The sequence below is a fragment of the Triturus cristatus genome, chromosome 9 (genome assembly GCF_964204655.1).
Source record: "Triturus cristatus chromosome 9, aTriCri1.1, whole genome shotgun sequence".
Classification (NCBI taxonomy): domain Eukaryota; kingdom Metazoa; phylum Chordata; class Amphibia; order Caudata; family Salamandridae; genus Triturus; species Triturus cristatus.
The window spans coordinates 1187387799-1188541231 of NC_140592.1; the positions used below are offsets into that span (position 1 = coordinate 1187387799).

General features: G+C 47.3%; 1 protein-coding gene across 4 annotated transcripts; it reads left to right on the forward strand.

Annotated features, from left to right (window-relative positions):
* Nucleotides 1-93011: 93011 nt before the first annotated feature.
* Nucleotides 93012-935410, forward strand: MTA1 (metastasis associated 1). Of its 4 annotated transcripts, none has more exons than XM_085627173.1 (20): nucleotides 93012-93466; nucleotides 168940-169007; nucleotides 239384-239477; nucleotides 288563-288689; nucleotides 317784-317847; nucleotides 383860-383977; nucleotides 399971-400073; nucleotides 442059-442158; nucleotides 475680-475868; nucleotides 476333-476407; nucleotides 476955-477013; nucleotides 511756-511868; nucleotides 541035-541186; nucleotides 625051-625240; nucleotides 628078-628167; nucleotides 698461-698613; nucleotides 754729-754764; nucleotides 875137-875168; nucleotides 889579-889730; nucleotides 933671-935410. In XM_085627173.1, exons 1-20 carry the CDS (start codon nucleotides 93439-93441, stop codon nucleotides 933810-933812), a joined length of 2085 nt encoding a protein of 694 aa, XP_085483299.1. In that variant the 5' UTR covers nucleotides 93012-93438; the 3' UTR covers nucleotides 933813-935410. The 4 variants fall into 4 exon arrangements, with proteins under 4 accessions (XP_085483299.1, XP_085483301.1, XP_085483300.1 ...); XM_085627172.1 differs by lacking the exon at nucleotides 93012-93466 and adding an exon at nucleotides 95088-95221; XM_085627175.1 differs by lacking the exon at nucleotides 875137-875168 and having other exon boundaries at nucleotides 93068-93466.
* The last annotated feature ends 218023 nt before the right edge of the window (nucleotides 935411-1153433 follow it).

The window sequence follows — 1153433 nt, forward strand, 5'->3', positions numbered from 1 at the left end:
AAGCAAATAGAAACCCAGAGAAAAAAAATTAATTAAATTCTTTTTGAAACAGCCAGGTTTTCAGTTGTTTCCTGAAGACAAGCAGGTTGGTGACAGGTTGATGTGCCTTTAAAAGCAAATGTCTATTGCTTTTGTTCACAATTTGCATCACGAAACACTGGAAAATTACAAAACTCAATACAGAAATGACATAATACGAGCGTCTACAATGGAATAAAAATATACAGGTCTGAACATTTAATTTTGCTCAATTCAACCAGCAAGCAAGCAGTGGCGGCTGGAACACAAAATATTTGGTTGCCTCACCTAATACTTAGGGTACCAGCCGTCATTGAAAGGAAATGTCACGACTTTTGGAGCACATCACATCTTGCTCTCTGGTTTTTCCAGAGCCTACCTTAGGGGTGACTTATTTGTAAAACAAAAGGGACAGTTTGGGCCTGGCAAAAGGTTCATTTTTCTAGGTCGGCATGGCAGTGTAAAACTGCAGACACAAGCAATCCAGTGGCAGGCCTGAGACATGGTTTAAGAGCTACTTCAGTGGGTGGCACTATCAGTGCAGCAGGCCCAGAGTAAGGCTAATACTAGCATTTAATTTATAGGCCCTGGATCCAGGGGATGCCACTTTACTAGGGACTTATAAGTAAATTAAATATGCCACTTGGGGATGAAACAATGTTACCATGTTTAGGGGAGAGAGCACAATCAAAAGTGGAGAAGGGAGGCAAAACGCAGGGGGGAATATCACTCTAAGGCTGTCAGGTCTAACAACAGTGTGTGGGTGTGGATTATTACATGTAGGGAATACAATTGAAGAGAGGAACCTCAGAGAATTTGTTAACTTGTTGAATTATCTGGTGATGGAGCAGGGAAAACAAAATGTTGTATACCTACTCTAATTTGCATGAAATTAATTACGTAATCATTCTAAATCTAACCCGTACTAATTGGTTTGAAGTGAAATATTACTAATCAACATTTACACCTTGATAAACACGAGATACACGTGGGACTAGATTGCAAATTGCATGGCAGAATAATTAATTAACTATGGTACGCAAACTAACTTTAGATTGTGGTGAAATAGAAAAATGCATGATTTATGTTGCTTTTGTGATGGTTTGTGCTTCCAGTACTGCAAAATGGTGAGTATTATTGCTTTAAATGTTGCTACAAGCTAGGTAAATACTAATATACATTGGGATTAGTGTGGGTTTAAAAATTAGAATCTCTATTTCTATATTTTAATTACTGTTATGTCTGTTTTTGCTTAAGTTGGCATTCGGGCCTACTAGGCCGCAGTACCTAAAATGGAGTCCCTACAAATCCGCCGCATTGTGAGCACGATGACTTCTGCGCAGAATCGGATGGCTCTGGAGATCTCCAAGTGACATCAGCTCTGTGACACTGTGTTCCTTGCCAAGGATATGAGCGTGATTGTCTGCCAACTGACGGACGGTGTGAACAGCAAAGGGGACAATATAGAACCTGTACTGAGAATGTCTTCTCTTCCTCCAAACTTTGCTTTCAAAACTTTCGCCTGACAACCGAATGAATAGTATAAAATATGTGCTTTTCTATGCCAAGTCTCATGGAGAACCAGTTTACCCTGGGAAACTTTTATAAAATTACAGATAACCCCGGACTGTCCAATCAGAAAATTTCTCTACCCCTAAAATGTTGCGTGTTAAAATGAAGTAAGAGGGGAAAAAGGGTATAAAATGCCCTTATCCGCCAAAGAAGGGTGGTTCATCGGGCTGATCTTTCATGGCGTTGGGTCTACATTGAGCTGGTGAAGATTTCCATGGCTTGCCTTGGGTTACTTTGATTTTTGGGAAGTTATTTCAACTAATGGTTTCATCTTTGCTGTGGGTCAGACAGTTTATCCTGGAGATTGTACCAGGGAATGCAGTTAATTCTCTGTTTACTCAGAGGGTCGCCAACGTTTGATATTTGGTAACTATTAAATGCGCTTTCGAAATCTATGCTTATTTACCAAATGTTCGATTTCTCTTTGAAATAAACCAAAATTATAATATGAACCTGTAGTGCATAAATGCTAATGCAGAGAAAATTATTATTAGATAAACAAAATTTTAAATAATAAGAAATGAGTTTGTGATTCTTTAATTGATTACAGAAAATAATCAAATGTATCCTAGGCTTTAATTGTATTGTAGCTGGTTCTAATTCACCATCAACCAGTCCAACTAATTGGTCCATCGACCAAGTGTTGGAGTGCCTTGATGTTAAGGTCAGGATTCTATAGGTGCACGTGTATATAATGTAAAGAAAGTTAATCCTGATAGGTAATAAGGTACCCACATGTCCAGCGCTTTTTCTCCTGTGTACGGATTCAAATGAGACGAGTGCGTGTTGGTGTTATGGGCCCCACCAATGAATGAGTGTATGGATGAGTTGTTGTGATTACGAATCTGTGACATAGGGAGAATAGGTAAATTTGCCCTTGGCGCTGCATCAGATTTCTTGGTAGCAGATTGATGGTTTTATTGCATTGGTTTGGTGATTATCGATTAACACTTTGTGTTGAGTATTGTCAACGTTACATGTAGTTGGAAATGTGAAGCTTCCGGGAAGTAGGAAGTTGGTTGCCCTGTATGCAGGCAGGGAAAAATGTATGGCAAGTGAAGTCGCACAGTGCATTGTCTGATTTCAAAGTGGTAACATCGTCGTGTGTTATCTTTAGGGACATTTTCCATATGAATGGGTGTGAGTGAATCCATTTATAAATTAGCCAGACCAACATCTCAAAGGGAATACAAAGGGTTTAAATTCTTTGTTCGACCAGATTTCGCACATTCCACCATAGAGAGACGGTGGAAGATGCGGCAATTATTTACACCCTTTGAAAAAAATCGGCGCGACTGTTTACCTTCAAAATCCAGCGAGACTAAAAATAATTTATAAAGGCACTACGAGAAGCTTTATAAGTGAGATTCCAGCACAAGAATATTTAAATGAAATATCTGAGTCCGGGCCAAGAAACTCTGATAATCCAATCAAGGGGAAAAAAAATACAGACAGAAAATGACATTTGTGTAATAAAGCACTATAAATCTGATTGTTCGAAATACAGGAGAGACAATCTGTAGGGGGTCTGCTACTGCAAACAATCTAAGAATCTATTTTACAATAGAGTATACTTAGCCAGTCGATAGAGATGATTTCTTTTACTTTTCGTAATTAGCTTCTCTAAGGGACACATTACTATCATCAGCCCACTTGGGGGCTGAATCGGGTGAGACTCTACCCTTACAATTTGGTGATGTACAATGTATCATGCATAAGATAAACAGAGAATGACACCCAAATTGTAAGGGTAGAGTCTTCTCTTTTGTTGCTTGGTTTCATTGTTCCCCTTTATCTCTACCCATATTACGCTACTATGGGTTGCCCTTTGTTCTTTGGCTGAATCGGGTGAAACACTCAGACCCCCACACTTGGGTACCTCGGCACCTAGGATGCCTCACTTGTTGGCCTGGGGGGAGGGGGGTGGTGGGCTGGGGAGAAGGAGGCAGAGAGAGGGGGGGAGTGGGGACTCACTCCAAGGGAAGGAGAGCAGGACTCATTACTATCATCAAATATATAGTCAACATTTAGAGATAATTAAAAAAGAAAAATCCAGTAAATCCGAGCGTGTCGGGAGAATAAAAAACTATAATGGCTAGACTCAACATATTATCAATGAATGTCTGTGGTCTTAACGATATAAAGAAAAGACAGAAAGTTTCAGAGGGTCTTAAAGCTACTGGGGCTACCATTGTTTGTCTCCAAGAGACACATATCGAGGGAGCTCAACAATATTTACTCAAAACATTAGGATATCGAATTATTGCCGCTACAACACAGGGGACACGCACTAAAGGGGTCACTATCTTAGCGAAGGGCGGGGGAGTACAATTCCCGCGAGTTGTAGCAGATACACTTGGACGATTTGCAATTGTCGAATGTCATCTTAATAATGGGGAAGAAAAACTAACATTATGTACAATATATGGTAACACTAGTGATGATCCAGAGGTATTGATCCAGATTTCTAATGAGTTAACGCATTGGCCTCTACCTATGATTATTTGTCGAGATTTAAACATCCATTTATCTAATGGATGGCTTACGGAACAAAGGTTTATCTATCAGGGTAGGAAACGTAAAGTTTTTAATGCTCTAAAAGAAATGTGCATGCTTCATGGTTTAATCGATGGGTGGTCAACAAAATATCCTACAGATCCTTGATATACTTTTTTTTCATTCCCTCACTCAAAACAGGTAAGACTCGATTATATACTTATGTCTAACTCTTTGAGATCAAATTATCAAATCGACAGATTACCTAGAGTACTGTCGGATCATAATCCTCTAATGCTCAGCCTCACGATTTTTCCAATGAGATCTAAAATTAATACATGGACATTTGAAAGAGCGTTGCTCTATAATGATGCATATTGTCAACAAATGAGATAATGTTGGATCTACTACAATCGACGTAGTATGGGATACATTGAAGGCCTGTGTCAGGGGCGAAACTTTGAAATTCTCTTTAAAAAATAATAAAAAGGAAAAACAAAATATGGCATTGTTAGAGCAAGATCTACGAAGAGCTGAAGAGGATTTAATTAAAGCAATACAGGAAGGCAGAGCAATAGATAATGAGATGGGTAAAGTGACAATAGCTAAAAATTACATATCCGAAATACTGGTTGGAAAAGCTATCGCTCGGGCTAGCGCTAATATGAAAAAAATATACGAGTTTAATGAAACAGTGGGGCACCAGCTTGCTGTTAGAACTCGAGAAAAAATTTCATCCGCATTAATCAAAGAAATTAGAGATCCAGATATGGGCCTAAGATCTGAACCCGCTGAAATAAGGCTGGCTTTTCAGAAGTTTTATAGGAAACTATACCATGAAGATGATAACGATAGCGGGGACCCTAAAACATACTTTGATCTGTTAACCCCAGAATGTTTGCAATCAGACGATCAGGAATTTCTAGATAGTCCAATTTCTTGGGAAGAAATTTTAATGGCAATAACTGGCCTATGCAAGGGAAAAGCATCGGGAACGGATGGAATCCCTACCGAATTTTATGCTAAATTTGCCCCACAATTAAAGATCATTCTAACATTACTTTTCCAACATATCTTTCAGGGAGGGAACCCACCGAAATCTTGGTCAAATGCTAAAATTATTGTCTTCCCGAAGAAAAACAAAGACGTTAAAGAAATGGGCTCTTATCGCCCGATTACTTTGATTAATGGGGATTCAAAAATGTATTCTAAAATCTTAGCAGCCCGACTGGCACCAATTATCCACAAAATTGTTTCGGATGAACAACACGGCTTTATCTCCGGGAGATCCACAACCGATCACATACAAAGAGTTATTTCCCTTTTTGATTACACTGGTGTGACAGGAGACCCTATGTCGCTTATACTGTTGGATGCAGAAAAAGCTTTTGACACGGTCTCCTGGAAATTCCTATGGGCAGCCATGGCAAATTGCGGGATTGGAGAAAAATATATACAGGCAATAAAACAACTCTATATAAACCCCACTGCCCGTGTTTTGATCAATGGGATATTGTCTGATAGCTTCACCATTCATAGGGGTACAAGACAGGGATGCCCTTGTTCACCCCTGTTGTTTGTCATTTATATTGACGTATTTATACAAAGACTAAAATTTAAAACTTCAATACCTCCCATTAAAATACGAGATCTAGAAATAAAATGTTTGGGCTATGCAGATGACATTGCTATTGTTACAGGCGATACCACCGAAGCGATGAAACATATAGAGCAAGAAGCATTGGATTTTGGTCGAATTTCCGGGTATAAATTGAACTCCAGCAAAACCTAGATAGTAGTAAATAATAAAATCATTATGAATGATATGAGGATTGTTGATAAAGCAATATATTTAGGGGTAAGCATTAGTGCTAAAATCGAAAATATTGTGGATGATAATATTCAGCCCCTAATAATCCAAACTAAAAAAGAATTATCTCGGCTGCACAATCTACATTTAACTATTGGTGGAAGATCCAATGTGGTTAAAATGTTATTTTTTCCTAAATTTTTATATTTTTTAGAACCATTTGTCTTGAATTTTCACCATTAATTTTCAAAAACATCGACTCTATGTTTTCACAGTTTATTTGGGGATACAATAAATCACGTAGAGCGCTTAGATGGATCACATTACCTAGAGAACGTGGGGGATGGTCATTACCAAACCTTAAACTATATTATTGGGCCACTGTACTAAAATATAGTAATAGTCTCCTAATCGAGAATTCAATGGGTCACAATACACCCACCCCGCAAGAACTTATTCTGGGTGATGACAGTATCGGCTGCCTGTGGCGCCATATCAATGATGATTATTTCAAAAAATTAAAATTTAAAACTATTTCTAGCATTTTCAAAGTATGGAGCAGTATAAAAAAACGAATCGGTTTAGGTCGATATTCATACTATACCCCCGTATTTCAGAATGCGGATCTTCCAGAAATATTTCATGATATATATATACAAAGATGGGCCGAACTAGGTGTTAAACGACTTGGGTGGTTTTTTTTGGTAGGGGAATAAAATCATTCGATGAATTAAAAATTGAATTCCATTTGACAAATCGGGATTTTTTTAAATTTCTTCAGGTAAGGGATTTCTTATGTAGGAAAATGGGTGGCCGCATTAAATTTCATCGGTGTGATATTATAGAAAAATTGAGATTAGTCAAAACTGGGGAGATATACGCAGGACTAAATGCTTTATTACCCGATGATATTAACAAACATCTGATGACATGGCAGACCAGATTGGGGGTTACATCTCAAATCCCTTGCGACGCCTATGATATGTCATTAACTCATTTAATGTCTATGAAACTTCAGGCACAATTCTTCAAAACATTTTTTTCACTTTATTACACCCCAGAAAAAATAACAAAATGGGGGACGGGTAAGGGAACGTTATGTCCTCGATGTGCTCTTCCAGCAGCAGATATAACGCATATGTTTGCTTCATGCCCCGTTTTAACCAAAGTCCTTTCTGAAATCTCCGACTTTCTATCAAGGATTTTATACTGTAAGATTAACATTGCAAATACAGAAGTATTGCTGGGTGTTTCTAACAACACTCGATCCAGTGAGCAACAGGGGCTGATTTTTGTTGGTATGGCCATCTTCAGGATGTGTGTCGCCTCAGCTTGGATAGATCCAATACCCCCTTCATTCTTTGAATGGAGAGCTCGGCTATTGGCGACTTGCAGTCTGGAGGTTGCCATTTATAAGAATAAAGGGAGGGATAAGAGGAAGAGGGGTATGAAAATTTGGGCACCATTGATTGCTTGGACACAAGGAAATTGATTGTGGAAACTGGATATTGATATTTCGTATATCGCAAAATTTTGTTTGCCTTTCATGTTTTTTTATGTATAAATAAGCTCACTGTTGGTAAAATATATGAGATACCTGTTCCCCGGGTGAGGGGGTGGGGGCGTGGGGGGCCAATGTGATGTTTTGAAAAAAAAATTTAAAAAAAATAAAAATAAAAAAATGAATGGGTGTGAGTGAAATAGCAATAGGTTTTCTTGTGACACTCTGGCCTTAATTCTCAGGAGCATTGTAGTCTCCACATGTGTTTTATCCCCAGAGAAACAATTTGCCTTTGGCTTGTTAGAAGGGTAATGTAGAGGGAAGTGCTATTTTATCAGCGTAACGGAAAATTCTGTGGTGGGGTAGAGGTAAGCGCTGCCTACTGGAAAGACAGAATTCTTGTGTAAATGAACAAAACTATCTCTTTGGTTTAGCGAAACAGGCAATGGAGATGTTTTATGTTGTTACTAACCGATTTTGAGTAAAGAAAACGTAAGAAGAGTTTACCGTTACATTTTGTAAAGGAGGGGTCAGCAAGAGCAGGAGTAGAAAGAAAGGCTGACGTCAGAAAGACCGTGCAGGGATTGGCCAGCTGTAGAAAGACGAAGCTTTCATTGATTGGTGCGTTAGTGTGAGTCGCGCTGGGAGTGGAGAATTACCGGAGTGACGTAGACGCCCAGAATTGGTGCGTTAGTGTGAGTCGCGCTGGAATTGGACAGAATACGGAGAAGCCGTGAAGTAAGTGATTTGCAAAGCTTAGTTGATTAAGAAATTTGAAAAATAAAAATTATGTACTACGATCCACCTGAGAAAGAGAAAAAATCATGGTTTGGGAAAATTAAGGACCTATTTAAGAAGGATAAGCCGATTGTGACTAGGGAAGGACAGATACTTACTCCACCGAAATCGCCTGCATCTTTTATGGTAGCGAAATATGGTTATCATACATGTATCTGGTTAGAGAATTGGGCAAAGTATACCAAAGAGGATGGAGTACTAGCATTTACGAAGTGGTTCGTTTAGTTAGGCAGTATTATGAAATTTAAGAGAGAGGATGATGAGGTTAGAACCGAAACCCAGACCTACCCAATTCGAGGCTCTGACTGAATGGGAAGTGAATCAGAAGATGAAGTGCTGGAAGACATGTTTTATAAAAACCCACCTCCATATCAACCAAATTCCACGTTTAATGACGCCGAGTGCACCGGCAAAGGAGACTGTAATGAATAAAAATTTTGAGCAAATGCGACCTAATTTGGGAAAAATGTATCCATTTAAAGATTCTGAAATGTCACAACCTGTTAGAACTGGAAATGAGAATTCAGCAGAGTTAGCTAGAACTACACTGGAATTAACGGAGAAAATTAGAGAATTAACTAAGAATATGGAAGTAGTGACAGTACCTGTAACTATAGGACCGGTGATACCTGTTTTTGATAAGCAAAAAGATAGTGAGCATTTTTTAACAGTCCCCTATAATTGTGGTATGCAAAAGGAGAAAGAAAGGAGCAGTTCCGGAGGAAATGAATGGAAGGGTATGGCAGGAACATCAGGATTAAGTACCCCTAAAAATGTAACTGTAGATCAAAGTCCAGCGAGTAAGACACCTATGACAACAGAATCAGCAACCGAAACCCCAGAGAGAATGATAGGTAAAATAAGGACAGAGACAACCCCTGTAGGACCAACATCGGAAGAATTAAGTGATTGGTTAAGAAGTTTACAGAAAAAAAGATACAGAACCACAACCTTTAGATGTAGCAAAATTAAAAGTAACATTAGAAGAGTTAATGGTAGGAACAATTCCAACAGAAAAATTAAAGGCATATCAAGATGAAGAATTGATGTTTCTGTGTAAAAGTATAACTTGGAGAGCAAGGAATTTGCATGAAAAGTTAGAAGAGACAGCGAGTAAAATGGGAATCGATTTTGAGAAAATAAGGTCATTGCAAAAGCCATATAGGGTAGATTTTTCCGAAAAGGATATTGAAAACTTGAATACTGCAGGGAGGTTGACCCAAATTAAAGAACTGATTGCATTGCTAAGGAAATGGGGTGATGTGGATCGATGGAAAAGTAGATGGTTCAGAAAGAGAGAGGAAACAACAGATAAGGCCTTTTCAGCTTTCCCAGTGAGAGAAAAAGAGCCAGTGGTAACAGAATGTCCCATGAGAGAAATTCCTGGAGGAGGATATGTGCATGTTCCATGGACTAGACAGGATATTTTGTCATTTACCAATGATTTTCCAAGGTTAAGAGAAAAACCAGTTGAATGGTACCGACAGGTAGAAAGGTTTGTCAAACTTTCAAAGGTGTTGTGGATAGATCTGAACGGTCTTTTTGATATAATTGTACCTGCAGATTTATGGGAAGAATGTAAAATTACAATAGATTGGCCAACGCAAGAGTATCCTAGGGATCCTAAGAGGGGAGCCCCTGACCCGGAAGTAATGAAAAAATATGATCAGGTAATTACTTTTTTGAAAAATAAAGTACCTCCGAAAGAAACTGACTGGGTAAAAATTGACAGAAGTCATCAGGAGGCTAAAGAATCAATACATGCGTATTATGAAAGGTTATTGTTGGCTTTTAAACAATACAGTGGAGATGAGAAATTAAGCGAAAAGGATTTGAGTAATTTTGTGTACAGATTTGTTTTTGGTTTAAAGCCTGAGGTTAGTGAAATGAATAAACCGCATACAGTGGATTGGCAGAACAAAAAGATAGACAAAGTGTTACGACATGCAAAATATTTTAGTGATGAAATTGAAGCCAAACAGCGTAAACTGAAGGAAAAGGCAATGTGGGCACAGGTTAAGGTAGCCGAGCGACAAGAAGCCCAGTTGATCGAGCAGGCTAATGGTATGGGGCAAGCAAAACCAAAACCTAATATTGGAAAAGGAAAAGGACAGATCAGCATAGAGGAAGCTAGAAAGAAATGGCCATGTCATAATTGCGGAAAATTAGGGCATTGGAAATCCGAGTGTAAGTTGCCACCGAGAGCTAATGGTGATAATTCATCATTGAATCCACAGGTGCAGAATGAGGTGAGTTGCCAACCGCCGCGACAGCAGCAGGTTGTTATCCAACAGTGTCAGGTGCCAAAGCCACCTTTTCCACAGCACGTAAATCCTCAAAGATACAGTAATGAGACAGGATTCTACACCGAAGAACAGGTAACAAAGCTACAGTGCGCTGGTGCCGTTTCGCAGTATTGGCTGCAACGCGATGAGAGTGAGTCAGAAGAGAGTTATTGACGGTGCCTAGGAGAGGAAGAGGAGTGCGTACTCGGCGCAACTCTAGAGGTAGACCAGACAGGACCCTTTGTGGATGGAAAGGTGAATGAAGTGAACATTACTTTCCTAGTGGGCGCTGGTGCTACTCGTTCAACTGTTAGATCAGCTGACGTTAAAAATCTTCCTCTCTCGGGTGAAACGATCCAAGTAGTCGGAGTTTCAAACAGATAGATAAAAGCTCATCTTACTGATCCTGTAAAGGTTAAAATAGGGAAATTCACTGATATGCATCAATTTGTCGTGTGTGACACTAGTCCTGTAAATCTGTTGGGGAGAGATTTTTTGTGCAAAATGAATAGCACCATCTTCTGTACCCCTGATGGTATAGCTTTTGAAACTCCTGATGAAGATGTATTGTATAGAATGACAATGGCAAACTTAGAACCTGAAATCACTGAGGCATTTGTTGTATTTGATCCGGAAGGATTGCCTCAAGAGTTGAAGAAAACAGTGAAAACCGAAGTGTGGGATTTCACAGGAGAGGATGTTGGATTAATGAAAAGAGTAGATCCTGTGAAAATAATTGTAAAAGAAGGAGTAAATTACCCGAATATACCTGCGTATTTTGCCATGGTGCCTTATCCCTCAAGGGTATACAGAAAGTCCATCAATATTTAATCAGATTCTAAAGAAGTCACTGGAAGATTTAAAAATGCCCGAAAGTTCAGTGCTTGTGCAATACATCGATGACCTATTGGTGGCATCGAAGACGCGAAAGGCATGCGTGGTTGACACAGTTGCACTGTTAAATCATTTGGCTGATGAAGGACTCAAAGTATCCCCATCAAAATTACAGTTTTGTCAGAAAGAAGTACAATACATAGGTCATAAGATGGAAAAGGGCCTGAGAAAGGTGACTGTGGACAGAATTAAAATAATAAAAGGAATGAGAGCACAGATGACACAGAGAGAAGTCAGAATGTTTCTTGGAATGGTGGGATATTGTCGACAGTGGATCAGCAACTTCTCGCTGATTGCAAAACCACTGGTACGCTTTACAAAAAGTGATGTGAAAAATCCTTGAGCTGAATAAAGAAGAGATGAAAGCTTTAAACAACTGAGAGACAGCTTGTGTGAAGCACCTGCTCTTGGAATGCCTGATTACGAAAAAGAATTCGAGCTCTATTGTAGTGAGAGAGATGGGTGTGCCCTTTCTGTATTAGTGCAGAGACATGGAAGATTGAGATGACCGATTGCGTAGGTTTCAGCTGTATTAGATCCAGTGGCTGTAGCTTTGCCTGGTTGTTTGAAAGCCGTAGCAGCCACCTGTAAAGGTTTGAAACAAAGTGAAGGAATTTTAATGGGATACCCTGTGAGAGTGTTTGTGCCCCATGATGTAGCGATCCTTTTGACAAGAAGTAAAACACAGTTCATGATGCATAGTCGTCTAACTAAATATGAAAAGGTGATTTTGGGTGCTACAAATGTGAGTCTTGTAAGATGCACTAATGTGAACCCATCGACATTACTACCTGATGCTGTGAATGCGGAAGTGAAAGATGATGTTGATCATGATTGTTTGGAAGTGCTTGATTTTTGCACCAAACCGCGTCTGGACATAAAAGATGTGCCTCTGAAAGAGAGTGACTATGTGATGTTTGTGGCTGGGTCATGCCTAAGAACTGGAGAAGGGATTTTGAGCGCTGCATATGCTGTGTGTACTGTAGTGACTGTGTTGGAAGCGTCTTGTTTGAGAGGAGTACGATCTGCTCAAGTTGCTGAGTTGTTTGCACTGGTTAGAGCATGCAAGTTGGGAAAGAATTTGCGAGTCACTTTGATTACTGACAGTCAATATGGGTTTGGAGTGGTGCATGACTTTGGGCAGATCTGGTCCCAAAGAGGTTTCTTGACTCCAATCAGAAATGCAGAAATGGTTGGAAAATTACTTGAGGCGATACAGCTGCCTAAACAGATCGCTGTTATAAAATGTGCCGCACATAGAAAGGGAACTGACTATGTGTCAGCCGGCAATGAGTTTGCCAATGACCTAGCACAGTATTGTGCACGAAACCAAACTTCATTAAAGCGTAATAGGGAGAAGGAAATGGAATCATGTCCCTTGCTTTTTACTAACTCTGTAAGTACTTGGGATGAAGTGAGACAGTTACAGGAAGAGGCAGGGGAAGAGAAGAAGAAACAGTGGATAAAATCAGGATGTGCACCACGAGAGGCAGACAGAGTTTGGGTTTACCACGATGGAAGACCAGTAATGCCTAATAGCATGATCTCTACCATGGCACGGATGTACCATGGGCAGGCTCACATAGGTAGGGATGCCATGATTAGACTTTTTAAACAGACCTGGTATAATGCAAAGTTTCGGCTTATAGCTGAGAGCCTTTGTCAGAGGTGCCTTGCCAGCAATATAATCCAGGATGGAAAACTGTGGTGAGCATGGGAACAATAGGACGGGAGGGAGGTCCTTTCACTCGAATGCAGCTTGATTTCATTGAAAGGCCCTCATGTAACAGGCTAAGATATGTACTGGTGATTGTCTGTCAGTTTTCACGTTGGGTGGAGGCTTACCCAAATGTAAAATGTAAATGTCAAGGTACTTATAGAGCGCACTGTCACCAGACGGCCACCTTGCGGTGTCACCTTTGCGGTTTCCTGGCGCTGATACTCATACCGCTGTGGAACCCCTCCTGGCTTTCCCTGTGAAGCGTCCACTCCTTAGCGCTGTTGGGGCCGGTGTGGAGGCTAAGCAAGCTATTGCCCAGAGTTGCAGCGTGAGGCCCGTGATTAGAATAGGCACTGAGGCGAGAATAGACAGGTCCGAGGAAATTGAGCCCGAGCCCCGTCGAGGCGGGAATCGAACCCTGGTCCCTGGCCAGAACTCTGCTTCAGGGTCTGCCGCTCTAACCATTGAGCCACACTCCTTCACCCAACCCAAAGGAATGATGGAGTTACTGTAGCAAAACTCCTACGGAGAGAGTTCATTCCTAGGTTTGGTTTCCTGGTAAAGATTGAAACAGATAGACAAACACATTTCCAGAATGAAATTATAAAATTTATTTGTGAAGCATTGAATGTACAACAGAAACTGCATTGTGCCTACCGACCAGAGGCTTCTGGAGTGGTGGAGCAAATAAATGGCACCATAAAGAACAGTTTGGGAAAAATGTGTTTGGCCACTGGTCTTAAATGGCCAGATGTCTTGCCTCTTGTCCTCATGACAATTAGGTCAATTCCTGATAGGAAGACTGGTCTGAGCCCCCATGAAATTATCATGGGCAGAGCAATGAGACATGTTTTCATTCCTGTCAACAAACTACTGCCTATATCTGATGACGTCTTGGATTATCGCAAGGGATTGGCTGATATGGTACATTCTGTGTTTCATCAGGTTAGACCAGATGCGACCACTCTTGAAAAGAAGCCAGCTCATGGCTTAAGTCCTGGAGATTGGATACGCACCAAAGTACATAGAAGGAGAAATTGTCTGGTTCCACGCTGGGGAAGACCACGACAAGTGATTCTGACAACAACAACTGCTGTGAAGTGTGCAGGAGTGAAGAACTGGATTCATGCCAGTCACACTCTTCGAGTCCCGAATCTGTAAGATCAATCTGAAGAGGAACAACAAGACGCATCAGATACCAGTTCAAAATCAGAAGAAACGAGAACAAGACAAACCCCAGAAGCAGGAGAAACGGGTTTAAGTCAAATTGTTGGGCAAGAAAATATACCCCTAAGAAGACGCCTTGAAATTTCTGATACCAGTTCTGAATCGGAGACAGAACCAGTGGGAATACAAGAAAGAATAATTGAGAATACTGGAAAAACTGAACAAGTAATCTTTGGAAAGGAAGTCCCGAGTACAAGCACAAGAGAAATTCCGCCCGAAATCATAGTGAAAGAAGGTGAAGAATTAGATACAGAGAGTGAGGGTGAGGTGATTGCGGAAGACCCCCGATGAGGTGTAGGGACACAACGCACCCAGGCAGAAAAAGGCACAGTTAGTCAGCAGGAAGATTGCATGGAAGAAACACAAGGAGGGATATATACAGACAATGAACCTGAAGTATTGAGGATGAAATCCAAAGGAAGTAAAATCCAGACAGATACAGAATCTGAAGAAAGTGAAGAAGAACTTTGAGGAAAAGAGCTTGGAAAACAGAGCGAGAAGGGAAAGGAACAAAATTAAAAAGGCCGTTAAAAGAAGAGATTTGTCTCAACAGAATCAAAATATTGAGGTACCGACTAACCAGAATAAAATCTTCTAATGCTGAACAAGTGAATGAAGTGTCTAGTCAAGAAAAACAAGAAGACACTGATCAGAAACACTTTCAAAGAGCAAAGAGGATAAAGAAACGGAACCAGAAGTACAAGTCACTGGAATGGACATATGTGGCACTTCCTGATATACAAGAGGAAGGCCTAAGAGTGACTATGCAGAAAGTGGTTGAAGGAGAAGAAGATTCGGATATCCTGAGAGTTATCTTGTCTGACACCAGAGAAGAAACGGATGTTCAGGAAGTTCTGAACAAAGATTGTGAACCTAAAGGCAAAGACGATCCATACATGGATTGAAATGACAAAGGAAATCACAAGGAATTAAATACCCGGGCAAGACACGTGACCAGAAAAGAACCAAGTAGGCAATCAGAGAATTAGGTTTAGACAAGGGTAAATTGTTGAAGAAAAGAGGCTAAGTCAAAAGACACTGATCATTACCGAAATGGCAAACAGAGAAAATGGAAATCCCACATGTGGGTTTCTCCGAAGATGGTGTAAAATGTGTTTTTGTTGTACAGGATTACTAATACTTGTCTGGATCATATTAGCAATAACAATTTCATTTAGAGTAACATTTGAAAATATAGAAGAACACACAGTAAATGGAACTAATAAGGAAAAGGTTGATGAAAGTCATGTTACCAAACTGGTAGATAGAACAGAACTTCACAAAGATAAATCCATAAATAATTTTTCTAATAATGTTTGTTTAAAGTTGTTGTACGAGTATGTAAAAACCATGGAGGTTAGAGACTGCTACGTTTGCATGCAGTTACCTGCATCTGTATCAGAAGGTGTCGCTTATCATCGTACCTTCCTTTGACATATGGGATAACTTGTAGTGTCTTAGCTAGTTTGTTTTATAAAACAGGAAAATTAGAATACTATTACACTGATGTATATTATATTTTCTCACAGATTCCTGTAGTTCCTGAACTAAACAAAGTGATTCCTGGTAGAACCTTAGATGAATTTTTCCTGGAAACAAGAGAATTAACTTTAGAAGAAGTGTTTAAGAATAACCTTACTTGTAGTTTGAGAAAAGAGGAGAAAACTTTCCTGAACATGGTAGAGGAGAGGAGAGTTATGATACAAAGGAAGGCGTCTGGGGAAAAGATGGAAACAACATTTTGGGATTTTGAAAAGGAAAATCATTTAAAGGGAGAAACAAATCCAGCAATGGCTTTAGATTGGCCCCAGAAAGGGAAATTGTACATCAGTAGAGATAATACTGTATATTATAATTATTTTGTAGGTGCAAGTGAATGCCATGACTTATACAAAATCATTGGAGGATGGGGATTTAAAGGAGGAAATGATCCGGTATTACCTGGAATATATTACATCTGTGGGAACAGAGCTTATTATAGGTTACCGGACCACTGGTATGGGACACGTTACCTAGGCCTGGTCTTCCCAAAAATATTTCATGTGGGAAGGGGAGAGGACGGTTTGCACTAAATAGGTAGACCACTAAAACGTAGAAGGAGGGAAAGTTGGTCAGAAATTATAGGTGATATTTTTGGAGCACTGATACCAGCAGTTGGAATATCTCTGAATGCACATAAAATTAGAAAACTGTCTACAGTTGTGGATAGGTTATCAATAATCACAGCTGGAAGGTTCTTAATGGTGAATACCGAAATGGTTGCCATGAGAGCCATGATTATGCAAAATCGACTTGCCCTTGACATTATATTGGCCAAAGAGGGAGGAGTCTGTGGAATGCTGAAAGTGCAACATTGTTGAACTTACATTCCTGACGAAAGTCACAACCTAAAGAAATACATTAAGAATATAACTGATTTGCATGAAGAAATTGTTCCACTGGAGGTTGAAGGTGTATGGGAGAAACTTGGTAAATGGTTTGCCACTATTAAGAATTTATTAACAAAACTAGGTAGTTCCTTTGTGGGTAAAATACTGATACCTGTGACCTTTGTGATCATCTTAGTGTTAATATTAAGATTAGGATGTGTGTGCGTGAAAAGAAGAAAATTACAAAATAAGATAAAAGGAGAAAAGAAGAAAAGAGAAGGAGAAAGAGAGATAGAAGAAATAGAATTAGAAGAGTTGCAAGAAAATGTGTACAAGAAAACAAAAGAGAGCAAAATGGGAAACACTATGATTTAACCTTACAAATGCAAGAAACTGAATAAAACCATTTCCGAAGAGAAATTTCGAAAATTTAGTGATTAGTGGTGATGTTAAAATCACCAAAGGGGGGAGGAGGAGCCTAGCGCGCAACCAAGATGGCCGCGTAGGTGCGAGGCTCCCGAGGACCTCCGCAACCTCCTACGATTATCCTGAAATTATCCTGCCCTGGATGAGGGGACTATGTTGGTGAACCTGAGCTGAGGTGGCACCCGTTTCCCGCTTCCGAATCGGACCTCGGACACCGGAGTGAGCACCGATTGAGGTGTGCGGCCTTCCCCTCGCCGGACCCCGGATTTGCGCTGTGGGGTGATCCAGTGACAAAGTGAACAACAGCGGCAGGCAGGGCCTGGCGACTCGCGTGCCCCGCACTTTTGCTTTCGCTTTCGCACCACCTTGTCGTCTCTGCGAGGTTGGGTCGCGGAGCCCTTGGTATTGGTGTGGTGTGGCCTTGCTGGGAGACCCTGCCTGCCTGCAGGCTGTGATCCACCCCGCTGCTCTGAGGGGGCCCCCCCGGAGCTCGTGCCTGCTTTCCTGCCCTACACGACGTGGCTGGTGCGACTGGGAGACTGGTGGCCATGGCCACGAAACAAGATGGAGATCGGGCAAAGACCAAATCGACCCAGCGTGGCGCCGTCCATCAGGCCAACAGTATGGACCGCTATACCCTCCAGAAGGGATCTCCCGATGGACCGCGCAAGTCCCCTGAGAGCCCTCCTGATGCCCCAGACCTGCCCGCAGATTTGACTCTGCGAGATGTTATGGGCGCCATTGCCGAGATGAAGGCCTCGGTGGGCCAGCGGTTTGATAAACTGGCGCAGAAGATTGACTCGGTCCTCGTGGATGTTGGCCTGGTGAGGGCCGATCTTTCCAAAACCAACGACCGAGTAGAGTCTTTGGCCCACACCGCATCGGGCCTAACGACAGATGTGGCGGCCTTGCAAACAGAGGTGCGCCGGCTTGGTCAGGCGACTGCGCTAATGGATCGACGCCTGGAGGACTCCGAGAGTCGGGCACGGAGGAACAACATCCGCATTATCGGGGTGCCCGAGGGACGCGAGGAGGCGGCGGCGGATCTCTTTGTGGAGGACCTGATTGCTACCCATCTCCAGCCACGGGGGCTGAGCAAATTCTTCGCTGTGGAGAGGGCCCACAGGGTTCCCGGGGGAAGGCCGAAGGTCGGAGCCCCTCCGAGACCTCTCATCGCCCGGATTTTCAATTTTCGGGATAGAGACGCTATCCTGCAAACCTCCAGACGGCATGGACCGGTCAAGCTTGACAATATGGAGGTTAATTTTTATCCTGATTTCACCCCAGCGGTCCAGAAGCAGAGACTGAGCTTCCTAGGCGTCAAACGCCGTCTTCGGGACCTAAACCTCAAATACGCCATGCTTTTCCCGGCCAAGCTGCGTGTGGAGGTGGATGGTCGCACGCACTTCTTTGATCGTCCCGAGGCGGCCGGGGACTGGCTGGATACTCTGCCCGGGGATCGTGATCGGGGGGGCGGGGGGGAGGGGGCGGCGGGGGGAGACGGCACGCTGGATCAGGACTGAGGGTCTAATATTGGGCCTCACTCTGGACGAAAATGATGCCACTTTTGATTCTGCGTCAGTTTTTGTAAGTTCCCCTCCTATGGAGGTTGTGTTGGGTCTATTGGGGGTTCTCCCTCCTCCTCTAGGGGGTTTAGTTAGTCTAACTATATATGGGGCGACAGGCACACTGCACGTTGGGGGGGCTGTTTGGGCTCATGCAGGGGTGCAGGGAGGGGGGAGTTCTGTTGTGGTGGGTGGGTAGGGATGGGGTGTTGTTCGTTTTTATCACAAGGCAAACGTATTATTGTGTTAGTTCTACAGTGCTCTCCGGGGTACGAATGATGGCTTCTGTATATGATGGGGGGTAGGGAACTAACTTTGTTGTCCTGGAATGTGAATGGACTGGGGGACAGGATCAAACGGGGTGTGGTCCTGCAGTTTTTGAAGCGAATCTCGCCCGATGTAGTCCTTCTGCAGGAGACACACCTCATTGGCAACTCCTTCTGCGCCATGAATCGGCGTGGCTATCGCCTAGTGGCTCACTCGGGCTTCACGTCCGGCTCACGGGGTGTGGGCATCATGGTGAAGAACTCGCTCTCGTTGGAGATTGATGAGGTGCTCCACGATGATAGGGGACGTTATACGGTCTTGGTGGGAAGACTGGAGGGCAAAGTGGTTGTCTTTGTGTCAGTATATATCCCACCGGGGCTGCAGTCGACCACCTTTGCGGACCTTGGGCGCCTTCTCCTTGGCCTTCCGGGTGGGCTTTTAGTTGTGGGGGGGGATTTTAATGCGGTGGTATCTGGATCTTTGGATCGTCACCCCCCTAGGGACCTCCCCCGGGCACAGGCGTGGCTACCCGGCCTCTTGGATACATTTGGATTAGTGGACTGCTGGCGTTTAAAACACCCCACGCAGCTGCAGTACACTTTCCACTCGGGAGCCCATGGTAGTCTCTCACGACTAGACTATGTCCTTGTCCCGGCGGCCTATGTTGGGAGGGTGGGAGAGGTACGCCATTTGCCACGGGGTATTTCGGACCACTCCCCGCTCCTGCTGCACTTTGATGTCTTTCCGAGGGGTGAGGGTAGGGTGGTCCCAATCAATCCTTGGTACCTGCGCGACCCCTCCATTCGCGCTGAATTGATTAAATCCCTTCAGCGATATTTTGATGAGAATGTGGGGTCTGTGCCTTCGGCCATACCGCTATGGGAGGCCTTCAAGACAGTACTCCGAGGGGAGGCCCTATCCCTTATTTCCCACGCCCGGAGGTGCGAGCGGGAGGAGGTGACCCGGATGGAGGCTGAAATAGCCGAGTTGGAGGGGAATTTAGAAGGTGGGGTGACGGATGCTGCATTACATGTCCTCCAACTCAAGCAAGCGGCCTACAGGGCCCTCGTCACGGAGGCGGCCAGGGGCCTCAGTAGAGAGCAACAGGGGCGACTGTATGATGTGGGTGATAAGGCTGGTAAACTTATAGCGTGGTTGGACAAAAAAGAGCGAGCGAATCGTGTGGTCCCGCTGATTGAGAAAACGGATGGTGTGTGTGTAACTGAGCCAGAAGAAATTGTCTCCTGCTTCGCGGATTATTTCCATGGGGTGTATTCCCCGGTGTCTCCCTGCTCGGAAGAGGATTCCCGTGCCCTGCTCAGTGATATCGCGCTGCCGTCCCTTTCCGGGGAGGACAGGGTGTCGTTGGACGCCGCTCCCACCTCCGACGAGATCGCCCTCGCCATACGCTCGGTCGCTTCCGGCAAGGCCATGGGTCCGAATGGTCTCCCTATCGAGTTGTACAAGTTGCGACCGGATACGCTGGCACCCCACCTCCGGGCTATGTTCCTGGCGGCACACTCGGTGGGCTCCCTCCCGCCGGACCAGCGTCTGGCTACAATCGTGGTCATCCACAAGGAAGGGAGACCTCGGGACCGGGTTACATCCTATCGGCCCATTTCACTACTGAATGCGGAGCCCAAGATTCTCGCCAAGGTACTGGCCAATCGGCTGGTCGGCGTGGTGGGCGATTTGGTTCATCAGGACCAGTCTGGCTTTATTCCCCATCGCAACACAGCCCTTAATCTGCGGCGTTTGCACGGTGTGCTCGCACGTGCCCCGTTCATACGGGAGCCGGCCATTTTGGCGTCCTTAGACGCCACCATGGCGTTTGACACGCTTGAATGGCCATATATCTGGGCGATGCTTGCGAAGTTTGGATTTGGCCCAGGGTTCATCAGTTGGGTCAAATTGCTGTATTCGGGCCCATTGGCGCAGGTGGTGGTGAACGGAAGAGTATCGGCTCCGTTTGAGCTGGGCCGGGGCACACGACAGGGCTGCCCCTTATCGCCGCTCCTCTTTGCACTTGCCTTGGAGCCCCTGGCGGAGTGGCTGCGGTGGGAGCCTTCCATCCGTGGTCTCCGCTGGACCCCTGAGTATGAGGACCGCGTATCCCTCTACGCTGATGACATCCTCTTGTACCTAGCTTCCCCACGTAAATCACTCATAGTACTGGTTGATGTTCTGCATTCATTCGGTCGTAACTCCGGTCTGGTCATCAACTGGGCTAAATCGTGTGTGTATGTTCTCTCTGGGGAGGCTCCTATCCTCCCGCGGGGCTGTCCGATCCAGGTCGCCCCGCAGGGATTTAGGTACCTGGGTGTCTTCATTACTCTGGACCCGGAGGCTCGGTATGATCGGAACTTGCTTCCCCCCCTCCAGCGTCTGAAAGAGGATGTCGCGCGCTGGCGGCGTTTGCCGCTTTCGCCGCTCGGCCGGGCGGCATTGTTTAAAATGATGTCGTTGCCGCGTTTCCTATACGCGTTGCAGAACACTATGGACCTCGTCCCAGCGCGCTACTTCCGCGAAGTGGAGAGTTTGCAGCGCCGCCTGTTCTGGGACGGGAGTCCACGTATTGCCCTGGCTAAGCTGACGCTCCCCTGGTATGACGGGGGGATTGCCCTCCCGGATATAAAATGATATTATTGGGCCTCCCAGCTAGCTGCGATTAACCAGGGCCTATATGGGCCCGCCTTAAACCCGGCGTTTGAAATGGATAGGATGCTACTTCCAGGTGGTGACCATAATCGAGTGCTCTACTCTAGCGCGCCCGACGCTCGCCTAACGGGCCCCACGCGTGTCATGGTGCGAGTGTGGCACGCGGCCAATGCTGCAATGGGGTGGAAGGACCGTTTGACCCGGGCGTCACCACTATACGCATCTGAGCGGTTGGGCTCCTTGTGGACCTCGAAGGGCTTTGAGAAGTGGGATTTAATAGGCATCAGCAAAGTGGGGGATCTCTGGACGAGGGGAGGATTTAAAACGTTCGAGATGCTGCAGACGGATTTTCAGTTGCAGGGCAGCGAGTACTTTCGGTACTTGCAGGTCCGGCATGCGCTGGGCTCCGTCTTTCCGGACGTTGCCTCCATCCCGGAGTGTTCCCCCCTGGAGGATAGAGTGCTGGATGGCCACGTCCCTGACAGCACGATCTCACTGATCTACAAAAAACTGATCAACGACCGCTCAGACTTGTTGACTGCCCTGCGTGAGGCTTGGGTAGCCGATGGGCTGGAGCTGGACGACGAGGACTGGATCTCCGCGGTGGCCTCCCCGAAAGAGGTGGCCATACCGGCTCGCCTTCGTTTCGTCCAGCTCAAGATACTCCACAGGGTCTACATGACGGGGCCAAAGCTCCTGCGTATGGGCTATGCTGAGGACGGTTTGTGTAAGCGTGGGTGTGGTGCGCTGGGGACTTTTCTGCATATCTTGTGGGAGTGCCCGGAGGTGGAGGGGTTCTGACGTGGTGTGCATGAGGTGCTGCGAGTGGTCACGCATGTGGCGCTGTTGCCCGAAGCGAGGAGATGCCTGTTGAATGTGTGGGAGCCTACCGATTACTCGGTGCCGCAGACGTGGTGGGTGACTCTGGGGTATATGGTTGCCAAGCGTGATATTGCCCAGCTGTGGGGATCCCAGAGGCCCCCGACTGTCTCGGCCTGGAAGGAACATATGGATTGGTGCATGTTTCGGGAAAAGGTGGTGTATGTGGCGAGAGGTAAGCCTGCGACATGGGTGAAAGTGTGGGGCCCCTGGAACGCCTACCGCGGGGGAATCTGTGCTCCACCGTTATTGCCCGATCCGTCGCCGGCCCCGTCCCCTTAGCCAACTCATCCCCCCGGTACCTGGGCATTAGGTGTACCCAGCCCTAGTTCTGATCTCTCCCCCCCCTCTTGAGATTCCTATGGATGGCTAGGATCCCCCCTCTAGGGGAGCACGTGGTGCTATTCCGATTGAGGATTGCCTTGTGGGTTTGTTTGTATTTGTTGTTCTTTAAGTTTAAAATGGAACCGTATAGTGGGGTCTGGATAGTGTGGCTCGCAACGATGTTACCTCCTGTGCATGCTCGGCCGCAGCACCATGTGTTTTATAAATGTATATCGTATGCTCCTTTTATTGCTAGCGGCCGGCCGGAAGGTTGTAGGCCCATATTTGTATATTTTTTTGAGTCTTGTAATAAACGGTTTAAAAAAAAAAAAAAAAATCACCAAAGGGGGGATTGATGGAGCAGGTAAACTACAATTTTGAATACCTCCTCTAATTTGCATGAAATTAATTATGTAATCATTCTAAATCTAACCCGTACTAATTGGCTTGAAGTGAAATATTAATAATCAACATTTACACCTTGATAAACACGAGATACACGTGGGACTTAATTGCAAATTGAATGGCAGAATAATAAATTTATTAACTATGGTACGCAAACTAACTTTAGATTGTGGTGAAATAGAAAAATGCATGATATATGTTACTTTTGTGATGGTTTGTGCTTCCAGTACTGCAAAATGGTGAGTATTATTGCTTTAAATGTTGCTACAAGCTAGGTAAATACTAATATACATTGGGATTAGTGTGGGTTTAAACATTAGAATCTCTATTTCTATATTTTAATTACTGTTATGTCTGTTTTTGCTTAAGTTGGCATTCGGGCCTACTAGGCCGCAGTACTTAAAATGGAGTTCCTACAAATCCGCCGCCATGTGAGCGCGATGACTTCTGCGCAGAATCGGATGGCTCTGGAGATCTCCAAGTGACCTCAGCTCTGTGACACCGTGTTCCTTGCCAAGGATATGAGCGTGATTATCTGCCAACTGACGGACGGTGTGAACAGCAAAGGGGACAATACAGAAAATTTACTGAGAATGTCTTCTCTTCCTCCAAACGTTACTTTCGAAACATTTGCCTGAGAACCGAATGAATAGTATAAAATATGCGCTTTTCTATGCCAAGTCTCATGGAGAACCAGTTTACCCTGGGAAACTTTTATAAAACTACAGACAACCCCAGACTGTCCAATCAGAACATTTCTCTACCCCTAAAATGTTGCGTGTTAAAATGAAGTAAGAGGGAAAAAGGGTATAAAATGCCCTCATCCGTCAAAGGGGGGTGGTTCATCGGGCTGATCTTTCATGGTGTTGGGTCTACATTGAGCTGGTGAAGATTTCCATGGTTTGCCTTGGGTTACTTTGATTTTTGGGAAGTTATTTCAACTAATGATTTCATCTTTGCTGTGGGTCGGACAGTTTATCCCGGAGATTGTACCAGAGAATGCGGATAATTCTCTGTTTGCTCAGAGGGTCGCCAACGTTTGATATTTGGTAACTATTAAATGCGCTTTCTAAATCTATGCTTATTTACCAAATGTTCGATTTCTCTTTGAAATAAACCGAATTTTATAATATGAACCTGTAGTGCATAAATGCTAATGCAGAGAAAATTATTATTAGATAAACAAAATTTTTCTTAATAAGAAATGAGTTTGTGATTCTTTAATTGATTACAGAAAATAATCAAATGTTTCCTAGGCTTTAATTGTGTTTTAGCTGGCTCTAATTCACCATCAACCAGTCCAACTAATTGGTCCATCGACCAAGTGGTGGAGTGCTTTGATGTTAAGGTCAGGATTCTATAGGTGCACATGTATATAATGTAAAGAAAGTATATCCTGATAGGTAATAAGGTACCCACATGTCCAGCGCTTTTTCTCCTGTGTAAGGATTCGAATGAGACGAGTGTGTGTTGGTGTTATGGGCCCCACCAATGAATGAGTGTATGGATGAGTTGTTGTGATTACGAATCTGTGACATAGGGAGAATAGGTAAATTTGCCCTTGGCGCTGCATCACTGGTAAGGTGAGGTGTTTCGAGAGGCGCTATCTGTCACACCAAGATAGGGGTATATTCTTTTGTTCTATTCTGCAAGTTTATTAGCTGAGCTCGGCAGTGGTTTATTCCTTGGTGCACAGTAGTGAGCACACTGAGTACAGTAACACCAGCAGGTCAAGAGTCTGCTATTGTGTGAGAGTAGGTAGTATTCTCTGTAATGTCTAGATTTCTGGTTAGGTGAAGCAGATAAAATGTTAACTGTTGTGAGAAGTAAAAACTTAAAGAAAATTACCGTTGTGGTTCTCCAGACTGCACCGTTACAAAAATCTCTGGCACCTTATGTCTACTCCCAGGGTTTTAACTGCCCACAAAACTCAAATCAAATTGGAAATCTCTTTAGTGGGAGGGCAACATAATATAACATAATTATTCACATATCCTTGGTATTTTTAGACGTAATCATTTAAGATCCAAAGTTCATAATTAGAGTATTTCTTTATACTAAGAATTATTCTCCAAGCACTGGAATTTCTTTCATATGTCTTTTTTTATTAACCAATTTCCAATCTTTTTTGGCAGACCCAGACAACGCGTTTCATCCCTTGTAGGGACTTCATCGTGGACTAAAAATACATATATACAATAATAAACACTTTAATCAGTTTACAACAATTTTCAAAGTTTCCCTTTTTTTCTTTTATTTTTACACAAATTTTCATTATTCAATTTTTCATATAAAATATTTTTTTACAAATTATGTATATGCCTTCATATTAGATCCAAAATTTCCCAATCTTACATTATTAATCCGCATTAAAAAAATATATATTTTGAGGTTTCTAAAGTGGTCTTAATTCCATGAGCATTTTAACCCCAATTGTTCTCTAGTGATCATGGTGATTGCAACACACTGTGTATATATTCTATTTCTTATTCTGCCCATCCACCATGGTGAATATTATTTTGCATTAGATGCAAACAGGAGGATCAATCCATTACTTGAAACAAATACCTCATTTCTGTGTTTCCATGTATCTTGTTCTCATCAATTCCAACCAATTAAAAACACTGATAATAAAACAAAACAAAGTTTCATTCAAGTATTCTGTGCTGTTGTAATCACCACAATCACTAGGGAACAATTGGGATTAGGATCTGCATGGAATTAAGACCACTTTAAAAAGATTTGTTTAAAACATTTAGATTAATAATCTAAGATTTGGCAATATTGGATGCTTACTCATTAATTTTTTATTAATGTATATAAAATTATAAAAAAGAAAGCATGAAAAATGTGTGTGAAAATAAAAGAAAAAAATTAAATTATGAAAATTGTTTTAACATGATTAAAGTGTCTATTATTGTATAAATGCTTTTTAGGCCCTGATAAAGTCCCTATAAGGTATGACATGTGTTGGCTGGGTCTGCTAAAAAAGATTGGAAATTGGTTTATGATAAATGACAAGTGAAAACAATTCCAGCGCTTGGAGAATATATCTTAATACAAAGAAATACTCTAATTGTGAATTTTGACTCCTAAGTGATTGCGACAAAAAAAACATGGATATATAAATGAATTAATTATGTGATAGAATGTTGCCCTCCCACTAAAGAGTTTGCCAATTTGATTTGAGTTTTGTGGTGGAAAGTAGTTCAGGGGATCCTGGAAGCCTACAGATGCTTACGTCATTTGGTGCGACGCAATGATTGGCTGAAAAATGCTAAAGACACACTGCAATAGAATAAGGTTTGTCTGAGATGTGCAGTTCTTGGTAGGCAAATTGTGAACTCAATAGTTAAGAGAGTGCATGAGATTCGGATGAGAGGTGACTTTAAACATTACCAAAATGGGAAATCTTTTTTCGAAAAGAGAGAAAGATGTGAATAATATAGAGAAATTCCAGTAAGGAGGGACATAGGCTAGAGAGATGGCTGCAAAGAAAGGGTTACACGCTTAGCCAATGGCAAAAATATAAGTCTAAATATGAAGAATTATGGTTTCCACTGAGCTGTACTTTTCACATTCCTAGAATATTAAATGTAATAAGGAGAATATATGATTCGAGACCTCAGCCTTGACCAGGGGATTTTCAACTTTTTCTGTAATAAGAGCTACTTATATTCAATGCAAATTGTACAAAGTTGCTATTATTAGTGTTGTAATAGTGACTGCATCATAGAAGATTACAATAGTGGCCATGCCATGAAAGTTCACTGGCAGTGACCACCTCAGTGTGTCAGACAGTGCTGCCAGCAGTAATGTAAAAAGGCTTTTTTCATTGTGGAATGCCTGAATGTAGGTAAATCATGACAGCCAAAGCGGCAATGTCCCTGGCACCAAGGTAATAATTTTAGTATCATTGTATGATTTATCACTCAAATATCAGCTTCCATTATGTTTTGGAATTTTTCTCCAAATGTCAGCTTATGTGTTCTGAAAATACACATATTTAATCTGAAAATCAAAGTTTTTAATTTTTTGGAATACATATATTAATTCAACCAAACAAAAGCTTGGCTCTACACAGGAGAGCTACTCTAAGGTAGCTGGAGAGCTACCAGTAGCTCCCAAGCTACTCGTTGGATCAGACTGGCCAAGACCCACACAATTTGAGGTTCCTGAACCTTTGTGAGTTAGTTCTAAATGAAAAGATAAGGAAAACATTTAGGCCTACTCACATGTAAGCGCGCAGGACAATGAGAGGCAAAAGAGATGGAGGGAGGAAGTGATCGAGGCATTTGGAGTTTACCCGCTGATCGAAAGCGAAGACATAGAAAAAGGAAAGCCTAGTGAGATAAAGAAACCCAATGATGAGGCAGAAGAAGAGAGTGGGGAGGACGATGCCTTCATAGATGAGCTCCTGAGAATCAGACTACCCCATATAATGCAACATTGGTTTCAAGCGCCACAGGTCAGGCAGTTGCCGAGAATGGAACAGATAATGTAACCCCCTTTGCATGTTAGAGCTCCCCTAAGTTGCTCAGAAACCCCTGTTTCACTTCCTGCTCAGATCTCGACACCCGTGGCATTGGGATAATCACACTCATTGTGAGCAGCAATTATTTCAATCATACAGAAACAGAGGAAACAGTAGCGATAATGCAGTAGTCTTTAAGTCCAAAGAAACAAGGAAGTCCAGATTTCTTTTATAGATTCATTTTTTATTTTCCTTCCAATAAGCTGCAAAAACTCAACAAGACAGCAAACGTGTTTCGCTCATGTATCACAAGATTTATCAGGTTTGTAATTATAAAACAAAAAAGAAAATCTTAGTATGTAATTAAAAACATTAAGTTAATACAAGAATATGCTAAAAAAGGTAAGAACCTATTTTGACAAATCTTTTGAGCAAGCAACGTCAATGTGGATGAAAGAAACAGAACATACAGAACCTACATACTATAAAGTAAGTCAATTATCAAATAATCAAAACAGTCAATTCATCAAAAACAGTTTCAAACTCAAAACCCCACATATGAGAGAAAATAGCAAACATATTACAATAGTTGTACAAATGAGGAATCAGCGAAAGACGAGACAATGATTTATGTTTTGCCAAATTTAAACACATCTGTTAGGCCAAGTAAATGTAACAGTTTTGAATGAAAAGTTTGTCAATCTTTCTGATCAAGTATTAGATTGTCATGAAATTAGTGTACTCAATAAAGGCTTGAATTACTGTCCAGCAAGTAATTGTGTATTTACTGATATGCATGTAAAGCTTTATACATTTTTAAGTAATGGCAAATTAAAATGTCACAACGGGACATAGACCCAAATCTATCATTCCTGAAATACAACCAGAGCTATCAGGACTTTCAGTGTCAGGTGTACATGATATATGCACGATTCTGTCTCTGGACCTTGAGAATGATAATACTATTGGAGGGGTTGAATAATGATTTGAGTAGTTTATCAGATGTATCATGTGATAGTGGCTTGAAGCTATGTGCAAAGTTTGTACCACAAGGTTCTCATTTGAACTGTATAGATGTATTTGCTAAACGTGTTACAGATGATCAATATGCCTTTAAGGACAAACAACCTAAGACTAAATGTAGATCCAATAAGCAGAACCGGACCAGTGAGGAGAAAATTGAATTGAAGAGCTTTTGTGGGGAAACCTCTATAATTATTTGTGAGGCGCACAAATTGGGTAATGTTGTATTGATGAACCACACTGACTATGAGCACGAAGTGCTTAGACAGCTAAATCATCCTGCACATTACAAGAAATTGCTAGGTATTCCCTTCTTCAGGATTACCGCATTGATTAATAAAAGTTGGCGCACAGGCGTGAGATAGGTCTTCTTTCAGTTGAAGAGTATATCTTTTTAAACATCAGTAACTCAAGATTTCCTTACCTATATTTACTCCCAAAAATCCACAAGACTGTCCCTTTCCCTTCAGGGCAGCCTATAATTTCAGGTACAGGTGCTATGACTAAACACTTGTCACAGTATGTGGATATGTTTTTGAAGCCCCTTATGACTAAATTGCCATATTTTAGCTGGTCTGCTACAGATATTTTGAATAAAATAAAGGACCTGACATGGGACTCAGAGACAATGTGGCTCATGACTCTGGGTGTAGTGTCTTGTTTGTACCTGTATTAAAAAGAAATTTGGCATGGCCGCTGTGAAATATTTCTTATCACAAAAAGCAAATTTTAATGAGAACAACATTATGTTACTTTAGATGGTAGATCTGATCCTTTCCAATAATGTTTTTTTTATAATCCGGAGTGGTTCTAACAATTACAGGGAATGGCGATGGGCTCTAAGTTTGCCCTCACCTTTGCCAACCTGTTTATGGGGTGGTATGAAAAGGGGCATGCCTGGGCCAGTAAAGCCAAGGAATGGGTACGGTGTGTATATTATTGGGAAAGATATAACAATGACATTATAGTTGTGTGGACAGGATCAGAGGAGCATAGGAGGGCATATCATGACTACTTAGACTGTAATGCTTTCAATGTGAAACTTACTCTTAACATGGCAAAGGATAGGATCTAGTTTTTGGATGTAGAATTTTATTCTGTAGGGAGTAAACTACATAGCACTGTATACCGCAACAAAAAGCAGTCAATATTATATTACATTATGACAGTGCTCATCCTAAGTGGGCGTAACAGGCCATTTCATTTAGTGAAATGACACATATGTGTAGCAACTGCACTGAAAAGGCTACGTTTGAGGTAAATCTACAGCAAATAGTGATTAGATTGCACACCAGAGGGTATAATAATACCATTCTCGCTAAAGCTGAACAATGTTTTAAGTCTATGAATAGAACAGATACTCTTAAGCTGAAGGATAGAGACAAGGACAAGAATACATTGGCCTCTGTCACTACATTTAATGAAAATGGTCAAGAGGTCTATAAGGCTCTAAGTAAACATTGGGACCTTTTAAAGAATGTTCCTGGCTTAACATCAATAGCTACAGAGAAACCCCTAATAACTTACTAATACCATATGTACCATGAAACAGCTGATAAGTCCCAGTTCTACTTTACAGCAGAAAATATTGAATGACACTTGGTTGGTTCAACTATTGGATTTCTTCTCCCTTAGTACCTGTTCAATGTGCCCAATCTGAAAATAGAAAAGATACATTCAGCTATAACACATCTAAAAGCTATGAAATTAGGCAGTTTAATAATTGCTAGAGAACCTATGTAGTATACGTAATTATCTATGCTTGTGTGAAAAAATATGTTAGTAGTACTGCCTGGCAGTTATGAGTATGAATATAGGAACGTAGAAGGGCATGTACAAATAGAGATATGACTTATCCTTTAGCGATACAGATTTGTTATAGCAATAGAAACTTGAAAATTCTTTACGTTTCATGGTATTGAGTTAATTAGGGAAATCCCTAGAGGTGGAGATAGGTGCCTTCGTCTAAGACAGGCAAAGGCCAGGTGGATTTGTAATCTTTGTGAGTTATGGCAAGACTTTTTGTCTCTTAATAGAAGAATGGATGTTGAGATAATTTGTTTAGGTGTAATATTGGTTATTTCTAGTTACAAGGGTTGGCCCAGGCCAATATTGATTGTGATATGATTCAATTAGGCCCAGGTGTGGACCTAGTTATAATTTTGGGGCCCATTTCTAGGATACACATTGCTTAGTTTTAATCATACCAGTGGATAGTAGGATGATGAACATCTTGGTGGCATGGGTCTGAGTGATGAATAATTATATGATTCACTTGGGCATTTTGCATATATTCAACCGTATTTCACATGATGAGTATGTGAGGAATTAGAAAGATTGGATTAAAATATATACAATTAACATGCGAGTGAGAGTTATGATTTGGCTTGTAATTTGGAATATGAGAATTCCCCTTCTTGGAACTCTTTATAAATATGCCTTAAGATGACATAACTCTGAGTGGTACTTCTTAAAACATGTCTGTGGCTACATATAAATATGTGATAAGGATATAATTGATATACATTATTGGGCACCATGGTCAGGAATTAACTTTCACAGGATAAAGGAACATTTTCTTATCACATGTAATTGACTGTGCAATTGCGATTAGATAGGTTTTTCTATTTTAACACCTATATATCGGCTGAAAATTCTTAACATGGTAGCTGTAGCTATGGATATAGTGTGATAATGTATGGTTCTATGAACAAGAATGAGAATAATGGTACGGAATAATGTCCAACACTTACTTTCATAGGATAGACAGATTTCTCTGCTAGTACTTGTAATTGATTATGTATTTGGACTACACCAAGCTTTTGGGTCTAATACACTTATCAGTTGACAATTTCAATATGGTGACAGGGCTTACAAGTATAGTGAGATAATGCATAGTGTACGTGAAAAATGACACAGAATAGTTAATAATTGATTTTTCTGTTGGATACTGTATTCGTGTACGTCATGGTTGCATTCATTGTTGTTACAATTACTTTTTCTCTTAGATGGTCAAGTAAGGTGTGCAAGGATGATTTTGTAGTTGTCTAGGTTTTATTGTAGAAAGACTTGCGCAATTCCTCCTAAATGGCGGCCATAATGCTACACTATTTGGATTTGTTGTTACGGCTGTTGTGTTTTTTGATTGGATAGTGAGCATTTAAATAGCTTAGACCTCTATGACGCGTCTGTTTGTAAGTGTGAGACTGACATTTTGAAATATGCTTGCTCATTCAAATGGGCATTGGTTTATTAGAAGATGTGTCAGGGTGCTTTCTAACACATTTTTATAGTTCAGACTACGAGTTTCAATAAAGTGTTAGGAGTTTCTCTCCAAAACATTATTTTGTTTTGAGTATGAGATTTGAAAGTTGCAACTGAAATAGGTTCTATAGTTGGCTATAGGGGATGACTCTAGTCGTCATGCATAATAGTGTCCTCATGCTTGAGAATTGTATCCACATGGTAGTGTGAGAGACTGTATTGAAAGGGTTCACTTCAAGGTGAAGGGCAAGGGGGATGCTCTGTACAAGATGATAGAGTTAAGGCTCAGAAAGGGCAGGCACTTAAGAGGTAATGTGGCGTTCAGACTAACTACGCCCAGAACAGAAGAGCAAAACATATATGTATATATAGCATCATTAACAAGAAAGGGAATGTGGGGTAAAGCACTCAGGAGCTCCACACAGTAAGACTGAAGCTCAGTAAGTTCATCACCCACAATTGCTGTTACAGATACTGACTGCAAATACCCACATATAGGATATACATGCAGAGTCAGGGTCTGTGGAGCTGATACCTATGGTGATGTTATAAATGTAACTTTAAGACAATACTCACAGTGAGCAAAAAACACCACCTAGGTTGTCAGCTGTGCCCACCGATCCTGGCGATCAAACAGGAACACATAAGGCGGTAACAGCAAGGGTGAAGAAATAAATATACAGCCAAAATAGACAAGGAGGTAGCAAGGAGGAGTGCTTAACAGGAAAGAAGGGAAAACAAAAGGCATACTTGACAGAAGGTAAGAAACAAAACCTACAAGGGTAATGGAAGCTAAGACCACTGGAACACAAATGCAACAAGGTTGAAACTAGAACAGAAGGTAAATGGAAAAAAGGCAGGGGCTGGGAAACGGTAAATACAGAAGGAGAGGTACTCCAAAGGTGCAATAGTACTGGTTCAGGAATCAAGGAACCAAGGTAGCACTGGAGGCAGTGCTAGTTCAAGGAACAAGGAACTAGTTAAGCCCAGGAATCAAGGTGTCACTGAAGACAGAGCTAGTTCAGGAACAAGGAAATAGCTACATCTCAGGAAACGAGGAATTGCTTAGGCTCCGGAATCAAGGAAGCACTGGCAGACAGTGCTAGTTGAGGAAACCGGAAATTGCTATAGCTCAGGAATCACTGTACCACTGCAAGCAGTGCTAATCAGGAACCAGGAATAGCTGCAGCTCAGGAACAGGAACAACTATTGCACAGGAACTCAGGAAACAAAGAATCTAGGAATACCTATAGCACAGGAAATCTGGAAAGAATTATAGCAAAAGCTCAAGAAACAAGGGTCAGTCTCACAGAAATACAGCTACAATGACCAACCCTGGACTGAAGGGAGGTGGGGCATAAAAGAGCTCACAGTAATCACATGCATCCGGTGTGGACAGGTGTGGACAGGCTAGCAGCAACCAGCCACATGTGTACTCAATTACTCCACCCATCCTTGGCCTGCAGGGGTGGAGACGAAACAATGACAAGGAGATTATAGGTAATAGAGTTTCAAGCATGAGTAGACTGGCTTCCACAAAATCCGGCATGCATTGGGAATGGATGGCAATTTCCAGATAGCGCCCAAATGCTGGAAGTCAGTATATGAATACAGGAAAGGCCTGGAAGCTTATTAGAACACTTGAGAGTCCCACAAATCAGGCCACTGGTAATGAGCACAAGAACGCAGGGAGTGAGTCATGGCATAAGACATCTGTATGTTTAGGGTAACTTTTAGGATGTAGGTATCCCAATTTGTGTCTTATGAATGTTTAAGATGGAAGATCTATTGGATTGTATACATACATGCATACTTCCCAAATAGGTAATATTAGATTTGGTTTGTTGTCCCTTTTTGACCATTCTTATAATTTTAGTTGAAAGGTGGACTAATGCATGTAGCTTCCAACTGCCCTTAATTGTGCCAACCCCAATGAATTGATTGGCTATTCAAAAGTTGTGCCCGTCTTTTGGACTTCATTGACATTACAAAAAACGGTACTTACAATATTAATATAATGTAGACTTTGTTTGAGGGGAAGATGTGATGATATCTTTGGTTTTACCTCAATAGCCTGGGAGGACTTGTCTTTGATTGTCAAAAGACAGCACATGCAATTGAAGTGTATTTAAAACTATATATTATACTGTCAGCTATGAATATCTTAAGAACCATTCAGCATAGTACAACGTAGGTCTTTTGATGATGTAAAGGGACAAAATGTTGTATTGGTAAGAATAGTTGGAAAGTATGTTGAACGTATGTCCTTTCAAGATTTCCACAATGTATTAAAATGAAATGTAATATGTTTGCTATTCTCTCTCACAGTTTTTGATGAATTGAGTGTTTTGACTATTTGATTTGGGAGCAATTACAGGCTCTTGTAATAAGACAATTGTATCTTTTTGACCCGAATATAATAGACTTGATTTGTAGTGTAAACATTCTGTGTGGTCTGTTTCTTTCATCCACGCTGATGTGGTTTGTTCAATAGTTTTGTCACAATATGTTCTTACCTGTTTTCTTTAAGCATATTCTTGTATTAACTTAATGTTTTTTCTTTTTGTTTGAAAATTGCAGCCCTGATGAAGCTTGTGATACATGAGCAAAACACGTTGGCTGGGTTTTTGCTGCTTCTTGGAAGAAAAATAAAGAATTAATCCATAAAAGAAATCTCGACTTACTTGTTTCTTTGTACCTTAAGACCACTGCATTATTGCTAGGGCTCCCGGTTTTATGGCATTTATTTTTTGACATCTCCGGCTGTATTTATCCATATTTATTTTTTGCTACTTTTATCTGTATTTATCCATATTTATTTTGGGTTTTGTTAAAAAATGAAGCTGAAATTAGTATATTTCCACATTTATTTAACTGATACATATGCACTCATGCTTGAATGCCTGCCAGGTTTCAATGCTATGAACACCCGCAGAAAATAAATCAATGCACTTATATGAAAATATGCAAATTTCAGTTTTAACCTTGTGCATATTGAGCCTCTTTGTAAAATTATTTTATAACCCCCTTACCTATCAATCCACACAGTTATTAGATTGGCAGTCATGGTAAACAGTATTTAGAATCACTCAAAAAACAACCCGATGTCAGTTTTATCCACATTTAAAAATAAATACAGACAAGAAAATAAATATTTTTCTGACTGTATTTATCTGTAAAAATCAGTAACAAAAATAAAACAGGGAGCCTTAATTATTGCTACTGTCTCTCCATTTCTGTATGGTTTTAGTATTGTGGATCTGGGATGGTAGATCCAGGCAGGTGGGCAACCTATTTTGCCATTTTAATGTAGAAGGTTTTTTTTAAAGAATTGATTTATTTTATTAGATCAGTCAGTACATTACAAATACTGTACCAATAAGAAATTCAAACAGTTGAGCCATCATCCCGTACATGTCGTAAAACAGCAGTAATTCCACATAGAGAGGCCATTGTGTGCAGAATATTACAGTAAGAAGAATCACCTGTTAATGCTTCTCTCCCAGATAGGAACCCCACTCCTGATGGTTGCCCATTTAGTCTAACCCTCCAATTCCTGCTTGTTGTATGCAGAAACCTCCACAAACCTTGTAAGGACACCAACCATGTCTCCCTATCCTCCCCTGCATTGGCATCCTTCCTACACTGACTGAGCCGCACCTCACCGGATACTGCCCATTTCGTAACCTATTTGAACCATTCCTGTTCCCTGGGTCCATTCATGAGATGGCAACCTGCTGCTTTGCTAGCAGCAGGACCAGTTGCATAAATTTCCATTCCATTTTTCTGCCCTTGTGTTTCCTGACCGTCCCCAAAAGACAGGTGGACGGTTCCAATTCCACTTCTATACCCTCAGTACACTACAATTGTCGGACCACTAACTCCCAAAAAGCATTCAGTGGGGGGCAGTGGCAGGCTAAGTGAAGGAAAGTTGTAGGTCTATCCTGACACCGGTGGCATCCGTCAGTTTTGGTGGGGTCTATTCTATGGAAGAACACTGGAGTGACATATGTGCAGTGTATATAATTAAAATGTACAAGTTTAAACCGTGCATTGCTCACCCCCTTCAGAACGAGTGCGCAAATACTTAAAATTGTGTGTCTTCTAATGGTGCACCCAGTTCTTCTCCCCTCGTCGCCCTAGCCCAAAATATGACCCATGGCTTATCTGCAGTCGCAGCTCTGTATAAGTGGGAAATGAGTGTCCGACCGACACCGTAGCAGGAATGCGACTGCCCGACTATTAGTCGGCGGTTCCACCTGCAGTATTAGGATGCGACTGCCCTATTGTCGGTCGGAAACATACATTTTTCTATTGTAGCTTGTGCAGCTGCCAGAACAGGGCCACTGCACAAGCTGCAATAGAAAAATTGAGATTTTCAAACATCCCTGCACCGTGTGGCAGGCTCCATAGCAGAGGGCCAGGAGGGAAGAGGGCCCTGCTAGGGCCTCCCAAAGTCACTTTCCGCTTGCCTTTTCATGGCGGCTAGACCACCATGAAAGGGTAGGTGGAAAGGTGGATCATAATCCCCACAACAGTGCCTGAGAAGGCACCGCCTCGAATGTGGGGAATTCGATCTGACTGCCCGCCCTACTGGCTCATTGAGCCAGTTGGAAGCTGTTGGTCGGTCCCTGCACATATGCCGTCCAACCGCATTGTGATGCGGCGGTCTGACCGCAGCCTTAGATGCCGGAGGGACCGACACCAACGTGACGTCGGTCCCACAGACATCGTAATGAGGCCCTAAGTGTCCACTTCCACCAAATTCCAGTAACGTCCTAAATAATTCAGAAGGTGGGACTCCCGGGTATATGGGCCAGACATCTCTCACTATGTCCACAATACAATATGTGATGAGCTTATCATTGAGGTAAAGGTCACCCAGAGTCAAGCACCACTCATTACTCCAGACACTAGTATCAACTGCGTGGGACAGCAGGCAGAACACTGGGAGGTCCCAGAAAATAAACTATTGTGCAAAAGGGGCATGTCTGAGCACCACCTTCACTACGCGCTCCCATAATGATGATGTATGTTTGATTAGATATGGCACTGCGGGGTCAACCCTCCCACCACCGTGAAGCAACTGTGGCAATGTCTTCTCTTGAGTAAATCCTTTTCCCAGTTTTCCCCATCGGACAACCACGTTGCTGCATTTTGCAGCTGAGATACTAGTTAGTACATTTCCATATTGGGCAGTGCTAATCCCCATCCTTCAAAAGTAGGTGAAGAATTATTATTATTATTTATTATTGTTTTTTGAAGCGCAGACATATCACCCTGTTAGGGTATCATGGCGCTGATGCGCAATCATTAGAGGATATTAATCACGGGCAACCCTGCTCTGACCTCCCGCCCGCACTAATATCATTAATAAGGAGTGTAGATGCTTAAAAACTGTCCTAGGTCATGTGTCTAAAGAGTGTTGTAGAATATCTAGACAGCATGGCAAGAACACCATTTTCGCAACTGTAACATCCCATAAGGAACAGGGGGATCGTGTTCCAAAACTGCACCAATTTGGTTAAGCCCTCTATTACCTCTAATATTATATTGGTTCCTCTTCTGAGCTGTATGGGCTACCATTTTCGCTAAATTACCAAAGTGGTCCGTTTTCCAGCTCAATGACAAATCCGGCAACGCAGTGGGGTCCTGTTTTGCCAGCCGACCCAGGGGGAATACCAAAGACTTATTCATATTAATATGCAGTCTGGAATTATCCCCAATGGTGTCAAAATGCTCTAAAAGCAAGGAGAGCTGTCAGATAGAAAAGTCTGTCATCCGCATAGAGCGAGATTAAATTATCCTCTCCTCTAACTTGGCGTCTCCACCCCGCTATGTCCCTCCTGAGTCTCAGGGACAGAGGTTCTAGCACCATCGCAAACAACAGGGGTAATGGCCAGCCCTGTCGTGTGACCCTTCTGAACTTCAGAAATCACAAGGTTTACAGGAACCAAATGGTAAATGCAGTGAGGAGCTTTTAGCTGTCCACATTTTTTTTTGCAATAATGAATGAATTAATTAATGAATGAAAAGTCATTTATAGAGCGCATGGCTACCCGGAAGTGTCCCAGTGCTGTGGACCAACATGGACGGAGACAGACTAGGGAAACAACAGGGTCTGGTGATTGGGGATCAGGCGTAGATGAAGTGGCAAGGAATTCCAGAGTTTGGAGGCATTGTAGGAGAACAGTCGTCCGCCACTTCTGGCTCTTCTTATTCTAGGTACCTCGGCCAGGAGCAGATCATCTGACCGAAGTTTTCTGTTAGCTTTATAGGGAAGGATCAGGGCTGAGTTAATGGCGGGGCCTGTTCCTGACAGTGATTTATGGGCAATGCACAACGATTTAAATTTGATGCGTTCATGCGCGGGGAGCCAGTGGAGGGAATGTATTGCCGGTTTGGCTGATTGTCTGTTGGAAGTGCACGGCAGAGGTCTGGCTGCGCTGTTCTTGACTAACTGGAGTTTGGAAATTACTGAGGAGGGGGAGCCTAGGTATAATGCATTCCCATTGTCAAGCCTGGAGAGTATTAGGGATTGTATCAGTACCTTTTTTGCTTGTGAGGGGAGAAGAGGGAGGACTTTCCGGGCCATTCTGAGTAGGCCGAAACAAGTAGCTGTTGTCTTCCTGGCCTGTGTTCTAAAATTCAAATCCTGGTCCAACCAGATGGCCAGACTTTTGATTTCGGTCCTGTGGGTGGGGGGGATCCCATGCTTAAAGGCCACATTAAGAATTTCCCCTATTGCGACAGTCGTTGGCATGCCACAAGTCATACCCGTTCTAGCGCCTCTCAGGACCCCATGGATACCAAGTGCATTAGCTTCAGACCCTCTGCAGAGAGAGGTTCTGAAAACTCCTGTGGCAGGAGGTCAAATCACCACTGCAACTCAACCAGTTAACAAACAAAGAAAGGGACAGACTTCGCAGAGGCTTAACAATGCCCAACTGAAAGCTGAATTTGAAGTAATAGTTAAGGCAAATGCAGGGATGGATTTCCTAGGACACTACAACAAGAGTGAATCGCTTTACATGAGACAAAGGAAGCCATGAAGGTGGTGCAAGAAGCATACGGGAAAATGACGAGAGTGGCAGTCGAATGTGGATTTGCTCTTACCTAAAGAAAGAAGTTGTGAAAGAATGGCAGGATGATGATGGGTGACAAGGAATTGAAGCTGTTAAAGCTGAGGAGATTAAAGATGCATGTCAGCAAGCTGATTGAGAATATTAGGGACTGGAATGAAACCGAGAAGTTTAAAGAGTTGTGGTCTAAGAAAGAAAAGCCCAAAGTGAAAGGAAAGAAATAGGCTGCCTGGGAAGATGAGGGAGAAATTACCGGGGAGGTGGTAAACGAATGTCCTTTAAGGGAAGTACAGGGAGAAACATATGCATATATCCCTTGGCCCCGGACAGATCTCTTTCATTTCACAAACTCCCTCCCCAGTTTGAGGGAAAACCCTGAGAAGTGGTACACGCAGATGTGGCAGATAGTGACCATTTCAAAGGTTTTGTGGGAGGATTTGGATGTGTTTTTCAAAGTGGTGGTCCCAAAGGACCTACAGGCAGAATGTAACAGAACAGTGGAATGCAAACCCAGGAACCTGCTAATCTAGCAGGAATAAATGCACATTCGCCCTTGGTCAAAACCAAATATGATGCAGTCATTGCCCACCCCATAACTAAGGTTACCCAAAAGGAAATTAATTGGCCCAAAAATTTTCGGAACATCCCAAGAACCCAAAGATTCTGTACATGCATACTTTGAAAGGCTAAAGCGGCATACAGGGAACATAGTGGTCTAAATGCACAGCTTGGGGACAGTATGGAAGGGTTTCTTGCCTCTTTTGTGCAAGGTCTGCGACCTGAGATGAGCAATCAGACATATGAGGTGTTCTCTGCTGGCAGAGTAAACCCATAGATGAGATCCTGCAGTGTGCAAAATATTGCAGTGACATGCTGCAAGCCAAATGTAAGGAACTGAAAGAGATGTTTATGGTCACCCAGACCCAGCAGGCATAGAAAGGAGGTGTGAAAGGACCTAAATTGCCAATTCAAGGACTAGAAATTGACTGCAGTGCAGGAATAAACATGCAAGGAGTCTCTATGGCATATGGAGGGAATGCCAAGGGAAAGGGAAGCGGTCAAGGAGGTATGCCTGGAAACAGTATAAGAGCTTTAAAGAAAGTTACCCCGTGTCATATTTGTCACAAGACTGGTGATGGAAAAGTCACTATAATCCTGATCGAGCAATGATTGATGTCCAAACTGCAAATTTCGCGGTGCAGGGAGAGCTTCCCCAGTACCCAGATCCCTATACCAACCTCAAAGACCCCAAAACCAGGCTTATCACAAAATCTCCTTGGGCCTATGCAGATGCAAAGAGGGACTCCCCATTTTTAACTGAGCAACTGAGTCCCCCATAACCCATTTACATCCCAGACTGTTAGAACAGTTGAGGTCCCAAACCTACCCCTCTCTGGAAAAGAAGTCAAAGTTGTTGGCATTACAAATCAGCAGCGTATAAATCATCTCATTGACCCAGTCCCTGTATAAATCTGAGACTTTTTCAAGATGTAAGTCTTATAAATTTGCTAAGAAAGACCTTCTCTGCAAAATCAAAGTCATATACTGTATGCAAGACAGAGTCAGTTTAGAAACCTAAGCAGCAGATGCAGAGTTTAAATTACAAGCACCCGAACCGGTAGTCAGGTTGTACCCGGTTCTTACTATAGAAGACAAACACATTGATTTGAAAGAGACAGTCAGAAAAGATATTTGAGATTTCACAAGGAAGGAGGAAATTGGGCTGATTAAGGGTGCCAAACATCTAAAGAGAACTCTTCGTCCCATTACAGTATTTTCTAAAGCACGTACTTACAAGATAACCCCAGAAGCCATAGCAGGAATAACACCCATAATCGAGAGTATGATAGAACAGGAAGTTATCAGGAGTCCATGTAACTCTCCGATTATGGCTCTGCAAAAAGCCAATAAAAAGTGGAGAATAGTGCAGGATTTAAAAATGATGAACCAAATTGTCGTTTCATGCGATCCTTTGGTAACGAACCCTGCCATGATCTTGTTACAAATTCCCCCAGAAGGGTAGTGGTTCACGGTCATTGATCTCAGCCAGGCCTTCTGCTTGGTTCCCCTTCACAAAGAGACTCAGTTTCTCTCTGCGTTTTGTGTCCAAGAAAAGACTCTTGTGTGGTGTAGCACTTCTCATGGGTATACAGCGAGCCCTTCTATTTCAATGAGATACTTAAAAAGAATCTAGAGATGCTACTGTTACAGTATAGCTCACACCTAATTCAAAACATCAATGACTTGCTAATCGCATTGATGGCAAAAGAAGCTTGTAAGCAAGACACTATTGCTCTGCTCAACCAATTAGCTGAGAACGGACATAAGATTTCTCTTGAAAAGTTGCGCTATTGTAAGAAGGAAGTCATGTATCTGGGATATCAGACTTAGAAGGGAGTTAGAAGAGTGTCCCTTGAATGGGTTAATACTGTCCTCAAGATGAAGTTTCTGACCACAGATAGAGCAGTGCAAATGTTCTTGGGAATGGTTGGTGTTTGACTTTGCCCTTTCTGCAGGGCCATCCCCAAACGTTTTGCCTATCACCCTCCTGTTTTCTGAACCCATTTCTGCTGGCCTTCGGACTCTGTGCACTTTACCATTGCTAACCAGTGCAAACATGCTGGTGCTCCTCTCCTAAAATATGGTTACATTGGCTAAAACCCAATTGGCATTTTAACTTTTCCTATAAGTCTCTTGTAGAGTGGTGTACCTTGTACCCAGGGCCTGTAAATTAAATGCTACAAGTGTGCCTGCAGCACTTACTGTGCCAACCACTTAAGTAGCACTTTAAAACATGTCCCAGGTCTGCCACTGCTGCCTGAATGCATTTTTAAACCGCCAAGTCCACTTAGCATTTATACCCCCTAGCCAAGCCTTAAACTCTCCTTTTACTATATATAGGCCACCCCTAAGTTAGGCTCTAGGCAGCTCATAGGGCAGGGTGCTGTGCAATTAAAAGGTTAGATATGTACTTTAAAGTTTTACATGTGCTGGTAGTGAAAAACTCCTTCATTTGTTTTTCACTACGGTGAGGCCTATCTCTCCCATAGGATAACATTGGGGAATCCTTAATTCATTTAATAAGCTGTAATTTCCCAATTGGAAGCTGGTAGCTACATCATGTTTGGTGTCTTTGGCATTGCTGTGAAAAACCCTATTTAATGGTTAATTGGGGTTTTGATCATCCTTTTTAAAATGCCACTTTTAGAAACGTGGCATTTTTCTGCCCTAAGCCCTTTTGTGCCTATAGCCTGGCCTGGGTCACATGACTTGGTGTAACTGACAGTTAGACTTTGTGAATTTCTCGCAGAAAGTCACACAATAAAAGGATTAAGTGTGTCAGAATGGGCCATCTGCTGGCAGGATGGAGGCATAAACCTCAGTCAGCCTAACCTGGTTACTGTATTTGACCTGTGCTCCATTGCGGTCGGCCTGAAAGTATGACTTTGACCTAGTCCAGAGTGACCAGATATTATGGGTTGGCACTTTGTGCTTTTTGAGGTTATTTTCACTATAATCTTTGGGGGAGTTATTGGGACTACAAGTCATGAAGGAAACACTGGTACCGGTCTGGATGCCCGAGAATGGAGACCTTTCGACTTGGTGAATGGAACCCATCCCTATTGATTCTATACGTGGGGACCTGGGTGTCCATTTTAAAATACATTCTCTGGGTGACGCCCTGCCCCCTCATCAGACTGCCCTCCCCCTGGGTTGTGGCCAGCCAACCCCGCCTGGGGGGACAAGCAGCATAGTGGGACCTTGGGTCTTTATTCGTTTGATACAGTTTTTGGAGGAAGACGGTGAGTCAGTGCTAACTATTTTTACTTGTGCTGGGGGTTTATCTTACTGTGTATTTTAGTTCTGTGATTGCGTGAAGGTGCTACCTCCCCAGGTCGTTATTCCTCCCTGCTGGGGTTGTAGCCCTAGTCTCTGTTGGGCTGAGTTCCCCTGTCTGCGGTTGCTGCTGCCACATTTTGGTCCAACTATCTGATACCCTGCTGCGGGGATGTAGCGGATGGCGGACCTCCCTGCAGTTAAGAGTAGGGTGCATTCTTATTCCCCTGTGCTTGTTTTTGTGGATGGACATTTGTGGGATTTAGTGGTGGCTGGCCCTGGCCCATTGATCTCTGCTCATGGTATGCCTTTGACCGGCATCTGTCTGTCACGTGGCCTATCCTTTGGCAATAGTAACATTCCCTAGTGTCTGGCTGCTGACAACCTCCCTGGCCGCTATCACTAAAGCTGGGTTGGAACCTTCTGGGGTTTCGCAGTGGAGCTCCCCTTGAGACTGGTGCCATTTGCACGGACATGGACACGGCCAACGCAGCCCCATCGAGGGCAGTCTTTTTCAAATTGTGTTGAACCAATTTAAGCAGTGTCTCTCTGGGCTTGCTCCTCTTTTCTTGCTTCTTTTTGTGATAATATAATATATGGGCTTGTATCTTGGGAGTCTAATCCAACCACGCTGTCCAGCCCTCTCTGTATCTCGGTGGGTAACCCTTGAACATTGTAAAAGAATGCAACTTGCATGACTGCATCGATCCACGGCTCATTAACCCTCCTACATCCCGGTGGAGCAGGTTACATCCTCATCGTTGCTCCCCTCGTGTGCACGCAAAGGCACCATCTTAGTTTTCCTACATCTCGGTTGGGTTAATACCAGGTTGACTTGGTCTTTTATTTCCTTGTCAGCACCTCTCCTTAGTTGGATTGGAATATCCTAATGCGGGGGAGCTGGCTCGAACACCTCCATACCTGCTGACGCCTAACTTGCTATTAGCATTCTAGGGCTATCGCTCTGGGCCTCTTCTAAGATAATAGATCTAGTAATGCCTCTCTCTTGTCTCTCTTCTGGCATGTATATTTAGTTTTTATGTCTGTTTTACTATGTTCTATTACGTTAGTGTCAAATGTTCCCTCCTTAAGCCAGAGAAATGTGTGTGCCTTCGTGTCTGTGTGCCATTCTTGGTAAAACTTATTAGGTATCTTTACCTGTGTGGGTAATCAGGTTTCCATGTGTTTTAATGGGGGATCCATGATAATTTTAGTGATTTTTGTGAACAAAATATGACTAAAATCTTTTGGGAGTTCTTCATTTGTTCTAATCGTGGGGACAAACGTATGTGGTGCACACTTACAATTTTACGTACTATGAGCTCAGCGCAATTCCCAGATGCATCAAACAATTCAACTTGAACCTTTCAACAAACACAGATAGCAATGCATATGAAGGGTTGCAACACAGGTAAAAAATGCAATATAAAAACAATATCTGAATGATATCAACTCTTTGCGCCAAATACAGTTTGCAAGAAATAACAGCACCCTCATATGAAGTATTGAGACATAGGAGAAAAAATGCAATATTTAGGACAGTCGCTGATCAAATCGTGTACAAAATACAGTTTGCAATAAATAACAGCACCATAACATAACATCACATCGACTCTACAGCAACTTAACAGAGGTTGGCAGAAAAAAGTGATTGCTTTGTTAAAAACTTCTTAGCCCGCTCCTAGCGCATGCCATCCTATAAATGGGGGAATGTAGCATGGTACACAGTACTAAGTGAGCCCGATAGTTTGCCAATATCGGCTCTGGGACAAAGGTAAAAGTAATAGAGGCATAAAAGGAATAACTCGGGAACGACAGGCCCCTCTCGGCCATGCACAAGTTATACCTAGTTTCCCAGGCCCACATCTGTTTCCTAAAGTCCAAATCACACCCTGTATCTTACCCAGCGGCCAAATGCACCACCTGTGTTGCTCCCAGCGGTCTAAGTATACTGCCGGTGTCACGCCCAGCAGAAAATTTTATATTAATTCATAAACGCGCACTACTACCCTGTGTGTGTCTAGGTGCAAGCCTCAGAAGGAAACAGGCCAAATTGACTCGAAAGTTACAGTTTGAAAAGCCACGTTTTAAGTGCCTTCCTGAAGGTAAGTAGGTCAGTTTCCTTTTTTTATAGTCAGGGAAACTCTTCCCCTGACTATAAAAAAGGAAACAGACCTATGTGATGTACTGACAATAAAGCTTCTTCCTCCCCATTGTGATTTCTTGGCTCTGAGAATAATCAGATTGAATGCTGTTTCTGAACCCAATAGTCTGGTTGGGATGTACCAATGAAAGTTGTGCCTAAAGAAATCTGGGCCTTCTCCATAGAGGGCCCTAAAAATGATACATAGAGCCTTAAAAGTGATTGTTTTTTCTATAGGTAACCAGTGAAGCAGGAGAAGAGTGCCCGCTGATTCTTTTTGAGGAATGCCTTACAATAAGCGTGCTGCCATGTTTTTATTGAGGCTTTAAGAGAGAATTGGCATAGTCAATTTTTTAGAGCACCAGAAAGGAGATTACCATTTTCTGCCGGTCTTTAGGTATAAACTGGAATATTTTCCTTAGGTGTTTCAAAGTGAAAAAAGAGGCTGATGTAATAGAGTTGACATGTCCTTCAAAGGGGAGTTGATTGTCGAAGACTACTCCCGGGTTTTTTACTTTCTTAACTGGGATAGGGGGTGAACTAGTTCTGATGGCCACCAGTCTGTGAACCAGAAGGTGCAGTTTCTTCCAAAAAGGAGAATCTCAGTTTTTCCCGAGTTAAGCTTTAGACAGCTTTGAGCCATCCATTGTTCTGATGCACTGACCACGGCTAGTTCAGTAATGGCAAGGATCTAGATGGCTGTGGTCCTCAATGAAGGAGGTCAAGCTGAGAGTTTAATGCTTTTTCAATTATCTTAGCCAGGAGAGGAAGTCTTGAGATCGGCCGGTAATTGTTGGAATCTGCGGGATCAAGGTTCGTTTTTTAAGCAGAGTGAGAATGGAGGCTATCTTCTAGTCACTTGGAAAGTGCCCTAGCTTAAACATTTGGTTGAAGATATTGGCTAGATGGCCAAATATGATTTCCAGTGCTAGGTGTGTTATTTTAGGTGGGCATGGATCGAGAGGCGATCCAGACTTAGTTTGCAAAAATAGAATGCTAATTTGTTCAGGTGACAGTTCGGTGAAGGTAGATAACATTGTCATATTTTCCATTACCTTGGTTTGGGGGTCGTTAAGGTAGTCCCTAAAGTATTTGTGGATAAAAGGTTGAACACCGAGTTTACCTTCTCTTGAAGGAAGATGGCTAGTGAGTCACAGAAAGATTGATTGAAATCATGGTTTACCTTTTCAGGCAGCTTAGAAAGCTTCTTAATTTTGGCAAAGAGTTCCTTTGATGAGTTTTATGCCTCTTCAGTTTTTTGGCTGAAAATCTTTGGAAATCATATGTTTATAGGTGGCTAAAAGTTTCTCATATTGCACTTTTTCTGACTCTGCATAGTGGAGTCTCCATTTTCTTTCCTGCCTCCGACAAGCTTGTTTTAGGAGCCTTAAACTTTCCGTAAACCAGGGTTCTGAGGTCACGACCCTGCTGCTCTTATAAGGTTTGAGAGGTGCTATCTTGTCAAGAACCTTGTCCAGAGCTAATATAATCTGGCTGCTGTGTCGGGGTCATGTGTGACCTGTCGCCATTAAGGCTTGTTTAAGCTCATGTGACCCAATAGAGTGTCATTTACGGGAAAGCCTACTGGGTAATGATTGTTTATTGTCTGGGATATACAGGGCTGGTTTGATATGAAACATAACTGCCCGAAGTTCAGACCAAACCAGAGGGAGGGCTGGTGGAATTGATGGGTGTGGGCAGTTTGAGAAAATACTGTCAAGTAGATGATCAGCCACAAAAAGCATACGGTCTGTGTTATGTCCAGGTGTCCAAGTGATGAACACCTCTCACTCCTTTCAGATACCACCGGTGTTAAGAAACCGGTAGCACTGAGAAAACCTTTTAGACTAGCTCTATCACAAAAACAGCGTTCTGGGAGTTATGGAGTCCCATGCATTAAATATTCACATTTTGTAGTATGCTGACTATCGAAAAAATGTGACTTCCATGGGTTCGCCTCCGAAGCCACCTTAGGACTACTCAGCTAGGACATATAAAATAGGTAATATGCCAGATTCTGTCAGTTGCAGGGTGCTCATGTTATCCAGGAGTGGTCCATGCATGTAACAGCAGTGGGGCAGGGTGGGGAGGGAGTGGACAAGCAAGGTAAGTGGTTTTTCTTTTTTAAATTTAATTTTCTCTCGTCGTCGTCTGTCGACTCCCTCCCCACCCCATCGCTCTTATCTGCACGGGCCGCTCCTGGGGTTATCTTTTTGCACTTCTTCCTAGTTCACCATATGCTAATACTTTAAATTAAGTTCTGATGTAGTCTCATACCCTCCGTGATGGCTGCTTCAGGATGGACTTCCATCCCGGAAATCAGCAGAACTTCCAATCAATTGCGGTGTCTATTCACCTTCCTTGATGCGCAAATGTGAATTAGTCCGAGCGGAGTCTCCTTCCTTTGGCTGCAGTTGGGTTCGAGGTACCAATCAGCTACGATGGTGGCTCACCAGAATGTTACTTGAACATGAAATGGCTTGAAAAAATATAGAAGTGTTTGACATTTAATCAAACATAGCAGCCGGGAGAACAGTTACAGGCACAGGGGTCTGAGGACTGTCTCAATGTACAATCGGTCTGCAGCCTCCTTTTATACAGTTCATTGTAGCTAGTAAAAGTTCTTGTTGATCCTTGTATAATGAGGAATGTAAGTTGCTACCTTTAGAGTCATAACTTAATTGTCTAATGAAAAATACAGGTGGATCTCAACCTTGTGTGGACACAATGTTGCCTGTGGGTAACATGTCCAGATGTCTGGCATGGGGAGCACGTGATCGCTGTGTGTGATGTGTCCTCATTAGCTACTTGGGCCTAACTTATGTGGCTTCTGACTTTATAGTGTTTTAGAATCATGTACCCCCTCCAGCCATGTGTGCTTTATTGGAGCCAATCTCCCTTGACCATTGTAGTGTTGCTGCGCCTATCTGTAGTATTGATCTAAGGTTTCCTGTTCGTTCGTTTGTCTGCCGGCTACATGGCATCCCACCTGTGACCTATCAATCAATAACCTCAGGCCTAGGTCTCAGTGCTTGCCTGAATACGTATTTGGTTGATGTGGAATTCACAACTGACAAATTCTTTAATAAAGACACAATTTCTTTCACATAAATGAATGTCAAATTTTTTATATTAGCATCATCTTTTCCCTTATTAACACCAGGATCGGCTGGTACCCACGATAACCTGCCAGCTTCAGACATATCTGAAAAGCAGACACCTGGGGAAGTCTAGTATGATGTGACCTGCATAGTTAAATGTACGTTTTCTTACTCAGAACACACTACAAATGTCAAAAAATGGGTATAAAAATTCAAATTACAAACACTTATGTGAAAAACTCCCCTATATTAAAGAAATGGCAAAAGTCTTACCAACCAATCTTGATGTCTCCATATTGGATTTCAGGGCATTTACTGTTGCAGGTGATTAATCCATCTTTGCAAGTGGGGTAATATTTTAAGCAGGGCAAGTATGGGAATGCTGGTGGTAAGACTTTTGTGGATTGCCTTCAGATTCCCTCATGGATATGTAAAGAAGATCTGTCATTTTAGCTAAAGTTTAATTTTTTTTGCAGGGCATTTTTGGTAAGAAGATGTGGTGGGATCCACATACGCCATACCACCAGGACCCTCAGGTGTCTAGTTTTCAGAAATATCTGGGGTTAGTAGGTTTCCCTGGATTCCGGCTGACCATCAGCCCAAACAGAGCTACCAACATCGCCAGAAAGTCTGAAATTTCCAGGACAAATCTTGATGTTGCCATACTCCATTTGGAGACCTTTCCTGTCACATATAATTGAGCTAGTCACTCGAGTGGTGTACCGTTTTTATAGCTCCTCTCAGAAATGTGAGGAAAATCTATAATTGTAGCAAATGTTTGATGTTTCAGGTTCATGTAGGTAGGAAAAAGTGGTGGGATCCATGTAAATCACACCAACCTGTCCTCCAACGAGTGTTTATATTTCATAAATGTCTATCCCTGAGTGTCGGCTGATCCTGGGCTTAAATACCGCATCTCTCCACATTGACAAAAAGATTGAAGTTTCAAGCAAAAATCTTCTGTCTCTACATTGCTCTAGGGGGCCTTTCCTGATGCGGTATCTGTAGGAAGTTGGCTCTGTATATACTATACCAAAGTGAGGTATATTGTGCAAAGAGTCCAGTGGAACCCAAAAGGTAGGCAGAGGTAAAGTAGATAGCACCTCACACTCTATTTGTGGTAGTGTGGTCGAGCAGTAAGGCTTTATCAGAGGACAGTGTTAAGCATTTGTTGTGGACACTCAGTCAGCAAATATATTCACACATTCAAAGACTGAACTTCAGACAAATTGTTTTTGTATAAAAATATTCTTTTAGTTATTTTATTTCCTAGAACCAAGCAAGTCTGGCACAGGTAAGTGTCAAATACTTTGCAGTAAATATACAGTTGTAATACAGTTTGGATTGTAATTGTATATGCACTTTGTTTTGATTTACAGTATTGTTACTGAGAAATGCAATGCTTTGTAAACACAGTACATATACTTTGAATGGGCTTTTTAGTAAAATGACCAGTACATTAAAAATGCAATGGACTAATTCTCCAAAATGTAATGGGAGGTTAGTGTCTAGCAATGACTGTATCTCACTGGATGTCATTGCCACTTGTAATTCAAAGGCTTCGCTAGCAGATTTTAGGGGCACTTCCTTATGAAACAATAGTGCTTTGAGTATGCTTAGCTTGTTAAAATCAGCCTTCAAAGTTGGAATAGAAGGACATAATGAACTATCCATACCCCTTGGGTGGGGGGGAGGACGTTGTTGCAACATGTGACAAGCTGGGAAACAAATAAAATGTATAGGATCCCAGGGTGCATCCTACAACAGTCTTGATCACTTATTATCAGGTACTTCCATTTGAAAGGACTGTAATTAGTGGGAGCATTGTAGGAGCTAGTATATTTTTGAGATAACAGACCAAATTCTCCTTCAAAGCATTACATGCGCGCTGATTGTTAACGTGTTTGCAAACGAGTGAATGTCCAACAGAAGAGTCGCATTCCTTTCCAGTAGGGAAGACTTCTTTGTTGACACATTCACAATGATAAGAAAATGGGAGGCCTCCTAGGGGCTAATATCTACCCATAGGAAAATGTTTCATGCAAGCTGTGAATTGAAATGTCGAAAGTGGCAAAGAAATTACGCAATATATTAACCATACAGTAGAGGGTGTTTCTGTTACAGTGAAAAGGAGCTGTTCTAACTTCTCAAGATGCAACACTGTAAAAGTTGCATCTTTTTTTGTCATGAACCGTTGTTTACGAGTCAGATTGAAAGGCATGAATAGGTGGCTGGAATTAAGATATGCCAAGGGACGTGACCATTTTTGAGGGTCAGAAGGGTACATCTAAACTGCATGATGGATCTAAGCTGGATTTGCCCATGGCACAATGTAGACATGTCACTTTGCATGTTATCCATAACAGTTGACACAATGTTTTTCAGATTGTAAATGTGAGAAGTCATGTATTAATACTATTATCAACAACAGCAAGCACTTTATCTTATCTTGATCAATTTTCCTTAAACGTGCAGCAACTTAAATTTATGACAATTTCCAAATTTCATTATATTTAGCATAAATAAATCTTTTAAAATGCGGAGACTTAGGACCCAACAGAAAATCTGATAAGTCCATGAAATCAGATAGGAGAGAAAGATGTTGTTTCACTGCAGATAGTGTGGAGTGTACTAACCACTGTTAACACAATTTTCCCACTGAATAGGAAGTAATCAAGTCAAGAGTAACTTTATTTCGGTACACCAAACCATAAAAGTTTAACAATAAAATGTATAACAATTTATAAAAACCAGTCACAATAAAAGAGAGTAAACATTTCATAAGATTCCAGTGATATAGAGTTCTTTGTGTACAGTAACCAATTTAAACAACATGATACCAGCCATTATGAGCATCTTTTACTCGTAAAGCTTCCTAATAGCCATAGAGACTTTTATAAAATTAGACACCGCTGTACAAATACCCATGGTAGCCAATGTATGCAAAAAACTAAAACCATCAATATATGTACAGGGGTGAATCTTCCTTAATAATGGACATAAAAATCTACTTTTCGCCATTTTATATAAATTGCAGAAAATGACATGGTGCATAGTGCTTTGACTCAAAAAAGTATCACATAGACAAGGCATGAGATTTTCGACCCAACCTCTTTGATGTGGTAATGCCAACAAAAAGTGCACAGTGCATAATCAAATTCTAGTTAGTTAAAATCTAATCTGCATATTAGTAGAAAAAGTTAAATAGTATTGCACTGGGGCAGGAAGCCACTGTAATAAGCCCATCTCACCATGCTGTACATCGTGCATATTTACCCTAGTATGCTACACCTCCTTAATGATGACCTTGGTGTTTCGCGGGATACTTTCAGGAATGTCATAAAAATGCCCCAGTCCTATCTTGTGGTATTTTTCCCTCAGATAATGAAGCCAAGGTATCATTAAAGCATTGCCAAAATTTTGACAGCCTTTAATTACTTCTCTTGAAAACGTTAGGTCTTCAGATCTGTGCCCATAAAGACAAAGGGGCACTACCTATGCAGTCCTCGAGAAAAGGTTTTGTGATATCTCCAGACACCTGCCCCATAAGTTACAATGGGGAGACATTGGGCGCTATGAAGAGTAATTAGTTCCCTCACTGGCATGTGCCCTAATTTACAAGCGAAACGAGATAGCGCGTCCACAGCCCTACTTGTCTGTTGGGCTCTAGTGATTAGAAGTGGTTCCCAATTCATCTGGTTACCCAAATATGAAAAATGAACTACCTTTTCTATTCTCTTACCCTGTACAACTAAGATTTTGTTTTTTGTGGTCTCCGGGCCGCATACCATTATAAAGGATTTAAAAAAATTAACTTTTAAATCAAGGAAAGACATAAAAATGGTAAAAGCATCAAGAGATTTCTGCAGGCTATTAGTGGTCCTTGCCATTAAGGCTGTATCATCTGCGTATAAAGGGACAAATTTATTGCCGATTTTAGGAAAATCAAGCATTCTACCTGATAAAAAAGCCTCCAGTCCATTTGTGTAAAATAAAAAGAGGAACAAGGCTAGGATACACCCTTGCCGGACTCCCTCTGTTAAAATGATCGGTTTCGTTTTTTCCCCTTTGGTGCTCTATCTTCTGGCAACTGTGGTATTAGAGTGTAGCCTGCGGAGAAGGGTCACTAGTGCTTCTTCAACACCCATACTTCCCATCATGGCCCACAGTTTATCCCGGTTAACGGTGTCGAAGGCACTAAATAAGTCCATGAAGGCCAGGTGGACATAACTCTTCCTGGCCCTCAGGTACTTACTAACAATTAAGGACAAATTGAGGCATTGCTCGGTCGGGCCCATCCCCCTCCTTAAACCATATTGTGTGTTGGACATGGTCCCCGTGGTGGATGCCCAGACCTCAGGACGAGCAAGGAGTGCAGTACCTTGGCTGTGGCATCAATCAGTGAGATTGGCCTAAAGCATGCCTGAACACTCCTGCCGCCCTTCTTGAAAACTGGGACCACAATTGCCGCATTCCAGGTCGTAGGCAAAGGGTCAATAACAGCTACTTAAAAAATATATGTCAACAGTGGTGCTCATAGGTTAGGGTTTCTTTTAAGTAGGTCAAGGGCCACCCCATCTGGGCCCCGGGGTTTTCACACAAGTCCCTTGACCTAAAGCCTCCACCACCTCAGCAACTGCAATAGACAGGCTAAGTTGGGTGGCTGTAGTTAAGTCAATGGACATGTCCCTTGGGTTCGCCTCCATAATCTTGTACTAGGGATTAAAAATGCCAGTGAGGTGAGCTTCCCATGCTTCCCCCAGAATCAGCGAGTCCATCCGTCTCACTTCTTCGGTGGAGAGAGGACTGTTGATAATTTTCCAAATTTTTTTGTCTTTTAGGGACCCTGCTCTTTCCAGATCTTCCCATGCCATTCGCCTCAGTTTTACCTTTCTATTTTCGATCACATATTTATAATTATGCCTTGTGGATTTAATTAGATCTCTATCGCGAGGAGTGGTGCGGAGGGCTCTTTTTAATTCCTTATGAGCCCTGGAACACTCGGTGGTAAACCAACGGGCCTCTATGGGTTCCTTTTTAGGGACATTCCTGGTCAGCCTTTAGGCTATGTCTAAGTAGCTCAAACCCCCGAATAAGATCGACCAAGGAGGAGTCTGACTGCAAGCAGCCAACTATCGAACGGTAATTTCCTTTGATGGTATCTTCCTCAAATTTAAGAGGGTTTATCTGCCCCCAATTTAGTCTGACTCCTTTGTTTGGGTGATATTGAATTGGACAATCGTCTCCCTCCCCTACCTGGGTCTTTGGATTGAGGAAGACAATAAGAGGATAGTGATCACTGGCACAATTAGGCTTCACCATGAAATCACGAACAAGAGTTGTGAAATTCCTGGATATTAACACGAAGTCAATGGAACTGGCCCTACCACCGCCAACATCAGTGGGGCAGTGCGGGGCAAGTTAGAGTTATCATTATTTATAATACATAAATCATTACCTGCCAGGATAGAATTTAAGACTTCACCCTGAGACGAGTGAATGAAATGAGCCTGGGGCTGGCCCTTGGTGTCTTCCAGGCCACACACGCGTTGTGAGTTGTTCTTACAGATTGTGCAATTAAAATCCACAGCCCAAAGAGTGCATAAAGGCTGCCACTTTGCAGCGACTTGAGTAATTTCAGTTTGAAGGGACGCTTTTAAATGACACTTATTTTTGTCAATTATATTATAATTCCAATTCACAAGTAATACTTTGACCTTGGGTAAGTTTGAAAACAAAATTAATTGGTACCAGGGTGATGAACTTATACAGTTGGCTTTTACAGAGCCATATTTGACCGAGATGAATACCCCAATCCCTCCTTTGGCCCTTCCCACAGAAGATGGAATTGTAGGAACACGTAAGGATCGAAAACCATTGATAGAAATATCAACTCTAGACCATGTTTCCTGGAGGCAAATGATATTAAAACCTCTAATAAAGCCTAGCCAGTCCTCGTTCTCCAGTGTTGAATGAATTCCGGCAATGTTCCATGATATAATTTTAAAACTCGAAGTGGTGTTTCGCTGATTTACTGGGCCCAGAGTTTTGTGAGTGGGTGTATAAGGTGTGCCAATCACTGGGGGCACAATCTCCTCAGCTTCAAATGCTTCTTCACCTGTGACTATCCCTAGGTTATTACACGGCTGTACCAAACCTCCTACCTCTACCGCCTGCTCTTGTAGTCAATCGATATCGGTTAGGCCTGAACGAATTTTAAAGCTGGTTTGGGAGGGTGATGGATTTTGGGACCTGTGGGGGGTGATGTTAGTCTAAAGCTATGTCCCCTTTAAGAGGGGTAGAAGAAGCCTAGGAAGAATGCCCTTATAGGGTAATTCTCATCCAGTGCTTCCTTGAGGCAATTCAGTAGAGAGAGCTCATTCCTAGGGTCCCGAAAGTTAAAAACCACGCAATCCCCCTCCATAGATTTTGCTGTATACCCACCCAACTCACCCGCCGAGCCATAATCATGTTATCAAACAAATTTATCTGAGGTGATGCTTTGCTAAGGCCCCAATGGGAAGATCTGTTTATGAGACTTTGACAGTCTTCGTGGCGGCCGGGAGGGAGAGGTGGGACTCCTGTTACTATCAATGTATAGGGGGTGCAGTCTGGTGTCAAATTTAGTGTATCTTTTGCTCCTTCCCCACTTAAAGGTGTATATACTAGGCTGTTGGAATTTGGGTTTGCATACTGATGTCGGCCCGCATTTGGCAAACTGTGCCAAATGCAATTAGTAGCCCCTACCCACCTTTTGATTTTTCCAGGGGATCCATTCAGGGGGATTCACTGGGGAGACCACGGGGGTGACCTCATTTGTGGTAGGAGTAAGTGTTGTTAAAGGGGGGGACAATCCTGTCATGGGGTGCAGCATCTTTATTGGTAGTGTGTGTCGCCACATCCCTCAATGTTATTTTCTTCTTTGGGTCCCTTTCTATAAGGGAAAGCTGTACTTCAATGTGACCCAGACATTCTAAAATGGGAGCCAGCGCCTCTGATACCAGTTTACTGATTTTGTTAAAAAGAGGAATGTCTGCTCTCTCTAGAATGGCCCCTCTTCCTGTATCCCCCTTGTTGTATTTGTACTATCTATTAAGGTGTCTTGTCTAGTTCTTTTAATCATGGGAGACTGACCCTTTGATTTTAGTCCTGCCTCTACCGCCTCTAATCTCTTCCTCTTCCCCCCTGTTGTTTGTAGAGATCCTCTCTCCTCCCCAGTCAATTTAGAATTATGCAAGTTTCTTTCATCGATGGTAAGGGCTTCATCTTTATTACTAATCCTCACCAGAGGAGATAGTGGTACTAGGGTCCTGGACTCTAAGTCAGTCACAAAAGGTTCTGTGGTAGCATCTGCAGTATCCGCAGGGGGAAAATATGAAGTAGAGGCTAGTGAAAGTCGCCGCTCAGCAAGCTCAATTTCCCCACGGCTTTTTGCAGGAAGCTGACCATAATAGTACCAGTGGAATTTGGGGCTGGCGTGATTTTACGTCTGTCCATAATTTAGTCAACTAGAACCACAACAAGATGCAGCGGTATAAACAATGGGGGGGTTGACCTCTAGTTGCGCCTCTCGTTGACTCTCAGTGCTGAGGTATGACGTTAAGTCCCTGGAACAAAGGGCCAAGAGAGTGGGCCCAGCTCAGCCTTGGACAGCTGCAGATGGGTCTGCCCTTAGCACGAGCTCTGCCGGGCGCGCCCACACATGTCCTGGGCTATGGGAGACTGCCGCGAGTCTTGGCTGCAAGGAGGCCTCTCCCTCTCTCAAGTGCAGGGGAGTTGGAAGCTGGGGGACTGAGTCCCACTCCAGCTGCAGGCAAAAGCGTTGCGGGCTGGCAGAGCCCCTTCTGTGTGTCCCACGCTGCAGGAGACTGCCGCGGTCCGTGCCGCAAAGAGGCCCCTCGCGCTCTCAGCTGCAGGCGAGTTGGAAGCTGGGGGACCAAGTCTCACCCCAGCTGCAGGCAGAAGTGTTGCGGGCTAGCAGAGCTCGTTCTTTGTGTCCCCACAATTCCTGAGTGTTGGGATTGAGACTACTGAGGGTCAGATCGGCTAACTTTATACCCCGGTGTGGAATTTAAAAAACGTGCTAGACAACCATTTGTGTCCAGAGGCGACAATGACCACCAAGAGGATCTATACTTGTGGAATTAAATGTACCATTCAGCAGCATACTATTGAACTGTTCCTCAGTGTATTTTGTTAACTGTTGCCAATTTTCAAAGTGGGCAGTGGAAGGAATAGCGTGTGCATTCATATCTTTAATCTTAGCCAATCCTAGACATCTAGTCAGTTGAACAGTGTCATTCAGAAAATTCATTTGTGTTGGGATTAGACAGGCTTGAAACAAGGTTTCTGTCCGCTGAACTTGCCATGATTTGGTACCCCAAATGGACTACATGCCAATTGCATCCTTCCAATAGTCATAACCCTTAACAGCAAACTGTGTGAAAAAAGAGTCTTTATATCTGAGCTTAGTTTGTGTAGGTATGTATATTTTCGGTGGTGTAGGGACGAGTTTCAAATAAAAGGATGCTGGATCTGATGAGTCATATCCTGAAAAGTATGTAAATTTGTTTTGGAACTCCTGTGTGGGGGAGTGGGGTAATATTTCCATTGTGTGTAATTAACAATTGTACGTTGAACACTAGCTGGATGCAAATAATGATGTCCGTAATGGTGATAATGGAATATTTCAGCTTAGTCAGCAGAATTAAGGTACAAATCCTCTGATTCAAAAACAGTATAATATTCCTGCTCCAAGAGCATGGAGTTTACAGTTTCAACATCCCAATCTTCTGAATGTAACGCAAGTACTATTACATCACCCATACAAACTTTAAAAATATATGGTATCTGAAGAATCTCCATAGGGCCGAATATGTCATTTTATTTTTAAACATGTTTTTATTAGCATTTAAAAAGTACAATTCAATTATGCAAGTGAAAGCAGGAGCATACATCTGAATTATACAGCAAGTGTCAGTCACGAAAGAGTCATCACAAGTATCAGCATTCTTCCAGACAAATGTTGGCTGAAGGTATCAAATAGTCAAAAACTATCATCTAAGCATTCAAAACCTTCAGCAAAACTTCAATCTATGACGGTGTACAGAGCACAAGTAGTACCGCACTGGTATCAGCTGTATTCCATGGCATTAGAACCACGAATATCAGTGTACTCAACTGCTCATAACACCCTGGTTTTCAGGGAGTCATGATTGCGGATACAGATATATTGGTGTCAACAATCAGAATAAGGGCTGAATATGTCATACGGAACTTTATCCCAAACAATTCCTTCAGTTACTGGAACAGCCGAAATGTTCATGAGGTACAAGTTTTGTTTTTAGCTTATGTGAAGAAGTTCTATAGCAGAACGTTCTAAAAGGTAGTAGCCAATAATCAGTAGGAAAACATTATCACAAATCCAATCCCTAGGAATAGAAAAAACAAGGAAAGTGTTATCCAAACATACATCCAAGGTGGGACCAGATAAGTGTGTTTCAACAATGAAAAGAAAACACAGATCCAAGCCAGAGGAGGGTCTTGAACAGTTGAACTGTTGAAAGAGCCAGAAGAAAAATAATTTGCTCCCACAAAATATTGTCGAAAAAACTGGTGCCTCAGCTACTGCAACAGGACCAGTAAAATCCATGAGGAGTGGATAAGAAGGTTGATCATTATAAGCAACCTCAGCTGTAGAAGTAGATCTCCAAGGGCCTGTGTGTTCTGCTGGCCTCCTGTTCTGAAGTCTCAGGGACATAAAGACTTCACCCCCAGCTCCCCTGAAATCTGCTGTTGTGAGTTCTGACCTGCCTAGAGGTGCCTGTGCCAGTTTGGGTCCTCTGGAGGTTGTTGCTGCTGTTTGGGAGCTAGAAGAAAGAAGAAATGTGAAGAACTGCTAAAACCGACTCATCGCTCTTCTTGCGGCTGTTTTCTCGACGCATCTCCACGGCGCGAGAAGAATTTCCACGCATCGCGGTGACGCTGTGAAAACCGTCGCAGTGCCTATTGCCACTGCAAGAATCGGTGCATCGAGGGATCGCGGCTGAAGAGGAATGATGCAGCACCGCTCGACGTCACCGCATCGATTGCTGACACATCCCGGATTTCCACGCATCGCACCAGTGTGGCACGTTTTCACGACGCATCACCGGCGAACCGGAACCATCACGAAGAATCGACGCATCACTCCCATGCAGACAAGATTTGACTCAACTCGTCCTCTGCATGTCGTAGAACTGTCGCATCGCCTCCCCAAGGTCTCAGGAGTGTCACATCTCTTTGTTTTCCGATTCTGCGGCTGTCTCTCATCCATAGTTTTCTATGGTACAAGTTCTTGAAACCTTTTGAAAGTCATATTTTTTAACTGTGTATGTTGGATTTGTGTTGTTTAGTTTAGATAAAGATACTTTATTTTTCTAAACTGGTGGGGTGTCCTTTCGTGGTGTTTTCACTGTGCTACTGTTAGTGTTGGTACAAATACTTGTGCCAAGCTACCAAGGGGGTGAGCAGGGGTTATCTAAAGTGTCTATCCCTTTTACCCTGACTAGAAGCAAGGGTCCGTATTTGGACAAAGGTACCTACCTCTGCCAACTAGAGACCCCCATTTCTAAGAGGATCAAATGAATGCCAGCTCCTGGAATAGTGACAAAAGGGATGTTTTGTTCACTTAATTGGTATGCAAATTTAGAAGGAAAACCTTTAGGTAACGGGGTGCCGTCTTTATTGGCATTAACTGCAGATTTGGTCACTTCATCAGCTAGAGAATTCCCTACAACATGTGCACCCACACGCTGATGACTCAACGCATGTATAAAATGAGTCTGTGGCAACCTACCTTTAAGGGCCGCCACTTGAAAAAAAAATTGTTCATGCTTAATTGTGTTGACTTTAGATCATTTGAACCCATTTTGAGACACAATAATAATGTATATTATCATTAAAGGACTGTACACAGAAATATGAATCACACACAATAGGTGTGTGGAATTCAGGATCCATATGTTCAAGAGCAAGAAGCAAAGCTTTTAGTTTAGCCAACTGTGCAGTACAGTGCCCTAAGGACTGGGTGCAAGTTATTTGAGGTTGAAAGTTCCTGTCCAACATAACACCAACAACGGTGGTGCATGCTTCAGAAATTTGCTGTTTAGAACCGTTCGCAGATTGGGCTAAACCATCAGTATAAACAATATGTTTATACTGCTCAAGAGGTAAGATAGAAGAGGGCATAGAGTAAACATGCTCATATTGTAGAAATTCTTGTGTCAGTAAAGACGGCTCAAAGAAGATCTACATAAACAGCTGTTAAGGACATTGCCCATTGTATCCATCTATGATGAAGGCCTTTACCGTTAGGAATGGTAGCCGTTGTGACAGCCTCTAAGGCTGGCAAGGGAGTGACGACAATAATGTGCTTACCTTGTGCAAGCGGCCGCTCTTCAACAAAAGACATCTGCACTGCAGTAAGTATTTTTTCAGTAGAGGCACAACGCATTTTCTCACTGGGATATAAATGTGATTTATAAGCCCTTAGCACTGATTCACCTTCATTAAAAGTGATATAGGTAAACCTAACGGGACCTGGTAAGACTCAGATGACCAGGTTTGTTGTATTCAAACATGTATGTAAATGACGTTGCAAGTAATTCAGATTGTAAAGATATGAGTCTATCTGTGTGTTCTGATGCCCATTGATGCCCATTGTGAACTCGAGAAATCAGGATGAATTAATTAACACAGAGATTTAATGCACTGGTCATAATCAGGAATGTATGTTCTGCCAAAATTAAGAATTCCTAACAAGGATTGCAATGTTTTTAGTGTAGATGGAGGTTGCAATTGTGTACACTTCTCTAAAAAGTGAGGGGCAAGACTCTTACCCTCTTTTGTAAGTTCATATCATAAAAAAGGACACTCAGAAATTCAATATACAATTTCTTAAAGTTACATTTATAGCCACTGGCAGTGAATCCTAAAATTATGTGATAAACTCTGGCTAGATGTAAGTTTAACTCATTGTCAGTAAGGTAGATATCATCTACATAGGACAAAGTGTCTGGGTCAATATCATGTAGAATTAACACTATACCGGCAGCAAACAGTCCTGGACTGTTCTTATAGCCCATTCGCAAACAAGTACAGCGACATTGAAATCCTAAAGCAGAAAATGCTGTCCAATCTCTGCTTCCAGGAGCTAGATTTTAGCTGAATTACCATTGAAGATGTCCAAGGAGGTTTTGAGTTTTTTACAGACTATAATATTAATTAGCACTGTACTGTGTGTATTTTGTGTAGCAAAGGTGTGTGTATGACTGTTTAAATGTCTGTACTCTAAGGGGCATATGTATCAACATCACCATTTGCGATTCTCAAATAGCGATTGTTAAGGAATCGCTATTTGAGAATTGCAAAACGGGATGTATTTCAAAATTCGCAAACTTTTTGCGATTTCTTAAAATTCCTTAATTGCGATTAGCAAATTGCGAAATCGCAATTAAGGAATACCTGGCCATTCATTTCTATGGGCCAGGAGACCCATAGGAATGAATGGGAAGTAATTCTCAAATAGCGAATTCGCAATTTGCTAATCGCTATTTGAGAATAATTTCAAAGGTGCAAGGGTGTCATGATGACACCCTGATGCACCCCTGAAATGAGCATGTGTGTGCATATGGCGCACATACATGCCCTAAGGGCATGTATGAGCGTCACGTGGCACTTTGCAAAATTAAAAATAGTGCATTTTGAAAGGAAATCGCAAATTACCACCAACTTCCAGTTGGTGGTAATTTGCGATTTCTTAAGGATAATTCGCACAACTTGGGTGCTTTTTACATATCATTTAAGAAATCGCAATGTGCGATTTCTTAAATGATTACGCAAAATTAAGAAATCGCTAAATTAGCAATTCCTTAATTTTGCGATGGGATTTTGCCTAATACATCCCGTTTTGCGAATTTTTACTCGCAAACGCTGTATTTTGCGATTCGCAGCGTTTGCGAGTAAAAATTAGCTTGATACATATGCCCCTTGGGGGCATATGTATCAACATCACCATTTGCGATTCTCAAATAGCGATTGTTAAGGAATCGCTATTTGAGAATTGCAAAACGGGATGTATTTCAAAATTCGCAAACTTTTTGCGATTTCTTAAAATTCCTTAATTGCGATTAGCAAATTGCGAAATCGCAATTAAGGAATACCTGGCCATTCATTTCTATGGGCCAGGAGACCCATAGGAATGAATGGGAAGTAATTCTCAAATAGCGAATTCGCAATTTGCTAATCGCTATTTGAGAATAATTTCAAAGGTGCAAGGGTGTCATGATGACACCCTGATGCACCCCTGAAATGAGCATGTGTGTGCATATGGCGCACATACATGCCCTAAGGGCATGTATGAGCGTCACGTGGCACTTTGCAAAATTAAAAATAGTGCATTTTGAAAGGAAATCGCAAATTACCACCAACTGGAAGTTGGTGGTAATTTGCGATTTCTTAAGGATAATTCGCACAACTTGGGTGCTTTTTACATATCATTTAAGAAATCGCAATGTGCGATTTCTTAAATGATTACGCAAAATTAAGAAATCGCTAAATTAGCAATTCCTTAATTTTGCGATGGGATTTTGCCTAATACATCCCGTTTTGCGAATTTTTACTCGCAAACGCTGTATTTTGCGATTCGCAGCGTTTGCGAGTAAAAATTAGCTTGATACATATGCCCCTTGGGGGCATATGTATCAACATCACCATTTGCGATTCTCAAATAGCGATTGTTAAGGAATCGCTATTTGAGAATTGCAAAACGGGATGTATTTCAAAATTCGCAAACTTTTTGCGATTTCTTAAAATTCCTTAATTGCGATTAGCAAATTGCGAAATCGCAATTAAGGAATACCTGGCCATTCATTTCTATGGGCCAGGAGACCCATAGGAATGAATGGGAAGTAATTCTCAAATAGCGAATTCGCAATTTGCTAATCGCTATTTGAGAATAATTTCAAAGGTGCAAGGGTGTCATGATGACACCCTGATGCACCCCTGAAATGAGCATGTGTGTGCATATGGCGCACATACATGCCCTAAGGGCATGTATGAGCGTCACGTGGCACTTTGCAAAATTAAAAATAGTGCATTTTGAAAGGAAATCGCAAATTACCACCAACTGGAAGTTGGTGGTAATTTGCGATTTCTTAAGGATAATTCGCACAACTTGGGTGCTTTTTACATATCATTTAAGAAATCGCAATGTGCGATTTCTTAAATGATTACGCAAAATTAAGAAATCGCTAAATTAGCAATTCCTTAATTTTGCGATGGGATTTTGCCTAATACATCCCGTTTTGCGAATTTTTACTCGCAAACGCTGTATTTTGCGATTCGCAGCGTTTGCGAGTAAAAATTAGCTTGATACATATGCCCCTAAGACTATACAATTTGAATGATCCGGTTTCAAAACAGGAAAAAGAGGATTATTTATTTGAGATACAGTGTTCTATTACTCCTTGGTATTCCAACTGGGAAAGTATTTCTCTAACGGGTGCTTTAGCATTTCATTTAATGGGGTATTGTGGTTGCACAATTGGGCTCGACCGTATGGGTATAATAAGATAAGGAGAGTCCTTATCCCAGCTGACATGATTGCAGTATAAGAGCCCATTCTGCTGCATAAGCTTGTTTGACTTCATCTGGGACAAGAGCGGAAAATGATGGAAGTATTACATCCTCACCATGTGGGGATGTTTGAACAAAAAGTTGGGGACCAATCAACCTCCGCTAAAAGGATGTTGTAAGACAAAGTTAAATTCTCCCAGAAAATTGCTTTAATGGTGCGCTGTATGTGACTCTCAATTTGTATATCCAAGTCATGTAACCTATCTGGAGGGACTATGTGCCTATCTGGGGTTTCAACTGTAACAAATGTATCAGTTGCTTTCGCTGCCAGGAACTCCTGGATATTCAGGCGCACTACGGTGACTTCCACCGCGCTATTGAGGAGTGTCATCGCCCAACTGCTCTTCAAGAGAAGGGTTCTCAGAGTTAGTGGCATATTTTCTAGTTATGGCCACAAGCTTTTTTCTGAAATTTGGTTTAAAAGGAGGTGTTTTGTCCTCCTTCTTTATCTTTACGTCAGACGAGCATTGTGAGTCCCTTTTTGATGTCACCCACGCTTCTTGCCTCCACTCAGATCACACTCACCTCTCGCATTTCTTGCCTTTGAGTCCTGTAAGAAATTAGGAGAATGCGTATCAGAACTCTGATACTTGTCTGGAGCCTTAAGTTTAGTGCAAGCTCAAAAATCGTAGCATTTCTCAGGAGGCTCCATGCGTGGGACACCTCCACAAGGTTTACCTTTAGGTTGTTGTTTAGATGTATCCCATGGTTTTTTAACATACTCAAGGGCCTGCTGAGATTCCTTATCTGTACTAGGTTTACCAAGTAGTGTTTTGATCGATATGGTTCCCAAATGATAGCGTGCTATGGATGTGTACACATCAGCAATAATTATAGTTAGCTTGCGTTCACAGTCGACTAATGTGACCGCTGTGAGCCTCTGGCATATAGCCAGTGATGCTGCTTCGCCTTTAATGATAGATAGAATCAGTGAGGATACCACAGGAACATTTCCCATTAGTTTCATCCCCAAATCCAGGGTAGCAGCTCCCTGTATTTGTTCTGTATTTGTTTTAACATGTCCGACAAAACTGACATGGACGGAGTACTGTGACTGATGGTACAGACAGCTGCAAATACTGTCTCCCTTGTGATACAATCACCTATACCGGGATAAGCACATAGTCAATATCCCGCGCCTGTCTTGTGGTCCCATATTGGGAAACACACCTTCAAGTTGGTCGATCCTTTGGGCGATCCAAAATTTAATTTTCTCAAGATTAGTGTGCATTTTGTCCATAACTGAATGAACAATTATGGACTTATAGTTGGCACTGCCGGAAATTGGGCTTGCCCTAGCAGTACAGACCATGCTGGCACAGCCAACAATGTGCGCAAAACATATTGAGTCAAGCGTCTGCAAAGTGTAATGAGAGCAGCGTATAATGCTTGTATTTGCATTGGAGTTTGATTAGCCATATCAGGATATTGTGTGTATCCAGAAAAAGCTGGCCAGGTCGCCCCATCATTACTAACAGGACCCATGCATACTGGTGTAGCTACATGTGGGAGGGTGCCTAGGAACCCAGTATGGTATTCTCAGTAAGACAAAGGAATCTCCATAAGGGCATATGTTCTATATAGATTTGGTACTGAAGGTGCTGTGTATGTATGGAATGTGTTAGTATTTCCATCCACATCTGGAAAATCGACCCAAGAATAAAAGACCTCAAAGCGGTTAGCATCATTGGCCTCAACTACAAAGATAAACGCGCCACCTGCATTTGTTAGTTCATGATGACTTGTTTTTTTAAGAGGTAAAGACTTTATTGCTTGATTACTTAAAAAAGTTACAAATTAATAAAATAACATTATATACAAAGTTACAATTTGGACAAAGGTAATACATTATAAAATACATGCATACAAAAGCTGGACAATTATCCCCTAGGCGAGGAAGCAGGCCAAATCAATAATAAAGTGCAGTAAATTTGGCTAAAATATTTATAATAGCCTAATGCTGTAAACATTAAAAGCAGGTATGAGTAAAGTGCTATGACTAAGATATTTTAAAAGTGTAGCCTTTATCCCTGCAGCAAGGGTTTATCCGCTATCTAGACATCTAAACGCCCTGACCTGGTATCAGTCGCACCTGTTAAAAACTATTTCAGAAAAAAGTGCATTCAGAAAAAAAGTGCATTTAGGGGCCCAGGACCAGGCATGTTAATAGCCTAATCACCTCCCTGCCTTCAGCTCCATAATCCGAGGTCTCAACCTTTTTTGAAAAACGAGTAAACTGAGAACAGTTTAGAATGGCATTGAATGGATCAAAGCAGGCAGGCACTGCTTCCCCGCAGGACCTTGTGCCTCTGGCAGCCCACCCACTTTTTAACAGGCTGGATAGGAAGTTGGAATCGGGATAACCCCTTTCTTTAGTTTCATGAACTATGCCTTTGACCAGTTGTTGTAAAGTTTTTTTAAGTAGCACTGTGGTTTCAGATGTTTATAGGTGTGCAACATAAACCAGTCATGTTTACGTAGAGGGGGCAGACCATGTCCTCTAGTAGTGAAAACTGTGTTGTGCTGATTTTTGTCACCCTTTTGAAGTCCTGGAGGCTGATGGTTAAATCCCAAATGTTTGTTAAACTAAGCATGCTCAGAGCTTGAGACAGGTTGCACTTCCCTGACGACCTGTGCTTTGTTTTTAATTCAGTTCATAGATGGTGGGCCAGAGTGCCTTCTTTTGTAGCCCTGAGCTTGTGAGAGCTTATGGCAAAGGCCGCTTTCCATGCCAATGCCTGCCTCCGTATGCCAAATTCCAATCTTATTTGAGCTGGTAATGTATGAGAGGGAAGATGAAAAATTGTTCTATATATCTTTAAGAGCATTCTGTCAAGAGTCACACTGTCCCGCCCTTTAAGAGCCAGGTCGGGAGAATCTTTGCTTGGGCCACCTGAAGGATAGGTGTAAACGTAGGTCCTTTTAGCTTTGCGTATAGAGATCTGAGAGCGAATGATAGTGCAATGCCTTTCTTCTTTATTTCATTCATCTGGTTCCTGTATCTACCATTGTCGTTGAAATGGACTCTTTGGTACTTGAAGCATTTGGTTACCCCTAGTTTCTCTTGCTCCAGAAACCACATCAGTTTTTGAGTTCTAGCACCTCGGGCCACAAGAATCTTATTTTTCTTCTTATTGATCAACAGGCCGTTCCTAATTCAAAAAGCAGCAGTGGCATCTAAAAGGCATTGCAAGCCGACCTTGGTTTTGCTGATAAGAACCATATAATTTGCGAACAGTAGGTTTGAAAGATGAAACCCCCCCAATCTGGGTGGATGGGAGTTAACAGAGTTCAGAACTGGGGTCAGGTCAGATAAAAATAGGTTGAATAATGTTGGTGCAAGGACCCAACCTTGCCTAAGTCCTTGCGAGGTGATTATTGGCCTTGACAGGAGTGATCCATCGCCAATTTTTATTCTGATTCATGGTGCAGCAATTGCAGGTCCTTTAGCAGGCTGCCCAGGATGTTAAGGTGCGTGAGTTTCTGCCAAAATTTCCCACTATCAACCCTGTCAAATGCAGATTTATAGGCGATAAAACCCAGGTAGACAAGTTGGTTGTTGGATTCCGTCTGATCAAATAGAAAGGGAGAGTATCATAAGCTTCATGAACCCAGTTTGGTTTGGCGGAACGATTTTGTTTGTCACAGCCCATAACCATAGTGCGTCTAAAAGCACACCAGCAAAATATTTAGCATCATTGTCAATTAAAGTCAGTTAAAGCTACCAAACGATAGTTCCCGGGGATCCTTTTGTTGTGCCCCCGCACCTCTTGAAAATAGGAACAAGTATTGAATTACACCATAAGGGGGAAATACAGTTCTGCTGCAATATGGTGGAGAAGAGCGGAGCTAGTTGGGCGGCCCAGAATATTGGATCTTCCTCATAAATAGTTGGTGGTATACCACCTGGGCCTGGTGTCCCATGATGAGTTACATATGCATGGACTGCAGGTCTGCAGTTAACCGGAATGGGGATAGGATGTGCAGCCATTCGGAAAAAGAAAGTGATACAAAGTTCAACACAAAAATCGGTTATCCTTTTAGAATTTTCAAGTTTGAAAACAAAACACAGAATCTTGTGCTTCCTAAACACTGCGGAGGATTAATTCCTAACACCATGGACGTCTCTGGTAGGAGATGTAAGGGCTATTATGGACACACAGAAGCACTACTTAGGAGACCCGTGAATAAGTCCCAGACCAAATGTTGGTGGCACCATGTTGGAGGGATTCTGTTTGTAACAGAACTATGCTTGGGATCACAGAATGTCAGAATGTAGGGACTGAGTCACCATACCACATCAGTATCCATGAACCCCAATCCGGACTAGCTCCTAGTGCCTTACCTGCTCTCCTAACCTTCCCAGAGTAACAGGCAATTTGGCACTCCAGAACACAACACTCTAGTCCCCCCAGAAAACAGCGGTAACAGGTCATAACGTTTAGTTCCCTCACTCATGCATATCGATAATAAACAAAAACAATACACGAAAACAGTTTGCAATATTTATTGAAACTATAGTGCGCTATTAAGAAGCAACTATGCAGCAACTAGAAGACATACAAAACTCAGTAATGTAATTAGCATTACCAATAAACTGTACACAATGAAAAGCCCTATCATGGTTATTGGTGTATCTGCCTAAGCCTAGCCTCACACTATTGTACTAAAGATTCCAGGAATGGTGATGGGCCCTATACCTGCCATTTGCAGTTAGCTAATCTGCATCTCGGTTTGCGCAAGGCATGCTCTTTGATTCCGGGACCTCATCTCTGCTAGAAATACTCCTCTCTATTTTCAAAATGGCAAGTATCGGCTTATATGATAAGAAATGACCTACTCGTAAACAGCAGCTGGGTCTCTTCTATTATGTCTATGTGTTAATGTCTGATCACAGAGAATAACAGGACACAATGTTGTTTGACCTTAACTTAATGTTTGGACTGAAGCTCAGCAGAATAATAAAACATGTGCAGCCTATTTCTAAAATAAAAATAGAGAACACACAACAATTTGAGAACACAAGACAAAAGGCATTGGCAAAGCCAATAGTTCTCGGCTTTGGGACCTACAGACTTCGCTAATGCTTTTTGGTGATGATGAACAGCCTAGGTAAAAACCAATACTTTTTGTCGTTGCTGTTGAGCACGGGCAAAAAACAGGGCACGATATTGTGGCCGCTGTTGGTGGTTGAGTCATTCTGTAAACGTGTGTGCCTTTTTGCTGGCAAGCGTCAACAAAATGAAGTAGGTCTCACTTTCTTCTATTTTTTATTGACAGTTCTAAGATGGTGGGCACCACTTTGATTGAACTACAAAAAATAAAAGGAAAGAAATTGTGTGTCAAAGCGTTTTTTCAGAGAGACGTAGCAATTTGCTGCCTGACCCCCCCAAAAATCAAATTAAAAAAAAGAACAGCAGAGGTGAGATGGAAATGAAGGAGTGGGTTGGGGAAAGTGTAGTGATCAAGTCCACACACGTAGAGGTGGTTCAGAGAGGTTTATTCAGGATAGTTACAAAATCACAAGAACATTAGAACAAGACCCCACCAGGAGCAGCCAGAATGCTGCTCAGCCCAGCCAACTGTGAGTATTTCACTCCCAACATTCCATGTTATGTCATTACACCAAGATTCCATTGGCAGGGCTACAATAACATCAGAGTCAAGATACAACATATCCCCATTTCTTCTATATAATAAGAAACATTAAACCACTGAAAGAAGAGAGCAACAGGAAAGGATTAAAGAAACTAAGAAGAGAGGCAAACCAAGATATAAGAACCATCCTCCCTTCTGTACACAAAAGAAAAAGAACGAAATAACATTGTCAGAGAAAAGGAGAAAAAGAACCACGAACAACTGCCCTAAAACACACCCACTGGCCAGAACAGGAATGTAAGAAGGCAGGAGAGGAAAGAACCAACAAAACTCTGGACTGCAGGATGTGGAAAACACAGAGAAAGAAAACGTGAGAAAACATCACAAAAGGAACAGAAAAGAAGAAAGAAAACACGGAAGATGAGGAAAAGTAAAAGGATAATCCGCACCCAAGTCAAACACCATCATCAATACATAATAACAAAATATAGTGTAAAGACAACAGTGCATATTAATAATAGAAAGTTCAATAAAATGAAAACAGAATTATATGTGAAGTTCGGGAGGACTACAACCCGAAAGCAAACCCTGAAAAGATAAGGGATTACAGCAGTAACAGATGGGACTATGACCCATAGAAACCACAGTCCTTGTAAAATTGACATTGTGAAAACAAAAAGAGGTTGAGCAAAGTCACCAAACAGATATGGGTAGGGACCCATATAATAAAGTAGAGAGGTTAACCGATGTCAAAAAACAGATATGGGTAGGAACCCATATATTAATGCGAAAAGGACTAAAACCCTCGCATAGCTCACAGGAGGAAGACAGAGTAAAGTTGTGCACATGTGAGACGTGTATGAATGAACAATAAGCAGATGGGACTGAAACCCACTGCGATTCCCGTGTAGGTGTCATACAGAGGAAGGTTCAACACTAACCTTACAACTGGATTACGTCAGGAACGATGTTGAGGCTAATTTTAATCCCTTCCCCTATATGGATATACCCATGAGAATATATATGACACTGCACGGATAACACCACCACAGGGGGAAGGGACAAAAGAAACAATAACGTTGCCGCTGTTTAGGCTCAGAATAGGGATGTCCTCAGAAGAAGTAGACCTCTCTCTTCTAGATTTCACACTGTCTGCCCTGTAGGTGAAACACAATACACACATGAGATTACTCCCCCTTTGCATACATAGAACCACCATATACCCCTATGTGTCATGTATTCACTTATAATGCAGCCGTACTTCTCCTAATGTAAAAATGCACAAAAGAGAAAAATAAAGAAAAGAGAAAACAAACAGTTCTTTTTCGGTACTTATCTTGCTGTAGATAACCCTCCAGAACTGGTGCATGTGCAATCCATCTGGCTTCTCTGAGCCTCTTGGTGCTTCAGGTACGACAAATCCGGTGATTACCCAACTATTATGCTCTCCTGAGCGTGTTGAGCAAGTTCCAGAAATAGCATAGCCAAAGCGCTCCCTAGCGCTGAAAACAACCTCACTCGAGAGGCTGTGAAGCTTAAAAAAAATTAATCCAACACTTCCTGGCTCGCGGGAGCTGCAAGCCGATATGATGAAATCCTCATCCAGCTAAGCGCTTCGCTAGCGCGGATGTCTGTCTTTGGTATGTCGGGAGTTCAAAAGCCGGTTTAGTACCTGGCAGGTTACCGCCCTTCTGGATTCAGGGGCCACCGGCAACTTTATCGACACCCAGTTCAGTCAGCGATTGGGAATACCCGTGACACCAAAAACCAGACCTGAACCCGTGAAGGCAGTGGATGGGACTGACCTCACCTCGGGTCCTATACGGCACTAAACGGAAAACCTGGGTATGTCTTTCGCGAACACCCATAAAGAGACAATCATATTTGATGTAATAGACGCACCCCAGTTCAAGGTCATATTGGGCCTACCTTGGCTAACACGGCATAACCCGTACATAGACTGGGTATCCAGAACCCTACTCTTGAATTCGTCCTATTGTAATGCGTCCTGTTATACATCTACCGGATCACCAGGTATACAAGCCATACAGGGCCATGATCTGACTGTAACCGGAGTATGTGGAACCATGATGGACAAGGTGCCTGAAGAGTACCAGGACCTAGCAACGGTGTTTGACAAAAAGGGCGCCAACACCCTACCTCCTCACCGCCCATTTGATTGTAAGATCGATTTGGTTCCGGGCTCCACGCTGCCATGCAGCAGGATCTACTCACTCACAGAAAAAGAAAATATACATCTCCGCTCCTATTTGGACGAATATCTCAGGAATGGGTTTATTCGCCATTCCAGGTCTCCTGTGTCTTCTCCCCTTTTTTTCGTAGCGAAGAAAGAAGGGGATCTCAGGACATGCATTGACTTCAGGGCGATGAACGCCATAACGATTAAAAATAGGTACCCATTGCCACTGATTTCTAATCTACTGGATCAGGTGAAACACGCATCGCAGTTTACCAAACTGGATCTACGAGGGGTCTACCATCTGGTCAGAGTCCGAAAGGGTGATGATTGGAAAACAGCGTTCCGGACCAAATACGGCCTCTATGAATACCAGGTCATGCCTTTCGGACTCTGTAATGCCCCCGCGGCGTTCCAATATTTCATCGATGAAGCCTTGAGGGAATATCTCGATATTTTTTGCATTGCATATATCGATGATATATTGATCTATTCCCGAAACCTGACAGAGCACGTACAACATGTACACACGATTCTCCAGCAATTGGAAAAGCATGGACTATATGTCAAATTGGAGAAAAGCATCTTTCACACGACGGCTGTGGAATTCCTAGGACACATAATCACTCCAGCAGGTATCCAAATGGACCACATGAAGGTGGAAGCCGTCTTACAGTGGCCATCCCCCACATCAACGAAACACATACAGAGGTTTTTGGGATTCGCCAATTACTATCGCTGCTTTGTCAACGGCTTCTCCAAGATAGTCGCGCCTATCACCCGCTTGCTCCGAAAAGGGGTTCCTTTCTGCTGGAATGACACAGCCGAGCGCGCATTTCAGGACTTGAAACAAAGGTTCACCACGGCGCCCATCCTGAGACATCCTGATCCTGACCAACCGTTTATTGTGGAGGCCAATGCATCACAAGAAGCACTGGGAGGTGTGTTGTCACAAAGGGACGTTAAGTCAGGGGTACTGCACCCAGTTGCATTCTATTCCAAAAAACTCACACCAGCAGAATGCAACTACACCGTCTCTGACCGAGAGTTGTTGGCCATCAAGATGGCATTCGAGGAATGGCGCCACTATCTGAAGGACGCTAAACACCCGGTGACGATCTACACGGATCACCGTAATCTCCAGTTCCTTCGCTCAGCTCGTGCCCTAACATCCAGACAGTTACGATGGACATTGTTTTTTAATGAATACGACTTTCGTATTACATACCGGCCAGGGAAAGAAAACGCCAAGGCCGATGCTCTGTCCCGCCTGGACGATTCCAATGCTGTTGTTGAGGCTTCTGAACCCGTGCCTGTCATCCCCGACCATTGTTTTCAGGGGGTTATATGGTCTCCTGCATTTCTCTCCATCCTTCGGGACGATCTTGCACAATTAACTCCTTCCATCGCTACAACGAAATACAAAGATGTTACATCACAGAATGGATTCTGGTACAAGGAGGATAAGTATGTCCTTCCCCTGGTAAAACACCAACAACAGGCCTTGTCCATGTGCCACGATCATCCTCTATCCAACCACCCGGGTTACCATAAAACTGTGGACCTTCTGCAAAGACATTTCTGGTGGCCAACGTTGGAAGAGGATACCAAGAATCATATCGCGCGCTGTGCCTTGTGTGCTCAAGGCAAGAACACGACCGGACCAGTACATCCCATCCCGGTCCCGCCTCATCCTTGGCATACCATCTCCATGGATTTCGTAGTAGAACTACCAGCTACCACCTTGGGATATACGACCATCCTTACCATAGTGGATCACCTCACAAAGATGGCGCATTTCATCCCACTGACGAAGTTACCTTCGGCAGCTGAACTGGCGATTATTTTCCTGCAGAACGTGGTTCGGTTACACGGCATACCGTTGGCGGTGATAACAGACCGGGGGGTGCAGTTTGTGTCCCGCTTTTGGAACGAGGTATGCGCTGCCCTCGAGGTGGATGTTCGTTTGTCATCTGCATATCACCCGCAGACTGACGGTCAAGCCGAGAGGACCAACCACACCATGGAGCAATACTTGCGTTGTTTAATTCTGGCCACCGATAAAGAATGGGGAGAAGTGCTCTGGCTAGTAGAATTCACCTACAATAACAACAAGCATTCGGCCATCGGAATGTCTCCTTTCTTTTGCCTACAGGGTATGCACCCTAAAACCATGCCATGGGAAGCGCCACATGCCAGTTCCTTACCCACGGTTCAGGCATACCACGCCAAACTCTGCGCCCTCTGGCAACAGGCCCGTTTTGAACTGTCCAAAACCAAGGAGTACTACAAGCTGCACGCAGATGTTGGTAGACAACCCGAGCCCGCCTACAAGAAAGGCGATAGGGTATGGCTATCCATCCGCTATCTCAATGTACACGGTTCCAAGAAACTGTTGCCCCGTTTCGTTGGACCCTTCGTGATCGAGAAGGTGATCAACCGTGTGGCCATGAGGCTCTTGCTGCCTCCTCAGATGAAGATGCACCCCGTCTTCCATGTGTCCCTTCTCCGCCCTGTCCACCCTGAGTGCGATGGTTCCTCTCCTCCTGCCCCAGTTCTGAGGGATGACCATCTTGAATATGAAGTCAGGGCGATTCTGGGATCCCGCCGTACCAGGGGCCGGCTCTTTTACCTAGTTGACTGGAAAGGTTACGGCCCGGAAGAGAGGTCCTGGGAACCCCTGTCTCATGTCCGCCATGCTCCCCGGTTGGTCCGCGCCTTCCATGTCCGGAATCCGCTTAGCCCTCGCCCTGCGTCCCCTGTGTGAATCTGTGGTTCTGGGTGGGGGGGTCGTTTCTTGGTGGGGGGTGCTGTCAGGTTTCGTGGCTCCCTTGCCTGCTGTTCCTTGCTTGCCGGCCACGAACGAATGTATGAGGGACGACACCCTCACTTCCGGCTTGAATTGCAGCGGTCTAGTGTTCCGGAGCTGCAGCAGAGCGTCACCAGCGCTTCCGGGGTAATCCGCTTATCAGCGGCGGCCTTTCCCCCGGCCGGCGCTTTGGATTGAGGACCTTTCCCGCAAAGCCTTCGAGACTCCAGTACCTGACCTTCGGAACCCCGGAAACACCATTTGCCGTGCGCAGTCTTCACGGCAAGTACTGAGCTGATCCCACGGCCCCGCAGCCCGTAGGGGACTCGTCGTCGCGCTGAAGCGCCTGACACTATGAAGTCACGCTGAAGCGCCTTACAAGCCTTGAACCCGCGCTGAAGCGCCTTGCCTTATCGTCGTCGCGCTGCAGCGCCTTCCACGCCTTGAAGTCGCGCTGAAGCGCATTGCCACATCGTAATAGCGCTGAAGCGCCTTGCCCCGCTGAACGCGCACTGAAGCGCCTTGACACTTTGAGCTCGCGCTGAAGCGCCTTGACACTTGGACCCCGCGCTGAAGCGCCTTACACGCCTTGAACGCACGCTGATGCGCCCTGCCACTTTGAGCTCGCGCTGAAGCGCCTTGACCCTTTGAACCCGCGCTGAAGCGCCTTGCAACCTTGAAATCGTGCTGAAGCGCACCCTTCCTTTTCTTTCCGTGCAGACGCACCGTCAGACTACGCTCCAGAAAGGTTGCACCATTGTCGTTCAGGAACTCTTGGTCATCGTGGTGTGGATTGGTGCCTTCTTACTTTTCCTTATCTGCATAGCACGGACGTGCTTCTATACCTCGACCGCCCAAGTGTGGCAAATCAATTTCTATGGACTGGGGTCTTACTGGTAAACGGGTGCCCTGGAGACATGGTTTCAGGAGTGATACATGAAACACTGGGTGGATTCACCAAGTAGAGGGAAGCTGTAGTTTCATGACAACTGGGTTTACAATTTTTACTATAGGATAGGGGACTACAAACTTAGGCTGCAACCTGTTGCTCCCCTTGAGTTTCAGGTGTTTAGTGTTAAGGCACACTCTGTCTCCTACCTTGTAGGAGGGTTCTGGTGTTCTCTTTTTGTCTGCCTGTTGTTTGTCCCGTGTATGTGCCTCTTCTATGTGTGTTTTAGCTTTATCTAATGTTAGTTTCAGGTGTGCATGGTGTTCTTGAGTATAAGGGAGTTTGGAGGCCACAGTCCGTTCAATGAGTAACATGTTGGGATGAAAGCCATTGAGACACTAGAAAGGGGAACACCCTAAAGAAGTATGATCAGCATTGTTGTAGGCAAACTCAGCAGTCCACAAAAGCACACTCCAGTCGTCTTACTGTAACAATGTGAAACATCTCAGGTATTGTTCTAAGGTCTGATTTAATCTTTCTGTTTTGCCATCTGTTTGCGGATGATAGCTTGTTGACAGACGGGCGTCGATGTTCATGGCCTCACATAGTGCTTTCCAGAATTTGGAGGTAAACTGGGTCCCTCTGTCTGTAATGATGACTGAAGGGATACCGTATAGTCGAACTATATGTTGCAAAAAGACAGTAGCCAGTTCCGCCGAAGTAGGCAATTTTTTGAGAGCAACGAAATGGCCCATTTTGGTTAGATGATCAACTACTACTAGTATGGTGTCATGACCAGAACTAGGAGGCATTTCCACGATGAAGTCCATAGACACTGTGTGCCAAGGGGCCAGTGGTGTGGGTATAGGTCTAAGTACGCCGATGGGTCGTTGATGTTGTGCTTTGGCTTGTGTGCAAATTGAACATTCTGAAATGTATCGTGCTATGTCTCGTTGAAGTGAATCCCACCAGAAGTAACGCGACATGGTTTGTAACGTTTTGTGCACTCCCATGTGTCCACCCACGGTTGTATCATGGATCCATTGTAAGGCTTGTTGCTGGAGTGGTCCTTCAGGGATATACAGTCTGTCATCATGGAACAAAAATTCATCCTTCACGGAGTGGTGTAATGATTCTTTTATCACCCATGCATCTTTATCAATGTCAGTGATTTGTTTCTTTACTTCATTCAGGAAGTTCTGAGTGGGGACCAGGGCTACTGTCTCTGTAGGATAGGAGGCCTTCTGTAGTATAATGGGAGGCTCTTCTACAGAATCGGTATTGTCTACAGGAGTAGGCAAAGGCCTAGAAAGCGCATCCGCCTTCCCGTTTTGTGGTTCTGGCCTGTACTTGATCACAAAGTCAAAGTCTGCAAAAAACAATGACCACCTTAGTTGTCGAGGGTTTAGGGCTCGGGCAATCTTTAGAAACAATAGATTCCGATGATCTGTATAGATTTCAACTGTATGTCTGGCCCCCAGTAGATGATGTCTCCATTCCTCACATGCTCGTTTGATGGCCAACAATTCTTTATCGGTAATGCTATAGTTTACTTCACAACTGGACAACTTCTTGGAGAAGAAGGCGACAGGATGTAACTGGGCAGTGTCTGGGTGTCGTTGGGAAAGGATTCCACCTAACGCGTAGTAAGAAGCATGTGTCTCAAGTATGAATGGTTGGGATGCATCAGGATGTCTCAGTACGGGAGCACTGGTGAAACATAGTTTTAATGTCTGGAAGGCGTCTTCTGCGCATGCAGTCCATTTAAAGGTAGCTCCCTTCTGAAGAAGGTGTGTCAGTGGTTGGATGATGTTCGAGAAGTTCCTTATAAATCTTCTGGAGAAGTTTGCAAACCCCAAGAAACTCTGTAAGGCTTTCACACTGGAAGGGGATTCCCATTCCATGATAGCTTGAGTCTTCTTTTTGTCCATACAAAATCTATTGGGTCCGATGACATAACCCAAGAACTCCACTTCAGTGGTGTGAAAGAAGCACTTCTCTAGTTTCGTATAAAGCGAGTACTGCTGTAGCCATTCCAGAACTGCAGATACGTGAGGAATGTGTTCTTCCATGGAAGCTGAGTACACAAGGATAGCGTCAATATAAACTATACACGACACATCCAATAATCCTCTTAATACTTCATCCATGAAGTATTGGAATGCGGCGGGGGCGTTGCATAGCCCGAAAGCCATAACCTGATATTCGTATAGTCCGAATTTGGTCCTAAAGGCCGTTTTCCATTCATCCCCCCGCCGCACTCTCACCAGATGGTATGCTCCACGAAGGTCTAGCTTGGTAAAAACAGTGGCTCCTTTCAATTGATCCAGCAGGACAGGTATTAATGGCAGGGGATATCTGTTTTTCTTGGTTACACGATTAATCGCTCTATAATCAATGCATGCCCTTAGACCCCCTTCATGTTTCGAAATAAAAAAAAAGAGGAGAGGATGCCGGAGAAGATGAAGGGCGGATGAATCCCATCGCCAGTAGTTTCTCCAGATACTGCTGTAGGTAGGTTGTTTCGGCTTCGGTGAGGGCGTAGATGCGGCTACACGGAATACTGGCTCCCGGCTCCAGATCAATCACACAATCATACACCCTGTGTGGAGGTAGTTTCCTTGCTTCTTGCTCGCTGAATACAGTATGATATTCCTGGTATTCTTTTGGTAATGAGGTGACACATCCTACACTTTGCGTAAGACAACTGCTGGCTAGCAATTCAGCAGGATTCGCCTTCTGTGGAGCTTCTTGTATCCTGTTTTTGGTACAATGTTCCTTACAATATGAGGAGTTCAACGTGTCAGTTCGCGCAGCCCATTGCACGAAGGGATCATGTAGAGTAAGCCATGGCATGCCCAGTATGAGAGTGAAATGGGGGGCGTCAATCAAGTCGAATTGTATGAACTCGTAATGACTCATGCCCACCTGCATTTGGATCTGCTGGGTATGGAATCTCACAGGACCTGACATCGATTCTGTACCGTCTACAGACTTTACTAGCTCTGGAACCTTCTTCTTTACACAGGGTATACCAATTTCTTTTGCATAACTCTGATCTATGAAATTACCTGTAACCCCTGAGTCCAACAAGGCATGTACAAGCATGAGTCCGGCCCCAGGTATATCCAACTTAACACATACGTTCATATGTGCCACTGCGTTTTGAACTGTGTTAACTCCTGTGGCCTCAAACAAGTGGTCTGGGACTTGTTTGGGCATTTTAGTTTTCCGAGCTCTCAAACAGGTAATCTACCACGGGCACTTCTGATTCCCTTTGAATTCTTTGTAGGTTGTCTTGGTTTTCACCTTGCAGTCTTTGATAAAGTGTCCAGGCTTTCCACAGTACATACATAGTCGTTGTTTCCTCCTTCTCTCTCTTTCGTCTTGACTTAGTGGTCCTCTTATGCCACTAATCTGCATGGGTTCTGTCCCATCAGAAGCTGGTGAGGGTCCATCGATTATATCCTTGGTATGCGGAGATATATATCTGGAGTCGGTACGCTGTTTATCTCGTCGCCTTTCTTGCAGTCTATGCTCTAATTGCACAGTGAGATCAATAAGTTCATCACAGGTGGTTGGCATGTGCACCACCTGAGCCAAGACGTCTTTCAACTCAGTTCTCAATCCCTGGTAATACAGCGATGTTCTTTTCTCCATAGGCCAGTCGGTTTCAGCTATGCGTCTATTGAAGGTGGTGATGTAGGACAGTAAATCCTAGGAACCTTGTTTCAGTGTCATTAATTCCCTATCTAGTGAGAGCAAGTGTGCCTTCCTATCAAATAGTTTGTGCATTTCATCACAGAAGGTGTCAAAATTACGCAGGGCAGGGTCGTCTCTTTCTATGAGGGGAAAAGACCAACTCGCTGCGTTGCCCCCAAGATACGACATCACAAAGGCCGTTTTAGCCTGATCAGTAGGAAACACTGTGGGTTTACACATAAAATGTAATTTACACTGTCCCAGAAAGAGACCAAATTTCTTTGGATCCCCAAAGAATCTTTCAGGAGGAGCTAAAGGTAACTGTGCGGGCTGTATAACCTGTATAGTGGAAGGACCCGTACCCTCTCCCACAGTATGCGTCGTTTGCCCTGTAGCTGCACCATGAGAAGCTGGAGGAGGTAATGTCCAATTCCTAATATACTGACTCCCCCGCGTACCCGAAGGACTAGAGCGAGACAATCCTGCCACTTCACGTCTCTTAGTGCTCATTTAGTTTCGTAATTCTAAATTCTCACCCCTGAAGGCATCTACCTCCATTTTCAGAGCGGTCAACATTTCCAACATTTCCAACACGGATATAAGAACTGTGTTGGTATCCATCGTTCGGGCCGTAAGTTACTGTGGGCTTGTCACTCTGTCATACAGTGGAAGGTTCAACACTAATCTTACAACCGGATTGCGGCAGGAACGATGTTGTAGCTAATTTTAATCCCTTCCCTTATATGGATATACCCATGAGTATATATATATGACACTGCACGGATAGCACCACCACAGGGGGAAGGGAAACAAGGGACAAAAGAAACAATAACGTTGCCGCTGCTTAGGCTCAGAATAGGAATGTCCTCAGAAGAAGTAGACCTCTCTCTTCTAGATTCCACCCCGTCTGCCCTGTAGGTGAAACACAATACACACATGAGAATACCCCCTTGCATACATAGAACCACCATATACCCCTATGTGTCATGTACTCACTTATAATGCAGCTGTACTTCTCCCAATGTAAAAATGCACAAAAGAGAAAAATAAAGAAAAGAGAAAACAAACAGTTCTTTTCCACAAATACTGAGGTACTTATCTTGCTGTAGATAACCCTCTAGAACTGGTGCATGTGCAATCCATCTGGCTTCTCTGAGCCTCTTGGTGCTTCAGGTACGACGAATCCGGTGATTACCCAACTATCATGCTCTCCTGAGCGTGTTGAGCAAGTTCCAGAAATAGCATAGCCAAAGCTCTCCCTAGCGCTGAAAACAACCTCACTCGAGAGGCTGTCAAGCTTAAAGAAAAATGAATCCAACACTTCCTGGCTCGCGGGAGCTGCAAGCCGATATGATGAAATCCTCACCCAGCTAAGCGCTTCACTAGTGCGGATGTCCGTCTTTGATATGTCGGGAGTTCAAAAGCCGGTTTAGTATCAACCGGAATGCTGCCTTACAAGACGGTAAAACAAAGTTCTGCAGAAGAACGCGAAACGCTCCGAATGGAAAGCAAATCGGTCCGTTTGCTCGAAGCAATCGAGCGCAGCACGGACACGCCTACCAAAGAGCACAGAGGCGTTTCGTGCTCCAATCGAATACTTAATTATGACTTCAGAGCCGCCAAAAGGTAGCGGTTTCGAATGGATCAAAGTCCCGGTCCAGAATGAAAGGCAGCCGTCTTCAGGCGGATGCCATGGGGGTATCAGCAACTCACAAATTAGTAGCGTGTCAGACGCTGCGGTATCGTGTAGTGTCCTCACAGGGAATTTTCTCGAGTGACAAGCCCCGAGCATTTCAAAGGCGGGGCTTATGTAGCAATGGTCAGGTGCTAACCAGCCATCCCTAAGGATTGTGGGAGTTGTAGTTATGCCCCATCAGACATACAGTGTACTGTCCCTGTGTCCCACATATTATCTCCTCCTAGCCATGACAGTAGGAAAACTTAAAGCATGCATAGATTCTTGCCGGCGTGTACCATGATAGCGTGCACCTACATGGTGTATACCTAGGGTCCATAAACCAATTGGAAACCAAAAAAAAAAACTAACAATACAATATTGTACTAAATATGTAGCGAAGGGGTGCACCCTGTGCACTGAACCGATGAAGCCACTATGTAAAATTGTTGTGCACTGTTGTGAAGGGACTGTAACCCAAACGACACAAATGAGAACAAGAGAATGAAACGTAAAATGTGTAAATGAGAATTACTCAAATATAGATTGAAGTAAACCAAAATCTGTATAAATATATAACCTTGAAAACTGTATACAAATTTAAGTTGGTGATATGTTGAGCTGGTGAACAAGTACAGTTAAGTTGTAAACCTAGCATATGCAATATATCTCAGCTGGCATATACAGAGTGCCTTGTTAACTGGTAGCCGAAGCAGTAGTAGAAAAACCAGAATCAAGAAGCCGTAGTAGTAACACTTGAATTATGTTGACAGATGTCACTTTTGTACAAGAAAAACGGTGCAACACTGGTGAATGTCACTTTTATAAAACATGCCTTACTAATGACAAGCGTGGTCAAAGTCATTGTGTAGAAAAAAATGAAGAGTCTCAACAAATTCACTTTAACTTGTAGAACCTGTGAAGAAAAGGTTGTGAAGCATCTTGTCCACGACTGAGAATCAGGACATGTTAAGGAACAAAGAACTCACCAAATGAAAAAGAGGCAATGTCAAAATCCAGTATCCAGTGACTTAAAACTGGAACTTACTGCCCAGATGTAGAGACAGGAGTTGTGCTCACTAGAAAATCGGTGCAACGCTGGAGAAGGCTGAAACGCTGGTGAAAGCTGTAAAGATGTGAATACCCTGCGCGCTGCAACAAGATCTGAGAGGATCTTGCACCACAGACCTCCATTCGTGGTTGGCAGCATTGATAAAAAAAAATGATGCAAGGCCATTCTCAAAATGGACGCACGCTGTATCACGCTGCGCCGGGTGGCTCACACCGTGCTGCTGCATGCAGGCATCACCGGGCAGCTGAGAGGAACGAGGAGCGAAGGGCGTCATCATGCAACAAAGAGGGGAAAACGTCACAAAGGATTCACCCACGCTCCGTGCGACACAAGAAGAATGGTGAGGTGTGCGTGCATAGGGTTTGAATTTAAACAATGCCATGCCGTTAATCATGATGGGCCCAATTTAGGGTACTTTATAGTGCAAAGATGGTAAAATAGAGTGCGCCCACTCGCAGGGAAAACACACAGTCTCTATCCTCACAAATACGTGCATGCGATTACCCAAGATGTTGCTCCTCATGTAGATGCTGCTCCTAATGTAGCAAATGACTCGCCCAGTTCCTGTGAGAAAGATCCTCAGGGCCGTTTGAAGCTGTGGCTGTTTCAGTTGAAGCAGAACTTCAAAAGCACAGATACAAGGTGTAGAAAACGCTCACTGCGAAAAGAGCCACACTAAACTCCATGAGACACACCCCATTGGGACACAATAAGGCAGTCCAATTACCTCGCTTGAGTAGACAATGTAGACAGTGTAGAAACGCACAACCAGTTGTGCCTGTGAGAAGAGGATGATACAGGAAAAACAGCTTGGCTGGTGCACACGTGAAAAGGCACACTTCTTAACCAGACCAGAAGACGTCGATGTGTGGCAGCTGAAGACAGTAAAACAGGCTTACCCTCGCTGAAGGCACAGCACAAGTAGGCGTAGGATTTCTCAGACACGTAGAGATAGACTCTGGAGAGTAGACGCCAATAACTGGATGGGCTGCTCCTTAAGTAGCATTTCCCCAGATGTACAGGAACAACTGGCAGACTGCTGTGGGCGACTGATGTAGAAGTCACTGGTGAGGTCAAGGATGCCAGTTGCTGTAGGTTAACTTGAGTTGATCTGTACCTTAATGTTGCTTGAGGATTGATGAGGTGACAGACACAGGCTCATCCCACCCTCGTCGCCAAACATTGTAGTGATCAAGTCCACACAAGTAGAGGTGGTTCAGAGAGGTTTATTCAGGATAGTTACAAGATCACAAGACGATTAGAACAAGACCCCATCAGGAGCAGCCAGCATGCTGCTCAGCCCAGCCAACTGTGAGTACCAATCCAATACAAGGTTTATTGTGTAGCTTACTTAAAACCAAGACAATGTAAAACATTTAAAACAAACTGCATATTAGGCTGAGAAAAAAGGAAAACGATGGGTCCGTGCAATAGCTGGCGCTTGGTGCCCCAAGGTAACATTCTAGGCATACAAGCATTATAATTAAATTTAGGGTGTTTGACTATTTAAAACCGGTTTAAATGTTTTTATACAAAAAGTACAAAAAGAAAAAAAGTTTTAAAATCAACCGAAAAATAGAGTGAATACATGACATATGTTCAAACTGTGCAAAAAGGTCAAACGTTACTATGCCTAATGTCCAAGGTGCAGAAGCTGGGGATTATCAATCCACAAACATCTCTAGGCTTGGTTGTGTGTTTTTAAGAAGGTCCTGCACAACTTTGAGAAATGTGCCTATTCTTGCCAGTTCAAGTGGAACCATGGTACTAAAAATACAGTTCATTGGATTGTTGCACATTCTTATGCCGTGAATTAAAAAAAGTGGCTTCAATAGTGTTCGCTGAAGCTCGAGCAGCATCGGACAACTACAAAGTAGATGTAAAAAAGTTTCAGATTTGTAGCCACAACGTCTGCACATGACTATCTTGGAAAGCATTGTCCAGTTGGGGTTGAAGTCTTTAATGTGTAATGCAGGCATCCTTGTAGCCAGAATTTGGGTCAGGCAAGCTTTCCCGATTGTGCAATTGAGGTAAGATTGAGCCTGAAGGCCGACTTGGCTGTCGTTGTTATATGATCGAGCCAGCGCCCTTAATGGCGGGGAGGACTTAGTGTTTTCCAAGTCCACAGACTTCAAGAGGAATTTAATCTGTTTTTTCAATATGCTTTTTACTGCAGTGTGCGTGAGTAGTGGGGTGTTCAAGACGGTCAAGTCAATGTGAAGGGCTGCCACCGTTGTTAGGTAGGTGGACCACGGATTGCTGTTGTGTTTGGATATATTTTGCAGGACAACTTTCATGGTGCCTGGCGCTGCCGTGATACATCTATAGAAGTACTTAAGAAAGGACCCCATAGTGGATCATGCGATACCCTCCAGGCCAAATTCAAGTCTCACCAATGATCCCCTGGTGTAATAAGGCAATTTGAACACTCTTTTATAGACTTTTAGGTGTTGTTTTTCGATGGTTTTTATGAGTAAGCCTGGGAAGGCCTTACTGCCGTAAGTGACTGCAGATGGTAATACGGCCCTGAGCACTTTTCTGATTGGAGCTGAGGTGGGGCTTTCAAGGGCTGTGTGTAATTGGCAGAGTCTAGTTGTTATCAGTGCCGCCTTATCCTTTAGGTGGCGCTTGTGTGCTGTAGATGCTCCGTTTGGGGAGAACCATGTGCCCAAGTAGTTATAGAATTTGGCTCCTGAGATTTTTAAGGGACCTTGAGACCAGTTGCTGCTTAAGTATTTTAGCGGCCTTCCGAAGGATAACACCTTTGTTTTTTTAGGTGTTTACTATCATTTTGTTTGCTATATTGTATTGGTGCAGAGAGTTTGATGCTCTTTGTAGTCCTATTTTTGAATTGTCTAACAGAACTATGTCATCCGTGTACTGCAATATTGTGATCTTAGATTTGCCAATTTTTGGAGGGATTAGATTAGCGTTGTTGAGTGCCCGGGACATATCCGCCGTGTATAGATTGAACAACATTGGTGCAAGGACACACCCTGCTTTAGCCCTTGGTTAGTGGGGATCTTCCTGGTCAACGCAGTGTCTGAATGCTTAACCCTCACCCAGGTTGATGAATATAGTGATGTGATGGCGTTAAGCAGACCACTTGGAATTCCCCAAACCTGGAGTTTTGTCCATAGGATACCTCTGTCCACCAGATAAAATGCTGATGAATAATCCGCAAAGCATGCGTAAAGAGCTGAGGATTTCTGTCTGATTGCCTGGTGAGCAAGATAAGGTGACTATGTTGTCAAGTGTGGAGGAGTTGGGTCGAAAGCCTGTTTGGCAGAAAGGAATTATTTCATTTGTTGTTACCCAAGTCTCCAACTCGTCTAAAAGTGTTGCTGCGTAGCTCTTGGCCTCAATATCCAATAGGGCTATCAGACTGTAGTTATTAGGGTTCTGTCTGTCCCACCTTTTAGGTCTCGCAGACCTGCGTTGCAGCGCACATGCACTGCTCGCGTCTGCGAGACATATTGTGGGTGAGTATATTTCAGAAGGGGGCTTGAAGCCCCGCCCCTCATTTTCATTGGGTAGCGTCAACATTTATGGCAAACGGTGGCTTCCCATTGAAAATGAGGCTTCCGTGTTACCGCCCTTTGTCCTTTTGGGACGGCCCATCCGGACTGGGTCGCTTGCTTCACGGCTGTCGTGAAGCAATTTCTTATCTCAGAGGAGTGTTATGTAAACAACCCTCTGAGATTCAGTCCTGATGGGCCTCCCAAAAGGAGACAAGGCACTGCGTGTTTATTTTTGCATCGCGCTTTCACTTTCACTGAAAGTGAAAGCGCGATGCAATATAAACAGCGCTATGGCGAGTGCTTGTTTTTAAAAGCTCCCCTGAAGTAGGAAGTGGCGCAGAGCAGCTGAGTTGTGCCTTTTCTCCTTGTTTACAGGTCCAGTCGGCCCCTGCGCCATAAATCTTGCTCGCAGCCCACAGTGACGCGTGTGCTTGTATGCATCGTTAGGGCCAGCTAATACTTAAGCCACTAACCGGACCAGTGTGGGCTTTTACTTGCGCCGAGGAACATTAACTTACAGTTAAATTTCGAGAGAGGGGGCGAGAGAAAAGACATTGTGAATTTGCATAAGTATATTCATCATTCTGGTTTGTCATATTAAATTAGTGGAGTTGTGTTCTTTTTTTCCAACCGCCTAAACAGAGCTTCCGTTTTATATCTGTTGTTTGCGTTCCCTCGGTACATGCATGCACTCGGTGCAGGTAAACCTTTGCGCAGAATCCTTCCCAGGGGACAGGGTGATCCAGTCCAGGTTTTCTCTCTCTGAGTGGCTTCATCCGGAGACCATTAATCAAGTTGAATATCAAACTGGATGCGCCCGCAGCCCCTTCTATAAAACACATTAATGTAATTGGGTTTTGATCCCCTGGGGTGGCCTCAGGCCTGACCCCCTACAGAGTGACCCACGCAGATGACGGGGTTCCTCTAGCCATGGTTGCATCCAGAGCCCCCGTAAGCAAGCCCTAAGGGTCTCCCTGGGGCCCCTCCCCCGTAGCAGGCCCAGACAGCCTGCCCAGGGCCCGCGCAGCCTCATTCTGAGAGCCCTGGCTGGCCTTCCTCCCAGGCTCGGATGCGTCCGCAATCGATAAAGCTGTCGGCGTGGGCCCGAGGGCGCAGCCGGTGTCTGAGGTCCAGCTGCTTACACAGGGTGTCAGCCAGGCACAGGGAGTTGATACAGTAGCTGAGGTGGTGTGTGGTATCGCTACAGCGCTTCCATGTCCCACTGAGGTGTGCCCAGCTTCAAGGCGCTTTAGGAGATACGACGCATGCGGGACAGATATATCTAGAGTCGTGATACCTCTGAGATGGTCTGGGATGGTAGGATGTAGGTTAATTCTGCTTAAATATTGGTATGGCGCTCTGCCTCCGGGCCGTGCAATTCCAAAATAGGGGAGTCGTGGGCACGTGCCACTGAGTGTTACGTTACTTACTGAGCGAAGCATGGCAAGAGCTCAGTTTTCAGATTCTGAAGACGTGCGAGTCGTTTTGTTCTGTGAATCCGGGTGGGAAATGGTTTGATTGTGCACGTGTACCTCCCCCTACCCTCGGCACCCACAAGGCTGTTTAAGATGCTCTGGGATGTGTACCGATGAGTCCTCGGGGATGGACAAGGTGAGAACTAAAGTACGTTGGAATTCACAAGTACGAATGCAGGCGGATCCACTCAGCCTTTCATCATTCCAAGGTCGATAAAATGAGCACCGTGGAGGGGTTGACAATACACCTCTGTTATTAAGCGACAAAGACAATCCAAGGCTACACTTATGTTATGGGCAGCAACTGGTTTCATGCACCAGGTGATTTGCCCAGGATCACATGATGTGCCTGGCTCCCTCGCAGAATTCGTGGTTCGAACTCACACTACAGTGAAGAATCCTGCGAGGGTGCACGGGCTCACGCAGCATTGCAAATCCCAGAACAATATGGGTGTGAATCTATCCAGGCTTAGATTTTAGCCTTACTGTGGAGGCTTTGTCTCTTGGGTGCCATGCACTCTTATAAAGAGGGTGGGGTTGAAAATCGTCATGACCCATGCGTGTGAACCCGCCACCAAAAGGGTTATCTCTCCAGCAAAACACAATTTAGTCCATTTGTTCTAAAATAAAAATAAAACGTGCTTACTGCGAAAGAACGGTAGGTTCGGTCCTTTAAATAGCCAGTTTAATATTAAACCAATTCAATGGTACATATTTTATCACCTTGGAAGGACATAGAGCTAATTCCCATCTGTGATGCATTAAGTGGCTACAGATATCTCTGTAGTGATAAGTTAACCCACTGAGCTTTCTCAATAAGATTTGAACATGTCACCAGCAGGTTAAAACGCATAGATCTATAGCAGGTGCAATCTGAGGTGCTTTCATCTGTGCCACTCGGGGTGTTTGCTCTTTCACCTGATATATCTAAAGCGCCCTTTCTGTTGGTATAGATGGTGAGGTTTATTGCGTTTTTTTAAGCTATTAGTATTGTAAATAACAATGCCTTGTATTTATGTTTTAAAAACCCAAAACATAAATAGAAGGCATTGTCATTTACAATGCCAATAGCTCAAAATTGTGTGAATGCGAGACTTATTGCATTGCAAGTGCTTGTTGAATAATGGGTGCAGTATTGAACCTCTCCAACTATCAGGCACTTGATGGAGCTTGGCGCAGGTGGTAAATAATGGGGGAAGTATTGCGGCCCATAAAGCTAAGTCTTCTTTGAATAGTTGAGCCGGGAGACCATTTGGGCCAGGTGCACCAGAGGATCTTATTTTACGTAGTACTTTTTGAATGCTGTTGTTTGTGTGTATGGAGACACAGTATTTTGTGTCATCAGCGGAGAGTGGGTGATCGAACGGGGAGATTATAGGATGATCAACTATATATAACTTTTTTACATGTGAGGACCACATGATGATGTTACTCCTTGTTTTTGATGTGCCTCCATAAATCGGCCTGGTTATGCTTGCTCATTATCGAGTAGACATATAGCCAATCCTTTTTCCTCTGCTTGTTTTTTTCCTGTCATATCAATCGCTTATGTTGTTTTCTTGCGACTTAAAGTTCCAATAACAACGCAGCGTTAGCTTGTTCGTTATGGGTTTTCTTATGTGCCCTCGTCAACTTTCGGATGTGCAGGGAGCTAGTCAGTATAAGTTAATTTTTGTTAAAGGTTTTTAGCTGATGACGCCCTCGGCCTGTGCAGGAGTTCATTTTTTCGTGAATGCCCCTGGTTATAGATGCCCAGTGGTTTAGTAGGTGTTCGCCACTTTGGGCCAGCAAGAACTGACCTGTGTCGGCTTTCCATTGTTCTACTTCCCGGAGGTTGACATGTCCCCATTTTATTCTCTGAATTAGATGTGCTGGTTGGTTGTTAAAGGCAGTGCCCAGAACCGTATGACCTTTACATTTAGGTAGGTAGAGATTAAAGGTTGGGCAAAGAGGGAGGTGGTCACTATTGTCTGTGGGGTGTGCTTTGAAACTCACAAGCTCGTTCATGAGTTTTTCCAGAGGCAAAAACGTAGTCAATAGTGCTTATCCCCCTGAAGGTTTTTATAGTCTGAGATGATGGTTCAAGGTTGTTGAATGTAGACTGAGCAGATTTTAATCCATGTTTTCTCAAGGTTTTGTTTATTTGAGTACTTAGGGGATTTGAGGATGGGATGAAATTGTAAAATGATCCTAGGTGGCTCAGGTTAAAGTCGCCGCAGATTATTATTTCGTGATTAACATGAACGCAAATGATTTGATACAAGTTATCGCTCAGCTGGCTCAGTCTTGTTGCTCGCGATGATCCAAAGCTATTGAAGTAGACATTGATCAGGAGGATCTTAATTCGTGACGCGGATGTCTTGGGGCTCTCCAGTACGATTGCTTGGAGGATCTCATTTGACTTGGAATTGGCTGTATTATTATTATTTTCATGTTAAAGTTAAGGTATATTGACAAGCCTCCAGAGGGCCTCCCAAAGAGGTTTTTTTTATTTGCTGCTCGGTGAACCCCTTGGAAGCCGCCGATTGTTAGTGGAGTTAGAGTCCATGTTTCTTGGAAACAGAGAATATCCGATGCCATTAGCAGTGATTTTGCTGTGTTTGAGCTAAAAAGTCTTGATAGCCCAGCAACGTTCCATGACAGAAGAGTTATGTATTGTTGTGGCTCTTCTGTGCGCGTTTCACTGCTAAGGATTAGCTGTGGCTTCAATATACCAGAAAAAGGGTGCCCGGTTCCAGTCGGGATGTTATTCTCCCCCAATGTGACCTGTTGCTATTTTCCTGGTCGGGCCCTTTGTTGATGAGTAGGTGCAGGCAAAATGTATGTTGTCTGTCCGTGGAGGATGAAACGAGTGCACGGTCCCCCTTAATATGCTGTATGGGTGGGCATTTGGGTTAAATGAATCGAATGACTTTTTTAGTGGTGCTAGGTATTTGGGCTCTTGAATTTTTTGAACTCCTATGCCTCATTCTTCTAAGATAGCCTTACAGTCTAATATGTCTTCTGCCAGTGAGTTTGTTTTTAAAGTTAATAATGTGGCTTCCCTCCCATTATGGCACTCTAGGATGGTTTTAAATTCCACACTCAAAATGTCCTCCGATGTTATCTGCTACTGAATGGGAGTAGCCTGAAGCAACCTTAATATGTTTGATCGATTCAGTACATCATGACTTCCTTCCGAAGGATAGTGCGGAATGAGGGCCAGCTTAGGCTTGTACCGTGATAGATTCTGTATTTGGTTGGTGTAAAGTCGGTAACAAGGCCGAGGTTGCGTAGGATGAAGTAGCGGATGCTTAGGCAGATTGTAGTGCGTTCTTCATTTTTTCACTGCTTTTGAACAGTGGGTATACATTAAGCAAGTTGTTGTCTGGTTTTGTTGATTTGGGTGCACGCTGGTTTGAAAGGCGTTCTCTCTCCGCTTTGTTTCTAGCCTTTTTTTGTCTTTTTTTTGCTCTTTTTGATAAGGCAACAGACCAATTATTATCATTGGTTGTGATTTTTCCATTGTGATAGCCTGGCAATTTTTTTTCTTTTATTTCTTTGACCAATTCTTGCACTGTAGAGGGTGAGGCATCCCCCTGGATGTCGAGTCCTGCCAAGACGTGCGGTGAAGAATTTGTGGTAGCTTTCTTTGATAGCGTTGCACCCAACTGTGGAGTTTCCCCGTCGGCTGTCTCCGAACAAGTGGTCGCTCATTCCGCAATATGTCCAGCTTCCTTCTCTTTAGGCTTTTGATTGAACCTGCCGACGGTGCTACTTACTTGTTGTTGTAGAGCCCATTTTATGTCCATTATCATTAGATTAAGAGCGCCGGGCAAGGTGCATAATTTCTCCGCAATCTGATGGCAGGAGCATGATGCACAAGGAAATTATTTTCCTTCAGCATTTTTTAACCTCTCTTGTAAGGAGCTGACTTTATCCTCAATCTTTAATATCGTGATGGCCAAGGTTTGAATTAGGTCAAGTTGTAGTTCCATTTTGTCGGACTGCCATATCAGGGCATTTACTGTGTTGGCTAAGGTGGCATTTATGAAAGCCAGTAGAGAATCTTGTTCAGTATTATTTTTAATCTGTTTAGTGGCAGATAGAATTAGGCTTTCCATGATGCCTGAGCTCAGCTTAGAGCTTTGGGCCGCTGAAAGTTGGAGCTCGTGATGCTCTGGTATTTTGCCAGTCATAGTGAGGTTCATTGTGTCATTGTCCTTGTTGCGGGGAAGAGCCCCGGACTGGCCCTGACTAGTGTCAGATCCCCAATGGCTGCCTTTATGAGGTTCGTAGCCTGCTGGTTTGTAGTCTGCTTGGTCAGTTACCCCAGGGTTACAGCCTGCTATGCCATATTGTCCTGTGCCTCCTGATCTTTTATCCCCCGGGCTGTGGATCTGAGCAGCCGTGGTTATACTATTTAGTTTGAAATGGGGTTGTGCCTTCAACAGGCCATCAGTAGCTGTTGAAAGATGAGTTGAGAGGCAAATACCATTTTCACCTCTTTGGTCCGTTTCCATCGTTCTCGTTGATAGGTCAATGTCTGCCAGTAAACTATCCGGAAAGCTTCCAGAGGATATTTCAATTACAGTACTGTTTGTTGATTGTTGGAGTGCCTGACTATACTTACTTTTGATTCTGGGAGATGGGGTTATAAGCGATATTATATCAACCATGGGGGGGGAGGGGTGGCTACCAAGCCTCCATTGAATTCCTTTTTCCTGGGTGAGTCTGAGAAGTAGGGGTGAGCTGGCTTAGGAGATTTTTTTAGGAAGTAATCTGTTATTGAATTTTTCTTTTTAATTCTGAGGTGCTTCTGCTACTCATATGGCTGGCACTTTTACTATCCGTGTGGGCCCTGGCTGTAGATGCGTATGTAGGTTTTGTAGTTAATGTAGTTGCCCTGGCTGTGTTTTGGATAGGCTTGATAGCCACCAAGGTCTATTGGCTTGTCTTGTTATAATTGAGATGAGACACTGCACCAGAAAAGGAGGGCATGCATGATACATCGTGAGTTGTCATTGGCGCTTCGATTGTTTTGATTGATCTTTGACTTAAGCTATGTGACTTGGGTTTTTGGTCCTTCCTTCATTCCATAGCTTTGGCTCGGCATTGGTGAAATATTCTGTCGGATAATTTCCATCCTTGGAGGAAGGGGTATGGCCTCCTAGTTGCTTCATGGTAAGGGACCTTAGCTGATCTATGGAGATAGCGGTTTCTCTGGGTGGACTGTGCCTCGGAAGCAGACATTTAGTATGGTCGTAAAAAAAGTTTGACTTTGTTTATCTGTGGTGAGATTGTAGAACCGGCTGTGGTTATGGCTATAGTACTGGCAATAGTTGAGGTTGAGGATGTAACTTTGATTGCTGTGGCTGACAAGATTTGGTTCAGTTGCGCTGTAGTGGCAGTGTAAGTCTTTAATTTAGATGCCTCCACTTGCTGCCGCAATTCAGTCCGGGCAGCTGAGGGCACTGCTCAAAAAAAAAAAAAAACACACAGAAGCAGAGTTCACCCAGTTGGGGTTACTTTTTTGTCTGATGGTTTTCCAGTAGATCAGTAGTTTGGTAGCCCTTCACACTGTTTCACGCTGCTTGTCCTAATTTAGACCTGATTTGGCCCAGTTTAATCTGCCCGTGGGACTGCTGTCCTCCCCTCCAGGGAGCAGTTTCCCAGTCTCTGTTTCGAGTCTGGCGGCCAGCCAGCCAGCCAACCAAGCCAAGCACAAGCACAGGCGTTCTCGGAGCAGATGTGGAGCAAGTTTCAGGCCTGAATGAGGTAGGCAGGGAGAAGGGAGAAGGGAGCTAGCGGGGGACCACACCCGCAGTTTTCCAACAAGCTGCCTCCGCCAGAAGCAGCTGTGCCTGGTGGAGCCAAAACTCTGAAGCCCTCTGCCCAGCAATTACCTGGCTGTGCTGTGCCGCGTGGGCCTCCCCCCCCCCCGCTGTTTGGCCGTCGTGATCACAAGAGAGGTAGCGGGTGGCGGCGGGCTGTGGCGCTGCCTGCCTTCCTTCTGATTCTCCGGCGTTGCCTGCCTTCCTTCCGACTCTCCGTACGGCTCCGTACTGCTCTGCTCAAGCTCCTGCTCAAGCTCTGTGCTCCTTCGCTCGGCGCAGTACAGATGAGACCTGTGAGTATTTCACTCCCATCATTCCATGTTATGTCATTACACCAAGATTCCATTGGCAGGGCTAGAATAACATCAGAGTTAAGATACAACAGAAAGCAATGCAGGTTGGCAGGCACGTAGAAGAAAGCAACAACGGTTGAGGCGGAGAAGCAAATGAAGGAAACAGCTGTACCGAGTGCGGGGAGAAGGAAGCACACAGGCAAGAGAGAGCAACACTGAGCAAGATGGGGAGAGAAGTACGCAGACGACTGAGTTACATGGTGTGCAGGGGGGGAGAAGCAGATGGAAAAAGAGCAAAACAGAGCATAGGGTAGAGAAGCACACAAGGGAGACAGCTGAAAAAACACATGCACTCTTATGTAGTGCGTAAGGAAAAAGTAATTTCCTCAATGTGAGCAGTGGATGGACACAAGTAAAGAGCATACGCTCCAGACAAATACAAGATGGACAAGTCAAGCCACTGAATAAGAAACAAGCAAACAAGAGTGGCACTAATGCTAACCAATACTATGTAACTAGTCAGGCTTTAAGCCCACTGGCATGTTTTTAGGTAAACTGACTTTTGCAACCAGACAGCTTGGATTGTCTGGTTGACTCTGCCTGATAATCAATAACCACTGAATTAACCGCCAAAACTGGTTTCTGGAGTAGCTTGTTACTTGTACTAAAGCGCTTTAAGGCCTCATCTAGGATTGGAAGCACTACATAAATGCCAATACAAAATAACACCTACAATCTTTAAAAGTTTTCTTTCTAGGTATAAAAACTCATGTGTCGACTGACTGAGTATTTTCAGATATAGGCACTAATAAGGAAAAACAAATAATCCAGTCTTTATTTGCACTATTGTTTTTTTAGAAGCCGAATTAAAAAAATAAGTCATAAATGTTTATGTATTGAATTGTATTCTATGTCTAGCGCTTACCGTATTTGACGAAGCGTCTGAAATAAATAGTAACAAAGAAGTCACAACTCATTTCAAAGAAAAAAGGAACTTTGTGAGAATGGTATTTTCTCATCCCTATAGAGGCCGATTCCGACCCCCTTTTACTCTTCCTTAATAGAGAGGACTGTTTTTGTCAAATTAATCAGGTTTATTTGATTGCTTGTCTGTCACCCCCTCGTCTCCTCCCTGCGCGGCTCACATTTCAAGAGGCGAGTGGGAGGAGGAAGAAAGAGGCAGGGACGTGTGGTAAAGCCCGTGCCAAAGTGATTTATCCTTTCTTCGTTCGTTAATTTTTTTTTACCTCTAATCTCCCACCTCTGTCCCCATTTTCCCTGCTGTTTCTTCCTGCTCCTCTTCATCTTCCTCCAAAATACAAGCACACAGCATTCGGCACGGCCCCTTTAAATGCATTTCTCCTCCTCCTCGCTATCGACCGACCATATTTTTTTAACCCAAAAGCAAAAGACCCGGAGTGCTCACCCCCCTCCCCCACCACCTTGTTTTGTGTGTAACCTGGAGGCGAAAAAAAATACGAAAAGGGGGAAAGGAGAGGGCTACTGAGAAACAGGGAGCCTGGAGCAGGAGGAAGGAGGCCTGGGGGCAGTGCCACAAAGGTCCCAGCACAGCAGACATGGCTGCCAACATGTACAGGGTCGGAGGTAAGAGGCGCACGGCAAATACACTAATTCCTGCCTAATTAGCGTGTGCTCTGCAGTAATGTAGATTTTTTCCCCGTTCTATGCACAATCTCGCCTACCCGCGCCCTTGCAGTTTTTATGCATAATAACCTCGGTCTTCTTCCTGCAACCATATCTGTGTTCACGGGCAAAGGCGGCCTCGGTTATTATTCTGCTTGGCGATGGGTTCATTTCATGCATTTTAGGAGCATCAATATTCCTCTTGGTCTTTTGCGCAATTGCATGCATTTGGTAGATTATTTTTTAAACATCGGCATGCATGGCGACATGCCTCACTTTATGTGAGTTTCTGGATACAGCCTGTTTTCCCCCTTAAAAATAAGAGTTTTATTGCACCCCGCTGACCAGGGGATGTGTTTAGAAACGGAGGCGAGAATGGATCCCGGAAAAATCGATGGATTGTAGGAAGGGGCGAGCGTGTGCTCCCTGTCGTGTTTGGCGCTGGTTTTCAAAGGCTCTACCACACATGCCCTCACCCCCCTCCCCGAAAGGAGGATGGAAAACGGGCTTGTTGGGTGCACACTTAACCTGTCTCCTCCTCCCTCTCTTATGTCCCCTCGCTCTCCAATAATTTTTAATGAAAAGAGATGTTTACATCTGTGGTTCTGTATGTACATTACTTTATATTGCATTGTTTTCATGGCTGTGGTAGGGGGTACTGGACCTATTTTGTCCCACTTGCGCGTGGAGTGTTGAGTTCTAATCTATAAGCGCGTTTTTCCACCTTTCGTACGCATATTTTCTTTTGTATTTATGAAAGAGTAGCGTGAGGGAGACGTGCAAGACAGTTCAGTAGCTTTTCCCTGGGTCGTGTGCACTGCTCACTGCAAGTGTCCCTTGACACCTCCTTGGGGGGGGGGGGGCACTACTCACTGCAAGTGTCCCTCACTTGACACCTTTGGGTGGGGGCTGTCTTTTTCCTCGTTCTCCTGATTAATGCATTTTCCTCCTACACCGGAAGATGACAGAAACCGCTTTTGCCAGCTTGTGCCAAAATACTCATTGTGAAGTTTGTTTGTGTAGGGATGATCTCGATGGGCGACTAAATACATCCATTACAAGCTTGCGACAAGGCGAGGGTGATGTGTTTTTTTTTGTTTTGTTTTTCTATTATCCCTAGCCCCTCCCCAATTGCTCCCCCCTCATGGCCTTCCGCTAGGGTCCGAAATCATTTCTTCCTCAGCCCCGCCCCATTTCGACAGGAGTTACATTTTTAATTTTTCAGTTGTAAAAATGGTCTCGAGGATGGGTAACATGCCAGGTTTGCGACGGGTAAAGCCCGGGATGGCGGGTACCACCGGAAGCTTCCCTTGGACCGACCCCGAGGTTCTCAAACCAACCGCCGAACTCCCGTGCGCCCCATCCGGCGGTTTGGTTTTTGTTTCGTTTTGAGTACTGGAGTTCAGCGGCTGTGAGGCGAACATGCTGAACGATTTCAAAAGGGGTGGGTTTAACAGAGTTTGCGAGGATGAGAAACGGGAAATTTATGAGCCAACAAAGATGGCGGCGACGGCGGCTGTGAGGAGGACTGTGACTGGGAAGATTGAGACGCCGCCGGGGGCAGCAGCGGCGCCGCAGACGGGCACGACACGCCCCCAGTCCTCTCCTCCCTACTCCTGGAGCTCCGCTCACAGGCTCTCTTCTTCATCCAGGGCCTCAGGATGTACCTCTTAAGAAAGTCACTGCTCTCTTTGGTGTATAGAGAGATACCAAGACGTAGGTCAAGGGGCTTTGGTTGACTTGGTGAACTTGTAGAATCTTTAATACGAACATATTTTGATAAGTTTGTATTTTTTGAGTAAATTTAATGGAGTATTTTCTTGAGTAGATACTAGTTTTTGGGAGGTGGTACTTTTCGGGCTTGGTAGATGTTGATACAGGTGTAAGAGGTAGCTTGGAATTAGAAAGGGATCCCTACTAAACAGCACTTTCGACATGGTAAATAACCTGGTCCTAAGTAATCGGGACCAGTAGCATTATGTAGCAAGGACTGGCAATTATGCATCTTAATGCTGCGTGTTTTGTGGTGTGCCTACTAAACTGTTTTTTATTTTTTCTCACGAATCTTTATTCGGTTAAGTATCCTAAAAGAAAAACCCAAGAACATATTTTTCGAATAAAATGACAGTTAAAATGGGTTAATAATCTTATTATAAAATGGGTTAATAATCTTATTATTCATTAAGCGTAATTAATCACTGCTAGAATATTAACACTTTTACTCCCTCAAATTGCTAGTATCATGTTACTGGGCATTGCATTGCATATTAAGTCATAGCCGACTTTGCATTAAAAAAAGAGATATTTGTAATTTCTAATATTCATATTAAAAGTGCGTTTTTTAAGAGGAAAAATATTCTGAATAATGTATAAATTGCAAAGTGCACAGCTGTTTGAAGTGACTTCCTATTATATGGACAGCGTGGGTCACTTATCTAATCACCAGTGATCCATTTTTAGGCCGAGCCCAGGCCGTGCATGCGCTGCTCTCTGTTGTAATGAAAGGAGGATCCAACTCCAACGTAGTTTAGGTAGTATTTATTATATGTTCAGGAGTAAAAGGTACAAAGAGCTTCACCAGGCGCAGCCTTCCTGCTGCTCAACCCATACACCAACTGCCAACCTCACTCATCCAACATTACACAGCATGATCACGCACCAACATTCTAACACACACACACACACACACACAAGTATAACACACTGTGAGGCATGAACAAACTGTGAGGCATGCTATATTGAGGTATGGCATACAAGCTCCGCCGATATCCCGCCCATCTTTTCAATTGGCTCCTATTACTGTCCTTGCTAATTCATTGCTTTTCTTTTGTCAGTGGTGTGCAATTTAATAAAATATCTACTTGTCCATGGGGCAGGTTTCTTCATATATCTACTTGTCATGTAACAAAATCCCTCGTCCCTTTGGTGCCATGTATTGCGGTGACAAATTATGGCAGCAATCTCATTATATAGGAGCTCTGATATAGCCTCTTTGATTATGTCAGGGCTCATACTATAGTAGTGTTTGAATACTTGCAATTCCCTTATGTTGCCACGTTCCTGCAGTTCTACATATTGGGGTTGAAGGTAGTGGTAAGCAATAGATCCGGGGTTAGAATGCCCTTTTGAGTCTGTGCAAACCCACTAACTTGCATGTTTTAAGGGTTTTCAACAACTCTTCTCTAATCTTTTCCCATTATGAGAAATGTTGGAAATTTACTCCTGACAATGGCAGATGTAAACCTTCCAGAGTTGGGGGAAAAGAGTGGTTGGAGAGAAAGTGGACTTGCAAACACTCAGATTTTCGCATGAGCAAATCTACACATGCAAATTTGTTTATGCTAAAATGAAGTTCACAAATATTTTGCAGGAGTACTGTTTCTTGTCCTACTTGTAAATTCTTGGGAATTCACGAAAGTCGTGTAGCTGCACTTAATGCAAGGACATATACCATGGGTGCACTTTTGAGACTTTCTTTAATAATGGGCTCTTAATCTGGTCTGCAGTTGATCGTGACCTTTAGCGTTTATTACAATTCTGTCTCTCTCTCTCTCTGTATCGGCTGGCTTCAATGTGAGTGACCGTATTCTGCTCTTTCACAAGGAGCAATTTGGCACACAAAGTAGTTTTGTTCAGAGCCAGTATTACTGTGGCAGTGTGTGCTTTTTGAGACCAAAAACAAGTTTTGCTTTTGCCAATGTTTGTTATAATGGTGAGGGCCCGGCAGCTTCCACACCAGTAAGGTTTTACAAAAAGTTGACCACCAATTTCAGACCTACTGACTTTGGCAATGCTTGTTTTTTTTTGTTTTCCATAATCTTACTGAAACTGGTTATTATAATAATAATAATAATAAGCACATTTGTAAAGCGCCTGGTTACACTCAGCCAGTGTGTTCCCGCGCTGCGGTGCAAAAAACTGCCTCGGAACTACACCCTATCCTACCCAGGCGTGTCTATCCAGGGGGGAAAAGATATGTTTTCAGATTTTTACGGAAGGTACCCTCCGAGCCCTCCCAACCGGAGGCTCATGGGGAGCTTGTTCCATTGCTGTGCCGCCAACAAGTGGAAGGAGCGCCCGCCCACCCTAGCTCTCTTAATGGCAGGGACGCACACCTGGCACGTCCCCCATGATCTTAGTTGGCGTGTTGGGGAGTAGAGAGTAAGTAAATCAAACAGGTAGGATGGGCCCGTCCCCTGAATGATACGGTGGCATACGCACAGTGCCTTGAACAGGACTCTCTCCCTAATCGGCAGCCAGTGGAGGGAAACCAACGCCATCTTTGAGGAGTCCCTCCTCGGAAGCATAAGAACCAGCCCAGCAGCTGCGTTCTGTATGACTTGGTCTATGCATGCATTTAGCAGTGGCACCCAGATACAGTATATTACTATAATCAAGGCGCGATGTCACCAGGTCATGCACCATGGTCTTCCTGGCTGCAGTAGGCAGCATGTCCAGAGTTTTCCGAAGGCCCCTCAAGACTCCGAAACAGGCCCATGCTACCCGCCTGGTATGGTACTCAAAGGAGAGGTTAGTATCCAACCAAACCCCCAGGTTCTTAGCCTGAGCGCAGGGCGTGGGGGTGGGTCCAAGACTCTGGGGCCACCATGCCGATGACCACACCGACGGGGCCTTCCCCCACCACAGGCACCTCGGTCTTATTGCCATTCAACTTCAGCCAGTTATTAGCCATCCATGATGCAAGATCTTGCATGCATGCAACGAAGTTGGAGGCTGCTGTATCCTGTGCTTGTGTCAGGTAAACCACCAGTTGAGTGTCATCGGCATAGGACACAACCCTGATCCCAAACCCGTCTGCAATCTCCGCTAACGGCGTGACATAGAGATTGAACAGGGTCGGGCTCAGGGTCGATCCCTGCGGCACCCCTTGTTTCAGTTTGATGACTTTGGAATAATGAGAACCCTGCCTCACCTGAAAACTGCGCTCAGACAAGAAGGATTTCATCCAGCTCAATGCACTGCCAGACTCTCCTCCTTTCCTCAGACACTGCGACAAGGTATGATGGGCAACAGTGTCAGAGGCGGCACTTAAATCCAGCAGGATTAAGGCCGCCGCTTGTCCCTCGTCCACATATTTCCTAATGGTTTCAGTGGCGAGTAGCAGGGCTGATTCCGTCGAGTGGAGGGCCCGAAAACCCGACTGAGTGGGATGCAGGAGATTGTATTTCCCAATATGCCCAGTAAGTTGCGTATTTACCACTTCCCCGCAACCTTTGCGAAGTAAGGGAGTAAGGAGATTGGACACAGATTCTCCAGTTGATCTGGGCTGATGTGCGGTTTCTTGGGTAGCGGAAGGACCAATGCTTCCTTCCATCTAGCTGGCACTATTCATGTCCTAAAAGATAACTTCAAGAGGTGTTAATACACGGCTCAAAAGTTGCGATGCTCCCTCCCAGCACTTTAGGGGAAGCAGGGTCTCTTGGAGAGCCCGATTTGACACCAATACAGATTATAGTTAACCGCTCTGGAGGGGGAACGGTAAATCTTATCAATGCATTCTATCTCTAGAATGTTCCCTGCTTCCCCCGCGGTCTCATGGCCTACTCCAGCTGAGGCATGCGACTTTTATTCCTGCAAGCTCCCCGCAACTAGACCGCTAACTGGTCAAAGCGGAAGTGCCTGGCTCTCCCTTCCCCGCCCTCCGCGCAAAGGTACTGGTGACCGAGGCGGGAAGGAGTGTAGACTGAGCCCAGGCTTCCGGGGAAGGTAAGACTGAAAAATGCCCCCAACACTCCCCCTCCAGGGAAATGTATGCACTAATTGCATTGGTTATACCGATTTTTCCATTATGAATATTTGTGGGAAATACTAGCATGCATCAACACATGTTAGTAAATGATGCTGCTGCAAAGAAATGGTACCTGAAATTTTACAGTAGTTTACTGAAATGTTTTTTTTTTCCCGCTTTCATTTTTTTATCAACATTTTATTTTGTAAGCAAAGAATCGTCAATCTTACTTTCAAGCACCTGCAAATATTTGCATCAAATCAGAGAGCATTCTAGGAGCATTATACATAGCCTCATATTGCTAAACTTTGAAAACTTGTGTGCACATTTTTATACTGGAACCACTATCAGTAGTGTAGTCAGAGCTTACAACATTTACTTAGAGCTCTCACCATAATAGTTAAGGCTTTCAATTATTGAACCATAAATGTAAGTTTGAACAGTATTCACATATGGACAAAAATATTACTTTATCTGCAGACAGTGCCCTTCCCTGATCCATAATGTGAGTACTGCAAACTGGCAGTCAAAGAGTTTGTGCTGCTGGGGGTTTGGCCTACCTTTCCCAGGGACAAAATACACATCAAAACTTGTTGCCCTTGACCCCAAACAATATGTCCTGGGTGTTGGGCTATAGGAACCCCACATCCCTGAATTGTGAATAGGCTTGTTAGTCCCTTCTTAGCACCGCCTTGTCTGCATTTGTTACCTCCCATTATGACTGGACATTTTTCTTGTCTTGGTACATAGTCTGCTTTATAAGTTTGGAGCACTATTTTATTTAATGAATAATGGGAACAATGGTGGCCACTTCTCGTATGGCGCACACCGTAACTTTAAAAGTGGCTGCCCCCACCCACTCTATTGGTTATTGTAAATGACAATGCCTTTTATTATTGCATGTTTTTTAAATGCATAAATAAAAGGCGTTGTGATTTACAATGGCAATAGCTCAAAATCTCGCAATTGCGCAACCTATTGCATTACAAATGCTTTTTGGGAATGCATTTATATGGTTGACATTTCCCAATCATAAGAGCAACAAAATGTATCTATGATGCTATTAGTAACTGTACAGATATGGTTGAATCCCTTAAAATCCATAAACAGATAAATAATATTTAACCATATTTTCCTACCTAGCCTTGCTAATTATCTCTCTTCTTTAATGCCAAAAATAAAGGTTTTAGGTCGTTTGTTTGGAGTACTGTATAATCCTTTCAGGGGTCATCAGTATCGTTAACCACATTCAAAATATCTTTTATGTTGGAAAGCCAGGGAATGCTGATGATGCTCTAATTTGAAGTTACTTTTTGAAAAATGAAAGATTTGGTGTTTGTTTTAGTTGTTTAATTAAACGCTGCGGCCTGGAGATCAGGCAACAGAGTTGAGATCTGAATACTGTCTCGAGGCACATTGGTTGAGGCCGTGATTTTATACTTCATATGAAGCATCATAAAACGATTTATGTATTCCTTTGGCGACAGAAGTTTGGTCCTAGTCATGGGGCCATAAATCGGGGGTTTGGTAAGCGCTGGTGGGGCTTGTCCTTGTGTGATCATGCAGCAGGGCCAGTGGGTACGTGTCTAGATGTCCAGCATGGAGAGCGCTTGATCACTGCGTGAAATGTGCATGCTGTGTTCTGATTGGCTGTGTGTTCCTAACTTAGTGTGGCATCTGACTTTATAGTATTTTTGAGAATGCATGTCTCTATGGCCAAACATGTTTAATTGGGGCCAACCGCCTGACACCGTTGTGATTTAGCTGCCTTTTGTGTGTGATCGATCTGGGGTTTCCTGTGCGCGCGTTCTGTTTAAGGGTTCCGCCCTCCCACCTATGATTTGTCAATCAGTTGCTTCAGGCCTATGTCGCAGGACCTGCCTAACCACGTATTTCTGACTCTGGGTTGAGGGGTAGGTCACATCGGGTAGATTAAAAACGGAGATGTGAGTTTGTTTTTATACGTACATATATCGTGGTGTACACCGTATTGGCCAGTATTAACATTCCCCCCCTCTAGTTGAATTTTCAACTACATCATCTACCCCATACTTCATAACAGTCACATTATTTGCGGTTCGATGTATATCTTTTTTGTCCCTTACTAATTCCCTAGTTAGGTAGAATTCTACCTAACTTGAGGACTGCATTTTTACAGCAGGAAATGCCCCAATTGTAGGAAACCACACAACAATGAAAATTGGGAGCAGTGACGGGCACATTCTGGTCACCCATCGCGGAACCATGAAAGTAAATCTGAAAACTACTTCTGCAGCAGGGGTACCTCCCTCCTGCATGTCAGCTTGTAGACAATGCAGTGCTCGGATGGCAAGAGCCAATGTCCCGTTATCCATGTTATTTTCAGGGATAAAAGTACACCAGGATGCACCGATCTTGGCGCACACCCCACCCTCCATTGCAATCAAGTCCATCATATACCAATGTTGCATCACCATAAGGAGGATGGATGGTTCTTAGTTCTTCTTTCATAGCGTTTAGGCTGAGCTAAGTAACGTTGATAATTTTTAACAACTCCCACCTGTTTAAAAAAAAGTTTTATATAGAGCGGACTACACCCCAAGGTATCGGAGCACTTTACATGAGCACTAGTTGCATCACAGACGAACACTTCATTTTTGTTAGGCAAGTGGAGATTAAGTGATTTTCCCAGAATCGCAGGATGTTGAGCGCCCCTGCAAAGACTCAAACTCAGTTCCCTAGCTTTAAGGTCGACCTCTCTAGCCGTTAGGCCACATCTCCGCCTTCATTTGCAAGGTGAAGAAGGGTATGGACCCTCCTGTGTTTACTTGAGTGTCAAGAGTACAGTCTAAATTCTTTGGAATGTCTTGTACTGATCCCAGCCAAAGTAATCCGCAGTTCTTCTTCTCTTTTTGTTTTCTTTTTCCTCAAGCCTGATACAATTGAGTTGTCTTCCTCTGTATCAGATGTTAGAACAACTCGGACAGATCTTCTCCAGGGATGACCAGGTTTTGGGTGGGTATGGTTACTTGGGTGCAGAGGCCTCGCCACCCGGGGATGAGCTGGGTGTAGACAAACTTGCCGCACTGCCAATAGGTAACCATCAACAAGGAGGTGCCCCGTTGCATATCTGGTACGTGCAGTATTGCTCCACAATTTTCATTGGTGCCAAGTGTGAACGTTCCTTTGGCTCTGAAACACAACAAATGCAGTGTAAGTTTCCGTTCAATTAGGGGTTTCCCCATCACTTCTAGCCACGTGTACCTATCTATCTCAGTGGCCCAGATTTCCTAACGTGGTGTATTTATGCTGACATTCAACCCTTCCCCTAGACTCATTTCCCCTTGCACCATGAAGGTGAATGTCCCAGCACTGGAACTCTTTCTGGAGTCCACATGTTATTGAATAATCGCCCAGATACGCTAAGGGCCGTCCTGGGACCACAGCTTGAGGTGGGAGGGGACAGGATTGTGCAGTAGTCTTGGTACCTCCAAGAACCTTTTCTCTGGAAAATCTTGGGGCCAAACAGTGTCCTCCCCTATGGTGCCCCTACTTCACATCCTGTACAGCTCAGTTGAAATTACGCTAGGTTCAGTCAAAAGGTGCAATGCTGTGGGCTGGTTTCATACCGGGTGATATTTACCACTGCTCAATGGTGTTCTACTTTGGGTTGTACATGGGCCTAATTCTACATGGGTACAGGTGGATGAGGCATTTTGTTTTTTCGGGGGCTATTTCTTGTGATGGGTAAAGTCTGCAACCACGGTGTCTGGTATCAACGAGCAGACATAGCATGACTTAGCTTGAGTCTGGGCACCCACGGGGGTCATGTGTTGGTACCAGGTGTTGTGCAAGAGTGCATGTGTGCAGGACACTAGCGGTTGGTTCAGTGTAAGTGAAATGGTAGTGGTCCCTACGCAAGTGCTGTAGAAATGTCGAGATAGGCTCCATGTGACTAGGCAAATTTCTCATTGTGAATGGATGCAGACCAACCCATGCTAAACAGACGATATGCAAAGGTGCAATACTACGTAGCTTTTGAAATATTGCAGGTCTTGGGATGGTGTCTTTAGGGGCTGTGTGCAGCGTTCTGGCATCACGGGGTGTGAGGGTGACTGGGAGGGGGCATTGCTTGGCACAGTGTAAAGAGTCTGTTGTCATAAAAATTATCTGTCAAAAAAACAAAAAACAAAAAAAGGTCTGTTTTGGCTTGAACCATTGGGCCTCGTTGGGACTTCAGAGGTTGCTAACTGAAGAGGAATGGCAGGCTGCAGTTAAGGTGGTGCGCACAGTGGTTAATTGCATAGCTTTTACAACAACATGCATCATTATTGGGTCTGGGAAATTCCTTTGGCTGTCGTTTTTGAGGAACATTTTAAAAAACTTTTCATTTTAAAAAATAAAACACTTGGCTGCTATACATAAGGGTGAGATGGCAATGGTCATGTTGCATACACAGGGCACAAGATTTGTGTTGGGCATTATTATCCCAAATTTTCTCCCAGCATCGGGGGCTTTAGAGAGCTTTCTCTTCTATTCATTACTGTGAACATGTACATTGTCTTTTATACAGATCAGCCCTATTCATCCGCTCTCAGCCCTATCCACACTCATCCCAGAGCTAATGTCCTCTGCGTAGTCAGTGATTGTAACCGGCATTATAACGGCGTTAAGCTGTCTCCAGACACTCTGATCGTCTAACAGATTATCATCCCTCCTGTTCAATTTTATATGTGACTCTTCCATCAGAGCCCATTCCAGAACGTCTCGTCGCCAGTAGTCCACTGTGGGAATGCTGTTTCATCCAGGTAATGGCCATCCTTCGTTTAGCTAACACTAAGGCCAGGTGTAAGAACTTGTAGGCCGTTTTACGCTCCTTTAGCCCCTTTATGTGGCCCAATAGACAGGCCAATGGAGTGTCACTGATAAAGATGTGCGTGATCCTACGCAGTTCCAACACCACTTGCGTCCAGTAGCCCTGGACCACTTGGCACCACCATGATAAGTGTATAAAGCCAGCACCATTGACTTAAAAATTTGGTAATTTATCGGTTCTCAGGGGAGTTACGCGGTAGTGGAGTGTTTTTGGGGACACAAGTCTATTGAAGAAAGTTAATAATGGATCAATTGAAACTGGGGACACTGTGTCAGCACAGCAACAGCTGTCAACTGGCTGTCCGTCAATGAGGCTTCGAGATCCCCATCCAGCGCTACACGTAACTTAAGTAATGGGCTGTATCTTGTTCCAGTAGAGGTGGGTTATCAGGTTGTTGCCTGCGCCACAAGTCAGTAGAATGTCAAGTGTACTTGTGGTTTGTGGAGCTGCTGGATATGTGGGCCAAGTCCTTTGGGCAATAAATACTGGTCCTATCCCAGCGTAACAACGTCACCGGCTTGTTCATTTGTGAGAATGAACTCGCCCGGGTACATTTCTCGCGCACAGACCCTCCTGCGAGGTTTGGAAAGACATATGCTCCATCATTTGTCTAACCAGGGCTAATACTGATATAGGGAGCTCCCGATGAACGGGCATATTTCAGTATTTTTTCAGTGCATTGTTGCCATATATGTGCAGTGTGGCGCACTATGTATGGTTGGTCCTTGTTGACTCCCGATATCTCCATTTGGGCCACGTGCACACTTTCTGCTGTCACTATTCCCAATAGTAAGCGATGTTCCCAGTTACCTCCATCGTCAAACTACCTGACCGAGTGTTGCAAGTGTGTGGCATAGTAATACAGGTCAAATTGGGGCACTTCAATGCCTCCCTCTTCGTAACGCAGGGAAAGTGTTCATAAAGCCACTCTACTACGTCGGCCAGCCCATAACAACGAGAAGTGCAGACTGTAGGCATTTAAAATACGTCTTGGGTATGTGACAAGGTAAGTTCTGCAACATGTATAGGCATCTAGGTAATACCACCATCTTAGATACCGGTAGTCTCCCCATCAAAGACAGTGGTACAGTGTTTCAGAAGGCGACCGAGTTCCACAGCTTATCAATTACTCAATCCATATTTAAGTGTCGTTGTGTGACACTTGGATGCTCAAGTAACGAATTGGGCCAGTTCCCAAGACAATCCTAGACTCAGGAGCCTATCTATTGTTAAGGAGGTTAATTTTGCTAGGGGAAATATTAGAGACTTGGTTCGATTGAGTCGAAGACCAGACAAGTCTCCAAAATCATCAAGTAGTTTCAACAGCTTGAGTAGAGTGTCTCCTGGCAAGGCTACATAGGAAAGGGCCGTTATGCGCATACAGTGAGATCACATGACTAATGTTCCCCAGTTTAATAGCACAGTTACCCAACTCCTGTCGTGCCAACATCGATTACGGCTCTATTGCAAAGGCAAACAACAGAGGCAACAGGGGGCAGCCCTGTTGCGTTCCTCAGCCAAGAGCCAGAGCGGTTTCACCCCACTCGTACCCTCGCACATGGTTCTGCATAAAGCAACTGAACCCACCATCAAAACCGCTGGCCTAGCTCTACAGCTTTTTTTATACTTGCAATAGACAACCCTAGTCTACCGTATCGAACGCCTTTTCCAGGTCTATCATTACCAACATATTGCGTACCTTTTTAGTGAGGTACAGGAAGGTGGCCCCAGTTAGGGAGTAATTTTTAGGAGACAGTGAATGTTTAGTCATGGAGCACCTGGACTTTGCCTGTGTGGGTAATTTTGCCCCCCGACAGAGTGGCTATTTTTGCAGGGTGATTTTTGTGGGGGCATGTATTACTATTTTTACCTAACTAGCGTTTTTTGGGATACTCTTAATACCCGAAGTGTGGGGGTGTACTTGTTAACTTACACATGCGTGATACGCTGTGAAAGGAAGAGGAGACGTGTCTCAATTTGGGGATTGTGGGTAATTGCCATGTATCCTGAGGTTACATGTATGCCCCTCTGGTACCTGCAAGTGGCGTGCAACGAGGTTTTCTCTACTGGAGTTGGGTGTTTTGGCATTACCCTTTTTCTGGAATCTTAGCCTGCAGGAAGAAACCCAAAGACGATCGGGCGCCTTCTTAAGGTCTCGTGTAGTATTGGTTCAAATGCAGCATACCTGTGGGTGTTGAGAAGCTACTCTTGGCCCCATGTGATTCGGATGTGGCAATGACCGGGCTCAGGCCTATTTCTTCCTTGGACAATGTTTGTGAGGCCCTGTGTTATTCCGTGGTGAGTGTACCCAGGTGCTTTGTGTGGGGCTAAGTGGTCATCTTATAAGACCCCTTTCCCTCCTGTCACCCCCCCTTACCTTCGGATCCAGGATGGTTTTGACCTTCTGCCTATCAGCACGAATCATGGACTTCCTACCTGGTGCTTGGGAGGGACATGATCAGATAGCAGACTTTGACTGTTTTGGGAACATTGGCGGAGAGGCGGAGGTGGTAAGATCTCTTACTCGCGACTGGAGTCAGGTGTGTGGCTGGGACTTGTACTGTGAATAACAAACCGAGATGACTGATTGCCCTAGTGAATCTCCCCACTGATTTAGTGGCAAATTGTCGCTTATCTGTGTGTGGACTACGGAGTTCTGAGGGGACACCACTATGCCTAGTATATAGAAAACCTGGCTTACGGCACTGGAGCATAATCTCATTTTGGAACTTAAAGGGGCCTCCACTAGCTGGAGGTCTAAAAATGTAGAATAATGGGGTCCTTTCGATTTGGGGCGCGCTTTAGTGACTGGGTGAAGGGACCTTGGAGCCTGGTTTTATGCACTGATCGGGAGGCTGCCCTGCCCTTGTCGGTACGCCCCCTGTGTCGTGGCCATCCAACCCCTCCCTGGTGGACTAGCAACAGTGAGGCCTAGGACCCTGCAGGCACCCAACATGGCAGACTTTAGCGTGGATTCCTGATCAACCGAACATACAGCAGCCCTGAGTTTTTCCAAATGCAAGTAAAGGCTTGAGTTTTCTCCTAATGCTGTTACTCGTCTCTATTCTTGTAACGAGCCTTCTGACGTGGGTGTGCCATATTTGTGATTTTAGGCTTGTTGAGCATTTGAAACGGGTGATTTTGTAAAGTTATTACCTCCCCAGACAGTCACCCTTACCTGGCGTGGCCCCAGAGATTGCTGGGCTGGGTTCCTGGCCTGCTGCGGTTGCCATGTGTTTGGCCAACCACCTGGTTCTTGTTGTGGCAGTGTGTTTGCTGACTGATTTATTGTCGCTGGATGTGCTGCGTGCTTGCGTTGATTCTGGTTTGGTTTTGTGGATGAGGATTTTGCGAGGACTATTGATCTTTGCTCATGGTAACCCTTCAGGCAGCATCAGTCGGCCATGTGGCTCGCTATGTGACAGTAGTCCGACTCGCTGAGGTCTGGCTGCTGCCATCCTCTTTGACCTCTGCTGTTCGGACTGGGTGCAAACCCCCTGGGGTTTGGCAGCGGAGCTCCTTTCTTGACTGGTGCTTCTCACACCCTTGCGACCAACGTGGTCCCTTCGAGGGAAGTCTTTTTTTTCTTTTTCTTTCTGAAACTTATGTTGCACCAGGTTAGTGTTATCTCTTTATGCTTGCTCTTGTTTTTGACCCCTCCTAGTGGGCCATTGCATGGGGGGTGGTGTACCATTTGCTAGGTGTATTGTATTCCTCCCTCAATGGTCACTTGCTACGGTGCCGTGTTCGGTAGTAGGTAAGGGGCTTCAGGCACAGGGGACGCACCGCATAGTGCAGGGCAACCCTGTCTGTGCTACTTCCTCACTAGTAGAGATGCCAGAGAGGTGAAAGGGGCTTATCTTAGTATTCTCAGGGGTATGCACAGCCTGTTTGTCCCCGTCATTGCGCCTTTGGCTAGTTCCCCACCTAGCCCTGGGGGACACAGTGGGCATGCGCAAGTCAATGCCCCAGATCTCTTGGTTTTCGTGCACCTTAATGACTAACAACGTCCTTCTGGCAATTTCTACTAGGAGGTCGTGTGCATGGCATACCCACTGCCCAGCAAACTCACATAGGTCAAAGAAACTTCCCATAAACTTCAGGACAACCTCCGCGAAGGTGGTCAGACTGGTTGGTGCCACCCTGGCTGGCGTCCATGTGCAATGGTAGTGTCTCGCTGTTGGTGGTCTGAGGAGGGAGATGCAGGGGAGGAGCAGGCTATTTTCCCAATCTCAGCAAATTGAACGGACTTTTTTATTTGGACATTGTATCTCGTTCTAAGATATTAGTCTGGGATGTAGGAAACTACAACACCTGTTCCCTCACCCTATCTCCAGCTCGAGGGGCTCTGTGAAATGGATCCCTGCCACCATACCCAAGATCCCTTGTATGGTTCCAGCGCTATTTGATAGCGGGGCTATTCCCTCTCCTAGGCATCACCTCACTACTACTGTGTCAAGCACAAAGGGATGAGGTGTCCCATTGATCAACATCGTGACCACAGGGTCCTCAGGGCAGCAGAGGGCCGACAGTAGTATGTTTGGGCGTCCTTTCAGTCCCTGGTGTGACTCCCTGTACCCTCACCTTGCTGTCGGATCCTAGGGGACTGGTGTCGTCTTCCTCTCTCTCGCTAGTTGTGTTATCATTTAGACCTGATATGACGTTTCCTGCTGCTCGTGGAGTGTATTTGTTGTGGGCTGAACGTGGCGGATGGAGGGTGGTCCAGCTTAAGAGAGATACTAGCACCGAACAGAGATGAGACCGTAATTCTGAGTTTGCCGATCTGACAAACTCCTTGTCCTAAATCTAGTGGTTTTCTGCCTGGTGGGGGCCCTTCTACCCCTTGGACCGGCGGACTGGTGTAACCCTGTACAGGAATGGCAGGGATATAAAGGCATTAGAGCGTGTACCTCTGTGCCTGTGTATGGTGGGGGAAGTGTAGACGCCGATTTTTGTGTGTTCTGGAACAGAAATGCAGGTTAGGCCACCTTGAAAATGGCCCATAGATCTAACAGTGCCTCTCTTTCAGTTTTTCTCTGTCATATGTATTTAGTCCGAACGTGCATACTTGTGCGTTCTCTTATGTTTGTGTCGAAGGTTCCCCTCTCTGGCCAGAGGAATGTGTGTGTCATTCACAACAGAACTTTTCTAACCTTTTAGTGCGTGGGGCACCTAGTTTGCACTTGATCTAAAAGCGACTCCATGATGGGCTGGGAACTTTTTTAAGGGCTACTACGCTTTTAACGTCACAATTCTTTTAAAACCAGCTTAAATACTACTCCGATTGCGAGCAAAATATGTATAAGGTATTATACCGGCAATAACTACTTTTACTGGGAGCTCAGCTTAGGGTAACAATTCATCAAACAAATTTAGTACATAAAACAACACGTATGAGGAATAGCAACCTATAAGTAAGTGCAATGATTCAATTCAAAACACTGAATTTTTAGCAGCGGATTTGCAGATATGGAACAAATGTTTGTGAGAATGGTAACTTCTTACATACACTACACCATTAACACGACTCAACGTTCAACGTAAAACACAGTTCTAATGATTGACCAGCACCACCACATCCGGAATGTCCAAAACATTGTGAATGTTACATCTTAACACTGCAATGATGAGTGAGAGAGAAAAACTGACAGAAAAAATCGGGACTTTGTTATTAAATAAAATACTTTCGCCCGGGCCTACTGCCCGATGACAAGGGGAGACTCTGCGAGGTCCATGGAACTAAGTGAGCCCAACAGTCTCAGTATTGGCGTAGAGACAAAGATAGCAACAGGTTTCGCGGAGAATAAACCGCAACTTGCAACTGCAGGCCCTGTTTGGTTAGGCACAAGCTACACCTCCCTCTCAAAAAAAGACCAAATCTTTCCCTATTGTCCGAATTGCACCCTATGTCACACCCACGGGTCATGCTTCCTGGCTGTGTCACGCCCAGTGGTCCAAGCGAAATAGCACCTCTCACTTCTTTCAGATGCTACCAGTGACAAGAAACAGATAGCACTAAGAAAAAACCTTTAGACTAAAAAATTAGATTGAGATGCTGGCCATTTATCACACCCTAAGCCTTCTGTGTCTCGTCCAGGTGCTCTTGTATCGCACCCAGAGACAAGCGTATCCTCTGTGTCGCGCCCAGTGATCCAAGCGACAATCGATCCTCACCTTTCCTAGATTGCCATACGCCAAAAGCTGAGGCTAAGGATCAGATGTAGTTTCTTACCCATTAATGGCGGCTTGAGGACAGACCTCCACCTTGCAGATTCAGCAGAACTTTCCATCAATTGCGGCGTCTGCTCACCAATCTAGTTCCTCAGATACCAGTCTGTGCGGGTGAGGTCCTTTTCTTTCTGCTGGGGTCTAGCTTGAAAAAACAATCTCTCCTGGCTGGCTCCTCAAAATGTTGCTTGAATATGAATTTACCTTTCAAAAAATGAAAGCCGAGGCGTTTAAGGAGCAGTTGTTTAATTAAATGCTGCGGCCGGGAGATCCGGCAACATGGTCGAGCTCTGAATACTGTCTTGAAGCACGTCGGTTTCGGCCGTCATTTTTTACTTTACATGACGCATCATAAAATGATTTATGCATTGCTTTGGCGACAAGAGTTTGGACCTAGTCAAGGGGCTATAAATCAGGGGTTTGATCGGAAATGCAGTTGGGCCTCGTCCTTTTGTGACCATACTGCAGGGCCAGTGGGTACGTGTCCAGATGTCCGACATGAAGATCGCGTGATCACTGTGTGCAATGCGCATGCTGTGTTCTGATTGACTGTGTTCCTAACCGAGTGTGGCATCTGACTTTATAGCGTTTTTGAGAATGTGCGTCTCTGTGGCCAAACGTGTTTAATTGGTGCCAATCTCCTAAGACCATTGTGGTGTGTCTGCATATGTGTGGGGTCTATAGGTAGGTATATGGTGGTGTACTTCGTATTATCCAATTTTAACACTGAAAGCATGGTTCAGGGCCAGACACTCTTCGATCTAATAATCTAGTGAATAAGGTTTCCTCTTTCGACCAGATGGCATGCCAAAAAGGAAGAGGCTTCATATATAGGGAGGCTTCATATATGGAGAGCCCTATAAAGCGGAATCTTGCCTCCTGTTTAATTACATCTGGTATAGAGTGAGGCACCGCCAGTAGTCGCCTTAGGAACTTCTTCTGCTTTTGCATGTTCGTTGTATTTCCACAGCCCCATAAGAAGCCACATGGAGGCATTTAGTTCTGTAGATAGTCATAATTTCTGTTACTGGCTTCATGCCTATCTAACTTGTGAATCTGAAAACCGCTTCTGTGGTTCTCAACAAATTATATTGGCTAGTTTCCTTTTTGGTTGAACCATCCACCACATGATGAAAATTGTATTCCCAATATAAGAAGGTACCTTTTTAAGATGTGGTTTCCCTTAATCTAGAATAAACAGTCCTCAATCTCCTCTTCCCACATATATATATATATATATATATATATATATATATATATATATATATATATATATATCCACAATTCAGTCTGGCCCAAGTTCGGAGGCTCCCGGGTGCTCTGAGGCGGTGCACGCGAGGCGCAGCAGGACCCGCTGCGAATACAAGAATTCAGCTTTTCCCATAGGGAAGTTTTTTCCTCATGCACTCCCGTGTGACGGAGTCAAAAACCACACCGGGTTTTAGATCAAATTACAGTTTCTTTATTTCAGCATCCAGCAAAACCTAACGCGTTTCGGTCTCTACGGAGACCTTGCTCACAGGTAGTGTGTTTGACAAAATTTGTGCTTTTAAATAAAGTCAAATTCACTGTTTCTAAACAACACGAGTGAGAAAATACTCGGGGAACCAGATCCTTACAAAACCACAGTGCAAATGAAACTTGCTTTAGTTTCATAGTGACTGAAGAAGCCGTGTGCAAACTTATAAATTACTGTTTAAATCAGCTTGAATTTTGTTACACCAGCAAACCATGGAGAAAAGAGAGGCATCACGAACCACTCTGATACAAACTTGCTTTGAGGATGACCTAGCTACAATCAGCAATGGAGCCGGCGCACGTAAATCTGATGTAATAAATATATTACGTGCATGGGAAAAATTGTCAAAAAAAGAAATTAACAAGTGGTGGGAGGTTGCAGCCCTCAAAAAATACTTGGATGTGAAACGCATACCGCGAGGATTACGCATCAATCTCATGCCCAGCCACCAGGACACAAGTAATGAACAGGGGTGTGGAATTTTTGAAAAAAATTACTTGTCCAAGGGACAAAGTGCTACAGAAATCTTCTTGTCCTGTAATAAAATCCACTTGTCCCCTTTACTACCCTAAATAATTTAGCTGCTGCTTTTACTAAATCGGTTACACCCTCCTAAGTAAAGTTGCCCTCCGCTTCTGCCCATCAGTAGTAAGCAACCACACAAATCCCTTTACAGCAACCTATAAGCTTCCACATTCCTCTCCCCATCAAGGCGAAACATCTCCTTTCCTCTCAATTACAGTCCATAACCCTTCCACTGACTCATCATAGGCTCCATCCCATCACCCTTTGCTTCTGTTCCTTCACACTGTAAGCTTCATGTTACCCATTTCTCTCAATACAGACCGAATAGTGTTATCCCCCCTCTCTCTCTCTCTCATTACAGGCCACAGGTTCCATGCCCTATTCATCCACTACACAGAATACAGGTGTCATGCTTGGCCCATTTGTCTCCAACTCACTACATGTTCTATGCCCCTAGGGGAGAGTAATGCTGTGGCTCGTGAGCATGTAGCATAAAAGACACTGGTGGCAGACTTACTAGCCAGGAGAAAAGAGACAGATGGTGGTTGCAGTGAGTTCATAGAGTGGAAATATGTGGGACCCGAAATGGAGATGGGGCGGGGGGGCCTACAGTGATGAAGTAGTGTACAAGAACGCAAGGAAGTGTGCAAAGAGTATGCTGGGAAGAGAGGTGGTCAGGTTTGTAGAACAGGAGTTGAGGCGCTAAGCAGGGAGTGAGTGGCAGAAGGAAAAATGAATGTAATGAGAAGGGACTATAGCGACTAACGACTGAAAGATACAAGACAAACAGGAGGCATCTGTAAGATTATGGGTTCACTTTTCTTAGCAAGTAGGCAGGGGTTGGTTTACTCCGGGCAGAAAGAGAAATTTGGTTTAACCCCCAATATTCTGGTTCATAGAAGCATCTTTCACCCCTGACTGCAGTAGGCCAACACCCTGAGAGGCTGAGGAAATCAGAATAAACAGCAAAACACAACAAAAGGGGGCCTCAGAAACATAAAACCCAATAACCTACATATATTTAAAGCAAATAACCTCAAAATCAAGACAGTCAATACTCGCAGTGTAACAGACACGCTCTGAACTTGATTATTCTGAGCGAAAGTACCTAAAATTGCAGATCCCAGCACATGACTATAATATAATACAATGCACACTTTTGCAACTTTTAGCAGCTTTAATTATAGTTGATTAATCAGCATGCGCTATTTTGAAATCAATTAATGTGTCCTGGGGTGTCTCATGAGAGACTTTTTGCTACCCGAATAGTCCCACTTAAGCGCAGATGCCGCTGGCTTCCTGCTTGACCCAGTAGTTGATTTAAAAGGTTTATCCCCCTTCCAATGGATTAACCGTGGTGCTCTCATTCTCAGGTGAGCTACTGCTGCTATTCTCTGAGACTGCAGAGCTTGTAACTGCCACTTAATCTTCAGGCATAGAAGGCTCTGAAACATCAGATAACGAAAATAACCTCTCCCCACAATCAAGAGAATCAACAGGTGCCTTAAGCCCACCTGTGGCATCCTTAGTTAATTTTTCGTGAGCCAGGACTATAATTCCTGTCTGAGCCACTGTCGAGCTGAGCAATATACGTAGAGGGAACAGTAAGACTGACTAGCCAAGCCAGGGACAGCATATATATAAGTTTTACCCCTCTCTCAGAGCCAGAGACTAGACTTAAACCAAGCTAAAGTGGTTATAATTACGAGGCGGGGCTGAGCCAATGAGGGGCTTAGTGCAGGCACCGCAGCAAAATGCAATGTTATTATCAGGATTAGAAGGGGTAGTATTAACATGAGGGGCCGTCACAACAGAATACACACCGGACAAAAAAATAAATAAAAAAAGACATGCCAACCCTCCTGATTCAGGCGGGAGACTACCGATTTCAAGGCTAGTCTCCCGCCTCCCGATTCAAGCATCCAGAAGCCTGAGTCCTTGGGGTTTCAGCTGACAGGGCTTGGTAATGTGTAACGTGCTAATTCTTCCAGCAATAGTTAGAGTGGCGATGCGGGGGCTCAAGAAGGGGTGAAAAACCAACAAGGCCGGATTAACAAGCGAATGGTCTTTTAAAGACCTCTGAAGTACTCTGGGGCGGCTGTGTGTGTACCCGGGAAGCTGTCTCAGCCCGGGCTAACACACAGGGGGGGGGGTTGGTGTATGCACTGCCAGCAACCTGCCAGGCCAGTGCACAACACTTGCGTCACCCTCTCTCTGCCTGCCTGCCAATGCGCTCCATGCTTCTGAAAGGTTAGAAAAAAAGTGCATTTGCGTTTCAAATGTCCGATGCTGCAGCAGCACACTTTCAAAGCCCATACATGACAGTAACCCGATTCACGGCCCCATTCTCCCGATTTTTTTCTAAAAACTTTCCCGCTTTGCTCTTCTGAAATGTTGGCATGTATGACACACTGACCTGAGACTTGCATGTAGAGGGAAGACAGGGCAACTCCCTTTGCAGCGTACCCGCTTTAGTGACTACTTGTGTGCTGCTTGCTGCTCCTCTAGTGTGCATCCCCTGGATGTTCCCAGTGTAACCACGGCTCCGGGCTGACCCGTAGATTGACCATCTTGCCGGTTGTAAAAGTCGTTGGGGGGAGGCGCGCTCTCAACACCAGCATCAGTAGTTAGTTCTGCCCACCAGTCACAGTAAATAAACCCTCAATGGAAGGCTGCAGTCCAGAGCCTTAGTTAAAGCCAGTCAGATCAGTGCTACTCCGTTTCCCGTGGCGGTCTGTGCCTTTCCCGCCGTGCGGCCGCGCTGAAAAGGGGGGGAGGGGTGTTGGCGATTTCTCATGTGAGAGCAGAGGCGGGGGCGCCGCCCCCCGCTATGCTGTTACATGCCGCATATCCATTTCCTTATGCCGGGTTTCAGTCTCCCTTGACCCTGGACGATGCCCTCATGTTCTCCTCACGTGTGAGGAGCTTCAGACAGCAAAGACCCTCCACCCGCTCCCGGATTTTACTTGACGACTTTGGCGGGATTGTAGAGAGCGGATCTTTCTGGTCGTCATTTTATCTGCAGAGCGGAAAACTTCCGAAGTGCCGATAATCTGCATTTGAGCTGCCGGGCCTGCCAAGCCCGCCAGTAACACAGACCAGACTGGGTTACTCATGTTTGTACAACTCCATGTGAAAGGAAAAGCTGCCCCCCCACCGTGAAAGGATCCTCTAGTTACTCCTCCACCCCTTACTATGAAAGGATGCTCCAGCAACCCCTCCCCAGCCTCTTACTGCGCTGGAATACCCCTGTCTGCCCCCGGGTGAAGGGATACTCTGCAGCGAGCGAGCGCCTTTCTTAGTCGCACAGGGGTGAATATTGTGCGTCCCACTTCCAGCCTTGCTGTAAACGAGATACTCCCTGTGCAAGAATACTCCCTGTGGTGTATGTACCTTTGCAGGAATACACCCGTGTGATACTCCTCCCCCACAGTCTCACGGTGCAAGAATACCCCTGCTTCGGAGGCAAACACTCTTTCCAAAAGGAACTTTTTGCTAAAATGTAGGAGCGCTTTCGTTCCGAAGGCTTCAAAGCACGCTCTCCCTCACTCGCGCTCTCTCTCTCTCTCTCCCCCTCACTCTCTCTCTCTCTCTCTCTCTCCCCCTCACTCTCTCTCTCTCCCCCCCTCTCTCTCTCTCTCTCTCCCCCTCACTCTCTCTCTCTCTCTCCCCCTCACTCTCTCTCTCTCCCCCTCTCTCTCTCTCTCTCTCCCCCTCTCTCTCTCTCTCTCTCTCCCCCTCTCTCTCTCTCTCTCTCCCCCTCACTCTCTCTCTCTCTCTCTCCCCCCCTCACTCTCTCTCTCTCCCCCCCCCTCACTCTCTCTCTCTCCCCCCCTCACTCTCTCTCTCCCCCTCACTCTCTCTCGCTCTCCCTCGGCCCCCATTACGTTTTCACTCCACTTATCTTTTTATCCTGTGTTCCCTCCTTTGCGGTTTTTCCTCGCCCCTCTTCTGCTCTGCCTCACCTCTTTGTCCCCACCACCCGTATTACCCTTTTTCTCTCTTACCGGCCTCCCGTCTTTTGTTTTCGCATCTCGTGCTCTATCCATCGTTTACTCCCTTTTTGGGCTACTCCTCTCTCCTCTTATCCTCGCACTTTCTTCCAGAACTAATTCTAATTCGTAGTTTCCGCCCCCCCCCCCCCCCCCCACACACACACACGCACACGCACACACTTACTCCTACCTCCTCTCCCTTCCCAGGTGCGCGGCTCCCAGCGCAGTGTTCTCTGCCCGGGTTAGTTGACTGTCTGGTCCGCCCGGCTCGGAGCCTCGCGCGGTTTCGCTAGCACTGGCGTCTCCTCTCCGAAGCCACCAATTTAAGCATTTAACACTCACAGCTCACAGATCGTTTATTATTGATGTGAGTTAATCTCTACTTGTCCGTCGGACAAAATAGACAGTAAATCTTCTTGCCCGTCATAAAAATCAACATGGTTCGGGCGTCGGGCGATATGATTCCCCCACCCCTGAATGAATTATTAACGGAGTGGGGTGAATTTATTTTGAAATCCTCACTAGGACTAATGGAGATTCTTGTGAAACATGTTGAAATAGCCTTGGAAAAAATTACTCAACAGTTAAAAGAAATGGAAAAAGAACTAGCCACAATTGACTTAAATCCCGAAATGAAAAAATTCAAAGAGGACCTGGAAAAATTCATTGAAAAACATGAGGAAAGTGTCAGAATCCGGAAACAAACAAAGTTCCAAAGAGATAAAGAAGATTATGAGGACGGACGCATTTTCACGTATGCCAAAAAATACGAAAGGTTCAGAAATAATGAATTTGGAAGCATGTCCTCAGTATCCTCCATGGTTTCAACAGAACCAAGCCTTAGTGGGGGGGAAGAAGAGCAAAGAGAAGCCAGAGCAAGGAATTCTTTTTTTAGGCGATCTGAAACTGGCTTTCAACCAAAAGACTTGGGGAAAAAACAATGGGTCCCCCCAGGTATACAAATCCAAGAGGAAGAGGGAGGGGAAGAGGACGGGGAAACACACCCCAAAACAAACAAGGAGAGGCAAGCGAAAATACGGCACAAGCTTCTGGCCCAGACCGCGTAGGTACCATGACACGCAACATGAGGAAAAAATGGAATGCATAAGCCCAGATGATGAAACTCCAGAAAGAAATCAAAACATGGCAAACACCGATACAAATCAACATGACACATCTAATGATCAAGAATTACAAGTCATCAATTTATCTTCGAAACAACTAAGTGAATTGGAACTACAGGTTCTCAAACGGGGCATGAATTTCTGCCCCACCAGTGGCATAAATCTAGCTGAAACTAGAATAGACCTTTACAAGTTTATAAGAAAGATTAAACTTGCCAAACTATTTATTGACAAACCGGACATGGCTAATTACAGAAAAAAAAACATTCAACCGACCCTCCAAACTCCCATAGAGGACGCGGAACACTTTGTAAATTTGATGGAACTAAGCCAAACGCCCCAAGAAGGAGGTGGACAAGTACAAACATATTGTGTACAGTTAGGAGCTGGAATTTCCAACATAAAACCAAAGTCCAGATTTTACCCACAACTCCCTCCTGGGAACAAAATTGATTTCTTTCAGGAATGTGTTGTAAAAGATCTTTACCAACTAAACATACCATTCACTAAAGATAACTTATCCAGACAAGAACGCCAGGCTCTCAACTCACTGCAAAAGGATGATACCATCGAAATTAAAATTGCTGACAAGGGTGGCAATGTTGTTGTTCTAGACAAGGAGGCATATATGCGGGAAGCTCATTCACAACTAGAAAATAAGGAATATTATGAAAAACTAAAAACCAACCCTTTACCTAAACTAAAAGAAGATTTGGATACAAAATTGGATTTGTGGTTCTCACAAAAACTATTGGACATTGATGAATACAAATATCTTCAAACAAAACACCCCAAAATGGCAACAATCTACTTTTTGCGTAAGATCCATAAACACGCCACTAGACCGCCAGGAAGACCAATAATCTCCGCCAAAGGGGCATTATTAGAACCTATTGCCAACTACATTGATGTGTTTCTATTACCCTATGTAAAGGGCTTAACATCTTACATAAAAGACACGGGTGACATGCTAAGAAGATTACAGGACACTCCATGGCAACCAACGTACAAATTGATCACAATGGATGTAATATCCTTATACTCCAATATTGAAAATAAAATTGGCATTGAAGCAGTTAAATCTTTCCTTAAGAACAGAAGCATACAACTGACTGATCATAATAACATGCTGTTGGAGATGATTTCGATGTGCCTGGAGCAAAATATCTTCTTATTTGGAAATGAAATCTACCGGCAAGCAAAAGGCACCGCAATGGGCTTTTCTTTCAGCCCGTCGTATGCCTGCCTGACAATGGGGCAATGGGAAAAGACATGGGCATGGAGATCGGAAAACGATCAAGCGGTCCAAAAAACCATAGCATGGCTAAGGTATATAGACGATTTATTGCTAATTTGGGAAGGAACAAATGAGGAATTTGAAAGGTACTTCGAAATTTTGAACAACTCCAATTTTGGTTTAAACTTTACCTATACAATCAGTGACTCTAGAGTTGTGTTTCTGGATACGGAGATTTTCGTTAAAGACAATGTATTGCATACTACATTACACCGTAAAAGCACCGCGACAAATGCGGTCCTACATGCTCAGAGTTTTCATCAACCTAGCCTTCTTCAAAACATCCTGTATGGAGAATTTCTCCGAATCAAAAGAATTTGTTCAAACGAGAACGACTGGCAACAACAAAAAGACCTATCCAAAAATAGATTTTTAAAACGAAAATATAACCCAGCTTGGATTCAAATTGCCTCTAATCGCTCTACAATGATTAATAGAACTGATTTATTGATGGACAAACATCAATCAACAAAGGACGAATCAGATAAAATACGCTTCATCACCACTCACTCAACGGCCAACCAAGCAATCATAAGGATTCTTAAAAAAAACTGGCACATTCTCCACATGGACCCTACAGTGTCTCAAATTGTAGGAGATCACCCAAATGTGACCTATCGAAGGGCAAAAAACCTGAAGGACAAATTGATTCATAGTCATTTTCAAGAACCAAAAAAACCCGAAGCATGGCGTAGACCGAAAGGATTCTACAAATGTTCAGGATGCAAAGTTTGTTGCATTGCGAAGACAACTAAGGAGTTACAGATGGCAAACAAAAAAACATGGAAAATCGAACAATTAATTAATTGCAAAACTCAGTTTGTTGTGTATGCCCTTGAGTGCCCATGCTTAAAGAAATATATTGGAAGCACCAAAAAAGAACTCAAACTACGGATTTTGGAGCATGTTCGTGCGACAATCAACTCTGATCGCAGTAATGCCATGGCTAGACACATGGAGAAGGAACATAAAGGTGATTGGAAATCCTTAAATTTCTATGGAATCGAAAGTGTTGGACCAAATAGAGGCGGAGATCGTGAACTGGTGATGAGACAAAAAGAGTCCAAACATATTATGAATTTCCGGACCTTGAGCCCGTTCGGGCATAATCAAGATGAAGAACTACACTGCCACCTGTAAAGATGTACTTACATACTTATCAGATAATGACTGTTGCTCACTCTTTACAAATTCACACATTTTTTTCTCACACATTTTTCTTCATTCTGGACATGTTTGAACAATCATTTATTTTGCACAGTGAAACGTTGAATCACGAATTATGATGTGGAATGGTTCGCCCACTAGAGGGCTTTATTATACTTATCTAAGTTGTTCAAATAACACATCAATTGAAATGTATGATTATAATTTTAAAAAATTGGTGAACTCTTGCACCAGCATCTAAATTGACGAATTTTTTTTAGTGCGAAACAGGTTTTGCCCACTGGAGGGCCTTGATACAATTTCGTGGGTCTGTCAATTTAACTCTTTATGTTATCTAGTATGACAACAAATGCATGAGTTAAATGCAAAAACTATAAGAAACTTTAATTTTGGAAGTATGCTTTCTGTGAAAAAGATAAAAATCAACGTTTTGCGCCATTTGTTGAATCAACAAACTACATGTCCCAGAATGCCTGTACAACTTACAGGAAGTGATGTAACCCAATTGGTTTCTCCCCCTTCCCCTTTATTTAAAAGCACAAATTTTGTCAAACACACTACCTGTGAGCAAGGTCTCCGTAGAGACCGAAACGTGTTAGGTTTTGCTGGATGCTGAAATAAAGAAACTGTAATTTGATCTAAAACCCGGTGTGGTTTTTGACTCCGTCACACGGGAGTGCATGAGGAAAAAACTTCCCTATGGGAAAAGCTGAATTTATATATATAATCATCTGTCAAATATAATTTTTTATCTTCAGACCTCTATCCTCCATAAATTTGGTGACGGAATTTTTAAGGTATTGCAATCCTATTGGGGAAGTTGATTCAGGGGGTTGGCATTCAACGTATACCCCCACTTGTATTACATCAAACGTCTTTTATGTCCTGGAATATCGCAGGGCTTAGGTCCAAAACTGTCTCCGAGATCTGGAACAATTTTCTAGAGCAGTATGACATTTGTTTGTTTCAGGAAACCTGCTGTTGCTCCCACCTTTTGTCCAGAATATCCTAATTTCTACGCCCCTGCTATCATAGGAAGCAAGGGGCGTTCCTCAGGGGGCTAACAACCTGGATTCGCCAAGGTATGTGCCTCTCGGTTCGGGAGCTGCCCTCGGGTAATCCGGATATCCTTGCCATTCGACTGACGTGCAGTCCGTCTAGCATCCTTGATATTTATAACATATACGCGAAAGGGGCTAGAGGTGGGAGGAAATCCAATACCATAGAGGTCTTAGATGAGCTCCTGGGCGGAAGATCAGGCGAATCTTCGGTTATAATAGCAGGAGAATTTAATATCACCTTTTGAGCCGCTGGACAGGGATGATAGTGACTTTTCAGAGGATGAGGATGTCACCTGGGGCATTCCTAAATTGGAGTTTGGCCCTATAAAACATTGGACAGAAGCAGGAATTCAACTGAAGGCATTCTGTTTAGAAAGAGACCTCAGGGCGGCTAATTGTAGAACCATTTCTGACAGAAAAGGGGCCAACACTTTTAACAATGGGCTCTGCACTAGCCGCATTGTTTATCTCCTCATTGATTTAACTTTATGGCACACTCTAACCGACATTGCCATTCTAGACCGAGATGAGAGTGACCATAATCCACTCTCCGCAACTTTTTCTCTCTTGTCATCGGATGATCCTGCCCGTCCTGCTAACCTAGCGTCTACTAGGGACTTAATGGTCAGTAATGACACGAGGAGACTCAAATGGTCCAAAATAATTAGTGATCCGGAGGCATTGTCCATCATGAGTAGGGATGTTTATGTGGTAATTGTTGCTCTAGAGGCCCTTCGTGCTAGTGCTCAACCAATAGACCTTATTACTACCATCCATTCCTCACTATTTGATAAAGTACGGACCTTTTTCAGAAACCCTGCTGTAACAAAGGCTCTTTTAAACAAAATAGACAAACCTGGTACAATAAAGAATGCAGTAGAGCTCGCAAATCCCTAGGGGTAGCTATCAGTACATGGAATCTGGACTCTATTAGGGAAGCCAAGAATGCTTACAGAACTGCACAGAGCAAAGCTAAAAGAGAGTGGGATAGTATTAGTATAGTATTCCCGCTGACGTTTTTTTACATGATGGTGAAAAGTAGTGCAGGTATATAACACTGCTAGCAAACTGTCTGGCCCAGGGTGCCCCCATTCTCGATTCGTGGAAAGGGGCCAAGATAATACCAGTTTAAAAGAAGGGGGACAAGAAGGGGGACAGATCTCAGCCTGCAAATTATCGGCTTATTAGCCTCATCGATTCCATCCAAAAGGTGGTGGCACGCCTTGTCCTGGGAAAGGTTCAGGAATGGGTTGATGATAATAGCATTTTAACTTCTCATTGGGGAGGTTTTCTGGCTCAAATTAGCACTGTAGATCAAGTTTTTAGATTTATTCTGATATACTGGCGGATAGTGGTGCAGTAGGCAGTATACACACAGTTTTTGTCGATCCGCTTTTGATCTAGAGTCTCGTAGTAAACTTTGGGAGGTGTTGCAGGATCTAGGCATGCCGGCTAACTTGTTAATTTTTCTAGTGCGCCTTCATGAGAGCAACTTTGCTCACATAGGTTAGAGCACACAGGGGGAAATTACGGACCTATTCCGGGTTGATAAGGGAGTGCACCAAGGATGTGTCTTGGCACCTACGTGGTTCACCCTTTTTGTTAATGAGGCTGCTCATTTTTTTTGCCTTAACACTCACTGATGCCCTGACTCTTGCTTGCTCTACGGTCCCAATTCTTATGTTTGCTGATGACACCCATCTCATTTCCAAGACTCCTAGTGGATTACAGCGTGCTTTAGCCTTGTTAAGATTTCTGGAAACTCAGAGGGCTTAAGATCAACGCAGACAATACAAAACGTATGTCTTTTAATAAACACCGATCATAGAGGGGGAAAATCACCATGGAGGGGTTGACACTAGAGGAAGTGTATGCATTTACGTACCTAGGTGTCACCATGGAGTAAAGGATGAAATGGAGATCCCATATTGGAAAAAATGGCATTAAAGCACAGACAGCTAGTCGGTGCCCTAAGTAAAGAATTTAGCCTGTCCTTGACTAAACCTGTTAGTCCGGCTCTACAGATATATAATGCCAAGGTAATTGGCTCAGTTCTATATGGCTCGGAACTATGGGGGTATGGAAATCTTGCACAGTTAACCATTGATGAAAACAAGTTTTTTTCGTGCGATCTCCAGTCTCCCCAAAAGCACGCCTTCACTCTTTGCTTAATGACATGGGAAGGCATTCACTGGCAGATAGAGCGAGGCTTTCTCCCTTACTATACTGGTGTTCAATTTGGGTCACACCCGAGCTATCCACCTTCGCAAGTGGACTCTGGCATGTCCTAGATACTGATCGCCACCATAAAATAAGCTGGCTCAGAGATATCAAGGGGGCACTTATTTCAATGGGCCTGAAAAATTTGTGGGAGAATCCGACTAACTTACTGTCTGTACCTAAAGCTGTACTGAAGATTAAATACTGGGACGTGGTGGGTCAAAACAATAGCAGGCTGAGTGATGGTACTACGTTGACTGGGAGGTTCTTGTTAGTTAAACCTCACCCCCATCTTGAACCATACTGGGATACGATCTCCAAGCCCCTAGACCGTAAACTCTATTTTCAATTTAGAGTCGGTACCCTACCCGTAACAACCTTTACTGCAAATTGGTCAGCATCAGGAGACAGTAAGTGCCCATATTGTGAACACACAGAAACATACCCACATGTTCTCTTTGTATGTCCTGCCTATGCTACCCCGCGAAAGATCTGGCTAGCGCCTATATGTAAGAACTTAGGCACCAGGCAAAGCAGTGAAACTTTTATAATTCTGAGGACTGACCCCTCGCTTTGTTATGCTATTCCCTTAGCAACATTTCTAAAGTGGGTTTGGTGCATCAGATCAAAAACTGCATCAATTGAGAATAATTTAGCACCTCTTCTACCAGGTTGCCCCTCCGTTGAAGTATTAATTTGACCTTCACAGGGTGCTAATTGAATCCCACTGTGTGAAACTCTTTGTTATGTTATGTTTTTACTATTTGCACTTTATAACACGTTTAATAACTTTTAAACTTTTTTATTTTTATGCAAGTTTGGAGTTTTATTATACGTCTGATTTTATTGTTTTGATAAATTTTATAGGCTACCTTGTGTCTTGAGGTTGGTGCCACTCTTAGTTGTGCTGTCTTATTACACTATATACAGTAGTAACATGATTTATAATGTATGTTACGTGATTCTGTGGTGGTATTAATGACGAGATTGTCGATTTTTATAAAACCTTTTTTATGATGAAATGATTAATTCCTGCTCTTATTACCTGTACATACTGATTAAATCTAGTAGGTAAATTATGTATATTATGTTGTACCTGCTTTTATGACAATATTGTCGAAATAAAGCTCTTTTAAGTGAAGTAAAGTCAAACCGTGTTATGTGCATTTTAAGAGAATGGGGACCTGATGTGTACCAGGGCTAAAAAAAATCCATTCACTATAGTGAACTAGATTTAACCGGGACAAACTATTTTTAGAGCCTACTTGACTGTTCTTGCAAGCTAACCGGTGTTTTGCTTGCTCATAAAGTGAATGAGCATTAAAACTGCTTTAAAATCTTATCACATTTGCTCCACTTTCAGAGAACAAGGTCAAAAGTCAGTTTGTCTTCCTACATTTACTTTTATTTCTCTGACTGAAGTTAGAGGATTTTGTAAAGTGAACTGTGACAACTGCACTGTGCAAAGCATGTGAAATGAAAGACTGTAAGAATTCAGGCTTTTTTTCTAACACAACACTGAAATAGCTAATAAGTGAACTGCTCGAACATTTCATATATATTTCACTAGTTATGAAGATACATTTTTCTAATTCTGTTTTTTTTTTAATAGGATCAAAACAAATCAGAACGCTTTACTTTGAGATGTGCACATTCTAAATATTTTAGCTTAAACCCAATTTCCAATCATTGTTTATGCGATATATCGTTTTATCAGTAAAAGTACATGTTAGTGGGAACTTTTTGTGGCCATTTCAATGGAAAATGTTCTATCTGTAAATAACAGTGCACTACCACATCATGCTTTAGTAATATATCTATGAAAAGTGAGGTTTTTAAATATGAATTGGGAAATATTCCTGCTCGTGCCCAGATGGCAATGCTGTTAGTGAACTAAGAGTCAAGCCAGGGATCATGTGCACTATAAAGGTGGGCTTGATTCTTATTATACGTGGAGCAAACACTTATTCATATGAACGAAGAGGTTTTTTTGTACAGAAGATATAGCGAACTTGCATATTTGAAGGTGCTCTCTTATGTGATAATGAAGAAAAATGGCGACTCCATAAGACAAAATATTTGCCTAGGATCACCTAATTTGAGACCAGTTCACAGGTCTAGTACATTACAGTTGAGTCAAGTAGATTATTACCTGCAGGTCTAGTAAAATGTTTATGATTTTTCAAGCCCTGTGTACCAATTCTTGGAGCGTCCAGATTTAAGAAATGTAATTCCTCATCCACTTCATTTATATATGGGGAGAAGAGGAATGCAACCGTATCTCCTGCCTCTTTATTTTAAATGGCATGATACATTCCCTATTGGGTCTATTACGTACCCTTGCAGTTAAGTTACTCTATATAGCGACCATCAAAGAGAGACTATCCCTGGGAGCACCTTGTAGTGCCGTAGTTTTTTATAGTTTGTTTTGGTTTACTAAATCAAAAGCACTACTAAGATCCATAAAGCACAACTGTTAGTGTTCTTCCTAGGCCCTAGTATGTTATCCTATTAAAAGACTCAGATTTAGGCATTGTTCAACTGTACCTAAACCCATATTGACAGTCAATATTGAAGAGTCCTCCGCCCACTGTTTCAGTTGCCCTATAATGACTCTGCCCATTAACTTTGCAGATGCATCCAGGAATGAGATTACTCTGGCTCCCGTTCTTAAAAATTGGAACAATAATGGATGTAGACCAAGTAGTTGGAAGGAATCCAGCTCCGACCACATCAAGTACCTTTGTTAGAAGGGGGACCCAAAACACGGATATATATTTGTATGTATGCACCAGGACACCATCCGGTCCTAGGGCTTCTCAGGTATATATTTGTATGTATCCACTGGGACACTATCCGGGCCTTAAGCTTTTTCTTTTATTACTCCTATCCAATTCCTCAGAAATTACCTCCATACTAAAACTAATGAAAATTTAGGGAAAACCACACCTATCATTAAGAAGGGATAAATGAGTTTCAAAGATGTTAAAGATAAAAATAAAGTGTTAACCCAGTCTTGTGCGGGAGACCGCATTATCTAATTTTGGAGCCGAATGTTCTTTGAAGAAAGGGCTGTCTGTAGTTCTTCAAAATAGGGACATATCTTTAGTCTCCAACGCCTTAGTCAGATTTTCCCAGGCTTGTTCTTGCAATTCCTTCTTCTTGAAAGGTTTGTTTATGATCTTTACATGCCTTAATGCACCCAATTAGATTTCCGTATTGGACCCTGGTGTTTTCTTGCCAGTAACGAATCAATAGCTTTAGAGATTGACTCATGAACCTGAATTGTTTGTTCAAAGTCAGAATTCTCGTTTCAACATATACAATCATCACCTTTTCTATTAATTAGTGAGGTAATAAAAACTGAAGAAGCCACATCACACCATTTTAGTCTAACCAGAAACTGCCTTTCCACTACCACATTTGAGGCTCTTGGTGATTCATGACTGTTCCTCACAAACCTCAACAGGAATTATACTAAAGGATTATAATCTCTGTAACAGTTCTTTTTGATATTTTTAAATTCAGAGGGATTATGTGCAAATTGTATGTAAGCAGAATCTAGTCAATGATGCTCATGGAAACCCTACATATGCAAGTAGAAAGCAGTGTGTCAATAGGAATACCACAGGTATTGGCCATTGATGCATAATATGTGACCATTATATTATGTGCCTTGATGTATAAGCTATGTGTAAAGTGGTCAAGTCCCTCCACCTGCAGATCTACTAAACCACAAGCCTCTTTGTAGGGGTAGATATATTTAGTAGAATTGAAGTCCCCGGCCCAAGTTATAAAGATTTAGTTTGAGCTAGTCTCTTAGAAAGTGTCTTAGTCATTCTCCAGATCAGCACTTAGATCTAAACCTCTAGAGTCAAATTTATTTTGAAAATTCAGCACTAAAATGTCAGGGTTGCCTTCTATGGACAGCACTACAAGCTGGTAGAATGGTGAGCCCTTCAACACTTTTATTTCTTTGGTGGGAAATGGGCCAATGTTAAAATAACAAGTCCATCTTTAGCCCTTCCTGCAGCGGAAAGAATGGCAGGTGTCACATAGTTTTAAAAAAGCCTTCCACATTGGTCTCTCCAAATATCCAGGTTTCCTATATGCATATAATCTGTGAATTCATGATGTGTTGCTTCCATTCAATAGACTGCAGTTTATTCGCTAAGCCTGCAATGTTCCATGAAAGAAATAATATGGCTGGCCAATAAATACATATCTCTCGGGCTTTTGCAGACACCGAGACGGCCGGAAGACGGTCATAAACACGATGTGTGTATCCATACTGTTTAGTTCCGACTGAACGAGTTTTTCTCTTTGCCCTGATGATGACCTAAAAGAGTTGTACATACCCCTACACTTTGAGGAAGAAACGCGTTGGCACTTTTTCATGGCGATTTTATTAAAAATACCACCTCCAGCATATTAATATTGATTCATAAAAGAAACCATTTACTTGAAAAAGAACTATTAAACCTATTTGTACAATGCCGAGTATGGGAACACAATACTGGCTATATAACCCCATGTATATATAAGGGGTAAGACCATCATTGGAGCGAATTACTTTGGACATATTGGAAACTACTCCCCTTTGGTCAGCAGATATTGTACTTTTGAATCATTTCTTTGTTTTGTGTTATGTTGTGCTGTGACCTTGATTGATTGTGTTGATTTTGATGTAGTCTACCTATAGTTGTCTTGATAGTACTAGATGGATATGATTATCACAGAAATGGCAAATACTTTGAACAATATATTCGATATGTGAAATTATATAACTACTCAAACACACAAGATTGATGTGTACGTCGTGTTCCTGGAATTAATGTTTATTAATGGTCTTGTGGGGTCCTGAGTATATTTGTGCCTTGACAGAAATAAGACATCGGCTAGAACATTGATTTGGGAGGCGGTACCGGATCCTCTGCTGCTATTAGTGCCATCAATAATCCCAAAACTTTTCTCTCCAGCATGCAAAGGTGATTGAATTGCGTTCTCTTTGTGATGAAGTCATTCTATATCTTCTAAAGATCCCAAGGGGGCACATTTTTACTTGTGAATATAGGGGCCCCTTGATTGTGAGACCGTCTCTTCCCTTTGGGTGATTACCTGGTTTACTGGTAACCAATAACTCATTTTGTAGAAGTAACCCAGGGGAAGAACTTCAGTTTTCCCCCTACTATTCAAATGCACAGACTGATTGCTGTTTTAAAATTGACATAACTGTCCTAGCAAAGCGTGGAGAGTGAAGGTTTATAACCATGCAGTCTTCCGTGCTATCTTGCTTGAAATCCCAACCCACTTTATTCAACTCTGCTCACAAGCAGACTTTCCTAATAAAGATATTGCACATTGCTGACCCTTTTTGTAAGTCAATGGACCACTTTATTTTGTAAGTCTCCAGGTTTCAATAGTTAGACCAAAGTGAAGGTACACTTTTTAATATTCCTACTTGTGCCAATCCCATATAAGTGTAAAGCATCTTGTGGATTATGGCCGGTATCCAAGTTCGGATCGTGACACATCTTGGCGTTTCTCAGTGTTAGTCGAGAGATCCTGAGTAAATGGTTTCAAGCAAGTCCTCTGTTCTGCAATATGATGCTCTGCACAGGAATGAGTCGCTTTGTGAATACAACTTACAGTATGAGGCTTCTATCTGTTCCTTGTTACTGAGCCCTGTCCTTCTGTACCGGGATCTGTGGGATCATGATTGGGAAGGAGTGTTCTGTGAATGGGTGGACCAGCTGAATACTTATTTAAAGCTTCCAACAAGTTTCATGCAATAGATTTATGAGTTTGCATTTAATTCGCTCTAAGGTAGACTTGACAAAGTTCTCTGGGCTATTCACCTTAGTGCTTAAAGTTAACAAAGTGTGATGTGCCTCACGCCTTTCCTTGTTTGTCGGCAAATCAACCCACAAATCATCCTGTCTATATTTGTCCTTAGTGATCATGAGGGGTATTGTGCCTCTGTTTGTCAAAGTGTTCTAGGCTATGATTTCTTCCTCTTGGCTGGAGGGGATCTTGCAACAAGTGGGGGTGATTCATATATAGTAGTCAGTGCACAAATTTCTATTTGGTTTGGAAATTACAGCATCCGATGGGATGTGCAAGTCGTGCATGCTCTTCGAGGGGGGTGATTAAACTGTTACTTGGCTCGTTGACTGTGCGCATGATGACTTCAAGCCTTTCTTCCACATTAACAATTTCACTATTGATTTAAGCCCATGGCTCCAGTAAGATAATTTAGAACAGGATTGGTACTTGAGGAAGTACTTTCCTTACCATTAACTTTCTGTATAGATTTCCTTTTTCCCATTACAAACCGATTGAAACCTAAAGTTAGTTCTTATTTGAAACGTGGTAGTTGGTATGGGGACCAAAATGTTGGAGCTAGCCCAGCCTATCCTTGATCGGTTTTGGAAAGGCGCAGACAGGCCTAGGCTTGGCATAGGCACGTCCTGTGCTGCGGTGATTGGGTGCTGGCTAAATACGTCTGATGGCGCTACAACAACCAGCTCCTCCCTGCATGCAACAGAGGATCTTGGGTCCTGCATACTGGCCCACATCAACTTTCCAAACGCGCATCCCTACTTCATTGTATTTTTTAAACACTTTAACTCTTGGTGTAATTTTTACCTCATTGATACTAATTTAATACGCAAATAAAGCAACAAGCAACAGAAAGACGACCAGTTAACCATTTGTGATTGGCCTCACACTACTTTCACTACAGCTAAATATGTGTCACTGTGCTTTTAGTAACTTTTGATCAGTTTTAGGTAAAAAGCAGCTTTTTTGGTAATATCTGCAGATTATGTAACAGATTTTGTGGCACGCGACAAATCTGTAGTTATGCAGGAAATGCAGGGGTTACAAAATTACATAATTCCTGTGGCCCTGTGAATATGTATGCATGGCATTATACGTATTTTTATGATTTTAGATGACTTGACTGTAAGTGAAGTAATCATTGGGCTTTGCAGGTTTGACCTGCTTCATATGTTTATACAGCTATTGCTAGACTTTTATTTTTTGAGATAGGTTACCAAAGAATGCGAACCACTAGGTTAGCCCCTCTGCATTTGCTTCGCTTGTAGGAGTTTCAAGTTTTAAATCTCTGTAGTGGTTTTCCATTGATAGAAAGTTAACTCAAATGGTATTCATCCGTTATTGACAAAGTGGTCGGTCGCCTGTTTCCAGTATGTATGCTGCTGTCCTGTTGACACATAGAATTTGTAAATTGCAAGATCTGAATAGTCCCATTCAGTCTGATGTTGTCAATGATTTAAACAACTAAAAAAGAAAAAATATGCTTTTTTCTTATTTCAATTTCACCTTTATAACAGGCAGTGGAAGAAATTGTCTTCAAAACTAACCCAACCTCATTATTATGTAGATGTAGAACAACAAAAGATCAGATGATTTTTCCAAATGTCAACTTATTTAGGTCTCCAAAAACTGTACTCTTTGCTTAAAATATAAAGGCAAGCCATACATTATTAAATTGTTCTCAGAACCTAAAGTCAGAAAGAATTGTATCTCTGATACTCAGTAACGCTACAGGACTGGATAACCAGCAGCTATAATTGAAAAAATCGATTTTGTGTTACCTTTGTTGCGGTGGATAGGAGAGTGAGGAGAAATGTCATTTTCTTAGGTGCTTTAGTAAAACCTTTCTTCCAAAAACGATATGGAAATTCCCCAAGTGACTATAGATTAATAAGTTTAACTGACACTGTATCTAAGATATTTGTAAAAATACTCTTGTTATAACTAGAAGAGTGGATCTCTAAAATCTTATAACATTAGAACATGGTGGGTTTCATGAAGGGCTGTTGATCATTGTTGCCATATTGTTTTAAAGTCCATATGAAATTATACTGCAATTTTGTGACATCTCGCATAGCTTTCAATACAGTTGATAGGGATCGTCTTTGTAAAAAAACAATTGAACTGGAGAGCATCATCGTGATCTATTATCAATTATTTAACTTTTGCATATCCCCATTGACTTAAGTTGAATTGGATTTATCAGGACACTTGTCGATTTTAGAATGGAGGTATTTAATGGATTACAGCAACGATGCATGCTTGCACCATCTCTGTTTGGTCTTTACATTTCTGATCTGTCTTTAGTCTTGAGAAGAGACCTATTCTTTTTTTCCCCCCCACGAAAGGCGATATTCATATACGGTGTCTCTTGTATGCCGATAATCTAAATGTTTGATTCTACTGAAATCAGTCTGCTGAGGAAGCTGTAGACGTTACAGCAATGTTTTGAGCATAACTACAGAACAGCGAAAGTCATGGTTTTGATAAGAAAAGAGTGAAACCTAAATGGTTTAGAAATTAGACAAAAGTTGAGTAAGCTACAACTTAAAATATTTAGGGCTTCTCTTTTCTGAATTTCTAAGCTGGAGTGAACACTTTGAAACGTTAAAGACTAGAGGAACTCTTTTTAGTGGAGCACGGTTATAGTTGAATTAATATTTATGTAGGATATTTATTGTTGCCTTTGCTTGCTGCTTGTATCTACTGTAATTATGTGCTTGACGCAAGTGTTTCCCATGAATTTAAAAAGGAAACTACCGAAACCAAGAGAGTCATGATACAGGTGATCTGTGCAATTAAAGCTTATCGCTTTGTCAGTGCTAGGATATGTATGGATGTTTAGGTATTTGCATAAGCTGTTAGGAAAAAAAGAATAGAAATAAAATAGACCTGTTGGAAGGAGGCAGTAAGTAGTGAAAGAAACTGGGCATCTTCTTTAATGAAAATAATTAAGGTGCGTAAGGAAATGCATACGCAGAAGGGCAATAGTCTGAATGAACATTTAAAACTCAGCTAATCTAATGTCAGAATTTGACAAAGAGTACTTTTTACATAAACCTTCAATTGTACTTCCCTTGGGAACGTTGGTAAGTCATATTTCTACCCTTATCTAAATTACCTAATCTGATATTGTGGATAGGAACTTTAAAGTTCATCTTTTCAATGCCTGAACTTCGTGATAAGATACATATGAAAAAAACTATTGTCCCTGTTCATTCAATGTCAAGTGCACTTTAACCGATGTTTAAATTGATAATGTATTTAAGAATATCTGAAATCCATTTTGGGGCATTGTTATGTATTTGTGTGCACATGATCTTTTAACATATATTGTTTGCATTTTTATTGCGCCAGGTAATTTTTAGGTCTCGCTTGGCGTTGCAGCGCAAAGCGCTCTTTGCTAGGCGAGATATTTTGTAGGAGAGTAGATTTGAGAAGGGGACTTGAAGCCCCGCCCCTCATTTTCATTTGCTGGCATCACCGTTTATGCTAAACAGTGGCCTGCCATTGGAAATTAGGTTTTTTTTGTTGACGCCCTTTCGCCTCCGATCCGGACTGGGTCGCCTGCTTTGCTGCTGTCGCAAAGTACTTTCTTATCTTTATGGGGCCATGTGTTTCTAATTAACGTGGAGGAGCGCACTGCCCCCGACCTCTCAAAGGAAAAAAACTTTTTCATTAAATAAATTTCATTTGAGAGGGTGGGGGCAGTGCGCGCCTCCACGCTAATTTCAAACACATGGCCCCATAAAGCTAAGAGATCGATGCTTGTTTTTATTGCTACTCTGGTGCATTTATAGTTGGTCGCCAGTGATTAGAACGGCCATACCAGCTTGGAAACACTGAATTCCACTTTTGCTCACATATATTTTCCCAGGGCACTTCTGTGTCCTATTTCACGCCTTCCACCTTCTTTACTTCTCCCCCACCCCATGTTCCTCTGCCTCTCCTCCCGACCCCCACAAAAAGTGAAACTGGAAGCGGCGTAGCGGAACTCTCGTGGAATTGAATAGGAGGAAGTAAGCTTGTAAAGGCAGAAAGAAATCTGACAGAAGTCAGCTGGAGAAGGGGACAGGCTGGAGCCCTCTGCCGAGGCTGCGAGGGGCCGGCCGTGCTTGGAGGCTGGGGTCAGTTCATGGACTGTGTGCCCAAAGACGATGCGCGCCATGCAGGCGCTTCACCCAGGCACAGCGCGGTGGGGGTGCGCCTGCTCGGGCTCATCCAATGATGCTTTGGGGTGCAGGTGATGTCCCTTGCTGGCCATCAGAGCGGGTCCCTGCAGAAGATCTGAGGTTTGGAAACACAGTATTTACTTTTGGCTTTGGCTGATCTGTTTCCTTCTGGTGACACAGGGTTATCCTGGGCCCAGCTTTGTGGGGAAACAACTGAGTGGAAATAGAGGGTGTATTTGGGTGGACTGCACAGTATGGAGGTTATTGATGCTTGGAGCTGCCAGTGCTTGGTGGCAGGTACCCTGTCTGTGTTCACGGACATTTCTTGGGCTCCAAGGAGCGGGTTCAAGAAAAACAAATCCGCGCCCTAGCCCCACGGTAATATCGTGTCAGTTTCTGTAAGCGTTGACACTTCCAGGCGCTGCGCATTCAGACCTCACTTGGCCCCCCCCTGCTGCTGGGAGGCCAGGTGCCAACTGTTGATCCTTTCACAAGCATATACCGTTTCAGATCCTGTGTAAACTCACCGGATCCGTGTGCATTCTGTCCTGTGCTTTCCACGTGCTTCGAGGCGCTGCGTTTACCCATGAACTGTCACAGGGGTGTCCGAGCATCAGACTAGGCTGGTTTTGTGTCCAGGTACTCAGTGGGGGGCTGGGGGTCTGGATTCTTGACTCTGGGACAGGCTGGGGTGCGGTAATAGGCGGGCGGAAGTCGTACGTCCATGCTGCCCTGCAGACCACAGGGCCCTTCTCTACCCATAGAGCCGCGGGTTGCACCGAGGCAGATATTTCAGGGGACTTGATAGGATGTGGGTTATACAGTACCGCAGGACTAGTGGGTATTGGTATTAGGCACAAGTATACCATCCGACTTTTCTCCTTTTACACATTTAAGGAATAGTTAAGCGTAAAGCATTAAACGCCTTTACAGTGATTTGATAAAATGTGTGCCAAAGCCTTTTCGTTTATGATAGACGTGTGTTGAAGTGCTATAAACAACACATTTATTTTAATTGAATAGTCTCACAGCCAAGTGTTGCTCTCCAATTACATGTGGGTGAAATAATATGTGATAATCCCCTTTGTAACGTTTCATCTTACCCATAGTTCAAACAAGCATTTGCAATGCAATATGTCTCGCAGTTACACGAGTTAAAGCTATTGGCGTTGTAAATGACAATACCTTTTACTTATGTTTTTAAAACGAAAACAAATTTAAAAGGCATTGTTATTTGCAATGTCAATAGCTTAAACTCTCTTAAATGCTAGACCTGTTGCATTGCAAATGCTTGTTTTAGATGCTGTCAAACATACATTTCAATAATTTTGCTGACAATATTATTTGTATTGTAAGTCATATTTGTGTGTATTGTGAACATGTAGCTATTGCTTTTTTTCTGCACATAAATGTCTCAATATACCTGGTTTGTGACGACCTTGGAAGGGAATTGACCTTGGTCTAGCAAGGCAATCGGAATGGATCTCCCTGACTTGCTGGTGAGGCCTTATGAGCACATTGAACACTACTTGCAGCATGGACTGGTTTCTGACGGCAACCTATTCCAATGTGTTGTGAGGAAAAATTCAGTCAGTTTTACCAAAATATGCAATACCCTATGGCATGTATTGAACAGCGAACTGTAGAAGATGTGTTCATAGATTCCTTGGATAGAGTACCCAATTAATCTATGAATTACATGGAAAATATTATGCTTTTGTCTCTCAAGTGTGTAGAAAGGGCAGATGTCATGTTATTTATTGGATTAGTGTCACAGGTGATATAATAACATAATACAATCTTTTTAGAATCTGAGAAAACTGACCTATTTTGAGGCATGAGGTCCTTTGAGATACACTTCCTACCTGAGAGAGCCCGCCATTTGCGACCACTGGTCATAGCATTTGACAGAAGGACACTAGATGATATATGAATTGAAGTCCAGTGGCCTGTTCTTCAATTGATGTGGGCTTGCTTCACAGATGTAAGACATAGGGTATGCTATTGAGGCTGATGCATCAGGGCTGAAGCTGATTCTCAAGTTATGAGATCAGTGATAACCTGAGTGCTTAGGGAGGACGTGAACCTTTGGGCTATGTAATTCAAATTTCTTGGCCTTTCAATGACTGAACTTTGTTGGATTATTTTCTTAATATGCTCCATCACACATCTCCCTTGCACCGACCACGGCAGCCTTTCTCTACCTCATCCTCTCAAATAACAGTACCTCTTCTCCCTTAATGCCAGCGACGGCCAAGCAGGGAGATGCAAAGGGGCTGGGTTTTGTGAGGCTGGTGTCAACAGATTCTGAAAATTATTCCGATTTAGCTTTACCAGATATGCAAACCAACTCTATCCATGGAGAATGTCTCTGCTAGGTTAACACACTGTGGTGGCAATCTTAAGTGATACACATTGTAGGCTCCCAGTTTCGGACCCGCAGTTAGATAAGTAGTATTAAACATAAATATATACCCCAAATTATTTCCTGAATCAACTTTAATCAAATTAATTCATAATGATCCAGTTTATTAAAACAAAAAAATCCAATAATTTGTATCGCTTGAACTTTATTCGCTCATCCAGTTACCGATCAATGAACATACATTACAGCCAACTCCTTTTGCTCTTTAAAAAAGAGCTACTTCAGGGATGTAAATTGCAAACAAAAAAACCCAAAACAAACAAATACCTATTACATTTTCTATTAAAGTCATATGCACATTAACACAACACAATTTAACTTTATAAAATTGTCTAAGTTTGCTAACAAATTGTGTGATCATCCATTAGGTCTCACAGTAAAAAGAATTCCACAAACTTACAAAATATTGTTGCGGTTATTAGCAATAAAGTTTATGTTCTATCCAATAGTGCAGTATTGATTCCGAAATCAGAAAAAATGCAAGAAAATAGCAAACAGTATCCTAATGATGCAATTAGTCACAAAACAAAACGAGAAAAGACTAAGGCACCAACTTCAAAGTCTTACTCATGTCTTTTTACAATAGTATGATATTGCACCCCGTTATGCATATAATATAAACCGGTTCGAGCAACAATCATGGCTTGCTCAATTGGAAATGAATCATAAAATTTTATTTATTGCTTATTAGATTTACAATGTAATGTTGAACAGTCTTTTCTACAAATACTAGCCCTTAGGATGTTCTTAGTTAGTTAATTTCTACCTACTAGATTGTGCCACATACAGAGTTCTAGATCATGTTTAGTACTCTGGTATTCATGAGTTCCATCCCATAGCATAAAGTGCACATATATCTGTAATTAGAAAAATATAGATGATCCAAATAGTAGAGCCCAAAGAAAGTATGCTCTACCACAAACATGAGTGCACACGTTTAGAGAACTTGACAAGTCTGTAAAGAAACACCTATACAACTATATTGAAGTATTTATAAATTCAGTATATAACGAAATATAGAAAGGAACAGAAATTCGTAATGTGGTCCACAATGATGTGATCTACAATAGTGGCACCATTACTTGATGTTACTAAATTATTGTTGTTTAACTTGATTGATATTACTTCTTTGTGGCAAATATTTTTATAATCGCTCTCTCACTGAAATATGGGTGTTAAAACAGTCTCGACGTCACCAATATGCATAAACAAGTATGCAATTCAAAAAGAATGTCCGCATTTGGTAACGTCAGAAAAAAACTAGTAATCCTGTAATGGGCTAAATGAACTACATCCTAGGAAATAATATGCCCCCCCGTCTTTCTCAAGACTCCTTGTATACCAATGAATGAATAAATGAGGAAGTGGTGACTGTTCACACTTCCATATGGCAATTGCCAAATGTTCACCAAGAGGTTTATTAATTATTAGGAACTTACCTAACCCTTTGTAAAGACCCTCTCCAGTAATTCCAGCCCATAATGCGTTCAGTGGCTCATGTTAGCTGCAGTGCATTGTAAGACCTATTGGCAGTAACATTATTCGCCTGCATCCTAGACACCATATAAAATTCAGCAAGTAGTGAGTGTCACGGTCATCGGGCACATCGCCTACTGTTTGCAAAACTTGAGCATTTAAACGCACCCTCAGTAGGAGGAATTGCCTGAGATTCACCAGTGTACTAGAAATTAAAGCAGGACACCACATGCTACGTCAGCACATAACTGTGCAAGGAAAGCATATTAAGTATGATCAGAAAGATGGGCCTCCTTTTTTTTTTTTTTTTAAGTTCTTTATTGTTTTAAAATGGAGACATCCCTAACCCACCCCCCACCCCCTCTCAGACAAAATAATTCATTATGATAGTATTTACACATGTCAATAGGAATCATAAAAGAGGAAAAAAAAAAAAGATATACATATATTAAGTACTTAATTCAGTATCTTTAAGATTTTATCCATTGGGTTAGAGGATCCCATATCTCTAATCCTTTTAACCTCTTATTTTTCCCTTTTCTTCTATATATAGCTAATTCCAGGCTATGTGTCGCTAGCATGCGATAACGCCATTGTTGAAATACTGGTGGTGTTGGATCTAACCATGCCGAAGCTATACATAATCTTAGAGTTGACATTGAGATAAATATTAACCCTTTTATTTCACTCGGTCGATTATTATCATCAATGCCCAGCAAGATTTCCCCCACAGAGATTTCAATTTTGGTATGAAGAATTTCTGATAAAAAATCAGAAATATCTTTAATCAGGCCCTGTAGGGTGTTACATGTAGCGAATATATGTACAATGTCTGCTTTGTAGAAATTGCACCTAGGGCATCTTGTCCTCTTTCCGGTCCCCCATTTTGATATTCTACTAGGTGTATAATATAACAGAAAGAATGTTTTGTAATATTGTGCTTGTAGTCTGGTGGACATTAATAATGTTTGAGAAAGTTCGAATAATTTAATCACCGTGGTGGCCGACATATCTAAGGTTTCCTGCCATTTTATATAACATTTATCCATATCATCCGGACACAGGCCCAGGAGGTGATTATATATTTCTCCTATTTTAGTCCACTTTCCTTGATTCACAAATTCTATACATTGAATCTTTTCAAATTTCGATCTGCCACCACCTTTCCTTGATATAAAGTCCCTGATTTGGAGATATTTGAAAAGGTCTCTATAACTCATCATATATTCTTTTCTAATTTCTTCGAAGGATTTTATACCTGTAGATGTAAAGAAACAGCCCAGGTGTGTGATCCCTGCTTCTATCCACCTTTTCATATATATATCTTTAAATCGCTCCGGTAGGTTGTTGTTATCTAATAGTAATGTATAATAAGAAAACCTTCCGATCCCCAATATTTTACGAATATTACTCCATGCTTTGAGTATTCCTAGAAGAGTTTTAAATCGTACTTTTTTATAGTAGCTGTCGTATAAGTGTATCCAGAGATACCCCCTAGTACTTTCCCCTAGTATTAATTCTTGTGGTGTTGGGATTCCGGTAGTTGGTCTATTTCCTTGGGTGATAGATAATAGCTCTCTACAGTATGTCATTATAGTTGACCAATAGTATAGTTTAATATTAGGCAGAGAAAGTCCCCCCCCTATCTTTTGGTAGTGATAAAAATTTCGATGTCCTACGGGATCTCTTGTATCCCCAGATAAATAGCGAGAACATACTTTCAATGCATTTAAACCATTGTGGTTGAAAATCAAGACAGATGGTTCTGAATAAATATAAGAATTTAGGCAGATAAATCATTTTAATCATGTTGCACCTACCTATAATGGATAGATGAAGATTATTTAATCTTCTTAAATCTTTCTGTTCGTTGTATTAGTGGATCAAGATTAATTTGAATGAGGTTGTCTAGATTCGCTGTAATATTAACCCCTAAATATATGGCACTATCCACTACTCGAATGTCATTTATTTTAAGTTTATCATTAAGTACTATCTGTGTTTTGTTTTGGTTCAGCTTATATCCCGAGATCTTGCCAAACATTTCAGCCTCCCTTTCCATTGCCTGAATAGAGGGCTATAGGGTTTGTTGTTACCACCGCTATGTCATCTGCATAGGCAAGTGTTTTAGTTTCTATATTTCTTATCTTGATTGGGTTGATTAAAATATTATTTTCGAGTCTGTTGATAAACGGATCAATGAATAGTGCGAATAGTAAAGGGGAGCATGGGCACCCCTGTCTTGTCCCTCTAGTTATACTAAATTTTTCAGAGGCGGATCCATTTACCATGACTACCCCCTGAGGTTTGATATACATCATTTGAATTGCCTTGATAAAGGTTGCCCCGAGTCCGGCTCTTGACATGACTGGCCAGAGATAGGTCCAGGAGACCCTATCAAACGCCTTCTCAGCGTCTAGCAGTATAAGCGCCATAGGGTCTCCTGATACCTCAGCCATGTCAAACAAGGTAATTACTATTTGTATGTGATCCACGGTGGATCTTCCGGGAATAAACCCATGCTGTTGGAGCGACACAATCTTACTGATGATCGGAGCTATGCGACTAGCTAGTAATTTTGAGTATATTTTAGAGTCGCCATTAATCAAGGTGATAGGGCGATATGATCCAAGCTCTTGGGCCTCCTTATTTTTTTTCAAAAAGACGACAATTTTTGCGTTGGACCATGACTCAGGGGGCCGTTCACCTTGAAAGACATGGATAAATAGATCAGTTAAAATTCTCTTTAGGGGTGCACTAAAAGTGACATAAAATTCTGTAGTGATTCCATCAATTCCAGCTGCCTTTCCATTTGTCAAGTTATTCATAGTTAGTAGTATTTCATCCCACGTTGGTAGGTAATTGAGACTATCTAAATCCTCTTGTTCTATCTTGGTAATGGGAAGTTGATCTAAGTATTCATCGATCTTATCTTGTTGTTTACCCTCTTCTTTATATAACTCTTGATAGTATATTTGAAATGCATTTTTTATCTTATTTATATTCGTTGTGAGTCCTTCTCTGGGATCGTTTATTTCTTTTATTATATTGGCAGAATTTTTTTGTCTGGCTTCTACCACCAGTTGGTGCCCTACTTGCTCACTTAATTCATATACTGATTCCTTATTTAACGTTGCTTTAGTTATTGCTTTCTCGGTATAGATATCTATGATAGCATTTTTAGCTATTGCCACCTGTCTTATTTGATTTTCAATATCTTCTCCTATTTGTGCTGCCATTGTTAAGTTTTCCTCGGCATTTACTAGGATATTATGGAGCTTCTCCATATGTTCTTTTGCCCTCCTATTGTTGTTAAATGAAAACCGAATGGTTTCCCCCCTGATTCCAGCCTTCAGGGCATCCCACACCACCTCAATCGTGGTGCTACCAAGGTTGTCCTCCAAAAATTCGGGTATCCATCTGTTCATATGTTGACAAAACTCTTTATTCACCAGCAGTGCTCTTTCGAATGTCCATTTTTGTATCTCCCTACCCATTTTTCCTTTCTCTAAATTAAGAATTAGGGGGTTATGGTCTGACAGGACTCTTGGTAATTTGTCTATTAAGCAATTATCTATCAGAGAACCGGACATCAGCATATAATCTAATCTAGAGTGTTTTAGATGGGGATTAGAAAAAAAAGTGAAGCCGGGATCATCTGGATGTTTAATTTGCCAACAGTCTATTAGACCATGGGTTTGACACATCTCTTTAAAGGCCTTATATACTTTGTTTCCTACCCTTATAGGTATATCTGGGGTCCATTGACCAGTTGCATCGAAGGTTCAAATTAAAATCACCACAAATGATTATTGGCAGTTGCCATTGTACCAATTCGTTAGAGACGGTTTCCAAGACACTTGGATCGTCACTAGTGTTACCATAGATAGTACATAGAGTTATTTTATTACCATTCCCCTGTGTACATTCTGTAATTGCCCAGCATCCTTGATTATCAGCTATCGATTTTGAAAACTGTATCTCACCCCCTTTATATAGAATTGCCACTCCTCGTGTTTTTGATCCTTGTATTGAGGCTGTGATTAATTTATATCCCAGTGTATTTAGGAGGTGTTGTTGTGAACCTTCGATATGTGTCTCTTGAAGACAAATAATGTTTGCCCCGGTTGCTTGTAGTCCTATCGCCACCCTCTGTCTTTTACTTTGGTCATTAAGACCGCATATATTCATAGAAAGAATCTTTAGCCTAGCCATATATACATGATTTTCTCTTTTCCCTTTTTAATAATTTTGTCTGGTGCAGTATTCAGTTGTGTATTCTGATGCAAATGTATAGGAGTGTATAGTTCCTCTTTAGGCCTTTGTATTACTTCCCTTTTTAAGGTTAACTTCCCATTTTGTCTGAGATTGCTCTCCTCCCCCCAGAACCCCCCCCCCCCCCACCCACCTCTCCCCCACCCCCACCCACCTCTCCCCCACCACCCAGGTGGCAATCTGGTTCCGAAGGAACCAGTATGATGACGTCTGTGCAGACGCGTGCCCGCGTCTCGTTCCCCCCCCTCACTCCCCTTCTACCCAACTAAATCTGTACAAATATATATATTATAGATCGTTTTCTCAGCCCTCTAATTCTTTTGAGCTATATCTACCAGTTTAAGTGTCAGCTTTACATATATCTGATTACGTGTTGATAGAATGTCGCTATATACTGTCTACAAGGTCCATTCTAAGATTGTTAATTATAGCTCTGTACTTTTCAGTCACTGATCATCATCCTTTGGTTGGACCTTTATAGATACCCGTGTGGATATCTTTTAGTTTGTTTAAATATGTTTGAGCCTGAATTTCCGAGATAAATGTGCGTGTGGTGCCATTGATAATAATCTTCAGTCGTGCTGGGTTTTGTAGGTACACCGTCGCACCTATTTGTTGAAATGGTGAAAAAAGCTGACGCATCCGCCACCTTCGTTCCACTGTTGCGTGGGCAAAGTCAGGTCGACTAAAGAAGGAGTAACCATTGTATTCCCTCTTGTTATTTGGTCTTGCAAGATCAAAAATTGATTGGCGTAGTAAAAAGTTTCCAAAGCAAACTAGCATGGCTCGAGGGTATTGTTCTGATGTTTGTTGGCGTTTTGGGAGGTTTAGAGGGAAGCGATGTGCCCGTTGGATCTCCCGATCCCATTCCCATGTTTGCAGCTCTGGGAACGTTGCTTCAAGAAGTGTCACAATATATGTCCGTGGGTCATTCCCTTCTACTCCTTCAGGGATTCCCAGTAAGCGTAAATTGTTCCGCCGTGCCCTGTTTTCCTGATCTTCCATTTTGAGCATGATGTCCTTAATAATGCCATCGTGTTCTTGACTTTGTGATTGAAGGGATGAAACATCTTTTTCTATGGACTCAGTGCGTGCTTCCACTAAGGCCATGCGATCCGATATTTCAGTGCAGGTACTGCCCACTTTCTTTAATTCAGCCTGTATTTTATGAATTGCTTCCTGGTTTTTCCTGTTATCAGCTTTGATATCTCCATGAAGGCTTTTTATAGAGTTCAGGATATCTGTCATAGAAGGCTCGTTTTTCTTAATGGGATCTCCTTTCTCGTCCCTTAGATGTCTCTCTATGATTGAGTTATTTTGTGAGCACAAGGTCCGGTCTGAGGGAGTGGTAGTGATAATTTGTGATGATGATGAATAATTCCATATGGGGCTATGATCTCTGTTACTGTCGCTCTCACTCTCGCTTTCTTTGCCGATGGGCCCTTCTGTCTGGCATTGCTTGTTTTTTTTCTGTCTCTTCCGTTTGCTCTTTTTCTTCAGCTTTCTGCTTCTCTCCTCAGGTTTTAGTTCCCGACTTAAACCATCATTTTTAGCAATTATGTCCGTGCTGTTATGGTGGCGATTGAGGCCATTGCTTGACGTAGAGATCCCTGTCTCGTATCTCTCAGAGTCATCAGTTGATGTGGCAAAATCAAGGGCTAAGGGATCAGCTGATGGACCAGTAAAGAGGTCCGCGCCATCCTCATTCTCATTCTCATCCTCATTGTCATCCTCATCCTCATCCTCATCTTTTCTCCTCATCTCTAAGCTGGATGGTATCCTGCTGATGGCCCCCCTTGCCTCTCCAACCTTAATAGATGCGTCTTTTCTTATCCCAGTACAGCTCTCATGTATCTTGGGCGCGATGATAGAGGATTCCTCTCCATGTGATTGGTATATTCCTTGTAGCTCCTCTGGTAGTAAAGGTGGTATAGGTGTTGCCTTTAATGTCTTTGTGGCGGGCGCGGTTCTGTCCTTGTGGGTCAAAGGATTTACTGATACAACCTTGTCTGCCCCCGTTGAGATATCTATGCCGCTTTCCATGACCATGACCGATTGATCCTCACCAGTACCTCTCTCATGAGCCACTATCTTATTGCTAGATTCAGATCCAGCTTCAGGGGCTTCTGGTTCCCTCCCGTGTACTGGTGTAAACATGTTAGTTATCAGGGTCTGCCTGTCCTTTCCCTGTTCAGTAGTAGATCGGGGGGTTACACTTTTCATGTTTTTTATAATCTCCACTCTCTTCGCTCTTTTAATCGTTAGATCTTCTTTGCCGTCTGCTTTCTTCCTGTCCTGACCATCATTTTCCCTTCTGCTCTTTAAGCCACGTGTCTCAGGTCGTTTTGGTTCTGGCTCTGGCTCAGTCTCAGTCTGTAGCTGTAGCTGTAGCTGCAGCTGTGGCTGTGACTCAGGTCCCAGGCGTGTTGTTTGCTCTCCCTGTAGAGATTGGCCGACCCCTACTTAAGGTTTGAATTTGCCTGCTTTTCCTGCTTTTCCTGGATCTCTTCCCGTCATGTCCAGTTGTCGCTCTTTCTGTGTCACACCCCTGTAACAGAGTAACCAGACTCTGATTACCCCTGTGAGGCACAGTCCAGCTGATCTTGCCACTTCAAACCCCCGTTTGTAACTGAAGCCGCGTTTAGATTCTCTGCCGTTTTTTCTCCCTTTCCTTTCTTTTCCGCCTTTTCCCCCTGTTGCTATGGTGACTGTCAAGCCGTTTTGCAAATCGAGTGAATGAGCACGTAGGCTCTGCTTCTGTCTCCGCGTCCGGTGAGTGTACAGAAATCGCTGCTCCTGGTTGCCGTAGGAAGACTGGGATTTTGCCAGGACCCAGAGAATATGCAGGGGTTTTGCTATCTGCGAGGGTTGTATAAACTGTTCCTCTAGCATCAACACATGCGGCATACCCAGCGGCGGGCGGGCGTGCGGGGGAGTCTGAGACCAGGCCTACTTGTAGTTATGTTATCCAGCTCGTTTTATTTTTTTTCTTATTTTAACTTCTTATTTTAACTTAATTCGATTTTACTTCGAGCAGGTCGACAGAATTGCGCTTTATTACTGTAGCAGGTTACCGGTCCTTCAGGTCCTTCTGTTTCTGTTTCTTTCAATACTTTCTACCCCCTTCTACCGCCAAAAACAGCAGTTCCTTTCATCAATCGGCGTCTTTAACGAGCATCTTTAACATGGTACGATTTTAATGCTCACATTAGCTCACATTAGCTTTGATTAGCTTTACTTTCGTCTTCTTACTGTCTCTTACTGTCTATGATCGGCGCATCCGTCACCCGGCAAGCTCACAAGTCCGACGTCCGATGCTCCTGGGCAGGGCCGCTCCTGCCGTTCCAGCGCCCCTGGGCTGCTCCGGTTTCTCCCGCATTGAGGACCCACAGACCGCTCAGTTTCTATCGGATAGCACGGTAATGTCCTCGGTAATCATCCCGGCCGGGCGGAAGGGCATCCTGGGCTTGTTGAGTCCGTTTAATCTGTAGGGCTGTAGGGCTGTCCGGGAGGAGGGGGAGAGACACACTGACAGCCTCTACTCAGCCGCCATCTTGCCTGTCCTAATGGTCCGATGTGCCTCCTAAGTAATGTGATGTCATTGCCTATATTATACTATCCATTGGCAATCAAAGGTAAAGAGGGAATAGACCATAATAGTACGATATGATCAACCAACGACTTACATGCATGTGTGCTTTTGATCCCGGACCATATTGTAATCTGGAAGATAGCTGTCATGTTGGCAATGCCATTTGTCCGAATGATGACCAGTCATAATCTTGTGCCCTCACATTACCAGCCCTCTCATTCATAACACAAAATGGGTTGTAAAATGGTCACCACCTCCGTGTGGTAAAATAATATAGGTTTTTACGAAAAACATAAAAAAAAGAGCTAGCTGTCATATTCTGACCATACTTCAAGAACATGAAACAACCATGTATCTATAATTCACACCATAAAGTGGCGTGTGACGTACTGTCCCTTACAATGGCAACGTCCTGGCTATATATCAAAGACTTTCCTGTCCGTTTATTCCAGAGTATTGTGTGTCAGTAAATAAATTGTGATGGTACGGAAATGTAAAATATAGTGAAGAATCCAAAAGCAACTGACCAATTCAGGCCGGCTTCCGGTGTCCATCATAATCGGCAATATTCAATATACTGCCTATGATACATGATTAGTTAACATGTGATCCTATCCATTATGCCTAGGTAAATAACCCACCCCATACTGTAGAGGTGCAAGAGTGTGTTATGTTACAGATCAACTAAACAGTTGTATGGAAATCTAAGCTTCTATGATTGGAAAAAAAACTCCCAAGTATCCCATACACCATGGAATAATGAAGCAAAATGAACCATATTGCTGCTTCTCAATCAGTGCTCTTGATTAACTCCCCCTGAAGTATAGCCAATAAATTGTATGCTCCATCAGTTGATCATACAGTGTACACATTAGTTTCTTCCACCCTGCCCTGTATGAAATACCCATAGGCATCATAAAATTTAAATCACTCCATCAGTTAATCATTTGAAACGTATACGTGAGCCACAGGCCGTATCCTGGGCCAAATATGTGTCGCCAATCAAAAATAGTTTATTCAACTTTACAAATCTATACATAAGAGACAAGCAGTCAATGGACTAGGCTAGAAGTATGGGCTGCCATTAGTGTTGCTGGGGCAGACAGGGCTACTCACCAATTAAATGTAAGGATTCAGGAACATGCAAGAGTAAGGACACAGCTTACCTCTTACTGGCACATGGCTGTTCATCTAGTGACAATCATGCACAATTTAGATTTCATTGCATTCAATGTATAAAGCCAGATCAGAGAGGGAGGCACAGAATCCTCAATTTGCACAGGCAGCAGCCAGATGGATGATGTTCAAGAACCATCGAACGGCCCTTAATAGAGGATATGCAGAAATAAACAAAGGCATTGCATTATTTCATTTGGGACTAAATGTTTAATGCTACTATCACTCCCAATTACTTTCTGGTCGCAATTGCTTCTGTTTCTTTTAGTACTTGGTCAGTCTTCCCCAACTGCACTAATGGCATAACATGTACTTATGTACATTAATGCATCCTGCCAGTCTTCTCTCGGCTCCCCACATCCTTTCCTTATTTATCTTTACACTTATCAAGGGTGTATGTGGCATTATTGCCAAATTTTCTGTTGATTACTGAGGTTTCCTTAGTTTCATCATTTTTTTTTTTTAGAAAGCCTATTTTCAAACTGGATATTCTGATCGTTCTTCTTCTGGCACCACATACTTAACAAATTCAGTGAAATCCTAGGTGCTACCGTTCCTAGATGCACACCTGCACCCAGATGATTCTACTGCATTAAAACGGTGAACACATGCTTGAATCATCCCCGCCGTCAAGGTGGAATTCTCACGGCAATTTTATAATAGCAGGAAGTAATTTTACCATAGGCTATCATGCATTGAGCAGTCCCTGCATTGGCCCATCCATATCCTTTTGTCCAAAGAACCAAAGTTAAAACACAACCAATCGGACATCAGCACCCTCTAGAACACTCCACAGAGAGGCAAGTCCCTCTGATTTTCTACCGCACGTCATTGTGACAGGGAGTCTCCCTGAGCTGTGCTCAGTTTCTTCTCTTCATCTTGGACATTTGGCTTTTAATATGTCGGATTTTTCAAAGAAAAGACTCCTCAGACCTTGTGGATCATGTGGTAAGAAAAGACTACATGCTTAAGTAAGATCCTCACAAGGATTGGGTCTACTGCTTATACCCTCTTCATAAGGTGAAAGACTGTAGGATTTCCAGAACTTTCTCTACTAAGACTTTAAAAGATAGAGAAGGCAGGCTGCCTATTTGGTTGAAAAGACTTAAATCTAAATTTCTGTGCGCTCTGATGAGGAAGGCAGTTTTGGTTCCCAGATATCCCTTGAACTTTCTAAAGAGGGATAGATTTCTGGAATCCCCTGAGGGGCATAAAAAAGCATTAAAAAAAAGACTTGTCACGAGTCTGAGTACTGCCTCAAAAAAGGGAAGCGATCATTCCCTTCTGAGGAAAAATCTGCCATAAAAACTGCTTCTAAGCATATAAAAAAACTCACTGAGAAAAGGCTTTTAAATTGTCCTAGAAAAAGACCTAATTGACGCCTAAAGTGCCATTGGAATTAACTTCCCATCAGTAGTCAACGGAGGCTTTGTCGAGAAAGAATAAGCAGACAGAGGTTTTGTCATTGTCGGCGGCATCTGGATGAGGGGGGCAGAGCAGCCCTGATCCTATTGGACCTCTCGGCGGCCTTCGATACGGTCCCACACGGCCTTTTGATGACCCGTCTCACGGAGATTGGAGTCTCTGGGGCAGTGTGGGGCTGGCTCAGGTCTTTTCTGGAGGAAAGGGCCGAACAGATCTGGATCCCCCCCGTTTAGTACCTCCCCTCATTTGGTCACTACGGGAGTCCCGCAGGGCTCTGCACTTAGCCCCCTGCTCTTCAATATTTACGTCACACCGTTGATTCATCTTGCTGAGGATCTGGGGGCTAAGGTACTGGCGTATGCTGACGACACCCAGCTTCTTTTTACGTGGGATAAGACCTCCAGCTCTGTTCTGGCCGCCCAACAGTGCCTTCGATCCATCTTTTCCTGGCTGGCTAATGCTCAGCTCAAGTGCAATGAGCAGAAATCTGAGATCTTGCTCTTCGGCACGTTTCCTACTGACTTCCGTCAACAGTTGTGGCCTCAAGAGCTCCCTCCTCCCTTTTCGGAAGGACAGCCCACTAAGAACTTGGGCATTTGGTTTGAGGAGAACCTGTCCTTCTCCACACACATTAAGAAAACGGGCGGATGTTGCTTTGGCCTGATTAAAACACTCAGGAGCTTCTTCCCACTGATCCCGCAGGCAGCCAGAGTAACCGTGACCTGCGCGCTTATTCTCTCTCGGCTAGACTATGCCAATTCCTTGTTCATTGGAGCACCTGGTTATTTGGTCAAGAAGCTGCAGGTGGTCCAGAACACGGCGGCTAGGCTGGTCTTAGGTTTTCCATCTAGGTCGAACGTCACCACGCACCTAAAATCTCTTCACTGGCTGCCAATCTCGGCCAGGATCAAATTTAAATCTTTGGTCCTGGCACATCGTGCTCTTCATGGGCAGGGCCCACTCTATCTTCAAAGACGCTTTGCCTTTTATGCGCCTGCAAGGGTCATGCGCTCGTCGGCTCTCCGCCTGGCTGTCGTCCCGCGATTCAAGCTTCAAAGGATGGGAGGCAGCTCTCTGGTGGTCAGAGCTAGTAGGGCCTGGAATGCCCTTCCTCTTGATCTTCGCCACACTCAGGAGCACGCATCTTTCAAGAAAAAGCTTAAAACATTTCTTTTTGTATGAATGTCTCTTTCCCCCCCTTTGGTTTCGCGCCGGGACACTCCTGATTAGCCGAGCGCGTTACAAATGGAATAAATGAAATGAAATGAAATCTAATCCACCGTTGGTGCTAATCTTGTCGACGACTACTTCGTCGACGGCAATGACACCACCGCTGACCACCGTCTTCTCTATGTCGACAGTACCTGCATCACTGTGGGCGAAGGCTTCGTCGACTCCTCAATTAAAGAGACCTTCCACCTTGCAGATAACACCTGTTTTACCTTCGATAATACCGTCCTCAAGAGTTTTTTTATTTTTATTTTGTATTTTTTATAATGCCTCTCATATTTCACCTTTGCCTCTTAGTCCGTTTTGAGAAGAATCGGATGATGAGGGGATGTTCAGTCCGGCTTACAGTGCTTCACAACTCCATGGCAAGTTTCAGGAGGAGAATGAATATTATGGGCCACAATGCCACCAATTTATGGCAAAATCACAATTTATGATGCCACACCAAGAACCAATGATACAACTGCCTGCTGCATTGGTATAAGATTTGACAGCTATGTTGCGTAACTAAATGTCCACCTCTTGCTACATATTCTCAACCATTGGTAAAGCCTCCTCCGGAATCATAGGCTTCTATACCTGCGCAACAAGAGCCAGTCCCTCCGAATGATGAGGTAGAAGAAGGTGAAATTCAAAATGCTCCAGCAGTTATTGATGAATGGGAAGATTATTTAATTCCAACGTCTTCTCCTCGGGCTATTGACTCTCCACATGACAATATTGGCGGCTTCCATGCCTTGATGGAAAGAGCCAGCAAACTTTTTCATTTGCCTATGCTTGTCAAACAGTCTGACTGTTGTTTTTTTTAATGGGATTTTAAATATCTGTCCAGGAAAACAGTACATGCAATTCCCATTACTGATCACATTTGGGAGGAAGGAATTAAAATTATGAATGCACCGTATTCAGTTCCAGCAGTCCTTCCCAGTGTTGCTAAAAAATGTAAGGCTCCTGATGATGCACCAGCCTCCTTAGTGGGACATCCAAGGCCGTATTCAGTAATTGCCCAGGCTGCACAACGTAGATCACGAAACCCTTCAGTGCTCCTTCTGATAAAGATGGGCGACGCCTTGACAATATTGGGAAAAGTTTACCACCATTGTTGGTGCGTGCTACCAATTCCCTAGCAATTTTAGGGCGATATGACTGCCCGGTGTGGTCAGATTGATGAATACAGGCCCCAGCTAGGCCCGCAAGGCACAAGGGTTCGCTCTCCTGTAACGGAATCTATAAGGAAGTTGGCACGGAAACTGCAAAGTACAAAAACAGCATTTATTAACCCTTAAGGGTGGTCCTACAATCCACACAACACTCTTCAGTATTGCATGGAGTAGCACAAAGAACATTCGTACACAGTCCCCTTTTATACACAACAGAGGGGCTCATAGTGGGTGGATACAACGTGAGGCCGAAGAACATTACCGTTTATGGTCATTCTCGATACTGAATCAATACATGGGCGGAGCTAACACACTCTTTGAGCCCGCGAAAACACATGGTCAAGCAAAGCTAATTATAACAGATGTGGTCAAGTCTGGGCATGCGCCAGATGGACAAGAGGGAGCTATTTATAAACTGTTACTAGGCAGATTACAAGAGCAACTAACACAGAGGTCGGACTCTCCTCGTGGTGAACACATGGCAGCATGTCAATACAAAATGGAGTCCGGACTTCGGTCAACATAACGAGGAAACACGATCTAAAGGGGAAGCATTAATGTTTTCAGTAAATGCTTAATCACATTCTGCTTTAATTTACAACAAGATGTTGCATCATATCTTGAATATTTAACAGACGATAAGAAGCAAGAGGGATGAAAGATTCTTCTTGAAGGTGAAAGATCCTGAGATTATTGATGTATCCATTGACAGTGTTTCTCTTACTTTCAGACAATTGGCAGGAGCGGCAGTTCTCCGTCATCGGGGTTGCCTAAAATGTATTGTTTTCTGCCCTGAGGTTCAGAGCGAGATTCTGGACATGCCGTTTGATGGCGATGCGCTTTTTGGGAAGCACATTGATGAGGCTTTACAGGCTATTAAAGCGAATAAAGCAAACACAAGGAGATGATGGACGGAGCGCTGAAACTTTTCAGACACTCACCCCCAGTCACAGATCTGAGGTTGAATCCATCATCATTCTTTAGCTCACTTCGCCACCCCAGTTCAGACACAGCTATATGTAAGTCAGTCTTGCCCTGTGACTCATGGGAACAGTCCAGCCCGAACTGCCAAGCCATGTCTAAAGCGGATACCCATACCGCTAAATCTTTAGAGAGACAATACAGAAATACACCCTTTCATGGAGCGTGTGGGAGAGGATCTTACTTGTTTCGTGGAAATTACCAGAAACACCAACCACAAGCCTATCAATGTTACCACTATGGGTACCAGCAGAACAGTTATATCAAGCAACACCGTCTGCTGCATATTAAAAACAGCCCAGGAGAAAACCAGCTAACCAATCTAGAGACCATGCTAGGAAACAGTGACAACACCCTGATGCAGCACGTGCTTGTTTGCATTTCGATCAGTGGAGTCTCATTACAACGGAGAAATGGGTCCTAGACATTGTAAAGTATGGCCATACTCTAGAGTTTGTGACTGCTCCAACTTCTCATCCACCTCTAAGATGGCTTCCATGTTGTTAAGGAAGGAAGCATGTGTTATGGTTCAAAAAGAGGCCATAGAAAAAGTTCCTTGTTTTCAGCGGTCAAAGGGTTTTTATTCCCGCTTCTTTCTGATCAACAAAGTCGGGGAATGGAGACCCGTTCTGAATCTCAGAAATCTAAACGAGTATCTGCAGAAAAAGTCATTCCACATGGTCATGCTTCAGGAAATACTTCAGCTCCTCAATCACATGGATTTCATGACCACTCTGGATTTACAAGATGCATATTTCCATTTTCCGATACATCCCAGACATCGAAAGTTCCTTTGTGTCACTGTAGCAGGTGCTCATTATCAATCCAAAGTCCTCCCGTTTGGTCTCCGCTCAGCCCCATGAGTGTCCACCCAGTGCCTAGCTCCTGTTGCTGCTCGCCTGATACTTGAAGGTCTTCAACTGTTCTCTTATCGCGACGACCTGCTAGTAAAGGCACCGTTTTATCAGCAGGCTTAAAGACAACTTCTTTGGTGGCAATTCTCCAAGAATCTCTCGACGGGGCTAACTTTCTGTTCTCAGCTACAGAATTTCATCCTTACCACAGACTCCTGGCGGGGGGGGGTGTGTGTATCTTCAGGATCTTTGAATAAGAGGCAGTCGGTCCAAATCGCTTGCCAAGATGCAAATCAACTTTCAGTAGTTGTGGGCCACTTTCCTAGCCCTACAGGCATTATTCTCAAGGAATGTATTAAACCAACAGCAAAATTGTGCTCATAAGATCATCTAAGGGCAGATCCCTTTAAAGGACGTAATCACTCACTCACCAAAGGTGACATGCTTCATCATAGGGATTCTCCTCCCAAAGGAAACACCTAGTTCCTTTGAGGGCTACAACCCCCTCACTGTGAGGGAGGAGCTCAGGGATGTTTTATAGGAGTATATAGGGTATCCTAAACCCACCTATGATGAGTCTAACGTGTGAGTGAGGTCGCAGCGCAAAATAATCTATAGTGTAAAAAATAACGTGAATAAGTGAGTGAATGCTAAAACTGGCTAGTAGGCATCAAACAACAATGAACACATGGCAGCATGTCAATACAAAATGGAGTCCGGACTTCGGTCAACATAACGAGGAAACACGATCTAAAGGGGAAGCATTAATGTTTTCAGTAAATGCTTAATCACATTCTGCTTTAATTTACAACAGACGACCCTTTCAGCATTTACTGAAGACATCCGGCTTCCAAGAATAATCATCATATATATCAATTATCATCATTCCTTTAACCTCTTTAGCTAGACCCTTTTGGCGAGCAACATCGGCAATAGCTTTCTTATCTGGAATGCAGAATGAAATGCATACGGAACAGCACAATGGTCCACATTGAATACACATACAGAAAAGGAACAGAACTGCTATAATAATGCAGAGACCAGTTAAGACCTTCCATCCCCAGGCAGTAACCAATGCCCAAAACCATCCAGAAAAGGACCAAGTGCCGTTTTCTGTGTGGATTTCAGCTGCTATTTTATGCAGCTTGTTAATGGCGTTATAAACGGATGGCGTATGATCAGGGATGAACACACAGCAGCTACTTCCAATAATTTTACAGGCTCCACCTCGATCAGCTAGCATTACATCTAATACCATACGATTCTGCAATGCAACAATCCTAGTTATTTGTAACTCTTCCGTAAGATTCCCAAGAGCAGCAGCAGTCTGATTGGTCACAGCTTCTACCACTCTTGTTAATCTTCGGATTTTCCTACTATTCAAAGCGGCTCCAACAAAGAAAAACAGCCCTAAGTTGAAATCAATATACTGTTGCAAGCTGGTATCGGTCTGATCCACATCATCAATTGATAGAGTACGTTTATACCTGTTTACAGTCACATTATTCAACAATTTCAAATCCTTATGATATGACGCGGGTGCTAGGAATACAGGAGGTAATAGGAATGATACATAGCATACCCCAGACCACCCAGCCGGCAAACGGTAATAACCTTTATTTCCACATACAAAGTAAGTATTATGGGACGCTAGGAAGGTACTGTTGTTCAGCCCGTCAATATTCAATACGGTTATGCAATCACTGACACCAACAGGGATAAAACCCACACTCTGGACACACAGGTCCGCTTGAGCTTGTGCTACTTGGATTACAAATTTGTCCTTCCCCACAGTGTCTCTGGTGTTCGTGAAGATATAGGGAATGGATTCATTGTCCTGTCGGGACTCTTCCCATTCCCAAATTGTCCCATTTGCTTGTGGATATCCATTTTTGTCCTGATGACATTCTTTATTGAGTCTGAAAAGCAATCGTCCCACTGTCGGTTTCCGAGTGGCAAACAGCAAAGTGTACCATGCTCTACAAGAGCCATTATGAGAGAAAGGAAGTGGTATGAATGGCGTTCCTCCTTTCTTCTGATGGGCTGGCATCATCCCACATATCCAACAGTTCGTAGCATTCGTAGCAACGTGGGTGTGATGCAGCATCTGAATGAAAGTGTTATTCAAATAGGATTGTCGATGCTTCAACTCTTGATATGGCAATGTATAAAAGTAGTGCTCCGCAGGCACTGGAGTTGTCAACACAAGTGTTTTCCGAGCAGGAGTTACCTCCTCCACAAACCATGTGGTTATCCCAACAACAGCTACTGTTAGCATGAACCCCAACGCACAAAGGATTTTCTTCTTCTCCATGTCAAAAGAAACAATACCCTGATATCTTCCTGAAACTAAAAAGTCTGTCAGAACTCTTCCCCTTGGGCAGCGGTTGATTTCTTCACCAGCGGGCCAAGACGGGTGTCACTACACTAATGCAGGGCTGATCCCCCCCCCTTGCCTCATCGGCTCTCCGTTTCACTAACCCAAGGGCCGTTCTGACAGTATGTCCCGGCACTGGAAACCTTACTTCCTTGGTCGAAGATGATATCGCCTTCCTCCAGAAGTCGTGTGGTCCGGAAAGAGCTCCTCAGTGTCATTCTGCTTCGCAGCACGGCCTGTCTCTGCTGCTAGGATTTCTCGTTGATTGGTCAGCACGGCAGACTCCACCAATCCGGGCGGTACCTTTCGGCAGTGCAAGGAATGGATCCAATTCTTTCGGTTCGAGACTCGCACAGCCGTCCTCGTTGCAAGGAGGACTTGTTCAGGTCCTACCCATCTCGGCTCCAAACTGTTCGTTCTGTCGAAGACTTTCACCATAACATGATCTCCAGGCCGGAGACCATGTCCTTCGCCGGTAGACCGATCAGGGAGCGCCTCTCGGACCTGTTGATGAATAGAAACCAAGTTATCCGTTAACTGTGCCAGATAATCGCTCATCATTACACAAGGTACATCATACACAGCCTTAGGCCTTGGTGGACCCCAAATGTTCATTGGGCGTCCGAATACTATTTCGTATGGCGTAAGGCCGGTTCGAGAGTGTGGCACTGACCTAATTGACAATAACGCCAGCGGCAGGGCGTCTGGCCAAGTCAAAGACGTTGAAGCTTGGATTTTGGCGATCTTAAGCTTCAGGGTACCATTATATTTCTCGACTAGTCCTGCAGACTGAGGGTGGAACACGGCATGAAACTTCTGAGTGATGCCTAGGCCCTTCAAGACATACTTTATAACATCCGCTACAAAGTGAGGGCCATTATCACTCCACAGAAGTCTACAAACGCCATATCGGGGGAAAAACTCTTTTAGCAGTAGCTTCGCCGTGGTCATTGCAGTATTGTCTTTCGTAGGGTACGCCTCAACCCATTTACTGAAAGCGCAAACCACTACTAGAACATACTTCAAATTGTTACAGCGCTCAAGCTGGATGTAATCCATCTGCAGAACCTCAAAGGGTGCAGTGGGTGTCGCAAATCCTCCTGCTGGAGTTCGAGTGCCTTTCCCTGGGTTATACTTCAGACAGATCATACAGGTCTGCACCACCCTCTTTGCCGTGCTAGCAATCTCTGGATGCTCCCAGACTTGGGTAAGCAATTTCACAATTGCGGAAGCTCCAACATGTGCTAGCCCATGTGCCATCTGAACCATAGGTTGTACGAAAGCCGTGGGTAACTTCCATCTATCCATCTGTTTATTTCTCCAACAACCCTCATCATCCAACTCTCCCTCGCTAGCCCATTTCTCCCGCTCTTCATCAGAAGCGGTCCTTTGCATTTCTCGCACTTCCTCCTTCGCATCACGCCATCTCTCCACCTGTGATTTTACTACATACATGGCAGTAGCGCCGGGCTGCATCGCAGTCTCTCGTGCTACTCGGTCTGCTAACGCATTCCCTTTCCCAACTTTATCAACTACTTTCCTATGGGCGCTACACTTAACAATGGCAATTTTCTTTGGGTATGTCAATGCAGTTAAAAGATTATGAACTAACTCTCCATGCATTATCTGTACTCCATGTGACGTTAAAAACCCTCTCTCCTTCCAGAGTAGGCCGAAGTCATGCGCTACTCCGAAGGCATAGCGGCTATCTGTATAAACATTCACACATAATCCTGTACTGAGCTCACATGCTCGTGTTAATGCTATCAGTTCCGCTGCTTGAGCTGATTTCTGTGGTATGCGTGCTGTCTCCACTATCGTGTGTAATGTGGTAATTGCATACGCTGCTGAAGTCGTACCATCTGGTAGCTTCAGGCATGATCCGTCTACCCACAACTCTCCATCTACATCTGAAAAGGGCGTATCCTGGAGATCAATACGACCCTTTGTTTGTTCCTCAGTCACAAGAATACAATCATGCGCTTTCTGCGCCTCAGGCTGGGTCTCGGGGTATGGCAACAATGTGGCCGGGTTTAATGTCACGCACCTTTTCAACGTAATATGAGGAGCCAAAAGCGTCAGCTCATATCCCGTTAAGCGGGCGCTGGTCAAATGCTGCGTCTTTGTTTGATTAAGCAGGGCATCCACAGCATGGGGAACTAACACCAACAATTTATGGGACAACACAATTCCTTCACTTTGGCGTATTGACACAGCTGTCGCCGCTACCGAGCGAAAACACCCTGGTAATGCTCGGGCGACAGGATCAAGCACAGCCGAAAAGTATGCACAAGGGCGCTGCTTGTCGCCGTGCATCTGCACTAAAACTGACAACGCACATCCATCTTTCTCATGCACATACAACGAAAAGGGTTTTGCATAATCAGGGGTCCCTAACACTGGTGCTGAACAAAGGGCCTGTCGCAGTTGCTGAAAAGCAGCATCACACTCATCTGACCAAGGGATTGGGATAGGCGTATCCTTTGTCAAAAGGGCTAACAATGGCTTAGCTATGTGAAACCCCAATATCCACTGTCTACAAAAAGAAACAAGGCCCAAAAATGCACGCACATCCTTCTGCGTGGATGGTCTCGGTGTGTCCAAAATTACTTGGATACGATCTGGTGTGAGTGCACGTCCCTCCTTAGACAAAAGGTGACCTAAATAAGTCACCTTTGGTCTACAGAATTGCAATTTCTTCCTGGATACTTTATGATTGTGGGATGCTAAAAAGGAAAGTAGGGATAACGTGCTCTTTTCACACAACTCCAGGGTGTCAGCCGCCAACAAGATGTCGTCGACATATTGAATGAGGGCGACCCCCTCGAGCAAAACAAAGGAATCCAATTGTCGTTTCAAAGCCTGACTGTAAATACTAGGGCTTTCTGTATAGCCTTGGGGAATTCTACAAAAACGATAAGATCTATTGTTTAATGTGAATCCAAAAAGAAATCGGCTATCAGGGTGAATGGGAATAGAAAAGAAGGCATTTTTCAAATCAATCACTGAGAACATGGTCGCCGTAGGCGGGACCAAGGTAAGCAACGTCGTGATATCAGAAACCACCGGGTACTGAGGTATCACGATCTTGTTTACCTCCCTCAAATCAATTATGAACCGATAGACCTTCGCATCCGTGTCCTTTTTCAAAATTGGGAGAATCGGACTGTTACAGATATTATAGGGAACTTCTTCCACTACCCCTACTGCTATCAAGTCTTGCACAATCTGTATGAGAGCCTCCTCGCCCTCCTGGGAAATACGATACTGCGGGAGGCGTGGTAGCACCGCCCCCTCCTGGACACTAATGTGGACCGGAGGAATCACCATTTGTCCCACATCTGTGTCCGAAGTTGCCCATAAAGCTCGGGGGAGGGTAGCCAACAACGCATCCTCTGATATCGTACACATCCGCCCAGACCGGGGGTAGTTGTCATTCAAGATCACCCTCACACCCTCAGGGGAGCAGCGGATTGTAGCCCTAAAGTACTTTAACATATCAAGGCCCATAATGTTATCCGGTGTATACGGAGCAAGCAGAAACGGACAGGGCGCAGAAAAAGAATCAACCTTAAATGTAAGGGGCTGTGAAAGAGGGCTTCGGGAAAGTGTACCGTCAAACCCTACCGATGTAACCACTGAGCCGGATGGGGGAGCCCCCGGAACCAAGTACCTAGACAATGCACTACGAGTCGCTCCTGTATCTACTAGGAACTGATCAGTAGAACCTAAAACCTCAGCCGATACATAAGGACCCGTCTGATCGACCGGCACCTCAACTGATTCAGACCCCCATCCAACGCATTCCTATGCATGTTGAGAATCGTGATATCCCGATCGATCGATGTCCGATACATGATACTGGTGCTGGCGATCGAAAACATTTGAGCTATCTCGGTGCTGCCCAGCAGTATCGAAACGGGCATTATCATTAGAATTCCCTCTAAAGTTCGAGAAACCCCCTCTACCTCTCGGACCACCCGGAGTATGCCCCTGACGGGAAGCGCGCAACACTGGGCAATCCCTGGCCCAATGGCCCAATTGCTTGCAATACGCACACTGGTTCCTATTCAAATCAGATCGGCCCGGAGGGGGACCATAAGATCCGCCCCTTCCTCTATTATTACCCCGTCGGGGCGGGCCATATACTTGTGCTAACATCACCTTAGTCTTGAGGTCTTTCGATTTCTTCTCTTCCTGGCCCTTCGCCTCGTGCTCCTGACGCTCATAATACTGAGCGATAGTCAGAAGGGCCGTCGGCGTCGCGGAGGACCAGGAACTCTCGCTCGCTTTTAACCGGGCCGCAACTGCTGGTAGCAGATTAGCCACATATTTGTCCGCGAAAAGGTGGCGGCCCGTGTCGTCAGTAAGCGACTGGCCACTAAAATCATGAAACGTCTCCTCAAAGCGCGTAAAGAAGTCCGCAACTGACTCGTCAACTTTCTGCTTACATGCAGCTAACATATTCCAGTCAATCTTTTTAGGGGGGATAATCGTCTTCAACTTAGTCACAATAGCAGCGGGGAGATCTAAAATATTCTGGGGTGGTTTCTGTGCAGGCTTCCGTTCCCTATCCTCATCCTCAAGGTCAGACCACCGGGCCTTAAAGGCAACCGCATCATCTACCTTTCGGACAGAGCGCCACGTATCCGGCGGTAGGATAAGGCCAAAGAACAGGTCTATATCCGCTAAGGTCATAATGCAAGAATTCAAGGCCCCCTCAACTTCTTCATAGAAGGCCGCTGGATTCTTGCGGGGGTCAGGCAACGCATTCTTTAGTGCCATAACATCGGCCCTATGCCATGGAGTGTAAACCCAGTTATATACAAAATATCCCCTTGCATCGGCGGAGTTAATATCCGAGCTAGTCCCTGCTCCCTTAGGAGGAACATACAAAGGCGCCGCCTCTCGCATTGGTTTAGCATGCACTATGTTATCCTTATCTGACTGGGAGGCGGATGGGTGGCCCCCTGCTGCAGACGAATCCGACTGCTTCTCCTCCTCCGTTTGTTGACGTGCTCTCTCTCTAAGGGCCAGCACCTCGTCCCGCAAAGCGAACAGCCGCCGAGCCGCCTCAGGAGCCTTAGGGGGAGAAAAAACACCATTACGTAATGCTCCGGCATCCGAAGACACTTCGTCAGGCTCAAGGACACTAGAATATTTTCGGAAAGCAGCAATTACTTCATCCGCGAAATGAGACAGAAAATACACCCTCTCTCTATCTTGCCACGACCCCCAAGTATGGAACAAGTCCTCCTTAGATATCTTGCCCTTAAGGGCACGGAGGGAAAGTTTCCGAAGCTCAGCCATATGCTCGGCCGATAACATGGACCGTGTGTCTACCTTACCCGGAGCCGGGCCAGAATCTTGCGGCCGCGGAGCAGATGCGCCAACATAAGGGGGCGGAGAGCGATCTAGTAAATAAAAATCATCATCAGGATTATTAAGGACAGGATAAAGTGGCTGACGAACAACATATTGACCCGAGACCTGTAGCCTACGCTCTTTCTCTTGTCTGTCCGTTTGCTCTTTGTCCTCCCGACGCTTCGCTTCCTGCGCTCGCACATGATCATTCTTCCGTTGCTCTTTATCAAACAGCGCTTTCTCACGTTTCTCTCGCTCACGCACTTCCTTCACCCATAATCGCACACACTCAAACATATCCTGACGAGCACGTCGCTTACACATACACTGTTCCACATACTCAATCTTACGTATATCAAACGATCCATACAAAGGCCATCGCAACTCAGGATCCTTCCTCGTGTATTTCCTCCATAGCGTGCTGTACATTATGGAAGAAAGACCATGCTTCACATACATATCCCTATTAGGAGTCCCCTCCGGGGGAGCTGGAGCAGATTCCTCGAGGTTCAACCGGTTACCAAAACAGCAGCACCACTTACGGAGTGCGCTAAAAGCAGGCATGCTAGGAATAATGCAAAATATGCAATATTATAAGGAAAAATGGCACTTAATCGTTGCGCCGTTCAAAGTTTACACAGCTCCGGAGAAATCTCTCCACATTACCTGCCTATATGTGTTGCAACGCATATATTTTCACAAAGACAAATTCAAAATATGACTAGTCATCATCAATCAAACTCAAATAGCCAGACCCAGGCTTCAAAAACTCGGAGCAAGTACCGTACAACGGTTCTTACCAATCAAGAGTCCAGGTTCCAACTGCCAAGCTCCACAATCGCCCAAACGGCTCTCACGGCAGGACCGACAGAAGAGGTCTCAGTCGATGACCGGCGCCACCCAGACGGTCAGCTCGGAAGGGAAGGAAGAAAAACCTCGGGATGCCAGGGCTAAGACGCCGCTGGCAGTGATCACGTCCCCGGCCAAACTCCTCACCTTCGTCGCGACCAGTCCTTCGAGCATCCGAGTCGCCGATGAGCCCCACGTTGGGCGCCAATTGATGAATACAGGCCCCAGCTAGGCCCGCAAGGCACAAGGGTTCGCTCTCCTGTAACGGAATCTATAAGGAAGTTGGCACGGAAACTGCAAAGTACAAAAACAGCATTTATTAACCCTTAAGGGTGGTCCTACAATCCACACAACACTCTTCAGTATTGCATGGAGTAGCACAAAGAACATTCGTACACAGTCCCCTTTTATACACAACAGAGGGGCTCATAGTGGGTGGATACAACGTGAGGCCGAAGAACATTACCGTTTATGGTCATTCTCGATACTGAATCAATACATGGGCGGAGCTAACACACTCTTTGAGCCCGCGAAAACACATGGTCAAGCAAAGCTAATTATAACAGATGTGGTCAAGTCTGGGCATGCGCCAGATGGACAAGAGGGAGCTATTTATAAACTGTTACTAGGCAGATTACAAGAGCAACTAACACAGAGGTCGGACTCTCCTCGTGGTGAACACATGGCAGCATGTCAATACAAAATGGAGTCCGGACTTCGGTCAACATAACGAGGAAACACGATCTAAAGGGGAAGCATTAATGTTTTCAGTAAATGCTTAATCACATTCTGCTTTAATTTACAACAAGATGTTGCATCATATCTTGAATATTTAACAGACGATAAGAAGCAAGAGGGATGAAAGATTCTTCTTGAAGGTGAAAGATCCTGAGATTATTGATGTATCCATTGACAGTGTTTCTCTTACTTTCAGACAATTGGCAGGAGCGGCAGTTCTCCGTCATCGGGGTTGCCTAAAATGTATTGTTTTCTGCCCTGAGGTTCAGAGCGAGATTCTGGACATGCCGTTTGATGGCGATGCGCTTTTTGGGAAGCACATTGATGAGGCTTTACAGGCTATTAAAGCGAATAAAGCAAACACAAGGAGATGATGGACGGAGCGCTGAAACTTTTCAGACACTCACCCCCAGTCACAGATCTGAGGTTGAATCCATCATCATTCTTTAGCTCACTTCGCCACCCCAGTTCAGACACAGCTATATGTAAGTCAGTCTTGCCCTGTGACTCATGGGAACAGTCCAGCCCGAACTGCCAAGCCATGTCTAAAGCGGATACCCATACCGCTAAATCTTTAGAGAGACAATACAGAAATACACCCTTTCATGGAGCGTGTGGGAGAGGATCTTACTTGTTTCGTGGAAATTACCAGAAACACCAACCACAAGCCTATCAATGTTACCACTATGGGTACCAGCAGAACAGTTATATCAAGCAACACCGTCTGCTGCATATTAAAAACAGCCCAGGAGAAAACCAGCTAACCAATCTAGAGACCATGCTAGGAAACAGTGACAACACCCTGATGCAGCACGTGCTTGTTTGCATTTCGATCAGTGGAGTCTCATTACAACGGAGAAATGGGTCCTAGACATTGTAAAGTATGGCCATACTCTAGAGTTTGTGACTGCTCCAACTTCTCATCCACCTCTAAGATGGCTTCCATGTTGTTAAGGAAGGAAGCATGTGTTATGGTTCAAAAAGAGGCCATAGAAAAAGTTCCTTGTTTTCAGCGGTCAAAGGGTTTTTATTCCCGCTTCTTTCTGATCAACAAAGTCGGGGAATGGAGACCCGTTCTGAATCTCAGAAATCTAAACGAGTATCTGCAGAAAAAGTCATTCCACATGGTCATGCTTCAGGAAATACTTCAGCTCCTCAATCACATGGATTTCATGACCACTCTGGATTTACAAGATGCATATTTCCATTTTCCGATACATCCCAGACATCGAAAGTTCCTTTGTGTCACTGTAGCAGGTGCTCATTATCAATCCAAAGTCCTCCCGTTTGGTCTCCGCTCAGCCCCATGAGTGTCCACCCAGTGCCTAGCTCCTGTTGCTGCTCGCCTGATACTTGAAGGTCTTCAACTGTTCTCTTATCGCGACGACCTGCTAGTAAAGGCACCGTTTTATCAGCAGGCTTAAAGACAACTTCTTTGGTGGCAATTCTCCAAGAATCTCTCGACGGGGCTAACTTTCTGTTCTCAGCTACAGAATTTCATCCTTACCACAGACTCCTGGCGGGGGGGGGTGTGTGTATCTTCAGGATCTTTGAATAAGAGGCAGTCGGTCCAAATCGCTTGCCAAGATGCAAATCAACTTTCAGTAGTTGTGGGCCACTTTCCTAGCCCTACAGGCATTATTCTCAAGGAATGTATTAAACCAACAGCAAAATTGTGCTCATAAGATCATCTAAGGGCAGATCCCTTTAAAGGACGTAATCACTCACTCACCAAAGGTGACATGCTTCATCATAGGGATTCTCCTCCCAAAGGAAACACCTAGTTCCTTTGAGGGCTACAACCCCCTCACTGTGAGGGAGGAGCTCAGGGATGTTTTATAGGAGTATATAGGGTATCCTAAACCCACCTATGATGAGTCTAACGTGTGAGTGAGGTCGCAGCGCAAAATAATCTATAGTGTAAAAAATAACGTGAATAAGTGAGTGAATGCTAAAACTGGCTAGTAGGCATCAAACAACAATTTTAATCAAAGTATGCCTGCTGTCAGGATTAAAAAAGCAGTGCACCAGCGGTATGGATTCAAACCGCTATGGTGGGATGATAATTGGTCGACATGTTTCAGCCATAATGATCCTTAATCGGATCAGGCTTTCATCAGGACCTAAAAGGATAATGCTGCTGCTCTCAAAAAGTGAGATCTTTGAATCTTTGAATCACCACTATGCCATGGTGTATGAATTATGACTTCGGTGTCCAGCACTGTCCGTTTATGGCCAGCTATAAGCTACATTTAAATTGAGACACTTTGGACAGATTAACATTGGGCACATAAGGTAGCGAGTGTATACAACCCCTCCAGTGAAGTAGTATTCTATTGTACTCAAAAAAACATGTCTGAAAACCTGTAGAATCACTTGGTGTAAGTAAATGCTACCTTAATTCATGGATTTCATTGGTCATTGCATCCTATGTACTACCATTGTACCGGGGCAACCTTTATTAGGGGTGGTTGTTTTTAAGATACTGCGTTCTATGCTGGAAATCTGTGTTTTTATAGTTTACTAGCTTCATTTACTTTAAACAGGCCCGATTTGTGCTTCGTTGTGACCGTGCTGGCTCAAGTTTGTAGCATATTCATTCTGGATGGGTTTACTATGCCATCTGTTTATACAATCAAGCATATGCTCATCATCTTTAGTCGGGCCCAAAGGAGCGGTGTCTCTCAAGTTGGTGGGTCATGTCCTCTCTGCCTGGTGTAAACACATTTCAGCTATGATGAGATCTATTAAACTTTTCATAACCCTTCCAAGAGCCAACACGTAAAGGTTAGGTAAGCAACGTGAAGCGCTTGCGATGTACTAGAAGAGCAACCTGCCGCTAACTGATTATCTTTATTACCTAAGCCACAATGCTGCATGTACAGGAACCTTTTGTCATATTTGTAGTAGTAGTAGTAGTTCAAGCAGTGACTTAGGAAGGCCAAAATAGAATGCACTATGACAATTCAGCTAGGTTACTGCACCAGCTTCCACCCCAAGAGACTGGTTTTTTGGAGAAAAGCACTGGGATACCAGCTTTTTCTTAACTTGGATGGTAAAAGTAGTCTGACAACCAGGTTTGCTTCTTAAGGAACCTGGAAGACATTATTATCCAGAATGACCCCCCAAGGTTCTTCACATTGTCGGCCAGTTGAAAGTATAGCCCAAAAATGTTTGGCGGTGTAGATCTAAATTTAGTTGATGATCTTATCTCCATCTTGAAGCTGTTCTCTGTAAAGATTTGTCATCCAAGGTTGAACACTGAGCAGTACCTGTTAAAGTTCCCTGCTGTGGATAGTATGCAGGGAAAATCTGATATATCTTGGTGTAATGTGTGTAGCATTGGACAGACACTGAATGTCCAATAAAAAGATCAAAAGGCGGATGCACACTTATATTGAACAAGGCTAGTGAGAGTAATGATAGAACTCACAGCTTCTTACTAAAGGGCAATCCCATTGTGTCTTTCGCTATGGTTTGCACCAAGGACGGAAAACCATAATTGTGTAATGCAAGGCCAGAATATGGTGGACAAGCAGGCAGTCGGGATGGCATGGACCACTGTTTGCAAGATGGCCTCTAAGTAAGCAGCCTGCACCCTCGGTGATACACCAAGAACCCTAGCAATGTGTTTTCTGTATCAAAACTAGTATTTAACGAGACTTGGAGGGTCATAATGATGTTGGTGAAGAAAGGCCGGCTGCTGTTTTATGTTTCCATGAGCCAGTATAGGGAGTGTGGTAATTGGGTGATATTCTGACAGCTCAATAGTGACCGGGTGGGTCTTTTATTAGGATGAGGACTAATAAGATCCATTTTAGCGAATGAGGATCAGAATCTTCAGACTAATATTATGTCTGTTGATTGCCACAAACTGGACGGGCAAGCTGCCTAAACAACCAAGCAGACATTGGATCTCTTAAAATGTCTGCATGTTCAGTTCCAACATACTGCACCAGGCATACCTGACTCCTAAAACGATTATACCAAATATGTCTGACCACAAGCTCTGATTGCCCTAGATGCTCCCTACCAGACTCGGATCTACAGCATATGTTGTGAGAATACCCTCTAGTGTTCACCTATTGAAAATAGATGCACACCACACTGGCATCTATAGTTGATTGGGTGGGAGTAGATACTTGGAGGGATCCTTACTGGGACTGTATCGATGTTCTAACAGACTTGTGGCAAAGACTAGATTTTTGGATCTTGCTCTGCTGTGTTGGCTAAGCGTTCCACAATCAGGAAGTGAAAGGCTTCCTACCTACAGGGGCAATCGGCCTGGCACACAACAATACTGAATCTGCTGAAGCCAAATTGAATGCATTGCGTAGGGAAGAGGCCAGAGGACTTTGAAGGTACCTCATGGCATGTATTTTTCTCTTTCAAGGAGGCCATTGGGGATAATACACTTCTTCCTTGAAGTCCATCCTCATTTTCTTTAGGTTATTTAGACACCGAAAATACCATACCCAACCTGACCTTTCTCTGCTTATGTATTTTTCTCCATATATTTCAGTGTGGAGTATGAACCAGCCTTGCATTGGTTTTTTTTTTGTTTCTTTCTGGTAGTTAATGCTCTGAATACCATACTACAAATTGCCGAATATGCATGCTGATGTGGTTGTGTTTACCCTGTTTCAACTGTATTCTGAATTTATACTGTTACCATTTCATGTTTACATTAAAGAGTATCAATTGCTCGTGAAAACATGTTTGTTAAATCTGTAGGTTTTAAGAGGCATATGAAGGTGATCACCTAATCTGAGGAAATGGGCTTTGCGGGGGGAGGGGAGACCAACGATTTACAGATGAGCTTGACACAGGAGCCACTCTGACAGCCACTGTCCTTTTGTGAATCCCAGCCAGTGAAAATCCTTGGATTATTATAAAGGTCTCTGGAGTGAGCCATTAAAGAGACGTGGTGGAATTGGTCCAAAGAAGTAAAGTGAAAATGGCAGGAGTTTTTCCTCCAAATTTTTTTCCGTCCACAATCTGATTGCCCTGGTGCTCATTTTTTTCCCCCTGTAAACGAGGCCTCTTCAATTGTTTCATTGAATGCTATATGTTCAAACTTAATAGTAGGAAGCACATGTTTAAACTATTTAATCTCTTAAATTTCTCTTTCTTACAAGAGTTAGTTTTGGAGTAAATCCGGATGGTTTGTGGTGTTCTTTTAGCAAGATTTCAAAGTGCTGTCCAAATGATTGAAAACTTCTTTAAAATGGAAACTTTTAATTCTCCAGTTTTTCTAGGATAGGTCAAAACGGAGTTGCATGTGTTGCACCCCTCCGAGTTGTGGTCCTTCGACAGACAAAGGTTATACAACTTTAACAAACCTAAACCAGTGATGTGCAGTTTTATAAGCGGTATTACCTTGCCATTTATAGTGTCACGGGGCCAGTTTCTAATATTGATATTTTACGCTGATTTTATATAGGTTATTAGAACATTGGAATGTGGAGCACTCAATGGCAGACAATAGAGTGCTCTAAGCTTCTACGGGCCGGTAAAGACCCGCAGAGCAACATTCCAATGTTGTTTAAACAAAGGCACCTCGGAGCCCGAGCGCTCCGAGAGGCCTTTGCTTAATTTGTTAGAACATTCTGCCCTCTAGTGGCAGAATGTTCTAATAGCCTTCGGCTCGGGCCTTTAACGCTGAAGTGGACCTTTAATAGCCGGTATAGCCCGCTACGGCGGGCTACAAGGATATATTAGAACATTGGAATGTTGAGCGCTCCATTGTAGGCAATGGAGTGCTCTGAGCTTCTAATGGCTGGTAGGAGCCTGGAGCATCAACATTACAATGTATGTTCACAGCATTAGCTGTGGACAAAGGCCTCATGGATCCCGGGGGGATTTCAACCCCCTCGGGCTCTGAGAGGCCTTTGTTGTACAAATTAGTACATTCTGCCCTCTAGAGGCGGAATGTTCTAATAGCCTTAGAGCCCTCAGTAGCGGACTCTACTGGCCATTAAAAGCCCGCTCCATTGTTTAAGGCCTTTGCCTCGGTCTTTTAACGCTAGAGCTACCCTTTAATGACGGGTAGAGCATGCTACGGTGGGCTCTAAGGCTATAGTAGCAATCGGGCCTTAATGAGCATGCACCTGGAAGGGCCCTTCATTCGAGTAAGTTGCAAACGTTTCAAGGATTTCATCCCAGCCTGCAGGAATTAGTATTTTCCTCAATCCCTTTATTTCCTGTTTAATAAGCAACACGGATTCTGCTTCTTGCTTTTTCTTTACTTCTTGCTGTCGTTTCTTGATGGGTTTAGCTACTAAACCTGCAAGGACCAGAAACCTGCTAGTTGGCTTGACTTTAGAGGTATGCGCAAACGCCCCCAACAAACCACAGTTTGCCCTCAGGAGGGTTTGACATGCCTTGGTTATTGTCAAGTAATTGTTGATTTCTAGCCTGTGTTATGTAGTGTCAAGGCATTCATAAAACCTCTGCCAATAGCAGGCATGGACTCTGCTACAGCGAGGGCATTTATATGAAGTAGTTGGGTAAATTGTTTGTGTAAGACATCAGGTGTGATATATGCTCTGAGTTATAAGAGAAACTTGGGATGTTGGTGCTATGTTCCATCTTCCACCTTTATCAAAAGTGGATCATCTTATAGTTGCTCATCACGATTGGCTTCTCGATGTTGTATCTATTTTCATTGTTTCTTTCTTCTCGTCAGTGACTATCACCCATACGAGGTTGAAAATGAAAAAATAATAGAGGATTTTAGGGATGCCGTAAAAAGGTGAAAAGACCAGACTCATTCCAAAACCTGTCAGCTGGCATAGTGCATGTTAAATAGCATAAATAAAATAATTTTGGATTTAGAACAATGCTAACAGAGTAAAGTAATTTATCAATTGCCAAATACAAAATAGATGCCTTGGAGAGTATACACAAGAACACTGGACACGTTTTTCTCATTTGAGCTCTGTCCTGCAAAATAAGTAAAAAATAGAAAATGCATTTTTACTAGTTAAAGTAATCTGTTTATTGCACTTGTCCCACAACCTTTTTTTTTTTTTAATCACAGAAAAATAGAGTACTGCAACTACGGTGTCCCGGGGGAAGAATGTGTCTAAAAAAAATGAATAAATATAAACCATAATCCATTCGCTTAGTGTCTAGCTTTTAGAAACGGGATAAATAAAATCAAAAGATCGCAACTTACAGAATTATCATTGGATTCCTAGGAAGGCAGTGTTTAGCAAATACCCATATAAACAGACTACAGCCAAGAGCTCCTTCTGTTAGAATGTCAACAAGTTAAAGAACACAAGTCAACTGTTATGACCACTGGAATGAGCTTCTAGAGCTAGGTACACGGTGAAAGAATTGTGTGGCCATTTGAACATACCATTCATAACGATACTTACCAAAAGAAGTAGTTGCCTTCATTGCTGCTGTTTGCCAGTATTTTCCTTAGTGAAAGCTAGTGTAACAGTCCATCACATTAACTCAATGTTGGCTCAAATTACTTTTCTTTTTCATGCTACTACTAATCTTTTATAGTATATTCTCGAAGATTTGCTAGTTATGTATAGGCATGAATAGATAATTTAGTTTTTCCCAAAATGTTACTGCAGTCTGACTGATGTTGGTGTTCGAAAGGTATAATTTTATCTAGGAAATGTAGACAGACAGCCACTGTCAATCTCTAATGACAAATCCTGGATCGACTTGTTTTTAATACGTACATTTCATTATGTCCTGCTTGTGTTTTTCTCTAATGCCAAATTTTATTTTACAGATTATGTTTTCTTTGAAAATTCTTCAAGTAACCCATACTTGATACGAAGAATAGAAGAGCTTAATAAGGTAGCTTTGCTTTATTCGTTTGGTTTCAATATGGTGTTTTGCCTGTTTGTTGCATGTTGTGGGACGGATCACTTCACGTTTCCAATAGTTCGCTTTTGAAGGTGCAACATCTAAAAGCAGTAAATCATCTTTCACCGGTTGTTAAGGGCATTTGTTAGTTCCTAGTCAGACCAGCATGTGGCGTAATTATCATATCTATATTACGGCAATGCAACTTGAAACTAAGTCAAAGTGAAGGTGGCGAGAAACTGAGTTAATTCTACTAGGTGTACACACATCCTAGTCTGTTAATATCGGTTAATATCTGGATAAAAGATGCGTGCCAACCATAAAACACATAACACATCATATTCAATAATTTAGGGTTACTAATTTGCCTAAAGCATAGTAATCACAATATTTGTTTTCCAAATATTCAGTGGTGAGTTACTTACAATCCTCATCGTTGAAATTGGAGAGGGATCCTCAACCACTCCAAAATGGGCAATGAGAAACTAATTCTGGCTTTCTTTGCCCTGTTATCCTCTTATCTTCTACCCTGTGGTGCTGACTCTTCAGTTATGTCATCCTCTAGAAAAGAGGGCTGTAGGCCTAGCATTGCAAGAATACTATTTTTCAGGTAGGTAACCCTTTGGAGGAGAGGGCAATCTTTTTATACATATAGGGCTTAAAACTTTATTACACTATCCATCCTCCCAACGTACTGGATGCTGTGCTGTCTGTCCAGTAATAAAACTATACATATAATTGATAATCGCCCTTTATTTGTTAATCCATAGCGTGTACATGACCAGGATGATGTAAATAAAACTGTGTTGAGGATAATTTGCATAAGTGATTTGCTGTAGCTATACACAACTTTGAACAACATTTTAAGGCCATTCCTAAGCTAAGTTGGGCCACTGCATTCCTCGAGTCTTGAATCCTGTGTACAGGTTTGCCTTACTATCCAGCTATCCCTACGAGAACCTATAGAGCCTAGAGTGGTTAAATCCACAAACTGTTGTCATTTGTTAGGGAACATACTAAAATAAGCCTGCTAAAATAAAAACCAGGTATAAAATGAATTTTCATTCCAATTAACTCCTATGTTTAGTCAAATCTGAATCGAATGCTGCTCATTTTCCTGGGTTTTATTTTTTTATTGTTTTACTACATACACTGAATACATCTCTTTGAAGATAGTCCCAATACATTCATGAGTACTTCTCGATTCTTCACAGGCTTACTCCAATAAATGCATAACTCTTTGTTGACTGAGTTATTAATTTAGTTTTTTTAGTGGTAGTTTCAGTATGTTCAGCTAATGGTGTCTAGCATTAAACAATACACCCCCAGCAGCTGTATTAATAAACAATACAGGTATATCAAATTAGTACTTGGCATTCTAACAAATCAATCAACTGCAATTTGCCCGACTGTATTTTTTGTCTAACTTTGAAAGAAAAAGAGCTACTTGCTGGTATTTGATTTATCCAGTACTCTTGACAAACGTTTGATGTCCCCTAGTACACACTTGCAACGCTTAGCTCCATAGATGTAAATGAAAGCATCCTCCACAGCACGTGCCATGCAATTGTATTATTTCCTCTAAACTTTACATTACCTAGCCATGTGATTGTCCAAAAATCAACAATGCAAAACACTTATTCTCAAGTCCAAGCAGTCCCTTAAATCAATGCACCAACACCTTTGCATTGTAGTCCTGATAAGTTCTGAATTTAGAGCTTCTTGTCAAGTTCAAACTCTCATTCAGGTCTTCGGTGTGAGACCCCAATCTGAAAATTCACTTCCACTCTTTGCAATGCGGTATTTGTCTTCTATTTCTATCGCTCAGTTTGATCCTACATTTTTCATAATTGGCCAATTTAGAGAATTTAGATGATGGTTTATTAGAAACCAAGTATGGCAAAATCCGATGTAACGTTTGTGCTTTTTAATGCAAATCTTTTCATCTCAATGTATCATCTGTTAAAGATCTTGTGGCTTCTCTGTAACCTTCACATTATCATTACTAGCTGGCTTGTTCCTAGTCACATCGTTGGTAGTCTCCTGACCTCCTTTTCTCCAGCACTGAGAACTTTATCTACCTACAGTGACATCATCAAGCCAGCTCGGAAGAAACGCATAGACAAAAACATGAATGAATACTTCTGCTTGAGGCTTTACTTAATCTTGCTAAAACTAAGACCATAGCCAGAGTACTTCTTGAACAAACACATATGTTTTTAAACACGGTTTTTATGTAGGGCCAGTCTACATCTCTAATCTCTTCTTGAGTCTCACATTACTGTTAAAAAGTCTACTTGAATTTGAAAAAAGTTGTTTTCCTCGTCTTGGACAATCTACTATGACAGTTGCCTTGCATTTGAAAGATAAGCAGTCCATACAATAACATTGCTCCTTCAGTGTATTTATGGAATCGCAACTTTCTAGAGAACAACTTTTCAGAGAAAAGGTTTCCTATATCACATTCTAGTTCCTCAGATCGTTGTTTCAGCACTAAACAGACAGCCACATTCTTGCAGTTTGTTTTCGTCAGATACAATTTTTGAAAATTTGACTCCAAGCTAAAGAAGTGTTTAGAAATTAGTGTCTTTGTCAACTTTATAGTTACTGTTTCCGTTACGTACATTTTTTCACTGGGCTACACAACTTTCAATGTAGAGCGCCTTAGTGGACAATGAACTTGCTGAAGAGATCTACATCTAATTTGGAAGTCCTAACTGGGAACCCAAGCAAGGTTTAGTCTGCTTCTCATTGTGTGATTTAAAAGTATATGTATTAATGAGATTTCAAAGTATAGTATTATTGAGATGTGCAATAATCATGCTATGGCACTTAGATATGTGTACATGCTGTATGTGCGGAGTGTAATATGCTGTTCATTAGCAATGTTGGGTGTGGAGATGGGCCATGACACGGGAAAGGTGAAGTCTCGAGTGGGTGATGATGTCCCTCCTCCCTCAACAATGCTAATGGCTTATTACGCCCTGCACAAGTGCATCTGTGTTTTATTCCGTGGCTTTTTTTCATGCACATTTGTTTTAATGAAAGGGTTTTTAACCAAAAGCAAGGTTTGAGAACATAAATTTCAGCAATAAGGTAAATTCACATTAAAGAGGACTCCTGATTATTAATAATGTGGTTTCCTTGTGTAAAGGAATTTTTACAAGCAGCCTGTGTGGCAGTAAACAGTTTTTTAATGTCAGTTTTGCTAGACTGTGGTAATAAACTTGAATTTGACCTTTGAACTTTGGTAATGATTGTGCTTATGTTTATTAGTACAGTTGCTCTAAACATGTTCTATTGGACCACATTTATTTTTACTACCATGGCATGCTTGTACTGTATCTAGAGATTTGTGTGTATGTAAGCATATAAAGTCACTGGAAAAAAGCTACTGGGATGTTATGGTTGGGTTCATGTTTTACCTACACAAAACCATAGAAATTCGACAGTTGTAGTTACACTTATGATTATACTTACCTGAAGAAACTATAACTTATGCCGCACAGCAAAACAGCATTACGCGTTTTGATCCAAACGGAACTTAATCATATGCAAGAAAGAGGGTTGATGTCACCTGAATGTTATTTAAACAGATTAACAACACAAATGGAGGACTCCCGATATGCACATTGCTGTTGGAAAAAAGGTTTAGTACCTAATTTATGTCCGCCCATCAGACCAAAATAAAGCTCTTTCAAAACCGTACCCTCCAAAATATCATGCAAATGCTTTTCTTCTCGCGTTAATCCATTAAGCCATGTTGTGTAGTTACACTGCCGTTCGTGTCATAAGTACAGCGCAGGAACAACTGGAACATGGGAAGCTCTTCCCAGCAGTTGTGTTTTTTGAGCAATTTTTTTGTGCGAAATGCACACTTGTCTCAAAATTTGAGGCAGGCTTAAATTTCTGCAAAAATGTAGTGCAAAATAATGGATTCCTATTTTTCGGTCGAGCCTAGTGGCAGCACGCATGCTGCGAGGCATGCAGTAGTCGAATATGCTGTGGAAGCCTCGCCTTCTCTCCGCCCATATTTTTGATTGGCTGGTGTCATTGTTATTGGTAAATGCTGGTTTCCGATTGATAATGAGACTTGTTAGTCCCTCCTTGTTACCGCCCTGTCGCCATTTGTTACCTCCTATGAGGACTGGATCTTTTACTTGTGGCGTTAAACGGTCTCCTTCATAAGTCGGTAAGCACTATTTTTTTTAATTTTATTTGCAGCGCGGTCCGCTTTCACTTTAGCGGCCGCGCTTGTTTATTTAATTAAATTACCGCACAGGCTGAAAGGGAGCGTTTATAATCACGGATTTAACAAGCATTTGCTATGCACAGGTCTCGCATTTACGTGAGTTTGAGCCATTTACATTGCAAATAACAATGCCTTTTATTTTTGTTTTCGTTTTTAAAACATAAAGGCATTGTCATTTACAATGCCAATAGCTTAAACTCGCGTAAATGGAGACCTATTGCAAATGCTTGTTTATAATTGAGTAATTTCATTTTTTTTTTTTATTTCATGGAATTGCACTAAAGCAAATAATGCAAATTTTGCACATCCTTTGGTACAAGTCGGGATCCATGGCATGCCCTTTTTGTTAAGCCACTTTTCTTTATGCATAAGTTATTTGTAGCATGCTGGGGGTTACATGTGGCCTCACTGTAGCCACTGTAACTTTGCTGCTACTTGCTCTCTGCATTTCATGCCATTGTAGCAAAATTCTGACAGAGACTTATACCTGCAGATTCTTCACTTTTTGAATGGTGCCAGACTAGATCTGGAAACTTTTCAGCAGTATCACTGTGAGTTGGTAGGTCGCACCGTGCTGCTCCAAACTGATGCTGGTCTGCTCCGGAAATGACATCTGGAACTTAAAGGTGCCATTCCACATGCTGACGTTACTTTTTTTTTCTTTTGACGCCTCCTGATGCGGATCCCGAGTTATGCCTAGTCTTTGAGAAATTACCTTGATTTAAAAATGGCTTTTTACAGGACTCCTGCAAGCAAATGTCTGTGACACATCCTCATCAAATTTGCCTATGCTTCCCTGTTGTCGATGCCATGACTCAAATGCCTGCACTGACTACGCATCGATTCACCCGTAGGCCATACGAGACCATGATTAAAAGCATTACAGTGCCGAGCACCGGAAGACTCCTCGACGAGATTGGTCTAAGTCAAAAGTTCTTGTCCCGTTCGAGATCCAGAAGTCATGGGAGTCATTCAAGAGTTCAGTCTGTGTCTAGATCAAAGTCTTTGGGTAAGCTGAAGAAAGAATGCAAGAAATCCAACCTTGACTTGGCTCCTTCCCCCGAGAAGTTCCTTGGTCTGCATCATACTTTCGGTCTCGCTCCTGGAGTCGTTTGACCTTCGAGACGATCCCTCAACTTATTCCGCCACAACCTTGGTAATAACTCCACCACTAATTAAATCAGTTTTCCATAAGACTATGCCCAGACTCTTTGGATCCTTTTTGACTCCCTCTGATTCGCCCATGTACCCCACAGAGCTGAGAGGTTCTCCATCCAGGTTACCGCTGGTGGGTTCACCCTTGGCTCTGGCTGGATCCGCAGAGACCACAATGGGGCTCTCTCGAGCTATGGTGCATGGTCCATGCTAGTTCCCGGTAATTAGACGCTGATATGAACTCAGTCGACCTTGGAAGACGAGGTTTCAATTAGCTGCCATTGAGGCCCTACTTCCTCCACTTCATCTGCCTCCACAGAGATGAACGCACACTCGGCATTCCCAGTTTGGCATGGATTTGATAATTACTACAATGGGGGTGATGAGATTGGCCAACCATATCATGAGGAAAATTGGTATAATAACCTGCAGGAGACTAGTGGCCTTGATACCTCCAAGGAGTTGAAGCTCCTCTCACCACCTGGTCTTGCCACTTAGGAGAGTGTTTCTTATGCCATGGTGATGCGTAAGGTGGCTGAAGTACTTGAGCTCCGGCTCCCCACCTCGGAGGTCAAAACCATTGTTCTTACAGCCATCCTTCAGCTGGGGTAAATATTCACTGATCACCTTAGTTTTTAATGAGACCCTTACAAATACATTGTAGGGGGCAAGAGCCAAACCTTGAGCTGGCCCCCAGGTCAACTGCCACATTGCATGACGCCACCACCGTGCCCAGTTGACCCTGCATTTTTACCCCCACCAAAAGATTGGTGGCGCGGTGTGTGCTAGCAAAACTGTCCCCAACTACTGCCCCCCCTCCCCCCCCCCCAATAGGAAGTCCGAATGAATGGAGATGTTTGAAAAAAGGGTCGTCTTCTGTACTAGCTTGGCTTTTCAGTCTGTGAATGTATGCTTTCTCCAAGGGCACTGTTCACACGCCTTTTGGGATTTGGTGGCTCAAGTTCTCCCAGGTGTTTCTGAAGATCTCCAATAGGACCTTGCACAGGCTATACAGGATGGCTGTGATGCGGCCATGTTCATAATTTGTTGTGGCTTGGCCATTACCGATTCTATCAGACGAGCCATTGGGACCAATGTTGCCATTCGCAGCCTCTCTTCAACGAGGACCACCGGTTTTCCAGTCTATGTCCAGTTGTCCCTCATGGACATGCTGTTCAACTGGACTCATTTGACGCATCATCCCTACTGCTCCATCTGTGGGTTTGGCAGAGGTACCTCATACAGCCAACCATTCCAGCCTTCACAAGGCGCAGATCAGTTTTTTGGTCAAGGCCCTGGTGCCCACTGCCCCTACCGTCTAGATCAGGAATCTCCCAAAGTTGGTCCTGGAGGGCCAGATCCATGCCAGATTTTTAGCATATCCCCATTTAGATAAATGTAGTTATTACAAAAATCTATCATGGATCTGGCCCTTCAGGACCGACTTTGGAGAACCCTGAGCTAGGTCAGCAGGGGCTGCCCACTCTACTACCTCCCCGCAGCGCCACCTACCAAACCCCTTTAACATGCCCTTTGTGGAGCGTAACCACCCAGTGTGACAAAAGATCTGACTATTCTTGATGGGTTGGCAAGCCATAACATCAGATAGGTAGGTCCTGCATATTGTTCGGCAGGTATACGCCCTTCCTTCCATTATGTAGCTGCCACACCTTCCACCATCTCTCAAACCCTTCCCCCATGCCCACACCCCAGGACTCTCCATTTTGCTGTAGGAATTTTGTCCAAAGGGGCTATCGAGAGTGCCTGTGCCACAAATAGAATGTAGTTGTTCTTCCCACTACTTTGTGGTGCCCAAAAAGGATGAAAGCCGTTTGCCTATTTTTAGACCTGTGCGCTCTGTTTCCTCCAGAAGGAAAATTCTAAATTCTCACTCTGGCCCAGGTCTTGTCTGCCCTCTAACTTGGATTCTGGACTGAATACCTATTTCCATACACCCGTCCTACAGGCTCATCTTCGATACCTCCGGTCCATAGTGGAGCAGGGCCATTTTCAGTTCACTGTGCTCCCCTTTGGTCTCACCAATGACCCTCGGGTGTTCGCGAAAGTGATGGGAGTGGTGTCAGCACACCTTTGGTGGTCAGTGGTGCCCACCTCGACGATTGCTTGGTGCAAGCCTGCCATCAACAGCTAATCGTTAACCAGCTCCAGACTATGGTGAGCCTCCTGTCATCTTTGCGTTCAATATGAACGTGCTGAAGTCCCACCTTACTCCGTCTCAAACACTACCAGTCATTGGAGCCATTCTGGACACAGGTTCTTTTGTGCCTTTCTTCTGGGAAGGAGAGTTCAGGACTTTAAGACTATGACACCGATCCTTTGGCCCCAGTCCTTGATTTCAGTATGGTCGACTCTGAGGCTGTTTGGTCTGATTGATTCCTGCATCCTGCTGGTTGAGCATGCTAGGTGTCATATGCAGACGATGCAGTGGGATTGGAAGTCTCAGTGGGCACAGCATCAAAGGTTCCTCTTTGACCACATTCAGATTCTGGAGAAGACTGCAAAAGATCTGCATTGGTGGGTACTGGGCTGCGATTGAGTCAGCGGCAGACCACCCCCCCCTTTCCCATACAGAGCTGACAGTGGTGACCAATGCATCTCGCCCATCTGGGAGAGGTGAAGATCAGAGGCCTCTGGGCTCTGGTGGAGTTCTAGCTCCATATCAACCTTCTGGATGTTAAGCCTTCCATGCATCCATTAAGAGGAGTCTGGTACAGGTGATCATGGACAGCACACCACAGTGTGGTACTGCAACAAACAGGGTGGGTGGGGTCACAAGGCCCTGTGCCTCTGGAAATGGCTGGGCCACCAAGGAATTTTACTGGGGATAAACCTCCTGACCGGATCATTGAGTGCTAGGGCGGATGAGCTCCGCTGTCGGCGGCTAGCGGATCACGAGTGGCAGTTACACCCGGAGATGGCTTAAGGTCTCATCCTCAAATCGGGGAGAAGCTTGTCTGGATTTGTTCATAACTGGCGAACGTGCAGTGCCAACACTTCTACGCATTGAAGTTTCCAAGGCATCTATTGCTCGGAGCTACGTTGTTCTTCAAGTGGAATTCAGGACTCTTGTGTGCCTTTCTGCCAATAGTACTCTTGACTCAAGTTCTCAAGAAGATCAGGACTGACTGGGCCGAAGTCATAGTTGTGGCCCCAGATTGAGTGCAGGGAGTATGGTATCCAGAACTCTTAGGGTTTGAGTATTTGCCCTCCATTCAGGCTGCCCCTCCGTGAGGGTCTGCTGTCAAAGCAACAGGGCAACATTCTGCAATCACGCCTTCACTATCTCCACCTTCGTGCATGGAGATTAAGCAGCGACAGCTCAACACCTTCGACCTTTTCTATCTCAGCTAGGCATCCCTTGATAGAAACTGTATACACCTGTTGTTTGGGTGTATACACCGGTTGTTGGGGCAAGTTTGTGGCTTGGTTCAGTACTGTGCAGATAGACATCCTACAGGCAGGACTAGCTGACGTGTTTTTGTTTGTTTTGTCCATAGCCTGGCAAGGATTTGCTCTGGGCCCTATTTATAGGGTACCTTTTGGTTCTTTTGATCTTGCTGTTGCCGGATCAGTCCCGATTGTTGAAGTCTCCAGTTTGTTATGCGCTTTTTGGAAGTCTTAAATTTGTTTCATCCCTATTCTTTTGTCATGTCACAGTGGAACCTTAACTTGGTCCTCACATTTCTGATGTGCACTCGCGTTGAGCCTCTTCGCAGCTCTCTATTGTGGTTTTTCACCCTCAAGACAGTGTTCCTTGCTTCCACAACATCAGATCAGTGTGCCGTGTTAGTGAGCCTCAGACTGTGTTAACCTGCCGTACAACACCTCCCTAGACAAGTTAGTTTTGCGGATACAGGTATCTTTCTTGCATGAAGTTGTGATGTCGTTACACGTTGGTCAGAACATCACCTTGCCAATGTTCTATGCTCCTCCGTACCCCTCTAAGTGGAAGGCGACACTCCATCGCTTGGACTGTAAGAGCGCTTAGCTTTTCCATGGATTGTACTAAAGCACATTGGGTCAACGATCCTCTCTTCGTGGGGTTCTCTGGAGCGACAAAAGGGAAGGTTGTGCACAAGACAGCCATCTCCTGCTGAATTGTGCTCTGCATCAAGATCTGTTACGCATTGGCTAAAAAAGCAGCATCCAGAAAGAGTGCATGCTCATTCTACCACGGCCAAAGCGGCTACCACTACTTAAGCATGTGGAGTCCCTGACCTGAACATTTGCCAGGTGGCTATGTGAACGTCCTTCCATACAGTCCCAAAGCACCATTGTCTGGACAGTTAAGTTTACTGCGAGGAGCATTTTGCCCACGCGGTCATGCAGAATTTTCTGGTTTGAGTCCATCCACAGCTCCACCTCCAAATAGGTCCTGCTTTGGTATTTGTTCCAAAGCTAGTATCTGCAGTTAGACGTTCCTATGATAAGAACAAGTTACTTACTTTCGGTAACGCTTGTTTACAAATCACTACTGCTTGGACAGTCTGGTACCTCGAAGCAGGCTTTTTGCCCATTTGGTCCTCCAGGATTATTTGGTTAGGGCTGGTTCGCAGACCCACCTCCAGAGAGGGATCGCTTTGGGATCTATTCTAAGGTGAAGAATCTGCTGTTAGACATTTCTATCAGAAGAACAAGTTCCTCACCTATGGGCACACCTTTTCTGTTAGACACCATATCTAGCTGCAGATCCCTCACCGTCCCACCCATCCCTACCTCTCTGATGGGAATCTATAATTTATAAGATTCCAAAGCTTGGAATCTGAACACTGGTCACACAAATTTGCTTTTGGCTCTGCGTCTGGAGGCGCGACTACTCAAGAGAAAATTACATTAGCAAGTGGCAGGGGTGCCCATATAGGCATTCTGCATGTTGTTAACAGAACTGCATCATTGCGGAGCTGCATGATGCCACCTATTTGTACTTCTGAAAAGTTTTCAGATCCAGTCTGGTGCCCGAGGAATATTCAAAAGATGAGGAATGTACAGCTAAATAGTCTCTACCAGAAAGGGTGTTTCTAAAGGTAAGTAACTTGCTGTTAAAAAAAGAAAAATACAACTGGCCACATGGAGATTGTAGATTTATTTTTTTTTCTCTCTGAACCCTGCCTGTAGAGGAGTAAGTATCTTGGGCTCCTCCATCCAACTCTGCAGCCGGAGCAGCAACACGCGTGCAAAGATCTCCTATATAGGCTTATCGGCCTATGATTTGTTGGTAATAGCGGTGAGCCTTTTTAAGGTCTCGATCGGCCTATAATTTGTTGGTAATAGCGGTGAGCCCTTTTTAGGTCTCGACCTTGCTATCGCGTAAGCGAGCGCAAAGCGAGACTATAGAAAGCGGGTTTGAAAAGTGCTCCCAAAAAGCGGATTGCATGGCTAGCACGCGCACAATCGCGCGCATCGTGCCGCCATGCAATCCGCTTTTTAGGAGCACTTCAAAGGGTCCGCTCCCCCGCCTGGAATGCGCTCCCCCGCCCCCAAGCGCGCGCCACGCTCTGCCGGACTTGTTTACCTTCTCCTGTTCTACTTTCTCTTCCGTCTTTCTTGTTTAACCTCCCACTTTCCTTTTGAAATGTTTTATGTAAATGCAGATAACATGACTTGATATAGACAGGTTTTAAACTTCAGAAAATATACCAGCATTCGCAACCCTCTTCCGCGGTGAGGATGATGATGGCGTGCTCCGGGAGGAGAAGCAGTGCGTGCATGATTTCTCCTCAGCTGAAAGGAAGATAAAACAAGGCAGTTGTCAAATAACATGAGTGAGGAGAAATTAGGTAAGAGGGGCCTCTGTCCTCGTCAGCGCCAATCCTCCCAGCTGCAGCCTTCCTGGAACATCTCCTCCAATTCCCTTTGACTTCTGCCGTTTTTACTATTGTTCATGGAAAAAGGAAAGAATAAATGAGGCAGGCGATGAGACTCCTCGCCTTACCGGAAGCGGCAGCTGAGATGCCGATACTCGGAGTGCCTAATTACAGCTCGGCTTATGCCACTGTGTGATTGTTTTTTCCTATTGATTCCCATTATATGAAAAGGCAGTATTGTCTGTTCCGTGCTAATTCACTTCTCCCACAAAGGCGCTTCAGACCGCAGTGGCTCGATGTTTATTTAAAAGGAAATTCTCATGCCCGGAAAGTCTGTTAAGTGAAAAAGACACTGCTCTAGCCTATCCCAGAATGAATATGTTCTGCAACTGTAAGTATTACTACAGTGCTTTCTACTGCTATAATTCTTCATCAGGGTCGGACTAGGACGAAAAATAGGCACTGGCAGTGTGTCCTGGTACTTATCCTTATATTTTTGTCTACCCGTGCCTCTTCCTGTGTTACGCACTTTATCCTGCCACCTATCCTGGTGTTATTCCCTGCCCTGCCTTTCACTCTGCCACGCACTCCCTCCTGCCATTTAAACCTATGCGCACGCTTTACAGTTGCTTCCGCCGCACTTTCCGTGCCAATACGCCGCTTAATTTACAAGGACTAACTGCAAAACATAAGGATATCACTTGTCCGCTGTCTGCATGACTCAAACTCTTTCTATGATACTAACATCTCCAGTGTCGGAGATGCTTCCAAAAACGATGCAAGCATGTACAGCGCTCCAGGCAAAATTGCATTTTTCCAGCTGGAGCGCTCCTATTGCCCTGGAAAAAAGGGATAGATTTGGAACTTGGAATAGGAGAAAGTTAGCAGGGGGTGTAGCATTTGTAACCGCTGGTCCTACGGGAAAGGATGAGGAGGGGCAATGAAAGAAGGAAGTCTAGTACACTTGCCTATCTGAAAGGCAGTAGAAACGAGAGACAAATACACAGAATCAGCTTTTCTAGATAGAATATAACATGGTGGCGGAAACTGACAGGGCCATCAACTAGGACCAAAGTAATTGTCACAAGAAAAACAAGCATTTACAATGCAATAGGTCTCGCATTCTCTAAACTTTAACCTATTGGAATTGTAAATGAAAATACCTTTTAGTTATGTGCACTTTGTCCATCTTGTCATTGCTTGCAGGTTTTCAAAACACATAAATAAAAAGGCATTGTCACTTACAATGCCAATAGCTCAAAATCTCGCAAATGCGAGACCTATTGCATTGCAAATGCTTGTTATATATGGGGATTATTTTCCGGCCCAGGTAACAGTGATCTTCATACCTTAGAGTATGGCATTGAATAGGACCCAGGGATATGGTGTCCTGACAGCAGTGGGTTCGCTGCGGAATAGGTCCCCTGAGATTTTATCTAATCCGGGAGCCTTACCCGGGGCTATTTTGAGAGGTCGCCCTTTATCTCATTAAGGGTTATAGTAGGGGTGTCATTCAGAGTTCTGTTGGTGAACATGGGTTCGATTGAATGATCAATCCTCACAGAACAGCCCTTAACGGCTGGGTCATCCAGTGACACCACCCTTGAATAGAGGGACTCAAAATGGTCCCTCCATATATCTGCCTCCAGGTTTGGCTCCATCGGTGATTTGGCCTCAACTGCCTGTATTGACCACTTTCCAAAAGGTCCTCATGTCATGGGCACCCAGGGAGCTTCTCCAGGAGTCTCACATATCACTTTCCCACTCATTTTTTGCCTCGTTGACGCTGGCCTTGTAGGCCGCTCTAAATATTTTAATTAAGGGGCGGTCATTGGCCTTGATAGATGTAATCAGGGCTGTTTTGGCCTTGCGGCATTGGTCGTTATACCAATGGTGGGAGGGTTTCCTATTTGGCCTGGTATTTTTTATGGGGAAAAAGAAATCTACTGTGATTGCCATTAGCCTGGTGTGATTCTGGGTGACCTTCTGGGGATCAGTTGTGTTGCCCTTAGTAGGTACAGAATTAATTGCAGTTGAGAGCACCGGGATAATGGCTTCATACAGGGAGACTAGTCTATCGTGAGACTGGTTTATGTCTGCCCATCGCACTCTCCTCCTACAATTTGAGAGGGACAACCTTTCATCAGTGGGGGGAGTATACCCCTGTGGCACTCCTGGGGTTAAACTCATTTAATTCTAATACAAGGGCATTATGGTCACCATCGTGTCATGCCATAACTTTAAAGTCAATTACCCAGTGCCAGGATTTGAAGTAGATTAAAATATAATCCAGTAAGGAGCCTCGCCCATTTCTAGTGAAGGTGTAGTTGCTAGATGTATCAGATTGTGTTCTTCCATTGCATGCCCTTAAAGAATATTTTAGAACGAGGCAATTCATCTGGATCACCAGAGGGGACCAAATTTTTACTGGTGGACACATAGTCTCCGGAATGGCCCAGTACTTATCTTCTTCACAGAGACTGTCCTTAGGCATGCCGTCTAATGGCTCAAACTGGCAATTGAAATCCCCTCCTATGATCACCATATGATTGTCTGCAATGGTAGCTAAAAATGACATTAGTTCCTCGAGTGTTTTCGACTCCGGTCGCTGGCTAACTGGTCTTGAGTACACATTTAAAAGGGCTATAGAGGTCTTGGGCGAGAAGTGCAGAAGGACACACAGAATATCATTTGAAGATGATTCTATCTGTTTTGCTGAACAGCCTAGGTGAACTCCCACCCATGTACTTGGTCCTCCCGAGGGTCTCCTTTTTCCACCAGATATTGCAGGAATATTGAAGGTGGCAACACCCGACTTTGAAACGTCCCCTCTTGTCCACGTCTCCTGGAACATGCAGATCTCGTGTTGGTCAATAAAATGGCCCCATTCGGGGTCATGTATCTTGTTATTCAGACCTGCTAAGTTCCAGGATAAGACTCGCAGCCTTGGGCGTTCAGGACAGTTGGTTTTTATTAGCAACTGGAGGGGTGGATTGGGGGAGAGGCCTGCAGGGTCAGCTTTCGTGATGGTCCCACTATTCGATAAAGGGGATTGGTTGCAGGTCAGGGTCCGATTTAGGCCCTAATGGGTGTTTCCTGGGGAGCCGCTCATGCTCCCACAGGTTTCTCCTTCCCCTGACATCGTGTACTGCCCTGTATCATTCTCGCGGGTCTCCATTACCTTCGGAAGGTTGCCCAACTGCACTTCAGGGCCAATGGCCTCAACTTCAAGTGAATCCACTCTTTCTATGCTGCTAAATCTGTTTGCTGTGGGAATGTTAAAGATTGGCTGCCTGGGCCAGTAGTGATCCAGAGCAGCTATATTGTAGCTATGGTTTTCGTGTCTCCGGCCCCACGCATAATGCCTTATGTCTTGGTGGACCCTCTCTGAGGGATAAAAATAACCCAGTGGGAGGGCTTGGATAGTACCCTTTAGTCTCCCATCCTCTCTATTTAAAATTTCTTGGACAACGCAAGGGTTTCTGAAATGTATCACTATGCTTGTCCTTAGGCCTCCCTCCTAGCCATACCACTCTGCGTGTAGTTAATATCTCTCCAGCATCGTCGTACCGGAAGTGCCTATGATTGGCTAGCCATTGCATACATTTGTGTTTTAATTCTTGGTGTGGTTCATGTTGGCCCCTTCCGAGCTCGGGGATGCCTACAAGGATGAGAACATATGGAGTTGAAGCCGGTGGTAGGTTTATAACTGGGGGGGCTTTCTTTAGTAGCTTCTGTGCGTGTGGGGAAATCCACCCCAACCCGCTGTTTATTCGGGTGGCTTTGCCTGGTGGGTTGTTGGAGTAAAGGGGGTGGATTTACTCTATTGGCGGCGGTGGTGGTGGGGGGCCTCTCTGTGTTGGCTCTAGTGGGGGCTGATGGTTGCTGCCTCTCTAGATTTGGTACTTGAGTAGCTAAGCAATCATTATAATTGGGGGCCAAGATGGCCCTTATAGTGTTCACAGCGGCCTTATCTCGGGGTCAAGTGTCGGGTCCAGCATTCCCATGTACTACCCCCCTGTTACTTGTCCAGTCGTTAAGGAGCGAGGCCAGCTTATCAACCCTTGTACGAGTGTTTTGAGTTTGTCCTAAACTATGTCCCTCACTTGGATTTGCAGATCCACCACTAGCTTAGTGACCCACACTGGCTGTTCGCTGGATGTTTCATTACTGTTTACTGGTCTTCCCGTCCCAGTATTCCTGTTATCTAACTTCTCTCCCATGGCTTTCTTCCTTCTTGCCGCTGTTTTTGCTTATATTTAGGTCTCCCTTTTGTAGCGAGCTGTATAGGTGAATCCACCCTGGTTTGATCAGAGTTGATTACTTCGGCTATTGGAGTTTGGGCCCTCGGCGTATCATTTATCAAGACTCCTGAGGTTTACGAGGTGTCAGAATCTACCGGAGGGATTTCCAAATTAGGGGTTAGAGATAATCATCTCTGTCCGCTCGATTTCCGTGGCCACTGCTCCAAGGGCCTTTTCCAACATCCTATCTATAGAGGTCGGTTTGGTTTTAGATTTAGGCATGGGGGGGGCCTTTTGTTTCTTTTCTGTAACCACTCGTTTACCCGTTCTACTTTGGTTGCGGTGATTACCTTTTGTACTATAGAAGGTTTTGATTTGGGCACTACTAATTGACTTAGAATTTGGGACAGAGGGAGAGCAACTTTGGGACAACTAGCACGAAAAACAAAGTATGTGAGTGCTCAGACAAAGTACAAAATACAAATGCAATATGCCAAACAATGGGCACAAAAACGTAAGAAACAATAGTGCAAGTGCGGGAGTGCAGGCGGAAACAGGCCCCAGTGTGAATCTACATAGGGTTAACAGGGCTACCGGGTAAGAGTGCCTATGGTAAAAGGCTCTATCTGTAACCTGATAATTAGAGGCAATCACCGCTACAGTCAAATTGGTTCAGATCCAGTTTAAAATCCAGTGTTCTGATGAAAATGAAATCCGTAGGAATACTAAGTAGCTAAAAATGAGTAAAATATGGAATCCAATACTTGGTCATTAGCTCTAAATAAATGGTTAAAAGCACATAACCTTATTTAACAATTTAATTCGGGCTGCCCTGCGAGAGGTTGCTGTCACTAATTAAACAGTCTGTGCAGGTTAATGGCAAAGTTAACGAGATTGCAGCCCCCAGGGGAAGTGACTAGGAATGCAAGAAATGGGGGAATGAGGATTAAGTCTCACCGCCTTGCCCTCCAGCTGATTGCCTTACCAGTTCCGATGCCTAGTGCTGGGTAGCTTGTGTCTCGATGAGTCAGTCAAGAGGGGTGGCCCAGCCCAGCCTCTTCGGGCGCGGACGGGCCCGCCCTTGGCCCGGGCTTCACCCGGCGCGCGCCTACCCAGCGAAGTGGGTGCCGCGAGTTGTTTTAAACGCCCCCCCCTGGGCCACAGCGTCGGCGCGAAGTCAGGGCCTTCTGGGGGTTGGAGTCCCCTTCCAGTGGCAGCGGTAAGGTGAGTTGATCAGCAAAGATTTTAGATTGATATATGAACATGCTACTCTTCCAATTGATAAGATTATGGAATGTGTACACCAAAAGGTTTCTTAATGAAAGAAGCATTACTAACTTTTTTGGTTGAGAATATCCAGATTCTGAGAATCTGGAGCTCTCCCACCTTTTAGTGTGGATACTATTGCCAGGGATAATACCTTTCACCAGCAAGTGTGCACAATGCTTAGGGAGCCTCCTAGTAATGTTATCAATGATTTGTAAAGCGCTCGAACACCGGTTGGTTTCATGGCGCTGAAAAAACTAGGGGGTTGCCAGTCCGGAGCAGATCATTCGTAAACTTGTGTGAATAACCAGGTTTTGAGACATTTTCTGAAGTGGAGTAGATTGGTGCTGAGTCTGATTTCCAGGGGGATTGAGTTCCACAAGCGTGGGGCTTGGGTTGCAAACGTGCAACCCCCTTGGCGCTTGGTCTTCTGATTGAGACACCTTAGTAGTGCTTATATTTGTCCACAACACCCTCACGCTTGTTTCCGGTTGATGGGAGTGATGGTTTCAAACTACCTAAATAGTTAATATATAGGTTCTCTCAAGCTTGACAATTAAAAAGGTTCCATTGTAAATTCTACCCTTTTTGTGCTACGGTTTAATATAGATTGTTTTTCTTCTCTGTATACTTATGGCTGAAGTCGCTATTGCAGCGCATAGTCGCGCACCTCTCCGGCGTCATTTGACGCAGTTCGGTGTGCCTGACGATGGGATGTCCATTATCTTTGTAGTGAATGCTGATGCATCGTATCCCTATGAGCTATTTTACTCTTCGGGTTACTTTGCCGGAGGTGAATGCGGATGATCATACGTTTCACACATACACTCCTACGGCGGTCCCGGCTAATTACACGCCGTATAGGATGCAGGAAATTCCCATTTCTGCTTGGCAGCATCGTATTTGGTTCAATGGCGCCCTTCCCCACACGGTTACACCAGTTTGTTTGGGTCCCTTGTCCATTCCAGAGGCCACTTGGCCGGGTTTACACCACATCCTCGTTATTTGCAAGCCCCGCTGGATGACTTATGTCAACTCCATACCGCCTTGATTACGGTACATAGGGCTTTGGTTCTATAAGTTTCTCGCAATGTCCAGGTGGGTGCACCTGGAGTTGCAGCGCAACCAGCTGGCCCGGCCGGGATTACTATTAGTCCCGTCATGGTTTATTCGGTAATGGGCAAGCGCCCCCAGAATAAGGCCGATATGCCTTATTGGCTTGCTGAGAAATTTGACCAGCCGGAAGCAGTATTTCCAAATTCTACCCCTGTGGAAAAACACATGATCCTTACCATTAGTTTGCAGAAAGACTTGGTCCCAGAGGTAACTGATTGTGAGAAGTCGGGTAAAGTATTTGCAGCAGTCTACTCGAAGTGCTTCGGTACTCTGTCTATGACTGTAATGCCCTCCGTGATCAAGCGTGTTCAAGATCAACACGGTCCATAGGCGGCGGTCGAGTTAGGAATGAGTCTTGTTTTTGTGTTCGACGTAGTTGCTGATCTCATCCTTGCTAATGTCAAGGGAGATGTGGTTAACTTTCAGGTGTCGAATGAACTACGCCTTGTCGCCGACGTCGATAAACCCCAACTGTTACCGAAGATTATTGAGGGGGCTTATAAGACCATTGGCTGCAATAGTTTGGGGCTTAAGCCTTTTGCTAAAACGATAGCGCAGCTGCAAACTCGGGTGGTTACGCCTCCTAAAGTTGACCGTCCAGCGTTTCCTAAACAAAATTGGAAAACTAAGAAACTGGGGAAGCAGCAACAGAAACGGGGGTCTCTGCCCACGTCACTAGCACAAGTGACTACTGAACGCACATATGAATTGCGCGACCGCACTAGAATTAGGTCTCCTGATAGATTTCAGGTTCCTTAATAACGTTCTCCTCGTTCTTCACTGGAAACATCGGTCTCACAGTCCGGCGGAGGAGAACGTGGAAAAGGTCGGGGTGCCCAACAAGGACGTGAGCAGCCCCGACCGGCTGATGGTAAAGGCAAGCAGGAAGAGTTTGCACGTCAGCGACCCCCGTTTCAGAAAAAGGATGCTGCACTAACAGCGAGGTATGCCACAGATAGTGAGAACGCAGCTTCGAAACCTGACATGGGCACTAACGCTGCTAGACAGCGCAGCGGAAGTTACAATATTGCGGCAAGCACTGCGTCCATATCTGAAGGCGACAGCAACTGATACGTTCATTACTGCAGAAACTGCTGACACTAGAGTGGCTCCCCCTGACAGACTATATGTGATTGTACTTTTAATTGAAGGTGACATACAGCGTACCATAAAAGGAATTTCTGGGGAAAATCTGACCTCTTCATATGACATTCTGTTAGCAGAGGCAGACTGGCCCCCAGATTTCGTTTTGGCCGCTCCTAGAGGGGAGGAGGTAATCCTCCCATCTTTTGCACACACTGTGCCGAGGGAGCAAGCTCAGAACTTTGCAGAAGAGTGGGCACAGGTGCTTGCTCCGGCGTTGTACCGTACTCTGGTTGGGTGGGATAAATTGTCGCCAAGCCATGAGATTCCATTACGGTCTATGCCCCAGTCACAACCCCAATATTCCATGCGCCGTGAAGCAAGATCTCACGTGGCAGAAATCCTTGAACAATTGGAATATCAAGTTATAATTTAAACGTGTCTCACCCATGAATAATCCTCTTTCACTGTAACAAAACCCGATGGGTCGTACCGCCTAGTTTTGGATTACCGGCATTTGAACTTTCATTGTCGGACCTGTGCGGTACAGAATACCCACAGTTCTGCCCTCGTTGATAGTCTTGTGAGAAAAAGGTTTAAGACCACACTTGACATCCATAATGGCTTTTATAGCCATAACCTGTCCTCTATTAGTAGTCAATGGACAGCCTTTACTTCCGGCGGCAAACAAACAGTTTAAACGATTAGCCATGGTCTACAAAAACAGTCCAGGTGTCTTTACAGCACGTGTAGTCTCTCTGTTAGAGAGCATAAACCCTGATGCGTACTCGTATGTTGATATCTATCTCACAGACGACGAATTATGGCCGCATCTGTGTCGCGTTGACCGCATCATTGTTATGTTTGCGGACTTCGGTTACAAATTCAACTTTCAAAATCACACATTGCAGAGTATACATTGTTGTTTTTGGGCTATGAACTCAACAACGAAGGTCGAGGTTTGGCACCTCACTTCCTGGAGAAATGCGCATGTTTGCGCACACCAACAACTCTGGAAAAAAAAACTACAATCTTTGCTGGGTTTTTTGAATTTTGGGCCTACTTACGTTCCCGATTATGCCCAGCGTATCAAGCTGCTATATGACTTGGTACAACCTACTTTTTCCAAATCGAGCTGGCTGCCAGAACATACAGCTATCCTGCAATCTTTGCAGGCTGATCTTCTTGCTTCTAAATACTTCCTGACGAGTGATAACCACACTGACCTGGTAATAAGAATTGTGACTGGCGCAGTGGGTTTCACGTACTTAAAGTTCAAGGAGGGCGACACAGTCCCCATTGCTTACAAGTCGCACTTGTACCCTTCAGCTGAAATGCGCTTTTCCACGGTCGAAAAAGTTTTGACTGCAGTGCAGATGGCGATTCTGAAGGAGAGAGCGCTGTCGCAAGGGAAACGCATGTTGGTTGTCACACCATATCCTGCCCTAGAGGCAGTAACGAAAGCCAGTGTACCAAATTCTAAAGCTTTGCATCCACGTTGGATACAATGAGCCACGTCTTTGACATCGCCGGCTGTCACTTACATCTTTGATGCCTCATTGCAGACTCAGGAGTACTTGCAGTATGAATTTGTTCATCCTGCTCATCTGTCCTTGCGCCCGTTTGAGGATTACCATTGTGTCATTTACACTGACGGTTCGGCGCAACCGGTGACGGATTCTAAGAATGCTTATTCGGCGGCCTGCGCAATTGTGGCTGGTACTTTCGTGAATGGTGAATTCAAGTCTGATGTCGTGCATGCGCAGACAGTGGGTGATTGTACCGCTCAGTTGGCAGAGCTTCATGCTCTGGTGCTTGCACTGGAGTTTGCCGATCTTCGAGTGACTACTCTTATAGTGAGTGACTCTTTTTACTGTGTTCAGTCTTACAACGACAATTTATTCTTTTGGTCTCAAAATGAGTATCGTGATTCCAAAGGTAGCACAATCCAGCATAAAATGCTTTGGGTTCGAGTCGCAGAACTTAAACAACGTCTGCCGCTCGTGAATGTGATTCACACTCTTGGCCACCAGCGCGTAGGTGTCCATGCTGTTGGTAACATATCTAGTAGCAGCAGTTACAAGATCCAAAAGTAAGATTGATGATGACATCTTGGCAGCAATTGCTGCAACAGAGAAGGGTGATAATTACACTTGGGGTTTCCCTTCTAAATACTCTTATCATTTAAGTCCTGATAAAGTTCCCTATGTGAGAATTAACGACGACGGTGACAGATCGATTCCCAACGTGGACTGCAGACTTTCCTTGATAACGGCCGCTCATGAAGGTATGGCTTCTGCCCATGCCGGCGTTTCTGCGACTGTTACTATCTTACAACAAAGTTACTGGTGGCGTGGATTGTATAAACCGACTCGTGCTTATGTTCTTAATTGTGACATCTGCCAGCAGATTATGCCTTCGACTGCTGCGCGTCCACCTCAAACACAGTTGTACATATCTAATAAACCACTTGGGTGTGTTTATTTAGATCACTGCGGTCCTTTCTCCTCTAATACTGCGTATAAGTACATCTTAGTTGCGGTGGATTCGTGCACACGTTTTCTGTGGGTCTGGCCACAACGGAGTGCTGATGCTCGAACTGTCATCAGGGATTTGTGTGTCTTTGTAGGAATTTTTGCATGTGGTACCCTTCGTTCAGACCAGGGTCCAGAGTTCGCCTCCAGGGCGTACAAGGATGCCATGCGATCTTTGGGAGTCCAAGTCAAATTTTCGTCTCCATACTGGCCTGAGGGCAATAGCGTTGTGGAGCGAATGAACCGTGACTTAAAGCAATCCCTGACAGCTAGGGTTTTAGGTACTGGCAAGAACTGGTTGGACCATTTGTATAGCGTTCAACGTGCACTTAATAATCTCCCTAGAAGGTCACTGGGTGGGGGGACCCCATACGAAATGCTCTTTGGCATAAACCTGTTTGTCCCAGACCTTGATGGTCTAGACATGGCGGCGTCGGCCTCACCCTTTGATGTAGATGATCACTCTAGAGACAGGCTTGCAAAGGAACACTTGCCCTCCACAACTGATGCTGCGCTTCAGATTCCAGTAGTCGGCTGGTTTCCTCGAGTTGGTGACCTGGTCCGTGAGAAGGTGGAGAACACAAAGGAGTTCGGCCCCTCTTATCGTGCACCGGTTTCAGTGCTTGGCGTGCAGGGTACAAGAACAGTCATTTTACCTCCACTTCCTGGTCGCAAGGATAACCGGTACAACTCCATTGACAATGTCAAACTACGACGAGTGGCCGATTCTTCTTAGTATGACTCCAGCGGTCTCTTGTCCAGCAATGCTAAGAAATTCTGTTTTGGCTCCAGCAAATACCAACAGGCCTGACGTTGCCATCGAGATGCATACTTTTACTAATCCTTTATTGATTCCACCGGCTGGTGGTCCATTTGAAGATACTGAATATACTTATCCCACAGAAGTGTTGTTGCCTGGTTTACAATCAAGTGCAGTATACCAGTCACGTTTTTCATTTGACTCTAACTCTATGACTTCCAATGCGCCATCAAAAATTTCTATTGTTGCTGTTTGGTTTATAAGACATTTATTAATTCCCCCTTGGACTTACATTTGGCTGGTACTATCTATTTTTTTGTTCATGTCGATTGGATTGTTGGTTGTATTTTTTCATATAGTAAATGGACACTATCTCACCGAAAGATCTGCAATTAGATTAATTGATGTAACTTTGGCACCCCACTCCTCGTCACACATCATGAAGAGAGACCAGACTTTTGTTAATATTACTGCCTGGCCTGTGTTAGATGGGATTGTATGGGATGCTGTCAAATTTCAAATTTTGGTCCCACAGAGGTGATAAATGTCCCCACTGTAATTCGTGTTTCAATGGGGGATGTTGTGAAACAAAACATACGCTCTGATGATTGGGATGTCCAAGCCGTAGAGGCTCTTTTTTCTCATTTGAAATATTATGCTGCTTTTGATGCTGAAGATTTGTATTTAGACACAGCAAATTATGGAGAGTTGTTTTGCTACCAACACTATGGCAATCATTTCCTTCATAAAGCAAATACGTTTAGAAATTTCGTCAATTATACATAGGGCTCCCGATTTTATGGTATTTGTTTTGACATTTCCGTCTGTATTTTTCCATATTTTTTGCTAATTTTATCTGTATTTATCCATATTTATTTTGGGTTTTGTGGAAAAATTAAGCGGAAATTAGTATATTTCCACATTTATTTAACCAATAAATATGCACTCATGCTTGAATGCCTGCTAAGTTTCAATTCTGTGAACACCCGCAGAAGATAAATCAAAGCACGTACATGAAAATATGCACATTTCAGTATCAATCTTGTGCATATCTCCTGCTGGTAAAGCCTCACTCTCAAAATTCCTTTCTTTTTTTTTTAACTCTTACCTATCAATCCATACAGCTATTGGCCTGGCAGGCATGGCAGACAGTATTTAGAATTACTGAAAAAGCTACCTATTTTTCCGTTTTTATCCACATTTAAAAATAAATACAGACCAGAAAATAAATGTTTTCTGTCTGTATTTATCTGTAAAAATCAGTAAAAACGGAAAACAGGGAGCCCTAATTATACACAAAGGGACTATTGTCCAGCACCAATTGAAGGCCGCTCCAAAACTCTGGTGAAAAAATGTACATATTTTACTGATTTCAGTGTATCTGAACCTGAAGCCTTTTATTTTAAAATGGCTGCTGAGTCAGCATCCAAGGTTAGATTGACTCACACTAAATTATTGTATTCCAAGTCCTTTATGGATGATTTAGCTATAGGTGGCTATGAGCTGTGGAAAGATACCATTGATCTTAAATCTGTTTGGGGTTCTAAAGCATGGCAGGTACAAGGTACGGAAGCTCTGCATCGTGCTTGCCTCTTCCCAAACCACATGTTTTTGAATTCTACCATTTTTCAAACCACCTGCTTTGGATTGGCTACTTCGAAAAAGATGAATTCCCCTACTATTCCTGATCTGGGCGCTTATCCAAAATGGGGTAATCACACAGATCTGTCCATTGATGAATTGCAGTCCTTCATTATTAATACATCCTTCAACATTTCCAACTTGGACCCTGAAGGGTGGTTAATATGGCAGAAAAGCTCCGATTCCTGTCAACATCGTTTTCTAGGTTTGTACCCCGGTTATACACAGGTTAGGGTGGACCCCGATTTGAATCTTCCCATTGTGTTACTACCTATTCTGTAGGAAAGTTATGTCAAACCTGGCTGCAACATTCCACCTAGGCATCTGTTCAACTTCATTTATCAAAATTGAATGACAAAGTAGACTTGAATGATTTTATTAAGGGCCCTGTGGGTGGCAGGTCCAAAAGATGGGTGTGTGCTGTTTACAACAAAATTTGGAAATTATCTCAAATTGAAGCTGCTTCAAGATCAAGCCAATTTGGAAAAAGTGCTACTTGTCATCGATAATAGCATTAACACCCTTTCTTCTAGAATTAACACGTTAGATAATATTGTTTCATCTGTTGTGGATATTGTTCAGGAAACCTGGAAGGCAGGGAAAGTTCCCTGGGACTACATGAACACATAGTCTTTATTCCTGTCGTTTAATCTGACTACTAAACAGTTCATGTCCATGAAATATGCAACATACTCATTAATGCCTATTGAAAAGTTGGAACCTTTACCTTTCTCTGTGATCGAATCGAACTCAGCTGTGTGACTTAAACATGGTTTATTCACCTTACCAAGTTCAGTCCATGTATGAAACATTATGCCCTAGGCAGATACGAACCATTGGGTACTGCTTTCCTGCATGAGGTTTGGTCACTCCCATTTACATATAGGTGCCTGAGAGAGGGTAAAGAAGTTTATTTGAAAGGAGAGGAATGCACTTCCACACCTGATCACTCAGTAGTCTGTAGGAACATCCAATTGCATGGCGCATGCAACGTTCAGGCACCGAATTTAGCTTGCGTTCTGAAGGGAAATCCTGTGCCAGCAATTACACCCACTTTTACGTTATTAGTTAACGGTAGTTCTCTTCCAGGAGATCCTCATCAATAGTCATAAGCATTAGAATATTCCCGCCCATGTGCGGGATCCCGGAAACAGCATATTATATGTGCCCCACATATATATATCCATACATATATACCTATATGTATACACAAGCAATTGCAGCCCATAAACCCTAGAGCTGAACCATGCTGTAAGTAATTTCCACTACACATAAGAAAATAGCATTATAAACATGAGAAACAACATTATAACTTGTTTGGAAACTGTTTTAATGCTTAGAAAACAGCAGAAATTATTAGAAAACACTGAAAGCATAGGAAGCTCCCAGGCTGCATTGCAAATACCCAGTCTAAAAAGACTGAAAAGCTAACTCATAGCTGCATAGCAAAAAACTGACACCGTGCCTTTAAGGCACACCTGACCCCCACCTTCCCATCATGCCTCAGGGGTGGCAGTTAGGCCAGTTGTTCTTTCCGGCTCCTTCTGGAAGGATCCTGGCAACGGAGCTCCACTTTTTTCTGAGTTTGTCAGAAAATATTGTCTGTTTTTCAACTGTTTTTTCCCTTACTTCGACGTTTTACATCTGAGTCAGTAAGAGGCTGCCTTTTTAAGGCATTTTTGGGCATTTTTTCCAACTTAAAATGCCTTCTCTTTTCGATCCTTGCCCTGCTTGTGGCAAGAAGAAGGCCAGGACTGACTCTCATAGGGTCTGTATCCTGTGTCTACCGGAGGATTATGATTCCAAGACATGTACTCACTGCCAGAGCCTGTCCAAAAGAACTTTGAAGGACAGAGAGCGAATTCGCGTTTATGGCCTGGCACAACCATCCAGAGGCCGATCTCCGGTGAGGAAGGGCTCCAAGAGGCCTAGAGATTCATCTAGAAGCAAGTCCTCTCGTCCTTCCGCCTCAGCGTCTGGCTCGGCGCTGAGAAAAGATGTTCCGGTAGGTCGTGTTTCCAAAAAGAGGTTTTCGACAGCGGGCTCGCCGTCGAGAGCAGGTACGTCGTAGACGTCGAAGTCCAGACCGCCATCGTCAACTTGGCGACGATCGGCGTCGAGATCCAGAGCCTCTCCGCCGTCGTCAACCCGGCGACGATCGGCGTCGAGGAGCAGGGAACCTCCGCCGTTGTCAACCAGGCGACGATCGGCGTCGAGGAGCAGAGAGCCTCCGCCGTCGCCAACCCAGCGGCGTTCGGCGTCGAGGAGCAGGGAACCTCCGCCGTCGACATCTCGACGTCGATCGGCGTCGAGGAGCATGGACCCTCCGCCGTCGTCAACCAGGCGACGACCGGCGTCGAGGAGTGTCACCCCTCCGTCGTCGAGGGCACGATCCCCTCCGTCGTCGAGACTCCATCGGCGTTCGACGTCGAGGCAGCAGGATCCTCCGCCGTCGTCATCCAAGCGGCGTTCGGCGTCGAGGAGCAGAGAGCCTCCGCCGTCGCCAACCCAGCGGCGTTCGGCGTCGAGGAGCAGGGAACCTCCGCCGTCGACATCTCGACGTCGATCGGCGTCGAGGAGCATGGACCCTCCGCCGTCGTCAACCAGGCGACGACCGGCGTCGAGGAGTGTCACCCCTCCGTCGTCGAGGGCACGATCCCCTCCGTCGTCGAGACTCCATCGGCGTTCGACGTCGAGGCAGCAGGATCCTCCGCCGTTGTCATCCAAGCGGCGTTCGGCATCGAGGTTGGCTTCCGTGTCGACGTCGAGAGTGGCAGCATCTCCGCCGGCGTCCCCGCGGCGTTCGGCGTCGAGGGAGAGAGGGCCTCCGTCGTCGGCTTCACATCGCCGTTCGACGTCGAGGCGGCATTCTTCGCCCACTGAACATCGCCGCCGGTCCACATCGAGGCGTCGTTCGACGTCGAGAGAAGAGTCCCGGCGAGAAAGGAGACGACGCCACGGATCGACGTCAAGACCGCGCTCGACGTCGAGACAGGCCTCGGATAGGTAGGTGGTCCTGGTGACAGTCGGCGTCTTGCCATTCCTCCTCCCACTCAAGGGCATCTCCACGACCGGCAAATCCACGAGAACCTGCAGGTCAACCCCGTAGGTCTTCTCCTCAGACTCAGGGGGCAATTAATCTGTCGCCCATATGGCTGCTGCCAGCACATCATTGGCAGGAATCAGGGGCTACAAGGAGGCTGCGGGAATACGTCAGTCCAGTGCATGATTCTCCGCTGCAACGGCTGGTGGCGGCTGTGGACAGAGCTAGTCCCCCCAGGCCAGCACGTCAGAGATCGCCGGACGACAGGCGACGCAGATCGCGCTCCCCCAGACGGGAGGAGCGTTCATCTAGGTCACGGGCTCGTGATAATCACCGGAAGCGGAGGACTCCATCATCGTCCTCTTCCTCGTCCTCCAGGCCCTCCATCAGGGACTATTCACCCACGCTCTCGGGCAGCCCAGTGTCCAGGGTCTCGCCCATAGATGACATCAACACCTACCAGGTGTTGTTGCAGCGGGGAGCGCAGAAGCTGGGGATTGAGATGTCAGTCCCCCAAGTCACCACGTCGGTGATTTTTGAAACACTTCACCAGAAGTCTGCCACTCGTCCACTGCTGCCTTTGGTCCCAGGGATCATGGAACCGGTCATGGACACCTTTCTCACCCCGGCGACCGTCAAAGAGGTTCCGGCTCGTATCCTAAAAAAATACAAGCCAGCTTTCTCTGACCCCGTCTTTGTGAAGATAGACCCTCCGGCGGACTCTGTCATAGTGGCAGCTGCAAGAAAGGGTCAGACGGCGTCGGCCTCCTCTTCCGTCCCTCCAGATAAGGAGAGCAGAACCCAGGACTCATGGGGACGCGGGGCCTGCTCTTCCGCGGCGGCGGCCCTCAAAATCTCCAGCGCGGCGGCGCTTCTGGGCAGGTACGATAGGGCTCTCTGGGACTCGATGGAGCGTTTCAAGTCCAAGCTCCCCAAGGAGGACCAAAAGGACTTTGAGGAGATTGTTACTGAAGGGGCTCTGGTGGCTAATCAGTCGATTAGCACAGCGGCGGATGGTGCGCTAATCTCAGCCCACTCTTACACACACGGCGTGTGCGCCAGGAGGTCGTCCTGGTTGCGGCTGACAGGGCTCAAGCCAGACGCACAGCAACGGATTTTAAACCTCCCGTTCTCTGGCACCTCCCTCTTCGGCACTCACACAGATGAGGAGATGGGGCGCATGAAAACTGAGCTGGACACCCTCAAAGCTGTGGGCTTGGAGAAGAAAAAGGAATTCAAGCGCCGTTTTCGACCCACCCAACGCAAGGTGCCTCAACAGAGGGTTCAAACCCCTCAGTGGTCTCAGAGCAAACCCCAAGGGAAAGCCCAGTTTCGAGGCGGAAAGTCCGGCAGGGGCAGAGGTGGACACCAGCAACAGTCCTCCACTACCACAAGAGGAGGAAAGTCATGAGCTGTGGCTTCCTCTACGGCCGTTGCCCACTCCAGTGAGAGGAAGTGCGTCACAACATCTAGCAGAGTGGGACAGCATCACAAAAGATCGCTGGGTGCTGAATATACTGTGTCATGGATATGCGCTACGTTTTCGAGCGCGTCCCAGAGACATCCCGCCAAAGAGGTCCCGTCCTCACCACTTAAAGCTGCTCAAGCAGGAGGTGAGGGCCCTTCTGCAAAAACAGGCCATAGAAAGAGTTCCTCCTTCGCAGGTCGGAAAAGGAGTGTACTCCCGGTACTTCCTGGTGCCCAAGAAAGATCAAGAGCACAAGTTTCGGCCGATTCTGGACCTTCGTCTCCTAAACAAAGTCATCGTCAAGGAGAAGTTCCGTATGTTGACGCTTCACCAAATATGTCCACATCTGCAAGTCGGGGATTGGATGTGTTCGGTGGACCTCCAAGATGTGTACTTTCACATTGCAATAGCGAAACATCACCGCAGGTACCTGCGGTTTTTGGTTGGAAGCAAGCACTACCAGTACAAAGTCCTCCCATTCGGACTCAAGTCGGCTCCGCGAGTCTTCACCAAGTGTATGGCAGTGGTGGCAGCCTGCCTACACAAGCAGGGTCTCTTCGTCTACCCGTACCTAGACGACTGGTTGCTGAAGGCTCCATCCCAGCAGCAGGTGAAGAAAGACTTCCAAATCTGTCTGAGACAGTTGCACGCTCTCGGCCTTCACGTCAACATGGCAAAGTCCGTGCAGCAGCCCACTCAGTCCATCCACTACCTTGGCTCCGTTCTGGACACAAGCGTGGGAAGAGCGTATCCTTCGGGGGAGAGACTGTCTTCAATGAAGAGGAAATGCAGACTTATGCAGCAGATGCGGAGGCCGTCAGCTCGGCAGGTAGCATCTCTGCTGGGTTCCATGGCGTCCTGCATTTTTCTAATTCCCAACGCCAGACTGCGAATGAGACCTTTACAGCAGGCCCTGGAGGACCAATGGGATCAGTCCACAGGCCGTTGGGGAGATCGAATCTCTCTCTCCCAGGTAGCGAAATCTTCCCTAGCATGGTGGACTCCTCAGGACAATCTGTTGGTGGGAGTCCCGTTTCACCAGCCACTTACGGTGCAATCGGTGGTGACAGATGCATCGCTGCAAGGATGGGGGGCCCACATGGGGTGCCTCCAAATACAAGGTCGGTGGTCTGCAAAAGAACAGGGCTACCACATAAATATGCTAGAGCTTCAAGCAGTCCACCTTGCTCTAAAGGCGTTCCTCCCAGCAATCGAGACCAACTCAGTCCTGGTGCAGACCGACAACACCACGACCATGTTTTACCTGAACAAACAGGGCGGGACTCGTTCACGCCCCCTCTCCCTGGAGGCGCAGGCGATCTGGCACTGGCTGCTCGCCCGGAACCTCTCGGTAGTGGCAGTACACCTTCCAGGGGAGTTGAATATCAAGGCAGACGCACTCAGCAGGCACTTCGAAGATCAGCCCGACTGGGTGCTGCACGACGACGTGGTGGCAGACCTGTTCCGTTGTTTGGGTCGTTCAGACATCGATCTGTTTGCAGACGACGAAAATTCAAAATGCCACGCCTTCGCGTCCAGATTCCACCGTCCAGGGACCAGGGGGAATGCTCTTTTGATGGATTGGCCCGGGATATTTGCCTACGCCTTTCCGCCCCTGCCTCTGATTCCGAAGGTGGTATCCAAGCTGCTCAGATCCGACATGAAGATGATCCTCATAGCTCCGGACTGGTCGCGCCAGTGGTGGTACCCGGACCTTCTTCATCTCTCAGTTCGACCTCACAGGCGGCTGCCTTGCAGGCCGGACCTGCTGTCCAAGATGGGCGGGAGGATTCTGCATCCCAACCTTCCCTCACTGAACTTAACAGCATGGCTCCTGAGGTCCTGCAATACGGACATTTAGGTCTACCACCTGACTGCATGCATATTCTCAAGGAAGCGAAGCGACCCTCCACAAGAGCGTCTTATGCGTTTAAGTGGAAGAGGTTCTTCATTTGGTGTAGGGAGAATCACCTTGATCCTACAAAGGGGCAGGAGGATGTCATCCTTCCGTACCTCCTTCACTTAGCTAGATCAGGCTTGAAGTATGCATCCATCAGGGTCCATTTGTCTGCCATTACAGCTTACAGGAGGTCTCCCAGTCAACCTTCTTTTTTCCAGATGCAGGTGGTCAAGGACTTCTTGCAGGGGTTGAAAAACGTTTACCCCCCTATTCGAAACCCTTCGCCTCCGTGGGAGTTGAACTTAGTGTTATCCAAGTTGATGGGCCCACCTTTTGAGCCAATCCACAAAGCTTCTTTACAGCATCTGTCGTGGAAGGCCGCTTTTCTGGTAGCCATTACATTGGCACGCAGAGTAAGCGAAATCCAGGCTCTGTGTACTAAAGAGCCGTACACAGTTTTTCACCAGCACAAAGTGGTCTTAAGGGCACATCCATCCTTTCTCCCTAAGGTAGTGTCTGATTTTCATATTAATCAGTCCATTTCTCTGCCATCCTTCTTCCCGAATCCAGCGACCCCGGCTGAGAGGTCGCTCCACTCCTTAGACCTCAAGAGGGTACTTAAATTCTATCTGGCAAGTACCAGAAGCATTAGGAAGACGGATCAGCTGTTTGTCAACTATGGCGCCATGAAAACAGGCTTCCCAGCGGCTAAACGATCCATTTCCAGATGGATTGTTTCCTGCATTACCCTAGCCTACCAGCTGGTGAAAAGGCCCTTACCTTTGGCCCCTAAGGCTCATTCTACTAGGGGGAAAGCGGCCACAGTAGCTTTCTTGCATGACGTTCCAATGGCAGAGATCTGCAAGGCGGCCACTTGGAAATCGGTTCACACCTTTACCAGGCACTACTGCCTCGAATCCGATTCCAGGGCGGATGCCCAAGTAGGCCAAGCCTCCTTGAGGAACCTGTTTGGGTAGCTGAGTCTATCTGAGCATACTGTTCCTTCTCTGTTTTTCTTTCCTTTGCCCGCAGGGGGATGAGGTGAGGCTCGCTATTCTATTCTAATGCTTATGACTATTGATGAGGATCCCCTGGAAGAGAAGGATTAGTTACTTACCTGTAATCCTAGTTCTCTTCCAGGGGTATCCTCATCAAAGTCATAAGCAACCCTCCCGCCTCCCCGGGCAAAGGTGTGATAGTTTTCAGATGTTATTATTTTCTTTGTGCCATGACTTTTCAGTCTCCGCAAAGAACAACTGACCTAACTGCCACCCCTGAGGCATGATGGGAAGGTGGGGGTCAGGTGTGCCTTAAAGGCACGGTGTCAGTTTTTTGCTATGCAGCTATGAGTTAGCTTTTCAGTCTTTTTAGACTGGGTATTTGCAATGCAGCCTGGGAGCTTCCTATGCTTTCAGTGTTTTCTAAGAATTTCTGCTGTTTTCTAAGCATTAAAACAGTTTCCAAACAAGTTATAATGTTGTTTCTCATGTTTATAATGCTATTTTCTTATGTGTAGTGGAAATTACTTACAGCATGGTTCAGCTCTAGGGTTTATGGGCTGCAATTGCTTGTGTATACATATAGGTGTATATATGTATGGATATATATATGTGTGGCACATATAATATGCTGTTTCCGGGATCCCGCACATGGGCGGGAATATTCTAATGCTTATGACTTTGATGAGGATACCCCTGGAAGAGAACTAGGATTACAGGTAAGTAACTAATCCTTATTTGCTTTTAAATAATGAGGCATGCTGCGATATGCTAGTAGGGATTCCATACATTGTAACTGTCTGAACGCGTAGTCTGTTGTAAAAATGTCCTCTTCCCACCCCTGCATGGGAGACTGGATGTATCCATCTGGCCTTCCATACCAACTTTGAAAGCAGAGTTAAACAAGATGAGCAGAATAAGAGCTCTATTGTCTCAAAAAGAAGTCGCCCTGACTTCCTCCCGTGAAACATTTGTCCTTCACGTAGCAAACACCCGCACCGAGGTGCATGCTCTTTTAAATACTGATCTCCCCCTTCATTTCGGTTCTCTGATTCATACTATATGTTTTGTCAACAACTGGCTTGGTGCATTTTTTTCAAAGTTGTGGGCTCCGGCCTTGTGATCTCCTTCCAAACAATATTTGGTGTGATTCCGGCATTTTTTCATTCTAGTTTTTTCCAGCGTCTTCGGCGGGCTTCCGTTGATTCTCGCCTTGACTGCTGGTGTGCTCCTGTTGGTTTGCTTGCTCCTCAATGGCTGCACGATCTGTATCACACGACAGCCTGCCCCGGCTGCTTCAACTGCGCAACCGGATGCTTGATTACCATGGAACATTACCACTGGCCACTTTTAAGCGTAGCCTATGGATTATCCTTCCGGTTCTCATACTTTACTTGCGTGCAACCTGTTTTCCATTGCCTAGATTGTCCATTCGAATGGGCTCTGGATTTGTGTCTGTCGAACACGGCGTCTCCTGCCCCGGATTATGATCGACTAATGAGTCCCTTAGAGTCTCATGAGTTGGACTGTTCTGGTATCGGGATTATGGCCTGTGGAGCGGCGCATGGAGTCCTAGGGAATTGGGGATATATATGCGGCAGCATATGTCTTCTTGGCGAGAAGTTATCTTGAAGAACACGCAAGTTGTCCTCTGATTGTGCTAGAGGCTCCGGTTATTGAAGAACATGTATGTTCATTTACTTGACTTGACTGGATGGCTGACTCTTTTACTGAATATTATAATGACTTCCTCTTGTGGGCAGTTGCAACTTATTGTGCCTACACATGGATGGATTGAATTGGCAGTTGTCCATCTTCCGCACGTCCTAATCCAGATTTTTAATTTTTATCTTTTTACTCCACATTAGGATGTCTGCCGCCCCTGAGATGTTTTAATTTTTCTTTTTCCCAACAAATTTTTCGAACTTTCACTACCAATTATATGGATTGGCAATATATGAACTTGGTCATGTCTCACTCGAACTTGAACTCTGCGTTCCTACATTGATTCCCTATTTTGTTCGTGGTCCAATCAAGGGAGGGTGTAGTGGAGACTGGGTTCTATGTGCACACATTGCTATGTTAGCATAATGCGCCTTTGATGTAAAACACCATTTTTCTGCTTTTGCACACAACACTACAGGTAGCTGTTATTACAAGTAAAACTGCTTGCTTTTTCTTCACATGAGAACGGGCGGCTGTTCACATCCCTAGACGTGCACTGCGACCTTAGTCTGAACACTGTGTGCAGAAGCCCTCCAGGTCAAATAACAATGTATGCTGTTGAATTCAGGTTGATCGGCCCACGCTCTAGACACAACACGCACACAGCTGCAAATATCAAACTCTGGTCCCTTTAATATTGCATTTGCATGCATGATTCAGACACTTGGAGAAAACCTTTCCAGACACAGAGCGCAGAGCTAATCCTGTGATGTGGTTCACCTAAGCTGATCTTTGAGGTATGGGGTTCCCCAGTCAAGCATAGAGACCTTCTATTAGTTTATAAAACTGGTTTACTAGCGAAGGGAGGGTGGTTCTCCAAGTATTATAGGACTTGTTTTCCACTATCATTTGTAATAGGATTTCTCCCTTCATTTTTTATGGTATTGTAACAATGCTGATGGTTTTATTTTTAATCATTTGCCTGCTTATATTAGCCAAAGTACTGCACCTTAGAGCACATAGTTAAAAACTAAACATTTTAAAATTTTCCGTGTCTCAGATTACTCTTGTTTTGGACTGATATGAGAATAATAACGAAAAGGTGTTTCTGGTTTCCACCATTCCTGAGAGTACTCTTAAGTCGCATGTTCTGGGTTGTCTAATCATTGGCAGCTTCGAGATGATACGGAGAACGAATGAGACACTGATGCAAGTCGGATAGGTGTTCTCGGTACTGAGGGGAATTTTTTGGTACACCACAATTCACTGAGGTCCTGGTTTCCTGTGCATAGTTCTGTGCAAGAGCAGAATCCCTGCAACAGGCCGCTACTCCTCTGCCTGTCTTGCCAGGTGGACGGTTAGTTTGCAGAATAATATTCACAAGGTAGGGCAGCTAATATGTCAGGTGAGGATTCCAAGGTGAGCCACGTTTCTGTGATTGAGAGGATGTCTGGTCATTCAGAGTCGGAGGTTGAAAATTTCCAGCTGGTGTTTAACTAGTGAGCGAGTGTTGAGGTAGAGAATTGATATGTCTTTTTTCCCAATATTCGCCTGGTTGAGTTACTGGAGGGCGTAGGTGCGGGGCAACCTGCCCTCGGGGAACGAGTCTCGTGTCTGACAGATGTTATAGTGAAGCATTCGGGCCAAGGTTTTAGCTCCGGACTTAAGTGAGGCAGAGTGCAGCATTCTGAGCTCCAGGGAGGAGTATTTGGGCATAGTGACTGGGTCCTGGGCATAGTGACTGGGTCCTGGCCCGGCCAGGCGCGGACGGTTGCAGACGGGCTTGCCTTTGGAGCGCCGCCGGCACGCGCGCTCCCGCGCTGCAGCCAGCATTTATGCCGGTTGTTTAGCTAAGCCCCTCCTGGAGGTCACGTGATCGGGACCCCGGGAAGTAGGCCGGAAGTTGCTGGAGCGCTCTAGTATTCAGAGTGCTCTACGGGTGAGTGATCTTTCAGTACCGTTATTTTAAGAAGGCAATCCGATTCAATTTCAAAGTTTAGAAGCGCCACATAGTAAGTTAAATTACTGTTTTTTTTAATTTACAGTAAAACACAGGTTAAAACGCGCTGTTAACCTGGTGGCGGCCTCTAACCTAGAGTGCCCACTCCCACGCTGCAGTCGGTATTTATGCCGGTTGTTTAGCTAAGCACCTCCTGCAGTAAGGCAAATTCACTAGGTATGTGTCTAAAACAAGATTTCACCTTCTTATTTTTCCAGTGCTGAATTTTTTACATGTCGACAGGTGAATTCCATTAATAAAGCCTAGTGGTTGGGATCGTTCAGGAAAGCCAAACTGACATTGTACTTTTCAAGGTGTGGGAAATACTTTGCTTGGAGTGGAAAAGAGGTGTATTCTGGTGCTCGGGGAGGGGGACGTCTTGTGTGGGAGCAACGTCATGGGCCTCTGGCATGTGGGGTTATTGAACATCAATAGTGGCAGTATCTGAAAGAAACATGTTAGTTAGATTCCTCACCTTAGAATATCCCCAGGCGTCAGACTGGATCCGGAAGATTTTTGTAGCAATACCCCTTGTGCGTCGCTAGGCGTCGTCTGCGGCTCCGCGTCCGTCGTTGGCGTCGTGCGCCGCAATGACGTTGTCGGAGTACTTAGACGCCGCCCTCGCGCGCTGACGTCAATTCTTCTTTTTTTCGCGCCAGTAAGCGCCGATCCGGGAGAGATACCCCTTTAGTCAATTTTTGACTAACTTTTTGACTCTTTTTGGTCACTTTCTCGACTCTGGTGCCGGTAGGATGCCTGGTTTCAAGGCCTGCGACGACTGTCACCGACTGATGTCGATGACCGATCATCACCGCCGGTGCCTGTACTGCTTGGGCCTCGACCACGACGCGGAGTCGTGCTCCGATTGTATGGCCCTGACCTCGAACGCTAGGTGGGAGCGGTCCCGCAAGCTTCTCGAGCTTCGCCACTCGGCTCCGCGCCCCCCTCGATCCCGGTCCAGGAGGAGGTCCAAGGATCGGTCGCGGAGCCGCACTCGACATCGTTGCTCGTCTGGCTCGAAGTCTTCGGGTAAGTCGAAGCGCTCCAAGAAGCGACACCGCTCTTCGGACTCCCCTCGCCAGTCGCGCGACTCGGCTGAGGGTCAGGGTGGTTCCACCCCCGCGGCTCTGCCGGAGCCGCAGGCGCCGCGCACGTCCCCATACCCGCTGGTCCCTGGGACTGACGCGATGCCGGCGGAGGTCAGTGCCTTCCTCTCGGCCATGAGGAACCTGGCCCCGCCGTCGACGCCCGCTGGCGCGCCTTCGGGCCCCGCGGACTCGACTAGGTGACCTTGCGCGCCGGCGGCTCCGGCCCCGAGGCCGCAGGTCCCCGAGGGGCCAATGCCTGGGCCCCCGTCTACGCCGATCGACCTCGTCATGCCTCCTCCCCCGGCGTCGACACCAGTGCCACCTCCGACGCCGACTCCGGTCGACGTCGATCCCCGGTTCAGCCCCTGTCCGGTCCCGACGCCGATGCAGCGCCGCCCGACGCCGCAACCAACGCCGCTAGAGACACATTATGTCTATCGACCGGCTCCTATCATTCCTCCTGTTTACCAGGAATCGGATGACGGGGGTGACTGGGAGGGGTCCGAGGACCCTTTGGCCCTTCAGGGCCAACTTGCACAGGACTGGGCAGATGAACTGGGGGAGGCCAGTGGTTTGGATACCTCACCGGACACTGGATTCATCTCTCCTCCGACTGTGGCTTCGGAGGAGGTGGCAGCTTTTTCTGTGGTGCTGCGCAAGGCGGCCGCGGCCCTTGGGCTTGAGCTGCCTGCCGTGGCTGTGAGGACTAACCTCCTCACTGAGGTGCTTCAGTCTGCCGCACGCTCCACTGAGCCTCTGCTGCAATTCAATGAGGCCCTCATTGACGTTCTGCAGGGCACCTGGTCCAAGCCCTCCACAGTCCCTGTGGATAGGAACGTTGCCAGGCGCCACCGCCCTGCTCCGGGCGACCCCAGTTTTCTGTCCCAACACCCAACCCCCGAGAGTCTGGTTATCCAGGCCTCTACCTCCCAATCCTCCTTCCCGTCTGCTCCACCGGACCGGGATTCCAAGAGACTGGAACAGTTCGGTAAAAAGCTGTTCTCCTCGCTCAGTTTGGGCCTGCGGTCTTTGAACACCGCCTGTCTCTTGGACCGTTATTCCCACTCTCTGTGGGAAACGGTGGAGGACGTGCTGCCCCTGTGCCCGGAGGAGGCCCGGGCTCGGCTTTCCTCGGCTCTGGCCGATGGGAGAGATGCAGCACGCCATGCCATCCGATGTGGACTAGACGCTACGAACTCTCTGTGTAGGGCGATTTCTACCAAGGTGGCGCTTCGACGTCACGCCTGGCTGCGGTCCACGTCCTTTTCAGGGGATGTCCAGAGCACTCTCATGGACATGCCTTTTGATGGCGCTCGCCTTTTTGGTGAGAAAGCGGACAGTGCGCTGGCTCGCTTCAAGGACTCCCGGGCTACGGCCAAGTCCTTGGGCCTCTTGGCCCCGCGGCCACAAACTTACGCTTTTCGCGGCCAAGGAAGGGGCACCTCCTCACGTCCGCCTAGCCACCGGCCGCAGAACCAGCCTGCACGCGGTCGCGGACGTGGTTTCCGCCGAGGCGGTACTGGAGGACAACGCGGTCAGTCAACATCCACCCCGGCAGCAACCGCCTCAAAGCCTTCCTAGTCCGAGCTTTCAGGCCCATTCCTCGCCTGTGGGGGGCCGGGTTCGCCATCACCTGCTCCACTGGCGTACCATCACTTCGGACAGGTGGGTGCTGCAAATCGTCCGAAGGGGCTACTCCCTCCCCTTCAAGACTACCCCTCCGGCCATGCCACCGCAGCACCACCGTATCTCGGAGGATCATTTGAATCTTCTGCGAGAGGAAGTTTCAGCCCTCTTGGCCAAAGAGGCTGTCGAGCGCGTTCCGAGCCCAGAAGTAGGTCGTGGTTGTTATTCCCACTACTTTCTGGTTCCCAAGAAGGGCAAAGGGGGCCTACGCCCTATCTTGGACCTCCGGAACGTCAATGCCTTCCTCCGGAAGGAACGGTTCAAAATGTTGACTTTGGCTCAGGTTCTAGCTGCCCTCGACCCTGGAGACTGGATGGTAGCGTTGGACTTGCAGGACTCATATTTCCACATCCCCGTCCTGCCGGCCCACCGGCGGTGCGTCAGGAGCACTTTCAGTTCACCGTGCTCCCCTTTGGCCTTACCAGTGCCCCTCGGGTGTTCACGAAAGTGATGGCGGTGGTCGCAGCTCATCTGCGCAGATCACGGGTTCCAGTTTTGCGCAGATCACGAGTTCCAGTCTTCCCCTATCTCGACGACTGGTTGTTGAAGGCGGGCTCGCCCCAGGCAGTCGTCTCCAGCTCCAGACTACGGCGGATCTCCTGCATTTGCTGGGGTTTTCCATCAACGTGCCGAAGTCACACCTGAGCCCCTCTCAGAAGCTCCTTTTCATCGGAGCGGTTCTCGATTCGGCGCAGTTCCGGGTTCATCCACCGGAACAGCGGGTCCGGGATATACAGGCCCTGATTCCCATCTTTCGGCCTCTATCCTGGGTTTCGGTCAGGCTAGTGTTGCGGCTTCTGGGGCTGATGGCCTCCTGCATCCTACTAGTGCATCACGCCAGGCGGCGCATGCGGGCTCTGCAGTGGGACCTGAAGTTTCAGTGGGCCCAGCATCACGGCAACCTGTCCGCCCATGTCTTGATCTCGGAGGGCACTGCACAGCAGTTGCAGTGGTGGCTCACGGACCGCGATTGGGTCACGGGCAAGAGCCTCTCCCTACCCCTACCGGAGCATGTCGTAGTGACGGATGCGTCCCTCCTGGGATGGGGTGGCCATATGGGAGAGGCGGAGATCAGAGGCCTCTGGTCTCCGGCGGAGTCTCGCCTCCACATCAACTTGTTGGAGCTGAGAGCGATCCGACTTGCACTGAAAGCCTTCCTTCCCTCTGTCCGGGGAAGTGTCGTGCAGGTGTTCACGGACAACACCACCGCCATGTGGTATTGCAACAAACAGGGCGGGGTGGGGTCGTGGACCCTTTGTCAGGAGGCTCTGCGCCTCTGGACATGGCTGGAACACCAGGGCATCACCCTCGTGGTTCAACATCTGGCGGGCTCTCTGAACGCCAGAGCAGACGAACTCAGCTGCCGGTGCATGATGGATCACAAATGGCGTCTAAACTCTGAGGTGGCGCAAGATCTCTTTCAGCAGTGGGGAGAGCCTTGGTTAGATCTATTCGCCACCGACGAGAACGCACAATGTCAGCAGTTCTGTGCGTTGGTATTTCCAAGGCTGCACTCGCTCGGTGACCCTTTTCGTCGCGAGTGGAGTTGCGGTCTGTTGTACACCTTTCCGCCTATACCACTTCTGCCCAGAGTGCTGAAGATCAGGCGCGACAAGGCCCAAGTCATCTTGGTGGCTCCGGATTGGGCACGAAGGTACTGGTATCCCGAGCTACTCAGTATGTTGACCGATCCTCCGATACGTCTGCCCCTTCGGGAGGATCTTCTGTCGCAGCAGCAGGGGACGGTCCTCCACCCGAACCTGTCCATCCTCCACCTCCATGCGTGGAGATTGAGCGGCAGCAGTTGATGCCATTTGACTTGCCTCCTGAAGTCTGTGATATCATTCTGGCAGCCAGGCGTCCCTCCACAAAGACGGTATACGCCCGCCGGTGGAACAAATTTGTGGCATGGTGCACAGCAAAGGCTGTGGATCCCCTTTCCGCCCCTCTTTCTGAGGTTCTCCTCTTTCTTCTTTCTTTGGCCCAGCAGGGCTCTGCCCTGGGCACCTTGAAAGGTTATCTTGCTGCCATCTCTACCTTCTTACGGCTTCCTGATCAGCCCTCTCTTTTCAAGTCCCCTGTAGTGTCACACTTTCTTAAAGGCATTACTCGCACGTTCCCTCCTGTCCCTTTCGTAATGCCTCAGTGGGACTTGAATCTTGTCTTAACATTTCTGATGTGCGCTCCCTTTGAGCCTCTTCACAATTGTCCTCTTCGTCTTCTGACTCTTAAGACTGCTTTCCTGGTAGCCATCACCTCGGCTAGACGGGTGAGTGAGCTCCAGGCTCTATCGTCCAAGCCTCCTTTTCTATCTGTTCATCCGGACAAGGTTGTCCTTCGGCCTCGTCCTTCCTTTCTACCGAAAGTGGTGACCCCCTTTCATCTTGGGCAATCTGTCACCTTGCCCACCTTCTTTCCGCCTCCGCATCCTTCCAAAGAGGAAGAGCGGCTCCACCGTCTAGACCCAAAACGTGCGCTCTCCTTTTATTTGGACCGCAGAAAGTAGTTCCGGGTGGACGACCAGCTTTTAGTTGGCTACGTGGGTGCTAAGAAGGGTAAAGCTGTGCACAAACGGACCATCTCCCGGTGGGTCGTTTTGTGTATAAAAACCTGTTATTCTTTGGCAAAAAAGGTCCCTCCTGTTGGGCTGCGAGCCCATTCTACTCGGGCCACAGCGGCTACTACTGATTTGGGTCGGGGAGTCCCTTTGCAGGACATCTGTCAGGCGGCGACGTGGGCTTCGCTGCACACGTTTGCCAGGCACTATTGCGTAGACAGCCAAGTCCGGAGGGATGGCTTCTTTGGCCGTTCTGTCCTCCAGGACTTTCTGGTGTGATCTTGGTTCGCAGACCCACCACCGGGGTTGGTATTACTTGGGTATCTATTCTAAGGTGAGGAATCTAACGTGTTTCTTTCAGATGAACAAGTTACTTACCTTCGGTAACGATGTATCTGTAAGAAACATTAGTTAGTTAGATTCCTCACTGACCCACCCATCCTCCCCGTTCTGCGAACTGATATCTAGGGTTAAGGCTATCCTTTTCAGGGCCCTAGATTTTTTGGCACCAGTGTCAGTCTCTTGCATGGCTCTGCGTTCCTGGCGCGGAAAGCTATGTACAAGAACTGACGTCCGCGCGCGAGGGCGGCGTCTAAGTACTCCGACGTCATTCCGGCGCACGACGCCGACGACGGACGCGGAGCCGCAGACGACGCCTAGCGACGCGCAAGGGGTATTGCTACAAAAATCTTCCGGATCCAGTCTGACGCCTGGGGATATTCTAAGGTGAGGAATCTAACTAACTAATGTTTCTTACAGATACATCGTTACTGAAGGTAAGTAACTTGTTCAGCAACCTTTTACCGGAGACCTGACTTTATGGTTCTAAACTGAGCCCCAAGCACAGCTTTTATCACTTAGTCATCTGGGTTGAGAAATGGAGCGAATCAAAGCTTACTCAGGAAATGTGTGGTTTGAGACTCTGCAAAACAGCAAAATTGTGCAATTGGAGTTTGTAATCTGTGGACCTCACTCACTTATTTTGCTGATGGAGAGTGCATTAATGAGTACCTAATACCGTAATTGTTAGTATTGCACTCCAAACATGATACTCCAATCTAGTACAGGTGTCACAAAACAGTATAGCAATACCTGTACACACATCTCTGTCAACAACACAAAGAAGAAAGGTTAGCCCCGGCACTTGCAGCGAACAAGCTAGCTCCTGAAATCTTAAATTTTCAGCTCTTAGGCTGTCCAGAATATTACATTTACATTGTTAAAGGAGGGCATTAACAAGCCATTACTCTGCAAAGTGCAAAGGTATAACACATGCGGCCAGAGGCACTAAAGGATTTTGCAATCGTAAAATCTGTGATTAATAAAATTGCTGTTTTTTCAAGTCTTCAAAACCCATTTTACGATCCGTAAAATACTCTCCAACTCGTAAAATGGGTTTTGGGACCTTTACCAAATCATAATTTAGAAGGATGATAAAGGGGTATGCTTTACAAATTGCTATTTTCCATGTAATGTATCAGCGGATTGTGATCACAGTTCTAGTTACACACCATTGTACAGTTATTCACACCTCAAAGGCAGGGGGTAACTGATGCGCAAAGGGGATTCTTTCCCCTATAGGAATTGCAACAGTAGGCCCAGAGGGAGCCCCAGTGTACCAAGGGACCACTGCCCATTGAACCTGATGTTTTTTCAAACCGAGCACTTATTATTTTTTTAAGCTGCACTTGTTTATTTAAAGATGATGTGCTGCTTTAAAACATTGCAAACTTATCAACATAGGTCTGCTGTGTCTTGAAGGTCAGCATCCCTATGTTTGTAACCAATGTGGTTAGCACATTAAAATGTTCCTAATTAATATTTATTAGGCATGTTATTCTGCACTATTCCTCCCAGTCAATGAATGGTGATTTTGAGAAATGGCCTAATGGTGCATTGATCATTTCAGAATATCAGATACTGACTGCAAAACGTCAGAAACATTCCATCAAAGCCCTTTGACTGAAGCAGTAATAGTAAGATATCTTATGTATTTGCTAAACAGTAGTTTTAGATATGCATTGTTAACGTTGCACCTGCCGGCTATTGTAGCACCAACAAAATGGAATCAGATTTATTTTCTTCTTTCTTTTCACCCAAACTCGTGAAACCTCCTTTTGAACCTGTGCACAAAACATGTCTCAAACAATTACATTAAATAATAACTTTTTCAGTCACAAATCTGAAGGGTGAGTTAATTACAGGCATTCTCAGTGAAGGGTCTTATATTATACAGATGAAGTGGTAATGCAGACACACCCAAGATGTATTCCTATGTGGTTTCACCTTGTATATCAATCGATATATTCTCCAGTGGTTTCAACTTGCATCAGTCAAACTACACAACTGCCAGCTTTTTCCACCAATTAATACAGCAGAAAAACTTTACATACACGAGATGTTAAGAGGGCAAATCATTTTAGAGAAAAAAAACAAAGAACGTTATTACAGTTTTGTTGCACATGCTCTTCAAGCTACATGTTTGTCTACTGCTAAAGCAAAGGTGATGACTCAATAAAATGTGGCTCTTTAGAAAACAAACATTTTGAGATGAAGTCTACAGTACCTTCCCCAAAAAAGAGCTATGTTGGCATTTATGGTCAATGTGTATATATATAATATATATCAATGCAGTAACATGGTCTTCACAATACTAGTCCACTAAACACCACTGTGATGGACATTCAGTAACAAAAATAGTCTGTAGTAGGTAAGGCTGTGTTAAAAGGTTTGTTTGAAATTTGCCTTACTTTAGTACTTTCTCCATGTGGCGGTAATGCCTCTATTTGCATGTGAATCAGAATAGTTCGATGCTGCATAAAAAAACGGCTATAGTTACCTATAACAGTTAGTTTCAACTCTTCAAGACTTTCGTAGCGCTTCTGATCTCCCTAGTGGAGATGTGGAGTCAGTACCAGTATCAAATTAGGGGAAATCTAAAAACAAAGTTACGTTTTCTGGCATAGTTGGTTTATGGTTGACATCACAGTGAGACTAACTTCACCCATGTTTGATGCCAAGAATAATACCCCAGGTCCAACTACTAGATGGTGGAATAGTGTGCAGCATGTGAATCTATAAGAGTTTTAAGCTGCAAAACTGTTACAGATAAGCAACAAGTTTATATCCTTTCTTGCTATATCACAACATAGCATTCAGGTACACTCGTGCCCACCTCTCGGCCTTCCCAGAAATGAAGAGTCGGGGCGACAGTGGAGAGTACACCTTTATTAGTAAGCACACTGCAGTGGAGCCTGGTCTGACCAGCCTCATGGGACAGCTGTCGAGGGACTCACTTCAGAATACTTAGTAGCACAAAATAAGCCTTCCAACACCTCTCAAGTCCCGCCCCTGATGGAAAAATACAGCTTGAGCAAAAGCTGAACAAAGAAGGCACAAAGGGATGAGCTACCACCTGCAGAATGGGTACACATTATCAGGCTCCCAAGGCACTCTTGCTCGGTCTCAGCTCGCTCTAGTTTGGGAGCATAACTAGGTTTGATTTAGGAACATATCCCAGTCTTTAAATATAGACTAGGATATTTTACTAAATCAAAAGGCCCAAACTTAGATGACAACCAATCAGATGATACACTGTAGAACCTTCAGATTTTCCAAGCACTAGTGCGTACAAAAAGAAACAACTGAGAGAAATAATGGTGACATTTTATAGTGGAGGTGGGTGGGTCGCATGTGAGTCTGTGAAAGATTAAAATACTGGAGAACTACAGTTGCTGGTAAGTAACTTATTTTCTTATTCCAGTATTGGAACTTTAATAGATTCACATACTTGAATCCGAGTACAGAGTAATTATAAGCACATATTGTTGAAACGGATGATCTTGTGTGCGCAAATAGAACATCAATACATGTATACATATCTTAGAAAATGTTCCGTCATAAAAAACGTATGGTGGGAAGAAAGAAATTGCTCACCTTAATTGAACAGAAGTCTTGGAACCGTTTGTCCTACTACAGCATTTCACATGACCTCAGAGTACAAGCAGTAGTGCTTTGTGAAGGTGTGCGCCTTCTTCCAGGTTGCTGCTCTGCAGATATGTGGCAGGGACACACCGGCAAACAACGCCGTAGATGTGGACATGGCTCTGGTGGAATGAGCACGGACCTTTGAAGCTAAAAATTGGCCTGCTTGTTGATGACCGAAGAGAATTGTACTTGATATCCACCTAGAAATGCTCTGCTTTGTGAGCGGGAAACCCATTCTCGGTGCACTGTAGGCTACAAACAGTTGGATTTGCGAAAGGATTTAGTTCTGTCCAAATAGAATTTGAGGCACCTTTTGATATCTAAGGAGTGCAAAGCACGTTGAGCTGATGTTTGAGGCTCTGAAAAGAATAATTTCAGTATGTCTGTCTAATTTAGGTGATAGTCCGAAGGAACTTTAGGAATATACCTAGAGTTTGTGCGCAGAATAACCGTATAGTGTCTAAATTGGAGAAATGGCTCTTGTGTAGTGAAAGCTTGGATTTTGCTGATATGAGAGCCAGGAGGAGAGGAACCTTCCAGGACCGGAACTTTGCATCCGCCCTATGGATAGTTTCGAATGGATGTTTTATCAGTTGTGCAAGCACCGTGTTGAGCTGCCATGTAGGAGGAGGGGCTTTCGCTTGTGGAAAAGTTCTTAATAATCACTTAAGGAATTGTTTAGGAAGCCATCCAAAGATGGAGCATTAGATAATCTCCGTAAACGGGGAAATGGCAGCTGGATGTACTTTTATGGAAGAGTTACTCAGTGTGCCAGGTGCAGGTGATAAGGCAAATTTCCTCTGGGGGTTATGAGAGAGGGTGTACTTCTGCTGATGTGCACCAAATGCAGAACCTTTTCACTTCAAGCAGTAGGTTTGATTAGTGCTATCCGCTCTTGCCGTCTGTGCATTCCTGCATAATGTTTAAATGTTGGGACTCTGGAGCGAGGTGGATAATCTCTGAGAACTGGAATATGGATGCCATACTTGTCCCTGGCTAATTTTCAGCAGAGATGGAATCAGTTTGAGGTGTATCAGCAGTTGTACTGATAATTGGAGAAGGTCCGTCTACCAATTCTGGTGGGGCTACGCTGGTGCTATTAGTATGATCCTGCAGGGTTCTGCCTTTATCTTCTTTAACACCCTTGATAGGAGAGGAGTGGGAGGAAAGGCGTAGGCAAATATGCCGGATGATGCAATTGAAAAGGCTTTCCCCCATGATCCCTGATGGGGATGCCAACTTGCGAATTACCGGCATTTGGCGTTGTTGGGAGTTGCGGAAAGGTCTATGTTTGGCTTGTCCCACCGGAAGAAGATGTTGCGGAGAGTTGGTTGATTCAACTCCCATTTGTCGCAGGTTGTTTTTAGTTTGCTTAACATGTCTGCTATGGTGTTTTGTTTCCCTGGCACATACTCCACTGTTAGTGATATCTTGTGGTGTGTTGGCCAGTTTTGCAGCGTGAATCTTTTTTGGATTCACTATGCTGTGCATTATTCCTCCATCTGGTGGTTGGGTCCGGAATTGTAGTACCCCCCCCGCTCCCCCCCCCCCCACCGCCACCCCCCTTTTTGTTTTTTTGTCGGTGGGCGTCGACGCGGTAGTACCATTTGGTGCCCTTCTGTGACGTCGACGGACTTCCTCCAGAGGCCCCACCTTTGGTAGCCTTCTTCAGAGTCTTTTTTCCGCCGTTGGGTCTGGATTAATACGGAGAAGCTCCTGAGATTGGAGAGAAGAATCGTGGAAAAACCGAGAAGAATCGTTGGGAAAAACCGGTAGAGCGGAGTCTTCCATTTTCATCTTTAAATCTACGACGACCGCAGCTCGACAAAGAGAAGAAATCTAGAACTTCGGATAATGTGCATGCAGGGGGCTCCCTGGGCGCGGTAATGGACAAAACGCCATTCAAGTTTTGTAAGAACTGCCACCACAAACACGCGCAAAAGGATCAGCACCCGGTCTGTAACCTGTGCCTGCCGCTGGACCATTGAAGCGACGACTGTAACGCCTGTTCCGTCTTCACCCCAAAGACGTTTAGGGTAAGAGAAAGGCAACGACGAGCCAATTACAACATGCAGGGCCAAGGATTACTGCCATCGCTGGGAGACCTGGGCCTCTCCAGTGAGGAGGAAGACCACGTCGCTGAAGGACTTGAAGGCGATGAGGAAACAAGTTTTGGTCGTGTAAGTCGAGAGGAAGACTTCGAAGGAGGTAAGAGTCGTTAACCTCGAAAAACAAGAAGAGTCTCAAATCGGACTCAAAAACACAAAAAGGATGCTCTGCATCGAAGCATTCGGCGACCGTAGCTGCATCCAAACAAAAACAGACCGTAGGATTCTTGGAAAAGGACTCCGGAGCGGCAAAGGTCCTCAAAAAAACCAAGACCTCAAAGGACAGTCTGGAGAAGTATGCTTCGGCGTCGAATAAAGAGAGGCCAAAGCAAACATTGACGACCGCTTCGGCTTCGTCAGTCGAAAAGCTGACAATCTAGGCCCCGGAACACACCAGGCCGAGATTGAGAAAAAGAGAAAAAGGCTTGAAGCCGAAATGGCAAATTCTTCAATGCAAAAAAGACTTCCACAAAAGCTTGAAGCAATTCAAGATACCACCGAAAAGAAGGGGTTGCAGAAGAAACACTACCACCAAGAACCCCAGAAATAATCGAAGAAGAAGAGGGAAGGTTCTTACTTCTTCGGGGAAGATGTCGAACAAGACTAACCAGCATAGGCGGAATTGTCGAACTCGGAGACTCAAGAGTTCCAGTGGCAAGACCTCGACGCCTAATCGCCTAAAGAGTCTGTAAAATCATATCCTTTAAGGCCATCTCCCCCAAATGACATTAGCATGTATAACCAGGTGATGAAAAAGGCGGCAGAAACCTATGGGGTTCAGCTGGAGGAAGAAAAACCTCAATCCTGTTTTTTTATTGGAGACTTTGATGCCTTCACAATCTAGGAACCAATTCCCACCAATGCTACCTAGTGTATTAGACCAGGGGAAAGAGGCATTCAAGGAGTCTGCTTTTTGCAAGGCTATAGCATCGAGATCAGAGAAAAAATAAAAACACTCCTCTTAAGACCCTTCATACATCAGGGTATCAGTGCCAGCTGACTCTATCATCGCCTCCACAACAAGGAAAAGGGCAAATGTGCTTACTACAGTGGGACCACCTCCTGACAAGGAAAGTAAGAGGATGGACCTCGTAGGAAGAAAGATGGAGAGAAGCTCAGCAAACCAGTGGCGCATTGCAAATTCCAATGCATTGCTCAAAAGGCATGCGTACCAGCACTGGGAAGAGGTAGGGGAACTGCTGCTAAACCTACCAGAATTCCAAAAAAGAGCAAGCCACCTGGTGTAAGAAGGCAAGAACATTCCAAACACATGTTTAAAATCTGCCCTTGATGCTGCTGAAACATCTAGCAGACAAATGATGATTGGCATAACGGAAAGGGGAAACGCATGGCTCAGAATCTCAGGTTTCAAGCCAGAAATGCGGAGCAACATCATTAATTCTCCATTCAATGGCGAGCAATTGTTTGGAACGGTGGTTGATGAAACCGCAAGATCCATGGGAGCCCTGCCATTCAGAGGTATGCATAGAGGCACACCATCAAGGAGGCAAGCGGGAAGAGGTACGCAACAACCTACTACCTCACACCAAGATTACCAGCAAACATACCAAGCCGGGAACCAGAACACACAACAGGGACAGCAACAAAGCTGGCAAAATCAAGGAAGAGGATCCTTTCGAGGGCGCCCCGTGCCAGAGGTCAGACACAAAGTGGTGGACAACAGACCTCTACCAAGTGACTGCACTCACACAAAGACCAAAGGTGACAGTACATACAAACAAAACGAAGCGGTAAACAGAACAAATGGACACCAATTTACAGTTCCTCCAACATACCACTCCAGTACGAGGAAGATTAACACTTTTTCAAGAAAGGTGGAAAGAAATAACCACAGACAAGTGGATTCTAAACATAATACAGTACGGTTACTGTATAGAACTAGCGAAACAGCCTCCGCACAGGAGGGCAAGACAAAGGACACATTAAAAAAAGAACTATCTCACCTGGTCGAAGAGGTGAAAGAACTTCAGAGAAAACATGCAATAGAACATGTACCACACAGAGAAAAGAGCAACTGAGTATATTCAACATACTTCCTAATTCAAAAAAGTGGATGGAACATTATGGCCAATATTAGACCTAAGGTTTCTAAAGAAGCTTGTAAAAACGCAAAGATTCAAAATGACTACACTACAGGAAGTGTTACCCCAGTTGCAAAACTGACATTACCTGCCAACAATAGACTTAAAGGATGCGTATTTACACATCCCAGTGAACAGAAGACACAAACGTTTAAGATTTGTCATAAACAAACAGCACTACCAGTTCAAGGTATTGGCTTTCGGTCTGAAATCGGCACCAAGGGTGTTCACAAAGTGCCTGGCAGATGTAGCAGCACATCTCAGAAGGCAAGGAATTCATGTTTACCAATACTTAGACGACTAGCTAGCATGAGCAAACTCATACAGCCTACGCAAACAATATATACAGCAAGTGATGGAGACACTAGTTCAGTTGGGTTTCTCCATACACGAGCAGAAGTCATCAATAGAACTGGAACGCAAGAACGTGTTCTTGGGCGCAGAAATAAACACTGTGTTGGGGAAGACATTTCCCAACGAGAAAAGGATAACGACTCTGCTAAAGGAGACTCACCTATACTAGACGGGGCATCTTCTGACAGTGAGGGCAGTGGGAAAATTACTAGGAATGATGGCATCATGCATTTACCTAGTTCCCAATATCTGTCTACATATGAGACCGTTCCAAGAATGGCTCCAAACACAATGGTCACAGGCTACAGGGAGTTGGGAGGATCTAGTGGTTGTCACAAACAAGGTTCATCAGGAGATGGCATGGTGGAACAGAGCAAATATAGCACAGGGGATACCTTTCACACCTCCAGCACCAACAGTGACCATAACAGATGCTTCCCTAATAGGAGGGGGAGCACACATGGACACTCTCTCAAAAAAGGGGTTTGTGGTCACCACATGATGCAGTGAAACACATCAATATCTTGGAACTAAAAACAGTGTTCTTAGCCTTTTAAAGCCTTTCAGAAAGAGCTATACGGGGAAAAAGGTGTTGATACAAACGGACAACACTACAACTATGTTTTGAATAAACAAATAAGGAGGGACTCTATGTAGCACTATCCAATCTAGTACAGCAGATGTGGAGATGGGCAATCCCAAAAAGAATAGATATGTTAGCGATACACCTACCAGGGAAGGACAATCAAGAAGCAGACCAGCTGAGCAGATAAACAGCAAAGAATTAAAAATGGGGAACTCCACAAATAGACATATTTGCAACACCCCAGAATGCAAAATGCCAAATCTTCGCATCCAGGCGACCCTGCAACCAGTCCCTGGGGAATGTGCTATGGATAGACTGGTCAGGGATATTTGCATACACTTTCCCCCCTAATACCATTACTGAACAAAGTAATCCGCAAATGCAGAGTCAGCAGGATGACAATGATTCTCATAGCACCACAATGGGCCAGACAGACATGGTTCTCGGAACGAATGGAAATCTCGCAGGGATCAAAGCACAAAATCCCAACCAGAAAAGATTTGCTTATAATGCAAGATGGGAAAGCACTTCACGCAGAGCCAGAGAGCCTAAGCCTAGCAGCATGGCTCCATAAAACTTAGATCTCACACATCTCAAACTACCCGAAAAAACAATGGCTGTTCTAAGAGAAGCTAGAAAAACAATAACAAGAAAATGTTACACAGCAAAATGGAATAGATACACACAATGGGGTCTTAAAAAACGTCTGTCAACAAAAATCACAAAAGAACCGTGCTAATATACCTCACACATTTACTACAAAGTAAATGATGCCTTACATCACTAAAAGTACAATTAGCAGAAATCGTTGCGTACACAAGAGGGGAAACGGGGAAGAGTTTCTTCACCTCACTGGTGGTCTAACGGTTCCTGGAAGGAGCAAAAAGAATTACACCACCAAAAATTGTGGCACCACCAACATGGATTTAAACATTGTTCTAGCACAATTAATGAAGGCACCTTTTGAATCACTGCACAAAGCAACACTGCAAATGCTTACAATAAAAACAGTATTTTTAGTAGCAATAACATCACTACGTAGAGTTGGCGAACTACAGGCACTAACACTAGAGGAACCCTACTTTCAAGTACATACATGCCAAAGGTGGTATCAAATTACACATAAATCAGAGTATACAGATACGAAGTTTATTTCAAAACCCAAAGGACAAAGCGGAAAGAGCTTTACACACACTTGACGCAAGGAGAGCAGTCCTGTATTACGTGGAAAAAATTAAAGAATACAGGAAAACAAAACAGTTATTTGTATCCTTGCAAAAAGTTTTCTGGGAAGACCAATAACCAAAAACACAATCGCAAGATATTTTGCACAAGCCATACAACTGTGACACAAGTAAGCGGGACAAACTTTACAGGAATCTCCACGGGCGCATTCAACTAGGAAAAAGCAGCAACAAATGCATTTCTTGCAAACACTACGATTCAAGATATTTGCATTGCTGCAACATGGTCTTCTGTACACACATTCATTAACATTACTGTGTGGACATTCAAATGAACAATGAAGCACAAGTAGGACAACATCTATTTACAAACCAAAGTTAATCTTCCACCCAGCCACCACAAGACTAGCAAACCGCTACAAAGTCTATGCACAGCATAGTGAATCCAGAAAAGATTCCCGCTGCAAAACAAATAGTTTCTTACCTGTCGGTGTAGTTTAGCAGCTTGAAGAATTTTCTGGATTCAATAGCGAGCCCACCCTCCTCCGCCAAGGAAGAGAACCATAAGGAGGAAGAATGGAAAAGAATGACAAAGAAAAAAGAATCCGAAGATGGCTACCAAAGGTGGGGCTTTCGGAGGAAGTCTGTCGACGTCACAGAAGGGCACCAAATGGTACTACCTCGTTGACGCCCACCAACAACATCAAAAGAAAAAGAGGGAAAATACTACAATTCCGGACCCAACCACTAGATGGCGGAATAATCCACATCATAGTGAATCAAGAAAATTATTCAAGCTGCAAAACTACAACGACAGGTAAACTATTTGTTCCAGGTAAGTTCCTGAGACAGAAAGTGAGATCGTGTTCCTCCCTGCTTGTTTATAGTGCATTGTTGTAGTGTTGTCCGTTCTGACAAGCACCGAAGCATTCCAAATTCAGGGCAGGAAGGCTTGCAGAGCCAGGAACACTGCTCTTAGCTCGAGGAGGTTGATGTGAAGGTCCAGATAAGATGATGGCCATTTTCCGCTGACATGGAGCTCTTGAAGGAAAGCTCCCCAGCCGTCCAGGGAGGCATTCATTGTTATCACTAGAGGGTATCCCTGTAGCAGGAATGACATAGCCTTGCGACCGATGACGAGGTTGTGTTCACCAGACTCGTGATGAGATCATGGGTGGAGTTACCCTAATTATGTAATTGAATGTTCCTTGACTTTCACCCACTGGATGTTTAAAGCCTCCTGGAGAGGACGCATGTGTAGGCGAAAGTAAGGAATGAGATAAATACAGGAGGACATCATGCCCAGGAGAGATTAGTAAAGGCGTCTGGCAAGATACTTTTTTTTTTTTTTTTTGCATGCGTTTTACCCAAGCCATTAGTTTCTGTTGTGTCTCCAGTGTGGGATGCGCTTTGTGTAGAGTGGTATCCAGTATGGCTTCTAGGAAAGTCAGTAGCCGAGAGGGTTTGAGGACTGACTTGTCTGGGTTGAGAATTAGACCTGGCTGGTTGAAAGTTGCGTACATGCCTTGGTGGATGTTTTTGCCTGAGGTATGCTGCAATCGGCGCTAGGTAATTCGTAAAGATGTGAGGGGCGGATTTGATCATAAATAAATGGCAGTACTCAGAACTGATGGTGCTTGCCGGCCACTGTGAATCTGTGGAATTTCTTGTGTTTTTGGTGTATGGGTGTATGAAAATATGTGTCCTGAAAACATGTATTCGTTTTTCTTAAGCAGATGCATTACATCTTGGATTGTAATCGTGCGAATCAATTCTTTTTTGAGGAATTTGTTGAGGCTTAAGTAAAAAATCAGTCACCACTTCTTTGACTTCTTGCAAACCAAGAATTCCCGCTTTGACCAAATGGAACTTCTTCTATAGCTCCTTTCTTTAACATTTTAACAACCTCCTACTTTAAAGAGTGTAGGTGTTTCTGAATAAGAGGTTGAGGGGGGTCGGAGGTAGAGTTTGTATGAATTCCAGAGAATGACCAAATTGAATTTGGTCTAAGACCCATTGTTCTGTTGTGATTTCTTCCAATGTTAGAGATAAAGGGTAATCTTTCTGTCTATTCTGGATGGAATGGGAAAGGCAGCAGCAGGGGAAGGTCATTGGCGAAGATTAGTTGCTTTGCCCCGTCGTCCGGTTTTTCCTTGGAAAGAGGACTTGTTGTAGGCAGCAATACGTGGTTGGCGTTGACTATATTGTGGCCTATATTGCTGATTAGAAGAAGTGTATGAGGGGTATAGATACTGCTGGTATACTTCTCTTTAAGATGGATGTCTCTTGCCTTTAGCGCCACGAAAAGACAATTTCTTATACTGTAAAGTGCCCAGGGACTTAACGGGTTCTGTGTTTGCTTTAATTGCCTGTAAAGCCTCACCCGTGTGTTTCCCAAATAAAGCTTCCCCGTCATAAGGTAGATCTAGAATCTTGGTCTGAACTTTAAGACTGAATGACGTTGCTTTCAGCCTGCCTTGATGTCTCAAAACTGCTGCCCCAGCCAGTTGACGCAATTCAGTGGAAGAAGTGCCCGTTGCACAGTCCGTTATTTGTGAGGCAGATCGCTCCCCTTCTAGCAATATCTTTTTTGCTTCCTCTTTGACCTCTGTTGGGCAATTGTTGATATAGGCAGAGGTGGTCAGATATTACTGCTTATTATATCGGTCCAGTAACGCCGGAGAATTTTAAACTCCGACTATGAGCGCTGACCTAGAATAGAAGTATTTGCTGATGTTATCAAGCCTTCTACCTTCCTTATCTGGGGGCGCTGAGAGAAGTGCCGAAGGATTTTTAGATCTACCCTGCGCTGCTTGTGAATTAAGAGTCTGGTTTTGGGTGGCCTGTGAGGCAGACAGGTGCATCCTCCGGGGACTTATATTTCTTATCCAGCCTTGGTAACACTGTAGCTGGATTACTTATAATATTTAAACCCTGGTCCCAAATGTAGTCAATAATGGGCATTGATCTCACTGACTTCCTGAAAGGTTCTTTAAAATCATAAAGGAAGCAATCTTGTTAAGGTGCAGGCATTGGCAACTCAGTGTCTGCCCACCCTCTGTAAGAGATTATGGAAACCCCGTATATCTTCTGGGGGAGAATCTGTTTGGGGTGGAGACGGTGATGCTGGTGGTGGGATTATGTAATCGTCAAAATCATCGGGTTTCCGTTGAATCTCCTTTTCTCTCGCTTCTTCCGAAGATGATGGTTGTTGTAAAGGCATTTCTTGTAAAGAATGGTGAATTATTGGAGATATTTGTTGTGGTGAGATTGGTGGTTGAACCTCCACTTCAGGAGGCGGAGGGGCCGCTTGTTGAGGCGAAGGCGTTGCTGGTGTTAAGCTCTTTCTGTGATCAGCTAATGTATATTGCTAATCTGAGACTGGAGTAGAAAGAAGGCACACCATATCTTGTTGGTTCTGTTGTTGGTTCCGTGGCTGAGAGTAATAATATTGCTGGTCATAGTAGTCTTGATCATCTGAGCCCTCCTGATATTTAACGTTAAGTTCTGATGGGCATTGGGCTGCCTCAAAAAGGATCTCATCTTTAGAGTCCTTGTCCTCATTCAAAAGAAACAAAGGTAACAATGATTGCAATCGGCTTGGTGACGTTAGAGATGGTGTTAATGTTTTATGATTTATTGTCTGGAGATTTTTTTTTTTCCCCTCTACTCGTTGCCTGATTTGTCGACGAGGGCTTTTTGCTGATGGATCAGCATGTACCGTAGACGGGATAGTTGTCGTTGACGAGGAACCGTCTGTGAAGTGAAGCTGATGTGAAAGCACTGTCTACGACGACAGTGAGGCTGTCGTCAACAATGAAGTCATAGAAGAAAGGTTAGCTGGCGACAAAATATTTGCAGTTGATAAAAAAAATTCGCAGTCAACGTGATTTATTGACAATGACTGAGGAATGAGTAATGTTTACTTATAACAGTGGAAGCTGTTGACACTGCTGAGACTGCACTTGACTTGCCAACGATAGAAGAGGGTCCTGTCGTTGTCAGGAATGTCGTTGATGAGGTCTCCTCAGCAGAGCTGAGGTAGGCATTTGAGAGTATGTTTCACCTTAGGAGCAGGAGAAGGCGGCTCTGAAGCTGATTTCTGAAGGGAATTTTTTGCAGAATCTGGTTTCTTGTCTTGCTGGAGATTGAAACACAATTAAGAAGGAGCACCATTCCTCTTGTGGTAAATAAAATATCACGCTGTCATAATTTTTCATATTATCAATAAGATCATGCATAAAGCAAGAGGCTGAGTCTGTGGTATCAGATTCATAAAGGGATTTATTCCAATAACTCGAGTCAAAGGGAGAATATCTCCATCACCAAAAAGGATCTGGACGGGGCTGAAAAGTATTCTCAATATTCTCAAAACATTATTCACAGAGTACAGTATATATACATTTCTCAATTGTACGTAAGCAAGAGAGCAAGAGAGAATGAGATTAGAGCATGTGGGCGTGTAAGTAGGCGTGAAGGTGGGCGTCCATGTGGGCGTCCACTTGATGATAAGGGGTAAATTGTCATGTGTGGGTGGATACCTGGAGATGATTTCGCAATGTCAGCAGAAATACTTGGCAGAGATGCGCGCGCAGCAGCATGACGTGTGATAGACGTGCAACTAGAGGGTGAAGGGGACTTGACATTTAGCTCTACATGTGGAGACAAAAGTCTGGGGTTATGTCAACCTAATCCCAAATCATATCTAATATCCTATGTTTAAAGAACTGTGTTATCCACAAGGGAAGGGCTCTCGGACAGAATCTATTCTATACTGACTGTGTGTGCGTGTACAAGCGTCTAAGTGTCTACACTAAATGCGAGGGGGTAGGAATATTCCATGGTAACAGGGCTATGAATTACTTGCATAAAGACAGAGAAGCCGGGCCTTTTGCTTGGTAACTGGAAGAATGTTTACTTAAACTACTAGGCAGGAATGCATCGGCTGAGGGGGAAGCAGATAATTCGAAGGTGAAATACAGCTCTTGGCAGAGAATAGGCTGATGTCAGGCTTCGTGGGCCGCGCAGAGAATGAGACAGAGTTCATGGTCACAGATGCGAGCTCAAGCTGAAGCTGTCAGAGGCAGAGAGCAGGGAAAGGCTTTGAGGACAGAATCGGGCCTACTTGCCTGAACTGTAAAAATGGAGTAACTTAGCCATATAAAGTCGGTGGCCTTTCATACTTAGGAATCGAATATCCAGCCCATTCATGGCGGATCTGACAGAGGACATGTTAACGGTGGACGCACATGTGTTTGCGTCTTCGAAACTGGAACTGAAGGGAACATACATGTATTTGTAACATGCACATAGAACCGTTGGGGTCCAAGATAGGGGACATAACTGATCAGGGAAATCCACATTTCCACATTCCCTCCTTGTCCCCTACTTGCCCGTCAAGAAACATCAATCTTCATTAATCCATCGATTTGCTCATGGAGCATCATTTCTTCTTCTTTCTTCTTCCGGGATCTTGAGCGAAAACCTTGATGTGGAATACACGATGTGGCACACAGACCACAAATCGCTGGTCCACATTGCAGGCATAGACAGCAACTGAATAGTATGAGAAGGCCAATACCTAGGAAGGATAGGACCCTCCATCCAAAGGTAGATAATACACTCCAAAACCAACCGGACCAAGTCCAGGTGCCTGGATTCTGGTGTATCTGGCTTACAATCTTATGAAGGCGAGTTATGGCTTTATATACAGATGGCGAATTTTCTGGTATGAAAAATGCAATAGCTTGATCCGATGACCCTACAAGCTCCGCCCCTATCGGCCAGGATAACGTCAAGGACAAGACTATTTTGAAGCACAACAATCCGCATAGCAGACTGCTCTTCTGTTAAATTGCCTAAGGCGGAAATAGTTTCGTTCACTACTGCTTCAAGGGTTCTGGTTAATCTACGTATCAGCTTACTATTGGTAACTGTACCTATATAGGGAAAGAAACCTTTATTGAAATCTGTGTATTTTTCCCATGCTGTTTCAGTGTAATTGACAATTGGGAGATCTCTCTGCTGTCTATTGTGTACTAAATGAGTATTTCTATGAGAATCAGGAGGAGCTAGGAAAACAGGTGGTAGGAGGAATGCTATGTAACAGGTACCATCCCAATCTAGAGGTAAGCGTATATATGCGGTCTGGCCACATATAAAGTAGGAATGACGAGAAGCTCTAAATGTAGACTTGCCTTGATCACTGAATTTTATTACAGTGGTGCATTTACTATGGCCCATGTGTATGGAGCCATTCTTTCTTATACATAATTCCTCTTTTACTGGGAATACGGACATGGCGGGCAAGATTGGTGTAGCTTCAGATTCAACGTTCAGGATCATGAGGTTAAGTGTAAAATTACCTAATCCATATACTTCATTTCTTAGATCAGTTCCTGTTCTTTTGGGAAGTCCCTCCTTGTTAGGGTAGCAGACTTTAAGCAAAAACTAAATTCAGGTTTCCCCATACCCAGTTATCTTGATAAACTGCGGAATTCGAATCTAGGGAATTAATCAAACTAAACCATGCTCCACAGGAGCCATTGTGTGTGAACGGATAGAGAAAAAGGGGCAAAACTCCCTTATAGTTCTGATAGGGGGGGAGTCGGCCACAGACCCAGCAGTCTGTAGCATTGCTAGTCTGATGTGAATGGTGCAGCATCTGAATAAAGGTATTGTTGCGTAAGGCAAGTCGATATGATAGCTCATAGGATGGCAGATCACTAAATGTGTGCTTTATGGTATCATTAGTGGAGGAGTGTAAAAGTGAGGCAATAGGAGGAAAAATAGCATGTAGTATTAAGCTGATACATATTATCGTGATGCTCTTAAGATATTGAAAAATTACAGTCACTATACATCTATTTGCTTCTTATCTAACTCTCTTATTTTTGCTTTATGTTATTGTCCAAGATCTTATGCGAGCCAGAATACATGTTCAACCGCTTCACCACCTAGTGGACTTAATTGATCAAACGGGTTCTGACTTTTTGAATCAAGGTTTAGCTTTGTGGAAACTTCTGGGCATTCTCCTCTAGAAAATGTTGTTCAAAATCCAAGTTCAAAGTTTTTTTTTCTTTGTAAAAGAGTGGTGAAGGTGCACTTTGACTTTAACGGCCGTCCCCGTGGTCCAGAGCACTGACTTCGGCGCCTGTCATCCAGGAGCGATGGAGTATTCTTTGACCTGGGTGTTGTCAGGGAAGGCGGCAGCAACCTGCGAACAACAAGAGAGTAGTGCAGACATCAAGGAAGCCAGGTAATCTGTCAGCATGTTACTGTCAACATAAGTAATCTTTTAGGCATTGTAGTGCCCACATATTTTGGTGGTCTACCAAAGACCACTTCATAGGGAGATAAGCCTGTTCTAGAATGAGCTACAATTCGCATGTAAAAGAGGGCAACCGGCAGGGCTACCATCCAGTCTATACCTTTGTCTGCGCAAATTTTTAATGTCTGATTATGTCTTTCTACAAGGCCTGCTGCTTCAGGATGTCGCACACAATGGAATTTCCAGGTATACCCTAACAGAAGGGACACCTGCTTCATTAGTACCAGGACATATTTGTAACCTCTACATCTGTTTATTTGGATATAATCCATTTGGAGCACTTCAAAAGGGTGGTCAGGTGGATGGAATCCACCTTGTTCCATCGGAATGCCTTTACCTGCATTGAATTGGCAACAGATCATACATGTTCTGACCTTTTGTTTCGCTGCTGCACGCAGGTGCTTGTTGAACCATATATTCTGTAAGCTATCTATCATTGCTTTCTCTCCTAAGTGTGCAGGACTATGTGTGGTATTTATAATCACTTGTACCCTTGAATCAGAAAGAAACTATGTGGATTTGCCCTTTGTCATCCAACCTTGATCAGTCAGTACCCCTCCTTGTTCCGATCATTTCTTTAATTCGTCTACAGTAGCATGTGTCTGAATGTCTTGTACATCCCTGGAAGGATCCCTAACTGTCATGGCTTTGGACAGTGATAGTATCTGTGATTTTGTCATGTCTAGTGGGGTCTGAGCTGTCTGTTTAGCAGTTCGGTCTGCCAGATCATTGCCTTGGGAAATGGTATCTGTGGCTCTAGTATGTGCTTTACATTTTAGGATAGCTATGGCTGTTGGTAAATGTATTGCTTCCAGTAGGGCTTGAATAAGGGGCCATGCTGTATCTTGGCCCCATGAGAGGTCAAGAAACCTCTTTCTCTCCACAAAATCGGTGTAAATGTTTACTCTCAGGTGCTTAGCTCTTATGCACACTTGTGTCAGGGCGATGAGCTCTGCTGCTTGTGCTGACAATATGTCTATTCTTTTAGTCTCTATTAATACAGTATCAGCAGTCACTGCATATGCTGCCACTAATTCTCCCGCCCCTGTCCTCATGCATGAGCAGTCAACATATAGTGTTAGGTCGGGGTCTGGGAGTGCAACATCTGTCAAGTCTTGTCTTGGTTTAGTCACGGTATGTATTACTTCAACACAGTTGTGTGGTGAAACGCTTTCTGTACTGGAGGGCAAAAGGGTAGCAGGATTCAGTATGTTGCATCGTCTGATCTCTATGTGTGGTTGAAATAACGTTGGCTCATAATCCGTCAGTCTAGCTACAGTCAGGTGTTGTGTTTGTGTCCGGTTCAAGAGAACCTCTACTGCGTGTGGTACTTGTACTGTCAGAGGGTGGCCCAGCACTATCGAGTCACTTTGTCTTATGGCTAAGGCCGTTGCTGCAACTGATTTTAGGCACGCAGGCAAAGCCTGTGCTACTGGGTCTAATGTACTAGAAAGATAAGCACAGGGCTCGTGTTTTCCTGCATGATCTTGTGTTAGGACAGATAGTGCTGTTCCATCCCGCTCTGTCACAAAAAGCATAAACGATTTGTTGTAATCAGGGTCTGCTAAAACTGGTGCTTGACATAAAGCTCTCTTTAATTCTTCAAATGCCACAGTGTGTTCTTGAGGACTTTAGTCTTTTTGTGTCTTGGGCTGTGAAAAACCAGAAATCAATTGAATACGTTCCGGTGCCCACAACTAATTCCCCTGAAAGATCACAATAAAACATGAGAAAAAGGGGAAAGCACCATACCTATTTCCTCGACTTAATTTCTAAAGGGGCTAATTTCTAAGGGGCTTAATTTCTTAAGGGGCTAGCGGGAAGCGAACCTCCTCAGGGGCCAGCAGAAAGCCAATATTCTCCTCCTTCCCCCCCCTTTTTGACAGGAGGAAATCTGAAACAGATTTCACTGGTGTCAAACACTATCAAACCCTGTGTCTTGTCAACACTATTATTCCCTGTGTGTAGCTACTGGGCGTAAGCAAAATTATAGGAGATACACAGCGTATGTGAAACGGCGAGAAATCCTTCAAATTAATGTACAAACCTCATTGTGTTAGCTCATAAGCTAGCCAAATGACATCTCATATGCAAATGTCCCTAGTACATGAACCTACACCAACCTGAAGTCAATATTAATGCTAGGAAGCCCTAATAGGAATGCTAAAGTACCTGAATATTCGGAAAACCAAGTTTAAGAACAGTTGTTAATGTTGATAATTAATAATTTATCTGCTAAAGAAATCAGTCAATGTGCAATAATTTCCACCTATACAATAAATAGCCTAATTCAAAAACAAGTCAACTTTTGGGGCCACCACTCACAAGAATGAGCTTACTAAAGCAAACTTTAAAAAGGAAATCCTGTCAGATATTTTTTCATTACCCTAAATACCGGGCCTCATATGTCCCTCTGTGGTGGCAGTCCTTACTTAAAACAGGCCTTTCAAGAGTTAAAATGCGAGTGCACAGATCATAATTGTTCCTTAATGTCCAATCTGGAAACATATGACCGAGGCTGCCTGTCTATAAGAGAAAGGCAGTTATGTGAAAAATATTTTAGTCTTGCATAGCCTTTTTCTTTTGTTTCATTCATCTCCAACACCAATTAGACATACACTGATAACGTGTTGTCTGCTATTTTGACAGCATGATAATGGTAATATCATGTCTGTGAAATTTAGTAATTGTGCCAAGCCATCAGTATACCGGGCACAGAAAGCATAGATAATTACACTAACATATATAAATGAGCAGCGATGCGCAATTACAGTACCTACAGCTCAGATGCGAACATTCTGGCCTGCTTAATTTGTCAGGCTTATAATCAATAACTTATTTACCTGCCCTATACAACCCCATCTGGCAGTGGGTCATCCCAATGATGACCGCGTCAAGTCTGACACACAGGATCAGCAACAATAATCAAAAAATGACGAACACACGAACCTGTCTCTTTTTTTTTTTTTTTTTTTTTTTTTTTATAAAAATGTGCTATGCTTCTTTGTACACAATGTACCCTCATGTCCTAGTCGAAGATGCATCCCACATCTTTCCTCACTGACCCGTAACCACTGGATCATTTATCCAATGCAACTGGTGGCAGCTTGTGGCCACAATTCAAAAATGTCTGAATTTGAAAATCGTTTTTATATAGGCACATAGCCCTTAAAATTCCAAGCAAGAGCAACATTTTACTTTCGGACCAGAAGCAATATAACAATTGCTAAAAAATAAAACAAATCTTCTCCATAGACATTTCCTCGGGGCACTTGTTTTGCACAGAATAGAACAAGGGAATCTTTCTCGACTTACATTTCTCAGCTGCCCTGTCTTATCAGAGAAGTTAAAAATAGCCCCTCAGCGCAGCCTGAGCCTGGGCTGCCAGCCATCTTTTGTTTGTTTTTCCTACTCCTGGCCCCAAGGCTCTCCAGCTGCAGGCATTACACAGATGCGATGTCAGAGAAGCCTTCTAAGCAGTGCCCTGTTCTGCTCCTCTCATCGGCCCCCACCTACACTGGCTACAAGGTCAGAATCTGTCTCCGATTTCTGTATCACATTCTGCTCTACACGGCCCCCACCTTCTCCTCACTCTGAAGCTGTCAAAGACAAAAAGACTACTCAATTCCATAAAAACTGCAATAATTCGCTCAATTGAAAAATTATTTTTACATACAATTTGCACTCAGGGGGTCATAATCTTACCGACTTGACCCAGCACATTGGCTCACTGGACCATCAAGAACACAAACCTGTATTCATGAAAAATTTGCAAATTCGAAATACCCACAATTCTTTTTCCAAGCTAAACTTGTCACTAATTATTTTTCGTTAACACTTTGTACATTAGGGGTGTCATCAAATCACAGGAGTTGCTCCTTCTCTAGCTGCACCCCTCTCAATTTCCTATTGACAACGTAGTCAAATGTTGGACCATGTAAACACCAGCTATGCGCTGTTCATTTGGTGGGTGGCTCAAGAACCTTTGGGCTACTATGTAATTATTATATGTATTATAACTGGTCCTTCTACTGGGGCCACTCTTGCTGGGCCCTCTGAAAGGACGGGATAAATACCAGCAACGTCAGTATTTCTTTTTCTGTCAGCCTGCGCTCATTTTACCAGCTCAAATTCCTCCTGTAACATCTCATCCTTGGCTTTTCCAGACACCAGTCCACTTCTCTCTGCTTCATGAAACACTTACTCTGTCCTTCTATGTCACTCCTTGCGCCAAAAACTCAATGGCATCCTTCCAAGCTGGTCTACATTTTCTCTTTCATAAGAGTGTTTCGTTGTCCATCTACTTGTCCTGCTTTTACTCGTATACCTTCCTCAACTAACACGTTTTCTCGGGCTTTGTCTGAATCCTCCCTACTTTTCTCTTCTTTTCTGAGCGCTCACTCTGTGCGTCTATGCTATTCTTTACGCCATAATTCAACAGCGTCTTTCTGTGACTGTCTAGCTTTCCTCTTCCACAACTCTTCTTCGACTTTCATGATACATTCGGCATCCCAGGTCCCAGCTACGGGCCATCTCTGACTTTCTGGTAACTCTTTGGTGTAGTCCACCCATAGATCAAGGAATAATATGGCGTCTAAGCCATGCTTGTGATACATTATTTGCCCTGGAGTGTCCCTAGGAGGAATAGGAACTGCTTCTTCAAGCACCCCTTTTCTAGTAATAATCTGTCTTAACTTCGAAAAGAGCGGCATATTGACAACTGATCTGATACTTAATCTGGAACACACTTAATACAAAAAGCACAAAAATGAACAATGAACAATGAACAATCATTCATACCACAATATTTGAACACTTTAAACATTAAACATTAAACATTTTAACAACGACCGACAATGATGACAGTCTGCCTAACTAATCACCACGCTGAATTCTTGACAATAACTGAATACTTCGGAATACTTGATATACTGCTAAACAGTACATATACACTGCTAAACAGTGCAGACCGGATTCGTGTACCCAAATCCGTCTTGACCGGCACAACCTATGTGCGCGTCAACACGCCTCCCCGGCGATGGTACTCACCGAGTAGCTCCTTGAAACGGAAGGCCTCAGAGAATGGACTGGACTCGACGACTGCGGACATCGGACCCTCTGGACATCGGGACTTTGAAAACCTGGTTGGCCTCTGTATACCTCGGACGCAGCTCTCTCGCAGGTGGGCTCTGGGTAGACAATCTGCGTTCCTCACCGCCTCGTATGGATGCCTGGTCACAGTCTGTCCCCTTCGGTGGCCTGAGGGAGTTGGCGGGAAAACCCGCGACGTGCACGCTTGAAGTCCATCACGGCTATGGAAGGGGGCAAAACAGGACCTTCATCTCCGGCGTGTGGGGAAAGAGATTAAACTGTTCGGGCGCCATTCTGTGGTAAATAAAATATCACGCTGTCATAATTTTTCATATTATCAATAAGATCATGCATAAAGCAAGAGGCTGAGTCTGTGGTATCAGATTCATAAAGGGATTTATTCCAATAACTCGAGTCAAAGGGAGAATATCTCCATCACCAAAAAGGATCTGGACGGGGCTGAAAAGTATTCTCAATATTCTCAAAACATTATTCACAGAGTACAGTATATATACATTTCTCAATTGTACGTAAGCAAGAGAGCAAGAGAGAATGAGATTAGAGCATGTGGGCGTGTAAGTAGGCGTGAAGGTGGGCGTCCATGTGGGCGTCCACTTGATGATAAGGGGTAAATTGTCATGTGTGGGTGGATACCTGGAGATGATTTCGCAATGTCAGCAGAAATACTTGGCAGAGATGCGCGCGCAGCAGCATGACGTGTGATAGACGTGCAACTAGAGGGTGAAGGGGACTTGACATTTAGCTCTACATGTGGAGACAAAAGTCTGGGGTTATGTCAACCTAATCCCAAATCATATCTAATATCCTATGTTTAAAGAACTGTGTTATCCACAAGGGAAGGGCTCTCGGACAGAATCTATTCTATACTGACTGTGTGTGCGTGTACAAGCGTCTAAGTGTCTACACTAAATGCGAGGGGGTAGGAATATTCCATGGTAACAGGGCTATGAATTACTTGCATAAAGACAGAGAAGCCGGGCCTTTTGCTTGGTAACTGGAAGAATGTTTACTTAAACTACTAGGCAGGAATGCATCGGCTGAGGGGGAAGCAGATAATTCGAAGGTGAAATACAGCTCTTGGCAGAGAATAGGCTGATGTCAGGCTTCGTGGGCCGCGCAGAGAATGAGACAGAGTTCATGGTCACAGATGCGAGCTCAAGCTGAAGCTGTCAGAGGCAGAGAGCAGGGAAAGGCTTTGAGGACAGAATCGGGCCTACTTGCCTGAACTGTAAAAATGGAGTAACTTAGCCATATAAAGTCGGTGGCCTTTCATACTTAGGAATCGAATATCCAGCCCATTCATGGCGGATCTGACAGAGGACATGTTAACGGTGGACGCACATGTGTTTGCGTCTTCGAAACTGGAACTGAAGGGAACATACATGTATTTGTAACATGCACATAGAACCGTTGGGGTCCAAGATAGGGGACATAACTGATCAGGGAAATCCACATTTCCACACTCTGGGAACCCTCAGAAGATTTTTTAGACTCCTACTTAGGTGGTTGCTGAGAGGAATGACCTACAGGGCCATTGAGTGGTCTTTTTTGAGACATTTTGGAAGAGGATTTTGAAGAAGCGTCACTCTTCTCATCAGAGACTAGAGTATGTCTGTTCTTAAGCCTCTGCAGCCGCAAGAGAAGCCTCCCTTCCCGATCTTTCAATATCTTTGTTTAAAACGTGCGGCATACCTTGCAAACCTTCGATTTATGGTCCGGATAAAGACGATATAAACAGTCTTTATGAGGGTCGTAGAAATCTCTTCTTCCTGCAAGTGCAGGGTCTGATGAAGCCTTTTTAGGTGTCTGACATGGACGCCAGTTTGCGTCACCAAAACACAGATACACATTTTGAAAGTATATCTGTGAAGTCCGAAGAAGGCAAAAACCTGAAGAACTCTTTCAAGGAAGCGCTGTGAGGAAAAAAGCTGAGCAGAGCTCAGTAGAGACTCCCTAGCACGACATGCGGTACAAAATCTAAGGGACTGGAGCTTCTCTCAGGAAGGTTCTGCAGGGTGGTAACATCTGATTGTTTGTCTTCTTAAGTTTGGTCCTTTTTTAAATAGACTAGGATAGGATACAAAATCAAAATGCCTTAGTCCTTTATGTTCTGTGAGGACATTACTATTTAAGTGTATCTCGACGGCGGGTAATAATTCAAGCATGTTAATCTATGAAAGTTCCAATACTGGAATAAGCATTTGAAAACCTTCCCAGCAAGCGATGCCTAGTCCTTTCGGGCCTGCGAATACGGCACTGTCAGACATTACACATGCCAACAGGTGCACCATTTCTCCAACCCCTTTTCCTCTGCTACAACTGCCGCCAAGCAAATTGTGTTTATACCCAGTGGCTCATGCCCAAAAGTTGGAGGCAGAAGTCCGCATTTCCTCCCAGGTTGGTGATCCATCAATATCTGATAGATGGGTCTTGCAGATTATCTAAAGGGTCTTTCCCCTGCCTTTCATTTCCTCGCCACCCCACATGCCTTCTGCACTGGAACAGGAACATCTGTCTACCCTGCTGCAGGAGGTGTACCTCTTGTTCTCCAAGGGTGAAATTGAATGGGTGGCTAGAGTACTTATTAATGCACCTTCCTGACCCCAAAAAAGGATATGGGCATTGGACCTATCATTGGCCTTCGAACTTGAATGCCTTCCTGCAGAAGGACAAATTCAGAATGCTCACATTTGCTCAGATCTCATCTCCTGTGTACTTGGGAGATTGGATGGACTTAAGGACTTGCAGGATGTATATTTTAATCAACTTGCAGTCCCCCAGACGTAGCCTGCTGTTGAAGGTGGCCCAGGAACACATTCAGTTTGTCATGCTCCCCTTTGGTCTTGTAGCAGCCTTTTGGTTTTTCACTAAAGTGATGGAGATAGTCGCTGCCCATTGTCCAAGGTCAGAAGTTCCTGTTCTTCCATACATTGATGACTGGCTGCTGAAAGAGGGCTTGCTACAGTCATGGTCTATCACGTTCGAATGACAGCGGAACTCCTAACATTGAGTTTAGCATAAACGATCCGCAATCCCAACTGATTCCCTAACTGAGTCTTGTATTCTTGGTAATGACCTGGGTGTTGAGGTTCAAGACTTTTCCCCCACCACAACTCTGTTCCTGATATTTTGGGTTCAAATACTGGAGCCCTTGAGGGTGGATCTGAGGCTTCTTGTCTTGGCCTCTTATCCTCTACCAGCTACCCCTGCTGGTGTGTGCAGGGCTCGGCAGTGGAACTTGACATCCAAAGGCGGTTCTTTTATATGGGCGGAGGGGCTACGCCCTCATCCTTTTTCTGCACCCTAGTTTGTGCTTTTTATTGTACAGTTACGAGTTAAAAAATCTCTGTGCCAGTAAACTGCCTCAGGCTGTCTGGTGACTTCAGGCAGCATTCACAAGTCTGGTTTATGGCAGGCACAAATCGTGCACTCTGAGCATGCACCAGCAATCCTAGATTTGCCAGGCTGACGAGCTCACAGCCCTTAGGCTTGTGATGTCACCAGCTCAGCAAAGCCATTGTATTCCTTGCAGAAGGATCCCCCCCCCCCCCCCCCCCCCGCTTCAGCTCTGCAGAGGCCAGGGCTAGACATCAACCACAGTTCTGCAAGCCTCACTATTCACCCTACCCTGCCTGCGACCAATCAAGCTAGGGCAGGTTAAAGTTAAAGAAAGAAGCTGCGTCCTCGCACCTCCGGAAAGGGAAATGAAACTTACATATGTCCAGAATAAAAGTGTTTAAAACGCATGTGCCTGTTTTATCTCTCAACAAACCATTAACACGATTTGCAGTGTTTACCTGTGTTCATGCCCTCCTATTAGTTTGTATTTTGTGGCTGGATTGGAATCCCGCCGAGCTGCGTGATAGCTCTCTGCTCGACCTTACGGGGAGACAATCTGTATAATTTAGTTGCCACAGCTAGTGTAGTGTGAATCCTTTATTGAAAAGTGCATTTTAGTAATTAATATGTCATCAGAGGCCAGCGTTTTAAAGCAACTGCTCCAGAGCACATTGTGCGAGTTACAGGTCGAAAACATGAAATCAGTCTATAAAGGCCTTAGCCATTTTCAAACTTTTACAAATATCCCCTTTTTATGTGTGTTCTTGAGTGGGACGTTCCCGCTCATCTGACTTTTATTACAAAGCGAATATTTGTAAAGGTTTGAGTTCGGTGGTCACATACAGGGGCTCTGCAGACATAATGTGATGTATTGCAGAAACACAGTTTGCATTTGAAGGGCCATTTATCTCTTCAAGGTGGGGAAGATAACACGTGGCATTACAAATGTTTATTTTTGCCAGCTTTGTGCGCATTTATTTTGGTAGATTTCCTCATTAAGTTCAGTCTCAGTTAAAGTAAAACCGTCCAGAGCGTCTTGCAAATCAAGTGTATAAGTGCTCCATCATGAAAGGAATCGGCAAAAGATGGGGTGATGGGACACGGGAGAGGGTGGAGGAGGGGTATGTTCACTAAGGGGGAATACAACCCGTGCACATTGTATTAGACTGCGCCATTTATATAGCACTTACTATACATGTGCAAAGTGTTGAAGCAGTTACGTGCAGGGATAGTAAACTACACCATGTATACACCACGGGCACCATATGTTTTCGCTTCTCATGATCGCACTCTGAGTCCAATGGGCGTCCATTTTTTTGTTTTCGCCTAAAATGCACTTTGATTTCTTTGTTGATGTTACTGTTCTGAGCCTCTGCTGTTCACACATGTTTTAAAACTGCAAATTCAAATTTACCAATGTACTAGGGCTGTGACTGACTGTTATGTTTGTGCATCAAGGTTTTCCTCCTCCAGCACAGTTTACAGCCTGGCCTGAGACCTATGTTCTGTTTGTTTATGGAATGACAAATGGCTTGCAGCCTACGTAAACTGGTTTGATGAAAGCGAGGGCTTCCAAAATGCAAGCAATACAATTCAAGCCATTTGCCAGGACTTAAAATCACTGAGCCTGGTAACAGATTACGTGGGTTGACACCATTGCCTTGGGCTGTACTCTTCTCTAGTGTAAACTTTGAAAGGCAATTTCAGGAGGCCCCACTTCGCTTTGATGCACTGTGCTCTTGTGAACAGGCCAGTGAGTTAGCATAGCAGTTCTCCGATTATACTGAATAAGCAGCTAACAATGACATTAGCATATGAAATATCTTTATTGATGTCATAACTACAGTTTCACAATTCTTTTTTAACCTTCTTGCTCGCTCAACTGTGCTTGAAAATGCACAATTTGCTCGCTCATTTTTCAAAATGTTCCCGGGGGATGGGGGCGGGGGGGGGGGGGACCTCCATATGACAGTCGGGCTCACTCTCTACGCTTGCTGGCCACAGGGCACTCATCACGAACTTTTACGCCTACCACTTTCAAATGTCACCAGCCGTCACTGTTGACATCCAAGTTCACCTGGCATTAAGGCTTCTTTTCAATTCCATCCAGGTCTCGAAGGAGATGCCCAAGATCTTCAGTGGTGACTGACGCACACAGGGCTGACAGTGGTGACAAATGTACTGCTGCTGGGTTTAGGGGCTCATAAGTCTGAGGTGGAGATCAGCGTCCTCTGGTGTCCAGCGGCTAGCCAGCTCAAAATCAACCTACCCGAACTATGGATATTTGTTTTTCCCTGAATGCTTTCCTTCCGTCCATCAAGGGGAGGGTATTGCTGATTCCCGTTGTCACCACCAATGCAATGTAGTACTGCAACAGACAGGGAAAAGTGTCGTTCTGGGAACAGGTTTATAATACTTTGCTTTTGTAGAGGCAACTGGAGCGTAAAAATATCTTTCTAAGTCACTTACCATCTGGTGAGTTTCCCATATGCCAAAGCAGATTAATTGAGCAACTGTCACCAGGCCGATCATGGCGTTTGTATCCTGAGGTGGCACAGGGCATATTCGATCTATTTGTCATCGTTAAACATTCAATGTCAAAGGATTTGCGCATTGCCATTTACACCAGAATTGTCAGGAGACTCATTCCGCCTGAAATGGAAAAAGGGAATTGTATGCCTTCTTCCCGCTACCGCTCCTCCCAGAGTACTGATAAATATCATGGCTAGGCCTAAGTGATCACAAGTGCCCCTGATTGGACCTCAAGTGTGGTATCCGGAACGCCTGTGCATGAGCCACTGTTCTCTGATCATGCTACCACTTTGGAAAGACTTCTTTCTGTACAAGACGTCATTCATGCAAACCTCCGCAACTTGCACCTCTATTCATGGACATTGAGTATCTGAAATTGACTGCATTTGACTTGCTTTCTTAGGTAGTGGATGTCCTCCTTTCTACCAGATGCCCTTCCATAAAATCCATCTATCCTCGTGCTGTTAAGTTTGTAACCTGGTCTGGTGTCTATGATGCAGGCCCTTGACAAGCTAAGCTGTAAGCTTTTCACATGCTGGTTTGTCTTTAGCCCAGTAAGTCTTTGTAGTAGGCTCTGCGAAAGGGTATTTCTCGGCCCATTTGGCCTTTCTGTGTCAGCCAGACCAACCACTGTTTGTTGTTCCTTTGTGTAAGGGTTGCCTGCCCTTGATTGGTTGCAACATGGGTATTTGGTATATACATTAACTTAACACTACTGCCCTTACAGCCATGTTCGGCAGGAAGGACACTTCACTTGCTCGGTGCTGCAGGACTTTTTAACTTGAGTCTACTCCAAAGTCTGTATCTTTGGAATGCACTCCTTTGGTATATGATCTAATGGTGAGGCCTCTGCTGTTAGAAATATCCATCAGAAGTTCTATTCAGTAACATTCTTTCTGGTGGATACTCTGTTTAACTGTGGATTTCACACTGCCTCCCCCCTTCCCTGTTCTGTAGATGGGCTTCTATTAGACATTTAAAAAGGTCTGACGTTCGAGATGATCACGCTGTCCTCCTCAGTTGGTCTTGCACTCCGCAACTGAGGGCCGGGAAAGGGGAAAAGACAAGTATCTTATTTCAGCACATACGGGCGGAGTTTATATGTCGCTTCTGGGGTAGTGTTTATATGTCGTTTCTGGGGTGATATGTAGTCAGCGTGGAATTGTTTGACATTATCTACTGGCGCATTGTAGTATTGCTGAAATATTTTTGGCTCCAGTCTGGCCAGTCTATTGGCCAATACAATCGAATGGTGAGGAATATTCAGGTATGCAGTTGGAGCATCCAGCAGAGAGCGTGTTATCAAAGGCAAGTACCCTGTTTTACTGCTTTGTGTGCTTTTTCATGCTTAAAAGGGTGACTGCAGTTGCTGTTCTGCTTCTTGAAGGAATAGTGGTTTCAGAGTTCAGGGTGGGAACAAGCTTGATGTTTTGTTTGTTTCTCCGTTTTACAGACTGCAACTGGAAATGTGGAAGCAAAAGTGGTATGTTTCTACAGAAGAAGAGACATATCTAGCACACTTATCTCACTGGCAGACAAACATGCAAGTAGGTTCTTTTCCTCTACATTGTAAAAGTAGATTTTATATTGTGATGCCTTGAAACCATGCTCAAGTCTATTTAGCTCACGGTTCCCTTTTCCATTCGTGTATCTGTTTTTCCTGACTCGCCATATTGAGCAGATTTCTTTTGGTGGCAGATCTCCTTTCACAGGCTTCAGCAATCCTAGATGTTCACCAGTTAAAGGAGTAAAAGGCAAAAAACACACTTGACTGCCATCGGGGTGTGCAAGAGATGAGAAAGTAGGGGATAGTTTCAGCTAAAACTGCAGAGCTGTTAATAATATGTTCTGTGGTCAGGGGTTTAGCACGCTTTTATTAGTCGGGTCATAGTCGTGGCTCTCTAATTGACCCACAAAATGTATCCCTGAAGACTGTTTAACAAAACCTTTGTGGTGTTGGTACTAGGCTTACATTTCCATAGCGCTCCCCTTTGTCACTTAATTTTTCCTGTTTTTACCACCGAGTATGGTTGTGGACCGTCTTCCTCCATGGCAGTATTTGCAGCCAAGGTTCAACTCTTACTTTCTGAACTACTGGTTGTTCACGGAACGTAACCTCCCCTGAGAAGCACCTTTTACATCTCGAATACTCATTTAACCTGTAGGTCTTCTGTGAATAATTTGTGCCAAGATTCCTTAAGAAACTTCCTTCAACAGATCTAGTCGGTAGAACCTAGACTCGTCCCGCATGAGGCATATGACTTGCTGTTTTAGCGGGAGAAGTCAAGAAAGGAAGAGTTTAATCCTGTGGATGCTACTTCCGTCAGCTGATAATAAAGCTGCTTATAGGTTTTACTCTTATTCTTCTAACTTATCATGTAAGGCAAAATCCACTGGCCCATGAATGGGTGTGTTCTTAAAATGTTTTTTGTAACAGTTTCCCCGAGGGTGGAGGGGTAAAAGGTAAAAATGAAAAAAAGAAACACTTTGTGCCAGTAGTCCCTGGCACTAACAGTCTACTTTTTTGTGTGGGTGTGAACATGATGCATGAGCCAGCAGCTGAGGTGGGTAGACTTGTGCCTCATGCTATATGATGTGGTGCGCGTGAACAACATTTGAATGACCGCAAGTAGTGGATGTAGAGGGTTGGCTGAAAATCATTGTTTTATAACCTATATTTCGATTTGATTTATACAATCAAAATCCCTTGGCTAACAGCAACCTTTACAAATAAAACCTCAAGACGTCTAAGACTATAAATGAATGATATGAAGCAGATGATGTTGAGGGTGTTGCATTGGACCTAAATACAATATTTTGGTTATTTTTATGTTGTCAGAAGTTCCAAACCTCTTACTGAAATGGCATTGGACACAGGCTTTCACAAAGGACTCTGCCTTCCGCTTTAAAAGCGAAACATTTTAGTAATGTGGCACTGGAAAATGCAGCTTTCCCTTAGTCGAAAAGCCTTCGGACGAGACATTGAAAACTGACCCAAAGTTGAGACGGATACTCTTTTTTTTGCCAGCCTCTTAATGGTGCTCACCACATGAATATTTCTTATTGACATTGTTAATGTGACTGTACGCTGTGCAGATGTATCATGCACAACAGAGGTAGCCTCTCCCTACGAATACTTTAAATTAGTATATATGGCTGGGGTCGTTCCACAGTCTATATTTTTGTGCCATATGCGTGGTAGGATTACAATGAGCAGATGAAAACACTCCTTTAGGTGTGTTTTGCTTGTACCATCTTATTCTTTTTGTTCTGATTTTATTTAGGTTTTTATTTGTGGTCTCATAAGTCACAATGTTCCATATTGGTTTTGGAGGAGCAGTTAACCGTATATGAATTTATGAACCTTGTCAAGGTCTACATAGAGTGCTTTATTCCTTGTGCACTTGGAGGTACATTTATGTAATTAGCGATAAATAGCCTATTTCCTTCTTTTGTTTCAGGTACACCAACTTATTTTGCTGGACTGTGAATGACTTTAAAAGATGTTGTGTTTACTTTGTTTGCCTGTTGAGATTAGTCAGTAGCCCCCATGCTCAGGGTCCTTGAAACACGTACTGCAGTACAGAAACTCCTCTCCCCTCAAAGTTAGAGAGGTCTAGGATTGTTCAGAAGTATTGCCCGACACCACAAAATCCCATTTGCATCCACAGACTGTCATTGTTGCAACAGCTCATAAGAGATCATGAATTCTAGTATCACTGAATGGCCTTCTCCTTACCATCATTGAGTCAGACGGAGTGCTATCCACAAGCTGGACACTGCTTTCTGTTATCACAGTGTTGGTGCGGTGGCGGAGGAACCTGCTCATCCCCTGCACTAACCTCCCAACCTGCCTCCCTCTACCCCCACTCAGCACCTGTTCCACAACTCAATCAAACAGTTGCTTTAGTTGCAGAAGTACATATTAACATAATAGTTGATTTGACAAGCATTCACCCAATTATTTGCAAGTTTCATCTGTGGATGAACCTTGTATGAATATGTCCTAAATTAAATCTTGGACCATTGTGGTAATTTTAGACTATTTTGTGTTAAACACATTTATATACTGTTACATTAATTTGTTATATGGTTTTTGGGTGTTATATTGCTCTTAGGGACATTGTTGACATTGCTAAGTTGTCATCAGCTTCTCTACCATGATGCTGCTTTTGCGCACGTTACTATATGACTTTGTTTTTACAAGACTCTGTTTATGCCTTTCACATGAGAACGGGCTGCTTTCGCGTTCTCTGCAGCTCCTGGATTTTGTCTGAACACAATGTGCAAGGTCGATCAACAATGCCCCTTGTTATTCTGTTCTGGTCAGTCCCTAGCACCTAGACATAACATGCTACACACAGCTGCAGTACTGAAGACTGGTGCTTTGATATTACGTTGTTGCATGTTATTTTAACACACTTGGAGAAAGCCGTTCCATGGAGTAGAGCTCTGCTATTCTTAAGATGTAAACCTTGGATCCAGGCTTTAAGGTATGGGGTCTGCTGTCAAAGGCCAGAGCTCGTCCTTTTATATAAAATAAACTTCTTCTAGCCTAGTGGAGGGTGGTCAGACTTAGAGGCCCTTATTTCCACAGTCTTTCTAACATGACTTCTCCCTTTGTATTCTATGGAATTGTAACAATGCCAACTTTGCTGAGTTTATGTATTTTGCTGCTAGTAGTGGCACGTATACTGTATTGTAGAGTGTGAGCCAGAATGCGAGGCAGGCCGGAAGTGGAGCGGGACTGTGCCGCGGCATATTGCACCGGAAACGAGAGACGGTCTAGTCTCGAGGCCGCCCTTAGTGGAGGAGCCAGCCACGGAAGAGGAAGCGGGACGCTTAAAAAAGACAGGGAAGGTCGAGGAAGGACGTGGGATGCGAGGAGTATCGGGAGGAGCAGCGGTGACCGGAGGAGCAGCGGTGACCGGAGGAGCAGCGGTGACCGGAGGAGCAGCGGCGAGCGGAGCAGCGGTGGAGGAGGACGACGAGCGAGAGGAGAGACAGCAGCGGGGGAAGACGACGGAGCCGGTCGTACCAGCAACATCCTTACGGCGATCAAACCCGGTGGGCAGCAGGGAGGAGAAACCACCCCGGGTCCCAGCGCCGCGGTCCGGAGAACGGGCCGTGGCTCGAGGCAAGTGGCTCTTCGGGGACCTTTTGGGTGGGGGCGGTGGGGAGGTTGTGAAGGGCTGTGAACCACGTGAAAGGTGTATAACATCCCCGACCCCGCACTTGCCCCTCCTACACATCCCTTTGGTGAAGGTAGCACAGTAAGACACCCTGGTAGCAGTGACTCAGACCTGTTCTCTTTTCTTTCTTTCTCCCTGCAACCCCGAGTATATGTGAAGACTGAGGACCCTGAAACGCGGAGGCGCCAAGAAAGCACCCTACAGGGAGGAACCTCGGAGAATACCTATTTTGTTTTGATCTGCACTGCTACAGTTAGGAGACTCTCATACCAGTGCTTGGTTCTCCTATACATACCCGCATGTCTGTAAATAAACCAGAATCAAAACCTATTTCGTAGTATACACGACTTATTACTGACCGTAAACCCTATTAGGGACCGCAGACTACCACAACTTGGTGTCAGAAGTGGGATCATCTCCGGGTGTCGACAATGACCCAACCCGTGCCTAACACGATAGAGAGCATAATTAACCAATTGGCGGAAGGACAGAGACATCTACAGTTGGCTCTAGAAGAACAAGCTCTGGCAGCCCGAAAAGATAGGGAGGTGTTACATGGCGCTTTACGGGATCAGGCCGTGATTCTTACATCGAACCAGCTAGTTCAGGACACCGCAATTCTTAGGTTAACTGACGCCATCGTCAGTGCTCGAGTCCGCCCTAATGTCCCCGGGTCGGTCCTCCAAAAGTTCCAGGAAGGAGACGACCCAGATTACTTTTTTGTGAACTTCGAAAGGGTGGCCACAACAGCGGCGTGGCCCCCGGAACGCTGGAGTCAGTACATAGCCCCCCTGTTGGCGGGAGAGCTACAAGCTGCCTATCAGGCCGCCAACCCCGCTGGAACAACATCCTATGAAGATGTGAAAAAAGCCATCTTGGAGAGACTCGGTTGTGATCAAGAATACTATAGAAATAAGTTTAGGAGGGAGAAATGGAACTCTGGGGATAACCCCCGTGCACTGTACTATAGGATCAGGGATATGGGGAACCGATGGCTAACACCCCATGTGTCTACAATGGAGGAAGTGACGGAAAAGATCTTCTTGGAACAATTCCTGGACGCTCTGCCCCTCACTACTCGATCTTGGATAAAACAGCACCCTAATCTCAACACCTCCACGGCAGTCGACCTAGCCTGTGCCTTCCACAGGTCACCCGAGTTTAAGGCAGGAACATCCCGGACCCCCTCTATTCCCCCTAGAAACCTCCCCAGGCCTGAGATCAAACCCCGTGCCCAGACTAGAGCACTTCCACCTCTCCCGAGCTTAGGAAATCAGGGACCACAGTGTTTTCATTGCTCCGAGTGGGGCCACATAGCTCGACAATGTCCACACAGACCCTCAACCGTAGAACCCATGGAGGTAGGATATACAAGGGGGCGAATATGTGTGGGAGGTCAGGGGGCTCCTAGATACAAAAAAAGAGGTACTCTTAAACGGAAAGAAGCAACGGGCGCTGTTAGATACTGGGTGTCACGTGTCCGTGATGGATAGGTCACTAGTACCCCAGCTTCAGTTACGAGAAACAGACACAGTGCAAGTCACCTGTGTACACGGAGACACGAAGACCTATCCGGTCACAGAGGTACTACTGGACATATCTCATGACCCACAAATTCGGCGAGTAGGGGTGATACCGTCCTTGCCAGAGGCAGTCATAATAGGAACAGACCACCCCAAGTTTGAGCAGTATCTAAGTGAGATACGAAACAAGGGGACTTCATGGTTACAGGAAGCACCCTTTAGCGAATGCGGTCTAGAAACAAGCGCAGGTAAAGACAGAAAAAGCAAGACAGAGAAAAGGAAAGCAAAACACCTGTATGCAGAGGCGCATGACCCATATCACGCATTTCCTATCTCCCTTACAGAACCTGTGAAGACGGTCCCGAGTAGCTTCCGTTCAGCACAGAGAGACGATCAGACCCTTATCCATGCTTGGGAACAAGCACAGGAGCAGAACGATGAGAAGGTAGGACCTTATTTTTATGTGTCTAAGGGACTTCTATACCGTTCAGGAAAGCAGGGGGACAGGGTCAGAACGCAGCTCCTGGTGCCTTCTGTTTTCAGGCCTCATGTCATGCAGTTAGCACATAACCATACAGGGGGTGGGCACTACGGGAAAGAGAACACTCTGAAGTATCTACTGGGTAGATTCTACTGGCCAGGCGTCTATAAGGATGTAGCAAAGCACTGTGCGTCCTGTGTTAGGTGCCAATACTCAAACCCCAAAGGGGTTAGAAAGGCCCCACTTCGTCCTTTGCCCATAATAGACGTACCCTTCCAGCGTGTCGGGATGGACTTGGTAGGCCCCCTCCCGCCCTCTGCCAGAGGCCATAAATACATCTTAGTCATTGTTGATTACACTAGCAAGTATCCAGAGGCTTTTCCCTTGACATCCATGACTTCACCTGTCGTAGCTAGGGCCATGATTAGTTTCTTCACCCGGGTGGGATTTCCGGCAGAAATCCTCACGGACCAAGGAACTCCTTTCATGTCACGATTAATGGCCGAAGTATGCAAGGTGTTGGGCATCCACCAGATCCGGACGTCGGTCTATCACCCCCAGACGGACGGTCTGGTGGAACGTTACAATAAGACCATTAAAAGCATGCTTCGCAAGGCCATATCCGAGACAGGAAGGGACTGGGACCAGCAGTTACCACTAGTCCTATTCGCCATTAGAACACATGAACAAAAATCAACGGGGTTCTCTCCGTTTGAATTACTATTTGGTAGAAAGCCAAGAACCCTGCTAGACATGGCAGCCGAGCAATGGGAGACAGAGGAGGAGGAGGGACAACCCCTACCCAAATATGCAGCCGATTTAAAGTCTGCTGTTGAGAAAATATGGGGCCTCGTACATGAAAACATGGAAAAAGCACAAACCACCCAAAAGCTCCTGTATGACCGTAATAGCAGACTAAGGGAATTCCTTCCCGGAGATAAGGTACTCCTATTGCTCCCCTCCACAGACAACAAACTCCTGTCCAAGTGGCAAGGCCCCTATGTGATCGAGAAAAAAATCACTCCCGTGACATACAGCGTCCTTCAACCGCTCAGAACAGGGGGTAAACAAATATACCATGTCAATCTGTTAAAAAAATGGGAGGAGCCCACAAACCCAGACGGGCCTGGGCCGTCTGTTCTCACGGTAAACCCAGAGAGACCTCTAGAGATAACCACCGCCAACACACCCCCGACCACGAGTACTAAGGCCCCTGAGGGCAACATTATGTCACCTGACCAGAAAACCCAGTTAGCTTCTCTACTAGACCGTTTCCCGGGTCTCTTCTCCACAACCCCGGGGCTGACTTCAATAACCCAGCATGACATTGTGTCCTTGGACGACCGGGTGGTAAAGCTAAAACCATACCGAATACCCGAAGCACGAAGAGAAGCGGTAGAACAAGAGGTCACCGACATGTTGCAGGCGAACATAATAGAGCCCTCTACAAGCAACTGGTGTTCACCAATAGTGCTTGAACCGAAACCTGACGGGAGTCTACGGTTCTGTATGGACTTCCGTCAAGTAAACAGTGTCACTAAATTCGACTCCTACCCAATGCCTCGTATAGACGAATTAATCGAGAAAGTAGGGAATGCCAAATATTTGACAACCCTTGACCTGACCAAAGGTTATTGGCAGATACCCCTAACGCCACAAGCCAAAGAGAAGACAGCCTTCTCAACGCCATCGGGGCTCTATCAGTTCCGGGTACTCCCTTTCGGCCTCCACGGGGCACCCGCGACATTTCAACGTCTCATGGATCGCATACTGAAACCACACACAGGTTACGCAGCAGCGTATTTGGACGATATAGTCCTCTTCAGCCCATCGTGGACAGAACATCTGAGACATCTAGCAGAAGTGTTTTCAGCCATTCAGGACGCTGGGCTAAAAATAAACCCAAAGAAATCACTGCTAGTGACTGATACAATCCAATACCTCAGATATACGATAAAAGGGGGACTGATTAAACCTCAGGTCACAAAAACAGAAGCAATAAAAACCCTGCCTCAACCAAAAACCAAAAGAGATGTCCGCTCCTTCCTCGGGTTCCTGGGGTACTACAGACGGTTCGTCCCTAACTTCTCTACCTTGGCAAGCCCCCTCACGGATCTCCTAACTAAGACACATCCCTCCCGAATACAAAACTGGTCAGAGGCACACGAACGCAGCTACCAAGCTCTGAAAGAAGCCATATGCACAGCCCCTGTGTTACGCTGTCCACACTTCAGCAAACACTTCGACCTGCAAACAGATGCATCAGGTATTGGTCTGGGGGGCTGTGCTACAGCAGCCGGACTCACGGGGGGATCTCAAGCCGACCCTCTACATCAGTAGGAAATTGTTTCCTAGGGAGTGTCATTACTCAACAATAGAGAAAGAGTGCTTAGCAATAAAATGGGCGGTGGAAGCGCTACAATACTATCTATTAGGGCGTCGCTTCACCATACTCACCGATCATGCCCCTTTAACCTGGCTTGTGAAACATAAGGATTCCAATCAACGAATACTCAGATGGTTCATGTCCTTACAACCTTTCTCTTTCCAGACATTTCATATACCCGGCACTCGGCAAGGCTGCGCCGACTACCTGTCCCGGAATCCCTCCACTGAATGGCCCCAACGTCCATTCCTAGAGGGGGAGATCTGTGAGCCAGAATGCGAGGCAGGCCGGAAGTGGAGCGGGACCGTGCCACGGCATATTGCATCGGAAACGAGAGACGGTCTAGTCTCGAGGCCGCCCTTAGAGGAGGAGCCAGCCACGGAAGAGTAAGCGGGACGCTTAAAAAAGACAGGGAAGTTCGAGAAAGGACGTGGGATGCGAGGAGTATCGGGAGGAGCAGCGGTGACCGGAGGAGCAGCGGTGACCGGAGGAGCAGCGGTGACCGGAGGAGAATCGGTGACCGGAGGAGCAGCGGTGACCGGAGGAGCAGCGGTGAGCGGAGGAGGAGGACGACGAGCGAGAGGAGAGACAGCAGCGGGGGAAGACGACGGAGCCGGTCGTACCAGCAACATCCTTACGGCGATCAAACCCGGTGGGCAGCAGGGAGGAGAAACCACCCCGGGTCCCAGCGCCGCGGTCCGGAGAACGGGCCGTGGCTCGAGGCAAGTGGCTCTTCGGGGACCTTTTGGGTGGGGGCGGTGGGGAGGTTGTGAAGGGCTGTGAACCACGTGAAAGGTGTATAACATCCCCGACCCCGCACTTCCCCTCCTACACATCCCTTTGGTGAAGGTAGCACAGTAAGACACCCTGGTAGCAGTGACTCTGACCTGTTCTCTTTTCTTTCTTTCTCCCTGCAACCCCGAGTATATGTGAAGACTGAGGACCCTGAAACGCGGAGGCGCCAAGAAAGCACCCTACAGGGAGGAACCTCGGGGAATACCTATTTTGTTTTGATCTGCACTGCTACAGTTAGGAGACTCTCATACCAGTGCTTGGTTCTCCTATACATACCCGCATATCTGTAAATAAACCAGAATCAAAACCTATTTCGTAGTGTTCGAGGCATGTGGGCTGCTGAATTCATATCTGTGCATAGATCGCCGCCTAGTGTTGGGTCCGGATGTTTGCACGTTGTTGTCCTGGAAGAGTCTTCGAAGTATCCTGGGATAGGTGACTCCTCCCCTGGACTACAGTGCGCATGGGCATCCTCTCCATCCTCAGATTGTTTTTTTCCGCCATTGGGTTCGGATGTGCTTATCTTGACTCAAGTTAGGAAAAACTTTTTCCAGGCCAAAAGGCCTTTAGTTCGCGTCGGTACTGTTCCCGATCGGTATCGATAGTATCTTTGTTAGTTTACTAACTTCCAGAACCAACTTTTTCGCATCTTACCCGACCATCGACCCGACATCGACGATGAAATCGAGGACACCATTCAAGCGGTGTCCTGTATGCAATGCGAAATATCCCCACATCGACGTCCATCCGGTGTGCAACAAATGCCTTTCACCGGATCACGACGAATCTACATGTATGGCCTGTGCCCGATTTCGATCCAAGAAGACTCTCCGGAATCGACGAGCGGCGAGACTCGAGGCGCAGCAAGCGGCACCGGCCCCGGCCGACATCTTCAGCGCCGAGACCGAAGATGTCGAAGAAGTGGAGAACCTACCCTCCAGTCCCGCTTCCGAACATGACTCCGGATCGGAAGACGTCGACGAAACACTCTTTCGCAAAGATGAAGACGACACCGAGGTAGGAGACTACAATGAGGCCTTAGGGGCCGAAGAGAGTAGCTCCGGTGACGAGCAAGGCCTACCCGTACAGACTGAGGAAATCCCAGTGCAACAGTCTATGGCTCCGGTCGAGGGATCGCCTTCGGGCCTTACCCAAGACCTATCCCGCAGTTCTTCAGCCCCGCCCTCGGGCCCGGCCTCGGACATTCAGCGGCAGCCATTAATGCCCAAACCGGCTGGTTTCCCTTCTTCGAAACCGAAACCAAAAGCTGTATTGGTTCAATTGAAACCGAAACCGAAAGTGGCGCTGGTCGGATCGAGGCCCTCCACACCTTCGACGCCAGCAAAACCCGTCGGCACCGAGTGCAACAAACGAGACTTCGGTGCCGAGCTTGAAGCGGCCGACGTCGGAGTCGACATACGGAAGAAGACCTTCGGTGCCACCAAACCTACTCGGCTCCCGGCACCGACGCAATCGGCTCCGACCCCAAAGGTCAAACTGCCTGCTGCGTCTCCCACCGCTTCGACGGCACCACCAAAGCCACACTCATCAAAGACGTCGACGGCCATTCCCGCCCCTCGACTCGATGACTCACCGGCGCCAAAAAAAGTCCACGCCCGCCTCCACAGAACCGGTCGGCGCAAAGGAATCGAGGGCGCTCCAGGTGCGACCCGTTGCTGCGCAACGCACCAAAAACAAAACGGTCCTCCAGGACACGTCGGGCTCCGAGCCGATAAAAGCTCCAACAGCCTCTTCGGCACCAGCCAACATTACTTTTGGCCTGCCACCATCCACGGCCCCGAAACTGTTCCAAATCAGGACACGGGTCACCCACACCACGATCACGCCTGCCGAACGCTCTGCGGAGACGTCTCCATCGCATCTCATCGACGCCGACACCGGCAGGATGATTATCCACAAAAGGAGAATAACTTCTGAGCCAGCTTTGGACTCCTTCCGGATCCCACTTAAGAGAAAGCTGCCAGTGGCTTCGGAACCAGTTCTTTACGAACCTTTCCATTCACCCTACCAGGATCCACAATCCTTCTCTCCCACACACTCCGACACGGATGCGTTGGAGGACTACATGGGTGACCAAGTCCCCTACCCCGGAGAGATGGACCCTGAAGGCCAACAGGACCCTGATCAAGCTTGGGATGACCCTGTAGACCCAGGTGCACCTATGGATGCACAGGACCCGCAACTCTATGGAGCAAAAACATCTCCCACAGAGGACACTGCCGCGTTCAACGCTCTAATTGAACGTGCTGCGGCCAATCATGGGGTGCAACTTCACTCTGACACCATCGAGGACGACTTTCTCATGGATACTTTCGCATCCTCAGAAAGGAATATAAAGACTCTGCCCATGTTAAAGGGGGTCCTCAAACCAGCAAAGGACATCTTCAAGGAACCCACCAGGGCAAGAGTGATAAACCCCAGGATCGACAAGAAATACAGATCAGCGCCTGGGGACCCTACTTACATTAGAGGCCAGTTACCTCTGGATTCCATTGTCGTTGCGAATGCTCGCAAGAGGGCACACTCGCAAACAGGTGACGCTCCTCCCCCGGACAAAGAGTCCAAGGTGCTAGAGACCTCTGGCAAACGGGTTGCCGCCCAGGCAGCTAACATATGGCGCATTGCCAATACTCAAGCGCTCCTCGCTCGCTACGATTGAGCGCACTACGACACATTAGAGCAACTACTCCAACATCTCCCTGACCAATTCAACGAAGGTGCAGAGATCCTCATCAGGGAGGGACAACTGCTCACAAATGCATCCATTAAGTGTGCACTGGATGCCGCAGATACAGCTGCCAGAGCCATAAACACTAGCGTCATGTTGCGACGACACGCCTGGTTGCGAATCTCCGGATTCAAACCGGAGGTACAAAATAACATCCTCAACCAACCTGTCAACCCCGACTACTTATTCGGGCCGGAGGTTGACACCACCCTAGAGAAACTAAAAAAGGACACAGACACTGCAAAGTCCATAGGGGCCCTACAAACGCAGTCCTTTCGGAGCGGCTCCTTTCGTCGCCCCGGAAATAGAGGAGCAGGTAGAGGACAGGGGTCACAGCAAACATACAACAAGGGCAACACGCAAAACACCTACGATAAAAACACCCGGGGTGGATATCGTGGCTCCAGCACAAAGGGCAGAGGAAGCGGCTACGGCAACACCAGGTCCCCCCCCCCAAGAACAAGCAGTGACGCCCTCTCCCTTCCTCCCGACCACATAACACCTGTCGGGGGAAGGCTACAAAGGTTCCTGTCCACGTGGAACTCCATCACCACGGACAGGTGGGTCAAAGATATTGTCAAATACGGTTACTGCCTAGAATTGACCTCAACTCCACCCACAATCCCTCCAAAAAAACGTCCTATGTCCTCAGAGCACTTAACGCTCTTACAGCAGGAGGTGCAAAGTATGCTACTAAAAGGCGCAATAGAGGTCGTACCCGTCCACGAGCAAGGTACGGGGGTGTACTCCCTGTACTTTTTAATACCGAAAAAGGACGGGTCACTCAGACCTATATTAGACCTGAGACCCCTGAACCAGTACATTCTTTCCGAGCATTTTCACATGCTCACTTTACAGCAAGTCCTCCCGCTGCTCAAGCAGGGAGACTTCCTGGCCACACTGGACCTCAAAGATGCGTATTTCCACATACCCATTCACCCCTCACACAAGAAATACCTCAGGTTCACTGTTCAAGGGCAGCACTACCAATTCAAAGTCCTCCCCTTCGGCGTGACAACAGCTCCCAGGGTGTTCACAAAGTGCCTAGCTACTGTGGCGGCACATCTACGGAGGCAGCACATACACGTCTACCCTTACCTGGACGACTGGCTCGTTCAAGCGAAGTCAGCCCAGCAATGTGCCAGCCACATGTCCCGCACCATTCACCTCCTTCACAGTCTGGGTTTCTCACTAAATTACCCAAAATCCCATCTCCAGCCCGCACACGTACAACAGTACCTAGGTGCGACTATAGACACTCTGGCGGCTACAGCTCAGCCAAATTTAGTGAGAATCAACAGCATGCAAATGCTGATTTCCAAGTTCAAACCACAACACTCCCTTCCCGCGCGAGTGTTCATGCAGTTGCTAGGCATGATGGCCTCCTGCATTTTCATAGTCCCACACGCGAGACTACATATGCGCCCGCTTCAGGAGTGCTTAGCACGTCAGTGGAATCAGGCTCAAGGACAGTTGAAAGACCTAGTGTTGGTGAGCGGTCGGGCATACAACTCTCTGCATTGGTGGAATCCACAAAACCTTTGCAAGGGCCGACCGTTCCAAGAGCCTGTCCCACAGATAATACTGACGGCGGACGCGTCTCTCCAGGGATGGGGAGCTCATGTACTCCATTACACAGTGCAGGGACTATGGACAACACGACAAAAGAAGATGCACATCAACCTTCTAGAACTGATGGCAATCTTCCTGGCTATGAAAGCATTCAAAGTACACTTGTGCAACAAAGTCGTGTTGATCCGAACGGACAACATGACTGCCATGTACTACATACAGAAGCAGGGAGGAACACACTCTCCACAGTTGTCTCATCTGGCTCAGAGCAAGTGGAAGTGGGCCATTCAGAGGAACATGTTCCTCATGGCAGAACACCTCCCCGGCAAGGACAACCAGATGGCGGATCTGCTCAGCAGACACAGCCACCAGATGCACGAGTGGGAGTTACACCCATCAGTACTCCAACCGTACTTCCAGCAATGGGGTCATCCAGAGATAGACCTATTCGCCACAAGCGAAAACGCAAAATGCCAAAGCTTTGCCGCCAGGTTCCCACATCCGCAGTCGCAGGGCAATGCGATATGGATGAACTGGTCCGGCAGATTTGCGTACGCTTTTCCCCCAGCACCACTGATACCGCTGGTGGCACGCAAACTCAGACAACATTCACTGACACTCGTCCTGGTTGCTCCAACGTGGGCACGCCAGCCATGGTACACCACCTTTCTCGAACTTTCCGTGGTGCCGCATCAAAGGCTGCGGATCAAACCCGCGCATTTGTCGCAGAACCATGGAGAGATTCAGCACCCAGATCCGCAACAGCTGAACCTGGCAATGTGGCTCCTGAAGTCCTAGAGTTTGGCTACCTAAACCTGCCACCTGACTGTATGGACATCATTAAGGAGGCCAGGAGACCCACTACCAGAGCTTGCTATGCAGCCAAATGGAAAAGGTTCGTCATTTATTGCAATAATAATGACATTAACCCGCTAGACGCATCCATCCAAAACATAATTTGTTACTTCTTACACCTATACCGATGCAATCTGGCGTACACCTCTATACGTGTCCATTTGACCGCAATATCAGCCTATCTGCAGACCAGGCAGCACCTCTCTCTATTCAGAGTGCCTGCCATCAAAGCATTCTTGGAAGGACTCAAACGAGTCATTCCACCAAGCCACCCACCGGCTCCGATGTGGAACCTCAACTTGGTCCTCACACGCCTGATGGGTCCACCCTTTGAACCTCTACACTCATGCGAGATTCAATTCCTTACCTGGAAAGTAGCTTTCCTAGTAGCGATAACTTCTTTACGAAGTTAGTGAACTCCAGGCTCTAACTGTTCAAGAGCCATTTATACAGGTTCACGCCAACAGGGTCGTACTACGTACCAACCCCAAATTCATGCCCAAGGTGATATCTCAGTTCCACATGAATCAAACTATTGAACTGCCTGTTTTCTTTCAAAACCCACAAACTGTCGCAGAAAGGGCACTCCATACACTAGATGTGAAAAGGGCCCTCATGTATTATATCGACAGGACCAAACCCTTTAGGAAAACAAAACAACTTTTCGTTGCCTTTGCCCCACACCACAAAGGTAACGCTATCTCCAAAGCAGGTATAGCCAGATGGATCGTTAAATGTATTCAAATTTGCTATCAAAAGGCTAAACGCACATTAACGATTCCCCCACAAGCCCACTCAACACGTAAGTTGGGGGCCTCCATGGCTTTCCTAGGTAACATTCCTTTGCATGATATATGTAGAGCAGCCACCTGGTCCACTACACATACATTTACCAAACACTATTGTGTAGATGTGCAATCAAAACAGCAGGCAGCTGTAGGACAGGCTGTTCTCAAAACTCTTTTTCAGACCGCTGCAGCTGGCACTGGTAGCCGCCGCTAATAAGAGGGCACTGCTGTATATTCTATGCACAGATATGAATTCAGCAGCCCACATGCCTCGAACTGAATATGCTACTTACCAGTATGCATCTGTTCTTGGCATGTAGGGCTGCTGACATTCATATCGCCCACCCTCCTCCCCGGCGCCTGTAGCAGCTGCAGCTCTCAGAATTACTGTAAAGCATGGTCATCACTTTCTGTATCTACTCCATCACTGCCACAATGACGAAAAACAATCTGAGGATGGAGAGGATGCCCATGCGCACTGTAGTCCAGGGGAGGAGTCACCTATCCCAGGATACTTCGAAGACTCTTCCAGGACAACAACGTGCAAACATCCGGACCCAACACTAGGCGGCGATCTATGCACAGATATGAATGTCAGCAGCCCTACATGCCAAGAACAGATGCATACTGGTAAGTAGCATATTCAATACACGACTTATTACTGACCGTAAACCCTATTAGGGACCGCAGACTACCACATAGAGCACAATGGCTTAAATAAACATTTTGAACTGTTTCAGTGACTCTGCCTATTCTTATTGTGGACAAGTATGAGTGAGTAAGCAAAAGAGTACGTCTTGCTCCCGCGATTACTGAGAGAGTGGGGAGTGTTGTGTTCTGGGTTGTCTAATCATTTGTAGCTCTGTGATATTTGGAAGAGACCGAATGAGACAGCTAGTCGGCTTGGGATTTTGGGTACTAATGTGGTGGGTTGGTACACCCCTATTCACTGAGGTCCTGTTTTCCTGCATATTTCTGTGTATGTACAGAATCCCTGCAACACATTTTATCTGCAAGAATTGTCAGAGACCATCTTTGATCAGTGGCCGCCTTGGGGGGGTTCCGGGAGTGGGACCTGGTGGCGATCTGGACCCTTGGGAATGTGCTACGGGGCCCCACATTGAAATCATTCCAACAACTGCAGGCCGAATTTGACCTACATAAGTCACAATTCTACAAATTTCTCCAACTCCGCCATGCACTCACCCCCCAGATCCGCACTTTAGAGACTCTCCCCGAGTTCCAACCCTTGGAGAGCTGCCTACTAATGGGTGATCTCTGTCTCCACAAGATTAGACAAATATACCAGACACGGACGATACACCCACCCACCACCCCTGACAAGACTCGACTTGCCCGGCAGGACGACATTCCAGAATTGACCGACGACGACTGGGCCGAGGCAATCGCCAGCCCGAGGGGTGCAGCAGTCTCCACATGCTATTGGCTCATCCAGTTCAAATACCTACACAGGGTGTATTATACTAGGGTGCGGCTCTGGCGGATGGGTGTCATCCAGTCCCCTACCTGTTTGAGGTGTGGCCGGGAGGAAGGGTAATTTATGCATACAGTTAGGAGCTGCACGGCTTTGCAACCCTTTTGGCGTAGGGTTAGGGCATGTCTTAATGAAGTGCTGGCATGGGAGCTTCCCCTTGACCCACGGCTTTTCTTGTTACATTCCACTGATGATATCGGGGGCAACCGTTATAAACAGCATCTGTTGTTCTTGGGCCTTACTATCGCTAAGAGGGACATTGTGCAAGGGTGGAAGGCGACCTCTCCTTCGACTATAGGCTATTAGAAGACTGAGCTAGATAAATGCATGGGGGCCGAGATTGCGGTCTTCGATGCCCGGGGCTGCCCCACGAAACTTCGTAAAGTTTGGACCCGGTGGGCGACATATTGAGGAATCGACCTTCCTCCTCTGCCTGAGGTGGATCCCTGAATGGCACCCCTCGATCCCTGACGTCTATCACCCTATGGTATATCGATATGGACCAATGCTGCCCTGCTATGTTGTATACATTGAATCCGGTGTGCCGTATGTCCTACTGTGGAGATCGAAAACTGTCTGCATAATGTTCATATTGTTTCACCTGCAGGTTTGGCAGGTACTGTTTATTAACATAAATGTGGTTATTGGTGCAAATAATATCCTTTCACCCTTACAGGTCGCTGCGGTGCGTGTCCCTCATAGTGCAAAATAACCTAATAAAATTTGTTATTAAAAAAAGTCAGACCGCAGCTGTAACAGAAGCGAACATAGAACAGCCATATTTCTTATCTGTGGTAAAATGGAATTTGTTACACTTGTTAAAACTACTGTGAGCAGTACAAAACAAGACTTGCTTAATTATAAAGAGGCCTCTGTCTGAGCAGTATATATGCACATAGTCTGATTGGAACCTCTGCTCATCATTTCCTCTTAATCTGTGGTTGTCAGAACAGATGAACACCTTTCCTAATTCGTTATCCTCCTGCCTTCGTCACATGGTGAGAACCAAATGGGTCAAATGTTTAAAAAAAATCTGAAATATTTCCTGGAGAGGTGGTCTTGAATTGTACTGGGTGTGATATCTTTGTGATCCAATTCAGCATGGCACAGTACAGGAGTGCATTATAGTTGAAAAGGAACCCTACTTTATAAATCTTGTATAAATGCTTTTACCTCACTGTAGCAGTGATCCGTCTTCCCATAGCCATTATCTTTTGATTTGTACTAATGTTATATGTATAATGTAATTAGAAGTTTCGCTCCCCAGAATTCAGCAGAATTTTTATGTAGCGGAGTTCTGCAAACGGATGGAATTGGGTAAGTTGTGCTGCTCACGCTGATTTTAGTGCAGAGAGCTCTTTCTACACAGAAGAAGCAAACTGCACCACACGTTGCGTCAGAGGGTGCTGCTTCTGGTGTTGATTTTGCTGCTGCTCAAATAGATTTTTTACTCCAGCAGCAGCTTTCTGACCGCAAATTGTCATGATCGCCCCCATTGGGGGAAATTTCGCTGGGTTCCCTCCTAGGGACTGGAAATCTCTCGGAGACGCCAAGCCTTACTCGCCATCTTACCGCTGATGAGCCACACATGCCAAAAAACTCCACCACGTGGCAGTTGGAGGTATTTGCCCAAAACACTGCTGGTGGAGCGAAATTTATCGCCCACCCCTAAATATAATCACTTACAGGGGCTTTCAGCCAGCCCTCTACCCTATTATTGTATCATTCACATTTTGCTTCGACTCACTACAGCATATAGCATGGGGCAGTGGGTTAGTCCACATCCGCCACTGTTGAACTTCATTATGAGTGATTGCACTTTGTCTTTTAAGGTGCAAATCCAACCATAAAGTAGTTCCCATAAGCATCAGGAGCTACTGTGGCAACGTGTGCTATTTCCTTCTATCCTTTGTCTTTGATCAGGCATCTGGTTTACGAGTGTACCATTGTTTTTAACCATCTTCAATGCTCCCTGACTCGCCACATCTCTTGACTGAGAAGGACTGACCATCTTGTATTCCATGTTTCAACTCTGACAGTGTAGTAAGATCTTCTCGTCCTGTGCTGGACCATTGTAAATTCCAAATGGATGATCATCATGTCCCAGCACCAACAGCTGTTGTATCATCATCTCGAAGAGGCTGCTCACATCCTCTTTTCCCGCGCAAATTGGGATCACAACTTGCCGCGACGCAGTATTCACCATCTGACAAAGGCCAAGCACCGCCTGAGAAATGTAATCAGAGCAAAGTACAAGGATTGCACTCTATTGAAAAATAAATTGCATTAGACTTCTGAAACATTGCGGTAATTGACTGAAAATGTAAGATAAATCTTCAATGGTTGAAATGTTTTCCACTGCTTTAATGAATTAATAAAAAGATAAATGCAAAGACTAAATCTACCATGCTGCCCTACAGCTTTATTGAAACTACAAAGCATACAGGTCCTTTGCTGACCTCAGCTGCAGCTAGTTTAAGGAATGTTTTCATTTCTCTCCATTGCTGATCCGTTGACATTTGTTTTCTCTTAGATGCCTGCTACTCCTGACATTCTAAGACCTAAGGAGTTCTCAGCTCTGTTTTATGGAGTGATTAGTTTTTTCAGATTTGGCATCTCCGCTTTTGCTCCGTTTATTGAAGGTGCATCGTAATGAATGATTTGATAGGAAGAGAGCTGGAAATCTGTTCTTTTGTCGCCTATGTGTTTTGTCTTGTTCATGGGAAGGGGAAATTAAGGTGTATTTTACTTTAGATGTCTCAGAACCAGCCTTGAAGCGACACCACCATATGGAGTCTCAATAGTTCAATGTCCTTGTTTATGAACATCTGTTTGGCCAAATATAGTTTTTGTTTTACACTCAAAATCACCAGTAAAATGCAACTGTGCCTTAGTATTTCTTAAATTTCATCTAGAAAAACCTAAAACAGTGTATCGTTGTAGTAACAGACCTTTCTCTCCTGTGGAATTTCATAGTAAAAAGTATGCTAATACAGCGGTTGATTTGGTGTTTAGTATTTTCATTTTCAACATTACTGTGTGTGTAAAGTTGGAGGATATTTTCGGAGGTCTGGTTTCTTTTAATAAAAAGTGTGACCACACAACATTTTAGGAACGTAGTAGCACATAATTAGTTGCTAAGTTGGTGTTTTTGGCCTCTCGTGGGAATATTGTGTGCATAAGGAGTCTAATATCTCATTGGCTTTACAGAGTGATAAAGATATCTGTTTTCATATTTGCTGTCATGTAGTAATGGGGGCAGACATTGGTTAGGTGGTGGAATTACAGTCGGTCCTTGAAAGAGTTGGTAGTGTTTGTTGCTACTTCGTAAACTCTTCACTTGTGTAAGTAAATTGATAGGGATAGAATTGTACTGATGTCGTTATTGTAAATGGCCATCAACTTTGCGTGCCGTATAACAGGCATTTACAGCTGTCAGAAAAAACATTGAAAGTCTTGGAAAAAGAGAAGCTTCCAAGAATGCATATATATGTAGCCATAGAAAAGATGTTGCAGATAAGTGCTTTCTTAGGGATTTCAGAGCCCTTTTGCTAGTGGTTGGTGCACTTGTTCCTATGAGCATCGCTGAAAGCGAGTAATTAGTATGAAACTAAAGAATCTGGAAGTTTCCAAATACACCAGCAGAATATACTCAGCAGCTTTTCCAACCTGCATACTACCTTATTTACTGCAAATGTGCATATGGAAAATGGTGCATTATGCACCATTTGTAAATTTACCCTTTTCACTTTAATTCATATGCTCGTGTTAAGTGCCAAGATGAACAACGATTTCCATTTTTGAGACTTCCTTGAACTGTGCTAAAGGGACATTCTGTAGACTGAAAGCTTAAAAATAATACAACTGAGAAGATGTAGACCGTGTCCTCTTCTTTTATAGAATCTTTTTCTGGGTGTGGGTCACATTCCAGCAGGTCTGCAAGGGGACAGTCTAAAAACCACACACTTCGAAAAGAGTGCAAAAAGAATGTAGTAACTGTGTCAAAAATCATAATTGCTTAGATCATCACAAATCACCTACTTGGTCTTCGAAGCACAAAGGCATATTATCTAAGCAGACTGCTCCAGAAAGAACATTTCTGTGAACTGAACACCAATGTGCTTGTAATAAACACCCGATCTTCCTATGTGACACCACAGTTAATAGAAAATGTATTTCGGCTCCTACGTGACGTTGCTTTTAGGTGAACTAGTCTGAACTTTTTCCACATTTTTCAGTTAGGTCCGCTCCTCTCCAAAGTAATTATAAAATTGAAACAATCGAAATTGAATGACCTCTTTGCCCTCGACTAGCCACAAAAGCAATTTGCTACCTACATTGTATTGCAGAACCAGACCTCATTACATTCTTCCTTCTACCAGCAGGTACTGGTTAAAGGAGAAAACATTAACCATTGCACACTTTTTAGTGTAGGCGATGGTATATTTGGGATTTGTTGTCTTCTGAGATTGGTTGAACCAAGTATACGCAAAAAAAAAAAATACTTCCTTATCTTCTATATTTGGCCTTTAGCCCGTTCGCTGTTGTGGTGGTTGCTCACCTCTGTGTTGCAGCTTTGTTTTTAAATATCTGCTTTAGGTTGTTCAAGCACATGTACCAGTTTGAGTTGCTTGTATTCAGCAAATTCTAGGCTATGTGTTGATGCAAACCCTCCATCAGTATCCCATTGCACTCTGAGGATATAATGACAAACTATTTTCGTAATTTTAAAAGAATTTGCTCAATATTTTGTTGCATTTCTCAACTTAAATCCAGGAACAATGACCAAAGCAATGTTGCCCTGACCGGCTGGACTCCAGCCGTATCAACCTTGTGAGGTTTTCTAGGGACTGTAGTCTGCACATTCAATTATGTAATATAAGCACAGATCACAAAACGTGGCAGAATACTTGTGTACGGTGCACTGCTCATTTGATATACGACTCGTAACTGTATGTCAGTATAGCAATTAAAGATTTTCTAATTCTGTATGACCTGAGGAATCTACCAGACCTCTGTTCCCTGTCTGGCTGAACAGTAGAACACTCTGAACATGACATTTATCAGATTTTTTAGCAATTTGTTTCCCAAACCGTGGAATTTTCCTCTAGTCTCCTTCGCAAAGGAATATATTCCTTCCAAGGCTTGGTCCCTCACTCTGTTCTTCTAGGTCCTTTGAGTGTGGGAATATCAGAAATGTATGGGATTTCTATGTGTAAAGTGCATTTTAGAAATTTGTAAAGTGGCTGCAACAAAATGCCGATTTAGGGTTCCTCTCTTTTGGTCACAGATGTCACCCCTGGGTGCAGGTTTCCTACAATCATATAATTTAACAATTATCTATCCTAAGGTTACCAGACCACCCTTGCCCAGACTGGCTCGCTGGAAAACACCCTAAATATAAATCTTGCTATATTTTCAGTATTTGTTACCTAACACATGGTAGCTTTCGTTAGTCGAAACAACAAGAGAGTGTGCCTTAGGTTTAACTGAAGAGCACTACTGTAGATACCTTTTTGGTTTCTTTAGAAAGCCCTCACTCACGTATGGACTGAATAAATTGTTCAGCCAAGTCACTTCAGTTTGGCTGAACAATTTATTCAGTCCATACGTCCATTTATTTGTTTTTATATATGTCTGTTTGACTCCCATTAAAAATCATTTTTGTAGATACAAACAGTACATTTTTAATCCACTACACACCACGCACAAAAAACCCAGCTCCGCAGTAGTTCTGGCGTCGTAGCACACCGGGGTGGCATTTGGCCTCTCCCGGTGGGGCCCGATGATGAAGCATGTCACCAACCAGGTTGGTGAGTGAGGGCTTTCTAAAGAAACCAAAAAGGTATCTACAGTAGTGCTCTTCAGTTAAACCTAAGGCACACTCTCTTGTTGTTTCGATTATACTTACCTGGGGGATTGAGAGTGGCCAGACTCCTGTCTTTTCCCTCACTCTATTGTTGTTTATAGCAGCTTTCGTTAGTCTTCTTTGTTTTGTAAGCTATCCTTCCTGTGCCAAACCGTGTTTTCCTACGTCCAGACATGTGGGGTTTCCATGGTTTTGAGCACTACACGCTCTTGAATGTTTTAATGGGGGAAATATTTGGGGGGGATACCTGCAGTATTTGGGGCCGAGGATTGTTCAGCTTCCAGGAGGGCCTACTAACACCATTGGTTTCTGAAAATTAGAGACGCCAGTGAATCCACCATGACTCGAATTGCATGAATTCCAGTAGTTTTTCCCCTGCAGAGATCAAAATATGGCTAAATCGTGTCACAATTTCTTCATGCTCTTTTGTCAAACTTCAGAAATTAAATTAAGGCAAATGTCCTTCCATACAATATTACCTCACTTCTCCAGATATAAACAGTATCCTACACATGTAGGTGGGCCTGTTGCATTAAGCAGGAATAGGCAGAAATGTGTAAACATGTAAGGGCCACACTGAAGCTTTGACTTCACGGAATCGCATGCTTGTCCTGTTCCTGTTGGTTTCAATAAGCCCACCCACACGAGGTACTGTTGTTATTGATATTAGTATTGCAACACTGAGTGATTGTTTTGCTGTTAACTGTTGATATTATTTTTTTAACATGTGCTGCTCATGTGAAGGAAAATCTGATGGATATTCTTAGTGCAGATTCCACACCTTTTGAATTTCTGGAGATGCTGTACGAATCCCCCAAAAACTTTCAAATAGTAGCTCCTGCACATCAATAGATGGTTATAAGAAATTAAATCATTGTGTGGTAGACGACAGCCTACTTCAAGGAATAATCGGTTTCATTCAGGTTGAACACTCCAAGTCACTAAATTATGCCACAAGCTGACATGCTTAACTGAGGGCAGTTTGTAAAGTGTTTTGTGCAGTACCAAACCAGCAATTTAGTCAAACGGAAAAGCAATAATAATCCCAAACCAAATTGAAAAAATAAAGTGAAATTTAATAAACAAAATGACAAAAATCCAATAAGGGAAACTGTAAATATAATTTTTAAAAAGTTTTAAGTAGATCTAGCACTGCAAGCACAAAGCGAAAATGATAGTAAATGGTCCTGGTAAATTGTGATCGAAGAACAATTTGAGGCTGACCATGGGTCGTATACACCAGCCAGATTTCTCCTGGTCTAAAACTTAGTCTAAGTCTCAGTCCACCACTGGAGTACACTTCTAAAGTCCCCAGGACCTCAGGTAGGCATGTAGTGACTGGCAGGGTGTCTGGCAGAGGCTAACATCAGAATCCAGTCCTAGGCCATTTGCCACTTCTCAACTGGGTACTTCCAGGAAAAGACATCTTGCAGCTAGTCTCCCAGTAGCCATACATTAGGGTAGCTAAGTGCAAGAGGGAGAAGGTCCAGTCCTTCAGGGCTTCTCTCAAGTCACAGACAGCAGGTCCAGTCCTCTTATCTTCTGCAGGTCCAGAGAGTATTCTGAAATGAATACCTGGAGGCACAACATTTATGCCTAGAACCAGCTAGGCAGGTGGGGGGATTCCCCGGCATAACCTAAACCGTATGGTAAAAGGTTTTAGGGCTAATGCTACCCCCTCTTTCAGTAGTTCCTGTTTGCCTTAGTACAAACATGCCCCAAATGCCATGTGTCACCATTTTCAAGATAGCTAAAGTTTTCAGCTACTCTAACCTGAGCTCTGAAGCTTGTGTGTGTGGTGTGCTATGGAAATCCTAGCGTCCCCCCACATCTCACCGAAAAATCTAGTTCAAGGCAGGCACTGTAAGCACATCAAACCCAGATACAATAGTCTGGTAGGACAAAAGCAGGGGCCTACACCAACCATATGGTCGATACACTCGAATAACCTTTTCTTTACAACCAAAATTGAACAGGCGGGTAATAAAAGCAGAGAACTCTTTAACATTGGGAAGGACTTTGCATCTCCCAGGGCTACCCTTTTGCCCCTACCAGTGATTGGATTCATCATCTGGCCTGTATTTTCCATGCCAAAATTAAAATTATCCAAGACTCCTGTACTGGAGGCAGTCATGGACCTGCCCTCCCATGCTGGCTCTAGCACCGGCTCCACCCTTATGCAGTTCCCCGCCATCTCATTGGTGAAATCCCTTGAATTGATGAAGGCTCTTAAGTCCGGGTCTCCCTCCGATGCCTGCACAACGAAAACACTGGCATCTATTGCAGAGGTGATTAACCCAGCTGTCAATTTAGTTCTGAACACCTCCTTGGAGGTGGGGCTGATGCCCCAAAGCTGGAAACATGCTAAAATTCTTCCGCTTTCAAAAAAACCTGCGGCTGACCCACAGGTTGGTGGTAATTATAGGCTTATATCATTGCTGCCATTTTTTCCAAGGTTTTGGAAAAATATGTCAATAGGGTCATTACGGAATTTGTGGAGGCCAACCATCTTCTGCACCCGAGTCAGTCGGGTTTTAGAGCAAACTTAGGCACCAAAACTACTCTATTAGAAGTCTATGAAACCATTAGAGCCACCCTAGATAAAGGAGGGAATGCTGCACTGGTGTTGGATCTCTCCGCGGCCTTCGATACCGTGCCCCACAATAGACTCCTGTGTAGACTCCAGGAGGGGGGTATCGGAGGCTCGGTACTGATGGTTCAACTCCTTTTTAAGTGACCGCCTTCAAACCATCTGGTCCCCTCCTTTTCGGCCCGTATTCCTCCTATGAATGTGTGGGTCCCTCAGAGCTCAATTCTGAGCCTGAGTTTGTTTAATATGTATATGGCCCCCTCTAGCGCTCCTCTCTGAGAAACACGGTGCTAAAATAGTGTCGTATGCGGACGACACACAACTGTTGTTTTCCTGTGAGAGGGTGCCGTTTTCAACAGCAGTATGATTAACAACTGCCTATCAGAAGTATTTCGGTGGCTCAGGCAAAATCAACTGAAATGTAATCCCGAGAAGAAGGAGATAATTTTTTTCGGCTCCTATTCCTGTGTGGATTCGCGTCCATGGTGGCCGCAAGATATGTCCCCGCCCTGCATCCTCAGTCAGTACCGTGAAAAATCTTGGGGTCAAGTTGGATGCGCCCCCGTCTATGAAGACTCAGATCCAATCTGTGGCCGGAACTTGCTTTGGATTATTGAAAATGTTAAGGAACTTTCTCCCTCTCCTTCCGGTCTCACACAGGAGGACGGTAGTCCAGGCCTTGGTGGTATCGAGACTGGACTATGCGAATGCCCTGTATCTGGGTCTTCCAGACTACTTACTCGTCCGCCTACAAGTGGTCCAGAATGCGGCGGCCAGAGCCATTGTTTCGGCAGGGTCCAGGACACGAATGACTCCTCTCTTGGATTCACTGCACTGGCTGCCAGTTTGTAAAAGGATTCAGTTTAAGGCGTTAGTCTTGGTTTTTAAGGCCTTCTATAAGATAGGGGCCTCATATCTTGGAGAAAGGTTCCAGCACTATGTTCCACAACGGATCTTGTGGTCCTCCGCACAGCTGTTGACGTCTACGCCTAAGTTTTTGCACTTCCGGGTGGCCTTGGGGCTATGGAATAGCCTGCCCCTCTCTCTGAGACAGGTACAGGATCTCCTCTCCTTCAGAAAGAAACTAAAAACATGGATTTTTCAACCTTAGCCTGGCATGTCTTACTTTCTGATGATCTATGGTTCTGTGTGACGTGGTCTTTTCGCAGAGCCGGGACACTCCACGAAGTAGCCGCGCACTTTACAAATACCTAGGTAACATACAATAATTGTTTTGGCATCCTGTTTTCCCCCTTTCAAGTGTGCCCAGAGTGTTACATGTGGCTCCGCAGACCGGTCAAGCAGGATTTGGCACTGTAGTGTCAAAAAGGCCCTATCCTGTAGTGTCCAGTCAGCAGAAAAACTTTATTCGGTCTTTTACAACCATAGAAGTATACAAGATAGACAACATACCATTCGATAAAATGAGTAGCTAAAAATAATAAAATAAAATCCTACCCTGTAGTTCATAACTGTCACAAATACAATCCAGTTGGTTCAGCAAACTGCACGTGCAAATTGTAAACTATGCAGAAGGTAATGTCTCAATATTCAATACAGATTATGTAGGCCAATAGTCCTCAAAACGTTTTAAAATTATTTTTTTTAAACTTTTAAAAGGCCCAATTCATTTTTAATATCATAAAAATTCGTATATTACCCTCTGCGTTACTTTTAACCTTTCATAGCTTGTTCGCCACGTAGAACTATAAAAATAGGCAGCTCAGAACTCATTACGTTTGAGGAACTCTTTAACTTTATTTTATATATTTCCCATGGCACAATTAATCATTTCCACTGAAAGGTTTTCTGCTTGCGGCCTGTTTTGATATCATACTTTTTAAAAATTGGACATAAAAATTCTCATGGCAGTCCAGTAATATATGTAGAATATCACTTGTTGTTCCTAAAGTGCAGGTGCGTTTTCCCTTACTGTTTATCATAGATCTTTTTACCCCTTTATTCACATAGCATGGGTGTACCCCGATTCTTAACCTTAGCACTTCTCGCCTTAACAAGCAGCTAGGTAGCCTGTCAATATAAGGAAAATGTAGTTCATTTTTCAACGCTAACGGGAAATGGAGAACTGAGCTTTTCCTCGAGGTAATCTTGGTCCTGTGTTTGAGAGATTTCTTTTCCCAGGATCCTAAGTTCCCTCTTATCGATCTTAAGTTGGAGGGACTGGGAGCACAGTGTAAGCTTTATCATGCAACACGCCTTATTGATATTGGTTCTGATCTCTTTTGCCCATGTTAGCTCGCTGTTTGCAATCTCGTTTCTGCACCATTGTGAGATTTTATAATAATCTCCCGATCCTAAACGCTGCCAGAAACATAATAGAGCCATGCAAGCTATGAGGTGATTCCCAATTCTAGTCTCACTGCCTGAACCATTGACGATTTAGGCAAAGAGAATAGATTTTTATTTTTTTATTATAACTCTTTTTATTGAAAAATAGGCATGTAGACAGTCCATACACAGCAATATTCAGGTTAACGGCAGTACTCATTACGATAAGTCGGCAAAGTCCTGTTGTCCCAATACAATATGGATGCCCTCGGGGGTTCAATACTATCAATCTTCAACAGCAGCAGCATCATCTCGACTTCTCGGTGGTTCACATATATCCCCCCCGGAATGTGTTCCACAGCCCCCATACATGAGACCACTTCTTGGGGCATCCCCATGAGACATAAATGGGTAACTCTGTCACCATACACCAGTCCATATCCCTGGCCCAATCTGCAATTTGAGGTGGGTTCGGAGCCCTCCACAGTCGTGCGATATTCCACTTGGCCACCATATAACCCAGAGTATCCCAAATTCTCTCCTTGGCAGTGAGGTCAGTGGGGTCCCATATGTTCAACAAGATCAATTTGATGTTGCATTGTATCTGTTGTCCCAATACCTCCTCCATCATACGTACCACTCCCTATCAATATTTCTGAATTGTCGCACATTCCCAAAGTGTATGAATAAAGGTGCCTTCTTGCCCACATCGTCGTGCATAGCCACTAGCTTGGGCATAGACCATATGGACCAATGAGGGTCCTGACAAATACTTCCTATGGAGGATTTTTTTTGTTGGACCAATCGGAGCCTGGAGGAGATGGCAACCTCGCGGGGAGCAGCTACCGCAGCCCACCACTCCTCATCCTCCAACCCAGCTACATTGTGGTCCCATTTACCTCTCAGGCTAGTCAGGGGATCAGTCATGTTATTGATGAGTTTTTTTTTTTATAAATGAGGCTAGAATCCTGTCCTCCCAGAGGAGAGGAATCTGGGAGGACAGTAAGAGAATAGATTTTTCAGAGTGCTTCCCTCCTCCACGTCCCACCTGTTTTTGCCACTCAAATAAAGCACCTCTGCACCATATAAATATTGGGGTGGTACCATTGCTGAGTGTGCATTTAGGACCGGTCTATCGGACATTTTGCCATACGCACTATTAAATCTTTTTAATCCCTTCACTGAAGCCGATGCCCTCAGTTTTAGTGCGTCAAGATGGGTATGCCATTGCATGCTTCTCCCCCATTGCATGCTTCTCTCGAACCACATCCCCAGGTACCTATTTTCTGTTACCTTTTCGAACTTCTCGGTGCCCAGAAACCAAGAGAACCCTGTGTTCGAGGCATATGAGCTGCAGATCACACACTTAACATAGATCGCCATCTGGTGTTGGTGCCCGGATGTTTGCACTTGTTTTTGTCTTGGAAAAGTCTTTGGAAGTCACGGGATAGGTGACACCTCCTTTGGACTATAGTGCTCATGGGCATCGGCTCCATCCTCAGATTGGTTTTTCCCGCCATCGGGCTCGGATGCGTTTGTCGCGCTCCAGTTCGGAACCGTTACCGATTCCGCTTTCGATGCGCAATCCTTCACCCTTTCGACTGTATTGTCTCGATCACGAACCCTAATCGTCGCGCATCTCTCCAAATCGAAGTCCTAGATTCCGATCATCGAAGAAGGCCTTTGGGCCTACCTGGGCCTTGGCTTCTGGCTCATGGAAAGGACACCATTCAAGAAGTGTCCTCAGTGTGGGTTGAAGTTTCCCCAGACAGATCTGCATGAGGTGTGCAACCTCTACCTTTCACCAGAGCACGAGGCCAGAGACTGTCCAGCTTGTGCCTCTTTCCACTCGAAAAAGACCATTCGGGACCGACGCGCGCGAAGAACCATGGCTCGCTCGTCGACGTCAATCCCCGATGACCTCTTCCAAGAGGGCGTCGACGTGCCGGAGAGAGAGCGGGTCAGCGCCTCAGAAGCAGACGACTCTGACGTCGAAGAGATCACTCCGGTGCAGCGGGTCGTAAGTAAGAACGTCAACCCTGATTTCCCCCCCCCCCCCACTGCATCCTCGAAAAAGGCTTCGGTCACACCTTCACCTTTGGGCACAGGTGCACACCGAGAGACTGCTTCCCATGCCCCGCCCTCGGGCCCGGCAAAGAAGCCTACTTAGCCTTCAGGCAGCTCTGGCTCGAGTCAGCCTGCCGTCTGTACCGAAACATATTCATTGCACCGAAAAAGAAACCGCCCTCAACCTCCTCCTTGCCGACAGCTGCTTCCACATCGAACACACGGCACCAAAACCCACAAGCACAGACTCGTCGACACTGAAAAAACATTCGGAGCCGAACAAAAAAAAAAACACTCCCGAAGGGCTCTGATTCGGAGCCAAGGAAGGCTCGGAACCGAGAAAACAAATAGTTTCTTACCTGTCGGTGTAGTTTTGCAGCTTGAAGATCTTTCTGGATTCACTATGCTGGGCATTATTCCGCGATCTGGTGGTTGGGGCCGGATTCGTAGTCTTTCTTTTGTTTTTTTTCGTAGCACAGGTGGGCGTTGACGTCACACCATTTGGTGTACCTCTCGTGACGTCGGCGTGCTTCCTGCGGAAGTCCCACCTTTTGGGCGCCATCTTCGGGTTCTTTTTTCCCTTCCTTTCTCTTTTTTTTTTTTTTTTTAACCCTAGGCGTTAAGGCCCATAGACAAGGGATTACATTTCTGATATTCTGTCTTTGGCATGGCAAGCTCTTGGGAGTAGTCCCTGTTGAAGGTTATTTATCACTCTTCTCGGCCACTGGCAGTTCCCCTTATCAGCCTTCTCTGATACCAGTTGTAATACTTAGTTATGTTTTGCAGCGTGAACATTTTCTGGATTCACATGCTGGCCATTATTCCACCATCTAGTGGTTGGGTCCAGATGTCTTCTATAAACGTTTGTCCTTCTACTCTCTGTTTTTTGTTGGGGTGGGGTGATCGACTGTCTTGATGTGCCCTTGGGATGTCGTCGTGCTTCCTCTGAAAATTCCCACCTTTGGTCGCCATCTTCAGTATCTTTTTGTTCGAGGCATATGAGCTGCAGATCACACACTTAGGATAGTAGATCGCTATCTGGTGTTGAGCTCGGATGCTTGCAGGTTGTTGTTGTCTTCGGAAGAAGTCTTTGGTCACGAGATAGGTGTCTCCTCCCTTGGACTACAGTGCGCATGGGCATCCACTCCATCCTCAGATTGTTTTTTTCCGCCATTGGGTTTGGATGCAACTTTTCCACTCCGGTAGAAAACTTCAAAAACAATCTTTCGCAGCGAAAAACTTTTACAAAACTACATCGAGGCACCTTCACTCGACATCGAATTCATCGGACCGGTTCCGGACGTCGACGCGGGCGATTGGACCTATCCGCGCCGTGAGGCCTACCGCTCATGGAAAGGACGCCGTTTAAAAAATGCCCCCAGTGTGGAGCAAAATTCCCACACTGTGACCTTCATAAGGTCTGAAACCTGTGCCACTCACCGGAACACAATGAGTCCAGCTGTCCAGCCTGCGCCGCATTTCGATCCAAAAAGACCATTCGGGATCGAAGAGCTCGATGCCATATCATGGCACACAGACCAGCCCCGGAACCAGACAACATCTTCGATGAGGGTCCCGATGTCCCAGAAAAAGATTCCGAGGAACTTCAAATTATCTCAGAAGCAGACGACCCCATTACTCCGGGGCAACGCGTGAGTAACACTGCCCCTACCCCAACCCCTCCAAAACCAAAGGCATTGGTCAAGACTTCGCCAGCTGGCCCCAGTCGAGACCGAGCTCGGCTCCGAAGAAACACAAGCCTTCCACTGGCTCGGGCCCGAGCAAACCACATATCATTGTGCCACTGGCACCTTCGGCACCGAAGACACAAGACCTCTCGGCACCGAAACCGGCTCCGGCACCTTCGGCACCGAAAACACCGAGGCCCATAGACAAGCCGGCACCGAAAGCTCCCAAGCTCAAAGACTCAACTTCGGCACCGAAACCTTCATCGGCACCGAAACCACCGGCTAAGGACTATAATACACCTCCTAAAGCCAAAGACTCTACCGATCATCCAAAACCTCGTTCGGAACCGAAAAAATCGGCGCCAAGGTCTGTTCCTCAAGACCAAGAACTTTTCCACCCAGATCCAACACGAAAAAGGATCTATATTAATCCACAAACTGGACATGTCACTGCTGTACCTTGTAGGAAACGGAAACCGGATACTGCCCCAGTTCCTATAAAGGACTCACAACATCACCAATTCCTCCTTCCTCTCCTGTTCCACCTCCTACCCCACCCCATCTGCCTACACCACCATTACCTCTACCATCTCCATCACATACACCTCCCACCCCCCCACAGGATGATGATGATGACCTAGGGGGAGGGGGTGATCCGGGTGATCCTGATGACCTTAATAATCCGTTCACAAACCCAGATACTGTACCATTGGACGACTGGGCATACCCTCTACCAGATATGCCTGATCCTACACCATATCCCTCCAAACCATCACCTCCAGATGATCACCTGGGGTTTGGACAACGAGTACACAGAGCAGCGCTTTATCATGGCGTCACCATGCACTCCGATGCACCCGAGGAAGACTTCCTCTTAGACACTTTTGAACAGTCTCAGAAGTCGGTTCAAATTTTACCCATGATTAAAGGGGTCATTAAACACGCCACAGAAGTATTTAAAGACCCCGTACGGGCCAGGGTACTCAACCCAAGAATTGAGAAAAAATATAGACCTGCCCCAGAAGATCCTTGTTACATCAAAGGGCAGCTCCCTCTGGATTCCCTGGTCGTTTCCATCACAAGGAAACGTGCCAACTCCCAAACTACAGGAGATACACCACCCCCTCGACAAGGAATCCAAACTATTAGAGGCATCGGGCAAAAGAGTAGCAGCACAAGCCGCTAATCATTGGCGTATCGCTAACACCCAAGCCCTATTAGCACGCTACGATAGGGCTCACTATGATCAGTTAGAAGACCTGATACAACACCTACCAGACCAATACAAGGCCCAGGCAAATGACCTTATACAAGAGCGAAAACTTATCTCAAATACCTCAATTAAATGTGCACTTGACGCCGCAGACACTGCCTCTAGGGCAATACACACAAGTGTACTCCTTAGACGCCATGAATGGCTACGCATTTCAGGCTTTAAGCCGGAAGTACAAACTACTATACTTAGCCAACCATTTAATCAAGAACAACTGTTTGGACCCGCAGTAGACACTGCACTTGAGAAAATGAAAAAAGACACCGAGACTGCTAAATCCATGGGAGCATTGCAGTCTCCACAACCACGTGGCTCCTTTCGACGCTCCTTCTACAGGGGAGCCTCCAAAAACATTGGAGCAGACACCTCCTCCACATTCAAACCCTCTACACAAACATCCCCCAGTAGAGGATATTTTAGAGGAGGATATAGAGGAAACCACACCAAGGGACGAGGTTGAGGCAGTACCAACACTCGTACCTCTCCCGCCACAAAACAGTGACTTTCCTCCACTCCGCCCAGAACATTCCACTCGTCGGGGGAAGACTCAAACAGTTCCTACCTGTCTGGAACTCCATCACAACAGACAAGTGGGTAAGACAAATTATCCAGTATGGTTACTGCCTGGAACTCACCACTACCCCCCCCACACATTCTACCCAAGCAACGCTATATGTCACCAGACCATCTTGCGCTCCTCAAACAAGAAGTGCTCTTATTGCTTCAAAAACACCCAATAGAACCAGTTCCCTTACAACATCAGGGTACAGGGGTAAACTCACTGTACTTCCTAATCCCCAAAAAGGACGAGACGCTCAGACCAATACTGGACCTCAGACTCCTAAATCAGTACATAAACTCCGATCATTTCCACATGATCACTCATCAACAAGTACTCTCACTTGTACAACAAGGCGATTTCCTTGCCACATTAGACCTCAAGGACGCCTATTTTCACATCCCCATGCATCCTACTCACAGGAAGTATCTAAGATTTGTGGTGGACAGACAACACTATCAGTTTACAGTCCTTCCATTCGGGGTAACAACTGCGCCCAGAGTATTCACCAAATGCCTAGCAGTAGTAGCAGCGCATCTCAGGAGACAACAAATTCATGTCTTCCCATATCTAGACGATTGGCTCATAAAAGCCAATTCATTCAACAAGTGCATCCTACACACTCACCAAACTATTCAAATCTTACACAACTTGGGATTCACAATAAACTATCCCAAATCTCATCTCCAACCCTCCCACATACATCAATATCTGGGAGCCACCATAAATAACTCCAAAGCACTAGCATAGCCCAGCCCAGCCAGGATAGCCAAAATACAAGCTCTGATCGCAAAATTTCAAACCCAACACTCTCTTCCAGCAACACTGTTTATGCAACTCATAGGCATGATGGCGTCATGCATCTTCATTGTGCCTTATGCAAGACTTCAAATGCGTCCCTTGCAAGAATGTCTAGCACATCAGTGGAATCAGGCTCATGGACAACTGGCAGATCTGGTGTTGGTGGAAAGCCGCTCACATCGCTCTCTAAAATGGTGGAACACCATAAACCTGTCCAAAGGCCAGCCGTTCTTAGAGCCTCTTCCACAGATAGTGCTGACAAACGGCGCATCTCTCACAGGATGATGAGCCCATCTCCTAACACACACCACTCAGGGCACATGGACCACTCAACAGAAAGGGCTCCATATCAATTACCTGGAGCTACTGGCAGTATTCCTAGCACTAAAATCATTCCAATTACATCTCCAGAACAAAACTGTCCTCATCCGGACGGACAACATGACAGCCGTGTATTACATACAAAAACAAGGAGGCACACATTCTCTCCAGCTGTCCCAGCTCGCACAGAACATTTGGAGATGGGCCATTCCCCAAAACATATACCTGCTAGCAGAACACCTTCCAGGAGTTCACAATCAGATTGCCGATTTGTTGAGTCGACAAACTCAACAGATCCACGAATGGGAACTACACCCACAAGTCCTACTCCCATTCTTCCAAAAATGGGGCCAACCAGACATAGACCTGTTCGCCACACACGAAAACGCAAAATGCCCAACCTTCGCCGCCAGGTTTCTCCACCCACAGTCGAAGGGCAATGCAATATGGATGAACTGGTCAGGCAGATTTGCGTACGCTTTTCCGCCTCTCCCACTCATTCCATTCGTGGTACGCAAACTCAGGCAACAGTCTCAAGCTGATACTAATAGCTCCCACATGGGCGCGTCAACCCTGGTTCACAACACTGCTGGAACTCTCTCTAGTTCCACACCAAAAACTGCGCCTCTCCCCGTCCTTATTAACCCAGAACCATGGAGAAATCAGACACCCAGATCCACATCAACTGAACCTAGCGATCTGGCTCCTGAAGTCCTAGAGTTCAGTTACCTCAACCTACCACCAGACTGCATGAATATTATAAAAGAGGCCAGACGACCTACTACTAGAGCCTGCTACGCTGCAAAATGGAAAAAAATTGCTATTTACTGCACTAACAATGATATACGTCCACTCGATACATCCATCCAGAACATCATTTGCTACTTACTACACTTGCAAAGATGTAATTTAGCGTACTCATCCATACGTCTTCACCTAGCAGCATTAGCAGCCTACTTACAAAATCGACAACACTTGTCATTATTTAAAGTACCAGCGATCAAATCCTTCATGGAAGGTCTTAAAAGGATTATTCCTCCCAGATTACCACCCTCTCCAGTGTGGAACCTAAATATTGTTCTCACAAGGCTCATGGGTCCCCCATTTGAACCTCTGCATAAATGCAAACTACAGTTCCTTACATGGAAAGTAGCGTTCCTTATTGCTATCACATCCCTTAGAAGGATAAGTGAGATCCAGGCTTTAACCATTCAAGAACCATTCCTACAGCTACACCGTAACAAAGTGGTTCTTAGAACAAATCCTAAATTCCTACCCAAAGTCATTTCTCCGTTCCATCTTAACCAATCAGTCGAGCTACCAGTGTTCTTCCCAAATCCAGACTCTGTAGCTGAAAGAGCTCTTCATACCTTAGACGTTAAGAGCCCTGCTTTATTACATTAATAGAACCAAATGTTTTCGTAAAACTAAACAATTGTTTGTTGCTTTCTCTCCACCACATAAAGGCAACCCCATTTCCAAATCCGGAATAGCCAGGTGGATAGTTAAATGTATCCAAATATGCTACCACAAGGCTAAACGCACTCTAACAGTTCCCCCTAGAGCGCATTACACACGCAAAATAGGGGCTTCCATGGCATTCCTAGGAAACATTCCCTCAGAAGATATTTGTAAGGCAGCCACATGGTCTACGACACACACCTTCACTAAACACTGCTGTGTTGACGTGCAAGCCAAACAACAAGCTTCTGTGGGTCAGGCTGTCCTTAAAACTTTATTCCAAACTGCTGCAACTGATACAGGTGACCACCGCTAGGGGAGACACTGCTATATAGTCTATCCTAAGTGTGTGATCTGCAGCTCATATGCCTCGAACGGTATATGCTACTTACCAGTATGCATCTGTTCTTGGCATGTAGAGCCGCAGAGCCACACACGCCCACCCACCTCCCCGGGACCTGTATCTGTTCCAGCATCGTCTTACTTAGACATTACACATGGACATCCTTTCTTTATTTTACAAACTCCATTTCCCATCATGGCGAAAAACAATCTGAGGATGGAGTGGATGCCCATGCGCACTGTAGTCCAAGGGAGGAGTCACCTATCTCGTGACCAAAGACTTCTTCCGAAGACAACAACTACCTGCAAGCATCCGAGCTCAACACCAGATGACGATCAACTATCCTAAGTGTGTGGCTCTGCAGCTCTACATGCCAAGAACTGATGCATACTGGTAAGTAGCATATTCCTTTCCACTGTTTGGTCTGGATGTAAGCTGAAAGAACTCCAACAAATTGGAGGAAAAATGTTAAGAAATATCTAAAGAAATCCTGTATCAAAAGTGAACTGGAGTGAAGGAAACAGAAGAAGGTACTGGAGAAGCTTTAACTAAAAGGGTAGTACTCTCTGAGTACAGAGAATTAGCGTGCGGGGGCAGGGAACCTATACACCACCGTCTCTGAGACCTAGGCCTCGCAAGGGATGAGGAGGAGAACGTCAGTCGGACCAGAATGAGCCTCCGAGACCAACATCCAGATTGTAAATGCGAAACAAAAGAAGTCAAAACGTCTAGAGGAAATAGGGAACCATTGTCCTCAAAACTTGAGTCCCTGAAACCAGTCTCCTAAGACCTCAAAGGGAGCCTTGAAGTCAAGAGCAGCCAATCTGGTAGAATGTGGGAAAATATTGCCAATGCTTGCTTAAAATCAGACCTAGATGCTGCAGATACACCAAGCGGACAAATGATGATTGGTATCACAAAGGAGATATGCCTGGCTATGCATTTCAGGGTTCAAACCAGAAGTCCAAAACAATATCTTAAATGCACCATTTTAACAGTGAACAACTCGTCGGAAGTGCAGTGGATGACACCCTTAATCAACTGGAAAAGAATAATGAGACGGCCAAATCAATGGAGGCATTACAATTTGGTGGCAATATGTATAGAGGAACCAACACTTCAGGAAGAAGGAATTTCCATCCAGCAACCTCATCAAATATACCAACAAACATATTGAGTAGGAAATCAATCACATTAACAGCAGCAGCAACAAAGTTGGCAGTATCATCTGGGAAGAAAGTCCTTTCGTGGATGTCCCCACGGAAGAGGACAACCACAAAGGGAAGGAGCACCCCCTGCAGTCAAGTGACTTACCGACAAGCACAACACACATTCTAATGAAAGAACCAAAGGCAAACACCAAGCATTATTACATCCAACACCAGTAGGAGGCGGGATAAAAAATTCCTTCAGGACTGGAGGAAGATCACTTCAGGCATATGGATTTTAAACATAATACAATACAGATATTTCATAGAATTAGACAAGACCACTCTAGACATGGTACCAAGGAGGAAAATACCTTCCAAGGCAGAAACAACACGTTTATTCAAAGACGTAGACGAGATGTTGGCGAAAAATGCAATAGAATCAGTACCAAAGAAAACAATAAGGGAAATTACTCAAGATATTTCCTAATTCCAAAGGTAGATGGTACATTACGTCATATCTTGGATCTAAGATTTTTGAACAAATTTATAAAAATGCAAAAGTTCAAGATGACAGCCCTGCAAGAGTTAATACCACAACTACAAGTACGGGATTATATGGCAACAATAGACTTAAAGGATGCTTATTTACACATTCCCATGAACACAAACCACAAAACAAAAATCCTAAGATTTGTGGTAAACCAAAAAACTATTGCTTCAAAATGCTTCCATTCGGAATATAATTTGCACCAAGGGTATTCACAAAGTGTCAAGCAGCACACCTTCGAAGGCCGGGCATACTTGTTTATCTATACCTAAACGACAGGCTGGTAAGGGCAAAATTGTACAAAAGATGCAAACAGCATATTCAACGAGTAATAATAACTCTGGGATTCTGAATTCACTTGGAGAAGTCCTCAGCAGAACTAGAAGAGAAAATGTTCTTTGGGGCCAGAATAAATTCAGTTCAAGGGGAAAGTGTACCCCAGCAAAAGAGAACAGCACCACTGTTGAAAGAGATACATCTATACCGGAAGGGGCAAGCTCTGACAGTGAGGAAGGTGGGCAAGCTACTAGGAATGATGGCTTCCTGCCTCCCTTTGATACCACACATAAGACTCCACATGAGACCATTTTGGGAATGGCTACAAGTTCAATGGTCACAGACGGGGAGGGGGGGGGGGGTGGGGGGGGGTATGGGGGTTGGAAGATCTAGCGGTTTTGAAGCAAAGGATAGAGGAGGAGCTAGCGTGGTGGAACAGGAAGAACATTCACACAACCAACTACAACTGTAACCATAACAGCAGATGCCTCCCAGATGAGGTAGGGAGCACACATGAACAATCTCAAAGTAAATGGGGGGGGGAAGGCGGGGGGGGTCTGGAAAGGCCAGGATACAGTACAACAAATCAACATCTTGGAACTAAAAACTGTATTTCTAGCCTTAACAGCCTTTCAAAAATAACTATAGGGCAAGACAACACTGATACAGACAGACAACACAATCACCATGTCCTACATAAACCGAGTGGGGTTCAGTCTCTACCACTGTCAAGATCAGCACAAGAAATCTAGAATTGTGTTATTCAAAGGAAAATGGAAATCGTAGCGGTTCACCTACCAGGGAAGGAAAATGTCAAAGCAGACAAACTGAGCAGACCAGCTTCATGGCCTCACGAATTGAACTTAATCAGTCAGTACTCACGGAGATCTTTCAGAAATGGGGATCGTCAGAGATAGATCTGTTTGCAACACCCCAGAGCGCGACATGCCAATGCTTGGCCTCAAGACATTATTGCCACCAGTCCTTGAGGAATGTACTGTGGATAGATTAGTTAGGGAAATTTGCGTACTCTTTTGCCCAGATACCACTACTTTGCACGGTGATCAACAAATGCTGAATCAGCAGCATGACTTTGATACTAATTGCAACACAGTGGACTAGATAAACATGATTTTCAGAACTAATCGACGTATCACAGGGAAAAATTCACAAATTACGAAACAGACAAGATCTGTTATCAGTGCAAGAAGGCCGGTTGCTTCGCCCAGAACCAGTCTTTAAGACTGGCAGTATGGCTCCTGAAGACTTACAATTTGGGCACTCCGTTACCTGAAAATACAATGGCGATCTAAAGAGAGGCAGAAAGACTGACAAAGAGAAAATGTTATTTAGCTAAATGGAAACATTACGACACTTTGGTGTGTTAAGGAAGGATTATTTCAAAAGAACACTAGAGATAGTACAGCATTTAACAAATCTTCTAGACTGTAAATTGACTTGTGCATTCTTGAAGGTTCCCTTAGCAGCAATAGTGGCATACATAAGGGGTCATATTGAAAGAAGTTTCTTTACGTCACCAGCGATTAAGCGGTTCCTAGAAAGAGCAAAAAGAATCACACCTCCAAAAAAGGTACCCGCACGCACATGGAATCTCAATTTTCTGCTCACACAGTTGATGAAGGCACCATTTGAACCGTTACACAGGGTTACATTACAAATGCTCATATTGAAGACTGCGATTTTAGTGCCAATAACATTACTGAGCAGAGTTAGTGAATTACAAACACTCACCTTACAGGAACCCTATTTTCAAGTTCACAAAGAGAATTGTCATGAGGTCCAACCCACAATTCATGCCAAAGGTTCCACTTAAACTAAAGTATATAGATATCAAGTTTCTTACAAAGACGTACAATGCATGCAGAGAGGACATTTCACACTCCGGACGCTAGACGTGCAGTAATATATTACATCGAAAGAATAAAGGCTGACAGGAAAACAAAACAGCTCTTTGTATCATTAGCAAATAGTTTTTTTGGACTAGTTAACAAGAACCCAATTGCTATACCTCAAACTACTCCGTTATGCCACAAGAATGCGGAGAGATATTGCAGAACACTCCAGGGGCTCATTAAATAATGAAAAAGGGAGCAACCATTGCCTTTTTAGCAAACACGCCACTACTAGACATTTGTATGACGGCAACATGGTCATCGGTGCACATGTTGACAAAGCACGATTGTGTAGTGATTCAGATAAACAAGGAAGCTCAAGTTGAACAAAAAGTCTTACAACATCTATTTTTAAATCAACATTCATCTTCATCCCAACCACCACTGTAGTAACAAACCGCTACAAAATCTCTAAGCACGGCATGTGAATCCAGAAAAGATTCAAACGGCAAAACGTATAGTTTACCTGCCGGCATAGTTTTGCTTTTTGAAGAATTTTCTGGATTCACAAGTGATCCTACCCTCCTCCATCAATGAAAATGAGAGAAGGAAGCAACAGAAAAAGAAAAAAAAAAAAAAAAAGAATCTGAAGATAGCAACCAAAGGTTAGGAAGCACGACAACGTCACATGGAGACACCAAATGGAGCCACCCCGCCCCCCATCCCCTCTCTCAACAACCCTTTAAAGATGTGGAGCGGCTGCACCACTTGGACCCCAAGAGAGCCCTAAGCTTTTAGATGTATTGGACCAAGGAGCATTATATTTTTGGAGGGTTCTGTAGTGTTTGAAAAGGGAGGACAGACCAGACATGGACCTTATCCAGAAGAACTACTCTTTTCATAATAATGTGGTTTGCCTGTGCCAAAAAGAGCCTCCTGACAAGGGCCTCTGTGCATATTCTAGCCACGCTAAGGCCACCACTCTGGCATTGGCCAGAGGTGTTCCGGTCCTGGACATATGTCGGGCAGCTACTACAGCTTCTGTCAACACCTTCAAGAATTAGTATTTTTGTGCTCAGTTCACAAAGAGTCATTTTTCCCACTCTGTTTTGCAGCATTTCTTGTTGTGACCACCACTTCTCGGAGCACCCCCCCTTCCTTTAAGGAGGCAGTGCTTTGATAATTATTCAGAAATTGAGCAATCTACCCTTAGAATTATCTTCTGTCATCACATGCTGTGATTTTTTTTAATTTATTTATTTTTTTCCCCCAGCAAGTTTTTGGGTCTGGAATTGGTCCCTTAAGTCATTTTTTTTTTAATGTTTTATTGTGGGTGTCTTTGTTTGGTAGTTCAATTGAGAGCCATTAAAGGAAGAAATGTAATTGAATGATCCGAAATAACACAGAGGTTATTTTTTTTTTTAACCAATGGACATTAAAGAAGGAGCATGAAAGCATCCAGGAAAACCGAATATCGTTGAGGTTCTGAATTAGGGAGACATCGACCACGTGAGTTGGAAAATTAGTAATGGGTTTGGAGCACAACCTATTTATATTTTACCTCACCTGCCACCACATATTTGCACAGGAGGACAACTTTGCCTTTCCGAAGGATCACATGAGCGGTGCGCCCTGTGCACAGAGTTCCAACCAGAGACCCTTCAAGTTCCAGCCCAAACAAGAATTACTCAAGGTCTAGGATTCATAGACTGCACCAAACGAAAACACCACGGTGGTACAAGGGAAAGACTACCGCACTAAAGAAAATATCTAGGTCAAGAAAAAGTATGCTCCAAAAGATACCAAAGGGCTTTGACCCCAAGAAACCTCAGGTTGAACTAAGGGTGCACTGTGGCCAAGATAAAATCTTCAGATGTGAAGCGTAGGAAATGAACCTCATTGCTAAAAGCTTCAGCAGTCGAAGTTAGTCAAAAATGGGAAAGGGGAGGGTTTGACACCATGGAGAATGCCTGAAACTTTCAATATCTGTCAAAAGGTCCTCTATGTCGAAAAAACAGAAGAGGCAGTTCCTGAAGGCCAAAATGGAGGCCATAATGAAGAGGAAGGAGGAGTTTGACGACTGAGAAATAATACAGAATTCCTCCCAAACTGTTGAAGGAGAATCATATTGAGGTGGTCCATAACAGAGCTGGAGCCTCCTGCTAGACCAGTACCTGCAGGAGAGGTAGAGGAAGAATTCTTAAACTATGAAGAAGAGACATTATAGGGCCATGTTGAGCAAGAATTTCTCCATAGAGGAGAAACTAGAAAAGAGTGGCAGGATCGCTATACCGACCTGCCGAAGACTGTGTGGAGTGTTATAGTCTACAACACCCTACCAAAAATGCAGCAGACACTCGCAGCATTTTAGACCAGAGATGGGATCCTTCAGGGAACCAGCTGCAAGAAAGACAGTAATACCAAAGGTAGAAAAGAAGTACACGCACTCTGCCAGAAACCCATCTGTCATCAAGAGTAATGTGGTTACAGACTCCTTGAATGTTGACTACGGCATGAAAGACAGCAAGGCGGCATTTCTCCTGCTGAGAAGAGCAAGCCAGTGGACATGGTGAGCCCGTAAGAACTGGAGATCATCCTTAGCGGCATATTGCAAACTCCAACACTGCTGAAACGATAAGCCCACCTGAAGTGAGCTGAAATTGAAGACCTCATTCAAAATCTGCCAGAGGAATAATAAGAACTGGGTGAAGAATGGTAGTTCAAGAGGACGAGAAAATTGCCAACACCTGTCTACAGTCTTCACTCAATGCAGAGGACACCTCCAGCAGACCACTGTCCTTCCACACATCTGGGGAGATGCATGTGCCTAGGTGTCTCGGGTTTTAGGGCAGGAAGTACAAGCCTCTGTGATAATTATGCTCTTTATTGGGGACAGCCTCTTTGGCAACACAGTTTGATGCGTTGTAACATATTAAACTGACAACAAGGTCCGTAAAGGCAATGGGGCTATGCATTTCAAAAGGACTTTTTGGGTGGGGGATGGTTTATCCCAAGTGAAAGAACACCCATGAGGAGAGGTTGACAGCCTATGACATCATACGCCTCTTACACTCCACTAAGTGTCCCACCAACTGCATCATTGCAGTGGCATACGGATCCCCTTCATGACACACCTTTAGAGGAAGACCCAGAGGAAGAGGAACCTCCCTGAGCGTGTCTGGCCCTTCACTTTGTTATAGGATTTGTATAGCGTGCTGATCACTCGAGGGATATCCTGGCGCTGGAGTAGAGGAGTAGGTTGATTGATCTCCTAGTTAAATAGTCAGGTCTTCAGTTTCTTGTGAACCCTGAGTAGGGACAGGGATGCCCTGATGTGGTGTGGAAGGTCGTTCCAGGATTTGGCAGCGATTTAGGAGGATTATTAATCCTTTGGATGCAGGATATTAGTGAGAGGTGAAGTGTGGCGGAGCTCAGCAGTCTGGTGAGTTGGTGGAAGTTAAGGTGGTGGTTGAGGTAGCCAGGCCCTACATTGTGGAGGGCTTTGTATTAGTGGGTGAGCGGTTTAAATTGGCATTGCTTCTGGATTGGTAGCCAGTAAAGCTCTCTGAGGTGGGGAGTTGTGTGAGCTGTGGGGGATGTTGAGGATGTCTGGCGGTGGCATTCTGGGTGGTCTGAAGCCTTTGTATGAGTTGATTGGTAATGCCGATGTGAAGTATGTTGCTGCAGTCTGGTTTGCTGGTTACGAGGGCCTTGGTAACCGTGTGGAGCCATTGGAATATTTGGCAGAGCACACATATGGATGAAGAAGCAGGAGGAAGTGATGGCAATCACATTTTTGGCCATTCTGAGTCTGATGTCCTAGATGATGCTGAGGTTTTTGACCTGATCAGTGTAGGTGGGCTTGTGTCCCAGGTCTGTTGGCCACCAGGAGGAGTGCCATGAAGAGCCCGTTTTCCCAAAGATCAGGACTTCTGTTTTTTTTCTCTCAAATTCTGTTTATTAAGCGTAAAAACCAAAAAAGCACAGTGACAGCATAAGTACAGTAGGGCGCGCTGGCCCAGGGGTTGCAGATCAGTCCGCTATATTAGTCTGTTTCAAACAGCCCTAGGGTCAAATCACCCCTCCTCTTCAAAGGCAAAGATGCTAAATTGAAATTCCATTCCCCCCCCCCTTCCCCCCCATCCCCGTCCCGGTCCCAGTGGTGATGATGGTTCACAATGAAACTATAGTAAGCAAAAGCACTGATGCAGTGGAAAGTAGACATAACAATGTTCCCCCTATTCAAACAACTAGGGTGCACCCCGTCATACGCCGGCTTTGCGTGACCTAGACCTGGAAGAGGTGCAGAGCCCTTACGGAGGCCGGACATACTGCAGATGGCAAACCCTGGGAGAGATATGTGACTGGGGGACCCCACTTGTGCTCAAAAGCCTTGTAGTTGTCCCAAAAAATGTCGGCCAGACGCTCCATGGAGAGAATCCCCCACAAGCGGGAGTGCCACAGTGATTTGGCCGGAGCAGCTTTCTTTTTTCATGCAGCCGCTATGGTGAGTTTCGGCGCCCCCAGGCAGGTCAACATGATCGCCTTGTCAGCTTTCGTTTGGTGCTCCAAGGCCGGATCTCTGATACCCAGCAGAACTCCCTCTATGCTAGTTGGAATAGGGTAGCCCAACATGTCTTTGAGGTGGGAGAGAATTTCTTCCCAAAAAGGTCCAATACCCGGGCAGTCCCACCAGATGTGGCGGAAATCCCCCTGGAGGCCACATCCTCGCCAGCAGAGGTCGGAGGTATCAGGGAAAATGCGTCGCAGTTTAGTAGGGTATAGATGCCAGTCAAGTAGTGTCTTATAGTGGGCTTCCCGTAAAGCCACTGATTTGTTGTGTCCAATGATGTCGCCCCAAATATGCTTCCATCCCTCTGCAGTGACATCCCTGCCCAAGACCCGTTCCCAAAAAGACATGTAACGTGCTCGAGGAGAGTGCAAGGTGGTCAGTAGCATGTCATAAAGTGAGGAGATGACACCCCTTGAGGTGCCAGCTTTGTGTATGACCAGACGCTCCATGTCTGTGAGCTCTCTAGTGACCGCCTCTCTAACGTGGGGAAGTGTCGCCCAGTGTTTAAGCTGGAGGTAGTGAAAGTGTTCGCTGTGGGGAATTAAAAATTCTCTTTTGCAGTGTTACAAATGTGAAGATGTCGTGGTAATGAAATAAATCAGAGAGTTTTCGACAACCTCCTTCCTTCCAGCAATCGAAGGGTCCTTTGCGCAGGGCAGGAGGGAAAGCCAGGTTAAAATGGATTGGGGTGTAAGGGGAAGGAAATGAGGTCCAGCCCTCCCTCCCAGTAACCTGATCCCAGATTGTCAGGGTGGTGCGCGTGGGGGTGCTAATATAAGCATTTGCCGGGCGGTCTTTCCTAGGCTTCCACAGGACATCCCAAATGGATATTCCTACCACCGAACGATCCATATTTAGCCAATGTTTATCGGATTCTCGCATGGCCCACTCCGTTAACACTCTCAATTGTGTGGCCTGGTAATAAAGTGCGAAGTCCGGTAGGGCTCTGCCCCCTTTCCTCCTTGGTTGACGCAGCACATGAAAAGGAAGGCGAGCTCTCCCTCCCTGCCACATGAATTTGGTAATCAAGGAGCGCAAGTGTGGCAATAAACCCTGGTCAAGGCCAATGGGCAGGGCCTGAAATAAATATAAATGTTTTGGCAAGACTGACATTTTGATAGCATTAGTTCGCCCTAGCCAAGAGATGTAAAGGGGAGTCCATCTCTTAAGGTCTTGTTGCATTTGGGTCACCAGTGCTGGATAGTTGGCCTTGTAGAGGTCCCCAATACAGGCAGTAAGGTGGACCCCTAAATAGAGGAGCGAGTGTTTGGCCCATTGTAGAGCCGTCTGAGCCCGCAATCCAGCCGCCTCAGCAGCTGGGTGTGTAAGATTAAGTATAGATGACTTGGGACTTCTGTTTTATCCGTGTTGAGTTTTAGGCAGTTCGGATTCATTCAGTTTGCAACATTTGCCAAACATGTGGTAAAGTTGGTCCTGGTGGTGTGGTTGTTGTCTGTGAGCGAGAGGATGAGTTTGGTGTCATCTTTGTTGGAGACAATGTGGATTCTGTTGGATCTTATGACTTAGGTGAGTGGGCTATGTAGACTTTGAAGAGCGTAGGGCTCAGGGATGATCCTGAGGGATTCTGCAGATGAGGTTCTTGGGCTCAAAAGTGTAAGGCCGGAGCTGACCTTAATGGGTCCTGTTTGAGAGAAGAGAGGTCAGCCACCTTAGGGCAGTTCCATGTACTCCATAGTTGTCGAGTCTTGTGATGAGGGTGCTGTAAGAGATGGTGTTGAAGGCTGCAGAGTGGTCGAGTAATATTGTTGCGGTTTCTCCTTTGTCCTTCATCCGGATTTCTTCAGTTGATGGCATGAGAGCGGTTTCGGTGCTATGGTTGCTGCGGAATCCAGACTGCGTGATGTCTAGTAGGTGGTGGTGTTTAAGATGGTCTGTAGTTGCTGACCTCTTTTGGGTCTGCCCTGGGTTTTTTCAGGAGGGCTGTGATTTCTGCGTATTTAAAGTTTTCCAGGAATGGTTCCTTTTTGTATGGAGGTGGTGGTGGTGGTGGTGGTGAGGTGGGAGCTGATCAGAGTCCCTTCTGTGTTGTAAATATGGTGGGGGCAGTGGTTAAAGGGGTACCTGAAGAGGCTTGTTCTCATGATTTTGTCTGTCTTGAGGTCGGAGAAGGTTTCCAGTTTGTGATCTGGTGATCCGATTTGTGGCAGTGGTCAGCTGGTTGATCAGTTCTTGTGCTTTGCTTTGGGGGTCGAGGCAGAGGTTTTGTGAAGAGGGAGATAGAGTTGGTGGCAGCTGGGAGGGTTAGAGAATTTTTTGATGATGTTGAAGCACTATTTGCAGGTGTTCGAGCTGTTTTCCATTCTGAGAGCTTGGGCTGTTTCTTGCCTTGTTGAGTTGGGTGTGGTATTTCCTGAGTGCGGACTTGTGTTTCTTGCGGTGGTGTCCCAGCTGATGCTCAGTTTCTTTTCCCACTTTTTGCAGTGGCATTCGGAGTTTCTAAGTTCTCCGTTGTGCCGGCTGGCTTGTGTTTTGGTTCTTAAGTGTCAGACGTTCTTCAGGAGGGCTATGGTGTCTGCGCTGGTAGTGATCCAGTTGTTGAAGAGTTTGATATCAGCATGAAGGTCACTAATAAGGTTTGGTCGGTGGACATTGAGTTTGTTGATCCAGCCTATCCCCTTTAGCTTGTTCCAGCTACGCTTGAGGTTGGTAGTGGACTTGGCTGTGTGGGAGTGGGGGGGAGGGGGCTGGGGTTGGGGGTTTGACGAAGTGGACAAAGGAGCGGTCTGTCCAAGTGAGCAGAATGAGGTGGTTGAACTTGACCAGCTGAGCTTCCTCTATATGAAACACCTGTACATGAAAGACTCTCGAGGTTTCACCCCTGTGTGGAAGATCTTTACGTCCGATAAATTGACATTAAACATTAGCAAGCATGATTACTTTATAGAACTGGGAAATAAAGACTTGCCGCAAAGCACAACTGGTTAACAACAAGAAGTCAATGACCTCTTACCCAAGAGAGCAATAGAGCATGTACCACTGAAAGAAAGAACTTACAGGGTCTAGGCCAATTATTTTCTCAATCTAAACCTTGACACAACATTATGCCAATTTTTGATCTAAGGGCATTGAACCAGTTTATAAAGACACAAAAATTCAAGATAGCATTGCAGAAGGTCATACCCCAATGGGAAAAGAGGGACTGTATGGCCACTATAAACGTCAAGGATGCCTTCCTGCACATGCTAGTTAACAGCGGACACTGTTCCAGTGGTTTGCGTGATAACAGAACATTACCTGTTCATGCTTCCACCCTTTGTTAAAAAGTCCACTTCAGTGGTTTTAACAAACTTCCTTGCAGTGGTAGCGGGCAATATATAGGCGGGGTATGCCCTGAATGTGTAGAAATGGCAAAAGATGTTCCTAGGATGGAAACTAAACTGTGGACGTCAAAGCCTACCCTGTAACAAAGAGCCCAGTCACTGACACAGCGAGATCGCCTCTACCAGGAGGATCAACATCTGACAGTGAGATCTGTGGAAAAGATGATGAGCATCATGGCATCTTGCATACTCCTAATGGCCCGTGTTAAGGTTCACATGAGGCTACTCCATAAATGGCTGCAAAGCAATGGTTACCACTTGTGATACAGAAATGCAAGTAGACCAAACTGGTGCTAATCTTAAGAGCACCTTAGTGGGCCAGGCAAACATGGTTTTCAGACCTGGTGGAAATGGTCATGATGCTGCCAGTGCGCTAAGACCCTTTGACAATACAGGAGGACCAGGTATACCATATGGGACCTAGAGTTTGGTCACTTAGGTGTACTCGCAAGAGCTGTGGGGATACTGAAAGAAGCCAGAATGCTAACCATGAGGAAGTGCCACACTCCAAAGTGGAGCAGATTCTTACACTGGTGTAACACGAAAGGGCTTAATTAGGGCTGGACATAGGACTCTCAAGCAGTCTGGTAACCTCACACAACTGCCAGAATATACTTTTCTATGCCTCACTCAAGGCCCAGAGTAATAGGGAGAAGTTCTTCAATACACCAGTCCTTAAAATTATCCTAGAGGGAGCAATGAGACTAGCCGCCCCCAAGGTCAGCTCCAACAGCTAGGTGGAACCTCAACGTGGGCCTGCCACAATCAATTAAATCACCTTTTGAACACATGTATAGTGTGGGACTCGAACATCTAACTTCAAAGACTGCCTTCCTGGTTCCTATCATGTCTTTAAGCAGTGTTCGTGAGCAGCAGGTCTTTACAACTTAAAAGTCTGAAGTAAAAACAAACTCGTGGTTTATTCCTTGGGTGCATCACACTTTCATGTAATCCAGTCATATTAAGTCATTTTAAAAAGTCCATTATCAACAACAACAAAAAACAACCGGGAAGGGAAACCAATTCTTTAATTTCTTCACCCAAACGGGAAAAACTTCTCTAATCCCTTAAACTATTCTGTGAATAGTCCAGATATTTTACAAAACAGTGGGTGTGACATTCAAGAAAAGCCAGGGGCACACTCTACAAGAAAGAAAGGAGGAACACTTTTCTTCCTTGCTAGTGTATACTTAAACAATCTCTTCCGTACAAACGTTCGTATAGCATTGCTGCGTAGACTTTCAAGCCAACCCAGAAGGAGTGAAGTCAATGTGATTGAAAAATGTCACTGAAAAACCTTTTCAGTGCTTCAGAGATAGAAAAGACTAAATGTGGAAAAACACAAAGTTCTGACAGAACAACAGTGAAAACTGGATTGACTAATTACAAACTGTGTTCTAGGTCCTAGGCGAAAAAAATAACTGACTTCGAGAGGCAACTGTCTGTACAGTTCATTCTGGGTTGGGAACATCTAGGCTTCTTAAAGGCACAGGTGGTCTTTGTTTGCACTATGTTAGTGTAATGCTTGTCAGGCCTCCCTTCACCCTCATTCAGCACACATTTCCAGCCGCAGTTTAGGTTCAACAGATTGCATTTTAGTTTTGTATTTTTATTTGATAGGACAGAAGTGTAAATTCGGGGAAAAACACACTGAGCATGTTCAACGTTCACCCTCTTTAATTCAGAACCAGGACTACAAGCAAATCACCATTTCTTTTAACTAAAAGTAATTTAAATTCCGAATGACGTTGCTGGATGTGAACTTTCTAACGATTGATGATCTTTTTATTGAAGGAGAGATGGAAGAAGAGATGGAAAACCCAGAAATGGTAAATTTGCCAGAAAAGGAGAAGCATCAACTAAGGCATCGAGAATTGTTCCTGTCAAGACAATTAGAATCGTTGCCAGCCACCCACATTAGGTATTTATTTCACTTTTGTGATACTGTGTGGGGGGCGGGGTGTGTGTCTAGTTAATAGTTTGGAGCTGTAATGCTGTACTTTTTTGTTCAAACCGTGTATATTGGGGTTCTTTAAACTGCTAAAAAGGTTGTTCAACAGCGGATTCTTGTGTCGTCACTGGGCTTAGAAGTTACAAGTTCCCAAATTGTTAAATCCAGCTTTCCGCCCAATTGAGCCTATTTACTTACAAACCCCTTGAAATATTCTGCAATTGTAATGTATTGTAAGCATCTGGAATGTCTAGTCCAACTTTTAGATGCCAATAAAAGTGCTCATTTTTTGACCAGGGTCTTCACTCTGTATTTCTTGTTTATTTCTAATCATCCTGCCTATTTGGGCGTCCATCATAATATTAGTTTGCATCCATAAGATATCCCTGTTTACAGTTCATAATTTGATTTCCTAAGAATGTCCTGCGAGTCTAAAGTTTAGTTCCACAAACTAAATATGGGCTATGCTGATGAATGGCTCTGGAGGAAAAAATTGATTTTGTGTAGAAAGACGCAGGGAGCAATCCAGTAAACACAATTTTTCTTTAAAGAAAAAGAGCAGAATCCCGCTATTTATCTCAAATGGTCAACTTCTTATAGTTTGCGCTCGAGAGCAACCTCTCAAGATATTTCTCATTATTTTTCTGTTGGCTTCCATAATTACTCTTTGGGAAAAGAGACGGATAAATTGTTGATCCCATCATATAGCCATTGCAGCCCAATGCAACTCTAGAAGGATATCACCCACACCAGAATCGCATGCTAAATATTAACCAGAGGAATACTTTTAGGTTCCTGCTTGGGGAGTAGACCAAGACTGTAGATGGGTAAGTCAAAGCTAGACAATGATTCTTTTTAACTTGTTCCCACCTTCTTTTCACTTCCTAGCCCTCTCTCGACTGTCCATTCTTTTATATTCCAGTTTGTTCATCCCACCTTCCATCTCCATTGCCCTCTGCCCCTCCTCCCCCAGGACTGCTTTTCCCACTTCAGCTCACATTTATTCCTCTTCATCCTCTGTCTGCACACCCCATATTCTGTAATTGCGTTCCCCATCCATCTTTTTCAATTCGTTTTTATTTCTCAGCCACAATTATTCCTTTTTACACACTGTCTCCAACCCTGGCCAATCTATATCCTCCATCATCCCACAAGGTCCACTTATTTATGGTTTTATAGAGCGCGTAGTCAGCCGGTGGGTATCCCAGCGCTGAACCTTTTTTTTACTCGCAGAGGGGGTTTGGTCAGGAGAAGTGACAGCTTAGGGGAAGAGTAGGGTTTTGAGGGATTTTCTGAACCGAAGGAGGTTGGATTCTGCTCTGAGACTCAGAGGGAGTGCATTCCATTTGTTTCCTGTATTGACCGAGAAACGGCGGCCACCTATGCGGGCCTTTTTCACCTTGGGGATCGCAATAAGGTTTCCGTGCTCCGAGCGAAGCGCTCTAGTGGGTCTATAGGGAGTGATCCAGTTGTTTAGTATGGGAGGGCCGGTGTTATGTAGTACCTTGTGGGCGAGACACAGGGCCTTGAAAGTGACCCTTTCCCTGATAGGGAGCCAGTGCAGCTTCCTTAGTGCGGGTTTGGCAGATGATCTAGCCGGGGTGTTCGTTGGGAGTCGGGCTGCGGCGTTTTGAGCTTTTTGCAGAGTCTGGAGAGTGGATTCTGGAGAGCCCAGGTAAATGGCATTGCTGTAATCCAGCCTGGATAAAATTAGGCCCTGGATCAGCATGAGACGCGACTGGAAAGGTAGTAGCGGGAGTACCTTCCTGCAGGATTTAAGTAGACCGTAGCATATGCCGGCCGTCTTTCTAGCCTGTGTCCTGAAGGTAAGGTCAGTCTCCAGCCACACTCCGAGACTCTTGACCTCCTTCTTGGGAGTGGGGGGTTCACCCATGCAAGCAGGCCAGAGGTTAGAGGGGAGGTTCGTGGTTTTATATCCTAGGAGCAGGATCTCCGTTTTGGAGCCGTTTAGTTTCAAAGCAGAGTCACTCATCCAATGATGTACGTTGGAGAGACAATCGTGGAGATTAGAGGGCTCTAGCTTGGGGTGGGAGAGTGTCACCACTAGTTGTGTATCGTCAGCATAGCTGACGATAGTGACTCCAAAAGGTGAGACGAGTTCCTCCAGTGGGGCCATGTAGACGTTAAACAACGTGGGGCTCAGGGATGAACCCTGAGGCACGCCGCACTGGAGGGGGATGGAAGGGGAGCGGCTTTCGCCTTCCCATACTTGGTAGGAGCGTCGGGAGAGAAAGGACGATAGCCATTTCAGCGCTCTGTCTTTAACCCCAATGTTCTCCAGGCGTTGGGTTAAGACCTGGTGGCTGACCGTGTCAAAGGCCGCGCTTAGGTCTAGGAGGACCACTGTCACTGATCCTCCTGTATCGATGATTTCCCTAGTTCTTTCTACTGCTACGAGGAGAGCAGTGTCCGTGCCCTGACCTGGTCTAAAGCCTGTCTGTGAGTCGTTGAGGAGTTGGTTAGACTCTAGGTAATACGACAGTTTTTTATTCACGAGTTTTTCGGCGACTTTACCTATCCAAGGGAGGAGTGAGATAGGTCTGTAGTTGGAGAGGCCAGCTGGGTCAAGCGACGGTTTCTTGAGAAGCGCTTTGACGACGGCCTCCTTCCAGTTTGACGGGACCTCTCCCTGTTCCAGCGAAGTGTTAATGAGGGCTGTCAATTGGGGAACTATGGTTAGCGGGATGTTTTTAACGAATCGTATGGGGACTGGGTCGCTAGGGGCTCCGCTCTTGGTTGTGGTGAGTATGGCACTTACTTCCTCTTCTGTAACTGGGCCCAGCGACTCCAAAGAGGGTTTGTCGGGAGGGGGCAGCTGCTCCTTGGCTCTCTCTATGGAATCTGAGTTGGCAGTCGGGAGGGAGGTGAGGATTTTTTTTATTTTTTCGTCAAAGAAGGTGGCCAACTTGACGCATTTTTCCTCCGCTGCTTTGGGGTCCATTGGTTTCTGTGGGGGGTCAGGGACATGGAGGAGTTCTTTGAGAATGGAGAAGGTCTCCTTGGATGAGCATGAGGAGCCTTTTATTTTTTCCTCATAGTAAGCCCTTTTGGCGTCTTGTAGGGCACGTTTATATGCTTTCATTGAGGATTGATAAGCGCTTTTCTCTTCTATGTACTTGTTTTTCCTCCAGGTGCGTTCGGACTTTTTGCATTCTTTTTTAAGGGCAGTGAGGGCGGGTGTGTACCAGGGGGCGGGGTTGATTCTTTTTACATGTTTTAAAGTGTTGGTCAGTGGGATGAAGCTGTCTAAAGGTCGGACTAGCCATTCCGTGAATTCTCTGTCCGCGGTGTTTGGATCCGTGGATAGGGGGGCGATGGTTTCCCGTAGTTTGGCCTCCCATTCCTCTGGTACTAACTTGTGCCATCGCCTGGTTAGTATCCTTGTTTTTTGTTTGAGCGCTGGTATCGTTTCGGGGGACCAGTGCATGAGGATCAGCATATGGTCTGTCCAGGGTAGGGGAGTAGGGTCCTGGGCGTCTAAGTTCTTAATGTTGGAGAAGATAGGGTCCAGGAGTTGACCTTTCTCATGGGTGGCTTGGGGGTTTTGCAGACGGAGGTCGGCTGTAGTAAGATCAGCAAGCAAGTTTGCTGCGGCATTGTCCGTGGGGTCCAGAAAGTGCATATTGAGGTCCCCTAGGAGGAGAAAGTTAGAGACAGAAAGAGTCTTAAGTGAGATGTGGTCCATAAGAGTATTGGTGAATTCGCCTAGAGAGCCTGGTGGCCGGTACACTAACAGTCCCGAGAGGGAGGTAGATGGAGAGATCTGGATTGTGAAGTGGCAGTTCTCGCAGTCTATAACGGTCCCGCATTCAATTCTACATTTAAGATTGTCTTTGTAGAGTATGGCGAGACCGCCACCTCTACCGGTTGATCTATTCAGGCAACATATTTGGTAGCCAGGGGTGTTGCATTGGCCACATCGAAGTCATTGTGCGGGGTCAGCCATGTTTCCGTCAGAAACAAGAGATCTAACCTCGCATCCTGAACGAGGATGTTAATTTCGTGGGCATGCTTTACTAGGGATCTGCAATTCAGAAGGCCAAGCCGAAGACCTTGGCTGCTAATGTTTGCCTATGTCTTACTCGTGTTGCAAACTCAAAATATACCCTCATTTTCCCTATTTATTGCGTTTTGCTGATCTATATTTTTTTCGGTACAAATATTTACTGTCCCCCAAATTGTTCTACACATAACATACTAACATTGGTTGGGTATGACAGCATTTTATGAAAAAGCTAAATGAGCAAAAGACAAAGACTGCGGAAGAGCCATAGAGTATGCAAGAAGTCAAGTTCCATAATGTAGGAGGAAAATTAAGCGTTGAGAGTAATGTGGATCTTTGTAGGTCCAGGAGGAGGCATTAGGCATCCTGCTTAATGCCAAATTTATCTTCGATGTGCCAAGCATTGATGTCCCGCAGATATATAAAAGAGCACATAACATCCAAATCACTAAGTGCCTTCCAAGTGATGCTGGCCTGACTCTTTGTAACCTGCAAAAGCTTTTCACTTGTTTAAAGAAATCCGGTTTCCAGCAATTTGGGAAGAAGGCGTAATGATAGTCAGGGAAAATGAACCTATTTATTTATTTTAAAGTTTTGTATAGCGCGAACATGACCCAAGTGGGTATCGCAGCGCTTTACATGCGGTTGATGAAGACGTATGAAAACAGCTAAAGGAGAAAAATCAAGGTAAAAGTAGGCCAATTAGCAACAAGAGCAAAAGGAGAGATACTGCTGTTCCTAATGATATACAGAATAAGGGGAGGGGAGAATCTGCTGATACAGTTATCCCAGGACCCGTAACTTTTACCCAGCCGGATATTCCTGTGGAAACTGTTTTGCAGCAAGAATTATCCATAACTCCCCACAGCATTAGAGCCTCTAGTGTGGCGAGACACAATGGTCATCTTAATCTACCACCAGATTGTGCTCCTTTTGTAGTAGTACTGACCAATGTGCCCTCTTGTGGCACCCACCCTGCATCTCCCCATGATGAATCCTTTATCTCTCTGAAAAATAAGACAGTGTCCTGGCTCAACAAAAATTGTGGATTTCCGATTTCCTATTTTGACGAAATATTAACAGTAAGGCGTGTAAATTGGGTAGGGCCGTCCAAAAAGTCTGGTTCAGGGGACTGTATAGTCGTAAATTTTAAACACCCCCAGCATGTAGCAACCGTACTTTTGAGAGCTGCTGCACTGGTTTATAACACAAATAGTATCTGTGTACGCCCCTTGGGTTATTTTTATGCACATTTGTGCAAACCACGACTGCAACAGAATTTAACCAGGCGGGGACGTGAACCTTTTACTCCCGTGCAAGAGACCCATCTTCTGCATAATATTACTAATTCCTGTGGTGTAGGTGGACCGATTGGCGTGTCTAATAGGAGTGTTAGTGCTGGACACTATCAATATGGGCCGAATCTTCACACACAGAATAGGTTCGAAGTATTATCTGGTCTTGAACTGTGCGATTGACGGGGGGCACCTGCAGCTCAGGACATCGGGGCTTCAGGTGAACCTACTAATCCAGATAATTTGGTAGGTAAATTGTCAGGATGTCTTGCTGTCTCTTGGAACATTGCGGGTCTTGCTGCCAAAATGTCTGATGTAAACTGGGTGATCTATATCAAACAATTCTCGATTATTTGTTTACAAGAAACCTGGGAATTGGGATGTGAACTCTTTTTGGAAGGGTATAGGGCCTTCTTCGTGCCAGCCTTGCCATCTGCTCTTAAAGTTTTAATTGATTTTAGAACTTTTAACTCGTTTTAAACCTTGATTGTGATACTGTGTAAATTACTCACCTGCTACCTCACCTGGCCGCTCCGAGCTCCTCCCACGCACGCGCTCACGAAGGTCTAGTGACTGTGAGGGTGTTAGCTGCTGCACAGCAGGGCTGATTGGCGGGGAGGAGCCTGGGGTCACGGGGGTATATATTCCTTACACTGGAGCGGACGCGCTGTCAGAGGAAGACGTGCTAGCTCCAGCAGTACACGCTTGTTCGCTGAAAACGCTGTAAGCAAGCCTTGCTCTTAAAGTTTTAATTGATTTTAGAACTTTTAACTCGTTTTAAACCTTGATTGTGATACTGTGTAAATTACTCACCTGCTACCTCACCTGGCCGCTCCGAGCTCCTCCCACGCACGCGCTCACGAAGGTCTAGTGACTGTGAGGGTGTCAGCTGCTGCACAGCAGGGCTGATTGGCGGGGAGGAGCCTGGGGTCACGGGGGTATATATTCTTTACACTGGAGCGGACGCGCAGCGGGCGCGCCGAAGGCGCGCCAAAGGCAAGCCCGTCTGCGCCCGTCCGCGCCCTGCCGGGCCCAGGGGCCAAAATCTCTGCCCGAACTCGACTCTACACTAGTGTAGAATTAAGAACCCTTAACCGAGACCACTACCCCTTGAATAGGGAGACTACTGGTGTTCTTAGGAGAGAAGGCCTCCTCATACCAGCAGAGGATAGGCCCACACGCCCCAGTCCCACCCAGGCCCAGACCCCCCCCACTTCGACGCCTCAAGCACTGAAAGTAATGGTCCTGAATACACGCTCCCTCCAAAAACATGCCATAGAAATTCTCACGTTTCTACAAAACGAGGCCCCAGACATCCTGGCCTTGTCGGAAACTTGGTTGGATGAAGATTCGGGACCCACTATACTGGCGGCGCTCCCAGACGGTTATGACATAGTCTGGCACAATCGCCCCACCGGTAAAAGAGGTGGAGGGGTAGCGTTCCTTTTCAAAAAACACTTAAGGATAGAGAAAGTGTCTGGTGAAACTCTGGCAGGGGCTGACATGCTGACCATTAAGGTCTGTCATCACTCCTCGAGCATCACGATCTCTATGCTATACCGCCCCCGAAATGCCCCCCCAACTCTACTAACCTTTTAATCGAATATATCACCAACCTCCGTTCACGCTTCCAACACCTCCTGGTAATGGGAGATTTTAATTTCCATTGGGATCAACAACCCAGGGAGGCTCAGGCTCGTCAATTAGAAGAGACTCTAACCGAGCTCGGTTTCTCCCAATTAATTACCACTCCTACTCATGTGCAGGGACACATCCTGGACCTGGTCTGGTCCACCATCCCTTCCTTATTACTCAAAGAAGTCGTTCCATGCCCTTGGTCTGACCACTCCTGTATTCATTTGATACTTCCCCTTACTGAACACACAAGGCCACCCACTGCAACTTGGAAGCTTGTGCGTACCTGGTCCAAAATAGAAGGCCAGACGCTGCTAAACGTCCTCCGCGATCTCCCTCCCATTAAATGGGCGTCAGCGGATTCAGAATCTGAGGTTGATCTAGAAGGGGGGGTCGCTGCCTTCTCCGATCGACTTTCTGCAGCAATTAACACAGTGGCCCCGGAAAAGAAAGTTAAAATCTGCATTAAAGGCAATGGGGCCCCGTGGTTCTCGGAAGAACTTAGGACTTCCAAACGAGTTCTACGCCAGCATGAACGATTATGGCGGAAACACTATAACCCTCAGGCACTGGCAGACTACAGAAGAGAACTAGCCTCATATAAAAAAGCACTGCTGCGTAACAAGGCAATTTTCTATGAAAACAGAATCCGGTCTGCCCCAAATAAACAAAAAGAAACGTTTAGAATCCTGAAGGAACTAAGTCAAAAACAATCACAGACCACCCCACCCAGCAAGGAACAATGTAATAACTTCCTCACATACTTTTCAAAGAAAATTCAGGACATCCTGATGGAGATCGGCACTTCTCCCTGTACACCTTTACCCAAGGTAGTGGTCGACTCACAGGTCAGGATGGCCGAGTCCCTTTCCTCCTTCCCACTTTTGGGAATAGAGGCCCTCCAAGACCTGGCCAAAAAGACTAAATCTGGCTCTCCAGCCGACCCCTGCCCGCCTAGGATTTTTAATCTTGCATTCCCAGAAATCGAGCATGACATCCTGGCCCTTCTCAATGCCTCCCTACGCTTAGGGATGGTTCCTAACAGCTTCAAGGAAGCTAGAATCACCCCCCTCCTAAAAAAACCCGGCGCTGAGATATCCAATATGAAGAACTACCGCCCCATTTCCCAACTCCCCTTCCTCGCTAAAATACTCGAACAGCACGTGCTGCAGAATCTTTCTAGATTCTTTGAAGATCACCATCTCCTGGGGGATAGGCAAGCAGGCTTTCGGGCACACCATAGCACTGAACTGGTAATGCTATCGGTTCTTGACGATATTAGATTAAATGCTGACAAGAAGAAGCCTTGCGTGTTGATCCTTCTTGACCTGTCGGCGGCTTTCGACACGGTCAACCATGTCACTCTGCTGGAAAGATTACGCTCTCTGGGAGTGGTGGGACCTGCCCTACAATGGGTCGCCTCCTTTCTGACAGATCGCACCCAAAGAATCCAGATGGGCGAGTGGGTCTCAGAGAAAGGCCCTATTACCTGTGGAGTCCCGCAAGGGTCCGCACTCTCACCTCTTCTGTTCAACATATATCTCAGTCCTTTAATCAAGGCCTTATCAGACATGGACTGCCAGATTTTTAACTATGCAGATGACACACAGCTCATTCTCCACATCGAGAACTCCCCCCATGCACAAGCCAGATCAAAAGAGATTCTAAGCTTTACGGTTAACTGGATGATGGCAAATTCATTGAAAATCAACCCTGACAAAACCGAAGTCCTGGCATTATCAGATGACCACAATCCGTGGAACTCCCGGTACTGGCCCCAGGAGCTGGGTGAGGCCCCTGTCCCGATCCCGGTAGTCAAAAGCCTGGGCATCAAAATAGATGACAAGCTCACCCTGGCCAACCAAGTTTCCACGGTCTTTGGCACCTGTGTAGGACTTCTCCGACTGCTAAGGAGACTGTCCCCCATTCTCTCATTTTCTACTATGAGAACCATTGTTTCAGCCATTATCTTGGCCCGGCTCGATTACGCCAACTCCCTGTACATTGGCCTTCCTGACTTCTTGGTTAGAAGACTGCAGATAGCAATGAATGATGCCACCAGGCTCATTTTCAAATTACCGAGACACACTCCAGCCTCGACTCTTCTCCAACGCCTTCACTGGCTTCCGGTGAAACAAAGGGCTAAATTCAAGGGCCTGTGCATCGCCCATAAAGCCATCTATGGCCAAGCTCCCTCCTATATCAAACAGCGCCTCACAAAATACGTACCTGGACGTGTACTCAGGTCCTCCACAGGGAGTCTGCTATACTGTCCCAGCTTCAACTATGTCTCCAAAGGAGGGAGAGCATTCTCCTCCGTAATTCCCACTCTCTGGAACAAGCTTCCCAGTCAACTTCGAGCTGAAGACAGCCTTCTCCCTTTTAGGAAACAACTGAAAACCATTCTGTTTGTGGAAGCCTGGGGCTTAATTTAGCGATCAAGTGAACTGCTGGGTTTCTATGCTACTCTTCCTCTACAGCGCTTAGAGACCTTTTCGGTATTAAGCACTCAACAAATCCAATTTAACATAACATACCATAACATCTGTGCGGGGTAGGCCCAAGGGGGGCCTTGTAATTTTTGTATCTATATTAATTCCCTGTGAAGTACAAAGAATTGTTGCACAGCATACAGGTGTAATGGGTGTAACCTTAAGTGGAGGTAATGTCCGTGTCGGACAATGCTGTTCATGATAGTGGTGGCAGGAATCATATTTATTTTTTAAATTCCTGTGTTTCAAATTTTATGGAAAATGTGGGCCATAACCTCCTGATTATGGGGGATTTTAATTTACATCCTTGTATAGACCCATTGCACAAATGTTTACCAGAAATGGTATGTGATCGGGCAGACTGTCTCCACATGGAGCACACAAAGGAGGGTGAACTGTGTAATGACTTTCTGAATGACCATGACCTCTGTTTGGCCATGTCTTTAAAAGACCCGCTATTTCGCTTTGATACCCCTACTTTTAAAGGGCATGGAAGGGGTACCTTTATAGACCATATATTGGTCTCTCAGACGATGCAAACTTTTGTGGATTCTTTTACCATTGACTTTAGTGAATTCAGTGACCATAATCCTCTTATAATCGGTCTAAACTGCCCATGGTTCAAAAAAGGTATTACGAGTATCAGGCAAGGTAGCTTGGTTACAACTGATGGTAAGAGGCGCTTAAAATGGTCTATGGTCTCTGAGGATGTCCTCTATAAGAATATCACTGCAGGTTGTGCCGAGGACATCAAAGTTTGTATGAATGGGGGAGGTGAACCTAAGCTGGTTCTAGAAGCGTACCAAAACATTACGGAAAGGGTATCAGCATTTCTATCGGTCCCATATAAACCCCGACTTAACTTAGGCCCGAGATGGTTCAGTCATGACTGTACTCTAGCTGCCCGTAATTTGAGGGTAGCCTTGGCAGCAACCCCGAGGAACAGGGAGGCCGTAAAACTCTGTAGAAAGGAATATAAGGCTACTATTGCTGCCCGTAAAGAGTTTTTGAGGAAAGAGGCCTGGGAGGAATTGCTTGATCCCGCTACTTTGAATAACAGCACTAAATGTTGGGGTCTGGTAAAGAAACCTTTTTTGACTGGGGACTCGGGAGATGGACTGGTTTGTTGTATAACAAAGGAGGAATGGGAGAGTCATTTTAAAAGTTTATATTATTCAGAGGCAGATGCAACTATGGTTGCTGTCCCCTCTGATAGGGAAAGTACTGCCATCATTTTTGATATAAATGAGGTTCTGGTTGCTATAAAGGGTCTTACTGCTAACAAAGCCCCTGGCCCTGATGGAATACCACCTGATCTTTATAAATCTGATCCGGACTTTTGGGCTCCCATTCTGACTGCTGTTTTTAATGCAGCAGCCACATTGGGTTGCCCGGAGACTTGGGGTCTCTCAACAATAGTTCCGGTCTTTAAGAAAGGAGACAGGGGTAGTCCTTTGTGTTATCGCCCAATCTCGTTAATTGATTCAATGGTGAAGATAATGGGGAGAGTTATACTCCCAACGCCTAACAAGCTGGACGAACGAAAACAATATTTTGTCGACCTCTCAATATGGTTTTTGTGAAGGGCGTTCAACTAGAACTCAATATCTTAATTTGTTTCTTATATTGAATAAATATACTGTTGTGTATAAAGGAACAATTCACCTTGCCTTCATGGATCTGTCCTCTGCCTTCGACTGTGTCAACAGGGGGAGGCTGTGGCAGACCATGAAGGATAAGGGTATTGATAAGGTGATTGTGGAGTTCCTTGCGGACCTGCACAACGACACAAGAGCTAACGTGAGGTTTTCATCGACCGGGGAAACTACAGGAAGTTTTAGTATCAATAAAGGAGTACGTCAGGGGTGTATTTTGGCCCCTTTTCTTTTTAACTTTTATATAAATGACCTTGAGGCTGTCTTACAAGAGGTAAAATCAGACTGCCCTAGAGTTGGTCTGAGGGGTATCCCTCTACTTTTATATGCTGACGATGCGGTCTTAATTTCCAGAACAGAAGTTGGTCTCCAGGCACTATTGAATGTTTTTAATAATTTCATGTGTGATAGGGACCTTAAGGTCAACAACTCAAAATCCTATATTATGCATGTTGGCCGACAACCGAAGAAGAAGTTCAATTTTAAATTGAATGATGTCTCGATCCCTACCACTCAAACATTCACCTATTTAGGTATCTTATTTGATACCAAACTTAATTGGGCTCCTCACTTGGCCAAGAAAAAGGGGGAAATGACTAGAGTCAATGCCTCCATCTTCAATCCTGCGTCTAAACTGGGGAATAAACCAAATGTGGCTATGATGAAATTATACAACTCTAAATCCATAGCCACTGCTGTATACGGTAGTGAGATATAGGGCTACATAAATGGCGAACAATTACAAATAGTTGAAAATAAATTTCTAAAACGCCTGTTATGTGTCCCATGTAGTACCTCGAACTTAATTGCACATGAAGAACTTGGCTGTCAGTATTTATCCGACATTGTCAGTTTAAAACCTCTGTTATGCTGGGTAAAACTATGGTTAAGTGATGAAATCCCTTTAACACATTTGATAGTGGAAGACCTTATATCACTTGATCATGCCATGTGTGTACCTTGGCTTAAATACCTGAAGTCCCAATTTTTGAAACTTGGTTGCCTGAACTTGTTTGATAAACCGAGGGATATAGTCAAGGGTGATGTAGCAGCAATTAAAAAAGTTTTCTCTATGAAATGTATTGCCCTAAGAGATGAAGTTGAGCTCTTAAAACGACATCACCCCATCGCAAGACCTCTGCAACTCCCTCGCTTCATACTTCCACAACAAGATCGCGGACATACATAACGGCTTCAACAACCAACCAACGCACACCATGACCGAACAACCACCCCCCACCACCACCACCCTCCACGCCTGGACCCCGATCAGCACCGAAGACACCATCCGCACGATGAACTCCATCCACTCCGGATCACCGACCGACCCCTGCCCTCACCACGTCTTCAACAAGGCCGACGCTGTCATCGCACCCCACCTGCGAGACATCATCAACACTTCCTTCGACACCACCATCTTCCCTGAGAGCTGGAAGCACGCCGAACTCAGCGCCCTACTAAAGAAACCTACAGCGGACCCCACCGACCTCAAGAACTACCGCCCCATCTCGCTCCTCCCGTTTCCAGCCAAAGTCATCGAGAAGACCGTCAACAAGCAGATGGCCGCCTTCCTCGAGACAAACGGATCCCTCGACCCCTCACAGTCCGGCTTCCGAGCCAATCACAGCACCGAGACCGCCCTCATCGCCGCCACCGATGACATCCGAGCCCTGATGGACAATGGAGAAACAGCGGCCCTCATCCTCCTAGACCTCTCTGCGGCATTCGACACGGTCTGCCACCGCACCCTAGAACGGCGCCTCAGCAACATCTGAATCCAGGACAAGGCGCTGGACTGGATCATCTCCTTCCTCGACGGAAGAACACAGAGAGTCCGCCTACCACCGTACAAGTCAGAGGCCTCCGAAGTCACCTGCGGCGTCCCTCAAGGATCATCTCTGAGCCCCACCCTCTTCAACGTCTACATGAGCCCCCTCGCGGCCATCGTACGCAAACACAACCTCAGCATAATCTCCTACGCCGACGACACCCAACTGATCCTCTCCCTGACCAACGACCCTGCCGCCGCCAGATCCAACCTGCACGAAGGGATGAAAGAGGTAGCCGATTGGATGACGACCAGCCGCCTGAAACTGAACTCGGACAAGACGCAGGTCCTCATCCTGGGCTCCTCACCCTCCGCCTGGGACGACTCCTGGTGGCCTCCCGCCCTGGGCACCGCACCGAAACCGACAGACCATGCACGCAACCTGGGCTTCCTCCTGGACTCCTCCCTCTCCATGACCAGGCAAGTCAACAACGTCTCCTCGGCGTGCTTCAACATCCTACGCATGCTACGGAAGATCTTCTGGTGGATCCCCACCGAGACCAGGAAGACCGTCACCCAGGCCCTCGTCACCAGCCGACTGGACTACGGCAACGCCCTCTACGCCGGTACCACCGCCAAGCTCCAGAAGAGACTCCAGCGGATCCAGAACGCCTCAGCCAGACTCATCCTCGACATCCCACGAACCAGCCACATCTCCGGACATCTGAGAGACCTTCACTGGCTCCCCGTCAACAAAAGAATCACCTTCCGCCTCCTCACCCACGCACACAAAGCCCTACACGACCAAGGCCCGAGCTACCTCAACAGCCGAGTCAACTTCCACGCTCCCAAACGCCACCTCCGATCAGCCAACCACGCCCTCGCCGCCGTCCCCCGCATCCGAAGAGCGACTACAGGAGGAAGGTCCTTCTCCTACCTGGCCGCCAAGACCTGGAACTCCCTCCCGACCGACCTGCGCCTGACCCAAGACCACCTCTCCTTCAGGAAGAAGCTGAAGACCTGGCTGTTCGAGCAGTAGCGGCACCCCCCCCCTCCCCCCCCCCCCCCCAGCGCCTTGAGACCCTACGGGTATGTAGCGCGCTTTACAAGTGTCACTGATTGATTGATTGATTAAAACCTAATGTTAGAAAGTATATTATGCTGAGTACTTGCAATTCTATGGAAAAGTATCTAACATGCCCCTTCACCTCACATGAGAAATTTTTGCTGACCCGATTCACGTTTAACATTTTCCATCTTCTCTTATTTAGACCCACGGCAGATATTTTTAAGAAACCTGTAGCTCCCTGTGGCTGCGACGGGAAGTCTCCACAGGATATGCTACATTTTATGTTTTTATGTACATTTTATGAATATCCCCGTAGGAGATACCTTGTTACCCTTTTAAAGAAATTAAATTTTAAACAAATTAGACCTGCCTTTATGTACTTACAGCTGCTGCACCCGGATAGTGTCCTCCAGGTGTTAGAATTTTTAAAATTGACACTAAGATTTAGAAAATGTTTAGATGAGTAAATGTAACTTCCTCTGAACTATTAGTCGCCCATTGCACTTATGCACTTTTTTTCCTGTACTGTTTTGCCTTTGCACTCTTTTATGGAATTTATGTATTGTATGTCTGTGTGATTGATTTTGTCATTATTGTGATGTTTTTTAATATGAATTATTTATTGATGTGTACTTTTATGGATTGAAAAATATCCGAAATAAAGTCATTATCTATCTATCTATCAACAAGAGCAAAAATGACATTTATGATGGACATAGGAATAAGGCTGGGGGAGAAAGAAATGTAGGGCAATATACATCAAGAGCAAAAATGACATTGTGGCAGGTGACAATGGGTCGCAACAAATGACATGTAATAGTTAAAACAGCTAAACAGGCTCGAGGCAAGAGGAGAAAAGCTTCTAGTTCATCGCATTGTTCGTTAGTAGAGTTTTAACTTCCCTTTTGAAGGGAAATGTAGAGGGAATCAGTCTTGTTTCCACTGGAAGGGAGTTCCAGATTCTCGGGGCAATGCCAGAGAATGTACGATTGTAGGTTTTAAGCTTATTTCATTTCTTTGGCTTGAGCAGCAGTGTGTCGGTGCTCCTTGTGGGCCGGGAACCACCAGATAGTTCCAGCTTATTTGTCAGGTAGAGTGGGGTTTTGAAGTGTAGAGCTCTATGGGTCATACAAGCAATCTTTAGTTGGATCCTTGCCTCCAAAGGAAGTCAGTCGTGCGATTTCCGGTCCGGTGAGATTTGGTTGGTCTTCTTGGAACCCATGATGAGTCTACTAGCAGCATTTAGAGATGCTCTGATGGGGGCTAAACTGAGTTTCGGCAGTCCGCAAAGATGAGCACTGCCGTATTGTAGTCTAGAGATGACCAGTGCTTGCACTGCCGATTTGAAGTCTTCTTGGGGAAGGTAGGGTTTGAGTTTTCTTAAAATGCGCAGTTGGAAGTTCGCTCCTTTGGTAGATGTTCTGATGTGATCTTGCATGTTTAAGTTCTTATCAAGCAGAAATCCAAGTGATTTCGTGGAATCAATGATGTGTGGACCACAGTTGAGAGCGGTGATGTTACAGAGATATTTCACAACCGTGGGTGTTTGCCTAGCGGGTGCAATGAGGAGGAATTCCGTCTTGAGGGCGTTGAGTTTGAGATGGTTGGAGGTTAGCCAGTTTAGGGTTTTGAGCAGGGTTTCGTTGAGAACTTTATGTCTTCGGGGGAGGATATTTTCAGGTGAAGTTGGGTGTCATCCGCATTCATGTGATATTGGAGGCTTTAAGAATTACAGTCGGTGGTTCCAAGAAAAGGTAAAAGAGCGTGGGGGAGAGTGAGGACCCTTGGGGAACACCCAGCATGCAGGGACTGGGGTTGAATAGAGTCTGATTGAATTTGACTCTGTGTTCTATTGTTGAGGAAAGAGGCAAACCATTTAAGGACCGTGACAGAGAGCCCCATTATGCATTCCAAGAGGTAGAGTAGATTGTCATGTTTGACAGTGTCAAATGCAGATGAGAGATCGAGAAGAATTAATAGGCAGGCTTCATTCTGGTCAAGTAAAGTGACAGCGTCTTTCACTATATGAGTGATGGCCGTTTCGGTGCTCTGACCAGTGCGGAAGCCCGATTGGAATTGGTCGAGCAGCTGGAATTGCTCTGTGGTTGCGCAGTTGTTCATGAACACATTTCTCCAGTAGTTTTGCCAGTGTAGGGATGTTTGTTATTGGTCTGTAGTTATTCAGGTCTTCAGGGTCAGCCAAGGGTTTTTTGAGAATGGGGAGCACTAGACCAGTCTTCAGGCAATCCGGGTTCTCACCTTGACGAAGAGAGGCGTTGATGATCTTGGACCAGAGCGGTGCTAGTGATCCTATCATTTCTTTAAAGAAGTTGTGGGGGAGGTGGTCATTGAAGTGACTTGAAGGTTTAAGGGTCGGGACAGTGTTGAGGATGGTAATGTAATTGAGGGATGTGAATTAACTCCAAGTGGCATTGTTTTTGGGCGAGAGGCCGTGATGCGTGGGAGGGGGCGTGGAGAAGGAGGTGGCAGGAGAGGGCGAGAGTAAGAGTGCAGCAGATCTTAGATCTGATACGATCTTATTCGTCTTTTCGAGGAAGAAGTCAGCAACCGCATCGCAGTTTGGCTGCGGACGAGAGATGTGCTGAGATTGGATGAATGTCTTGTTGGATTGTATTTTAATCAGCTCAAATAGTCGTTTCGGGTGATTTTTGGCTTTGTCAAGTTGGGCTTTGAAGAAGGTAACTTTCGCTGTTCTAATGAGTTTTTTGTATCTACTTCTTTTGTATCTTGAGTTTTTAGAAGATTTGTGCAGGGAGTGGATCTCCAGGTGCGTTCAGCTACTCCTAGGCTGCATCTGACAGCATTTAGGCTGTCATTGAATCAAGGCTTGGAGTTTTTGATGGGTATTCTTTGTAGGTATCGCCAGGCGTTAGCAGCCCGCATGCGCTGCTCTCCTCGTGCGAGGGAATCTTGGAATCAGTACGGTTCCAGAAGCCGTGTGTCCTCTCCGCCTGCAATTGTTATTGGCGTGCGTCTGTTTTCATCACTAATTAGGCTAAACATGCTTCATTCATTGCGCAGGAGGGTTTAGTCCCTCCTGGTTGCCATCCTGTCCGCTTTAGGCCACGCCCACCGGGATTGGATGTTTAACCGGCGGCGTGAGACGGCGCCTTTCATCTTTACTCGTGGCACTTTACTATGTTGCAGAGTGCATGGCGTGTTGCACTGTCTGCGCTCGCCCATACACCTTCCACTCAGTTTGTTCCACCCCCACCTTCAAAGACCCATCTAAAACCCTCTCTGTGCCAGTCTCACCCAAACTGCCATAGTGCTCTATACTACCCCTACCCTCTCGCTCAGGCTTCGGGAACACATTCCCGTCGCTGCTCATTCATCCGAAGGTGTTTACTTCCCATCCCCGTGCACGCCCGTGTGCTACCGCCAAAATCGGTCTACGCGCCCTTCAAGGAGCAGTATATTTACAGCACGCGCTGCTTGTTTGCTTTCGTTGGCTTCACTGCACTGGAGGTCTTGACAGGGGGGGAAGGTCTGCACGGTGGCTCCCAAGGGCCGCTAGTTTCTATGTTAATCAGCTACGACCTCTTTTCCGAGCAGCAGTGAGTGAGTTTGAAAGGTTCAGTTTTTACATGTTTTCTGGATCGCCTGTAGTTTTAGGTCTATGCTGTTATTTGTGCAGTCTGACACAGCGCACATTTTATCCACAGGTACTAGAGCGCTTTACAATGAATCGCAGCATTACATGGGAGTTTAGAAGTGACCTGTTATATCGTTTACATCATCTCGTTCATTCAATCCACCCACCCACTACACGCTAAGCAGCCGTGCACCGTTACTTTGCAGCGCTCCAACGTCAAGCTTATTGTTGGCGCAAGTTGGCGCTTTACAAAACGAACAGTTTGAGTTCATAAACTGACACACACTTGCTCTCCTGCGAACTGGGTGTGTTCACGGGCCCTAATTATATGCTGCTGGGCATTTTATTGTGTGTTTCTCCATCTCAGTCTGGGGAACTCAAATTAATTAAAATATTTTTAATAATGCTGTACACATTGAGCAGAAACTATCTTTTAACTAATTTGAATCCCAACGGCGGAAAATATCGCTCTATTTTCTGAAGCGGTTTTCCAGCCCCTGCCATCCCCAGGACAACCCCCAGGATACATTGCACCCCAGTGAGTTGTGAAAATAATGCAGATTTCTGCACTCTTGTTCTGCGTTCTTACAGTGGGCACCTCACCTCGTGGAAGCTGTTTCCAGCATGTTGAAATAACTATCCGCTCCTTTGCTTTGGATAATGGAAGTGTAGCAAATTCACGTGTCCCTCCTGCACCCCTCCCTCCTCCCCCCCTCTGTTCAGGAGCGGTCATAAAATGTTTATTTTACGGCTCGAGTTCTACTTGTGTTTTAAAAGGTTCCCTGATGTGTCCACTTGATCTTTGACATGTGTTGACTGACGGATACACATGCAACGGGCACGGCTCGCGGCCTGGAGCTGTTGTGCACTCGTGTTCGGAGCTGTGAAGTGCTGTTGAGTTCCCTAAACTCAGCCCCGGCCTGCCCACAAGAGGGAAGTTTACCAAGTTTAAGATTCAGCTCTTCGCCTAATAAATGCAAACAAAGAGGCCCGCGGGGAAGTGAAATTGATTTTATTTATGCTTTTTGCGTTGTCTTTATTGCTATTAAAGTCTAAACTCTTGAAATCTGGAGTGATGAAAGGCGGCTTGTCGGCCTACGTCAAAGCGACGAACTCTGTGCACGCATGAGCGGCTTCACAAAGAAAACAGAGGGGCTGTCCAGGGTTTCACAATAATACCGAAGCGTCCCCGGTAGATGGGGGGGCGGGGGGCTCTTGGACTGTTGATGATGACTTTGTTGGGGGAGGGAGCAGGTCACCGACAATTTGATTTTCCAACGCAGGTCCTTAATACACATTTTGTTTGCCCAGACTTATTTCAATATTGCCTTTCCCCTGCGCCTGCTATGGCACGTACTCTTCTGAAGGGCCCAGTACTACCACAGCAGTCCATAGGGAATACACTTGACACTTGTATTCACCTGGAATCGCTTCTAGGTGCTTCTCCTCGGAACAAACGTTTTTTTTTCTTTTTACGTACATTGCATACTTACTAATTTTACATTCTGAATCCTCTGATGTTGGCAAGTTGTATAATTGAGGCAGAGGGAGGCAAAAACACAGACGTCTCGGCGCTATTCGGGGGTATGTAGCGCGATATCATTTAAGGCTCGCAGCGCTTCCAAAAAGGGAGGCAGATTAAAACAGCAAGCCTGTATTATAGTGTCCACTTACATTGGCTCTTGCTAACCCTGTTCTCTTCAAATTGACCAAGAAAGAGGCAAACTAAAATCCGGAGTAGGAGGCAATCCCCGTTCTCCTCGGTCTGCCTGTACACCCTCCATTGTTGCTTTACTTTGGGCAGAGGAGGGGAAACTTTCCCAACCTTAAAGATAGTTTCTTTCCATTTCCTAACTGCATCAGTGATGGAAAGATAGCTCAGTGGGTTAATGCTCTCACTGCAGCTGTTTCTTTGCAACTTGAGGGGCCCGTTACTACTAACAGCATTCCTATTACTTTTCTAGTGTGCTCAGAGCCCCTTTGTCCAACACCGGTTGCTCTTCACCCGCTGATGCAACAGAAACAGTACTCAGAGTGAAAAGCAGCATCCAAGTGCAGTAATTCAGATTATCTCTGTATATGTGCGTACAAACACAAAAACAGTTTGTACATTTGCGACGCTAGCCCCCATGAAAAAGTTGCTATATATACCCAGAGCCTTTGGTAAGAAAGTTTTTATAGTTTTGCTTTTGTTTTTACAAAATTAGAAAAGACTGGTTTGCCAGCTGTCCCCTCATGAAAGTTTATAACTGACTTTAGGGTGCAAGGATGTGGGCTGGAGGCCACGGAAGGGCAAGAGGTGTTTGGCACAGTGTCCTTCACCCCTGCCGAAACTACAACACAGCACCAATGAACAGAAATGTTTGTCGGAAGAGTGACTGCGAACTGCTGCCTCAGACCTGCCGGCCAACAAATATGAACAGGCTGCCCTAGAAAATGGCGACCGTTGTTTCGTACTCAGAAGGAACAGCAAATAAGCGAGTCCTTCTTTGCGTAGATATGGTGTCACAACCAGATTGCAGCAGCATGTCCATTAACCCCCTGAGCTATCCGTACCGTTGGGAGAAACATTCTCTTCTGAAAAGCCTGACTGCTTGGCACTGAAGATGGTGTCCTTCGGTGAATAGCAAGATTTTTTTGGAGCCAGGGGGAAGGGGTGTGGAGGGTGGGGGGGGGATGTCTAGCAAAACTGCTGAATGGCGGGATTAGTGGAGGAGAAAACTGCATGAAAAGAAGAATCGCTTCATTGTGTCCAGTCTTTACTACAGGGCGGGGGCGTAGAGAGGGGGTGTTGTGTGTTTTCTTTTTCTTATCTAGAACGTGTCCCTCCTGACAGAAACTGTGCTTCTGCCTTCCAAAAGTGCAGGCAAAACACACGTTATAGACTGATTTCCCCACAGATCAACAAAACTCTCGAGTTTGAGTCTGGCTAGAAATTATGGGAACAAAAATTATCCAACTTTTTTTGTTTCTGCTGCTTTGCTTCATTCTAAACATTCCCTAAATATTTCCCACGTTTGACATCCTTTGACTTTTCAACATCTTTCCTAAAATCATTGCTTTTTGTTTTCAGACCCCCTCCCCAGTCTTCGCCCGCTCCCCGTGCTGATATATTGGCTTGCCGAAAATGTAAAATTAGAACCGCGACAGAAATACACAAAGTTGGTTTGTGAGCTTGACTGTTTTGTGGTCGCGACATCAAAATGCAATAGGTCTCGCCTTTCATTAAGTTAGAGCCATTTGCTTTGCTATACAATACCATTAGCAAAGCAAATGGCTTTAACTTAATAAAAGGCGAGACCTATTGCATTTTCAATGCTTGTTAGTTGAAGAGGGACCGTAGCATTCAGGGCAGACAGCATGGCGTTGTTATAGTGCTCAGTGAGGTCGTGAACCTCGTTCATGTTTGCAGGCAGCGGAAGGGAGTGTGGGACTTTAGCAGAATTGAGTCAGAGAGAGGTCAGTTATGAAGTTTTTGAGAGTGTTAACCGCCTTATGCGGGTCATTCCAGTGGCGGTTGAAGTCACCAAGGAAGATCTAGGGGCAGTGTCGGCCCAGGTTGGAGGAGATGGTTTCCATAGTTTGTTCAATTAGGGGGATGTTATCACCTGGGGGGTGGTAGAAGATGTGAAGGCTGCATAAGCGTCTGTGTGTGCTAGTGATGTCTATGCTTAAGTATTCACAGGATGAGATATTGGCTGAGGGGGACTGTTTAGCTGTGAGAGAGTTGTGGAAGATACAGGCTATGCCACCTCCCGTTTTCTTAACACGGTTAAGTCTGCTAATGTTGTGGCTGGGAGGGACTAGAATGTCAAGGATAGGGCCAGAGGAGTCGTTGAGCCAAGTTTCTGTGAAAATAAGGAGGTCAAGTTCTTGGGCAAGGATGAGATCTGCAGGGTCTGTGGCATGTTTCACTGCTGATCTACAGTTAAGTAACATGCATTTCAGGTGTGATTTGTGCAGGCTGTTAGTGAGCGTGGGCTGTGTGGTAGGGATCTGCATGAGGTTATTAATGTTTAAGGCATTGGCGTTGAGTCCGACTCTCTGAGGGTTGGGTGTGATGCTTTGAAAAGGCCTAAGTGATGCCATGCTTAGGATATGTCGAGCTAGGGGCATTTAATGGGGCTGTTTGCGAGGATCTAGAAGGGACTGAGATGGACGAATGCGGAGAGGTGTACACACGGAGGAGGGAGAGAATATCTGGATCTGACAATGGTTTTTTGGATCTTGAGGGTGTAGATGGTGCGTTAGGGTAGGGAGTGGTATTCCTCAATTCTGGATTGGGGGTTTCAACTGGATCATATGCAGGATTTCCTGTGAGGTCTTGTTGGAAGAGAGATCATGGGCCAGCTCTTTGGTGGACTTTTTAGTTTTTGGATAACAGTTTTGATAGTTAGAGAAGTTTCAGGTTTATTTCCTTGAGCTTAGCAGCAAGATCTGAATGTGGATTATGGATCACATGGAGTGGAGGAGGAGGGTTGGAATGTGGGGAGGTCGGAGAGGAGACCCGGGCAGGGGGACGAGGGGGAGGGGGGAAATCCGCTAAGGGAGAGTTCCCTCTCTGATGTGCAGTGGCGCAAGCAGAGTGGCCACTGGAAGGGAGGTTAGGGGAAGGGAGGTGAGGTGACATGAGTTCCTGGTGGAGAGTGGGTGAGCTGGCTGTCGAGTGAGGGAGTTATGTAGAAAAGAGGTAGTGGGAGAGGGGATGGGGGAGGTGTCGGAGATGTGGTCGGTGCCCGGGATAACACGTACTCCAGAATTACTAGAAAGGTGCCTTGTTATGTCTGTGCACGGTGGGTGAATTTGGGGAGCCTAGGGTTGGAGGAGCTATGGTCCTTTGTGTGTGGTCAAGGTATGTGGGGCAATCCTCAGGTTGTGGCCCATTGGAGAGGGATCAGGGTCGTCCTGAGACGAGGTAAGGGGTAGCCCATCTCTAGATTGAGTAGGGGAGAAATTAGTGGCCAAAGATCTTTTAAGGAGTGCAAATCTGTCATCAAAGATGTCCAGGTTGCGATCGGTGGCCTGAATTAGTTTAGTCCCATTGTTGTAGATGGATATAGTGGCATTGATTCCTGTCCCGCTAATTCACCTAGCTTTTTGTCATGCATGCTGTGCTTGAATCCGAGAAATTAGAGAATAAATGTAGAAAGGTGCAGCAGTTGGTGTTCTTCTGTAAGTGCCCACAGTGAGGAGGGATACTCATAGATGGGATACACCAAATGTGTTTACAGGACTGTTTTTTGTGTGGTCTTCCCTGCGAGGCATGTAGAAGGGAGAGCAAGCACCAACAGCGCCCATCTCCCACTGACAGTAATGTTTTCTGTTTCTTTGAGAACTAAGGAATGTTTAGCATTTTGTGCAAATTGACCAGTGCTCTGCAAGATCTGTATGTTAAGAGAAATCAAAGTCTCCCAATGTTTGAAATGGAAACAGTTTTTGCAAACTGTGTAGGAATTTATCTAGATATTGAGGTTAGATGAGTTTGAGATGAATGATATTATAGTCATCAACATTCGAAGGACTGCCTTTTCTAAGGGAGTGGTTTTCTTCGATGTGGTGGAAAGAATTTTGGAGAAGCGTTTTGGAGCTGTTGCCAAAAGGTGTAGGTATATCAGTTGCCTATTAATACCAGGAAAGACTGCTCACTCTTCTGAAAACAAACACCTTACTCAAGCAGTTTTCCTTAGTTTGCAGGGAATTTTTTTCTGGTCCTGATGCACAAAATAAGATTGGTCCTGCGTTAAAAGGAGCATGGGACATTGGTATGGAGAAAATGTTTGTAGGTCGTTCAAGACACTATACAAATTAAAAGGAATTAACAAATTCAATTATGAATTCACTCTTAACCTTGTGATTTATGAGCAAAGGAAGTTGTCTGCATGCCAATAACATAGTGAAAAGGTAAAGACTGAATAGTTTAAATGGATGTTCTTCAGCCGTAGGTAGGTAACACAGGAAACCTGGGTAAATACCGTGATAAGAAACCATGTTTCCGATGGATACTTTCTAACAAGTAGGTTCATTGTGGTTCTAGGAGGCGTAGCAGCAGATTCTCATTCGGCTATGCCACTACCACAACAGTTTTTTTGTGTCCATCAGCCACTAATCTTTAGCACCTTTCTTTCAAATTATATTGACCAGATTAGTGTACCGAATCACTGTGACTATATCTTTTGAAGGTGTTGGGCTTGAAAGCAATGCCTGTCTCAAGGGAAATGTCGATTTGTGAACCTCATGGCAATGCATGTGGTGCCTGGTTCTTCAGTACATCCCATTTCAGATGTGCCTTGATACCCACCATGGCAATCCAGGAGAGGGAAGCTACTATTCCTGTGAGGCTCTTCTTTTGCCCTCAATGTTAAACAGCTACTTATCATTTTTCTCTTAGATGCTGTAATGTAGTCTTATAATAGGGCTGTTAGGCAGATTCAATTTCAGAAAAGTCTTGTGCTCTTAAAGATTCAGCTCATCAAATGGAAATTAACACCCTGTGAGAAATCGTTCACACATATATTGATAGTGATGGGGTCCGAGCATGCAGCAGGGAATTCTAATGTTTATTACTTCAATGAAGATTTCCTACGATGCAGCACATGGAACAGAACTAAGTTATAATTTCTTCTTTTACTTACTAGAGGAGATCCGGCCCCTAGGAGAGATCACGGAACTGGTGACATTGTTCCTTGGTACTGAAGTCTACTTTACCTTTAGCACCTTATTTCTGCCTTGAAGTTGAAGGCCAGACTTCCCTGACCCTTCTTCCAATGGCAGATTGTCTTTGTCATACTACGATTGATATTTCAAAACTGACTCCGGTACACTGTCTGCCTCCATGGTGAATTTAGAATCTCTGGATTGCATTTGACCCCAGGGCCATGTGAACTAACACATGCTCCTATCCAAGCCAGCGACGCCGATTGGGTCTTCTATTCTAGTGCTGCTAACAACTGAGCTGCTTCTAGAACTATCCACTCAGAATGCTAGCAGCATTGATACCGGTCATGAAATGGGCAATAAGTACCCTTTGGACCTGTCTCTGAGGAGTTCAACTTATCCTCTGCAATAAAGAAGGCAGTATATGTTTTGGAATTGTCTTCACACATTTGCGCAGGTAATGTCCAATTTTTGGACCAGAACTTTACAACCCTTTACAACTGCCTTGGAGTAGTTATTTCCTTTCAGTGCTTCAGGTTTGAGTGTGCATCCATCCTGAGAGCCTATTGATACAGTAGTCTTCAGAAACATTGAACCTAAATGCTTTTCTATCCTCTAGTAAACTTCAGGTGCTGTTTGTCAATACTCCAAATACTGTAGTCTTTCAAAATAAGTTAATCATATATACTGGTGCAGCTTTTCTGCCAGTAGATGTTAAGAGGCTAAATTGGTTACCGTGGGTCTTCATGCCTTCTTATCTTTTTAAGGAGGAGATGCAGTTTCTCCCAAACAAGCCCCCAATTTCTATGTCGACAGGACTCTGGTGAATAGTGAGCATGACTATTTACATGCTTGGCTGGACAGGAATTTCAACATGGGCATACTTTTTCTTTCAGAGTTTTATATAGCACGAACTTGACCGGTATCGGGTATCAGAGCGCTTTACATAGCACCAGTTTTGTTACATGAGTACATATTCATTTTTGTTAGGCACGGGGAGATTAAGTGATTTGCCCAGAATCGCAGGATGTTCAGCGTCATTGCCGAGAGTCGTACCCCGTTCCCCAGATTCAAGGTCGACCGCCCTAGCCGTTAGGCCAACTCCTCTCCCCATACTTCCTCCTGCTGGATTGTCCTTTGCATCAAAACATGCTATGCTTTGGTGAAAAGGGATCTGCCAGGACTATAGCTGCCTCATCTGTCGTCCAGGAGCATTCCAGTGACAGATATTGTATTGGTTAGGCTCTTAATCTCGGTGAAGTCATTTTGCCAGGTTTGTCTGCTTGATATCCTGATGTAGACTCCTAACTCTGATTCATCTCTTAAGCTGAAATTATTAGGGGGTTCATTCAGAAGGTGGGTCTGTGTGAACTAGCCAACCAGTGAATAAATGTACACTCATATCTATCAACAGATTCCTCTCTGCTGTCCTTATTTTCCAGCGGGTGTGTGTTTTGGTTTCTGTCGTTATGTTAAGTTTACTACATTAATCTGTTTTATGAATGTTGGTACACTGCCCAACTATCTTCACCTTGGTGCCTTCCTTTGTGATGCCTTTAAGTCATGGAAAGGATTGCGACTGATGCAAGTGTTCATGGTGGGACCTCATCCGATGCCATGTTGTCCTATGTAGTGGCTGTGGTAGAGCCATGGCTGAAACTTCTGTGGTGCCATATAGTGCCACCAATGAGCTGCTGATATAGAAACGTTTCTGGATCCAATCTGGTGCCTGAAGGATATTGACATGTTAAGAATCTGCTGGAAGAAAGAGTAGATACATGGAGGATTTACTGAAAGTGAGTAACTTATCCTTTAAAGTACAAGCATTTAGCCTGCAGCAAGATGTGTTAACTAAACCTTTTGATCGTATTTGTAAAACTGTTATTAGTTTTTGCTAGATGTATTAAGAAGAACTGATTCAGTAGTGCTTCATGTTTCGTGACAAGGGTGTGATAATTTTGTATTGATCATTCGTAACAATGTGTTCGATGGCATATATGGCTGTAAATACACATGCACTGCATACTCCTTCCATGTAGTGTTGGGTCTTTCAAGTCACAAGACTGAGTGACTCCTCTCGTAATACTGTGCATGGGCATCGGCTCTTTTGTTTGATTTTTTTTTTCTCTCCACTGTCTAGCGCAGAAATGTGTGCTTCTGCATTGTATTTCAACTCCGTTCAGCACGATTCCTCGGTTCTTTTACTGCCTTTAACGTTATCAATCGTGCTTCGCACTTCTGTGCTGCTGTCAAATTTCGTCAGTTCGGATTTTGACAGACCTCCCTTAGGGGCGCTGCCCGTCTCGTGCCTACTCCAGTTTCTGGGCCTACTTCCACGTGCACTCCTTTCCATCTAAAATGCCATTGTGATGGAATGCACAACCTTCAGATTTTGCGTGTGTTGCCACGCAAAATATTCGCACACAGATCAACACCTTGTGTGCAACTTGTGTTTGCCAGACCATCGTGATGCGTACAAGTACTTTCGATCCAAGATAACATGTTGGGATCGAAGGGTGTGCCGATTGGAAATGTCTTGCAGAAACAGATGACACCCTCAACATTTTCGGGAAGAATCACTCTCAGGAGAAGCCAGCTTTGGAGGGCAAACAAGGGTTTTTTTCCTTGATTAAAGCTCCAGCTCCAGCGTGGAGATCGATTATGGAGATGCACAGCCATCCATCTGGTCAGCATGTGAGTACTGTGGGTCCTGATCCTGCTCCAGTACTCAATCAGGCCTCAAAACATTCTCTTACAGAGGTCGCTGGACCAACACTGCCTTCTGGCCATGGTCAGATCTGAAAGACTGTTTCGGACGCCCTGCCCTCGGGTCTGGCACTGAAAACTGATTCCAAGGCCAAACCTTCAGCATCGACCTCTTCAGACCCAGACCGAGCTTCATGATTGAGCCAGCAACTGACCACATCTACTTTGGTGCTGAGCAAAATACTATGTTCTACACCGAAAGACTCTAAATCTTCATCGGCTTCCATGTCACCGGTCGAGCCCATCCTCGAAGATGGACATTGCACAGCAGAAATTTCTGATCTAGGAAGGTACAGTATGGATACTGGCTTCTCTACCACCAAATAGGAAACTCCCCTTCCAAGAAGCAGTAGACAGCCCTGTCCCTGACAAAAGGAAGATGGCAAATAAAAAAGGCACTTTCCATGAAAGAAATTGAAGCGGGCTTGAGTGAAGCGGCTCAAAGGAGGACCCAGGAGTCTAATGAGAACAATATTAAGGTTCAAAGAGGGTGCTGGAGCAACCTGTGGAGGAATTACTCTTTTTAGACCTTCCATGAAGGCCTTAATGATTGGAATTTTTCAGGAGGCAGAGTATCCCCAGTAGCTTGGTTGTTAGCTCCCTTACGAGACATAGTAGCAACTTTAGAGTCAGGTGGAACTTGACTCCTGATAAACAGTGGGTCAGAAGGAGTTGCCATGCATTTTTTCATCCTCCTGTGGGGTGATAACTCTGGCATGAACTGGCTCTTTAAAAATGTCTTCAGCATGCTTCATCATACCTGGAAGCATGGGTAAATACTGGGTGTCTGTGTGGAAGAGAGAGTGTCAAACAAAGTCCTGCCATTCTTATAAATACAACGAGACAAGCTGATACTTCGTACTAATCCTAAATTGCTTCCTAAAGTAGTCTTTCAGTTTCACCTCCATCAATCCATTAAGCTCCCAGTTTTCCCCCCTAACCCTGATTCTGTGGCAGAAAGAGTTCTTCATACTTTAGATGTAAAAAGATCACTCATGTCCAACAGAGATAGAAATAAAACATTCAGGGGAAAAAAACTCCCTTTTTGTAGCCTTTTCTCCACCTCATAAAGGCAACCCTATATCCAAACTTGGCGTAGCTAGATGAATAGTCAAATGTATTTAAGCCTGTTACATTAAGGCCAAAAGACCTTTACCCATTACTCCCAGAGTACACTCCTCTCTTGAAGAGGTAGTCTACTATGGCCTTTTTAGGAAATATTCCCATAGCTTACATTTGTAAGGCAGCTACATGGTTTAGCCCACACTAATTTACCACAACTGTGTGGATGTTTTAGCACTCCAATAAGCCAATATAGGTCAGGCAGTGCTACATACCCTCTTTCAAACTACTGGAACTCTCAAAGGCCAGCCGCCACTTCTAAGGAGGGACTGCTTTGCAGTCTCTGCAGAGCATGTGTATCTACAGCCACACATGCGTCAAACGGATTATGTTTCTTACAGTCTAAGCATCTGTTTGTAGCATTTAGTGCTGTACATTCACATACACCCTCATCCTCCCTGACACCTGTAGCTGTTGTAGTTACATTACATACCTTACATTTTGCATGGACATCCTTCATCTTACACACTCTCTTTACACTCCTTTCTCACCCACCTGTGGGAAAACAATCTAACAAAGGAGTGTTTGCCCAGGCACAGTATCATCGAGAGGAGTCCTCATTCTGTCTTGTGACTCGAAAGACTTATTAGAAGAAAAACACTTGCGCAACTCCGAACCCAACACTAGACGGCAGGAGTATCCAGAGAACAGATGCTTACAGGGTAAATAACATAGTCCTTATAAAGATTTCCAAATTCTACTTTCTATTAGTCGCTTGTATTTTACTGCCTGGTTGTTTGGACATGAAATTAACAGTGTATCTCTTTTTTTAATGCTAATTTATGTAAATGTTTCGACCTGAAAGTAGTACTATCGTTCAACTTCATGTTCAAATCGGTGATTGCTTGAATTAAGAGCATGAATACTCCATTTCAGATTTTAATTATTCTACATAATGTTGATGTGATCATTCTATTCTCTGTTTTCTTTTTTTTCTGCATTTTGAAAAGTATTAATTTTATTTTTAGAGGCAAATGCAGTGTTACCCTGTTAAATGAAACCGAATCCCTTACATCTTACCTGGAACGAGAGGTATGTTCGCTGTTTCCTATATTTCAAAATATTGTATCATAGTCCAACATAAATGCTAGTCAGTTGTTTGTGTAAGAAATTAGTCTGTTCTTCTAGCCACTTAGATGGGAGTGCCTACAGGTCAAATTGCCCATGGTGATGTAATTGTCAGCACAATGTCCAGTCTGTCCACAGTCTCAAAGGAGTCTTAATGTTGAGTGAATAAAATCATGATCTAACATTTTGAAGTCTGTCCATGATGTAACTAAGAAGTACGTGGTCATATCTGCATAGAACATTTGGAAGTGAATCAATGATAGCATTTTGGCTCAAATGTGTGCTTTACATGGGCAGAATGTATCTGGCTGAAAGGGTTCTGAAATGAGATCCACAGCCATGCAAGGGAGTATTGGTAAAACTAATATAATGTGGAACCATTGGCTTAGGTTTAAGTTATCTATTAGCTCTAGATATGATTGCAAGACACAGGACACTGCTAGCTTGCATGGTGGTGTGGCTTAAACTCGTAATTGAATGTTGGTCCCGTTAAATGTGACCGATATTATCACTCTCCTATGGTAAGCTTTGACTCTCAACTGGACCATTTCTGAGCATACTCTGAGGGGTTCAGAATGCTGCAACTATTAGTAGGTGAACTGAGATGTGAGAATTTTGGAATGTAGCTATACATTCTAGAGAGAGCTGAGCCATAGTCTCAGTGCCATTGAGCCGTTAATGTTTTACCAAATTGCCTGCCTTTTCATCCATGCTTCCCCAGTTTTGGGGATGAGAGTTGCAAATTCTCAGTTTCTTTTTTATGCCATCCCGCTATGATTATCTTTACGTTCCAACTAGGTGATGGATGCTAGATATTGTGTGGAGTGTACTTGAATTACATTGTATTGTATCAAATGAATAAAATGCATCTTGAAGTCACTCCGCATTGGGTGTGGGCAGCAGTTGATATTAATTACCCTCTCTTAGGTAAATAAATATTGTTGTGGACTCTCCATATTGTCTCCTGAGGTTTTCACAGAAGTGGGAATAAATCAAACCGTGTTGGATGGCATATTTGCACACGTCAGTGGCATAAGAAAGTTGCCATGTCTTTCAAACTTACTGACACTGGTGAAGGGTTATATTAGATGTACAACACAAAGACATTGAACTTGGAAACCTAGTTTCCTAAATCTTGGAATTCACTTAACTTTAACTCTCCTGCAAGGGGTGTGTGGGCAGGCACGATGGCTGATTGAATGCTTTCTTAAAGAACTCTGCAGCCTTGATTGACCTTCCTTCATAATCCTGCCCAAAATGAAGTCATCTGAGGGACTCTGTGAGTCTTCCCATGCGATAAATGCACATACGCTGCTCCTACCGCATCCCAAAACCCTGATGGTGGCCCTGGAGGCAGGGGACCGCATGGTAAGTTGTGCAGTGGGATGCGGGTGTCGGACAGCTGGCCCCTGTTCCCCTGCTTTCCTGGGCCAAGGGAGGCCAAGAGATGTAAGGGTTTGCAGAGCCCGTAGTGAGCCACGGTTGGAGGGATCGTGGGACTACGTGGCAGCGGCGAGCCATATCCTGAGAGGGGGCTCGGGCGACATGCTCAATAACGGTGGGCCCGGGAGTGAGGTGTGATGATTTGTGCTCAGGCGGTGTGCCCTTAATGTGCTCTACAGGGGCCTTCTAGATTGCTGCGGAGGCCGGATTGGTTGCCTGGCGGTGTCAGTGGTGTAGCGCTGATGGAGGATTCGCTGTAACTGTTCCCTGCTGGCCTGGGGTCTTCTAATAAGTGGGTGAGGTGCTTCCTGAGGCACACCTGACGTGAGGAGCTTGCCACCTAGTTGCATACTGTGCACACTGGAGCCCTAAGTTTGGTCGTCCCCCCTCCCCTCCCATCCATAGTGAAAGGACCTGGAGCTGAGCGGCGCTCGGATTGCAAAGCTGACCAGTTGCTGCTAGGATAGAGCGACTACCTTTTCCCAGTATACTCTGGTTGGGACACCCAGGCCCACCAGGCAGACTGGCACCAGCACAGCAGATAAACGGGGGGAGCAAGGAGATGAGCCTACCAGAGCGGAACTTTTGATGTCTATACATGGATACAGACCAGCTCCGGAGGGCAAAATAGATGCAGTCTCCATAGAGGTCAACCTGCTTCACTCAGACCTCCATAATGTTGTGGATCAGGTCAGTGCAGCTTTACACTCTGCAGAAGACTTGTAGACAGAAGTGAAAATGCTTAAAGAGCAAGTGTCAAAAAATTTGTTAACTAAGACTTTGAAAGACAAAGTTGAGGATACCTAGAGCTGCTCGAGGTGCATTAATTTTAGACTTCTGGGGTCGTGCCCCATCCACTTCTCAGGTTAGCAAGGGGGGGCGTGGACAACTGAGGCCCCCTGGGATGCCCGTGCCTAAAACACTGGGGATGATCGGACTCGCAGGGTGCTAGTTCGTAATGATGGGACCTTGATTGCAGGGGAAGACTCAGCGTCCTCTGAGGATCTGAGACTGTCCCTACCTCGGGAGGCTGTAAGACATAACACTGTAATGAAAGGGATGCTCTTTTGCTACTATGACTTGCACGAGAGAGAAACTGGGAATGAGACACCATTAGAAGATCTTCACAGCCTATTGAAAAGAGACGCGATGCGGTCTGTTTCTGTGCAAATTTTAAAGGAAGCATCTCTTTTTACCGCTTTGTGAAATTTCGGCATGGCGAAAGTCATCATACCAAAGTACAACTAGGTTTCCATTTGCCCAACAGCAAGCATTCTTATACCTATTGTAAAAGCACCGCTCGTCTGGCGCAAATCGTGCCATCCACATTTTAACATGCCTCTTCTCACCTGCAACATGCAAATGTATTTCTCTATGCAATCAGATAAACCAGTCCACGCCCTGAAGAGAATCCCACAAACCACCTTGGGTATTAAAACACGGTGGAATTACGCAACGAGGGACTTTCCCTTTTAATTAGGTTTCCCCCCCATTAGAAATGTTATTTGATTTTTCTCACTACTGGGCCCAATGTCTCTTTTCCCCGTGGGTAGCAGCTTCTTGAGTTTGTTACACAATGTGGATGCAAAAGGTTGTCCTAGTAGCTTCTCCCTTTGTGAACTAAGACTGGTGATCACATTACTTCATCACAAAGACTGTATGTCTTTGTTTTATTTGTAGCTGTAATATGTATAATTTGCTCTCGACTGAAACGTATCCGCACTTACCTGACCCATGATTAAATGTGGAGTAAAGTGTACAGAACAAAGTAGCAAATATATGTTTCAAGCCCATATCGATTGAATTGATGGCCTTTAGTCTTTTAAATTGGTTTAGCAGCATTTGAATGTGATGGGTAGGACACTCCCCCCCCCCCCCCCCCCCCCCCCCTTCCTTCCCTTTTGTCCGGCAGGGCAGAACACGGTTCCCAGTGGTAAGGGGATCTGTCCCAGTCCACCACTAAGTGTGGCACCCTTGTCACTGTGGACTCTCTCAGAGGGGTCTCTGAGGCTCCAGGGCGAAGAAGCTGGATCTATCCCCAAAAAGGGGAGTGGGAGTGCTTTGGACAAGAGCAAAGTTGTGGGTCGGTGGAGCAGAGAGTGTAAAACAACACCGCTACTCGTATGTCCCTATGGCGGATCTAGAAGATGTCGCGGCATGATCCGGGAGGGGTCCGCAGTAGACAAAGCGTGAAGGCCGAGTCCAGATGGTGGGTATCGGGCTGCACATCTGGAGTGCGTCGCGGGTCATTCAGGGCAGGGTCCGCAGAGAGCAGAACGAGAGGTCGAGTCTTGGGGGGGAGGGGAAGGGGGGGTGAGGGGGCCCTTGAACTGGCTCCTTATAAGGTCAGCGTGAGGACAAAAAAAACGATGTGGGAGCCAAATCAGCTATGCAGTATACATAATGAGCGCACTTCAGGAAATGCAGGCGTTGCTCCCCTCAATACTCGCGCTCTTACAAAGACGCTAAAGCAGATCGAGTAAATAAAGCTGATCGCTTCGTCTAAATTGGCTGCCATTTTTGAGTCAGGCACAGCTCCGTTGTGGGTCATCACGAGTCCACAGCAAACCCCGTTAACATCGCTCTTCCTCAACCAACATTTTTTACGCTTGGTCACTATTTCGCTGGCGTACTAATAAAGTGCGGAGCCGGTAAAAGAAGCTCCGCGTTATGCGTGTGGCTGCCATTTTACAATCAGGCCGCACTCTCCAAACACGCACCGTAAAAGCCTTTAAAAAGACAAGAAAAAGATGCAAGTACCTCCTCGAGTGAGTGACCGGCTATAAATTCGCAAATCCAATGCTCGGCGAAATAATCAGAGGCTCCGATAAGCCAATCGATCCCTCCGTTTTCAGAACGACCCATTCTGCCATATTAGGTCGTCGGATCTCGCAACCCGGAAGTTATCGACGTTATTATTTCTGCATTCCCCATCGGCTTGTCAAACTCAATGGCACCTAAAGTTCATGTAACAAGAGGACAAATCTTGGAGGAGGGTGGCAATCAGAGGGGGGAGAGCCACCTGCTCAAACTCCACAGCAATGATGCTTCACCGCCGAGCCAGCGGCCATGATGGTAAAGGCTCCGTGGGTGCTCCCTCGGGACACTCGGATGTTGTGTAGCAGGCTAGCCGGAGAACTCCTGGGGGAAAGGAAGGCAAAGGAGTGCAGGCACAAGATCCACCATGGATGCCAGAGTCAGTTCCCAGTTGGAGGAGCACCCGGCCGGCCGGGGCTCCTCATCCGGCGGCCATCTTGCTGAAAAGTTATTTGTTTTTTATATCAGAGCTGTGTTCTTGGACTCAGTGTTACCAGGTGGCCTGAGTAAAGGGGGGGGGGGGGGGGCTGAATTAATGGGCAGGCACTGGGTCGAACTGTTACTATGTGTTCACCTGCAACGGGTGGGAGAATTATGGAGGAGTTGGTATGTTTTATTTGCTGAGGCTGTGTACTGAGTCAACCAATAATATGAAAACGCTGAGCAGTGATGGAGCTGTCCTGGTGCTCCGAGACTAGCGGGGTTGTAACATAGTAGCATTGTTAAATGGGATCGAAATATAACCCACTGACATGAAATGTTAAGCGGTTATGTGAAATGCCATAGGGTACTATTGCACCTTAGACGGCACCAGATCCATATTGCATGCCTTCAGGACACTCATTTGTGTTTGAGGAGGAAAAACTCGTAGACAAAATGGTGAGGTCAATTGTACTCTGCCATATAACCGGCCTACACGAAGTGGGTGTCGGTGCCACCTAGAGTTAATATACTCTTAGGCTGATATTGTGCCGATACATTCTCCTTCAGGGGACACTGGACGGTAAGGACATTGCCGTACTTAATCTCTGCGCTCCCAATGTAGATGAAAATAACTTTTATTATAAGATTCAGGATTTATTGATGGAATGGGTTGACATCCTGTGGCATGGGTGGGAGATTTCAGTTTTGTGGTGGATGAGGAGATGGATAGGTAACCCCTCCCTAAACATGCCACTAAACCAGTTATGACCGCCGGCCTTCAAGGGTGATGCATAACACGGACAGCAGGGATTTGTGGAGGGAGCTGAACCCAAACTGGCGCGAATACTCGTGTCATTCTTAAACACAATGTAAACAACAAGTGACAAAGCTGTTCCTAAGAGGGTTGGGGGAAGGGGTACCATGTATGAAGATATCTGTTATGGATATTGGAGCCCTCACACAGCCATCGGGATATTGTGAATCACATACCCCTCAGGATGTAATGAAACATCATCGGGCTGCTCCTACGTCGAGTCGGCTGGTGCAATACCCGACGGGCTCTTGTTTAGAGAGCACTCTTATGGAGATCTTCTATATCCACGATAGCCGATTGTTCAACTGTAACGAGTGTGGGGCTTGGTGAAAGTGTAGATGAATGTTAAAAAGGGGAGAGAGTACTATCTGAACAATTTTATTACGATGTCTCCTCGCCTGATTAAAAAATATGAGGTAGAGTAATAGTAGCTCAGGTCTATGTTCTGGGTTAACTATACTGCCTCGTCTTGGTCAACATGTTTCTCACTATTGTAGAGCTGTACTCAAGTGATTCGTCAGGACCATGAAATTCTATCTACAAGTCTATCCAAGAGAATCAAGTGATAGACAACTGGCGTTAATATAAAACTGGTATTACCTGCTCCTCGGTCTACCTGTATGGAAGGTTGGAGACCAAAAAAGTGTTAAAAACGCTCATTCATAAGACAGTTATCATACATGGTGCTGGTGGAACGTGCATTTGCATTCAAAGTGCACATTCTGTGTAGGGAGGGGGGGGGGGAATGTTAAAAAACACACAAAACCACGTGAAGTGATCACTCTAGAGAGAATTACATCAGAATTAGTTGGACTTACCCTATCTACTCCATAGAATAAACCTCAGCAGTTCCTGGTAGGCTTGCGCAAGGAGTTCCTTGCGTTCTGTGATGGTGTATAGGAGCAGTATTAAATGGGAGAGGTTAGGTAAATACAACACTCCAGGGTCATTAACACCCCTTCTCTTGAATGTTTGTTGATTCATAGCCAAATGAGAAACGGTAAAAATAAGTAAAAATAAGTATATATACATAGAGAGCTCTAGGGTTACTGAAAATCCTTCACCTAGATCCCTATCAATCACATATTCTAATACGGGGCTGTAATCTAGTATAACTGAACTGAACAAGCACGTTACACGAGCATGGCTTTACTATACCACGGGACAGTGGGAGCTCATCTCTATAACGTGCCTAGAGTGTTACTTTATTAATTCCCGTATGTGTGTGTCCGTCTCAAGCCACAATGAACTAGTGCCTAAGCGTGAGTTGGCCATGTAGTATGTGGAGTATTGAACCGGAAAAATACAACGGTTTACTCGCACACTGGAGGCGTGTCACTTGTCGGTCTCGCCGGCGCTGTCAGGCACTCGGCGGGGGTAATAACGAGCTCATCAATGTTTTACGAGACAAAGCGTCTCGGTCCATAAAAGTAATGTCCGTTAATGGACGTGCTTATGGTTGGCCAACAAAGGAGTGATCGGGCGAGAAACCGAGTATGCATTATCCAGGTGGGTATCGGTATACAGAGTCTACAATATATGAACCGTAAAAGGTCGAAACAGTAAGACAAAAGCAAAAGGGTTTTCTACTTACTGACACGCCGAGTCCGTGTCGCTCATAGACCTACCCCGCACTACCAGGGCTGGGGGGTAAGGGACTGTGAGCTCGTGAGAGTTTAAAGCCGACTCGGCATGACAGTCCAGGTGAATCTAGAACGTGAATTTCACTCATAGAAACGGCTAACTTGGCCGCCATGTTGGGTGTCCTACGAGGAAACCTATTGTGTGTATGGTTACTGTGTGAAAATTGCGTCACTTCTGAGGGGACCAGAGTAGTACGGGAGATCTTAGAATCTCTGAAGGTGAATAGATCGTGAAATGCACTCATAGAATCGGCTGACTTGGCCGCCATGTTGGGTGTCCTACGAGGAAACCGATTGTGTGTGTGGTTCCTGTATGAATATTGCGTCACTTCTGAGGTGGCCAGAGTTGTGTGGGGAGATCTTAGAATTTCTGGAGGTTACCTGATCTAGTCCGTGAAGTGGATTACCGTACTCAAAATAATCCAGTAAGCAATATAAAAATTAATAACCAGACTGACTAGATCTAAAATTATGCGTACACCACGCGTATATCGAGTCGGTAGGCTATTGTCTCTATATTCTGCCAGAATGTTAAGGCTTGTCAGTATAAGTGTACAAATCACTATATAGTTAAGACTATCGGAAGTCATTTGAAAAAATAGTCTAAGCCATGTATTCACTATGTCATTCAGTGTGGCTTACAGGAAGGTGTAGTACAATGCAGTGGTTGAGCTACCTATATGTTAGGAGGCAAGAAAGTTGGCTCTGAAAATAGGTTTATCCTACCTTTCAAGGGGGCTTTAAGGAACACCATGGGATGGCGTCATTGAGTCCTGAGTTATCTGTGCCAATATTAAACACCCACCTTTGTTCTTTGATCAGTAAGGCCTCCTTGGTTATGTTTGGAAATGTTTCCAAAATAAGCCAGCTAAAGGAGTCGGGGGGATGTCCTTTCTCTACAAAGTGGGTGCTCATTTTTGTGTTTGCTCTTTTGCAGCGGAAATTGCTGCGATGTTCTATGATGCGTGTCTTAGCACTGCGTGTTGTCATGCCTATGTATCGTAGTGTGCATGGGCATGTGATCATGTAGACACAGTTGGTAGTATTGCAATTGGTATGGCGTCGCATTTCCCACTTGAAATTATCGTTGATATCAACTGTCTTGTGTATGCCAGTTAGGTGACATACAGAGCATGAACCACACGGATAATGCCCGGTTACGGGGGGCAGTTCCCAAAGTGTTCTTTGTGGTATCCGGTTCTGTGTTCGTGGCCGCGTGTGTATTATAAGGTCCCTCAAGTTCTTAGTGCGTTTGAAGGAAAACCTTGGTGTTTCTAAGGACAATGAGCCACTGTTAAGTATCGTCCAATGTTTTTTGATTACCCTCGTGATCTGGTTAGATACCGGGGTAAACGAGGTTACACACGTGATGTTCTCTGTTTGGTTCTTGGTTCTCGGTTCTAGCAAGGCCTCTCTAGGGTTGTTGCGAGCCCTTTTGTTGGCTTGGGCAATCTGTTTCGCTGGGTATTCACGCGCTTTCAGATTCCTAGTTAGTCTTTCAGCTTCAGTCTTGTAGTCATTTAGATTGCTGCAGTTGCGTCTTATCCTCATGAACTGCCCCACAGGAAGGTTATCTCTCAAACTTCGCGGGTGATGGCTTGTGTACAGTAACAAACTGTTGCGATCCGTTGGTTTTTTATATAGTGAAGTAGAGAGTGTACCTTCATGGAGATTGATGTTAAGGTCTAGGAAAGGGATGCTCCTGTCTGACACTGCGTGTGTAAATTTGAGGTGTGGGTCCAAAGTATTGACCCATTGGCAAAATTCCAGACAAGTTGACATGTCTCCTTTCCACAGTATCAAAACATCGTCGATGAACCTCTTCCAGAGGTAAACATCGGTGTGGAAGGGGTTAGTTTGGTTAAAGATGTAGCGAGACTCGAAATCGGACATATACAGACAGGCCAGACTGGGCGCAAAGGTGCTACCCATACAAGTACCTTGGGTCTGTCTGTAAATCTGTCCTTTGAATTCAAAGAAGTTCTCTGTCATGGCTAAGGTAGCACAGTCCATGATGAAGCTTATCGGCGTGTTGTGTTGCCACAGTTCATGTTGAAGGATGTTCTCCACGACTTCGAGTGTGGCTCTCTGGGGTATGTTGGTATAGAGGGCCTGCACATCTAAACTCCACAGTAAAGTGATTTCGTCTGTGGGGGGTAGAGAAGATAGGAGTCTCAAAAGATCTGAGGTGTCTTGTATATATGAATTTGTCTTATGTACAAGCGGTTGGAAAAAGAAATCACAAAATTGTGACAGGGGTTCCAACACTGAGCCAATACCCGATACAATGGGTCTCCCAGGAACAGGGAAGGTGCCTTTGTGGATCTTCGGGAGAGTGTAAAAATAGGGGGTACGTGGGTTCTTTTTAATCAGAAAATTGGCTTCTTTCTTACTGATCCAGCCTTGGCTCTCGGCCGAGAATACCAAGGCTGTGATAGTGTTCAGGAGACGTTGGGTTGGATCAGTAGTGACTGGAGTGTAATAAGTTCGGTCACTCAATTGTCGTCTACATTCTAATTCGTAGTTCACCTAACTGGCATACACAAGACAGTTGATATCAACGATAATTTCAAGTGGGAAATGCGACGCCATACCAATTGCAATACTACCAACTGTGTCTACATGATCACATGCCCATGCACACTACGATACATAGGCATGACAACACGCAGTGCTAAGACACGCATCATAGAACATCGCAGCAATTTCCGCTGCAAAAGAGCAAACACAAAAATGAGCACCCACTTTGTAGAGAAAGGACATCCCCCCGACTCCTTTAGCTGGCTTATTTTGGAAACATTTCCAAACATAACCAAGGAGGCCTTACTGATCAAAGAACAAAGGTGGGTGTTTAATATTGGCACAGATAACTCAGGACTCAATGACGCCATCCCATGGTGTTCCTTAAAGCCCCCTTGAAAGGTAGGATAAACCTATTTTCAGAGCCAACTTTCTTGCCTCCTAACATATAGGTAGCTCAACCACTGCATTGTACTACACCTTCCTGTAAGCCACACTGAATGACATAGTGAATACATGGCTTAGACTATTTTTTCAAATGACTTCCGATAGTCTTAACTATATAGTGATTTGTACACTTATACTGACAAGCCTTAACATTCTGGCAGAATATAGAGACAATAGCCTACCGACTCGATATACGCGTGGTGTACGCATAATTTTAGATCTAGTCAGTCTGGTTATTAATTTTTATATTGCTTACTGGATTATTTTGAGTACGGTAATCCACTTCACGGACTAGATCAGGTAACCTCCAGAAATTCTAAGATCTCCCCACACAACTCTGGCCACCTCAGAAGTGACGCAATATTCATACAGGAACCACACACACAATCGGTTTCCTCGTAGGACACCCAACATGGCGGCCAAGTCAGCCGATTCTATGAGTGCATTTCACGATCTATTCACCTTCAGAGATTCTAAGATCTCCCGTACTACTCTGGTCCCCTCAGAAGTGACGCAATTTTCACACAGTAACCATACACACAATAGGTTTCCTCGTAGGACACCCAACATGGCGGCCAAGTTAGCCGTTTCTATGAGTGAAATTCACGTTCTAGATTCACCTGGACTGTCATGCCGAGTCGGCTTTAAACTCTCACGAGCTCACAGTCCCTTACCCCCCAGCCCTGGTAGTGCGGGGTAGGTCTATGAGCGACACGGACTCGGCGTGTCAGTAAGTAGAAAACCCTTTTGCTTTTGTCTTACTGTTTCGACCTTTTACGGTTCATATATTGTAGACTCTGTATACCGATACCCACCTGGATAATGCATACTCGGTTTCTCGCCCGATCACTCCTTTGTTGGCCAACCATAAGCACGTCCATTAACGGACATTACTTTTATGGACCGAGACGCTTTGTCTCGTAAAACATTGATGAGCTCGTTATTACCCCCGCCGAGTGCCTGACAGCGCCGGCGAGACCGACAAGTGACACGCCTCCAGTGTGCGAGTAAACCGTTGTATTTTTCCGGTTCAATACTCCACATACTACATGGCCAACTCACGCTTAGGCACTAGTTCATTGTGGCTTGAGACGGACACACACATACGGGAATTTATAAAGTAACACTCTAGGCACGTTATAGAGATGAGCTCCCACTGTCCCGTGGTATAGTAAAGCCATGCTCGTGTAACGTGCTTGTTCAGTTCAGTTATACTAGATTACAGCCCCGTATTAGAATATGTGATTGATAGGGATCTAGGTGAAGGATTTTCAGTAACCCTAGAGCTCTCTATGTATATATACTTATTTTTACTTATTTTTACCGTTTCTCATTTGGCTATGAATCAACAAACATTCAAGAGAAGGGGTGTTAATGACCCTGGAGTGTTGTATTTACCTAACCTCTCCCATTTAATACTGCTCCTATACACCATCACAGAACGCAAGGAACTCCTTGCGCAAGCCTACCAGGAACTGCTGAGGTTTATTCTATGGAGTAGATAGGGTAAGTCCAACTAGTTCTGATGTAATTCTCTCTAGAGTGATCACTTCACGTGGTTTTGTGTGTTTTTTAACATTCCCCCCCCCCCCTCCCTACACAGAATGTGCACTTTGAATGCAAATGCACGTTCCACCAGCACCATGTATGATAACTGTCTTATGAATGAGCGTTTTTAACACTTTTTTGGTCTCCAACCTTCCATACAGGTAGACCGAGGAGCAGGTAATACCAGTTTTATATTAACGCCAGTTGTCTATCACTTGATTCTCTTGGATAGACTTGTAGATAGAATTTCATGGTCCTGACGAATCACTTGAGTACAGCTCTACAATAGTGAGAAACATGTTGACCAAGACGAGGCAGTATAGTTAACCCAGAACATAGACCTGAGCTACTATTACTCTACCTCATATTTTTTAATCAGGCGAGGAGACATCGTAATAAAATTGTTCAGATAGTACTCTCTCCCCTTTTTAACATTCATCTACACTTTCACCAAGCCCCACACTCGTTACAGTTGAACAATCGGCTATCGTGGATATAGAAGATCTCCATAAGAGTGCTCTCTAAACAAGAGCCCGTCGGGTATTGCACCAGCCGACTCGACGTAGGAGCAGCCCGATGATGTTTCATTACATCCTGAGGGGTATGTGATTCACAATATCCCGATGGCTGTGTGAGGGCTCCAATATCCATAACAGATATCTTCATACATGGTACCCCTTCCCCCAACCCTCTTAGGAACAGCTTTGTCACTTGTTGTTTACATACGTTGGGCACACTTAGCTGGACCTTACCAAAAGCCCGTTTTTGCCCCCCTCCCCTTCTTGTTGCTTATTCTTAAACACAACACACCCATAGTAGACTGGGCAGGATTCTAGCAATGGGAGACTTTTACATGTGGTACTTGGAGCGAGATACTTGTTCCGCTCCTTATCTGATCATATGCTTCCGAAGGTGGACTTTGAGGGATGTGGAATGCACCGACTATACAAGCAGTGGAGACTTACACCGGGGGCACTAGCTTACCCAAGTGTAGTGAGGAGATAGTGACCCAGATCTCTTCCTACCTTGACCAGAACTGGAGCTCTACAGCTTCTAGGGGGATTGAGTTGGAGCCCTTAAAGCAGTTGTGTGTGGGTATGAATGGTTAAGCTTAATTGGGTGATGACGCAGCTCCAACAGGATTTGATGCAGCAGGAGCTGCACTTAGCCGTGTTGCAATGAATGGGACATGACAACAGAGAGCCTAGTCAGGAGCAGATAGAGGCTCACAGGCTAGTGACGGAGACATGAGACAGACTCTATAGACTGAAGCACAGGGACTATTGGCAGAGACTACATAGAGAAAGGGACAAGCCCAGTAAACTATTGGCCTGACTTTTGCAAAGATAGCGAGAGATCCTTCTGTCAAGTTTCAGATGTTATACGCAGATCCGCGTGCCAGGGTTCGGAGCAGGGGAATTCTTTCAGAAGACTGGGAGTTGGGAGGGGGACGAGACAGGGATGCCCTCTGCCCCTTTGCTGTTTTCAGTGGCCATGGAACTCCTGGCGATATAGCTACAGACAGTACTTGCAGGTGGTGAGGGCAGTTGGTGACTCCACTCACTTAGTGTCCCTCCATGCAGACTACACATTGTTTTACTTGCAGCAGCTGAGGAAGGCAGCTGAGGAAGGCAGTGCTGAAACTGTTGTCTTACTTGGGAGAGTACAGGGAGGTGGCGAGCCTTAAGATTAACAGGTCTTAGTCCCTATTTTTTCCACTGGGTGGATTTGTGAGGCGGACTGGGGAGCAATTATTGGACTTAGGACTCTGGTGGGAACTTGACAGTTTTCAATATGTACTCATGACACAAATACATTTTCATTCCGGACCACTTCTCTGTTAAGGCATTGATTCCCACTTGTAGTTTACTCTACTCTGGTTTTGAAAAAGCTTGTGTAGGAAGCTGTGTTTCTGTTGCAGTAACCCCCCCCCCCCCCCCCCCCCACACTTTTTCCCAGATTTCTGATGCACTTTGACTTGATGTGCCCTGGGTCCCTCCCAATCAGGCCCCCAGGACCTGTGTTCTTTCCCAAAACTGTACCTTTGTACCCCCAATTGGCACCTCTCTCGCCACATGTAAGTCCCTTGTAAAAGGTACCATTGGTACCAAGGTTCACTGTGACCAGGAAAGGCATCTAAGGGCCACAACACATATTGAGCCACCCTTAGAGGTCCTGTACCTTAACACACACATGCACACCCCACACTGCCATTGCACGCTGCGTGTTTCGGTGCAGAGAAAAGTGAATAGTCAATATGGCACACATTCACCATACCAGCAACCCATTGCCTATGGTATAGGTAAGACACCCCTCAAGCTGGGTGTACTATACCACTGGGGAGGGTACAGTTGCATGAGCACTGTACCCCTACAGTGTCCAAGTCCATTCTTGGACATTTGTAAGTGGAGTAAAGCCATAAAGAGTATATGGTATGGGAGTTTGTCATTACGAACGCCACAGCACCATAATGGCTTTGCTGATTTCAGTGAAGTTTGACAGCACACCTCTCAGCATAATAAACCCACACTGATGCCAGTGTGGGATTTATGTTACAATGTACTCTGAGGGCATCTTAAAGATGCCCCCTGAAAAATGACCAGCCTCTGGTGGGTTCCCTGACTGGTAAACACCAGCCTGCCACCACGAGACATGTTTCTGGGGTGAGAGCCTTTTTGCTCCCTGAACCCAGAAACAAATCCTTTCCTGGGCAGAGGTGTTCACACCTCCCTAGGTCAGAAAGAGCCATCTAAGGTAGGGGAGCTTCAAAGGCCTGGCTGCCTCTGTAACATGACCCCCAGCCTCTCCTGCTATCAGGAGCAGGCCCCCTTCCTGCCTCTCCTCCTTTTCGGCGGTAAGACAGGCGGGGACCATTAGCACAGCCCAGAAGGTGTGCCCACCTCTGCCAACCCCACCCCCCATGTGTGGGATGCGAGGTGAAGCCCACTCTTCAGTGCCTGCCATCCTGCAGATGGCAGGCACTCTCCAATCAGGATTAGGGATTGTGCCCACTTCCCCACGTGGGTTGAGCACACCAAGGGTGTATTAACCCTAAGGGCAGTATCCCATTAGCTACTGACCTCAAAACCCCTAAAACGCCCTCCAAATACAGTATTTAGGGGGCAGTCCTGACCCAAGATTGCAGATTTCGGCAACCTACGAAAGACAAAAGAAGACACCCATCAGAGAAGACTGCAGAGAAGAACTGACTTGGCTCCAGCCCTACTGGCCCGTCTGTAGTTTCCAGAGATCTTGCACCAAAGGTCGCCTTTTCCTGCATCCAGCGACCTCCAGAAGGACTGACTGCCTTCAACAAAGACAGGATCTCCTGTGAACAGCAGCTATGATCAAAAGAAACAGCCAAGAAAGGCTTCGAGTCCACTGCTCCCAACGAGGTCCCCCAGCACTCCAGAATCAGAATCCACTGCATGTTGACCCCTCCAGGATGCCCACCGTCGCCTGCAGCCTCTGCACGGAGACCTCCCTCCCCCCCCCAACCAAGAGTGGCCCGGTAAGGTGAAATCCAGCCTCAAAAGCCATCCCTGCATCCAGCTGCCCTGCGCCCTGGAGAAGAGAACCCCGAGCCCTCCAACTTACCTGCCCAGTTGATGGTTCTTCCTGTAAGACTTCCTGGACCAAGCCTGCAGCTAAAAAACAAAACCGGCAATCCCCATTGAAAACAGGGTACCCGGTGCCAAAACAGCACACTGCTCACCCTTTGCTCCGAGCCTTACACCAGGAGCATTGCTCCCGCAACCCTGTGGCCTACCCGTGAGCAGCCACCGACCGGAGACCCCCTATCCCCTTTTGGATAATATTGGGTCTCCACACTCTGCACCCGGCCGCCCTAGTGCCTCTGAGGTCGTTTTTTTTTTATTTTTATTTTTTTAAAGCTTTATTTACGGTTGAGACAAAAAATATTACAAAGATCTCGGTGGTGTGTACAATCAATTTCCATGTAGGAGATACAATACGACAATTCCGTTCCATAGTCCACAAAGAATACCTAAGCAAAGCTCTGGGCATCAAGGCCATGTTATCCATCACAGCATATCCACCCCTCGAACCCAGCCAGGAATACCCCGGACCAGTGACCCTCCAGCCACCTAACAACGCCCTCCAGAACCTCAATTGGTAGGTTTGCAATAATCAAGCCATGTACAGCCCACGATCCTGGGCCCAAAGCAGAGAGGCCCATAGCACTGCAATCATCCCATGGCCCACCCGAATATGCAACTCCGCTGTTATCCAGTCTACCCAACCCCTGTGGGCACTATCCCCGAGTTGGCGTGTGATTGAGAGGTGCTTGGCAGGTTCGCGATGTATGTTTTATACGGACCCCAGATATCTTTGGGACGGGCCACGGTGGGGAGGAGACTGGAGTAAATCTCGCTGTTCGTGTTGCAGAAAGCCATGGCCGTAAGCCACGCCTTTGCCGTGGGAGCTGCCCTACCACCCCAACGTCGAGCAATTTCCCGCTTGGCTAGTAGAAAGCCCAGCGACGCAAGCCTCCGAACTGTCTTGGGGAAATTTGCAGTGTAGCCCAGCAATGCAACCTCAGGAGTGGGAACAAATGTAAGCCCTAACATCTCATCCAGGATTTTGTGTACTTGCGTCCAAAATGTGTGCAATATCGGACATGTCCAGGTCATGTGTGCAAAATCAGCATGAGGCGCAGCGCATTTCCAGCATGCATGTGGCCGCGTGGGGTCAATGGAGTGGAGTCTGTCCGGGGTCATATAGCTGCGGCGAAAAAACCTATAATGCAGAAGTTTATGACGACTATTGAGCGATACTGTGCTAGCGACCTTGCAACAAGCGGACCATTGCTCGTCCGTAATAGGCCTACCCAAGTCCGCCTCCCAGGCCGTCCGCAACCGGTCATCTGTACAAGGAACCAGCGCTGCGCATGCCCTGTAGAGTTTAGAAATGATGTGTGCCCCTGTATCTGTGTCAATGAGGAGGGTGAGGGGTTCAAAGGAGGCTGGCTCGAGGGGGAATCCCTTGATTTCCGACCGGGCCGTAAAGTAAAGCCGGTTCAGAATGTATTTGTCCATGAAAGTGGCCTCGCTGAAGCGTGCCTCCTCCGATATCGAAAATATGTGCCCCCCCGTGTATAGATCCCCAATCTTGGTGAGGTTAAACTTCGTTAAATTGCGCTGCACAAGTTTCTCGCCAGTGCTCGGCAACCAGCCTGCATTGGGAAGCGGGAGAGATGAGGAATATAGAATGGACCGGTCCAAGTAGCGAGACAGTCTATTCCAGGCCCAGCTGGTGGTGGACACCGTTTGGATATCCACCGGACTCCTAGGGACACCCCTGGGCAACACCGCCGATAAGCGACCCGGGAGAACAAAATCCGCCTCCGGACGAAGAAATGGAATCCGAGCGTCAGGGTGGTACCAGGCATAGGCATGTGCACACTGAGCGACCAGATAGTACAAATACAAATCCGGTACTCCGAAGCCGCCCCTTTCCGGCGGGAGCGTGAGAATCCTCCAACGGATCCGGGGGTGTTTTCCACCCCAGACCAGTCTAATCAAATGGGACCGTAGGGTGGCGAAAAAGGATTGGGTGAGGGGAATGGGGATGTTATTAAAAAGATAAAAAAAAATTAGGAAGCACTATAATTTTTATAATGGCGATTCTGGCCGCCATGGAGAGCGGAAGTCGCAGCCACCCGTCAACCTGCGCCTCAAGCTTCGCGACCGCGCAGCCATAATTGAGGTGAATGATTTCGTCCACACTCATATGTATATGTATGCCCAGATAGCGTACCGAGTCGGAACACCACTCCAGCGGAAACTGACACTGCCATGGGGAGGTGCCGTTAGTCAGGGGGAATATTATAGATTTATGCCAGTTGATGCCCAACCCCGAATGGCGGCCGAAGCGCAGGATTTCCTGTATCAGGGGGGCGAGGTTCACCTGTGGCTCCCTGACATATAATATAGTATCGTCCGCATATAGGGAGACCAACAGCGGCCCCGTCCGAAACTGGAGGCCCCTGTGGAGATGTTGTTCCTGAAAGTGCCTGATTAAGGGGTCCATGGCGAGTATGAACAATAAGGGCGAAAGCGGACAGCCCTGGCGCGTGCCGCGGGTGAGAGAGAATGGGCGGGAGAGGGTGCCATTAAGACGCAAGCGCGCCGTGGGCCGACTAGAGCCGTGTGGTGGCAATGAAGCCTGCTGGCATGCCCATGCGTTGCATCACGGAAAGAAAGAAGGGCCATTCTAAGGAGTCGAAGGCTTTTTCGGTATCAAGAAGAATCGCCGCCGCGGGTGTGTCGGGGTTTATTCTATGTAAGACTGTGAATAGCGTCCGCAAATTTAATGATGTTGAACGATGGGGTATAAAGCCTGATTGAGCGGGCGCTATGATGAATTCCATTAATTGGGAGAGTCTATTGGCCACTATTTTAGCCAGAATCTTATAATCGAAGAGGGAGAGGGGCCTATACGATCCACACAACGCCGGGTCCTTGTTTGGCTTCGGGAGCAGCACTATGACTGCCTCACTAAGGGTAGGCGGGAGTATCCCCAGTTCCAAGGCCTCCGCATATACTTCAATGAGCTTGGGCGCCAGAAGGTCGGAGAAGGCCTTGTAAAAATCCCCAGAGAAACCGTCCAGGCCCGGGGCCGAGGAGCTCCGAAGTACCTTAATCGCCCCTCTAACCTCAGTCACCGTTATGGGTTCCGCCATGAACTCCTGCATTCCCTTGTCAAGGAATACCAGCGCGATCTCCGATAAGTAAGCCTCCCGCGAAGCCGAGGCTTCGCCCTGCTTGGTCTTGTATAAAGTCGAGAAGTAGGCCAGGAATTCGTCCCGAATCTCTGTGGGTGTCGTGCGAAGCGTGCCGTCCTCGCCCCTAACCTCCGTTATAAAGGACTTGTTATATGGCGGTCTCAGAGCCTGTGCCAGCGTGTGCCCCGGTCTGTCCCCCTCACCGTATCTGCGTGCGGTATGGTATTTACCGAGATAAAGGATTTCTCTGTCTGCAGCTTCCCGGTAGTCGGACAGGAGGCACAGCCTCCTAGTGAACACGTCTTCCGACGGAGCCCGCCTCGCCTCAGCGTCAATCGAGGCTAGCTGGATCTCCAATTGATCGATTGTCGTGCGCAACGCCTTTAAGACCCCAGCATGTTTAGCTATGCAAACCCCCCTAATGTATGCCTTGAACCCCTCCCAGAGCACTACCCAAGATCCTACCGAGCCAGTGTTGAGCGTAAAGTAATCCTCAATTGCCTCGGAAACCTCGTGGACAGGGTCCTCTCAGGGAATCGCCACTGCCGCTCAAAGCCTTCGGGCCGTGGAACGTCCAAACACAGTAGGACCGGGGAATGATCCGAGTATGTTCTAGGAAAATTCTGCAGTGTGCGAAACCAGGGTGACAGACCCGGGGAGAGGAGCCAGTAGTCTATCCTGGTCCATGTGTTGTGCTGCCCAGAGAAGTGAGTGTAGTCAGTGGTACCCGGGTTGCGCCGGCGCCAAATGTCAGTCAGTGAAAATTGGTGGCAGAGGTCTAAGAGAGCGCGCCGCGCCCTGGGCTTAGTGTCAGAAGCTGTGGAGGTGCTGTCTAACCTCGCATCGAGCAACAGATTAAAATCGCCGCCAATTAGGAGACTGGCAGATGCGAGGGAAGCGAGCTGGGCGGCAAGCGCATGGAAGAAATCCGGGGAGTCAGTGTTTGGAGCATACACACACACAAGAATGACCATGTGGCCCATCAACACCCCCCGCACTATGCAGTAGCGCCCCTCCCTGTCCCCCAGAAACTGCTGGCAATGAAACGGGACTCTCTTATGAATCAACACTGCAGCCCCTCTAGCATAGTTACTGAAATTGGAAAAATACCTGTGTGGGCCCCAGGACGCCGCGAAGCGGGCAGTAGTTGATGAGTGTAAGTGTGTCTCCTGAATAAAAGCAATGTCCACTCGGTTCCGATTCAGGTAATGTAACACCTGCTTACATTTACGCAGGTTGTTCAGGCCCCTGACGTTCCAGGACATTAACGACAGGGTGGAGGGGTTTACATTCAAGCCAATTTGAGCCATCGAAACCACAGAGCAAACCATCGGAAACAGAAACTAGTCGTGTCATTATAGATCAGCAAGTTAACCGCACACCAAGCAATGTTAAGAAAAGCAAAATAACCTACCCCTCCCCCCCTCCCCCCCATCCAGCCAGATCACGAAAACGTGAGGCGAACCCAGACCTGTGAACAAAAGCAAAGCTCCAAACAACATCATGCGTAATAACCAAACAGTAACAAGTGGAGCATTGTAATCAACAGTAGTCCCAGCGGTATCCACCAAGGGGGGTGACAACGACCCGGTGTCAACCCAGCACAGTATAACAACTGTACGAATAGTGTCAGATAGTCCCCGTATAACAAGAGTTTAGAAGAATTGCAGCTTGGACGTAGGCGCTCCCTCACCCATCCCCAGAGCCCGCAAACAGGTCCTGGCTTGCCGCCGACCCACTGAGCGGGGGAGACCGCCCACCCCTATCTCTCCCGGGAGGGCTTCTGGGTGGTTTGTACGTTCGGCAGAATTCTTGCACTTCAGCTGGATTGTCAAAAAGCTTAACCCGGCCTCCGACCTCTACTCTCGGCCGGGTAGAGCATGCCGTACTTTAAGCCGAGATTGCGGAGTGCGGCCTTCGCCCCCGCGTATTTCCGCCGGGCTTCTTGGACCATTGCAGTAAAATCCAGATAGAACGAGAGTCTAGAGCCCTGCCATGTTATTTCTCCTTTCTCCCTAGCCAGCCGCAGGGCTGTGTCACGGTCCCGGAAGTTCATGATGCGGGATATCAGAGGGCGAGGCCGGAGCCCCGGGTTGGGCCTCGGACCCAGGGATCGGTGCGCCCTCTCAACAACAAAGCCCGGTGTAAAAGAGGCTCTACCAAAAATGTCGGACAGTAGCTGTTCCACGAACACGTCTAGTCGGCCCGTAGCCGTGGATTCTGGGACCCCAGTAATCCGTACGTTGTTGCGCCGGCTGCGCGATTCCAAGTCCTCGTTCTTGACGGCCACGTCTTTCAGGATGCGTTCCATTCTATCCATACGCTTGGTGTCTTGCGCAGCGCCATCCTCTATGGCGGAAATCCTGGCCTCCGCCTCAACCAATCGCTTGTCATGGGCCTGGATTTTAGCCCCCATTGTCTCCAGAGTTTTGTCGAGAGCGTCGAAGCGGCCGTCAAGGGCCCTGAACCCTGCTCTCATTTCCTGCAACCAGTCCGGGGATGGGGCACGAGCCGCCGGCCCGCCGGATGCGCCATCTGCCTGGGCCGCCATGTCGGGGCGCCTCTCCGCCAGTGGTTCAGTAAGCTTTTTAAAAGGCAGCGTTTTCTGCTTCGGGTCCTTGCGACCCATGCCCCCGAACGGCCAACTGGACGCAAGCCAGTTCCACTCAGAGTGACGGCGGTCCAAAAACTGTGCAGTGACAGTGAAGCGAGGAGGCCCAAACCACAGCCGCTCAGACCAGTTCCAAGGATAGTGCAGTCCCCTCAGGGGGGTCAAGCAAGCCCCCTCTCAGCAGTGATCTGGGCAAGAGCCGCAGCCGAGACCAGGCCAAGCCGTGCGGCGTCACCCCTAAAAGCCGGACCAGGGAGCAGCTGTATGGAGCCTCAGGACCCCAGTAGGACAGGGGAGCAATCCACGACGCCGCCTCCAGCCGCCGCGGCGTATCTGCCCCCGTCTGGTAATGGGGGATAGGGTAAAGGAGGGCAGCAAATCCGGCACGCAGAACACAGGGATCCCCTAGAGTAGGCCGGAAGTCAGGGGGCAGAAGCAGCCCAGGCGCCAGGCACTGACCGGCGGTCCTCCCGCCCCCCGTCGCCGCCAACAGACAAACCCGCCTCCCCCCCCAGATCCCCAGCCCGAATTAGCTAGGGGCCCGGGGGAGGGAGACGAGTGAGGCCGAGCCCGCAGCGCCGGACCAACGCCGGACACCCGGCCGGTCCCAGGCCAGCGGCAGCGAGAGGAGCGAGGCCGACCCCCGCCAACCCCCCCCCCCCCCCCCCCACCCCAGGAGCTCCAAACCCCTCCGCCGCCCCCTCCAAGGTACCTGCCAATGCTCAGGCCGCCGCCGCTCCTAGCGCCACCTCCGATCTCCGGTACTGGCCGCCATCTTGAAGCCTCCGGCCGCCTGGTCCGATCCGTCCACCGGCCGCACTCGAGCCATCCGCGGCCCCGCCAGCAGCGCTACGGGATCCAGGGGGTCATGGGGGGCAAGAGCAGCACTCGTCGCCCAGCATCCAAGGTGTCAGGCAGGGGACAGCGGTAGATGCACTGGGCCGACGGCGGAGCTTCAACGCCGCGCGGCCATCTTAGCCCGTGGCTTGGCCACGCCACCGCCTCTGAGGTCGTTTCAAGAGTGCATCCTTGACCCTCATTCTAACCCCAGAATACCATCTCCCACAACCAAGTACTTAACTGTTAACCGATAACCACATTTTCTCCATGGAAATACATTGACTGTTTTTCCTTGAAAATTGTTCTAGGTGTGGAGTTGGTTTTGTATGAGAACTTGAAAAACTGCAAATACCTAAAAACTGCTTTACTTACCTTTCTCTAGGAAATGTCCCAGTGTGATATCCAGGCGTATCACACTGAGTAGAAAAAGGAATCCATAAAGTAATCTGTAAAATAATCAAAAGTAATCTAACCAAAATTTCCACTGTATTTAAAAGATTTACAAACCTGTAACAAAGACATTTTCATTCAGATTGTTTGTATTGTTCAACCTGCCTTGAAAAGTACCATTTACACTTACCTGTACCAGGCTTGCTTGTCTAGAACATAAGTATACCTAAATAATAATTTTATACAAACAAATTGGTCTGAGTTCAGTCTTTGAGTGTGTGACATCGTTTGCTGCCTGAGTTTGTACAACAAATGCTTAACACTACCCTCAGATAAAGCCGTACTGCTCGCCCACACTACCAAAAATGGAGAGTATGGTGCTATCTACTTTTACCTCTGCCTACCTTTGGGGTTTCACTGGACTCTGTGCACACTATTCCCCACTTTGGTATATCATATACAGAGCCAGCTTCCTACATGTGTATGGTAGGATTTTGTTTGTAAGGTGTGTCTTGGGTCGGGTTCTCCTTAAAAACCCTAATGGGGGATTGTGTAGCTGTTAACTTTAAATATCCGGAAAATGGGAAAGATGTACTTTTAAAATTGGTGCACCATGACACAACCCAAGACTCGAGAGATTTTTTTAATAGACCACATTTTTTCATAATTTGACCAGATGTGCCAAATTAGAGGTCCCATTAACTTATTTTCCTAACATTACAATTTCTATCCACAATCATTTTGCCGCCCTTGAAAGTTTGGATCATATTCATTTACAGCCTGATTATATAGTCGATTATGGTGATCTGGAAGCCATGCCAATGGATCATATGGAATCCTTCCATCATTTCCAGTCTGATAAGAGGGATGACTCGCTATGCCTTTGTAAGTTTCAATATCTCTGGCAGTTTAAATAAGCTTAACCAGGATAGCTGACCTCCCTTCATCAAATCCTTTGACGTTCTGTTACAGGAGATGTTGGCTTTCACAGTCCTCTTCTGTGAAGTGTCTGTTGTTTTCCTGCAGTTTTGCAGGGTGAATCTTTCCTGAATTCACATGCTATGCATTATTCCACCCTTTGGTGGTTGGGTCCAGAATGGTCTTTATTTAATATTATTTTTTGCATGGTTACAGTCAACCGTTTGATGCTATGTTCCTCCTTATATGATGGTAGTTGTATGCCCTAGAAGCCACATTGCATGGCTGCCATCCTGAGATTCTTTTTTTCTGCCTTTAAGTCTGGAAGCACAGATGAGCTCCAGGTCCAAAAGCAGGAAAATATATTTTCAAACAAAAACTCTGGATAAACCGAAAAGACCTTCAACTACTGTCAGATGTAGAGGTAAAACGCCACATGTCAGTGGGGTGCATGAGGACATAGACTCTGTGGGTCAGAGAAGGCAAAAAAGGGTGTAGAGCACATTACTACTTGATTCTGCCCTAACTGCCACCACAAATTCTCTCAAAAGGGCAACCAAGAAGTCTGTAACCTCTGTTTGCGGAGAGACCATCATACTGAGGGCTGCAACGTCGGTCTGAATTCAAGCTATAATACGCTGAAGGCTAAGGAGTAACAAAGGTTGGCTCACACATAATGGCACAGATGCAGAACCACTGTCTTCACGAGCTGGAAGTTTCCAGTGGCGAATAGTTCCCAAAAGGAACTGAACTGGCACTGGCAGACTCTTCTCATGTCAAAGAAAGAGTCAATGTTGAAAAAGAAAGGTGCAGAATAGGTCGACGCATAATGGCACAAGCCCGGAAACACCCAAACCGAAACAACTTGAGTGAAAACACCTCAAAACCACTTAATCGCCAAAAGCTTCTGCAGTTTAGATAACGCCCAAGCACAAAGGCTCACAGATCCTAAAGCAAGGATACTACAGATGGCAGTCAGTCCACTTTAGGGCAAACTGTCAACTCCAGCATAGACTCAGAAAGGTGATCAGAAGGCCTGGAGGTAGACTGAATTCCAGGAAACCAACCTGCAAGAGGCTGTTGACGCTATGCTTCGAACCAAACACTCTAGGTCGAAAGTAAAAGGCAGAGACTCTAAGCAAAAACAGAGATTTTGCTTTAAGAGAAGGGATTTGATGACTCTTTAGAGGTGTTCCACGACCCTAGTCTTGCTCCTTTAGGGAAAGTTCTTCAAGAACGTGAACCAGAGATGGTTGGGACAACCGAAAATAGAGGTCCCAGCTGCTCCTGAAACTATAAACATGCCAGAGGAGGAAATCTAATAGTATGGAGTGGAGCTCTGGGAAAGTCAGTTTGCACAATAATTCTTTGTCTGGGAAGGCTCAATAAATTAAGGGTGGCAGGACATAGAAGCATATTCTCTAGATGAGGGTATAGACACAGAGCTTTCAATACCCTCACCACCAGATGACATTGTCAGATACAACACAGTCATCAAAAGAGCTGTGAACATTTGTGGAGTAAAACTAGAGGAGGATCAGGCAATTTTGTTTTCGTTTAAAAACACCTATGCCCTTTGAAGTGAAGAACTAGTACCTTCCAATTCTACCTAGTATTCTGGACTGAGCATTTGTCGAGCCAGTCAATACTTAAAAAAATGATGACCCCCAGACTCTGAAAGAAAAATATTTAGATTCATCCAAAGACTCGGCCTACATCAGGGGTAGGCAGATTCCATTATTTTGACCATTGTTTGTAAAAGAGTAAACACACCACCAAGCATGGACTCGCATGTCCACCACAAAAAAAATCATATTTCCCTATGCTAATTCACCACTAATCATTTTTGGGTTCCAGAGTAGCATGCTGCTCATTAAAAAGTGCTTCAACGCCTCGTCAGAGGTAGTAAGCGCTGTATAAATACATGTTCGAGGCATATGAGCTGTAGATTGTTCACTGTGCATAGATCGCCATCTGGTGTTGGGTTCGGATGTTTGCATGTTGTTTTTATCTTCGAAGAAGTCTTGTAGTCACGAGACTGGTGACTCCTCCTTGGGTGGACAATGCGCATGGGCATGGACTCCGGCAGTAGATTGATTTTTTTCCGCCATCGGGTTCGGATGTAACTTGCTGCTCTCCGGGTCGGTGTCATTATCGAACCCCCTTTCCACACGCAATCACAGCTAACCGACGGTATTGTCTCGATTGCGTGCCTTTGGCACGCACCCTCCACAACTTTCCGTTACACTTCGGCGTCTACGGACTTCAACGGCAGGCTGTTGGGCCTATCTGCGCCAGTGAAGACGGGCGTCGACGGAATGTACTCCATTTAAAAAATGTCCACAGTGTGGTGCTAAGTTCCCACACTCGGACCACCATCCTGTCTGCAATCTGTGCCTCTCTCCAGAACATCGAGAGGACAATTGTGATGCTTGTTTATCCTTCAAGCCCAAGAAGACCATCCGGGATCGTCTAGCTCGACGCCAGGAGATTTCCCGAGGCACAGGTTCCATCCCAGACATCTTCCATCCTGGTCCCGAGAGCCTCACGGAACCAGAACAGGAAGAACAGGTCCCGGAATCCGAGGATGTCTACGAAACCGAAGATGACATCACCCCGGCTCAAAGGGATGTGAGTACTAAAACCCCTGCCCAGTCCAAGCCCATACCAACTGCTCCGGTGACACCTTCGCCTCCGGGCTCAGGTCCACAGTGAACAAGGACTTCGAGCGCCCCACCTTAGGGCTCGGCACCGAAGGATAGTGAAAAGCCGTCCAGCTCGAGAAAACCACCCTGGTCGGAAAAGCCATCTTCGGCACTGAAAGCTGTTGTCCGATCTGCCGTGCCCTTCTCCGCCAGCACGGGAAAAACATTTGGCAGCGAAATCATCAAAAGATCCCTCGGCACCGAAGCATCCTTCCGAAGCACACACAGAACACTTCGGCACCGAACCAAACTGATGAGACTCCGGCGCCAAAGACTTCGGAGCTGAAAACCTTAAAAGACAAAGCTCATGCATCTAAATCTACTAAACAGACGTATTTGGAGCCGAAACAGGACACTGTTCTTTCCTGATCCTAAACAAAGTACCATCTTTATAACTCACAAGCTTCCCACAAAGAGAAATCCAGAACATTTGCCTCAGACTCCAGTTCCTCCAAAAAGAGTGCACATGTCCACTAATACCTCACCACCACCTTCACCTCCTCCACCAATTAACCCTCATTTACTCATTTCTCCCCCACATTCTTCACAACCAGAGGACAGTGACGATGCAGGTGGACAGGAAGATGAGGACCTAGTCCCAGTTGACACTGAGGATCCTGATGACCCACCACAGGAACCAGACCCGTGGCATGACTATAGTACTGATCCTGATCTAAACAGTGATCCAGATTTCTACCCCTCAAAACCATCTCCACCAGATGATAATGTGGGGTTTGCACAGTTAATAGGTCCGCAGTTTACCACAAGGTCAAATTGCATTCAGATCCTGTAGAAGAGGATGTTCGAGGCATATGAGCTGCAGATTGTACACTTAGCATAGATCGCCATCTGGTGTTGGGCCCGGATGTTTGCAGTTTGTTTTTGTTCTTTGGACAGTCTTTGGAAGTCACGAGTTCCGTGACTCCTCCTTCGGTCCATACTGCGCATGGGCTTCGGCTCCATCCTCAGATTGTTTTTTTCCGCCATCTGGCTCGGATGTGATACTTCGTGCTCCGGCTTCGAACTTCTACGGTTCCAGCCTCGACGGAAAATCCTCGTTCTTCGAGTTTCTTCATCATCATCTTCATCTCTCGAAGCGGCACTTTTCTACATCCCGTACATCGGCACCGGCCTTCGGGCCCTCCTCGACTCCGGTCCCAGCCGATGGAAAGGACTCCGTTCAAAAAGTGCCCAAAATGTGGGTCTAAATTTCCCCACACCGACCTCCATCAGGTGTGTAACCTTTGCCTCTCTCCAGAACACGAGGCTAGAGACTGCCCCGCCTGTAAGTCTTTTCGATCAAAAAAGACCATCCGGGATCGAAGAGCTCGACGCACCATGGCGCACTCATCGGCCGCAGCTCCACCGGACATCTTCGGAGACGACGCCGAAGCTTCGGGGCAACTACACACCGAGCAGGAGGACGACGTCGTCAGCGCTTCCGAGGCCGACGACTCCGACGTGGAGGACATCACACCGGCGCAGCGGGTCGTGAGTACTGTACCCCCTCCCACCCCCGCGCCCAAAACCAAAGAGACTCCGGTTACACCCTCGCCTGCAGTCCTGGGCAAAACCAAGCACACAGCTTCTATCACCCCACCTTCGGGCCCGGTGTCGAAGCCTCAGAAGTCTCACGGCAGCTCGGGCTCGAGCCAGCCGACGCCTGGTGCCGAAAAACACCCTCCGGATCCGAAAAAAGTGATACCCAGCTCGACTCCGAAGCCACCGGTGCCGAAGCCTGGACTCTCGGTGCCGACAAAACACAAACACAAATCTGTCGGCACCGACGCTCCAGCGCCGAAAACTCCTTCGACGCCGAAAAAAACGGAGGTTCCAAAAAAGCATGGCGCACAGAAACCATCGAAACCCTCGGCTCCGAAAACATCGGCGCTAGCGGACGATTCGGCGCCACTGGATCTCTTTACACCAGACCCTTTGCAAAAGACTCTTTTTAAAGATTCAAAGACTGGGCTATTGACTTTAGTTGTCAAGAAAAGACGTCTTGACACACCGGCTCCTCCTCCACCGCCCAAGCGGAAGGACTCTGCTACTTCTCCTCTCAGAGTGCCCTCCCCACTACCTCCTCCTCCGCCTCCTCCACCTCCTCCACCCCCTCCCCCTCCCAGGTCTCCGCCACCCTTACCTCATCACTCCCCGTCCCCAGATCCGGATGACGGGGATCCAGATTATGACCCGGCGGACGCCCCAATGGACCCCGCTCCACCGGGGACCCCAGACCCATGGGAAGACTACCACAACCCTGACATACCGGATATGCCTCAGGACGACCTATACCCATCCAGGCCGTCTCCTCCAGAGGACTCCTTAGGGTTTCATCACTTAGTGCAGAGAGCAGCACACTACCATGGGGTGGACATGCATAGCGAACCAGTGGAAGACGACTTTCTACTGGACACATTTGAAATTCAGGACAAGTCCACGTCTATCTTGCCCATGCTTAAAGGTGTCACCAAGCATGCTGCAGAGGTGTTCAAAGACCCTGTCAGGGCCAGGGTATTGAACCCTAGAATAGAAAAAAAGTACAAGGCGGCACCCACAGACCCTGCATACATTAAGGGCCCTGCTCCCTTAGATTCCCTAGTTGTGTCCACAGCTAGAAAGCGGGCTAACTCCCAGTCCTCAGGAGAAGCCCCACCGCCAGATAAGGAATCCAAACTTCTAGACGCGTCTGGCAAACGCACCGCCTCCCAAGCTGCAAACATATGGCGCATTGCAAATACACAAGCGCTACTTGCGCGCTATGACAGAGCACACTACGACGAGCTTGAGGCTCTTATGCAGCACCTCCCCGAAAAACACAAACGCAAGGCTCATGACCTCATACAGGAGGGTAAACTAATTACAAACACCTCCATTAAGTGTGCCCTCGATGCAGCCGACACTGCTTCTAGAGCCATAAATTCCAGTGTCCTGCTTCGTCGTCATGCCTGGCTCAGGATCTCAGGTTTCAAGCCTGAAGTCCAGGCGTCCATACTAAATCACCACTTTGACCAACAAACTCTCTTTGGCCCAAAGGTGGACGAAGCATTAGAAAATATGAAAAAGGACACAGACACAGCAAAGTCTATGGGGGCACTACAATCACAGGCCCCTAAACGCTCCTTTCGACGCTCATCCTTTCGTAGCACAGGCAGAGGCTACTCCACCGATAGCGCCTCTACCTCCTACAAGTCCCCTCCTCAAAATACCTTTTCAAAGGGCAACCAAAGGGGTGGTTACAGAGGCAACAACAATAAGGGCAGGGGCAAAACTAACACCACCCGTTCTGCAACCCCGCCCGCACAATGACTCCCCTTCCCTCCCCCCAGACCATCCCACCCCGGTCGGGGGCAGACTGCAAAACTTTATCCACACATGGGAGTCCATAACATCGGACAAATGGGTGACCCAAATTATTCGGTCAGGGTACTGTCTCGAGCTAACATCTACCCCACCCAATATCCCACCAAGGCACCGTCCAATGTCTCAAGAACATTCCACACTGCTCAAAAAGGAGGTGCTCTCCCTCCTCCAAAAACACGCTATAGAGCAGGTCCCCGTCAATCAGCAAAATCTAGGGGTCTACTCTCTATATTTCTTAATACCAAAGAAAGACGGGACCCTGAGGCCCATTCTGGACCTCCGGCCTCTAAATGCCTACTTACATTCAGACCATTTCCACATGGTCACCCTACAACAAGTCCTCCCGCTCCTCTGTCAGGGAGACGTTCTCACTACCTTGGACCTGAAAGACGCATACTTTCACATTCCAATACACCCTTCTCACAGGAAGTACCTCAGGTTCGTGGTGGACGGTCAGCATTACCAATTCACGGTTCTCCCCTTCGGGGTCACCACCGCGCCACGGGTGTTTACCAAATGCCTAGCGGTAGTAGCAGCACACCTCAGACGTCAACATATTCACGTCTTCCCTTACTTAGACGACTGGCTGATAAAAGCCGCGTCCTACGACCAATGTGTGCAACATACAAACAGCACTATCCAACTGCTCCACCAGCTAGGCTTCACGGTGAACTACCAAAAGTCCCACCTCATACCATCTCACACAAAGCAATATCTCGGGGCCACTATAGACACCTCCAAAGGTATTGCCTATCCAAACTCAGCCAGAATCGCAAGCATACAAGCCTTACGCAAAACATTCCTTCCTCAACACTCTCTTCCAGCAAGAGTGTTTATGAAGCTCATAGGAATGATGGCGTCTTGCATTTTCATAGTGCCCCATGCAAGACTCCACATGCGTCCACTTCAAGAGTGCCTAGCACAACAGTGGAACCAGGCCCAGGGTCAGCTGACGGATCTGGTGTTGGTGGACGGCCGCACCCATCACTCTCTGCAGTGGTGGAACACCACAAACCTTTCCAAAGGGCGGCCGTTCCTGGACCCGGTTCCTCAGGTGATTCTAACAGCGGACGCATCGCTCTCCGGCTGGGGAGCGCACCTCTTACACCTCACAATGCAAGGTCTATGGACGCCACAGCAAAAATCGCTCCACATCAACCATCTGGAGCTCTTGGCGATCTTTCTAGCCCTAAAATCCTTTCAAAAACAGATTTCGGGCAAAGCAGTCCTCATTCGCACAGACAACATGACTGCAATGTATTATATCCAAAAACAGGGGGGGGCACACTCTCCCCAGCTCTCCCGCTTAGCCCAGAGCATATGGTGATGGGCAATTCCCCAAAACATCTTTCTCCTGGCACAGCACGTTCCAGGCGTACAAAACACCATGGCAGATCTGCTCAGCAGACAAACGCAACAACTACACGAATGGGAACTGCATCCACAAGTTCTTCACCCATTCTTCCAAAAGTGGGGGCTTCCTCAGATAGACCTCTTCGCCACCCACGAAAACAAAAAATGCCCAAGCTTCGCCGCCAGATACCCACACCCATTGTCCAAAGGCAATGCGATATGGATGAACTGGTCAGGCAGATTTGCATACGCCTTTCCACCTCTCCCACTAATTCCGTTAGTGGTAAGGAAGCTACAACAGCACTCCCTCACACTCATTCTGGTAGCCCCAACATGGGCCAGGCAGCCGTGGTACACCACACTACTACAGCTATCGGTGGTGCCACATCAAAAACTGCACCTGTCCCCATGCCTCCTAACCCAGAACCATGGAGAAATCAGGCACCCGGACCCAGCTCAGCTCAACCTTGCGATCTGGCTCCTGAAATCTTAGAATTTGGATACCTTAACCTTCCCCCTGATTGCATGAACATTATCATGGAAGCCAGACGTCCTACCACTAGAGCATGCTATGCCGCAAAGTGGAAAAGATATGTAATTTACTGCCGTAACCATACAATCAACCTTTTAGATGCATCCATACAGCACATCATATGCTATCTGCTCCATCTTCACAGGTGTAACCTGGCATATTCATCCATACGCCTACACCTAGCAGCGATTGCTGCTTATCTACAAAACAGACAGCATTTATCACTGTTCAGAGTGCCGGCTATTAAAGCCTTTATATAAGGCCTTAAACGAGTAATTCCTCCCAGGGCACCACCTTCCCCTGTATGGAATCTAAATGTAGTTCTTACACGGCTAATGGGTCCACCCTTCGAACCAATGCATAAATGTGAGCTACAGTTCCTCACCTGGAAAACAGCTGTTCGAGGCATATGAGCTGCAGATTGTACACTTAGCATAGGTCGCCATCTGGTGTTGGGCCCGGATGTTTGCAGTTTGTTTTTCTTCTTGGACCGTCTTTGGAAGTCACGAGTTTGGTGACTCCTCCTTCGGTCCGTACTGCGCATGGGCTTCGGCTCCATCCTCAGATTGTTTTTTTCCGCCATCGGGCTCGGATGTGATACTTCGTGCTCCGGCTTCGAACTTCTACGGTTCCAGCCTCGACGGAAAATCCTCGATTCTTCGAGTTCCTTCATCTTCATCTCTCGAAGCGGCACTTTTTCCATCCCGTACATCGACACCGGCCTTCGGGCCCTCCGCGACTCCGGTCCCGGCCGATGGAAAGGACTCCGTTTAAAAAGTGCCCAAAATGTGGGTCTAAATTTCCCCACACCGACCTCCATCAGGTGTGTAACCTTTGCCTCTCTCCGGAACACGAGGCTCGAGACTGCCCCGCCTGCAAGTCTTTTCGATCGAAGAAAACGATCCGAGATCGAAGGGCTCGACGCACCATGGCGCACTCATCCTCGACAGCTCCACCGGACATCTTCGGAGACGACGCCGAAGCTTCGGGGCAGACACACACCGAACTGGGAGAAGACATCGTCAGCGCTTCCGAGGCCGACGACTCAGACCTGGAGGACGTAACACCAGGACAGCGGGCCGTGAGTACAATGCCCCCTCCCAGCCCCGCACCGAAAACCAAAGAGACTCCGGTTACTCCCTCGCCTGCCGGCCTGGGCAAAACCAAAACCAAAGCCTCGATCACCCCACCTTCGGGCCCGGTGTCGAAGCACTCAAAGTCTCACGGCAGCTCGGGATCGAGCCAGCCGACGCCCGGTGCCGATAAACACCACTCGGCACCGAAGCCTGCAAAATCCAGCTCGACTCCGAAACCACCGGTGCCGAAGCCTGGACACTCGGCGCCGACCAAACACAAACAGAAATCGGTCGGCACCGACGCTCCGGCGCCGAAACAGCATTCGACGCCGAAACACACGGAGACCTCCAAAAAGCATGGCGTACACAGAACATCGAAACCTCCGGTTCCGAAATCGCCGGTGCCGACAAACGACTCGGCGCCATTGGCTCTGTTTACACCAGACCCTTTACAAAAGACTTTGTCCAGAGATCCAAAGACTGGCCTTTTGACTGTGATTACTAAGAAGCGTCGCCTTGAGGCTCCGGCTCCTCCTCCTCCACCCAAAAAGAGGGACTCAGCTACTTCTCCCCTTAGAGTACCCTCCCCACTGCCACCCCCCCTCCCACCACCACCCCCTCCACCTTTACCTCACTACGATCCGGCCCCATCCCCAGATCCGGATGACGGGGACCCGGACAATGACCCAGGGGACGCCCCAATGGATTCCACTCCACCAGGGACCCCAGATCCATGGGAGGATTATAATAACCCTGATGTACCCAATGTACCTCAAGACGACCTATACCCATCAAGGCCGTCTCCTCCAGAGGACTCTTTAGGGTTTCACCATTTAGTGCAGAGAGCAGCACACTACCATGGGGTGGACATGCACACTGAACCAGTGGAAGAAGACTTCCTACTGGATACATTTGATTTACAAGATCGTTCCACTGCTATTTTACCCATGCTTAAGGGTGTCACCAAGCACGCTACAGAGGTATTCAAAGACCCTGTCAGAGCCAGAGTACTAAACCCTAGAATAGAGAAGAAGTACAAGGCGGCACCCACAGACCCTGCATACATCAAGGGCCCTGCTCCTCTAGATTCCCTAGTTGTCTCCACAGCTAGAAAGCGGGCTAACTCCCAATCCTCAGGAGATGCCCCACCACCAGACAAGGAATCTAAACTTCTGGACGCGTCTGGTAAACGCACCGCCTACCAGGCTGCAAACATGTGGCGCATTGCAAATACACAAGCACTGCTTGCGCGATATGATAGAGCACACTATGATGAATTAGAGGCTCTTATGCAGCACCTTCCAGAGAAATACAAACGTCAAGCTCATGACCTGATACAGGAGGGCAAACTAATCACAAACACCTCCATTAAGTGTGCCCTCGATGCAGCAGACACTGCTTCTAGAGCCATAAACACCAGTGTCCTGCTTCGCCGCCATGCCTGGCTCAGGATATCAGGGTTCAAGCCTGAGGTCCAGACATCAATACTTAATCACACCTTTGACCAGCAAACACTCTTTGGCCCAAAGGTAGACGAAGCGCTCGAAAAAATGAAGAAAGATACAGACACAGCGAAGTCTATGGGAGCGCTCCAGACCCAAGCCTCTAAGCGTTCCTTTCGACGCTCGTCCTTTCGTGGCACAGGTAGAGGCTCCTCCACCGATAATGCCTCTACCTCCTACAAATCCCCTCCCCAAAATACCTTTTCAAAGGGCAACCAAAGAGGTGGTTACAGAGGCAACAACAATAAGGGCAGGGGCAAAACCAACAATACCCGTTCTGCCACCCCACCCGCACAATGACTCCCCTTCGCTCCCCCCAGACCATTCCACTCCGGTCGGGGGCAGACTACAAGATTTTATCCACGTATGGGAGTCCATAACATCGGACAAATGGGTGACCCAAATCATTCGGTCAGGGTACTGCCTCGAGCTAACATCTACCCCACCCAATATCCCACCAAGGCACCGTCCAATGTCCCAAGAGCATTCCACACTGCTCAAACAAGAGGTACTCTCGCTCCTCCAGAAACACGCCATAGAGCAGGTACCCGGCAATCAACGAAATCTAGGGGTCTACTCCCTATATTTCTTAATCCCAAAGAAAGACGAGACCCTCAGACCCATTCTGGATCTCCGGCCTCTAAATGCCTACATACATTCAGACCACTTTCACATGGTCACCTTACAACAAGTCCTCCCACTCCTCTGCCAGGGAGACTTTCTCACAACACTGGATCTGAAAGACGCGTACTTTCACATTCCAATACACCCCTCTCACAGAAAATACCTCAGGTTCGTGGTGGACGGGCAACATTACCAATTCAAGGTTCTCCCCTTCGGGGTCACCACTGCACCACGGGTGTTTACCAAATGCCTAGCAGTAGTAGCAGCACACCTCAGACGTCAACATATTCACGTCTTCCCTTACTTAGACGACTGGCTCATAAAAGCCGCGTCCTACCACCAATGCGTGCAACATACAAACAGCACCATCCAACTGCTTCATCAGCTAGGCTTCACGGTGAACTACCAAAAGTCCCACCTCATACCATCTCACACAAAGCAATATCTCGGGGCCACCATAGACACCTCAAAAGGTATTGCCTATCCAAACTCAGCCAGAATCACAAGCATTCTAGCCTTACGCAAAATATTCCTTCCTCAACACTCTCTACCAGCAAGAGTGTTTATGAAGCTCATAGGGATGATGGCGTCTTGCATCTTCATAGTGCCCCATGCAAGACTCCACATGCGTCCACTTCAGGAGTGCCTAGCACAACAGTGGAACCAGGCCCAGGGTCAGCTGACGGATCTGGTGTTGGTGGACGGCCGCACACATCACTCTCTGCAGTGGTGGAACACCACAAACCTTTCCAAGGGACGGCCGTTCCTGGACCCGGTTCCCCAAGTGACTCTAACAGCGGACGCATCGCTCTCCGGCTGGGGAGCGCACCTCTTACACCTCACAATGCAAGGTCTATGGACGCCACAGCAAAAATCGCTCCACATCAACCATCTGGAGCTCTTGGCGATCTTTCTAGCCCTAAAATCTTTCCAAAAGCAGATTTCAGGCAAAGCAGTCCTCATTCGCACAGACAACATGACTGCGATGTATTATATACAGAAACAGGGGGGGACACACTCTCCCCAGCTCTCCCGCTTAGCCCAGAGCATATGGAGATGGGCAATTCCCCAAAACATTTTTCTCCTGGCACAACATGTTCCAGGCGTACAAAACACCATAGCAGATCTGCTCAGCAGACAGACTCAACAACTACACGAATGGGAACTGCATCCACAAGTTCTTCACCCATTCTTCCAACAGTGGGGGCATCCTCAAATAGACCTCTTCGCCACCCACGAAAACAAAAAATGCCCAAGCTTCGCCGCCAGATACCCACACCCATTGTCCAAGGGCAATGCGATATGGATGAACTGGTCAGGCAGATTTGCATACGCCTTTCCACCTCTCCCACTAATTCCATTAGTGGTCAGGAAACTACAACAGCACTCCCTCACACTCATTCTGGTAGCTCCGACGTGGGCCAGACAGCCGTGGTACACCACGCTACTACAACTATCAGTGGTACCACATCAAAAACTGCACCTTTCCCCATGCCTCCTAACCCAGAACCATGGAGAAATCAGGCACCCGGACCCAGCTCAGCTCAACCTGGCGATCTGGCTCCTGAAATCTTAGAATTCGGGTACCTTAACCTTCCCCCTGATTGCATGAACATCATCATGGAAGCCAGACGTCCTACCACTAGAGCATGCTATGCCGCAAAGTGGAAAAGATTTGTAATGTACTGCCGTAACAATACAATCAACCCTCTAGATGCATCCATACAACACATCATATGCTATCTGCTCCATCTTCACAGGTGTAACCTGGCGTATTCATCCATACGCCTACACCTAGCAGCGATCGCTGCCTATCTACAAAACAGACAGCATTTGTCACTCTTCAGAGTGCCCGCTATTAAAGCCTTCATGGAAGGCCTTAAACGAGTAATTCCTCCCAGGGCACCACCCTCCCCTGTATGGAATCTAAATTTGGTCCTTACACGACTAATGGGTCCGCCCTTCGAACCAATGCACAAATGTGAGCTACAATTTCTCACCTGGAAAACAGCTTTCCTTGTAGCTATCACTTCCCTTAGAAGGGTTGGTGAAATACAAGCGTTCACCATACAGGAACCTTACATACAAATGCATCACAGCAAGGTCATACTTCGAACTAATCCGAAGTTCCTGCCCAAAGTCATTACCCCCTTCCACCTCAATCAATCAGTGGAATTACCTGTCTTCTTTTCGCAACCCCAATCTGTTGCGGAAAGGGCCTTACACACACTAGATGTGAAAAGAGCGTTGCTATATTACATACAAAGAACGCAACCCTTCAGGAAGACCAAACAGTTGTTCGTTTCCTTTTCTCCACCACATAAAGGCAACCCCATCTCAAAATCAGGGATAGCTAGGTGGATTGTAAAATGCATACAAATTTGCTATCAGAAGGCAAAGAGAACATTATCTGTTCCCCCTAAAGCCCACTCTACAAGAAAGTTAGGGGCTTCTATGGCTTTTCTAGGGAATATACCCTTAGATGACATATGCAAGGCAGCCACATGGTCTACACCGCACACATTCACAAAACACTACTGTGTAGATGTGCATTCCCAGCAGCAAGCTAGGGTGGGCCAGGCTGTACTAAAAACACTCTTTCAAACAGCTGCAACGGATACCGGTGGTCGCCGCTAAGGTTGGGTACTGCTATATAATCTATGCTAAGTGTACAATCTGCAGCTCATATGCCTCGAACGGAATATGCTACTTACCAGTATGCATCTGTTCTTGGCATGTAGAGCTGCAGAGTTGTACACGCCCACCCGCCTCCCCGGCTACCTGTATCCGTTCCAGTCCATCTTATTTAGATACAACACACATGGGTTTCTCACTGTTATTACTACGCTCCATCATTTCCCTGTTGGCGAAAAACAATCTGAGGATGGAGCCGAAGCCCATGCGCAGTACGGACCGAAGGAGGAGTCACCAAACTCGTGACTTCCAAAGACGGTCCAAGAAGAAAAACAAACTGCAAACATCCGGGCCCAACACCAGATGGCGACCTATGCTAAGTGTACAACTCTGCAGCTCTACATGCCAAGAACAGATGCATACTGGTAAGTAGCATATTCCTTCCTCGTAGCTATCACTTCCCTTAGAAGGGTTGGTGAAATACAAGCGTTCACTATACAGGAACCCTTCCTACAAATACATCACAGCAAGGTCATACTTCGTACAAATCCGAAGTTTCTGCCCAAGGTCATTTCCCCCTTCCATCTCAATCAATCGGTGGAATTACCTGTCTTTTTCTCGCAACCTCAATCTGTTGCAGAGAGGGCCTTACACACACTCGATGTTAAAAGGGCTTTGCTGTACTACATACAAAGAACGCAACCCTTCAGGAAGACTAAACAATTGTTCGTTTCCTTCTCTCCACCACATAAAGGCAACCCCATCTCTAAATCAGGGATAGCTAGGTGGATTGTAAAGTGTATACAAATTTGCTATCAAAAGGCAAAAAGAACATTATCTGTTCCACCTAAAGCCCACTCTACTAGAAAGTTAGGGGCTTCTATGGTTTTTCTAGGGAACATACCCTTAGATGACATCTGCAAAGCAGCCACATGGTCAACACCGCACACCTTCACAAAACATTACTGTGTAGATGTGCATTCCAAGTAGCAAGCTAGTGTTGGCCAGGCTGTACTAAAGACACTTTTTTCAAACCGCTGCAACGGATACCGGTGGTCGCCGCTAAGGTTGGGTACTGCTATATAATCTATGCTAAGTGTACAATCTGCAGCTCATATGCCTCGAACGGAATATGCTACTTACCAGTATGCATCTGTTCTTGGCATGTAGAGCTGCAGAGTTGTACACGCCCACCCGGCTACCTGTATCCGTTCCAGTCCATCTTATTTAGATACAACACACATGGGTTTCTCACTGTTATTTCTACGCTCCATCATTTCCCTGTTGGCGAAAAACAATCTGAGGATGGAGCCGAAGCCCATGCGCAGTACGGGCCGAAGGAGGAGTCACCGAACTCGTGACTTCCAAAGACTGTCCAAAGAACAAAAACAAACTGCAAACATCCGGGCCCAACACCAGATGGCGATCTATGCTAAGTGTACCACTCTGCAGCTCTACATGCCAAGAACAGATGCATACTGGTAAGTAGCATATTCCTTTCTGTTAGAGACTTTTGACAAACCGCAAAGATCTACTCATATACTGCCAATGTTACAGGGCCTTATTAGATACGCTCCTGAGGTGTTCAAGGACCCAGTTTGAGCTAGAGTTCTTAATCCTAGAGTGAATAAGAAATGCAAAGCAGCCCCTACTGACCCTATATATATATATATATATATATATATATATATATATATATATATATATATATATATATATATATATATATATATATATATATATATATATATATATATATATATATAATATATATATATATATCAGAGGTCAACTTCCCTTGGACTCACTAGTGGTAGCCAATGCACGCAAAAGGGGAAACGCTCAGGGGTCAGGTGGTGCACCACCTCCTGACAAAGAATCTAAGATGATCGATGCCTCAGGTAAACATATAATAAAATAAACCAACAAAACATCTTGTCCAAACTGAAATCTATTAGACAACAAACTATTTTCAAAAACACCCATCATGAAGTGAAACAAGAAAGGAAGGCTTTACGAATTGCCTGTTACTCAAAACACTTTTGTTTATTTCATATTCTTAGTTTTTTGTTTTTTGTGTGAACAACAATTTTAATTTACAAAAAACTATACATTACACATACAAATCTATTCAAAACCAATGACAACAAACTAGACAATACCCTAGCGGATTTTTTCATTCAATCATCAAGCATTCTTGGCCAATCCATTCATACCAGAAACTCACATACACTAAACAAAACGGTCCTTTTGACACCTCTCCCTTTTAACAAAAATTGTTATCTGCACTTTATGCGTATTGAAACATTTTCTTTCTTCGTATACAGTTAAAGAACCACAAAAGCATATAGGGCAGAGCTTTCAAAAAGGATGTGCGAAGGACCGACTGGTCGACTCGTTTCGAACCTCTATCTTTATGAGGTTCTCCTCAGGACCAATCGATTTCTGCAATACAAAACGAAAAAAAATAAAAATAAATCTAAATAAAAAGACCAATTTAGATTGGTGGACAGTTTAAGAACTCAAGCCAGCCCCCACCAGCGGCCTAGCACACCCACCTTGCGGACAAGTGTCAGAATGGAACCTTGACCTGCTTTGGCCTTCAGACGATTCAACCATCTAGAGCCGGAGCTGTGGAAAACCAAACACAAAAATGCACCCACTCATATTGTCATTCTTTCTATGACATGACAAACAAAAACGGACATCACAACAGCTGCACTAATTTTCGCTCACCCTGCAGTCTGTAGTCTGACTCATCGTATGGGCTGATGTAATTTTTCGTACCAACGTTTTTTCGACTTTAATTAGTCGTGTCCCTTTTCTTTAGCTTCTAACATGAACTGAAATTAGAAAATAAAAATGGAGGACATCGCCATTAGGAATGTTCAGCTATTTCTGACGGCGCTGGTGATTAAAAGATGTGAAAAACGGGGGGGTCAATCCTTCGCTTACCTAATTTTCTCTCAATTGACGGCGTGCCGCAAGCCCGTGCATCCGCGTCAGGAACTCCTAGCCCGATCCGGAAGTGAATACGATGGATTTCACCGGGTCAAAAAGCTGCCCTTGGCTCATGGGAACTGTAGTCACTTCTAACGGAGAAGTGGGAAATGTAGTTCTCTACCGGAGTGATGCCGACCTGGCATTTTTTTTAAAAAACGGTGAACTTGGTGAAACGAATTCTGAAAAGCTGCGCAATTGTTGTAGCACTATTATATCCATTACTGTAAGGACGGTCATAAAGGGCATATTCAAGTTGTGATCGGTCTATAGATCTCAGCTGTTTCGTTGAGACCGTTAGTTGTCGTATTGAATTTCATGATAAGGAAAGCCTCTCGTTGGCTCAAGAGTCTCTCCAGGTCACCGCCACGTGGGTCTTTCTCAATTTTGGACAACACTGTCCACTTGAAGTCTTCCTCACGGTGTGTCATTAAGATCCAGTGGCTTACTAGCGGAGCGTTTTCAACTCTCCGTCGAATCCTCGACTTGTGCTGAGTGATGCGCTGCCGTACTTCCTGAGTAGTCTTTCCTATATAAAGTTTTGGACATGGGCATGTTACTGCGTACACGACATTCTTGGTTCTGCAGTTTGTGAATGTATTATGTTTCCAATTGATGCTGTCAAAGATAAAAACGTCTCCCTCTAGGGTTTGTTCGCAACACATGCAAGACCCGCACCTGTGATGCCCAACGATTGGAGGTAAGGCTAGCAGACCTCTCAAGGTAGGGGGCTGCTTTTTAGGTTAAGCTGCTCTTACAATGAAATTTGCTATACTTTTTTCTTTTTTGAACGCAAAGAGAGGTGGTGTAGAAAAGTCCTCATGGAGGTCTTTGATCAGGTGCCAATTTGAAAGGATCAGTTTGCGAAGTTGGTGTGAGTTAGGGCAAAACGTTGTAACGCAAACTGGCCTATTAACCATCTTCTTTGCTTTGTTCTCCAACAGAGTTTCCCTAGGGGTCCACCAAGCTCTTTTAAGGGAGTGTTTGAGTAATTTTTTCGGGTATCCCCTATCCATCAGACGATCTTTAAGTTTGTTAGCATGGGCAAAATATTCTTCTTTTTGTGAACAGTTCCTACGGATCCGTAGGAACTGTCCATATGGTAGATTCTGTCTCAAACTTCGAGGATGATTGCTGGTGTAATGGAGTGCCTTATTTCTATCAGTTGGTTTCCTGAAGAGTGTGGTTTCTAGTTGACCCTCAGAATCCTCTACTTTGACGTCCAAAAATGTAATTGATTGATTGGATGCCGAACAGCTGAATTTGATATCTCTTGATCGTTCGTTAAGCCATCCTACAAACTCGTCTAGTCGTTGTTGTGTCCCAGACCAAATTAAAAAGATATCATCTATGTACCGCATGTACGCTCAGGGGTCAGGTGGTGCACCACCTCCTGACAAAGAATCTAAGATGATCGATGCCTCAGGTAAACATATGGCATCTCAAGCTGCAAACTCTTGGAAGATAGCTAACACGCAAGCCCTTCTCGCAAGATACGATAAGCTCATTCAGCACCTACCTCAGGAATATAAGGACAAAGCCAATGACCTTATACAAGAACACAAATTGATAACCAACACATCCATCAAATCTGTGCTTGATGCAGCAGACACCGCGCCTCGCGCCATAAATACCAGTGTTTTGCTACGCAGGCTCGCCTGGCTCAGGGTTTCTGGGTTTAAACAGGAGGTACAAAATACCATCCTGAACCAACCTTTTGACCAGCTACACCTTTTTGGCCCTGCAGTAGACACATCTTTAGAAAAGATTAAAAAGAACACAGAGACTGCAAATTCAATGGGAACCCTACAGTTACCATCAGCTAGAGGCTCCTCCAACCAAGGCTCCTTTTCTAAGGGATACAATTGAGGTGGTTACAGGGGAATCAACAACAAGGGAAGAGGCAGAGGTAACAACACCCGCAACTCCCCTAATAACAAATAGCGACTTCCCTGCGCTTCCCCCCCAGATCATCCCACTCCTGTCGGGGGACGCCTCTCACAGTGCCTGCCTGGAACTCCATCACAACAGACAAGTGGGTAAGACCAATTATCTAGTATGGTTATTGCCTGGAACTCCCTCTACTCCTCCCAACATTCCTCCCAAAGAACGTCCAATGTCCTCAGAACATCTAACTCTCCTCAAACAAGAGGTTTTAGCAATGTTACAAAAACACGCAATAGAGCCAGTCCCTCTGCCTCATCAGGGCACAGGAGTCTATTCCCTTTATTTTCTAATCCCGAAAAAGGATGGCTCACTCAGGCCAATACTGGACCTCAGACCGCTCAACTTTTACATCCAATCAGACCACTTCCACATGGTTACTCTGCAACAAGTGCTTCCACTACTACAACAAGGCGACTTTCTCTCCACACTAGTTCTAAAGGACGCCTACTTCCACATTCCTATTCATCCCGCTCACAGAAAATACCTCAGGTTCGTAGTAGATGGGCAACACTACCAGTTCAAAGTACTCCCATTCGGGATCACCCACGGCACCTGGAGTTTTCACCAAGTCCCTCGCAGTGGTTGCAGCCCATCTAAGAAGACAACAAATCCATGTCTTCCCATATCTGGACGATTGGCTCATAAAAGCAAAATCCCACAAAAGCTGCATTCAACACACACTTCGTACAATACAGTTACTTCACAGTCTGGGATTCACAATAAATCTGGGCAAATCCCATCTCCAACCGTCCACAATACAGGAATATCTAGGAGCTACAGTAAATACTTACACAGCCCTAGCATATCCCAATCCAGTCAGGATAAGTGCTATACAAACGCTAGTCCAAGCATTTCAACCACAACACTCACTACCAGCAAGAGTGTTCATGCAACTTATAGGGATGATAGCCGCTTGCATTTTTCTAGTTCCACATGCAAGACTACAGATGCGCCCATTACAAGAATGTCTAGCACGTCAGTGGAACCAGGCTCAAGGTCCGCTAACAGATCTGGTGTTGGTAGACGACCGCATCCATCGCTCTCTGCAGTGGTGGACCACACAAAACCTTTCCAAAGAGCGGTCGTTTCTCGAACCAGTCCCACAGATAGTGCTAACAGACGCATCGCTCACCGGCTGGGGAGCACACCTTCAGACTCATACCGTTCAAGGTGTCTGGACCCCCCACCAAAAGCAACTACCTGGAATTGTTAGCAATATTCCTAGCGTTGAAGTATTTTCAACTACATCTGCTGGGGAAAGCTGTCCTAATCGGCACAGACAACATGACAGCTATGTATAACATACAAAAGCAATGGGGGACACACACACTCCAGCTATCCTACCTGGCACAGAACATCTGGAGATGGGCTATTCCGCAAAAAATATACCTACTGGCAGAACACCTACCAGGAGTACACAATCGGACTGCAGATCTGTTCAGCCGTCAGGCACAACAGATCCACGAAAGGGAACTTCATCCTCAAGTCCTTCTTCCATTCTTTCGCAAGTGGGGACACACAGAAATAGATCTGTTTGCCACACAAGAAAACGCAAAATGCCCATGCTTCGCATCCAGGTATCCTCACCCATTGTCCAAAGGCAAAGCGCCAAGGATGAATTGGTCAGGCAAATTTGCTTATGCTTTTCCGCCTCTCCCACTCATTCCGTTACTGGTGAGGAAACTGCAACAACATTCCCTCACAATAATCCTAGTTGCTCCAACATGGGCAAGGCAGCCATGGTTCACAACTCTGTTGGAACTATCAGTAGTCCCACATCAGAAGCTTTACCTCGCCCAAACTTCTCACTCAGAACCATGGAGAAATACGGCACCCAGATCCCAATCATGTCAACCTTGCGATCTGGCTACCTTAAACTCCCGCCAGACTGTATGGACATTATCAAGGAAGCTAGATGCCTTACCACAAGGGAATGCTATGCAGCAAAATGGAAGAGACCTTGCATATACATCTACAAGGTTACATCTAGCTGCCATAGCGGCTTACCTACAAAACAGGCAGCACCTGTCTTTGTTTAGGGTTCCCGCTATTAAAGCTTTTATGGAAGGACTTAAAAGAATAATTCCACCAAGAGCTCCACCCTCTCCGGTATGGAATCTCAATGTAGTCCTAACCAGACTAATGGGTCCTCCGTTTGAACCTCTACACAAGTGTGAACTACAGTTCCTCACTTGGAAAGTAGCCTTTTTAGTCGCTATCACATCTCTCAGAAGAGTGGGTGAACTCTAGGCATTAACGATACAAGAACCATTTTTACAAATCCATCATAACAAAGGGGTTCTTAGGACAAACCCAAAATTCTAACCCAAAGTAGTATCTGCCTTTCATCTGAACCATTCTGTTGAGCTACCAGTATTCTTCCCTCAACCAGACTCAGTGGCAGAAAGAACTCTACACACATTAGACGTCAAAAGAGCGATACTTTACTACATTGAAAGGACAAAATCCTTTAGGAAAACCAAACAACTTTTTGTGGCTTTGTCCCCACCTCATAAGAGCAACCCCGTATCCAAGACAGGAATTGCAAGGTGGATTGTTAAATGCATATAAATATGCTACATTAAAGCCAAATTAAATAACCATTCCCCCTAGGGCGCATTCTATACGCAAACTACGGGCTTCTATGGCATTCTTAGGGAACATTCCCCTAGATGACATATGTAAAGCAGCAACTTGGGCTACACCACACATCTTCACAAAACACTATTGTGTAGATGTGCAGGCAAAACAGGCTAGTGTGGGCCAGGCTGTATTAAGAACACTATTTCAAACTACTGCAACAGATACAGGTAGCCACCGCTAAGGGAGTAACTGCTGTGTAGTCTATGCACAGTGTACAATCTACAGCTCATATATGCCTCGAACGGAATATGCTACTTACCAGTATGCATCTGTTCTTGGCATGTAGAGCTGTAGAGTTGTACACGCCCACCCGCCTCCCCGGATACCTTTGTCTGTTCCAGTATTATCTTATTTAGATACAGCACACATGGGCATCTTCACTGCTTATTACTACGCTGCATCATTTCACCGCTGCCAAAAACAATCTGAGGATGGAGCCGAAGCCCATGCGCAGTATGATCCAAAGGAGGAGTCACATACCTCGTGACTTCCAAAGACTTTCCGAGAGGAAAAACAACTGCAAACATCCGGGCCCAACACCAGATGGCGATCTATGCACAGTGTGTAGATCTGCAGCTCTACATGCCAAGAACAGGTGCATACTGGTAAGTAGCACATTCGATAATCAGTGGTAATAATATGCTAGCTGTTGATCACAGACTAATTTCTGCTATATGCCAGTAATGAGACATTGCTTTCTCTAACTTCCAATGGTCTTAAGAAGCTTAATGATGTCTTTGTCACCTTTATGGATGATCTAGACCTTGATTCAAACCTCTCCAAAACAAAGGTGATGGTCTGTGGGCATCTTTCAACCAAATCCAGGGCCTTGGGTGTAGAAAATTCAGTTAAATGAGAGAATTCATCATTTTGTTTTTATACTCGGGTCACTTTTGATTTGGTAAACTGATGGTCTGCCTGTCTCAGTCTTTAAACGTTCAAAGATTGTGGAGTCAGTTGGGGCCTTTTTTTTTCTTCTTTTTTTTGCTGCCTAGCTTGGATGCAAACCATTAATCGCTATGTTTGAAACATGCAATCTGCTCCAATTTTATGTTCTATTGCAGGCATTTGCGGCACTCTTTAAAGAGATCCATTCAGCGTAAGGAAAATAGTTTGTGTTACTTGATCTTCCCCCTTGCAGCCCATTTTGCTTTTGCCTTGAAGAATTGGATCTATCTTATGTTGAGAATATTATTAAATTGACCCCTTTGAACAATTCCAAGCCTTCTCTTAATAGAGCTTTTATCATAATTGTCTTAATAATTTCTATAGCATTTCTTGGTTAAAATACATTAAGTCAGATTTGAACGAATTGGACAGGCATTTTCTATTATCCAAACCTAATTGTATCGCAAAAGCAGACAAATTATGGGTGAAGAAGCTTTTTTTTCTCCTTGATGACAGAAATGGACTGTACGAGGCAGTGTTGTTTTCTGAGCCTCCTTGTAAAGATGATGTTGTCTTAAAGAATTTAGTAGGTATGGATCCTTATCCATTGTTACCCAGTCCTGGGAGAGACGTCTTCTGTGCAGATCTAGAATAGGCATCATTGGTTGTCATCTCTCATTGCCAAAGGAATATTTCTGCTACGATTTTGTCTACAATTGTACCTTGATCAAATTTCCACTAAGGCTCTTTTGCACTTTACCCTTTTCTGTAAATTGTATGGATTGCTATTCGATTTTTAATCCTGTTGCTCCACAAACATGGATTCAGCAGATGTAGACCCATGTTGACATATCTATATATGTTGTCTGATATTGAAAAGCAATCTTTTTTAAATTTGCTGATGGGTATCAGAATTTACTGCTTTTTTAATGCCTCTGTTGACATTTCTGCTTTTTTCTTTTCTATTTTTTTTTTTATGTTCTGCAATGCTATTTGCTTTTATGGTTATATTTGTAACAGAGTAAAGTGTGTTTCTGTCTGAAATCAACATTGTTAGCCTTTTCAAACTGCTTGATGGTGGTAGCCAAATGATTTACTTCTGGTTTCCAGAAATATGGGGGCGTGTATATATAGTTGAGTTGCAACTTCAGGGTACAAGAGTGTATAAACCAGTGTCCAAAGTAGTGTTTTCACCCAAATATCTTTTATACGGAGTGATTATGCTTGCATTTAAGCTCAAAGGGTCTGACTACGATGTGGGTCGAATCACAACCAACAGCCTGTCAGTTGAGATCGACCAGCAGTTGCCCCTGTGTTCTGGGGACCGACTGCTGTTTAGTTTAGTTTAGTTTAGTTTAATTTAATTTAGTTTAGCCATTTGTAGAGCGCATGGTTACACCACCGGTGTGTCCCCGCGCTAAAACGGTCCCTCTTAAAGAATTCGGGAGGCAATTCCATATCACCCCCAGTAACTGTATGTTCGAGGCATATGAGCTGCAGATTGTACACTTAGCATAGATCGCCATCTGGTGTTGGGCCCGGATGTTTGCAGTTTGTTTTTCTTCTTGGACAGTCTTTGGAAGTCACGAGTTTGGTGACTCCTCCTTCGGTCCGTACTGCGCATGGGCTTCGGCTCCATCCTCAGATTGTTTTTTTCCGCCATCGGGCTCGGATGTGATACTTCGTGCTCCGGCTTCGAACTTCTACGGTTCCAGCCTCGACGGAAAATCCTCGTTTTCTTCGAGTTTCTTCATCATCATCTTCATCTCTCGAAGCGGCACTTTCTCCATCCTGTACATCGGCACCGGCCTTCGGGCCCTCCTCGACTCCGGTCCCAGCCGATGGAAAGGACTCCGTTCAAAAAGTGCCCAAAATGTGGGTCTAAATTTCCCCACACCGACCTCCATCAGGTGTGTAACCTTTGCCTCTCTCCTGAACACGAGGCTAGAGACTGCCCCGCCTGCAAGTCTTTTCGATCGAAGAAGACCATCCGAGATCGAAGAGCTCGACGCACCATGGCGCACTCATCCTCTGCAGCTCCACCGGACATCTTCGGAGACGGCGCCGAAGCTTCGGGGCAAACACACACCGAGCAGGAGGAAGACGTCGTCAGCGCTTCCGAGGCCGACGACTCCGACGTGGAGGACGTTACACCGGCGCAGCGGGCCGTGAGTACTATGCCCCCTCCCACCCCCGCGCCGAAAACCAAAGAGACTCAGGTTACTCCCTCGCCTGCCGGCCTGGGCAAAACCAAAACCAAAGCTTCTATCACCCCACCTACGGGCCCGGTGTCGAAGCCTCCAAAGTCTCACGGCAGCTCGGGATCGAGCCAGCCGACGCCCGGTGCCGAAAAACAGCATCCGGCACCGAAGAAAGCAATATCCAGCTCGACTCCGAAGCCACCGGTGCCGAAGCCTGGACACTCGGTGCCGACCAAACACAAACATAAATCTGTCGGCACCGACGCCCCGGCGCCGAAACCTCATTCGACGCCGAAACACCCGGACACCTCAAGAAAGCATGGCGCACACAAACCATCGAAACCCTCGGTTCCGAAATCACCGGTGCCGACAGACGATTCGGCACCATTGGCTCTGTTTACACCAGACCCTTTACAAAAGACCCTGTCCAAAGATCCAAAGACTGGGCTTTTGACTTTAATTACCAAGAAAAGACGCCTTGATACTCCGGCTCCTCCTCCTCCACCCAAAAGGAAGGACTCTGCTACTTCTCCCCTCAGAGTGCCCTCTCCACTACCGCCTCCCCTACCTCCTCCACCTCCTCCACCACCTCCCCCTCCCAGGTCTCCGCCACCTCTACCTCACTACGATCCGGCCCCATCCCCAGATCCGGATGACGGGGACCCGGACAATTACCCGGCGGACGCCCCAATGGATCCCACTCCACCAGGGACCCCAGACCCATGGGAGGATTACAATAACCCTGATATACCAGATATACCTCAGGACGACCTATACCCATCCAGGCCGTCTCCTCCAGAGGACTCCTTAGGGTTTCATCATTTAGTGCAGAGAGCAGCACACTACCATGGGGTGGACATGCACAGTGAACCAGTGGAAGAAGACTTCCTACTGGATACATTTGACATACAAGACAAATCCACTTCTATTTTACCCATGCTTAAGGGTGTCACCAAGCACGCTACAGAGGTGTTCAAAGACCCTGTCAGGGCCAGAGTACTGAACCCTAGAATAGAGAAGAAGTACAAGGCGGCACCCACAGACCCTGCATACATTAAGGGCCCTGCTCCCCTAGATTCCCTAGTTGTCTCCACAGCTAGAAAGCGGGCTAACTCCCAATCCTCAGGAGAAGCCCCACCGCCAGACAAGGAATCTAAACTTCTGGACGCGTCTGGTAAACGCACCGCCTCCCAAGCTGCAAACATGTGGCGCATTGCAAACACACAAGCACTGCTTGCGCGATATGACAGAGCACACTATGACGAACTAGAGGCTCTTATGCAGCACCTTCCAGAAAAACACAAGCGCAAGGCTCATGACCTGATACAGGAGGGTAAACTAATTACAAACACCTCCATTAAGTGTGCCCTCGATGCAGCCGACACTGCTTCTAGAGCCATAAATACAAGTGTCCTACTTCGTCGCCATGCCTGGCTCAGGATCTCAGGGTTCAAGCCTGAAGTCCAGGCGTCCATACTCAATCACCCCTTTGACCAGCAAACTCTCTTTGGGCCAAAGGTAGACGAAGCGTTGGAAAAGATGAAAAAGGACACAGACACGGCAAAGTCTATGGGGGCACTCCAAACACAAGCCTCTAGACGTTCCTTTCGACGCTCGTCCTTTCGTGGCACAGGCAGAGGCTCCTCGACCGATAACGCCTCTACCTCCTACAAGTCCCCTCCTCAAAATACCTTTTCAAAGGGCAATCAAAGGGGTGGTTACAGAGGCAACAACAATAAGGGCAGGGGCAAAACCAACAACACCCGTTCTGCCACCCCACCCGCACAATGACTCCCCTCCGCTCCCCCCAGACCATCCCACTCCAGTCGGGGGCAGACTACAAGACTTTATCCACACATGGGAGTCCATAACATCGGACAAATGGGTGACCCAAATCATTCGGTCAGGGTACTGTCTCGAGCTAACATCTACCCCACCCAATATCCCATCAAGGCACCGTCCAATGTCTCAAGAACATTCCACACTGCTCAAACAAGAGGTACTCTCACTCCTCCAAAAACACGCTATAGAGCAGGTCCCCGTCAATCAACAAAATCTAGGGGTCTACTCCCTATATTTCTTAATACCAAAGAAAGACGGGACCCTCAGACCCATTCTCGACCTCCGGCCTCTAAATGCCTACATACATTCAGACCATTTTCACATGGTCACCCTACAACAAGTCCTCCCACTCCTCTGCCAGGGAGACTTTCTCACAACCTTGGATCTGAAAGACGCATACTTTCACATCCCAATACACCCCTCTCACAGGAAATACCTCAGGTTCGTGGTGGACGGGCAACATTACCAATTCACGGTTCTCCCCTTCGGGGTCACCACCGCACCACGGGTGTTTACCAAATGCCTAGCAGTAGTAGCAGCACACCTCAGACGTCAACATATTCACGTCTTTCCTTACCTAGACGACTGGCTGATAAAAGCCGCGTCCTACGACCAATGTGTGCAACATACAAACAGCACCATCCAACTGCTCCACCAGCTAGGCTTCACGGTGAACTACCAAAAGTCCCACCTCATACCATCTCACACAAAGCAATATCTCGGGGCCACTATAGACACCTCCAAGGGTATTGCCTATCCAAACTCAGCCAGAATCACAAGCATTCAAGCCTTACGCAAAACATTCCTTCCTCAACACTCTCTTCCAGCAAGAGTGTTTATGAAGCTCATAGGAATGATGGCGTCTTGCATCTTCATAGTGCCCCATGCAAGACTCCACATGCGTCCACTTCAAGAGTGCCTAGCACAACAGTGGAACCAGGCCCAGGGTCAGCTGACGGATCTGGTGTTGGTGGACGGCCGCACACATCACTCTCTGCAGTGGTGGAACACCACAAACCTTTCCAAAGGGCGGCCGTTCCTGGACCCGGTTCCTCAGGTGATTCTAACAGCGGACGCATCGCTCTCCGGCTGGGGAGCGCACCTCCTACACCTGACCATGCAAGGTCTATGGACGCCACAGCAAACATCGCTCCACATCAACCATCTGGAGCTCTTGGCGATCTTTCTAGCCCTAAAATCTTTCCAAAAACAGATTTCGGGCAAAGCAGTCCTCATTCGCACAGACAACATGACTGCGATGTATTATATACAAAAACAGGGGGGGACACACTCTCCCCAGCTCTCCCGCTTAGCCCAGAGCATATGGAGATGGGCAATTCCCCAAAACATCTTTCTCCTGGCACAGCACGTTCCAGGCGTACAAAACACCATGGCAGATCTGCTCAGCAGACAAACGCAACAACTACACGAATGGGAACTGCATCCACAAGTTCTTCACCCATTCTTCCAACAGTGGGGGCATCCTCAGATAGACCTCTTCGCCACCCACGAAAACAAAAAATGCCCAAGCTTCGCCGCCAGATACCCACACCCATTGGCCAAGGACAATGCGATATGGATGAACTGGTCAGGCAGATTTGCTTACGCCTTTCCACCTCTCCCACTAATTCCATTAGTGGTCAGGAAGCTACAACAGCACTCCCTCACACTCATTCTGGTAGCTCCGACGTGGGCCAGGCAGCCGTGGTACACCACGCTACTACAACTATCAGTGGTACCACATCAAAAACTGCACCTATCCCCATGCCTCCTAACCCAGAACCATGGAGAAATCAGGCACCCGGACCCAGCTCAGCTCAACCTGGCGATCTGGCTCCTGAAATCCTAGAATGCGGATACCTTAACCTTCCCCCTGATTGCATGAACATCATCATGGAAGCCAGACGTCCTACCACTAGAGCATGTTATGCCGCAAAGTGGAAAAGATTTGTTATTTACTGCCGTAACAATACAATCAACCCTCTAGATGCATCCATACAGCACATCATATGCTATCTGCTCCATCTTCACAGGTGTAACCTGGCATATTCATCCATACGACTACACCTAGCAGCGATCGCTGCTTATCTACAAAACAGACAGCATTTATCACTCTTCAGAGTGCCCGCTATTAAAGCCTTCATGGAAGGCCTTAAACGAGTTATTCCTCCCAGGGCACCACCTTCCCCTGTATGGAATCTAAATTTAGTTCTTACGCGACTAATGGGTCCGCCCTTCGAACCAATGCACAAATGTGAGCTACAGTTTCTCACCTGGAAAACAGCTTTCCTTGTAGCTATCACTTCCCTTAGAAGGGTTGGTGAAATACAAGCGTTCACCATACAGGAACCCTACATACAAATGCATCACAGCAAGGTCATACTTCGCACAAATCCGAAGTTTCTGCCCAAAGTCATTTCCCCCTTCCATCTCAATCAATCAGTGGAATTACCTGTCTTCTTTTCGCAACCCCAATCTGTTGCGGAAAGGGCCTTACACACACTTGATGTGAAAAGGGCGTTGCTATACTACATACAAAGAACGCAACCCTTCAGGAAGACTAAACAATTGTTCGTTTCCTTCTCTCCACCACATAAAGGCAACCCCATTTCGAAATCAGGGATAGCTAGGTGGATTGTAAAATGCATACAAATTTGCTATCAAAAGGCAAAGAGAACATTATCTGTTCCTCCTAAAGCCCACTCTACAAGAAAGTTAGGGGCTTCTATGGCTTTTCTAGGGAATATACCCTTAGATGACATCTGCAAAGCAGCCACATGGTCTACACCGCACACCTTCACAAAACACTACTGTGTAGATGTGCATTCCAAGCAGCAAGCTAGGGTGGGCCAGGCTGTACTAAAGACACTTTTTCAAACAGCTGCAACGGATACCGGTGGTCGCCGCTAAGGTTGGGTACTGCTATATAATCTATGCTAAGTGTACAATCTGCAGCTCATATGCCTCGAACGGAATATGCTACTTACCAGTATGCATCTGTTCTTGGCATGTAGAGCTGCAGAGTTGTACACGCCCACCCGCCTCCCCGGCTACCTGTATCCGTTCCAGTACATCTTATTTAGATACAACACATGGGTTTCTCACTGTGATTACCAAGCTCCATCATTTCCCTGTTGGCGAAAAACAATCTGAGGATGGAGCCGAAGCCCATGCGCAGTACGGACCGAAGGAGGAGTCACCAAACTCGTGACTTCCAAAGACTGTCCAAGAAGAAAAACAAACTGCAAACATCCGGGCCCAACACCAGATGGCGATCTATGCTAAGTGTACAACTCTGCAGCTCTACATGCCAAGAACAGATGCATACTGGTAAGTAGCATATTCCTTTAGTGTGTAGTTGTGAGTAGTCATGTCTTCAGTTGTTTGCAAAATCTGGTTTCGCATTGCTCCATTTTTAGGTCCATTGGTAGAGTGTTCCACGCTTTTGCCGTAAGATATCTGAAGGAGCGTGTACCCATTCTAGCTTTAAAAATTCTAGGTACTGTCACCAATGCCCTACTCTGGGATCTTAAAATCCGGCCTGGTGTGTACTGTGTTAACAGTGGTTGCGGGTACCGTGGGCCTTTTCTTGATGGGATGCGGCTCCGTCGATGGCGTCCATATCTTCGTCGACGACTTTGTCATCGTCGTCGACTGCCCCGTCGATGAAGGAAAAAATTGCGATTACTATCAGGAAGCACCAGATTACCCCTGAGATGACTTCCCCTCGGAGGGTGACTCCTCTACCTCCTGCACTCCTCCTCGAAGAAGAGGGATCTGAGGAGGATGACGGACCGTATGGTTATGCGGATAGCCCTTCTCAATTGCACGTTGAGTGCCAGGACACACTCTGAGAGAGAATACTTGGAGGAACAGCAGTATGATCCTCCCTTAGGTTATCCAGAGGACTACTAACAGCAGATGGTCTCAATGCCTTTCTCCCTACTAACGGACTTACAATTTAAGCTTTTGGACTATAGACTGAGATTTCCAACACAATCGACGACTCCAGTTGGGGTGCCAGTTACAGCTGTTCTGCCTGCACTGCCTTCTACCCCTCAATTGCCGCCACCTCCACCAATGCCTGTGGCTCCATATGCGCCACCAGTCGTTCCTCTCATCCAGGATGATACCTCTGAGGACCAGGGCGACGTCACTATTTCAGATCCAGACACAGAGTAGGATGACTGTAATTCCTGATCCAGCTTCGCCTTCGCCAGCGGACTAGGGTCCCAGCCACAGTTATTCCTGTACTGTCTCGCCTTGAAAAGAAATATAAGGCTCCTGACGATAACGCGGCCTGCCTGGTCAGTCAGCCTAAACCGGGCTCTGTCATCTCTCAGACCGTCCAAAGTAAGGCCAGAAATCCTTCTGCTCCCCTCACATCACCTCCAGATAAAGAGGGCAGACGCCTCTAACGCCTGCAAGAGATTTTCCTCCATGTCCAGCCTGATGGTCAGGGCTGCAAACGCCTTAGCTATACTTGGTCGCTATGATCGCCAGATGTGGTGCGACCTTTCCCCCTATCTGGATCAATTGCCGAAGGATGCGAAAGTGGAAGCGAAGAAGATTCTTCAAGAGGGAGAGAAAACCTCTTCTGAAGTCATTGATTGTGCAATGGACATTGCAACGACTGCGTTCCGCTCCCTTGCGGGAGCTGCTGTCCTTAGTCGCCAAGGCTGGCTGCGAGCTACATGGTTTCATACGGAGGTCCAAAACAAAATCTTGGATCTTCCCTTTGTTGGGGAGGCGCTCTTTGGGAAGCATATTGATGATGCGCTCGAGGACATTAAGAAAGACACGGAGACCGCAAAATCCCTAGGGACTCGGGGAGGGATGGCGGTCCTGATCCTACTGGATCTGTCCGCGCCCTTCGATACGGTCTATCACCATGTGCTGATGGACCGTTTGTCGAAGGTGGGGGTGGAAGGCAGGGCCTGACACCTCCTGAAATCTTTCCTGGCGGACAGAATACAAACAGTTGAGCTGGGGTAGGACAAATCCAAGCCTTTTGCCCTCCCACGCAGGGTGTCGTACGGGTCCTCTCTGAGCCCCACGCTTTTTAACGTCAGCCCATTGGCGGCATTGATAAGATCTTTCGGGCTGCAACTAACATCCTATGCAGACGACACACAAATTGTGTTGTCCATACAACGAGGGACCAAAGATATTATGGCCTCGAGATGTCATGATTGTCTGAAAGATATCTCTGGTTGGATGGCCTCTAATTGCCTGAAATTGAATGCAGGCAAGACCGAGGTCATTATATTTGGGAACAATCCCAATATCTGGGCTCCGGACATGTGGCCTGAGGTAATGGGAAATCTACCAGCTCCCTCAGGCAAAGCCAAAAACTTGGGTGTGATCATGGATCATAAACTTGATTTTGGGGACCAGGTCAGCGGAGTGGTATCTACCTGCTTCTATCCCCTTAGGATACTGAGAAAAATTACATTTTTCCTTCCAGTAGATGGTTTCAGGACCGCAGTCTCAGCCCTCGTTTTGTCGCGCCTTGATTACTGTAATAGTCTGTACCAAAAAAAACATCTGTACAGACAGTACAAAATGCAGCGGCGAGACTGCTAACTGGCATACCTAGGTTTGCCTCTGCTTGAGATGGAGTCCGGCCACTGCACTGGCTGCCAGTTACAAGACGAGCACAATTAAAAGCACTGTGCACGGTTTTTAAGGCACTGAGGGCCAATGGCCCGGGATTTCTGACCAGCTGCTTTGAATGGTATGTTCCGGGTAGAGCGTTGCGCTCCACCGATGGAAGACTGGTAGCCGTCCCACGAATCAAAAAGGCCAGTTGGGGAGGCAAAAGCTTTTCCTATTGTGCGACGAAAGCCTGGAACAGTCTGCCGGCGCATCTAAGGACTGCCTCGGAGCTACTTTCTTTCAGAAAGGGGCTGAAGACTTGGTTATTCATGGTATAGGCACCCCTTGTTTCCAGTGAGTCAGTGTGTAGCGCCAAGACACCCATTGGTATAAGTGCGCATTATAAACTTCTATAACATAACTCTGCAATACCGCAAGGTCCCTTTCTGTGGGGCCAGAGGCAGAGGGAATGCTACCTACAGTGGGGGATACCAGCAACAACGGTATTCTTCATATGGATCAAACTCTCAATCTTACCGCCCGAATTATAACCTGCGGCAAAATCAATCATCCTCTTTCTCTAGATCTAACAGAGAGGACAAGGACGCCAGGGGAGGGACTAGAGGCTTGCTGGCTCTTACTACTGTCCCTTCTCCTCCTGTAACACCAGTGGAAGGCAGAATCTCAAATTACTTCCACAACTGGCAGCAAATAACATTGGATCGTTGGGTTCTGAAAATCATTCAATGCGGCCATATTCCATGGAATTTGTCCTTGCACCACCTTCCAAGACCCTTCGCGCCACTGTCAAAATATCTTCGTCTTCTACGTTTGGAAGTCTATCAAATGCTCCTGAAAGGGGCGATAGACCGATTCCTCTCTCTCAGCGGGGAGAGGGTTTCTACTCCCGGTTCTTCCTGGTTCGGAAGACCTTAGAAAAGTGGCGCCCTATTCTAGATCTGAGGGAGCTGAACACCTATCTCATCAAACAATCATTTCGAATGGTTACTCTGCAGGACATCCTTCGTCTTCTCAACTCAGGAGATTACATGGCCACATTGGATCTAGAGGACACATACTTTCATGTACCCATCCATTCAGCCCACAGAAAGTCCTTCGCTTCACAGTAGCAAAGAGCCACTTTCAGTTCAAGGTCCTGCCTTTTCGACTCCGATCTGCTCCGGATCTTTACAAAAGTACTAGTTCCTGTGGCAGCTTTTCTACGATAGCAGCAGCATCCGGTTTTCCCTTACCTGGACGACTGGTTGCTGAAGGCTTCTTCCAAGCACGCAGCAGAGGAATCGGTCACGGCGTGCACACATCTTTTCGACAATCTCGGTCTTACTGTCAACACGGTAAAGTCGACTGTGTCCATCCAGAACAGCCCGATTATTGGGAGTCATTCTGGACACGTCCCTCAACAAGCCTTTCCAACCCTGAAGAGGCTAGAAAAGCTGATGACCATGGCCTGTGTACTGTTAGGAAGGCAGTCACTTTCAGTTTTGCAGCGTGAATCTCTGGATTCACTATGCTGTGCATTTTTCCGCGATCTTGTGGTTGGGTCCGGATTCGTAGTCTTTCTTTTGTTTTTTGTTTTTTCGTTTTTCGTAGCCCAGGTGGGCGTCGACGTCCCACCATTTGGTGTACCTCTCGTGACGTCGGCGCGCTTCCTGCGGAAGTCCCACCTTGGGTGCTCCATCTTCAGATTCTTTTTTCCGCCGTTGGGTCTGGATCGTCATCGAGAAGCTCCAGAGTTGAACGAAGGAAAAGATAAATACGCGAATTTCATCGAAGGAGAAAGTATTCAAGACTACAGAGAAGAAGAACATACAGCTAGGACGACGAAGAAGGTGGAGTTCCACGGAAACTTCGACGCCCATTGGAAAATGCGCACTCAGACTCTGAGCGCAATGGACAAGACACCATTCAAATTCTGCCGTAACTGCCACCACAAATACGCGCAGAAGGATCAGCATCCAGTCTGCAACCTTTGCCTGCCGATCGACCACGTGAGCAAGGATTGCAACGCCTGCGACGTCTTCACGCCGAAGACGCTCCGAGTGAGAGAAAGGCAGAGAAGAGCCAACTTCAACATGGAAGGCCCCGTCGCTGTACGAGCTGGGCCTCTCCACCGACGATGAGGACAACATCGTCGAAGGACCCGACGTCTTCACGGTCGCAGAGACCGATAAGAAAACGCCTGACAAGGTAGGAGACTCTTCGAGTACGAAAGCCCCGAAAGGGCCCCGAAAACCTGAGAGTGACTCTCGAAAAACAGAGTCAAAGTCCTCGAAAGGAACACCGGCGCTGAATTTCGACGACCGCAAGTGGATCCAAGGACGAAAGGCCCGGCGGATCCTTCGAGAAGGACTCCCAGGTGCCGAAGCCTGCCGAAAAGCAGGGTTCGTCGAAGCAGGGCCTCGAGGTGAGCCGCCCGACGACTAAGGAAAAGGCCGCGTCGACGCAAGCTCCGTCGAAGAGACCAGCGCTCGACGCCGATCCCGCCTCCGAAATGGAGAAGAAAAAGAGAAGGCTCGAAGCGGAGATGGAGAGTATCCTTCTGAGGAAGGAGTTCGACGAAAAAATGAGACAGTACAAGATCCCAGTAAGGCCGCCGACCGAGGTCGTCGAGGTCGAGGACCAGGAGGACTTCGACACCGAAGATCTGTCGAGAGATCCTGAAGAGGAGGAGGAGGAAGCCTACTATGAGGGAGAAGAAGACGAGCAGCAGTCGATCTACGGCTCGGCGCCGTCGACGACTCAGGAGATGGAATGGCAAGACCTCGACGCCGAAAGTCCCGAGGAGCCCGTGGAGACATATCCTTCGAGGCCTTCGCCGCCAGACGTCATTGGAGCATACAACATGGTCGTCAGGAGCGCAGCAGCGGCCTTTGGGGTGAAATTGGACGAGGAGAAGCAGAAAGCAGACTTTCTACTGGAAACACTGCTCCCCATCCAGACTAGGAGCCAGTTCCTCCCCATGCTCCAAAGCGTGATGAACCAAGGGAAGGAGGCATTCAAGGAGCCCGGAACTTGCAGATCCATCACTCCAAGAACTGAAAAGAAGTACAAGCACTCTTCACAGGATCCTCCATATATCAAGGGATCAGTCACAGCTGACTCCCATCATTGCTTCCACGGCCAGGAAGAGGGCCAATGTGCCGGCTACCTCAGGGCCGCCTCCCGACAAGGAGAGCAGAAGAATGGACCTCACCGGGAGGAAGGTGGAGAGAAATGCGGCCATTCACTGGCGCATGGCCAACTCCAATGCCCTTCTGAACAGGCACCAGCACCAACACTGGGACGAGATGGGAGACCTAATTAAGCATCTCCCAGAGCAGTACAGACAGAGAGCTTCCCATCTGGTCGAGGAAGGTAAAAGCATTTCTAATGCATGCATTAAGACGGCATTGGATGGGGCAGAGACATCTAGCAGGCTGATGGCTATTGGAGGCAAGCCTGGCTCCGAATTTCTGGCTTCAAACAGGAGGTCCAGAAAAACATACTGAACACACCATTCAACGGTGAGACGCTGTTCGGTGCCACGGTGGACGAAAAACTCTCCCAGCTGAAGAAGGAAAATGAAACGGCTAGGTCCATGGGGGCCCTGCAATTCAGAGGGATGCGAAGAGGCACCACAGCTCGGAGACCCTTCGGAAGGGGAGGAAACCAGCCGGGAACGTCACACCAGACTTTCCAGCAAGGACAGCAGAGTGAAGGTCACAGCCAGCAGGGCCAGCAGAAGCAGAACTGGCAGTACCAACTTTGGGGCCAGTCCTTTCGCGGGAGGGGAAACGGACGTGGACAGAGAAGAAGAGGGGGAGACCAACCCTCCTCAAAGTGACTTCCATCGAAAGAAGAGGCTCACCCTCAGGATACCCCAGGGGGTGAAGCGCATAGTGAACACAGTAGGGGGGGTTCACAAACCAAACGCCTACGAGCATGCAACACCAGTAGGCGGAAGACTAAAACTTTACCTTCAACAATGGCAAAAAATAACATTAGACAAATGGATTCTGAACGTCATACAGTACGGGTACTGTATAGAGCTAGAGAAAAGGCCTCCAAACAAGAAACCAAAAAGAAGGCAACGATCCGGGCAGGAGCTTGCTCAACTCAAAAAGGAGACTCTGCAACTGCTCCAAAAGAAGGCCATAGAACCGGTGCCATACAGAGAAAGGAACAAGGGAGTGTACTCAAACTAATTCCTGGTCCCAAAGGTGGACGAAACACTAAGACCCATCCTGGATCTACGGTTCCTAAACAGATTCATAAAAATTCAGAGATTCAAAATGACATCGCTGCAAGAAGTGCTGCCCCAGTTACGAGGAGGAGACTTCATGTCCACGGTGGATCTCAAAGATGCCTACCTGCACATCCCGATGAACGGTCGACACAAGAACCTGGTAAGGTTCACCGTCAACGAGGATCACTACCAATTCACAACCCTGGCATTCGGCCTCAAGTCCGCGCCAAGGGTGTTCACAAAATGCCTTGCAGCGGTAGCAGCATACCTTCGGAGGGAAGGGATCCATGTATACCCTTACCTGGACGACTGGCTCATCAAAGCAAGTACTCGTGACAAGTGCGAGGAACACGCAGAAATAGTGACAAATACACTAACAAGTCTAGGGTTCTCGATTCACTGGGGAAAATCATCAATGGAACCAGAACAGGTGAAGATCTTCCTGGGGACACAGATCAACACCATAAACAACACAGTCATGCCCAGCAACAGGAGAACAGAAGCCCTGCTGAAGGAGACACGTCTCTCCCAGAAGGGGCGAGCTCTGACAGTGAGAACGGCGAGCAAGATCATGGGGATGATGGCGTCGTGCATACACCTAGTCCCCAATGTACGCCTACACATGAGACCATTCCTAGAATGGCTGCAACAACAATGGTCACAAGCAAATGGAAGTTGGGAGGATCTAGTGGTTGTAACGCACGCAGTGCAGGAAGAGATAACATGGTGGAACAGGGAAAACATCACAACAGGGAAACCCTTGACACCTCCAAACCCAACTGTGACCATCACCACAGACTCATCCCAGTGGGGATGGGGTGCACACATGAACAAGCTCAGAGTGAGAGGTCTGTGGACTCCAACGGAAGCGGTCAAACACATCAACTACCTGGAATTGAAGACCGTACTGCTAGCCCTGAAGGCTTTCCAGAGGCAGCTGTACAACCAAAGAGTGTTGATACAAACAGACAATACTACGACGATGTTCTACATCAACAAGCAGGGAGGAACGCAATCGTTCCCCCTATCCAAACTGGCTCAGGAGATCTGGAGATGGGCAATCCCACTGAAAATAGACCTGCTGGCCATACACCTTCCAGGAAAGGACAATGTGGAAGCGGACTGGCTCAGCAGGCAGACTTCGGCATCCCACGAGTGGGAACTCAATGGATGGGAAACGCAAAAACTATTCAGAAGGTGGCGGAAACCTACAATAGACCTATTTGCAACACGCCAGAATGCAAAATGCCAAAACTTCGCATCCAGACAACTAGAAAAACAATCCCAGGGGAATGCCCTATGGATAAGCTGGTCAAAAACATTTGCCTACGCTTTTCCACCAATACCACTGATGCACAGGGTACTCAACAAATGCAGGACAAGCAACATGATGCTGATCCTAGTAGCACCACAGTGGGCAAGACAAACGTGGTACTCTCAGATAGTGGAAATGGCAGAGGGCCCTCCACACAAATTCAAAAAAATCAAAGACTTACTCTCCATGCAGAACGGAGAGGTTCTACACCCAGAGCCAGAGAGCCTCAGTCTAGCGGCGTGGCTCCTGAGGACCTAGAGTTCGCACACCTTAAGCTACCTCGAAGCACTATGCGAGTTCTGCGTGAGGCTAGGAGGCCAACGACACGGAAATGCTATGGAGATAAGTGGAAAAGGTTTACTATTTGGTGCACCAGAAATAAACTGCAAAACAAAATGACCAAGGAATCAACGGTGCTTAGATACCTCACACACCTACTGAAATCTAATCTATGCTCGTCGTCACTAAGAGTCCACCTAGCGGCGATTGTAGCATACACACGAGGGGAGACGGGAGGAAGTTTCTTTACCTCTCGGGTAGTAAAGAGATTCCTTGAGGGAGCTAAAAGATTAGCACCACCGAAAAGAATGCCTCCGCCGGCATGGAACCTCAATTTAGTCCTGACTGAACTCATGAAGGCGCCCTTTGAGCCCATACACAAAGCCTCACTACAAATGCTGAGCATGAAAACAGCCTTCCTGGTAGCAATAACATCGCTACGCAGGGTAAGCGAACTGCAGGCATTAACACTACAGGAGCCCTACATACAGATCCACAAGGACAGAGTCGTCTTGAGGACGGACCCACACTTCATGCCAAAGGTGGTGTCCGCTTTCCATATGAAACAGACCATTCAAATACCAAGTTTCTTCCAAAACCCGACAACTGGCGCAGAGAGGGCACTTCACACTCTCGACGCCAGAAGAGAGAACTAAGGAACATAGGAAAACAAAACAGTTTTTCGTGTCATTCGCTACCAGTTTCCTGGGTAGACCAGTGACCAAGGGCACCATCGCACCATGGATCGCGCTAACAATACAATTCTGCCACAGGCAGGCAGGACAAGAACTATCGGAGGGGGCACAGGCACACTCCACAAGGAAGAAGGGGGCAACAATTGCCTTTCTGGCAAACACGCCCATTCAGGACATATGCCTGGCGGCAACCTGGGCTTCAGTGCACACGTTCACCAAGCACTACTGCGTGGACATACAGATGAACAAGGAAGCACAAGTAGGACAGAAGGTGCTCCAACATATATTCAAAGACCAACGCTCATCTTCCACCCAGCCGCCACAAAAATAGCAAACCGCTACAAAGTCTATGCACAGCATAGTGAATCCAGAAAGATTCACGCTGCAAAACGAATAGTTTCTTACCTGTCGGTGTAGTTTTGCAGCTTGAAGATCTTTCTGGATTCACTAGCGGACCCACCCACCTCCGCCAGAAAGATGAGGCAGGAGAGCAAGGTGGAATAACAAGTGAGGTTGAGAAGAATAAAATACTGAAAAGAGACTTGGAGAATAAACAAGACTAAAACCGCCTGGGGTTCAAGAAAAAACAAAGAGAAGACAAAAGAACAAAACAAGGGAAAAAAGAAGCCGAAGATGGCGCACCCAAGGTGGGACTTCCGCAGGAAGCGCGCCGACGTCACGAGAGGTACACCAAATGGTGGGACGTCGACGCCCCCCTGGGCTACGAAAAAAAGAAAAAAAAAAAAAAAGAATACGAATCCGGACCCAACCACAAGATCGCGGAATAATGCACAGCATAGTGAATCCAGAAAGATCTTCAAGCTGCAAAACTACACAGACAGGTAAGAAACTATTTGTTCGCCTCTACAAGTTCCTCCTAGGGTCCATTTCCTCCTGCCTTCCTCTAATTCCCCACTGCAGGTTAAGGATGCGCCCTTTCTAGGAAGAGCTGGACTTGCAGTGGCAACAAGTCGACAGGTCCTTCGAACACAAGATCATCGTTACCGTGTCCATGAGAGACACCGCATCATGGTGGACGAACGAGGGAAACATTTCTCAGGGCCTCTCCTTCAGGATCACCCCGGCTCCTCAGATAATAACTACAGACGCCTCGCTGGAGGGCTGGGGAGCGGTCTTGCAAGACCTTCACATAAGCTGCCGTTGGCTACCCCAACATAGTCTTCTACATATCTATCTGCTGGAGCTCAGAGCGATTCGCCTTGCCTAGCAGGCTTTTCTCCCACGGATAGAGCTGTCTGCAGTTCTAGTACGAAATGACATTACGACAGCCATGCATCACATAAACAAAGAGGGCGGCACCAGATCTCGTCTTTTGTCAAAAGAAGCTCCGACAGTTTGGTAATTGTGATCTAGCATGGGATATCGCTCAAAGCGGAGCATCTTTCAGGCGTTCTCAACAAAACCGCGGACACGCTGAGCAGACTGAAATCAGTCAGCCACGAATGGGAACTGGACCAGTCCACTCTGGAACAGGTTTTTCGCCTATGGGGCAGACCGTCCATAGACCTCTTTGCCACGCCTGGAGAACAACAAATGCTGATTTTACTCAAGCATGCTTCATCATCCGGGATAATTGGGGAATGCGCTTTCGATGGCCTGGTCAAGTGCCTTTGTTTACGCTTTTCCCCCCATTCCGCTGATCCCCAGGCTTCTCGGGAAGCTCAAGGCGGAACCTTGCAAGATGATTTTGATGGCTCATGCGTGGCTGGCCAATTTTGGTTCACAGAGCTGCATCTCCTCTCCCAGCCGACTCCTTCGCTGCTGACAATGTCCCAGGGCCAAGTCTGGCACCCGGATCCCCAATCCCTACAGTTATCGGCATGGCTCCTGAGCATCGAGAATTTCTTGGTTTGACCCTTTCAGCAGAATGTAGAGATGTACTTTCTCAGGCACGAGCCCCAAGTACCAACAAGACATACCCGTTAAAGTGGAAGCGTTTCTGCCTTTGGTGCCAGCAAGAGGGTATTCATCCTCTTTCTTCTGCACCGCATAAAGTTCTTCCTTACATTATTTCATTAGCAAAAGCAGGGCTGGCTCACTCATCTATCAAAGTTAATCTTGCTGCCATCTCTCGCTTCAGACGCACATCTTCTGGTCCTTCCCTCTGGTCGGCAAGGATACTTAAGCAGTTTCTCAAGGGCCTTTCCCTCCAGTCAAGCGTCAGCCTCCTCTTTGGCACCTTAACTTGGTTCTTACCCAGCTCATGAAGCATCCATTTGAACCTATTCATCGGGCGGATTTGAAATTCCTCTTCTGGAAGGTGGCTCTTCTGCTAGCCTTGACTTCGGCTAGGAGAGTAGGTGAATTACAAGCTCTCACCATTCAGGAACCTTTTCTCCAATTTAAAAAGGGGACAGTGATACTCCGTACCAACCCAAAGCTCATACCGAAAGTGCCTTCAGACTTTCATTTGAATGAGCCGGTCATACTCAAAACTTTTTCCCCTCAACCTACTACTCCGGCAGAAAAAGCACTCCACTCACTGGACATTCAGAGGTGCTTAAAATTATATCTTCAAGGTACTAAGGACTTCAGGAAATCTCAACTATTTGTGTTTTTCAGCGCCCCTCGTAAAGGTTTTCCCCTTTCCAAGCAGGGGATTGCTTGTTGGATTACAAGTGCTATCCAGTATTGTCACAGAGCAGCGGGCAAGCCCCTTGAAGGTCGGGTCCGTGCTCACTCCATGGGTGCGATTTCTTCTTCGACAGCCCACTTTGCCGGAGTTCCTATCTGGGAGATCTGCAGAGCAGCAACCTGGAGCAGTACTCCTACATATACAAGACATTACTCACTGGATTCTTCAACGCAGAGTGACACAGCAGTGGGCCAGGCAATTCTGAGGAACCTCTTTCATTAAGTGGCGAGCTTTCCCTTTCTACCCTCCTTCCGTCTTTCTGCTTATGCTCTTTGCACATTTTTTAAGTTCATTTGCTTGTTTCTTCCTTTTTTCCTTATGTTTACAAATGTGTTTAATTTCCATGGACTTTTGATGTTAATGATTAATAATGCATGAATAAGGAATCAAGTTAAAAAAAATATGCTCATAACTGCTAGCTACACTGATTCAAGCATGGGAATCTATGAAAGTTCCAATACTGGAGTAAGAAAACAAGTTACTTACCTGAAACTTTGGTTCTCCAGTATTGGAAACTTTCATAGATTCCCATGCGACTCACCCTTCTCCCCTGGGAAAGCTCAGCCTTCAGCAGTTTGTTATAATTTTACACTACGGCTACGAAAATCTGAGGGTTTGAGTTTCTCTCAGGAAGGTTCTAGAGGGTGAGGCTGGTCTGATTGGTTGTTCATTTTATTTGGTCTCTTTTACAAAAAGAGGTGGATATGTTACAAAACTAGAATGGGCCTAGGCCTGGTTTCTTCTTTTGTAATGGTTTCTATTACAATTTTATGTATACCGGGGACTCCCATCTCCACGACGGGGAATGATTCAAGCATGGGAATCTGTGAAAGTTTCCAATACTGGAGAACCAAAGTTACAGGTAAGTAACTTGTTGTCTTAAGGCTGGTCCTGCAACCCGAACCCGCAGCACAAGTCTCAATGGAAAATATACACTTTCCGACCGCCATGAAGGGGGTCGTATCATAAGAGTGGAAGCTTTACCGCCGACTCCTTTTCAGGCGGTCCCGTTTCCGCCACGATGTCTGTTGGACGGACAACATTGTAATTAGAGCCAAAGAGGTGTAGTGTGCTAAGGCAAATTCTGTCATTTACATTAGTTTCATAATTGAAATTGTGTACATTTAAAAATATGTTCTGATGCTGATACGCGTGGAAACAATCTATTTAGAGTCTGTTCATGCTGGAGATCTAGGATTCCAAGCACGTTTTTCTTACTCGAATGTACATTTTCCTTTATACTTTTACACATATTCTCTTGAAAAGCTTGGCACAGAATATTTGTTGAAAAAAATTATTTTGTTATGGAAAGCGTGAAACTAGGTTATCACACAACGCCTTGCACAAAAATGTGGCAACTGGTCCCATCTAGTTGTATATTTTCTCTTTGGAGGCAAGGCCTAAATAAATACATAGTTTTAGTAATCCATTTTTTTTTTTAAAAGAAAATAAGTTTCCATCTTTTACTTTCGAGACATTTAAAAGGACATGCTTGTATACAGTAAAACTAAATATGTAAATTGGTGCATATAATATTTTAGGAGAAAAAAACAAATGTAGGATTATTTTATTTTGATCAATCGTACTATATACTAATCTGTTTTTATCCAGGAGAATAGTAGTAACGTGTATTTGCAGACAAACATAGTCCGAATGCAACAATTATTTTGTAATCCTTTACATTTTATTATGTTTTGTTTTTCTGTTTGTTTTTTCAGGATTTCTTCTTTTATTCTTTAGTGTATGATCCACAGCAGAAGACTCTCTTGGCTGATAAAGGAGAGATTCGAGTTGGAAACAAATACCAGGCAGATATAACCGATTTACTAAATGAGGGTAATACTTGGGGGATGTCTGTATTGTGTCTCTACATCAATGCCTATGGTTGTTTTCATGTTGATTTATGCTGTATTTACCTGTTGAACTAGTTTAGCAGCCTTGGAGTTCTAACGAAAAATAAGCCTGATTTAAGACTAGTTTATGAATGTTATAATTGTACTTCCGTTTTTAATGAAATCATGCTGAATCCAATTATTGGGTGGATACTGTTTGCATCTGATTCGGGATCTTGCAAGTAGTGCACAATTGCCACAATCCTGGATTTTTCCCCAGAATAATGTCCTCCAGTTTCATCCAAGGTTTGCCTGGAGGAATTTTTGTGTGAGAAAAGAGGTAAGAAAGAGAAGGAATATTCAGAAACCTATTATACTTATTCAGATTCAACAGGTTTTGCCTCATTCTGATCTTGGAAGCTGAAAATCGTGAGTTAATTTCCCCCTGGGGTAAATCCCTATGGTGTGGTGTCTGATTTAACCTGAGGTGAAATACTTCACAAAAATTCCTCCAAGCTTGGGGAAGTGGTCTAGGTATTAGGTTTCCAGTATTGGTTTTATTTGTGCATCACTAGCTGGATCATTTGTGACTCTTCGCGCACTTTTCAACCAAATGCTTGATTTTTGTTGTTGTTGTAATTTGTCTGTGCTGGAAAGTGGATCATGTAGGGGCAAATGTAGGTCTGCCACTTGCAATAAGGCCACTAACACAGTATAGGGCTCAGAATGGGTCTTAAAAAATTATTACTATGCTCAACCCTTGGTAACGTGGCTCCAGGCAGGCTTACCTTCAAAACGGGTATGTAAAGCATTTAAAAACAACAATTCAGCAAAAAATTAAGACACACACAAAATCCAACACCAATTTATAAAAATTAGGACACATTTTTATCTTTTAAATGACACCAAAACGAAAAGAATCCACTGTAGGGAACCAGAGATATGTTTTTTTAAAGATTAGTCACATTCTAGTGCTTAGAAACCAACAGTGCCCCTTTTAGTCATTTCATGGCCTCATTCACCTTAACAATTGTTCTGGAGTATCTCTCACCACTCTTGTGCAGCCCCCTCCAGCAGGCTGGGCCCAGTTAGAACTCCGTCCTAAAGTTCTTCTTGCGGGTCCAAAAGTATCAAACACACAATCCATGGTTCTGGAATCTCCAAGAAGGTCCTTGAAAGTGTGAGACTTCAATTACCGCACTCAACTTGAACAAAACCCTTACAAATCCACTGGTACTACTCCAGGCTGGTGATTCTTTTGGTGATGTTCCAGGTGAGCTCTGTTAATCTATAGCTTGCAGGAAGTTCACTCTTAAGTCCTTTTGAAACAGATGTGAGCCACAGGGCTGTAGTTTCAAATGGTGCAAAAAGGCGCAAACTTTGGAGTGCAGGCCTTTGGAAATACACATCAAACTCTTCAGCGCAGACCCTTCTGATGCTCATAATTTTCAAGCAGCAGATCTGACAGGCACCACCCCTCTCAGATAGTTATTCCGTGTTCTCTGGGGTCAAGCAGGATGTGTAAGGAAGTGGGTTTCTGTTGCAGTAATCCCCCCACTTTTTGCCTGATAACTGATGCACTTTTCCTTGGTGTGCCCTGGGCTCCTGCCAATCAGGTGCCCAGGGCCTGTGTTCCTTCCATAAAAACTGCCTAAGAGCCTAAACCCAATTGGCATCTCTGGCCACATGTCAGCCCCTGGTAAATGGTACCTTAGGTACCCTGATCCTTGTGACCAGAGAAGGCCCCTAAGGGCAGTAGCACTTATTGTGCCACCCTAAGTGGCCCTGTAGCCTGACACACACACACACACTGCCTTTTCAGGCTGAGTGTCTTGGTGCAGAACAAAACAGAGAGTTGACATGGCACACATCCCCGTGTGCCATGCCCACAACACACACTGCCCTGGCATACCTCAGTCACCCCTCTAGCTGGGTGCCCTATGCCAGGGGTGTGGGCACAGTTGCATGAGCCCTGTGCCCCTACAGTACCCAGGTCCATTCCTGAGCACTGTAAGTGCAGTGCTGCCATTAAGAGTATATGGTGCTGGAAGGTCGTCAACACAAACTCCACAGCACCATAATGGCAACACTGAAGACTGAGAAGTTTGGCATCAAACTTCTCAGCACATTAAACCCGCACTGATGCCAGTGTGGGATTTAATGTACAATGCACGACAGAGGGCATCTTAGAGATGCCCCCTGAACCTAACCTACAATCCACGTCTTGTCTGAGGGGCTGCATAGGCTGCCACACAAGCGATATGTTGCTGGACTCCTGGGTAGAGCGCCATCTGCTCTCCTTGGGCTGCAACAATGCACATCCTGGGGGAGGTGCTAGGTCCCCCTGATGGGCAGGGGAAGCTTCAAAGGCTGTGAGCTTCTCCAGGCCACTTGCTGTACTCAGCAACTGGCCCCTACCGGTTCTGACCCCCACTCTGGCAGGAAGGAAACCCCAAGGAAGGAAAGGGGGTGTGCCAGCCTCTGCCAACCCCACCCCTCAGGTGGGGGAGGCGAGGTGAAGCACATCTCCGACCTCTCGCCGTCTTGAAGATGGGAAGCCCTGCCCAATTAGGACTAGGCTACTGCCCCCCTCCCACAGGAGAGTGGCAGGATAGGGGTGTACCCACCCCAGGGAAGGGACCCATTGGACCCTGCCCTTTACCTACCTGTAACGCCCCTAAATTCAGTATTTAGGGGCACCCTGAACCTTCCTTCCTCAGATCCAGATTCCTAAACAAGAAAGGAGGACAAGGAACAAGAAGAACTGCCGTGCAGCTGCTATCAAGAGGAAGACACCCACTGCTTTGGCCCCAGCCCTACCAGCCTGTCGACCCTCGAACCTCCTCCTGCTAAACCCCGGCATATCCAGTGGTCAGCAACCTCAAAAACCCCGGAGGACCTGACTGCCTTGTGACTCTGACTACCAGGGACTCCCACGAGCAGTGGTACTGCTCAAAGCAAGTAACTGACCCCTGGCATCAGCCAGGAACCGCGAACCGTGCACACTCTGCACCCGTCAATCCTGACCTGTGCCGGAGTGGACAAAGACCTCGAGGATGTCCCCTGGTGACTGTGACCCCAAATCCAGCACCCGAAGACCCACCTCGACGTTCCAGACAACGCCTGCAGCCTCAGAATCAGGGACTGCGACCAGCAGAGGGAAAGATTTCCCGACACCAAAAGGCACCCCAGCGCCCTGCGGCCCCCTGTGCCCGACTCCTGGGTGCCTACCTATCCTCCAACTACCCAACTTACCTCTCGAAGTGGTGGTCGTACCTGAAGAATCTTCGTCCCCGAGCTTGCAGCCTTTGTTCGTTCTTGAGCTTGTCCATTGCAATCCATTGAGCGCCCGACGGCTCAAAAGCACCTAGCAACCAACCGCTCGAGTGCCCCTGGCTGTGCAACCTCTACTCCTACCTACTTCCCCATTTGCCCTGAGCAAGTGACCAGGAGCCCAGCTCCCACAACCGCGTGGCCTGCTAGCCAGCAACCACCCACCAAGGGCCCCCTGCCTTCCATAGGATAAGATTGGGCCTAACTCACTCTGCACCCGGCTGCCCCTGTGCCGCTGAGGGTGTAACAACTGTACTTACCTGACCCTGGGAGACCCCCGAGTCTATGTCCAGAACCATCACTCTTCCAGTCGAGTACTTACCCAAAAGCCGATAACTCACTTTTCTTCCATAGGGTAACATTGACTGGTTTCACTTGAAATTTCTTCTAATTGTGGAGTTTCTAAACTTTAAAATATTCACCTGAAATCAACCGAGTAACGAAAACGGAAATACTCACTTGCTATTAGGGGAGATCCCAGTGCTGGATCTTGGTGCCCAGCACTGATCCTGAAAAGTAATTGCAAACCATACTTACCGCTAACTCAATTTTCTTCCATAGGAAACCATTGACTGTTTTTCTGTGAAATTTCTTCTAAGTGTCGATTTTTGCAAACTACAAATATTCTTTAAAAATCGTACCACCTTTGAAAACGTAATTACTTACCTGTTTTAGATAGATGTCCCAGTACTGAGCCTAGCAGCCCAGCACTGGATTACAAAAGTAACGAGAACATACTTTACCGGTAACTTGTTTTCTTCCATAGGAAACCATTGACTTTTTTTCTGTGAAATTTCTTCTAAGTGTTGATTTTACAAACGTACAAATATTCGTTAAAAATCGCCTGTATAACCTAAACGCTTTCTATCAACTGCTTAGAGGTGGTATACTACTGCTGGATCCAGGATCCAACACTGAACCCGAATAAGTAACCATAACCCCACTTACCTGCTAAGTGAATTTCCTCCCATAGGATAACATTGGTAATTTGATTAGAAAAAGTTTGTCAACTTTTAAAATACTAAAATATTGCTTAAAAATCACAACCGTACTTAAAAAACGTATTTTCTCACTTGTTTCCAAGAAGTGTTCCAGGACTGAATCTAGGATCCAGTCCTGGAGTTAGAAAAGTAATCCTGAAAGTAATCAATTGCATTTAACTTAAAATTCCCATTGAGCTCAATGTATTATTGTGTTTGAAATTGTGCTGCCATTGCAACAAACTGTAACAATTGCATTCAAAAGTCAATTGCCTATTGCAAAGTATTTAACTAAAGCATCTCATTCTGAGAAAGTATATATCACAGGAGCCCGGCGGCACAGCTATGATAGGGTGTCCGTTTAAAGGAGCCGGCGGCACAGCTCTCAGCACAGCTCTGATGGGGGGAGTTCCTTCACAGGAGCTGGCAGCACAGCTCTCTGCACAGCTCTGCGGGGCGAGATATCTATCTATCTATCTATCTATCTATCTATCTATCTATCTATCTATCTATCTATCTATCTATCTATCTATCTATCTATCCTGTTTACATTCCATTACCTATTAGTTCTTTCACTGCACCCTAATGGCTACCTTTCACCTTCAGAGAATAGCAGTGTCACTGTAGTGTGACTGATTACAATCATCCATGCACAGGTGCCCAGGGACAGAGCTCCTCTGCCTACCCCAGCCAGGGCAGTGGGAGGATGTGCCCCCCTGCTGCGGGGACTTCACCCCCCCCTAATGAGAGATCTGTGCGTGCCAGACGGAGCTCTCTGGGAGACCCCGGCCACAACAGCTCCTCTGAAGGCTCTGAGGCTTTGCTCTGCTGGGACAAGTACAACGCACACTTACAGCAACGGTTTTTCAAAAACAAACTCAAAAAACAGTAGTTGTCTCCCAAACTGTAAAGTCTTTTATTTGAGACCCCCCAGGATATAGCGGCATGGATTAGCAAATTTAGCGGCACAAATATGGAAATTTAGCGGCACAAATATGGAAATTTAGCGGCATTTTTGCGGCACTTTATTTTACTCATAATCATTCATTTTCAGCCTGAAATCAATGGAAGCTGTTTTAGCAGAGTATTCCACTTTGAAATAGGCATGTTTAAAGTGTCTGCAGCTCTACGGAAGCACAACTCCAGTCCTAACCTTGTGGGAGTGTGCTTTATTTCTCCCTGGGATGTTCTAGTGCCCATGTATGCACCCCTGTCGGGCATCGCTGCCTACGGATCTGAGAGGCAGGACACCTCTTCCTCAGGCACCCTCTTTTGCCAATTGTGGGTGCCACTGATGCCCGCAACATTGGTAGCAACATAATATTATTTTTTTTAAATTTGCTGCAAAGATATTGGTACCAGATGACAAATGTGACAGTAAATCCCTTCTAGGTTACTCAATTGGTTACATAGAGGTTGCGTTTTAAAATATCTTACAGGGTTAAGATACCTGTTGGAGAGACCATTGTGTGCCTGCAATTTTGAGGGGATTTTAATAGAGGTAAGATAACTTTTGCTCCCAGCTGAATGTTGAAATAAGAAAGCCCTCCTACTGCCTGCACGTTGCTGCACCCAGCCGAATACAAACAGCTTGCAGGCGCTGCTGAATTATCAGACACCATGACAAATTCAGCATTTTTCTCAGGGAAATTAGCTGCCGGAAGTGAGATCAGGTGGGTTTCCTCTACTTTCCAGCACTGGTTGCCATCTCCAAAGAAATTGATAGTTCATGTTGCCTGATAATTGTAGTTTTCTTGTTGGTTACGTTGAACAGTGCATTCTGCACAGACAGGAAACCTTTCGTCATGCAGCAACAAGGTTCAATGGCCACCGCCCGTCTTCCCTTTCCTTGGAATTTTATGAGCTTGAGTATTGACACCCTGGTGCTTGCAAAGGCCTATCCAATAAGGCACACGTACTAAATCGCAGACAGCTGTACTGTCAACAGACCTAAAATAATTCTGTTATTTCCATTTCAATCGTTGACTCATTCCTTCTCTCTCTTCGTTTTCTTGCTGTTCTGTTATTTTTCTCAATCCTTGTCGCTCCTCTTCCTTTACTCTGTTTTCATTGCCCCTTCCCTTTCTCTTCTCTTTATTTCCTACCTCCCCTTTCTCTTTTCTCATTTTCAGTTTTGTTCTTGTTTCCATCACTTCTCATCCCTGTAATTCCCACTCCAGTGCTTCTTATCATTCTCTTTCAAATGCTCTTTCCTCCTTACTTGCTCTGTTCTCTTCTTCGTTGTTTTTTCTCTCTTTTTCACTCCAATTTTCTGCCTCGGTTCTTTTCAGTGCACGGCTCTTCCTTTCATGCCTTTCCCTCCTGCTTTCAGTTTGTCCTTCCTGCCTCTCCGACGCATTCACTTCCCGCACTTCTCCTTTGTTTTCCCATCTCTTCTATCTTTGTCTCTAGTTTATATTCCATCTCCCCACTTCTCCTTCTCTTTGCTCCCCTCCCCCACTTCAGCTCTCACCACCCCCCTCTATTTCATTCTCCTCTTCTCTGTTCTCCTGTCCCACCGCTCTCTACATCTTGTACTCTTTCTCCCTTCTTCTCCCATCTCTTCCGCTCCTCTTTTCCCCATCTCAACCTCGTTCTGCCCCCTTCAAGGCCTCTCCCTTTCCTCCCCTCTTTAGCCTCCTTTCGCACACCTAATTCTTCTATCCCATCTCTCTTTTGCCATCTCTATCTTCTTTCCCACCCTCTCCAACTCACACCTTCCATTTCTTTCCAACCTTCCCCTTTCTAGCTCCTTAACTCTAACTTCACATCTCACACTTCTCTCCCCTTCTTGTCTCTTCACCTTTCCCCCTCCTCCAAGCTCTCTACCCTTCGCCTCTACATCATCCAGCCCTCCCCCGTTCGCGCCCCCTCACTCTTTCTCCCTTTCCCTCTCCATCTCTTCCTCTTTCAATCCTCATCCTCACGTCTCATTGGCAGCTCCCCCCTCTCCACGCTGCACATCTTTCCGCCCCTCGCAGTTTGTTCTTCATTCAAATGCCCGCAGATGCCGCTGGTCACATCAGCCCCCCTCCCCCCACACCTCCTTCGCCTGCTCCCCCCACAGGATGCGCAGGCTGTCCGAAATCCTTTACTGGCATCTACCAGAGATTCACCATGGGTGGGAGGGGGGCGGGGGTTACTTTTAGGAGTGAGGCCGCGCCCTGTTCCCCACGAGGGCGGTGTGCAGGAATACACACGTGGGGCCAACATTCCAGCAGGTCGGGCGAGATCTGCGAAAAAGAGACCTCCCCCCAGCTCCTTGAAACATTAGGCAGACATTGTTGTAACGTGTATCTGCTGATGCCTGCAAAGGCCTAACAAATATGCCACACATATTGACATTGCAGACAGCTGTCCTGTCAGCACAGACACCTAAAAGGGGCCTCCTTCCAAGAGCTGCCCAACCGTCCAAATTTCGCGGGCAGTTTTGTAAAAATCGCGGCATTTTTACAAAACTGCCGATTTCGCGATTTTTTTGTGCAAATCGCGAAATCCTGGAGGGTCTGATTTGTGCTTCTGCTTGGGACTGCCAGGGTTTCCCTGGTAATCCCAGACAAAAAAAGCATTTGCAATGCAAGAGGTCTCGCATTTGCGAGAGTTTGAGCTATTAGCGTTGCATTATTACTGGCAACACCAATAGCTCGAACCTTCTGTAATGCGCCCCAAACAAAACACAGGGGTAAAAGATATTACCATTTACAATGCCAATAGCTCTAACTCTAGCAAATGCGAGACCTCTTGCATTGCAAATGCTTGTTCCTAATTATAATTTCACTCGTACTCTCCATCACCTGATTATTAAGAACAAATTAAATTACTCCTAAGTGTCTATTTAGTCCTGATGAAGACCCCAGACTAAGGATTAATTAACCCACACAAGACAAGGGGGTCGAAACATCGACTGTCTTTGGAGAATCAGGTGGGAGGCAAGATGCCGGTCGTGTAAGACCGTAGCAGCGCGCAGCCCGGCAGAAAGCTAGGAACGTCTGCTGGACTAGAGATGGGATGTTTCAATGACCCTATAAATGTCTCATGAGGAAGCACTAACCACCCCCAGGAATTGCGGACACTACCTACATTTAATAGGGACACTAATTGGGCTGGCAGTACTGAGGCATTTTTCTACGGTGGTTGCTAAAGCTCATGTCAGTGGCAGCGACCCTTACCGGGAATCCACGCTCACCGAGACAGGGATCGAGGCAGAAGAAATGTGACCAAAACCAGCTGGAGGCTCCTCCAAGACAAGGGCAGCGCGACATGTCCTGAGAGGCCTGTCGGAGGCAGGGGATTCCAGCGAGGAAACGGCAGCACCAGCGACTATTTCGCCGGCACACACTCCCAGGCAAGGACGCCGCTGACAACCTGCTGACTCAAGCCCGGAGTAAAAAGGAAGAGTCGGGACAGGTGCAGCGAAGACTCGACCTGCCGGCCCCTCAGTGGTTGAACTGATGAGAGGCCCCTTGGGGAAGGTAGCTCCGGGTCACGATGTGGTGTGTCGGAACAGCCTGAGCGGGCAGAGCTAGGAGCGCGGCTTGGAGGATGGGAGGGATGAAGGTGAAAGTAAAGGATCCCCCCACATCGAATATGGACTTACAGAAATATTAAAACAGATGAACTAAAAGGTAGGCCTGGAGACAACCGGACTTTGAATTGGGGGGTGGGGGGGTGGGGGGGGGGGGCGGGGGGGGGGGGTGAGGGGAACAAAGTGTACGCTCCAGATGCCGCTCTTAATGCAATTATGAATGCGGAGAATCCAGGCGAAGCTAATGTGGGCGTTGGAGGGCAGGAGTCCTCCCAAGTCAATGCATTAGTAACCCCTTCCCAGGACTCTCGGATATTGTGTACTTTTCAGACAGATGAGCTTCAAGGGGCAGGATTTGTTAATAATGGGAATATGGAAAAAGATTTTGGAGATGGAAGAGAGCCAGACAAGGAGCCTAGTGATTACTTTTTCTCAGTATCAGATGAGTGGTCGGAGGATCCCTCAGCTACCTCCACAGATCTGACTAAGAGCGACCTGAATGAGGCTGATGGTGGCAAAATAAAGACTGTCCTGAAAAAGAAAAAAAGATAATCTGGAGCTAAGGATCTTACCTGGGATTACACCCCTACTAATCAATTTACGGTCCAATTGTACAGTGGACAACATGTCCCAGATCAGGGTGGATCCACCCCCCCCCCCCCCCGACTCTTGAAGCAATCTTTCAGGCCATATCGCTGCATCGTGATGAGACCCGACAAGATGGACGTAAGGCCCAGGCAGCTAATCGAAAAGTGCAGGGAGTGGTTTGCAAATTGACCAAAACCTGTAGCGTATTTTGGGGGGAGACTGATGGACTTTGAATCAAGGGTTGTTGCAATAGAATCCAGATCTTACTGCAAACCATACACTAATAAAAACCCATGAGGCTCAGCAGGTAGAGATACAGTGGAAGCTAGAAGAGCATGAAAACCGCCAGAGGAGGAACAATATGCGGGTGTTGGGGGTTGCTGAGGAGGTTGAAGGGGCAGATATTCGTTTGTTTGTTGTGGATTTATTTAGCAATACACTCCCACAACTTACGGACTGGAACTGGGCTCAAGAGGGGCAACGCGCTCACAGAGTCCCTTTTGTGCAGAAGCAGCCTGTGAAGGCAGCAGCGTTACCACAAGCCATTCTGGTCTATATTGGCAATTTTCTGTTACGCCAAGCGATTTTTGTAAAGGCCAGGCCAGAAGCAAAGAGAACCAGGAACGAGGTTTCTTATTTTGTTCGACCAGATTTTTGCCACTCTACCGTCAAAAGGTGGTGGAGGTTGCGGCAACTGATAAAACCATTTCAAGACAGAAACGGACAAGCCTACCTGAATAACCCAGCAAGGCTTAAAGTAATTTGGGGAGGGTAAACACGATTCTTTCTTTCAGAAATTATAGTGAAAGAATATCTGGATAGCTTGCTGGGTTAGGTTAAAGAGTTATGGTACAAACTTATGGTTAAAGAAGATCGAACTAAGAAATATTTTGCAAGGAACATTGCTCATGGGTAATCGTAGTTATTGCTTGAGAAATATATTCGGGATGTATAAGAGGGGGGTGATTAGGAGGGGGGATTTGGAGGTCTTGGGGTTTTTTTGTATGGGAAAGTAGCACTTGTCTAATACTTAAGGGTCTCTTACTTAGGGCTCTCGGGGCGGCACAGCACACCCATTATGCACAGACTCCGGTCTGAGCGCCTCTCGTGGGGGGAGTTAGGTGAGGGGATGGGAGGGGGAGTGGCGAGCGGGGGTGACAGGGGTGGCTGGGGGTTTAAAAAACTTGGGGGGGAAAAACATATCCAGTTTTGATGGTATAATTTATTATTAAAAGTTAGAGAGAGCGAACAGGTCATTTTTCTACAGTTGGGAGAGAAAAGAAAGACAGAGGATTTTCGGGAGTTCTGATACCTGAACTTAGATGGGAACGATAAGTATCTATCCTTTGAATGTTGCAGGGCTGAATGATGGAGCAAAGAGGGCAAGCTTATCTGAACTAGAGAGAACAACTACTTTTGATGTAGTGTGCCTACAAGAATCCCATATTCCATGGGGACAAAAGGAGCTGCTGGGTAATGGAGGATATAACTTATTAGCATGCACTTCCCAAACTTCAAATGCGTGAGGAGTGGCTATATTAGCTAAGACTACTTTGGGACTGGCTAAACGGAAGGCAGAGGACACATTGGGGAGGTGGGCTATAGTAGAATTAGAGGCAGGATTTACCATATGTTCCATCTATGGGTCATACCAGGATGATCCCCAGATATTCGAAGATTTGGAATTGGAGCTTGCATCATGGCTCAGGCCATTAATCTTGTGTGGCGATTTTAATATCTCACTCGATTCGAGTAAAGAACAGCATAAACAAGGGGGATACCACAGTCGGAAGCCCAGAGTTTATATAGCATTAGCCTCCCTTAACAATAGCCATGGTTTGGTTGATATCTGGGTATTGAATAATCCAAATAACGCTGGCTATATATATTATTCTTGTCCACACAGGAAATATGTTCGGATTGATTATTTTTTTTGCACAAGAGATGTACTAAATGTAGCAAGCATTAAGAAACTCCCGAGGGTGATCTCAGATCACAACCCTCTAATTTTTTAGATTGAAATTGCAAGCTTTGAGAACCCAAGGAAATGGACCTTTGACAGGAAATTCCTTCTAAATATTGATTACACTGAATATATTAAGAATTGGTCACAAGAATTCTTCGATATGAACAGATATAGTACTGGCAGGGGGACTGTGTGGGATTCCTTTAAGGCTGGTCTTAGAGGGGAAACCATCAGCTTCGTTGCAAGGGCTAGGACCTCACGGAGGATTAAGAATCAGCAATTAATGCTGGAACTAGCGGAGGCGGAAGAGAAACATATCTCCTTAATAGAACAGGGGCAGGAAGGGGCTCAAATCCAGTATCAAATAATAGCCCTGAAAGCTGAAATTAATAGTTGTTTAACGCAAAAGTCTGCAGAGGAATACCAATCTCAGCGGAATAGCTCGTGTGAAAATGGTGAGTTAGTTGGGAGGAGGATAGCTCTTCGTAATAGTCAGAAGAACTCCTCACTGAATACAATATCCTCTATTAAAATGAATGGACATACATATACAGATCCAGATGATATTATCAGGGGATTTAAGGATTATGATCAAATATTATATCAAGAAGATAACTATAATGATAAGGATATAGTCAAAGTATTACAGGATGTATCTCGTTTCTTCGAACTAGGTGAAAGGTTGGATATCTTAACTAAAGTTCCTGCCAATCAGGTACCCAGGGCCTATGTTCCTTCCCTAAAACTGTGTAGAAGCCTAAACCCAGTTGGCATCTCTGGCCACATGTCAGCCCCTGGTAAATGGTACACTAGGTACCCAGGGTCTTGTGACCAGAGAAGGCCCCTAAGGGCTGTAGCACTTCTTGTGCCACCCTTAGAGGCCCTGTACCCTGACACACATACACTGCCCTTGCAGGCTGAGTGTCTGGGTGCAGAACAAAACAGAGTCGACATGGCACACATCCCTGTGTGCCATGCCCACAACACACACTGCCCTGACATACATCAGCCACCCCTCTAGCTGCGTGCCCTATGTCAGTGGTGTGGGTACAGGTGCATGAGCCCTGTGCCCCTACAGTACCCAGGTCCATTCCAGGGCACTGTAAGTGCAGTTCTACAATTTAAGAGTATATGGTGCTGAGAGATCGTCAACACAAACTCCACAGCACCATGATGCCAACACTGAAGACTGCGAAGTTTGGTATCAAACTTCTCAGCACATTAAACCCGCACTGATGCCAGTGTGGGATTTAATGTACAATGCACGACAGAGGGCATCTTAGAGATGCCCCCTGAACCTAACCTACAATCCACGTCTTGTCTGAGGGGCTGCCTAGGCTTCCACACAGCAGACATGTTGCCAGACCCCTGGGTAGAGAGCCATCCGCTCTCCTGGGCCTGCAACAATGCACATCCTGGGCGAGGTGCTAGGTCTCCTCCTCCAGGATGGGCAGGGGAAGCTTCAAGGGCATGCTGCCTTTTGTGAGCTTTTCCAGGCCACTTGCTGTACTCCGCAACTGGCCCCTACCGGTTCTGACCACCACTCTGGCGGGAAGACTGGCCGGAAACCCCAAGGAAGGAAAGGGGGTGTGCCAGCCTCTGCCAACCCCACCCCTCAGGTGGGGGAGGCGAGGTGAAGCACATCTCCGGGCTCTCGCCATCTTGAAGATGGGAAGCCCTGCCCAATCAGGACTAGGCTACTGCCCCCCTCCCACAGGAGAGTGACAGAATAGGGGGTGTACCCACCCCAGGGAAGGGACCCATTGGTCCCTGCCCTTTACCTACCTGTAACGCCCCTAAATGTAGTATTTAGGGGCACCCTGAACCTTCCTTCCTCCGATCCAGATTCCGAAATAAGAAAGAACAAGGAACTAGAAGACCTGCCGTGCAGCTGCTAAGAAGAGGAAGACACCAACTGCTTTGGCCCCAGCCCTACCGGCCTGTCGACCCTCGAACCTGCTCCTGCTAAACTCCGGCAACTCCAGTGGTCAGCAACCTCAAAAACCCCAGAGGACCCAACTGCCTTGTGACTCTAACTACCTGTGCCGGAGTGGACTAAGACCTCGCAGACGTCCCCCCGGCGACGGTGACCCCGAATCCAGCACCCAAGGACCCACCTCGACGCTCCTGATGACACCTGCAGCCTCAGAACCAGGGACCCCTCGATCCGCAACCAGCAGAGGGTAAGATTTCCCGACACCAAAAGGCACCCCTGCACCCGGCGGCCCCCTGTGCCCAACTCCTGGGTGCTTACCTATCCTCCAACTACCCAACTTACCTCTCGAAGTGGTGGTTGCACCTGAAGAATCTTCGTCCCCGAGCTTGCAGCCTTTGTTTGTTTTTGAGCTTCTCCATGGCAATCCATTGACCGCCTGACGGCTCAAAAGCACCCTACACCCAGCCGCCCGAGTGCCCCTGGCAGTGCAACCTCTACTCTAATCTACTTCCCCATTTGCCCTGAGCAAGTGACCAGGAGCCCAGCTCCCACAGCCGCGTGGCATGCTAGCCAGCAGCCACCAACCAATGGCCCCCTGCCTCCCATAGGATAACATTGGGCCTAACTCACTCTGCACCTGGCTGCCCCTGTGCCGCTGAGGGTGTAACAACTGTACTTACCTGACCCTGGGAGACCCCGGAGTCTATGCCCAGAACCTTAACTCTGCCAGTCGAGTACTTACCCAAAAGCAGATAACTCACTTTTCTTCCATAGGGTAACATTGACTGGTTTCACTTGGAAATTCTTCCAAGTGTTGAGTTTTGAAACTTTAAAATATTCATCTAAAATCAGCCGAATTACGAAAACGAATTTACTCACCTGTTATTAGGAGAGATCCCAGTGCTGGATCTTGGTGCCCGGCACTGACCCTGAAAAGTAATCACAACCGTACTTACCTTTAACTTGATTTTCCTCCATAGGATAACATTGCCTGGTTTTCACCAGAAATTCTTCTAAGTGTCGATTTTGCGAACTTACAAATATTCGTTAAAAATCGCCTGTATATTAAAATCACATTCTTTCAACTGTTTACAGGAGATGCCCCAGTGCTGGATCCAGGATCCAACACTGAGTTAGAAAAAATAACCATAACCCCACTTACCTGCTAAGTGAATTTCCTCCCATAGGATAACATTGGTGAGTCTGTGAAAAAGTTTGTCAACTTTTAAAATACAATAATATTCCTTAAAAATCATAACTGTAACCTAATCGTTTTTACTCAACTGTTTACAGGAGATGTCCCAGGACTGAATCTAGGATCCAGTCCTGTGGTAAGAAAAGTAATCCAAAAAGTAATCTATTGCATTTAACTACAAATTCCCATTGAGCTCAATGTATAATTGTGTTTGAAATTGTGTTGCCTATTGCAACAACTGTAACATTGCATTCAAAAGTCTATTGCCTATTGAAAAGTATTTATCGAAAGCATCTCATCCTGAGAAAGTGTATTTTGATACCTATTGTTGGTTCTAAAATAAAACAAGCATATATTTTTATATACAAACCTTTGACCTAGAGTTCAGTTCTTGAGTGTGTGAGACCATTTGCTGGCTGAGTGTGTACAACAAATGCTTTACACTGTCCTCTGATACTGCCTTACTGCTCGACAAAACTACCACTTTAGAGAGTAAGGTTATATCTAACTTTAGCCTCTGCCAAACGTCTGGGCACTGTGGACTCTGTGCACACTGTACCTATTTGGGAACAGTATATACAGAGCCACTTTCTTACAACAATACCCTTGAAATCGTTCTTAAAATTGAAAAGCTGCTAAAGACGCTCCTGTAACTTTTATCTGTTATATACTATATGTTATGTACTATATGAACCGTTTACATCTTGGTTTTAATCGTTAGAAATGTATGGCTTGATTAAGGAATATTTTTGCGGTTAATCTCCATATCGTTAAGGTGCTAAAGGAGGACCCTGTTTTTTTATTCTATATCTGTTATGTATTACTTTTTTTGAACTCTTAAACTGATTTTTATTCCTGGTTAATGTATTACTTGCTAAATTACTTGTATGATTGGATCAGTTAACAGCTCTCTCTGTGTAAAATGATGCTTTCTGGATATGAAATAAAAAAATTAAAAAAAAGACAAGGGGGTCGAAACATCGACTGTCTTTCTTGTTTTGTCAAGCACGGACAACAGAAATTAACAATCTGAGGATGCTATGTTTTCTTGTATGATTCGCCTTCATGTGGCTGGATAGGTTTCATCAGTCTATGATATATATAGATATTGCACATCGCCTTTCCTTTTCAACAACCCTCACAAGTGCACATTTACTCCTGAGTACTCTCTCCTTTCCCTTTCTGGAGCACCGATTTTATAAATGTTCAGACAATTGTGCTGATTTACTATGGTGATGCTTTGACTTTCTTGTTAAACTGATCCCCACTGTGACCATTATTTTTGTATTGTATTATATTTTCTTGGCATGAGGTTCCTAGTTTATTTGCTGGTTTCCTAGTGATAGAAAATCATTCACTGCTCAATGAATTAGTCAATCTAGTGTTCATTCTTTAAGTCTGCATGAAGCAGAGTAACAGTTAGGATTCGTCTTTCAATTGGAGGCTGAAATTTATTGAATTTGTGTTTCCCAAGGTGAAGAAGATGGCAGAGACCAAGCAATGCTTGAAACTAAAGTTTGGGAAGCATTTAACCCACTAACGGATAAACAGATAGACCAGTTCTTGGTAGTAGCACGGTAAGAAATGTTTTCATGTCTGAAATAGGAAATGTTTTAGCAGAAATACCGTAATGTGATCTAATTCACATAATGTGAATACATTTTTGCATGAAGCTATAGAGACATTCCTATTCACTATACTAAATGTGGCAGATTGTCCCTTCTTAAATACAACTTATCGGACATCAGTATATGTTATAAACACTAAAACATTTTTGGACAAATCTTATGCGTAACTAAAACATGTGCACTTAGGAGAGTACAGCCTTTTATGTATGGATTAGCCCGCTTAAATTATCCTTGGAGTCTGTGGGATTACTTTTGATAGGATCAGTGCATATCCTAAAGCTCTTGGTTGACACTTTCGGTCTGGGAACCCAGTGTTTACCAACCCACTTTTCTCCTGATCAAAAGTAGTTTAGATGGGTTTACTGCTGATATCCCCACACATTCTTTTCTCCTTGGTGCTGGAAAGGCCAGAATACCCAGCAGTGGTGAGCCTGTAAGTAAGATGATGGCTGCCTGTGCAGGGCTCAAAAAATCATGTAAATTATACTAGACCTGCAGGTCTAGTAACCTAAAAAATGTACTCGACCTAACTGAAATGCACTTGACCTCAGTTTCTGGAAGCGGACCAATGTGACAAATTAACAGGATTTTAAGGCATTTTTATTGTTCATTCACTTTGTGAGCAAAAAAGATGCCTTTAAATCTTGCTATCTTGTCACATTTCTTCGGCTTTCAGAGACAGAGGTCAAAAGCCAGTTTGCATTCCTACTCATCAGAAAGGACGAGTAGGACCTAAAAATAGCTCACCCTAATTGATTCTGGCTAGCAAATGCGAGTGGGTGAGGGGAGTTTTCAAGCCCTGCTGTGTCTGGTCGCTAGCTGTTGATATGGGACATAGTCTTGTATCAAGGAACTGAGTAGGGGAGCTAAGGTCTTGCTATGGGAGAGGGGAGGATCCAGACCAGATCTCACCTAGGATAATCATGGTCAGAGAAAGAAGGTTGCACAGTTGGACCTGACTTGGTATTATTGTCAGGTAGCCCCGCTAACTTCACAGAAACAAGCCAGAACACTTCATCATGGTGAAACACGCTCCCTAGGGTGGGCACCAACTTCAGTGGAAAGGAAAGCCACCGTGATGGGAGCAAAGTGTGTAGCTAGTGACTTCCGCTCTGTTTCTGCACATTTAATGGGAGGAGAAGTAATGCTGCTATACTGCTTCCTTGTAAGCTTACCTCATGCTGCATATCCTTCAGAATTGAAATCAGCAATTGCAATTCTTTTATTCAAAATCCTTAGTTAAAAGGAAGGGAGGGAGATTAAACAATCAACTGATTTTACTATTTATCAAAGACTCGAATACCTTTGCCAATCTCCAGCTTTTTCATTTAATTTCAGATCGCAACTTACTTACTCTATCCCATTCAGGCCATTTCTAATGAACATTGTAAGGAGATGAGAAATAGACCTATTTGCTGTAGCAATACAATAAATAATGTATTTTCCACATCTTTACAATGTCGGAATAACGTATACCTGTAAGGAAATTCCTTTTTTGTATGGTCGTCCCGAAGTTTTCCAATTGATGCTGCTGGTTTTTTAAGCAGTGAGGCCTGCTAACCAGACCACGGTGTCAGTGCCCTGACCCTAAAGTGTGTGTCGAATTGGCTGCACCCAATTGGAAATGGCTAATTTACCTGTAAGTCCCTAGTAAATGGTAGCCTGGTACCCAGGGCATGTATGTTATAGGGGTACCCCAGTGCTTGCAGCTCTGATTGTGCCACCCTGGAGGTCCCCCAAGTAAAACAAGTCCGCCACTGCAGTCTGGTATAGCAGTCGTACACTGCTGTCCTGACTTTGCCATTGAAGGCAATCGCAAAGCCACCACTTCCTCTAGACATGTGTGTAATTCACCCCTCTGGCAGGCCTACCGAGCCCTAGAGGCAGGATGCAACATATGAATGAGGAAGGAAATGTGCTTTACTTGTCCTGGCAGTAAAACATGCATACCTACCATTTTACTGTGAAAGACTTGGCTGTCCAATTGGCGAGTGCAGGATTAAACGCTGACCACTCATCTGTGCTGAACGGTGAGACCAAAGTGGGAACTCTAGGGTATCAAACTACTCTCATGTGAAACTTAATAAAACATATTCCAGAGTGCAGCTTTAGCAAAGCTGCCACTTTGTTACCTTTAAAACTCCTGTGCCTTCCCAGACACAGGTGGACCCCGCTCCATGAGACTGCTTTCTGCCCTCTTGGAGAGACGTGCTAAAGACTCCCAGGAAGGAGAACAATGAGGGATTTCAGGCCAGGGAGGTGTCCTCCTGAAGACAGCCACTTGGGTGTTAGCCTGAAAAGGCATGCTTCAAACTTCAAGCCACTTTTAAAGGGCAGGTGTGTAGGACCATGGGGGAGGGCTGCCCCATTGTTGAGGTAGACAGGCTGGAACGGGAGGCAAAGCGGGGAAACCAGTTGTCAAACCAGTTTCCCCAGGGGCATGTAGCCCTGAGGTAGCGACAGCCTGGAGTTGTGCTAGTGAAGTCTGTACACTGGGAGAGGGGGCTTGCCATCTTAGAAGTAGGCAGAATGATGCATCCTGGGATAGCAGATGGCACACTCAACAGGAGGTGGTCTTTAGGTGGGAGGGAAACTGGTAGCCCATTAGCTACCTACTGCATACTGCTGAGAGGTCACTCTCTTAGCATAGAGAGGGCACCCCGGCACCCAGACCTCCGAATTCGATTGACTTGGAAGAAGGACCGAAGGACTGCCTTGCTGCACTGAGGGACCAGCAAAGAGGCTGTATTGGCGAGAAGAGAACAACCAAGGGTGAGCCACCTAGCCTCCTGTTCGCAGCACAGGGACACAACCGCTGAAGAAGCCTGCTGGGGCAAGTTGGTAGTCCAAAGACATCAACCCAGTACCACCGCCGCTGTGCAGCACCGTGGGCCAAGACCCAACGCACAGTGTCAATCGGGATTCTTATAGAGTGCGGCTAATTACCTGTTAGGGTCTCAAGGCGCGGGGAGGGATTTTTGAAGCAGGCGGAGCGTGTGGAGCAGGAGGAGGGGACAGCTTTGATTTGGCGGCTCATTGAGAGCGAGGAGTCCAGGATGATGCTGAATTTACATGCGTGGCTGGTGGGTGTGCCGGGGAGGGGGACTCCTAGCGCTGCGGCCACTAGAAGTTGTTCTAGCGGCGGGGTGGTTCCCAGGAGGAGGACTTCGGTCGCACCAGATTTCGCTAAGCCTGGGAGTGTGGTCAAGAGAGTTGCTTGCACCCTCAGAAGGAAAGTTTTCGACTCGGGAAGGATTGGCTTGTGACTGCAACAACAAGTGACTGGTTGTGCAGTGGCGACTGGACTTCAGCCAGACCTTAGAGGAATTTGTGGGACGTCGACCCTGCAACCAGGAACCCCTCAACATCTTAATTGACTGAGGAATCTGGGCCGGAAGACCGCCATCGACCGCGTCTCGTTCACAGAATCCTTTATCCTTTCCAGAAGGACTACTTCACAGGAGTCCATTGAAAAGCGGATAGAGAACCTGGAGCTGCTGAAGAACTGCTTCTTCTGTAAAGGTACCTGTTCTTGAGGACCTTGCTGGTCCTCCTGACTATAATGTAAAAGCAATGGGGTGACCCTGTGTCCCTCAGAACCTGGGTAGAATTATTACAAGAAAACAATGGTTCTGTCGGGTTTTAAGTAAAACAATTGCTTTGTTATGCAAATAAATCAAGAAATGACCACACAAACTAAGAGTACAAATCACGTTAACGCTAGATTTGGAGGGTGTGATGTCGTTTCTTTATATAAATTTCAGCATTTATATGAAAACACCCATATTACTTGTAACGCAAGGTTACCAATGAAGTAAACTCTAACGTGAAGCAGTGAATCAGTGAAAAGGTGACAAAAGTGACAATTTTGTGCAAGATATGTACAGTGATCAAATACAAAGGAAACATTCTATGTACATCATATACAAGAGGAGGGCCAGTATCAAGGAAAAACACAATGGCGCTGTTTCATGAGTGAATCAAAATACATTCGGAAAACAGGTCTTGAACTGGTCCTAGCAGTTATCGTCGACGTTTCAACCCAAATTATGCGAAATTAAGTCGTCATGCAGGGTCTTCATCAGGACATTAAGAAAGGCAATGGCAACCTAGCCAGTGGTATAGGATGGCCTGGCAATTCGTTGTATGCGTTTCAAAAGACAGAGCGCCTCATCAAATGTGGTCTCTAAACGGGCGAACCGCGTCCGATGAGTGGGATACGTCCGAGATTCAAACAGAGTTTTGAATTGGAAGGCAAGCGATCATGACTAACGCTGCAGCACCTCCTCTCTCTTCATGATAAAGAAACGACATCACACCCTCCAAATCTAGCGTTAACGTGATTGGTCCTCCTGACTAGTTCGCTGCCGGAGTTGGTCGCCCCAAGGTCCTAAAACCAACTGCATTGACACTTTTTTCCTTGATAATGTTTCTAACTGTACAATTCATGGACTTTGCCTAGGCTTGTTCGTTGTCATGTGAAATCGCTTTGATTTATTATTGCTTGTAAAATCTATATCTCCGGAACCCTCCGGCGAAACGTTTTTGTCGGAGTCACCTATCTCGTGACCAAAGACTTCTTCCGAAGACAAAAACAACCTGCAAGCATCCGAGCCCAACACCAGATGGCGATCTACTATCCTAAGTGTGTGGCTCTGCAGCTCTACATGCCAAGAACAGATGCATACTGGTAAGTAGCATATTCCGTCCTAAAGGGGTTGGTAAGTGTATTGCATGATGAGGTTGCACAACCACATCATATAATACACCCCATTTCCTCACAAACATGCATTACTTGCTCGCTCTAATTTCATTCTTCATACTTCTCAAATAAACTATTTTCTATAATGGTCCTTATAGTCTTTGACATGTTTCTGTCTGCTGTTCTTTCTGTGAGTTTTCCGGGTTATGTTTCCTGCTTCCACACCCCCCCCAGCACCTCATAGGCCTCGCTCACCGCCGCTGCTACAGTCTCCACAGTTTTCATTCGACTCTGAGCACACTGACTCCGACCAAGAAAGCCCTTCTAATCCTCATGATTGTCACACTGGGGATGACCCTTGGAAAGATCACATAGATCCCCAAGATGATCCCAACCTTGAGCCCTGTGGAAAAAAAAAACCTCCCCCAGGTAGCCCAAGTGCTGAAAATGCAGTCCAGAAGAGGATGACTTATCAACACAAGTTGAAACCCTCTCTGAGACAGAGAGCTCTGCCCAGTACTTATCAAAGTTAAAGAGCATAATGAAATGTTCTACTGAAAACTTTAAACACAGTCAAGATTGAAGCTGTCACCTGATTGGCCAAAAAGAAATGTAAGGCAATGCAGACCCGATTTACATCAGGGGACCAGTTCCGTCCAAAAATGTTGGTCTGGAAGAGGGCCCTCATCACAAGCAACGTGATGATGCTCCTCCTCCAAATAAGGAGAGCAAGAAAATCGATGTGACTGGGAAATGTGTGGCGGAGGGGGCAGGCACTTGGTGGACGATTGCTAGTTTGATTGAACAGCTTGGCAAGTATCATCATCAGTGGAAAGAAATGGAGGAGTTGGTGAAGCACCTCCATGAAGCCTACTTCAAAACTGGGCAGGGCCTAGGTGCAGAAGGGAAGGTGATCTCAAAGTTGAAAATCCCATGTGCATTGAAGCGTGCTGATATTGCTTCTAGAGAGATCAGTGGCAGTATCCTGCTGAGACACAATGCTTGGCTTAGAATCTCTGGTTTCACACCAGAGGGGCAACAACACAGAATCAGTGTCCCATTTGTTAGAGTGCATCAGTAAATGAGAAAGGCACGGAGATTGCCATGATCATGGATGCACTGAAGACCCCACTATAAAGGTCTGCCTCTTCACAAACGAGCCAAGAGATCATCCAAATTCGTCTCCTTTTCTGATGCAGTCCTTATTTTAGTTGGATAAGCCTCATTCTCATAGAGACTGCAAGGACTATTGAGGACCATCCTTGCTTCCACCCAGTCCGCGTCATCTAGCAGACCTTCATCGTGGACACATCTACCCCACAATTTTGACGTAGGCTCTGGAGTATATGTTCCCTAGTGTGCGGTATACTTGAGATACACCTATTCTTTCAAGTTGAGCAAGCCTAAACTTTGCCTCCAGAAGACTGTATTCTGGAAGAGTAGTAAATGTCCTTCATGTATGACACCCATTAAGGATAATGGGGCAACCCAGTAACCCTCAGAACCTGGGCGTAATAGTAAAAGCGAAGAACAGTGGTTCTGTCGGAGAGTGAACAAAATAACTTAGCTTGTACTGAATACACTCTAAAATTATACAGGACACACACAAACCCAAAGAAACAGAACTGAATTCGAGTTACTTGATAGAATGATATTAATTAATGCAATGAAAACACCAAAGTGTTTTCAGGGTAAACCAACCAAAATACACATACATAATGAAACAATTAGTGAAACAGTGATTATTTGCACAGAAAAGGTCACATATAACGAATATGTACAATAGACAATACATAGAAATAATAAACAAACAGATCCTGTTTAAAGTACATAGGCCACTATAGGGTACGATTTCCTTGTTCTATATGTGGATTTGCACGGACGCATAGGACAGGTAACGTCGACGTTTCGACCCAATGTAAATGTGCCGATTAGTATGCATCAAAGGGGGTCTTCATCAGGACAAGGAAGGTTGGGGACCTGGGAAAGCGATTTGATTAATTGGAAATAGATTCCTCGTGTCTCCTATGCAGGGGGCCAACATCAACTTTGAGAGAAAACTGTTCAACTTCTGTAGGACGGTAATTTTGATTTTGAAAGGAAAGTGGTGCTGTCTCAACAATCGCCACGTATTCAAGTCCGCGAATTGGACAACTTGATCCGTCAAAGGCTCAGCTGCAACTGACAAAATTACCGTCCTACAGAAGTAGAACAAGGAAATCGTACCCTATAGTGGCCTATGTACTTTAAACAGGATCTGTTTGTTTATTATTTCTATGTATTGTCTATTGTACATATTCGTTATATGTGACCTTTTCTGTGCAAATAATCACTGTTTCACTAATTGTTTCATTATGTATGTGTATTTTGGTTGGTTTACCCTGTAAACACTTTGGTGTTTTCATTGCATTAATTAATATCATTCTATCAAGTAACTCGAATTCAGTTCTGTTTCTTTGGGTTTGTGTGTGTCCTGTATAATTTTAGAGTGTATTCAGTACAAGCTAAGTTATTTTGTTCACTCTCCTACAGAACCACTGTTCTTCGCTTTTACTTCATGTATGACACAGCGCATGGTGTAACTGAAGGTACTCAAAGAATTGTGACTTACGTATGTCATATGTATTTACACGATAAGAGAATGGCTGAATGTGCTCACCTGTCCATATATCAGAGTTTGGAAATGTCTATGTGGTGCGAGGAACGAAAGCTCTCCGGCTGTGTGTCTGAGCCAAGAAAACCCCCACAGCAGAGACTCCCCAGTCAGGACCCCTCCCATCCTATTTAGTGAAGTGCACAATGCCAACATCTTACAGAGGCCATAGTGGCAGAGGGACTTTTACAGTGTTGAGTGCACCATGTTTTTCAAGTCTATACAGTCGAGAAATTACTTGAGTCCTTCCTAGCCACAGAGTACTGTTAGTTAATTGGAATCATGTGCCTTGCCCAGACCACCATTATGTGGAGATAGGATGCACTTTCGGAATGCGATACAGGGATTTTTCCACGGCAAGTGGAATTCTGTAATTGTCGACTGTAATGATTGAAGCGATGACTTAGGATTCTGGTGAGGAATGTTTTGAAGAACATATACCTAATAGGAGAGGGAAAGCATTTTGAACAGTGCCCCACTTCCTGCAATGTTAAAAGGTGGAGAAAGTGCCTCATGTCCATATCACTTTGACCCGAGAGAGCAGGGGCAAAATATTAAATATTCAGATCTATGGCCGATTGGCGACTATTTGCTATGTACATGACTAGCTATTTGATTTGAATGTATTCGTGGTACTGTGGGTAGGGTGGATTTACCATATCTTCTGCAGGGTGCAGTACCATATGTGAACAAGAAGTCCCATAGGACCTCTTTTGTCCACATATGGTACTGCACCCTGCAACATGGCCAGGTAAAAAACAGTGGCATTTATAATGCCAATTACGCCAACTTTGCAGGGTGCAGTACCATATGTGAACAAGAGGTCCCATGGAACCTCTTTTGGCACTACACGCATTGCTATTCATAATGTCAATAACTCCAACTTTGCAGGCTGCAGTACCATAAAGAGGTCCCATTAGACCTCTTTTGGCCACATATGGTACTGCACCCTGCAACATGGCTAGGTAAAAAACATTGGCATTTATAATGCCAATAACTCCAAAACAAACACAAGGAGACGATGGATGGAGCGCTGAAACTTTTCAGACACTCACCCCCAGTCACAGATCTGGGTTGAATCCATCATCATTCCTTAGTTCACTTCACTACCCCAGTTCAGACACCGCTATATGCAAATCAGTCTTGACCCTGTGCCTCATGGGAACAGTCCAGCCCGAACTGCCAAGCCAGGTCTTCCCTGGTCTGGAAACAAGCATCCTGGGACCTGTTTCGGGGTAACACCCCTCGTCAGCCAGGCTAGCTTGATTCTAGTGGCAAAGTGAGCAAGGGACCCACGCCTGAGCATACCCTGCCAACTTCAGGCAAACACAAGGAGATGATTGACGGAGCGCTGAAACTTTTCAGACACTTCACCCCAATAACTCCAAAACTCCAGCAAATGCGAGATCGATTGCATTTCTAATGCAATAGGTCTTGCATCTGTTAAAGCTAGAGCTGTTGGCGTTTAAAATAAGTGTGTTTTTATTTGCTTTTTTTATACCATTGGCAATAGTGCTATGCAAATAAAAAAACAAAAGTAAAAACACATTATTTTCAATGCCAACAGCTCTAACTTTATCAAATTTGAAACCTATTGCATTGCAAACGCTTGTTTAAATGGTCAGTAGCAAGTCTGAACTTGATGTGCAGCTGGAGGCCAGTGTGGCACTCTGAGACTGTCACATATATGAATTTGGTCCAGCTGACCAAGAGGCCCCAGCCTTAAGCTTTCATTATCTGTGTCAGCCTGGGGACTGAGAATTTAGGAACATATACATAGATATAGTCTGCATACAGGGATAACCTATCTTCTCTTCCCTCTGTGTTCCCATCTATAGCCCTCTAACTGAGCGTCACTCTTGATCAGCTCAGCCAGTGGTTCAATAGTGAGAGCAAAGAGGAGAGGTATTGGGGGCAGCCTTAGCGCATGCCCGGTTCAAAGTTAAAGGGGCGAGAAGAGAATGCCTTTTGCTTTAACTTGCGCCATTCCATAAGGATGATGAATGCATTTTTTGGTAAAAGCTCAAATATGAGTGAGTATATATTGTTTTCCAGCATAGAAAGGGTTTAACTGTAGAATGTTCACGAACACGACAGGTCAGTGATAATAAAGGTTCCGTTTTAAGCAGAAATCTGTGAATAAGCAGTGTAAAAATGATTTAGGATAGTCGTAATGCCCTGTCTAAATACTGGATGACAGTGTGTGTAAATTCAGGTTATGAATTCAGTTCCAATTTGGGATTGTAAAGCGAAATAATTTGAACTAAGAATGGAAACTTTTCAATGTTTAAGCAATGAGCTCTGTTGCCTGTGTATTAGGCTCATTAGGGTTCAAAATATCTTGTTCGAGGCATATGAGCTGCAGAATTCACATTCTGTGCATAGTTCGCCATCTGGTGTTGGGCTCGGATGCTTGCACCTTGTTCTTGTCTTGGACGAAGTCTTTTGTAGTCACAAGATAGGTGACTCCTCCCTTGGACGATAGTGCGCATGGGCCTCGACTCCATCCTCAGATTGTTTTTTTCTGCCATCGGTTTGGGTTGTAACTTCTACGCTCCGGTTCGGTACTCTATTATCCAAACCTTTTCGACGCGCAAACCATCAAAAAACTCGATGGTATTGTTCTCGTTTGCTTGCCCTTCGACGCGCTCCGCAAATACCCGATTCCAGTCTTCGACGCGGGCTGCTGGGCCTATCGACGCCATTCGGGCCTACGGCAAATGGAAAGGACTCTGTTAGACCCGTCAGCCGTAGGATGGTCTTACCCCGCATTTTTTTTCCCCTTTCTGCCTCCGTTTTTACCACCATTTTTTTTGTTGGACATAGGACTCTGGGCGCCTTACCGCTGCAGAACAGTGCTGAGGTGCAGGTGCTCTCTCCTAACAATATGGTTGCCATAGGCCCCTGCTACTACGGAGTGGCCACTGTCCTTCTGCGCGCTAGTAGTTGGGATCAGGCTGGGACATAATGCTACTGTAACACAGAGCGTCCCGCCTCTTGTCACCAGAGAAGCCACCACTGAGTCCCCAGAGCCTTCTAGAATCTTCCCACCCCCCAGGCTGGCGCCAGAACGTGCCGCCTTTTTGTAGGGTCACCTGACCTAGGGATATCAAGGTAAAGGAGGGAAACCTGACAGTCAGTTGGTGCACTACTGGGCCTGGGACTCTCCGCCAGAGTATAGGCTGCTGAGCTAGGGGGAAGCTACACTACTGAGGCTGACTGAGCTTAGGCCCTGCTGCCCCCAAGATAGCTGAGTGATCCTGCCAGCCTGCTGACCTTGCCCAGTGTGAGGGGAATCCGGGGTGCCAACTCCAGTGTGCCTGCCCGAGACTACCATCCTTCTTCCCACTACTACCAACTCCTGCAACCAAAGCCTTCCATGTGCTGCCAGCGCTGAGGGAACAAGCGCTGTGCCCCTAACACCTGAATCTCCCCAACTAGCGATGTGATCCCTGAGTGCTGAGGAACCTGCGAGTGCTGCTGGGCAACCACAAGGTAAAGCGCTGTGACACCAGAGTGCTATATTGCAAGAATCTGCCACTTCCTGCAAGCGCTGTGCCCACGAAGCGCTGTCCTTCAAGAACTTGCCATTTTCTGTGAGCGCCGTGCTGGGGCGCTGCTGTGTGCCCAAAACCTGATTGTGCTGCCATAATGACTAGAGTCACACCTAGCGCGCCAACGCTGTGTCCCCTCCGCGCTGGGTCAAGGAGCACTGTCTGCCCAAGATCAGCGCCGCTGCCCGGGTACCTGTATGTGTGCGCTTCGCCCTGCTACCCGCGCGGCATATTAGACTGGGCCTCAATTCCTGTGTACCCATCCCAGTGAGCCTGGCTGCCTGTAGTTAATATGTGGAGGTGGGCTGGGTACTTATAGGGAATTCATGCCGCAGAAGAGAGGTTGTAGATGAGGATACCACACCTGCATAAGAAAGATTGTCTTCATTGAACAGGGGCATAAGAAATGTTGCCTATATTGACCCTGTACATAAGAAATGTTACCTGTAGTGGATATGTGCATCAGGGATGTGACCTTTATTGACCAAGTGCATAAGAAGTGTTGCCTATTTTAACCTGATGTGGTAGAAACCGTTCATCCTGTACACTGTGCGGACTTTGCCGTTTGATCCTGACAGGATATAGATAAAGATGCTTGTTTTTGGTAAATGAAATCGGAGTGGTGTCTATTTATTGCGTGTGCTTTACTGGGTCAGCGTGAGTGTGTTCTGCACAACTACTTCACACATGGCTTCCGGTGCGCCTTCCCGCCTTGCGCCAAGCTACCACGTCGGAGTCGGTGGTCCCTGGGGCCTTCCGGGTCTAGCAGACTCCATTTAAAAAATGCCCCCAGTGTGGAGCTAAATTCCCACACAGCCACCAACACAAGGTCTAAATCTCTGTCTCTCGCCCAAACACGAGGCGAGTAATTGCCAGGCTTGCGCCTCCTTTCGATCCAAAAAGACTATCCGTGATCGCCGGGCCCGATGACACGTTATGGCGCAGCGAGCAGCTCCGGTGCCGGAGGACATCTTCAGCAGGCCCCGATGTCCCGGAGGAGGATTAGAAGGATCTGGAAATCGTTTTCGAGGCAGACTACTCCAACTCAGACAACCACATCACTCCAGGTCAACGAGTGAGTACAACTGCCCTTACCCCACCTGAAAAAAAGAAGGCTCCGGTCAAGACTTCGCCAGCTGGCCCCATTTGTGACTGAAAGAAAGCTGCAGAAGCCCCGCTCCCAGGCCCGGCTCCGAAGACAAAGGAGAGGCCTTCCGGCGGCTCAGCACTCACCAAACCGCATATCAGTGCCCAGCAGACACCATCAGCACCGAAGTCGGGAGCGCATCCTACTCCCGCAGCCCCCAAAAAACCATTGGCACCGAGCACCTCGACCCCAATGGAAAAGGCCTCTGATCCGAAACCAAAACATTTGGTGCCGAAAAGATTTCGACATCGAAGCCGAAGGATCCAAAAACCCCTTTGAAGGCTCCTGAGCAGAAACCTAAACCCTGCTCGGACCAGAAAAAAACTGCGCCGAAAGAGACTACCGAAGAGGAAGAACTTTTTCGACCGGATCCCATCGATCCAAAACAAAAAACACTCCACTCCAAGTGGACCCCAAAACAGGACATGTGGTCAATGTTCCACACAACAAGAGTACATTGGACACCCAACACACATCCCTGAGGTGCCTGTATAGAAATGAGACTGTGCTACTTCACCTTTACAACCTTCTTCTCCTGTTCTTCCTCTTAAGCCTTTCTCTCCACCACATTCTCCCATAATTCCACCATACTCACCACCACCACAGGATGATGATGATTACGGGATGGGGAGGGAACAATGACCCTTTCACTGACCCTGATGACGACAGATGTACCACAGGACGATTTGGATCATTATGATATCCCAGTGGGCCCTCCAAACCTTCCCGATGCATACCCAACAAAGCCATCTCCCAAAGATGACAATATTGGTTTTAGCCAGCTTATAGACAGGTTTGCCCACTACCATGGTGTTCAAATACATTCGGACCCCGCAGAGGAGGACTTTCTAATACACACCTTTGCACAGTCACAAAAAACTGTACAAACTTTACCAGTGCTAAAAGGCGTCATTAAACACGCCCCAGCCATATTCAAAGACCCTGTGTAAGGAAGTGGGTTTCTGTTGCAGTAACTCCCCCACTTTTTGCCTGATAACTGATGCACTTTTCCTTGTTGTGCCCTGGGCTCCTGCCAATCAGGTGCCCAGGGCCTGTGTTCCTTCCCTAAAAACTGCCTAGCAGCCAAAACCCGATTGGCATCTCTGGTCACGTGTCAGCCCCTGGTAAATGGTACCCAGGGCCATGTGACCAAAGAAGGCCCCTAAGGGCAACAGCACTTTTTGTGCCACCCTTAGAGGCCCTGTACCCTGACACATACACACTGCCTTTGCAGGCTGAGTGTCTTGGTGCAGGACAAAACAAAGAGTCGACATGGCACACATCCCTATGTGCCATGCCCACAACACACACTGGCCTGGCATACCTCAGTCATCCCTCTAGCTGGGTTCCCTATGCCAGTGGTGTGGGCACAGGTGCATGAGCCCTGTGCCCCTACAGTACCCAGGTCTATTCCTGAGCACTGTAAGTGCAGTGCTGCCATTGAGAGTATATGGTGCTAGGAGGTCGTCAACACGAACTCCACAGCAACATGATGGCTACACTGAAGACTGAGAAGTTTGGTATCAAACTTCTCCGCACAGTAAACCCACACTGATGCCAGTGTGGGATTTACTGTAAGATGCATGACAGAGGGCATCTTAGAGATGCCCCCTGAACCTAACCTACAATCCACATCTAGTCTGAGGGGCTGCCTAGGCTGCCACACCGCAGACGTGTTGCTGGACCCCTGGGTAGAGAGCCATCCGCTCTACTGGGCCTGCAACAATGCACATCCTGCCTTTGTGAGCTTCTCCAGGCCACTTGCTGTACTCAGCAACTGGCCCCTACTGGTTCTGACCCCCACTATAGCGGGAAGACTGGCCGGAAACCCCAAGGAAGGAAAGGGGGTATGCCAGCCTCTGCCAACCCCACCCCTCAGGTGGGGAAGGCGAGGTGATGCACATCTCCGGGCTCTCGCCATCTTGAAGATGGGGAGGCCTGCCCAATCAGGACTAGGCTACTGCCCCCTCCCACAGGAGAGTGGCAGGATAGGGGGTGTACCCACACCAGGGAAGGGACCCATTGGTCCCTGCCCTTTACCTACCTGTAACGCCCCTAAATATTGTATTTAGGGGCACCCTGAACCTTCCTTCATTAGGTTCAGATTCCAAAACAGCAAAGAAAATCAAGAAGCAAGAAGACCTGCCGTGCAGCTGCTAAGAAGAGGAAGACACCAACTGCTTTAGCCCCAGCCCTACCGGCCTGTCGACCCTCGAACCTGCTCCTGCTAAATCCCGGCATCTCCTGTGGCCAGCAACCTCACAAACCCCGGAGGAACTGGCTACCTTGTGACTCTAAGCATCTGGGACTTCCACGAGCAGTGGTACTGCTCAAAGCAAGTAACTGACCCCTGGCATCAGCCAGGAACCGCGAACTCTGCACCCGCCAAGCCTGGCCTGTGCTGGCGTGGACAAAGACCACGAGGACGTCCCCCCGGCGACTGTGACCCCGAATCCAGCACCCAAGGACCCACCTCGACGCTCCTGACGACGCCTCCAGCCTCAGAACCAGGAACCCCTCCTACCGCGATCAACAGAGGGTAAGATTTCCCGACACCAAAAGGCACTCCTGCACCCAGTGCACTGCAGCCCCCTGTACCCAACTCCTGGGTACCTACCTATCCTCCAACTGCCCAACTTACCTCTCAAAGTGGTGGTCACACCTGAAGAATCTTCGTCCCCAAGCCTTGCAGCCTTTGTTAGTTCTTGAGCTTCCCCATTGTAATCCATTGAGCGCCCCACGGCTCAAAAGCACCCTGCACCCAGCCGCCCGAGTGGCCCTGGCACGGTAACTTCTGTAGTAGGGGATCTCTGTGTATAGTCATAATCTAGTGAATAGTCCCGCCCATGTGCGTGGACCCCGGAGCAATAAAAAATAATCTCTAAAAGGTGACAAATCATGCAGACCTGCATACACCTTTAAGAGAGAATTTAATTTAAAGACAGATAATGCAGCCTATACCCACAGGCTACACTGTCCAGTACTTCAACTAGAATTCCACCAACATCCACAAACAGCACTGCCTGTCTAGTTTTTCTCCCCATAGGAAAAAACCCTGCCTCTACCAGCAAAAGCCTCTGGAATGATAGAGAGGAAGGAGTGGACAGACAAGCCCCATAGGCTGCCATTATGTGGCTTAAAACAGGATACTGTGCCTTTAAGAAAACTTTCCAGGTTTCCAGAACTTTCCCCAGTATCCCAGAATGCCCAGCAGGTCACATTTACTTTCAGTTCTTTTTTCCGGCTCCTGCTAGCAGGACCCTGGAGCATTGAGCTCTCCCCTTTTCAAGTGCTTAGTAGCTGGTACTGTCAACATGCCTGGCTTGTTCGACAAGTGCCCGGAATGTAGTAGAAAGAAGGCTAAAACTGATCCACACGAGGTGTGTATAGGTTGCCTTCCCCAGTCCCACGTGCCTGAAGACTGTACCATCTGCCACTCGTTCTCAGCCAGGACCCTGAGGGACAGAATGAAAATCAGGCTTCAAGTTCTGGAGGAGAGAAGACTGAAGGCACCAGGTGGGTCTGGAGGGGCTGATTTGGCCCATACTGAGGCCTCTGGGGGGCTCCCCAGGGGCAGGAAGACCAGTAAGCGCTCCCACTCCCCGTCGACGTCGAGGGCGTCGACGGCGACGTCGAGGAGGATGACCACCGTCTGTTCGCCGTCTCCCCAGGGCTCTGGGGAGAAGCGGCGTCAACGAGCGACGTCGAGGGACCTGAATAGGCCGCCGTCTACTACATCGGCATCGTCGTCGGCGACGACGCCGTCTTCATAGCCGTCCAGCAGTCGGCGTCTAGATCGGACCCGGCGTCGGCGCTCGCCGTCGAGAGGAGATCGCCGTTCGCCGTCGATGAAGAGGAGACGGTCGACGTCGCCGCCGAAGAGCAGATAGACGTCGAGACGCTCGAGGTCGAGGAGATCGCCGTCGACGTCGAGGCACAGGTCGCCGTTGAGGCACAGGTCGCCGTCGAGGCACAGGTCGCCGTCGAGGCGCAGGTCGCCGTCGAGGCGCAGGTCGCCGTCGAGGCGCAGGTCGCCGTCGAGGCGCAGGTCGCCGTCGAGGAGAAGATCGACGTCGAGGAAGAGAGAGTCACCGGAATCGGTGTACTCTGTGGTGTATACGCCTCCTCGGATGCCTCCGTCGCCGCCTCCTCTCCTACCTCCTCCGACTCCTCTTCCACCACCAACGCCGCCTCCTACACCTCCACCACCGCCACCACCGCCTCCACAGCCGCGGACACTGCCTCCGCCGCCCCCACCTCGGTCGCTGCCACGCACTCCAGTGGGACCGCCGCCGGTTCCCCCGCGGTCGGTTTCCCTTCCGAGGTACCCGACTCCGCCGCAGGGGACCCCGAAGCCACGACGCCCGCGGTCGCCGGGACCGGCTAGACCGGCGGACAGGCCGAAGCCGAAGAGGTCGCGCTCCCGCTCTCACAGGAGGAGAAGGTCACGGAGCCGTGGACGGTCATCGTCGGACTCAGGACGACGCCGTAGGAGGTACAGGTCCAGGTCGCACACGCGCTCCTCGACCAGAGACTTTTCCCCGACGCTGTCGGACTCACCGGGGACTAGGGTGTCTCCGGTGGACGACTTGGTCTCTTTCCAAGAGGTGCTGTTGAGAGGGGCAGCAAAGTTGGGTATCACGGTGACGGTTCCAACACCCACGACGTCTGTGATATTCGAGACACTTCATAAGAAACATCTGTCTCGCCCTCTACTGCCTCTTGTACCAGGACTGGTGGAACCCGCGTTGGAGCTGTTCCTCACTCCCGCGATGACGAAGGCCGCCCCCTCCAGGCTCATGAAAAAGTATAAGGCCCCGGAGTAGGATCCTCCCCTTCGTCGACGGTCCCGCCTGACAAGGAAAGCCGCTGGCTGGACTCTGCGGGCAGGAAGGTGTGTGGGACCGCCGCCACTACCATGAAGGCGGCGAGTGCAGGGGCTTTGTTGGGCCGTTACGACCGGGCCCTGTGGGAGTCCCTGCAGCAGTATGCGGACCTGCTGCCCTGGGACAAGGAGGACTTCTTGGAGACAGTGCGCGAAGGCATGCTGGTTTCTAATCAGGTGATCGGCGCAGCGGCGGATGTATCCTTGCTGGCCGCCCACGCCTACTGTCCTGGCATTCGTGGCTGCGCCTGACGTCCCTCAAGCCAGAGGCGCAGCAAAGAGTGGCCAACCTGCCCTTCTCTGGGGAAACCCTGTTCGGGAAACATGCGGACGATGAGATGGCCCGCATGAAGGCGGAGGTGGAAACCCTGACGGCCGTTGGGTTGGAGAAGGCCGAGAAGAAGAAGCGCCCGTTCCAGAGGCGGTTCGGGTCTTCGGGCAGAGGGCGTGGGCAGGGTTCGGGACAGCAGCAGCAACAACAGCAGCAGTTCCGCAAGCCCTTCCAGAAGCGCCAGAGGGGTAGAGGAGGCCAGCAGGCTACTACCACTACCAAGGGCCCGGCCGGGTCTCGGCCCTGAGCGGCTACTTCCCCCTCAACCGTTACCCACTCCAGTGGGGGGAAGCATTCAATTTTTTCCGGCAGAGTGGAGAAAAATTACTCCGGACAAGTGGGTGCTGAATATTGTTTGCAATGGATACAGTCTTCGGTTTATCAGCCCGCCTCCAGCGATTCCGCCGGTCAGCTCTCGATTCCAGCTGAGAGAGCTCCAGGCGGAGGCAGACATCTTGTTGAGAAAAAAGGCGGTAGAAGAGGTACCTCTGTCTCAAAGGGGAAGAGGTCTGTACTCTCGGTTCTTCCTCGTTCGCAAGAAGGACAAGAACGAGTTCAGGCCCATTCTGGATTAGCGACAGGCAAACAAAAAGATTCGCAGAGAGAAGTTTCGCATGCTATCGTTGCACCAGATTTACCCTCAGCTGCAACGGGGAGACTGGCTCTGTGCCATAGATCTACAGGATGCGTACTTCCATGTGCCCATAGCGAGGAAGCACAGGAAGTTTCTGCGATTCCAAGTCGGCGCCAATCACGATCAATACACAGTACTGCCATTCGGGCTAAAGTCTGCTCCCAGGACCTTCTCGAAGTGCATGGCGGTGGTGGCGGCACACCTGTGGAGGAACAAGGTGTTTGTCTACCCGTATCTGGACGATTGGCTGATCAAGGCTTCATCCTTCTCGGAAGCACAAGATCACTTCCGATGGACGTGCGCTCTCTTACACAAGCTGGGGTTACTCGTCAACATGTCCAAATCGGTCACGACTCCGGTCCAGTGCATACAGTACCTGGGGGCCTCCATCGATACGCGGTCGGCAAGCGTGTCTCCTTCGGAGGAGAGACGGTTATCACTCCTTCGGAAGGCTCAGGACCTCAGGACTGCTCCATCGACGACAGTGAGGAAGGTGTCTTCTCTACTGGGATCGATGGCCTCCTGTATCTTCCTCACGCCTCACGCACGGCTACACATGAGACCACTGCAGGAGTGCTTGGAGGATCAGTGGGATCAGAGGACAGGCTCTTGGGACGACAAGATACGACTGTCGCTGCATGCTCTTCAGTCTCTGAAGTGGTGGTGTTCGGCGGAAAACCTCCTCAAGGGGGTTCCCTTCCACAAGGACATTCCCACGACGAGTGTAGTGACGGATGCTTCTCTCCAGGGCTGGGGAGCGCATTCCGGGGACTTGCAGATTCAAGGAAAGTGGTCTCCTCTGGAATCGACGTACCACATCAATTTCCTGGAACTCAGATCTGTCTTCCTGGCACTGAAGGCCTTCCTTCCGTCCTTCCAGACCAACTCGCTGCTGATACAAACGGACAATACAACTACGATGTATTACCTCAACAAGCAGGGGGGGTCGAGATCGCGCACTCTGTCGCAGGAGGCGCAGGCGATCTGGCGCTGGCTGCTGGCCCGAGGACTGACGATTACGGCCACGCATCTGCCAGGGGTGCAGAATGCTCAGGCGGACGCCTTGAGCAGGCTGATTCAGGAAAACCACGAATGGGTCATAAACGACGAATTACTAGGAGAAGTCTTCGCAAGGTGGGGGACTCCAGACGTAGATCTGTTCGCCACCGCCGAAAACAGCAAATGCCGAGACTTCGCATCCAGGTACTACCAGCGGGGGACGCTGGGGAATGCGCTATGGATCGTTTGGTCGAACAGCTTTCTGTACGCTTTTCCACCCATTCCCCTGATTCCGGCGTTGCTCATCAAGCTGTCCCAGTCCAGGGCGCGGATGATCCTGATCGCCCCGGAGTGGCCCAGGCAGTGGTGGTTCACGGACCTTCTTCACCGGTCTCTCCTTCCTCACATGCGGTTGCCGTGCAGGCCGGACCTTCTCACGAAGTTCGGGGGGCGGATGGTGCACCCCAACCTCTCGTCTTTGAGTTTGGCGGCATGGCTCCTGAAATAGTGCAATATGGCCATCTGAATCTACCAGACGATTGTATGGGCATTCTGAAGGAGTCTAAGCGACCTTCCACTAGGACATCCTATGCTTACAAGTGGAAGAGGTTCTGTATCTGGTGTAAGTCCGAGAACTTTGATCCGACAACATGTAAGGAAGATGTCATCCTTCCATACCTTTTACATCTGGCGCAGTCTGGCCTTAATTTCCATTCCATTAAGGTTCATCTGGCTGCTTTGACTACTTACAGGAAATGCCCTTCACAGACTTCCTTCTTTCAGATCCCGGTGGTCAAGGATTTTTTGGAAGGCTTGAAGAAAGTGTTTCCTCCCGTCAGACTTCCCTCGCCTTCCTGGGACTTGAATGTGGTGCTGTCCAGACTGATGAAGGAGCCTTTTGAACCCATTCACAAGGCTTCATTGCAGCACCTATCCTGGAAGGCGGCGTTCCTAGTGGCCATTACATCGGCCCGCAGGGTGAGTGAACTTCAGGCATTATGTTGTCAAGAACCTTATACTGTATTTCATGCTGCTAAGGTTGTGATGCGTACTCACCCTAAATTTCTTCCTAAGGTTATCTCTGATTTTCATGTCAACCAGACCATAACTTTACCTACGTTCTTTCAGAATCCCTCTTCGCCAGCGGAAAGGTCTCTCCATTCCCTGGATGTTCGGAGGGTGTTGAAATTTTATCTGGATAAGACCAAGGATATTCGTAGGTCTGACCAATTGTTTGTTAATTATGGCTCAGTCAGGACTGGTCTTGCGACCTCTAAGCAGTCCATTTCTCGGTGGATTGTGTCCTGCATACAATTGTGTTATCAAAAGGCTAATAAGACCTTAGGGGGTAAACCTAAGGCTCATTCCACCAGGGGCAAAGCTGCCACGACGGCTTTGCTGCGTAATGTTCCGATTGCGGAAATCTGCAAGGCAGCCACTTGGAAGTCGGTCCATACCTTTGCTGCGCATTACTGTCTGGACACGGATGCCAGGGCAGATGCTCAGGTTGGGCAGGCTTCGCTGCAAAATTTGTTCGCACAGTAGTGGTAGTGTCTTGTGTGTTCTCCACCGCTTTTGTTGTGTGGGGATGGGCTTGCCATTCTATTCACTAGATTATGACTATACACAGAGATCCCCTACTACAGAAGGAGTAGTTTCTTTTCTGTAACTCCAGTTCTGTAGTAGGGGTATCTCTGTTATAATCATAAGCGCCCGCCCTCCTCCCCGGTGGAGAGATACTTATTCATATGTAGAATGCTACAGGTCTGGCGTGCTACGCCTTCAAAAAGAACTGAAAGTAAATGGGACCTGCTGGGCATTCTGGGATACTGGGGAAAGTTCTGGAAACCTGGAAAGTTTTCTTAAAGGCACAGTATCCTGTTTTAAGCCACATAATGGCAGCCTATGGGGCTTGTCTGTCCACTCCTTCCTCTCTATCATTCCAGTGGCTTTTGCTGGTAGAGGCAGGGTTTTTTCCTATGGGGAGAAAAACTAGACAGGCGGTGCTGTTTGTGGATGTTGGTGGAATTCTAGTTTAAGTACTGGACAGTGTAGCCTGTGGGTATAGGCTGCATTATCTGTCTTTAAATTAAATTCTCTCTTAAAGGTGTATGCAGGTCTGCATGATTTGTCACCTTTTAGAGATTATTTTTTATTGCTCCGGGGTCCACGCACATGGACGGGACTATTCACTAGATTATGACTATAACAGAGATACCCCTACTACAGAACTGGAGTTACAGAAAAGAAACTACTCCTTCTACTCTAACCTACTTTCACATTTGCCCTGAGCAAGTGACCAGGAGCCCAGCTCCCACAGCCGCGTGGCCCGCTAGTTAGCTGCCACCAACCACGGGCCCCCTGCCTGCCATAGGTTAACATTGGGCCTACCTCACTCTGCACCCGGCTGCCCCTGTGCCGCTGAGGGTTGAAAAACTGTACTTACCTGACCCTGGGAGACCCCTGAGTCTATGCCCAGCACCTTAACTTTGCCAGTCGAGTACTTAACCAAAAGCCGATAACTCACTGTTCGAAGCATATGAGCTGCAGATTACACACTTTTGCATAGATCGCCATCTGGTGTTGGGCCCGGATGTTTGCAGTTTGTTTTTCCTCTTGGAAAGTCTTTGGAAGTCACGAGGTCGGTGACTCCTCCCTTGGTTCGTATTGCGCATGGACTTCGGCTCCATCCTCAGATTGTTTTTTTCCGCCATCGGGCTCGGATGTAATACTTCGCGCTCCGGTTCCGAACATTCCAGTTCGACGATCGAAGCCAAATCCTCGCTCTCCGCGGTATTGTTTAGATACTAATCTCCTCAATCACCTTCTTCTTCGACGCACCTTCGATTCCAGTCATCGACGGCGGCCTTCGGGCCTATCCAGGCTCCGGTCCCGGCTGATGGAAAGAACTCCATTCAAGAAGTGCCCTCGATGTGGGTCCAAATTCCCCCACACCGATCTTCATGAGGTGTGCAACCTCTGCCTCTCCCCTGAACACGAGGCTCGAGACTGTCCCGCCTGCAAGTCTTTTAGATCTAAAAAGACTATTCGAGATCGAAGGGCCAGAAGAAAAATGGCGCACTCCTCGACCTCCGTTCCAGTGGACATCTTCGGGGACGACGTCGAAGCTCCGGGACACCAGCACACCGAAGAGGACTTCGTCAGTGCTTCCGAAGCCGACGACTCGGATGTGGAGAACATCACCCCGGCGCAGAGGGTCGTGAGTAAAATACCCCCTCCCACTCCCGCGCCGACACCCAAAAAGGCTTTGGTCACGCCTTCGCCTTCGGGCCTAGGCAAGACCAAAGACACTGCTTCGAACACCCCACCTTCGGGGCCGGTGACGAAGCCAAGTAAGCCTTCCGGCGGCTCGGGCTCGAGCCAGCCTGCCAGCGGTGCTGAAAAACACCCTTCGGCACCGAAGAAAAGATCGGCCTCGACACCGAGCTCCACACCAAAGCCTTCGGTGCCCAAACCTAGCCTCTCAGTGCCGACCAAACATCATAAGGCCCTCGACACTCCCATGCTGAAGCCTGTCTCGGCACCGAACAAAAAATCGGAGGTTCCCAAAAAGCATGGCACAGACAAACCTAAGAAGCCGTCGGCGCCGACCGAACAACCAGTGTCGCAAGAGCTTTTTACTCCGGATCCTTTGCAAAAGACACTTACCAAGGATCCAAAAACTGGACATTTGGCACTGTCTTCTAAAAAGAGACATTTGGACAAACCAGCTCCACCTCCACCTCCAAAGAGGAAGGACTGTGCTACCTCCCCTTTCAGAGTGCCTTCCCCACCTCCTCCACCCTCTCCACCTCCACCCCCTCCACCCCTGCCTCATCGCTCTCCGACCCCGTCTCCAGACCATGATGATCAGGGGGACCCATACTACGACCCAGCAGATGTGCCACAAGACCCCACCCCTACAGGATCCCCAGACCCCACAAGCTGACCTTTATCCATCCAGGCCATCTCCACCAGAAGACTCACTAGGTTTTCACCACCTACTTCAGAGGGCGGCACATTATCACGGGGTAGAGCTACACACTGACCCAGTAGAGGAAGATTTCCTTCTAGACACCTTTGATATTGCACATAGGTCTAATGTTATACTACCTATGCTCAAAGGGGTAATAAAACATGTGACAGAGGTTTTTAAAGACCCAGTCAGGGCTAGGGTCCTAAACCCACGCATAGAAAAAAAGTATAAAGCTGCCCCTACAGATCCTGCCTACATCAAAGGGCCAGCGCCACTGGATTCCCTAGTGGTATCCACTGCAAGAAAGAGATCAAACTCACAGGCATCAGACGAAGCACCACCACCGGACGAAGAATCAAAGCTCCTGGACGCGTCAGAAAAACGCACTGCGTCACAGGCAGCCAATATATGGCGTATCGCCAACACTCAAGCGCTATTGGCCAGATACGACAGGGCGCATTATGATGAGCTAGAAACCATCATGCACCATCTCCCAGAAAAATATAAAAATAGGGCCAATGAATTAATCCAAGAGGGTAAGACCATAACTAATACCTCTATACGCTGTGCCTTAGACGCAGCAGACACAGCTTACAGGGCCATTAACACCAGTGTCCTACTCCGTCGACACGCTTGGCTGAGAGGGTCAGGCTTTAAACCCGAGGTACAAGCCTCCATATTAAACCATCCGTTCGATCAGGAACATTTATTCGGTCCAAAGATAGACGAGGCCCTCGAGAAGATGAAAAAAGATACAGATACGGCGAAATCTATGGGAGCCCTACAGTCACACCCTCCTAGACGCTCCTTTCGCGGCTCTTCCTTTCGGGGCACGGGCAGAGGCTACTCCTCAGATAGCGCGTCCACGTCCTACAAATCCCCTCCTCAGTCCACCTTCACAAAAGGTTATCAAAGAGGCGGCTATAGAGGCAATAGCAATAAAGGCAGAGGCAAAACAAATACCGCCCGCTCTGCCACACCGCCTACCCAATGACTTTCCCCTGCTCTCCCCAGACCATCCCACTCCGGTCGGGGGCAGACTAGAAAATTTCCTTCACGTCTGGGAGTCCATCACATCAGACAAGTGGGTGACTCAAATTATTCGTTCAGGGTACTGCCTGGAACTCACATCTACCCCCCCCAACATTCCACCCAGGCAACGCCCAATGTCACAAGAACATTCCACGTTACTAAAACAGGAGGTCATCTCCCTCCTACAAAAACACGCAATAGAACAGGTCTCCCACGATCAGCAAAATGCAGGGGTCTACTCCCTATATTTTCTGATACCAAAAAGAGACGAGACTCTACGACCTATCTTAGATCTCCGGCCTCTAAACACATACATACATTCGGACCATTTTCACATGGTAACACTTCAGCAGGTACTTCCGCTCCTCTCCCAGAACGACTTTCTCACCACACTGGACTTGAAAGACGCGTACTTTCACATTCCGGTACACCATGCCCACAGAAAGTACCTCAGATTCATAGTGGACGGGCAATACTACCAGTTCAAGGTGCTCCCATTCGGGGTCACAACAGCACCACGGGTATTTACCAAGTGCCTAGCAGTAGTGGCCGCACACCTCAGAAGACAGAACATTCACGTCTTCCCGTATCTGGACGACTGGCTGATAAAAAGCCGCGTCCGACAACCAATGTGTACACCACACCGCCACTACAATCCAGCTACTTCACTAACTAGGCTTCACGGTGAACCACCAAAAGTCCCAACTAACACCAGCCCACATAAAGCAATACCTCGGTGCCACCATAGACACCTCAAAAGCCATTGCCTACCCCAATCCGGCAAGGATCGCAAGCATTCAGGCTTTGCGTCAAAAATTCATACTTCAACACTCCCTCCCAGCAAGAGTGTTTATGCAACTGATAGGGATGATGGCCTCTTGCATTTTTATAGTGCCTCATGCAAGACTCCAGATGCGTCCACTCCAAGAGTGCTTAGCGCGCCAATGGAATCAGGCCCAGGGGCAACTGACAGGTCTGGTGTAGGTAGACGGTCGCACCCATCGCTCTCTGCAGTGGTGGAACACCACAAATCTTTCCAGAGGTCGACCGTTCCTGGACCCGGTTCCACAAATAATCCTGACAACAGACGCATCGCTCTCCGGCTGGGGAGCTCATCTACTATACCTCACAGTGCAGGGCACATGGACGCCGCAACAAAAGTTACTCCACATCCATCATCTGGAGTTACTGGCAATCTTTCTAGCCCTAAAATCCTTTCACACACAGATTTTAGGCAAGGCAGTCCTTATCCGCACAAACATGACCGCCATGTACTACATCCAAAAACAAGGCGGCACACACTCTCCACAGCTCTCTCAACTAGCACAGAGCATTTGGAGATGGGCAATTCCACACAAAATCTTTTTCCTAGCCCAGCATGTCCCAGGAGTCCAGAACACCATGGCAGATCTGCTCAGCAGACAGACGCAGCAGATCCACGAGTGGGAACTTCACCCGCAGGTTCTTCACCCGTTCTTTCAGATGTGGGGGCATCCACAGATAGACCTATTCGCCACCCACGAAAACAAAAAATGCCCAAGCTTCGCCGCCAGATACCCACACCCATTGTCCAAAGGCAATGTGATATGGATGAACTGGTCAGGCAAATTTGCATACGCCTTTCCACCTCTCCCACTAATTCCATTAGTGGTGCGAAAGCTACAACAGCACTCCCTCACACTCATTCTAGTAGCTCCAACATGGGCCAGACAACCATGGTACACCACGCTGCTGGAACTCTCAGTAGTGCCACACCACAAATTACACCTCTCACCATGCCTCCTAACCCAGAACCATGGAGAGATCAGACACCCGGACCCACCTCAGCTCAACCTTGCTACTGGCTCCTGAAATCCTAGAATTCGGATACCTTAACCTTCCCCCCGACTGTATGAATGTTATCTGAGAAGCTAGACGTCCTACCACTAGAGCCTGCTACGCTGCCAAGTGGAAAAGATTTGTTGTTTATTGCCATCATAACACAATCAACCCTCTAGACGCATCCATACAGCACATTATATGCTACTTACTACACCTACAAAGATGTAACCTAGCATATACATCCATTCGGCTTCACCTCGCAGCAATTGCCGCTTACTTACAAAACAGACAGCACCTCTCACTTTTCAGAGTGCCTGCCATTAAAGCCTTCATGGAAGGCCTAAAACGAATAATTCCCCCCAGAGTGCCACCCTCACCCATGTGGAACCTAAATATAGTGCTCACAAGGCTAATGGGACCGCCTTTTGAACCCTTGCATAAATGCGAACTGCAATTCCTCACATGGAAAACAGCTTTCCTTGTAGCCATCACCTCCCTTAGAAGGGTCAGTGAGATACAAGCACTTACCATACAAGAACCTTTTCTCCAAATGCACCCGAACAAGGTTGTCCTACGTACCAACCCAAAATTCCTACCCAAAGTCATCTCACCCTTTCATCTAAACCAATCGGTAGAATTACCGTTTTTTTTCTCGCAACCTCAAACTGTTGCAGAAAGGGCTCTACACACACTGGATGTTAAAAGGGCCTTGCTTTACTACATCCAAAGAACACCGCCTTTCAGGAAGACAAAGCAACTGTTTGTCTCTTTCTCTCCACCTCATAAAGGCAACCCCATCTCTAAATCAGGGATAGCTAGGTGGATTGTAAAATGCATACAGATTTTCTACCACAAAGCAAAACGCACGCTATCTGTTCCCCCTAAAGCCCACTCTACAAGAAAGATAGGGGCTTCTATGGCTTTTCTAGGGAACATCCCATTAGATGATATCTCCAAGGCAGCCACATGGTCAACACCGCACACTTTCACTAAACATTACTGTGTAGATGTGCAAACCAAGCAACAAGTTAGTGTGGGCCAGGCTGTACTAAAAACACTATTTCAAACCACTGCAACAGATACCGGTGGTCGCCGCTAAGGTTGGGAACTGCTATATAGTCTGCAAAAGTGTGTAATCTGCAGCTCAAATGCCTCGAACGGAATATGCTACTTACCAGTATGCATCTGTTCTTGGCATGTAGAGCTGCAGATCTACACACGCCCACCCCGCCTCCCCGGCTACCTGTATCTGTTCCAGTCTATCTTATTTAGATACAATACACATGGGTTTCTTCACTGTTATTACTACGCTCCATCTTTCCCTGTTGGCAAAAAACAATCTGAGGATGGAGCCGAAGCCCATGCGCAATACGAACCAAGGGAGGAGTCACCGACCTCGTGACTTCCAAAGACTTTCCAAGTGGAAAAACAAACTGCAAACATCCGGGCCCAACACCAGATGGCGATCTATGCAAAAGTGTGTAGATCTGCAGCTCTACATGCCAAGAACAGATGCATACTGGTAAGTAGCATATTCCTTTCTTCCATAGGGTAACATTGGCTGGTTTCACTTGGAAATTCTTTTAAGTGTGGAGTTTCTAAACTTTAAAATATTCACCTAAAATCAACTGAGTAACGAAATCGAAAATACTCACCTGCTATTAGGAGAGATCCCAATGCTGGATCTTGGTGCCCAGCACTGACTCTGAAAAGTAATTACAAGCATACTTACCGCTAACTCAATTTTCTCCCATAGGAAACCATTGACTGTTTTTCTGTGAAATTTCTTTTCTGTCGATTTTTGCAAACTACAAATATTCTTTAAAAATCGTACCAACTGTGAAAACGTAATTACTTACCTGTTTTAGATAGATGTCCCAATACTGAGCCAAGTGTGCCCTTGATGCAGCAGACGCCACATCTAGGTCCATTAACACTAGTGTGTTACTGAGAAGACATTTCTGGTTACGCATCTCTGGCTTCAAAGAGGAGGTACAAAGAACTATCCTCAATCACCTGTTCAATCATGAACAACTGTTTGGCCCAGCTGTGGATACAGCATTAGAAAAAATGAAAAAGGACACGGAGACTGCTAAATCCATGGGAGCATTATAGTTTCCATCCACACGAGGTTCCTTTCGATGCTCCTTCTATAGAGGCGCATACAAAAATATCAGTGCAGACACTGCTTCTTCCTCCTACAAAAACCCCACACAAACATCCCATAACAAGGGATATTTTTGAGGTGGATACAGAGTATATAACAACAAAGAAAGAGGCCGAGGTAACCACAGCGCTCGCGCCTCTCCCTCTAATAAACCGTGACTTCCCTCCACTCCCTCCAGACCATTTCACTCCGGTCGGAGGGAGACTCTCACAGTTCCTACCTGTCTGGTAAGACAAATTATCCAGTATGGTTACTGCCTGGAACTTACGGCAACTCCACCCAACATACCACCCAAGCAGCGTCCAATGTCCACGGAACATCTGACACTCCTCAAACAGGAAGTTCTTTCGCTGCTTCAAAAGCATGCAATAGAACCAGTCCCCATACAACATAAAGGAACAGGAGTTTACTCGCTATATTTCCTAATCCCCAAAAAGGACCGTACCCTAAGGCCAATATTGGACTTCAGACCTCTCAATCTCTACATACAGTCAGATCATTTTCACATGATCACTCTTCAACAAGTCCTTCCACTGCTTCAAGAAGGCGACTTCCTTGCCACACTAGATCTCAAGGACACCTACTTCCATATTCCCATACACCCTGCTCACAGAAAATACCTAAGGTTCATGCTGGACAGCCAACACTATCAGTTCAAAGTCCTTCCATTTGGGGTGACCACAACACCCAGGGTGTTCACAAATTGCTTTGCAGTAGTAGCAGCACACTTGCGAAGACAACAAATCCATGTATTTCCATACCTCGACGACTGGCTGATAAAAGCCAAGTCATACAACCAGTGTGTTCACCACACTTATCAAACCATTCAGCTGCTACACAACTTGAGGTTCACAGTAAACTACACCAAGTCACACCTTCCACCCTCCTACATGCATCAGTATCTAGGAGCCACAATAGACACTTCCAAATCTCTAGCATACCCCAATCAACAAGGATAGCCAGTATGCAGACCCTCATCTCCAAGTTTCAGCCACAACACTCTCCCAGCACGAGTGTTTATGCAACTCATAGGAATGATGGCCTCTTGTACTTTCATTGTACCTCACGCAAGACTTCAAATGCGAACTTTACAGGAATGCTTAGCACATCAGTGGAACCAGGCTCAAGGTCAACTTACAGATCTGGTGTTGGTGGACAGCCGCACACATGGCTCTCTGCAGTGGTGGAACACGCAAAATCTTTCCAGAGGGCGGCCGTTCCACAGATAGTGCTAACAGCAGACGCATCACTCACCAGCTGGGGAGCCCATCTCCTAAACCACACGATTCAGGGCAGGTAGACCACTCAACAAAAACTGTTCCATATCAATTACCTAGAATTACCAGCAATTTTTCTAGCGTTAAAATCGTTCCAAACACATCCCCTCAACAAAGCTGTCCTAGTTCGCACAGACAATATGACAGCAATGTATTACATACAGAAACAAGGAGGAACATACTGTTTGCATCTGCCTCACCTAGCGCAAAGTATATGGAGATGGGCCATTCCACAAAACCTATATCTTCTGTCAGAACATCTTCCAGGTGTGAACAATAGGATGGCGAATCTGTTATGTCGTCCGACTCAACAGATACACAAATGTGAACTTCATCCTTAAGTTCTTCAACCCTTCTTCCAGATGTGGGGCCGACCAGACATAGATGTCTTCGCCACACATGTAAATGCAAAATGACAATCCTTCGCTGCCAGGTTCTCACACCCGTTGTCTAAGGGCAATGCGATATGGATGAACTGGTCAGGCAGATTGTGTACGCTTTTCCGCCACTCCTGCTCATTCCACTAGTAGTACGCAAGCTCAAACAGCAGTCTCTCAAGTTGATCCTAGTTGCTCCAACATGGGTACGGCAACCATGGTTCACAACACTACTCGAACTTTCAGTAGTTCCACACCAAGAATTACGTCTCTCCCCAAAGCTGCTAACGCAGAACCATGGAAAGATAAGGCACCCAGATCCAGCACAACCGAATCTAGCGATCTGGCTCCTGAAATCCTAGAGTTAGGTTACCTTAACCTCCCACCGGACTGTATGAACATTATTAAGGAAGCCAGATGCCCCACCTCTAGAGCTTGCTATGCAGCTAAATGAAAGAGATTTGTCATTTACTGCAATAATAACAAAATTGACCTATTGGATGCTTCAATTCAAAACATTATCTGCTATTTTCTACATCTACAAAGAAGCAATCTGGCATACTCATCAATAAGATTACATCTGGCTGCCCTTGCCGCATACCTACAAAACAGACATTTGTCATTGTTTGGAGTACCCTCTATCAAAGCCTTTATGGAAGGCCTAAGGATAATTCCACCCAGACTGCCACCCTCTCCAGTGTGGAACCTAAACATTGTTGTTACTAGACTCATGGGTCCCCCATTTGAGCCTTTACAAAAATGCGAATAACAATTACATAACATGGAAAGTAGCTTTCCTTGTCTCAGTCACCTCTCTCCGGGGTGTAAGTGAGATCCAGGCTTTAACCATACAAGAACCATTCTTACAATTACATCATAACAAGGTGGTTCTTAGGACAAATCCAAAATTCCTTCCCAAAGTAATCTCTGCTTTCCTCCTTAATCAGTAGAGTTGCCAGTTTTTTTCCAAAATCCTGATTCTGTAGCGGAAAGGGCTCTTCACACGCTCAACGTCAAAAGAGCTTGACTTTACTACCTAGGACTAAAAACTTTAGGGAGACAAAACAACTTTCTCACCACCTCATAAAGGCAATCCAATTTCCAAAGCCGAAATTGCCAGGTCGATAGTAAAATGTATTCAAATATGCTATCAGAAAGCAAAACGTACGTTAACAATTCCCCCTAGAGCGCATTCAACACGCAAACTAGGGGCTTCTATGGCATTCTTATGGAACATTCCCCTAGAAGACATTCGTAAGGCAGCAACATGGTCTACAAAACACACCTTCACCAAACACTATTGTGTAGATGTGCAGGCAAAGCAATTAGCTTTTGTAGGCCGAGCTGTTCTTGGGAAACTCTTTCAAACCACTGCAACCGATACAGGCGACCACCGCTAGGGGAGACACTGCTGTACCGTCTATGCACAGAGTGTAAATTCTGCAGCTCATATGCCACGAACGGAAAATGCTTCTTACCAGTATGGATCTGTTCTTGGCTTGTAGAGCTGCAGAGATTCACACGTCCATCCACCTCCCCGGAATCTGTATCTGTTGCAGTGTTACCTTAATTAGATACATTCTCATGGACATCTTTCTGTTTATTACAAACTCCATCATTTCTCTTCATGGCGAAAAACAATCTGAGGATGGAGTCGATGCCCATGCGCACTATCGTCCAAGGGAGGAGTCACCTATCTCGTGACTACAAAAGACTTCTTCCAAGACAAGAACAAGGTGCAAGCATCCGAGCCCAACACCAGATGGCGATCTATGCACAGAGTGTGAATCTCTGCAGCTCTACATGCCAAGAACAGATGCATACTGGTAAGTAGCATTTTCCTTCCATTGCACTAGGCTGTGAAAGAACTAGGAGAAGTTTGTACTTTATGTTTTAAGATGTGTTTTAACTGTTAGTGATATATATCCCTACTTTAAGGGTTTATCTGTGTACATGTATTGATTGGGTATATATGTTTTGCAGCACTGAAGGAGGTTTTTACCTCGATGTGTTGGTGACTGTCTTTTTTTGCAGCCAGTTTGTGGCTGCTCTAACCATGCACTGACCACTTAAACAAGCATTGGCATAGCCAATAGGTCTCGCCTTTGGGACCTTATAAGTGTTTAGCTATGCAACAGTTGCATAACTAAATACTTATAAGGTCCCAAAAGCGAGACCTATTGGCTATGCAAAGCGGCCGTGCGGCCGCGAAAGTGATCGCGATCACGATCAAACATCAAAGCGGCTGCGAAAGTGAAACTAATCGCGGTAAAGCGCGGCGCGCGTGCCCGCGCACATGCACTGTAGCTCTAGGCTGGCCTGTTAGCACTTTTTGGAACCCTCTCAATAAGTCTTAGCAGCCCAGCGCATGCGCTGGGTCAGGCGAGACCTAACAATTGCTGGTATAACATTGGCTTCAAAGCCTTTTTTTTTTTTTTTTTACCAGAGCCATGTTACACCCTTCATAACTCCTGCTGAGTCAAGCCAACCGAATTTTATGGCCATCACCCTAGTGCTGAAATTTGCCAGCTCAGGTTGTGGCATAAACTACACTGAGTGTGTACAGCAGCTACCTTTCCCCAAGGCGTTCAGTTCTATTTTCAACAGTATTTTCATTTAGTGCCTCTAGAGTTGTTGCTTTGGACTCCAGTAATAACAGCAGTATATAGTTTGCATGAGTTCACTTACAGCTGTCCACTCCTCTTGGGTCGAATATAAGCTAACCGCATTTAGATCTTTGGGTAAACATGCAGTCTGAAGGTAGATCCTTGTATAAGACCTTTATGTGCTAGTGGTAGAATTCAGTTCAGTTGGCAGTTGTAGCAGGAGTTAACGTGCCTATTTTAATAAACGTCTGCATAGCAGTACTCGGTCAAACACCATGTCATTATATCGGACGTGAAAATCCTAACTCTGCCATGCCATTTTCATTCATCTGTGTTCATAAAAAAAAAAAAAAAGAACCAAAAAAAACAAAACACTGGAACGACAGCGAACAAACCCTTTATCTATTAGGTTTAGCTAACAGACAAGTGATTAGTTGGATGATCCTGTGTTCTTCTTGATTTACTTGCTTGATTTACTCGCCATTTGTGTCATCTGGCACAACGAAAGACTGATTAAACCTCTTTGGTTGTGCCCACCTGTTTTGTACTGTAAGGGGAAAATGAAGAGGTTGAAATGCTTGCACAGCTCTTCCGTTTTACTAAATATGAACATTATCAAAATGGAGTTCATTTTTTACAGAGCTGGCATTAGTCAGTTGCCATAGATGTCTGGCCTTACTGTCCTGCCTTATCCAATTCAGAATTTAGTATTGAGATTTGCCTAACATCTCATCCTTAGAAGATCAGTTTGCGCGCTCTTCTCCACCTCTACTTTTACCCTCTAGTGTAGAGTGGTGCATGCAGGTAAAATGGCCTTACCTTGTATCACTGCCTTCACAGTCACTTTCTCGTGGATACACATCGGGTGTTTTCCTTTTCTACAGAGATGTAACTTTTATTAAAACTATTTTATGGAAAGACGGCACACCTTAATGATTTTGCAGATTGTGTAGGCCACTGCAGACAAAACATGCAACGGGCCACGGGGAAGCAGGCAGGTAGCATGGCACAGGTTTGTCAATCAGTGGACAAAAGCCCTCCAATCACTATTAAGGTAATTTTACAAATCTGAAGCGCTATTATGGAAATTGGTGAAGAACACGGATATGGAGCTCGCCAGGTCAAAATGTTTTTCAAAAAAAATTGTTTTAACAAACTGAATTGACGTTACAGGCCATGAAGCAATTCAAAGACATATTACAGTGTACGATAAGGACTTAAGAGACTAGTGTTAGACCATAAATGAACCAAGTTTAAGATAAAACGCTTGTGACCATTTCAAATTTGGTTACATATAAAGCAGGTACATCTGCACCGCACACATGTTTAGAGACAGTTAAATTTACAGCAAGGCAGCAGATAACATTAACAGGCATTGCATTGACTATGGAGTGAGCACGCACCTAATAACGTAGTTTGGCTAAATCTATATCAGAGAGGCGTGTACATCAAACACAGAAGGGCCCCGCAGACAGAGGTATGTGGCGTAGCAGCAGGTGAAGCTGTGTCAGTGGTTATGTTTCTGTGGTGGACCCAGCGGTTTCCGACGTTGGCACGTCTTTCTCCCTAATCCATGCCACAAATGGCTCCCAGATGTCTTTTGGGCGGGACGCCATGAGCATAAGACCCCAAGAGACAGCTAATTGTTCTTGACAATATGTCGTCTGTGAGAAAGTTCCCTCTTTCTGCATCGTTGCCCCCACGTTTTGCTAAATTGCTGATGTACTTTGACTGAGTGTGCCCTGGGCTCCTGTTGACCAAGTACCCAGAGCCTATGTTCTTTCCCTAAAACTGCATCGAAGCTTAAACCCAATGGGCATCTCTGGCCACAGATCAGTCCCTGGTAAATGGTACCCCGGGCACTGTGACCAGGGACGGCCTCTAAGGGCTGCAGCACTTATTGTGCCACCCTTGGAGGCCCTGTACCTTTATACACACACACACACTGCCTTTGCCGACTGCGTGTCTTGGTGCAGAACAAAGTGAAGAGTCGACATGGCACACATCCCTGTGTGCCATGCCTACCACCCATTGCCCTGGCATAGATCAGTCACCCCTGTAGCTGAGTGCACTATACCTGTGGTGAGGGTACAGGTGCATGAGCCCTGTACCCCTACAGTGTCTAAGTCCATTGTAAGTGTAGTACTGCCATTAAGAGTATATGGTGCTGGGAGTTTGTCATTACGAACTCAACAGCACCATAATGTCTGCACTGAAAACTGAGAAGTTTGGTATCAAATTTCCCAGCACATTAAACCCACACTGATGCCAGTGTGGTATTTAATGAAAAATGCACACAGAGGGCATCTTAGAGATGCCCCCTGAAAACTAACCTACCACTAGTGTCCAGGCTGAGTGGCTGCTTTCAGCTGCCACCACCAGACATGTTTCTGGACCCCTGGTTCGAGAGCCTGCTGCTCTTGGGGGCCTGAAACCATGCACATCCTGGGACGAGGTGCCAAGCCTCCTCCCCCAGGATGGGCAGGCCACTTGCTGCTTTCAGCAACTGGTCCCCGCTGGTTCTGACCCCCACTTTCGGTGGGAAATCCGGTGGGGAAAAAAAGTGAGGAAGAGAGTTGTGCCTACCTCTGCCAACTCCACCCCTCAGGTGGGGGAGGCGAGGTGAAGCACAACTCTCCGCCCCTGCCATCTTGCAGATGGGGGGACTCAGCCAACCAGGGAAAGGATTATACCCCCTCCCACTGGAGGGTGGCATATTAGGGGTGTACCCACCCCAGGGAAGTAACCCATTGGTTCCAATCTTTTACCTACCTGTAACACCCCTAAATCTAGTATTTAGGGGCACCCCTGAACCTTGCTTCCTCGGACCAGAAGAAACTACAAGAAAAGAAGGACCGAACAGCCGTGCCGAAGCTAACAAGAGGAAGACGCCCACTGACTTGGCCCCAGCCCTACCGGCCTGTCTCCACCTCGAACCTGCTTCTGCGAAATCCTGGGGTGTCCTGCAGCCAGCAACCTCGAAAACCCTTGAGGACCTGCCTGCCTTCAACCACAAAGACTGTGTCTCCCGTGAACACTGGATTTGTTCATCTCTAACCTCTGGCTCTGGCCGGACACCGCAAATTCGCACCACTCTGCACCCACCGTCCACTGCCCGAGCTCGAATGGGCAAACGCTACGAGGAGGTCTTCCCGACTATTATGGCCCAGGATCCGGCAGGTACTTTCTTTCCCTATTTGCCCTGAGCTAAAGTCCAGGAGCTGTGCTCCCACAACCGAGTGGCCTGCTCATCAGCAGCCACCAACCGGAGGCCCCCTATCGCCCATTGAATAACATTGGGCCTCAGCACTCTGCACCCGGCCACCCTACTGCCGCAGAGGGTGTAGCGAGAGTGCATCCCTGACCCTGGGGGACCCCTGAGTCTACCCCAGAACCTCAACTTTCACTACCGAATACTTACCCTAAAACCGATAACACTATTTTCCTCCGTAGGATAACATTGTCTGTTTTTCTTGGAAAAAGTTCCAAGTGTGGAGTTTAAAAACCTAAAGAAATTCTTTAAAATTATACTAACAAAAACCATTTTACTTAGCTGTTTACAGGAAATGTCTCAGTGTAGTATCCAGGTATACTACACTGTTTAAGAAAAGTAATCTCAAAAGTAACTTACCTGTAATTTTACTTGAAATCCTATACAAAGTATATGTACTGCTGCTCGGGTAGGTCACTTCCCCACCTCCGCCTGCCTGCCCGCCTTCTTGCCTGCTCTGCTTCCAGGTCAGCGCTCTGACCAATCGCCGCCTGCCTTAAGACCCCTTCTCTCTTCTGTACCCCGAGTGCCAGGTTCGCCCCCATTGTATTTTTCCACTTGTACCCGTGTGCCTGTACCTCCTTTCTCTTTTTGTACCCTGAGTGCCAGTTTCGCCCCCATTGTATTTTCTCTGCTTGTGCCCCGTATGCCTAGTGGACTGCCCAGGCCAGCGCTCGCTTCCTTCCCGCCGTTTTCCCGCCGCTGCCTCCCGTGCGGCCCCGCCCCGTTTGGTTCTTCCCTCCCGCCTCCCAGCTGACCCCTCCTCCCCTCCCTCCCGCCTAAGGCAAGCCCGTCTGCGCCCGTCCGCGTCTGGACCGCGCCCAGCGCCAGGACCCCTGGCCCCCACCGACGCCAGCCCTCACGACGGACCTACGACACCGCAACCCTCAACGCACTCAAACCAGACAGAGAACCCACCTGCTACCGAGCCACCCCGAAACGCACCCAAGGACCTTTCACCTGCCAAGCCTGCAACTTCACCTGCCTCCGTACCAGCACCGCAGCCGTCAAGCCGAACTCCAGCAACAACCACCTCAAGTACATCCTGCTCAACACACGTTCCATACACAGAAACGCCATCGAACTCTGGAACCTCCTCGACACAACATTGCCAGACGTCTCCTTCCTCACAGAAACCTGGATGAACGCCGCCTCAGCGCCTGACATCGCCACAGCCATCCCGGACGGATACAAGATCTCCCGGAGGGACCGCGTCAACCAGACTGGAGGAGGCATCGCCATCGTACACAAGAACACCGTCCGCATCACGACCAACTCCGACGACACCTTCACCGCCGCTGAACACCTTCACTTCCAGATACACTCCGACCCCAAGACGACCCTCAGAGGCACCCTAATCTACAGACCCCCTGGACCACGCGCACAATTCAGCGAAGACATCGCAGACTTCATCAGCCCTCCCCTCCGCTGACTACATCCTCCTAGGGGACCTCAACTTCCACTTGGAGAACCACAAGGACTGCAACCCCACCACCCTGCTGGACAACCTCGCCAACCTCGGACTCAAGCAACTGGTGAACACCCCCACCCACTACGCCGGCCACTCGCTGGACCCCGTCTTCTCATCCAGCAAACACATCTCCTTCAGCCACTCTACCGGACTGCATTGGACTGACCACAGCTGCGTCCACTTCAGCTTCAGAAAAACCACGACCCACCACCACCCGAAACAGGCTCCTCGCCGGAGCTGGAGTAAGGTCACCACCGAGCAGTTCACCACCTCCCTCAGCCGGAACCCTCCCGCCAGCACAACGGACCCTAACAAAGCAGCCAGCAACCTCACGCAGTGGCTGACCGCCTGCGCCGACGAGCTCGCACCACTTAAGAACCCTCCCAGCAAACCCGGCAGCAAGAAAGCCCCCTGGTTCACCGACGAACTCAAGGACTCCAAAACGAACTTCCGAACCCTCGAGAAAGCCTGGCGCCACGACCAGACCTCAGCCACCATGACCGCCCTCAAGCACGCCACCCGCAGGCACCACCAGCTGATCCGCACCACCAAGAAGACATCGTACAAAGAAAGACTGGACAACAACGCCAACAACAGCAAGGAACTCTTCAGCATCGTCAAAGAGCTCTCCAACCCCAGCGCCGGAAACAACGACCTCGCCCCTCACAAATCCTCTGCGACTCACTCGCCTCGTTCTTCCACCGCAAGATCGCCGACATACACAACAGCTTCGGCGCACCAACCACGCACCCAACCGTCAGACCAACACCCCCCCACCACCACCCTCTGCGCCTGGACCCCGGTCAGCACGAAGACACAACCCGCACGATGAACACCATCCACTCCGGATCACCGGCCGACCCCTGCCCACACCACGTCTTCAACAAGGCCGACTCCATCGTCGCACCCCAACTGCGGGACATCATCAACACCTCCTTCCACACCGTCACCTTCCCGTAGAGCTGGAAGCACGCCGAGCTCAGCGCCCTCCTGAAGAAACCCACAGCGGATCCCACCGACCTCAAGAACTTCCGCCCCATCTCGCTCCTCCCCTTCCCTGCCAAAGTCATCGAGAAGACCGTCAACAGACAGCTCGCCGCCTTCCTCGAGACAAACGGCTCCCTCGACCCCTCGCAGTCCGGTTTTCGAGCCAACCACAGCACCGAGACCGCACTGATCGCAGCCACCGACGACATCAGATCCCTGTTCGACAATGGGGAAACAGCAGCCCTCATCCTCCTGGACCTCTCCGCAGCGTTCGACACTGTCTGCCACCGCACCCTAGTACAGCGCCTCAGCAACATCGGGATCCAAGAGAAGGCACTGGAGTGGATCATCTCGTTCCTCGCCGGAAGAACTCCGAGAGTCCGACTTCCCCCTTTCAGATCCGAGGCCACCGAAGTAACCTGCGGCGTACCTCAGGGATTATCACTCAGCCCAACCCTCTTCAACGTCTACATGAGCCCCCTCGCAGCCATCGCACGCCACCACAACCTCAACATCATCTCCTACGCCGATGACACCCAGCTGATCCTCTCCCTCACCAACGACCCTGCCACCGCCAGAACAAACCTCCAGGAAGGGATGAAGGACGTCGCCGAATGGATGAAGAACAGCCGCCTGAAACTGAACTCAGAAAACACGGAAGTCCTCATCCTGGGATCGTCGCCCTCCGCCTGGGACGATTCCTGGTGGCCCCCTGCCCTGGGCGCAACTCCCAAACCGACGGACCACGCACGCAACCTGGGCTTCATCCTGGACTCCTCCGTCTCGATGACCAGACAAGTCAACGCCGTCTCATCGTCATGCTTCAACATCCTACGCATGCTCCGGAAGATCTTCAGATGGATCCCCACCGAAACCAGAAAGACAGTCACCGACGCAATCATCACCAGCCGACTGGACTACGGGAACACTCTCTACGCCGGAACCACAGCCAAACTTCAAAAAAGACTCCCAACACATCCAGAACGCCTCCGCTCGACTCATCCTGGACACCCCCCGCCACGGCCACATCTCCGGCCACCTGAAAGACCTGCACTGGCTCCCCGTCAGCAAGAGGATCACGTTCAGACTCCTCACCCACGCATACAAGGCTCTCCACGACCTGGGCCCCAAGTACCTCAACAACCGCCTGACCTTCTACACACCCACCCGTCAGCTACGATCGACCAGCCTCGCCCTCGCCGCCGTACCACGCATCCGCAGAGCCACCACCGGAGGAAGATCCTTCTCCTACCTGGCAGCCAAGACCTGGAACTCCCTCCCCATCCACCTTCGGCTGACCAAGGACCATCTCTCCTTCAGGAGGCAACTCAAGACCTGGCTGTTCGAGCAGTAACGGACCCCTCTCCCCCAGCGCCTTGAGACCCTCCGGGTGAGGAGCGCGCTATTCAAGTGCTGTGATTGATTGATTGATTACTGTATTCTGAAAAGCATTGCATTATCAGTAACACTTCTGTAATCAAATGACATTTCCAGCAGTTCGCATTCGGACATAGCACCAGTTTGTGTAGCTGTAGGGGGTGCGGTATAACCTATGTAAAAATTTAAAATGGGTGCGTCTCAGCTTATAGTTTTGGTGATAGGTGATAGGTGCCTGAGCTGGGAGCAGCAATAAGACCACTGTTAGTCTGTAGGTGATTCCCGAGATCAGCTCGCCACTGCTCCAAAGCACGGGGGCGACAAAGGAAGTGTTTGACTGTCTTTGGTTATATAGCCTGGTAACTAGCTTATAGGGAGATGGGGTAATAAGTATGTGCTCCAGTGGTGCCATTGTAGCTGGGGCTTCTGGGAAGGAGTCGCCAGGTCAAAATGGTTTGATGTGTGAATGGGGTTGTTTTGTACACTATCTTAACCCATCCCGTAGTCGACTCCTTCAACATTCACTCAGTATTCCTCTCACCTCCTTTTGCCCCCACAGGTAAGGAGTAAATCATGTAGAAAAGACTCTAGTATCTAAAGTAACTCATCGAAAAAACTATCTTAGAAACCCATTTCTGAGAAACTAAATGAAAGAAAATAAGATTTAGTGGAAAAATAAATTAGTTGAAATAGGTTGGTTGAAAAAAAATGGAAAACCCCAAGAACAGTTACAAATATCAATTTGCTGAAACACAAAGCAGTTTTAACAAGGAAAAATAATTTGTGGGCCCCCTTGGATATTCTAGTTAGGAAACAGTTTAAATTAAAAATGAAGTAGAAGAAAGAGGTAATGTATCAAAGGTAGATGTAGGATTGTTGCAGTATCTTCTGTTTGCCTTCTATGCGAGCTTAAAGCTCTTTCAGTTGATCCTCCGTATATAACATTTTTCCAAGACAAGCTAGTGTTTGAGTGCCTCCTTCATTCCAGCAGTGGTGTTGCCATTTCATGTGGGGCTGTCAGTTACACTTCCCACTTTCTTCCCTCCTTCTCCATCCGTTTACTGAAGAGGAAAGGTACAAGGTAAGACCCGTGGTTTGCCCTTAGTTTCTCTATTGACTGGACTAAAGAGCATTGTGTTGATAATCAAATCTTCGTTGGGCTCACTGGAGCAAAAGGAGGCACAGACGTCTACAAGTGGACTTGCTCGCTTGATTGTCCTTTGTATTAAGGAATACTTTGCGCTGGCCAAAACCGCTCCTCCTCAGGTCGTCAAGAATCATTCCACCAGACCAAAGGCAACTACGGCTCTGACTAGCCGTGCTCCTACTTTGTACCTCTATCAAGCCATTGTATGTGCCTCTATCGATACATTCACTAAAAACTAATCCAGTGAATTGCATATCTGTAGTCCTGCAGGACTTCCTGGTGTTTAGTCCATCTCTCCGGCTCATCAACAAGTTGGAGAAGGGAGGGTTGCTTTGGTATGGATTCATAAAGTGAGTCATCTGGAGGTAGATTTTCTTTTTTAAGAGTAAGTTACTTACCTTTAGTAAAGCCTTTCTCGTGGATTGTCTACCTGCATATTCCTCACTGCCCTCCCCCCTGTTCGGTGGAGTCTACTGGAATTGACTAGATTCGAAGTTAAATATTGCTCTCGTCCTGCTATCACTTCACTTGTCAATCATTCTTCGTCTGCTAGCATGGAGAATGATGATGGGAATTGATGTCCATACACAAGGACGGTATTTATATAATTCTTTCTCCGCTTGTCTAGTCTGGGGTGGAACTGTGACTGATGCTGATGGCACCACCTATCAGCAGTAGAGCTATGAATGTTTTTCCAAATTTAGTCTGGCGCCTAGTAGAACTCAAAAGGTAAGAATTCTGTGGGGTAAGTAGAATATCCACCAGAAAGAGTGTTATCTAATGTAGGGAAGACATCTATTCTTCTTGAGGGATTGTTTCATGCATTAGATCAGACTACCGAAATGCTTGATCAGACAGGCCTGTGGTCTCTCAATGAAGTATGAGAGGGAAAAGGCAGCTACCACTGCTTTATAGAGAAACTTAGTAAGTGTGAATATATTTGAAGCAGCCACTTGGAGATACTATTTATTCATGACACTACTGTCTTGTTTTGAATTCCAGAGCCCTTTTCCAGGCTTTCTTACTAACTCTTGTAGGTAAAGTGAACACTTGTTCTCCTTTCTGTATTTTTGAGGGATTAACTTGCTATTTTATAAATTCCTCATTCTATCATTTAAAGATTTTCTGGGGTAGAAGGAAAACTTGCCTGTAATTATAGTTCTCATTCAGTGAAGTCCTCCTTTAAATCATAAACAATCATGAGAAATTGTTTATTTAATGCTCAGTATTATAAACTCCCTTAAATTGTTTCAAGACACTACAGATGGTTGCCACTGTACAGGGCATACAACGCTAATGAAGATTTCCTAGGAGGGCAATTATGATTACAGGTAAGATAACTTTTTTCATGTGTAAAATTGGAAAGTTCATAGTGAATCTGCAAACGGGTATTTGCATCAATTTGGCTTTGTAAATTCAAATGAAGGACATAAATGCACTTGGGCATCTGTAATGCCTATTTGTCAATACATTTGTATTAATCTGCTTGTGCAAAATACATTTTTTAAATTATTTTCCAGATCAGTTGGTACATTTGCCCGTGCTTTAGACTGCAGCAGTTCCGTCAGACAACCAAGCTTGCATATGAGTGCTGCAGCGGCCTCAAGGGACATCACACTGGTAAGAATTGGAGTACACAGTACCTACACCGATTTTTATGGTGAAAACACTTACAATATTAATTCCAAGTCTGTCGTAATACCTAATGGAATCTCTAAGAAATTCCTCTTTGTGTATGGTCACCCTTCAGAGTTTTGAACTGATGCTGCTGGGTTTTGGACTCATAGTGCACTGAGGCCTGCTAACAAGACCTCCATGCCTGTGCCCTGACCATTACATCTGTATGTTTGAATGGAGTAGACCCATTTGGCTCAAACTAGTCTACTTATAAGTGTAAGAAATTGTCCCTTTTTGTATTCTTGCCCCCTACATTGTGCCTAATGTTGATGTACTTTGAGTGTTCCCAGGTTCCTGCCAACCAGGTACACAGGGCCTATGTTCTTTCCCTACACTGTACTGTTGCAAAACCCAATTGACAACTCTCTGGCCACATGTAAGTCCCTTGTAAAAGGTACCCTAGGTACCAAGGGCACTGTGACCAGGGAAGGCCTCTAAAGGCTGCAGCGCATATTGTGCCACCCTTAGAGGCCCTGTACCTACACACTCACGCTCTTACACACACACTCTTAAACGCACACTTACTTACACACACACTCACGCACTCTCTCACTCACACACACACACACGCACACACACGCGCACACACGCGCACACACACACACACACACACACACACACTCTCACACTTTCAAACACACACACACACACACACACACACACACTCTCACACTTTCAAACACTCACACACACACTTTTGGTGCAGAGCAAAGTGAAGAGTTGACATGGCACACATCCCTATGTGCCATGCCTACAATCCACTGCCCTTGCTTAGGTAATCCACCCTTCTAGCTGGGTACACTATACCAGTGGTGAGGGTACCAGTGAATGAGCCCTGTACCCCTACAGTGTCGAAGTCAATTCTTGGGCACTGTAAGTGCAGTAATGCCATAAAGAGTATATGGTATGAGAGTTTGCCATTATTTTGGCGTCTGGTGGGCTGTTTTCAATGGGGATTCTCCGGTTGCAACAAAGACTGCAGGCTCGGGGACGAAGATCTTCTGGAGGTGAAGACCGGTTGGAGAGGGAAGTGAGGATGCTGGGCCACAGTCGGTTGGGCCACCCAAGGCTGTGCGACGTCTGGTGCAGGGGTGTCCTTAGGCGTCTGGTTTTCTTACCAGCTCCAGTTGCGGTTAGGGGGGATCCTACAGAAAGGGGAAGCAGGCGGCGTTTGGAGATTCGAGGCAGGTCAGAGATCACCAGATCTCGGGTCAGGATCGCTGGGGAGACCTCCTCGTGGTGTTGGGCCACTCGAATTCGGGCCGTGGGCGTCAGGTGTAGAGTGATGCAGACTTGTGGATTCGGCCGGAGCTAGAGTCTGTAGGTGAGCAAATATGGTGCTCACGAGAGACAAAATCTTCGGCTTGGAAGGCAGGGCAAGTCCTTACACTCCGCAGGACACACCGGGAGTTCGCTGGAGCAGGATCAAGGTGTGGACAGGCCGGTAGGGCTGGGACCAAGCCAGTGGGCGTCCTCCTCTTAGTTTCAGCACGGCTTATTCGGTCCTCCTTCTCTTCTTCTTCTTCTTGTCAATTGTTGTCTGAGGAGGCAAGGTACTGGGTTGCCCCTAAATACTAGATTTAGGGGTGGTACAGTGAGTAAAGGTTAGGACCAATGGGTCCTATTATGCCACCCTCCAGTGGGAGAGGGTACATGCCTCTCTCTGGTTGGCTGGGTCCCCCATCTGCAAGATGGCGGGGACTGAGAGTTGTGCTTCACCTCGCCTCCCCCACTTGAGGGGTGGGGTTGGCAAAGGTGGGCACACCTCCCTTCCTTAATTGGTTTTCCCGCCGATTCTCCCGCCCAAAGTGGGGTCAGAAACAGTGGGAACCAGTTGCTGGAAGCTACCTGGGGTAGCTTACAAAGCGGCACGCCTTTGAAGCTTCCCCTTCGTGGACCCTGCCCATCCTGGCGGAGGAGGCTTGGGACCTCATCTCAGAATGTGCATTGTTTCAGACCCCCCAGAGCAGCAGGCGTTCGATTCAGGGGTCCAGAAACATGTCTGTTGGTGGCAGCTGACGAGCAGCCACTCAGCCAGTACACTAGAGTTAGGTCGTTTTTCAGAGGGCATCGCTAAGATTTTTTTATTTTATTTTATTTTACAGAGTTTTATATAGCGCGAACATGACCCAAATCGGGTATCAGAGCGCTTTACATAGCACCAGTTGCATTACATGAGGACACATTAATTTTTGTTAGGCACGGTGAGATTAAGTGATTTGCCCAGAATCACAGGATGTTCAGCGTTGTTGCCGAGACACAAACCCAATTCCCCAGATTCGAGGTCGACCGCCCTAGCCGTTAGGCAAACTCCTCTCCCCAGTCTTCTTAGTGCATTTTTCATTAAATCCCACACTGGCATCAGTGTGGGTTTAATGTGCCTAGAAGTTTGATTCCAAACGTCCCAGTTTTCAGGAAAGCTATTATGGTACTGTGGAGTTCATAATAAACTTCCATACAATATACTCTTTATGGAATTACTGCACTTACAATGTATAAAAATTGACCTAGACACTGTAGGGGTTCAGGGCTCATGCACCGATACACTCACCACTTGTTCAGTGCACCAAGCTAGAGGGGTGGCTTACCTAGACCAGGGCAGTGTATTGTAGGCAAGGCACATAGGGATGTGTGCCATGTCGACTCTTCACTTTGGTTGTGTGTGTGTGTCTGTCTGTGTCTGTCTGTCTGTCTGTCTCTGTGTGTGTGTGTGTCTGTGTCTCTGTGTGTGTGTGTGTGTGTGTGTGTGTGTGTGTGTATATATATATATATATATATATATATATATATATATATATATATATAGAGAGAGGTACAGGGCCTCTAAGGGTGTCACAATAAGTGCTGCAGCCCTTAGTGACCTTGGTACCTAGGGTACCTTTTACAAGGGACTTGCATGTGGCCATAGAGTTGCCAACTGGGTTTTGCAACAGTACAATTTAGGGAAAGAACCTAGGCCCTGGGTACCTCGTTGGCAGGAACCGAGGGCACACTGTCAAAGTACATTAGGCAAAAAGTAGGGGGCACCCATGCAAAAAGGGGCACTTTCCTACACAACCTTCACCCCCAAACGAAAGAGGCTGAGACTATCCTTTCCCTATAGAGTCTTCATTGTCTTAGTGGAAGAACCTGGAAATTACATCTGCATTGGCATGGGCTGCCCCAGATCCATGTTCCACTGTAAAGTTTAGAATTTTCACCTTTTATTTGCATTAGCTATTTGAGAGGTCTGTGGTCAAGTTTGAACTGTGAAGTGAGTACCAAGCAAGTATGGTCTCAACTTCTGCAGGGACCAAACCAGAGCAAAGGTCTCCCTCTCAATGGCGCTTAAACGCTGTTCCCTGGGGATTAACCACCAGTTTATGAAAGCTACCTAACTTCGTGAGCTACCCCAGCCATTTGCTGCTCCTAGCAACTGACCCCCACCGGTTTTGACCCTCACTTTGGGCGGGAGAATCAGCAGAAAAACAAAGTTAGGAGGAATGGTGTGCCTACCTTTGCCAACCCCACGCCTCAGTTTGGGGAGGCGAGGTGAAGGACAACTCTGTCCCCTGCCATCTTGCAGATGGGTGGACCCAGCCAACCAGAGTGAGGCTTATGCTCCCCTTCCACTGGAGGGTGGTATAATATGGGGTGTACCCACCCCAAGAAAGAACTAATTGGTCCCGACCTGTATCTACCTGTAACACCCCTAAATTTAGTATTTAGGGGCAACCCTGAACCTTGCCTCCTCAGACAAGAAGTAGTACCGTAGAAGCCGTGCTGAAAGAAGAGGAGGAGGACACCAACTCACTAGGCCCCAGCTCTTCCGGCCTGTCCTGACCTTGACTTGCTCCAGCGCAATCCCGGTGTGTCCTGCAGCCCCCAAGAGTCCGGAGGACCTGCCTACCTTCCCAAACCAGACTTTGTGGGTGAGCAAATTTGGTGCTCACGAGAGTCAGACTCTTGCTCTGGCCAAATCAGCGAGTCTGCACCCAATGCCCATGGCCCGAGTTCGAGTGGCCCTAGACCACGAGGAGGTCTCCCTGGCGATCCTGACCTGGGATATGGTGATCCCTGACCTGCCTCAAGTCTACAACCGACGCCTGCAGCCCCTTTCTGGAGGGTGCCCACCGACTATGACCGGATCCGGTAAGAGAAACCTAACACCAAAAGAGACCCCTGCACCCGACGTTCCACAGCCTTGGGTGACCCAACCAACGGTGTCTCTGCATCCCAAGACATCCTAACTTGCCTCTCCAACTGGTGGTCGCCTCCAGAAGATCTTCGTCCCCGAGCCCGCTCTGTCTGTTGCAACTGGAGAATCCCCATTGAAAAGAACAGGGCACCCGATGCCAAAACAGCACCCGGCCGTTGAGTCGATAACCTTGTTTTCTCCCTTAAGACTGCATTGACTGTGGAGTTGTTTTGTATGAAACCGTGAGAAACAGATGATGTAGAAAAACTGTATTACTTACCTTTTGTCTAGGAAATGCCCCAGTGTGATATCTAAGCCTATCCCATTGAGTAGCATAAGTAACTTAAAAAGTAAGCTGAAAAGTAATTCAAACTGTTTTTATAAACAAATCTCTTACCTGTGAAACAATTGAAGTACATTCAAACTGCATTCAAATTGTATTTCACTGCATAATTTTTGCAAAGTATTATTATATTTACCTGTACCAGGCCTGGCGTGGTTGTAGAAATAAAATATAACTACATCTTTTTTTTTTCAACAAAATTGATCTCAGTTCAGTCTTTGAGTGTGTGACATCATTTCTTGTCTGAGTGTGTACAATAAATGGTTAACACTACCCTCTTATAAAGCCTTACTGCTTGCCCACTCTACCACAAATAGAAAGTAAGGTATTATCTACTTGTTCGAGGCATGTGGGCTGCTGAATTCATATCTGTGCATAGATCGCCGCCTAGTGTTGGGTCCGGATGTTTGCACGTTGTTGTCCTGGAAGAGTCTTCGAAGTATTCTGGGATAGGTGACTCCTCCCCTGGACTACAGTGCGCATGGGCATCCTCTCCATCCTCAGATTGTTTTTTTCCGCCATTGGGTTCGGATGTGCTTATCTTGACTCAAGTTAGGAAAAACTTTTTCCAGGCCAAAAGGCCTTTAGTTCGCGTCGGTACTGTTCCCGATCGGTATCGATAGTATCTTTGTTAGTTTACTAACTTCCAGAACCAACTTTTTCGCATCTTACCCGACCATCGGCCCGACATCGACGATGGAATCGAGGACACCATTCAAGCGGTGTCCTGTATGCAATGCGAAATATCCCCACATCGACGTCCATCCGGTGTGCAATAAATGCCTTTCACCGGATCACGACGAATCTACATGTATGACCTGTGCCCGATTTCGATCCAAGAAGACTCTCCGGAATCGACGAGCGGCGAGACTCGAGGCGCAGCAAGCGGCACCGGCCCCGTCCGACATCTTCAGCGCCGAGACCGAAGATGTCGAAGAAGTGGAGAACCTACCCTCCAGTCCCGCTTCCGAACATGACTCCGGATCGGAAGACGTCGACGAAACACTCTTTCGCAGAGATGAAGACGACACTGAGGTAGGAGACTACAATGAGGCCTTAGGGGCCGAAGAGAGTAGCTCCGGTGACGAGCAAGGCCTACCCGTACAGACTGAGGAAATCCCAGTGCAACAGTCTATGGCTCCGGTCGAGGGATCGCCTTCGGGCCTTACCCAAGACCTATCCCGCAGTTCTTCGGCCCCGCCCTCGGGCCCGGCCTCGGACATTCAGCGGCAGCCATTAATGCCCAAACCGGCTGGTTTCCCTTCTTCGAAACCGAAACCAAAAGCTGTATTGGTTCAATTGAAACCGAAACCGAAAGTGGCGCTGGTCGGATCGAGGCCCTCCACACCTTCGACGCCAGCAAAACCCGTCGGCACCGAGCGCAACAAACGAGACTTCAATGCCGAGCTTGAAGCGGCCGACGTCGGAGTCGACATACGGAAAAAGACCTTCGGTGCCACCAAACCTACTCGGCTCCCGGCACCGACGCAATCGGCTCCGACCCCAAAGGTGAAACTGCCTGCTGCGTCTCCCACTGCTTCGACGGCACCACCAAAGCCACACTCATCGAAGACGTCGACGGCCATTCCCGCCCCTCGACTCGATGACTCACCGGCGCCGAAGAAGTCCACGCCTGCCTCTACAGAACCGGTCGGCGCAAAGGAATCGAGGGCGCTCCAGGTGCGACCCGTTGCTGCGCAACGCACCAAAAACAAAACGGTCCTCCAGGACACGTCGGGCTCCGAGCCGATAAAAGCTCCAACAGCCTCTTCGGCACCAGCCAACATTACTTTTGGCCTGCCACCATCCACGGCCCCGAAACTGTTCCAAATCAGGACACGGGTCACCCACACCACGATCACGCCTGCCGAACGCTCTGCGGAGACGTCTCCATCGCATCTCATCGACGCCGACACCGGCAGGATGATTATCCACAAAAGGAGAATAACTTCTGAGCCAGCTTTGGACTCCTTCCGGATCCCACTTAAGAGAAAGCTGCCAGTGGCTTCGGAACCAGTTCTTTACGAACCTTTCCATTCACCCTACCAGGATCCACAATCCTTCTCTCCCACACACTCCGACACGGATGCGTTGGAAGACTACATGGGTGACCAAGTCCCCTACCCCGGAAAGATGGACCCTGAAGGCCAACAGGACCCTGATCAAGCTTGGGATGACCCTGTAGACCCAGGTGCACCTATGCATTTTTGCATTTGTCACCCCGAGTGGGAAGGGTATGCTCAGACGTGAGTCCCTTGCTCTCCATGCCACTGGAATCAAGCTATCCTGGCTGACGAGGGCTGAAAGCCCGAAACCGGTCCTAGGATGCTTGTTTCCAGTCCAGGGAGGACCTGGCTTGGCAGTTCGGGCTGGACTGTTCCCATGGGGCACAGGGTCAAGACTGATTTGCATATGGCTGGGTTCAAACTGGAATGGCATGGTGAGCAAAAAAATGATGGATTTAGGCCCAGATCTCTGTACTGGGGTGAATGTATGACATTGTTCTGCATTCTGTCCATCAATTGTTGTTTTTGCATTTGTCACCCCGAGTGGGAAGGGTATGCTCAGAGGTGAGTCCCTTGCTCTCCATGCCACTGGAATCAAGCTATCCTGGCTGACGAGGGCTGAAAGCTCGAAACCGGTCCTAGGATGCTTGTTTCCAGTCCAGGGAGGACCTGGCTTGGCAGTTCGGGCTGGACTGTTCCCATGGGGCACAGGGTCAAGACTGATTTGCATATGGCTGGGTTCAAACTGGAATGGCATGGTGAGCAAAAAAATGATGGATTTAGGCCCAGATCTCTGTACTGGGGTGAATGTATGACATTGTTCTGCATTCTGTCCATCAATTGTTGTTTTTGCATTTGTCACCCCGAGTGGGAAGGGTATGCTCAGACGTGAGTCCCTTGCTCTCCATGCCACTGGAATCAAGCTATCCTGGCTGACGAGGGCTGAAAGCCCGAAACCGGTCCTAGGATGCTTGTTTCCAGTCCAGGGAGGACCTGGCTTGGCAGTTCGGGCTGGACTGTTCCCATGGGGCACAGGGTCAAGACTGATTTGCATATGGCTGGGTTCAAACTGGAATGGCATGGTGAGCAACAAAATGATGGATTTAGGCCCAGATCTCTGTACTGGGGTGAATGTATGACATTGTTCTGCATTCTGTCCATCAATTGTTGTTTTTGCATTTGTCACCCCGAGTGGGAAGGGTATGCTCAGACGTGAGTCCCTTGCTCTCCATGCCACTGGAATCAAGCTATCCTGGCTGACGAGGGCTGAAAGCCCGAAACCGGTCCTAGGATGCTTGTTTCCAGTCCAGGGAGGACCTGGCTTGGCAGTTCGGGCTGGACTGTTCCCATGGGGCACAGGGTCAAGACTGATTTGCATATGGCTGGGTTCAAACTGGAATGGCATGGTGAGCAAAAAAATGATGGATTTAGGCCCAGATCTCTGTACTGGGGTGAATGTATGACATTGTTCTGCATTCTGTCCATCAATTGTTGTTTTTGCATTTGTCACCCCGAGTGGGAAGGGTATGCTCAGACGTGAGTCCCTTGCTCTCCATGCCACTGGGATCAAGCTATCCTGGCTGACGAGGGCTGAAAGCCCGAAACCGGTCCTAGGATGCTTGTTTCCAGTCCAGGGAGGACCTGGCTTGGCAGTTCGGGCTGGACTGTTCCCATGGGGCACAGGGTCAAGACTGATTTGCATATGGCTGGGTTCAAACTGGAATGGCATGGTGAGCAAAAAAATGATGGATTTAGGCCCAGATCTCTGTACTGGGGTGAATGTATGACATTGTTCTGCATTCTGTCCATCAATTGTTGTTTTTGCATTTTTCACCCCGAGTGGGAAGGGTATGCTCAGACGTGAGTCCCTTGCTCTCCATGCCACTGGAATCAAGCTATCCTGGCTGACGAGGGCTGAAAGCCCGAAACCGGTCCTAGGATGCTTGTTTCCAGTCCAGGGAGGACCTGGCTTGGCAGTTCGGGCTGGACTGTTCCCATGGGGCACAGGGTCAAGACTGATTTGCATATGGCTGGGTTCAAACTGGAATGGCATGGTGAGCAAAAAAATGATGGATTTAGGCCCAGATCTCTGTACTGGGGTGAATGTATGACATTGTTCTGCATTCTGTCCATCAATTGTTGTTTTTGCATTTGTCACCCCGAGTGGGAAGGGTATGCTCAGACGTGAGTCCCTTGCTCTCCATGCCACTGGAATCAAGCTATCCTGGCTGACGAGGGCTGAAAGCCCGAAACCGGTCCTAGGATGCTTGTTTCCAGTCCAGGGAGGACCTGGCTTGGCAGTTCGGGCTGGACTGTTCCCATGGGGCACAGGGTCAAGACTGATTTGCATATGGCTGGGTTCAAACTGGAATGGCATGGTGAGCAAAAAAAATGATGGATTTAGGCCCAGATCTCTGTACTGGGGTGAATGTATAACATTGTTCTGCATTCTGTCCATCAATTGTTGTTTTTGCACCTATGGATGCACAGGACCCGCAACTCTATGGAGCAAAAACATCTCCCACAGAGGACACTGCCGCGTTCAACGCTCTAATTGAACGTGCTGCGGCCAATCATGGGGTGCAACTTCACTCTGACACCATCGAGGACGACTTTCTCATGGATACTTTCGCATCCTCAGAAAGGAATATAAAGACTCTGCCCATGTTAAAGGGGGTCCTCAAACCAGCAAAGGACATCTTCAAGGACCCCACCAGGGCAAGAGTGATAAACCCCAGGATCGACAAGAAATACAGATCAGCGCCTGGGGACCCTACTTACATTAGAGGCCAGTTACCTCTGGACTCCATTGTCGTTGCGAATGCTCGCAAGAGGGCACACTCGCAAACAGGTGACGCTCCTCCCCCGGACAAAGAGTCCAAGGTGCTGGAGACCTCTGGCAAACGGGTTGCCGCCCAGGCAGCTAACATATGGCGCATTGCCAAAACTCAAGCGCTCCTCGCTCGCTACGATCGAGCGCACTACGACACATTGGAGCAACTACTCCAACATCTCCCTGACCAATTCAAAGAAGGTGCAGAGATCCTCATCAGGGAGGGACAACTGCTCACAAATGCATCCATTAAGTGTGCACTGGATGCCGCAGATACAGCTGCCAGAGCCATAAACACTAGCGTCATGTTGCGACGACACGCCTGGTTGCGAATCTCCGGATTCAAACCGGAGGTACAAAATAACATCCTCAACCAACCTGTCAACCCCGACTACTTATTCGGGCCGGAGGTTGACACCACCCTAGAGAAAATAAAAAAGGACACAGACACTGCAAAGTCCATGGGGGCCCTACAAACGCAGTCCTTTCGGAGCGGCTCCTTTCGTCGCCCCGGAAATAGAGGAGCAGGTAGAGGACAGGGGTCACAGCAAACATACAACAAGGGCAACACGCAAAACACCTACGATAAAAACACCCGGGGTGGATATCGTGGCTCCAGCACAAAGGGCAGAGGACGCGGCTACGACAACACCAGGTCCTCCCCCAAGAACAAGCAGTGACGCCCTCTCCCTTCCTCCCGACCACATAACACCTGTCGGGGGAAGGCTACAAAGGTTCCTGTCCACGTGGAACTCCATCACCACGGACAGGTGGGTCAAAGATATTGTCAAATACGGTTACTGCCTAGAATTGACCTCAACTCCACCCACAATACCTCCAAAAAACCGTCCTATGTCCTCAGAGCACTTAACGCTCTTACAGCAGGAGGTGCAAAGTATGCTACTAAAAGGCGCAATAGAGGTCGTACCTGTCCACGAGCAAGGTACGGGGGTGTACTCCCTGTACTTTTTAATACCGAAAAAGGACGGGTCACTCAGACCTATATTAGACCTGAGACCCCTGAACCAGTACATTCTTTCAGTGCATTTTCACATGCTCACTTTACAGCAAGTCCTCCCGCTGCTCAAGCAGGGAGACTTCCTGGCCACACTGGACCTCAAAGATGCGTATTTCCACATACCCATTCACCCCTCACACAAGAAATACCTCAGGTTCACTGTTCAAGGGCAGCACTACCAATTCAAAGTCCTCCCCTTCGGCGTGACAACAGCACCCAGGGTGTTCACAAAGTGCCTAGCTACTGTGGCGGCACATCTACGGAGGCAGCACATACACGTCTACCCTTACCTGGACGACTGGCTCGTTCAAGCGAAGTCAGCTCAGCAATGTGCCAGCCACATGTCCCGCACCATTCACCTCCTTCACAGTCTGGGTTTCTCACTAAATTACCCAAAATCCCATCTCCAGCCCGCACACGTACAACAGTACCTGGGTGCGACTATAGACACTCTGGCGGCCACAGCTCAGCCGAATTTAGTGAGAATCAACAGCATGCAAATGCTGATTTCCAAGTTCAAACCACTCCCTTCCCGCGCGAGTGTCATGCAGTTGATAGGCATGATGGCCTCCTGCATTTTCATAGTCCCACACGCGAGACTACATATGCGCCCGCTTCAGGAGTGCTTAACACGTCAGTGGAATCAGGCTCAAGGACAGTTAAAAGACCTAGTGTTGGTGAGCGGTCGTGCATACAACTCTCTGCATTGGTGGAATCCACAAAACCTTTGCAAGGGCCGACCGTTCCAAGAGCCTGTCCCACAGATAATACTGACGGCGGACGCGTCTCTCCAGGGATGGGGAGCTCATGTACTCCATTACACAGTGCAGGGACTATGGTCAACACAACAAAAGAAGATGCACATCAACCTTCTAGAACTGATGGCAATCTTCCTGGCTATGAAAGCATTCAAAGTACACTTGTGCAACAAAGTCGTGTTGATCCGGACGGACATGACTGCCATGTACTACATACAGAAGCAGGGAGGAACACACTCTCCACAGTTGTCTCATCTGGCTCAGAGCATGTGGAAGTGGGCCATTCAGAGGAACATGTTCCTCATGGCAGAACACCTCCCCGGCAAGGACAACCAGATGGCGGATCTGCTCAGCAGACACAGCCACCAGATGCACGAGTGGGAGTTACACCCATCAGTACTCCAACCGTACTTCCAGCAATGGGGTCATCCAGAGATAGACCTATTCGCCACAAGCGAAAACGCAAAATGCCAAAGCTTTGCCGCCAGGTTCCCACATCCGCAGTCGCAGGGCAATGCGATATGGATGAACTGGTCCGGCAGATTTGCGTACGCTTTTCCCCCAGCACCACTGATACCGCTGGTGGCACGCAAACTCAGACAACATTCACTGACACTCGTCCTGGTTGCTCCAACGTGGGCACGCCAGCCATGGTACACCACCTTTCTCGAACTTTCCGTGGTGCCGCATCAAAGGCTGCGGATCAAACCCGCGCATTTGACGCAGAACCATGGAGAGATTCAGCACCCAGATCCGCAACAGCTGAACCTGGCAATCTGGCTCCTGAAGTCCTAGAGTTTGGCTACCTAAACCTGCCACCTGACTGTATGGACATCATTAAGGAGGCCAGGAGACCCACTACCAGAGCTTGCTATGCAGCCAAATGGAAAAGGTTCGTCATTTATTGCAATAATAATGACATTAACCCGCTAGACGCATCCATCCAAAACATAATTTGTTACCTCTTACACCTATACCGATGCAATCTGGCGTACACCTCTATACGTGTCCATTTGACCGCAATATCAGCCTATCTGCAGACCAGGCAGCACCTCTCTCTATTCAGAGTGCCTGCCTTCAAAGCGTTCTTGGAAGGACTCAAACGAGTCATTCCACCAAGCCACCCACCGGCTCCGATGTGGAACCTCAACTTGGTCCTCACACGCCTGATGGGTCCACCCTTTGAACCTCTACACTCATGCGAGATTCAATTCCTTACCTGGAAAGTAGCTTTCCTAGTAGCGATAACTTCTTTACGAAGAGTTAGTGAACTCCAGGCACTAACTGTTCAAGAGCCATTTATACAGATTCACGCCAACAGGGTCGTACTACGTACCAACCCCAAATTCATGCCCAAGGTGATTTCGCAGTTCCACATGAATCAAACTATTGAACTGCCTGTTTTCTTTCAAAACCCACAAACTGTCGCAGAAAGGGCACTCCATACACTAGATGTGAAAAGGGCCCTCATGTATTATATCGACAGGACCAAACCCTTTAGGAAAACAAAACAACTTTTCGTTGCCTTTGCCCCACACCACAAAGGTAACGCTATCTCCAAAGCAGGTATAGCCATATGGATCGTTAAATGTATTCAAATTTGCTATCAAAAGGCTAAACGCACATTAACGATTCCCCCACGAGCCCACTCAACACGTAAGTTTAGGGGCCTCCATGGCTTTCCTAGGTAACATTCCTTTGCATGATATATGTAGAGCAGCCACCTGGTCCACTACACATACATTTACCAAACACTATTGTGTAGATGTGCAGTCAAAACAGCAGGCAGCTGTAGGACAGGCTGTTCTCAAAACTCTTTTTCAGACCGCTGCAGCTGGCACTGGTAGCCGCCGCTAATAAGAGGGCACTGCTGTATATTCTATGCACAGATATGAATTCAGCAGCCCACATGCCTCGAACTGAATATGCTACTTACCAGTATGCATCTGTTCTTGGCATGTACGGCTGCTGACATTCATATCGCCCTCCCTCCTCCCCGGCGCCTGTAGCAGCTGCAGCTCTCAGAATTACTGTAAAGCATGGTCATCACTTTCTGTATCTACTCCATCACTGCCACAATGACGAAAAACAATCTGAGGATGGAGAGGATGCCCATGCGCACTGTAGTCCAGGGGAGGAGTCACCTATCCCAGGATACTTCGAAGACTCTTCCAGGACAACAACGTGCAAACATCCGGACCCAACACTAGGCGGCGATCTATGCACAGATATGAATGTCAGCAGCCCTACATGCCAAGAACAGATGCATACTGGTAAGTAGCATATTCATTACCTTTGCCTACTTTTGGGGTTTCACTGGACTCTGTGCACAGTACATTACTTTGGTATAGTATATACAGACCCTGCTTCCTACAACAATAATACCTTTTTTCTTTTTTTTAAATAGTGCTTAGCAGCTGTCTATAAGCGATGTAAATAACAGGCGCTAGTAGTAACCATGTATCTGATAGAGATATCTAGCCGCAGATTCCTTAACTTAGAATATCCCCAGGCGTAAGACTGGATCTGGAACATTTTCCGCAGCAGCATCTCTGCGCGTCGGGGGGCGGCGCCGCTGACGTCAGTTATTTCTTTTTCCACGTCCCAACGCGGTTCCTGGAAAACCAGCTGTTCCTTGGCCTGTTTTTCGGGCCATCTTGACGTCTTTGCGATGCCTTCGGGCTTTCAGGCATGTGAGACCTGCAAGCGACAGATGTCTGTCATGGATCCACACGCAATTTGTATATGGCGGGCGAGCACCACGACTCGAAGGAGTGCGACGCCTGTCAACATACAACATCTAAGTCCCTTCGGGAGTGTCGTATGAAGCTGCTGACCGCCTGGCGGTCCGGTCCTGCCGTCGATCTTCCCCCTCCGGTTCAGCGTCAGTCGCGGGGGTCGTTTCCGGGTACGTCGTTAGGAGTCAGGTAAACATGCGCGCAAGTAGCGGAGGACATCCTCTCGTCAGAGTGTCGCTGGGGCCTGCGGCTCTGTCCTGGGCGACTAGATCCCAAATGGAGGCCTACTCTAATGCACTCCAATCTTTCTTTGGGTTACCCCCTCTTCCTGGTGCGCCTACGGGTCCCACAGAGGAGGAAGGCACTCATGTTGGATCTTCGCCGGCGGATTCGTCCTCGGCACCGGCTGTGTGCGTCGACCCCGGAGTCGATATGGTGCCAATGAGACACAGCTCGGAGGGGCATCCCAGAAACCAGAAGAAGAAGAAAAGATGAAGGACCGAACAGCCGTGCCAAGCTAACAAGAGGACGCCGCCTACTGACTTGGCCCCAGCCCTATCGGCCTGTCCCCACCTCGAACCTGCAGAAGCGAAACCCCGGTGTGTCCAGCAGCCTCAAGAACCCAGAGGACCTGCCCTCACTTCGAAAAGAAAAGACTGTCTCCCGTGAACACCAGATTTGTTCACCAACAGACTCCAGCTCCGGCATGATCCGCGAGTCTGCACCCGACGCCCACCGCCCGAGTGGCCCAACACCAAGAGGATGTCTCCCCGGTGATCCGGACCCGAGATCTTGTGATCCCTGACCTGCCTCAAACCTCCAGCTGAAGCCTGCTGCCTCAAACCAGACGTTCCCCCCCCCAACCACAACTAGGAGGTGGTAAGAAGATCCGACTCTAAAAGGCATCCCTGCACCCGATGCCCCACGGCCTTTCGGTGGCCCAACCAACGGTGCCTAACCAACCCCCAACATCCCAACTTACCTGTGCAAGTGGTGGTCACACCCTGAAGACCTTTGTCCCCGAGCCTGCAGTGTGTTTGCAAACCCAAGACTCCCCATTGAAAGCTACAGCACGCCCAACGCCAAAACAGCACTCTGCACCCGGCCGCCCCAGTGCTGCTGAGGGTGCACCTTTTCGTGCTGGCTTGAACTCCCATTTGCCCTGAGCTTAAGTCCAGGAGCTTTGCTCCCACAACCCAGTGGCCTGCTAGTCAGCAGCCACCAACCAGAGTCCTCCTAATCCCTATTGGATTACATTGGGCTTCAGCACTCTGCACCTGGCCACCCTAGTGCCGACGAGGGCTAAACAAGAGTGCATCCTTGACCCTGGAGGACCCCTGACCGTCTACTAAAAAGCCAATACAAAGTATATGTACAGTCTATCAAAAGCATTGAATTACTAGTATTTCTACTGTAATCAAAACAAAGTGCATATCCAATTGCAATTCAAACGGTTTACAAACTGCATTACTACTGTAAAGTATGTATTGGTTACCTGTGCCAGGCTTGCTTGGTTCTAAAAAATAAAAACACTAAAAGAATATTTTTATGCAAAACCAATTGGTCTGAAGTTCAGTCTTTGAGTGTGTGATATCATTTGCTGATTGAGTGTGATCCAGCGCTAACCCAATAATTTGATCAGGGATAAATATTCAATAAATCGTGTACATTGGCCCATACACATTCACCCAGATCCCTGATGCGCTAGGGTCGAGTTTGTTAACTTGTCTCAAATTTTACTCTCGCTATTCAGGTTCAAACCTTAAACATTCGTATATTTGCGTAAGCTGAAATATATCCTAATCGACTTTTTATCTACTTGATCGATGGACCAACTAGTTGAAGAGTTAACGGCAATGGAAATTCTAAATGAAACTTCTATCCAATAAAACGGACTAAAATAATCACACTCTCAGTGGGATTTAATAATTTTATCTAGTAATAATAAATGCTCATATTGGTTATTTCATAAATTCAAATACTGGGAACCTAGTGAGAGAGAGACAGCAAAACTTAAACATCACAATAACTATCATTTCAAATATACGTTGCAAAGAGTGGACAGATGGAGAGACATAAGATGCAAGTAAAATTATCGATTTTAAACTGTCAATTCAGAGGGATAGGTGAAGAGACAGTAGGTACAGAGACAAGAAATATGACTGAAAAATTATTCTGCAATGCTAGATTAGATCGAATATAAACTCAAGGGATCTGTAAGGAAAACCACCACCCAGGCATTAGGTAACAGTGGGGACCCCTGGACCAAGAATCAGGGATCAAAGACTCAGGAATCAGGACAGGGACAGGACAGGAACAGCTAGGCATCTCTGCAACCCGACGATCAGTGACACACCCCTCACCCGGACACCTTCAGCCTATGCGACCTGCAGCAGCTAAACCACACCCCTACAGCACCTATTCTTATACTCTACTTTATATGTCCGTCCCACAATAGTTGCTAAATTTAAGATTTAAAGCTAAGGGAATGGTTAAGTTCTAAGGGTGGTATGTCATCCCACCGTGAGGTTACTCACTTTTGACTACCTGTGAGAAAGTGCCATCTTTCTTGCATGGTATGCCCCCACTTTTTGCTGAATGTACTTTGACTGAGTGTGCCCTGGACTCCTGCCAATCAGGTGCCCAGGGCCTATGTTCCTTCCCTAAAACAAACCAAACCCAAATTGGCAAACCCTGGCCAAATGTAAGCCCCTGGTAAATGGTACCCTAGGTACCCAGGGCCTTATGACCAGGGAAGGCCTCTAAGGGCTGCAGCACTCCTTGTGCCACCCTTAGAGGCCCTGTACCCTCACACACACACACTGCCTTTGCAGGCTGAGTGTTTGGGTGCAAGACAAAAACAAAGTCGACATGACACACATCCCTGTGTGCCATGCCCATCACTTACACTGCCATGGCATAAATCAGCCACCCCTCTAGCTGGGTGCCTTATGCCAATGGTGTGGGCACAGGAGCAAGAGCCCTGTGCCCCTACAGTGCCCAGGTCCATTCCTGGGCACTGCAAGTGCAGTGCTGCCATTTAAGAGTACATGGTGCTGAGAGCTCGTCAAACACGAGCTCCACAGCACCATACTGGCAACACTAAAGACTGAGAAGTTTGGTATCAAACTTCTCCGCACATTAAACCCACACTGATGCCAGTGTGGGATTTAATGTACCCAGCACCCCAGAGGGCATCTTAGAGGTGGCCCCTTAAACCTAACCTACAATTCACGTCTGCTCTGAGGCTGCCTAGGCTGCCATCCAGCAGACCTGTTGCTGGAACCCTGGGTAGGAGAGCCCCTGCTCTCCTGGGCCTGCAACCATGCACATCCTTTGCGAGGTGCTAAATCTCCTCCCCCAGGATGGGCAGGGGGAAGCTTCAAAGGCATGCCGCCTCTGTGAGCTTCCCCAGGCCACTGCAACCCCCCACTCTGGCGGGAAGCTTTGGCCGGAAACCCCAAATAAGGACAGGGGATGTGCCAGCCTGCCAACCACAATCCCCCAAGGTGGGGGAGGCGAGGTGAAGCACATCTCCGGGCTCTCGCCATCTTGAAGATGGGGAGCCCTACCCTCTCAGGACTAGGCTACTGCCCCTCTCCCACAGGAGAGGGGCAGGATAGGGGGTGTACCCACCCCAGGGCAGGGACCCATTGGTCCCTGCCCTTCACCTACCTGTAACGCCCCTAAATCTAGTATTTAGGGGCACCCTGAACCTTCCTTCCCCAGATTCCAGATTTCAAAACTACAAAGAAGAGCAAGAAGAAAGAAGACCTGCCCTGCAGCTGCTAAAAAGAGGAAGACACCAACTGCTTTGGCCCCAGCCCTACCGGCCTGTCGACCCTCGAACCTGCTCCTGCTCCAACCCGGCATCTTTTGTGGCCAGCAACCTCACCAACCCCGGAGGACCTGGCTACCTTTTGGCTCTAAGCCCCTGGACTCCCATGAGTAGAGGCTCTACTCAAAACCTACCTCTAATCCCTGGCAGCAGCCCGGAACCGCGAACCCAGCACATTCTGCACCAGCCAAGCCTGGCCAGTGCCGGAGTGAACAAAGACCCCGAGGACAACCCCACGGCGACTGTGACCCCGAGTCCGGCACCCAAGGACCTCCCTCGACACTCCTGAAGAAGCCTGCAGCCTCAGAACAAGGTGCCCCCCCCTACCGCGATCAACAGAGGGTAAGATTTCCCGACCCCAAAAGGCACCCCTGCACGCGGCGCCCTGCGGCCCCCTGTGCCCAATCCCGGGATACCTACCTAACCTCCAACTACCCAACTTACCTCTCGAAGTGGTGGTGGCACCTGAAGAGTCCTCGTCCCGAGCTTGCAGTCTTTTTCTAAACCGGAGATTTCCCATTGAAATCAATTGAGCGCCCGAAGGCTCAAAAGCACTCTGCACCCAGCCGCCCGAGTGGCCCTGGCAGTGAAAACTCTACACCTACCTACTTTCCCACTTGCCCTGAGTAAGTGACCAGGAGCCCAGCTCCCACAGCCGCGTGGCTTGCCAGTCAGCAGCCACCAACCAAGGCCCCCCTATCCCTCATAGGATAACATTGGGCCTAACTCTCTCTGCACCCGGCCGCCCTAGAGTCGCTGAGGGTGAACCAACTGTACCTACCTGACCCTGGGGGACCCCTGAGTCTATGCCCAGAACCTCAACTCTGCCAGTCGAGTACTTACCCTTAAACCGATAACTCTATTTTCCTCATAGGGTAACATTGACTGGCTTTTTCCTGAAATTTCTTCTAAGTGTGGACTTTTCAAATCTTAAAATATTCACCAAAAATCAGCCGAGTAACGAAAAAGAAATTACTCACCTGCTCTTAGGTGAGCTCCCAGTGCTGGGTTTGGTGCCCAGCACTGACTCTGAAAAATACTTACAACTGTACTTACCCTTAACCCAATTTTCTTCCATAGGAAATGATTGACTGTTTTTCTGTGAAATTTCTTCTAAGTGTCAATTTCTGCAATCTTTAAATATTCTTTAAAAATCGTATACTATCTGAAAACGTAATTACTTACCTGTTTTGGATAAAGGTCCCAGTACTGAGTCTAGGCACCCAGTACTGGATTACAAAAGTAACGAGAACGTACTGTACCTGCAACTTGAATTTTCTTCCATAGGGAATCATTGACTGTTTTCTTTGAAATATTTTCTAAGTGTCAACTTTTGAAATAGCTAAATATTGTTTAAAAATCATTACAGTAATTAAGTCGACTTTCATCACTTGATTCTGAGTACTGACCCAGGACTGAATCTAGGATCCAGTCCTGGAATTCTAAAAGTAATCTAAAAAGTAATCTGTTGCAAATAACTTGAATTTTCCATTGAGCTCAATGCATTGTTGTGTTTAAAATAGAGTTGCCTATTGCAACCACTTGTATCTGTTTACAAAGTCACTTGCATATTGCAAAAGTATTTATATGAAACATCTCATTGTGAGAAAGTATATTTTAAATCCAAGTGTTGGTTCTAAAATAAAACAAGCATATATTTTTTATATATAAACCATTGGCCTAGAGTTCAGTTATTGAGTGTGTGAGACCATTTGCTGACTGAGTGTGTACAACAAATGCTTTACACTGTCCTCTGATACTGCCTTACTGCTCGACCAAGCTACCACTTTAGAGAGTAAGGTTATATCTAACTTTATCCTCTGTCAAACCCTGGGGGACTGTGGACTCTGTACACCCTGTACCTATTAAGGAACAGTATATACAGAGCCACTTTCTCACACTACACCATTGTAACAAAAAAAAAATCGTACAGTCTTCTGTCTCATAGGTAAATATGCAACATTTTAATATACAATTAATATTTCAACAGCTTGGTTTCCGTTCCCATGAAGACACTGGCGTTGGCCGCTTGACAAATGTTCTGTCCTTCACCAGGTCACGCTTTCTAAGCCTGCTAATCAGTTCAGTCATGTGGTCACATGGTTCCTTCGCGTTCAGAATTCTACCCGCCCATTATGTGGCTAACTTAATAAGACGGAGGACTCGTCCACTACTGAAAGAACGGAAAACAGACATTTATTGACAATGTATTTTCACTGTTTACTACCCTCCTTAACTTCACCCCATTTTATCGATTTTCCTAGCATAGCATTAAGCAGGAAAGCAGCATTATTTATTAGGATAAAGCAGTACACGTCATGCTTTTACTACATATACATGCGGCACTGCCATTGCAAACTTTCGGAATTTATAATATACACAAGATTATTACATTTCTGGTTATTTACTCATTAAATTTTGTTAGTTCATGCATTTTGCAAAGCAATCTTCCCACGTGTAGTGTATTTGTGTGCGTTTAATCATTTTACCACTACTGCCTGAGCAGGTTTCTTTCACGAATCCTGCTCCGTGAAGTGTGTACAAAAAATGCTTAACACTACCTCTGATGCAGCCTTACTGCTCGACCACACTACCACAAATGAAGAGTAAGGTGCTATCTATTTTTACCTCTGTCTACCTTTGGGGTTCTACTGGGCTCTGTGCACACTATACCTCACTTTGGTATAGTATGTACAGAGCCAGCTTCCTACAGCACTGAAAAAACATTATTAAAACATTGGAATCTGGAGCACTCCATTGAATACAATGGAGTGCTCTGTGCTTCTACGGGCCTGTAAAAGCCTGCAGAGCTACATTTCAATGTTAAAAGACCTCTCGGACCGAAGGGGATTTAAACACCCTCGGGCTTTGAGAGCCCTCTGTTTTATTTGTTTTAAGATTCTGCCCTCTAGTGGGGGGCACAATGTTCTAATAACCTTATAACCCTTCGTAGTTGGGCTATACCAGCCATTAAAGTTCCGCTTCCTTGTTAAAGGCCTTCGCCTCAGGCCTATAATGCTGGAGCAGGCCTTTAATGGCCGGCATAGCCCGCTACTGCGGATTATAAGTCTATATTAAAGTCCCACAATCTTGCGTTATTTCTTGACTTTACTAGGAAGTCACTTGTTTCATAAAGTCCTGTTTGCTACAATGGTTATTCTCCGAAACTACGTCACTTGCCCTCAGAAAGAAAGCTGCAAATGGGAACCCGGGTCCCTGACTGAAGGTAATTTTTCATCAGGCCCAGTGTCTAATTGCACAGGGATACGCCGCATGCTACATAACCTTGTTTAAATAAGTTGCAGTGCGTGCCAGGTTTTAATGGTTTTAGGTCTTGCCTGGCGTGGGCTGCGCACATGCGCAGTCTCGCTGGTGAGATTTAATGATTTTGGGTATTTTCTGTAAAGGGTATTAAGCCCGCCCCTCTTTTCCATTGGCCGACGTCACCATTTATGCTAAACGGTGGTCAGCCATTGGAAAAGAGGTGTTTGTGACGTTTTAGTTTGGCTTTCTGAGCCGTCCCATTTGGACGGGCTCGTCTGCCTTCCTTCTGCCGTGAAAGCTTTCTTATCTTTATGGGGCCATGTGTTTCAAAACACATGGCCCCATAAAGACAAGAGATCCTCTTTCACTCTCAGGACCGCGTCGTGCTTGTTTGCTTGCCCATGGGGTTATCTCCGCAGCAATAAAACGGAGGACTGTCTTTCATTCAGCCATGGGGAGGGTCGCGGCTGTCACAGGTGTAGCATCGGTGCCATTCATTTGCTGGCTGCATCGCCCTGCTCAGATTGGTTCTCGCCGCAGGTTCGTAGAGGTCACTGAGACTTGGGGTGGGCTCCTGGGCTCCTCCCCTCCCCCTGAATCTGTGTGTGTTTTTCTCCTAATCCCGTGTATGTGAGAGCGCGTGGATGCTTGCGTGTGTGTGCGCGCCGGTGTGTCTGATCGGCGCTGAGGCTGCAGAGTGAGTTCACGGATGGTGGATTTCACACACACCAGGCAGCCCGAGATGTTCGCCGCCTCCTCCCCCTCGCCTCCGGGCTGCGCCCCAGACACGGGCGGCCAGGGGAAGGCGAGAGGAAGAAAGCCTTCTATCTGGTGAGGATGAAACCGCTGAAGGAGCCGAGCACCAACCACAACAACGTGTCCTTAGTCATCCACTATCCCATCGGCAAGGAGATCAAGCAAATTTGCAGCAACTGCAGCCGTGGAGAGAAGGCCCGGGACGGTGAGCGTGTTTATCTGCCTGGCGCGTGTGTTTGTGTAAATCCATACGTGTGTGACGTGGCTGTGAATGTTTTTCTGATCTGTGGGTATGAAAATCAGTGTGCGCATGCGTAGTTTACGACTATTTTGTACTTTGTGTGCGTGGAGTGTGTATATATGTGCACATGGAGCGCACGTATGTGTGTGAAGCGTGCCCGTGTACATGTTTGGAGTTAGTGGGTATATGTGTGTGTTTGTGATTCCGTAAGTACTTTGCGCAGTGTGTGTGTGCGTGCTTGTGGATGTGTGTTGTGTGCAGGGGCAGTGACCTGGCATCAGCGGGTGTCGTTATACATGTGCGTGTGTCTTATTTTTTACATCTCTGTGCATTAATATGTGCAGCCCGTTTGTCAGTGTGTGTTGTGTTTAGGGACATGTCTGAGTGCGTGTGTATATATGGAGCCAGCTTGCCAATGTGTGTAATGTGGGTGAATAGGGCTCGTACGGGTTTTTGTCTAGAGTGTAAATACTGAGTGGCTGTGTGTTTTGAGCCTGCGCTTGTCATTCAATGTGTGTGGTGTGGTTGTGGAAGGTTGGTGCTTGTTTTGTATCGAGTGCGTGTGCTGAGGGGCTCTGTGTGTCTGTATAATGCTCGTGCTACCATATTTCATGTCATAGTTGCATGTAGTTACAGGAAGAAATGCTGACACATGACTTTTCTCAGTATTTTGGCAGGTCGATATTAAAGCCATAATGATGTGGATCAGTTTAGATCCTTCTTGGCTTTTGGCTTTACAAAGTCCCCAATTAAGCAATCTCTTTTCCAGCAATCGGCTAGGTACACTAATATTCACTAATGATTCAGAGTGATTGTCTGACGCGCGTATTAGGTATTTCCTTCACTCATCTTCTGCTCTCATGAGTATCGAGGGGGAGCATAGACTCAGAAATCTAGGCTGTGATGGACTACAAAAGTGTAAGCCACACGTGGCTGCCTGAAGTGGTATTGCCTGTGTGTGATGAATTTAGGATCACATTTACTATTGTACCAAGGTTATAAATGACTAAATCTAATGTTGCAATTTTATATTGTTGTACTGGCTTTTGATTTTTAATTAAATAAATGGAGAACATTCTGCCCTCTAGAAGCATAATGTTCTAATAGCCTTAGAGCCCTCAGTTGCGGGCTCTACCTACCATTAAACATCCACTCCCTTGTTAAAGGCCCTTGCCTTCGACTCGGGGCTCTAATGCTGGAGCGGGCCTTTAATGGCCGGGGGAGCCCGATATGTCAGGCTCTAAGGATACATTATAAAAATCCCTCCCTTAATCCTCATTCAAACCAAACATTCCCAAAAATCCAAACATATATTGTCAATTTCTTAAAACTTTAAGACCGCATGATGTTTTTTCCCTGTCCCCTCACCGTCCCAACATGTCACTTATCTCATCTTTAAACTACTTCCCCATCGGTCTGTAGCTCCCTGCACTACCCCAGTCTGAACTAGACTCATTCGAACACCAACAACCTCTCTCAATCACTCTCTCTCTCTCTCACTCACTTTCTCACACTCTCTCGCCTACTCTCTCACACTCTCTCACTCTCTCCCTCACTCTCTCTCTTCTCTCACTCTCTCTCCCAGTCACCCCTCTCACTCTTTCACACTCTCACTCACTCTCTCCCACTGACTCCCTCGCTCTCATTCTCTCACCCCCACTCACTCTCTCCCACACACACACCTCACGCTCTCTCACTCTCTCTCTGTCTCCCATGCACCCTCTCTCTCTTTCTCTGTCTCACTCTCTCATACTCTCTCTCACTCATTCTCTCACTCTCTTCCACTCACACTCTCACGCTCTCTTCCACCCACTCACTCACTTTCTCTCTCACTCACTCTTTCTCTCTCTCACTCACTCTTTCTCTCTCTCCCCCTCACTCTCACACTCTCTCCTCTCACTCACACTTGCTGTCTTTCTCTTTTTCCCACTCACACTCTCTCCCAGTTTCTCACACCCTCTCTCCCACTCACTCACCCTCATTCACCCACCCTCTTTCACCCACCCTCACAATGTCTCGCTCACTCTCTCACTCACTCACACTCGCTTGTTGGTTTACTTTGAGGGTGCGTTGCACACTGAGTACCTCGGCACAGTGGTTGTTAATTACGGAATTTGGTCGTTTGCCATCTTGTACCAAGAGGTAGACCATTCCCACATACAAGCGGGGAAGCAATGACCCCATTGTTGGCCTTCATTTGTAAAACTGACCCATGAATAAATGCAGGTGATGCTCTGAGCTGCCCCACTGAAGGATCTCTGGGGCCTCCTTGCTGCCATGTAGACACCGGCGTGCCCTTGGTGTGCCATAAGCAACTGGTTAGGAAACGGTGTTTATGGTTGGCCGAGCAGAAATTAAGCCAAGGCACCACAGAAGTATACAAATAATGCGTGTTTTTTTTTTCATACCGGGCTCCACATACCGTATGCCTCTTTGCACTTAATAAACCTGATTGTTGTCCCAGGTAAGAGTACTTGTTTTGTCGACCTCCGAAGGTTAGAATCGAAATATTTGCTCTGCTAGGATTCCCATCTGTGATTGCAGCGCCCGGTGGGGACCGGATCAGGTTCTTCCCGATTTGATATGGGTTTCAGTGTACTTAGTAGTTTCACATCTCATTGCCAGTATAGAGTATCAGTGGAGGAATGCATAATTATTAAACATTTTTTTTTTTTAAAGACAATAAGCGAGTCGTTTCACTTATAGATCTCAGGTTTTCAATTAAAAGCTACAGTGGCATTGCAGTGTTTGAGGGCCTACGGCTCCACTGACAGGTTGAGAGCTATGCCAATACTCTGGTATTAAAATAATAACAAAATACAACACAGTTTGTTTTTATAAATCAAAAAGCAAGTTCCTTTTGTATTTTATGTTGGATTACTTTATTGGCATTTTAAAACATATTACATTATACAGTGCAGTACCAGCAGTAAGGAGTCCCTTGGCAACAAGAATATGCCGATATTTAAAATGTAATAGGTCTCGCCTTTTATTAAGTTAAAGCCATTTGCTTTGCTGTACAATACCATTAGCAAAGTAAATGGCTTTTACTTAATCAAAGGCGAGACCTATTGCATTTTCAATGCTTGTTGCTATTGGTTCTCCATCTTAACATACTTTTATGCTTCCCTTAATATAATGCATTTTAGTAACAATTCTGAGTTTATACAGTATTAACTATTAAACCTGATATTGTTTTGTGTATTTCATAGGTATATTACCGTACCATACCTTTATTAGGGGCAGTTTGTGAGTGTGCTTTTACAGGCAAAAGATTTATTATTTTTTACAATGGGATAAACCAAATTATCTGTAAAATATATTTGCCCTATTGGAGAGCTCCCTTAAAATTTAGTTGTGGTATTCAAGCCAAAACAGCAACAACATTAACCAACACAAATATATTGCATTTTTGGGCTTTATGCAGTAACTTCTCACTTGGCCTGATGTTTAACATTACTGTCCTAACTCAAATATCCAATAAATTAAAGGTTATAAGGTCTTAAAATGCTATGGTTGCTAAAATAGCAACGCTCTCTCACTTCCCCAATTGTAAGGGATTATCTTTGGTCTTCGTGAACAGTTTTGGTCGGACCATAATGGCATTTTTATTTTATTTTGTTGTCTCTTTTGCATATACAACAACGAGCTTCCTCCACTCATTTACACGACCATATTTTGTAGCTAGTGTTGCAGGAATCATTGCTACGGACTTTCCCGACCACATTTCTTGTCTCTACATATAAAACACAATGGTACATTCTTCTTGATTAATCACATTCAATTCCCTTTCTTGCCAAGTCCGCCTACACATCCCTTCTGTTCTGTCGCTTTACTTTAGCCACTCATACTTTCTTTATTTACCACTATCTATTAATCCCATAATCCTTTTCACCTAAATAACCTTCCACATATTTCCACTACACAAATATAATACACACCATACACTACAAACAAATACTAAACAGCACACTTCATTCCACTACACAACCCATACATACACTACACTGAAAAATAAAACACATACGGGTAAAAAAATTACCATTTACAAGGTCAACAGCTCTCTAAAAAATGCGAGACCGATTGAATTGCAAATGCTTGTTTTCTCTTCCTGCTGGGTGGTCACGGGGAGAGGCTGAAAGGCAAATGGACTCTTATGTCCCTGTGCTGTCTTAACTGTTCTTAAGTGTGTGAAGTACTGTCGTTTTGAAAATAAAAGGACCTATTGGCCTGTTTAACACTTGTATTACGGGCATTGCAAGGACATGCAGGTAGGAGAAGTTACTATTTAGTAGTGTTTTTCTTTTGGCTTATGCAATAAGAACAGCCAGATGGCATACTGCCATTTCGGATGAGTTAGTGAGTAGGTAGGGGTTCGATCCTGACCACGGCAAGACTGCACTAATTAAGTTTTGAATATCAGCTAATTTTGTTTATCGAACACTTTTGGCTGTTATAGTGTAGAATAATTCATACAAATTCTTTAGATTTTCTCTGAGAAGAGGCATGTCTGTTCAACTCGGTCTGTAAGTGTAATGGCTGAGATGTATGTGACTCTCTCTGGGTCTAGTGTTGGCATCTATCCACAGGATTGCTTTGCTTTGTAAATTCCCCAGGTATACACGAGTAGAAGAATGTGTATTATCTTTCTACTGTTCTATATACTACAGTGACAATGGTACAACAAAAAGTTTAATATCAATTACATAGGCGAAACCTAATGCATTTACCAATGCTTGTTGCTTTTTGTAATGATTCTTAATTTTCAATAAGCTTTCATGGTTTTTGACTTTGAATATCGTCAAGCACAGATTTTTTTAATTTGCCTTGGGTCCCATCTTTAATGACTCACTGTACCGATTCTGCGAATCATTAAACATGGCCCTGAAAGAAGCATCACGGAAATTGCAATGAAGACCTCACAAAAATCTTTATGGTTGAACTGCTGTGGGCGAATAATTAGTCCTCATGCTCGCATGGTTCTCTCTGGTCTGCCTGTGGAAAGCAGCTAACGTATCACACGTCTTATTTTTTTTTTTAAATTACTTACTCAATTCCTTTGCATGGCATAAGGTTGTGAGTGTTCAGGACTTCAATCAGAATTCCTTAAACTATAACCAACAACATTAGATGTCACCTGACAAGACTAAGATTTAATACTTTCCCGCTGACCTGTTCCGTCCCACTCTTTTAGTAGTAGCTTTCCCTCCTCCTTTTGGTCCTCTTTCGTCCTTTGGGATAATGCAACATGGCAAGCTTATTTTTCTCTTTGCAGGCATCCGGGGCGAATGGTACGCTCTGCTGCATATACATTACAGGCATCCGGGGCGAATGGTGCAATCTGCTGCATACACATTGCAGGCACCAGGGGCGAATGGTGCAATCTGCTGCATCCACATTGCATGCATCGGGGTGAATGGCACGCTCTGCTGCATATACATTACAGGCATCAGGGGCAAATGGTAAGCTCTGCTGCCTACACATTGCAGGCATCAGGGGCGAATGGTGCAATCTGCTGCATACACATTGCAGGCACCAGGGGCAAATGGTGCAATCTGCTGCATACACATTGCATGCATCAGGGTGAATGGTGCGCTCTGCTGCATACACATTGCAGGCATTAGGGGCGAATGGTGCGCTCTGCTGCATACACATTTCTGGCATTAGAGGCGAATGGTACGCTCTGCTGCATACACATTGCTGGCATTAGGGGCGAATGGTGCACTCTGCTGCATATACATTGCATGCATCAGGGCGAATGGTGCGCTCTGCTGCATACACATTGCAGGCATTAGGGGCGAATGGTGCGCTCTGCTGCATACACATTGCTGGGATTAGGGGCGAATGGTGCGCTCTGCTGCATACACATTGCTGGCGTCCGGGGCCAATGGTACGCTCTGCTGCATATGCATTACAAGCATCCGGGGCGAATGGTACGCTCTGCTGCCTACACATTGCAGGCATTAGGGGCGAATGGTGGAATCTGCTGCATACCCATCAGTTGGGGCGACTACACGTTACGGATTCCCCCAGACATTCCCAGTTTTCAGAGGACTGTCTGGGTGTCCCGACGCTACATGATTTTAAATAATGTCCCAGCTTTTCGGACCAGTATCAATGCAACATATGCTTGGCGCCTCTGAATGGTGAAATGACTCCCATAATTTATCTGTTCGAGGCATATGAGCTGCAGATCACACACTTAGCATAGATCACCATCTGGTGTTGGGCCCGGATGTTTGCACTTGTTTTTGTCCTGGAAAGTCTTTGGAAGTCACGAGGTAGGTGACTCCTCCTTTGGATCATAGTGCGCATGGGCATCGGCTCCATCCTCAGATTGTTTTTGTCCGCCATCGGGCTCAGATGTGTTTCACGTGCTCCAGTTCGGAACCGTTACAGATTCCATTTCGACTCACAATCCTTCACCCTTTCTACGGTATTGTCGCGAAACCTACTCATCGCGCATCTCTCCAAACCGAAGTCTTCGATTCCGGTCGTCGACGAAGGCCTTCGGGCCTACCTCGGCCTTAGCATCTGGCCCATGGAAAGGACGCCATTCAAGAAGTGTCCTCGATGTGGGTCGAAGTTTCCCCACACCGATCTGCATGAGGTGTGTAAGCTCTGCTTTTCACCGGAGCACAAGGGCAGAGACTGTCCAGCTTGTGCCTCTTTCTGCTCCAAGAAGACCATTCAGGATCGGCGAGCTCGGAGGACCATGGCTCGCTTGTCGACCGCAATCCCCGACGACTTCTTCCAAGAGGACGTCGATGTACTGGAGCGGTAGCGGATCGAAAAAGACCTTGTCAGCGCTTCCGAAGCCGATGACTCCGACGTCGAAGAAATAACTCTGGCGCAGAGGGTCGTAAGTAAAGACGTCGACCCCGACGCCCTCCGTATAAAAAAGGCTTTGGTCACACATTCGCCTTCGGGCCCCGGTTCACACCGCTTCCCACGCCCCGCCCTCGGGCCCGGCAAAGAAGCCTACCAAGCCTTCAGGCGACTTGGGCTCTAGTCCGCCTGCTTCCGGTGCCGAAACTCAATCTTCGGAACCAAAAAAGTAACCGCCCTCCTCCTCCGTGTCGACCGCTGCTTCCACCTCAAAACACGCGGAGCCGACCAAGAAGCCACTCCCCAAGAGTTTGGACTCGCACTCTTTGGATCTGAAAAAATCATCGGGACCCAAAAAACAGAGAGACTGCAAAACAACACAGGTCCAAACCCAAGGACACTCCGGAGCCGAAAAAGCCCTCTGAACCGAAACACTCGGCGCCGAAAAACTAACCTTCATCCGAATAGATTTTTCGACCAGAACCTGCACAAAAAACTCTGGTTAAAGACCCTAAAACTGGTCAATTGACACTAAGTTCCAGGAAAAGCCCACTGGACAAGCCTACACCTGCTCCACCACCTAAGAAGAGGGACATTGCTACATCCCCTCTTAGTCTCTTCTCCACCACCTCCTCCTCCACCTCATTCTCCTACACCATCTCCTACACCAGTAGACGATGATGACACCTCTGATGACCCGAAAGGGGGGTGCGGACGATGTGCCACTAGGGGATCCCAGCCCACCTGGTTCCCCTGACCCTTGGGATGACTATTACACCTGATGTCCCTAAACTCCTGTAAGATGACATTTGCCCCACTAGGCCTTACCCACAAGAGGACACCATGGGCTTTAATCCGCTCGGACACCGAGCTGCCCAGTACCATGGGGTCGACCTACACACAGACACCGTCGAGGAGGATTTCTTGTTGCACACTTTTGACACCACACAATGCCCATGCTCAAAGGAGTTATTAAGCATGCTCCTGATGTATTCAAAGATCCTGTTAGGGCTCGAGTTATCAACCCTTGCATAGAAAAGAAATACAAAGCTGCCCCTACAGACTCAGCTTACATTAAGGACTCTGTTCCATTAGACCCCATGGTGGTATCCAATGCCAGGAAGAGGGCTAACTCTCAGACATCAGGTGACGCAGCCCCACCCGATAGTCTAAACTCTTGGACGCCTCTGGCAAGAGGACAGCCTCACAAGTGGCTAACATATGGTGCATCGCCAACACTCAGGCCCTGCTAGCCAGATATTATAGGGCACATTATGACGAGTTAGAGTCCCTATTGCAACACCTCCTGGACAAATAAAAAACAAAGCCAACGACCTCATACAGGAGGGTAATCTAATAACCAATACCTCCATTCGTTGCGCTCTCGAAGTGGCAGATACCGCCTCCAGAGCTGTAAATAAAAGTGTTCTTTTGCGTAGGCACGCTTGGCTACGCATTTCAGGCTTTAAGCCTGAGGTATAAAGTTTGATCCTGAATCAACCATTCGACCAAGAGCACCTCATTGGCCCTAATGTAGACTCCTCCCTGGAGAAAATGAAAAAGGACACTGACACAGCCAAGTCAATGGGAGTCTTGCAATCGCCAGCTCCCAGACGTTCTTTTCGTCGCTCCTCATACAAAGGCAACTCCAGAGGCTACTCATCAGACAACCCTTCCACCTCTTACAAGGCTTCCACCCAGTCAACCTTCACCAGAGGTTACCAGAGAGGAGGTTACAGAGCAGCTTACTCTTTATTTGTGGTTGTATGGTCGAGCAGTAAGGCTTTATCAGAGGGTAGTGTTATGCATTTGTTGTACACAAGAAATTGTCACACGCTCAAAGACTGAACTCATACCAATTTGTTTGTATCAAAAATATTTAGGTATTTTATTTCTAGAACCAAGCCAAGCCTGATGCAGGTAAATGAAATAATACTTTGCAAAATCTTATGCAGTGAATGCAGGTTTTAAATGCAGTTGTTTGAATAACAGATAAGTCAACAGTTCAAAATTACAGTACACATTACTTATTGGATTACTTCTTAAGTTACTTTTGCTAATCAGTGTGATATGCCTAGATATCACACTGAAACATTTCTTAGACAAAAAGTAAGTTAATCTGTTTTTGCAGTTGTACAGTTTTTCAATGTTTCATACAAACCAACTCCACACTAAAGATTTTTCAAGGAAAAGTAGTGAATGCCATTCTATGGGAGGAAATAGAGTTAACGTTTTGCAGGTAAGTAGTTATTTGTGGGAGTTGGAATTCTGGGGTTAGAATCGGCGTTCCCCCAGGGTCAAGGATGCACCCTCAGAACAACCTCAGGGACACTGGGGCAGCCGGGTGCAGAGTGCTGAGCCGTTCCCCCAGGGTCAAGGATGCACCCTCAGAACAACCTCAGGGACACTGGGGCAGCCGGGTGCAGAGTGCTGAGGCCCAATGTTGGCCAATGGGACATAGGGGGCCTCCGGTTGGTGGCTGCTCATGAGCAGGCCACAAGGTTGTGGGAGCAAAGCTTCTGGTGTTAATCTCAGGGAAAAGGGGGATCCAAGTTAGCAGAGAAGGTGCACCTGCAGTGGCACAGGGGTGGCTGGGTGCAGAGTGCTGTTTTTGCGTCGGGGGCCCAGTTTTAAATGTAAGTTGCTGATTTTGGATTTTGGCTGCAGGCTCGTCCCAGGAAGTCTTCCGGGGGGAGCCAACAGCTGGGCAGGTAAGTTGGAGGGCTCGGATACATTGGTGTACCACGGGTTTTTTTTTTTCTCCAGGGTAGCTGGATGCAGGGGTGTCTTTTGTGGTCGGATTTCTCCTTACTGGACCAATCGCGGTTGGGTAAGGGGGATCTCCATGCAGAGGCTGCAGGCGACGTCAGGGAGTCCTGGAGGAGTCAGCCCATGGTGGACTCTGACTCTGGAGAGCTTGGGGACCTTGTGGACCACACGGATTCAGGCCGTGGACATCAGGTGGTAATGGTGTTCCCATGCATCAAGTTTCTTTGTCCTCAGCAGGCTCAGAGTCTGTCTTGGAGATTCTTTAAAACAGAGCTGCTATTCACAGGAGATCGGTCTTTGTTGAAGGCAGTCAGTCCTCCCAGGGTTTTTCAGGATGCTGGCTGCAGGACAAGACGACTTTTGGTGCAGGATCTCTGGAAACTGCAGATGGGCCAGTAGGTCTGGGGCCAAGTCAGTTCTTCTCTGCAGTCTCCTCTGCTGGGCGTCTTCTTTCGTCCTTCTTCGTAGGTTGCGGAAATCTGTCTACTTGGTTCGGCTGCCCCCTAAATACTATATTTAGGGGGCAGCACCCTTGGTGTACTCGCCTCACGTTGGGGAGTGGGCACTGAAGAGTGGGCTTCACAACGCCTCCCCCACCTGAGGGGTGAGGTTCACAGAGGTGGGCACACCTTCTAGGCTGCTCTAATTTTTCCCGCCTGTCTTTCCACCGAAAAAGGGGGAAGACAGGAAGGGGCCTGCTCCTGATAGCAAGAGGCTAGGGGTTGCATTGCAAAGGCTGCAAGGTCTTTGAAGCTCCCCTGCCACCGATGGCTCTTTCTGGCCTGGGGGAGGTGTGACCACATCTTCCCAGGAAAGGCTTTGTTTCTGGGCTCAGAAAACAAAAGCTCACACCCCAGGGGTCCAGAAACGTATCTCATGGTGGCAGGCTGGTGAGTACCAGTCAACGGAACCCACCAGAGGGTGGTCGTTTTTCAGGGTGCATCTGTAAGATGCCCTCTGAGCGCTTTTTTCATTAAATCCCACACTGGCATTAGTGTGGGTTTAATGTGCTGAGAAGTTTGATACCAACGTCCCAGTTTTCAGTAAAGTCATTATGGTGCTGTGGGGTTCGTAATGACAAACTACCAGCACCATATACTCTTGATGGCAGTATTGCACTTACAATGTCTAAGAATTGGCTTAGACACTGTAGGGGTACAGGGCTCATGAACCTGTACCCTTAACACTGGTATAGTGCACCCTGCTAGAGTGATGGCTGACCTGTGCCAGGGCAGTAAGTTGTAGGCATGGCACACAGGGATGTGTGCCATATCGACTCTTCCCTTTGTTCTGCATCAAAACACGCAGCCTGCAAAAGGGGGGGGTGAGGCGAGGGTGTGTGTGCGTGTAGGTAGGTAGGTGTGTGTGTAGGTACAGGGCCTCTAAGGGTGGCCCAATAAGTGCTGCAGACCTTGGAGGCCTGCCCTGGCCACTGTGCTCTTGGTACCCATGGTACCTTTTACAAGAGACTGACATGTTGCCAGAAAGGTGCCAATTGGGGGTACAAGGTACAGTTTTAGGAAAGAATACAGGTCTTGGGAACCTGATTGGCAGAGACCCAGGGCACATCAAGTCAAAGTGCATCAGTAGTCTGGCAAAAAGTGGGGGGGTTACTGCAACAGAAACCCAGCTTCCTACATGTGTTTATTGAGCACCTCTACACTCTTTGCCTCCGTGTTTGTTGCTCGATGTAAGATTATAATATATTGTCATTACTCTGTGCGGACAGACTGAAGAACTAGAGCCATAGAGGCTTAAAAGTGCCAGAATGAGACTAGAGTGTCACCGTAGCTGTTGTGTATTTGGTCTGACAGTTTAATGAAGTAGTTCCATGTACTTTCTCTTATAATTATTTGTTACATGTAATTTAGATTGTTCTTTTTCTACTTGTTTAGTTCCACGCAATGGATACTTTGGACAAAAGTAATTATGAAATTTCGAAGGCAATATCTGCACTGGTGCCACAGGGTGGGCCAGTTCTATGCAGAGATGAAATGGAGGAATGGTCCGCATCGGAAGCAAACCTCTTTGAGGAAGCCTTAGAAAAATACGGAAAAGATTTCACTGACATACAACAAGATTTTGTAAGTATTTAAAGCTGAAGTTTCTAATGATTCATTTTACGAACAAACACATTGTATGCTTGAGCTATTTGTCTGTATCCCAGTGCACATGTGCATTGTCCACGCTTCCTTGCCCACCCACACCATCTTGCCATCCACACGCTTGCATGCACAGTTTTTAGTATGTCCTAGAGTATATTAGGAATTTATGTATTTACTTTTGTTAATGTACCTAAACACCAAAATGGTACTCTTAAGAAATGGGTTTACTGTTTTTTCAGGCCAATGTTCAGTGTTCTGCCTTAAATGCTGGTGGCCCCTGGTAATTCTGGCTGCATCCTAGCTAGGAACCTTTCACCACAATTTGCTAGACGAATATAGATGTGTATTTTCTAAAACCCCAGTCATGTCATTAAACGTTTTACACATTTCCAAATAGGAGACCATTTTTTAAAGTTAATCAACTAATTTTTCTGTTTTACAAGTTACCTTGGAAGTCATTAACCAGTATAATAGAATATTATTACATGTGGAAGACTACAGACAGATACGTTCAGCAGGTAAGCAATACTAACGCAAAAATAAGTATTTCTCTTAAATGTAGATATGTATCCATATATAGGTAGATACTTTGTTAAAATGTGTACACATTATCTGTTGCTTACTTGTGGCATAGTACTGGGTGAGTAAGGAGCTGAAAAAGGAGCACCTCACAGACATGCCTAGGTTATGAATGTTTTACAGTATATTTTTCTGAAGGGTGAAATTTCACACAGAATAGTAAACCGCCGGAAAGCTTAATTTACATTTATCAGGCAAATCATGGTTACATATTGTGAAGCTTTGCCAGTATTGCATGCAAAGTTTCACCATAGATCTTTTCAAAACAATCTCAGCATGAAATAATTTTGATCCGTTCCTCCCTCATAACTGGGGAGCAATCATAAATCATAATCTTTATTAACCAGTCAATTACCTGCGTTCAGATGTGGAATGTACAGTGTGACTGAGCCACAATAATGCAGGTGAAAGTCATAGTAGTTTCAATGTAAAATTTTGAATGTCCCAAAATTAATTGTAACTTCTGTTTTTTTTCTTTCTTCAAAGAAACGATTGAAAGCGGCAGAAGCAGAAAGTAAATTAAAACAAGTGTATATACCCAACTAGTAAGTGTTCTCTCCACTTGAAATCTTTCTATACATTATGGCGTGCTGTTCTTAAGATTCTTAAATATTTTCATTGTCTGTGATTAATCAAGTGACTGTCTTGAGTGCAACTATATATGTGTTGCCAAATTCCGTAGTGGACATGTTAAATATTTTATGTGTGTCTACTGCTCTCTCAATGCGTCAGTATGACCACCTAGTTAATGGCTTCAAAAACTGCAGATACTGAGGCCAGTTTCATCAGTGGAGCGTCGGGCTTCTTCAGCCTTACCATCTACGTGTATGTTTTCTAGGGATGTAGATTCTATATTGTGTAGCTTTTTTTGTGCATGGTTATTTTTCCCGTTTTTGGATTTTCTGTTATAAGCTCTTTAGAATAGCTGCATTTTTGTGATGAGAGTTGTCACAGGAGTGCTGTAGACATTATCTTTAATAGAAAGTTAAAGCCAACTGGATTCTGACCATTTTTGGCTCCAACTTCATGTTACTGACAAGAGAAAGAAACACCAGGCACTTGTCCACTGTTCTTTTGCTTCTATTTTAGGCTGTCTGCCACTCAAATACAGGAGTACTGACCCACCAGCTAATGCGGTCTCAAAGACTTTCCACTCTACATCAAAAGGTACTTCACATTGCAGAGTGCAAGTGTGTCGTACCAGACCTTGAACTTGCTTTAGATAAGCAGTGTGTGACGGTGCCATTATCAGTGGGCCAATAGCCCTCACTTGTGGCTAATTGTTCCTTATTGTACGGTTCACCAAGCTTCAAGTGGTTGAAAAGGAGAGAACCTTTTGAACACTATACCATTGGTGCGTGTGGAATGAATTTTAGTGTGGAAAGGAAAATTACATTTTTTGTGGCCTATTTAGGAGCAGAGGGGGGTGCTCACCTACTACTTCGATTCTACACTATTGGAAATCAGTAATTTGAAAGCACTGCATTAGTAGTCAGTGTCGCAGGAAGGTTTCACTATAGTCGCACCATTAGTCACTTTTGCAAAGGGCATCTCTTTGCAAGTAGGTAGGTGATCATTTTCCTTATCCCCATTCCTACCCCCCCTCACACACACTTTCTTTCTCTCTCCCTTTTTCGTTTTCTTGCTTGTTCTTCCCCTTGCATTTTCTCTCATTCTTTCTGTTTTGTTCTTTCTCTCTTTTGTGCTTTTCCTTTCTCTTTCGTGCTTTCTCTTACTCTCATTCTCTTCCTCGTTCTTGTTCTTCTCTCTTTCTCCGAGATGGACTCTCCAAAGAACAAAAATATTTCCATCACAGCATTTTGGTCGCTGCCTTCCTTGCGTAGTACAACATTGTTTGCTCAGTGACTGCACATCTGACATTGCTGAATTTTCAAAAATCATGATGAGTGAGGATTCTGTTTGGAATATGGAATCAATGTAGTCCTGAGATCTCTTGAGGTATGCAGTAATCCGTTGGTGTTGTCAGTGATATTCAGTCCATCTGGATGCAATGATATTAAACCTTGCATAAGAACTTTTCTCTGTAGTCCAGTAGTTCTTAAGATCTGTTCCACAAGGAAAAATCTTCAACTCTGATAGCAAATGGTCCGCAAGGTTAAAATGATTGGCTACAAGCTAGTTCAGTTTCTTAATTATTTTTTGCTGAATTGTGATTCCTGAATCATGTACGGAGATCATTCACTATTTGGCCTACATATTTTTTTTTCTACAGCTTTGGTACTGAATTTCATAAATCTAAATGTAGAATATATGTTCTAAACTGTCAGTCATGCCACACTAAACTGATCAACATGTGCAACTAAGCTCTCGGATCAAATCTCATCTGAAGCAATCGAGGCACTTGTAAAGAACATCTACAGGAGATTGAAAGATTATTTCAAATGTGAGACTGTTCTGCATATCATACAGCAGTTACCCAGGGAAGCACTTATTTGGTATACCAATTGCAGAAACAAAGTTGGCAGAATCCCGTTTGTGATTGACTATCATCCATCAGCCCCCTAAGTATAAAAACATAACACAAAACACATTTCCCTTATTATCCACCTGCAAACAATTACAAAAGGTTTTTCCAAAACTGCCAGGTATTGCTTATCGCAGAACTCCTAATTTACGACGTCTTACTGTGAGAGCTGAACTCAAGCAATCTGTAATAAATGCAGGGATTCTAAAGGGTGCAGCCCTGTAATATAACTTAGTGCTGTTGCCAGTGTTGGACCCCAAACCAACTTTGGTTTGAGCCTGACTGATGTGCTGTGAATTAACAGAAGCACAACTGGTTGTCATGGAATTTGACTTCTAACTCAGTGCTTAGGCCATGTTGTTCCTATCAGCAGAGGTGCCATTATATTTTTGGTTAGGTCTCTGATCCTGAGGTAGAGCGGGTCACCCCAAATGTTGATGATGGAGATGGCTTGCTACCACCTCATTATAGTGATGATGCCTTATGCATTTGATTTACAGAAGCCAGAGGGCTTGAAACCTTGTCTAGGAGAGAGCTTGACTTGCCACTTGGGCCTCCAATTGAAGAGAACTCCTCATTTGCAGTGGTGGTCTAGACAGCAGCTGAAGCACTAGAATTGCAGCTGCCCTCAACTACCCTCTGTTGAAACCAAATCAAACGTTCTAACTGTGATTATACAACCTCTGATCCCTTCCTTTCACTGATTCCCTCAGTGATACTATGATGGGTACTTGGTCAAAGCCTTGTTTTTCTTCATCGGATCTCCATTGGTATGAATAATGAATAGTGCATGCATGTTCTCTAGACACTTCTTCCAAAGTAGCATTTTATGTAACCACATCGCCTTGCGTTGAAAGGTTCGGAAAGTACATGTGACACACATGCACAATTTAGCAGCCTACAAAGGCTGTTTTGCTAATTCCAGTAATTTACTCCTAAAGCTGGAATTATACATAAAAACCTGAAGTATCATTAGAAAGTAAGAAATGTGATATTTTAAAATACCCTTCACAAACTGTTTTTATTTTCTCTAAAAGTCTATAACGGGGAAAGACAGGACAATGTAGCTCTATAGGCTAGAACTGTAAGGATTTTCAGACTGTCCATGTCCGATCATGTCCTGTATTTAGCAGTTTTGCAGCATGGATTCTTTTCTGGATTCATGTTATCTATTTGCTATATAATGGCTAAGTCCGGAATCATCTGCCTCCTTTTTTTTCATTTCTTCTTCTTTTGGGTGTCGTCGACCTCCATTTGGGGGTTAGTTTATCCCCTGTGTGTCATCTTGCGTGCACCCCCAGACGTTCCTGTGCATGGTCGCCATCTTCCGATTCTTTTTTCAGGCACTTGGTCATTAACCACGACTGGAGCTCTGAAAAATGTCTTCAGCCATTGAAAAACAGATTTTCTCCTTGGAGACACACCGAAGGTAACTGAGAAGAACAACACTCAAAGGCCGGAGAAGGGGAGCCTTCCCGATCTCGCGAGGGAGCACCATGTGGTCAGAGAATGCACAGGCATGGAGAACACCATTTAAATTTTGTCTCAATTGATATTACAAGTTTGCACAAAGTGACCACCTTGATGTGTGCAACTTGTCTCCAGAAATATTACATCGCTGAGGACCACGAGGCCTGTACAGAATTTATCCCAAAAATCTTAAATGCAAGACTCAAACAGCGACTGGTACACCATGCCATGGCATACGTCCAGAGGAACCAGGATTCCTTTAAGGACCTAGTCCTCTCCAGTGAAGATGAGGAGGGGATAGTCTGGGAAGCCGAACCGGCAAAAGGCGGTGAGTCGGCGCCTTATGTGTCGAGTGGATAGAGGCTGCAGGAAGGGCAGCAAGAGATTCTGATTAGTCCAAGAGCCAGAGGGTAACGAAAGCAACAGAAGTTACAGACCCTAGATCCTCGAAAGCCTCCTCATGTTGACATCTATATACTCAATGGTCGAAGGTCGGCACAAGCGCATAGAGCTGCACGGGTCCTGACCAAAGGACACTATTGGGGCCACTCCTTTGAGCTGACCCTCTACATCCAGCGGTTACAAAAGAAGGGACAAATGACGGAGACGGGGAGCCGAAAACCAAAGAACCCTGACCTCTAAGAGGAAGACCCCTTCGAAGGCTGAAACTGACCACCCCCTCTTACTTGAATGGAAGAAGTGCCAGCTCAAAGCTGAGATGGCAGCCCTCCTGCAGCGGAAGGAGAATGACAACACATTGAAAGAATTCCTTATCCCTCTGAAACCCTCTGAGTTGAGGGAGATGGGTGATGACCAACCGGCATCGAGGTGCCCTTAACACTGGACTACATGAAAGGAGCAGGAATACCTCTTCCACTAGAAGCCGACAAATCCACCACGCTTGAATAACAGGACCTTTCAATGGTGCTTCGCAGGGTCTCAACACTGAATCCCACAAATAGGGTGTTGACAACTATCCCTTGAGTCTCTTTGCCTCCAGATGACCTGTGAATGTATAATGGACTCTCCAAGAGGATGGCAACCGGGGAGAAGGCCCCGTCTTGCTTCTGTCTTTTCCTTGCTTTTCCCACTGTTTTTGGAGTGCCTTCTCCTTGCTTTTCCCTTGTTTTCACTGCTTTCTCCTTGGTTTTCCCTCATGGCCGCTCCTGCCTGCTGCTTTTTTGCCCCCTAGCCCTGCCCACAGCCTCCCAGAGGCCCACCATCCTCCCAGAGCCCTTCCATCCTCCCAGAACCTACTTAATGAAGGCCGCAGCACAACCCCATTGAGCATGCCCCAGGCCCAGCTCTCCCCGTGCTGCTGCATCGCTCTTGCTTCTGTGTTCTCTTACTTTTCCCCTGCTTTTTGAGTGCCAACTCCTTGCTTTTACCTAGTTTTCATTGCTTTCTACTTGTGTTTCCCCCATTTTGCCAGTGCCTTCTCCTTCGTTGCCATTGCTTTAGTCTTGTCCCTCTTTGCCGCTCCTGCCTGCCGCCTTGTTTCTGCCTGCCGCCTTGTTCCTGCCTAGCTCCGCACACCGCCTCCAGCTCCCGACCCTCCTCCCAGGACTTAACTTAATAGAGATCGCAGAGCGACCCCATTGAGCAGGCCCAGCTCTCCCTGTGCTGCTACATCACTCTTGCTCATGTCTTTGCCTTGATTATCCCCCTGTTTTTTGAGTGCCTTCTCCTTGCTTTTCCCTCGTTTTCACTGCTTTCTCCTTGGTTTCCCCTCCGTTTTTTGAGTGCCTTCTCCCTCTTGATGAACTCCTTCAAGGTAATCCAATGAGTTGTCCTATGAATAGTGTTCCTGAATATATAGAGAAAGGGCTCTGAACACTTCTACTTGTATGTGTTAATGATTGAATGTAAATGAATCACGGCTTTAAAAATTCCTTTTTGCGTTTATGGATTCATTTATTTTGCGTTATCACTTTTTTATACTTTAAAAAAGGTTTTTATGTCCATGTAAATGTAAGACGAGACGATTGTGTTGAAAGGATGATATAAATGAAAAATATGGAAAATCAATAATACATATGTTCAAGGCATGTGCGCTGTAGATCACATGCTTTGCATAAGTCTGCCATCTAGTGTTGGGTCCGGATATTTGCACTTTGTTTTTCTTCGAAGAAGTCTTTTCCAGTCACGAGGTAGGTTACGACTCCTTTCGGTAATAGTGCGTATGGGCATTGACTCCATTGTTATATTGTATTTTTCCGCCATTGGGTTTGGATGTGAATTGTTGTGCTCCGGTTCGACACATTTTCTCGGGTACCCTTCGGTGCGCAATCCACTACCCTCGATGGTATTGTTTCTCGATCGCGTTCCCATCCTCCGCATATTGTATCGGATCAAAATCTTCGATCGGAAAATTAATGGAGGGCCATTGGGTCTAACCGCAACAGGTCAGCTCACAGTAGATGGATGTCCCGGGTGTTGTGCTAAGTTTCAGCGCACAGACTTGCACGAAGTGTGCAACCTGTATTTATCCCCCGAACACAACGAACAGGACCGCGACGTGTGCCGATCTTTTCGATCCAAGAAGACACTGGCTCGACGTCATGAAATGCACCAACAAAGCAGTTTCGCGCCGGATATCTTAGGAGAAAATTCCGACCATGAAGTCTTCGACGCACATGGAGCCCAAGAAGAGGAGGAACACATTTCCGTGTCCGAAGACGACTTCGACATGGAAGAAGACGTTCCGCTGGGTCAGCGCACAGTGAGTACTGCCCCAAAATATGCCAAAGAAAAAGGCTCCGGGCCCTCCTCTGCCTTCGGGGCAATGTTGGCACCGAGATCAGATTTAGATTTCCCCGCCTTCAGGCTCTGCACCGAAACACACATCGAAGCCTTCTGGCTCGGGATTGAGTTGGCCTCATTCGGGCACCGAACCGAAGCCTTGGGCACAGAAATCCAAGCACATCATTGTGACCATCCCTCCGGCACCAAAACCTAAATCTTCAGATCCTAAAGCCTCTGAGCTGAAACCTTCGGCATCGAAAAGTCTGGCGCCCAAAGACAAAACAGCAACTCCCCCATCCAAATAGCCTCGTTTTGACGTACCGCCTTCCAATACTGATCCGTAGAACTAGTGATTAATCCAAAAACTGGACATATTCACGTAAAAATTGTAGTTAAACAGAAGCCAGAGTTGGAGGAAGCTTGCCACATTCCACTTGAAAAGAAGAATGTTGGTACTAATCTTTCTCTTCCTCCTCCTACTCCTCTTACACCTCCTTCCCCACTTGACCCAAATTTGTTAATTACTCCTATAAATTGACCACAACCACCTGACCACCATGATAATGAAGATGGGGATGAGGAGGTACCAGGGGACATTAGTCCTGATCCATGGACAGACTACAATACAGATCCTAATACAGACAATGATCCTGATCAACCCTCTCCACCAAACGACAATGTTGGGTACATAGAGTTGCTCAATAGGGCTGCCGAATACCATGGGGTCCAACTTCACAAAGAGGCCCTTGAGGAGGATTTTCTCTTTGAGACCTTAAGTTCTTCTCAGAGAGCAACACACACACTGCCCATGCTCAAGTTATGCTCAAACACACAGACAAAACCTTTCAGGACCCTGTGCATGCAAAGATTGTCACACGTAGAGTAGACAAGAAATATAAGCTGGTCCCTACAGACGCAATCTATATCAAGGGTCAAGTTCCCTTAGACTCCCTAGTGATCTCTAAAGCTCGCAAAAGAGAAAATTCCCAAATCACAGGCGATGCCCCTCCTCATGATAAAGAATCCAAATTTATAGATGCCTCTGGCAAAAGAGTAGCTGCACAGGCAGCCAATAACTAGCGTATTGCCAACACCCAGGCTCTTATAGCTCGTTATGACAGGGCTTGTTACAAAGAAGCTGGAAAAATGACTCCAATTCTTGCCAGACGAACATAAAAATAAAGCGAATGATTTAAATAGGAGGGAATGCTCATTTCTAATACATCCATTAGGTATGCTTTAGATGTGGCTGCTACTGCAGCTCACACAGGTAACACCAGCTTTCTTTTAAGAAGACACACCTGGCTCAGAATTTCAGGGTTTAAACCTCAAGTCCAAGCTTCCATTTTAAATTTACCCTTTGATAAGGAACACCTCTTCGGACCTGTAGTGGATACTTCTATAGAAAAAATGAAGAAGTATACAAAGGTTGCAAAATCCAGGTGGCTCTGCCGTTACCTTCCAATCGGGGTTCCATTTGCTGCTCCTTTTACATGGGGGGCTCAAAGAGCACATCCTCGGACAATACCTCTACCTCTTGCAGGGATAACAATCAATCACCCTCTTCTAGAGGCTACTTTAGAGGAGGATTTTGAGGCAATAACGGCAAGGGAAGAGGTAAAGATAACTCAACACGTACTTCCCCTGCAGCCAACAGTCACTTGCCTCCTCCAACCTCGATCATTCCACATCTGTCGGGGAACGTCTTGCTCAATTTCTACCCATCTGAAATACAATAACTTCAGAAAAATTGGTTGTGCAAATTATCCGATCTGGTTATTGCCGGGAGCTAACTGACAATCCCCCAAACATTCTTCCAAGATTACACAAATTGTCACAATAGCATGTGTGAGAAAGTGCCATCTTTCTTGCATGGTATGCCCCCACTTTTTGCTGAATTGCTGAATGTACTTTGACTGAGTGTGCCCTGGACTCCTGCCAATCAGGTGCCCAGGGCCTATGTTCCTTCCCTAAAACAAACCAAACCCAAATTGACAAACCTTGGCCACATGTCAGCCCCTGGTAAATGGTACCCTAAGTACCCAGGGCTTTGTGACCCAGGAAGGCCTCTAAGAGCTGCAGCACTCCTAGTGCCACTCTTAGAGGCCCTGTACCCTTACACACACACACACTGCCTTTGCAGGCTGAGTGTTTGGGTGCAAGACAAAAACAAAGTCGACATGGCACACATCCCTGTGTGCCATGCCCATCACATACACTGCCATGGCATACATCAGTCACCCCTCTAGCTGGGTGCCTTATGCCAATGGTGTGGGCGCAGGAGCAAGAACCCTGTGCCCCTACAGTGCCCAGGTCCATTCCTGAGCCCTGTAAGTGCAGTGCTGCCATTTAAAGAGTACATGGTGCTGGGACCTCATCAAACACGAGCCCCACAGCACCATAATGGCAACACTGAAGACTGAGAAGTTTGGTATCAAACTTCTCAGCACATTAAACCCACACTGATGCCAGTGTGGGATTTAATGTACCCAGCACCCCAGAGGGCATCTTAGCGGTGGCCCCTCGAACCTAACCTACAAATCCACGTCTGCTCTGAGGCTGCCTAGGCTGCCACCCAGCAGACATGTTGCTGGACCCCTGGGTAGGAGAGCCCCTGCTCTCCTGGTCCTGCAACAATGCACATCCTGGGCGAGGTGCTAAATCTCCTCCCCCAGGATGGGCAGGGGGAAGCTTCAAAGGCATGCCGCCTCTGTGAGCTTCCCCAGGCCCCTGCAACCCCCCACTCTGGCGGGAAGCTTTGGCCGGAAACCCCAAATAAGGACAGGGGATGTGCCAGCCTGCCAACCCCACCCCTCAGGTGGGGGAGGCGAGGTGAAGCACATCTCCGGGCTCTCGCCATCTTGAAGATGGGGAGCCCTACCCTATCAGGACTAGGCTACTGCCCCCCTCCCACAGGAGAGAGGCAGGATAGGGGGTGTACCCACCCCAGGACGGGGACCCATTGGTCCCTGCCCTTCACTTACCTGTAACGCCCCTAAATCTAGTATTTAGGGGCACCCTGAACCTTCCTTTTCCAGATTCCAAACTACGAAGAGCAAGAAGAAAGAAGACCTGCCCTGCAGCTGCTGAAAAGAGGAAGAAACCAACTGATTTGGCCACAGCCCTACCGGCCTGTCGACCCTCGAACCGGCTCCTGCTCCAGCCCGGCATCTCTTGTGGCTAGCAACCTCACCAACCCCGGAGGACCTGGCTACCTTTTGGCTCTAAGCCCCTGGGACTCCCATGAGTAGAGGCTCTACTCGAAACCTATCTCTAACCCCTGGCAGCAGCCCGGAACCGCAAACCCAGCAAACTCTGCACCAGCCGAGCCTGGCCAGTGCCGGAGTAAACAAAGACCCTGAGGACGACCCCACGGCGACTGTGACCCCGAGTCCGGCACCCAAGGACCTCCCTCGACATTCCTGAAGAAGCCTGCAGCCTCAGAACCAGGTGCCCCCCCCCCCAACCGCGATCAACAGAGGGTAAGATTTCCCGACACCTAAAGGCACCACTGCACGCGGCGCCCCACGGCCCCCTGTGCCCAATCCCGGGGTACCTACCTATCCTCCAACTACCCAACTTGCCTCTCGACGTGGTGGTGGCACCTGAAGAGTCCTCGTCCCCGAGCTTGCAGTCTTTTTCCTAACCGGAGATTTCCCATTGAAATCCATTGAGCGCCCGAAGGCTCAAAAGCACTCTGCACCCAGCCGCCCGAGTGGCCCTAGCAGTGAAAACTCTACTCCTTCCTACTTCCCCACTTGCCCTGAGTAAGTGACCAGGAGCCCAGCTCCCACAGCCGCCAGTCAGCAGCCACCAAACAATGCCCCCCTATCCCTCATAGGATAACATTCGGCCTAACTCTCTCTGTACCCGGCCGCCCTAGAGCCGCTGAGGGTGAACCAACTGTATCTACCTGACCCTGGGAGACCCCTGAGTCTGTGCCCAGAACCTCAACTCTGCCAGTCGAGTACTTACCCTGAAACCGCAAACTCTATTTTCCTCATAGGGTAACATTGACTGGCTTTTTCCTGAAATTTCTTCAAAGTGTGGACTTTTCAAATCTACACCAAAAATCAGCCGAGTGACAAAAACGAATTTACTCACCTGCTCTTAGGTGAGCTCCCAGTGCTGGATCTTGGTGCCCAGCACTGACTCTGAAGAATCTCTACAACTGTACTTACCCTTAACTCAATTTTCTTCCATAGGAAACCATTGACTGTTTTTCTGTGAAATTTCTTTTAAGTGTCGATTTCTGCAATCTTTAAATATTCTTCAAAAATCGCATAATATCTGAAATCGTAATTGCTTACCTGTTTTGGATAAAGGTCCCAGTACTGAGTCTAGGCCCCCAGTACTGGATTACAAAAGTAACGAGAACATACTGTACCTGTAACCTGCATTTTCTTCCATAGGGAATCATGGACTGTTTTCTCTGAAATATTTTTTAAGTGTCAACTTTTAAAATAGCTAAATATTAGTTAAAAATCATTACAGTACTTAAGTCGACTTTCATCACTTGATTCTGAGAACTGACCCAGGACTGAATCTAGGATCCAGTCCTGGAATTCCAAAAGTAATCTAAAAAGTAATCTGTTGCAAATAACTTGAATTTACCATTGAGCTCAATGTATTGTTGTGTTTAAAAATAGAGTTGCCTACTGCAACCACTTGTAACTGTTTACTAAAAGTCTATTGCATATTGCAAAAGTATTTATATGAAACATCTACTGTTGAGAAAGTATATTTTAGCTCCAAGTGTTGGTTCTACAATAAAACAAGCATATATTTTTTATATATAAACCATTGGCCTAGAGTTCAGTTATTGAGTGTGTGAAACCATTTGCTGACTGAGTGTGTACAACAAATGCTTTAAACTGTCCTCTGGTACTGCCTTACTGCTCGACCAAGCTACCACTTTAGAGAGTAAGGTTATATCTAACTTTAACCTCTGTCAAACCCTGGGGGACTGTGGACTCTGTACACCCTGTACCTATTAAGGAACAGTATATACAGAGCCACTTTCTCACAGCATGTGGACCTTCTCAAACAAAAGGTTCTCTGTCTATTGCAGATAAGAGCTATAGAGCCAGTCCCATTACAGTATCAAGGGGCCGATGTATACTCCCTATACTTTCTCATACCTAAGAAGGACGGCTCTATCTGGCCTATTCTAGGCCTCAGAGACCTAAATCTGTATATCCAATCAGATCATTTTCACATGGTGACACTCCAACAAAGGGCTCCCACTCCTTCAGCAAGGCGACTTTGTCTGCTTTAGATTTGAAGGACGCGCACGTCAATATTTCAATACATCCTGCTCGCTGCAAATATCTCAGGTTTGTGGTAGCGGGACCAATTAACAAATTCAAAGTGCTTCCATTCGAAGTCACCACTGCTCCCAGAGTATTCACAAAATGCCTGGCAGTAGTCGCAGCTCAACTGCAAAGGCAACATATTCATGTTTTCCCATACTTAGACGACTGGCTCATCAAAGCCAGTTCACAAGCAAAGTGTCTACAACACACTCACAAAACAGTACAGCTGCTTCATGATATTTGATTCACAGTAAATCTGTCCAAGTCCCATCTCCAACCCTCCAACACTCAAATGTATTTGGGAGCCACTCTCGATACACAAAAAGATTTAGCATGTCCCAATCCAGCCACGATACGCAACATTCAGGCTCTAATTTCCCAGATCCAGCCCCACCAGCTCGGGTATTCATGCAGTTACTAGGAATTATGGCGTCTTGCATCTTAATAGTTCCCTATGCAATACTTCAAATGCGTCCCCTTCAGGAATGCTTAGCACGTCAGTGGAATCCGTCTCGGGGTCAATTATCGGATCTAGTGTTGGTGGACGGCCGCACTCATCACTCTCTGCAGTGGTGAAATCCACAAAACCTTTCCAAAGGGCGGCCCTTCATCGACCCAGTTTCACAGACCGTGCTGACAGCAGACGCATCGCTAACCGGTTAGGGAGCTCATCTCTAAACTCACAATTCACGGCATGCTGCAACTGCACATAAATCATCTAGATCTCGTAGCAGTATTTCTGGCGTTCAAAGCCTTTCAAACTCACCTTTTAGGCAAAGCTGTCCTGATACGTAGAGACATCATGACAGCCATGTGTTATATACTGAAACAGGGAGGGACACACACACTCCAACTGTCACACCTTGCACAGACCATTTGGAGGTGGGCCATACATATCAAAATCTATCTCCTAGCAGAACGCCTTCCAGGAGTAGACAATCAGATCGCAGATCTGCTCAGCAGGCAGAGACAACAGATTCACAAGTGGGAACTCCACCTTCAAGTTCACCTCCCGTTCTTTCAGACGTGGAGCTTTCCAGACATAGATCTGTTCGCCACACACCAAAACGCAAAATGCCCAAAATTTGCCTCCAGGTATCCACACCCATTGTCCAGAGGCAATGCACTATGGGTGAACTGGTCAGGGATATTTGCCTACGCTTTTCCACCTCTCCCACTCATCCTACCAATGGATCAGAAGCTCAGGCAAACATCCCTCACACTACTCCTAGTAGTTCCCACATGGGCCCGTCAACCTTAGTTCATCACCCTGTTGGAGCTCTCAGTAGTTTCTCATCAAAAACGACATCTCACATCCAATCTACTCAGGCAGAGCCGTGGAGAGAGAAGACACCCACATTCCAGACATCTCAACCTAGCGATCTGGCACTGAAGTCCTAGAGTTTGGCTGTCTCAATCTTCCGCCAGACTGTATGAACATTATTAAGGAAGCTAGACGACCTACTACAAGAGCTTGTTATGCAGCAAAGTGGAAGCGGTTTGTTATTTATTGCAATAACAACCATATCAACCCGCTTGATGCCTTGAGCTGCTCCCGCCTTGAGAAGTCCCACCAGTTCAGGCTCTAGGAATGTTTGGGGCACTCATTGAGGCCACAGCCCTACATACGCGTCTGCCCCTCCTAGCGCCAAGAAGGATCTCCTGGGAACCGTAGGGGACCACGATCACCTGGTAGTGGAGAGTGACCATCAAGCCCGCAGGATCGCGGGTGCAACGGAAGCACGACTAAGCAGGCGCGGCGCGGCTGAGTGCCCCGCTGGCACATAGACGCCGCATCTGTCCTCCTGCATTACTCTGGGATCGAGCCCACACACGGACCCAGGTAGACTGCTTATGCCTAATAATCCCCGGAACCCCTCAGGCAGTGTGCCTTATATTGGCAATGGCACTCGGAGGTCAGATCTCCATCCGCAAGCTCTGAAAGCTCCGGATTGTGCCCTGAACCGGTGAGTGAAGAACAGAAACGGCTCATCACTGTGAGCGTGGACCGGGGGACAATGGGGGGTGCCTTGACTGCCCTATCACTGGGTGGCCCTTTTTGATTATAATAAACTTCGACACAGCACGCCTGACCTCAAAATGGCGACCCGAGTGAAGCCCTTACCCACGAAGGGTTGCACAAGCGATCGAATGGGCACCTTTCCACAAGGAAGATACATGGGCACTATGTGACCTGAATTGCTCTAAGAGGGACTTGATCTCAATAAGCTCAGGGGGGAACCCTTTGAAACTATAATGTGCCTGATCCTAAGATGGCCACCAGAGGCCTAATGCCTGACAGATTAAACACTGAAAACATTGCAGCTATGAGAGCCACAGTAAGATGCAGATGCCCACCTGAAACTGGGGACCGGCCGAATGGAACACCAGGGGCAGAATCTCTTGCCTGACCTCATGTTGGCCCCCATGAGATCAATCCGACTCAACTTGCATGACTATAACATGGCAGCCTATCCTCATACCCTTTCCTATCCTGCCACCCTCGTCTTCTACACTCGCCCGTCTCTGGACTCAAGACCTTTGGCCACTTCCTGATCCTCACACTAAGCCGGCTGAGCACGTATCACATGGCCGATTCCCGGTGGAGCTGCTCCGACAGCTATAGGGGAGATTGGCTCTGGCACACCACTATGACCGCTATGGCCGTCACCTACCCAGCCGGAGTTCGGACATATGTCTCGTCAGTTTTTCCGCTGCTGTCTCCTTCCTGTGGCCTCCCAACTCCCCTTGTTCTTTTTTGGATAATGATTTTCTTGTTCGCTAGTAACTCCTGTCTTGACTGCGTAATCATGCTGTAAGTAATTTAATATTTTTGTAACTTGTAACATGCTGTTTCCTTATGTAAAGCGCTCTGATACCTCCGGGCCTAGCCAGCTCTATTTAAAACTCAAATATACATTTTTTTTTTTATTAAAGTTCAAAATATAATTTGCTATTTTCTGCATTTACAACTGTCAAATTTTGCGTATACATCTATACGCTTACATCTCACTAGAAAAGCATCGTACCTTCAGAATAGACGACATCTGTCTCTTTTCAGAGTGCTTGTTATTAAGGCCTTTATGGATGGACTGAAAAGAGTTATTCCACCAAGAATTCCACCTGCCCCAGTGTGGAATCTTAATATTGTTCTTACCAGACTAATTGGTCCACACTTTGAGCCATCCCTGTGTGCCATGCCTACAACCCATTGCCCTTGCATAGATCATTCACCCCTCTAGCTGGGTGCCCTATGCCAGTAGTGAGGGTACATGTGCATGAGCCATGTACCCCATTAAGAGTATATGGTGCTGGGAGCTTGTCAGTACGAACTCCACAGCACCATAATGGCTACGCAAAAAACTGAGAAGTTGGGTATCAAACTTCTCAGCACATTAAACCCACACTGATGCCAGTGTGGGATTTCATGAAAAATGCACACAAGAGGGCATCTTGGAGATGCCCCCCTGAAAAACGACCAGCTGCTAGGTTCCCTGACTGGTACACACCAGCCTGCCACCACAAGACATGTTTCTGGATCCCTAGGGTGGTAACCTTCTCTCCCTGAGCCCAGAAATAAAACCTTTCCAGGGTGGAGGTGTTCCCCCAGGCCAGGAAGAGCCATCTGTGGTAGGGGAGCTTCAAAGGGCTGGCAGCCTTTGTAATGCCACCCCAGCCTCTCTTGCTATCAGGAGCAGGCCGCCTTCCTGTCTCCCCTCCTTTTCGGTGGGAAGACAGACGGGAAAAACTATCCAGCCCAGAAGGTGTGCCCACCTCTGCCAACTCCACCCCTCAGGTGGGGGAGGCGAGGTGAAACCCACACTTCAGTGCCGGCCATGTTGCAGATGGCATGCACTCCCCAAGCAGGATTAGGGATTGTGCTCACTTCCGCACGGGGGGTGAGCACACCAAGGGTGTAGTCACCCTAAGGTCAGTAGCCCTTTGGCTACTGATCCCGAGACCCCTAAAACGTCCTCTAAATACAGTATTCAGGGGGCAGCCCTGAACCAAGAAAGCAGATTCCCGCAACCTAAGAAGAAAAATGACGAAAGAAGACACCTAGCAGAGGAGACTGCCGAGAACAACTGACTTGGCCCCAGCCCTACCGGCCCGTCTGCAGTTTCCAGAGATACTGCCCTAAAGATCATCTTGTCCTGTAGCCAGTGACCTCCTGAACCCCTGGGAGGACTGACTGCCTTCAACAAAGACCGGATCTCTTGTGAACAGCAGCTCTGTTCAGAAGAAACACCAAAGAAAGTCTCCGAGCCTGCAGAGGAAAAAGAAACCCGACGCCTGGAACCACCACTGCACCCGTCGCCTACAGCCAGAGTTTGTGTGGCCCACCGGTTCCAGCGAGGTCCCCCAGCGTTCCAGAGTCTCTGTCCACTGTGGGGTGACCCCTCCAGGACACCCCGACGTCACCTGCAGCCTCTGCAAGGAGACCCCTCTCAACCGCGAGGGACCTGGTAAAGTGAAATCCGACCTCAAAAGACACCCCTGCATCCAGCCACCCTGCGCCCTGGAGAAGAGAACCCGAGGTGCACCTACGTCCTGAGCCCTCCAACTTACCTGCCCAGCTGTTGGTTCCTCTCGGAAGGCTTCCTGGTCCGAGCCTGCAGCTGAATACCAAAACCGAAAATCCCCTTTGAAGACAACAGGGCAACCAACGCTAAAACAGCACCCTGCACCCAGCCGCCGCTGCGGGTGCACTTTTTGTGCTAAACAGGATCCCCTTTTGCCCTGTGCCTAACACCAGTAGCTTTGCTCCCACAACCTTGTGGCCTGCTCGTCAGCAGCCACCAACCGGAGTGCCCCTACCCCCCCATTGGATAACATTGGGACTCAGCACTCTGTACCCGGCCGCCCTAGTGCCACCGAGGGTGTAACTAGAGTGCATCATTGACCCTGGGGGACCCCTGAGTCTACCCCCAGAACCTCAACTCCCACTAGCGAATTCTTACCCGAAAACAGATAACACTATGTTCGAGGCATATGAGCTGCAGATCACACACTATGCATAGATCGCCATCTGGTGTTGGGCCCGGATGTTTGCACTTGTTTTTGTCTTGGAAAAGTCTCTGGAAGCCACGAGATAGGTGACTCCTCCTTTGGATGATAGTGCGCATTGGCATAGGCTCCATCTTCAGATTGTTTTTTTTCCGCCATCGGGCTCGGATGTGTTTATCACGCTCCCGTTCGGTGCCGTTACCGATCCAACTTTCGACGCGCAGTCCTCACCCTTTCTCTGGTATTGTTTTCGATCGCGATCCCTAATCGTCGCACATCTCTTCAATTTCGAAGTCCTCGATTGCGGACGTCGACGAAGGCCTTCGGGTCTACTTAGGCCATTCGATCTGGCTCATGGAAATGACTCCTTTTAAGGAGTGTCCTCAATGTGGGTCGAAGTTCCCCCACACAGATCTTCATGAGGTGTGTTACCTCTGCCTCTCACCGGAGCACGAGGCCAAAGACTGTCCAGCTTGTGCCTCTTCCCCCCCAGAAAACCATTCAGGATCGTCAAACTCGAAGAACAATGGCTCGCTCGTCCGCATCCATTCCCGATGGCATCTTTCAGGAGGGCGTCGATGTGCCAGAACAGGTCAAAGAAGACCCCGTCAGCGCCCCCGACCCCCTCCCGCCCGCACCGAAAAAGGCTTTGGTAACACCTTCACCTTTGGGCCCAGGTGCACACCAAGACAATACTTCTCATGCCCTACCTTCGGGCCCGGAAAAGAAGTCCACAACTAAGCCTTCAGGCCACTCGGGATCGAGTCAGCCTGCAGTCAGTGCACATACTCAAGCCCTGGCACCAAAAAAGAAACCTTCCTCCACCTTAGTGCCGACCACTGCCTTCACATCCACGCTCTCGGCACCCAAACCTACTGGCACCGACCCCTCGACTCTGAAAGTCATCGGAACCGAGCAAAAAGACACTCCCGAAGAGTTCACATTCCCAACCTTCGGAACCGAGAAAACCATTGGATCCGAAAAAACAACCGGTTCTGCAAACTCCTGCAGAGACTAAAATATCTCACGCTTCAAAGCCTAAGGAGCACAAGTCCACTCCAGAATCGGTGCCACGCAAGCCTTCGGAACCGAAAAAATCGGCGCCGAAACACCAACCTCCAACAGAAGAGCTTTTAAAACTGGATCCCACCCAAAAAACTCTTCTAAAAGACCCAAAGACTGGCCAACTGACTCTCAGTTCGTAAAAGAGACCACTGGACATGCCTCCACCGGCTCCACCGCCTAAAAAGAGAGACATTGCAACATCGCCTCTGAGTCCCTTCTCAACCTCCACCTCCACCTCCCCCAGCACACCACTCTCCTACACCATCTACTCCACCAATGGACGAAGATGACACCTCTGATGACACGGGTGAGGGGCCAGACGATGAACCACTAGGGTGTCCTAGTCCACCTTATACCCCGACCCCTGGGCTGATTACAACACACCAGATGTCCCTATCTTACCACAAGACGACATCTACCCCTCTAGACCTTCCCCTCCTGAGGATACCATAGGTTTCACCCAGCTCGTTCACAGAGCTGCACAATACCACGGGGTTGCCTTGCATACAGACCCTGTGGAAGAGGATTTCTTAATGGACACTTTTGACACTTCACCAAAGTCCAACTCCGTCCTCCCTATGTAAAAGGTGTCATCAAACATGCACCTGAGGTGTTCAAAGATCCTGTTAGGGCTAGGGTTATGAACCCCAGGATAGAGAAAAAATATAAAGCTACCCCAGCAGACCCCACATACATTAAGGGTCAAATACCCTTGGACTCCTTAGTGGTCTCCAATGCCAGAAAAAGGGCTAACTCACAAACGTCAGAGGACGCTCCACCTCCGGACAAGGAGTCAAAACTCTTGGACGCCTCTGGTAAACGTACGGCATCACAAGCAGCTAATATATGGCGCATCGCCAACACTCAAGCTTTGTTAGCCAGATACAATAGGGCACATTACGATGAGCTAGAGTCCCTATTGCAACACCTCCCTGACAAATATATAATTAAGGCCAACGACCTCATACAGGAGGGTAAGCTCATCACAAACACCTCCATTCGTTGCGCTCTAGATGTAGCAGACACCGCCTCCCGAGCCATCAACACAAGTGTTCTTCTGTATAGGCATGCATGGCTACACATTTCAGGTTTTAAACCTGAGGTACAGACCTCCATTCTTAACCAGCCTTTTGACCAGGAGCATCTTTTTGGTCCTGCCGTGGATTAATCTCAAAGATGAAAAAAGACACCGACACGGCCAAATCAATGGGAGCCTTACAATCACAAGCTCCCAGATGTTCCTTTCGTCGCTCCTCTTACAAGGGCACCTCCAGAGGCTACTCATCTGACCATCCCTCCACGTCCTATAAAACTCCCACCCAGACCACATTCAACAGTGGTTATCAAAGAGGAGGCTACAGAGGCAATAATAACAAAGGTAGAAGCAAGACCAATAATACCCGCTCTGCCTCCACCCCTACCCAATGACTTCCCTCCGCTCCCCCAGACCATCCCGTCGGGTGTAAGATTGCTACATTTCCTACCTGTCTGGAACAACATCGCCACAGACAGGTGGGTGAGACAAATCGTTCAATCGGGTTACTGTCTAGAACTCACTTCTACCCCCCCCAAACATACCACCCAGACAGCGCCCAGTGTCACCAAAACATTTATCGCCCTCCTACACAAACATGCAATAGAACCAGTCCCCCTACAACAGCAAAACACAGGAGTTTACTCCCTGTACTTCCTTATTCTGAAGAAAGATGGCTCCCTAAGACCTATCCTAGACCTCAGACCCTTAAACCTGCACATACACTTAGACGATTTTCACACGGTCACGCTTCAACAGGTCCTTCCTCTTCTCTCACAAGGCGATTTCCTTGCCACTCTAGATCTCAAGGATGCCTACTTTCATATTCCCATTCACACCTCTCACAGGAAATAACTCAGGTTTGTAGTGGACGGTTAGCACTACCAATTTAAAGTCCTCCCATTCGGAGTCACCACAGCACCCAGAGTATTCACCAAGTGTCTGTCGGTAGTTGCGGCTCACCTAAGAAGACAGCACATCCACGTCTTCTCATACTTGGATGACTGGCTCATAAAAGCCAAATCATACCATCAGTGTGTACATCACACTCACGCCACAATCCAACTACTCCACGACTTAGGGTTTACAGTAAACCATGCAGTCTCACCTACAACCGTCCCACATACAACAGAACCTCGGTGCCACAATCAACACCTCAAAAGTACTTGCATTTCCCAGCCCAGCCAGGATAGCAAGCATACAAAGCCTCATATCAAAATTTCAGCCGCAACACACTGCAGTTGATGGGAATGATGGCCTCTTGCATATTCATAGTACCTCACGCAAGACTCCAGATGCGTCCCCTGCAGGAATGTCTCGCACGTCAGTGGAACCAGGATCAAGGTCAGCTGACAGATCTGGTGTTGGTGGACGGTCGCACACACCGCTCTCTGCAGTGGTGGAACACCAAAAACCTTTCCAAAGGGCGACCATTCATCGAGCGGGTTCCACAGATTGTGCTAACAGCGGAAGCATCGCTCTCCGGCTGGGGAGCTCAACGGTTTCATCACACCATGCAGGGCAGGTGGACGCCTCAACAAAAGCTACTCCACATCAATCACCTGGAGTTACTAGCCATCTTCCTAGCCCTGAAGGCATTCCAGATACAAATATCAGGCAAAGCTGTCCTAGTCCGCAGCGACGACATGACAGCCATGTACTACATACAGAAACAAGGCGGGACACACTCCCTACAGCGCTCTCAACTAGCGCAAAGCATATGGAGATATGGGCTATTCCTCAGAACATTTTTCTCCTGGCCCAACATGTCCCGGAATTCCAGAACAACATAGCCGATCTGTTAAGTCGTCAGACACAACAGATTCATGAGTGGGAACTACATCTCCAAGTTCTTCAACCATTTTTCCACATGTGAGGGCTACCAAAGATAGATCTCTTTGCCACACAAGAAAACGCCAAATGCCCAAGCTTCCCCGCCAGATATCCACACCCATTGTCCCATTGTCCAAAGGAAATGCGATATGGATGAATTGGTCAGGCAGATTTGCGTACTCTTTTCCGCCTCTCCCACTCATTCCACAGGTGGTGCGCAAACTACAGCAACACTCACTAACACTCATCCTAGTTGCTCCAACATGGGCCAGACAACCGTGGTACACCACATTACTGGAACTATCCGTAGTCCCGCACTAAAAACTACACCTCTCCCCCCACGCCTCTTAACCCAGAACCGTGAGAGATCAGACACCCGGACCCAGCACAGCTCAACCTAGCGATCTGGCTCCTGAGGTCATAGAGTTCGGTTACCTTAACCTTCCCCCTGACTGTATGAACATTATCAAGGAAGCTAGACGCCTCACCACTAGAGCCTGCTATGCAGCCAAGTGGAAACGATTCGTCATATATTGTCACAATAACACCATCAATCCTCTAGATGTGTCTATTCAACACATCATATGTTATCTACTGCATCTCCAAAGGTGTAACTTAGCATACACATCTATTAGGTTTCACCTCCCTGCCATAACAGCCTACTTACAAAATAGATAACACTTGTCGCTATTCACGGTACCTGCCATCAAAGCATTTATGGAAGGCCTCAAAAGAATAATTCCCCCAGGGTACCACCCTCGCGGAATTTAAACGTAGTTCTCACAAGACTAATGGGCCCTCCTTTTGAACCTCTGCACAAATTCGAGCTACAATTTCTAACATGGAAAGTCACTTTCCTAGTGGCCATTACTTCACTTAGAAGAGTCAGTGAGCTACAGGCACTCACTATTCAAGAACCTGTTTTACAACTCCATCATAACAAAGTGGTTCTCAGAACCAATCCAGAATTCCTCCCTAAGGTTATTTCTCCCTTCCACCTTAACCAGTCTGTGGCGTTGCCAGTATTCTCGCAATCACAAACAGTCGCAGAAAGAGTTCTTTACACTCTAGATGTAAAAAGAGCACTGCTTTATTACATTGAAAAAACAAAACCTTTTCGCAAGACAAAACAACTTTTCGTGTCCTTCTCACCACCACATAATGGCAACCCTAAATAAAAATCTGGGATAGCAAGGTGGATTGTCAAATGCATACAGATTTGCTGTCACAAAGCAAAACGTACATTATCAGTTCCCCCTAAAGCCCACTCTACCCGAAAGATAGGGGCATCAACGGCATTTTTAGGAAATATTCCCTTAGATGACATCTACAAAGCAGCTACATGGTCTACACCGCACACATTCACAAAGCACTATTGTGTAGATGTGCAAACAAAACAGCAAGCTAGTGTGGGCCAGACTGTACTCAAAACATTATTTCAAACTACTGCAGCAGATACTGGTGGTCGCCGCTAGGGATGGGTACTGCTATACAATATATGCATAGTGTGTGATCTGCAGCTCATATGCCTCGAACGGAAAATGCTACTTACCAGTATGCATCTGTTCTTGGCATGTAGAGCTGCAGATCCACACTCGCCCACCCACCTCCCCGGCTACCTTTATCTGTTCCAGTACTATCCTATTTAGATATATCTTACATGGGCATCTTATCTGTTTCTCACAAAACTCCATCATTTCCCGGCTGGCGAATAACAATCTGAAGATGGAGCCGATGCCCATGCGCACGACCATCCAAAGGAGGAGTTACCTATCTTGTGACTTCCAAAGACTTTTCCAATACAAAAACAAGTGCAAACATCCGGGCCCAACACCAGATGGCGATTTATGCATAGTGTGTGGATCTGCAGCTCTACATACCAAGAACAGATGCATACTGGTAAGTAGCATTTTCCTTTCCTCCATGGACTGGTTTTCTTGGAAATGTTTCTAAGTGTGGAGTTTGAAAACCTAAAGAAATTCTTTAAAATTGTACTATGTAACCAAAACGATTATACTTACCTGTTTACAGGAAATGTCCCAGAGTAGTATCCAGGTATACTACTCTGAGTAAGAAAAGTAATCTAAAAAAGTAATTTACTTGTTTTTTTTACTGAAAGGCCCATTCAAGTCTATGTACTGTATTTGCAAAGTATTGCATTTCTCTGCAACCATCCTGTAAGTCAAAACAAAGTGCATATACAATTACAATTCAAACTCTTTACAAACTGCATTACTACTGTAAAGTATGTATTGCTTACCTGTGTCAAGCTTGCTTGGTTCTAGAAAATAAAATAACTAAAAGAATATTTTCATACAAAAACAATTGGTCTGAACTTCAGTCTTTGAGTGTGTGAATTCATGTGCTGACTGAGTGTGAACAACAAATGCTTAACCCTGTCCCAGGGGTGTGGAATTTAATAAAATATCTACTTGTCCATGGGGCAGGTTGTTTCATAAATCTACTTGTCCTGTAACAAAATCCACTTGTCCCTTTTGTGCCATGTAATGTGGCGACAAATTACGGCAGCAATCTCATTATGCAAGAGTTCTGATAAAGCCTCTCTAATTATGCCAGGGCTTGTACCATAGTAGGGTTTAAATACTAGCAATTCCCTTATGTTGCTACGTTTCTGCAGGTCTACATACTGGGGCTGAAGGTAGTGGTAAGCAATAGTTCAAGGGTTGGAATGCCGTTTTCAGTCTGTGCAAACCTACTAACTTGCATATTTTAAGGGTTTTCACCAACTCTTTTCTAATCTTTTCCCATACTGAAAAAGGTTGAAAATTTACTCCTGGCAGTGGCAGACCTGAAGCTTCTTCAGGGTTGGGAAAAAAAGTGGTTGGAGGAAAAGTGAACTTGAAACATTCAGATTTTCACATGAGCAAATTTGCTCATGCTAAAATGCAGTTCACAAATATTTTCTAGGAGTACTATTTCTTGGCCTACTTGTGTAAATTATTGTGAATTCACGGAGACTGTATATATGCACTTAATGCATGAATATATACCATGGATGCACTTTTGAGACTTTCTTTAATAATTGGGCCTCTAACTAGGCCTGGGGTTAACCATGACCTTTTGTGTTTAGTAAAAGTATCTCTCTCTCTGTCTCTCTCTCTCGTTCTATCAGCTGGCTTCACTGTGAGTGACAGTATTCTGCTCTATTACAAGGAGCATATTGGCACACAAAGTAGTTTTTTCCAGTGCCTGGAACTGCTGTGGCAATGTGTGCTTTTTGAGACCAAAAACAGTTTTTTGCTTTTGCCAATGCTTGTTAGAATGGCGAAGGCCCTGCAGCTCCCACACAGATAAGGTTTTACAAAAACCATGCCTGAACAAATCACGCATTGACAAAACCATAAGCCTGACCGCCAATTTCAGACCTACTGGCTTTGCCAATGCTTGTTTATTTTTGTTTCCCACAATCGAATTTTAACTGGTTACACTGATTTTCCATTATGAATATTTTTGGGAAATACAAGCATACATCAACCTGTTACTAAATGATGCTGCAAAGATATGGTACCTAAAGTCTTACAGTAGTTTAGCAAAATATTTTTTTCCTACTTGCATTTTTTGGGTGAACATTATATTTTGAAAGCAAAGAATCATCACTGTTGCTTTCAAGTTTCTGCAAATATTTGGATATAATCGGAGAGCATTCTGGGAGCATTATACATAGCCTCATAGTACTAAACTTTGAAAACGTGTACACGTTTATACTGAAACCACCGTCCGTAATGCAGGCAGAGCTGACATTTACTTTTTGTGCTCACCCTAATAAAGGCTTTGCATTAATTAACCATAAATACAAGTTTGAACAGTGCTAACACATGGACACACATATTACCTTAACTGTAGACCATGCCCTTCCTTGATCCATAATATGGTATTGTAAACTGGCAGCTAAAGGGTTTGTGCTGTAGGGGGTTGGGCCTACTTGTCCCAAGGACAAAATGGACATTAAAACTTGTTGCCCTTGACCCCAAACAATATGTCCCGGGCGTCGGGCTATAGGAATTCCACATCCCTGTGTCCTCTGATACTGCTTTACTGCTCGACCATACTACCACAAATAGAGAGTGAGGTGCTATCTAACTTTACCTCTGCCTTCCTTTGGAGTTCCACTGGACTCTGTGCACACTATACCTCACTTTGGTATAGTGTATAAAGAGCCAGCTTCCTACATATTCACAACAATGGGCAACTAATGTCTACCCCCAAAGAGAGATGATAAATGTTAAAAATACTCTAGATTTAAATAGTGTGGCCAGACTCGCCACGTAGAGGATGCAAAATGTAACTCGTGCTCCAAATACAAATCAATACAATTGATCTCGTTTGATCACCATTGTTACATACATGTGTATACGTATTTAAGGAAATGTAGAACATCGATCTAGTTGTGTGTTCCACGGTCTCCCCTCACTTATTGTGCAAATCGGGGTAAACAGAACTACAGCAACACACACCCAATGCAGAATTCTGATGTTAGAAAGTCGTCCTTTTGGCTGCTCACCCCTATTTCTTTTCTGACTGGTATTGGTAGTAACTAACTGAATGTGCCCTGGGCCCTGCTAACCAGGCCCAGGGCCAGTGCTATGTTTAAACACACATGTAATAGGGTACACTTACAATTGGCCTGACAGACCCTGTAAGTTCCTGGTAGATAATGGGGTTCTGTAGTAGGGGATCTCTGTGTATAGTCATAATCTAGTGAATAGTCCCGCCCATGTGGGTGGACCCCGGAGCAATACAAAATAATCTCTAAAAGGTGACAAATCATGCAGACCTGCATACACCTTTAAGAGAGAATTTAATTTAAAGACCGATAATGCAGCCTATACCCACAGGCTACACTGTCCAGTACTTCAACTAGAATTCCAACAACATCCACAAACAGCACTGCCTGTCTAGTTTTTCTCCACATAGGAAAAAACCCTGCCTCTACCAGCAAAAGCCTCTGGAATGATAGAGAGGAAGAAGTGGACAGACAAGCCCCATAGGCTGCCATTATGTGGCTTAGAACAGGATACTGTGCCTTTAAGAAAACTTTCCAGATTTCCAGAACTTTCCCCAGTATCCCAGAATGCCCAGCAGGTCCCATTTACTTTCAGTTCTTTTTTCCGGCTCCTGCTAGCAGGACCCTGGAGCATTGAGCTCTCCCCTTTTCAAGGGTTTATTGGAGTTTTTTGTCAATTTTTTTCACTTTTTCAAGTGCTTAGTAGCTGGTACTGTCAACATGCCTGACTTGTTCGACAAGTGCCGGGAATGTGGTAGAAAGAAGGCTAAAACTGATCCACACGAGGTGTGTATAGGTTGCCTTCCCCAGTCCCACGTGCCTGAAAACTGTGATATCTGCCACTCGTTCTCAGCCAGGACCCTGAGGGACAGAATGAAAATCAGGCTTCAAGTTCTGGAGGAGAGAAGGCTGAAGGCACCAGGTGGGTCTGGAGGGGCTGATTTGGCCCATACTGAGGCCTCTGGGGGGCTCCCCAGGGGCAGGAAGACTAGTAAGCGCTCCCACTCCCCGTCGAGGGCGTCGACGGCGACGTCGAGGAGGATGACCACCATCTGTTCGCCATCTCCCCAGGGCTCTGGGGAGAAGCGGCGTCGACGTCGAGGGACCTGAATAGGCCGCCGTCGACTACATCGCCATCTTCGGCGACGACGCCGTCTACGGCGCCGTCCAGCAGTTGGCGTCGAGATCGGACCCGGCGTCGGCGCTCGCCGTCGAGGGGAGATCGCCGTTCGCCGTCGCTGAAGAGGAGACGGTCGACGTCGCCGTCGAAGAGGAGATCGACGTCGAGACGCTCGAGGTCCAGAAGATCGCCGTCGAGGCGCGGATCGCCGTCGTGGCGCAGATCGCCGTCGTGGCGCAGATCGCCGTCGAGGCACAGATCGCCGGCGAAGATCGACGTCGAGGCACAGGTCGCCGTCGAGGCAAAGGTCGCCGTCGAGGCGAAGGTCGACGTCGAGGAAGAGAGTCATCGGGATCGGTGTACTCTGTGGTGTATACGCCTCCTCGGATGCCTACGTCAAAGCCTCCTCTCCCACCACCTCCGCCTCCGCCTCCACCACCACCGCCAACACCACCGCCGCCACCTCCACCGCCACCACCGCCGCCACAGCCGCGGACACTGCCTCCGCCGCCCCCACCTCGGTCGTTGCCACGCACTCCAGTGGGGCTGCCGGCGGTTCCCCTGCGGTCGGTTTCCCTTCCGAGGTACCCGACTCCGCCGCAGGGGACTCCGAAGCCACGACGCCCGCGGTCGCCGTGACCGGCTAGACCGGCGGGCAGACAGAAGCTGAAGAGGTCGCGCTCCCGCTCCCTCAGGAGGAGAAGATCACGGAGCCATGGACGGTCATCGTCGGACTCAGGACGACGCCGTAGGAGGCACAGGTCCAGGTCGCACACGCGATCCTCGACCAGAGACTTTTCCCCGACGCTGTCGGACTCGCCGGGGACTAGGGTGTCTCCGGTGGACGATTTGGTCTCTTTCCAAGAGGTGCAGTTGAGAGGGCCAGCAAAGTTGGGTATCACGGTGACGGTTCCAACACCCACGACGTCCGTGATATTCGAGACACTTCATAAGAAACATCTGTCTCGCCCTCTACTGCCTCTTGTACCAGGACTGGTGGAACCCGCGTTGGAGCTGTTCCTCACTCCCGCGCCCCCTCCAGGCTCATGAAAAAGTATAGGGCCCGGGAGTCGGACCCTACCTTTTTGAGGGTGGACCCGAAGCCGGATTCGGTCATCGTGACGGCGGCGAGGAAACAACATGCGACCGCCACTTCATCGACGGTCCCGCCTGACAAAGAAAGCCGCTGGCTGGATTCTGCGGGCAGGAAGGTGTGGAACCGCCGCCACCACCATGAAGGCGGCGAGTGCAGGGGCTTTGTTGGGCCGTTACGACCGGGCCCTGTGGGAGTCCCTGCAGCAGTATGCGGACCTGCTGCCCCGGGACAAGAAGGAGGACTTCTTGGAAACAGTGCGCGAAGGCATGCTGGTTTCTAATCAGTTGATCGGCGCAGCGGCGGATGTATCCTTGTTGGCCGCCCACGCCTACTGTCATGGCGTCCACCAGAGGCGGCATTTGTGGCTGCGCCTGACGTCCCTCAAGCCAGAGGCGCAGCAAAGAGTGGCCAACCTGCCCTTCTCGGGGGAAACCCTGTTCGGGAAACATGCGGATGATGAGATGGCCCACATGAAGACGGAGGCGGAAACCCTGATGGCCGTCGGGTTGGAGAAGGCCGAGAAGAAGAAGCGCCCGTTCCAGAGGCGGTTCGGGTCTTCGGGCAGAGGGCGTGGGCAGGGTTCGGGACAGCAGCAGCAACAACAACAGCAGCAGTTCCGCAAGCCCTTCCAGAAGCGCCAGAGGGGTAGAGGAGGCCAGCAGGCTACTACCACTACCAAGGGCCCGGCCGGGTCTCGGCCCTGAGCGGCTACTTCCCCCTCAACCGTTACCCACTCCAGTGGGGGGAAGCATCCAATTTTTTCCGGCAGAGTGGAGAAAAATTACTCAGGACAAGTGGGTGCTGAATATTGTTGGCAATGGATACAGTCTTCGGTTTATCAGCCCGCCTCCAGCGATTCCGCCGGTCAGCTCTCGATTCCAGCTGAGAGAGCTCCAGGCGGAGGCAGACATCTTGTTGAGAAAAAAGGCGGTAGAAGAGGTACCTCTGTCTCAAAGGGGAAGAGGTCTGTACTCTCGGTTCTTCCTCGTTCGCAAGAAGGACAAGAACGAGTTCAGGCCCATTCTGGATTTGCGACAGGCAAACAAATGGATTCGCAGAGAGAAGTTTCGCATGCTATCGTTGCACCAGATTTACCCTCAGCTGCAACGGGGAGACTGGCTCTGTGCCATAGATCTACAGGATGCGTACTTCCATGTGCCCATAGCATGGAAGCACAGGAAGTTCCTGCGATTCCAAGTCGGCGCCAATCACTATCAATACACAGTACTGCCATTCGGGCTAAAGTCTGCGCCCAGGACCTTCTCGAAGTGCATGGCGGTGGTGGCGGCACACCTGCGAAGGAACAAGGTGTTTGTCGACCCGTATCTGGATGATTGGCTGATCAAGGCTTCATCCTTCTCGGAAGCGCAAGATCACTTCCGATGGACGTGGGCTCTCTTGCACAAGCTGGGGTTACACGTCAACATGTCCAAATCGGTCACGACTCCGGTCCAGTGCATACAGTACCTGGGGGCCTCCATCGATACGCGGTCAGCAAGCGTGTCTCCTTCGGAGGAGAGACGGTTATCACTCCTTCGGAAGGCTCAGGACCTCAGGACTGCTCCATCGACGACAGTGAGGAAGGTGTCTTCTCTACTGGGATCGATGGCCTCCTGTATCTTCCTCACTCCTCACGCACGGCTACACATGAGACCACTGCAGGAGTGCTTGGAGGATCAGTGGGATCAGAGGACAGGCTCTTGGGACGACAAGATACGACTGTCGCTGCATGCTCTTCAGTCTCTGAAGTGGTGGTGTTCGGCGGAAAACCTCCTCAAGGGGGTTCCCTTCCACAAGGACATTTCCACGACGAGTGTAGTGACGGATGCTTCTCTCCAGGGCTGAGGAGCGCATTCCGGGGACTTGCAGATTCAAGGAAAGTGGTCTCCTTTGGAATCGACGTACCACATCAATTTCCTGGAACTCAGATCTGTCTTCCTGGCACTGAAGGCCTTCCTTCCGTCCTTCCAGACCAACTCGCTGCTGATACAGACGGACAATACAACCACGATGTATTACCTGAACAAGCAGGGGGGGTCGAGATCGCGCACTCTGTCGCAGGAGGCGCAGGCGATCTGGCGCTGGCTGGTGGCCCGAGGGCTGACGATTACGGCCACGCATCTGCCAGGGGAGCAGAATGCTCAGGCGGACGCCTTGAGCAGGCTGATTCAGGAAAACCACGAATGGGTCATAAACGACGAAGTACTAGGAGAAGTCTTCGCAAGGTGGGGGACTCCAGACGTAGATCTGTTCGCCACTGCCGAAAACAGCAAAGGCCGAGACTTCGCATCCAGGTACTACCAGCGGGGGACGCTGGGGAATGCGCTATGGATCGATTTGGTCGAACAGCTTTCTGTACGCTTTTCCACCCATTCCCCTGATTCCGGCGGTGCTCATCAAGCTGTCCCAGTCCAGGGCGCGGATGATCCTGATCGCCCCGGAGTGGCCCAGGCAGTGGTGGTTCACGGACCTTCTTCACCGGTCTCTCTTTCCTCACATGCGGTTGCCGTGCAGGCCGGACCTTCTCACGAAGTTCGGGGGGCGGTTGGTGCACCCCAACCTCTCGTCTTTGAGTTTGGCGGCATGGCTCCTGAAATAGTGCAATATGGCCATCTGAATCTACCAGACGATTGTATGGACATACTGAAGGAGTCTAAACGACCTTCCACTAGGACATCCTATGCTTACAAGTGGAAGAGGTTCTGTATCTGGTGTAAGTCCAAGAACTTTGATCCGACAACATGTAAGGAAGATGTCATCCTTCCATACCTTTTACATCTGGCGCAGTCTGGCCTTAATTTCCATTCCATTAAGGTTCATCTGGCTGCTTTGACTGCTTACAGGAAATGCCCTTCACAGACTTCCTTCTTTCAGATCCCTGTGGTCAAGGATTTTTTGGAAGGCTTGAGGAAAGTGTTTCCTCCCGTCAGACTTCCCTCTCCTTCCTGGGACTTGAATGTGGTGCTGTCCAGACTGATGAAGGAGCCTTTTGAACCCATTCACAAGGCTTCATTGCAGCACCTATCCTGGAAGGCGGCGTTCCTAGTGGCCATTACATAGGCCCGCAGGGTGAGTGAACTTCAGGCATTATGTTGTCAAGAACCTTATACTGTATTTCATGCTGCTAAGGTTGTGATGCGTACTCACCCTAAATTTCTGCCTAAGGTTATCTCTGACTTTCATGTCAACCAAACCATAACTCTACCTACGTTCTTTCAGAATCCCTCTTCGCCAGCGGAAAGGTCTCTCCATTCCCTGGATGTTCAGAGGGTGTTGAAATTTTATCTGGATAAAACCACGGATATTCGTAGGTCTGACCAATTGTTTAATTATGGCTCAGTCAGGACTGGTCTTGCGACCTCTAAGCAGTCCATTTCTTGGTGGATTGTGTCCTGCATACAATTGTGTTATCAAAAGGCTAATAAGACCTTAGGGGGTAAGCCTAAGGCTCATTCCACCAGGGGCAAAGCTGCCACGACGGCTTTGCTGCGTAATGTTCCTATTGCAGAAATCTGCAAGGCGGCCACTTGGAAGTCGGTCCATACCTTTGCTGCGCATTACTGTCTGGACTCGGATGCCAGGGCAGATGCTCAGGTTGGGCAGGCTTCGCTGCGAAATTTGTTCGCACAGTAGTGGTTTTTGTCTTGTTGTTCTCCACCGCTGTTGTTGTGTGGGGATGGGCTTGCCATTCTATTCTCTAGATTATGACTATACACAGAGATCCCCTACTACAGAAGGAGTAGTTTCTTTTCTGTAACTCCAGTTCTGTAGTAGGGGTATCTCTGTTATAGTCATAAGCGCCCGTCCTCCTCCCCGGTGGAGAGATATTTATTCATATGAAGAATGCTACCGGTCTGGCGTGCTACGCCTTCAAAAAGAACTGAAAGTAAATGGGACCTGCTGGGCATTCTGGGATACTGGGGAAAGTTCTGGAAATCTGGAAAGTTTTCTTAAAGGCACAGTATCCTGTTCTAAGCCACATAATGGCAGCCTATGGGGCTTGTCTGTCCACTTCTTCCTCTCTATCATTCCAGTGGCTTTTGCTGGTAGAGGCAGGGTTTTTTCCTATGTGGAGAAAAACTAGACAGGCAGTGCTGTTTGTGGATGTTGGTGGAATTCTAGTTGAAGTACTGGACAGTGTAGCCTGTGGGTATAGGCTGCATTATCGGTCTTTAAATTAAATTCTCTCTTAAAGGTGTATGCAGGTCTGCATGATTTGTCACCTTTTAGAGATTATTTTTTATTGCTCCGGGGTCCACGCACATGGGCGGGACTATTCACTAGATTATGACTATAACAGAGATACCCCTACTACAGAACTGGAGTTACAGAACAGAAACTACTCCTTATGGGGATTTAATCCATCAGGTAATAGGGCATGGAGGTTTAAAAGCGCAGCAGAGTTCATGCAGTTTGCAGGTGTGCACTGCTGAGTGGCTGGTGGTCATTTTGTTTTAAAGAAGTTTTGCCTTGCAGGGTTGCATTTAAAAGTAAATTAATTGCACAGTCGACGTTGGTGCTATGGGCACTGTAAAATGGTAACTTACACTATTTTTACAATTTAGGTACCCCCAAGGTCTTCCCTAGGTGTCCAAGGGGTGAAGGGTCATGTATCTAAAAGCTGGACCGTATAAAAGTGGTTTTATAAACCCCGGTGAGGGAATTCTTCCCATGTTATGTTTTTTACCACTGTAGATACTTATTTAGGCCAACATTGCAATATTTTATGCAGACTAATAATAAACCTTCCATCAAGAGCTCTATCAGCGCCCAGTTTGAGGACTCTTCACTGGCTTCCTGTTAAGGCGCGATGCCGCTTCAAAATCCTCTGTCTCGCTCACAAGAACATATATGGAACCGGGCCAAGCTATTTTGCCAAGAAACTTAGCTGGCATCAGCCAAGTAGGTCGTTCAGATCAAGTACTAAATGTCTCCTCACCCCTCGAAGAATCCGCACCGCATGAAATGGCGGCCGATCCTTCTCCTTTCTCGCACCAGTTTTCTGGAACAAGCTTCCGCCTCATCCTCTTTCTACCTCTGATCATAAGCTCTTCTGTATAGAGCTAAAAACTTGGTTATTCAACCATCTATAACGCCTTCATATCCGATCGTCAGTCCTCACTGAGTCTTCGCTAGCGCAATGAGACCCTTTGGTGATATGCACGCTTAATAAGTTCCTCTGACTTGACTTGACTATGCATGCATAATTCTTGCCAGGAAGGAAATAAAATATCTTTCAAAGACTTGGAAGAATGGTATAGATAAATCCAACAGGTTGCGCTGGTTGAATTTATTACAACTTGTGCAGAAAATAAGTTATAACACTTTCTTGTCTGTAAGACACAAGCCAGCCTTCCTGCAGTCTCCCCTAATTGGTCAGCTCTAACAGGATTAGCCAGGCTGCCTTAATTAGGTGATAAGTGCCCTGGCCGAGTAGAGGTTATCTGAGTGGGAGAGCTCTTCAGTGGCACAGTAATGCGAGAGCAGCGTGATGGGCCATAACACATGAGCTTCAAAGAAGAGCAGGACAGGCAAAAATGTAAGTCAGGCCTACCCCCTCTTCCTGCCAGTTGGGAGGCTTAAGGAAGGAATTTGCAGATGTGACTGGACGCCTCCCTGCACTGAAACCACAACCTCCATCCATTCTAGGAGCCCCAACCGACTCATGCCCTCACCATGCCTTCATCCTCGGACACAAAGAATTCTGACCCTCACTCACCAGCATCATCAACTCGAAGTTCAGATCTGCTACTACCGTGGGACGACTCCTGGTGGCCCTCCGCCAATGGACCAGCACCCACCACCACAACCTCTGTATCATCCTTGACAGCGAGCTTTCCATGAGACAACAGGTCAACTTTGCTACCTCCAGCTGCTTCAACACTTTCAGAATGCATGGTAAAGTTTTCATATGGATCCCAAATGACACCAGAAGAACCATCACTCAAGCCTGCATCACCAGTTGACTTTACCAAGGGAACACCCTCTACGCCGGAACCACCGCCCTCCTCTTCAAGTACCTCCAAACAATCCAGAACGCAGCAGCAAGAATCCTCCTGGAACTGGTCAGACGATGCCACATCACCCCCCACCTCCGTAGCCTGCACTGGCTCTCTGTCAAGAAGAGATGCCACTTCAGGCTGCTCATGCCCTCCCACAAACCCTTCCACAACATGGGACCAGAAACCCTGAACAACCGCCTGACATTCCACCAGCCCACCAGACACCTTCGGTCTGCCTCCATGGCCCATGCAACCGTCCTCCCGCATCCATCGTACTCTAGCTGGAGGACACCCCTTTTCCCACCTCACTGCCAAGGCCTGGAACGGCTTCCCATCAACTTACGAAACTCTACCTCCCTTGCCAAGTTCAGGACAGGCCTCAAGACCTGCATGTTCGAATCGCCCCACCACACAGTGCCTGGATACCCTCCGGGGTGATTAGCGCACACTACACATACTGATATTCATTGACCGAATGAAACATGCAGGTTTCACGTCTGTAGAAACCTGGGAAGCCTCTGTTCAATGCCAACCATCTTTCAGAGAGCTGCAAACGTGGAATCCAGTGAGCTCCATATTACATACAACTAGCCTCACCCAGACCTTCCATTGATTCGCAGATAAACACTGGATTTAAGCCTCCACACAGGTCAAGATCAATCTAATATTTAGAAGCTAATAGCCACCATAAGAGTACATACGTCATAAAAAAACAGATACAGAGTGATCATCCAGAATAAATTCATACTCACTATTGTTAAAACAGTATTAAAAATTGTAAAATCAAATAACATAATAGTGTACATAGAAGAAAGCTGGCCAGAGAGGAATTATCAAATAAAATAATTTAAGTTCATATACCGCACTCGGGCCACACAATATCTAGGCAAAGGAACTTACTAAGGAAAATTGGGCAAATCTTTTACACGGGGAGGCCAGTAGACATCTCCTCTTGAAGGGTACAGAAAGTGGCAATCCCTACCCTTAGTCAGTTATGTGTGGGGGTATTATTTTTTGTGTGGTATTCAATAATTACCACAGAAAAAAATCTATAATGGAGGTGAGTCACATAGATACCTACTTATCAATTGACAAAAGCAAGGGTCTTAACATCCCACCCTCCAAATAGGAGTAATGTGCACCTTTGGTCCAGGCAGAGGACTGAGTCAGTGCTGCGGCAAAATGTTTATGGTGTGTGGGGCGGCAACCTTCCCTTCTTCCTCCAAAGCATAACACCTTTCACAGGCGTGTGAGGGCATCACTTCCTCTTAAGGAACCCCCCCCCCCCCATCACATGCCCAACCTGAGATACAGCACCACAGGAGTCCTGATTACTATCAGAATTTCGCTCCCAGCCATCCTGTTTTAGAATTTTAGCACCAATTATGAGGTAATGTGATAATGAAACACAGTAACTTGTTGAATTTTTGTTATTTGGCACCTGTCCATAAGTGTTTTCCATATATACAGAAGTGTTTCTGTCATTATGCAATATTAGCTAATAGTTGTTAAGTTTGTTAGTAACTTATAACAAACTACCTGAATTAATTTTGATGATAACCTGTTTCCTGTTTTTGCTTTTGTTAAAAAGTAATAAACCAAATCCTAACCAGATCACTGTAAATAATGTCAAGCCGGCTGTCAATGGGACTGCAGTACAAGGACAGAACCCAGTGATAGGACGGGCATGTGAAAGCTGCTACAGTAAGTTATTTAAAATGTTCTTCATTAATTGTGCAGATTAGCTGACCAGTTTATGAATGTAAAAGGTTAATATAAATAGCATCTTACTATGTGCGTCCCAGGATTCAGCGCTCAAGCTTACCCGTTAATAAAGTAACAATGGACAATTGCTGTGTACAGTTATCTGTTTTTCATTATTTGTTTGTTCATCTCACGTCTTCTATGTTAAGGGCAATTACTCAAATTGATGCACATTTTCTAAATATAAATGTTATAAAATGTGCAGGTAATTTCTTAGGGGAAAGTGTGCATTATGGAACTTGTAATTTGGCCGCCAGGTGTTGGCTAATTTTATGTTGATTTTTAGTATGTATTACAGGAGCCTCAAGATAGCCTGCACATACCCAAAATAAAATATAGGCTCTATCAACTTACTTATTGAATTTGGGATGAGCCTTACCTTTTGATGTTTAGTGATGAGCAAAGAGAAGGTTGCTGTAGTTGTAGGGGCTTAGATAGAGCAGAGTGACCATCAAGCATGTTGATATTTGAGATGTTTGTTGTAGCTCCTGACCCAGTCAAGAAAGTGAATTTGTGCTTTTTCTTGTTCTGTTAAATACTGTTTATTTTCCGGTCCAAAGGCCTGCTAATTTGATCTCATGGTTGATTTTCTAGACTTTTTAGGGCAATATTTATACAGCGAGCAAACGCAAGCCACTACTCTTTAGCACCTATCTGTTTATTACTCCCTCACCTATCTGTTTTCCACTTACTCACATGGTAAGCCACTGAATTTAATGTTCGAGGCATGTGAGCTGTAGATCACATGCTTTGCATAAGCCTGCCTCCTAGTGTTGGGTCCGGATGTTTGCTCTTTGATTTTCTTCGAAGAAGTCTTTTCTAGTCACGAGGTAGGTGACTCCTTCTTTCATGATAATGCGCATGGGCATCGATTCCATTGTTGGATTTTTTTTCTGCCGGCGGGTTTGAACGTGAATTGCGGCGCTCCGGTTCAACACAGTTTCTCGGGTTCCCCTCGGTGCGCAATCCACTATCCTCGACGGTAATGTTTCTCAATCGCGTTTCCCATTCTCCGCGTATCATTTCGACTCAAGGTCTTCGGTCAGAAGATTTGTGGAGGGCTGTTGGGCCTACCTGCGTCGGGCCCGCTAGCAGTCGATGGAACGGACTCCATTTAAAATCTGTCCTGGGTGTCTCGCTAAGTTCCGCACATTGACTTGCAATAAGTGTGCAACCTGTGTCTATCCCCGGAATACGACGAACAGGACTGCGACGCATGCAGATCTTTTCGATCTAAGAAGACGCTCCGTGACCATCTGGCTCGACGTCACGAAAAGCATCAGCAAAGCAGCTCCGTACCGGATGTCTTCGGAGAAGACTCAAACCATGAAGAATCCCACGTGCAAGAAGCCGATGCAAGTAGGACCACATTTCTGTGTCCGAAGCCGACTCCGCCACGGAAGACTAAATAACACTGGGTCAACGTACAGTGCGTACTGATACTCCCGTTCCCTATCACTTACTGAAGAAAACGGCTCCGGTTCTTCCTGACACTTCTCTCCACATCAGGGCCTCCCAAATTAGTCTGCTTTCTGATTCACTTAGCTGTCCAAGTTCTTCCTGTCAGCATTCCGCATGTTTCTAAAATTAAAGAGCCCACAGACATATTCTCTACCTGGCTGCATCAAACACCCAATAATTTGACCCCCTTCATGAACCACTCTTAGTTCCACCACTTTAACAACACTCCGCCTTCTAATTGGCTAGCCTCTGCAAATTTACCCAATTTTTTCACTGCCCTATACTCTTTCATCTCCTTCCTTAAAACCTAAAAAACCCTAAATGCTCAGCATGTTAAGATTATGGATGAAATCTTGCACCCTAGAAAATATAGTTCTTTAATTGGACAGGATCACATCTCTTTGCCAAAATGTCTTGGAGAAATCCAAATATTACAACAATCTCCTCTCGTATTGCAAACCCAAAACATTTTGTAGACCATATTCTCATCTTTCATATCACCGCCCTGTCCAACTTCACAGGCGATGCCTACTATGACCTCAAAATATCTGGTACCAGAAACATGCTCAGCACCCTGCTCAATACTTCACTTCTCTCTCCTTCCAATTGCACCACCCACTCAGTCTATTTCTTTTTCCACCGCAGCTGAACTTATTGGCGTTCTCTGAAGAGCCAAATCTTTTTTTGTTGTTACTGACTCTTACTCCACCACCTAGTTAAGAATCGTCTGAGTAGAAGCAGCACTGAGGTCTCACCAACGCCCTCTCGCCATATCCTAATATTCAGATGACATGGTGCTTTACGTATGCGACTTAAATACACAGCTAGCATCTCTTATTTGAGAATACATGAGATATGAATGGTATTCTGGACTGAGTTTCAACTGGCCCAAGTCAACCATAATTTCCCTAACTCCGTGCACAGAGCACCACGCACTAGATTTCCCACTAGAGTGATGCACAGAGCCTATTATTTATATGGGTATATGGGCTCACAGGGACCCTGAAATAGTCATCTGATAGAACAGTCTCAAAATTGGACGATCAGGTGGCCTGGTGGTACACTTAAGCTGGACGCTGGCTGACAGGGTGGCGGTCATGAAAATGGTTGTATTGCCCAGGTTTTTGTACATGTTCATTAACATTCCCATTGCTTTGACAACGGCCTTCTTCAACACCCTCAGGTCCTGCATAATGTCACTAACCTTGGCGGGAAAACAGCCTATAATTAACTGGAGTGCACTCACTCAAGCTTATGAACAGGGTGGGTTTGGTTCCCGGGATATCTATCTCTATGTTCGAGGCATATGAGCTGCAGATCACACACTTAGGATAAGATCGCCATCTGGTGTTGGGCTCGGATGATTGCAGGTTGTTGTTGTCTTCGGAAGAAGCCTTTTGGTCCCGAGATAGGTGCCTCCTCCCCTGGACAACAGTGCGCATGGGCATCCACTCCATCCTCAGATTGTTTTTTTCCGCCATTGGGTTCAGATGAACTTTTCCACTCCGGCTGAAAACTTCTGAAAATCCAGGTTTCGAAGCAAAAAACCTTTACAACTCGACGTCGAAATTCAATCGGACCGGTTCCGGACACGGCTCATGGAAAGGACACCTTTTAAAAAATGCCCCCAATGTGGAGCAAAGTTCCCCCACAGTGACCACCATGAGGTCTGCAACCTGTGCCTCTCGCCGGAACATAACGAATCCAGCTGTCCAGCCTGCGCCGCATTCCGATCCAAGAAAACCATCCGGGACCGAAGAGCTCAACGCCATATCATGGCCAGACCGGCTCCAGAACCAGAGGACAACTTTGCTCAGGATGTCCCGGAAGAAGATTCCGAAGAACTCCAAATTATATCCGAAGTGGACGATTCCGATGACCTCATCACTCCGGGGCAACGAGTGAGTACCAGTGCCCCTACCTGAACCCCCCCAAAAAAGGCATTGGTCAAGACTCCGCCAGCTGGCCCCAGTCGTGACCGAAAACCGTCTTCAGAAGCCCCGCCCTCGGGCTCGGCTCCGAAGAAATATAAGCCTACAGGTGGCTTGGGCTCGAGCAAACCACATGTTATAGTACCCACAGTACCTTCGGCACCAAAGACTCAAGACCTCTCGGCACCGAAGCAGGCTCCGAAACCATCGAGACCTATTGAAAAACCGGCATCTAAAGCTATCAAGCTCAAAGATTCCCTCTCGGCACCAAAATCTCCACCAGCACCGAAACGTTCTTCGGCACCGAAATCGTCATCGGCACCGAAACCATCATCGGCACCGAAACCATCATCGGCACCGAAACAGCTGTCTAAAGTCCAAAAAGACTCTACCGATCATCCAAAACATAGATCGGAACCGAAAAAATCAGCACCAAAGCCACTTTCGGACAATGAAGAACTTTTTCACCCTGATCCCACGCAAAAAAGGATTTATATCAATCCAAAAACTGGACATGTCACCGATGTGCCATACAAAAAAAGGAAGCTGGACACAACACCATCTCCAGCTCCCATACAGAAGAAAGACTCCGCCACCTCACCCATTCGTCCTTCCTCCCCTATATCACCTCTCACCCCACCCCCCTGCCCCACCTCCTTCTCCTCTACCATCTCCTTCACATACACCACCTCCACACCACAGGATGATGATGGCTTAGGGGGAGGGGGTGATCCGGGAGACCTTAATGATCCTTTCACACTCCCGGATACGGCACCCTTAGATGACTGGGCTTACCCTTTACCTGATATTCCTGATCCCACTACATACCCCTCCAAACCCTCCCCTCCAGATGACCACCTAGGGTTTGGGCAGCTGATAAACAGGGCGGCACTTTTCCATGGCGTCACCATGCATTCAGATACACCCGAAGAAGACTTCTTCTAGACACATTCGAACAGTCTCAAAAATCAGTTCAAATCTTGCCCATGATTAAGGGAGTCATAAAACACGCCACAGAGGTTTTTAAAGACCCTGTCAGAGCTAGGGTTCTTAACCCCCGAATTGAAAAAAAATATAGACCTGCCCCACAAGATTCCGCTTACATTAAAGCCCAGCTCCCTCAGCTCCCGCTAGACTCTTTAGTAGTTTCAAACGCAAGAAAGCGGACTAACTCCCAAACAGGAGACACACCGCCCCCAGACAAGCTATTAGAGGCCTAGGGCAAAAGAGTTGCAGCACAAGCTGCTAACCATTGGCGTATTGCCAACACACAAGCCCTATTAGCCCGATATGATAGGGCTCATTATGATCAGTTAGAAGATCTTTTACAACACCTACCAGATCAGTACAAATCCCAGGCCAATGACCTCATCCAAGAGGGGAAACTCATATCTAACGCATCAATCAAATGTGCACTAGATGCTGCGGACACTGCTTCTAGGGCGGTCAACACAAGCATACTTCTTAGACACCATGCATGGCTACGTATTTTAGGCTTTAAGCCGGAAGTACAAACAACAATACTTGGTCAACCATTCAACCAAGAGCAACTATTTGGGCCCGCAGTAGATACTGCACTTGAGAAGATGAAAAAAGATAACGAGACTGCTAAATCAATAGGAGCATTACAGTCTCCACAACCACGAGGCTCCTTTCGACGCTCCTTCTATAGGGGAGCCTCCAAAAATATTGGGACAGACACCTCTTCCACTTTCAAAACCTCCGCGCAAACATCCCCCAACAGAGGATATTTTAGAGGAGGATATAGGGGAAACAACACCAAGGGCCGAGGTCGGGGCAATACCAACACCCGCACCTCTCCAGCCACTAAACAGTGACTTGCCTCCACTCCCCCCAGACCTTTCCACTCCGGTCGGGGGAAGACTCCAACAGTTCCTACCTGTCTGGAATTCCATTACAACAGACAAGTGGGTAAGACAAATTATCCAGTTTGGTTACTGCCTCGAACTCACAAACACCCCCCACACATACCACCCAAACACCGTCCAATGTCACCACACCATCTTACACTCCTCAAACAGGAAATTCGGTCCTTGCTTCAAAAACACGCAATAGAACCAGTTCCACTCCAACATCAGGGTACAGGAGTATATTCTCTATACTTCCTAATCCCCAAAAAGGACGAGACGTTAAGACCCATACTCGACCTCAGACTCCTAAATCAGTACATACACTCAGATCACTTCCATATGATCACTCTTCAACAAGTGCTCCCGCTACTTCAACAAGACTATTTCCTTGCCACATTAGACCTCAAGGACGCATACTTTCACATCCCCATGCATCCTGCTCACAGGAAGTACCTAAGATTTGTTGTAGACGGACAGCACTATCAGTTTACGGTCCTCCCATTCGGAGTAACAACTGCACCCAGGGTATTCACCAAATGCCTAGCAGTAGTGGCAGCGCACCTCAGGAGACCACAAATCCATGTCTTCCCGTATCTCGACGATTGGCTCATAAAAGCCAATTCTTTCGTCAAATGCGTTCTCCACACTCACCGCACTATTCAAACCTTACACAACTTGGGATTTACCATCAACTATCCCAAATCTCAACTGCAACCCTCCCACATACATCAATATCTGGGAGCCACCATAAATACTTCCAAGGCCATAGCTTATCCCAGCACAGCCAGGATAGCCAACATACAAAACCTCATCTTAAAATTTCAAACTCAACACTTTCTTCCAGCAAGAGTGTTTATGCAACTATTAGGCATGATGGCGTCATGCATCTCCATTGTGCCTCACGCACGACTTCAAATGCGTCCCTTGCAAGAATGTCTAGCACAACAGTGGAACCAGGCTCACGGACAACTTACCGATCTGGTGTTGGTGGACAGTCGCTCACTTCGCTCACTGAAATGGTGGAACACCATCAACCTGTCCAAAGGGCAGCCGTTCTTACAGCCTCCACAAATAGTGCTGACAACCGACGCATCTCTCACAGGGTGGGGAGCCCATCTCCTACAACACACCACTCAGGGCAAATGGACCACTCAACAAAAACTGCTCCATATCAATCACCTAGAACTTCTAGCGGTGTTCCTAGCACTGAAATCTTTTCAAGTACATCTAAGGAACAAAACTGTCCTCATCCGCACAGACAACATGACGACCATGTATTACATACAAAAACAGAAGGAGACACATTCTCTCCAACTGTCCCAACTCGCACAGAACATTTGGAGATGGGCAATTCCCCAAAACATCTACCTGCTAGCGGAACACCTTCCAGGGGTTCACAACAGGGTTTAACAGAGGTTAAAGTTAGATATAACCTTACTCTCTGAAGTGGTAGTTTGGTCGAGCAGTAAGGCAGTACCAGAGGACAGTGTAAAGTATTTGTTGTACACACTCAGTCAGCAAATGGTCTCACACACTCAATAACTGAACTCTAGGCCAATGGTTTATATATAAAAAATATATGCTTGTTTTATTTTAAAACCAACAATTGGAATTAAAATATACTTTCTCAGAATGAGATGCTTTATATAAATACTTTTGCAAGATGTAATTGACTTTTGTAAACAGTTACAGGTGGTTGCAATAGGCAACACTATTTTAAACACAATAATGCATTGAGCTCAATGGAAGTTTCAAGTTATTTGAAACAGATTACTTTTAGGATTACTTTTGGAATTCCAGGACTGGATCCTAGATTCAGTCCTGGGTCAGTACTTAGAATCAAGTGATGAAAGTCGACTTAATTACTGTAATGATTTTTAAACAATATTTAACTATTTTAAAAGTTGACAGAAAATATTTCAAAGAAAACTGTCAATGATTCCCTATGGAAGAAAATTCAGGTTACAGGTACAGTATGTACTCGTTACTTTTGTAATCCAGTACTGGGTGCCTAGACTCAGTACTGGGACCTTTATCCAAACAGGTAAGTAATTACGTTTTCAGATATTATACGATTTTTGAAGAATATTTAAAGATTGCAGAAATCTACACTTAGAAGAAATTTCACAGAAAAACAGTCAATGGTTTCCTACGGAAGAAAATTGAGTTAAGGGTAAGTACAGTTGTAGGTATTTTTCAGAGTCAGTGCTGGGCACCAAGATCCAGCACTGGGAGCTCACCTAAGAGCAGGTGAGTAAATTCGTTTTTGTCACTCGGCTGATTTTTGGTGAATATTTGAAGATTTGAAAAGTCCACACTTCGAAGAAATTTTAGGAAAAAGCCAGTCAATGTTACCCTATGAGGAAGATAGAGTTTGCGGTTTAAGGGTAAGTACTCGTCTGGCAGAGTTGAGGTTCTGGGCATAGACTCAGGGGTCCCCCAGGGTCAGGTAGGTACAGTTGGTTCACCCTCAGCGGCTCTAGGGCGGCCGGGTGCAGAAGGGAGTTAGGCTCAATGTTATCCTATGAGGGATAGGGGGCCTTGTTTGGTGGCTGCTGACTGGCAAGCCACGCGGTTGTGGGAGCTGGGCTCCTGGTCACTTACTCAGGGCAAGTGGGGAAGTAGGTAGGTGTAGAGTTTTCACTGCCAGGGCCACTCGGGCGGCTGGGTGCAGAGTGCTTTTGAGCCTTCGGTCGCTCAATTGATTTCAATGGGAAATCTCCGGTTTAGAAAAAGACTGCAAGCTCGGGGACGAGGACTCTTCAGGTGCCACCATCACTTTGAGAGGTAAGTTGGGTAGTTGGAGGATAGGTAGGTACCCCGGGAGTGGGCACAGGGGGCCGTGGGGCGCCGCGTGCAGGGGTGCCTTTTGGTGTCGGGAAATCTTACCCTATGTTGATCGCGGTTGGGGGGGGGCACCTTGTTCTGAGGCTGCAGGCTTCTTCCGGAGTGTCGAGGAAGGTCCTTGGGTGCCGCACACGGGGTCACAGTCGCCGTGGGGTCGTCCTCAGGGTCTTTGTTCACTCCGGCACTGGCCAGGCTTGGCTGGTGCAGAGTGTGCTGGGTTCGCGGTTCCGGGCTGCTGCCAGGGATTAGAGGTAGGTTTTGAGTAGAGCCTCTACTCATGGGAGTCCCTGGGGCTTAGAGCCAAGAGGTAGCCAGGTCCTCCGGGGTTTGTGAGGTTGCTGGCCACGAGATGCCGGGTTGGAGCAGGAGCAGGTTCGAGGGTCGACAGGCCGGTAGGGCTGGGGCCAAAGCAGTTGGTGTCTTCCTCTTTTTTAGCAGCTGCAGGGCAGGTCTTCTTTCTTCTTGCTCTTCTTTGTAGTTTGAAATCTGGAATCTGGGGAAGGAAGGTTCAGGGTGCCCCTAAATACTAGATTTAGGGGCGTTACAGGTAGGTGAAGGGCAGGGGCCAATGGGTCCCTGTCCTGGGGTGGGTACACCCCCTCTCCTACCTCTCTCCTGTGGGAGGGGGGCAGGAGCCTAGTCCTGATTGGCAGGGCTTCCCATCTTCAAGATGGCGAGAGCCCGGAGATGTGCTTCACCTCGCCTCCCCCACCTGGGGGGTGGGGTTGGCACATCCCATGTCCTTATTTGGGGTTTCCGGCCAAGCTTCCCGCCAGAGTTGGGGGTTGCAGTGGCCTGGGGAATCTCACAGAGGCGGAATGCCTTTGAAGCTTCCCCCTGCCCATCCTGGGGGAGGAGATTTAGCACCTCGCCAAGGATGTGCATTGTTGCAGACCCAGGAGAGCAGGGGCTCTCTTACCCAGGGGTCCAGCAACATGTCTGCTGTGTGGCAGCCTAGGCAGCCTCAGAACAGACGTGGATTGTAGGTTTAGGTTTCAGGGGGCCTCTATAAGATGCCCTCTGTGGTGCTTTGTACCTTAAATCACACACTGGCACCAGTGTGGATTTAATGTGCTGAGCAGTTTGATACCCAACTTCTCAGTCTTCAGTGCTGCCATTATGGTGCTGTGGAGTTCGTGTTTGACAAGCTCCCAGCACCATATACTCTTAGCTTGCAACACTGCACTTACAGGACCCAGGAATGGACCTGGGTACTGTAGGGGCACAGGGCTCCTGCCTCTGTGCTCACACCACTGGCATAGGGTACCCAGTTAGAGGGGTGGCTGATGTATGCCAGGGCAATGTAGGTTGTGGGCATGGCACACAGGGATGTGTGCCATGTCGACTCTCTGTTTTGTCTTGTATCCAGACACTCAGCCTGCAAGAGCAGTGTGTGTGTGTTAGGGTACAGGGCCTCTAAGGGTGGCACAATGAGTGCTGCAGCCCTTGGAGGCCTTCCCTGGTCACAATGCCCTGGGTACCTAGGGTACCATTTACCAGGGGCTGACATGTGGCCAGGGTTTGCCAATTTGGGTTTTGGCTGTTAGGCAGTTTTTAGGGAAGGAACACAGGCCCTGGGCACCTGATTGGCAGGAGCCCAGGGCACAACAAGGAAAAGTGCATCAGCTATTAGGCAAAAAAAGGGGGGGGGGGGAGGTTACTGCAACAGAAACCCACTTTCTTACAACTGTGTACTCTGTACACACTGAACCTTACTTTGGTGCAGTATATACAGAGCCACTTTCTTACACTATCCGCTTTTCCCTCCAAATGTCTCCTTTGCTCTGTGCTAAGAAATGTATGTTAAGCAGTGCACCCCCAGCGACCTTTTTGTGTTAACAAGTGAGTGAAACCAGCCCCCCGTCACAGCAGTAATCTGCTGTAAGCTGTTTAAACTGTGTTTAATAGGGACTGCACTTCGTTTTTTGGCCATGAGAGTGAGTAAAGCGTTATACAAATAGTGTTGTTGGAGGACAAGTTTGCCAGGGCCTTACCAAAGTGTGGATTGAGCCTGTCTGTCTCTTAAGAGATTTCTGAACAGAGGAGCAGCTTCCAACTCCCTGGCCAGCAAACCTTGTCTGAGGTAGCTGGGACCTTATATAGTCTGAAATTGTTTGGTACATGTGTACACTGATTGGCGGTTGTATCTGATGTTTCTATTAGATTAGGGTTAGTGTCCTCATTGGTTGGATATTTGAGGCTTCTGATTGGTTTCTGGGTCTGTGATTCAATCAATGTAGGGTTGGGACTAGGGCTAGGGTTAGGAGTTCTATTAGAAGTAGGGACTAGGACTTCCTGTGCCATGGGTTGCTTGGACTAGAGTTGGGACTACTGGTAGTGCTAGGGCCTTTATTGGACGTAGAGATCGGGGTTTTTGAAACTGATTGGGTGCTTGGACTAGGGCTAAGATTGGCTGTAAGGTCCTGGTCTCCTATTGATTCTAGATTTTAGGGCAAGTGTTGTGAGTGGATAGTGTTAGGGCTAGGGTTCCCATTGGCTGAAGGAGTAACCTGAGTAATAGGGCTATAAAAGGCTAAGGGCGCCTCAGCCCGGGTGTCGAGGCTAAGGGTGGAGAGGACAAGGGTGAGTGCCTGTTTGAGCCTGTCCGAGACTGGTTGGGACCTGGGCCAGAAATGCTGCCCATTTTCCCATTCATTAATACCCACCCTATGTATGTTTCCCTCTGTATATAAGCATTAATTTCACTATAGATATGTACCTATCTTTGTGTATTGCTTTGTATAAACATGTAGAATAATTGTTATCTAAACAAAACAACAAAAATATATATATATATATACATTTCTCTCTGCCTTTGGTCTACATGTGCTTGCTTCCATTGTGCATCTAAGTACCTCCATGTACTTGGATCTGTGTCTGTTAGCATATCCAATGCACTACCCTATTTCTCATCCTGTACCTCTATCAATATCTTTAATCTGCATATACTTACCTCCTTTATGCATCTATATACTCTCAATGTACTTGTGGATCTATATATTGATCACTTTCTTCTAAATTAGAATTTCCAATGCACTTCCCTCTCTCTCACCCTATACATCTATCATTACATCCTCTACACCCACTCTCTCATTTATCCCAAACCCCATACCACTACTATGTTCCACAAAATAACCCTTTCTTGACTCTCTCCTACTCTACCCCTCCTTGCATCATCTGCCACTTCTTTTACTATATACCGATCCCCCACAACAAACCTTTCTAAACTCTTCCCTCTGACTCCTCCCCTCCAAAAACCCTTTTTACTCGTCCAAACGCCTCCTCCTACTGCTATGACCACTCGCCATCTAATCAGAACTAGGCTACTGCCCCCCCTCCCCCACTGGAGAGAGGCAGGATAGGGGGTGTACCCACCCCAGGACAGGGTCCCCGTCCTTCACCTACCTGTAACGCCCCTAAATCTGGTATTTAGGGGCACCTTGAACCTTCCTTCCCCAGATTCCAGATTCCGAAATACAAAGAAGAGCAAGAAGAAAGAAGACCTGCCCTGCAGCTGCTAAGAAGAGAAAGACACCAACTGCTTTGGCCCCAGCCCTACCGGCCTGTCGACCCTCGAACCTGCTCCTGCTACAACCCGGCATCTCTTGAGGCCAGCAACTTCACAAAACCCGGAGGACCTGGCTACCTTTTGGCTCTAAGCACCTGGGACTCCCATGAGTAGAGGCGCTACTCAAAATCCGCTTCCAATCCCTGGCATCAGCCCGGAACCGCGAACTAGGCCTGGGCTAAAATTTCGTTCCGTTCGCGGAAAGTGCGATAATTTGACATTTTCGCGTTCCGCGGAAAGCGCGAAAATGTCAAAATGTACGCATTCCGCAGGTTGGGGATAATTTGTTTCTTGCTCGCGCTGTAAAATAATACATTCTTGCGCGCGCACGATCGCCTTACATGAATCCCTGCGTTTGCCGACAAGTTTTCTTGATCCGGTCGCGTTCTCCATGAGATGTTGTATTGTTTTTAGCCATTTGCGCTGTCTCGCGACCGTTCGCGCCCGCAGTGATGTCATGCGTCGCGCGATCACGTCTTTCTTCTCGCGATCATGCACCGCGAGACAACTGAAAACAAGATGGCCGCGCCCGCGAGCAACCACATGGGTAAGTTGGCGAGCCGCAACCATGCAGAAAATCTCGCGAACATGCGGGGAAAAAACTTCCGCATCTTCGCGATATTTCCGCGTGTTTGCGATAATTTTTAAAATTTTCGCGATAATTTGCGAAAATGGATTTCGCAACTTCCGCCCACTCCTACTGCGAACCCTGCACACTCTGCACCCGCCAAGCCTGGCCTGTGTTGGAGTGAACAAAGACCACGAGGACGACCCCCCCTGGCGACTCTGACCCAGAGTCCAGCACCCAAGGACTTCCCTCAACGCTCCTGACGCCTCAGAACCAGGTACCCCCCCCACCGCGATCAACAGAGGGTAAGATTTCCCGACACCAAAAGGCACCCCTGCACCCAACGCCCTGCGGCCCCCTGGGCCCATCTCCTGGGTACCTACCTATCCTCCAACTACCCAACTTACCTCTCGAAGTGGTGGTGGCACCTGAAGAATCTTCGTCCCCAAGCTTGCAGTCTTTTTCTAAACCGGAGCTTTCCCATTGAGACCAATTGAGTGCCCGAAGGCTCAAAAGCACCCTGCACCCAGCCGCCCGAGTGGCCCTGGCAGTGTAACCGTTGCACCTATCTACTTCCCCCATTTGCCCTGAGCAAGTTACCAGGAGCACAGCTCCCACAGCCGCGTGGCCTGCTAGTCAGCAGCCACCAACCAAGGCCCCCCTGCCTCCCATAGGATAACATTGGGCCTAACTCTCTCTGCACCCGTCTACCCCTGTGCCGCTGAGGGTGTGACAACTGTACCTACCTGACCCTGGGAGACCCCTGAGTCGGTGCCCAGAACCTTAACTTTGCCAGTCGAGTACTTACCTGAAAGCCGATAACTCAATTTTCTCCCTATGGTAACATTGACTGGTTTCTTCTGAAATTTCTTCTAAGTGTGGAGTTTTCAAAACTTAAAATATTCACCAAAAATCACCGAGTAACGAAAACGAAAATACTCACCTGCTATTAGGTGAGCTCCCAGTGCTGGATCTTGGTGCCCAGCACTGACCCTGAACAATATTCACAACCGTACTTACCAGTAACCCAATTTTCTTCCCTAGGAAATCATTGTCTGTTTTTTCTGTGAAATTTCTTCTAAGTGTCGATTTTTGCAAACTTGAAATATTCATTTAAAATCGTACAAACTGTGAACACATAATTACTTACCTGCTTTAGATAGAGGTCCCAGTACTGAGTCTAGGCACCCAGTACTGGATTACAAAAGTAACAAGAACATACTATACCTGCAACTTGAATTTTCTTCCCTAGGGAATCATTGACTGTTTTCTATGAAATATTTTCTAAGTGTCAACTTTTAAAATAGCAAAATATTGTCTAAAAATCGTGACAGCAACTAAGTTGACTTTTATCACTTGTTTCTGAGAACTGACCCAGGACTGAATCTCGGATCCAGTCCTGGAATTACAAAAGTAATCCTGAAAGTAAGCTACTGCAAATAACTTAAAACTTCTATTGAACTCAATGCATTATTGTGTTTGAACTTGTGTTGCCTATTGCAACAATCTGTAACTTTCTACAAAAGCCAATTTCATATTGCAAAAGTATTTATTTAAAGCATCTCATTCTGAGAAAGTATATTTTGATAACTATTGTTGGTTATAAAATAAAACCAGCATATATTTTTTATATAAAAACCATTGGCCTAGAGCTCAGTTATTAAGTGTGTGAGACCATTTGCTGACTGAGTGTGCGCAACAAATGCTTTCCACTGTCCTCTGATACTGCCTCACTGCTCGACCAAGCTACCACTTCAGAGAGTAAGGTTATATCTAACTTTAGCCTCTGCCAAACCTCTGGGGACTGTGGACTCTGTACACACTGTACCTATTTGGGAACAGTATATACAGAGCCACTTTCTCACAGAAGCGCTATATAAATACAAACCTTCTTTCCTCTGCTATCCTTCTGCTATCCTTCCGAATCCAAATAACTGACTAACATATCCACCACTTAAAATGTACTTGCATTTTTCACTATACTAATTTAACACTAATCCTCTATGGGTCCCAGAGTAGCGTGCTACTCACTGAAAAGCGCTTCGATGCCTTGTTAGGGGTAGTAAGTACTATACAAATGCAATTACAATACAATACTATACACAGCACCACGAGGGCCTGGCATGCTCTTGGTGTATGATTGAATAAGTCTCCGCTATACTCACCAGCACTGCCATTACTTTACCACCTGGACATCTCAGGAACTCAAGGCTCTTTCCATTCTTGCAGAGGTGTGTGTGGAAACAATGGGAGATGTTTAACTGCCAGGGAAATTCATAATGATAGATGCTATATCTGATAGAGATATCTAGCCGCAGATTCCTTTCCGTTGAACTTCCAGGCGTTAGGCTGGATCCGGGAGATTTTTGATAGCAGTACTCCTGCGCACTGGTAGGTAGGTTCGTCGTCGTGGCGTCTGCATCGTCAATGTAACTGCGACTTGGGCGCACTGACGTCCGTACTTTACTTTCCGTGCCAGCCAGCGCAGATCCGTTGAAGAGCTACCCCCCTGTCACTTTTTGACAGTTCTTTTGATTTTTTTCTAACTCCTTTTGGTGTGTTAGGATGTCCAGTAGGAAGACTTCAGGGTTCAAGCCGTGCGGCTCCAGTCACAGCACCATATCGGTAACAGACCCCCACCTCGTGTGTTTCTGGTGCCTGGAGCATGACCACGACACAGTCTCGTGCTCCGATTGCTGGGCCATAGCGCCAAAGGCGTGGCGGTTCCTGAAGCTGCTCGCTGCCCGGCACTCACCGCCTAGGTGGCCTCCTCAATCTCGCTCCCGGTCAAGGGGAAGGTCCGAGCATCGCTCCGGGGGCTCGAAGTCCTCTCGTTAAAGTAGTCGGGTAAGAGGCACCACAAGAAGTCGAAGCATGCTTCATCGTCGCCCTGTCCACTATACGGCGAGATGGAGGAGCCTCAGCGTTATAGGCCCCGTTCCGCGGTGCGGGCACCTAGGTTGACTCCGTGCCTCCCTCCCTTTCCGGGGCCGGGAACAACCCCCGCCCAACTCAAGGAGTTTTACGACACCATGTGCGCTGTGTGTGGGCGGCCTGACCATGCCGGCATGCCTTCGGGCCCCACAGGCCCAGGTGAAGGAGATATCATGGGTCCGCGCCTCTGGCTCTGGCCCGCAGCAACATTCCGCAGCGCTGCGTCCAACGCCGAGGTCTCCAGTGCTACCTGCGCCCGCCGGTGGTCCCCCATCCTCATTCCAGATGATACGGAGCAGGTCTGGCATCCACTGATGCAGAGGCCTGTGCTGACAGATCCGTACGGCGTTATACCATCTAACCAGCCCCTTTCTGAAGGTTTGGGGTTAGGTGAAGTGGATTGGGAGGGGGAGCATGATCCCTTAGAAATCCCGCAGCCCCTGGACATGGATTGGTATGAGGAACTGGGTGATGCCAGTGTCCTGGTCACCTCCCCAGATTCTGGCATGCTGTCTCCTAACCTGGCCACGGAGGAGGAGGCATGGTTTGGTATGGTGGTGCGTAGAGCTGCGGAGGTCCTGGACCTGTACCTTCTTACAGTGGCTGTCAAGACGAATGTCTTGACTGAGGTCTGGCAGCCTGGTGTCTGCTCATCGGAACCCTTGCCTTTTAACAAGGCCTTTACGGACATTCTTTTGGGCACCTGGTTCAACCCAAACACAGGGGCTCCAGTGACTAGGACAATTGTCTGCCGCCATCGTCCTGCACCGGGTGACCCAGTTTTTCTCACTGCCCACCCCACCCCTGAAAGCTTGGTGGTCCAGGCTTCCACTTCCCATGGCATGTTCACTTCCGCCCATCCAGACAGGAAATCCAAACGGCTGGAGACCTTTGGAAAGAAAATGTTCTCGTCCACCATCCTAGCATTGCAGTCGGTGAACACCGCATGCCTTTTGGGCTGTTACTGCCAGTCTATATGGGTGCTCCCTAGGGTCTCGGAGGAGGACTGGTTCCTGCTCTCCCGAGTAATATCAGACGGGAGAAATGCATGGAAGTTCGCCATTCACTGTGGCTTGGACATGACTGACTCACTGGGCAAAACGATTTCTTCGACAGTGGCGATCAGGCACCACGCCTGGCCGAGGACATCAGGCTTTTCGAGGGATGTCCAGGCAAACCTCATGGACATGCTTTTTGATGGCTTGAGCGCGTCAAGGATTCACGGGCTACGGCCAAATCCTTGGGCCTCAGTACCACACTCTGGACTGCGTCTGCTTTTCGCTCCTTTCGTGGCTACAGAAGGCACTTCCAAACACATCAATCCTATTCCAGCCAGCGGGTTCTGCAAGTTCAGCAACCTCTGCAGGGCCGTGGCAGCGGTTCATTCCGTCTTAAAGGGGCGGGAGGCCAGAAGTCGAACCAAGCCACCATCCCCTTCTCCACCGCAAAACCTTCCGAGTTTTCAGTGGGTGGCAGGATCCCATCAACTCCACCACTGGCGTGACATCACCTCGGACAGGTCGGACTCCCTCCCCTTCGAGGCTACCCCTCCCTTTATGCCTCCAACTTATGACCGGCTGGCGGAGGATCATCTTTCGCTACTCCACAAGGAATTTAAGGCTCTCTTGGCCAAGTGAGCTATAGAGAGGGTTCCTGGGCCAGAAATATGCTGTGGTTCCTATTCTCGCTATTTCCTGGTTCCAGAGGAGGACAGAGGCCTCCGTTCTACTCTCGACCTCGGAGCCCTCAACTACTTCCTCAAGAAGGAGAAATTCAAAATGCTCACTCTGGCTCAGATACTGTCTGCCCTAGACCCGGGAGACTGGATGGTAGTGTTGGACTTGCAGGATGCCTATTTCCACATTCCCATCCTGCAGGCCCATTTTCGTTACCTTCGGTTTACAGTGTGCCAGGAGCACTTTCAGTTTGCTGTGCTCCCCATTGGCCCCACCAGTACCCCGTGGGTGTTGACCAAGGTGATGGCGATGGCCGCAACTCATCTGTGGAGATCCGGGGTTCCAGTCTTCCCCCTATCTCAACGACTGATTGTTGAAGGTGGGCTTGTCCCAAGCAGCCATCTCCCATCTTCAGACTATGGCGAGCCTCTTCCATTCGCTGGGGTTCACCATCAACGTGCTGAAGTCACACCTGACTCCCTCTCAGACACTCCCTTTCATCGGAGCAGTTCTGGACATGGTGCAGTTTCAGGCTTATCCTCCCGAGCGGCAAGTCCAGGATATTCAGGCTATGATACCAATATTTCAGCCTCTATCCTGGATTTCGGTGAGAATTACTCTGAGGCTGTTGAGCGTCATGGCCTTTTAGTATCCTTCCTGTGAACCATGCCAGATAGCACATGCAAGCTCTGCAATGGGTCCTGAAGTTCCAATGGGTGGAGCATCGGGGAGATCTCACCGACCTGGTCCAGATCTCGAGGCCACTGTGAAAGACCTGCAGTGGTGGCTATCAAACCACAATTGGGTCAGAAGAAGACCCCTCTCCCTTCCCCATTCAGACCTCACTGTAGTGACGGATGCATCCCTTCTAGGATGGGGCGGCCATCTGAGAGAGGTGGAGATCAGAGGACTCTGGTCTCCGGCAGAGGCCCGGCTCCATATAAACCTGTTGGAGTTTCGGGCGATCCAGCTGGCACTAAAAGCCTTCTTGCCCTCCATGAAGGGGAGGCTAGTTCAGTTCACAGACAACATGACCGCCATGTGGTTCTCCAACAAGCAAGGCGGGATGGGGGTCGTGTACCCTGTATCAAGACTTGTTGTGTTTCTGGTCTTGGCTGGAACAGCAGGTAATTCCCCTGGTGGTTCAGCATCTGGCAGGTTCTCTGAACACCAGAGCGGACAAACTCAGCCGAAGGTGCCTAGCCGATCATGAGTGGTGTCTCCATCTGGAGGTGTCGCAAGTACTCTTTGAATGGTTGGGAGAGCCTTGGTTAGATCTGTTCGCCTCCGTAGAAAACACGCAATGTCAGCAGTTTTGCGTGCTGGAGTTTCCATGGCGGCTCTCGCTCGGTTTTGCTTTTTGTCAGGAGTTGAGCTCCGGCCGTCTGTACGCCTTTCCACCCATACCATTCCTACGCCGGAGTGCTCAAGAAGATCAGGAGCGACCGGGCACAAGTCATTCTTGTGGCTCCAGTCTAGGCATTGAGAGTCTAGTACCTGAGCTTCTGGCAAGGAGTATCAATCCTCCGATCAGGCTGTCGTAGCAGCAGGGGAGGGTTCTCCACCCGAGCCTGTCTACTTTCTGCCTCCTTGTGTGGCGATTGAGCGGCAACAACTGACCGCTTTCGACCTTCTTCCTGAAGTCTGTAAGGTTATTGTGGCAGCCAGGTGTCCCTCAGTGAAGTCTGTATACCCCTGCCGATGGTTCAAATTTCGTAATTATTGTACAGAACGGTATGTTGACACTCTTTCTGCATCTTTATCCGATATCCTTCTGTTAATACTTTTCTTGGCCCAGCAGGGCTCTGCTCTGGACACCTTGAAGGACTATCTTTCGGCCCGTTCCTCTTTTCTTCGGCTGCCTGATCAGCCTTCTCTTTTCAAATCCCCTTTGGTCCAGTGATTCTTGAAGGGCTTAACCCACTTGTTTCCCCTTCACCCTTTATTATGCCACTGTGGGACTTTAATTTTGTTCTCACCTTTCTGATGTGTGCACCATTTGAGCTGCTGCACAACTGCCTTCTACGGCTGCTCACCATCAAATCAGCCTTCTTAGTGACAATAACCTCTGCCAGGAGGTTGAGCGAACTGACGTCTTTCTGGATAAAGTGGTGCTCCGCACAAGGGCATCTAATGTGGTAACACCCTTTAATAGGGGGCAGTCAGTTTTGCTGCTGAATTTCTATGCACCTCCACACCCTTCCATGGAAGAGGAGAGTCTGCTTTGTCTGGACTCAAAAAGAGCGTTATTGCTCTACCTCGATCGACCCAAAGAGTTCCGGGTGGATTACCAACTCTTTATAGGGTGCGTGGGTGCAAAGAAAGGGCGTGTTGTCCAAAAGAAGACTATATCCCGCTGGGTTATCCTCTGTGTCGAAATCTGTTACGCCTTAGCGAAGAAGGATCCTCCAGAAAGGCTTGGATCCCATTCCACCTGGGCAAAAGCGGCCATCGCGGCTCTCCAGCATTGCTTTTCTGTTTTGGATATCTGTCAATCGGACACTGGCATTTCTTCACATGTTTGCCAGACACTACTGCCTGCATTCCCAGGTTCGCAGAGAAGGCCTGTTTGGTCAGTCTGTCTTGCAGGACTTCCTGGTCTAAACCTTTCCGCATTATCTCCTTCAGGGATGGCATCGCTTGGGTATCTGTTCAAAGGTAAGGGATCTGCGGCTAGATGTCTCTATCAGATGGACAAGGTACTTAGCTTCAGTAACGCCTTATTTGGTACAGATGTGATCTTGCCACAGATTCCTTACCGACCCACCCATCCTCCCCCCCCACTGCGGATTGGTTCTAGTGTTGAGGGCTTTTACCTTCAGGGCCCTAGTTGCCTTTTTTTAATACACCACGGTCAGTCACTTCATCCGCGCTTCTGGTGTGGAAAGTCGTGAAAAGTACTGACATCAGCACGCCGGACTGGCTGTTATATTGACGGCGCAGATGTCACGACGATTAACACATCAAGCAGAGTCGACCGACGTGTCTAAATGCATGCAGGGGCACTGCTATCAAAAATCTCCTGGATCCAGCCTGACTCCTGGAAGTTCAAAGGTAAGGAATCTGTGGCTGGATCATGTCTCTACCAGATAAGGCAGTGGTCTTCAAACTGGGGGGGCAGGCACCCCTAGGGGGGTGGGGGGGGGGCAATTGATCCCAGGGGGGGTGGGGGGGGGGAGGGTGCCAGGCTCTGCCCAAAGAAGCATTGTGCTGATAACAGTGCTTTGTTTTAAGCTAACATAAATGAGCAGCACAAAGCCGCTCTGTAATGGCACATTTATATTCTAGCTGGGAAAAGGTGACAAAAGGCAAGGGACTCCAAATATTCTTCAAACCCCTCACCCCCACTTCTAATAGTCACACTACGAATACTTGTATTTGTTAGTAAGGCCTGCCTGGCCAGAATTATATGTTTGGCAATCATCTATTTGATTGCATTTTTAAAATGGTAAGAGAACTTAACTGCAATGTTTAAATATGTATAGACATATTTAAACATTGGCAATTTAATAAAATAATTATGAAAAATTCTGAGGGGGTCCCCGATAGATTTTTTTTTTTTTTTCCCCCACTGGAGGGGCGCGGCATTGAAATGTTTGAGGACCACTGAGATAAGGAGTTACCGAAGGTAAGTAACTTGTCCTTCACAAACACAACGTCCGACCCCCATTGCTGATTTTTATATATGGCTCTGAGAAGCTATTAAACCACTGTACACACTTCCCAGATGAACACCCATCGTTGGAGGCACAACAGGTGAAACTTACCTACAGCTCTCGAAAAATCTTATCGCCAGATTGCATAATGCCTCCCAAAGAGACAGGAATGTAGGCCTGACCAACACACTCGATAAATGGAATAGCTTGTTGGATGCGCCACTAACTTTGGAGCACTGGGGTTTTTACTGTGACTCACCAGTAGATTTACAGTGAATTATAGTTTGAGAATTATGCATTTTAAATATCTGCAGCAGTTGAAATATACTCCTCTTCAGTTGCAGAAGTATGGCCTCTGCATAGACACCCACTGTAATCGGTGAGGAGCTGATAAAGCAGACTTCATGCATTTTGCTTGGGCATGTGACCTAATACATCGCTTCTGGACACTGGTGACTCTGGCCGTGTCTGATATGGTGATGGAGCCAGTGGGGTGCACTGTGCAAATTTGTTGCCTTGTCCTTGTTAAGCCCCTACAGCCGCTTAATTGTGGGCTGGTGGCGGTAGCTCTGTTGCTGGCCAAAAGGAGTTTGGGTATGCCCTGGGGCAAAAGGGCAGCACCCACATGGATCAATGGGTACTTGACTTGGCATACTGCAGAGATAAACCATTTGTCTAGGCTGAAGAGCTCCAGAACACTTCATGACCAAAGGACATATGGGGTCCGTTTACAGTATTTCTTATGTCGACGCAGACTATATCCTGTAATCTTATAGATAATGCACCTTTCGTTACGATAATGTAGCGGCACCATGAATAATCACGCTGGATGTAATTTAATGTGACAGTCATAACATGCAAATTGTATTGAGAATGTGTGCCCCTGTAGTTGAATGGTTGTGTATAATTGAAATGAAAAAACCTAATTTAACAAAAAAAAAAAAAAAGAATCGTCTTATGAGTAAGCAGTCTGTCCTGGCTCATCACACTCCTACACTACTGCTTCCTGTTGCCTCCTTTTTTTTTTTTTATTTTATTTTTTTTTATTAGCAATTCCAATAAATACAGATATACAAGTAAACCGAGCAATAAATATAGCAGCTTTTGTATACATACATTTAATACATACTCAATGATGACAATAAGAATACATAAAATAAATATATAAAACAGTATAGGAAACAGAAAAAGGTTCAGGTCGGAAAATATACAGACTTCTTAATGTTGCCTGACTCCCTTCGCCCAAGCTGCAATTGGTGCCCAGATTTTTTCTCCAAGGATTCTAGACCGCATTCCTCTAGTAGCAAAAATGGCTTTCTCTTGGTTGTACACTCCCAAAAATCTGGCTAACCACATCTGAAAGCTAGGTGGATGTGGATCTTTCCATTGTGCTGCTAATATTCTAAAAACAGCTGTCCCTATAAAAAGACATGCCTCTTTTTCGCGACTAATGCCTAGAGTATTATCATATCCAAGAATAAAGAGTGTACTAGAGTAAGCCATTTTATGTCCAAATACCTCCTCCCAGAATCCTAACACCATATTTTTAATTGATGTTAATGTTGGGCAATCTGAAAACATGTGTGGAAGAGTAGCCGGCCCTATCCCGCATCTCTGGCAGGAATCGTCTGTTCTTTTACCCCATAAAAACAGCTTGGCAGGAGTAAAATACAGATTAAAAATTGTCTTATATAGTTGTGCTTTCAGATTTGAGGATAAAAGCAGTTGGGATATTAAAGCCAAACTCATGTCAATATCAATATTAGGATTAAGCAGTTTTTCGACCCAGGAGGATTCAACACTATCTAAATCGCTTGGAAGCTTCTCCTGGAGTATGCCATATATAGTCCCAATCCGAGTAGAATTTCTAAAAATGACATCAAGGAGTGGGATGGTTTCCAGAGAGATGGTATTGGACCCTAAGATAGAATTAATTTGAATAAATTTAAAGTAGTCATTATTCGAAATTCCAAAAGTGTTTTGTATGTTCAGAAATCTGTGGCCTTTCCCATCCCCCAGAAAGTCACCAACAGTTTGTACCCCTGCTCGTTCCCATTTTTTTGCAATTACATCATTAGCATGTGCTGGTAGTATCGAGGATTGCCTAAGAGGGGTATATCTATTAATTTTCGGGATTTCCATCAGCTTAGCGGCCTGCCTCTAGACCTTCCATGCACTAATAATAACCCTCAATCTAGTTTTTCTATAATATCTTACTTCAGTTTGTCTTAGCAAAAGTCATTGAGCTTCTTTCCCCAATGCTATTTTGTAAATAGAAGGAATCTCTGCATCTTGTTTATCTTCATTCATCACAAGGAGAGGTACCATTTGTTGAAGAAGGGCAGCCCAATGATACAACCTCAAATTTGGAGCAGCCAGCCCCCCCCTGTTTTGAGGGAGAGATAAATATTTCAGTGATCTCCTGGTTTTCCCATATTGCCATATAAAACTGGACATTTGTGACTTGAGCAATTTCATAATTTTGTCCTCTAAAAACAAGGGGATAGCCCAAAATAAATACAATATCTTAGGGAGTGTGTTCATTTTTAAATAATTGCATCTGCCAATAATGGATAGACGTAAATTGTTTACTCTTAGAAGATATTTGGTAATATTTTTAATTAATGGATCATAATTCAAATTATTAATATTTTCTATTTTCGCAGTAAGGCACACTCCTAGATAAATCGTATTTGTTACAATCCTAGGGTCAGTAAAGATAGTATTTTCCGTACATAGAATAACCGTCTTGTCTCTATTTAAAGAGTATCCCGAATATTGCCCAAATTGTTGTGTAATTATTTCCATTTCAGCAACAGCCTCAGCGGGATCTGGTGTTAAAACTGCCACATCATCGGCATATGCTAGTATTTTAGTCTTATATTCCCCAACGATGACTGGTTTTATTTTTCTGACTGTGCACCAGTCTAATAATCAGAGGGTTTATATATAGCGCAAACAAAATCGGGGAGCAGGGACACCCCTGTCTGGTTCCTCTCGAGATATCAATGGGTCTGGATTCAATTCCCATCATTTGCAATTTGGCCCTTGGCTGTTGATACATGGCCCTTATAGAATTAATAAACCCTGGCCCAAAATTACTCTGTTCTAGAACTCCCCACAGGAATCTCCAAGACACCCGATCGAATGCTTTTTCGGCGTCTAGGAGGATCATTGACATCGGGTCTCCCGTCTTAGACATAATATCAAATAAGGTAATAGCCCTGCGGATGTGATCAGTTGTGCCTTTGCCAGGGACAAAACCATGTTGCCACGGGGAGACCAGATGTTCAATAACCCTCCCGAGTCGTTAGCCATAATTTTTGCATAAAGTTTTGAATCAGAGTTAATCAGGGGAATCGGTCTATATGATGTGGGTAAATCTGCTGGCTTGCCTTTCTTAGGAAAAACGATTATATTAGTATACCGATAAATAGATCTAATAAATATGGTAAGATTTGTATACCCAAGACTTTATAAAGTTCGAGCGGAATTTTGTCGGGGCCAGCCGCTTTCCCTGAAGCTAAGCCTGATAGAGCTAGTTGAAGCTCTATAATGTCGATTTCTTTATCAAGATCTTCCCTGGTATCGTTATCTAATATTTAATTTCCTTCTGTATCCCTCATAAATTCCCTCATAAAAATTTCTATTTCCTCTGAATCGTCTGAATCATCTGAACCAGCTGGGATATCATTTTGTTATAGCTTTTGATAGTACTGTTGAAAAATTTCAACGATATCCCCGGAGTTCGTATATACCCGACGATTAGCTTTTATTGTGGTTATAGTGTTATTTGTAGACTTCTGCCGGGTACGCATAGCCAATTGCTTCCCCACCCTCTCTCCATTTTCATACATCTTGGCTCGGTGTGCTTGGAACGTCTCTGCTGCTTTCTGATTGAACCAACTATTAAGTTCTGTTTTCAGGACAAGTATGTGACGCATACTAGACCCCGCCTCTCCACCATTTGATATTAAAGCCATGTGTTTCTCTTCAGCTCTTGTCAGTTCCTGCATCAGTACTTGTTTCTCCCTGTCTTGTTTTTTTCGGATCCTTGACACATAACTGATCGTTTCGCCTCTAAGGGCAGCATTAAAACAGTCCCAGACCATCCCCCTAGATGCACTATAGCGGTTCATGTCAAAAAATTGTTGTGTCCAATTTTTTGTGTATGTAATGTAATCTTGGTTAGCTAACAACTTTCTGTCAAATGTCCAAGTAGTGCGAGGTCTAGTGAAATTATCTAATTGGAGTGACAAAGTCAAGGAGTTATGGTCAGATAGTAGTTTGGGGAGTTTAGTGATCTCAGCATGATCAACCAAGTCCCTTGTTGTAAGTATATAGTCTATTCTGACATATTTGCTGTGGGGATGCGAGAAATAAGTGTATCCTGTTGCCTCCTAATGAAAAAGAAAAACCACTGTCCATTTTCATCAAATCAACTACTACGGAGTGTCCAGTTTCTATTTTTTCCCCCCTAGAACCTGTCTTAAATATGTTTACTTATGTTTTCCTAAACAATCTCATTGCAGTGTGTTTTTCTTTGCACCATGGAACTTATTCTACGTTTCTCACATATGCTCGCCTCAACACTTTATACTTCCTCATCTATCTGTAGCTTTTGACTAAGTTGAAAACTCAATTATGCTTTCATGACTTACCAGTTTGGGAGTAACTGGAAAAGGGATTTTTGGGTATTTTCTATTGGATCGTTCAGCCTCCTGGTAATCATCACTCTTCTCACCTACTCACTTTGAGTGTGTGGCTCCAAGAACCAGCCATAGTCTTAACTGTTTAACGCTCTGCACTACCTACTGAGATCACTGCATAGATTCCTTCTCCTACCACCTACATATGTCAAACACACAAACCATCCCCTTCATGTCACCCTCCACTCCACACTTTCATCTGCCTTTCAGACACTAGATGGGCTCCACTCTTCAATTCTTTGCGTTCTTCGAAAATTGTGATTCTTTACAACCCAGGTACCACCAGCCAACTCCCATAACCGAAAACCTTTACCTCTCACTGTCTCACCACAAGTCAACCAAGCATAATGGCACCTTTCAGCACCCCCACAGCTGTTTGCTTCCACCATATCAGTATAAGTAAAATCTACCTCCATGTCCCATTTGACACAGCCATATCCCTAATCAATGTTTTACTGTTCAGCAAGCAGGATTAGCATGATAGCCTGGTGATGTCACTACCCAATTATGTGTTTACTCTTTCTGAAGACCTTTTACACTCGAAACCTTCTAAACAATCTCCCATTTGTGAAAACAGACACCACACTACAAAGTAATTGACAGTTTAGCCCGAACCTTCCTGTCCCAATTAGTGTTTCATCTCCCCCTTCATCACACTACCAGTAAATGTTCTCACCACTGGCCGTACTGTTCAGATGTAAACATGTATGTAAAGCAGATGCCTATAGGTTACTGTTAGCAGCCAGTATGTGTCTATAGTAGATTTTACTGTACGTATTACAATGTGCTTATAGCAGTAACAATATCCAGATTACAACACCACAACTATTTGTATTGCTTTCACTCGTCTGTAAGCCAATGTATGCCGTTCGTGTAGCCCTTTTTGGATATTCACAGTATACAGATGGGCACACTTCTCAATGCCGCAGGGTACACCATGTTTGCTCTGTATTCAGCCAAATATATCGCAGTTGACGTTTCCAAATAACATGGTATTTCACAGTTTTAACATTTGTATGTGAATCTGGAGAAACGCATTCTTCTTGACACCTGTTCTGTAGAACAATTCTGATGAACCAGTTTCCACGAATTTCCAAATATGAATGACATTCTCAGGATGTATGTATGTATCGCATATTTATATAGCGCAAAAAAACCTTCACCTGGCGCTTTGACTTTTTACCAACAACACGCGATGTTACAATATCCAGACAAATTAACCTGACCTAGGAAAAAGATGAGTTTTTAATCCTTTCCTAAAGGAGAAAAGATCCCCCATACTTCTCAGCGACAGAGGTAGGGAGTTCCAACATTTAGCTGCCACAAATCTAAAGGACCGTCCGCCCATCCGGGCCCTCAAAACCTTCAGAACCACCAGTAGATAGGCTGACGATGATCGGAGAGAACGTGCGGGTACATACCACGCGAACATTTCCTGCAGCGGGACAGGGCCTTGCCCATGAATCGCCTTAAACACCAAACACAGTGCTTTAAAAACAATCCGCTGCGAGGTAGGCAACCAATGAAGGTCCGCCAGCGCCGTAGTGGAAGAATCAGAACGCCGCCGAGAAAGGGCCAACTTAGCAGCCATATGCAGTTTACCCACCAAATTGGCGGGTGCTCCTAACAGCAGTGCGTTGCAATAGTCCAACCTGCTCAATATAATGCCACGCACCACCTCTGGCCGAGCATGGACCGGTAGCAGCGGAAGGATTTTCCATAGCATACGGAGCAGCGCCATACAAGTGGCCACAGTCTTGTTTACAAATACGTCTAGCTGAAGATTGGGTCCGAACATCACACCCAGGTTCCGGACGGAACCTGCTGCCGAAGGAGCATCCTGGGAGGAGGTGGGCCAGAAATCAAATGGCAGCGGACGGGGACACGATCCATCGAGCAATGCAGTACCTCTGTTTTGGAGCTATTGAATTGCAGGGAGTTTTGCCTCAACCAATCTGCAGTTGCTGCCATGCAACGATGGAAGGTCTCCAGAGGCACCGCGTCCTTACCCTCGATAGAAAAAAAAAGCTGCGTGTCATCAGCATAGTTAGTGACCGCAATGCCAAATGATGTAATCAAGCTCACCAAGGGCCGAAGATAAAGATTAAACAGAATGGGGCTGATGGCAGACCCTTGAGGAACACCCTGCCCAACCACCTTGATGTCAGACTGAAACGGTGGCTAGGCTACCACCTGACGTCTGCCCCCCAGATAAGAGACCAGCCACTCACGGGCCAAACCCGTCACTCCGATTTCCTCTAGTCTACTGACCAGGATGGCGTGGTTGACCGTATCGAACGCGGCTGACATGTCGAGCAGCACTAAAAAGACTGCCCGTCCAATGTCGAATCGCGAACGAAGATCGTCCAGGACGGTCACCAAGGCGGACTCAGTACCGTGAGCTGGTCTGAAGCCAAACTGGGTCACGTCCAGACAGATGTTAGTCTCCATAAAACCGGACAGATGTTTAGTGACCAGTTTCTCCAGAATCTTAATGGGAAAAGGGAGCAGTGAAATGGGTCTATAGTTCGCTGGACAGGTGGGATCCAGTGTTTCTTTCTTCAGCAATGGGGAGACCACCGCGAGTTTCCAACTATCCGGAACTCGAGCCGTGGTAAGGGACTGTTTCCACGAATTTCCAAATATGAATGACATTCTCAGGATGTTAGATGCAATGCTGGAGGATCTGTTTCATGTTGAAAATATACACGTGGAACAGTTTTTCCCAGCATGAAAAAGACTCCTTAATTCCTTTTTATGAGACGAAGAAGCCACACTACCGTTCCGTCCTTCCTTCCTTCCTTCCTTCCTTCCTTCCTTCCTTCCTTCCTTCCTTCTCCTCATCTGGCCAGTCTTTAGTTTGTTTGTCATGTGTTTCTCTTTATCTTACTAATGATCCTCCAGAGATACGCTCAATTTCTCCCTTAACAAAGGACTTTTTCTTGCACTGTCCTTATCTATACCCTAGTCCCTCTGCCAAACCCTGTGACCTTTTCCCCTCCTCTTCATTACTCATGCTCTTTTTTCTTAAATACTTTTTTGCTGATGTTGTGCTTATTTTCAAGTATGCGTTTTCAGGTATGCATTTTGACCGATTTCCCCAATTAAGCCAAATATGTATTTTTAATGTGAAAATTTACAAGACCGTAGCCCGTTGACTGACTGACTGATCTTCATTTTGGTTTTTCTCTGAATTGAGGTACAGCCGTTTTAAGCACAGATTTAAGATCATGCTCATTGTTACAAACAAGGAACACAAACATTAGAGTGCTTGTAGCCCGAGGAAATTATCTAATTCATTTATGAAAGACCACCTACCAGAAAAACATCCATGCAAGCGTCAAACCATTTTGGTTAAACTGACACTGCCTTTGCTCATCTGTATGTGTGTGTAATACAAAGACCTCATCTTTTACGGCTTAATTTTGCAAATTGCCAGTCATTTTACTGTTTATCATATTACATAGTGGTCGCCGTCGCCTAGAAACCAGAAGCAACATTTGTGTGAGACTACACGTTTCCCTGATTTGGCTTGAGATACAGTATCAGATCCAGTAATAGGAGTTTTTCTCAACCTGCGGAGATTAGAGCTCGCTCCATCTGGAGTGTTGCTGCGAGTCAATCCTGCCTGTGAGATCTATTGAAATATCTAGCGCCAGTGTGACTTTTTGCAGTTTGTTGTACAGTTCATTCTAGTTGGTTTGTTTATTATTTGTCACCACTTTCTGGTGCTACCTTCCTTTTTATGCAAAAAATTAGTTTCTCTTTGCAAAGTAACTTCTAACAACATTGAACCAGCATTACTTTCTTATATATTGTATTGAGACACTTTACTTCTAATCATTATTATTTTAAGACTTACTTTTGTTACCTTGCTATCCATAGCTGCACAGTCTTACCAGTGGTATTCTTGGGGTCCTCCTAATATGCAGTGTCGCCTGTGTGCATCTTGCTGGGCATACTGGAAGAAGTATGGTGGCCTGAAAATGCCAACACGACTAGATGGCGAAAGACCAGGCCCAAACCGCAATAATATGGTAAGTATCTTGGTACTGAGCACATAGTAAGTTGAAGGTTCCCAGGCCTTATGCCCAGGTCTTGCATATGGTACACTTTGAAAGACCTCCAAGAACATGAAAAATGTCGTCAGTCACTTGTAGTGGATATTCTTCAGCACAGTTTCTAACTCTTCTCTTCTCTCTACTAAATTAAAAAGACAGCAAACGGGGTTAAAATGCCCATTTCCCCACAGTAGCACTTCACTCTTATTTGAAACAACCCAAATAATAACCAATGATTTGGAAGTTGTAAGCTCTTTTCTAGCTCCCCTCCATGTCACATTGGCCACGACACCTTGGTTTTCTACGATCTATCATGTGTGAGGGAGTCCCTGAAAAAGAACTTTACTCTCTTGACTTTCTGGCTACATATATAACGAGTTTAACATTTTCTTCAACTCCCTGGGCTCCCACCAAGTCCTGTATTGAATTCTCCAAACTCCAGTTCTTAAATAAGCATATCATTTATTGGCAGCACGGCAAGGGCATCCGCCCAGGTTAAGATCCAGATGCAACTGGAGCAACAGTGTGGAACATACCTTAGCAAGCACTCCATACAGAATATAGAACACATTACACAAATATACAAGGCTCATGCCAGGAATGGCAGGCTGTGTAGATGATTTAATACATACACAGTACAAGAATGAAGTAATTAAATGCACAAAGCATGAATGTAGGATATAACATACTGTTTCAGCTTCTCTGTACCGAGAACAGTCTTGGAGTCATTTGACTATTTTCTAGCCCAGAGAAGAAGTTAGACTGTCAGAAATGTAGACTAGGAAAAGATAGCACTCAAAGATTTGTTGTTCTTGTGTGCAACAAAAGATTTCTGCTGATTATCCTCATGTCAAATGTCTACGTTGCTAGTGCCCACTTATGGAATGAGGCTTATCGCTGTGACGTTTGTCAGGCTTTTCCATCCAAGACCCTCAAGGAGTGTGATCGAGACTAGTATTTCATCTCAAGGAAAGGAAAGATTTCCCCTTTTTCCGTGTGCAGTGCTCCAACAAGCTCTTTCACGAAAACAGAGTCCTCTGACAAGGTGTAGAAAAAGGTTTTAGAACACTCTCACTCCAAGCTGGTGTAAAACCCAGCTTCTCCAAAGCTCTATCAGAATCCCTGTGTGACCTGACAAAGAAAACAACCCCGTGGATGATTGTGATTCCGTGTACTACTTCCATAACAACTGCCCTGTTGACAGTGATGACTCCGTCGTTGAGTGTCCCATCGACGGTGATAAATTAGTTGACGAGGGGTTCTGATGATGACCCAGTCAACTACCTCATCGACTACAGCCTTTCTGATGAAATAGATCATGACTGTGGCACAGGACTTCATTATACAAACTTTGCTGGATATTCTGTCTTTTAAACAACTTCCCTTAGAACTTAAATTGTCAACCTCCAGTACATATTCTGGAATCTGAAATGGAAGCATACATTAGTCACAAGGAACGTTTGTGCGTAGTCTACAGTCCTATTGGATGTACAATATATTCTGTACTATGAACACACTGTAGAAGGATATGGTTAGTCCCCAGACACTCAAGAAGGCTTATGAAGACTGGCAGGCATATGACAAACGTCACGGAAAACTAGGTGTGATTCTCCAGTATTGGGGTGTCTTTCAAAGATTCACATGCTTGAATCATTCCCCCTCGTCGAAGTGGGAGTCCCACAGGACATAAAATAGCAATATGTTCGAGGCATGTGGGCTGCTGAATTCATATCTGTGCATAGATCGCCGCCTAGTGTTGGGTCCGGATGATTGCACATTGTTGTCCTGGAAGAGTCTTCGAAGTATCCTGAGATGGGTGACTCCTCCCCTGGACCACAGTGCGCATGGGCATCCTCTCCATCCCCAGATTGTTTTTTTCCGCCATTGGGTTCGGATGCAACTATCTTAGCTCAACTTCGGAATACTTAGTTTTAGGCCAAAAGGCCTATAGTTTTCGTCGGTACAGTTACCGTTCGGTGTCGACTACTTGTTCTAGTGCTCCACACCCTCTTCCAAATTTTGAATCGAATTGGTCCAAACTTCGACGCTCCATCGACGATGGAATTGAGAACTCCGTTCAAGAGGTGTCCGTTGTGCCACGCCAAGTACCCTCACATCGACGTCCACCCGGTCTGTAACAAATGTCTCTCGCCGGATCACGACGAATCGAAATGCATGGCCTGCGCGCGGTTCCGATCCAAGAAAACTCTACGGAACCGACGGGCAGCGAGGCTCGAGGCGCAGCAGGCAGCGCCCGCACCCACCAACATATTCAGCACCGAGGACGAGGACCCCGAGAGCGTGGAAGAAATACTATCTAGCCCCGCTTCGGAGCATGGTTCCCGATCGGACGACGATGACGAAGAGCTCTTTCGACGTGAAGAAGCCGTCGACGAGGTAGGGGACTTCGACGAAGCCTATGGGGCTGAAGAAGACAGCTCTCCCGAGGAGTTAGGCCAACCCGTCGAAACGGAGGCCGAAATTAGTCGTCAGGCTCCGGTCGAGGGATCGCCTTCGGCCTTACCCAAGACCTAATCCATGGTTCCTCGGCCCCGCCTTCCGGCCCGGCATCGAACACTATGCAAGAGCCAATATTACCCAAGACGACCGGGTTGTTACACCCAAAAACATCCATCGCTCCAGTCCCTTCAAAATCGAAAGCGAAACTGGTGGTGGTCGGATCAAAGGCGTCGAAACAGTCCACTGCCCCGGCGCCGATGCCGAAAAAAGTCGTCGCCTCCGAACGCGTACAAAAAGACTTCGGCGCCGAGCTCACCGCAGCAGACACGGTCGACGCACAAAAGAAGCGCGCCCTCGTGCACCACAAGGCACCGACACCTTCGGCGCCGACACCGAAGCCCGTCGCCTCCGCAGTCAAATTGGCCGCCTCGGCTACGTCGACGCCTAAAGCACCGATACCGAAGAAGTCCTCGACTACGTCGACTATCGATGCATCCCTTCAAACCAGTGACCCCCTTCCGACAAAAAAGTCGGGGTCGGCCTCCACGCCTACTACCAAGATGCCCACCAAACCACCATCTCAGTTTGCTGTGCAGCAGGTCTCTGCATCTCTACAACGTATCCGGGACCAGGTAGCCCTCCACTCTACCTCGGGTTCCCACACTACTTCACCCTGTAGAGTGCACTCGGAGCCCACCAACATTACCTTTGGGCTGCCACCGACATCGGCACCGAAACTCTTTCAAATTCGGACACGTGTCCTCCACACACAGTCCACCACCTCTGGCCTAACAGAACAAGACCCTTCAGGGCCACAATTTATCGACGCCGACACTGGCAGGCTCATGCTCCACAAGCGCAAGATCACGCCAGTCAGGGAAGAGGTGCCATACAAAATTCCTCTTAACCGCAAGCTACCGGCGGAGCAGGAACCAGTGCTACAAGAACACTTCCATCCCCTCTAACTAGCTCCGCAGTCCTTTTCTCCTACCCCTTCTGAATCGGACCCGATGCAGGAATATGGTGGGGACGATACCATCTACCCCGGGGATGCAGATCCCGATGAAACACAGGCATGGGATGACCCCACAGTCACGCCACATGCTCAGGATGCGCAACTCTACAATATTAAAACGTCTCCTACAGAGGACACGGCCGCATTTAATGCCCTTATCGAACGGGCTGCTGCTCATCATGGGGTGGAACTACACTCTGACGCCATTGAGGAGGACTTCCTGCTTGACACTTTCGCATCTTCGGAAAGAACTGTCAAGACTCTGCCCATGCTTAAAGGGGTTCTGAAGCCTGCCAAAGACATTTTCAAGGACACCACAAGAGCCAGAGTGTTAAACCCCAGGATTGAAAAGAAATAGAAGCCTGCACCTGGTGACCCTAAATACATTAGGGGTCAGTTGCCATTAGACTCTATGGTGGTTGCCAACGCTCGCAAAAGAGCCCACTCACAGACAACTGGTGATGCTCCTCCCCCAGACAAAGAGTCAAAGGTCCTTGAAACATCTGGCAAACGTGTTGCAGCGCAAGCAGCCAATATCCTGCGCATTGCCAATACACAAGCACTCCTGGCACGTTATGACAGGTCACATTATGACACGCTGGAGTCACTGCTCCAACACCTACCAGAGGAGTATAAAGAGTCAGCGGAGCTCCTCATTAGAGAAGGACAACTCCTCACTAATGCGTCCATAAAATGCGCCCTAGACGCAGCTGACACAGCGGCCAGGGCAATAAACACAAGTGTCATGTTACAACGTCATGCCTGGTTACGCATCTCAGGCTTCAAACCCGAGATCCAAAACAATATCCTCAACTTACCGGTTAACACGGAATTTTTAATTTGGCCCAGACGTTGACACTACCCTAGAGAAAATAAAAAAAGACACAGATACTGCCAAATCTATGGGGGCGCTACAAACCCAACAATTTCGTAGTGGCTCCTTTCGTCGCACTGGAAATAGGGGAACGTCAAGGGGCCAGGGGTCACAACAACAGTATGCTAAAGGTGGCACACAAACCACCTACGACAAAAACAACAGGGGTGGATATCGTGGATCCAGCACCAAGGGCAGGGGACATGGATATGGCAACACCAGGTCCTCCCCAAAAAACAAACAGTGACGCCCTCTCCCTACCCCCGACCACTTAACACCTGTCGGGGGACGACTCAAGCTGTTCCTGCCTGCATGGAAGAACATCACCACAGACAGGTGGGTCAGGGACATCATTCAACATGGGTACTGTCTGGAACTGACTTCCACTCCACCCAACATACCACCAAAGCACCGTCCTATGTCAGCCAAACACTTAGATTTACTCCAGCAAGAAGTGCTTGCTATGCTCGCAAAAGGGGCCATAGAAGTAGTGCCCACCACCCAGCAGGGCACAGGAGTGTACTCTCTGTACTTCTTGATCCCAGGTTCTCCCACTACTCACTCAGGGGGATTTCCTAGCTACGCTAGACCTGAAGGATGCATACTTCCACATACCAATACACCCTTCACACAGGAAATACCTCAGATTCACCATTCAAGGGAATCGCTATCAGTTCAAAGTTCTCCCCTTCGGAGTAACAACAGCACCCAGGGTCTTTCTTTACCAAGTGCCTGGCAACAGTGGCCGCGCAACTGCGAAGACAAAATATTCACGTCTTCCCTTATTTGGACGACTGGCTAGTTCAGGCCAAATCAGCACAACAATGTGCCACCCACATGTCCCACACCATTCACCTTCTTCACAATCTGGGATTCTCACTAAATTACCCAAAATCAAGTCTCCAACCTGCGCACGTACAACAGTACTTAGGCGCGACAATCAACACTCTGGCTGCCACAGCTCAGCCAACTTTAGTGAGAATCAACAGCATGCAACTGCTGATCTCAAAATTCAAACCTCAACACTTCCTTCCGGCGCGAGTGTTCATGCAGTTGATAGGCATGATGGCCTCCTGCATCTTCATAGTCCCACACGCGAGACTACATATGCGCCCGCTTCAGGAGTGCTTGGCACGTCAGTGGAATCAGGCTCAAGGACAGTTGAAAGACCTAGTGTTGGTGAGCGGTCGGGCATACAACTCTCTGCATTGGTGGAATCCACAAAACCTTTGCAAGGGCCGACCGTTCCAAGAGCCTGTTCCACAAATAATACTGACAGCGGACGCGTCTCTCCAGGGATGGGGAGCTCATGTACAAAATTACACAGTGCGGGTACTATGGACTACACAACAAAAGAAGATGCACATCAACCTTCTAGAACTGATGGCAATCTTCCTGGCAATGAAAGCATTCAAAGTACACCTGTGCAACAAGGTCGTGTTGATCCGGACGGACAACATGACTGCCATGTACTACATACAGAAGCAGGGAGGAACACACTCTCCACAGTTGTCTCATCTGGCTCAGAGCATGTGGAAGTGGGCCATTCAGAGGAACATATTCCTCATGGCGGAACACCTCCCAGGCAAAGACAACCAGATGGCGGATCTGCTCAGCAGACACAGCCACCAGATGCACGAGTGGGAGTTACACCCATCAGTGCTCCAACCGTACTTCCAGCAGTGGGGTCATCCAGAGATAGACCTATTCGCCACAAGGGAAAACGCAAAATGCCAAAGCTTTGCCGCCAGGTTCCCACATCCACAGTCGCAGGGCAAGGCGATATGGATGAACTGGTCCGGCAGATTTGCGTACGCTTTTCCCCCAGCGCCGTTGATACCGCTAGTGGCACGCAAACTGCGACAGCACTCTCTGACACTCATCCTGGTTGCTCCAACATGGGCACGCCAGCCATGGTACACCACCTTTCTGGAACTTTCCGTGGTGCCGCATCAAAGGCTGCGGATCAAACCCGCGCTTTTGCCGCAGAACCATGGAGAAATTCAACACCCAGATCCGCAACAGCTGAACCTGGCAATCTGGCTCCTGAAGTCTTAGAGTTTGGCTACCTAAACCTGCCACCTGACTGTATGGAGATCATTAAGGAAGCTAGGAGACCCACTACCAGAGCTTGCTATGCAGCCAAATGGAAGAGGTTTGTCATTTATTGCAACAACAATCACATTAACCCGCTAGACGCATCTATTCAGAACATAATCTGCTATCTATTACACCTATACCGATGCAGTCTGGCATACACCTCAATACGTGTCCATTTAACAGCAATAGCAGCCTACCTCCAAAACAGGCAGCACCTCTCTTCATTCAGAGTGCCTGCCATCAAAGCCTTCTTGGAAGGACTTAAACGGGTGATTCCCCCAAGGCACCCCCCGGCACCGGTGTGGAACCTCAACTTGGTCCTCACCAGACTAATGGGTCCACCCTTTGAACCTCTCCATTCTTGTGAGATTCAATTCCTCACCTGGAAAGTGGCTTTCCTGGTTGCCATCACTTCCTTAAGAAGAGTTAGTGAACTCCAGGCACTAACCATTCAGGAGCCATTTATACAAGTTCACGCAAACCGGGTCGTACTACGTACCAACCCCAAATTCATGCCTAAAGAAATATCGCAGTTCCACATGAACCAAACCATTGAACTGCCTGTTTTCTTTCAAAACCCACAAAATGTCGCGGAGAGGATGCTCCACACACTAGATGTAAAGAGGGCCCTCATGTACTATATTGACAGAACTAAAAACTTTAGGAAGACTAAACAACTCTTTGTTGCCTTCTCTTCACAACACAAAGGCAACGCCATTTCCAAAGCAGGTATAGCCAGATGGATCGTTAAATGTATCCAAATTTGTTATCAAAAAGCTAAACGCACATTAACGATTCCACCACGAGCCCACTCAACACGGAAGTTAGGGGCGTCCATGGCTTTCCTGGGAAACATTCCTTTACAAGAAATATGTAGAGCAGCCACATGGTCCACTATACATACATTTACCAAACACTACTGTGTAGATGTACACTCAAAACAGCAGGCAGCTGTAGGACAGGCTGTTCTCAAAACTCTTTGTTCGAGGCATATGAGCTGCAGATTGTACACTTAGCATAGGTCGCCATCTGGTGTTGGGCCCGGATGTTTGCAGTTTGTTTTTCTTCTTGGACCGTCTTTGGAAGTCACGAGTTTGGTGACTCCTCCTTCGGTCCGTACTGCGCATGGGCTTCGGCTCCATCCTCAGATTGTTTTTTTCCGCCATCGGGCTCGGATGTGATACTTCGTACTCCGGCTTCGAACTTCTACGGTTCCAGCCTCGACGGAAAATCCTCGATTCTTCGAGTTCCTTCATCATCTTCATCTCTCGAAGCGGCACTTTTTCCATCCCGTACATCGACACCGGCCTTCGGGCCCTCCGCGACTCCGGTCCCGGCCGATGGAAAGGACTCCGTTTAAAAAGTGCCCAAAATGTGGGTCTAAATTTCCCCACACCGACCTCCATCAGGTGTGTAACCTTTGCCTCTCTCCGGAACACGAGGCTCGAGACTGCCCCGCCTGCAAGTCTTTTCGATCGAAGAAAACGATCCGAGATCGAAGGGCTCGACGCACCATGGCGCACTCATCCTCGACAGCTCCACCGGACATCTTCGGAGACGACGCCGAAGCTTCGGGGCAGACACACACCGAACTGGGAGAAGACATCGTCAGCGCTTCCGAGGCCGACGACTCCGACCTGGAGGACGTAACACCAGGACAGCGGGCCGTGAGTACAATGCCCCCTCCCAGCCCCGCACCGAAAACCAAAGAGACTCCGGTTACTCCCTCGCCTGCCGGCCTGGGCAAAACCAAAACCAAAGCCTCGATCACCCCACCTTCGGGCCCGGTGTCGAAGCACTCAAAGTCTCACGGCAGCTCGGGATCGAGCCAACCGACGCCCGGTGCCGATAAACACCACTCGGCACCGAAGCCTGCAAAATCCAGCTCGACTCCGAAACCACCGGTGCCGAAGCCTGGACACTCGGCGCCGACCAAACACAAACAGAAATCGGTCGGCACCGACGCTCCGGCGCCGAAACAGCATTCGACGCCGAAACACACGGAGACCTCCAAAAAGCAGGGCGTACACAGAACATCGAAACCTCCGGTTCCGAAATCGCCGGTGCCGACAGACGACTCGGCGCCATTGGCTCTGTTTACACCAGACCCTTTACAAAAGACTTTGTCCAGAGATCCAAAGACTGGCCTTTTGACTGTGATTACTAAGAAGCGTCGCCTTGAGGCTCCGGCTCCTCCTCCTCCACCCAAAAAGAGGGACTCAGCTACTTCTCCCCTTAGAGTACCCTCCCCACTGCCACCCCCCCTCCCACCACCACCCCCTCCACCTTTACCTCACTACGATCCGGCCCCATCCCCAGATCCGGATGACGGGGACCCGGACAATGACCCAGGGGACGCCCCAATGGATTCCACTCCACCAGGGACCCCAGATCCATGGGAGGATTATAATAACCCTGATGTACCCAATGTACCTCAAGACGACCTATACCCATCAAGGCCGTCTCCTCCAGAGGACTCTTTAGGGTTTCACCATTTAGTGCAGAGAGCAGCACACTACCATGGGGTGGACATGCACACTGAACCAGTGGAAGAAGACTTCCTACTGGATACATTTGATTTACAAGATCGTTCCACTGCTATTTTACCCATGCTTAAGGGTGTCACCAAGCACGCTACAGAGGTATTCAAAGACCCTGTCAGAGCCAGAGTACAAGGCGGCACCCACAGACCCTGCATACATCAAGGGCCCTGCTCCTCTAGATTCCCTAGTTGTCTCCACAGCTAGAAAGCGGGCTAACTCCCAATCCTCAGGAGATGCCCCACCACCAGACAAGGAATCTAAACTTCTGGACGCGTCTGGTAAACGCACCGCCTACCAGGCTGCAAACATGTGGCGCATTGCAAATACACAAGCACTGCTTGCGCGATATGATAGAGCACACTATGATGAATTAGAGGCTCTTATGCAGCACCTTCCAGAGAAATACAAACGTCAAGCTCATGACCTGATACAGGAGGGCAAACTAATCACAAACACCTCCATTAAGTGTGCCCTTGATGCAGCAGACACTGCTTCTAGAGCCATAAACACCAGTGTCCTGCTTCGCCGCCATGCCTGGCTCAGGATATCAGGGTTCAAGCCTGAGGTCCAGACATCAATACTTAATCACACCTTTGACCAGCAAACACTCTTTGGCCCAAAGGTAGACGAAGCGCTCGAAAAAATGAAGAAAGATACAGACACAGCGAAGTCTATGGGAGCGCTCCAGACCCAAGCCTCTAAGCGTTCCTTTCGACGCTCGTCCTTTCGTGGCACAGGTAGAGGCTCCTCCACCGATAATGCCTCTACCTCCTACAAATCCCCTCCTCAAAATACCTTTTCAAAGGGCAACCAAAGAGGTGGTTACAGAGGCAACAACAATAAGGGCAGGGGCAAAACCAACAATACCCGTTCTGCCACCCCACCCGCACAATGACTCCCCTTCGCTCCCCCCAGACCATTCCACTCCGGTCGGGGGCAGACTACAAGATTTTATCCACGTATGGGAGTCCATAACATCGGACAAATGGGTGACCCAAATCATTCGGTCAGGGTACTGCCTCGAGCTAACATCTACCCCACCCAATATCCCACCAAGGCACCGTCCAATGTCCCAAGAGCATTCCACACTGCTCAAACAAGAGGTACTCTCGCTCCTCCAGAAACACGCCATAGAGCAGGTACCCGGCAATCAACGAAATCTAGGGGTCTACTCCCTATATTTCTTAATCCCAAAGAAAGACGAGACCCTCAGACCCATTCTGGATCTCCGGCCTCTAAATGCCTACATACATTCAGACCACTTTCACATGGTCACCTTACAACAAGTCCTCCCACTCCTCTGCCAGGGAGACTTTCTCACAACACTGGATCTGAAAGACGCGTACTTTCACATTCCAATACACCCCTCTCACAGAAAATACCTCAGGTTCGTGGTGGACGGGCAACATTACCAATTCAAGGTTCTCCCCTTCGGGGTCACCACTGCACCACGGGTGTTTACCAAATGCCTAGCAGTAGTAGCAGCACACCTCAGACGTCAACATATTCACGTCTTCCCTTACTTAGACGACTGGCTCATAAAAGCCGCGTCCTACCACCAATGCGTGCAACATACAAACAGCACCATCCAACTGCTTCATCAGCTAGGCTTCACGGTGAACTACCAAAAGTCCCACCTCATACCATCTCACACAAAGCAATATCTCGGGGCCACCATAGACACCTCAAAAGGTATTGCCTATCCAAACTCAGCCAGAATCACAAGCATTCTAGCCTTACGCAAAATATTCCTTCCTCAACACTCTCTACCAGCAAGAGTGTTTATGAAGCTCATAGGGATGATGGCGTCTTGCATCTTCATAGTGCCCCATGCAAGACTCCACATGCGTCCACTTCAGGAGTGCCTAGCACAACAGTGGAACCAGGCCCAGGGTCAGCTGACGGATCTGGTGTTGGTGGACGGCCGCACACATCACTCTCTGCAGTGGTGGAACACCACAAACCTTTCCAAGGGACGGCCGTTCCTGGACCCGGTTCCCCAAGTGACTCTAACAGCGGACGCATCGCTCTCCGGCTGGGGAGCGCACCTCTTACACCTCACAATGCAAGGTCTATGGACGCCACAGCAAAAATCGCTCCACATCAACCATCTGGAGCTCTTGGCGATCTTTCTAGCCCTAAAATCTTTCCAAAAGCAGATTTCAGGCAAAGCAGTCCTCATTCGCACAGACAACATGACTGCGATGTATTATATACAGAAACAGGGGGGGACACACTCTCCCCAGCTCTCCCGCTTAGCCCAGAGCATATGGAGATGGGCAATTCCCCAAAACATTTTTCTCCTGGCACAACATGTTCCAGGCGTACAAAACACCATAGCAGATCTGCTCAGCAGACAGACTCAACAACTACACGAATGGGAACTGCATCCACAAGTTCTTCACCCATTCTTCCAACAGTGGGGGCATCCTCAAATAGACCTCTTCGCCACCCACGAAAACAAAAAATGCCCAAGCTTCGCCGCCAGATACCCACACCCATTGTCCAAGGGCAATGCGATATGGATGAACTGGTCAGGCAGATTTGCATACGCCTTTCCACCTCTCCCACTAATTCCATTAGTGGTCAGGAAACTACAACAGCACTCCCTCACACTCATTCTGGTAGCTCCGACGTGGGCCAGACAGCCGTGGTACACCACGCTACTACAACTATCAGTGGTACCACATCAAAAACTGCACCTTTCCCCATGCCTCCTAACCCAGAACCATGGAGAAATCAGGCACCCGGACCCAGCTCAGCTCAACCTGGCGATCTGGCTCCTGAAATCTTAGAATTCGGGTACCTTAACCTTCCCCCTGATTGCATGAACATCATCATGGAAGCCAGACGTCCTACCACTAGAGCATGCTATGCCGCAAAGTGGAAAAGATTTGTAATGTACTGCCGTAACAATACAATCAACCCTCTAGATGCATCCATACAACACATCATATGCTATCTGCTCCATCTTCACAGGTGTAACCTGGCGTATTCATCCATACGCCTACACCTAGCAGCGATCGCTGCCTATCTACAAAACAGACAGCATTTGTCACTCTTCAGAGTGCCCGCTATTAAAGCCTTCATGGAAGGCCTTAAACGAGTAATTCCTCCCAGGGCACCACCCTCCCCTGTATGGAATCTAAATTTGGTCCTTACACGACTAATGGGTCCGCCCTTCGAACCAATGCACAAATGTGAGCTACAATTTCTCACCTGGAAAACAGCTTTCCTTGTAGCTATCACTTCCCTTAGAAGGGTTGGTGAAATACAAGCGTTCACCATACAGGAACCTTACATACAAATGCATCACAGCAAGGTCATACTTCGAACTAATCCGAAGTTCCTGCCCAAAGTCATTACCCCCTTCCACCTCAATCAATCAGTGGAATTACCTGTCTTCTTTTCGCAACCCCAATCTGTTGCGGAAAGGGCCTTACACACACTAGATGTGAAAAGAGCGTTGCTATATTACATACAAAGAACGCAACCCTTCAGGAAGACCAAACAGTTGTTCGTTTCCTTTTCTCCACCACATAAAGGCAACCCCATCTCAAAATCAGGGATAGCTAGGTGGATTGTAAAATGCATACAAATTTGCTATCAGAAGGCAAAGAGAACATTATCTGTTCCCCCTAAAGCCCACTCTACAAGAAAGTTAGGGGCTTCTATGGCTTTTCTAGGGAATATACCCTTAGATGACATATGCAAGGCAGCCACATGGTCTACACCGCACACATTCACAAAACACTACTGTGTAGATGTGCATTCCCAGCAGCAAGCTAGGGTGGGCCAGGCTGTACTAAAAACACTCTTTCAAACAGCTGCAACGGATACCGGTGGTCGCCGCTAAGGTTGGGTACTGCTATATAATCTATGCTAAGTGTACAATCTGCAGCTCATATGCCTCGAACGGAATATGCTACTTACCAGTATGCATCTGTTCTTGGCATGTAGAGCTGCAGAGTTGTACACGCCCACCCGCCTCCCCGGCTACCTGTATCCGTTCCAGTCCATCTTATTTAGATACAACACACATGGGTTTCTCACTGTTATTACTACGCTCCATCATTTCCCTGTTGGCGAAAAACAATCTGAGGATGGAGCCGAAGCCCATGCGCAGTACGGACCGAAGGAGGAGTCACCAAACTCGTGACTTCCAAAGACGGTCCAAGAAGAAAAACAAACTGCAAACATCCGGGCCCAACACCAGATGGCGACCTATGCTAAGTGTACAACTCTGCAGCTCTACATGCCAAGAACAGATGCATACTGGTAAGTAGCATATTCCTTCAGACTGCTGCAGCTGGCACGGGTAGCCGCCGCTAATAGGAGGTACTGCTGTGTATTCTATGCACAGATATGAATTCAGCAGCCCACATGCCTCGAACTGAATATGCTACTTACCAGTATGCATCTGTTCTTGGCATGTAGGGCTGCTGACATTCATATCGCCCACCCTCCTCCCCGGCGCCTGTCGCAGCTGCAGCTCTCAGAATTACTGTATAGCATGGTCATCACTTCCTGTATCTACTCCATCACTGCCACAATGGCGAAAAACAATCTGGGGATGGAGAGGATGCCCATGTGCACTGTGGTCCAGGGGAGGAGTCACCCATCTCAGGATACTTCGAAGACTCTTCCAGGACAACAATGTGCAATCATCCGGACCCAACACTAGGCGGCGATCTATGCACAGATATGAATGTCAGCAGCCCTACATGCCAAGAACAGATGCATACTGGTAAGTAGCATATTCAATCCATAGTACAACAATAGCATAGCTAAAAGATCCATTGAAAGTATTGTAACATAGCAATCAATAGGAAAAAACCTGTCACTTTATTAACTCATCCAAGTCATTAGATATAGTCCAAACTCCAGCCAATCAGGCAACAGCACCCTCTAGAACCTTCTCCTCAGAGGCTCAGACCCTCATTTTCTACCGCACGTCGTGTGAAGGGAGACTCCCTGAGCTCTGCTCAGTACTTCAACTTTTTTCTTCAGGAATTCTTCAGCACATCTTCGCTACAATGTCTAGTACAAAGAGATCACTCTTTAGGCGCTGTGAGTCTTGTGGGAAACTGCAACTTCATTCTGAAGACCCACACAAAAATGTATCTACTGCCTCCACCCTGACCATCAGGTGAGAGATTGCAGGACTTTTCCTCAAAAGGCCTTAAGAGACGGGACGTCTTCTTCTGTGGCTACAGAAGCTCAAGACAAAGGAAAACCCACTATCAAATCTCGAGTGGTTCCTTTCTCAAGACTGTTGCCTCAAAGAAAAGGGCTGGTGAGGCGGATATGACATCTTCTAAGGCTAAGGTGCTGAAGAAACACCACACTTCTAAGCGTGAAGACCAGCCTTCCTCATCAAAGGAGCTCCTACTCTTCCTACAGGCCAGTCTCCACCCTCTACGCCTCCGAGATCTAATTCTCAAGCGTCTAAATCTCTGCCTGAGAGACTTTTGCCTCAGAAAATTGGCATCTCGTCGAGGAGCTCGTTGTCGATTCCTCCATCGACAAAGTCCTCCGTCGTCACAACTACGACGACAACTGCCACCTTCACTTCTCCTCGAATCTGCAATGGTGATGTCGTTGGTGTCTTCTCCGTCAATGCTTGTGTCCGTGATGGTGAGGCCTCATTCATCTACCTCCTCCCTCTCTTCGTCGATGACGAAAAAGAAGCATTCGTTGACGGACACCTCTTAGTCGACGAGACGGTCGACGCCCTCCAAGGATCAGCCTGCCTCAATGACGGCTGCCTCGCCGACGGTTGCCTCGTCGACGGCCTTGAAACCTTCGCAGACAGAGCTTCAACTATGTCTCTCATCGACAGCTGTGGCTTTGTCGGTGAAATCTTTGGTTTCACATCCAGGTTTGATGCCTCTAGTCCCTTTAAAGCCTTCAGCAGCTCTTTTGCCACCTTCGGAACCGAAAAATGTTCCCTTGCTTCAACGTAGACAATCTTCCATGGACCTTTTATTACCAGTTAAAGCATCTCCTAATCTTCCAGTGGAACTGTTTGATTATGGGGCGGATAAGGAGTATTCAGAGGAGGATGATAGGTTTAGAGCTGCTTGTAGTCCTAAGGAGCTTCTCATCAAGTGCCAAGATATAGAGGATGACCAAGTGTATGACTATTACTCCGAGCCTAATATTCAACCACAGCCTGAAAATCCACACATACCACTGACAAAGACAGAGAAGAAGGGAAGTTAGATGATAGATCCCTACTTACTGATTGGGACAATTATCAGATCCAGACTCCGTCGACTACCACTCCAACTCCTGTTGACTCTCCAACTGTTGCTATAGGTGGATTTCATGTTCTCATGGACTGAGTGGCCAAGAGATTCCTTCTCCCTATGGTCACCAAGGACGACCACCGAAACAGGTACGAGCTGTAAGGAAGTGGGTTTCTGTCGCAGTAACCCCCCCTCCCCCCCCCCCCCACCACACACTTTTTGCCTGATAACTGATGCACTTTTCCTTGGTGTGCCCTGGGCTCCTGCCAATCAGATGCCCAGGGCCTGTGTTCCTTCCCTAAAAACTGCCTAACAGCCTAAACCCCATTGGCATCTCTGGCCACATGTCACCCCCTGGTAAATGGTACCCTAGGTACCCAGGTCCTTGTGACCAGAGAAGACCCCGAAGGGTAGCAGCACTTATTGTGCCACCCTTAGAGGCCCTGTACCCTGAGACACACACACTGCCTTTGCAGCCTGAGTGTCTTGGTGCAGAACAAAACAGAGTCGACATGGCAAACATCCCTGTGTGCCATGCCCACCGAACACACTGCCCTGGCATACCTCAGTCACCCCTCTAGCTGGGTGCCCTATGCCAGTGGTGTGGGCACAGGTGCCTGAGCCCTGTGCCTCTACAGTACCAAGGTCCATTCCTGGGCACTGTAAGTGCAGTGCTGCCATTAAGAATATATGGTGCTGGGAGGTCGTCAACACGAACTCCACAGCACCATGATGGCAACACTGAAGACTGAGAAGTTTGGTATCAAACTTCACAGCACATTAAACCCACACTGATGCCAGTGTGGGATTTAATGTAAAATGCACGACAGAGGGCAACTTAGAGTCGCCCCCTGAACCTAACCTACAATCCACGTCTTGTCTGAGCGGCTGCCTAGGCTGCCACACAGCAGACATGTTGCTGGACCCCTGGGTAGAGAGCCATCCGCTCTCCTGGGCCTGCAACAATGTACAGCCTGGGCGAGGTGCTAGGTCTACTCCCCCAGGATGGGCAGGGGAAGCTTCAAAGGCATGCCACCTTTATGAGCTTCTCTAGGCCACTTGCTGTACTCAGCAACTGGCCCCCACCGGTTGTGACCCCCACTCTGGCGGGAAGATTGTCCGGAAACTCCAAGAGAGGAAAGGGGGTGTGCCAACCTCTGCCAACCCTACCCCACAGGTGGTGGAGGTGAGGTGAAGCACATCCCCGGGCTCTCGCCATCTTGAAGATGGGGTGCCCTGCCCAATGAGTATTATGCTACTGCCCCCCTCCCACAGGAGAGTGGCAGGATAGTGGGTGTACCCACCCCAGGGAAGGGACCCATTGGTCCCTGCCCTTTACCTACCTGTAACGCCTCTAAATTTAGTATTTAGGGGCACCCTGAACCTTCCTTTTTTTTTTTTTTTTAATCTCTTTATTGTCAGTTTCATTTAATGCAAGCAGGGAACAGCGATTGTATAACTAAAGCAAAAAACAGAACACATAATATATTAACACAGTATACAAGATTATTAACGAAAAAGGCGTCCAGGCACATGATAAAATAAATAACCATCTTAGTTCGTAATCTCATTAATCCAATTCTCTAGAGGTGCCCAGAGTTGTTCACCCATCATTCTCCTTTTCCTGCCTTTAGCCCTATATATAGCCCTTTCCAAATTATATTTAGCTAGTAAACGTGCTCTCCAAGAAGAAAAAGAGGGGGAGTCTGGGCTCACCCAAGCTTGAGTGATGCATGCCCTCCAAGTTGCCATAGAAATAAAAAGAAAGTTTGTCTGACCTTCAGATAGATCGAGAGAGACGATACGCCTATTGGCACTAGTTCTCCTGACAAAACAATTGTCTGACCCATCAATATTTTAAGAAAAGTTTGAATTTCAGACAATACTTAAGACAATCGAGGGCACGCAAAAAACATGTGAATTGCATCTGCTGCAAAAAGTCCACATCTGTTACATGAGGTACCTACAGTAGTACCCCATTTACTAATTTTGGAGGGTGAATAATATAGATCAAATAAGGCCATATAATGTTGTGTACGGGCTCTCCCAGTTATTGATATAGTGTTAGCCAGAACTATAGATTCATGAATTTTAATATTGGCAATACCCAATTTTCCATTCCATCTGTTTTGATGTAACAGAATATCATCTGGAAGTGAAGCCAAGAGTAAATTATAGTATGAGCCAATCTTTTTTTTTTGTTGTAAAGAGACTATCAATAAGTGGGATCCTCAAGCGAGAACGATCTTGCGGACGGAGAGTATTAAAAAAGCTATGTATCTGCACATATTTGAAATAATCATTGCGGGTTAAGTTATATTTGCTCTCTAATGATGAAAAGGGAATTAGCTGACCATCCTGCCAGAGATCACCTATACAACTAATACCTAAGTTACGCCAGCGAGTCATTACTGCATCCTGAAAAGTTGCTGGAAAGATACTAGATGATTTAAATGGAGTATACACCAAGATTTTATCTATGTTCATTTGTCTTTTAATTAACTGCCAAGCACCAAACGCGGCACTCAAAATCTTAAACTTAGTTTTTTTGAAGTAGCTAGGCTCAATAATTCTCAAAAAGCTTCCTTGGCATTCTGTGCCCATTGCAAATTCATAGATTGGTGGTGAGTGACTAAGTGGAGTACATATTCTGGGCCCAATTATCAGTGGTGAGATAAACTGTAGCACTGCAGCCAGGTAATAGTAAAGAAAATGAGGGACTCCCCAGCCTCCTCTTGATTTAGGAAGAATAATTTTTTTGTATGACCTACGATGCCCTCTGTACCCCCAGAGAAATCTAGCAGACATTCTTTTCAACTGTTGAAAAAGAGTCGAGGGGAACACTAATGGGATTGCCCTAAACACGTATAAAAATTTAGGTAGGATCATCATTTTTAAAACGCTGCATCTGCCAAATTAAGATAAATGGAGATGATCAATAAGTTCTAGAGAAGAGTTCACTTTTTTCAGTACAGGAGTAAGGTTAAGTTCTGGAATAGCAGCAACTGGTGATGTAATCTTTATGCCCAAATAGGTGGCCACTGGAACTATATTTAGTTGTACTGGGGGATTCAATCCGACAAACAAAATTTGTGTTTTTTGTATATTTAGCCTATAGCCAGAAAAATTGCCAAATTGGGATGCAAGATCTTGAATTATTGGTATTGCCCCCTTAATATCCGTTGTCAGTACTACTATGTCGTCCGCATAAGCTAAAGCTCTATATGTCGTAGCAGCCACTTGAACTGGTTTTATATCGTCTGCATTATTCAATCTATTTAAAAAAATATCAATATATAAAGCAAAAAGAAGAGGAGAAGCGGGGCAACCCTGTCGAGTCCCACGATGGATGCTAAAGGGAAGAGATTTCTTCCCACCAATGCTGATGCAGGAAAAGGGGGCGACGTAAAGCGCTTTTAAAGCCATAACCATTTTAGGACCAAAGCCCTTACAGGTGAGAAGATCCCAAAGATATGGCCACGCCACCGTGTCGAATGCCTTTTCGGCATCCAACAGGGTGATTCCCAAATCTATATTTGAGCCATGGGCCCAGTCCATTAAGGCAATCACTCTTCTGACATGGTCAGTAGTATCACGGTTTGGAATGAACCCATGCTGCAGATGCGAATCAATTGTAGAGATAACCCCAGAAAGGCGAGAGGCCAATATTTTTGAGTAGATTTTACTGTCTGCATTTAAGAGAGATATGGGTCTGTATGAGGCCGGTTGTAAAGATGGTTTCTCCTTTTTAAGAAATGCCATGATAATTGACTCACTCCAAGAAGGGGGAGTTGTCCCTTTCTGTGCTTCCAAACATATGAAAAGTAACGCCTGTTTTAAAACATGCCGGAAAGATCTGTAAAACTCAAGAGGAATTCTGTCTGGTCCCATGGCCTTACCTGCTGGTAGAGAAAGAATGGCTGCTTCTATCTCATCCCAAGTGATATCTTTGTCTAATAGGGCTGTCTGTATGGATGATAACCTAGGGATATTATTGTTGGCAGTAAAGTTTAAGATCGAGTCTGATGTATACGATATCACCTCCTCCGTATATAAAGTCTTGTAAAACAGACGAAAAACCTCCCAAAAATTTTCCCGGCTGATGGTGGACTTGGCCGAATTCATCCTGTATTTTATTTATAGTGTTAAGGATTTCTTTTTGCCGGATTATTTTTGCCAGAATATGTCCTGACCTCTCACCCAGCTTATATACCTGTGCCCTAAAAGCAGCGAGCTGTTCTGCAAGTTTGGAAGCAAAATTCTCATATAGCCTAGACTTGTATATGGCTAAATTAGCTTTGATCTGCTCAGTATCTAAAGAGTTCATAATGGCTACAGCTAGTTTTGTTTCACATTCCAATACTGCGTTATAATAAGATGTTAATTTACGCTGATACTTGCTTTGTTTATTGATTGAAAAAGAGAGAGTCTCCCCTCTCACCCCCGTTTAAAAGCATCCCATACCATCTGAATGGACGTTGATCCCATATTAAACTCAAAAAAATCCTTAATCCATTTGTCCATATGCTCAATATAAGATGGATCTCTTAAAAGCCTCCGTTCGAATGTCCATGTTGTTACTTTACCCAATGATCTACCCTGAACCTTCCTTCCTCAGATCCAGATCCCGAAACAAGAAGAACAAGAAACAAGAAGACCTGCCGTGCAGCTGCTAACAGGAGGAAGACACCAACTGATTTGGCCCCAGCCCTACAGGCCGGTAGACCCTCGAACCTGCTCCTGCTAAACCCCGGCGTCTCCAGTGGTCAGCAACCTCAAAAACCCCGGAGGACCTGACTGCCTTGTGACTCTAACCAACTGGGACTCCCACGAGCAGTGGTACTGCTCAATGCAAGTAACTGACCCCTGGCATCGGCCTCCTGCACACTCTGCACCCGCCAAGCCTGGCCTGTGCCGGAGTTGACAAAGACCACGAGGTCCCCCCGGCGACTGTGACCCCGAATCCAGCGCCCAAGGACCCACCTCCACGCTCCTGACGACGCCTGCAGCCTCAGAACCAGGGACCCCTCCAACTGTGACCAGGAGAGGGTAAGATTTCCCGACGCCAAAAGGCACCCCGGTGCCCTGCGGCCCCCTGTGCCCAACTCCTGGGTGCCTACCTATCCTCCAACTACCCAACTTACCTCTCGAAGTGGTGGTCCCACCTGAAGAATCTTCGTCCCCGAGCTTGCAGCCTGTGTTCATCCTTGAGCTTCTCCATTGAGCGCCCGACGACCCAAAAGCACCCTGCACCCAGCTGCCTGAATACACCTGGGAGTGCAACCTCTATCCTAATCTACTTCCCCAACTTGCCCTGAGCAAGTGACCAGGAGCCCAGCTCCCACAGCCGCGTGGCCTGCTTGCCAGCAGCCACCAACCAAAGGCCCCCTGCCTCCCATAGGATAACATTGGGCCTAACTCTCTCTGCACCTGGCTGCCCCTGTGCTGCTGAGGATGTAACAACTGTACATACCTGACCCTGGGAGACCCCCCGAGTCTATGCCCAGAACCTTTACTCTGCCAGTCGAGTACTTACCTGAAAGCCGATAACCTACATTTTCTCCATAGGGTAACATTGACTGGTTTCACTTGGAAATTCTTCTAAGTGTCGAGTTTTGAAACTTTAAAATATTCACCTAAAATCAGCTGAATTACGAAAACGAATTTACTCACCTGTTATCAGGAGAGATCCCAGTGCTGGATCTTGGTGCCGAGCACTGACCCTGAAAAGTAATTACAACCGTACTTACCTATAACTTGATTTTCCTCCATACGATAACATTGCCTGTTTTTTGCCAGAAATTCTTCTAAGTGTCGATTTTTGAAACTTACAAATATTTGCAAAAAATCGCCTGTATAACAAAAACGCATTCTTTCAACTGTTTACAGGAGATGCACCAGTGCTGGATCCCGGATCCAACACTGAGTAAGAAAAAGTAACAATAACCCTACTTACCTGCTAAGTGAATTTCCTCCCCTAGGATAACATTGGTGATTCTATGTGAAAAAGTTTTTAAGTGTCAACTTTTAAAATACAATAATATTCCTTAAAAATCACAACTGTAACCAAAACGTTTCTACTCAACTGTTTACAGGAGATGTGCCAGGACTGAATCTAGGATCCAGTCCCGTGGTAAGAAAAGTAATCAATTGCATTTATCTAGAAATTCCCATTATGCTCAATGTATAATTGTGATTGAAATTGTGTTGCCTATTGCAACAACTGTAACTAGCGCATTCAAAAGTCTATTGCCTATTGAAAGGTTTTTAACTAAAGTATCTCATTCTGAGAAAGTATATTTTGATACCAATTGTTGGTTCTAGAATAAACAACTATATATTTTTATATACAAACCATTGGCCTAGAGTTCAGTTATTGAGTGTGAGAGACCATTTGCTGACTGAGTGTGTACAACAAATGCTTTACACTGTCCTCTAATACTGCCTTACTGCTCGACCAAGCTACCACTTTAGAGAGTAAGGTTATATCTAACTTTTGCCTCTGCCAAACCTCTGGGGACTGTGGACTCTGTGCACACTGTACCTATTTGGGAACAGTATATACAGAGCCACTTTCTTACATGAGCTATACCAATAATTTTTATCTGGCAGGAGGGTTTGAAGGTCATGAAAACCCCTGCCTCCATTCCTGCAGTCCTGCCACGCCTGCATGAGAAATACAAGGCCTCGGACAATTCACCAGCCTGTCTAATTGGTCACCCGAAGCCAGACTCTGTTATTTCTCAGGCGGCACAATGTTGTGCCAGGAATCCCTAGTCTCCTTTGTCGGCTCCTCTTGATCGAGAGGGCAGACGCCTTGACTCATTGGGAAAATAAATTCCACCATGGCGGCAACTACTGTCCGGGCGGCTAATTCTCTTGCTATCCTAGGACACTATGACATGGTCAGAAATGTCCCTCTTTATCGACATGCTGCCTGAGGCCTCTAAAGTGGAAGCTTTAAAGATTCTCCAAGAGGGTGAGCGGATCTTTGCCGAGATCATTGACTGTGCAGTGGACGTCTCTTCCACGGGTTTTCACCAACTGGCAGGGGCGGCAGTCCTCCGATGGCTGGGCTGGTTAAAAGCTACATCTTTTCGGCAGGAAGTACAAACAAAAATTATCGATATGCCTTATGACGGCGAATCACTTTTCGGGCAGCACATTGACGACGCCCTCCAGACAATTACAAAGGATACCGACATCGCACGTGTGCTTGGCATTCTACAATTTAAAATGCAGCCTTTTCGTGGTGCTAGAGGTCGTGGTTCCTTCTGTTCTTTTCGAGGAGGCTACAATCCATACCGGCAGTACCAATCCTATCAGGGTCAACAGCGTTGCTCTTTCTCCCAGCAACAGCAGTCTTTTTGTCAACCGCCAGCTGCCTCTTATAAAAAGTACAGAGGGAAATCGTCCTACAGGGGCAAAAAAAGCAGAGACAGCCGCCACCTGCCAACTACTCTAGCCATCAACCCAACCAAGGTTGGAGGGCGAATCTCCCAGTTTGAGGCATATGAGCTGCAGATTAAATACTTATGCATAGATCGCCATCTGATGTTGGGCTCGGATGTTTGCAGTTTGTTGTTGTCTTGGAAGAAGTCTTTGTAGTCAGAAGATACGTGTTCGAGGCATGTGGGCTGCTGAATTCATATCTGTGCATAGATCGCCGCCTAGTGTTGGGTCCGGATGTTTGCACGTTGTTGTCCTGGAAGAGTCTTCGAAGTATCCTTGGATAGGTGACTCCTCCCCTGGACTACAGTGCGCATGGGCATCCTCTCCATCCTCAGATTGTTTTTTTCCGCCATTGGGTTCGGATGTGCTATCTTAGCTCAAGTTAGGAAAAAATTTTGCCGAGGCCTTTAGTTCGCGTCGATACTGTTTATCGATCGGTTTTCGATACTCTCTGTTAGTTTACTAACTTCCAGCACCGACTTTGTTCGCATTTACCTGTCCATCAACTACTTCGACGATGGAATCGAGGACGCCATTCAAAAGGTGTCCGGTATGTAATGCGAAGTACCCACACATCGACGTCCATCCGGTGTGCAACAAATGCCTTTCGCCGGACCACGACGAGTCGACATGTATGGCCTGTGCCCGGTTCCGTTCAAAGAAGACTCTGCGGAATCGTCGAGCGGCGAGGCTCGAAGCGCAGCACGCGGCACCGGCCCCAGCTGACATCTTCGACGACGCGGACGACGTCGAAGAAGTAGAAGTCTTACCCTCCAGTCCCGTTTCCGACCAAGAACCCGGATCGGACGAGGCCGACGAGTCACTCTTCCACAGAGGTGAAGACGACACCGAGGTAGGAGACGACGAGGAGGCCTTAGGGGCCGAAGAGAGTAGCTCCGATGATGAACAAGGCCTACCTGTTCAAACCGAGAATTCACCAGTGCCACGGACTATGGCTCCGGTCGAGGGATCGCCTTCGGGCCTTACCCGAGACCTATCACGCAGTCCTTCGGCCCCGCCCTCGGGCCCGGCCTCGGACGTTCAGCGGCAGCCATTACCGCTTAAGCCAGCTGGTTTCCCTTCCACGAAACCGAAACCGAAAGCTGCTCAGGTTCCTACGAAACCGAAACTGAAAGTGGCGCTAGTCGGATCGAGGCCTTCAACACCTTCGACGCCGGCGCACCGTGTCGGCACCGACCGCACCAAGGGGGACTTCGGTGCCGAACTCGAGACGGGCGACATGGGAGTCGACAAACGGAAGAAGGCCATCGGCGCCGAAAAACCTGCTCGGTTACCGGCGTCGACGCCACCGACACCGAGGGCCGTCCCGCCTGCTACGCCTCGCAGCACCCCCTCGACGACACCGAAACCTCACGTGTCGAAGACGTCGACGGTGATCTCCGCACCTCGGCTCGATGCACCACGGGCGCAGAAGATATCTGCAGCCGCCTCGACGACCCTGGCGGGGGCCACGACCTCTAAGGCGCCCCGGGTACGGCCTGGCGCAATGCCAGGCTGCAAAACCAAGGCTGCCCTCCAGGACCAGTCGGGTTCGATCGATCCAGCGGTTTCGTCGGTGCCGACCAGCATTACCTTCGGCTTGCCTCCATCCACAATCCCGAAGGCGTTTCAACTCAGGACACAGGCCACCAAAACTGCGGTTACGCCTGTCGAGCCGTCACCGTCACGCGTCATCGACGCCGACACTGGCAGGATGATTCTCCACGACCGAAGGATAACTTCGGAACCGCCATTGGAACCTTTCAGGATCCCGCTAAAGAGGAAGCTGCCTGTGGACACAGAACCTCTCCTGTATGAACCCTTTCATTCACCCTACCAGGATCCACACCGGGCCTCCCCCACACGCTCCGACACGGATGCATTGGAGGACTACATGGGTGAACAAGTCCCCTACCATGTGGACACGGACCCTGATGACCAGCAGGACCCTGACCAAACTTGGGGCGACCCTGCAGACCCCAGTGCACCTCTTGATGCACAGGACCCACAACTATATGGGGCAAAAACGTCACCCACAGAGGATACTGCGGCGTTCAACGCTCTGATTGAACGGGCGGCGAACAACCATGATGTACAGCTTCACTCTGATATCATCGAAGATGACTTTCTAATGGACACCTTTGCATCCTCAGAAAGACATGTAAAGACTCTGCCAATGTTGAAGGGGGTCCTTAAGCCAGCCAATGACATTTTCAGGGAACCCACCAGGGCACGAGTGATAAACCCCAGGATCGATAAGAAATACAGATCAGCACCTGGGGATCCTACTTACATCAGAGGACAATTACCACTCGACTCCATCGTTGTGGCGAATGCCCGCAAGAGGGCACACTCGCAGACAACGGGTGACGCTCCTCCCCCGGACAAGGAGTCCAAGGTGCTGGAGACCTCCGGCAAGCGAGTTGCCGCACAAGCTGCAAGCATATGGCGCATAGCTAACACTCAAGCGCTCCTCGCTCGCTACGATAGGGCGCACTATGACACAATGGAGCAACTCCTTCAACACCTCCCTGACCCCTACAAAGAAGGTGCAGAAATCCTTATCAGAGAGGGACAGCTACTCACAAATGCTGCCATCAAATGTGCACTAGACGCTGCTGACACGGCTGCCAGGGCCATCAACACTAGCGTCATCCTACGACGTCACGCCTGGCTACGTATCTCAGGATTCAAGCCTGAGGTACAAAACAATATCCTTAATCAGCCTGTCAACCCCGACTTTTTGTTCGGGCCTGAGGTTGACGCCACCCTCGAGAAGATAAAAAAGGACACGGACACTGCAAAGTCCATGGGCGCCCTACAAACTCAGTCCTTTCGGAGCGGCTCCTTTCGTCGCCCCGGAAACAAGGGAGCAGGCAGAGGACAGGGGTCACAACAAACATATAACAAGGGTAATACGCAGACCACCTACGATAAGAACACCCGAGGTGGCTATCGTGGCTCCAGTACCAAGGGCAGAGGACGTGGCTACGGCAACACCAGGTCCTCCCCCAAGAACAAGCAGTGACGCCCTCTCCCTTCCTCCCGACCACATAACACCTGTCGGGGGAAGGCTACAACGGTTCCTGTCCACGTGGAACTCCATCACCACGGACAGGTGGGTCAAAGATATTATAAAATACGGTTACTGTCTGGAGTTAACTTCCACTCCACCCACAATACCACCAAGAAACCGTCCTATGTCTTCAGAGCACTTGACGCTCTTACAGCAAGAGGTAGAAAGTATGCTTCTAAAAGGCGCTATCGAGGTCGTACCCGTCCACGAGCGGGGCACGGGGGTTTACTCCCTCTACTTCTTAATTCCAAAAAAGGACGGGTCGCTCAGGCCTATATTAGACCTGAGACCCCTGAACCAGTACATTCTTTCGGAGCACTTTCACATGCTCACTCTACAGCAAGTCCTTCCGCTTCTCCAGCAGGGAGACTTCCTAGCATCACTGGACCTCAAGGATGCGTATTTTCACATACCCATCCACCCCTCACACAAAAAATACCTCAGGTTCACTGTTCAGGGGCAGCACTATCAGTTCAAAGTCCTTCCCTTCGGCGTGACAACAGCGCCCAGGGTTTTCACAAAGTGCCTAGCTACGGTGGCGGCACATTTACGGAGACAGCACATACACGTCTACCCCTACCTAGACGACTGGCTCGTTCAAGCGAGATCGGCCCAGCAATGTGCAAGCCACGTGTCCCGTACCATTCACCTTCTTCACAGTCTGGGATTCTCACTAAATTACCCAAAGTCTCATCTCCAGCCCGCACACGTACAACAGTACCTAGGTGCGACTATAGACACTCTGGCGGCCACAGCTCAGCCAAATTTAGTGAGGATCAACGGCATACAAGCGCTGATCTCCAAGTTCAGACCCAACCACTCGCTTCCAGCGCGAGTGTTTATGCAGTTGATAGGCATGATGGCCTCCTGCATCTTCATAGTCCCGCACGCGAGATTACATATGCGCCCACTTCAGGAGTGCCTAGCACGTCAGTGGAATCAGGCTCAAGGACAGTTGAAAGACCTAGTGTTGGTGAGCGGTCGGGCATACAACTCTCTGCATTGGTGGAATCCACAAAACCTTTGCAAGGGCCGACCGTTCCAAGAGCCTGTTCCACAAATAGTACTGACAGCGGACGCGTCTCTCCAGGGATGGGGAGCTCATGTACTCCACTACACAGTGCAGGGACTATGGACGACACAACAGAAGAAGATGCACATCAACCTTCTGGAACTGATGGCAATCTTCCTGGCCATGAAGGCTTTCAAAGTACATCTGTGCAACAAGGTCGTGTTGATCCGGACGGACAACATGACCGCAATGTACTACATACAGAAGCAGGGAGGGACACACTCTCCACAGTTGTCTCATCTGGCTCAGAGCATGTGGAAGTGGGCCATTCAGAGGAACATGTTCCTCATGGCGGAACACCTCCCCGGCAAGGACAACCAGATGGCGGATCTGCTCAGCAGACACAGCCACCAGATGCACGAGTGGGAGTTACACCCATCGGTACTCCAACCGTACTTCCAGCAGTGGGGTCACCCAGAAATAGACCTATTCGCGACAAGCGAAAACGCAAAATGCCAAAGCTTCGCCGCCAGATTCCCACACCCGCAGTCGCAGGGCAATGCGATATGGATGAACTGGTCCGGCAAATTTGCGTACGCTTTTCCTCCAGCACCGTTGATACCGCTGGTGGCTCGCAAACTCCGACAACACTCCCTGACACTCGTCCTAGTTGCTCCCACGTGGGCACGCCAGCCGTGGTACACCACCTTCCTCGAACTTTCCGTGGTACCGCATCAAAGGCTGCGGATCAAACCCGCGCATTTGACGCAGAACCATGGAGAGGTTCAGCACCCAGATCCGCAACAGCTGAACCTGGCGATCTGGCTCCTGAAGTCCTAGAGTTTGGCTATCTCAATCTGCCACCTGACTGTATGGACATCATCAAGGAGGCCAGGAGACCCACTACAAGAGCTTGCTATGCAGCCAAATGGAAACGGTTCGTCATTTATTGCGGTAATAATGACATTAACCCGCTGGACGCATCCATCCACAACATCATATGTTACCTCTTACACCTATACCGATGCAATCTGGCGTACACCTCTATACGGGTCCATTTGACCGCAATATCAGCCTATCTGCAAACCAGGCAGCACCTCTCTCTCTTCAGAGTGCCTGCCATCAAAGCATTCTTGGAAGGACTCAAACGAGTCATTCCACCTAGTCACCCACCGGCTCCAATGTGGAACCTCAACTTGGTCCTCACACGCCTGATGGGTCCACCCTTTGAACCTCTACACTCATGCGAGATTCAATTCCTTACCTGGAAAGTAGCCTTCCTGGTAGCGATCACTTCCCTAAGAAGAGTTAGTGAACTCCAGGCACTAACCGTTCAAGAGCCATTTATTCAGGTTCACGCCAACAGGGTCGTACTACGTACCAACCCCAAATTCATGCCCAAGGTAATATCGCAGTTCCACATGAACCAGACTATTGAACTGCCCGTTTTCTTCCAAAACCCACAAACTGTTGCAGAGAGGGCATTACATACACTAGATGTACGGAGGGCCCTCATGTACTACATCGACAGGACTAAACCCTTCAGGAAGACAAAACAACTGTTCGTTGCCTTTGCCCCACACCACAAAGGTAACGCCATCTCCAAAGCAGGGATAGCCAGATGGATAGTTAAGTGTATTCAAATCTGTTATCAAAAGGCAAAACGCACATTAACTATTCCACCACGAGCCCACTCAACACGCAAGTTGGGGGCTTCCATGGCCTTCCTAGGAAACATTCCCCTGCATGATATATGCAGAGCAGCCACATGGTCCACTACACACACATTTACAAAACACTATTGCGTAGATGTGCAGTCAAAACAGCAGGCAGCTGTAGGACAGGCTGTTCTCAAAACACTTTTTCAGACCGCTGCAGCTGGCACGGGTAGCCGCCGCCAATAGAGGGCACTGCTATGTATTCTATGCACAGATATGAATTCAGCAGCCCACATGCCTCGAACTGAATATGCTACTTACCAGTATGCATCTGTTCTTGGCATGTAGGGCTGCTGACATTCATATCGCCCTCCCTCCTCCCCGGCGCCTGTCGCAGCTGCAGCTCTCAGAATTATTGCAAGCATGGTCATCACTTTCTGTATCTACTCCATCACTGCCACAATGGCGAAAAACAATCTGAGGATGGAGAGGATGCCCATGCGCACTGTAGTCCAGGGGAGGAGTCACCTATCCAAGGATACTTCGAAGACTCTTCCAGGACAACAACGTGCAAACATCCGGACCCAACACTAGGCGGCGATCTATGCACAGATATGAATGTCAGCAGCCCTACATGCCAAGAACAGATGCATACTGGTAAGTAGCATATTCAAACTCCTCCCTTGGACGATAGTGCGTATGGGCATCGACTCCATCCTCAGATTGTTTTTTTTCTGCCATCGGGTTCGGATGTGACTTGCCGCTCTCCGGTTCGGTATTGTGTTTACAAACGTCTTTCGACGCGCAACCCATCACACTCGACGGTATTGTTTTCGTTCGCTTGCCTTTCGACGCGCTAACTCCCAAATCCTCGATTCCGGTCGTTGATGCGGGCCGCTGGGCCTATCGGCGCCGTTCGGGACTACGGCTAATGGGTAGGACTCCATTTAAAAAATGCCCCCAGTGTGGGGGTAAATTTCCACACAGTGACCACCACAAGGTCTGCAACCTTTGTCTATCACCAGAGCACGAAGAAAAGGATTGCCAAGCCTGTGCCTCTTTTCGATCCAAGGAAACCATCTGTGATCACCGGGCCCGATGACACCTGTACCGGTGCCAGAAGACATTTTCGATGAAGGCCCGACGTTCCAGAGGCAGAGGATTCGGAAGAGCTTGAGATAGTCTCTGAAGCTGACGACATCGACCCCGATGACCACATCACTCCAGGGCAACGAGTGAGTAAAATGTCCCTGCCCCACCCAAAAAACAGAAGGCTTCGGTCAAAACTTCGCCTCCAGGCCTTAGTCGAGACCGAAAGAGAAGTTCAGAAGTCCCGCCTCCGGGCCCGGCTCCGAAAACGAAAGAAAAGCCTTCCGGCATATCAGTATCCAGAAAACACCTTTGGTACCGAAACCGGGGATACATATCTCCATTACGCCCAAAAAGGCCTCAAACCCTTCGGCACTGAAATACCATCAGGCCTCGGAACTGGAAAAGCACCACAAATCTTCGGATCTGAAGAAAAGTTCCGACTCGGCTCCGACTTCCAAGTCAAAGGAGCACAAAGCTCCTCCTACACCTATAGAGACCAAATCAAAGCCACGCTCGGAACTGAAAAAATCGGCACCGAAAGAGGAAAAGCAGGAAGAACTGTTTCGGTCAGATCCTTTTGATCCGAAACAAAAAACATTACATGTGGACCCTAGAACAGGCCATATTGACAGTCTTCCAACAAAGAAAAGAAGGAGGTACCTGTAAAGAAGAGACTTTGCAACTTCACCCATAAGACCCTCTTCTCCTATCCTTCCTACTAAACCTTTGTCTCCTATCAACTCTCCTATACCCTCTCCTAGATTTTCTCCGTGCTCACCCTTACCACCACAGGATGAGGATGATTTAGGGGATGGGGGTGGACACAATAAGGATCCCTTAGATGACCCTGATGATAACACTACCCCACCACAGTATACATGGGACGATTACGTTGATCCCACAGATCCTCCAGACCATTCTGATCCTGATCCAGAGCCATACCCATCTAAGTCATCTCCCCCAGGTGATAGTATAGGATTTAGTCAGCTCATTAATAGAGCTGCACGAATATCATGGCGTGGAACTACATTCCGACCCCATGGAAGAAGACTTCCTAATGGACACTTTAGCCCAATCACAAAAAGCATTACACACATTGTCAATGCTCAAAGGTGTCGTCATTAAACATGCACCAGACCGATTTAAAGACCCTGTCAGGACCAGAATTCTCAATCCCCGGATTGATAAAAAATATAAGCCTGCCCCTAAAGATCCAGTATATATCAAAGGACAACTTCCCGTAGATTCTTTAGTAGTGTCCAATGCAAGAAAACGTGCAAATTCCCAAGCCTCTGGTGATGCACCACCCCCAGACAAGGAGTCTAAATTGCTGGATGCATCATGTAAACCAGTTGCCTCCCAAACAGCCAATCACTGGAGTATAGCTAACGCGCAAGCATTACTTGCTAGATATGACAGGGCTCACTGCGACGAGCTTGAAAATCTTATCCTACACTTACCTGACCAGTATGAGGCCAAAGCCAACGATCTGGTCCAGGAGGGCAAGTTAATTACAAATGCATCCATCAAATGTGCCCTCGATGCAGCGGACACTGCATCTAGGTCTATTAACACCAGTGTCTTACTCCGCAGACATGCATGGTTACGCGTTTCCGGGTTTAAACAGGAAGTGCAAACAACTATTTTAAATCAGCCGTTCGATCAAGAACACCTGTTTGGCCCAGCTGTGGACACAACTCTACAAAAAATGAAAAAAGACACAGACACTGCAAAATCTATGGCAGCATTACAGTTTCAGCCCACCCGAGGTTCCTTTCGTCGCTCCTTCTATAGGGGCAGATCCAAGAACATTGACACGGATACTACTTAATCCTCCTACAAGACCCCCACACAAACCTCCCCCAACAGGGAATATTTTAGGGGGAGGTACAGAGGAAATAATAACAAAGGGAGAGGTCGCAGTAACAACAACCGAACTATACCACCCAGACAATGTCCAATGTCCAAAGAACATCTAACGCTTCTCAAACAAGATGTTCTATCACTTCTTCAAAAGCATGCAATAGAACCAGTTCCCCTCCAGTATCCAGGCACAAGGGTTTACTCCCTTTACTTTCTCATCCCAAAGAAGGACGGTACTCTCAGACCAATACTGGACCTCAGACCACTCAACCTCTACATACAATCGGATCACTTTCACATGATCACTCCAACAGGTCCTCCCACTACTCCAACAAGGCGACTTCCTTGCCACTCTAGACCTCAAGGATGCCTACTTCCATATTCCTATACACCCTGCTCACAGGAAATATCTAAGGTTTGTAGTGGACGGTCAACACTATCAATTCAAGGTACTCTTTTGGCGTGACCACAGCACCCAGAGTCGTAACAAAATGTCTGGCAGTAGTAGCTCCCCACTTGTAAAGACAACAAATTCATGTGTTTCCATACCTGGGCAACTGGCTAATAAAAGCCAAGTCATACAATCAGTGTGTTCACACTTACAGAACAATTCACCTGCTTCACAACTTGGGATACACATTAAACCTCACCAAATCACAACTCCAGCCGTCCCCCAAACATCAGTATCTAGGGGCCACAATAGACACTTCCAAAGCCCTGGTATACCCCAATCCAGTCAGATTAGCCAGTATACAAAACCTCATAACAAGATTTCAGCCCCAACATTCACTACCAGCTCGGGTATTTATGCAGCTATTAGGGATGATGGCATCTTGCATCTTCATAGTACCTCATGCAAGACTTCAGATGTGCCCTTTACAGGAATGCTTAGTACATCAGTGGAACCAGGCTCAAGGTCAACTATCAGATCTGGTGTTGGTAGACAGCCGCACACATCACTCTCTGCAGTGGTGGAACACACACAACCTTTCCAAGGGGCGGCCGGTCCTGTACCAGTTCCACAGATGGTGCTAACAGCAGACGCATACAATTCAGGGCAGGTGGACCCCTCAACAAAAAGTGCTCCACATCAATCACCGCAATATTACTGGCATTGAAATCCTTCCAGACGCACCTTACCAACAAAACTGTCCTTGTCCGTACGGACAATATGAAAGCAATGTATTTTATACAGAAACAAGGGGGGAAACATTCTCTACAGCTTTCTCAACTAGCACAGAACATATGGAGTTGGGCCATCCCACAAAGGATACACCTTCTAGCAGAACATCTTCCAGGCGTACACAATTAGATTGCGGATCTGCTTAGTCGTCAGACACAGCAGATACACAAATGGGAACTTCATCCTCAAGTTCTTCATCCATTTTTTCACATGTGGGGCCACCCAGACACAGATCTATTTGCCACACACAAAACCCAAATTGGCAAACCCTGGCGACATGTCAGCCCCTGGTAAATGGTACCCTAGGTACCCAGGGCCTTGTGACCAGGGAAGGCCTCTAAGGGCTGCAGCACTCATTATGCCACCCTTAGAGGCCCTGTACCCTTACACACACACACACTGCCTTTGCAGGTTGGGTGTCTGGGTGCAAGACAAAACAAAGAGTCGACATGGCACTCGTCCCTGTGTGCCATGCCCATCACCTACACTGCCATTGCATATATCAGCCACCCCTCTAGCTGGGTGTCTTACGCCAATGGTGTGGGCGCAGGAGCCCTGTGCCCCTATGTGAGAAAGTGCCATCTTTCTTGCATGGTATGCCCCCACTTTTTGCTAAATTGCTGAATGTACTTCGATTGAGTGTACCCTGGGTTCCTGCCAATCAGGTGCCCAGGGCCTATGTTCCTTCCTTAAACCACACAAACTCCAAATTGGCAAACCCTAGCCACATGTCAGCCCCTAGTAAATGGTACCCTAGGTACCCAGGGCCTTGTGACCAGGGAAGGCCTCTAAGGGCTGCAGCACTCATTGTGCCACCCTCAGAGGCCCTGTACCCTTACACACACACACTGCCCTTGCAGGCTGAGTGTCTGGGTGCAGGACAAAACAAAGAGTCGACATGGCACACATCACTGTGTACCATGCCCATCACCTACACTGCCAAGGCATATGTCAGCCACCCCTCTAGCTGGGTGCATTACGCCTATGGTGTGGGCACAGGAGCAGGAGCCCTGTGCCCCTACAGTACCCGGGTCCATTCCTGGGCACTGTAAGTGCAGTGCTGTCATTTAAGAATACATGGTGCTGAGAGCTTGTCAAACACGAGCTCCACAGCACCATATTGGCAACACTGAAGCCTGGGAAGTTTGGTATCAAACTTCTCAGCACATTGAACCCACACTGATGCCAGTGTAGGATTTAATGTACTAAGCACCCCAGAGGGCATCTTAGAAGATGCCCCCTTACAGCTAACTTACAATCCACGTCTGCTCTGAGGCTGCCACACAGCAGACACGTTGCTGGACCCCTGGGTGGGAGAGCCCCTGCTCTCCCGGGCCTGCAACAATGCACATCCTGGGTGAGGTGAGAAATCTCCTCCCCCAGGATGAGCAAAGGGAAGCTTCAAAGGCATGCCGCCAGTTGGAGTTTCCCCAGGCCACTGCAACCCCCCACTCTGGCGGGAAGCTTGGCCGGAAACCCCATACAAGGACAGGGGATGTGCCAGCCTGCCCACCCCACCCCTCAGGTGGGGGAGGCGAGGTGAAGCACATCTCCGGGCTCTCGCCATCTTGAAGATGGGAGGCCCTACCCTATCAGGATTAGGCTACTGCCCCCCTCCCACAGGAGAGAGGCAGGATAGGGGGTGTACCCACCCCAGGACAAGGACCCATTGGTCCCTGGCCTTCACCTACCTGTAACGCCCCTAAATCTAGTATTTAGGGGCCCCCTGAACCTTCCTTCCTTAGATTCCAGATAGAAAACGACAAGAAGAGCAAGAAGAACAAAGACCTGCCCTGCAGCTGCTAAAAAGAGAAGAAGACACCAACTGCTTTGGCCCCAGCCCTACCGGCCTGTCGACTCTCGAACCTGCACCAGCGCGGCATCCCACGTGGCCAGCAACCTCACCAACCCCGGAGGACCTGGCTACCTTTTAGCTCTAAGCCCCTGGGACTCCCACGAGTAGAGGCTCTACTCAAGAAACCTATTTGCTATCCCTGGCACCAGCCCGGGACCGCGGACCCAACACACTCTGCACCAGCCAAGCCTGGCCAGTGCCGGAGTGGACAAAGACCCAGAGGACGACCCCACGGCGACTGTGACCCAGAGTCCGGCACCCAAGGACCCCCCTCGACATCCCGGAAGAAGCCTGCAGCCTCAGAACCAAGTGCCACCCCAGCCGCGATCAACCAGAGGGTAAGATTCCCGACGTCAAAAGGCACCCCTGCACCCGGCGCCCTGCGACCCCCTGTGCCCAATCCCGGGGTACCCACCTAACCTACAACTACCCAACTTACCTCTCGAAGTGGTGGTGGCACCTGAAACATCCTCGTCCCCGAGCCTGCAGCCTCTTCCCAAACCGGAACATTCCCATTGATTTCCATTGAGCGCCCTAAGGCTCAAAAGCACCCTGCACCCAGCCGCCCGAGTGGCCCTGGCAGTGCCCTCTCTACACTAACCTACTTCCCCACTTGCCCTGAGTAAGTGACCAGGAGCCCAGCTCCCACAGCCGCGTGGCTTGCCAGACAGCAGCCACCAACCAAGGCCCCCCTATCCCTCATAGGATAACATTGGGCCCAACTCTCTCTGCACCCGGCCGTCCTGAAACCGCTGAGGGTGAACCAACTGTACCTACCTGACACTGGGGGACCCCTGAGTCCATGCCCGGAATTTCAACACTACCAGTCGAGTACTTACCCTTAAACCGCTAACTTCATTTCCCTCATAGGGTAACATTGACTGGCTTTTTCTTCAAAAATCTTCTAAGTGTGAACTTTTCAAAACTGCAAAAATTCACCAAAAATCAGCCAAGTGACAAAAACGAATTTACTCACCTGCTCCTAGGTGAGCTCCCAGTGCTGGATCTTGGTGCCCAGCCCTGACTCTGAAAAGTGTTCACAACTATACTTACCTCGAACTCATTTTTCTCCCATAGGAAACCATTGTCTGCTTTTCTGTGAAATTTCTTCTAAGTGTCTACTTTTGCAAATTTGAAATATTCTTTTAAAATCGTACCATTTCTGCAAACGAAATTACTTACCTGCTTTTGATAAGGACCCCAGTCCTGGGTCTAGGCACCCAGTCCTGGATTACTAAAGTAACGATAAAGTACTCTACCTGCAATTTGAATTTCTTGCCATAGAGATCCATTGAATGTTTTCTGTGAAATATTTTCTAAGTGCTAACTTTTGAAATAGCTAAATATTATTTAAAAATCATTACAGTTATTAAGTCGACTTTCATCACTTGATTCTGAATACTGACCCCAGGCTGGTTCTAGGAGCCAGACCTGGAATTCCAAAAGTAATCTGAAAAGTAATTTATTACAAATAACCTGAATTTACCATTGAGCTCAATGCATTGTTATGTTTAGGAAATAGGATTGTTTATTGCAACCAACTGTGACTGTTTACACAAATTTATTGCTTAGAACAAAAGTATTTATATTCAACCTCTCATTCTGAGAAAGTATATTTTTACCCCCTTTGTGGTTCTAAAAATAAAACAAGGATATATTTTATATATACAAATCATTGGCCTAGAGTTCAGTTATTGAGTGTGTGAAACCATTTGCTGACTGAGTGTGTACAATAAATGCTTTACACTGTCCTCTGGTACTGCCTTACTGCTCGACCAAGCTACCACTTTTGAGAGTAAGGTCATACCTAACTTTGACCTCTATCGGCCTCTGGGGACTGTGGACTCTGTACACCCTGTACCTATTAGGGAACAGTATATACAGAGCCACTTTCTCACAGATGTGCCACAAGACCCCACCCCTACTGGATCTCCAGACCCATGGAACGACTATAACAATCCGGACATCCCAGATGTCCCACAGGATGACCTTTACCCATCTAGGCCATCCCCACCAGAAGATTTGTTAGGCTTTCACCACCTACTACAGAGGGCGGCACATTACCACGGGGTGGAGTTGCATACTGACCCAGTGGAGGAAGATTTTCTCCTAGACACCTTCGATAATGCACATAGGTCTACTGCCATTCTACCTATGTTAAAGGGAGTAATCAAACATGCACCAGAGGTTTTTAAAGACCCAGTCAGGGCCCTAAACCCCCGTATAGAGAAAAAATACAAAGCCGCCCCCACAGACCCTTCATACATTAAAGGCCGTGCACCATTGGATTTCTTAGTGGTATCTACAGCTAGGAAGCGTTCAAATTCTCAGGCGTCAGGCGAAGCACCACCACCTGGCAAAGAGTCCAAGCTCCTAGACGCGTCAGGGAAGCGCACTGCGTCACAAGCCGCCAATATATGGCGTATCGCCAACACGCAAGCGCTATTGGCCAGATACGACAGGGCGCATTATGATGAGTTAGAGACCATCATGCACCATCTCCCTGAAAAATACAGGAATAGGGCTAATGAATTGATCCAAGAGGGAAAAACAATAACTAATACCTCTATACGCTGTGCCCTAGATGCGGCAGATACAGCCTCCAGGGCCATAAACACCAGTGTCCTTCTCCGTCGCCATGCCTGGCTCAGAGTTTCAGGGTTTAAACCTGAGGTACAAGCCTCTATATTGAACCACCCATTCGACCAACATCATCTATTTGGCCCAAAAGTTGATGAAGCCCTCAAAGATGAAAAAAGATACTGATGCGGCGAAATCCATGGGAGCCCTACAGTCACACACTCCTAAGCGCTCTTTTCGCCGCTCTTCCTTTCGGGGCACGGGCAGGGGCTACTCCTCGGATTGTGCATCCACGTCCTACAAATCCCCTCCTCAATCTACCTTCTCAAAGGGTTATCAAAGAGGTGGATACAGAGGTAATAATAATAAATCACTTAAGGGTCAATTGTGCACTGCGTGGTTGCATGCAAGATCCTAGTCTGTGCCGTGCTCCTGGGTATCACTCCCTGCTTAGGAGTGTTGAAGTATCAAAATATGTAGCAACCCCACCCACGTGGGGTGTCTCCCTGGGCACTGGTCTGTGGCTGAATTAGCTTTTCACTTGGTTGTAAGTAAATGTGTTACTCAATCGTTTGCTGAATGTTCAAGATTGTTTTTATTTTCACAATCATATCTTAGTTATTCAGAAAAGAACTTCATTTCCCAAAATGCAATATTGATGTTTGCTTCAAAGCATCGTCTTATTCAGTGTTCCAATGCATTTCTGCGTATCGCCTTCATCAGGGAACATCTAAAATAAAGATTTATCTGTGTATAATACAAGAACGTTTTTCATGACTCACTCTTCTAATCGCATTCTGTTGTGATTTAAAAGAAACATTATGGTGTTTTATCGTGGTACTGTTGTCTATTAGTTAGTGAATATAACTGGACTGTGAAGAAATGTGCCATTACTCGAAGTGCGTTAATTTTTCTCTACGCGATGTGACTCTAATGTGATAGATGTGGACGGCGTGTTGGTGATCATTAATAAAGGTATTAAATTCTAGTAGATGTTAACGTTACCGTCTAGCTCAGATTTTTAATAAGAGTCTATGGTGCCCGATTGTACGGTTGCTAGCATTATCGGGATCTTACCAGTGCTGTGAGCTGGCGTGCTTGTTCGCCCGGAAATCTGTCGTCTGTGTGGTGATGATCCTGAGCTCCCCATTGTGTGGACTTTAACGTGAATGGCGTGCTTGCGTGTGTTGACTAAACATAGAAAGAGGACTAAGTTTGTCGAAACCCGTTGTGTGAATGAATAAAGCGAATCGAAGGAATTCAACAGAAAAAATTAAACGAAAAATATCATTATTAAAGGGAAAGGAAAACTTTGGTGTGTGTGATGTCAGCCTTGGCGTGTGATTGTCACGTCTGTGTTATGGTGCGGTTATGCATTAATGATGCGATTATACATTGTAAATTTACAGCATTTATTGTGATCAAGATCAATTTCCAACAACACCATGATTACATGTCAAAAGGCGGACAAAGGGGGAGCCCTTGTGATCCTTAACACCACCTACTACCTGGAACAGGTAGAATCACATTTAAAGGATGAGAACACCTACATGGAGTTGACAACAAATCCTACAGAGGAATTCAAAGCGATTTTAGCACACATAATACAAAGAGCAACAGATGGAGGCATCATCAATGAAAAAGTGAAGAAATACTTAACCCAAAATCATCCCAGGAGTCCTAAGTTTTATATGGTACCAAAAATTCACAAAGATCCCATTCAACCACCCAGTCGTCCTATAGTATCGACACGAGGAAGCATACACGAACCAGTGGCACATGGACGCCGCAACAGAAGTTACTCCACATCAACCATCTGGAGTTACTGGCAATCTTCCTCACCCTAAAATCCTTCCAGGCGCAGATTTGAGGCAAGGCAGTCCTCATTCGCACAGACAACATGACTGCCATGTACTACATTCAGAAACAAGGGGGCACACACTCTCCACAGCTCTCTCAATAAGCACAGAGCATATGGAGATGGACAATTCCACAAAAAAATCTTTCTCCTGGCCCAACACGTCCCAGGAGTCCAAAACACCGTGGCAGATCTGCTCAGCAGACAAACGCAGCAGATCCACGAGTGGGAACTTCACCCACAGGTTTTTCATCCGTTCTTTCAGATGTGGGGGCATCCACAGATAGACCTCTTCGCCACCCACGAAAACAAAAAATGCCCAAGCTTCGCCGCCAGATACCCACACCCATTGTCCAAAGGCAATGCGATATGGATGAACTGGTCAAACAAATTTGCATACGCTTTTCCACCTCTCCCACTAATTCCATTAGTGGTGCGAAAGCTACAACAGCATTCCCTAACACTGATCCTAGTAGCTCCAACATGGGCCAGACAACCGTGGTACACCACACTGCTGGAACTCTCGGTAGTACCACACCAAAAGCTGCACCTCTCACCATGCCTCCTAACCCAGAACCATGGAGAGATCAGACACCCGGACCCAGCTCAGCTCAACCTTGCGATCTGGCTCCTGAGGTCCTAGAATTCGAATACCTTAACCTTCCCCCTGATTGCATGAATATTATCAGGGAAGCTAAACGCCCTACTACTAGGGCATGCTATGTTGCAAAGTGGAAAAGGTTTGTTGTTTACTGCCACAACAACACAATCAATCCTTTAAATATGTCCATACAGCACATCATATGTTACTTGCTCCATCTACAAGGGTGTAACCTAGCATATACATCCATTCGGTTACACCTCGCAGCAATTGCTGCTTATTTACAGAACAGGCAGCACCTATCACCTTTCAGGGTGCCTGCCATCAAGGCCTTTATGGAAGGCCTCAAAAGAGTAATTCCACCCAGAGTACCACCCTCACCTGTCTGGAACTTGAATACAGCTTTTCTAGTGGCCATCACTTCCCTCAGAAGGGTTAGTGAAATACAAGCACTCACTATACAGGAACCTTTTCTCCAAATGCATCAGAACAAGGTTGTACTCCGCACCAACCCAAAATTTCTACCCAAAGTCATTTCTCCATTCCATCTAAACCAGTCTGTAGAATTACCATTCTTTTTCTCACAACCTCAAACCGTTGCGGAAAGGGCTTTACACACACTGGGTGTTAAAAGGGCCTTACTTTACTACATCCAAAGAACACAACCTTTCAGAAAATCCAAACAGCTATTTGTCTCTTTCTCTCCACCACATAAAGGCAACCCTATTTCTAAATCAGGGATAGCTAGGTGGATTGTAAAATGCATACAGATTTGCTACCACAAAGCAAAACGAACGCTATCTGTTCCCCCTAAAGCCCACTCTACAAGGAAGATAGGGGCTTCTATGGCTTTTCTAGGAAACATACCACTAGATGACATCTGCAAAGCAGCGGCATGGTCAACACCGCACACTTTCACAAAACATTACTGTGTAGATGTGCAAACCAAGCAACAAGCTAGTGTGGGCCAGGCTGTACTAAAAACACTGTTCAAAACAACTGCAACGGATGCCGGTGGTCGCCGCTAGGGTTGGGTACTGCTATATAATCTATGCACAGTGTATAATCTGCAGCTCATATGCCTCGAACGGAATATGCTACTTACCAGTATGCATCTGTTCTTGGCATGTAGAGCTGCAGATCTATACATGGCCACCCGCCTCCCCGGCTACCTGTACCCGTTCCAGTTTATCTTATTTAGATACAACACACATGGGTTTCTTTACTGTTACTACTACGCTCCATCTTTCCCTGCTGGCGAAAAACAATCTGAGGATGGAGCCGAAGCCCATGCGCAATACGAACCAAAGGAGGAGTCACCGACCTCGTGACTTCCAAAGACTTTCCAAGAGGAAAAACAAACTGCAAACATCCGGGCCCAACACCAGATGGCGATCTATGCACAGTGTATAGATCTGCAGCTCTACATGCCAAGAACAGATGCATATTGGTAAGTAGCATATTCCTTGCTACTTACTGCATCTACAAAGATGTAATCTAGCATATACATCCATATGACTACATCTCGCTGCCCTCGCCGCATACCTACAAAACAGACAACATTTGTCACTGTTTAGGGTGCCTGCTATCAAAGCGTTCATGGAAGGACTTAAAAGGATAATTCCTCCTACAATCCCACCCTCACCAGTGTAGAATTTAAATGTCCTTACTAGGCTCATGAGCCCTCCATTTGAACCTTTGCACAAATGCGAATTGCAATTCCTTACATGGAAAGTAGCTTTTATAGTTGCAATCACCTCTCTCAGGAGAGTAAGTGAGATCCAGGCTTTAACCATACAAGAACCATTCTTACAAATACACCATAACAAGGTGTTCTCGGAACAAATCCAAAATTCCTTCCCAAGGTCATCTCTGCTTTCCATCTCAATCAATCTGTGAAGCTACCCATTTTCTTCCCAGAACCCGATTCTGTAGCAGAGAGAGCTCTTCACACACTAGATGTCAAAAGAGCCATACTTTATTACATTGACAGGACTAAACCCTTTAGAAAAACAAACCAACTGTTTGTAGCTTTCTCTTCACCTCACAAAGGAAACCCCCTCTCCAAAGCTGGAATTGCCAGGTGGATATTCAAATGTATTCAAATATGCTACCAAAAAGCAAAACGCACATTATCTATTCCCCTTGGACCACACTCAACACGCAAACTAGGGGCTTCCATGGTATTCTTGGGGAACATTCCGTTAGATGACATTTGTAAGGCAACAACATGGTCTACAACACACACCTTCACCAAATACTATTGTGTAGATGTGCAGGCAACACAACAGGCTTCTGTGGTCCAGGCTGTTCTCAAAACACTTTTTCAAACCACTGCAACAGATACAGGTCACCACCGCTAAGGGAGAATACTGCTATACAGTCTATGCATAAGTATGTATTCTGCAGCTCATATGCCTTCGAACGGAAAATGCTACTTACCAGTATGCATCTATTCTTGGCATGTAGAGCTGCAGAATTCATACGCCCACCCACCTCCTGGGTGCCTCTATCTGTTCCAGTGTTGTCTTACTTAGATACATTACACATGGACATCTTTTCTGTTTCTTACAAACGCTATCATTTCCCTTCATGGCGAAAAACAATCTGAGGATGGAGTCGATGCCCATGCGCACTATCGTCCAAGGGAGGAGTCCCCTATCTCGTGACTACAAAGACTTCTTCAAAGACAACAACAAACTGCAAACATCTGAGCCCAACACCAGATGGCGATCTATGTACAAGTATGAAGTCTGCAGGTCTACATGCCAAGAACAGATGCATACTGGTAAGTAGCATTTTCCTTTCTTCTCAAACTAGTCTGCCATAACTACAGATCGACGGGTTTTGAACATAGTGTTCAAAGGACACACTTTAGAATTTGTAAACTTTCCCCCAAATTCTCCTCCCAGAGGTCCTTCTGCCCATCTGAAGGAACTTTTATGGCAAATCAAGGTCATGTTAAAGAAAGGAGCGATCGAAGGGGTACCAAATTTACAAAGGGGTGCAGGCTTCTATTCAAGATTCTTCCTCATCAAGAAAAAATCGGGAGTGGCACCCCATTCTGGACCTTCGTTCCCTCAACAAATTCCTCAAGAAACAAACATTCCGGATGTTGTCTCTCCAAAAAGTACTTAAATTACTGTCTCAAGGGGATTTCATGACAACACTGGACCTTCAAGATGCCTATTTTCATGTCCCTATCCTACCCAGACACAGGAAATTCCTACGGTTCAGAGTGGCTGGCAGAGACTTCCAATTCAAGGTCCTTCCCTTTGGCCTCCGCTCTGCGCCCGAGAGTTCACCAAAGTCTTGGCACCGGTAGCAGCACACCTTCGTCAAGCTGGTGTCCAAATATTTCCCTATCTCGATGACTGCCTTATAAAGGCGCAGTGGTTCACTGTAGCAACCAGACACACACTAACATGCGGGTCTTTGTTTCAGTCGCTGGGCCTTTACATAAATCTGGAGAAGTTGCACTCCACCCCCTCTCAGGTGCGGACTTTCTTGGGAGCCATCAACACTCAGCAAGCAGGGCGTTTGTATCAAACGAAAGACAACAATGAATTTGCAAACTGGCATTTCTCCTCCGCAGAAGAAAGTCAGTTTTTGTTAGTTCAAATCGCTTCTGGGGATGCTGTCTTCCTGCATCCCTCTAATTCCCAACTGTCACCTCAAAATGAGACCCTTACAGGAGGAACTCGACAAACAATGGCAACAGGTCTCCGGGTCCGTCAACGATGTCGTCAACATCACATTTCGGATGCAAACACTGTTGTTATGGTGGACACGCATGCCAAACGTCTCAGCAGGCTGCTCGTTTGTAGTGGACGCTCCAAATTTCATCCTCACGACAGACTCCTCCCTCGAGGGGTGGGGGGCGCATCTTCAGGGCCTCACAGTCAAGGGAAAATGGGACACACAGCAACAAACTTGGCACATAAACCTCTTGGATCTACTTATGATATTCCTGGCTCTGAAATTCTTTCGCACCCTCATTCATGGGGCTTCAGTGTTGATCCGGAGGGACAAAACAACAAGCTTGCATTATGTAAACAAACAAGGGGGCACGAGGTCCACTTTTCTATCCCTGCAAGCTCAACAAATTTGGAATTGGGCGATTCAGCATCAAATAACTTTAACAACAGTTCCTGTTCCGGTAGTGTCCAACATTCTAGCGGACTCCCTGAGCAGGTCAATCTCGTCCAACCACGAGTGGGAACTTCATCAACCAACGCTGGACCGCATCTTTCAGCTTTGCAGATGCCCCAGTATGGATCCGTTTGCGACCAAATGGAACCGCAAATGCCCATTCTACGCAAGTTGACTTCCCCAACCAGGGTCGTACGGGAATGCTTTTTAGGTCTCGCCTGACCAGCGCTTTAGCGCTGGTTCTGGCGAGACTTATAGTAAGCGCGTTTTGGAAGTGCAAACAGTGGCTTTGCAGGCCTCCAACTACAGTGCATGTGACCCGTCCGGGCGCGCGCACCATTTGGAGTCCTGCAACCACTTGTTTGCTTTCACTATTCATCGCACCATTTGGCAGCCTGCGTGCCCGCCCCCACTCCCCCTCCCACTCCGTCAGCTTCGCTTTCACTATTCATCGCACCATTTGGCATCCTGCGTGCCCGCCCCCACTCCCCCTCCCACTCCGTCAGCTTCAGTGCGCGCTTGTTAGACCACACAAGTGCGGAGTTGTCACTTTGGTCACAGCTTGTTCAGTTTACTTTTCCTCCATATCCCTAGATACCCTCTTATGTGAATCTCTATCCACCTCTTTTCGCACTATCTCTCACTGTTCCTCGTTCCACCTGAAAAATACTGCGTTTTCCCATTTCTGTTTTAATGCTGCAGTGCCATCTGCTGGCTAATTTCGGCGTCTTAACTTGTTTATTTCAAAAGAAACACACGCTTCTTTATTTCGACAAATTTCTTGTTCACCGAGTGACTTGGGGATGTCTACCGAGGGTTTCAGAGTGTGCGCGTACATGTGTGGGGAGGAGGGGGTCTCCCTTCCCATAGCGGCAGTGGCTAGAGACATCCTTTCATGGAGCGAGTTTGCGATACAGGGAAATGGCTGGGCCACTTCGGAGCCCCCCACCCCCAGGGAAGACGGAGGATGTGGCTACCTTTTCCACACCCGCTTAGCTGGGGCAGCCTTTTGCCGAGTGACAATACACCAATATTTAACCACTGAAGGGCTTGCAGCCAGCCATGCCCTACAGGGTGTCGACGAGTCAATGTGGGTACACAGGAAACACCCGCCTCTGCCATACCTTAGTGTATACATTGATCTACTGTAGGTTTTCTATAGCGCCAACTAAGCCGGTAGGTGAGCAGCCGGTGGGCGCAGTATACACATTACGACTACACATCGCAGAGCAGAATGGCTATTTTACTTTAAAACAATCGTATCTTTAATGCAAGCTTTCCGATGTCTTTCTCTTAGCAAGGTCAGATGCTGCTCTGTAATTTCTAGTTACTATTTCGCAGTTGTATCGTGTTTGTTGCCCTGGACACATCTGGCTTTGTTGTAAAGCGCTCTAATGCCCAAGGGCTAAGTCTGCGCTATAGAAAACCGCGACTAAGCAAATAAAATAAAGAGCGGAGCGTCGCCAGGTCTGTCGGACATCCAACAATGGCCTGGGTGTGGGGGTTTGTAATCAGCCCCTGTCCACGGGGAGGATAGGGGGACAGAGGCGGGCCCTCACCCCAGGGGTCGGTGGAAGAAACGACTCTTGCTGCTGAGAAGCCCCCTCCCAGTGGGCTGTGAAGAGCCCCCTTCCTGGCTCAGAGGGCTCTGCATGCACCCCCCGACGAGCAGCTGTGAGCGGCAGGCCAGGTGAATGGACCCGCACCCCAGGAGCCGGGGAGATCGGTGAACTCCCACCCCTTCCGTACGCCCCCCCCCCCCCCAAACTTAGATGTCACTAATTTATGTTATATTAAAAGCAGGGGCGTAGCTGGCATCGGAGCTACAGGTACAGCGGCCCCGGGACCCCCTGATCTCTGACATATGCTGTATTTTACCACCGCCAACAGCACTTAAAGGGGTCACATTCCTTGCTTTCACCACGGCCTATGGCATCCATCCGGGCTCCTCTATTGATTCAGAGACATTTGAATAGCGCACATCATGCAGATGGTATGACTTCGAAGCGCAAGCATAAGTCTGACGGACTGTCCAACACGGTTTTCCAGTTTTCGTCAAACTGCGGCCCGATTCTGCTTGTTCCAAAATTAACTTTCTTTACCCACACTGGTCCCAAATGAAAACATTCTAGCCACAAATGTAACTCAATACTAGCGAATCTGTATGTATAAATTGAGTGCAAATTTCAATTGGTCAGCAACGATGCTGTACATTAAAAGGTTCTTTGTAAAGCAATGTTTCAGAATTGCTAAAATAGTTGAGCATTTATTATGTTTCACCTACAGACCATCTTTAGCTTTCTGTTTTCGAAAATACCTCTTTTCAACAATATCAAAACCTTGAGGTGGGCCAACCCATTGCTTACAATTGGTTCATTTTCTTGTCATTCTTTTTTTCTTACTTCTTAATCAATGACTTTTTTCCATATTCTTGTGTTTCCTGGAAAATAGCTTTTTAAGTCGAGCCTGGCAGCCCATGCTCTGCTCTGCGAGGCAGGCTGTATTGAGGTAGGGACTTGAAGCTCCGCCCACAATGTTCATTGGCTTTTGTCATTGTACACTGTAAACTGTGGCTGTTCATTGGTCAAAACGCTTTGTAAACCCTCCTAAGTACCTCCTTGTTTCATTTTGTAACCTCTCATGGCGACTCCCCCCGTTACGTGTGTCGTTGCACAGTAGCCTTTAATTACAGCCTCCAAGCATTATTTTCTCAAATAGCTTTAGCCTGCCTGCGACACACTCTCTCCTAACGCTTTAAAAAAAATGTATAACACGCATTTGCAATGCAAAAGGTCTTGCATTTGCAAGAGTTCAAGCTATTGGCATTGTAAATGACAATGCCTTTTGTTTATCTGTTTTAAAAACAACACAAATAAAAGGCTTTGTTATTTACAATGCCAATAGCTCAAACTCCCATAAATGCGAGACCTATTGCATTGCAAATGCTTGTTTGATGAACTGGTCAAAAAATCTATGCTTACTCTTTTCCACCGATTCCTCTTGTCCCAAGGGTGCTTCGGAAAATACGGGGAGAACCCTGTCACATTCTTCTCATAGTCCCAGATGACCTCGACAGATTTGGTTTACAGAGCTGCTGCTTCTGTCGGAGTGCGGTCCAATTGTGCATCATCCAATCCTGAGAACCAAATGACAGGTCTGCCATCCGGATCCAACATCTCTGTGGTTGGCAGCCTGGTGCCTGAACACTAAGTTTGCCAACTTAGTTATCCCTTTCGGACTGCAGGAAGGTCCTTGCTAACGCCAGAGCACCCTCCACTATCAATACCTACAAACTTAAGTGGAAACGGATTTGTCTTTGGTGTGAAGCTTCAAATGTTCACCCGGTTCATTCTACGCCAGAGCAACTTTGCCTTTTTTCTCACAATTGGCGAAATCTGGGCTCTCTCACTCTGCCCTTAAGGTTTTTCTTGCCGCAATTTCCAGATTCCGGCAGGATGGTTCCAACTCTCTTTATTCTTCAAGAATAATACAACAATTTTTCAAAGGCTTATTTCGAATGTTTCCGCCAATTTGACGTCCACCTCCGCCTTGGCATCTGAACATTGTGTTGGCACAACTCATGAAGTCCCCATTTCAGCCAATTAATAAGACTGATCTCAAATTCATCTTTTGGAAGATTTCATTGCTTTTAACTCTTACTTCTGCTCGACGAGTCAGCGACATACAGGCTTCTTTTGAGTACTTGAAAACGAAGAATCGTTGGTACCGTCGGGAGGGCTTATCAAGGATACTGGCTGTTCCCATTTGCTTTTATCATTTCCGGTATTGTGGGGTGTACCTAATCAAAGACTGATTTGTCTGGAGGTCTATACACAAGCAGTCTACTTTTCAGATCGTTTGGACGTTTTATTTACAACATTGACTGACTCCTCCATAACATGTTTTGAGCGTGGGTAACTTTTGCCATTATTTATCGTAAGAGCCCTGATGAAGTTCCTCTGTGGAACGAAACGCGTTGGCTGAGGCTGAGGCTGATGTCCAAATTTTACTGACGACAATAAAGCTACTTTCTATATACCTGTGGAGAAAATTGACTTTTCCTTGGTGCACCTTCCCAACTGTACAAAATATAGGCTTTTACTATTACCCGTCTTTTCTTCAATTCACCAAGGACTGTGGTGCTCCGCACTAACCCGGCCCTTATCCCTAAAGTACCTTCTGATTACCAATGTAATAAGCCGGTCATCTTAAAGACTCTTTTCCCTAATCCACAGTCACCGGCGGAAAAGACTTTACACTCTTTAGATGTTAAAAGGTGTTTAAAATTTTATCTGCAAAAAACAGCCAGTGTCCGTAAAACTGATGAACTGTTTATAGCCTACGGCAGGATGCGTAAAGGACATCCAGTAACTAAACAGACTATTGCACGTTGGATATCTAGTACAATTTCCTTTTGCCATCAGCAAGAGGGAAAGACACTTCAAACAACAGTCAAAGCACATTCTACTAGAGCAGTCTCCTCTTCTGCTGCTCACTTTGCTGTTGTGCCTCTTCACCAGATTTGTAGAGCTGCAACATGGTCCAGCAGACACACCTTTACCAAGCACTGGTGTCTGGAAGCTGCCGACAATGCTGACACAGTGGTGGGGCAAGCAGTGCTGCGTAATATTTGTAAGCAAGGTGAGCCTCTGTTTTCTTCCCTCCTCCTGCACAGAATGTGTGTGTGTGTATATATGTGTGTATATATATATATATATATATATATATATATATATATATATATAAAAATTCTAGTTTGCATTATACAGTTCTGGAATTACTGCTATCTACTCTGATTCAAGCATGTGACTATGAAAAGCACCTGAATATAGGAGAATAACATGAGTTACTTACCTGTAAACTGTGGTTCTCCAGTATTGGTGTTTTTCGTAGATTCACATGCGATCCACCCACCTCCCCTCAGAGGCTTCCCTCGCACAATGGACTTATGACACGCTTGTGCTAGAAAATCCGAGGGTCTGAGCCTCTGGGGAGAAGGTTCTAGAGGGTGATGTCGCCTGATTGGCTGGAGTTTGGACTATATCTAATGACTTGGTCGAGTTATTAAAGTGACAGTTTTTTTCCCTATTGATTGCTATGTTACAATACTTCCTATGGATCTTTTAACTATGCTATTGTTAAACTATTGATATATTGCTATTTTATGTACCGTGGGTCTCCCACTTCGACGACTGGGAATGATTCAAGAATGTGAATCTATGAAAGACACCAATACTGGAGAGCCACAGTTTACAGGTAATTAACTTATGTTCTTCTACCTCACTCCAGAGTTGCATCTATGATGCAGTTGCTTGTAGCCTTTCTTATTACCCTGCAACAGATGGACACTTTCCAGAAATTGATTCCGCAGCCATACTTTGTGGGTCTGTGGGTCAGTGGCCGTGCCTCAGTAACATAACATCTCAGCAGCCACCGTTCCAACTTCTGATTGATGTGCCACCTAAGCCGCCTTTGTTGCCAGAATGGCTTCCACCGCCTCATAAACTGCCTCAGTTAGTGCACCAAATATCACCCACACCTTATGACCCAGGCAAGGATTTGGAGCAGCAAAACAGCAGTCATGACGAAGTAGAAAAAGAGAAAAGAGGTACCAGCAGATTATCTGGCCGAGAAGGGAGGTCCGATAAGGAAGAAGAATGGATAGACTTCATTAGCCTTGATGGTAGATAAGACATACCCTCAATAGTAGTCTCATTTAGGTGATATTACTTGCTTCCTATAGAATTCTCTTTTATAGAATCACATGCTTGAATCATCCCTGTACACTAGCTGGATGTTTCACAGTAGTCATAGTGAGCAGTTGCAGTGTTAAAACATAGCCTGAAAAGCATAAACATGTTCTTAGTATTAGTCTAACCACATCGTTTTATAAAGTGCTAAAAGCCTTCCAATCGGAAACTTGTAGAAAACCACTCTCCCTGAGGATTGCCTACGTTCGATATCTACTGCATTTCATGGGTAAAGGGAGCCACCAGAGCGCTGCTCAGCCTCTATCAGATAAGTTATTTTTTTTCAGCTTACACTGTTGATATTCTGGGACAATTTTCCATGTCTTGTACATCCCGTCTCTTGAGACATTGTGGAACTTGTGGCAGGAAAATGCTTAACTCTGTGGATCACAGAGTGTATAAAATTTCTCTGTCCTAGCAATAATGCTAATAAATGTAAGATATGCCGTATGTTTTCAATGAAAACACTCAGACAGGGAAGTTTCTTAATTCGGTTACAAGTTCAAACCCTTACCATCCGAGAACTCTTTATATGGGTCCACAAGAATACGGTAGTTTTAAGGACTAATTCTAAAGTAGTATCACCTTTCCATCTTAAACCATGGAACTCCCACTGTTCTTCCCACTACCAGAGTCCATAAATGAAATAGCATTGCACACTTTAGATGTCAAAAGGTCCCTCATGTACTACATGGACAGGAACAAGCAATTCTGCAGGTCAGAACAACTATTTTTCTCTTTCGCTAAATCTCACAAGTGCAGGCCATTTCTAATGCTGACATAGCCAGGTAAATTGTTAAATATATTTAAACCTGCTACGTCGAGGCCAAAGGGTGCTTCACATTTCTCTAGCGTACACTATTTGTACAAAAATATGCCCCTATTGCCTGCCTTGGCAACACTTCCTTAGCTGATACTTGCAAAGCAGCCACATGGTGAACCCCACATATGTTTATCAAATGTTAGGGCATCTTGGCCCCGCAACAGGCCTCAGTTGGCCAAGTAGTAATAGGATTACTATTCCACACATCTACATCATCGACCCTCCAGTCACCCTGACTGGAGGGTACTGCTATACAGTCTGTGCTAAACATGTACATTTACAGCCACACATGGTACGAATGGAAAATACTATTTACTCTGTAAGCGTCTGTTTGTAGGGTGTAGTGCTGTAGTTTCCCTCACACCCATGATGTGCTCTCAAGAAAAAATTGCATGCATTTACTCCAGTTACTTTGTGATATATTAATACCATGTACGTTTGATCATTAGTAGTGGCTATGTGGTTTCAGATCTTTGGTTGGTGAGCTAGATAGGCTAGCAGAGATTAGGTAATGTTAGATTAGAGGGATAGAGTTTTAAAGAGGAGAGCTTGTGATGTATGAACTGAGGTATCTGATAGACTTGTAGCCGCACATTCCTTACCTTAGAAGTTTCCCCAGGTGTCAGAGTGGATCTGGAGTTTTTTTGAGAGCAGTACCCCTGCACGCCGGTAGGTGGTTGTGCTCCACGTGACTTCATTTGCGTCGGAAATTACATGCGCGCACCTATAGTCAGCTCCGATCTGGAGAGAGCTCCCCCCAGTTTTGCAGAGTGAATCTTTCTGGATTCACTATGCAGTGCATTATTCCGCCATCTAATGTTTGGGTCCGGAATTGTAGTATTTCTGCTCTCTTTTTTTTTCTTTTCGTGGGCGTCGGCATACCACCATTTGGTTTCCTTCATGACGTTGACCTTTGGTTGCCATCTTTGGATTCTTGTTTTCGCCGTTGGGTCTGGATCAACAGTGAAGGAGCTCCAAAACTTTGGAGTGAAGAATCGACGAAAAATCAACAAAGACATCGAAAAGATCACCGGCGAAGATACCGGATTACAAGTCGAGTACAGAGGGCGATGAAAGAGGAGAGAACATCGAAGACTTCGATGTTTTCTTCGGAGAATGCACACACAGGGGGCTCCCTGGGCTCGGTGATGGAGAAAACTCCCTTTAAATTCTGCAGAAATTTCCACCACAAGTACGCGCAAAAGGACCAGAACCCAGTTTTCAATCTCTGCCTGCCGCTCGACCATCGAAGCGAGGACTGCAACGCCTGCGCGACATTCAACCCGAAGACCCTCCGAGTAAGAGAGAGGCAAAGAAGAGCAAACTACAGCATGCAGGGGCAGGGGACACCTCCATCGCTCCGAGATTTGGGACTCTCCAGTGAAGAGGACAACAACATTGTTGAAGGACCGGAGGACGCCATAGTCGTTGAGGTCAAAAAGAAAACGCCGAAGGAGGTAAGAGTCGTCGAACCCCAAACACACCACTGATACTCGCAGAAGTGAGTCAAAGTCCTCGAAGGGAGCATTGTCGTTGAAGCACTCGACATCTGCAACTGCATCCAAGGACAAACAGCCCGTCGGTTCCTTCGAAAAGTACTCCCAGACGGTGAAATCCCAAGAAAAGGGTAAGGCGTCGAAAAGCAGGCACGAAAAGGAGGCCTCAACATCGAAAAACGAAGGCCTGAAAGTGGGTACGACTTCGACATCGACAACCGCGAAGAGCAGGGCAGAAACCCTCGACGCTGAACACGCGGCAGAGATGGAAAAAAATAAGAAAAGGCTCAAGGCTAAAATGACAAGCATCTTGCAATGAAATTGTAAAGCATTCCGTCGAAGACCTCGCCCGAAGCCAAAAAGTGCGTCGAGGAATTTCTACCACCGACCACACTAGAATCTGGGGAGTAACAGGAAGAGGAAGAACTGTACTACGGCAACGCCGAAGGGGAGGAAGACAAGCAAACTTAACAGGGCTCAACATCCTTGGAGGCTCAGGACTTGCAGTGGCAAGATCTTGACGCCGAAGAGGGTGTAGAGTCCTGACCTTCGAGGCCTTCGCCGCCGGACGACATAGGGATCTACAATCAGGTCATCAAAAGAGCTGCAGACACATATGGAGTGCAGCTAAAGGAAGAAAAACCCCAATCTTGCTTCCTCTTGGAGACATTGTGCCATCACAGACTAGAAGCCAGTTCCTGCCCATGCTCCCAAGTGTTGTGGACCAGGGGAAGGAGGCCTTCAAGGAAACAGCTATGTGTAAAGCAGTAATTCCACGAACAGAGAAGAAATATAAACATTCTTCAAAGGACCCCATGTCCAGTAGGGGATCAGTGCCAGTCGACTCAATCATCACATCCATGGCTAGGAAGAGGGCAAATATACCCACAAATACTGGTTCACTACCAGACAAGGATAGCAGGAGGATGGACCTAATGGGTAGGAAAATGGAAAGAAGTGCAGCGATACAATGGCGCATCACAAATTCCAATGCGCTCATCAACAGACACACATACCAGCACTGGGAAGAAGTGGGCGAACCTCTAAAACACCTACCAGAACAATACCAGAGAAGGGCGAGCCACCTGGTAGAAGAAGGGAAAAACATGGCAAATACATGTTTGAAGTCTGCCCTAGACACAGCGGAGACATCAAGCAGGCAGTTAATGTTTGGAATAACAGAAAGGAGGCCTGCCTGGCTAAGGATCTCGGGCTTCAAGAATGAAGTTCAGAACAACTTCCTCAACACACCCTTCATGGGAAACAACTGTTCGGCGCACCAGTTGATGACAAACTGAATCAACTAAAAAAGGACAACGAAACAGCTAGGTCCATGGGGGCGCCACAGTTCAGAGGTATGAGAAGAGGGACATCATCAAAGAGGCCAACAGGTAGGGGGAACCACCAACCTGTGGCACCACACCAGCCATTCCAAGAAGGTCATCAAGGAGGTAACCAGGGACAGCAGCAACAAAACTGGCAGTACCAGCCCCAAGGACAATCCTTTCGAGGGCGCGCCCGAGGAAGAGAAAACCAGCAGAGAGGTAGTCAACCACCCTCATCCAAGTGACTCCTCAGCAGGACCAACCAATATCTCGAGGGGTGCGGAAAGAGTAAACACAAAGAGCAAATCAAGATCAACAACAGTTCCTCCCAACACACAACACCAGTAGGAGCCAGGATAAAACACTTCCTCCAGGAGTGGAGAAAGATCACATCAGACAAATGGATACTAAACCTCCTACAATACTGTTAATGTATAGACCTAGAAAAATCACCTCCAAACAGAAAGCCAAGAGGCAAAATACACTTAGCAAAGGAGCGGACACATTTGCTGCAGGAAGCACGAGAACTTCTAAGGAAAAGAGCCATAGAAATAGTACCATACAAGGAACGGAACAAGGAGGGTCTACTCCACCTACTTCCTCATACCAAAGGTAGACGGAACCTTACAACCAATTATAGATCTAAGATTCTTAAACCGGTTCATAAAAACTCTGAGGTTCAAGATGACAACACTCCAAGAGGTCATACCACAGCTACAAAAAGGAGATTACATGGCAACCATTGGCTTAAAGGACGCTTACTTGCACATCCCCATCAACAGCAAACACAAACATCTCCTAAGCTTTATGATCAACAAAACTCACTACCAGTTCACAGTGCTGGCATTCGGACTCAAATCTGCACCAAGGGTTTTCACAAAATGCCTGGCAGCAGTAGCCGCATGTGAGAAAGTGCCATCTTTCTTGCATGGTAGGCCTCACTTTTTGCTGAATTGCTGAATGTACTTTGAATGAGTGTGCCCTGGACTCCTGCCAATCAGGTGCCCAGGGCCTATGTTCCTTTCCTAAAACACACAAAACCCAAATTGGCAAACCCTGGCGACATGTCAGCCCCTGGTAAATGGTACCCTAGGTACCCAGGGCCTTGTGACCAGGGAAGGCCTCTAAGGGCTGCAGCACTCATTATGCCACCCTTAGAGGCCCTGTACCCTTACACACACACACACTGCCTTTGCAGGTTGGGTGTCTGGGTGCAAGACAAAACAAAGAGTCGACATGGCACTCGTCCCTGTGTGCCATGCCCATCACCTACACTGCCATTGCATATATCAGCCACCCCTCTAGCTGGGTGCCTTACGCCAATGGTGTGGGCGCAGGAGCCCTGTGCCCCTATGTGAGAAAGTGCCATCTTTCTTGCATGGTATGCCCCCACTTTTTGCTAAATTGCTGAATGTACTTCGATTGAGTGTACCCTGGGTTCCTGCCAATCAGGTGCCCAGGGCCTATGTTCCTTCCTTAAACCACACAAACTCCAAATTGGCAAACCCTAGCCACATGTCAGCCCCTAGTAAATGGTACCCTAGGTACCCAGGGCCTTGTGACCAGGGAAGGCCTCTAAGGGCTGCAGCACTCATTGTGCCACCCTCAGAGGCCCTGTACCCTTACACACACACACTGCCCTTGCAGGCTGAGTGTCTGGGTGCAGGACAAAACAAAGAGTCGACATGGCACACATCACTGTGTACCATGCCCATCACCTACACTGCCAAGGCATATGTCAGCCACCCCTCTAGCTGGGTGCATTACGCCTATGGTGTGGGCACAGGAGCAGGAGCCCTGTGCCCCTACAGTACCCGGGTCCATTCCTGGGCACTGTAAGTGCAGTGCTGTCATTTAAGAATACATGGTGCTGAGAGCTTGTCAAACACGAGCTCCACAGCACCATATTGGCAACACTGAAGCCTGGGAAGTTTGGTATCAAACTTCTCAGCACATTGAACCCACACTGATGCCAGTGTAGGATTTAATGTACTAAGCACCCCAGAGGGCATCTTAGAAGATGCCCCCTTACAGCTAACTTACAATCCACGTCTGCTCTGAGGCTGCCCAGGCTGCCACACAGCAGGCACGTTGCTGGACCCCTGGGTGGGAGAGCCCCTGCTCTCCCGGGCCTGCAACAATGCACATCCTGGGTGAGGTGAGAAATCTCCTCCCCCAGGATGAGCAAAGGGAAGCTTCAAAGGCATGCCGCCATTTGGAGTTTCCCCAGGCCACTGCAACCCCCCACTCTGGCGGGAAGCTTGGCCGGAAACCCCATACAAGGACAGGGGATGTGCCAGCCTGCCCACCCCACCCCTCAGGTGGGGGAGGCGAGGTGAAGCACATCTCCGGGCTCTCGCCATCTTGAAGATGGGAGGCCCTACCCTATCAGGATTAGGCTACTGCCCCCCTCCCACAGGAGAGAGGCAGGATAGGGGGTGTACCCACCCCAGGACAAGGACCCATTGGTCCCTGGCCTTCACCTACCTGTAACGCCCCTAAATCTAGTATTTAGGGGCCCCCTGAACCTTCCTTCCTTAGATTCCAGATAGAAAACGACAAGAAGAGCAAGAAGAACAAAGACCTGCCCTGCAGCTGCTAAAAAGAGAAGAAGACACTAACTGCTTTGGCCCCAGCCCTACCGGCCTGTCGACTCTCGAACTTGCACCAGCGCGGCATCCCTCGTGGCCAGCAACCTCACCAACCCCGGAGGACCTGGCTACCTTTTAGCTCTAAGCCCCTGGGACTCCCACGAGTAGAGGCTCTACTCAAGAAACCTATTTGCTATCCCTGGCACCAGCCCGGGACCGCGGACCCAACACACTCTGCATTAGCCAAGCCTGGCCAGTGCCGGAGTGGACAAAGACCCAGAGGACGACCCCACGGCGACTGTGACCCAAGAGTCCGGCACCCAAGGACCCCCCTCGACATCCCGGAAGAAGCCTGCAGCCTCAGAACCAAGTGCCACCCCAGCCGCGATCAACCAGAGGGTAAGATTCCCGACGTCAAAAGGCACCCCTGCACCCGGCGCCCTGCGACCCCCTGTGCCCAATCCCGGGGTACCCACCTAACCTACAACTACCCAACTTACCTCTCGAAGTGGTGGTGGCACCTGAAACATCCTCGTCCCCGAGCCTGCAGCCTCTTTCCAAACCGGAACATTCCCATTGATTTCCATTGAGCGCCCTAAGGCTCAAAAGCACCCTGCACCCAGCCGCCCGAGTGGCCCTGGCAGTGCCCTCTCTACACTAACCTACTTCCCCACTTGCCCTGAGTAAGTGACCAGGAGCCCAGCTCCCACAGCCGCGTGGCTTGCCAGACAGCAGCCACCAACCAAGGCCCCCCTATCCCTCATAGGATAACATTGGGCCCAACTCTCTCTGCACCCGGCCGTCCTGAAACCGCTGAGGGTGAACCAACTGTACCTACCTGACACTGGGGGACCCCTGAGTCCATGCCCGGAATTTCAATACTACCAGTGGAGTACTTACCCTTAAACCGCTAACTTCATTTTCCTCATAGGGTAACATTGACTGGCTTTTTCTTCAAAAATCTTCTAAGTGTGAACTTTTCAAAACTGCAAAAATTCACCAAAAATCAGCCAAGTGACAAAAACGAATTTACTCACCTGCTCCTAGGTGAGCTCCCAGTGCTGGATCTTGGTGCCCAGCCCTGACTCTGAAAAGTGTTCACAACTATACTTACCTCTAACTCATTTTTCTCCCATAGGAAACCATTGTCTGCTTTTCTGTGAAATTTCTTCTAAGTGTCTACTTTTGCAAATTTGAAATATTCTTTTAAAATCGTACCATTTCTGCAAACGAAATTACTTACCTGCTTTTGATAAGGACCCCAGTCCTGGGTCTAGGCACCCAGTCCTGGATTACTAAAGTAACGATAAAGTACTCTACCTGCAATTTGAATTTCTTGCCATAGAGATCCATTGAATGTTTTCTGTGAGATATTTTCTAAGTGCTAACTTTTGAAATAGCTAAATATTATTTAAAAATCATTACAGTTATTAAGTCGACTTTCATCACTTGATTCTGAATACTGACCCCAGGCTGGTTCTAGGAGCCAGACCTGGAATTCCAAAAGTAATCTGAAAAGTAATTTATTACAAATAACCTGAATTTACCATTGAGCTCAATGCATTGTTATGTTTAGGAAATAGGATTGTTTATTGCAACCAACTGTGACTGTTTACACAAATTTATTGCTTAAACAAAAGTATTTATATTCAACCTCTCATTCTGAGAAAGTATATTTTTACCCCCTTTGTGGTTCTAAAAATAAAACAAGCATATATTTTATATATACAAATCATTGGCCTAGAGTTCAGTTATTGAGTGTGTGAAACCATTTGCTGACTGAGTGTGTACAATAAATGCTTTACACTGTCCTCTGGTACTGCCTTACTGCTCGACCAAGCTACCACTTTTGAGAGTAAGGTCATACCTAACTTTGACCTCTATCAGCCTCTGGGGGACTGTGGACTCTGTACACCCTGTACCTATTAGGGAACAGTATATACAGAGCCACTTTCTCACACCCTACAGTACCCAGGTCCATTCCTGGGCACTGCAAGTGCAGTGCTGCTATTTAAGAGTACATGGTGCTGAGAGCTTGTCAAACACGAACTCCACAGCACCATAATGGCAACACTGAAGACTGAGAAGTTTGGTATCAAACTTCTCAGCACATTAAACCCACACTGATGCCAGTGTGGGATTTAATGTACCAAGCACCCCATAGGGCATCTTAGAGATGCCCCCTTAAACCTAACCTACAATCCACGTCTGCTCTGAGGCTGCCTAGGCTGCCACACAGCAGACATGTTGCTGCACCCCTGGGTGGGAGTGCCCCTGCTCTCCTGGGCCTTCAACAATGCACATCCTGGGCGAGGTGCTAAATCTCCTCCCCCAGGATGGGCAGGAGGAAGCTTCAAAGGCATGCCGCCTCTGTGAGCTTCCCCAGGCCACTGCAACCCGCCACTCTGGCGGGAAGCTTGGCCGGAAACCCCAAATAAGGACAGGGGATGGGCCAGCCTGCCGACCCCACCCCTCAGGTGGGGGAGGCGAGGTGAAGCACATCTCCGGGCTCTCGCCATCTTGAAGATGGGAAGCCCTACCCTATGAGGACTAGGCTACTGCCCCCCTCCCACAGGAGAGAGGCAGGATAGGGGGTGTACCCACCCCAGGACAGGGACCCATTGGTCCCTGCCCTTCACCTACCTGTAACGTCCCTAAACCCTAAATCTAGTATTGAGGGGCACCCTGAACCTTCCTTCCCCAGATTCCAGATTTCAAAATACAAAGAAGAGCAAGAAGAAAGAAGACCTGCCCTGCAGCTGCTAAGAAGAGGAAGACACCAACTGCTTTGGCCCCAGCCCTACCAGCCTGTCGACCCTCGAACCTGCTCCTGCTCCAACCCGGCATCTCTTGTGGCCAGCAACCTCACAAACCCCGGAGGACCTGGCTACCTTTTGGCTCTAAGCCCCTGGGACTCCCATGAGTAGAGGCTCTACTCAAAACCTACTTCTAATCCCTGGCAGCAGCCCGGAACCGCGAACCCAGCACACTCTGCACCAACCAAGCCTGGCCAGTGCCGGAGTGAACAAAGACCACAAGGACGACCCCACGGCGACTGTGACCCCGAGTCCGGCACCTAAGGACCTCCCTCGACACTCCTGAAGAAGCCTGCAGCCTCAGAACATGGTGCCCCCCCTACCGCGATCAACAGAGGGTAAGATTTCCAGACACCAAAAGGCACCCCTGCAAGCGGCGCCCCGCGGCCCCCTGTGCCCAATCCCGGGGTACCTACCTATCCTCCAACTACCCAACTTACCTCTCGAAGTGGTGGTGGCACTAGAAGAATCCTCGTACCCGAGCTTGCAGTCTTTTTCTAAACCAGGGATTTCCCATTGAAATCAATTGAGCGCCCGAAGGCTCAAAAGCACCCTGCACCCAGCCGCCCGAGTGGCCCTGGCAGTGCAACCTCTACACCTACCTACTTCCCCACTTGCCCTGAGTAAGTGACCAGGAGCCCAGCTCCCACAGCCGCGTGGCTTGCTAGTCAGCAGCCACCAACCAAGGCCCCCCTATCCCTCATAGATTAACATTGGGCCTAACTCTCTCTGAACCCGGCCGCCTTAGAGTCGCTGAGGGTGAACCAACTGTACCTACCTGACCCTGGGGGACCCCTGAGTCGATGCCCAGAACCTCAACTCTGCCAGTCGAGTACTTACCTTTAAACCGATAACTATATTTTCTTCATAGGTTAACATTGACTGGCATTTTCCTGAAATTTCTTCTAAGTGTGGACTTTTCAAATCTTAAAATATTCACCAAAAATCAGCCGAGTAACGCAAACGAAAATACTCACCTGCTCTTAGGTGAGCTCCCAGTGCTGGATCTTGGTGCCCAGCACTGACTCTGAAAAATACTTACAACTGTACTTACCAGTAACCCAATTTTCTCCCATAGGAAATCCTTGGCTGTTTTTCTGTGAAATTTCTTCTAAGTGTCAATTTCTGCAATCTTTAATTATTCCTAAAAAATTGTATAATATCTGAAAACGTAATTACTTACCTGTTTTGGATAAAGGTCCCAGTACTGAGTCTAGGTACCCAGTACTGGATTACAAAAGTAGCGAGAACATACTGTACCTGCAACTTGAATTTTCTTCGTTAGGGAATCATTGACTTTTTTCTCTGAAATATCTTCTAAGTGTAAACTTTTAAAATAGCTAAATATTGTTTAAAAATCATCACAGTAATTAAGTCGACTTTCATCACTTGATTCCAAGTATTGACCCAGGACTGAATCTAGGATCCAGTCTTGGAATTCCAAAAGTAATCCTAAAAGTAATCTGTTGCAAATAACTTGAAATTTCCATTGAGCTCAATGCATTATTGTGTTTAAAATAGTGTTGCCTATTGCAACCACTTGTAACTGTTTACAAAAGTCAATTGCATATTGCAAAAGTATTTATATAAAGCATCTCATTCTGAGAAAGTATATTTTAATGCCAAGTGTTGGTTCTAAAATAAAACAAGCATATATTTTTTATATATAAACCATTGGCCTACAGTTCAGTTATTGAGTGTGTGAGACCATTTGCTGACTGAGTGTGTACAACAAATGCTTTACACTGTCCTCTGATACTGCCTTACTGCTCGACCAAGCTACCACTTTAGAGAGTAAGGTTATATCGAACTTTAGCCTCTGCCAAACCCTTGGGGACTGTGGACTCTGTACACCCTGTACCTATTAAGGAACAGTATATACAGAGCCACTTTCTCACACCGCACGCTTAAGGAGGCAAGGGATACATGTATACCCGTACCTAGACGACTGGCTGGTAAAAGCAAACTCATACAGCAAGTGCAAGCAGCACATGGAAGAGGTCATTCAAACACTAGGCCAACTAGGGTTTTCAATCCATTGGATAAAATCATCAATGCAACCAGAACAAGTAAAGATATTCTTAGGTGCAGAGATCAACACCATACAGAGCAGGGTGATTCCAAGTACAAAGAGAACCATGGCAATATTGAAGTAGACACGTCTGTACCACAGGGGCAAGTTCTGATAGTGAGAACAGTCAGCAAACTGATGGGGATGATGGCGTCATGCATACATTTGGTCCCAAATACACCTGAGACCATTCCAAGAATGGATCCAGCAACAATAGTCACAAACAACAGGGAGTTGGGAGGATATAGTCGTTGTCACGCAAGCGGTACAGCAATAAATAGCGTGGTGGAAGAAAAAGAACATAACACAAGGGAGACCATTCACACAACCAACTCCAACAGTGACCATCACAACAGACACCTCTCAGAATGGGTGGGGAGCTCATACAAACACCCTCAAGGTAAGGGGATTGTGGTCACAACAGGATGCGATAAAGCACATCAACTACCTAGAACTGAAGACAGTGTTCCTAGCCTTGAAAGCCTTTCAAAAACAACTGTACGGACACAGGGTACTAATCTAAACAGACAATACAACCACCATGTTCTACATCAACAAGCAAGAAGGGACACAGTCAGTGACACTTTCACTGCTAGCACAGGAAATTTCGAGATGGGCAATTCCAAGATAAATAGACTTGTTAACAATACATCTACCAGGGAAGGACAATGTGGAAGCAGACAGACTCAGCAGACAGACGTCAGCATTTCACGAATGGGAAATCAATCACCAAGAAATCCAGAAGATATTCCACAAATGTGGAACTCCACAAATAGACCTATTTGCAACACACCAAAATGCAAAATGCGAAAACTTGGCATCCAGACTACCTTGCAAACAGTCCCTAGGGAATGTGCTATGGATAAGCTGGTTCGGGACATTTGCCTACGCTTTTCCACCGATACCACTGCTACACAAGGTACTAAACAAATGCAGATTCAGCAGCATGACGTTAATACTCATAGCACCTCAGTGGGCCAGGCAAACCTGGTTCTCACAGATCATGGAGATGGCACAAACGGCCACACACAGGTTCCCTGCCAGAAAGGACCTGTTAACAATGCAGAACGGAAGAGTACTACACCTAGAGCCAGAGAACCTCAGCCTAGCAGCATGGCTCCTGAAGACCTAGAGTTTGCACACCTGAAACTACCGGCAAGCACAATGGCGGTACTCAGAAAGGCAAGGAGACCCACCACAAGAAAGTGCTACGTAGCAAAGTGGAAAAGATTCTCCGAACAGTGCATTAAGGAGAAACTACAATGGAAAATTACAAAAGAATCAACAGTACTAAAATACTTAACGCTTCTACTACAAAATAAACTAAGCTACACATCCCCAAGGGTGCACTTAGCGGCGATAGTGGCTTACACAAGAGGAGAAACAGGAAAGAGTTTCTTCACCTCCCAAGTAGTAAAGGGATTTCTGGAAGGGGCGAAGAGAATCGCACCTCCAAACAGAATGCCAGCACCAGCATGGAACCTCAACGTAGTGCTAACTCAATTGATGAAGGCACCATTTGAGCCTACTCACAAAACTACACTGCACATGGTCACACTAAAGACAGCCTTCTTAGTAGCTATGACATCGCTACGAAGGATGAGTGAATTACAAGCGCTAACACTTCAAGAGCCCTACCTATAAATACACAATGAAAGGATTGTAATGAGAACAGACCCACATTTCTTGCCAAAGGTGGTGTCACGGTTCCACATCAATCGGACAATTCAAATACCACGTTTTTTCCAAAAACCATCGACAAGCACAGAAAGGGCGTTACACACACTGGACGCCAGAAGGGCAGTAATGCACTATATAGAAAGGACAAAGGAGTGCAGAAAGACAAAGCAATTCTTTGTATCTTTTGCCAGCAGCTTTTTGGGACGACCAGTTACCAAAAATACCATTGCACGGTAAATTGCACAACCATATAACTCTGACACAAAAAGGCAGGGTAACAGTTACAAGGAGCAGCTCATGCTCACTCGACAATTAAGAATGGAGCAACAATTGCGTTTCTAGCGAACACACCTATTCAAGACATTTGCCAAGCTGCAACATGGTCATCAGTGCACACGTTCACTAAGCACTACTTTGTAGATATTCGAATGAACAAGGAAGCCTAAGTGGGACATAAGGTCTTACAACACATATTCAGTAACCAGAGCTCATCTTCCACCCAGCCACCACAAAACTAACAAACCGCTACAAAGTCTATGCACAGCATAGTGAATCCAGAAAGAGTCACGCTGCAAAACATATAGTTTACCTGTCGGTGTAATTTTGCAGCTTGAAGACTTTCTGGATTCACTAGCGATCCCACCCTCCTCCGCAAGAAAGATGAGACAGGAGGAAGACTATTAAAACAGGAGAAAGACTTTAAAGTTAAAAGAAGAGAGTAACACAAGACAAGAAAAAAGAATCCAAAGATGGCGACCAAAGGTGGGAGCTTCCGGAGGAAGCGCGTCGATGTCACGAAAGACCAAATGGTAGTATGTCGACGCCTATCTGGGGCACGAAAAAAAAAGAGAAGAAATACTACAGTTCTGGACCCAACCACTAGATGGTGGTATAATGCACAGCATGGTGAATCCACAAAGTCTTTGAGCTGCAAAACTACACCACCGGTAAGAAAGTATACAGTACCTTTTGACTGTCTTTTTTTTAAACTTTTTGTCGAAGTTTTTTAGACTTGTCTCCTGGTGTGGCAGGTATGTCCACGAGGAAGGTTGGATACAAGCCCTGGGTGCCTTGTCACTGTCAGATGTTGGTGACAGACCCACACCTCATCTGTTTCTGGTGCCATTAGCGCGGCCACGACGCCAAGACCTCCGTCAATTGGAGTATTCATTTTATTCTGGGGTGCAGAAAACCTTTGCGAGTCTAGATTATTTTCTGTGGTATAAGAGGTGCAAATATGAGCGCGTGGCTTTTATGAATATGTGCTTGTGGAGCTGCTGGTGGACTTTGGGGAGCGGGACAGCTCACCCCAGTGGCGTCTGAGTCACTGGATCCTGGTGAGTGGCGAATTCAGGACAGCCCTACACATAGCTGTCAGTGTTGGCTCGGTGACCTCCCCTCTGGAACCTCAGGGAGGCCTGGAAGGCCACCTTTTGAAGATTTATTAATAGCTCCCGTGAGGCCAACGGCTGCGGGCGGATGCAGTGGTGGAAGACTGGAGGCCATACTTCTTGACGTGGAGTCTCGATATTTAGAGACGTCTGATCGGGTGATCCTTCGGGACTCTATACATACCAGTTCAGTCCTTCGACAGACCCAGATGGGAGAAGCTCGGGCGGCATGGATGATGGCCCAGAGCAGGATTTATTAGTGTAATTAGTCGAGCAAAACCTTTCATTGGCTGTGCCCTGCTTCACCCTCCCTTGAGCCTATCTTGCATATTACAAATGCCTGAGGGGAGCAGATGGTTGGGAGTGGCCCATTGCAACTGCTTCCGTTTCCTACTACAGCATGTCCTATGCTTGCCACGAGACAGAGACCCCTGCTGAACTGGCTGCATTCATACAGGACCTCCTGACTAAATCTCTTTTGACCGAAAAAGAGGATGCCTTGTACAGGGCCATTACAGTGGATGAATTGGGCAGGTGGGTTGCTTTGGCACAGCTTCGTCCGGGGAACTTGCCTGGCCCGATACCCTCCCTGCTGAGTTTCACAGGGCCGCCTGGGCACTTGCAGGGCCCCATTTGCTTGGGATCTTTCAGGAGGCCTGGGGGGCAAACTGCTCCCCCTGACCTCCAGGACCGCTGACATAGTCATACTGAAGCCACGCCAACTGCTCGACCTATTAGATTCCTACCCGCTTATCCCTCTGCTTCCTATTGAGGTTAAGGTGTGGGCCAAGGCCCTGGCGAACAGATTAATCAGTTATAGGCACCATGGTTCACCCGTACCAGTCTGGTTTCATGATGGGCAGTGCCACGCACCACAATATCTAGCGATTGAGCAATGCAATAGCTCTGTCAAGACACCATCGTAGTGAGATATATTTCACCACAATTGACTTGAGACCTTCAATGAGCTCCAGGAAGAGTTTGGTCTCCCTTAATCTCAGTTTTTCAAGTTTTTGCAACTCCGCCATGTCATACACCCTACATCACACCCTTTATTGTTCTGGAGTTCTGTGCCATGGAGGGTATGATACTTCTGACGGACATCTTAGAACATAAGATATCCAATACTTAACTGGTTACTGGTAGTCAATGCCCCCGATGCCTTTGAGCCCCTGCAGGAGGCCTGTGCTCGGAGCGTGGGACCCCTCACGGATGACCACTGGAGGGAGGCGTTGGTCTCTCCGCAGGAGACTGCCATAGTGTTCCAGTACCGCCTGATACACTTTTTTGTTATCTGCATCGGGTTTACTGTACGAGTGAGAGATTGTGGAGGAGGAGGCTGATTGAGTCTGCCAGTTGCCTACGCTGCCAGTCCAAGTCAGGAGATTTTCTACACAGTTTGATGCTGCAAGGTTTTGGCTCCATCCTGGTAGTGGTTGTTCCATTGTTTAGGATGAGTGTTGGGCTGGGCCTTGTCGAAGACCCTACAGTGTGCCCTGCTGCACATCACAGAAGGTGTGGATGGTAATAGATGCAAGCGGACCTTGCTTTTGTTGAGCCTTGTCATTGCTAAAAGAGACACAGCGAAAACATGGAAGGACGCCCAGGCCCACTCCTTGGAGGTCTGCATTGCTGCATGGGGTCCGAGCACCCGATTTTCATAGCCAGGGGATGCCCCAAGACTTATTATGAAATATAGGAGAGGTGGGCATTCTTTTGTGGAATTCACCTGGAGCCTTGCCCCCACGCCAGAGTGGTCACAAGGGCAAAATCGGAGTGTTTGATATATGATGTCATCCTGGGAGAAGAAGGGCGGGGGCGATGGGTGGCACAGAGCAGATAGGTGGCACAGCTCAAGTCTTATTTTGAACACTGTGGGTTGTGGTGCTGTGGGAGGGTGTGTTGTTTTCTTGTATTGGGTTTCATCATTGGGGGTTGTACAGCAGGGTTTGGGGCCCCAATGGTCCAATTGTGAGCCTGCCTGTGTGGTTACAGAGACTGCCTGCTGTATGCCGTTACTGTTTTGCATTGCTGTTATCAAATATTTCAATAAAAATGTTTCAGATTATAAAATACCTACATCAATTGTGCCATGCACCCAAGGCCTTGAGGGCCCGCTCCCTCAAGCGCATTGCCATTTGACCCCACAACTGCCTCGATCCGGGTTGATAGAAATGTCCCGGGATTGGTTGTGAAGCCATCGATCTTTGTCCCAGTCGATGTCATCCCACTCTGGTAAGTCCCTCAAAAAGAAAAGTAAGAAGTCAAAGAGGTCTATGACTTCACCCTACCCATCGAAGTCATCTGACAAGATGAGGGAGTGTCGTCACTTTAGGCCTGTGTCTCCGGTTGAGCCTGGGCTATCTGCGGGTCTCCCTGAGTTTCCTGGAGTGACCTCTGCCCAACTCTGAGAATTCCATGAGGCTATGCACCTCATGTTTTGGTGTCCCGGCTCCCGAAGCACCTTTGGGCCCTGCAGGTTTGGGAGTGGCACCTGCAGGTCCACCCTCCGCGCTAGTTGGCCCCTTGGATCCACAGATGGATCTGGACTAGCAACGGTCCACCTCGACCTTCCTCGAGTCCGGTCCCACTGTTGACATTCCCGGCATCTTCCAGCGGCGCCATCCCCATTCTTATCCATGACTCCAACACAGAACTGAATGGGCGTTGTCAGATGCAGATTTGGGCGCTGACTGGAGCCATTCCCTCCAGGCTAGAGCCGGAGCCCTATTCCTCTGAATTAGGACTTTGGGGAGATTAATAGGGGCCACTGGACCCTTGAGAATATCAGCCTTTTGACCAGAATTTGGACTGGTGTGAGAAATTAGCAGATGTGCATTGGCTGGATACCTCCTCAGATACTGGCTTGATCTTTCCTCCTACTGTGGCTAAAGCAGAGGGTGCTACAGTTGCCATGGTGGTGAGGAAGGCAACCGAGGTGCTGGACCTTCAGTTGCCCTCCGTGGCTGTCAAGACTAACGTCTTGACGGAGGTGCTTCGATTGGGAGTCACCCCTTTAGAACTGCTTCTTCCATTTAATGAAGCCCTTACTGATGTCCTATTCGAGGCCTGTTCCAAGCCCTGCTCATGTGGATAGGTCAATTGCACACCAGCATCCCCCTTCCCCAGAGAACTCATCTTTCTTCACCCAACACTCTACTCCGGAGAGCTTGGTGATCTAATCCTCCACTTTCTGAATAAATCCTGGCACATTCCTTACTGCCCCATCAGATATGGAATCCAAAACGCAGACACCTTGGGTAAGAAAATGTTTTCTTCCGCCAGCCTGGCATTGTGCTTTGTGAACCCCTTTTGGGCTGTTATTCCTATTCCTTTTGGGATTTGGTGGCATAGGTGCTTCCTATGGTCCCGGAGGAGGCTCGGGCCATACTCTTCCAAATTGTGGCCAATGGGAAAGATGCAGCAAAGTTCACAATCGAATGTGAGCTGGACATGACCAGCTTGCTAGACAGAGTAGTTTTTTAAGTCTGTGACCTTACAGAGCCATGCCTGGCTGAGCACAACTGACATTTCAGGTGATGTCCAAGCTTCATTTATGGACATGCCCTTTGATGGCTCCCATCTTGTCGGAGACAAGGCGGACTCTGCACTGGAGCACTTCAAAGACAGCGGAGCTACGGCCAATCCCTTGGTTCTTTTCATGGCCCCATGTCAACCCCAGTCCTCCTTTCGCTCCTTCCGTGGTCATGGGAGGGGCTTCCAGATAGGTCTCTACTTGCCCAGCCACGATGGCCTGCAAGCGTCCCAGTGTGAGAAAGTGCCCTCTTTCTTGGATGATATCCCCCCCACTTTTTGCTGAATTGCTGATGTGCTTTGACTGAGTGTGCCCTGGGCTCCTGCCAATCAGGTACCCAGGGCCAGTGTTCCTTCCCTAAAACTGCATTGAAGCCTAAACCCAATTGGCATCTCTGGCCACACGTCAGCCCCTGGTAAAATGGTACCATAGGTACCCAGGGCACTGTTACCAGAGAAGGCCCCTAAGGGTTGCTGCACTTATTGTGAAGCTTCTGCTGTTGCTGGGGTTTACTATCGACTTGCCAAAGTCCCGCCTCCCACCTTCTCAGGCACTCTTTCATCAGAGCTTTTCAACTCGAGTGAAGCTCATGCCTCCTATATGCCTTTCTGTCCATACCACTCCTGCCCTGAGTTTTCAAGAAGATCAGGAGCGACCGGGCCCTAGTCATCTGTGCTTCTCGGACTGGGCTATTAGAGTTTGGTATCCCGAGCTGTTAAGCATGGTCATTGGTCCTCTGATCGGAAAGAGACACGTTAGTTAGATTCCTCACCTTAGAATATCTCCAGGCGTCAGGCTGGATCCCGAAAGATTTTTCGTCAGCAAAACCCTTGCGCGTTGCTAGGCGTCGTCTGCGGCTCCGCGTCCGTCGTCTGCATCGTGATCACCGGGATGATGTTGTCGGAGTACTTAGACGCCGCCCTCGCGCGCTTACGTTAGTTCTTCTTGTTTTCGCGCCAGTAAGCGCCGATCCGGGAAGAGCATTCACTTTTAGTCACTTTTTGACTAAAACTTTTTGAACTCTTTTGGTTCTATTCTCGTCAACATCGACTCTGGTGCTGGTAGGGATGCCTGGATTCAAGGCTTTTGACTCCTGTCACCGACTGATGTCGGTCACGGACCACCACCGCCAGTGCCTCTATTGCCTTGGGGTGACCACGATGCCGAGTCGTGCCTCGACTGCCAGGCCTTGACTTCGAAAGCTAGGCGGGAGCGGTCCCGCAAGCTACTCGAGTTCCGGCAGTCGGCTCCGCACCGTTCAAGGCCCCGGTCGAGGAGGAGGTCGAGCCACCACCGCTCGTCGTGGTCCAAGTCTTCGAGATCCGGTAAGTCGAAGCACAGCAAGAAGTCGAAGTAGCGACATCGCTCTTCTGACTCCCCTCGCCGGTAGCGAGACTCGGCTGAGGGTTCTGGTGGCACCCCCTGAGCGGCTCCGTCGGAGCTGTAGGGGTCCCGTCCGTCCCCATACCCTCCCCTGGGACTGACGCAACTCCGGCGGAGGTCAGTGCCATCCTCATGGCCATGAGGAACCTGGCTCCGCCGTCGACGCCTGCCGGCGCCCTTCGGGCCCCGCAGGCTCGACTGGGAGGCCTAGCGAGCCGGCGGCTCCGGCCCCGGCGCTGTCGTCGACTCCGGTCCCGACGCCGCAAGTCCCCGAGGGATCCAGGACTGAATCCCAGTTGGCGCCGGTCAACCTCGCGACCCCTCCACAGGCGCCCACTCCTCTGGTGCCACCCCCGGCGCCGCCCTCGGATGACGCCGTTCCCCGGTTTAGTCCCGTCCCGGCGTTGGAGTGGCGCCGCACCCGACGCCGATGGGTGGCAATGTAATCTTCTGCCCGGCTCCGATCATTCCACCTGTATACCAGGAATCGGATGACGGTGACGTCTGGGAGGGGTCCGAGGACCCTCTGGCCCGGCAGGACCAGTTAACTCGGGACTGAGCAGACCAATTGGGGGATGCCAGTGGTCTTGACACCTCCCCTGACACTGGCTTCATCTCTCCTCCGACCGTGGCTTCGGCGGAAGGTGCTGCATTTTCTGTGGTGCTGTGCAAGGCAGCCGAAGCCCTTGGGCTGGAGCTGCCTGCTGTGGCCGTGAGAACGAACCTCCTCACCGAAGTGCTTCAACCGTCAGCAAGCTCCTTTGAGCCTCTGCTGCAGTTCAATGACGCACTCATTGATGTTCTGAAGGGCACCTGGTCCAAGCCCTCCACAGTTCCTCCTGTGGACCGGAACGTGGCCCGGCGCCACCGCCCTGCACCGGGCGACCCCGGTTTTCTGATCCTACACTCCACACCCGAGAGCCTGGTTATCCAGGCCTCTACCTCCCAGACCTCCTTCCCATCTACATGGCCCGGCGCCACCGCCCTGCACCGGGCGACCCCGGTTTTCTGATCCTACACCCCACGCCCGAGAGCCTGGTTATCCAGGCCTCTACCTCCCAGACCTCCTTCCCGTCTGCTCCCCCGGATCGGGAATCCAAAAGGCTAGAACAGTTTGGGAAGAAACTGTTCTCCTCCCTTAGTTTGGGGTTGCGGTCTATCAACACCGCGTGCCTTTTGGACCGTTACTCCCACTCCCTGTGGGATACAGTGGAGGACGTGCTGCCCCAGTGTCCGGAGGAGGGCCGGACACGGCTCGCCCAGGCTCTTGCCGAGGGGCGGGATGCGGCACAGCATGCAATCCGATGTGGACTGGACACAACAGACTCGCTGGGCAGGGCAATGTCGACCACGGTGGCGCTTCGTCGCCACGCCTGGCTGCGGTCCACGAGTTTTTCCGGGGATGTCCAGAGCACCCTCATGGACATGCCCTTCGATGGCAGTCGCCTTTTTGGCGACATAGCGGATAGTGCACTGGAACGCTTTAAGGACTCCAGGGCTACGGCCAAGTCCTTGGGCCTCTCAGCCCCATGCCCGCAAACTTCTGCTTTTCGCCCCTTTCGTGGCCAAGGAAGGGGTGCCCCCTCACATCCGCCTTGCCACAGGTTGCAGAACCAACCTCCACGCGGTTGCGGACGTGGATTCCGCCGAGGGGGTACAGGGGACAACGTGCCGGTCCGTCCACATCTACCCCAGCAGCATCCCCCTCAAAGCCCTCCTAGTCTGAGCATTCAGGCCCATTCCACGCCAGTGGGAGGCAGAGTTCGCCATCACCTGCTCCACTGGCGTACCATCACATCGGACAGGTGGGTGCTGCAAATCGTCCGAAGGGGCTACTCCCTCCCCTTCGAGGCGACTCCTCCAGCCATGCCACCGCAGTGCCACCGAATTTCGGGGGATCACTTGCAACTTCTGCAGGAGGAAGTTACGGCCCTCTTGGCCAAGGGAGCCATCGAGCGCGTTCCTGGTCCAGAAGTTGGTCGTGGTTGTTATTCCCACTACTTTCTGGTTCCCAAGAAGGGCAAATGAGGCCTACGGCCTATCATGGACCTCAGGAGCGTCAACGCCTTCCTCCGGAAGGAGAAGTTCAAGATGCTCACCTTAGCTCAGGTTCTGGCTGCCCTAGACCCTGGAGACTGGATGGTAGCGTTGGACTTGCACGACGCTTATTTCCACATCCCCGTCCTGCCGGCCCACCGGCGTTGCCTGCGGTTCACGGTGGGCCACGAGCATTTTCAGTTTATAGTGCTGCCTTTCGGCCTCACCAGTGCCCCTCGGGTGTTCACGAAAGTGATGGCGGTGGTCGCAGCTCATCTGTGCAGATTAGGGGTTCCAGTCTTCCCCTATCTCAATGACTGGTTTTTGAAGGCGGGCTCGCCCCAGACAGTCGTCTCCCACCTCCAAACTTTGGCCGACCTCTTGCATTTGCTGGGGTTCTCCATCAATGTGCCGAAGTCGCATCTGAGTCCCTCCCAGAAGCTCCTCTTCATCGGAGCGGTTCTGGACTCGGCGCAGTTCCGGGCATATCATCCGAAACAGCGGGTCCGGGATATTCAGGCTCTGATTACCATCTTGCGGCCTCTATCCCGGGTTTCGGTCAGGTTGGTGCTGCGGCTTCTGGGTCTGATGGCCTCCTGCATCCTGGTGGTGCATCACGGCAGATGGCGAATGCGGGCTCTGCAGTGGGACCTGAAGTTTCAGTGGGCATCGGGGCAACCTGTCCGACCACGTCCTGATCTCGGAGGGCACTGCGAGACAGTTGCAGTGGTGGCTCACGGACCGCGATTGGGTCAGTGGCAGATCCCTCTCCCTACCAACCGGAGCACGTAGTAGTGACGGATGCGTCCCTCCTGGGATGGGGGGGCCACATGGGAGAGGAGTGGATCAGAGGCCTCTGGTCTCCGGCGGAGTCCCGGCTCCATATCAACCTTCTGGAGCTGAGGACGATCTGACTTGCACTGAAGGCATTCCTTCCCTCTGTCCGGGGAAGTGTAGTGCACGTGTTCACGGACAACACCACCGCCATATGGTATTGCAACAAACAGGGCAGGGTGGGGTCGTGGACCCTTTGCCAGGAGGCTCTGCACCTCTGTACATGGCTGGAACATCAGGGCATCACCCTGGTGGTTCAACATCTGGCGGGCTCTCTGAACGCCAGAGCAGACGAACTCAACCGCCGGTGCATGATGGATCACGAATGGCGTCTAAACTCGGACGTGGCGCAAGGCCTCTTACGGCAGTGGGGAGAGCCTTGGTTAGATCCATTCGCCACCGAAGAGAACGCGCAATGTCAGCAGTTCTGCGCGTTGGAGTTTCCAAGGCGGCACTCGCTCGGGGATGCCTTTCATCGCGAGTGGAGTTGCGGTCTGTTGTACGCCTTTCCGCCTATACCACTTCTGCCCAGAGTGCTGAAGAAGATCAGGCGCGACCGGGCCCAAGTCATCTTGGTGGCTCTGTATTGGGCACGAAGATACTGGTATCCTGAGCTACTCAGTCTGTCGATCGATCCCCCGATATGACTGCCTCTTCAGGAGGACCTTCTGTCGCAGCAGCAGGGGACGGTCCTCCACCAGAACCTGTCCAGTCTCCACCTCCATGAGTGGAGATTGAGCGGCGGCAGTTGATGCCATTTGACTTGCCTCCTGAAGTCTGTAATGTTATTCTGGCAGTCAGGCGTCCCTCCACAAAATCAGTATACGCCTGCAGGTGGAACAAATTTGTGGCATGGTGCACAGCAAAGGCTGTGGATCCCCTTTCCGCCCCTCTTTCTGAGGTTCTCCTCTTTCTTCTTTCCTTGGCCCAGCAGGGCTCTGCTCTGGGCACCCTTAAGGGGTATCTTTCAGCTATTTCTGCTTTCTTACGGCTTCCTGATCAGCCTTCTCTTTTCAAATCCCCTGTTGTTTCTTGATTCTTTAAGGGCATTACTCACGTGTTTCCTCCTGTCCCTTTCCTAATGCCTCAGTGGGATTTGAATCTTGTATTGACCTTTCTGATGTGCGCTCCCTTTGAGCCACTTCATAATTGTCCCCTTCGTCTTCTCACTCTTAAGACAGCTTTCCTGGTTGCCATCAACTCTGCTAGACGGGTGAGTGAGCTCCAGGCCCTCTCTTCTAAGTCTCCTTTTCTTTCTGTCCATCCGGACAAAGTTGTTCTCAGGACTCGTCCTTCTTTTCTCCCTAAGGTGGTAACTGCCTTTCACATTGGACAGTCTGTTACTCTGCCCACCTTCTTTCCGCATCCCTCGAAAGAGGAAGAGAGGCTCCACCGTCTGGACCCAAAGCGGGCGCTGTCTTTCTATTTGGACCGCACCAAACAGTTCCGGGTGGACGACCAACTCTTTGTTGGCTACGTGGGTGCTAAGAAGGGGCGGGCGGTGCACAGACGAACCATCTCTTGGCGGGTCGTTTTGTGTATCAAGGCCTGTTACTCCTTAGCTAAAAAGGAACCTCCTGTAGGGCTGAGGGCCCATTGCACTCGGGCCACAGCGGCGACCACTGCCCTGGGCCAGGGAGTCCCCTTGCAGGACATCTGTCAGGCAGCAACGTGGGCTTCGCTGCACACGTTTGCCAAACACTATTGCCTGGACAGCCAAGTCTGGGGAGATTGCTTCTTTCGCCGTTCTGTTCTCCAGGACTTTCTGGTGTGATCTTGGTTCGCAGGCCCACCACCGGGGTTGGTATTGCTGGGGTATCTATTCTAAGGTGAGGAATCTAACTAACGTGTTTCTTTCAGATGAAGAAGTTACTTATTTTCGGTAATGATATATCTGTAAGAAACATTAGTCAGTAAGATTCCTCACCGCCCCACCCATCCTCCCCGTTCTGTGAACCGATATCTAGGGTTGAGGTTATCCCTTTCAGGGCCCTAGAATTTTTTGGCACCAGTGTCTGTCTCTTGCATGGCTCTGCGTTCCTGGCGCGGAAAGCTATGTACAAGAACAGACGTCAGCGCCCTAGGGCGGCGTCTAAGTACTCCGACGTCATCCCGGCAATCCCGACGGACGCGGATCCGCAGACGATGCCTAGTGACGCGGAGGGGTTTTGCTGACGAAAAATCTTTCCGGATTCAGCCTGACGCCTGGGGATATTCTAAGGTGAGGAATCTAACTAACTAATGTTTCTTACAGATATATCGTTACCGAAGGTAAGTAACTTGTTCATCAGGCTGCCTCTTCGGTAGGGTACTTTGCAGCAGCAGGGGAGGATTCTCCACCCGAATCGGTCAGTGCTCTGCCTTCATGCATGGAGATTGAGCGGCAACAGTCACAGTTTTCGACTTTGCTCCTGATATCTTCAATGTTATCTTGGCAAGCAGATGTCCCACCACCAAGACTGTATACGCCTGCTGCTGTGGCAAGTTTGTGACGTGGTGTGCAGTAAAGCAAGTTGACCCCCTTTCTGCTCCCCTTTCTCAGATCTTTCTCTTGCGTGCAGGGCTCTGCTTTTAGGCATCTTAAATAGCTAACTTTCTGACATCTTAGCCGTTCTGTGGTTGCTAAATCAGCCATCCTTGTTCAAATCCCCTGTTGTAAATAGGTTTTGAAAGGTCTCCAACATGTTTCCACCTTTACCATGCCTCAGTGCAACCTCAATCTCGTATTTACATTTCTGATGTGCACTCCCTTTGAGCCGCTTCATAACTGTCCTCTTGGGCGCCTTACCATCAATATTGCCTTCCTAGTGGCAATAACATTTGCCTGGAAGGTCAGCGAGCTTCAGGCTTTGCCATCTAAGCATCCATACTTAATAATATTTCCAGACAAACTGGTTCTTTGCCCTAGAGCTTCTTCACTGCTAAAAGTTGTCACTTCCATTCATGTAAGCCAGTCCATCACCCTGCCTATCTTTTATGCTCCACCGCATCCCTCTAAGGGAGAGGAGGGACTCTATTGACTGAACCCAAAATGTTCTACCGTTGTCGTTCTACCTTGACTGCACGGAAGAGTTCCGGGTGGAGGAACAAATCTTTGTAGGGTATGTCGGAGCCAATAAAGGGAAGTCAGTGCAGAAACAGACCCTCTAACCTTTGGATCGTGCTCTGCATTAAAATCTGCTACATATTGGCCAGAAGGCACCGCTCTTGAGGGTTTGCGTGCTCATTCCACCAGAGCCAAGGCTGCAACTATATGTTAGCAGACGGAATTCTGGTCCTGGACATGTGCCAGGAAGCAACATGGGCATATCTGCATTTGCTTACTATGCACTGCTGCCTGGACAGTCTGGCCTCCGGGAAGGTATTGCTTGGATTTCTATTATAAGATAAGGAATCTGCAGCTAGAAGTCTCTATTAATTAACAAGTTACTTACCTTCAGTAACTTCCTATCTGGTAGAGACATTAGCTAGCTGCAGGTTCCTTACTGACCCCCCCCCCCACCCCTTCCTGCCCGCCCTGTGAACAGATTCCTAGGGTCAAGGCTGTTCCCCCTTCAGGGCCCTAGTCTTCCATACCAGTGGTCAGTGTTCTTCGTGGCTACATGCTCCTGTCATGGAAAGTCGCGATAAGAAACTGACGCAAACGTGCTGGGGTGGTGCCTATAGAGGCACCACTCTGATCACTTCCAGTGTGGATGACTCCGCCGATGCGATGCTGAGCCGTACGACGCCACCTACTAGCGTACAGGATTACTCCTGCAAAACTTCCAGATCCATTCTGATGCCTGGGGATACTTCTAAGGTATGGAGTCTGCCGCTAGATAGAATCTCTACCAGGTAAGGTGTTACCGAATGTAAGAAACTTGTTCATTTAGGGCTTTGGGTGGAAATATAAATATTTTAAGAGGACGTGACCAGTGAGAACAATATTGTCCAATAATTTAAGAATTTGTTAGAGTGATGTGTGTACTAGTTATGAATTTAAGCACATTTGCCCGCAATTGTGGCTTATACCAAGGTACTGGTTACAGACCACTATCGGCCATTCACGGAGCAAAGAAATCTGGCCACCAAGATCATTTCTGCCACCCATGTGATATCTATGTACAGTTCTAAAATTACTTTTAAAACCACTATATGAACCAATCAAATGCATGAGGTTGAAATAAAAGCCTTTCACACAGCCTTTTGTTACTAACTCCTTAACTGCTATTAGTACGTGGAAGATGATGAGTAACCCCAAATTCATCCTAATATGTATTCAGTTTTAAAGTGAATTAAGTTGTTTAACTTTCTGCGTTTTCCAGTAACCTAAACACCAGTAGGATGAAAGCTACACACACTATATGGTGGGTGCGCAATAATGTTTAATGTCCAAGCAACCAATAACATAAGAAAAAAATATAGCAGTTATTTTTTTGCACATGCCACACAGTTCATAGGTGTGCAAGACATAAACACAGCTATATCAAGTTGTATTGGACAAACAATTCAAATATGCTTTTCTATGTCGGGCGAGCATTAGAATGTGGGCCATAAGCACATTGAATGAGCAGTAAGGGTCCAACTATAGCATAGGTGAATAACATTTATCTAAAGGACATGTGCATTATGGTGACATGGTCCTCCTCCCACATCTTTACACATTTACTATATAGCCATTCAAGCAGGGAATGCGGTACAATTCAAGGTAATTAGTATTAAAACATGTATAGTACAGCCAACTCTTCACCCTAGAAGGGGAAAAACACTATATAATTTGTCCTGTCGTGTAGTTCCTACTAATCCGTAGGATCTGCATGCTTGTTGGACAACATAAACTAGGGGCTTGGTGCCTAGACTGATTCAGGGCACCCCCAATATGTTGGCCTAGAGACCAGTTAGCTCATAGTGCCACCGTAAGCCCCCCTAACCGTACCAGGGTGTGAAAGGCTTCTGCTAACCACTGAACATGGCAACTCTGATCCCTCAGCGATGGAGGAAACAGTATAGAACCTCTCGCTCAGTCACTAGTGCTCACTTATTCTCAGACAAGTATACAGAGAATACACAGTGGGACGTTTTCAATACATTTATTGAACCATTATCCATGTATAAAATACATGTGCTGCAATGATTAATAGACAGAAGCAGATAAAGGTTTTTACCTGCAATGATTAATAGACTGAAGCAGATAAAGGTGATTACAAGCACCAAAAGCGTGAATAGTAGATCTAGTTCTACCATGGTGCTAAAACAGAGTATATATGCAGGCATATAAAACAAGGCAGTAATCCAGCGTTATCCTACTATGCGAACCCTACTCTAAGTGTACCTAGAATGTGTGTAGGTGTGGAGCTAAGAATCCCCCCAAGGGACAATCCAACCCCATTACCTGATGGGAGCTAATGAAGGACCCTTCTTGGTGACAAACAGGACATCCCTCACGGGATGTCAGACCGCTGTGTGGTGAATTGTCAGCATGCAAGTCCCTTCGATGTCAGCTGAAGTGCCTCCTCTCCTTGTCCATCGGGATACTAATCTTTTTATAACAGAAAGCTGCCTTGCGATGTGGGTATATATAAGTGATGTTAGGGATATGTTGAAGGCCCTGTCGCTCTGTGGATAAAAATAAAGATGACATTTGTACATAGTGCAAGAAGGGACCTTGTACATGATGTTCAGGGCATTGTGATAATGTTTTGCGAAGCTAGATGTGTAAAAACGTTCAGTTTTAGGGTAACGAATCCAACATTGTCACACATGCAAATATATGCAAAAGATTACTGCTGGAAAATAGGACAGTGTAAGAAATAAGATGTTCGAGGCATATGAGCTGCAGATTACACACTGTGCATAGATCGCCATCTTTTGTTGGGCCCGGATGTTTGCACTTGTTTTTGTCTTGGAAAGTCTTTGGAAGTCACGAGGTATGTGACTCCTCCTTTGGAACATAGTGCGCATGGGCATCGGCTCCATCCTCAGATTGTTTTTTCCCGCCATCGGGCTCGGATGTGTTCTCACGTTTCAGTTCGGAACCGTAAACGGTTTTCTCTTTCGACGCACAATCCTTCCTTTCTCAACAATATTGTTTAGATCGTTGAAAACGTTCCAATCACACGCGACCCTTCAACTTCGAAGTCCTTAGATTCCGGTCGTCAACGAAGGCCTTCGGGCCTACCCGGGCCTCATCTCCGGCTCATGGAAAGGACGCCATTCAAAAAGTGTCCTCGATGTGGGTCGAAGTTTCCCCACACCGACCTACATGAGGTGTGCAACCTCTGCCTTTCACCGGAGCACAAGGCCAGAGACTGTCCTGCTTGCGCCTCCTTCCGCTCCAAAAAGACCATCCGGGACCGATGAGCTCGGAGAACAATGGCGCGCTAGTCATCTTCGATCCCCGACGACATCTTTCAAGAGGGCGTCTATGTTCCGGAGCACGGTCGGGTCGAAGAAGCCATCATCAGCGCCTCCGAAGCAGATTATTCCGACATCGAGGACATCACTCCAGCTCAAAGGGCCGTGAGTACAGACGTCGACCCCGACCCACACCTCCCCCTCGACACTGTCAACAAAGGCTTTGGTACCACCTCCGGGCCCGGGTGCACGCCGAGACACTGCATCCCATGCACCGTCAACGGGCCCGGTAAAGAAGCCTATTAAGCCTTTAGGCGACTCGAGCTCGAGTCAGCCTACCCTCGGTACCGAAAAGCAAACTCAGGCACCGAAGAAGAAAGCGGCCTCGTCCACGCCGACCGCTGCTTCCACATCGAAGCACTCTGCGTCGAAGGCTAGCACCAGCTCCTTGGCACCGACAACACCCTCGGAGCAGACTAAAAAACACCCACCGAAAGGCCCCGATTATTCCAAGCCAAAGACCTCGGAACCGAAAAAACAGCAACCGGTCCCAACTGATAGACACTTCAAAACTACACGGTTCCAAGCCTAGAACCGCTACCGAGTCGACGGCGAAAAAAATTACTGCACCGAAGCCCTCGGCTCCGAAGGATCTGTCTCCCACAGATAACTGTTTCGTCCCGATCCTACCCAAAAGACTCTAATGAAGGATCCTAAGACTAGTCATTTAATGCTCAGCATCAAGAAAAGACCACTGGAAACGCCTGCGCCCGCACCGCCACCAAAGAAGAGAGACTTCGCTACCTCTCCATTAAGGATCCCTTCTCCTCTTCCTCCTCCTCCCCCTCCCCCACCACACCGCTCTCCTACACCATCACCAACCCCAGTAGATGATGATAAAACCTCAGATGATGCAGGGGGAGGTGCAGATGATCAACCCCTTGGGGACCCTACTCCTACTGGCTCCCCTGACCCCTGGGATGATTACAGTGTCCCAGATGTCCCTTACACCCCACAGGATGATATTTATCACTCCAGGCCTACCCCTCAAGAGGACAATATTGGATTCAACCAGCTCCTTCACAGAGCTGCCCAATACCACGGGGTTGCCCTGCATACAGACCCAGTAGAGGAGGATTTTCTTATGGACACCTTCGATACCACACAAAGGTCCACCTCAACACTGCCCATGCTTAAAGGGGTCATTAAGCACGCACCAGAGATCTTTAAAGACCCAGTTAGAGCTCGAGTCATCAATCCGAGAATAGAAAAGAAGTATAAAGCTACTCCTACTGACCCAGTATACATTAAGGGCCCCGCACCACTAGAGTCCCTAGTAGTCTCTAATGCAAGGAAGAGAGCAAATTCCCAAACACACGGTGACGCACCACCACCAGACAAGGAATCAAAACTCCTAGACGCCTCTGGCAAACGCACAGCATCACAGGCAGCAAACATTTGGCGCATTGCTAACACCCAAGCGCTGGTAGCCACGTATGACAGGGCACATTATGACGAGCTTGAGTCCATAATGCAGCACCTCCCTGACAAATATAAAAACAGGGCCAGTGAACTCATCCAGGAGTGTAAAACCATCACTAACACCTCCATCCGGTGTGCCCTAGATGTAGCAGATACCGCCTCAAGGGCAATAAACGCCAGTGTTCTTTTGCGCAGGCATGCCTGGTTACGCATATCAGGTTTTAAACCCAAGGTCCAGAGTTCTATACTCAATCAGCCCTTTGTTGAACAGCACCTATTTGGCCCCAATGTAGACGTATCCCTTGAGAAAATGAAGGATACAGACACTGCCAAATCTATGGGAGTCTTGCAATCGCAAGCTCCCAGACGGTCCTTTCGTCGCTCATCCTTCAGAAGCACCCATCGAGGCTACTCCTCGGATAGCCCCTCCACCTCTTACAAAGCTCCCGCCCAATCCACCTTTACTAGAGGTTACCAAAGGGGTGGTTACAGGGGGAACAACAGCAAAGGCAGAGGCAAAAACTACAACTTCCGCTCTGCCTCCACCCCCACCCCATGACTTCCCTCCACTTCCCCCCGACCATTCCACTCCAGTCGGGGGAAGACTCCACCAATTTCTCCCTGCCTGGACAAACATCACTTCAGACAGATGGGTCCACCAAATAATTCAATCAGGCTACTGTCTCGAACTAACATCTACCCACCCAACCATACCACCCAAACACCATCCAATGTCACAAGAACATTTGTTACTATTAAAGCAGGAGGTAATCTCCCTCCTACAAAAAAGTGCAATAGAACCATTTCCCCTGCACCAACGAAACAAGGGAGTTTACTCCCTCTATTTTCTCATACCAAAGAAGGATGGATCTCTAAGGCCTATTTTAGACCTCAGACCCTTAAACCTATACATACACTCAGACCACTTCCACATGGTCACACTTCAGCAAGTCCTCCCTCTGCTTTCCCAGGGCGACTTCCTTGCTACTCTAGACCTCAAAGATGCCTATTTCCACATTCCCATTCACAGCGCTCACAGAAAATATCTCAGATTCGTAGTGGATGGTCAGCACTATCAATTCAAAGTACTCCCATTTGGAGTCACCACAGCACCAATAGTGTGTACCAAGTGCCTAGCAGTGGTGGCAGCACACCTAAGAAGACAACACATCCATGTCTTCCCATATCTAGACGACTGGCTCATAAAAGCCAGCTCATACAATCAGTGTGTACAACACACCCACGCCACCATTCAACAACTTCACGACCTGAGGTTCACAATAAATCACGCCAAGTCCCAGCTGCAACCGTCCCACACACAATACCTTGGTGCCACAATAGACACCTCAAGAGCGCTCGCCTCTCCCAGTCCCGCCAGGATAGCCAGCATGCAAGCTCTTCTCACCAGATTCCAACCGCAACACTCTCTTCCAGCTCGACTGTTCCTGCAACTCATAGGGATGATGGCCTCTTGCATATTCATAGTGCCTCATGCAAAACTCCAGATGTGTCCTCTCCAAAAGTGCTTAGCACGCCAATGGAACCAGGCTCAAGGTCAGCTAACAGATCTGGTGTTGGTAGACGGTCGTACCCATCGATCTCTGCAATGGTGGAACACCAAGAACGTTTCCAAAGGGCGACCGTTCCACGAGCCAGTTCCTCAAATAGTCATGACAGTGGACGCATCGCTCTCCGGCTGGGGAGCTCACCTACTACATCACACCATGCAGGGCAGGTGGACACCTCAGCAAAAGTTACTCCACATTAGTCACCTGGAGTTACTAGCCATATTCCTAGCCCTGAAAGCATTTCAAAAACAAATATCAGGCAAGACTGTCTTAGTCCACACAGACAACATGACAGCCATGTATTATATCCAAAAACAAGGTGGGACACACTTTCTGCAGCTCTCTCAGCTCGTACAGAGCATATGGAGGTGGGCTATACCTCAGAACATTTTTCTCCTAGCCCAACATGTCCCAGAAGTCCAAAACACAATAGCCGATCTGTTGAGCCGTCAAACACAACAAATCTATGAGTGGGAACTTCATCCACAAGTTCTTCAACCGTTTTTTCAGATGTGGGGGCAACCACAGATAGACCTCTTCGCCACCCAAGAAAACGCCAAATGCCCAAACTTCGCCGCCATAGTCCAAAGGCAATGCGATATGGATGAACTGGTCAGGCAGATTTGCGTACTCTTTTCTGCCCCTCCCGCTCATGCCGCTAGTGGTGCGCAAACTACAGCAACACTCCCTAACGCTCATCCTAGTTGCTCCAACTTGTGCCAGACAACCATGGTACACCACACTGCTGGAACTCTCCGTAGTTCCGCACCAAAAGCTACACCTCTCTCCACGCCTCTTAACCCAGAACCATGGTGAGATCCAACACCCAGACCCAGCTCAGCTCAACCTAGTGATCTGGCTCCTGAAGTCCTAGAATTAGGTTACCTTAACCTTCCTCCTGACTGTATGAACCTCATCAAACAAGCTAGACGGCCTACCACTAGAGAATGCTATGCAGCCAAGTGGAAAAGATTTGTGATATACTGCCATAACAACAACACTGATCCCCCTAGATGTGTCTATCCAACACAACATAGTCTACTTACTACACCTCCAAAGATGCAACCTAGCCTATTTGTCTATCAGACTGCATCTTGCTGCCATGGCAGCCTGTCTACAAAATAGACAACATCTCTCACTTTTTAGAGTACCTGCCATAAAGGCCTTTATGGAGAGATTCAAGAGAATAATTCCCCCCCAGAGTACCACCTTCGCCTGTTTGGAATTTAAACATCGTTCTCACAAGACTAATGGGACCTCCATTTGAACCTTTACATAAATGTGAGCTACAATTCTTAACGTGGAAAACTGCTTTCCTAGTAGCCATTACTTCTCTACGAAGAGTTAGTGAACTGTAAGCACTAACCATTCAAGAACCCTTTCTGCCTGCAGATGCATATTAATAAAGTAGTTCTCCGAACTAATCCTAAATTCCTCCCTAAAGTCATTTCTCCCTTCCACCTCAATCAATCTGTGGAGCTGCCCGTATTCTTCTCGCAGCCACAAAGTCGCAGAAAGAGCTCTTCACACCTTAGATGACAAAAGAGCACTACTGCACTACATAGAGAGAACAAAACCTTTTCGTAAGACCAAACAACTATTCGTGTCTTTCTCACCACCACACAAGGGCAACCCCATATCAATATCTGGGCTAGCTAGGTGGATTGTCTAATGCATACAAATTTGTTACCACAAAGCAAAACGTACATTATCTGTTCCTCCTAAAGCCCACTCCACACGAAAGATAGGGGCTTCAATGGCATTTTTAGGGAGCATTCCCTTAGATGATATCTGCAGAGCAGCTACATGGTCTACACCGTACACATTCACAAAACACTATTGTGGAGATGTGCAAACTAAACAACAAGGTAGTGTGGGCCAGGCTGTACTCAAAACACTATTTCAAGCTACTGCAACAGATACTGGTGGTCGCCGCTAGGAGGGGATACTGCTATACAATCTATGCACAGTGTGTAATCTGCAGCTCATATGCCTCGAACGGAATATGCTACTTACCAGTATGCATCTGTTCTTGGCATGTAGAGCTTCTGATCTACACACGCCCACCCGCCTTTATCTGTTCCAGTATTATCTTACTTAGATACAGCATACATGGGCATCTTTCCTGTTTCTTACTAAGCTCCATCATTTCCCTGCTGACGAAAAATAATCTGAGGCTTGAGCCGATGCCCATGCGCACTATGATCCAAAGGAGGAGTCGCATACCTCGTGACTTCCAAAGACTTTCCAAGACAAAAACAAGTGCAAACATCCGAGCCCAACACCAAATGGCGATCTATGCACAGTGTGTAGATCTGCAGCTCTACATGCCAAGAACAGATGCATACTGGTAAGTAGCATATTCCTCTTCACTACGTGGGCCTAACTCAGGAATATAACAGTGCACATTGTGAGTTTAGAATAGCTTGGTGCTTCAATAGAAACTAGTCCTTATCTGAATATTTACCTGTTTTGCATCTTTTCTATATTTACATGAACCAGGGTTTAATTTGAGCTGGTGGTTGCAGGTGAGGGTCAGATTTTTATCAAGAGCAAGTGACAGAAAAACGCATAATGGGGAAGATGAGGAAAATAGAGCCTGTAAAAGCGTGGGAAAAGAACCTTCTAGAGTGGTATAAAGGGACAGCCTGTCACTGGTGGCAGACAAAGGTGGAGTGAGTAGGAATGAAGACTGCACAGACTCTTTATTCTACACCCCTGACATTCTGAACCCCATTACTTAAAAATTAAGCATTGAATGGGGTGGGGTAAATAGTAGAAAATGTGTGGGAAAATATATATAATGGAGGAGACGCATGGAAGAACACTTCAAGTTATATAACCACACAAAACAAGCTGAATAATGCACAGCATGTGAATCTAGAATCATTTCATTTGCAAATGTATTGATACAGGCAAGTAACTAGTTTGATTTCTGACAAATGTTTTCCCCGCATCAAATACTTAATCTGTTGCTGCCTGATGTAGGATCCATACACATGGAACAAACTTGACAAAGAATCCCATATACCATTTTTGAGTATGTTATTGATAGATGCTATATTAGTCAATGTGTTTGCTATTATGTTTCCTACAGAGTCCTCATGGCTTGCCAGTACGCAACAGTGGAAGCCCCAAGTTCGCAATGAAGACACGGCAAGCTTTTTATCTCCACACAACAAAGCTGACAAGGATAGCAAGACGTCTGTGCCGAGATATTTTGCATCCCTTGTATGCGGCAAGACACCCGTATATACCAATCAACACTGCAGCTATCAAAGCCGAATGTAAGTTTTTAACTGTTCCATGTGATAGTTCTGCTTGCAGTACAACATAGGTTTTGAAGTGATTGGAGTGGAAAAAAACCATTAGCATTAACTTTAGCATATTCTTAATGTGTAAGCTTGTAACTTCCTTTTTAGGTCACGCCTGAGCCAGCGCGCATGCTCTGCGAGGCTTAAGGACTTCCAACTCCCAGAGCTTTTCCTCGTGTTTTCTTTTTTACGGCCACACATTTGATTGGCCATTGGTAAGGCTTTCACAAAAGAAAGCACGCAAATGGCCAAAGGCTCGGGTATGTCCCGCCTTATCTTTAAATGTCCCCTCCCAAAGCCTATGTGCCTTGAAGCGAGCACAGTAATTAGCGGCTCACAGTGTTCCAGCTGCACGGCAGGCTGCATTCCAGTATCCGGTTACTTTCACTGCCACTGTGACAGAAGCCAGACATAGCACCCCTCCTCCATTCCTCTTTCCCCTCAGCCGATCCCTTTGTTTATGAGCAGTTGCTATCATGCTTCCCACCGTATAATGCATACTGTATACACAGAACTGTACAGCGCTTTGAAGCCCACTGGGTCAGTATTTCGCGTTATAAATGTATAAGCTACTGTGCATGGTGCTTTATTGCATACGATTAATTATTAGCCCTAACAGTGCATTTTCCAATATTATCTTGGGAGAAATTGTGGTATCTTTTTTATTTTATAAAGTGAATAGGATGAGAAGTCTTTGAAGCTGACAATTCTATTTCACAGCTGGGATGCTGAGGATATTTCTAGAAACGGCGAGATATGTACCGTGAAGTTTCCTTTCCAGGTTGCAGACGAGCATTATTATTTTGTTTAAAGTTGCTTTGCTGCTCTGTGGAATGTTATCCTTCGTACACGCGCCTCTCCTCCTGCATGCTATCTCTTTCCGGGCTGCTTCCCAGGCCCCCGGACAACCTCCCATCTGCACATAGCTGGCGTGTGGTGAGAACTTCCTGCCATCTGCAGTTGATCAGACCCGCAACATTCATACATGCAAATAGAGCACAGATAAAGGCCGCTGGACAGCCATGCATTCTTTCATTAATGACCCTCCACGGTCGCCAGCTTTACTCTCAGGATTTTACTGACCAGGCTTTTATGTTCACGAGCTTGATAAAAAAAGAAACATCCTTATCTTCATAGTACTCTCTTTAAGGGCATGCTGGTCAGTGCTTGAAAGCCTGGTTGGGCTGGAGAAGAGTCAGTCACCTAAAGGGCAAAAGTCCTCAAGGCCAGTCTACTTCCTGTGACTTTCACCATAGATAAGTTGTTTTCTGGAAGGGGCCTTTTATGTCTAACAAATATAATCAAAAATGAACTTCTACTTAAAGTTGGTTTGTAGCAATGCCGACATTTGCAAAATTGCATGTTGCTACTGCAGTAAAAGCGTTTACACTGTGCCAGTTAAGTTGATGCCAGTAAAACGTGAAAGTTTGAGTCAAGTAGAGTTCCTTTTTAATGTAATTGTTTTCCCGCCTGAACATATTTTTAGTAAAATGTCCAGCAACCCATGCCTGAGGAGGACCCATAAGGGATACCCTTTGCTTCCCGCCTGGCATCACCCCAAACTGTTGTTTGCTTGTATTACCATCTTATAGTAATGTATACTGAGAATCTGTTGAATCATGTGCTGTATCTTGGGATTTGACCACTGTCTGCATATTGTATTTATTTTTTGTTTACCTGCTTGTTTGACAGGGCCTGTTTATTCTTATTGAAATAGTTTTTGCTGCATATACTGTCCAAATGATCGTACCTGTCACTGTGGGGCTACTGCCCGATATACTGCAAAATGACCAAATAAAATTTGTTGTTTAAAAAAAAAAAAAATGTCCTGCAACAGTTTTTACACAGTGCCTAAAAGCGAAACCGTTTTTCTGGGATACAGTACCGGTGAAAAGTTTAAATAGTCCCTTTTCTTTCATATTAGGCCTCTGGCATAGTATTGTTCTTTGATACAGTATTGTTTTTTCGAACGTTTATGTAGCGCCTCATCCACCTGACGCGTCTCTAAGCGCTTTCCAGAGTCGAGTAAAAAGCTACTCTGTTGCTTATGGTTGGCAGCAGGAGACTTAATAGAGTGACCCATCTAGGAAGAATTTGGGTGTCGTGTGTGGTTGGTGGATGCGTCAAATGTTTCAAAACGAAAGCTCAAAGGCACTCAGCATGCAGTAAAGTAGAGAGTGATGTAAACGGGCATTTGCAATGCAATAGGTCTCGCATTTACGCGGGTTTAAGCTATTGCCTTTGTAAATGACAATGTCTGATTTATGTTTTAAAAACCAAAATAAAAGGCATAGGCATTTACTATTAATTTTTTTAATAGGGTCGTTCGTTTGTACATAAGGTTTAATTGGTTATATATAAGGTAACAAAATGCTTATTACACTTTATTATAACTTTCAACATAACTGCACAGCAGGTACACTGCTCTACAACATAGCTTAAACACATTGGCAAAGCCAATAGCTCTAGCATAACACTTCTAAGGTCCCAAAGGTGAGACCTGTTGGCTATGCCAATGCTTGTTAACCTCAGTCATGGTAGAGCTTGGGAATATAGTTAACATTTTCAGGATAGTATTTCCTGTTTGTTTCCCATTAAGTCTGAAAACTGGGTATTTTTGAATCATTAAAAATGTCTTTGTGAATTACTCTGATAAAATAAATTTAACAAGAAAAATGTAAACACAGTATTACAGGCATTTCTGAGCAGCTCCTGTCCGTAATTGTATACCTTTGTGGGCACTGTGAATTTTAAAAAAAATGTTTGTTTAAATATATGTAACCAAATTATTGCTTTCTAATCCTTCACAGGTACAACACGATTACCAGAAGCAGCAAAGAGCCCTTTGATATTGAAGCAAATTGTTCGAAAGCCTTTAGAGACAGTGCTGCGATATATAGGTGAAATAAACATAGTTTTGCATATTGTGATAGTTTTTTCCATTAATTGCTCACAGTGATTTAAGTTATTTCTCCTTGCTTCTCAACTAGTTGCTTGTGCCACACACTGAACCAGAAAAGGGGTGCCCCAAAATGTCACTTCAAATTCTGTGATGAGTTTCAGCACGAAAATACTGTGTGCAAGTCACTAAACATCCAAGCCCAGTTTCTTTATTTTCTTAAAATTATTGCAATACAGAGGCAAGTCTAAGTGCCTCCTTTTTTTGCTGTTTTCCTGCCTTTGTGGTATGCTTCATTTCTTTTTATTTTACCAACCATGTCCCCCCCCCCAAAAAAAAAAACCTCTGCATGCTTGTAATGCCCTTCTACCCATACATTGAGTGTTGGCGACTCTTAATGGGGATAATTTGTCAATCTAACGTTCATCTAGAAAGGTCTTCCTCATTGAATCTTCAGTGATTTTCACAAATGCAATTCCATGCCATTTTACAACACGTTTTTTGTAAATACTTTAAAAATATTATACTAATGCATATTGGGGCAAATTTTACTCTTAATCTGATCTGGAAAGGTTGTACTGTTGTGATGAAGTCCAGCAAGACTTGAAAAACCTGTGATTTGTTCCTCATTTGATTTTCTGGCCGCCTATTGGCTTTTCTTCCGGTGAACTCAGCATGTTTTTGCTGTTGTGTTTATCAGCTGAGCTTAACTCAAGGGACAACGATCCACCCAAAGTGAACGACCAACCTCCCCGAAGATAGCTACCTCCCAAATTACCAGGCTGTGTTGCGATTCATAGTCGTGGCTGCATGCTTTCTGTTCAGCTGTTACTCCTTCGTGTTTGAGGTGTGCATGGTGTGTGTAAAATGAGCATACGGTTTGCTACAGAATAACCTGAAATGGGACATGTTATCTGAAACGACCAGGGAGAAACACACGACCACCGGTATGGAGCATGGCCTTGACACGGAGAAACAGGATATTAAATGTGATACACCTATGAACTGGAATCCCATGATGTTCCTTTGTTAAAGGATTTTTTTAAAAGGTTTCTTTATTGAACGTTTCAGACCATATGCCATACATGTAGTTACATGTAGTTAAGGGATGGTTTCCCTTGCTAGAAAGAAACTTGCCACTCTCCCCTTTTCATGTATTCTTGGCTGTCACTTGGCAACCCCATGTCTCCCAATGAACTCTCTCTGGCTTGGATTAAAATCCATACTGTCCAAACTAGTATGATCCCTGCTGGAAAAAAAATGAAGACCGGACTACGGTGCCCTTCTCTCGTAGGGCATATCCATTGATAGTCATAAGCTTTTGAATAGATCCACCCACGTGCGGGAATCCTGGAGCACATTTTCATAAAATATCGTCTTAAGTGTAGACGTTCGCCTTTCTTCAGGAATGCCTGCAGAAAAACTTAAGATGGAACATAATGTGCAGCCTAGTAAACAGGCTACATTGGAGAAATATTTCAGATCGTATTTACTGAATGGTTAAAATACCCCTGAATATGTATAATTTTTAAGTGAAAATTTCATAAAACGGCTTAAATCTCTTTCACAAACCCTTTTTTGTAAAGGTATAAGATGAAGGATAGCAGAACAGTGTAGCCCCATAGGCTGCCATTATGTGATTTTCAAACGGTGTTTGCTCCTTTAGGGACTCGAAGACCACCAGTGTCCCATTATGCCTAGCAGGTAGCAGTTGCCACAGTTCTTTTTTCTGGCACCTGGTGGCAGGATCCTGGGGCAGTGAACTCAGCCTTTTAGGCTTTTTTTCTTCAAAGTTCACCTGTGGAATTTAGCTTTCTTTGATTCACTCAACATCTTTCAACATTTTTTCACTGCTTTAAGGCTTTTCTGACCCAATTCTGAGGCCTATGGGATGAAGAAGTCCAAATCGGACCCTCACAGCGCCTGCATATTCCTGAGCAGTGCCAATGCTGCAAGAAGTTTTCTCGTTGCACCCTAAGAGAGAGAAAATTTGCCTTTGTGGCACGGAAGAACAGTGCAGGTGGGAAGTCCAGTCTCAAGGTGAGACCTCCGAGTGAGGAGACGGTGATTCCCCTACCAGGGTTCTTGCATCTGAAGGACGTAGAAGGTCCCAAAAGAAAGTGCTAGCAGTAAAGACGTGTTCAAGGCATATGAGCTGTAAATCATATGCGTTAGCTTAGATCGCCATCTGGTGTTGGGCTCGGATGTTTACACATTGTTTTTCTTCGAAGAAGTGTTTGTGTTCACGAGGTAGTTGACTCCTCCTTACGGTGATAGTGCGCATGGGCATCGACTCCATCCCCAGGTAGTTTTTTTCCGCCATCTGGTTCGGATGTGTATTGCTGCGCTCCAGTTAGTTATCGTCTTCGAACCCTTTCAACGCGCAATCCTTACCACTCAACGGTATTGTTTTCGATTGCGATTTCCCTTTCCACGTGCATCGTAAAATCCAACGACTTCGATTGGTAGCTTCGCGGGCCGTGAGGCCTACCTGCGCCGACCACGCCAGCAGTCCTTGGAACGGACTCCATTTAAGAAATGCCTCTGGTGTGGTGCTAAGTTCCCATACACGGACCTGCACGAAGTCTGTAACCTCTGCCTATCCCCGGAGCACAAAGAAATCAACTGTGAGGCATGTCGATCATTCCGGCAGAAGAAAACGATCCGTTACTGTTGGGCTCGACATCACTGTGAGAAAGTGCCATCTTTCTTGCATGGTATGCCCCCACTTTTTGCTGAATTGCTGAATGTACTTTGACGGAGTGTACCCTGGACTCCTGCCAATCAGGTGCACAGGGCCTATGTTCCTTCCCTATAAACACAAAACCCAAATTGGCAAACCCTGGCCACATGTCAGCCCCTGGTAAATGGTACCCAGGGCCTTGTGACCAGGGAAGGCCTCTAAGGGCTGAAGCACTCATTGTACCACCCTTAGAGGCCCTGTACCCTTACACACACACACTGCCCTTGCAGGCTAGGTGTCTGGGTGCAAGACAAAAGTCGACATGGCACACATCCCTGTGTGCCATGCCCTTCACCTACACTGCCATGACATACATCAGCCACCCCTCTAGCTGGGTGCCCTATGCCAATGGTGTGGGCACAGAAGCGGGAGCCCTGTGCCCCTACAGAACCCAGGTCCATTCCTGGGCACTGTAAGTGCAGTGCTGCCTTTTAAGAGTACATGTTGCTGAGCTCGTCAACCGCGAACTCCACAGCACCACAATGGCAACACTGAAGACTGAGAAGTTTGGTATCAAACTTCTCAGCACATTAAACCCACACTGATGTCAGTGTGGGATTTAATGTACCAAGCACCCCAGAGGGCATTTTAGAGATGCTCCCTAAAAACCTAACCTACAATCCACGTCTGTTCTGAGGCCGCCTAGGCTGCCACACAGCAGACATGTTGATGGACCCCTGGGTAGGAGAGCCCCTGCTCTCCTGGTCCTGCAACAATGCACATCCTGGGAGAGGTGCTAAATCTCCTCCCCCAGGATAGGCAGGGGGAAGCTTTAAAGGCATGCCGCCTCTGTGAGCTTTCCCCAGGCCACTGCAACCCCCCACTCTAGCGAGAAGCTTGGCCGGAAACCCCAAATAAGGACAGGGGATGTGCCAGCCTGCCAACCCCACCCCTCAGGTGGGGGAGGCGAGGTGAAACACATCTCCGGGCCCTTGCCATCTTGAAGATGGGAAGCCCTATCCTATCAGGACTAGGCTACTGCCCCCCCTCCCACAGGAGAGAGGCAGGATAGGGGGTGTACCCACCCCAGGACAGGGACCCATTGGTCCCTGCCCTTCACCTACCTGTAACGCCCCTAAATCTAGTGTTCGAGGCATATGAATTGCAGACCACACACTTAGGACAAGATCGCCATCTGGTGTTGGGCTCGGATGCTTGCAGGTTGTTGTTGTCTTCGGAAGAAGTCTTTTGGTCACGAGATAGGTGACTCCTCCCTTGGACTACAGTGCGCATGGGCATCCACTCCATCCTCCGATTGTTTTTTTCCCGCCATTGGGTTCGGATGAAACTTTTCCACTCCGGTAGAAAACTTCTAAACCAAGCTTTTCGAAGCGAAAAACCTTTATAATTTTCATCGATACACCTTTACTCGACATAGAATTCATCGGGCCGGTTCCGGATGTCGACGCGGGCGATGAAACCTATCCACGCCGTGAGGCCTGCGGCTCATGGAAAGGACGCCGTTTAAAAAATGCCCCCAATGTGGAGCTAAATTCAAGCACAGTGACCATCACAAGGTCTGCAACCTGTGCCTGTCGCCGGAACACGACGAATCCAGCTGTCCAGCCTGCACCGCATTCCGATACAAGAAGACCATTCGGGATCGGAGAGCTCGACGCCATATCATGGCACACAGACCAGCTCCGGAACCAGAGGACATCTTTGATGAGGGCTCCGATGTCCCGGAAGAAGATTCCGAGGAACTTCACATTATATCAGAAGCAGACGACTCCGAAGACCCCATTACTCCGGGGCAACGCGTGAGTACCGATGTCCCTACCCCAACCCCTCCAAAAAAGGCATTGGTCAAGACTTCGCCAGCTGGCCCCAGTCGCGACCGAAAGCAACCTTCAGAAGCCCCGCCTTCGGGCTCAGCTCCGAAGAAATACAAGCCTTCAGGTGGCTCTGGCCCGAGCAAACATATTATTGTACCCCCAGCACCTTCGGCACCGAAGGCACAAGACCTCTCGGCACCGAAGCCGGCTCCGGCACCTTTGGCACCGAAACCATCGAGGCCCGTAGACAAGCCGGCACCAAAAGCACCCAAGCTTGGAGACTCCATTTCGGCACCGAATCCTTCATCGGCACCGAAACCTTCATCGGCACCGAAACCTTAATCGGCACCGAAACCCTCATCGGTACCGAAACAACCGGCTAAGGTCTATACTACACCTCCTAAAGACTCTACCAATCACCCAAAACCTAGATCGGAGCTGAAAAAATCGGCGCCAAAGCCTGTTCCTGAAGACCAAGAACTTTTCCACCCAGATCCAACTCAAAAAAGGATCTATATTAATCCAAAAACTGGACATGTCACTGCTGTGCCATGTAAGAAAAGGAAGCTAGACACAACACCTTCTCCAGCTCCTGTAAAGAATAAGGACTCAGCCACTTCACCCATTCCTCCTTCCTCTCCTGTATGACCTCTTACCCCACCCCCCCTGCCTCCACCACCATTACCTCCACCATCTCCTTCACATACACCACCTCCACAGGATGATGATGACCTAGGGGGAGGGGGTGATACGGATGATCTTAATGATCCTAATGATCCTTTCACAAATCCGGATATTGTACCATTGGACAACTCGGCTTACCCTCTGCCTGATGTACCTGATCCTACTACATACCCTTCCAAACCCTCACCTCCAGATGACCACCTCGGGTTGGACAACTAGTACACAGAGCAGCACTTGACCATGGCGTCACCATGCACTCAGATGCACCCGAGGAAAACTTCCTTTTAGACACTTTTGAGCAGTCTCAGAAATCAGTTCAAATTTTACCTATGATTAAAGGGGTCATAAAACACGCTACAGAAGTTTTTAAGGACCCCGTACGGGCCAGGGTACTTAACCCTCGAATTGAGAAAAAATATAGACCTGCCCCACAATATCCTTCTTATATTAATGGACAGCTCCCTCTGGATTCTTTGGTGGTTTCCAACGCAAGGAAGCGGGCTAACTCCCAAACAGGAGATACACCGCCCCCAGACAAAGAATCCAAACTATTAGAAGCCTCGGGCAAAAGAGTAGCAGCACAAGCAGCTAACCATTGGCGTATTGCCAACACACAAGACCTATTGGCACACTATGATAGGGCTCACTATGATCAGTTAGAAGATCTCATACAACACCTACCTGACCAATACAAGACCCAGGCAAATGACCTTATACAAGAGGGAAAGCTCAACTCAAATGCCTCAATTAAATGTGCACTTGACGCCGCAGACACTGCCTCTAGAGCAATCTATACAAGCATACTTCTTAGACGCCATGCATGGCTACGTATTTCAGGCTTTAAGCCAGAAGTACCAAGTACCATACTTAGCCAACCATTTAACCAAGAGCAACTGTTTGGACCAGCAGTAGATACTGCACTTGAAAAAATGAAGAAAGACACCGAGACTGCTAAGTCCATGGGAGCATTGCAGTCTCCACAGCCACGTGGCTCCTTTCGATGCTCCTTCTATAGAGGAGCATCCAAAAATATTGGAGCAGACACCTCCTCCACGTTCAAAACCTCTACACAAACATCCCCCAATAAAGGATATTTTAGAGGAGGATATAGGGGAAACAACACCAAGGGACGAGGTCGAGGAAATACCAACACTCGTACCTCCCCCGCCACCAAACAGTGAATTTCCTCCACTCCCCCCAGACCAGTCCACTCCACTCCAGTCGGGGGAAGACTCAAACAGTTCCTACCTGTCTGGAATTCCATTACAACAGACAAGTGGGTAAGAAAAATTATCCAGTATGGTTACTGCCTGGAACTCACAAATACCCCCCCCCCCCCCACATATACCACCCAAACAGCGTCCCATGTCGCCAGACCATCTTACACTCCTCAAGCAAGAGGTTCTCTCCTTGCTTCGAAAACACGCAATAGAGCCAGTTTCCTTCCAACATCAGGGCACAGGGGTATACTCTCTATACTTCCTAATCCCCAAGAAGGACGAGACGTTAAGACCCATACTCTACCTCAGACTCCTAAATCGGTACATACACTCCGATCATTTTCATATGATCACTCTTCAACAAGTGCTTCCACTATTACAGAAAGGCGATTTCCTTGCCACACTAGATCTCAAGGATGCCTATTTTCACATTCCCATGCATCCTGCTCACAGGAAATATCTAAGATTCCTGGTGGACGGGCAACACTATCAGTTTACTGTCCTCCCGTTCGGAGTGACAACTGCACCCAGAGTATTTGCCAAATGCCTAGCAGTAGTAGCAGCGCATCTCAGGAGAAAACAAATTCATGTCTTCCCATATCTCGACGATTGGCTCATAAAAGCCAATTCATTCAACAAATGCGTTCTACACACTCACCAAACTATTCAACTTTTACACAACTTGGGATTCACCATCAACTATCCCAAATCTCAACTACAACCCTCCTACATACATCAATATCTGGGAGCCACCATAAATACCTCCAAGGCCATAGCTTATCCCAGCCCAGCCAGGATAGCCAATATACAAGCTCTCATCTTATAATTTCAATCCCAACACTCTCTCCCAGCAAGAGTGTTCATGCAACTCATAGGCATGATGGCATCATGCATCTTCATTGTGCCTTATGCACGACTTCAAATGCGTCCCTTGCAAGAATGTCTAGCACGTCAGTGGAACCAGGCTCACGGACAACCTACGGATCTGGTGTTAGTGGACAGTCGCTCACATCGCTCACTAAAATGGTGGAACACCATAAACCTGTCCCGTTCTTACAGCCTCTTCCACAGATAGTGCTGACAACCGACGCATCTCTCACAGGGTGGGGAGCCCATCTCCTAGGACACACCACTCGGGGCAAATGGACCACTCAACAAAAAGTGCTCCATATAAATTACCTGGAACTACTGGCAGTGTTCCTAGCATTGAAATCATTCCAATTACATCTAAAGAACAAAACTGTCCTCATCCGGACGGACAACATGACAGCCATGTATTACATACAGAAACAAGGAGGCACACATTCTCTCCAACTGTCCCAGCTCGGACAGAACAATTGGAGATGGGCAATTCCCCAGAACATCTACCTGCTAGCAGAACACCTTCGAGGAGTTCACAATCAGATTGCCGATTTGTTGAGTCGACAAACCCAACAGATCCAAGAATGGGAATTACACCCACAAGTCCTACTCCCATTCTTCCAAAAATGGGGCCAACCAGACATAGACCTGTTCGCCACACACGAAAACGCAAAATGCCAACCTTCGCCGCCAGGTTTCCCCACCCACAATCGAAGGGCAATGCGATATGGATGAACTGGTCAGGCAGATTTGCGTACGCTTTTCCGCCTCTCCCACTCATTCCGTTCGTGGTACGCAAGCTCAGGCAACAGTCTCTCAAGCTGATACTAGTAGCTCCCACATGGGCACGTCAACCCTGGTTCACAACACTACTGGAACTCTCTCTAGTTCCACACCAAAGACTGCGCCTCTCCCCGTCCTTATTAATCCAGAACCATGGAGAAATCAGACCCCCCGATCCACATCAACTGAACCTAGCGATCTGGCTCCTGAAGTCCTAGAGTTCGGTTACCTCAACCTACCACCAGACTGCATGAATATTATAAAGGAGGCCATACGGCCTACCACTAGAGCCTGCTACGCTGCAAAATGGAAAAGATTTGCCATTTACTGCACTAACAATGATATACCCCCACTGGATGCATCCATCCAGAATATCATTTGCTACTTACTACACTTGCAAAGATGTAATTTAGCGTACTCATCCATACGTCTCCACCTAGCAGCATTAGCAGCCTACTTACAAAATTGACAACACTTGTCACTATTTAAAGTGCCTGCGATCAAAGCCTTCATGGAAGGTCTTAAAAGGATTATTCCTCCCAGATTACCACCCCCTCCAGTGTGGAATCTAAATATTGTTCTCACTAGGCTCATGGGTCCCCCATTTGAACCTCTGCATAAATGCGAACTACAATTACTTGCATGGAAAGTGGCTTTCCTTATTGCTATCACATCCCTTTGAAGGGTAAGTGAAATCCAAGCTTTAACCATACAAGAACCATTCCTACAACTACATCATAACAAAGTGGTTCTTAGAACAAATCCAAAATTCCTGCCAAAAGTCATTTCTCCATTCCATCTTAACCAATCAGTCGAGCTACCAGTGTTCTTCCTAAATCCAGACTCGGTGGCTGAAAGAGCTCTTCATTCCTTAATGTTAAAAGAGCCCTGCTGTATTACAATGACAGAACCAAATCTTTCCGCAAAACCAAACAATGGTTTGTTGCTTTCTCTCCACCACATAAAGGCAACTCCATTTCCAAATCAGGGATAGCCAGGTGGATTGTTAAATGTATCCAAATATGTTACCAAAAAGCTAAACGCACACTAACAGTTCCCCCTAGAGCGCACTCCACACGCAAAATAGGGGCTTCCATGGCATTCTTAGGAAACATTCCCTTAGAAGATATTTGTAAGGCAGCCAACTGGTCTACAACACACACCTTCACTAAACATTACTGTGTTGATGTGCAAGCTAAACAACAAGCTTCTGTGGGTCAGGCTGTCCTTAAAACTTTATTCCAAACTGCTGCAACCGATACAGGTGACCACCGCTAGGGAAGACACTGCTGTATAGTCTATTCTAAGTGTGTGGTCTGCAGCTCATATGCCTCGAACGGAATATGCTACTTACCAGTATGCATCTGTTCTTGGCATGTAGAGCTGCTGAGCCACCCACGCCCACCCACCTGTATCTGTTCCAGCATTGTCTTAATTAGACATTACACATGGACATCCTTTCATTATTCCTACACACCATCATTTCCCATCATGGCGAAAAACAATCTGGCGATGGAGTGGATCCCCATGCGCACTGTAGTCCAAGGGAGGAGTTACCTATCTCGTGACCAAAAGACTTCTTTCGAAGACAACAACAACCTGCAAGCATCCGAGCCCAACACCAGATGGCGATCTTATCCGAAGTGTGTGGCTCTGCAGCTCCACATGCCAAGAACAGATGCATACTGGTAAGTAGCATATTCCATTTAGGGGCACCCTGAACCTTCCTTCCCCAGATTCCAGATTCCGAAATACAAAGAAGAGCAAGAAGAAAGAAGACCTGCCCTGCAGCTGCTAAGAAGAGGAAGACACCAACTGCTTTGGCCCCAGCCCTACCGGCCTGTCGATCCTCATAACTGCTCCTGCTCCAACCCGGCATCTCTTGTGGCCAGCAACCTCACAAACCCCGGAGGACCTGGCTACCTTTTGGCTCTAAGTCCCTGGGACTCCCATGAGTAAAGGCTCTACTCAAAACCTATGTCTAATCCCTGGCAGCAGCCCGGAACCGCGAACCCAGCACACTCTGCACCAGCCAAGCCTGGCCGGTGCCGGAGTGAACAAAGACCACGAGGACGACCCCACGGTGACTGTGACCCCGAGTCCGGTACCCAAGGACCTCCTTCGACACTCCTGAAGAAGCCTGCCGCCTTAGAACAAGGTGCCCCCCCTACCGCGATCAACAGAGGGTAAGATTTCCCGACACCAAAAGGCACCCCTGCACACGGCGCCCCGCGGCCCCCTGTGCCCAATCCCGGGGTACCTACCTATTCTCCAACTACCCAACTTACCTCTCGAAGTGGTGGTGGCATCTGAAGAATCCTTGTCCCCGAGCTTGCAGTCTTTTTCTAAACCGGAGATTTCCCTTTGAAGTCAATTGAGCGCCAGGAGGCTCAAAATCACCCTGCACCCAGCCGCCCGAGTGGCCCTGGCAGTGCAACCTCTACACCTATCTACTTCCCCACTTGCCCTGAGTAAATGACTAGGAGCCCAGCTCCCACAGCCGCGTGGCCTGCTAGTCAGCAGCCACCAACCAAGGCCCACCCCCCATCCTTCATAGGATAACATTGGGCCTAACTCTCTCTGCACCCGGCCGCCCTTGTGTCACTGATGGTGAACCAACTGTACCTACCTGACCTTGGGAGACCCCTGAGTCTATGCCCAGAACCTTAACTCTGCCAGTTGAGTACTTACCTTTAAACCGATAACTCAATTTTCTCCATAGGGTAACATTCACTGGCTTTTCCTGAAATTTCTTCCAAGTGTGGACTTTTCAAAACTTAAAATATTCACCAAATATCAGCCGAGTAACGAAAACGAAAATACTCACCTTCTCTTAGGTGAGCTCCCAGTGCTGGAACTTGGTGCCTAGCACGGACTCTGAAAAATACTTACAACTGTACTTGCCAGTAACCAGATTTTCTCCCATAGGAAATCATTGAATGTTTTTCTGTGAAATTTCTTCTAAGTGTCAATTTCTGCAAATTTTAAATATTCTTTAAAAATCTTATCTGAAAAAAACACGTTAGTTAGATTCCTCACCTTAGAATATCCCCAGGAGTCAGACTGGATCGGGAAGATTTTTCGTCAGCAATACCCCTTGCGCGTCGCTAGGCGTCGTGCGCCGGAATGACGTCGTCGGAGTACTTAGACGCCGCCCTCGCGCGCTGACGTCAGTTCTTCTTTTTTTCACGCCAGTAAGCGCCGATCGGGGAGAGCTACCCCTTTAGTCAATTTTTGACTAACTTTTTCGACTCTTTTTGGTCACTTCTCGACTCTGGTGCCGGTAGGATGCCTGGTTTCAAGGCCTGCTACGACTGTCACCGACTGATGTCGGTGACCGATCATCACCTCCGGTGCCTGTACTAATTGGGCCTCGACCACGACGCGGCGTCGTGCTCCGATTGTATGGCCTTGACCTCGAAAGCTAGGCGGGAGCGGTCCCGCAAGCTTCTCGAGCTTCGCCACTCGTCTGGCTCGAAGTCTTCGGGTAAGTCGAGGCACTCCAAGAAGTCCAAGAGGTGACACCTCTCTTCGGACTCCCCTCGCCGGTCGCGCGACTCGGCCGAGGGTCCGGGTGGTTCCACCCCCGCGGCTCCTCAGGAGCCGCAGGCGCCGCGCAAGTCCCCATACCCGACGGTCCCTGGGACTGACGCGACGCCGGCGGAGGTCAGTGCCTTCCTCTCGGCCATGAGGAGCCTGGCCCCGCCGTCGACGCCCGCTGGCGCGCCTTCGGGCCCCGCGGACTCGACTGGGCGACTTCGCGTGCCGGCGGCTCCGGCGCCGTTGGAGGCTCCGGCCCCGACACCGCAGCTCCCCGAGGGGCTCGAGCCTGGACCCCCGTCGACGCCGGTCGACTTCGTTACGCCTCCTCCGCCGGCGCCGACACCGATACCACCCCCGACGCCGGCTCCGGTCGAAGTCGATCCCCGGTTCAGCCCCTGTTCCGACGCCGATGCGGCGCCGCCCGACGCCGCTAGTGACACATATTGTCTATCGACCGGCTCCGATCATTCCTCCTGTTTACCAGGAATCGGATGACGGGGGCGAATGGGAGGGGTCTGACGACCCTATGGCCCTTCAGGGCCAACTTGCACAGGACTGGGCAGATGAACTGGGGGAGGCCAGTGGTTTGGATACCTCACCGGACACTGGATTCATCTCTTCTCCGACTGTGGCTTCGGAGGAGGGTGCAGCTTTTTCTGTGGTGCTGCGCAAGGCGGCCGAAGCCCTTGGGCTTGAGCTGCCTGCCGTGGCTGTGAGGACTAACATCCTCACTGAGGTGCTTCAGTCTGCCGCATGCTCCACTGAGCTTCTGCTGCAATTCAATGAGGCCCTCACTGACGTTCTGCAGGGCACCTGGTCCAAGCCCTCCACAGTCCCTCCTGTGGATAGGAACGTTGCCAGGTGCCACCGCCCTGCTCCGGGCGACCCCAGTTTTCTGTCCCAACACCCCACCCCCGAGAGTCTGGTTATCCAGGCCTCTACCTCCCAATCCTCCTTCCCGTCCGCTCCTCCGGACCGGGATTCCAAGAGACTGGAACAGTTTGGTAAGAAGCTGTTCTCCTCGCTCAGTTTGGGCCTGCGGTCTTTGAACACCGCCTGTCCCTTGGACCGTTATTCCCACTCTCTGTGGGATGCGGTGGAGGACGTGCTGCCATTGTGCCCGGAGGAGGCCCGGGCGCGGCTTTCCTCGGCTCTGGCCGATGGGAGAGATGCAGCGCGCCATGCAATCCGATGTGGACTCGACACTACGGACTCGCTGGGTACGGCGATTTCTAACACGGTGGCGCTTCGACGTCACGCCTGGCTGCGGTCCACGTCCTTTTCAGGGGATGTCCAGAGCACCCTCATGGACATGCCTTTTGATGGCGCTCGCCTTTTTGGTGAGAAAGCGGACAGTGCGCTGGCTCGCTTCAAGGACTCCAGGGCTACGGCCACGTCCTTGGGCCTCTCGGCCCCGCAGCCACAAACTTCCGCTTTTCGCTCCTTTCGTGGCCAAGGAAGGGGCACCTACTCACGTCCGCCTAGCCACCGGCCGCAGAACCAGCCTGCACGCGGTCGCGGACGTGGTTTCCGCTGAGGCGGTACTGGAGGACGACGCGGTCAGTCCACATCCACCCCGGCAGCATCCGCCTCAAAGCCTTCCTAGTCCGAGCTTTCAGGCCCATTCCACGCCAGTGGGAGGCCGGGTTCGCCATCACCTGCTCCACTGGCGTACCATTACTTCGGACAGGTGGGTGCTGCAAATCGTCCAAAGGGGCTACTCCCTCCCCTTCGAGACGACCCCTCCAGCCATCCCACCGCAGCACCACCGTCTCTCGGGGTATCATTTGACTCTTCTACACGAGGAAGTTTCGACCCTCTTGGCCAAGGAGGCCGTCGAGCGCGTTACGAGCCCAGAAGTAGGTCGTGGTTGTTATTCCCACTATTTTCTGGTTCCCAAGAAGGGCAAAGGGGGCCTATGCCCTATCTTGGACCTCCGGAACGTCAATGCCTTCCTCCGGAAGGAACGGTTCAAAATGTTGACTTTGGCTCAGGTTCTAGCTGCCCTCGACCCTGGAGACTGGATGGTAGCGTTGGACTTGCAGGACGCATATTTCCACATCCCCGACCTGCCGGCCCACCGGCGTTACCTGCGGTTCTCGGTGGGTCAGGAGCACTTTCAGTTCACCATGCTCCCCTTCGGCCTTACCAGTGCCCCTCGGGTGTTCACGAAAGTGATGGCGGTGGTCGCAGCTCATCTGCACAGATCAGGGGTTCCAGTCTTCCCCTATCTCGACGACTGGTTGTTGAAGGCAGGCTCGCCCCAGGCAGTCGTCTCCCACCTCCAGACTACGGCAGATCTCCTGCATTTGCTGGGGTTTTCCATCAATGTGCCGAAGTCACACCTGAGCCCCTCTCAGAAGCTCCTTTTCATCGCAGCGGTTCTCGATTCGGCGCAGTTCCGGGTTCATCCCCCGGAACAGCGGGTCCGAGATATACAGGCCCTGATTCCCATCTTTCGGCCTCTATCCTGGGTTTCGGTCAGGCTAGTGTTGCGGCTTCTGGGGCTGATGGCCTCCTGCTTCCTACTAGTGCATCACGCCAGGCGGCGCATGCGGGCTCTGCAGTGGGACCTGAAGTTTCAGTGGGCCCAGCATCACGGCAACCTGTCCGTCCATGTCTTGATCTCGGAGGGCACTGCACAGCAGTTGCAGTGGTGGCTCACGGACCGCGATTGGGTCACGGGCAAGAGCCTCTCCCTACCCCTACCGGAGCATGTCGTAGTGACGGATGCGTCCCTCCTGGGATGGGGTGGCCATATGGGAGAGGCGGAGATCAGAGGCCTCAGGTCTCCGGCGGAGTCTCGCCTCCACATCAACTTGTTGGAGCTGAGAGCGATCCGACTTGCACTGACATCCTTCCTTCCCTCTGGCCGGGGAAGTGTAGTGCAGGTGTTCACGGACAACACCACCGCCATGTGGTATTGCAACAAACAGGGCGGGGTGGGGTCGTGGACCCTTTGTCAGGAGGCTCTGCGCCTCTGGACATGGCTGGAACACCAGGGCTTCACCCTGGTGGATCAACATCTGGCGGGCTCTCTGAACGCCAGAGCAGACGAACTCATCCGCCGGTGCATGATGGATCACGAATGGCGTCTAAACTCGGACGTGGCGCAAGGCCTCTTTCGGCAGTGGGGAGAGCCTTGGTTAGATCTATTCGCCACCGACGAGAACGCGCAATGTCAGCAGTTCTGCGCATTGGAATTTCCAAGGCGGGACTCGCTCGGCAACGCTTTTCGTCGCGAGTGGAGTTGCGGTCTGTTGTACGCCTTTCCGCCTATACCACTTCTGCCCAGAGTGCTGAAGAAAATCAGGCGCGACCGGGCCCAAGTCATCTTGGTGGCTCCGGATTGGGCACGAAGGTACTGGTATCCCGAGCTACTCAGTATGTTGACCGATCCTCCGATACGTCTGCCCCTTCGGGAGGATCTTCTGTCGCAGCAGCAGGGGACGGTCCTCCACTCGAACCTGTCCAGCCTCCACCTCCATGCGTGGAGATTGAGCGGCGGCAGTTGATGCCATTTGACTTGCCTCCTGAAGTCTGTGATATCATTCTGGCAGCCAGGCGTCCCTCCACAAAGACGGTATACGCCTGCCGGTGGAACAAATTTGTGGCATGGTGCACAGCAAAGGCTGTGGATCCCCTTTCCGCCCCTCTTTCTGAGGTTCTCCTCTTTCTTCTTTCTTTGGCCCGTCAGGGCTCTGCCCTGGGTACCTTGAAAGGTTATCTTGCTGCCCTCTCTGCCTTCTTACGGCTTCCTGATCAGCCCTCTCTTTTCAAGTCCCCCGTAGTGTCACGCTTTCTTAAAGGCATTACTCACACGTTCCCTCCTGTCCCTTTCGTAATGCCTCAGTGGGACTTGAATCTTGTCTTAACATTCCTGATGTGCGCTCCCTTTGAGCCTCTTCACAATTGTCCTCTTCGTCTTCTAACTCTTAAGACTGCTTTCCTGGTAGCCATCACCTCGGCTAGACGTGTGAGTGAGCTCCAGGCTCTATCGTCCAAGCCTCCTTTTCTATCTGTTCATCCGGACAAGGTTGTCCTTCGGCCTCGTCCTTCCTTTCTACCGAAAGTGGTGACCCCCTTTCATCTTGGGCAATCTGTCACCTTGCCCACCTTCTTTCCGCCTCCGCATTCTTCCAAAGAGGAACAGCGGCTCCACCGTCTGGACCCAAAACGTGCACTCTCCTTTTATTTGGACCGCACAAAACAGTTCCGAGTGGACGACCAGCTTTTCGTTGGCTACGTGGGTGCAAAGAAGGGAAAAGCTGTGCATAAACGGACCATCTCCCGGTGGGTCGTTTTGTGTATAAAAATCTGTTATTCCTTGGCGAAAAAGGACCCTCCTGTTGGGCTGCGAGCCCATTCTACTCGGGCCACAGCGGCTACTACTGCTTTGGGACGGGGAGTCCCTTTGCAGGACATCTGTCAGGCGGCGACGTGGGCTTCGCTGCACACGTTTGCCAGGCACTATTGCCTAGACAGCCAAGTCCGGAGGGATGGCTTCTTTGGGCGTTCTGTCCTCCAGGACTTTCTGGTGTGATCTCGGTTCGCAGATTGGGGTTGGTATTGCTTGGGTATCTATTCTAAGGTGAGGAATCTAACTAACGTGTTTCTTTCAGATGAACAAGTTACTTCCCTTCGGTAACGATGTATCTGTAAGAAACATTAGTTAGTTAGATTACTCACCGACCCACCCATCCTCCCCGTTCTGCGAACTGACATCTAGGGTTAAGGCTATCCCTTTCAGGGCCCTAGAATTTTTTGGCACCAGTGTCGGTCTCTTGCATGGCTCTGCGTTCCTGGCGCGGAAAGCTATGTACAAGAACTGACGTCAGTGCGCGAGGGCGGCGTCTAAGTACTCCGTCATTCCGGCGCACGACGCCGACGACGGACGCGGAGCCGCGGACGACGCTTAGCGACGCGCAAGGGGTATTGCTGACGAAAAATCTTCCGGATCCAGTCTGACGCCTGGGGATATTCTAAGGTGAGGAATCTAAGTAACTAATGTTTCTTACAGATACATCGTTACCGAAGGTAAGTAACTTGTTCATCACTTCTGAAAACGTAATTGCTTACCTGTTTTTGATAAAGGTCCCAGTACTGACTCTAGGCACCCAGTGCTGGATTACAAAAGTAACGAGAACATACTATACCTGCAACTTGAATTTTCTGCCATAGGGAATCATTGACTGTTTTCTATGAAATATTTAAGTGTCAACTTTTGAAATAGCAAAATATTGTCTAAAAATCATCACAGTAATTAAGTCGACTTTTATCACTTGATTCCAAGTATTGACCCAGGACTGAATCTAGGATCCAGTCCTGGAATTCCAAAAGTAATCCTAAAAGTAATCTGTGGCAAATAACTTGAAACTTTCATTGAACTCAATGCATTATTGTGTTTTGAATTGTGTTGCCTATTGCAACCACTTGTAACCTTCTACAAATGTCAATAGCATATTGCAAAAGTATTTATATAAAGCATCTCATTCTGAGAAAGTATATTTTAATATCTAATATTGGTTCTAAAATAAAACAAGCATATATTTTTTTATATATAAACCATTGGCCTAGAGTTCAGTTATTGAGTGTGTGAGACCATTTGCTGGCTGAGTGTGTGTAACAAATGCTTTACACTGTCCTCTGATACTGCCTTACTGCTCGACCAAGCTACCACTTTAGAGAGTGAGGTTATATCTAACTTTAGCCTCTGCCAAACCTCTGGGGACTGTAGACTCTGTACACCCTGTACCTATTTGGGAACAGTATATACAGAGCCACTTTCTCACACCAACTCACAACAAAGCTGTGTTAAACATGTCCACAAGACAATTCAGTTGCTTCATCACTTGAGTTTCACTGTAAAGCTCACCAAGTCCCACCTCCAACCGTCCAACACAAAAATATGTAGGAGCTACAATAGACAATTGCAAAGCTCTAGCATACCCCAACGTATTCAGGATACGCAACGTGCAGGCTCTAATATCTCAATTTCAACCTCAACACTCATTACCAGCTCGAGTGTTCATGCAGTTGATCAGGATGATGGCCTCTTGAATTCTAGTCGTCCCTTATGCAAGACTCCAAATGAGTCATTTACAGGAATGCTTAGCATGTCAGTGGAACCAGGCTCAAGGCCTGTTAACAAATCTGGTGTTGGTAGACAGCCACACCCATTGCTCTCTTCAGTGGTGGAACACACACAACCTTTCCAAAGGGCGGCCATTCCTCGGCCCGGTTCCACAAATAGTGTAAACAGCAGACGCATTGCTCACCGGCGGGGGAGCTCATCTTCAAAATCCTACCATTCAGGGCATGTGGACTCTGCAACAAAAACAGTTCCACATAAACCACCTGGAACTACTGGCAATTTTTCTAGCATTAAAAGCCTTTCAAGTCCATCTGGTCCGCAAAGCTGTCCTAGTCCATACGAACAACATGACCGCAATGTACTATATACAAAAAACAGGGAGGGACACACTCCATACAGCTGTCGCGACTAGCTCAAAGCATATGGAGATGGGCCATACCTCATAAACTATATATCCTTGCGGAACACCTTCCAGGAGTAGACAATCACATCGCAGATCTGCTCAGTCGTCAACGAAAACAGATCCACGAATGGAAGTTACATTCCAAAGGTCTCCTTCCATTCTTTCAAATGTGGGGCCACCCAGAAATAGATCTGTTCGCCACACACCAGAACCAAAAATGCCCAAACTTCGCTTCCAGGTATCCACACCCATTGTCCAAAGGCACTGCGCTATGGATGAAATGGTCAGGGACATAAGCTTACACTTTTGCGTCTCTCCCGCTCATTCCATTAGTGGTTCGGAAGCTCCAACAGCATTCCCTCACATTGATCCTACTATCTGTAGTTCTGCATCAAAAACTACACCTCTCACCCAAGCTTCTCACTCAGAACCATGGAGAAATGAGACATCCAGATCCCACTCGACTCAATCTTGCGATCTGGCATCTGAAATCATAGTTTGGCTACCTTAATATCCCGCCAGACTGCATGAACGTCATTAAAGAAGCTAGACGTCCTAACACAAGAGCATTCTACGCAGCAAAGTGGAAACGATTTGTAATTTACTGTACAATCAAATCAATCCATTAGATCCTTCCATTCAAAACATCATTTGCTATCTTTTACACCTACAACGCTGTAACTTAACGTACACATCTATACGATTGCATCTTGCTGCAATACCTGCTTATGTACAAAACAGACAACACTTGTCTTTGTTTAAAGTGCCCTCTATCAAAGCATTTATGGAAGGACTCAAAAGAATAATCTCCCCTAGAGTTCCACCCTCTCCAGTTTGGAACCTTAATATTGTCCTTATAAGACTCATGGGCCCACCGTTTGAGCCTCTGCACAAATGTGAACTACAGTTCCTCACTTGGAAGGTAGCCTTCCTTATAGCTTTCACATCTCTTAGAAGAGTTGGTGGGCTCCAGGCACTAACCATACAAGAACCATTTTTACAAATTCATCACAACTAAGTGGTTCTTAAAACTAATCCAAAAATGTTACCTACAGTTATTTCTGCCTTTTACCTCAATCAGTCTGTTGAACTAAGTGTTTTCCCTCAACCAGACTCAGTGGCAGAACGTGCTCTTCACACACTAGATGTTAAAAGAGAAAAACTTTATTACATAGAAAGAACTAAATCTTTTAGGAAAACTAAACAACTCATAATGGCAATCCCATTTCAAAAACTGGTATTGCACGATGGATAGTTAAATGCATCCAAATATGCTACATTAAAGCCTAGCGCACATTAACTATACCCCCTAGAGCACATTCCACACACAAACTTGCGGCTTCTATGGCATTCTTAGGGAATATAGCCTAAGAAGACATCTGTAAGGCTGCATCTTGGTCTACACCTCACACATTCACAAAACACTACTGTGTAGATGTGCATTCAAAACAACAACTAGTGTGGGCCAGGCTGTCCTATGAACACTTTTCAAAACTACTGCAACAGATACAGGTCAGCCACCACTGGGAAGATAACTGATGTATGGTCTATGCTAATGCATATGATCTACCGCTCATATTCCTCGAACGGAAAATGCTACTTACCCAGTATGCATCTGTTCTTGGCATGTAGAGCTGTAGATTCATATGCACCCACCCGCCTCCCCGGATACCTTTATCTGCTGCAGTATTATCTAACTTAGATACAACACACATGGACATCTCTTTCTATTGTTACTAACTCCATCATCACCTTTTATGGTGAGAACAATCTGGGGATGGAGTCGATGCCCATGCGCACTATCACCGTAAGGAGTCACCTACCTCGTGACTACAAACACTTCTTCGAAGAAAAACAAAGTGCAAACATCCGAGCCCAACACCAGATGGCGATCTATGCTAACACACATGAATCTATAGCTCTAAATGCCAAGAACAGATGCATACTGGGTAAGTAGCATTTTCCTTCCCGATCGACGCTGAGAGATTGCAATGTCAAGACCAGGTGCGGCACGAACTTGCGCACCTTCCAGGACTGGATCGCCATTGAGGCAAAGTAGACGTGTGCTGTCGATTTACTCTGCAAGATCGATGTTGAGGCGCATATCCACGTTGAGGCGAGGTGATAATTGACGCCAAGCAGCAGATCGACATAAAAGCATCAGAGGAGATCCCCCTCGTGGAGGAGGTAGACATCAAAATCCATCTCGACATCAAGGTAACATGGAAAGAGGATTGTCAAATGGTTCTGTGCACTCGAGGAGATACTCTCCTTCTTCCCCTGTAGAACTTCCAGATTCTCAGTCTCCTCCACCAACAACGCCTCCGCCTCCTCCACCACCTCCTCCTCCTCTTCCAGTGCCAATGCCTCTTGTAGCACCGCCAAGGCCTAGATCACGTTCCAGAAAGCTTCATCAGTCACACCATCACAGGCGTCATTCAAGGCATTCATTCTCTAGGTGCCTTCGCCATTGGAGGCAAAGATCATGATCCACGGTTTGTATTGGGGCCAGACCATTAGTAATACCCGGTCCTTCCATTCGGCCTCCAGTTGGCCTTCTCGAAATGCATGGCAGTAGTTGCTTCTGATCTGAGGAGGCACCGAATCTTCGTCTATACCTATCTAGATGATTGGTTAATCAAAGCGGCCACTTCACAGGAAGCCCAATGGCATTTCAACTGGACACGCAATGTTTTTAAACGGTTGGGTCTTCACATCAACCACAACAAGTCAATCTCCAACCTTGTACAGACTCGCAAACGAGTGTGTCTTTCGAAGGAGGGACTTTCATCGATCCATTGGAAATTTCACTCTCTAATGAAAGCCTCTTATCCCAAGGTGAGGTCAGTGCTGTCCCTTCTCAGCTCCATGGCCTCATGTATTTTCCTTACTCCAAATGCACGCCTCCCCTGTAGGAATCTCTTGAGGACCAGTCAACAGGCAACTGTGACGACAAGATTATTTTTCCCCCTCATTTAAGCAGTCTCTGACATGGTGGTTTTCTTCGACCAATCTCCTTCAAGGGATGCCTTTCCATCAACAAATTCCCTCTCAAACTATAGTGACGGATGCATTGTTACTGGTTACTGGGGTTGGGAGCCCACATGGATCTTCTCGAAATTCAAGGCTCATGGTCCCTGAAGGAGATGATGTATCACATCAGTCTCCTCGAGCTCCCGGCAGTACACCTGTCATAAAAGATCCAGGCCCTGCTTGTTCAGACGTACAATACGACCACCGTGTATTACCTCAACAAGCGGGGGGCATGGTCTAGACCTTTATCCCATGAAGCCCAAACAATTTGGAATTGGCTTGTAGCCAGAAACATGCAGAGATAGCAACCCACCTCCCAGGCGTGCAAAATGTGCAGGCAGATGCCCTCAGGGTTCTGCAGGAATATCACAAATGGGTCCTTCTCGACAACGTCGTGCAAGATATACTCCATCTGTGGGGCTCTCTGCAAATAGACTTTTTCGCCACTACAGAAAATAAAAAATGCCAAGACTTTGCCTCGAGGTACTTCAAAACCAGGGACTCTGGGGAATGCCCTATGGATCGACTGGTCTGGCAAATTTAGTTATGCCTTTCCGCCAATCTCTATGATCCCGGCAGTCCTCCTTAAGCTGTCCCACCGGAGAGCCAGACTTATCCTGATAGCCCCAGAGTGGCCACGTCAGTGGTGGTTCACGGACCTCCTTTATCGGTAACAGCGTCCACATCTCAAGCTGCCATGCCGACCAGACTTGCTAACGAAATTCGGAGGCCAGGTGGTTTACCCCAACCTCGCCTTTGGTGGCCTGGCTCCTGAGCTAGTGCAGTATGGACACTTGAATCTGCCACAAGACTGCATGGACAACCTCAAGGAGGCTAAACTGCCGTCGACCCATTCAACAAATGCCTTCAAGTGAAAGAGATTTTGCATTTGGTGTTCCGCCAAGAACGTAGATCCTACTACTTGCCAAGAACATATCATTCTTCCCTATCTTTTCCATTTGGCAACATCTGGCTTCCAATTCCTCTCCATATGAGTCCACTTGGCTGCACTTACTGCCTACAGAAAATGTCCTTCAATCAATCAATCAATCAATCTAAGACATTTATATCGCGCACTACTCACCCGGAGGGTCTCAAGGCGCTGGGGGGGTGGGGGGGCGGGGGGTCCGCTACTGCTCGAACAGCCAGGTCTTGAGCTGCCTCCTGAAGGCGAGGTGGTCTTGGGTCAGGCGGAGGTGGGTCGGGAGGGAGTTCCAGGTCTTGGCGGCCAGGTGGGAGAAGGACCTTCCTCCTGTTGTGGCTCTTCGGATGCGGGGGACGGCGGCGAGGGCGTGGCTGGTTGATTGGAGCTGGCGTGTGGGAGCGTAGAAGTTGAGGCGGCTGTTGAGGTAACTCGGGCCTTGGTTGTGAAGGGCTTTGTGTGCGTGGGTGAGGAGGCGGAAGGTGATTCTCTTGTTGACCGGGAGCCAGTGCAGGTCTCTCAGGTGTCCGGAGATGTGGCTGTGTCGGGGGAGGTCGAGGATGAGTCTCGCTGAGGCGTTCTGGATTCGCTGGAGTCTCTTCTGGAGCTTGGCGGTTGTTCCGGCGTAGAGGGCATTGCCGTAGTCCAGGCGGCTGGTGACGAGGGCCTGGGTGACCGTCTTCCTGGTCTCGGTGGGGATCCACCGGAAGATCTTACGTAGCATGCGCAGGATGTTGAAACAAGACGAGGAGACGGCATTGACTTGTCTGGTCATGAAGAGGGAGGTGTCCAGGATGAAGCCCAGGTTGCGTGCGTGGTCTGTCGGTTTGGGTGCGGTGCCCAGGGCGGGGGGCCACCAGGAGTCGTCCCAGGCGGAGGGTGAGGAGCCCAGGATGAGGACTTCGGTCTTGTCTGAGTTCAGTTTCAGGCGGCTGGTCATCATCCACTCGGCTGCGTCTTTCAACCCTTCGTGTAGGTTGGCTCTGGCGGTGGCGGGGTCGTTGGTGAGGGAGAGGATCAGCTGGGTGTCGTCGGCGTAGGAGATGATGTTGAGGTTGTGTTGGCGTGCGATGGCTGCAAGGGGGCTCATGTAGACATTGAAGAGGGTGGGGCTGAGCGAGGAGCCCTGAGGAACGCCGCAGATGACATCGGTGGCTTCTGACCTGAACGGGGGTAGGCGGACTCTCTGTGTCCTTCCAGCGAGGAAGGAGATGATCCACTCCAGTGCCTTCTCCTGGATTCCAATGTTGCTGAGGCGCTGCACTAGGGTGCGGTGGCAAACAGTGTCAAACGCCGCGGAGAGGTCTAGGAGGATGAGGGCCGCTGTTTCTCAGTTGTCGAGCAGGGCTCGGATGTCATCGGTGGCAGCGATGAGGGCAGTCTCGGTGCTGTGGTTGGCCCTGAAGCCCGACTGTGAGGGGTCGAGGGAACCATTAGTTTTGAGGAAGGCGGCCAGTTGCTTGTTGACTGTCTTCTCAATGACTTTGGCTGGAAACGGGAGGAGCGAGATGGGGCGGTAGTTTTTGAGTTTGGTGGGGTCCGCTGTTGGTTTCTTTAGTAGAGCGCTGAGTTCGGCGTGCTTCCAGCTCTCAGGGAAGGTGGCGGTGTCGAAGGAGGTGTTGATGATGTCCCGCAGGTGGGGTGCGATGACGGCGTCGGCCTTGTTGAAGACGTGGTGAGGGCAGGGGTCGGTCGGAGATCCGGAGTGGATGGAGTTCATCGTGCGGATGGTGTCTTCGGTGCTGATTGGGATCCAGGCGCTGAGGGTGGTGGTGGGGGGCGTTGGTGCGGTCGTGGGGAGCGCTGGTTGTGTGCTGAAGCTGTTGTGTATGTCCGCGATCTTGTTGTGGAAGTAGGAGGCGAGGGAGTTGCAGAGGTCTTGTGATGGTGTGATGTCGTTGTTTCCGGCGTTGGGGTTGGAGAGCTCTTTCACGATGTTGAAGAGTTCCTTGCTGTTGTGTGCATTGTTGTCCAGCCGCTCCTTGAATGCTGTTTTCTTGGTGGCGTGGATCAGTTGATGGTGCTTTCGGGTGGCGAGCTTGAGGGTGGTCATGTTGTCTGGTGTTGGGTCTCTTCTCCATGCTTTCTCGAGGGCTCGGCAGTTCTTCTTGGAGCTCTTGAGTTCGTCGGTGAACCATGGGGCCTTCTTGCTGCCGGGTCTGCTGGGCGGGGTCCTCAGAGGGGCGAGGTCGTCTGCGTAGTTGCTGATCCACTTCACAAACCTTTTTTTACACAACTCCAGGATTAAGGGCTTTCTTAAAGGGCTAAAGAAGGTTTTCCCCTCATATTAGGCGTCCTTCCGCTCCCTGGAGGCTTAAAATAGTCCTTTCATGTCTCATGCAGGCACCTTTTGAATCTATTCATAAGGCGTTCCTACAGCATCTCTCGTGGAAATCATCTTTCCTTGTAGCAATTGCATCAGCTCGTAGGGTTAGCGAAATTCAGGCTTTATGCTCTCACAAGCCTTACACTGTCTTCCACTCTAACAAAGTAGTGTGAGAACCCACCGAAAATGCCTCCTCAAGGTAGGTTTGGAGTTTCATGTCAGTCAAATAATTTCATTGGCAACCTTTTTTCAACACTCTTTAACTTAGGCTGAAAGAACTCTCTGGATATAAGAAGGGTCTTGAAGTTTTATCTAGACAAGACTCATGTCGTACGTAGATTGTTTATACATTATGGCTCGGTCCATACAGGTTTAGACTCTTTCAAACAATCCATTTCATGATGAATAGTGTCTTGCACTCTCTTACGCTATCAAAAAGTCAACAGGACCTTATCAGCTAGACCTACGGCCCACTCTACTAGAGGCAAAAGTGGCTAGTGCCACTATGATGAGAAATGTCACTATAGCGGAGAACTCCAAAGCAGCTATTTGGAGGTCTGTTCACACATTAACACAGCATTAATGTTTTGTTTGGATGCTCAAGCAGATGCTAAAGTAGTACAAGCTTCCCTTAGAAATGTATTTGCTTAATTTAATCTCATTGTCATTCCTCTGTTTTCCACCACTCCTGGACGGGATGGGCTTGCAATACTGTTCAGACTCTTATGACTATCAATGGAGATCCCCTACAAGAGAAGGATTAGTTTATTACCTGTAACTCCAGTTCTCTCATAGGGGATTCTCCATTGCAGTCATTAGCGACCCACCCGCCTCCCTGGTTGATATAACGGAGAATATCATTGGGTTTTCCAATCACTAATGCATTCCTTCAAAAAGAACAGAGGCAACTGCCAGGCATGATGGGATACTAGTGGTCTCTGAGGCCTTAAAGGTTCAAACACGGTTAAAAACTCACAGAATGGCAGCCTATGGGGCTACACTGTCCTGCTATCCTTTATCTTCTACCTTTACCAAACAAGGGATTGTGAAATATGTAAGCTGTTTTATGACATTTTCACTTAAAAACTATACATATTCAGTGGTATTTTATCCCTTTTGTAAGCACAGTCTGAAATATTTCTCCATTGTTCCCTGTTTTCTAGACTGCAGATTATGTTCTATCTTAAGTATTTCGGCAGGCCTTCCTGAAGAAATGCAAACGTCTACACTTAAGAGAATTTATGAAAAAGTGCTCCGGCATTCCCGTACGTGGGCGGAACTATTCAAACGCTTATGACTTAAATGGAGATTCCCCTATGAGAAAACTGGAGTTTTGCAGCATGAATCCTTGTCTAGATCCACATGCTGTGCTTTATTCAGCCATCTAGTGGTTGGGTTTAGAATTTTCTTTTTCCTTTCTTTTCTTCGTGGCCGTCATTGACCACCATTTGGTGCTAGGTCCATCCCTTGTGTGACATCAGACGCTCCCCGGAAGTTCCTGTGCATGGTAGCCATCTTTAGATTCTTTTTTCCGCCGTTGGGTCTGGAAGCCAAGGAAGAGACTCTGAAGTTTTGGACGAAATCCCAGAAAAGATGTAGGATTAGAGGTCACCTTTCCCCGTCTGGATACCCCGTCAGAGCAATGACTACGCAGATGTACCAAAATGAGGCACGGTAGGGGCCATGGAAAATGCCCCTTACAAATGTTGCCCTAATTGCCACCACACATTTGCGCGATACGATCCATATGACATCTGTAACCTCTGCCTGCCTAGGGATCACAAGGATAAGGACTGCGAGGCCTGCACTGCATTCTTGTTGAAAACTCTCAAGGCCTGTAGAATGCAGAGGGAGGAGCACCATCCAGCTGTGCTCATCGGCTAGAAATAGCAGCTATTGCTAAGGGACTTGAGTCTCTCAAGCGATGAAGATGAACAGGGGGCGACTGCAGAATCCAAACACGAAGGATTGGACATCGAGATCCTCGAAGTGGACGCCGAGAAGAGACGTATGTGAGAAAGTGGCTCTGTATATAGTGTTCCCAAATAGGTACAGGGTGTACAGAGTCCACAGTCCCCAGAGGTTTGGCAGAGGTTAAAGTTAGATATAACCTTACTCTCCAAAGTGGTAGCTTGGTCGAGCAGTAAGGCAGTATCAGAGGACGGTGTAAAGCATTTGTTGCACACACTCAGTCAGCAAATGGTCTCACACACTCAATAACTGAACTCTAGGCCAATGGTTTATATATAAAAAATATATGCTTGTTTTATTTTAGAACCAACAATAGGTATTAAAATATACTTTCTCAGAATGAGATGCTTTATATGAATAATTTTGCAATATGCAATTGACTTTTGTTGAAAGTTACAAGTGGTTACAATAGGCAACACAATTTTAAACACAATCATGCATTGAGTTCAATGGAAGTTTCAAGTTATTTGCAACAGATTACTTTTAGGATTACTTTTGGGGTTCCAGGACTGGATCCTAGATTCAGTCCTGGGGCAGTACTTAGAAACAAGTGATAAAAGTCGACTTGGTTACTGTTATGATTTTTAGACAATATTTTGCTATTTTAAAAGTTGACACTTAGAAAATATTTCATATAAAATCAGTCAATGATTCCCTATGGAAGAAAATTCAAGTTGCAGGTATAGTGTGTTCTCGTTACTTTTGTAATCCAGTACTGGGTGCCTAGACTCAGTACTGGGACCTTTATCCAAAACAGGTAAGTAATTACGTTTTCATAATTTATACGATTTTTAAAGAATATTTAGTTTGCAGAAATCGACACTTAGAAGAAATTTCACAGAAAAAAACAGTCAATGGTTTCCTATGGAAGAAAATTGGGTTACTGGTAAGTACGGTTGGGAATCAGTGCTGGGTACCAAGATCCAGCACTGGGAGCTCACCTAATAGCAGGTGAGTATTTTCGTTTTAGTTACTCGGCTGATTTTTAGTGAATATTATAAGTTTTGAAAAGTCCACACTTGGAAGAATAAAATGCTGTAGTTGTATACTTTCAATAAGCAATAGACTTTTAAATGCGATAGTTGTTGCAATAGGCAACACAATTCAAACACAATTCTAACATTGAGCTCAATGGGAGTTTTTAAGTAAATGCAATTTCAATTACTTTGCGTATGATTTTCTTACTCAGGGTTGGATCCTGGATTCAACCCTGGTGCATTTCCTGTAAACAGTTGAAAGAAATCGTTTTTGTTACACAGGCGATTTTTAAGGAATATTTGTATGTTTTAAAAATCGACACTTAGAAGAATTTCTGGCAAAAATGTTATCCTATGGAGGAAAATCAAGTTATCGGTAAGTACGGTTGTAATTACTTTTCAGGGTCAGTGCTGGGCACCAAAATACAGCACTGGGATCTCTCCTGATAACAGGTGAGTAATTTTGTTTTCGTTGATCGGCTGATTTTTAGTCAATATTTTAAAGTTTCAAAACTCGACACTTGGAAGAATTTCCAAGTGAAACCAGTCAATGTTACCCTATGGAGAAAATGTAGGTTATCGGCTTTCAGGTAAGTACTCGACTGGCAGAGTTAAGGTTCTAGGCATAGACTCTGGGGGGGGGGGGTCTCCAGGGTCAGGTAGGTACAGTTGGTACACCTCAGCGGCACAGGGGCAGCCGGGTCCAGAGAGTTAGGCCCAATGTTAGCCTATGGCGGGCAGGGGGCCTTTGGTTGGAGGCTGCTAGCAGGCAGGCCAAGCGGCTGTGGAAGCTGGGCTCCTGGTCACTTACACAGGGCAAGTGGGAAAGTAAGATAGGATAGATGTTGCACTTCCAGGGGCACTCGGGCGGCTGGGTGCAGGGTGCTTTCGATAAGATAGATGTTACACTTCCAGGTGCACTCGGGCGGCTGGGTGCTGGGTGCTTTTGAGCCGTCGAGCGCTCAATGTATTTCAATGGAGAAGCTACCAGGTGAACAAAGGCTGCATGCTCGGGGATGGAGATTCTTCAGGTGCGACCACCACTTCGAGAGGTAAGTTGGAAGCTGTAGGTTCGGTAGGCACCCATGAGCTGGGCACAGGGGGCCGCAGGGCGCCGGGTGCAGGGGTGTCTTTTTGCGTCGGGAAATCTTACCCTCTGCTGGTCGCGGTTGGAGCGGGTCCCTGGTTCTGAGGCTTCAGGCGTCGTCAGGAGCGGCGAGGAGGGTCCTTGGGTGCTGGATTCTTGGTCACAGTCGCCGGGGGGGACGTCCTCGTGGTCTTTGTCCACACCGGAACAGGCCAGGCTTGGCAGGTGCAGAGTGTGCAGGAGTCGCGGTTCCTGGCTGGCACCAGGGGTTTGTTACTTGCTTTGAGCAGTACCACTGCTCGTGGGAGTCCCAGTCTTTTAGAGTCACAAGGCAGTCAGGTCCTCCGGGTTTTCGAGGTTGCTGACCATGGAGACGCTGGGGTTTAGCAGGAGCAGGTTCGAGGGTCGACAGGCCTCTAGGGCTGGGGCCAAGTCAGTTGGTGTCGTCGTCTTGTTAGCAGCTGCACGGCTTGCTTGTATCTGGATCGGAGGAAGGAAGATTCAGGGTGCCCCTAAATACAAAATTTAGGGGCGTTACAGGTAGGTAAAGGGCAGGGACCAATGGGTCCCTTCCCTGGGGTGGTTACACCCCCTATCCTGCCACTCTCCAGTGGGAGGGGGGCAGGAGCCTAGTCCTGATTGGGCAGGTCTCCCCATCTTCAAGATGGTGAGAGCCCGGAGATGTGCTTCACCTCGCCTCCCCCACCTGAGGGGTGGGGTTGGCATAGACTGGCACACCCCCTTTCCCCACTTGGGGTTTCCCGCCAGTCTTCCTGCCAGATGTGGGGGCTAGAACCGGTGGGGACCAGTTTCTAAGTACAGCAAGTGGCCTGGGGGAGGCTCATAAAGGCGGCATGCCTTTAAGGCTTCCCCCTGCCCATCCTGGTGGAGGAGACCTAGCACCTCGCCCAGGACGTGCATTGTTGCAGGCCCAGGAGAGCTGAGGGCTCTCTACCCAGGGATCTAGCAACATGTCTGCTGGGTGGCAGCCTAGGCAGCCTCTCAGACAGGACGTGGATTGTGGGTTAGGTTCAGGGGGCAACTCTAAGTTGCCCTCTGTTGCGCATTCTACATTAAATCCCACGCTGGTATCAGTGTGGGTTTAATGTGCTGAGAAGTTTGATGCCAAACTTCTCAGTCTTCAGTGTAGCCATCATGGCGCTGTGGAGTTCGTGATGACGACCTCCCAGCACCATATACTCTTAATGGCAGCACTGCACTTACAGTGCCCAGGAATGGGCCTGGGTACAGGGCTCATGCACCTGTACCCTCACCACTGGCATAATGCACCCAGCTAGAGGGGTGACTGAGGTATGCCAGGGCAGTGTGTTTGCGGGCATGGCACACAGGGATGTGTGCCATGTCGACTCTGTTCTGCACCAAGACACTCAGCCTGCAAAGGCAGTGTGTGTGTGTCACGGTACAGGGCCTCTAAGGGTGGCACAATAAGTGCTGCTGCCCTTAGGGGCTTTCTCTGGTCACAGTGCACTGGGTACCTTGGGTACCATTTACCAGGGGCTGACATGTGGACAGAGATGTCTAAGTGGAAGAACCTGGAAAGCCTTTCTGCATTGGCATCGGCAGTCCCAGGTCTGTGTTCCACTTCAAAGTCCATTCCCTGTAGGGAGATGGACCACCTAAGTAGTTTTGGATTTTCCCCTTTCATTTGCATTAGCCATTTGAGAGGTCTGTGGTCAGTTTGAACCAGGAAGCGAGTACCAAACAAGTAGGTCCTCAACTTCTTCAGGGACCAAACCACAACAAAGGCCTCCCTCTCAATGGCACTCCAACGCTGCTCTCTGGGGAGAAGCCTCCTGCTTATAAAAGCAACAGGTTGGTCTTGGCCTTCATCATTGGTCTGGGATAGGACCGCTCCTATCCCTAGCTCAGAAGCATCAGTCTGCACTATGAACTGCTTGGCATAATCTGGAGCTTTTAGAATTGGTGCTGAGCACATTGCTTCTTTTAGGGTGTCAAAAGCCTTTTGGCAACTAATTGTCCAGTTAACCTTCTTGGGCATCTTCTTGGAGGTAAGTTCTGTGAGGGGAGTCACAATGGACCCATATCCCTTCACAAACCTCCTGTAGTACCCAGTCAAGCTAAGGAATGCCCTGACTTGGGTCTGGGTTGTTGGAGCTGCCCAGTCCAAGATGTCCTAGATCTTGGTTTGTAAGGTTTGTACCTGGCCTCCACCAACAAGGTGGCCCAAGTACACCACAGTGCCCTGCCCTATCTGGCATTTGGATGCCTTGATAGTTAGTCCTGCAGTTTGCAGGGCTTCTAAAGCCTTCCCAAGGTGGATTAGGCGATCCTGCCAGGTGGAGCTAAAGACAGCAATATCATCAAGATAAGCTGTTCTAAAGGACTCCAGCCCAGCCAGGACTTGGTTCACCAACCTCTGGAAGGTGGCAGGGGTATTCTTTAACCCAAAGGACATCACAGTGAACTGATAGTGCCCATCAGTTGTGGAGAATGCTGTTTTCTCTTTTGCTCCTGGGGCCATGCCAATTTACCCTGCAGTTAAGTCAAAGGTACTGAGAAATGTGGCTGCCCCTAGTTTGTCTATCAACTCATCTGCTCTTGGAATGGGGTGAGCATCTGTCTTGGTGACAGAGTTGAGCCCTCTATAGTCCACACAGAACCTCATTTCTCTCTTTCCACCCTGTGGATGAGGTTTGGGGACTAGAACCACTGTGCTGGCCCAGGGGCTCTCAGAGGGTTCAATAACCCCTAACTCCAGCATCTTGATGACTTCAGCTTTGATGCTTTCCTTGACTTGGTCTGACTGTCATTAGATCTTGCTTTTGACAGGTGCACTGTCACCAGTGTCCACATCATGGGTACACCAGTTTGTCAGACCAGGGGTCAGGGAAAAGAGGCTAGCATACTGTTGCAAGACTTGCTTGCAGTCAGCCTGCTGTTGGGCAGAGAGGGTGTCTGAAAAGACAACTCCATCTACTTATCCATCTTTTGGGCTGTAGGAGAGAAAATCAGGGAGAGGTTTACTCTCTGCTTCCTGTTCCACATCAGTCACCATCAGCATGGTGATGTCAGCCCTGTCATTGTAGAGCTTAAGGCTGTTCACATGGATAACCCTTTTGGGTGTCCTGCTAGTGCCCAGGTCAACTAAGTAAGTGACCTCACTCTTTTTTTCCAGGATAGGGTAAGGGCCACTCCATCTATCTTGGAGTGCCCTTGGTGCCACTGGCTCCAAAACCCATACCTGTTACCCAGGTTGAAATTCAACCTGTGTAGCTTTTTGGTCATACCAGTGCTTCTGAAGCTCCTGGCTGGCCTCAAGATTCTTGGATGCCTTTTCCATGTACTCAGCCATTCTGGACCTTAGCCAAGCACATAGTCCACAATGTCTGCTTGGGTTCTTGGAGAGGCCTCTCCCAGCCCTCTTTCACAAGACAGAGTGGTCCCCTCACAGGATGACCAAACAGAAGTTCAAAGGGGGAAAACCCTACTCCCTTCTGTGGCACTTCTCTGTAAGCGAAAAGCAGGCATGGCAACAGGACATCCCATCTCCTCTTGAGTTTTTCAGGGAGTCCCATGATCATGCCTTTCAATGTCTTGTTGAACCTTTCAACAAGGCCATTGGTTTGTGGATGGTATAGTGTAGTAAACGTGTACTGCACTCCACACTCCTTCCACATGTGTGTCAGGTAAGCAGACATGAAGTTGGAACCTGTCTGAAACCACCTCCTTAGGAAACCCTACCCCGGTGAAGGCACCCAGGAGGGCCTTGGCTACTGCAGGGGCTGTAGTAGTCCTAAGTGGAATTGCTTTAGGGTACCTAGTAGCAAGATCCACTACTAATAAAATTAATTTGTTCCCTGAGGCTGTGGGAGGTTCAAGTGGACCCACAATGTCCACATCTACCCTTTCAAAGGGCACCCCCACCACAGGCAGTGGTATGAGGGGGGCCTTTGAGTGGCCACCTGTGTTGCCACTGGCCTGACAGGTAACACAGGAACTGACAAACTCATTCACCTTTTGGTGCATCTAGGGCCAGTAAAAGTGACTAACTAGCCATTCCCAAGTCTTGGTTTGCCCCAGATTTCCAGCTAGGGGGATGTCATGAGCCAAAGTTAGGAGGAACTCCCTGTACTTCTGTGGCACTACCACCATCCTGGTGGCTCCAGGAGTGGGGTTTCTTGCCTCAGTGTAAAGTAATCCCTCTTCTCAATAGACTCTGTGGGTTCCACTGACATCTCACTTTGCTTCTGAAACAGCTTGCTGCCTCAGGCTTTCAAGAGTGGGACAGTCTTTCTGACCCTGGCACAGCTCTTCCCTAGAGGGTCCCCCTGGGCCCAAGAGTTCAACCTGGTAAGGGTCAAGCTCCATAGGCTCAGTTCCCTCTGGGGTGTCCAAGTCATCTCCCTGTGGAGAGGGATCCCGAGTTGTTTGCTGTGTAGAAGCTGGTCCCCCAGTCTTCTTACCTTTTCTCTTGGTTGGTTGGGCCATATTTTCAGGCTCCAAACCTACTTTTTCACCCTTCATCTTACTCTGTGCTCTAGTTTGCACACACACCAATTCAGGGATACCCAGCATGGCTGCATGGGTTTTAAGCTCAACCTCAGGTCATTTCCTAGCAGACATGCAGCTGGTAACGTTTGAGAGACCACTACCTGTTTCAGGCCAGTAAACTCCCCCCGCCTAATGTCACCATAGTCATTGGATGATTAGTGGTAACACTGTCAGCATTGGTGACTGGGTTGGTTTTCCCAATCAAGTATTGCTTCGGGGAAACCAGTGTATCTCTCACCATAGTGACACTGGCACCTGTATCCCTCGGAGCTTCTATCCTAGTTCCATTAACCCAGGGGTATTGTAAATACTTCTTTAAGTTGGGTGGCCACACAGCTACAGTGGCAAACTCAACTTCCCCTTCTGACACTAGAACTGCTTCAGTGTGCATCCTGATTTGCTCTGGGCACACTGTTGTTCCCATCTGTAGACTTGCCACTCCAGGTGTAGCTGTACTGGTTGCCTTAGTGGCCTTGTTGTGGGGGCAAGATGTATCTACAGTTAAGTGTCCCAAGCTTCTTACAGTGGTTACACCGGGCCTTTGTGGGATCAAAGTTCTTCCCCCTATAAGGTTGAGGCACATAGGGAGTAGTTTGAGACCCACCCCCCTGTACAGGTTTTTGGGGCCCTTTAGAAGACTCAGACTTTTTATCTTGGGGATTCTCACCACCTTTCCCCAGGGGAGGTTTTGTAACCACCTTCATCTGTAAGAGACACGTTAGTGATAAGATTCCTTACCTTAGAATATTCCCAGGCGTCGGACTGGATCCGGAAAGTCATTTCGTAGCAGTACCCCTGCGCGTCAGTAGCTGTCGTCGTGCGGCTCCGCGTCCGTCACTGGCGTCGTATGCGCCGAGATGACATCACAGAGACTACTTAGGCGCCACCCATGCGCGCTGACCTCAGTTCTTTCTTTTTCCGCGCCAGCGAGCGCCGATCCGGTTAGAGCACGTACCTTAGTCACTTTTTGACTACACCTTAGAGACTTTTGTCTCCCCTTTTTAGGTCTCGCTGAGTCAGCGCGCATGCGCTGCTCGGAGAGATATTTTGTAGGTGAGTTTTCAAAGTGCTGCTGGCTGGCCTAGCGCTGCGTTCACGCATCCGCCAGCTTTCAGCCCCGCACCGCATCACACACCACTCGCCAGCCTACTTTTGCCGGCGCGCACGCTTGTCAGTTTTCATGTCTGCGCACACCAGGACCTGACGAACTCGTATTCACTTAAAGTACCTGAAAAGAGCCTGCGCTGTAGGTGAAGACGTAACCACGTATGCATGCGCGCACAGAGACAGCCAGCTAGCCACCGCAGTATGGCTGCTTGCGTTGCGTGTAGATAGTGTGGTGAGGCATCGTTTTACTTTTACATTGCTCCAACAATGGAAGAATGCAACCGCTTTCTATTTCACAAAAACAAGCCCCAAAGCTTACAGCAACTTCCTTTCATTTGTTTAATCGTGGACCTCTCTGTTTAGAGCACGTTTGCCAAAGGCAAGCTAGAAAGAGCATGCAACAGCTGCCATGTTTCCCGGGTCCATTCCTGATGAACTGCTACAGACAAGGCTTATTCCCTTTGAATTTTGGGAGTTGTGGTCCCTGTTTTATAATGGAAGAACTACAACCACAGCTCCCAGAATTCAAAGGAAAAAAACCTGCCTCTGAGCAGGTAGTCACGCACGAACCTGGGAAACTTCAATGGCAGAGTCCCTCTATTTACATAACGATGTGACTTCATTTGAGTCCATTGAAGCAGTTCTTTGTTCTTATGTAATCGCGACATTTAAAGTCTCCTAGGCATACAGAATCAGTTTAAATGAACGACTTTGGCTTGAGGCTTATCAGGTATGTTTGCAATCAGTCTATTACCCTACTGCAATATGCATTTTAGTTAAAAAGTTGGGCAGCCTCATTTAGCGCTTTTGATCTAGAGGTAGGCGAGCCAGTGTTTGGCTTTGCTAGTCAACACTATTTTGCATACTGTGAAAGCCGACCTAATACTTCTAATGCTAAGTTCTGCGTATCTTTGAGTTTCCACACAGAAGCTATTAAAGATGAGCTTAGGAAACGCATGCATTGAATGAATACCTTTCTACATTTGCATCTTCAGAACAGGTCAGATTGTATAAATCCAGATCTGTGCATTTGTTTGTTAAAAAAGTAGAGTGTTTGAGTCAGCGCTGCAGGCCTTGAGGATTTAAACATTTTCAGTATGATATTAGTGCCATCCTGAGGGTCAGGTCTTTGAAGGTATCCCACCATTCCCGGCTGCAGGAATTTTTATTTGGGTGGGCCAAGGGTGCATTTGGGTGGGCCACTGCGGGCTCAATTTGTTGCATATATGTCAAGGCAGGCCTGCTTCAGGGCCCTCCTTTATCTCTTCTTAGTCTTACAAGGCCCAGTAAAACGCACTTTTCCAAATCTATTTCTAAATATTATCACTCTCAAACTGTGTTTTTTCCGTGTAATGTTCCTTTGATGGGAAGAGGAGGTTTCTGAGGCTGGAGTATCAGGCAAGTGACACTTCTCAGGCTCCCTCTGTGCGAGCCTTCAGGGAGAAACCCTCTTCATTACTACCTCCACCTGACCCCGGACTCAGCAGGTAGTCCCTTACAGGCTTGATTATCCACTACTCCTCTCCAGTGCACCTTATCTCACAGCTGACCTTGGGCCCCAGCCCCATATCAGGCACTATCTGGCTCCACTTTCATTTTTCCCGGTAAAAACATTAGTAAAATCACCTTCAAACTTAAAACATTGAATATAGCAGTAAATCTAATTAGCACGCACTTTAAAGTAAGTTCCACAGTAGCCCTTATGACCCAACCGCTAATTAAATAAACGAAAACAGAAAGGCCATGACAGGGCCGGCTTCAGCGCTGATGCGAAAGTCGTTTTTGGCGCTGCACCAATAACCCCTTTCTCCGTAAATACCTTTACTACCACCTTCCAACAGTGCCCCTCATCCCTCCATGGACCCCCTATTGACCTCCTCCTCGGATTCCCTCACTGCCACATGTGCCCCTCATCTCCCCATAGCCCCTCCCCCTTATGACCTCCTCCTCGGATTCCCTCACTGCCACCCTCCACCAGTGCCCCTCATCTCTCTGTAGCCCCTCCCCCTCATGAGCTCCTCCTCAGACTCCCTCACTACCACCCTCCACCAGTGCCCCTCATCTCTCCCTAGCTCCCCCCTCCACGCCATGACCTCTGCCTCGGATTCCCTCACTGCCACCCTCCAACAGTGCCCCTCATCTTTACATAGCCCCTCTCTCATATGCATTTCATTTGTTGTATAGCGCTACTCATATCAGTGTAGTGTGTGTCGGTACTTTACACCACGCACACATTATACAGAGACAATGATTCATACAAGTATGTAAATCAGTCTACAGGGAATGTCACATAAGCCAACGTGGATTACAAGGTGTAGGAATGACATGTCATCCATACTGGTGGGCAGTATATTTTAAGAGTGTTTGGTCTGGGGAAACACAACCTTAGGATTTAAAGAGTATTCCATGGGGGTCAGCTTTATTAAAAATGTATGTTCGAGGCATATGAGCTGCAGATCAAACACTAGGATAGTAGATCGCCATCTGGTGTTGGGCTCGGATGCTTGCAGGTTGTTGTTGTCTTTGGAAGAAGTCTTTGTGGTCATGAGATAATTGACTCCTCCCTTGGACTACAGTGCGCATGGGCATCAACTCCATCGTCAGAGTTTTTTTCCGCCATTGGGTTCGAATGCAACTTTTCCGCTGCGGTTGGAAATCTCAATTCCAAGCTTTTCGAAGCGAAAAACTTCCACAAAACATCGAAGCACCTTCATCCTCGACATCGATTTCATCGGCTCGATTCCGGACGACTACGCGGGCCACTGGGCCTATCCACGCCGTGAGGTCTACGGCTCCTGGGAAGGACGCCTTTCAGAAATGCCCCCAGTGTGGAGCAAAATTTCCGCACAGTGACCACCACAAAGCCTGCAACCTGTGCCTATCACCTGAACACGTCGAGTCCAGCTGTCCAGCCTGCGCATCATTTCGTTCCAAAAAGACCATTCGAGATCGAAGGGCTCGATGCCACATCATGGCACAGAGACCAGCTCCGGAACCAGAGGACATCTTTGATGAGGGCTCCGATGTCCCGGAAGAAGATTCCGAGGATCTACAAATCATCTCCGAAGCAGACGACCCCATCACTCCTGGGCAACGTGTGAGTACTACTGCCCCTGCCCCAATCCCTCCAAAACCAAAGGCATTGGTCAAGACGTCGCCTGCTGGCCCCAGTCGAGACCGAAAACATCCTTCAGAAGCCCCGCCTCCAGACTCGGCACCAAAGAAACATAAGCCTTCCGTTAGCTCGGGCTCGAGCAAGCCGCATGTCATTGTGTAACCGGCACCTTCGGCACCGAAGACAAAAGACCACTCTGCAGCGAAATCTGCTCCGACGCCTTCAGCCCCGAAAACACTGAGGCCAATAGATAAACCGGCACCGAAGGTTCCCAAGCCTAAAGATACAACTTCGGCTCTGAAACTATCATCGGCACCGAAACCACCGGCTAAGGACTCTCATACACCTCCTAAAGCCAAAAACTCCAGCGATCAACCAAAACCTCGATCGGAACCGAAAAAATAAGCACTAAAAACTGTTCCCGAGGAACAAAAACTTTTCCATCTAGATCCCATTGATCCAAGGCAGAAAAAGATTTATATTAATCCAAAGACTGGACATGTCACCGCTGTACCATGTAAAAAACGGAAACTGGACACACCACCTGCCCCAGTTCCTATAAACAAGAAGGGCTCTGCAACATCGCCTATGTCTCCTTCCTCTCCCATACTGCCTTCTAACCCACCCCCTCTGCCTACACCACCCTTGCCTATACCCTCTCCATCACATACACCACCTCCACAGGATGATGATGACCTAGGGGGTGGGGGTGACCCTAACGATCCGTTCACGGATCCAGATACCGCACCACTGGATGATTGGGCATTCCTTCTACCAGACATGCCTGACCCTCAGCCATATCCCTCCAAACCATCACCTCCAGATAATCACCTGGGGTTTGGCCAATTATTAAATTTACCATTGCGTCACAATGCACTCCGACGCACCTGAGGAAGACTTCCTATTAGATACTTTTGAGCAATCTCAAAAGTCTGTACAAATTCTACCTATGCTTAAAAGAGTCATAAAACACGCCCGAGGTATTTATAGACCCCGCCCGTGCCAGGGTTCTTAACCCAAGGATAGAAAAGAAATATAGGCTGCCCCTGAAGATCCTAGTTACATCAAAGGACAGCTCCCTTTTGATTCTTTGGTCGTTTCCAATGCTAGGAAACGCACCAACTCCCAAACCACAGGAGATACACCACCCCCGACAAAGAATCCAAACTGTTAGAAGCCTCTGGCAAAAGAGTAGCAGCACAAGCCGCTAATCATTGGCGTATTGCCAACACCCAAGCCCTACTAGCACGCTATGACAGGGCCCACTATGACCAGTTAGAGAATTTATTACAACATCTGCCAGACCAATATAAAACCCAGGCAAATGACCTTATCCAGGAGGGAAAACTTATTTCAAATGCGTCAATTAAATGTGCGCTTGACGCCGCAGACAACGCCTCTAGAGCCATCAACATCAGTGTGCTCCTTACACGACATGCCTTGCTACGTATTTCAGGCTTTAAGCCAGAGGTACAAACTAACATACTTAGTCAGCCATTCAACCAAGAACAGCTATTTGGGCCAGCAGTAGACACTGCCCTTGAAAAAATGAAGGAGGACACAGAGACTGCTAAGTCCATGGGAGCATTACAGTCTTCACAACCATGTGGCTCCTTTCGACGCTCCTTCTACAGAGGAGCCTCCAAAAATATGGGAGTGAACACCTCCTCTACATTCAAACCCGCTACACAAACATCCCCCAGTAGAGGATATTTTAGAGGCGGATACAGAGGAAACAACAAGGGGCGAGGTCGAGGTAATAACAACACTCGTACCTCCCCTGCCACAAAACAGTGACTTTCCTCCACTCCCCCCAGACCATTCCACTCCAGTCGGGGAAAGACTAAAACAGTTGCCACCTGTCTGGAACTCCATCACAACAGACAAGTGGGTAAGACAAATTATCCAGTATGGTTACTGCCTGGAACTCACAACTACCCCCCCTCCCCCACATATACCACCCAAACAGCGTTCCATGTCACCAGACCATCTTACGCTCCTCAAACGAGAGGTTCTCTCATTGCTTCAAAAAAACGCAATAGAGCCAGTTCCCTTAGAACATCAGGGTACAGGGGTATACTCACTCTACTTCCTAATCCCCAAGAAGGACGGGACTATAAGACCAATACTCGACCTCAGACCCCTAAATCTGTATATAAACTCAGATCATTTCCATATGATCACTCTTCAACAAGTGCTCCCACTACTACAACAAGGCGATTTCCTTGCCACACTAGATCTCAAGGACGCCTACTTCCACATTCCCATACATCCTGCTCACAGGAAGTACCTAAGGTTTGTGGTGGACGGACAACACTACCAGTTTACAGTCCTATTCGGGGTAACCACCGCGCCCAGAGTATTCACCAAATGTCTGGCAGTAGTAGCAGCACATCTCAGAAGACAACAAATTCATATCTTCCTGTATCTAGACGACTGGCTAATAAAAGCCAAGTCATTCAACAAATGTGTTCTACACACTCAACAAACCATCCAAATCTTACACAATTTGGGATTTACGATCAACTATCCCAAATCTCATCTCCAACCCTCTCACATACATCAGTATCTAGGAGCCACCATAAACACCTCCACAGCCCTAGCATATCCCAGCCCTGCCAGGATAACCAATATACAAGCTCTTATCAAAAACGTTCAAATCCAACACACTCTTCCAGCAGTGTTCATGCAACTCATAGGCATGATGGTGTCATGCATCTTCATTGTGCCTTATGCAAGACTTCAAATGCGTCCCTTGCAAGAATGTCTAGCACGTCAGTGGAACCAGGCTCACGGGCAACTCACAGATCTGGTGTTGGTGGACAGCCGCACACATCGCTCTCTGAAATGGTGGAACATAACAAACCTGTCCAAAAGGCGGCCGTTCCTAGAGCCTCTTCCACAAATAGTAGAGACTACGGACGCATCACTCACAGGATGGGGAGCCCATCTCCGCGGACACACCACTCAGGGCAAATGGACCACTCAACAGAAAGTGCTCCATATGAACTACCTGGAACTGCTAGCAGTGTTCCTAGCACTAAAATCATTCCAACTACATCTCCAGAACAAAACTGTCCTCATCCGGACAGACAACATGACAGCCATGTATTACATACAAAAACAAGGAGGCACACATTCTTTCCAGCTGTCCCAGCTCGCACAGAACATTTGGAGATGTGCCATTCCTCAAAACATATACCTACTTGCAGAACACCTTCCAGGAGTTCACAATCAGATTGCTGATCTGCTAAGTCGACCAACACAACAGATCCACGAATGGGAACTACATCCCCAAGTCCTACTGCCCTTTTTCCAACAATGGGGCCAACCAGACATAGATCTGTTCGCCACACAACAAAACGCAAAATGCCCAACCTTCGCCGCCAGGTTTCCACACCCGGAGTCAAAGGGCAATGCGATATGGATGAACTGGTCAGGCAGATTTGTGTACGCTTTTCCGCCTCTCCCACTCATTCCATTAGTGTTACGCAAGCTCAGGCAACAGTCTCTCAAACTGATCCTAGTAGCTCCCACATGGGCACGCCAACCGTGGTTCCCAACACTACTGGCTCTCTCGATAGTTCCACACCAAAAACTGCATCTCTCCCCGTCCTTATTAACCCAGAACCATGGAGAAATCAGACACCCAGACCCAGGTCAACTGAATCTGGAGATCTGGCTCCTGAAGTCCTAGAGTTCGGTTACCTCAATCTGCCACCAGACTGCATGAACATTATAAAAGAGGCCAGAAGACCTACCACTAGAGCTTGCTATGCTGCAAAATGGAAAAGATTTGCCATTTACTGCACCAACAATGATATAAACCCACTGGATGCATCCATCCAGGACATCATTTGCTACCTACTACACTTGCAAAGATGTAATTTGGCATACTCATCCATACGTCTCCACCTAGCAGCATTAGCAGCCTACTTACAAAATAGAGAACACTAGTCACTATTTAAAGTGCCTGCGATCAAAGCCTTCATGGAAGGTCTTAAAAGGATTATTCCTCCCAGATTACCACCCCCTCCAGTGTGGAATCTAAACATTGTTCTCACTAGGCTCATGGGACCCACATTTAAACCTTTGCATAAATGCAAACTACAGTTCCTCACGTGGAAAGTGGCTTTCCTTATCGCTATCACATCCCTCAGAAGGGTAAGTGAAATCCAGGCTTTAACCATACAAGAACCATTCTTACAATTACACCGTAACAAAGTGGTTCTTAGGACAAATCCAAAATTCCTTCCAAAAGTCATATCTCCGTTCTATCTTAACCAGTCAGTAGAGTTACCAGTATTCTTCCCAAATCCAGACTCGGTAGCTGAAAGAGCTCTTCACACCTTGGACGTTAAGAGCCCTTCTTTACTACATTGACAGAACAAAATCATTCCTCAAGACAAAACAATTGTTTGTAGCTTTCTCTCCACCACATAAAGGCAACCCCATTCCAAATCTGGGATAGCTAGATGGATAGTTAAATGTATCCAAATATGCTACCACAAAGCAAAACGCACACTAACAGTTCCCCCTAGAGCGTATTCCACACGCAAAATAGGGGCTTCCATGGCATTCTTAGGAAACATTCCATTAGAAGATATTTGTAAAGCAGCCACATGGTCTACAACACGCACCTTCACTAAACACTATTGTGTTGACGTGCAAGCAAAGCAACAAGCTTCTGTGGGACAGGCTGTCCTTAAAACTTTATTTCAAACTGCTGCAACCGCTACAGATTACCACCGCTAGGGGAGATACTGCTATATAGTCTATTCTAGTGTGTGATCTGCAGCTCATATGCCTCGAACGGAATATGCTACTTACCAGTATGCATCTGTTCTTGGCATGTAGAGCTGCAGAGCCACACACGCCCACCCACCTCCCCGGGACCTGTATCTGTCCCAGCATTGTCTTGCTTAGACATCTCTCTTTTCTACAAACTCCATCATTTCCCTTCATGGCGAAAAACAATCTGACGATGGAGTTGATGCCCATGCGCACTGTAGTCCAAGGGAGGAGTCACCTATCTTGTGACCACAAAGACTTCTTCCGAAGACAGCAACAACCTGCAAGCATCCGAGCCCAACACCAGATGGCAATCTACTATCCTAGTGTGTGGCTCTGCAGCTCTACATGCCAAAAACAGATGCATACTGGTAAGTAGCATATTCCATCTGCCCAAACATACTCATTTTAGCAACATTAGAATAATGAAAGACTGGGATAGTTCTAACTATATCACAAAACAAAACAAGCATTGGCATAGCCAATTGGTCTCGCTTTTGGGACCTTATAAGTATTTAGTTTTGCAGCACAATATCCCTGGTGCAACAACATCACCTGTTGCATGGCTAATCCTTGTACCTTATAAGTGTTTAGCCATGCAACAGTTGATGTTGTTGCACCAAGGATATTGTGCTGAAGTTATCCAGCACAATATCCTTGGTGCAACAACATCAAGTGTTGCATGGCTAAACACTTATAAGGTCCCTAAGGCGAGACCTATTGGCTATGCCAATGCTTGTTCTCCTTGGTGCACGTAGGGATGGCTGGATTTAAATCTTGTGTGGCCTGCCGTCGCATTATGTCGGTGGCAGACCCCCACGATGTTTGCCTCTACTGCCTGGAGACCGACCACGACTCCCGGTACAGCCGTGTCTGTCGGGCCATGGCCCGAGGGCCTTGAGGGAGCGGCGCCGGAAGCTGCTGGAGGTCCGGCACTCATCCTAACGCCGTTCCAGGTCCAGGGACCATTCCCGATAACGTTCGCGGGGCCACAGTCGTCTCTCCTCGGGCTCCAAGTCTTCGCCCTCGGATTCCGGTAAGCGACGACATAAAAAGAAGTCAAAGAAGCGTGTTCGCTCTCCGACGTCCCCCCGTCGGTCCTCGGATGCGGACGAGGGGGACAGGGGTTCTGCCCCTGCGGCTCCTTTGGAGCCTGGGAGTCCCGCGGCCTACCCGCCTTACCCGGGTCTGTCGTCGACTCCCGAACAGGTGCAAGAATTTCTTGCCACCATGGACCGCCTTTTTAGGCCTCGGGCTCCCGCCAGCGCGCCTTCAGGACCCGCGGTCCCGTGTCCAGATCTTGTTGGGCCGTCGGCAGATCCAGCTTTGGCGCCACAGGATCCTGCGCCATTGGCTCCGGCGCCACGAGGTCCGGCGCTGCCGGTCCCAGCGCCACCCTCGGCTCCGCGTCCGGCGCCGCAGTGGGTGCCGTCCTTGCCCCGGTTCCAGGACCATTTCGTTACTACCTGGGATCCGCATTGGGACGTGGCGCTGGCTCGACACCGGCCGGCGCTGTTCACGGCACCGTATGTTCGTTCTCTGGCTCCAGCTCTGCCGCCGCGGTTTGTTCCCCATGCTACAGAGGTGGAGGATGACTGGGAGGGGTCTGAGGACCCTCTTGCCAGTCAAGTGTGACTCCGAGCAGGACTGGGTGGACGACTTGGAGGACGCCGGCGACCTCGATGTCTCTTCTGACCCGGAGTTTGACTCTCCCCCGCCTACCATGAAGGAGGGCGCCTCCTACACGATGGTGCTCCGTCGGGCAGCAGAGGTCCTCAACCTTGGTCTTCCTATGGTGGCCCTCAAGAGTAATCTCCTCACTGAGGTGCTCCAGACGGCGTCCACTTAGTCGGAGCCCCTGCTTCCCTTTAACGACACCCTCACTGACGTCTTGTTGGGCATTTAGTCGAAGCCGGCCACAGGGGCCCCTGTGGATAAGAATGTAGCCAGGCGTCACTGCCCGGCGCCTGGTGACCCCACGTTTCTGACCACTCATCCTACGCCTTGTCATCCAAGCCTCGACGTGCCTTTCCCACAGCTATGCCGGATAGGGACTCTAAGAAGCTGGAACAGTTAGGAAAGCGGTTGTTCTCTTCGGACAGCTTGGGGCTGCGGTCTGTGAACACCGCCTGCTTATTGGGCCGCTATTCCCACGTGGTGTGGGATACGGTTGCTCAGTTGTTGTCTCAGTGTCCTGAGGAGGTCCACGCTGTGCTGTCCCAAGCAGTTGCTGTGGGTAAGGATGCGGCTAAGTTTGCCATTCGGTGTGGTTTGGACACCGCTGACTTAGTGGGCAGGGCGATATCTACGACTGTGGTGCTTCGTTGCCACGCCTGGCTGAGATCCAGTGGGTTCCCGCCCGATGTCCAGATCTCGCTCATGGACATGCCCTTTGATGGCACTCGCCTGTTTGGCGATAAGGCCGACCGTGCACTGAAGCGTTTTAAGGACTCGTGGGCCACAGCCAAGTCCTTGGGTCTTTCCGCAAAAAGCCCGGCCACTCCTGGGTTTCGTTTCTTTCGTGGCCATTGCAGAGGCGCCCAGGCGCGTTCTTCAGCAAGGTTCTGCAGAACCAGCCTCAGCGCGTCCGCGGCTTCTGCAGGGGCGGGTCTGGGAATCAGCGTGGGGGTCAGTCCACCTTCGCCCCCGCTGCTTCTACCTCCAAACCTTCCTAATCCGAGCTTTGGGGAGCACCCCACGCCGGTGGGTGGCAGGATCCGCCACCACCTCCCCCACTGGCACGATATCACATCGGACAAGTGGGTGTTGCAGTTCATCCGCAGAGGTTACTCTCTTCCCTTTCAGTCCTCCCCTCCAGCCATGCCACCTCGGTGCCACCGCATGTCTGGGGATCACTTGGTACTTGTCCAACAGGAAGTCACGGCCCTCTTGGCCAAGGGGGCCATCAAGTGCGTTTCTGGACTGGAAGTAGGGAGTGGTTGTTATTCCCACTACTTTCTGGTCCCCAAGAACGACAAAGGGGGCCTGCGCCCCATCTTGGACCTCCGGAACGTCAATCGCTTCCTTCGGAAGGAGAAGTTCAAAATGCTGACTGAGGCTCAAGTCCTGGCTGCCCTCGACCCTGGAGACTGGATGGTAGCGTTGGACTTGCAGGACGCATATTTTCACATCCCCGTCCTGCCGGCCCACCGGCGTTACTTGCGGTTCACGGTAGGCCAGGAGCATTTTCAGTTTGCCCTGCTCCCCTTCGGCCTTACCAGTGCCCCTTGGGTGTTCACGAAGGTGATGGCGGTGGTCGCAGCTCATCGGCGGTGGTCGCAGCTCATCTGCGCAGGTCGGGGGTGTCAGTCTTCCCTTGACGACTGGTTGTTGAAGGCGGGCTCGCCCCAGGCAGTCGTCAACCACCTTCAGACTACGGCCGATCTCCTGCATTTGCTGGGGTTCTCCATCAACATGCCGAAGTTGCACCTCAGAAGCTCCCCTTCATCGGAGCGGTTCTGGATTCGATGCTGTTTCGGGTTTTTCCTCCCGAGCAGCGAGTCCAGGATATTCAGGCTAAGATTCCGATCTTTCAGCCTCTGACCCGGGTTTGTCAGGATGAACCTCCGGCTCCTGGGCCTGATGGCCTCTTGAATCCTGCTAGTGCACCATGCCAGATGGCATATGCGGGCTCTGCAGTGGGACCTGAAGTTCCAGTGGGCACAGCATCAGGGCAACCTGCCCGATCATGTCCAGATCTCGGAGGGCACTGCACGACAATTGCAGTGGTGGCTCACGAATCGTGCTTGGGTCAGTGGCAGATCCCGCTCCCTTCCACTAAACCGGAGCACACAGTGGTGACGGATGCATCCCTCCTGGGATGGGGAGGCCACATGGGAGAGGCGGAGATCAGAGGACTCTGGTCTCCGGCGGAGTCCCAGGTCCATATCAACCTTTTGGAGCTTCGGGCGATCTGGCTTGCACTGAAAGCATTCCTTTCCTCTGTCTGGGGAAGTGTGGTGCAGGTGTTCATGGACAACACCACCGCCATGTGGTATTTCAACAAACAGGGCGGGGTGGGGTCCTGGACCCTATGTCAGGAGGCTCTGCGCCTCTGGACATGGCTGGAACATCAAGGCATTACCTTGGTGGTTCACCACCTGGCAGGTTCTCTGAACGCCAGGACGGACGAACTCAGCCGCCGGTGCTTGATGGATCACGAATGGTGTCTGCACTCGGACGTGGCGCAGGGTCTCTTTCGGCAGTGGGAGAGCCTTGGTTAGATCTATTCGCCACCGAAGAGAATGTGCAATGTCATCATTTCTGCGCGTTGAAATTTCTAAGGCGGCACTCGCTCGGCAATGCTTTTCGTCACGAGTGGAGTTGCGGTCTGTTGTACGCCTATGCCACTTCTGCCGAGTGCTGAAGAAGATTCGGCCCGATCGGGCCCAAGTCATCCTTGTGGCTCCAGATTTGGGCATGAAGATACTAGTATCCCGAGCTACTCAGCATGGCGATTGTTCCCCCGTTCCGACTGCCTCTTAGGGAGGTTCTTCTGTCGCAGCAGCGGGGGACGGTCCTCCACCTGAACCTGTCCAGCCTCCACCTCCATGCGTGGAGATTGAGCGGCGACAGTTGACAGGTTTTGATCTTCCTCCCGAAGTCTGTGATGTCATTCTGGCAGCCAGGCGTCCCTCCACTAAAACGGTATACGCCTGCAGATGGAACAAGTTTGTGGCATGGTGTACAGCTAAGACCGTGGATCCCCTTTCTGCCCCTCTTTCCGAAGTCCTTCTGTTCCTTCTCTCTTTGGCCCAGCAGGGCTCTGCTCTGGGCACTATCTAAGGTTATCTTTCGGCCAGCTCCGCCTTTTTGCGGCTTCCTGATCAGCCTTCTCTTTTCAAGTCCCCAGTTGTTAACCGTTTCCTGAAAGGCATTACGCACACGTTTCCTCCCGTGCCGTTTATAATGCCTCAATGGGACTTGCACCTTGTCTTGGCATATCTGATGTGCGCTCCCTTCGAGCCCCTTCATACCTGTCCTTTGCGTCTTCTCACTCTCAAGACGGCTTTCCTGGTAGCTATCACCTCTGCCAGAAGAGTGAGTGAGCTCCAGGCTCTATCTTCTAAACCTCCTTTCCTTTCTGTTCATCCGGACAAGGTGGTTTTACGGACCCGTCCTTCTTTCTTGCCAAAGGTTGTCACGCCCTTCCACATCGGGCAGACCATCACTTTGCCTATCTTCTTTCCGCCTCCGCATCCTTCTAAAGAGGAAGAGAGTCTGGACCCAAAACGTGCGCTCTCGTTCTACCTGACACGCACGCAACAGTTCCGGGTGGATGACCAGCTCTTCGTTGGCTCAAAAAGAGGTCGGTCTGTGCACAAACGGACCATCTCTTGGTGGGTCGTTCTCTGCATCATGCCTGCTACTTGTTGGCTAAGAAGGCCCGGCTCCTATCCTTCCTCCTGCATACCAGGAATCGGATGATGGGGGAAAATGGGAGGGATCCGAGGATCCTATGGCCGTTCAGGCTCAACTGTCACAGGACTGGGCAGATGAACTGGGGGAGGCCAGTGGTCTGGATACCTCTCCAGACACTGGATTCATCTCTCCTCCGACTGTGGCTTCGGAGGAGGGTGCTGCTTTCTCTGTGGTGCTGCGCAAGGCGGCCGCAGCCCTTGGGCTCGAGCTACCTGCCGTGGCTGTGAGGTCTAACGTCCTCACTGAGGTGCTTCAGTCTGCAGCAAGCTCCACTGAGCCTCTGCTGCCATTCAATGAGGCCCTCACTGACGTTCTGCAGGGCACCTGGTCCAAGCCCTCCACAGTTCCTCCTGTGGACAGGAACGTCGCCAGGCGCCACCGCCCTGCTCCGGGCGACCCCAGTTTTCTGTCCCAACACCCTACCCCCGAGAGCCTGGTTATCCAGGCCTCTACCTCCCAATCCTCCTTCCCGACCGCTCCGCCGGTCCGGGATTCCAAGAGACTGGAACAGTTTGGCAAAAAGCTGTTCTCCTGCCTTAGTTTGGGCCTACGGTCTTTGAACACCGCCTGTCTCTTGGACCGTTATTCCCACTCTCTGTGGGATACGGTGGAGGATGTGCTGCCCCTGTGTCCGGAGGAGGTCCAGACACGACTTACCCAGGCTCTGGCCGATGGGAGGGATGCAGCGCGACATGCTATCCGATGTGGGCTTGACACTACGGACTCGCTGGGTAGGGCGATTTCTATCTCAGTGGCGCTTAGACATCACGCCTGGCTGCGGTCCACGTCCTTTTCGGGCGATGTCCAGAGCACCCTCATGGACATGCCCTTTGATGGCACTCGCCTTTTCGGCGAGAAAGCGGACAGTGCGCTAAATCGCTTTAAGGGCTCCCGGGCTACGGCCAAGTCCTTGGGCCTCTCGGCCCCGCGGTCGCAAACTTCCGCCCCTTTCGTGGCCAAGGAAGGGGTGCCTCCTCACGTACGCCTAGCCACCAGCCGCAGAACCAACCTGCGCGCGGTCGCGGACGTGGTTTCCGCCGAGGCGGTTCTGCAGGACGACGCGGTCAGCCCACATCCACCCCGGCAGCATCCGCCTCAAAGCCTTCCTAGTCCGAGCTTTCAGGCCCATTCCACGCCAGTGGGCGGCAGAGTTCGCCATCACCTGCTCCACTGGCGGTCCATCACATCGGACAGGTGGGTGCTGCAAATCGTCCGAAGGGGCTACTCCCTCCCCTTCGAGACGACCCCTCCAGCCATGCCACCGCAGCACCACCGTATCTCGGGGGATCATTTGAATCTTCTCCACGAGGAGGTTTCGGCCCTCTTGGCCAAGGGGGCCGTCGAGCGCGTTCCGAGCCCAGAAGTAGGTTGTGGTTGTTATTCCCACTACTTCCTGGTTCCCAAGAAGGGCAAAGGGGGCCTACGCTCTATCTTGGACCTCCGGAACGTCAATGCCTTCCTCCGGAAGGAAAGGTTCAAGATGTTAACTTTGGCTCAGGTTCTAGCTGCCCTAGACTCTGGAGACTGGATGGTAGCGTTGGACTTGCAGGACGCATATTTCCACATCCCCGTCCTGCCGGCCCACCGGCGTTACCTGCGGTTCACGGTGGGCCAAGAGCACTTTCAGTTTACCGTGCTCCCCTTCGGCCTCACCAGTGCCCCTCGGGTGTTCACGAAAGTGATGGCGGTGGTCGCAGCTCATCTGCGCAGATCAGGGGTTCCAGTCTTCCCCTATCTCGACGACTGGTTGTTGAAGGCGGGCTCGCCCCAGACAGTCGTCTCCCACCTCCAGACTACGGCGGATCTCCTGCATTTGCTGGGATTTTCCATCAACGTGCCGAAGTCACACCTGAGCCCCTCTCAGAAGCTCCTCTTCATCGGAGCGGTTCTCGATTCGGCGCAGTTCCGGGTCTATCCGCCGGAACAGCGGGTCCGGGATATTCAGGCCCTGATTCCCATCTTTCGGCCTCTATCCTGGGTTTCGGTCAGGCTAGTGTTGCGGCTTCTGGGGCTGATGGCCTCCTGCATCCTACTAGTGCATCACGCCAGGCGGCGCATGCGAGCTCTGCAGTGGGACCTGAAGTTTCAGTGGGCCCAGCATCACGGCAACCTGTCCGACCATGTCTTGATCTCGGAGGGCACTGCACAGCAGTTGCAGTGGTGGCTCACGGACCGCGATTGGGTCAAGGGCAAGAGCCTCTCCCTTCCTCAACCGGAGCATGTCGTAGTGACGGATGCGTCCCTCCTGGGATGGGGTGGCCATATGGGAGAGGCGGAGATCAGAGGCCTCTGGTCTCCGGCGGAGTCTCGTCTCCACATCAACCTGTTGGAGTTGAGAACGATCCGACTTGCACTGAAAGCCTTCCTTTCCTCTGTCAGGGGAAGTGTCGTGCAGGTGTTCACGGACAACACCACCGCCATGTGGTATTGCAACAAACAGGGCGGGGTGGGGTCATGGACCCTTTGTCAGGAGGCTCTGCGCCTCTGGACGTGGCTGGAACACCAGGGCGTCACCCTAGTGGTTCAACATCTGGCGGGCTCTCTGAACGCCAGAGCAGACGAACTCAGCCGCCGGTGCATGATGGATCACGAATGGCGTCTGAACTCCGAAGTGGCGCAAGGTCTCTTTCAGCAGTGGGGAGAGCCTTGGTTAGATCTATTCGCCACCGAAGAGAACGCGCAATGTCAGCAGTTCTGCGCGTTGGAATTTCCAAGGCGGCACTCGCTCGGCGACGCTTTTCGTCACGAGTGGAGTTGCGGTCTGTTGTACGCCTTTCCACCTATACCACTTCTGCCCAGAGTGCTGAAGAAGATCAGGCACGACCGGGCCCAAGTCATCTTGGTGGCTCCGGATTGGGCACGAAGGTACTGGTATCCTGAGCTACTCAGTATGTTGACCGATCCTCCGATACGTCTGCCCCTTCGGGAGGATCTTCTGTGGCAGCAGCAGGGGACGGTCCTCCACCCGAACCTGTCCAGCCTCCACCTCCATGCGTGGAGATTGAGCGGCGGCAGTTGATGCCATTTGACTTGTCTCCTGAAGTCTGTGATATCATTCTGGCAGCCAGGCGTCCCTCCACAAAGACGGTATACGCCTGCCGGTGGAACAAATTTGTGGCATGGTGCACAGCAAAGGCTGTGGATCCCCTTTCCGCCCCTCTTTCTGAGGTTCTCCTCTTTCTTCTTTCTTTGGCCCGGCAGGGCTCTGCCCTGGGCACTTTGAAAGGTTATCTTGCTGCCATCTCTGCCTTCTTGCGGCTTCCTGATCAGCCTTCTCTTTTCAAGTCCCCTGTAGTTACACGCTTTCTCAAAGGCATTACTCACACGTTCCCTCCTGTCCCTTTTGTAATGCCTCAGTGGGACTTGAATCTTGTTCTCACATTTCTAATGTGCGCTCCCTTTGAGCCTCTTCATAATTGTCCTCTTCGTCTGCTGACGCTTAAGACTGCTTTTCTGGTAGCCATCACCTCGGCTAGACGGGTGAGTGAGCTCCAGGCTTTATCATCAAAGCCTCCTTTTCTCTCTGTTCATCCGGACAAGGTTGTTCTTCGGCCTCGTCCCTCCTTTCTTCCGAAAGTGGTGACCCCCTTTCATCTTGGGCAGTCTGTCACCTTGTGGTAAATAAAATTCCTTTACCGGGACTGAATTTGATACAGAAACATTATAAAATAGCTCAGTAAAATGAGAGGCAGAATCCGTGATATTAGAGTTTCGGAATGGGCTTTATTCCAATAATCGATTATAATCGGATGCTTCAAGTTCCATCACCCCGGAGGTTCAGGAAGTGAAGTACATACTTTATTGACAAGAAGTAACTTTTATAGTGCATACATTACAATGAAGCGAATGCAGTAGGCGTAACAATTGATAAGGAAAATGACAATTTGTCTGCGTAACCAGAAATGGGTGTAATAAAGAGTAAAAAGGAACATAATTGGTTGTGATGTCATGTATAGGTGGATCTATAAGATAATACTTGGCCTAGATGCGCGCGCAGCAGTATGACGTGTAATTGACGTGTAACTAGGGGGTGAAGGGGACTTGACATTTAGCTCTACATGTGGAGACGAAAAGTCTGGGGGGTCAAGTCAACCTAATCCCAAATCATATCTAACATCCTATGTTTAAAGAACTATGTTATCCATAAAAGAAGGACTCTCGGACAGAATCTATTCTATACTGACTGTGCGTGCATGTACAAGCGTCTAAGTGTCTACACTGAATGCGAGGGGGTAGGAATATTCCATGGTAACAGGGCTATGAATTACTTGCATAAGGGCAGAGAAGCCGGGCCTTTTGCTCGGTGACTGGAAGAATGTTTACTTAAGCTACTAGGCAGGAATGCATCGGCTGAGGGGGAAGCAGATAATTCGAAGGTGAAATACAGTTCTTGGCAGAGAATAGGCTGATGTCAGGCTTCGTGAGCCGCGCAGAGAATGAGACAAAGTTCATGGTCACAGATGCAGGCTCAGACTGGAGCTTTCAGAGGCAGAAGGCAAGAAGAGTTTTGATGACAGAATCAGGGCCTACTTGCCTGGACTGTAAAATGGCATAAGTGAGCCATACAAAGCCGGTGGCCTTTCATATTTAGGAATGGAATATCCGGCCTGTTCATGGCGGATCTGACAGAGGACATGTTGACGTTGGACGCACATGTATTTGCGTCTTCATAACTGGAACTGGAGGAAACATACATGTACTTGTGATATGCACATAGAACCGTTGGGGTCCAAGATAGGGGACATAACTGACCAGAAAAATCCATATTTCCACATTCCCTCCTTGTCCCCTACTTGCCCTTCAAGAGATATCAATCTTCATTAATCCATTGATCTGTTCATATAGCATCATTTGTTCTTCTTTCTTCTTCCGTGACGAATGAAATCTTGGTGGTGGAATACACGAGGTGGTACACAGACCACAGATCGCTGGTCCACATTGTAGACATAGACAGCAACTGAATAGTAGGAGAAGGCCAATACCTAGGAAGGATAAAACTCTCCATCCCCAGGCTGATATCACATTCCAAAACCAACTGGACCAAGTCCAAGTGCCTGGGTTCTGGTGTATCTGGCTTACAATCTTATGAAGGCGAGTGATGGCTTTATATACAGATGGCGAATTTTCTGGTATGAATACGCAGCAGCTTGATCCGATGACCCTACAAGCTCCGCCCCTATCAGCCAGGATGACGTCAAGGACAAGACGATTTTGAAGCACAACAATCCGCATAGCAGACTGCTCTTCTGTTAAATTGCCTAAGGCGGAAATAGTCTCATTCACTACTGCTTCAAGGGTTCTAGTTAATCTACGTATCAGCTTACTATTGGTAACTGTACCTATATAGGGAAAGATGCCTTTATTGAAATCTACATACTTGTCCCATGCCATCTCAGTATAATCGACAATTGGGAGATCTCTCCGCTCTCTATTGTGTACTAAATGAATATTTCTATAATAATCAGGAGGAGCTAGGAAAACAGGTGGCAAAAGGAATGCAATGTAGCAGGTACCATCCCAATCTAGAGGTAAACGCATATATGCAGTCTGACCACATACAAAGTAGGAATGGCGAGAAGCTCTAAATGAAGATTTGCCTTGATCACTGAATTCTACTGTAGTGGTGCATTTACTATGGCCCATATGTATGGAACCAACTTTTCTTACACATAATTCACCCTTCGCTGGGAATACTGACATGGTGGGTAAGACTAGTTCAATTTCGGATACGACATTTAGAATCATGAGATTAGGTGTAAAATTACCTAATCCATATACTTCATTTTCTAGATCAGTTCCTGTTCTTTTGGGGCGACCCTCCTTGTCAGGGTAGCAGACCTTGAGTAAAACTAGGTTCAGGTTTCCCCATACCCAATGATCTTGGTAAACTGCTGTGTCTGAGTCTATGGAATTGATTAAACTGAACCATGCTCCACAGGAGCCATTGTGTGTAAATGGGTGTGGAAAGAATGGCAGGACTCCTTCATAATTCTGATAGGGAGGGAGCCGACCACACACCCAACAATTAGTAGCATTACTAGTCTGATGGAAATGATGTAACATACTAATGAAAGTGTTATTGCGCAGCGCAAGTCTATAAGACAATTCATGTGGAGGTAAGTCACTAAAAGAATGTTCAGCAGCAACATTATAAACATGTCTAGAAATAGGGTAATATATGGGCAACAACATACTTGTAATAATTATTAAAAGACTTAATAAAAACAGAATTAATAATGTCATTATGCAGTGGCTACGCAGTGATTTACAATACGCCTGTCGTTTCAACATTTTCCGGGTATTTTCTCTACTCAGGTCCAAGGGATACATGTCAGAGACAATTCAACCGCTTCACCTTGGAGAGGACTTAAACAATCAAATTGCTCGACTTGTTGGGCCTAAGCTTTAGTTTGTAAAGTTCGGTTTCAGTCCTTTCAACCAAAGGAAGTTTTGAATCAGTCTGTGAGGGAGTGCAGGGCACAATGTCTATATCCGAGGATAGTCCATGAAATTTCTTGATATGACTTGAATGAATCCAGCCCTTGCGGCCCTCGATCTTCACGGCTGTCCTTGTGGTCAGCAGGACCAACTTGGGTGCTTTCCACCTGGGCTCCAGCTGAGTCTTTCGGTCGAAATTCCTCACAAAGACGAGATCCCCCGGAACTACGTCATGGGGTTTCACCTCAGTGTTGTCAGGAAAGGCTGCAGCTACCTGTGAACGACAAGATTGTAGTGCAGACATCAAGGAAGCCAAGTAATCTGTCAGCATATTACAGTCAACATCAGTTATTTTTCGTGGTATAGGCGTCCCCCACATATTTGGTGGTCTACCGAAGATCACCTCATACGGGGATAGCCCTGTTCGTGAGTGTGCTACCATTCTCATGTAAAAGAGTGCAACGGGTAACGCTACTACCCAGTCGACACCTTTCTCTCTGCATATTTTGGACAATCTGATTTTCAGTATCTGGTTATGTCTTTCTACGAGACCTGCTGCTTCGGGGTGTCGGACACAGTGGAATTTCCACTGATATCCTAACAGAAGTGAAACGTGTTTCATTAATTCGGATGAGAACGGCTGGCCGTTATCTGAGTGAACAACACGTGGTAAACCGTATCGTGGGAAGAATTCTCGAACCAACTGTTTGGCAGTAGTCGGGGCAGTGTAATCTGAAACCGGGTACGCCTCTGTCCAACGGGACAGAGCGCAGACAACTACGAGAACATATTTGAATCCTCGACATCGTTCCATCTGGATATAGTCCATCTGGAGTACTTCAAAAGGATTATTAGGAGGATGAAATCCACCCTGTTCTACGGGAACGCTTTTTCCTGGGTTAAACTGACAACAGATCATACAGGTACGGACCTTTTGTTTGGCTGCTGCTCGTAAATGTTTATTAAACCAAATGTGTTGAATGCTGTCTAGCATAGCTTTTTCTCCTAGATGTGCTGGACTATGTATTGTGTTAATTATAACTTGGACCATTGAATCAGGAAGGAACCACACAGACTTTTCCTTCATCATCCATCCTTGGTCTGTTTGGATCCCTCCTAATTCAGTCCATGTCTTTATTTCGTCTGGTGTAACATGTGTCTGTATGTCAATCACGTCAAGAGTAGGATCTTTAACTGTCATACAATGTGTCGGTGTCGGGACTATTGTCTTTGTCATGTCGGGGGTTTGAGTTTGAGCCGTCTGTTTAGCTGTTCTGTCGGCTAGATCATTGCCTTGAGAAATGATATCAGTAACTTTCGTATGAGCTTTACATTTCATAATTGATATTGCAGTGGGTAGATGTATCGCATCTAATAAGGCATGAATGAGGGGTCCGTGCTGAATGTGGGCACCGTGGGAAGTTAAATAACCTCTCTCTCGCCACAGCACGCCGAAGTCATGTATAACTCCGAATGCATAACGTGAATCAGTGTATATGTTGACTTTTTTATTCGTGGCTTGAATACAGGCTTGTGTCAGAGCGATGAGCTCTGCGGCTTGAGCTGACAAAGTATTTATACGATTAGTTTCAATGACTTCAGTATCTGTTGTGACTGCGTAAGCGGCCACTAATTCTCCTGTACTTGTTCTCATACATGAACCATCTACATACAACGTCAGGTCTGGATCGGACAATGGAACATCGGTCAAGTCTTGTCTGGGTTTTGTCGTTACAGTAATAACTTCAATACAGTCATGGGCTAGTGGGTCTGTTCCGGTTACTGGCAAAAGTGTGGCAGGATTCAATGTGTTACAGCGTCTGATTTCTATGTGTGGCTGAAACAATGTAAGTTCGTATCCTGTAAGTCGCGCTATAGTCAAGTGTTGTGTTTGCGTTCTATTTACAAGAACCTCTACTGCGTGTGGTACTTGAACTGTCAATGGATGTCCTAACACTATGGCATCGCTTTGTCTGATTGCTAAAGCTGTCGCTGCTACTGATTTCAGGCATGCAGGCAAAGCCTGAGCTACGGGATCTAATGTACTAGAAAAATAAGCACATGGTTTGTGTGCTCCTGCTTGTTCCTGTGTGAGTACTGACAAGGCAGTACCTTCGCGTTCTGTAACAAAGAGTGTAAACTGTTTTCTGTAACATGGTGTTGCTAAAACAGGTGCTTGACATAAAGCTTTCTTTAGGCTTTCAAAAGCGTGTGTATGTTCTTGAGTCCAAGGGAGAACAGTCGATGTGGCTGCCTCCTGTGTGGTTAACTGAATGAGTGGTTTTGCTAGAAATGCATACTGAGGGATCCACTGTCTACAGTATGAAGTGAGACCTATGAAAGCTCGCACCTCCTTTTGTGTCTTGGGTATTGGCATGTTAGCTATTAACTGAATGCGGTCTGGTGTAAGCTGCCTTCCCTCCTTGGACAGCGAGTGTCCAAGATAAACAACTCGCTGGACACAGAATTGCAGCTTAGAAGGGGACACCTTGTGCCCCTTTTCGGCTAGAAATTGTAAAACTGTCAGTGATGCTTTTTCACATTCAGGTTCGCTTCGGGCGGTGATCAGCAGATCATCGACATATTGAAGCAGAGCAGTGTTAACTGGCATGTGTATACTGTCAAGTTCTCGTTTCAGTGCTTGGCTATAGATGCTGGGGCTTTCTGTAAATCCTTGAGGTGCGCGTGAGAATTTAAAGCTACGTCCATTTAAATTAAATCCGAACAAATATTGGCTTTCCGGATCTATTGGGACGCTGAAAAAGGCATTCTTGAGATCAATTACAGTAAAGAATGTTGCTTCGGAATCAATAGCTGTCAGTAATGACGAGATATCTGGGACCACAGGAAATTGTGGCACAATGCATTTGTTTAACTCGCGCAGATCAATAACCAATCGATATACTGGCGGGGCCTTTGGATCTGTTCGTTTAAGAATCGGAATTATCGGGGAATTACATACATTGGAGTCTGTTTCTACAACTACTCCTTGGGTAATGAGCTCGTCAATGATTTGTAGTAAAGCCACTACAGCATCTGGTGGTAACTTGTATTGTCGCATTCGTGGTAGCACCACTCCTGCCTTTAATGTGACTCGATATGGTGTAATATTCATGCATCCAACATCAGTAGGGCCTTGTGCCCATAGACGTGTAGGCAAAGTCTGCAGTCGGGGATCCATGTCTCTAGACACATAGTGACCTTTAAAATCACGCAAAAACAACCTTACACCTTCCGGCGAACAACATATTATGGCTCCTAGAGCTTTCAAGGTTTTAATTCCTAACAGATTTTCTGGACATGATTTAGTAAGCAATAAATCTGTAGTTCGGGTCAGAGGTCCTATCGTAAGTGGCAGTGGTTGTGACACTTCATTAACAATAGGTTTTCCTGAAAAACCAAGGGAAATATTCTGTGAGCCTGAGAGGGGTGCCCCTGGAACTTCACTACGTTTTATGGTCGTTCGACTTGCCCCTGTATCGAGTAGAAATTTTCTATCTTGGCCTAATAATTCACTATGTACATAAGGTCCTTCTTGGTCTACTGGGATTTCAATAAGGGGTAAGTCAACTTCCCTCTCTAGGCTTGTTCATGCGTAACGCTGATACTCAGGATATTCATACTGTGCGGTCTGATACATTTGTCGTGTTGTTGTCTGTGTGGCAGCAGCAGGCAACGGTGGTGCAGCTGGCACAAACTGTATTGGCTGTTGTGCGGCTGGCATGGCCTGGGCATGCTGCATAGCTCCTTGTTCATTCTGATCTTGTCTGAGTGGCCGTGATCTTTCTTGTGTTTTACCTATGGCGATATTATGTTTTAAAACTGGACAATCGTGTACGTAATGGCCTGGCTTTTTACAATAATTGCATGTCCCTTTTACAGGTCCTGCTGAATCGGAATGTGTCATACCCTTTTTATGTCCTTCAGCTGGAACAGTCTGGGAAACTAGCATTTTCATTTTCGTGTCTTTCATGCGTCTGTGTTCATGTTCTTGTTCTTCTCTAATTCTATTGTGATGGTACTGTAACATTTGTAACATTTGTGATGGAGTGTTACCTTGCCAGGTACTTTCGAATTTTAATACTCTATTCTTTACTGGGGGCAGGGCATTTTCCACTAACTTTGTTACAAACAGATGTGGGTATGATTCGCTACTTGCTTTTATGCCACCATTTATACCAAAACATTTTTCAAATCGGGCATAGTAATCACTAGTGTCCTCATCTTGCTTCTGTTTACAGGCTGAAATTGTACCCCAGTCTTCCTTTTTCGTAGTTAATAAACGTGGCAGTACCTGTACTAATAAACCTGGTAGTGCTTTAGTTTTATCCCCAAGTCCTGCTCCTGCAGTTCGGGCCTTTTCTTCAGCTTCTAACACTGACCATTCTATCTTTTGGTCTCCTACCTCCCACTCTTTTTCCTTGAGTTTCTCATAAATGCCAGCAGGCATCAATACCTTTAATATTGTCATAATGTCGGGATAGGTGTACTCTCCCATGAGTAACATGTCTTTAATTTCTCGGTGGAAACCCGCTGGATCTTTGTCATGACTGGGTACTAGGTACGAGTTTTCTTCATTTGTAACAATTCTATTTTTGATATGGGCGTATATACAAATACGCGCTTAAACTCGTTGTCCTCGCCTTTGATTGGGTGTACTTCTCGTAACGGATTCTGTCTATCCATGTGATACGTGGTTCTTTCCTTGACGGGCAATGAAACATGCTCTGAGCATACAAAAACAATATACTGCTTTCTTGATTCTAGAATTTCTTTAATTAATTTAGTACCTGGACCTCTCCATTTATTCATAAGCAATTCAGTCAGTATGTCAGGTAAGGGACCAGGGTCCGAATGCTGACTCCGATATAGTATAATGAGTTGTTGAATCATATAAATCCCAGCTAACCTCTGTTCATCTGGGGTGAGATTCAAAAATGTGCGTACTACTGTATCATCACTATATTTTCCGGGACTGTCCACCCAATGGACAGCTGCCCTGGCTAAATCTTGTTCGTCCATAGAATCGAGAAAATGATAACCCCTTCGTTCTCGGAGTAGTTTGTCGGCGGTTTGGAACGAATGCTCGTTAGACCTTATATGGACTACGGGTGTTCGGAAACCCCTGTTATTGTCTGGACATATCGGGCGTATCGGGTCAATAAGACATCTCGTACTATTACAAGATCTTCTTTTACCTACATAGGCTATAGTTTCTGACTGTCCTGTGGGCGGTCCTGACCCTTCTTCCTCGCTTTGTTCGAACTCGTCTACCTCTAATCTCTCTTCGTGCAGGCGTTCTATTTCTTTACGGATCTTTCGGCACATGGCTATTATACAATTTTGTTTTATCATGTCTCCCTTCTGATATATTCTGGCTCCATCTTGTAAGAATTTGCATTGCTTCCGGGTCTACCCCCGGTCGGTCTTGATTTCTGATCACACAGTTTATGAGGAAACGTAACAGTTCCCCCTGTATCTCTACTTTCTGGTATTCCATAGCTCTGTAAATACATTCTGGATCTCGCCCTGTTTGGACAAAATGGTATATATTATCTAGATGCGCAGTCATTCCTGGTAACTTCCCTAAATACACTGCGGCTCGTCTGATACGCAATGAGGCCAGGGTCATTTCGTCCTCTATACCGGGCACCGGGTCATATCTACAATCTACGAGAAGTTCTTTAAGTGCACGAGCACTTACGAATTTGGGTGTACGTGAATGCGCTGACTCTTGAAAAGTAAGTTTATTTATTCTAGGTGGCGTAGAAAAGATATTAGTAGCACCTCCCGTGGCCCCATCTGGGGCGTCGGGTGTGAAAGGATTCGTTGAACGTGACACAGCAACTATAGGTGTGGGCACAGCTATAGAAGTAGCTGTAGGAACAGATACAGAAACAGATGTGCTTGCCGGAACTTGTGACTCGATTTGTTGCTGTAGGGATACGGGTGCTGGATCTTGGCGTGAGACCTCCCTGATATGCGGTCTATGTGGGGCGGAATTAGCATACTCGGGAGCTGCGTCATCTAAATATGAGGAAAGAAAAACATCTTCTGCGGTTCTAGGATGCCCCTTAGGATGTACCTTGATTGGGAATAATGGGGGTGGCAAGTCTTTCGGTATCTCTGGAGTAGCCTTAGGTAATCCTTCGGCCAGAAGGGGATACATACCATTCATAAGGGCATTTCTCTGTCTGTCTACTTGTTCTGATTTCACTCGGATACCTTCCTCAATTAATAGATTTCCTTGAACTTTATTTATTCCTTTCTTCCTGTCTACGTGCTTTTTCTGTACGTCTATGAGATTCTTTACGCCATAACTCAACGGCGTCCTTCTGTGACTGTCTGACTTTCCTTTTCCATAACTCTTCCTCGACTTTCATGATGCACTCTGCATCCCAGGTCCCCGCTGTGGGCCACCTCTGACTTTCTGGTAATCCCTTGGTATAGTCTACCCATAAATCAAGAAATAATATAGCGTCTAAGCCATGTTTGTGATACATAAAGTGCCCTGGAGTGTCCCTAGGAGGAATAGGAACGGCTTCTTCGAGAACCCCTTTTCTAGTAGTGATCTGTCTTAATTTCGAGAAGAGCGGCATATTGAGAACTGACCTTATACTTGATTTTGACCAACTGACCTGATACTTGAATTTGGACAGACTTAATACAATAAACACGATAATGAACAGTCATTCATACCACAATATGCAGGACGTTTTTAAACACATTAAACATTAAACCTTTAACTGAAACAACAATGATGATCGTCTGCATAACTAATCACCAAGCATAACTCTTGACACTAACTAGATACTTCGGAATACTTGATATACTGCTAAACAGTACAGATACACTGCTAAAACAGTGCAGACCGGATTTGTGTACCCAAACCCGTCTTGACCGGCACAACCTATGTGCACGTCAGAAATGCCTCCCCAGTAATGGTACTCACCGGGTAGCTTCGGAAACGGAAGGCCTCAGTAACTTGAACTTGAACCGGACTGGACTCGACTCGACTCGTCGGACACTGGGCTTGACTTCGGACTGGTGGGTCTCTGTGTACCTCGGATCTTGCTCTCTCAGCTAGGCTCTGGTCGGGATACTTCGCACTTCTCACCGCCTCGTCTGGGTGTTGATCGCAGTCTCAGTCGCCCCCGCTTGACTGGAGGGAGATACAGGAAATCCTGCTGGTACGCGTTATTGTCCGTCCAGCTGTGGCAGGAGACCGGGCCTGCAACTCACCGCCGGCGCGTGAGATGAGAAAGTGTCCCTGTTCGGGCGCCATCTTGTGGTAAATAAAATTCCTTTACCGGGACTGAATTTGATACAGAAACATTATAAAATAGCTCAGTAAAATGAGAGGCAGAATCCGTGATATTAGAGTTTCGGAATGGGCTTTATTCCAATAATCGATTATAATCGGATGCTTCAAGTTCCATCACCCCGGAGGTTCAGGAAGTGAAGTACATACTTTATTGACAAGAAGTAACTTTTATAGTGCATACATTACAATGAAGCGAATGCAGTAGGCGTAACAATTGATAAGGAAAATGACAATTTGTCTGCGTAACCAGAAATGGGTGTAATAAAGAGTAAAAAGGAACATAATTGGTTGTGATGTCATGTATAGGTGGATCTATAAGATAATACTTGGCCTAGATGCGCGCGCAGCAGTATGACGTGTAATTGACGTGTAACTAGGGGGTGAAGGGGACTTGACATTTAGCTCTACATGTGGAGACGAAAAGTCTGGGGGGTCAAGTCAACCTAATCCCAAATCATATCTAACATCCTATGTTTAAAGAACTATGTTATCCATAAAAGAAGGACTCTCGGACAGAATCTATTCTATACTGACTGTGCGTGCATGTACAAGCGTCTAAGTGTCTACACTGAATGCGAGGGGGTAGGAATATTCCATGGTAACAGGGCTATGAATTACTTGCATAAGGGCAGAGAAGCCGGGCCTTTTGCTCGGTGACTGGAAGAATGTTTACTTAAGCTACTAGGCAGGAATGCATCGGCTGAGGGGGAAGCAGATAATTCGAAGGTGAAATACAGTTCTTGGCAGAGAATAGGCTGATGTCAGGCTTCGTGAGCCGCGCAGAGAATGAGACAAAGTTCATGGTCACAGATGCAGGCTCAGACTGGAGCTTTCAGAGGCAGAAGGCAAGAAGAGTTTTGATGACAGAATCAGGGCCTACTTGCCTGGACTGTAAAATGGCATAAGTGAGCCATACAAAGACGGTGGCCTTTCATATTTAGGAATGGAATATCCGGCCTGTTCATGGCGGATCTGACAGAGGACATGTTGACGTTGGACGCACATGTATTTGCGTCTTCATAACTGGAACTGGAGGAAACATACATGTACTTGTGATATGCACATAGAACCGTTGGGGTCCAAGATAGGGGACATAACTGACCAGAAAATTCCATATTTCCACAACCTTGCCCACCTTCTTTCCGCCTCCGCATCCTTCCAAAGAGGAAGAGAGGCTCCACCGTCTGGACCCAAAACGTGCGCTCTCCTTTTATCTGGACCACACAAAGCAGTTCCGGGTGGACGACCAACTTTTCGTTGGATACGTGGGTGCTAAGAAGGTGATAGCTGTGCACAAACGGACCATCTCTCGGTGGGTCGTTTTGTGCATCAAAATTTGTTATTCCTTGGCAAAAAAGGACCCTCCTGTTGGGCTGCGCGCCCATTCTACTCGGGCCACGGCGGCTACTACTGCTTTGGGACGGGGTGTCCCTTTGCAGGACATCTGTCAGGCGGCAACGTGGGCTTCGCTACACACGTTTGCCAGGCATTATTGCCTTGACAGCCAAGTCCAGAGGGATGGCTTCTTTGGCCGTTCTGTCCTCCAGGACTTTCTGGTGTGATCTTGGTTCGCAGACCCACCACCGGGGATGGTATTGCTTGGGTATCTATTCTAAGGTGAGGAATCTAACTAACGTGTTTCTTTCAGATGAACAAGTTACTTACCTTCGGTAACGATGTATCTGTAAGAAACATTAGTTAGTTAGATTCCTCACCGACCCACCCATCCTCCCCGTTCTGCGAACTGACATCTAGGGTTAAGGTTATCCTTTTCAGGCCCCTAGATTTTATTTTTGGCACCAGTGTCGGTCTTTGCATGGCTCTGCGTTCCTGGCGCGGAAAGCTATGTACAAGAACTGACGTCAGCGCGCGAGGGCGGCGTCTAAGTACTCCGACGACGTCATTCCGGCGCACGACGCCGACGACGGACGCGGAGCCGCAGACGACGCCTAGCGACGCGCAAGGGGTATTGCTGATGAAAAATCTTCCGGATCCAGTCTGACGCCTGGGGATATTCTAAGGTGAGGAATCTAACTAACTAATGTTTCTTACAGATACATTGTTACCGAAGGTAAGTAACTTGTTCATTTGTGCAATTACTTAGTATATGTTCCTTCATAAACAAATTGTAAAGTCCAGTAAAATCATGCACATTATGTCCAGCTAACCAACCATCCAGTGTCTTTACTGAGTAGTCTACGAAGTCAATCCAGGACTGGGTCTGAGTTTTGTGAGCCCCCCTGAATCTAATTCTATACTTCTCAGTGGTGAGCCCAAATCCCTCAATCAGAGTCTTCTTCCTGAGGTCATAGGACCCTGCATCTGGCCCAGAGAGGGTCAGAAGCCTGTCTCTGCAGTTACCAGAGAACAGTTCCCACAGGAGTGCCCACCAGAGAGGTTTCTTTACTTTTCTCATTTCACAAGCCCTCTCAAAGGCTGCGAACCATTTGGTGATGTCATCACCTTCCTCAAATTTAGGGACAATCCCTTTGGGGATTTTAGGATCAGAAGTTTCCTCCCTTTCCTTAGTTTTTAGTATTGCTGCCACCATTGATGGGTGCTAAACCCATCTCCTTTCTTTCTCTAGAGCCAGGAGGCTGGACTCTAGAGCCATTCTTTTTACCAGCTTTGCTAAAAAGCTGTCCTCTTCACTGGGGAGTCCCCCAGTGAGTTACTTGGTCCACCTGTGTGGTCTCTAGGTTCCCAGAGGTTGATTCTTGGAGTCAAGGGTATGGGTGCCCTTTCCTCCCTAGGGATTATTGGAGGGGGGCCATTATCCCCCTCATCCTCCCCCCTTTCCTCCTCTGACTGGTCATCACCATGTTCAGAGGGGTGGTCCTGAGCATACTCGGCCAGGAGCTCCTGGAGCCCTTGTTTGGTTGGATTCAGGCCCATTTGTAGGTTTTTAAGTTTGCATAAGGACCTCAATTCCGTGAAAGACAAGTGTAAGTAAGGTGGGAGGTCGAGCTCCTCCACCAGGTCCTGCATGGTATTAACTTCACTAGTAGCTGGGTTCTTTTGAGACATTCTAACCTGACAGTTCTAACCCTCTACCCTTGACTACAGTGACTTTTATTTTTCTAAAATTCTAATGGGACTGATGAAAGGCCCTGACAAGACTTTTAGTATTTTGGAAAGACCAATTTAGGAAATCAGAATTCTAAAGGCAATTTTAAGAGTTTTGTTGTGTGATCAGATGGTAACCAAGTAGTCCAACAAATGCAAGTTTGAATCCCACCGCTGATCCACAAATGTAAGAAAATGGCTCTGTATATACTGCACCAAAGTAAGGTTCAGTGTGCACAGAGTCCACAGTCCCCAGAGGTTTGGCAGAGGCTGAAGTTAGATATAACCTTACTCTCTAAAGTGGTAGCTTGGTCGAGCACTAAGGCAGTATCGGAGGACAGTGTAAAGCATTTGTTGTACACACTCAGTCAGCAAATGGTCTCACACACTCAAGAACTGAACTCTAGGCCAATTGTTTTGTATATAAAAATATATAGTTGTTTTACTTTAGAACCAACTATAGGTATCAAAATACCTTCTCAGAATAAAATGCTGTAGTTGTATACTTTCAATAAGCAATAGACTTTTAAATGCGATAGTTGTTGCAATAGGCAACACAATTCAAATATAATTATAACATTGAGCTCAATGGGAGTTTTTAAGTGAATGCAATTTCAATTACTTTGTGTATGATTTTCTTACTCACTGTTGGACCCTGGATTCAACCCTGGTGCATTTCCTGCAAACAGTTGAAAGAAATCGTTTTTGTTACACAGGCGATATTTAAGGAATATTTGTATGTTTCAAAAATCAACACTTAGAAGAATTTCTGGCAAAAACCAGGCAATGTTATCCTATGGAGGAAAATCAAGTTATCGGTAAGTACAGTTGTAATTACTTTTCAGGGACAGTGCTGGGCAAAAAGATCCAGCACTGGGATATCTCCTGATAACAGGTGAGTAATTTCGTTTTCGTTGATCGGCTGATTTTTTGTGAATATTTTAAAGTTTCTTAACTCGACACTTGAAAGAATTCCCTAGTGAAACCAGTCAATGTTACCCTATAGAGAAAGTGCAGGTTATCGGCTTTCAGGTAAGTACTCGACTGGCAGAGTTAAGGTTCTAGGCATAGACTCGGGGGTCTCCCAGGGTCAGGTAGGTAGAGTTGTTACACCTTCAACGGCACAGGGGCAGCCGGGTGCATATAGAGTTAGGCCCAATGTTAGCCTATGGCGGGCAGGGGGCCTTTGGTTGGTGGCTGCTAGCAGGCAGGCCACGCGGCTGTGGGAGCTGGGCTCCTGGTCACTCACACAGGGGAAGTAGGATAGAGGTTGCATTTCCAGGGGCTCACAGGCGGCTCGGTGCAGGGTGCTTTTGAGCCGTCGTGCGCTCAATGTATTTCAGTGGAGAAGCTACCATATGAACAAAGGCTGCAAGCTCGGGGACGGAGATTCTTTAGGGGCGACCACCATTTCGCAAGGTAAGTTGGGAAGCTGGAAGTTAGGTAGGCACCTCGGAGTTGGGCACAGGGGGCCGCAGGGCGCTGGGTGCAGGGGTGTCTTTTCGCGTCGGGAAATCTTACCCTCTGCTGGTCGCGGTTGGAGGGGTCCCTGGTTCTGAGGCTGCAGGCGTCGTCAGGAGCGTCAAGGAGGGTCCTTGGGTGCTCGATTCTTGGTCACAGTAGCCGGGGGGGCGTCCTTGTGGTCTTTGTCCACTCAGGCACAGGCCAGGCTTGGCGGGTGCAGTGTGCGGGAGTCGCGGTTTCTGGCTGGCATCAGGGGTTTGTTGCTTGCTTTGAGCAGAACCACTGCTCGTGGGAGTCCCAGTCTTTTAGAGTCACAAGGCCTGCAGGTCCTCCGGGGTTTTCGAGGTTGCTGACCATGGAGACGCTGGGGTTTAGCAGGAGCAGGTTCGGGGGTCGACAGGCCTATAGGACTGGGGCCCAGTCAGGGGTGTCTTCCTCTTGTTAGCAGCTGCACAGCAGGTCTTCTTCTTGTTCTTCTTGCTTGTTTCGGGATCTGAGAAAGGAAGGTTCAGGGTGCCCCTAAATACTAAATTTAGGAGCGTTACAGGTAGGTAAAGGGCAGGGACCAATGGGTCCCTTCCCTGGGGTGGGTACACCCCCTATCCTGCCACTCTCCTGTGGGAGGGGGGCAGTAGCCTAGTCCTGATTGGGTAGGGCTTCCCATCTTCAAGATTGTGAGAGCCCGGAATTGTGCTTCACCTCACCCCCCACCTGAGGGGTGGGGATGGCAGCGGCTGGCACACCCCCTTTCCTCACTTGGGTTCCCCGCCAGTCTTTCCGCCAGAGTGGGGGCTAGAACCGGTGGGGACCAGTTGCTGAGTAGAGCAAGTGGTCTGGGGAGGCTCACAAAGGCAGCATGCCTTTGAAGCTTCCCCTGCCCATTCTGGGGGAGGAGACCTAGCACCTCGCCCAGGATATGCATTGTTGCAGGCCCACAAACACCTTACTGAAATCAGTTGTAGATGCAGCAGGTGCAGTTAGCTGACAAATGTGCACAGGAAGGCACGCCTGGCTCAAAATATCGGGTTTCAAACAGGAACTGCAGACACCGATAATCAATAAGCCCTTAACAGGAGACGCACTGTTTGGAAGTGAAGTAAATGAGTCCCTACAACAAATAAAGGGCAATGAAACCGCAAAAGCTATGAGAGCCTTGCAGTACAGGGGTACCTTCAAAAGGAGAGGTTTTAACCACAGAAGACCCACAGGCGGGGGGGGGGTCTTCTCAATAGGGCAGCAACAACAGACGCAAGGCAGCTGACAACAGTCTTGCCAACAGTTGGGATACCGACCCTGGTAGCAACAATTAAAGCATTCCTTTTGTGGCAGAGAAAGAGCCAACGGGTAAACCTCAAGAGGGGCAGGAGCAAACTTCAAGTGACTTACCTGGTGTATTACCCACAACAGACAATTGGATTTTAAACCTGGTGCGCCACGGCTATTGTATTCAACTAATAAAGAAACCTCCACCATGGAAGAAAAAGTTGCAAAGAACAGAACCTTTAAAATTCATGGAGGAAATAAAGGAACTTATAGAAGAAAATGCAATAGAGAAAGTACTAACAAGGGAGCACAACAAGGGTAACTACTCGCCTTATTTCTTGGTACCAAAGCAGGATCTCTTGTTAAGACAATATTAGATCTCAGATTAATAAACAAATGTTTTCGCACGCAGCATTTCAAAATGACAACCCTAAAAGAAGTAATCCCACAGCTACAAAAAGGAGACTACATGGTAACAATATACTTTAAGGATGCCTGTCTGCACATCCCCCATTAATTAAGCACGCAAGAGATACATCAGGTTCATCCACACGGAGACACACTACAAAGTCAAGTTCTTGCCTTTTGGAATAAAATCTGCACCAAGAGTTTTCATAAAGTACTTAGCAGCATCCCTAAGAAGGAGGAGAATCCACTTCTATCCCTATCTAGACGACTAGTTGGTGAACGCAAATTCAAAACAAAGATGTTGCATGCATTCAACAGGTATTCAAACCACTACAAGGATTCGGTTTCTCCAGAAACCACACAAAATCCTCAGCAAAACCAGAACAGAAAAAGATCTTCCTAGGCGCAAGATTGAACTCCAGAATGGCACAGGCATACCAGACCCAAATGAGGATACAAGCAATGAAAGAGGAAACTCGCCTCTATCGGAAGGGACAGGCTCTGACAGTGAGGACAGTTATGAAACTAATGGGCATGATGGCATCCTGCATCCCCCTCATTACCCATGCACGTCTACAGATGCGCCTATGAGGTTGCATTGGGGATGCCTCAGAAGACTCCAGGACTCTAGATTTACTACAGTGTTCACTAACAAAACCTCAGTTAATGGGGCAACATTGCCAATCAACAAGAACATAATGTAGCATTCTTGCTCTGCTATATCAGGACCTCCGTTTCAGTGATCAATGACTAATACTGGGCTATTCATTAGGAAGAAGGGAAGTGGTTTCTTTCTAGTTAAAAAATAAATAATAAAATACCAAAAACTTAACTAGACAACAAGAGTACCCAACCAAGTTCACTTAATGGTAGTGTGTCGGTGACAGGCGGTAATACACTATAACCAGGTAACCAGGAAGGACAGAATTCTCTGCCTCCAAAAAAAAAAAAAAAAAGCCAAGGCCCCAAATGGCTTGAATGCTTTTCAGCGAGAGCATATTTAGTCCCGGGTCAGCAAATGACCTCCACAAGGGCCCAACATATCAACATTGGCAGTTTGCAGTCAAAATGTTCACTTGCAGGTACATACAGAAACAAGCGCATCCACTGGAACAAATTCAATAGCCACAGCGGGAAGTCACTACTTTTCTAAATAATGAATGACCAGTAGGAGTAGTTTTGCAGTTTGGAGAGTTTTCTGGATTTACATGCTGTGCATTATTAGTCCATTTAGTGGTTGGGTCCAGGAATTGTCTGTTCCCCTGTGCCCCCCCGCCCCGCCCTTGTGGGCGTTGTTGACCACCGTTTGGTGCTAGGTCCTTCACTTATGTGACATCAGATGGCGCCTGGGAAGCTCCTGTGTGTGGTTGCCATCTTCAGATTCTTTTTTGTCCTTTCCCTTCTGAGTAAGGGCAGGTCTTCACTCTTCTTGTTTTAAGTCTCTCTTTTTTCCTTTTACACGATTTCTCCTCCCACCTGTTTGCCTTCCTCATCTCTGGGGAGGTGGGTTGGTCGTATGTGAATATAGAAAACTGTTCAAGCTGAAAAACTACTCCTACTGTTAAGTAAACCTTTCATTTTGCAGCATGAATCCTTTTCTGGATTTACATACTGTGCATTAGATTATGAAGCGGCTTCCCATTCCTTATGATGGTTGTGGTGAGATGTGGAGGACCTTGCAAACAGGTGCTGAAGTACCTTTTGTCCCACATGAGCTTCCTTTGTCATCTGTTTATCCACACAATATTGCTTGGTAAAATGTTTTTAGAGGCTCATGTAGCGGCTGCACATATAGTGCCTATTGGCAAATTGGCCATAAAGGCTAGGGTTGCCCCTATTTTCTTTGTTGCGTGAACTCTTCATCTAGTATTTAATGTTTTTCCCGTTGAGGAATAGCATGCCTGAATTGCTTCTGCAGTACAATGTGCAACTGTCACCTTTGTCACAGGTGCACCCTTGTTGTACTTGGAACAAGAGACGAAAAATTGATTCCCTTTATGGAATTGTTTTGTCTCCTGTAAATAGCATTATAAGGCGCTTTACATCCAGGGTATGAAGGCTTCTATCTAGTCATGTTTGTGGGTTTTTGAAGAAAACTGGTAGCTGAATGTTTTGATTCAAGTGGAATTTGCCTACCATCCTGGGTAGGAACTGAGGGTTGGCCCTTAAGACAATCTTGTCCTTTTGGATTTGCATGTATGGGTCCATAACCTTTTGGGATAACTGTCACGATTAAGTACATTTTCCTTGTAGGTGATTTGATCACATTTGTCTACTGTACAATTGAATAGCTGTTTTATTGTTTGGGCGCATAAATATTACAATAATGCTATTGTTGTGAACAACCTTCCCTGTGACTATCAAGTCAGCTGTCACGTCAGTGAGTTTCAGGCTTTCGCATTGTCATCAACCTTGGTTTTTAATAGTCAATGTGTCGACTATGCCAGTCTGTTCTTCACTCAACAGTCATTTCGAATTAGTGGATCCATTGTTCAAAACCCCAGAACATGTTACAGAGTAAGAATGTGAATAGTTCTTTGAAGTTTTGCGTAAAGTAACAAGCATGTAGGAAAAATAGCCCTGACAGGAAAACAATCAAGGCCTCTCTTTGTGAGTTTGCCATTAATAAAATGCACTAATATGTGGAAATAGTGGATCTAGACATAAATATGAGTTTGCCTTCTCTTTTGAACAGCATATGCCTTCTCAGTTAATCTATCAACTGCTTATATTCTGAAAGAAGTAGTGAGATTTGCTAAGACGGAGCCACGTGTGCAGTGGAATATGATTAGACAAGAGGTTCTCTGTATAGATCCTTGATTTCAGTTTCCTATCCCCCATAGGTTTACTCAGTGCCCCCATTAGCTGGTCAAGTAACATAATCTAGGTACTCAGTTAAAGTTTCTGTTGAGTTGTAATGTTTTCTTTTCTCTTCCAAACAGAGACACACCCCTGCCCTCCAAAGCCAGACCCTGCAAAGAGCCTTTCCAGTAATATCAATAGCCTTACTCCTGCCAAGTCAGCATCTGTGATTAACAGTGGATCGCCAACCATTCTTGGCAAAAGAAGTTATGACCAGCACAATGGAATGGATGGTGGGCATTTTACTGTTTTGAAATATTCATTGCATCTTGTACCTTTCATTTCCCAATCTTTTTTCCTTTTAGTGTGAAGTCATGGGTAATGTATTAAATGGGGCATAAGAACATTAGTTTTATTTATTGTACTCTACTTCGTAGAAGTGAAAATGTCTGTTCTCTGATGTATTGTGACTGATCTAGGCACACACAAGTTTGTATTGCTATTGTGAGCAACTTGTATGTTTTTGCAGTAAAGGGCAAGTAGAATACTCAAGCATTCCTAAGGCTAATATAGTGTTTGAGTTTTCATATATTAAAAAGAATGCAAGCCTCAGGATGTTTTCTGGTTGGTCCTGTGCATATGGAATATGGTAGGTTGATGGTCTTACCTTCGTGGAGCACACATTAGTACACAAATTTAAAATATGATTGATAGCTGTAGAATTATGTTGAAAGATGGATGGATATGTAAGCTTTTCAGACTTCTGTGCAAATATTTATATTTCCACAGAATTCTTTTGAAAAGGCAAACGGCCTTTCATCATACCTCTGTTTAGCTAGTTTGCTACCTTTAATATTTTTTTTTTCTGGAGCATTTGAAAAAGGCGAGCAGTTGTGATGTATGAAACAGCGTTGTGTAACTTAACATGTATTATACCTTTATTTGCTTTTGGACTCTTTCATTCACATATTATGTTATTATCACTTAATATCTGTTTTTGTTACTTTTTGTTGAGGAGCCTGTCTTACCGAAAGAAAAATACATATAAGTTTCCAGTTCTGCACAATTTAAAAAAAATATATTTTTATTTTCACTTCGCATACAACATCAGTAGACATGCACAATAATGCAGTCCAACACATATGCAGTCTTTTACATTATCCAATATGTCACATTGCATAACCCAAGCAGTGAATAGCAGGTCTCCAAGTGCCGTAGGCACGAGCGGCAATGCACCTAAAGAAAAATATTAGTCGGATCTTATACAATACAAGAATGCAGGCGAGTCCCAGCCAAAAATCCGGCCTCTGCTCTTCGTTAGGGAGCAGTTGTACCCCATCCCAGCCTACTTATATGCTGTGCCCAAGTCCCGAGTTTCCACCGAACACAATATAATATCAGCTTCCCAGTCAAATTATAACAAGTGTCCATGAGCTATGTAAGCGGATAATCCAGAAGGTAATGAGTGAGAGGCGCCCATATATCTCTGGGTCGGGAGGGGATCGGAAGCAACTCAGCATATGCATTCAACTTCTCCTGCCACAAGATCAAGTCACCCAACCACTCCTTAAATTTCGGCGCCCGCCCCCTGCCCCATCTGCACGCCACTCTACGCCTAGCCAGTGCAACACCAAAGGCCACAAATCTGCGATGGGCAGTCGGGATCTCCTCAACATACCCTAGCAAAGCAACCATAGGGGCCGCCTGAATTTTCAGCAAAGTCATCAGCGCCTCAAACACTTGCCGCCATTACTCCCACAACGCTTCACAAGACCATGCCAGGTGCAGAAAGTCCGCCCCATCTACCCTGCATCTATCGCACCGTGCATTATCACGTAGCCTATAACGGAATAACCGGGCAGGAGTATAGTACAGGCGGTGTAAGAATTTGTAGTGCGTAATACGGAGTCTGGCATTCGAGGAGACAAGCTCAGTCTGTTTACAGTAGTAGCTCCACTGCTGGTCCGTGAGTTCCCATCCCAACTCCACACTCCACTTTGCACGGGCAGGGCATGCCCTGTATTCAGTCCCTGTGCACAAGCTTCGATAGAGGGTCGACACGAGATGCGACGCATCAGGAGCACACAACATACGATGTAATGGGGGGGAACGTAGGGGGTTCCAGTGAGTAGGACGGCATATGTTCCTTCAATCCCTGCCTCAGTCGTACATATAAAAATATATCCATAGAGGATGCCGATGGGCCTTGATAGAGCTGCGCCAAGTCTTTAAATTTACCATTTAGATAGAGGTCACCCCAGGTATGGATGCAAAATTTGGATTTGGTTGCGGAGAAAACCCCTTCTGCAACTACAGGCCTGTGCGGGTGGTATGTGAGGGGGAGCAGCGGTGAATAGAGCACCGGAACTTTAAGTGTACGAAGTAGGCACTGCCAGGCTCTTACAGTGCAATCCACCGAGGAAGGGCCCTCCGGACTACTCTCCAGCACCGAAAGGATGACCCCGTCTAGTGGGATAGGGTGGGCAAACCAATGCTCGGTTGCGACCTGAGGTGTACATCTGGGGGGGGGGGGGGGTGAAACCAATAATGGGCGAAATGCGCCTGGGCGCAGAGATAATACAGTTAAAAATTTGGCACTTCAAAACCACCTTGGGAATAAGGCCTAACCAGTATCTCCCATTGTAAGCGGGGCTGCATACCGCCCCAGACTAATCGAATGAGCTCAGACCTAAGCATGTTAAAAAAGGGGCGTCCTGGATACTGTGGGATGTTTAAAAAAAGATATAAAAATTTAGGGAGGATGACCATCTTAATGAGCGAGATGCGTCCTGCCATGGTAAGCGGGAGAGCAATCCACCTGGTGATACAGTTTGTGACATGTTCCAATGTCTTGCCATAATTACTACGCAGCAGTTCATCACGATCATTGGTGATGTATATCCCCAGATATTTCACCCCGCCATCACACCACTCTATGGGGTAGTCAATGGGAAAAGGTTGCGCCGCGGGAGTGATCGGGAATACCTGCGACTTGGAGCAGTTAATCTCTATGCCCGACAGCCCTCCAAATCGTATAACCTCCCGCAAGATCGGGTTGAGATTATGCACCGGGTCCTTAACATACAGGGTGACATCATCTGCATATAAAGTAACTAGTATCTGTCGCAGGAAGCATCTGAGGCCCTTCTCCGAATGATGTTGACGGATTCTCGCTGCCAGGGGTTCGATAGCTAAAGCAAAGAGGAGTGGAGAAAGAGGGCATCCCTGCCTGGTGCCTCTCAAGAGCGGAATGGATGTGGAGATGTGCCCATTAATATGCACCCGAGCCGTAGGTGAAGTATATACAATCTGGATCCAGTTTACGAATTTGACCGGAAAGCACATGCACCGCAGTACCGCAAACAAATAATCCCACTCCACAGAATCAAAGGCTTTCGTGGCATCCAAGAACACTGCCACGAGCGCCAGCTTCGGATCAACTCTGTGCATCACTGAGAACAATGATCGCAAGTTATGAGAGGTCTCCCTCCCAGGTATAAAGCCTGCCTGATCCGGCAGCACCAGCTTCTCCATTAACAAGCTAAGCCTATTAGCCAGAAGCTTGGCAAGGATCTTCACGTCCGTATTAATTAAGGACAATGGTCTGTAGGAAACACATTGATCCGAGGGTTTATCTGGTTAGGCAATGAGATAAGGGCTTCCCTCATCGAGGGCGGCAACACCTTGGACTCCAGAGCTTCCTCATAAACCTCGCACAGAACCGGCATCAGCTGAGCTAAGTATGTCTTATAGAATTCCACCGGCAATCCGTCTGATCCCGGTGCCTTACCGGATTTCATTTGCATCACCGCTTCCCTAAATTCATCCATCTGGAAGGGTTCAGCTAAAAATTTCCGTTGGGTATCTCCCAGCCAACCCAGGGTAATATCCTGGAAAAAGGGAGCGAAATCTAGGGGCTCTGTGCGCCGAGAAGTATACAGTTTCTTATAGAAATCTGCAAACACATCCAGGACAGCCAGGCAATCTTTATGATGCGCACCCGACAAGTCTAAAATGTCTAGCACATAGTTGGAAAATTTCGGCTTCTTTATGTCCTGGGCTAGTGTCTTGCCGGGCCTCTCCCCCTCCCCATAACGGCGCGCACTGTAATATTTCCCCCGAAAATGGGACTCCCGTTCTGCAGTGTCTGTGTATTCCGTGAGTTTGTTCCTGAGTGCCGCCCTGCAGCCACCCGATGAATCTCGCCACATGTCAGTTTCTAATTGCTTCAGCTCATCCTCCAATTTTCACAAAGTGCGCAGAATGTCCCTGAGCACCCCAAAACATTTCGCCATGCAAAAGCCTTGCATCGTTACTTTGAAAGCTTCCCACAACGTGCCTATACTATTTACTGAGCCTTTATTGCGAGCAAAAAAAACTGAAATCTCCTCCCTCAGCTCGGTCTGGAAATCTAAATCCATCAGTGCCTCTGGTATCAGTCTCCAGCTGAACGGGGGGGCAACGGTGCAGGGGAGCGTCAGTTGCAGCAATACGGGTGCATGGTCAGAGAGGGTTCTGGCCAAATGTGTTAGAGTGTATCCAAGGGACCACTCCTCTGCTGACCAGCCAATAATCTAAGCGCGACCACGCGGCACGAGCGGTGGTGTAATACGTGCCTTCAGTTTCCCCTGGGTGAAAATGCCTCCATGCGTCTATCAGGCCATGAGCGCTGAGGATTTGTGGTAGTCTCCTGCGTCCGCGTATAGTGATGCGGCTGAGGACGGGACCTATCTAGGGCGGGACTCAAGGACGTGTTCAAATCCCCTCCCCAAATAATATAGGTGGACCCAAGTTGGAGGATCTGCCCCCAAAGGGACGTGTAGTAGCCGGGATCATCTATGTTGGGCACGCAATCTCTCACACCATTGTGAGAGATTGCGTGCCCAATTGGCCCCACAGCAAGCTATGTCTGCCCAGGGTATCACTCACCGAACCACCCAAAACAAAGGGAGTGCCTCGCTTGATAAGGACCACCGTGCCTTTTGAATAGGACGAATAGGAGGAGAATATTCTGATGGACGCCCACCTATTCCCAAAACAAAGTCTCCCATGTGGAGCAGTGTGCGTTTCCTGCAATTCCGCAATGTATATTTGGTGTCTGTCTAGGTAGGCTAACAGCTGCCGACACTTGCGTAGGTTTCCCAACCCCCTGACATTCCACGTTAACAGATTTATCCGCTGGGGATTATTGTCCGACGCCATGACAAGGGTACGGATAGGGGGTACCATGCATCATGCTGGGAGACTTGTCTCTTCGTATAGTCATATATGACGTGGTATGCAAACAGTAATGTGCTGTGTTGGAACATTTAGCAGAACTTAACAACCCCAATCGTGCCGGGACCTACCCACCCACCCCAGCCCCATATAAATGATACAATGACATAAAATACGAATACATTCCTGCACTGTGGGGCAGACAAAACAATTAAGCACTCGGGGGGAACTCCCATATAGGAGGTCGCCAGGGCCGCACAAGAGCAACCCCGTTCCTCGCCCCGTCAAAGGCCAAGCCACTAAGGTCACCACAAGCAGTGAGTCGGCCAGCGGAGGCGAGGGAAGAGGGGGTCACCTGGCTCGTCATGTATCACAACCATCTGCCAGTGTGGAGTATAAAGATTTCCAATATGCATAATAACCAAAAGCACATCAGGCTATCTATGAAGTCACTTATCTGGAGTCTTCCGGAGCAAACGCGTTTGCCGTCTCCGATCATTTCCACCAACCTCACAACCTGTTAGGCTATAGCCACCATAGCATTGTGAACCATTCATCCATGTGATTCTCGCACAGTGAATGCGGTGAGTCAGGCCGTTTGAGGGGAGGATGATCTCCCAGGGGAGGGACGATGAAGTGTTTTTAGAAACTCTTCCACCTGGTGCTGGTTCGTGAAAACGCTACTCTTGCCTCTGTGGGTGACTCGCAGTCGCGCCGGGTAGAGAAGCGTGTATTCAATCTGCGCCTTCCTAAGTTTCTGCTTCACGCCCACGAATTTGCGCCGGGCTTCTTGGACGGCTACTGTGTAGTCGGGAAAGATGGTAAATTCCACTCCGTCATATTGAAAATTCTTGTGCTCTCTAGCCATCCGCAGAGCAGCATCGCGGTCCCGATAGTTAAGAAGTCTCGCCACGATCGGCCGTGGCAATTCCTCTGGAGGAGGTCGAGGGCCCAGTGAACGATGTGCCCGCTCCACAATAAACTGAGGAGAGAAAGGATTTTCAACACAGGCACCCTGCAGCAGCTTTTCTACGTGCTCCTCCATCCGGCCAGTGTTGGTACTCTCCGGAATACCCATAATGCGGATGTTATTTCTGCGACTGCGGGCCTCCAAATCCTCATTCTTAGCCGCTATGACCTTAAGTAATCTGTCTATTTGCGAGACCTGCTGCTGCAGCTGCGCGGTGGAGTACTCCGTTTCCGAGATGCGGCGCTCCGCTTCTTTCAGCTGACCGTCGTGTTTGTCGACTTTCTGCACCAGAAAATCGAGGCGCGTTTTCATGGTGTCCATCTTGCCAGACAAATCTGACATGCTGTGTTGCAGGGCCAGCAGCAAGGATTGAACCTCATCGCCTTGCGACGAGGGCTGTGAGGGCACCATGTCCCCGCCCGCCTGGGATGCCCCCGCCCGCCTGGGATGCATCATCAGGAGTGGAGCGCGTATCCACTTTCTTATTGTCGAAGACCAGCTTCGGCTGCCTACCGTCCGGCTTGCCCATGGTACAGGAGGCGCAGCTACCACGCTAGGTGAGCACAGCAGATATCACCCACACACGGTCCACAGCAGTCACAATAGCAGCGGTGGGGAGGGGGGGGGGTCGTGCCTCCTGCGGTATCCGACCTAAATGTGGTGGTCCCAAGAATGTCCGTAACTCGCACCAGCCCGGCCACACTTCCACCAGGCGGCCCAGCATGCAACCAGTGAATGGTACGGGGACCGCAATCCGCCACCCCCACAGCAGAGGCCGAATCGCCGCCGAGTGTCAGGCTCCGCCCGCAAGTACACCGCTCCTACCACCAAGGCCAGAGGGGGGAGGGGGGGTTGGGGGGGGGGGAGAGAGGACAAGCCTCCCGGTCATACAACCTATCAGCACCCAGTTTTCACCGCAACTCCTCCAGTGCACCCCAGGCCAATAGCAGAGAACTGGGCCTAAGACCCTGCAGCAAGGTGGGCCTCGGTGTCACTCTGTATCTGTGGCGCAGCTGCACACACCAGGCACCATGCATTGAATACAAGGCAGCAGTCCCTGTCTCGGCACTCTCAAGCTCCCTCCGTCATCCCGCTAGTCACCGCTCTCCGGCCGCAGCTCCATGCGTGAAAAACAAGGCAGCGAGCACTGTCTCAGCACTCTCAGGCCCCCACCGTCAGTCCGCTATGCACCGTACTCTGTCCACGATCGCCGGCCTCCCTCCGTCACTCCAATGATGACCGCACCTCACCTGTCAGGCGCGTCGCCGTCAGGATCCTCCGGCTGGCGGTGAGATCAATACTGGCCGTGCACAGGCTCCCTCCGCCCCGCGAGTCCAGTCGGGCAGCCTAGTGCACACGTGGGGGGCCTCGGCACTCGAGTGATTCCAGCGGCTGATCGGGGCTCCGAGCCGCCCTCCGCGCTGGTCCGGGATCCCGCCGGCAGGCTCCGACAAACGCCTCCAGCAGGTATGCCAGCTCAAAATTCCTCCGGAGCCGGCACCATGCGTAGCCCCTCCGATGCCCGGCAGCTTGATACCGTTAACATGGCAGTGGCAGCAAATAAGTGAAATATCCTAGCGCCAGGTAGCCTAAGCCTCACAGGCGTGCGGCCATTGCGGTTGTGCGCCCTCTAGCGCCCCCCAGTTTTGCACTTTTTACAGTATTTCTTGTTTTCAAGGTCTAATTTTGTTGGCATTAGTTTGGTCTACAATCATATCAATTTTCAAACTGAAAGAAAGTTGAATCATTCTTAAATATTTTATTCCATTCCTTTTAGTGACGCAATACATGGCCATTATGTGCATCCAGTGGCGCAACAGTAATGAATGTGTACAGTTTGTTAAATCCCACCACTACAAAGATCAGTCTTTACATTTTGCTAAATTTCCACGCCAAGCGCTATTATGTCATGGCTTGAGCAGTATGCTTTGAATCTCACATTCTGAAATGCATGTGACATGAATTAAGTTTGCTGTGTTTTACCAATACAAAAACTAAGCTAATTTCCAAATCCTCCAAACAAGCATTGACTGGTTGCAGTCAGAATGACTCACGCTTCCGTGCTCAGCTCTCTTCTTTATCTTGTCTACAGAAGCTGATATTCACAGATGGAAATGCAGTATCTTTTTATCTATTAATATTTTTTAAACAGTGTAGTAATAAACTCAGTACCAGCTGTCTAGTTTATAGCAATTCATACTTGAGTATATTATCACAGTTGCAGTACATACAAATCTGATAGATCAGTTACAGTAAGTAGGACTATTGGATCCAACAAAGGAAATAATCATATAGGTCTGTTCAATTACATGCTAGGCAGAGAGGGAAGTCACATTCTCTTGAGCATCACACTATTATTCCAGGTTTGCTACGAGATTCGGGATAACCTGCTTGTTGTCTACATTGCACACATTTAGGGGGGGGGGGGGTGGGTAGGCAAATTAGTGCCTTGACTCAGCAACTAAGCTTGCAATGGGACCTAGATGTTTTTCGGCATGGTGGATTGTTGGAAAATGGATATTAAAGTATCGGACATGACATTACTAAAATTCAGGTCTTTCAGCCTGTCATAAAACCTTGGGCACAAGCCACTACATTAACATATTGCCACTCTTCTTTTTACCAAATCTAGTTTTTGAATAGCAGATAGTGTTTCATACCCCAGTAGAGCTATCCAGGGGGCTGGACACAAGTGTGTCCCTATCAAAAGTGACATTGAATTAAAAATTACTGGTAGAAAATCACCACTGGTGAGCAATTCCATGCAAGATTATAAAAATAAAATCCCACTTCCGGAGTGAGGCACGGACTTATCATATGGTTGATTATATCCTTATTTATCAATTTTGTAGTAGAGTATACTTTATAAAGGAACTTTAAGTGCAACAGCCTAAACCTGTTGCTGCAACGGATGTCTGGTTTGAGCGCAGATGTAGGGTCCACTGTGCATCGGAAATTGGGTACTCTTTATCAGTTCCCCATCGCTCAAGTCATTTCTCTTCCAGGGGATCCTCATCAATAGTCATATGCACTGAATATTCCCGCCCATGTGCGGGTACCCCGGAAATAATTAAAAAAGTAATATGAAAAACATACATATCGTGTGATCAAGGCCGCTAGTTTGGCAGAAACGTGTTATGGCAGATTTTGTTTGGCAATAAAAAAGTAATTGCACTTATGTTAAATAGTACAATTTCATAAAGATGACATTAAAAAGTAGTTGGTTCTTCTTAGTATTTATTTTCTGAGTACAGGTTCAATACAGCTCATCCACCCAACTGTCTCTGGCTCCTCTCAACCTCACAACAATTCTACATGAAGTCAGAGCAGTCTAGAATCCATAGATGTCATAGAAATACATGAGTATGAATAGTAAGAGGTGCCATAGAAATACATGAGCCAGTTTAGTGAGCAACATTATAACACATCTCCCTCCGTCATAACATAAAAACATAAAGAAACATAATTAGTAAAACGACAACTAAATAACATGGCCCTTCAAGTACAAAGGTTCACATAAATGTAAGAGTAATAAAAATGGTAATCAAGTACCATAGTCCTTCAAATATGAAGGTTCATGTACATCTCTCTTAGGCCTGTTAGAACCATCCACCAAGCCTTTCCCACCAATATTGTCAAAATGAGTTTCCCCATGAGTAGAATTGCCACACACCGCAACCCTACTGAGGTTCCAAACCTTATGATCAGAGGTCCTGATTGCATTGCCAAGAACTCTGACCACTTTAAAAGGCTTCGAAAATTTATAACCAGAATCGCCAAAACCAGGTTTCTTAATTCTTACAAAATCACCAACCTTCACCTTAGTGTATTTGACAGCATGTTTCACATCAAAGTTCTCTTTGCTTTTTAAACAAACGTGATCCTCCTTACTCTTCCAAGAACTTAAATCAGGAGTCACACCTTTGTCTACAAGAAATTTGTTGACCCATGGAGGTTCTAGAAATGTATCAGGTTGCTTCCCACGGAATAAAAGAAAAGGAGACTTACCAGTAGTAGAATGCGGTGCAAAACGAAATATACAAACTCTCTTAGAAACTTCCTCTTTCCAGTTGAGACAATTTTGCTTTGCTAATGAAATGGTATCCTTTACTACCCTGTTGAATCTCTCAACAGTCCCATTAGACTCAGGATGATAAAGGGCAGCTTTCTTGTGGACAATACCACAATTAGTAAGAAATTCCTCCATTTCTTTGGACACAAGCTGCACTCCATTATCAGTCAAAAGAGTCTCTGGTATACCCTCCCTAGAGATTATACCTTTCAAAAAATCAATCACAGTTTTAGTGTTAGTATTCTTCACAAAAGAAATTTCGGGCCACCTTGAAAATAAATCCATCACAACAATGATAAACGTGTCAGAACCATCCCCATGTACAGCACCCAATATGTCCAGAGCAATGTCTTTCCACGGACCACTCGGACGTGATCTCTTCACCATCGTTTGAGTTCTGATCTTCAACGATTTCTCACTGAGGGAACACTAAACACATTCCCTAACCAACCTTTCAATTTGAATATCCATCCCAGGCCACCAATAGGTGGAACCTATCCTTTCCTTAGTTTTGGAAATGCCCAGGTGTGCCTCATGAGCTAGATCCAACAACTCTTTCCTCAAAGACACAGGGGGAACAAGTCTATGACCTCTCCATAATATTCCTTGACAATCAGACAACTGGTCTCTCACCGACCAAAAATCTTTTACCAACAGCCCCCCTTGTTCCTTGTACTGCCACCCAACACGAATAAGATCCAATACATCTTGAATTGTTTGATCCTCACGACAAGCAGCAGACCACTGATTTTGGGAAATGACCTTATAATCAATACCACACACAAAATCATGAGGTCGACCAAAACCTGGATCATCATGACCATCAGAGGGGTCAAAAGGGACTAATCTCGAGAGAGTATCTGCAACAAAATTTTCTGAGCCAGGAACATGCTTCACAGTAAAATCAAAACCCTGTAATCCAACAATCCACTTAGATATTCTTGGTGAAATAGAGTCAATTCCTTTGTTAGTCAAAACCTCACATAATGGTTTATGGTCTGTCCTCACAACAAACAAATTGCCCCAAAGAAACTTTTTAAACTTCTTAATGGCCCAATATACAGCAAGCGCCTCTCTCTGTCACCGAGTATCTAGACTCAGCCCCTTTTAAACTTCTAGAAACAAACATTAAGAAATACATGAGCATGAATAGTGAGAGATGCCATATAAATACATGAGCCAGTTTAGTGAGCAACATTATAACAACTTACTTTGGATCCGCGCTTGTTTGCTTTGGAGGTGGAGTGGCAGCGAGGTGTTGAAAAGACTGGATGCTACATGTGAAGCAGCCATATGTAACAGCATCCATTAATGAAGATTCAACAAGTGGTTAGGTGGATACAGCAGAGCTAGTCGATCTACTTGGCACAAAGCCAGGAGTCATGATCACGAGCCCTTTACGAGGCACTACTGCCTAGAATCTGATTCCGGGGCTGATGCTCAAGTAGGCCAAGCCTCCTTGAGGAATCTATTTGGGTAGCTTAGTTTTCATTCTAAGCCTACTGATCACTTTTCTGTTTTTTCTCCTTTGCCCCCAGGGAGATGAGGTGAGGCTTGCTATTCTATTCTAATGCTTATGACTATTGATGAGGATCCCCTGGAAGAGAAGGATTAATTACTTACCTGTAATCCTAGTTCTCTTCCAGGGGTATCCTCATCAAAATCATAAGCAACCCTCCCGCCTCCCCGGGCAAAGTAAATCAACACAATTCAGGACCCCCCTGTAAGAAGGTGCCCACTTTCTGCATGGTATGCCCCCACATTTTCCTGAATTGCTGATGTTCTTTGACTGAGTGTGCCCTGGGCTCCTGCTAACCCGGTACTGAGGGCCTATGTTCCTTCCCTAAAATTGCATTGAAGCCTAAACCCAATTGGCATCTCTGGCCACATGTCAGCCCCTGGTAAATGGCACCACAGGTACCCTGGGCACTGTGACCAGAGAAGGCCTCTAAGAGCTGCAGCACTTATTGTGTCACCCTTAGAGGTCCTGTACCGTGACACTCCCAAACAGCCTTTGCAGGCGGCATGTCTTGGTGCACAACAAAGTGAAGAGTCGACATGGCACACATCCTGTGTGCCATGCCCACAAAACGACTGCCCTAGCATAGATCAGTAACCCCTCTAGCAGGGTGCACTATGCCAGTGGTGAGGAAAGACGTGCATGAGCTCTGTACCCCTACAGTGCCCAAGTCCATCCTTGGGCATTGTAAGTGCAGTGCTGCCATTAACAGTATATGGTGCTGGGAGTTTGTCATTACTAACTCCACGACACCATAATGGCTCCACTGAAAACTGGGAAGGTTGGTATCTAGCTTCTCAGCACATTACACCCACCCTGATGCCAGTGTGGGATTTAATTTAAAATGCCCAACAGAGGGCATCTTAGAGATGCCCCCTGAAACTCGACCAACTTCTAGTGACTCGACTGAGTCACTAGAGTCAACAGACATGTTTCTGGACCCCTGAGTTGAGAGCCTGCTGCTCTCGGAGGCCTGAAACAAAGCACATCCTGGGACGAGGTGCCAAGCCTCCTCCCCCAGGATCGGCAGGGTTCACGAAGGGGAAGCTTCAAAGGCATGCCGCCTTTGTGAGCCTCCCCAGACCATTTGCTGCTCTGCAACTGGCCCCCAGTGGTTCTACCCCCTCCCCCCCCCCCCCACTTTGGGCGGGAGAGCCGGCGGGAAAAACAAGTGAAGGAAAGAGGTGTGCCCACCTCTGCCAACTCCACCCCTCAGGTGGGGGAAGCGAGGTGAAGCACAACTCAGAGCCCCCTCTATCTTGAGGATGGGGGGACCCAACCAACCAGAGACAGGCTCCTGCCCCCCCTCCCACGGAAGGGTGGCACGATAGGGGGTGTACCCACCGCAGGGAAGGGACTCATTGGTCCCTGCCCTTTACCTACCTGTAACGCACCTAAATTTTGTATTTAGGGGGCACCCTGAACCTTGCTTCCTCAGATCCAGAAACGACAAGAAGAAAAAAAGTACCGAACAGCCATGCAGCCAGCTAACAAAAGGAGGATGCCCACTGACTTGGCCCCAGTCCTACAGGCCTGTCTCCCCTCGAACCTGCTCCTGCGAAATCCCGGTGTGTCCTGCAGCCAGCAACCTCAAAAACCCTGGAGGACCTGCCTGCACTTCTAAAGACTGCTTCTCTAGTGAACACTGGATTTGTTCAACTGCAACATCTAGCAGCAGCCAGAGACCGTGAATCTCGTCCACGCTGCACCCGCCGAACCCGGCCCAAGCTAGAGTGGAAAAACACCACGAGGATGTCACCCCTGCGATCCTGACATTAGATCCGGCGACCCCTGACCTGCCTCCAGCCGAAGCCTGCATCCTAATTCCAGAAGGCCCCCCCCCCCCCCAGACCACGACCCGGAGCTGGTAAAAAGATCCGACCCCAAAAGGCACCCCTGCACCCGACGCCCCACGGCCTTTTGTGCCTAAACCAATGGTGCCATACCAACCCTTAATTTCCCAACTTACCTCTCGAAGTGGTGGTCGCACCCAGAAGTCCTTCGTCTCCCTGCCTGCAGTGCTTTTGCAAACCGGAGGTTCTCCATTGAAAACAGGGCACCCACCCTCGAAACAGCACCCTGCACCCGGCCGCCGCAGTGCTGCTGAGGGTGCACCTTTTGTGCTACTTTCTTTCCCCATTTGCCCTGACCTAAACCCTAGGAGCTTTGCTCCCACAACTCAGTGGCCTGCTTGCCAGCAGCCACCAACCGGAGGCCCCCTATCCCCCATTGGACAACATTGGGCCTCAACACTTTGCACCCGGCCGCCTTAGTGCCGCTTAGGGCGCAACAAGAGTGCATCACTGACCCCTGGGGACCCTAGAGTCTAACCCCAGAACCTTAACTCCCACAGTCGATAACTTACGTGTGAACCGATAACCTGTTTTCCCTCCATAGGATAACATTGACAATTTTCTTCCAAAAAGGTTCCTAGCGTGGAGTTTTGAAATCTAAAAATATTCTTTAAAAATCGCACGAATAACCAAAACATATTTACTTACCTGTTTACATTAAATGTCCCAGTGTTGAATCTAGGTATCCAGCACTGAGTTAGAAAAGTAACTTACCTGTAATTTATTGAAAAAGCCTATTCATTTCAATGTACTGTATTTGCTAACTATTGCAACCTACTGCATCCCCTGTAAATCAAACAAAGTACAATTCCTATTGCATTTTCAAACTGTTATACAATCAGCAACTTATTACTGTAAAGTATTTAATGCTTACCTGTGCCAGGCTTGCTTGGTTCTAAAAATAAAACAACAGTATATTTTTTTATACAAAAACAATTGGCCTAGTGTTCAGTTCTTGAATGTGTGAATTTATTTTCTGACTGAGTGGGTTCATCAATTGCTTAACACTGTCCTCTGATACTGCCTTACTGCTCGACCACAAATAGAGAGTAAGGTTCTATCTAACTTTAACCTCTGCCTACCTCTGGGGTCACGTGGACTCTATATACACTGTACCTCATTTTGGTATAGTATATATAGAGCCAGTTTCCTACAACGCCCTCCTCTGACGAGAACGTGATTTGTCCCGGTCTCTTTCCTGTGTGAGGGCAGTGACTGCCTGAATGGCCTGTGCTCGGTCTCCCAGAGTGCGAACAGGTCGATCTAAGTCTCGGACCGGCCTGGATAACGTCGGGACCCACTTGCGGGTATCGTAGTATGTAATGATGAGAGTTGGGATCTAGGTTCTTGTGTGTGTGTGTGAGAGTGCCATCTTTCTTGCATGGTATGCCCCCACTTTTTGCGGAATTGCTGAATGTACTTTGACTGAGTGTGCCCTGGACTCCTGCCAATCAGGTGCCCTGGGCCTATGTTCCTTCCCTAAAACCTCAAACCCAAATTGGCAAACCCTGGCCACATGTCAGCCCCTGGTAAATGGTACCCTAGGTACCCAGGGCCTTGTGACCAGGAAAGGCCTCTAAGGGCTGCAGCACTTATTGTGCCACCCTTAGAGGCCCTGTACCCCAACACAAACACACTGCCCTTGCAGGCTGAGTGTCTGGGTACAAGACAAAACAAAGAGTCGACATGGCACCCATCCCTGGGTGCCATGCCCACAACCTACACTGCCCTGGCATACATCAGCCACCCCTCTAGCTGGGTGCCCTGTACCAGTGGTGTGGGCACAGGAGCATGAGCCCTGTGCCCCTACAGTACCCAGGTCCATTTCTGGGCACTGTAAGTGCAGTACTGCCATTTAAGAGTACATGGTGCTGAGAGCTCGTCAAACACAAACTCCACAGCACCATAATGGCAACACTGAAGGTTGAGAAGTTTGGTATCAAACTTCTCAGCACATTAAACCCGCATTGATGCCAGTGTGGGATTTAATGTACAAAGCACTACAGAGGGCATCTTAGAGATGCCCCCTGAAACCTAACCTACAATCCACGTCTGGTCTGAGAGGCTGCCTAGGCTGCCACACAGCAGACATGTTGCTGGACCCCTGGGTGGAGAGCCCCCGCTCTCCTGGGCCTGCAACAATGCACATCCTGGGCGAGGTGCTAGGTCTCCTCCCCCAGGATGGGCAGGGAGAAGCTTCAAAGGCATGCCGCCTTTGTGAGCTTCTCCAGGCCACTTGCTGTACTCAGCAACTGGCCCCCCACCGGTTCTAACCCCCACTCTGGCGGGAAGACTGGCCGGAGCCCCAAGTAAGGACAGGGGATGTGCCAGCCTCTGCCAACCCCACCCCTCAGGTGTGAGAGGTGAGGTGAAGCACATCTCTGGGCTCTCGCCATCTTGAAGATGGGAAGCCCTGCCCAATCAGGACTAGGCTACTGCCCCCTCCCACAGGAGAGTGGCAGGATAGGGGGTGTACCCACCCCAGGACAGGGACCCATTGGTCCCTGCCCTCTACCTACCTGTAACGCCCCTAAATCCAGTATTTAGGGGCACCCTGAACCTTCCTTCCTGAGATTCCAGATTCCGAAAAAGCAAAGAAGAGCAAGAAGAAAGAAGGCCTGCCGTGCAGCTGCTAAGAAGAGTAAGACACCAACTGCTTTGGCCCCAGCCATACCGGCCTGACGACCCTCGAACCTGCTCCTGCTAAATCCCGGCACCTCTTGTGGCCAGCAACCTCACAAACCCCGGAGGACCTGGCTAACTTGTGAATCTGAGCACCTGGGTATCCCATGAGCAGTGGCTCTGCTCAAAGCAAGTTCTAACCCCTGGCATCAGCCCGAAACCGCGAACCCTGCACACTCTGCACCCGCCAAGCCTGGCCTGTGCTGGAGTGAACAAAGACCCCGAGGACATCCCCCTGGTGACTGTGACCCCGAATCCGGCACCCAAGGACTCACCTCGACACTCCTGACGATGCCTGCAGCCTCAAAACCAGGTACCTCCCCAACCGCGATCAACAAAGGGTAAGATTTCCCGACATCAAAAGACACCCCTGCACCTGTGGCCTCCTGTGCCCAATTCCTGGGTACCTACCTATCCTCTAACTACCTAACTTACCTCTCGAAGTGGTGGTGGCACCTGAAGAATCTTCGTCCCCATGCTTGCAACCTTTGTTCATCCTGGAGCTTTCCCATTGAAATCCATTGAGCGCCCGAAGGCTCAAAAGCACCCTGCACCCAGCCGCCCGAGTGGCCCTGGCAGTGTAACTTCTACTCCTTCTTACTTCCCCATTTGCCCTGAGCAAGTAACCAGGAGCCCAGCTCCCACAGCCACGTGGCCTGCTAGTCGGCAGCCACCAACCAAGGCCCCCCTGCCTCCCATAGGATAACATTGGGCCTAACTCACTCTGCACCCGGCTGCCCCTGTGCCGCTGAGGGTGTAACAACTGTACTTACCTGACCCTGGGAGACCCCTGAGTCTGTGCCCAGTACCTTAACTCTGCCAGTCGAGTACTTACCCAAAAGCCGATAACCCAATTTTCTTCCATAGGGTAACATTGACTGGTTTCTTCTGAAATTTCTTCTAAGTGTGGAGTTTCTAAAACTTAAAATATTCACCTAAAATCAACCGAGTATCGAAAATGGAAATACTCACCTGCTATTAGGAGAGATCCCAGTGCTGGATCTTGGTGCCCAGCACTGACTCTGCAAAGTACTCACAACCGTACTTACCATTAACCCAATTTTCTTCCATAGGAAATCATTGACTGTTTTTCTGGGAAATTTCTTCTAAGTGTCTACAAATATTCTTTAAAAATCGTACCAACTTAGAAAACTTAATTACGTACCTGTTTTAGATAGAGGTCCCAGTACTGAGCCTAGAAGCCCAATACTGGATTACAAAAGTAACGAGAACATACTATACCTATAACTTGAATTTTCTCCCATAGGGAATCATTGACTGCTTTTCTATGAAATTTCTTCTAAGTGTCAACTTTTAAAATAGCAAAATATTGCCTAAAAATCACAACAGTAACTAAGTCAACTTTACTTACTTGTTTCCAAGAACTGTCCCAGGACTGAATCTAAGATCCAGTCCTGGAGTTAGAAAAGTAATCCTGAAAGCAATCTATTGCAAATAACTTAAAACTCCCATTGAGCTCAATGTGTTATTGTGTTTGAAACTGTGTTGCCTATTGCAACAACCTGTAACTATTGCCTACAAAAGTCAATTGCATATTGCAAAAGTATTTAACCAAAGCATCTCATTCTGAGAAAGGATATTTTAATACCTATTGTTGGTTCTAAAATAAAACAACCATATATTTTTTATATAAACAATTGTCCTAGAGTTCTGTTCTTGAGTGTGTGAGACCATTTGCTGACTGAGTGTGTGCAACAAATGCTTTACACTGTCCTCTGATACTGACTTACTGCTCGACCAAGCTACCACTTTAGAGAGTAAGGTTATATCTAACTTTAACCTCTGCCAAACCTCTGGGGACTGTGGACTCTGTACACACTGTGCCTATATGGGAACAGTATATACAGAGCCACTTTCTCACAGTGTGGACTTGATACATTCCTTGTTCTGAGGAGAAAGATTGTCTAAGAAATTACAAAGGTCTTGTGGACTAAAGAACCCCTTGGAAATCCCATTTTTGGTAATTCGCAAACTTGCAGGCTCGAAGAGGCCATATTTGATATCAAGCAGGAAATAAGCGGACATGGTTGCATATTTTTCCCTGTGTTGGGTGGACCAATGCGATGAGCTCTCTGCATTTGCAATGGCGGGTCAAAGGTAAATCCTGTGAGCTTCTGGAAGGCTTCTCCGAGAAAGGATTTAGCATCGAACCCTTCTATGTTCTCTGGAAAACCACAAAGACAGACATTTCCTCACAACTTCTATCTTCCAGATCTACCACTTTGCTCCTTAGGAAAAGAAGTTCTTGATCTCGATCCGGTATAGAGTCAAGGCAGCTTTCAACTGCAAGCTTCCATGCAGTAAGGTCATCCATCTGTGTTTGGAATTCAGCTATATCTGTGCGGATGGATTAGGTCTCGGTAGTGAGGGCAGCTATTGAGGTCTCCATGCCCTTCAATCATCAGCCCACAGCAGAAATTTCCTGGAGTATCTGCTCCATGGTAGAGGCTGGTGAGGTTGTCATCATAGGGTTAAGTTGTTTCGGAGGTGAGGGAGTGACACCATGTGTATCTGAGGTGGAGCGGCCTTGATTTAGAACTCCTGAAAAAAGGAGTTGTTTAGCGGGTTTCCCAGATGTCTTAACAGACGCCATCGCCAGCTCTTCTGTGTCTATCCTCTGGTATATAAGGTATTTGTTCATTTGATGTCTACAATGTATTAGATAGTAAGCGTAGGCGTAGCGCGTATGATGCAGGCCGCAACTCCCCGCGCACCTGGCCTCATTTAGTTCCCCTCAGAAAAACGTCACTTGGGAGCATTATCCGGCAGCAGGGTCGTCGCTACACCACCTTCAGTTATTCTGCTGCCCAAAACCGGGGTCTAGGTCAGCATTTGACTCCCGGAAAGTTCTCCGGCTGTCGGCCGGGGCTCCTAACAGCACGGAGCTCTGGAATTAAGCCACCATCTTGCTGCGTGGCCAGACCACGCACCCTGTATTAGATTTGTTGAGTGTCTAGTTTCTTTTTTTCAGTTGGTTTGGTGGTGTTTAAATGCTTTACAATTGTTCCTTTGTGTAAGCCTCACTGCTCTGAGCCACAGCTACCCCGGGTTGAGCTAAAGGTCAACAAACAAAGCCTTACTTGCCCTAAAGGCGTTGGTAGTATATTGTATTACCCTGTTAGAACTCGCAAACACACCATGTACACCATTTCGCCACAATGCCATTGGAGGTAGGGGCTACCAGTCTTCTCCTACCTCAGTGACTGGCTGTTGAGGGTAGGTTCTTCACAGTCAGACATGGTCTATCTTCAGATGACTGGGAATCTTCTGACAGTGCGGGTTTCAATATCAATGTACCACACCTGACTATTTTGCAGAGGAAAATGTCCCTTTTTAGGTCTCGCACCTAGCGTTGCAATGCGCAGCATTGCTTGCGCAGTGAGTGACATCTTGTACGGGGTGTGAAAATCGGCCTAGGAATCGCACACAGCTGGTGCGTGTGCTTTTCCTTTTGGCCCACACGATTGGGCTTTGCGTGTGTGTTTTTCACTAAGACGGCACGCAATAGCCAAAGGCGGTCGCGTTGCTCCGCCCATGGCCTATTGGTGTCTATTATGCGCACCGCCGTCCATGAGGTTTCAATTATTGTGCCCAGACATGGGCGCAATAATTGAAACCACATGGCCGGCGGTGGCGCGCGTGCCACAGGCAGTCTTCTTTGTTATAGATTGACAGCGCGTTTTCTAGCGTAATTCTCGCAACATCAGACGACTGTGCAAGAAGCAAACCATAATGCTATGAAGCGCTATATAAAAACCATAATTTAAGCACTATATACGTGTTACTGCAGATTAATGCAAATAGATTAAAACAATGGAAGTAATCTTTCCTACACACGTACAATCATTTAATACAGATGCCGTTGTTAAGCCTCAGTGGGTTAGTTTTCCTGGTGCAGAAATCGGTGCACAGTTTTCCATCACCGAGGTGCGTGTGCCCTGCCCGTCACGGGTTCCCATCTCTGCGAGACAGACCTGCAGGCTCACGCACATTCTGCTGCGGTGTGCGTGTACCGTGCATGTAAATCACAGCAGAAGAGCTTGGGAGGTGAATGTTCCATCACCACAGTGTTTTGTGGGGAATTTGCGAGTCGCTGGTGCAGTTCCATTATACAAATCACCGAGCGCTAATTTGTTTTTTTTCTTTTTTTACAGATTTGCTTAACATGCAGATTAACCAACCCGAGTAAAATAACTCGGAGGATCGAAGCGTCTGTGCCATGTGAGTGTGTGTGGCTCGAGTCCCAGTTTCCAACCTCAGTAAAATAGCTCGGCCGGCATGTACTTTTACTTCTTTATAAGAATAGCAGACTGATATGCCCAGTTTTCCGCCATGTGGCAGTGGCTGATTTCTTGTCTGTGGCTATTTCGGGCATCCCTCAGCTGTTTCCTGTGACTCAGACAGGGCCCTGGTGGGGGAAGGAGCTGGGAAGTGTGGCTACAAACCCGTGAGTTTGTCTGGGGCCTCCAAGATGGTCGCCGTGCTCAATACTACGGTTGTCCGCAAATCCAGTCTTGTAGTCACAAAGAAGACCGTGGCAGAGGCCTAGGAGGTACGTGAGGGCATGACCCCTGTCCTCCCTTCGGCCATCTGCTGCGCAGTGCAGAGACTGCACACAATGGCTGGATGAATGGAAAACAGGCACATTTCATCTGGCCGCTGACTGCAGCTCAGCACCCAAAGAATTCAACAAGCTGTAAAGTGCAATCAAGTACTTTAAAATCTTTAAAAACACAAAAGGGTGTAGGCTAGCACACTGGCTAGCACACTCATTCCAATCCCCTTGGCCCTATGCATTCTGGTAAGGTGTGGTGTAAAGTAGCAATTTACTCAGTGATTGCATTTGTAGTTTGAATGTTCAAGACCAGTAGGTGCTGTCACGTGTTTTTAGGTCTCGCCTAGTTAAAGATGAAAACGTTTTCAAACAGACATCTACTTTTTTTCTTCTTGCACGGCAGCCTGTATTCACTTTTTATAGTTAGTGTCTTGATTGGCTCTATTTTTCTTTGTTTTATCGTTTTGTTTCGCAAAACTTTAATGTCATAAATATATTTCCCGTTTGCACATAGGACAAAGATAAACATTGTGTTCGAGGCATATGAGCTGCAGATTATACACTGTGCATAGATCGCCATCTGGTGTTGGGCCCGGATGTTTGCAGTTTGTTTTTCCTCTTGGAAAGTCTTTGAAAGTCACTAGGTCGGTGACTCCTCCTTTGGTTCGTATTGCGCATGGGCTTCGGCTCCATCCTCAGATTGTTTTTTTCAGCCATCGGGCTCGGATGTAATACTTCGCGCTCCGGTTCCGAACTTTTCCAGTTCAGCGATCGACGCAAAATCCTCGCTAATCGAGATCCTTCAGATAATAAATCATCTTAATCACCTTCTCTTCGGCACTTCTTCGATTCCGGTTGTCGACGGCGGCCTTCGGGCCTATACCGGCTCCGGTCTCGGCTGATGGAAAGAACTCCCTTCAAGCAGTGCCCTCGATGTGGGTCCAAATTCCTCCACACCGATCTTCATGAGGTGTGCAACCTCTACCTCTCCCCTGAACACGAGGCCCGAGACTGTCGCGCCTGCAAGTCTTTTCGATCTAAAAAGACTATTCGAGATCGAAGGGCCAGACGCAACATGGCGCACTCCTCGACCTCCGCTCCAGTCGACATCTTCGGGGACGACGTCGAAGCTCTGGGACAGCAGAACATCGAAGAAGAGGACGACGACCTCGTCTGTGCTTCCGAGGCTGACGACTCAGATGTGGAGGACATCACCCCGGCGCAGAGGGTCGTGAGTACTATACCCCCTCCCACACCCACGCCGATACCCAAAAAGGCTTCAGTCATGCCTTCGGGCCTAGGCAAGACCAATGGATACTGCTTCTCACACCCCACCTTCGGGCCCGGTAAAGAAGCCTGTTAAGCCTTCCGGCAGCTCGGGCTCGAGCCAGCCTACCAGCGGTACCGAAAGACACCCTTCGACACCGAAGAAAAAATCGGCCTCCACCTCCACACCGAGCCCAGCACCAAAGCCCTCGGTGTCGAAACCTGACCTCCCGGTGCCGACCAAACATCACAAGGCCCTCGGCACCGACACTCCCGTGCCGAAGCCTCTTTCGGCACCGAACAAAAAAGCGGAGGTCCCGAAAAAGCACGGCTTAGACAAACCTAAAAAGCCGTCTGCCCCGAAAAACTCGGCGCCGACCGAACAACCAGTGTCGCAAGAACTTTTCACACCGGATCCTCTGCAAAAGACACTTACCAAGGATCCAAAAACTGGACATTTGACACTGTCTTCAAAAAAGAGACACTTGGACAAACCAGCTCCACCTCCAAAGAGGAAGGACACTGCTACCTCCCCTTTCAGAGTGCCTTCCCCATCTCCTCCACCCTCCCCACCTCCCCCTTCTCCACCCCTGCCTCATAGCTCTCCAACCTTGTCTCCAGTCCCAGACGATCTAGGGGACCCTTACTATGATCCAGCAGATGTGCCACAAGACCCCACCCCTACTGGATTTCCAGACCCATGGAACGACTATAACAATCCGGACATCCCAGATGTCCCACAGGATGACCTTTACCCATCTAGGCCATCCCCACCAGACGATTTGTTAGGCTTTCACCACCTACTACAGAGGGCGGCACATTACCACGGGGTGGAGTTACATACTTACCCAGTGGAGGAAGATTTTCTCCTAGACACCTAGGTCTACTGCCATTCTACCTATCTTAAAGGGAGTAATTAAACATGCACCGGAGGTTTTTAAAGACCCAGTCAGGGCCAGGGTCCTAAACCCCCGTATAGAGAAAAAATACAAAGCCGCTCCCACAAACCCTTCATACATTAAAGGCCCTGCACCATTGGATTCCTTAGTGGTATCTACAGCTAGGAAGTGTTCAAATTCTCAGGCGTCAGGCGAAGCACCACCACCTGGCAAAGAGTCCAAGCTCCTACACGCGTCAGGGAAGCGCACTGCGTCACAAGCCGCCAATATATGGCGTATCGACAACACGCAAGCGCTATTGGCCAGATACAACAGGGCGCATTATGATGAGTTAGAGACCATCATGCACCATCTCCCTGAAAAATACAGGAATAGGGCTAATGAATGGATCCAAGAGGGAAAAACAATAACTAATACCTCTATACGCTGTGCCCTAGATGCGGCAGATACAGCCTCCAGGGCCATAAACATCAATGTCCTTCTCCGTCGCCATGCCTGGCTCAGTTTCAGGTTTTAAACCTGAGGTACAAGCCTCTATATTGAACCACCCATTCGACCAACATCATCTATTTGGCCCAAAAGTTGATGAAGCCCTCAAACATGAAAAAAGATACTGATACGACGAAATCCATGGGAGCCCTACAGTCACACACTCCTAGGCGCTCTTTTCGCCGCTCTTCCTTTCGGGGCACGGGCAGGGGCTACTCCTCGGATAGTGCATCCACGTCCTACAAATCCCCTCCTCAATCTACCTTCACAAAGGGTTATTAAAGAGGCGGATACAGAGGTAATAATAATAAAGGCAGAGGCAAGACAAATACCGCCCTTTCTGCCACACCACCTACCCAATGACTTTCCCCCGCTCCCTCCAGACCATTCCACTCCAGTCGGGGGCAGAAAACAACATTTCCTTCACGTCTGGGAAACAATCACCTCAGACAGATGGGTGACCCAAAATATTCATTCAGGGTATTGCCTAGAATTAACATCTACCCCCCCAAACATTCCACCCAGGCAACGCCCAATGTCTCAAGAACATGCCACATTACTAAAACAGGAGGTAATCTCCCTCCTGCAAAAACAAGCCATAGAGCAAGTCCCCATCAATCAACAAAATTTAGGGGTTTACTCCCTGTACTTTCTGATTCCAAAGAGAGACGAGTCTCTACGACCTATCCTAGATCTCAGGCCTCTAAATAATTACATACATTCAGACCATTTTCACATGGTAACCCTTCAACAGGTTCTTCCACTCCTCTCCCAGAACGACTTTCTCACCACTCTGGATTTGAAAGACGCGTACTATCACATTCCAATACACCATGCTCACAGAAAGTACCTCAGATTTGTAGTGGATGGGCAACACTACCAGTTCAAGGTGCTCCCGTTCGGGGTAACAACAGCACCAAGGGTATTCACCAAGTGCCTAGCAGTAGTGGCGGCACATCTCAGAAAACCGCACATTCACGTCTTCCCGTATCTGGACGACTGGCTAATAAAAGCCACGTCCTACGAACAATGTGTGCAACACACCGCCGCTACAATCCAACTACTTCACCAGCTAGGTTTCACGGTGAACCACCAAAAATCCCACCTGGTACCATCACACACAAAACAATACCTCGGTGCCACCATAGACACCTCAAAAGCCATAGCCTATCCCAATCCTGCCAGGATTGCAAATATACAGGCTCTGCGTCAAAAATTCATATGTCAACACTCTCTCCCAGCAAGGGTGTTTATGCAACTGATAGGGATGATGGCCTCTTGCATCTTCATAGTGCCCCATGCAAGACTCTAGATGCGTCCACTCCAAGAGTGTTTAGCGCGCCAGTGGATCCCGGCCCTGGGGCAACTGACAGATCTGGTGTTGGTAGACGGTGGCACCCATCGCTCTCTGCAGTGGTGGAACACCACAAACCTTTCCAAAGGTCCACCGTTCCTGGACCCGGTCCCACAAATAATCCTATTAGACGCATCGCTCTCCGGCTGGGGAGCTCATCTGTCACATCTCACAGTACAGGGCACATGGACGCCGCAACAGAAGTTACTCCACATCAACCATCTGGAGTTACTGGCAATCTTCCTCGCCCTAAAATCCTTCCAGACACAGATTTCAGGCAAGGCAGTCCTCATTCGCACAGACAACATGACTGCCATGTACTACATTCAAAAACAGGGGGGCACACACTCTCCACAGCTCTCTCAATTAGCGCAGAGCATATGGATATGGGCAATTCCACAAAAAATCTTTCTCCTGGCCCAACACGTCCCAGGAGTCCAAAACACCGTGGCAGATCTGCTCAGCAGACAAACGCAGCAGATCCACGAGTGGGAACGTCACCCACAGGTTCTTCACCCGTTCTTTCAGATGTGGGGGCATCCACAGATAGACCTCTTCGCCACCCACGAAAACAAAAAATACCCAAACTTCGCCGCCAGATACCCACACCCATTGTCCAAAGGCAATGCAATATGGATGAACTGGTCAAACAAATTTGCATACGCTTTTCCACCTCTCCCACTAATTCCATTAGTGGTGCGAAAGCTACAACAGCATTCCCTAACACTGATCCTAGTAGCTCCAACATGGGCCAGACAACCGTGGTACACCACACTGCTGGAACTCTCAGTAGTACCACACCAAAAGCTGCACCTCTCACCATGCCTCCTAACCCAGAACCATGGAGAGATCAGACACCCGGACCCAGCTCAGCTCAACCTTGCGATCTGGCTCCTGAGGTCCTAGAATTCGGATACCTTTACCTTCCCCCTGATTACATGAATATTATCAGGGAAGCTAGACGCCCTATTACTAGGGCATGCTATGTTGCAAAGTGGAAAAGATTTGTTGTTTACTGCCACAACAACACAATCAATCCTTTAAATGTGTCCATACAGCACATCATATGTTACTTGCTCCATCTACAAAGGTGTAACCTAGCATATACATCCATTCGGTTACACCTCGCAGCAATTGCTGCTTATTTACAGAACAGGCAGCACCTATCACTTTTCAGGGTGCCTGCCATCAATGCCTTTATGGAAGGCCTCAAAAGAGTAATTCCACCCAGAGTACCACCCTCACCTGTCTGGAACTTGAATATAGTTCTCACAAGGTTAATGGGACCCCCTTTCGAACCATTACATAAATGTGTGCTGCAATTTCTCACATGAAAAACAGCTTTTCTAGTGGCCATCACTTCCCTCAGAAGGGTTAGTGAAATACAAGCACTCACTATACAGGAACCTTTTCTCCAAATGCATCAGAACAAGGTTGTACTCCGCACCAACCCAAAATTTCTACCCATAGTCATGTCTCCATTTCATCTAAACCAGTCGGTAGAATTACCAGTCTTTTTCTCACAACCTCAAACCGTTGCGGAAAGGGCTTTACACACCCTGGATGTTAAAAGGGCCTTACTTTACTACATCCAAAGAACACAACCTTTCAGAAAAACCAAACAGCTATTTGTCTCTTTCTCTCCACCACATAAAGGCAACCCTATTTCTAAATCAGGGATAGCTAGGTGGATTGTAAAATGCATACAGATTTGCTACCACAAAGCAAAACGAACGCTATCTGTTCCCCCTAAAGCCCCCTCTACAAGGAAGATAGGGGCTTCTATGGTTTTTCTAGGAAACATACCACTAGATGACATCTGCAAAGCAGCGACATGGTCAACACCGCACACTTTCACAAAACATTACTGTGTAGATGTGCAAGCCAAGCAACAAGCTAGTGTGGGCCAGGCTGTACTAAAAACACTGTTCCAAACAACTGCAACGGATGCCGGTGGTCGCCTCTAGGGTTGGGTACTGCTATATAATCTATGCACAGTGTATAATCTGCAGCTCATATGCCTCGATCGGAATATGCTACTTACCAGTATGCATCTGTTCTTGGCATGTAGAGCTGCAGATCTATACACGCCCACCCGCCTCCCCAGCTACCTGTACCCGTTCCAGTTTATCTTATTTAGATACAACACACATTGGTTTCTTTACTGTTACTACTACGCTCCATCTTTCCCTGCTGGCGAAAAACAATCTGAGGATGGAGCCGAAGCCCATGCGCAATACGAACCAAAGCAGGAGTCACCGACCTCGTGACTTCCAAAGACTTTCCAAGAGGAAAAACAAACAGCAAACATCCGGGCCCAACACCAGATAGCGATCTATGCACAGTGTATAGATCTGCAGCTCTACATGCCAAGAACAGATGCATACTGGTAAGTAGCATATTCCTTTCTTCTGGTCAGTAGGTGGCGGCATGGGCAATGCCTTTCAACATTACATTGAATATTTTATTTGAATATTGGGATTTATATAGCGCTTCATAACTATCATCGCGAGTTAGGCGCATTTTATTTGTGTACTGGATGCTATGGGTTCATTTTTGGGCTTCAAGAATTTTAAGATTTTGTTTTCAGGATTAGGTGTTTATTATTAGTGACGTTTTTAGGTATTTTACTTTTGGTATTTTATTTGCAATATTTATGTATTTATCTTTTTTAGTTTGTTTTATGGCCTATAATCCTTTTGTGGCCTCTCATGTACACAGAACATAAATATGGGGGTGTAGTCACCCTCTGCAGCATCAGTAAACCTCATGTGTGGGGTACATTCATGGCATACCCTGTGGCATGTTTGTCTATGTTTTTGTGAGAATAAAGTAATGTGTTTGACCTTCACACCCGCCAATTTTGTGCCAGCACCTTTGCATGTTTGGCAAGGCTTGCAGGCGCGTACAGGTGATTACACTTTGGAGAGGGGGGGTTCAAAAGAGTTCTCATTCTCACAGACATGTTTTCCAAATTGTGTACTCGCCCCCAGCACAAAAATATCCATTCACAAAAAATTTTGGCAGACTGCAAGTTCAGACCGTAGTGTGTTTTTTGGTAGGAATGAAAAAGCAATTTTTATAAAATTCATTTAATTTTAGGGAAGGATATGTGGCCTTGTGGCTGTAACTGGCCGCATTGAAATGGAACCGGATTCGTATCCCTGCTTCGCTCACTTTTCCGTGATTTTGGGCAAATCACTTATTTGCCCCGAGCCTCAAAACATGAATAACATTTTATGATACGTATATAAAGCGCCTTAAAGCACTCTGACAACTTCGTGGTACCTGAGAAATCTTAAATATAAATAAATAAATGTCTTTGAAATGAGAGTTCTGTCGTGTGTTTACGTGCATTATTGCAATTTCTTGGTGTTTGGAAAGTAGGAAGTCCGTGCTGCAGCGCTCACTGGTCACATATTTTTGTAATTCTATCCCGAAATAGCACAATGAAAGAACGATATAAATATGCAAACTAGGAACGTAACATTCTCAGCTGAAGCCAGTCTATTTGAATGAAGAAACACTTTACTAAACTAGAAAGTAAAGCCTCCCTGGCTTGCACTGGAATTGCTGGATAGCAGGGTGGGTTATGCGCTGCGTGAAGCCTCCAGTGCAGATTTCTGTCTTGAGTGATGTCACTCTGTGTCTCATCCTTTTGAAGTTGTTAAAGCTGCGGCTCTGGACCCGGAGTACAAACATGCTGCAGTAGTTCTTGAAGACTGTGCTAGTTGAGTGAGTCAGAAAACATTGGATATTTTATTTCACAACAATAGACATGGGAAGTATCTTTCAGATCTTGAGGAGTACCTTAAGGAAGTTCGTCAACAAAGACTGGTAAGTGTCTGAACCGCATTTCAGCAAGAGTATTGGAGACATAATTATAACAAGCATTTGCAATGCAATAGGTCTCGCATTTGCAGGAGTTTGAGTTATTGGCATTATAAATGACAATTACTTATTTCTGTGTTTTCAAAACCTGGAAGCAGTGTGTAAACACGCACTTTAAACTTATAGTCCTTGCTTATGAGAAGCAAGCCTGGCAGTAAAAGAGGTGCAGTTACTGGCAGCATTGCTTCTCCTAAGCAACGACTATATGTACAAAGTGTGTGTTTACGCACCTCTTGTTCTTTAAATTATCACTCCACTTAAAAAACATACCTAAAAAACATTGTCCTTTACAATGTCAATAGCTCCAACTCCAACAAATGCGAGACCTATTGCATTGCAAATGCTTGTTGACATAGTCACCCCCTCGTTTTGCCCACTGGTACTGGTGTTCTTGACTGGATGTGCACTGGGTCCATGCTAAACAATCCCCAGTGCCAGTGCTCTTTCCCTTACAAAATGCAACATGTCCAATTATAACCCAACTGGCAAAGACTAGAGCACCCTTGTAAGACCCTGGTAAATTAAGTATGCATTATTCCACCCGAAGGGATCCACACTCGCACTGCATGCAGTCTGCCATTGCAGGATGCATGAAATGGCGCAAACCATTCTGAAAACACGACATTGCACACTCCTGTGTGCAGTGCCCAAGTACACTGCATGTCTTATATATGTCACCCCTACAGCAAGCCTTGGAGCCCTGAGGCAGGGTGCATTATATGTGACTGCACATCTGCATGACCAAATATGCCCCTTTGATGTTTAGTTCCATTACTAAGACATTGCAAGTGATCAGAAAGCCATGCTAAAGGTATGTACTGGGCAGTGGTCATTAAGAGTTACCCTGCTACATAATGTCTTCACTGAAAATAATGGTGTTGGGTATCAAACACCTCGTCTCAATAAACCAATACTGATATCAGTATCAGATTTGTGACATGCACCCAGAGGGCACCTTAGAGGTACCCCCTGTAAACCTAGTCTAGTGTGTTGGCTGTCTGGTAACGTCCAGCCTGCCACTACAGACCAGTTCCCCCTGTTGCTACTACAGACCTACCCTCTGTAGGTGACAGCCTGTGCTCTGAGGCCAGAAACAGTGACTGCTCCGGAAGGTGTTCACACTTCCTCCAGCAGGATAGCTACTGATGTAGCATATCGAGGCCAGAGGCTTCAAAGTCTATGCCCCCTTTGATATGCGACCCCCAGCCCTGGGGCCCATTTTAGGAACTCTGGGTCAGGATTGTGCCCGCACCTCACTGGAAGGAGTCATATAGAGGATGCAGATACCCCAGAGGCAGGTAGCCCATTGGCTACCACCCTACACTCCCTGAATGCCCCTAAATTCTGTATTTATAGGCCCCCTTGACACCAGACTGACAGTTAGTCTACCTGGGAACAGAAGGAGGAAAAAGAAGAGCAGACATCGCAAGGACAGAGGAACTGATCCAGAAATTGGCGGCAAACCCTGCCTGCTACTGGTAATTCAACAGTTTCCCAGACCCGACTCGTCCAACAGCTGTGCATCCTCCCCAACACTTGGAGGACTGTCCAGCACTTTGCCAACCATCTAGTATCTCCCTTGGGGTGGAGGAGCAGTCTTCCTGCATCTGCAGGCACCAACCGCATCTGTTCGGTACACCGTGTTGTTGCTCATTGGGCCCACCGAGGGAGCAGCATGTCAGGTGGAGACCTTTTTGACTCTAGGAGGTCTGCTCCGACTCCCCACTGAGTTTCGAGACACTAGACCCTCCATGAACCTCCCTGCACCGATACCCTGTGTACAAGAGTACTTGCATTTACCAAGGTTTGATTGTTTCCAGTCCGGAAACCACCGCTGAGGAAGACTGACCTGCACGTCGAGGGACTTCAAGGCCAGCGAGACCCACAATGACAGTGGCCCAACTGTCCTGTTTTCCCCTCCTCTGCAAACCCAACGCCAACTGTGAGAGCCTAAAATGCAAGTGGCCAGCCAGCCAAGTGCCTTTTCTCCTGAGCCACACATCCCGATTTCACGGAAACTGACTGCCTCCCCTTGTTCCAGAGACACTCACACGTTAAGCCCTCCTTTGGGTTTGGCCGGACTTGTCTCCAAGTCCCCATTTACAACCTTAATGGGTCTTGCGCCTAGCGTTGCAGTGCGCAGTACTGCTCGCGCAGCGAGAGACCTCTTGCAGGGGGTTTTTAAATCGCCCTAGGAATCTCTCACGCTCATGCATGTGCTTTTCCTTTTGTGCTACCCAATTGGCCTTTGCGTGCGTCTTTTTATCAAAGACTGCACGCAATTGGCCAAAGGCGGGCGCATTGCTATGCCCATGGCCTATTGGTGTCTATTACGCGCTTGGTGCGTGTAATAGACACCAATAGGCCATCTGGTTTCAATTATCGTGCCCAGACACAGGCGCGGTAATTAAAACCTCGACTCGCTGTGGCGCGCGCGCGCTCCACTCGCGGGTTTCTGCTTTTTTGGATCCATTTTACAGCGAGGCAACTAAATGAAAGAAGGCAAGAGAGGTGGGCTGCTTTTTGTAATTGCTGCTCTTATACTGCAACAAATGTTCATAGTGTATGCGTTGCTTTTTTTTTAACATCCTACAATAACAGCACGTTGGGATGCACCATTATTGTGGTTTCTTGCTTAAATGCTTGCAGTCTGTGAGTATTTACTTTTAACTTGTCGCCATATATTTTTTTTTTTTGTGCTAAAAATTTGTTGGCGCCACTAGGGTCGAAACTAGCGCACTGTTTTAGAGGAGTTGGAAATTACATTGCACATTACATTTTCTTTGCAATAGCGTGTACAATACTATGTATCAAACCACACAGCACATCCGTGTACACTTGGTGCTGTGGTCCTGTTTTATGCAAGTTGGTGCAGCATTGTAGCATAATCTGCCATCAGAACGACCAACTCTATGCTTTTAGGGCTTCCCTAACCCTACACAGTGTACAGTCAAACTGCATTAGACAGTATACACACAAATTCAGTCAGTGCCTCATAAAATGATGCTGAAGTATTGATATGGCCCTACGTTTTGTATATTTCATCCAAGCATGTTAGAGGTATTCCAGCAGAGAAATTTAGTAATCTGTAACGGTTCGAGATATTTCATCCCTGTAGTCTTAAGGTTATTTTTGTAGTTTTGTTTTTTTCCTTCTAATAGTCTGTGTGTTTATATTTTCGTGGCTGTACTGACCGCTAGATAGATTGTGGTTGATACTATGAATGTTATACTGTGCCCGTGTTTTCTTCAGCTCCTGGGTCTAGCTACAAGACCGGCAGGTTTGTGACCTGGGATTTTCACTTTCACTGTGGGGGAGCCGCTTCTGATAGCTGCTGGGGAATCGCTGTCCCACAACACCCTGCAGTTTGTAACCAGCGAAACGCTATAAAAGCACCAATGTCGCCCCGCTGTCTTAGGGGCTTTGTGACCTGGGATTTTCATTTTCTTGGCGAGGAAGCCGCTTCTGCTAGCCTCTGGGGACTCGCTGGCCCACAACACCCTGCAGCCTGTAACCAGTGAAGCGATATAAAAGCGCTGACGTCGCCCCACTGTGCGGGATGCGTTCTGGTGAAGCCTGGGCCATGGGCGGACCTGTCTTGCGCCTGTCAGCGACAGGAGGAGACCAGGCAGGTCCACCCTCTTGGCTTTGTGTTTCCACATCATGAACGGCCCTCTTTGGTGAGTCTCTCTCCCTCTTGTTTTTCTCTCAGTGAAACCTGGTACGGCCCATAACAGATATCGAGTTTAGAGCTGTACTTCGAAGAATTTGTTCCTCCACGTCAGTTACAGCCTGTTTTGTGGTTGAAAGAGAAATCCTCAAACTTACTGGGTGGTTTTGACCTTGTTATTGGTGGAACTCGAAGGGAGGCCAATTTGGTTCAGTATCTGGGCGGATGTTTTTAGGTATCAGCCTTATAAGGAGAACATGACCTCTGTGAGGAGAAATAAACCTTGGCATATGAGCTCAGAACCTTGATTTTATTTTGCTCTAACATCAGACTGGCATTTGAAAGAGCCTGGAACAAAGGGGAGATATTCTTATAAGTTCCTGAGGTAGCATATTATTAGAATGTTTGGAGGGTCTGTTTACTCTGTTACTCACATTAATATTCAATCAACAGAGAGAGTTGCGATTCACCTGGTCATCCGTGGGGGTTATTAATCGTACCACTTCTACCTTCATCTGTTTTTGGTTCAGGGCACTAGTTTTGCGCTCAAAAGCACTCTGCATTCTGTTGTTCTTGGGATAGTTCGCCCAGCTGTTAACAAGCTTTGGAAGGTTGGAAATGTAGTTTTGTTTTACCCCAGTATTGGAACTTTCATAGATTCTCATGCTTTGTATCATTCCCCGTCGTCGGAATGGGAGCCTCGGTAACAAAAAAATATATATATATATATATACATATGTATAACCATAGAAACAAAAGAGAAAAATAGGCCTAGGCCTCATCTCATTTTGTAGTATATCACCCTCTTTGTGTAAAAGCGCCCAAACTTTTGCCAGGACCAATTAGCACAGCCTCACCCTCTGGAACCTTCCTGAGAGAGCTCACAGCCTCAGATTTTTCTACCGCACGTTGTGCTAGGGAGTCTCCACTGAGCTCAGCTCAGTTTTTTCTCAGAATTTAACTTTTGGATATCTTTATTGCCATCTTTTGTGACAGAATGTCAGAAAAGGAGAAGAAAGCTTTATTTAGAGCTTGTGCTTCTTGTGGGAAGAAGAGACTGTTTGTGGAAGACAAACATGAAAACTGCATATACTGCCTGTACCCGGAACACAAGGCCACAGACTGTAAAATTTGTCGGACCTTCTCGACCAAGACCTTGAGAGACAGAGAGGGGCGCTTGCTGACGTGGCTGCAGACGCTAAAGACCAGGACGGAGGTCCTCTCTTCGGATGAGGAGGAATCTATCTCTGGTACCTCCTCCAGGAGATCTAAGAAGAGGGGTAGGTCATCTCCCTCCACTTCTGTGGAACCCCCTCTCAAAGTCCCTCTCAAAGCCCCTCACGGGATCTCTGACAGGTCTGAGGAGGCTGGTCCCATAAAATCTCCTCACGGCAGTGTAAAGGAGAGGCAGGGACGGGCTGTTGTGGACATAGCCCTTAAGGACAAGAAGGTGGTTGCAACATCATCCCCTCCGTCCCAGAAGGAGAAATCTGTGAAGAAACATGCTGCAGAAACTCCTCAGTCAGTTCCAGTGAAGAAACCGCGTCCGTCGACGCAGGCTAAAGCAGGTACGTCGACGACGATCTCCTCAGTTAAGACTGTTTCCATGGGGTCGTCGACGAGACCGTCGACGATATCTACTTCATCGTCTACGACGGCTACTTTCTTGTATTCGACGGGGGTGTCGATGACGAAGACCACGTCGACGATGACGACGACGACGACGAGTTCGTCGATGTTGCTGACTACAAGTTCGTCGACGAGACCGTCGACGGGTGCTCCGCCGACGATGAAACATACTCCGTCGACGAAGAAGAAAGCTCCGTCGACGACTGCTCCGTCGACGACGATTACAGGACTGTCGACGGCCTCATCGTCGACGACGATTCTAGCCCCGTCGACGATGTCGTCGTCGAGTTCGTCGACATTAGGAATCCCTTTGCCATCGACTCCGTCGACGGGACCGTCGACGGGACCGTCGACGACAAAAAATTCGGAATTTGCCACCCAAAGATTAATGATTACGCCGGACATGACTTCTCCTAGGCGGGTCACGCCTTTGCCACCATCCATGCTTCTCGAGGACTCGGAAGAGGATGAAGAGGATGGGCAGTTTGGGGACGCATACAGCCCTTCAGACCTGAATGTCAAACAGCAGGACACAGATACGGAGGAGTTTTATGGTCCAGAGGTGCAGGAGGGGCGGCAAAGCTTAACACAGGAATTACACCCCCGCTCTCTGAGGCAGGACTTAATTGCCTTGCCAGTGGCTTTAGTGTCGGATTTGCAACAGATGCTGCAAGACTATAAATCTCGTTTTCCGACATTGCCGGATCGCACTCCAGTGCGTCCTTCTACATCGGTAGTGCCACGTGACATGCCAATGGACTTGCCACCTCTACCAAGGGACATACCTTGTATCATTTCACCGGTGGTGCCCTTAGTGGTTCCCCAACCTCCAGGTACGGAACCTGCTGATCGAGACGCACAAGATGCAGATACGGACGAGGACGACGAGGGACAGGTGATCCCTCTTACAGATCCAGGGGATCCTGATGGGGACCCTGATGGGGACCCTGATGATAAGCAGGATCCGGATGCTGTGGGCCGAGAGACAAATATATCGCCTCCAGCAGACATTGGTGGTTTCCATAATTAGATGGAACGGGCATCCAAGAGGTTTGGTTTGCCCCTTACGGTGGAGCAGTCCGACTGCTTCCTATATGACTTTAAAGCTCAGTATAAGAAGTCGGTCAGATCGATTCCCATTATAGAACATGTCTGGGATGAGGGAATTAAGACAATGCAAAATCCGGCGACAGTCATTCCGGTTCTTCCCCGGCTGGAGAAGAAATACAAGGCACCTGAAGGCAGTCCTGCGTGTCTTCTAGGACAACCTAAGCCGGATTCCGTTATTTCACAAGCCGCACTAAGTAAATCAAAAAATCCGTCCACTCCATTAACCACGCCTCCAGATAAAGAAGGCAGAAGACTGGACAATGTGGGTAAAAGATTCTCCACCATGGCCAGCTTGTTGGTGCGTGCGGCTAATTCTCTGGCTATTCTGGGCAGATACGACCGCCAGATGTGGTGTGATATGGAGCCATTCCTGGACCAGCTACCAGACTCTAGTCAAGAGGAAGCCAGACAGGTTCTGATGGAGGGAGAAAGATGCTCTTCGGAAGTCATTGACTGTGCGATGGACATTGCTTCCACTGCTTTCAAGGCTTTGGCAGGGTCAGCGGTCTTGCGCCGTCAAGGCTGGTTGAAAGCGACCTGGTTTCGCCAGGAGGTCCAGAATAAGATCTTGGACCTCCCCTTTGACGGAGAGATGCTTTTTGGTAAGCATGTGGATGACGCCCTCCAAAGCATTAAAAAGGACACCGACACAGCTAAGTCCTTAGGATCTTTGAACTATCGCAAAGTGCCATTCAGAGGGGCACGTGGTCGGGGGTTTTCTGACTACAGAGGAAACCAACGTCAATATTCCACACAATCAGGACAGTCCTATAAAGGTCAATACTCCAGCCAGCGCCAAGGACAGTCGGCGTCTTTCTCTCGGCAGTCCCAGAGAGGACGTCAGAATCGTCAGGGACGAGACAACGCCAAGAGGCAATAGCGGCCTCCTGGCTCTGGCTACTGTTCCTCCCCTACCACAAACACCGGTCGGGGGCAGGATATCTTTTTGTCTGGACAGCTGGGTGCGTTTAACATCAGACCGGTGGGTCTTGAATATAGTTCAGAGTGGCCATACGTTGGAGTTCCAAGATCTTCCTCCAACAAGAGCTCCAGACGCCCGTGCATCGAAACATCTCCGACTATTACATCTCGAAGCCCACCAGCTTTTCGTCAAGGGGGCGATAGAGCCCGTGCCGCTTTCACAAAGGGGCAAGGGGTTTTATTCCAGGTTCTTCCTGGTTCGGAAGACGGAGGATACATGGTGTCCTATACTAGACCTCAGGGAGCTCAACACCTATCTCATCAAACTCTTTCAGCATGGTCACTCTCCAGGATATTCTACGACTACTCAATCCGGGAGAGTTTTTGGCATCCCTGGATTTAGAGGATGCTTACTTTCATGTTCCGATCCACCCAGCTCACAGGCAATATCTACGCTTCACAGTAGGCAAGAGCCATTTCCAGTTCAAGGTGCTCCCGTTTGGCCTTCGGTTGGCACCCCGCATTTTCACGAAGATGCTGGCACCAGTCGCTGCTTTTCTAAGGAAGCAGTCCTTGGAAGTGTTCCCGTACTTGGACGATTGGCTCATCAAGGCTCCGTCGTTCAGGGCAACGTCTCAGGCTGTGTCAACTTGCATAAGATTGTTCGCCCATTTGGGTCTTCAGCTCAATGTGTCCAAGTCGGAACTGATACCCTCCAGGTCACGGAAGTTCCTTGGGGCTATTCTGGACACGAGACGATGTACGGCTCGTCCGTCAGAGGAGCGTCAGGGCAAACTGACCACTTCCGCTCGTCAAATGCTGCACAAGAAACATGTATCGATTCGACAGTACAAGTCCTTGCTCGGATCAATCTCATCCTGCATACCTTTGATACCGCATTGCAGGCTTCATATGCGTCCTCTACAGGAGGAGTTGGACAAACAGTGGCGCCAGGCAGAAGGATCGTTCAACGACAGAGTGTGGATAACGCCTGCCATGCGCACAGCCTGCGAATGGTGGCTGGTGAAGGGGAACATCGCAGGAGGATTAACGTTCCGAATCCCTCCTTCTCCTATGGTGGTGACCACGGATGCTTCCCTAGAAGGGTGGGGAGCTGTCCTCCAAGAGCTTCAGGTCAGCGGTCACTGGAGTCCACCAGACAGACTACACCACATCAATCTTTTGGAGCTGAGGGCCATTCACTTAGCCTTGCTGGCGTTCCTTCCCAGACTTCAGGATCGTGCAGTGCTGGTCCGGACAGACAACACGACGGCCATGCACTATATCAACAAGCAAGGGGGAACAAGATCGCGGACGCTCTCCAAAGAAGCTCAGAGGATCTGGGATTTTGCGATCTCTCACAACATCACTCTGCAAGCCGAGCACCTAGCAGGGTGTCTCAACATCACAGCGGATGCTCTAAGTCGGCAGACGAAGGGGACACACGAGTGGGAGTTGGATCAGGCCACGCTGGAGGCAGTGTTCAAGAGATGGGGTACTCCGACCATAGACCTCTTTGCGACCCCGGAGAACGCCAAGTGCCGGTTTTACGCAAGCAAGGTTCCCCAGCGAGGGTCTCTGGGGAATGCCCTTTCGATTGCTTGGTCCGGCGCATTTTGCTACGCCTTTCCTCCGATTCCCCTCATTCCTCGAGTTCTCAGGAAGGTCAGGGCGGAACCATGCAAGATGATTCTCATTGCTCCAGCATGGGCGCGGCAGTTCTGGTACTCGGAACTCCTGCTTCTCTCCCAGGATCGCCCGATTCGCTTGCCACTGATTCCATCTCTGTTGTCGCGAAATCAGGGGCAAGTGCTCCATCCGGATCCGGAGTCACTTCACTTGTCAGCGTGGCTCCTGAACACAGAGAATTCCGCCATCTGAATCTGTCTAAGGAGTGCAGGGATGTTCTATCTCAGGCGCGGGCACCAAGCACTAATAAGACCTACAGGGCAAAATGGAAGAGATTTTGTCTGTGGTGCCAGAGGAATAAACTCCATCCTTACAAATCCCTGCCACATCAGATTTTGCCTTACATCCTGTCTCTGGCTAAATCAGGTCTGGCGCACTCTTCGATCAAGGTACATCTGGCTGCCATATCCCGCTTTCGACGGAAGACATCGGGGCCATCCTTATGGTCCGCAAGGATTGTTAAGCAGTTCCTTAAGGGGTTATTTCGGATGTATCCTCCGGTCCGGCCACCCCCTCCTATCTGGCAGCTTAACCTAGTACTGGCTCAACTGATGAAAGCGCCCTTTGAGCCTATTCACAAAGCGGACTTGAAGTTCCTCTCTTGGAAACTAGCCCTTCTCCTGGCATTAACTTCGGCTAGGAGGGTTAGTGAACTCCAGGCTCTCTCGATAGTGGAGCCTTTTCTGCAGTTCAAGAGGGATGTCATGATTTTGAGAACCAACCCAAAATTCATCCCTTCGGAGTTTCATTTGAATGAACCCTTAATTTTGAACTCCTTTTTTCCGCGTCCTTCCACACAAGCGGAACGAACATTGCATTCTTTGGATGTCCAAAGATGCCTGAAATTCTATCTGGAGCGCACACGCTCTTTCAGAAAGTCTACTCAACTATTTATTGCCTACAGTGCACCACGGAAAGGGTTGCCGCTCGTCAAGAATGGCATTTCCCGCTGGATCTCCAGTGCAATTCAGTACTGTCATCAGGCTGCGGGCAAACCTTTGGATAAAAGGGCCCGGGCTCATTCTACGAGAGCGATGGCGTCTTCAGTGGCTCTCTTTGCTGGAGTGGCGATCAAGGACATTTGCAGGGCAGCAACGTGGAGCAGTGTACACACCTTCACGAAGCACTACTGCCTGGAATCGGTGGGACGAGCTGACGCTGCTGTTGGTCAAGCAGTCCTCCGGAATCTTTTTCAATGAGGTGAGCTTTCCCTACAATCCCTCCATCCTGGTAAGCACATTTGTTTTTAGTAATGGTTGTTTTATCATGTACACTGAGATGATTTTGTAAAGCCATGTATTTACCGAAATGTGCTTGTCGTGATCTACTGCTTGCTATTCTGATACAAAGCATGAGAATCTATGAAAGTTCCAATACTGGGGTAAGAAAACAAGTTACTTACCTGTAACTTTGGGTTCGAGGCATATGAGCTGCAGAGTTGTACACTTAGCATAGGTCGCCATCTGGTGTTGGGCCCGGATGTTTGCAGTTTGTTTTTCTTCTTGGACCGTCTTTGGAAGTCACGAGTTTGGTGACTCCTCCTTCGGTCCGTACTGCGCATGGGCTTCGGCTCCATCCTCAGATTGTTTTTTTCCGCCATCGGGCTCGGATGTGATACTTCGTGCTCCGGCTTCGAACTTCTACGGTTCCAGCCTCGACGGAAAATCCTCGATTCTTCGAGTTCCTTCATCTTCATCTCTCGAAGCGGCACTTTTTCCATCCCGTACATCGACACCGGCCTTCGGGCCCTCCGCGACTCCGGTCCCGGCCGATGGAAAGGACTCCGTTTAAAAAGTGCCCAAAATGTGGGTCTAAATTTCCCCACACCGACCTCCATCAGGTGTGTAACCTTTGCCTCTCTCCGGAACACGAGGCTCGAGACTGCCCCGCCTGCAAGTCTTTTCGATCGAAGAAAACGATCCGAGATCGAAGGGCTCGACGCACCATGGCGCACTCATCCTCGACAGCTCCACCGGACATCTTCGGAGACGACGCCGAAGCTTCGGGGCAGACACACACCGAACTGGGAGAAGACATCGTCAGCGCTTCCGAGGCCGACGACTCAGACCTGGAGGACGTAACACCAGGACAGCGGGCCGTGAGTACAATGCCCCCTCCCAGCCCCGCACCGAAAACCAAAGAGACTCCGGTTACTCCCTCGCCTGCCGGCCTGGGCAAAACCAAAACCAAAGCCTCGATCACCCCACCTTCGGGCCCGGTGTCGAAGCACTCAAAGTCTCACGGCAGCTCGGGATCGAGCCAGCCGACGCCCGGTGCCGATAAACACCACTCGGCACCGAAGCCTGCAAAATCCAGCTCGACTCCGAAACCACCGGTGCCGAAGCCTGGACACTCGGCGCCGACCAAACACAAACAGAAATCGGTCGGCACCGACGCTCCGGCGCCGAAACAGCATTCGACGCCGAAACACACGGAGACCTCCAAAAAGCATGGCGTACACAGAACATCGAAACCTCCGGTTCCGAAATCGCCGGTGCCGACAAACGACTCGGCGCCATTGGCTCTGTTTACACCAGACCCTTTACAAAAGACTTTGTCCAGAGATCCAAAGACTGGCCTTTTGACTGTGATTACTAAGAAGCGTCGCCTTGAGGCTCCGGCTCCTCCTCCTCCACCCAAAAAGAGGGACTCAGCTACTTCTCCCCTTAGAGTACCCTCCCCACTGCCACCCCCCCTCCCACCACCACCCCCTCCACCTTTACCTCACTACGATCCGGCCCCATCCCCAGATCCGGATGACGGGGACCCGGACATTGACCCAGGGGACGCCCCAATGGATTCCACTCCACCAGGGACCCCAGATCCATGGGAGGATTATAATAACCCTGATGTACCCAATGTACCTCAAGACGACCTATACCCATCAAGGCCGTCTCCTCCAGAGGACTCTTTAGGGTTTCACCATTTAGTGCAGAGAGCAGCACACTACCATGGGGTGGACATGCACACTGAACCAGTGGAAGAAGACTTCCTACTGGATACATTTGATTTACAAGATCGTTCCACTGCTATTTTACCCATGCTTAAGGGTGTCACCAAGCACGCTACAGAGGTATTCAAAGACCCTGTCAGAGCCAGAGTACTAAACCCTAGAATAGAGAAGAAGTACAAGGCGGCACCCACAGACCCTGCATACATCAAGGGCCCTGCTCCTCTAGATTCCCTAGTTGTCTCCACAGCTAGAAAGCGGGCTAACTCCCAATCCTCAGGAGATGCCCCACCACCAGACAAGGAATCTAAACTTCTGGACGCGTCTGGTAAACGCACCGCCTACCAGGCTGCAAACATGTGGCGCATTGCAAATACACAAGCACTGCTTGCGCGATATGATAGAGCACACTATGATGAATTAGAGGCTCTTATGCAGCACCTTCCAGAGAAATACAAACGTCAAGCTCATGACCTGATACAGGAGGGCAAACTAATCACAAACACCTCCATTAAGTGTGCCCTCGATGCAGCAGACACTGCTTCTAGAGCCATAAACACCAGTGTCCTGCTTCGCCGCCATGCCTGGCTCAGGATATCAGGGTTCAAGCCTGAGGTCCAGACATCAATACTTAATCACACCTTTGACCAGCAAACACTCTTTGGCCCAAAGGTAGACGAAGCGCTCGAAAAAATGAAGAAAGATACAGACACAGCGAAGTCTATGGGAGCGCTCCAGACCCAAGCCTCTAAGCGTTCCTTTCGACGCTCGTCCTTTCGTGGCACAGGTAGAGGCTCCTCCACCGATAATGCCTCTACCTCCTACAAATCCCCTCCTCAAAATACCTTTTCAAAGGGCAACCAAAGAGGTGGTTACAGAGGCAACAACAATAAGGGCAGGGGCAAAACCAACAATACCCGTTCTGCCACCCCACCCGCACAATGACTCCCCTTCGCTCCCCCCAGACCATTCCACTCCGGTCGGGGGCAGACTACAAGATTTTATCCACGTATGGGAGTCCATAACATCGGACAAATGGGTGACCCAAATCATTCGGTCAGGGTACTGCCTCGAGCTAACATCTACCCCACCCAATATCCCACCAAGGCACCGTCCAATGTCCCAAGAGCATTCCACACTGCTCAAACAAGAGGTACTCTCGCTCCTCCAGAAACACGCCATAGAGCAGGTACCCGGCAATCAACGAAATCTAGGGGTCTACTCCCTATATTTCTTAATCCCAAAGAAAGACGAGACCCTCAGACCCATTCTGGATCTCCGGCCTCTAAATGCCTACATACATTCAGACCACTTTCACATGGTCACCTTACAACAAGTCCTCCCACTCCTCTGCCAGGGAGACTTTCTCACAACACTGGATCTGAAAGACGCGTACTTTCACATTCCAATACACCCCTCTCACAGAAAATACCTCAGGTTCGTGGTGGACGGGCAACATTACCAATTCAAGGTTCTCCCCTTCGGGGTCACCACTGCACCACGGGTGTTTACCAAATGCCTAGCAGTAGTAGCAGCACACCTCAGACGTCAACATATTCACGTCTTCCCTTACTTAGACGACTGGCTCATAAAAGCCGCGTCCTACCACCAATGCGTGCAACATACAAACAGCACCATCCAACTGCTTCATCAGCTAGGCTTCACGGTGAACTACCAAAAGTCCCACCTCATACCATCTCACACAAAGCAATATCTCGGGGCCACCATAGACACCTCAAAAGGTATTGCCTATCCAAACTCAGCCAGAATCACAAGCATTCTAGCCTTACGCAAAATATTCCTTCCTCAACACTCTCTACCAGCAAGAGTGTTTATGAAGCTCATAGGGATGATGGCGTCTTGCATCTTCATAGTGCCCCATGCAAGACTCCACATGCGTCCACTTCAGGAGTGCCTAGCACAACAGTGGAACCAGGCCCAGGGTCAGCTGACGGATCTGGTGTTGGTGGACGGCCGCACACATCACTCTCTGCAGTGGTGGAACACCACAAACCTTTCCAAGGGACGGCCGTTCCTGGACCCGGTTCCCCAAGTGACTCTAACAGCGGACGCATCGCTCTCCGGCTGGGGAGCGCACCTCTTACACCTCACAATGCAAGGTCTATGGACGCCACAGCAAAAATCGCTCCACATCAACCATCTGGAGCTCTTGGCGATCTTTCTAGCCCTAAAATCTTTCCAAAAGCAGATTTCAGGCAAAGCAGTCCTCATTCGCACAGACAACATGACTGCGATGTATTATATACAGAAACAGGGGGGGACACACTCTCCCCAGCTCTCCCGCTTAGCCCAGAGCATATGGAGATGGGCAATTCCCCAAAACATTTTTCTCCTGGCACAACATGTTCCAGGCGTACAAAACACCATAGCAGATCTGCTCAGCAGACAGACTCAACAACTACACGAATGGGAACTGCATCCACAAGTTCTTCACCCATTCTTCCAACAGTGGGGGCATCCTCAAATAGACCTCTTCGCCACCCACGAAAACAAAAAATGCCCAAGCTTCGCCGCCAGATACCCACACCCATTGTCCAAGGGCAATGCGATATGGATGAACTGGTCAGGCAGATTTGCATACGCCTTTCCACCTCTCCCACTAATTCCATTAGTGGTCAGGAAACTACAACAGCACTCCCTCACACTCATTCTGGTAGCTCCGACGTGGGCCAGACAGCCGTGGTACACCACGCTACTACAACTATCAGTGGTACCACATCAAAAACTGCACCTTTCCCCATGCCTCCTAACCCAGAACCATGGAGAAATCAGGCACCCGGACCCAGCTCAGCTCAACCTGGCGATCTGGCTCCTGAAATCTTAGAATTCGGGTACCTTAACCTTCCCCCTGATTGCATGAACATCATCATGGAAGCCAGACGTCCTACCACTAGAGCATGCTATGCCGCAAAGTGGAAAAGATTTGTAATGTACTGCCGTAACAATACAATCAACCCTCTAGATGCATCCATACAACACATCATATGCTATCTGCTCCATCTTCACAGGTGTAACCTGGCGTATTCATCCATACGCCTACACCTAGCAGCGATCGCTGCCTATCTACAAAACAGACAGCATTTGTCACTCTTCAGAGTGCCCGCTATTAAAGCCTTCATGGAAGGCCTTAAACGAGTAATTCCTCCCAGGGCACCACCCTCCCCTGTATGGAATCTAAATTTGGTCCTTACACGACTAATGGGTCCGCCCTTCGAACCAATGCACAAATGTGAGCTACAATTTCTCACCTGGAAAACAGCTTTCCTTGTAGCTATCACTTCCCTTAGAAGGGTTGGTGAAATACAAGCGTTCACCATACAGGAACCTTACATACAAATGCATCACAGCAAGGTCATACTTCGAACTAATCCGAAGTTCCTGCCCAAAGTCATTACCCCCTTCCACCTCAATCAATCAGTGGAATTACCTGTCTTCTTTTCGCAACCCCAATCTGTTGCGGAAAGGGCCTTACACACACTAGATGTGAAAAGAGCGTTGCTATATTACATACAAAGAACGCAACCCTTCAGGAAGACCAAACAGTTGTTCGTTTCCTTTTCTCCACCACATAAAGGCAACCCCATCTCAAAATCAGGGATAGCTAGGTGGATTGTAAAATGCATACAAATTTGCTATCAGAAGGCAAAGAGAACATTATCTGTTCCCCCTAAAGCCCACTCTACAAGAAAGTTAGGGGCTTCTATGGCCTTTCTAGGGAATATACCCTTAGATGACATATGCAAGGCAGCCACATGGTCTACACCGCACACATTCACAAAACACTACTGTGTAGATGTGCATTCCCAGCAGCAAGCTAGGGTGGGCCAGGCTGTACTAAAAACACTCTTTCAAACAGCTGCAACGGATACCGGTGGTCGCCGCTAAGGTTGGGTACTGCTATATAATCTATGCTAAGTGTACAATCTGCAGCTCATATGCCTCGAACGGAATATGCTACTTACCAGTATGCATCTGTTCTTGGCATGTAGAGCTGCAGAGTTGTACACGCCCACCCGCCTCCCCGGCTACCTGTATCCGTTCCAGTCCATCTTATTTAGATACAACACACATGGGTTTCTCACTGTTATTACTACGCTCCATCATTTCCCTGTTGGCGAAAAACAATCTGAGGATGGAGCCGAAGCCCATGCGCAGTACGGACCGAAGGAGGAGTCACCAAACTCGTGACTTCCAAAGACGGTCCAAGAAGAAAAACAAACTGCAAACATCCGGGCCCAACACCAGATGGCGACCTATGCTAAGTGTACAACTCTGCAGCTCTACATGCCAAGAACAGATGCATACTGGTAAGTAGCATATTCCTTCCCCAGTATTGGTAACTTTCATAGATTCTCATGCGCCCGCCCACCTCCCCTGGGAAAGCTCTGTCGGTTTACTGAGGTAGTGGCTGTTGGCACAACGGCTACGAAAATCTGAGGCTCTGAGCTCTCTCAGGAAGGTTCCAGAGGGTGAGGCTGTGCTGATTGGTCCTGGCAAAAGTTTGGGCTCTTTTACACAAAGAGGGTGATATACTACAAAATGAGATGAGGCCTAGGCCTATTTTTCTCTTTTGTTTCTATGGTTATACATATGTATATATATATATATATATATTTTTGTTACCGAGGCTCCCATTCCGACGACGGGGAATGATACAAAGCATGAGAATCTATGAAAGTTACCAATACTGGGGAACCAAAGTTACAGGTAAGTAACTTGTTTTCTTACTTTGTATTAGGGGGCTAATAATAATAGCTTGGTACCTCAAGATTTCCCATTTTTGAGAGATCATTGGGAAAAAAAGATTACCAGGGTAAACCCCTGCACAAAGCCCCGTGGTTGGTAAAAATACTGCAACTGATCGAAGGTTAGAGAGAGCAATACGGGTAGTAAATGCTGAGATAGAATTGTCAGAGAGAAGGCTTTCCTTGCGGCTCAGCCCTCCATGCCTGACATGGTTGAGGGTATAAGTAACCAGGTCTTAGACCCAGACTCGAGCCCCCTAAGGAGTAAAAAAGGCAGGGGCACAACTAGAGTTGAAGCTAAACCTAAAATCACAAAGAACAAAAGAGAACTTTTACAGCAACATTCTTCGGCAGACATAGTGGAGCAGAAACAGTTATAGGGTATGTCAACCCATTTCTGTATCCACGTTTAAAGAATTCCTTAGGGATATAATCAGGCAGGAACTTGTTCCCCTTCGCTCACGCTTAGATGATATGGCTCACCAATTAAAAGCCTTGAATAATCTGCGAAAGAAGGACAGAGGACAGATAAATGTGCTCTCGAGAGTACCGTCGCTATTAACTTGCCTGCACAGGTGAATCAGAAAATAACAGAGGTGCAGAGAAGTTCAGGGACTCGGAATACAGAAATGATACCACTTACATAATTCTATGATTACACATTCCTTACACTTTGCACCGGGCTATACAAATGATATACTTAGAGACAATAACGATTTGCTGAAAAGAGTAGCTGGGAGGGACCATTGCTACCCTCATTTTCCTCCTGAGTGCACCCCATATATCATTGTCCTAAAGGAAGTACATATAATTAGTATTGAAGGAGACTGTTTTGCAGCGTGAATCTCTCTGGATTCACTATGCTGTGCATTATTCCGCCATCTAGTGTTTGGGTCCGGAATTGTAGTATTCTCTTTTTTTTTTTCCGTGGCCCAGGTGGGCGTCGACATACCACCATTTGGTGTCCTTCGTGACGTCGACGCACTTCCCCCGGAAGCTCCCACCTTTGGTCGCAATCTTAAGATTTTTTTTTCCGCCTTTGGGTCTGGATCAACAGGAAGGAGCTCCAAGAACTTTGGAGAAAAGAATCGACGAAAAAGAGAAGAATATTGGAATAGATCACCGGGGAAGACACCGGAGAGCAAGTAAAGAAGAAGCTCGACAACAGTTCAGAGAAAATCGAAGAATTCAATGTTTTTCGAAGGAGAATGCGCATACAGGGGGCTCCCTGGGCGCCAGTGATGGACAAGACTCCGTTCAAATTCTGCGCAAACTGCCACCACAAGTGCGCGCAAAAGGACCAACACCCGGTTTGCAATCTCTGCTTGCCTCTCGACCATCGAAGCAGGACTGCAGCGCCTGTGCAGCGTTCACCCCGAAGAGACTCAGAGTAAGGGAGAGACAGAGAAGAGCAAACTACAACATGCAGGGGCAGGGGACGCCCCCATCGCTCCGAGATTTGGGACTCTCAAGCGGAGAGGAAGACAACGTAGCAGAAGGACCAGAAGACGTCGTGGTTGTCGAGGTCGAAAAGAAAAGAAAACGTTGAAGGAGATAAGAGTCGTCGAACCCTAAACACTCCACTGATACTCGCAAAAGCGAGCCAAAGTCCTTGAAAGGAGCAGGGCCGTCGGAGCACTCGACGTCGACTACTGCATCCAGGGACAAGCAGACCATCGGATCCTCTGAGAAGGACCCCCAAATGGCGAAATCCCAAGACAAGGGAAAGGTGCCGAAGAGCAGCCACGAAAAAGAGGCCTCGACGTCGAAGGCCCAAGACAGTTTTCGACGTCGACAACCGCGAAGAGGAAGGTCGAGGCCCTCGAAGCCGATCACGCGGCAGAGATGGAAAAGAAAAGAAAGAGGCTCGAGGCCGAAATGGCTAACATCTTGCAACGCAAGAAAGACTTCGACGAAAAGCTAAAATTCTACAGCATACCGTCGAAGACTACGCCCGAAACAGAAGGGGGCGTCGAGGACTTCCAAGCGCCGAACACACCTGAACCTGGAGAGGAACAGGAAGAAGACTACGGGACAGGCGAAGGGGAAGAAGATGAGACTTACCAAGAGTCGACTTCTTCGGAGGTTCACCACTTGCCGTTGGAAGATCTCGACGCCGAATCACCAGAAGAGGGCGTAGAATCATATCCGTCAAGGCCTTCGCCGCCGTACGACATAGGGATCTACAATCAAGTCATCAAAAGGGCTGCTGACACGTATGGAGTGCAGTTAGAGGAAGAGAAACCCCAATCTTGCTTCCTCTTGGAGACCTTGTTGCCATCCCAGACTAAAAGCCGGTTCCTGCCCATGCTCCCAAGTGTTCTGGACCAGGGGAAGGAGGCATTCAAAGAGCCTGCCATGTGTAGAGCAGTGACTCCACGAGCAGAGAAAAAATATAAACATTCTTCGAAGGACCCCATGTACATCAGAGGGTCAGTACCAGCCGACTCCATCATTACATACACGACTCGGAAAAGAGCAAATTACCCACAAACTCAGGCCCACCACCAGACAAAGCAAGAGGATGGACATGATAGGTAGGAAGATGGAAATGAGTGCAGCTATACAATGGCGCATCGTCAACTCCAATGCACTCATCAGACACGCATACCAGCACTGGGAAGAAGTAGGAGAACTCCTCAAGCACGTACCAGAACAATACCAGAGAAGGGCAAGCCACCTGGTAGAAGAGGGCAGGAACATGGCTAATACATGTTTAAAGTCAGCCCTAGACGCAGCAGAGACATCTAGCAGGCAGATGATGCTGGGAATCACAGAAAGGAGGCATGCCTGGTTAAGATTTTCAGGTTTGAAGAATGAGGTCCAAAACAACATCCTCAACACACCCTTCAACGGGGAACAACTGTTCGGAGCACCAGTAGATGAAAAACTGAACCAGCTGAAAAAACGAAACAGTTAGGTCTATGGGGGCCCTACAGTTCCGATGTATGAGAAGAGGAACATCTTCTAGGAGACCAAACAGAGGAAATCATCAGCCTGGGGTAACACACCAAACCACCCAGCAAAGTTATCAAGGGGTTAACCAGGGACAGCATCAGCAGAACTGACAGTACCAGCCCCGAGGACAATCCTTTCGAGGGCGCGGCCGAGGAAGGGGTAACGGCCAGAGGGGAAGTCAGCCTCCCACAGGAAAGCGACTCACCAACAAAAACAACGCACACCTGGATGAGACCTCAGGAAGTGCATAAAGAGCCAAGACAAAAACCAGCAAAATCTTCAACAGCACCTCCAACACACATCACCAGTAGGAGGCAGATTAAGACACTTCCTCCAGGAGTGGAGGAAAATAACATCAGACAAATGAATATTGAACCTCCTACAATATGGGTACTGTATAGACCTGGAAAGGCCACCGCAAAACAGAAGGCCAAGGGTCAGAGTGCGCACAACAGAAGAGCTGACGCACTTGAGGCAGGAAGCAAGAGAACTGCTAAAGAAAAGAGCCATAGAAATTGTGCCACAAAAACAACGGAACAAAGGGGTATACTCAACTTACTTCCTCATACCAAAGGTAGATGGAACATTACGTCCATTTCTAGACCTCAGTTTCCTAAACAGGTTCATAAAGACTCAAAGGTTCAAGATGACCTTGCTACAAGAGGTCATACCTCAACTACAAAAAGGAGACTACATGGCAACTATAGACTTAAAGGACGCCTACTTGCACATCCCCATCAACAGCAAACACAAACACCTCCTCAGGTTTATAATCTGCAAAACTCACTACCAGTTCACAGTGCTAGCTTTCGGACTAAAATCAGCACCAAGAGTCTTCACAAAATGTCTGGCGGCAGCAGCAGCACACTTAAGGAGGAAGGGGATACATGTATAGCCATACCTTGACGACTGGCTGGTAAAAGCAAGCTCATACCACAGGTGCAAGAGGCACATAGAGATAGTGATACAGACGCTTGCCCAACTGGGGTTTTCGATCCATTGGGAGAAGACGTCAATAGAACCAGAGCAACTGAAGAGATTCTTGGGAGCAGAGATCAACACCATACTGATTCCATGTGCAAAGAGGACTCTGGCTATATGCAAGGAGGCACTTCTTTACCGCAAGGGGCAAGCTCTGACAGTGAGGACTGTGAGCTAACTGATGGGGATGATGGCATCATGCATACATTTGGTACCGAATATTTGTCTACCATGAGACCATTCCAAGAATGGATCCAGCAGCAATGGTCACAAGCAACAGGGAGTTGGGAGGATCTAGTGGTTGTAACACAGACAGTACAGCAAGAAATAGCATGGTGGAACCAGAAGAACTTAGCACAGGGGAGACCATTAACACAACCAACTCCAACTGTAACCATTACAACAGACTCCTCCCAGAAGGGGTGGGGAGCGCACACAAACAACCTCAAAGTAAGGGGGTTGTGGGGACTTCAAGATGCAATAAAGCACATCAACTACCTAGAACTCAAGACAGTGTTCCTAGCCTTAAAGGCCTTTCAGAAACTGCTGTACGGGCACAGAGTACTGATACATACAGACAATACAACTACCATGTTCTACATCAACAAGCAAGGAGGGACACATTCAGTGACACTCTCCCGTCTAGCGCAGGAAATATGGAGATGGGCAATCCCCGGGAAAATAGACCTGTTAGCAAGACATCTACCAGGGAAGAACAATGTAGAAGCAGACTGGCTCAGCAGACAGACGTCAGCATCCAACGAATGGGAGATCAACCAACAGGAAATCCAGAAGGTATTCCACAAATGGGGGGCTCCGCAAATAGACCTCTTTGCAACACACCAAAGTGCAAAAACTTTGCCTCCAGAGTACCGTGCAAACAGTCCCAGGGGAATGCGGTATGGATAAGCTGGTCAGGGACATTTGCCTACGCTTTTCCACCAATACCGCTACTACACAGGGTGCTGAACAAGTGCAGGTTCGGCAGCATGACGCTCATCCTGATAGCACCCCAGTGGGCCAGAAAAACATGGTTCTCACGAATCATGGAGATGTCACAAACGCACGCACACAGGTTCCCCGCCAGGAAGGACCTGCTAACGATGCAAAACGGAAGAGTACTACACCCAGAACCAGAAAGCCTCAGCCTAGCTGCATGGCTCCTGAGGACCTAGAGTATGCACACCTCAAATTACCGGCGAGCACGATGGCACGATGGCGGTACTCAGAGAGGCAAGAAGACCGACCACAAGAAAGTGCTACGTAGCAAAGTGGAAAAGATTCACCGAATGGTGCATTAGGGAGAAACTGCAAACAAAAATTACTAAGGAATCAACAGTACTAATATACTTGACGCATCTACTGCAGAATAAACTTGGCTACGCATCCCTAAGGGTCCACTTAGCGGCAATTATGGCTTACACAAGAGGAGAAACAGTGAAAAGTTTCTTCATTTCACAGGTGGTAAAAAGATTCCTAGAAGGTGCAAAAAGGATCGCACCTCCAGGCAGAATACCAGCACCAGCATGGAACCTCAATGTAGTGCTAACACAACTGATGAAAACACCATTTGAGCCTATTCACAAAGCTACACTGCATATGCTCACACTAAAGACCGCCTTCCTAGTAGCTATCACATCACTGCGAAGGGTAAGTGAATTGCAAGCGCTAACACTCCATGAACCCTACCTGTAAATACACAGTGATAGGATTGTCATGAGAATGGACCCGCATTTCATGCCAAAGGTGGTGTCTAAGTTCCACATCAATCATACAGTTCAAATAACACGTTTTTTCCAAAAACCTTCCACGAGCACAGAAAGGGCATTACACACACTGGACGCCAGGAGGGCAGTGATGCACTATATGGAAAGGACAAAAGAGTGCAGAAAAATAAACCAATTTATTGTATCCTTTGCCAACAGTTTTTGGGGCTGACCAGTTACCAAAAATACTATTGCACGATGGATTGCACAAACCATACTGCTCTGCCACAAACAGGCAGCTCAGCCATTACAAGGAGCAGTTCATGCTCACTCAACCAGGAAGAAAGGAGCAACAGTTGCGTTTCTAGCCAACACACCAATTCAAGACATTTGCCAAGCGGCTACATGGTCTTCAGTGCACACGTTCACTAAACACTACTGTGTGGATATCTAAATGAACAAAGAAGCGCAAGTGGGACAGAAGGTCTTGCAACACATTTTCAGTAACCAATACTCATCTTCCACCCAACCACCACTATAAGGACAAACCGCTAGAAAATCGATGCACAGCATAGTGAATACAGAAGGATTCATGCTGCAAAACGTATAGTTTCTTACCTGTCGGTGTAGTTTTGCAGCTGGAAGACTTTCTGGATTCACTACCGAACCCACCCTCCTCCGCCAGAAAGATGAGACAGGAGGATAAAGGGGGGCAGAAGGTGAAGAGACTTACAAGGATTAAATGAGAAGAACTAGCAAAAAAAGAATCCGAAGATGGCGACCAAAGGTGGGAGCTTCCGGAGGAAGCGCGTAGACGTCACGAAGGACACCAAATGGTGGTATGTCGACGCCCACCTGGGCCACAAATAAAAAAAAAAGAGAAGAAAAACTACTATTCCGGACCCAACCACTAGATGGCAGAATAATGCACATCATAGTGAATCCAGAAAGTCTTCAAGCTGCAAAACTACACCGACAGGTAAGAAACTATACGTTTCACACTATATCTAGAATATTTGATGCAACAAAAGTGATCGAACCTCAAGTTGGTTTTGTTCTGACTACTCAAGATAATGTAGGCTACCCACAAATCTCAGTTCTAGTGAGTGGTTCCTAACAACCCAGTCAACCTCTGTAGGAGTACAGTCTAAATTGCCAGACATATCGTACAATTCTCTTATGGCCGCGTTGCGTTTAATTGTTGAGCAGCTTTATTTGGTTCTGATATTCTGACAACCGAACGAGTGCTCATCAAAACTCTAAATACTTCTTAATTGAACTATCCTCCCCGATTTCTTGATTGTCATGATTCAGTCTCTGTCCCTTCCCCACTACTACTGCAGATTGTATCTTGTATCTCTTAGTCTATAATGTACCGTACTCATTCTGAGCCTTCTCTAACATCATGCCAGTATTTAAATAAATTCAAATAGTGTTCAGTATTTGCTTTTCTTTACATATCAACATTTGCAATTAATATGCCCTTTGTGAACTCTACCCTTTTTATCAATTCCTGCTCCATCTGTTGCCCAGGGTTAAGACTAAAGTTCTTTATATCTATAGTTTTCTTCTTTAGATGATTCAGTTTAATGTTTATTAGTCTTATTGTAGTAGTTAGTACCTTCCAAATCTAGGTTTATGGAAGACAAAGGTTGTGGATGAGACATTGATTTGACAAGTTCAACTAATTAGATACAGTTCACCAGTATTTCCTGCTCCTTCTATCTTTGGGGTCCAGCAGCTGCTCTTTTATTACTTCCCAGTCCCCATGCCAATCCTTGTTTGATTTATTTATTTATGAGGATCCTACATCTGCAAAGTACTGCCTGGCCTCTCACTCCATTTTGTTAGCACTAATGTGCGCTTTCTTTTCTTTTTTCCCTATTAATACATTTACCATTCAGACATGGCCTTCTGTTATGTTAGTACAGTAAGTTAAACTAGCCTTGGCGAGTTAGGACATAAGCATGCATGCGTCAGAATGCGACCTTCTTTTAATGGGTTTTTATTAATATAAAGCCCATTATAAGATTTCCAGTCTTGGGAATGTATTTGTGTTGATGCTTGCGTTTGTATGCAAGTGTCAAAAACAATTGGTAAAGCTAATTTCAGCTTTCAGAGCAAAGACCTGTTGCCTTTGCCAATGCTTGTTAAATCTTGCACCTTGAAAAATAGCTAAGACGCATCTATTCTGTAATGTTTTCAATTCCATTAGCCACATGGTTGCAGTGATTGGAGTGTGATGATGTCAGCAAACACCGACCTTTGTACCCACACCCCTCAAGTGAGCACATTGACATGCATGTGTCGATTATCACAGTAAACAAGCATTGTAAACAGCACGACCTCAACATCATCTCCTACGCCGATGACACCCAGCTCATCCTCTCCCTCACCAAGGACCCGCGCACCGCCAAATCCATCCTCCACGAGGGAATGAAGGCCGTCGCCGAATGGATGAGGAGCAGCCGACTAAAACTGAACTTGGACAAGACTGAGGTCCTCATCCTCGGACGGACCCCCTCAGCCTGGGGCGACTCCTGGTGGCCGACCGTGCTGGGAACAGCACCGACACCCACTGAACACGCACGCAACCTGGGAATCATCCTCGACTTCTCCCTCTCCATGTCAAAGCAGGTCAACGCCGTCTCCTCTTCCTGCTACAACACCCTTCGCATGCTCCGCAGGATCTACAAGTGGATCCCTACCGAAACAAGAAGAACGGTGACACAGGCCCTCGTCAGCAGCAGGCTGGACTACGGCAACGCACTCTATGCAGGAATCCCAGCCAAACACCTGCGACGACTGCAACACATCCAAAACACCTCCGCCCGACTGATCCTCAACGTCCCTCTCCGCAACCACATCACCCAGCACCTGAGAGACCTTCACTGGCTCCCCATCGACAAGAGGATCACCTTCAAGCTCCTCACCCACGCACACAAAGCACTCCACAACACCGTACCAGCCTACCTTAACAACAGACTCAGCTTCTACACCACCAGCTCTGCTCCGCCAGCCTCACCGCGGTCCCCCGCATCCAACAAACGACCTCCGGAGGCAGATCCTTCTTCTTCCTCGCCGCCAAGACCTGGAACACCGTCCCTACCCACCTTCGACAGACCCAAGACCGGCCCACCTAAAGAAGACTCCTCAAGACCTGGCTCTTCGAGCAGTAGCGGCACCCCCCTCCCCTCAGCGCCTTGAGACCCTCACGGGTAGGTAGTGCGCTCTACAAATAATTGATTGATTGATTGAATTTGTAATGCAATAGGTCTCGCATTTACGCAAGTTTAAGCTATTGGCATTGTAAATGGCAATGCCTATTATTATTATTTTTTTTTTTAAACTTAAATATAAGGAATTGTTATTTACAATGCCAATAGCTTAAACTTGTTTCTGTTTTGTTCAGCCGACGCATGAAAGTCCATGAGACTTTTTTGCTAGAACCAACAATCATGAGCGAAAGCTATGCAGTAGCATAAGCGTGATGAAAACAGGTAATTATGTGAGTTACAAGTAGCCCAGGAGATGGTATCTATACAAGATTACAATCATATAATAAAAATTCAGTATGGTCTACTTTCATGTCCTCTTAATATTTAGATCTGTTGCTGACAAAATGTAATATGTGGTGGAGAAAGATCAGTGTCAATGCATATTCAGTGCTTGTTTACCTCGATGACACCCCCTTTGGCTTTTGCTTCCACAACGCTATGCTTTGATTTAATAGAACAGGTTTAATTTATTGGCTTTCATGGAATGCTACGAAGGACTTAGTCTTCTCAGAACACTTTAGAAAAGATTGGTTCTGACATAATGAAAAATTCACTAGCAGTTTTAGAACAAGCATTTGCAATGCAATAGGTCTCGCATTACTGAATGTTTGAGCTGTTTGTGTTGCATTATTATTATTAGCAATGCCAATAGCTCAAACTTTAATAATGCGAGACCTATTGCATTCCAAATGGTTGTTTTGTTACAGGCACCATTGACTTCAACTGTGTAGGGCCCGAGAACACCAACACATCGAGCACGTCTGCACCCAGACACACATAGGCAGGTAAACCCAAACTAATGTGGGTTCTTTGGACATTGATCCCCAAGCACCTTAAGCCCAAAAGGATGTCACCCTACACCGAGTGCAAGTGCGGTTTTGCTGTAGGTGTCTTTTTTCCCATCGGATAACATTACTACGTTGGAGGATCATACCTCAAAAACAGTTATTTGATTATTTTATTGTTTTCTTGTAAAATTCCTAGCTCCGAAAGTACTTACCTGATTATAATGATCTTGGTGTCTAAAATTATATAACAATCTGTGTTATTTTTCTAAATTGGTCTCTAATTTCTTTTTGAGTGCGTGTCTCATTTATTGACTGTGTGTGCAACAAATGCTTAACACTCCCCTCTGATAAGCCTTCTCAACCATGCTACCCCAAATAGAGCACTTGAGATTATTCTAAGTAAGCCCCTGTAAACCAATAAGGGTTGTCTGATCTATTTGCATGGTGTGCCCTTACACTGGCACTACATAAAAAGCCGGCTTCCTACACCTCCGGATCAGTGAGTCCAGGACATTCGACATATGATTCTAATGTATCGTACCATGCACTGGTATTTCGGGTAAATGGGTTTAGTGTAACATGTTATTCTGGTGCATACATTGTAGTTCTGCCTACTGCCAATGCTGTACCTGTTATGAGAGTGGTTGAGGTTATTTTGATTGCCATTACTGTCCCAGTCCAGTGTGTTTATACAGAAGCATGACATCTGCTTCCCTGTTCTGTTACCAGTACCTTTCGAAAGCCAAGTCATTTTGCTTTCCTGTTGTTTTTTTATTGGTTCTCCATTACACAAGGATTGTTTGTATTAGTCAGAAAGATAAGAATGCATTTATTTGAAATGTCGAAAGTTGCAAACTATAGTCCATGTCACTAAGCACATTGACAAACATGTTGGTACGTGTGTGTGTGTATGTGTATACACACACATGCTTCCTTAGATGGAGGGGCAGTTTACTGCCTTCTATAGGGCCAGTTAATCAATCTTTATCATTCACACTTATTCATACTTATTAATTCACGCTTATTTTCACAATTGGTTAATTGTTTATTTTTAATTGTCATTGATGTGTTCTTATTTCTAGTATCCACTTGATAGGTAGCATTGTTATACTTACAAGGTTGATGATCGATATGCAGATTGTGATGCTGTTTTATTTTTCTTGTGCATTTTTAGGCAACATGAAGAAACGCCTTTTGATGCCTAGCAGGGGTAAGACTTTTAAGCTTTAGTCAACTTCTGCTACGAGTTTGTGATATCATTTTTAACTGTTGGTTAGTTTGTAATTGTGATTAATAGTGTATGTGTCTGGTTAAAAGTAGCGATGACATTGGTGACTGTAGTTTGCATAAAGGGGAAATGTGGAGAGTATTTTTCTTAACTTTCAGATGGGTGAATGCCAAAAACAAGTATGCTATGATCCTATTAGATGCCTTTCCTAAACTGGCAAGCTAGTGTTTATGAATATCCCCATCTCAAAAGTGCTGAGAGACAAATACAAGATTAAACTAAATGTATCTAATTGGAGCACACACTTGCATAAGTTTGACTTGCTCATTTTTTTGCCTCATAAACAGAAAAAGTTTGCCATCCCTCAAAACATTGACAGCACTGTAGATACGTAAGCCTTGGAAGAGGCATAATATTCCTTTTCCCAACACTGAATATTATAATCTATTTTCCAAACCATACTTCATTGTTTTTTTTTTTTTTTTTTTTCTTTTTGTCCTCATTAAAGTAATAAAGTGAGTAATCGTAAAACGGTATCATGGCACCCTCTTGAAACCAACAGAGGGTAGACGTAGCCCAGTAATGCTCTTTCCACCTCGTGGGTTTTTAGGGAAACCAACCGCATAGCACTTGGGAATTTCCGAGGGTTGTATAGCATCCATGGTTATCCATAAACCATTTTCCCCAAGACTCACTTGTTTGATAATCATTGGACTTTTGTGATTTCCTAGAAAGTTGCGGGGCTCGAGTTATTATCCCAATTATCCCAGAGCACCCAAAACTAGTTCTTTTCTTTGCCTTACATTCCATATCCAACTTATAAGTTCTTTTAACAAATGACACCCAATCTAAAACCTTTGGAGAATTAGGAGAGATCTAATTTAAACAGATTTCTCTCCTCGCCAAATGGATTAAAACAAACATTAATGAGGTTTGGAAATTTGACAATTTGATATTAGTACTGTCTTCAGGTAAGATCATAAAAATAATTAATGTCAGGCTTACCTGAATTTCTTGGCCCATTGCATATGAAATGATCTTACCAACTTGCCTCCAGAATCCCTGAATCTGCGGGCACTGCATAAACATATGCACGTCATCTGCTCTTAGATTCCATTTCAAACAGGACTTCTCTCCGCCTCCCAGCTTAGAGAGCCTCTTCGGGGTCCAATAAGCTCTGTGGAGTGTGAACAGATGATTTCTTCTCAATGACGCAGCCTTCACAACCTTCCACAAAATGCTTAAAGATACTTGCCATAAAGATGAAATATCGCTGGAAGGCAAGTCTCTTCTCCAGGGCTCTTCCATAGGCAGCGGCAGTGGCAGATCTCCTTTAATCAATATCCAGTACCATTTCGCCACTTCTTTTTTTTTTTTTTGATTGCACGGGACCAAAAACCTGCTCTCCAATTCCTCATGTATAACACCATCTTTGCCCTGATTTATAAGCCAGGAGGAGAGTTGATAAAACTTAAACCTGGATAAGCTTTGATTTGTTTGAGAATTAAGCTCATTCCATGCCAAAAGTTCATCACGCAGTAATTGGCCCCATTTCTGAAAGCCGTGATCCCATAGAGGGGGTGATAATCTATCATTTAAGCAGTCTGGAGTCCCTGGACAGTTCCAAATGGGGGCACTAACACAATAATATGGAATTTTGAGCTCTTTCCTCATCTGGAACCATAGTTCACAGCACGCCCTATCACCTTCAGTTTAATTTTAGTAAGAAATGTGGATTTTACTTTTAATTGGGTTACAAACTATGGTTTTTGCAGGCATTGTTTAGCTCTACTGAAAGAGGTCATTAAGAAACCCAACATGTCAACCTTTTAGCCTAGGTATAAGAATATGGGCTTAGCTGGGTCAAAGCAAGAGGCCAAGTTGGAGTGGCAGTATAGGACTGTGGCTTTGGTGTGTATTGTAAGTACTAGGACATTTTGAACGCCAAGAGTCCAGGAAGTTGTAAAAACCCATAATTTTTCAACTACAAACACGTTTTCCTGCGGATCAATAGAGACACATTATTCACTGTTTTGGGAATTAAAATGCTTGAATGGCTTTGGGAATCTATGCTTCCCCGGTTCTTGTGCATATATGAATGTCCGTGTGTGTGTGGGGTCCCTCAGTGAGCTCTGTAATACTTCTAGATCACGGAGTGTTTTGTCAATTTCAGACCTGGATACTGATGTCACTGATCATTCAATGTGGATCTATTTGATCAGTGTAACTACTGCCCTCTCTAATCAGTGTTAACAGACAGTGGTTGTAGTGTTCCTAGTTCTCAAGGACTGCGACCTTTTTAAACCTGTTGCTATAATGGGACTTTATACTGGCTCCCACCAATCCCAGCTTCCCCAACCTCATGCCAACTTTCCTATAACTGGGGTTCTTGAACATCATACCCTGAACCCGTATGAAGGATACCAGTTTGTTGCAAATGGATTAACTATTTTGTGACTGTATGGTTGAGTGTCTGAATCCAGTGTACTTCACATATGCTAGCTGCACAAGATGGTGATCTTTGTAACGAAGGCTGATGTTATCCTTTCGGATAGTCCAGCGTACAGAGATGTTACTGGTTAAAGATACAGCCAAGGTCCAATGGTAGTCAGCAGTAGCCCGCCTTCCTGGGGATCGTTGTGTGCACTTGCTCCTTGGATTCTCTTACTACAAATATCTTTTGACCCTAACTAGTGGTTCCCAAGATTCAGACCACTACCCATGAACTACTACCTAACCAACACCTTCTGTGTACTGGCACACCAGTTAGCCACTGAAATCTGGACTCCATTAGCTGCACATGTACCTCTCCACTATACAGCGATGACCGCGCAATCCCCAAGGATTCCCTGGAAGTTCTTAAAGAAAACATCCTGAAGGGTTGGATCCTGTTGGTTTGAGTCCTGGGTTTTGGACTCCCAAAGGAGAGTTGTACATTCTTCAACTTCAAACATCTGCCTGCAATTTCTGCCATTAACAAAGCACGCCTGACATATGGTTTACAAATATTTCAGTATTTCTTTCCGTTGGATTTCTAACTAATGCATTGTAGGATCCTCACTGAGAGTCATAAATGTAGAATATTATCACCTCTGCGCTGGGTCCTTGGAACACTTCCTTCGTATATTAATTTAAATTTAGTATAATGTAGTTGGAAGTAGGCACCTGATTGTTGAACAGTCTGGTGGCACTGCCTCAATATAAAGATTTTACAGCTTTTCCAACATTGTTTCATGAGCGAAAAACCCTTTTAAAAAGGCCTTAAGATCACAATGCAGCACCTTGGCTGAAGATATGTGCAAGCGTACACTAAATAACCTTGTACCTTCTGATTCGATCCATTTCTTTGCTTGTCTCAGATCTAAAATTTGCCTATTAGGGACCAACAAATATCTGAAATAGTTGCCTTCTGTGTGAGAGAGAGGTACGAGTTCCATTGCGCCTTTTTGGAGGAGAGATTTTACTTCCTGATCCAAAACCGATAGCAAGTGGTTTGTTGCTGGTTTTAAAGGGATCGATGGACGGAGAGCATAGCCGTCTGCACAAATTATAGAATCATCTGTTTGTAGTTATTGTTGTCTATAGGGGATCCTCATTAATAGTCATAAGGACTGAACTGTCCCGCCTACGAGCGGGATCCCAGAGCACTTTACAATACATGTTAAAAAAGCACATATGAAAAAGAGATAAGAAATATTTGTCACAAACCCTTCCTTTAAAATGGAAGAACTCCAAGGAAACGCAGGTCCATTGTAAAACCTAGGCTATACAGCCAAAGCATTAACCTAACACTGTACCTTTAAGGGTTCACACTTGCACCAGTCTCCCCTCATGCCCTGGGTGACAGTTACATCAGTTTATTTTTATGTAGATTAAGGACTTCGTACAAAATCCATTTCTATGATGTTACTTCTGATGGATACATCTGCCAGTGGATTCCTCACCTTATGAATATCCCCTGCGCCAGCATTCCACGGAATTTTTCTTCCCCAGCACTCCACGTCGACGTGGGCGACGTCATAATACATCGGCTCCGCTCGCGACTCCGTATGATGTCACCGGAGCCATAAGAGGCCCACGTCTGCGTGATGACGTCAGTTCCCTTTTTTCCGCGCCGTCGACACGCAACGGTTTTTTCCAGTACACCTGCTACTTTGTAGTTGTAAGGTGTTTCTGTTGCAAATTTCTGTAATGTCTTCGACGAGGAAGTCGGGCTTTAAGCCCTGTAGGGAATGTGGCGGACATATGTCCATGATGGACCCACATGAGGACTGCTTGTGGTGCCTTTCGTCGGACCACGATGTCGAAGATTGTGCATGCTGTAGGAGAATGAATCCAAAGGCATTAAAGGAAAGAAAGGCGAAGCTGTTTATGGCTAAGATCGGTAAGGAGAAGCGAGGGAGAAAGAAAGAGAAGTCGAGGCCGGAGTCGTCGACTTCGAGGTCGTCGAAGTCCAGGAGACCTCATAAGAAAAGAAAACACTCTTCTCGAGGCCGGTCCTCGAAGAGCAGGAAGTCGAGGTCGACTTCGCCTCGGTGTTATCGAAGTAAGGACATTTCACCTTCTCCTTCTCCAAGACTCCGGGAGGTTCTCCGTCGCCGAAGCGGGCTCCAGCGCGTTCACCGGTGCAGTCCCCAGCGCCGTCTCTGGCGTAGTCTCCGGATCGGGTGGAGTCGCCTGTTTCCGATGGAGGACAGGAACGAGAGGAAGAGCCTACTCCGGCGCTTGAAGAATCTACGGCTCCGGTGGAGGACACTACGGCGCCGCAGCCAAGTACTCCGCAGAGGGATACAGGTTCAGTACCTTATCCTCAGTTTCCTGCTCCAGGTACTGATTCTACTCAATTCTTAAATGCCATGTATGGTATTTTTAATAGGGCGGCCTTCCCATCCGGAGAACCAATTGGTCCCGTGGATCCTATGGCGTATTCGTTAGGGGTGCTGCAGCATTACGCTCAGGCCCCCTTTATGCCCTTTCTGCCGATGGCGCCTTCGTGGCAGTTTCTGGCACCGCTGACTCCCAACACCTCTGGCTCTGCCAACGCCGCGTACGACATCGACGACGCCGGCTCCCCGAGTTCGATCAAGAAGGGAGGCCCAAAGGGTATTGGAAGAAGGAAGGTATAGAGCAGAGGTAGAGGAAGGTGAGGTGGACACATCCTCTGATGAATTTGAGGGGATACAAGAGGCTAGTGGCCTGGATACGACCCCAGAGTGGGAGCACACCTCTGCAAGATCCTCTCCACCACAAGAACTGGCACCCTACCACACAGTTATCAAAAAGGCCGCAGAGCTGTTAGATTTACAGTTGCCTTCAGCAGAGTAGAAGTCGAACTTGCTGACAGAGGTTCTGCACTCTCCTACTTCCACTTCAGAGCCTTTACTGCCCTTTAATGAGGCCATCTTGGAGCCTGTTTTGGAGGTATGGCGGAAACCACTTTCTTCTCCGGCGGTTTCCAGACAGGTGGCGAGAAGGTACAGGGTGGCGCCTGGGGATCCGGACTTTCTATCTACACACCCGTCTCCAGAGAGCCTAGTTGTGCAGGCATCCTGCTCAAAGCATGCTTCGGGGGCTTTCCCTCAGTCTCCCGCAGATAGGGAGTCCAAGAAGGTGGACCAGGCGGCTTAAAAGACTTTATCTTCAGGGAGTATGGCACTGAAGTCTTCCAATGCCACATGCTTGCTGGGTCGTTACGTACATGCCTTAATGGACTCAATGAAGTCTTTAGCCCCTAAGCTGCCTGAGGGCGATAAGGCGTCCTTCATGGAGGTGGTTACGGACACACAGGCTGCTGCCAGGCAGGTGATCCAATCAGGGCTGGATACGGCGGATTCGGTGGCGAGGATAATGGGCTCATCCATAGCCACAAGAAGGCAGGCATGGCTCCGTTCGTCGGGATTCTCCGCGGATGTTCAGGCCACTTTAGTGGATTTGCCGTTTGATGGGCAGAAATTGTTTGGGGAGAAGGCGGATTCTGCCCTACAAAGATTTAAAGACAGCAGATTAACGGCTAAGTCTTTGGGTCTGCAAGCTCATGCAAAGGGTTCTGGTTTTAAAACATTTAGGGGTTTTGGAAGGTCATCCTTTCGCTCCTACCGTCAGCCTCAGCAGCAGCAGCAACAGCAGAATCCCCTCTATAGATCTTATAGAGGGAGACAAAGGGGTAGGAGAGGTTCTGGACGCAACCCTTCTTCTCCCTCCTCCTCTGCTCCCAATGAGGCTTCAGGGAAGCAGCCCTAGATCCCCCATTCCGGATCATGTAAGACCTGTGGGGGGTCGGGTGTCCTACTTTCTACGGGGTTGGAAATCTGTTACGACAGACCTTTGGGTTTTGAACCTTGTAGAGACTGGGTACGCCCTTTCCTTTCGTGTGTTTCCTCCCCCTTACCCTCCTTGCCAAGGTTACTGCTCAGAGGACCATCTGCTTCTCCTGCAGAAAGAGGTTCTAGCTTTGCTTCAAAAGGGTGCGATAGAGGTGGTTCCGGAGCAGAAAAGGGGTCAGGGATGCTACTCCCGGTATTTCCTGATTCCCAAAAAGGACGGCAGATTGCGTCCGATACTGGACCTCAGAATCTTGAACTTTTACCTGAAACAGGAGAAATTCAAGATGCTGACCCTTGCGCAGGTTCTTCAAGCGTTGCAGCAAGGAGACTGGATGGTGTCGCTCGACTTGCAGGACGCATACTTTCATGTCCCAATCCTGAAGTCGCACAGGAAGTATCTCCTGTTTTACGGTTGCGTCGCAACACTACCAGTTTGCGGTCCTCCCGTTTGGTCTTACTACCGCACCTCGAGTCTTCACAAAGGTGATGGCAGTGGTGGCTGCTCATCTCAGGAGGTTGGGGATTACGGTTTTCCCCTACCTGGACGACTGGCTTCTGAAGGCAGAGTCCCCAGAGATGGTGCAGCGTCATTTGCAGGTAACATCTCAGCTGTTGTTCGACTTGGGTTTCTCGATCAATGTGCCCAAATCTCACCTGGTGCCCTCGCAACGCAACCTGTTCATAGGGGCGGTACTGGACACTACTGTGTGTCGAGCATTTCCTCCTCCGCAAAGAATTCTGGACATTCAGGAGATGGTCCCTTTATTCCACAATGGAGCGGTTGTTCCAGTTCTGAAGGTCCTTCGCCTGCTCGGTCTGTTCGCTTCCTGCATTCTGTTAGTCAACCATGCACGCTGGCACATGAGGGCGCTCCAGTGGTGCCTCCGCAAGCAGTGGTATCAGCACAACGGGGATCTCAGGGAGTCGATCAAGGTCTCCAGAGAAGCTGCAGCGGATCTGTCTTGGTGGAGTGTGGAGGGCAATCTGTCTCGAGGAAAGCCCTTTCATCTTCCACCATCCGTGGCCACAGTGATAACGGATGCCTCTACCCTAGGGTGGGGTTCTCATCTGTGGGATCTGGAGATCAAGGGTCTTTGGTCTCCAGAGGAAAGGTTGCTTTACATCAACCTTCTGGAATTGCGGGCGATTCGTTTGGCGCTCAAGGCCTTCCTTCCTTCCCTTCGCGGTCAGTCAGTTCAAGTCCTGACAGACAACACTACCGCGATGTGGTATGTCAATAAGCAGGGAGGGGTGGGGTCTCTTTGTCTGTGCAGAGAGGCCCTGCGTCTATGGTCCTTGGCTCAGAACCATCAGATTTGTCTGATGGCAAATCATCTGGCCGGGGTGTTGAACGTACGTGCGGACAGTCTCAGTCGGCAGTTCTCCGCCGACCACGAGTGGAGGCTCCATCCGGAGGTGGTTCGTCACGTCTTTCGGACGTGGGGGACACCTCGGGTGGACCTGTTTGCCACCCGAGAGAACGCGCACTGCCCTTCATTCTGCAGTCTCCAGTTTCCGATGCAGGGGGCGTTGGGGGACACGTTTGAGTTGAATTGGGGCTCACAGTTCCTTTACCCGTTTCCTCCCATACCCTTGATTCCTCGGGTTCTGAGGAAGATTCGCCAAGACCGGGCCCAAGTCATATTGGTCGCCCCGGATTGGCCAAGAAGGGTGTGGTATACAGATCTTCTCCACCTCTCCTCGTGCCCTCCGCTCCGTCTCCCTCTGAGGGCAGACCTCCTCTCGCAGTCGGAGGGCAGGTTCTACACCCCCACCTCCAGAGCTTACACCTTCATGCCTGGAGATTGAACGGGGCAACCTGAGTTCTTTTTCTCTCCCACCTGATGTGGTGGATGTTATTTTATCGGCCAGGCGACACTCCACCAAGTCCATTTACTCCTACAGGTGGTCTAAATTTGTAAAATGGTGTGGAGAGAGGTCCATTGACCCTTTAAAAGTCCATCTTTCTAATGTGCTCCAGTTTGCTCTTTCCTTGGCCCAGCAGGGTTGTGCTGTAGCCACGGTTAAGGGCTATTTATCTGCCTTATCGGCTTTTCTATGCCTTCCTGATCAACCGTCACTATTTAAATCTCCGGTTGTTCTGAGGTTTATCAAGGGCCTTACAAACATGTTTCCTCCCACTCCTTTTGTAATGCCACAGTGGGACCTTAATCTTGTTTTAACCTTTCTGATGGGGTCCCCATTTGAGCCTGTACATAGCTGTCCTTTGAGGCTGTTGTCCTTTAAGGTGGTCTTTCTTGTAGCCATAACCTCGGCAAGGAGGGTAAGTGAGCTTCAAGCTCTTAGTACTAAACCCCCTTTTCTTACATTACATGCTGAAAGGATGGTTCTCAGGACCAGGGCTGGTTTCCTGCCAAAAGTTATTACTCAGTTTCATTTGGGGCAGTCTATTACTCTCCCTGTTTTTTATCCATCTCATCATCCCTCCAAGGAGGAGGAAAGACTCCATCGCCTGGATCCAAAGAGGGCTGTGAGTTTTTATCTGGACAGGACTAAAGACTTTCGTCTAGATGATCAACTCTTCATTGGCTATGTTGGTCATTCAAAAGGAAGAGCAGTGCACAAGCGCACTTTGTCGAGATGGATTATTCTTGCCATCAAGATCTGCTACGCCCTGGCTGGTAAGACCCCTCCTGAGGGTATTAGAGCTCATTCGACTAGAGCGAAATCGTCTACATCTGCTTTGGCCCTGGGTGTTCCTGTGGCAGATATTTGTAAAGCCGCGACTTGGGCCTCCCTCCATACTTTCGCAAAGCATTATTGCTTGGACTCGGAGATGAGGAGGGAGGGCCACTTCGCGCGCTCTGTGTTGCAAGACTTTCTGGTGTAGGAAGGTGGACACCCTCCTCCGGGAGTGGGGACTGCTGTTGGAATCTATTCATAAGGTGAGCAATCCACTGGCAGATGTATCCATCAGAAGAACAAGTTACTTACCTTCGGTAACGCTTTTTCTGGTGGATATAGTATCTGCCTGTGGATTCCTCACTGGCCCACCCGCCTCCCCGTTGTCCACCTTTGTATACCATGAAATAGGTCTTGTTGATGTGTTTTTTACACTTTCTTGTATATGTGTAGGAAATGCTTGTTTATTTAGCATTCCTTTCCTTTGTATTCTATGCATATGTGTTGGTATATTGTATACTGTGTATAATTTGAGTCTGTCGTTGGTCCACCTGTTCGCTTCGAAGGCATGGAAAAAATGGGTGGAACTGACGTCATCACGCCGACGTGGGCCTCTTATGGCTCTGGTGACGTCATACGGAGTCGCGAGCGGAGCCGATGCATTATGACGTCGCCCACGTCGACGTGGAGTGCTGGGGAAGAAAAGTTCCGTGGAATGCTGGCGCAGGGGATATTCACAAGGTGAGGAATCCACAGGCAGATACTGTATCCACCAGAAAAAGCGTTACCAAAGGTAAGTAACTTGTTCATCTCACTCAGACCAGTCAGTGAGCTCCAAACTTTAACAATGGAAGAACCTTTCTTTCAAGTACATAGAGACAGGGTTGTCCTTCACACAAACTCTAAATTTCTTCCTAAGGTGGTCTCTCCATTCAACCTTAGTCTATAGAACTCAGTTTTCTATCCTCACCCCGACTCAGTTGCAGAACGGGTCTTTCATACCTTAGATGTTACGCAAGCCCTAATGTACTATGTGGATAGGTCATAAAACTTTAGAAAGACTCAACAACTCTGTCACTTTTTTCAAACCTCATAAAGGGAAAGACTTATCAAAATCAGGCAAATCCAGATAGATAGTTAAATGTAGCCACACATTTTGAAACAGCTAAGAGGGCTGTGCCTGCCCAATCTACATGGAAAATGGGGTCTCTGTGGCTTCCCTGGAGAGAATCCCCCTAGCTTACATTTGCAAAGCAGCGACTTGGTCTACACCACACAGTTTCACTAAACACTATTGTGTGCATGTACTAACAAGCCAACATTGGTCAGGCTTTACTCTGTGCCCTTTTTCAGTCTACTGCAACACCCACAGGCTAGCCACCGCTTACGGAAGGACTGGTTTACAGTCTATGCATAGTATATGTATTTTGCTAAACATGCCTTGAGCGGAAAATGTTTTTACCCTGTAAGAATCTGTTTGTGGCCTGTAATCCTGAAGATTCACATCTGTCCACCCTCCTTCCCGGAAGCCTCTGCCTGTTGCAGTTATCATTCCTTCTTAATTCTCTTGTATGGTCATCTTTCTTTCATGTATCGCTTTGCTCCAGCTCCATCCTCACCTGCCGTGCAGAAAACAATCTAACAATGGAGCCAATGACCATGCACATTAGCAACAAGAGGTGGAGTCACACTACCTTGTGATTCAAAAAGAAAACCAACTTGCACACATCTGGGCTCAACACTAGATGCCAGTAGTATGCACTGAATGTGAATCTACAGCACTACATGCCATGAACAAATGCTTTCAGGGTAAGTGACATTTTCCTTCCTGTTCAACATACTGCACTTTTAGCCTTACATTGTCCCATCAAGTCATTAAGAATATCGTGCAATGGTCATAGTCTGTCGTTGAAAGCATGGGAGACATGTATTGCAATACCTCAGCGGCTGGTTGTTGAAGGTGTGCTCATGTCCGCTAATCTGAAACCACCTGCAGAAAAAGAGGTTTCCATCAACCAGTCCAAATCTCAGCTTCGCAATCACAGAGACTTCCCTTTATTGGGGCTATTTAGGACATGGTAGAAGGAGAAAAGGTAAGGCCTTCTCTTCTCTGCAGTGAGTATAGGACATTCAGGCTTTGATCTCTGTGGTTGCAGATGAGTTTTTGTTCAAGCTTTAATGGTTTTGAGGCTGCTTGGTGTACTGGCATCTTGCATCCTACTGGTGCCTCACACTTGTTGGCACATACGGCCCTGCAGCAGAACTTGCATTTGTAGTGGGTCTAGACTTAAGGGTGCCTCTCGGACAGGATCTGTGTCTCCAATGAGGTGTTTCTGGATTTTCATTTTTCGGTGGTGAACGCCAAAACTGTTTGGCTGATCATTCTCTTTTCTTGAGGTCATGGCGCTGACAGGCGTCATTCCTTGTATTGAGAGATGTGAGGAGTGTATTTTATGGTGTGGTTATGCACCTTCACCATGTAATACTTACCAACCCCTTTAGGACCCTTTGGTTTCGTCTGTGAAACCCTCAGCTTGAACATCTGTATCTGTGGCACTGAGTAGCAAGGATCACACAGAGGAGCAAGTGTAAAGCATTTAATCGGATAGAGACTTCTAGCTGCAGACACCTTACCATAGAATTATCCCCATGCATCAGACTGGGTCCATAAATTTTTTGTGAACAGTATCCCACGTGCCAGGTGGCATAGTTCGGCTCCACGTGGCTTCGTTCGCACCAGAAGTTACATGTGCGGTGCATAGTTAGGCGCCACTCCAGCACGCTGACGCCCGTTCTTCTCTTTCCGCATAAGTCCGCACAGATCCAGAGAAGAGCTACCACCAGTCACTTTTTGCGTAACCTGAAGGAGAAATTCAAAATGCTCCGCTCACTTAAGCCCTATCTGCCCTGCTCTGTGAGTATGTATGTATGTATGTGTGATCTTATATAGCGCTCGACTTACCCTTGGGCATCTCGGCTCTTGCATTGGGAACCCGTCCTGGCTTTTCCCTGTGAGATAACCCGTACTGGGCATCCCCAAGGTGAAAGCCAGGCATCCCGCCGCGGGGGGGGGGGGGCGTAGTGGAGATTAAGCAAGCTATTGCCCAGAGTTGCAGAGTGTGAACCCATGATTCGAGTAGGCACCGAAGTGAGAATTATCGAGTCCGTGGACACTTGGGCTCAGACCCGTCTTGCCTGCTCACAGACGCTACCACTCTAGGTGACAAGCACTTTCAGTTCATCATGCTCTCCTTTGTCCTTACCAGCTCCCCTCGGGTGTTCACCAATTTGATGGCGGTGGTTACAGCTCATCTGCAGATATCAGGGATGCCAGTTTTCCCCCATCTTGAAGACTGGCTGTTGAAGGTGGGCTCCCTCCAGGCAGTCATCTCCCACCTCCAGACCACAGCAGACCTCTTGCACTCGCTGGGGTTCACTATCAACGTGCCAAAGTCAAACCTGACCCCTTCTCAGATGCTTCCTTTCATCAGGGCTATTCGGGACACAGTGAAGTTTTGGGCTTATCCTCCCAAATGGCAAGTGCAGGATATTCTGGCTATGATGCTGAATTTCAGCCTCTAGCCTGGATTTCGGTGAGACTGACTCCAACGCTGCTGGGCCTCATGGCCTCCTTCATCCTGCTTATGACATGCTTAATGTCATATGCTAGCTCTGCAGTGGGACCTGAAGTTCCTGCGGGCGCAGCATCACAGCAATCTCTCTGGTATGGTACAGATCTTGGAGGGTACTGCAAAAGATCTGCAGTGGTTGTTAACCAACTGTGATGGGTTCAGCGATAGGCGCTTCTCTCTGCTCCAAACAGATCTTACAGTAGTCAGAGCCTCTGGTCTCCGGTGGAATCCAGACTCCACATTGTAGGAAGCTGGTTATTTATTTAGTGTACCAAATGTAGGGGTACACCATGCAAATAATCCATTCAACCCTTATTGGTTTACAGGGCTTTAATTATTAATCCCAAGTGCTCTATTTGGCATAGTGTGGTCGAGCAGCTTCGGCTTATCAGAGGGTAGTGAATAGTCCATAAATGAGAGACACACTCAAAAAGAAACTCGAGAAGAAATGTTATATAATTTTAGGCTCCATGGTCTTCAGGATTATGCAAGTACTTCAGAAGTTATAGATTTTTACAGGTAAAACAGTAGAAAATCACAGCCACCAGATTTGAGGCATGAGCCTTGAACACGGTAATGTTATCATATGGGAGGAACTGCTAGAGTGGTCGACCTCAAAGCAAAGCTGGGAAACCAGGTTCAAGTGGCAGGGATGCTCAACATCCTGTGATTCTGGGCCATTCACTTAATCTCCACGTGCCTAACAAAATTAATGTGTCCGTCTGTAATGCAACTGGTGCTCATGTAAAGCGCTGTGATACCTTCTGGATGAGTTTGCTCTATATAAAACTGACGCCCCCCTCACCCGTACCCCCCCCCCCCTCCCCCATTAAAAAACATATCGGTATACTTGCAAGTGGTTGTACGAGGTATCCTTCAGGGTTTAAGGTGCTTAGGGCCCAGGGTCGAAGAAACCACCAGCAGTTCTGGTCGCACGTAGCCTCAAGAGCTACGCTGTAAAGTTTAAAGGGACCGGTCAGAACAACAGAATCTGTACGGGGGACTTGGCTCCTAGTTCCACCAAAAACAAGATGGTGAAACACTTCTATAAGTGTCCACTTCAAGAGGCCCACCTTAGGTTTGCACCTGGCCTGGTAGTGCAACACGCCTACTGACTAGCTAATTTTCCCTCCTGCTCTGGTGCCAAATGAGCCCCAAGGCAGGAGGTGGCATTCCACAGGTCTGCAGGAAGCTGAGGCTGTCTGTTAAAAGAGTCAGAGGCTTTGAAGCCTCTAGCATTGGTATGCTAATTCACTAGCCATCCTGCTGGAAGAGGTGTGATCACCTTCCTCCGGAGCAGGCATTGTTCCGGACCTCTGAGAGCGTTGGCTGTCCCAAGCAGGGGGCTAGAAACACATGTGTTGTGGCAGGCTGGAAGATCAGACTCTGGTAGCACGCTAGAAGGCTGGTAGGTTTCAGGGGGTACCTCTAAGGTGCCGCCTGGTTGTAATACATAATAAATCCAATACTGGAATCCCTATTGATTCATTCAGTCAAGGTGTTCAATAACAAACACCATTATTTTCAGTGCAGTCATTATGTAGCTGGGTAACTCTTAATAGCAAATGCCCAGCACATATGCTTAGGATGGCTTCAAGATTACTTGCAGTGCTGTGGCAATGGAACCAGACATCATGGGCATATCTGCTCATGCATATATGTCCTCACATATAATATAATGCACTCTTCCTTAGAGTTCTAAGGGCTGCCATAAGAGTGTGATGGGCATGGAACACAGGGAGTGTGCCTTGTTATGTTTTCACCATTTCACACAACCTGAAATGGTAGGCTACATGCTGTTTTTGTGTCGGTCCCTTAGGGTGGCATAAGATACGCTGCATAAGATACGCTGCAACTCTTAAGGGCCCTCTTTAGTACCCATGCCCTAGGTACCAGGGGTTTTATTTACTAAGGACTTACAGGAGTGCTTACGTCTGTGGCCAGTTGTAAAACAATCAGACATCACTTTGTTTTAAGGAATGGGCACTGAGGTTTGGTTGGTAGGACTCAGTGCGCTGTCAAAGTAAAAAATCAGCATCTAGTAGCTAAAAAGGGGGGCAAAAAGGGGCATGTGTGCAGCAACCCCGTGGGAGTCCAGTTTCCTACATGGACCCCCACGTAATTATTACTGGATCCCGGGGAGCCCCACTGGATAATTTGAATCCTGTGCCACCCCACTGAGGCATAACTGAAAGCCGGGGAACCGCAGCCTCAGAAGTTTGTGTTTTGTACCTCAAACCAATATACAGAAACAATAATTTCATCAAACAAATACACAAATTCTTAAATATTTTATCTAATTCATAAAGCTATATAAAAACAATCCATTTTAATATTAATGGGAAGGTTGGAGCTTTTCTAAATTCATTTGAGACCACTCATTGTCCACATTACAGTTTGTTTGAAGCACTTGTACTAATCCCTCGAATCATTCTAAGGATATTATCTTAATTTTTAGCCTTCAGTTCCCAACTCCTTCACATTTACACAATGTTTTAATTTGTTAAATTTTGTATATTTACTTTTTTTATTTATATACAGTTTATTAATCTGTTGACATTAAACTTTCAAAGCATTCACGGACCCCCTTAGTTGGCGTTGCGGACCCCAGCGGTCCCTGACCACTGGTTAAGAACCACTGTTTAAAAAAAAAAATGTCAGAGTTGCAATAGAGGAGCCCCGTGGTGAGAGTGGATGGAGGCACAAGGGACTGCAACCTACGGGTTGTGGGAGAAGCATATGAGGTAGACAACATCACGGGGACGGGGGCAGGTTACTGGAGAGAGCACTGCCACATGAGAGAAACCACAAAGCATTGGGGGGTGGTTCCTGAGTGGGGTATAGTTTCACAAGAGGAACTGGAAAATGCATGCATTGTAGAGTACTTTACAAAATAAGTAGGTCTCTGAAAGTGACCAGTGAAAGGACACCGGTGAAGAGGCTATGCCCCAAAGGAGCAGCCAACACAAGATGGGCAAGAAACGCCATCAAATAAGAAAAAAGCCAATTCGAGTGACAAAGCCAACCAGTGGTAAACAATAGTCAGGCACTAAGCTCCGGTAACTTGCGCTGTCTGGTAGGCTCGACCTAAAAATGGCAGTTTTGTTACTTCCCAATGATAGCAGATTTACGGGATTAGACCATCGATGAGGTTCTGTTGGCAGAATCTGTGGTATAATCGTGGGGAGACCTACAAAATGAAATTGTAGCTGGGCAGACATCGATGGCGTTTTTTCCACCTCAGGGCTACATTTAAATCAGGCAATTTAAGTTTCACTCTTGTCCATTGTCACTTATAATCTTGACGTGGAAAACTCACCATAATGGTAAATTACTAGCATACATTTTTTTTCAATGGGCCTCTGCACCATTACAACACCACCCTTGTCCCCCATAGGCTAATTACTTATCTATATGTTTTTTACAGAAACACCCTTCAATTAGAGCCGGCCTTCTGGCCGACCAGAGTAAAGTAATTATCTTTCATTATAAAAAGTGTACCTCTTCAACAGTGTAGATCTTAGGTAGTTTAAAGTTTGTCTCTGATTGTTAATTCCAAAGAATATTTTATAAGCTTATTTTATCCTGGGCGAGGTGCTAAATCTCCTCCCCAGGATGGGCAGGGTGAAGCTTCAAAGGCATGCCGCCTCTGTGAGCTTCCCCAGGCCACTGCAACCCCCACTCTGGCGGGAAGCTTGGCCGGAAACCCCAAATAAGGACAGGGGATGTGCCAGCCTGCCAACCCCAACCCTCAGGTGGGGGAGGCGGGGTGAAGCACATCCCGGGGCTCTCACCATCTTGAAGATGGGAAGCCCTGTCCAATCAGGACTAGGCTACTGCCCCCCTCCCACAGGAGAGAGGCAGGATAGGGGGTGTACCCACCCCAGGACAGGGACCCATTGGCCCCTGCCCTTCACCTACCTGTAACGCCCCAACATCTAGAATTTAGGGGCACCCTGAACCTTCCGATTCCAGATTCCAAAATCCGAAGAAGAGCTAGAAGAAAGAAGACCTGCCCTGCAGCAGCTAAGAAGAGGAAGACACCAACTGCTTTGGCCCCAGCCCTACCGGCCTGTCGACCCTCGAACCTGCTCCTGCTCCAACCCGGCATCTCTTGTGGCCAGCAACCTCACAAACCCCGGAGGACCTGGCTACCTTTTGACTCTAAACCCCTGGGACTCCCATGAGTAGAGGCTCTACTCAAAATCTACATCTAATCCCTGGCAGCAGCCCGGAACCGCGAACCCTTCACACTCTGCACCCGCCAAGCCTGGCCTGTCCCGGAGTGAACAAAGACCACGAGGACGACCCCACGGTGATTGGGACCCAGAGTCCGGCACCCAAGGACCTCCCTCAACACTCCTGAAGAAGCCTGCAGCCTCAGAACCAGGTGCCCCCCCAACTGCGATCAACAGAGGGTAAGATTTCCCGACACCAAAAGGCACCCCGGCGCCCCGCGGCCCCATGTGCCCAATCCCGGGGTGCTCACGAAGTGGTGGTGGCACCTGAAGAATCTTCGTCCCCGAGCTTGCAGTCTTTTGCTAAACCAGAGATTTCCCATTGAAATCAATTGAGCGCCCGAAGGCTCAAAAGCACCCTGCACCCAGCCGCCCGAGTGGCCCTGGCAGTGCAATCTCTACACCTATCTACGTCCCCACTTACCCTGAGTAAGTGACCAGGAGCCCAGCTCCCACAGCCACGTGGCCTGCTTGTCAGCAGCCACCAACCAAGGCCCCCCTACCTCTCATAGGATAACATTGGGCCTAACTCTCTCTGCACCCAGCAGCCCTTGTGCCGCTGAGGGTGAACCAACTGTACCTACCTGACCCTGGGAGACCCTTGAATCTATGCCCAGAACCTTAACTCTGCCAGTCGAGTACTTACCTTTAAACCGATAACTCAATTTTCTCCATAGGGTAACATGGACTGGCTTTTCCTGAAATTTCTTCTAAGTGTGGACTTTTCAAAACTTAAAATATTCACCAAAAATCAGCCGAGTAACGAAAATACTCACCTGCTTTTAGGTGAGCTCCCAGTGCTGGATCTTGGTGCCCAGCACTGACTAAAAAATACTTACAACTATACTTACCAGTAACCCAATTTTCTCCCATAGGAAATCATTGACTTTTTTTCTGTGAAATTTCTTCTGTCAATTTCTGCAAACTTTAAATATTCTTTAAAAATCGTATAATATCTGAAAACGTAATTGCTTACCTGTTTTGGATAAAGGTCCCAGTGCTGAGTCTAGGCACCCAGTACTGGATTACAAAAGTAACGAGAACATACTATACCTGCTTCTTGAATTATCTGCCATAGGGAATCATTGACTGTTTTCTATGAAATATTTTCTAAGTGTCAACTTTGAAAATAGCAAAATATTGTCTAAAAATCATCACAGTAATTAAGTTGACTTTTATCACTGGATTCCAAGTGCTGACCCAGGACTGAATCTAGGATCCAGTCCTGGAAATCCAAAAGTAATCCTAAAAGTAATCTGTTGCAAATAACTTCCATTGAGCTCAATGTATTGTTTAAAATTGTGTTGCCTATTGCAACCACTTGTAACTTTCTACAAAAGTCAATTGCATATTGCAAAAGTATTTATATAAAGCATCTCATTCTGAGAAAGTATAATTTAATACCTATTGTTGGTTCTAAAATAAAACAAGCATATATTTTTATATATAAACCATTGGCCTAGTGTTCAGTTATTTAGTGTGTGAGACCATTTGCTGATTGAGTGTGTGCAACAAATGCTTTACACTGTCCTGTGATACTGCCTTACTGCTCGACCAAGATACCACTTTAGAGAGTAAGGTTATATCTAACTTTAGCCTCTGCCAAACCTCTGGGGACTGTGGACTCTGTACACACTGTATCTATTTGGGAACAGTATATACAGAGCCACTTTCTCACAGAGGGTATCTCTGAGGTGCCCTCTGAGTACATGTTTTAATACATCTCACACTAGCATCAGTGTGTATATATTACAAGGAGCTGTTTGTTACCAAACACTCCTGGGTTCAATTAAGCTATCATGGTGCTGTGGAACTAGAGTTGTCAAGTTCCCAGCCCATGTACTCTCTATGGCTTCCCTGGCACTTACAATATTAAGAAATAAACCCTAATACTGTAGGGGCATATCACTGTAGGGGCATATCTGCTCATGCAGATATGCCCACACCTGGGATATAGTGGACCCTGCCTTAGGACTGGTAAGGCATGCTAGAGGGGTCACTTACCTATATCTTAGGCTGTTTTAGCTGGCATGGCTCACCGGTAGTGTGCCATGCAGACTGGTCATCTTTTTACGTCACACAGGCATGCCAGCTGCAGTGGTATGGTCCTAGAAAGGCGGTCTCAAGGGACCCCCTTCAGCCTCCAGGCCCTAGGTACTCAGGGTACCACTTTCTAGGGACTTACAGAGGGGCAGAAGTACCAATTGTAGACAGATTTGTTGGGGAAGAACATTGGTACTGGGAACCTGGACAGCAGGGACCCAGTACTATACAGTCAAAGTTGCATCAAAAGCCAGGAAAAAAGTGGGTGTGGGGTACTGACTGCAACAGACCCCATTTTCTCACTTAAGCAATGGGTGAAGGTGATCACTTTCACTACAGGTTTCTTTGGGTCTAGGTTGTCTGTCTGCTGCTTTGGAGTGGTGGTCACCACTTCTGGTAGTGAGCACCCTACTTCTCCTCTCGTCTACCAGCAGAGGAGCCATCGACTCAGGCTGAACAGTTGCCTGACTAGTCAGGTCTTTTTGTGGGTATGGTAGGGCCTTTCTAGTGCCAACCTTGGAGTTCTCTCCTACTGGTGTAGAATCTCCTTGGCTCACTGGAACTGTGGCTATCAGTTGCATACCTTTCCTACACTTCCTCTTTGGCTTCTTCTCTTGGGGCTTACATGCACTAGCTGCCGGTTCAGCCCCTCCAGATTCCTTGGGTGAGGCCTGGTACTGGACCAGTACCTCACATTGGCTCAGTCCAACCTCTGGTAGTCATTTCCAAGGAGGAGCTCTTTACTGACTACCAACTTTCTCCAGCTCAGGGACCCATCTATCTCTAGGGACACTACAGCTACAGCCCTAACAGTGACCTTCCCTGGGATGGCCCTTACTGCTGTTGTCTCTCCTGGGATGTACTGGTTTGATTGACACCGGTATCTCTCCGGGCAGTGGTTGATATTCTATTTACTAGTTGGTGGAAGTGTCTACTCCCCTCTGGAATCTCCAACTCACCTTTTTGGACCCCCTTTCTATGTGAAGTCTAGGAGGACTTCCTCATCTGAGGAACCACCCTCAAAGGCAAGACTGGAAACCCCTGGAGTTGCACTAAGGGTTTGGTTTTTAGGACAGCTAGGGTCCTTGTGGTCTCCTGTCTCTTGACAGTTGACACCAGGCCCTATTGGGGTCCCCTCCCCCCTATCTAGTTTTGAACACTTTGGTTCTTACCCAATGATCAGTCTTCTTTTCCAGCTCTTGGGGAGAGACTGGCCCCAGTTCTGCTAGGTATTGTTGCAATTTCTTAACAGATGGTCTTTATTATCAAATTATAAAGCCCATCATAATCATGTACATTGTTACCACTTAACAAATCTCCTAGTGTTTGCACAGAGTAATCTACAAAATCTACCTAGGATTGCTCTTGGGTTTTCTTGGCCTCCCTGAATCTGATCCTATACTCCTCAATGCTAAATCCAAAGCCCTCAATCGGCATACCCTTCATGCGGTCATAGGATGTAGCATCTTTCTTATTGAGTGTCAAAAGTCTATCCTTGCACTTTCCTGAGAACATTTCCCACAGGGTAGCACTCCACAGCTTCCTGTTGACCTGTCTACCAAGGCAGGCTCTCTCAAATGCAATGAACCACTTAGTGATATCATCACCTTGGAATTATTTAGGGACAATCCATTTGGGGATCTTGGAGTCAATAGTCCACCTCCCTATTTATTACTTTGCTGCCACCAGAGATGGGTCATAGGCCCATCTCAGCTCCCTTTTTCTATGGCTAGAAGTTTAGCTTCTAGAGCTCTTTTCTTGGCCAGTTTATGAAGATCTGCATCTTCAGTGTCTACCTCATCTGGGAAACTACTAGCGTCACTTCCACCAGAGGTATTGCCATCAGTGGGGATAGTGTTTGAGTCATTGTCCTCCCCCTCCACCTCTTCCCCATTTAAAAGATAAAGACTGCGAGGCGTGTGCTTCCGTACGATCGAAAAGACCATACTCGATCGCCGGGCTCGACGTCACAACCAACGGCTTCGGCACCGGACGACATCTTCGATGGAAGCCCCGAGGCTCCACAACAACAGCAAACAGAAGATGAGGACATCAGCGTCTCCAAAGAAGACCACTCCGATGCCGAGGACCAAGCGATTAGTCCAGGGCAACGGACTGTGAGTACTGACCTCGACGCCCATGCCCCAACAATAATTCAAGATAAGGCTCCCGTAACACCTTCACCTTCGGGCTCAAGTTCACACCGGGACATAGCTTCCGATGCCCCGCCCTCTGGCCCGGCTCCGAAGCCTAAAGTTAAGCCTTTCGGGAGCTCGGAACCAAGCCAGACGCTTACCTGTACCGACAAACAATCTCCGGCACCAAAACACAGGTCCAAAATACATAGTGTCCCACCCTGATATATCGGCACCAAAGTCTGCTTCAACGCCAAAACTTTTGGCGCCGAAACACGCAGAGAACAAGCCCTAGGACCTGAAGAAATCCCATAAAACTTCGGAACCTAAGAAATTTCGGAGTTGAAAACTCCACCGAAGCATAAGGAGACCAAGACCCCTCCTGAAGCTACAGAGACTAAGTCAAAGCACCATTCGGAAACAAAATCCTCGGTGCCGAAGAAAGACAAGGGCTCCGAAGAGCGGTTTCACCCAGATCCACTGGTTCTGAAACAAAAGACTACATATTTACCCTGTGACAGGTCAAGTGACAGTATTACCACCTAGGAAGAGGAAATTGGACACCTCAGAAGCACCTGAGCTACCCTTAAAGAGAAAGGACATGTCAACTTCACCTTTTAGACACTCCTCACCACCTCCAGCACTTCCAACTGTGCCACCTTCTTCAGCACACTCTCCACTACCTCCTTCACCACCACCACAGGATGATGAGGATACCTATGGGGATTTACCCACAAGGGGGTGACGACGATGATGACATCCAGAGTATTCCAGCACCTGACCCATGGGTGTATTATGATGAGACCCCAGATGTACCTGAGCCAGACTCATACCCATCTAACCCCTCCCCCCGCCCCCTCCTCCTCCTCCCCAGACGACCACATAGACAGAGCAGCCAAATACAATGGGGTAGAATTACACACATCCCCTTCAGGCGAAGATATTCTACTAGGGACTTTCACACAGACACAAAAGGCAGCAAGTACTTTACCTATGCTCAAGGGTATGATTAAACATGTCCCTGATGTATTTAAAGACCCTGTCGGGGCTAGAGTTCTCAACGTCAGGGTTGATAAGAAATATAAAGCAGCCCCAAATGATCCAGCTTATAACAAGGGGCAGCTCCCTCTAGATTCTCTGGTAGTTACAAATGCCCGGTTCGGTACCGTGTTTTCCAAATCTTTTCAACATGCAAACCATCGCAATCTTGACGGTATTGTTTTCGTTTGCGTGCCTTTCGACGCGCTAACTTAAATACTCGATTACGGACGTGGGCCGCTGGGCCTATCGACGCCTTTCGGGCCTACGGCTAATGGAAAGGACTCCATTAAAAAAAATGCCCCCAGTGTGGAGCTAAATTCCCACACAGCAACCAACACAAGGTCTGCAACCTGTGTCTCTCGCCCCAACACGAAGAAAAAGATTGCCAAGCCTGCGCCTCCTTTCGGACCAAGAAGACAATCCGTGATCACCGGGCTCGACGACACGTTCTGGCGCAACAGGCTGCACCGGTGCCAGAAGACATCTTCGATGAAGGCCCCGACGTTCCAGAGGATTCTGAGGATCTCGCTATTGTATCTGAAGCAGATGACTCCAGCTCCGATGACCACATCACTCCAGGTCAACGAGTGAGTACAACTACCCCTGCCCCAACCCCACCGGAAAAAAAGAAGTCTCCTGTCAAGACTTCGCCTGAAGACCTTTTTTCGCGACCGAAAGAAAACTTCGAGAGCCCCGCCTATGGGCCCGGCTCCGAAGACAAAGGAGGAGCCTTCCGGCAGATCGGGACCGAGCATGCCACACGTCTGTGCCCCAAAATCACCATCAGTGCCGAAAGCGGGAACACATCCAACTCCCGCTGTCTCCAAAAAAGCCTCGGCACCAAGCACCTCTGCACCGAAAGAACAAAAGGCCTCGGATCCGAAGAAACATCGACAACCTTCGGATCCGAGAAAGATTTTGGACTTGACATCGAAGCCCATGGACCCAAAAACCCCTTCTAAGGCTCCAGAGCCGAAAGCTAAACCACGTTCGGAACTGAAAAAGTGGGCACCAAAAGGGGACACCAACGAGGAAGAACTGTTTCTACCATATCCTATCGATCCGAAACAGAAAACACTTCATATGGACCCTAAAACAGGCCATAATGTTAGTATCTCGAAGAACAGGAGGAAGGTTGGACACCCTACACATTCCTGAGGTGCCGGTAAAAAGACTGTGCAATGTCACCATTAAGACCCTCTTCTCCAGTTCTTCTTACTAAGCCTTTCTCTCCCCCAAAGTCTCCCATACTTCCTCTATACTCACCACCACAGGATGATGATGACCTAGGGGGTGGGGGTGCACATAATGACCCTTTCGATGATCCTGATGATGACACTAACATACCACAGGACACATGGGACGACTACAATGACCCTGTAGATCCTAAAGACCTTCCTGATCCAGATGCATACCCAACAAGGTAATCTCCCCCAGATGACAATATTGGATTTAGTCAGCTCATTCATAGGGCTGCCCAATATCATGGCGTTCAAATGCATTCAGACCCCACAGAGGAAGACTTCCTGGTAGACACTTTTGCACAGTCACAAAAGACAGTGCAAACATTACCCATGCTGAAAGGCGTCATCAAACACGCTCCAGACGACTTCAAAGACCCTGCCAGGACCAGGATTCTCAATCCTCGGATTGAGAAAAATATAAACCCGCCCCTAATGATCCCACCTACATAAAAGTCCAAACCCCCTTAGATTCCAACTCTCAGACCTCCGGTGATGCTCCAGCTCCAGACAAAGAGTATAAATTACTAGACGCTTCAGGCAAACGAGTCGCCTCCCAGGCAGCTAATCACTGGAGGATAGCTAATGCACAAGCATTACTTGCCAGATACAATAGGGCTCACTTCGACGAGCTTGAGGGCCTAATGCAGCATTTGCCTGACCAATACAAGGCCAAAGCCAAGGATTTGATTCAGGAGGGCAAGTTGATCACAAACGCATTCATTAAATGAGCCCTCGATGCAGCAGACACTGCATCTAGATCAATCAACACTAGTGTGTTATTACGAAGGCATGCATGGTTGCGCATTTCTGGGTTCAAACAAGAAGTGCAAACTACTATCCTGAATCAGCCGTTCAATCAGGAACAAGTTTTTGGCCCAGCTGTAGACACAACCCTAGCGAAAATGAAAAAAGACACAGACTGCAAAATCTATGGGAGCATTACAGTCTCCATCTACACAAGGCTCCTTTTGTCGCTCCTTTTGTAGGGGCGCATCCAAGAACATCAGCACAGACACTGCTTCCTCCTCCTATAAAAGTTCCACACACACATCCCCCAACAAGGGTACAGGGGAAATAACAAAGGGAGAGGCCGAGGTAACAACACCCGCATCTCCCCCACTAACAAACAATGACTTCCCTCCACTCCCTCCAGACCATTCCACTCCGGTCGGAGGAAGACTCACAGTTCCTACCGATCTGGAATTCCATCACTACAGACAGGTGGGTAAGACAAATTATCCAGTATGGTTACTGCCTGGAACTTTCTGCAACTCCCCCAACATACCGCCCAAACAGTGTCCAATGTCCACGGAACATTTAACACTTCTAAAACAATAAGTTCTCTCACTGCTTCAAAAGCACGCAATAGAACCAGTTCCCCTACAGCATCAAGGGACAGGGGTTTACTCCCTGTACTTTCTAATCCCCAAGAAGGACAGTACTCTCAGGCCAATACTGGACCTCAGACCTCTCAATTTCTGCATACAGTCAGATCGCTTTCACATGATCACTCTCTAACAGGTCCTTCCACTGCTGCAACAAGACGACTTCCTTGCCACATTAGATCTTAAGGACGCCTACTTCCATATTCCCATACATCCTGCTAACAGGAAATATCGAAGGTTCATAGTGGACGGCCAACACTATCTGTTCAAGGTGCTCCCATTCGGAGTAACCGCAGCACCCAGGATCCTCACATAATGTCTTGCGGGAGTAGCCACACACTTGCGGAGACAGCAGATCAATGTGTTTCCATACCTGGACGACTGGCTAATAAAAGCCTAGTCACACAGTCAGTGTGTTCATCACACTCACCAAACAATTCAGCTGCTACACCACTTGGGGTTCACAATAAACCACGCCAAGTCACATCTACAGCCCTCCTACCTACATCAGTATCTAGGGGCCACAATAGACACTTGCAAAGCTCTAGCATAACCCAATCCAGGCAGGATAGCTAGTATGCAAACCCTCATCACAAACTTTCAACCCCAACACTCCCTTCCAGCTTAAGTGTTTATGCAGCTCATAGGCGTGATGGCCTCTTGCATTTTCATAGTACCTCACGCAAGACTTCAGGTGCGCCTCTTACAAGAATGCTTACAAGATCTAGTGTTGGTGGACAGCCGCACACATTGCTCTCTGCAGTGGTTGAACACAAAAAACCTTTCCAGAGGGCAGCCGTTCATAGAGCCAGTTCCACAGATAGTGCTAACAGCGTACGCATCTCTCACCGGCTGGGGAGCCCATCTCCTAAACCACACAATTCAGGGCAGGTGGACCAATCAAAAAAAAGTGCTCCACATCAATCACCTAGATTTACTGGCAATATTTCTAGCGCTAAAGTCATTCCAAGCACATCTCCACAACAAGACTGTCCTGGTCCGCACTGACAATATAACAGCAATGTATTACATACAAAAACAAGGAGGAACACATTTTTTGCAGCTGTCTCATCTAGCGCAAAGCATTTGGAGATGGGCCAATCCGTAAACATATATCTTCTGGCAGAACATCTTCAAGGAGGGCAGAATCAGATTGCGGATCTGCTTATTCCGCCGACACAGCAGATATACGAATGGGAACTTCATCCTCAAGTGCTTCAACCATTTTTTCAGATGTGGGGCCACCCAGACATAGATCCGTTTGCCACACACGCAAACGCAAAATTCTCAACCTTCGCCGTCAAGTTCCCACACCCATTGTCCAAGGTCAATGCAATATGGATGAAATGGTCAGGCAGATTTGCGTACGCTTTTCCGTCACTCCCACTCATTCCGCTAGTAGTAAGCAAGCTCAAACAGTCTCTCAAAATGATCCTAGTTGCTCCCACATGGACACAGCAACCATGGTTCACAACACTCCTCGAACTCTCAGTAGTTCCACACCAAAAACAACGTCCCTCCCTAAAGCTGCTGACACAGAACCGTGGAGACATAAGGCACCCAGATCCAGCACAATTGAATCTAGCAATCTGGCTCCTGAAGTCCTAGAGTTCGGTTAGCTTAACCTCCCACCGGACTGTATGAACATTATCAAAGAAGCCAGACGCCCTATTAGTAGAGCTTGCTATGCAGCCAAATGGAAACGATTAGTCATTTACTGCAATTATAACCAAATTGGCCCGGTAGACGCTTCCATTCAGAACAGCATTTGCTATTTGCTCCATCTACAAAGATGTAATCTTGCATACTCATCCATAAGATTACATCTGGCTGCCCTTGCTGCCTACCTGCAAAACAGACATTTGTCATTGTTTAGACTACCCGCTATTAAATCCTTTATGGAAGGCCTTAAAAGGATAATCCTCCCACACTGCTGCCTGGAACCTAAACATTGTCCTTACTAGGCTCATGGGTCCCCCATTTGAGCCTTTACACAAATGTTAGCTGCAGTTCCTTACATGGAAAGTAGCTTTCCTTGTCGCAATCACCTCTCAGGAGAGTAAGTGAGATCCAGGCTTTAACCATAAAAGAACTATTCTTACAAATACATCGTAACTAGGTTGTTCTTAAAACAAATCCTAAATTCCTTCCGAAAGTAATCTCTGCTTTCCATTTAAATCAATCTAGAGTGACCAGTGTTTTTCCAAAAACCCACATTCCGTAGCAGAATGAGCTCTTCACACAATTGACGTCAAAAGAGCTTCATTTTATTACATTGACAGGACTTGGGGCCAGATGTAGGTAAATTCAATTTTGCGAGTCCTTAATAGCGATTTTTACCGAATCGCTATTAAGGACTCGCAAAATGGAATGTATGTAGGAATCGCAAAAATATTTGCGATTCCTTAATTGCAAATCGCAAATTGAGATTCGCAATCAAGGAATCCCTTCCCATTCATTCCTATGGGCCAAAAGACCCATAGGAATGAATGGGATTTGCTCACGCAATTTGCGAGTAAACAAGAGGCACTCACAAAGTGCGTGCGCAATTTCAAGGGTGCAAGGGCTCCAAAAGGACACCCTGTTGCACCCCTGAAATGTGCATGTGTGCCCATGTGGCTCACATACATGCCCTAAGGTCATGTATGTGTGCCACATGGCACTTTGAAAAAAGCCAAAAAGTGCTTTTTAAAGGAAATCGCAAAATGCCACCAACTTGAAGTTGGTGGTAATTTGCAATATCTTAAGGCAAAATTTCAATTTGCGATGCCTACTAGCATAGCATTTAGGGAATCGCAAATTGCGATTCTCTAAATGCTTGCGCAAAATAAGGAATCGCAATTTTTGCGTATCCTTATTTTGCGTGAGGGTATTTGCCTACCTACATTGCTCACAGCCAAATTGCGATCGCAAACGCTGAAATTCTGCTAATTACAGCGTTTGCGATCACAGTTTGATTCCTACATCTGGCTCTAAACCTTTTAGAAAGACAAACCAACTGTTTGTAGCTTTTTCTCCACCTCATAAAGGAAACCCCATCTCCAAAGCTGGAATTGCCAGGTGGATAGTCAAATGCATTCAAATATGCTACCAGAAGTCAAAACGCACATTAACAATTCCCCCTAGAGAGCACTCCACACGCAAACTAGGGGCTTTCATGGCATTCTTGGGGAACATTCCCCTAGAAGACATTTGTAAAGCAGCGACATGGTCTACTACACACACCTTCACCAAACACTATTTTGTAGACGTGCAGGCGAAGCAACAGTCTTCTGTAGGTCAGACTGTTCTTAAAACACTTTTCCAAACCACTGCAACAATACAGGTGACCACCGCTAGGCGAGACACTGCTGTACAGTCTATGCAAAAGTATGATTTCTGCAGCTCATATGCCTCGAACGGAAAATGCTACTTATCAGTATGCATCTGTTCTTGACATGTAGAGCTGCAGAATATCATACACCCACCCGCCTCCCTGGAACCGGTATCTGTTCCAGTGTTATTTTACTTGGATACATTCACATGGACATCTTTTCAGTTTCTTACAAACTCCATTTTCCATCATGGCGAAAAACAATCTGAGGATGGAGTCGATGCCCATGCTCACTATCGTCCAAGGGAGGAGTTACCTATCTCGTGACTCCAAAAGACTTCTTCCAAGACAACAAGGTGCAAGCATCCGTGCCCAACACCAGATGGCGATCTATGCAAAAGTATGATATTCTGCAGCTCTACATGCCAAGAACAGATGCATACTGTTAAATAGCATTTTCCTTTCCTTCCTTGTGGCAAGTTTGATCTTTGGTTCCATTAACGTAGTTTAGTTTGCCTTCTAATGAGATCTATACATACACTTTGGGACATGGACAGTGACATCTTGCTAGCAGTCCTGGTGGACCTCAGAGGCTCTTTCGTTCAGATGAGACTTGGTGACCATTATGGAGCCAAGTATGTGCTCTCAACTATGGAATCCCTTGGCAGAGCTATTGTCACAAGTGTTGTACTCAAAAGGCATGTCTGAATGTGATGGCTGGGTTTCCTGGAGATGTGTAAGCATCCTTACTGGACATGCCCTGTGATGGTTGCAGGCTATTTGGATAAAAGGCTGATTCAGATCTAGAACAATTCAAGTACACTGATGCCACAGCATGATATTTGGGTCTATTGATAAATACTAAACAATTTACCCACCAGTACAAAAATTCAGATGCTATTGTAAGGTGCTAACAGACCGCGCCAGCCCAGTCACCCTTTACAATAGCAGCCAGTCACCCTTTACAATAGCAGCCAGCACAGACCTTTTAAGTCTGTGGCACAGGCAGATTGAAACCGTCAGGTACAAAGTAATCCTCCAGTTCTTACTCCTCTGCTGCAGAGGCTACTAAGCTACTTCAGTTTGCCTTCTCAAGCTCGTGTTTGGCCATTAGGATCAAGATTCAACAGTTCCATCATATCAGATGGGTCATACAGACTGTTTAAAACGGTTACACTTGGCCATTCATCTCACACTTCCTCCCCAACCGCCAAGGATGGCGGCTGTGGACATATTTCAATATACCTGTCCTGCAGTCTCACAGGCATTGCATGCTGTTGAAGGTGGGCCACAAACATCTGCAATTGACCATGCTCCCCTTAGGCTTTACCTCTGCTCCTTGGGTGTTCAAGTTTTGGTGGAGATAATTACACATATTGCTGTACTGTGACTGGCTGCCAACGGCAGGTTCACCACAGTCAGTGTTAGACTGTCTTCGGACGACAGACAAACTCCTAACTTCATTGAGCTTCACCATCAAAAATTCCAAAGACTTCGTTTATTATTTATTATTATTATTTATTACGCAGAGTCTGCCATTCATTGAGTCGATTCTGGGCACAGTGACATTCAAGTCCTTTCATTAGCCACAGAGAGACTGAAACATCAGGATATGACCTCAATGTTTCAGGATCATTCCTGGGTTTTGGTGAGGATGATTTTGAGGCTTCTTGGTTTTCTGGCCTTGTGCATGGTTATCATCCCGAATGCCAAATTGCTCATAAAGGTGCTGCAGTGGAACCTCAAATCCCAGTGGGCCTAGCTTCAGGGATGCATCACCAAATTTATCCAGATCTTGAGGGAAACGGATGCAGGATCTGCAGTGGTGAAATGCTCATCGCTTCTGGGTTGGGGCCACTTGGCAGAGGTGAAAAACAGAGGGATCTGGTCTTCATTGGAAAGCCACCTTCACATCAGTCTTGTGGAGCTTTAAGTGATCTGGTCCGCTCTGAAAGCGTTCCTTCAAAGGGAAGCACACGAAGTACTCTTGGACAACCCAACCACCATGTGGTACTAAAATAAGCAGGGCATAGTGGAATCCTGGCTCATGTCAGGAGGCACTACTCTTGTACGGATGGTTAGGCCAGCAGAATGCCTTCCTGGTGGCCAGTCGCTTGGTGGGGTCTCCAAATGCCGGAGCAGACAAACCAAACAGGCGCCTGGCAGACCATGAGTGGCTTCTTCATCCTTAGGTGGCGGAGGGAGGGCGTCTTCAAGCAATGGGATTCAATCTGGCTAGATCTATTCACTACAGTCGAATGTGCAGCATCAGCAATTCTGTGTGCTGGAGTTTATTCCAGAGCAGTAGTTGGAAGACTCATTTTTACTGGAATGGAAAGGACTCCTGTACGCATTCCCACCAGTACCTCTGGTCTCAAGTTCTGGAGAAGCTCAATTCAGAACGAGCCCAAGTCATTCTAATTGTCCCAGACTGGCAAGGAGTGTGGTGTACCCAGCGGTCTTGATCAATTTGTCCTGCAATCAGTCTTCCATTTTAGGAGGCTAGCCTGTCTCCACAATTAAGAAGGATTCTGCATCTGAGTTTCCATAACCTACACCTCCATGCATTGAGATGGAGTGGCAGCATATAAATCTGTTAGACTTTTCAGCCTAAGTATTGGTCATTCTAGCAGCCTGATGCCCTTCCACAAAAATTGAACCACCATCAGCACTGAGAGAAATGTATTGCCTATTCTGATGCTTGCAATACTGACCCCTTGCAGGAAAACTTTTGAAAGTAATTTTTATCCTTTAGCCCTGCAAGATGTAGGTATTGCAAAGGTTTTTTTATCAGGCCTTTGTGTTTTCCGGGCCAACCATTCTTGTTCCAGTCACCTGTTGGGATGTGTTTTAGTAAGGGTTTGACTCACAATCCACCCCGCACCCATCTCTCAACTGTGATGTCTCAGTGGGACCTCAGCCTGATCTTGCTATTTCTTTTGTGCATACCCTTAAAGTCTCTGCGTAGCTGCCCCTTTAACGGACTTAACAGTGTAAACAGTTTTCCTAATTGCCATTATGTTGACGCATCGCCTGAGAGAAGTGCAGGCTTTGTTGTCACAACCTTCCAACAGCACCTTCTTTCTGGACACTTTAATGCTAAGGACACTGCAGCAATCCGTCACAATGATGCAACCCCATCTGTATTTGCCAAACCATCACTCTGCCAATGTTCTTTGCTCTGCTTCACCCCTCAGAAGGGGAGAGTCTGTTTCTTTCATCCTAAGAGTCCTTGCACCTTGTCGTAGGATTACGAGTAGTGAAATGGGATTGAATCCGCTTCCCCTGTTTATGCTTGTGCTTGGACTTCGATTTTGGGTTACTGGAAGAGTCTGAGCAGGAAGTGGACCTTTTGCAGGAACAGCCTTGTGACTGGGTCCAAGTCAGGGCCTACGACTTGGAACAGGCTTTGATTGTGACCTCTTCTTGTGTCAACGTGCCGAATTCACACCTGACCCCTTCTCATACGCTCCCCTTTCATCTGAGCTGTTATGGACACGGTGCAGTTTTGAGCTTATTCTCCCGAACGGTGAGTCCCAGATATTCTGGCTATTATACCGATGTTTCAGCCTCTATCCCGGGTTTCAGTGAAACTTACTGAGGCTGCTTGGCCTCCTGCATTCTGCTTGTGACACATTCCTGCTGGCATATGTGGGCTCTGCAGTGGGACTTAAAGTTCTATGCTTTTCGACATGGTCCAGACCTCCGAGGGTACTGCAGAAGATCAGCAGTGGTGGCTAACGAACTGCAAATGGCAACAGACCTTTCTCCCTTCTCCATCAAGATCTGGCAGTAGTCACAGATGTCATTCCTGGGCTGGGGTGGCCACCTGGGAGAGGTGGAGATCAGGTGCTTCTGGTCTCCTGCAGAATCCGGGCTCTTGTTGGAGCTCAGGGGATCTCCGGGGATCCAACTGGCATTGTAAGCCTTCCTACCCTCCTTCAAGGCAAGGCCAGTGCAGGTGTTCACGGACACCACCACCATGTGGTACTGCTACAAACAGGGTGGGATGGGGTCATGAACCCATTGTCAAGAGGCTCTGCATCTCAGGACTTGGCTGGAACAGCAGGGCATATCCCGGGTGCTTCAACATCTGGCGGGCTCTCTAAACGCCAGAGTGGAGGAAGTCAACTGATGATGCCTCGCAGATCACGAATGGCATCTCCATCCGGAGGTGGTGCATGGTCTCTTTTAGCAGTGGGGAGAGTCTTGGTTAGATCTGTTCGAGAACGCGCAATGTCAGCATTTCTGCACGCTGAGGTTTCCAAAGCGGCTATCCCTCTGAGTCTTTCTTTTTTTTTTTGTTGTCTCGAATGGAGCTCAGGCCTCCTGTATGCCTTGCTGCCCATACCACTCCAGCCTAGAGTTCTCAAGATCATCAGGAATGACTTGCCCCAAGTCATCCATGTGGCTCCGGAGGATTGGGCACGGAGAGTCTGGTATCACAAGCTGTTAAGCATGGCCATCAGTCCTCCGATCGGTCTGCCTGTTCAGAAGGATCTTCTTCCGCAGCAGCAGGGGAGGGTTCTCCACTCGATCCTGTCAACACTCTGCCTTCATGCGTGGAGATTGGGTTGCGACAACTGACTGCTTTCGACATTCCGCCCAAAGTCTGTAATATCTTGCCAGCCAGATGTCCCTACAGAAGGGATACGCCTACTGTTGGGGCAAGTTTGTGGCATGATGTTCAAAAAAACAGGTTGACCTTCTTTCGGCTCCCCTTTTTCAGGTCCTTCTGTTTGTTCTCTCATGCTCAGCAGGGCTCTACTTTGGACACCTCAAAAGGCTATCTTTCTGCCATCTCTGCATTTCTGCAGTTGCCTTATCAGCGATCCCTTTTCAAGTCCCCTATTGTACATAGCTTTCTTAAAGGTCTCCAACATTTGTTCCCTCCTTCACACTTCATCACGACTCAGTGGTACCTACATTTTTTTCTGACTTTCCTGATGTGAGTTCCTTTCGAGTTGCTCCACAACTGTCCTCTCATGCTTCTGACTATCAAGACAGCCTTTTCTAGTGGGAATAACATCTGCCTGGAGGGTCAGTGAGCTCTAAGCTTTGTCATCTAAGCCCCGTACCTCAACATCTTTCCAGACATGCTGGACCTTTGCACTAGAGCTTCCTACCTTTCATGTAGGCCAGTCCATCACCCTGCCTACATTTTATGCTCTGCCTCATCCCTCTAAACAAAAAAAGCTACTCCAGCCGCTGAACCCAAAAAGAGCATTGTTGTCCTACCTTGACCTCACACAAGAGTTCCGGGTGGATGAACAACTCTGCACGGTATGTCGGAGCCCAGAAAGGGAAGGCGGTACAGAAACGGACCATCTCCAGATGGATCTTATCGAAGTCTGCTACTCATTGGCCAAAAAGCAGCCCCCTGAGGGTTTGCATGCTCATTCCACCAGAGCCAAGGCTGCGGCCACTGCGTTGGCACGCAGCCTGGATATCTGCCAGGCAGCAACATGAACAACACTGCACATGTTTATCTGATAGAGACATCTAGCCACAGATTACTTACCTTTAAACTTCCAGGCGTCAGGCTGGATCCAGAAGATTTTTCTTAGCAGTTCCCCTGCGTGGCGGTAGGTTGCGTGATGTTGTCTGCGTCGTGTTAGTCGTTGTGATGTCCGCGTCGTCAATATAACCACCACTCTGGTGCACTAATGTTAGTTCTTTTCTTTCTTCGCCGGCCAGTGCAGATCTGTCGAAGAGAACTTACCCCCTGTCATTTTTTGACAGACTTTTTTCGAGTTTTTGTCCACTCCTTTTGGTGTGTTAGGCTATCTAGTAAGAAGACCTCTGGGATCAAACCATGCAACACCTGCCACCGCGCAGTGTCGGTCACGGACCCCCACTTAGTGTGTCTCTGGTGTCTGGAGCGCGACTACGACACACTCATCCTCCGTTTGCTGGGCCATGATGCCAAAGGCTTTGAGGGAGCAGTCCCTAAAGCTGATCGTGGCCCGGCATCCGCCACCATGGAGGTCTCATTGCCAATCTCGATCCCGGTCCAGTTGTTGGTCAAGAGGAAGGTCCGAGCACCACTCCAGTGAATTGAAGTGGTTGAAGTCCGGTAAGAGGCACCACACAACAAATGCATGCTTCGACTTCGCCCCGCCCGTCTCGAGACCAGGCAAAGGACCCTCTGCGTTCGAGGCCCTGCTCCGCGGAGCGAGTCCCTGGGTCAGTCCACGCTTCGCTGCGTTTCCGGGAGCGACCCTCGCCCAGCTTAAGGAGTTTTATGATGCCATGTGCACCATATTTGGGCGACCTGACCCTGCCGGCGCGCCTTAGGGCCCCGTAGGCTCAGATAATGGAGGAGTTCCCGTGGGCTCTGCGCCTTCAGCTCTGGCCATGGCCTTCAATGGGACCCGGGTCTGGACCAGTGTCGGTCTCACCTCCACAGTGTCCACCGCCGAGGTACTCTGCGTCTCTGGCGCTGCCACCCTAATTCTCATTCCTGACACACAAAGCCGGTCGGGTGTCCTCCTATACCGGCGCCACCGGAGCTGTACAGCTCCATGCTGTTCATACTGACCTATTCTGAAGGGTTAGAAATGGATGAGGAGGATTGGGAGGGGGGAAAACCTTCCCAGATTCTGGAATGCTGTCTCTACCTCACCTGGCTACAGAAGGGGGGGCATAATTTGCTATGGTGGTGCGGACGTCTTGGACCTGCAACTCACCACGGTGGCAGTCAAGACTAACATGTTGACAGAGGTCCTGCAGCCTGGTGTCTCCAGCTCGGAACCCTTGCTGCCTTTCAATGAAACCTTTGACGGACGTCCTTCTGGGCACCTGATCTAAGCCCAGCACAGGGGCTCTGTGAATAGGACAATTGCCTGCCACCATCGCCCTGCACTGAGCAACCCAATGTTCGTCATCACCACCCACCCCACCCCACCAAGCTTGGTGGTTCAAGCTTCCACCTCCTGTGGCGCATTCCGTTCTGCACCTCTGGCAGGGAGTCTAAGAGACTGAAAAGCTTTGTAAAGAAAATGTTTTCTTCCACCAGTCTAGCATTGCTGTCAGTGTACACACATGCCTTTTGGGCCGTTACTCCCATTCGATATGGGACACGGTTGCGCTAGTGCTGCCCAATATTTCGGAGGAGGACTGGAGCCTACTCTCCCTAGCCATTTTAGATGGGAGAGATGCAGCAAAGTTAGCCATCCGATGTGGCTTGGACACAACAGACTCGCTGGGCAGAGCGATTTCTACGATGGTGGCTGTACGTCGCCATGCCTAGCTGAGGACATCTGGATTTCCGGGGGATGTCCAAGCTAACCATATGGACATGCCCTTTGATGGCTCCCGTCTCTTTGGAGACCAAGCAGATGCCGCCCTTGAGCGTTTCAAGGACTCGCTGGCTATGGCCAAGTCCTTGGGCCTCACCACAACATCCTGGCCTATATCTGCTTTTCGCTCCTTTCGTGGCTACCGAAGGGGCTACCAACCGTGCCAAACCTATTCCAGCCAGATGGTCCGCAAGTTCAGCAGCCTCTGCAGGCCAGTTGACACGATTCACCCAGATCCTGTGGGTCTGGAGGCCAGAAGTCGTGCCAAGCTACGATCCTCTCCACCGCAAATCCTTCCTAGTCCGATCCCCCATGATCGTTCATGGCAGTTGGTGGCAGTTTACTCCGTCATCTCCACCACGGATGAAACATCACCTAGGACAGGTGGGTGTTGCAAATAATCCAAAGGGGCTACACCCTCCCCTTCGAGAATACCTCTCCATCTATGCCTCTAGTGTACGATTGGCTGACGGAGGATCACCATGCTCTACTCCGTGAAGGAGTCAAAATTCTCTTGTCCAAGGAAGCTATAGAGACAGGTGCCTGGCCAGAAATAGGCTGTGGTTGTTGTTCCCACTATTTTCTGGTCCCAAAGAAGGACGGAGGCCTTTGCCCTATCCTTGACCTCAGAGCCCTCAACTACTTCCTCAAAAAGAAGTTCAAGATACTCACCCTAGCTCAGGTCCTGTCTGCCCTGTACCCGGGGTAAAAGGTACCCAGACCCCCACATTGACGCAGACAGAGAGGTTTGTAAGCGCATCCCATGAGGTGCATAGTTGTTCGTGTGTAGTAGATTCGGTGAAGAATTTTGAGTTGTACTTACTTTAGTTTGGAGGGGATTGCTACCTCTCGTGGGGATGCAAGTGCTTCCTGCCAGTCTGTCTCGTCCAGTTCCCCTACGTCGGTCTGTCATCTGTCCCAGAGGGTTTTTGTGGGGTCCGGTTGGTTGTTCACAATCTTGCGATATGTTTGAGAAATTGCTTTTTGTGTCATGTGATCCGTCAGTAATCTGTCCTCTAGAGGTGAGGCCTCTGGGAGCTCAGTTCCCGGTGGGATGAGTTTCGTCAGTGCGTGGCTGATCTGCATGTATTGGAAAGTTTCAGTTGCTGCCATCCCGTATTTTTCCTGAAGCTGAGTGAATGAAATGATCTTTCCCTTATTCCACAAATTCCCAATCCGGGAGATACCAATTAGGTCCCATTGTCTAAAACGCTTGCTGTTTCGTAATTTGCCTAGTCGTTGGGTTTCCCAAAGTAGTGTAGCTTGTGTCAGTACCCCCTCCCAACCGAGTGCGCGGAGTGCAGTGAACCATATTTGTACTGTGTGTGCTTACTGGTCCTATGAGATTAGGTCCCTGACGTTTATTGTAAAGCGCACCCATGACGCCCCCCACACCGAGGACATATCTGTCCAAACAGAATGCCGGTTCTTCCTGCAGAGCATGGGGTCATTGGGTTATCACGGTGAGCTGTGAAGCCCAATAGTGCAGTTTTATGTTTGGAAGGGTGATTCCGCCATCGTACCAACTCTTCACTAATTTATGCATCGCTATACGGGCGGGTTTCCCATCCCAGAAGAGATTGCTAACTTCGGTTTTAATGGCTTTAAAATAGTAGGGGGGAACCAGAAACGGGGTATTTTGCAGGGCGTATTGGAACCTAGGGAGTGCCTTCATTTTAAAGAGAGCCGCTCTTCCCAACAGCGTCAGGGAGCGCCAGTGCTTCACATCCCGTCGGAACCTACCCAGGGGTTCTAGGAGATTTTTTTCTATGAACTGCTCAGGCTGTGATGTTATGTGGAGCACTAGGTATTTAAACCCGTCTTCCGCAATCTGAATCTCACAGCCGCTTGGTGGGGGGTCGGAGGGGGGGGCCTCGAAGCACATAGATTAGCGATTTTGCCCAGTTAATGGTATATCCTGAAACCTTACCGTATGTCGCGCAGATATCTAGGAGACAATTAATGGAGTGTGCGGGGGATGCCATGTATAACAACACATCATCCCCGAATGACCTGATCCCGTCTTATCCAAGTCGCCAGTGACTCGAGCACCAGTGCAAACGGGAGCGGTGATAAGGGACAGCCTTGTCGCGTACCCTTGCCCAAGGGGAAATCCGCCGAGATGTGTCCGTTCACCACTACATGCGCCAAGGGTTTCGTATATAGTAGTTGTACCCATGCACAAAACTTGGGGCCGAAGCCCAAGTGTTGGAGGACTGCAAAAAGAAATGGCCATTCGACTAGATGAAATGCCATAAGTGCATCCAGAGAGAGGATGACTGCGTCTTCTGCTATGAGTGGAATACGTGCCATGACGCAATGCTGCCGCCGCAGGTTGAGCGCCATATTGCGACCAGGCATGAACCCTGACTGATCCAGGTGTACAGTTTTTTGAGATAAGGTAGCAGTCAGGTGGCTGGCGTCTTAGCCAATATTTTGGCTTCCGCGTTGAGCAATGAAATTTGCCGGTAAGATGTACATTCCTGCGGTGGTTTACCTGGTTTGTGGATGGCTACTATCGTCGCCAGGCGTTGGTCCCTAGGGAGTTCTCTTCGTTCCAGACTGTCTGTATACATTTCTAGCAGGTGTGGCGCTAGGTAACTCGCCGCCTTTTTGTACATTTCAATTGGTATCCCATTTGGACCCAAAGCCTTTCCCGCGTGTAGTACGCCGATTGCTAGTGTCAGTTCCTCAGCCATCAGATCTGCTTCTAGATCCTGTTTTTCAATAGGGCAAGTGTGGGCATCCGAATATCTTTAAAAAATGCAAGATTGTCATCTATCGTGACTGTTGCGGTAGGTGTGTACACTGTTTCGTAGTGACGTGCCAGCGCATCTACTATGTGTTGTGGATCTGTTGTATTGGTTCCGTTGTCCAGTCTCAACTGCGTTACCCAGCGATTAGCAGTCTCCCTCCTATCTAACCAGGCTATGATCTTACCCGCCTTGTCTCGTACATAGTGTGCAATGTTCTGGTGTGCCTAACCTTCGCCTCTTCCCACAGATAGTCCCTGTATTCCTGTTTGGCCAAAGTCAATCAATGTGTCGTGGTGTCATTGGCGTCCGAGGCTTGATCTGCCTCCGCACGGCCCACCTCCCTCTCGAGAGCTTCTAAATGGCTAGATTGTTCCTGTTTGTGGCATGTGATCAGTGAGATGGCTTGACCCCGCAGTACCGTCTTGTATGCCTCCCACAAAGTCGTCGGGGATGTGACAGAGTGCTCGTTTTCCTCAAAGTACTGTTTCGTGGTTGTAAGGAGACTCTTCCATATCTTGGGGTTTTTAAGGAACCCTGGGTAGATTGGAAAAGTATGTAGTCGTCCCAGGATATGAGATGAGTATTTAAGTAAGACAGGGGAGTGGTCAGAAATACCCCTGGGCAAGTGTGATGCCTCTAGTATTCTCTCTAGGCCTGTCGCCGATTTGAGAATATAATCTATTCGTATTAGACTGTCATGCACTCCAGAGCGGAAAGTGTACTGTCGCTCTTGAGGAAACCATGATCGCCAAGCACCCACCAGAACAAAGGCATCAAGAAATTCTGATAGCCGGAGGTTTATCCCACTTTGGTCCCTGGGGTGCTTTCGATCTATGGTGGGATCTACTGTGGCATTGAAGTCGCCCACTATTACCAATTTACCTTGTGGGCGCGCAAGTAGGAAGCTTCCTAGGGCAGGGAGAGTCACTCGGTGTAGAGCCGGCGGGATGTAGACAGATACTAGGTTGTATGGATGCCCCTCCCACTGACGTGCTACGGCCGCAAACCGGCCTTGAGTGTCGGACCATGACCCAGTTACAATAATCGGGAAGCGCTTATTAATCAGGACGCCCACTCCTCGAGAACCGAAGGAGAATTCGGAGTGCGCCACCATTTGGAAACCCTACCAGGTGAGATTCTTGAATCTGGGCTACTGCTGGTGCCTGGCGTTTAAGATATTGTAGGGCTAGCCCTCTCTTTATCTTATCCCCAAGACAGTTGACGTTCCAGGATATTACAGAGAGAGGAGGGCCCTTCGTATTAGAGGTCACCGAGTGTTTAGCCGAGGAGCCAGCCGGGGCAACCGCTTGCATTATGTATTCCGTTGTTTGTGGGAGAACATAAAGAGCATTGTAATACAAACAGTATACATATATTTGGTATGTACCTAGTAATCTCGCAGTGTACCTGTAAATAGGAAAAACATGAAACTGATCCCATCCCCCCTTCCTGCCTCCCTGCTCGGCGGACTTAGAACTACCCGCCATCCAAACTTTGCTGAGTGCTTTGTCCCCATAACTGGTACTTGCATGCGGGGGGGGAAGAGTAGTCCCACGATCTCATCAAACCATCCCCATGGTTAATACAGAATGTATCGGCTAAACAGTCCAAGAAACGTCTTCGGTCCATGACAGCGGCGATGCCGGGCAATGCCGAGCGTGCAATGTTCCTGGTCACGAACGCTGAACCTTTGCAAACAAGTCGGACAACCTACGGGCCTGACCATCTGGGACATGGAGTCCTACCCCACATCAGTCACGAAGCACCAGAGCCAAATTGTGTTCTCAGTGTCCAACCTTTTCCTGCAGTGGGTCCCATGTGATTCTCAGGTCCTCTGAGTCTGGGGGCGTCTCCCCCTCGTAGTCGATGCTGTTGTTTCTTCCCAGTCTCTTAGGTCCAGACACTGGGCGCCATCCCTCCAGCCAGTCATGTGCTTCCTCAGGAGTTTCAAAGAACCAGAGCTTCCCTTCAGCCTCCACCCGCAACTTCGCCGGGAAGAGCATGGAGTAGTTCTTGGGCCCTCATTTTTCTTCACTTCCAGGAAGCTACGGCGTTGTTTGGTCACCGCTGCTGTATAGTCCGGGAAGAATGTAACAGTATAGTTTTCAATTTGAATTGGAGGAGCAATGCGTGCCGTTTGAAGGATTGCATCTCGATCACGGAAGTTGAAGATGCAGTCGAGTATGGGCCGGGGGGAGGGTGGGGGGCTGGTCGAGGTCTGCCGCCCGGCACTCGATGGGCCCGTTCTGAGAAGAAATTGGACAGTCCACGTGGCTACAGCTGATTCTTTGAGGTCCTCAACAAATGGATCCAAGGCAGGGCCCCCCGTTCTTTCCGGTACGCCAATGATGCGGACGTTGTTACGCCTCGAGCGCCCTTCCTGGTCATCTCGCTTTGCCGCCATCAGTTATCTGCTTCCAGTTTCTTGACCTGATGCTGTAGAGCGGCCGTGTCCGTGGAGAGGGTTGCTGTTGTGGTTTCTACCTCCGTGACCCGCGTGGCCATTTTTTTGGAAGGCTGCACGATTTAGTGAGATCGGTAGTGATTGTTCCCATGGAAGTTTGCAGCTGAGTCAAGGTGGTCATAATGTCCTGTAAGGTGACCTCTGCGGGTGTATCAGTCTAGGGCTCTCCTCTCGACTAGTTTGTGACCCAGACTGGTCTGGTAGGTCTTTGTTATAGGCATACTAATCCAGTTTAAGTTGCTGCACTGTTCGTTGACCACGGCCCCCCATCTTTGCCCGGCCTTCGTGGTCCACCCTAGGCTATGTGGGTGAGAGGCAGTGTTCGCCGCTGCCTGCCTGCGGGACTAGCAGCCACGCGCGATCTTTCGGTTTTCCTGCCGCCCACTCTTTGTAGCAGGAGCAGCAAGATGCGTCAATGGAGACTTGCTGGTATTGGGCCTGCTCTTCCTCCGGCACGTGGTTAGTGCCCCATGAATCCCTCCGGCAGCCTATGCATGTAGTTGAGCTATAACCAGGGTAGTCGCCGTAGGATTGATCTCTCTGCTCATATATTAGAAGTCACTGCGGTCTTGGGCCTTCATTCACTTCGGGCCTCTACAAAGCCCATTCTACGCCTCTATGCCCTCAATAAGGCGCCCCCTGCACAGGGCGTAGGCCTTCGCGCATCAACTCTTGGGCCCGTGATATGCCGCGTCCGGCGCAGCACTGGTCCTGACACGTCTGCTTTAAGGATAGTCCCTGCCCTCAGCACAACCTGTGCCGTCTCATGGGAGTGACTCCCCAGCTGCCACAGGTCCCCAGGGCTGTCCACTGTCCTCGCTATTCACGGTCAATCAGGCACACGCGTGTCAAGAGGTTCCCTGCCGGGGGGGGAGGGGGCAGCTGGCGGCAAACCCGATTTGTGGCCCCACTGATGGATGCACTCAATGGAGGCCCCCACTCACCCGTAGGCCAGTATTAAATAGGTCCTCTACCAGCAAGTCACAGCTGGGGGGGATTTGCGGTCCCGCAACCGGGTCGTCCTCCAAGCCGACTCAGCTCCCGCTTGCACCAGCCTTACTTGAAATGGGGAGGTCTCTGTGTCCCCACAGGTTACAGCCAGCATGTGGGCACCCTCTGCCTGAACGCCTCACAAGTTGCACCACGTTCTCCCACTTTCACCGCTGACCCCCACCACAGCTGGTCACGGGCATTTCCGTACGCAACACCCCGGCTTCTCCGAGTGCCGCAGGTAGTCCGCAGTTCACCAGATGCTCGGGAGTGAAGTATTGTAATCCTTGGTGTTTCCGGCGCTTAAATCACTGCCATTAAAGCGTTCTGTGCCTTTGGATCTGTGGTCCGATCAATAGGGAGGTCGTCCTGATTGCGGAGCCTCTCTAGGCAGCTGCCGTCTGCTTCGGTCGCTAGCCACGCCCTCTTGGAGTCTTTCTTTGGTGTTAGATCAAGTCTTTGTTGAAGGCAGTCAGTCCTCCCAGGGGTTCTGGAGGTCGCTGGCAGCAGGACTAGACGTTTTTTGTCGCAGGATCTCTGGAAACTGCAGACGGGCCGGTAGGGCTGGGGCCAAGTCAGTTCTCTGCAGTCTCCTCTGCTGGGCATCATCTTTCATCCTTTTTCTTCTTAGGTTGCGGGAATCTGCTTTCTTGGTTCAGGGCTGCCCCCTAAATACTGTTTGTGGGGGCATTTTAGGGGTCTCGATGTAAGTAGCCAATGGGCTACTGTGAGAAAGTGGCATCTTCCTTGCATGGTATGCCCCAACTTTTTGCTGAATTGCTGAATGTACTTTGACTGAGTGTGCCCTGGACTCCTGCCAATCAGGTGCCCAGGGCCTATGTTCCTTCCCTAAAACAAACCAAACCCAAATTGGCAAACCCTGGCCACATGTCAACCCCTGGTAAATGGTACCCTAGGTACCCAGGGCCTTGTGACCAGGGAAGGCCTCTAAGGGCTGCAGGACTCATTGTGCCACCCCTAGAGGCCCTGTACCCTTACACACGCACACTGCCTTGGCAGGCTGAGTGTTTGGGTGCAAGACAAAAACAAAGTCGACATGACACACATCCCTGTGTGCCATGCCCATCACCTACACTGCCATGGCATACATCAGCCACCCCTCTAGCTGGGTGCCTTATGCCAATGGTGTGGGCACAGGAGCAGGAGCCCTGTGACCCTACAGTGACCAGGTCCATTCCTGAGCACTGTAAGTGCAGTGCTGCCATTTAAGAGTACATGGTGCTGAGAGCTTGTCAAACACGAGCTCCACAGCACCATAATGGCAACACTGAAGACTGAGAAGTTTGGTATCAAACTTCTCAGCACATTAAACCCACACTGATGCCAGTGTGGGATTTAATGTACCAAGCACCCCAGAGGGCATCTTAGAGGTGCTCCCTTAAACCTAACTTACAATCCACGTCTGCTCTGAGACTGCCTAGGCTGCCACACAGCAGACGTGTTGCTGGACCCCTGGGTAGGAGTGCCCCTGCTCTCCTGGGCCTGCAACAATGCACATCCTGGGCGAGGTGCTAAATCTCTTCCCCCAGGATTGGCAGGGGGAAGCTTCAAAGGCATGCCACCTCTGTGAGCTTCCCCAGGCCACTGCAACCCCTACTCTGGCGGGAAGCTTTGGCCGGAAACCCCAAATAAGGACAGGGGATGTGCCAGCCTGCCAACCCCACCCCTCAGGTGGGGGAGGCGAGGTGAAGCACATCTCCGGGCTCTCGCCATCTTGAAGATGGGGAACCCTACCCTATCAGGACTAGGCTACTGCCCCCCTCCCACAGGAGAGAGGCAGGATAGGGAGTGTACCCACCCCAGGACAGGGACCCATTGGTCCCTGCCCTTCACCTACCTGTAACGCCCCTAAATCTAGTATTTAGGGGCACCCTGAACCTTCCTTCCCCAGATTCCAGATAAAAAACTACAAAGAAGAGCAAGAAGAAAGAAGACCTGCCCTGCAGCTGCTAAGAAGAGGAAGACACCAACTGCTTTGGCCCCAGCCCTACCGGCCTGTCGACCCTCGAACCTGCTCCTGCTCCAACCTGGCATCTCTTGTGACCAGCAACCTCACAAACCCCGGAGGACCTGGCTACCTTTTGGCTCTAAGCCCCTGGGACTCCCATGAGTAGAGGCTCTTCTCAAAACCTACCTCTAATCCGTGGCAGCAGCCCGGAACCGCGAACCCAGCACACTGTGCACCAGCCAAGCCTGGCCAGTGCCGGAGTGGACAAAGACCACGAGGACGGCCCCACGGCGACTGTGAGCCCGAGTCCGGCACCCAAGGACCTCCCTCGACACTCCTGAAGAAGCCTGCAGCCTCAGAACAAGGTGCCCCCCCCAACCGCGATCAACAGAGAGTAAGCCGACACCAAAAGGCACCCCTGCACGCGGCGCCCCGCGGCCCCCCGTGCCCAATCCCAGGGTACCTACCTATCCTCCAACTACCCAACTTACCTCTCGAAGTGGTGGTGGCACCTGAAGAATCCTCGTCCCCGAGCTTGCAGTCTTTTTCCAAGCCGGAGATTTCCCATTGAAATCAATTAAGCGCCCGAATGCTCAAAAGCACCCTGCACCCAGCCGCCTGAGTGGCCCTGGCAGTGAAACCTCTACACCTACCTACTTCCCCACTTGCCCTGAGTAAGTGACCAGGAGCCCATCTCCCACAGCCGCGTGGCTTGCCAGTCAGCAGCCACCAACCAAGGCCGCCCCTATCCCTCATAGGATAACATTGGGCTTAACTCTCTCTGCACCCGGCCGCCCTAGAGTCGCTGAGGGTGAACCAACTGTACCTACCTCACCCTGGGGGACCCCTGAGTCTATGCCCAGAACCTCAACTCTGCCAGTCGAGTACTTACCCTTAAACCGATAACTCTATGTTCGAGGCATATGAGCTGCAGATTATACACTGTGCATAACTCGCCATCTGGTCTTGGGCCACGATGTTTGCAGTTTGTTTTTCCTCTTGGAAAGTCTTTGGAAGTCACGAGGTCGGTGACTCCTCCTTTGGTTCGTATTGCGCATGGGCTTCGGCTCCATCCTCAGATTGTTTTTTCCCGCCATCGGGCTCGGATGTAATACTTCGCGCTCCGGTTCCGAACTTTTCCAGTTTAGCGATCGACGCAAAATCCTCGCTCATCGAGATCCTTCAGATAATAAATCATCTTAATCACCTTCTCTTCGGCACTTCTTCGATTCCGGTCGTCGACGGCTGCCTTCAGGCCTATTCCGGCTCCGGTCTCGGCTGATAGAAAGAACTCCCTTCAAGAAGTGCCCTCGATGTGGGTCCAAATTCCCCCACACCGATCTTCATGAGGTGTGCAACCTCTGCCTCTCCCCTGAACACGAGGCCCGAGACTGTCCCGCCTGCAAGTCTTTTCGATCTAAAAAGTATTTTCGAGATCGAAGGGCCAGACGCAACATGGCGCACTCCTCGACCTCCGCTCCAGTCGACATCTTCGGGGATGACGTTGAAGCTCCGGGACAGCAGAACATCGAAGAAGAGGACGACGACCTCGTCAGTGCTTCCGAGGCCGACGACTGAGATGTGGAGGACATCACCCCGGCGCAGAGGGTCGTGAGTACTATACCCCCTCCCACACCCACGCCGATACCCAAAAAGGCTTCGGTCACGCCTTCGCGCCTAGGCAAGACCAAGGATACTGCTTCTCACACCCCACCTTCGGGCCCGGTAAAGAAGCCTGTTAAGCCTTTCGGCAGCTCGGGCTCGAGCCAGCCTACCAGCGGTACTGAAGGACACCCTTCGGCACCGAAGAAAAAATCGGCCTCTACCTCCACACCGAGCCCAGCACCAAAGCCCTCGGTGTCGAAACCTGCCCTCCCGGTGCCGACCAAACATCACAAGGCCCTCGGCACTGACACTCCCATGCTGAAGCCTCTTTCGGCACCGAACAAAAAATCGGAGGTCCCGAAGAAGCACGGCTTAGACAAACCTAAAAAGCCGTCGGCCCCGAAAACCTCGGCGCCGACCGAACAACCAGTGTCGCAAGAACTTTTCACACCGGATCCTCTGCAAAAAACACTTACCAAGGATCCAAAAACTGGACATTTGACGCTGTCTTCAAAAAAGAGACACTTGGACAAACCAGCTCCACCTCCACCTCCAAAGAAGAAGGACACTGCTACCTCCCCTTTCAGAGTGCCTTCCCCACCTCCTCCACCCTCCCCACCTCCACCACCCCTGCCTCATCGCTCTCCAACCTTGTCTCCAGTCCCAGACGATCTAGGGGACCCTTATTATGATCCAGCAGATGTGCCACAAGACCCCACCCCTACTGGATCTCCAGACCCATGGAACGACTATAACAATCCGGACATCCCAGATGTACCACAGGATGACCTTTACCCATCTAGGCCATCCCACCAGAAGATTCTTTAGGCTTTTACCACCTACTACAGAGGGCGGCACATTACCACGGGGTGCAGTTAGATACTGACCCAGTGGAGGAAGATTTTCTCCTAGACACCTTCGATAATGCACATAGGTCTACTGCCATTCTACCTATGTTAAAGGGAGTAATCAAACATGCACCAGAGGTTTTTAAAGACCCAGTCAGGGCCAGGGTCCTAAACCCCCGTATAGAGAAAAAATACAAAGCCGCCCCCACAGATCCTTCATACATTAAAGGCCCTGCACCATTGGATTCCTTAGTGGTATCTACAGCTAGGAAGCGTTCAAATTCTCAGGCGTCAGGCGAAGCACCACCACCTAACAAAGAGTCCAAGCTCCTAGACGCGTCAGGGAAGCGCACTGCGTCACAAGCCGCCAATATATGGCCTATCGCCAACACGCAAGCGCTATTGGCCAGATACGACAGGACGCATTATGATGAGTTAGAGACCATCATGCACCATCTCCCTGAAAAATACAGGAATAGGGCTAATGAATTGATCCAAGAGGGAAAAACAATAACTAATACCTCTATACGCTGTGCCCTAGATGCAGCAGATACAGCCTCCAGGGCCATAAACACCAGTGTCCTTCTCCGTCGCCATGCCTGGCTCAGAGTTTCAGGTTTTAAACCTGAGGTACAAGCCTCTATATTGAACCACCCATTCGACCAACATCGTCTATTTGGCCCAAAAGTTGATGAAGCCCTCGAAAAGATGAAAAAAGATACTGATACGGCAAAATCCATGGGAGCCCTACAGTCACACACTCCTAGGCGCTCTTTTCGCCGCTCTTCCTTTCGGGGCAGGGGCTACTCCTCGGATAGTGCATCCACGTCCTACAAATCCCCTCCTCAATCTACCTTCACAAAGGGTTATCAAAGAGGCGGATACAGAGGTAATAATAATAAAGACAGAGGCAAAACAAATACCGCCCGCTCTGCCACACCACCTACCCAATGACTTTCCCGCACTCCCTCCAGACCATTCCACTCCGGTCGGGGCAGAATACAACATTTCCTTCACGTCTGGGAGAAAATCACCTCAGACAGATGGGTGACCCAAATTATTCATTCAGGGTACTGCCTAGAATTAACATCTACCCCCCCCAAACATTCCACCCAGGCAACGCCCAATGTCTCAAGAACATGCCACGTTACTAAAACAGGAGGTAGTCTCCCTCCTGCAAAAACAAGCCATAGAGCAGGTCCCCATCAATCAACAAAATTTAGGGGTCTACTCCCTGTACTTTCTGATTCCAAAGAGAGACGAGACTCTACGACCTATCCTAGATCTCAGGCCTCTAAATACTTACATACATTCAGACAATTGTCACAAGGTAACCCTTCAACAGGTTCTTCCACTCCTCTCCCAGAACGACTTTCTCACCACTCTGGATTTGAAAGACGCATACTTTCACATTCCAATACACCATGCTCACAGAAAGTACCTCAGATTTGTAGTGGATGGGCAACACTACTAGTTCAAAGTGCTCCCGTTCGGGGTAACAGCACCAAGGGTATTCACCAAGTGCCTAGCAGTAGTGGCTGCACATCTCAGAAGACCGCACATTCACGTCTTCCCGTATCTGGACGACTGGCTAATAAAAGCCACGTCCTGCGAACAATGTGTGTAACACACCGCCACTGCAATCCAACTACTTCACCAGCTAGGTTTCACGGTGAACCACCAAAAGTCCCACCTGGTACCATCACACACAAAACAATACCTCGGTGCCACCATAGACACCTCAAAAGCCATAGCCTATCCCAATCCTGCCAGGATTGCAAATATACAAGCTCTGCGTCAAAAATTCATATGTCAACACTCTCTCCCAGCAAGGGTGTTTATGCAACTGATAGGGATGATGGCCTCTTGCATCTTCATAATGCCCCATGCAAAACTCCAGATGCGTCCACTCCAAGAGTGTTTAGCGCGCCAGTGGAACCAGGCCCAGGGGCAACTGACAGATCTGGTGTTGGTAGACGGTCGCACCCATCGCTCTCTGCAGTGGTGGAACACCACAAACCTTTCCTAAGGTAGACCGTTCGTGGACCCGGCCCCACAAATAATCCTAACAGACGCATCGCTCTCCGGCTGGGGAGCTCATCTGTTACATCTCACAGTACAGGGCAAATGGACGCCGCAACAGAAGTTACTCCACATCAACCATCTGGAGTTACTGGCAATCTTCCTGGCCCTAAAATCCTTCCAGACGCAGATTTCAGGCAAGGCAGTCCTCATTCGCACAGACAACATGACTGCCATGTACTACATTCAAAAACAAGGGGGCACACACTCTCCACAGCTCTCTCAATTAGCACAGAGCATATGGAGATGGGCAATTCCACAGAATCTTCCTCCTGGCCCAACACGTCCCAGGAGTCCAAAACACCATGGCAGATCTGCTCAGCAGACAAACGCAACAGATTCACGAATGGGAACTTCACCCACAAGTTCTTCACCCGTTCTTTCAGATGTGGGGGCATCCACACATAGACCTATTCGCCACCCACGACAACAAAAAACGCCCAAGCTTCGCCGCCAGATATCCACACCCATTGTCCAAAGGCAATGCGATATGGATGAACTGGTCAAACAAATTTGCATACGCTTTTCCACCTCTCCCACTAATTCCATTAGTGTTGCGAAAGCTACAACAGCATTCCCTAACACTGATCCTAGTAGCATGGGCCAGACAACCGTGGTACACCACACTGCTGGAACTCTCGGTAGTACCACACCAAAAGCTGCACCTCTCACCATGCCTCCTAACCCAGAACCATGGAGAGATCAGACACCCGGACCCAGCTCAGCTCAACCTTGCGATCTGGCTCCTGAGGTCCTAGAATTCGGATACCTTAACCTTCCCCCTGATTGCATTATTATTATCAGGGAAGCTAGATGCCCTACTACTAGGGCATGCTATGCTGCAAAGTGGAAAATATTTGTTGTTTACTGCCACAACAACACAATCAACCCTTTAAATGTGTCCATACAGCACATCATATGTTACTTGCTCCATCTACAAAGGTGTAACCTAGCATATACATCCATTCGGTTACACCTCGCAGCAAATGCTGCTTACTTACAGAACAGGCAGCACCTATCACTTTTCAGGGTGCCTGCCATCAAGGCCTTTATGGAAGGCCTCAAAAGAGTAATTCCACCCAGAGTACCACCCTCACCTGTCTGGAACTTGAATATAGTTCTCACAAGGTTAATGGGACCCCCTTTCGAACCATTACATAAATGTGAGCTGCAATTTCTCACATGGAAAACAGCTTTTCTAGTGGCCATCACTTCCCTCAGAAGGTTTAGTGAAATACAAGCACTCACTATACAGAAACCTTTTCTCCAAATGCATCAGAACAAGGTTGTACACCGCACCAACCCAAAATTTCTACCCAAAGTCATTTCTCCATTCCATCTAAACCAGTCGGTAGAATTACCAGTCTTTTTCTCACAACCTCAAACCGTTGCGGAAAGGGCTTTACACACCCTGGATGTTAAAAGGGCCTTACTTTACTACATCCAAAGAACACAACCTTTCAGAAAAACCAAACAGCTATTTGTCTCTTTCTCTCCACCACATAAAGGCAACCCTATTTCTAAATCAGGGATAGCTAGGTGGATTGTAAAATGCATACAGATTTGCTACCACAAAGCAAAACGAATGCTATCTGTTCCCCCTAAAGCCCACTCTACAAAGAAGATAGGGGCTGCTATGGCTTTTCTAGGAAACATACCACTAGATGACTTCTGCAAAGCAGTGACATGGTCAACACCGCACACTTTCACAAAACATTACTGTGTAGATGTGCAAACCAAGCAACAAGCTAGTGTGGGCCAGGCTCTACTAAAAACACTGTTCCAAACAACTGCAACGGTAGCCGGTGGTCGCCGCTAGGGTTGGGTACTGCTATATAATCTATGCACAGTGTATAATCTGCAGCTCATATGCCCGAACGGAATATGCTACTTACCAGTATGCATCTGTTCTTGGCATGTAGAGCTGCAGATCTATACCCGCCTCCCCGGCTACCTGTACCCGTTCCAGTTTATCTTATTTAGATACAACACACATGGGTTTCTTTACTGTTACTACTACGCTCCATCTTTCCCGGCTGGCGAAAAACAATCTGAGGATAGAGCCGAAGCCCATGCGCAATACGAACCAAAGGAGGAGTCACCGACCTCTTGACTTCCAAAGACTTTCCAAGAGGAAAAACAAACTGCAAACATCCGGGCCCAACACCAGATGGCGAGCTATGCACAGTGTATAGATCTGCAGCTCTACATGCCAAGAACAGATGCATACTGGTAAGTAGCATATTCCTTTCCTCATAGGGTAACATTGACTGGCTTTTTCCTGAAATTTCTTCCAAGTGTGTACTTTTCAAATTTTAAAATATTCACCAAAAATCAGCCGAGTAACGAAAACGAAAATACTCACCTGCTCTTAGGTGAGCTCCTAGTGCTGGATCTTGGTGCCCAGCACTGACTCTGAAAAATACTTACAACTGTACTTACCCGTAACCTAATTTTCTTCCATAGGAAATGATTGACTGTTTTTCTGTGAAATTTCTTCTAAGTGTCAATTTCTGCAATCTTTAAATATTCTTTAAAAATCGTATACTATCTGAAAACGTAATTACTTACCTGTTTTGGATAAAGGTCCCAGTACTGAGTCTAGGCACCCAGTACTGGATTACAAAAGTAACGAGAACATACTGTGCCTGCAACTTGAATTGCCTTCCATAGGGAATCATTGACTGTTTTCTTTGAAATATTTTCTAAGTGTCAACTTTTGAAATAGCTAAATATTGTTTAAAAATCATTACAGTAATTAAGTCGACTTTCATCACTTGATTCTGAGTACTGACCCAGGACTGAATCTAGGAGTCCAAAAGTAATCCAAAAAGTAATCTGTTGCAAATAACTTGAAATTTCCATTGAGCTCAATGCATTGTTGTGTTTAAAATAGAGTTGTCTATTGCAACCACTTGTAACTGTTTACAAAAGTCAATTGCATATTGCAAAAGTATTTATATGAAACATCTCATTCTGAGAAAGTATATTTTAAATCCAAGTGTTGGTTCTAAAATAAAACAAGCATATATTTTTTATATATAAACCATTGGCCTAGAGGTCAGTTCTTGAGTGTGTGAGACTATTTGCTGACTGAGTGTGTACAACAAATGCTTTACACTGTCCTCTGATACTGCCTTACTGCTCGACCAAGCTACCACTTTAGAGAGTAAGGTTATATCTAACTTTAGCCTCTGTCAAACCCTTGGGGACTGTGGACTCTGTACACCCTGTACCTATTAAGGAACAGTATATATAGAGCCACTTTCTCACAGCTACTGACCTTTGGGTGACTACACCCTTGGTGTGCTCACCCCACTTGGGGGGTGAGCACAATCCCTAATCCTGATTGGGGAGGGCCTGCCATCAGGCACTGAAGAAAGGGCTTCACCATACCTCCCCCAAACTGATTTCTAGGGACAGGGCCCTAGTTTTCCACACCAGTGGTCAGTGTACTTTGTAGCTCTGCTCTTCTGGCGTGGAAAGTAGTGGAAAGTTACATATTTCTGAGCACCTGGGTGGCACCTATAAGCACACCGAACGTCCCTTCTGGTGAGGATGACGCCAAGCTGAGCCGTCTGATGCATGGGGATGATTCTGAGGTAAGGAATCTGCGGTTAGAAAATCTCTACCAAATAAGGTGTTACTGGAGGTAAGTAACTTGTTCATTGGAGTCCCTTTTCTGTTGATTGCCAATCCAAAAATGCATCCAATAAGGCTACATCGATTATTGAAATTAAAATAAATAAAATAATCCTGAATCAAAGCTCTTTTAACATGACTTGTTTATAAATATACTTCCATTTACATCTTTTTGACCTCCTATTGCTATTCATTGCAGATTACTCTTAATCTAAAAATTCAAAAATTGTTTATGGGGTGCTCGCTTTAGCTTTTTAATTAGCTGAAATGCACTTTTGGGACAATAATATTGTGACACACATTAATATTCAGCCATAGACAGTAGAAAAATCACATTTCAAATATAGGCACGTAAAGAAATTATGGAATCCTGATTTTAAATAAAGGTGCACTAAACCCCATCCTGCCTCTCGGTTCAGTGTACTGAGATTTACAGTTTATCAAATTAATAAAGTAATGTAATGTAATGTAATGTAATGTAATGTAATGTAATGTAAAAGTTACTTCTATAGCGCTGCTACCACTCCAGGGAGTATCTTGGCGCTCACCCAACTCAGAAGTACGAGAAGGGGGGGGGAGTAGACACAGATTACATGCGGCACACTACATCTCAGACCATTGCTATACAAGCTGAATTGGACATTAGAGTATACCCAAGTTTTTAATGCTTTCCTGTATTGGGTTTCATCCGACAAGGAGCGTAAGGAAAAGGGTAGCTTGTTCCATGCTTTAGCACCCAACACGAAGACAGATTTGCCACCTTTAGTTGTCAGCTTAAATTTAGGGATAGTCAGCAGGTTTTGGCCCGCAGATCTTAGACAACGTACCGGCTTGTATCGCTTAAAACCCTCAGTTAGATATTTAGGGCCTCGATGGTGAAAAGCCCTAAAGGTAATCAAGAGGACCTTAAAAAGTATTCTCTTTGCGATTGGTAGCCAGTGTAATGCATCCATTGCTGCAGAAGCTGATGATCTACGGGGCCAGCCTAATACTAGGCGGGCAGCTGCATGTTGGACCATTTGTAGTCTGTGAAGTACCGATCTGTTGGCTCCTGCATATAGACTGTTGCAGTAGTCCAGCCTAGAAGTGATCAAGGCCACTGCAACAGTTTTCCTGGCTGACAGCGGCAGAAGATCAAAGAACTTTCTCAAGGCTTTGGTTATGTGAAAGCATGTGCCAGCTACTGCAACAGCTTGTTGTTTGAAGGACAGCTGATTGTCAAATTTAATGCCTAAGTTCCGGACTGATGTGATGGTATTAGGAGGAGGTACCTCACCATCCGGCCAACAACTTATCGGGGAAAACAGATTTTCTTTTCCGACCGGAAGGATTTCCGTCTTCTCGGCATTGCATTTAAGATGATTATCTGTCATCCATTTAAATGTTGCGGCTAGGCACTCTTTAAGATTTTCTTCGTCGGCACCTGCTCGATCCCTGTCTAGTACTAGGATAAGCTGGGTGTCGTCAGCATACGAGATAGTACTGATCTGGAAAGAAGTAATCAGATTAATCAGGGGAACCAGGTACAGATTAAAAAGTATGGGACTCAAACTTGAACCCTGGGGGACTCCCGAGGTAAGGGCCTTAGCTTCAGATTGATACTGGCCCAATACTGTGATTTGGTGTCTATCTCTGAGAAAGTTTCTCAGCCAGGTCAGAGCTGTCCCCTCTACCCCCGCGGCAGCTAAACGGTCCGCCAAGATGTTATGCGAGACCGTATCAAACGCTGCCGACAGGTCAAGTAGAATTAGGACCGCCTTCTTTCCCTGGTCAATGGCCAAACGGAGAGTCTCAGTTGTAAACAATAAGGCAGACTCGGTAGAGTGTTTTGACCGGAACCCTGACTGATTATGATGTAAAATATCATTAGTTTCCAGGAAATTTGTGAGTTGGATGTTCACAAATTTTTCCGTTAATTTAGACATCACTGGAAGCAGGGAGATTGGGCGTAGGTTGGAGAGAGTGGTAGGGTCGGCAAGGTTTTTTTTTTGAAGTGGTTTGACCGCAGCAAGCTTCCAATCGCTAGGGACATCTGCCGTCGCTAAAGATGAATTAATAATACTGTTTACAATGGGGTTGATAGTTTCTGTAAAGTATACAGGAAAAAGCAAAACTGAATATAAAATGCTCTGTAAATTTGAAGGAATTTGAAATTAGAGGCCTAAAAATGTATTTGATATCCTTAGCTTGATTTTTTTTTTTTTTTAAAGCAGTAAAAGTCCAGCAAACAGAATCTAATATGTATGATAGGTGGAGCCAATTGAAGTACTACTGTGTGTCAAAAAGAAAAAATAGCATGTTTCTGATTGATATTTCATCTTGCAGTTTTCTCCTCTTTTGAATATTCCAGGCGTCAGACTGGATGCTGAAACATTTAGATATTTCTCTGAGCCGGTAGGGAGCTCTGGCTCCATCTTGGCGCCTGAAACAAAGCCACCTTTCTGGCACCTTAAAGTTCCCTCACTGCTATTCTGACATCAGTTTCCTTTTTTCTATGCTATTGATGCTGTTTCAAAGCTTGCTCTTATAAAAGTTTCGCACATTTTCTTTTTCCCGATTTGTCGACCTTTTTCTTACAACAACTTCTTTTTGAGTGCAGTGCAAGAATGTCACTTTATAAAAGGTCATTCGGAATGTCGCTGGTGGGGATTAACCTGGCTCTCACTCCGCTTCTTTTCTGCCCTTGCCTCCTATCTCCATAGCTTCAACTTTGGCTTAAATACGAGCAGCAACGTAGGCTCCAGTGCCACCACTAACGCTTTCCCACCCATTGTCATCCAGGCATCCTCTTCTCCTTCTCCAGAGACTGTCCCTCCTCCACCAATTTCAGCTCCAGCCCCTTTTCCTTTGATAGAGCTTGCAGAACCTGTACCTAGGTGTGAGAAGAGAAGTTCTGAGGATAGCAGAGTGTAGTGATCACGTCCACACAGGTAGAGGTGGTTCAGAGAGGTTTATTCAGGATAGTTGTAAGATCACAATCCGGATCAGATCAAGACCATAACGAGACCCCACCAGGAGCAGCCAGCATGCTGCTCAGCCCAGCCAACTGTGACCATTTGACTCACAACATTCTATAACATGTCATCACAGTAATATTCTACAGGCAGGGCATGAATAGCATTGAAATCAGGATATTACACAGAGGAACAGAGATTATTTTCCTGCAGGAATTCTGCCCCCCACTGGATGAGCCTAGACATGACAGACGATGGAGATGGGCAATCTGTCACCATGAACACTGATTTTCTTACCCTATGAGATGCCAGTGGGTTATGCACCTGCCCTGAGTGGGAGTAACTTTTTTCCCCACTTGCCTTTCAACCCGGTCACATCATACCGTGCTATGATTCGTTAGGTGACAGAAGTATTAGAACTGGAACTTCCTTCTGTGGAAGTCGAGCCGAACATCTCCACAGAGGTATTACACCCCATATTGCAAGCATCAGAGCCTTTGCTTCCTTTCAATGAGTCCCTCACAAAGCCAATTCTAGAAGTCTGGAATAAACTGACCTCTGTCCCTACCATTAGCCGTGTAGTAGCAAGAACATACAGACTGGCTTTAGGAGACTCCACTTTTTTTGTCAACTCGCCTGTCACCAACCTGGTGGAGCAGGGTTCTTGTTCGTCCAAACTATTGTTTCCAACCGCCCGGTCAGACACAATCAAAAAAGACCAAGCAATTCACAAAGAATTAATTTTCAGCGTGCAGCATGTTCTTTAAAATCGAACACAATTGGCCAGAAGGCCAATACTCTCATGCTTTTTTGGACATTGCACAACTAGTAATTCTCAACCACCCCATACCACCTACAGGCACCCTTTACTGAACTGGTGCAGTACGGACAAGCTTCGGCCAGACAGATCATTCAGTTGGGCATAGACACATACAATTCTGTAGTATGTGCTATGGGGATGTCTGTGGTGCTCGGACGTCACGCTTGACTCAGAGATTTGGAATGTTTGCACTGACTTTCAGTTAACTCTAATTGACCTCTCCTTTGATGGCTTCAGACATTTTCGGAACAAAGTCAACTCGACCCTTGACTGGTTCAGGGCCAGTAAGGCCACTGCTAGATGCCTAGGTCTCCAGACTCAGCAACAAGGTTATAGACCATTCTAAAATTTCAGGGGTTCAACAGATGCTTCTCCTTTTAAGTCAGACAGAGCCAACAGCAACTATTCCAGTAGCAACAGAGCCAGTTATTCAGACAGTATAGTGGCCACGTAAAAGTAGAGGCCAAGCCTTAACTCTTCCTCCCCCTCCTCTTTCCCAACTGAGTAGGAAAGCAGCCCCCTGTTGTCTGAACACCTGCCTGTTTGAGGATGGTTATGCTCCTTTCAACAAACCTGGAGGGCCATAACTTCAGACCAATGGGTCTTGTAGATCTTGGAAAGAGGATGTGCTGTACCCTTCAATGGGCCTCTCTGCCCATTCTCACCCCCTCTTTTTTTTCTTCCCATGAGCAGACCACCCACATATCCTTCAGCAAGAGGTAGAGAGCTTACTCCTGAAAGGGGGGGTAGAATTCCTTCCTGGCCAGGAACGGGGTCAATGGTTTGACTTAATACCGTCCTTTTTTTGGAACCAGGAAGAAAGTATTAGTGCAGTCCTAGATGTCCGGGTCTTTAACTGCTTTCTCAGCGGTTGTTAGAGCAGAAAACGGATCACTCCATGGGTTCTGTCTTTATGTAGGACGCATATTTTCACATACCAGTTCTGCGATCGCATAGAAAATACCACCTCTTCACGGTAGGATCAGTGCATTACCAACTTGCAGTCTTTTTATTCGACTTGATTTCAGTATCGCAAATCTTCACAAAGGTGATGGCAATATTCACTGCCCATTACAAATGTTCGGGAATCCCATTGATTTCGTACCTAGATGAATAGCTCCTCAAGGCCAAGTCTCCATATATGGCATGGTCACCTGCTGGCAACAGCATCTTTGCTTTTCAAGTTCGGCTTTTCCATTAACAAGCCCAGTTGGCCGCTGGAGCCCTTTGTGTATCCTGTTCATAGAGGCAGTACTGTTCACAACATTGAATCAAGCCTTTCCCCTTTCTTGGAGGATAATGGGTATTCAGACTATGATTCTGATGATTCAAAATGTAACGCGCGTTCCAATGATGTTAGTATTACGCCTGTTAGGTCTACTAGCTTCCTGCATCCTTTTTGGTCACTCATGCATGCTGGCACGTCTGGACCCTTCAGTGGTTCCTCCGCAGGCATTGGTTCCAACATGGCAGAGATCTGTCGGTCTGCAGCGATCTTGAGGGACGCTTCAGTGGATTTGATGTGGTGGAGTTCGAGGGAGAACCTAGTCAGGTTTCAGGTTCAGGTTTTATGGTCTTTATTTCGATAATAAAATCATAAAAGACAGCAAAAACAGCGCAACCTAGTCAGTGGTCATAGTGGTAAGGAACTCTTTCACTCTAGGGTGGGCAGCTCATCTATAGGAACTGTAGAGCCGAGGCCTTTGATCTCCAGAGGAGCAGATATTGAACATCAATTTTCTAGAGCTTAGAGCAATATGGCGGGCGCTCTAAGCCTTCCTGCCATCCCTTTGCAGGCACACAGGAAACAGCAATCTGCATCCTCTTCCCTACTCTGATACAGGTCTTTACCTTGATTTACACCATGCTAGTGGCTTTGATACCTCTCTAGAAGGGAACATCCCTTAATCCTCGGAGTCCTGTATTAATTTACCACAGTGGTGTGTATAGCTGACGAAACTCTGGATTTGACGTTGACCTCTGAGGTACCCAAGTTCAACATTGTGATGGAACTTTTGCAGTCTACTTAATTTGCAGAGTAGAGCCATTGCTCCCATTTACCAAGACTCTATTGTAAGGTGTCTTGGCTGCCCAGCAGTTCAGTGAAATTACTAGACACCATGGGCCTAAATTCTTGTCCCGCATCTATCACCTGAAAGCTTTGTGATTAAGGCTTTAACTCCAAATATAACTCCAGTGGCTTTCCACTCAGAGCAGAAGCGCCAACAAACTCTACATTGTGGGCTAGTAAGGTTTTTGTTAGGAAGTTACCCTTTTTGTACAGCGAATACCACAAATCTGCTAGGTCACTATGCTCATGCCTTGTACGGATTGACCAAACTGACGACAGTAACCCTGCCAGAACACCTTCAGAAATCTTCTTTCAAATTGGTTAGTGATTTCTTGGATATCTCAAAACAAATCCTCGAGTGTGGCTTGAATCCTGTAGAAATGATAGGTGTTTGTCTGCTAGGCCCGCCTCACATAGAGCAGTCTATTTGAGTATTTGATCTCCCTGCGTCCTAGACCAAAGGCAACTTCATAAAGTGCCTAGATGCTGGTTTGTTGTATAGGTTGAATTTGCCTATTCTGTAGCATATAAAGTTCTGAATGTAAACACAGTATACGGCTGTGGTCCATAGGCACGGCCTTCAAGTTATGACAATATGCTAGTATGTGTTCTGGCATTTTGGGAGATTTCAAGGCCACTCTGATTGATCTGCCCTTCGTTGGCAGTCAGTTTTTCAGTGAAAATGACAACCCCTCTCAAGCACTTCCTGAATGGGAACTACACCATAGATTGGGGTGTCCGTCTGTGGACCTCATTGCCATGTCACAGAACAGGAAGTGTCCTCTGTTCTATACCTTGCATCTTCCCGTGAATGAGTTCCAGGGGATGCCTTCAAGTTCAGCTTCTCCCAAGGTGCTGTACACATTTCCACTGGTTATTCTTCTGTCGAAAATCCTGCAGAGGGTGCGGGAGGATCACACCGGATTCGGCAACAGAATCTAGTGTTCGAGGCATATGAGCTGCAGATTGTACACTTAGCATAGGTCGCCATCTGGTGTTGGGCCCGGATGTTTGCAGTTTGTTTTTCTTCTTGGACCGTCTTTGGAAGTCACGAGTTTGGTGACTCCTCCTTCGGTCCGTACTGCGCATGGGCTTCGGCTCCATCCTCAGATTGTTTTTTTCCGCCATCGGGCTCGGATGTGATACTTCGTGCTCCGGCTTCGAACTTCTACGGTTCCAGCCTCGACGGAAAATCCTCGATTCTTCGAGTTCCTTCATCTTCATCTCTCGAAGCGGCACTTTTTCCATCCCGTACATCGACACCGGCCTTCGGGCCCTCCGCGACTCCGGTCCCGGCCGATGGAAAGGACTCCGTTTAAAAAGTGCCCAAAATGTGGGTCTAAATTTCCCCACACCGACCTCCATCAGGTGTGTAACCTTTGCCTCTCTCCGGAACACGAGGCTCGAGACTGCCCCGCCTGCAAGTCTTTTCGATCGAAGAAAACGATCCGAGATCGAAGGGCTCGACGCACCATGGCGCACTCATCCTCGACAGCTCCACCGGACATCTTCGGAGACGACGCCGAAGCTTCGGGGCAGACACACACCGAACTGGGAGAAGACATCGTCAGCGCTTCCGAGGCCGACGACTCAGACCTGGAGGACGTAACACCAGGACAGCGGGCCGTGAGTACAATGCCCCCTCCCAGCCCCGCACCGAAAACCAAAGAGACTCCGGTTACTCCCTCGCCTGCCGGCCTGGGCAAAACCAAAACCAAAGCCTCGATCACCCCACCTTCGGGCCCGGTGTCGAAGCACTCAAAGTCTCACGGCAGCTCGGGATCGAGCCAGCCGACGCCCGGTGCCGATAAACACCACTCGGCACCGAAGCCTGCAAAATCCAGCTCGACTCCGAAACCACCGGTGCCGAAGCCTGGACACTCGGCGCCGACCAAACACAAACAGAAATCGGTCGGCACCGACGCTCCGGCGCCGAAACAGCATTCGACGCCGAAACACACGGAGACCTCCAAAAAGCATGGCGTACACAGAACATCGAAACCTCCGGTTCCGAAATCGCCGGTGCCGACAAACGACTCGGCGCCATTGGCTCTGTTTACACCAGACCCTTTACAAAAGACTTTGTCCAGAGATCCAAAGACTGGCCTTTTGACTGTGATTACTAAGAAGCGTCGCCTTGAGGCTCCGGCTCCTCCTCCTCCACCCAAAAAGAGGGACTCAGCTACTTCTCCCCTTAGAGTACCCTCCCCACTGCCACCCACCACCACCCCCTCCACCTTTACCTCACTACGATCCGGCCCCATCCCCAGATCCGGATGACGGGGACCCGGACATTGACCCAGGGGACGCCCCAATGGATTCCACTCCACCAGGGACCCCAGATCCATGGGAGGATTATAATAACCCTGATGTACCCAATGTACCTCAAGACGACCTATACCCATCAAGGCCGTCTCCTCCAGAGGACTCTTTAGGGTTTCACCATTTAGTGCAGAGAGCAGCACACTACCATGGGGTGGACATGCACACTGAACCAGTGGAAGAAGACTTCCTACTGGATACATTTGATTTACAAGATCGTTCCACTGCTATTTTACCCATGCTTAAGGGTGTCACCAAGCACGCTACAGAGGTATTCAAAGACCCTGTCAGAGCCAGAGTACTAAACCCTAGAATAGAGAAGAAGTACAAGGCGGCACCCACAGACCCTGCATACATCAAGGGCCCTGCTCCTCTAGATTCCCTAGTTGTCTCCACAGCTAGAAAGCGGGCTAACTCCCAATCCTCAGGAGATGCCCCACCACCAGACAAGGAATCTAAACTTCTGGACGCGTCTGGTAAACGCACCGCCTACCAGGCTGCAAACATGTGGCGCATTGCAAATACACAAGCACTGCTTGCGCGATATGATAGAGCACACTATGATGAATTAGAGGCTCTTATGCAGCACCTTCCAGAGAAATACAAACGTCAAGCTCATGACCTGATACAGGAGGGCAAACTAATCACAAACACCTCCATTAAGTGTGCCCTCGATGCAGCAGACACTGCTTCTAGAGCCATAAACACCAGTGTCCTGCTTCGCCGCCATGCCTGGCTCAGGATATCAGGGTTCAAGCCTGAGGTCCAGACATCAATACTTAATCACACCTTTGACCAGCAAACACTCTTTGGCCCAAAGGTAGACGAAGCGCTCGAAAAAATGAAGAAAGATACAGACACAGCGAAGTCTATGGGAGCGCTCCAGACCCAAGCCTCTAAGCGTTCCTTTCGACGCTCGTCCTTTCGTGGCACAGGTAGAGGCTCCTCCACCGATAATGCCTCTACCTCCTACAAATCCCCTCCTCAAAATACCTTTTCAAAGGGCAACCAAAGAGGTGGTTACAGAGGCAACAACAATAAGGGCAGGGGCAAAACCAACAATACCCGTTCTGCCACCCCACCCGCACAATGACTCCCCTTCGCTCCCCCCAGACCATTCCACTCCGGTCGGGGGCAGACTACAAGATTTTATCCACGTATGGGAGTCCATAACATCGGACAAATGGGTGACCCAAATCATTCGGTCAGGGTACTGCCTCGAGCTAACATCTACCCCACCCAATATCCCACCAAGGCACCGTCCAATGTCCCAAGAGCATTCCACACTGCTCAAACAAGAGGTACTCTCGCTCCTCCAGAAACACGCCATAGAGCAGGTACCCGGCAATCAACGAAATCTAGGGGTCTACTCCCTATATTTCTTAATCCCAAAGAAAGACGAGACCCTCAGACCCATTCTGGATCTCCGGCCTCTAAATGCCTACATACATTCAGACCACTTTCACATGGTCACCTTACAACAAGTCCTCCCACTCCTCTGCCAGGGAGACTTTCTCACAACACTGGATCTGAAAGACGCGTACTTTCACATTCCAATACACCCCTCTCACAGAAAATACCTCAGGTTCGTGGTGGACGGGCAACATTACCAATTCAAGGTTCTCCCCTTCGGGGTCACCACTGCACCACGGGTGTTTACCAAATGCCTAGCAGTAGTAGCAGCACACCTCAGACGTCAACATATTCACGTCTTCCCTTACTTAGACGACTGGCTCATAAAAGCCGCGTCCTACCACCAATGCGTGCAACATACAAACAGCACCATCCAACTGCTTCATCAGCTAGGCTTCACGGTGAACTACCAAAAGTCCCACCTCATACCATCTCACACAAAGCAATATCTCGGGGCCACCATAGACACCTCAAAAGGTATTGCCTATCCAAACTCAGCCAGAATCACAAGCATTCTAGCCTTACGCAAAATATTCCTTCCTCAACACTCTCTACCAGCAAGAGTGTTTATGAAGCTCATAGGGATGATGGCGTCTTGCATCTTCATAGTGCCCCATGCAAGACTCCACATGCGTCCACTTCAGGAGTGCCTAGCACAACAGTGGAACCAGGCCCAGGGTCAGCTGACGGATCTGGTGTTGGTGGACGGCCGCACACATCACTCTCTGCAGTGGTGGAACACCACAAACCTTTCCAAGGGACGGCCGTTCCTGGACCCGGTTCCCCAAGTGACTCTAACAGCGGACGCATCGCTCTCCGGCTGGGGAGCGCACCTCTTACACCTCACAATGCAAGGTCTATGGACGCCACAGCAAAAATCGCTCCACATCAACCATCTGGAGCTCTTGGCGATCTTTCTAGCCCTAAAATCTTTCCAAAAGCAGATTTCAGGCAAAGCAGTCCTCATTCGCACAGACAACATGACTGCGATGTATTATATACAGAAACAGGGGGGGACACACTCTCCCCAGCTCTCCCGCTTAGCCCAGAGCATATGGAGATGGGCAATTCCCCAAAACATTTTTCTCCTGGCACAACATGTTCCAGGCGTACAAAACACCATAGCAGATCTGCTCAGCAGACAGACTCAACAACTACACGAATGGGAACTGCATCCACAAGTTCTTCACCCATTCTTCCAACAGTGGGGGCATCCTCAAATAGACCTCTTCGCCACCCACGAAAACAAAAAATGCCCAAGCTTCGCCGCCAGATACCCACACCCATTGTCCAAGGGCAATGCGATATGGATGAACTGGTCAGGCAGATTTGCATACGCCTTTCCACCTCTCCCACTAATTCCATTAGTGGTCAGGAAACTACAACAGCACTCCCTCACACTCATTCTGGTAGCTCCGACGTGGGCCAGACAGCCGTGGTACACCACGCTACTACAACTATCAGTGGTACCACATCAAAAACTGCACCTTTCCCCATGCCTCCTAACCCAGAACCATGGAGAAATCAGGCACCCGGACCCAGCTCAGCTCAACCTGGCGATCTGGCTCCTGAAATCTTAGAATTCGGGTACCTTAACCTTCCCCCTGATTGCATGAACATCATCATGGAAGCCAGACGTCCTACCACTAGAGCATGCTATGCCGCAAAGTGGAAAAGATTTGTAATGTACTGCCGTAACAATACAATCAACCCTCTAGATGCATCCATACAACACATCATATGCTATCTGCTCCATCTTCACAGGTGTAACCTGGCGTATTCATCCATACGCCTACACCTAGCAGCGATCGCTGCCTATCTACAAAACAGACAGCATTTGTCACTCTTCAGAGTGCCCGCTATTAAAGCCTTCATGGAAGGCCTTAAACGAGTAATTCCTCCCAGGGCACCACCCTCCCCTGTATGGAATCTAAATTTGGTCCTTACACGACTAATGGGTCCGCCCTTCGAACCAATGCACAAATGTGAGCTACAATTTCTCACCTGGAAAACAGCTTTCCTTGTAGCTATCACTTCCCTTAGAAGGGTTGGTGAAATACAAGCGTTCACCATACAGGAACCTTACATACAAATGCATCACAGCAAGGTCATACTTCGAACTAATCCGAAGTTCCTGCCCAAAGTCATTACCCCCTTCCACCTCAATCAATCAGTGGAATTACCTGTCTTCTTTTCGCAACCCCAATCTGTTGCGGAAAGGGCCTTACACACACTAGATGTGAAAAGAGCGTTGCTATATTACATACAAAGAACGCAACCCTTCAGGAAGACCAAACAGTTGTTCGTTTCCTTTTCTCCACCACATAAAGGCAACCCCATCTCAAAATCAGGGATAGCTAGGTGGATTGTAAAATGCATACAAATTTGCTATCAGAAGGCAAAGAGAACATTATCTGTTCCCCCTAAAGCCCACTCTACAAGAAAGTTAGGGGCTTCTATGGCTTTTCTAGGGAATATACCCTTAGATGACATATGCAAGGCAGCCACATGGTCTACACCGCACACATTCACAAAACACTACTGTGTAGATGTGCATTCCCAGCAGCAAGCTAGGGTGGGCCAGGCTGTACTAAAAACACTCTTTCAAACAGCTGCAACGGATACCGGTGGTCGCCGCTAAGGTTGGGTACTGCTATATAATCTATGCTAAGTGTACAATCTGCAGCTCATATGCCTCGAACGGAATATGCTACTTACCAGTATGCATCTGTTCTTGGCATGTAGAGCTGCAGAGTTGTACACGCCCACCCGCCTCCCCGGCTACCTGTATCCGTTCCAGTCCATCTTATTTAGATACAACACACATGGGTTTCTCACTGTTATTACTACGCTCCATCATTTCCCTGTTGGCGAAAAACAATCTGAGGATGGAGCCGAAGCCCATGCGCAGTACGGACCGAAGGAGGAGTCACCAAACTCGTGACTTCCAAAGACGGTCCAAGAAGAAAAACAAACTGCAAACATCCGGGCCCAACACCAGATGGCGACCTATGCTAAGTGTACAACTCTGCAGCTCTACATGCCAAGAACAGATGCATACTGGTAAGTAGCATATTCCATACCGATTGGTTGGCAATCAATTCAATTCAATTGTTCTTTATTTCGGTCACTTGGACCATAAAAGAATTACAACATTAAAAGAAATTCATATCATTGGAAGATAAAATTTACAGATAATTCAGCAATTTGTAAAACCATCATTCGTTCAATAACTTAATACACTGGGTGCGTCTGCGCCACATTGAAGTTAAAAATTTTGCCAGTGCAAAAACAATTGGGGCAGACAGATCACTTTTCAAGATCCTATAGGCAGGATGATAGTGCCTAAAACCCAGGTTCCTCAATATTGGAACAATCCAGTAATTTCTTGCTTTCCTGTATGCTGGACAGAAGAATATTATGTGTAAGTCGCATTCCCTCCAATAGTCGCACGCTGGGCATTGGAGTGAGCTCTCAACATTTGTCCATCGTGCAGTGTGCGCTTTGAGAGGAAGGGTGCCATACCGCCACTGTAGAAAAAGTTTCCTGGAAATTGGGGGGGCAATATTGTCAAGAACATCCTCCTGCATATATAAATCTTTTACCCCCAAGAATTTGCCCGTCAAAGATCTCTCCTCTGCATTGGTTGTGTTAGTGCGCAGTTGATATTCATAAAAAACTTTTGAGAGAGACTTTCGTGAAATTCTGGGGCAGATATTTTCTGGGTCGGACCATAGATTTTGCCTGCCCAATGACTCACATAATTACTTGACATGTCTGAGCCAAGGAAACCGTACAGGATTGCTCAGTTTCATTATTTCCTGGAGCTCGGCTCTGAAATTAGACAATTCTGGTACCGACCATAGTCTCTGCCAATACAATAGCGGTTTCAAACTTAATTCTTCCAAAATCGGTCTTAGGCCTAAGTCCAATCTCAGTGGTAAAAGAGGGGTGCTAGACGGGAGCCCTGCTAGTTGCCTGATAAAATTGTTCTCAGTGACCTGTAGAGTATGAGTGGCAGAATGCCCCCATAGTTCAGCACCATAAATCACTGCCCCTTTAGCTTGCATCCTGTAGATCTGTAGCCGAGAAGAAAGTGGCTGATATGTCAAACCACGGGACATCCTTGCCAGACCACCTGTCATTTGGGTTAGTTTGAGTCTAGCCTTAGTGCAATGTGAGTCCCAAGTCATAGACTCATTTAATGTTATCCCAAGGTATTCAAATTTGGAGACCCTTTCCAGCCTGATGGGTCCTAGTGTGGGGTTGGGACGTAATTTCTTGGGGGGGTTGAAGATCATGTACTTGGTCTTCGAAGCATTGATCTCCAACCCCCGGATCGAACAGAAATTTGCGAATCCATCAAGGATCCGCTGGATGCCCATTGGAGACTTTGAGAGCAACAGGGTGTCATCCGCAAAAAGAATAGCAGGTACCCCTGTGCCTCCGAGTCTAGGAGCATCAATGTTTTCCAGCGCATTTAAATGACCGATCACCCCGTTGACAAATAGGCAGAACAGAGTCGGCGCCAGCACACAGCCCTGTCTGACCCCCTTGTCAACGGGGAATCGGTCAGTCAGGGTGCCCCCCCTTCCAAACCTCACCCTTGCATAATTCCCCGAGTGGAGTCTTTTTAGAATGACTGATATATCGTTGGGAACCCCCATTTCATCCAGAACGCCCCAAAGTTTGTCCCGGGGGACTAAATCAAATGCAGCACGTAAGTCAACGAAAATAGTATACAAAGTGCCACCTTCTATTAAAACAGTTTTCCAATGAATGCACTTTAATCTAAAAATCTGATCAATGGTGGAGACTTTCCTCCTAAAGCCAGCCTGATATGTGCTCAAGATGTTTGATTCGTCCATCCACTCTTGTAAGTGATTGAGAATCAGTCTCCCAAATAATTTTTGGGAGACGTCTATGAGACTAATTGGTCTGTAGTTGGCTGGGAGCAGAGGCGAACCCTTTTTAAAAATTGGGACGATCTCTGCTCCCAGCCAAGTATCAGGAAGCTTCATGCCCTTGAGAATAGAATTAAATAAAAACACAAAGTATGGTGCCCATACTTCAGGTTCCTGTTTAAACAGGTCTCCCGGAAGGCCATCCAAACCCGGTGCCTTTCCTGACGCCAAGCCCGTAATGGCTACTTTAACTTCTTTAAGTGAAAGAGATAGTGACGAACTCAAGGATATACTTGTTTGTGCCTGGACAGGATCAATCACCCTCCCCTCTGATGGCATATATAGGGACTGGAAATGGTCCTGCCAGGATTTAGCTGAGATGTTTGGTTCAACCGCAGAAGCCAACTCTTCTGAGCCTGTGTTTACACAGCGCCAAAATTTCCTTGAGTCTCTACACGCCAGATGTTTTGTTAATTTCTCCCACTTTTCCTGTTCCCATTCAAGCTTTGCATTTGTAATTAAGAATTTGTATGCCTTCCTTTGCTCACTAATTTCGTCCCTGTCATGTCCGTTCTTTATTAAAAATAGGAGGTCACTTTTAGCCTTCCTACAGGTAGAATTGTTCCAAAGGGGACCACAGGTAGTCACACGGGCCCTATGGGGATTACTAGATAGAATTTCTAACACAGAAGTGGTGAGATCTGCATGTAGCTCACCCAGCTCCGTGAATAAATCTATCATGCTAGTGCCACTATTTAGAGCTTGAGCCTTCTCTAACAAGGGGGTAACTAAGGCGTACAACTTGGGGAGCAACCCTTGTTTCGTTAGTATCGTCTCCCATTTTATTCTTCGTCTATTGTTAGAAAGAAGTAACCCAGCATCTGGAGACTCTCCATTCCTTTTCAAGGGTTCAAGACCCGCGCAAAGAAGCTCAAGCTCCAGAGCATTATGGTCGCTATCCTCTCTTAGCAATATACGAAAGTCACTTAGCTTTGCCCATAGTGCCAGTGGGACCAGAATGTAATCGAGGTTTGATGTTATATTTCCCCTGTGGAAGGTACATTTTGGAGGTATGTCTGATGGTAACCTTCCGTTACAGGCCCTAAGTCCGTGTTTAAAAGTAAGTGATGAGATTTGCACCGCCAGAGGAGACCAAGCTCTTGGGGCCGGAAGCTGGGAGGGGGGTATGGACCAAACAAGGTCCTCCTCCTTAGTCAAGCTATCCGATGAGCCCATGAGGGGCTCATAATGGCAGTTGAAATCTCCTCCTATTATATAGGGGACGCCTTCAGGGATTGTATTAAGGGCAAGATCAAGTTCATCAATGGTACTTGATTCTTTCGAAAAGCTAACTGGCCTTGAATAGACATTTATTATCAATAGCCGGTACAAGTCTGGCCATTCTAGGAGTACGGCCAAAATATCCTCCGAGTTTAATGCCAACGGGACAGCCCTGCAGCCTAGGTCTGTGGCTATCCAAATAGCCAGACCGCCAGAAGGGCGGCCCTTGCCACACCATTTAGCATTCTTTGAAAAAACAGCGAAGCCAGTGCGAGTAAAATCTTCCCTCAGCCAGGTTTCTTGGAACAAACAGATGTTCCTATTCTCTATGAAGGTATTCCAAGCCGGGCAATTTAGTTTGTTGGATAAACCTGCTACATTCCAGGATAAGATATTTAAAAGGGGAACTTTGATATTCTCTGGGTTGGGAGATAGTGATATAGTGTCCATGGGATTTGCATTCGGGTTGGCAAGGGGTTGGTCTTGTGCAAGGCTCCCCAGCACCACACCGCTAGGTTCTATAGGAGACACTTCACAAGGATTCAGATTCATTTGTGTCTGCTGAAATCCAATAATCTGGGTAGAATTGTCAGGTGGGTCAATGTGTAGTGGGGTGCTGTTGCAATTCTCCACCTCCCCTGAGTTTTGCCTATCCAGTCAATCCACTCTATCTAAATAACTAAACCTATTGTATGTTGGAAAATAATCATCCCTCATAATTCTAGGAATAGGGTGAATTTTTTGTACAATAGATCTCCTCCTACAGTTCCTTCTGGTAGACACAAGTTCCCATCCCTCTCCCTCTCGCTCCCCCTCACATCCCTTTGAGGGATAGAAAAAAGACAAGGGGAGTGATTGAATTGGCGACCCCTGCGTGTTCCGTGGCCAACTGCAGATATACTTAACAGTGGCAGGGTCCCTAAAGTTTATCACTACACAGTCACCCTGGATAGACTTCCTGGTGGAGCCTATCCACGGTGTTCTTCTCACCATAAGAACCTCGCTATGTGAGCCCTCAGGCAAAGGTCTGTTGATGGACAACCAGTGAATAATTTTATTTTTTAATGCTCCCACTGATTCTCCGGAAGAGGTGGGTAATTCCGGAATACCTGCCAGAATCACCACATATGGCATAGCTTGGGGCGGGAGATTAACTATCCTATGCTGCGGGGTCAGCATTGGTGTCTCTAGAGGGGGAGGAGCCGAGGCTTCTTGTCGAATTATATTAGCGATAGATGAATTGGGTGGCAAGGATTTCCCTGATGTACATGCGGAAGGTTGTTGCGTTGGAATAGGGAGAGGTAGGGGTGGGTGTTCAAAATTATTATCCCTCTCCTTGTTAGTATTGCCATTGGAAGACTCAATCCCCTCTACTGTGGATAATAAACCCGTGTGAATTTTCACTAGAAGTGACTCTATCTTGGAGATGCGAGCCTCCAAGGGATTAAGAATTTCCCTTAGGAGGATTCGGATATCCAAGAGAGTGGGTATCTCATTCCCTATTGTACAATTAGAAGTAGGGGGTGGCACTGGCCTTTTTTTAGCAGATGATGCCCCATTTTGCCCAGGTTGCCTTAATAACTTTGATTTTGGAATCTTGTCGGACGAGTCGTTTTTGGTAGAACACTTGGGAGCGTTCACCTTACGTCCGCCAGAGGAACCAACCTTTTTTGGGGATTTCTTTTTCGATATTGCCCCCTCCCTTGTCCTCCGTGTTAAATCTAAAGTGGAGATAGGATTGTCGGTGATTATGTCACCGGTAGAGAGGGTTGGAGTCCCCTTCAAGGGAAGTGATGGCGTTCTGGCAGAAGGGAGAGGCATGATGCTTAATTCCGTAATATCGGACATCTCGCAGTCAGTGGTATTTACAATAGGACTGCACTGCTCAGCTAAATCAGGAACAACATTTGGTCCTCCAGGGTCTGCTGTGTTTGGGGCAACAGATTGTTCAGGCGTGGTAGCAAGTGCCAAGGGCCCTAGCGAGGATCTTCTAACCCAGTCAATTTCCTGGGATATTCGCCGTTCAAGGATGGAAATTTCGTCGATAATTAGAGAACCAGCTTTAGCAAAGTAGGTGTCTAAGGGGCCTTTCGGTGCTCCAGCGGCCCGATTAGATCTGCTTCTAGTTTCCCTGGCCGACATTCTCATACAATTCTGTCAGTACCAAATGCAGGGATTGGTAGCACGGTGGGGCCTTGGCCGTACCTCTGCCGTCCTCGAACGGCCTCAAACGGCCCGCTCTTTGCCCGGTCTTCGCCCCGGCCGTCGTCCCGCACGCGTCCCGCTAGCGCGTGGGTAGTGAGGGTCGTGGAAATAGAGGACAGGAGTGGGGAGGAGGAGTTGGCGGGAAGAGGGCCCAGGTGCAGCGGTGATCGCCGCGCTCGGCACTCTGGTCCTCGCAGTCCCGCCGGCAAGGATAATGCACACACCAAAGTCCCTTGATGAAAATAGGGTCCAGATATCCACAGGCAGGTGAGTTGGCAGCTTTCCCCCAGCGACGAGAGCCTTCAGCAACAGCTACGAGCGGCGCCCGGGAAGCAGGGACCGCGCTGTTTTTAAAGCTGGTACGGCGGGAAAGTTCAATTTGCAGGAGGAGCTGGCGGGAAGAGGGCCCAGGTGCAGCGGTGATCGCCGCGCTCGGCACTCTGGTCCTCGCAGTCCCGCCGGCAAGGATAATGCACACACCAAAGTCCCTTGATGAAAATAGGGTCCAGATATCCACAGGCAGGTGAGTTGGCAGCTTTCCCCCAGCGACGAGAGCCTTCAGCAACAGCAGTAACCTTCAATATCCTTAGTCCTATTTGTCGTTGTTGTTGGTGTGAATCCTGGCAACGATGTTGACATACATCCCAACTCACACGGTTCCACTGTTGGCAATCAGAATTTGTCCATCTCTTCCTCTTCTGCACAGGGTGGAAATGTCCTTAAGCCCAGTCCCCAAACACTGCAGCTGCACATGTGGGAATTGCGCGGTGCCTACTCAAATCTTTTTGCCTCCATAATGAACGTGCTTTCAGCTGCCAGAAAACCCACTTTAAAGTCCGTTTATGCAGGTTGAGGAAACACATGTTTGCAGTGGTGTCAATTAAAAGGTTTAGATACCTTCAAGTCCCTTAGTGAGTGTATGAGCATATTTTTTAAAAACTATCATTTGAAAAATCATACTTCATGCTTTTTGCTAGTAATGTGAAACTCGATAGTATGTACACAGTCAAAGTTCAAAAAAACAATGTAGATCTTAATGTAGTATGTTTCTCTGTTCCTTTTCAGCTGGGTAAGGAGATCATATTTTACCTATAAAGGGGTTCCCTTGGATTGTCCTTAATAAGTCCAGATTTTTTTATAGAACGCATTCTGGGTTTTTCGTAGCGTGGTCACCCTGTTCAATGATAACCCATTTGAAATCATTCACGCTGTGACCCATAGATATAATGTAGCTTGACATTTTTATTGTGTTGCGCCTGCATCTTAGATTATTTCAGTGTTTGTATATGAGTGTTTTGATTTTCCTGCATGTCCTACAAACATATCTCTGTCCACATGATCATGGATATGACACTGTTACAATTAGTATGTTTTCGTGAGACCTATGATATTAAAGGCCCAGCTCTTTTGTCTTTATTAGTTCTCTTCCAGTACCTTAGCCCGCTGAATTTTCAAGAGCATGTGACTTTCTAATCTAGGTAGCAGCTCTGATATGTATTTGGGTAACTTGTCCTGCATGAAACTAAGGGCAGTGCTTTGGAGATATTTGATGACTAAGCACTCCAGCTGGAAAGTTATGCACTTGTCAACACATGACCATTGAAGAGACATCAAGTTAGTTTTAATACCGTAAGATCTTTTTACCATCAACCTTGGTCCAGGTTTTGAATGAACTACAATTGTTCTATGATGTTTTAATTCCATGTAGGAGAGTGCATGCTTACATTTATACAAGCAAAAGCGAGTGAGAACCACTGAGCCAGTGTGAGCATCAAAACTGTGCTTGTGGTCTCACAATACCCTGAGATATTTGGCTGTTCTGCTGAAGGAAGCAAGAAAGCCATACCATTCAGGGGTTGAGGGCATTTTCTTAAAGCTAGAAGTTTGTGATTCAATCTCCTAGGAAGAGTATCTGTTTTTCCCTATTTAATTGTAATCCCACTGTCATTCATACATTGCCCAGACAACCTTTTTAAGTTGGTGAAATCAGGCTATCAACATTAATATACATCTTTTATAGGTTTGAGTGATATTAAATGATTAGAGAAAGTGTACTAAGGATTATACTAAGCAGTAGAGGGGATAATGTGGACCCTTGGGGTAGCCCCCATTCCACCCCCACTTTAAAACCTAGAAAAGGACTGGTCCAGTTTTGATCCATTTCATAAGACCTTGCAAGAAGGATCTGAACCAACTTACAGCCTCATATGACGCTAGCCTTGGACCCCTTAACTCTTAGACACATTTGAAGGAATTGGAACCTTTGGCGTAGTCATGTAGGCGTTTAAAATGATGCTACTTGATTGTACCAGCCATATCTTAAACAACCTCAGCCTACTAAATGTAAACTGGTGAATAACTCACCTATGGCAAGATATGGCACCAAACGTTTAATTTGATAGACGAAATATGATTATCCACGGTTTATACAAGGGCCATCATTGATAACCGTGGTGTACGTTGTTTGAACAGCTGCGTTTGAACAGGGAAGTCTCAGAATGACTGGTATTGTACTGATTGCCTTTGGCGTGCCGAAGGCGCGCCAAAGGCAAGCCCGTCTGCGCCCGTCCGCGACCAGACCGCGACCGGGGCCAGGCATGCTGCTGGTAGTGGCACATACAAGGAGAGGACCGTGTGGTCGCGAGATGAACTGTGGAGGCTGAACCTAGAGGCAGCAGGTTGCACTCACAGGTTTGACTCTAGTGCCATGTTCATCGAGCACACATGTGAGACGTGCGGGTTCGCGTGGTGTGGGCGGGGCAATGGAGAGGTGAGGGGGCTCTGTAAGTCTAGACCGCTCGGTAACAGTAGTCTTAGAGTTGGGTTGTTGAATTGCAGATCCCTCTCTAAGCATGCCGATGATATCTGGCTGCTATTGGAGGATGGTGAGTGGGATGCCCTATTTTTAACTGAAACCTGGTTGAGCGATGACAATATGACTGCAATAGCCTTGGCAGTACCCCTGGGCTATACAATGTGTCTCGCTAACCGTGAGGGTGGAAAAAGAGGGGGAGGAGTAGCTGCTATATTTAAAGAGCAGTTCACATTAACATCCTCTGCCCCCTCTCTGATCGCGGGTCTGGAAGGATTACACTTCTGCATTCAGGTGGGCGCTCAGTTCTCCTTAGCAGGGCTAGTTATTTACCGCCCCCCTGGTGGGAATGATTCTAGTCTTATAGCTTTGCTGGACGTAATAGTGCAGAGCTCCCTCCTCCATCCTTATTTTCTTGTAGTGGGGGACTTCAATATACATATGGATAGAACGGACTGCGCCCAAGCAGAGATATTAAGAGCCACTCTAGTTGCGGCCAAGCTGAGATTAATCAATGAGGGTCCCACACATAGAGCGGGTCATACACTCGATCTCATCCTCTCCAATATTGAAAAGGTGAAGATGGAGGGGACTCTTCCTTTACTTTGGTCAGATCACCTGCTTCTGCCTTTTATAATAAATTTGGTGGCCGACAGACCAGAGCCAAGTAAGCGAGTTTTTATGCGAAGACAATGGAGGAAACTAGTCCCTGCCGTTATGGGCCCAGTGCTGGCTCAGAACAAACCTACTTTAACCATGAATGCCAACACTGACGCTCTGCTGTTTCATCACTGGATTGAGAGCATGGTATCATCCATTGCTCCAGCTAAACGCGTTATGTCCAAAAGGGACTCTCCCTCTGCTCTATGGTTCTCACAGGACCTCAGAACTGAGAAGGCAAAATGCAAACGGTTAGAGAGGCTGTGGAGGGTAATCTATGGGGCCCTGGAAAGAACACAATACAAGGTGGCCTCCCATAAATTTCAGAAGGCTGTCAGAAAGGCAAAAAAACTGTTTTTTGTGAGTGCTATTCAACAGGCAGAGCACTCCACTAAAGAAGTTTTTAAGGTGGTTCAGTCCTTTTTTAAACCCAGATGTATTGAAAGGGAAATACCGCCTTCAATCACCTTTTGTAACACAATCTCGGACTATTTCGACCATAAAATTAAACGTGTCTATGACTCATTTGGCTTCGAGGAAACAACGGTGAAATTGGATCAGACGGTCAAAGAGTTGACAAGCGGACCGCTGGCTTTTTTCCAACCAATAACTTTGTCCACAGTCAAGAAGGAATTAAGCTGTTGTAAGTCTGGTTCGCCGGATGACCCCTGCCCTCCCAAATTGTGGAGCATAATGGCGGATTTTGTGGCACCATCTTTACAGATCATTTGGAACACGTCCATCGCCTCCGGGGTCTTCCCGGATATGTGGAAACATGCGACCCTCCTCCCTCTAAAGAAAAAACCCAATGGGGATCCTGCGGACCTCAGCAACCTTCGTCCTATTTCTTTGCTGGCTGCCCCGGGCAAAATGCTTGAGAAAATTATCCAGCGGCAGCTCAGTAAATATATAGAGGACAACAAGATTCTGCATGAGACACAGTCAGGCTTTAGACCTGGCTTTAGCACCGAGACTGCTCTGATCGAGGTGGCAGAGTCAATAAGATGGTCATTAGATTCGGGAGACTCAGCTTTGCTGGTGCTCCTGGATCTTTCGGCAGCGTTTGATACTGTCGACCATGCAAGGCTGATGATGCGTTTGGCAGAAGTGGGCCTTCAGGATCAAGCGCTGGACTGGATACAGTCGTACCTGTCCCAGAGAACTCAGAAGGTGGCCCTGGGGACTGTGTTTTCAACTCCTAAGCCTTTATGCTGTGGTGTACCGCAGGGCTCGGCGCTTAGCCCATTACTATTTAATGTCTATCTGGCCCCACTCTTCACGCTTATTGCTAACTGGGGGGTCAAGGCAATATCTTATGCCGATGACACCCAGCTTGTGTTTCCATATGCAGAGGCATCAGTGGCAGCCATGTCTAGTTTTAAAGGCTGTCTTCAGGATGTTGCGCGCTGGATGAATACTAATAAGTTAAAACTTAATGCAGATAAAACGGAGGTGCTCTTCTTTGGTAAAGGCACCCCGCCCCCCTCTGAGCTCTGGTGGCCGAGTGCAATGGGGCCGGCCCCCTCCCCTAGCCTATCGGCAAAAAACCTGGGAGTGCGCTGGGACAACAATCTGTCGTTTGTCTCGCACACACAACAGCTGATGGGAAGCTGTTTAGGTAAACTCAGGAATCTTTGCAAAATCCTGCGTCTTCTCCCGGTGAACTGCAGGAAAACGGTAATCCATGCGACAGTGACATCTAGATTGGATTACGCGAATGGCTTGTTCTTGGGTCTGCCTAAATACCTTATTCAACGCTTGCAACTGGTCCAGAATGCGGCTGCGAGGCTATTAATGCAGATTCCATTCAAGCATTCCATCTCTCCGCATCTTCGATCACTTCATTGGTTACCAGTGGCCAACAGGATCAAATTTAAGGCCCTTACGTTAGCCTTTAGATCCTTGTATGGCAAATGCCCAATATATTTGAAAGATCGGTTGCCAAGATACACACAGTCCCGTTCTCTTCGTTCCAACTGCCGGACCCAGCTAGCAGTGCCTCGTATAAAGAAGGCCCGTCTGGGAGGCAGAACGTTTTCGGCAAATGTAACGATGTTATGGAATTCACTACCCCCTGAGCTTCAGCAGGCTCCTTCTGAACCCCGTTTTAAGGATTTGTTGAAGACCTGGCTTTTTACTCAACCTTGTTAATGACTTGAATTCCGGTTTGTCTTTTCTGCCTGTGTCCAGCGCCGGGACACCTCCGTGCGAGGTAGCTGTTCGCGCTCAATAAAATTCTGTATTATTATTATTATTATTATTATTTAGGTGGCTTATCACAACATATGATCTCTTACTTTTGGTTTGTGAGCTTGCAACATATATACCAATTATAAAAATGTCAATAGCTTAGGTACTTCATTCAAACATATGGCACCTTTGGGCTCCTTTGATTGTCATAGCAGTCCTAGAATTTGTATCCTTCATAGTCTTGATTATGATTTCAAATTAGATAGTATTCAACGTCTTCATGAACTAAAGGTTTTCATGAAGACCTCCCTTATTCCATTTGTCCAAAGATTTTTTTTGCATAAAAAAAGATGGTCAACGTATTTCATTGCTCCTCACAGAATGTCTTCAGGGCTAATTATGTAAGTGTAATTTGATTGATCCACTGCTATTGGAACGTAGTGTGTGCGTCACTGGCCATCAGTTGTCACCTATATGATTTCTGAAATAAGAGAATCTTAAACTCGTGCAATATTGTTATTTTTTTATTGAGCCAACAATCATTGGCATGTTAGGGCTTGTAAGACCACAATCAAAATGGGAAAAGTGAATTTTCAACTCTGTTTAGTGGTTTTATTTTGGGGGGGGATAGAACACTGACCAACACCTTTATTATAGAAATATGCATCTTTACATAGTTGATAAGGTTATTAAGCTCGCCACCGGTTGGCAAATGCTTTGTATCCTGTGTTTCCCTTGCTGAAGCCTTATTATTCGATACGTTGATACTTACTTTGCTGCGGATCAAAGGGTTTTTAGTCCAATATGTAAAGCTTTAATTGTTACTTTAGCCCACGTAGTTATTTCATTATGTGAGCTGTTCCAAGAATTCTCCTTGCACAACTTTACTGTTTGATAAATACTGTGTATAAACCTGTTTTTAATCCATGTATTGTGTGTTTCCATTTGGTAGTTTTAATTTTTAATCCGTCTGTGAGGTTGGTGTAAGTGGTGAAGACTCATTTGCATTTTGGAAATTCTCTTGCGCCGTTGGCTTGGAGTTAGATTCAGGCACCACAATAGTCTTCTCTAGATGGTTTGATCATGTTCTGCTCTGTTAGACAGCATTTAAAGATACCCAGAGCGCATCAGTACACTTCAGGTACTAAAAATTTAGCCCTGTACAGCTATTACTATGTAAGAATTACTGACTGTTGAACTTGCTTACGATTATATTTATTGGCATTTATATCTTGGTCATTTTGTACTTTGAATTTTTATTTGTCTGTGAGTTGGGCTTAACAGTGGTGGAAACTCACTGTACCACTGCCCACCTCAGCAATTTTATTGCATTGTCAGCCGTCTTGGGGTTAGAGTGTGGCGGTGTTCTAGCACGTTGCTGATTTCATCATGTACTGACCCATTAGACAGCTTTATGGGAGATCTGCAGTACATCCATGCCGGGAGAAAACACATCTGGGCACAGATCTCAGGCCAAAGTGAAGTCCGGCTGCTCCTGGAGTGCAGACATGCTATTCATGGACACCTTCCCCCGCCCCAATTTTACTACTCTTGCAAGTTGCTCTGGATACTTCAGCAAGTTGCTGGGGAAAGTCTTATACTGATGTATCTGTCAATACTAAGGGCTTACATTATTGTGGCCTTAACTGCATCCTACTGAATGTCCAATACTTCCTTCGTCACACTATCGAATTTGTATTTCTCATCGAGCCAACTATTTATTATTTATTTATTTTGGGTAGTACATTTATTTTAAATGAAAGTTGACTAATTCTGAATCTGGATCTCCTTTGGACCTGTGCCCATTTAGAATTTTATGGATGGCAGCTGATAGCATTGTTTCAGTTCGTAATCAATTTTGCAATCTATTTTTATATGCTGAATAAACCATCAGCCAATCCTTTGGTCTTAATGAGTTGTCAATCTCTAACTTGCAGCACAAATCAAAAATCCAGGAAAGCGCGGTCAATGTAGAACTGTCTACCTCTGTGGACACCAACTCTTTATAGGACTCATTCCAAGCTGGCTTCTGTCCTGACCTTAGAGACTCTTTTAAAAAAAAAACATTCTCCAGGTACTTCCCCAAAGCAAGCAGACCACTCTTATAAGCAAATCAATTGTTTTTTATTACTTCGTTTGTAGATTTTATTCTCATGTGTTCTTCAAAATGTACCTTTCAAAATCATATAATTTTGCATGACATTGATGCTTACGGGGCTGGGGGGAGACCGTTTCCTTTCTTCAGAAGTAATATATTGTTCAATGGCATGTGTGGCTGTAGATACACATGCTATACATTATTCTGCCTTCTAGTCTTTGGTCCCGAGTTGTGCAAGTTGTTTTTCTACGAAGAAGTCCTTTCGAGTCACAAGGTCAAGTGAGTCCTCCTCCTCAGTGATATTGCGCATGGGCATCGACTCCATTGTTAGATTGTTTTCTCTCCACCGTTTGGTTTGGACGTGTATGCTTTAGTTCTCTCCTTTGATTCCGTTCAATTCTTCAGTTCTTTCCTGTCTTTAACAGTATTGTTTCTCATTCATGCTTTCAACATATGTGTTTTTTGGCAAAACTCGTCAGTTCGAATTTGTTCATCTGCAAGCCGTTTGGGTTACTGCCCTTTCAGCCTACCTTAAGTGTTTTACAAGCCCCTTAGAGGATGTGTTGCTGGTAATAGAACACATGCCCTTAAGATTCTGTCTGCATTGCCACGCTAAATAATCGCACTCAGACAACACCTTGTGTGCAATCTGTGCCTTTCACCCAACCAGAGGGAAGCTGACTGAGACGAGTGTACGGCGTTTCAGTCAAAGATCATCCTATGGGACCAGTGGGCTTGTCTCGATATATAACAAAAGACCACAGAACACACTCCCGACATCTTTGGTGAAGAACACGCTCAAGAAGAGCCAACCGTAGAGGAATAAGACACCTTCTCAATCAAGGTCAGCTCCAACTTTGAGTTAGACATGGAGCTGCAGGAACTCCCATCCGCCCAGCGAGTCCTGTGACCCCCTGCTCTTCCATTCAAGCCAACCAAAAAATCTTCAGCTCCAGCAGTCCACCTGTTGAAGGTCGCTGGACCACCACTGCCTTTTGCCTAGGGTCGGATCCGGAAAACTGTTTCAGGCACCCCGCTCTGGGATTACTACTAAAGCCAAGCCTTCGGCATTGACCACTTCGGCACCGACCCGTCCTTCAGTACTGACCCCAAAAAAGGACCAGTCTCTAAGACCAACTTAAATCTCAGGCTTCTAAACTAGTACATCCTATCAGAACACTCCCATATGGTCATCTTACAGGATGCCAATACACCCTGCTCATCACAAATACTTGGATTTATGATAGCAGGCAAACATTATCATTTCAAGGTTCTTCCATTAGTAGTCACTACTGGACCTTGAATATTCACAAAATGTCTGATGGTGGTTGCAGCACATTTGCATAGACAAAATGCTTTGTTGTTGCCATACTTGGATGATTGGCTTAAGAAAACTAGTAAACTTCACCAGATTCAGATGACAGTAGATCACTTCACAACCTAGAATTCACCATCAACATCCCCTAGTCTCCCCTCCAACCTCTACAAGTTCAACCTTACTTAAGAGCAATCCTAAATATAGAGTTGAAATTAGCCTACTTCAATCCCGCTCAGATTCAGAACTTTCAGGTTACCTTGCCCCAGTTGCATACAAACCAGACACTCGTAGTGAGGACAGTTATGCGTCTGCTAGGAATGATGGCTTTCTGCATTGCCATGGATCTCCGTGCAAGGTTACATGTGCATCCCCTTCAGCAATGTGTATCTGGTATGTGGTATCAGTCACAAGGTCAACTGGAGGATCTAGTTTTGATAGACCGCAACACTCACTGCTCTCTGCAATAGTGTAACACCAAGAATCTGTTGAAAGGGTGGCCTTTTCTGGACCCTGTTCCCCACAGCACTCACCACAGACGCATCACAGACTGGATGAGATGCTCAGCTACAGCATCTAACAATACAAGGTGTTTAGAATGCAACACGGCAACCTCTACACATAAACTACCTAGAGCTTCAGGTGATATTCTTAGCACTAAACGCTTTCCTTCCCCACCTGTCTCACAAGGTTGTCCTGGTCCGGACAGATAATATGACAGCCATGTATTATCTTCACAACACTTCTATGCCTCTGTAGCTCCACATGAGAAGCTCCTCAACAGGCAGGACCATCTTACTCGAAATCAAGGACAAATCGGGAACCCAGACCTGAAAACTCTCAACCTAGCAATTTGCCTTCTGAGGGCTTAGTTTGGCTACCTTGGCTTACACGAGAATGTATGGATATTCTCAAGGAAGCGCGCAGACCCACCTCTAGAGCCTGTTATGCATCAAAATGGAAGCAATTTGTTTGCTATTGTCATTTCAAACAAATTGATCTTCTAAAAGCCATGTTGCAAAACATTGTCAGCTACCTGCTACATTTAAAAATGGCAAATTTAGCATACACTTCCGTACGATTACACCGCGCTGCAATCGCTGCCTACCTCTAAAATAGACAGTATCTGTCACTTCCCAGAATTCCCGTCATCAAAGCCTTTATAGAAGGACTTAAACAAGTTATTCCACCAAGGGTTCCTCCAGCACCCTCCTGGAATCTTAACATCATGCCCATAAGACTCATGGGTCTCCCATTTGAACCCTTTCACTCATGTCCCTTTCGATTTCTTTTGTGGAAAGTGGCATTCTTAGTTGCCATTACCTCACTCAGGCATGTTGGTGAGCTCCAGGCTTTACCCTTAGAAGAACCCCCATTTCAAATTCCTAGACACAAAGTGGTTCTTTGTACCAACCCTAAATTCCTACCTAAAGTAGTTTCTCAATTTCGCTTCTCCCAGAGCACACTTCACTCGCAAAAAGGGAGCAACCATGGCCTTTCTAGGATACATCCCCCTCAGCTGACATTTGTAAGGGAACTACATGATCGACACACACCTTCACCAAACACTAGTTTGTGGATATTCTAGCACGCCAACAAGCCAATGTAGGGCCGTCAGTGCTACATACCTTTTTTCAAACCACTGCAGCACCCACAGGCTAGCCACCGCTTCTCAGGATGGACTGCGTTATTCTATGCATAGCATGTGTACCTAAAGCCACACGTGCCATCAAACAGAATGTTACTTACCTTGTAAGCATCAGTTTGTGGCATTTAGTGCTGTAGAATCACATGTGCCCTCCTTCCTCCCCAAACTCCTGTGGCTGTTGCAGTTACGTTATACTTTTACATTTACCATAGCCATCTCATTACTCACACATAGTTTACACTCCTATCTCACCCGCCGGGGCGTAAACAAAACAGTGGAGTCGATGGCCATGCGCAATTTAACAGAGAGGAGGAGTCACTCGACGTCTTGACTCAAGTCTTCTTTGAAGACAAACAACTACCACAAATCTGGACCAACACTAAATGGCAGGAGTATGCAGAGCATTTGAATCTACAGCACGACATGCCACGAACAGATGCTTACTGAGCCTCTGGCCTTGACGTTAGAAACAAATTATGTGGCCATTTTAAGCCATTATGGATTAGCACTCCAAATGAGGTCATAATTGTCGCACAGTTCTACCACTGTCTATCATGGTGAATTATGTGTTCGAGGCATATGAGCTGCAGATTACACACTGTGCATAGATCGCCATCTGGTGTTGGGCCCGGATGTTTGCACTTGTTTTTGTCTTGGAAAGTCTTTGGAAGTCACGAGGTATGTGGCTCCTCCGTTGGATCATAGTGAGCATGGGCATTGGCTCCATCCTCGGATTGTTTTTTTCTGCCATTGGGCTTGGATGTGTTCTCGCGTTCCAGTTCGGAACCGTTAACGGTTTTCTCTTTCGACGCGCAATCCTTCCCATCTCAACGGTATTGTTTTCGATCACGTTTCCAGCCACACGCGACCCGTCCACTTCGAAGTCTTCCGTTCCGGTCGTCTACAAAGGCCTTCGGGCCTACCTGGGCCTCATCTCCGGCTCATTTAAAGGTCGCTATTTAAAAAGTGTCCTCGATGTGGGTCGAAGTTTCCCCACACCGACCTACATGAGGTGTGCAACCTCTGCCTCTCACCGGAGCACGAGGCCAGAGACTGTCCAGCTTGGGCCTCCTTCCACTCCAAAAAGACCATCCGGGACCGACGAGCTCGAAGAACAATGGCGCACTCGTCATCTTCGATCCCTGACGTCATCTTTCAAGAGGGCGTCGATGTTCCGGAGCAGGGTTGAGGAGAGGAAGCCATAATCAGTGCCTCCGAAGCAGATTATTCCGACGTCGAAGACATCACTCCAGCTCAAAGGGCCGTAAGTACAGACGTCTACCCCGACCTACCCCCCACCCTCGACACCATCAAAACCGGCTTTGGTACCACCTCCAACTTTGGGCCCAGGTGCGTGCCGAGACACTGCTTCTCATGCCCCGCCTTCGGGCCCGGTAAAGAAGCCTAGTAAGCCTTTAGGCGACTCGGACTAGAGTCAGCCTACCCTCGGTACCGAAAAGCAACATCCGGCACCGAAGAAAAAGGCGTCATCGACGCCGACCGCTGCTCCTACATCGAAGCACTCTGCGTCGAAGGCTAGCACCAGTTCCTCAGCACCGACAACACCCTCGGAGCCGAATATAAAACGCCCACCGAAAGGCCCCGATACTTCCAAGCCAAAGACCTCAGAACCGAAAAAACAGCAACCAGTTCCAACTGATAAAGACACTTTAAAAACTACATGGTTCTAAGCCTAGAACCGCTACCGAGTCCACGCCCAAAAAACTTATGGCACCGAAGCCCTCGGCTCCGAAGGATCTGTCTCCCACAGATGAACTGTTTCGTCCAGATCCTACCCAAAAGACTTTAATAAAGGATCCTAAGACTGGTCATTTAATGCTCAGCATCAAGAAAAGACCACTAGAGATTCCTGCGCCTGCACCGCCACCAAAGAAGAGAGACTTTGCTACCTCTCCATTGTGGATTCCTTCTCTCTTCTTCTTCCTCCTCACCACTCTCCCACACCATCACCTACCCCAATTGATGATGATGATGATGATGATAACACCTCAGATGATGCAGGTGGAGGTGCGGACAATCAACACCTTGAGGACCCTACTCCTACTGGCTCCGCTGACCCCTGTGATGATTACAGTGTCCCAGATGTCCCTTACACCCCACAAGATTATATTTATCCCTCCAGGCCTCACCCCTCCCCCCAGAGGACAATATCTGATTCAACCAGCTCCTTCAAAGAGCTGCCCAATACCACGGGGTGGCCCTGCATACAGACCCAGTAGAGAAGGATTTTTTTATGGATACCTTTGATACCACACAACGGTCCACCTCAACACTGCCCATGCTTAAAGGGGTCATTTAGAACGCATCAGAAATCTTTAAAGACCCCGTCAGGGCTCGGGTCATCAACCCAAGAATAGAAAAGAAATATAAAGCTGCCCCTACTGACCCAATATACATTAAGGGCCCCGCACCACTAGACTCCCTAGTAGTCTCTAATGCCAGGAAGAGAGCGAATTCCCAAACGTCAGGTGACGCACCACCACCAGACAAGGAATCAAAACTCCTAGACGCCTCTGGCAAACGCACAGCGTCACAGGCAGCAAATATTTGGCGCATTGCTAACACCCAAGCGCTCCTAGCCAAGTATGACAGGGCACATTATGACGAGCTTGAGTCCATAATGCAGCACCTCCCTGACAAATATAAAAACAGGGCCATTGAACTAATCCAAGAGGGTAAGACCATCACTAACACCTCCATCCGCTGTGCCCTAGATGCAGCAGATACCACCTCAAGGGCAATCAACACCAGTGTCCTTTTGCGCAGGAATGCCTGTTTACGTATATCAGGTTTTAAACCCAAAGTACAGAGTTCTATACTCAATCAGCCTTTTGATGAGCAACACCTATTTGTCCCCAATGTAGACGTATAGCTCGAAAAAAATTAAGAAGGATACAGACACCGTCAAATCTGTGGGAGCCTTGCAATCACAAGCTCCCAGACTGACCTTTCGTCGCTCATCCTTTAGAAGCACCCATCGAGGCTACTCCTCTGATAGCCCCTCCACCTCTTACAAAGCTCCAGAACAATCCACCTTTACTAGAGGTTACCAAAGGCGTGGTTACAGGGGGAATAACAGCAAAGGCAGAGGCAAAAACAACAACTCCCGCTCTGCCTCCACACCTACCCCATGACTTCCCTTCACTTCCCCCCGACTATTCCACTCCAGGCGGGGGAATACCCCACCAATTTCTCCCTGCCTGGATAAACATCACTTCAGACAGGTGGGTCCACAAAATCATTCAATCAGGCTACTGTCTCGAACTAACATCTACCCCCCCAAACATACCACCCAAACACCGTCCAATGTCACAAGTACATTTGTTACTATTAAAGCAGGAGGTAATCTCCCTCCTACAAAAAAGTTCCCCTGCACCAACAAAACAAGGGAGTCTACTCCCTCTATTTTCTCATACCAAAAAAGGACGGATCTCTAAGGCCTATTTTAGACCTCAGACCCCTAAACCTATACATACATTCAGACCACTTCCACATGGTCACATTTCAGCAGGTCCTCCCTCTGCTTTCCCAGGGCGACTTCCTTGCTACTCTAGACCTCAAGGACGCCTATTTCCACATTCCCATTCACAGCGCTCACAGAAAATATCTCAGATTCGTAGTGGACGGTCAGCACTATCAATTCAAAGTACTCCCATTTGGAGTCACCACAGCACCAAGAGTGTTTACCAAGTGCCTAGCAGTGGTGGCAGCACACCTAAGAAGAGAACACATACTTGTCTTCCCATATCTAGATGACTGGCTTATAAAAGCCAAATCGTACAATCAGTGTGTACAACACACGCCACTATTAAACAACTTCACAACCTGGGGTTCACAATAAATCACGCCAAGATTGTGCCACAATAGACACCTCGAGCGCTCGCCTACCCCAGTCCCGCCCGTATAGCGAGCATCCAAGCTCTTCTCACCAGATTCCAACCGCAACACTCTCTTCCAGCTCGAGTGTTCATGCAACTGATAGGAATGATGTCCTCTTGCATATTCATAGTGTCTCATGCAAGACTCCAGATGCGTCCTCTCCAAGAGTGCTTAGCACGCCAATGGAACCAGGCTTAAGGTCAGCTAACAGATCTGGTGTTGGTAGACGGTCGTACCCATCGCTCTCTGCAGTCGTGGAACACCAAGAACCTTTCCAAAGGGCGACCGTTCCTCGAGCCAGTTCCTCAAATAGTCATGACAGCGGACGCATCGCTCTCCGGCTGGGGAGCTCACCTACTACATCACACCATGCAGGGCAGGTGGACACCTCAGCAAAAGTTACTCCACATCAACCACTTGGAGTTACTAGCCATAGTCCTAGCCTTAAAAGCATTTCAAAACAAATATCAGGCAAGACTGTCTTAGTCTGCACCGACAACATGACAACCATGTATTATATCCAAAAACAAGGCAGGACACACTCTCTGCAGCTCTCTCAGCTTGCACAGAGCATATGGAGGTGGGCTATACCTCAGAACATTTTTCTCCTAGCCCAACATGTCCCAGGAGTCCAAAACACAATAGCCAATCTCTTGAGCTGTCAAACAGAACAAATCCATGAGTGGGAACTTCATCCACAAGTTCTTCAACCGTTTTTTCAGATCTGGGGGCAACCACAGATAGACCTCTTCGCCACCCAAGAAAAAGCCAAATGCCCAAACTTCGCCGCCTGGTATCCTCACCCATTGTCCAAAGGCAATGCAATATGGATGAACTGGTCAGGCAAATTTGCATACGCTTTTCCGCCTCTCCCACTCATTCCGCTAGTGGTGCGCAAACTACAGCAACACTCATTAACGCTCATCCTACTTGCTCCAACTTGGGCCAGACAGCCATGGTACACCGCACTGTTGGAACTCTCAGTAGTTCCGCACCAAAAATTACACCTCTCGCCACGCCTCTTAACCCAGAACCATGGAGAGATCCAACACCCAGACCCAGCTCAGCTCAACCTAGCGATCTGGCTCCTGAAGTCCTAGAATTTGGTTACCTTAACCTTCCTCCTGACTGTATGAACGTCATCAAAGAAGCTAGACGGCCTACCACTAGAGCAGGCTATGCAGCCAAGTGGAAAAGATTCGTAGTATACTGCCATAACTAACACACTAATCCCCTAGATGTGTCTATCCAACACATCATAGGCTACTTAATACACCTCCAAAGATGCAATCTAGCCTATACCTCTATCAGATTGCATCTTGCTGCCATAGCAGCATATCTACAAAATAGACAGCATCTCTCACTTTTCAGGGTACCTGCCATAAAGGTCTTTATGGAAGGACTCAAGAGAATAATTCCCCCCAGGGTACCACCTTCCCCTGTGTAGAATTAAAACATTGTTCTCACAAGACTAATGGGGCCTCCATTTGAACCTCTACATAAATGTGAGCTACAATTCTTAACATGGAAAACTGCTTTCCTCATAGCCATTACTTCTCTACGAAGAGTTAGTGAACTACAAGCACTAACCATCCAAGAACCCTTTCTCCAGATGCATCTTAATAAAGTTGTTCTCCGAACTAATCCTAAATTCCTCCCTAAAGTCATTTCTCCCTTCCACCTCAATCAATTTGTAGAGCTGCCTGTATTCTTCTCGCAGCCACAAACAGTTGCAGAAAGAGCTCTATACCTTAGATGTCAAAAGAGCATTGCTTTACTACATCGAGAGAACACAACCCTTTCATAAGACCAAACAACTTTTCGTGTCTTTCTCACCACCACACAAAGGCAACCCCATATCAAAATCTGGGATAGCTAGGTGGATTGTCAAATGCATACAAATCTGTTACCACAAAGCAAAACGTACATTATCTGTTCCTCCTAAAGCCCACTCTACACGAAAGATGGGGGCTTCAATAGCATTTTTAAGAAACATTCCTTTAGATGATATCTGCAGAGCAGCTACATGGTCTACATCGCACACATTCACAAAACACTATTGTGTCGATGTGCAAACTAAACAGGCTAGTGTGGGCCAGGCTGTACTCAAAACACTATTTCAAGCTACTGCAACAGATACTGGTGGTCGCCGCTAGGGGTGGATACTGCTTTACAATCTATGCACAGTGTGTAATCTGCAGCTCATATGCCTCGAACGGAATATGCAGTATGCATCTGTTCTTGGCTTGTAGAGCTGCAGATCTACACACGCCCACCCGCCTCCCCGGCTACCTTTATCTGTTCCAGTATTATCTTACTTAGATACATCACACATAGACATCTTTCCTGTTTCTTACTAAGCTCCATCATTTCCCTGCTGGCGAAAAACAATCTGAAGATGGAGCCGATGCCCATGCGCTCTATGATCCAAAGGAGGAGTCACATACCTCGTGACTTCCAAAGACTTTCCTAGACAAAAACAAGTGCAAACATTCGGGCCCAACACCAGATGGCGATCTATGCACAGTGTGTAGATCTGCAGCTCTACATGCCAAGAACAGATGCATACTGGTAAGTAGCATATTCCTTTTCTATCCCTAGCTATTACTTCCACAATCTTTCAGTGTCCAGATGCCTCTCAAGGTCTCAGTGCTCTTTTGCGCTTTACATTTCTTTATGTATTCATTCTGTCTTGCAGACTTTAGAAAGTGCAGTAAAGTGGGTGCATTCCATAAAAGTGCAGCGTTATAGACCCTTGTTTTGCTGAGAAGGGATTCTAAATGTGACAGCCGAAAGCTTTGTCAACATGTAATGACACAGCTCTGGTAAGTTTACAATCCACAGAGCAGCTGGTCTAACATTTATCTAATTGGCTAGTAGCGTCTTGTAGATTCTACTAAAATATCATCTTCTTGGAGATGTTAGCATAACAAAGCGAAAAGGCATAAGCGCATATACATAACTTCATTGGGATATTGGAGCCTCTAATCCAGTGCAACTCCCACAACACTTTCCTGGTCACATTTAATTAACCTTTATCTAAAGCATTTCTGTGACCTCATTATGGAGTTAATTTGCTAGAGTAATTCTTTGTTCTTTTAGCTACCTCTGAGAGCATAAGGGTAACAAATAAATGGCTGTCTGATGCTTTCTTAAGATTAAAATCGGGAGATCCTGCTATCAGAGGAAGGGAAAATATAATTAGCAAACTCTTAGAAAATCAGTAAAGTGCAGTAATAGGTCTGTCCACAACTCTGAGGACATTGCTCTCAAAAAGGACTGAAAAGATAAATGCAGCTATAGGGTAAAGGAACTTCCTTACTTGACCTGGCATTCCATCTTCTATTCATTGCATTAGATACATGCTGCTATTGGTTCAAAACTCCTCGTATGTTTATACTTCTGTCTTTTTAATCTTCATGCTTCAACTAGGTTTTCCAATCTGCAACGGAAGGGCAAAATGATGCCATTTGTGGTGACGAAAGTAGAAGAGCACCCATCCTTTCTTATGTTCTCCGAGCCTAGGTGTAGCCCTCCCTCTTAGTTGGGAATTTGCTCTTCTAGTGGCACCTATGTTTGGCTCAATGTATTCAAAAGATGGTGACCGCAATAACGTATATAATATGTACAATGCTACTAAATTCACTTTTGCCGTTTACCACTCAGACATGGACCGCTATTGCCCAACTTAGTGGTACTTAATTTACAGACCTTGGAAGTGTAGAATATTGAGTCTTCCTTGTCTGAATTTGAACTCATGATTTTCAGGTCACTGCATATATCAGAACGACCATTAACTGTATGAGCCTTCTAGCTTACCTAATGACACTTTGGTGTAACTAGGTTTCCTGATTGTGTTTGGCTGTAGTCAGTTTGCTCATACACCAAATTAGGAGCTGCAATAGGTTACAATACAGTGGTAATGAAATGTATGGAAAATAAGCACATTAATTAGGAGAGAGATGCAGAAAGATTAAATATTATCAAACATACAAATCCACTCTAAATGAGTATTAAGATGTTTTATGAAAATGGAAAAAAGGTAGATTGAACTTTGAAGAATATAGTTTTTATTTGTTAATGAAAATCCGCAAGCTTCCCACGAATTCATAAAAAGAAGAATTGTTTCTTCAAATGGTGGATTCTTGGAGAATACAATTACATATGTAAATTAGTTCCTAGTTTCATTTGGTCTCTCACTCTCCTCATACATTCTGGGCTAATAAAGATTTTTGGGGGAATCAGTGGGACAGGTCCTATTGAATGATTCCCATATATGTATGTCGTCTTCATGCGTGTCTTCAGCATGAGCATAGGGCACAGTCTGCAAATATTTCTTAAGCGCTACATCGCTATTTCAATATGAAAACAGAAATATTGATCTAGATAATTAGGTTTTTTCTAGAAGATATTATATGTTAGAGGCATATGAGCTGCAGATCACACACTGAGCATAGATCGCCATCATGTGTTTACTGAGAAGATATATCAACAGTGAATAGATACTACTATGGGCAACTACTTTTACCCCAGTCTTGAGACTTTGTGCAGGGTCTGGTGAGAGGAGCAGGTGATCTAGAAAGCCTGTTTCGAGATAAACACCAGGAATGTGCCTATCTGGCTGAAGTATATTTCGATTATTCTCAGTAGGAGCGGAAGTCTGCAACTAACAGTGAAATGTATTAATATTTTGGGACTAAATTAGTTGAATGTGTCTTTTACACATACCATAATCTTGGCAGAAATTATATCTTTATAACTAAAACTCGAATTTGCAGGTGACCGGTCACTGGTTTATAGAGAAAACAGTTGGGAATAGTTTACTTTATTTTGACCCCTTCTTTCCAGTAACACTAAAATGGAACATTCCATGTAGACAGCTAATTCGAGTAAAATGAAACATCAGTACCTAGTCAGGATATTTGGAAGTATAAGAACAGATCATAAAGAGATTTTAGTCAGGGAGTATCTGAGGAAAATATTTTAAAAAGTAGCAAAAGACTAGAGAGGAATTACTATTTGCAGCAATAAGTAGGAAACCAAAGCATGATCCTGCTAAAAGGTTAATTAGATCAGCACTTGTATGACCTTATAAATATTGTACTTTTAAGGATAGTATTTTTGTCTCTTCGACTAATCTAATTCTTAACCTGTTCAAGGAGGGGGTCTGTGACTGCCAAATTACTCATGGGGGATTTTACTTTCGACCTTCATCTCCTGACCTTTTAAGGAGTTACCTCAAATTTGTCTCAGCAGAAGAGTTTTTCAAAACAAACCATGCAGTGGATCTGTGACGAGAACTTGGGTGACCATTAACACATTCCAGTCTCCTGTTAATCAAACAAAGTTACTTTGTTCGATAAATATGACATAGATAAAAAACAATCGAAGATAAGAGCCACAAAATAACAAAAATGTTCATAATAATTGGGATGCAGATTATTTCTGGGGAATACAACTGTTTTTGTTTGTTTGTTTGTTTTTTGCTTTGTATATCCACTGCTGTATGATATAACCAATGTGCATGGGTTGCCACACACACATAGTCATATGAATGAAAAGGAAGATTGAAATACACATGTCACCTATACTTCAAATTGTTAGAAAAAAACAATTGTGTTTTAGTAGCAAATACATGTGCTTGTATCTTTTAGCCCTGAGGAAGTCGCGGCCATCTGCCATGGGCGACAAAACACGTGTTGGCTAAAAAGAGGCTAAAAAACAAAAGAAACAAAACAAATGAGAATAAACCTAACCAATACAAAGAAAGACACAAATTGTTGATATCTGTTTTTATGTACTACATGTTGACATTAGCGTGTGCTGGGGTAACCAGATATTTGTATAAACTGCGTGATTTTTGTCGTCCAACTGGGGAGTGGGTGATTTCTCCACTTCAAAGAACCGCACATAATTAAGTTCATGACAACTTTCAAGTGTACTTCTGTAGAGCGCCATAGAACCTTCTGCAAACCTCACCCGCGCTAGGGTATCTTACTCCTTTGTGTGAGTTTGGTTATAGCTTAACCAGTTGCCTTTTCTAAATTTATTGAAAAAAATAATGCATCAAAATAGTTTATTTAGAAATAACTTATCTGATAGAGACTACTAGCTACAGATTCCTTAACGTAGAATTATCCCCAGGCGTGAGACTGGACCCGGAAAACTTCCTTGCCCAGCATCTCTGCGCGCCGGGGTGCGGTACCGCACGACTCCGACCAATGTCCTCCGCGGGCGTGACATCAGCGAGGTCACATAAGCCCCAACCCGGCGCGCTGACGTCAGTTTTCTTTTTCGCGTGCAACGCGGATCCGGATTGTGTCTTGTCCTGTTTCAGGTCTTCTTTTTCCGCTTTGAGTGTTTTTCTTGGGTACAGTGTGCGAATGCCTTCGGGCTTCAAGACGTGCTCGTCTTGCGCATGCCAGATGTCGGCGACGGATCCCCACCCCATCTGCATGTGGTGTTTGGGGGAACACCACGACTCCCCAGACTGTGAGGCGTGTCAGCGGATGAAGCCGAAGTCCCGGCGGGAGCGCCGGATGAAACTCCTTTCGGCACGCATGTCCAGGTCGGCGGCGGCGCTGCATCCGTCCCCTGCGGACGGCTTCAAGAACCTCCGTCTCTGGCATCTGCCTTCCCCCAGGCCGTAAGGGCATTGCTCACCTGTTGGTAAGTGTCGCAGTTTGTGCCCGAGGCCCGGTCCCCGGCCTGTTGGGGGTATGGGTTCTCCGCGGGTGGTACAGCCCCGCACGTTGCCACCGTATCTGCCGTTCCCCGGCGCAGGGGGCGACCAGAGCCCAGATGGAGGCCTATGCGGCGGCCTTGCAGGCCTCCTTGGCTCTTCCTTCTCCTCCCTCTCTTCCTGGGACATCTGCGGATGCCTTGCCGCGTGCAGGAACTCCTGCGACATCGCCGACGACTCTGGCTCCGGCGCCGACCGGTTCGGATCCAGGTTCGGAGGATGTAGTGCCGTCGGGGTGCGGGCCTTCGGGGACCACGGCACCTCTGCCTCGCCGCAAACCCCTGCAGGGGTCCCTGTAGTGTCGCGGGAGGTTGCCGGGACTCGGTGCGTGTCCTCGAGTCCCCCTCAGGGCAGGCGGCGGCCTTGTCCGAGGCGACGCTGCAGGGGCCGGCGAGGGGTCGGGCGTGTCCCCGGGCTCCCTTTGTCCCTCCACGCTGGCAGCTGCCTCATCGGAGGCCGAGTCAGTGCCGTTCCTTAGCCGCCCCCGACCCGGCCTCGGTCCACTGCGCCCCGCGTTGTGGCAGAGGTCGTTCCAGCGTCTACTTCGGCGCGGGTCGATGTTTACCTGACGCCGGTTGCGGACTCTATGGTGCCGGTACGATGTTGGGTCATCAATTCTTCTTCGGACGCCCCCTCTTCTCCGAAGGTTCAGCAGCTGTTTGTTTCATCTTCTCCGGAGACGGGTCGCCACGTCGTGGCTTTTTCCCCGGTGTCTTTTAAGGGTGGCTCTTCGCCGTTGCCGCGCCCGCAGTCTTCGCCAGAGGCGCCTCAGGTCCTCCATTCCTCGGTCCCCATCCCCCCTTTCCTGACTTGGCCTTTCCTTCCTCCGGTTGGCCTGGGGGATATCCGCCTTAGCCTGCAGCCATCGCCCACAGAGGAGCTGAATTCCCTGCCGCGGGGCCCTACGGAGGCGAGTGCTGCCTTTGCCCGGGCTGTTTCCACGGCTGCGGGTATCTTGCGCATGGGCGATCCAGCTGCCCATTTCCCCACGGATCATCTTCTGGAAGTCCTCCATCAGGGTTCTGGTAGTCGGAAGCTGCTTCTTCCCTTTGAGGCTTCGCTCCACACTTTTCTTTTGGGAGCGGCCCGCCACGGGGACTCGGTGCCCCAGCCACTTCTGCACCGCATGATCCTGTCTGTCTTTCCCTTCACCCCTCTACCAGGGGCCCTCTTTTACACACTGCCTTTCCCTCCCTGCCATCGGTGTTATCCCCCCCCCCTCCCTGTCACGGAAGGCCCACTGGTTAGATTCCGGGGGGCACAGTATCTTCGCCTCCATCAGTGCGGCTTTGCGGGCCCTTAACACTCTGTGTCTTGGCTAGGGCCACTTCTTGCTTGTGGGATTCGGCGGAGTCCCTTATGTCTGCCGCATCGCAAGAGGGTACCTGTGTTGATCTAAGACACCATGTGTTGGATGGTCGGTAGCTGGCAGCATTGATTCTTTGCTCGGCTCTGGACATTTCGGAGGTGCTTGGTCATGCCATGGCTTCTTCGGTGGCCCTTCGTCGACATGCCTGGCTCCGGGATAGTGTGTTCCCGGAGAACGTTACGGATCGGCTGGTGGACCTTCCCTTTGATGGCACTCTTTTGTTCCACGCCCCTGCGGATTCTGCCATTCAGAGGTTTCTTGCGGGGCTTCCTCCTCCTCCTCCTTCTCCTCCTCCTCCTCCTTCTCCTTCTTCTCCTCCTTCTGGGAGGTGTTCTTCCGTTGTTTTCCTGTGACCTTGTAGCGAATAGCCCCAGTTGTGTGTGTTCTGTGTAGTTGATGTGCCTTCAGGTTCTTTTGTTAGGCCTTTGGTGCTGTTGGCTGCTGGTCGGCCCTTTTTTGACTTGCGATTTTGACTGTTGCTAAGCCGTGTAGGCCCTGAGATTAGGCCTTCTGTGTGTTCTTTATTGGCTGCTTGGCAAGCCGTCTGCGGTTTTCTCTTCAGGATTTTCTGTTTGTCCTCTGCTGCGGAAATGTTTTCCTATGAGGGTCCCCTTGTTCTGGGACGTAACATTCCCTATGTGGGGTACTGGTAGCTATTATATAGCTCTATCGTGCTGGGGAGGTGTGGTCGTCCTTCGGGCTTCTGCTCTCCATGGCGTCACGGTATGTCGCAGGTGCGATCTTCTTGCTGATGGTTTTGGAGTGGCTTGCGTTGTACCCCGGTCCGTCCTTCTCCTGGATCGCTGTGTTGCTTGCCTGGTCCGGCCTGCTGTCTGCGGCAGTACATTGTAGCGGTTTGCACTTCTGCCCGCCTTGGTCCTCTGTCTGGTGTTCTGGGGGGACGCTGGTTTCCCTGGTTTTTGTGTCCTGGTGGACGGCTTGGTCCGTCCCCCGTCTCTTTCTTTCTGCCTGGTTCCACTTCATTTGTGGGTCAGTGTCTGCCGGCCCCTCCCTTGGGGCGGGTCCTGGCCCTTCCTTTTCTCTGCCTTCGGCTGGCACCTAGCTTGTCCTGGGTGCGCTGTTCCGTGATGTCTGCTGCTGGCAGTTTATGCCAGTACAGGCGTGTTTTTTCTACTACACCCTTATGGCCTTTGCTGTATTCTCTTGTGCCTTTCTTCTTCGGTCTGCACTTTTGGCGGTGCAGTCGTCCCTGCCTTGTCAGCTGCTTGCGGCTGGGGTGTGTATAGCTCTTTCTATCGCTGTGTATGTGTTTCTTCAAGTGGGCCCTGCTCCAGTTCTACCTTTTTTCCCTGAGGGTTGAGGTGGTCTTTGTGTTCTTGCGGCTTTTCGGGCACTGTCTGGGCAGTTCTCCCTTGGTTGAGCTCAGGATTTCCTGGCCTTTCCCCTCTTTGCCCTGTGATGGGTTCCCTGCTGGGGCCCTTTGTCTATCCTGGTGGAGAGGCTCTCTCGCAGGCCCTCCTCCCTTCTGGGTATGGCTAGGGTATCTATTCTACGTTAAAGAATCTGCGGCTAGTAGTCTCTATCAGATGTACTAGTTACTTACCTTCTGTAACGATGTATCTGGTAGAGATAATTCTAGCCGCAGATTCCTTCACAACCCGTTCTGCGAGGATCCTCTACTTGGGTTTCTGCAGACGCCTCCCTCTGGGTGGCTTGTCTTCTATGGGTGTCCTTTTCCTTTTCTTCCGGTCAGGCATCCCTCTCGCTGGTTTCTCTCCAGCGTGGGAGCTTTCTTTTACTCTTTCCCTCTGTTGCTGGAGCTTCTGATCCCCCACCGGTCTTCATCGTTAGGGGTTCTTTTACCTGTCCTTTGACTTCCTCCTCCTTTTGAAAGTTATGCCGCCCCCGGCACTGTAGCCTGCGGGTGGATTACCTGTCCCTTGCCCTCCTCCTCCATTCCGGTGGTGTAGTCTGGGGGTGGATTCCTGTTGCTTCTCTGTTCCGGGCTTGGGGCCCTTCCCTTTGTGGTCGTGGTTGCAGTCAGTCTCTCTCCCTCTCCCTCTGTCTCTGTCTCTCTCTCTCTCTCTCTCTCTCTCTCTCTGTCTGTCTGTCTGTCTGTCTGTCTGTCTGTGTCTCTCTCTCTCTCTCTCTCGCTCTCTCTCTCGCTCTCTCCCCCTCCCTCCCCCTCTCTCTCGCTCCCCCTCCCTCTCCCCTTCCCTCTCTCTCTCCCCCTCCCTCTCTCTCTCCCCCTCCCTCCCTCTCTCTCTATCTCTCCCCCTCCCTCTCCACATGTTTGTGCCTCCAGTAGGGCTCTTGCCTTGGCTTGCACGGTGGTTCCACGGAATGGGGCTTTGCGCTTTTCTTGCTATGGCCTCGCTACTCTGGCCTCCTGGTGCTTTCGCCTTGGCTTGCACTGTTGTTCATCAGAGTGGTGCTTTGCTCTTGTCCTGCTCCGGCCTGCTGTTGTCGCCTTCTGGTGCCTTGGCGCCACCTGGTGATGTTTCTCACCTTTTGTTTCTCTTTCTTCTGTTTCTCTGGTTTTTTCGCACACTGTTCCCATGCTCCCCTCAGTTTTGTTGTGATGGCTCTGCGTTGTGGCGCAGAAAAGTTCTCCGAAGCAAACTGACGTCAGCGCGCCGGGGTGAGGCTTATGTTACCTCGCTGACGTCACGCCCGCGGAGGACGTCGGGCGGAGTCGCATGGTACCACCCCCCGGCGCTCAGAGATGCTGGGCAAGAAGGTTTTCCGGGTCCAGTCCCAGCCTGGGGATAATTCTACGTTAAGGAATCTGCAGCTAGAATCGTCTCTATCAGATACATAGTTACCGAAGGTAAGTAACTTGTAAATTGAGTCAGAACACTTGCAAAGGGAATTAAACCGTCCCTAACACATTATAAGACTGTGAGACAAAATTAGCCTCACCCATATTATATTCAAATTTATGATAATGGCTACCTGTTTCTTCATACTTACTAGAGGTACAAATTTTCAAATAAAAATTTTCTTTGAATATCAGTTAATTGGAAACATCAGATTTTTAATAGATGAGTGCTCCTACAGATTCCTTGCGAGAACATTCTCCATGCTGGATACAGATAGTGTTAAACTGACATAGCTTTACACTGATACCAGATGATGCTTTGCTAAATTGTAGAAGGAGGAACGTCGACTCCAGTTATGACTGCATCTTGGCAGTAGAAGACATGCTGGTTACATTAGGTTCGAGGCATGTGAGCTGTAGATTACACACTATGCATAGATCGCCATCTGGTGTTGGGCCTGGATGTTGGCACTTGTTTTTGTCCTGGAAAGTCTTTGGAAGTCACGAGATAGATGACTCCTCCTTTGGATCATATACGCATGGACATCTGCTCCATCCTCCGATTGTTTTTTTCCGCCATCGGGCTCGAATGTGTTTCTCACGCTCCAGTTTGGAACAGTTACCGTTTTTTTCTTTCGGCGCGCAATCCTTCCCTTTTCGACGGTATTGTCTCGATCGCGTTTTCCCAATCCATGCGACTCTCAACAACTTAGAAATCTTCGATTCCGGTCGTCGGCGAAGGCCTTCGAGTCTATCCAGGCCTTATCATCTGGCTCATGGAAAGGACGCCATTCAAAAAGTGTCCTAATGTGGGTCGGAATTTCCCCACACGATCTGCATGAGGTGTGCAAACTCTGCCTCTCACCGGAGCACGAGGGCAGAGACTGTCCAGCTTGCGCCTCCTTCCACTCCAAGAAGACGATTCGGGACCGACAAGCTAGAAAAACCATGGCTCGCTCGTCGTCTTCGATCCCTGACGACATCTTCCAAGAGGGTGTCGATGTGCCAGAGCAGGAGCGGCTCGAAGTAGGCCTCTTCAGCGCCTCCGAAGCCGTTGACTCCGACTTTGAGGACATCACTCCAGCACTGAGGGTCGTGAGTACAGACGTCGACCCGTACCCCAACCCCCCCTCGACACCATCTAAAAAGGCTTCGGTCACACCTTCACCTTCGAGCCCAGGTGCACACCGAGAGACTGCTTCCCATGCCCCGCCTCCGGGCCCGGTAAAGAAGCATACTAAGCCTTCAGGTGACTCAGGCTTGAGTCAGCCTACCCTCGGTGCCGAAAAACATCCACAGGCATCGAAAAATAAGCCGTCCTCTTCCTCATCCATGCCGACCGCTGCTTTGAAATCCAAGCACTCGATGTCGAAGACTGGCAGCAGCTCCTCGACACGGACAACACACTCGGAGCCGACCAAAAAACTGCCACCAAAGGGCACCGACTTCCATGCCTCGAAGCCGAAAAAGACCTCGGAACAGAGGAAACAGGTTCCATCGGCCAAAGACACTGCAAGACTGCACGGTTCCAAACCCAGAGCCGCTACGGAGTCGGCGCCGAAAAAGCCATCGGCACCAAAGGATCTGCCTCCCACAGAAGAACTGTTTCGCCCAGATCCTACCCAAAAAATTCTTGTAAAGGATCCTAAGACTGGTCACTTGATGCTTAGCTTCAAGAAGCGACCACTTGATACGCCTGCACCGGCTCCACCACCTAAAAAGAGAGACTTTGCTACCTCTCCATTAAGGATCCCTTTGCCTCTTCCTCCTCCTTATCCTCCACCTCCACCACACCGCTCTCCTACACCATCCTCTACTCCAGTAGATGATGATGATAACACCTTGGATGATGCAGGGGGAGGTGCGGACGATCAACCACTAGAGGACCCTAGTCCTACTGGCTCCCCAGACCCCTGGGATGATTATAGCATCCCAGACGTCCCTTACATCCCACAAGAGGACATCTATCCCTCCAGGCCTTGCCCCCCAGAGGACACTATTGGCTTTAACCAACTCCTCCACAGAGCTGCCCAGTACCACGGGGTTGACCTACAAACAGACCCCATGGAGGAAGATTTTCTCATGGACTCTTTTGACACTACACAAAAGTCCACCTCAATTTTACCCATGCTTAAGGGGGTCATTAAGCATGCACCAGAGGTCTTTAAAGACCCGGTCAGGGCTCGAGTCATCAACCCTAGGATCGAAAAAAAGTATAAGGCCGCCCCTACTGATCCAGTCTACATTAAAGGCCCCGCACCACTAGACTCCCTTGTAGTCTCCAATGCGCGAAAAAGAGCCAATTCCCAATCATCAGGTGACGCACCACCACCAGATAAGCAGTCTAAACTCCTGGACGCCTCTGGCAAACGATTTGAAGGGCACGATTTCCTTTATATATAAGTTTCTCCTCACCACTACACTCTCTCCACGCCCACGCTACATGTCAATGTGGGAGGGTATCCTACAACGAGATATCTCAGACAAGGAGTGGTCCCACTTATGGTCTGACATCACGAAGTTCAACCACTCCATCGATCTCAGGGAGGCACACCTTAAGACCATGATGGACTGGTACCTTCATCCCTCCAAAGTTCAACAGATCTTTCCCGGGTCCTCTGATAGGTGCTGGAGGGGTTGTGGACTTCTGGGAGACTTCCAACATATCAGGTGGGATTGCCTGCATATAAGGCCTTTCTGGGAAGAAATCCTCGCCCATATCAAAGACCTGCTGGGATACCCTATCCCAACTAACATGGTGGAGGTCCTGTTGGGACTTCGGGACCCATACTTAGAACACCAGACCCGGGCGGACAAAAAGATCATGTGGCTCTGTATAGGGGCTGCGAAGCTTACATTAGCAGCGGCATGGAAAAGGAGAGAGGCCCCGGAAATTTCCCTCTGGCATTCAAGGTTATGGAAACTCCTGAGTCTAGAGCGAATTTCGGACATCTTCAGGGATGATTTTAAAAACTTTGAATTCAAATGGGGCCCCCTTGTCACCTTTCTTTCCTGTGGTCTTCCATCCGCTGTCAGTCCTCCCTCCATAAGGGCGCTCCACCTCTTCCAGATATGAAGTGCAACCTACCAAGCAATCTGCAGTAGGCGTTTTTTCCTCTTCTTTGATGTGCCGCCACCATGTTGCGGGAGGGGCGTGGGGTGTGGGGCGGGGTTGGTTAATTACTTGCTGTTCATTGCTCCACAGTTAGGAGACGTTTCTACTTCACTGTAGAATTTTCTACACAACACCCTCGATTCAGAAGGACTCCAGCGAGAGCTGCCACAAAGGTCGATGGGACATTTCTAGCATTACTTGCCGCACTGTGCAGAGAGCGGGGACTTACCCTAAGCCCTGTTATGTTAGACGCTGTACCCCTAAAGTGTGCATTTCACTATGTTTGTGCTGGGGACTGGCCCTAGCGATATGCATGACTCTTCACGGTGTGAATTTTTGTAAACATTCTTTAACATCACTCATGTGAAGAACGCGATGGTAATGTAATACGATGTACTCTGTCAAAAACCTTAATAAAAATATGTTTGACAAAAAATAGGGCCAATGAACTCGTACAAGAAGGTAAAACCATTACCAACACCTCCATCCGTTGTGCCTTAGATGTAGCAGATACCGCCTCAAGGGCAATAAACACCAGTGTCCTTCTGCGTAGGCCTGTCTGGCTACGCATTTCAGGTTTCAAACCTGAATTCCAGAGTTCCCTTCTCAATCAACCATTCGATGAGCAACACCTATTTGGCCCTAATGTTGACGTATCCCTTGAAAAAATTAAGACGGATACCGACACAGCTTAATCTATGGGAGCCTTGCAGTCGCAAGCTCCAAGACGCTCCTTTCGTCGCTCATCCTTCAGGAGCACCCCCAGAGGCTACTCCTCGGATAGCCCTTCCACTTCTTACAAGGCTCCCACCCAATCCACCTTTACTAGAGGTTACCAAAGAGGTGGTTACAGGGGGAACAACAACAAAGGCAGAGGCAAAATCAACAACTCCCGCTCTGCCTCCTCCCCCACCCAATGATTTGCCTCTACTTCCCCCAGACCATTCCACTCCAGTCGGGGGAAGACTCCAACAATTCCTTCCTGTCTGGACCAACATCACCTCAGACAGGTGGGTGCAACATATAATTCAATCAGGTTACTATCTCGAACTAACATCTACCCCCCCCCCCCCAAACATACCACCCAAACAGCGTCCAATGTCACAAGAACATTTGTTACTGCTAAAGCAGGAGGTAATCTCCCTCCTACAAAAAAGTGCAATCAAACCAGTTCCCCTGCACCAACAAAACAAGGGAGTTTACTCCCTGTATTTTCTCCTGTATTTTCTCATACCAAAGAAGGATGGCTCTCTAAGGCCTATTCTAGATCTAAGACCCCTAAACCTATACATACACTCAGACCATTTCCACATGATCACACTGCAACAGGTCCTTCCTCTGCTTTCACAGGGCGACTTCCTTGCTACCCTAGACCTCAAGGATGCCTATTTCCACATTCCCATTCACGCCGCTCACAGGAAGTATCTCAGATTCGTAGTGGAGAGTCAGCACTATCAATTCAAAGTACTCCCATTTGGAGTCACAACAGCACCACAAGTGTTTACCAAGTGCTTAGCGGTGATCGCAGCACACCTAAGAAGACAGCACATTCACGTCTTCCCATATCTGGACGACTGGCTCATAAAAGCCAGCTCATACAACCAGTGTGTACAACACACTCACGTCACTATCCAACTACTCCACGACCTGGGGTTCACAGTAAACCACACCAAGTCCCATCTGCAACTGTTCCACACACAACAATGCCTCGGTGCCACAATAGACCCCTCAAAAGCGTTAGCCTATCCCAGTCCCACCAGGATAGCAAGCGTGCAGGCTCTTCTCACCAAATTCCAACCACAACACTCTTCCAGCTCGAGTGTTCATGCAACTCATAGGGATGATGGCCTCTTGCATATTCATAGTGCCTCATGCAAGACTCCAGATGCGTCCTCTCCAAGAGTGCTTAGCACGCCAATGGAACCAGGCTCAAGGTCAGTTAACTGATCTGGTATTGGTAGACGGTCATACTCCTCGCTCTCTGCAGTGGTGGAACACCAAGAACCTTTCCAAAGGACGACCGTTCCTAGAGCAGATTCCTCAAATAGTTATGACAACGGACGCATCGCTCTCCAGCTGGGGAGCTCACCTACTACATCACACCATGCAGGGCAGGTGGACACCTCAACAAAAGTTACTCCACATCAACCACCTGGAGTTACTAGCCATATTCCTAGCCTTAAAAGCATTTCAAAAACAAATATCAGGCAAGACTGTGTTAGTCCGCACGGACAACATCGACAAGCCATGTACTACATACAAAAACAAGGTGGGACACACTCTCTGCAGCTCTCTCAGCTAGCACAGAACATATGGTGGTGGGCTATACCTCAGAACATTTTTCTCCTAGCCCAACATGTCCCAGGAGTCCAAAACACCATAGCCAATCTGTTGAGCCGTCAAACACAACAGATCCACGAGCGGGAACTTAATCCGCAAGTTCTTCAACCGTTTTTTCAAATGTGGGGGCGACCACAGATATACCTCTTCGCCACCCGCGAAAACGCCAAATGCCCAACCTTTGCCGCCAGATATCCACACCCATTGTCCAAAGGCAATGCGATATGGATGAACTGGTCAGGCAGATTTGCATATGCTTTTCCGCCTCTCCCACTCATTCCACTAGTGGTGCGCAAACTACATCAACATTCCTTAACTCTCATCCTAATTGCTCCAACTTGGGCCAGACAACCGTGGTAAACCTTTCTGCTGGAACTCTCAGTAGTTCCGCACCAGAAGTTACACCTCTCTCCACGCCTCTTAACCCAGAACCATGGAGAGATCAGACACCCAGACCCAGCTCAGCTCAACCTTGCGATCTGGCTCCTGAGGTCCTAGAATTCGGTTACCTTAACTGTATGGACGTCCTTAAAGAAGCTGGACGGCCTACCACTAGAGCATGCTATGCAGCCAAGTGGAAACGTTTTGTAATATATTGTCATAACAACAACACCAATCCCCTAGATGTCTATCCAACACATCATCGGCTATTTACTACACCTCCAAAGATGCAACTTAGCTTACACGTCAATTAGACTGCATCTTGCTGCCATAGCATATTTACAAAATAGACATCTATCACGTTTCAGAGTACCTACCATAAAAGCCTTTATGGAGGGCCTCAAAAGAATAATTCCCCCCAGAGTACCACCTTCACCTGTGTGGAATTTAAACTTCGTTCTCACAAGAATAATGGGTCCTCCATTTGAACCTCTACATAAATGTGAGCTACAATTCTTAATATGGAAAGTTGCTTTCCTAGTAGCCATTACTTCTTTACGAAGAGTTAGCGAACTACAAGCACTAACCATTCAGGAACCCTTTCTGCAGATGCATCATAATAATGTTGTTCTCCGAACTAATCCTAAATTCCTTTCTAAAGTCATTTCTTCCTTCCACCTCAATCAATCTGTGGAGCTGCCCGTATTCTTCGCGCAGCCACAAACAGTTGCAGAAAGAGCTCTATACCTTAGATGTCAAAAGAGCATTGCTTTACTACATCGAGACAACACAACCCTTTCGTAAGACCAAAAAACTTTTCGTGTCTTTCTCACCACCACACAAGGGCAACCCCATAGCATAATCTGGGATAGCTAGGTGGATTGTCAAATGCATACAAATTTGCTACCACAAAGCAAAACGTACATTATCTGTTCCTCCTACAGCCCACTCTACACGAAAGATATGGGCTTCAATGGCATTTTTAGGGAACATTCCCCTTGATGATATCTGCAGAGCAGCTACATGGTCTACACCGCGCAAATTCACAAAACACTATTGTGTAGATGTGCAAACTAAACAACAAGCTAGTGTGGGCCAGGCTGTACTCAAAACACTATTTCAAACTACTGCAACAGATACTGGTAGTCGCCGCTAGGAGGGGATACTGCTATACAATCTATGCATAGTGTGTAATCTGCAGCTCATATGCCTCGAACGCAATATGCTACTTACCAGTATGCATCTGTTCTTGGCATGTAGAGCTGCAGATCTACACACACCCACCCGGCTACCTTTATCTGTTCCAGTATTATCTTATTTAGATAGAGCATACATGGGCATCTTTCCTGTTTCTTACAAAGCTCCATCATTTCCCTGCTGGCGAAAAACAATCTGAGGATGTCGCCGATGCCCATGCGCCCAATGATCCAAAGGAGGAGTCGCCTATCTTGTGACTTCCAAAGACTTTCCAGGACAAAAACAAGTGCAAACATCCGGGCCCAACACCAGATGGCGATCTATGCATAGTGTGTAGATCTGCAGCTCTACATGCCAAGAACAGATGCATACTGGTAAGTAGCATATTCCTTTTTGTTGTTGCCTTCATTGGGGTTTTTCTTGAAGATTTTGTTTTCTTTTTTGAGTGGTGTTGGGTAACTAACCCCTAAACGTTTTGGTCTTCAAGCCCTGTTATTCTTGCAGGTTACAAATGTGATTCATGAACCCACATTGATGTATGTGGTGTTTTAGCAGGTCAGTTTATACTGTGTCATGTGACTTATGTATTCGTATGCATCTTAAAGCAATAATGGAGATGGAGGCGAAACTTCGGATGGCTTCCTGAGCCATTTTCCTGAGCATCTTCAAGACATTCTTCGAGATGCAAAAGTCAAGGAGACATCTTTTCTCTCCTCTTCAGAAGTTACTCTTAACCCTCAAGTGAGCTTTCCTTCTAAATGAGCTGCATGGTTGCAGGCCTTTCAGAAGGTAGTGCTGGCTATTTGACCCCTCCTCCACCCGTCCCACCCCTCTTGCTTTGATTGACCACATTGGAAAAACCACAGTCAACTTTGGTTGTTTCCAAATCAGCCTTACAAAAATATTGACCAGCTTCTGGTCTATCATTGCTGTGTAACCTACCCCTGACACATTTATTGTGCGAGATTCAGCTGTAAGCGTAAAAAGGAGTCAATTCCTGCTATACAATACAATCAGTTCCTAATTTGCATTAAAAAAAGTGTCTGGCCCTAAGTTTTATAGAGAAGCCAATTTATACCTCTTTAACCCACCACCAGACACTCCCTGCCGGTTTCTCTCTTTTGCAGGTTCTCTTTCATCCCTGCTTTCACCTTTTGCCACTCTTTCGGTAGTTCTCTTCCTTCTCGTGTGTTTTCCTTTTGTTGCTCATGATGAAAGTTTGTTGAGGAAAAATGTGTGCCAGTTCCCAACAAATCAGTGCTGGTGGGCCCCGTATGGAACCACTGGCTCAAATTAATCTTGATTTGCCGCAGTAGCATCATTAATTGCTGATATGTTGCCTGGGGAGTATAAACCACCCCTTCAGGATCTGCTTCAAGAAGCACAGCTGCTTCCATGCAGGCCATGCAAACAGAATTATTACTGTGGATGATATTGCGACATCCTAATGAATCACGAGGCTGGACGGCGCGCGTCACTAGAACCCCAAGATGCATACGCAGGTTAGCGATGTACTTTTTAATCTACAAGAATTCTCACACAGGAATTTGCATACTTGCAGCTGTGATCCAGGATACTGCAAACTAGTTAAGTATGTTGATTTAAGGGCTTTTTATAGGTTGTAATTTGCAATTTACTGTGAGAACGCAGTTTTCAATAAGGGAAAATAATAAGCACGCACATCCTAATTATGATGCCATTTTGGTATTGGAACCACTGCTGTGTAAGTAACTATAGCAAACCAGTTATATATATATGTACAATATGCGCCCCTGAACTGCAGCAGTCATCAGCACTGGAGCTGTATGAAGAAGCCTCAGTAGGAAGGTGGCATTAAGAGGATGTCGTTTCATGTGTTCCTACCAAGAGCCAGAACAGAGAGGGCATAATGTACTACTGATGGCGTCAGAGTCTGTTGCTATGGCAATGCCAGTCCAAGGATTACGAGACGCAGTGAGGGATAGATAGCTAATGAGTGAAATCTTCCTGCCGGAAAGGCAGCCGCAGCATCGGTGAGGAGCTGGCTGACTGTCAGCACACAGCATGATGTGCTCTCAAATTCAGAAGATGGATAATTGACTTTCGAGGGTGGACAGTGTCAAACTGCTTAACATTTTGATTTGATCAACTCGCACAGTATAAAACATTACATAAAAATTAAGCAATTAAAACAAATCGTGTAACAGTCTTTTAATTTCATAAGCGATAAAAACCTAGATGTCAATAACGAATTCACCAATTTTTGCTGTGAGCCACGGAAATCAAGAAATGTGCCCTGGTAATGCTCCTCTTGACACTGTATGCCCCCATTGCATTCTAGGGCAAGAATAGGACATTGGCCGTCGCAAACATGCGGATGGCGTTTGATTTATAGCTGCAGCCCAAAGATTGGGTTAGTACAGATAAACCTTTATGCTACATAGGATGCACAACTCGTAGAAGTACTTTTTTTCTCGACCAGCGACACCAGGCTCCAGACAGCAGCTGCCATCCTAGAACCTCCAACACTCACATTCCGATTCCCCTCCAAGGGTCCACCTCTGAACATTCCATCCCATGCCCCAATCCACAACAATCCAAACCCCTCCCTACAAGATAATCCAAAGTAACGTTACTTTTAAGACATAATACAATTTGAAGAAACACAAGTGGAAGGAATCATGTCGAACAGTTAGGAGGAAAACGCTAACATGCAGGAAAAAAGATTACAAAGAACAGTTACACATGCAGTACCTATGCAATAAGAAATCATACTGTCAAATAGAACAACATAATCACAAAATAACAATGAACTTGCACTGCCATAGTACAGGAGAAATACCTTAAACTTTATAAGCTTAAAATGCAATGGAGAACATTAAGTACCATAATAACAGAAAGAAATTGCCAGGCATGGTTCAAAATTGTTAATTTCACATTCATCACGTAATCCCTAAATTTGGACGGGAAGGATTTCGCCCGTACAGGTTTGAAATACCTTACCAAATCTGGCCCCAATTCCTCTCCATTGTCCACATTGGCGTTTAAGCTCTTACCCACATAGTTGGACATGGCATCGTGGATAAATGCAATCATGCTTTTGTTTTGGATCTGTTCATTCTCTAACACTACAACGTGGTCTTTAACTTCTCAGACTCTGGCTGGCGCTGAGAACATGCGATAGGCTTTTGCTACATGATGATATTTTTTCACTCTAGTCCCCCTCGTCAACTGGCAATGCTCTCTGTGAACCTTCAGCTGTACTGTACTTTCTTTGCACCGCACTTCTTATTTCCACCACCCGTTCAGCTTTATACAAATCAATGACCTGCCTATCCATCCATTTCCTTGTTCAACCTATAACCCGCTATCCTCCCTCTTAGCAGTGGAAAAAGGTGACATTCCAATACTTAAGTAAGGCGTTATCTTGATTGCCCAGAGCATATCCTGGATAACTTTCCTCCAGTCCAACCCGTTCACTAATTGTAAATGGTTTTTAATGATGCAATTAAATTGTTCTACTAATCCATTGCTGCAGGGATGGTATAAGGAGGATCTGATGTTCTTGATTCCTTCTGACTTAAAACATTCCCCCATTTCCCTAGACACAAATTGAGTTCCATTGTTAGTTACTATCTGCTCTGGGTAGCCTTCTCTAACAAATACCTCTCATAAAAATTCAACGACTGTTGTGGTGTTCACCATTTCCACAGACCGTAACTTAGGCCATTTTGACATGTAATCTGTTAGGATCAAAACATACTTAGGAGTGGCACCTTGTATTGCCAATGGCTCTTCAATGTCCAATGCTAGCTTGTTCCGTGGTGCATTGTTACATTGCACTGGTGTGACAGGAGCAGGTACTGGTTCTTGAGTTGTCGCTCAAAACACATGCGTAACATTTTCTGATTGGTTCTTGATATCCCTATTTACTCCCGGCCACCAAACATCTTCCCTCACTCCTTTTCATGGCAGGTATGCCTAAATGGCCTTCAAGATTTTATCTTACTAAGAGATTACAGGGTACAACTAAAAGTTCACATCTCCGTTCATTATGGGCAATTCCTCTGCAACTCTCCAAAAAGCAATTAGGGTTTCTCACATTTCTTTAGTATGGGGCCATGTACCAGACAAATACTTCATGACCTCTTGCATTGCCTCATCTTCTAAGCATGCTTTTTTCCACTCCTCCTCTGAAAGTGCACTTTCAACATCACATCTGCTGCACACACAAATTCCACATCCTTGGAGTCCTGAACAACTTCTTGAAATTGATCATCCAAGGGCAACCTGGATAAACGGTCAGCTGCAAAGTTACGCACCCCAGGAACATATTGCTTTTGAACTAATGCAACCGGTATTGCCATTTTACAATGCGAGGATTTGATCTTCCACCACACTTGCTTTTAGACAAATCTACTAGTGGTTTATGATCGGTTTTCAAGAGAAACTCATTGTCCCGGATAAAATTCTTAAAGTACTGGATGCCCCACGACATTGCCAAAGCTTCTTTTTCTATGGTAGAATAACTGTACTCTGCACTCTGTAAGGCTCTCAAAGACAATACAAGAATTTTTTCTGCCCCTTAGTTTATTTTCTGTATGAGGACAGCTCCCAAGCGGTAATTACTTACATCTGTGGTGGTGATGCATACATTACCGGTGTTAAAAGGTTTTAGCTGGCTAGCTGCAATGATTTCTTGATTGATGGATTTAAAGGCCTGATGACACTCCTCATCCCACAGGAATCTGGCATTTTTATTTAATATCATACATAGGCATACAGTTTTTGCAGCAAAATTGTCATCAAACTTAGAATAATATTCAATGAGCTAAAAAATGTTCTAAATTGTTCCTTGTCTTTAGCTGCAGGCTCATCCTCAATCGCTCTCAAGATCTCAATTTGAGGCTCTTCACCCTTACCGGTAATGTGGTATCTCGAATTGTCTACTTCTGACTGACTGAATTTGCATTTGTACCTCCTTAATGTAAGCCCACTCCTTCGGATTATTTGCAACACATCATTCGCCTTAAATCGTGTTAATTCTGACTTTTCAATACACCAATTTGTTGTCTTGAAAGGATTCTACACCAGGCATATCCTTGAACAAACTTCCATCAACCTCTGAAATACACCTGACGCAGAAGCTAAACAAAACGGCATGCGCCAGTAACAGTAAGCTCCTTTTGGTTTTAGGAAAGATGTTAAATGCCTTGATTCCTTGCACAACTCTATCAGGTGGTAGGCTGTCAACATACCTAGGAATGTAAAGATTTCGGCCCCATCTATAGTGTTAAACATTTCATTAATATTTCAGAGAGGTTGACTTTTGATTTATAGCTGTAGCCCCAACATTGAGTTAGTACTGATAAGCTTTAATGCGTCTACGAGGTATCTAGATCAGTACTGTGATAACCTTGATTTACCAAGTGGAACGAGGCGCAAGGGATATTTGCTAAGGAAGGTAGGACCGAAACTGATGGCTGTATCCAGTCCAATAGTAAAGTTGAGTCCTTCTGTTGCCTTCTTGGATCGTTGCAGTAATATACGTTAACATAGCACTCATGACTTATTCGGTAATGTCTGTAGTTTTCCTTTAATACCTCCCTCCACACACCCCATGCTCCCAAGACTTGGTGGAGAGCTGGCGGTTTTGAGTGGACAGCTTGTACGTTTGTGTGATGCTGGATATCATGTCTGGGGCCAGAAAGTTGTCAGTCATTCATCTGAATCTGTAGTTTCAAGTTGCTACACAGACTGCTTTCCGCTCAAAGGCTGGCCTATATACTTCAGTTTCCAAGAGATTTTTTAAACTGTTTGGGTTTGAACTTTAGTGTGGAGTTTAAAGCATTTCAGATCTTAACATCCAAAGCAACTGTTTCAGTGCTCCAGCCATTGACTTAAGGCTCGATTACCAGGTGAGCATTTAAAAGGGACTCCCCAACAGCTGCTTGCTGTGTGATATTGACCTGTTAAGTGATATTAGAGTAACTGATCATACTGGACAATCCCAGTTTGTATACATCATCGTGCTGCTGAGAGCTTATTGCCATGTTTATGAGCACTTATTTAAGATTCAAGGTCAGACACACACTGCATCTCACAAGTTTCCTATTTTAGACACTTGTATAGAGCCACATCGTTTTCTGTTTTTTATAGTTTAATGACAGATCTTTTTGTAACCATATTTGTGTTTTAAACGCAGTAAAAGCGCATTTTGACAACACTGAGATGAAAGACTTTTACAGTGTATATGTAAAACGAAACATCTGAAAGAGACACGTCGGTGATAGATTCCTTACCTTAGAATTACCCCCAGGCGTCAGACTGGATCCGGAAAGTTTTCGTCAGCAGTACCCCTGCGTGTCGGAAGGTGACTTTGTGCGGCTTTGTGTCCGTCGTAGGCGTCCTGCTCGCCGGGATGACGTCGCAACAGCTACTTAGACGCCGCCCTCGCGCGCTTACAACTGTTTTCTTTCTCCGCACCAGCAAGCGCAGATCCGGAGAGAGCGATACCCCCAGTCAATTTTTGAATGAGTTTTTGTGACTTTTGTCTGTTCTTTTGAGTCTTTGACTCCTGGTGTATAGGGATGCCCGGTTTCAAGTCTTGCGAGGCTTGTCCCCCGCACTATGTCGGTGACTAACCCGCACCGCAAGTGTCTCTACTGTCTGGGGCTCGACCACGACCCTGCGACGTGCCCCGACTGCCAGGCCATGGCCCTGAAAACTTTGCGGGAGCAGTCCCGAAAGTTGCTTGAGGCCCGGGAGTCTGCCGCCACCATCGTTCCACGAAGTCTTTGTACTCTGGGTCAGGTAAGGCGAAGCACAAGAATTCGACGAAGCGACGTCGCTCTTCGCCTTCCCCTAGCCTGTCGCACGACACGACTGAGGGTGTGGGTGGTGCCACCCTGCGGCTCCGGCAGAGCCTACGCAGTTGCCGACGGCCTACCTGCCCTTCCCGGGTCCGTCGGCGACTCCGGCCCAGCTACAGGAATTTCTGTCAGCCATGACCCACCTCTTTGTCCCGTCGGGGAGCGCTTTCGGGCCCGTGTGTCAGGCTGGGTGTCCTCGTCCTTCTTCGTCGCCGGCTCTGGCGCTGTGAGACCCCCATGGTTCCCAGCCGATTTCGGTTGCTCTCGTACAACCTCCACCGACGTCTACGGCACTGCTGCCAGCGTCGGTTGGCTCCCCAGTCGATGGTGAATTTCTATCCCTTTCTCCACCCTCCTCATTTTTCGCCTGCCCAGCTGGTATGGAGGACTGGGAGGGGTCTGAAGACCCTCTCGCAGCCCAATGAGAGTTAGACCCAGACTGGGAAGAGGATTTGGAGGATGCAGGTGGACTGGATTTTTCTCCAGAACCTGGCACACTGTCTCATTCTACCGTGGCTACGGAGGAGGGTGGTACTTATTCAGTGGTGTTGTGTAGGGCAGCTAAGGCTTTCCACCTCGAGCTCCCTACAGTGGCCGTCAGGACTAACCTCCTGACAGAAGTGCTTTGGCCGGCAGCTTCCTCTGCAGAGCCGCTGCTGCCCTTCAATGAGGCACTTTCAGATGTACTTTTGGGCACCTGGTCCAGGCCCAACACAGGGGCACCTGTGGATAGGAATATGGCCCGATGCCATCGCCCAGCCCCGGGCGACCCCATTTTCCGCTCCGAACACCCTACCCCTGAGAGCTTGTTGTCCAATCCTCTGCATCCTCGAATGCGCATTCCCATCAGCACCTCCGGACAGGGAATCCAAGAAACTGGAGCAGTTTGGGAAGAAGATTTTCTCTTCTGCCAGTTCAGGGTTGTGGTCTGTGAACACCGCATGCCTCTTGCACCGTTATTCCCACTCTGTGTGGGAAACGGTGGCGCAAGTGTCCGGATGGTGCTCTCCCAAGCTATTGCTGAGGGGAGAGATGCAGCCAAGTTCACGATTCGTTGTGGCCTTGACACCACCGACTTTCTGGTCAGAGCGGTGTCCACAACAGTGGCGCTACGCCGTCACGCCTGGCTGAGGACAACTGGCTTCTCTTGGGATGTCCAGAATACTCTAATGGACATGCCTTTTGATGGCACTCGCCTTCTTGGCAACAAAGCAGACAGTGCGTTGGATCGTTTTATGGACTCGCAGGCTACGGCCAAGTCCTTGGGCCTTTCGGCCACGCACACTCCTTAGGCTTCTGCTTTTCGCTCCTTTCGTGGCCAAGGAAGGGGCGCCCAAACATGTTTGTTTCAAAGCCACAGGCCTGCTGTCATGATCCCACCCAGGAGCGGCAGGTAGGGGGACTACACCTACCAGCATGCACTTGGGCAGGCAACCGGCTCTTCCCGGAGTAGGGGCTGCTACATCAGGGCTTTCTCTAGGGGGGATCCGGTGCTTGCCACTGACTAGAGTTAGTACCCGCAGGATTTCGTTGTGAATGCCCCATTGCTGTATTCTGCCAAGCTGAAGAGAGAACGCGGTGAAACCCGGTAATGCTCCTCACCGGCCGCGTTTTCATCTGTTGCCAAGAGGGAGATGCCTGCATTCCCGTCTGCCTGTATTTCCGCGCGCTGCGCAGCAGGAATTCCTTGGAACCACCTGAGGGTCTACGAACGCGCGGTAGGAACCGGGTGTTCTCCTGCACCTCGAGCGACCCGTGGTCCCGCTGTGGCGCGTGTCAAGATTGAACCCCACTGAGACCTTGAACACTGACGCGAGCGCACGAGGACTTCCACGCTGCATGCTCACGCCCGCTGCTGATATTGGTCCCTGTTGTTTTGTTTCGCCGCATGAAGGTAAGAACAGCTCTGCAGCCAGAAAGGTGTGTAGTGACCCTGACCTTCACCCTGCATGGCAGAGGCTCCTTAACAGAGGCACCTGAGACATATCACGTCCATTGTGCCTACCATTACTTTAACCCCGGATTTCGCTCAACTCTCAAGGAGAGAGCTTTCCGCGCTAACTTTGTATTCCACCTTTCTTTTGTCCCGCCTGCTTCTGTATTGCTGCCAACTTCCTTATGGACATTGACATAAAAGTGCTGCACGCTGTAAGAAGTCGCCGTGATTACCTTAGTGTTCGCGCATGCCTAGAGGTCCTGGAACCGGAGCTTCGCTAGGAAGAAGGCAGCGGAGTTTCCTTTCCGTTACTCCTTGTTATTTTCCCCTATCCCCTGCGCACTGCAGTGCAGGGTGGAGGGCTTCACATCCCCTTGTGGGGCAGTGCAAAGGGGCTCTGCGATCTCTGCATCGCCCCCACTGGATCTGTCTATGAAGGTTAGTGTAACCATAGTATAACCTGACAGTGACAAGCCCAAGACTTGGGCGATGGATGTTAATACAGTGCTTACCACCCTACCAGAGACCATGTCAGCCCTACAGGTAGAAGTCAATGCGTTTCGAACCGAAACGCAAGACCTACGGAACGAGATGGGAACCATGCGTCGTGAAGTGACTGGGTTGAGCAGAAAGGGCCCGACCCGCCAGGGAGGAGGTATATTAAGGAATGGACACTACCACCCCCTCATCCTAGGGATACGGAAGCGCCTACAGGCTGGCTGGGAGGGGGTGAGATGACCCCTGTTCACAATAAAGAACCGGTACCCCTTCCCTTGATAGCTGTGCTGTTGGACCACCTGAAAGGAGCCACTGTTTTCACGAAGTTGGATCTCCGCGGAGCCTACCATCTGGTGCGGATGAAGAAGGGGGACGAGTGGAAGACTGCCTTCCGTACGAAGTTCAGGCTGTTCGAGAACCAAGTCATGCCGTTTGAGCTGTGTAATGCCCCAGCGGCATTTCAGTAGTTCACTGATGAGGTTCTGCGGGGGCTCATAGACGTGATGTGCATGATTTACATAGATGACATTTTGATCTACTCATCTACCGTCGCATAGCATGTCACACACGTGTCACAGGTCCTGGAACGGCTACGAAAGTATTCCTTGTTCGCCAAACTAAAGAAGTGCCTTCTTCATGCCTCGAAGGTGGAGTTTTTGGGGTACATCATCAGCGCCAGTGGAATCAGCATGGACTCGAGGAAGGTGGAGGCCATCACCGAGTGGAAATCCCCGATGAACCGGAAGGCGTTACAGAGCTTCATCGGTTTCGCAACTTTTTATCGGTGTTTTATCAGGAACTTCTCACAGATACTGCAGCCCCTTACCTTCCTACTCAAGAAGGGAGTAGTGTTCGCATGGACCGAACAGGCGGAAGCCGCCTTCCAGACGCTGAAGACTTGTAGACTTGTTTCACGAAGGCACCGATACTATGACATCCTGATGTGCTCCGGCCCTTTGTCTTGGAAACGGATGCCTCGTACTACGCCCTAGGAGGAATTCTCTCAGACACATCCAGACACATGACAGCTGCATACAGTGGCCTATTACTCCAAGAAGCTGACTCCATGCGAGGTGAACTACAGCATTTCCGACAAAGAGTTGTTAGCGGTAAAAAGGGCATGCAAAGAATGGAGGCATCATCTAATGGGGGAACAATACACCATTGAGATCTTCACGGACCTTCGGAACCTGTTATTCCTGAAGACTGCTAGAGCCCTGATGCCCAGACAGATGCGCTGGTCTCTCTTTTTTGCGGACTATGACTTTGTGATAAGATATCGGCCAGGAAGCAAACACGGCAAGGCAGATGCCTTGTCTAGGCCGAACGACCCTTCTAGGGAGGAAGACCAGCTAGTGTCAACTCCTCCCCCCATCCTAAGCAAAGCTGCGTTCCCCAGCCAGTCAAGAGATCGCCTTAATTACCAAAGACGACTTCCTGGAATATCTCTGGATCGAGCTGTTGGGCGTGGATCCACAGGCGTGGGTGAATGAAGAACCCGAAAACCGAAGCGAGAAGGAGGACATGCTCTTCTCTCCACCATGCTCTTTACTTGCCCACAGCCCGCCTGCAAGAACAAGCGATCCAATGGACTCACGACACATCCCTGGGAGTACACATGGGGATTAACAAGACCATAGCCCTCATTGAGCGGCGTTTCTGGTGGCCCGGATTACGAGAACACGTACGACAGTACATCTCGGGATGCGTTGTGTGCGCCCAAGGCAAGACCCGACATACCAAACCCGAGGGGTTGCTGATTCAGATACCTATCCCAGACTCTCCATGGCACACTGTTTCAATGGACTTCATAGTGGAAATGCCGCCCAGCAACGGGCACACCGCTATCCTAGTCTTGGTGGATCACTTAACCAAGATGGGTTATTTCATTATTTTTTTTTCCCCCCTGAGTTTTATATAGCGCAAACTTAATCCGAATCGGATATCAGAGCGCTTTACATAGCACCAGTTACGTTACATGAGGAAACACATTCATTTTAGTGAGGCACAGGGAGATTAAGTGATTTGTCTAGAATCACAGGATGTTTAACGTCATTACAGAGACTCGAACCCAGTTCCCCAGGTCCGAGGTGGAGCGCCCTAGCCGTTAGGCCAACTCTTCTCCTCTTCCACTGAAGGCAATACCTTCCTCCTCTGAGTTATCCCTCATATTCCTGCAACATGTGGTGAGAGCACATGGAATCCCAGCAGTCCTCATAACGGACAAAGGGTCTCCGTTTGTCTCGCTTTTGTCAGGAACTGTGTAACATGAAGATCGACGCGCGGCTCTCAACCAGTTACCATCCGCAAACGGATGGTAAAACCGAGAGGTTAAACCAAGCATTAGAGCAATACTTGAGGTGTTTTTCACTCTACCATGAGACCAAGTGGAGTACCTTGCTATGGACGGCGGAGTTCGCATACAACAATAGTAAACACACCACGTTTGGGTGTTCCCCGTTTTACTGTTTATATGGTTACAATCTGAATATGCTTTCTTTCGACTGGCCTGTCGCATCCAAACACCCATCCATTCAAGCTCACCACACGCATCTCCGTGCAGTACTCAGACACCAAAAGCCATCTGCTGAAGGCTCAAGAAACCACCAAACGGTTCGCTGACAAAAAGCGTTCCCCAGGGCCCCTGTATCAAATAGGGGATAAGGTGTGGCTATCCACGGCTAACCTGCGGCTGAAAGGTTCCAACAGGCTTAAACCGAAGTATGTAGGGCCCTATGCCATAACACAAGTTATAAACCCCGTAGCGATGAGACTACATCTTCCCAGGAAGTGGAAAATACGTCCTGTTTTCCATGTTTCCCTTTTCCGCCCATGCTTGCCCCATACTAGCCTGCTAGTAGATCCTGAGCCTGTGGTCGTAGACGGGGAGGAAGAATACGAGGTGCAGAGCATACTAGACTCTTAAGAGAACCCTAGTATAACCTGACACCAGCGCAACAACAGTCTCAGCGTCGCCGCGGACATGGGACCCGCCGCGGTGGGTCACGGGGCCAGTGGGCGGGGCAGTCCACCACCTGCCCTGCCACCACTGCCTCCAAACCTTCCTAGTCCGGTGTTTCAGGCCCACCAAACGCCAGTGGGCGGCAGGATTCGCCATCACCTCCCCCACTGGAGCACCATCACTTAGGACAGGTGGGTTTTACAGATAGTCCGAAGGGGCTACCCCCTCCCCTTCGAGACTACCCCTCCAGCCATGTCACCTTAGTACCACTGCATGTCAGGGATCACTTGGCACTTCTCCAGCAGGAAGTTGCGGCCATCTTGGCCAAGGGGGCCATCGAGCGCTTTCCGACGCCAGAAGTAGGTTGTGGTTGTTACTCCCACTACCACTTGCTCAGGTCTTGTCTGCCCTAGACCCGCAAGACTGGATGGTAGCGTTGGACTTGCAGGATGCTTATTTTCATATCCCCGTCCTGCCAGCCCACCAGCGTTACCTGCAGTTCACGGTATGCAACGAGCATTTTCAGTTCACTGTGCTCCCTTTTGGCCTTACCAGCGCCCCTCAGGTGTTCACGAAAGTGATCGCAGCACATCTGCGCAGATCAGGGATTTCAGTCTTCCTCTATCTCGACGACTGGTTGTTAAAGGCGGGCTCACCCCAGGCAGTCGTCTCCCTCCTCCAGACTACGGCTGACCTCCTGCATTTGCTGGGGTTCTCCATCAACGTGCCGAAGTCTCATCTGATTGCCTCTCAAAAGCTCCTCTTTATCGGAGCGATTCTGGACACGGCGCAGTTTTGGGTTTATCCTCCCAAACAGCGAGCCGGGACATTCGGTCTATGATTCCGATCTTTCGGCCCTTGTCCTAGGTTTCGGTCAGGTCAGGATGACCTTGAGGCTGCTGGGCCTCATGGCCTCCTGCATCCTGCTGACCAATCATGCCAGATGGCATATGTGAGCTCTGCAGTGGGACCTGAAGTTCCAGTGGGCGCAGCATCAAAGGGACCTGTCCGAGTAAGTTCCAGATATCGGAGGACAATGCACAACAGTTGCAGTGGTGGCTCACGAACCAGCATTGGGTCAGCGGCAGATCACTCTCCCTTCCCCAACCGGGGCACACAGTGGTGACTGATGCGTCCCTCCTGGGATGGGGCGGCTACATGGGAGAGGCTGAGATCAGAGGCCTCTGGTCTCCGGCGGAGTCCAGGCTCCATATCAACCTTCTGGAGCTCCGGGTGATCCTACTTGCACTGAAGGCATTCCTTCCCTCAGTCAAGGGGAGAGTAGTACAGGTGTTCACAGACAACACCACCGCCATGTGGTACTGCAACAAGCAAGGCGGGTGGGGTCGTGGACCCTATGTCAGGAGGCTCTGCATCTCTGGGCATGGCTGGAACGTCAAGGCATTTCCTTGGTGGTTCAACACTTGGCAGGCTCTTTGAACGCCAGGGAGGACAAACTCAGCCGCAGGTGCATGATGGATCATGAATGGCGTCTTCACTTGGAGGTGGCACAAGGTCTCTATCAACAGTGGGGAGATCTGTTCGCCACTGAAGAGAACGCGTGACGTCAGCAGTTTTGCTCGTTGGAATCTCCAAGGCGGCACTCGCTCTGCGACGCTTTTCGTCACGAGTGGAGTTGCGGTCTGTTCTACACCTTTCCCCCAATACCACTTCTGCCCAGAGTGCTGAAGAAGATCAGGCACGACTGGGCCCAAGTCATTCACGTGGCTCCCGACTGGGTTCGAAGTGTTTGGTATCCCGAGCTCCTCAGTAGGAGTGTGGATCACCCGATCCGACTGCCTCTTCGGGAGGATCTTCTATCGCAGCAGCTGGGGACGGCGACAGTTGATTCCATTTGACTTACCTCCTGAAGCCTGTGATATCATTCTGGTAGCCAGGCGTCTCTCCACTAAATCGGTATACGCCTGCAGGTGGAACAAATTTGTGGCATGGTGCACAGCAAAGGCAAAGGCTGTGGATCCCCTTTCTGCCCCTCTTTCAGATGTCCTTTTGTTCCTTCTTTCTTTGGCCTGGCAGGGCTCTGCTCTGGGCACTTTTAAGGGCTACCTTTCAGCAATTTCGGCCTTTCTCGGGCTGCCTGATCAGCCCTCTCTTCTCAAGTCCCCTGTCGTTTTGCCTCCTATTCCGTTTATGATGCCGCAGTGGGACTTAAATCTGGTTCTTACTTATTTGATGTGCGCTCCTTTTGAGCTGCTTCACAACTGTCTTCTTCGTTTACTGACTTTAAAGAGTGCTTTCCTGGTGGCTATCACCTCCGCTAGGCGCGTGAGTGAGCTCCAGGCTCTTTCCTGTAAACCTCCTTTTCTGTCTGTTCATCCGGACAAGGTTGTGCTTCGCACTCGTCCTTCCTTCTTGCCAAAGGTTGTTACTGCCTTCCACATCGGGCAAACTATCACCTTGCCACTTTCTTTCCGCCTCTGCACCCTTCCAGAGAGGAAGAGAGGCTCCACTGTCTGGACCCAAAACGTGCGCTCTCATTTTACCTGAATCACACACAACCGTTCCAGGTGGATGATCAGCTCTTTGATGGCTACGTAGGCGCCAAGAAAGGCCGGGCTGTACACAAGAGGACTAGCTCCCGCTGGCTCGTCTTGTGTATCAAAACCTGTTCTTCTCTGGCTAAAAGGGAACCTCCGGTGGGATTGCGTGCCCATTCTACCAGGGCGACAGCTGTTACTACTGCACTGGGACGTGGTGTCCCCCTGCAAGACTACTGTCAGACAGCCACGTGGGCCTCGCTGCACACTTTTACTAAGCATTCCGGAGAGACGGCTTCTTTGGCCGTTCTGTTCTCGGTGACTTTCTGGTGTGATCTTGGTTTGCAGACCCACCACCGGGGTTGGTATTGCTGGGTATCTATTCTAAGTTAAGGAATCTATCACTAACGTGCCTCCTTCAGATGCACAAGTTACCTACCTTCGGTAACGATATATCTGTAAGAGACATTAGTTAGTGATGGATTCCTTACCGCCCCACCCATCCTCCCCGTTCTGCGAACTGATTTCTAGGGTTAAGGTCATCCCTTTCAGGGCCCTAGTTTGAATGCACCAGTGGTCAGTATCATGCATGGCTCTGCGTTCCTGGCGCAGAAAGTCGTGTACAGAACAGATGTCAGTGCTCGAGGGCGGCATCTAAGAAGCTGCTGCGATGTCATCCCGGCGATCAGGATGACGAACGCGGAGCCACACAACACCACCTTCCAACGTGCAGGGGTACTGCTGACGAAAACTTTACGGAATCAGTGTGACGCCTGGGGGTAATTCTAAGGTAAGGAATCTATCACTAACTAATATCTCTTACAGATATATCATTACCGAAGGTAAGTAACTTGTGCAACGTTAGATGCCTTCTAACTCAGGCTATTTTGCCTGTAAACTGTGTTTAATAGCCTAGTAGTATTTTGGGTGGGCCTGAGCTCGGAAGTGAAAGGTTTAATTGATGATTTGCATAGCGATCACCAGAAAGTATATGGTACGTTGTTACAAAAACTGTGTTACTATTTCTCAAACTAAATGGTGCCTGGTTTATTAACTTGCAGTGGCTAAAAAGGGGAGTCTGACATGTCTGGTCTGCGTTTTAGATTGCACAGAGATCGCATCAGTGGTCACTCACCTTTACAGTGCTTAATGTGACATTAGGAAGTATGTTTTAGTAACCTTTTAACTGCGCCTCTCTGTTCTACGAGTGATTTAACCTCGTGAAAATGTGGTGTATTTATGTGGAACTCTGATTTTGTTTTAAATTTTTTTTTTTACTCTGCATGTAGAAGTATAAACTCAGTGCAAGCTTAAGATAAAAGCACTGCGCACTTAACCACTTGTGCAAGGACCCTTCGGGTTTCTGCTGGTGGAGATGAAGTAGGGCGAGGAACGTCTGGTACCTCACTTCTCCTAAGGATACTTCGCAGCAGAATGAGTTCGAATTACTTTCTTTTTAGTCTTTCATTGTAATAACTCTGTATTGCTTTTCATGCATTCTTTTGATGAGGTTTCCAACTTTTCGAGGTCTCGCAGCGCTCCTCTCTCAAGCTAATGTTACGGTTCTGTTTTACTTACTACTGTTTGTCCACAAATGTGAACTGGTGGCTCACTGGATTTTACAGGTGTCTGCAAATCTTGAGCTTACCTATCCGCAAGGCAGATCACTACCTTCATGCTTCCTTCTCCACTTTCTCTCGGATTAAAAATTCATTAAAATGGCGAACCTTTAACTTGTGTTTTTATTTGTATTGTTTTTACCTTAGACTCAATAGCTGAAAGTATCGGCTATTCTGATCTCTAATAACATCCCTTGTTCCAAGTCCTATATCATTTCACTTTTGGGTGTACCAGATCCCTTTTTTCTTCACTTAAAGGACAAACCCATTAAACCACCTATTAAAGAACCTCCCAAGGATGGCCAATCGTCTCTCAACTCTGTAACTACAAACATTGGCTTGCTACATTCTTATTTATCTCCTCCACGATGGGATGGAAACTTGGCACCATTTTTTGCCTGTGTTGGAATTCATCAAAATGCAACATTTCAAATCAAAATTGACCAAAATTACCTTTATGCTGCCCACTTCCTACACCCTTTTTAATGCACCGTAACTGATTTAGAACCTCACAAATACCGGGTGTACTCACCATAAGCGCCTATTATCTATTAAAAATACCACTGCCCAGCTCATAAACCCTTTTTAATGCCTACCACAACATTCCTGCCAAATTCATCACCTTTCAGAGGAATTCCAACCACATGAGTACTGTCAGAGATGGAGAGGGAACGAGCTCTGCAATTATGTCCTGGCCTAAAATATAGCCAGTAGTGGATTAAAGCATTCTATCCTGCCCTAGAAGTCAGAATTATCCTCCTTGCCATCCACCAACATTCTAAAATACCCTTTTGTTGTTATGCTCCTGGTCGGTTCCAGTACAAGTCTCCATGTTGAAAAACTCTGATCATGGTCTTTAAAAGCAGTGTATGATGTATCCCACACGTGGAGATAATAATTACTCTTGCTTCATTGCACACCTTGTGAATGATGTAGCACAAGAGTCTCCATCGTAAATTTCAAAGGACCAGATCCAGGTCAGATTTCAGTATAATAATTGAAATTTATCTTGTGTGATTATTCTGGAAATCTGGGATAGATCTGACCCGCCTGCACCCACGTTGATCACCTATGGCTTAGCTGTTTTAAAGAAGAGATGGAATGGATTCTCTATTATACATTATCTCTACTTTTGGGAATATTCTTAGGTTTTGTTTCACTAGACGAAAGGCAACCCTCTTTCGGGATCAGTTTGACTGGGAGATGCTGCTGTCTGCTCTATGAACATTATTTCTCCTATACCGGTCATCCTTTCTCCTATGTCCCCTCTCATGGTTGTGTAACTGTGCCAAGTGCTCTTTAGGTGACACTTAGCAGAATGCAGCACCATGCATTTAAAATAACTGCGTTCAAAATAGCTGCAAGAGAAGGTATAGCTGGTACAAAATACCAGGACAGATTTGAGGAATGTATGTGTTTTCGGTGTGAGACTCAATTTTAATTTTGTATTTTGTGAGTATTTTCTTGAAAACATTTAATGATCTGAAGCAAGTCACCTCGTTGAAGCAGGTGACCTTTGGCTCAAGAGTGAAGGACGAGCTAGCAATTTGAAGCAATGCCTAATGCTCAGTGCCCTCGCAGCAGACCAGTTGCTTTGCCTCGTTCCAGGTTTTATTTCTTCTTGTAAGATTAAGTTAACAGTTAAATAGTTTTAGCTCAATCTTGTTATATTCGCTGTCAGGGGTTTTCAAATTGCTTGCATAGAAAAGAAAGCCATTTGCTTACAAACACGTGTTTGGGGGGCTTTTTGTATTTTTCTGTCTTGGAACAAAAAAAAATGGTGTCTTACGAGATCTATTCTCTTTCATGTTTGTTAGGTATGCCTAACCACGGACAAACCAGACAAATGGTAAGAGAATGTTCATTAAAAATAAAAATAGAACGTCTCTAGAAAGAGCTCCCTTTTAAAAGTTTAGTACATGATAATGCCCTGTCCTTTCATGTTTGAAAGTTGCATTTCGTTTTAAAATGGACAGTGTCCTTCCATGAGTTGTTCTGCCCAGAGCCAAAGGCCAGGGCAGGACTGGAATAGAAGGGGGGATTCATGCTCTTATCAGAACTTCAATGTAGCTGCCGACTTTTAGAGTTCTGACCGCGATTGCATTGTATGGAATAATGCAAAATGACATCTAAAATTTGGTATGACTTTATTGAATCCAAGGATCTATAAACCCTTTATATTAAGTGTGATAACATTCCAGTTGTCCTTATAAAGTGTGGCAAAGTAAGACAGATGTAGAAATGCCACAATGTATGTTATTGAGATTATCTCATGGGAAGGTGCTGCATTGCACAGCAATAGAATTAGGTAAATGCTGACCAAGTGGATTGTTACCAAGTGGCAGTTTTTTTTAGCAGAGCTCTAATAGCCAGTATTTTCATAGGAAGGTATGTGTTCTTTAAACGCCTCTCTTAAAAGCATAGATATTGACAGCTAACAAGAATTGCCTTGTTTTAAAAAAATGTCAGAATGTTTCGTGTACGCGTTACAAAGATAGTCCCTGTTAGCCACTATCACTTCCTCATACCTCCTGATTGTGGAGTGCAGGTTTCGCCACTGGAGCTATGTCCAGTGAGTCCGTACTCACTTAGGCTTCTTGTATGAAGGGATATTTGGAAGTTTTTTATGACCAAGATATTGGATATGGCCTTCAGTGAAGATAAGGATTGTTCAGTGGTGTGGGGGATTTGACAGAGAAAATTGTCCCTTCGTCGTTGCAGTTTGAAAATGAGAAGTTTCAGGTTTCGGGCTGAGGAGTTTAAGGTCTGTATTGGGTGATGTAAATTTGTCAAGGTGTGGGTCTAAGAGTGACAGGCATTATTACGTGGTGCATAAGGCTATGAATTGAAGTTTGCTCCAAAAGGAAACCAGTTGAGAGTTCTTGAATAAGAGACCCCTGCAATCACTTATTAGAACCGTGCTTTGCTCATTTCTTGTGTTCTGGACATTTTGAGGAGGGGCAGTTTGAATTTTCTTAAGGCATGCCTAGATGGGCATATGCATAGCCTGGATTGGTGCTTCAAATTGTGCCAACCAGAAGGGTATCAGTTTTGTAAGTAGGATGATGATGCCTATGGCCACATCACCTCTGTGGGAGGGTATTCTTTGATTGTTGTCCAAATTTACGAGGACATTTATGAAGTAGAGCGTAAGAGATGTACGGTTGGAAGCGTGTGGCAGGAGTTGAGAAGGATAACCTCTGGGTTTCTACCATTCAGCTTGATTCTCCTATGGCTCATTCATTCCTTAGAGTTTTTAGGCATATTTACAGGGCCTTGGGTTTGGTTATGGATGTCTTGAGAGGCATCATGTGCTTATGAGTGAGATAATGGGCCTGAACTCAGGTAGGTGTGTGACTGAGACCATGTAAATACTCATCAAGTTGTGGAGACTCCTTAGATTTGATGCATGTATCTTCCAGCACAAGGTTTATTGTTATGGTGGCATTACAAGTTGAACTAATCCAGAGTTTCTCCAGTTGCCTGCTGAGGTGTTTGCTTCATTTCAAGCAGGGGTGCTTTAAGGAAACTTGTGATGTGGTGGCAGCTGGGTGATTGGGAGTGTTCTCCCGCAAAGCAACCAAACCATTTCCCATGCCTGCCCTGAAACAGTCTCCCTATTGATTGAGGCTAGTGGGTTTTCATATGGTAGGTTTGCACGAGCACCGGGAATGGACCTACTACCACTTTTTGGAATGTTAGAGCTAGAGGTGGCTGTTAATGGGGTGGGACAGGACAGGAGTGTTAAGATGATGTTTTTTTCCTGCAATGCATTATTAAACATTTCCACATGAGTGCCTTGGATATGTGCTCAGTCTATTTCAGACGTTTGAGATAGGACTGGGTGTTTGTCTGCCAGTGTTTCTGTCTTGTATAACATTCTTCAGATTTAGACCTTTTTCTCTCTTTGTTCTACCCTTTCCCTATCTTCCTTTTTTGTTTTTGTCCATATCGGTTCCATTTAGGCATTTTGAAACTCACATTGACCTATTTTGTTCCATGAGATAGTGGATATATTAGTTATTATTCACGTAGGTTATTTTAGACTATTGGAAGTTGTTTCCCTTCCCAGCTTGACATCGCCTCACTCGGTTTGCAGAGTTTCACCCTTGATGGGCAATTCCTTTTTAATTTTATTTATATTTTTGTTGGGGGGGGGGGGCATTTTCCAAATTAAACATTTTTTAATATAAAACCTAACAAGCTGTAGTCCATGTTGTCTTTTGTTTTCCTTTGCTGAATCCACTGCAGAAAACCCGCCGTGGGTCATATTTTCTTGTGTGTAAAAATGTCATTCTGGAGATATGGAGAATGAAACTGGATTTAGTCATCCAGGAAGATTTCACTAGTCATTTATAACATAGGAAAATGTGTTTTCTTGTTCGTGATCCCCTTGTCAATATCTCTTCTTGGTCGTCCTTTTTTTTTTTTTTTTTTTTTTTTTGTGCTGTTGGTTGTCTCGTTCCAGTGAAATATATTTACCAGGATGAAGGAGCCACAATAGGTGTAATCCCCTTACGTATAGTATGAACCCAAACATACCCACCAATATTGTATGCTTATTTCAACAACTGAATCCCCGGCTTCCTTCCAGCATGAAGTCACTATTTTAATGAGGGTTTTTTAAAAGGAAGTTCAAGTTGAAGGTACTTCATTCAATTCAGATAGCTTCTCACAGCGGACTCGACCAATAAGTTCAAAAACGTTGTTTGTTTAGGGCACTGCCCCTGCCATTGCCCTTTTCCAAGTACCTGCCACCCAGCTTTCCTTTGTTTTGAGAATTAGGAGGAATGGCAGAGTGGAGAAAAGAGCAATATTGCTTCATTTACTGCAAGATTAATGGGTCATACTCTCATTTAAAAGAAGGTCCCACTGAGCACTGAAAGAACTCCTGATGGTAACCATTTAATTGCTGAATTTCCCTGTTGGATTCTGAAGTTTTTATGTTGCCGTTATGAAGAGAGGTGCCATTACACAATATATTTCCACAGCAAACTTTCAGACCACTTTACAAAAATGCATACAAGTCCAGTTATTATTCAACATATATCAAGCGGACAAGACAGGCTCATGATTTCAGTTGCACAGTACTTATTGGAGCATGGCTTATATAGACTTTAAAGTGACACCGTTTATTTCATTATAGCTTACCAAAGCCTGCAGTATTTTACACTGCCATTGTTTCGTGAGCTTTGCTACGATGAAAGTGTATTGCACATTTAATGCAGAAGAAACTATTCTTTGAACGCGCTTTTGAAAACAGTCTTGTTATGGCAACTGGGATATGCTGCCCTCTGAGTGATGAACTTTAGAGGATTGTTCCTGGTTGGTATCTCCAGGCCGTTAAATATTTGCAGTTTTAGTATTTGGAAATCATTCTTGTGAAGAGTTTCAAGTAGCGACCCCTTTATTGTGACCTCAGATGCTGCCCCGTTTCGCTCTGCTCAGGATATGCCTTTTGTTTTGGGGGTGAGGGGATAGAGATTACAGGCACAAATATAATGGACCAACGTATGAAAACTTTGGTTCTAAAGGGGGGTATTCATCACTTTACTCCTCTCTCTTATTTACAACCATCCTTCCGCGGTCCTCCAATTGGAAGACGTCAGTGTGTTGAAAACTGCTTTGGCATGCTTACAGATTGTACTTCAATACATCACAATGTAGGCAACATGCACCAAACTGTGGAAAAGAGGCACGAGACAGAACATTGTCTAGAAATCATGATATTGTTTGTAGTCATTGGTGTAATCAGTAATGCAGGCCTTCAGCCTTGACTTGCCAGTGCACTTCTAAATCAGAATTGTGGCAGGAAACGATAATGTGGCATTAAGATTTCCTTGAGTTTATCAGGAGTAACATAAATTCCATGTAAAGCTTGAAAATGTTCATATCCTCCATCTTATTCTCTTCATGGGATGTTGACGGCAAAATTATAGGGATGTATTTTGTGACATGAAAGATTACCAATAACACATTGTAATCTTTTATGTTTATGCATGGTCTTTTAATAGCTCTGTCGGGGTTAATAACAGATTCATAGTCCCTTTAAGAATTGGCCACAACATGCCTATCCGCATCAGTGATATTGAAAAACAAATAAGACTTGAGAATTTTCTGAGGAACCACACTGCTATGAATGACAGAACATTCATAAAGCACCTCCACAATGTCTAGGGAGTACATATAATGCACAAACCCTCAAAAGCCAGTGTATTGTAAAATTCAGAGTTTCTGGGATGAACAGGTTTCAAACCTATTCCTTGCATGCTGCTGTGGCCATGCCGAGTCACTCATCAAACGATAAGAATTGATCGATGGATGCACTTTGAAAATAAATCAAATGAGCTGACACTTTTATTGCAAATTCTTTGAGCATCACGCCTGATGTATGTATTTGCAACCTTCTGCTGTGAACTGGCTCTCCCATCAACTACTAACATGGCACACCATCTCAAAATCAGTATCTTGGGTTATCAGGCTCCCACATCAGTAGAAGAAAGAGTTCTCAACTTATTGTCATCTCTAGTCATTATGCTGATCGAGTTAAAATTAAATTTATTTTGCAGGACTGATTTACCCAATGAGGTTACTTAATTGCAACCGTTTTTTAAATCAGGAAACATACTCTTTTGCAGTTTCATGTGAATATTTGCAAGGCCCAGAGGGCGCAACATTTCTAACAGATACTCCTAACGGCAAATTCCTCACTATTTGAATATTCTTAGGAGTAAGACTAGATCTGGAAACTTTTTTGCTGTACCTCTGTGTGCCTGTAGGTGATGTCGTGTGACACCCACCACCATTTCACTCTGAATAGGATGCACAGAACAGCTCATAGGCACCACTCGCTGGTGTCAATTCCTTTCTTTCTGCGCCACCAAATGCAGATCCTGCACCATGTCGTGACTCTTCACTTGACCCTTATCTTAAAATTGTTTGAAAATCCAGTGCAAAGGGAAAATGTCAGCCCTCAAGATTACGAGGTTTAAACCTTGGAAGGACTGTCACAAGCAAATATCTGTGACAGATAACCATCAGATTTGTCAGTGGTGCCGGGTGTCGAAACACGACACCAAGGCCTGCAGTAACTACACCTTGATGAATCCCCAAGCTGTCCCAGGACCATGAGGGAAGGCTCTACGTCGCCAAGCATTCAAAAACTGTATGCCGTGCCAGTTGAAGAGAAGGTCCTGGTCCTGTTCCCGCTCCCAAAGTCTTTCCCGTGGTTGATCATTGTTGTGGTCGAAAACTTCAGGTAAGGTAAGCCGAAGAAAAAAGATAAAATCTATTTCGGACTCTTCCCCCTTCTCACCGCTTTTGAACTCCAGAGAAGGTAAGAGGGTGTCAATGTGCCTCTGAGTCTTGTTCCCAAAGCCATCATAGCTGATTCTGACCCTTTTATCGAATCAAACCAAATTTCCGGGGCCATCTGTGACGCAGCGAATCAAACAATTCTGTGAAGCCACGCTGCGGTTCTGTGGCATATTACCGGCTCCCTCTGGTGCTCCTTCAGACCACAAGGAACCCACCTGGGACTCTGCCAGCGGAAGCCCGTACAGGTTCCACACCGACTTCATTGCCGACTCAGATCCTGAAACCACAACCCACGCTGAATGGTAAAGGCCTCGAGCCGCAGATTCCTTAAGTTGTGAATTCTCCCCAGGCATCAGACTGGATCAGGAAATGTTTCATCAGTCCCTCTACACGCCGGGGGACGGCGCCTTATGAGTCTGTGATAACGTCGACTCCGGTTGTTCCATCAGTAAAGTCGTATAAGTCCACTCAGGCGCGTGGATGTCAGTTTCTTCTTTGCCTCGCTACAACACGGGTCCAGAGAAGCAGTTCCTCAGGCTGGTTTTTCTGGCCTTCTTCAGTTTTTTCTATGTTATCAGGCTTTAAGCCTTGTGGGTCCTGTTCTCGACAAATGTCGGTTACAGACCCGTATTCAGTTTGAATGTGGTGTTTGGGAGAACACCACGACTCTGAGGATTACAGTTCCTGCCAGAGGCTGAAGCCGAAGGCGCTCAAGCGACGCCGTATGAAGTTACTGGCAGCACATCTGTCGTGGTCCTCGGTGGTCTTCTACTCATAAAGAGGTCTGTTCACTGGACTATTCCTGGAGCCACTCTCAGGCAACGTCTAAAGGTAAGCAAATGCGTTTGAAGTCGCGGCACTTCCCGAATGTGAAGTATGGAGAATCCGTTTCCCCCGGCTCCTCCCACTCGCATGCTGAGGAGACCGTTCTCGACTGTGTCACACGCCTCCCCCGTATTTCCAGAAGCCGGGGAATCAATGGCCCAGATGAGGTAGTATTAGAACGGTCTACATCTCATCTTTGGGCCCCCATATTTCTCAGGAGCACCCCCGAACTCCAAGGGCATGAGTGGAGCCATGCCAGCGGGTTCACCCTCTGTGTTGATTGGGCCATCTGAGTCGTCGGGTCGGCATTGTCTGACTCCACTTCGGTGGCGGTTCACAGCCCTTCGGGAACTCAGCCTTCGGCATCCATTCTTGATGAGCCAACTCCGGCATCATTCGCCATCTATAGAGCAAACTGAGGGGAATGTGGCATTTTCACTTCCTTCTCATGATGAGACGAGGGTCGCCTTGTGGCAGTTAATACAGAGAGTGTGGGCCTTTTCAACCCATTTCTGAGACTATTCCATCACAAATGGAGGAGAATTGGTTGTCTGCACTTGGTGGGGCTAGTGGGTTGGAGATTTTCCCAGCCTCTGGGCTACTTTCACCTCCTAGTCTCGCTACTGAGGCAAGTTCCTTCTTTGCAGATGCGTTCAGGAGAGTGGCTGCAGTTTTGGACTCGTTACTGCCTACAGTGAAGAAGTACACCCACCCTCTGATTGATGTCCCTTATCAAGGACATTCGGGGCAAGAGCCTGTTCTTCCATACAGTTGGGCCCTGTACGACATATTGTTGGGTACTTAAGCAAAGCCGGATACAGGGGTCTCGATGGACCGTGCTATATCTCGCAGGCTTCTGGAGACCCATTTTGTCTCCTCAGGCATCCTACCACTGGTAGCCTGGTACAGCCTCACAGTATATGGATTCTTCACCCAAGACTCCATTGACTAGAAAGTCTAGAAATCAGGATGCATGTGGCAAACACAGCTTTTCTTCGGCTAGTTCTGCTTTAAGGTCCACCAATGCGTCTTATGTTCTTTGATGTTTTTCCCATGTTTTTTGAGATTCTTTGCAGACTAGTTTGCCATCACATCCGGATGTCCTCCGTTCTGATGTTGAACAGCTGAATAGAGGTGGCCAACAGGCGGCCAAGCTGATAATTAGATGCGGCATGGATACTACAGATTCAGTAGGTCGAGCCATGGCATCTTCGGTGGCACTATGACGTCGTGCATGGTTAAGAACTTCAGGTTTTTCAGAGGCTGTACAGGCGACTTTGATTGATATGCCCTTTGGCAGCGCTAATTTTTTTGGAGCTCAGGCCGACTCTGCATCGAGACGCTGTGTGATAGGTGAAGTGATACAGAGTCTTAATTACTTGTTTTCTGTTATGTTCTTTAGTTTTGAACCTTTTCTTGGGTTGTAGATGAGATACAGGATTTCTATTTTTCAAGGGGCTAGCCTTGTTACTGCATTGACATATCCGTCTTTTGCTTACAGCACATTGGTGTTCCTTCCAGGACCAGATGTTATTGTTTCAATACTGTCTTTAACAGTTTGTTGTACAAGGATACCTGAAGTATAGTTTTTCCTTTTTCCTTTTCTCCTCTGAAAATAGGCTTCATGCTCAAGCGGTCATTGCAGGTGATGTCTTCTGGTTAGGAAGTTTACCTTGTCACATGCTTCTACCGAAGCAGTTTGGTATAGTGGTATGCATTACTGTTGAATTGTAGTATCTCTTATAGAGACATATTACTTAAGCCAAGTGTGAGACCTTGTATACAGAACTTATATTTGTTTTCGGCGAATACTCTGAATTTCATCGTCAAGGTAATTTTGGCCTTTGGTTTCTCCAACACAGTTGTTTTCTCTACTTTAGCGGAGTAAACTTTTCATTAAATTCAAGTGGTGCACGGATAGTTTTGCATTGGATAATTTTTAGGTAACAGTCATGCCAGCTTTAGTATGTGATGTGCCCCTTACCTGTAAGTAGGAATGTGTTCCATGGAAGTGTTTGCCTTTTTGCTGGAGACATTACGTTTGGCAATTTAAGGTGTCAGATTTCTTCTGAATACTCAAAATCTTGTTTTCCTCCATTTTTGGAGGCGATATTTATTACTTTGTTAAATTTTAGAACACAGGTGTCCTGTGAGCTCTGCTTCTAAGGTTATCTGAGATGTAGTGTCTGAATATTTACCTTAGGGCTGTTTACGACCATGTCTTACATGGTTGAAAAGATTTATGTTTTCTCAAAGAGAAGATTTGCTTTTGAGCCTTCTTCACTTTAAGAACATCCTGGATATTTCCATGTCATTGGTACTATTGATGGTCATATATTTCCTGTTGGGAGGTTGGATGTTCCTGTCTCCTTGGGGACATTTCTCTTTCTCTATTTAGCATTTATTATTTTCTGTTCCTTGCAGCCCTTTTGTTGTTTTGGATATGGACTCTGACTTTCATCGGTCTTGACACTTGGATTGATCTTCCCGACCTTGCAATGAATCGGTTTATTCATCTTGATATTAATGGGAAAGGGTTTTGGAAACCCTTCGTTTTTGGAATTATCTGGACAGATTTCCTGCAGATATTTCTTTGCTGATGTAGAGAATTCGGGCTACATGGCATTTGCTTTGCCTTTAGCCATTCTAGCTGAAGGACTCACTCACCCTTTGGGGATTAAATACTATTGTCTGACTGTTGTCAGATGTCTTCTGACAGGGTATTATCCTGTTCCCCTTGAATCTTTCTTTTTTCTGTGCCTTCGAGGTCTTTTCTTATTTACATTCTGTGGTCATTGCCACGGTTTTTATGGAGAGCCGTGCCCTTTTTCGTTTAATTCCTACGTAGGTCTAGTCTGTGGTCATTTTTCACAAGTTTGGGTTTCTTTGAGAGCTTTCGTAGGATAAGTTCACAGACCCTCCGCTGGGTGGGTATAGTATTTAATTCAAAAGTTAAGGAATCTGCGGCTAGATGTCTCTATCAGATGAACAAGTTACTTACCTTCATTAACATATTATCTGGTAGAGACACAGTCTAGCCGCAGATTCCTCAACGCCCTGCCCATCCTCCCCACTCTGCGAACGATCTGTGCAGTAAGGGTTTTAAGGGTTTAATACCCTTTTCAGTACTGGTTTTATATACTAGCGATCACTGTTTCATGTAATTGTGTAATTCAACAGGCCATTTGGTCTTATTTCTTGAATCTTGACTTGGTATTGCCATACCTTTCACTTCAATTTGTTGCATCACAACATTGGGTCTTTCCTTATGGGCCTTGTCTGGGTGTTATCTTACCATTTATTTCCATTTTCTAATTATGTTTTAAAGATACATTGACCTTTTTGTCGAACACAATTTCCACAGCCAGTTTCTATAGTGGCTCCGCGTTTTAGTGCAGAAGGTTTCACAGATGAAACGGACGTCTGCGTGCCGGAGGGAACTTATGACTCCACTGACGTCATTACCAGAGTCAACGTCATCACGTAAGATGACTGCTGAATAATTTGCGGATGCAGTGTGAAGCCTGGGTAGGGAGAATTCACAAGTTAAGGAATCTGCGGCTAGACTGTGTCTCTACTAGAAAATACGTTACCGAAGGTAAGTAACTTGTTAGTCAGCACCGCTTCAGCCTCGACCAAGTACGTGGCCTGATCCTCTTGGGCCTCAACCTTTGTGCTGTGCAGCCCATCAGACTACAATACTCTGCTCTTGCGTCAAGGAAAGGCTCAAGGTTTTCATTATTTGTTTGACCCGGATTATGGACACTGGGCTAATTTTGCCCTCTGGGCCCTGCCACAGTAGAAAGTTCACAGTGGTCATGTAAAGGCCAGCTGATGTTCTCGACCTCCAATTACCAACTATGAAGATTATTTCTGTGTGGGAAAACAGATACTGAGCCCCTGCATCCGTTTAATGAAGCCCTCACAGACGCCCTTCTTGGGGCTTGGGCAAAACCATGTTCCAGACCTCTAATGAACAGATGGCACAACACTACTGTCCAGCGACAGGTGATCTGGCCTTTTTGACTCTGCACCCCACGCCAGAAATCCTAGTCATGCAGGCCTCCGCGAGCATGGTTAACCCCAATGCTTTTCTTACCAGTCCTCCAGACGAAGCTAAAATGCATCAAAGCCTTTGGGAAGTGCATGTTTTCTTTGACAAGTTTGGCACTACCTTCTGTTACCAGCAGCTGCCTCTTAGGGGGTTATACTTGTGCCCTTTGGGACTATCGTACAAGACTTACCCGGTGACCCTGACAGATTGTGTCCTGTCTTCACACAGGCTATCCAGGATGGCTGTGATGCGGCTAAATTTACCACCAGCTATCCATTGGACACCACAGATTGGAAAGGAAGCACTCTTGGATGTGGGCCACTGGCTTCTCTGTCGATGTCCAGTCCATATTAATGGACATATACTTCAACAGCTCTCACCTCTTTGGTGAGAAGCCAGATTTAGCTCTTGAGCGCTTTAAGGATAGCATTGCCACGGTGCGCTCTTTGGGCATGTCCACTCCCCACATCAGATGCACAAAAAGTTTCACCCCCTCTGTTGCTATGGCAGTGGCTTCCAATACACCATAAAGACCTTCCTATCCAGAAAACAACCTTTCTTGGCTGAGGTTCCAGTAGCTACAGTCCACGTGGACAACATGGGCAGTGTGCAGCACAGTTTTTCTCTCCTCCTACTGCCGCAGCCTCAAAACCTCTTTAGCGTGTCTTTTGAAGAACACAGCCACACTGTCGGAGGTAGTAAGCAATACTTTCCAGGAGTTTGTCTGACGCTAACTTCAGACAAGTTTGTCTGGTGGTTTTACGCCTCACCATTTTTCTGTCATCCGGCCGCACCTTCCACTATCCTCGGAATGTCTGACAGAGGAACTCTTGCAGCAGGAAGAGCAATCGCGAGGGAGTCGGAATCCGACTTAGGCTCTGTTACTCCCACTATCTGGTGCTGGAGGACTGAGGCCTTCGTCTTATTCTAGATTTTTCTGCGGAAGGACAAATTCAAGATGCTCCCCCTGGACCCGGTCTTGTATGCCCTTGATCCTGGAAATTGGATTAGCATTGGACCTGCAGGACGCTTATCTTCATAACACCATTCTGCAGACCTACAGGCATTATCTGCGGTTCACTAAGGGGCAGTAGTATTTTCAGTGTGCTGTGCTCCCTCTTGGCCTCACCAATGCGTTGCCCGGATAGTTTGTGAAAGTGATAGCTATTGTTGCAGCACATCTTAGGCTCACCCCAGGCAGTTCTCATCCACCACCAAACTACTGTGAACCTCTTGACATCATTGAGACTCACTACCAGCACACCAAAATCACACCTGACTCCTTCACAGACACTCCCCTTCATCAGAGCCTTTGTGGACACGGTGCAGTTTTGTGCCTTTCCCCAGAACAGAGTCCAGGACATTCTGACTATGATCCCGATGTTTCAGCCTCTGTCCTGGATCTCAGTGAGAGGGACTCTGAGGCTCCTCGGATTTGATGGCCGAAACAAGAAGAACAGTGACACATGCCCTCGTCAGCAGCAGGCTGGACTACGGCAACGCACTCTACGCAGGAATCCCAGCCAAACACCAACGGCGGCTACAACGCATCCAAAACGCCTCCGCCCGAGTGATCGTCAACGCCCCCCGCCGCAGCCACATCACCTCCCTCCTGAGAGACCTGCACTGGCTCCCCATCGACAAGAGGATCACCTTCAAGCTCCTCACCCATGCACACAAAGCACTCCACAACGCCGGACCAGCCTACCTGAACAGCAGACTCCGCTTCTACACCCCTACCCGCCAGCTCCGCTCCGCCAGCCTCGCCCTCGCAGCTATCCCCCGCATCCAACGTACGACCGCCGGCGGCAGATCCTTCTCCTACCTCGCCGCCAAGACCTGGAACACCCTCCCAACCCACCTATGACAGACCCAAGACCTACTCGCCTTCAGAAGACTCCTCAAGACCTGGCTCTTCGAGCAGTAGCGGCACCCCCCCCTCAGCGCCTTGAGACCCTCACGGGTAAGTAGCGCGCTTTACAAGTACCCTGATTGATTGATTGGCCTCCTGCATTCTGTTAGTCAAGTGTGCCAGGTGGCATATGCAGGCTCTGCAGTGCGATCTGAACGTCCAGTGGGCACAGCATCGGGGGGAGGGGTTCTCTGACAGTGTTCAGATTTCGAAGGGGATTTCAAAAGACCTGTAGTGGTGGTTGCTTGACTGCGATTCGATCAGCAGCAGACTCATCTCCCTAACCTACCCAGAGGTAACAGTGGTGACCAAAGCGTCGCTTCTGGTTTGGGGCTTACACTTGAAAGAGGGGGAGATCAGCGGTATCTGGTCCCTGGTGAAGTCACATCAGCCTTTCGTAGCTGTTGGCCATCTACTTGGTGTTGAATGCCTTCCTACCGTCCATCAAAAGGAGGCTGGTGTGGGTGCTCACAAACTACACCACCACCTGTTATATTGTATTAAACAGGGCAGGGTGAAGTCATGGGCCCTGTGCCAGAGGGCACTGCGCCTCTGGCGGGACTGGGACACCTGGGGATTTTTCTGGTGGTACCCGTCCCGGCAGGATCTTTAAAACCAGGGTGGACAAACTCAGCCACCAATGCCTAGCTAATCAAGCATGGCAGTTACATCTGGAGGTGGAATATTCCTTGAATGGGGAGAACCATGGATCGATCTTATTGTCACAGACGAGAGCCAACAATGTCAGCACTTCAGCACGTTGGAGTTTCCAAGTCTCTCTCTCTGAGGTGTGTTCTGTCTAGAGTGGAGCTCGAAATTCCTGTGCACCTTTACACTGATACGTCTCCAGCCCTGAGAGAAAAAGAGCAGGAAGGACTAGGCCCATTTTATTTTAGTGGCAAGGAGAGTGTGATATCCAGAACCCCTGGGCATGAGCAGCCGTTTGATCATGCTGCCAAGGAGCAGCACCCGAAAGTTTGCAGGCCAATTCCAACAGCATCAAGGCTGCTAGCACTGCATTGACACACAGACTGCCTGTTTGGGATGCTTGCCAGTCTAGTATGTGGATGTTACTCCATACATTCAAAAAGTACTTCTCTCTGGACAGTCATGTCCATCGAGATGGGCTTTTTGCCATCTCGTCTTGAGAGCATTTTGGTTTGAGCCAGTTCACAGACCCACCACCTATGAGGTACTGATTTGGTATCCATTTAAAAGATGAGGAATCTGCGGTTCAAAGTATCTATCAAAAGAACATGATATTTACCTTCAGTAGGGCACTTACTACTCCACTTAACCACAGATTCCTCACAGACCCTCCCAACTGGCCCATTCTGTGAATGGAGCCCTTTTTCCATTTAAAAGGTTCTAAAGTATGAACATTTGCACACTGGTTAAAGCCAGTTTGCTGCTGTGCTCTGTATCTGGGAGCATGGACAGCCTAGAAAGCAGTGCACGAGTAGCGCTTGTATGCGGCTCCACATGTCGCTTGTGGAGCAGAATGATGTGTACGTGGAGCAGCACCACGTCACCTACCAGCTCGTTGGGGGTACTGCTCAAATGTTTCTTTAGAAAGTCAAATGCATGTGAAATATTCAAATGGTGAGGACTCTGCAGTTAGATGGAGTATCTACCAGAAAGAGTGTTACCAAAGGTAAGTAACTAGTTCATCAACACAGTCGAGAAACAAACACGTGTTGGCGTATGTTTCTCTTAGATGAAATAAAACATAACAATTTTAATACAAATATTATCTAAGGCTTAACATTTAATTAAAAGAATGATGACCTCAGCAGTCAGTCTATGACTTAATGTTTGCTGTCAGAGAGTGAGACTATGTTTGGACTTGTCATCTTACTCAGCCAGATGACTGTAGAACCTAACATTATGGCACATATTTGAGAGCAAATGTTCAGATGCACCATTTATGCTTTATTACCTGTTCATAACAAATTTTCCTACTTTTAATCTGCAAACCACAGTCCATGTTTGGGCTCTACTAAACAGCTTTGTAGACATTCACTGCTTAACACATACATCTACATGATTTGCCTTAAACTCAAAACTTATTCTCTGTTTGTAAAGCTTGGCCCTGGCACTTTTTTATACTCTCCATATATATATATTTTATTTTATTATTTATTGTGATAGGGAACAAGCCGAAACTTGCTGCTCAATGGGAAATCTTACCCAACAAAAGTCAGATTAATTCGTGGTGGATCCATGCTTCCAGTGAAAAGGAGGAGGATGAATTGGATTGATGCCCCAGATGATGTTTTCTACATGGCCACTGAGGAAACCAGGTAAATATATGTACAGGTGGATTATGCATCCTGTCTACTAGAAAAATAAAGAGACACTTTTTGCATTTTATTTGTATTTTAGGTGCTCAAATACTATCATGTTTTGATATTATATGCAGTACTTCAATTTTTAGAATTGGTGCCTGTACATGAATACATCAGATACAATGTACTATCTACCACAAAGTGGTATGTTACAATTCGATCACTAAGCTTGCCATCTAGCAAGTGCTTTCCTGACTGCTACCAAAGATACTGTATGTGGGTTCACGTAGGGGTCTCTGGAGAATGTGTTTCTAAACACATTTCTTTACCCTTCCAAACCCTTCTTTATTCAGCATTAGATAATATATAGTTACATGCATTGCATACCTACGCTCTGTCAGAGTTGAAATCCACAGAACATCTTGCATAGCATGTTTAAGAGAAATATATTTTGTATAGTAAACTTGTCCACTTTACATAGGTCAAGTCTGCTTGAGACAGTGAAGTGGATAAGACTTTAATCTCTTCCAAAAGTGGTTTTCTTTAATGTATTTACTGCACATAGCATGTTAGGGAGTCTTCATGTATATCTGTATAGATGCTCTTCGTTTTTGCCTAAAAAAATTATTTTAGAATAACAATTCAGAAGCATCACTTAATATTTTAACACATCCCCACCCTTTTTTTTTACTTTCCAAGCTTGAAGAAATTGCACTTTCACGTTCTATTGAGCCTGGATAGCGACCCTGCTACCCTTTACCCTTTTCATTAGAGGGCTGAATCTTTTCTAACATGGGAATTGTTGCACGCTTAGCGTTTTTCTCTTTGTGTCTCTTATAGCATTTAATTTATTCATATGCACATTTCTCATTTGTAAACATATTTAATTTTGGCATAATTGCACATATTTAGCATATAATGTTTTGCTTTATTATAGGTTGCACAAATTGCTCATGTATTGTTTCGGGTTGAATTAGAATATGTAGCATGTTTTAGTAAATGTAGTTAGTATGTTAGTAGTTCTATTTTACATCACTAATCACAAGGTCTGACCAAAGTAATAATAAGAAAGCAGTATTTAAATCTGAGGTAAAGGCATCTTCTGCAAGACACATCTTCAGAAGTTCTTAGGCGCATGCTACAAACAGCTGATCATCACAGACTTGCTCAGCCGGTCTTATTTGTGCTTTTTGCAGCATGGGACACCATTACAAAGCCAGGCTATGACGTTCGCATCTGTACTGTTCAGCCTGGGCCTTTCCATCAACAAGCCCTAATGAAGCCTTCTCAGGACCTCTTGTTCAAAGCGGTATTACTGGATTCAACTTCCCTTCAACCATTTTCTCCTCCACATAGGATCCAGTATGTTCAGATGATGATTTCAGAGTGTCAGGAAGAGGCTCGGAGATTCCAGTCTTGATTTTCTACTCCTGCTTCTTCTGTTGGTGTCTTACATCCTGTGGTGATCTGCTAGTGGTGCCTCTGCATATAGTGGTTCCAGCGCAGGAGAGATATGTCAGACACCATCTTGATCACTCAGGACATGTGTAGCAGAACTCACATGGTGGAGGAGCACCTAACTTAGAGGCTATCACTCCACTTTCCCCCAGCTGCAGTCACGGCGATGACTGATGCATCCACCCTCGGGTTGGGTACTTGCCTGGAGGAGCTAGAGATCAGAGGATTCTAGTGTGAGGAAGTGCCCTCTTTCTGCATGGTTGCCCCCACTTTTTGATGAACTGTTAATGTACTTTGACTGAGCGTGCCCTGGGCTCCTGCCAATCGGGTACCTAGGGCCTATGTTCTTTCCATAAAACTGCATTGAAGACCAAACCAGATTGGCACTCTGGCCACAGGTCAGTCCCTGGTAGATGGTACCATAGGTACCCAGGGCACTGTGATCAGGGAAGACCTCTAAGGGCTGCAGCACTTATTGTGCCACCCTTAGAAGCCCTGTACCTTTACACTCACACACTGCCTTTGCAGGCTCCGTGTTTTGGTGCAAAATAAAGTGAAGAGTCGACATGGCAACACATTCCTGTGTGCAATGCCTCCAACCCACTGCCCTGGCATAGATCAGCCACCCCTCTAGCTGGGCGCACTATACCAGTGGTGAGGGTACAGGTGCATGAACCCTGAACCTCTACAGTGTCTAAGTCTATTCTAAGACATTGTAAGTGCAGTACTGCCGTTAAGAGTATATGGTGCTGGGAGTTTGTCATTACAAACTCCACAGTACCATAATGGCTTTACTGAAAACTGGGTAGTTTGGTATCAAACGTCTCAGTACATTAAACCCACACTGATGCCAGTGTAGGATTTAATGAAAAATGCACACAAAGGGAATCTTACAGATGCCCCCTGAAAAACGACCTACCACTAGTGTCCAGGCTGAGTGGCTGCTCGCCAGTTGCCACCACCAGACATGCTTCTGGACCCCTGGGTTGAGAGCCTGCTGCTCTTGGGGGTCTGAAACAATGCACATTCTGGGACGAGGTGCCAAGTCTCCTCCCCCAGGAAGGGCAGGTTCCACGAAGGGGAAGCTTCAAAGGCTTGTCACCTTTGTGAGCTTCCCCAGCCCTGTTGCTGCTTTCAGGAACTGGCCCCCACCAGTTCTGAACCCACTCCCCCAAGTGAGGAAGGGAAGTGTGCCCACCTTTGCCAACCCCACCTATCAGGTGGGGGAGGCGAGGTGAAGCACAACTCTCAGTCCCCGCCATCTTGCAGATGGGGGGACCTAGCCAACCAGAGGGAGGCATATGCCCCCCTCCCACTGGAGGGTAGCATAATAGGGGGTGTACCCACCCCAAGGAAGGGACCCATTGGTCCCAACCTTTACTTACTTGTAGTCTAGTATTTAGGGGCACCTCTGAACCTTGCCTCCTCAGACAAGAAACCACAAGAAGAAAATAAGGAGGACAGAACAGCCGTGCCGAAGCTAAGAAGAGGAGGGCACCCACTGACTTGATCCCAGCCCTACCAGCCTGTCCCCACCTCAAACCTGCAGAAGCAAAACTCCAGTGTGTCCTGCAGTCAGCAACCTCAAGAACCCCGAGGACCTGCCCTGCCTTCCATAGAAAAGACTTGGTCTCCCCTGAACACTAGATTTGTTCACTAACAAACTCCAGCTCCGTATAACCTGCGAGTCTGCACCACTCTGCACCTGTCGCCCACAGCCCGAGTTCGAGTGGCCCAACACCACGAGGAGGTCTCCCCGGTGATCCAAACCTGTGATCCCTGACCTACCTCAATCCTCCAGACGATGCTTGCAGCCTCAATCCAGGTCTCCCCAACCGCGACCAGGAGCTGGTTAGAAGATTCAACCCTAAAAGACACACCTGCACCTCACACCCCACGGCCTTGTGTGGCACAACCGACGGTGTCCATCCAACCCCCAACACCCCAACTTACCTCTCCAAGTGGTGGTCACACCCAGAAGACCTTCCTCCCCGAGCCTGCAGGGTGTTTGCAAACCGGAGACTCCCCATTGAAAGTAACAGGGCACCCGACGACAAACCAGCACCCTGCACCCGGCCACCCTAGTGACGCTGAGGGTGTACCTTTGGTGATATCTTGAACTCTCATTGAACCCTCATTGAACCCTGAGCGTAAGTCCAGGAGCTTTGCTCCCACAATCTTGTGGCCTGCTCGTAAGCAGCACCAACCGGAGGCCCCCTACTGAGGGTGTAACAAGACTGAATCCTTGACCCTGGGGGACCCCTGAGTCTAACCCCAGAAGCCCAACTCCCACATCAAAGTGCTTACCTGTTAACTGATAACACTATGTTAGAGGCATATGAGCTGCAGATTACACACTTTTGCATAGATTGCCATCTGGTGTTGGGCCCGGATGTTTGCAGTTTGTTTTTCCTCTTGTAAAGTCTTTGGAAGTCACGAGGTCGGTGACTCCTCCCTTGGATCGTATTGCGCATGGGCTTCGGTTCCATCCTCAGATTGTTTTTTCCCGCCATCGGGCTCGGATGTAATACTTAGCGCTCCGGTTCCGAACATTTCCAGTTCGACGATCGAAGCGGAATCCTCGCTCATCGCGGTATTGTTCAGATACCAGATCTCCTCAATCACCTTCTTTTTGACACATCTTCGATTTCAGTCGTCCACGGCAGCCTTCGGGCCTATCCAAGCTCCGGTCCCGGCTGATGGAAAGAACTCCATACAAGAAGTGCCCTCGATGTGGGTCCAAATTCGCCCACACCGATCTTCATGAGGTGTGCAACCTCTGCCTCTCCCCTGAACACGAGGCTCGAGACTGTTCCGCCTGCAAGTCTTTCAGATCGAAAAAGACTATTCGAGATCGAAGGGCCAGACGAAACATGGCGCACTCCTCGACCTCCGTTCCAGTCGACATCTTCAGGGACGACGTCGAAGCTCCGGGACAGCAGCACACCGAAGAGGACCTCGTCAGTGCTTCCGAAGCCTACGACTCGGATGTGGAGGACATCACCCCGGCGCAGAGGGTCGTGAGTACTATACCCCCTCCCACACCCGCGCCGACACCCAAAAAGGCTTCGGTCACGCCTTCGCCTCCGGGCCTAGGCAAGACCAGAGACACTGCTTCAAACACCCCACCTTCGGGCCCGGTGAAGAAGCCAAATAAGCCTTCCGGCAGCTCGGGCTCGAGCCAGCCTGCCAGCGGTGCCGAGAAACACACTTCGGCACCGAAAAAGAGACCGGCCTCTACCTCGACACCGAGCTCAGCACCAAAGTCCTCGGTGTCGAAACCCAGCCTTTCGGTACCGACCAAACCCCATGAGGCCCTCGGCACCAACACTCCCGCGCCGAAGCCTACCTCGGCGCCTACCAAGAAATCGGAGGCTCCAAAAAATCACGGCACGGACAAGCCTAAAAAGTCATCGGCCCCGAAACCCTCGGCGCCGACGGAACCAACATTGTCACAGGAACTGTTTACACCGGATCCCTTGCAAAAGACACTTACCAAGGATCCAAAGACTGGACATTTGGCACTCTCTTCTAAAAAGAGACATTTGGGCAAACCGGCTCCACCTCCAAAGAGGAAAGACTCTGCTACCTCCCCTTTCTGAGTGCCTTCCCCACCTCCTCCACACTCTCCACCTCCGCCCCCTCCACCCCCGCCTCATCGCTCCCCGTCTCCGGACGATGATGAGCAGGGGGACCCATATTACGATGCAGGGGATGTGCCACAAGACCCCACCCCTACAGGATCCCCAGACCCATGGGACAACTATAATAATCCAGAAATCCCAGATGTCCCACAAGATGACCTTTACCCGTCCAGGCCATCTCCACCAGAAGACTCATTAGGTTTTCACCACCTACTTCAGAGGGCGGCACATTATTACGGGGTAGAGCTACACACTGATCCTGTAGAGGAGGATTTCCTCCTCGACACCTTTGATACCGCACATAGGTCTACCTCCATACTACCTATGCTCAAGGGCGTAATAAAACATGCACCAGAGGTTTTTAAAGACCCAGTCAGGGCTAGGGTCATTAACCCACGCATAGAGAAAAAGTACAAAGCTGCCCCCACAGATCCTGCCTATATCAAAGGGCCAGCGCCACTAGATTTCCTAGTGGTTTCCACTGCACGGAAGAGGTCAAACTCCCAGGCGTCAGGCGAAGCACCACCACCTGACAAAGAGTCAAAGTTACTGGATGCGTCAGGAAAGCGCACTGCGTCACAGGCAGCCAATATATGGCGTATCGCCAACACGCAAGTGCTATTGGCCAGATACGATAGAGCGCATTATGATGAATTAGAAACCATCATGCACCATCTCCCAGAAAAATACAAAAATAGGGCCAATTAATTAATTCAAGAGGGTAAGACTATAACTAACACCTCTATACGCTGTGCCTTAGACGCAGCAGATACAGCCTCCAGGGCCATCAACACTAGCATCCTCCTCCGTCGCCATGCTTGGCTGAGAGTTTCAGGCTTTAAACCTGAGGTACAGGCGTCCATCTTAAATCATCCCTTTGACCAAGAACACCTATTCGGCCCAAAGGTAGATGAGGCCCTCGAGAAAATGAAGGACACGGATACAGCTAAATCTATGGGAGCCCTGCAGTCACACCCTCCTAGGCACTCCTTTCGCCGCTCTTCCTTTCGCGGTACGGCTAGAGGCTACTCCTCAGATAGCGCGTCCACTTCCTACAAATCCCCTGCTCTATCCACCTTCACAAGGGGTTATCAAAAAAGTAGCTATAGGGGCAATAACAAAACAAATTCCGCCCGCTCTGCCACACCGCCTACCCAATGCCTCCACCCCCCACCCCCCCGCTCCCTCCAGACCATCCCACTCCGGTTGGGGACAGGCTACAAAATTTCCTTCACGTCTGGGAGACCCTCACCTCAGACAGATGGGTGACCCAAATTATTCGCTCAGGGTACTGCCTAGAATTGACATCTACCCCCCCCCCCCCCAAACATTCCACCCAGGCAACGCCCAATGTCACAAGAACATTCCACATTACTAAAGCAGGAGGTAATCTCCCTCCTACAAAAACATGCAATAGAACAAGTCCCCCGCCAATCAGCAAAATTTAGGGGTCTACTCCCTATATTTTCTGATACCAAAAAGAGACGAGACTCTAAGACCCATTCTAGATCTCCGACCTCTAAACACATACATACATTCGGACCATTTTCACATGGTAACACTTCAGCAGGTGCTTCCGCACCTCTCCCAGAACGACTTTCTCACCACACTGGACTTGAAAGACGCATACTTTCACATTCCGGTACACCATGCTCACAGAAAGTACCTCAGATTTGTAGTGGATGGGCAACACTATCAGTTCAAGGTGCTCCAATTCGGGGTCACAACAGCGCCAAGGGTATTCACCAAGTGCCTAGCGGTAGTGGCGGCACACCTCAGAAGATAGCACATTCACGTCTTCCCATACTTGGATGACTGGTTGATAAAATCACGTCCTACAACCAATGTGTACATCACACCGCCACTACAATCCAACTACTTCACCAGCTGGGTTTCACGGTGAACCACCAAAAGTCCCAGCTAATACCATCCCACACAAAGCAATACCTCGGTGCCACCATAGACACCTCAAAAGCCATAGCCTACCCCAATCCTGCCAGGATTGCAAGCATTCAGGCTTTGTGTCAAAGATTCATACCTCAACACTCTCTCCCAGCAAGAGTGTTTATGCAACTAATAGAGATGATGACCTCTTGCATTTTCATAGTGCCCCATGCAAGACTCCAGATGAGTCCACTCCAAGAGTGCTTAGCACGCCAATGGAACCAGGCCCAGGGGCAACTGACAGATCTGGTGTTGGTAGACGGTCGCACCCATCGCTCTCTGCAGTGGTGGAACACCACAAATCTTTCCAGAGTTCGACCGTTCCTGGAACCGGTTCCACAAATAATCCTAACAGACGCATCGCTCTCCGGCTGGGGAGCTCATCTATTACACCTCACAGTGCAAGGCACATGGACGCCGCAACAAAAGTTACTCCATATCAACCATCTGGAGTTACTGGCAATCCTTCTAGCCCTAAAAGCCTTTCAGACACAGATTTTAGGCAAGGCAGTCCTTATTCGCACAGACAACATTACGGCCCTGTACTACATTCAAAAACACGGCGGCACACACACTCCACAGCTCTCTCAACTAGCACAGAGCCTATGGAGATGGGCAATTCCACACAAAATCTTCCTCCTAGCCCAACATGTCCCAGGAGTCCAAAACACCATGGCAGATCTGCTCAGCAGACAGACGCAGCAGATCCACGAGTGGGAACTTCACCTACAGGTTCTTCACCCGTTCTTTCAGATGTGGGGGCATCCACAGATAGACCTCTTCGCCACCCACGAAAACAAAAAATGCCCAAGCTTCGCCGCCAGATACCCACACCCATTGTCCAAAGGCAATGCGATATGGATGAACTGGTCAGGCAAATTTGCGTACGCCTTTCCACCTCTCCCACTAATTCCATTAGTGGTGCGAAAGCTACAGCAGCACTCCCTCACACTCCCTCCTGAGATCCTAGAATTCGGATACCTTAACCTTCCCCCTGACTGTATGAACGTCATCCGAGAAGCTAGACGCCCTACCACTAGAGCCTGCTACGCTGCAAAGTGGAAAAGATTTGTTGTTTATTGCCATAACAGCACAATCAACCCTCTAGACGTATCTATACAGCACATCATATGCTACTTGCTCCATCTACAAAGGTGTAACCTAGCATATACATCCATTCGGCTACACCTCGCAGCAATTGCCGCTTACCTACAGAACAGACAGCACCTATCACTTTTCAGAGTGCCTGCCATTAAAGCCTTCATAGAAGGCCTCAAACGAATAATTCCCCCCAGAGTACCACCCTCACCTGTGTGGAACTTAAATGTAGTTCTCACAAGGCTCATGGGACCGCCTTTCGAACCTTTGCATAAATGCGAACTGCAATTTTTCACATGGAAAACAGCTTTTCTTGTAGCCATCACTTCCCTTAGAAGGGTCAGTGAGATACAAGCACTTACTATACAAGAACCTTTTCTCCAAATGCACCAGAACAAGGTTGTCCTCCGTACCAACCCAAAATTCCTACCCAAAGTCATTTCCCCCTTCCATCTAAACCAATCGGTAGAATTACCGTTTGTTTTCTCGCAACCTCAAACTGTTGCAGAAAGGGCTCTACACACGCTAGATGTTAAAAGGGCCTTACTTTACTATATCCAGAGAACACAACCTTTCAGAAAGACCAAACAATTGTTTGTCTCTTTCTCTCCACCACACAAAGGCAACCCCATCTCTAAATCAGGGATAGCTAGGTCGATTGTAAAATGCATACAAATTTGCTACCACAAGGCAAAACGAACGCTATCTGTTCCCCCTAAAGCCCACTCTACACGAAAGATAGGGGCTTCTATGGCTTTTCTAGGGAACATCCCATTAGATGATATCTGCAAAGCAGCTACATGGTCATCACCGCACACTTTCACTAAACATTACTGTGTAGATGTGCAAACCAAGCAACAAGCTAGTGTGGGCCAGGCTGTACTAAAAACACTATTTCAAACCACTGCAACAGATACCGGTGGTCGCCGCTAGGGTTGGGAACTGCTATATAGTCTATACAAAAGTGTGTAATCTGCAGCTCATATGCCTCGAACGGAATATGCTACTTACCAGTATGCATCTGTTCTTGGCATGTAGAGCTGCAGATCTACACACGCCCACCCGCCTCCCCGGCTACCTGTATCTGTTCCAGTCGATCTTATTTAGATACAACACACATGGGTTTCGTCACTGTTATTACTACGCTCCATCTTTCCCTGTTGGCGAAAAACTATCTGAGGATGGAGCCGAAGCCCATGCGCAACACGATCCAAGGGAGGAGTCACCGACCTCGTGACTTCCAAAGACTTTCCAAGAGGAAAAACAAACTGCAAAAATCCGGGCCCAACACCAGATGGCGATCTATGCAAAAGTGTGTAGATCTGCAGCTCTACATGCCAAGAACTGATGCATACTGGTAAGTAGCATATTCCTTCCTCCCATAGGATAACATTGACTGTTTGCTGTGAAAAAGTTTATAAGTGTGGAGTTGGAAAATCGATAAAAGTTTCTAGAAGTGTAACCAAATAACCAAAACGCTTTTACTTACCTGTTTACAGGAAATGTCCCAGTGTAGTATCCAGGTATATTATACTGTGTAAGAAAAGTAATCTGTAAAGTAATCTACTTGACATATTATTGAAAAGCGAATACAAAGTATTTGTACAATATTTCAAAGCATTTCATTACCAGTGATTCTACTGTAATCAAACCAAAGTATATAGAAAACTGCAATTCAAACTGTATTATTACTAAAAAGTATAAATCACTTACCTGTGCCTGGTTTGCTTGGTTCTAGGAAATAAAATAACTAAAATAATATTATTATACAAACAAAATTGGTCTGAGTTCAGTCCTGGAGTGTGTGACAATCATTTGCTGATTGAGCGTGTACAACAAATGCTTAACACTACCCTCTGATAAAGCCTTACTGCTCGCCCACACTACCACAAATAGAGAATAAGGTGCTATCTACTTTTACCTCTGCCCACCTTTGGGGTTCTACTGGACTCTGTGCACACTATAACTCACTTTGGTATACTATATATAGAGTCCGCTTCCTACATCTAGTCTCCAGAGGATCAGGTTTACCTCATCAACCTGCTTAAACTGAGGGCATTTTGGACGACACTCAAGGCCTACCTGCATTCCCTTCATAGGCATTCTATTCAGATGTTAATGGGTAATACAACCACAATTTGCATATCAACAAGCAGGGAGGATTTGAGTTTTACTTTCTCTATCGAGAGGCGTTGAGGCTCTGGGCTTGCCCATGGAAGTTATCTTGTTGTAAGCCGGCTCCCAGAATTTTAGCGTAAACAGCCTGAGTCTGCTGCACCTTGCTGGCCACAAGTGGCCGTTAAGTGGTGCAACTCATCTTTGCCCTATGGGTCACCTCTCAGGTGGACCTTTCTGCTACTCATGGAAAAGTCCATTGTCTGTGTCCTTTAGTATCAGTTGCAGGTAGCGATCAGGGATGCGTTTCAACTGAAGTGGAGTTTTCCACTTCTTCTTCAAGTTCTAAGGAACATTTGCCATAGTTGAGCACAAGTTATTCTCATTGCTCCAGACTTGCCAAGAAAGCTGTGGTACATAGACTCACCGAGCCCCTCCTACTGACCCCCACTCAGGACGGACCTTCTCTCTGAGAAGGGTCAAGTGGGGCACCCCAACCACCAGAGTCTCCACCTTCATGGCTGGAGTTTTGGCATACATCTGACCTCTTTCAGAGGTGGTCAATGTGATTTTTTCAGCTTGTTACCCTTCCAAAAAGTCTGTCTATTCTGGGAGGTGGAACGGGTTCATTGTTTGGTGTGCTGAGTAGAATGTTGACTCCTTGAAAGACTGCCTTTCTGGGGTCCTCTGATTTGGGCTTTCAATTGCCCAGCAGGGATATGTGGTAGGCACAGTCAAGGTATTTGTGGCAGCCTTGTTGGTTTTCCTCTCCCTGTAGGAGAATTGGGTTCCTTTGCAGTATTCCCCCATACACACTTTCTACTTGGTATCTGATGCAACTTTGACTGAATGTGCACTGCGTTCCTGCTTACCAGGTTCCTAGTGCCTGTGTTCTTCCCCAAAACCGAATCCTCAATTGGACAAACTTAAGACACCCCTGTAACTCCCTGGTACCAAGGGCATTGGTACTGAAGAGGGTATTCAAGGGATGCAGCACTAGCAGTGCCACCCTCAGAATCCCCTCACCAAGGTCATGCAGACTGCCACTGCAGCCTGCTAGCCTTGGTGTCGAGAAAGACTAAACATCGACATGTTACCCAGCCCTGTGTGTCATGCCAAAACAGCACAGCCAAGGTGTGTAAGTCACCCTCTGGTAGGCCTCTTAGCCCTAAGGCAGGATGCAGTATATCTATGGTGAGGACTTATCTGCCTGGGCAGATATAACCCTGCAATATTGTCTGTTCTTAATATTGTAAGTGACAGTGAAGCCATGAGCTGTAAATTCCCAAACTCAAGTGTCACAGCTCCATAATGGCTTTACTGAACCTAGGAGAATTTGATATCAAAGGCGGGAAACCCACAATAGTTAGGTGTGCCCTTCTTTGCCAACCTCACCCCTCTGGTGGGAGAAGCAAGGTAAAGCACAAGATTCACGTTCCATCATCGTGAAGATCGGGAAAGATAGCCAATAGGATTTAGGGAAATACTCCCTCCCACTGGAGGCTGGCATGTAGGGGGTGCAGCCACCCTAAGGTAAGAGGACCATTGGCCTTTGCCCTCTACTCCCCTAAAGGCCCCCAAAATGTAGTATTTAGGGGCCTCCTTGAACCAAAGCGATAGATTTTCCCCAGACCAATACCTGAAGAAGAGGAGGAACTGCTGCTGGAGCAAGAACTGAAGATCCTAGGGGGAATATGGTCGCTGAACCCCTTGCCTACGACTCGGGAACCCCAGAACCGCCCTCCCATCAGTCCCTCTTGCAGCTGTGTGGCCTCTAGGAACCCCAGAGTACTTCCAGCCTTCGAAAATTGCCGAAGATCTCCCTCAGGACAGAGGTACTGCAGCTGCAGGTGCAAAAATACCTTAAGTCTGGTACCGTGTTTTTGCTCTGCCCGTCTGAGACCGCTGAGGGCTGAGCTTTGGTACCATCGCTCTGGATGGTCGGATCGACCACCACCCTAAATTTGGTGGTGCCAGGACTTTACTAGCCCACCTGGTACCAATACACAGGGTACCAGGCCACTGCACCCAAAAAAACAGGTTAAACGAGTCCTAGCAGCCTTCCACTTGACAGCGTGCCAGTACACCTCAAGGGACGTCCAGCCTCCGTGGACCAACTTTCAGTTGCCCAGAAGACCTGGAAACCCAACGAGAAACGTGCCAGCCCTGACAACGAGGGACACTTTTGTGAACAGTGCCAAGCTGTCCAGGTTTGTGCTTCTCCGTGCCCGTCTGGTCAGGACCTCCAAAAACCTCCTGAGGCCAGAGGTCCCCGACCCTTGCAACCTTCTCCCTCTTTGGCGAGACCTCTGACCTCCTTGGAAGTCCCTTTTCACTGCCTGCATCCAAGTAGCCCATTTGGTAACGCCAGCTACACTGTTCCCTTGTCTCATTCTCCCTCCAAAACTCAGGAGTTTCCCACGAGACGCATCGTGGAACCTTGGACATGAGTTCTCTCCCTGTCTGCTTCTCGAAGGCGACCCCACAAAAGCTGTGCGTTGTATCTTTTCCGACTGTGCCATATTTCTTCTTAGGAAATTCAGTGTGTACCATTGAGCACCCTGGGTTAACATTGCCTTGCAAAAGTGCTTTCACTAGCATCCAAAGTTTTACACTGCCTATTAAAATTGAATGGCCAGAGTAAAAGTATTTCCAGTACTTACTATTAAAAGTGCTTACCAGTTTTCCTTCCTTAGGATTGTATTGCATTTTGCTGACATTGCACCAAGTGTTGATTTCTTACAATATTACAAAGTATTCTCCAACACTGCAAAGTATTTTACATTCTTACTGTAAAGTATTTCCATAGCTTTATTCAACACATACCAACTGTATTCTTAAAATATTGTTACTATTGAAAAGCCCTACTTACTTTCAACTGATTACTTCTTGGTTCTAAAAATAAAATAACTTTTTATACAAAACAATTGGTCTTGGAGTCACTCTTTGAGTGTGTGTAATCATTTCTTGCCTGAGTGTGCACAACAAATGCTTAACACATCTCTCTGATAAGCTTAACTGCTTGTCCACCCTACCACAAATAGAGCTTTCAGTATTATCTACTTAAGGCTCTGTAAGCCTCTGGAGATCCACTGGACTCTGTGCACACTATACCTTAATTTGTTATAGTATATACAGAGCTAGCTTCCTACACAGATGCATCACTGCTGAGTTGGGGAGGTCACCTAGGGGGTGGTATAGATCAGAGGAGTCTGGTCTCAGGCGGAACGCCAGGTCCTTATCAGTCTATTCAAGTTGCGGGCCTTTCGCCTGGCGCTAAACACCTTCCTGCAATCCATAAAGGGGAAGCTAGAACAGACCGTCATGGACAATACCACCATCATGTAGTATTGAGACAAGCATGGCAGAGGTGAATCCTGGGTCCTGTGCTAAGAGGCTCTATGCCTCTAGAGGTGGCTGGAGCTTCAGTGCAGGTCACTAAACATGAACAAACTTTCAGGAGCTTTTGAACGTCAGCAATGATTAACTCAGCTAATGGTACCTGGCAGATCACAAATCACATCTGCTTTCCGTGCTGGCACAGAGCATCTTCTGACAGCGGGAGCACCATGGTTAGATCTTTTTGCCCCTGTCAAGAACTTGCAGTGTTGAATCTTTTGTGCATTGGACTTCCCACGAAAACTCTTGCTAGGTTATGCATTATGGGTAGAGTGGAGCATTGGACTCCTGTTCGCTTTGCCACCTGTGCTTCTCCTGCCTTCAGTGCTAAAGAAGATCAGGAACGACCAAGTCATTTTAGAGCCTCCTGATTGGGCCAGGAGGGTGTGGTACCCCGGAACTTCTGGGTATAAGGGTCTTTCTCCCTATTGGGTTAGCCTTCCGAGAGGATCTTCTGTTGCAGCAACCGGCAGGGTTATGCACCTGTGTAGGAAAGTGCCCCTTTTTGCATAGTTGCCCCCCACTTTTTTCCTGATGGTGATGCTCTTTGACTAAGAGTGCCCTGTGTTCCTGCCAACCAGGTACCCAGGACCTACATTCTTTCCCTAAAACGTTTGTTGCAAACCCAATTGGCAACTCTGTGGCCACATGTAAGTCCCATGTAAAAGGTAACAAATAGTACCAAGGGCACTAAGGCCAGGGAAGGCATCTAAGGACTGCAGCACATTTTGTGCCAATCTTAAAGGCCCTGTTCCTTAACACGCACACATTGCCCCGGGCAGACTGTGTGCCTTGGTGCAGAAAAAAGTGAAGAGTCGACATGGCACACATCCATGTGCCATGCCTACAATCCACTGCCTATGGGATAGGTAAGCCACCACTCTAGCAGGGTGCACTATACCACTGGTGAGGGTACAGGTGCATGAGCCCTGTACCCCTACAGTGTCTAAGTCTATTATTAGACATTGTAAGTGCAGTAAAGCCATAAAGAGTATATGGTCTGGGAGTTTGTCATTACAAACTCCACAACACCATAATGGCTTTACTGAAACCTGGGAAGTTTGATGCCAGTGTGAGATTGAATACCATATGTACTGAGAGGGCATCTTCGAGTTGCCCCCTGAAAAACGACCTGACTAGTTTCCTGGCTGATCACTAGCTACCACCCCCAGACATGTTTTTGGGCCCCTGGGTCGAGAGCCTCCCGATCTCAGGGACCTGAAACAAAGCCCATCCTGGGCAGAAGTACCAAGCCTCCTCCCCCAGGATGGTCAGGGCCCAGGAAGGGGAAGCTTCAAAGGCTTTGGGAGAGAGAATCAGCAGGAAACCCAAGATAGGTGGAGAGGTGTGCCCACCTTTACCAACTCCACTCCTCAGGTGAGGGAGGCGATGCGAAGCCCCTCCCCCCACCCCCACCCCCGTCTTAAAGAAGTAGGGACCCAGCCAACCAGAGTGAGGCTTATCCCCCCTCCCACTGGAGTGTGGCATAATAGGGGTTGTACCTACCCCAAGGAAGGGACCCATTGGTTCTGACCTGTACCTACCTGATACGCCCCTTAATTTTGTTGCTAGGGGCAACCTCGATCCTTTCCTCCTCAGACCAGCAAAAAGAAGGACAGAGGAGCCATGCTGAAGGAAGTAGAGGAGGACATCAACTGCCTTGGCCCCAGCCCTACCTGTCTGTCCCGACATCGACCTGCTCCAGCCAAATCCCAGCATGTCCTGCAGCCAGCAGCCCCCCTGTCCTGCCTTCCCTACAAAGACGTTGTCTCCCGTGAGCACAGTACTTGCTCAAGAACCCTCTGATAAAGCCTTACTACTTGCCCACACTACCACAAATGGAGAGTAAGGTATTGTCTACTTTTACCTCTGGAAGCCTTTGAGGACCCACTGGACTCTGTGCACACTATACCTTACTTTGGTATAGTATATACAGAGCCATCTTCCTACAACCCGAACATGTGCAATCTACACCTTCATGCATGGAGACTGAGTGGTGTCAGTTTACTGCATTCGGTCTACCACCTGAGGTTGTGGATGTCAACCTTACTGCCAGACGTCCTTCTACACTGTACCTTTATGCCTGACACTGGGAGAAATTTATGAAGTCTGCAAAACAGACCCTTTACAAGCCAAATTGTTGAATGTGTTTTGTTTGAGTTGCCTATTGTCTAGCAAGATCTTGCGGTGTCCACCAAAAAGTGTTGCAGCTATGCCCCAGCACAGACAGGTGACATTGAGTGACTGACACAATGGCTCCAAATACTATACGTTACTGAGCCATATAAGATGCCACCCTGACAACAGTTCCTTTCTCCTTTAAAGGATGCAGATCTTGAGTACCGTGATTTTGTTCTCAGCAATATCTTCTGTATAAGTTCTGTTGGGGTCAGGGCCTTCCTCGTAGTTTGAGAGTATCTGGATTCAGCCTTAGGCGTGGCACAACTGGCAAAGTCTGCTGGTGCCCAGAACTCAGTGCTTCTTGATTGTAGCCACCTAAAATGACAGGCATCTGAAAGAGACAGTTATAGATTCCTTAGCTTAGAATTTCCACCAGGTGTCAGACTGGATCCGGTTAATTTTTCTTAGCAGTACTCCTGTGCGTCGGTAGGTGGCATCGGTCGACTCAGTGTCGTGTTTGCCGGGATGATGTCGCAGTGCCTACTTAGACGCCACCCCTGCGCGCTGAGATTAGTTTTTTTTTTTTTCCGCACCAGCCTAGCGCAGATCCGGAGAGAGCTACCCCTTTAGTCATTTTTTGACTAAGCTTTTTTCGACTTTTGTCAACTTTGAGTGTTCAACTCCTGGTGCGCGAGGGATGTCCCATTGTTGGACTGGCTTCAAGCCCTGCGAGGCCTGTCACAAACTGATGTCTGTGACAGACCTGCACGAAGTGCGCCTCTGGTGCCTGGAGGGTGACCACGACCCGAAGTTGTGCTCAGACTGCCGGGCCATGAATCTAAATTCTTTGCAGGGGCAGTCTCGAAAGCTCTTGGAGGCCCGGCAGTCGGCTTTGCGTCGTTCCAGTCTAGCTCGAGAGGAAGGTCTCATGACCGGTCGCGGAGCCCTCACACCTTGTCGCACTCGTAGTCCTCAAAGTCTTTAGGTAAGTCAAGGCACATGAAGAAGGTGAAGAAGCACTGGCACTCTTCGCCTTCTCCCAGTCGGTTGACTGACGCAACGCTGGACCTAAAGCATCGTCACTCAAATGCTCTGTGTTCGGTGCCTCCCTCTGGGACGACTCCGCGCCTCACTCCATTACTGGGAGCCGGAGCGTCCCCTGCCCAGCTTCATGCATTTTACGAAGCCCTTCATTCCATCTTTGGGCAGCCAGACTCCTCCGGCGCGCCTTTGGGTCCTTCTGAGCCAGGCCTGGGTCCCATCAACGTCGGTCGACCTCACTCGACCTTCCCCGGCATCGGTCATGCTGCTGACCGACGCCGTCCTCAACCTCACCCTCATGATGGACCCGGAACTAGATCAATGTCGTCCGACGCCGGAGGGTACTTTTGTTCCCCTGTTCATCCCTGTTGTTCCCTATTATCCAGAAGGTGGTGATGAGGATTGGGAGGGGTTGCTGGACCCTTAAGCAGACTCGTTAGAAGAGCTGGACTGGAGAGAGGACCTGGGTGACCCCAGTGTTCTGGACACTTCACCTGACCTTGGCATGCTTTCTCCCCCTACCGTGGCTATGGAGGAAGGAGCGTCTTATGCTGTGGTGGTGCGAAGGCCTTGGGCCTGGAGTTCCCTTCAGTGGCAGTCAGGAAGTTAGTCCTGACTGCCACTGAAGGGAACGCCAACCAACGGCAACCTCCTCTGAACCTCTTTTGCCGTTCAATGAAGCCCTCACTGACGTTCTTCTGGGAACCTGGCCCAAGCCCAAGACAGGGCCTCCTGTGGAACCGACGATTGCCTGCTGCCACCGCCCAGCCCCGGGCGACCCAGTTTTCCGCACCCAACACCCTTTCCCCAAGAGCTTGGTGGTCCAAGTCTCTTCATCCAAGGGTGCACTCCCTTCTGCTCCCCCATATAGGGAATCCAAGAAGCTGGATCACCTTGGGAAGGGCATGTTCTCTTCCTCCAGCTTAGCACTGTGGTCTGTGAATACTGCGTGCCTCTTGGGCCAATACTCCCATACGATCTGGGACTCGGTTGCGCAGGTGCTGCCTCAGTGTCCGGAGGAGGCCTGAGCCGTTCTCTCCCAGGCAGATGGGAGAGACGCAGCCAAATTTACAATCCGATGTGGACTGGATACTGACTCACTGGGCAGAATGATTGCTATGTCTGTAGTCCTTCGGCGCTACGCCTGGTTGAGGACGTCTGGTTTTTCGGGGGTTGTCCAGTCAACATTAGTGGACATGCCCTTCAATTGCCATTGCCTTTTCGGCGACAAAGCAGACTCGCGCTGGAGTGCTTTAGGGATTCTTGAGCTATAGCCAGATCCTTGTTCCTCGCTGGGGCGTCTCGGCCCCCTCAGTCTGTTTTGCGCCCCTTTTGTGGCTATGGAAGGGGCCCCCAACGACGCCTGACCCAGTCCAGCCACCGGTTCCCACAAGCTGCACAGCCTCTGCATGACCGCGGGCGTGGGACCTAGCGACGGGGGTCAGGGAACCAGCGGGTGGGCTAGTCTGACCTTTCAGGACCACCAAAGGCCAGTGGGCAGCAGGATTCGCCATCACCTCCGCTACTGGCAAGTCATCACATCGGGCAGGTGGGTTTTGCAGATAGTCCGAAGAGGCTACTCCCCTTCAAGACTACCCCTCTCTCCATGCCACCGTCTTTCGATCGCATGTCTGAGGATCATTTGGCACTTCTCTGCCAGGAAGTCTCAGCTCTCTTGGTGAAGGGAGCTATTGAGAGGGTTCCTACGCCAGCAGTAGGTCGTGGTTGATATTCCTGCTACCTTCTGGTGCCCAAGAAGGACAAAGGCCTGCGTCCTATTCTAGACCTCAGGACCCTCAACCACTTCCTCTGGAAGGAGAAGTCCAAAATGCTATCCTTGGCTCATGCCTTGTCTGCCCTCGACCCTGTAGACTGTATGTTCGTGCTGGACTTGCAGGATGCCTATTTTCACATCCCCATCCTGGCAGCCCGCAGACGCTACCTGCGGTTCACGGTAGGCCATGAGCATTTTCAATTCAGTATGCTCCCCTTTGGCCTTACCAGTGCCCCTTGGGTGTTCACGAAAGTGATGGCGGTGGTCACAGCTCATTTGCGCAAATCAGACGTTCCAGTCTTCCCCCATCTCGACGACTATCTATTGAAGGCGGGCTCACCCCAGGCTGCCATCTCCACACTGCGGCGGACTTGCTGCATTGGCTAGGGTTAATTATCACTGTACTGAAGTCACACCTGATTTCCTTTCAATGGGCGGGTCTGGACACAGTGCAGTTTCGGGCCTATCTTCCCGAGCAACGAGTCCGGGATATTCAGGCTAAGATGCACATGTTTCAGCCTCTATCTCGGATTTTGGGAGAATGACCCTGAAGCTGCTGGACCTCATTGCCTCCTTCACCTGCTGGTGGATTATGCCAGATGGCAAATGCGGGCTCTGCAGTGGGACCTGAAGTTCCAGTGGGCGCAGCATCAGGGAAATCTTTCTGACTACGTCCAGATCTCGGAGGGAACTGCTCAACAACTGCAGTGGTGGTTAACGAACCAAGATTGGGTCAGGGACAGATCCCTCTCCCTTCCCTAACCAGATCTTACAGTAGTGACAGAGGTGTCACTTCTGGGATCGGGCGGCCATCTGGAAGATGCGGAGATCAGAGGCATCTGGTCTCTGGCAGAGTCTGGGCTCCATATCAACCTGCTGGAGATCTGGGCGATCCACCTAGCACTGAAGGCATGCCTTCCCTCTCTCAAGGGGAAAGGGGTGTAGGTGTTAATTGACTACACCACCGTCATGTGGTACTGCAGCAAACCGGGCAGGGTGGTGTTGTGGACCCTATGTCAAGAGGCTCTTCATCTCTGGACATGGCTGGAACATCAGGGCATGACCCTGGTGGTTCAACACCTGGCAGGTTCTCTGAATGCCAGAGTGGAGAAACTCAGCTGGCGGTGCTTGGTTGATCACAAATGGCGTCTTCACTCGGAGGTGGTGCATGGTCTCTTTCAGCGATGGAGAGAGCCTTGGTTAGATCTGTTCGCAACAGAAGAGAACGTGCAATGTCAGTAATTCGGCACTTTTAAATTTCAAAGGCGGCACTTGCACGGCGATGCTTTTTTTCACGAGTGGAACTGTGGTGCCTTTTCACCTGTACCACTTCTGCTCAGAGTGCTGAAGAAGATCAAGCGCGACCTGGCCCAAGTTATTCTTGTTCCTCTGGCCAGGGTACGAAGAGTCTGGTACCCAGAGCTCCTGAGCATGGCCATCGATCCACCACTCAGACTTCCCTCTTCGGGAAGATCTTCTGTCGCAGCAGCAGGGGAGGGTTCTTTAGCCAAACCTATCCAGTCTCCACCTCCTTGCATGGAGATTGAGCAGCGACAGTTGACAGCTGACAGCTTTTGACCTTTCGCCCAAAGTCTGCAATGTCATCGTGGCAGCCAGGCATCCCTCCATTAAAACGGTATACGCCTGCCGATGGAAAAAAGTTTGTGGCATTGTGCACAGCAGAGGCTGTGGAACCCCTTTCCTCCCCTCTTTCAGAGATCCTTTTGTACATACTTTCTTTGGCCTAGTAGGGTTCGGCTTGGCACTCTTAAAGGCTATCTTGCGGCCATCTCTGCCTTCCTTCGGCTACCAGATCAGCCACCTTTGTTCAAGTCCCCTATTATAAATAGATTCTTTATGGGCATTACTCATCCCTTTCCTCCATCTCCTTTCGTAATGCCCCAGTGGGACTTGAACCTTGTCTTAAGTTATCTTATGTGCGCTCCCTTTGAGCCTCTTCATAACTATCCTCTCAGGCTCCTCACCTTGAAAACTCCCTACCTTGTTGCTATCACCTCTGCTGGCAGGGTGAGTGAGCTTCAAGCTCTTTCTTCTAAGCCCCCTTTCTTCCCTGCGCATCTGAACAAAGTGATGCTTCAAACGAGACCCTCGTTCTTTCCAAAAATGGTTACACCTTTTCATATTGGACAAACCATTACCATTACTTTACCCACCTTTTTCCCACCTCCGCACCCTTCCAAAGAAGAGTAGAGACTCCACCGTCTGGACCCAAAACGTGCGCTGCCCTTCAACCTTGACTGCAATAAAGATTTCTGGGTGGTTGATCAACTCTTCGTTGGCTATGTAGGTGCCAAGAAAGGTCGGACTGTTAAAAAAACGTACCATCTGTAGATGGGATGTCCTTTGTATTAAAGTCTGTTACGCTTTGGCGAAACAGCAGCCATCACTGCCCTTACACGTGTAGTTCCACTCATTGACATCTGTCAGGCAGTCACGTTGACATCCTTGCAAACGTTCAGCAGACATTACTGCCTGGACAGCCAAGTCCAAAGGGACGGTTATTTTGCCCGTTCTGTCCTTAAGGACTTTCTGGAGTGAACTTGGTTCGCAGACCCTCCTTGGGGATTGGTATTGCTGGGGTATCTATTCTAAGGTAAGGAATCTATAACTAACTGATTCTTTCAGATGAACAAGTTACTTACCTTCGGTAACGATGTATCTGATAGAGACATCTAGCCGCAGATTCCTTAACTTAGAATATTCCCTGGATCCGGAAAATCTTTTTTCCCAGCAGTACCTCTGCACTCCCGGAAGTGGCGTTGCCTGGCTCCGTCCTCACGTCGTCCACAGAAGTTACATCAATTGAGCATATAAGACAATCCCGACGTGCTGACGTAAGTGTTCTCCTTTTCCGCGTCCCAACGCGGATCCGGAGAAGCAGTTATCTCTTGCCTGTATTTGATTTTCAGGGCTTCTTAACGCCTTCGGCATCCGGGAACAATGTTGATGCCTTCGGACTTCAAAACGTGTGCGTCCTGTTTGCGGCAGATGTCGGCGACAGATCTACACGTGATCTGTATGTGGTGCTTGGGCGAGCACCACGACTCCGAGGAGTGTGCCGCCTGCCGCCGGCTGAAGCCGAAATCTTTGCGGGAGTCCCGTTCGGCGTCCTCACGCCGCTGGTCTCCTTCTCGTGCTTGAGGGTCGTTCCCGCGGACCTCGTTCTCCTCCCCCAGGTAAGCACACGGAAACAAAGTCACGGAGGTCGCCAACCTCGCGCGACGGGGCCCGCTGTTTCCGGTCTTCACCGGACACGGCTCCTCCGGTGTCGACCTCCACTTACCTGCCATTTCCTGGCGCTGGGGCGACTAGGGCCCAGATGGAGGCCTATTCTCAGACCCTTCAGTCCATCTTTGGGTCACCCCCTCTCACTGGCGCGCCTTCGGATCCCATAAAGGGGGTAGGGGCTCTGATCGGACTTTTGCCGGCGGGCTCGCCCTCGGCACCGATTGAGCAACCGGACTCTGGCAGCGTCGGGGCATGGCCTCCCCCTCGTACTCCCGTGTCTTCGCACAGCCCTGCGCGGCTCCCTGCGTCGACGCCGGATGCGGCTATTTCGCCACTCTCAACTCAGTGTCGACTCCGCCCCTCTCCACAGGTTCCTACCTCGGCGGAGGTTGTGTCAACGTCACCTGTGTCTTCGCACAGCCCTGTCCGGCTCCCTGCGTCGACGCTGGCTGCAGTGCCGCTTTCGCCTCTGGGTGTTCTCCGTCACTCTCTGCAGGTTACCACCTTGGTGGGGGTGGTGTCGACGCCGGTCCGGCGCCGGACAGACGAGGCCCTTTGTGTAGGTCCTCGGCGTCGGTTCGATGCTGTCTCGGCGCCGTTTGACACTGGTGCCATATCCAGCTGTTGATCAGTTGGTGGAAGGTGTGGAGTCCGGGGCTGAGGAGGTCTCTATGGGTTCGCCACCCACTGGACTATTTTGTTGCTCCTCTGCCCAGGTGCCCATAAACTAGCAGGGCCTCGGGTGCCCTCGAGTTGTGGTGCCACCACCTTTTGATGGCAGGATTAGCCTCTTGCCGTCCCCTTTGGATGACCTGTTGTCGCCGCCTCTAATGGCCACGGTGGCTAGTGCGACTTTTGCAAGGGCTGTTCGCAGGGCCACGGACGTTTTGCAACTGCAGCCCCCCTCTCTCTTTCTGTCCTCTGCTCCCTTGCTGGATTTACTCCACCAGGGCACTGTGGAGGTGGAGACTTTATTGCCTTTTGGCGAGTTGTTGTTCAACGTTGTTCTGGGAACTTGGGCGAGGCCCTCTTCGTGGCACCCGATGGATCGTGTTATTGCACATCGCCCGGCCCGGACGACCCAGTCCGTTAGTCCCTCCACCCTAGGACTCAGGGACTGGTGATTCAGGTGGCCTCTGGTTCGTTGCCTTTTGCCCCCTCTCCGTTGGTCCCTCCCACTTCGGAATCTCGGTGGTTGGAGTCGTGTGGCCGCCAGATTTTTTCGTCCACCAGTGCTGGCCTTCGCTACCTGAACACATCTTGTGTGTTTGCCCAGGCTACTTCTGCCCTTTGGGACTCAGTCGAGCTCCTCCTTCCCTCGCTTCCGGAGGGTTCTCGGGCTGACCTGGCACGGTCGGTCCGTGATGGCCGTGACTTGGCGCACTTTTCCATTCGGTCGGCCATGGAAACCACTGATTCGGCGTGTTGCGCTATGGCCCGGTCCGTTGCTCTGCGTCGCCATGCTTGGCTGCGAGATGACTGTTTCCCTGCCAACGTCCAGGAGCGGCGTCGGGATTTGGCCATTTATGGGGTCATCTTGTTCGACTGACATGCTGACTCAGCGGTTTCCCGTCTCATGTCTGTTTCCATGATTTCCATGGTTTGTAGTCCTGGTTGTGGACTTTTGATTTCCGTTGCAGTGTTGTCTCTGCTTTTTCTGCTGCTCCGTCTCTGGATTTCAAATGTAGTTATTGGACGGGCTGGACGGCTTTTGCCGTTTTCTCCCTCTTTTGGCTTTAGCTGACCAGCTATTTTCTGTGTTTCTTTTCATCCTCTGTCTACGAACGCGACTCGAGGTGTCCCTTGCTTTCTGGGATGTGACACATCCTATGTGGGGTACTTGTTGGCTATTGTGTAGCCACTCTTCCCGGTATGGGAGTTTCCACGACTCCTGCGGAGTCTTCTCGTCTCTCTTGGGACATCCTCTCTAGTGGGGACTGCGGGTTAGTGCGGTTCTCTACAGGGGACTTTGTGTTGTGGGCTACGGTTGGTCCGTACCCCTTTCCGGTTTCTCTGGGAACACCTGCCCGGGATATGGTCGTGGCCACAGGGCGAAGGTTGCGCCTTTCAGCCCTTCTATTGGCTGCTTTCTATTCTCACTTGGGGCAGTGCTTCCATCTTTTTCTCATGGCTCAGGTCCCGTGGGGCTTTTTGCCCGTGGGCTGTGGTGTTTTCACAAGTTACGTTTCTGCAGCATGTGGCCTTATCGCTTCTGTTCCTTGGTTTGGTGTTCCACTCCAGGTGTTCCACTGGTTGCGAGTTCCCATTCATCTCTGGCGGCACTGTTGCCTTTTTATATCATGCGGTGCCTGTGTCCTTGGTCAGTATATTCGTACTCTGTCTGTCTATTCCCCTCGTTCTCACGGGTCTCGGTATGGGTGTTTCCCACTCCTTCCTAGTGGGTGTGGTGCTCAGTGTTCCCGCTTGCCTCGTGGGGGGCTCTGGTTCTGTCCCTGTCAGGAGAGGATGTTGTCACCTTTCTGTGTTTTTTGACACTGTTGTGTCCTGCTATGCTTCACAACGGTGCCGTTGGTACCTGTGGTGCTGTCTATGTTTCGATCTGTGTCCTTATTTCGACACACAGCGAGAGATTGTGCATGATCTATTTTTTTCGCTCGCACTGATATCGTTTTTTTTTTTTAGCACCGGTCTCTCTCTTTCTGTCTCGCTCTCTCTCTCGCTCTCTCATTGCAAGGAGCAGGGTGCTAAGGCGCGCTTGGGGTGTCCCCTGCTTTGCCAGATTTCCCTTCGCAGTTTGTACCTTTGGGTACAGTTGGCAGGTTCACTGCCTGGTATCGTGCCGATCTCTTGTTGCAGCCACATGCGGGCTGTTGGGACTCCCATTCCTTCGGCTTGTTTACCCGTGGTGCACTTCTCACGGTACACCTTGTCCCCCACATGCCTATGTCTCCTGGTGGTCATGACTCTGTGTATCTCTACATGGTGACATCTGTCCCCTCATGTTACACTTTCAGCGTCCTCTGGGTTGTTTGTTCAGTGAGCATGCTCTGGCGATGACATGCTCTTTTGTCCCCTTTTGGTTCTGTGTCTCCTTTCCTCTCTGTTTGGACGAGGGAGATTTTGTTCTGTCCTCTGACGGATCGTGGGGCCTTGGTCTCCCTTGCTCGGGCTTCCTTACTGAGCTGCATGGTCTAGTATCAGCCGCGCTGCCACTGTTGTTACCACCGTACTAGTCACTGTTGTTGATGAAGTTCTTTTGGAACTTGGTTATTTCATTCGCAGACCCTCCTCCACTGCTCTATAGCTTTGGTATCTATTCTAAGTTAAGGAATCTGCAGCTATATGTCTCTATCAGATGAACGAGTTACTTACTTTCGGTAACGATGTATCTGGTAGGGAGACAGTCTAGCTGCAGATTCCTTAATGCCCACCCATCCTCCCCGCTCTGCGAAGGCCTTTTCGGGTGGGGTTCTACCACCTAGCCTCCTTTCAGGTGACCTTGGTCTTCCTGGGGTAGGCTCTCGGACCTTCCTTTGGGGCAGGGTGTGTTGTTCAGCTTTGGGGCCCTTTGGTCCTCCACTCCGCCCTCATTTTTGGGTGGTGGGTGTTCTTGCACCTTCCTCTGGGGCAGGGTGTGTTGTTCTGCATTGGGGCCTTTTAGCCCCCCACTCCGTTCTTGATTTTGGGTGGTTAAGGTCTGTGCTTTTCAATGCTGCTCCACCTGTGTTCCCCCAGCGTGGAGTTCTTCTGTTTTCCTACCCTCCCTCCGCCCACGTCTGTGCCTCCTCCTTTCTGCTGCAGTCGGTTGGATTGTCTTTGGTTGTGCTACAGTCCTTCGATCACTGGAGGGGGGGTGTGGTGAACATTCTATGTGGTTGTACACTTCTGGTCACTTGTCTTGCTACATGTTTTCCACTTTTGTGGTTCTTTCAATTTCTTTCCTGTGGTGACACTGTGCCTTGCTGCCGTGTCTTTCGTTCCGCTGGCGTTGCCTCCTCGAGGTAGGGCACGCGTTTTCGCTTTGCTGGGCCCTTGCTGGTACAGGGGCTCTGTGAGCTCCCTTCAGTCCCTTCTGGTTCTGGGTACTCTTTTAACTTGGTGTTGGTTCTCATTCTCATGTTTCTTATCATTGTTGTCTTAACGATTTTTGCTCTTTTTTCACACACTGTTCCTATACTCTCGCAGTTTTTGTCATGGCTCCGCGTTGTAGCTCGGAAAAGTTTCACTGGTGAAAACTGACGTCAGCACGCCGGGAGGGTCTTGTATGGCCCCATTCTCATCACTTCCGTGGACGACATCAGGACGGAGCCAGGCGACGCCTCCTCCCGGCGTGCAGAGGTACTGCTGGGGAAAAAAGATTTTCCAGTCTGACTCATGGGGAATATTCTAAGTTAAGGAATCTGGGGCTAGACTGTCTCTCTACCAGATACATCCTTACCGAAGGTAAGTAACTCGTTCATTTGTAAGAGACCTAGGTTAGTCATAGATTCCTTACCACCCCACCCATGCTCCCTGCTCTGCATACTGACTACTAAGGACAGGGACTCCCTTGCAAGGCCCTAGTTTTAGCGCAGTAGTGGTCAGTGTCTTGCATGGCTCTGCGCTTCTGGCGTGGAAAGTCGTGTCAGAACTGACGTCAGCGCACAGGGACGGCGTCTTAAGTAGGCACTGCGACGTCACCCCTACAAACACGATGCCGACGATGGACGCGGAGTCGCCCGACGCTCAGGGGTACTGCTAAGAAGTTTTTTCCAGATCCAGGCTAACGCCTGGGGGTAATTTTAAGGTAAGGAATCTGTAACTAACCTATGTCTTTTACAGATACATCGTTACCGAAGGTAAGTAACTCGTTCTTCAAGCATTTTCCTCCACTCTTAAACTAATTTCTTGAATTACTACAAATTCTGCCTCATGTACTCTTGAGGCGATTAAGGGGGAAGACGAACTCTGTGTCAGGTCATCAAATGTTATGTTTGTTCACACTTCGCGTCTCCTTCCACAGGAATGTCATCTAAGGTAGAGCATTCCAATTGCAAATCTTCCCATAAGAAACATTAGCAGGAGGTGTCCTCCTTTAGCTGTAGTTAATATTCCAAGGACCATTTTGACATACTTGACTGTTTTGCATATGGCTGGGACCAAATTGAGGAGGCATGGTGAGAAAAAGAATGTTGGGTTGGAGTGCTACTCTGAGCTAATGCCAGTGGTTAGACTTATTGCAAGCAGCCTCCCATCACCTTTTGGGGTGTTTCAACTTTAGATAAAGCCATTGGACGCGGTTATCTAATAGATGTATATGGTAGATTGTTGTGGGCCAGATATACCTAGTCTTTTTAGTATATTGCTAATCTTACAATCTGCTGCAACTGTTTCATTTGATGTACACCAGATCACTAATCTCAGAGGAGATTTGCCTTGATCTGATTGAGTCTCCTTGCTAGTGTAAGGATGCTCTTTACTTTCTTTTTTCCGTTTTTTTGTCCTCATATCAACACTGTGTCTGCAATACTTAGACTGCCAGACCAATTCTAACCACTAATCGGTCTATTGCATTTACGTTGTTCCCACAGCACTCATCCAGCGAACCGGGCTATAATCTTAAATGGTGCCATTGGTGCAATCATTGGATCTTATGATGTTTCGGCAATTCTTCCCTCTAGTCCAGACCATCTAATCAACTCATCCCACACTGAAGACTTCCTCATAGGAGAGCCTTCCATGCACAGACAGCAGGTCCTTTTAGCTGCCATAATCCAATTTATTACACTCGGAGGTGCAGGGTCGATCCAGTGTTAATAAATCTCCCTCCTTGCTAGTAATACCAGATAGAAGAAAAGACTGATTGGGCCCTACTCAATGTACTATATGTGATGTTATCCATCCCCAATAGAACTAATATGGGGTTCAATACAATGTCAACTCCCAGGATATCTTTTAAGATGGACTCTGAAGTTTGCCCAAAATATCTTTATTCCGGGACAGGTAAGAAAAAGACATGTTCCTCATCCACTTTCGTAAGGCCACATCTTCTGCACCTGGGACTCGGCTGTGCTACAAATGTAGCAATTTTTTGGTCAGTCCAATAGAGCCTATTATTGGTAAAAAAAAAAAAAAAAGGGATTTTGCTTAAGGTTTGCAGGCTTGACAAACAAATATAACAATTTCAGGAGGATATTCCATAATGGTTGTATGTCCACCCTCTGAAAAGTATCCTCCTAGATCCTATATGGTGCCAACAAGTTTTTATCCTCCGCGTCCAGGAGCTTCCAGTACCAGATGGCTATTTCCTTACACTTAGGCCTCGAATTCCCAGTCTCTCTCCCCCCCCCCCCCCCCCCCCATCTCCGAAGTCAAAGTTGCAAACCAGGAGAGAGCTGTACGTATTAAAACCTAGAAAGAGTGCCTCTGGATTTAACTCTCTGGATTTCCCACGGTAAGATTCCCTTCTCTGTCATCAAGTCTCCCAAAGCCTCTACCCCTGCCTGCCTTAATGGAAGACTCAGCCCATCCTTCATACATTCTGGGGTGCCAGGAGAGTCCCAAATGAGGGCGAAGTTAGAATAATACCCTATATTAAGTATCTTCCTCACCTTGCACCAAAGGTTTAATGCTGTCTTTAAAACCTTTAGCCGAACCTTCTAAAGAAATGTAGGAGCTCCATACTTGTACAAGAAGCCGCCCTCTCCAAACTCCATTATAATTTCACTCAAAAGCTTTCCCCACGTAGAGCTGTCTGGTTTCCCAAGAAGCATCCCAGAGGTTTTTAAACTGAAATGCTAAACAATATAAGTTTAAATCTGGTAAAGCCAGACCTCCCTTCACAAGCCTCCGCCTCAACTTCTTCCAAGCCAGCCTTGCACCACTGGAAGCCCATATTTTCCCCCCAGATCTTGTCAGTAATTGATCTTTGAAAAGTAAGGGGAATACAATTAAATAGTTGTGCTTTCTCAGTCAGTTGTAAAGTTACCAAATTCTATGATTGCAACCTTGCTTCGAAATTCTCTACATTGAAGTTTATGGGACAAGGCACCCTCTCTCTGATAAGCATACCCTTCACCCCAGGTACCTGCTTGTGTGGATACAATGACCTCATGGCTGGGATGGCTGTACCTGTTGGTGTAATTGGCTTATCTATGTAAACCTTATGTTCATTTTGAATTGATAGCATCGATAGTCAAATCTTTCTGATGTGGCATTCTTAGGCCACATTTTCTTGAGTACATGGATTAAAGTACTTTGGGAATTTCCACTTTTTTCTCTGCTGCAGGATTTTATGATGGTATGAAGATTATCCATTAGCTTTACCAGCATGTCAAAATGGAAATTCCAAGTCTTCTGCAGTGTATTCTTTGACCTGTGATGTACTATGGTAGAAGGAATATTCCATCATAGAGCACACTGCTACAATGTCTGATTCTGTACAGACATCTACCTTGTTTATTTCCTAATAGGTTCAAAATATAGTACTTTGTGGTGGTTGTCTGTTAAAATGGCAATTCCCTTATTGTCCATTGTTGACGCAAAAAACTGTGGTGCCAGTGTTGCATTCTCAATTTTAACAGTATGGTTTTGTGTGTGTAACATACTTTATTTCCCCGAAGCCAGGATATACAGACTGGTCACTTTTCTTGTATATATTTGATGATGGGAGTTCTTATTAAATTGAAATTTGTAGTTATGAAATTATCTACGTAAAACATAACTGCAAACTTGTTCATTAAGATTTATGTATGTCCACTATTGTAAATGTTTGTGCCTGGATAGTGGTGATGTGTAAAAAAAAAAACAATACAGAGACATCAAGTAGAGTGGGCTTTTTAAATTGATTATCCGATAGACTTCTAACCGCAGTTTCCTTACCTTACAATATTTCCCCAATATCAGACTGGATCTTGGAAGTTTTTGAGCAGTACCCCTGCGTGCCAGTAGGTGGTGGTGTTCAGCTTAGCACCACCCACACCGTAAATGTGTGGTGTCCATACAGGCACCACCCCAGCATGCTGACAGACTGAATCCAGTTCTTTCCTTTCCGTGCTACATAGCGCTGATCAGTGAAGAGCTACCCTCAATCGTGTTTTGACTGAACCTTTGTTTGAGAAATTGTCTCTTCTGGTCTGACAGGATGTTCCCAAAGAAACTAACTTGTTTCAAACCATGTGATGCCTGTCACAGGCAGATGTTTGTGACTGACCCACTTGATTTGTGGTGCTTAGAGAGGGACCAGGACTCCAAAGACCTGCAAGGACTGCCAAGCCATGGACCCAAAAGTGCTGTGAAAGCGATCCCTCAAGCTTCTCACCGCCCAACGTCTGATGACACTCAAGACCCAATGTCGCGCGGAAGGTCCCGGAACCGTTCCAGAGCCGCACCCGAAGTTGGTCATCCCAAGAAGTCATCAGGGAAGTCGAGTAAGTCCCGCAAACATAAGAAGTTGAAGAGGACTTTGACTTCGCCGCGCCCTTCAATCTTCTGACGAGGTGCCAGAGCATCGGCATTCCATGTCTTGTGCTTCGGGGTCCGTTCTGCTATTCCCTGACTGTCCCAGAGTCGTAGTGACTCCTGCCCAAAGATTTTTATTAGGCCATGCACCTTATATTTTGGCTGCCCGGCCCCTCTGAAGTGCTTTTGGTGCCTCACAGGGGCTTGAGAGGGAAGACACTGGATCCTTGCCAGCAGGCCCCTCCCTCGCAGTTATTTGGGCCCCATGGATCCCATTTTGGATCCAGAGCGGAACTGTTGGCGAGACAGAGAACTTCCTCAATATCCACTCCAGTACTTGCGTCCCACGGGGGCACCATCCCCATCTACTCTGACAATGTTCTAGATGAACGTTGCCCATCTCTGGTCTGGCACAAACTGTGTGACCATGCTTCCAGATTGGAGCCAGTCCCTTTTGCATTTGACAGGCCTGGCGAGGGAGACAATTGGGAGGGGTCTGAAGACCCTTATGGATATCCGTATCCCTTAGTTGAGAATGAGGACAACTGGTATGAGGAACTGGTGGAGGCCCTAGACACCTCTCCTGACACTGGCGTTGTCCCTCCTCCTACTGTGGCTGTGTAGGAGGGAGCCTCTTCATATGGTTCGGGTAGGGCGGCTCAGTCAGGACAAACATCTTGACGGATGTGCTTCAGCCGGGAGTCGCCTCTTCCAAACCTTTACTCCACTTTAATGAAGCCCTTACCGACCTCCTACTCAGGCCTGGTCCAAGCACTGCACAGAGACTCCTGTGCATAGGTCTATTGCTGTCCGCCATTACCCTGCTCCTCTGAACCTCAGTTTATTACCCAGCACCCACCCTGGAGAGCTTGGTAGTCCAAGTCTCCACCTCTTGAGTCAACCCCATATGTTCCCTACCATTCCGCCAGATAGGGAATCCAAGAGACTTGGATACGTTTGGCAAGAGAATGTTCTCTTCTGCCAGCTTTGCACTGTGGTCGGTGAACACTGCATGCCTTTTGGGCCAATATTTCCATGTGATCTGGGATTTAGTTGTGAAAGTGCTGTCTATGGTCTCAGACTAGGCTTGAGCCATACTTGTCCCAAGCTATTGCTGACTGGAGAGATGCAGCAAAGTTCTCTATACAATGTGGACTGGACTGGGTAGAGTGATTTCATTGGTAGCCTTGCTACGCCACACCTGGCTGACATCCACTGGCTTGTCCAGAGATGTCCACTACTCACTTACGTACATGCACTTTGAAGGCTTTTGTTTTTTTGGAAAGAAGGGGGACTTACTGCTGGAGTGCTTTAAAGACAGCAGTTCTACGGTCAGGTCCTTTCGACTTGTCTATGGCCCGTGTCATCTCCAGTCTGCCTTCTGTCCCTTTTGCGGGCACAGAAGGTGATTCCAACCACGTCCACACCCTCCCAGCAACCACGGCCAACATGCTTCCCATCCTTTTCATGGCCAAGATCAAGGGTCCTTTAGGCCATGTGGGACAGGTAGCCAGAGGTCGGCCCAGTCTCCCTTAATAGCCGAAGCCTCCAAACTTTGGTTTGCCCTCCAACCAACCTGGGCATCCAGCCAGTGGGGGGCAGGCTACACCATCACCTGCACCACTGGCAGTCAGTAACATTGGACTGTTGGGTTTTGCAAATTGTCCAGAGGGTCTACTCCCTACCATTTGTGACCACCCATGCCACCCACTTACGACCAGCTGCCAGTGGACCACCTCTCTTTTCTCTATCAGGAAGTGCTGCCTCTCTTGGCCAAGGGAGCCATAGAGGGTGCTGACATCCAGAATAGGTTGTGGTTTCTATTCCCGCTAATTTCTGGTGCCCAAGAAGGAGGGAGCCCCTCGTCCTATCCTAGACCTGTGCTTTCTCACTCTCTTCCTGAACAAAGGGAATTTCAAAATGCTCACGCAAGTTCTGTCTGCCCTGGTCCTGGGAGACTGGATGGTAGCGTTTGACTTGCAGGACGCATATGTTCAATGGCATGTGTGGCTGTAGATACACATGCTTTGCATACTCCTGCCAACTAGTGTTGGGATTGAAGTTGTACAAGTTGTTTTTCTTTGAAGAATTGTTTCGAGTCACAAGGTAGAGTGAATCCTCGTCTCGGTTATAATGTGCATGGGCATCGGCTCCTTTGTTAGATTGTTGTCTCTCTGCTATCTGGTTCGGTCATGTGTACCTCTCCTATGTGTTCGACTACCGTTCGGTACGACTTCAGTCTGTTTAGTTCTTTGGATTGTGCTTTTCCATTACTGCGCCGCTTACAAATTAGTCGGTTCGGACACCGACGAACGCCTCTCGGGCGCCACCTATCTCGGGCCTACTCTTCCACGTGCACCGTCGGCACTGAAAATGTGTTCCTGAGGGAACAGACAGCCTTTTGATTTTGCCCCCAGTGTCATGCCAAGTACCCACACATGGACCAACATCTCATGTGCAATCTTTGTCTTTCACCCGATCGTGAGGCTGATTGTGACACCTGCAAGTCTTTCTGATGAGAAAAAAAAAACTCTCCAGGATCAGAGAGTGTGTCGGCTGGAAATGTTGCTTCGAAAACAACACTCCTAATATTTTCGGAGAAGCTCAAGCCCAGGAAGAGCATGCTGCCGAGGAAGAAAAACAAGCCTTTGCATCGAGGAGATTTCAGGCTCTGAAGTTGAGGGCGAATTGGAGTACAACCTGCCACTTGGGCAGCGTGTGAGTACTATCGACCCTGACCCTTTTCTTCCACCTAAAAAGACCTCCAAATCTTGCCCTTTCCATTATTAGAGTTCGTTGGACCACCACTGCCTTCTGGCCATGGTCAGATCCGAAAAGACACTTTGGATGCCCCACTCTGGTCCAGCACCGAAAACTTCCACCAAGGTTAAATACTCTGTATCGACCTCCTTGGATTGGGCACATACTTCGGTATCCTACCACTCTTCAGAACTGGTCCGTCAACTGACTGCTTCTGCCTCGTTACCGGCCAAAAAACACTCCCCTCCCCTCCCCCTCTTCAAAGCTTTGGTTCCAAAAACCAGTCAAATCAAAATCCTCTAAGCATTCTTAAGTTCTTAAATAATCGGAGACAAAAACTTTGAAACGTTCCACAGTTGCTATGCCTCCTGTTGAGCCAATCCTGGAAACAATGGATATTAGACAAAAAAAAAAATCCAGATTCAACATGGAACTGGAAGACTAATGGCCTCTCCTCCACCAAGAGGCAATTGACTTTTGAGAAGGTTTTGGACACTCCTGTGCACAAAAAAAGACAAAGGACACTGCTACAAGTCCTACTCACCATCCTCCCTCCACCACCCCCACCATCATCACATGCTACATCCTGTAGATGCTACGCCTTCAGGCTCACCTAGATCAAACACTGTGGGTACGGGAGACCCAATAGGAGAGCCAGACCCATGGGACATATACAATACTGATCACATAACATCTAATGACCCGGATCTATATCCAGCTAGACCCTCCCCTCCTGAGGATGCTAGTGCCTACCAATAAGTTATTGCTAGGGCAGTTACCTACCATGGTGTTCAATGACAAGGAATCATCAGAAGATTTCATTTTTGACACACACTGGTCTACACTCAAGGACACAGTGTTTACCTATGCTCCCTAGTGTGTTGCGTCATGCTCATTTTATTTTCAAGGAACCTATCAGTGCCAGCGTTATTGCCCCACGGGTAGATAAAAAATGTAAACTAGCTCCCTCAAACCCTCTGTTTATAAGAACTCGGGTACCACCACACTCTGTAGTTGCCACCACTGCTAGTAAAAGAACTAATAGTCAAGCAACTGGAGATATGCCAGCCCCTGAAAAAGAGAGCAAGCGTATCGACGCAGCGGGGAAACGTGTAGCAGCCCAAGCAGCTAACCACTGGTGTGGTGCCAATACCCAGCCCCTTCTATCGCACTATGATAGGACTCACTGGGATGAGTAGGAAGAGTTATTGCAAACATCTCCCTGAGGAGTAACTTAGAAAGGGGCAACAAATTGTTGCAGAAGGTCAGACCATCTCTAATATCTCTAGCAGTTGTGCGTTAGATACAGCTGATTCAGCTGCAAGAGGAATAAACACCAGTGTTATTCTCAGGAGACATGCTTGGCTCAGGTTTTCTTGCTTTAAGCCAGAAGTACAACAAGCAATTCTTAATCTGCCCTGTGATAAGGAACACCTTTTTGGTCCTCAGGTGGACTCCATCTTGGCCAAAATGAAAAAAGATACAGACACTGCTGAAGCTATGGGTGCCTTACCAATGAATCCTTCTAGAGGCTCCTTTCATCGCTTGGGTTATAGAGGTGGATATAAATCCTCAAACATCTGATGCCTCCACTTCCCAACAGAAGCAGGGCCAATCCACCTACTCCAAAGGGTTTTTTAGGGGCTCCTTCAGAGGTGGTAACAATAGAGGCAGGAGTGCTTCCACCCTGGAGCATCCTCCACTGCAAAACAGTGACTGCCTTACCCCTGACTCCACAACACCTGTCAGGGGAAGACTTCAGTTTTTCCATCCAGTCTGGGAATCCATCACCATAGACCAATGGCTACTAGCAGTTATCCAACATGACTATTGTCTGGCGCTCTTTACCACTCCAACCAACATCACACGATAACATAACACTTTTCAAACATGAAGTGCAATCCCTTCTCCTTAAAGGGGCCCTACAGCCATTCCCTCTTCAACAACAGGACACAAGTATATTTGCTATACTTTCTCATTCCAAAAGGGACAGGATCTCAGACCCCTCAATTACTACATCCTTTCAGAACATTTAGACATGGTCAGTCTACAGGATGTCATTCTTCTTCTACAAAAAGGTGACTTTATGGCATGCACCCCGCTCATTGCAAATACCAGAGATTTGTCATAGTAGGAAAACAGTACCTTTTCAATGTTCTTTCACTCGGAGTCACTACAGCATCTCGTGTTTTCACAAAGTGCTTGGCAATAGTAGCAGCACCCTTAAGACGACACAATGTTCACAAATCTCCATACCTAGATGACTGGCTCATCAAAGCCAGCGCCCATCAACAATATCAACAACACATTCAGTTGACAGTGGATCTAGTACACAGCTTAGGTTTCACCATCAGTGTCCCCAAATCTCACCTTCAACATCTTTAGGTTCAACCATACTTAGGGGCAACACTCAACACACAGTTGGAATTAGCTTGTCCCAATCCAGCTCTGATACATTTTTAACCAATTCAACCTCAGTTTCAGCAAAACAACACTCACAGTTTGGACTGTCATGTATCTTCTGGGAATTATGGCATCTTGCATTGCCATAGTTCTACACACAATACTACAGATGCGACCACTTCAACAGTTTCTCTCTCGCCAGTGGTCTCAAGCACAGGGTCACCTACAGCATCTAGTTTTGATAGACCGCTACACTCACCGTTCTCTGCAGTGGTGGAATTCCAACAATTTGTTGAAGGCGTGGCCTTTCTTGGACCCAGTGCCTCATATCATTCTCACCACAGACGCATCAGAAACAAGATTGGGTGGGCACCTACAAGACCTAACCATACAAGGTCTGTGGGCTGGCAAACAACAATCCCTTCAAATAAACTACTTGGAACTTTTAGCAGTGTTCCTAGCACTTAAAGCTTTCCTTCCTCAGCTATCACAGTATACGGACAATATTACAGAAATATACTATCTACAAAAACATTGAGGGGACACTGTCATCTCAGCTGTCACACCTAGCTCAGACCATATGGAATTGGGCTCTTCACCACCACATTCATCTCTTGGTGGAATATCTACCAGGAACAGACAACATTCTTGCAGACCTGCTCAGCAGGATGCACCAGCAAACCCACGAATGGGAACTCAATCCACAAGTTCTCCTTTTCTACTTTCAAAAGTGTGGGTTCCTTCAGATACACTTATTTGCCACAGCCTAAAACCCAAAATCTCAAAACTTTGCCTCCAGGTTCCAACACAAGACCCATTATCCAAGGGCAACGCACTATGGATGAGTTGGTCAGGGATATTTGCCTGCGCTTTTCCACCTGTCTCTCTCCTTCCATTTCTTGTTTGCAAACTCAGGCAAACATCACTCCACATGATCCTTGTAGCTCCCACTTGGGCACATCAACCCAGGTTCACAACCCTACTAGGTCTCTCAGTAGCCCCGCATGAGAAACTCCCCAACAGGCCGGACCGTCTCACTCTGAATCAAGGTCAGAGCTTTATGGGTTCCCGAGTAACCTGCTACTTGCCAGAAAAGCGCTTCAACACCCTATCAGGGGTACCAGGCGGTATATGAATGCAAACCTTTCTTTCCCTTCAATCCCTCCGCTATCCTTCTCACTCCAAATAACTGATTAATATCCACCACTCAAATTACTTGAATATTTTCACCATACTAATTCACCACTAATCCTTTATGGGCTTCCGGAGTAGTTTGCTACTCGCCAAAAAAAAAGCGCTTCAACACCCCATCAGGGTGAAGAAGCGCTATATAAATACAAACCTTTTTTCCTCTTCTATCCTTCCGAATCCATATAACTGACTAACATATCCACCACTTGAAATTTACTTGCATGTTTCACTATACTAATTCAACACTAATCCTCTATGGGTTCCGGAGTAGCGTGCTACTGTGAGAAAGTGCCATCTTTCTTGCATGGTATGCCCCCACTTTTTGCTGAGTTGCTGATGTACTTTGAGTGCCAATCAGGTGCCCAGGGCCTGTGTTCCTTACCTAAAACTGTATTGAAGCCTAAAGCCAATTGGCATCTCTGGCCACATGTCAGCCTCTGGTAAATGGTACCCAGGGCACTGTGACCCTAAGGGCTGCAGCACTTATTGTGCCACCCTTAGAGGCCCTGTACCCTGTCACACACACACACACACACACTGCCTTTGCAGGCTGAGTGTCTTGGTGCAGAACAAAACAGAGTCGACATGGGACACATCCCTGTGTGCCATGCCCACAAACACACTGCCCTGGTATACCTAAGTCACCCCTCTAGCTTGGTGCCCTATGCCAGTGGTGTGGGTACAGGTGCATGAGCCCTGTACCCCTACAGTACCCAGGTCTATTCCTGGGCACTGTAAGTGCAGTGCTGCCATTAAGAGTATATGGTGCTGGGAAATCGTCATCAGGGAAATCGTCATCAGGGAACCTCACAGCACCGTGATGGCTACACTGAAGACTGAGAAGTTTGGTATCAAACTTCTCAGCACATTAAACCCACACTGATTAATGTAAAATGCACGACAGAGGGCAACTTAGAGTTGCACCCTGAAACTAACCCACAACCTGTGTCCTGACTGAGAGGCTGCCTAGGCTGCCACCCAGCAGACAGGTTGCTGGCCCCCTGGGTAGAATGCCATCCGCTCTCATGGGCCTGCAACAATGCACATCCTGGGGCAAGGTGCAAAGCCTCCTCCCCCAGGATGGGCAGGGGAAGCTTCAAAGGCATTCCGCCTTACGCCTGTACTCAGCAACTGGTCCCCACCAGTTCTGACCCCCATTCTGGTGGGAAGACTGGCGGGAAAACCCAAGGGAGGAAAGGGGGTGTGCCAGCCTCTGCCAACCCCACCCCTCAGGTGGGGAGGCGAGGTGAAGCACAACTCCGGGCTCTTGCCATCTTGAGGATGGGGGGCCCTACCCAATCAGGACTAGGCTCCTGCCCCCTCCCACTGGAGAGTGGCAGGATAGGGGGTGTACCCACCCCAGGGAAGGGACCCATTGGTCCCTGACCTTTCCCTACCTGTAACGCCCCTAAATTTTGTATTTAGGGGCACCCTGAACCTTCCTTCCTCAGATCCTGATTCCGAAGAGAGAAGAAGAACAAGAAGAAAAGAAGACCTGCCGTGCAGCTGCTAACAAGAGGAAGACACCAACTGACTTGGCCCCAGCCCTACAGGCCTTTCGACCCTCTGACCTGCTCCTGCTAAAACCCCCAGTGGTCAGCAAGCTCGACAACCCCGGAGGACCGGACTGCCTTGCTCATCTAAAAGACTGGGACTCCCACAAGCAGTGGTTCTGCTCAAAACAAGCAACAACCCCCGGTGCCAGCCAGGAACCACGAATCCAGCACACTCTGCACTCGCCGAGCCAGGCCTGTGCCTGAGTGAACAAAACCCACGAGGACGTCCCCCCGGCAACTGTGACCACGAATCCAGCACCCAAGGACTATCCTCGATGCCCCTGACGACGCCTGCAGCCCCAACCGTGACCAGCAGAGGGTAAGATTCCCCGACGCCAAAAGACACCGCTGCACCGGGTGTCCTGCGGCCCCATGTGCCCAACTCCTGGGTGCCTACCTAACCTACAGCTCCCCAACTTACCTCTCGAAGTGGTGGTCGCACCTGAAGAATCTCCGTCCCCGAGCCATGCAGCCTTTGTTCGTCTTGCAGCTTTCCCATTGAAATACATTGAGCGCCCGACGGCTCAAAAGCACCCTGCACCCAGCTGCCCGAGTGCCCCTGGAAGTGCAGCAACTGTCCTATTCTACTTCCCCAATTGCCCTGTGTAAGTGACCAGGAGCTCAGCTCCCACAGCCGCGTGGCCTGCCTGCAAGCAACCACCAAACAAAGAACCCCTGCCCGCCGTTGGCTAACATTCGGCCTACGCTCTCTCTGCACCCGGCTGCCCCTGTGCCGCTGAGGGTGTACCAACTGTACCTACCTGACCCTGGGAGACCCCTGCGTCTTACCCCAGAACCTTAACTCTGCCAGTCGAGTACTTTCCTGAAAGCTGATAACTTGCATTTTCTCCATAGGGTAACATTGACTGGTTTTCTCTTGGAAATTATTCTGTCGAGTTTTGAAACTTTGTAATATTCACTAAAAATCACCCGATCAACGAAAACTAAATTACTCACCTGTTATCAGGAGAGATCCCAGTGCTGGATCTTTGTGCCCAGCACCGACCCTACAAAGTAATTACAACTGTGATTTTCCAATAACCGAGCTTTCCTCCATAGGATAACATTGCCTGGTTTTTGCCAGAAATTCTTCTAAGTGTCGATTTTTGAAACCTACAAATATTCCTTAAAAATCGCCTCTATAACAAAAACGATTTCTTTCAACTGTTTACAGGAAATGCACCAGGGCTGAATCCAGGATCCAGCCCTGAGTAAGAAAAACCTATGCAAAGTAATTGATATTACCTTTACTTAAAAATTCCTATTGAGCTCAATGTTCTAATTGTGTTTAAACTTGGGTTGCCTATTGCAACAACTGTAACTATTGCATTTAAAAGTCTATTGCTATTTGAAAGTATTCAACTAGAGCATCTCATTCTGAGAAAGTATTTTTATACCTACTTGTGGTTCTAAAATAAAACAACAATGCATTTTGTATACAAAACAATTGGCCTAGAGTTCAGTTCTTGAGTGTGTGAGACCATTTGCTGGCTGAGTGTGTACAACAAATGCTTTACACTGTCCTCTGATACTGCCTTACTGCTCGACCAAGCTACAACTTTAGAGAGAAAGGTTATATCTAACTTTAACCTCGGCCAAACCTCTGGGGACTGTGGACTCTGTGCACACTGAACCTTACTTTGGTGCAGTATATACAGAGCCACTCTCTTACAGCTACTCGCCGAAAAGCTCTTTGACGCCTCGTTAGGGGTAGTAAGCGCTATACAAATGCAATTACAATACAATCAGACACCCAAACCCCAAGATGCTCCACCTAGCGATCTAGCACTTGAAGCCTTAGAATTTGTTTACTTGAACTTACCGATAGAATGTAGGGACATTCTTAAACAAGCATGCAGACCCACAACTGGAGCTTGTTGTTATAAAAAGTGGAAATGTTTTGTTTGTTACTGTCAATCTAAGCAAATAAATTCCCTCAATGCCACAGTACAGGACATTTTTTGTTACTTGTTACATTTACAAAAAATCCAATTCAGCATATACTTCCATTAGGTTGCATCTTGCTCCCATAGCTGCCTATCCCCAAAATCGGCAGCAGCTACTCTTCTTTGTGATTCCAGTCATTAAGGCATTCATGGAAGGACTCACACAAGTTATTCTACCTCATTTAACCTCTAGCACCCTCTTGAAACTTGAATATTGTACTTACTTGGCTTATTGATCCTCCTTTTGAGCCTTTTGCACTCATGCCTACAGTTTGTCAGGGAAAGTTACATTTTTAGTTGCTATTGCCTCACTCAGACGTGTTGGTGAGCTCAAGGCCTTAACCTTAAAAGAACCTTTCTTTCAAATACATAAAGATAAACTAGTTATTTGTACTAATCCTAAATTCCTGCCCAAAGTAGTCTCACAGCTTCATCTCATACAATCTATTGAGCTTCCTGTTTTTTTCCCCTAACCCTGGTTCTGTTGCAGAAAGAGCTCGCCATACTCTGAATGAAAAAAGAGTGCCCTTGTTCTACATAGTTAGAACTAAAACTTTCAGGAAAACATAACTCTTTGTAGCCTTTTCTCCACTCATGAAGAGAACCCTATATCCAAATCAGGCATAGCTATATGGATTGTTCAAATACATTCAAGCTTGTTACATAAAAGCTAAAATACCTTTACATGTAATTCCCAGAGCACATATCACTCATAAAAAAAAGGAGCAGCTATGGCCTTTTTAGGGAATATCCCAATAGCTGATATTTTTAAAGCAGCTATATGGTCAATGCCATAAACACATTTAGTAAACACTACTGTGTGGATGTTTTAGCACACCAGCAAGCTAATGTAGGTCAGGCAGTGCTACGTACCTCTTTTCAAATTACTGCAACTCCCACACACTAGCCACCTGTTCTACGGAGGGACTGCTTTACAATCTATGCATAGCATGTTTATCTACAGCCACACATGCCATTGAACGGATTATGTTCCTTGCCCTGTAAGCTTCTGTTCGTGGCAAGTAGTGCTGTAGATTTACATGTGGCCTCCTCAGACACCTGTTGCCTTTGCAGTCATGTTTGACACATCTTTCTGATGCATTCAGATTTTAGCATGAACATCTACATTTGTACACATTCCTTACACTCCTTTCCCATCCCTCCTGCGGGAAAAAAGTTAAACAAAGGAGTTGATGCACAGTGTCAGCGGGAGGAGCAGTCGCTCTACCTTGTGGCTCAAAACAATTCTTCGAAGAAAAACAACTTGTACAACTCCGAACCCAACACTAGATGGCAGGAGTATGCAAAGCATATGAGTCTACAGCACTACACGCCGCAAACAGATGCTTACAGAGTAACATAATAGTTCCACATCCCTGTCCTGCCTGCCCATAGATGTTACCTGCGGTTTATAGTGGCCAAGAGCACTTTCAGTTTGCCATGCTCCCCTTCAGCCTTACCAGACCCCTCTGGTATTCACAAACTTGAGGATGTGGTTGCAGCTCATCTGCAGCATCACTGGAATCTCTCCAACATGCTCCAGATCTTGAAGGAAACTGTAAAAGATCTACAGTGGTAGCTGATGGACTGCAATTGGGTCAGTGGCAGACCCCTCTCTTTTTCCCAACCAGAGATGATTGGTTTGACAGATGCGTCACTTCTAGCATGGAGCAGCCATCTGGGTGAGCTGGAGGTCAGAGGACTCTGGTCTTCGGCGGAGTCTGGGCTCCACATAAACCTGTGGGAGCTTCAGGCGATTCACTTAGCATTGAAAGCCTTTCTTCCTTCGATCAAGCGAAGGCTGGTGCTAGTATTCACAGATAACACCACCGACCTGTCCTACTGCAACAAACAAGGCGGGGTTGGGTTGTGGACCATTTGTCAACAGACTCTGCGTCTCTGGACAGGGCTGGAATGCCAAGGCATTTCCCTGGCGTTTCAGCACTGGCAGGCTCTCTGAAAACCAGGGCAGACTAACTCAGCCAAAGATGCCTAGCCCATCATGAGTGGGGTCTCCACCCAGAGGTGGTGCAAGGCCTCTTTTAGCAGTTAGGAGGGCCTTCGTTAGATCTGTTCGCCACCACTGAGAATGTGCAATGCCAGCAGTTTTGGACACTGGAGTTTCCAAGGCAACTCTCCCTCTGAGACGCTTTTCATCTCGAGTGGTGCTCTGGCCTCCTGTACGCCTTTCCGACTTTTCCACTATTGCCCAGACTTCTCAAGAAGATTAGGAATTACTGGTCCCAAGTTGTTGTGGCTTTGGATTTGGCACAAAGTGTCTGGTATCCCGAGCTGTTGAGCATGACCATAGATCCCCTGATTAGGCTGTCTCTTTGAGAGTATCTTCTGTCGCAACAACAGGGGAGGGTTCTGCACCCAAACCTGCGCACACTTTACCTGTGTGCATGGCGATTGAGCCACGACAGTCTGTGGTGTTATTCTGGCAGCAAGGTGTCCCTCTGCCAAAACAGTATTTGCCTGGTCTTGGGATACGTTTGAGACATGGAGTGAATCTAAATACATTGATCCTCTTTCTGCATCTCTCTCAAAGATTCTTCTGTTTGCTCTATCTTTGACCAAGAAGGGCTCTGCTCTGGGCACTCCATTTCAGCATGTTTGTAATCTGTTGTAGCTAGGTTTCTTAAAGGCTTGCAGCACGTTTCCCACCAGGTCATTCATCATGACCTATTGAGATCTGAATCTTGTTCTAACCTTTTTGATGTGTGCACCCTTTGAGGTTCCGCACAATTGCCGTCTTAGGCTATTGATCAAAACTGCCTTTTTAGTGCCCGTTACATTGGCCAGGAGGGTCAGCAAATTGCAGGTACTCTGGACCCAAAAAGAGCATTGTCGTTCTACTTTGATCACTCAAAAGAGTTCCAGGTGGACATTCAGCAGTTAATGGAGTATGTAGGAGCCAAGAAAGGGAAGGCTGCGCAGAAACTGACCATCTCAAGATGAATAGTGCTCTGCATGAAGATCTGCTAATCACTGGCCAAGAAGCACCCCTATGAGGGTTTCCATGCTTATTTCACCAGAACTAAGGCTGCGTCCACTGCATTAGCCCATGAAGTCCCTGTCATGGACATCTGTCAGGTAGCTTTGTGGGCATCTTTGCACATGTTTACCAAACACTACTGTCTGGACAGTCCGGCCTGTCGCGACGGGCACTTCACCTGTTCGGTCCTGCAGGACTTTCTGGGTTAAGAGGCATTGCTTGGGTATCTATTCTAAGGTAAGGAATCTGCAGGTAGAAGTCTCTATCAGATGAACAAGTCACTTACCTTTTGGGAATGCCTTATCTGGTAGAGAATCTATATAGCCACAGATTGCTTACTGGGCCTCCCCGCTCTACGAACTGACGACAGTGTGAGGGACACACGTCTAAGGGCCTTAGTATTTCACACCAGCGGTTAGTTCTCATCGTGGATCCGTGCTTCTGGCATGGAAACTTGCAAAAGTAACTGACATCAGCATGCCGGGGTGGTGCCTATATAGGTAACGTGCACATCATTTCCAGCGCGGATGACACAGAGCCGAACAACACTACCTACCGGCGTGCAAGGGTACTGCTTAAAAACATCCGACTCCAGTCTGACGCTTGAGGAATATTCTAAGGTAAGGGATATGCGGCTTGATAGTCTTTACCAGGTAAGGCATTACCGATGGGAAGTAACTTGTTTGTCCCAGACTTGTATTTTCTGTGAGGCCATGCCTGGTTTTGACCATCCTCTCCCTTATTGCCTCATGGGGCAAGTAGGCATGGGTGGGAGAGCCATTTTGAAAAGTCTTGACTTTTGCAGTCCTTTGGACAAAAATTCTGAATTGTGACAGATTTTTTCTTCAACATGTCTAGGAAAATACGCAAGCTGCTTTCATCTTCTGAAGCTAAACGAGCTGCAAGACGTCCATACAAGTCCATCATGATCCGACAGACCCAGGCCGCACAACTGATGCGAACACCAATGAACGATGAGCCCATTATCATTGAGGACTGATGCAAACTCCCAGATCTCCATGTTCCAACTATTCTTCGCTGTCCAGTTCTGCTTGATGAATCTTCTTTTTTTTTCCCTCGCAGACAGTACTTTGGTTTACTATGACCATGTTGAACAAACCCGTGGAAAAGGAAAGATTCTTAAAGCTGTATGCATCTGTTTTTTTTAATCGATGAACTTACTATGAATGACCACTGGGAACAAGAGACTGCCCTCTCTGGTCTGTTTTTGTGACCATTTTTTCACTTAGCTTGTAGATATTTTTTCTTTTTTTTTCTTTTGGTCAGGTGGAAAAAAGGAAAGTTAACTTATTAAGAACATGTGGAAGAGCAATTTTAAGCTTTTTGTTTACTCTAATGGAATTAAGAATAGAATTCTTAAAGTTTGTGAATATATAACGATCTATCATTAGCCTTGCTTTTATGAGGCTGTGTTGTATTTTTTTTATTGTTTTTTTACACTGTGCCATATATTTTTTTGTTAGATAAAACTAAAAGTCTGTAACTCTTATACTGTGGAAAATGGGGCTGGAAAGCCAACAAGAAGTACATCTACTCGACTTGGTTCTGTCCCTCATATTTTCAAGTAACTTTCATAGAAAAAAAATAGAAAAGTAAAAAAAATAATCTTTATGCTGTATGCTGTGAGCCATCCATTGTCTGCATGGGCTTATACTTCAAGCTGTGCTTAAAAACTTTGGTTGGGAAAGGGGTGAGCTAGGAACTTAGTTGATTTCTCTCGCAAAGCATTACACTGAAAGAAACCAGTCTATCCCCCCTCCCCCCCACCCAAATCGCATGAATCGGCTATGTTTTCTGTTCAGTTCTTAAAACATGTAAAGTAGTTGGTCACAGTAAAAGGACTACTGTGTTGCACAAGTAATTTGACAAGTCAGTGGAACATACTTGCCCGGAATCAATGAAGAATGTGACGTTTTAGGTCTATTAAGTGTGCGGTATTGGCCTTGAAAATACAAGCGCAAACCTGCCGAGCCAAGTCAAAAGTGGTGTCAGTGTAATGTATTGCTTTTTAGAAAAGCTCTGTTCTGGCTCCAGGAGTCTAATACACCAAGTCCACTGTTCTGTTGCATTTTCTTGAAACTCGTTTGCCCTATAGTGAGTTTTTCTGTCAAACAGGCATTGCCAGGAACAGCCTGGTTTTGTTGTATTTTCCCGATTTCGAAGGGAATTAAAATAAAACAATTAGAAGGCAAATACAGATTTAATTTGAACACAAATTGTGTCTAAAATTAGTGTTATTTCCCTTGTAAACGTTTGTGTTTGAGGTTTTGCATCTCTTGAACTTGCGTATTTGCAAGTATCGACTTTTTCCATTTGCCACTTCCAGGCTTGGTGCATTTCAAAAATGCCTCTGCCTTTGAAGGATGTAATAAAACAGGTGTTATTTTCAACTTGTACATGTCTCTGCCATAGGCAGATAAAGCATGTAATGAAAGATAAAACAAAGATATCATTCCGTATGTTATGGCAAAGAGAGGACCCAAAGTTGTATTTTGTACTTGTTTGTGCACTAGTACAACATGGGTAGAAGAATTGTTGACTGTGCTTCGAAAGAAATAAAGCCTTTTGTAAAATTAATATTGTAAATGTATTTCTGTTAACAACTGATATGATAGTAATTGAAATAACACTGATGAGTTTTCGCTTCAATTGCTTACCTGCTGTGCAGCAAGATTTTGAACATCAAGGAACTTCAGCCACCCTGTTCATTTCAGTCTACTGAATATTAACTTGATTAGCATAGTTCCATTTTACAAACGTTTCTTGTGAATCTCTCACTGTTTATTCCAGCTGCCGGAAATGACATCCTGAATTGAAATGGGCATCTTAACCTTTAACCTAACTGCTTGTCATATGTTAGCATTAGTTCTATGTATAGGTCAACAAAACGTTTGTTTCTGCGCTTTGGGCAACAATGATATTACTATTGTAATGTTCATTACAACTGTGCCAAGAAGTGTTGTGTTCTCTGTTAAACAATTTTGATTTACTTGTTGCCATGGTACTAATTGTCACAGGAAGAATCCCATTTCCATAAAAGTCCTAACCAAGGTAGGAACCAGAGTACCTGATAGCAACAGCACCAGTGCATAGAACTACCTACAGCTGTGCAGTGAATTTCCGTGTGGAATCTGAGAAAGGGAAGAATAGCTCAATCTGTGCTGAGTAATACTGTACTTTACGAAAGTGGAAAGTCAGCCCCACTCGTTCTAGTAGTTGCCATCAAAATGCAAACACTTTTAAAAGGCGATATGAGACTACGGTGCGCATATTGAGAAACAAGCATTACCACGGATGCCAGCAATTAAACTCCTATGGTAAATGTTTCTCTTTACAGGACATTACCAGATAATTATGCTCGCGCAGTATGGTGTGAACAAGTATATTAGTGCTGCAAAGTAATTTGCGGCTAGCCCACACAGATGTAATATGAGGTTGAACATATCCATCTGTTGTGTCTTATGCAGTCCATCAAAACTTCATGGCATCTGGGGAAAAAACTATTGTCAACTTACTCCAAGATGCAATTAAGATCCGTTTCCCAGTACTCACTTCCATTGATTTGCCACTTACCAAATCTGCTCAGGATGTACCTCGAGGTGGTACCTTGGAGCATCCAACTCCAATATCAAACTAAAGCAGCTGAAATGGAAAGGCAATAAGAGTATCATCGAATGTACTTGACAAGCGGACATAGATTTAGAGGCAAAATGACTGAAGTGAAAACTGCCTGTCTGATCAAGGATATCTCAGCTGAGCATATCCATCATATTAGTACATTCAGAAAGCAGTGAAACAATCAAAGCTTGCACGTTATGAGCTCATACCTGGCATAATATCAGGTTGTTAGGGCTTGCGAAGAAAATGAGAAGGATCAAATGCAGACTTTCGTAGATAACACTTTTCCTTGACTAAACTGGGAGGTATAACAAGGCATCTCAAGTTAAATGGCCCACAAAAACCTAATCCAAGTACAACATCCACAAATCACCGTGTATATGTCAGTTATCTGTTTGCAGAAGTAGAAAGATATGGATCTGATAGAGACTGTAGTTATAGATTCCTTACCTTTAGAATTACCCCCAGGCGTCAGACTGGATCCGGAGAATTTTTTCATAGCAGTACCCCTGGGCGTTGGTAGGTGGCAGTGGCGTTGGTCGACTCCTCGTTCGGCGTCGTGGTCGCCGAGATGAAGTCGCAGTGTCTTAGTTGCCGACCCTGCATGCTGGGTCAGTTCTTTCTTTTTCCGCGCCAGCCAGCGCAGATCTGGAGAGAGCTTGCCCCTTAGTCACTTTTTAACTAACCCTTTTTCTACTTTGTCGACTCCTTTTTTGAGTAGTCAACTCCTGGTAGCAAGAAGGATGGCCCATCGTCGGACCGGCTTCAAGCCATGTGACTCCTGTTACAAGTTGATGTCCGTCACGGATCCGCACCTATGGTGCCTGGAGCATGACCACGACCCGAAGTTGTGCTCCGACTGTCGAGCCATGAATCCGAAGTCTTTGTGGGAGCAGTCCCGAAAGCTCTTGGAGGTCCCGGTTGAGAGGGAGGTCGCGGGACCAGTCACAAAGCCAACACCCCTAGTCATCGAAGTCTTCGCAGTCATCCAGTAAGTCGAAGCACAAGAAGAAGGCGAAGAAGCATCGTCGCTTTCCGGCTCTGTCTTCGAAGCCTGCTTCTGGGACTGCTCTGTGCTTCCCTCCCTTTCTTGGAGCCGGAGCGTCGCTTGCCCAGCATCTGAAAGAGACACATTAGTGATGGATTCCCAACCTTAGAATTACCCCCAGGCGTCAGACTGGATCCGGAAAGTTTCCGTCGGCAGTACCCATGCGCGTCGGAAGGTGGTGTCGTGCGGCTTCGCATCAAACGCAGGCGTCGTGATCGCTGGGATGACGTTGCAGCAGCTACTTAGACTCCACCGTCGCGCGGTGACGTCAGTTCTTTCTTGTTCCGCGCCAGCAAGCGCAGATCCGGAGAGAGCGGTACCACCAGTCAATTTTTGACTGAGTTTTTGGGGACTTTTGTCTGTCTTTTTTGAGTCTATCGACTCCTGGTGCTGTAGGGATGCCCGGTTTCAAGTCTTGCGAAGTTTGTCCTCACATGATGTCGGTGACGGACCCGCACCACGAGTGTCTCTACTGCCTGGGGCGCGAACACGACCCCACGTCATGCCCCGACTGCCAGGCCATGGCTCTGAAAACTTTGTGGGAATGGTCCCGAAACTTGATGAGGCCCGGGAGTCGGCTCCGTGCCGTTGAAGGTCCCGGTCATGTGGGAGGTCGGGGGAGCCGTCACGGAGCCGTCATCATCGTTCAACGAAGTCTTCGCACTCTGGGTTGGGGAAGACGAAGCACAAGAAGTCGAAGAAGCGCCGTCGCTCTTCGCCTTCCCCTAGCCTGTCGTGCGACACGGCTGAGGGTGCGGGTGCTGCCGCCCCGACGGCTCCGGCGGAGCCTACGCAGTTGTCGACGGCCCACCTGCCTTTCCCGGGTCCGTCTGCGACTCCGGCCATCAGCCATGGCCACCACTTTGGCCCGTCGGGCCCCGCAGGCTAGACTGGGGGTCCTTGCCTTTCTTCGTCGATGGCTCCAGTACCAACGCCAACGGCTCCAGCCTCGGCGCCGCGAGACCCCCATGGATCCATGCATGGATCCCAGCCGCTGTCGGTTTACCTTGTACGACCTCCACAGACGTAGACTTCTGTGGCGCCGGCCGATGTCAGCCCCGGCTTCCACCCCGACATGGAGACGGTGCCGGACCGACGCTGATGGGGAATTTCTATCCCTTTCTCCATCATCCTCCTTTCCTGCCTGGCCAGCAGGTTACGGAGGACTGGGAGGGGTCTGAAGACTCGCTCGCAGCCCAATGCAAGTTAGACCCGAACTGGGCAGAGGATTTGGAGGACGCAGGTGGTCTGGATTTCTCTCCAGAACCTGGCGCACTTTGTCCTTCTACCGTGGCTACGGAGGAGGGTGGTACTAATTCAGTGGTGTTGCGTATGGCAGGCGAGGCTCTCCACCTCGAGCTCCCTACAGTGGCCGTCAGGACTAACCTCCTGACAGAAGTGCTTCGGCTGACGGCTTCCTCTGCGGAGCCGTTGCTGCCCTTTAATGACGCACTTTCCGACGTTCTTTTGGGCACCTGGTCCAGGCCCAATACAGGGGTTCCTGTGGATAGGAATGTGGCCCGACACCATCGCCCGGCCCCGGACGACCCCATTTTCCTCTCCCAACACCCTACCCCTGAGAGCTTGGTTGTCCGAGCCTCTGCGTCCCCAAGCGCATTCCCTTCCACACTTCCGGACAGGGAATCCAAGAAACTGGAGCAGTTTGGGAAGATGTTCGAGGCATATGAGCTGCGGAATTCTGACTGCTGCATAGATCGCCATCTGGTGTTGGGCTCGGATGCTTGCACCTTGTTGTCTTGTAAGAAGTCTTTTGTAGTCACGAGATAGGTGACTCCTCCCTTGGACGATAGTGAGCATGGGCATCGACTCCATCTTCAGATTGTTTTTTTCTGCCATCGGGTTTGGATGTAACTTAAGCGGTTCGGTACCGTGTTATCCAAACCTTTTCGACGCGCATAGCATATCAAACTCGGCGGTATTGTTTTCGATCGCGTGCTTCTCGACGCGCTACTCAGACTCTATTCCGGTCGTCGACGCAGGCTGCTGGGCCTATCGACGCCATTCGGGCCTACGGCTAATGGAAAGTACTCCATTCAAAAATTTCCACACAGCGACCATCACAAGGTCTGCAACCTCTGTCTCTCGCCTGAGCACGAGGAGAATAATTGCAATCCAGGTCAACGAGTGACTACAACTTCCCCTACCCCAACCCCACCTGATAAAAAGAAGGCTCCGGTTAAGACTTCGCCTGCAGGCCCCAGTCTCGACCGAAAGAAAGCTTCCGAAGCCTCGGCCCCGGGCCTGGCTCCGAAGACAAAGGAAAAGCCTTCAGGCTGCTCGGGACCGACCAAGCCGCATATCGGTGCCCCACAGACAACGTCGGCACCGAAACCGGGAGCGCATCCTACTGCCACAGTTCCCAAAAACCCATCGGCACCGAGCACCTCGACGCCGAAAGAAAAGGCTTTGGATCCGAAACCAAAACATTTGGAACCAAAAAAGATTTCCGACTCGAAGCCGAAGGATCCAAAAACCCCTTCGAAAGCTCCAGAGCAGAAATCTAAACACCGCTAGGACCCGGAAAAATCGGCGCCGAAAGCGACTACCGAAGAGGAATAACTTTTTCGACCGGATCCCATCGATCCGAAACAAAAAACTCTTCAAGTGTACCCCGAAACAGGACATGTGGTCAATGTTCCACACAAGAATAGGAAATTGCACACCCCACACATCCCTGAGGTACCTGTAAAGAAAAGAGACAGTGTGTAGTGGGTCCGGGGTGACAGATACGCAGGGTCAGGCTCAGGGATCTTAAGAGGGTTTTATTTCTGAACAGTATATACAGTACTCCGCTCCCACTGGGTGACTGCTGCCGGTAGTCGGTTTTACTTCGCCTGGACGTCCTCTTCAGCGAGCTGTTCCTTTCTCTCGGCGGTCACTCGATTAGGTGGTCCGACCTCGTCTCTCCGGCGTATATGCCCCAAAAGACAAAGGAAAGCAGGTATCAGAGGTATGCTGTGTACCGTTTGAGTTAGGGCCGGGAGTGAGGGACACCGTGGTGGGGAACACTCGCTTCGTGCCTAGGTGCTCAGGGGGAAGGTATTCGATCTAACAGGGGATTTATCGGCTACATGCGGCTCTATTCAGTGGAATTTCCCCTTCCCCACCCACCCCGCAACTTTCCCTCGTACCTGCTCCAGCCACGCTCCTCCCCCGGGAACGTGGCAGGGCGCCTCACGGATACGTTGGCCTCCTGGCTTGTAGTTTTCTGCTCCCGTAGATGTCTCGTCGAGGTGGGTTCTTCCTCCTTCCGTCCGGTCCTCACGGTCAGCCTTCCTCCAGCACTCTCGTCTCCGCTCTCCTTTGCTCTGGCTCACGCTCCTCCGATATTCCCTGCTCCGACTCTCGCTCCTCCTCTCCGACTCTCGCTCCTCCAGTCTCCTCCGCTCCGACTCTCGCTCCTTCACTCTCCTCCGCTCTCTCTCGACCTCCGGGGAAACGCCGTCCGCCGTCTCCCTTCTCTGACTCTCCTTTGAAGTCCCGCTGACTAAGACGTCATCCAGGGGAGGGGCTTCCACGCAGGGAAACTCCGTCTTAAAGGTATGGCGTCCTTCTTCTATCTTCCAATCGAGGCGATTGTACGGAGCCCAGTCGTCCAGCCGGGGTTGCCCCTCAGAAGCCTGTATGGTGACAGAAGGGTATTTAGGATAGTCTTGCACCCGATAGTGACAGGCAGGGGTGTCTATGTCTGCATTGACCCCTACCCCGTCACACACCTCCCCCCCTTGCATCTCCCGTTCGGGGAAAGGAAAGACCCTTGATAAGAAATCGGCATTGCCATTGTCCTTCCCTTTTCTATGTCTCACAGTGAATGCATAGGGCTGCAAGGACAAGAACCAGCGCAGTATCCTGGGATTTGAGCTTCTGTTCTGGTACATCCACCGCAGAGGGGCATGATCAGTATATAATAGGAATGGTTTGCCCTCCAGATAGTAGTGCAGCTTGTCGATAGCCCATTTGATGGCCAGACACTCTCTTTCCACTGTGGGATATTTCGTTTCCCTAGGGAAGAGCTTGCGGCTAACAAAGAGCACCGGATGTTCCAGCCCGTCCGCCCCTTCCTGTGATAGAACAGCTCCTAGACCTATCTCGGAGGCATCGGTGGCAAGGATAAAGGTTTTGGAAAAGTCGGGGGAAGCTAATGTGAGAAGTTGGCCTGATGTATGATGTCACTAGTTCTAGTGTACACCTTATATCAGTCCAAACAACCCTTATGGTGATTGGTTGTAAAGTCAACCTTATAGACCAGCTATCCTAGTGGTAGCATGGACAAGAGCAGTCTTAGGCTAAACTCTGAATGGCATGTGAAGCCAGCTGTGATACCATATATAATCCCTTGAATACCAAATGAAAGGACACCACAACAGATATATATATAAAATAAAGTATTTATTCTAGTCAAACCCTCAGCACTCTTTATGAGATTAGAGGTAAGTACAACACAGTCTTATTTAAGCATACATTAAGTCACACAGGTAAGTAATACAGTTAGGCCCTAGGGGCCACGCAAACCATATACTAAGTAAGTGGTATAAGGACCACTGTCACGGAAATAGGATAGGGCTAGGCCTAGGGAATCGCTGGGGCTACACTACACTAGCAACAGTTAGGAAGTGGGAGGCCCACGGGATTCAGGTGCAGAGTGGAAACACTCGCGCGTAATGCGTAAAAGTCGATAGAAATAGTAGTTGTTAGAAATTAACAGTTTAAGGACACTTCTGAAGCAGCTAGAGAGTCGAGACTCGGAAACTAGACCCTAGGATAGTCACTACCCTTGTGAGCACCGAAGTACCCAAGTTACCTAGCCCACGGACTGCGGGTGCATAGGTGTGAACTTGCGTCGGGTTTCGTTGTGGACTTATATGGATGCCTGAAGGAAAGTTGCTGACAGGCAGTCAGTGAAGAGTGTCCGGTGGATCCCAAGGCTGGGATCAAGAAGAGAGGAGACCTGCAAGCAGAAGGGACAGAGTCAAGGTCACTAGCCAGTGACCACGTGGAACCAGGAAGGAACCAGGCGATGTCGTGAAGATTGCAGGTGAAGGTGAAGCTTGTCGCTGCAGCCACGAGGACCAGGGAACGTCAAGGACGACCAGGACCAGGAGGCGAGCTGTCCCACGAAGGCTCTTGCTGTCGGCGGCGTCGAAGTTGGACTAGGACTCACCAAGCCTTGGCAAGCGGAACCCACGAAGAACGGAGGACTTGCTTCTGGTGCAGACCAGGAAGGTCTGGGGTGCTTCTCTTTTGCAAAGAAGCGGGAGCCAGTCTGGAGGAGCCAAACCAGCAGTGAAGATTTCTGGATGCGTCGTCACAAAGGTCACTAGCCAACGGGCAAGCAACCGGACAAGCGTGGCAAGCAGGAAAATGCAGAAGGGCCCCACGCAGGACTCGTGGAGTGTGGGGGGCTGATCTTCGGTGCAAATGGTGCTTGGGGTTGGGGCTTCTCAATCCCCGGTGCACAACTTCGAGGGTGCCTCAGAAGCTGCGCTGGAAGATACTCGCCAGTTTTCCCAGGTAGCCGGTCCCACATCTCTCGTCGCCTCCACGGATCTCAGCTCGGCTGTGGATGTGGATCAGGGTCGGAGAAGTCTGGAAGTCAAGGCTCTGGTCGGGCTCTGCAGTCGGTCCCTCGTAGAACTTCAGCAAAGGGTAGTCTCTTGATGGTGCCTGTTTGCACAGGGTAGCCACTCCTTGGCCACAAGGGAGATTCTTCAGTTTTCTTCTTTCGTCGAATGTCGAAGGTCCAGAGTTTCTGTTCAAGTTGCAGGTTCAGGGTAATCTAATCTCCTGGGGCCCAGCTACCACTCTTATCCAAATCTGGGGGGCTGGGTTACCTGCTAGGTCACGCCTTATGGGTGGGACCTGGGAGGGGGGTGGTTACACCCCCTTTCCTTTGTCCAGTTTCGCGCCAGGACTGGGGCTGGAGAGCCCCAGCACCGGTTTGAACTGGACTATGCACGGGACACTTTGTGTGCCCCAGGCATGTCTCATTCTTTTCATCCCTCCCTGCCCCAATACACTAAGGCCTGTCTGGGGTGGTGCTCGCACCTCCCAAGGCAGGAAACCTATTGTCCAAGCCTCCCTTGCCGGGATCACTCCCAGCAGCAGGAGGTCAGACTCGTGTCTGTGGCAGCAGCATCCATTTTGTGATGCTGGGGCTCTGGTTAACTTTAACCGGGTAATTAGGTTACAACATGCCTTCTCCCTCTAGAAGGGAGGGATAATATCCTCATCCCCAGAAATGGGATGGGGGTATTATTCCAAAGTGTTAGACACCTTACACGACATGTTTTGATAAAGCCAAACCATAGTTACCATAACCGTTTAAGATTATAAGGCACTTTAAGAGTATATGGTAGGCTATATCATAGAACAGCTATAAGGACATGGTTCCGAAAGCTGCAGACAGGCTCAGCTCATGCTAGAGCACCATCTCACATGTTACCAAGCACTCTGCCTCCAGGATTGATAAGGCCTGCCATAGGAGTGGCTGATAGGTACACATGTGTCTATATGTAAGTTGGGTATAGGAATACTACACCTAAGCAAGGGGTGATTACACGACCTTGCCCCAGCTGAGTGATCAGCCAGTTGTGTCATAATGGAAGGCCAGGCCAGGGGTGGCATAATACATGCTGCAGCCCCTGGTAGGCCTAGGGTACACCTATGCCCTGGGTACCTAAGGTACACTGTACAGGGGCCAATAAGGTGATCCTATCCAAATGGGTTATGCACCTAAAGTACATAGTATTAATTTAGAGAGAGAACAGCAGGGCTGTGGGTCTGATTAGCAGGCCCACAGCCACATCTAAGTCGAAAACCAGTAAAGCAAAAGCAAAAAGTGGGGGTGAACATAGAAAGCAGACCCTACTCTCCTACACAACCCCCCCCCCCCCCCCACCCCCCAAACTTAGGGTCATTAAACTAACCTTGACCAGTTGAGTCTTCATGTTCTAAGTGGAAATATCTGGAGAGTCCATCTGCATTGGCATGGTCAGTCCCAGGTCTATGTTCCACTGTGAAGTCCATCCCCTGTAGGGAAATGGACCACCTAAGAAGTTTGGGATTTTCACCCTTCATCTGATTTAGCCACAAGAGGGGCTTATGGTCTGTCTGAATCTTGAAGTGAGTGCCAAACAAGTATGGCCTCAGCTTCTTCAGGGCCCAAACCACAGCAAAGGCCTCCCTCTCAATAGCTGACCAACGTTTCTCTCTAGGGGTCAGCCTTCTACTTATAAAAGCAATGGGCTGGTCTTGACCATCTACATTCAGTTGTGAAAGAACAGCTCCCACACCTAACTCAGAAGCATCTGTCTGGACAATGAACTCTTTGGAGTAGTCTGGACTTTTCAGAATAGGTGCACTGCACATGGCCTGCTTCAGGTCATCAAATGCTTTTTGACAGCTTACTGTCCACTGAACTTTCTTTGGCATTTTCTTGGAGGTCAAGTCATTAAGTGGTGTCACAATGGACCCATAGTTCTTAACAAACTTTCTGTAGTACCCAGTCAGGCCCAAGAAAGCTCTGACCTGAGTCTGGGTAGTTGGAGGAGTCCAGTCCTTTATGGTCTGGATCTTGCTCTCCAGTGGTTGAACCTGACCCCCACCAACTAGGTGGCCCAGGTATACAACCTTGCTCTGCCCTATCTGGCACTTAGTGGCCTTGATAGTGAGGCCTGCCTTTTGCAGGGCCTCTAAAACATTCCTCAGGTGGACCAGGTGATCCTCCCAGGTGGAGCTAAAGACAGCAATATCATCAAGATAAGCTGCACAATAATCATCCAACCCAGTAAGGACTTGATTCACCAATCTTTGGAAAGTGGCAGGTGCATTCTTCAAACCAAAGGGCATTACCACAAATTGATAATGTCCTCCTGGGGTCGAGAAAGCAGTTTTGGCCTTTGCATTCTCAGCTAGTCTGATTTGCCAGTAGCCTGCTGTCAGGTCAAATGTGCTCATAAACTTAGCAGCTGCCAGTCTGTCAATGAGCTCATCTGCCCTAGGTATTGGGTGGGCATCTGTCCTAGTGACAGCATTGAGACCTCTGTAATCCACGCAAAACCTCATCTCTCTCTTACCATCTTGGGTGTGAGGTTTTGGCACAAGAACTACAGGACTAGCCCAAGGGCTCTCTGGAGGTTCAATGACTCCCAGCTCCAACATCTTTTGTACCTCAACTTTTATGCAGTCCCTGACATGGTCAGGTTGCCTGTAGATTTTACTCTTCACAGGCAGACTGTCACCAGTGTCCACCTCATGGGTGCACCAGTTTGTCTGACTTGGGGTCAGAGAGAACATATGTCTGTAGGATTGCAGAACCTGTCTGCAGTCCTGTTGCTGATGGACAGTGAGGCTGTCAGAAAAGACCACACCATCAACTGAGCCATCATCAGGGTTCTGAGTCAACAGGTCTGTGAGAGGGTCACTCTCTTCCTCCTGCCCCTCATCTGTAGCCGTGAGTAAGCCCATGTCTGCCCTGTCAACATATGCCTTCAATCTGTTGACATGAAGCACCCTGTGGGGGCTTCTGGGAGTCCCACGGTCCACCAAGTAGGTGACTTCTCCCTTTTTCTCAACAATAGTGTGGGGTCCAGACCATTTGTCTTGGAGTGCTGCTGGGGCCACTGGCTCCAACACCCACACTTTCTGCCCTGGCTGGTAAACAGTCAGCACAGCCTTTTGGTCATGCCAAGCTTTTTGGAGTTCTTGGCTTGCCTCAAGGTTTTTAGAAGCCTTCTTCATATACTCTGCCATCCTGGAGCGGAGACCAAGTACATAATCCACTATGTCAAGTTTGGGTTGTCTGAGAGGTCTCTCCCATCCTTCCTTTACTAAACATGGGGGTGCTCTTACAGGATGCCCAAACAAAAGCTCAAAAGGGCTGTAGCCAACCCCCTTTTGTGGGACCTCCCTGTAAGCAAACAGAAGGCAGGGTAAAAGGATGTCCCATCTTCGCCTAAGCTTGTCTGGTAAACCTTTTATCATTCCCTTTAGGGTCTTGTTGAATCTCTCAACAAGCCCATTGCACTGTGGGTGATAGGGTGTGGTGAACTTGTAGTTCACACCACACTCCTTCCACATTGCAGTCAAGTATCCTGACATGAAGTTGGCACCTCTGTCAGAAATGACCTCCTTTGGAAAGCCCACTCTGGAGAATACTCCAAGCAGGGCCCTTGCCACAACAGGAGCTTTTGTGGTCCTCAGGGGAATAGCTTCTGGATACCTGGTGGCATGGTCCACTATCACCAGTATAAATCTGTGCCCAGATGCTGTTTGTGGGTCCATTGGTCCTACAATATCTATGCCCACTCTTTCAAAGGGAACCCCACCACAGGTAGTGGTATGAGGGGGGCCTTTGTGGTGCCACCTGATTTGCCACTGGCTTGGCAGGTGACACAGGAGCGACAAAACTCCTTGGTATCTTCTGACATATGGGGCCAGTGAAAGTGAGGGACAAGCCTGTCCCAAGTCTTGTTCTGGCCTAAATGTCCTGCAAGGGGAATATCATGGGCCAAGGTAAGAAGGAAGCCTCTGAACTTCAGTGGTATGACCAACCTCCTGGATGCACCAGGCTTGGGGTCTCTAGCCTCTGAGTACAGTAGCCCTTCATCCCAATACACTCTATGGGTACCTTGAGCATTCCCTGCAGCCTCAGCAGCAGCCAGCTGTCTGAGGGGTTCAAGAGAGGGGCAGTCTAATTGAGCCTGCCTCAGATCTGCCCTTGAAGGTCCCCCTGTCCCAAGAAACTCAACCTGATCAGGTTCAAGTTCTTCTAGGACAGTTCCTTCAGGGCTCTCAGAATCATCCTCCTGGGAGGGCTGATCCACCACCTGAGGCAGGGGGGAAGGCACAGCCTTAACCCTACTGCTCTTTCTCTTGGGTTGTGACTGGTCCATAGTTTCAGGATCCAGCACTTGTTCAGTGGTGCACTTTTTGGCCTGTGACCTGGTCACAGCAAGGACATGTGCATCTATCCCCAGCATTTCTGCATGGGTCCTATACTCCACTTCAGACCAGACTGAAGTTTCAAGATCATTGCCCAGTAAACACTCTACAGGAAGGTCTGAACTAACAACAACTTTCTTGAGGCCAGTTACCCCTCCCCAGGAGAAGTTAACAATAGCCACACTATGGGAGGTAGTGGCATTGCTAGCGTTGGTCACTAGGTAATTCTCACCTAGTATGATCTGTCCAGGGTCCACAAAGGCAGGTGTCACCATTGTGACACTAGCCCCAGTGTCCCTGTAGGCCTGAGCCATTCTTTGGTTGATAAAAGGGGTCTGTCTGTACTTGCCCAGGTTACTGGGGCCTATAGTAGAGGACAAAGCCAAGTCCCCATCACAGATCAGAACAGCCTGAGTAGGTATTCCGACTAGGCCAGAATCCTCCTCAGTTCCCAGGGCTAACCCTACTACACCCTTTTGCTGGGAACCACCACTTACAGCTGGACTAGGGGGTACATTTGCCTTAGGGGCAATGGTGGCTGGGGGCTTATCCTTTTTGGTGCACTCACTAAACCAATGTGAGTTGGACTTACAATAGTTCCACCATGGTTTCTTTTGGCCATCTTTCTTTTTATCCTTTTTGGGACCACCCTCCCCCTGAGCCTTTTGGGGGCCTGGTGAAGACTTCTGGTCTTTTTGTTTCTGATCATTACCCTTCTGGTCTGCCTTTTTCTGATCACCGCCCTGGTTCTGGTTTTTCTGCTTAACTCTAGTCCTGACCCATCTATCTGCCTTCTTTCCCAATTCTTGGGGAGAAGTCAGATCAGAATCAATCAGGTGTTGATGCAGTAGCTGGTTTTGACAGTTGTTAAGGATTTGTTCTCTCATGATCAAATTATACAATCCTGTATAGTCCTTAACCTTACTTCCCACTAGCCAGCCTTCCAGAGCCTTAGTGGCACAATCTACAAAGTCAGTCCAGTCCTGAGTCTGTGTCTTCTGGGTATCCCTGAACAACAACCTGTATTGTTCAGTGGTTAGGCCAAACCCATCAATCAGAGCACTCTTCAGGACAGTGTAATTATCTGCATCCTCATCATTAACTGTGAGGAGCTTGTCTCTACCTTTCTCAGAGAAGGAGAGCCACAAGATAGCTGCCCACTGACTTTGGGGTACCTGCTGTACTTTGCAAGCTCTCTCCAAAGCAGTTATCCATTTGTGGATGTCATCCCCACACTTGTAGGGAGGGACAATCTTGCTCAGGTTTCTATTATCATAGTGCCTGTCTCTATCCTTAGGGATATTGCTGCCACCAGTGGGTTCTGACCCACTTAACTTTTGCTCTCTAGCCAGAGCAAGCTTCTCCTTGGCAAGGGCAAGTTCTTCCCTCTGAATCCTCAGATTAGCTTCCCTCATTCTGGCTTCATGCTCCTTTCTCTCAGGGGAAGTCATCCCCCTGTGAGAGGAAGCATTAGAGATGCTAGAGACATGGGAGTGGATGGATTCCCTTGAAGGGGATCTGTCCCTCCTGCTTCTCTGTGTAAGCCCACTTGGGGGTCTGTACGGGGGGACCCCATGCAAACTCCCATGTAAGCTTAGGTTAGCCTGGCTAAGTCTTCCTACTTGGCCCTGGCTGTCTACCTCTTCATCTGAAGTCCCATCTGACTCGTCTGTGGTGGGCAGACCCTCCTTTGTACCTAGGGTACTGGCCTGTGAGGCTCTAAGAGCATCATACTCCTCTAGGAGTTGTACTAGCTGAAGGAGGGTAGGGTTTGCACCCTGTTTTAACTTTCTGGAGGTACACAATTGTCTCATCTCCTGAAAAGTTAGAGTATCATATCTAGAGGGGGTCTTCTGCAGACCTGCCCCTCCTGAGAGAGCATCTTCTTGATCTCTTCCCAGAGACATGATCTAGTGAGGGTGTGGTGTGTGCACCTACCTACACTAGTTGTTTCTACTAAACCTCTGTTAGTTGTAGTCAGGGTGTGTTACTCCCTTCAACCTACAACCACTAAGTCCAGTAGGACTTAAGTATTATAATCTATGTTATATGTACCTAGACAATATCTGTGTGATCTTTCAATTTAGTATCTCAAGATTACAATGGTATTACAACAGCAAGCTCAGATCCCAACCGCTGCTCACCAATGTGAGAAGTTGGCCTGATGTATGATGTCACTAGTTCTAGTCTACACCTTATATCAGTCCAAACAACCCTTATGGTGATTGGTTGTAAAGTCAACCTTATAGACCAGCTATCCTAGTGGTAGCATGGACAAGAGCAGTCTTAGGCTAAACTCTGAACGGCATGCAAAGCCAGCTGTGATACCATATATAATCCCTTGAATACCAAATGAAAGGACACCACAACAGATATATATATAAAATAAAGTATTTATTCTAGTCAAACCCTCAGCACTCTTTATGAGATTAGAGGTAAGTACAACACAGTCTTATTTAAGCATACATTAAGTCACAACAGGTAAGTAATACAGTTAGGCCCTAGGGGCCACGCAAACCATATACTAAGTAAGTGGTATAAGGACCACTGTCACGGAAATAGGATAGGCCTAGGCCTAGGGAATCGCTGGGGCTACACTACACTAGCAACAGTTAGGAAGTGGGAGGCCCACGGGATTCAGGTGCAGAGTGGAAACACTCACGCGTAATGCGTAAAAGTCGATAGAAATAGTAGTTGTTAGAAATTAACAGTTTAAGGACACTTCTGAAGCAGCTAGAGAGTCGAGACTCGGAAACTAGACCCTAGGATAGTCACTACCCTTGTGAGCACCGAAGTACCCAAGTTACCTAGCCCACGGACTGCAGGTGCATAGGTGTGAACTTGCGTCGGGTTTCGTCGTGGACTTATATGGATGCCTGAAGGAAAGTTGCTGACAGGCAGTCAGTGAAGAGTGTCCGGTGGATACCAAGGCTGGGATCAAGAAGAGAGGAGACCTGCAAGCAGAAGGGACAGAGTCAAGGTCACTAGCCAGTGACCACATGGAAACAGGAAGGAACCAGGCGATGTCGTGAAGATTGCAGGTGAAGGTGAAGCTTGTCGCTGCAGCCACGAGGACCAGGGAACGTCGAGGACGACCAGGACCAGGAGGCGAGCTGTCCCACGAAGGCTCTTGCTGTCGGCGGCGTCGAAGTTGGACTAGGACTCACCAAGCCTTGGCAAGCGGAACCCACGAAGAACGGAGGACTTGCTTCTGGTGCAGACCAAGAAGGTCTGGGGTGCTTCTCTTTTGCAAAGAAGCGGGAGCCAGTCTGGAGGAGCCAAACCAGCAGTGAAGATTTCTGGATGCGTCGTCACAAAGGTCACTAGCCAACGGGCAAGCAACCGGACAAGCGCGGCAAGCAGGAAAATGCAGAAGGGCCCCACGCAGGACTTGTGGAGTGTGGGGGGCTGATCTTCGGTGTAGATGGTGCTTGGGGTTGGGGCTTCTCAATCCCCTGTGCACAACTTCGAGGGTGCCTCAGAAGCTGCGCTGGAAGATACTCGCCACTTTTCCCAGGTAGCCGGTCCCACGTCTCTCGTCGCCTCCACGGATCTCAGCTTGGATGTGGATCAGGGTCGGAGAAGTCTGGAAGTCAAGGCTCTGGTCGGGCTCTGCAGTCGGTCCCTCGTAGAACTTCAGCAAAGCAAAGGGTAGTCTCTTGATGGTGCCTGTTTGCACAGGGTAGCCACTCCTTGGCCACAAGGGAGATTCTTCAGTCTTCTTCTTTCGTCGAATGTCGAAGGTCCAGAGTTTCTGTTCAAGTTGCAGGTTCAGGATAATCTAATCTCCTGGGGCCCAGCTACCACTCTTATCCAAATCTGGGGGGCTGGGTTACCTGCTAGGTCACGCCTTATGGGTGGGACCTGGGAGGGGGGTGGTTACACCCCCTTCCCTTTGTCCAGTTTCGCGCCAGGACTGGGGCTGGAGAGCCCCAGCACCGATTTGAACTGGACTATGCACGGGACACCTTGTGTGCCCCAGGCATGTCTCATTCTTTTCATCCCTCCCTGCCCCAATACACTAAGGACTGTCTGGGGTGGTGCTCGCACCTCCCAAGGCAGGAAACCTATTGTCCAAGCCTCCCTTGCCGGGATCACTACCAGCAGCAGAAGGTCAGACTCGTGTCTGTGGCAGCAGCATCCATTTTGTGATGCTGGGGCTCTGGTTAACTTTAACCGGGTAATTAGGTTACAACATGCCTTCTCCCTCTAGAAGGGAGGGATAATATCCTCATCCCCAGAAATGGGATGGGGGTATTATTCCAAAGTGTTAGACACCTTACACGACATGTTTTGATAAAGCCAAACCATAGTTACCATAACCGTTTAAGATTATAAGGTACTTTAAGAGTATATGGTAGGCTATATCATAGAACAGCTATAAGGACATGGTTCCGAAAGCTGCAGACAGGCTCAGCTCATGCTAGAGCACCATCTCACATGTTACCAAGCACTCTGCCTCCAGGATTGATAAGGCCTGCCATAGGAGTGGCTGATAGGTACACATGTGTCTATATGTAATTTAGGTATAGGAATACTACACCTAAGCAAGGGGTGATTACACAACCTTGCCCCAGCTGAGTGATCAGTCAGTTGTGTCATAATGGAAGGCCAGGCCAGGGGTGGCCTAATACATGCTGCAGCCCCTGGTAGGCCTAGGGTACACCTATGCCCTGGGTACCTAAGGTACACTGTACAGGTCCCAATAAGGTGATCCTATCCAAATGGGTTATGCACCTAAAGTACATAGTATTAATTTAGAGAGAGAACAGCAGAGCTGTGGGTCTGATTAGCAGGCCCACAGCCACATCTAAGTCGAAAACCAGTATAAGATCGGTTGTGTTGTCATGGCCGTCTTTAGGGCCGAAAAGGCCTGCACTGCCTCCGGGGATGGGTGTAGAAGGTCTCGTGGTTTTGCTAGTTTCTGGAGCAGATTTGTAAGAGGGGCTGCTATGTCGGAAAACCTGGGTATAAACCTTCTATAATACCCTATGAGTCCCAAGAATGCCCAGAGTTCTCTTTTAGACTGCAGAAAGGGGGTCCCTTCAATGGCTCTCACTTTTTCCGTTTGGGGAGTTATTGTCCCATCCCCTAATACAAAACCCAGATAGTTTACGCGGTGGAACGCCGCCCTAGATTTCTTGGCGTTAACATGTAAGCCCGCCTTCTTTAAGGCGGTCAGGATAGTCTGCACGTGTTGCAAGTGTTCTCGCCAGGTTCTACTGTATATGACGATATCGTCAAGATACGCGGAACAGAAGGCCATGTAGGGTTTTAGGATGGTGTTCATCAGGCGTTGAAAGGTGGCAGGTGCCCCATGTAGTCCGAAGGGAAGGACGGTGAACTCGTACAGTCCCTCCTCGGTGATAAATGCTGTCTTCTTCCTGTCGCTTTCCCGGAGGGGCACCTGCCAATACCCCTTTGTGAGGTCAAATGTGGTGATGAACACCGCGTCTCCAAGTTTCTCGATCAGTTCGTCCACCCGCGGAATGGGATAAGCATCGAACGTCGAAATGGCGTTCAATGCGCGGAAGTCCATGCAAAAACGCCGCGACCCGTCTGGTTTGGGTACCATCACAATAGGTGACGCCCACTCGCTCCTTGAAGGCTGGATGACGCCTAGTTGCAGCATGTCGTGGACCTCCCGCCTTATGGCTTCTCGTCGGGCCGCAGGTATTCTGTATGGTCGTTGTTTCACAATTTTTCCTGGGTGGGTCTGAATAACATGTTCCACTAACGTAGTTCTCCCTGGTAGATCCGAAAATATGTCTTTAAACGGTTGCAACATCTCCATGAGTTCCTTCTTCTGTTGCGAGGAGATCTCTTCGCTCACAACAAGTTCGGTTATCCTGGAGTCTGTGTTGTGACCCGTGGGTATAAGGAACTGGGCATTTTACGGCGGGGGTCCTATCCACTTCTTCAACATGTTTGTGATATGTTTGGATTTTGGTGGGGGATACCCGCAACTTATAGGTTGTATCTCCGATCGTCTCCAGGACTTCGTAGGGACCCACCCACTTGTTTTTGGTTTTGTTGGCGATCGAGGGTAGGAGAAGCAGGGCCCAGTCCCCTTTCTGTAACCTCCGGAGTTTTTTCCCCTGATCGTAATACCGCTTCTGTTTTGACTGCTGATGTTCTAAATTAGAGCAGGCTAGGGTCCGTAGTTTCCCTAGCTTGGATCTGAGTTGTTGGGTGTAGTCGAGTAGGGATCTCTGTTCTCGGTCTTCTTCGGACTCCCATACGTCTTTGGTTATCTCTAATAAGGAGCGGGGTTGTCGTCCGTACAACAATTCAAAGGCTGAACAGCCTAAACTACTTTGTTTTTGTGTCCTCAAGACGTACAGCGCTAGGGGTAACAGACGGTCCCATTCCTGGCCCTCAGCCGTGAGCATTTTCTTTAGTGCTCTCTTTAGACTTTGATTATATCTCTCGACGAGACCGTCTGTTTGCGGGTGCTACACAGAGGTACGTAGGTGATGTATGTCTAGGGTTTTGCATACTTCTTTCATTAATTTGGAGGTGAAGGGAGTACCTTGATCCGTTAGGATCTCTTTAGGAAATCCCACTCGGGAGAACAACTCCACTATTCTCTCCGCGATATGTACTGTTGTCGGGGTGCGTAAAGGAAAAGCCTCGATGAATCTTGTGGCATAATCAACCACCACGAGGGCATATAAGTGTCCTTTTGATGATTTCGGCAGGGGTCCGATCAGATCCATTCCCACTCTCTCAAAAGGGGTTCCAATTATGGGTAGAGGTCGTAACGGGGCTGCAGGGGGGCGGTGTATGTTTTTCCTTTGGCATATCTCACATTTCATGCAGTAGTTGTGCACGTCTTTATATATCCCTGGCCAATAGAAGAATCGCGCTATGGTCTCTGTTGTTTTCTCCTTTCCGCTATGACCTGCGGTAAGGTGTGCATGAGCAAAGAAAAGGACCTGTTCTCGGAAAGAAACGGGGACTAATAGCTGGGGTGTCCCTCCCTCTGTCCCCTCCCGGTACAACAACTCGTTTTTGATAAGAAAACGGGGGAACTTCTTAACCCCCTGGGCTTGGGACACATGGGCGCTCTCCCAGGCATTAAATAGGGTGGTATCGTTAGCCTGCGCGAAACGAAAACTGCGATCTAGGACCCATGGTTCCGGGGACATGAGAGCGGACCTGGCGATCCTACCCCCTAAAGGGGCCGTAGCCATAGACCCTGACAACAATGCCATGAACTCCGGGTTATCCACCCCTAACAGCATCTCCTCGGGAAGGGACTTCACCACCCCCACCCTTACCGTACAGGGCTCTTTGTTCACGGGATGTATTGTAATCTGGGCAAGAGGGTACGGTCTCACGTCCCCATGTACGCAACGGATGTGGACCACTGCGCCTGGTATATACTGGTGTGGGTGTATGAGATGGTCCTGTACCACCGACTGTCGGCAGCCAGAATCTAACAACACCCTCACTGTCCTCCCATTCAACTGCAGACTCACATAGAAAGAGCTCCCCATCTCTGCTGATTACAGTATGGACCGCGGCAGGTATCCGACCTCCATCGGCTCCTCGGTGGGTCGCTTCCTCGGGCAGAGTCTAGCTATGTGACCCCATTCCCCACATTCGAAGCACTGGGGCCCTCGGACTGGAGGACCCTCCATCCGCACAGGGCGGGGCCTAGATGGTTCGACCACAATCCTCTGTTTCTTGTCCCCTTTTCCGAGGCTTACTCCCTTTTGAACCTTTTCTCCCTCCCATCCTAGGGACTTTGGCTGGGCTCTCGCATAGTTGGCGGCCATTTCTATGGCCCCGTCTAGGGTTAATCCTGAATGTTGTCTCAGCCACCTCTGACTGGCATACGGTAGAGCCTCCATAAATTGTTCTAGATATATCTTAGTCATCACGTCCTCCATCGTGCTGGTCGACTGATTCAGCCACTTGTCGGCGGCCATCTTGAGCCTGACGAACAAGGTTTTGGGGTTCTCCCCCGGTGTTCCCCGTTCCTTCCGGAAGCGGATGCGATAAGCCTCTCCATCAAGCCTTAGGTGGTCAAGGATGATCGCTTTAATAGTAGGATACGGAACCAGTCCCGAGGGGTTGGCCACCTGGTAGGCAAACTGTGCTTCCCCGGTCAGCAGGGGAGCCAAAAAGTAAGGCCACTTTTCTTCCGGCCACCCCAATGCTCTGGCGGCCCTTTCGAAGTTCATTAGAAAGACATCAGGGTCTTCTCCATGGATGTATTTCTGTAATGAAATCCCTGACGGATTAGGGATGGACAGGGGGCGGCGGTCTATAGGCACCGGAAGGGTAGGGGTTGAGCTGGTCTTCTGGATGCTTTCCAACTGCGCTGTTATGGTATTTTGAAACAGGTCCCGGTCTGCCTGTGCTGACGTCATCTGTCGCTGAACAGCCCATTCCAGTTTCTCCTGTCCCTGGACGAGATGTTGGATAAGGGCGTCCATCTTTTCCATACAGATGGACCTTGTGGTGGAAAATCCCACTTCTGACACCAGTGTAGTGGGTCCGGGGTGACAGATACGCAGGGTCAGGCTCAGGGATCTTAAGAGGGTTTTATTTCTGAACAGTATATACAGTACTCCGCTCCCACTGGGTGACTGCTGCCGGTAGTCGGTTTTACTTCGCCTGAACGTCCTCTACAGCGAGCTGTTCCTTTCTCTCGGCGGTCACTCGATTAGGTGGTCCGACCTCGTCTCTCCGGCGTATATGCCCCAAAAGACAAAGGAAAGCAGGTATCAGAGGTATGCTGTGTACCGTTTGAGTTAGGGCCGGGAGTGAGGGACACCGTGGTGGGGAACACTCGCTTCGTGCCTAGGTGCTCAGGGGGAAGGTATTCGATCTAACAGGGGATTTATCGGCTACATGCGGCTCTATTCAGTGGAATTTTCCCCACCCACCCCGCAACTTTCCCTCGTACCTGCTCCAGCCACGCTCCTCCCCCGGGAACGTGGCAGGGCGCCTCACGGATACGTTGGCCTCCTGGCTTGTAGTTTTCTGCTCCCGTAGATGTCTCGTCGAGGTGGGTTCTTCCTCCTTCCGTCCGGTCCTCACGGTCAGCCTTCCTCCTCCACTCCAGCACTCTCGTCTCCGCTCTCCTTTGCTCTGGCTCACGCTCCTCTGATATTCCCTGCTCCGACTCTCGCTCCTCCGCTCTCCTCCGCTCTGACTCTCGCTCCTCCAGTCTCCTCCGCTCCGACTCTCGCTCCTTCACTCTCCTCCGCTCTCTCTCGACCTCCGGGGAAACGCCGTCCGCCGTCTCCCTTCTCTGACTCTCCTTTGAAGTCCCGCTGACTGAGACGTCATCCAGGGGAGGGGCTTCCACGCAGGGAAACTCCGTCTTAAAGGTATGGCGTCCTTCTTCTATCTTCCAATCGAGGCGATTGTACGGATAGTCTTGCACCCGATAGTGACAGGCAGGGGTGTCTATGTCTGCATTGACCCCTACCCCGTCACACAGTGCCACTTCACCTTTACTACCCTATTCTCCTGTTCTTCCTACTAAGCCTTTCTCTCCTCCAAACTCTCCCATACTACCACCATATACACCACCACCAAAGGATGATGCTTTAGAGGGTGGGGGAGGGAACACTGACCCTGATAACGATACAGACGTCCCACGAGACGATTGGGATGATTATGATGACCCAGTAGATCCGCCAGAACTTCCTGATCCCGATGCATACCCAAAGCCATCTCCGCCAGATGACAATATTGGTTTTAGTCAGCTTATAGACAGAGCCGCCCAGTACCATGGTGTTCAAATGCATTCGGACCCCACAGAGGAGAACTTCCTAATAGACACCTTTGCACAGTCACAAAAGACCGTACAAACGTTACCGATGTTAAATTGACAAAAAATATAAACCCGCTCCCAATGATCCCACCTACCTCAAGGGTCAACTTCCTTTAGATTCTCTAGTAGTGACCAACGCTAGAAATCGTGGCAACTCTCAGACCTCCGGGAATGCTCCACCTCCGCACAAAGAATCCAAATTATTAGATGCTTCGGGCAAATGAGTTGCAGCCCAAGCAGCCAATCACTGGAGAATAGCCAATGCACAAGCATTACTTGCCAGGTACGATAGGGCTCATTACGACCAACTAAAAACCCTATTGCAGCATTTGCCTGATCAATATAAGACCAAGGCCAATGATTTAATTCAAGAGGGCAAATTAGTAACTAATGCATCAATCAAGTGTGCTGTTGATGCAGCAGACACCGCATCTAGATCCATTAACACTAGTGTGTTACTAAGGAAACATGCCTGGTTGCGCATATCTGATAGACTACTAGCCGCAGATTCCTTAACGTAGAATTATCCCCAGGCGTGAGACTGGACCCGGAAAACTTTCTTGCCCAGCATCTCTGCGTGCTGGGGTGGCGGTACCACGCGACTCCGCCCGACGTCCTCCACGGGCGTGACGTCGGCGAGGTCACACATGCCCCACCCGGCGCGCTAACGTCAGTTTTCTTGTTCTCCACGTGCAACGCGGACCCGGATCATGTTACTGGCCTTTTTTCAGGCCTTCTTCTTACGCTTAGCATTTTCCTGGGTACAGTGGGCGAATGCCTTCGGGCTTCAAGACGTGCTCGTCTTGCACGCGCCAGATGTCGGCGACGGATCCTCACCCCATCTGTATGTGGGGGAGCACCACGACTCCACGGACTGTGAGGCGTGTCAGCAAATGAAGCCAAAGTCCCGGCGGGAGCGCCGGATGGAACTCCTTTCGGCCCGCCTGTCCAGGTCGGCGTCGTCGCCACGTCCGTCCCCTGCGGAGGGCTTCAAGAACCGCCGCTTCCGTCTTCAGCATCGTCTCTCTCCACGGCCGCAGGGGCGTCGCTCACCTGTTGGTAAGTGTCGCAGTTTGTCCCCGAGGCCCGATCCCCAGCCTGTTGGGGGCGTGGGTTCTCCGCGAGTGGTGCGGCCCGCGCGTCGTCACCCTATCTGCCGTGCCCTGGCGCGGGGGCGACCAGAGCCCAGATGGAGGCCTATGCGGCGACCTTGCAGGCCTCCTTGGCTCTTCCCTCTTCTCCTTCTCTTCCTGGGACGTCTGCGGATCCCTTGTTGCGTGCGGGGACTCCTGCGGCGTCGCAGGCGCCAACTGGTTCGGATCCAGGTTTGGAGGATATGGTGCCGTCGGGGTGCGGCTCTTCGGGGTTCCCTCCTTCGGACCACGGCGCCTCTGCCTCGCCGCAAATCCCAGCAGGGGTCCCCGTGGTGTCGCGGGAGGTTGCCGGGGCTCTGGGCTTGTCCTCGAGTCCCCCTCAGTCCTCTGGGCAGGCGGCGGCCTTGTCCTAGGCCAAGGTGACACCGCTCAGGCGCCGGCGGCTGCTGGCCCTGGCGGTGCCGCAGGGGCCGGCTAGGGGTCATGACGTGTACCCGGGCCCCCCTCGTCCCTCCACGCAGGCGGCTGCCTCACCGAAAAGGTGAGTCGATGCCTTTTCGGCGCCGTTCCTTAGCCGCCTCGGCTCCGACCAAGCCCCGGTCCCCCACGCCACGCATTCTGGCAGAGGTCATTCCAGCGTCCCCTTCGGCGCCGGTTAACGTTGACCTGATGCCTGTGGTGGACTCTACGGCTCTGGTCTGACGTTGGGTTGTTGATTCATCTTCGGACGCCCCCTCTTCTCCAGAGGTTCGGCAGCTGTTTGTTTCATCTTCTCCTGAGACGGGTCGCTGCGTCGTGGCTTTTTCACCGGCGTCTTCTAAGGACAGCTCTTCACCGTAACCGCGCCTGCAGTCTTCGCCGAAGGCGCCTCAGGTTCCCCATTCATCGGTCCACCCTCCCCCGTTTCGAGCTTGGCCTTTCCTTTCTCCGGTTGGACTGGGGGACGGCCGCCTTAGCTTGCAGCCGTCACCCACGGAGGAACTGCTTTCCCCGCCGCGGGGCCCTACGGAGCCGAGTGCTGCCTTCGCTCGGGCTGTTTCCACGGCTGCGGGCGTCTTGCGCATTGGCGATCCAGCTGCCCATTTCCCCACAGATCATCTGCTGGAGGTTCTCCACCAGGGCTCTGGTGGACGGGAGCTGCTTCTTCCCTTCGAGGCTGCGCTCCACACTTCTCTTTTGGGGGCCTGGGGGCACCCTGCCACGGGGGACCTGGTGCTCCAGCCTCTTCTGGACTGCCACCATCTTGCTTTGCATGATCCTGTCCGTCTTTCCCTCCACCCATCTACCAGGGGCCCTCTTTTACAGACTGCCTTTTCCCTCCTTGCCATCGGTGTTGTCTCCCCCGTTACAGGAGGCCCGCTGGTTGGATTCCTGGGGGCGCAACATCTTTGCCTCCTCCAGTGCTGCTTTGCGGGCCCTTAACACTCTTTGTGTGTTAGCCAGAGCCACTTCTTGCTTATGGGACTCGGCGGAGTCCCTTATGTCTTCCGCTTCTCAGGCAGGTGCCTGCGTCAATCTGTGGTACCATGTGTTGGATGGCCGAGAGCTGGCGGCGTTTATTCTTTGCTCGGCTCTGGACGTTTCGGAGATGCTTGGTCATACCATGGCTACTTCGGTGGCCCTTTGTCGCCATGCCTGGCTACGGGATAGTGTTTTTCCTGAGAACGTTAGGGAACGGCTGGTTGACCTCCCCTTTGATGGTGCTCTGTTGTTCCATGCCCCGGCGGATTCTGCCATTCAGAGGTTTCTTGCGGGGCTTTGTCGTCCTCCTCCTCCTCCTCCCCCTCCACCTCCCCCTCAGTGACCTGACGGTCTGTGTTTTGGGAGGTGGTGTTCCGTTGTTTTCCTGGGGCCTTGTACGGGTGGCCCAGGTTGTGTGTTCTGTCTGGTTGATGTGCCTTGGGGGCCCTTTTGTGGGGCCCTTGGTGCTGTTGGCTGCTGGTCCGGCCCTTTTGTTGTCTTGTGGTTTTGGCTGTTGGTAAGCCAGTAGACCCTGAGATTAGGCCTTCTGTCTCTTCTTTATTGGCTGCTTCATAAGCCGTCTCTGGGTATTTTCTGCAGGTGTTTTTGTCCTCTGCTGTGGAAATTTTTTCCTAAGAGGTGTTCCCATGGTTCATGGGACGTAACCTACCCTATGTGAGGTATTTGTAGCTATTATATAGCTCTGTCATGTGCTGGGGGGGTGTGGTCGCCCTTTCGGTTCCTTGCTCTCCGCAGTGTCACGGTATGTCACAGGTGCGATCTTCTTGCCACTTGTCTTGGAGCGGCTTGCGCTAGGTCTGTCCTTCTCCTTGTCGCCATGCCGCTCGGGCGGTCGGCCTGCTGTCTGCAGCGTCGTGTTGTGGCGGTTTGTCCTGTGTTTTGGCTGGGTCCTCTGCCGGCTGCTCCAGATGGTTGGCTTTCCTTGGCCTCTGTATTCAGTTGGCCGGCTTGGGCCGTCCTCTGTCTCCCTCTTATTTCTGCCGGTTCCTCCACTTCTTCGTGGTCACTGTGTGTGTCTGTTCGAGCCCGGCCCCTCCCTTGGCTGGTCCTCCCGGGCCTCTGCCTTTGGTTGGCGTCTGCCTTTTCCTTGGTGCGCTGTTCCGTGGTGTTGCCTGTTGTTGGCGGCGCGTGCAGACCTGCTTGTTCTACTCCACCGTGGTGCTCTTGATGTGTTTTCTTGCGCCCCTGCCTCTGTTCCGTTGGTGCTTCGTGCATCAGTGCTTTTCTTCTTCCGCTGGTGGTGTTGGCGGTGGCGCTGTTCCGGCCTTGTCCGCTGCTTGCGGCCACAGTGTTTTCAGCTCTTTTCTGTCTCTGTGCATGTGTTTCTTCCAGTGGGCCTTGCCTCTGCCTCTTCTCACTGGGTTCAAAGTGTCCCTTGTGTTCCTTGAGGTTTGTGGGTGCTGTCTGCCCCTGCGGGGTGTTAGGCGCCCTTTCTTGGTTGGGCTAGGATCTCCTGGCCTTTTTTTTTTTTGCTTCTTGTTCTATGCCATGTCCCCTACTGGGGCCCCGGTCTCTCCAGGTGGGGAGGCTCTCTCGCAGGCCCTCCTCCCTCCTCCCTTCTGGATATGGCTAGGGTATCTATTCTATGTTAAGGAATCTGAGGCTAGTAGTCTCTATCAGATGTACAAGTTACTTACCTTCGGTAATGATGTATCTGGTAAAGACTATTCTAGCCGCAGATTCCTTCACGACCCGCCCTTCCTCCCCATTCTGCGAGGACCCTCTGCTTGGGTTTCTGCAGCCGCCTCCCTCTGGGTGGCTTGCCTTCTCTGGGTGTCCTCTTCGTTTTCTTCTGGTCAGGCATTCCTCCAGCTGGTTTTTCTCCAGCGTGAGGGCCTCCTTTTGCTCTTTCCCTCTGTTGTTAGTTTCTAATCCCCACCCGGTCTTCTGCGTTGGGGGTTCTCTTACCTGTCCTTTGACCTCCTACTCCTTTCGGAGGTTATGGCCCTCCTTGGTAATGTAGTCTGCGGATGAATTACCTGTCCTTTGACCTCCTACACCTTTCAGGAGGTATGGCCATCCTTGGCAGTGTACTCTGGGAATGGATTGCTGTTCCTCTGTTCCGAGCTTGGGCCCTTCCCTTTGTGGTTGAGATCTCTCTCTCTCTCTCTCTCCCTCTCCCTCTCCCTCTCCCTCTCCCTCTCCCCCCCTCTCTCTCTCTCTCTCTCTCTCTCTCTCTCTCTCTCTCTCTCTCTCTCTCTCTCTCTCTCTCTCTCTCTCTCTCTCTCTCTCTCTCTCTCTCTCTCTCTCTCTCTCTCTCTCTCTCTCTCTCTCTCTCTCTCTCTCTCTCTCTCTCTCTCTCTCTCTCCTTTGTGCTTTCTTGCTCTGGCTTCGCTGCTCTGGCCTTCTGGTGCTTTACTGCCACCTGGTTCTTTCGCCTTGGCTGGCACAGTTGTTCCTCAGAGTGGTGTTCTGCTCTTTTCCTGCTCTGGCGTGTTGTTGTCGCCTTCTGGTGCCACCTGGTGAGGTTTCTCACTTTTTGTTTCTCTCTATTTTGTTTCTCTGGTTTTTTCGCACACTGTTCCCATGCTCTCCTCAGTTTTGTTGTGATGGCTCCGCGTTGTGGCGCATAAAAAGTTCTCCGAAGCAAACTGACGTCAGCGCACCGGGGTGGGGCTGATGTGACCTCGCTGATGTCATGCACGTGGAGGACGTCGGGCGGAGTCGTGTGGTACCGCCCCCGGCACGAAGAGATGCTGGGCAAGAAAGTTTTCCGGGTCCAGTCTGACGCCTGGGGATAATTCTACGTTAAGGAATCTGCGGCTAGAATCGTCTCTACCAGATACATCGTTACCGAAGGATAGTAACTTGTAATTCTGGCTTTAAACAGGAGGTACAAACAACTATCCTCAATCAGCCGTTCAATCAAGAACAACTTTTTGGCCCAGCTGTGAATACAGCTTTAGAGAAAATGAAAAAGGACACGGAGACTGCTAAATCCATGGGAGCATTACAGTCTCCATCCACACGAGGTTCCTTTCGACACTCCTTCTACAGAGGTGCGTCCAAAAATATCAGCGCCGACACTGCTTCCTCCTCCTACAAAAACCCCACGCAAACATCCCCCAACAAGGGATATTTTAAAGGTGGGTACAGAGGAAACGACAACAAAGGAAGAGGCCGAGGTAACAACAAGATCTGAAAGAAACACGTTAGTTAGATTCCTCACCTTAGAATATCCCCAGGCGTCAGACTGGATCCGGAAGATTTTTCGTCAGCAATACCCCTTGCGCGTCGCTAGGCGTCGTCTGCGGCTCCGCGTCCGTCGTCGGCGTCGTGCGCCGGGATGACGTCGTCGGAGTACTTAGACGCCGCCCTCGCGTGCTGACGTCAGTTCTTCTTTTTTCCGCGCCAGTAAGCGCAGATCCGGGAGAGCTACCCCTTTTAGTCTTTTTTGACTAAATCTTTTTTGATCATTTTTGATCCTTGTCTGTCGACATCTGGTGCCGGTAGGATGCCTGGGTTCAAGGCTTGCGAGGATTGCCATCGACTGATGTCGGTGACCGATCACCACCGCCGGTGCCTCTACTGCTAAGGCCCCGACCACGACGCGGAGTCGTGCAACGACTGCCAGGCCCTGACTTCGAAGGCTAGGCGGGAGCGGTCCCGCAAGCTTCTCGAGCTTCGCCACTCGGCTCCGCGTCGTGCGCGATCCCGGTCCAGGAGGAGGTCCAAGGATCGCTCGCGGAGCCCTAGCCGACGCCATCGATCGTCCGGCTCCAAGTCGTCGGGTAAGTCCAAACGCTCAAAGAAGTCCAAGAGGCGACACCGCTCTTCGGACTCCCCTCGCCGGTCGCGCGACTTGGCCGAGGGTCAGGGTGGTTCCACCCCCGCGGCTCCGGCGGAGCCGCAGGTGCCGCGTCCGCCCCCATACCTTCCGGTCCCTGGGACTGACGCGGCGCCGGCGGAGATCAGTGCCTTCCTCTCGGCCATGAGGAGCCTGGCCCCGCCGTCGACGCCCGCTGGCGCGCCTTCGGGCCCCGCGGACTCGACTGGGCGATCTTGCCTGCCGGCGGCTCCGGCCCCGGCGCCGTCGACGACTCCGGTCTCGACGCCGCAGGTCCCCGCGGGGCCCATGCCTGGGCCCCAGTCGACGCCGGTTGACCTAGTCACTCCTCCACCGGCGCCGGCGCCGCCGACGCCTTTGGCGCCGACACCGCCCCAGTTTAGCCCTCATCCGGACCCGGCGCCGCAGCGGCGTCAACCGACGCCGCATCCGACGCCGCTTGAGTCCTACCATCTCTACAGTCCGGTTCCGATCATTCCTCCTGTTTATCAGGCATCGGAAGAAGGGGGCGACTGGGAGGGGTTCGAGGACCCTATGGCTGTTCAGTCACAGCTTTCTCAGGACTGGGCAGATGAACTGGGGGAGGCCAGTGGGCTGGACACCTCGCCAGACACTGGATTCACTTCTCCTCCGACCGTGGCTTCGGAGGAGGGTGCAGCATTTTCTGTGGTGCTGCGCAAGGCGGCAGAGGCCCTTGGGCTCGACTTGCCTGCCGTGGCTGTGAGGACTAACATCCTCACCGAGGTGCTTCAAACCTCAGCAAGCTCCACTGAGCCTCTGCTGCCGTTCAACGAGGCCCTCACTGACGTTCTGCAGGGCACCTGGTCCAAGCCCTCCACAGTTCCTCCTGTGGATAGGAACGTTGCCAGGCGCCACCGCCCTGCTCCGGGCGACCCCAGTTTCCTGTCCCAACACCCCACCCCCGAGAGTCTGGTTATCCAGGCCTCTACCTCCCAATCCTCCTTCCCGACCGCTCCGCCGGACCGGGATTCCAAGAGACTCGAGCAGTTTGGCAAGAAACTGTTCTCGTCCCTTAGTTTGGGCCTGCGGTCCTTAAATACCGCCTGTCTCTTGGACCGTTATTCCCATTCCCTGTGGGATACGGTGGAGGACGTGCTGCCCCTGTGTCCGGAGGAGGTCCGGACGCGTCTTAACCAGGCTTTGGCCGATGGGAGGGATGCAGCACGGCACGTCATACGATGTGGGCTTGACACCACGGACTCACTGGGTCGGGCGATTTCAACCACGGTGGCGCTCCGCCGCCACGCCTGGATGCGGTCCACGTCATTTTCCGGGGATGTCCAGACCACCCTCATGGACATGCCCTTTGATGGCACTCGCCTGTTTGGTGAGAAGGCGGACAGTGCGCTGAACCGCTTTAAGGACTCCCGGGCTACGGCCAAGTCCTTGGGCCTCTCGGCTCCGCGGGCGCACACCTCCGCTTTTCGCCCCTTTCGTGGCCAAGGAAGGGGCGCCTCCTCACGTCCGCAAAGCCACCAGCCGCAGAACCAACCTGCGCGCGGTCGCGGACGTGGCTTCCGCCGTGGCGGAAATGGAGGCCGACGTGGTCAGCCCACTTCCACCCCGGCAGCATCCGCCTCAAAGCCCTCCTAGTCCGAGCTTTCAGGCCCATACCACGCCAGTGGGCGGCAGAGTTCGCCATCACCTGCTCCACTGGCGGTCCATAACATCGGACAGGTGGGTGCTGCAAATCGTCCGAAGGGGCTACTCCCTCCCCTTCGAGACGACCCCTCCAGCCATGCCACCGCAGCACCACCGTATCTCGGGGGATCATTTGAATCTTCTCCGCGAGGAAGTTTCGGCTCTCTTGGCCAAGGGGGCCGTCGAGCGCGTTCCGAGTCCAGAAGTAGGTCGTGGTTGTTATTCCCACTACTTTCTGGTTCCCAAGAAGGGCAAGGGGGGCCTACGCCCTATCTTGGACCTCCGGAACGTCAATGCCTTCCTCCGAAAGGAAAGGTTCAAGATGCTAATGTTGGCTCAGGTTTTAGCTGCCCTAGACCCTGGAGACTGGATGGTAGCGTTGGACTTGCAGGACGCATATTTTCATATCCCCGTCCTGCCGGCCCACCGGCGTTACCTACGGTTCACGGTGGGCCAAGAGCACTTTCAGTTTACCGTGCTCCCCTTCGGCCTCACCAGTGCCCCTCGGGTGTTCACGAAAGTGTTGGCGGTGGTCGCAGCTCATCTGCGCAGATCAGGGGTTTCAGTCTTCCCCTATCTCGACGACTGGTTGTTGAAGGCGGGCTCGCCCCAGGCAGTCGTCTCCCACCTCCAGACTACGGCGGATCTCCTGCATTTGCTGGGGTTTTCCATCAACGTGCCGAAGTCACACCTGAGTCCCTCTCAGAAGCTCCTCTTCATCGGAGCGGTTCTCGATTCGGCGCGGTTCCGGGTCCATCCACCGGAACAGCGGGTCCGGGATATACAGGCCCTGATTCCCATCTTTCGGCCTCTATCCCGGGTTTCGGTCAGGCTAGTGTTGCGGCTTCTGGGGCTGATGGCCTCCTGCATCCTACTAGTGCATCACGCCAGGCGGCGCATGCGGGCTCTGCAGTGGGACCTGAAGTTTCAGTGGGCCCAGCATCACGGCAACCTGTCCGACCATGTCTTGATCTCGGAGGGCACTGCACAGCAGTTGCAGTGGTGGCTCACGGACCGCGAGTGGGTCAAGGGCAAGAGCCTCTCCCTTCCCCAACCGGAGCATGTCGTAGTGACGGATGCGTCCCTCCTGGGTTGGGGTGGCCATATGGGAGAGGCGGAGATCAGAGGCCTCTGGTCTCCGGCGGAGTCTCGTCTCCACATCAACCTGTTGGAGTTGAGAGCGATCCGGCTTGCACTGAAAGCCTTCCTTCCCTCTGTCAGGGGAAGTGTCGTGCAGGTGTTCACGGACAACACCACCGCCATGTGGTATTGCAACAAACAGGGCGGGGTGGGGTCGTGGACCCTTTGTCAGGAGGCTCTGCGCCTCTGGACGTGGCTGGAACACCAGGGCGTCACCCTAGTGGTTCAACATCTGGCGGGCTCTCTGAACGCCAGAGCAGATGAACTCAGCCGCCGGTGCATGATGGATCACGAATGGCGTCTGAACTCCGAAGTGGCGCAAGGTCTCTTTCAGCAGTGGGGAGAGCCTTGGTTAGATCTATTCGCCACCGAAGAGAACGCGCAATGTCAGCAGTTCTGCGCGTTGGAATTTCCAAGGCGGCACTCGCTCGGCGACGCTTTTCGTCACGAGTGGAGTTGCGGTCTGTTGTATGCCTTTCCGCCTATACCACTTCTGCCCAGAGTGCTGAAGAAGATCAGGCACGACCGGGCCCAAGTCATCTTGGTGGCTCCGGATTGGGCACGAAGATACTGGTATCCCGAGCTACTCAGTATGTTGACCGATCCCCCGATACGTCTGCCCCTTCGGGAGGATCTTCTGTCGCAGCAGCAGGGGACGGTCCTCCACCCGAACCTGTCCAGCCTCCACCTCCATGCGTGGAGATTGAGCGGCGGCAGTTGATGCCATTTGACTTGCCTCCTGAAGTCTGTGATATCATTCTGGCAGCCAGGCGTCCCTCCACAAAGTCGGTATACGCCTGCCGGTGGAACAAATTTGTGGCATGGTGCACAGCAAAGGCTGTGGATCCCCTTTCCGCCCCTCTTTCTGAGGTTCTCCTCTTCCTTCTTTCTCTGGCCCGGCAGGGCTCTGCCCTGGGCACCCTGAAAGGTTATCTTGCTGCCATCTCCGCCTTCTTGCGGCTTCCTGATCAGCCTTCTCTTTTCAAGTCCCCTGTGGTTACACGCTTTCTCAAAGGCATTACACACACGTTCCCTCCTGTCCCTTTTGTAATGCCTCAGTGGGACTTGAATCTGGTATTGACATTCCTGATGTGCGCTCCCTTCGAGCCTCTTCACAATTGTCCTCTTCGTCTTCTGACTCTTAAGACTGCTTTTCTGGTAGCCATCACCTCGGCTAGACGGGTGAGTGAGCTCCAGGCTTTATCTTCAAAGCCTCCTTTTCTGTCTGTTCATCCGGACAAGGTTGTCCTTCGGCCTCGTCCCTCCTTTCTTCCGAAAGTGGTGACTCCATTTCACCTTGGGCAGTCTGTCACCTTGCCCACCTTCTTTCCGCCTCCGCATCCTTCCAAAGAGGAAGAGAGGCTCCACCGTCTGGACCCAAAACGTGCGCTCTCCTTTTATCTGGACCGCACAAAACAGTTCCGGGTGGACGACCAGCTTTTTGTTGGGTACGTGGGCGCTAAGAAGGGGAAAGCTGTGCACAAACGGACCATCTCTCGGTGGGTCGTTTTGTGTATAAAAATTTGCTATTCCTTGGCTAAAAAGGACCCTCCTGTTGGGCTGCGCGCCCATTCTACTCTGGCCACGGCGGCTACTACTGCCTTGGGACGGGGAGTCCCTTTGCAGGACATCTGTCAGGCGGCGACGTGGGCTTCGCTACACACGTTTGCCAGGCATTATTGCCTTGACAGCCAAGTCCGGAGGGATGGCTTCTTTGGCCGTTCTGTCCTCCAGGACTTTCTGGTGTGATCTTGGTTCGCAGACCCACCACCGGGGATGGTATTGCTTGGGTATCTATTCTAAGGTGAGGAATCTAACTAACGTGTTTCTTTCAGATGAACAAGTTACTTACCTTCGGTAACGATGTATCTGTAAGAAACATTAGTTAGTTAGATTCCTCACCGACCCTCCCATCCTCCCCGTTCTGCGAACTGACATCTAGGGTTAAGGTTGTCCTTTCAGGCCCCTAGATTTTATTTTTGGCACCAGTGTCGGTCTTTGCATGGCTCTGCGTTCCTGGCGCGGAAGGCTATGTACAAGAACTGACGTCAGCGCGCGAGGGCGGCGTTTAAGTACTCCGACGACGTCATCCCGGCGCACGACGCCGACGACGGACGCGGAGCCGCAGACGACGCCTAGCGACGCGCAAGGGGTATTGCTGACGAAAAATCTTCCGGATCCAGTCTGACGCCTGGGGATATTCTAAGGTGAGGAATCTAACTAACTAATGTTTCTTACAGATACATCGTTACCGAAGGTAAGTAACTTGTTCACTCGCGCCTCTCTCACTAATAAACAGTGACTTCCCTCCAGACCGTTCCACTCCGGTTGGAGGGAGACTCTCAGTTCCTACCTGTCTGGAATTCCATCACTACAGACAAGTGGGTAAGACAAATTATCCAGTATGGTTACTGCCTGGAACTTACTGCAACTCCACCCAAACAGTGTCCCATGTCCACGGAGCATCCGACACTCCTCAAACTGAAAGTTCTCTCGCTGCTTCAAAAGCATGCAATAGAACCAGTCCCCATACAATATCAAGGAACAGGAGTTTACTCCCTGTATTTCCTAATCCCCAAGAAAGACAGAACCCTAAGGCCAATACTGGACCTCAGACCTCTCAATCTCTACAACAATAAGATCATTTTCATATGATCACTCTTCAACAGGTCCTTCCACTACTTCAACAAAGCGACTTCCTTGCCACACTAGATCTCAAGGACGCCTACTTCCATATTCCCATACACCCTGCTCACAGGGAATACCTAAGGTTCACACTATCAGTTCAAAGTTCTTCCATTCGGGGTGACCACAGCACCCAGAGTTTTCACAAAGTGCCTTTTGGTTGTGGTAGCACTCTTGAGAAGACAACAAATGCATGTCTTTCCATACCTGGACAACTGGCTGATAAAAGCCAAGTCATTCGACCAGTGTGTTCACCACACTTATCAAACCAGCCAACTACTACACAACTTGGGGTTCACACTAAACTGCACCAAGTCACAATTTCAGCCCTCCTACACACATCAATATCTAGGAGCCACAATAGACACTTCCACAGCTCTAGCATACCCCAATCAAGCCAGGATTACCAGTATGCAAACCCTCATCACCAAATTTCAGCCCCAACACTCTCTCCCAGCAAGAGTGTTTATGCAGCTCATAGGAATGATGGCCTCTTGCATTTTCATTGTGCCTCACGCAAGACTTCAGATGCGCCCTTTACAGGCATGCTTAGCACGTCAGTGGAACCAGGGTCAGGGTCAACTTACAGGTCTGGTGTTGGTGGAAAGCTGCACACATCGCTCTCTGCAGTAGTGGAACAAACAAAACCTTTCCAGAGGGCGGCCGTTCCTGGAGCCAGTTCCACAGATAGTGCTAACAGCAGACGCATCACTCACTGGCTGGGGAGCCCATCTCCTAAACCACACTGCTCGGGGCAGGTGGACCACTCAAAAACGGATCCACATCAATTATCTAGAATTACTTGTAATACTTCTAGCGTTAAAGTCGTTCCAAACACATCTCCTCAACAAAGCTGTCCTAGTCCGTACGGACAATATGACAGCAATGTATTACATACAGAAACAAGGAGGAACACATTCTTTGCAGCTGTCTCACCTAGCGCAAAGTATATGGAGATGGGCCATTCCACAAAATATATATCTTCTGGCAGAACATCTTCCAGGGGTGAATAATCAAATAGCGGATCTGTTAAGTCGTCCGACTCAATAGATACACGAATGGGAACTTCATCCGCAAGTTCTTCAACCCTTCTTCCAGATGTGGGGCCAACCAGACATAGATCTGTTCGCCACAAACGTAAACGCAAAATGCCCAACCTTCGCCTCCAGGTTCCCACATCCGTTGTCCAAGGGCAATGCGATGTGGAGGAACTGGTCAGGCAGATTTGCGTACGCTTTTCCACCACTCCCGCTCATTCCACTAGTAGTACGCAAGCTCAAACAGTCTTTCAAGATGTTCCTTGTTGCTCCAACATGGGCACGGCAACCATGGTTCACAACACTACTCGAACTCTCTGTAGTTCCACACCAAAAATTACGTCTCACCCCAAAGCTGCTAACGCAGAACCATGAAGAGATAAGGCACCCAGATCCAGCACAACTGAATCTAGCGATCTGGCTCCTGAAATCCTAGAGTTCAGTTACCTGAACCTCCCACCGGACTGTATGAATATTATTAAGGAAGCCAGACGTCCCACTACTAGAGCTTGCTATGCAGCTAAATGGAAAATATTTGTTATTTACTGCAATAACAACAAAATTGACCCAGTAAATGTTTCACTTCAGAACATTATTTGTTATTTGCTACATCTACAGAGATGCAATCTGGCATACTCATCAATAAGATTACATCTGGCTGCCCTTGCAGCATACCTACAAAACAGACAACAGTTGTCATTGTTTAGGGTACCTGCTATCAAATCCTTTATGGAAGGCCTTAAAAGAATATTTCCACCCAGACTGCCACCCTCTCCAGTGTGGAACCTAAACATAGTTTTTACTAGACTCATGGGTCCCCCGTTTGAGCCTAAACACAAATGCGAACTACAGTTGCTTACATGGAAAGAATCTTTCCTTGTTGCAATCACTTTTCTCAGGAGAGTAAGTGAGATCCAGGCTTTAACCATACAAGAACCATTTTTACAAATACATCGTAACAAGGTGGTTCTTTGGACAAATCCAAGATTCCTTCCTGAAGTAATCTCTGCTTTACACCTTAATCAATCAGTAGAGTTAACAGTATTTTTCCAAAACACTGATTCAGTAGCAGAAAGAGCTCTTCACACACTTGACATCAAAAGAGCTTTACTTTATTACATAGACAGGACTAAAGCCTTTAGGAAAACAAGTCAACTGTTTGTAGCTTTCTCTCCACCATATAAAGCCAAGCCTATTTCAAAAGAAGGAATTGCCATGTGGATAGTAAAATGTATTCAAATATGCTATCAGAAGGCAAAACGTACCTTAACAATTCCCCCTAGAGCACATTAAACACGCAAACTAGGGGCTTCCATGGCATTCTTAAGAAACATTTCCCTAGAAGACATTTGTAAGGGAGCAACATGGTCTACTACACACACCTTCACCAAACATTATTGTGTAGATGTGCAGGCAAAGCAACAGGCTTCTGTAGACCAGGCTGTTCTTAAAACACTTTTTCAAACAACTGCAACAGATACAGGTGACCACCGCCAGAGGAGACACTGCTGTACAGTCTATGCAGCAGTATGAATTCCGCAGCTCATATGCCTCGAACGAAAAATGTTACTTACCGGTATGCATCTGTTCATGGCATGTAGAGCTGCGGAGATTCATACGCCCACCCGCCTCCCCGGAACCTGTATCTGTTCCAGTATAATCTTAATTAGATACATTCACATGAACATCTTTTCTATTTCTTACTGACTCCATCATTTACCATCATGGCGAAAAACAATCTGAGGATGGAGTCGATGCCCATGCGCACTATCGTCCAAGGGAGGAGTCACCTATCTTGTGACTACAAAAGACTTCTTCCAAGACAACAACAAGGTGCAAGCATCCGAGCCCAACACAAGATGGCAATCTATGCAGCAGTATGAATCTCCGCAGCTCTACTTGCCAAGAACAGATGCATACTGGCAAGTAGCATTTTCCTTTCTCCTCTGCCAGTTCAGGGTTGCGGTCTGTGAACACTGCATGCCTCTTGGGCCGTTATTCCCACTCTGTGAGGGATACGGTGGCGCAGGTGCTGCCTCAGTGTCCGGAGGAGGCCCGGACGGTGCTCTCCCAAGCTATTGCTGAAGGGAGAGATGCAGCCAAGTTTACGGATTTGTTGTGGCCTTGACACCACTGACTAGCTGGGCAGAGCGATTTCCACAACAGTGGCGCTATGCCATCACGTCTGGCTGAGGACAACTGGCTTTTCAGGGTATGTCCAGAACACTCTGATGGACATGCCTTTTGATGGCACTCGCCTTTTTGGCGACAAGGCAGATAGTGCTTTGGAGCGCTTTAAGGACTCGCGGGCTACGGCCAAGTCCTTGGGCCTTTCGGCCACGCACACTCCTTCAGCTTCTGCTTTTCGCTCCTTTCGTGGCCACAGAAGAGGCGCCCAAAAATGTTTGTTTCAGAGCTGCAGCAACAGTCTCAGCGCGGACGTGGGACCCGCCGAGGTGGGTCACGGGGCCAGTGGGCGGGTCATTCCACCACCACCCCTGCCATCACTGCTTCAGGCCCATCAAACGCCAGTGGGTGGTAGGATTCGCCATCCCCTCCTCCACTGGCGCACCATCACTTCGGACAGGTGGGTTTTACAGATAATCCGAAGGGGCTACTCCCTCCCCTTCGAGACTACCCCTCCAGCCATGCCACCTCAGTACCACTGCATGTCGGGGGATCACTTGGCACTCCTCCAGCAGGAAGTTGCAGCCATCTTGGCCAAGAAGTGGGTTGTGGTTGTTACTCCCACTACTTCCTGGTTCCAAAGAAGGACAAGGGACTGCGTCCTATCTTAGACCTTTGGAACGTCAATCGCTTCCTCCGGAAGGAGAAGTTCAAGATGCTCAAGCTTGCTCAGGTCTTGTCTGCCCTAGACCCACAAGACTGGATGGTAGCGTTGGACTTGCAGGACGCTTACTTTTATATCCGTGTCGTGCCGGCCCACAGGTGTTACCTGCGGTTCACAGTAGGCCACAAGCACTTTCAGTTCACCGTGCTCCCCTTTTGGCCTTACCAGCGCCCCTCGGGTGTTCACGAAAGTGATGGCGGTGGTTGCAGCTCATCTGCGCAGATCAGGGGTTTCAGTCTTCCCCTATCTCGACGACTGGTTGTTGAAGGCGGGCTCGCCCCAGGCAGTTATCTCCCACCTCCAGACTACGGCCGACCTCCTGCATTTGCTGGGATACTCCATCAATGTGCCGAAGTGGCTCCTGATTTCCCTCTCAGAAGCTCCTCTTCATCGGAGCGGTTCTGGACACGGCGCAGTATCTGGTGTATCCTCCAGAACAGCGAGTCCGGGACATTCGGGCTATGATTCCGATCTTTCAGCCCTTGTCCTGGGTTTCGGTCAGGATGACCTTGAGGCTACTCGGCCTCAGGGCCTCCTGCAGTCTGCTGACCAATCATGCCAGATGGCATATGCGGGCTCAGCAGTGGGACCTGAAGTTCCAGTGTGCGCAGCATCAGTGGAACCTGCCTGAGTATGTCCAGATCTCGGAGGGCACTGCATGACAATTGCAGTGGTGTATTACAAATGAGCATTGGGTCAGCAGCAGATCACTCTCCCTTCCCCAACCGGAGCACACAGTGGTGACAGATGCGTCCCTCCAGGGATGGGGCGGCCACATGGGAGAGGCGGAGATCAGAGGCCTCTGTTCTCCGGCGGAGTCCAGCCTCCATATCAACTTTCTGGAGCTCCGGGGGATCCTACTTGCCCTGAAGGCATTCCTTCCCTCTGTCAAGGGGAGTGTAGTGCAGGTGTTCACAGACAACACCACCGCCATGTGGTACTGCAACAAGCAAGGCGGGGTGGGGTCGTGGATTCTATGTCAGGAGGCTCTGCGTCTCTGGACATTGCTGGAACATCAAGACATTTCCTTGGTGGTTCAACACTGTAGGAAGGTGGATATCTGACTATGGTTACCCCCAAATTTTTGCCTAGTGTCTAGCTGGTTTTTCGACTTAGTTGGCCTGAGATCCTGCCATTCAGGGTCTCAGGCTGTCTGCTCTCTCTTTAAAATGGACTCCATGTACCCTAGGTACATACACAATTGGTAAGGATCACCTTATTGGACCCTGTACAGTGTACCCTAGGTACCCAGGGCATAGGTGTACCCTAGGCCTCCCAGGGGCTGCAGCATGTATTATACCACCCCTGGTGTGGCCTTCCAATCAGACACAACTGGCTGATCACTCAGCTGGGGCAAGGTCGTGTAATCACCCCTTGCTTAGATATAGTATAACTATATCAGCCCTTAAAATAGACACGTGTACCTATCAGCCACTCCTATGGCAGGCCTTAACAATCCTGGAGGCAGAGTGCTTGGTAACATGTGAAATGGTGCTCTAGCATGAGCTGAGCCTGTCTGCAGCTTTCGGAACCATGTCCTTATAGCTGTTCTATGATATAGCCTACCATATACTCTTAAAGTACCTTATAATCTTAAACGGTTATCGTAACTATGGTTTGGCTTTATCAAAACATGTCGTGTAAGGTGTCTAACACTTTGGAATAATACCCCCATACCATTTCTGGTGATGAGGATATTATTCCCCCCTTCTAGAGGGAGAGACATGTTAAAATCCTACTTTGCCGTTTAACTCTGACCAAAGCCTCAGCATCACAAAATGGATGCTACTGCCACAGACACAAGTCTGACCTCCTGCAGCTGGGAGCCCTCCCAGCCAGGGAGGCCTGGACAATAGGTTTCCTGCTTGGGGAGGTGCTAGCACCTCCCCAGACAGACTTTAGTGTATTGGGGCAGGGAGGGCTGAAAGGAATGAGACATGCCTGGGGCACACAAGGTGTCCCATGCATAGTCCAGTTCAAACCGGGCTGGGGCACTCCAGCCCCAGCTCTGGCGCGAAACTGGACAAAGGAAAGGGGGTGTAGCCACTCCCCTTCCTGGTCCCACCCATAGGAGGAACCTTGCAGGTAGCCCAGCCCACTAGCCCAGTATATTAGTAGCTAGTTGGGCCCTGCTAGAGTAGATTATCCTGAACCTGCAACTTGAACAGAAACTCTGGACCTTCGACATTCGACGAAAGAAGAAGACTGAAGAATCTCCCTTGTGGCCAAGGAGTGGCTACCCTGTGCAAACAGGCACCATCAAGAGACTTACCCTTTGCTTTGCTGAAGTTCTACGAGGGACCGACTGCAGAGCCCGACCAGAGCCTTGACTTCCTAACTTCTCCGACCCTGATCCACATCCACAGCCGAGCTGAGATCCGTGGAGGCGACGAGAGACGTGGGACCGGCTACCTGGGAAAAGTGGCGAGTATCTTCCAGCGCAGCTTCTGAGGCACCCTCGAAGTTGTGCACCGGGGATTGAGAAGCCCCAACCCCAAGCACCATGTGCACCGAAGATCAGCCCCCCACACTCCACGACACGGAGCCCTCATGATTAAGTGTCCGAAGTTCTCTTGCTCTCCGTAATTCAGCATCCCTGTCTCTGTAATTCAGTATACGGGCTATGATGGGGCAAGAAGGGACCCCTGGCGGAGGTCTAGGCGCCAGTGAACAATGAGCCCGCTCCACCACAAAAATTGAGGAAAAGACATCCCGGCCAAGAAGTGGGACAAGGAGGTTTTCCACATATAATTCCATGTTTCCCGTTGGGTTTGGACTCCGGCAGCCCCACTATTCACAGATTGTTGCGCCTGGAGCGCACTTCAAGATCCTCTGCTTTAGCTTGTAGTGACTCCACAAGATTCCCCATCTGATCCTGGGAGCCCGTGGTCTCAACGTTCTGATCTTCAATTTCTGAGACTTTCCTCTCCACCATGTCAATTCTCTCAGCGTGTTTGTCTAACGGCTCCGACATGCGGTAAGAGAGAGTGTCTATTTTCCCGTCTTATCATGGATGGGCTCTGCTGCATGGCCTCTAGTATATGGCGCATGTCTCCTCCCGGCTCAGCCCCAGAGGCGCCCTATTCCCCCATGTCAGTATCCGCACCATCCTCTCTGTCTAGATGATTGGCGCTGGTCGAATTGCAATTTGGATTGAGTTTTGTCTGGCTTCCCCATAGTGCGAATCTGATGCATAGCACCCGGGTTGGTAGATCTCTGCGCCACATGCAGTGGAAAGTCTCCGTCCCGATTGGCCCCAGCGATCGCTCCTGACTGAGCCTTCAGAGTGGGCGCCGCCACCTCTTAATGCTATACGTCTTGAAATAATGTCTGCAGTGAAGCCCTCCAACTGGCAGCCTTCAGCGGTGTCGCACGCTGCACGATATTACCGAGATAGTCCCACTTTACATGACCGCTGCATGCGTGCCATCCCCCAGCTAATGTGTGCAGACCAGTTACTTCAAGGGCACCGCTAGTGTCAATTCAGCAGCTAAGCCAGGGTGTCCTAAATTGCTGCCGGCCTCCTGGGTAGCACCAAGACAAGATGCAGGATGCCACAATCGGGCGAGCCTGGCCCGTGCCCACCCATCAGCACAGGGTGATGCAGCGCGGTATTGCTGTGTTTGGATGCCACCAAAATGGCACCGCGTCCAGTGCACTCCCCTCTGATACAACCGGTGGCAATGTCCATGGGGAACGCTCCATGTGGATTAGCCCAGCCCAGCCACTGGAGCACAGCTCTGCAATCGAGGCCCATGCGTTATTAGCCAGGCATCCGGCCCTCCCTCACTCTCTGCGCTATTCTGTCACGCAGACCCTGCCCGCCCACGCTCGGGAGTTTATCTCGTCCGGCAACATTCGGCAGCGCAGCAGTTCCACGGGACCCGGCAATGCAGGGCAGGCCGCTCAGTAGGTAGCCACAAAACAGCGATCCCCGTTCTCTGGTTCCACACCAGCGGGGGCCCCTACGAGCAATGCAGGCCTCACCTCCGTCACCAGGCCAAGTCCGCAATCTGCTCTGTGCGTTTGTTGATCATGGATCTGCAGGTATCGTTACACTGCCAGTGCCCAGCGCTGTCCGTTACGCTATTTGCCACCGTCTGTGGCCATGGATTTGGCAGATATTTCAAGGATCGCAGCGATGTCGGCCGGAGGCACAGTTGCATTGTGCCCATCTTGAGGCCTGGCAAGCTCCACTCCTCAAGAGCAGTCAATTTCTACATCAACCACACAAGTCATTAGATCAGAAGACCAGCTCTTCATTGGTTATGTGGGTTGCAACAAGGGTTAAGCGGTTTAATAAAGGATAATCCCTAAATGGATTATCCTTGAATTAAAATTTGTTGCGCACTGGCCAAGAAACAACAGCCTGAAGGATTCTGATGGATACTTCTAACCACAGGTTTTGCCACATTAATCCTTTTCTGTATTCACATTCTGTCATTATTTCGCCATATACAAAAGGAAATGAGTATGGAGGAATTAATATAAGACTTTTATTTCGCCATCTAGTGGCTGGGTCTGGAATTTTTTTTCTTGGCGTTGTCGACCACCATTTGGTGGTATGCCTGTCCCCTGTGTGATGTCAGATGGCGCTCTGGAAGTTCCTGGGCGTAGTCGTCCTCTTCAGACGCTTATTTCCGCCGCAGTGGCTGGAAGCAATGGATGGGCTCTTAAAGTTGTTTAAAAAATTACTTTTTGGGGGGATAAACTCGAACGATCTGCCAAAGACCTCAAAAGAAAAAACGACGAGAGAGAGGGGGACCCTTCTCTCTTTCTTCCAACAGTGGACCCCACCACTACCAGCCACATGTTTGCAGAATGAGGGCAAGTAGGGTACATGGGAAATACCCCCTTTCAATTCTGCCCCAGTTGCCACCACAAATTTGAGCAAAGGGACCCCCATGAGGACTGCAACCTCTGTCCACCAGAGGACCATCAAGACTAGGACGGCGAGGCCTGAGCCTCATTCGTGCCAAAGGCACTTAAGACACGCCGAAAACAGAGGCTGGAATACTACCCCATGGCCAGCACTCGGAGGACGCAAGTTCCACCGAAGGATATCGCCCTGTCTAGCAACGCCGACAACGTTGAGGAAGCAGAGACAGCACATGGTGAAGGATCGGACTCCAAAATACAAGGAGATGCTGGACGGAGCGCTGAAACTTTTCAGATACAGATTTGGGTTGAATCCATTTGGGGGTGAGTGTCTGAAAAGTTTCAGTGATCCATCCTTCATCTCCTTGTGTTACTTTATCTGATAGAGACATCTAGCTGCAGATTCCTTAGCTTATAATATCCCCAGGCATCAGGCTGGATCCGGAGTTTTTTGCAGCAGCACCTCTGCGTGCCGGGGGGGCGGCGCCACACGACCCCGCCCTGACTTCGTCCACGTACGTGACGTCAGCGAGGTCATATAAGTCCCTCCCAGCGCGTTGACGTCTGTTTCCTTCTTTTCCGCATGCAACGCAGATCTGGAGTGAGCAGTTCCTCTGGCCTGTTTCAGGCCCTCTTTCGACACTTCGCATCTGGAACAGTGTGCGATGCCTTCGGGCTTTAAATCTTGTACTTCCTGTTCGCGGCAAATGTCCTCGACGGACCCACATCTTATCTGTATGTGGTGTCTGGGCGAGCACCAGGACTCCACGGACTGTGACGCCTGCCAACACCTCAAGCCGAAGTCCCGGTGGGAGCGCCGGATGAAGATTCTTTTGGCATGGCTGTCCCGGTCGGAGTCGTCTCGTCCACGACCTCTTCAACGCAGTTCCGTCGTCGATCGCCCTCTGGGGCCCGTGGCCGTCGTTCACCACTTCTTGGTAAGTCGTGGCGCTTGTCGCCGAGGTCCTCTATCTCACTTTCATCTGTCGACAGGGTCACTGGTTCGCGGAATATTCCGGACATGCGCCCCGACAGTCCCCCCCCCCTCTATCCGCCCTATCCGGGTGCGGGGGCAACTCGGGCCCAGATGGAGGCCTATGCCACGGCTCTGCAGGCCTCCCTTGGGTCCTCTCCCTTCCCTGGGGCGTCCTCAGGGCCTACGCTACCTGTGGGGTCCCCGACGGACTCGTCGATGGGTTCGCCCCGGCGTCAAATGAGCCCTTGCCCTCCAGGGACGTCGGGGATGTGCTATCGTCAGGGCGCGGCCCAGCTGGGTCCCCCTCTACGATCCATATGGCGTTGTCAGGGTGCCGTGCCGCACAGTCCCATAGGGCTCCCTTTGGCGTCGCAGGTGGCTGCTGGTGCACAAAACCTCGCTTTGTGCACGCCTCGGCCTTCTGGGCAGGTGGACCCCTGTCCGTAGCCGGGGTCTGCGCCGTTCCGGTGCCGTAGACTCGCTTCCCGGCTCTGCCCCCGCTTCTTTCTTTGGAGTCGGAGCCTGTTGTGGTTGAGGCTGAGTCGACGCTGCTGCGGCGCCGGAGGCTTGCCTCCCCAGCTCCAGCACCTCTCTCTCCTTCTTTGGAAGGAGAGCTTGTCACCTCCCCGGCTCTGCCTCCGCTTCTTCCTTCGGAGTCGGAGCCGGTTGTGGCGGAGGCTGAGTCGGCGCCGGTGCGGCGCCGGAGGCTTGCATCCCCAGCTCCGGCGCCTTCTTCTTCGGGAGGGGAGCTTGTCGTGGATTCGGCGCCGGACAGGGCCGTCTCGACGCCAGATGGAGTAGAGTCGGCGCTGGACGAAGCTTGATCGGCGCCGACTAAAGTCGTTTTGGCGCCGCATCGACGCTGGGTTGTTGCCTCCTCTCCGGAAGCGTCCGGAGAGAGTTTGGCGTCGGCCTAATGCCCGGCGACACCGGATGTATTCTTGCCTGTGCCTCCCTTAGACTATGTGGATCCGGCAGGATCCCTGCCTCCTCAAGAGCACCCGCACCCGGCAGGCTCCGAACCTCCTCAAGAACCTCATCAGGACCCCCATTCGTCAATGGGGCTCCCCTCAGTTAGGCATTGGTCGCACCCTCACTGTCTTGGGAGGGTTAGCTTACAGCCCTCACCTACTGATGAGCTACTATCCCCTCCTCGGAGGGCTACCGAGGCTGGTGCGGCTTTTCTCAGAGTGGTCTCCTTGGCCACTCGGATTTTGAACATGCAACCCACTTCGGCGCCCTTGTCTGTGGACCCTTCACTTGATGTACTTCACCGTGGGTCAGGGAATGTGGAGCCGCTTCTGCCCTTTGAAGCGTCTCTTTATGATGCCCTTTTGGGTACCTGGGTTCGGCCAGCTTCCGGTGACCCAGTGGCTTGTTCGGTCTTGCACCGCCACCGTCCTGCTCCACATGATCCGGTATGCTTATTTGTGCATCCATACGTGCAGGGATTTGTTTTGCAAACTGCCTTCCCTTCTGTGCCCCGGCTAATGCTTCCTCCCTCCCGGGAGTCCAGATGGCTTGAGTCATGGGGTCGGAACATCTTTGCCTCCACTAGTGCTGCATTACGGTCACTAAATACAGTGTGTCCTGGCTCGGGCTACCTCTGCCGTGTGGGACTCTGCAGAGTCTTTGCTCTCCACCATCACTGAAGGCGCTCGTGTTGACCTCCTTCATCTTCCCCGGGATGGCCATGACCTTGCTGAGTTTACAATCCGCTCCCCCTTGGATACTGCTGATTCCTTAGGCCAGGCTATGGCTGGTTCAGTCGCCTTGTGGCGCCATGCTTGGTTACGGGATAGCGTCTTCCCAGAGAATATCCGGGAGAGACTTGTTGATTTACCCTTTGATGGGGTTTTATTGTTTGATGCTCACGCCGACTCGGCTGTTCAGCGCCACCTTGCGGACCTTCGCCCCCCCTTAGGCCTGTGTTCCTCAGGCGTTGGTTCTGGGGTGGTACCTTTTCATTCAGCATCCTTTTGATGCGTTGTGTGTTTTAGGCTGGTAGTAAGCCTCACGTCTTCCTTTCCCATGGGTGGGGGTGATTAACCTTTCATTTAGCATCCATTGGATGCATTATGCGTTTTAAACTAGCAGTCAACCTACTGTGGCATTGTTCCACAGATTGTTCCTCGGACTGTGGCTTGTCCTAATAGGTGTTCCCCGTTGTTGGGGTGTGCATACTCCGTGTGGGGTACTTGTTTGCTATTATATAGCACTGTTTATGTCAAATGGGCCTAAGAGATCCCTTGGCCTCTATGCGTCCTCTGGTACTCTTAACTGCCGTTGTACGGTGCTCAATGTTATCTGCCGTTGTACGGTGCTCAATGTTGTGCCTTGTCGTCATCTTCTATACGTCATGGGTCATCTTGCTTATTTGCTTCATTCTCCTCCTTGGGAGGTTTTTCGGGGTGGTCATCACGCTTTAAGAGCAGCTTTTGTCTGCTATTACTGCATCAGGTGTGTTCCTCTACAACCATGTTGCATAGTCGTGGCTGGTTTACCCGTTTTTGATATATATATGTATTTATGTATATATATACAAGTTCCATGGTCACTCTTCTTCCTAACTCTTCGCCTCTTTTCGAGGCTGCAAGGTCTGGTCCGAAGTCTCCATGTTTCAGGGAGCTTTTCAGTGCGGCATTGCCAATAAGGCCCTTTTTGCATTCCACTTACTGGGGTGGTTCCCTGGTTTTACACTGCTGCCTTCTTCGTGTTCAGTTACTGAACGATTCTCTCTTCTGGACAAGGGTTAATTTCCTTCCAGTCGGAGGGTGTGGTCTGAAATTATTGAGATTCTCCCTCCGTTTCTATGCCTTAGTACTTTGGTGCCTCTGCTGCACCTTCCTTCGGATGTGCCTCCTTCTTTAAGTTGACCCTATTTTATATCAGCTGGGCATGCGGGACGGCTCTTCTGATGTCAAAAGTCCTAGGTCTACACCCTGCATATCTGTATTTCGTGTGTTGGTTCTCACCTTGGTCTTCCAGCTGCCTGGTCGAGCAGCCTTATACTTATTTTAGCTATGCCACCTTATGGTCTCTGTGGCTGTTTTATGCTTATTTTAGCTAAGCCACCTTATGGTCTCTGTGGCTTATTGCTCTGTGCATGTTTCTGTAGTGGCCTGCATCAGCGTGCTTAAGATTGTTACTGTTTTCCCCTGTTCGACCTTTTGGGACTGGGTGTGCGCTTGGCGTGTTTCTTGTCTCCGCCTGCAATTCTAAAAACATTGCTGATTTCTACTCTTGACCTTTGGTTCTTGGCTGTAGCCTCTCCGGCCTTCCTTCCATGGGCTAGCTTGGTAGGCTCTGGTTGCATCTCTTCATGTTTCTTCTCAACCTTTGGTCTGTGTTCACATAGTGCGCCATTAAGCTGAGAGTGGTCCTTCTCCCTCTCTCTTTCTTTGTTCCGGTATATGGCTGGTGCCGTTTCTAACTCTCATGCTTATACAGGTATGGTAGCACCATTCTGGCATTTTTGGGGTGTCTTGCATCCCGTTATCTTTTTCTCTTCCGAGCTATTTGGGTTGCTGTCTGGCTGTTCCGCTACAGCCTTCCCCATTATCCATCACTCTGTTGCCGGCTCAAGTGCTTGGCGCTTTCTGTTGTTCTGTCGCAGACGCACCTCCCCTTTGGGGTATGGCTGTGGTATCTATTCTAAGTTAAGGAATCTGCGGCTAAATGTCTCTATCAGATGTACAAGTTACTTTCTTTCGGTAACGATGTATCTGGTAGAGACGTTGTCTAGCTGCAGATTCCTTAATGCCCACCCAGCCTCCCCATTCTGCGAGGATCTTGCCAAGTGGGGTTTTCTGCTGGCCTTTTTCAGTTGCCATTGGTTTTTCTCTCACGGGTGCTCACATTGTTGCTTCCCTTTGACAAATTGCCATAATACGGCTGACTCCTGTCAGGGGTTTCTTACATGTAAAATGATGCCTTTTGATTAACCTTCACCAGGAGATTCATCTTCATTTTCTTTTCTTCTCCTGCTGCCTTCCCTCCCTCCCGCCTTCTCTATTGGCTCAGGGTTCAGGTCTCCTCTACAGTCGTCTTCTTTGGGGATCTGTTGAACTCTGTTTCAGACCTCTTTTACTGTAGAGGCAGTGCCAGTCTTTTCATACCTTCCTGCGGTGGACTACTGTTCTCTCTGTGCTCCTTTCTTGCTAGATGACACAGTTCTACATGGTAATGACAGTCTATATCTGTCTGTTGTTCTGCATGGTAATGACAGTCTATTTCTGTCTGTCGAGATATTCTTCCCTTGTTGCACTTGGGAAATGTCTTCGCTTAGCTTGCGGGGTTCTTCCTCACAGCGTTTTCACTTGTATGTAGGCAGTGTCTAAATCTGTCTTTTTACGATGGTTGCTTGCACCATCCTCCTTCTTTATTCACTGATTTTTCATTCCTCGCACACTGTTCCAATACTTTCAGTTTGTTGTTGGTGGCTCCACGTTGTACCGCGGAAATGTTTCTCCAAAGAAAACTGACATCAGCTCGCCGGGAGTTACTTATATGACCTCACTGACGTCACGTACGTGGACGACGTCAGGGCGGAGTCGTGTGGCGCCGCCCCCCGGTGCGCAGAGGTGCTGCTGCAAAAAAATCCGGATCCAGCCTGATGCCTGGGGATGTTCTAAGTTAAGAAATCTGCGGCTAGACAACGTCTCTACCAGATACATCGTTACCGAAGGTAAGTAACTCGTACATTCGCCTTAAGCTGGCAGAGTATGCCCAGATGTGAGTCTCTTGCTCACTTTGCCACTGGATTCAAGCTAGATTGGCTGATGAGGGGTGTTACCCTGAAACCGGTCCCAGGATGCTTGTTTCCGGTCCAGGGAAGACCTGGCTTGGCAGTTCGGGCTGGACTGTTCCCATGAGAACAGGGTCAAGACTGATTTGCATATGGCTGGGTCTGAACTGGGGTGGCGAAGTGATCTAAAAAAGATGTTGGATTCAACCCAGATCTGTGACAGGGGGTGAGTGTCTGAAAAGTTTCAGCGCTCCGTCCATCTCCTTGTCTCCACGAATGGAGCTCGCCACACGACCACGCAGCAGACACGCGCAACGGGTATGCTGCCAACGCAACGCCAGTTGGACAGCGCCAGGCCCCCTGGCCCTCCCGACAATAGTCTGCCAAGGAACTCGTGGACCTGGACCCCAGACACTGAAACATCTGCATCGCCTCCCCCACGATCCACCAAAGGACCCTTCACCTGCTGACACTGCCACTTGTCCTGCAACACAACCTTCGAAAGATCCTGCACCACTACTGCCCACAAGACCAAGAACACCCTGCAACCACTCAATGGTATCCTGTTCGACTCCTGCTCACTCTACAAACACACCACGGAAATCTGGGACACCATCCCCACCCTCCAACGGACGTTGCCCTTATCACCGAAACGTAGCTCAACCCCTCTTTGAACCCCAGCATCACCACCGCCATTCCCGATGGGTACAAGATGATACACTGTGACTGCACCAACAAACAAGGCAGAGGAATCACCATCATCTTCAAGGAAACCATCAGATGCACCGTCACCGACGATGACCACACACCTCTCATAGAACACCTCAACTTTCTACTACAAATCAACGCGAAGACCACGATAAGAGGCACCCTCACCTACAGACCCCCGGGACCCCAAGCAACATTCTGAAATACGATCCCCAACCTCATCTCATCCATAGCAATCAACTCTCACTACTACGTCCTACTCTGAGACCTCAACTTCCACATAGACAACCACAGCAATGCCAACTCCATCGCCCTCCTGGAGAGCCTGAGCACCATCTGCCTCGCTCAACTGGTCACCGAACCCACGCACAAAGACGGACACACACTCGACCCCATCTTCACCTCCAGCGACACAATCCAATTTAGCCATACCACAGAACTCGCGTGGACTGACCACACCATCGTGCACTTCTCCATCACAACGCCCAGCACACCATCACCAGGCACCCGATCTCCTCCCACCGCAGCTAGAGCAAGGTCACCAAAACTGTGGGCAAAGGCCCACACAACTTCCCAACCCAAGGACTCAGCAGACCTCAACCAGGACGTCCAGAACTGTTCCCCCTGGATAACCGACCGCGCCAACAGTCGCCGTACTAAAACCTATAAGATCCCCAATCATGCCAGTTGTACCATCACAGAACTCGGGACCACCAAGCACAACTGCCACCAACTGGAGAAACGACGCACCACCAAGAACGCCACCAACAGGGCAGCTCACATAACAGCCCTCAGCATCTGTCACCAGTACATCAAAGAAGCCAAAAAGCAGCCATCACTACACGCATCGAATCCACAGCCAACGAGACAAAGAATCTCTTCAAAACAGTCAAAGAATTATCCAACCCGACAGCCATAGAGAACACCATTCAACCCTCCCAAGAACTCTGGTACACCCTCTCAGACTACTTTCACAGCAAGATTGCCAATGTGTACGATTTCAACATCCAACCCTCACCCTTAACCCCGAAATCCTCACCGAGCTTATAAATACCAGCCAAACCATCACTATCTGATCACCGCTTACCGCCCTGACAACCTCAGCCATCATGTCTTCCATCCACTCTGGGTCGCCCACCGACCCCAGCCCCCACCACCAATACAACCATGCAACAAACTCAATCGGCACGCAACTCACCAGCAACCTTAACACTTCCATCTTCACAGCAAACTTCCCGAACAGTTGAAAATACGCAGACGTCAGACTCCTCCTAAAGAAGCCTCTGCTGACCCCAATGACCTCAAAAATTACCATCCGATCTCCCTGCTACCCTACCTGACCAAAGTTCTCGAGAGAGCCATCAACCAGCAGCTCACCAAATTACTGGAACAAAACCACCTACTTGACGTCTCTCGTCAGGATTCCGTGCCAACCACAGCACTGAGACCTTGCTGATTGCCGTCGCAGACGACATCAGAACACTCCTTGACTGTGTAAAAACTGTGGCCCTTATCCTCCTAGACTTCTCTGCAGCCTTCAACAGTCTCCCACAACACCCTCGTCAGCAGACTCCACAGTAAAGGCATACAGCAAGACACCCTCAAGTGGATCGCCTCTTTCCTCACAGGACAAACACAAAGCATCTAACTGCCTCCTTTACCTACGCACCCAAAGACATCATATGTGACGTACCACAAGGATCAGCCCTCAGTCCCACCCTGTTCAACATCTTCATGACCCCCTCGCATACGTCACCAGATCCCATGGATTCAACATAATCTCCTACGCAGATGACATTCAACTGATCCTCTCGCTCACAGAGGACCCCTCTAGCACCAAAACCAACATATGCAATGCCATAACCAACATAGCCGAATAGATGAGGCAACGGGCTCTGACTGAACTCAGACAAAACTGAAGTACTGATTTTCGGGCAGGACACCTCAGTATGGGAACACAGCTGGTGGCCTGCAGAACTTGAACCCGCACCCACCGACCATGCACTCAACCTCAGCATTCTCCTCGACAGTCAACTGACCATGAAACAAGTTAACGTTGCCGTCGCCTCCTGCTTCGCATGCTCCGCAGAATCTTCAGGTGGATCCCCACCAACACCAGAAAGACCATCACTCAGGCCCTCGTCACCAGCCACCTCTACGCTGGCATCTCCACCCACCACCTCTGAAGACTCCAGGCCATACAGAATGTTACAGCCAGACTCATCCTAGACCTCTCCAAACTAACCCAAATCCCCCCCCTCCCCCACCTGAGTGACCACCACTGGCTCTCTATCCAGAAAAGATATCAGTTCAAGTTCCTCACACATGCCTACAAAGCGCCTCCACAACCTAGGACCTGCCTACCTCACTCATCGACTAAACTGCCACCAACCCGCTGAACATATGTGCTCCTCTTCACTCGCCCTCACACATACCCCCACATCCGTAGCAGCAGGGGCCGCCCCTTCTCGTACATCGCTTTCAAAACCTGGAATGACCTTCCCCTGCAGCTCTGTACAACCCCCTCGCTGGCAGACTTCAGAAAGAGACTCAAGACCTGTCTCTCAGATGGAGACACATCGCTCAGATATCCCTTGGGGTGACAGTACTGTGCTCTACAAATTCTGATTGATTGATTGAAAATGTACTAATGTAAACAGACAACATTACTATGTGTTATCTCAACAAACAAGGAGGAACAAAATCATTGACCCTGAGCAAGTTATCCCAAGATGTTATGGCAATGGGCAATACCAAGGAAATTCACACTGCAAAAAACCCACCTACCTGGAAAAGAAAGCACAGGCCAACAGATTAAGTACACAAAGCGGCTCCCACATATAGGAACTGAAACAGACACTGGAGAAAATATTCAGAGCCTGGATGAGACCAGAAATAAACCTTGTTTGCAACAGCAAAAAAACGGAAAATGCCAACCCTTCGTCTCCAGGTTTCAACACCACCAATCCGAGGGAAATGCCTGGTCGGTAAACTGGTCAGGGAGATTCGCTTATGTCTTTTTGCTTACTGGAGAAAGCCCAACAACCAGGTATACACCTCATCCTCATAGCACCACAGTGGGCCAGAAAGACTTAGTACACAGACCTACTAGAGATATCCAGAGAACAAATGATCACAATCAAAGCAGAACAGGATCTGCTAACAATGCAGGAGGGGAGAGTGTACCACACAGAGTCAGCAACACTCAGCCTAGCGGCCTCGCTACTGAACATTCTAAATTTGTAAACCTACAATTACTGCCACGAACAATGAAAATCCTGAAGAAAAGGGCACTACACAAAAATGCTATGCAGCAAATTGGAAAAGATTAATTCACTGGTGCACACAAATAACAGATGTATGGAGAAAAGGACAAAACAGGAAACTATTAACGTGTCTCACTCATCTGCTAGATAGCGGACTGACATTCATACTGAAAAGTACACCTGGCTGAAATAGTAACCTACACCAGGGGCACTTCATGTAACAAGTTCTTCACATACCTAGAGGTGAAAATATTCCTAGATGGAGCTAACAGAACTGCTCCACTATGATCAGTTCTAGCACTGTTGTGGTTCTCACAACAAACCCAAAGATCCTGCCAACGGTGTTAACCCACTTTCATGTTAACCAAAATATAGAACTACCAGCCTTCTTCAAAGACCCTAAAACACAGACAGAAAGAGCCCTCTAAACATTAGTACTGCAATGCACCAGGAACGGCTGGTGTATAGGGGCGAAATGGGCGTCGCCCTGCCACCCTGCGGGGGTAAAAACAATGCGAGGTGGAAAACCGAGCAACTAGCAATATATTGTGCTGGCTGCTCGGTGAACAACCATGTGTAAATCTGGGTTTTTCCTTGAGGGGGTGGGGAGAATGTACATTAACTCTGTGCATGCCTCCAGGCCGGGTGAAGATTTCTTCGACTTAGTGCAAGAAAGCAGGGCAGTGACGTCAAACTGATGGGCGCGGCCTGTGTATCACTGCAGGAATCGTGTTTGAGTTTGGGCATTAATCGCATTGCCCAGGGAGGAGTCGGAAGCCCTCCATTAATTACAATGGCTGGGGGCAGGGCAGTCCGGCTGAGACCTAGGGAGCAACAGTTTATTTGTAAAATGATTGGTGGGCTGGGGTTTGGGGGAGGAGTCGAAATCTAGCAGTTTCCAGTTCCAGTCTTAGGCATGTTCCACGTGTCACTGTCTGCAGTCCAAATCATAAGGAGCCCGGCACGAGCCGAGAACATTCCATTGGTGAGTGAAAACTACGTTATTAAAAACCATTTGCGTTTGTGTTGCTTCCCTAGCTGTACTCACTGTTTCGGTTCTGCCCGCACCTGCCTTGTTGATGCTTTGGAAATAATAATCTAGATTCTAGAGACATCGACACGCCAGAATCAAAAGGGCCCCAAATTAACAAGTGAGGATTCTTCCACAGAGTCGGGCTTGCAGGGTGTGTGAGGTGGAGAGCTGAGCACGGGAGGCAAGGAGGACGGTGTGTCAGACCAGATTTACAACACTCCCCTCTCCCCGCTGGATACAACCACCTGCACGCACGAGACTGCAGTGTGCTGAGCACAAGAGCTCTGGTTGTGCACACTGTGGTGACAGGAGTGATGGGCACTTCAGCGGTGAGGGGTAGAAACAGCTCTGGGCAGTCATCTGAATAGTGAAGGAGGGCATGGCCATCCTGGGTAAAAGCAAAGCTCTCCCTAGGTTCAAAGCTCCCTGGGGAAAAGGCAACGCTCATGGAAGTAGGACAGAACTGGCCGGAGGCAGGCAGAGCTCTCTGGGGATTAACGTAGAGCACAAAATGACTGGTGCAGAGCCCCCTAAAGGGCTTGGTGACCTCATGGGTAGGAACAGAGCAAAACACCTCTGGGGCCGAGACAGAGCCCGTAGAGTCAGCGCAGAACTCTCTGGGGGGCAGTGCACTTCTCACGGGGCTCGGTATTATTCTATGGGGGCAGTTACACATCTCAGGAAGCAGAGCAGTACTCTCGAGTAGTAGGAGCATGTCTCTTTAGGGTTCCGGCAAAGCTACCGTGGATTCATGACTGGTGTCTAAAGAGCATGGCCGGCTCTAGGGCGGACAGATGCTGAAATGTGAGAGGATTCGAAAGGGCCTCAGAATTGATTTCCGGGAGTGAGGAACAATGCCTGAGAAGGGAAATGGGGCGCGATACTAGTTTAGGTGAGGAGAGGCCCGAGGGATCAAGGGGCGAGAGAAAGGGCAGAAAGAAAAGAATGTGATCAGGGAAAAGAATGCTCCATGTTTCCCAGCCAGTGCACTGTGAATTAGGCACTTGTTGCTGAGTCCGTGTGGTGCTTCAAAGTAATAGGCTCGCCCCCGCCCCTACCCCCTTAAAGCCAGCACCTAAAGCAGGCTGGCTCAGCCTTTCATCCTTCCTAAAATAAAATGAGTATTCGGAGTTTACTAATTTGAATGCATTTTATTGATAGCAATGTGAAAGTGCAATGGCAAGCCCTATAAAAGAGCTATGTTATTAGGACGTTTCCCACGCCCAAACCTTCTAAATGACCCACTTCTCTAACACCCTGAACCTCTACACTTTCCACATTAACATCGTCCACATCTCGACTGCCACCAGACACTCCCTGGCTCCTCCGTTCACAACTTTCTCTCAGGCAGATAACCGGCACAACACAGGCAGAAGGATCACACAGACCAAGCAGCTAAACAGGCACTGAACAGAAAGGCGGTCCGTTGAGCAGGCAGGTAACAGGCACTGAGCAACCCTGCAGCTGGCAGATACAACAAGCACATCGTAGCATATCAATGGCACGACCACAAGCAGCTACAGAGCAGGCAGTTGACAGACACACTGCAGAGAGATGGTAGATGCCTCAAGCCGGTCAATTAAGGAACAGCACAAAAATGTCACAGGTAGAGAGTAGGCTGGGCACCGTGTGCTGATTTTGAGGGGCATCGTGTGTGTAAGTGTACTATAGGTATAAAAACACCTGCTGCTTTCATGTGGCTTCTGCCTGCCGGCCTTCCTCTGCCCAGGATTTGGCTTTATGGTCAAAGCTGCTGTCTAGGGAACTAGGTTTGGGTCTCGGCGTCGGCTCAAAATACTGTGGGCCCGATTCACAGAATTAACTTAAGACAAAATCCTAAACTTAGTACCATTTTGGTATTCTACAGTTTGCTGTGCTGTTACCTGGAAGGAGGAATCGCTGCTGCAGAAGGGAGGACCCAGTCAACACCTCGCGGAACCCGCTTCGCGGGTCCCGCATAGCCAAGGTTGCCCAGCCGAGTGTTGTTACCTGCAGGGTGTGTGCGCGAGTGACAGGGCTGCGAGCGCTGGGAACCGGGACTCACTCTCCCAGGAGCCCCGGCGATCCCGAGGCCAAGTCACCTGGCCCGCTCTCCCTGACCGCCCGCCCCTCATGTTCCTCCTAACCAACGCCTACAAGAAGTGACGTGCCTCGCTGCGCGGGAGCGCGCGGGAGTGCCCAGGGCTAAGCCCGGGCAAAGGGCGGGCCCTCTGTGGCCCTCAGAGGCACGAGAAGGCGAGGCGAGGCCACCCCCCTAAGGTTCGCCGTCTGGGATTAGTAAGGTACAGAACTCTATTAACCCTTATTACCCCCAGGTCTTCTGCCATCTGCCTGTGGATCCTGACACATACCTTGGTCAATTGGCTCGGTCGTTTGTAAGAGGTAGGCATTATGGTAAGGAAAAAGCCCGCATCTGCTGCGACGGAGCCCCTCAACACAATGCTCTCATATGTGGTTCAAAAAGTCAATAAGGGGGCGTGGCCAAGATGGCGGGGTGAGCGGACGCTTCCTCCTGTAGCTCCTCCGGCCCGGCCAAGCTAGAGCCCTTTTCTTATGCTTTTCTCCCCCCGCTGAGGCTCAGCGCGGGAGAGGAGCGTGGCGGAGCATCAGGGGTGCACATTGGTGCTGTTTTGGTTCGAATCGCCTCGGGGGAACCCCCCCCAAAAGTTCGATCGAGACCAAGGAACGACGACGGCGAGCCCGAGGGGCGGAGCGCATTGCAGAGCTGTCCGGGCGCCTCGGCTGGGCCTGGTGCTGAAAGTTGCGATCTGGAGGGGATCTGGCCCGCCGTTCGACGGTGACTGAAGGAGCCTTGCGGGAAGAGACCCGACGGTGTGGAAGGCTTGGGACGGGTGCCCCGGCACTCAGACTGGTGACGGCGACACCCCGCATTGCGGAGGCCCTAACCCCTAGCCGAGGTACAGCGGACTCCCTGATGGGGTTGGACCATCTAGGCCCCTGTGCGTGACAGACGGGGGCCGGTGGTGGAACTTATTTTACTGTGGGGTGCCTCGGGGGGCCCGGTGGTGTCGTCGGGCCTGGTCGTTTTGGCTTGCTCCGCCCGGCCGCCATTTTGTCCCCGAAGGTGCAGTGGTGGCAGCCTTCGCCGGAGTCCTGGCTGCTGGATGCAAGCGACCCCCGCTGCTGCTGGGCTGATTACCGGAGGGATGTGCTGATTAGACCCCTCTGCTGCGGCCCCCTTGGTTGTCTCACACAAGCTCTTGCGGCTGACGGTGACCGGACTGGGCCGCCATTTTGTCACCTGTGACGCAGCGACCTCACTCGTGGGGGATACCCAGGTCGAGTGCTAGCCGGCGGCTGAGCATCCCTGGAGTGCCTGGATCGGTGCCCGACTGCGGAGCTAGCGATGTCTGGAAGAGGAGGCCCGAAGAAAGGGGACCGTACCCTGCCGGACATGCTTGGCAGGGCCCAGCACTTGCGGGACAGGACGCAGCCCTCACCGGGGCCCTCCCGGGCTCCGGTGGATGTGACTGGAGGGGAGCCACCCGTCACGAGGGCCTTTATGGAGGAACTGTTCAGCTCCCTCAGGGAGGACTTCCAGACACTGAAGCAGGAGGTGGCCAGCGAGGTCCGAGAAGTGCGCAGGGAGGTGGAGGGCCTTGGCGAGCGTGTGGAAGCGGCGGAGACGGAGGGCCAACAGCGAGCGGAGGAGATAGTCCACCTCCAGCAGGACGTTCTTCGCCTCCGGGAAGTGTGTGTGGAGCTCCAGGCCCACTCCGAGGACCTTGAGAACAGATCTCGGAGGAACAACATCCGAGTGCGTGGCGTGCCGACTGCGGACGAGGGGTCCGATCTGGGGAGCTACCTGCGGGCCCTGTTCCGAGAGATCCTGGGGGAAGCTGCGGACTTTCCCATCAGCATTGACAGGGCGCACAGGGTTGGCCGGCAGCGCCAGTCATCGGCGCCTCCACCGGACATTCTGGCCTTCCTGCCCGACTTTCCACTAAAGGAACGCATCATGGCTGAAGCCCGCAGGAAACAGCCCCTGACTTTCCGGGATCGGCCGGTGGCGCTTTACCAGGACCTCTCCGCCATCACTCTGCAGAAACGCAGGTCCTTTAGGATTGCCACTGACTTTTTGCGCAAGCATGAGACGCCGTACTCTTGGGGTCACCCCTTCCGCCTGATTTTTCGGTGGAACGGAGTGCTACACCAGTGTTAACCTTCACTCACCTGAAAGGCAGGACGTTCAACTTGAGAGATGTGGAGCTTGTTCTCGACTTCCCCCAAGAACTTCCCCCGGATCAAACTGAATTGTTTAACACAGTTTACCCAAAGGAAACTCCTAAGGGAAGGGGGAAGAGGGACAAAATAATAAACAGAGAAAACACTGCCACTCTCTGCTGGCTTCTATCTGATTATCTGCTTTCTTAGGAAAGATCTCTAATAATAAGACATAAACAACAAGTCAAAACATTAACTTAGAAATAAATAAAAAACGACAATTAGTATGTACACTGAGTTGAATCTCAAGCTGTATACCTTGGTTACACTCTGGTATTTGCGGCAACCTGATTATTGGTTATAGTAGTATTGTAGTTCTGAAAGAGTAAGAACAGCTGTTTACTTGTCTGCTGTTAAAACTGTATGGACACACTGTTGTTTTACAAACTGTTTTTCTAAATGATTGCCACTTACAATGAAATGTCTTTCCCTTTTTTCCTTAGAGCCTTGACTGCAGAGATGGCGATGCAAAAATGAAGATTTCTTTAAATCAGATAAGCACTAAGTTATTTATGTTCTTAAAATCCTTGTTTGGTGATTTAACAAATTGTCCTGCAAACCTGGCCAAACGTCTGTTACATGCGCTGCTAACGTGATTAAAATACAAGATTGTATCAGAGACTTACTGATTTCTTTTCTGGAAGCCTGCCGATTACTCACTGTTCTTTAAAGGCTCTTGTTTCCTTTTTGTTTGCAGTGTGCAGCGAGGGAAGGTCTTTCTCGCCGCTCCGAAAGAAGCTTTGTTCGTTTCCAGGACTACGGGGAAGACTGAAGCTTTGTTTGTTTCCAGTACTACGGGGAAGACTTTGAAGTCCGGACCGGAAGCGCTGAATCACTCGAGAGCTGGAGCAAGATGAGGACATCGGGTTCCTGCTTTCAGGTAGGTGCTGGTTGAAAATGAGCGCAAGCGCTTAGGAGAGGCAGGCTGGGGTTTAAATAGAAATGCCTAAAGGGTGGGGTCGGCACAAGGGGAAGACCGGAGATACACGTGCCAGAAAGCCTGCTCATCAACGTGAGGTGCAACTGCCGGTGATCCAGAAACGTGGTTTTTCACGTGCATCAAAATGAACAGAGCGAGCACGTTCTAAAAGCATGGTACTGAGTCTAGTGGGCACACGTTTTCAATACAGAGTGGCAAATCGTTACAAGTCCATGATTGAAAATTCAAACAAGCATTGGCTACTCCTTGAGAAAAAGAATGTTATACAAAAGCATGTTTTCATGTTTTACAATTTACCTTCAACCAAACATTGGCTAACGCTTTTGAGAACAGAATACAACACCATGATTAAATATACATCTTACATTAAAAGTCTTCTAAATGAGTCTGTGCATGATGCTGAACGTGATTGTTACCACAAACTGTAACAACCAGCTACGCTCCTTGCAAGACATTTGTGGGGTCCTGGGGCTCACGGCGGCGGAGGAGGAGGGAGCTACGCCGTCGTGGAGGTCCTCGGAGAGACGGAACCGGCGGAGGTCAACGAGGCGGCGCTCAGCGACCAGTGTGGGGCGCCCGGACTCCCCCACCATCAGAGCGGACATGGCCGACGCCCTGAGGGTGGCGGCCGGGGACTCGACCGGCTCCTCTAGCGTGGCCTTGACGGCCTAACACACACTCCGGGGGGAGATGTCTTTAGCTTCTTTACATGCTTGGTACGGGGCGGGGGGGTTGGGGGGGAACGGTTGGAGGTGAGTGGCTGGACGTCCACTTTGCTCTTTTCTACGGACTTGCCCGTTTTGGGGCTTGACTGAGACTATGGGGTGTTTGAGTTTGTGGGTGGCTAGTTGCCAGGGTTGGGTTTTGGGTGGGGGAGGGGGTTGTTTGGGGTTGGGAAGGTCCCGTCCGATGTTGTATGTCCGCTTTGTTTTGGCTTGTCCTGCGCTGTGGCCCCGCGCGCCCCACCCGCTGATTCCCTGCCCATTGCATGGCGCTCCCGACCCCTGCGAGGAATGCCGGGCCTAAAGGTAGTGACCCTTAATGTTCAGGGTCTGAACAACCCGGTGAAGCGCAGAGCGATCCTGTCGTTGCTGGAGGGGACGCAGGCGGACATTTGCCTTTTGCAGGAGACACACTTATTGCCCCGAGATTGCCATAGGATGCGCTCTGCTAAGTTCCCTACCCAGTTCTTTTCCTCGGCAGCGAACAAGACGGCGGGGGTAGCCATTCTCCTAGCGAGCTCCTTTCGGGGGGAGGTGTTGCATAAGTGTGCTGAACAGAAGGGGAGGCTCCTTGCGTATCGCATGCGCCTGGGAGGCATAGCATTTACGGTCGGTTCAGTTTATAGCCCAAACGATCACCAAGAGCGCTTCCTAGATTCCGCGCTGGTGGATGTCACTGCTTCCCCCGACCGCCACATTATCTTGGGGGGAGACCTCAACATTGTCTTTGACTCTGCGATGGACAGATCGGCGCAGCGCTTCCCGCAGACGGGGGAACTGTCCCAGGCTGGGAGGGCCCGGATTGCGGAAATGGATCTGCACGACCTCTGGCGCTCCATGCACCCCACGGATAGGGACTACTCTTACTTCTCGCACGCACACCGAACCTACTCACGGCTGGACTACCTCCTGGTGAGTGGACCGATGCGTGCCGCTGCCACGGCGGCGGACATCGGGGTCCTGACCCTGTCTGACCACTCCCCAGTCACCGGCGTTTTCCAGTGGCCGGCGGCCTCCCCCTCTCGGGGGGTGTGGCGCCTCCGGGATACACTTCTACACAAGAAGTCGGTGGTGCAACGCATCGGGGAGGTCATACAGGACTATCTCACCCACAATAGCAACACTGACACCTCGCGGGCGACACAGTGGGCGGCATTGAAGGCCGTCCTCCGGGGGGAATTCATCTCTATCTCCGCAGCTGAGAATAGGGAGCGGCAACTGAAGAGGGATGAGCTGACAGCTCAAGTCCGGGAGCTCGAGCAGGTCCACCGCCGTACGGGGGCGCCGAGGGTGTGGAGGCAGTTGAAGGCAGCGAGGAAGCTCCTGTCGGCTCTGGATCTTGACAGGGCGGAGTATGCCGCCCTACGCTTGAAACATGCCTACTACACTGGGGGGGACAGATGTGGCAAGCTCCTGGCCCACCGGCTCCGGGTCGCGCAACAGCGCAGCGTTGTGAAAGAATTGGTGGGCGCGGACGGGGGGGTTGTCTCCGGGGACGCGGAGGTAGCGGAGTCTTTCCGCGGCTTCTACGAGGCGCTGTATGCTGAGGAGCCCTCCTCGCCACGGGATGCCGACGGCTATTTGGAGTCGGTGACCCTCCCGGTGCTGGATCCGGCTCAGGCTGACCACCTGGAGCGGGACATCCATGTGGAGGAAGTGATTTCCGCTATCGCGCGGCTGAAACATGGCAAGGCCCCGGGCCCGGACGGGTACACGTCGCTATTTTACAAGACTTTTTGCACGGCCGTGGCCCCTGTCCTTACTCGGCTATTTAACTCTTTCTCCGAACCCGGAGCCATCCCTCCGGATCTCCTGAGGGCGACGGTCGCGGTAATCCCGAAACCTGGGAAGGACCGGGCCCTCTGCGGCTCGTACCGACCCATCTCGCTTTTGAATGTCGACCTCAAGCTGTACACGGGGATCCTCGCGTCCAGGCTGAGTCCACACCTCCCCGACCTGGTGGAGGCGGACCAGGCTGGTTTTGTGCCCGGCAGACAGACGGTTGACAACACTAAGAGGGTGACGCATGTTCTGGAGAAGGCCTCAAGGAGCTCGGGGGAGCGGATGTTGCTGTCCGTTGATGCGGAGAAGGCCTTCGACAGAGTTCACTGGCCGTATCTTGAGCTGGTCCTCAAGAAACTGGGAATCGGCGATAAGTTCCGCACCATGGTCTTTAACTGCTATAAGCATCCTTCAGCGTCGGTGCGGGTCAACGGGTGTAGCTCCGGTGGCTTTGCCATCGAGCGCGGCACGCGGCAGGGCTGCCCTCTTTCGCCGCTCTTGTTTGCCCTCTACATGGAGCCGTTTGCTCAGAGGATTCGTAATAATCCGGATGCTGTCGGGGTCCGGATGGGCCAGTACGTCCACACCGTCAGTCTCTACGCGGATGATGTCCTGCTGACTTTGGACGACCCTAGGAGGTCGCTGCCTGCTTGCCTCCGAGAGCTGGACGCCTTTGCGGGGGTGGCCGGCTTCAAAATGAATATGAGCAAGTCGATGGCATTAGACGTGTCCCTGGCTGCGGAAACCAGGAGGGATCTTCAGCGGCTCTTCCCCATGCAGTGGTCCTCGTCCACGGTGCCGTATCTGGGGATTCTGCTGGCGCCTACATTATCGGGGATGGTTACGGCCAATTATGCCTCCCTCAGCAGGAAGATCAAGGACGAGCTTGGCCGCTGGAACAAAGGCCTGCTGTCCTGGCTGGGGCGAATCGCGGCGGTCAAGATGACGGTGTTGCCCCAGATACTATATCTTTTCCGGGCCCTTCCGCTCCAACCCCCGGCGGGCTGGATACGACAAATGCAGGCTGACATCTCCCGCTTTGTCTGGCAGGGCCGCAGGCCACGCATGAAGAGGGTCCTCTCCACGCTTGCTCCGGAAGTGGGGGGTCTCGGCATTCCGGACCTCCGTAAGTACTTTCAGGCGGCACAGCTCCGCTATCTGGTGGAGTGGAGCAGGTGGGAGTCCGACAAACATTGGCTCTTCCAAGACCAGGCAGTGGCGGGCCGCACCTTACAAGAGGTTCCATTCCTGCGCCGCGCGCATCGCCCCCCTAATCTTTACGCTTCCTTTGTTACGCGGGTCCCCCTGCGGGTGTGGGACGCGGTCTGTGAGGCCCGGGGCCTTACCACCTTCCCTTCGCCGCTCACGCCCATTGTGGGCAACCCGGACTTCTCCCCAGGGATGGAGCCGGGGGTTTTCTCCCACTGGGTGCGGGCGGGCTGCAGGGCACTCTTCCAGATCTATGGCCCGGAAGGAGTGGTTCCTTTTCAGCAACTCCGCCAGGAGTTCGGCCTGACGGAGCTGGACAGATTGCGCTACATGCAAGTTCGGCATTGGGCCCTCCAGCCCCAGGTGCGTGCCACCGCCGCCCGTCCAATTACACCGTATGAGAGGTGGTTGGCTACTCGGACCTCCGACGCTAAACTGATCACCGATCTGTACAAATACCTACAACCCCCGCCGTTTCACTATTACAACCCGGGGAGGGAGCGTTGGCACAGGGAATTGGGTAGGACACTCAGCCACAAGGAATGGGACAAAATTGCGTATCGGGCGCGGCACTCTGCATATCACACGGGCCTTACGGAGACCTTTACTAAGGTATCCACATACTGGTACTACACCCCGGAGAGACTGTATGAAATGAATAAACACACTGACAGGGGGTGCTGGCGGAGCTGCGGGCAGGAAGGTACCCTTACACACATTCTTTGGGATTGCCCAGTGCTGACCGCCTACTGGAAGGAAGTCTTGGACGAGGTGGATAAGCACTTTGGGATAGAGCTACCGCGACTCCCGGCGTATGTCCTGTTGGGCCTCCCCAATGACCTAATGTACCCACTGAAGTCCCGTAGGGGTAGGCAGATCGCAATCGCGTCTGCGGTTCAGAACATTCTAATCCACTGGCGCACAACCACCGTCCCCTCCATCACCGGTTGGTTGCATAGGCTCTGGCATGTGCTGGGGATGGAGAAGCTGTCGCTTACGGTTGCGGGGGAGATAGACCAATTTGAAGAGCTGTGGCAACCCTTTCTAGCGCTGCTGTCCACTGAATTCCGGGAGCTCACCTGCCCGAGGTATCTTAGGCTGCTCAGGCTGACGCCGCCGGTGACCCCGGCGGACTAGCTTACATGTGAAACGGGGACCCCCCGGGGAGTGGGGGGGGGTGCGGGGCTTCCTGGTTAGGATTACTCTGATGCGGGACCATAGGACGGGGGGGGGGGGGGGGGGAGTGTTGTTGTTTAGTTACTGGGAGGATGGGGGATGGGAGGGGGGGGATTGTGTTCTATTGAGGTGTTGATGGGGGGGTTTTTATTGTTTAGATTTGGGGTGTCGGATAAGCGTGCGGGGATTTCACAGCTTGTATTTCTAGCCTTCATTTACTGTGTTTTTCCCCCTGACCCACCGCGCTACCTATTGCCAACCCTCTGGAGTTGCACCCTTTTTCTTTGATTGTATTCCATGTATCCTGCCCTCCTATCCCCCTCCCCCATGGTTTGTTTTGTCTCAATAAAAACGTTTTAAACGCAAAAAGTCAATAAGATCAACAATGAGAGGAGGCAATCGCTAGGCTTGAGCCAATCGCCAGTTCTTCCGTTAGAAAGCCCGCCCGCAAGGGCATCTGCTCCAGAGTTACTGACCACACCGCCAGATCTTCCCCAGTCGAATAGCCTAGTTCATATCCCACAAGACTTGGCCAGCGATGCAGAAGATCCTCATGTTTTGGTTAACTCATCGGCCAAAAACGGCAATACCTCAGAGCATAATCACCAGTCATTTTCCATCGAGGAAGTACCGTCACCGGGGCAGCCCGTTCCACGGCCAGTGAGAACCTGTAGAAAATCTCACTCAAAGAGAGGGGGGAAACAACAAGGCAGGAGAAAGGCAGCTACACCACCCCCAAGACGTGAAGGGCAACAAATTGACTTTGATGCCGATGCAGAATCCAGACGTATTGTTGATGATGAACTCTTTAATCGGATCCAAGATATGATTGATATAAAAATTAGGACAATCATCAAGCCCTTGATTGGTAAACTGGATAAATTAACTTCGGAGGTTAAGAAGGCGGGGGGTGCACAAAGTAATCTGGTGGTAGAGGTGGCCAATCTATCTGCTCTTGTCACAAAATTGGCATCGGGAGCCGTAGAGGCTCTACCAAATGAGTGTCCCACAGCCTACACTGCCAGAGGGGCCCTTAGCAGTAGCTTCAACTCTATTAACGGCTCCCAGTCAGGACCTAGCAGGCGGAGCCGCGCCGACATCATCATCAGGGGACATAATTGGGACAATACATGAGGATATATCAGCCCAATTTATTTTGGAAGCCTCCCCAGTTGTGCTAGTACTAGCAAATGTCCCAGTCTTAGCACAAAACAAAATAGAATCGAAACAGGACTTGAAGGATAAAGCTCTTCATTGGCTTACTACAAACATGACCATGGCCCCCCAAGGGATGGATAGTTTAGCAAGGGATATTGTTATGACCAGGAGGGTACCTTGGATTGGGTCCAATCCCAAAAAATTTAAGGGGGACTGTGTGATTATAAACTTTGCCAACACAGAAGTCCTCCCAAAAATTTTGAATAACATCTTCCCACCCCAAAGGCGAAGCGGCTCTATAGTCCCGCTCACCCTAAAATTCTTCTATAGTGAGGCTCAGCTCCCTACCTTTTCTAACCCTACTAGAGTTAGGAGAGCGAATAACGCCCCAAACTGGGAAGGCGGTTTTAGACATAGATTCCCCAACGAGCGCCCTGGGCCTATATTTAACTTTGAGCACGGAAGATCTAACCACGCGCATGAGTCAAATTTGTGGCCTCCCATGCCACCAGACCCTGCCGTCAATGGTTGGGGCCCGGGTTGGATGGGCCAAGATCCCATTGGGCGAATCATTAGGTTCGTACCATGGGCGAGAAACGATTACTTTCCGATACGCCCAAATACCCCTTTACCTATGTGGAACATCGCAGCTATGGGTCAAGGTCAGGCAGCTACCCCTTTTGATTGGGGGGGCGGATTGGGGAATAGGTATGCTCCCTTAGCGGATCTAAACAACTGCGATGGACTTAAATCTTGCAATGTCCGAGCAAGTGAGTCCATAACTAGACCCGAAATAAACCTTAGCCAGTGTTACACCAATGACGGTCCCCGCCTGTTTACATTTTATGAAACACTTGAGAGTTATGTCCCGTTGGACAACCCTGGGCTATCATACCAGGGGGAGGGTTGCATAGCGTCAACCCTGAACATCGTTCCAACACAGAACGCACCTGAGGTAGCTCAGAACAAGGCGGTCAGATCCTTAAGCTTAGCTGAGGGGTGTTTGTTGGGGGAAAAAGAGCTGAGGTTACCTACCAACGCCTGTAAAATTATAACATGGAACATAGCTGGCTCATCTGCAAAACGACAGGACAAAGCATGTGTGAGCTTTATTTCTAAGCAACATATAATTGCCCTGCAAGAAACGTGGGACATATCGGCTAATTTCTGGTGGGATGGATTCACCTGCTTCTCTATCCCTGCAGTCCCTAGCCGCATGGGCAGAGCTAAAGGAGGTTTGGCCATTATGTTTTCTCTAGATCTGAAGGGCACCTATAGGCAGATAAATACAGATTCCGTAAACATCCTAATGGTTGAAAGGACGACTAGTAACAATTGCAGGACGATATATATTAATTTTTACAACTCTAGGAACAGCGAACACAGTGGGAGTAATGTCGCTAACCTAGATAATATCTTAAATAAAGTGTCTCAGAATATCTATTTAGTTTATGAGTTTATCCTATTAGGAGATTTTAATATTCATCTATGTAATCTGGGTTGTATGGGAAGAGGTGACAATGTAACTGAGGGGGGCGAGGAGGCCCCTCGGGGCCCCCACTTTGAACACTCTACAGAGGGGCTTGAGTTAGAAGAATTATTAGCAAACCATGACCTTTATGAACCCGATAAGGGCGTTAGGGCGCCAACCTATATTGGCAGTCACCATGGCTCAGTGATAGACTACATCTTTGTTTCACAAGGTATTTTAAACCGGTCTATGGTCTATTGTACAGTCATAATACCCTACAGTGACCACAACCCTGTACTACTTGAAGTGGCCTGGGGTGGCCAGATGGGAGCACCGCCAAAAGCACTTAAACCAGCACACCCCCTGAAACCCTGCGACCAAGACAGACGACTGAAATGGGCCAAAGTGATCCCGGATAATTTCTATGAAATACATTTTCCAAAAATAAAGGACAAAGTGGCCATCTGTCAAAAATCGGGGGCGCAAGGTAAAGAAATTATAGAGGCTTTTGAGGAAATTTGTGGCCAGGTGGCTAAGGATCTTTTAGTCAAACCAAAAAAAGGATTTTCTGGAACAAAACGTTGGTTTGATTCTGCTTGTTCAAAAGCGCACAGAGCATTGTTGACAGCGTTAAAAACCTCTCCCAGGGCTGGGGAGGATATTGTTAGATTAAGGAAACGCTACAAGGTTGCCATTAAGAACCGCAAAGAATCCCTTAAACGCGAAGCATGGGAAAATCTCCTCTCAGCTGCAGTACTGAAGGACAGTAAAAGATTCTGGGAGATCATTAGACAACCGTTATTTTCTGAAGACAATAATGCTCTTATGGACTGTGTGATCACCGACGACAAATGGCTAAACCACTTCAAAAATGTATATGAGGGTGGGTCCAAAGGAACTGCAGATGTTTCAGTACCTGCTATAGTGGCAGACCCGTTGGTCTTCAACCCCGAAGAAGTAGAAAAAGCCCTGATGGCCACAACAAGACATAAAGCTCCTGGCCCTGACGGTGTTCCCGCTGATTTTTTCATGTACTCTCCCAAATTGTGGTCGGCGGTATTGTCGAAAGTGTTTAACGCAGCCAACAACCATGTACCCAGTTCTTGGGCCACATCCACCATAGTCCCTATCTATAAAAATAAAGGCCAGCGAGATGATCCCGCCTCCTATAGGCCCATATCTCTTTTGGACTCAACGGTAAAAATATTAGGCAGAGTTCTTCTAGCCAGACTTAATGACAACATTGAGAGCCGTGGAGGGTTGTCTGAACTACAATATGGATTCAGAGAAAAAAAGGGGACGATCGAACAATGTATAAACTTACATCTATTAATTTCTAAATATACAGTGGCAAAGGAGGGCTCCATGTTCCTTGCATTTATGGACCTCTCCTCTGCCTTTGATCTGGTGAATAGGTCGAAATTGTGGCAGTTATTGTTGGAGATGGGCATTGATGAGTCTTTGGTTGTGTTTATGGCTAAACTGCACCAGGAGCTTTTTGCAGCTGTCCGAGTCACAAATGATGGCAGACGTACCCCCCTGTTTAAATCCCTTAAGGGGGTGCGGCAAGGCTGTATTCTAGCCCCTGTATTATTCACCATCTACATCAACAGGCTGGGCAGTCACCTGCAGGGACAGGCAGCCGACGTTCCGCATGCAGGAGATGTCAAAATTCCAGCGCTCCTGTATGCGGACGATGCAGTGCTGATAGCCCGCACTGGGGTAGGCCTACAGCATCTCCTGGACGCTTTTGGTAGCTTCATGGAGACGCTGGACCTTAAGGTCAATGCCTCTAAATCACACACGATGGTCATGGGGCATGAATGCAACAAAAAAAGACACAAAACATTTTTTTGCAGGGGAGTCCCTGTCACCAACGTGTCCACATTTCCATATTTGGGGGTAATATTTGACCAGAAAGGAACTTGGGGCCCTCAGATAAGAGCAAAAAAATTGGCGGTAATAAGATCCTCCTCAGCGGTTTTGGGCTTTGCTGGGAAGCTAGGGGCTAGGCCCATGCAAGCTCTTCTGAAAATCTACAAGAGCAAACCAGTGGCCATAGCGGCCTATGGTTCCCAACTGTGGGGTTATGTAAACCTGGATCCAATTCAGAGAGCAGAAAATAGATTCATTAGATCCTTGCTCTCAGTCCCGCAATCCACCCCAACGTATTCCATCCATAAGGAGGTGGGTCTGCCCTATCTGTCTGATACCCTGAGCCTTGCTCCGCTAACTTTGTGGCTGAAATTGTGGACAAATGATGACCTACCTCTGAACCACAAGATTTTGCACGATGTCTTATCCTTGGATAAATACACCAGTATCCCTTGGTTGGCATATGTAGCTAAAACCCTTGCAGATCTGGGTCGGCCAGATCTTTTTTCATCTCCGGAAAATATTAGGAGACAGGACATAGTAACCATCAAAGAGTTATTTAGGGATAGGCAGGAAGCACGGAGGGAGGATCTCGAAGTGTTGAAACCCGCAGTAAGGGCACATAACCTCCTGGTTTGTACACCCTCACTCGCCCCCTACTTGAACTTTGTCACATCCCCATATCACAGGTTTTTATTATCAAAGTTCCGATTTAATTTGATACATTTTTATCTAGGTTCATTTAAGACCTGGCAGAAGCCTGAGCAGGCCCCACCGTGCTGCTGCGACAATTTTTCGGTGCAGGATACTCTGCACTTTGTTATGTTTTGTAGTATATACCATGAGCAGAGAAAGAAATATTTGTTGCCTATTTTGAAAAAAGCTGGTTTTGTCCAAGTAAGACCAGCCCTGCTCTTTCTACAACTACTACCTAACATACATGTTACTTTTTGTATGGCAAACTTTCTGGTAGCCGCAATGCGGGCGAAACCTGTTAGCCATAGCTTACTTTAAAACTTCTCTTGTTGTTTGAGCATGTTTACGTGATAGATTTGTATAGAAATATTTTATCCATGTCTAAAATTTTTCTTCTGTTTGTTTATTAGGTTTTTTTTTGTGTGGGAAATGTAAATAGATGTATAGTAGGCATTGCATTGCAAAGTAATTTTTTTTTTTTTTTTTTTTTTTTTATGTTCTTTGTATGTCTTGTAATAAGTCGAATAAAGATATTCTGACTGACTGGTATTCACAGAATGCACTTACTACTTCTGGTATTCACAGAATGAACTTACTACTTTTGCGATTCACAGAATAAACTTACTACTTTTGCTATTCACAGAATAGATTTACGACTACTAACTTTACGTCCGCACTCGGGCCGGAAATTCCGGCCCGGAGGCGGAGCTTCTGGCCCGGAGGCGGAGCTTCTGGCCCGGAGGCGGAGCTTCTGGCCCGGAGGCGGAGCTTCTGGCCCGGAGGCGGGGCTTCCGGCCCGGAGGTGGGGATTCCGGCCAGTGGCGGAGATTTAACCATGGCCAAAATCTCCACCTCGGGCCCGGAAGCCCCACCTCTGGGCCGGAAGCTCCGCCTCCGGGCCGGAAGCTCCGCCTCCGGGCCGGAATTTCCGGCCCGAGTGCGGACGTAAAGTTAGTAGTCGTAAATCCATTCTGTGAATAGCAAAAGTAGTAAGTTTATTCTGTGAATCGCAAAAGTAGTAAGTTCATTCTGTGAATACCAGAAGTAGTAAGTGCATTCTGTGAATACCAAAATGGTACTAAGTTTAGGATTTTGTCTTAAGTTTGTTCTGTGAATCGGGCCCCGTGATTTTGGGCAAATCACTTAATCACCCCATACCTACAAACAGTGTGTGCGAGTGTGTTATGTGATGTAACGGTTTTCATGTAAAGTGCTCTGCCTTCAGGTCGGCTTCATGCTATGTATAAAAACTTGAGAAACATGCACTTAAAGATAAGAACAAAGCCTTAACATTAGGAAAAACAAAGAGATGCCCATTTACTGGCTGATTTAAGCAAAGTGAATCAAGAAAACTTGGATAAATCACTGCTTCCCAGTGTAAATTGTGTTATCTTATGCAAATATGTTGTCATTAAAGCTGTTTCCTCACACTTGTGCTTTAAAATGCTATATTTGGATCCCTTTTTTTCAAAAATATGTGGCGTAAAAGCCACTATTTCAGTCTACTATGTTTCAAAATTTTCTTGCGGGGGAGAACCCCCTCGCACCGTCCTTTTGTACTTCAGCCTCGATCGCTCTTTATACTCAGATACAAAACCTTTCGCCTCACCACTTTGAAAATCCACCAGCCGCCACTGCAATGTAGTACCTTGAAACTAAAAGGTTTTGTAAAGGAAACCAGTTGTTTGCATCCTTTGCCAAAGCAACCAAGGGCTCGCCAGTTACCATGAGGACAATCGCAAGATGGATTGTAGAAACAATGCAAACTTGTTATCTGTGGCAGGGATAATACTGCCCACACACCCAAGAGCCCAGGGTGCAACACTTGCGTTCTTATCAAACGTACCAGCTGATGCAATCTGCACAGCTGCAACATGGGCATCACCACACGCCTTTGCAAAACATTGTGTGGACATCCAAATTAACAAAGAAGCACAGGTGGGACAAAAAGTACTACAACATCCGTTTGCTAATGTTCGAGGCATGTGGGCTGCTGAATTCATATCTGTGCATAGATCGCCGCCTAGTGTTGGGTCCGGATGTTTGCACGTTGTTGTCCTGGAAGAGTCTTCGAAGTATCCTTGGATAGGTGACTCCTCCCCTGGACTACAGTGCGCATGGGCATCCTCTCCATCCTCAGATTGTTTTTTTCCGCCATTGGGTTCGGATGTGCTATCTTAGCTCAAGTTAGGAAAAAATTTTGTCGAGGCCACAAGGCCTTTAGTTCGCGTCAGTACTGTTTATCGATCGGTTTTCGATACTCTGTTAGTTTACTAATTTTCAGCACCGACTTTGTTCGCATTTACCTGTCCATCAACTACTTCGACGATGGAATCGAGGACGCCATTCAAAAGGTGTCCGGTATGTAATGCGAAGTACCCACACATCGACGTCCATCCGGTGTGCAACAAATGCCTTTCGCCGGACCACGACGAGTCGACATGTATGGCCTGTGCCCGGTTCCGTTCAAAGAAGACTCTGCGGAATCGTCGAGCGGCGAGGCTCGAAGCGCAGCACGCGGCACCGGCCCCAGCTGACATCTTCGACGACGCGGACGACGTCGAAGAAGTAGAAGTCTTACCCTCCAGTCCCGTTTCCGACCAAGAACCCGGATCGGACGAGGCCGACGAGTCACTCTTCCACAGAGGTGAAGACGACACCGAGGTAGGAGACGACGAGGAGGCCTTAGGGGCCGAAGAGAGTAGCTCCGATGATGAACAAGGCCTACCTGTTCAAACCGAGAATTCACCAGTGCCACAGACTATGGCTCCGGTCGAGGGATCGCCTTCGGGCCTTACCCGAGACCCATCACGCAGTCCTTCGGCCCCGCCCTCGGGCCCGGCCTCGGACGTTCAGCGGCAGCCATTACCGCTTAAGCCAGCTGGTTTCCCTTCCACGAAACCGAAACCGAAAGCTGCTCAGGTTCCTACGAAACCGAAACTGAAAGTGGCGCTAGTCGGATCGAGGCCTTCAACACCTTCGACGCCGGCGCACCGTGTCGGCACCGACCGCACCAAGGGGGACTTCGGTGCCGAACTCGAGACGGGCGACATGGGAGTCGACAAACGGAAGAAGGCCATCGGCGCCGACAAACCTGCTCGGTTACCGGCGTCGACGCCACCGACACCGAGGGCCGTCCCGCCGGCTACGCCTCGCAGCACTCCCTCGACGACACCGAAACCTCACGTGTCGAAGACGTCGACGGTGATCTCCGCACCTCGGCTCGATGCACCACGGGCGCAGAAGATATCTGCAGCCGCCTCGACGACCCTGGCGGGGGCCACGACCTCTAAGGCGCCCCGAGTACGGCCTGGCGCAATGCCAGGCTGCAAAACCAAGGCTGCCCTCCAGGACCAGTCGGGTTCGATCGATCCAGCGGTTTCGTCGGTGCCGACCAGCATTACCTTCGGCTTGCCTCCATCCACAATCCCGAAGGCGTTTCAACTCAGGACACAGGCCACCAAAACTGCGGTTACGCCTGTCGAGCCGTCTCCGTCACGCGTCATCGACGCCGACACTGGCAGGATGATTCTCCACGACCGAAGGATAACTTCGGAACCGCCATTGGAACCTTTCAGGATCCCGCTAAAGAGGAAGCTGCCTGTGGACACTGAACCTCTCCTGTATGAACCCTTTCATTCACCCTACCAGGATCCACACCGGGCCTCCCCCACACGCTCCGACACGGATGCATTGGAGGACTACATGGGTGAACAAGTCCCCTACCATGTGGACACGGACCCTGATGACCAGCAGGACCCTGACCAAACTTGGGGCGACCCTGCAGACCCCAGTGCACCTCTTGATGCACAGGACCCACAACTATATGGGGCAAAAACGTCACCCACAGAGGATACTGCGGCGTTCAACGCTCTGATTGAACGGGCGGCGAACAACCATGATGTACAGCTTCACTCTGATATCATCGAAGATGACTTTCTAATGGACACCTTTGCATCCTCAGAAAGACATGTAAAGACTCTGCCAATGTTGAAGGGGGTCCTTAAGCCAGCCACTGACATTTTCAGGGAACCCACCAGGGCACGAGTGATAAACCCCAGGATCGATAAGAAATACAGATCAGCACCTGGGGATCCTACTTACATCAGAGGACAATTACCACTCGACTCCATCGTTGTGGCGAATGCCCGCAAGAGGGCACACTCGCAGACAACGGGTGATGCTCCTCCCCCGGACAAGGAGTCCAAGGTGCTGGAGACCTCCGGCAAGCGAGTTGCCGCACAAGCTGCAAGCATATGGCGCATAGCTAACACTCAAGCGCTCCTCGCTCGCTACGATAGGGCGCACTATGACACAATGGAGCAACTCCTTCAACACCTCCCTGACCCCTACAAAGAAGGTGCAGAAATCCTTATCAGAGAGGGACAGCTACTCACAAATGCTGCCATCAAATGTGCACTAGACGCTGCTGACACGGCTGCCAGGGCCATCAACACTAGCGTCATCCTACGACGTCACGCCTGGCTACGTATCTCAGGATTCAAGCCTGAGGTACAAAACAATATACTTAATCAGCCCGTCAACCCCGACTTTTTGTTCGGGCCTGAGGTTGACGCCACCCTCGAGAAGATAAAAAAGGACACGGACACTGCAAAGTCCATGGGCGCCCTACAAACTCAGTCCTTTCGGAGCGGCTCCTTTCGTCGCCCCGGAAACAAGGGAGCAGGCAGAGGACAGGGGTCACAACAAACATATAACAAGGGTAATACGCAGACCACCTACGATAAGAACACCCGAGGTGGCTATCGTGGCTCCAGTACCAAGGGCAGAGGACGTGGCTACGGCAACACCAGGTCCTCCCCCAAGAACAAGCAGTGACGCCCTCTCCCTTCCTCCCGACCACATAACACCTGTCGGGGGAAGGCTACAACGGTTCCTGTCCACGTGGAACTCCATCACCACGGACAGGTGGGTCAAAGATATTATAAAATACGGTTACTGTCTGGAGTTAACTTCCACTCCACCCACAATACCACCAAGAAACCGTCCTATGTCCTCAGAGCACTTGACGCTCTTACAGCAAGAGGTAGAAAGTATGCTTCTAAAAGGCGCTATCGAGGTCGTACCCGTCCACGAGCGGGGCACGGGGGTTTACTCCCTCTACTTCTTAATTCCAAAAAAGGACGGGTCGCTCAGGCCTATATTAGACCTGAGACCCCTGAACCAGTACATTCTTTCGGAGCACTTTCACATGCTCACTCTACAGCAAGTCCTTCCGCTTCTCCAGCAGGGAGACTTCCTAGCATCACTGGACCTCAAGGATGCGTATTTTCACATACCCATCCACCCCTCACACAAAAAATACCTCAGGTTCACTGTTCAGGGGCAGCACTATCAGTTCAAAGTCCTTCCCTTCGGCGTGACAACAGCGCCCAGGGTTTTCACAAAGTGCCTAGCTACGGTGGCGGCACATTTACGGAGACAGCACATACACGTCTACCCCTACCTAGACGACTGGCTCGTTCAAGCGAGATCAGCCCAGCAATGTGCAAGCCACGTGTCCCGTACCATTCACCTTCTTCACAGTCTGGGATTCTCACTAAATTACCCAAAGTCTCATCTCCAGCCCGCACACGTACAACAGTACCTAGGTGCGACTATAGACACTCTGGCGGCCACAGCTCAGCCGAATTTAGTGAGGATCACCGGCATACAAGCGCTGATCTCCAAGTTCAGACCCAACCACTCGCTTCCAGCGCGAGTGTTTATGCAGTTGATAGGCATGATGGCCTCCTGCATCTTCATAGTCCCGCACGCGAGATTACATATGCGCCCACTTCAGGAGTGCCTAGCACGTCAGTGGAATCAGGCTCAAGGACAGTTGAAAGACCTAGTGTTGGTGAGCGGTCGGGCATACAACTCTCTGCATTGGTGGAATCCACAAAACCTTTGCAAGGGCCGACCGTTCCAAGAGCCTGTTCCACAAATAGTACTGACAGCGGACGCGTCTCTCCAGGGATGGGGAGCTCATGTACTCCACTACACAGTGCAGGGACTATGGACGACACAACAGAAGAAGATGCACATCAACCTTCTGGAACTGATGGCAATCTTCCTGGCCATGAAGGCTTTCAAAGTACATCTGTGCAACAAGGTCGTGTTGATCCGGACGGACAACATGACCGCAATGTACTACATACAGAAGCAGGGGGGGACACACTCTCCACAGTTGTCTCATCTGGCTCAGAGCATGTGGAAGTGGGCCATTCAGAGGAACATGTTCCTCATGGCGGAACACCTCCCCGGCAAGGACAACCAGATGGCGGATCTGCTCAGCAGACACAGCCACCAGATGCACGAGTGGGAGTTACACCCATCGGTACTCCAACCGTACTTCCAGCAGTGGGGTCACCCAGAAATAGACCTATTCGCGACAAGCGAAAACGCAAAATGCCAAAGCTTCGCCGCCAGATTCCCACACCCGCAGTCGCAGGGCAATGCGATATGGATGAACTGGTCCGGCAGATTTGCGTACGCTTTTCCCCCAGCACCGTTGATACCGCTGGTGGCTCGCAAACTCCGACAACACTCCCTGACACTCGTCCTAGTTGCTCCCACGTGGGCACGCCAGCCGTGGTACACCACCTTCCTCGAACTTTCCGTGGTACCGCATCAAAGGCTGCGGATCAAACCCGCGCATTTGACGCAGAACCATGGAGAGGTTCAGCACCCAGATCCGCAACAGCTGAACCTGGCGATCTGGCTCCTGAAGTCCTAGAGTTTGGCTATCTCAATCTGCCACCTGACTGTATGGACATCATCAAGGAGGCCAGGAGACCCACTACAAGAGCTTGCTATGCAGCCAAATGGAAACGGTTCGTCATTTATTGCGGTAATAATGACATTAACCCGCTGGACGCATCCATCCACAACATCATATGTTACCTCTTACACCTATACCGATGCAATCTGGCGTACACCTCTATACGTGTCCATTTGACCGCAATATCAGCCTATCTGCAAACCAGGCAGCACCTCTCTCTCTTCAGAGTGCCTGCCATCAAAGCATTCTTGGAAGGACTCAAACGAGTCATTCCACCTAGTCACCCACCGGCTCCAATGTGGAACCTCAACTTGGTCCTCACACGCCTGATGGGTCCACCCTTTGAACCTCTACACTCATGCGAGATTCAATTCCTTACCTGGAAAGTAGCCTTCCTGGTAGCGATCACTTCCCTAAGAAGAGTTAGTGAACTCCAGGCACTAACCGTTCAAGAGCCATTTATTCAGGTTCACGCCAACAGGGTCGTACTACGTACCAACCCCAAATTCATGCCCAAGGTAATATCGCAGTTCCACATGAACCAGACTATTGAACTGCCCGTTTTCTTCCAAAACCCACAAACTGTTGCAGAGAGGGCATTACATACACTAGATGTACGGAGGGCCCTCATGTACTACATCGACAGGACTAAACCCTTCAGGAAGACAAAACAACTGTTCGTTGCCTTTGCCCCACACCACAAAGGTAACGCCATCTCCAAAGCAGGGATAGCCAGATGGATAGTTAAGTGTATTCAAATCTGTTATCAAAAGGCAAAACGCACATTAACTATTCCACCACGAGCCCACTCAACACGCAAGTTGGGGGCTTCCATGGCCTTCCTAGGAAATATTCCCCTGCATGATATATGCAGAGCAGCCACATGGTCCACTACACACACATTTACAAAACACTATTGCGTAGATGTGCAGTCAAAACAGCAGGCAGCTGTAGGACAGGCTGTTCTCAAAACACTTTTTCAGACCGCTGCAGCTGGCACGGGTAGCCGCCGCCAATAGAGGGCACTGCTATGTATTCTATGCACAGATATGAATTCAGCAGCCCACATGCCTCGAACTGAATATGCTACTTACCAGTATGCATCTGTTCTTGGCATGTAGGGCTGCTGACATTCATATCGCCCTCCCTCCTCCCCGGCGCCTGTCGCAGCTGCAGCTCTCAGAATTATTGCAAGCATGGTCATCACTTTCTGTATCTACTCCATCACTGCCACAATGGCGAAAAACAATCTGAGGATGGAGAGGATGCCCATGCGCACTGTAGTCCAGGGGAGGAGTCACCTATCCAAGGATACTTCGAAGACTCTTCCAGGACAACAACGTGCAAACATCCGGACCCAACACTAGGCGGCGATCTATGCACAGATATGAATGTCAGCAGCCCTACATGCCAAGAACAGATGCATACTGGTAAGTAGCATATTCAATTTCCTCATTTCATCCCAACCATTCCATGGGAATGAATAACCATAACATAATCTAATGCACAGCATGTGAATCCAGAAAAGGAAAACTAAAGTTACTTACTAGTAGGAGAAGTTTTGCAGCTTTTGGAGTTTTCTGGATTCACATCCGATCTTCCCACTTCCCTCCGAAATGGGAGATATTGCAAACAGGCAGGGAAGATACAGTAACAAAGAGGAAGCATACCAGGAAGTAAAGAAAAACGAATCCGAAGATGGGACATATATGGCGCCATCAGACGTCACACAGGAGACGGGCATACCACCAAATAGTGGTTGACAACACCCCACAAAAAAAAGATAATTCTGAACCCAACCACTAGATAGTGCAATAATGCACAGCACATGAATCCAGAAAACTATTCAAACTGCAAAACGACACCATTTCGTTCCTCACCGTTAGAATATCTCCAGGCTCCAGACTGAATCTGGAAGATTTTTCAACATATCCCCTCTGTGGCGTCGTGCAGGTCTACATCAACTCTCCTCCACCCCGGACCTAGCCACTAGCCCAGCATGATCTGGGACCGTGAAGCCAAGTAGTAGGTCGGCGAGTGTAGTGAGCAGACGCAGGGCCGTGGCCAAGGTTATAAATAAATGGTCATCAGCTCATAGACTCATTCAGTACAGAAAGCGCAGAATGCGGGTGTCATTTATGGCAGCCCATGGGACCCCACAGGCCAAGCCTGCATAGTACCACATTGACAACGAGGAGACAGCTCACATGTGCCCTAACGCTGCTCACCTGCTGTTGCCAACCCGAACATGCAAGGTGACACATTTTTGCTCACTGGCTGAAGAGCGAGCCATGCCCTTGCTTGCGCTGGGCGGTGCTACTGCCCAAATGCAGACCGCCAACAGAATAGAGTTTGTTTGACGGTGCACACACTTTCACCCCTGCAGAGTCACACCTAAACATAAACACAGTAGGGCAGACCAGTGCAGGACCCTGAAGGGCGACCACTTGTGAGGCAACATCAAACCCAGTGGTGGTGAGGTGCCACCTCTGCTAGTTATTGCGAAATCACAGGTGAGACTCTTCATCAGCAAGCCTACATGTGACGAGCTGCAAAATACCCCAATCCTGGAGGTGAAATGCCCCATCCTATAGGCAGCAGAATACAAATAAAAAACACATGATGTGAACAAGAAACCACTTCTGAGACTCCGTGCTTGGGTCATCCAGCAATGAACTATCAGGTCCCAGCAAACAGGCAACGTTACAGCATGCCAAGCAGATGAAATGCAACTTTGTGCATGATAAATATGACATGATTAGCATCAAGCTAATGCGTAGGTGCAGGATCCTAACTGCGATGGGACTGGTTTAGCTCTGACCAGGCTCCCAATCCAGAATAGATTTGCACAGCAATCACTGTCGGGCCTTAGCCACGGCAGCAGTGCATTGGAACACCTGATCGAACATACTAAACTACTTCCGAGCCACCTGCGAGGATGAGGCCCTGGTGAAGAGGTCCCTTCTGCACTTTGCAGGAGAGGAAGCATTAAAGCTTTTTGAGAACCTCCCCAACACTAGTGGTGAAGATGATTATGACGCCATTGTAGAAGTGCTCCAAACACATTTTAACCCAAAATTCAGATTATGTTGCACCAATCAATTCAGGAGTTGGGAGAAACGATTGATAGTTTCAGTGGAAGACTACGAGAAGCAGGACATGAACCTAGGACAACCCACAGAAAGAAGTCCATGCATGGCTAATCCAGTGATGCTGGCCCACTGTCCTTCATCCCCTCATCTTGTGGGTGCCAGCCATGAAGTTAGAAGACTAGCTGATCTTTGCACGCTCTCTTGAACTGTCCAACAGCTGGCCTGAACGAATGGAGGTAGCCCTTGCCAACATTGGCATCAAGTTGACACCTGAGCCACTGCTGAAAGTCAAACAAGACGTTATGGATGCCATTCACAGAGCAAGACTATCACAGCCAGGGACGCATGACCAACACCCTCTGGCACAGTGCCCAGCACAAGAATAAACTTGTTCTGTGTGTGGAAAACTCACTCACTGTACACAAACAAACTGAGGAGACAGTGGAAATCGACGATTTTCACAAATACCAGCCACTACACCATCAGTACACCCAGTCATGACCAATGCCACGTGGTCCGGAGCCTCACACACGAGTGAACTACCTACTCTACACACAATACCGAGGAAGATGTGTTTCTGATAATATACACCAGAAGTGACACCGCTAAGGAGACCTCAAACCATCTGCGGGATGAATGAAAGCTGATTTTTTTATATAGCGCAAGGCTACTCCGAGTGCCCCGGCGTTCGGCATTAAAAGATGGGGACAGAAAAGCAGAACACCGCTGGTGACCACAAGACCTAAAGACTAAAAAGGAACGTTTTCAATCCCTTCTTCGAACTAACTTCATCTGTTTCTGGTCTAACATGGCCAGGCAACTGGTTCCACATACCTGCTGTCATAACAGTAAAGGAGGAGCCTCCTCTCGGCAGCTTTTTAAAGCAGGTTACTGCTAACAGCCCAGCCTGACTTGAGTGCAGCATTCTCCCTGGGCTGTGTGCCTGGATCCTTTTGTTCAGATACAAAGAAGCCTTATTGTGGAGAGATTGATATGTTGAGGTTAATGCTTTAAACATGATATGCTTCCCAACTGGAAGCCAGTGAAGCTGCTCGTGAAATGAGACAGACAAGCGCCTTAGTAGTTTGTACAATAGGCAGACCGCCATGTTTTGTACCCCCTGTAAACGCTGGATTAAGTAATCTGGGCGGCCGTGGTACAGAATATTGGCATACTCTAACCGTGTCAGTATTGAAGTACTAACCACTGTGACATGTGCCTCCTCAGGAATAAGGTGCAGAAATCTTCTAAGCAGGTGGAAAATCCAAAGACAAGATATTACCACCAATAAAACCTGGGAGTTAAAGGAGAGATTTGAATTAAACAACACACCCAGGTTTCTAGCCACCGCCGCTGAGGGTGGCGATCGGGGGACATTATTTGGCTAGGCACCAGTCCAACCTGGAAGGGAATTTTGCCCAAACAGGAACTAGGTCTTGTCCTGGTTACACTGTAGTTTGGTCTTCCTGGGCCATCAACTAGTGCCTTTAAGCAGAGAGCAAAGGTTTGTGCGCTAGCTGAGTCCCCATCATAGTTGAGCAGGAGCTGGGTATCATCTGCATAAGAAGTAATCTTAATGCCAAACGATTCGACCAAAAAAGTTAGAGGTGACAGGTAAATGTTGAAAAGGGTAGGACTTAATGCAGATCTCTGAGGGGATCCCCCCTTTCAACTGTTTGGCTTTAGAACAGTGAGGTTTCATCCACAACATCTGCTCTCTTTTCTCCAGAAAGAATCTTAACCATCCTAAGGCTGCTTCTGCCACGCCCAGATGTTCCAGTCTTCTTAGCAAGACATTGCAGGGTTATTACATCATACTGATTGACACATGGGCCTCTGAATGTGATGGACTGTTGTCAACCTCCAAGCACTTTGAGCATGCCTGAAACTAACCCCTACCAAGACCCAGGTACATGCATACAGAGACCTCGCACCACTGCCCCTAGCCGGAACATTCAAACTGACAGTGCATCTTCGAAAGACAGAAACCAGAGCCAAATTATGTCACGATGAGCACAGGAGGTACCTTGCTAAGCTGCCACACCGCAGAGGAATAAGAACTGATTTCATTTGCTCGCTAAGTCAATGATTGTCAGAGTGATTTTTGAAGGACTCTGAACACATTTTCTCCGGATTAGAGTGCTTTAAAGACTACAAGCTTAAACTGCGCATAGACAAGACTGAAAGAGTAGGAAGCTGGCTCTTTAAGTAGTATACCAAAAAGAGGTATGCTGTGTAAAGAGTCCAGGTATCCCTTATAAGTGGACTGGGGCTTGCTTTAACAATCCCAAGGTGCTCTGTTTGTGGTAGTGTGATTGAGCAGCCTTAGGCTTATCAGAGAGGATCATGAAGCATGTGTTGCATACACAAGAGTCAATAAATGATACACACGCTCAATAAGGAGATCCACACTAATTTAGAAAAATAACACGTATTTTTATATATATTTCGACACCAAGAACTTCATAATTGGGCGAGTACTTTTCAGATTATGACTTTTACAGTTTTGAGCAGTGTTAGCAAAATGCTTTTTTATGTGGCAACACCTTCCTATGGAGATAAGAACATGTACTGCATACAGGTATTTTAAATAGGATTTCGAGGGTCCCCTTTAGGTCGTGAGATGTTAGTGGGCCAAGGTCCCAAGTTCCACCAGCAAGTCTGTTTTGCCTGCCCTGGTGTGTCTGAGTGCAGAGCTGCTGGACAGGTTGGTAGCATTGTGCACTAAACCATTGACAATGAGGAGCGCCACCTAGAAATATGCTGTAAAGGGGGGACATGTCCGGGAGCTCCCAATGGGTGGCTTAGTTTGTGCGGAACCTGGGAGCAAGGGGGAGCAGTCGGTGTTTGCTGACCCATGCCGGGATGCTCGGGTGCAGAGGGTTTTGGTCGACTGGCCCTCGTGCTTAGCAGGCGGTCACGGTTCTCGGTCTGGACTAGGAAAGGGGGACAGAACAGGACAGCTGAGCCACTCGGGTGCTAGCTACTGCGGATTGACGTCCCTCGTCGGCTGGTTGATCTTCAGATGGTTAGAGTCCGGATTGGACTCTAAACAAGCCTTGGTCACGGCATGGGGTCCGGTATCACAGGTATTGGTGCAGGGTGGTTCATAGGGGGTCCTTGTGTCTCCAAACTTGGTAAGGAGACAGATCTGACCTCTTTGAGTACGCTTACATCTTCCTGGGAAGCTACTGCGTTGGTGGACCCAGTAGTCAGCAGCTTCTTGATGCTGGACGTTGCAGTCAGTGCCTGCAGAATGCAGGGAAGCAACTCCAAATTCCTTTTGCCCACCCCCAAGACTGTCCTGGAGTAGCCACCCTACAAGCAAAAAATGTGAAGAGTAGGTTTGTCAAGTCACTTGTTGAAACACAGTGATTTTATCCTTGAGAAGGGCAGATGAGTGCCTGCAAAAGGTAGCGATGACTCTCCAGCAAAATAAGTGGAAGACCTTTCGGAACCAGTTGCAGATCTATGACGAAAGGTCCAAAGAAACACTGAAGCAGCTTTGGAGAGCTGACTTCAGTACCACAGAAGAGAGGCTTGTGTTGAGGGGCAGGTAAATTGTTGTACCCCACACCATGCAAAAGTCATTTGTCGCACTTGCCCACTAAGGCATCATCAATAATAAATCCTGCTTGAGAGAATATTTGTTCCCCAGGGATGGAGCAGCAAGTTGGAGATTCAGTTCAAGGGTGCCCCACCTTTCAGCGTAACCGTAAACTGGTAAAAAAATCGCCTGGATCATCGCAAAAGCTCCTAGTACATCCTCCTGGATCTAGGCGAGTGCAAATTCCAAAAGCTTCTCTGACCGAAGGAACATGCTACATTATTGACATGCATTCGGATTCCGAATGCTGGTACTTGTAAAGACCACCTATTTTAAACATGTCAGGCCTAATCTAGAGAAAGTATTTGCCACATTTGCACTACCAGTCGAAACAAGAACAGACAATGGACCTGCTAGTCACTGCCGAATCACACCGCAATAGCCTCAGGGAAACAGAGATGTGGAATCTGTTTATGAGAGTGGTTAGTAAGGCGTTACAAATGGGCATAGGCGAAGGAGAAGACCCGCAATGGTCACTTCCTGGTTTTCTATGGGCATACAGAAACATAACCTACTGGTTCACTGTGCATCACTGCATCCCTGATATTTGGCAGAGCCTTGTATGGCACCATCCAAGCCCCACCCTAGAGGTAGCCTGACCAGCTCCATATGGGTGCCAGCCAGCAAATGAGGCAGAAAAGCAACAATGATGCTTCCAAGCATAATAGGGCGGCCCACCGGCTGCTGACCAGGGGAAGTATAGTAATACTCAAGGAATAGTGCCCAAGATGGAAGTTCTGAAAGCCATATGAGACAGTCACCTGGGTGTGATGGTGGAAAGCGAATGAAGGAAGGACAAATTCAAGATGCCTATGCTATCCCAGTTCTACCTGCCTTGGATCCAGCAGACTGGATGGTGGTGTTTTCCTGCAGGGACCTCAATTTCCATATCCCAGTCCTGCAGGCCCACAAGCGATGCCTGTAGTTCAAGGTGGACCATGAGAATTTTCAGATTGCGGTGCTGTCTTTCGGCCTTCCCAGCACCCCTCGGGTGTTCACAAAGGTGATGTAGGTGGTTGCAGCAAACCTTTCAAAGTACCAGCCTTCTCCCTAGTTCGATAGCTGGTTTTTGAAGGTGGTATTGCCACAGTCAGTTGTGGACCACGTCCAGATGCAGGCGAACCTTCTGACATCATTGGGGTTCACTATCAATGTGTGAAAGTCACACCTGACCCTTTCCCAGAAGCTCACTTTAATTTTAGTCATCTTGGATACAGTGCCTCTTCAGGCCTTCCCTCCTGAAGAACGAGTGTAGGACATTCATGCTATTATTACAAAGATTCAGTCTTATTCCTCGGTCTTCGTGAAAATGGCTCTAAGGCTTTTTGACCTACTGGTCACCTACATCTTGCTCGCCAGCTTTACGCTGTACAGTGGGATCTGATGTGTTATTCGGCCCAGCAGCAAGTGAACCTGTTCAATTCCATGCAGATTTTGGAGGGAGTTCCAAGAAGTCTGTATCTCAGAGAGGTAATTAGCCTAGAATGAAGCACTGGACTCTTTATGCCTTTCTGCCACTACCTCTCCTGCCCCAAGTTCTAAAGAAGATCTAGAGCAACTGGGCTCAAGTCTTCATAGTGGCTCCGAATTGGGCCAGGAGAGTGTGGTAGCCAGGGCATCTGGTTATGAGTATCTGTCTTCCAGTCAAACTTCCACTTTGGTTCTTTGGGAGGATCTTCTGCCCCAGCAGCAGGGCAGGGTCTTGCACCTGGGCCTGCGGAATCTACATCTCTGTGCATGAAGATTGAGCAACAACAGTGGACTGCATTCAGTCTACCTCCTAAGGTAGTGAATGTTCATGGTGGCCAGGAGGCCCTTTACAAAATCTGTTTATGCTGGAACAAGTTTGTGGCTTGGTGTGGCACCTATAACAGACCTGTTGCCAGCTAAACCGTTGCATGTCCTAGTTTTTTTTCTGTCTTTGGTCTAGCAAGAACTTGCCGTGGGTACTGTTAAAGGTTATTTGCCTGCCTTTTTGCATTTCTGGGACCAACAGTTCTTGTTAAATCGCTTGTTGTGCTGCATTTTCTAAAAGGTTTGGTCCACATGTTTCCAACGTTGTGATGCCACAGTGAGACCTTAATTTGGTCCTAACTTTCCTTATGTGTACTCTTTTCGAGTCGTTGCACAGTTGTTCACTGCGTCTCAGTACCTTAAAGATGGCCTTCATCAACTCAATAACCTCACCATGTCCCGCAAGTGAGCTTCAAACTCTGCAAGTCCAGCTGCCCTATACCACCTTTGCTCTGGAAAAAACTGGAGCTGAAGACAAAAGCAGCCCTTCTCCTGATAGTTGTGACTTCCTTTCACGTCAGGCAATCTATCACTCTTCTGACGTTCTTTGCCACCACCTTCCCCCTCGAAAGAAGAGAGCACTTCGTTTTTACATTGATCATACCAAAGACTATCTGGTTGACGATCAGCTCTTTGTGAAGTTCTCCGGCGCAAAGAAAGGCAAGGCCATGCAGAAACCCACTTAGTCCAGATAGATTGCCCTCTGTATTAGGATTTGCTGCATAATTGCCAAAAAGAAGCATCCGGAAGGGTTGAAGGCTCATTCCACCGTGGCCAAGCCTACTACCACCGAGTTAGCACACAGACTGCCACTCATAGATACTTATTAGGCGGCAGCGTGGGCATCGCTGCACACATCCACTAAGCACTCCTACCTTGATAGCCAGGGCCGATGGAAAGAGCATTTTTGCCATTCTTCTCTGCAGGACTTTTTGATCTGGGTCGTTCCTCAGATTCACCACCAGGGAATCTATTCCATGGGTGAGAAATCTGCAGTTAGATGTATACATCAGGCCAAGAGACTTACGTTTGATAATGCTGTTTCTGGTGGATACTCTAACCACAGATTGCTCACTGCCATTCCACGGCTCATTCTGTGTAATGGACTCTTTTCTATCTCAAGTGGTCCCAAATAGAAATCTACACTCTAGGAATAAACAATTGGAGTTTAAGCTCCACATCCAGACGACCTCCAGAAAAAAAAACTGACAGCAGTGCACTGGGGTGGTGTCCATACACTGTTTCAGTCATCACTTCCTTGGCATAGCAGAGTCAGTGCAGACCCATGCCTCACCACCTACTGGCATGTAGGGGCTATGTTGATAAATCTTCTTAATCCAGTTTGGCACTTGGAGATATTCTAAGAATATCCACCATAAAGAGCATTACCGAAGGAAAGTATCTTGTTCATGAGGGTTCATTCCACCAGAGCCAAATCTTCCACAGCAGCCTTGGCTAGAGGTGTGGCTGTGCCAGACATACAGGGCAGCTATGCGGCTCTCTCTCCGCAGCTTTGCCAAACATTATTGTTTGGATTCCTAGGTGAAAAGAGACTGTCCTTGGCCCATTCTGTACTGCAAGATTTTCAAATCGAACCTTTCTCCATACCCTCCTCTTTCAGGATATTGTTTTGAAATCTTTTCAAAGGTGAGGAGCCTGCAGGAAGAAGTGTCCATCAGAAGAAAAATTACTTATCTTTGGTAATGATCTTTCTGGTAGATACTCTACCTGCAGATTCCTCACTGACCCACTCATCATCATCATCAAAAACCTTTATTCGATTTTTGGAAAATATCATAAAAGTACAATGGTACAATTAAAAACATTACAATACAAATCATTTTATACTGACAAAAGAAAAAGAAAAGACAAAAAGGAGGGGGCCATTTGCATCAAAATGTTCAAAGTAACCCTCTTGTGCGTCTCAATCTTAGTGCAACTCTAATAAAATTCATAGTACAAGCTAACGTCAATGGATTCCCAGCCTTTTGTAAATATAAGAGAGCAACCTTTGCATGTCTAAATTTCATTTGTTTTAAAATCCTTACTAAAAAACGACGTCTGGGCACTGAATAAAAAGGGCAAAGAAGTACAAAATGAAGGGTATCCTGCGGAGACCTATTGTCGCAGCCGCAGGTACCCTTCTGCTCAACTGTGGCCGTAAAACCAAATGGGTCAGCCAAAAGATGGTGTAAAAGGTTGAGCCTAAAACGGGTAATTAAAAATCTGTCTTGTGCATTATATAACAGGGCGAGGTAGGGTTCCATACCTACTACTGATTTAACTAGGTTGAAAGTGCAAACAGTGGGCTTACTTGCTTCTAAGGTGGCTCTACGGGCAGACTCCTTTGACAGAAAAAGTTTTTTGATACGGGTTTTATCCGCAGCAATTATTGTCGTGGGGTCGATAAAAAGATTCTTACAGTCTAATCCGGACAGGACACCCTTAATATAGCTCAGCCATGGGATGTCCAACCCCTTATCTCTACCCATACAGTCACTAATTATCTGCCTACTCAGACCCGCCTCACTATTGGTCCATATTCTCAACCAGGCCATAAGTGGTCTGACTTTAATCAGGTCCTCTATGTACACCCTTCCCAATTCAGCGTGTGTAATATAGACTGACGTACTTTGTGGGATTTGTAAAATTTTCCTAAGAAATTTGTTTTCCTCTTCTGGAGAAAGTGTTCACCCTTTTGCACAATTGGTGCACAAAAAATCCCTGGTGTCTAGTGTGCCTTCTGCGCCCCCCGGCGGGGGCAGATTAGGGCCTATGCCCCCATCTGTGCCCCGGGGGGGGGCAGAAAGACTGCCAAAATTTCAGATGGGTGGAGGCATTAGAATGCCCATTTAGGGCAGCCCCCACCCCTAAATGTGCACATAAAAAAATCCCTGGTGTCTAGTGCGCTTTCTGCCACCCCCTCCATCCCCAGGGGGGCAAATTGGGGGATACTGCCCCCATCTGTCCCCCAGGGGTAGTAGAAAAACTGATCTTTCCCAAAATGTATTGGGGGGAGCAAATGCCCTTGACCAAGGGGCAGCTCCCCCCTATCTGATGTCTAATGGATGTATCCCTGCTTGGGGATCGTCCTCCTGCGGTGGTCCCCAAGCAGGGATCCACTTCCAGATTTTCCCCTTTCCAATGATACCGCTCCCATTTGCCTATGTGCTCGGGGGCTGAGATAGCCCCCTGAGCACGTAGACAATGAAACTGAAATGAGCTGATTAGCTCATTTCAGTTTTGGTTTCAGTGAAATGACCTAGGCGCGCCATGCACGCCGATCGTCATTACACTGAAACAAAAAAAATGCCTCAGGCAGCTGAGAAAACTCTTCCCCAGCTCCCGAGGCTCAAAGAAAAAAAATTCTCTCTGCTGTTCACAGAAGAGGGATTTCTTACTGCTGTGCCAAGGACGTAATTGTTACGTCCTTTGCCCAGCAGCCGAGGACATAACCATTATGTCCTCGGCTTAGGAGGGGTTAATACCATTCATAATAAGATGCCAATTTAATTACACACTGCACCACTATACAAGTATCAATCTAGTCGAAATCCACTGTAAAAACATAGTAGAACTGACATAATGGAAGCCGGTCCTGTAGCTATATGCCTCTGAGGCCATCACCTCTCCAAATCTGATGTTGCTCCTACCAGCGCTAGAGAGCTATTGCATACGTTTTTCATATCAGTCTTGTGCCTGGGATGTAAAAAGTTGAGAAATTTGCATATAGAAAGCTTTCACCAGAAAGAGCAGTACCGAAAGTAAGTAACTTCTTCTAATGGCACAGCCGCACCATGATATTGGAGTATGTTTGAGGATGTGACTTTCTGGTTGTGAGGTAAAAACATATCCCTTGTGTTGCAGCTCCATCCTGCAAAGCTTCATATAGGTTTGCAGGCAAGGTGTCATTTGAGTCTGTGGCAGACACTAAAGAGTATTTAGAAGCTTCCCTCTGTGTGTCTAGGGTTTGAGGTAAAAAATCTGTCTTCTTATTTTACACGATTAAGTCTTTGAACCCACATACATTTTTCTTATGACTTTAAACATTTTGTTATCAACATGCAGTACATAGAGGGTGAAGCTGAATTATTTTGTCTTTTTTGCAGCAGTCTGTATCATATTATATTCCTAGCTTGACAGTACTATGTAGGCTCTCCTGTACGAACAATTTCTCAACACGCCCTTCAGATAAACAATCTTTTCAGAGACCAAACTCCCCATATGCAAATGTCATGCTCTCATTCAAGTAACTTTTCTCCGGATACCGGTTTTGTAGATCTAGCACCCTCAACCATGTCAGGTTCATCTTTAAGTTGTCTGTTGTGATGCGTCATCTTTTTCCCATAGCTAGTACTATCAATAACTTATAGTACCACCAGATCACCAGGGGTAGATCTGGCTTCTTTCACATTGTCGCTGTCGGCTTTGTTGCCACTTTTAGTAGATGCTCCAGTCAGATTCTATTATGTTTGGACATTGTTTTCGCTTCAACGTCTCCTACACCTAGTGTTATCATTTCTGGTAGTTCTAGGAGTCCAGCATCTGTTTAATTCACTTGAGTGCTTCCTTCCAAAATCTTTCCAGGCTTGGGCAAATCCACTTTATATGAATGATAGATCCAGCTTCACCCCTATATTTACTACATCATCTCAAAGTGCCCAGGTTAAGCTTTTGTGGGGCTAAATACCAGATATGCATTAACTTGTAATATTGGTCTGTATGTATTACACTCCTATTGTTATTTACGGGTTCTTTCCACAAGACCTCCCAGTCCTTATCCTTCCATTTCCTTGTCCAGAACTTCTTCCCAAATAGACTGGTATTTCCATTTCTTGTGTGCTCCCCTCTTTGAGTCACCCAGTATCGCAGTTGAATATATACCAATCTGCTAGCTTTTTCCAGGTTAAACTCCTACTTATAGTGACTAAAAGACTTAAATGCCAACCTGATAAAAATGTCCTAGGCTAATCCCTATGGTCCTCATCACCATCATTTCCCAGAGACCTTTGCTTCACCCATATGAAGATTTCAGTCTTTCATACTAGGAGTATGACCATCTCCTTGGGTAATGGAGTTAGCTTTTCCTGAAGCAATAGCGTGTTAACTGTTGATAGGAAATTAGACAGACCCCCCAAGCTGCAAACAGTCTTTCTTGCCCATTTAAATGGGTATAATATGCAACTTCCCAACCCACTCCGTGGGCCAGGTCAAATACTGTATCTCACATTCATCTCTATTGATTTTTAAACCTGGCACTCGCTCAGGTTTGCAGCGCGAATCTTTTTTGGATTCACATGTTGTGAATCGTTCCGCCATTTAGTGGTTAGGTCCAGAATTATCTCTTGTAGTCCTGTTTTTTCCCTCTGAGTGGCATCACCCATTTGGTGTCCTGACCATCCCCTTGTGATGTCAGACACCTCCAACCCTGGAAGCCCCCATGCGTGGTTGCCATCTTCAAATCTGAAGATGACGACCGTGCAGAATGGTTTGAGGGGCCGGCCTCAGATGTCACAACCGGATGTACTAGTCACCAAAAGGTCGATGCCACGTGCGGATAGGGGAAACAAAAGAATAAGTTACATACCTTGGATAACAGGAGACCATTCTAAATACAACCACTAGATTGCAGAATGATGCACAGCCTTTGAAACCAACATTTCTTCAAGCAGGTAGATTTTGTGGTGTTCCCTTCCAAAGATGACTTCTGAGATCCCAGATTGTTATCGTAGGGAAGCACTATAGACAAGACAATCCAGAACAGGTACTATGAACATTCTCAGCGCACCCTCTGCCCTGCAGTATACTGATTGACTTACTGTCCTTCACCATTAATCTCAATCCCTGTTTTTTATAATTAGTAAATATCTATCTACTAAACCTATCCCCTAATACCAATTTAATAAGTACCAATTTTAAAATAGTCCACTTGACATGATCAAATGCTTTCTCGGGCATCCAGCATCCCATGATCACTGGTGCCTTCTTCCAAGGAATGTTCGCTATTAGCTAAGTAGCTCTCTGTATATATTATCTTGTGCCATTCTCTTTTGAAGCCATATTGATGCATGTCGTTCAACCCTAGTAAAGATTTGTCTAACCTTAAGACTAAAGCTGTGATGAAAGTTTAACATCAATATTAAGAATTCCAATCGATCTGTAAAAATTGCCTTCTCTAGCGTTTTTTCCTGGCTTTGGAATTGTTCTATCTGCTTCAGTCATAGAGAGCGACATAACCCTTGTGTCAGCCTCAAAGGTGTTAAAGAGGCACGTGTTGATCACTTCTCACAGGTCCTTGAAGTGTTGAGTGCAAACATCAATTTCAAAAAGAAGTGAAATGGTTTCTTAATAATTGTAGTTAATGAACTAATTTTTCCATGAATCTCATATAACCTCCAACTGCACCTATAGGTTTGATTCAGACGGTCTCTCTTTAGCAACTTGTCACAAGAGTCCCCGCCAACCCCAATTAATTCAGTCTGTCATATGACTTTTTACATTCCATTAGCTTATCTCACTGTCTTTCCATCTGGTTTCTTTGTTGGGGACCCAACTGAATTATGGTTATTTGGCAGGCCGCATGACCACAGGCTCCATGTTATCACCTCATGTCTTCTTTGTTTCCCCACCACTCTAAAGTCACTGGATTCGCTCTTCACCTCCAACAGTAAAATGTGCTCTGTGGTGCTGCTACTGCCATCTTATTTCTCCTATGCCTCTCAAATATTGCTTCCTCTCTTAGCATTTCTGGTCTTGCAGGCAACACATTGCAATTTTTTGTATCCCCTCTATTCGAATGAATACTCCTAACTATATATTCATCACCTTTTGAATATTTCCTAGGCTTCAGATTGGATCTAGAAATTTTGTGGCATGTGGCTCCATTCCAACACCGTTCTGATCCAGTAGTGATGTGCAGAGCTGCATATAAATGCTTGCCATGGATGCTGATGTCAGCTCCTTTCTTTCCGCTGGCAGGCAGGTCCCCTTCCCAGTCCTGAAGTTGCTGCTGCAGCAGATGTTTGTTGCAGTCGAAGACCTCGAGTAAGTCAAAAGAGAAAGCACAAATAGTCCAAAGAGGACTCTGCCCTTTCCTGCTGTCTTCGTACTCCAGAGAAGGTGTGAGGGCATCAACTAATCCAACAAATCTAGTCCTGGCGTATGCCGTATTCCCCGGTTCACTGGCAACACCGCAGCGAATCCAAAGATTTTGTGAGGCTATACTGACTTTTTGATACACTACAAACTGTCTCTGGTGTGCCTCCTGGCCCCAAGAAACCACAAGGTCCTCCACCTAGAACCCCACTGGCAGGTTCATCACCACCTTCAACCTCTGAACCCGATACAGCCTCCTCATGGACTTTGGTGCCAACTTCTATCCTGGCACCATGACCTATGTCAGATCACCAAACATTGATGCGGACACTGTCCACTCCAGAGGACAAACCATAACCACTACTGCTTTCCAACTTTGCTTTGACCTTGGCCAAGGCTAAGCCTCAATGCCAATGTCATGCAGCCTTCCGACAACCCATCTGTCTCGAACGTATTGGCCTTGCCTCAAGGAAGGGCTCAGGACTTCCATAACCTATTTGAGTTGGATTTAGACAATAACCATTATGATGAAGGGAATAAACTAGTGCCCCAATACACTGATGTCAACTGGTATGACTAAATGCAGTATGCCAGGGGCCTGGATACTTCTCCGGTGTGGCAGTGTGTTTGTGAAAAGGTACAGGGCCCCTAAGGGAGGCACAATTGGTGCTGCAGCCCTTAAGAGCCTTCTCTGGTCACAGTGCCCTGGGTACATGAGGTACCATTTACCAGGGACCTACCTGTGGCCAGAGTTGCCAATTGGGTTTTGTTTTGGGGAAAGAACACAGGCCGTGGGGTCCTGATTGGCAGGGCCACTGAGCACATCAAGTCAAAGAGCATCAGTAGTCTGGCAACAAAAAAAAGGGGGTGGGGGGGGTTTACTACAACAGAAACCCACTTTCTCACACAAATCCTCCCCCCCCCCCTCCCACCAGCCCAAAGGCCAGGAGACTCAGCCAAAGCTGGGTGAGTCTTCCTAGTCTTTCAGGCGAGGAAGAGTAGGGAAAGTGGTTTGAAAGTTGCAGGGCCTACCCTGCCTTACATCCTTTCGTCCAGGTCAGTCCCTTTTGGGAGCTGGCCTACCTCAACAGTTTCAGGGCCTAATCCCCAGTGCTCCTCTCCTAGCCCTTTAGTGTCCTCACCCCATCTTTTTAGTTTGGGTTAAGAGGTGCACACCTCTGCAAATTCTAACTTAGCTGGGGCAAGGCCCAGCTTACCCACAGAGGTTACCCAAAACTTGAGCAACCCCACCATGACCAATAGGGTCAGGGGGCACCCTTTTAGCTCTTCCCTTATAGGTGAAGTAGCTAACTCACAGGCTTCCTTGGGTTGGGGGGGGGGCTGTCTGCTGTTGTAGGGAGGGGTGGGGTCACCACACTTGGTAGTGAACACCCTTTCCCACCCTTTGTTCTGCCAGCTGAGGAGCCACCAACTCAGACGGCACAGTTGCCTGAGTAGTCAGGTCTTTTTGTTGGCTAGGGGGTACTTTACCAGTGCCAATTTTTGGGTTCTCCCTTACTGGGATAGAATCTCCCTGGCCCACTGGAACTGTGGCTAACAGTTGCCCACCTTTCCTACACTGCTTCCTCTTTTTCTTGTGGGGCTTGGCTGCACTAACTGCAGGTTCAGCCCCCCATGTTTCTTGGGTGAGGTCTGGCACTGGGCCAGTGCCTCTCTTTGGCTCAGACCAACCCCTGGGTGGTCATTCCCAAGGAGACAATCAAGGGGAAGGTCCCCACTGACTACCACCTTTCTCCATCTAAGGCACCCAGCTACTTCTAGGGGCACTACATCCTCAGGCCTAACAGTGACTCCCCCTGGGACAGTCCTTACTCTTCTGGTTTCCCCTGGGATACACTGGTTTAAAAGAACTAACCTGGCATGCACCACAGTGTGACTGGCACTGGTGTCTCTCAGGGCAGTGGCTGGGATTCCATTCACCAGTAGGTGGTGGAAGTGTCTACTCCCCTCTGGAATTTCCAACTTACTTTTTGGGCCCATACTCCAGTTGAAGGCTAGGAGGACCTCCTCATCTGAGGAACCTTCCTCCAATGCTACACTTGCAACCCCTGGAGGCACAGTAGTAACCCCTGGGGCTGCACTAGGGGCCTTGTTTTAGGACAGCTAGGGTCCTTAGTGTGGTGTCCTGCCTTTTGGCAGTTGTGACTCCAGACTCTGTTGAGTTCCCAATTCTTGCCTTGGTACCCTGGCTTAGGTTGTGAGGTGTCTTTGGGTCCACCCTCCTGGACAGGTTTTTGTGGGGCTACCTTACTCTTTTCTTTAAGGGGTTCACTATCTTTCTTCTGGGGAGGCTTTGTGACCCCTTTCTTTTGGTCACCCCAGTGGACGTCCTAGTTACCCTTGTTTTGACCCAGTGGTCTGCCTTCTTTCCCAACTCTTGGGGAGAAAGTGGACCTAGGTCTACCAGATACGGATGCAACTTTTCATCAATGCAGTTACTTAATATGTGTTCATTCATAAACAGGTTGTAAATTCCATTAAAGTCATGCACATTGTTTCCAGTTAACTTGCCACCCAGTGTCTTTACTGCGTAGTTTACAAAATCAATCCAGGACTGGTTCTGGGTTTTGTGAGCCCCCCTGAATCTAATTCTATACTCCTCAGTAGTGAGTCCAAATCCCTCAATCAGAGTTCTCTTTATTAGGTCATAAGACCCAGCATCTGGCCCAGAGAGGGTCAGTAGTCTGTCTCTGCAGTTACCAGAGAATAGTTCCCAAAGGAGTGCCCCCCAGAAAGTATTCTTCCCTCCTGGCTTCACAAGCCCTCTCAAAGGCTGTAAACCACTTGGTGATATCATCACCCTCCTCATAATTAGGGACAATCCCTTTGGGGATTTTAGGATCATTAGATTGCTCTGTGTCCTTATTATTTGTATTGCTGCCACCATTGATGGGTGTTAACCCCATCTCCTTTCTTTCTTTTTCTAGAGCCAGGAGTCTGGACTCTAGATCCAATCTTTTGGCCAGCCTTGCTAAAAGGCTGTCCTCCTCATTGAGGATGCCCTCAATGTCCACACTGGGACCTGTACCACCTGTGTGGCCTCTAGGTCCCATGGGGTTGTGTCTTGGAGTTAAGGGTCTGGAGACCCTTTCCTCCCTACGGATTATTGGGGGTGGGTTACCAGCCCTGTCCTCCTCATCCCTTTCTTCATCTGACTGGTCATCACCATTTTCAGATGGGTGGGCCTGTGCATACTCAGCCAGGAGCTCCTGGAGCCCTTGTTTGGTTGGGTGCTAGCCCACTGGTATATTTTTAATTTTACATAAGGACCTTAACTCCTTGAAAGACAAGTGAAGGTAAGGGGTGAGGTCGGCCTACTCAACCATGTCCTCTATGTTATCTTGGTTATCTTCACTAATAGCTGGGTTCTGTTTTTGAGACATTCTAACAAAACGTTCTAACCCCTCTACCCTTGACTATAGTGACTTTTTATTTTCTAAAATTCTAAAGGGACTTAAGCAAGGCCCTAACAAGACTTTTAGTAGTTTGGGAAAAAATGCCAATTTGTAAAAATCAGAATTCTAAAGGCAATTTAAGAATTCTGTTGTGTGATCAGATGGTAACCAAGTAGTCCAACAAATGCAAGTTTGTATCCCACCGCTGATCCACCAATGTAAGAAACTGGCTCTGTATAGACTGCACCAAAGTGAGGTACAGTGTGTATAGAGTCCAAGGGTCTCCAGAGGTTTGGCAGAGGTTAAAGTTAGATAGAACCTTACTCTCTAAAGTGGTAGCTTGGTCGAGCAGTAAGGCAGTATCAGAGGACAGTGTTAAGCATTTGATGTACACACTCAGTCAGCAAATTAATTCACACATTCAAGAACTTAGCTCTAGGCCAATTGTTTTTGTATAAAAAATATACTGTTGTTTTATTTCTAGAACCAAGCAAGCCTGGTACAGGTAAGCATATAAATACTTTTCAGTAGTAAATTACTTGTATGAACACAGTTCAGAATTGCAGTATAACTTTTACTGGTTTTGGTTACAGTTTTAAGTAAGCAGTTTGCAACACATTGCAGGTATAGTAAATTCAAATGAATGGGCTTTATAAGTAAAATTCAGTTAATTACTTTTCAGATTACTTTGGCTAACCCAGGGTTGGATCCTACATTCAGCCCTGGGACATTGCCTGAAAACAGGTGAGTAAATGCTTTTTTGTTAGAGGTACGATTTTGAAAGAATATTATTGCATTTCAAAAGTTGACACTTGAAAACTTTTTCACATAGAATCACCAATGTTATCCTATGGGAGGAAATTCACTTAGCAGGTAAGTTACTTTTGCGTTACTTTTGTAATCCAGTGCTGGACTCCTAGATTCAGCACTGGGACATCTACTTAAAACAGGTAAGTAATTACGTTTTTGTAGTTTGTACCATTTTTAAAGAATATTCTTGTATTTCAAAAGTTGACACTTAGAAACTTTTTCACAAAGAGCCCCCTATGTTATCCTATGGAAGGAAATTTAATTCACAGGTAAGTTACTGTTTAGTTACTTTTCTTACTCAGTGCTGGACACCTGGGTTCAGCACTGGGACCTTTCCTGCAAACAGTTGAGAAAATTCGGTTAGGTTATTTGTGCGATTTTTGAGGAATATTCTTCGTTTTCAAAAGTCAGCACTTGAAAACTTTTTGGGAGAAAAAGTGTCAATGTTATCCTATGAGGAAAAACAGGTTATTGGTTTCGAGGTAAGTATTCGGTGTTTGAAGTTAGGGTTCTGGGGCAAGATTCAGGGGTCTCCCAGGGTCAGTGATGCACTGTTGTTGAACCCCCAGTGGCACTAGGGCGGCCGGGTGCAGAGTGTTAAGGCCCAATGTTATCCTATGGAGGATAGGGAGACTCCGGTTGGTGGCTGCTGGCAAGCAGGCCATGGGGTTGTGGGAGCAAAGCTCCTAGGGTTAAGCTCAGGGCAAGTTGGGGACCAAGTTAGCACCAAAGGGGCACCCTCAGCGGAACTAGGGCAGCCGGGTGCAGGGTGCTGTTTTGAGGTCGGGTACCCTGTTGATTTCAATGGGGATTCTCCTGGACAAAGAAACACTGCAGGCTCGAGGACGAGGATCTTCCAGGAGTGACCACCACTTCGAGGGTTAAGTTGGGATGGAGAGGGATGGTTAGGTACTGCTGGGTTGGGCACACAAGGCCGTGGGGCGTCGGGTGCAGGGGTGCCTTTGGACGTCAGATTTTCTTACCCGCTCTGGTCGCGGTGGGGGGGGTCCTCTGGATTGAGGCAGAGGGCGTCGTCTGGAGGCTTGAGGCAGGTCAGGGGTCACCGGATCTCGAGTCAGGATCGCCGAGGGGACCTCCTCGTGGTGTTTGTTCACTCAATCACTGGCTGGGCTCGGCGGGTGCAGAGTGTGCTGGATTTGCGGTTTCTGGCTGGTACCAGAAGCTGCAGTTTAGACACGTCTGGTGTTCACGGGAGAAACAGCTTGGAAAGTGAAGGCAGGCAGGTCCTCCGGGGTTTTTGAGGTTGCTGGCCGGAGTTTCGCAGGAGCAAGTTCGAGGGGAGACAGGCCTGTAGGGCTGGGGCCAAGTCAGTGGGCGTCGTCCTCTTGTTAGCTCTGCACGGCTTCTCGTCCTTCTTTTCTTGTGGTTGCTGGATCTGAGGAAAGAAGATTCAGGGTGCCCCTAAATACTAAATTTAGGGGCGTTACAGGTAGGTAAAGGGCAGGGACCAATGGGTCCCTTCCCTGGGGTGGGTACACCCCTATTCTGCCACTCTCCATTGGGAGGGGGGCAGGAGCCTGTCCCTGGTTGGCTGGGTCCCCACATCCTCAAGATGGCGGGGAATCGAGGTTGTGCTTCACCTCGCCTCCCCCACCTTAGGGGTGGAGTTGGCAGAGGTGGGCACACCTCTCTTCCTCACTTGTTTTGTCCCGCCGGTTCTCCCGCCCAAAGTGGGGGGGTAGAACCAGTGGGGACCAGTAGTTTAGTACAGCAAGTGGTCTGGAGAAGCTCACAAAGGCAGCAGGCCTTTGAAGCTTCCCCTGCCCATCCTGGGGGAGGGGACCTAGCACCTCGTCCCAGGATGTGCATTGTTGCAGGCCCTCGAGAGCAGATGGCTCTCGACCCAGGGGTCCAGCAACATGTCTGGTGGGTGGCAGCCTGAGCAGCCACTCAGTCGTGACACTGGTTGTGGGTCGAGTTCAGGGGGCATTTCTAAAATGCCCTCTGTCTTGCGTTTTACATTGAAACCCACACTGGCATCAGTGTGGGTACAATGTGCTAAGAAGTTTGATACCAAACTTCCCAGACTTCAGTGTATCCATCATGGTACTGTGGAGTTCGTAATGAGAACCTCCCAGCACCATATACTCTTTAATGGTACACTGCACTTACAATGGCTGAGAATGGACTCAGACACTGTAGGGGCACAGGGCTCATGCCTCTGTGCCCTTACCACTGGCATAGTGCACCCAGCAAGAGGGGTAACTGACCTAGGCCAGGTCAGTGGTTGGTAGGCATGGCACACTGAGATGTGTGCCATGTCGACTCTTCACTTTTGATCTGCACCAAGACACGCATCCTGCAAGGCAGTGTGTTTGTGAAAAGGTACAGGGCCCCTAAGGGTGGCACAATTGGTACTGCAGCCCTTAAGAGCCTTCTCTGTTCACAGTGCCCTGGGTACATGGGGTACCATTTACCAGGGACCTACCTACCTGTGGCCAGAGTTGCCAATTGGGTTTTGTTTTGGGGAAAGAACACAGGCCCTGGGGCCTGATTGGCAGGGCCCCAGAGCACATCAAGTCAAAGAGCATCAGTAGTCTGGCAACAAAAAAAAGGGGGGGGGGGTTACTGCAACAGAAACCCACTTTCTCACATACTTCCACCATTTTTATTAGGAACCTAGCATTGATGCCTTACACTCTGACCTTCTGTTGAATTTCCTACGCCGTGCGTCGGTCAGTTCACCTCCATATTTCGAATTACCTGAGAGATCTGTGGTTTTGTTCCAACATTTAATTTATAGACCATTTGTTGTGATGCTGTTAGTGCTGTATGGGTGGGAAAAGCAAGTGTATTTGGCATTTGTTCCAGGTACCTAGTGCAGTTGTCGGTGTGGAAACTCCTGATTATGTTGAGGCTAGGTGGTCACAAGCTCCCCAAAGTATGTTTGTTTACCACCACATATGGATGTGAGCTGCCTAGCTGAAATGTAATTAAATGGCAGAGAATTTGGTCGCACATCTGATGGAGGATGGCACAAGTGGCAATGCCGCAGCATACGCATTTAACTAAGGAGAAGCACACTAAACTAACTGAAAAGTGGCAGACCATGTGTGTGTACAACATTCTCTTTCTTTGTAAGAGGTGGCCTTATGCCCACCTTTCCAGTCTACTTTCTTTTTTTTCTGCTACAGATGGCGGATATTCTTCGATGGTTTGTGGCATGACTAACTTCTTCATGTACCTGTTCAGTCCCATTTGTTACTTTTAATCAAATATCTGTATTACTGGGACAGTATCTGACTAGTCAACAGTTTGTGCCGCTGTATTAATTGCATTTTCCATAGCAAAGTGGAGTGCTCAAGAGAAAGCTGAATGCTGGGTAGTGCATGTAGAGCCCCTCATAACTGAATAACCTGGCCCTGGCCTTGAGGATGCATCATATTATACATAATTGTGCACGAGCTCTTCGAGCACAGTAGCTCCCTCTTGTCACAAACTAATTTTCTCACTTAATTGAACAGGGTCTCCGTTGCTTGGGTAGATATTGCCCATTGAAATGTAGAAGATACAGCGCTTATAGCGGGATATTCTCAAGAACGTGCGATAATGATCGCCAAAATAGGTTAACGCAATCTTTCATATTACAGTCTATCGCGATAAAATAACTGTGTTAACGTCCTATTTACAACACGGCGGTAACATGCAATAGTTTCCCAATAACGCGTCAAACTCCGCGATAAAAGATCCTGGACGGCGATAAAAATCTAAACCTGAACATGAAAAAAGTTGCAATCGGCACAACTGCGATAAAAAATCCAGTGAGAAGCAGCGCCAGCCTGCAAGTCCCACAAGTCAGGCGGCCAAAATCACTATAAAAGCGGCAACCAAAAACATAAACAAGACCCAAACAAATGTGAAGCACCATGGCGGTAGCCGGAGCAAGAACAGAGGACAACCAGAACCCCACAAGCCCCACGGAGGACCAGCCTGGGACCACCTTTGGGGAGACGGTGGCAGGAGTTGGGGGACCGGACACTGCACAAAATGACCCGAGCCAACAGCAACAGGGTGAGTAACGGCCAGGGACTGGGGGGACGGGGGGAAATGGGCACAATGGCACACATGCACCAGTAAGTATAGCACATCTGCGGACAAACCATGCCCAAGAGTCACAACTCGGATCAAGAGCCCAATTTATGCAAGTCTGCAACATCTCAGCTCTGTATAAGCACAGAAGTGAAAGGCACACCGCCTGAAAGGGATAAGGGCCAGCCAAATCAGAGCCAAAGGGGCAACTCACCCACAATGTATCACATACACATAAGATGCAGAGCACCCCAACATTGACAACAATGTGGTACAAACTGCAACACTTTCACAACAGAACAGAGGACATAACTGCTGCCGCTTGGGTGTAGAAAATGGCCATTCGCATTTGGTATAGCAGGAAACTGTAACATGACAATGTACAAGTACAAACTCACATTCCTGATGGGGTAGAAATGCCAAGTGTACACAATGTCAATCTGCATTTCCCCTTCACGTTGCAGAGGGAGAATCAACACCTCCTGCAGAGCAGACCCAACAACTCAGCACTGATGATGAAGAGGACCTCCCAACATCTACACCGATGCACTCCAACAGCTTAGGGACAGCTCCGGCACCCCACCTCCAGGAGCAGGCCAGCCCAGCTGCCTCCATGAGACCCCACCCCCTGCACAGACCACACGGCAAGAAGCACCCACCACCACGGCTGTCTCACAGGACCCCCACGACCATTACATGGCCTTCCAACGCCGTGTGTTAGGGTTCCAGGAGGAGATGTATGACTCTGAGCCAAGAACAACGGTCTAGTCAGAGTGGCCCCAGCGATGTCAGCAAGGAGTTGCATCACATGCGAATAATCATGGAGAACATGGAGCGGATGCAAGCCTTACAAATGGCTGCCACGGCTGCACACCAGCGAGATGTAGCTGTGATCTTCCATGCCCTGCAGATCCTCGTCATGGCATTGCCACCACAAGGCCTGGCGTGGATGGCTGCTGGTGCTACTACAACATCCACATCTTCTCCCCCTGAAGTGTCAGTGCCACAGAGTGTGTCAGATTTGGTGCTACTACAACATCCACATCTTCTCCCCCTGAAGTGTCAGTGCCACAGAGTGTGTCAGATTTTCCACCTCCGGCCCCTGAGGTGTCACTGCCACACAGTGATGCAGACAAAACACCACCACCTGCATGTGAGGCACCTGACACATCAGAGGACGAAGATGATGATGAATCTGGCTTTGTGGCTAGAATGAAGTGGTAGCATTCACCTCCGCCATATGGCCGGGTTCAGCTTGGTTCTGCCCTCTGCATCATGCCCTGGATTAACACTTCCCACTGTCCCCCTATACACTGAGCGACACTCATCTTGGACCTAGATATGGACTACCATATTTGGTTTGGTTACCAATAAGACAGCAATCACACTGTGGACTGTAGTCTTCCACTCCCTATGAACTTGTCAATCCCGAAAGGACTCTGGCTGGCCTTCCACGGGCCAACAATGTAAAGTGGGCTTTGCATGGCCCTGTACTGATCCAGCTTCAACACTCCACTAAATGTGAATAAAACATTCCAATTCACACAGATGTGGCATGGCCATGATCAATCGAGAATGAAAATATGGATGAATGTAGGGACAGTGATTCCACAAAAAGGTACTTCCTGGGTAATGCTATCAATGCGCATGTATGGCCGTGACCCAGATAGGCATTGAGACACACATTATCATTCAAATCAACACTCATCACAGTTGAATACAAGTGAAGGTGCGTAGACTTTATTAGCACATGCGTGTCAGTACGGGAAGATAAGTGCCACAACATGCAGACCAATGCAGCAGTATGTTGGAATGAGGAACGTTGCCAAGCGCCGCTGTCCCCTCCGGGGGTGTGCCTCACCTTTCACAGGTGTGTGTTAAGCCGCGTTGTTGTCCGCTCATGTATTCAGAGTCTAGGCGAATGCAGCCATGTCCACTGTTGTTCTGGGATATGTGACCAGATCTCCAAGATGCAACAAGGTGTCGGGACATGTGCAATGGGTTCCAATCTGTTGTGGCTGCAGGTACGTAGTTACTCGTCCATGAAACCGATTGCAGCTTCGTAGGCTAACATTTCCAACATGAGGTCGTTGTCGACTTCATCAGACAGGACGGCGAGACGATCCATTAGCAGGTCCGGACAGATGTGTTGCGTCCACCCCCTTACACCAATTAGCACTACAGCCCAATAGGGGAGCAGTTCAATATGGTCACTGCACATGTATACCAAGTATCAAGGCATCCCATAAACAGGTATCACGGTGACACTCCTGGTCGTGGGCCAACAGGGGGCGCATACACATGTCAAAATCCAGTTCAGCTACCGTCCTGTTGGATAGGCAGACATCCATGGACCACTCGAATATGCACGATCGACAATGCAATACAGGCTAAACGCAGGTGACGTTGGCAAGGCGGAAGCTTAGCGGGTAACTGATCCGCAGCACTGCCAATGGCAGTGCCCCTAGTAAATGCAGCATTTGTGCACGGTACAGCTCCACGTGACAGGGGTTGTGCATGTGTCCGGGATGTTCGCCCATTGCGTTAGTGGCTCTTGTTGAAGTGGCACTATTCTAACCTGCGCCAGTTTTGTGGATGAAATGCCACATTTCGGATCAATGAGTTGTTTTAGTGTGCACCGGTTGTACGCCTTGGATGTTGTGGGAGTAAGTGTGAAGGCCATTCCATGCAAGATAACTTCGAGCAAGGACTCCTGTGTGTGGGGTGTGTATACGTTGGTCTCTCGTCGGGCTGTGCGTAGTGTGGGAGTCGGCATCAGCTGCTATTGTATCTGTCAGGGGTTGCCGTGCACATGCAATTCCAAGGTCGGAGGTGCAGATGTGCTGCCGCCTGATAGTTCAGACAAAGGAGCTGTCATCCCTAGTGTAAATTTGTAATCTGCTGGCATTCATGAAATGTGAAGTGGCTTGTTGGGGGTGGGGTGGGATGAGTGCGACTTTGGGATTCATTTTTGACATGTGTTGCATGGGGCATATGAGCAGCATCACTGTGTGTTACGTTGCCACACAGCTGCTCCTCCCTCCCCCCGCACCCATTTACTAATGTGCGCTGCGCGATTGCATCACTTGTACTCCTGAGGCACAGTATAGTCATGCCTGTCTGCGCATGTCCACAAGCCTGACAACGACACTGTGATGTTGGCCATTGAAGGCGGTCACATGACTGCAGGCCTGTGGTAAGTATAGGGCATACACAGATGTAGGGCACATGTCTGGCTGAACTGGCGCTGCTAATGTGGCTAGGCATTTGGCTCATGCTGCGGCAATACAGATACACACAACACTTGGCATGTATGATCCTGGACCCCGAGCGGTCTTGCACTCCTTCATTACTCCGTTCGTGCGAGCCCGCCCTCCGGATGCATGCTACATTCCAACATTGTCGCTTACGAGGGGGGATTACTTAGCTACATGTCCATTCTCTTACCTGCCTGAGGTGACATGGTTGCGTCCGCTGTCCACAGCACAATGTAATGTGGTTGGGCCCGGGGCCAGCATTCATACATAATGACCACACGGACACACTTAGATAGGTAGTGGAACTGGCTACGGGCACGTGCGCCCGGCCCCTTTTTATTACCAGGATCACATATCCAGTGACACCTGTGCTGGATGGGTGTGGGGTGAGTGTGAGCCAGCCCTCAGGGGGTGGTTGGTGCTGGCAACAACTTGAACAGGGATCACTGTTAAAGCGGAAAAGGAAAACACCAACATAACATAGACAACTGCGAAGCATCATGGAGGTAGCCGGAGCAAGTGCAGAGGTCACACAATATTCAATCAGAAGGGGCCATGACTTGTGGTGCACTGAGGTAGGGGCACCAGAGCTGAGCATGCTCATGTGAAGAAATTGTCAATGATTGTGTCCCTTCGGTATATTCCTGCTGCAGCTGCAGTGGGGTGTGTTACACCTGCCTTATCTTCATCATCGTCGTCCCAGTCTTCCACACTGCCTGAGGTGACACTGTTGCGTCCGCAGTCCACAGCACATAACTCAATCATAAAGGGTCCATGAGTTGTGGTGCACCGAATTAGTGGCACCTGAGGCGCTCAGGGGGTGCGCAGCCAGCGATGATGCGCCATCCGGGTGGGCCGCACTGGAAGCAATGTCTTATGCCTACTGAATTCTGCCCAGAGTTAGTGGCACCTGTGGCGCTCAGGGTGTGCGCGGCCTGTGAATATTCAATGTCCGAGCGGGCCGCACTGGTAGTAGTGTCTGTGGCCTACTGGCCTGCGTCATCTGCAATCGTGACTCGATCTGAATTGTGAGCACTGCTGACCGCAGTGTAGGCCGGAGGCAGAGGTCAGCAGGGGCACACAGCCACGTGGCGTAAACTTGTGGTGCACAGTGTTAGTGGCAACTGAGGCGCTCAGGGGGTGCGTGGCCTGCGATGATGCGTGGTCCGGGCTGGCCGCACTGGTAGCAATGTCTATGGCCTACTGGCTGTGCCATGAATTAATTAAGACTAGATTTGAATTGTGAGCCCTGCTGACCGCAGTGTAGGTCGAAGGCAGTAGTCAGCACAGACATAACTCCGCAGTGCTGTGTCGCTGGGGGCCTGTGTCGCAGATGCCAGCGATCGGCTGAGAAGGCCGGCGGTCACGGCGGCGGCCTCGTGGCAGGGTGAGGGGCACCGCCCTGGCAGACGCGATGGCCATCCCGGAAGTGAACCACGCCCAGAGCCCTGGCCTATTTATTCACACTCCTACGCTGGACTGGCATACGCCGGACCAGCCCACTCCGCTTACGCTTACAGGGGGGATGACACAGCTACATGACCGAGGTCTTCCCCACTGCCTGACGAACATGGTTGCGTTCACTGTCCACAACACTGCAAACACCAGCAGTATGTGTCCACATGGACAGGTCTGTGCTCTGCATACTGAGGTCTGTCCAGCACATCACCACCACACTTGGCATTGTGTGCATTCTTATTCATGGGTGACTTGCCTCCTTCACACATACTTGGTTCCCACCTCTCCCCACATTCTGCTATTGTGTGGCTGAGGGGCCATGCCGTTTTCGGAACGTCCGCTGTCCTGTTCTGCGCTGCCTCTGTGGTAGTCGGGAGGGGGATGTTTGTCCAGGGGGACCATGCGGGTCGTGGCGGTGGGTGTTGTGGACCTCTTGGATCTCCGAGCTGCATGATCAGTGTCTCCATGACATGTGTTGGTCTTCAGATGTGGCTCTGGGCTGGGCTCCCTTTCATACTGCAGGTAGACGTCCTGCTTTATACCAGTCAAAGGCAGGTTTTACATCCCTGCTGCTAATGTGCCTTTTCGCCTGTTTTTGGATGACATCGCTGATCTGGCTGGCTGTTGGAAATATCGCGAAGTGGTGTTTTCGTGTGTTTTTGCACGGGAACGCCCACTCTCCATATCATTAGCGTTAGTTGTCGCTCTCATCGGTGGCGATGTTTTTTGCGGAAGCTATCTCTGGAAAACTGGCGATTTTCGCAGTTTGCACCAGCTTGAGAATGGGGCAATAATTCTTTCGCCAATTTTGGTGCGCTAAAGTGCCGATAATTCAGCGATAAATCCTTGAGAATATGCCCCATAGAGTGTTAGCTCCTAGACTGTCAACAGTTTACAATGAGGCCTTGACAGGGTGTACTTCCTCTGAGACTGTGCAGGAAGGCAACCATGGTGCTGCTCCACAAGCAGGGGAAGAGATTTCAGGACTGGAGGTTGTACAGACAACTCTCTTTGAAGAATGCCACTGATGCTCAAAACGGGTGTGGTGGGTGAGGTGATTTGGTATTTCCCCTCATTAAGACAAAACCCCAGTCTGGAGAACGTCGTCCTGACACACCAGGCTGACAGAATTACATATTGAAGAATTGTCATATTGCCAAATTATCGGTTTCCATACAAATCCGTTGATTTTTGCAATGGCATGGCAGGTTCTTGCACCCAAACGCGCGCTCTCTCCATTTTCATGCCTGAAGATTGAGTGGCAACAGTTGAGAGTTTTTTATCTCCCTACCAAGGTCTGTGATGTTATCCTGGCAGTCAGGCATCCCTAAACAAAAACTGTATAAGCCTGCCGTTGGGACAAATTTGCGTCTTGGTGCTCCTGACTACAAGTAGACCCCCTTTTTGCATCTCTGTCGAAGGTGCTGCTATTTGTGTTGTCAGCTCAGCAAGGCCTTGTGAGCTCTTTTAAGGGTTGCCTTTCTGTTATTTTTGCTTTTCAGCGGTTTCCTGATCAACCTTCCCTGTCTAAGTCACTGGTTGTTATGCATTTTGCAACATTTGTTCCCTTCTACCCCTTTTGTTATGCCCCATTGGCATCTCAATTTAGTTTTGACATACCTCATGTGTTCTCTCTTTGAGCTGAGGCAGCTGACGATCAAGACAGTTTTCCTAGTGGCCATTAGATCGTCCAGGAGGGTCAGTGAGCTTCACTCGCTGTAGGTTTACCCTCCGTACACCAGTTTTTACCTGGGCAAACTGGTTCTTCAGACATGTGCCTTTTTTGCCGAAGTTGGTCACCCCCTTTCATATCAGCCAGAACATCACACTGCCAACATTGTTTGCTCTACCTCATCCTTCTAAGGAGAGGAGATATGCCACGGCCTAGACCCAAAGAAAGCTCTCTCTACATTGATCGCACCAAAGAGCCTCAGGAGGATGATCAGCTCTTCATTTGGTTCTCTGGACCGAAAAAGTGCAAGGCGGTGCAGAAATGGACCCTCTCTTAATATATTGTATAGCTTGTGGGTCCATTTCACAATGACCAAGGCCACCACCAATAGGTTAGCGTGCAGGGTACCTCTCCTCAATATTTGCCATGCTGCCACTTGGACATCACTCCGCACGTTCAAGAAGCACTACTGCCTGGGCAGTCAAATCTGTCGGGGAGAGTATTTCGCCCATTCGGTCCACCAGGAGTTTTTGGTATGAGCTAATTTGCTGACCCACCTCCAGGGAGGTATTGCCTATTGTAAGGTGAGGAATCTGCAGTTAGAATTCTCTATCAGAATAACAAGTTTTTTACCTTTGGTAATGCCTTTTCTGGTAGAGAGACTATCTAACCGCAGATTCCTCACCGACCCTCCCATCCTCACCGTTCTGCAAACTTGTCTCTTCACCTAAAATATCTCAAACGCTGCACACTAGTCAAATATTATTTTGACATGGCTCCACGTTTTTGGCACGGAAATAGTTTTGAAAGAAGCTGAAGACAGCATGCTGGGGTGGCACATATATGGCCACCGCAACATCACTTTGACACAGCGGTTGGAGATCCGGAGCTGATTGATGCCATCTACCAGTGTGCAGAGGTACTGCTCAAAGGTTTCCGGATCCAGTCTGATGCCTGGGGAATGATGTAAGGTGAGGAATCTGTCTACCAGAAAGTGTTACCAAAGGTAAGTGTTATTCTAGTCCTTTTTCAATTTCCTCTTAAATACACTATGACTCTTTCTAGTGCATTATGGGTTATGTAGTTTTTACAAACATATTTTTTGCATTTTTACATTTTACAAAACTTTATTGTTTATTGCGCTAATCATTCTCTTATCTGCGTGGCGAGTTTGAGCACCATACAACAAAGTAATTTAGATCAGGTTTTTGCTTTTGTCGAGTAACCTCCATGTAATGATAGGAGCGGTCCACTGATAGTAGCGGACATGCCAATATTGGTAATTTGTCCAATATATTTTATATGATTACACATGGGGTGAACTTGAACTAAGTGTTCTCAGGTTAGAGGGCTGAGTGCCCCTTACTTTGTTTTTGATTACTCATGTCGCCAGTTAGATGGAGAGTGTGCGAGCATCATTGTTATTAATGCAACTGCTGTGTAGGTGTTGTTGTCTTTCTCAACACAGTCATGATGTGTACACACAATTCTACTGCAAGCATGTTCTTGAGAGTTCATTGACAGAGCAAATTAGTCGGGTTTTGTGTTTCTTGACTTTCTTTCTTTTTCCAATCAGTTTAAAGGTGAACATACATCTCCTCATCCCCATTGAGACCCAGCGGTTGTTTTGTCCTGAATCTCATGATCATGCTGGACTCTAGGCGGCGTAGTTTTTGTACTCTGTTCCCTCCACGTTCGTTTGTTGGAACTGTTATTAGTCCTGAGTATCTGATGTCTAGCCAAGTTTTGTCCTTATGCATGGTCATATGTTTCGCGATAGCGTATGTGTTGTCCATGTTTTGTATCGCTCGGTGAACTCTGGCCGGACCCTGCAGCCCAACCCCCACATGCACCTAAACTCGCCGCCCCGAACGGCCTTCGGCCATGTGCCGCAGGGGGTTAGCCGCAGGGCCTGGCCTGCAGCCAACACCCTGCCTGCGCATAACCATTGGCTGTGCTGTCAACCACACGCAGGCTTGTTTGAGTGAGTGTGTGTGAATGTTGTTTTTTTCATTGGGCCCTGGATTCGCAGATACATCGTGGAGTTACACTGGGGGTCAAGCTGAGACCTGCAGGGAATCCACGGATCCGTGTTTGGGCTTAAAAAAAATACTGGGCAGTGGTTTGCCCCTCAGGGACCCCACCATCTGTCCTTTGGGGTCAGAATACCTCTATCCTCATCCCTTATGTCACTTTTATGTTTTATTCACCCCCCACACCAAGCCGATAACCAAAATGGCAGCCGCAACCTTTCTCTCAGATTGCAGCCAGCCAATCAGCACTTTAGTTTGGCGTGCAGATCCGCATCAATACATATACACAAATGTGTTTATTGCTTCTCTAAAACTACTGAACGGATTTGCACAAAATCACAAAAAGAACAATCTGCAGAAAAAAATTTAGCTTTCTGCCAAATTTGGTGTAATTCTGTCCTGCGGTTCAGGCTGTAATCGTGTTCAAAGGTCCTATGGGATTAAAATGGGGAAAACCCATTTGGGACACCCCCTTTTTCTTGCCCGACGCTTGGCGTACCGCCCGGAAACTTTCTAGACAGCAGCTGATCTGAGTGGCGACTTTTTGGTGAAAATTTGGTGAAGATTTACCTTGCGACCGCCGGTAGGTAATAGAGATATATATATATATATATATCTATATATAAAATTCACTGAAAAAACCATAGGTTTCACACATGTTATAGTTAGCTGGACATTTTACTGATAAAAAACCAATGAAATTCCCCCGTTATAGTTAATGCAGGCAACTATAACTCACGCAACCGCAATCCTCTGCTGATGCTAATACTGTATTTAGACACTTATTTGCCCATGTCTTCTTCCATTAAATTTTAGCTATACATATATTGCAAATATTTTTTTTTCATAAAGACACATATGTCATCAGCAGAGGATTGCGGTTGCGTGAGTTATAGTTGCCTGAATTAACTATAACGGGGGAATTTCATTGGTTTTTTATCAGTAAAATGTCCAGCTAACTGTAACATGTGTGAAACCTATGGTTTTTTCAGTGAATTTGCAAGGTTTTTTAAATGCTAATTCCTAACTATAACGTGTGTGAAACCTATGGTTTTTTCAGTGAATTTGTACGGTTTTTTAAATGCTAAGTTACTTTACGCCATTCGTGGCGTGCGCGCCCACTTAACGCAGTTCGTTCCGTGCGCGCACCGTGCGCGCACAGTGAGCACGCGGTGCGCTTCGCGCACCGCGCGCCCACTTTACGCAGTTAGTGCCGTGCACGCAGGGTGGGCACGCGGTGCGCTACGCGCACCGCGTGCCCACGTTGCGCTGGATGGGCCATGTACGCAAATGCGCTTCGCGCACCGTGCGCACATGGAGGACTTATTATGCGCTTCGCTGTGAAAGGTAAGCTTTTATATTTTTTAAATGTTACATAAGCCATGCACAAATGGTGACCTTCGGGCACCATTTGCACACGGGGTGGGGAGAGTGTGGATAACTTTTTTTTTTTTTTTTAATTTTTTACCGTACGCGTACGGTAAGCGTAATCGGCGATTTTTCGTAAAAAAATTTAAATGGATTTTTGCCCATGGGGGAATTGTGGGGACACATTAATCAAGGCTAGGTGGTAATGAGCTGTCTAAACAGTCCCATTACATGTTTTTGGCCTTTGTTTTTCCTCACCCCTTAGGAGTGCGAGAGAGAAAATGGCGGCCGCCGCTTCCTGGTTTCGAACGATTCGAATGTTTACTAAGATCTAACAGCCAATCAGAATCGCGCTCGCGCACGTCACCGTACGCGTACGGTAAGCGCACCGTAAGCTGGCTCAGATATATATATTGATTTAAAGGCTATTTTCTCAGAATCTACTGAACAGATTTACACCAAACCTACAAAAGGCACTTCCTTGACCTGTAGACTACCTCTCTGCCAAATTTCAAGGAACTCTGTTCAGCCGTTCGGGCTGTAGCTGTGTCTAAAGGTCCTATGGAAAAATGCATGGGAAAAACGCGTTTTGGGACCCCCCTTTTATCTCAGCCCCCGCTTGACGAATCCGCCCGAGACTTTCAGGGTAGGAGCGGAGCATAGCGCCCCACCTATTTTGAAAATTTCGCGAGGATTCGTCGACCGGCGCCAAAGTTATTCAAAATAGAATGTTGCGGTTTTCCTATGGAAACAGGGTCCTAACTATAACTACCTACTGGCGACCGCCAGTAGGTAATATATATATATATATATATATATATATATATATACATACATACATACATACATACATACATACATACATACATACATACATACAATTACCGCTGGTGCACAAGAAAGACGATGGGCGTCACAGTTCCAAAATCACAAGCGGACACGGACCTTCGTTGTAGTGCGTATTTTATTTCGTTGGGTTTGCCGTCATAACGTTTCGGCTCAGCAGAGCCTTGATCACATGATAATATATATATATATATACTATAACTCGCGCGACCGCCACTCTATCACAAGGATGATGTCATGAGTGATGCCACTGACCATGTCATGAGTGATGTAATATGTGACGTCATGAGCAGTGGATTGCGGGCGCGCGAGTTATAGTTATCTGAACTAACTATAACGGGGGAATTTCAATGGTTTTTTACGAGTGAAATGTCCAGCTAACTATAACATGTGTGAAACCTATGGTTTTTTAAGTGAATTTGCAAGGTTTTTTAAATGCTAATTCCTAACTATAACGTGTGTGAAACCTATGGTTTTTTTAAGTGAATATATATATATATATATATTCACCGAAAAAGCAAAGGTTACAGAGACGTTAAAGTTAGGTTCAGATTTCACTCATACAAAACCATACAAAATTCAGCGGATATAGTTATCTGAGCTAACTATAACTTACACACCCGTAATGCACTGCTTTGTTTTGACCACACATGACATGGTCTGAGCACAGTTCCAGGCTCATTCCAGTTCTGCTGTAATTTCTTAAGCTGAACCGACACCCCACCTCTCTTGATCCTCTACCCACACCTCCCCAGCCAGTTCCTGAAGTACTCGAAGCCTACAGTGTCCGCACACTATGAAATTCTAAGGATTGTGTCCTCCAAGCTAATTCTTACCTTAAATTACGGCGTTGTAGCATTTTATGATAAAGTAGCTCACCTAGTGGACACCGTGCAATATTGTATTGTATTGTAATTGCATTTATATTGTGCTTACTACCCGTGAGGAGGTGTTAAAGCGCTTTTTCAATGTGTAGCACACTACTTTAGAACCCATAAGTGATTATTTGTGAATTAGTATAGTGAAATATGAAAGTGATTTGAGTGGTGGATATGTTAGTCAGTTATTTGGATTGAGAAGAATAGTGGGGGGATAGAAGAGGGGAAATGGTTTGCATTTATATAGCACTTGCTACCCTTGATGGGGTGTTGAAGCGCTTTTTCGGCGAGTAGCACGCTTCTTTGGAACCCATAAAGGATTAGTGCTGAATTAGTATAGTTCAATATGAAAGTGATTTGAGTGGTGGATATGTTAGTCAGTTATTTGGATTGAGAACGATAGTGGAGGGATAGAAGGGGGGGGAAAAAAGGTTTATATGTATATAGCGCTTTCTACCCCTGATAGTGTGTTGAAGCGCTTTTTTGGCGATCAGTATGCTACTCTGGAACCAATAAAGTATTCATGGTGAATTAGTATAGAGAAATATGAAAGTACTTTGAGCGGTGGACATGTTAGTCTGTTGTTTGGATTGATCATTAGAGCTAAATTTGGGCTTTGAAACAGTACTTCCCTAGCCCAGGTGGGGCTGCAGTTAAAATTTTATAAATAACCCATGAGGCTATTTTTGGGGCATAAGCCTGAAGCTACAATTCCTCAAGGCAGGTGCACTAAAACATTGTGTGGCTGGAACGGAAAAAAGTCTATTACACAGTAACCCTGAGAAACAGCAATAATAATCTGCAATAGATAACCGTCATCTATCAGATCTTTGGCGTGCAGCCCTCCCATTTTCAAATCTGCGAAACACAAAGAGCCCTATTTCTTCAGATGGGTCAGGGACTTTGATACTTATCCTCTGCACATGTTGGGACCTGCACTTTTATTCCAAAGACGGTAAACCAGAGTATAATAATCCTCAAGGCATTAGGATTCTGATGGAATCAGTTTCAGCCTGCTGGAGCAGTGCAGATCCTCGGCTATTAGGATATGTCACAACATTTATGGGAACGTGTTACTTATTAACAGAATTAAGGTATAATGCAGTGGTGGCTCCTCCGCTATTGCGCAGGAGTGTTGCCCCACTGCTTTTGAGCAGTGCAAAGTAAAAGATGATGGACGGATGGGGCTGCTCTGCTCTCGGAGCAGGGCAGGGGAGGAGTGGTTTGCCCACTTCTAAGTGCATATGACTTTTTGGCCAGCCGTCTCAGGCCTCCCAAAACAGTTTAAACTTTCCATGTTGTCCATTCAGGCTGCATTACAGCCTGCGTGGAGAACATGCCCAGGCCCCCATTCCCTGGCTGAGCATCGAACCAGGACGCTCAAAACCAATCACAATGCAGCATTGTGATTGGTCAGGTGAGCCCGGCTGTGCTACCTGTTCCTCTAGTCCCACGAGGAGAGCAGAAGCAGAGACGTGGGACCGCCCTGGCACCCTCAGGTCATGCCGGCTGACACTGGTAAAACATCTTTTAAACAGATAAAATTGTCTTCCCCTCACATGATTAATGTAATTTTCAGCTCTTTTTACACATGCTACTAATAGAGAGTTCTTTTTTTGATGCTTTGATTTGATCTAATCGTGCAAATGTTTTTCACCTTTCACCTGTGAAACTCTTGGAACTATATTTACTCTAGTTCAGTGGTTCTTAATCTTCTGACTTCTGTGGACCCCACGGAATCATCACGGAAAACCGCAGACCCTCAAAAAATCATTTTTGGATGCTGGGGATCCTGGCTTCAGCAATTTTGAACCTCAAATACAGAAACAAGCATTCATCAAACAAATATACAAATGATGAAACATTTTATTTAATTCACAAACAAATATACAAAATCTAAATTTTCTTTTTGAAAGGAAGGTCTGGGTTTTCTGAATTCAACTGAGGCCACTCACCGCCCATACTATATTCTGTTTGATGCACTTGCACTGCTTCCATAAATCAATCTAAGGACACCAACTTAATTTTTAGCCTCCAATTTTAACAACCTTCATATTTACAAAGCGATTTAAAATGTTGCTTCTTTATATATATATAGGGTTTAATAATATGTTAGTATTGCATTTGCTGTCGTGGACCCCTTTAGAAGGTGTCGCTGACCCGCAGCGGACCACAAGTTAAGAACCGCTAGTTCACAGACTGTGTAAAGAGGTAATGAACTATAAAACTCATTTACCAAGGCCAGGTATCCTTCAGTAGCCTATAAACTCTACTGAGTTCAAGGACTGTGTATGCCATTAGGATGTGTCCAGTCTGTGGGATTTAATTTTTTGAGGGGAAAGGGAATTCTATTTATTTAGTAAAGAACTCTGTAGCACAGTGTGCATAACTTAAACAAAGAATATGCAATAAAATATTGAAGATCCTTTCTACTTCTTCCCACCACTTAGCGAAGGACTGGAATTTTAGACAATCTGGCTCTGCTTGAAAAGGGCAGTATGTGGACCATTTTGTTTTTGTCCTTTCTTGTGACGAGACTGAAAACAGCTCACGATCATACCCCTTCAGTCTTTCTCATCTGGCAGAATCATAATAGACTGCTTTTAATTCCAGTCCAACGCTGAACACCCTACTGTATTCTTTGATAGCTTTATTTCGGTCAATGACCATAAAAGCACAGATAAAATATTTACATAAGCATAAAATACATAAATAATCATCATTTAGCTAAAAAGTTATTAAACAACAGTTATCAAAGTAGCAACAATGAACAGTAAACATATTCAGTCACTAAGAGGGCCCCAACGCCTTTAGAATGCGGTTGCGTGTATGCCAGACATTGGTAAGAAATTTTGCTAGCGCAAAGACAGTTGGGCCAGAGAGATCACATTTCAAAATCCTATACATTGGTGCGTATTCCCTACAACCCATATTCCTTATCAACGGAAGAAGCCAGTATTTTCGTGCAGCCTTGTAGGCTGGGCAGAAGAAAGCCACATGCAAATCAGTTTCCTCCTTAGCATCGCAAGCCGGGCACTGCTTTGTAGTAGAAGCCGTTGACCATGTGCATGTAAAGGAACGGAAAGGCAGTGTGCTGTATCTCCATTGGAGAAACAGCTTCCGCGCCAGTACAGGGGAAATGGGATCTAATACTTTCTCGAACCTGTAGGAATCCTTGCTTTGCAGAAACACGAAGGATAAGGACCCCTGTGGTTGAGTGGCTTGGGTCCTGGCTATTTTGTGTTCATGATATACATTAGCCAGAGACTTTTTGGAAATTTTTGGTGCGGCTTTCGCTGGATCAATCCATAAATCGGGGAGCCCTATTTCCATACAAGTGGCTTGGATGTTCTTGACCCAAGGGATATTAAGCACTTTTGGGTGGTTCAAGAGTTCGACCAATTCCGCCCGATACTCTACAAGATCATTACTGCTCCACAGCCTGCGCCAGGATGCTATGGGTCTCAGACTTATTTCATCAGCTAACGGTCGTAGGCCCAAATCAAGCCTCAGGGGGAGGAGCGGGGTGCTGGGGGGGAGTGCGGTTATCTGTCTTATGAACTTATTTTCCGTTATTGAGAGACTCCCGCAAGGCGTATGGCCCCCATATTTCCGCCCCATACATTATCGCTCCCCTGGCCTGGGCCTTGTATATCTGGATTAGTGCCCCCAATGGACGGTATGACGAACCAGTCATCATCCGGGTGATACCCCCGGTAGTTTGCGTGAGTTTAAGGTTAGCCCTACTCTGGTGAGATCCCCAAGTCATCGTTTCGTTGAGGGTCACACCGAGATATTCAAAGGTGGCCACTCTCTCGAGCCGTACAGCTCCCAATTGTGGATTTGGTTGCAATTTTTGTCTCGGGTTCAAAACCATGAATTTGGTTTTTGCCGCATTAATTTCCAGCCCCCTGTCAGTGCAGAAGGCCACAAAGGAATCGAGAATCCTCTGTATACCCATAGGGGTTTTAGATAGCAGCAGGGTGTCATCCGCAAACATAATTGCGGGCACCCTGCTGCCATTTAGTTTTGGGGCGTCGGTATATTTAGTGGCATTCAGATGGGCGATTACCCCGTTGACGAAGAGGCAAAACAGGGTCGGTGCTAACACACAACCCTGTCTTACCCCCCGGCCAACGGGGAATCTCTCGGTCAATTCCCCCGAGCGCCCACACCTCACTCGGGCATAATTATTGTGATGCAGCCTCTGTAGGATCAATAGGATGTCCGGGGGAAGACCCATCCCCGCCAGGACGCTCCAAAGTTTCCCCCTGGGCACTAAATCGAAGGCGGCCCGTAAGTCCACAAAAATTGTGTACAGACTACCGCCCTCGAATTTTGCTGCCCTCCAATAGATCAGGTTCAATCTAAAAACCTGGTCCACTGTAGATACTCCCCTCCTGAATCCCGCCTGGTAGGGACTAAGGGCACCCACCTCCTCCATCCAATCCTGGAGCCTGTTCAGCAACACCCTACCAAACAGCTTCTGTGCCACGTCTATCAGGCTGATTGGTCTGTAGTTGGCTGGGAGGAGAGGCGAGCCCTTTTTGAAGATGGGGACCACCTCTGCCCCCAGCCAAGTACTAGGGATTTCCATGCCTCCAAGAACTCCATTAAAAAGGGCGGTAAGGTAAGGTGCCCAAACTCTGGGCTCCTGTTTAATGTACCATTTGCACTCTGTGGTCTCTCAAATAAGATTCTCAATGTTGACAGGTTTGTTCTGTCTCCCTGGCTGCAATCCCTGTCAATATGACTTCTCCAAGCTAGATCCCACAAACCCGGCAAAAAATTGCAAACCCCTTAACCTGGGGAGAGAAAAATATGAATGTGTGACATACAAGTAATCAGTGACTTCCACCTCTTAGCAAATATATTCTCTTGGTGTGCAATAATTGACATTAGCCACATTTTATGGAACTGCTGGGTTATGCTGGGCTGGTCCTTTTCTTCCACTGTAACGCAAAGAGCATGTTAGCTTTTCCTAAGCAGTAAGGTTTTATCTGAAGCCCTCATATCGTCCAGACCGGATCCCACCAGTGGCAATAACAATGGGGAAGTTGTAGGGGTAGTGAACTTTATTACCCTAATGTCTTTAGGAAGCCCAGATCTCGACACATAATAGACTTGAAGAGTAGAAGCCCAGAGATCTGAACACTAAAGAGGAGCTGTGCATATATATAAATATATAGATCTGATAGAGACATCTAGCCGCAGATTCCTTAACTTATAATATCCCCAGGCGTCAGACTGGATCCGGAAAACTTTCCACAGCAGCACCTCTGCGCACCGGGGGGGCGGCGCCGCACCACTCCGCCCTGACATCGTCCACAGACGTGACGTCAGGGGAGCCATATAAGCCCCCCCAGAGCGCTGACATCCGTTTTCTTCTTATCCGCGTCCCAACCCGGATCCAGGAAAACCAGCGGTTCCTTGGCCTGTTTTTCAGGCCTTCTCAACATCTTTGACGTCACGGAACAGTGTGCGAAGCCTTCGGGCTTTAAGGCGTGTGAGACCTGTTGCGGCAAATGTCTGTCACGGATCCGCACGCGATATGTATGTGGTGCCTGGGAGTACACCACAACTCCGAGGAGTGCGACGCCTGTCGGCAGATGAAACCAAAATCCCTAAGGGAGCATTTTATGAAGCTGCTGGCCGTCCAGATATCCGGTCCTGCGACTTCACGCTGCTGATCTTCCTCTCGGGATTGGGCCCGCTCACGGGGTCGTTCCCGCGGACATCGTTCGGAGACAGGTAAGCACAAGCATAAATCACGGAGGTAGTCCTCCTGTAAAGGTGACACTGGGACCCGCTGCTCTCGGTCTTTGCCAGGCACAGGCGCCCAGGAGACATCTCCCCCATACCCACCCTTCTCGGGTGTCGGAGCGACAAGCAACCAAATGGAGGCCTGTTCAAAGGCTCTCCAGTCTTTCTTCGGGTCACCCCCTCTCCCTGGTGCGCCTTCAGGTCCCACAGATGAGGAAGGCACCCATGTCGGGTCTTCGCCGGCATATTCGTCTTCGGCCCCGGCTGCGTGCATCGACTCTGGTTCCAGAGTCGATACGACATCGGGACACGGCCCGGAGGGGCATCCCAGTCGTCCGTCCAGCCCACCTGTCCAGTCGCCGCATAGCCCTGTGCGGCTTCCTCTGCTGATGTCGGCTGTGGCACCGAGTTCAATGCCCTGTCGACCTCTTTCCTCCCCGCAGGTGGAGGTCGAGTCGCCGTCGGTCCGCACACCGGATCGAGTCCCCACTGGAGGTTCTCGACGTTGATGTGACGCCATCTCGGCGCCGGTCGATGCCGGTGCCAGCGCCTACAGCTCCACTGTTACAGGAGGATGAAATCCCTTTGGGCTCACCATGCCCTGGGTCGTTTCGGTGCCCCTTGGAGCAGGTGCCTAGCATTCCATGGCCTTTGGATCAACCTCATTCTCCTCCACCTTTACTATCTAGTGGACGAGTTAGCCTCCAACAGTCCCCAACCGATGGTTTGTTGTCACTCCCCAGTGACCTGCGCCTGACCCAAGACCACCTCTCCTTCAGGAAGAAGCTCAAGACCTGGCTGTTCGAGCAGTAACGGCACCCCCCCCCCCCCTCTAAGCGCCTTGAGACCCTACGGGTAGGTAGTGCGCTCTATAAATGTCTTTGATTGATTGATTGATTGAATGGCGACAGAGGCTAATGCGGCTTTCGCGAGTGCTGTTCGCAGGGCTGCTGATATTCTTCCGTTGCAGCCCCCTGTGGTTTCTCTGCCCTCGGAGCCTTTACTGGATCTCCTCCACGTGGAGCCTGTGGACATGGAGCATTTGCTGCCCCTTGGTGGGTCTTTGTTTGACATCCTGCTTGGTACCTGGGCACGGCCCTCCTCTGGTGACCCTGTTGATCGGGCCATTGCTTGCCGGCATCGCCCGGCCCCAGACGATCCTGTCTGCTTGTCCCTTCACCCTAGAGCTCAGGGTCTGGTTGTCCAGGCGGCTTTCGCCTTGCAGCCGCCTTCCATTCTGCCGTTGCTACCTCCCACTAGGGAGTCTTGTTGGCTGGAGACGTGTGGTCGCCACATTTTTGCCTCCGCCAGTGCTGGCATCTGTGCCTTCACCACGTTTTGCGTATTTGCACATGCTTCCTTTGCCCTTTGGGACTTGGTTGAGCACCTTCTTCCTTCTCGCCCAGAAGAGCCCCGGGCTGACTTGCATCACCTTCATCTTGATGGCCGGGGAATGGCACCATTTTCTCTTCGATCGGCCCTGGATGCTACCGACTCTGTGGGTAGGGCAATGTCCCAGTCGGTTGCTTTGCGCCGCCATGCATGGCTGGGCGATAGTCGTTTTGCCGACAATGTTCAGGATGCTGTTCGGGATCTGGCATTCAATGGCGTGGACCTTTTTGACTGTCTCGCTGATTCAGCAGTCTCTCGCCTCATGTCTGGTCTCCCGTGATTTTCTTGCCCTTGCAGCCTGGCTTTCTCTTCCTTGTGGCCAATCTTTTTTATACATTGTATGACTTTGTGTTGCTTTTTCTTGTGCATAGGCAGCGATGCCTTATTTGTTTTGGACCCTGGGTTCATGACGTAATACCCAGATGGTCTAGGCGGCTAGTCCGCTATGTTTGCCTTTGTTCAGTACAGCTGGTCAGCTGGTTCTGCCTTCCTTTCAGTCCTCTGTCGGTAAACTTGTCTCAAGAGGACCCCCCCTTGCCCTGGTTAAGACTTACCCTATGTGGGGTATTTGCTGGCTATTGTGTAGCTGCCTTCCTACAAGGAAGGCTTGGTACGCTCCTGTGGAGTCTTCCTCACAGAGGTTCTTTTGTGGATCAGCCTGTGTCTACGGTTGTCTGTAGTACTTCGAAGCATCGGTAGAGGTTCCCTACCGTGAGGCTTCTGCCTCGCCGCCTTTCACAGGGCTGTTTTTCAGCTTCGCTGAGCTCCTCTTCATCCATGTTGGCTGCTCTTCTTTTTGCCAGCCACTGTCCCTTGGGACCCCTTGTTCTGTTCTGGTCCGTTCCGGCACAGTTCTTCCACGACTGACGCCCTGGCGTCATATAGCACCAGGGCAGGGCCGCTGTGCGGAACACTTCTTCAGTGTTTGCGCATAGTGTGGGTGCACCCTGGTATGTTCGCTATCTGCTTCTGCGGTGACTGGTTCTACCCTCCACTCTCCAGGATGGGTATTGCTTTCTCGTACTTCAGCCCTGTCTGCACTTGTCTATGGGCGGTGGCGTCTTCGCCATGTACGTGTATGCTGTAAACTGCCTTGTGCCCTCATTTTCTGGGCACTTACCAAACAGGAGTTTTTCCTATTTCTCTGCTGCTTCCGCGCAGGTGTTTAACACGCTTCTGCTTTGGGTTTCTGCTATAACACTCTCAGGGGAAGTGCTCTCTTCAGGATACTCTCTTTCTTGGGTGGTCTTGTCTGTACGTCCCTAACCCATTACGTTGGTCATGACTGTTTCCACTTTCGTGTCCTGCTCCATCTCCTCATCTGTCTAGCGGGGGACCGTGGCACCTCCCGGACGGGTGGCTGATATCGCTTACGGATCTGGACATAGGCCTGTCCAACTCTGCTTCAACATGACTGTTGGTGCTTATGGCGTACCCTTGTCTTATTTTATGCAACACATCCTTTTTAGATGTGTGTCTTTCTTAGTGTATATCTGCTCTGTGCTCTTCCCACAGCGGGGTCGTGCAGTCACCGTTCCTTGCTGCGGTGTCCGTGGTCTTTGCCCCGGTCTGCTCATGGTGCGAGCTCTTGTGTGTGTGTCTGGCTTGCCGGAGGCCCCTTTTTGCCGGTTGCCTACCTGGTAATGCGTCCTTCACATCTGGGCTGCTCCCGCTACCCTACAGGGCGATTTTCTCATACTTGGTGTGGTTCTGGCATCCACACTGTATGCTTATGTGTATTCCTGTCTTCCACATGAATACCAATCTTACTGTGGTCCTGTTCTGATGGATACATCTGCCAGTGGATTCCTCACCTTGTGAATATCCCCTGCGCCAGCAACATTCGGAAACTTTTGTAGCAGTCCACGCCGATGGGGTCGAAGATGACGTCACAGAGACACGGCTCCGCTCGCGACTCCACTGACGTCACCGGCTCCATAAGAAGACCTCCTCGGCGTGATGACGTCAGTTCCCTTTTTTCCGCGCCGACGACGCCAACGGATTTCGGGAATCGTTACTGGTAGCTTTACCTGTTACTTTGTGTTTATTCCGAAGTTTCTCTGTCTTTCTTCGAGAATGTCGGCAAGGAAGTCTGGTTTCAAGCCTTGCCATGAATGTGGCAAACACATGTCCATCACTGACCCGCATGACGACTGCGTTTGGTGTTTGTCATCGGACCACGATGTTGAAGGATGTTCGTGTTGCAGGAAGATGAGCTCAAAGGCTCTTAAGGAAAGAGAGGCAAAGCTCTTTATCGCCCGGATGAAGAGAAAGGAGAAAAGAGGTAGAAGAAGATCCAGGTCGAGGTCGAGGTCGGCTTCCAAGTCGACGTCGGGACATGCTTCAAAGAGCAAGAAGCATAAGAAGAAAAGGAGGCATTCGTCTCATCACAAGGCCTCGACGTCGAAGTCTAAATCGCCTGCTCGGCGTCGAAGGGATTCAGTGTCTCCTTCTCCTGTTCCGGCTTCGCCTCCTGTTCCATCTTCTCCTGTGTTTTCTCCGGCTCCGGCTGATTCGCCGGTGCCGGCGTCCTCTCCGGCGCCGATGGCTTCTCCAGGTCCTGCAGGTCCTTCGGCTCCGTCTCCGACTCCGGCCCAGGATGAGGATGATCAGGCTCCGGGTGAGTCTGTGACGCCGCAAGTTCCACCGTCGGCGCCGGCAGGCCCGAGTCCGGTGTTACCTGACCAGTATCCAGCTTTCCCTAATCCAGGTCAGGACCCCTCGCAGTATCTCAATGCGATGTATGGGGTGTTCTCACGGGCCATGTATTCCTCTGGTGCACCTATGGGTCCGATGGGTCCGATGGCTTTTAATCTGGGAGTGCCGCAGGTTTATCCTCAAGCACCGTTTATGCCTTTCTTCCCAGCGACGCCGTCTTGGCAGATGCCGGCGCCGAAAACATCGACGCCGCTTCCCTCTTCACCGGCGCCGACTCGACCTCGTTCGACGCCGGCTGCTCCAGCTGATCCGCGTTCGACGCCTCTGCCGGCGCCGTCGGATTCGATCACGGCGCCGCCGACGCCGCAGGTGCGGATCCGTTCCAGGAGAGAGGCGCAGAGAGTGCTGGAGGAGAGGAGCTATCTTATGGATGAGGCTGAAGAGGGAGAATTGGTCGAATCCGATGAGGTGTTTGACGAATTGAAGGAGGCAAGTGGGTTGGATTTGTCTCCGGAGTGGGAGATCACTCCTCCTTCAGATGAACCTTCTAAAGACGCGGCTCCTTATCATGCTGTGATAAGAAAGGCTGCAGAGTTGTTGGACCTTCAATTGCCATCTGTTGAGTTCAAGTCTAATATCTTGACTGAGGTGTTGCACTCTCCAACTGCGGTGTCAGAGCCGCTGTTGCCTTTTAATGAAGCGATATTGGAGCCTGTGTTGGATGTGTGGCGCAAGCCTTTTTCGGCTCCTGCGGTGTCCAAGGTGGTTGCAAGGAGATATAGGGTGGCTCCGGGGGATCCTGAGTTTTTGTCATCACACCCTTCACCTGAAAGTCTGGTCGTTCAGGCTGCTTGTTCTGGACGTTCAAAAGGTGCGTTTCCTCAGGTCCCAGGGGACAGAGAGGCCAAGAAGGTGGACCAATCGGCCAAGAAAGTCTTTTCTTCAGCCAGTATGGCATTAAAGTCTTCTAATGCGACTTGTTTATTGGGGCGCTATATCCATGCGCTTATGGATTCAGCTAAAAAGTTGGCACCGAAGCTGTCGGAGGTGGATAGGGCAGGCTTCAGTGAAGTACTGTCGGATGCCCAGGCGGCTGCTCGCCAGGTTATACAGAGTGGCTTGGATACAGCAGACTCAGTTGCCAGGGTCATGGGGTCTTCAGTTGCCACCAGGAGGGGAGCATGGCTTAAGTCCTCCGAATTTTCTTCGGATGTCCAGTCGACCTTGTTGGACTTACCTTTTGATGGGTCTGGTCTGTTTGGGAAGAAGGCTGATGCTGCTCTCGAGCGCTTCAAAGAAAGTAAGGCTACGGCTAGGTCGTTGGGCCTTCAATCCCAGCCGAGAGGTACTGTCAAAAGGTACAGAGGTTTTGGAAGGGCGAGTTTTCGTTCTTATAGACCAGCCCAGCAGCAGCAGCAGCAGCAGCAGCAGCAAAGCTCCAAGGGATATAGAGGAAGGCTTAGGGGTCGCTCACGTGGCCGTCAACTCTCCTCCTCCTCTTCCTCTTCCTCAGCCCCTCCCACCACCGCAAAACAGCCCTAGATTCGACATTCCGGATCATGCTGGTCCTGTGGGGGGCCGGCTTACCCATTTTCTACAAGATTGGGAATCGGTTACTACAGACCTTTGGGTTCTGGATCTTGTAGAAAATGGGTACGCCCTTCCCTTTCGGGAATTCCCTCCAGTTTACCCTCCTTGCCAAGGTGCTTGCTCGGAGGACCACCGTCTTCTCCTGCAGGAAGAAGTCCTGAAGTTGTTTCAGAAAGGGGCGATAGAGGTGGTTCCGGAGCAGGAGAGGGGTCAGGGATGCTACTCCCGGTATTTTCTGATCCCGAAGAAGGACGGCAGATTGCGTCCGATTCTAGACCTCAGAATCCTGAACTTTTACCTGAAACAGGAGAAGTTCAAGATGCTCACCCTTGCGCAGGTTCTTCAGGCGCTGAATCAGGAGGACTGGATGGTGTCGCTCGACTTGCAGGATGCGTATTTTCACATCCCCATCCTGAAGTCGCACAGGAAGTATCTCCGTTTCACGGTAGGGTCGCAACATTATCAGTTTGCGGTCCTTCCGTTTGGTCTTACTTCGGCACCTCGAGTCTTCACAAAGGTGATGGCAGTGGTGGCAGCCCATCTCAGAAGATCGGGAATTTCGGTTTTCCCTTATTTGGACGACTGGCTGATCAAGGCGGAGTCGTCGGAGAAGGTGCTGTGTCATCTGCAGGATACAACTCGGCTGTTGTACAGATTGGGTTTTTCGATCAACGTGCCCAAATCTCACCTGGTGCCCTCTCAGCGCAACCTGTTCATAGGTGCGGTACTGGACACTACTGTGTGTCGAGCATTCCCTCCTCCTCAAAGGATTCTCGACATACAGGAAATGATTCCTTTGTTTTTCAGCGGAGCGGTTGTTCCAGTTCTGAAGGTCCTTCGCCTGCTCGGTCTGTTCGCTTCCTGCATACTGTTGGTCAACCATGCACGCTGGCATATGAGGGCGCTCCAGTGGTGCCTCCGCAAGCAGTGGTATCAGCACAAGGGAGATCTCAGGGAGTCTGTGAGGATCTCCAGAGAAGCTGCAGCGGAGATGTCTTGGTGGAGCGTGGAGGGCAATCTGTCCCAAGGGAAGCCCTTCCATCTACCTCCATCGGTGGCCACGGTGATAACGGATGCATCCACCTTGGGGTGGGGTGCTCATCTGGGGGATCTGGAGATCAAGGGTCTTTGGTCTCCAGAGGAAAGGTTGCTTCACATCAACCTTTTGGAGTTACGGGCGATACGCTTGGCGCTCAAGGCCTTCCTCCCTTCCCTTCGCGGTCAGTCTGTTCAGGTTCTGACGGACAACACTACCGCGATGTGGTATATAAACAAGCAGGGAGGAGTGGGGTCTCTTTGTCTGTGCAGAGAGGCCCTGCGTCTATGGTCCTGGGCTCAGGACCATCGGATTTGTCTGATGGCAAATCATCTGGCCGGGGTGCTGAACGTTCGTGCGGACAGTCTCAGTCGGCAGTTCTCTGCCGACCACGAGTGGAGGCTCCATCCGGAGGTGGTTCGTCACGTCTTTCGGACGTGGGGAACTCCTCGGGTGGATCTGTTTGCCACTTTCGAGAACGCGCACTGCCTGTCATTCTGCAGTCTCCAGTATCCGATGCAGGGGGCGTTGGGAGACGCGTTTCAGTTGAGTTGGGGCTCACGACTCCTTTACGCGTTTCCTCCCATACCCTTGATTCCTCGGGTTCTGAGGAAGGTTCGCCAAGACCGGGCCCAAGTTATATTGATCGCCCCGGATTGGCCAAGAAGGGTGTGGTACACAGATCTTCTCCACCTCTCCTCGTGCCCTCCGCTCCGTCTCCCTCTGAGGGCAGACCTCCTCTCGCAGTCGGAGGGGCAGGTTCTACACCCCCACCTCCGGAGCTTACACCTTCATGCCTGGAGATTGAACGGGGCAACCTGAATTCTTTCTCTCTCCCGCCAGATGTGGTGGATGTTATTTTATCGGCCAGGCGACACTCCACCAAATCCATATACTCCTATAGGTGGTCTAAGTTCGTTCTCTGGTGTGGAGAGAGGTCGATTGATCCCTTGAAGGCTCGTTTGTCTAACATTCTGCAGTTTGCTCTTTCTCTTGCCCAGCAAGGCTTTGCTGTGGCCACTGTTAAGGGATATTTATCGGCTTTGTCGGCTTTCCTATGCCTGCCGGATCAGCCGTCCTTATTTAAATCACCTATTGTGCTTAGGTTTCTCAAGGGCCTTACGAATAAATTTCCTCCTACTCCCTTTATTGTACCTCAGTGGGACTTAAACCTTGTACTGACTTATCTTATGGGTTCTCCTTTCGAGCCCTTACATAGGTGTCCCTTGAGACTGTTGTCTTTTAAGACGGTTTTCCTCGTTGCAATCACCTCGGCAAGGAGAGTAAGTGAGCTTCAAGCTCTTAGTTCAAAACCCCCATTCTTGACTGTGCATGCTGAAAGAATGGTTCTCCGGACCAGGGCTGCGTTTTTGCCTAAGGTGGTAACTCCCTTCCATCTGGGGCAGTCCATTACCCTTCCTACCTTTTATCCTCCCCCTCACCCTTCCAAGGAGGAGGAGAGACTTCACCGTTTGGACCCTAAGAGGGCGGTGAGCTTTTACCTGGACAGGACTAAGGACTACAGGATTGATGACCAGCTCTTTGTGGGCTTTGCTGGCTGCAGAAAGGGTCGTGCGGTGCACAAGCGCACCCTTTCAAGATGGATTGTGCTATGCATCAAGATCTGCTACTCCCTAGCTGGTAAGGAGCCTCCGGAGGGTTTAAGAGCTCATTCCACTAGAGCAAAGTCTTCTACCTCTGCTTTGTCTAGGGGTGTTCCTGTGGAGGACATTTGTAGGGCGGCAACTTGGGCCTCCCTTCACACCTTTGCAAAACATTATTGTTTGGACTCTGAGGTGAGGAGGGACGGACATTTTGCCCGTTCCGTCCTTCAGGATTTTCTGGTATAGGGGGATGGACACCCTCCTCCGGGAGCGGGGACTGCTGTGGAATCTATTCACAAGGTGAGGAATCCACTGGCAGATGTATCCATCAGAAGAACAAGTTACTTACCTTCGGTAACGCTTTTTCTGGTGGATACAGTATCTGCCTGTGGATTCCTCACTGACCCACCCGCCTCCCCGTTGTCCATCCTTCTATTCCAGTGACTCTATGACAGTAATTCTGTTGATGATTTCAAATGTATTTATGACTGTCAAGGACATTGGGTTATTTCTAGTGCTTTGATGTTTCTTTTCCACACTGTGTGTGTTGATATGCATATTGTGTACTGTGTATGCTGTTTATGTACATATTGCTGTCAGTCCGTCCGTGTGCCTCGGAGGCACGGAAAAAAGGGGCGGAACTGACGTCATCACGCCGAGGAGGTCTTCTTATGGAGCCGGTGACGTCAGTGGAGTCGCGAGCGGAGCCGTGTCTCTGTGACGTCATCTTCGACCCCATCGGCGTGGACTGCTACAAAAGTTTCCGAATGTTGCTGGCGCAGGGGATATTCACAAGGTGAGGAATCCACAGGCAGATACTGTATCCACCAGAAAAAGCGTTACCGAAGGTAAGTAACTTGTTCTTCTGGGTGATTCTGCTTGTTGCGGTCCGCCCTCTCACATGTCTTTGTGAAGAAGCGACTGCGTACTGGAGTGTCTTGTGTTTCTGGTAACTGCTGGCACTTTCTGGCCATGGGTCGGCATCCTGCCAATGCTGCCCCATGCATCTTAGCTGGTGCAGGTTCAACAGTGCCTTTTTTCCACTGTTGTGCATACTCGACCGATATGTGCTGACTCTGTCATACCGTTTTGTCCTCTCTCTGGGTCTTGCTTTTTGTCGACACATTGGATCCTGCAGATCCATCACACACTAGGCTCAGTTCATCTTCTTTTACGAAGCAATGAGCTCTCACTTCCGCACCGGCATTTCTGGTTCTGTGCTTTCTTTCTCTCAATCCGGTATACATACAGGGGTTTTCATGCTGTTCTTTGCCGGCTTGTTGTGCCTTTGCCTCCCATTGTTTTCCGCTCTTTTCAGAGCTTCGTGGTCTGGTTTTGGCTGCGCTGGCATTGCTGTCCCTACTGTGTTTTGTCCCCTTGTTGACGGCTAAGTTCTCTCTGGAACTTGGTGGGGTTCAGTCGCAGACCCACCTCCTCAGTGGGTATGGCTTTGGTATCTATTCTAAGCTAAGGAATCTGCGGCTAGATGTCTCTGTCAGATGAATGAGTTACTTACCTTCGGTAACGATGTATCTGGTAGAGACACAGTCTAGCCGCAGATTCCTTAACGCTCACCCATCCTCCCCATTCTGGCAGGACCTTTTCAGGTTTGGTTTTCTGCATTCACCTCCCTCTGGGTGGCTTTGTCTTTCTGCAGGGTGACATCTTTCACTTCACTCCTCGGCGGGGTGCTTCATTCTGTTTTGCTTGCTCTACTCCACCCATTCTCGTGATTGGTTGGTATGCTCATGTGTCATGTGTCCTTTTACATCCCTATGCCCTGGGTTGTCTAGTGTGTGGTCTACTCATGTGCATGTTACAAAAGAGTACAAAATACAAGTAGGGGTATAATACTGCACTAAATGGCAGACACTCAAAACACAAAAACACACTGGGAAGGCACTTCTATAGGCATGGAGAACAGAATTTCCTATAATGGAAGGACTTCCTTCAGAAAGTAGAGGGCGTGAATTAAATTTGGAAGTGTCTTTGAAGGAGGAGAGCTCTGAGGTCCGTTTTGAAGGCCTGGGAATAGGTGGTGGTCTGGAGCTGAGGCGGAAGTGAGTTCCAGATTCTCACCGCGTTGCCTGAAAAGGATTGGGCCATCAATCTTTCCTTCTTGAAAGTGGGAGGTTCAAGCAATACATTTTCTGCATTACGTGATGGTCTGGAGCCTCCAGAGAGTTTCAGTTTATTCGCCAGGTAGCGAGGGGAAGAGGAGTGCAAGGCTTTGTGGGTGATACAGGCAGTCTTGTAGATAGATCTTGCCTCTATGGGAAGCCAACGGAGGGTGGATAAAATGGGTGTGATGTGGTCGCTTCTTTTGGCCCCATATATGAAGTCTATTGGCTCTGCCTCAGTCTATAGGTCCCTTACAGGGGATACGATGTCCCTTTCTGGTGCTGTCTTGTGGTGGATTGTCATTGCTGTGTTCCGGTCTTGTTGCCCTTCACAGTTATATATTGTTGTTGCAGACTTTCTGTCATCTGCCATGATGTTTTTTTCACATCTTTTGCCTCCGGGGAGGGTTTAGCCTTCACTATTGCGGGTTCCTTCTCAGAGTGGTGCTCTGCTCTTTCCCTTCACTATTTTTCAGTATACAGTGCCTAGCACTGTCCTTTATGGTGCTGTTTTTCACCATACAATTTCTTTTTCTTTTTCGCACACTGTTCCCATACTCTCACAGTTGTTGGTGGTGGCTCCGCGTTGTGGCGCGGAAAAGTTTCTCTGACGAAAACTGACGTCAACGCGCCGGGGGGGGTTTATATGGCTCCACTGACGTCACGTCCATGGATGACGTTAGGGCAGAGTCGTGCCGCGCCGCCCCCCGGCGCGCAGAGGTGCTGCTGCGGAAAGTTTTCCGGATCCAGTCTGACGCCTGGGGATATTCTAAGTTAAGGAACCTGGGGCTAGACTGTGTCTCTACCAGATACATCGTTACTGAAGGTAAGTAACTTGTTCTTTAGTTCTCGAATACCCACAGAGAAGGAGAGAGGCACACGACTGCAAGCATCCAATCCGTTTATTTTCACCAGGGCATAACACAAAGAGTGCCTCCCCGACGTGTTTCGGTCACCTGACCTTATTCATGGGTGTAACCGGCAAATAAACTTGTCATGTGACTGTTGTCCTTTATACCAATGGCACTTCTGAAACGCCAGCCAATCGGAGTTGCAATGATGTATTGTGGTTATTATAGTCTAAAATAGAATATCACAGTTCTTGTAATTAATTTCAGTTAATTCAGAGTGTGTCCCGGGCTCACTGTGCCACTGCATTCAAGCTATCCTGGCTGATGAGGGGTGAAACCCCGAAACCGGTCCTAGGATACTTGCTCCGGTCCAGGGAGGACCTGGCTTGACAGTTCAGGCTGGACTATTCCCATGAGGCACAGGGTCAAGACTGATTTGCATATGGCCAAGTCTAAACTGGGGTGGCATGGTGAATGAATGATTGAAATGGCATTTGTATAGCGCATGGCTACCCGGGAGCATCTCAGCGCTGAAGCAGTAACTAGAGCAGACAGACACCCTAAGGAAAGAGGCAGGTCTTTAGCTATTTGAACACAAATACTACAAGAAAGCGATACGAGGGAGAACACAAGTACTACAAGAAAGAGGTACAAGGGAGAACACAAGTACTACAAGAATAAGGTACGAGCAAAAGAATGATGGATTTAACCCAGATCTCTTGACTGGGGGTGAATGTTTAGATTTGTTCTGCATTCCATCCATCAACTGTGTGTCTTTTGTGTCATTGCTAGCGGAGGTTGAGCAGAGATTCTCTTATAACTGTGTTGTGACCTAATGGGATTATGTATTAAATTGGTAGTGCTACCTCCTTCCAAATTAGTACCGCAATCTCTGACACAACATAAATAGAGGAGCCTGGCGGTGAATCAGATTCTGCTGATAAGTATATAGAAACAATAGAACCCTTTCATTATTGAAACCATTCTGCAGAAGGTGGTCTCAGATTCTAGGACAGTGACCATTTCTCTGTTGTGTAGTAGTTCATTTTGTATTTCATTTTTTCTTGATTCAAGGGTTATGCAAGTCATACAGCATAAACATAACATAAGCAGTAAACAAATATGAGCAGTAGATGGAACCCTATTGTCATCAAGGCCTATCATGATAATACAGAATAACAGATTTTTGTTATGGTCAGCAGGAAGACAATGACTTATCCAGTAAGATATGTGTGCTACATCCCACACCCTCCTCTGACATTTGTAATAAAAAGTTCATCAAAATGTCCTAAAATTATCATAAATCTGATCCACACATTGCTGGAATAAAGGGATGTTCCTCTGCTGCTCAGACTGGCAAAACAACTTGCTGTAGGAGTCAAATCCTGATCCTGAGCTCATCAAATACCACAGACCAGTCTCTGGCCCTCCTTGTCTAGCGAAGGTCAATTTGATGTTGCCCAATTCTCTGCATACCCTGAACGTAACAACCAGGGCTTTAAGTGGGATGAAAAAACTGGGGGGACTCTCAAAGGGGCGTGGTCAATGTAATTAAGGGCGTGGCTTAAAAACACGTAAGCTGAAAATCTGTGTTTAGCACAATGTGCCGCCCGACTTGTATTTTGCTGTTCCTGTCATTGCATCCAGATATATGATGCAACAAGTCACATCATACCTACAAGTCAGGACTATTGGCTTTGTCAATGCTTGCTAGTTGCATAAGATAAATAAGCAGGAACTATGGCTTGTACATAATATTGAAAACGGTTCCACTTAAAGCCCTGGTGACACCACGACAATGTTGTTGCTCCTGAGTTTCAAAAAGAGAAGGGAAATCCAGAGAGAAAATTACTCTCTTTAAAGGATTTCCCTTCTTCTACAATGCTCACCACGCGCACATCCTCCGTAAAAAAAAAAAAAAACAGACCGCCTGTGCCAGGGCATAAAACAGAGCCCGATAGAGACCCATTTCGAGGCCCCCTTAAAACAAGCATTGGCATAGCCAATAGGTCTCGCCTTTGGGACCTTATAAGCATTTAGACTATAATACATCAATACATACAGTGGAGTGTTTCATAGTATGTGTCTTTGCTTGCATTTATAATGAGAACTGATGCCCTTCTGAGTAAGTGTATTATTGAACAAGAAATAAAGCAACAAGGAAAAGATGTGCAATATTAAAAGGCAACTGCTGGGGGCAGAAAAGAGCTGTACATTGTTGGCATTAATGAGCTCACAGGATAAGTTACATAGACTGCGTGGCGACGAGGTTAGAATTCTTACAATTAAAAAACAACTCCGTTTTAGATTTTGTTTTCACAACTAACTAGGTTGTTGATAGAGTGAGGACCTGAGAGGTATATTTCCCGACGACTAATGTTATCAGAAAGTATCGACACCACAGAGAAGGCCAGGCCACACGGTATTGAAAAACCCGTCCTGATTTAACGTGCCAGTGCTTGGTGAAATGACAGTAGTGTGAAAACAATGCTCCTCCGGGTCATATTTAGAACACAACACTAACCTATGAATGCGTGCCTTGCCTGCGGTTAAATGGAAGCGAAGCGACAAAGCAGGGATCTGGGCTGGCAGAAATAGATGTCTGAAAATGTGTCATTGTTGGGAAGCGTGCAATGCGCGCCGCATCCGACTGTATAGAACAAGCAGGAAGTGGGATAAGAGAGGTGGTGGCAAATGGTGAGCACTTTCGCGGGTGCTTTGATGTTCTCAGTGGCCGCGCGGCTCACTGAGAACATCAAAGCGGCCGCGAAAGTGATCAGGCAGGCTGACAAATGGTGCGCGCGCCCGGCGGACATGCACTGTAGCTGGAGGCCTGAAAAGCCACTAGTCTGCACTTCCAAATCCCGCTTACTAAAACTCTCGCCAGAGCAGCGCTAAAGCGCTGGCTCAGGCGAGTCCTAAAAACTGCCGGTGCTCAGACTTTGTGTGACCCGTCCCACTTAAAGCCCTGGTAACAACATCAACAACTTCCAGTTTGGTTTGTCATCGATGTGGGACACAAGACCACCCTAATGAATATGATAGGATCTTCTTTCTGCACTGGACCAGGGTCAGTCTGATGCCTTGATTTCATTACAAGACCGGAGGCTGCCACCTTGCATGCAGCCTTTGGGAGAACAGTAACACATCATAAAGCATTAGAATGTCCAGAGCATATACATATTCAGTGCACGCAATCGTCATCCTTTTTTATTGGCTGCTCCACTATAGATAAGTGCTTCTAAGATATCGTTATGCCTTTTGTTGAGTGCTTATTTCATTGTTATGCGTCTCATTTTGGTATGATTTTTGTTTGGCTATTATTGTTTTCATTTGCAAACCTGTGTTTATTTTGTTTACTTATTATTTTAATGGTTGGTCCTTCCAATTTACGGTGGCGAGGTAAGTTGGTATCTTCTGAGTAAAACTAGTTTTCCTTGTTTTAAAAAAAAAAAACTTTTAAAAAACTTGCCTGTTTCCCATTCTGATCGGCTTCCTTCAGACATTCATACAGAGTTGGGGATTTCAAAGGTCTTTCCGCCTTTGTTTTTGCGGCCTGCGCTTCGGCTCCTCTCTCTCCAGACGGAAGCCGCCTCAGCCATTTCACGGCGACGTTGCTTTCTGGTCTGAGGTCAGAAGGCATGATTGCGAAGGCGAAAGCTGTGGCTCCGCGATCGCAAGCCTCTCATTAAAGATGGAAAAAGGACTGCCAGTGTTCTATTCATTTTAGCTTTTGGTGGCCTGGCAAACTTGCTTCATGAAAGCGCGTTGCCAAGCAGCCCATTGGCGCCTGAGAGGAGCCGCGTTTAGCATGCTTGTGTATGGCGCCACTTCGCAACAGATACTTCGGAATGTATGTCGTTACAACGCATTCCGTTGCAACGCATGCCTTTACCACACATGCGTGACAACGGAAAGATATTTCCACGCATAAACTTTACCACGAATATTCCTTTACTACGCATAGTTTCACAACGATTTTCGTTGTAAATTTATGCATGGTAATGGCATACTCTTGGTAAAGGTTATACCCCTCCCCTGTACCCTTACGTGATCAACCTTCCCCCAATACTTATTATAATTACCCTTGCCCGTTACCTTCAATCCATATATATATTTTTTTAATTTATATTCCCCTTACCTCTTCACGTCGTCTCCTCGTTCATCCTTGTTTACGTTGTACGTCTTAAAGTGGAAGCGTCATTCCCTTTCACCTAAAACAACGTCGATTTCCTCCACTTCACTTCCCCACGTTACTTCAGGTTCTTTTTTCTTTGGGGGGGGGGGAGGGAGACCCCCCTCCCAAGACCCCTTTTTGTTCTCACGTTTTATTTTTTATTTTTGGGGGGAGACCCCCCCAAGCCCCCTTTTTCTAATTTTAGCCTTTAACTCTCGTCTTCGCCGACACTAAAAAAGGACTGAATGGAACGAGGAAGAAGACGTTCCAGTCCAGCTTGCGTGGTAAAGACGTTTGTGGAAGGAATACGCGTTGTAAAGACGTTTACGTGGAAAGTGTGCCATTGTAAACGTAACACGTAGAAATGCCTTTGTGGTAAAGGATGTTTCCCATACTTCGTATCTGTAAATGCTCGCTTTTAACAGTCTATTGAGTCGCATCCAGGAAAGCTCATTTCTTCCACGTACTACAAGGTAGTTTGTGGGAATACAGTGGTTTTTAAATACTCTTTTGCCTGATTTTGAATCTTTACCCCATTGAAGCCTGTTGGTTGGTTGATTGATAGTTCAATTTGAACAGACTGAATTCTGCTTTACCAAGCAAAGTTACGTTTGATATTGATTGCCCTTAAGGGTGCATCTTTAATCCTTTTTTTCCCACTTAAGTCTGCCTGAAATGTTTGCTTTAGAGCCTACCAACCTCCAGGTTCTTCCTGTGGTTGCTCTGGTGGGAGATTCCTTTAGGGAATGTTTGGGGGAGTAACCTAGATCCTCAGTGAGAGAGGCGGTGGATGCCTCGCTTGCCAAGAGGAAGAGGAATACCCTTTCAGAGGAGATTTCTTTTTCTTTTGCTGATGGGGACTCCCCTTCAGTCAATCAGGATTTATAAAGTGTGGCTAATCACCCAATAGAGTATCCAGGTGCTTGCAGGCCCTGGAGGCTTATTCGGTCAGCCAGGTCTTGAGGGCCTTTTAGAATTCCAGAAGTGAGATGATGGTCAAGAGGTTGTTCCATGTCTTTGCTGTGATGTGGGAGAAGGAACATCGTCCACTTCTGCTTCGGTAGATGCGGGGAGTACGGGGCAAGTGAAAGGGAGGCGGAGCGTAGTATTCTCGATGGTTGGTGAAAGTTCAGGCGGTGGTTAATGTAGGCGGGCCCTTGGTTGTGTAGAGCCTCCTGTGCGTGGGTCAGAAAATTGAATTGGCATCTCTTCTGTGTGGTGAGCCAGTGGAGTTTCCTGAAGTGGGGTGTGATGTGGGTTCATCTGGGAAGGCCGAGGTTGAGTCTGTATGGTCTGAAGTTTCTGTAGAAGGTGTGAGGTAATTTCTACGTTGAGGGCATTGCCATAGTCCAGTCAGCTGGTGATTTGGGTTTGTCACGGTGCGTCTCGTGTGTAGGGGTAGCCCCTTGAAGATCTTACGTAGCATGCGCAGAATGAGGAACAAGGCGGAGGAGATGGCGTTGATCTGTGATTTCATGGTGCGCTTGTTGTTAATGATGATTCCGAGGTTTCTTGTGTGGTTGGAGGAAGTGAGTGCAGGTCCTAGGACTGATGGCCACCAGTAGTCATTCTGTGTGTCGCTGCTGTTGCCAAAGATCAGTACTTCCGCCTTGTCTGTGTTCAGGTGCAGGAAGTTGTTCTTCATCCAGTTGGCGACGTTAGAATCTCTAGAAGCTGGTTCTGGTGGTGGTCGGGTCGTCAGTGAGTGAGAGAATCAGTTGGGTGTCTTCTGTGTAGAAAGTTATGTTGACGCCCTGGGATCTGATGATGTTGGCTAGAGGGGTCATTTATGTGTTGAAGAGTGTGGGGCTGGGGGTTGAGCCCTGGGCGAACACCACAGGGGATCTCCTTGGGTTCAGAGGTGAAAGGTGGGAGGTGGATCCTCTGTGTTCTTCCGGTGAGGAAGGAGGTGATCCATTTGAGCGTGTCACCGAGGATGCCGATGTGGTGGAGTCTTTCGATCATTGTGTGGTGGGATATGGTGTTGAAGGCTGCAGAGAGGTCGAAGAGGATTAAAGATGCTGTTTCTCCTCGGACGAGGAGGGTTCGATTAGGGCAGTTTCAGTGCTCTGATTGCTGCTGAAGCCGGATTAGGAGGTGTCAAGTAGCTGATTCTGTTCAAGGTGTGTCATGAGTTGATTGTTCATGATCTTTTCCAGTACCTTTTGCTGGGAATGGGATTCTACCTCTGCTGCCCGCAAAGGGGGTAAGGCTTCCCATAAGAGGAAGCATATTGAGAAGACACAAAACCACGCCTATGGTGCAGGTAGCCTGTGTGCTAAAATAGAGAATGGTGCTCATAGCAGCACAAGAGGAAGAGGCCACCTTGATGGGGCTCAGAGAAAGGTCGCTTGCTTAGAAAGATTGACCCTGATGACACAAAGCGGTTGCAGGACCGTCTAAATTCCTCTGTGGAACAGGAACATTTAGATTATGATGATAAGGAATGGTACAAATGTGTTTGACCCGCAGAAAATCTCTGATCTTTTGGAGAGTTTAGATGATGATTTGGAACAGGCTTCTACCTTTGCTGAGGTAGAGGCCCCCTTCAGGGGAGAAAAGTCTAATCCTACCACAATAAAGCATCCACAGAGTGCGGATTGGTGGCTAATGTACCATGTTACTAAGTTTCTAAAGTTTTGGGTCAGGAAGTCCTTGTACAAAGAGACCCATAATTTGCTTAGGGCTGAGTGCCCTGGACCCTGAGCTCATTCCATTTTTGTTTAAGGTTAGCAAGGATCCCAGGAAGGGGATCGAGAAGTGCACAAAACAATGTCAGGGAATATGCAGGGTCCTCTCACCCACATTATTGATAAAGCCGAAGAGGCCAGGAGCAGAACTGTCCGGGGTAATGTAGACCTGTTGAGAGGCTGGGTACAACGTGCAGTGGCGTAGCAAGGGGGCGTGGGTGTGGCCCTCCCCGGGCGGCATGTGTTTTGGGGGTGGCGGGCACCCCCCCACAGTTACCTTTGGCCATAACAGGGCGGCAAATGCAGCAATCGCTAACACCCCCCCACACACACTTGCATTTGGCAGCCCGCTCTTACTAGAGAGGGAGATCCTAAGCGCCTACATTTTGGTGAGAGCTTCGTTAATCCCTAGGTAAATACATTTCAACCATCACTGCCTTCAGTAAGACACAAAGCAATATGCAAAAAAAACTTTAGCTCAAGGGCTTTTTTCAGACAGGCTGTTGGGAGGGGACTGATTGTCAGCCGGGGTTCACTTGGGTGTCAATATATCAGAAAAATCAGGATATCAGAAACTATGGAAATTACAGTAGGGGCTACCACCCCAATACAAACTTCAACCCTCCGAGAGGGAGACATTCCCGATCTCATGGTGGAAGATCAAGGTCTCAGGGCACCAGATCCCAAGGTGAGCTCTATTGGTTCTTCCCAGGAAAAAGTGGGGGTAAGGTTGAGGTTCTTCATCCACAATTGGGAGAGAATTACAGATGGTTGGGTTTTAGAATAGAGTGCTGGGAGACACCAGTACAAGTCAGGCAGCCCAGGAATTGGCCTTAGACACAGAAAAGATGGATCTGATCGACACAGATATTGGAAAAAGGGCCTTTGATTCGAGTTTCAGGTGCAGAAGAGACTAAGGGTTTTGTGAGTACAGTTTTTCTAGTGAAAAAGGAGAACAAAGGTTGGCATCCTGTCATAAATGTGAGGGATTAGAATACACTTCTTATCTACAGGCACTTCAAGATGGAAGGGATTCATCTATTAAGAGACATTTTGAAGACAAACAATTGGTTGGTGAAGTTAGACCTAAAGGACGCATATTTCATAATACCCATGGCAAGGGACAGTCAGAGATACATATGCTTCAGATGGAGAGATATTCTTTACCAGTTCCTCTGCCTATCTTTTGGGCTGTCCTTGCTCTGTGGTGTTTCCCCAAGGTAATGCATCCAATTGTAGCAGTGCTTAATTTGTGCCGGTGCTTATTTTTCAGGGCCGGGTCTATGTCTCCGGGACACTTGCTGTGATTGCCAATGCTTGTTGGCTGCCGTGTTACACTGTTTTATGGTCCGTTTTCTGTTTCTAAAATCGCACTAATTGTCTCTGCATCGGAAGCGGAAGTCGAGTTAACTTGCAGTTGCAGCAGAACCGAGGGGTGAAGAGAAGTTTTCCTGCTCGGACACTGCTTGTTCGGACGGAGCGCACTAGAAATGGAGAGAAGGAACCATTGATCTGCCTCCGTTTTATTGGTGTGTGTTGAATGGTGGGACTCGCCTCTTTAAAAGACCCCCAGTTTTTTCATCCCACTTAAAGCCCTGCACGAGGCCAATTCATGCGGTCAAGAAATTTCAAAAATTGCATGTTCATGGTAATAGTTACGTTATTTAATGACAGGGCCCTGAAACTAACAACGGACTACATCCAAGTTCCAAGCACTTTGTTCGCATATTAGCCGGTCGCCACAGAGCCGATATCTTCTAGTCCCTGCAGAGCCCTGGCAATTGTTTACGTACATGAAAATGCAAACAATAAAGAGATGCACACGTTCCAGGTTTTTGGCTGCAGGCAGGCGCACAACTAAAATATCTGTTTGTGAGCTGCCAAGCTCCGTGACAGGGTATTGATGGTGAACTCACGGCTCTGCCTCCTGAGCTGGGGGGCCCCCCTGACCTCCAGAAATCTACCTGCGCCTCTGGGGCCCAGGGTGTGTGGGAGAGGGGGAATAGGCACAAAGTGATTTGAGGCAGGTGTGATTTTTGCCGCTTTACGCTGTGACTTCTCGGCAAACGTGAGATTTGTTTCAAAGGTAGGATCTGCCACTCTGTTATGAGACGCTTAAATATAGTGCATCATTAGTGAATGTAGTAAATTATTACAAGCAACTAGGTGTCATTTTCTCATTAACAGGTGTCATATGGTTACAGAGCATACCTTGAAGCTTAATGTCTCCCACTTACTATTGTTAATACATATATTATTTGCTAAGCATTAAAGGCCCTGCATTGTTTTCCATTTATGCATAGGTGTCCGTGTCCACTGTGCCATCTCTCAGCCACAGCGAAGTTTCAGACCGACATTCCCTGAAGTTAGTCATTTACACCTGCTATGTATGTGTGCTGTGCAGACAGAATTATGAGTCAGTTGCCAGTAAATTGAGCTGCACAGTAATGAGGAGTGAGAATTATATTTCTTTGCTGTAGCGTGATAGTTTAAAAGGAAATATACCAAGTTTTGGACAGGTGTATGTGGTGTTGGACAATGAATGGGATTCTTTAATGTCAGTCATTGTGTAGTCGTCCTCACAGCTCCAAGCAAGGTAACAAAGGAAGGAAAAGAGTAGGGCTGCAGTTTGAATAATGTTAAATGTGTATATAAATTCAGGGGGAGAGCAATAAAGTTAAATGCACGGTTTCGCAGTAGCTCATACATCTTGCTGCAAGGCTATATGAAATCAGGGGTACCTCTTGGACCTGCCCTGCAGGTTTGGGTGTGCCCTGCAAACTAATTATGGAGATGGGCAACAAATCGATTGAGAAAAGGCAACCCCCTACAAGATTAACTTTGAGGTCAGGGAACAGGGGGAGAAGAACAGAAGATTACAATGCACAGTGTCCCTCTAGACCTATATTGCTTTATATCAAATTATTTTTGTGGGCTCACATGTAACAAGCAAAAAACACCCTTATATACACGTTTCAATTGTGTCTATTTTTAAATGTATTTGTTTTTTTTTATCATTTTAGCATATAAGTGCAATTCATCTCTTTGTTTTGGAAAGAACATACACAAAATTATTTTTATATACAAAACAATCCAAATCGTACAAAAATGTAACAATCTATACATATATATATTAAATTTGAAAGAACAAAATTTATACCAAAGTAGATGGAAAAACTTATTGTGTCTGTTAAGACCAACATACAGATATTGAAATTAATCAAGAAACAAAAAATCAAGAAATCCCCATACCATTTATACCTCTACACACTTCACACTCATATCACTGACATTCATCACATGCATACTACACACCCCAAAGCCAAACAGCATGCACAAAGACAAGCTAACAGGGGTGAAATGCTCAACCCTCTGATGTTGTGCTGAGCGCTGGGGCGTGTCATACAAACTGGTCGACGCGCGTTTCGATGGCTTAATCCTCTTTAAGTGCCATCTTCTTCAAGACATGTTACTTAGCAATTTAGTAACGGGCAAGTCGATGGGGGATAAGTTTTCTGTAAAACAATACGGAATATTATTTGATTGAATTTCAGCTTTAGTTTTAATTTATTAGAAGCCCATAGGAGAAATCTTACATTATCTCCAAAGGAAAAAGACTAAATTGTTATTCACACTATCAAGGTTACAAATATGCCACTGAACGGTGTTCTCAGCAAATAAAAAAGAATAGACCCACATCCATAGAAGAACATCAAGAAGGGTGAGATAGAGAAAGATGGATTGCATCTACTAAGGAAGCAAGTAGTTTTGAGTCACAGTCACAGCGTAAGGCCCACATATATACAGAAAAAATGGGCAACAAATCGAAAATGTGTTTTTCATTTCAGTTCTAATGTCGTTCTCGCTGGAAGCTTCCTTTGTGTGTGCGTTTGTTTTCCGGCGTTTTTCTGCCTCAGCCTCTGTGTGTGGATCTTACTTGATGTCCCCTGGTTACTTTAAGCGCAAAGACAGTGAGTAAGTGTTAAAAAGTAAGGTGCAGCTGCGAAGCGATAAATAAATAAATTCTTTCATTTTGTCCATCTAAGGCACTTTCAAGGTAATGAGATAATGCTGGGAAATTTTACCTTCAGTGGTCTTCCCCCATTTCGCCTGAGTGAAGGGTTGGATTGGATACCTGGGTTCTGATATGGGCCGGCTTTTAGCATGGCGAGCTAGGCCCAAGCCACCAATCCTAAAACGAGCGCACGTAGCTGTCACAGTTAAAGTCCACATAAACAACAACGTCCCTCTTGAATCCAATGATTTAGATTAATTTGCTTTAAATCTTTATTTTTAACTTGCTGCAGGTGCAGTTTTACATTCCATTAAACCCCCTCCCATCTCCCTCTTCCCCAATGTCTCTACAGATATTCATACGTATAAAACCAACCAAAAGAAAAAGGTTACACTTTCAGCCCAGTCTGCAAGTGGTGCCTCTATGACTGGCAGCAAAGTTACTCTGAAGTGTCGTACCAGAGCAGGGTATGGCTGGAAGTTGCTTATATGAAGAGCCAGGTCTTCAGCTTCTTGCTGAACTCAAGAAGTGAGGAGCTGGCTATGATGTGTTGAGGCTTGTGGATGTGGGTAGGGCCAATAAAGAAAGTGAGTGGAGCCGGGGAGTGGGTGTGGCCTCCTACAGAACTTTGAGCACCTGCACTTAATATTTTACAAATTAAGCACTGAGTGGTAGCCTTCCATCGAGAGAGAGGCGTCCGCTTAATAATTTACTTGGACAATATTTTGCTCATGACCCAGGATAGAGTAGAGCTTCTAAAACACTTTTGGAGAGTGTGGGTTTCATAGTAAATGCAGAAAAGTCTTTCATGGTCCTCACTCAAAGCTTAGAATTCTTTGGTTTTCAGGTAGATACTCTATTATCCTAATGTTTCCCCACAGAAGAAGGTGACTATTAACTGTTATAGATCTGCTATTTCTCGTGGTCATGCATTGGTTTAATAATTTTGTGATTGGGAGTAATCCTTTGATAAGAAGCGTAATAAAGGCAAAAGACTAAGGAGACCGCCTAAGGCTCGCTTTGAGTCTCTTTGGGACATCAGTTTAATTTTCAAGTTATTTACTTCATGGCCAGGTAATAACTATCTTTCTCTCAGACAAATCTCCTTGAAACTAGCTACTTTGCTCTGCTTGATTTTATTTAGAAGGAGTTTTGATGTTGAGGCGTTGGAAGTCTCAAATAGATTCTATTTTCCTGAAGGGGTACATTTTGACATTTGGAAAAGGACAAAAACCATGTCTGACTCTATCTTTTACCCTTATTTCCATGAATGTGAAATGCTATGTGTTGTGAATTGTATGAGAGGCTATGAGAGCAAGATTATGGAATATAGAGCACATGGTGAAGAACAACTGTTATTGTCTTATGTTAAACATTATAAAGAAGTCTCTACACCTACATCAGCTAGATGGGTGTGTTTAGTTATGAGTGAAGCGGGTGTGGATCTTTCCAGATTTGGTGCCCACTCTTGCAGGGTCGCCATGGCAGGCAAGGTTTTCTGAGCAAGCGATTCGCTACCAGAGATTTTGAAAGCAGCAGATTGGTTGAATGCCAATACTTTTGCAAAGTTCTATTTAAAGCCTGCAGAGTATGTAAATTGTGTGGCGCTAGATGCCTTTAAACATATATAATGGTAGTCTCCGGTCTTATAATTAAATGGACATTGTCCTCTTAACAAGCAAAGAGGATCTTGATTTCATTAAAGATAACAGAGGCTAACATTATCCCACCCTCCTCCCCCTATGAGAAGGAGGAGGAAAAGTAGAAGTAAAATAAAAAATAATATATATATATATATATATATATATATATATATGTGTGTGTATATATGTATAAAAAAAGGAAGAGTATGCAGTTGGTTATCAGATTGCTTGGATGTTTTACGCATCATGTGTTTGCAGATTAATTTGGATTTTTTTTTATTTTCAGGCAACTCATTGTAAGGATTGTCAGAAGAAGATGTTATCCTGCCCCGTCACAGCCTAAAAGAGGATGATGACTGTGTGCAGTAGATATTTATATGCTCTGGACATTCTGATGCTTTATGAACTATTGCTGTTCTTTAGAGGGCTGCATGTTGGGGCAGTATTAAAGGTTATTGAATAATGGTAGCCTCCTATCTTGCAATAAAATCAAGTCATCAGCCTGACCCTGGTCCAGTGCAGAAAGAAGATCCTCTCTTATATTCATTAGGGTGGTTTTGTGTCCCACATAGATAACATAAACCAAACTGAAAGTTGTTGATGTTGTTATGTTAAAGGTATACAGAGAATTGGATAACATCTAATTGACCTTCGCTAGGCAATGAGGACCAGACATTGGTCTGTGGTGTTTGATGAGCTCGGGATCAGCCTTTGCCTTCTTCAGCAAGTTGGTATACCAGTCTGAGCAGCAGAGAAACATCTCTTTATTCCACCAATGTGTTAATCAAATTTATATTATTGTGACATTTTGAGGAACTTTTTAGTACAAATGTCAGAGGAGGGTGTGGGATGTAGCACGCATATGTTACTGGATAAGTCAATGTCTTCCTGCTGACTAGCTAAATGATTTGTCAGTGGGACTGACGGTGGCCAAGCAAAATATTTCTTGCATGTGGAGATCGGAATGGGGCCATAGTTTGGGGGACTGGAAGAAAGGTATGACTGGTGCATGCTGACTGAGAGGGTGGTATATGCGGGAAGGGGTTGTCTGAATAAAATGGGCTAAAATTTGGGGCAAGTGGAGTGTGTATAGGGGAGACCTTTGTGGACCCCCGGATAGTACTGATAAAGATGTTTAGTAATATTGCTGCCGTAGATTTTACCACCGGTCTATGGAATGCTGCTGCAATGGTCCAATGTCGAAATGTAGTTGTCATTGGCTGCTGTTGTCTTTATTTACTGATCTGCAATGTCTACTGTCACTGCAGTTTTCTTTGTTTAACTGTTCAATAAAAAGAACTTTAAATCAAAAATAAGTTGTCAGGCTGATGTCTTAATTCTCCTTCACCTCTCATCTGCATTTGATGTGGTTAACCAGCTCTCCACATCCTGTGTGAAGATGACACCTAGATACATATCATCGTTCCCTATAATCCTTGCAACCATCAACTCTTCTCAGACTGTCTAACACATGTCTAAAACTCAATGCATCAGTACAATCTTTGGGTTTTTCACTGTGTCGTTACCAAAAAGTGTGCTATCTGTTAATAGCTTGGTCTCAGATTTGTCCCTTACCCCACAGGTAAACAACACCACCAGAATTGCCTTCTGCTACCTACATGGAGTTCTGTCATTGGTACTTCTGCCTCGCTGTGATCCTCTTCAGAATCTATTGCTGCAAAAGCATCCATTGAGTTTTTGTAGAGAAAATGGTTGCCAAACTTTAAAGATTGCATAATCATGTTGTTCACTTGATATTAGGATTGAATTGCACTTATTGTATCTCCTGGCTGTAAATTCTCCCATTGGCTCCTACCCAGGTATTGGATGGAATTTTTATCTTTTTTTGTCATCTGTGCAAGCATTTTCATTGATGGGGCATGGCCAACCACCAAAGCTCTCTTGCTGAAGCGGCTCTGTAACTACTGCTCCATAATCCCCCATTATCTATACATTTATTCGCTCCCTAGCACAGCTGGACCATGCCTGAAAGGGTGCGGGGAGACTGCCAGCTCATGGAAAACTCCTAGCTGTGGCAGCCCTGTGGCTGCTGACGGAGTGTGGTTTGTGGACGCTGAGAGGCCCTGATCTCATTTTCGGAGGGGGTGGGCACCGGGGGCTGGAGGCAGAGAGTCGGGTCACACACCACCAGAGGAGGTGGAGTGTTGCCGAGAGTGGACAGAGCGTGTCTTGAGCCATAGAACAGCAATGGTAGGCACGGCAGGGGGACCCCCATGGGGGGCAAAGGGCCTCCACACGAGAGAGACAAAGTTAACATCCCGCAAGCCCGGTGGGTGCTTCCACTCTATTGGACATTTGTACTCTGGGCGGAGTGGGAGAGCGAGGCAGTGAAGCAAGCCCCTCACCAACATCCGTGGCTGGCAAAATGGCAGTGTGGCTCTTGTGAGCCTGCGTTCGCCCTCACAGAGAAATTGTTTGGTGGGCGACCACAGTGGTAACCTCTGGGACCTTATTGATGAGAGTTGTCATATAACCATTAGAGAGGTGAAAACATACGACAGAGAGAGGCACCATGAGTAAAGGAGAGAGGCAGGGGCAGTGGAGGGGAGCGTGAGCAGAGGGGAAGCAGCTCATGGACCTACACCGGCGGCCGCCGTGGGCGGGGTGCCGGCTGGGAGCGCGGGAGAGGTGGCAGGATGCTGAGAATCATGGCTTGAAAAGTAGGGAACAAGAGGGCCCCATATGTCAATTGGGCGAGATTTGGCTGACAATAGGTCCCAGAACTCAGACAGGAGGGTTTGGCAGCGGGACGCATCCTCGAGCCAGAGGGCAACCTTAGGCGCATGCCTGCGATCCCAGCACATGGAGACCCTACGCCGCGCAAGGACCAGCAGCATGGCAGTCAAATGACGGGAAGCGTCCGGGAAAAATTTAACAAAGCCTAAGAGGCAGAGCACGGGGTCAGGTTGAAGCGGTGATGAAGTGATTTCCGAGATAATAGTGCAAACCTCACACCAGTATGCTGAGACCCGGGGGCACAGCCAGGCGAGATGAGAGAAATCAGCCGCGGGTGCAGAGCAGCGCAGGCATCTGTCACTTGCTATAAGACCAAACTTATGAAGTTGGGCAGGAATTCGATACAGCCTGTGTATGTACTTGAAGTGTATAAGGCGCAAACAATAGTTTGGGGAGAGGCGTTTGATCTGAGTACAGCAATACAGCCAATCGGCTTGAGATATCTCGACTCCCAGGTCTTCGCCCCATGCAATGCGTACCCGGTCAGTGGAGGTGGAAGATGCTGCTAGCGTGTAAGCATAGATTTTAGTAACCAATTTCTTAGGAGAGGAGGATACATAGAGAAAAGCTGGAGTGGCTATCGAAGGAGGGGGCTGGGGAAAGGTAGAGTGAAGCTTCCTGCAAACAGCCCGGAGTTGATAGTATAACAGGTTGTCCATGGGGCTAGAATCGGTGGCAAGCGAGTAGAATGTGTCCCCTGGGTACAGGCCCGATACTATGGAGAGGCCCAGACGAGCGGCATGTTTAACCATCCCAGACCACTGGAGAGGAGGAAAGGCGGGGTGGTGAGCAATTGGCATCGTGTTCGCGGAGAGCATATCAGAACCAGGCCCAGCGCAAGGTTTCGACCGTGTCGATTTCAGTGCATAGGAGTTTCGCCGGGGTGAATAAAGCAGTCGTGAGCGGCCACGGGGCGGCAAGATCAGCCTCCACCACGACGTGAGGTTGGAATGGAGTGGGGTGGAGCCAGAAATGAAGAAAACTGGCCTGAGCGCTGAGAGCACAGAGCTTGAAATCCGGGGCACCAAGCCCGCCATGCGACATCGGGAGAGGAAGGATGTTATACGCGATCCTGGCTGCCGTCCTGCCTAAATTAGGGTGATTAGCAGAGAGCGAACCTTAGAAAAAAATGAGCGGTGAGAGGGATGGGGATATTAATGAATAGATATAAGAACTTCGGAAGTACCACCATTTTGGCGATGGCTCTGCGCCCGGCTAAAGAGAGATGCAGCCTGTTCCAAAGAGTGATCTTGGACTCAAACCAGTCCACTGCGCGGCCAAAGTTAACTTTCAAAAGTTCATCCACGTCCCTGCTCAGCCAGATGCTAAAGTATCTAGTGGGCTCCGAAGCCCACACAAAGGGATAATCGGGAACGAAGGGAGCCGTGGCGTCCATAAGGGGAAGTAGTACAGACTTATTCCAATTGACCTGAATGCTGGAGTAGCCACCAAAACGTTATCACTTTACTGACCAGTGGACTGTGATTCTCCTGGGGATGACGGACTTAAAGAGTGATGTCGTCTGCGTACATGGAGACAAGTAGAGTACGAGCCGCAAATCCAATGCCTCTCTGGGTATGATGTTGTCGGAGATGAGCTGTGAGAGGTTCCATTGCGACAGCGAAAAGCATAGGGGACAGCAGACAGCCATGCTGAGTAATGCGCCCGATAGGGATGGGCTCGGAGATCTGTCCGTTGATGCCGAGACGGGCGGTAGGAAGAGTGTACAGGAGTAGCACCTTGCGTATAAAGACCTGACTGAAGCCCAAGCGGGGAAGAAGGTAAAACAGGAAGGGCCACTCCAATGTATCAAAGATCTTGGTGGCATTGAGCAGAGCTGCCACTGCCGGAAGCAACGGATTAATTTGATGAAGAACGGTGAAAATGGTCCGGAGGTTGCGCGACCAGGAATAAAGCCGGACTGGTCTGGGTGGGCAATGAATGGCATGAGAGGAAGGAGACGGAAGGCAAGCAACTTAGCGAAAATTCTATTGTCTGTGTTGATGAGGGATAGGGGACGGTAGGAATCACGCTGCTTGGGTGACTTGTCCGGCTTGTGAAGTAAAGTTAACAATGCTTCACGCAGCGATGGGGGAACTGACCCGTTTCGAAGGACTCATTATACATGGCAGCTTATTGAGGAATCAAAAGCGAGGGGAAAGCCTTATAGAAGGAGGCCGGCAGAGCTGGGGGCCTTGTCACCGGGCATACTGTTGATTGCCGCTAGAATCTCCTCTTTAGAGAAGGGCTCATCCAGGAATTCCCGATGTGAATTGCCAAGCCAGAGGAGTTGAAGAGTACCGAAATATTGGTTGAGAACCTCGCACGGTTGTACCGATCCGGCCGTATATAGTTGTGCATAAAATGCAGTGAAGCACCCTTTAATTTCTTCAGGGGAGGTAGTGCGGGCAGGTCCGCCGTCCTGAAGGGCAGTGATGTACGATGCCGCTCAAGGCTGGCGAAGGAGATTAGCAAGGGTTTTCCCAGTGCGATCGCCCTCACCAAAGCGGCACGCCTGCGCCTCTCTGCCGAGTAACGCCAGTTCTCTGTTAGCCTCGTTGGCAAAGTCAGTAAGTTTCCCGCGTATCTGAGTAAGCGTATCAGGGTGCGGATTCTGGGCGTCGAGCACCTTAATCTCCCTTTCAATTTTGTCCAGAGTGCCGCGGATGGAGCGTAGGACGCCAGACTGCTTGGAGATACATTCCCTGCGGATAACGGTTTTAAACCCCTCCCAAAGCGTGGATGGAGAGTCCACCGAACCCTCGTTGAGCTCAAAATAATTCACGATTGCGGTTTGTATCTCATCGCAGAAGACCGAGTCGCGTAGTGTATTAGGGGGAAGCCGCCAGGAGAAGGCTCGGCAGGGAGAATGTGGAAGATGGAGGGATAGGCGAACGGGAGCATGATCCGAGAGAGTGCACGCCATATGATCAACCGAGGTAAGCCAGACCAAAACGTCCGGAGTAGTGATCCATAAGTCCAGTCGAGACCAGCAGCCGCGGGAACCAGTGACACAAGTGCCCTCTCGCACAGCGGGGTGAGCATGACGCCACACGTCGTACAGGAGAATAGAGCTAAGGAGTGATGCCGCGCGAGGGTGGGGGACATGAGAGCCAGACCGGTCCAAAGTGGCGGACAGTGTCACATTAAAATCACCCCCCCAGAGGAGCGCAGCAGGGCCAAAGGATGAGATGTGGTGCCAGACTTGTGCAAAGAAGTCCGGGTCATCGCAATTGGGGCCGTACAGCGCAGCAAGCGTCAGAGGCTGGGCCTGTAGGGTGCCGTGAAGAATTATGAAACGCCCCCCAGAGTCAGTAAGCTCTTGAGAGATCTGCCATGGGAGCCCTTTGCGCAGCAGTATGGACACCCCCTGTGAGTAGTTGGAGTAGAAGGAAGAGTGGATTTCACCCCAATGTCGGGAAAGGAGTCTGGAGGCAGTAGCCGGTAGAAGATGGGTCTCTTGTAAAAAACAGATGTCCACCTTGTGCCGAATGAGGTGGGCACGGACCAAACGTGCCTTGCGGTGGTCATTGATCCCACGGACATTCCAGGTCCAAAGTGTGGTGTCAGTCATGGTGCTGTGACAAGGGAAGGAGTGTCCAGAAAGAGTGAAAAAGGGGCATGAACTGCGTGCAACTGTAGTGAGCGGTGCAATGGATAATGAGGAAGGAAGGCAGTGCAATAACCGTGGAATCACATTGACATAACACAATCGGAAAAACAACGAGGTCCCCATAAGAAGGCAACAAGTCAAACAGTACAATCCCCTCAGTAGGAATCTGGATAGCAGGGGAAAGGAACCTGGTCACGAAAAGGCCCAATCCATGAGCCTGTGCTAAAGAGAACAACATGGCCTCATAAGGAGGCCACAAACACCCAACCTCCCGAGCCCAACCCCAAAACAAAAAACCCAGGAAGTCCCACACCAACCCCCCAATCAGGCTGAGATACCACCCATTCCCACCCCAGGGACCCACAACTAGGAAGAGAAAAGTCTGTGTCCATGAAGGGAATTATCCCGCAGGGGCATGGCGAAGCTCAGAATACGCCCCGGCCAGAAAGACAGGGTGGCCAAGCGGTTAGTGACGGCAAACAAACAATGGACATCAAGGAGTAAAGAACACAACACCACGCCAAAGCCAAAGAAATGAACAGAGATGACCTAGGAGGCAACGTGAACCCAGATGTCTCAATACAAATTACGAGCCTGAGTGACAAACAGTACAAAGAGCATAACATCAGAGCTTGTCAACAGGTCAGTCATTATCACTAAGATTATCATCAGCAGCTGCTTGGGAGTTAGCAGGCGAAGAGCGGTGTGACCTGTGAAGTTTTTTAGCAAACGCCAACGCCTCTCTTGGATCCGGAAAGGTGAGAGTCTTGGGGCCTTGTTTAACGCGCAGTTTAGCCGGGTATGCCAGTGAGTAGGAGATCTCGTGCTTTTGGAGGAGCCGTTTCGCCGGTAAGAACTAACGGAGTGCCGCCTGAACCGCAATGGTGTAGTCAGGATAAATCGAAAGGGAGTTGCCCTGTTGGCAAATTTCCCCCTTTTCTCTGGCCGCCCGAAGAATGGCATCACGGTCCCTAAAGTTCAACATTTTGGCTAGGATGGGGCGGGCCGGCAGGCCAGGGCGAGGGCCGAGGGAACGGTGGGCCCGCTCAACGATGAAAACAGATGAAAGGATATCGCCCAAGGGCTCACGAGCCAATTTTTCCACATAGTCCTCGATGCAAGAGATGTTGGTAGATTCGGGCACTCCTGTGATGCGAAGGTTGCTTCTGCGGGAGCACGCCTCCAAATCTTCGTTCTTATTCCGGATGACATCTAGTATCTTGTCCATCTGCAGCATTTTCTGGCAGTCTTGGGTGGCGGCGTCCTCCGCGTCAAACACCCTGGCCTCTACGTGTAGAAGTCAGGCATCGTGGCAATCGACCCGAGCCTTCATCGTGTCCAGGCGGGCTGACAATTAGTCCAGCTGAGCTGCTATGCTGGCCTTTAGGTCGTCCTCACGAGACTGTGCCATTTCAGATGGAGCCAGAGGGTCACCCCAGTCTGCGCCAGCACCCTCCTGGCGCATCTGGCGGCGCTGATCGAAGGTGATTTTAGGCTGCTTAGGGTCGGTTCTCCCCATGGCTGGGGGAGGCCGGCGAGAAGAACAGCCAGGGGGCAGAAGAGAGGCTACAGGCACAGGGAGTGGACCAATGTACCCTAGGGTGGCAGACCGGCACAGGAGAAGGCGGAGGCCCAGCAGGTGGTTGTGACGATGTGTAGAGGCAGTTTATAGGTAGGTCGGAAGTAGTAGAGGCGCGAAGACTGCAGGCGACAAGTCCAGCATCAATTGGCCACAGCGGATGACCTGTTGACCCACCTGTCCGGAGGAGGAGCAGCCAAGTCCGGCTTGTGAAGGGTGGGCCAGAAAGGCGTGGCGGCAGACTATGTGGACTGTGAGCAGAGGGTGCAGCAGTGCCAGCCCAGCCGCCAGTGCCATCAGGAGGGGGCAGGCCAAGGGTAGGCGGCGGCACAGTAAGAACAGAAGGCACAGCGCAAGGCCCGGGCGGAGAGACCCAAAGGAAGGAGGCCCACCAGGAGGACCGGGCACAGGTCTAATTGGAATGCAGGGTCGGCACTGTGCAGGAGCCACCAGCCCCGAGCGGCAGCCAGGTCCAGCAGAGGGCAGATACGTAGTGCAGCACGATGAGTCGCTCTTCAGCCAGGGTTGGGGAGACGGCAGCCCAGGTACTCCCGAGGAGGTACTTTGGCCGGCTTGGGCCCAGCGGGAAGTGGATTTCGCTGGTGGCGCCCGCTTGTAGCGGCGGCAGGCGGCTGACAAATAATCAGAGGGCTGATTCACAGCGTTCACATTGCCATAGGGAGAGCACCCCGTCCGTGGAACAGGCCTCTGCAGAGATGGGGCCGATGGGAATGTGGGGCCGACCCGGCAGCCGCTGCAGGATACCTCGGGGAGCCGTGGGGCTGCAGCGGAAGGAGGGCGGCACGCAGCGCGGGGTCAAGGGGAGCACGCCGCCTGTGTCGCCAGGCCCAATGGAGAAGGCCTGAGGGGCGGGCGCCTATGGATGGAGAGTGGCACCCGTGTGTGAGCATGCTGAGACAGGCGGTACAACTAGCACGCCCCCAATCCCGCCACAGTGCGCCCCCACGGCAGCGGCGCTTACCAGCTCCGATGGACGAGGAGAAGAGGTGCTGCGTAGGGCAGGGATCTGGTTCACAGTCAGTGGCGAGTAATCAGCTCCGTAGTAGCCGGGACGGCCGCGCCCCCCGCAGAGCCCAGGCCCAGGGCACACGCAGCGGCAGATCTCGGGCCAGCGACATCCCAGGAATGCAGGAGTGAGCTCAAACCTTGCCCCAAGGTCGGGTGAGTGGCAATGGTGCGGTTTCGAGTGGCGGTGAGTAATATATGTCTGCAGGATGGTAACGGATTTTGGGCTTGGCCGACAGAGCCCACTCAAGGTGCGGCCATTTTGCAGCCGGCTAAGCCACCTAGAATGGTATACTTAACAAGAACTTGATGGTCATGACACCAGCTTGGTATCCAACAGTTTTGGGATGACAGGCGCTCTGCAGAGTTTGGGGGGTGGGCACTTCTGGGCTTCCCATGCAGAGATGCAGGGAGGAATCAGTTTTTCAGGGAAGTAATTTTTACCAGATACTGTTTTGTTTGCTGCATGATTTCACTGTCTTACCATGTACATGAGGGAAACATACTGCCCAAGAGGGAAACGCCGGCATAATGATTATTAGCGCAATGGGGAAAAGGAACCCCGAAATTGAAGGACCGTGCTGTTACTCCATGGCCAAAGTGAACTCGCTCAAGATACTCCTATGGAATGTCAATGGCCTGGGGGACAACATAAAACAGGAGTGGTCCTACAATACTGGAAAAGACAAGCACCTGACATAGTGTTTATACAAGAGACACACACGCTGGGCAGCTCCTACAAAGCCCTAGATAGATGGGGCTACAAGATGGTAGCTCATGCTGTGTTTACACCTGGTTCCAGAGGAGTAGGCATCCTATTTAAGAAAACATTCCCACTAGTTACCCATGGGGCGCAGTCAGATCCGCAAGGCAGATACGTGGCGCTCTCGGGCACCCTAGAGGGACTGATAGTGAATATCTGCTCCATATAAATCCCACCTAAACTCCATGCTCTGGCACTGCCTGTTTCTCCAGATTCCAGAGGGCACATTGATCATGGGGGTGATTTTAATATGGTACTAAGGGACGAATGGAACAGATTGGTGGGCAGGAAGACATCGACAAAACCAACCCCGGTTGGGGACTCCTTGTCCACAACGGGGCTGGTGGACCTTTGGAGGGCCGACAAAGTAAACAATACATATGCTACTCAAACAGCCACAGTAGCCACTCTCACATTGACTATTTGCTATCTTGACACACACAAACTTAACTGAGGTCCGACATCTAGCGAGGGGCATTTCTGACCACTCACCGATATGGGCGGTAATGCATTTGTTTCCGTACACCTACGAGAGACGATGGTCACTCAACTGCAGGTACCTCAAGGGCAGGAGGGTCATGAAGCAACTTATGGACTGCATGGACCACTACTTCACAGAAAGCGAAGGAAGGGTGAACTCTGCTCTCACTCTCTGGAAGCTATATAAAACTTTGGTTCAGGGACAGGCACTGTCTCTAGTATCAGGAATCATGAAGAAGAGACGAGAAAGGATAGCTACAGGAGAGAGAGAGAGATACTAGTGTTGGAAAAAGGGTACACAGGCAACATAGACATACAGCATGGATTAAGCCTCAAACAACAAGAGTTCAGGGACCTCGCCAACAGTGTGGAGGTCACGGCACATGCGTCAACGATGCAGCGGTTCTATGAAGTTGGGAACAAAGCCGGGAAGTTGCTGGCCTGGTTGGATAAAAGGGATCATGCCTGGAACTGGGTACTATAAGTCAGGGATGAGTGGGGAGAGCTAATTCGCAGAGGGCTGTGCACCTCACTTGAAGAAATGGCTGGCTTCCTCAAGGACATAAGACTCCCACAACTGACGCAAGAAGATAGAGATTGGTTGGAGGCGGAGTTGGCTATGGAGGAGATGGTGGTGATGATAAAAGAGTTAAAGTCAGGGAAAACCATGGGCCCCAACAGACTCCCAGTGGAACTATAAAAGGCCATTGACTCCATGCTGGCCCCACATCTAGTATCTATGTATCAAGAGGGCAGAGAGTGATATCCCTGCACGCAAAAAAGGTGTTTGATGTCATAGAATGGGACTATGTCTTTGCGGTACTAGAAAGATTGAGCTTTGGCCCGCAGTTCCAGAAGTGGGAGCGCCTCCTCTATATTCATCCTCTGGCGAGGGTCAAGGCTAATGGTTCGCTTTCGTCCACATTTATACTCCAGTGAGGCACCAGGCAGGGTTGCCTCCTAGTACTGGAGTGGGAGGCCACCTGGGAGGATAAAATATCCCTGTATGCAGACGACATTCTAATTTACGATACCGACCCTGAGATGACGGTAGCCATATTAATGCAAATACTCAGGAACTTCGGCAAGTATTTGGGATACATAATCAATTGTCATAAGTCACTCATATACACACTGATGAGAGATATACCGCGACTACCTTTATACTGCAAGGCGACAGGAACACAAACTGGCTTTTGATACCTCAGCATGTATGTAACAACAGACTCCAGCTTCTTCCTAGCCCGAAATCTATCCCAGCTGCCGCAGAGCTTTAAAGATGCGTGACACTAGTGGGCCCTACTGCTCTCCTTATGCACTGTTCTAAATGATGTCCCTACCGCAGAACTTCTACATACTACAGAATACTCCATATTAGGTCCCCAAAACATACATTAAAGTGATAGATTGATAAATAGGCCTCCTACTATGGGATGCAAACCAGCACGAATCGCCCAGGCCAAACTGCCAAGTAGTTGATATGATGGGAGTGGAGGGGTTGGGGGGAGGAGGGTGGGCTGGACATCCAGACATGCAGGAATACTACTGGGCATCTCAACTGATTACAGTGAATTACTGGGCTTTTAAAGCACAGACTGAGCCGGTGCTATGAAGGGACAAGTGGGTGATGTGTGAGGGGGGGTGGCCAGCAGCGCTGTATGGCAGACAACTGCGGACACTGCTCCCTCCCCCCACTAGCACAGTGGTGAAACTATGGAAGGATGTCATTTATCTAGTATGAGGGAACAATATAACACAAGCAACCCCTCTCTGTGACTCACAGGAGCTGGGGCCATCGGGAGACACAAAAGAATGTGACTATCCGGCTCACCCAAACAGTATGTGCTAAATATACAGGGAGAGGACTCCTCCCCGAAATACATGAGACTGCTGACCACGATTGGGATGACAGTGGCCAAAAGAAACATCACAAGGCCTGGGGTGCCAGGGTTCAAGGGATGCGCCGACACTGGATGCTTGGAAGCGAGATATGGACTGGTGTTAGATGGTAGAAAAAATTATCTATGAGAGAATGGGATGCTCCAAGAAATGGGACTGGAGCAGCACCTACCGGGGACTAGGTACAGAAGCAACCGATCTGACATTCCAGAGAGACAATCATGGGACCCACACTGCTGCTGACACCCCAATATTGGGTGTAGGGGCGGACGAGGGGAGGGAGGTACCTAAAGGCTCTGTTCTGACCCCTGAATGTAACCGCTACACACAAAACAGTGACATTTTACTGTTTTTTTCTTTGTCTTTTTGTTTTCTCCTCCATTTTTAATAAAAACATAATGAAAAAAAAAGAATTGTTATTGATATGCACCCATCTCCATCCAAGCTGCCGACACCGAATCAACCAGACGTTTAATGGGACAACCCAAAAGAAACAGTGTCTGTCCATCCGTTGAGACACAAATATTTGTGGAGTGAAACCATCTGAGTGCGAGCCTCCTACCTGTGGCTCTCACTCCCTCTATGTCCGCGAATCGGAGTGCCTGCGATTCAGGAGAAAGTCAAAGACGCATTGATATCGACTGGTTTTTGGATTACATCAAAGTTAAGTACCCCGTGTTGGCGCAAACTTTCTGTAGCATATGATATCTTTGCGAATACAATGTTTCCACCCTGGTGCCATGTATCCACCCTTGTTCATTACTCTGATGTCACTATCAGCCAGTATTGGCACTATATCGTTTAAATGTAATAAAACAGTGAATAACTGTTGGAATATAATTTATATAAATAGTACCTTTCTATTACCATGGAACTCTACAGAAATCTCAATCTCTAATTCTCTAATATCTGAGTACTAATTTCCAAACTCCATTCGAAAGTAATCCAATAGATCCTTTGAAATTAACATATGAGGCAGAGTCTTAGACCTTTTCATCTGAAGTGTAAACAAATCTACTCTACTTCCAATTGTGACCCTAATCTAGTTCCGCTATTGGTTATTCTCAGTTTTTACACTAGGAATTAAAATTAATGTAATACATTTATTTCAATCCCCATTGTGTAGTGGTGGGAATCAGCCCCTGGAAAAAGTCTTAATACCAGCCCCATATTGTACTGCGTGAACGTAGCAAATACATCTGTTTTCAGAAAGATATTTGGGGCATGAAGGTAAATTATATACACACCGACAGGGAAATTGTGTGCATTGCTTAGGGTTGTTTGACTAGTTCCCAAGCTGATGGTCCCTCTTTCCCATCCACCCCTAAATGCAGCCGTCTGGCCCTCAGTCTACTGGGGTTTTTACACTGTGCTCACATGGCCAGTCTAGCCCTTATTGCATCAGCCTCCTTATAGAGGGACACCAATAGAAGACACGTTCCCTACTCCTCTGTTACTTCAATTTGCACTAACACAGCTGTGATGTGATTCCAGTTCAGCCAGTGTCTAGACTCACAACTGAAATGCTCCCCTGGCACCTGGTTTGTCATAGAGGTGGGCGAGCCACTTAGACTTTGGGCATTCAAACAAGCCTCACTAATGAACTAGTGCTTTTGGGGGTGGCTAGGGATGGGGCCTTTGTAGCTCATTATGAATTTCTCTTTATGGCAACGGCTATCATTAGGATCTGCATAGCATCAGCATGGAAGGACCCCGATCCCCCCCCCCCCCCCCCCCCACTTTTCAACAATGGCTGTCGAGGTTGCTAGCTATATATAGCCTAGAAAAAGGATTATATGAAAAAAAAGGATGGAAAGCAAGACAGCTAGGGAAGCGCATATGGGCTCCAGTGATAGAATGGAAATGCAGGATGGATAGAATCTAGTGGCAGATAGTCATAACTAGTAGAATAGCATGTTTTTCAAGTATTATGTCGCTGAAGGGTGGGTTGGATGGGAACGCGGTATTAAATTTAATGAATTTGGGGGATCACTGATTTTCATGAATGCTTATCTTACTCCTCTTACGAATGGGTGAATTGCATTTAGGTTCCATCATTAGTTATATATGATCATGGAATTATGTTGGAATGATGTATCATATGTTATTATATCTCATGTTGGGTTTATTCATTTAACCTTTATAACTATGTGTAATATTGAATTGATCAAAGGATGATGATTATAAAACTTAAAAATAAAATAAAATAAAAAAGAGGTGGGCGAGCCACTCACGGCTAGAGCCAGAGATGTGGCCCGGGCTCAGCTCGAGGTCCTCTTGGACCTCTGAGCCCAAACAAGCCGAGCTTTAACATGGCTTCTGCCTGCCACCCACGTTCTACCATCTGCGCCAAGAATTAAAAACAAAGCATAACCTTTGTTGTTGAGAAAGAGGTAGCCATCTAGTGGGTGAATTACATAATGTGAAACCAGAAAACCTGGGACCAATCTTGACTTCTCCACTTAACCAAGGCAAATATTTTATTTTACATAGCCTCCTTTTTCTTCGCTATCACATATGAGAGTACTTCCTAATACGTGAGTTCAGGATGTGCACTGTACAAAAATAATCTGATGTGTTATGGTGCAAAGCTTCTGCCTGTTAAAGAAATACCTTATTTTAAAGAGACTATCATATTTTCACACGAGGTTTGTTGCATGATTTACAGCCCAACTATTTCCAGGGCTCGACTCATGCACGGACTCTTAGAGCCCAAACCGACCCTTGGCTCGGCTCTCCCTGTCAATTTGTTGCCTCGCACCCCTCCAGTTTGTCAGCCATCAACCTCGCACAGATTTCAGCCATCATGTAATAAGGGATGCGCCCATACTTGGGGACATGGTGTTCGTGGTGTGTCTTCTCCTCACAGGAGAGTGCCCTCATGTAGAGCTTCTGCTAGAGCAGCTCTGGACCAGAGGAACAGCTCTCATTCTCAGAGCTACATTGCTTTGTAGAATGGTCCATGCTGTATGTATTCCCAATCATATAGCTTACCTCAGATTTCTAATTGTACAAACTTTTGTTCAGTAGTTCTCTTTGTAGTTAGAGAATTGTATTCTCTAATGTTTGTAGTAGGGCTGGTCCGCCACTGATCGAATTTAGCTTCAATAATTATTTCTCTTTTGGATTTTAGTCTAGGAGATATTTATGGTTTTAGTAGTCGTTTTCACTACCGCCAACAAGCTCTGCGATCCTGGACGGTACAAATAAAACATAACATTACTCCTGTCCTCTCACAAACGGACCCATCGCCACATTCTCCTACCGACTATTGTTCATGCTCACAACACACATATGCATTGCTTAAGGTCCCTAAATTCACACTACTGAGTAACTGTGGCCCGATTACATGCATGGCATTCTTAAATTTACATGCATGGCATTCTTAAATTAAAAAGATTTATTAAAGGAGAAAAAGTAATCCATAACAAGTCATCACATTAAACAGATATGCAACTACCAATCGAATATAAAATGACAACAATGGAATATAGTGTACTATATAAAGAAACCAAAAAAGAAGAAAGGATAGAAAACAAAAGAAAAGAAGAAATAAAAGTAGAAATTGGTCACGTAAAAAGAGCAAAATCCTCATAAAAGTCATCTGTTTTGTAATTAAAACTACTACATAGCAGAAAAAAGCTATAAATAAACATTCATTCAAGAGAAAAACGAATATATAGGAACATTCAAGGAGGCTTGTTGACTTCGTCAAGTGAAGGATGCTGAGTCATAGAGGTTTCAGCAGAGGAGTTTATAAAAATTGTAACAGGCGACTAGAAAGCTTCTCTTTATATGGCTAAAGCCAAAGGTAAAGCATAGGGTCTGTCTAGATGATGATTGTAACAATGAACCGACTTTTCACTGTGGGACGAACACCAAGTACCTCTTGATGCCAGTATTTTCCCCCCGGCAAAAGCCTTTTTTCTGTTTTTAAATTATTATTTTTTACGGTTCTCCTCCCCACCGTGTCCAATGACATTACACCAGCTCAAACTTCAGTGCCATTTAATTTGGTGCTGCAGTGCAGGTGGTGAAATGTCAGTCAGCTTTAAAAATACATTAAACAGTCCACATACCAATTGTAAGAAATACCACACCACCATGTTTGAAAGGAAATAGATGATGTTTTCTTTCAGTTTTTGGTTATTTAGTGAAAAGTGACTGCCAGTAAAAGATCAATAATATCTATAATGTATAAGTCGAACATTTCTACTCTTCTAATAAACAACTTAAAATATATTTGAGTATGAAAAAGAAACATTGCTATGAAAAATATTATTAATCTTTTTCTATACTGTCAATCAGAATTGATGTGTAAGTGGGCAGGAGAATAGAGTTTGAAATTAATCTGCCGATGCTGCTTTACCTGAACCTCAATTGGGTGAAATGTTTGAATTAATTTTATTTAAAAAAAATAGGTATTAGGAGAATTCTATTATATATAAAAAATAATGTTTGCTATTCGAGAGTATTTACGGTTATGGGTTTAAATTGTATTCCAACATCGTAATAGCCAACAAACTTTCAAATCTCTTTCCCATTGGAGTACAATTTTTGTCTCATCTCTTAAACCATTGGATGCATTAAGGACTCTGAAAAGAATCGATGCTGCAGAAGATGATTATAGGAGATGTGATAGTTATTTGGTAGGAGCCTCAGACACATTGGACGAGGGAAGGATCTGCAGTGTTTATGAGATAGCATCTTTCACTAATGTATATTTCTGATTAAAAGAGTATGTGAGATTCAAGAGTAGTTGTGCCTGTTGGGAAGATATACATGTGTTATTATCAACAAGTTGCTTAACTCATAAGACGTCTTTGTCTCTCCAAGATTTCCAACAACTGGTTCTACCTTTAACCATAATTAACATATTGTTCTATAAGGAGGATTCTAAAAAATGTATTTTTCAGTAAGATAGATATTCAAAATTGGATGTAATATTCTGTGAAAATGTTCAAGAATGGGAAGAGATAAGAGAGGTCTTTGAGTAAATGTTAAAAATTCATCAAATGAGAAAGGAAGAACAGTAGAAAGATTGCATTCTGTCCATGAAGGAGGAATACCAAGAATTTCATTTGTAGTTAAATATTTGATCTGGTTTAAGAAAGCGATGTGTTAACAAGAAAAGTTGGGAAAGTTAACTTCACCTAACTCTTTTGGTCTTTACAATTTAGAAAGAGACATCCGACCGGAGACCGACAGCTCTGACACTGAACAAGGACAACACATGAACTTTCAACAGCCCTCATATCAGTAGCTCAATTCTACTTCTCAACAGGTTTGCATTAGAGGGTTCTGATCAAAGTAATCTTACACTGCATACCCATATGATTGCCGCTACTCAGGCTTGTGATAACGGTAAGCAAAGTAAATGTAATACTTTGATGTGTTCATAGATTTTTAATACTTTCCATTGAAGCTGTATTTTAAAAACCTTTGGAACTAAATAAAAGAAAAAAAGGAGACATCCAAGGTCTTTTATTATGCCTTAAAAAGTTAGATAAGATAGAGTACATAGATTTAAAATAATGACCAGGAATCAGCGCAGGTATGTTAGATAGGGTAAAAGAAATAATAGGTACGACCATTATCTTAATCCAATCTGCCCCTGATAGTTTTATAATTACTGTACTTAAATAAAATAAATTGTGTCTTTGATGTTATTTGTAAACCTAAATATTTAATTTTCGGGATGTCCTGGCAAAATGGGTACAAAAACATTCATACTTAAAGCAAAATGTATTTAGAGGAAATATTTCACATTTATCCAAATTAAGTTTATATCCTAAAACCATAGCAAAACTATCTACTGCAGTTGGGAATGCTGGTAAAGATGAGGTCGGATTAGATAGAAACATTAAAATGTTGTCACTATACGCAGCCAATGTTACCCGTCTCTCACCATATTGAACTCCCTTGATAGCGGGCTTTGCCGAGTTTTGAGTAAGGAAGGCTCCAAAGCAAGAATAAAGAGTAGAGGTGAAAAAGGGCAACCTTGTCTAACTCCTGTATGTAAAGAAAGAGGATGCCAGACCATTGACATACATAGATGCTGTTGGGATGAGTATAAAAGAAAAACTAGATTAAGAAAGTTAGAGCCAGACCATTTAAGCAATTTGAAAATAAAAGACCAATCCATGAGATCAAATGCTTTTTCAGCATCAAGGGAGATAGCGGCCAATGAGTGTTTATATTTATAAGACAATACATTAAAGAATAGTCTGGTATTGTCTGATAAATGTTCCCCTTAACAAACACTGCTAGTTCTCAGCCTATCAGTTTGGGTGACAATGGGTCGAAATGAAGAGCAATACCTTTTGCAAACATTTTATAATCCAAATTGACTAGTGATATGAGTCTATAATTTTTGCATAATTTAATGTCGTTACCATCCTTGGGAATGAGACAGACTAAGGATTCCTGAAATGTTCCACCTGCAAGTTTGTTACTCATAAAAAACTAAAATAACTTAAACATTTTGGCAGTAAGAGTTTAAAAAAATAAAATTCAAATGAAAATCCATTAGGACAATGAGCTTTCCCTTTTTTGATCAAGTTGATTACATTAAGAATCTCCTAAGTGGTGATATCATCCTCCACAGGAGAAAACTATATAGATTAATCATGTTCTTTTTGAGTAGGAGCTAAATATTGGTCAAGAGCATTTGAAGAAGGAATTAATTCAGGTGTGTACAAATTAGGATAATAATTTTGATTTCCTCCAAGATCTCAGAATCCTTAAACAGACATTATCATCCTTCACAATAGATTCAATTTTAATCCAATCTTTTTTAATCTTAAAATAGTTGGCTAAGAGTTTGCCCACCTTATATTGTCCCCCATAAAATATAGTGCTAGGTTTAAGTAAATAAGAAGCTACATCTTCTGTAGAAAGTGTGTTAAATTTAAATTTAGATTTGATTAACTCATCAAGACAAGATTTATATTTAGTGGTATAATATAAATGTGCAATTTTTTTTATATCATTCGGGATTTTTAGATGATGTTTGATTAGTAAACTTCTGTTTTATGGAAACATACACAATAATAAGGTCCCTATCTTTTGCTTTAAATGAATCCCTAAGAATTTGAGAGGTTATGTCAGAAGTATTGTTGAAAAGAAAAAAATGTGTACAGATTTTCCAAAACTGGATACCAATAGGAGAGAATTATTAAACCACTATCGTTATTACCTGTTGAATCTGAAAGAGACACGTTAGTGATAGATTTGTTACCTTATGAATATAACCCCAGGCGTCAGACTGGATCCAGAAAGTTTTCGTTAGCAGTACCCCTGCGCCTCGGTAGGCGTCGTTGTGCGGCTTCACGTACGTCGCTGGCGTTGTAGTCGCCGAGATGACGACGCTGGAGCTACTTAGACGCGCCCAAGCACGCTGACGTCAGTTCTTTCTTTTTCCACGCCAGCAAGCGCAGATCCGGAGAGAGCGGTACCCCCAGTCAATTTTTGACTGTGTTTTTTGGGACGTTTGTCTCTGTTCTTTTGAGACTTTGACTCCTGGTGTATAGGGATGCCCGGTTTTAAGTCTTGCAAGGCTTGTCCCCGCATGATGTCGGTGACGGACAAGCACCGCGAGTGTCTCTACTTCCTGGGGCGCAACCACGACCCCCGTCGTGCCCCGACTGCCGGGCTGTGGGTCCGGAAACTTTACGGGAGCGGTCCTGAAAGTTGCTTGAGACCCGGGAGTCGGCTCCGCTCCTTTCAAGGTCTAGGTCCCTTGGGAGGTCGAGGGACCAGTCGCGGAGCCGCAACCATCATTCGACGAAGTCTTCGCACTCGGGGTCAGGTAAGACGAAGCACAAGAAGTCGAAGAAGCAGCGTCGCTCTTCGTCTTCCCCTAGCCTGCCGTGCGACACGGTTGAGGGTGCGGGGGGTGCCACCCCCACGGCTCCGGAGGAGCCTAGGCAGGTGCCTATCCACCTTTCCCGGGTCCGTCTGCAACTCCGGCCCAGCTGCAGGAGTTCCTGTCTGCTGTGGCCCGCCTATTTGGCCTGTCGGATTCCGCTGGCGCAACTTTGAGCCACGTGGGCCTGACTGGGGGGTCCTCGCCTTCCTTCGTCGCCGGCTCTGGCCCAACGTCATCGACGGCGCCGGCCTCGGCGCTGCAAGACCCCTGTTGATCCATGCCTGGATCACAGCCGATGCCGTTTGACCTCATATGACCTCCACCGACATCGACGCCTACGGCACCACTGGATCCGGTCGTCCGGCCGATGCCATCCCCAGCTTCCACCCCGACGTGGATACGGTGCCGGAAGGGTGTCGATCGACGCCGATTCCGACGCCGATGGGGAATTTATATCCCTTTATCCACCCACCTTCTTTCCCACCTGCTCCGCAGGTTACGGAGGATGGGGAGGTCTGGGAGGGGTCTGAAGACCCTCTCGCAGCCCAATGCAATATGGATCCAGACTGGGAAGAGTATTTGGAGGACGCAGGTGGACTGGATTTTTCTCCAGAACCTGGCACACTGTCTCCTTCTACCGTGGCTACGGAGGAGGGTGGTACTTATTCAGAAGTGTTACGTAGGGCGACCGAGGCTCTTCACCTTGAGTTCCATACAGTGGCCGTCAGGACTAACCTCCTGACAGAAGTGCTTCAGCAACCGTCTTCCTCTGCGGAGCTGCTGCTGCCCTTCAATGACGCACTTTCAGACATTCTTTTGGGCACCAGGTCCAGGCCCAACACAGGGGCTCCTGTGGATAGGAATGTGGCCCGACGCCATCGCCCGGCACCGAGCGACCCCATTTTCCTCTCCCAACACCTTATTCCTGAGAGCTTGGTTGTCCAAGCCTCTGCATCCCCCAGCGCATTCCCTTCCACACCTCCGGACAGGGAATCCAAGAAACTGGAGCAATTTGTGAAGATTTTCTCTTCCACCAGTTCAGGGCTGCGGTCTGTGAACACCGCATGCCTCTTGGGCCGTTATTTCCACTCTGTGTGGGATACAGTGGCGCAGGTGCTGCCTCAGTGTCCAGAAGAGGCACGGACAGTGCTCTCTCAAGCTATTGCTGAGGGGAGAGATGCAGCTAAGTTCACGATTCGTTGTGGCCTTGACACTGCCGACTCGCTAGGCAGAGCGATTTCCATGACAATGGCACTACGCCGTCACGCATGGCTGAGGCCGACTGGCTTTTGAGGGAATGGCCAGAACACTCTGATGGGCATGCCCTTTGATGGCATTCGCCTTTTTGGCAACAAGTTGGATAGTGCGTTGAGCGCTTTAAGGACTCACGCGCTACGGCTAAATCCTTAGGCCTGTCGGCTATACGCACTCCTTTGGCATCGGCCTTTCATTCCTTTCGTGGTCAAGGAAGGGGCGCCCAAACACGTTTGTTTCAGAGCCACAGGCCTGCACAGCAATAGTCTCAGCACAGCCGCGGACGTGGGACCTGCTGAGGTGGGTCACGGGGCCAGCGGGCAGGTCAGTCCACCAACACCCCTGACACTACTGCCTCCAAACCTTCCTAGTCCAGTCTTTTAGGCCCACCAAACGCCAGTGGCCGTCAGGATTCGCCATCACCTCCCCCACTGGCGCACCATCACTACGGACAGGTGGGTTTTACAGATAGTCCGAAGGGGCTACTCCCTCCCCTTCGAGACTACCCCTCCAGCCATGCCACCTCAGTACCACCGCATGTTGGGGGATCACTTGGCACTTCTTCAGCAGGAAGTTGCGGCCCTCTTGGCCAAGGGGGCCATCGAGCGCGTTCCGATGCCAGAAGTAGGTCGTGGTTGTTATTCCCACTACTTCTTGATTCCAAAGAAGGACAAGGGCCTGCGTCTTATCTTAGACCTTCGGAACGTCAATTGCTTCCTCCGGAAGGAGAAGTTCAAGATGCTCACACTTGCTCAGGTCCTCTCTGCCCTGGACCGGCAAGACTGGATGGTAGCGTTGGACTTGCAGGACGCTTACTTTCTTATCCGCGTCCTGCCGGCCCACCGGCGTCACTTGCGGTTCACGGTAGGCCACAAGCACTTTCAGTTCACCGTGCTCCCTTTTGGCCTTACCAGCACCCCTTGGGTGTTCACGAAAGTGATGGCAGTGGTCGCAGCTCATCTGCGCAGATCAGGGGTTTGTCTTCCCCTATCTCGACGACTGGTTGTTGAAGGCGGGCTCGCCCCACGCAGTCGTCACCCACCTCCAGACAATGGCCGACCTCCTGCATTTGCTGGGGTTCACCGTCAACGTGCCAAAGTCGCACCTGATTCCCTCTCAGAGGCTCCTCTTCATCGGAGCAGTTCTGGACACGGCGCAGTTTTGGGTTTATCCTCCCGAACAGCGAGTCTGGGACATTCGGGCTATGATTCTGATTTTTCGGCCCTTGTCCTGGGTTTCGGTCAGGATGACCTTGAGGCTGCTGGGCCTCATGGCCTCCTGCATCCTGATGACAAATCAGGCCAGATGGCATATGCGGGCTCTGAAGTTCCAGTGGGCGCAGCATCAGGGCGACCTGCCGAGTACGTCCAGATCTCGGAGGGCACTGCACAACACTAGCAGTGGTGGCTCACGAACCAGCATTGGGTCAGCGGCAGATCACTCTCCCTTCCCCAACCGGAGCACACAGTGGTGATGGATGCGTCCCTCCTGGGATGGAGTGGCCACATGGGAGAGACCGAGATCAGAGGCCTCTGGTTTCCGGCGGAGTCCAGGCTCTATATCAACCTTCTGGAGCTCCGGGCGATCCTACTTGCACTGAAGGCATTCCTTCCCTCTGTCAAGGGGAGAGTAGTGCAGGTGTTCACAGACAACCCCACTGCCATGTGGTACTGCAACAAGCAAGGCGGGGTGGGGTCGTGGACCCTATGTCAGGAGGCTCTGCGTCTCTGGACATGGCTGGAACGGCAAGGCATTTCCTTGGTTGTTCAACACTTGGCAGGTTCTTTGAACGCCAGGGCAGACAAACTCAGCCGTAGGTGCATGATGGATCACGCATAGCGTCTTCACTCGGAGGTGGCACAAGGTCTCTTTCAACAGTGGGGAGAGTCTTGGTTAGATCTGTTCGCCACCGAAGAGAACGCGCAATGTCAGCAGTTCTGCGCATTGGAATTTCCAAGGCGGCACTTGCTCGGCAACGCTTTTCGTCACGAGTGGAGTTGCAGTCTATTGTACGCCTTTCCGCCTATACCACTTCTACCCAGAGTGCTGAAGAAGATCAGGCGCGACCGGGCCCAAGTCATTCTTGTGGCCCCAGACTGAGCTCGAAGACTTTGGTTTCCCGAGCAACCGCGATCCGGCTGCCTCTTCGGGAGGATCTTCTGTTGCAGCAGCAGGGGACGGTCCTCCACCCGAACCTGTCCAGCCTCCACCTCCTTGCATGGAGATTGAGCGGCGACAGTTGATTCCATTTGACTTGCCTCCTGAAGTCTGTGATCTCATTCTGGCAGCCAGGTGTCCCTCCACTAAATCAGTATATGCCTGGAGGTGGAACAAATTTGTGGCATGGTGCACAGCAAAGGCTGTGGATCCCCTTTCTGCCCCTCTTTCAGATGTCCTTTTGTTCCTTCTGTCTTTGGGCCGGCAGGACTCTGCTCTGGGCACTATTAAGGGCTACCTTTCTGCAATCTCTGCCTTTCTCAGGCTCCCTGATCAGCCCTCTCTTTTCAAGACCTCTGTTGTAAATAGATTTCTCAAAGGCATTACTCACCTTTTCCCTCCTATTCCTTTTGTGATGCCGCAGTGGGACTTGAATCTGGTTCTTACCTATTTGATGTGAGCTTCCTTTGAGCTGCTGCACAATTGTCCTCTTCGTTTATTGACTTTGAAGACTGCTTTCCTGGTTGCCATCACCTCCGTTAGGTGTGTCAGTGAGCTCCAGGCTCTTTCCTGTAAACCTCCTTTTCAGTGTGTTCATCAGGACAAGGTTGTGCTTCGCATTCGTCCTTCCTTCTTGCCAAAGGTCGTTACTGCCTTTCACATCGGGCAAACTATCACCTTGCCCACTTTCTTTCCGCCTCCGCATCCTTCCAGAGAGGAAGAGAGGCTCCACCGTCTGGACCCAAAACGTGCGCTCTCATTTTACCTGAAGCGCACACAACAGTTCCGGGCGGATGACCAGCTCTTTGTTGGCTACGTAGGCGGCAAGAAGAGGACTATCTCCTGCTGGGTTGTCTGGTGTATTAAAGCCTGCTCTTCTCTGGCTAAAAAGGAACCTCCGGTGGGGTTACTCGCCCATTCTACCAGGGTGACAGCAGCTACTACTGCATTGGGATGTGGTGTCCCCCTGCAAGACATCTGTCAGGCAGCTACGTGGACCTCGCTACACACTTTTACTAAGCGTTATTGCCTGGACAGCCAAGTCCGGAGAGACAGCTTCTTTGGCCATTCTGTTCTCCGTGACTTTCTGGTGTAATCTTGGTTCACAGACCCACCACCGGAGCTGGTATTGCTGGGGTATCTACTCTAAGGTAAGGAATCTATCACTAACGTGTCTCTTTCAGATGCACAAATTACTTACCTTCGGTAATGATATATCTGTAAGAGACATTAGTTAGTGATAGATTCCTTATCGCCCTACCCATCCTCCCCGTTCTGCGAACTGATTTCAGGGGTTAAGGTCATCCATTTCAGGGCCCTAGTTTCAATGCACCAGTGGTCAGTATCTTGCATGGCTCTGCGTTACTGGCGCGGAAAGTCGTGTACAGAACTGACGTCAGCGCGCGTGGGCGCGTCTAAGTAGCTCCAGCGACATCATCTCGGCGACTACGATGCCAGCGACGTACGCGGAGCCGCACGACAACGCCTACCGACGCGCAGGGGTACTGCTGACAAAAACTTTCCGGATCCAGTCTGACGCCTGGGGATATTCCAAGGTAAGGAATCTATCACTAACTAATGTCTCTTACAGATATATCGTTACCGAAGGTAAGTAACTTGTGCAACAGGAAGATCTAAATCCATACTGACTGGCACATGACCAGATATTAATATTGAAGCAATCTCTGAATTCAAATGATGTGGAAATAAAGATTTAGAAATAAATAAATTATCTATCCTGTATTGAGAAGAGTGCACAGGAAAAAAGAACGCATATTCCCTCAGTGACCGATTACAGAGACTCCAAGCATCCACCAGAGATGTTTGATTTATGTCTGACAGAAATTGTTTGTAAATAGTGGAAGGGATAAATGTATCCTTAGAATTACGGTCAATGAAAGGGTCCATTGCAAGATTGTAATCCACTCCAACAATCACAGAATAATCCAAAATAGATATTACTTTATGTGAAATGTCAGGGTAAAAGTGTTTGTCAGGTTGTGTAGGTGCATAAATGTTGAAAACAGAAAAAGAAAGGAATTTTATTAATAGGTAATTTTACAATATGCCACCTCCCATTCACCTCACAATCTTAAGATATTAAGTGAATATTGTAAGAAAGTGGCTTTGTATATACTGAACGAAAGTAAGGTTCAGTGTGCACAGAGTCCACAGTCCCCAGAGGTTTGGCAGAGGCTAAAGTTAGATATAACCTTACTCTCTAAAGTGGTAACTTGGTCGAGCAGTAAGGCAGTATCAGAGGACAGTGTAAAGCATTTGTTGTACACACTCAGTCAGCAAATGGTCTCACACACTCAAGAACTGAACTCTAGGCCAATTGTTTTGTATATAAAAATATATACGTGTTTTATTTTTAGAACCAACCAGAGGTATCAAAATACTTTCTCAGAATGAAATGCTCTAGTTGAGTACTTTCAATAAGCAATAGACTTTTAAATGCAATAGTTACAGTTGTTGCAATAGGCAATACAATTCAAACACAATTATAACATTGAGCTCAATGGGAATTTTTAAGTAAATGCAATTTCAATTACTTTGCGTATGATTTTCTTACTCAGGGTTGGATCCTGGATTCAGCCCTGGTGCATTTCCTGTAAACATTTGAAGGAAATAGTTTTTGTTACACAGGCAATTTTTAAGGAATATTTGTATTTTTCAAAAATCGACAGAAGAATTTCTGGCAAAAACCAGGCAATGTTATCCTATGGAGGAAAATCAAGTTATCGGTAAGTACAGTTGTAATTACTTTTCAGGGTCAGTGCTGGGCACCAAGATCCAGCACTGGGATCTCTCCTGATAACAGGTGAGTAATTTCGTTTTCGTTGATCGGCTGATTTTTAGTGAATATTTTAAAGTTTCAAAACTTGACACTTAGAAGAATTTCCAAGTGAAACCAGTCAATGTTACACTATGGAGAAAATGTAGGTCATCGGCTTTCAGGTAAGTACTCGACTAGCAGAGTTAAGGTTCTGGGCATAGACTCAGGGGTCTCCTAGGGTCAGGTAGGTACAGTTGGTACACCCTCAGCGGCACAGGGGCAGCCGGGTGCAGAGAGAGTTAGGCCCAATGTTAGCCTATGGTGGGCAGGGGGCACTTGGTTGGTGGCTGCTAGCAGGCAGGCCGCACGGCTGTGGGAGCTGGGCTCCTGGTCACTTACACAGGGCAAGTGGGGAAGTAAGATAGGAGGGATGTTGCACTTCCAGGGGCACTCGGGCGGCTGGGTGCAGGGTGCTTTTGAGCCGTCGGGCGCTCAATGTATTTCAATGGAGAAGCTGCTAGATGAACAAAAGCTGCAAGCTCGTGGACGGAGATTCTTCAGGTGCGACCACCACTTCAAGAGGTAAGTTGGGAAGCTGTAGGTTGGGTAGGCACCCAGGAGCTGGGCATAGGGGCTCCAGGTGCAGGGGTGTCTCTTTGCGTCAGGAAATCTTACCCTCTGCTGGTCGCGGTTGGAGGGGTCCCTGGTTCCGAGGGTGCAGGTGTCGTCAGGAGCGTCAAGGAGGGTCCTAGGGTGCTGGATTCTTGGTCACATTCGCCGGGGGGACGTCCTTGTGGTCTTTGTCCACTCAGGCACAGGCCGGGCTCGGCGGGTGCAGAGTGTGCTGGATTTGCCGTTTCTGGCTGGCACCAGGGGTTGTTGCTTGTTTTTGAGCAGGACGACTGCTCGTGGGAGTCCCAGTCTTGGTAGATAAGCAAGGCAGTCAGGTCCTCCGGGGTTTTCGAGGTTGCTGACCACTGGAGACGCCGGGAGTTAGCAGGAGCAGGTTCGAGGGTCAACAGGCCTGTAGGGCTGGGGCCAAGTCAGTTGGTGTCATCCTCTTGTTAGCAGCTGCACAGCAGGTCTTCTTTCTTCTTGTTCTTCTTTCTTGTTTCGGATTTGGGATCTGAGGAAGGAAGGTTCAGGGTGCCCCTAAATACTAAATTTAGGGGCCTTACAGGTAGGTAAAGGGCAGGGACCAATGGGTCCCTCCCCTGGGTGGGTACATCCCCTATCCTGCCACTCTCCATTGGAAGGGGGGCAGGAGCCTAGTCCTGATTGGGCAGGGCTCCCCATCCTCAAGATTGCGAGAGCCCGGAGTTGTGCTTCACCTCGCCTCCCCCACTTGAGGGGTGGGGTTGGCAGAGGCTGGCACACCCCCTTTCCTCACTTGGGCTTTCCCGCCAGTCTTCCCGCCAGAGTGGGGGTCAGAACCGGTGGGGACCAGTTGCTGAGTACAGCAAGTGGTCTGGGGAGGCTCACAAAGGTGGCATGCCTTTGAAGCTTCCCCTGCCCATCCTGGGGGAGGAGACCTAGCACCTCGCCCAGGATGTACATTGTTGCAGACCCAGGAGAGCGGATGGCTCTCTACCCAGCGGTCCAGCAACATGTCTGCTGGGTGGCAGCCTAGGCAGCCTCTCAGGCAGGACGTGGATTGTGGGTTAGGTTCAGGGGGTAACTCTAAGTTGCCCTCTGTCGTGCATTTTACATTAAATCCCACACTGGCATCAGTGTGGGTTTAATGTGCTGAGAAGTTTGATACCAAACTTCTCAGTCTTCAGTGTAGCCATCATGGTGCTATGGAGTTCGTGATGACGACCTCCCAGCACCATATTCTCTTAATGGCAGCACTGCACTTACAGTGCCCAGGAATGGACCTGGGTACTGTAGGGGCACAGGGCTCATGCTCCTGTGCCCACACCACTGGCATAGGGCACCCAGCTAGAGGGGTGACTGAGGTATGCCAGGGCAGTGTGTTTGTGGGCATGGCACACAGGGATGTGTGCCATGTCGACTCTCTGTTTTGTTCTGCACCAAGACACTCAGCCTGCAAGGGCAGTGTGTGTGTGTCAGGGTACAGGGCCTCTAAGGGTGGCACAATAAGTGTTGCAGCCCTTAGGGGCCTTCTCTGGCCACAGTGCCCTGGGTACCTAGGGTACCATTTACCAGGGGCTGACCTGTGGCCAGAGATGCCAATTGGGTTTTGTTTTGGGGAAGGAACACAGGCCCTGGGGTCCTGATTGGCAGGGCCCCAGAGTACATCTAGTCAAAGAGCATCAGTAGTCTGGCAACAAAAAAAGAAAAGGGGGGGGGGGGGGGGGTTTACTGCAACAGAAACCCACTTTCTCACAAATATCCAAATATTTTTTTACATTGAAAAACAGCCCTATTTTTCTCACGAGAACCTGGAGAAGAAAATACCTTTCTGGCTCAATTACAAGCAAGTTTGTTAACTTCAGTTTGTACCAGATAAGTTCCTTGTAACAGATTTACGTCAGTTTTTAACTTAGCCAAATGCAATAGAACTCTTTGTCTTTTAAAAGGTGAACCCAGCCCCCTAACATTCCAAGCAGTTATTCGTAAATACATTAACATGTTTTCACAATATTAATGAAAGGGCTATATTTCATAGAAAAATAATACACAAAGTGCTGTAACTTTATATAATTCAAAGATATATGCTCATGATGAAAAGAGACATAAAGGTAGAAAAAGAGCTAATGGAAGAGAAAAAAGAGAGGAAATAAGAAAAATTGGAAAAATAAAACAAGAAAAATGATTAAAAAGTGAAGAATATGAGAAACAAAAAACTTAAAGACAAATGAAAAACATACCTACTGACAAACAAATAAGTTGGAATGGTGGAAACACAGGAGGAGGATGACATGATCAGGGTTCAGGGCAAGCCTTGAGGGGAGTCAGACCAAATAAATAATTTTAGATATAGAAAAAAGGCATTTAGATCAAAACCCTTAAGACCTGATAGACTATAGATGCAAAAGTTATTTTTACAATTATGATTTTCAAGGTCTTCCACATGTTTTTTAAGTAGTGCAAACTTGACTTTGTCTAACTATTTTGAGAAGCATCTTGTAAATCTCCAATTCTGCATTCCACCTAAGTAACTCCGTTATCGATGTGAAGAGGAGTTGGCCGAACGGCTAGGGCGGTCGACCTCGAATCTGGGGAACCGGGTTCGAGTCTCGGCAATGACGCTGGACATCCTGTGATTCTGGGCAAATCACTTGATCTTCCCGTGCTTAACAAAAATGATGAATGTGTCATCAAGGAATGCAACTTGTGCTATGTAAAGCGCTCTGATACACGATACCGGGTCAAGTTTGCGCTATATAAACTCCATTAAAAAAATCGATCAAGAAACATTTGTCATTTAGGATCTCAAGTTGCTGATTTGTTTCATCCGTGTTTGATTTAAAAGTCATAATTTCATCTAGCAGACTCTCCATGAAAATTGGACCTGGAGATTTTAATGGTGACGGCGGATCTTTTTTTAACTCTTTTATGAGGTGAAGTGATAGGAGGCGCACCACTCTTCATACCAGCTTTGGAGCCTCCCATATTCGCAGGTGTATTTGTTCATGCAGTGGGTAAAGCATTGAATGAGTACCGTATCTACCATATGCGCCACAATGGTATTAGGTAAGGAGTGGACAAAGAGCGATTATTTTTTAGTACGAGAGTCGCACTGTATCTTTGAGCCTTTGGTTTCATTGGGGCCTATGCAGATGCAAAAAATTGTACCACAGAAAGTAAATAGAAGGCATTGCTAATGATATCTTCTGTGAGAACTAATGATCCATTAAACTACAGAAATTAGAAGGGTTTTATCAGTCATATCAATGCAATGAGAGCACTTTTCTCCCGACTAAGTGACACTGTTTGCCTTCATTCAACCCTCTGCTCAATGAGACAGACTTATGTCCTTGACAAACCTTTCTCTTGTGGGGACCGTCCGTGGATGGAGAACGGACGCTATGAAATTATGTCCGTCTTGTAGAACAACCGTGGAATGAAAAGTACCCCGCAGCTGTGTTGTTTTGATGAGATATGGTGTCAAAAACGAGCTATGTCGTGAATGAGTCTTGGAAGGTCCTCATTTCCCTCACGACTACTCTTTCAGCACGCTGCCAACTTCAGTTGTGTCCCCATATGGATTTGTTTTGTCTAGATGTATAGGTTTTGAGGAACTATTGTGGACGTAGGCATATTCTGACACTGCGTGGTACAATAAAGTACCTCAGGAGATGACTTCTAAAATGGTGAATGTGACGCTTCCGCTGCCATGCAGAAGGACACTGATGCCAGGGCCAGGGCCGGCTTCAGGGCAGTACAACTGGTGCGGCCGCACTGGGCGCTGACCTGTGGAGGGGGGCGCTTTGACCTCAGGGGGGGCCTATGTTTAGTAATATCTTATGATATGATAGATGAGGGGCACTTTTGCAGGTGGTAGTGAAAGAATCTGAGGAAGCGGTCAGGGGACGTGGGTGCGCCAAAAGTGATTTTCGCACCGGGCGCCACCAGCGCTAAAGCCAGGGCTATGATGACGGTGAAAATTACTTACAGCTAAGCAGGTTTGTTTCCCGCACCAGGTCATTACCTTTATAGATGCCATTGATTGCAGGTAAAGGGCGTGCCCATTCTCTGAAGCTGACCGCCTTGAAGCACCGTTAGAGAACGGCCATCTTCAATTATCGCCAAGCTGAACCCCACATGCATAGTACTCTTAACCGAGAAATTTTGTACATGTGACTGAGCGATTTCTCACTAGCATTCAGGCCAACAAACCAGTGCTGAAAGTTGTTTTCGTTTGGTGCAAATGTCGTTCCTGGACTGGTCACTCAGTGCAAACTGTGTTTTGCACTGGATGGTCAGCATGTATCATAGTGTGAAAATGAGGGCTCCTGGGGGTGGCATTCGCAGATTGTCCACCCCCGGGCAGCTTCGGGCACTTAGTATGGCCCAGGACAGGAGGCAAATTCCAATTGGCTAGCGCTAGAACTAAGAGCGCGAAATCCCCGTTGCGCACTTGCTTATGATGGCGGTAAGGTAGGGTTGTTAATTTTTTTGTTTCTTCAAATGAGTAACATTAATTTCCGCTGGTTTATACAAAAAATGTTTCTTAAATGTTGGTGGTTGTCGCTTGGACAAGTGGCAGAGTTGGAGGAGATCAAGACAGGCAGGAAGGGTTGGGGGCATTAGGATTAGTTTCGGACAGAGAGAAACAAGGGAGGCAAGAGGTAGGCAGGAGATGTAGATAGGGGTTTGGGGAGGAGGATTAGGCCGAACAATGTTGGGGAAGTTTGTTGTTGGGGAAAATTGCTTAGGGGTGGGGGGTGATAGTTTGGAATATGTATTAGTGAGGCCTGAATTGTATATGATTATGTATTGATTTGCCTACCTGTCCAATAAAGCGGCCTTTTACCCCACTTTGGCCTGAGGACGTGCTTATTGCCCGATGCCTGGTCTCCAGTGTAAAATTGTTCGTTTTCCGGTTAATTGAATGCAATGTTGTGACCAGGTCTGTTGGCTCAGTGTACTAATAGTGCCATTCCAGGAATCTGTGTTTGACCTCATGGACACAGATTCGAATAACTGGGGGTCTACTCAGAGCTTCTTTTCATCCTTCCAAGTTTGATAACATGAGTACCATTGAGCTGGGTGACAATACGTATCTGTTATTTCAGTACCGCTCAGCTAGATAACAACACACATCTGTTGCCACTTCAGTGGGAAAAGACCAAAGGGTGAAGGTGCGCATTACAAATACACAATATATGTGTAACATTACAAACCCATAGAAGTATGTGAACCCTAAATAAAAGGGAAACATATTTAATTCGCCCACTGCACTGCATTAATAAAAATGCAAGGGGGAGTTTGTGCACAATGACTTGAGGGGGGTTTTGGTTGTAGCCTTGGGATGATGTCAAGTTGCGTTTAAAACCTAGATATCATGTAAATACAGTCAAAAAAGGGTTCTAGGTTGTGGGAATTTTTGACTGCTGGCTGAGGTCTCCAAAACCATGCATCTCTCTGTTTTGTAGGCAAAAGATCTATATACGTAGAGCGAGGCCTTTGCAGTAGAGTGACTGGAATTGGGAGGCTTGGAGGACAAAATTAGCAGTCAGAGTTGGCTAAATTATGTGGCACGGAAAGTCAAATTATGCAGGATATGTGATGAAAGGCAAAATAATTATCCATTTGATATTATTAGCTATGTTGATACTTTAACATTCATAAATCCACAAGGTATACCAGCGTTCCACAAAATACATGAATGCATGACTAAAGAAAATGATACACCTTCAGCAGATCATGTTCAAATTTGTATTCACCAATCATAAAAGAGAATACCCTTCAAGGACGCAGGAGAATTCCCCTATATAAATCGTATCTGCTCTACCTGCAGGCATAAAATAGATTATGTAAATCATATACAATGTAGCACTCTACAGAAAAACAAATATCTGTGCACATTTCTTGCAATAAAATGTGTGCTTGTTATCTAGTACATCCCAGTTATGCTCTAAAAACATATGTTCAGATTTAGTTTTACCTAGTGTTGACACTAAAGCAAACCAGAAATCCCTCTTTCTATTTAAGAAAGAGCCCTGCAATACAGTACTGCATTTAACACCAATTATTTAACATGTCTCGTGAAGAGGCATTTAGGGATTCATTAATATAAGAGACCCAACATGTTTGGGATGCTTCTAAAATAAGACTAATTTCTTAAAGTTACTGTTGCTTTGAAAGCAGTGTCTGTGATAGATACACGAATTTGTGACTACTGAAAAAAATACTTTCATGATAAAGAAGGAACCATTCTTTCCGCACTGTTCCTATTTCATTTAACTGCCTCCTTTTTAGGTCTCGCCTAGCGACACAGCGCATGCGCTGATCGTTTGCGAGATCTATTGTTGTCGATTTCTTTGCCGAAGAGGGACAGGACATGTGCACGCGTACGGAGGACAGGCAATATGCATGCGTACGGCTCGTGGCCTTAGCACAAGGGACAGCAGATGTGCACGCGTATGACAGGAGATGTGCACGCCTACGGCTTGCGGCATTAGCACAACTCCTGCTCGCTCGCTCCCTCTCTCCCTGTCTCTATGAGGCCCCTTCTGCTTTTATTACATGCCGCTGTTATTCGCTTTTCGTCTTGCGTGCTCCCTCCCTCCTTGTCTCCATCAGGCCCCTTCTGTTTTTATTTTATTTTATGCCGCTCCTTCTGCATTATTATATGCCCACACACATGCCCTTTAATGTGCACGCGTACGGCTCGTGGCGTTAGCACTAGGGACAGGAGATGTGCATGTGTACGGAGAGAGGAACCGCTGCAGCCCGGGCCCCGGAGGAGAGACCAGAGACGGGTGTGTGCTGCCGAGCGGGCACCAGTGGGTGGGTGGTGTGCTTCAGGGTGTAGGGGAGCTGCAGCTTGTATCTCAGCCTGAGGGTGTCACCTTTAGTGCCCCAACAGCAGCGGCCGTGCGTGTGTGGTTGTATTTGCGGCAGCAAGGCTGCCTGTTTGCGGAGCGCTTGTAGTTATTTGTGTACTACGCATACTATTACTAGTGTGCATGTATCCATCCTGCACGAGCGCCGCTTCAGCTGTGACCCCCGCATTGTGCATGTGGACACTGTGAATGTCCCTGCGTGTGCGCTTCACTCGTGTCTTTCTATGTGCATGCGTCTGCTGTATATGCCCGATGCATGTCTGCTGTACTCGCAGACTGCATGTGTGCCTATTTGTGACTATGCCAGCTGTGTGTGTGTGTGTGTGTGTGCGTCATGTTGTGTATACTCTAAGTGTGTGTTCTCTAAAAGAATGCATTTACTGTTGTAGGTGCAGTTTGTGTGTGCATTCACATCGTCATCTGCTATGTGGGTATACCTTATGCACGCTGTATGCGTTCGCCCTCTGTGAATGCTGTACATACAGTCTCCTGTGTGTTTATGCACCATCTGCTCTGTCTGCATCCCACAAGCATGATGTTTTGTACTGTGAGTTATCCGTAGACATACTGCATGTATGTCCCGAGTAGTATATAGGGTGATCTCAGTGTGTTGTTTGCACCCTCCGCCCGTGTGTGCTGTCTGTATATTCGGTGTGATCTCTCTCTAGGCCCATTGCGTGCCTGTCCGTACACAGTTCTCTGCTGCGCATGCATACGTGCTGTGTTTGCTCCATGTGAGATTGCACTGCACCCAGACTGCGGACACACTCCGTGAATGCTCGAAACCCAGCCCGCATATGTTTTACGTATATTTTGTTACAGTACACTTGCGCGAAGCGCCAACATGTAGCCTTTCAGCTGCTTCTCAGCGCTGAGTCCTCACAATCTTGTTACTAAGCGAGAACGTCACTTTAGGGATGGAGAGGGTGACATCCCCCCGTTTTCACCCATTTATTTGATATTAAATGTTGAGCACCTTTGCCAGCTAGTAAATTGGGCAAACCTTGGCAGCTGAACATCGGTTCTATGTAAAGTATTACTGTAGAGAAAACTGTCTCTTCATTCGACACCTGCTGTAGTGTGTATCTGCACCGCGAGTGTCTGGTCAAACTCTACGTGTTAGGTGGTTTCAGTAATCACATTTTTAAAATAATGTACAATTCTCATCCATATCAGTACATTGCAGTTAAGTATAAGGAGAACGTGAGGTGGGTCTATCAAGGTAACAAGCGAGCTAAGGCACAAAGCTGTAGGGAAAACTAGGCTGGCGGCAACTGGTGCCAGTAATTCCTATAGCGCCATAATGCCGGGTTCAAATGAAGCACTTAAAATTCACATAACAAGAATGATCCTGCCACCCAATGATCCCTTAAAATAGTAGCGTCTGTGCATTAATCTTCCGGATGTACTGTTAAATAGCCCATATTCTGCACTATGTATCAGGACAGTCGGCTAAGTATTACTACCTTCTTCTGGATGCCCTTTCAAATAGTGTAGATTCACAATTAGCTGTCTGTGTCATGTTAAATACCATAGATGCAATGAGTTGTTTATCTGGCCTGTTTGTGAAATACATGACATAAAGCCTTATTTAGCCAGGAAGATAGCTTAACAGCAGATTGTGCCCTAGTGATCAGGGTGTTCTGTTAATTAGCACAAATGAATGTGTGGTATTTGGGGCGCTATGTTAAACAGCTCTGATTCTGCACCATTTATCTTGCATAATAATGTGCTTTAATTTATCACACTACTGTCTTTTCACACTGTAAATACCAGGTTTTACTATTACCCAATGTAACAGTAGTCAAGACGTCCTGTTAAAGGGGCACTAACCCATCGGCCTGACCGTGTCCATGATGTTAAACCAGCAGTGTCAGGGGGGGAAATCTTATTTTTATAAATAAATGCTGCAGCCGCTCAGGGAAAAATAGCATTAACATATGTCTCTGATCACACTTCAAATATGATTGCCTAAGTGTTGCCTATTGACCTCAAACACTTAATTTGCATGTGTGACTGGCCGCCTTGTCGCCACCAGAGCCAAACAAGCATTTGCAATGCAATAGGTCTCGCATTTATGCGAGTTTGAGCTATTGACTTTGCAAATAACAATGCCTTTTATTTTTGCTTTCGTTTTAAAAACATAAATATAAGGCATTGTCATTTACAATGCCATTAGCTTAAACTCGGGTAACTGTGAGACCTATTGCATTGCAAATGCTTGTTTTACTCTTTGTTGTAGACAAAAGCCTTTCTCCCATTCCACCGATTGTACCACCTCTTTAATCGCCTCCAACTTCCAACCAACAGGTAAAAAAGGATGACCAGTCAACTTTGTAAAGGGTCAGGCGTGGAGACCCAACATGTAACATTTGATCTCATTGAGCGCGAAAAAAAGATTTTTTTTTTGTTATAAATATCTTCTAATTGTGAAACAGATGGTGAATTGTGTAGCAAGTGCAGTATATTCATATAAACATGGGGAAAAGCCACTGCAGTGGAACCACATTGTTCCAGTGGGTCTGTCTTTAGGGTTTAGGCAAGGTCACTGGAGTCATGTGAAACTGCCGCCATGGCGTTTTCCGCATAATTCTGGATTACCTGCAATCGTAACATAATCCACTATTTGCTGTGTAATTTGCTGATTTTTAACCGAAAATTGTTTCTATTGCAAACGGATCAGAAGTTACTAAGAAAGTGCTACATGTGGTGCAGTACAGTTCCAGACCATTTGTAAAGGTTAACTGGTCACCTTTCACCTTCTGATTGCTGTCCTCCAGAGTTAAGCGGATTTTAGCGAGGTGTATTGACCAGACAGTGTTAATATGTGTTAATATTAAAATATAACGACAAAATACTGCTTGGAATGTGCCTTATTTTTGCACAAAACTGCCTTTTTTGCTGCATAAATTAGTCAGCTTTGCCGCATAATTCGGCTATGCATTGCCACATAATTCTAGTGGCCATGGATACGGAGCACATACTACTGAGAATGGCTGTAACTCTGCCTGTATCTTATTCAGAGCTTCCAAGCTGCCCCGTGGTATGCGCGAGAGGACATTTGAATGAAAAAGAAAAAAAGCGAAGCAATTGGTTCAGATCAGACAAAGAAAACGTCGCGGCTGCAAAATAATTCTATTTCCTTTAGACATTGTCTCTGTTATCCCCAGCTGAGCGCACTCATCAACATCCCAAATATAAAAGTGGAAATTGGAATTCCAGCCAAGCAGCAGAATAATTAAACCAACAGGGAGTCTTACAGATCCACGCTGCTTGAGATATTCAAGTTTTATTATTCAAAATGGCACAGCCAACACAACCCCCCAATCCCCTGCTGCTGCTAATAGACATTAGTCTTTTTATTAACGAGGTTCTACTGCCACCTTCTGGTAGGTCACATGCTCCCAGTGCGTTAGATTTTGTCCATTCGGGCACCTCAAAATTGTTGTTCTCAAAAGCCAAGATATACACGACCCCCATTCAAATATTCCAAAATTAACATTTTAAATAGTTTTTGAGCTTTATTTTTTTAAGTATATTTAAAATAATAAGATCGAAATTGTAGCTCTCTTGTGCAAACCCTCTGGCAGATTTATGCACTGATAATTTTAGAGATCGGCGTTTATCAAGCCGCCATTTTCTTCTTTCTTTTGGTTCCTCGGGTTGTAATAATATGTATGTACGTAAAAGCCAGCGCTTTGGGCTTTGCAAGGGGTACGCCGAAAGCGGTATATAAATTCAAATATAATCTGCGGGCCAGTGCTGCCATGCACCCCCACTTCACGTCATCTCAGCCCTTCTGTTGTGGGTTTCAGTAGAACCCTCCATTTCCCACACACAGATCTATTGTTGAGCACCTCATCATTGCGATGCTGCTGCATTAACAAGCATTGACAAAGCCAAAAGGCGTGGCTTTTGTGTGCACGCCCACCGACACTCCCGAGGGCATTCTTACAAGAGTTCAGGCAGCTTTGCGTCCCTCTTGTTCCAATTTGCACAGAACTCTCGCGAGGAGAGAACAGGTGGAATAATCTCAAACATGCAAATCTGCTTTTTAGACATAGGGCATTATTGCAAATAAAAAATACGCCTGCAATGCAAACCTGCATGCAAGCACGCGCAGGTATCATCTGGATTTAATCTTAACTAATTCTATTACAGGACCGGAGGCTTCGTATTATGCTTCTCTTTCTTATTTATTGCTACTCACAGCAGCCAATGAAAACTTATCTTATGTAAAACAAACTACATTTCCCATGATGCATGCACCACATCACTTCCTGCAGAGCCCCATAAGAGCCAGTAATACCGGAACCAGTCCTCTTTTTTTGCTGCTCACGCAGACAGTTAAGTCTAGCTCTTCGTTATTGGCATCGCTAATTTGTGATTTTTTTTTTACGTTAGATGCTTTAATTGCTGCAAGCGGCGCATTGTCAATATGTTTACAGCTTAAATAACTAACGCCGCTTTGCATATTAGATCACTGTCCGAATATTGCCTTCCGTGACCACTGTGTAGGCGGGTCGGATTTGCGCGCCCTTGGTGCTACAGGGCTCCCGCTGGGAGCGGGGATGCTTTCATGAGCTTTGCCGAGTCCTCCGAGTACGGTGGTCGATGCGGGTGTGCATCGCGGCGATTTTGCATCTAAAAATGCGGCGCTCGGCCGCATTGCCATACTAAATTCCAGCGCGTTTAGCGCTTCCTCAGAGCAGAGTGTACGGTACCGCCCTGCCTTCAGCGGGTGAAATTCAACTTTTGAGATAGCGCGGAGGCTCCCCTCATATGCCGGTGCGCTTGGAGCCTGTCACTTTTACTTTTGGTTTAGGTTCCCACGTGCGTAGCCCAATAGGGCTATTTTGGTAGGATTTGGGCTACGCACGTCGTAACTGCCCGTTTTTCTTTCGTTTTTGCCATTCCAGGCTGAGATTTATACAGAGAGCACTGCCTTACGCCTGGCTGGCTGCAAAAACGACCTGGGCCTGGAGGGAGCACACCTCCTTGGATATTTTCTTGCTCTTTTGGCTCCACTATGCCCTGTGGGCTGTAATAATTGAGATACAGCTTTGGCTGAGGAGCTAGGTACCTGTGCTGTTGTGCTGTAGGTTGGCTCCCCCCCTTTACTCCTCCTTACTGTTGCCTTATGAGCAAGTACGTCTATAAATTTGGCTCCACCATGGAAAATTGGGAGCACTATGAGGAGGATGACACCTTGTACGAGGAGGAAGTAGGTACACCTTCCATCGAGGAAAATATTGTTGAGGCCCTGGACGCTTCCGTGCAGGAGTCGGTCAACAAGGCCCTGGAGAAGGCAGTTCCGGGAACTGTGCAGCAGGCATTGGCGTCTGCGTTGAAGCCTATTACCAGGCAATCGGAGAGGTTCGCCAAGCATCATGGCTTTACTACCCCAGCAGGGGTTCCGTCAGAAGGCCCACAGCCTAAGCCTTGGCCTCATTCTGCCTCTTACTCTTCACTCCCGCGCCCCGAGACGGAAAAAGAGAGGGTTCAGGATACCGATTCGGAACCTGGTTCCACAGAATCTGACTCCCCAGATGATTCCCCTTCTAAGAAGAAAACTAGGAAGCCGAGAATGTGGAAACTCCACAGACGACTCCGACTCCTTTTACGTTACACCCCTCGGACATTGTTCATCCTAGGTCCTCTGATTGGCTGCCCGCTCCAGAGGTGGCGGCGTACCTGCATGAGAATTTGCGCAAGAGTTTTGACAGAGGTGCGCAACAGACTGCGGTCTGAATGTGCCAGGCCGGATCTCTCGGACAAGGTGGCCAAAACGCCTGAAATTGATTCCAGCCTATTAACTTTCCTTAAAAAGTTTGCTAAGGACCTTAAGAAGGGTATAGATCGCGCCTGGCGAGGGTGTCAAGACAAGCTTCTTGATGTGGTCGGTCCCTTGGCCAAGATCTTGGAGAGGGCTCTGGAGGCGCAAGAATCAGGAACCACCATTGACTCCCATGTGTTGGCGGGCTGGACCCAGCGGGCCGTCTGCCTCTTAGGTAATGCCAACTGCGCAATTTCCACGGAGCGCCGGAAGTCCATTCTTATGCGTATGGACTCTAATCTAACGGAGTTGGCGGCGGCAGAGTCGGGTTCATTGGCGGATGGAAACCTCTTTGGAGACCGTTTCGTCAAGGATGTGGCGAAATACGTGGGCACCTTCACTACCCTGGATAAAGCACAGACAGGAATCAAACGTGTGTTTCAAGCCGGGGTTTTCAACAGGGCCGGACGAGGCCGGGGACGCTCGTTTGGCCGTCAGTTCTCCCAAGGTCCTCAGCGAGGAGATTTCGGTCGCGGCAGGGGAGAGTGGGACTCTACCCGCGGCGGCACCTTCTACCCCACCAGGCAGCGCTTAAATAAGCGACGCTTTAATAAAGGCTGCTATCGGGGAGGATTCCAGAACACCGAGTCTTCAGGTGAGCGCTCCAGACTTATTCCTTCTTCCCTTGGGGGGACGTATTCAGCAGTTTTATCACAATTGGGTTCAACTATCGCAGGATGCCTGGGTTTTGCAGACAGTTCAGGGGTTTCATCTAGATTTCTTTCAGACTCCTTATCAGGATCATCGGCCCAGACAGCTTTCTTTTTCCCGACTAGAGTGCGATTTCATAGATTCAGAAATAGAAGGATTGCTGCAGAAACACACGATAGCACCTTGCAACGAGGGCCCTCGCGGTTTCTGCAGCAATATGTTTCTGGTGCAGAAGAAGAGCGGTGGTTACAGGTTGGTACTCAATTTGAAGGATTTCAACCAGTACATGACTTACAAACACTTCAAGATGGAGGGCATCCATCTGTTGGCAGACCTTCTGAAGCAAGGGGACTGGTTGGTCTGTTTGGACCTGAAGGACGCCTATCTGTCCATCCCCATATTTCGACCACATCGCAGATTCCTTCAATTTCAATGGCGGAACCGGTGGTACAAATATTTGGTCCTTCCTTTCGGACTTTCCTCAGCACCGTGGTGCTTCACCAAGGTTCTGAAACCTGTAGTAGCTTACCTCAGGGAACAAGGGGTTTGCATGATTGTCTATCTAGACGACATGCTCATCATGGCGCAGTCCCAGACGTTGGCGGTTCAGCACTTGCGCATTACCATTCGTATCTTGCAGAACCTGGGGTTCGTGATCAACAAACCGAAGTCGGTTCTGTGTCCCACGCAGACGATAGATTTTTTGGGGTTCGTCATAAACTCGCAGACGGCCCAGCTCAGTCTTCCACGTTCCAAACTTCGGGATATCAAAAAGGAGCTTCACTCCCTCTAAACCAAACAAATGGTCTCTCTCAGGGTGATTGCCCGGATAGTGGGACTTCTTGCGTCGTCCATTCAGGCTATATTTCCGGGACCCCTAAACTACAGGGCCCTTCAACGACTCAAAATTCAGCACTTGCAGAAGGGTCTTTCCTACACGGACTCAGTCCCTCTTTCCTCGGAAGTGCGGGAGGAGATACAGTGGTGGCTTGCCCATGTGGAAGCGTGGAACGGCAGAGCAATTTTCGGCTCCCTACCAGAAGTGGTCATAGAATCCGACGCCAGTCGTTGGGGCTGGGGAGCGCGCTGCGGAAATATTCCCACAGGGGGACGTTGGTCCCTAGACGAGTTAAATCTACACATAAATAGTCTAGAACTCCTTGCAGGGCCATTTGCGATCAGAACATTATCTCCCAGACAGGTCTCATGTTGCATCCTTCTTCGGATGGACAACATATCGGCGGTACGGTACATCAACAAACTGGGGCGCACGAGGTCCTCAATGCTGGTAGAGATAGCGAAGGACTTTTGGCATTATTGCCTGGGTCATCAGATTTCGGTCATAGCCGAATACATTCCGGGTCAGTCCAATGTAGTGGCGGATTGGAACTCATGCCACCTCAAGGACTACAGCGACTGGCAACTCCTCCCACGGGTGGTCCAGTGGTTGCAGGAGATATGGGGGTTTTGCGAGATCGACCTGTTTGCCTCTAGGCTGAATCGTCAAATGATGAAGTTTTTCAGCTGTAGGCCGGACCCATTGGCTCTGGCGACGGATGCCTTTGCACAGGAGTGGACTCAGACTTTGAATTATGTGTTTCCACCCTTCATTCTCATTCCTCGCGTGTTCACTCAGGTGATGCGCCAGAAAGCGGAGTTGATATTAGTGACTCCCTTGTGGAAGTCGCAGCCTTGGTTCCCGTTGTTGCTGGAGGCGAGTTGCGACTTCCCCAGGAGGATCCCATGGTCCTCAACAATGCTCCAGGGCCCTCATGGAGAGAAGCACCCAATGGTTCTATCGGGGCATCTGTCTCTGATGGCCTGGAGACTTTCTGGCAGCATTGGCAAATGCCAGGTTTTTCGGAACAAGCTTCAGGCTTCATCAACCAAGCGTGGGCCCCCTCTACCAGGAAGCGATATTCTTCAGCCTGGGGATGCTGGGTTAGTTGGTGCATGGGACAGCATGTGGATCCCGTGGGGGCAGAATTACCCTTTATTGTAAACTCCCTGTCCGAAAAAGCGTCGGAAGGTTTAGCGTATCGCTCTGTTAATAATTTCAGTTCAGCCATATCGGCGGGCCACTCTCAGATCGAGGGCAAACCTGTCGGGATGCATCCTTTAATATGCAAACTCCTAAAGGGTATCAGAGTAGCTAATCCACCCAAACCAAAATATTCTTCCTTGTGGGATGTCTCGCTGGTTCTCTCCCTGTTTAACAGATGGCCCAACAACAATATGTTGTCCAGGAAACAATTATCGGCCAAACTGGCCATGTTGCTATGTCTGGCGGCTTGTAGACGTCCCTCGGATGTTAAGGCTCTAGATATTACAGGTAGAGTATTTACTCCGGAGGGAGTTTCGTTTAATATTACGTCTAGAACTAAAACCATGTCACGCAGCGTAGACTATCATGCTTTTCCTGCCAATGCTAAACTTTGTGTGGTCCAATGCCTTAAGGTTTATGAAGAATGTACCAGGTCTATCAGGCCTGATGGTGTGGTACAATTGTTGATTGCTCTGCAGAAACCGTACAAACATGTTACTGCGGCTACTATAGCCAGATGGTTAAAAAAAATTATGCAGGAAGCAGGTGTTGATACTCAGGTCTTTGGTGCACATTCTGTTCGAGGCGCTATGGCCTCTAAGACCTTCATGTTGGGTTCTACTGTGCAGGATATCATGCATTCTGCAGATTGGTCTTCTGAGTCAACAATTAAACAGTTTTATTATAAACCGGTGGGTGACATATCCTCTGTAGATTTTAATCAGCGTTAAACTAGCATAATACGAAGCCTCCGGTCCTGTAATAGAATAAAAAATTAGCTAGCATTCGCCCCAAGAATTTTCAATTCTATTAAGGACACGGAAGCGAGGATTATCCCACCCAGTTAAATTACAGTATTGTAATTATTGCCCACCCGTTTGCATACATATTCTGGTTATACAGAAGTTACGGGTTGTTCTATCTCTGCTTTTTTCAGGATCCGAAAACAAGATGGATTAGTCGTAATCATGCTTGAAGTTGAGGTTCCTCCCAGCTGGTCTGGTTCTTCCACGTTGGAAGCTGTTGTTGGACTTTTGTTCTAATTATTGGACTTTAATGTTCGGAGCAAAGAAAGAGGACTGGTTCCGGTATTACTGGCTCTTATGGGGCTCTGCAGGAAGTGATGTGGTGCATGCATCATGGGAAATGTAGTTTGTTTTACGTAAGATACATTTTCATTGGCTGCTGTGAGTAGCAATAAATAAGAAAGAGAAGCATAATCCTTGCCTCCGTGTCCTTAATAGAATTGAAAATTCTTGGCGCGAATGCTAGCTAATTTTTTACTCTGATTTACGAGTGCTTTAAATGGGCTGGTACACACAGGTACTGCGTACCGGCACTTCTTGGTTTTTACTAACCTCAGTACCAGCACTTCTCCAGTGCCAAGGAGAGTACCGGCTCATTCTTTCAGCTATAGTCAGAGTGGTGATGCAGGGGCTCTAAGAAAGGGTGAAATAACAAAGCCTCTTTGGCATGTCAATTGTCTTTTAAAGACCTGTGAAGTACTCGGTGTGGCTGTGTGTGCCCGAGAAGCTGGAAATCGTCTGGAGGCCCTGATCTGTACAGATAGTGGAAGGAAGTTTTTTTTTTTTTTGCATATTTATATAGCGCGAACTCGACCCAAAGGTATTGGAGCGCTTTAAATGAGCACCGTATTTACATTACACATTCAGGCACGGGGAGATTAAGTGATTTGCCCAGAATCACTGGATGAGGACACGACCTCGAGGCTCGAACTCTGGTTTCCTGCACCAAAGGGAGGCGATTAGGAGGGAGGAGTCCTAATCTTGCCGGTATAGGATGCGGTGCTGTTGGCCTGTCCTAGGCTGTAGCCGAATGTCTCTTTACTACGAATGCGCTTTTTACGAATTCCATTACAACGCGGTTGTTACAAGAACCGCCTTGTTTCAACACGAACCATTACATCATAAGTAGTTACAACAACTTGCTGTAGGGAGCGTGCTGGACTTAGGAATAGTATTATTTACTATTCCTACTCGTTGTAATGACCGCTTTGTAATGGAATGCGTTGTAGCGCATTCGTAGTAAACAATGTCTCTCCTGTAGCCGGAGGGAAGCTCATTGATGGAGGAGGGGCCCTCTGAGGAATTCCCACTGGATACGGCCACGCCCCCACGCAGCCTAGCAGTATTACGGTCACTTGAATTTGGATGGGTCTGGATCGGGGACCCCTCCAAGCCGGACTGCAGAGTGAGTGATAACCTTGGTGAGTATTGGCGTAACTCTACTTTGTTCTAGTGCCCCTGGATGAGTATGACCGCACAGAGTTCACGATGAGTCTGGCCACACCGGCTTCGCTCTACACATATAATACTGATAATTACTAATTCCTTCTCTATCTTGATGATTATCTCGTCCGCCGCGCACATGCATTTTCCTTAGCATTGTTTTGTTGTATTGTTTTGATTGAAAATACAACAAAAATGGGTTTTTTTAAAGTTGAAACACTAACGATTCTATCACAAATGGAAACGTATATGACTGCTTTGCAAATAGAGACAAAACACTAAACACTAAGGGCTCTATTACAAATACTTGACCAGATGCAGTGATGAGGGTGTGTTCCCCTGGGGGGAGGGTGGGGAGCATCGGCCACTTGTGGAAGTCAGGTCTGGCTCTTTCTTCTAAAGACTAGCTCTGTTGAGGACGGTCCCATGGAGCTATGTATGAATGAATACATTTCTAGAGCACTGCGGTTACCCAAAAAGGATGTCCTGGTGCTGGAGAATACAGAAAGTAGAGGTGGGAGCAAAAGCCCAGGAATCAGAGAGGGAAAACGTAGGGGTTTAGCTGTGTGCCATAGCCTGAAGGAGATGTTATGAGGTGCAGACATGCTGGAAGCTTAATTTAGGCCTTGACAGTACCAAAGCCGAAGGAGCATCCCCTTGGTCTTTGGTGTTGCTGAAAGAGACCGAAAGTAGGTTTGCCGATGTTGAGTGAAAAGCCGGAGAGGGTACATGATGTTTAAGGCATTGCTGGATGTAGATGGGCCAGAGCCCATCAAAGTCTGATGACAAAAACAAAATGCTTTGTAATGCTTTTTTTATGCTGAACCAGTGGAGACTTTTGGCGTGATGCAAGATGTGCCAGAATTTCCTCAGCACCCAAGATTGACAGGCATCCACATTTTAAACAGCCAGAGGTCTGTTTTTCTGGATGGTCTGAAAAAAAACCACTTTATCGTAATCCAATCTTGCCACAATCATGGACTGAATGATGGTTTTCTTCTGAGCCACAGGGCGGTATGGAAAAACCTTCTTGAGAGCTTTTTAAGAGGAGAAAACAGGAAAAGACAGTTTTAGAAGTGGTTTAGGAAATAAAGGTTGATATAAAAAATGATGTGAAGATTTGTTTGCAGCCGGATCATGAGTAGGAGGGTAGGTTGTTCAGGCCACCATGAGTGATCTCATATGATGGTGGTCACCAAAGACCAACATTTGTGTCTTCGGGAAAGTAAGTCTAAGAGAATTAGAATTTATCTAGCATGCTATAGAGGACATACAGTGTTTGAATCTGATCTGGAGTTGGGTCAAGTTACTGTCTAATGTAAAAATGAATTGGGTGTCACCTGCATGTAAGGGAACACTGAAGGGAAATGAGCGTATGATGCTAGCAAGAGGAACTAACATACAGGTTAAACCTGGTTTGGTGGAGAGTCAAACCTTGAGGGGACTCTGTGTGTGATCTCTCTTAAGCAGGAACTTAAAGGTGGTATATGTACAGCTAGAGAGCCGTCTCAAGCAAAGAAATGAGCCACTCTGAGGCGCGGCCTCCCACACCCGCTTCAGTGAGGAAAGACGAGAGAATCTTGTGGGAGACTGTGTTGAAGGCTATGGATACATCAAAGAGAATTAAGATGGCAGCATGGCCCGGGTCTAATTAAATGTGGACTTCTTCTGTGCCAATGTGAGGAAAAGATTCAAGAAATGATGCTGCTGTTGATGGGCCGTTGGAGGAGAAGGATTAGTAGATGTATCCTGGAATGTCTGCAGAATCTAAAGGATTTGGTCTTGAAAAAAGATGGAAAACTTTTCTCATAAAGATGGAGTAGGACAGCAGGAAAAGGAAAAGTCAGCTGGGGAGCTAAGTGCCTTTACATTTATTACCAGACAAATCTATTTTAATTCTAGTAAGACAAATTATTTCTTGTGTTTGTGCTGAGCTAAGAGATAAAAGATTTCCATCTTGAGGTAGATAATTAGATCTTTATTTATGCTCAAGGCGTTTGCACTTTTACTTAAAGCTAGTTGTTTAAGGCTATGGTACTATCTTCAATATCCTCAGTGATAGCAGGGAATTTTGTCTTTATATCCTGGGCAACCTTCTCTTTCGGGAATTTAGCCCAAGGTCTTCTAAGTCAAAGTAGAATAGGCTTCTTATTGGTGGGCAGACTATGCCCAGAAGGGTTGGTCAGACCAGCCTATAGTCATGTACATGCATTTTGAAATGCGCTTACCTCGCTCGAAAAATGTATTTAGAGAGTGGATTTTAATGTGAGTTAGGCTATTCACGTGCCCAGTCAAGTCGAGGCAGAGACAGCCTTTGGCTAGCCACAAAGCACCCAGGTCAGTGGGTAAATCAACATGTAAGTTAAAGTCACAGAAGGTCACCAAAGCAGTGGAGGTCAAAAGAAAGGCAGTAGTAAGGTCCAAAAAGTAGAGACATGGGGCTATACTCAGGCGGCCTATTAACCATACATTTTGAATTGGAAATTGAAGAATTGGAGATAGATATGTAGATGGAGGAGTTCAACTTCTAGAAAGATTTACTGTCCTACCTGCTACCTGCTTCGCGCACTGCTGGGGATTGGCTTTGCTACCCCCACGTGACCCGGAGCCACGCCCCTTTTTAGCCACGCCCCCTCCCGGAGGCTTGAAAAACGCTGCGCTGTGTAGCAGCCGGTGCTGACCTGTGATTCACCCCTGAGGCGGAAGCCGGGGGCTGCTTTTTAGCTCTTAAAACCTTTTGTATTATTTGCACTGTTTGGCTTGATTTGCGACGTATTTACTGTCCTACCTGCTACCTGCTTCGCGCACTGCTGGGGATTGGCTTTGCTACCCCCACGTGACCCGGAGCCACGCCCCTTTTTAGCCACGCCCCCTCCCGGAGGCTTGAAAAACGCTGCGCTGTGTAGCAGCCGGTGCTGACCTGTGATTCACCCCTGAGGCGGAAGCCGGGGGCTGCTTTTTAGCTCTTAAAACCTTTTGTATTATTTGCACTGTTTGGCTTGATTTGCGACGTATTTACTGTCCTACCTGCTACCTGCTTCGCGCACTGCTGGGGATTGGCTTTGCTACCCCCACGTGACCCAGAGCCACGCCCCTTTTTAGCCACGCCCCCTCCCGGAGGCTTGAAAAACGCTGCGCTGTGTAGCAGCCGGTGCTGACCTGTGATTCACCCCTGAGGCGGAAGCCGGGGGCTGCTTTTTAGCTCTTAAAACCTTTTGTATTATTTGCACTGTTTGGCTTGATTTGCGACGTATTTACTGTCCTACCTGCTACCTGCTTCGCGCACTGCTGGGGATTGGCTTTGCTACCCCCACGTGACCCGGAGCCACGCCCCTTTTTAGCCACGCCCCCTCCCGGACGCTTGAAAAACGCTGCGCTGTGTAGCAGCCGGTGCTGACCTGTGATTCACCCCTGAGGCGGAAGCCGGGGGCTGCTTTTTAGCTCTTAAAACCTTTTGTATTATTTGCACTGTTTGGCTTGATTTGCGACGTATTTACTGTCCTACCTGCTACCTGCTTCGCGCACTGCTGGGGATTGGCTTTGCTACCCCCACGTGACCCGGAGCCACGCCCCTTTTTAGCCACGCCCCCTCCCGGAGGCTTGAAAAACGCTGCGCTGTGTAGCAGCCGGTGCTGACCTGTGATTCACCCCTGAGGCGGAAGCCGGGGGCTGCTTTTTAGCTCTTAAAACCTTTTGTATTATTTGCACTGTTTGGCTTGATTTGCGACGTATTTACTGTCCTACCTGCTACCTGCTTCGCGCACTGCTGGGGATTGGCTTTGCTACCCCCACGTGACCCGGAGCCACGCCCCTTTTTAGCCACGCCCCCTCCCGGAGGCTTGAAAAACGCTGCGCTGTGTAGCAGCCGGTGCTGACCTGTGATTCACCCCTGAGGCGGAAGCCGGGGGCTGCTTTTTAGCTCTTAAAACCTTTTGTATTATTTGCACTGTTTGGCTTGATTTGCGACGTATTTACTGTCCTACCTGCTACCTGCTTCGCGCACTGCTGGGGATTGGCTTTGCTACCCCCACGTGACCCGGAGCCACGCCCCTTTTTAGCCACGCCCCCTCCCGGAGGCTTGAAAAATGCTGCGCTGTGTAGCAGCCGGTGCTGACCTGTGATTCACCCCTGAGGCGGAAGCCGGGGGCTGCTTTTTAGCTCTTAAAACCTTTTGTATTATTTGCACTGTTTGGCTTGATTTGCGACGTATTTACTGTCCTACCTGCTACCTGCTTCGCGCACTGCTGGGGATTGGCTTTGCTACCCCCATGTGACCCGGAGCCACGCCCCTTTTTAGCCACGCCCCCTCCCGGAGGCTTGAAAAACGCTGCGCTGTGTAGCAGCCGGTGCTGACCTGTGATTCACCCCTGAGGCGGAAGCCGGGGGCTGCTTTTTAGCTCTTAAAACCTTTTGTATTATTTGCACTGTTTGGCTTGATTTGCGACGTATTTACTGTCCTACCTGCTACCTGCTTCGCGCACTGCTGGGGATTGGCTTTGCTACCCCCACGTGACCCGGAGCCACGCCCCTTTTTAGCCACGCCCCCTCCCGGAGGCTTGAAAAACGCTGCGCTGTGTAGCAGCCGGTGCTGACCTGTGATTCACCCCTGAGGCGGAAGCCGGGGGCTGCTTTTTAGCTCTTAAAACCTTTTGTATTATTTGCACTGTTTGGCTTGATTTGCGACGTATTTACTGTCCTACCTGCTACCTGCTTCGCGCACTGCTGGGGATTGGCTTTGCTACCCCCACGTGACCCGGAGCCACGCCCCTTTTTAGCCACGCCCCCTCCCGGAGGCTTGAAAAACGCTGCGCTGTGTAGCAGCCGGTGCTGACCTGTGATTCACCCCTGAGGCGGAAGCCGGGGGCTGCTTTTTAGCTCTTAAAACCTTTTGTATTATTTGCACTGTTTGGCTTGATTTGCGACGTATTTACTGTCCTACCTGCTACCTGCTTCGCGCACTGCTGGGGATTGGCTTTGCTACCCCCATGTGACCCGGAGCCACGCCCCTTTTTAGCCACGCCCCCTCCCGGAGGCTTGAAAAACGCTGCGCTGTGTAGCAGCCGGTGCTGACCTGTGATTCACCCCTGAGGCGGAAGCCGGGGGCTGCTTTTTAGCTCTTAAAACCTTTTGTATTATTTGCACTGTTTGGCTTGATTTGCGACGTATTTACTGTCCTACCTGCTACCTGCTTCGCGCACTGCTGGGGATTGGCTTTGCTACCCCCACGTGACCCGGAGCCACGCCCCTTTTTAGCCACGCCCCCTGCCTCTTCCCCTTTACTATGCTTACAGCTCGGAAGCGCAGCGGACGAGCGCAGCGGGCACTTCCTCGGCACGCCGAAGACACGCCAAAGACTAGCCCGTCTGTGCCCGTCCGTGTCAGGACGGGGCACGGGGCCAGAACCCCTGGCAAGATCGTGGCTTACGCAAGGGGCGACCTACTACAGCTTAACTCGGGTAAGTTCCATCTGGAGCCGGCTACCTTACACCGGCTGGGTTGCGAGGGTCTGCTAATTTCATCTAGGAGTATCAGAGGGCGTCATTGCACTCCCAACCCCAACGCACATACCCTGAGCTATGGTTTATTGAATACTCGCTCTTTGCAGAGCCATAGGCTAGAGGTCTTCACACTTTTGGAAGACAGGGAGTTAGACGTCCTTGCGCTTACCGAAACATGGCTGGAGGATTGCTCAGTGCCTGATCTAGTGGCGGCCCTTCCAGATAACTACCTGGCTATCTATTTTAACAGGGAGGGAGCCAAGAGAGGAGGAGGAGTAGCCCTTGTATATCAGTCATGCCTCCGTGCCAATAGGTTCCTCTCTGAAACCCTTGGAGGAGCTGAGGTTATGGGGGTTAAGATCAGGAGGGGAGCGGTCTGTGTGGTGTTCTTGGTGGTTTATCGGCCACCTTGGACGTCGTCTGACTTCCCCACTCTCTTTGTAAGACTGGTCCAGGACCTGTGTACAAGATATGATAAAATGGTGATCGTTGGGGACTTCAACTATCATTGGGAAAAATCACCGAAAGAGGGACAAGCATTACAGATCGAGGAGGCGGTCTCCTCTTTAGGTTTTACCCAACAGGTCAAGGGACCGACACATGAGAAAGGTCATGTGCTCGATTTAGTCTGGACCACCATGCCAGCCCAGGGTATCACGGAAATTCTTCCCTGTGCTTGGTCTGACCACTTTCTAATAAAGGGTAGACTTTTATTGAAGGGCCCCCTGTCCAAACCTGGGGAAGGCTGGAAAACGGCCCGAAAATGGAGAAACCTTGATGGGGAAAAACTGGTCCACCTCTTAGAACACCACCCTTCAGCCAAAGAGCAGGATACCAACGTAGATGCTCTATGTGAACACCTCCAGCACAAATTGGGAAGTGCCATTGATGTGGTGGCACCTCTTTGCAGGGTGAAGAAGGTGGCGAGAGGAGCCGGGGCGCCTTGGTATAATGACTCTCTTAGGGAGATGAAACGCGGGGTGAGGAAGAAAGAACGGGCATGGCGTAAAAAATTCATCAATTTATTTCCAGGAATAAATGTTTGTCTTGGGGCGTAAAAAATACGACGCCATCTCCAAACAAGAATATGTTTCATCCTTAGCCCAGTACAAACTAGCCATACAATCAAGGAAGGCTGCTTTCTTTGAGGAAAGAATAACTACGGCAAGAAATCCGCAAAAAGAAATTTTTCGGGTCCTGGCGGAGCTCAGGGTGAACAAGGAGCAAAGTCCCGAGTTCACCCAGGAGGACTGCCAGAGGTTCCAGGATTTCTTCGTAAAGAAGATATCTGATATCTTGGACGAAATTGCGGAAACCGCACCCCTCGAATATTCGCGGCTACCGGACCTCATCGCCTCGCTAAACATTCCACCATTAACTGAGCTGTCTCCTATCTCCATACAGGAACTACTTAAAATCATAGGCCGAGTTAAATCAGGTTCCTTGGTGGACCCATGCCCTCCAGACATATTTAAGATGGCAATGCCAGGAATAGAGGAAGAGGTTCTGCATCTATTGAATACCTCTCTTCATACAGGACAGATCCCTTCAGCCTTTAAAGAGGCCCGCTTGATCCCCTTGTTGAAGAAACCTGGAGCAGATACAAAATGTCTGAAAAACTTCCGGCCCATCTCCCAGCTGCCTTTCCTTGCTAAGGTGATTGAGCAGCACGTGCTAGCTCTATTATCGGGCCATCTAGAGAGTAACAACCTGCTGGAGACCAATCAGGCAGGGTTCCGTGCTAATCATAGCACGGAACTAGTCATGCTATCCATTCTAGATGAGCTAAGGATGCGAGCTGATGTAAAAACACCGAGCGCCCTGGTACTACTGGATCTCTCCGCGGCGTTTGACACCGTGTGTCATAAACAGCTTCTGTCGCGGTTGAGATCCTTTGGCGTCGTGGGTACAGCACATGCATGGCTCACATCATTTTTGCAGGGTAGGACACAACGAGTGCAGCTGGGGGATCTACTTTCCACCCCTGCTCCGATCACCTGCGGGGTCCCACAGGGCTCTGCCTTGTCCCCCCTACTCTTCAACATCTACCTGCAGCCATTAATTGCTCTCCTGAACAGGATGGACTGCCTAGTGTACAACTATGCCGATGACACCCAGATAATCATCCGGCTGGATGATGGTCCAGGAGCATCCACTAGGCTACAGGACATATTGAAAACCACAGTCAATTGGATGTCCGAGAACTCCTTGAAAGTCAATCCGGATAAGACGGAAGTATTGCCCATTTCCATCTCGGGTAACCCTTGGAGTGAGAAATTTTGGCCTAGGGAGTTGGGCGTACCACCTAAACCGGCAGCTGCGGTTAAAAGCTTAGGCCTATATGTGGATAATAAACTATCCATGGAAAAACAAGTTGCCACTGTAGTAGGCACCAGTATATGCCTTTTAAGACAACTAAGGAAGATCTCTGCCCTACTTTCTTTCCCCACTCTGAGACACGTGGTCTCGGCTACAATTCTGGCTAGGCTGGACTACGGTAACTCCCTTTATCTAGGTCTGCCACAGCGGTTGCTGGACAAACTACAGGGAGTTATGAACGATGCGGCTAGGTTAATATTTAAAAAACCCAGGACTGCTCATGCCTCTCCCTTGATGCAGGAGTTGCATTGGCTGCCAACTCGGCAGAGAATTGTCTTTAAAGGACTGTGTATCGCTCACAAGGCTCGGTATGGCAAAGCACCAAAATACCTTAAATTCCGACTATCCTCCTACATACCGGGTAGGACTTTGCGTTCGTCGGACGCCACTCTTCTGTCTCAGTCCCGTTTCAAATTGTCCACGGTGGGCGGCCGCGCTTTTTCCAACACGCTCCCAGCTATATGGAACAAATTGGACCCAGAGCTCAGGAAGGAAAGTAATCTACTTTCCTTCAGAAAAAAACTAAAAACGGTACTGTTCAAACAAGCATGGAGCAGATCTTAGGTACATAGTTGGTTTTTCAAGTGAATGCAACATCTTTCACGCAAATCTGGTCAGACTGCGCTTAGAGACCCCTGTGGTTATAACGCGCCATATAAATTAAATAAATAAATAAAATAAATAAATAAAGATGGGAGTCTGTAAGGATGTATCAGTGGTCTCTGAGAACCCAACATAGGGCTTGTCTGAATGATATTTGGGTGAACTTGGTCTGCTGCAGTGTCTTCTTGATGGCAACTGTTAGAAATTGGGTTACTGGTTGACTGAGGTGTGGGCCTTGGTCAAGCAGCAACCACAATACTAGTCAGGAGAAGGCACAAGCAAACCCCAAATTAACCAGTGCTCAACCCTCTGGTAGCTTGGCACAAAGCAGTCAGGCTTAACTCAGAGGCAGTGTGTAAAGATTTGTGCAACATTTAAAACCGTAAAGTAGTGAAAACACCACACAATAAATCCCACACCAGGTTAGAAAAATATAAGTTTATTTAATTGAGAAAAAAACAAGACCAGATTTACAAAAATCCAATCCGTAAAACCAGAGTTATGAATTTTTAAAGAAAACTGCAATATAGCGCCTAAAACATAAAATAGCAACCGCGGCTATCGGGTCGCTCCAGACCAGGTAAAATTCCGCGATGAACCACGGGTCGGATACAATCCCAGATTAGTCCCGCTGAAGATTTACACTCTCAAGTTTTGTGCCAAGATTCCAGTTTGCATTGGAGAAGGTCGCAGGGAGTTAGGAAAGTGTTGCAAACCATGGTCAGCATGGCATGAAGAGCAGGCTGGTCGTCGCGGACGGATTGGCTGGTGCTGCATGGTGGCGGTCCTTCGCGGGCAATTGATGCTTGTTATGCGAAGAGACGGCCTGGCAGCAGCTCGTGCTGAATTTCGGTGTGGTCGCGAAGAGCTCAAAAGCTTGATTTCAAGGGACTGTGACCCACACTAAGGGCCTCATGTAGGTACCTCAATACCGGTCGGTAACGGCCGAAAATCTGTAAATATCCCGTTACCGACCGGTATTGAGGCACGTGAGATGTAGGTGGCTGATTTCTGGATTCGGTATTTACAGAATCGGAATTTTAAGAAATCGGTAAAATACCGATTCGGTAAATACCGAATCCAGAAATGCAATGTAGGGGGCACTCAAGTGAGTGCATTATTGGTGTCTGGATTCGTTATTTACCACCAACTACAAGTTGATGGTAAATGACGAATACCTTACAAAAAGCATTTTTGTGCTATTTGGAAAGTGCCATGTGGCAGACATACATGCCCTTAGGGCATGTATGTGCGCCACATGTGCACACATGCACGAATCAGGGGTGCAACAGGGTGTCAATGTGACACCCTGCCACCCATGATAATGCCTCCCCTATTACCGATTCGGTATTTACCGAATCGGTAATAGTAACTGGCTTCCCATTCATTCCTATGGGCCTCCAGGCCCATAGGAATGAATGGGAAGGGATGCATTATTACCGAATCGGTAAATACCGATTCATAAATACCGATATTTACCGAATCGGTAATAATTACCGATTATTTACCTACATACTATTTACCGATTCATAAATACCGAATCGGTAAAATTCGGTATTTATGAATTGGTAACTAGTATGTTACCTACATGAGGCCCTAAGGGTCCAGGACCTGAGATGCACCACTTGGGGGGTCAGGAACTCCCTGCAGCTAGGTCCAGGAGCTGGTTGGGGAGCCTTTTATGTCCCTGAGGCTCAGATCAGGGGGCCAGCAGACTAGCCCTTTTAGTCACTCTGGGGTCCTGGGTTCAAGATGAAGTTGCAGGTCCAGTTTTTCCTCCCCAGACAAGAGGGCAGGCAGGAGGTCAGTACAGCAGTGCAGCAGTTCCTTTAGAGCAGCAGTCCAGCAGAGTGGCCATCCTTGTAGAAGTGGTGGAGCAGGTAAAACAACATTTTGTATACCTTCTGTATTTTGCATGAAAATACTAATTACGTAATCATTCTAAATATGAATCTGTATTAACTGTTTGGAGTGTTAATATTATTAACCAACCCGTGCACCTTAATAAACACAAGATACACGTGGGACTAAAATGCAAATAGCATGGCTAATAATTAAATGATTAACTGTGGTACGCAAACTAACTATAGGATGTGTTGAGATAGAGAATTGCATGATCTATGTTGCTTTTGTGATGGTTTATGCTCCTGGTATTGCGGAATGGTGAGTATTATTGCTTTAAATGTTGCTATAAGCTTGGCAAATACTAATATATATTGGGATTAGTGTGGGTTTAAACATTAGAATCTTCATTTTCGTGTATTAATTACCTTTTATGTTTGTTTTGCTTAAGTTGGCATTCGGGCCTACTAGGCCGCAGTATTCAAAATGGATTTCGGAAGTGGCCACCGTCATTTGAGAGCGTTGTCTACTGAGCAGACTCGGATTGCTCTGAATATCTCCAGGCGACCTCTAACCACGAGGCTACGTGTTCCTTGTCAAGCATAGGAACGTGGAGGACTGCCAAGACCCAACCAGTGTGAATGACTGAAAATACAATAGCGACCTGTACCCGGAGGTCTACATCTTGTTACTTCGGAACTTTCGCTTGTGAACCCGAGGAAAACTTACAAATTTGGGAGGTGTCGTATTCTGTTCCATGAGAACCAAAAACTCTTGGGAAAGTCACCACTTCTTGCAAATTCAGGGGGATTTGGCCAATCAGGACAGTTCTGCTTTTAAAATTTGTAGCAAATTTGGTCTAGAAGTAGGGGAATAACGTATAAAAGAAGGGGTATTAGTAGAGAAGAAGAGGCAGTGCCCTATTTCCATTGGTGACTGTGGGTGTGAAGTTTGATTTGATAGCGCGATTGCCTGGTCCCTTGACTACCGGTGGGACTGTGTCGTGCTGAGCTAAAGAACTTTCCCGGACTTATTTGGGTCTTAACCTGCATTTGATTGGACGATTTTACCAGAAGGGATTTTGATTTATGCAGGGCTGACGGGATTTCTGGAAATGGTCAGCAGTGCCAAAGATTTAGGTAAATATAATTGTATGTAAATTTGTGCCAAAGATATTCATTGCAAATTCCGATTTGATTAAAATTCTGAATATGCCAATGAGAATGAATTAATTAGATAAATGAAGCGTTGATTAACAAAATGAGTTTGTGATTCTTTTAACAACGTGTTGAGTGATCAAAAGGTTCCGAAGCTTTAAATGTGTTTTAGCTGGTTCTAAATCACCATCAACCAGTCCAACTAATTGGTCCATCGACCAAGTGGTGGAGTGCCTTGATGTTAAAGTTAGGAATCTATAGGTACTAATGTATATAATGTATATAATGTAAAGTTTCCCTCCAATAGGTAACAAGGTACCCCACATGTCCAGCGCTCCTTTTTCCTCCTGTGTACAGGTTCGAAGTGAGATGTATGAGTTTTGGTGCTTTGGGCCCCACCAATGAATGCGTGTGTGAATGAATTAGTGTGATGACGGGTCTGTGACGGAGGGAGGATATGTAAATTTACCCCATCGCGCTGGAGCAGTTTTCCTGGTAGCAGATTGATGGTTTTATTGCATTGGTTTGGTGATTATTGATGATTGATTATTGACTTTATGTACTAACATTCTATGTTGAGTAGCGTTGCATTTTATGTTCTTTTGAAGACTTCCGGGATGTAGGAAGTTGGATGTCCTGTAGGTACACGGGGAAAATGTGTGGCAAGTGAAGTCGCAAGGTGTATTGTCTGGATGCCCTATATGTATACGGGGTTGCCCTGTAGGTACACAGGGAAAATGTGTGGCAAGTGAAGTTGCACAACGCATTGTCTGGTTTCGAGGTGGTAACATCGTCGTGTGTTATCGTTAGGGACGTTTCTGTGTGAAAGTGCGTGAGTGAAATAGCAACAGGTTCTCTCGTGATACTCTTGCCTTAATTCTCGGGAGCATGGTAGTCTCCACATGTGTTTTATCCCCAGAGAAACGGCTAGCCTTTTTGCTTGTTAGAAGGGTAAGGTAGAGAGGAGTGATACTTTATCGGCGAACTGAATAATTCTGTGGTAGGGTAGAGGTAAGCGCGGCCTACTGGAAATACAGAATTGTTGTGTAAATGGACAAAACTATCTCTTTGGTTTAGCGAAACAGGCAATGGTGGTGTTTTTATGTTGTTACTAACAGAGTTTGATTGAAGAAAAACACAAAGAATATTTGCCGATAAATTTTGTAAAGGAGGGGTCAGCAGAAGCAAGAGCAGCGAGAAAAGCTGATGTCAGAAAAACTGCGCTGGGATTGGCCTGCTATAGAGAGACAAAGTTGTCACGGATTGGTGCGTTAGTGTGAGACGCGCTAGGAGTGGAGAATTACAGTGTGACGTAGACGCACAGGATTGGTGTGTTGGTGTGAGTCGCGCTGGGATTGGACAGCCAACGGAACAGTCGTAGAGAAGTGATTTGAGAAGTTGAGCAATTCAGGACTAAGAATAAGTAAAAATGATGTATTACGATCCACCAGAGAAGGAGAAAAAGTCATGGTTTGGAAAAATTAAAAGCCTATTTAAAAAAGATAAGCCAATTGTGACTAGGGAAGGACAGATACTTCCTCCACCGAAATCGCCTGCATCCTTTATGGTAGCGAAATATGGGTACCATACATGTATCTGGTTAGAGAATTGGGCAAAGTATACAAAAGAAGATGGAGTCTTAATGTTTCCAGAAAGTGGTTCATTTAGTTTAGCTGTATTAAGGAACATAAGAGAAAGAATGATGTTAGAACCAAGACCTAGACCTACTCAATTTGAGGCTTTGACGGAATGGGAAGAAGAAATGTATGAAAGGGAACGACATCGGAGTGGCAGAAGGTATAATTACATGTTTGGTAGACCGTGCGGGCAGGAAAGTCATGATGACAGAATGAGGAGATGGCGGAGTGCAAACATGACTGATTGGATGTTTCCATTGAGAAATACTGAAGAGACAAGTGGCAGAAAGTGTACTGAGAAGAGAAACCATACAGGGACAGAAAGTTATAAGTATGGTGTGAATGAATCAGAGGATGATGTGCTAGAGGCCATGTTTAATAAAAATCCTCCCCCGTATCACCCAAATTCTACATTGTTGACGCCGAGTGCGCCAGTAAAGGAAACCCTGCGAAATAAAAGCTTTGAGCAAACACCACCTGATTTAGGGAAAAATAATCAATTTAGAGACACTGAAATAGCACCGCCCGTTAGGACTGAAAATGTAAACTCAGCTGAATTGGCTAGAACTACTCTGGAACTAACTGAAAAGATTAGGGAGTTAACTAAAAACATGGAAGCTGTGACTGTACCTGTAACCATAGGGCCATTAATGCCTGTCTTTGATAAACAGAAAGATAGTGAGCATTGTTTAACAGTTCCTTACCATAGTAATCAATCAATCGAGACAGAAAGAAACAAATCTGGAGGAAACGCATGGGGAAAACTGGTAGGAACATCGGGTTTAAGTAAACCTAAAAATTTGACGATGAATCAAAGTCCAGCCAGTAAGACGTTAATGACAACCAAATCAGCACCAGAGACCCCAGAAAGAAATACAGACCGAATGAGAGATTAAACAATTCCTGTAGGTCCTACTTCTGATTGGTTAAGGAGTTTACAGCGAAAAGATACAGAGCCTCAACCGTTAGATGTGGCAAAATTAAAAGTAACATTGGAGGAATTAATAGTAGAGACTATTCCGACTGAAAAATTAAAAGCATACCAGGATAAAGAGTTAATGTTTCTTTGTAAAAGTATAACTTGGAGAGTGAGGAGTTTGCATGAGAAACTTTGAAGCAAGCGAGATGGGCATAGATTTTGAGAAAATAAGATCATTACAGAAACCATATAGAGTAGATTTCTTTGAAAAGGATATTGAAAATCTGAACACTGCAGGAAGATTGACGCAAATTAAAGAATTATTTGCCTTGTTAAGAAAGTGGGGTGACGTAGATCGATGGAAAAGTAGGTGGTTTCGGAAGAGAGAGGACACGACCGATAAAACCTTTTCGGCATTTCAGTAAGAGAAAAGGAGACGGTAGTCACTATGAGGGAGATACCAGGAGGAGGTTATGTACACGTTCCCTGGACCAGACAGGACATCTTATCATTTACAAATGATTTCCCCAGGCTCCGGGAGAAGCCTGTGGAGTGGTAAATGTTATTTGCCTTCCCTTCCCTCCTTCTTCCCTTTTGTCTTTTACTTTGTACTCTTTTATGGCCAAATTGGCCGAAATAAAGAATTTTTGAATTGGTACCGACAGGTAGAAAGGTTTGTTAAATTATCAAAAGTATTGTGGATAGATTTGAATGGTCTTTTCGATATAATTGTACCGGCAGATCTATGGGCAGAATGCAAAATCACAGTATGTTGGCCTACTCAAGAGTACCCTAGGGATCCTAAAACAGAAGCCCCTGATCCAGAGGTAATGAGAAAGTATGAACAGGTAATTACTTTTCTGAAAAACAAAGTACCCCCAAAAGAAACTGATTGGGTAAAAATTGATAGAACTCACCAAGAAGTTAAGGAATCTGTCCATGCTTATTATGAAAGGTTGCTGTTAGCATTTAAGCAATACAGTGGTGATGAGAAACTGAGTGAGAAGGATTTAAGTCATTTTGTGATTTGTCTATGGTCTAAGGCCTGAAGTAAGCAAAATGATTAAACAGCATACAGTGGATTGGCAAAATAAAAAGATAGATGAAGTGTTGAGACATGCCAAATATTTTAGCGACGAAATTGAAGCAAAACAACGTAAGCTGAAAGATAAGGCCATGTGGTCACAGGTTAAAGTAGCGGAGAGACAAGAAGCTCAGCTAATTGAACAGGCAAATGGCATGAGCCAAGTGAGACCAAAACCTAATATTGAGAAAGGAAAGGGACAAATTAGCTTAGAGGAAGCAAAAAAGAAATGGCCATGTCGTAATTGCGGAAAGTTAGGGCATTGGAAATCCAAGTGTAAATTGCCCCCAAGAGCTAATGGCGATAATGCATTATTGAATCCACAGGTGCAGAATGAGGTGAGTTGTCAACCGCCGCGACACCAGCAGGTTGTTGCCCAACAGTGTCCGGAGCCAAAGCCACCTTTTCCACAGAGATACAGTAATGAGACAGGATTCTACACCAAGGAACAGGTAACAAAGCTACCGCGCGCTAGTGCTGTTTCGCAGTATTGGCTGCAGCGCGATGAGAGTGAGTCAGAAGAAAATTATTGACGGTGCCTAGAAGAGGAAGGGGAGTGCGTACTTGGTGCAACTCTTGAGGTGGACCAGACAGGACCCTTTGTGGATGGAAAGGTAAATGATGAAAATATTACTTTCCTGGTAGATAGTGGTGCTACTCGTTCAACCGTTAGATCAGCTGACGTTAAAAATCTTCCTTTCTCGGGTGACACAATCCAAGTAGTCGGAGTTTCCAATAGACAGATAAAAACTTAACTTACTGATCCTGTAAAGGTTAAAATAGGGAAATTTACCGATATGCATTGTTTTGTTGTGTGCGATACTAGCCCTGTCAATTTGTTAGGGAGAGATTTGTTGTGTAAGAGGAATTGTACGATTTTCTGTAGCCCTGATAGCATAGCTTTTGAAACTCCTGATGAGGATGTACTGTATAGAATGACAATGGCCAATCTGGAACCCGAAATTACTGAGGCATTTGCTGTATCTGACCCAGAGTTATTGCCTCAGGAATTAAAGAAAACAGTGAAACCCGAGGTATGGGATTTCACGGGAGAAGATATGGGATTAATGAAAGGAGTAGACCCTGTGAAGATAACTGTAAAAGAAGGAGTGAGCTACCCGAACATTACCCAGTATAAATTAACACCAGAAATAATTGCAGGAGTGACTCCGGTGATAGACAAAATGATTGAACAGGGAATTTTGAGAGAAATAATGAGCAGTCCATGTAATTCACCACTCATGGGTTTGAAGAAGCCTAATGGAACTTTCAGGATAGTGCAAGATTTAAGAAAAGTGAATAAAATTGTTGTACCCTGTTGTCCCATTGTACCAAATCCTTCAGTGATCTTATATCAGATTCCCCACGATGCAGAATGGTACACAGTCATTGACTTGTGTCACGCTTTCTTTCCTATCCCATTGCGCCCTGACAGCCAACAGATTTTTGCGTTTCGTTTTCGCTAACATACCTTGGCACGGTGCAGAATCCCACAGGGGTATACGGAGAGTCCATCGATATTTAATCAGATTTTAAAGAAATCTTTGGAAGATTTAAAAATGCCCGAAAGTTCAGTATTAGTAAAGTACATCGATGACCTAATGGTGGCTTCGAAGACGCGAGAGGCATGTGTGGTAGACACAGTTGCATTGTTGAATCATTTGGTGGATGGCGGACTTAAGGTATCCCCGTCGAAATTACATTTTTGTAAGAAAGAAGTACAATATTTGAGTCATAGGATTGAGAAAGGCCTAAGGAAAATAACTGCAGACAGGATCAGAATAATCAAGGGAATGAGAGCACCAATGACTCAAAGAGAGGTGAGAATATTTCTTGGAATGGTGGGATATTGTCGCCAGTGGATCAGTAACTTTTCTCTGATTGCAAAACCTCTGGTATGTCTGACAAAGAGTGATGTGAAAGACCCCCTTGAACTGAACAAAGAGGAAATGAAGGCATTTAGACAATTGAGAGACAGTTTGTGTGAAGCACCAGCACTAGGAATGCCTGACTATGAAAAAGAGTTTGAGCTCTATTGCAGTGAGATAGATGGATGTGCGCTTTCTGTGTTGGTACAAAAGTATGGAAAACTGAGACGACCAATTGCATACTTTTCGGCTGTACTAGATCCTGTAGCTGTAGCATTACCTGGTTGTTTGAAAGCAGTGGCTGCTACCTGTAAGAGTCAGGAGCAGAGCAAAGGAATCGTGATGGGATATCCTGTGAGAGTGTTTGTACCCCATGATGTTGCGATCCTTTTAACAAGGAGCCGTACGCAGTTTATGACGCATAGCCATCTAATTAAATATGAGAAAGTCATTCTGGGTGCTACAAATGTGAGCCTTGTGAGGTGTCTGAATGTAAACCCCTCAACATTGTTACCTGATGCTGTGAATGTGGAAGTGAAGGATGAAGTGGATCATGATTGTTTGGAAACTTGATTTTTGCACCAAGCCCGACCCGACATAAAAGATGTGCCTCTGAAAGAAAGTGACTATGTAATGTTTGTGGATGGGTCATGTCTGAGAACGGAAGAAGGAATTTTGAGTGCAGCGTATGCAGTATGTACTGTAGCGGCTGTATTGGAAGCATCTTGTTTGAAAGAAGTGAGATCTGCTCAGGTTGCTGAATTGTTTGCATTGACCAGAGCATGTAAATTAGGAAAGAATCTGTGAGTCACTGTGATTACTGATAGTCAGTATGGATTTGGAGTGGTGCATGATTTTGGGCAAATTTTGTCCCAAAGAGGGTTCCTGACGTCAAGTGGAACTCCTATAAGGAATGCTGAAGTGGTTGGCAAGTTGCTTGAGGCGATACAGCTGCCTAAGCAAATCGCAGTGGTAAAGTGCGCAGCCCACTCGAGGGGTACTGACTATGTGTCAGCTGGGAATGAATTTGCAAAGGATATGGCACAGTACTGTGCGCAAACCCAAAATTCAGTAAATCGGAATCGGGAAAAGGAAATGAACTCATGTCCCTTACTCTTTACTAACACTGTGAGTACCTGGGAGGAAGTGAGACAGTTACAGGAAGAGGCAGGAGAAGAGGAAAGGCAACAGTGGATAAAATCAGGATGTGCACCACGTGAGATAGACAGAGTTTGGGTTTATCGGGATGGAAGACCAGTAATGCCTGATAGCATGGTCTCTACCATCTACCATGGCACGGATGTACCATGGAGAAGCACATGTGGGTAGGGATGCCATGATCAGACTTTTCAAACAGACCTGGTATTATGCAAAGTTCTGGCTTGCAGATGAGAGCCTTTGTCAGAGATGTCTTATATGCCAGCAGTGCAATCCAGGAAGGAAAACAGTGGTGAGTTTGGGAACCATAGGACGGGAGGGAGGTCCTTTCACCAGACTGCAGATTGATTTCATTGAAATGCCCCCATGTAATCAGCTAAGGTATGTTCTAGTAGTTGTTTGTTTGTTTTCACGCTGGGTGGAAGCGTACCCGACCAGAAGGAGTGACGAGGTTACAGTAGCGAAACTCCTATTGAGATAATTAATTCCTAGGTTTGGTTTTCTAGTGACGATTGAATCAGATAGAGGAAAGCATTTTCAGAATGAAATAATAAAATTGATCTGTGAAGAAACTGCATTGTGCCTATCGTCCAGAGGCTTCTGGAGTAGTGGAACAAGTGAATGGCACCATTAAAAACAGATTAGGAAAAATGTGTTTAGCCACAGGTTTAAAATGGCCTGATGTCTTGCCTCTAGTGCTCATGACTATTAGATCGATTCCAGATAGGAATACTGGCCTGAGCCCCCATGAAATTGTTATGGGTAGAGCAGATGAGACATGTTTTCATTCCTGTCAACAAACTACTGCCTATATCTGTTGACTTCTTGTTGGATTATTGCAAGGGGTTGGCTGATTCCGTTCATTCTGTGTTTCATCAGGTTGGATCGGATGCAACCACTCTTGAAAAGAAGCCAGCTCATGGATTGAATCCAGGAGACTGGGTAAGGATCAAGGTACATAGGAGGAGAAATTGTCTGGTCCCACGGTGGGGAAAACCACGTCAAGTGATTCTGACCACGACGACTGCTGTGAAATGTGCGAGGGTAAAGAACTGGATTCATGCCAGTCATACTCTCCGAATCCCTAGTCCCATAAACAGGCCTGAGAAAGAGTATTTGGAAGAGTCTGATACCAGTTCGGAGTCGTAATCAGAAGAAACAAGAACAAGACCAACTCCAAGAAGAGGAGAATTGGAGCCTAGTCAGGTTGTGGAGACAGAGAATTTACCATTAAGCAGACGACTGGAGATTTCCGATACTAGCTCTGAATCAGATGCTGAACAGGTGGGAATACAAGAAAAGGTAAGAGGAAACATTGAGGAAACTGACCAAGACCTTCTTGATAAAGAAGCACCACATGCAAGCACGAGAGAAATTCCACCTGAGGTCATAGAATTAGAAGGTGAGGAATTAGATACAGAGAGTGAGGGTAAGACTGTTGCGGAAGACCCCCGAGGAGGTGTAGGGACTACACACATCCAGGTAGAGGAAGGGACAGTTAGTCAGCAGGAAGATTGCGTGGAAGAAACACAAGGAGGGAAAACTGTGGATAGGGAACTTGAGGTCTCAAAGGAAAAATCCAAAGAAGGCAAGGGTCACATAGATACAGAATCGGAAGAGAGTGAAGGAAAAGATCAAGGACGAGTTTTGAGGAAGAGAACTTGGAAAACCGAACGAGGTGAGAAGGGAAATAAATTGAAATGACAGTCGAGAGAAGAAATTTGGCCCAATAAAATAAAAAGATTGAGATACCGACTGACAAGAGTAAAATCATCTAAAGCTGAACAAGTGTGAATGCTGTGTCCAGTCAAGAAAAATCAGAAGACACTGATCAGGCACACTTAAAGAAAGAAAAGGGAATCAAGAAACCCAACCAGAAGTATAAGTCACCGGAATGGACGTATGTGGCACTTCCTGATATACAAGAGGAAGCTGACAGCCAGGAGAGTCTAGAGGTAGCTGTACCAGAAGTGGTTGAAGAAGAAGAAGATTCGGAAATCCTGCGAGTTATCTTATCTGATATCAGAGAAGAGACGGATGATCAGGAAGTTCTGAACCAAGATTGTGCAAACGAGGACAAGACGATCAAATGCCAGATTGATGTAAACAAAGAAGAGATGCAGAGAGATTGAAATACCGGATGAGACCTATAACCGAAAGAACCAAGTAGGCGCTTAGAGCTTTGGGTTTAGACAGAAAAGTTTATTTGTGAATAAAAGAGGCTAAGTCAAAAGACACGGATCATTTCCGAAATGGCAAACAAAGAGGGTAGAAAACCTACATGTGGGTTTCTACGAAGATGGTGCAAGGTGTGTTGTTGTTGTACAGGACTACTAATGCTTCTATGGATCGTGTTAGCAATAATAATTTCGTTTAGAGTAACGTTTGACAAGAAAGAAAATCACACTGAGAATAAGACTAATAAAGAAGAGGTTTATGGTACTCATGCAACTAAACAGGTAGATAGAACTGACTTACATAAGGATAGATCTATAACTGATTTTTCTAATAGCGTTTTTTCAAAATTATTGTATGAATATGTAAAGACTATGGATGTTAGAGATTGCTATGTTTGCATGCAGTTACCCGCATCAGTGTCGGAGGGTGTTACCTATCTCCACCTTCTTGTGACATATGGAATAACATGTAGTGTATTAGCAAGTTTGGTCTATAAAACAGGGAAATTAGAATACTATTATTCGGATGTAGATAATGTTTTTGCACAGGTCCCTGTAGTTCATGAACTAAATAAGATAAAACCTGGTAAAACTTTAGGCGAATATTTTTAAGAAACTAGAGAATTAACTCTGGAAGAAGTGTTTAAGAACAATCTTACTTGTAGTCTGAGAAAGGAAGAAAAGACCTTCTTGAACATGGTAGAAGAGAGGAGAATTAGAATGCAAAGAAAGGTACCTGTGGAAAAAAGGGGAGGTGACTGTTTGGGATGTTGAAAAGGAGAATCTTTTGAAGGGAGAAACAAGTCCTGCTATGGCTTTGGATTGGCCTCAGAGAGGGAAATTGTACATTAGAAGAAATAAAACTGTTTATGATAATCATTTTATAGGTGCAAGTGAGTGCCATGATGTATGTATAATCATGGGAGGATGGGGATTTAAAGGAGGAAACGATCCGGTATTCCCTGGACTATATTTCATCTGTGGAAACGGTGCTTATTATCTGTTACCGGACCATTGGTATGGTACATGCTACCTAGGCCTGGTCTTCCCAAAACAAAAATATTTCATATGGGAAGGGGAGAGGACGGTTTGCACGAAATAGGTAGACAACTAACACGCAGAAGTAGAGAAAGTTGGTCAGAAATTGTAGGGGATATCTTTGGAGCACTGATACCAGCCGTTGGAATATCTCTGAATGCACATAAAATTAGAAAATTGTCAACAGTAGCGGAACGCTTATCGACAAGCACTGCTGGAGGGTTCTTACTCGTAAATACTGAAATGATTGCTATGAGGGCCATGGTCATGCAAAATCGACTTGCCCTCGACATCATTTTGGCGAAAGAGGGAGGTGTCTGTGGAATGCTGAAGGTGCAACACTGTTGAAAGCAAAAATCTAAAGAAATATATTAAGAATATAACTGAATTGCATGGAGAGATAGTTCCATTAGAGGTTGAAAGTGTTTGGGAAAAGCTTGGTAAAGGATTTTCTACTATAAAAAGTTTCTTAACAAAATTAGGTAGCTCATTTGTAGGTAAGAGTTTAGTGCTAATTACCTGTGTGGTAATACTAATACTGATTTTTAGATTAGGATGTGTTTGCATAAAAAGAAGAAAACTACAAAATAAAAAGAGAAGTTGCGAAAAGAAAAAGAGAGGAGACGAAAGAAAGAGAATTAGGAGATATAGAATTAGAACAATGGAAACAAAGTATGTATTAAAAGACAAGAGAGGATGAAATGGGGGAAACTATGATGTAATGTAACTAAGTAGGAGAACTGAGAATTCATTTCCATTCAAATTTGTGAAATTTAGTGGGATTTGTGGTGATGTTAAGAAATCACCAAAGGGGGGATTGGTGAAGCAGGTAAAACAAAATTTTGTATACCTTCTCTATTTTGCATGAAAATACTAATTACGTAATCATTCTAAATATTAATCTGTATTAACTGTTTGGAGTGTTATTGTTGTTATCCAACCCGTGCACCTTAATAAACACAAGATACACGTGGGACTAAAATGCAAATTCCATGGCTAATAATTAAATGATTAACTGTGGTACGCAAACTAACTATAGGATTGTGATAGAGAATTGCATGATCTATGTTGCTTTTGTCATGGTTTATGCTCCTGGTATTGCAGAATGGTGAGTATCATTGCTTTAAATGTTGCTATAGGCTAGGCAAATACTAATATACATTGGGATTAGTGTGGGTTTAAACATTAAAATCTTCATTTCCGTGTATTGATTACCTTTTATGTTTGTTTTGCTTAAGTTGGCATTCGGGCCTACTAGGCCGCAGTATTCAAAATGGAGTTCGGAAGTGGCCACCGTCATTTGAGCGCGATGTCTACTGCGCAGACTCGGATGGCTCTGAAGATCTCCAGGCGACCTCTAACCACGAGGCTACGTGTTCCTTGTCAAGGATAGGAATGTGGAGGACTGCCAAGACCCAACCAGTGTGAATGACTGAAAATACAATAGTGACCTGTACCCGGAGGTCTACATGTTGTTACTTCGGAACTTTCGCTTGAGAACCCGAGGAAAACTTACAAATTTGGGAGGTGTCGTTTTCTGTTCCATGAGAACCAAAAACTTTTGGGAAAGTCACCACTTCTTGCAAATTCAGGGGGATTTGGCCAATCAGGACAGTTCTGCTTTTAAAATTTGTAGCAAATTTGGTCTAGAAGTAGGGGAATAACGTATAAAAGAAGGGGTATTAGTAGAGAAGAAGAGGCAGTACTGTATTTCCAGTGGTGACTGTGGGTGTGAAGTTTGATTTGATAGCGCGATTGCCTGGTCCCTTGACTACCGGTGGGATAGTGTCGTGCTGAGCTAAAGAACTTTCCCAGACTTATTTGGGTCTTAACCTGCATTTGATTCGACGATTTTACCAGAAGGGATTGATTTATGCAGGGCTGACGGGTTTTCTGGAAATGGTCACCAGTGCCAAAGAGTTAGGTAAATATAATTGTATGTAAATTTGTGCAAAAGATATTCATTGAAAATTCCGATTTGATTAAAATTCTGAATATGCCAATGAGAATGAATTATTTAGATAAACGAAGCGTTGATTAACAAAATGAGTTTGTGATTCTTTTAACAAGGTATTGAGTGATCAAAAGGTTCCGAAGCTTTAAATGTGTTTTAGCTGGTTCTAAATCACCATAAACCAGTCCAACTAATTGGTCCATCGACCAAGTAGTGGAGTGCCTTGATGTTAAAGTTAGGATTCTATAGGTACTTATGTATATAATGTATATAATGTAAAGTTTCCCTCCAATAGGTAACAAGGCACCCCACATGTCCAGTGCTCCTTTTTCCTCCTGTGTGCATATTCAAAGTGAGACGTATGAGTGTTAGTGCTATGGGCCCCACCAATGAATGCGTGTGTGAATGAATTAGTGTGATGACGGGTCTGTGACGGAGGGAGGATATGTAAATTTGCCCCTTCGCGCTGGAGCAGAAGCACAGCAGTCCTTCATCCTAGCAGAGTATCCACAGGTCTAGAAGTGTACTGAAGAGTTAGTGTCTGAGGTCCTTCTTTTATGTCCTTGTGCCCTGGTTCTGGAAGGTGGGAGAAGCATCTGAACAGTGGATTTGAAATACATGAAATTGTTGTGTGTTTCCTGCATGGCCCATTGCCGTTTTCTCTATGTTCGCCTGGTTGTGCGTCTTGTAGGCTGCATTTCTTTTTGCACAAGTTACCATATAAACCTGCTCGTTTTTGTGCCACATTGTATTTTCACACAGAACCTACATATATTTTTGTGCACTGCTCTTTTCTTGAAATTTAGTCCGGACATCATAGATAAGGTCAAACAACAATGTGCCTTGTTTTCTATCTGGTCAGGCACTAGCAACTAGACATAACGCGAAAATTCAGCTGCTGATTATGAGCAAACATGTCTTGTCATATAACTGAGGACAGGAGTTCGAAACAAACACTGAGAGCGAAGGTCCTGAGGCAAGATTGCTGTCAGCTGAGATGCAGAGCGTCCATCTATGTATGCGAAGGTACAGGGTCCACCACTAATCCCAGAGATTTTTAATATATAATCAATTAGCTTCAGTACGAGGGGGGGGGGGTGGTTGGGTAATCAGTCTTATAAAATGTCAGGCCTTTTTATGGTATATGGTTTATTAACCATGCTAACAATATTATTGGTATACATATGATTTCTAATTGTTGTGCCAATAGTGCATCTTAGAGCACTATAGCTCAAATACATTTTCTTAACTTCTTTCATGTCTCTTGTTTATCTTATTGTGGACAACTCCGAGTGAGAGAGCAAAAGGGTGTGTCCTGATACCGCGATCCCTGAAAGGGTCGAGAGTGTTGTGTTTGGGGGTTCTAACTCACTTGTTTCTCTGGAAAGGTTAGGAGGGCAAGTGAGGCACTATAGCTAGTCGGACCTTGGCTCACAGATACGGAAGTGGCTCAATCCCTACATGCTGATGTTCTATGGTCCCAAGCATAGTTCTATTCCTGAGCAGAATCCCTGCAACAACATATCTGGCCTCCCATGTCCTGGCTCCAAGCTGGCTGAAGTGACAATGCTAAGTTGTTAGACACATTGGGGCTGATTAAGATGTCGGGCGGAAACACTTCTGCCCAACACCGCATCGGTCATGGGACCAACCGACACCCGGTCGGCGGTCCCGACCGGCCCATTAGGCTGCGACCGAATACTGTTCGTCGAATTCCTAAATTTCACAATGGGAGCATGCATTCCATCTGTAAACCGGCTGGAATGCATGCTACCATTGTAAAATGAGAGGTGTAGTTCATCCATGCACCCCGTGGCAGGCACCTCATGGTGCCTGCCACGCACCATTGGTGCCCCCTTGGCCTCCAAACCGAGGCCGCGCTGGGGGCGCCCCAAAGACGCTTTCCGACATGGTTTCTATATTGGACAGAACGGCATGGAAACTATGTTGGAAACCGTCATCCTAATCTCAAGGGCGGAAAGGCCCACCCTTGCGATTACTGACCGCATTCCAACTGGCGGATGGGCTCTCTGAGCCGTCGGATGTCAGCCAGAATGACTGGTTGGATTTTTTTACGACTGCCTCCATCATGATGAGGCTGTCGTAAACTAATCTGAGCGGCCAATTACGATGCGGCCAAAAAGGCTCCGACCGAGTGTTGGAGCCTTCTACGGCTGCATTGTAATCGGCCCCTTTGTGTGAAAGCAGAGCAAAGGCTATATTTGGTGCAAGTTGGGCTGTGCTTGGTTCAAACCCCCTCCCCCGTCCTGCCAGCAGATGGTTCACTCAGGCACACCTAATCCCTCTATTCTGAGAGTTTCTGGGAGGAATTCACGAAGTCTAACTGTCGGTTACATCCAGTCTTGTGACTCAAGACATCCTACAGGCACAAAAGGGCTAAGGACAGGAAAAGGCCGGTTTATAATTACAACATAGACACCAAACATGAAATAGCCACCAGCTCCCAATTGGTAATTACAGCTTATTAAATGTAATAAGGAATCCCCAATGTTATCCTATGAAAGGAGTAGGCCTTACTCTAGTGAAAAGCGAATTTAGGATTTTTTCACTACCAGGCATGTACATGTCCAACCTTTTAAATGCACATCGCCTACCTTAACAATACATATGGCCTACCTTAGAGGTGACATATAGGTGATAAAAGTGTAAGGCTTGGCAAGGGGTTTTAAATACCAAGTTGACATGGCAGATTAAAACTGCATTCATGCTGCAATGGCTGGCCTGGAACATGTTTTACACTACTACCTAAGTGGGTGGCACAATGGATGCTGCAGGCCCACTGGTAGCATTCAATTTACAGGCTCTGGGTATTTGGTATGGCACTCTACAAGAGGTTTATAAGTAAATTAAATATGCCAATTTAGGTATAAGCCAATGTAAATCTGTTCTAGGGACAGAGCACAAGCATTTTAGCACTGGTTAACAGTGGTAAAGTGCCCAGAGTCCTAAGGCTGACAGGTCTAACAGTCACATTGTGAGCTAGCGACAACAGAGGTGTAATCTTTCTGAGTCCTATCCCTAGGTATTCCATGAATTGGTAACATTTCTTCTGAGAATGGGGGGCAATTGTTTGCCTAACACTGTTGGGATTCCCCATGCCACAAACATTTCATCCGGTACTGGTAGTACAGCAGCAATGTAAGTCACATTTAGAGGTACACATGATGTTGCAGGTGTCATCTCTGTCTAATGTGAAAGTGCCGGTGTGCAGGCCCACTTACAGAGCAATGGATGAAGTTTTCTTGATCCTTTTTTTTATCCAGCACATGAATTCACTCAACTTGACTAAGTGTGGGGGCAAATGACATCAAGTAGAAGTGCTTGCTGTTCTCTCTGACGGGGGAGGGCTTGGCAGGCGATGTTTGGCTTTGCATGTCCATCTGCATGATAGGGTGGGTGAGTTGTTTCTATGTTTTTCATGGCGTTTGCTGTCCATCTTGGGCATCCACCAGCACTTGTTTGACATACATGTTATCTTTACTGCAATTGCAGCAGAGCAGGTGCCTATCTGTAGAAATACGAGTCCACACATATCATGCCATTTTACCTAAGGCTGATAGCGGCTGGGTATTTTTTTGTGCTTCCCTCCTGCTGGCAAGTGATGTATTTGCTCGATTTTTCTGCTCCTTCCGACTTCCATGTTAGTCACGTGTTACCACTCTTGCATCAGTCCCGTCCATGCAAAGGTTTTGGTTCACCATGAATGTCTCCTTTAAGAGTTTGGATGGAACCGTGGTTGAGTAGCACCTTCAATGATCATGTGGCGTGTGGCTGCCTCGCTGTTGTATTTGCCGATTTCACAATAGGTTACTCATTTTACACAATGCCATCCATTGACATATCAGCCCTTTAGAGCGCAGTCATGAATGTGCATCTTTCAAAATCAATGTTGTGCTTGGGGTCAACAGGTTTAGAAATTAGACTCTGACCTTCTCATCGGTGGGATTCTTGCACATAACATGTAGGTAGTGCTCAAAATGTTGATGTCCTTTTTACCCACCTGGGACCTTGAGTTGAGGAGTCAGGGAGATAGAATGGTGGTGGGGCAAAGAATGCAGCTAAGCAGTCATTCTGCCAATGACATTGTTGCTAGAGGTGTGAGAGCTACTTAAAGCTTGAGGCAGGCTTGAGCCAGATGCCGGACACTGGCTCAGCTCGAGGTCTTCTTGGAACCTCAAGCCCGAAAGGAGCCGAGCTTCAATGTGGCTCCTGCCCGTCTCCCTCTCTCTGCCCTCCTGCATAAGCTAAAAACAGAGCATTAATGTTTGGGGTAAAGAGGACAGAGAAATAGATACCTATTTAATGGCTGGTTTGTACACAGTGAAACCAGAAAACCCCCAGATTAAACCCTGCTTATCGCTCAACTAAATTGCTCAATATTAGGCAAATATTTCATTTTATCTATCCCCTTTTTCTTCATTACCTCTCAATGAACCTATAGTGTGACTTATTAAAGCCAGTGCTGCCGCATGTTAAAGAAATGCGCTATTTTTAATTTTGAAGAGACTTTATCATATTTGACGTGATGTTTTTTGCAGGATTAACATGGCAAACATTTCCAGGGCCGACTCATGCAAGGGCTCTTAGAGCCAAACTGGACTATTGGCTCGGCTGTCCCTGTGTATTTGCAAGCTCGCCCTTCTCTGATTGTTTCTTCCTGCTGTAATGTAACTTGCCACCTTTGTTACTTCTTTATTAGTGTCTTACCTTTGTGCCTCTTGAGTACTTCGCCTCAAGTCTTTGCTGTCCTTGCTAATATTCTGAGTCATTTGTTCCTGTTTGGTTGTTTATTTGTATTCTGTCAGGTGTGCTTTACTGCTGGCTCCCTGTAATTTATGTAAGCGCTGAGTGCCTTAGAACTTGTCCACCTCTCTTAAACAAGCATTGGCAATGCCAGTAGGATCTGGCTTTAAAGGAATGTTGTATGGTAATGTGAAGCATTACAAGTAAATAGCATGGGAATGGATATGTATGTGACACTTTTCAGTGCCGGCTATTATTGAGTAATGCAAACTGTTAGTAAGCCTACTGTTTTAAAATATTAAATGCAAATGTCGATGCAAGTTATTTTACAAATATCGGCGCAAGTGTAGCATTTTACTTTATTTGTTTTTGCCTGCACATTACACATCTGTAGTTCTATGTGGTTTAAAGCTGCTATTCCTGTGTTTTAAAACTGCTCACCTGTATATCAGCCCTCAGTCCCCGTTCTGTCACGGCTTGTGCCGTTTGAAGCGGAGGGACGCCCGGGCTCAATTTTTACTCTTCCGGTCTTTCGATCGGAACTACAGTCAGCGCGCTAGTGGTTATGCCACCAGTCCCCAGGCCTACTTAAAGTGGGGCAGGACGCGTGCAGCGGCACGCCAAAGGCAAGCCCGTCTGCGCCCGTCCGCGCCAGGACGCCGCCAGGGTCTCTTTTTCTTTTAGTTCAGTTATTTTTATATTATTTATTCATTGTACATCTTGGCACCTTTTGTGAGTGTTTCATTATGGCCAGATTATCTTATTCTAGTAAAGAGCTCAAAAATTTAAGTAAACCTTATTTTAAACTCCCAGCTGATTTAAGGGAAATAACGAACACATGTTCATCTGAAAACCACTGTTTAAAAGTCCCAAAACTATGGGACTCACCTAGACCACAGTTTAAATCAGACAAAACCATAATCACCAATCCACTAAAGGCAATCTATTTGAATGCTCGCTCAATCCCTAAACATGCGGTAGAGCTCTGGAACCTTCTGGACATGGAAGCGCCAGACATTTGTTTTATAACAGAGACCTGGTTACACGATCATGCCTCCACGGATGTAGTTATTGCTTTTCCACCCACCTACAGTATAAATCGATTGGATAGGAAGGGGAAAAGAGGGGGAGGGCTACTCATAGCAACTACTATGGGCGTGGAAATCATCTCCCTGGAATCTATGGGTACAGATCAATTTGAACTCTACATTTTTGATATAAAGGGCATAGTTCAACAAGGCACTATGAGAGGAGCCTTAATATATAGACCTACGGGTCCAAAAAATGATTTTGTCCATAAATTATTTGAGGCTATTGCCCATCATGTTCTGGCAGTAGATGCTTTTCTTCTAATAGGTGATTTTAATTATCACGGCGAGATTCTTTTGGACTCTGATACAAATCAGTTGATCACCACCATGAGCACTCTGGGATTAACTCAAATGGTGATCGGCCCCACCCATGTTGCAGGCCATACGCTCGATCTCTTATTTACGAATGCTATTAACATCATAGTAGAACCCCCTTTTCCGTTACTGTGGTCCGACCATGACCTATTGAAGTTTACAATTCCCATTCAGATCAGTCAAAATGAGATGAGGAGTAAGACAATGTGGAGAAGATCATGGCGGAAAGTTACCCCTACCTCTTTTGCAGCCCATTTCAACCTTCCCCCGTTATGCAAAGAGGAGAATATTGATCAGGCAGCTTCCCTCTTTGAGGGAGAAATAACAACTACACTAAATCAAATTGCTCCCCTTACCAAGGTCAATATAAAATCTAGAATTGCTCCTTGGTTCACAGAACAGTTAAAAACATTAAAGGTTTCTTGTAGGACAGCAGAATATAAATGGAGAAAAAGCAAAGCCCAAATCGATCGAAAAAACTATAAAAATGTCCATCGTAGTTATATGGATACTATTAGGCAAAGTAAAACAAACTTTCTCCTAAACCGAACTGAAAAAGCGGCGAACTCTAATAAAGAACTCTACAACATCTTAAAGGAATTTACCATGCCCCTGGTCAGCCAGAAATTCCTGTTTCACAGGAGTGGGCAGATTCCCTTTCTGAATTCTTTGAAACTAAAATTGCCATCATTCACAGTTCTTTTCCTTTGCAACAACATTTAAACACTCAGGAAAACCATCACGCCCCCTCTGATGACCCTTTTCCCCTCTTAGAGGATTTCTCCCAATATAGCTCTGAGGAAGTGGCCAAGGCCTTGGGAAAAATCAAATCAGGCTCACCAGTTGATCCTGTATCACCTCGTTTTTTGTCTAAAATTCTTCTGGTGCTTTTGGACAATATTACAATTCTACTTAATTGGTCACTCTCAACATCAGTGGTCCCAAGGATTTGGAAAGCAGCCAGAGTTAGACCAATTTTGAAAAAGTCCACTGCAGACCCTAAACTTTTAACCAACTATCGCCCTATCTCGCTGCTTCCATATTTTGGGAAGGTACTCGAGTCTCTGGTCAATAGGCAGCTCGTAGACCATCTCGAGACACATGGCCTATTAGACCCTTCACAGTCCGGTTTCAGGGACGCACATAGCACTGAAACGGCACTGGTAGAAGTCACTGATAATATCCGACTTGCATTAGATAGAGGGCAGTCATCCATTCTCATCCTGCTGGATTGATCAGCAGCCTTTGACACCATATCCCACAGCATTTTAGAACAATGGCTCTGGGATATTGGTGTCAGGGGGAAGGCCCTGGAGTGGCTAAAAAGTTATCTACGTGACCGAGTCTCAGCAGTACAGATTGCCGATGTGGTCTCTTGTAGCAGGTTTGTGAGGATGGGTATGCCTCAGGGCTCAATTTTGAGCCCCACGCTATTCAATCTTTATATGACCCCCCTAGCCACGGTGATCAGAGCATACAGCTTTGATGTAGTGTCGTATGCAGATGACATCCAGATTCTGATCACCCTTGGTCCTGACCCTATCGAGACAAAGTCTTGTTTCAAGAATTGCATGCTTCATATAGATAAATGGATGAATACCAACCACCTACAATTGAACGGAAGTAAAACCAAGATTGTACTCTTTGGTAAAGCCCATGAGCATTGGTCAGATGATTGGTGGCCCCAAAATCTGGGCTCTTGTCCTTCCCCTAAGCAGACAGTGAGGAATTTGGGAATCCTAATTGATAATCAGTTATCAATGAAAAAAACAGGTTAAACACATAATTGGTACCTGTTTTGGTATTATGCGCAATCTGCGTAAGGTATTTAAGTGGATCCCGCTAGGAAACAACTCGTACAGGGACTGATTGTCAGCCATATGGACTACGGTAATGCTCTGCTGTCAGAAATAAATGCAGACCTCCTTTCTAGACTTCAGGTCTTGCAGAACACTGCGGCCAGGCTGGTGTTAAACCTTCCATCTCGAACCCCCTCAGTGCCTAGCCTTAGACATCTTCATTGGTTACCTGTGAAGAAGAGAATATGTTTTAAGATCTTATGCCTAACACATAAAAATATGTATGGTAGGGGTCCAGGCTACTGGAAACAAAAACTTAGCTGGTACCAGCCAAGTAGGCCTTTGAGATCCTGTAACAAATCTCTTCTAACTCCACTCAGAATACGTACTGTCAGAAATGGGGGTCGGGATTTTTCTTTTCTTGCTCCCACTCTATGGAAAAAATTGTCTCCAGATGTACGTACTATTTCTGACCATAAATGTTTCCACCGGAATTTTAAAACTTGGCTGTTTGAACACTAGCTCTGTCTCTTTTTTTTTGCTGATAACAGGGGAGTCGTCCGCCAGCGCCAAGAGACCTTCGGGTGATGTGTGCGCTAAATAAATGCTCCTTGATTTGATTTGTGTGTGAAAGCAAAGAACTGTTGAATAATATTGGTTAAGGTTAAAAGATCAGGCTACAGTTGAACTTTCACACCAGCCATAAACACCCATGTAATATTCAAAATGGAATAGTGCACTGGGAAAATGTTCTCCTTCAAATATTCAGTTACAGTTCAAATCTTTATTCGACAATCCAAAGAGGTAGCCATGAAAGTGCAAGCATATTAGATTTAAAAAACAATCTAAAAAAAGCAGATACAGTCACAATTGTTAAAATCATTTCATTTCTTGTGTTATAGCAAGACACATTCTCTCGTTAATAGGCTTCAAAATAGACATGGCATTATTATTGCTTAAAGGAAAATCATCTACGGAATTAATAAAATCGGTTCAATTCTTTTCTACTCTATTCTGGTATTTTTCCTCACGTTAATTGATTTCAAAATGAACAGGACAATGTTATAACATATCAGGGGGTCACCTAGTGTCACCAGAAATTTCATTGCTACTTTATGTGACCTAATGTTATGGGCGACAAACAATGGTTTGAGATAAAAACATCTAAAATTCTGATAAACGTTACATAACAACATAAAGTGCAATGTGCTCTGTTTACTTCTGTTATCACACGGACATGGTACCTCATCAGATGGATGAGTCCTCATTTTTGGAAATGCTACAAGGTGATGAACGATGCCCCATCTCAATCTTAATAGCACAAAACGGTGCTGGGCATAAGTCACATATGACAAATAATTATGAGCACCCTCCTCTAAGCTATACGATATGTACAAGGCAACAGTAGGTTTATTTCTCTCAAACTTTGATCTCAGGTCCAACCTATATTTTAAATAAGAGTCTCTGATCTCCTTCTTTGTATGGGACAATGTTTTTGATGTCTCTGACCATACTGATATTTTGTACAGATTTTCTTAAGAGGAATTAATATATAGTAACCATGGAATTTTTAGTGCATCGTGCGGATTAAGACAATCTAAAATAATCAATTTAGTAAAAGCGGTTTCTTCCCTTTCCCTAAATTGAATCCTACAATAACAGTGGTCTAATCGATAAGAGATCTTCTAAAAACTGGAGACCCACCTCATAATGTGCAATAGTGTTTGAATCAGATGGCGGAAAATATAACAAGCGTTTCAAGAAAGAATTTTCTTGTGTTTGCAGGGCCTTGCTTTTTGCATAACCCCAAAGCCCTGCCCCGTAAAAAGCTATACTTGCTCCTTTAGCTTTATATATAGCTACCATCTCATTATTTTGACGATTCCCTAATTTGGATGAAAATTAAAAAATTCCCTGAGTTGCCCTGCTCATTTTAGCTCTGGTGTTTAAAATATGTTGGGACTAAGAGCTGTTATCCGAAAATAAAATGCCAAGATAGCAAAAGGAATTAACAGTATTGATTGGGCTATTCTCTATAAAAAAAGTTTTGGGGCTTTTGGCTTCGGCCCACAGATCATGGTATATGTTTTGCATTTATTAATTACCATTTTGTTTGCGTCTTGAATGCTGAAAATGCA

Excerpts from the sequence above, each read along its gene's own strand:
- MTA1 (XM_085627172.1), top strand. The coding sequence starts at position 95,167 with ATGTACCTCTTAAGAAAGTCACTGCTCTCTTTGGTGTATAGAGAGATA. Across the intron at positions 239,478-288,562 it reads ACTGGCAGACAAACATGCAA|GAGAGATGGAAGAAGAGATG; the intron begins GTAGGTTCTTTT and ends TTTTTATTGAAG. Across the intron at positions 383,978-399,970 it reads AACCGATTTACTAAATGAGG|GTGAAGAAGATGGCAGAGAC; the intron begins GTAATACTTGGG and ends GTGTTTCCCAAG.